This window comes from Monodelphis domestica, chromosome 3, assembly GCF_027887165.1.
Source record: "Monodelphis domestica isolate mMonDom1 chromosome 3, mMonDom1.pri, whole genome shotgun sequence".
NCBI lineage: Eukaryota > Metazoa > Chordata > Mammalia > Didelphimorphia > Didelphidae > Monodelphis > Monodelphis domestica.
The window spans coordinates 402,924,533-403,892,032 of NC_077229.1; the positions used below are offsets into that span (position 1 = coordinate 402,924,533).

General features: G+C 37.4%; 4 protein-coding genes and 3 pseudogenes across 28 annotated transcripts in view; 3 read left to right on the plus strand and 4 right to left on the minus strand.

The window, feature by feature from the left end:
- FHOD3 (formin homology 2 domain containing 3) overlaps window positions 1-125,612 on the plus strand; it is a 719,587-nt gene extending 593,975 nt beyond the window's left edge. For 3 of the 14 annotated variants that reach the window (XM_007486739.3, XM_007486742.3, XM_007486743.3), the window contains 14 exons: window positions 844-894; window positions 9,653-9,867; window positions 39,936-40,250; window positions 45,652-46,538; window positions 59,732-59,890; window positions 71,725-71,907; window positions 79,329-79,448; window positions 80,124-80,285; window positions 82,056-82,246; window positions 86,948-87,140; window positions 97,033-97,056; window positions 100,654-100,825; window positions 102,975-103,139; window positions 115,732-125,612. In XM_007486739.3, the coding sequence (XP_007486801.2) occupies window positions 844-894; window positions 9,653-9,867; window positions 39,936-40,250; window positions 45,652-46,538; window positions 59,732-59,890; window positions 71,725-71,907; window positions 79,329-79,448; window positions 80,124-80,285; window positions 82,056-82,246; window positions 86,948-87,140; window positions 97,033-97,056; window positions 100,654-100,825; window positions 102,975-103,139; window positions 115,732-115,814 (2,920 nt within the window). In that variant the 3' untranslated portion in view covers window positions 115,815-125,612. The remainder of the gene's footprint in view (window positions 1-843; window positions 895-9,652; window positions 9,868-39,935; window positions 40,251-45,651; window positions 46,539-59,731; window positions 59,891-71,724; window positions 71,908-79,328; window positions 79,449-80,123; window positions 80,286-82,055; window positions 82,247-86,947; window positions 87,141-97,032; window positions 97,057-100,653; window positions 100,826-102,974; window positions 103,140-115,731) is intronic. The other 11 variants (XM_056820791.1, XM_056820793.1, XM_016431403.2 and 8 more) reach the window with 5 other exon arrangements.
- On the minus strand, window positions 32,579-33,817 carry LOC103098363 (actin, cytoplasmic 1-like; annotated as a pseudogene).
- Window positions 125,613-143,647: 18,035 nt separating the features above from the next.
- Window positions 143,648-216,841, minus strand: TPGS2 (tubulin polyglutamylase complex subunit 2). 2 transcript variants are annotated; one of them, XM_007486731.3, is made up of 7 exons: window positions 216,704-216,841; window positions 202,602-202,681; window positions 175,262-175,349; window positions 163,612-163,740; window positions 157,509-157,631; window positions 145,671-145,828; window positions 143,648-144,690 (listed from the first exon to the last, which is right to left on the minus strand). In XM_007486731.3, exons 1-7 carry the CDS (start codon window positions 216,783-216,785, stop codon window positions 144,463-144,465), a joined length of 888 nt encoding a protein of 295 aa, XP_007486793.1. In that variant the 5' UTR covers window positions 216,786-216,841; the 3' UTR covers window positions 143,648-144,462. The 2 variants fall into 2 exon arrangements, with proteins under 2 accessions (XP_007486793.1, XP_056676779.1); XM_056820801.1 differs by lacking the exon at window positions 216,704-216,841 and adding an exon at window positions 204,991-205,012.
- On the plus strand, window positions 185,197-762,528 carry KIAA1328 (KIAA1328 ortholog). 11 transcript variants are annotated; one of them, XM_056820799.1, is made up of 12 exons: window positions 185,197-185,416; window positions 194,452-194,600; window positions 220,720-220,755; window positions 223,017-223,159; window positions 234,648-234,742; window positions 279,757-279,872; window positions 407,579-407,709; window positions 578,562-579,229; window positions 595,573-595,680; window positions 669,556-669,740; window positions 706,305-706,413; window positions 760,870-762,528. In XM_056820799.1, the coding sequence occupies exons 4-12, from the start codon at window positions 223,118-223,120 to the stop codon at window positions 761,075-761,077; spliced, it is 1,662 nt and encodes a 553-aa protein (XP_056676777.1). In that variant the 5' UTR covers window positions 185,197-185,416; window positions 194,452-194,600; window positions 220,720-220,755; window positions 223,017-223,117; the 3' UTR covers window positions 761,078-762,528. The 11 variants fall into 11 exon arrangements, 10 of the variants coding, with proteins under 10 accessions (XP_056676777.1, XP_007486799.2, XP_007486797.2 ...); XM_056820800.1 differs by lacking the exons at window positions 185,197-185,416; window positions 194,452-194,600; window positions 220,720-220,755 and adding exons at window positions 217,267-217,393; window positions 245,462-245,555; window positions 248,398-248,542; XM_007486737.3 differs by lacking the exon at window positions 220,720-220,755.
- Window positions 205,118-216,841, minus strand: LOC100013185 (tubulin alpha-3 chain-like; annotated as a pseudogene).
- Window positions 374,900-375,053, plus strand: LOC130458694 (U4 spliceosomal RNA; annotated as a pseudogene).
- Window positions 762,529-802,534: 40,006 nt separating the features above from the next.
- Window positions 802,535-967,500, minus strand: part of CELF4 (CUGBP Elav-like family member 4) — a 579,256-nt gene continuing 414,290 nt past the window's right edge. The window contains 13 exon segments of the mRNA XM_056824360.1: window positions 802,535-804,882; window positions 806,937-807,023; window positions 817,721-817,992; window positions 828,150-828,233; window positions 834,297-834,377; window positions 838,734-838,799; window positions 842,759-842,908; window positions 844,230-844,377; window positions 847,846-847,989; window positions 858,462-858,541; window positions 859,078-859,206; window positions 902,753-902,863; window positions 950,980-951,028. Of these exon segments, the coding sequence (XP_056680338.1) occupies window positions 806,970-807,023; window positions 817,721-817,992; window positions 828,150-828,233; window positions 834,297-834,377; window positions 838,734-838,799; window positions 842,759-842,908; window positions 844,230-844,377; window positions 847,846-847,989; window positions 858,462-858,541; window positions 859,078-859,206; window positions 902,753-902,863; window positions 950,980-951,028 (1,368 nt within the window). The 3' untranslated portion in view covers window positions 802,535-804,882; window positions 806,937-806,969.

A 967,500-nucleotide genomic window follows, 5' to 3' on the forward strand; every position in this document is an offset into this window, starting at 1 on the left:
GGAAGGAAGGAAGGAAAGAAGGAAAGAAGGAAGGAAGGAAGGAAGGAAGGAAGGAAGGAAGGAAGGAAGGAAGGAAGGAAGGAAGGAAGGAAGGAAGGGAAAAAAGTAGGGAAAGAAGGAAGGAAGGAAGGGAGGGAGGGAGGAAAATAAACAAAGAAAGAAACTGGGATCGTCACATAGTTTCTATTATTAGGTAGCTAGATGGTATAGTAAATGGAATGATGGATTTAAAATCAAGAAGACCTTAGTTCAGATTCTGCCTCAAACTAGCTGTGTAGCCCTGAGCAAATCCCATAATGTCTCTCAGCCTCAGTTTCCTCAGCTACAAAATGGGGATAATAATGTCATCTACCTCACAGAATTATTGAAGGGATCAAACATGGTGGCATGTGATGACATATTTAAAACATTTTACAAACCTTATATCTCCTTATAAATGTCAGCTTTTATTCTTATATTCCTTTTTCCACTTGTCACTAACTACTATGTTGAGGTAAAAATGCTGATAGTACTTGAATCTTTTGTACTGAAAAGTCCAAGTTTGTATCCACTTAAGGGTGTCGGTGTATATGAAGAGATTCACAAACTTTAAATCATCATATAAATGCTATTATCATTATTTATCATCATTATGATTGTTATTATATTGTGATAGGGACAAAGGAAGGATGCAGACTCAATTTTTTGAAACAGGAGGGAATGCTTTTCCATCTACAGTTGTTTTTATTACTAAAAGAAGACTTTCATTATTGTTAACCATTTCTTTATCATTTGCTGATCATCTAATGCTATCATTCTCTCCATCATTTCTTCAAAAAAAATTCTCCTGTATGATTCTGTTAGCCGAGATTATTTAGACAAAAGAGAGGAGCAAAGGCAAGCAAGAGAAGAAAGGTTTGTATGTCTGCCTGTCCCCTTTCCCATTTTAACCACACAGTTCTTGGAAGTAAAACACAAAACTAACCAAGCATGCAAGAAAAACTATTAAAGTGAAATATTTTAGTATGGTTGCAGTTTAAATTAAATCCACTAACACCTCAGATTACTGTGGTTGAGGAATGGGATATTCTGATAAGCCACATTTTATATGTAAGTGCTGTGAAACCACTAAGGATGGAGGTGTCTCTGGTAAGACTGAAGAACCTTTCTTCATTTCCAGAATTCACAGGTAAGCAGTTTTATTAGGGGGAGGAACAAAAAATAAGGAAACACTCATTTATTAACTCCCACTATGAGGTAGACACTGTACTAATTGTTACAGACGTCTCACAACAACCCTGTAAGGTGGGTGCTATTATTAGCCCCAATTTAAAGTTGAAAAAATTGAGGCAACCTGAGATTAAGTGACTTTGCCCTACGGTCACATAGCTAGTAAGTATCTGAGGCTGGCTTTGAATTCAGGTCTTCCTTTCTCCAAGTCCAGTGCTTTATCCACTAGGCCACCTAATTGCCTATTATCCTTTAATAATTGACTTTTTTGTTGTTATTTTAAAAACATCTTACCAAAAACACATCTTAATGAAGGTTGCCAGTTCATTGGATAAGAGGTCAACACATTTTTGGAAAAAATACAAAGGTTAAAGCTGGCTCTAATGACTAATTAAACAAAATAAGCCACTTTGTTAAAATTATTTCAATTACATATTTTAAAAGATAATCATTTTTCCTATCATGTTCTTTGTAGCCTAAGATAGACACATAGCATAATAGTGTGTAGGATTTGGAGTTAAGAAGACCTAAGTTGAAGTCCCACCTCTTTTGCTCCCAAGTCAAACCACCCTAAGCATGACAGTGCATCTTGAAGTGCCTTGCCAAACTCCCTAGGTCTTATCTCCTAAATCGCATATACCTTGTGCTCTTTCTTGGTGGAGAGAGTTCCCACACCAAGAGTTCCTCCCCTGATGAAATCACAGACACTTTCCTAGAGCTAGTCCTGTCTAGTTCCAAATGTCTCCTTCTTCAACCATAGAGGATGCATGGTAATTCTGATTGGCTGTGACAGTGAAAAGTGCAGTGTGGATGCTGGCACTTGAACAGATTAGCAAAATGAAGCAACCAGAAATGAAGACTGGAGGCAGGTAGCTAGTACAGTAGATAGAGCACCAGGCCTAGAGTCTGGGAGAGGATTGGGGTCAAATATGGCCTCAGATAATTCCTTGTTGTGTGATCCTGGGCAAGTCACTTAGCCCCAATTGCCTGGCCCTTGCTGATCTTCTGTCTTAGAATTGATACTAAGACAGAAGGTAAGGGCTTTTAAAAAAAAAAAAGGAAGAAAGGGGGGCAGCTGGGTAGCTCAGTGAATTGAAAGCCAGTCCTAGAGATGGGAGGTCCTAGGTTCAAATCTGGCCTCAGACACTTCCCAGCTGTGTGACCCTGGGCAAGTCACTTGACCCCCATTGCCTAGCCCTTACCACTCTTCTGCCTTGGAGCCAATAGACAGTATTGACTCCAAGATGGAAGGTAAGGGTTTAAAAAAAAAAAGGAAGGAAGGAAGGAAGGGAGGGAGGGAGGGAGGTAAGGAGGGAATGAGGCAAGGAAAGAGAGAAACTTAATAGTTTGTGATCTCAGTATTTTTCTTTCATTGAAGGTGTTTATTTAATTTTATTACATATAATTGCCCTAATAATAGTCCTTTTATTGAGACATTTTGCTCTATTTTTAATAGAATTGAGGGATTTGGAGAGTTCAAATATATTTTAGATAGAGTTCCGGATTCCAAACTTTTTTAGGTTGTGTGATTGTACTTTTAGGTTATGTCCACACATGGCAAACAAAAACAGCTGTAGTTACTTAAAAGCTGCTGGTGAGGTCTCGGGGCATTGTGTCTTAAAGTCTGAGCTATCTCTGACAGACCTTGAAATATACGGAAACTATTGGGAAGAAGCTATTTCATTTCATTATTTTTGGCTGCTTATTTTTCTCCAAATAAGACAATTAAGACGGTGCAAAAAACTTGGCCAATTTCCTGCTCTCCTCTTCCCCTTCCTCTTGCACCCATCCAGATTTCAGATTTCAGTGTGAATAATTATGTTTGTTCTTTTAAATGCTGTCCAAGTTTGTTTGTTGGTTTGTTTTTTATCTCTAAAATATCATGCTCCTATAGACCACTACTGGCAGTTAATTGTAGTCACAGATAGTATGTGTGTTGTTTTAGGTGGCTTTTTAGCAACCCAGAATTGAGCTTTGTGTTGAAAAAGTTGCTCTCTAGTTCTTTATTTCTGAAGATCTATGTGAATAGCACCAAGAGAAAGAAGATTTCTCAAAGTCGATACAAACCTGATTGATTGGGGAGCAAAATGAAGAAAATTCCAAACCATTGAGGATTGGGAAGTAATTATCTAACCAGTCTTCCAAGTCATTTTTTAGTGGTAGTTAGTGGTTTGTCAAAGTAATGGGGCCACACTATGCCACTTTAGAGAAACGTGGCATTGGGGATAGAAATCCCAAGAGTTGGTAATAGGCAAGGTAATGATTAGCAAGTCAAACACAATTTTTTCCTATTCATTGACACATCTTTTGAACACATTCTCTATGTCTGGTATTGCCCTAGGTTCTTTTGGGGATACCAAAAAAGTACAAAATATTATAACCCATCCATGAACTCATGTGAAATAATTAGAAATGATTAAATATGAAACTGTGTCCTATTGGTTATAAATGCAAAAGAGTTCAGAGTAGAGAGAGGCAACTCCGACTGGATCAGCGAAAGAGAATCTCATGGAGGCAGACGAAATTAAAATGATTTTTGAAGGTTCAATATTTGATATGTTTAAGTGTCAGAGCTAAATGGGAAAGGGGGAGGGCATTTTAAATTGGTAGGAAAGCATGAACAAAGTTGACAAAGTGGAAATGATAGTGTTGCACTGAGAAACCAATTGTACAATCTCAGTAATCCCTAACAGTAGAACTAGTCTCAATGGATGCAAGTTTCAGAGAGGTAGAAAGTACATATTAGGACAATATTCCTGGCAGAATTGCCTCAGTATGGTCCTCATAACTGAAGGTGTGGCAGTAGAGGTTGGATTTCTTCTTGACAGCAAAGTTGGATGGAAAGGAGTGTTTGTATCTCTGATTAACTAGGGTTTGACAAGATGGCCAAGGTCTTGTCTGACTGTAAGCACTTGATTCTGAGTTGGAAACCCAGAAGAATGATAGAGGAATGGACAAAATTGGAATTGTAGAAAAGGGCCACCAACTGGAGAGGGAACAATTAGTTCAGAAAAGACATGCATTTGAATTTGAAATGTTAGTGGACATTCAGTTAAAGATACCATCATCTATGCAGTTTGAAGTATACAACAGCAGTGTAGACAAAAACTCAAGGCTAGAAAAATAAGGATTTGGAGTTATCCTCAAAGAGATATTCAAGAAGGCAGTGAAGCCTATAAACATAATATATGATCATAGGATAATAGATGTAAAGCTGGAAGGAGCCTAAGAAGTGGTCTCATTTAAGCCTCTCATTGACATATAAAGGAAACAATTCCAAAGAGGTTGTGACTTGCCCAAAGCCATATAGTGACAAAACTATTTTATTATTTATTATTATATTATTTTTATTATTATTTTTATTTATATATATTTATTATTATTATATTATAATATATAATATAATATTATTATTTATTATTAAAATTTGATCTCTGACACCAATCATGGAACCATGAGCCAGGACCATTTATCTTCTCTGACTTTCAGTTTCATTGCCCTGGTCCAGGCAGTCACTCATCACATGCCTGGACTATTGCAATATTCAAATCTATTTAACAACTCCAGATCATTATCCACTCTGCTGTCATATTTTTCTTCCTAAAACCCAATTCTTACCATGCCACTCCCTATTTCTTTAAATTTTAGTGGTCCTCTTTTATCTCCAGAATCAAATATGAAACCTCTGTTTGGTATTCGAAGCCTTTCATAAATTGACTCCTTCTTACTCTTCCAAATTTCTTAGATCTTACTTCTCACAAGGAATTCTGTGATCTAGTGACACTGGCCTCCTCTCATAAGGTATTCCATCTTTGGCCTCTTAGCTCTTTCATTGGCTGTTCTTTCCTGGAATTCTCCTCTCTATCTCCTGGCCTCTCTGATCTCCTTCATGTCTCTCCTAAAATTTACTGAGGGTTAAGTAGATTTAAATGAAGAAAGAACCTTGTAAAATACACATAATTAAGGAAAAAGAAGAGGAAATAATAAAGATGCCACAGGGGAAATTGTCAGAATCGGGAGAACCAGGAAGCATAGTGTCATAAAATACTAGAAAGAATTCTAAATGATGGGTGATTGACAGTGTCACATGTCACAGGGAAGTTAAAGAGGATAAGGAGTGTGAGGAAACAGTTTACTCTCATAGAATTTTAGGGTTTAAAATGGTTTACAGGCCATTAGTCTAATTCATTCCCCATTGAATGAATTACACAAGCATTTATTACAATTCAACAAATATTTTTGAGTGTTTACTGTGTTCCAGGCACTGTTAGTGGACAAGGATTCTGAAACTAATATGATCAGTTCCTGTCCTCAAGAAGCTTACCTTTTATTTGAAAGATGCAACCTGCCCACAGAGAAGTCAATTCAAAGTAATTTGAAGGGGGATAAAGCTCTTAGAATTAAAGCATTTGAAGATGGTTTCACTGAGGAGTAGTACCTGATTTTATCCTTGCAGTATAAGGTTTTGGGAACTGAAGATAGAGGCGACCTACTACCCTCCAGGACCAGGAGTGATGTGAGTCTATCTGAATTCTAGAAGTGCATTTGACAAACCCACACTTCTTCGAAACTTCCCTATTTCTCTTCTTCTGAAGTACCAAGTTAACAACCTCAGCATTATGTGTGACTCTTCACTCTTCAACATACTCAACCAACTCACAAATCTTATTGTTTCCACATTGGCAGCATCTCTTCTCTTCATCCCTTCCTCTCCTCTCACACAGTTACTATGCTAGTTCTGGCCTCATCACTGCTCTTTCTGTAACATTGCAGTTAAAAGAAATCTAATCATCTCCAATTTCTCTACAACAAAGTTCCTTAAAACACCAGTCTGATCATATCAGTCCCCTGTTCAGTAAACTTACTCTGGCTCCCTGCCTTTGTCACCTAGCCTAGGCTCTCATTCTTAAATATATATTTTTCTGCCTTCATCAATTTGAAGATTCTTCTAGATGGTAGGGAAAATAGAAGGAAAATATGCAGCAAGTGGATCCTTCTCTTTTTACTTCTCTTACCTTTTTTTTTTCAGAAGCCTTAACTTATTCTAGACTAGAACTCTTTGGACTATTGTCACCATTAGAAATCACCCCCCCCCCCCGGTAAAATGCCCTTCCCATTGTTCTATGGTGCCCTCCCTATTCACCACTGCTCTATCTACTGTGCTAACTGTCTTTTTAAATCTAACCTCATCATGAAACTTTCTAGGTGACTTTACTGGTCTCTTTATTTACATGCCTCTGTCCCTCCCCCCTTCTCCTTATTGAACTTACAATTATAAAATCAGAATTTTACCTTTGAGACTTTCATTCTGTAAAAATCCCTTAACTTGGGGGCAGCTGGTGTCTCAGTCGATTGAGAACCAGGCCCAGAGACAAGAGGTCCTGGGTTCAAATATGGCCTTAAACACTTCCTAGCTGTGTGGCCCTGGGCAAGTCACTTAACCCCCACTGCCTAGCCCTTACCTCTCTTCTGCCTCAGAACCAATACACAGTATTGATTCTAAAATGGAAGGTAAGGGTTTAAAAAAAATCTCTGAACTGGTCTCTCCCCTCTCCATTCCATCTTCCATAAAATAGCCAAAATGACTGCCCTAATATATGTTTTCTCATATCACTGTCCTCTCAGAAGACTTCAGTGGTTTACCATTCCTTATAGGATAAAATCCAAATTCTTCAATAAGTGTATTGTCCATGGCCCTTCATATTTTAGTTCCAGTATACTTTTTTAGTTTTCTTTCAGTCTCTGAATTCCAGGTTAAGTTTTTTCCCTGCTCTCACCTTGAACTTTTCCAGCCTCTGGGTATTCAAGCAATCTCCCATGCCTGAAACACATTCCTTTCTCATCTCATACAGTTGAAATTTTCCTCTTACTTCAAGGCTCAGCTCAGGGACCCCTTCCTCCTTAAAGCATAACCTGATCCTTACAAACAAAAGTGATTTCTTCTTCCTCCAATATTCCTATACTTCCTGAAGTATACTTCATCTCTTATTTTACCTTGCTATATTTCTCTCATACTTAACGGTGTACATTTCATCTTTCCAATCTATGAGATTCTAAATTTTGTAGCTGTATCTGTTTTTAATCTTTTTATTCATAGCACCCAAAACAGAAATAGTACTTAATAAAACTGTATTGACTTAAATTAACTGTAAGTTTCCAGCTATCTTTTCTCTGAACTCTTGGAAATTTGCTTTCTTAAAATACAAGGTAAAGATATTTCAACGTTGACTGGTCACTTTCATGACTATTATAAATTATGAGATGATCTGATTGCTATCTCTTTTTTATTCCCAACCAATTTTTCTTTTTTGGTTAGAAGATGAAACCAAAATTTGAGATCACCTTGTGTTTTTTCACTTTCTGGGAAATAAAATTTTTGTCAAGGAAGGTACCATTTTCTCACTCCCCAGGTAGAAATAATTAAATGTGAAAACTTCACCAGCTACCACTATGCATATAAATGTAATCATTCCTCAATCAATTGTGTCTATTCTATTTCTAGTTCTTTGATACTAAAAAGTAAATTTATTTTTATTATTATTTTTTAAACCCTTACCTTCTCTCTTGGAGTCAATACTGTCTATTGGCTCCAAGGCAGAAGAGTGGTAAGGGCTAGGCATTGGGTGGTCAAGTGACTTGCCCAGGGTCACAGAGCTGGGAAGTGTCTGAGGCCAGATTTGAACCCAGGACCTCCCATCTCTAGGCCCGACTCTCAATCCACTGAGCCACCCAGCTGCCCCCTAAAAAGTAAATTTTTAAAAATTGGCTATAAATACTTTGGTAACCTTTCTTTTTAACTTTTACCTCCTTGGAGAATATGCCTAGCAGTGAAATTTCTTGGTCAAACTGTACTGACATTTTAGTCACTTTCTTCAAATAATTTCAAATTGCTTTACAGAATGGTTGGGCCACCAACAGTGCTTTTGTATGGCACATTTATTTTCAATCAGCAGCAAACATTTACTGGGTGTCTGTTATATGCCAGACACTGTCCTAGGTGCTGAGGTCATTACAAATGACTCAAATGCTCATATCCTCCGGGTGCATGTAGTTAGCATGGGAATACAAGCAGTATACATGTACAAAGATAACCAACTATACAAATCAGTAAATCATAAATCTCAAATGAGGGTCACATAGGTGGAGCTGTAGGACTTTCAGCAAAGAGAGAAATCACCTTGAGTTGCCATGTTCTTAGAAGTCCTCTCTTCCACTTCCATAAAGGTATGGACTGGAGCTGGGTCTTAAAATGTAAGTGGTACTTGAATAGGTGGCAAGAAGGGAAGCGGCTACTACAACATAAAGAATTTCTAGAGTCTTTGAGGCAAGAAAACAGGAATTATTTTAAACTTTGCATTAGTTTCAAGAAAATGTTAACATGTGCACTGCCTTCCTTGTCTTAAGTGATTTTAGGATGTGGTTCTATAGTGATTCAGCAATGGTAGAATGTGTAGGAGCTGGATGGGCTCCTTGGTGGGAATGTCATGATCAATTAGCTATTGGTTATTGATCATGTAGCTATATTGTAAGAGATGCTGAGGGAGGAGGGAGACATCTCAAAGCTCTTTAGAATGTAATTATGATAAGATAGTCGTAAGTCTGCTACAGTTATATTCATCAATTTATTCCTTTGCAAATAATGGTGGATAAAATTAGCAGACATCTGGAAGAGGCACATATTTCAAAGTTATTTTGGTCTGATTCTATAAAGCACAGTATGAAGAATATGATTGGTAGCTGGTCTTAATAAACAGTGAGTTCTGCCTGCCTAAAATGCAAAACAGATGTATCTTTGTTCTTTTAAACTGACTTTGATGAATCAACTATATGTGACGTCAGGTCCAAGCTATTGGGTGGCTGAGTCCGGCTCAGAAATATTTTAGAATATAAAAAAGTTTCCATTGTAGACGCTGAGAGAACAAAGTGAATTCCAGTGCATTGCTGTTAGCATTGAAGCAGGTTCAGAAACTCAGAGGCCACAGTCCAAACTCTCACTATTGGTATTTTTCTAGGGAACTTTTTTTTTGTTTGTTTTACCCTTTGCACTGAGCCATCTTCCTTTCTCCTCATCTGTGCACTTTCAGAGTTGTCTGTTTGGAACTTTCTCTGTCCTGGGGGTTTTTTGTTTGGATTATTTATTCAAATGCTTCCCAAGTGGTAAAGATAAGATTATAGAGAATGGACTGGCAGTATCTGGGGACTTGGTGACATTGTCTTTCTCCCCACTATTTGAGCTGCTATGAATGGTGTGAGTTTTTTCTTTTATCATTAGCATCTTGGCTTTGCAGTCTCGTTTTTTGGCAGACCGACCCATGAGTCCGTTTTGCACTGTTGTCCATGCATCAGGAAATCAGCTCACTCTGCAGGTGTTTCAGCCATAAACAAGCAGCAACCACAGCCTTCTCTTTCTTTTTACGGAAACCCTTTGGAATTTAACTTTCAGATACAAATACTTGGAGCAGTTGGCAACGGAGGAGTATGAGAAGGAGCTGAGAAGTCGGAGTACAAGCCGAGGCAGGACTGAACTCTGCTTAGACTTGAGTGCTCCTGCAGCCCCGACTTCTCCCCTTCCCAAGTGCATTAGCCCATCGTCCATACAGTCCCGAGAGGAGCTTAAGGAAACTTCAGTCTCCCAAGGAACAACCCAGCCTGCTGAAGGTGAGTGTAAGAAAGCATATAGGGAAATGAGTCATTTGACAATGATCATTTTCTTCACTTAGCTTAATCTTTTGAAGAGCAGCAACAGCATGCTCTTCATATCTTTTCTCTACAAAATAATATTGAAATACCACTGAGAGGTAAGTGGAAGCCTGTCATGTAGGTTTCCACTTGCCTCTATCTTTCCTCGACTACATTTTAGTGTCTTAATATGTTTATGCTGAACTCTTAATGACATGTTGTAATGTGGGATATCTGAAAAGAAGAACATCGTATGGAGCAAGATATAACTTTGACTATCTATTCTGATGCTGGTTACAAACTATGGCATAATAAAACATTATCTTATGCCTTTGTTTGGGAAGGGAAACTTTTATTGCCAAGACTATAAGAACAAATCCATCTCAGCAGGCTGAATTAATTGTTCTCACAGAAGCTGAAATGAGTTGAAGGTGGGGGGGACTGGGGGGAGGAAGGGATGTCAATCTAGAGAAGAACAGAAGCCAAATAACAAAGAAGAAAAAAATGCTTTAATTTTTTTTCTTGCTTTCAGAAAAGTTACTAGCATGCGGTATGTGTATACATGTGAGGGAATTCTACACATGCATTTTACTGTTTTTAGACAAAATTGGTTGCATGCTATATTCTGCAAACTTTATTTCCCAAGTATTTTTATGATTTCTAAGACATGTTAAGAATCAGTTATCATGCTTGTTTTTTGCCATCCAGAATGGTCCCTGTAATACTGACTGGTAGTTACCATTGAAGTAACTATTACAATTTAGTTAAATGTTTTGATATTAGCCAACCAAAGAGAACAGAAATATTAACTTCATAACTCTAGAAGTATTTCCTAAATATGATATAGTAAAATATAGTTTCATTTAGCCCATGTATTGACTATACAACTTCAGGATTGGATATAATCAAGAGATTCATTCTATCTAATTTGTCTTTGTCTTTGTGACTACACAAGGAGCAGAGACCTAGAAAGACCACTTCAACAAGTAGGAGATTCCATCAACCAGATATTTCAGTCCCATCCAAGCCTACTGTGATTTTATAGGAACAAATCACTAGGTCAAGGGAAATTCTGGCATCTTTTTGAGACTAAAATTTTAGCAATTATTGCTATTCACCTAAAGATTCAGTCTTCAAAATCCATTTCACTGAACATGAAACAAGTAGATTATCCTTTCTCAAGTCTATACATTCCAGCCCCTGTTTTGAAGCATCATTCTATCATCTGGTCTTAATGGTACTGTAACAGGACAAAAATACATTTGTCAGTAGTTTAAGAAATTCCACTGGAGAGACAAGAGGTCTTAGGTTCAAATCTGGCCTCAGACACTTCCTAGTTATGTGACCCTGGGCAAGTCACTTAATCCCTATTGCCTAGCCCTTACCACACTTCTGCCTTAGAAGAACATAATATTGACTATAAGACAGAAGGTAAGGATTTAAAGAAATTCCCAGAAATGTTTTATTCCACTCTTTTGGTCTGTGTTCTGAACAAGCCTTAATATAACTAACATTTAAATCGTGCTTTAAGGTTTGCAAAGCACTTTACATATTTCATTTGATCCTCGCAAAAGCCCTTGGAGATTGGTTTTATTATTATTTCCATTTTACAAGTTGAAAAACAAAGACTTAGATAAGTTAAATGACTTACTCAGCATCATATAGCTATTAAGAAAGTGTCTAAGGCAGGATCTGAATTCAGGTCTTTCTGATTCCAAGTCCAGTCCACTGTGCCACCTGAGTGCCTAATTTGATCCTGAGCACAGGCAGTTTACTCCATCTTACTCTTGTCAGATAGTAATATCTAAAACAAGCAAAAAGTGTGTTCAACTCCTAAAAGATTATCAAAGGCAAATGAGTGTATGCTCCACGTTAACTTGGTAGATTAACATGAAGCAATAGTCAAGGTGTGACCAACTGGGTCCAAGAGCATCCTCTCAACCTTCAAGCTTGATACTTCTTTTGGTCCTAGCTATGTTTTCCTCCAGTCCAACTTTGCCAGCTATATAGTTCATTGGATAGTCATCCCCTGAGGGCTTGCAATCAGAGAGCTCTAGTTCTATAGTTCAGCATGCCTGACAAATATGGAGATATTTATCAAATCTTTATAAGGAAACATGAAATATTTACTTTGTGTAACTTCTTAAGATTTTTGAGTTTGTTAGTATTATCGTCTCCCTTGAACCGCTCTCTGCCCTTAGAATAGGGTTAATTAAGAAGTTGTTTTGTCAAGAACAAACAGTAAAGCCTTTCTGGAATCTTTCCTGGAAATAGAATGCCTGAATCTAGAAAAAAAATCTTTTCAAAAGATCAAAACAGTATTGGATACAATTAATGTCCTCAAGAGAGTAATTTGTGATTTCTAGGATTATATGTACTTTCCGCCATAGGCTGAATGAGTCTATTGGAAATTAAAATGACTTTTGCCCTTTGTAACTCCATTACTAATCACACTGCTTGGCACAGAAGGAACACTTAATAAATATTTTTTAGCTAACTGAGTGGTATGAATTTAGTTTTTTCTCTTTCTCCTCAATGCAAGTGTATTTGAGGACAGGATAGAATTAGAATTACAATGAGGTGGGTTGGGACATAAAAGAAACTCCTGAGAATAATTTCCAGGGGGCCTCACTGTGTCTGGATGGTCCCTGCAGCAAAACTGGAGAAGCTTCTAAAAGCTTTGGGTAGTCATGTTTGCTGGCTGTCTTCGATGCTCTTCTTAAATGGAATCTAGAGTAGTTACACTGTTTGCCTCACAAAGTGGTTGTCAAGAAATCATTTTGTAAATGTTAAATGGGCTGCATAAATGTGAAACACTGGTATCAGTCTATTATAGCAGGACCCCTTTTCAAATGGTGAAAACATTGGAATTTCTTGAATGTTCTTAATGGATATACCACCATCAGATCTGGAAAAATGGAGTCATCCAAATATTTGAACTACTGAGAACATCTGGCATCATGTGGACCACATATCTCGATGATTGACTGAATCTTTCACTTTTTATCCAGATGTGTTGTCATTGAGGGATGCCACATGATCTTTTTACTACACCACCTTCCAACTCTTCAAAGAAAAAACTCCCAGCGGCATATATTTTTAAAGTATATTTGCTGAGTTGTGAGAAAGGAGGGAGGAATATCCCAGAACTGTTGTTCACAATATATATTCCTTTAGAAATTCCCTTCTTTCAAATGCATCACAAATTCCTGAAAATTCTTAAAAGAAAGGATATGGAGAGCAGTGGATAGAGTGTTAGATTTTGGTTCAGAAAGATCTGCGTTCAAATCCTTTCACAGAACTTTAAAAGCTGGGTAACCCTGGACAAGTCACTTAGTTTCTTTCAGTCTCATTTCCTCATCTGTAAAATGGGCATAATTGTTGTGAGGACCAAATGAGATAGTATATGTAGAGCATGTTAAAAATCGTAAAGCATTACTAAATTAAGGATATTTATTATTATTAAGATAATACTAATCAATGGCTCCTATAATATGCCTTAGATTCATATCTTTATTAATCTGAAACCTTCCTAAACAGTGTACTCCATCCACTAATGGGGGTAATTTCTGTCTAGTCATTATTGTGATGCATCCCTTGAGTTACTATTCAAGTTGTAGACATGAATTTGCTCCAGTCTGTTCATAAGCTGTGTCCCCTGGCAGTTTTCCAAAAAGTTGCCCTGAATTCAGTGTCATGGCCTGTTTACATCACCCTTTGGGAAACTAATAACCCAAATGGGGCTCCAACCAACAATAAGTTTGATATCATTATCACCTTGCCATAACCGGCTGAACTACCCCACCAGAACTCCAAGCAAATTTGTTAGGCATTTCATTCTTGCACATTACAGACAGTTTCACACAATTTCTGAAGCATGGCAAAACAGCTCACTTATTCTTTTAATAGACTCATTAACTTATCAGCATCAGAAGGCCCTCAGAGATCATCTAGTGACAGAATCTCAAAATCTCAGATGTCGAAGGAACCTCAGAGACCATGTAGTCCAAGCCATACCTGAATAAAGAATCCCTTCTGTCATCACACCCAACAATTGCCCTCATTTTAAAGATGCCAAAAATTGTTAGAGAAATTCAACAGCTTGCTCAGAGTCACCTAAGTCAAAAGAAGAGCCTGGTCTCCTAGTGAATGTCACGTATCTTTCCTAATTTTCTACTCTTCACTTACCCTGCCCTATACATTAAAATGACTTTCAACTTTGAGTTTTCATCCTGTTAACATTAAATAATCACATGCTGTTGAATTACTAGCCAGAGAAGCTCTTAATGTGTTCACAGTAGGCAAAGAAATAGGCAAATTTTCAAATTGTAGAATCTTTCTTCAATCTGAATCTCAAGGGAGTTATTCGAGTGATACAAAGGTAATTCTTATTCATTCCTGGACATACTAAAGGTGGCAATTACATTGGTGTCTTTCAGGATTAGAGTGCCCATTTTCTAGAAATGAAACTGAAGTTCATAAAATGGAAGTGAATGTAATTGCTATCATGAGTGCTACACATATATTGCTGAACTTTATTTTACCTGAATAGATGTTTAAAGTATGACTGATATTTTTAATAAATTACATTTGTTACTTATCCATCTATAGCTTAAAGACTTTATGTAATTTCTAATAATTCAGATAGAAATGTGATGGGAAAAAAGATTTCTTGTGTTGAATGTCGGACTTTCTTGTCATCAGATATCTAGATGCTTCTGAATATCCAGATGTTTGGCATATGTCACGTTTTTATACCTAAAACCCATAAATGTTTGGTCCTAAAAAGTTAAAATGTATTTTCACTCATAAATTATATGGCCTGAGTTTTTTTTAATAATAAAATTAAGAAGTTAAATAAAAAGACCAAATTCCATTCCTTGGTTTGGGGAGTTGGAGAGAATGAAGCTGTGTCTTGGCTTTCCCTGGCCTTTCCACATCTAGCCTCTCTAGATGACTCCCATATCACTCAAAAGCCACTATCTCTTCCTCTACAAACTCTCCTGTCTCCAGTTTTTCTTGCCTCTCTTTCCCAGATTCTCTATTTAATCTTGCTCTTGGGTCAAGGCACAACTTTTTCTAGATCCCTTCAGTCCACAGAAAAGAGGACCTGTGTTAATCCAGGTAGAGACTTGGTTTGAAGTCATTTTGCTTTTAAGCCACAAGCCTACGAGAAAGCAATTGAGAGGAAGTAGATGAAATGTTGACATTGTTGTTACCTCCAGAATGTCTGCCAGAATTGACTCAGAATCTCCCTGATCAGTGGAAACTCACCACCTAACTCTACTCTCTTCTGACTGTGAGCTGTTGAAGGGAACCTGCCCAAGGGTTTAGTGAGATAATAAACAGTGTTTCTGGGTATATGCTGAGTTTTCCCTGGGATAGAATAGCTACTTCAGAAGGACTAAATGGAAAAAGTTAAGGAGAAAAGAGGGAAACCAAGTCTAGTAGATCTCTAGAGCCTTGGAGTTCTGAACTGCAGGGATGTCGCTGATTGAGTATCCATAGTAAGTTCATCATTAATATGGTGAGCAACCAGAAAAGGCCCAAGGATGGGGAAGGATAGAGAAAGAGATGATCACCCCGGATCAGGAAGAAAACTTATTAAAAGTTGCATGCTGATCAGTAGCAGGACTGGGCTCAGTCCCTGTATTTCTAGCCTTAGAGATTTGAAGAGAGAGACAGAGTGAGGGAGCCAGAAGGAGGAGAGACACTCAGATTGCCAAAAAAATGTTTATTAGTCTGTGTTGAAACATCCTTGAACTGGAGACTAATGATAATGAGCAGACATCTCTCTCCCTCAACATTTATAGAGTCTAGAAAGAATGCCTTTAACAAAGAATAGAGACCAACTTCTAAGTAGAAGAAGTGGAACTACCTAATCCCTGGTTGATGATCCCCTATATGATAATGGAGAATAATTAGTTTGAGATCCTTTATGGACTCTGGCTGATTTGCATTTTAGCTCTGGATTGCAAATAGAAGATCCAGGGTTATACATGTTCAAAAATATCAGAAAGGAGCCTTAGACTTTACCTCATCCAAATACTCACAAAATTCAGGCATCCCCTTCTAAAACAAATACTTATAGCATTTAAGACTGGAGAAGACTTTGGTGATCCTCCAACTTAATCCATTCATTTTATAGATGAGAAAACTGCCCAGAGTAAGCAACTGACTTGCCCAAGATCATTCAGGAAGTAACAAACAAAGCTAGAATTCAAACATGGGTCCTCTGCTCTTCAAAGCCCATTCTCTTCTCAGTATACTATGTTGCAGAATAAACATGAGCTTGAACCCTTCCACAGGTGTGGTTCATGTCCCCTCCATTTCACTGATGAACTGCTCTGCTTGTTACAAAGTCCTTATTTCTATCGAGCTGAAATATCTTCCCCTTTAGTATCTACCCGCAGGTCCTAATTCTTTCTTCTATAGCAATACAGAATAAGTCTACTCTTCTGAAATGGAAATTCTTCTAATCACTGAAGACAGACATCGTTCTACCTTAGATTTCTCCATCTTCAATTCTCTCATAATTGTTTCTTAATTGAGATGGTTTCTATGTCTTTCCTTACATTACCTGCCCTCCTTTAGAGGCAATCTAGCCTTTAAAGGTGCCTCTTGCAATGTGGTGCTGAGAATTCACAATATTGATATGATATAGTCCTATTTACAGGATATAGTCCGACTAACTTTGTTTATTAAGATAATTAATTCCCATGACCTGGACATTCTACTGCTATTGATGTAGTTTGGGTTTTATTAGTTTTTTAACTACTTTTTTTCACATGCATATATTTATTTGGGAGTTTATTTGGTCTATTTCAAAAAGGAAATTTATTATGTAGATTGGAATACTGGCATCAAAAGAGATTAGAAGGGGCAGCTAGGTTGTTCAGTGATTTGAGAGCTAATCCTAGAGATGGAGGTTCAAATCTGGCCTCAGATACTTCATAGCTGGATGACCCTGGACAAGTCACTTAACTCCCATTGCCCAGCCTTTGCTTCCTGCCTTGGAACCAATGCACAGTATTGATTCTAAGATGGAAGGTAAGGGTTTAAATAAAAAGAGACAAATTCTCTAAAGAGAAACCCAATTTTGTAAGTATATGTTCAAACAAGGAATTTCTGAAGTCTATCAGAGAGTAGATTTGAATTACCTGGGATAAGATACTACAATTGCTACTAAATTTGGCACTGTTTTCTAGAAGCTAAATTTAAAAAAAATGAAAACTCTTGGATCATTGGATTTTCATCATAACAAAAGAAATCACATATACTTGTCAGAAACTTTTTTTCTGGAATTAAACTCAAAGAAGAACTCACAAGTCTTTGTGTAAGAGTTGGACAGTGTAACAGGCAATGTCTTTCCCCTCCTTTTTCAGAGGTAAAATAGTATAGTGGGAAGAGTATTGAATTTGGTGTCAGAGCACCTGGGTTTTCATTCTAACTCTTAACTCTTAATACCTCTGGGACGTGTAGCAAGTCAATTAATTTCTCTGGGCTTCAATTTCCTTCTCTATAAAATGAGGAGGTTGGGCTAGCTAACCTCTATGGTCACGTCCAGCTCTAAGTCTGTGAACCAATCAGAAAAGAATATAGAGATTGTTAGAACATGGAATTAAGGTATCAATCCTCTATAATAGCTGAGAGAATATCATTAACTGGATGTTCAGTGAAGAAACCTGAGCAGGGAAAGAATATGATTAAAATATTTTGAGTTCTACAACAGTCAGACACAGCAGAGATTAGAGAACTTTGGTCTGAGCCAGGAAGATTCATCTTCCTGAGTTCAGATCTGGCCTCAGATACTGACTAGCTGTGTGACCCTGAACAAGTTACTTAACCCAATTTCCCTCAGTTTTCTCATCTATAAAATGAGCCAGAGAAGGGCAAACCATTCTAGTATCCTTGCCAAGAAAATCCCAAATAGGATCATGAAACGTCAGATAACAAATGAAAAAATGACTAAAAAGCTTTGTATTCTAGTGATTGAACAGTACAGGAGATGCCTAATATATTAGATGAATCAAGCTGAACTCAAAAGAGTCAATTGTTCACATGTCCATTAATCTGGTTTTCCAATATTTGTTGTACTTATTGAGTCTCAGGAAAGTGTTTGGGCTCAAACAGTTCATGACTAGATTTGCTGACAAGTGCCCACAGAGCAGATACTCTGTTTTTCAAGGGAAAGCCACATGTTTTTGATACCAGACATGAGGAAAGTAGGACTGGCATTCTGGTGTATGGTTTGGCCCAAAGACAGTCCCTGTTTGTTTAATCAAAGACTGATGATAGATTGATGAATGCTGCAAATCATGTGAAATTGCTCTTAGCTGTGTTCTTGATGAGGCAGATTAACTATTCCAGCAAGTGATAACCAGGAATCACTAAACTGTATGTTTCTGAAAATTGCTTGCTCCTCATGAAAGATTTAATTTGGGAAACTCAGTCCTGCAGTTTCTCAAGCCAGTATAGAGTTTTGAAGGAATGCCCAACAGATTAATGGATCTGTAATGAGGGCAGCAAAAGAGAAGGAAAAAAAAGGATTCCCATTTTTAATGATAGAGTTGGACATACTTCATGTTTCTCCTAAAGAGACCATACTGATACATTTATTTAGAATAGACTAGAAAAGATTCAGCCCATACTTTAGGACAGATTTTGAATAGTTCTGGTGGCAGGTAATCTTCAATATCATTTTTGGTCCTGTATGATAAACACAATATTTTTAAATTTTTGTTTTTAATGCATATTTTACTTTTTATCCTTCAATTCTTACTGCTGTATTTCTCTGTCTTTCCTTAATTTTTACCCAATAAACAGAGGCAGAGAGAGAATAATTCAACTGGAACTTTTGGGACATCCTATTTACATAGCACTCTATACTTATAGTCTTCTACCTCCCAACAAAGAGGATGGGGTGTGTGGTCTGCTTTTTGTCAACTCTTCTTTAGGGTCAAGCTTAATCATTATAATTACAATCATTCAGTCTCATTTTTGTTATTACACAGTGCTATAATCATATATGTGTGTATATATCTATGTTGTTTTCCTAGTTCTGCTTACTTCCCTCTGCATTCATTCATAAAACACTCACTATACTTCTTTAAATTTCTCACATTACATTCAGTTGCTACAATTTCATTAGTTATTCCCCAATCAATCCCAATAAATGTGCACGTATTTTCTTTTAAGTTCTTTACTACTACAAAAACATACTATGGATGTTTTGATGTTTATGGAACTTTCCATTCTTTCTGTTTTTCATCTCCTTAAAGTATATACCTAACAGTGATATCTCTGGGTCACAAAGCATGAACATTTTAGTCACTTTTTTAAAAGTATAGTTACAAATTGCTTTCCAGAATGGTTAGACTAATTCACAACTTCACCAATAGTGTAGCATTACGCCTATCTTTCCACAGCCTCTCCAACATTGACTATATTTTGTCATTATTGCCAATTTCTGGGTTTTCATCAAAACTTTAGAATTTTTTAATTTGCTTAATCAGTTATTTTGGAGTAGGTGAAATGGTTGTTTGTTTTTTTTTTTTTTGCTTGAAAGACTCCTCAAGGTTTACATAGTATAGTTATACCATCCTGGGAAGAGTGCTTCTCTACCTCCAGACATCACTGATTTTGTTATTATGGTTATTTCATCTACCAGCTCAGCAACTTGCTTAGAAATCTCTAAAACTTTTCCATTGTTAAAGAACTATAGAAATGTTCATTATTTCTCTCATTGCTGATTTCAATCCTTCTACACCATAAGAAATGATCTTCAAGATGATGTATTTCAAAATACTCTAACTTCTGATGACAAACTTCTCAACATCTAGTTGGCCAATCTTCAGACAGCAGGTAGGCAGACATTGATCAACTGTACTCCAAGTCTTTCCAGCTTGATAAGATATGCTCAAACTTGTACCTCACTGGTATAGCTTTGGGAACCTACTCATCTCCACACAAAAACATGATACCAGGATAGAACTTTTAAGGAAATGAGCTTATGTATAATTGAGAAAAATGAGAAGGTGGGAAAGGAACACATAGATTCTCTCAGTATTTTCAAGTTGCCAGGTCTAGATGAACTACATCCTAGGATACTGAAAAAAATGAGTAGATGAATTGCTAAACCACTATCAGTGATCCCATGATAGACCAGTGAGAACAAGAAAGTTGTTCTAGAACTTACAATGAATAAATCATAGCATGATAGGATTCAGAGGTAGAAGCATCTTAGAAATAATCTAGTCTTTTTTTCTTTATTCAAAGATATTTTATTTCCCCCATTATAGGTGATAACAATTTTCAAATGTTCTTCCAAATTAGAACACTACTTGCCCCTCCCCAGGTCTGAGGCTTGCTTGCCTGGACATAGGTTTTCTGAAATTATAAGATGCAAATTGTCTCCCTCCCTCACTTCCCTCCTGCCTCTTGGAGATGGTAAACAATTTTATCTGGGTCATATATGTGTTATCATGCAAAATTTAATTCTATATTGTTCATTGTTGTGAGAGAACACTATAAAACCAAGACCCCCAAATAAAACCATAAATAAATTAATATGCAAGATAGTATGCTATGACATGCATCTGACTCCACTATTTCTTCCTCTGGAGGTTGGTAGCATTCTTTGTCATAAGTCTTTCAGAATTGTCCTGTATCGTTGTATCGCTGAGAATAGTTTAAGTCTTTCACAGTTGGAAATCATCTAGGCTAACCCCCTCATTTTACAGGCCCGGGAACCAGGGCACTTAGACATAAAGTGATTTACCTAGATTGTAAGTTGCAAAACAGAAATTTAGAAGGGCAGCTAAGTGACTCAGTGGATAGAGAGCCAGGTCCAGAGAGGAGAGGTCCTGGGTTCAAATGTGGCCTCAGATATTTCCTAGCTGTGTGACCCTGGGCAAGTCATCTAACCCCCATTACCCAGCCCTTATTGCTCTTTGGCCTTGGAATGAATACACAGTATTTTTTAAAAAATATTTTCCATGTTTACATATTTCATTTTCTTTCCCTTCCCTCTTCCCTCCCCACTCCTGGATCCATTAAGCACTTCCACTGGGTTATCAATACACAGTATTAATTCTAAGATGGAAGGTTTGGGTTTAAAAAAAAAAACAGAAACATACCAATCTTGTTAGTGGCAAATCAGGATTTGAACCCAGACTTTTTTTTCCTTAGGCCAAATCCAAGGCTCCTTCTGGTACACCATGTTGCCTCTAAATGTTGTATTGACTTTCATAAGAGAGAGAGAGAGAGAGAGAGAGAGAGAGAGAGAGAGAGAGAGAGAGAGAGAGAGAGAGAGAGAGGAGAGGGAGAGGGAGAGAGGGAGGGAGGGAGAGAGAGAGGGAGAGAGAGAGAGAATGAGCTAATCTGCTCCTAGATCTCAAGGAATAGAAACACAATCCCATACTTCTTAAACCTAACTTAGAGGTTTAGTGACATTATACAGATCATCAGAGGGACACACATATAAAAAGTATATAAGAACACATGTGCTAACTGTCATTCTCGGGTCTCCTAAGCCTCTGCTGTCTATTTCTAGCCCTGGAGACGTAAAGCAGAACACAACAGCATTTATTAAAAAAATTCAAACTTGTTCTATGCCAGAAGGTTCCAGGTGACTCCACCAGTTAGAGCCATGAGCTTTACCCAGAAAGAAGAAATGTGACCCTTATTCAAATGATCCTATCTCCAATAAGTAGACTCCAAACATCAGTGATGGGGAAGCTACCTAAGGCATTATCAGGGTTTTATTAATTATAGATCAAGCAGTCATTCTGACTATTTTGTCTCTTTCTCCTCTTCTCTTTTGGAGGAAAGGGGCATAGCCTGGCGAGATTGTATCAGAGAAGTTGGAGATTGCAAACTGTTGGCTAATGGGCTTGACCTTTGTTCCTGGAAAAACTATAGGATGTATTATTTGAGAGTTTGTGATTATTTAGAAAAGAAAGCAAGAGTCTAGACTTCATCGAAAGCAGGTCCTGCCAGGCTAGTTTCATTTTTAGAAATGGAAGCTAGTGATTACGCCCTCCATTTATCTCTATTTTTTTTTTGAGATGATACTACTCTTAATCTTCTGTAATTGTTCTCCAAAAGACTTTATAGATAAATCTCTATTCAAAACTGATCATATCCAGCTGCCACATCTCTCTATTTGGCAAGTAACTGCAGTCTTTATGGAAGAAGGTGTTCTTTTGGGCCATTCGGTCAAACTTCTGCATAAAATGAATGTAACCAGTGTCTATGTCTTTTCCCCATTCATCTGTTTCATTTCCTCTCATCAATAATTTGAAAACAGAATTTGATTGGATTTTTAATTATGTGTCAGATCTATTTCTCACATTTATTCTTTCTTTTGACTTTAAATGAATTTCGATATTTGCTCTAAAATATAGGAGCTCTAACTGTATAGACAGTTGATTCAGGAATGACTCCTATATCAGTAATACAAACTGTTGTCTAGTCATCTGCCTTCCTGCAATTGCTAGAATAACTCTATTTGGACAGTAACATCACAGTTCAGAAATCGAGGAGGTAGAAATAGCATGAAATAACAGAAATGGGGGGGGGGGCCTGAATGAAGACTAATTTTACATGAAAGAGACCTGAACTAATGGTGACACACATGTGAGGACCCTGAAGAATCAAGTTACAAAGTATCTAGAGGAAGATAAAATTCCATCATGGAATAAATCTGATAATTAACATCTACAAAAGGTGAATGAGAAAAAAAACAACAAGACTTTTGCCTATGTAAAAATTTAGAGAACAATATACTCAATTATTGAGAACTTCCTTATGATGGTATGAGAAGGGGAAAAACAGACTTGTGGCAAGTGATATTCTATACTAGTCCATGTCTTTTCCAATGTAGAAAATGCAAGATCTCACTTGATAGTGCAAAAAAAAAAAAAAAGATCTTAAAGACCCTCTCCCAACAACATATCTCTATAAAATACCCTTACAATTATGTAATATTTCCCCCATATTTTTCTTCCCTTTTTCAGCTGAACTCTTTAAAAGGCCATCAATAGTAGGTGCTTCCACTTCCCCCCTTTTCACTCTTTTTTGACTTCTGACTCCATCATTTAGCTGAAACTTTTCTTCCAAGTTATTACAACTTTTGCTGCTGCTAATAATAATAATAATAAAGCTATTTTAACTAAAATAATTTAAGCTTTAAAATAACATATACAGTGGTTTAAGGTTTGCAAAGCACTACATGTATATATACACATTTCTATATATACATATAAGTATATTTATCATATATAGAAATGCATGTATATATACATTTGTATGCATATATGATGATATGCAATCTTTTCAGACATATCTGACTCTTTATGACCCCTTTTGGAGTTTTCTTGACAAAGATCCTGGAGTGATTTGCCATTTCTTTCTCCAGCTCATTTTATAGATGAAGAAACTTAAGCAAACAGGGTTAAGTGACTTGCCCAGGGTCACACAGCTAGTAAGTGTCTGAGACCAGATTCAAACTCATGAAGATGAGCCTTCCTGACTCCAGAACTAGTTCTCTATTTATTTGCTGTACTATCTTGTGTGTTTGTGTCTGTGTGTGAGATCTCATTTGATCTTCACAACAACTTTTGGAAGGTAGATAATATTTTTCCTAGTTAGTAGATATAGGAAACTGAGACAGGGTTAAATGATTTGCTTCAAGTCACATATTAATAAGTGTCTGAGGCAGGACTTTAAATTCAGTTCTTCCTGACTCTAAGTTTAATACTCTTTCCATTGCCTAAGCCTACTTTTCTTCATCTCTTAATCGCTAATGATATCTTAACTGCCAAATACGATGGGCTTTTCTCAATCCTTATCCTTCTTAGACTCTGCAATTTTTGGCCCTGCAGATCACTTTTTCTTTCTAGATATTCTCTCCACTCTGAGCATTGTGTCATTGCTTGGTTCTCCTCTTAATTGTCTGACCTAATTGCCTGAATTGTCTGTAATCCTGAGTCTCCTTTACTGGCTCTTCATAAGTGTCATGCCCACGATCTTGTAGGACAGTTCTGCAAGGCTCCATCTTCTGAACTCTTTAACTTTTCTACCTAAAATATTTCACTTAATCTCATTAACTCCAATGGTGTTTCAGCATCTCTCTGCAGATTATTCCTTGATCACTATATCTATCCCTGACCTCCAGTCTTAGAATACCAACAGACCTTTGGACATCTTGAACTAGATGCCCTGTAGGAATCTTTCTTCCCCCAAACCCTCCCCTTTGCCCAGATATCTCCATTTCGGTTGAGGACACCACCATCTTTTCATTCACCCAGGTTTGCAGCCTTGCTGTCATGCTTCATTGCTAAATTTGACTCATCCTAGGCAAATGATTTGTAGCCAAATCTTGTTATTTCTGCTTCCACATCTATACATCTTCTTTTTACTCACATAGATACCACCCTAACTCAAGCGCTCATTTCCCCATACTTGACTATTACAATAGCTTTCCAATTGTTATTACTAAATCAAGTCTCTACCCTCTAATCTCGTCTCCACATAACTGCCAAAGTCTCACCATGTCACTGTCCACTCATTAAGATTCAAAGTCTCCTTTTAATTTTAGAATGATATCTGTTGGGGGCATCTAGGTAACTCAGTGGATAGAGAGTGAAGCTTAGAGATGGGAGATCCGGGCTTAATTCTTGCCCCCTTCACTTCCTAACTGTGTAACCTTGGGCAAGTGACTTAATTCTCATTCCCTATCCCTTACTGCTCTTCTGCCTTAAAGCCAAAAAATAGTGCTGATTCTAAGACAGAAGGTAAGGGTTAAAGGAAAAGAATGATACATCTTTTATTTAGCATCTAAAACTTTTCACAGCCTGGCCTCTTCCTACCTTTTCAGTATTTCTTTATTTTTTTTTTAATTCTTGCCTTGTATCTTAGAATCAATAATAAGTATCAATTCTAAGACAGAAGAGCAATAAAGTCTAGAAAAAGGGATTAATTGACTTGTCCAGAGTCACACAGCCAGGAAGTGTCTGAGGCCAGATTTGAGCCCAGGACCTCCCATCTCCAGGTCTGGCTCTTGATCCAGTGAGCCACCCAGCTGCCCCTCTTTCCAGGCTTTCTTATGCATGACTCCCCTCCCCACACACTGAAGTCCAACCAGGGTGGTCTCCCTAGTCCACGGTGCTCCATCTCCAGTCTTTGTGCCTCTGCACTGCCTCCCTGGAATCCCTCACATCTGTCTCCTAGCTCAGCTGGCTTCCTTCAAGAATCAGCTCAGATGGCACATTCTTCAGGAGCCCTTACCCAGCCCTATCCAGAGCCCAGTGTCCTCTCTTTAACATTATGTCTTGTCTACTGTGGAGGTCTCTTGTGGGTACCCAATTATTTACATGTTGCTTCCGCCATCAGAATGTAAGTTTCTTGATTACTTTTTGCTTTTTCTTTGCATTTCTAGTGCTTTTACAGTGCCTGGCATAAAGGAAAAACTTAATAAATGCTTATTGGTTTACTTACTTAGAACTGGTAAGGGCATTTGATTTGTAGCTTGTCCAACCTCATTTTGTAGCTGTAGAAACTGAGGTCTAGAAATTAAGGTTAGACAAGTAGTAAATGTCACCAAATGCCAGAGCCAAGATTTAAACCCCTATGCTCTGACTCCAGATATGATTTTCCACTACTACAACATAATGTTCCACGTAGATCCAGAGGATAAAATGAAGAGCAGTGAGTAGAAATGATAGTGAGACACCGAAGCTTAGTGGAAGGAATAACAGCAAATTTAGAGTTTATCCAAAAGTGAAATGGGCCACCTTGGGAAGTAGTAGATTTTCTATCACGGTTGTTATTTAGTAATTCTAGTCATGTCTGATTTCTCGTGACCCTATTGGGGATTTTCTTGGCAAAGATACTGGAGTGGTTTGCCATGTCCTTCTCCAATTCATTTTAAAGATGAGAAAACTGAGTCAAACAGGGTTATGTGACTTGTCTAGGGTCACACAGCTAGTAAGTATCTGTGGCCAAATATGAACTCAGGAAGATGAGTCTTCCTGATCCCACACCTAGGGCTCTATCTAATGTGTCATCTCGCTGCCTCAGTCCCTATCACTAAGGGTCAACAAGTACAGGCTAGTTGGCCACTTACTGGATGGCCTGTCTGGTCAGTATGGATTAGACCAGATGCTTTCTGTGCCCCCTCCCAGCTCTCAGGTTGTGCAGCTCTATTAAATCACCTCTTTCCATTTTCCATGAAAATTTATATGTCTTATGCCCTCAAACCTAGTATGCTTGTCCCTTCACTTAAACTTTACTCTTATATATATATACACACATATATGTGTGTGTATGTATATATAATCCTGTATCTTAATCTTATATATCAGTTAGGTTCCAAATAATCCTTTTGCCCCATGTGATCAGAATAGCAATTCTGGAAGAAAACATTTGATGCCATGAGAACCATAAAGTAAGAAACTATGCATGTATGAAAACTATCTATCCTACACAGCTGCTTTTCATTATAAGAAAATAAGAACTCTTCTTTACCTCGATAGTCATTTAAGGTTTGCAAAGAATGTTGTCCTCACCACCCCACAATGTGGAGTAACGTACAAATATCAGTATTGCCTTTTTACAGATCCATTCTCATTGAACAAGCATTTATCAGGTTTACCTCAGGCCACTGGGAGAGAGCCACACATCCATAGACAAATCAATACAAAATATGTACAAAGTAATTTCTGAGGTGAGATGGGGAAGTATTAAAATTTTTAAGTGATGCTCAGAGACATTTTTCCCTTGGTCACAGAGCTAAAAAGTGTGTGAGCCGAATTAAACCCAAGTTTACTAACTCAAGGCCAGAACTCAATCACTGATACAACACTACCTCTCAAAATAAACTGAATGTCTTCTATTTTGCTTAAAAATTTGCCAGATCCTTCTTTATCTCAGTTATTCCATTCTTACAGGTTCCTCAGAATAGCATTTATGTTTTGTATTGATAAATTCAAGTGCTAAGGTATGTGATGGCAAAACTAGTTTGAGCAATCCTTAAACCATCAATGTCTTAACCATTCCAATTGTGTATCTGGAGAGGCTCAAGTTCAAAAACACCCAGTGTCAAGATAATGCTATGGAAGAAAGGAAAACATTTGGCGCAGCTAAGATGTCCATCTCTGAAGTTAAAATAAGCAATGAAGGCCAGATCATAAAATAGTCGATAATATTTGCTTCTTAGTTAGTAATTTATGTGAAGTCCCTGCCAATTTTATCTCAGAGGGCTACCATTTATTTTTAATAGGTTATAGTGATAAGTTTGACTATGTATTTTCTTCTTCGATTCAATCAAGTTATTGCTTGATAATTTTGAAAACTGGATAATAATGGCTAGCTTTTTCTCTCTTAAAGGTTTGCAAAGCATTTTAGATATTTTCTACCATGTGATCCTCACAACAATGCCATAGGAAGGATATTATTATCCCCATTTTTACTAATGAGGAAACTGAGGCACAGATAGATTTGTGAGTGGGGCAATGTCATTGAGCTAGTTGATGTCTGAGGGTAGTAGAATTCAAACTCATGTGTTCTTGACTCACTCTATCCACTTTGCCACCTTCCTATATGATAGAATTCTAGAATGTCTGAGCTGTAAGACATTTGCTTAGGTATTGGGCATTATATAGTGCTATGATTATATTCAAAGTGTAAAAGTCTGAGAGAGAAATCTAGAAATGTAACATTGTCCTGTTATCTCCTCGGTATTGATATCAAACAAGATGTCGAGTAGGAAAACATGTTAACATTGGGTTTTATCTAAACTATCTGAAGATGCTCTTTGGAAAGTTCAAATAAAAGAAGGATGTTCTTTTGTGAGTGACAGTCTCTGTGTGGCCTTGTACTAATTACATCAAGATCTGTAATTTCATAAAAACTTCATTAGGGAAATCAGGGAGAGGGGTAGGAATGAAGGAAAAACAAGAATGAGACAGGTTTTTGGACATAGCTAATGTGAGATTTGTTTCTCTTGGATAAGTATATTTATGCTTATTATATAATTTATAACACTTATAATTTATTGTATATTTATAGCAAACTATATCAGATATTTTTATATAGATTTAATTAAAAAAACACAAAAAGAAAGTAAGAAAGAGAAATAACAATATTATTAATAATAGTTTACATTCACATAAGCCTTTAAGCTTTAAAAAGTTTCATATGTTCTTGGCTTATCTAATTTAGCTCACAACAAACCCTGGCTATAGATATTATTCTTTTGCCTTCTTTTATAGATCAATAAACCAAGTGTCACAGAGATTAAATGACTTGCCAATGATTACACAACAGCCAAGTGCTGGAAGAAGGTTTTGGACCCAATGATTCCAAATTTAATATTCTTTTTTTTCCAAATCATACTATAGTTTAATTTAACTAATTGTTAAGTACGTTGGCACATGAGAAAACAGTCTACATTCAGGCTTTGTCATTACATAGTAATATTCTTTGTTCCATTTCTGGGTAATGAATATGATATTTATACAAATCCCTCCTCTTCCTTGGGTATGTAAACACTATATCTGTGTTCACATTTATTAACCAACAATCACGTTACTTTATCAGAATTTTATTCAACTGAACGCTTTGGTCACTAATGTAGATCAAATAATTGTATGCAATTACTTAGTAAATTACAGAGTTCTTCAAATGGGCAGCTATGTAGCACAGTAGATAGAGCACCAGATCTGAAGTCGGGAAGATTCATCTGGCCTCAGACACACACACCAGTTGTGTGACTCTGCATAAGTCACTTAACCCTTTTGACCTCATTTGTAAAATGAGCTGGAGAAGAGATGACAAACTATTGTTTTTGCCAAGAAAACCCCAAATGGGGTCATGAAGAGTTGGATATGACTGAAAAATGACTGACCAACAACAATAGCAATATGAATGGGAGGCATAGAAATAGAATAAGAAATAAAGTCATTTTACATAATAAGATCTTAAATTGGAATTGGCATTCTTGATATTTTCATTGTGTTTTAAAACAATAGTACTGCTCCTACTACCATCATCTACCTTATGTGGTTTTGTCATCTATCCTAAGAAGGCAATATCATAGCAGAAAATATTTTGGCCTTGGAATAAGGAGACTCAGGATTTAGTCAGGATGTCTACACTAGATCAGCTGTGTAGCACTCTTCAAATTACTTCATTTCTCAAAAATTCAATTGCTTCATCTTTAAAATGAAGGAAATGATCTTGGTCAGAAGTACCAAACTCATACATAATGACCCCCATGGGCTATATATTGATTTAGTTTTTAAATGTGGTAGCTATGTTTAATTGTATTTTTTAATTTGATTTGCTGTGAGCAGCCTAGCCCATAGACTGCCTTTCACACCTCTGATCTAAGTGACCTGGAAAGCCACTTTCATTCCTAAAACTCTGCACCCAACACCTGATTGAACAATCTGGATGAAATATATATCAAGAGCAACCCTTCATTTTCTCTCTCCTTTCAATCTATCCCAAATGTTTTCTCCATCCTTCTCAGCCTTTTCTCTTCATTCCATGCACCACTGTTTGCCTCTGTGTGTGTGTGGTGTTTAATAAAATGTTCCTATCAATAGTCACATTTCAGACAAGAGCCCAATCCTACCACTGCCTGAGATCCTTTTATTGGTTCTCTCTTTCCCATGTACTCTTATATAAGCAACCAAGTCCATGGGCATCATTTCCAAATTGGGTCTCTATCCTGTGCCTTCTGAGAATCACTGGGCTTATTCTCCACTAGTCTCTTCCTTTGTCATAAATGTTATCTTCCATATTATACAGATTGGCAGTTTTGTTGGGTCTTCTGGTTCTTCTCGATGGAATTTCAGTTTTAAACTGCCTTGGTCAGGTTGGCTAGTCTTCTGCCAAACACATTATTTGCTATCTCTGTGAAGTGCACTGTGTCCCTTGAGAGGACCCTTTGTTCTAAAGTCCTAGGCGATGTCCCAGAAACCAAATCATTTTCTTTGATACAATCTATGTAACCAGACATTCACTTTCCTATTTATTCCTTTCTCTTCAGAAGTAACAAACTTCAACTAGGATAACACATTACAATATGATTTATGCTCCCAAATCTTTGACTTTCCTTCCCAGATCTGTTAAGTGTCTAGAGATACAATCCAGGTTCTTTCTGTTATTTATTTTTAGATGAATTACCAGAAGAGGACTGGTCAGCTGGTTTAATGATTCTCGGCCTGTTCTTTGTCCCATCTTGTCTACATGCCCATAGAAGAAAATATACCTACCAATTTGTTATGTTAGTTTAATATATAAATATCCAAATGAGTGATTCTAAGTAGAGAGTTTCCAAACACATGATACATCTCCTTTTTCTGAGACCAGTAAAAAGATTGTTCTCATCTGCTAATGCTGTAGGTCATCAACCTTAGTGGGGCTTCCCTAAGATTTCTGTAGCTACCCTCTCTGAGAAAGTCCTTACACTTTTAATGGAGCCCAAGTTGTGCAGTTTGGGTGGGGAGGGCATTGCCTGTTCTTCCTTGTTTTTGTATTTATCTATGCTTCAACATCAGTATGGATTCCTTAATGTTGGCCACCTCCCACCTCAGAATATTTTGTTTGCCTTCTTTCCTGTTGCATTTCTTTTCCCTTCTCTAAGAATGCTACATCTGCTCTAATTAGCCAGGATATAGCATGGTACCCCTCAAGCCCTTCTCTTTTCTCTTTCTAGTAGAAAGATGAGATGGTCTTTGCAACATACACAGGGAGTCTTAGAGTTGAAAGAGATCTTAGAAGCCATCTAGTTCCACCTAAAGGGTGACTGTCTACTCCTGCATCCTTGACAAGATATCATCTTCCTTCTGTAATGTTGAAAGAAAACTCTATCTCTTGGTCTCACAAAAAAATTTTATTCACAGAAAAAAAAAACACTGCAGTTCCCCTACCCTGAAATTGACTACCCCCATTAACTCTGAATCTAGTCAGAGTCAAATGTACCTCCTTGGCCTGGGATTGGTCCTTATCTAGACCAATCCCGCACCCGGAAGTAGGGGGCATGGTCCCCTCCGTAGCGCAGGATTGGTCCATTTAAGACCAATCCCATTGGTCCATTTAAGACCAATCCCATACCAGGAAGTAGGGGGGAATGAGCCCTGGGGCATGCTGAGGGATGCAGTTCCAGGCCACAATATTTTTAAAAACCCACACCTCCACCTAAAAACCTGTTACAAGAGGGAATTTTCTACCTATAAAGGCAACTCATCCTATTTTGAGGCAACTGCATTCAGAAGTATGACCTTGCTTTTGAGATGTATTCAGCTGCTCTAAATTATACCTATTGATTTCATGTTCTGCCATAGGAAGAGTAAGAACAGGTGGAGCCCTGCAGCCACACAGTCAAAAGGGGCTTCCTTTAATGTATTAAAATTGCATATAAAATAACAAATTGTAATACACAGAACTCGGTTTTATTTTTAAATAACTAGTAATTAAAACCCTTCACAAACTGGTTCCAAACAACCTTTTCAGTTTTATTATCCGTCACTGTCTTTCACATATTCCTCAGTCCAGCTAAGCTTGCCTTCTTCTTACTATTTCACATAGTGCTCCATGTGCTCTCTCCCTACCTTTCCATAATCTATTCTCATTCTTGCAATGTCCTCACTCCTTCCATCTGCCTTTCAAGAATCCCTATTATAACTGTTGTTCAGTCATATCAGACTCTTTGTGACTCCATGGACCATACTGTCCATGGTGTTTTCTTGTTAAAGAAGTGGTTTGCCATTTCCTTCTCCAGTTCATTTTACTGATGAGGAAACTGAGGAAAAACAAGATTAAGTGACTTGCCCAGGGTCACACAGATAATAAATGTCTGAGGCTGAATTTGAATTCAGGTCTTCCTGAATTCAGGCTCAGTACTCTCTCAGCTAAGTCATCTAGCTGCCTTTTCCCTTCAAAGCTCTGCTAAAATGCTACTGCTTACATGAGGTCTTTGACAAATCCCACAGGTGCTAGCGCTGCCTCCAAAAAAACTTTATCTTCTATTTTTCCCACATATTTATTATAGACTATAAGTTTCTTTTTTTTTTAAGTTTCTTTAACGTGTGCACTTTTATTTGAACTGGTCTTAAGTCAGTGTACAGGTAAAGCTCCTCCCCTCCCCCAAGTACTGGCACCAATCTCATGAACTCCCAGGGAGACTGTTAAAGTCTTCATTCACATCTATGTTGGGGGCAGGGAGAGAATTTAGGGAGCCATTCGTTATGGCTAACAATTAAAAAAAAAGGAACAAGTATTACTGCGGAAGACACAAAAAGTTTTTTTTAAAGGATTACATAATTTACACATAAAGCAATACTACTGCCACCCCCCACCCCCTCCCCCTGATCTGGATTTATGTTAAGTCGCTCTGCTCCTGGGGGAATAGAGCAAGGCAGCCTTCATAGAGGCAAGTAACTCTCTGTAACAATGCATTATACTATATTTGGAATGACATTAAAAAATGTACAATCAGAGCCCTGAAGATGCACTGTAGAACTTTGGGGATGTTTGCCTCCAACATTACTTTAGACTGCTCATCACCTTCACCGTTCCAGTTTTTAAATCCTGAGTCAAGTGCCAAAAACAACAACAACAACAACAACAACAAAACAAATAAAGCCATGCCAATCTCATCTCTTTTTTTGGGCAATTATCATGTCACACCCTTTGACAAAAAAAAAATAAAAAACAAACAAGAAAAAAACACCAACAGTCCATTTAGAAAGAAGCATTTGCGGTGGACAATGGAATCATACTCCTGCTTACTGATCCACATCTGTTGGAAGGTGGAGAGGGAGGCCAGGATGGAGCCTCCCATCCAGACAGAGTATTTGTGCTCAGGTGGGGCAATGATCTTGATTTTCAGTGTGCTGGGGGCTAGGGCTGTAATCTCCTTCTGCATCCTGTCAGCAATGCCTGGGTACATGGTGGTACCACCAGACAATACGGTACTGGCATACAAATCCTTACGGATGTCAACATCACACTTCATGATTGAGTTGAAGGTAGTTTCATGGATTCCACAGGACTCCATGCCTAAGAAAGATGGCTGGAAGAGAGCCTGTGGGCACCGGAACCTCTCATTGCCAATGGGGATAACCTGACCATCAGGGAGCTCGTAGCTCTTCTCCAGAGAAGAGCTGGATGCATCGGTGGCCATCTCCTGCTCAAAGTCAAGGGCCATGTAACACAGCTTCTCCTTGATGTCACGCACGATTTCCCTCTCAGCTGTGGTGGTGAAACTGTACCCTCTCTCGGTCAGGATCTTCATGAGGATGGCATGGGGAAGGGCATAACCTTCATAGATGGGCTCAGTGTGGGTCACACCATCACCGGAATCCATCACGATACCAGTGGTACGACCAGAGGCATACAGGGACAACACAGCCTGGATGGCAACGTACATAGCTGGGGTGTTGAAGGTCTCAAACATGATCTGTGTCATCTTTTCTCTGTTGGCTTTGGGGTTCAGGGGGGCTTCTGTGAGCCATACAAGGTGCTCTTCAGGGGCCACACGGAGCTCATTGTAGAAAGTGTGATGCCAGATCTTCTCCATGTCATCCCAATTGGTGACAATACCGTGTTCAGTGGGGTACTTCAGGGTCAGAATACCTCTCTTGCTCTTGGCCTCATCCCCCACATAGCTGTCTTTCTGGCCCATACCCACCATCACACCCTGATGTCTGGGGCACCCCACAATGGAAGGGAAGACAGCCTGAGGGGCATCATCTCCTACAAAGCCAGCTTTGCACATACCGGATTTACAACTTTACAACACTTTACAACAAGGAGCGCAGCAATATCATCATCCATGGCGAACTTTGAAGTGGCAAGTTTAAACCTTTAAGAGAGAGGAGGTGGTGCCGCACCTGGAGGCAGGGGGGAGGCAAGTGCACGCTGGGTGAAAGAGCTCACAGCTCTAGACTATAAGTTTCTTAAGAGCAGAGGCTATAACATTTATGACTTTGTGCCCCTAATACTTATCACCAATGTATAAGAAAAGTAATAAGTACTTAGTAAATATATATATGTATTGAGATATAATGTATAATTAATATATAATATTGACATTATATGTATAGTATATGGCTAAAATGTAATATAGAATTAATACTAATTAATTTAATAATTAGGGGCAATTCAGAGCTGATTTTAATGTCTAGCATAAATTTGACATTGTCTAATGAAATTTCAATTCCCCAAGTAAAACCAATATCTTGAACATTTTAATTAAAATACTGCATGCTATCGACATATTAATTTATCAGTATCACATTTTGTCCATTATGTGAGTTTGGCCTTAAAATGGTTTATGTTCTTATTCCTTATGATCCATTATAAAATTATACTTAAACTTCCATTTAAAACTCAGTGCTAAAGTTATAAGGAGGCAAAGGAGTGAACAATTGGCAATCTCACAAGACGAAGCATCTGATCCAGTGGGAGGAGCATGGAGTTTGAAATCAGAAGATCTGGGCATGAATTCTGGCCGTGACATTTGTGACCTGGGTGCTTTTAGTCAAATCTCTTCAACTCTCTGGGTTCTAGTTTCTTCATCTGTAACATGAGGACATTGGACTAGTTGACCTCTATGATCCCTTCCAGCTCTAGATTTACATCTGTGAAGAATGAGGAAAATTAAGGGGCCCTGGAGTAATTATCACTTTACTATCATTGTTTGATTTTTTTTCCTATGGGCTTACACTGAATAAGTCTCATCCCTTTTCAGTATAGAAACAAACCTCCTCTTTTTCAAAAACATATACACACATCACTGGAATTTTGTTCATCTCAGATAGGAAAAGAAATCATGAACATCTTGTAGGTCACCACATTGATTTCTCCAATGTCTACCTTTTCTCTGTCTCCCCAGGAATTGAGGGACTTTTTAGCCCCTCCCCCCCCATTATTGGTTTCTGACTGTTTCTGCATCTGTTTTCTGGTTGCCTGGGTAGAAATGAGATGGCCTCTTCCTGTCTCTTCTCTATTCATCTGCCTGAAAGCAGTCAGGTTGCCAGGAAACAGACGCCATGGCAGAGATAGGATGAGATATGAAAATGCTTGTCAAAGTCACCCTGCAGGCAGCAGATCAGTGTGTCTTACAGAATCTCAGAGATAGAGAGGACCTTAGAGGTCATCTAATCTGGAGGTGTAAGACTCATGGCCATCAGGCCACATGTGGCCCCCAGAATACTGGAGAGCAGCATGATGAAAAAGATTAGAATATAGTTTCTATCTGATTTTAGTGTGTTGCTCTATTAATAAAATTATAACATAATTATAATGCAGCCCACAAGGATCTTTATGTCCAGTTTAGTGGGCCCCCATTTCTGTTTAGTTTATAATAAAAAAAAAGCACTTGAGATCTAGACTAAGTGTATATACCATATACAAATATATAGTATCCCTTGCATCTATCCAACCTACACTTAGAGAGCCCCACCAGTGATCAGGAGCTTCAACCTCCTCCCAAGATATCTCATTCCATTTTTGGAAGAGTCTCCAGATCATTTTACAGATGCGGAAAATAGGGTTAGATGACCTGCCCAGGGTCACATAGCAAGGAAGTGTCTGAGTTCAAATCTGGAAGCTGGAGAAGGAGATGGCAAATTATCCCAGTATCTTTGCCAAGAAAACCCCAAATGGGGTCATGAAGAGTCAGACACAACTGAAATGAATGAACGACAACAAAACGTGCCAGGCACTGTGCTAAGCCTGTCTGTCATTTCCATCCAGAATTCTCAGTTCTGCTTTCTGAGACCAGGCAGAACAAGCTACTCTCCTATCCTTGGAAGGTAGTAGGGAAGGAATGTTCTCTAGGAATAGACATAGAGTGGGGAGAGTCAGCATTATAGAGCTTAATGTGTACCTCTACGTAGTTACTGAGCACCTACTGTATTACCTGATCTGGATCAGACCTTGTGGATCATCCAAAAGAAGTAAAAGATATATTTCCTACCCTGGAGGAACCAGCTTGATCTGTATTATTATCGTTTTGTGTTGAACCTCTGATTTCATCAATGTAGGAAGATTCCGGTGACCCTTATCCTAACAGCTACCCTATGACTTAGTCTTAGAAGGGTTTCTGCAGGACACTGAGAGGGTAGAATATGCCCAGGGTCACACAGCAGTATGTGTCAGAGGCAAAACTTAGAGCCAGGTCTTCCAGAACTGGCTTTCTTCCAAACCCAGTTCTACCACTCCATGCTACCTCTACTATTTATCTCTTTGGTAGAAAATAGTCACACCAGGGGAAGCTAGGTAGCACAGTGGCTAGAGCACCAGGTCTGGATTTGGGAGGACTTGGGTAAAAATCACTTGTCCAGTGTTATACAAAAAGTAAGTAGCAGAGATGGGCTTAGAATCTGGATATTTCCTTTGAAATCTAGTTATCATTTCATTCCAGAAGAGCTACCTAGGTTTGTTATGTAAATGTATTGTAGCCCAGACTGAAATCAACCTATAACTATTTCCTAAAACCTTGACAGTCTGTTGTGATGAAGAGTGAGTTTTGACTTGTATAATCTCAATATATGTGGATGGTGTTCAGTTTATTTGTAATGAGAATATGCTAACACATACCAAAAAAAAAAAATCTGATTCTTAGGTGGCATCTCCATAGAACTAGTGAATCACATTTTGAAATGAAAAAATGTTTGGTTTTTGTTAGTACTTTTACAATGGAACAAAAAAGAAAGAAAGGAAAATATGTTTCAGTGGCTGGTGAAGTTGGTCAACTGAGTAGACTCATCTCTTTGGCTTTAAGGAAGTTGTTGAGCCTAGATCTGAAAAACCAGCAGAAGGTTGTGAAAATGCAATACTTAACATTAATTTTTATTGCTGTTTAGTCATTTTAGCTATGTCCAATTCTTTTTTATTCCATTTGGGATTTTCTTTGCAAAGATATTGAAGTAGTTTGCCATTTCTTTCTCCAGCGACTTTTATAGTTGAAGAAACTAAGGCAAACAAGGGTAAGTGACTTTCCAGATAGTCAGTGCTTGTGGCCCGATTTGAATTTAGGAACACCAATCTAACTGACTCCAGCCCTGGCTCTCTGTCTACCTAGATGCCCAAACCTTAAATATATAATGCTTATTATTCCACTGATTTTCTTTGTAGACTATACATTTCTGTTGTCACCCTAATCAGTTCTAGTCACAGGCCAATCAGGTTGCTAGAAAGCATGGGTTTGCTTATCTTAATATGGCTGGATTCTTTGCTATCATTGAAATATAATAAAACAATGCCTTGGATTGATGTGGTCAAGGTTGAAATGGGAAGTTCAGTCATTCGAACCACCAAATACCAGATCCTAATTTCTTGCTACTTTCCCACTCTTGGCAGAAATTGCATGTTGATGTGGGCTTAGCTGAAAATGCAGAAGGTGACTGGCTGCATCTCACTGTCGGCACTCAGGCTCTGAGGAGGAGACTGAGTATGCCACCAACAATTCCCACCATATGCCAGCCAATTAAAAGTGAAATGGATGCCATATGCCAGGCTGTTGGAAACACACTTCAGTTTTGATGTGGCTATTAAGACGGAAATGTGTGTAAAAACATGTGCTTTCTGTCAACCAAATGTCTGACACAATCATTTCTATACCCTGGCATTGGCCCCACTTTCAAAATTAATAGGCTTGGTATCTCTTTGCTAAGTGCTCCTTTCAGATTTCCCAGGGGATCACCATGGAGAAATCTTTTGAGATCATAAGGAATTGAACTAAAAGGCACGCTCCTGTTTCCTCTTCACCTGTGTTCCAGTCTCTCCTCTGAATGATTCATTTCCCACTTTTGAAGGCAAAAATTGCACAGCACATACACAACTAAGAAGTATGTGGTCAACTTTTGGTATAACTGTTTGGGTCTCTCCTGTCCCTCTCAGTATGTGTGTGGAGAGAAGAAAAGATCAAACTAGATGCCTCTTACTCTAGATCTCTAATGTGGTCCTTTCTCAAGGAGCTAGTCAGTAGTGATCTCACGGTGAAGACCAAAGGTGACACAGTGGATAGAGCACCGGCCTGGAGTCAGGAAGACCTGAGATCAATCCCAGTCTCAGACACTTACCAGCCATGGGTCCCTGTGCAAGTCACTTAGCCCTGCTGGCCTCAGTTTCCTCATGTATAAAATGAACTGGAGAAGGAAAAAGCAAACCACTGCAGTATCTTTGCCAAGAAATCCCCAAATAGGGTCACAAAGAGTCAGACATGACTGAATATATCTGAACAACACTTCAAAGTCTATGAAGCATTTGTCTCACAAGACCTTTGTAGGGAAGGCAGTGTAGGTATAACTATGCTCATTTTACAGATGAAGAAAACGAGAGGTTAAGTGACTTTCAGATGGTCACACCACTATTGAATAACAAAGATGGGACTTGAACCCAGGTCTTCAGAGTCTCAGGAAGAGTTTTCTAAAAACAATGATGCAGAAAAATACCATTGACAATCTCTCTGAATGCCATTCTCTGCATAGCCTCCACATTGCTCAACTAAAGCCTCCAAAATCAAATTCCTATTCTGAACATCTTAATAAAACATCAACCCTTTCAGCTTTCTAAAGCCAGCAAAGCAAGTGAAAGAGGAATGAGGAAGCAGCACATCTCTTTCCCCATTATCCATTTATGCCTCAGTAGAGCCTTGAGGAACCTTGGACATGTCACATTTAGAAGTTTCTCAAGGATTGGGGCACAGACTGGTGTTTCATCCTTGGCATATACCATACTTTTAGCCTTTCTAGCAAGGGAGCATTTAGAGACCGTATAATGAACTGCTAGGTAACCCTGGGAAAAAACAAGGTCTCTCAAGTCATTCAGTAATGGAAAGTAAAACTAGATCTGTCACTAGTGGCATAGTAGTTCTGGCAGCACTTACTAAGCAGCAACTCAATCCAAAAGCATTTTTAAATTACCTACTGTGTGCTAGGTACTGGGGATACAAAGACAAAGGGAAACATTTCAAACTTCAAGCAATATGCACTCTACTGGGGAGACATATACCTATCCATCTCCCAACATGGAGCCTGCTGATGGCTTCCATGTACCCTTATGAGCATCTCACTCTCACTGGCTGTTTGTCCTCGTGACTTCCATCTGTAAAAAGAAAAGTTTGTGGTTGTTTAGTTGTTTTCATTCATACCCAACTAAATCTCCATGACCCCATTTGGGGTTTTCTTGGCAAAGATACTAAAGTGGTTTGTCATTTCCTTCTCCCGCTCATTTTGCAGATGAGAAAACTGAGATAAACAGGGTTAAGTGGCTTGCCCAAGGTCACCCAGCTAGTGTCTGAAACCATAGTTGAATTCAGGTCCTCCTGACTCCACACCTGGTACTCTATCCACTGCACCATCTAGATGCCCCTAGTGAAAAAGTATATTTCCTTCTTATACTGACTCTTCATGTGGAGGGTTTTGAGACAGTTTGTCCTTGTCTCTTCTAATCACCGACCCCATTCTTTTCTGGCTTTGTACATGGGTACATATTTCTGGAATGGGCAGGGACTGACTCCAATTTTTTTGTTCCAGTTCTCTGGACTTGATTTGGAGACCCAGGAAGCTGAGCAGATTCATGTGATAAGTTCCACCCAAGGCAGACAGGCATGATGTAACATATTTCATTTTTATATACCCCAGGAAATCAGGCCAGATGTGGATGTCCCCATTTTATTAGTAGATAAGCATCCGGCTGCTCTTTTTGATAGTCTTATAAATGATTTTGAGAACCTCAAAGCCAAACTTCTAAATATGTTTTGAAAATATGGATAGAGTCCCCATGTGGGAACAATTGAAGCAAAGGATGATGGACTTGGCAGGTAGCTCTCAATTTCAGCCAGCATCCAGCAGCTTACTTGTAAGGCTGTCCATTTGCCAAGGATATCTTTCTTTCCTTAGGAGGAAAAAAGAGAATGAAAAGAGGGTGAAAAACTCTCCCACTCCCAAAAGGTCCAACTCTCACTTGACACCTTCGAGAAATGACTGTTAAGTGAATATTTTCTCCATTGTTGTCTCCACCAGTGAGGGCAAGTGACCCTGAGCCTGAAGCAGAGACTGAGACAGAAAGAGTGGAAGCAGGAGAAGGACACAAAGCCGAGGCTGGAGCAGAGCAGAGGGTGGATGTGCCGCCATCTCAGGAAGTGTTATGTCGGCGAGGAAGACCAAAAAGTGAGGGGACCCAAGGACCAGAAGAAAGTGCAATACTCAGTGAGAAGGAAAGGCAGAATGAAGAAGTGAATGAAAAAGACAACTGCTCAGCCTCCAGCATCTCCTCCACAAGCAGCACTTTAGAGAGAGAAGAAAAAGAGAGCAAGTTAACCAGTGATAATGAAGCTGGTAAAGTCCTTTATTCAATAATGAGAACAAATTCTAAGGCAAATAGGGGGTGGGAGAGAGAAGTGAGCCACTGGATTGGCCATAATATAATCCACAGAGTCCTCTTGAAGAATAATGCCTTGCCTAGAATCACAGAACTAATGAATATCTGAGGTAAGATTCAAACCTAAGGCTTTCTGATTCCAAGTCAGTATCCTATTCACTCCACCATGATAAATCGATAGTGGTGGACAGAGGTAAGAGGCCCAAGTGAGCATTTGTAGCTCTTAATCCTTCAGCAGCATTTGGTACTAGACTTTAGCTTAGAGCTGGATTTAGAAATCTTTTGAACATATCAATAATTAAGGGATCAAGTGACTTCCCTTAAGAAATAAGCATTAACATTTATCAACTTAATTGTCTATTTTAATATAATCTTTAAAATTCTGTTATTTTTTCCCAAAAGTAGTGTTACATTATGGATATGCCCTTAAAGTCAAAAAGACCTGAGTCCAAATCTCATCTCCCACACATAAAATAATCCTGGGCAAGTCATTTAACTGCTCAGTGTCCTGAGCATGCCTATAAGAAAGGGCTTTTTTACTGGAAGTTCTCTGGAAATCATAGATCTGAAAAAAGAAAAAAGGAGAGGGAGAAAGAAAGAGAGAAAGGAAAGAAAGAAAGAAAGAAAGAAAGAAAGAAAGAAAGAAAGAAAGAAAGAAAGAAAGAAAGAAAGAAAGAAAGAAAGAAAGAAAGAAAGAAAGAAAGAAAGAAAGAAAGAAAGAAAGAAAGAAAAAGAAAGAAAGAAAGAAAGAAAGAAAGAAAGAAAGAAAGAAAGAAGGAAGGAAGGAAGGAAGGAAGGAAGGAAGGAAGGAAGGAAGGAAGGAAGAAAGAAAGAAAGAAAGAAAGAAAGAAAGAAAGAAAGAAAGAAAGAAAGAAAGAAAGAAAGAAAGAAAGAAAGAAAGAAAGAAAGAAAGAAAGAAAGAAAGAAAGAAAGAAAGAAAGAGGGAGGAAGAAATTAGGAAAGGAAAGGAAAGGAAAGGAAAGGAAAGGAAAGGAAAGGAAAGGAAAGGAAAGGAAAGGAAACGAAATGAAACGAAACGAAAGGAAAGGAAAGGAAAGGGAAGGAAAAAGGGAAGGGAAGGAAAGATAATTTATCAGACTAGTTTGTTATTTTGTTATAATCTTTAAAATTTTATATTGCAAGAGAAGCTATTTTCTTAATACTGTCCCTCTCTTTGTGAGGATAACAAACTTTTCATTCCAAGCTATATAAAGAGCTATGTAATCAATTGTTTGTGACAATAATTCAGGATTTTCATGTTTAAATTTCATTTTTATATCCCTAGTACTGGCATAGTGGTTGGCATATAGTAAGCACTAGAAAATACTACTCAATTGATAGAAAGTTTTAAAACATCATAACACAATGGGTTGGTTACACTGTGTTGTGAAATTTAGTATTTTCCACGAAATCCTCAATTTGCCTTTTTCATGGGGTAACAAACAATTGAGAGCACTATATAGTGGATAGACTTCAGGGTTGGACTGGGGAAGCCTTGGGTTCTAGTCCTGCCTCTGACATAGACTGGCTTTGTAACCCATGGCAAAATCACTGGAAGGAACCAAGGAAACTCCCTCAGACAATAAGTTGCAGATCAGGTGCTAATCCTCATTGATAGGAGTTTCCTCACTGCTAGTTCCTATATCAATAAAGGTGCAGGTCTAGTTCAATCTCTCCTCCTCCCCAGCAGATAAGAAGATTGGTTATAGAGAGTGAGGGACAAACTGTAAACATCTCACATCCTTACTAGGTGAAGAGATAGCAAGAAAGGCCAACAGCACTTTGGGTAAATCCCCTTGATGCATTTATGGGAGTACACAGACTAGTCACCCAGCTGAACTGTGGTCTGCATCAGTGTAAGAAATCCCCATATTGACAAGACCCTGTGATCCACTGCAGGATTTGAGTGTAAATGCTGACTTCAGCCATTGTAGTCAGTGTTCTAATGAAAAAGGCAAAGTTTAATCATAACTCAATATGGTGCTCTAGTGTTATAAATACTTTTTATATGGAACCTCATTTGATCCCCTTAACTATCTCGGGAAAGAGAGAGCATGAACATTTGTCATTGTTTAGGCAATTTCAGTGGTATCCAATGCTTTGTTACTCCTTTGGGGGGTTTCTTGGCAAATATACTTGAAAAGTTTGCCATTTCCTTCTCCAATTATTTTACGGATGAGGAAACTGAAGCAAGCATTTAAGTGACTTTCATAAGGTTACATAGCTAGTAAATGTCTGAAGCCAGATTTGAACCCAGGCTTTCTTGACTCCAGGCCTTGCATTCTATCCACTGTGCCACTGTGCCACCTACTGCCCCTCACATGAACATCATTGTTCCTGTTTTATAGATGAGGAAACTGAGATTAAATTATTTGCCTAAGGTCTTACATGTTGTAAATAGAAGAGGCAGAATCCACACCCAGGTCTTCTTATGCCAAACCTCCTACTTTTCATATTTTATTACATGCTGGATTCTCTAAGATTTGACTGAGGCCACTTCTCCTTCTTTGGACTACATTGTTTTAATTTTGGAATTACTCACTTTGGGTAACATACATAATTTAACTCTTCCCACTGGTGGGAGAACAATTTTTTACACAAAGAGGAAAATAAAACATTGAAAATATAGAGTTGATCTTCTAAAATATTGAAGTTTTTATCACAGGATTTACAAAAATATTCCACATTTGGAATTCTGGATTTAAAGTTAGAAGTGATTTACAAATCCTATTAAAACTGCCTATGATGCTAAACATGGTGTCACTTATTCACTCGTAAACAGAGCTCTTTGCTCTCCCTTTAGTATTTAAAGGATGCTAGACTCCTGAGGTATATAATGATGGTCCTTTAAAAAGTTGCTTATTATTATTACTCTCTTAAAGTAAGCCCACTTGGGGTACATGCCATGTGATCAGCTGATTAAATTATATATTTTAGGCTAATTTTCCCTCAATGTGGCCTGAGCAGCAAAATGCATGCCTGATCTCCAAGGAATCTTAGAGAGGCTCCTTTCCAAGGAAATGGCCAACAGATATTAAATGTGTTCCTTCAGAACTCTTGAACATTGCCTCCTAATGCCCTAAAGAGCAGCTTCACTTTGCACTGATGAGGGAGTGTTCCCATTGGTGAAGACACAGACCCTTGAAGTATTAAAGAGATCTTCAACCAGAAAATACATAAATTCATTAAAGCCAGATTCCCTGGTACCTGGTAGTCTCAAAATGCTCCTTTGAGGATCACTTGGCACATTTCCATCACAGAAGCTCTATGATTCCAGGATTGCTTTTTTTTTTTCAAAATAAATACATAAATGAGAAAAGCTAGAGATGATGGCAACTGATAATCAGGCCAACTAATGGAGATTTCTGTTTTCACCTATTGTTTACCTGGTCAAAAGGTGGTCAAAAGGCAATACTGGCATTTATTGTCCATATTCTTGGCAACTACAGCAGAGGGGCAAAGGAGAAATGTGTGATATGTTTGCGCATCAGGGATTGATATTCATGGCATTTTAACTCCAGTTACCATATTTATAGTTACATGAGATTGTAGTGGAGTGAGTACAATGTATGAAACTATATTAACGCTAATCTAAATTTTACTCCAAGTCAAGTTAGCTGCAGTCTTTCTACTGCTTGCTTGGATACTGTGCACTGGGTTGCAGTCTCATACTCTCTGGAGACGAGCCTTCTTAATGTTGCCCGCGTTGTGTTTTGCTTATTATGCTTTAACAGTTAGTCATCATTATCCCGTTTAGCAGTCCTGAAATGCATCAACTAGTTGGATTAGTAAAATAAGCCAATGAACTCATGCGATTCAGATTATCCAACATTCTTCCAAATAAGGATAACTTTACCAAAGTGGAATCTCAGCTATCAATCACAAGCAAATGCCTTCTTAGCAAGAGCAGGAGATCGACAAATGCTAGTAATTACTCACAAACTGTGACTCTGTCTATACTTTTATGGTATAATCAGATGCCTCCTGCTTTGCTGCAGTGCATTATTACTGGGCTTTGAGAAGGCCCTCTGCTTATCCAAACAAGCTGGAGTGAATTGGAATAATCAGCTCTCTCCATCCTGCTATTCAGTGCCTAGATAACACTCCCAAGTGATTCTAAACCCATAAGAGGAACTCAGAGAAGATTCACTTGCCTTTACTAGTTTTGTTTCTCCAAAGATTATATGTTAATTTAAAGAGGAAACAATGTTTTAGGCTTGAAAGAAACTCGTCTTTGTTGTTGTTGAGTTTTTTACTTTGTGATTTCTTCTTCTGTCCTTACTTTTATATTAGTTCTTCTTTGGGGTTTGTGTAATATAAATTTCATGACAGTGGTGAAAAAGTAAGCAGAAAAACCAAGAATTTAAAATACTGCATAAATTGTTCTTCTTATCCATGTAAGACAATTCAAAACATTGCCAACAGACTAGAAGAACAAGAGAGCTGTTTAGAACCACGAAAAGGTTCATCTTGATTGGTTCTCATGCCATTTCAAGTAGGCTGCTCATCTCTTAATAATGTTTGTATCTTTAGTTTGTTTAGTTTGTGAAACTGAGTAGTGGTTCTTGGAACATGGAATAGCAAAAGTATGCTTTAGAAAATGTATCAACATTGAAGACCTTCATGCTTCTTGGGTGGTTTAAAGTATGACTTTTTTATTTAAATGCTTCATAAATTTGAATCAGAGAACAATGAGTCCTTTGACTATGGTCTTTGTGTGCTGGTGGCAAACTAGAAATGTCTTGAGCCCTCCATAATTTCCCTACTCTCTTAAGAGAGAAGAGGTATCCTCATAGAAACTGTCCAAGAGAGCCTTGATTTACTAGATTCCCAAGGATCCTATCCCTAAAGAGTCAACCATAGAGACTTTGATCTTAGTTCAAGAAATCTCTGGTCTCTGAGGCTGACTCTACAGAGGAATGAACAAAAGAAATAGAATATATGTTTTCATTGAAGAAAAGGTTGTGAGAGACTTAAACAGGTGTCCACCAGCCATGACCATTCAAGGGAAACAATGAGAAACTGCCTTCTATAGAGAAAGAGATCTTTAAAACTGATTAATCTTCTTGAATGTGTAGCTTATGGAAGTATTGGGTGGTATGTTGTTGTGGGATTGTGGGACAGAGAGGAGATTTCTACCACCCACCCAGTAAGAGAAATGATTATGTAGAAGCAGCGATCTAGAAGCATCATGGTTCCAAGTGAGAACCATCTGGATATATATATGCAGGTTTTGATATCCCAAACGTGTCCCTTGTCAAAATGTCATCAGCCTCATCTGTGTCTACCACTACATGTTTCTGTTGATTTGAGTCCCCTCTGCTACTATTTTCATTGATTATGTTTATATAATTTCAGGTCTATGGTCACAGACCATTCAGGATGCTGGTGTAAATGAGCAGTGTAGCAACATTCTCAACAATAAGAGGTTTATGCTGGACATGTTGTATGCCCATAATAAAAAACCCAAGGATGAAGAGGAGAAGGAGCTGGAGAAAGTGGAGGAAAGGAAGAGGACAGAAGAAGGTGAGGAGCCTATCACCTGCGTAGCCAGTAGGATCTCTGTTCTTCAGGCCAATTCACAGGCTAAAGATGAAAACGTCAGAAAGATGGAGATTGAAAATTTGGATAACCAGGGCAGTGTGAAAGCCTTTGCTGAGAAGTTCAACAGCGGGGAGCTCACAAAAGGCACAGCCTCATCCGAGATGGGGATTGGCGAACAGGTCTCTGAAAAGACACAAGCACAACCAAAGAAGGAGTCGGACTACATCTGGGATCAGCTCATGGCCAATCCTAGGGAACTTAAAATCAAAGAGATGGACTTCACAGACTTGGGAGATGAGGATGATATAGATGTTTTGGACATGGATTGGGGTCCTAGGGACTCACTCATTCCTCCTCCTCCACCTCCACCTTCCTTTTTGTGTTTGCCTCCACCTCCCCCTCCCCCTCTTTTTGATTGCTCATCTCCAACTCCAGCCCCTGCTAATTTATTGGCTCCTCCCCCAATGTTTGGCACTCCTCAGGGTTTAGGGTGGCCCCAGGTTCCTAGGGGTCAGCCAGCATTTACAAAGAAGAAGAAAACCATCCGTCTCTTTTGGAATGAGGTGCGGCCATTTGAGTGGCAGTGTAAAAACAAACGCTGCAGAGAATTCCTGTGGTCGAAACTGGAACCCATTAAAGTGGATACTTCCAAACTGGAGCACCTCTTTGAATCTAAATCCAAGGAACTGTCTGTCACAAAGGTACCACTAACATCTAGTTTGTTCCTTTAATTTGTGGCGTTTCTTTTTATCATTTGATAACACCATACAAATCTGTAGCTCACAAAATACTTTTAGGTGTCCTTACACATGTAATAGGAACCATAAATCTATTACAGAATGTAGATATTGTGAACTTTTAATGAATTACTTAATGAACTATTAATTCATTATCTCCACCCTAGACATAAGTTCAGTGATTCTTGTTTTGTAGTTCTGTTACAGTTCATTTAAGCCTGGATTATGTGGACAGCAGCCAGTGAACATTAACCAAAATGGCCATCTAAGAACCAAAATGGTCAGGGTTGGGAAGAAGGTATACACGTTTCCAAAAGTTAGCCAGTAAAGGAATAAAAACGACTGACTTACTGGAAATGACATTGTCCTGTCAAAGAATATGGTGATCCAGCCATCTTCATTTGACATTAAACAGTTTGGAAGTTAACTGTGGCATGGAACTCCATGGCTACAAAAGAAGATATGTCATATCTCAAATGACATTTCTTTAAATAATTCCTTGAGTAGGCTTACATAATGCCAAAAATATGGACCTTTCCAAATAATCTATTCTCTCTGTTTTAGATCAAGTAGACAGCACATGCATACATGGAGATGATTGACTGAAGTTTTTTTTGTTTACACCTGAATGTTTCAGCCCTTCACTGATGTATTGTGTATATGAATTACATTTCATATTTCCAAGTTACTAAAAATGAGATAGCTTACCATAAGGTGCCTATGAAGCATGACAAGTAAAAGTTAATCGAAGGTGCTGAGGAGGAAAAAACACTCCTAATACACTGAGTAACAGATTTCTAATAATTCATTTCCTAATAAAAAAGATTCTAGCTTGCACACTCTTATCTTTGAGTCAGTGTACATTGCAGTCTTGAAAAGATTTCTTTAATTATTATTTTCACAAAATTCTATTCAAGCTGCAGAATTTTCTTTGTCACCACCCACGTTTGTTTCTCCCTCTTAATGAAACAAGGTTTGTGGAAGCTTTTTGCCAAGCATACAATCAGCTAAAAATGTCAAGTACTTCTATCTTCTGTCTTCCCTACCCCATTTTTCCTCCTTCTCCGGTTATACGTCACCACTTTCAGTGACTGTGTTTGCTATATGATCCTTCATCAAAAATACTACAAATTTCCCCCTAAAGGTCATACACAAAGAAAATAGAAAAGCTCAAACATATGAAATATGTTTTATATATACTGAATATCTTTCACTAAGCCTGTGGGCTATTGTTTTGTGTGTGTGTGTGTGGGGAGGGGAATAGCACCGAAGGGGTTGATCATCTCTGGTTATTGTTTATTATCCCGAATAAGTGGCCCTAAATAGCTATTTGAGGAGAGTAGATTATTGAACTCCTATTCTGTATCAAGGTCTCTAAACTTCTTGTAGTGTTCATCTGAATGCCCATGACTGATTGGGCAGAGTGCTGACAATCTATGGGCAGTGTGGGGATCATTTAGAGTCAGGTCTGCTTTCCAGGCACATGGCCAGAAGCTGCCAACAACCCTTCCTCATTTCTCATTGAGATTCCCTGTAGTGAGCTTAAGAGAGCTGCCACACTACTGCCTGTACAGCTTGAGCCTTGAACTGCTAGTAACATTCAGAGCTATCCCAGAACTCTCATAGAAGGCACAGGTGTTCAATGAACCCATTTGGATTTCCCAGTCAACCACTGTGGGAATCTGTTCTATTTGAAAGTAAACCAATTCTCACAGAGAACAAGGTGATACCGCCAGCAGCTATGGTTTCCTACAACTCATTTCATAGCCACCTCACTGTATGATGTAGAAAGACTTGTGATTCACAACAGTTGGGTTAGCAGTTTTTCTTTCATGAAATATCACTTCTTCTAAATGTCTCCTGCTGTCTCACACACATACACACAACATCAAAACCCAACTGACCTTGTCAGCATTACCTACTTTTTATTCAGCTTCAACTCATGGAGGAACTCCATTATGAACATGAAATATAATTAGAATTTCCAAAAAAGGGAATCTCCTTCAGCAAAAAGGCTATCTATCTCTTCTCTAGAGAGCCATTTTGCCAGAATGGTTGCTGTGACCAAAGAATTCATTACCTATATGCAATTGACTAGTGAAGACTCCCTCCATACTCACCTTGGACAGCAGACTTATTTTCACCAGAGCTATCTATATTTGCATCCTTTCTGGCATGGCAAAACTTGCCAAAGTTTTCCCTCTGCTTGTCTAGCCTTTCAAGTTTCTAATTCATACCCCCATGATGTGTCAGAAGAGGAGTTTGGTGGAGGCTTCTGAGAGGCAGTGAAGAAAAATCCCTATTAAAAAGGTCAAGCCCTGCCCATTTGGGTAAATATTCATGCATTTTTTTGTTATGTATATCAAATATTTTATGTAGAGATGATGCCAATGGCCCATTTTCATGGCATAGTGATTTGAGTTCATCTAGCAGCAGTGATGAGGTACCCATGTTTTTTCACTCAATTCTAAGTATACCTATTTACAAGTTAACTGATTAGAAATAAGAATAGTCTGTGGCTGTGGAAAATATTTTTATCTGTTAAAAATAAATTGATGATTGATGATATTGAACTGAAAACTTTGACCGCATTAACCCATTAACTTAATCAGCCCTGAAGTCATTTAGGTGGTGTTTTTCTATTGCGCTAGCTTATCTCTCCATAGATTTCCATTGGTCCAATGGAAAGTGGTTTAACTAGCGGGAAAAAGCTAACTCTGGCAGAGGGTAGGGAAGAGAAGAAAGAAGTAATCATTTGGCAATAAGGAACTATAAAACTTTATTTGTTTTTTTTAAAAGGATGAAGCATGACTAAATGTCTTCCCCAGGAAACCCTGAGTATGTAGCCTTTATAAATACTCTTCATTCTTGGACTCATTATGACATGGCTTTTAGTGGGACAGGTTAGGAAAAGAGTTATCAAAATTCAATGCATTTTTAGAAGTTGCATGCCTAATTGTTAGGATAAAGTTGTACTTCCAGTGAAGACGAGTTCATTGGTGTAGAGCAGATTCATGGTTTAGCAGGGATTTGGATACTTGAACTCTAAGACCTCTTCTAACACTATGACTCAATGTCTCTGCTAAGGTCATATTCCATACCTCAGCTCAAGTAGAAACATAAGATTATGGTAATATATAGATCAGTTTACCAAAACTCATTCCAAAATATTCCACAACTAGAAATAGAAACACACAACTCGCTGCTTTTTGGTGTAGTCAGTGTGGGTAGGTGATAATTAAGTACATGGAAAAGAAAGATTAAATTAAAATTAAATTAAAGTCAAATGAAATTTATTTTTAAATTAACATGCATTAAAATGGAAAAAAAAAGTTATCCTAAAGACTTGACTCCATTTTTTGGCTTATATTACTTGATACAGATGTGACCAATTTTACTTCTGTTTCTAATTCTTAACTATGATTTCCATAAAACACAGCTATAAACAGCCACTTCCTAATTCTAGCTCACAAGAAGTTTTTTATTAAACACAATAGAGTGTACAAAAATAAAATGAAATAGACTTCACGTGGCAGCATATAACACAGGGGAGTCATTTGTAATTTAGGAAAGAAAACTTACATCAAGAGAATCATAGGGATATGATTATAATCATCAAAGCAATCTCCCCCTCCCCTGCCTCCCCATACCATTAAAGAAGGAAGCCAATTTGCCAGATTAAAAAAAAACTGTGATGCTGTCTTAATAGAACTGATAAGAAAACAAAAATGTGCTATGTAGTTTTTCATCTAAATAGATTCTGGAACATGGGTCTACATTTTTCTTCATATCAATTTAGATATTAGACGGAAGAGGTGAGTCTCTTTCTCTCTCTCTCTCTCTCTCTCTCTCTCTCTCTCTCTCTATATATATATATATATATATATATATATATATATATATATGCAGAGACAGAAAGATAGGCAAATATATGGGAGAGATAGTTACAGAGAAAGGCAAAGAAGAGAACAAAAATGCAGTCTTACTTTAAAAACAAGCTAGTGTGATGGAGGAAAAAAATCTAGGTCTTGGAGCAAGAAGAAAGGGAATCAGGAGACCTAGAAACTTGAGAGTCACTTCACTCTTTGACCTCAGTTTCCCCATTTGTAAAATGAGAAACTTCAAGTAGAAAAGCTCTAAAACTCTTTACTTTCTGAACATTCCATGAGATATTTTTTTCTCTGCAGAAATCTATAAATAGTGTATTGCATTTTATTATTTTGTATGTCTACTGCTGGCCTAAAGCATAGCTTAGAATTCTGAATCACTGCTCTGGGGTTCCCTATCCCAGAGAAATTGGAAGTAGCCAAATTTTCTGGATCAGGGTTTATAGTTGTCAAGTGCTGGAGACATTACAGTCATAATGCAGGACTCAGTCACAAGGCAAGTAGAAATCACCTGATAAATAATTAATTTTTTAAAACCCTTCCCTTCTGTCTTAGTATCAATTCTAAGACAGAAGAATGGCAAGGACGAGGCATTTGGAGTTAAGTGACTTGCCCAAGGTCAAACAGGTAGGATGTGTTTGAGGTCATATTTGAACCTAAGTCCTTCCAACTCCAGGGCTGGCCCTCTATCCACTGTGCTACATAGCTGCCCCTCTGATAAGAAATTTAACTTAATTGTTTATTGGTAGAGACCCTTAAATAGTGGAAACAACTGGATATACAGAAGAATTGATTCAAAACAGAGTTTTATAGATTTTTCTCTTATCTCTTAATGAATAAAAACAACAAGCTCTTCTCAATACGTAGGAAACCAGCATTTGTGACCATTATGAAGAAAAGTACAGATTTCAAACATTATTTTTTATAATATTTCTATATTTAAAATTTTGAATAAAACTTATCTTTGCAACCTGTTATTCCCTTGTGCTAAAAGAAACAGTGTAGAACATGAATAAATAAAGGCTAGGCCTGGGTTCAAGTTATACCTGCAATCCCAGGCAGGTGATTTAACCTCTTGGGCTCATAGCCAACTCTCCAAGAGAGCAAAGAAAGGCCAACCTGAATTGGTAGCAGGTGTGTTGTTAGTACGGCTTCCCAGTGCTAGTGGGTAATCCCAGATCAAGTCACTCTTTCAATAATTTGATAGTATAAAGAATTAATGATGAGAGGCAGGATGATGGAGTAGATCAGCTTCAGTTAAGAGGACTAAAAGTTAAGTCCTGCCTCCGACACATATTAGGTCTTCAATCCTGAACAAATCACTTTAACTTCAGCTTTTTCAGGGATTCAAATGCTCAAATGACTTGCATACAGGCTAGTTATTTTTCAATCATGTCTGACTTCATGACCTCATTTGGGGTTTTCTTGGCAATGGTAGTAGAGTAATTTGCCATTTCATTCTCCAGCTCATTTTACAGATGAGGAAACTGAGACCAACAGGGATAAGTGGCTTGGCCAGGATCGTATAGCTTAGTAAGTGTCTTAGGTCAGAGTTGAACTCAGGAAATTGAATCTTCCTGACTCCAAGTCTGGGACTATCTACTGGGCTACCTAGCTGCCCTCAGAGTTTTCTTGTGTAGGATTTAAGTGAGTGAGATCTAAGAGTTATAAAGTTGGGAGAAAGGGATGAGGAAGAGCAAAAAGCAGAAGACAAAAGAGACTCAGATTCAGTTTAGGAGGAATACCTTGTGCTGAGATAAAAGGTAACATTCAAGTCCCTATAGCAAAGGCTTGAAGGATAGTTATTAAATTCTCTTTCTCATATACCTTCCTCCTACCCTCTTGCAATTTAAATATCTATCAAAGGGAAACAAAAGCACTATCTTCTTCTCAAAGAGGAATATATAATTCTCAGTTCATTGGCAAACCAGCTGTGATTCAGTATTACAAAAGTTAACAGCAAGCAGAAAAAGAGACTCAATTTTTTCTTCTATTGACCAGTTTCTGACTCTTTCCCTTTTGGATTTCTCATGTGGACTGTATAGTGGTTAGAGTGAGGAAAAAAGTATATATTCAAATCTCTAAGCACACATTAGCTGTGTGACTTTGGGCAAATGACTTAATCTTCCATTTCCTTAGACAACTCTTTTAAGATAGAACATTGGCCAATCTATATCGATAGTATGAGTTTCCTTACCAGGAATTCATCACACTATAAAATCACAAACCACACTATATCAATGAAATTACAGACTTTGACCAAAGGAAGAAGTTTGGAGTGGAAAAGTATACTGATTTTGGTTTATCATTGGTGATTTCAGAACGTGTATATAGAAGGTTGTTTTTTTTTTAATTTTGGCTTTAAAGCATAGCAAGAAAAAAAATAAATAATAAGGAACATAGATGTATTTATGAAGAATAAATAAGAAGAAACTGACCCTTCTAAGAAACCAAATTTAGTTAAAATAGAGAAATTTTCTGTTTTTCTAATAAAGACACTGATGAGTCATCTCTTAAAAAGAAATTAAAAAACCTTTAAATGAGAAAATTGTAGAGGCTTCTATGCTAGACCTAGCTACTCCTCTGATTAGTAGTTTAACATGAACTTTTGGTGGCAAAGGCCAGATGGCAGATATCCAGTATACTTAGTGTGAATAGATAGACCTTAAGAAAGGTAATTCATCCTTGTAATCCTGAATGGAAGCTAAGGGCAAGCTAGATCAGAGGATGCTAAAAGTTATGAAAAGGACCCAAGATTGACCATTTTTTCAACAAGTATTAATTAATTTCAGTGGATACAAAGAAAGGCAAAAAATAGTCCCAGCTCTCAAGGAGGCCTCAGTCTAGTAGGAGAGAAAGCATGTAAATTATATGTAGAAACAAGACATAAACAGGATAAATTGGAAGTAGTCAACAGAATTAACTAGTTTTAAGGGGAATTAGAAGTCTTCCTTTAGAAAGTGAGATTTTAGGTGTCTCCATGGATTGAGAGCCAGACCTAGAGAAGGGAGGTCCTGGGTTAAAATTTGACCTCAGAAACTTCCTAGTTGTGTGACCCTGGACAAGCCATTTAACCCCAATTGCCTAACCCTAACCCACTCTTCTGCCTAGAACCAATACTCATTATAGATTCTAAGACAGAAAGCTGGTTTTTTTTTTTAATGTGCTTTCTTGAGCTATCCCACACTCAAAGTAAGCCTATCCACAGTGCCTGTGCTCCTTCTACCAGGCACCATTCTTCACCTTGGAATAGTTACCTGAAAATCAAACATGGGAGAAATCTTAAAAATGAGACCAGTGCTTCATTCTCAATCTCTTCCATGCCTGGACTAGAGTAGTAGAGAGAGCTCAAAGTAAAAAATAGGGCATGGAAGTATGAGAAACCAAGAGATTAAAAAGAGAGAAAATGGGAGGGGAAGCTTAGAAAAGAATGGAATATTCCTTTTTTGGAGGGGCAGTTGCTTTCTCTTTTTTCTGCTCCCTAGTCAGCCCCACCTTGCTTCCCATTGTCATGATGATGACAGACTCAGAATTTCACCTTGTGTGGGCAGCCCAGAAACTTTTTTTAACTTTCCCAGATCCCAGATGTGAGAAGTAAAAAGGAAAGTGCATGCACTGATAACTCACATTTATCTCACCTGGTAAGGTTTGCAGAGTGCTTTCCTCATAACAATCCAATGAATCTTAAGTACTATCCTTATTTTACAAAGAACAGAATTGAGTCCCAAAGGGGTAATGAGACTTGCCTAGATTATTACAGCAAACTACAGAGCTGGGCTTCAATCCAATACTCATTTCACTGTAGCCCTGAAGGTATCCTACATTTTACCTTTTCATACAGAAGGTGATGCTTGAGCAAAGTGTTGAAAGAAAGCAGGACTCCAAGACCCCATGAAGTTTGGCATTGGCACCAGAAATATTTTGCAGGAATCCCTGGCTATTCCACAGAACAGCCGCCTCAAAAGCTCTGGGATTTAGCCCCAACCATGTCCAGATCTTGAGATTTGATCACATCTAATTTATTAGAATCCCGTGACTTTTCTATTGTTTGATCTAGTACCTCTAACCTGTACACAACAAATCACTTCCTCATCTTTGGCATTGCTTTCATTAGAGACTATGAAGAGTTCTTTCTCTGCTGTTTCTGCTTCAAGCCTATGGTGCTGGGTCATGCAAACTCGATTTTTAGATCGTTTTACCTTTTTACATTCTTAAAATTGTTGAGTATCCCCAAAAGCTATTTATGTGTGCTATATCTATCAATATTTAGCATATTAGAAGTTGAAATAGTTTTGACCTTACAGAGGCTTGGAAAGGCCATCAAGGATTCCCTCTGACCACACTTAGAGAACCTCTTATGTAATCAGAGATTGGACTTGAAATCAGGAAATCTTGGGTTCGGATCTTACTTCAGACAACAACTAGCTTTATAACCCTGGACAAGCCCCTTAATCCTTCTGTGCCTCAGTTTTCTCATCTGTAAAGTGAGCAGACTAGATTTGATGGCCTCCAAAGTAATTTCTGACTCTAAATTCATGATCTCCATGGAGACAAGTGATCCTCCAGCATCATAAGGATGAGGTGAGAAGCCCCTTGATCCTCTTGGGAATCACTATTCAGATGGGAGCCATTATTATTCTCATCTAAAGATCCTTTTTGTATGGGCTTTGGAGTCCATTAAAAGGTGCTGACTCTTTAGATTCTTTTTTCATTTGCCTATTTCCTAATTTGTATCTGACCTGCCACATACTGTGGAATTCTCTGTTCTCACTTGGGGTTTTTTTAATTATATTATTTTTAAAACACCTCTAAATTTTTTTTTACCAGTTAACCATTCAGTGTTTCCAGTTGTTATTTTTGAGCTTTGAGCAGTCTTAATCCTTAGCACATGTTTCCCCCTCCCTCTCTGCCACCCCCCAGGCTTCCAATAAGGTCTTTTTTAAAAATAGTCTCCAACTTCATGACTTTTATTTACTCTTTTTACTATTCTTAGAAGTGCCCTCATCTGTAAAATGAGGGGGGTGGACTAGATGTGTTCTAAGGGCCTTTCCAGCTCTAGATGCTATAATCCTAATATGCAAATTCATCAAATTTCCATTTTCTAAAATTGAATAGCTCTATAATGTCCCTGGAGTTTTCCCCACCAGAATGAACATAATTACATTATGATCCCTATTGAATGGTAGTTCACCCACAAATATTTCCTGTTCAATTCCACTCAACATTTATTCAACACTTACTGTTTGCAGAGCATGTGTTAGGTAATTAATATGACCAAAGTTTAGATAGGACACAAACTCCATCTCCTGGAAATTTAAGTCTAGCAGAAAATTAAGGAACAAAATTACACAGAAAGCTATACTTTACAATATTATATAAGTGCATCTGAGAGTTTCCAAACAAAGTACTATGTGAGGTCAGAGAAGGAAGGTCATTGTCAGCTTCGTTCCTTTCCTTCTTGACCCTCAAACTCTTTTTTCTTGGAAGAGATGATTAATCTGTCTACTCCAAACCCATTTGTCTTCATGTCTTCCATAGCCTATGGAAATGACTGATGCCTCCCAGTTTCACTACCTGCCCTAATTTTGTAGCGTCTCCAATCTTATTTAATATTTCTAGCTCTAATTCATTGTCCTGCTTGTGTGCTTTATAAAATATTCCTATTATATTTGTTACATATATTATTTATAAACCTGTATAGGATTGAATTTATAAATTATGCCCCTTAAAGGATTAGTTCTTCCTGAATATTATGCCTGTAAGTCAAGCATCTGCTACCAGAGAATTGCAAAGAGGTAAAAGTCACTTATTTTACTGACTAAACTTTGGCTTCTTTTTGCTTTGGGGAAGAAAAAATAATGTTCTCATTAGTAGCAAGCATTTATATTGTGTTTTAAGGTTTGCAAAGTTCTTTACACATGTTATCTTATTTTATCTTTACAACAACCCTGAGAGGTGAGACATTATTATCCCCATTTTGCAGATGAGAAAAAAAAAACTGAGACAAGCAAGGCTTAAGTGATTAGCCCAGGGTCACTTGACATGAGAAAACCTGAGTTCCGGTTCTGATGATGTCTCTTGTGAGCTACATGTCTGAGCAAGTCACAGATAATCCTCATCTCATCCTCTTTCCTCATCTCTGAAATGTGAAAGATCCTACTGGTGCTTCCTCCTTTCTCAGGTTACTGACAAGAAAACACCTAGTTGATTCTAAAGTATGCTAGAAATTGGTGGAGTTTTTGTTTCTTTGTTTGGGACCAGACCTGGGATTTCACCAGTGTAGGAATGGGAAGAGAATCCCTTTTCCCAAATCACCTCCACAGCTGCTGAGAGAAAATTACTTGACTGATCCAAAGTCATTATCTCTTGGAGGTAGAACTTTAACCTGTATCCCCCTGACTTGGAGGCTAGCTCTCTAGCCATGACACCATGTTGGCCATCAATATGAGATGCAAAAAGTCAGAGTCAGTTGAGCTACAAAAATATCTCTGGAAGCTAGAATAATGGATAGAATATAATATGATAAAAAATCATTAGGGGTAAATGTCAAATCTTGCACTCAAATTCAAAGTCAACTGGATGAAGTTACACAAGAGTCCTGGGGGCGGGGGGGTGGGGTGGGGGGGAGTCTGGTACCTACATAGATTTTACCTTTGGTATGAGTCAGCCCTGAACATGGAAGGCAAAAATTAGGCTGAATTAAGGAAGGCGCACAATAGCCAGAACTTGGGAAGTGAAGTTCTCATTGCTCAGACCACATCTGGAATTTGTGTTTCATTCTAACAGCAGCTTCTTTAAAAAAAAAATATTGGTCAGGGCAGCTAGGTGGCTCAGGGGATGGAGAGCCAGGCCTAGAAATGGAAGGTCCTGGGTTCAAATATGGCCTCATACACTTCCTAGATGTGTGACCTGGGCAAGTCACTTTACCCCAACTGCCCTTACCATTCTTCTGCTTTGGAATGATACCTAGTATTAATTCCAAGACAGAAAATAAGAGTTATTTTTTAATTAAAAAAAAAAGAACATTGATCAGTTTGGGAACATCCAGAGGATTGTGACTAGGATTAAAAAAGGTCTTATGATTATGCCATACAAGGATAAGTTAGAGGGACTGGAGACTATTTATTTAGTCTGAGGTTGGACATGATGGCTGTCTTCAAGTGTTTGAAGAGCTATCATATGAAAGAGGGACTAAATTTGTTCTTTGCCCCCAGAGAGCAGAGCTGGGAACAATGGATAGAAGCTGCAGTGGGATAGATTTAGGCTCAATTGTTAAAAAAAAATCTCTCAACAATTTTACTTAGTCAGGCATGAAAATGGCTTTCCTATTGAGAAAATGGGTCCTCCTTGAGGTCTTTAGTCTTGGCCAGGAATGACTACCCAGACACGTGTAAGAACTGTCTACTTACAGTTTCAGAGGACAGATAATTACCATATCGACTTCTCATATTCCTCTTTTGCACTACCTCTCCTGTTTATGTTTTCTTTCTGTATCTTATTAATTGGCTTCAGCTCACTGCCTGAATCATTGCTAAAAATGGTTGTTTGTTTTTGTTTTCTTGCTCCAGATTCTTCAATCCTGTGAAATGAGAATCTGGTCTTGAATAGCTAGGATGATTTTAGATCAGGGCAGATGATTAAGGTCATTGAGTCTCAAGTAGAAGACTCGATGCTATGAGCCATAGGGAATTTAGAATTTTCTTTTGATTTTTTTTTAAAGGAAAGTAGGTCCAAGCTGGGTGGCATGCATTTCTTTTGGAGTTTAGCTCCATTCAAAACACTGGAAACCAGATTTCATAGGGAAGCTCCTTTATCTCTCCCCTAAAACCCAGTTGCCCTGACAGCTCCCAAGGGCTCAGATACTTTTCAACTTTTCCTTCCTGAAAAAAGTAATTTGACCCCACAATGGGTATGCATCTAAGAGTCCAAAATCAGTCTTCTTCATTTAAATGTGCAAATGGCCTAGATTGTACTTAAGGGAACCAACAACTGTTCAAGTGATGACATCAAGGAAGGTTCTCCTTTTTCTTGCTTCCATTTGCTAACCCATGGCTTCCCAACTGGCATGCCATGATACTGTCATAAAGATTTTATTATAATATTGCAAGCCAGAGTCTCCTGAGCATTTGGCTCTGTATCAATGATCACCCCCCCTCTTTAGAATAAAAGAGGGCAGGGGAGACCTCCAAATATCAGAAGAACTGGGGGTCCAAGAAAATTCAGCTCCCCACAATGGGTAAAGTCTTTCTCTGGAGACCCATTCCAAAGAATGTTCTCCCAATTCCAAAGTACCTAGGTTTCAGGCACCAGGGACAGCCCTTTACCCGTAAGTCAGATTTGGGGTATGGTCAGATTTTGATTCCTCTGACCATTAACCTTCTCCCTTACCATTATCAATCTTTTGCCCACTAGTGATCAAGGGGAAAATTTTGGTTTCTTGTCCTGGACACAGAAATCCAGTTCTAAGGGGACTTACACAAGGACAGGAAGAAGTATAAGCCAAGGTTTTCTAGGTCTGTTTACAGAATGACCCCCTCACAAAATCATGAAAAATTAAGGGCATCAACTTGTATGCTCTGTCCCTTTCCTTCCACTTCTACCCTCTGCTATCTTTTATGTTCTTATCCCCCTTCTTTCCCTTCTTTATCTGTCCCTTCTCTTCCTTTTGCCCCTACTATATTTATTTCCCTCTCTTTTTTCATTCAGGACCAGTATAGCTACTGGAGAGAACCCCTAAGTTCTTAGAAATACTAACATTATGTTAAAAGTCTTCTTTCTTAAACCATGTGCTCAAAATATCAAAGCATTTATTGCTATATGCTTTTAAAATGTGAATCCCCTCAAAATTTAGAGCCAAACAAAGCAAACACCAGCACTTCTCTCAATACCCATTATGAGAACCCTTGTAGGTTTTAGTTCTATTGCTAGTATTTCTTTAGGAAAAAAACAGATTTTTCCCTTTTCTTACCAAATATCACAATTGTTCCTCTCCCCACCACCTCATTAAAGGAAAATCAATTTGATTTTATGTGTCTGACTTGCAAAGTTCCATTGCTTGACCCACACTTGGCTTACTTTCCACTCTGACTCCTTGATCTCTTCATACTGGTCAGTCGCCAGGTCTTCCCTCTCCTGGCTTTGAGCCCTTTGTTTTCCTACCTAAATGAGTAGTAAGTTGAAAGGCTTAGCTTTTAACAGTTCTTTGATGAAAGGCACACACCATCAAAGATTATGAACTAATCTTGAATTTTTCCTTATTTTCTCACTAAGAAAACGGCTGCAGATGGAAAGCGACAAGAAATCATTGTTTTGGACTCCAAGCGCAGTAATGCCATTAACATTGGACTGACTGTATTACCCCCTCCAAGGACAATCAAGATTGCCATTTTGAATTTTGATGAATATGCCTTAAACAAAGAAGGCATTGAGGTAAGAGAAAATATGATATTTTATCCTGGATGTACAATGGTATATTTATTATGGGAGAAGCATCATGGAGTGAATCAGCCTCAAGTTCAGGAAGATATATGTTCAAATTCCATTTCTGACAACTATTTTCTGAGAGACTCTTGTCAAGCCATTTAATCTCGTAGAGCACCAGACATCGAAGGTCCTAAGTGGAAAGATCTTCATCGGTAGGAGTCTCCTCATTGGGAATTCTCTACCATTGAAATCACATGTCTGGACCAAAAATTAAATAAATGCATTTATTACATATGGGAAGCATTGAGGAAGTACCCTTTTGTTCTTAATGCTGTCATGGGAATAGAAGGAGTCCTGATCTTGGAATCAAAGACACTAAGCTTGAATCTCATGCCCACTGCTTGCTATCAGGGTGCCATGTCTGGAGTCAGGAATACCTGAGTTTAAATATGACCTCAGATACTTACTAGTTGTATGACCCTGAGCAGATCACTTAATCCTGTTTGCCTCAGTTTCCTCATCTATAAATTGAACTGGAGAAAGTACCAAACCACTCCAGTATCTTTGCCAAGAAAACTCCAAATAGGGTTATGAAGAGTCTGGACATGACTGAAATCAATGAGCACCAATAACACAGTACATAGATTTATATGTATTTATATATATGTATATATATATGAAATTTTTCATTTAATTAATTGATGTAGAATATTTTTCCATGGTTACATGATTCATGTTCTTGCCCTCCCCTCCTCCCACCTCCCTCCCATAGCCAATGAGCAATTCTGCTGGGTTTTACATGTGTCATTGATTAGGACCTATTTCCATATTATTGATATTTGCACTAGTGTCTACATCCCCAGTCAGTCCATAGATTTATAAAAGAGCACAGACCTAGTACCAAACAGGCTCAGGACTGTGTTGCTCAGGAAACTGAAGTTAAAAGAGGTTAGGTCACTTCCCCCAAGTAACAGCCATTAAGTAAATCTCAAACTCCTAATTACAAGTCCAGCACTGGATATGCTACATCTTACTGGAATAGAATGTAAACTCCTTGAAGGTAGGGACCCTTCCATTTTTGTCTTTTTATTCCATCTAATAGCATAGAATCAAATACATAGGAGACATCTAATGAATACTTATTTATTGACTGATTCCTTGACCTGAGCATTCTATCACTCACATCCATGCCATATACAGATTTTCTCCCATCCCTGGAGTACCTTTACCTCTGCTTCCTGGCATCTATAGCCCAGGTCATGAGCTGTCTGCTACAGAAGGTTTTCTCTTACCTCCCTAGTTATTGTGTCCCTAAGTAATATACATATACTGATCTGTTTACATTCTGAATGAAAGCTCTTGAGGGAAGGAATTATTTTTTTCTCTTCTTTGTTTCCCTAGCATCTAATATAACACCTCTAGAATAGATACTTGGATGCTTGTTGGTCTGGATTGGTTTTAAGACATAGACAATTTTTGGTTGCAAAAATTTTGTGTATCCATAACTATTTGTTCAGGACCAATGGCAATTCATGGACAAAGGCCTGAAAAACCATAGGAAGAAAAGAAGGAAGAGAGGGAGGAAGGAAGGAAGGAAGGAAGGAAGGAAGGAAGGAAGGAAGGAAGGAAGGAAGGAAGGAAGGAAGGAAGGAAGGAAGGAAAAAGGGGAGACAAAAAAGGAAGAGAGAAAATTTCCTTTAGGAAATGTTTGATTTTATGGTGAAACCAATAGATGCCTTCTCAGGGTAATGTTTTTAAATGAACAAAAAAAAATGTATAGGTTGACAAAGGAAGTCAATTATATTGAAATATAGTTACCAAAATATTAATGGGCCACAGCTTAGGAACTTTCTGCTCTAGATAGTTGTTCCTCTGTAGAGCAAGTCTGAAAGAGGGCAGTGTCAAGGGTGGTGGGGAAGGCCTTGTGTTCAATAGAAAGTAGAGCATAGGCAAAGTGTTACTGTTATCTGACCATCTTGGGCATTGTGTTTTAAAATAATTTTTAATTACTTTGCTAGAATTGTTTACAAAGATTCTTCTAACTTGTCTTAAACTATTCTCTTTAGTTAAGTCCCAATCTAAGTATCTGTCCCCAAACTCGATAATTCTGTCCATAAATCTGGAGGGTGTTTCGTTTTCCTTTTGCTTAATTTTTTCCAGTTCCATCCACTTATCTGTACTGTCCGCACATTCCTTCATGGCCGTGAGGATGGCCTCTCTACAACGGTATAGTTGTAGATAGTCCTCAGGATTACTATAGTCCCATTCGGGATCCTGAGATGGCCAATGTGCTGCATTACGCCCCCGGGTTTTGTTGACATGAGCAATTATTTTATTTTTTTCACGTTCACTTAAAAAAGCCTGTAGTAAGCTCTCAACGTCCTTGTAAGACGGATTATATTGAAAAAATATGTCTCCCATCTTTTTTGTTACTAGAAAAGGATCTTGTTCATATGTGGGGATATTTCGTGTAAATTCATTTATTTCTTGGGGAGTAAACGGTATCCTATGTCTTAAAGTCACCACATCCCCATTTCGTCCTATTTCAGGTACTTCTCTTAGAGGAAACAGGCCTCTAGTTGAATTTTGCACCTGTGGGTCAGTTTGACAAGGACAGGTTTCTCTAGGAGGACAAGATCTCCCTTGCATTGGAATTTGGTTTTCTGTAGGAGAAGGAACATGAGAAGCTGGGATTGCAGGGGAAGGGTTTTGGGGATTAAATTCAGACAAGATTTGCACTGCACGAGAGAAGCAGTCTGTTAACTGGGCTATAGGGAAGGTGTTTTCCATCTCTATTTCAGGGAAGGAAATTTCCTCATTCAAAGGTTCAGAAACAGGTCTGTTTCTGGTAGAGTGGGTGTTTGCCCATTGATCCTGTAAGAAACATTTTAGATCTTCTAATTGGGCTTGCATTTTTTCCTCAATTTTTCCTATTTTATCTTCCATATCTCCCATTTTATCCTCAATATTTCCTATTTTATTCTCAATATTTCCTATTTTATCCTCAAGTTTTTCTATTTTATTCTCAATATTTCCTATTTTATCCTCAATTTTTTCTATTGTATCCTCAATTTTTTCTATTGTATCCTCAATTTTTTCTATTTTATCCTCAATATTTTCTATTTTATCCTCAATATTTTCTATTTTATCCTCATTTTTTTCTATTTTATCCTCAACATTTTCTATTTTATCCTCAATATTTTCTATTTTATCCTCATTTTGTTTTATTTTATCCTCATTTTGTTTTATTTTATCCTCATTTTGTTTTATTTTATCCTCAATATTTTTTATTTTTTCATCTCTAAATATAGTATTGAGGAGTACAAAAATGACAGTACCTATTAATATAAAAATTTGGAGGTATCCTTCATTCCTCAATGCCCCTACTTCTTCAGCTGCCATATAATTGTCAAAGAATGTAGTACTCATTTTTATATGTATATTTTGTAATTTCACAAAACACGTGGGGAGCAGGGCAAAGCAACAAACTTTCCACAGGTTTTTTTTTTTTTAATCCAGGAAGTTGTTCCTTAAGGGAAAGGATATTTAGAAACAGTTCTTCCAGCCAGGACTTTAGAGTCCTGTTGCTGAGATTTAAAAACAGCTGTTTTCTGTCTATCAGAGTCACACAGCTGGGAAGTATCTGAGGTCCGATTTGAACCCAGGACCTTCTGCCTCTAGGGCTGGCTCTCAATCCGCTGAGCTACCCAGCTGTCCCTTAAGATTAAAGGGAAGAAAAAGAAAAAACTGCTGATTCCAATTTAACTTAAGGAGAAAAGAGAAAAAGTTTTTTATACTCACGTGTTCTAGCAGCTGTGTCTTTAAGCCAAGTTTTTTTTTTTTTAAAAAAAAGGACTAAGTCGTGAAACAGTATAGTAAAAAGGCAAGGAAAAAGTTTTATTGAGAGGATTCTTTAGACTCCCGTGTGGTCAGCCACAATGTTACAAGGGAATCACTTTAAAAGACTGATATATATTAATTTAAGGTCGCCAAGGAATCAGCTATGTAATTCCTAAATGAAAAACTCAAGTCAGCCGTCAGCCTTTTTTGGAGTTTAATTACAATAGGAGCAAGAAAGGAATTAGAGATATATATAGAGAGAGAAAGGGGAGAGAAGGGAATAGGGCTTAAATACCCCTTCTGTTTAGGCTGGGCCAAAAGGCCCAAGCCCTTAGATAGCTGGGGCAAAGAAAAGAGATCAGTCCCTATTACTCACGTGTCCAAAATGCAGAAACAGTCTCAGAGAGCCCCCACCTTCAGCTTCCTTCAGAGCAAGCTTCCTCAGAGCCCAGCAACCACACAGACCAAAAACTCAATCCTCTCTCTCGAGTCTCCAGACCCTCCTATCTTTCAGGACACCATCCAAGTTGCCTCCCCTCAGTCCTCACATCTACCAATCACTCTTCATCAATTTCCCTGTCAATGGAGGCTCTCGCTTAACCCAGGACCGCCCAGAGGTTTCTGGCTTTTGCACATGTCTGTTGAAGGTCATATTTTTCAAATGATTAAATCTTTACTCCTTTGTTCCAGCCCTTTCTAAATCCTGTTAACTTGAGTATGGTAGAGATTGGAATAATTAAATTTTGATCTAGGCTGCAGCCCTTACTCAATCCTATTAGGACTGAATAGGGTGGAGTATCTCCATTGTATAAATTCCAAAATCAATCAAGACTCAAAGAAATTCCCGTTCCATGCCTAAGCATAGGTCAAAGTCCTTTCCATTGTTCAGCAAAGGGTCTCTGTCCTAAAGTAATCTTAAGAAGGGAAGAGAAGGAACCTCCCATGCCAATGGAGTTCCCATTCCAATAGACTATCAGTAAGAAATTTTCCAAGTATGAAATATCCCAATGGTGAAATTTTCAACAATTATAAGTCTAAGGAAATTTGAGGTTTACAAAAGACAGCCTGATTTAAGGGTCTTTAGGAATGTCTCCCCACCAAAAAATATCTCCTTACTCTCCACATAACATTTATTTAACTGTTTATTTTTTTAAATAACTAGAAATTAATTCAGCTTTTCCCCTTAACCATTAGGAGGAAAGGGTAGCCTCCCAAGTTGGCGGCTTAGTTTACAGTCTGCCTGGTATGGTCAGAACAGGACTAAAACAAAACTAAACCAGGTACCATATGGAGGCAGGGGAAACAAAAGAGAGGCAAGGAACACTGAAGAGCCAGGTGGGAAGGAAAATTCAGAACAATCTGCTTTATAAATCTAACTCGTAATATTGTATTGCATCTTTATATACAGATTGACTTAGGGAAGGATGAAAAAGAGAGAATGTGTTGTTTTAATGCTCTACTTTTAAAAGCATAATTAATACTAGGTATTTTAGAGAGGAAATTATGCCATTTTGATTGAGGCTTCTTTCACTCAATTTCCAGAAGTTTTCTTAAAATTATTTTTCAAGTGTAAGTCCATCCTATTCTCTCGTTAGGCGACCTTATAAATAGGAATTATATATTAAACCCTCCTACCAAAGCATGGCAACAAATACTACCAGAAATAAAATCCTTTTAAGCATTTATACCTGAAGGACCCTCTTCAAAGTAGGATTATATTTCCAAACTAATTGCAGACAAGTGTTCTCTAAAGCTGCTCTCAGGCACAGCTGCTTTTAAGTTCAATGGAAGGACTACCCAAATGAAAATTTTAAATTGAGCCCAGTCTTTCAATTATTATCCAGTAAATAATGAGGATTAAGCTTATTGCATACCTGGGAGAGACTGAACCACTTTTTAAAAAACACCTTTCAGGAGCCAGCTGGAGATGGAGTTAGTGGTGAAAGGATATGCGAATTGGAGCCCATAAACTAGAATTCAAATCCAGCCTCTGCTTTGTATGCCTGTATGACCAGGAAGAAGTCACTTTCTCTCTTTGAGACTCAGTTTACTGATCTATAAAATATAAGTAGACTATATAGCATCTACAATTCCCTCCAGCTCCTAATCCTGTGACCTTATGCCATCTTCTCCTCTGGCTAGCTAGTTTATTGTTCAAGAAAGAAGTCGTGTCTGGAAAAATATAAATGCATGCTGGTGGAACTTTGCTAAAAAGGTTTTCAGTTTATGCCTGGAGGACCTTTAGCTAATCCCTCTCCTTCTTAGACATATGCAATTTGGATTGATTCTTTCTTCTTTCCTTCCTTCCCTCCTTCCTCCTTGGCTCCCTCTCTCTCTCTCTTTCTTTTCTTCTTTCCCTTCCTTTCCTTTTCTTCCTCCCTCCTTTTATCCCTTCTTTTACTCTTCCTTTCTTCCTCCCCATCTCTTTCCTTCCTTCCCTCCTTTCCTTCCTTCCACTTCCTTTCTTCTTTCCTTCTCTTTCCTTCCTTCCTTCCTACATCTTTCTTCCTTTCTTGGCATCCTCTTAGTCTTGGTATACATCTCAGCAGATCATTTAAGTTGTATAGCGCAGCTCTTGCTTTCTAAGATGGCACTAAAGTTCAACAGATCCTCCTAAGTGATCTGTGTTTCTAAACAGAGCCTTACTAGGCTGTCCCACATCACATGGTTTGTCTCTTAGCAGCCAAATGGCATGGATTCATGTATCATCATGAAAAATGGAATAGCTAGTCAACTAGATGTCACTGAGGAAGCATTCACTAGTTACATTTTCTTAAGAATGTTAGTCTTTAGACAATATGTGGTAGGATGCCACCCCTATATGACCAGATTATATTTTTTAAGTTTTCAAATAAATTTCATACATTATCATTTTTAGTTAAATGAGAGAATTAATTTTTTCTTGCTATTATAATTGCTGTCAAGTTCTTCCTCTGTGTCTATTTGGGGATAATTAAATAAGGGAACTGGCTATTCATGGCCACCATTGTGTGGTCTGAGAAAGAAATATCATTCTCTTATACATGCATAATTACAAGAGACTCCAGGGTTGAAGCAGCCAAATTCTTAGGCCCCATATCTCATCTTGTCAATGCTAGTTCATAGAAAGAAGCACAGGAATCTGTGAATATTAAGGGTTTTTTTTTTTTTGCTTGAAAATCTATGGAATATGGGTAAAGGGATAAGAAATAAGGAAGTATAATTAAGGAATTTCATATGGAGGCAGGAAAGTCCCATATAAAGATCCCTTGGAATGTTCATGACAAGCTATGTGACTTGTCAATTGTTTAGCCTCTCTGTACCTGTTTATTCATCAGTTTATTAAGCATAAAGATACCTGTCCTATTTACCTCACAGAGTTTTTGAGGATAAACTAAAATGATACTCAGTTACTATAATGAAAAAGCAAAATAATAAATGATGCCTTTGTGAGGCAATAATAATTTAATGCAAGTGCAATGATAACAATAAAAGTAATACTTTCTAAAGAACTTTAAAGTTTGCAAAGTGCTTTCCCTTTATCATCTCATTTTGTCCTCCCACCAACTATGTGAGGTAGGTGATATTATTTTCTACATTTCACAGATGAGGACACCGAGTCTAACAGAGGTTAAATGACTTGGTTAAGGTGGCCAGTCATCTAAGGTAGATTTTGTAGTGAAGTCATCCTGATGCCAAGTACAGGGCTCTCTCCATTAGACCACCTAACAAAGTCAACAAGCACTTATTAGGCACCTGCTATGCACCAGGCCCTGTGCTCAGTTCTAAATGGAAAGCCTTTTTCTATTTTATACTCTCACATGAAGTTTTGATAGTTGCATGCAAACAACTCCACCTCACCAGGAGGTTGGCCCCCAGCTGATGGTCTTTGCAGCCAAGGTTTTCATGAGGCAGAAGGGCTGAGGTTTCCAGTGGTGGAGTAGCCTGTGGGCTGCTGAAGTCATATATCTTAGCAATATTGAAGTAAGGGTGCCAACAGAGCTGAAATCCAAAGTGCAGAAATTCTGGGCCTCTTGTCTCTAAAAGCCTGATACTATTTTCTTTTCCCAAAGTGTTGATGAGGGTTGCCTCATCGGTAAGATAAAGGGGTTGGAAGATATGATCTCAGGGGTCTCTTCCAACTCTAACATTCTATGGTTCTTTTCCAGACTCAGCAAGCAAAATACTTAGTAGTCATGACTTCATCTCCAGGTGAGCAAGATGGCCAAAATCAACAACTTTAATGGCCATAAAAAGTTGACTTTTGCTCCCCCCTTTTTTTTAGCAGCAAGGTTTACACATATTTTGGATTCGTTCAGGGGTAGACATACTCAGACTAGTATGGATCTCAATAAGTGTGTTTAGTTTGGGGTTTTTTCCTATAGAGACAAGTGTCATATTTTAGTAATCAGAACTTGTAAATTAGATTGCAGACTCATTGAGAACAAGGTCTACGACATCTCATATATCATTGTATCTTAGGACCTAACACAGCTCATTGTACTTATTGAGCACTTAATCCTTAACATTTGTTAACAAGCGTTAAATGAGGACCTACTGTGTTTAAGGCATGGCAGTAGGTGTTGGGGATAGAAAGATAATCATGAAAATATCCCCACCATCAAAGAATTTATATTCCCTGCTTATATCAGCAGAGGCAATCTATATGTTAATGAGTATATTGAAATATATCCAAAATAAATTCAGTTTAGATATTTTCATTGTTAATCAATGTTTCTTAAATTGGAATAAATAAAGGAAGCTGTGAGTTCACAGGAGGTGACTTTATCCTGCTGTCCTTCTGTGTCTTGATGTTATTTTATTGTCAGGGATGTGTAAAAAAATAAAATAAAACCAACTGGCAGATGGTGGGCTCATAAATCTTCCACACTGAACAAATGGTTTAAATTAGTCATAGAGTGAAAAACAAAAGTAAGAGTGTTATTACTTTCTCAGGCAGGAACAAAGAAAGCAAGTAATCATCACCATAAAAATATCAAGGATTGCTCCTCCTGTCAGCTAAAGAACCAATATTGTCTAGTGAAGTGCTGACAAAATTTTGTCAGAGAATTTGGCCAACTGCAAGGCAGTTTGAGGGGAGGAGGAGTGAAGATAAAATTCAACTAACCAGATATCTGGAAAATTAATTTAATGCTAAATAGCTAGTTAGCTATTTGAAAAAATAAAATAAAGCTGAGAAAAATAAAATAATCCGAATTTAACAATTATTTTCAAAACATGGATTTCTAGAAAGTACTCAGCAACAGGACATCAGTTGAGGTATACTATCTATATAGTGCAAGAGTTCTTTGAAAGCATTACTCCCAAAACCCATGACAGTACCTAAAGTATCACTAGTATAACTTCTTTCCCAGAGATTTTCCCCCACATTTTTTTTTGGTTTTCAGGGGTTCTCTATGAAAATAGAAATAATAGTAATTATTAACATATGCCATACGAATGCATTAAGTAAAGGATATAGTACCTGGGAATACTTACTGTGTGACCCTGACTATGTCTCTTAACCCTCACTCTGTTCCTCATCTGTAAAATGAGCTGGAGAAGGAAATGGCAAACCACTCCACTATATTTGCCAAGAAAATCCCAAATGGGGCCACAGATAGTTGGGCACAACTGAAGAACAACACCTGAGGACAGGAGAAGGAAAGAAATACTTAAAAAGCAGATGGGAGGTTGCCAAAAACAGACAGTTTAGAATCAGAGAATCTCAGGATGTTTGAGCTAGATCTAGTCCTGACTTCACTGTGCTGCTTAGAGCTTGTCCCATGTGTCTTAGTCTTCACCTTACCCAGTGTACAATTGGTAAGATGTTAAATCACACACTTTACTTTCTTTACCTTACTCATGCCATTTCTGACCTTCAACAATATTTGCATTCTGCTTAAAAACAAAGGGAGTCATTCAGTTGTTCCTGAATCTCCAGAATTTGCCAGTACTTGAAACTTGAGTCTTGGCAAGTTTCCCTTAGAGTAGAACCAAATATACTAAATATCTCTAAGAACTTTCTTTAGCTGGTGTTGATGTCTTCAGCCCATGCACATACTATGAACAAACCATTCTACCAGGTACCAAGATGGTACAAGATTGTGTCTTATAATGTGGTCTGACAATAACACAAAGGAAATGTATCAAATTCATTTTTTCAGCTCGAACCCCTGAAACAGGTCCCACCTGCTAGCTACTGAGTCCCATTGCCCCAGAAAATCAAAACATCCAGAGGAAAATCCAGTTGGTCATCTGGATGTTTTGACTACAGGATGCCAAATATTTCAGCTTGTTAGAAACATCTGGGTGTTGGTACTAATTTTTCCATTTTCATCCAGATGTTTGGTGCTATCTATATTCAGCCAAAGTATCTGGATTTATTCATACAAATTCCAGAAAAAGGATGTTTGTGGGTATGTGGGTGTGTGGGTGGATGTTGGGGGTAGGAAAAGAGAATGCCTAAGAGAAAAGCACCAGCAGTGAAGAAATTTCATTTTGCCATGGAATATATTGCATTGGAAATCTCATTATAGAACTTTTCACATTCCTTTAGAAATGCTCCTTTGGGTCAAATGATACGAATCAATAATAATCAATACATCAGTTCAAAATAACCATTCTAGTGCTAAACCTTTGCCCTCTCTTAACTTTTCCATAACTGATTTTTGCTATGAACAAGTTAAATGATTACCTCATCTCTTTGAATAAGGTGTATCCTCCGCTTTGTAAAAACATTTACTCTCCTTTTTAAGCTAACCAAATTTGACATAGCTGATTTTAGTGATGGTGTTTTCATTTCCCTTTTCATTACAAGGTTTAAATGGTCAAAACTGAAATATAGTTTATAAATTTATTTCACAAAATTTAATATATTAAATTAATATATAAAATAACTAAATTTTATATATGTATAAAATGTAACTGCATAAACAATAAAAATATAGTTTATACAAATAGTTTATAAGCCTATCTCTGGGAATTCAGAAAAAAAACTGTGATAGGCTAAACATGCATAAAGGCAAAAAAAATATTAAATATAAACATGTTTCCTATATAAATAACAGAAAAAAACACAAAGCTTACATTGTTATCTTTTTTCTTGTCTTGATTTTTCTCCTTTTCCTACACATTCCTTTTCAGCCTTACCTAGAATACTGTCTATATCAAGAGCTATGGAGGTCTGAGACCAACATTATAGTAGAAAGAACATGTTTCTAGCCACAACTCCATTTCTAACAATGTGACAGCCATGGGCAAATCACTTAGCCTTGCTACTTCCTCCTCTGTAAAAGGGGAGTGTTGAGGCTTAGATACCCTCTATAGCCTTCCCTGTTCTAAATCTCCATTTCTCAGTTATTCAGGCTCATTGTAAAACAAAAGTCCAAAAAATGAAGAAATATTTGACCACGTGTGTCCAGAGATGTAACGCCGGTGGGGTGATGGGGGCTTTGCCCTCCCAGGGCCAGGATAGGGGAAGTGTGCTTTTTCTCTTTAATACCTCCACAACTTGCAGGCAAATTCATCAGTCCTATGACCCAGCTGTCTCCCTCTCCTTCCCGGGGCCCCGACCACTGCTTGTCATTGTATTCCTCTCCTGGGCTTCATCTTTTGCACCACAAGACCCAAACAGGGGGAGACGGAGGGCTCTCAGCCATGCCAGAAGGGTATGGGCTCCCCTCTGGGAAATAGGCCGCCATTTTTCTTGATGCTGCCCCGACAGCCTCCCTGCAGCCGTAGCTTTCTCGGGGACACCTTGGGTAGTGGCTTGGAGCCTTTCTCTGTGGGGTCTCGGGTCCCAAGATCCGACTTCTCCCCACCTCACAGGCATCAGAACCACCCGTGCCGGAGCTCTCTCTGAGACTTCTGTTTCTACCACAGCGTACTATGGAGGGATACAGGGGTGAGAAAACACTAAAAACAGCAAACACATCTTCAGACACAACAAAAACAGAAGCCAGAGGTGTGTCCGCCCACGCCACAAAAAGGAAATAGACCATGTTGTCTTCTCTTTCCAGAAAATCCTCACCATGATTCCAACGGAAGAGGAAAAGCAAAAAATCCAGGAGGCCCAAATGGCCAACCCGGATCTCCCTCTGGGCAGCGCCGAGCAGTTCCTGCTGACGCTCTCCTCCATCAGCGAGCTGTCTGCCAGGCTCCAGCTCTGGGCTTTCAAAATGGACTACGAAGTCATAGAAAAGGTAAATGGGAGGGTGGGAGGGAGGGAGGGGACACCCCCAGCCGCTGTCCCAGAGAAGCGAGCTCCTCGAGAGCAAGCCACAGATGGCTATTTTTCCTGACTCTTGCTTGGCTGGTGTGTTGATGGGTCAAGCTGACAAGAATCAGCAGTCCCCAGCGTTATGTTCCGAAATCCAGGCTGGGCCATTCTCTCTGGCACTCGAGGTGGTTGTAGCCGGCTCTCTGCTTTGCTCCCTCTGCCTGGGGAAGAAAGTGCAGACAATATACCTAAAAGAAGAGCATTGTAATAGTATAAGTTAAAGATTGGCAAACTATGACCCAGGAGCCTATTTAAAAATGGAAAACCACACATAAATAAATATAAATAAATAAATAATGAATTAAATTAAATTAAATTAAAATAAACTAAAAATGGAAAACTGTTCTTAGCTAGCATGCCTTTCAAAAATAAGGGCAGGAGTAGCTGGCTGGCTCAGTGGATTGAGAGCCAGGTCTAGAGAGGGAAGGTCCTGGGTACAAATCTGGCCTCAGACACTTCCTACCTGTGTGACTCTGGACAAGTCATAACCCCCATTGCTATTGACTCTAAGATGGAAGGTAAGAGTTTAAAAAAATAAAAGGGTAGTTAGGTGTCTCAGTGGATAGAGAGCAAGGCCTGGAGATGAGAAGTCCTGGATTCAAATCTGGCCTAAAATACTTCCTAGGCATGTGACCCTGGTCAAGTCACTTAACCCCCATCGCCTAGCCCTTACTGCTCTTCTGCCTTGGAACCAATATTTAGTACTGATTCTAAGATAGAAGGTAAGAATTAAAACTAAAACATTAAAAAAAAAAAGTCAGTAGGCTAGATAGGGCAATAGTTTGCCAGCCCCTAGGCCAAATAGATAGAAATAAACACATCCTGGAAGATAGTGGCAGTAGGAATACTGAGGGGGAATGATATTTTTATATAATAAATTTTATTTCTTTCCAGATTGCCTGTAAATACAATATCTTAATATTCATTTTCTGATATTTTGTCATCTGTATTCTCTCGCTCCCTTCCGTCTCTCCCCCCTCCCCAAGAAGGAAGGTAATAGGATAGAGGAAATACATATGTCATCACATAATACACATTTCCATCTTCGCCATGTGGTGAAAGAGGAAATGAATTCCACCGTAAAGATAAGGCAACTGATTAGTAATGGGAAAGGACAAAGAAGGAGAAAGAAAAGATCACAGACATGGTCAGGTTGGGTGAATGCTCCCAGAGACAACAGGAGCAATGAAATCAGAAGGAGGAGCTGATTTTGGATATAGTGAATCTCAAGGTGGAAGGTAGAATATCCAAGTAGAAAAGTTCCATAGAACCTTGGAGCTGTGGTTCTCAGGCAGAAAAGACAGGGGGACTGGAGCTATAGTTCTGAGATTCCTCTGAATAGAGCTAGTAGTTAGATGTGAAACAGATTGCCAAGTGAGAGAGTGTAGAGATAAAAGAATAAGACCAGAGACAGATCCATGGAAATGCTGACATGAAGGGATTGTAAGGAGGAAGGAGCCAATGAAGAAGACAGAGAAGATGTTACAGAGAAATGGGAAGAGAATTAGGAAAATGTAACGTGTCTAAAGCCAAGAGTAGGAAGGAGGTCAGAGAAGTCAAGGAGGGTAAGTCTGAAGAAAGAGCCCATTGGCCAGTTTATCTCTAAGCACCTAAGAGAAAGGTAGACAGCCTAAAAAAGAAATTCGATGGGGTGCCAACCTGCTTAAGCTTGGCTTCCACAGCTGAGGGTGTCTGCCAAGTACACAGTACCTTTCCTGTCCTTAGCCCCAGCCTTTAAAGAGGCCAGTCCTGCTGTCAAATCCAGGAAAAGTAGAAAAGCTCCAGAGCCTGCTGGCAAGATGCCAACGATGTACAGGCAGAGATAGTCTGCCTGAAGGAAAAGATTCAAGGAATGAGCCCAGATTTCTAATGTTGTTGTTATGCACCTTAAAGAAGGAAGGCAAAAATGCCAATGGCAACAACTCTTACAGCACAGTAGTTGGTCTCTGTGGCTGTTTCCAGACACTTAAAAAAAATCCTTACCTTCTATCTTAGAATTGATACTGTGTATTGGTTCCAAGGCAGAAGAGTAGTAAGGGCTAGGCAATGGGGGTTAAGTGACTTGCCCAGGGTCACACAGGTAGGAAGTGTCTGAGGTCAGATTTGAACTCAGAACCTCCTGTGTCAGATCTCTCTCCACTGAGCCACTTAGCTGCCCTGGCTTCCAACTCTAACATTCTGTGTTCTGTGCTCTGGGGCTGTAGTTTATTTCTGGCAAGAGGTTGGCCACAATTTTTTCATACAGGCAACTGAACCATATCATGAATAGGACACTTGTTGAATTGAACTGCAATTTACTAGTACAATAAACCGAATAACCAAAAGATCAATATCAATCATTCAACAATAAACACAACTTTACAAGAATAAAATGGTAGAGGTGTGACTAGAGAGCAGTTGTTCTTAAAAAAAAAGTTCAGGATATTTTAATGAACTGTAAGTTTGGTAAGTGTAATGTAACAACCAAAAAGAAGCTTGGGTTCCATTAAGAGGGCCACAGTCATTCATGTGTTTTAATTGTGTCCAACTCTTTGTGATTTGTGGATTTTCTTGGCAAAGATACTGGAGTGGTTTAATATTCCTTCTCCAGCTCATGTTACCTATGAAAAAACAGAGGCAAATACGGTTAGGTGATATACCCAAGGTCTCATGGCTAGTAAGTGTCTGAGACCAGATTTGATCTTGGGAAAATGAGTCTTCCTGACTGCAGACCCTGCACTCTATGTACTAGGGCACCACTTAGCTGCTCTAAAAGGACTATAGCTTCCAGGAAAAGGGAGGTGCTGGTCCCAGGGTATTCTGCTCTCATCAGATGTCATCTGGGGTATCATAGTCAGTTGTTGGAGCCACAGTTTAGGGAAGACAATAATCTGGAGAGAGTATAGAAAAAGACAGCACCACAATGGTGAAGAGTCTTGAGTCTATGTCATTGGAGAAACAATTGAAAGAAACTTGTCCTGTTTAACTTGGAAAAGAGAAAATTCAAGGGAGACTTGACAGCCATTATCAAGTATTTGAAGGGATGTAATGGTGGAGAAAGGAGCTGGGGAGCTAGGTGTTTTAGTGGATAGATGTTATACCTGGAGTCGGGAAGCCCCCAGTTCATTTGACCTAAGGCACTTGTTAGTTGTTTGATTCTGAGCAAGTCATTTAACCTTGTTTGCCTCAGAGAAGGAAATGGCAAACCATTCCAGTATCTGCCATGGAAACTCCAAATGGAGTCACAGAGTCAAGCATGACTAAAAAAAGCAGTTGAACAATAGTAACAACAATGTGGACAAAAGTCTATGCCTATTCCTTTTGGCTTCAGTGGATGAAAAGGTGCAAGTAAGCAATTTAGGTTTCACGTCAGAAAAACTGCTTAACAATTAGAGCTTTCTAAAAGTAGTCTGGCTGCCGCAAAATGCTCTCCTTTCTTCAAGGGCTTCAGGCAGAGGCTGGATGACCCCTTGTTGGGTAGGTTACAGTGAGGATTCCTTCCATGTGTGGTTTAAACTAGATAGTCACCAAGATCCTTTCCAACTCTCAAATACTGTGATTCTAGAAAACGTGTCTTGAGCACTTGCTGTGGGTTTATTATATGCTTAGTAAAAAACCAAGAAGTGTAAGGTATGGACCCTGTCTAACCGGTTGCCCTCTTGTGAGCACTCTCTGTCTTATGGTTTGATTGGAATGAAATGGCATGTTTCAATGGCACAACCAATACACATACACACACACAGTTAAATAATAATGCAGAGAAAGCACTTGAGTTACATGAATGGCACAGACAATAAATTCCCAAAAGTTCTAAAGAAGGAGCAGACATTGTGGATGGGGGAGGCCAGGATGGGCTTCCTGGATGTACTGGGGCTTGAAGGATAGTTGCAATAAAAAGGAAATGAGAGGGCACACGGGACCTGGGCGGTGAACAAAAGGTCAAAGGCAAGACTGTATATGCTTGAGAGATAGGATATACTGAATAGACTGGCTAGCTTATCTAAAACAGGGGGTTTGGACCCTCCCCTCCAAGGTCTGAATTGCCCACATTTTGCATTTCCATATTTGAGCACTCTTGAAGAGCTGTGCTCAGGCACCTTCTTCTTCCTCAGATATCATGATTATTACCTCCTCCCTCATCTCTGCCCTAGGTGAAAGCATTCTCTCTAACTCATAAAAGTTCACTTAGAGGGTATCCACCTCTCTCCTTTACCTTCACCACCCTACCATGGAATAAACGTGGCTATCAAGATGCCATCTCCCCCTTCAAGGGAACGTCAATTCCTTGAGAGCCAATTGCCTCCCTTCCCGTTCCCCCCCCCCCCCCCCCCCCCCGTGGCTAGCAGAGTACCTTGTACCTAAATAAATGCTTAGTATATAGTCATTGTTGTTGAATTCATGTTGCCATGAAATATGATATATTATAGATAGGGAAAGCCTTGAATGCCTAGCTTAAAAAAAAAACAGAAGGAAAAAAAACACAGCTTTATTCAGTAGGTAGTGAAAAACCTTTGAAGATTATTAAGTGGAAGAATAAAATTAAAAAATCTGGCAGCATAGAAAAGATGCACTGAAAATGAAAGATGAAAAATAAGAACACAAGTTAGGAGAAAGTAGTTGTCTTGTTCAGAAGACAGGGGACCTGATTGTAGTCCTGAACCTTCTAATTGAATAAGCTCGAGAGTTGGAGGGGACTGAAGCTCCAAGAAGAGAAATAAATGACTAGCCTAGTGTCACACAACTACTCTGTGGCAGACCCAAGGCCAAGCTCCAGCCCTTCTGACCCCAAGTCCAATGTTCCTTCCAATACATGATGCTTTTTCTCAAATGCACAAGGGAGCCTCAAGGCTGTAATTACTCTTTGCAGATGCAGTCTACAACAAAACATATGCTTAAGCAAATATAAATCCAAGGGATTGTATCTGTAAACACCGTCCTTCCAGTCCATTGTAAAAATAACTATCCATTTCAGTGACATTCTAAAGGAACAAAGCCATTTTGATGTCTCGTTATGCTCATTAAAAGTGGATTCTTCCTTTAATCCTCCTGGATCATTTTAATGTAATTAATTTACATAAAAATGTATCTGTCCTGGACCCAAAAACCTGGAAACCTTATGGCAAGCTGGTGTACAGTGGAGCTTGCCAAAGAACTTTTAGTCTGGTAGCTGCTGCCAAAGACAGCCCTGTGGCCCATTCCTCCCTTTGGCACACAGGGTTATGGGGGTTTGGGGCTGAGGGGTGTGGGGAGGATGACTTCAGGAAGTGACATAAGGATACTCTTCAGGCTTGAGACTTGCCAGATCAGGGAGCTCTAATCACTGCTGGTTTGTGTAGCCCCTAGACTTCCTCTCCAGAGCAGGCAAGAACAACACAAATTGGGGCTGTCTGATGAAAATAACTACTTGAAAATCCAGACCAATCTTCACAAATCTACATAAATTTGTGGGACAGAGCCAGTCCTAGACATAAACAGAGTATAGAACTATCTAAGAATGGGTATTAGAAGGGCACTGAATAGACATCTCTGTGCAACATGTTGCCACGTGCCAGCTGTCTTGGTGCCCAAAAGTTTACCATTCTTTAGATCATGTCTGAAGCTTTGTGCTCTGGTCTGAGTGGCGCATTTTAATCAATGAATATTTACTATTGGTGTATTAACCAATGAAAATTTATTGAGTACCTCCTTACCTCCTTTATACTAGGCACTGTGCAAGATTGCTATGATTACAAAGGAAAAATAACTGGAAGTCCCTGCTCTCCTAGGGCAACTAGATAGCACAATGGATAGAGAGCCATGGCTGGAGTTGGGAGAAACTGGGTTCAAATCTGCTTTAACACTTCCTAACTGTGACCTCAAGAAAGTAATTTAACCCTGATTACTCAGCCCTTACCACAATTCTATCTAAGAATCTAAGACAGAAGGTAAGGGTTTTTGAGAGAGAGAGAGAGAGAGACAGCAGACAGAGAGACAGAGACAGAGAGGGGGGGGACAGAGACAGGGACAGAGAGGGAGAAAGATTTAAATACTTCCATTTCAGTTTCAGAGTATTACGAAGAATAAAAAGACCTAAGGCAAATCCAATAATAGTCCTTAAGTATTTGAAATGCTTTGATATGGAAGAGGGAAAAGACATTCTGCATAGATCCAGAGAGCAAAACCAGGACCAGTGACTGGAAGAAGAGAGGTTTTCATTTCATATCAGCAGGGTTATAAAATCAAACAGTTGAACAGGTTGCTTTTTTTTATGAAATATGAATCTCTCTGTCATTAGAACTGTTCAATCTAAAGTTAGAAGAACCTATTAAGGAGTTACTGGATTTTTGGGGTGCATATGTATGTGTATTTTAAACCCTTACCTTCTGTTTTAGTTTCAATTCCAAGATAGAAGAGTAGTAAGGGCTAGGTAATTGGGGTTAAATGCCTTACCCAAGATCACATAGCTAGAAAGTGTCTGAAACCAAATTTGAACCTAGGACTCCCTATCTCCAGGCCTAGGGCTCTATCTATTGTGTTACCTAGGTGCCCCAGGAAAGAATTGCTGTTTAAGGTGAGAGATTAGCTACCAAGTACTTCATATCTCAAAAATTGAAGGAAGTACTCTCCTTGCAAGTCTACTTACACTAACCATATCCTTAGCAAGTATTTTGTAGATAAAATTGCATTTCAGCCTATTTCCCATCTGAATTATCACAGAATTTAATTTCTTTTGGGGGTGAAAGTGGTAAGGGGTAGACTTGTCATTTCATTGATGTTGGGACTCCCAATTTACCAATGCAGACTTGCCCCTGTTTTAGACTTAGAGAGATGCTTCAAGCACTGAGAGGTTAAATTACTTGGCCAGAATGTGTCAGAGGTGGGGCCTGAACCCAGGTTTCTTTGACCCTAAGAGAAAGTTCTGTATCCATTAATTCCATATCTTGACTTTCTCATCCCCATGACCTATGTCTTCACTTCACCTTAGCCACACAGAAATATTCATAGCTTTGATTTTTATTTTCAGCCACAAACGTTCTACTTCTATGTTGATGGTCTATAAAATTGCTTTCTCTGATCATAATCATTTATCATTCCATATTACTTTATGCTTCAGGGCCCCTACCCCTATTGCTTATTCTTGCTCAGACCTCTAATCCAATGCCTTCCCAGGCCTTTGCCCCTTCACTTGTTGCACTCTCTTCCTTTGCCAGTCTTGACTTCTATATGCCTGAGACAATCAGGTTCATTATTATAAATTCCAAAGCTTCACAGTTTGTATGTTCATTCAATGGCAAAAAACAACAGCAATAACAATGATAGAAAAATAGAAATAATTTGTACATATGTTCCAATTCTACTTTTTTATCTTTTTTTTTTAATCGGCAGGAGGTAGCAGAACCACTTTTGGATCTGAAGGAAGGAATAGATCAGTTGGAAAATAACAAAACCCTGGGTTTCATTCTGTCAACTTTGTTGGCAATTGGGAACTTCCTCAATGGTTCCAATGTAAGTAACAGCATATTGTTTTATTGGTTATAGGAACATTTGCTAACAAAAGTAGTAGCCATGATTTCCCATAATGTGTCATCTAACAAAAACTCTTATTATTCAGGAAACTATAGGAGAAATTTTATACTGAAAACACAATATCAACCAGGTGCTTCTAATGTAGACCTACAGCTTTTATGTCAATTTATCATCCTGGGAACAATTTGCACATTTTTCCTAAAGTATAATTGTTATTAGAAATTTTCATGTTTACAGAAGGGCCTAGTATTTTTAAGTTAACTTTTTTAAAATAGCAAATGGAAGGAAGGAAAAGAAAAGCTGATAAATGGGAGGGAAGAAGGAGAGAAAGGTTGAAATAGGCTGCTGGGTAACAAGGATCCTAGGGCAGGACATCCTGAGCTGTAGGAGCATACTGGGGATGAAACTAGATTGTCTCAGGGAGTTAGGTCAGAAGGCACATTGAATTTATACTTCACTAAAGGCCACTGCTGAAGGGATAATGGGGATATGAAAGAGTCTTGGTACTGAAGAATCCATTATTATAATTCCTAAGGATTGAACAAAGAAGACCGTTAAATAAGACATGGTTTCCTAGTACAGCTCATGTTCTCTTTTAAGAGAGTGGATAAAACAAAAGAAGTTTAAGCTTATCCCCCCCCCCCTTTTTTTTAGGCTAAAGCGTTTGAATTGAGCTACCTCGAGAAGGTTCCAGAAGTCAAAGACACTGTGCACAAGCAGTCTCTCCTACATCATGTGTGCACCATGGTGGTGGAAAATTTCCCAGACAGTACAGATCTATATTCTGAGATTGGGGCCATCACTAGGTCAGCCAAGGTATGTCTGTGAATAATGAAGAAAACTCTTGCCCTTGCTAAAGATATTGTATCTTTCATAGTCTCCTCCAGAACAAGTGCTGAAATGTTGCTTTCATTCTTTCCATTATAGTGCCTATTATGAATGCAACTTCTTGTCAAGTTGTTTTTAATGACCTTCCTTCCCTCCTTCCCTCTTTCCCTCCCTCCCTCCTACCCTCCCTCTCTTCTTTCTTTCTTTCTTTCTTTCTTTCTTTCTTTCTTTCTTTCTTTCTTTCTTTCTTTCTTTCTTTCTTTCTTTCTTTCTTTCTTTCACTACTAGGAACTCGTTCCAAAGCAGAAAAGAAGTAAGAACTAGGCATTTGGCATTAAGTAACTTGCCCAAAGTCACATAGCTAGGAAGTATCTGAGGTCAGGTTTGAACCCAAGACCTCCTTTCTCCATGTCTGGCTCTCTATCCTCTGAGCTACTTAGCTACCCTTATTAATGAACATTAAAGGTAGTCATTTTACTTTTGGTTCTGTCAGACTGTGTCATACTGGCCTCTTCCTAAATTCCATCTAGTACCTTTGCACAGTAAACAATACTCTGAGAAAATTCCCATTTAATTCATTGGTAAACTGTCATCTCCTTGATTTGAATGTTTCCTGCATTGGTGCAGTTTGTGACCCAGCTAAGCCTGACTGTTCTGTACATCTCTTGTCATTGCCTTTCAATGGTTCACCATAGGAGGAAGGGCAAATGAGAAGAAGATGCCCAATGAGTCTAGAGTCTTCCTTGATTTTTCCTGATTTCAAAAAGATACTAGTAGAGCCACTCTGGCTATCCACCCATTATCCTGCACCCTTGTAGTGTGACCAGCTCTTCCTTTCTTCCTTTTTTACACTTCCCTGATAATAGCTTTTACTCCTTTTCTTCCAAGTTTCTCTGGTTATTTTCATAAGGTTTTGTAAAGTAGCTCTCTTTAAGTTCCACATCAAACACAGAAATTTGTCCTAAGGCAAAGAACTAGAAAAGAATTCCTGTCCTCTCCCCAAACCCTTTGAATTCACATCTGAAGAAAAAAATCAGATGTATGGACTGTGGGGTTTAAAAGCAGCAGGCCTTTCTAGAATGACACCATTGAAATTTAGTATTCCATGAAGGAAGAATGAGGAAGTAGAAAAAGAAAGAGGATAAAAAGAAAGACCAGTTTCCCTTTTGAGCACCAGAGTGTGCCATTTTTCCATCACCTTCAATGTAGACTAATGAAAACTCTTAACCTGCTGGTGGAGGTCAGGGAAGTACAGTCATGTTGTGCCATCTAATGATCTTCACTACATCAGTCTGTTTAAAGCAAATGAGATAGCATTGGTAAAGCATTTTGTAAATCATAAAGTGCCATGTAAATGTGAGCTTATAATCATTACACATTCCTCTAACCTATAGTGAAATATCACTTTCAAAGAAAAGAAAAAGCATGTTCATCTATCTTTGGAGGAGTTTCCAAACAGACATATAGTCTCTTAATCTTGCTATGCAAAGTTCAAATTTTTGTAATATTTTTTTCCAGGTATTGTAGAAAAAGGTGGCACCATTCTCCTAGGTTTCACTTAGGAAATAGTTTTATAACTAGATTATCAGTGTCAGTATACATATGAATTCTTAAATTATTATTCTGTGCATTCATCACAAAACTTTGTTGTTGTTTTTAATTTTTTGACCCTTTTTCATGATATCTGGACATTACAGACCAGATGGCTCATGTAAAGATTAGAATTTATTAATGTTAGCCCTCCTCCCTTGTTTTCAGGTTGACTTTGATCAACTTCAAGACAACTTATGTCAAATGGAACGAAGATGCAAAGCATCATGGGATCACCTCAAGGCAATTGCCAAACATGAAATGAAACCAGTTCTAAAGCAAAGAATGTCTGAGTTTCTGAAAGACTGTGCAGAAAGAATTATAATTCTGAAGATTGTTCACAGAAGAATAATTAATAGGTAAAGGAGTTGGGACATCAGCATATTAATACTTTAAATTATTCTTTAAACTAGAATGTGGTCAATAAGATTACTGAAGTTTGTGCTGTCAATTTGAGTCAAGAAGGATCATCTTAGATGATCAATTGTTTCATCTGTACAACAGGTTTCTTCTGAGGAAAATAATCATACTATTTTATAGATTCAAAGGATCTTATTTTTGGTAGTTGGAACCACCATTGCAGACAGAATCTTGACTAGGGTTTCTCGATTTCCAGCTTCTTGACTAATAGCTCCACTTGTCAGGTCAGGTCAATTATAGAGCCTGTCCTCTGTCTCTTTAGGGGGACAATAACAACAGCAGAATTATTAAGTCTTTCAAAGTCATTTGTCTTCACAGTGTTGATTTTATTCTACAAATTGCTCTGGTTTTATTCACTTCATTCTGGATCATATAAGTCTTCACGTAAGTGTTTGGAGAATTCTCTGAACCTATCCCCTTCATAATTTCTTACAACATAATAGCACTTCATTGCATTTATATATTGTAAGTTGTACAGCCATTCCCCAATTGATGGGCATCCCTTACTTTCCAGGCTGATGATGAAACTTGACAACCACCTCCTGCCAGAAAGGCAATGAACCCAAGAGGCACAATGAGATCTACATTATTGGATATGGCCAATGTGGGAATTTGTTTTGATTGACTATGCATATTTCTTACAAGGACTTTATTCTTTATTTTTCAGGGAATGGAGAGTTGAAAGGAAAAATAAATAAATATTTGTTCATTGGAAATTTTTTTTATAAAGTTTGCAAAAGTGCAGAGGCAGAACCAGCAATATACTTAGGATTCATTTCAATCATGAATACCTTTAACAGACCGCTTATTTCTTTACTGGTAAAAGTGTTGTGTAAATGACATGAAATTCTACAGCAGGAATAGGAAGCCTTTGGTATCATTTAATCCAACCTCTCATTTTACAAATGAGGAAACTGAAGCTTAAGGAAGTTAAGTAAGTCGTGAAATGTTTAAAAGTGGTCAGTAGCAGAGTAATCTTTGCAGAGCTCAGATAGTTTCATCATGTAGACAGCACTCACAACTCATCTTTTTTCCTCTAGGGGAAAAGGACATGTTATAGGAGTATAATTTCACAGAGTATATAATTAGATAGAAACATTATACATTTAATATGGCACCATATGTTTTAAACTAGTCATTCTCCAAGCAGCAACTGAAATGACTCAGAAGTGTCCACGTGTATATTGACAAGACTTCCAGTGTGGAGATCTTTTCTAGGATCACTAAAATGAACTTTAAAAGAAAGATTCAGACTATATAGTTAGCATTATTTTTTTCTTTCCATGAACAAAGCAAGCTGGGAGGAAGAGAGAGAGAGACTCACACACACACACACACACACACACACACACACACACACACACACAGAGCGAGAGAAAGACAGAGAGACAGAGACAGAGTCAGAGAGTATACAAGCACTCTTACTTGGGGCAATTGGGATAGTTATTAGCTTTACCAAATACTTAATATATCTTACCCTTTTTTTTGAAAGGCTCCAAGTTTATTTTTATTACTGTTGATTTACCCAATTTCATACTTCTTAAATCTCAATTGCCATTAAATCTCACCTGTTCTCAATCTTCCCTAAGTAATATCAAGCAGTCTGTGCAAGTTATTATTACTAGGTATTAATACACATTATCTGACAAAATGAATTTAATACTCTAGAGCAGTGATGCCAAACCCAAGTAGAAACAGGGACCACTGATCAATATATAATGTTCCTCAGAGGATGCTTAGTTTTTTAACTTAGTTTTAAAATGTAGTTATCTATTTCTTTTGTTAAATATTTTCCATTTAGACTTTAATCTGGTCCCAAGTGAACATGGAAGTGTTCTAGGCAACAAGGTCTGACACCACTGCTCTAGAGTTTATGGTGTTAATTATAGTGAACAGTGTATATGCCCCTAAAATAATTTACATACTTTTCTACAGTTACCTTTCCTTTGAAACTGCATTTTTAATTTATGATGTCTTCCACACACATTATTTGATTTTATCTTCACAACCCCTTAGAAGAGTATGTGAAGGTATTATTGTCAGATGTCACAGAAATAAGAAGGTGGCAAAACTGTAGTTGAATAATATAGGTATAGACTGCTCTCTGCCCCTGACTTCCCCATCTCCCTTGCCCTCTATTGTCAACCTCTGGATTACCTCCACCATCTGCTTTCTCCACTTTTACTCCTGAACTACAGAACACTAGTGAAGGAACTCATTCCAGTGGTGACTGAGTCCTCTATAAATGCATGTTAACTAATCTTAAATGGTCTCTCAGTGCTGCTTGGCAATATTTTATTGATTAGTTCTCTTTCTTACCTTCCTCAGTTGCTGTTCCAACCATATCTTCTCTCCTCAATGAGTAGTGCCTGTATTACTACCCCATCTATTTCAGCAAATGTCCCTCTTTTTATTTTATTTAGAGCCCACTTACCATGAGGGCCCTTGTTTCTCCCACTGAACTCCTCAGAACTCCCAACATATTCACTCATACTTTGCTCTGTTTTTCTAAATAAGAATTGAAATTTTGAAGTTTTTGGTGCTGTCTCTCTACACTGATATGATCCATGAAGATTGGTAGGTCTGATCATATACCTATATCATGAAACCACGTTGTTCCATCCAATTCACACTGGTAGTTGACATGATTTATGGATCCATCTTGTTGCTGAGCATATAAATTAGACAACAGATTAATTGAACATTATTGATGTTTTCCCTTACTCAAAGCTGTTGGTGTATGGTGGAGGTGTTTGGGAGCGATTAGACAAATCTTTATTAATTAAAAATCAATTAATTCAAAATGTTCTGTAAAGAATTAAGAATTCATATCCAATTTTGGAAGCAAGATATCTATTTCTGTGGATAACTTACAAAACAGTATTATGATGTTTGATGTCCCTCAGAATCACAGATCTTGAGAGTTGGGAGGAACATCAATGACTATTTGTATACCTCATACCAAAAAAGAATCATCAATATAAAATACCCCAAACCGGTCATTTAGCCTTTTGCCTAAGATCGCCAAGAAAGGAGAATCCATTGTCTCTCCAGCAGAACATCCCATTTTTGGACAGCTCTAGTTGTTAGGAAGAGGCAGCCAGGTGATTCAGTGGATAGAGCATGGAACCTGGACCTGAGTTCAAATTCAGATTTAGATACTTATTAGCTGTGTGAGTCTGGACAAGTCACAACCTCTATTTTCCTAATTCACTGGCAATGGCAAACCATTTCAATATCATTGCCAAGCAAACTTCATGGGCAATATGATTTATGGGACTGAGAAGAGTCGGACAGGACTGAATAACTGAACAACAGTTATTTGGAAGTTAATACTGCCATCAAGCTTTAGACTGACTTCTTTGCAACTCTCATTCACTGCTCCCACTTCTTTCTTCTGTGGCCAAGCAGAATAACTTCAATACCTTTTTTGCTTGATCAACCTTTTCATCTTGAAAACAGTTCTCACAACTCCTCTAAGTCTTCTCTTCTACAAGTGAAACATGTCCAGTTCTAATTTTCATATGATAAGGACACAAGATCCTTTACCCTAACTGATCTCCAGATACACTTCATTTTAACAGTATCCTTCTTAAAATGATAGTGACTGGGTTGCGGATTATACAAGTCATTCTTGTTCTAAGGATTTCTGAAGCTTTCTAAGCCCACCTCTGTTTCTTCTTTTTTTAGCCAGCAGACATTATAGGGTTCTGCTCTTAAATGTTTGTTTTAAGGGAGGAGACAAAGTCTTGCATTTAGAAGAAAGAAACTAGGTTCAGTCATGCTTGTAGTTAAGGTTTTGAGTCTTATTTGAGTTAAACTATTTCCATTCACAACAGCAATAATAATCACAAGTTTTATTATGTGGAGATGTACCTGTGGTGTCCTTCCCTGCAGAATCTTGTTCATCTTTAACCACAAAAGGCATTTTGTTTAGATGTACATTTTGTTTGAAAGTAGAACATATGATGTTGACTGAGGTCAAAGTTGTAAACTTTGGACATATGAAATTATTTGAAATTCTTTCCTTCTTGTATTGCTGCATGGAAAACTTCAGTTCTATAAATCCCTAGGTTTAGTCATCCTTTTAACATTGTTTAAAACTCAGGAGGACCTGGATTCAAATTTGGCCTCAGACATGTTCTAGCTGTGTGACCCTGGACAAGTCACTTAACCCCAATTATCTAGCCTTTGTCACTCTTCTGTCTTAGAACTGATGCTAAGACAGGGGGTAGAGGCTCTAAAACTAATAATGATAAAATTGTTTAAGATAAATTAAATTTATGAATGTGTTTTCAGTGTTGAATTTTAAATGTTACACATATTGTTAAGAGTTAATGCAACATTACAAGCAAACAGTTCTTGAAGTAACACCAACATATGCCTGAGAAAGTGGACTAGATTTGTCAGTTATTTGCATTTTGTTTTGAATCATATCATGCCAGTGGTGTTTTGTTAGCTGACACCTCTGCAATAGAAAAACAAACAAACAAGCCCAAACATTTGGCAACTGAAGAATATACTGGGCAAGGAAAAGGGGAAAGGAAAGGCTTGGGTTTCTTTTTACTGGGAGTTTTTAGAAAAGCTGGTCATTTTCTTTTAAAAAAAAATAGTTACCTTTATATGTTTTTAAATTACAGATTCCACTCCTTCTTGCTATTTATGGGCCACCCCCCCTACGCAATCCGTGATGTGAACATCACCAAGTTCTGTAGAATCATCAGTGAGTTTGCCCTGGAATATCGCACTACCCGGGAGCGGGCCTTACAGCAGAAACAGAAACGGGCCAACCACAGAGAGAGGAATAAGACCCGAGGGAAAATGATCACTGATGTAAGTGCCAAGAAATCAGCCTCCTGCCAAAGAGTTTGCTTCTAAGTAAAATAAATAAACACAGCTCTCTGAATGCCATACACAAGAGTCTCACTCTAACCTTTGGAACTGAGAGCTTTACCTTAAACCAATATTTAAAATAAGATAATTTGGGTAACTAAACTCCCTCCAAGACCGAAAATGCATTTTAATCCCATCACCGTCTCTTCTTACTTGAGATTATAAATCATCTCAAGTGCAAGGTTTTTTAGTGGTTTAAGATGAATTCACTTATTAGTATGAATGAGATGTACAATCAGAATCTTTGTAATCAGATTGAGCTATTCCATGATCTTTTCAACATCAGTCTTTTCCACATGAGTCTATTTGAATCAAATAAGAAAACATATATTAAGTTTGCAAATAATAAGGTGCCACATAAATGGGAATTTTTATTGTTGTTGTTATCATTCATCATAATTATTAGTGGACCTAGCCAGGCTAAGACATGAAGAACAAACTGAAGGGAAATGTCAGAAGGTCGTATAATAAATGAAGATTGTAGTTGTGTCCTAATAGTATGACAAATTGCCTCACTTTGGTCTTGATTCCTTGGATTAAACATCCAAATAGTGGAGTTCTGTGCTCAGGCAAAAGGACCATCTATTCCAGTCATTTGAAACACATACAAAAAAATCACATTTATTTGGGTTTGATAACCAGTTGAGCTGGCCTCTGCAGTCCACACTATCCAAACCTAGAAAGTTGGAAGGAACCTGAGAGACCATCAAACTCCCACACAAAGTAGGATTCCCCTCCTACAGTGTCCCAGAGAGGCATCCAGCCTCTGCTTAAGTACTTCCAGGGACTTTGCCAAGTCTCCTGTGGGTGGTGTGGTCAAGGGCTAGTCATTTAAACTCTACGCCTGGATTGATTCAACTGTAAAATAGAGATGATAGATGATCTAGCTAGGCACCTCAGTGGCTAAGAACACTGCACTTGAAGTATGTAAGACCTGAGTGCAAATTCCACCTTAAGTATGTGACCCTGGACAAACCATTTGACCTCTCTTAGCCCTATTCTTCCTATCTGTAAAATGGGGCTAACAATGGCACCTACCTCAGGAATTTGTTGTGAGGATAAAATGAGATATTTGTAAACGATTTAGCACAGTACTTGGCTTTATAAAACTTTAAAAACTATATAGATGATACCTAGTATAAAGATTAATGAAAAGAAAATACTGTATAAACCTTGAGGTGCTATACAGTGGATTATACACATGTAAATTAATACAATAGCATTATCATCATTTGAAATTGAATCTGAGTCTCTGATTGTCAAAAAGGTTTGATTTTGTTTTCTTAATTTTTAACCAAAATCTACCCAACCCATCCCCATAAGTTTCGTTCATTTTATTTTTTCCTGTGGAACTATAAAGAATAAATATTCTTTCTCTTCCAATCTTGTTAACTGAAAAGCTACTCATAAATAATTCATCTTACATATTAGTTGGAGACACATGGACACATTGTATAAACTAGCACTGAAATTTTCCCTTCAAACTTTCCTCCCACAACCCTTACTGTAGAGTGTCACTTAACCAAGACTTGAAAACTGAGTTCAGACTTCCAGGGATCTTCTCCATGAGACCCTCAACAAGATATTAATTCAAGAAGTTCAGAGGGAAAAGCAATTTTCTCTTCTCCCCTTCGCTTCAACCAAAGTTGTAGAGGGTAAATTTCCTGAGAAACCCCTATTCAGTAGTCAACTCTGATATTGGCAGGTCATGCATTTAAGCTGCTGGAAAACTTTAAAAGAATATTTTTATTGGTTATTCACATAGATGAAGACCAACCCCAATTGTGTGCTGATTAGATGGGTACATGAAAGTGATATTTTAAATGGTGTATTCATAGGGTCAAACCTTAATGATTGTCAATATCCCTGAAGATCCTGCGTCTAACATTACTTCAGCACAAATGTGTCTTTAGAGGGGTAAGAAGGGGAAGTGAAAGAGGAAGAGGGACAGTTTAGTTTTAGAAAAGTCTAGATACAATGAATCCATCAACTAGAATTCACTAAGCACCTACTATGCACCTAGAATAATGTTAAGTAATATGTGCTATGCAGGTGCCATATGGCACCACTGTGCCTCTCCCCAAAGTTTATAGTCCAATTAACAAAAAAAGACATATGAAGAAAAAATTAGAGAGCATCTAGGACAGCCTAGATAACTAAATGCTAAACTGTGTGATTCCACCTAGGAATATTGTAATGGTTATGAAGTGGAAGGCATCTATAGATCAGATTATTGGAAAAGAGTTTTCAGAGAAGGTGAGAGTCAAGCTGAGCTTTAAAGGCTAGTTAGGATAAGAAAAGGCAGAGGAGAACATTGAGGACCTTCACTTCAAAGGTGTTGCTTTACAGAAATGAGTAGTGCATCTGCAATTTCCCAGCCATCTCATTCCATAAAGAATTAAGCCAACTCAAAACACTTTTAAAAATGGTTCATTTTCTGAATGGAAAACATACATAGGAGACCTAATCTCAATGATACCATTACCTTGCTGTGTGATTTGGGGTAGATCACTTCCTCTCTTTTGTCCCTCAGCTTCTGTTCCCCAATTCAGAATGTAGACTATGCCTAATGGTTAAGCAAGACTTAGCAGCAAAGAAATTAAGTGATGGGCCATAGTTAAGCTTGGGACAGGGTAGCGTATTTGAGTCAAATTCAGATATTTCTCTTTGGACGTTTTAGAAGCAGTAAGAGAGCATTGAACTTGGTGTTAAGGATACCTGAATTCAAATACAGCCTTAGCCATTTCCTAGTGGTATGACGCTGGGTAAGTCACTTATCTCCATCTGCCTCAGTTTCCTCATCTGTAAAGTGGGGATAATAATAGTGCCTACCTTATAGGGTTGTTGTAAGGATCAACATTTGTAAAGTGCTTTTCAAACTTTAAAACAGTATATATAAATGCTAGTTATCATTATTGCTATTATCATTTGGGGGGGATTCCTTAATAAACAACTTAAAGATATCTTGGAGGGCTACCTGCTTTGATGATCAGTAACATTATCTGCATAAAAACATTGACTCTTAGGGAATTTTGTGTTCCCGTATATTTTTTATACTTGGAACTCAATTAGATAAAAAGAGAATAGAGGGATTTTTCACATATTAATTTTACTTGCAGTTTTACAACTTTAGAATAAACAAATGATTAATTCCCCTAAGGTGATTCTTTATAGGTACCATTAGTAGTTTGGAAATCATAAACACAAATTGTAAATGATAAAAAAGAAGGAACCTTCAAGATCATCTGGCCTAGTGGTCTCAAACCATATTAAGTTTGTTCAAAGTTTTTAGCATCCTCATCTGTTTTCACTCTTACCAAAATCTTTGTTTCTCTTCACAAAGACTCTTGAATCCAATAAGGTATTCCCTAATCAATAGGACAAAATATTGCATAACTTGGTAGAAAGAAAGAGCGAAATATAGAAAAAGGGTACTGAGGCCTTCAGAAAAGACTTGCCTGTGGTTGCACTGATTTTGTCCTTCAGTCGTTTCTGTTATCTCTGACTTTTTATGACTCCATTTGGAATTTTCTTGGCAAAGGTACTGGTGTGGTTTGCCATTTCCTTCTCCAACTAACTTTACAGACATGGAAACCGAGGCAAATGGGATTAAGTGACTTGCTCAGAGATATATAGCTAGTAAGTATCTGAGACCAGATTTGAGCTTGGATTCAACAGTTATACTGCTAGCAAGTGATAAAGCTAAGAAAGATATTCTTAATACACTATGGCCAGACCCCCTCAGCTTATATCATATCTATTACCTCAGAATATCTCTCCTGGAGAAGCTCCATTTAACCTCATTTAGGGAACACATTTGATCCTCCAGAATCCATAGAAATAAAATTGGTCCTTCTGTCTGCCAAAAGCATCTTCATTGAATCTCATTGTCTTGTTTCTGAGTAGAGATACCCCTTTCCCACTGTCAGTTGGGCAGATCATTTCAAAGTGCCTTGGAAAATGTCAAAAGTTATTTCCATCTATTAGAAGGCTTATCATCCTGATTTATTCTAAAATCTCCAAAGCTGGATAATATTATTCCTAAGAACAGAGTCAATAAAAAGTTGTGCAACCGTGGATGTCCCTTAACCTTTCTCAACCTTAACTTGTCACTTATAAAACCACAGAACTGTACTAGCTCATATCTGAGGTCCTTTCCAGGTCTAACATTCTATAAACTATGATTTTTATCAACCATGAAGTCTAGCATGGTCCCCACAGGCCCAGAGAAAACCACTAATTGGACATTAGTGAATGATTCCCATCAGACTCTAAATATACCCAGGCAGGAGAGAAAAAACCTGTTTCAGACAATTGCCATTATAAGAGCCAGTGAAATTCATTGCTCAGAATTTTATTTCTAGATGGACATTTTTGTTTTCCTCTCTAATTCTGTGGAGGGAACCCTGGGACTCCTTCTGGAAGTCAAAGTCAAACTTGCTTTTCAGGAATCCTCAGAATATTTAAGAGAGAACTAGGACATCCAGGCATCATTCAGACCAACGGAACCTCCTAGAGATGCTTGGATGCTTTCCTTAAATGACAATGACGACTAGGTTTTCAACTTAGTATTCCTACTTCTTGGCTTCTGGATTTAGAGGCTCATATAAGCATCCTACCTGAGAACTAAGAAAGTATGAAAATAAACTAAAGAAAGGTGGAAAAATCAAATTTCTTCTCAAGGAAACTGAAAAAATAGAAGGCCTTCCTGAAATTTAGTCAAACATACTTACTAAGCCAAACTCAGCCACAGGGAATTTGAGTAAAGAGAAATTACAACTCATCTGAAGCTGCTCAGGAAGGATGAATGGAAAAAGTAGCACTAGAGCTGAGCCTCAAAAGGAGAATTTCAACAAAATAATATTAATAAGCATAATAGTGTTACTGTAGTAATTACTATGTGCCAGGCATTATGCTAAATGTTCTGTAATTATTCTCTTATTTGGTCCTTACAAAAAGTCTGGGAGGCAGGTGGTACTATCATTATTTAATAGATAAGAACACTGAGACAGAGAAGGTTAAGTGACTTGCCCAGGGTCACATAGCTGGTTAGCGTATGGGACTAGATTTAAACTTGGGCTTTCCTGTTTCCATACGGCACAATAAATCATCTACCATCTAGCTGACAGCGGACTAGCAAGGATTCCATTTTGGACTCAGTGACCTAATTTGTGCCTGTCTTCCGAGGTTTGGCTTAGTTTTATTCAGGGAGAGACTATTAGAAGTTGAATTCAAATCTCCCTGAGTCCAGGCTATCTTCTCTATCTACTGTGCCACAACAATAAATCACTATGAAAAAGCTTTTTTAAAAGCATTTGAGAATGCTCTTAAAGCACTTTTCTTTGTCATGTGTATATTTGAGAGTAAAATTTAGTTAATATGTGAAATCTTTCTTTTTCAGAGTAGAAGCATGAGCAGACATGTCAAAATTTTTATTTTAATGTACTTATATTATATTAAACATATTTTATATAAAAGTATATTTGTCTATTATATATATTAAAGTATTTACAAGAATTGATGTTGCTGGGGATATTAGCATGTCAGCAAGATGATGTCAGGGCAAGGAATGAATAGAATCTGTTCCTTCTCTCAGTTTTTCAAAGCAGAAAATCCATCCCTCCTTCTTGTGGAAAGGGAAGGGAGGCATCATCTCCCACTGCTTTTCCTCTCCCCAGTCTTTACTTACATAGTTACATCCCCATCTAGGGGATCTCCAGGATATTGCTTTCAAAGGCTTTGCAAGAGAACTGGTGCCACCTTGTGCTTATGTCTCCCTAACTGTGAGAATCACAGAATCTCAGACTGGTCATCTGGAACCTGAGGGAAAGGAATCACTCCACACATATCCATCTAGTTTTTACTTAAAAACCTCAAGTGAAGGGAAGTCTCTGACTTCCTGAGGAAGTCCATTCCATTTCTAAATAACTCTAGCAATTGTAAAAGTTGTTTTTGTTTTTTATGTTGAATTTAAATTTACCATTTGACCACTTCTGATCATTACCTTCCAAGGCCAAACAGAACAAATAGCCCTCTATGTCATAGCTCTCTGTCCACTCTGCTATGTGCTTTTAAAGTCTAATCTCTAGGACATTACATCTGTCTTCAGAGAGCATCATCTCAAGACCCTTTATTATTTTAGATACCCTCCTCTGAACAACCTTCCTCATACTGATATCCTTCTAAAGTGTGGCAGCCAGAATTGAATGCAATATGCCAGTCATGGTGTGCCCAGATTGGCATAGAGCAGGACTGTCCCTTGTATACACTGTATGCCACTTAAAATCATGTTCATGTTCTTGACTGCCATATGATACTATAGATTCATATTGAGATTGCAGTCCATAAAACTTCAAAACATTTTCCAGATGACTTGCTATCTAGTCATGCCTAGCCTATCTTCTATTTTTAATGTTGACTTTTTAAATTCAAGTGTAAGATTTTACATTTATTCCACTGAGTTTTCATGCAATTAAATTTGACCCAATAATCTAGATTCTCCCAAGTATTTTTAATGCTCATACTCTCATTGTGTGTTAGTTATCCCTCTCATGTTTGGAGCATCTGCAATTCTGATCCACATGCTGTGTATGCCTTTCTTCAATTCAGTGATCAAACAACACCGAAAAGAGCCAATCACAGATCCCCGAAGCATTCCAAAGGAAACTTCCTTTCAAGCTCATTTCTTTAGTTCAAGATTCACCTAATTGTACTATCATAAGCCCCTTTAAGGAATCCAGCCTCACTCTACCTTCAAAGCGCTCACAGCCTGTTTGAGGAGATAAACTGTAATTCTGTGAAACAACCAGCAAATAGCTTAAAGCTTATATTTGTTCACATGAGTCTGAAATGCTACAAATCTAAAGGACTATGTACTAGTAGGTTGTTGTTCAGTCATTTCAGTCATGCCCCTCCCCAATTTGATGTTTTCTTGGCAAAGATATTGAAATACTTTGCCATTTCCAGCTTATATATATACACACACACACACACACACACACACACACACACACACACACACACACACACACACACACATATATATATATATGAGGAAATTGAGGCAAACAAGGTTAAAGTGACTTACCCAGGGTCACAGAACTAGTAAATGTCTATTTGAATGCAGGAAACTCAGGGTTTCCTGATTCCAGACCTGATGGTTTCTCTACTGTACCATCCAGCTGTCTCTCTTTAGTATAAGCCATATCTAAATAGGAATCCTATCTACAATATTCATGAAAAGTGGTCATTCAGACTATTCACAAAGACCATCACTGGCAGGGAACTCACTATTTCTGTAGTATATTCCTCTTTTGAATAGTTCATATTATTAGGAAGATTTTTCCTAATTCTAAACTGAAACTCCCCCTTTGCACCTAATTTTCCCCTCTAGGGCAGAGGTTTGAACCTCTTTGTGTTATGGACCTCTTTGTCTCTCTGGTGCAGTCTATGGACCTCTATTCAGAGTAATGTTGTTAAATCCATAAAATCTATAGGACTACAAAACAATTTACTCTTCTTCATCTCTTCAAATCCCTGAAGGAAGCCATCATATCTTCCCTAAGACTATTATCCTCTGGTCTAAGCTTCCTCATTTCCTTCAACAGATCTTTGAAAGATCTGATCCTTGTTCTCCTATGATTCTGGTCTTCCCCCCCCCCCCAACCAGGTGCTTTCCATCCTATCAATGTCCTTCCTAAAGAATTCAGCCTAGAAGAGACAGAAATCTGCAGCTTTAGTCTGAATTCAATTCAATTCATTTTAATAATCACCCACTGAGCCCTTCTGTTCAAGACACTGTGTAAGAGACTGAGGGAGATTCACAGATGAATAAAGATACTGCTCTGCCTTGAAGAATCTTAGAATGTGGTAGAAGAGATAAGACATGTCTGCAAATAAGCATGATACAAAGATGAATGGTGTAAGTATCATGAGAGAGACTCCACATTCCAAACAATTCTCCACTCAGCTGTCAAATTGATCTTCCTAAAGAGTTAATCCCAGAGCAGCTAGGTGGCTCAGTGGATTAAGAGCCAGGCCTAGAGAGGGAAGGTAACGGTTTTTTAAAAAAGAGTCTGATCATGTTATTCCCCTCTCCCTCCCCCTAATTCAATCAACTCCACGGGCTTCCTAATTGCCTCCAAGACCAAATACTCCATTTGGCTTCCAAAGCCCTCCATAATCTGGCTCCTTCCTACTGTTCCAGTCTTCTTACACCTCATATGCCATACCACCCCATTCCCATATACTCTGTGATCCAGTGGCATGACCTCCTTGTTGTTCCTTGCACTAGATGCTCCATCTCCTGACTCCAGGCATTTTTTCACTAGTTCTCCCCTGTGGCTAGAACTCTCTGCCTTCCTTGTCTTCATCTCTCAGTCTCCTTGGCTTCCTTCCTTGAAATCACAATTAAAATCCCACCTTTTGCCAGAAGTCTTTCCTGACCTCCTTTAATGCTAAGGCCTTCCCTTTATTGATTATCTTATCTGCACATATCATTTGAACAAAGTTGTTTTCCTATTGTCTCCTCCAATAGACTATAAGCTCTCAAAGAGCATGGACTGGTTTTTGCCTTTTTTTTTTGGTAACCACAGCTTTATGCCCAGCACATAGTAGGCACTTTGTAAATGCCATTTGATAAATTGACTGGCTACAAAGAAAATGCTATAGAAATACAGATCAGGAAGAAATTGCATATGACAAGAGATAAAAGCTAAAGCATCGTGAGGGGCATTGTGGGGGAAAAAACCCATAAGGATAGAAGAAAGGAAGTGAGTTGTCCAAGATCATATAACTAGCTAATTCTAGCATTGCCAGAACTTGAACCCAACTTGTCTCAGTCTTTTGATTTCAGTTCTGAAGCTCTTGTCAGTACATCATACTTAAGTATCTTCCAGAAATAAACTTTGTAACATTAGCAAATTCAAGCTTATTACATTACCATCACAACTAAATTCTAAGTAAAACTAAAAAAAAAAAAAAGTCCCAAACTGAGAAGATTTTAATAATTTACATCACTGTCCTCCAACATTTTTGATGTCCTTTTGAAGAAATACCTAACACAGAGCCAGACCGAGTGGGGAGTTGAATATATTCCATGTGGCATATACTGTTATTCCAAATATATTACAGTTTTATGCTTCTCCAGCTCATTTTACAGATGAGGAAAATGAGTCAAACAGGATAAAGTGGTTTGTCTCTAGCTCTGTTCATTCATTTCCCCACCTAGCTGCCCCTGTTTAGAAGTAGTGAGGGATTATATAAATTCCTCTCTTAGACTCTAAGGTCCCTGAGAACAAAGTCCATGTCTAATTCACCTTTGCATTATCTATACCAAATAGCACAATCAGTCATATATTAGGTGTCCAGTAATGTTCGTTAGATTGAATCAATGAATGAAAGATGGATAGTTAGGATAGGATCTTCGCATGGAGAATATCCAAAGGTAGGAAAAGGAGAATCACAAAATTTGAGATTGAAAAAGTAGCTTAAAGACCATCTAACCCAATCCTTTTGATTCACAGAAGGGGGACCCGAGATGTTGAGCATTCTGGGGACCAGAGAGGTTGTTCAAGAGCACCCAAGTAGTTGATATTATGTCTGGGGCTAGAATTGAGGTCTTTAAAATGCTCATCATCACACTTTTTGACATACATTTATCTTACACTTGATGAGGTAGGCATTGGGGAATTTAAAATTGCTACTATTTCTATGTTTACTGAGCTAATTTGTGAAATGAAAGTAAAATCAAGTACTCTAAGAACATGCTTTGCTTTTGTACCTGCTAAGAATCCTTTCTATCTTCTATGTATTATTTGTCCTTTTCTGATAGACCGATGAAGATGATGAAGTTGAGGTATGTTTGCTTTTAAAGGTTTGAAATGATCCTTTTGACCTCTTTGGTGTGTGCTGTGAAATCTATTCATAACATTAACAGTGTGAAGTGCTCAGCATTTGAAACTTAAGGACTTGAAACTACACTCAATTTTCTGTTTGGTCATCTGTTTGTGAGGGGAAGGCAGGCGGTTGCATTGTTCCTTCTCATTCAGTCATGAGGCAGACTTTTCAGGAATTTCAGGGATTTGTCATGTTTTCCTTGCCACTGGAAGTGAGTAGAAACCAGGGGGAAATGCCCCTTAGGGATAGTCCAGTTCTTTTAATGAAATAAGAAGTCTAATATTTGAATTTTGACTCTTGGGCATTCTCAAACATGAAATATTAACACAAATATGGGGGGGGGAGAACAGGTAAACCTGTTTTTGTTCTTTTTGATTGACAAAAAAAAAACCTATTTTGTTTTTTGGAATCAGAATTACCTGATATTTTCATTAATTGAACCTAGTAACACAAATAGCAATAGAATGAGATGAGGAAGACAGGACAGAGACATTATCATTGGAAAATGTAAGCAACAAGCCATCTAGCCTTTTCTATGGATCTAAAGCTTTGGAGAACAATTTATAAAGTGCTATGTGCTATTTAGCACATGACTAGTGCTAAATCTGTAGAATGTCAAACCACTAGGTGAAAAGGAAAGAAAGTCAAGTTATAGAATTGCTATGTTTCAAAAAAAATCTAGATAATGGCAAATTTTAGGAATTATTTGCATGATTGAGCTACTACATAAGGTCCTAGCTTACCTCCATTAAAATACTACTATGATTGATTTTGAATTTATGGTTACTGGAACAAGAGAACATTGGTTTGCATGATATTTTTTACAGATGATTATTAAAACTACTAAATGTCTGTCACTATTAGAAGTAGTGAGTTTTGTCTATTTCAGCATGAACTTATATATGAGATAACATGTATTTATCTTCCCCCCAGATTAAATTCCCTTTTCCAAACTAGGAGCCGGGGCACATAACTCAGAATTACACTATGTTGGGAGGAATACCACACCTCATTCCTAGATTTTTGGAAGCTCATAAATGCTTTAGTCTTCCCATGTTCACTAGATATTTGGTGTAAGTCATAAACTCAGATGTAGCAACTGCCCAAGTTCCTATAGTATAGGAGCAGAATGGTGCCCCATCCTAATATCTTCCTTACAAATTATCCCAGAATCTGAGCCGGTGTTAATGATGCTTCTTTACTATGAAATGATGAAACTTTAATCAATTCATGGAAACAGAATCCCTGATCTTTTCATTCATTCATGAACATTTTTTTTCCTTTTGAGATTTGTCTCCCTACTCTCCCAGGCTGGAAGTATAGCACCCACTCACGGATGAATCCCACTATTTTTTAGGATAGAAACTTTTGACCTACCGAGTTCCCATCCTATGCCAGTTTCCCTTCTTTAGGCAATTTAATGTCTCCCTCCACCACTCAAAGGCTTGTCATGTTGGATTAATTCAAATACTGGACTGCCTTAGCACACAGCCTCCACCTCCATAGTAGCAGGGATTTACATTCATATGTGCCTCCACACCCAGCTATCTATGTCTGTTCTAACAAGCAAAAAAGTGATTGGCTGGAAAGAATAGAAATTTGGGGAATAAGAGAATCAATTGTTTCCCAGACAATTCATTTTTTTTCAGTCATCATATCATTCAGTAATTTAGTCAATAGGATTACCATCCATCTATTCATTTATTCAGAAAAATAAGCACCCATTAAACAACACTCAGGGTGCAGATAGTATGCTGAGCTTTGGGGAGATACAAAGTCCAGGTGAGACACAGTCCCTGTCTCCAGAACTCATCCTCTAGTAGGAGATGAGACACAAACAGAAATAATCAAAATACACAGTTATGCAACTATGGTTAGCCTGTTCATGTTCATTTCAGATAGTGACCAGTCAGATCAACTGCATGCTCTCCTGTTGCTTGCAGAAAGATTAGATGTTATTGGAGGGGTTTTATGCTTACTGATGAGAAAATTAACCCTCTTTTCAGGAATGCCAAGTCCTTGTGGACTGTCCACCCCTTCTACCCACTACTAACATGGCATAGAGAGATGATTTCAAAGCCTGGAAGACCTGAATTCAATCTCTGCTTTTATACACCAGCTGTGTGACCCTGGGCAATTCTCTAAGACTACAAAGTTGCCTTAAAAGTGCTCAACTGCCCTAATAAGAACAAGTTTCCTTATCCTAGAGCTCCCTTGACCGATGAAATGAGAAGTCCAGCCAGGCTTGGAAACAGAAGATTTGGGGTTCAAATTAGGCTTCCAACACTTCCTGGACAAGTCATTTAACTCCTACTACTTCGCCTTTACTGCTCTTTTGCCGTAGAACCAGTAGTAATTCTAAGATGGAGTGTAAGAATTTTTTTTTAAGTGAGGGTTGATCTGATTTTCAGCCCCAAAATTCTTAGCTCTTCTAATAAACTCTTGTTATCATAAAGGCTCTCAGAAATGCCATAGCGTACTTGTTATACATTTGCTGACACTAAATCCACCATAATGAGGCGCAATGCACTTAATTGACTGCTTCATAAGACATATTTTATTATTCTGAGAGGATTCTGGGATAAATACATTTGATTGATTTTTAATCTCTGCCAGCAGTTAACTATCTCCAGCAGGACCTGATTAAAGGAGCTCACAAAGGAAGCTGATTTGTTGGTCTACTCAACAACTCCCTAAGTCTCTCTAAGACTATAAGTTGCAGAGAGAGTGCCAACCTGCATTGGGGAATGGAGTTTATTCACCAGGAAGTTCCTATATTAGTGAAACCACCCTAACCCTCAATGAGGTCCCTCTTCTTGGCAAATAGAAAATCTAAGAGCTCTTCTCTCTCAGAACAGAACTTGTTGAAACACAAATACTTTTTGTAGAGCACATTAATTAAAACACTGTGATGAGTGTGGGGGTTGAACTAGGTTGTTCCATGGATTGAGATGGCCTAGAGATGGAGACCCTAGGTTCATATCTGGTCTCAGTTACTTCTCAGCTGTGTGACCCTGGGCATGTCATTTGATTCCCATTGTCTATCCCTTACCACTCTGCTACCTTGGAACCAATGCACAGTGTTGATTCTAAGACAGAAGGTAAGGGTTTAAAATTTTTTTTGTTAAAAAATTTTTTTAACACTTAGGGGGAAGCCAGGTGGCTTAATGAATAGAGGGCCAGCCCTGGAGATAGAAGGTCCTAGATTCAAATCTGACCTTAGATACTTCCTACCTGGGTGACCCTGGGCAATTCATTTAATCCCCATTGCCTAGCCCTTACCATTCTTTTGCCTTGGAACAAATACACAGTATTGGTTCTAAAAAAGAGGGTAAAGGTTTAAAAAAAAACACTATGTAAATACTATTATTATTATGGCTCTTCTTTTTAAATAGAGTAATAATTGGATCTGCAGAGGCAGCATGCACCCCCAAAAGTATTTGGTTTTCTTTTTTTTTTAACTGAATTCAGCTGTGGATTTCTTTTCCCCTCTTGAACAGAATTCAGTTGTTCCAGAAAGGTGACACATATCCTGACTCTGATTGCCTTTTTGCAGACTGGAAAGTTCTCCAGCAATTCCACTCCCTCCCAGAGCCAACCACAGGGACTGGACTATGCAGAAGATGCAGCTGAACATGAACATATGAAGGCTGTGCTGAAAACCTCCTCCCTTGGTGAAGAGGGCACCTCAGTGCTGGGAGTCCGGACACGAAGCCGAGCCAGTCGAGGTAATTTGCCCTTTCTTTTGGTATGACCCCTCTTCATAATGCCACCTACAGTGGGATTAGGTTTTGGACCATAGATTTAACATTTTTAACTTGGAGTTTGTGAATTTGGTTTATTTTTTTAAGTATATTTCAATTTAAATGGTTTTCTTTGTAATCCTATATATTTTATTTTGTGTATTTAAGAATGTTATTTTTTTTCAAAAACCTTTACTTTCTATCTTAGAATCAATACTTTGTATTGGTTCCAAGGCAGAAGAGAGGTAAGGGCTAGGCAGTGTTAAGTCACTTACCTGGGGTCACACAATTAGGAAGTATCTGTGGGCAGATTTGAACCCAGAACTTCCTGTCTCTAGACAGGCTCTTAATCCAATGAGGTACCCAGCTGTCCCCATAAGAGTATTATTCTGACGAGTGGTCCATTGGTTTCAGGAAATGTCCTCACACACAGGGCCAGTCATTAAACTTGCCCCCTGCTCCTCGCCACAGCTGAAAGTTTGCCCCAAAGAGGCCAGTGGTAGATTCTGTGTGAATCTGAGCACGGGGATGTAGGGAAGATGACAAACTATAAGGAAGGGATAATTAGCTAATGGCCAAAGAGGTAGTTGGTAAGATGGTACCATTTCTAGGGAAGACTTTTTCTCATATGAGGGTTAAAAATCAGTCTGCTCAGAAAAGTATGCTGTTTTTCTGGTGTGTTTATTGTGAGCCGTTTCCACGGGTAGCTAGGTGGCATCCTGGTGCATAGAGTGCCAGGCCCACAATCAGGAAGACTCATTTTTTTAGTTCAAACCTGGTCTTACACACTTACTAGCTGGGCAAGTCACTTTACCCTCTTTGCCTCCACTTTCTCATTGAAGGAGGAAATGCAAACCACTTCAGCATCTCTGCCAAGAGAACCCAAATGGGGTAACAGAAGAGACAGACACAACTGAATGGACTGAACAATAACAACAATTTGCCAGAAAGGCTAAGAATTAATTAACCATTATCATTCACTATTAGAAAACCAACCCCAAGAGAGGCAGCTGAAGTCTAGTAAAAGGGCATAGAACTGCTGGTCCAGAAGCTTATCTCAACTAGTTGTGGAGCCTTAGGCAAGTGATTTACCCACTCTGCGCTCTGGCTTCCTTGTCTGTGAAATGGGGATAATGACTCCAACTTGATATGTCTCATACCTACGATGCATATTTATTTAGCATCTATAACATATAAAGTTTTAAGGTTGGCACTGAAATAATAGCTAACATTTATGTAATACTAGGTGCCAGAAACTGTGCTAAATACTTTGAAAAAATTATCTCATTTGATACTAATGACAACCCTGGGAAGTAGGTGCTCTGATTATCCTCTTTTTACAGATGAGGAAACTGAGGCAAGCAAGGATTAGGTGATTTGCCCAGGGTCACAAGGCTAGAGTTTGAATCTAAATTAGAACTCAAGTTCTTCATGACTCCGGATCCAGCCCTCTATCCACTGAGCCACTTAACTGTCCTTTCAAGATGAATATCAAAGAAATGCCAGTCCTGGGCACTCCTCTTTAATAGCACAACAGTAACTGAGAGATACTCCAGGCATTCTGATGTCAATCGAAGTGGTGAATACATAGGCAGATAATCAAGAATTAGGTGGATTTATTAGCTGCAAAGCAGGTCTCCAAGATAACCATTGGGGTCTCATGATGAAAATGTTCTCCATAACCAAGATGAGGCCGATCGATGTGTGCCATCTTCCACTTTGTTTCCTTCTTGAGGTTTTCATTCTGTGTGATAGGTGTCTTCTATCACAACATAAGCAATATGGAAACATGTATCACATGAAAGCACTAGGATAACTGAGATAGAATAGACTAATTACCACCTTGGGGAAAGATGGTGAGGGAGGAAAAAAATCTGAATCCCAGAATTTCACCAAAAAAAATGTCAAAAATTGTTTATACATGTAACTGAAAAAATAAATGGATGCATTTAAAAAAAAAAAAGAAAAAGGATTAGGTGTTTTAACCTCTCATTTGGACCTTCACTGGGATAATTCTCAGGAGGATGCAACCTGATTTTCATACAGCTTCCAGACAAAGGATGAGAGTTCATTTTGTCCTATTTGTTTGTTTTTTTCACAATGCTGTGTCTTATGGGGATTTTTTTCTGCCCAGGCTCCACCAGCAGCACGTGGCATGCTGGCATTGATGACTCACCTAATGTTACAGACGATGCAGCTGATGAGATCATGGATAGAATCGTCAAATCAGCCACCCAAGTGCCCAGTCAACGAGTCGTGCCAAGAGAAAGAAAACGATCACGCGCAAATAGAAAATCATGTGAGTACATTAGGGAAGTGAAAAGAGAATGGAACATGTTCCCCAAGAAGCCAATCTTCCAGGTTCCTGTTTACAGAGTGGCATGAGAGGGACAGCTAGCTGCAGGAACAGTTCGTGGATTAGCTCCATGGTTTGCCCTGTGAAAAGCTCCCTGCTCAGGAGAGAAGGAAATCTGTAGTGCATCTACCCTGGCTGCCCCTGCTAGAAGGGATCAGTCTGCAACAGAGAGTCTGGAGGATTGTTTCAGCCTCTTTTAGAATCCTGACCCCTTCCAGGAGTCCTATAAATCTGGTCAGTGTTACAGAACTCAAATCCCCGTTGGGGCTCCCCAGTAGCTCCATGCCAGAAGTTGATGCAATCCAGGGGCTACAGCCTGAAGCTATTTTCCTAAGCCTGTTCTGGCTCAGACTTTTAGCCAAGGAAGGCTGTAGGGATCCTCAGATAGCCAGGACAGGATGACATTGTAAAGCAAATGATGGAGGTGAAGTCAGTTCCAACCCTTTCTCTGCCTAGGACACACACTAGAACCTTAAAGACGCAAGTCCCTTTAATTCCCTGGCCCTCAGTTTACCCATATGTAAAAGGGCTAGAAGTTCTTTCAAACTCCTTCCAGCTCTCCATTCTATACATATCACTGGAGATCAGAAGTTTGTTCCAAGAATAGTTTAGGCCCAGACTGTGAAAGATTCTTTGGCCTGGAGGCACATTATTTAAGCCCTAATTTCTCTCAATTCTAGATTCAGAATCTCTTCACTTCCCAGATGAGTTTAGTGTTTATCTAAGTGTGCACTTGGAGATTTTGCTGTGTGCTCTCTCCTACAGATAAATTATGGAGATGTTAATTAGTGGGGCAACTAGATGGTACAGGGAGTGGAATGCCTGACCTGGAATCTAATTTCAAGTCTGACCCCCAGCCACTGGCTTTGTGACCCTGGGCGAGTGACAGAACTGTTTGCCTCAGTTTCCTCACCTCTAAAATGAGCCAGAGATGAAAATGGTAAACCACTCCAATATCTTTGCCCAAAAAATCCCAAATGGAGTCATAAAGAATCAGACACAACAAAAAAACAACTGAACAACAACAGTAAATCATATAAATTCTATCATCTGTTCCTAAGGAACAGAGATCTTTATACTTTTCCACCTAGGAAAGAATTGATTTCTCCCCAGATGGCATAATGGAGGTAGCAATGGGTTCTGGAAGATCTGAGTTTAAATCCTACCCCAGATACTTACTAAATGTGTGACACTAGAGAAATCTGTTCATCTTGCCAGGTCTCAATTTCGTCATTTGTAAAATGGGCAGAATGATAGCACTACCTCATAGGGTTTGTGTAGGATTCAGATGAAATAATATATTTTATGAATACTATAGAAATGTGTTTTATATGATAATACATGTATAACCCAAATTGAATTGCTTGTCAGTTCTGGAAGGGGGGAGGGAAGAAGGGAAGGAGATAGTATGGATCATAGAATTTTGGAAAACTTAAGTGGAAATTTAATTAATTTTTTAAAGAAACAATACATTTTAAATCCTTAAAATGCTATAGAAATTTTAGCTATGTTAGATATAATGATTGTCTCTACCCTTTCTTCCCTTTCCCTAGGATTCTTCCTTATCTTAAATAAAACTATTTTGCTCAATCCCTAATCCTGCTGTGACTCAAAGCCTTTGGTATGGGACTTTGTCCCCATGGATTCCTCTCTATTTACTGATGTCCAAAATGAAATCAAACAATAAAAACAGGCTTGTTTCCCCTCATATAAGAATCACCAATTTCTAGTACAGAGTGACATCTTAGTCAAGTCTAAGGAAAAGTCAGAGATTGAGTGACTGCTTGGTGCAGAGAAAAGAATAAAGAGGGTACCCTTAAGAATGACCTTAACATGTGAAAAAGGGAAGAGACAGATGTTGGCCTTTGTTCAGAGAAGAGCCACAAGAATAGGTTGCCTAAAACCAAGACAGAGATGAGACTGAGTTAACTAGATCTAGTCATTCAATCCATCTGCAAAGATTTCTTAAGTGCCTACTGTGTGCTAGGCCCTGGGGATACAAATTCAAAAGGAAAGATAGTCCTTGCCTTCCAGGAGCTTCCATTGTAAAAGAGAGGATATGTTCATATGTAAAGATATTTTTACATATGTATATAAATATATATATAAGATGAATTTAAGATAGTCTTGAGAGAGAGGGCTTTATTCATTTTCTCCCGTAGAATTAATCCATATGACCCTTTCTTTATCAAAATTGTCCTTGTCCAAGAGATCTTCTGATGTCTCATGCCCTACAGAAATTGCTCTGTCTGTTTCAGGGAACCGAGTGTTCTTTGGGGAAAATAGAGCCCTAATCACTTCATTGGCCTGTCGTGGCCTGAAGCAGAGCCTTCTTAGACTGACATATGAGCACTATTTGCCATAGACTTCCTATTGAGCTACGAGTAATTTTGCTACTTTAAATATCTCTTCAAATGGAAATTGTAAAAACATACCAGTAAACCATTATTTATAAGTCTTATTTTCTTACCCTGGTCTATTAATAAAGAGATGATCCATTTAAGAAAGTCATGATCTAACTCCCCCAATTCTCTCTTGGTTTGTGCTCATGAGAGCTTCCATTAGAACATAAGAGGCCTCTTCCAACTCTAGGATCCCATGGTCTAGTTCTCACATGCCTGTGGTTTACCTTTCTCTAAGATAATTCTGCTTTATCTGTCCTCTTCCATCCTTGCACAAAGGAGTCATCTATTCTTTCATCTGACCAAGCACATTTCTCTCAGCGAAACTGTTTATTTCCATAGAACTGGTTTTCATTTGAATGTAGTGGAAAGATGAGAAAAACTTGGGACTCAGTAAAAGTTTAGGTTGACCCTGATTTCCTTTGTAATATGTGATTGATAAATTCCAGCCTTTCAAAGACTCACCATGATGTTTTGGTGAATCGAAAACAACTGAAAAATGAATGTAACGTTGCACAGTTCAAGGCCTCCGGCTTCAGTTCATTGCTTTTAACTGCTGAACAGTGGCATTGAGAGAAGTGGATAATGAAGTGGGTAATGAATGACACAAACAATCTGGCTATAAACTCATTTGGCTGGAGGAGAGAATCACTAAATGCTTTAGCAAGAAGCATTCACACCATTTCCAAGAAACTGAATAGTATCCTTCCAATAACCCAGGAATTTATGATATGAAAACAATTTGAGGGCTGCTAAGATAATTAAATGTCTGCTGGGTTTGAAGCTTATGGCTCTACCTACACCGTGCCAGACGTCCTGATGAAAAATCCAAAACTTGCTCAGTTTAGAGACATGGAAGGGCATCCAAATCACCACAATAAATCCTCCTTTTTTTTTTCAGTTTAAATTTTTTTTTTCATTCAGTCTAGTTAGTTTCTGGCTGATCTAACTCAACTAAGTTTGCTACTGGCCAAATTCCAGTTTATGCTATCTGATTGGCTTCTGACTTAACAGTATGATTTTAGAAAGCAGTGGAATGAGTTCAAATCCCATCAGACCTTTACACCTTGCTGAATTACTTCTCTAGATGAGAGGGTTGGGTTAGGTGATCTTCAGGATTCCTGTTTCAGAATCTTTGATATTCCAATTCATAGGATCATGGGTCTAGAGTTGGAAGAGGATCTCAGAAGCTCTCAGGTCTGACTCTCATTTTACAGATGAGGAAACTGAGGCAGGGGTAGATGAAGTGATTTGCCTAAGTCCTCATGAGCAGTAAATGAAAAAGACAGGATTTAAACCTGAGCCCTTATTTCAAAAGTGAGTGCTTTTCCCATAGTACCATGATTCTTTCTGTCACTTTATAAATCACTGTCCTTTACTGTGTCTCCTTTATAAAAGCCTAGAGATTGTATGGCCTCTTTTACATTTATTTCACATAGGCAAACTAGATTTGAGACAGTCTGTCTCTGACCTTTTCCTTTCATATGGTATTGAAGGACACAACAGTGACATCTGACAAGTAGAATTTCTTGAAGGAAGAGAATGATGGAGCCTGAAAAATCCTTTAGAGAAAACAGAAGGTTCTTACTGTACAATATCTTTCTTTCATTTTCCTCTGCCCCTGGCCCAACCAGTTACCCAGCACATTTCAGTTAGCACCTTCCTTTCTTTTCAAGTGGTTTTTGAAGCTCTCCAGGAACCTGTCCACAAATCTCATTAAGAACATCTCTGATCATACTGATCCCCCGAGTTCAACTTCAGTAGTTTCTCCTGACTTCTCCTAAGCAATGTATTGTATGCCTCTGTAGGTCAAAGTTACACAAAGCAGTAAATCCAAAGGCATTACCATGTATGCTAGTTGCTTTTTAGACAAAGAGGGGAATAGCTAAACTTTTGGCTTAGGTTTTTGCAGCAGCAGCAAGGGAATTTTCCAAGCACTGAATAACTTGCATATAACCATGATAGAGTCTGAAGAAGCAATAATACTGTAATCCAATTCCCTTCCTCAAATATATATATATATATATATGTATATATATATATATCCAATTGAACAATTAAAGGCACATAATATTGACCCAAGAACACCAGCATGATTGTATAATTAATGGGATAAAATAAGTAGCCAGGACATGAGTGGGTAGTAATATTTATGTGTCAAATATTGGGTCAAAATTGAATGAATCATAAAAGTACAAGAATAAGGATTAAGTGTAATCATGGAGGAATTTTAGAGGGATTAAGCCATCAGTTTCTTAGGGAAATTATGTGGATGAAGCACTTAGAAACCTGTTATTTGTAGTTTCAGTCATGTCCAACTTTTTATGACCCCATTTTGGGGCAAAGATTTGCCATTTCCTTCTCCAGCTCATTTTATAGATAAGGAAACTGAGGCAAACAGGGCTAAGTGACTTGCCCAAGTTCACACAGCTACTAAGTATCTGAGGTCAGGTTTGAACTCAACATAGATGAGTCTTCCTGATTCCAGGCCAGGTACCCTATCCAATGTGCCATGTAGCTCCCCCTTGAAAATTGGAAACTGCTATATCTTCCTGGTTCTCCTCAGGACCTTCTCCCAGTGATTACCACCCATTTTGGCCACATATATTTTGCATGTATATCATTATTTGCATTTTGTTTCCACCATTAGTAGGTGGAGCTCTTTGGAAGTATAGACTATGCTTTTGAATTTCTTTGTATTTCAAAGGAACAAAGCCTAGCACATGATAAGTTTGTAATAAATGCTTATTGGTAGATTGAATGATATAAATATTAGGTATTACTACATTCAAAAATGAATGAAAAGGCATCTGAATGCCTATTATGTGCCAGATTCTGGATACAAATACAAAATTCAACAGTTGCTGCCCTCAAGGAGACTATATTCTAATTTTCATTTACTTGACAAGGGGCAAGAGAAGCACTTCCCATGTAGGGAAATGTTGCCCTGGAAAGAAAATGCTGAACTAGAAAGTCATAGGGATTGGGAGTGGAACCATAGACAAGGATATACCACTCCTCCTAGTTTGTAGACCTGATTATCGGATTTTCACTGGGGAGCATACACACCTAAGAACTGGAGAACATTGCGAATCAGCTGATTTCTAGACTTAAGAAAGCAATAGGGGAAAATGTTATTAGTTTAGATTATATATAAAATCGTTTGACGCATGCTTCTCCCCTCTCCTCCCCACAAGAGCCAAACATTTACCAGTATACTTCTGGCCATTGGACACTTGTCAGGACCTTTCCAATATCAATAATTATTGTAGTTCAGTCATTTTTCAGTTCTGTCTAACTCTTCACGAGTCCATTTAGGGTTTTCTTGGAGTGCTTTGCCATTTCCTTTTCCAGCTCATTTTACAAATGAGGAAACAGAAACTAACAGGGTTGAATGAATTGCCCAGGGTCACATGGCTAGTAAGTGTTTGAAGCCAGATTTGTTTGAACTTGGGGAAAGCAAGCCCTGGTACTTTATCTATTGGACCACCTAGCTGCCCATAACCAATGGTAATATTGATCTAATTACAATTCCCAGAGCAATAAGTGTTGGGAAGCAGAGAAGTAGAATAATACAACTGCAGGACCAGTGACAAGATGCTGGTTTGGACCCTAGTTTCTTGATGAATGACTAGGTGAGATGTGAAACATGCCAAATAAAATGGGTTAGAAGAATTTCAACTTATGAGCCAATCAGGACAATTCCATCTCAGGGCACAGTTCCAAAACTGTGGATTAATTCCAGTGGGGTCCATGGGGGGAAGGGAAGATTACTGTCCAGAGGATCACTGGTCTCCATGGGAAACATCGTTATCATCACCATTCTCTAGTTCATCCCCTCATTTCATAGACAAGGAAACCAAGGCCCAGGGAAAAGACTTCATTTTCCTTGCTTTATCTGGGATGGCCCTGGGGAGGGGGTGGGATTTCAGGACTTCACTAAATACTTCAAAATCAAAGGAGCATGGTAGACTGGGTGAAGGAAAAAAGTACTTTCAGCAAGCAATATGGCCACTGCTTTGGAAAAGGCTTAAAGAGGGAAGTAGAATAAATACATAAAAGGAACTTGGAATCAACCTGCCTAAAATGAGAGAGATGAGGTTGGAATTCAGAATCTGCCTCTTAGACAGTCTTGAGCCTCAGTTCTCATTTGTTAAGCGCCTTCTATATGTGAGGAGCTATGCTAGAGATTGGAGATTTAAAGATGAGAAACATCCCAGTGGTTACTTTGTCAGAGCTTACAATCTAATGGAGACAGGAGGAGGAGGATAAATTCTCCAATAAACATGGAATGATGGAATCTGATCAAGGGAAGTCTAGACCAAAGGCATTAGCTGCTCTTTATGAGATATGAGAAAGGAAATATTGGAAAAGGACAAGGAAATATATTGTGAGACTTATGAGAGAAAAGGCATTTAGACAGGGATGTGGAAAAGAGACAGCAAGCTGGGCCTGAGATGACCCACAGCAGTGCACAAAGGCTCAGGAGAGCAGGATGAGGCCAAGAACCAGCAAAGAATCCACTTGGACTGGAACAGAAAGCTTACAAAAGGGATTAGAATGAAATGAAGCTGTAAAGATAAGTTGGAGCCAGATCATGAGGTACTTTGTTTTTTTATTATAGGAAATAAGGAGTCATCAAAGGTTTTTGATCAGAGAACTGACAGGATCAAATATGCATTCTGTTAGTTCACGTATTCAGAACAATCTATTACTATGTGCGAGTGACTATTTTAGGCACTAAGGAGTCAAAGGAAAGAAAAAACACAAATATTGAGTTCATGCTCTTCAAGATTTCTTGAAGTTTGAAATTTTGCTATAGATCAACCCTATTTTGAACACATTCCTTTAACAGGAAGTTTGAATTAAGACCATGGGCAAACCACTTAATCCTATTTGCCTCAGTTTTCTTATCTGTAAAATGAGCTGAAAAAGGAAATGGCAAACTACTTTAGTATCTTTGCCAAGAAAACCCCAAATAGGGTAAAGAAATTTGGACATGACTGAAATAACTGAACAACCACTATATTTAAAACCCAGAAGCAAATGCAATTGTATATGTAGGGCTCGTAGAAGCACATTTGTATATAACCCACCTGGATATAGTTTTGATGTTTTTGTTTGATCCATACCTTCTTCCCCATTTTATAGCATCACCAGAATAGTACTAGGTGATGATCCTTGGTACTAACAGTAGAGACATCAAAGAGAATGGGTCTATAGCTTACTGAGGCATCTAGGTGGTACAAAGGATTGAGTAGTGGAGTTTGGAGTCAGGAAGATCTGAGATCAAATCAATCTCAGAGACTTACTAAATGTGTGGCCCTAAACAGGTTACTTAACTTCTGTTCGCCTCAGTTTCCTCAAATGGAAAATGGGGATAATGATAATAGCACCTACCTCCCAGGGTTGTTGTGATGATCAAATGAGACAATTTTTGCAAATTACTAAATGACGCCTGGAACATCATAGGTACTTGTTAAATACTTGTTCCCTCTCCCCGCAGCCCCCATATTCATTAAATTCATCTGTAAGACCATCCATTTGGTTTTTATCCTGATTGCCATTTAAACCTGGCCAAGTGAATCATTTGACCAATATGCCACTATTTTTGGTAAGAATTGGGAAATTGTATTACTAAAAGAGACCACTGTAGAGTCAGAAAATTTTCCCACTTATTTAAATAAACAGAACATGGCTGTCACAGTGATGTTTACTTAAACACCATGTGAACCCAAGTGCCAAACATTTTTCTCAGTATATGCCCAGAGTGGACTGAGCATTCCAAAATGCCCCTAGATCTGTGAAGTTTACTTCTCTACTTATTTGACCAGGCATTTTCCATTAAATGAACTAAGATTACCATTCATGGACATCTGTATGCTACCTTCTACCAAGATAGCTAAATTTCATTAAATTTAAGATGCCTCCAAGTACAACATGTTATGCCCTCTAGACCTTCTTAAGGCAGCATTTTGTGTTTTAGTTATGAGATCTCAGCAGGCCTTTCTCGTCAAGAACAAGAGGGTGTTTTTATCCTATTCTAACCTATTAAAGTCTATTTCTTCAGTAAATGCTTTAAGGATTGCTTAAAGAACATAAAAGGTCATTAGAAAGTTTTACTTTTATTGCCACTGCATAGAATGCATTCCATTACTCAATTAAAAGTAATTTGCCTCGAGACAAGACCTTTAAAAGCCCAAATATTATGTTTAGTCAAGTTAGACATACAATCTAGAGTTTAACGGCAAAGAAGGAAGAAGAGATTGTGTTATAGCTGCAAGGAATCTAAAACACAGATGGAAAATGCTTGATTTCAGAGCAATTCTTAGGAATGGATTGCATGGAATGGGATAGTCTGAGGGGTCAGGTAAGCATTGTCCATCCTCAAATAGCTCCCCACAGACCCTCATTGACAATGTTTGTAATTATGCCAAAGGAGTTTCTTCCCTTTATATTAAATGCCAAACACTAATAAGGATATCATACTATTTCAGAAAATTAATAATATCAGATAACCCCAAGAGGGACAATACAGAAAGCCACTGTCAGTCATAAACACTATAGTTGGAAATAACTTATTCCTTTTTTTGAGTGATAAACATGTCATAAATCACAAGCATGTTTAAACTAAGAGGTTAGCATTTGTTAAAATATCTAAAGTTAAAAGGAAAGAGAGAAGGACCCAAGGATCTGAAGGAAAATTCTTCCAGTGCTCTTAAGAACATGAATGTAAATAGATTTTCTGGTCCTGATATTTTTGGGAAATTGTATCCAACTGAAAAGGCCTGAAAAAACACATTGTTACTGAGGGATGTTAACATAAGACATGCATCATTTATCAATTAATAAACCATAATACTCAATCTATCAATTCACCAATTTGAAGTCAAATCCCTCTAAATACAGTATATGTAAATTCCAGGTTGTGTTACTACCATTTACTATAGTCTGTCAAAAGGAAAGATGACTACTCTCCCCTCCCTCCACCCACCCCAAAGGGGTTACAGGGATAATCCTGAAGGTCTAGGGGGTGGTTTTCTAATATAGTAACTCACTGAACCCTAGCTAGTGTGCTTTCTACTAATTGTTCAATTGATGTCAATTAGCAATCCAGAGTTAATTAGCAAATGAAGTGGTTTACAAAACATTCTTTTTAAAAATCTATGATATTCTCTCACTTGAGTACATAGAGGGGCTAGTGGAAAGTGGACTGAAGTTTTAGAGAGTGCATGTGGTAAAGGGGTAACTCAATTCCTGGTTTCTTTTTATCCTTTTGTGGGATCCCCATAAACTTCTCCTTTAGGATACAGCTTTCTCCTAGGCTCCAAGGGATAGAGTAAAGAATTCTAAAGCTGCCTTTCCTTATCCTGAAGAAGTGACAGTCCCTGAGGGTGCCTTTCCTCAGTGTGCCTAATTTGTCCTCTCTCATATGTGCTGTTTGTTACTGATTTGGACTACCTAATGCCATGGTCCCCAGTGGGGAGGGGAGGAGGTAAAGGGACTCCCTCTGGACTTACTCTAACCCCACTCCCCACATGGTTTTGTGCTGGTGGGAGACGAAAGAGATTTCCTTTCCCAAAGTGCTCCCAAAGCTTGATTCTGAAGGTAGATGCTGGAATCCTTCTTATGGGATCCTTTTCCCTAACATCAGTCTAGAAGTGTATCTAATTCTTTCAGCCAATTTCATTATCAGATCTCAGGCAATGACTGAAGCATTTCATTCCTTCCTAATTTGATTAATTAGAATATCTTTATTTAATTTCTGCTTTTGATTGGTTTATTGAATAGAAGTATTTGGAATTTTCCCATTCAGTTTATACCTTTGATTGATTCTTTTTTTTTTAACCTTTACCTTCTGTCTTAGTAACAACTCTAAGAAGGACAAGGGTTAGGTAAATGGTTTTAAGTGACTTGCCCAGGGTCACACAGCTAGGAAGTGTCTGAGACCAGATTTGAATTGATTGATTCTTTGATTCTGAAGTCAATTTAAGAGGTGTTTTCATTTGACAAATGCACCAGCTGATAGTGCATCTTGATAGTTAATTGAGGTAGTTAGTGAGCCAGTAGGTGGAGGCAGGAAAACCTGAGTTCAAATATAACCTCAGACACTCCCTAATTTTACACTGGGCAAGTCACTTAACGTCCATTTGCCTCAGTTTTTTCAACTGTAAAATGAAGATAACAACACTTACCTAATAGGATTGTTGTGAGGATCAAATGAGATAATATCTGTTAAAAAAAAAAAGCTGTGGTACTATAGAAATGCTTATTCCCTTTCCTAACCCTTCCTTTAATTGCGGTTGGAGTGTAGGGCATCTTACAGTTGCTTCAAAGACATCTTTCTGGTTTGAATTTCTTCTTCATATCTTGACTGCTTTTTGGCTACTTCCACTTTTCATTCTGTATTTTGCTATTTATTTTGCTCAAATTCCTTCTTCAGTAGTTGCCAAGTATTTTGTGATTCAGTGCAGCTGAACCACCACTTCATAAGGTGTTCAGCCTATCCTGTTTGCTTCTTTGATGGAAGCCTGTTTCCTTGCAATTGAAATCTCCTTAATTAGGTTGGATATTAGGTTATGTGACTAGTAGTAGGGGACATCTAGGTGGTACAATGGATAAAGCTCCAATGACCTGAGTTCATATTTGACCTTATTTTGTCATACTTTTGACTTACTTGACATACTTTTGACATACTTACTTGTTCCTTGGCAAGTTACTTTGCCTTCTTTGCCTCAGTTTTCTCATCTGTAAAATGAGCTGGAGAAGGAAATAGCAAATCACTCCAGTTTCTTTGCCAAGAAAATTCCAAATTGGGGTCATAAAGAGTCAGACATGACTTAAACGGCTGAAAAATAAAATAATTTGTAGTAGCTATACTTCTAGTGATTAGGTTATACAACTAGTTATTTCATCTTCTTTATATTATTGCAATTTGCATCTTCCTTGAATGTTCACTTTCTGCCCCTGGGTCTATGACATTTCTTTGGAGATTTAGATGCTGGGTTTCCACAGAGTTCACTTCATTTTCTACAGCAGTCAAATTTTACTCTTTGCTTTGCTGAATACATGTTGCTTCTCCCAGTACAGCACAAACTTCCTCCTTGAAGGCAGAAACTATTCTTGTCTATGATATTATTAGTTCCTGGAACATAGGATTATAGTTTTAGAGTTGTAAGAGATCTTTAAAGTCATTTAGGCTATTGTCTATAGAGCCATAGTTTGCTGACCATTGATGTAGTCCTACACTATGATCTAACAGACAGAAAACTGAAGTCCAAGGGGCTATCCAAGGGGCTAAGTGACTTCCTCATAGGTAGAGCAAGGATTTGATCTCAGGTTCTCTGACTCCAAATGTAGGCAGGGCGAAAGGAAGAAAAGAAGAAAAAGGAAGGGAGTGAAGGAAGGAAGGAAAGAAGAGAGAGAGGAGGAAAGAAGGAAGGGAGGGAGGGAGCGAAAGGAAGTAAGGAAGAGAGGGAGGGAGGAAGGGAAGCAAAAAGGAAAGGGAGGGAGGGAAGGAAATGAAGGAGTGAAGAAAGGAAGGAAGGGGAGGAAATGAGGGAGGGAAGAAAAGAAGGGAGGATGGGAGGGAAGGGGGAAGGAAGGCAGGCAACAAGACAAATCGATTCTCCCATGTCTTCCTTCCTTTCTCTACTGTACTCTCTGAGTATGGAGGATAGTTTAAAAACAAACAAACAAGTATCTTTAGCTGTGAATAGCAAAAAGGAGTAACTGCTCTTTCTATGGCAGAATTTCAATGCCTAATGCATTTGTAATTATTTTCTACCATTGGCCATACAGATACCCTTATCAATTTCTAAGTCGGCTGGTCAAAGGCACTTAGGTAGGAGCAAAGTATGGGTGATGGGCAGGGGGAAAGGGGAAGATGATTTTATGAAAAGGTTAAAAGATTATTAACATGTAACCATGGAAAATAGTCTAAATTAATTACTTAAATAAACTTAAAAAATATTATTCAAACTCATGAGCATTATAATCCTTTGACATCTGCTTAGAAAATAAGTCTACCATCTGGCCTCAGATTGGGCTATTAATTACCTGTTGTTGTTTTTTTTGTTTGTTTTTGTTTTTGTTGTTGTCTTCTCTTGCCTGGGGTTTCCATGGCATTTTAGTAAGAAGAACTCTGAAGAGTGGACTGACACCAGAAGAAGCCAAAGCCCTAGGCCTGGTCAGCACCTCTGAGATGCAGCTGTGATGTCAGCAGAGGTGATAACAAGAACTCTCTCCTCCTAAAATCAAGATAAACTCTTTCATGTGGCACCTACCCTGGGCTCATGGGCCCACAACATAGTGGCCTGTGTTGTTTAATTGTAACAAAATGTATAGCTGGGACAAAAGGGTGTATTACCGAGCCACACACAAATCGTTCCAACAGCTATGAAAAGGAGTGTCTGTATTTCTAGGTGGCTTCACACAGCTTGCTCTTTCAGTATAGATGGGCATGGGTACCACACATCTCCTTTGCATCACACTTTACGATGTCAACTCTGTTCATGTTGGTTTTCTCTGTGACATGGTTCAGTAGCTCTCACATGTAACATCTTTTCAGTGAAGGCAACAGGCCTTTCAGATACAAATAACCTCAGCTAAGACAGAGTCTACACAACACCAAAGTATCTGGATCAGAAGTGAAAAATTGCACACCAGAGAAAGCCCAGATGTCCTTTTGGGGAATTCTAGATGTTGTAAATGTTTATGCAAATTCAGAAATGCACTCCACGTTTCAAATATTAAATAAATAGAGTTCAGTGATGTCATCAATTTTCTTCACCTGGATAAAGTCCTTAACAATCGTTTGGTCTGTAATCCTCCTTTGGAGTCTTGGTCAGAAATCTTTTCTGTCTCAGAACAAAGACGACTACACTGAACAGGGTGCCTTCAAAGTCCTTTTAGCTTTGTTTTGCGGTAATCCATGGGGGGAAAAATGATAAAGAAATTGAGAAAGTAGCCCTCAGATGAGTTGGTAATACAACCCAGATTTAAAATTTACAAGTTTTTAACCCAATGGACATTAGCATCCAAAGTATGTTCTCTGCCACCCAGCTGAACACCATAGTGGCCAAAATTATCCACTGAGATCTCTTCAGTTCATGACTTCCTCATAACAATTAAACTTGTATGAAATAAAGGGCTTTGACATAGACCCTTTGAAGGATGTCTTCCCCTCCTTCCCATAATTCTGGTTGTCTGAAACTGAAACTGGTTCCTTGAAATGCCCTTATGCCAAATTTCATGCTTTCAAGAAAACTACTCACAAAAATTTTAAAAAGAAATGTTAGGCACCATTTTTCTTCACAGATCACCAAATCAAATGTTGTAGTCAAGAACCCTCCTAGTTTGTTTTAGGGCACTCAAGAGTGTGCAACTAAAAAAATCCCAACTTCAGAGTGATGCCCCCTCCCTCAGTTACCCGAGGGTGCCACCCAGGGGAAGCTGCGCATCAGGTAATCAATCAATCTCTTTGATAAAGAATTTGTCACACTTTTCAGTCTGTTATAATCACTAGCTTATCCAGAACCAGATGAAAGTGGGGTAGAGGAAGAGACATCCTATTTTGGCTTTCTTAAGGGCTAAATAAACCCTTTCTGTACTGAGGACCAGTGGTGGAGCCAATAGGTCAGTTGGTCTGACATGAAAATTTGGAGTGTCTTAATGTTCATTAAATTACAGATCCACTATTGTTTCACTTCCCAAGTATACTCAACCTGGTTATAGGCCCAGCCTTAATAATCTTGAGAATTCAATTAGAAGGAATAATCCTTCCCTGAAAACTAAAGCTAATACTACACTCAAAGGCATCAGTGAATGTATTTTTCCCTTGTCTGCATTCCACTTTGTTGGGAGACTGGTGGATTTTTTTTTTAGTAATCATTTGTCAAATAGTTTGTGAAATGTATGACCCAAATGCTGCAGAAGTCATGAAGTAGGTCTGAGTGCTATAAAAAAACCAAGTTGTAGCTAATCATCTTGCTTATTTAAAAAAAAAAGAGGGGAAAATGCATTAATATTTATTAGCATTAAGGTTCTAAAGCAAAATGTGTTATTTTTGCTTATGGTTTGTTAGTTTGCTCTAACCCCTGCCCATTGTTTGGGCACCATGATGGCCTCCTAAGGGAAAGATAGCACCATGGGAATGAAAGGAAGATTGTGCTATGTTGTTTTTTTAGCTGTTGGAGCCCCAGATGCCACAAGTCATGACTGAAAACTGAATTTTCTCATTGTATTAAGCTATTTATTTAAGACCACCTGAGACTCCAAAAGGCACATTAGAGGGGATCCTATAGAAAATCTGTGCATTAAGTGCCCCAAAGTAAAAAGTCTCTAAGTTAAAGTCATGGAGAGTTTGGTGTTTATAGTCATCATAGTCATAGAGACTGAATGCCCTGCTACCACCAGAAGCATTGGTGCCCACTTCTTCTCTAACACTCTGTGCTTTACAGAGCACTTCACCTCTGCTAGTATCACATTCCATCCTCGAAACAGCATGTTGAGGTTATCCGTTCTCTGATTTGCATGCTAGATTTGCAGCCCCGGGTATATTTCCTCAAACTCGTGCCCTAGATAACTCTCCAAGACTATAAGTTAAAGTGCCAGCCTGTGTTGGCAGAGGGAGTTTCCTCACCTGGATATTCCTTTTACCAATGACAAGTCCAGTCTCTATCTTGACAAAGAATAGATTTTGAATGAAAATATCCTTTTCCTTTTGCCTTTTCTCCTCTTTAATCTGTGTTATCACTAACTTTAGATGTGTTAGGGTATTAGTTTGATGAGCACAGTTGGGTTCACTTCTAAGAAACTCTCTAATCGTGTTTTGAAAAGAATTAGGTATAGAAATCTAATTGCACCTTAAATTTTCCACACATAAAAGTTTTCCTTCTATTTCCCACACTCAAATATAGGACAGCAGAAACCTTTTTCTCTCATCTTTTTGGTATATGATAAAAATGAAAAGAAGGCAATTCTCTGTTAAGAAAGATAAGATCCAGGTTTTGAAGGGGTTTTTGTAACTTTTTTCCCTCTTTCATTTCAAAGTATGGCCTTTAAGAAGTTTTTGCTGCATTATTAATTGGCCTACTTTTTTCCCACGGTTTCATCTTTGTATAGAATGCAAGAAAGAATGGCGAAGTGCAAGCCAGGAAACCTGGGTTTTTGGTGGTTATACCTTAATCCTAAATGTGGCTAACCCTAATACTAATGGTGTCTGTGCCCATGATAATCTCTCTCTCTGCACCTGTTTCCTTCTCTTTAAAAATAGGACAATAGACTGGATTATTATTGGTCTTTTCCAGCCCTTGTTCAGTCATTTCAGTCTGACTCTTTGTGACCCCATTTTAGGTTTTCTTGGCAAAGATACCGGAATGAGTTAACATTCCTTCTCCAGCTTATTTTACAGATGAGGAAACTGAGGCAGAAAGGGTTAAGTGATTTGTCCAGGGTCACAAAGTAGTATCTAAGACCAGATTTGAATTCCAGAAGATGAGTCTTCCTAAATCAAGGCCTGGTACTTTATCTACTGTGTCACCTAGTTACCCCCTTCCAACTCTTAGAATCTTATGAATCTATCCCCGATATTATGATGCCCAATTATCATGAGAAACCCAGAAACTAGTATGCTGGGATCAGAAGTTTGTTTTTTCCTTTCTAACAGTTCACCCTCTGGCTCTTTCTATACTATGAGAGAGACTTGGATTTAAAATGATTATCAGTCTAAGAATAAAACAGAGAATCAATTGTTTTAATCACCCAGTTAAATTTTTTTTAAGTCAGTTGCTTGGCATCACCAAACAAAAAATAATGACAAAATGACATTTTTTCCCTTACTTTAAGTAATTGTTTTCATATTCCCAGCTCAATTCAGCTAGTTGGTTTAGCCCTTTTTTTCAATAGGTACCAGTCAATGGAATTGTGAGATTGCAGATCTAGAGTATAATCTTTGTGTTTTAATGATAAAAATCAGTGGTAGACCTGGCACTTAAACCCAGATCGTCTGGCCCCCAACCCACAGTATTTCTGCTTTTCCAGGTCTTCCAGATGCCCTTGGTCTCTAATCCTTTAAGGAAGCCAATCTAATTGGATAGATTTTTTTTTTCATTACCATAAGTTCCTCAGTGCTCTGTTACACACATTTTGCTGTGGTGACTGCATTAGGTTTGGGAAAGTAACCTATTAGTCTTTCACTGAGACCTCCTGGTACATCCTACCCCTTTTGTCATTGTTATTCAGTTCTTTCAGGTTCTTTATGACCCCATTTGAGGTTTTCTTGGCAAAAATAGAAGAGCAGGTTACTTCTTTATTCAGCTTATTTTACTGATGAGGAAACAGAGACCAGAAGGGTTAATGACTCGCCCAGGGTCACATAGCTAGTAAGAGTCTGAGGCCAGATTTGAATTTAGATCTTCATAACTCCAAGCCTGGGTCTCTATCCACTGTGCCACCTCACAGCTCCTACTGTACCCCTCAGGTATTGTTTTACAAAAACCTTTAGATTATCCCTTAATAAAAGGAGATGTTATGGTCCCTTCTTTGGTGAAACCCTATCCTATGTAGACAAGAGCCCTGCAAGGCCAAGCATCTGTTCAAAAATATGAAGATATATAAAGACATGGATGGATGGATGGATGGATGGATGGATGGATGAATGGATGGATGGAGAGAGAGAAAGAGAGAGAGAGACTCATATTTTGCCATTGAAAGAAAGAGAGGCACTGTTTCTGGCTCATTGAAATAACATTCTTAAAACTATGGATCAATTTTCTCAGATTTCAGGAGAATCCTTTACAAAGCCACCCTCATCCCTTAATCCTCCACCACAAAAGAATCTCTGATGAAATAAATCAATCCAAAGAAAGAGTCCTCAACATCATGATCAAATCTACATTTCCAAGCCTACAAGTCCCTCAGGATCCTAGCCTGCCTCTGCCTGCTCTCCTGTACACACGACTAAGGAGTTATTGATATTCTACATTAACATGGACCCAGTTGAAGCCTCTAACCAGGGTCCCAGGGTGACCAGTCACCTGTTTCAGCTGATTCAGCCATAGAGCAGGGTCTGAAGTCCTGGCCAATGCCTGCCTTCTGTGGTCAGTAGAAGTTATGGTTTCATATGGACACCCTCAGGTTCAGAGTCTGCTGTGTGGCCCTTGTAAACTGGCCACATATACAAAGATAAGTTTGGGAAGTACCCCCACGGTCAGAACCTTGACACATCATCTTATAATTTGCAGCGCTCTTTATATGAATGATCTCCTTTGAGGTAGCTCACATGAGGTGTGTGCTTCAAATGTTAGCCCCATTTTCCAGATACGAGACTGAGGCCCAAAGAGATGATGGCACACAAGAGGTCACAGAGGTAGTATCAGAGTTGGGGTTGAACTCAGATCTTCCAGATTACCAGGCTAATACTTTTGCCTGTTGCTTTTCAGCATCTTCACAGTCTGAACCAACAAGCATCTTGCATGGTTTCATGATGCTCCTCTGATGGTGGGATGTGTGAAGAAGGCTTCTGACTGGGATTAGACCAATCTGGTGAATAAGAGCATCGGACCCAAGTGGCTGGCTCTGCTTTGGGGAGTCCTATAGACCTAGCCACATATTTGGACTGTGAAGATGCTGAAAAGCAGCAGGCAAAAGACCTGAATCCAAATCCAGCCTCAGATACGTAGCTATAGTAAGTCCCTAAACCTCAGTTTCCTCAACTGCAAAGTAGGGATAATAAGAGCTCCTATCTCCCAAGGTTGTTATGAAGATCAAATAAACTATCTATAAAGTGTCTCAGCATTGTGCCTAAATACATAGTAGGTACTTTATTTTGTTGTTCGGTCATTTTTCAGTCATGTCCAACTCCCCATGGCTCCATTTTTAGAGTTTTCTTGGCAAAGATACCAGAGTGGTTCGCCCTTCCCTTTTTGGACTCATTTTACAGATAAGGGCAGTGAGGCAAACAAAGTTAAGGGACTTGCCCAAGATCACCCAGTTATAGTAAGTATCTGAGGCCAGATTTGAGCTCAGAAGACGAGTCTTCCTGATGCCAGGTCCAGCTCTCTATCCACTGTGCCGCCTAGCTGTCCTAGACCCTTGAAGAATGCTATGAAGAAATGATATAACAACTGTCTAAAGCAAATGTTTCAGACCCTGCTAATGCTCATCTGTGAGCTTTCTCTTAGATATGGATTGGGAATGCTTTGGAAACACCAGCTAAATATAACTAGGTAGCTATAATGTGATATAGGGGCAGACAAAGGTAAACAGATAGGAAAATTGGAAGAAAAATCTGCCATTGGAAAGAAAATACTCTAATGGACATGATAAATGTAGACACATCCAAAGAATGCAAACAAGAAATGTGTGTTCCACCACCAATATGGGCTTAGCTTATGATACTCCTGGTAAAAAGATACGCCCAAATCTCTAGGGAAGGAGGAGAAGAACATACTATATAGCCTCCTATTTGCAACCAAACCAGAAATGGAAGTAATTGTCCAGGATCCTGTGGTACCAAGATTGGCATCATCACTGGGCCCCATAGGTCCATTTCAGGGGAAGGACTCCACAGATCATCACTGAAGAGACCAGTTTTGTCCAGGCCTGAATTGACAAAGTCTACCTGTGAAGGAATATGACCAGACGCATCTTAATTACAGAGACAAATAAGCGGCCAGCATGGACTTCAAGCCCTTTCAGCTGTCACTCAAAAAACAAACCCCAAAAATCAGCCACAAGGTGAACTAGCAAGTTTAAAAGTTTAAAGGCAAGTTTCTAAGTGCTAGCCCTCATTCTTTGTGTCACCATAACCCAAGCTGTAGTTTTCATTTTCTTTTTGACTCCCTCCTTTAGCAGTTTATTTGATGAGAGCTTTGCAATAATGGGAAAACAAACCTGGGAGTCAGATGACTTGGGTTCTACTTCTTTAGCTGCCACTAATTGACCTTGAAAATGTCGTATCCCCGTTATGGACTTCAGGGTGTCCATGCATAAAATGAGAAACTTGAATTAGATGGTTATCAGTTCCTTTTCAGCTCTAACAGGCTATATATCTTTATTATTTTGTCCTTTAGGAAGATCTGTGTCTTTTCCACAGGTCCTAAGATCGGCATGGGTCTACAATTAGGATGTCCGGGGAAAGGATTCTGATTCTTGATTGGAGAGCATGGTGGTTTTTTACATGCCTGGCTCCCAAGAACCATGAAATCAGAGAGACCACCTCCTTTCTCAGTCATCTTTGGACTGGACAGCCCATACTCTACTGTCAAAATGGAAAGTCATGTCAAGAAAATAAGGCCCCAGAATTTGTACAGGCAAAGATGACTGACCAACTTAGTCAATTATTTAGATAAGATAGACAGAAATCTTGGATTTTGTTTTGGTAGCTGTTATTGGTTTTTATTAGACTCATCAAAGTCATAAAATCAAAAGTATTCAAAATTAAAGTTTGACATCCAGAAATGCCTCCCCTGTGGGCAGGTCAGGATAAAAGAATAATGAAGAACATGAGAAATAATCATGAGAATAGGAAGGAGGATGGATGGTTAGATAGATGGTCAAACCACATGAGAGCACTCAGAGGTGATTCATTTTGTAGTAATTGTTTTGTTGGGGGGTTTTTTAACCCTTAACTTCTGTCTTAGAATCAGTACTATATGTTGGTTCCAAAGGCGGAAGAGTGGAAAGGACTAGGCAATGGGGGTCAAGTGAATTTCCCAGGGTCACACAACTAGGAAGAGTCTGAGTTTGAACCCAGGATATCCCATCTCTAGGCCTGGCTCTCAATCCACTGAGCCACCAGCTACCCCCTGAAGTAATTCTTTATGAGTGATTTTTTTCATGGACTCTGTGGTACCAAGAGTGGCATCGCTACTGGCCCCACAACTACACTTTAGGAGAGGGAAGCCACTAAAAAGAAGAGCAGAGAATTTTGCTAAACAAAGAAACCCTCAGAAATAGTCAAGGTATTTCCATGGACTGTGACTCAATAATGTAGCTCAAGAAACAAATATTCTGGATGCAAATGAGAAGTGCTCCCATAAATGACATTTAAACTGTCCCCCAGATACTAGAAAGATGATCATCTGTGCTGACAAGTTCTCATAAAATGTGCATTTGGAGCTAACTTTCTGGAATAAATAGAGGGGACAAAAAGGTTGTAAAGCAGCTTTGTATAATTTAAATCTTATTTTCCCTTTGATTTCCATTATAACATTGGAAATGTACTTCTGTTTTTAGAAAGTTGGCCCAACAATGTGTTGTTGTTGTTGTTGTTGTTTAATTATAAAGAAGACTACAGTAATCCTACTGAACCAACATTTTCCAAGAAAAAATTAGAGGTAGTATGGTACAATGAAAAGGCATGTTGGATTCGACCCAGAGGATCTGGGTTCCAATTCTGCCTCTGCTATAGGGGGCTGGTGTGACTTTGAACAAGCCACATAAGCTCTCTGGGACAAAGATTCCTCATCTGTAAAATGAGGGAGTCAGATTAGATGAGGTCCCTTTTGGCTCCAAATCTATGATCCAATGAGATTGATAATATTTAAAACATCACCCAGGATCAATGCAGTACAGATGTGCACCTTAGTGCAAAAGCATCATAAGAATGAGGTGTGCCCTGTCAGTTTCTTTTCGATACAGGTCCTCTCAAGTTAAGCCCTCAACCTAGGCAATGTTCCCTGTTCAAAATGAAGCTTATTAACTCCCAGCCTCACAGCTCTGGGCCAGACCTTTGTTCTTCAGGACTTTATCTTCTAATTTGCTTTCTGTGGCTTTCTCTCCTCTCTCACATTCACCTATTTTCTTTCTTTCTTTCTTTTTTTTTGGCCTTGGTTGACACTTTCTACATTTAAAGGGTTGTTTACACTTTTGTTCTTTTCCTAATTCTTTGTAAATTCTTTATTCTGAAAAAAAAATATGATAGAAATCTCTTTTTTTACCATCCTCATAGAGGAGTCTAGGGCCTTGCTTAAAAGAATTTTCTTGAGTTTATTATTTCTGTAAGTTTGGGTTTACAAAAGTGAGTTACCCCTAAATAAGGGACATCTATGGAGGAAGGGTATGTGCATGTGTGCACATGTGTGTGTGCAAAGTTCTGTTAGGATGGAGAGGGGAAAAGAAAAGAAAGAAAAGAACTCTTTTCATTTGGAATGTATCTTTATAATGGAGACCCAAGAGGTCCTCAAAAGGCTATATATGCTCATTGGCCACAGAAAGAAATCTGAAATCTGGAAGCCTGTTGGGAAAAGATGGTCCATGGCCAAGGGGCTTTCTCCTTTTGGGACTGGGCCTTCAGGCAGACTCAGTGTTTGGGTTGTTAGATTGTGTCTTTGTTTTTGTTTTGTCCTTTGAGCTGAGAATTGTAAAAAATAAAATTAACAAATGTAAAGTAGAAAAGGATGCTTTTCTTAGGTTAAAAGATAAAAGCTGTACAATTGTGTAAATGTTACTATTCATTGTGTGTAGCATAGTGTAAAATAGACTTCTTGGCAGTGTTACTCTGTGAATTGTAATTTAAAAACAAGCCATGCATGGTCAGAGATAATATCCCTGTGTGTGTTTGGTCATTGTTGATCCTATCATGATCTTTGTTGCTGTTGTTGTTTACTCATTTTAGGTAAAAGGTTTTTGATTTTTTTTAATTGTTAAATTGTTGATAAAGTTACTTTTGTTATGATTGTTCTGACACTTGACTCCATAAAGAACTTGAAACAATATATGAGAATTTGTTAATCCACCAACATGTCCTTAATTGTCTACTGAGCCATTTGGATACATTGACCCTATGTGGGATGAACCAAGAGGAAATTTCAGTGTTCTCAAGTCCATGTTTTTTTCCTTCCAATATGCCCCACCTAGAAGATTGCAGTCTCCCTTTTCTTGACATTTAGAGTCCAGCTGGGAGTCTGAATTGAGACTCATGACCCAGATTTCTTGATATATGCAATGCGATGCTGATCTTTTCAGCAATATCTAAACTCACCTTGCAATAAAGCTTTATAAAACACCATGTCCTTGTTTATTTTGTTGATGAAGCCAGTATCTAAGGAAGAGATGCAGGGCAGAGGATTCTTAGAATGCTAAGTTAGAGCCAAGAGGACTAGATTCAAATCCTGTCTCAGAGACTTTTATTGTGTGACTGCCAAAAACTTTGTCTCTAAGTTTGACTAGAGCAGAACTATTCAAAGCAGAGTGCCCCTGAGAACTAATACTGGTGGTCCCCAACTGAGCCAGATGCTGGCCTAATGCCTCTCTACCCTGCAACGTATCCTGCAGAGAGCTTTTGGTCACCATGCCATTCTAATATTCGATCAACTCCAGTGAGTCCCTATTTATTATAAGATCATAGATGATTTTGTTTTTTTCTCTTCCTTTTTTTAGATTTCCAATTTTATGTTTCATATTGCACATAATAGGGTTAACAAATTATTTTGTTGTTCAATTGTTTGAGTTGTATCCAACCTTTTGGGACACCATTTGGAGTATCCTTGGCAAAGACACTTTCTTTTTCCATTTCCTTTTCCAGCTCATTTTACAGACAAGGAACTTAAGCAAAAAAGGTCACACAGCTATTAAGTGTCCAAGGCCAGATTTGAATTTAGGAAGATGAGGCTTCTTGACTTCAGACCAGGCACGTATCTGTCAGTTTGACTGACAATGATTCGACCCATGAAACTAATAAGGCCAGAGTGGGGTGAAATATCAAGACTATTGGAGGAAGGGAATGGAGGAAAGAAACAGCACGGGGGAGACTGACACCAGCAAAGATGACTGCCAGATATCCACCTGAATGGGGAGGGGAGGGATGTAATCTCTTACAGGGTAGGGAGAATAGGACATCACAGCGATGAGGTAACTTGTGTTGCCTCTATTGGTTGCCTCTGGGCAAGGTGAGCTACTTGGAATAACTTCATTAGTTGTTCCTGGGAGAGGTGGGGAGTCCCAATCTCTGAAGAGGTGAGGGTGGTTCTCAGCTTGATACTTAGCTATGCAGGACAGGCTGAGGAACAGAGTCTTGGTGTTCTGCCAGGTGTTGCTGGGGCCCAGCATGTGTGGGGGTGGGGGCTGTTAATTATGGTAGAGATTAGGGGAATGGGGTTTTGGTCCCATGGTCTATCAGTATCCACTACTGCACCACCTAGCTGCCCAACAAACACATACATATATTATATATATATATATATATATATATACAATATATGTATATTGTGATAAATGAAATTCTGTGGAGGCTGCATTTTGAGTTTTATAATATTATTTTCTTTAAAAGACCAATTTCTAAACAATTTCTAAACTAGCCCACAGATTCCCTACACAGTACAAACAGATAGTAAAATAACCTGAGCAGGGGCAACAGGAGAAATATGTGAACTCAGGCAGCTGAGTTTCCAGGCTGAAGGAGAAAAAAAATAGAGAAAAAACTCACTTCCTGTCTTGTTCCTTATGATATAACCATCTCCAGCACATCCTAAAAAGTTTCTCACTGGACAACAGCCACACAAAAAAAATGAACTGAGACTTCCTCAATAGGTAGTGGCAGTTCTTTGTACACCAACACATGGCAGAGGTTTCCAATATGGTATCTTCCTAGCTGACTGATTACTTCAAAATTCTTATTTCCAGATAAATAAGGAATAGGGCTTTACTCTGACCATTTTTACATCTAGACAAAAGAAGGAAGGACTCAACATATCCTGGGGGACAGACAGCTTGAGACTCATCATTAAAATCAAACAGTTTCAAAATTGGGGTAGGGAATCAAAACAATATACTACTGGCTAAGAGACAGAAAGGAGGATCAGTGGAATAGACTTGGGGTAAGTGACCTCAGCAAAACAGACTATGACAAACCCAAAGACCCCAGCTTTGGGGACAAAAATCCACTATTTGATAAAAACTACTGGGAAAATTGGAAGACAATGTGGGAGAGATTAGGTTTGGATCAACACCTCACACCCTACACCAAGATAAACTCAGAATGGGTGAATGACTTGAACATAAAGAAGGAAACTATAAGTAAATTAGGTGAACACAGAATAGTATACATGTCAGACCTTTGGGATGGAAAAGAAAAAAATTAAAAAATGTAAAATAAATAATTTTGATTACATTAAATTAAAAAGGTTTTATAAAAACAAAACCAATACAACCAAAATCAGAAAGGAAGCAACAAATTGGGAAAAAATCTTCATAACAAAAACCTCTGACTGTAAGATTTAAAATGGTTGAGAGCCTTAAATTGTAGCAGTTAAAAGAGTGGGAGCCATAAACTGTTATAATTTAAATGGTTGATGTTGTAAACTGTAGTGAGTTTAAATGGTGGAAGATATAAATTGTGATAGATATAAGAGAGGGTGAGTAAATTTGACCGCAGAAAATATGTTTCACTACAGTGTCTTGGTTTTTAAATCAAATATAAGGTGGTCGCCAGGGAATATATTCCCAAATTATGAATATGCCCAAGTCAACTGGGTTTTATAGAGAATTTAATTAATAATACAATGAGTAATCAAAGAAAGAGAGAAAAAGGAAATAAGTATGAAGGGCCTTAAGCCAACATGGCCTAGACCTGAATCTTAAGAGAGAGAGATCAGTCAGTCGTCTTTTATCACTCACCACAAGATATCTTAAGCAAGGATGTCTGGGGAACAGAGTCTCCCCAGAGGGAGTTCCAGCCAGAGTCAGCCTCCCAAGGGACTTCTTCTCAAGAGATCTTCAAAGGGCCTCACCAAAAAGATCTCTCTCTAAGGATCCAAGGATCTAAGATCTATCTCCAAGGATCTATCTCCAAGGAATCAAGGATCCCCAAGGCATCCCTTGCTCAAGAGATTCCTTTTCTTATATAGGGGGTTTTTCCTATGTCACCTCCCCTAAGTTCTTCCATCTACCAATCACCGTAGATGTTTTCTAAAAGACAGCCCATCTGAATTCCAGCTAAGTCGACTAATCCCCTCAGTAAGTCTGAACCAGAGAAAACACAGCTGAGTCAACTAATTCCATCAAGAGAAAACCTGCCCGACCTTTATAGGTACCTAGCATCCCATTGTATCAATTCTAAAAACAGGCATGGCTCAAAGAACTCCCTGCTTCATCATAAGCATTGGTCCAAGTACTTTTATTGTTTAGCAAGGAGTTTTCTCCCCTAAAGCAGTCTTAAGTACAGATGGAGTAAAGGTCCTCCCATAGCAAGGAGTTTTCTCCCCGAAAGCAGTCTTAAGTACGGGTGGAGTAGAGGTCCTCCCATTTCTGATCCTGGCAAGTTCTCACATCAAAATGGGGAATGTTTCCAGTAGAGAATTTGTTCCAATGGAGGATTCCTCCATGTGGAAATTTTTAACATTCACAAGTCTGAGAAATTTCAAGATTTACATGACAAAGGTCTAATTACTCAAATTAATAAAGAGCTAAATTAATTGTAGAAAAAAATCAAGCCATCCTCAAATTGATAAATGGGCAAGGGACACAAATAGGCAATTTTCAGATAATGAAATCAAAACTATTAATAAGCACATGTAAAAGGGTTCTAAATCTTTTATAATCAGAGAAATGCAAATCAAAACAACTCTGAGGTATCACCTCATACCTAGCAGATTGGCTAACCTGACCACAAAGTAAATTAATGAATGTTGGAGGGGACATGGCAAAATTGGGATACTAATGCATTGCTGGGGGAGTTGTGAATTGATCCAACCATTCTGGAGGGTAATTTGGAACTATGCTCAAAGGGCAATAAAAGACTGTCTGCCTTTTGATCCATCCATAGCACTGCTGGGTTTGAACCCCAAAGAGATAATAAAGAAAAAGACTTGTACAAAAATATTCATAGAAGCACTCTTTGTGGTGGCCAAAAATTGGAAAGTGAGGGGATGCCCTCCAATTGGGGAATGGTTGAACAAATTGTGGTATCTGTTGGTGATGGAATACTATTGTGCTCAAAGAAATAATGAACTAGAGGAATTCCATGTGAACTGGGATGACCACCAGGAATTGATGCAGAGTGAAAGGAGCAGAACTAGGAGAACATTATATACAGTGACTGATACACTGTGGTAAAATCAAATGTAATGGACTTTTCCATTAGTAGCAATGCAGTCATCCAGAACAATTCAGAGAGATTTATGAGAGAGAACACTATCCACATTCAGAGGAAAAGCTGTGTGAGTAGAAACACCGAAGAAAAACAACTGCTTGATTACATAGGTCAATGAAGATATGATTGGGGATATAGATACTAAATAAACATTCTAGTGTAAACATCAACAACATGGAAATAGGTTTTGATTAAGGACACATGTAAAACCCAGTGGAATTGTGCATCAGCTACAGGAAGGTATGGAGGGAGGGGAAAGAAAGAATACAATTCTTGTAACCAAGGAAAAATGTTCTGGATTGACTAATTAAATAAAATTTTCAAAAAAATTGGGGGTAGGGAGGCAAAAGTGGGTACAAATTAATATTAACATATATGTATATGAAATTTTTTACTATTAAGGATGAAGAATCAGGATATCACTGAACTAGAACAGCTAAGTTCTGTTTAGTAGTTTAGGAATTACTTACTACAATGAAAACTCAACCTAAATAAAGTCAAAATCTTCTTCAAGCATTTACATTTTCTTGTCAATATCTAACCCCTTAAGATTCAGGCCAAGGGTGGAGCTAAAATGGTGGCGGAGTAACAGGAACTTTCTGAATCTCCTTCCAGCAGATCATTGCAGAACTTCTCAAAAAGACAGAAATCAAAATCAGGTGAGTAAAGGGGCTCTCCCACTAGAAGCAGCAGCCTTGGAAGTAAGCAGTGTTTGGGGATTTCCATGCTATAAGGAGACAAAATTACATTTATCAAAGTACAAGCTGGTCACCTCTCCCCTGCACTATCTACTGAGCCAGAGTCAGAGCAAGGGCCAGGGAAATCTCCAAATTCTCTGGGGCTGGCTGAGGGCACCACAAGCTTACCCCTGAGGGCAGTGAAAGGCCTTGGCAGTGAGACTTGGGGCCCAAGGCTAAGAAGCATGGAGCCTGGGCAGTGGAGTGGGAGTCTGGGCTGAAACAGGGCTGGCCAAAGCAGAGGCAGCAGGAACTGGAGGGATAGCCTCAGGGAAAAGTGCTTTGGAGTCCACTACACAAAGAATTGCCTGCCCTCCTTACTCAGACTTCTGACTGGGAAGGGAAGATACTACTAAGGCAAAGCCCTGCAAGACAGAAGCTAAGAAAGCAATATCCACCAACATGTAGAAACTTCATCCACTAGTAGAAAAAGGAATAAGTAACAGCAGAAAAAGCTTTTGACCTTGGCTAATTTCTATGGTGAAAAAAAAGCAAAATACAGAAGCAATAGCAGAGAATGACAAACAAGCAAACACATACAAACTTTCCAAAAAATATGGAAATTGATCAAAAGCTCTTGAGGAACTCAAAAAGGAGTTCAAGAACCAAGTAAGAAAGATAGAAGAAACATGGGAAAAAGAAATGAAAGTAATACAAAAAGAAAATAACAGCTTTAAAGACAAAATTGCCCATATGGAAAAAGAGGCACAAAAATCAAATGAAGTAATAAAGAAATTAGAAACCAGAATTGACCTGGTAGAAGCCATGAAAAGCAGACTAGTCCAAACCAAAAATGAAAATCAAAAGATCATAGCTGAAAAATGTCTTTAAAGAGTAGAATTGGGCAAGTAGAAGCTAATGATCTCAAGAGACAGCAAGAATTACTAAAGCAAAATCAAAAGAATGAAAAAATAGAAGGAAACATAAACTATCTCATTGAAAAGACAACTGACCCAGGGAACAGGTCCAGAAGAAACAATTTGAGAACTATTGGTCTACCTGAAATCCTGGGAAAAAAATAAAAGCAATAACATTATATTACAAGAAAATTACCTAAGACAATTGTCCTGATATTCATGAACAAGAGGGCAATATAGACATTGAAAGAATTCATAGATCATCCCCTACATTAAATCCTCAAAAGACAACCCCCAGGAATGTAATAGCCAAATTCAAGAGCTTCCACATCAAGGAGAAAATATTGCAAGCAGCCAGAAGTAGACAATTCAGATATCAAGGAATCCCAGTCAGGCTCTCGCAGCCTCTACACTAAAGAACTGCAAGGCTTGGAACATGATATTCAGGAAAGCAAGAGAATTGGGTCTATAGGCAAGAATCACCTACCTGTCAAAACTGACTATATACTTTCAGGGGAAAGTGGGCATTCAACAAAACAGAAGATTTCCAAGTATTCCTAAAGAAAAGACCTGAACTAAAAGGAAAATTTGATGTCCAGATAAAAATTCAAGAGAAACATGAAAGAATAAATAAGAGGAGAAAAAGTTTTTAAGAACTCCAGTAAGGTTGATTATATTCCTATATGGAAAAATGATACCTCTAACTTTTGAAAATTGTTTTTGTTATCATAGTAGATAAAAGAATTATTCATAGGCAGAAGTTGTGGTATTAAGTTGTTTAAGATGATATACAAAAAAATGGGGGGAGTGGATGGTATGAAGAGACACTTGAAGGAAGAAGAAAAATACAATAAATTATACCTCATGAAGAGGGGCATGTGGCGGGGGGTGTGTGTGTGTGAGAAGAATACTATTATAAGAAGGGGAGGAAGAGATTGGTAATAGATAATACGTAAACTTTACTCTCAGTGGAATCAGTTATGAGATGGAAGAACAGCCAGATCTAGTGGGGTATAGAATTCTGTCTTACCCTACAGGGAACTTTAGAGGGAATAAAGAAGGGGGAAATTGAGGGGAGTATTAAAAGGGAGGGGAAGGTTGAGGGGGACAATTAATAGACATTAAAGAAAAATAAGAGGGGAATAAGAAGGGAGAGGGTGGGAAAGAAAGTAAAATAAGGGTGAGGAAAAGGCAGACTGATTAAAAGCAAAATACTGATATAGAAGGAAACAGTGAAAAAAGAAAGGTCAGGACTAAAAGAAGAAGTCAAAATGATGGGGAATACACAGGTGTTGATCATAACTCTGAATGTGAATGGGATGAACTCATCCATAAAATGGAAGCAGATAGAGTGAATTAAAAACCAAAATCCTACCATATATTGTCTACAAGAAACATGATGCAGATAGACACACACAGGGTAAAGGTAAGAGACTGGAGCAAAATTTATTGGGCATCAACTGAGAAAAAAGAAGGCAGGAATCACAATCATGATATTTAACAAAGCCTTAAGAGTCAAGCCAATGCCTTCTAATTCTCTATCCCAAAATTTAGTCTCTTCGCCTCAGCAGTCTGCTAAATATTGTGTTTGTCAACAAGTAATAGCTACTTACTTAGCATTCTTTTAGCTGAGTCCAGTTTTCCATAATTAAATTAGAGAAGAGTGTGCCTGAGCTGAATTTGTATATTTAACTGGATTAATGCTGGACTGTATATAGACAGATAAGGTGAGAATTTCCCCAGAAAAAACTTTCTACTAATAGATTGTCCCACAAGGCCAGAAAGCAAAAATAGCTATTTGTTTTCTTTTTTAATTTTTTTAAATTTATTTATTTATTTTTTAATATTTTTTCATGGTTACATGATTCATGTTCTCTCCCTCCCCCTTCTTCCTCCATCCCAGAGCTGATAAGCAATTCCACTGGGTTATGCATGTATTATTACTTAATTACTTTTTCCATATTATTTTTGTAATAATCATTTAAAATGAAAATCCCAAATCATATACTCAAATAAACAAGTGATAAATCAAATGTTTTCCATCTGTGTTTCTACTCCTACAGTTCTTTCTCTTAATGTGGATAGCGTTCTTTCTCATAAGTTCTTCTGGGTAATCTTGGATCATTGCATTGCTACAAGTAGCAAAGTCGATTACATTTGATCATACCACAGTGTTTCAGTTTTTGTGTAGAGTGTTCTCCTGGATCTGCTCATTTCACTCCGCATCATTTCCTGGGGGTCTTTCCAGTTCATATTGAAATCAAGCAGTTCATGATTCCTTATAGTATAATAGTAAGGAATAGCTATTTGATCATTTATCCCTGAAGACATGGCTCCCATACCTAATACCTCAGGCTCTCATCTTCTTTGCCCTAAGTTTCTTAACCTTCTTGCACTGAAAATGTATCTCCTACCTAAATTGCCTCTAATCTTTCATAAGGGGAATTCCAAATCTTCACTCTTGAGCCATAATAGAGGGCAATATTACTCATTAATAGGCCCTTTATTTATGCAAGTGTTATCTTCCTAGTAGAATGATAGTTTCTTGAGGGAAGGTACTATTTTATTTTTGTCTTTGTATCATGAGTCCCTAGCCCAGAGCCAGGCACAGAAAAGATACTTCATAAACAGGTATTCATTGTTTAACTGATTATCATTTCCTATTAGTGTAAAAATAATGCAATCTTATCTTGGCTTAGCCTCCCTTCCTACCATTATTTCTACCAACAATTCTGCCATTTATTATATCATTGACTGTATGCATCTCTGAGATCTTACAAAACATGTTCTAAAGATAAAGAGAATGGGAAAAAATACTTAGAAGGAAAAGTTCCAAGAATGTTCATAACCAAAATCCAGAGCTCCCACATCAAAGACAAAATACTGCAGGCAATAAGAAGTTCAATTTCCAGTGAATTACATCAAGATCACACAAATACTAGCAGTTTCTGCTACAAATGTAAGGGAATATAATATTCCAAAAGGCAAAAGTTATAGGATTACAAAAAAGCAAGAATAGCTTCTTCAAAGCTAAATATAATCCTACAGGGGTAAACAGTGGATCTTTAATGAAATAGAGAACTTGTAAGCATTTCTGATGAAAAGAACAGAGCTAAGGAGGAATACTGAAATATAAGTACCTTGAAAAACCAAGCAAGATAATTTTTGAGAAGTTGGAAGGAGTTGAATGATGCTAGTGCTAATATTCTATTGAGGTTGGAGAAGAAGCAAGTATTCTTTCATAACCTGTCTTCAAAGGGTACCGAGGGACTTAAATAAGAAGTCCAGAGAGATCCTAGGAGTGGATTTGTTCTGGTGTGAGAATTTAAAGAGGGGAAAGAAAAGGAAAAATAAAAGTTATACATTAAGTAAAAACAATTAAAACTGTTATAGTGTAGAGTCATTACTGGGGTATATGAGAAGAAGAGTGTAGAAATTTTCTACATTCCCCCAGAAAGATAAGACTGCTCAAAAATTAGTCACTAATACACCCATTCAACATCATAGAGATTAAACCAAGTCAGCGGGGCACTCTTACCTGGCTTGCTAATAGTTTCTTCCTTCACTAAACATACCAGAAGAGCTTATTTTCTCTCAAGTCTGAAGACACATAAATGAAGATAGAGCTAGCCAGCCCCTGTTTGAACCTCACATGAGACATCTTGGTGTATCGTAGGATTTCGTAGGATTAGGACAAGAGGCTAGGAACCAGAGAGGCTTTGTATCACAAGCACACACATTCTAATTTCATCCTTCATTGTTAATAAATTGTAGCTAGATATGTTCCCTAAGTAAGAACTATCTCTCCCCTTTAAACCTATAACGAAGTTGTTATTCAATAAATTCCAAATAGATCAGTTATTATTCTCAAAAATTATAGAGAAATTTAGACAAAAATGGGATATATCAACTGCAGCTTTATAGGAGGGTAATTATTATCTAGTCAACAAATAACATAATTTATAGAAGACAAAGGACACAACAGTTCTTGATTACTGCCCATTGAGTAGAAAGATTGCAATCTACATTGGCAGAGGAAAGTATACATGCCACTGAAACCACAGATAATTGATTCTTAGAAGTATTAAAGCATAGGAGATAAAATAGATGGATTTTTTTTCTGAAAAACATACCTTTTACACAACAAAGAGCAAGACATGCAAAAATAAGAAAGCAAGAGATGGGGGGGAAATAATTTACTAAACACTTCTGAGAAAATTCTGACGTCAAAAATTCTATAAGGAATCAACTCAAATTCATGATTAAGATATATTTCTCGGGTAAGGAGGATATGAATAAAGCAGTTATCAAAAGTTCTAAACTAAAATTGCTCAAATTTTTTAATAATTGGATAAATTTAGGAGAAAATAACTGAGATGTTGACTAATACCAATTTCTTTGGGAAAAGGTAATTTAAAGCAATAAAATTCAATGCTAGTATCAATGTGGCAAGGTAGACACATTATTCCATTTCTGGAAGACCCAAAAATCCATGTGATCTTTTTAGAAAGGAATATTATACCTTTAATAGTTCCAAAAAATGGTTACTAGGCCTTTTGTTCCTGTGATCCCTATGGATAATATTGAAAGGTATGGGGAAGAGGTATCTGTAAATATTTACACATATGTATCCTTATAGCAGTATTATTAGTTATGGTATATTAATATGCCATAAGAAATGACAAATATGAATGTAATGGGACCTAACAATGCCTTAGGACGCACACAGCTCTCCTTCCCTCTCAAATTACTGATGTTTTAAATCTTTTTATTTTAAATATTAAATTATTAAAATAATTTAATTATTTTATAATTTATATATATATAATTATTATTAAAATAAAAATAAAATAAAAATATTAAAATATTTTTTATTTTAAATAACTTTTAAATAAATCAACTCAGCTGCCCAAGGGTCAATCATGACAAAATGAAAGACAGTCTTGGAGAAATCCTGACTTAGTGGAGGTACAGAGAAAAAGAATACTTCTCAGATGGATGTAGTTTGTCAAATTGTGATTTCTTCCATAATCATCATGGAATTAGAGAGAAAATCTTGTATGTAAAGTGTAAAGGCAAGTCATTTCCCTACATCCCACATATATATGAGCACAGGGTCTGTGAGAAGTGTAGAACATAAGAAGACTCAGAAATACAGGCAACACAGACTCCATTTTTTTTAGTTATATCAAGAATTCTGAAGACAGAGAATTGACCCCTTGGGAAGGAGAAATCCAATGGCTGCTAAGAGTTATGGATGTTTGTAAGGGGTATAAGCTATAAACAAAATAATGCAAGATTATTGGGAAATAATCAAGTGGGAAAAGGAGCCATAACTAAGGCAATGTCTGCTGAAAACTGTTGGAGAATGTTGAAGCAAGGGCAATGCTACCTTACCAGAGGTGCTTGGAGGAACGCACAGATGTGAAAGGACAATCCCCAGATGCCTCTTCCTGAAAGAAGTGCTGGGACTTTACAAGCCTGAATAAGCATCCCTCACTTGTGAGTACTGTTACTGTCTTTGGCTTCTGCTATGAGCTCTGTTACTAGACAGGGAGGTCTTCCGGTCAAGATGGCAGCTTAGAGAAAGCTAAAGTTCAGAGCTCCAAAAACCCTTCCTTACCGATCTCAAACTGAAGGCTCCAAGGGCACTGAAATTCAAAACAAACAACAGAATAGACCCCAGGAACACTCCTCCTGGACCTGGATCAAAAAGTATGCCCCCCCAAAAGTCAGAACCCAAGATCACTCGGATCTAAGGGGTAGGCAAAACGAAGGTCCCAGGACCCATCCCCCCCAACTCAGAGCACTGAATCCGAGGCAGCAGCAGGAACCTCAGGGCAGGCAAAAGGGCCTTGGGAACCGGCTATTCTGAAGGTCACATCCTGAAAACAACCTGACCCAGTCGCGGGGGCACCCAGACAGCAGGGAAACAGAGAGAGACAGGAGGAGCCTGTAGCCCCCTGACCAGATCCTTCCATCTGAGTCTCACCAAAGGTCCCTGCCTCAGGGCATACTCAGTCTGAGGTTAATCCTATCACCAGCCCTTGGAGCTCCAGGAAGCCATGGCCCCTCACCCTCAGAGTGCAGGCTCCTCTGGCCAGCCAAGTCATTGAAATACATCTGAGAGTGTCAAGCCAGGTGCAGAGCATAGAAGTAAGGCAACAGAGAAGCATCGGGAGGGAACTGAGGAGGGTAGTAACACTGAAACACCGAAACACCAGAAATTCCGGGCTTCCTGGGGAAGACAGACAATTTGCCTGGGGCTAAAGCCACTGAACACCAGAAAGATAACAGAAGAGCCAACCCCCCTCACTCAGATAGAGATGCAAGCAGCACAGAAGCAAAAAAGCCTCAAAACAACAGGAAAAACAAGAAGGGGGCAACTTTGGACACATTTTATGGAGCAAAAATACAAAATACAGAGGAGATAGAAGAGGAAACACAAGCAAATGCGCCGAAACCTTCCAAAGGAAATGGAAACACTCCACAAACTTTTGAAGAATTTGAATCGAAAATGATCAAAAAGATGGAAGCCTTCTGGCAGGAAAAGTGGGAATTAATGCAAAAGAATTTCACGCAACTACAAAACCAGTTTGACCAAACTGAAAAGGAAAACCAGGCTTTAAAGGTCAGAATTAGGCAACTGGAAGACAACGAGCAGGTAAAAGAGCAAGAATCAATAAAGCAAAGCCAAAAGATCAAGAAATTAGAAGAGAACATAAAATATCTCACTGACAAGGTGACAGACTTGGAAAATAGAGGGAGAAGAGACAATTTAAGAATAATTGGACTACCAGAAAATCCAGAAATAAACAGCAAACTCGACATCGTAATACAAGATATAATCAAAGAAAATTGCCCAGAGATTCTAGAACAAGGGGACAATACAGCCACTGAAAGAGCTCACAGAACACCCTCTACACTAAATCCCCAAAAGACAACTTCCAGGAATGTAATTGTCAAATTCCAAAGCTTTCAAGCAAAAGAAAAAATCCTACAAGAATCCAGAAAAAGACAATTTAGATATAAAGGAATGCCAATCAGGGTCACACAAGACCTTGCAAGTTCCACTCTGAATGATCGTAAGGCATGGAACATGATTTTCAGAAAGGCAAGAGAACTGTGTCTTCAACCAAGAATCAGCTATCCAGCCAAGGGAAGGTATGGGCATTCAACAAAATAGAAGATTTCCAACTTTTTGCAAAGAAAAGACCAGAGCTCTGTGGAAAGTTCGATATTGAAAAACAAAGAGCATGGAATACCTGAAAAGGTAAATATGATGGAAAGGGAAAAGGAGAAAAATGTTATCTTCTTCTTCTTTTACTCAAACTCTCTTCTATAAGGACTGCATTTATATCAATCTATGAAAATGTAATGTGTAAATAGGGGGAAAAGAAAGACCAAATAGAATAATCTTTCTCACACAAAGATTCACATGGGAAGGGGAGGGGAAGGAAACTCCTATAAGAAGGAGAGGAAGAGAATTTTTACTTAAACCTTAATCTCAGGGAAATCAACTCTGAGAGGGAAAAACACCCAGATCCATTGGGATCTTGAATTCTATCTTACCCAACAAGGGTAGGGAGAAGGGAAAACCAAGGGGGGGAGGGGGGAGGGAAAACAAAAGGGGAGGGAAGGAGAGGTGGGAGGAGGGAATAAAAAGGGAGGGGCTAGAAAGGGAAACATATCAAAGGAGGGGACAAGGGGGACTAATTTAAAGTAAATCACTGGATTAAAAGGTTAGAGCTAAAGAAGAAAGGTTAGAATTTGGGAAGGATATCATAATGCCAGGGAATCCACAAATGACAGTCATAACTTTGAATGTGAATGGGATGAACTCACCCATAAAACATAAACGAATTGCAGAATGGGTTAGAATCCAAAACCCTACCATATGTTGTCTTCAAGAAACACACATGAGGCGGGTAGACACCCACAAGGTCAGAATTAAAGGATGGAGTAAGACCTTCTGGGCCTCAACTGATAGAAAGAAGGCAGGAGTTGCAATCAAGATATCTGATAAAGCCAAAGCAAAAATAGACCTGATTAAAAGGGATAGGGAAGGTAATTGTATTTTGTTAAAAGGGACTTGAGATAATGAGGAAATATCACTAATCAACATGTATGCACCAAATAATATAGCACCCAAATTTCTAAAGGAGAAACTAGGAGAATTGAAGGAAGAAATAGACAGTAAAACAATATTAGTGGGAGATTTGAACCAACCATTATCAAATTTAGATAAATCAAATCAAAAAATAATAAGAAAGAGGTAAAAGAAGTGAATGAAATCTTAGAAAAATTAGAGTTAATAGACATATGGAGAAAAATAAATAGAGACAAAAAGGAATACACCTTCTTCTCAGCACCACATGGCACATTCACAAAGATTGACCATACACTAGGTCACAGAAACATGGCATACAAATGCAGAAAAGCAGAAATAATAAATGCAACCTTTTCAGATCACAAGGCAATAAAAATAATGATCAGTAACGGTAGGTGGAAAACCAAATCAAATATTAATTGGAAATTAAACAATATGATACTCCAAAATCACTTAGAGAAGAAATCACAGAAACAATTAATGATTTCATCAAGGAAAATGACAACAGTGAGACATCCTTTCAAACCTTTTGGGATGCAGCCAAAGCAGTAATCAGAGGTAAATTCATATCCTTGAGTGCATATATTAACAAACTAGGGAGAGCAGAAATCAATCAATTGAAAATGAAAATAAAAAAAACTCAAAAGCGATCAAATTAAAAACCCCCAGCAGAAAACCAAACTAGAAATCCTAAAAATTAAGGGAGAAATTAATAAAATAGAAAGTGATAGAACTATTGATTTAATAAATAAGACTAGAAGCTTGTACTTTGAAAAAACAGACAAAATAGAGGAAGTACTGGTCAATCTAATTTAAAAAAAAGGAAAGAAGAGGGGGCAGCTGGGTGGGTCAGTGGATTGAGAACCAGCCCTAGAGACGGGACATCCTAGGTTCAAATCTGGCCTCAGACACTTCCCAGCTGTGTGACCCTGGGCAAGTCACTTGACCCCCATTGCCTAGCCCTTACCACTCTTCTGCCTTGTAAGGGTTAAAAAAAAAAAAGGAAAGAAGAAAAGCAAATTAACAGCATCAAAGATGAAAAGGGGGACATCACCTCCAATGAAGAGGAAATCAAGGCAATCATTAAAAATCACTTTGCCCAACTATATGGCAATAAATACAGCAATCTAGGCAATATGGATGAATATATACAAAAATACAAACTGCCTAGACTAACAGAAGAAGAAATAGAATTCTTAAATAATCCCATATCAGAAAATGAAATCCAACAGGCCATCAAAGAACTCCCTAAGAAAAAATCCCCAGGGCCTGATGGATTCACAAGTGAATTCTATCAAACATTCAGAGAACAGTTAATCCCAATACTATACAAACTATTTGACATAATAAGCAAAGAGGAAATTCTACCAAACTCCTTTTATGACACAAACATGGTACTGATTCCAAAACCAGGCAGATCAAAAACAGAGAAAGAAAACTATAGGCCAATCTCCCTAATGAATATAGATGCAAAAATCTTAAATAGGATACTAGCAAAAAGACTCCAGCAAGTGATCAGAAGGGTCATCCACCATGATCAAGTAGGATTTATACCAGGGATGCAGGGCTGGTTCAATATTAGGAAAACCATCCACATAATTGACCACATCAACAAACAAACCAACAAGAATCACATGATTATTTCAATAGATGCAGAAAAAGCCTTTGATAAAATACAACATCCATTCCTATTGAAAACACTAGAAGGCATAGGAATAGGAGGGTTGTTCCTAAAAATAATAAACAGTATATATCTAAAACCATCAGCCAATATCATCTGCAATGGGGATAAACTAGATTCATTCCCAATAAGATCAGGAGTGAAACAAGGATGCCCATTATCACCTCTACTATTTGACATTGTACTAGAAACACTAGCAATAGCAATTAGAGAAGAAAAAGAAATTGAAGGCATCAAAATAGGCAAGGAGGAGACTAAGCTATCGCTCTTTGCAGATGACATGATGGTCTACTTAAAGAATCCTAGAGATTCAACCAAAAAGCTAATTGAAATAATCAACAACTTTAGCAAAGTTGCAGGATACAAAATAAACCCACATAAATCATCAGCTTTTCTATATATCTCCAACACAGCTCAGCAGCAAGAACTAGAAAGAGAAATCCCATTCAAAATCACCTTAGACAAAATAAAATACCTAGGAATCTATCTCCCAAGACAAACACAGGAACTATATGAACACAACTACAAAACACTCTTCACACAACTAAAACTAGACTTGAGCAATTGGAAAAACATTAACTGCTCATGGGTAGGACGAGCCAATATAGTAAAAATGACCATCCTACCCAAACTTATCTATCTATTTAGTGCCATACATATTGAACTTCCAAAAAATTTCTTTACTGATTAAGAAAAAAACATTACAAAGTTCATTTGGAATAACAAAGGATCAAGGATATCCAGGGAAATAATGAAAAAAAAATACAAAGGAAGGGGGCCTTGCAGTCCCAGATCTCAAACTATATTACAAAGCAGCAGTCATCAAAACAATTTGGTACTGGCTAAGAGACAGAAAGGAGGATCAGTGGAATAGACTTGGGGCAACTGACCTCAGCAAGACAATATATGATAAGCCCAAAGATCCCAGCTTTTGGGTCAAAAATCCACTATTCGATAAAAACTGCTGGGAAAACTGGAAGACAGTATGGGAGAGATTAGGAATTGATCAACACCTCACACCCTACACCAAGATAAATTCAAAATGGGTGACTGACATGAACATAAAGAAGGAAACTATAAGTAAATTAGGTAAACACAGAATATAGTATACATGTCAGACCTTTGGGAAGGGAAAGACTTTAAAACCAAGCAAGATATAGAAAGAGTCACAAAATGTAAAATAAATAATTTTGACTACATCAAATTAAAAAGCTTTTGTACAAACAAAACCAATATAACTAAAATCAGAAGGAAAGCAACAAATTGGGAAGCAATCTTCATAAAAACCTCTGACAAAGGTTTAATTACTCAAATTTACAAAGAGCTAAATCAATTGTACAAAAAATCAAGCCATTCTCCAATTGATAAATGGGCAAGGGACATGAACAGGCAGTTCTCAGCCAATGAAATCAAAACTATTAATAAGCACATGAAAAAGTGCTCTACATCTCTTATAATCAGAGAGATGCAAATCAAAACAACTCTGAGGTATCACCTCACATCTAGCAGATTGGCTAACATGACAGCTATGGAAAGTAATGAATGCTGGAGGGGATGCATCAAAGTAGGGACATTAATTCATTGCTGGTGTAGTTGTGAATTGATCCAACCATTCTGGAGGGCAATTTGGAACTATGCCCAAAGGACGATAAAAGACTGTCTGCCCTTTGATCCAGCCATAGCACTGCTGGGCTTGTACCCCAAAGAGATAATAAGGAAAAAGACTTGTACAAGAATATTCATAGCTGCACTCTTTGTGGTGGCCAAAAATTGGAAAATGAGGGGATGCCCTTCAATTGGGGAATGGCTGAACAAATTGTGGTATATGTTGGTGATGGAATACTATTGTGCTAAAAGGAATAATAAAGTGGAGGAATTCCATGGAGACTGGAACAACCTCCAGGAAGTGATGCAGAGTGAAAGGAGCAGAACCAGGAGAACATTGTACACAGAGACTGATACACTGTGCTACCATCCAATGTAATAGACTTCTCCATTAGGGATAATGCAATGTCTCTGAACAATCTGCAGGGATCTAAAAAACACTATCCACAAGCAGAGGATAAACTGTGGGAGTAAAAACACCGATGAAAAGCAACTTCTTGACTACAGGGGCTGAGAGGAAATGACTGAGGAGAGACTCTAAATGAACACTCTAATGCAAATACCAACAACATGGAAATGGGTTCGAACCAAGAAGACATGTGAAACCCAGTGGAATTGTGCGCCAGCTATGGGAGAAGTGGTGGGAGGGGGGCGGGGGGAGGAAAAGAAAATGATCTTTGTTTCCAATTAATAATGTTTGTAAATAACCAAATAAAATAATGTTTAAAAAGTAAAAATAAAATAAAATAAAAAATAAATTATTAGACAGGGAGTTAAGAAGACTTGTTCAAGCCCCACTTATAACTCTTAATTGGATCTTTACAAAATTATCACAACCTCTCTTTGCCTTGGGTGATGCTGAGAGACAGCCAGGTTTACAGATCACAATCTGCATTGAGGAATTACCCTCTCCCCTTAAAATGTGAAACATTTTATAGTCAGCTGTAAATAATGGATCTTATGGCTTTACTTACACATTTTTTATTCTTTTGTTCATTTGGATAGTTTGTTGACTTAATAAGTTTAGAGGAAAGAACTCACAATAAGAGGGATATTCTGTTACCAGTTTGAAGTTTTGGCAATTCCATGTTGTTAGTATCATTAGTGACCTATTAATTGTTTTCAGCATCATTTCTCATGTGGAGTCATAAAACATAGTTTCAGGTGGATTTATGGCAACACCTAAAAGAAAAGTGCAAGTGTTGCCTCCTTTCTTTAAAAAGCCAGGAAAAAAAATGTAACATTGGCAACTGGACAGAAATTTGAATGCTAACATAAAACAATTGGAAGGCCAACAACAAAGGCAGCAAAGAGTAAAATGAGGTGTTTTAGAGGTGATTGCAACAAATAAAGCACAAATGTACTTATGTTAGGTTTTTCTTGGAAGGGAAATGTTAGGACACCCTTACAAAAGGATCATAACTGTCAGGGGGAAACTCAGTACGTGGACATGTGTGTATATGTGTGATGGGGCTTGGAGTGTGGAGGGATGATGCCGGACCTACTGCCCAACAGGGCCCAAAATTGCATTTAGGTAGCAGGAACAATGTAATTATTCCATTTGCTATTTTATAAATTCAGATTTGTCTCTCAGATATGTGGCTTGAACTTCTCCAGTTCTGATGAAAAAATTCCTTTGATTATAAGTACACAGTCAGTGAGATCCACAGTACCACCATCTTGGTCCTACAGCTATTCATTCATTCATGGGGAGTCCTGAAGGCTGAAAGAGCCAGAAGGGGGGGAGGGGGCTTGGGATTGGGGTGGGGGCAGGAAATACTTATTTCCGGATAGAGTTTCCAGGGATAGGGGATGACTTGATGACTGGAGAAGCTGATGAACCTCTTTGGGAGCTTGAGCTCTGTAGAGATGACCTCTTTTTAGAGACTAAGGTCTTGCTCTTGCTCTTGAATACCTTGCTGGGGTCCAACTTGTTCATGAAGATGCCATCGTCTTCAGCAAGAACAGCTGTGTTGTAGGTGATGGGTTTGTACATGTTGAACCATTGCTACAGAATAAAGCAGTAGAGAGAAAAAGTTGCATAATCACCAAGGGAGAAAGGACACCTTGCCTCTGGGCTTACCCTGGAAATGCCCCAAGGAAGAATGCTCAGCAAGGAAACAAGGAAAGGGAAAGAAAAATGAGAAACTTCTATGAACTATCTGGGAAGTATTGTTCATTCTGGAGTGATGTGAGAACCCATTTCTTTAATGCTCCAGAGACCAAATCTCTCTTTATTAGGTCTCACATTTTTTAAAATAGATATTATTTTATTAATATAAATGACACTAAAGACCATGTATGGCTGTCATCTTGGCTGCTTACTTTCAAGACCACTGGTACTTTCCATATGTAGGGCTCACATTTCTTAAAATGAAAGTAGTTAAGAGTGACATCAATTCTCTACTAGCAGCAATGCAGTGATCCAGGGCAATTCTAAGGGACTTATGGGAAAGAATGTCATCCACATCCAGAGAAAGAATTGTGGGAGCAGAAATACAGAATAAAAACATTTGTGTCATGACATGGTTCAATGGGGATATGATTGGGGATGTAGACTAAATGATCAGTCTATTGCAAAGGTCTTGATCAATAAATAATACATGTAAAACCCAGTGGGATTGCTCTAGGCTATGGGAGGGGGGTGGGAGGAGGAGAGGGGGAAAAAACATGAATCATGTAAACATGAAAAAATATTCTAAATTAATTAATTAAAAATAAAATAAAAAAATTTTAAAAGAGGTCAAGGGTGAAAGAAGCACCGTGGTCAACTGAAAAGTTATTTGCGAGAGGAGTTTCAGGGTGGGCATCATGGCTTTTGCTCTACCTCTAAGGATTTCTGAGGAGTTGTAAAGATGACAATATCATCTGCCTTTATAGATCTCCTATTTGTTATTTTATTGGCTGTGAAAAGCCAGTGATGAAGTCTTGTGAATCTTGGTTTAAGGACTAGAAGACATTAAGGTGGATGAAACCACTTCCTCTTACCTTGGCCTGTGGGCTAATGCCATAGCTGGTGAAGGCATACTGCCACTGGGGCAGGCCCAGGTGAGTGATCAGTAGCCGATAGTAGGTAGTAAAGGAATCACTGAGAAAATGCCAGTATAAAGCTCTATCAAGAAACCAGATCTCAGAATCTTGGGGAGCTATTAGAATAAAATAAAAGAAAAATAGCCAATGAGGAATAGTCATTTATAGAATGGCAAACAAAAGAAAACACTTCAATTAAGCCTCACAATCCTGTGGGGGAGATGTTATTATATCCCATTTTTATAGATGAGGAAACTGAGGTGCATAGGTTAAGTGACTTGTTCTGTCATTCAGCTAATAACCAAATGAAGCAAGATTTGAACTAGGATCTTCCTAACTCCAGGTCCTGTGCTCTATCCACTAAAGCTTAAAAGTAAAAAATTAAAGGCTTTAGGCCAAGTATGAACATTCCTGTAAATTGGAATGATTATACCACAATCATATTCAGGCAGCCAGGGATTCTAGAAGTTGAAGCGAATGTGGTATTACAGTAAAACCCCTAAGAATGAATTCCCAGCATGGGAAGGAAAAACCATAGTTTGGGCTTCGGTTCTCTGCCTCCACTTTTGACTAGAGGGGTATTTTGCAAACTCAAAGGACACAGAGGACATTGAACTTTCATCATCCTATAATCAAATAATGCACTAGTAAAGATCAGTAGAATATAGATTTATGACTGCATAAAGAACTTGGCAAAGAAACTACTTCATGCCTAAGAAGAAATTTTTGAACGTGAACATGAACAGGATAAAAAGGACTTGCAGCAACTAGGAGCTATGAGCTACCCTTTGCCACATGTGGCTTGAACCCAAGGACTCTGGATAATGTCACAATTTTGTGCATAGGTATGGGAGGGAGAGAGGATGTTTTGTACCCACCATTCTACTATACCACCTTAGGAAATACTTTTTTTCTAAAATCTATTTAAGGCTGGATGAATAAACTGATTCTCAACCAGTGTGAACAAGGGGATGACCAGAAGCAAAGAGAAATTGGAAGTTTAAAGATGCTGAGAAAAGGAGCAAATTGAACCTTCACAACACCTGGGGAGAAGGGATGGAATGTCATCTAGGCTCAAAAACACTTGGCGCCAAAGACCCAAACTTCTTATCTGGGACTCTGTGGAGCTGAGTGGAAGAAATACCAATCTCAAAATTCTTTTGCTTGAACTGAGTGAAGATCTCAATGCTCAACTGAAGCTAATCTTTGGGATAAAGACTCTTTTTCCCTTAGAGGAACCCAGAGCTTAGCCCTGGTCAAATCCTCAAGAGTTATTAGGAGAGAAATCTTAGGAACGTTCTTCTTCCCTCTGCCCTTTCCTTTCATCATTCTTTCAACAACCCTATACCAGAATAAATTAATATACTTTGAGTTATACCAGAAATTGATTCAGAGCCTATGTAGTAGGAAGGGAATTTCAACCTATCAGTTTAGAAGGAAGCTGTGGGAAAACAGATTTACCCTTTAGTCTAGACTGACTGACTCCATTGGTAACAGCTCAACTCAGTGAAAGAAAGAGGAAGTGCCACATAGAATTCAATCCCCAATAGCTGTTCAGTGGTTCCTTCCCTTTCTAAGTCCCCTTCGCTATTACACCAGTAATCTTTGGGAAAGCATACAAGAGGAGGCTGAAGATGATGGCGTTAAAAAATCACCCCCAATCACACTCAGGAGTACCCCACAAGGAAAAGGTATAACATTGCTCTGGAGCCACAGAGAGTGAGTTTGGGGACGGAGAATCTTATTTATTTGGGCTACATATATCTGGGATATGAGACCTTTATTAGAAAAGTTGCAGCAAAGGTTTAGTCTTCAGTTAACTATTTCCTTTCTATGTCTAAACTGGTTGTGTTTGTGCAAATACAATTTAGTTATATGTAATCAAAATTGTTCATGTTATTTTCTCTATCCCTTGTTTGATTATGAATGCTTCTCCAGATCACTTTCCAGTTTTCCCAGTAGGTTGTGTGTGTGTGTGCGAAATACTTGTATAAACCCAGGTAAAACAAACATGTTTCTATGTTTGCACTTGTATGGTATGTAACTTATCTATTCCATAATCAGTCTCTTTATTTTTAAGCCAGTTTATAGTAGAGTTGATTATAACTTGGTAGGATAGTTGGATATTTGGTACTATTTGGCTGCCTTCCCACTGTTTTTCATGATTTCCTTTGAAATACTTGGTCTTTTGTTTCTCCATATTAATGTTACCATTATTTTCTTTCTAGATCTATAAAGTAATCCTTTGTGAGTACAATGGGTATGACACTGAATAAATACATTCATTTAGGCAATTTTGTCATCTTTTTCATATTGGCTTAACCTACTCATGAGTAATTGATATTTACTACAATAACTAGGTTTGTTGTTATTTTCCATAGAAACTTTATATAGTTCCCATGTGTGCCTTGGTAAGCAAACTCCCCAAATTTTTTACCTCTGTAATTATTTTGAATGGAGTCTTTTTATGCTGGGTTTTCTTGGTGATATACAGAATGCTGATGATTTATGTGGGTGTATTTTATATGCTACAATTTTTCTGAGGCTATTGTTTCAATATTTCAGTTTCCTTTTTTAGGGTTTTCAAAATCATATCATCCGCAAAATGCGAACATTTTATTTTTTTGTTTGTTTCTTTCCCTTCAAGTTCTTTTTTCCCTTTTATTGCTATGTCTAACATTAATTCTTAAAGTTTAGAAATATTTTATTTTTCTCAGTTACATGTAAAAACAATTTTGAACATTCTTTTTCTAACATTTTGAATTCCAAATTCTTTCCCCCACTTCCCCTTCCCTGGGACAGTAAGCAATTTGATATAGGTTATACATGTGCTACCATGCAAAATACATTTCTATATTTGTCATATTATGGAAGAAGCCACATATTTTTAAAACCCATAAAGAAAACAAAGTGAAAATGGTATGCTTTGATCTGCACTCAAACACATCAGTTTTCATCAGGAAGTAATAACATTTTTCATCACGAGAGCTTTGGAGTTCTCTTGGCATATCTAATATTATTATTAGCACTATATCAAACTATATCAATTTATAGTTTATTTTAGTGTATTGTGTGAGTTGTTGGTCACCTGTTTTCCAATATTCCCAATAGTTTATAACAAATAGTAAGTCTGACAAATAACTGAGATCATTGGGTTTTTGAATACCATATTGCTGTGTTCATTTATTTCTGTATGCTGTACACCTAATCCATTCCACTGTTCAACTTCTCTATTTCTTAATGGATACTAGATAATTTTATTAATGATAATCACTTAGTTGAATTAATATGAGATATGGTATTAATAGATCCCCTACCTTCCTACTTTTTTTGCTTGTTACTATTTCCTCAACTCCTCCTTCATTACTATAGTTAGAATTTCTAGGATTATGTTAAATAATAGTAGTGAGAATGGGTATCTTTGCCATACCCCTGATCTTATTGGAAAGATATTAGATTGTGGCAAACGTTCTTCAGCATTTGATATAAAGATATAGTTTTATTATTTATATTATTGAAATTTGTGATATTTGTATTCTACCTTATATTTAACCAACATTACACTTCAAGTGCAAAACTAACCTGGTCATAATGTATAATCTTTCTGACAGCTGTCTACTAGCTAATATTTAAATTTTTTTCATTAATGTTCTATTTGCCTATAATTTTACTCTGCTGTGTCTCTCCTAGTTTAGGTTCCCAAACCATAGTCATATGATTGGATGAGATTGGAAAGGTGACTAATTTTTTGTTATTGTAAAATTTATGTAAAGGAATTATTTTTTGGATGTTTGATAGAATTTACTAGCTAATCCTTCTGGCCCTGATGGGCATTAATTTATAGCTTATTCAATTTTATTTTCTGATACTACATTATTTAAATAGACTTTTTATTTCTCTATTTTGTATTTTTGTAAGTATTCATCCATTTATTCTAATCAATCAGTTCTATATTGATATTGTTCAAATATGAATTGTTTTTCCTTTTTTGGATAACATTCCCTTTCTTTTTTAAAAATAACATCTAATTTTACCTATTTTATTAGTTTTTTTTTAATCAGGCTCTACTTTTGTCAATTTAATTTTCTTTGCTTGTGTTTTTATTGAACCCTTCCTTAATTTTCAGGATTCTTAGTTTAGGAGTTTTGATTTATTATTTTTCAAGTATTTTAATTGCATGCCCAATTCACTGATTTTTCCTTTCTCTCTTTTAAAAATGAAAGCATTTAGAACTGGAGGAATTCCATGTGAACTGGAAAGACCTCCAGGAATTGATGCAGAAGGAAAGGAGCAAAACCAGGAGAACATTATACACCAAGACTGATACACTGTGGCACTATCAAATGTAATGGACTATTCTCTACTAGCGGCAATGCAATGATCCAGGACAATTCTGAGGAACTTATGAGAAAGAACACTATCCACAATCAGAGAAAGAACTGTGGGAGTAAAAACAGAAAAAAAAAACAACTGCTTGATCACATGGTTCAATGGGAGTATGATTGGGGATGTACACTCTAAATAATCACCCTAGTACAAATATTAATAATATGAAAATAGGTCTTGATCAATGACACATGTAAAACCCAGTGGAATTTCTTGTTGGGTCTGATAGGGGGTGGGAAGAGGGAAGGGAAAGAACAAGATTCATGTAACCATGGGAAAACATTCTAAATTAATTAATTAAACAAACTTAAAAAAATAAAATAAAATGAAAGCATTTAGAGATGCAAATTTTCTCTTAAGAATTGTGTTAGCTGTGTCCCATAAGTTTTGATATGTTTCCTCATTATTGTTGTTTTCTTTGATTAAATTTTCTATTGTTTCTATAATTTCTTTTTGTGGCCTACCCATTCTTCAGAATTATATTACTTAGTCTCTAATTTTTAGAGACTTTCTTCAAGGGCCCTTTCCTAAATATAATTTTATTACAGTTACTATTTCTACTTTTTCACACTTTTTGCCTTTATGCCTCAATATATGGTGAGTTTTTGCAAAGGTGCTTTGTTCAACAGAGAAGTAAATAGATACCTTTCTATTATCATTCAGTAATTGCTTTCAAAATAATGTCATTTCCTAGATTGTCTTTATTCACCTGTAGTTAATACATAAGAAGTTTCACGCCCACATGTATGCTAGTTAACATATTTATTAAATACTCTGGTTCAGATAGAATAAGACGAAATGTTTGTCATATTTTTCAAAGGCAAGTGGGTTCTTTATCATTTAGACATATATAAGACTAAAAAAAGATAGCTTTCATAGACCAGTTAAGTGATTAAGAAGCAAATCTTAAGGTCCTTATCTCATTTGCAATGCGGATATCTTTTAAATTGGGAAGTTACAAAATATTATTTTAGGAATGTATTCTACATAGCTATAACTTTTACCAGTTTGTTTTTCTAGATTCAAGTGTGAAATTTGAAGAACTTGCATTGATTTAAAATAGTCTTCAAAAAAGGTAAACAAATATACATTTCAGAAAGATATTGTTGCTATAATATAATTTGCTTCATCTTTATTAACACTAATAAATGGGAGCTTCAAAAGTAACTTTTGGAGTCCTTTGGCATAAGGAAACCAGTATATTTTGTGATAATGTCAAATAGTTTTATAATCAGTATCCCATATTATCACCCAACTGTATAAAGAGCTTCCTTTTAATGGACCATGTTATTAAGTTAATTACTCTTATAACAACTTGAAAAACTGTATATGATTCTTCACTCATATTTCTCAATACAAGTAATTGTCTATGAAGCACACAATCTATTCAGATTGCATGAGGAACCATATTTTAAACTATTGTCTAGAGATCTGTATTTTGACCTAAAACTAGTAGGTCCTATCATGCAGGTTCTAACACCCCTGGAATATCATGTCTGTTTCAAAAATCTTTCAATTACAAAAATATATAAGCAAAAATTAAAGTTAAGAAGATAAAAAAAAATTCACTTAAGGTGGCATTGCCTTCAATAGTTTTGCAAAGTAACATCTTCCCTAACAGTTTCAACAACATATCATATATATGGAACAAAATGAGCATCCTTAATTATATCTGTTGCTTCATTTACTTGTTCAAAATTGGAAGATTTTAATTTCCCAGTTAATTTATCACCAATGTCTTCACAAGTATGAATAATTCTTCTTCCAACAATGAGAAGTATTCAAAGATATTTTATATATTCTTTTAATCATATTACTAGTCATAGGTAATACCAACATTTCTACTTGCTAATTAGACTTTTTACACTTAGCAATTTTTGAAGAAACCTTGTGAGCTGCAAACAATCCTTCTGATCACATGACTTTCAAAAAAGTTAAGTTTTTTAAAACATATCATTAAAAGAATCTAACTTTTATGGAAAAATTCTCATCTTGCCAAAATATTCTGTTTATGTATTTGAAGATATAATCTCAATTTCTTAGGTTGAATGCTATTTTCAGCTAAAGCATTTGTACAAACACAGCAGTCCTTCTTCTTTGGCAATAACAGTACTTGTGGATTTCAATGACAAATATAGTTATAGTCCGAGAAAGTTGGCACACCTGAAAAATTGGTTCCTACCCATACCAGTTGTTGAAATAACAGAAAAATAAGGTAGAGGTAACAAATAGAATGAGATTGAAATTCTTAAAATGCAAAAAAGGTTCTAAATTTTGTTAATACATTATGACCTCTGAATAAATTCTTCATTGACCAGCTGAGGGACTCATTTATATCTTTGGTGGCTCTTTAGGGTGCTTTTTAGGGTGTTAGTGAAGAACTCAGTACAGAAGACAGCTTTGAGGAGAGTGAACTCTGACGACCGAAAAGAGAACCAGCCAAAGAAGGAACACCCAGTTTTTTAAGAGGGAATTGTTCCTTACTTCTCTTCCCCACCCTCACCATTGGCTATGGCATCTTGCAGAGAAGCTGATCACCCATGAGGAAGTTATATAAAGTAGGGAACCAGATTCAAGGAGCCCAATAGAGTAGTTCTCAACAGAGAAGCTGCACCCACGGGGGAACAGTATGAAAGAATACCATAGGAAAAGATTGGGGCCCTGCATAGTCCCAGGTAGGAGTCCCTTTTGCCATGTATAGATCCCATGCCTCTCTACTAGGAAACCATATGTATATTTCCCATTGATACTATGGGTAGTTGTGGGAAAGGGCACCACAAGTTTATGGGAGGAATTTTTTTTTAATTCCTGTACATGTCATAACATTTTAGGCAAGTGCCTTTGCATTGAACTAATTGTATCTTTTGGCTATTAAAAGTAAGCACACTACTGAAGGCTTATGGGGTGTAATTTTTTTATTATAATATTTTTTTTTAAAAAATCAGCAAAAATCCATCTCCACCTGCATATTGAGAATGAAAGAGAAACAAAATCACTCTCACAAATATGTAGAGTCAAGCAAAACAGATTTCAACATGGACTGTGTCCAAAGAAATTATATGCCTCATTCTGCACTCTGAGTCCTTTAGCCTTTTATCTTCTGGAATCATTGTTGGTATTTACATTGGTCAGAGTTAATAATTCTTTCAAAGTTGTTTGTCTTTATCATATTACTGTCACTGTAGAAATTCTTCTCATTCTGTTGCCTTCCCTATGCATCAGTTCCAATAAGTCTTCCTAGGTTTCTTCACCATTTCTTACAGCACAATAACATTCCATCATATCTACATACCATAACTTGTTCAGCTATTCCCCAATTTATGAGCAACCCCTCTCCAGATTTCCATTCTTTGACACCTCAAAAAAGAGGAATAGCACTATTTTCATATCATCAAGACTTTGTTTTGCTTAATTCCTCTTTCTACTAATTTATCTGTTGAATCAGATCTATGTTTGTCCCCAAATTGTGAATGGGGGGATATTGTCCTCTTCTTTGTCCATTTCAGATGAGAGCATGGTTCAAATGTCAGCTGATCTCTCCACCACCTTCACTTCTGTTTCTGTACAGATGTCTACTTACACATCTAGATTATGTAAATTAATTTTCTTTAACTTTCTTTTCCATTTCCCCCCTAGAATATACTCTAAAAATATATTTTCTATTCTACTCTTAAGATCAATACAGAATAGAACCACTCTTAGATCTTCCAATTAAATTTATTCTAGGCAGAACCAGGAGAACATTGTACACAGAGACTAATACACTGTGGTATAATCGAACGTAATGGACGTCTCCATTAATGGCGGTGTAATGTCCCTGAACAATTTGCAGGGATCCAGGAGAAAAAAACACGATTCATAAGCAAAGGATAAACTATGGGAGTGGAAACACCAAAGAAAAGCAACTGCCAGAATACAGCGGTTGAGGGGACATGACAGAGGAGAGACTCTAAATGAACACTCTAATGCAAATATTATCAACAAAGTAATGGGTTCAAATCAAGAAAACATGTAATGCCCAGTGGATTTACGTGTCGTCTATGGGGGGGTGGGGGGGAGGAAAAGAAAATGATCTATGTCTTTAACGAATAATGCTTGGAAATGATCAAATAAAATATATTTAAAAAAACTAATTATAATCCCATACATGTGAAACCCAGATTGAATCACTTGCCAGCTCTGGGAGAGGAAGGGAGAAAGGGAAGGAGACAATTTGGATCATATAACTTCAGAAAACTTATGTGAACATTTGTTATTACATGTAATTGCTAAAAAATCTTTATAATAAAAAATGTAATATGGAAAAAAAATTTAAAAAAATAAATTTATTCTAGGACCTCTAAGGATGATAGAGTTCAGTGGAGACACATTCATTATCTCTTCATATTAGAATGTAAGCCTTAGCTTTCTGGAATACAGTATTCCAAGTTCTCTGCTTTTTATGGCTATTTAATCATGTGTGATTTCTGTCTGACTCAATGTTTGAAGTCTTTCTGAATATTTGCAATATTTTTTCTTTGACATGAAAGCTTTGGATTTGGGCTATAATATTCCTGGAAGTTTTCATGATTTCTTTGAGGGAGTGACTTGTGGATTCTTTTTATTTATATTTTCCCCTCTGATTCTCAGATGACTAAGAAGTTTTTGATGTTGTTTTGTTTTTTAAGATTTCTTAAAGTATCATATCTAGGCACTTCTTTTACCCAGTGAATGTAGATAGTCCAGTGATTATTATAATTATTCTCCTTGATCCATTTTCCAGGTCAGTTAATTTTGCTATAAGATAACCTAGTGTTTTATTTTTTCCACAATCTTTCTACTGTTTTAAAATTCGCTTTTGACTCATGGAGTAATTGGCTTCTATTTGGTCCATTCAAATATATTCAAGGAGTCTGTTACTTGGACACAGTTGTGTACTTCTTGTGCCAAATTATTCTCTTTCCAATTCTTTTATAGCTCTCATGTTTTTTCCAACTTTTCCCTCTAGCACTCCCATTTCATTGACAAAAACATTTTTACTTCTTTTTTCAAAACCCTTGCTCTATCTCTTCCAGGAGTTCTAGTTAAAGTCAGTGCCTAAGCTTGGTTTTCTTTGAGGTTTTGCATGTAGATGTCTTCTGTTTTGGATTTGTGACTTAAGCATTTGTGCCATGATAGGTTTTTATGCTGAGATTCTTTTTATGTTTGCTCATTCTTCCAGCCTAAAAGTGTTTTTCACTTTAGACTTGATGTTAGGGCTATGCTCTGTGCACATCTGAAAGGTATGTGTGGCTAGTCCTGGTGCAGCTTTCTTTATTCGTTGTTGTCTTTGGAGGACTTGGGCACAGCTCTGATTGGGGACCTATAAGCTTTCAGCACTCTCCAAATGTTCTATTCTGTAGTAAGTACTAATTGCAGTCCCCCTGGTCTGAGTTATGCTAGTTCATGGCCTGGGTTTGGATTTGAGCAAGGGAAAACTGCTCCTAGGTTCTGCTGGTTCAGTGACAGGTCTGTAAAGTCCTCTTTGGTATAGAACTCTTGCCTGGTTGTTCCTCTGTGGGGTCAGAATCACACTGCTGATGCTTGCTTCTAAACTTGCTGCTTTCTCAGTAGGTCACCCAGGGCCTCCCACTCTGGGAATGCTACCCTCAGATGCTAACTGCTTTTAGCAGTAGTTTGTCCTGGATCTGTGACCTGGAATTGAGTAGGGAGTTACAAATCTGACAGATGGCACCTGTCTCCATTGAGGTGCTGAGATGTGGCTCTGGTAAAGATCTTGAATCTCTGCTTGTTCTGATGAACAGTTTTTCTCTGTAATGGAATACTCCCCAGATGGCACTTCTGGTCAGGCCCTGTCCTCAGTGTCCACAGACCTCTCTTTCTGTATCCTTGTGCTGATTTGGGATGGAAAAATGACTCACTGTCACTCTGTCTTTGATTTGGATTTTTTACTGTATATCTCTCTATATTTTCACTACATAAATGCTCTTTTGTCTTTGCACCAATTTTAGCTGCTCTAGTGAGTTTTCCCATTCAAACTAATTATATATTTATCATGAAAGGATAGCATTTAGCTTTCTAAGAAATGAAATGTAATAATAATTTTTAATTTTTAAAAATATAATTATGAAATATATAATTTTAATATATTATATTTTAAAAATATAATTATAACTGTTCTCAAGTTATTTTGACTTTTTTAAGTTAGATTGGTTTTTGGAAACTAGCTTATTATACTAAACTTTACCAAAATGAATGATGAGTATTATAAAATGTCATGGTGCTTTTAAACAAAGATGACTTAACTTTGTTTCCACACTTCTCTTTCAATTTATCTGAGTTATAAACCTCTGCAAATTGACTTCCTTCTTTTGAGTTAGGTTGGTTCCTCTTTGCAAAGGCATCTGTTGGTAGATGAAAAGTCCAAAAGGAAAACTTTTTATAGACACTATGGTTAATTTCTCAAACAATTGCTTTTATTAAAAAATTGAGATTTGATACACATTGATTCAGATTTGACCTTGTTTGAATATACTGTATTAAGTCATCTCTGGACTGCATTTATTTTTCTTGACTGGGAGGTAAACTTTGTTTTCACTTAAAAAAAAGGAGATGTGTTTACTTGGAAGTTGTGTTTTAAAATATCTAATAATTGTGGCCTTTATTTCACCCCACTTTGAGAGGATGTCATATTCTAATCGATAAAACTCTACTTAGGAGGATTATAGATTTTATCAACTTTCATTTGGCCACCATTATAAAGACATTTTCCCCCTAATCTGCCTATTTGTATTTTTTATTTTGGGAATTTCAATTTTTAGAAGGGTTGGGGGTGGGGCAAAGAATTTATATTCTGAAAAGTACCTAGCATTAAGTATTAAGTAAGTAACTTGAGGGATGGCCAAGATCCTAATAAAATCCTAGCATGCTGGGTTGAATGGTAGAAGAACAGTCCCCTGATAAATAAAATTCTAAGCTTTTGGTACATGGAGAAAAGTTGCCTTGGGCTCTAACACTTTTCCTTTCTTGGAAGGACCTAAAAGAAGTCTATTATAATAGTGGCATGTGGTGTGATGGGAAGATCACTGGGTTTGGAATGAGGGAACTTCAGTTCAAACTTGGCTCATTAAAGTGCTACCTTGTGACTTTCACTGCCCTGGGTCTGGATCCTCATTTGCAATATGAGGGGCTTGTACTAGATGATAAATAAAGCCCTTTTCTAGCTCTAAATCTATGATTCCATGAAACAAGTGACCTCTAAGTTTGCTTCTAGCAGCAGGATCCTATGACCTTGAAAAATGCAAAGAATGAGACAAAAACATGATCTTACTTTTACAAGCTAAGGAGGATTGGTATTATTGGTAAATGCTTAGCGTTAGCATTAGGAATTCCAACCAAAGCCTTATCTCTAGAACGGTATCTTTAATTTACCTGGTTTATCTCTTTTATAAACAAGGCAGACTTTCCCATTCCCACTGCAGGAATCCAGTTCAAAAATCCTATTTCTAGAATCAAAGTGTGGCTTCTCGGGGTCATCTCCATTAGGTACAAACACTGAAATTTAAAATAATGATTAAACAAGATAAAGCATATTACTATTAAGAAGCTAGGCAAATACCAACAACATGGAAATGGGTTCGAACCAAGAACACATGTGATAACCAGTGGAATCATGCATCGGCTATGGGAGAGGTGGTGGGAGGGGGGGGGGAGAAAATGATCTTTGTTTCCAATGAATAATGTTTAGAAATGGCCAAATAAAATAATGTTTAAAGTTAAAAAAAAAAAAGCGAGGGTTAGATGGCTACAAAAAATAACAGGAAAACAAAACACATACGTACTGAAATTGGTAATCTTTTCAAATTTCAGTCAAATGAATTCTAAATATAAGAGACTATGAATGATTTCTTCTGCTTAACAAAGTCTTCTGTCCTTGTTCTTATAATTACAAGTAGACAGAGAAAGAGGGGACACTGGGAATGGAATTCTGGTCTTGGGGAGTTACTACATCATGGTACCAGTAAATTGTCATTAAGCAAATCCCAGGGTCCCTTTTCAGCATGCCCTAAATTAGTGAGCCATGTCAAGGAACAATGTGTCAGGAATGTATTAAACAGTGAAAAAAAGAGTAAGCAAAATTTCAAATTGATTGAAAATCTGGGGGTCTTCATTATGTATGAATATGGATGGGAATGGGCCTGTGCTTTGCTTTAGACCTTTCTGGTAGGTCATGAGTACCTATAGACAAACTGCTGGTAGAGAGAGAGCGAATGAAGAAATTTGCTGGAATTCCAAAGGAAGGCTGTCTTTGGCTGTTTCCCTATAAAATGGCATCCTCCAATGAGACTGGAAACCATCTCTCTCTTGGAATGTTACAGCTCAGTCTAGCTTTTCTTGGCTCAGTCTCTAGTTCTTTTTGGTAAAGCATTATTCCCATAAACCTTCCCCTACCCCCCCCCCCCAAGTGGTATAAAGAGACCAATCAGAAGTTTCGGGTTATGGCATATTGTTTAGCAAATGACCAGAACTCATGTGACCCACAGAGTACAGATCTATTTTCATCAATGTTTCATGAGACAGTCTTATAATAATAACTGACAGTTATATATAACTCTAAGTCTTAAGCACTTTAAAAAATTTTGTTTCACTTGATTCCCACAAAAGGTCTTATAATCTAGGCACTCCAAGTATTAGCCCCATTTTACAAATGAGGAAACTGATGTTCAGCAAGATTAAGTGACTCACCCATGTGTTACAGAGCCAAGAAATGCTTAGGGGAAAAATTCAAACTCTAACCTCTTTTGTTCCCTTTCTCTACTATACCACACTTTTGGAAAGGAAAGAAAAAGAGAAACAACAAAAAAAAAACAAAACCCTCTGTGTGAATCTATATCTTCTAAAGTCTGTGATGGTGGTTGTATTTCTTTAGTTAATTATTTTGTTATTTCTACATTTAAACAATCAGGTTTTCAACTTTAAACTTACTTGGAAAGGATATGTATTTCTTGGTATACAATGGAGAGTGCTTTTCATAATTTTTCCTATGATTGATAGCATAACAACTTTTTCTGTACAAGAAAGAAAAGTAGCTGATCTGGCTGGCAACAGCTGCTTTGGGGGTGCTTATGATAACTGTCTAGATCCTATGCACTAGGACTTCCTTTCAGAAACATTCTCCAAGCCCTTTGTGTGGAAGACAATGTGTTAAGCATTGAGATATGAATACACGAATCAGACAATCCCCATTCACAAGGATTATATTACATTCTCCTAGTGGGGATGCTGCACAGTACACACAACTAAGTAAATACAAGATAATTTGAAGAAAGAGAACACAAAGCAGTGAGTCCCTGGCCAGGATGGCCATTCCACTTCCCCCCCGGAGCTCAGCTACTTCTCTGGCCACCTCCCCCACCCCACCCCACCCCCGGCATGTGTATGAGGAGCCCCTTATAGGTAGCAAATCATCTTATTTTCTTGTATTCGTGTAAAGGAAAACTAAAGTAAGTTCTGAAATTTCTGCCACTGGGTTGGAATAAGCAGCAGTTGGAGTGTTAGAGAGAAGATATTGACAATACTGACAGTTGTTGGGGGAAAGGGCAACTGCAAGTAGCAGTTGGTCTTATGACTAGCACTTCCTTTCTGGCCCTAGAACTGGTAGGAGGCCTTGCTCCCTGTCTCTGGATAGAAGTGCCTCTATTCCTGAATTTCCCAACTGTGTGCTCTCCCTGGATTCTTGTGATTGTGTCATCGACAAAAGGACTTAAGGGAAGCAGATTGAACTGTAAAGCCGGTCTTTAGGGGTGTCAGCCTTTAGAAACAGGCCTAATCAGCTCTGAAGGCCAGAACTTTTCTTTGTCTCACTGTCTATTGCTAATACTTTTGAAATTAAGAAAGTTAGCACAGATATAGCATAGAAAGGAATAAGAGAAACCCTCCTCTAGCCTGTGAGGCCTGGCTTCAGCTCAAAAGCTGAGAGACTCAAACCTCATCTAGGGACATCCCTCTTCCCTCTTCCCTGATACCTCCACAACCCTAACTTGTTATTAAAATTTATCTTTATTTGAATATCGCAGTCATATAAGAGGACTATCTTTTCAGAGGATATAGAGAGAGCTGAATCTCAGAACAGCCATTAAACTATAAACAGTCCTTATTGGACCCCTGCTGGGTGACCTTGGTCTGGGGAAGGCTAGTCCCTCAAGAGGGCCCATGCTTACCTGCTCTAGGGTATCTGCAACATCAATCCATAGAGAAGATGTCCCCTCAGGCTATCATAAGTGGTTTATTTCTCCAGCACCACATTTTTCCAAAAATAGCCTCTTGGCAGGAGGCATCTCTCTCCTTTTATCTCACCGGCACTCATATTCCCTCTCTCCCTCCAACTCTTCCATTCCCTGTTATAGAACCTTCAGTATCCCCTGCCAATCAATCCCCCCATTTTCCCAATAAAAATTATAATATTCACAGGACTTATCGTGGTTCCTGGCACACAGTGAGCACTTGAGAAAAGGTCTGCTCTGTCTATCAAAGATCACTTGAAGGGACCCTTGAAGGACACCTAGATGGGGAGAAAGTCTGTTCCAGGCATGGAGGAAAGCTTTACAAGGACCCAGGAAAAGAATATGGTGCCCAACTCGGGCCACAATGAGTAGGCTGGTTTGGTGGGAATAGAGAGCATAGGAAGAGTAATATTGAACAAGCCCAGTACAGAAGGGAAGAGCCTGGTTGTAGAGGCTGTAAAACAGTGTCCCTGTTGCAAATATGTGATCATAAAGACACTGTACAGACCAGACTGAGGAGTTGGTGTTTTTCCCAAGAGACATTGGGGAGCCACCAAGGAGCCACTTTTTGAGCAGAGAATGACCCGGTTTTAGGAAGGTTATATATGGCAGTTGTATAGACAGTCTGGAGAAGGGAAAAACTAGCATCAGAACAAGCAGGAGGCTAGCCCAAGCATCCAGGATAGAGATGCTCGGGGCCTCACAGGAATGTTGGCAAGAGACGTAAGAAACATTTTGAAGGCAGAATTAACAGACTCGGCCACTATGGGGGCCCAGGGGAGTGAGCACAAGCTTGAGGAGCTAGGGGTCTGGCTGATGGTGATCCTTTTCACAGAAAGTGGGCTGTCTGGAGGAGACCTGAAGGCCAAGCCCTGTTTTGCACACATCACATTCGACACTGATGGGGCACTTAGGCAGTGATGCTCTGCAGGCATCTGTGGGTAGAGCAGCCTTCAGTTATGGGGAGGAATAAGACCTGGGATGTGGAGATTTGAGGACATTGTCATGGAGGTGATAGCTAAGGAGAGAAGAGGGTCCAGACAGAGCCTTGGGAACTGCCTGCACTTAGTGGAGATGAGACAGTCCAGCAGCTCAGACTGCATGGTCAGGCAGCTAGCTATGAGGCAACCCTAGAGAGAGCAATGTCTCAGGAGACAGTACCTAGGAAGTGGGGTGCTTGTTTGTGCCCAAAGTGGCATGGAATTGGAGAAGGATGAGGACTGAGAAAAAAAGTCAGAGCAGTTTGAGGAGAGACTAGAAGCCAAAGGGCAAAGTCTGAGGGAATGGCAGGGTCAAGTGAATGCAGCTTAAAGATAGGAGGACCTGGGCATTTCTGTCAGTTTCAGGGAAAAAGCCAGGGGATGAAACGGGGGTGGGGAGGATGCAGGGCCAGAAAGAACAGGGCTTGGGGAATGTGAGAAGAAATACTTGAAAGGGCAGGTTTTCAAATTGCCTGGCAAACGATGGGAATGTGGGCCATGAAGAGCCATTTCTTCAGTGGTGCCAGTTTTTAGTCATAGGCCCTACCTAGCCTAGACTATCCACGAAAGATTCATCTCATATACCATTCTATATACCATTCTCTAGATCAGTGGATATCAGTGTAGTACAAGGGTCATCCATCTCTTCTCTCTCATTCTTGGAACATGACTGACCTTTTCCTGTCACGCATTTCCCTGGTGTCTCTAACATCGCTTTTCACATGTAAGGCATTGGTAATAAGCTTGGGCTACCTACCCTTCTTCAGGGACTGTGGTGTTCTAAAAATCACTGCCATCTAGTACCACTGAAGCCACACTAGCATTCAAAAGAATATTTATTTCTGCTTGCAGGTTGGGATGACTAAAAGTACTACTAAGACTCCCAAATACAATCCATTTTGCTCTTTTCTATCCATACAACTTTGGTTCCAGCTCACTGTCTCTCTGCAGTGTCTGTCCAAGACATATGAACTGATAGACTAACTCAATGGACTGTCCATTCAAATGCACATCATAGTCTAGACAATAGGAGTTCTTCAGCTACTTAATTTTTCCTATACATTTTCTTAGACCAAACTCTTTTTAGTGGCTGTGGTTCTTATTTAGTATCTTGGGAATGGATGAAATAAGCACAATAGTGTAGAAACATGAGAGCATCTGGAGCATCTCTTTTCCTAAGGAAAATTCCTTTTCCATTTGGATTCTGTGATGGGCATTCTCCATGCAGTGGCAAACTATGTTGGGGAACATTTTTTCTATCCATTTATTGCCTTTCTTGATTTTTGATTACTGAAGGATCATTGAACAGAATTATCTTTATAGATACATCAAGGAATATAAGATATTATGTACATGGAAGACATTGTTGTAGGAGAGTCTTCAAGCACACATTTTGCCTTTTTCTTTAATTAAGGATAGGGATGAGAGATGGGTGATTAAACCCAAGATGAGGTTTATTATCGATGGTCAACACCTTTAAAATTTATAGTCTTAGAGAAGTACTTATTTTTTGTTATCAACATACAATAGACACATGAAGAACTTGTATTCTCTATACCTTTCAATCAATCATTTGACTCTACAGATGTTGTCTTCTATAGGATATTATTGCAAAAACCTGACCACCTCCTTCTTATATTTTTTATTTTTTAAAAACTCTTACCTTCTGTCTTAGAATCAATATTGAGTATTGGTTCCAAGGCAGAAGAATGGTAAGGGATAGACAATGGGAGTTAAATGTCTTGCCCAGTGCCCAAGGTCACATAGCTGGTAATTATCTGAGGCCAGATTTGAACCCAGGTCCTTCTGTTTCCAGATATGGCTATCTACTATCCTAGCTGCCCCTCATATAGTTTATAAAAGGTCACTTTGATAAATGTGCAGATCATTCTTCTCATAATTTTATAAATTTAAGGCAGGAGATATATAAGTGAGTATTTTTTCTCAGATTTTTGGAGAAGGTTTTGGCTTATAATTTTTAACCTCTCCACCTCCACTCTGTTTGACTAAAAACACTTTAGAATGCTTTTTAGCACTTCACTTTATTCTAATAATAGTTATGGATTTCGTACTTCATCTTCCCTTCTAGATTATAAAATCCTTGAGGCCAAGGTTTTATCTTATCTTCATATTTCAACTACCAAGTATGGTGTTATGCTTATAGTGTATACCTAGTAATTGTTTATTACACTGAATTAGATGCTAGTACTGTAATATATCAGCTACTATCAGTAAAACAAGCAATATACATTCTAAATTTATTACTTGTACCTTCATCCTCATCTTCTTCCAGGTCCCCAAGACTTGGTGAATTGGGAAGCAAATAAACGGATGACTGGTGGAGCTGGTTCAGCTTCATGAGGCTGTTAATCATCAGGCTGCCCAATGGGACGGGATAATCTGTATGAAATTGAGAAAGGAGACTAGGTAGAATAGGTCCCTTTCCATGATGACCACTAAGAGGGGAAAGTTTCTCTCTCCTTGGATAAGCAAAGGTAAGCCATGGTTTAGAGAAAGGAAATGTCTTGCTTTTCTTCACACATGACACTCCATCTCCCATCTTTGGGTGTCTCTGCTCTGGTTGTCCCCAGGCTGTGAATATTCTTCTTTTTCATCTCTGCCTCTAAGAATGCTTTATTTTCTTTAAGTCTCACTTTCAGCACTAGTTTCTCCATGAAGCCTTTCTTGTTAGTGTCCTCCTTCACAAATCTACCTTGTATTTATTGTATTTATGCTTATATCTGTACCTATTGTCTACACTAGTAGGGTGGAAACTTCCCTAGAATAGAACTTTTCATTTTTTGTTTTGTAACCCTAGCATTCAGCATAGCACCTGGCACAGAGTAGGTGCCTAATTATTGCTTATTGATTGATGATTTAGTGCCAGGGCTAAGAGCCATGTCCTCTGATGAATGCTAAAGAGGAGACGACTGTCATCTTTCATACTGAAGATGCCCACTATAACAACCAGAAAAATGCCAGCATGCCAGTCAGAGAGAAAAGTCTGAGGCCCATAAGTGATGAAAATGCCCACCTGTGTGGGGGATAGAATTGCCCTTTGGCTATGATACAGTAGTACATGCAATTTCCATGAAAAGATTGTATGGTAAAAATTAAGAGTTAATGAGGAGGGACCACTAGGTAGGTAGCTCAGTGACTAACCAGGTCCTGGGCTCAAATCTGGCCTCAAATACTTCCTGGTTGTGTGTCCCTGGGCAAGTCACTTAACCCTAATTGCTAGGCTGTTATTTTTTTCTGCCTTGGAACCAATACTTAGTGTTGATTCTAAGAGAAAAACTGTATGAAGGAAAGGTAACAATTGCAAATGATTGGCAGGACTTAGAATCTCATGAGTCTACTGGGTCAAGATTCCAAGCAGTTGAGGGGGGGGGGTTCCAACTGCCATTCTCTCTGGAGGAGCAGGACCAGGAATAAGGTGTGGTTCAAAGGATCATCCATCAACAACTGGCCTTTGAAGATTTCAGCTGGGGTGAGAGAGTATATCTGGTGAGCCTACTGTACAGCCTGACTGGAGAAAGACCTCCAGGACTCTTGTGTGTGAGATTCTGTTACCCTGTTGGACTTACTCTAAGAAACTTAGTTATTTAGATTTTAGGATAGGTATTAGAGGATTTAATATCTAGGATAAGTGTTAGCAGTTATCTTTCCCTTCCTTCTATTCCCAAACCCTTCATCCCTTTTCCTGTTAATAAAATCAATATTTTTATATGTTTACCTCTGTATTGCTATCCTTCCCCTAACCCAATTAATGTTTGTGGATAATTTAAAAAAAAGTTAAGAGAAGCAGAACTAAAGGCTAAGGAAAGTGAAATAAAAGAGGTAAAGGCAGTGGCAGCATTAAAATCAATAAAGGCTAACTCTAATTACTATAAGCCAGGAGAAAGGAAATCAGGTCCCCCACAATGCTTTCTCTGTAATAGGGTTGGACATTTTGTTAAGGAATGCAGATTTAGAGGCCAGTTTGCCAGACAAATGAATAGATATGGAAGACATAATAGAAACAACTGGAATAACAGCAATAATAATTATAATTATAATTATAATGGATAGAATAGTAATTATGTAAGAAGGAATAATGTAAATGTGTCAAAATACCTGCTGTCAAGGACAACAAGCCTCAATCTTACAACTATGCAGGATTGAGTAAAGTCTGGAGCAAGGCCAAAATATAGCCAGGTGGTGAAAGGTGACCAGAGCAAGGATGCCTGTCTGTTATGAAGGTTTACCCAGAATGCATTAGTAATTGAATCAAGGGATAATTAGTGGTGTATAAATGAAAATAAGTATATTGGTAATGAGGTAATGATGACGATTTAAATGAATTAATTGAATCAAAGGATAATATAATTGGTGTAAATAATTTTAGGGAAAAAGAAAGTTGTAATAACAGTAGAAAATTCTAATGGATGTAAAATAATGGAAATTAATGAAGAATATAAACTGAATAATAATAATGAAATTATAGATGAGAACAATGATACCAAAGTGGAGGTTATTAGGACCAATAAGAGTGGTATAAAAGCTGATGATGCAAATTCCTGGGAATATCATGTAGTTCAAGCAGATGTACGCTTGGATGGACAGGAAATGACTGAGCTTTGTTCTGATGTTACTATGCTAGTACCAGTATTATAAACATTTCATCCTCCAAACACTACAGAGCCCTATGTATCTGTTATAATAGGTGATCAGATATATGGTCTTTTGGTTGATACTGGAGTCAGCAAATCAGTTTTGCAAACTCTTCCTAAAGATTGTAGAGCTGTGGAAGTAATAGGAGCTACTGGAAAACCAGAAAGAACCTAAAATGATTGTTTTAGGTCCTTTATCTATGGAGCATGCATTTCTTTGTATGCCAGACTGACCCATTAATCTTCTTGGTAGGGATTTGTTGTGTAAATTATGAACAACAATCTAATGTATTGATACTGGAGATATATCATTACATCTACCAGAAAAATCTCTGAAAGCTTTTCCATTGCTGTTCTTAGATTCAGTCAGCACAGAGGATGAGTTGGATTCCATCTATCCTATTCCTAAGGATATCCCTGAAGATTTATGGTCAAAGTCTTCCACAGATGTAGGTCTATTGAAATCAGCTACTCCAGTAAGGGTGAGGACTAAGGAAGGACCAGTTCCTTGTGTACCTTAATATCCCTTAAGTAAAGAAGCAATCGAAGGTATTACACCTATTATCGAGTCCCTAATCCAAGAAGGGATCATAATACCTTGCTTCTCAGAATACAATGCACCTATACTTCCAATAAAAAAGCCAAAGCTAGATCAGAATAACAAAATCATCTACAGATTCATACAAGATCTGAGAGCTGTAAATGATCATGTGTTAAAGACACATCCTATTGTACCAAGTCCAGTTGCTATAATCTCTTCCATTCCAAGTCAAACAAGATATTTCACTGTGGTAGATTTATGCTAAGCATTTTTCTTGATACCAATTCATGAGTATTCTCAAAAGAGCTTTGCTTTTACCTGGGAGAAAACATAGTGGACATGGACTCATCTTTCACAGGGATTCACCAATTCCCTAAGCCAGTTCTCACATTTTGAATAGAGACCTTAAAACTATAACATTCAAGGAAAGTAAAATAGTACATTTTGTTGATGATATCCTCCTAGTATCACCATCTGTTGAAGTGTTTTTAAGAAGTAGCAAGATTCTTTTGATTGAATTATATAAATATGGGCATAAAATCTCCAAGGCAAAATTATAGGTTTTGCCTCACATTGAATATATTGGATTTGTGTTGTCAGAGGCTTTCAGAAGTATCACAAAGAAAAGAATAGCTGACATCCAGAAACTGAGTGCACCTAAGACCAAAAAGCAACTTAGAGCCATTCTTGGGACAACTGATTTCTGTAGACAATGGATACCGGGATATAGTGAAATAACTAAGTGTCTAACAGATCTAACCAGGAATACAGAATCAGAACCTCTGAAACTAAAACCTGAACATCTGCAAGCCTTAAGTAAACTTAAGAAAGTGATTTTATTTACACCAGCTTTGGGTATACCATTTCAACTATTTGTAAATGAGATGAAAAGTATTGCTTCTGGTGTACTGACACAGACTTTAGGACAAAGTTACCATCCAATTGGATACTATAGTTGTCAGCTAGATCCAATTGCTGCTGGTACAGTTCCTTGTCTAAGGGGTATAGCAGCTACAGCTGTGTTGGTCCAGAAGTCAGTTGATTTAATTTTGGGAAGTCCATTGACTGTATATTGTTCACATCAAATAGAAGCACTAATGAGGAAATTTCGTACTCAAGCATATTTCAACCAACAAATATCCAAGTATGAAATTATACTTCTAGGTAGTGAAAACATCAAGTTGAGGAGGTGTAGTGTATTAAATCCAGCTACACTTCTCCCTGACTTGCCAAAGAACAGTGAACCATTACATGAATGTGTAGAAGTAGTAGATCTAGTGGATGTACCTAGAATGGATTTAAAAGACACTCCAATCAAAAGTCCAGACTTGGTTTTATTCACTGATGGTTCTTCATATTTGTGTAATGGAATTAGATGTACATGTGCTACAGTTGTCACAGAATATGAGACACTGTGGTATGGATCATTGCCTAGTAACCTTAGTGCTCAAGGTGCAGAGTTGGTCAAGTTGAAGCAAGCATGTCTTCTGGCTGATGGTAAAAGTACAAATATTTATACAGATTCTTGATATGCTTTCTCAGTTTGTCATGCTACAGGACTGATCTGGAAACAATGAGGTTTTATTGCTGCATCAGAAAAATGAATTGCTCGTGTAGAAATGATAACTAAGTTGTTGGATGCCATCCAGAAACCAAAAGAGCTAGCTGTGATCCATTGTAGAAGTCATATATATGACAGAGATTTAGCCTCTAAAGGAAATCATAGAGCTGATATAACTGCAAAATTTGCTGCCAGGAATGCTCCAGGATATGTAATGAACTTGTCAACTATTGAATCTGATGATCTAGAAAAAGCTTATGTAGACTCAGAAATTCAGAAATGGAAGGAGAAGTTTGGAGCAAGGAAAGAGTATAGAATATGGGTTGCAGATATTGGAAAACCACTGTTACCAAAGACTTATATACCTATTTGTGTCAAGCCATCCACACAAAAGGTCATTTTAGCACTCAAGCTGACTCTGTAAAGAGGCAATGGATAGCTCCTGGAATAAGTACTGTAGCAAGTAAAAACTGTACAAGCTATTCTGTTTGCCAAAAATTCAATCAAGGGGCATTTAGACAGAAAGGTTTAGCAGTAGACCTTTAGCATATTGTTCATTTGGGAGTCTACAAATTGATTACATCAGCACGTAAAAAGCTGGAAGATACCTCTGAAAAAGGTCTAATTACTCAAATTTATAAAGAGCTAAATAAATTGTACAAAAAATCAAGCCATTCCCCAATTGGGCAAGGGACATGAATAGGCAATTTTCAGTTAAAGAAATCAAAACTATTAATAAGCACATGAAAATGTGTTCTAAATCTCTTATAATCAGAGAGATGCAAATCAAAACATCTCTGAGGTATGACCTCACATCTAGCATTAGCATATGGCTAACATGACAGCAATGGAAAGTAATGAATTCTGAAGGGGATGTAGCAAAGTTGGGACATTAATGCACTGCTGGTGGAGTTGTGAATTGATACAACCATTCTGGAGGGCAATTTGGAACTATGCACAAAGGGTGCTAAAAGACTGTCTGCCCTTTGATCCAGCCATAGCACTGCTGGGTTTGTACCCCAAAGAGATCATAAGTAAAAAGATATATACAAAAATATTCATAGCTGCACTCTTTGTGGTGGCAATAAAAAATGGAAAATGAGGAGATGCCCTTCAATTGGGGGAATGGCTAAACAAATTGTGGTATATGCTGGTGATGGAATACTATTGTGCTCAAAGGAATAATAAACTGGAGGAATTCCATGTGAACTTGAATGATCTCTAGGAATTGATACAGAGTGAAAGGAGCAGAACCAGGAAAACATTGTACACAGAGACTGATACATGGTGGTACAATAGAATGTAAAAGACTTCTCCATTAGTGGCAATGTAGTGATCCTGAACAACTTAGAGGAATCTACAAGAAAAACCACTATCCACATTGAGAGGAAAAACTGTGGGAGTAGAAACACTGAAGAAAAACAACTACTTTATTACATGGGTCAATGGGGGATATGATTGGGTATATAGACTCTAAATGAACATCCTAGTGCAAACATCAACAACATGGAAATCGGTTCTGATCATGGACACATGTAATACCCAGTGGAATCGTGCGTCAGCTATGAGAAGGGTGGAGCGAGGGGAAGGAGGGAAAGAATATGATCCTTGTAACCAAGGACTAATGTTCTAAATTGACTAAATAAAATTTTTAAAAAGCTGGAAGATACAAGTTTGGTCTGGTAATCATAGACAGATTGACCAAATGGCCTGAAGCTTTTCCATCAAATACAAATACTTTGTGGTAATAGTGTTGATTAAGGAAATTATACCTAGATTTGGAGCACCACTAACCATAGACTCTGATAAGGGATCTCATTTCACCCAAGATATCCTGAAAAGAGTCTATGAGAATCTAGGAATAACACTGAAATATCATGTTCCTTATCACCCACAAAGTTCAGGTCAAGTGGAGTGCATAAATGGGCAACTCAAGACTATGGTGGGGAAGATCTGTACTGAAACTCATCTCAAATGGTCAGATATTCTTCCTATAGCTTTGTTTTGCCTACATACAAGACCAAGAGAAGATTTGCATATATCATCACATGAAATGCTCTTTTTACATGCTCCACTACAAGCAAAAACTTATAAGACAGTCTATATATCACTGTTAGGAGGAGATTGTCAACTTGCTTCATGCTTAAGTGCTTTACAACAAAGAATTACATGATATGGGAGTATTAATTCAATCTGGTCCGTTGGATTATTCTCCCCATGATTTCAAACCAGGAGATATGGTATATGTTAAAAACTTTGCTAAAACATCAGCAATGCAAGAGAGTTGGGTAGGTTCTTACACCATTGTGTTAGTTTCTCCATCTTCAGTAAAAGTTTTGGGTAGAGATTTATGGTATCATTGTTAATATATAAAATTAGCACATGGTATATAAATAATGAGAATGTACAAATCACCGAAGAAGAGATTGTAGAAAGTTAGAATCATCAGGCAAATTGAGTCTGCAGTCAAAAAAATCAGTAAAGAGAGGACCATTCCAGTGGAAGAGGATAGAAGAGGACAATGAAGATCAAGAGGAGAATTCAGGAATTAATGGACATTGTTAAAAGACTTAAACTTATAAATTTAAAGACTTTGAGGAATTCACAATGAAGAAAATCACAGAATTAATGGACTAACGAATTAAAATTGTGGATAATGTATTATAACACAAAACAACATAACATTAACACAAACAAACATAAATATATTTACTTCCATGGAATTGGAAAAGAAGAATTATTCAAAAGCAAGATAAAATGAGAAGAAAAGATTTGAAATATTGTAAGTATATTGCATGCAACAGTAACAAAACACTAACATAACAGTAACATTGGCATTACACTAACAAAACAACATAATATAACAAAGTAATAATATAAAACAACACACAAAACATATAAATGGTTAGGTTACATTTGAATGGGTGAAACAATGTATAGTTGAATTACTAACAATGTTATAATTAGCTATTGAGTAGTTGGTTACTAAGAGAACTTAGTTAGCTACTTAGATACTTAGTTTTAGTATAGAAATTTAGGTAGACAAGATTTTAGAAGATTTTTGAAGATAGAGATTTAGTTAGGTAAGATTAAGTAGATAAGATTAGATACGATGATAAAGGATACTGTGATAAATCCTTTATCACAATTCTGACTTGCATTACAACATATTTAACAACATACCTTACATAAAACAACATATAACTTCATATATCACACAAAATTGTAAATACAGCTGCATATATGTAAATAGTGTATATAATAGAATTGTAAATTAATTGTATTATACTGTAAGTACATGTATATATGTAACTTATATGTAACATGTATAAATATTAAGTGTGTATATAAGTGCATTGTATAGCACACATGTATATATTGTGTGTACTATATGTATGTGTGTATATGTGTGTGTAAATTATGTACATAGCTTGCTTATATCTATTGTTACAGATATTTGCATAAGTGAATTTGATGTTTTGGTTTCATTTCTGAGTAAAAACTTATGCAATGTTGTGTTTATTTTTATTTTCAAATTTTTTTCTCTAAGTTTGATGTTAATGTATTACAATAGTATTAGAATGTTCTCTATTAGTTGATAAGAATAGATTTATGAGTTTAATATTTGCATGGAAGTTGTGGTCATCATTTTGCTTTTGAGGTAATTTGCTTGTTGTGATTTGCTTATGTTTGAAATTTGTACTTGTTCATTATTTAATTCCTTTTTCCCTTTCCTTGTTAAAATCCCTAGAATAGGTTAGTATTAGTGAGATTAAGGTAGTTGAGTGTAGGTTGTTCGTTATTTTGGGTAGATATTTTAGTTTAGGTAATTTGTAAGTATTTTAGATTGTGCACAAATGCTGAAATAGTGTTTTCAACACGATTTAAGCTTTGTTCAAAGGGGGGACTATATCAAGGAAAGGTAGCAATTGCAAATGAGTGGCAGGACTTAGAATCTCATGAACCTACTGGGTCAAGATTCTAAGCGGTTTAGGGGCAGGGGGTTCCAACTGCCATTCTCTCTGGAGGAGCAGGAGCAGGAGTAAGGTGTGGCTCAAAGGATCCTGATCATCCATCAACAACTGACCTTTGAAGATTTCAGCTGGGGTGATAGAGTATATCTGGTCAGCCTGCTGGACAGCCTGACTGGAGAAAGACCTCTACCTTGCTGAGAGCATCTGTGAACATCAATTGGGACTCCTGGCTCATCAAGGACTCTTGGGTGTGAAATTCCGTTACCCTGTTGGACTTACTCTAAGAAGCTTAGCTATTTAGATTTTAGGATAGGTATTAGAGGATTTAATATCTGGGATAAGTCTTAGCAGTTACCTTTCCCTTCCTTCTATTCCCAAACCCTTCATCCCTTTTCCTGTTAATAAAACAAAAAAATTTATATGTTTACCTCTGTATTACTATCCTTCCCCTCACCCAATTAATGTTTGTAATGATTTGTAATTATTAAAACAAAGGTAAGGGCTTTAAAAAAAGAAAAATAGAATACTGCTGCCAGAAGGGAGAGGAAGATTATAATTTCCACTTTAAATGTCAGATTAAAAAACAGAACCAGATTTTTCAGACAAGCCAATGGGCAGTTATTGGAATAACTAGTTCCCTGGGGAGATGGGGAACTACTAGCTCCCAAAGCAACCCATTCCATTTAGAGATACTTTTCACCATTAAGAAGCCTTTCTTGACATTGAGTGTGTTTCACCCCATCTTAATTTTATCCATTGTCCCTGGTTCTTTCCTCTGGGGATGAATAAAATAAGCTCAATTCCTCTTCCAAATGATAACTCTTCAAATTATTAAAGATAGTTACCAACCCTACTCCTAAGTTCCTGCCCCAACATTTCCCAAGTCTTCTCTTCTCCAAAGTTAACTAGTCTCATTTCATTCTAACAGCACTTGGGCAGGATTTGATTCCAGGTCCTCTTCTGGACATGCTGAGCTTATCAAAAGTCCTTTCTAAAATATGGTACCCAGAGTTAAATACAATTCTCTAGATTGTGGCCTGGCCCCTCCCCTCTGTCAAGCCATACTTCTCAATGCTATCTGGACAAGATCTCCTTGTTTTGGTTGTCATGTTGCACTGTTGACTTATACTGACTTCACATTGCACTAAAATGCCCAAATCCTTTTCAGCCAAATTTCTGCCGACTGTTCCCTCTCCATCTTCTACTTGTAAAATCAATATTCTATATTCAAATGGAGGACTTCACATTTATTTACTGTTAAATTTCTTCATGTTGAATTCAGTCTAATGTTTTAGCCTGTAAGAACTTTTTTGTGTGTATAGATAGGGAGATGGAATCCTAACTGTTATCCCTTCCAGCTTTCTGCCATCTGCAAATATGCCTCCTATTCCTTTAAGCAAGTCATTAATAAAATTGTTGGGCAGCTAGGTGGTTAAGTGGATGGAGCACCAGACTTAGAGTTGGAAAGATCTGAGTTTAAATCTAGTTTCAGATACTTACTAGCTGTGTGATCCTGGGCATGCCACAACACTTTTTGCCTCAGTATCCTCATCTGTAAAATGAGCTGGAGAAGGAAATGGCAAATTGCTCCAGTATCTTCACCAAGAAAACCACAAAAGGGGTCACAAAGAGATGGACACAAGTGAAACAGCTGAACAACAACAAATAAAATTGTTGAACAGCAGTTCTAAGCATAGAGGCATTGTACTGGATACCTCCCTCTAGGATGGCCTGGAACTAGTAAGGATTCTTTGAGTCTGGCCTTTCAAAAAGTTCTAAATCAAATTACCACTATATGATTCATGTATTTCCATTTTTCCCCATAAAATAGTATGATGAAATACTTTATTAACCTCTTTGGTGATATCTAAGTAAACTATATTTATTGTTTTCCCTTGGCAAGTCATTTAACCTCTTTACTCATTTGTAAAATAGGAAAAATACTAACTTCAAAAGGTTTCTGGGAAGAAAACATAGTCCTTAAAATGCTAAACATGAATTGCTATTTTATTACTCATTTTTTAAATTTTGTTCTCTTTCCTCTACAGAAGAGAATGGTTCTTCTTAATTTATAAAATATATAATAGGAAAATGAGAGGAATGTTGAGGCTGACCTAGCTGGAGGAACAACGCAATCTACAGCCAAACAACCAAGTGGCTACTTTCGAAAGCCAGGGCCAGGGTCTTAAAGTGACTTTTATATTTATGGATTCACATGTCCCATTTGTCTCAGCTATTATTTTGTTTTTTTCCCTTAAAACCCTTACCTTCCTTCTTAGGATCAATACTGTGTATTGGTTCCAAGGCAGATGAGTGGTAAGGGCTAGGCAATGGAGGTTAAGTGACTTGCCCAGGGTCACACAGCTAAAGTGTCTGAGGCCAGATTTGAACCTAGGACCTCCTGTCTCTAGGCCTGGCTCTCAATCCACTGAGCCACTTACATGCCCTTCAGCTATTATTTGTGTATATGAAGCAATGAAAAGTCAGAGCAGTTGAGAGACCTACAGACTATCAAAATGAAAATTCAATACTTTTGTACTACTATTTTTTGAAACACCTTTTATTACTGTTTAATTGTTTTTCAGTTGTGTCTGACTCTTTGTGCTCCCCACTGGGATTCTCTTGGCAAAGATATTGGAATGGTTTGCCATGTTCTTCTCCAGCTCATTTTATAAATAAGGAAACTGAGGCCAACAAGGTTAAGTGACTTGTCCAGGCTCACATAGTTAGTGTCTGAGGCCAGATTGGAACTCTAAGAGATGTCTTACTCCCTGCCCAGCACTTTATACACCACTTCACATAACTTCCCCTTTGAAACACATAGATGAGCCAATTATATCTAAGTCTCCTAGAGGGTAGCCCACCAGCTCATAACGTTGGATGGCTTTAGTCCCAACATTTCAGTGATTGTGTGAAAATACAGTGTTCTATAGGCTAGGAGGTTGCTTAAGGATTTCAGTCCTTTGATTGACCCTTGATTTCTATTATGTCAACAAAGTCCAAAAATATTTGCTGGTCTTCTAAGAAGGAAGAAGTTTATATTAAACACTACCTGGATTTTATGGAAGCCACTGTGGTTTCTACCATGGCTGGGAGACAACCAAGCCTTTTGGACATTACATTATAGAGAAACATTTCAAGGAGACCAATAATGCAGGTTGGACAAGAAGAAGTGGTAGGGAAGTGAACTTACTATCTAGTTTCACATTCCACAGCATATGGAAGCCATTTGTCATCAGGTAAAAATTCCTTAAATCATCTGGCAGGATACAATCATTTTCCTGTAATTGTAAATCATCTGAGCATTAGAATAGGACTAATTAAGAGGGTAGGAGAAGGAGAAAAGAGTAAAATGCTTATGCTTTAAACCAAAAGATTATACACCCAACTAGGAATGTTTACCAGCCCCTGCCCTGAAACCAAATGCAAACTGTCAAGCACCCCCAAAGGGAAAAAAAAATATGGATTTTAAACACTAATAAAAATTCACATTTATGTAGCATTCAAAAATTTCAAAGCATTTTCCTTACAATCTTATGAAATGCATAGTTAGAAGTAATCATAGCTCACATTTACAAAACACCTTGCATGCATTATGTTTGCATATTATTCTATCCTCATGGAAACTCACATTTTAGATGGGAGGAAATGGGCCCACAGAGGCTCAGTGATTTGTCCAGGACCATGTAACTTGTGGTATCTTGAGGTGGGATTTCAGCCTGGGCATTCAGACCCAAGCCAGCATTCCATCCACTATACCAATAGCCAGCTCACTATTCAACTTAGAGATCCAACTGCAAACCCAAGGAGTACAAAGGTACAAAGTGTACAAGGTACAGAGCTTCATCTGGATTCATGGAGGTTAAAGGTGACCTGGAACTAGGAATGATTCTTTGAGTTTGACTATTTGAAGAATTCTAAATCTAATCATCATCACGTGGCTAGTCCACATCCATCTTTTCCACAAAACGGTCTGAGATTTTCTCTACCTCTTTCATAATATCTAGATAAATTATATTTGCTAAAGTCCCCTGATTTAGTTCTGCTACCCTGGACAAGTTGTTTAACTTCTTTCTATACTACTTTTCTCCTCTGTAAAATGGGTTGAAGGAACCAGTGATGTTTAGCCTGAAGAAAAGAAGATTTAGGAGTGAACATGAGAAGTGTTACCTGAAAGGTTTCTATAGAAGAGGAAAAGGGAAGAGAATAAGCATTTCTACAGGGCAGCCACTGTGCTAAGTACTATTACAACTATTATCTCATTTGCTTATCATAACATCCCTGAAAGGTAAGTGCTGTTTTTATCCCCATTTTGCACTTGCCCAGGGACACAAAGCTGACAAGTGTCTGACATTGGATTTGATTGTGGGTCTTCTTGACATGAGACCCAGTTCTATCTCCTGTGCCATGGAGGCCTGTGGTAGATTAATAAGAATTATAGTTTTCTCCTTAGTCCTAGAAAGGAGGAATGGGCAAAAGTTATAATGAACCAAATCTAGGTTTTGTGTTGAGAAAAACTTCCCAACAATTTTGTTGTTCAGTCATGTTTAACTCTTTGTGACCCTGTGGACTATAGCACACCAATGTCATCCATAATGATTTTCTTGGCAAAAAATACTGAAGTGATTTGTCATTTCCTTCTCTAGTAGATTAAGTCACACAGAGGTTAAGTGACTTGCCCAGGATCACCTAGCAAATAAGGGTCTGAGGTCAGATTTGAACTCAGGCCTTCCTTGACCCCAGACCCAGCACTCTATCCCCTGAGCCATTTTAGCTTCCAACAATTACAGCTTTCCAAAAAGGGAGAGGTAGTGGGTTCCCCACAGTTGAGATCTTTAAGCAGAAGGTGTGTAATTAAACCCTCTGGTATATTGTAGATTTCCTTTCTTGGTATGGATTGGATCAGATAGATTATAGAATCCTTTATACCTTGTAACATTCTGTGCTTCTATGCCTCCTAGCAGGATCACCCAGGAATATATGCAAAGCTCATTCTTCCTATCAAGTTCTAGCTTCAGTGCAGGGTTCCTTGTAGTTGGGACACAAACACCAAGATGCCTTGGGTGAGATGCCATTGCTCTGTGTGTGACCAGAAGGAAGCAGCCAACTTAATGGACTTAGGATTTTGATTGGGAGAGTGAAGTCTTTTCATGGGGCATGTTAGGCCACTGACATCTTAGTTGAGAATTTTGTAACTAGTAAATTTGAGTCCCATGCTTGGACTTAGTTTTTGTTTTTTTTTTTAACCCTTACCTTCCATCTTGGAGTCAATACTGTGTATTGGTTCCGAGGCAGAAGAGTGGTAAGGGCTAGGCAATGGGGGTCAAGTGACTTGCCCAGGGTCACACAGCTGGGAAGGGTCTGAGGCCAGATTTGAACCTAGGACCTACCCATCTCTAGGCTTGGCTCTCAATCCACTGAGCCACCCAGCTGCCCCTTGGACTTAGTTTTTAAAAGAGACATTAGAAAATCTTCAGAGGTAGATGGTGGCCTTTCAGAGCAGCCTTCTTCTAGGAAGCCTTCAGACAGCAGAAATCGAGAAGCAGCAGCAGAGTGGCCATTCCACTTTCATTCCCATTCCAAGAATGGGAACCAATGACTCCAGGGGAGGAGAGAGTTGTGTGGCCCTGTAGACATCAGCAGTCAAAGGCATGAAAAAATGACAAGTACTTTTGTACTTTTTTTTTCTTCTTGGAAGAAAAGGGCGAGTTCATGACTTGCTTATGAGAAGTGGGGCCATGGAGCAGAAAGGAACATAGTTATACAGTGGAGAAGCAAACCTGGTCCTGGCCCTTTAGGACTAGTCTGGGTCAGAGAGGCTGTTTAGCTTCAGGGGAAAGTTATAAATCTGAAAGACTGCAGAGGTCAAAAGAGAGAGAGCGATAGCAGATTGACTGGAGAGGAATATAATATTTACCTTACTACAGTGAGGTCAGATATGGGATTAGATAGATCAAATTGTTTTAGATCCAGTTGGCATGGTTTTATGATTTTCTCTAGCTCCATGAACTGGAGAAAAGGAGAAAGATGGGGAAGAAAGAGACCAAGGTTAGAGTTTGGCAAGTCAAAATCAGTGACAGGACAAGGATTTAAACATAGAGTATAGAAGAGAGTTAAGCTGGTTACCAAGGATGTGACATAAGTGAGATGAGTGTACCCTTTGTAGGAGGGTTAGCCTACTCTGAGAGGTGGAGAAAAGAGAGGCCATAATTAAAATGAAGAACAATATTATGAATACTAAGGCTTGGAGGAAAACTAAATGATAAATGGTTATGATCAAGTAAAGGAATGTCAAAGTTTATGGTTCAAGAACCCTTGTAGGTGATGCTAAAATCAAAAGTTGAGCCTATTTTTATGTGTAGCTAAGTTAAGTAGAAAAATAGCTGAGGAAATAGGAGGTGAGAGTAGGGAGTATAGATATGTCAAAGTGCTCCAGTAAAAGAACAGATTGTGGGGCGTTAAGACCATGAATCAGGCTCTTAACTCATAGAGAAAGGAAGGAGAATTATCCTACCAGTCAATAGATAACCACCACCAGGATCTAGATTGGGGGATGAATTTGGATAGAGCAAACTCAAAAGAAAGAATTCTCACAAAAGTAGTAGAGGGAAAATGATGGGTACCAAAGAGTATTCTATGTCTCCCACTGCAACCAGCATGCCAGGGGATCTGAAAACATAGCCATTTAAGGATAGCATGGAAAGCAGTATCATCAGGAAGGAGTTTTGTCCCAGTGAATGTCAGAAGAGTTAGAAAGGAAGAAGTTAAAAAAAAAAAAGAAACCCTTACCTTCCATCTCAATATTGTGTATTGGTTCCAAGGCAGAATAGTGGTAAGGGCTAGGCAATGGAGGTTAAGTGACTTGCCCAGCATCACACAGCTGGGGAGTGTCTGGGGCCGGGTTTGAACCTAGGACCTCCCATCTCTAGGCCTGGCTCTCAATTCACTGAGCCACCCAGCTGCCCCCAGGAAGAAGTTTTAAGATAAGAAGTAGTTTAATTGTGGAGCAGGTATTCCAGAAGGCAGAGTTGAAGGAAAAAAAGTTTTCTCATTCATTATCCCATGGACAATCCTTTTGCTACTTTAAGTAAAAAGGCCCACCAAACCAAATGAAGTGAACTACTACCTATCCTTACATAACTTATGGGCAAGAGACATATTCGGGGTAAAAGCTCAAAGAAAATTGGCTAGAAAGAGCAAAAAGATGAGATGAGAGAGGTATAATCAAATGATAAGGAACAGAAGACCCTAGTCCTAGGGAAGTAGAAAAAAAAAAAGAAAATCCCACAGATCTTTAAGGCATTCCTAGGAAACTAAACCACCAGAGGAGTGAGGAGTGTTCTGTAACACTTACCTCCTGATCCCAGGTGGTTCCCTTTCCAGAAATTCCCTTGCTAATCTGCCACTGACTTTTCTCCTGCTGCTATCTGTGGTTCACCTACTCATAAGACTCATGTTTGTTTTTTCCTTGGTTGGGACCATAAAGAAAAGTGAAGAAGGAAATTTGGAATTGTTATGTGTGAAAGAGGCACTTGACTTTTTCTGCTTGGCCCCCCAAAGTAGCAATAAGTAGAAATTCCAAGGACTGATTTTAGTTTTTTGATGTCAGGTAAAACTTAGTAATTGCAATAATCTCTCCAAAAATAGAACTGGCTGTTTGAGATCAAGAATGGAATTAGCTATTTCAGAAGGCAGTGGGGCCCTTTTAGTAGCCATTTCTCAGAAATGAGGTAGAAGGGATTCTTATTCCAGTATGGATGGGACCAAATGGTCCAAGGCTCCTTCCCTCTGAGATTCCCTCTGTAATTCTATTAGAGGACAAAGAATCATCAAAGTTGAGGGATCCCAGACTAGAAATTCAGGAAACATTTAAAAATCCATGTGTATTTCTTACTTGACCCTTCCAGCTCAGCATAAAACATGGCATAGGGAAAGAGAACTGTCCTGAGAAGCAAGAAGACAAAATTTCAAATCCTGCCTCTGACATATGTGTGTGTATATATATATATATGTATATATATGTATGTATGTATACTAGCTGTTTACTTAATCTCTCCTGTGCCCTAGGCAACTCTTTAAGATTATAAATTATTAACTTTCCTCATTAATGATATACGCCTGGACTGGAAAAAAATGCCCCAAAAACATTTTAAAAGAGAACCTGGTATCAACAGAGAAATGGAACCTCTATCTCCTTCCCTGGGTCCACTGGGCATGGTTAAGAAGCAAAAGAAAAACAATGGCATTTATGACTAAACTCTTCACTTGTTGAAGTCTCCTGATAATTGACAATGGCTATTTTTCATGGAAAGTTCATCCAAAGTCATTATTGTCAGTCAACTCTGAGCAGTGACCTACGTATGCAGACTTGTAGGGTACGATGTGGGAGATGCACTGGGATTAGTTGGGGTTCTAGTCTCAGCTCTTCCATTAATCAATGTAACCTGTGATAAGGAACCCCAGGATTTTTCAAAGACCTTGATTGAATCTTGGGGACACACAAATGTCTCTTTGGCTTATGCCTTCATGTAGGGTTTTCCATAGCAGCATTGGAAGGTGAATTATTCCTACCCACATCCCCAACCAATGCTTCACCTGGCATTGTCAGAATATACAAATCATATCTAAATTTCTATCCATGTGGGTAAAAAGACTCAGTTCATGGACACTTTATTTTATTCCATAGAAAGAAGGCAAAAACAAAACAAAACAAAGAAGAGAAGTCTGTTCAATCAAAACACTGCCTGTTCCCTGACTGAGTCCTATCTCCCCACTAGGTATAACTAGTTCTTCAAACTCCCAGCTGCACCTTAGGGCTTATATTTTTCAAGAAGGAAAATAAGCTTGAGGAAAGCCAATAGATGGCCCCATATCCTCTTTCTCTCCTAGGGACCTATGCAGTTCTCTAGATCCTCATAGTATAAACTTAAGCATTGAGACTCAACAAGAAGGAAAATTTTCACTTGGAGTAAAGAAATCAACACTCAACTTTCATGTGAGTGCCCCCTTCTTCTCTTGGGACCTATACAGGCTTAAAGACAAATAATTCTTCCCTAAGAATCCCTGAGAAATTCCCCATAGAAGAGTTCTGTCTTTGGGGTCACTACAGAAACAACTCTCCCTTTGGATCTACACTATTCAAATAGTCTGGGGTAGAAGTCCAGAGCAACATCCAGATTGATTCCTCTGAATCTCTGCTCTGTCTTTTGCCACTTCTCAACCAGTGGTCCCATGATTGTGCTGCTCCTTTGTGGAAGATTGAGTCCCAGAACCCCCACTGCTCCAACAAAAAGCTAGGTGTCACCCCGTCACTGTTTCTACCTCAGGCCACGTGATTTCTTTCTCTCCTGGAAGACTCCCACTCTGGGGACTGCTGAGAGGTTTGACCACTGCCTCTCTCTTGCTTATTTCTGGGGCTTCAAGGACTCTTAGGAGAGAACTGCTTAGACGAGCAAATTCTTCCTTCCCAGGGATCCAGCCTCTGGTTTGGGGGCTTGTTTAGCTCTTTCCCCATCAGGTCTTCTTGCAGATGTTTCTTGCTCTGTCAGCCAGAACTTGAGGAGGCTACTTACATCTGGAATATTTAGGTCCATTCATCATTTTCAATGAGATAAAAATGGCTTGCCAAGTCATAACAGCCAGCATTTATGTAGCTAAAGTTTACAAAGTGTTTGTACTGTACCATTTGGTCTTAAAAACAATGCTGAGAGGTAGGTAGGGGCTGAGATCTTCTCTCACCCAGGTGATATGACCAAAGTCCCAAGGGAAATGTTCATGTACCCATGGCATAAGACCAAAGGTTTCAGCCTTCTTCTTCATCAGTCCTGGCCAGAACCTCTCCTGATTCTCCTGTATATTCTACATTATTAAAACACAAATTCTGGGGCACAGGTGAAGGTGGACGTAATGGAGGTAAAATGAGAGCATTAAAAGACAATGTCAAATTTCAAAATTTATGGTTCTCTGACCCTGTTAGACACTGAATGGAGATGGAAAGCTCGGCATCCATCAGTGAGGAAAAATATAAAAATTGTAACCTGCAGGTCCCCTAATCTTTGGGATTTTAAGACCACAGGCCCAGCAAAAATAATAGTACAAGGAAGAGAGGTGTTATAATTTGATAATTATACAACTTAAGGGATGCAAATCAAGAGATGGTCTTTTAAAGATATAATAAATGACAGTTAACACCAGAGGGTGCCGTGGGCATCAGTCAACTTTGGCAATCATGCCTTATTTCTGCCGTCTGTATGGGTAAGATTCTTTGATCTTCTTTTTTTAAACCCTTACCTTCCACCTTAGAATCAATACCGAGTATTGGTTTCAAGGCATAAGAGTGGTAAGGGCTAGGCAATGGGGGTCAAATGACTTGCCCACACAGCTAGGAAGTGTCTGAGGCCAAATTTGAATCTAGGACCTCCCATCTCTAGACCTGGCTCTCAATCCAGTGAGTCACCCAGCTGTTCCCTTTCTTTGATTGTCGGTTGTATGCTGGCGTCTCTTCTTCATTTCACTCACTTCGGATGTTCCTATCTTTAGGTGCTTCCTTCAACTCTGTCTCTTGTATGTGGCTCATTTAAATGCCTCTCCTTCTGTCCTATTTGGTGAGAACATTTTATCTGAGGGGTTACAACCATAGATATGGGGCTACCAGAACAATAGCAGAGCACATAAAGAGCTGCGTTTTTTGTTCAAACTGCACCCGAACCCCTACACAGGGAAGCATCTCATGCCTTTCAGCTTCCCGCTATTATTAAGGTGTAAGTCACAGGACAGTCAGAATTAGTATCTTTTCATAAATAGTCTGGATCCTAATAAAATTGAAATTGCATTCCTGGATACATGTAGTTAATTCATGGCCCGTTTAGACAGCACCATCCAAATGTGGGGGGCTTCTCCTGTTTGCAGCCGTGTAGGCCAATGGCACCAGGACGCAGGTCAGCTCCAAGCCTTCGGGTATGACCACTTCTCAGGTCCTGAAACTGTGCCAGGCATGAGCTTGTCCCTGAATCTTCCCATCACTCTTTGCCTGAAGCACAGACTGACGGAACCACAATGGCAGGGAGGCCTGGCACGGCTCTCCAAGGTCCTTCTTTTTTCCTTCCAAATGCACGTACTTCCACTTCCAGGGGCGACAAACATCCAGAAGTAAATCAGTGAAATGGAACTAGGCCAGCATCCACAGACCTGCAGAAAGGCGCGAATAGCCTGATACAAAGAGATGAATACATTGCTTTTCCCTTCTGTAACTGAACAAATGTTTTAAGGTTCTCTCGAGTCTTGGGTTCTCGTCACCCTCTGAAGTTTCCAAGATGCTAAATCTAGAGGCGTCTCCCATATGCCTGTACTAGCCTATTTGTTTTCCTTCTTAAAAGCTTAACTGGATCTTAAGATGTGCTCTGAGTTTCTGACAAAGGCTTGTGTAGCTGTTTTCCAGCGGCCCCTGACTCTTCATGACCCCTTGGCAGACACTGGAGAGGTTTGCCCCGTCCTTCTCCAGCTCATTTTACAGATGAGTAGACTGAGGCAGTCACACAGGAAGGAAGCGGGTCTTCCTGACTCCAGGTCCAGCACGCTATCTTCCAATGCTGGAATGATATATTCCAACATATATATCACATAAATAGTGCATGGAAGTAATGTTCTTTTTGGCCAGTCAAAATGAGCATTCAGATGAAATATGTCTCCAGTGAAAGTGGGGGAGAAAATCTTGGCCATCAGTAATCAATTCTAGGCTGAGCTCCAGCCATACAGCTAAAGGTCCATAGCCATGCTAGAGTATTTTGGCCAATACTGCCATCTAGTGGTGATCGTAGGAAAAGTCCTCCTTTTTAAAAAAGGGTTCCATTCTGTTGATCCAACACAGGAGCAACGGCACACCCCAGCTCTCCTGCTGGCACTTTTTCCAGAAGAATCCATAATGCATTATGTGCTTGTTATAAAGCTGTCCAAGGAAATAGATGCCATAAGTTCCTGCTCTATCCATGGTAGGGCCAAAGACAATAAGGATATATGAACCCCATTCCCACAAATTACATCATATCGTCGGAGGAAGGATATGGGAGGGCCAGGCCTAGAGACATGAGGTCCCAAGTTCAAATCTGACCTCAGACATTTTCTAGCTGTGTGACCCTGGGTAAGTCACTACATCCCCCTTGTCTAGCCTTTACTGCTTTTCTGCCTTGGAACCAATACACAGTATTGATTCTAAGATTAAAGGTAAGGGTTTAAAAAAAAATAAACCTTGGTGGGAAAGAGGCACTCTTTCTTGTGTATTAGGGCAAGAACCTGTATGACCTTGGGAAAGTCATATAACATTTATGAACTTCAGCTCTAAATCCATCTCCTCCCAGGATTCTCTAGCCCAGAGATGTTTAAAATGGTTTATGGAAAGCACGTGTGCCATGTAGATTATAAAAATTCCAAACAAATTTGCCTCATAAGCTAAGATTTGGGGGGGATGGAATCCTGGCCTTAGTCATGCCAGTTAGTATGTGTCGTAGCTTCACCATCACAAATTAAACTACAAATTCTCTTATCCTGGGGGTTTGGGAAGTTCAGCTAATCAAAAACCACTATAAAATGTCACCAAAATGGTTAATAAAAATAAAGCTCTTCCATTCAAGGATGCTGCAAGAATTAGTAAGTGGATGCTTTCACAGGCTTGAGAAGATAAAGAGCTTGGAGGAGATATTAGACATTACTAAGTACTGCCATTACAAATGGAAAGGCAGTAGGCAGGGAACCCATGAATCATGTAATTGTACAAAATAAAGCAGATTGAATCCTTTTCTGAAGGATAAAATGAAGGGAAATGTATTAAAGTAGAAAGAGAAACTGGTCACCTTTTCCTCCAACTTCTGAGCACCTCATCAGTCACCTAGTCATTGAAATGTTTCAAATTTTAACCATCTCCTCCCAATAGCTGCTTGTGTACCATCTCATTTTTCCTCCTCTCTTCAACAGTGGTTTTCCCATAGGGCTGCCTTTAGTCATTGAGGAGTTCTCTCTGTGGAAAACATATGTGGACTCTTTCTGAACCTCTGTTCTTTTTCATAATGTGGCCTCTGTGCCTTGGTGTGACCTCACAAGGGAATTGATTCTCTCTCCAACCAACATCCATCTTGGCACAAAGTTTACTTGTTAAAACTGCATTCCTTTGCTGGCATGACAGTAGAAGGCTGAGAAAATCTATCTGGCATAGTAGAAAGTAATGAATAAATCACAGAATGTTAGAACTGGAAGAAACCTTAGAGATTATCTAGTTCAGCCCCACGATTGCAGAAGCTAGATTCTGGAAGAGTGCTGAAACCATCTTGTTATCCTGATCAATTTAATAACATCTGTGGTAAGTATTATCTTCTGCTTTGAAGATCTCCAGTAAGGAACACCCCCCCCTCCTCATCCACCTGTATTCCTGGGTAGCATATTCTACTCTTGGATAGTTCTCCTTGTTAGGGAGTTTTTCCTTACATCAAGCTGAAATCTGATTCTGCAATTTTCACCTACTTCCCCTAGTTCTACCTTCTGGGGTCCACCAGAATGAACCTAATCACTTATATTCATGACAAAAATCCTTCAAATACCTGAAGACAGTTATCATTTTCCCCTCCAAGGTTTCTTTAGTTCTTCAGACTAAACCTCCTTTGGTCCCACTAATCCTTGACTGTGCATTCTCCAATTTTTTTATCACCTTTTGGATATACCCCATTTTGTCTTTATTTCCTAAAATGAGCAGAAAACTGCACATGGTAAGAGAAACATGACCAAGGCAGAGCAGAGTAGAATTATTACTTCTCTTCTTGGCCTCATATCTACCTTAATTCAGTCTACAATAGCATTAGAGTTTTTTGCTGACCATTTCAATTTGCTGATTTGAATTGAGCTTGTACTCCATGCAAACCCACAGATCTTTTTCATATGAAGCCTTCTCTGTCCTATATTTGTGAAGCTGAATTTTGGAAGAGTAGAGCTTTTTATTTACCAGTATTAAATTTCTTTTTTGAGGCAGCCCATTATTTTAACCTTCTGAGATCTTTACGGATACTGGCGCTGAACTTGGAGTCAAGAAAACAAGGGTTCAAATGCTACTTCAGACACTTAATAGTTATGTAACCTTGACCAAGTCTCTCCATGCCTCAGTTACCTCAGCTACAAAATAGGAGAGTTGGACTTGATGGCTGCGAAGGTCTTTTTCAGGTCTAAGTTTATGATCCCTCCAAGCTTTGCATTATCTGCAAAGTTATTAGGTAAAATATTTATGCCTTCAGTCATGTCACTGATAAAAATGTTGAGCCACAGACAAAACCCTGGGAAACTTCACTAGAGTCTTTCTTCTATTGGCCAGTTAGTCAATCAGTTCCAGAGTCACCTAACTGGATAGGTCACTAGCCCACATTCGAACATTTTATCAACAAACATAGTGTAAGAAATTTTGTGTTGACCATATATCTGTAAATTCTTATTTCTACTAATAACTAGCACTTTCATAACTTAGGAGTTTGCAAAGTACTTTTATATATTTATCTATACTCATTTGATACTTATAACAACTGTGGGATGTTGGTGCTATTGTTATCCCCATTTTTACATATAAGGAAACTGAGGCATGGAGAAGTTACATGATTTGTTCCCAGGGTCACAGAGTTAGCAGGATCTGAACTGGGGCCTTCCTGACTTTAATTCTTACACTTTAGCCACTGTATCACCTAGTTACCTCCACTGTTATCTTATTTTTCCCTTTCAGACCAAACTATTAAAAAAGACTACATCTAGATGCCTCCTCTTCACTTCTCAACTCATTCCTATTTGACTTTGGATCTTGTCACTCAACTGAAACTTCTCCCTCCAGGCTTAGTGACTGTCCACTCTTGTTTTCTGTGAGTCAGTATTTGGGTCTTGTCCCCTAATGTTGGCATCTTTTGCTTTCTTTCCTAGGCCCTCTTTTCTCTCTTGGTGATCTCATTACCTCCCATAGGTCTTATTTTCACTCTGAAGATCGCTTGCAGAGCTATGCACCAGTGCTTAGACTTTCTCTGAAGTTTTAGTCCCTTATTACCAACTACCTGTGGGATACCTCCACCTGAATTTCCTAAAGCTAGCTCAAACTCAATATATCCAAAATTAAGCCCATTATCTCTCTGCCTCCCCAACTCTTCCTCTTCCTTCATCCCCTGAATCTCACTGCTTTTCCAAATGTCCTTATTTCTCTGTTTAGGTCATTATTATCCTTTCTATCATTAAGGTTTGCAACCAGAGGCATGTCCTTGACTCCTCCTGTCCTCTCATCCTCTGAATTCAGTTGTTTGCCAAATATTTTCAATTCTCCATATGAATCTGTTGTATTTCCATTGTCCAGCAGCAGCCCTGATTGGTTTCTCCTTGATAGGACTTCAAAGATTCCCCCACCCCCACTCCCATCACATACTTCCAGTTTTCTTTTATTTATTATCTTTCTCCACTAGATTTATAAGCTCTGTGAGGACAGGAGCTGTCTTTCTTTTTTCTTATTAGCTTAGCACATAGCACAGCACCTGGCACAAAGTAGACAAAAAATCAAAAACCAAAAAACAAACCCTTTTTTTATTAAATTGAAAAATATGTCCTCCTCCTATAGATGCTACTCTTGTTCAGAAGCCTTATGACTTCTTTTCTCCTAACTGGACAATTTGCTTCTAATCTTCCTACTCCAATCCTTTCTCTACACAAGTGAAAAATAATCTTCCTGAAGGATAAGGCTGCCATTCCACTTCCACTGGCTCCCTGCTGTGTCTAGGATAAAATATAAAATTGTTGTATGACTGTTATGGGTAGGGTCTGGTTTTCATTTTGTACTTGCTAGTCTAGGGCTTTGAAAATGGTAAACACTTGATAAATGCTTGTTTCATTAGACTGAGTAATCAAATCTTTTACTTAAATCCAAGTAAACACATCCAGCCCCCTAGTTATCTTGTGAAAAAAGGAAATGTAGTCTGGCATTCTTGAAGCTATGTTGGCCTTGAATGATTGTGAAGCTTGATGTGTTCTAGGATTTTTTAGGAACAAAAGTTTAGGATTATTACAGTTTGTAGACTTCAGCCTCTTGGCTTTTTGAAAAATTGAGATATTTACTCTTCCACATTCCTGTAGTCTCTCTCTTGTTCTCCAAGATCATTCAAAGATCACTGACTTTGATTCAAAGATTAGTCACCAATTCCTTTCAGCCATCTAGGATATAGTTCCTCCAAGCCTGTTATGAACTGAGAGTGGCTCAATGCTTCCTGATTGTCTGTTCCAGCACAAACCCAAAACATGGTAGATTGCTAAAGTGAGATGGTAAAGAAATGACATTTTATGTCATCAGTTTGTGTCCTTTGGGATGAATGCTTTGGCTGTCAAGATCTCCTCTTGACCTTCAAAAAGGCAAGATACATTATTTGCCTTAAACACTGAGGCATGAGGAAAACAGCTATGGGGCACAGTGGATAGAGCACTGGGCCTAGAGTCAGGAAGACTTGAGTGCAAATCCTGATCAAGATATTGACTAGCTGTGTGACCCTGGTTAAGTCACTTATCCTTTGTTTCCCTAAGATTCCTCACCTGCAAAATGAGAATATAATAATAACAATAGCACCTATCTCCTAGGGTTGTTGCAAGGATCAAATGAGGTAATAATTGTCAAGCTCTTGGCACAAAGTAAGTGCTATGTTTTTTATTATTATTATTATTATTATGATTGTCCATAGCCAGTACTAATATTTGACATTAAGAATACTTTGCTGCGCTCATGCCCTGAGAGTTTAAAATAAAAGGTTCCACTGTAAACTCCAAATCCATCAATGCATCTTATTATTTCCTATGTAAGTTCCTACATTTAAGAAACTTCCCTTACTTCAAAAAGTTTAAGATAACAGTTCACTAAGTGCCTGAGTTGGGTGTTCACTGAGTACCTTAGTTAAAAATCTCTCTCTTGTCTAGTTCTTATCTCTGTGGTAAAAATTATCATACCAATATAGACTCCAAGCTAATAATAGGTTTATTGGGAGAGGACTGGTCTCACAATAAAGCCAGACTCTGATCAAGGTCAAGACCAAAGACCAGGAGCCTTAGGAGGTCTTTTTTATGCACAGAAATCTCCTGACATAATGTCATATTAAAGACAGAAAACACAGTCAAAATTAAAATAGAATAAATATAAAATCTTTCACATGGGCAGACCTTAATTAATGACGCAATGGTGACTAAGCTGGAAAGTACAGTAATAATCACCATGGGTAGTAACTAATTTCTATTATTATGGCTGACCTTTCTAAGGCCTCTGCAATAAGGGGTCAGGGTCTAATTGTTTTTGCTGACAATTATTATTTAATACTAGGAGTCAGCAGTTGGATGATGGCTATTGCACCCAGAAGCAGCCCTCCACCTCCCCACTGACTTATCATACATAGAGCAGGGTGTGGTGGGCTTAATAGAAACTTTGGGGTTACAGGCTTAAGGTTAGAATGCCTGTCAGCAAGATTTGATACCACCCTAAGCTGCATTTTTCTTAACTGATGCGTGTAATTCATATAAATCAAGCTACATTATTTGTAAAGGCTAACACTATCCTAATCATAAAAGGGGGTAGGGAGTTTCACACTGACACCCCTTAATTCTCTGGAACCCTTGCTGCTATTTATCTGGCTTTGCAACAACCTTGTCTTAAGTGTTCCAGCCTACAGTGAAGAGCAATGCTAAACTAAATGAAGGTTCGTGGTCCCAGAGGTAGGTAAATGCTCAAGAACAAGATGCAGGTACTAGTCTAGACTGTGGCTAAGGAATGATTATTCCCAAATCTACAAAGCACTGTAAAGTAGACAGATCAAAAGAATGAGCAAAATGGGGAGAATAAATAAAGACAGAAGATTTCAAAGGAATATCTAGTATATAACAGAAATTCGGGATATTCCTCAGGAAATAATTCACAAAAATGAAGATGACATATCTTCCCATCTTGCTACATAGAATTGTCAGCTCCTGATTCTCAGTAACATGAACTGTTTTGTCACTGAGGACAAGAGTCAAGATTTCCATTTCACAAAGGGGTCCCCATACTAGTTGTTAAATGCAATAAGTGCATCAGGTTGCATTTCCAGTCTAATTACATCTCCTACAATTCCCGAAGTCCTGGGAGTGTTGGTAGGGGGAAACTATACACAACACCAACAGACCGATTTAAAGTTCCTATAACCTGCTTACAAAAGTATATGGAAGCCACAGGAACTACCCCTAAAAAGTGAGAACTCCTTCCCTAAGTCCTGTAGAGGGGTGGGATGGGAATCGGAAATGTCATGGGCTGTGAAATGGTTAAGATGAGTCTTCCCAGGAAGGGAAGTCAGTAAGCAGAAGAAAATGAGAGACACAGCTAAGGCTGACTCATACTTGCAAGGAGGGAGTGATGAATACAGACAGAAACTGAATCCTGTCCCCTGGGATCTCTACAAGTGAGCTCCCTACCACTTGTTTCCTACTTTCCATTCCTTTTCCCTTTCAACCAGTTTATTTTCATTGCTAGTCAAGTGTTCTCAAAAAAAGCAGTAGGGATAGGGGGCAGCTAGGTGGCTCAGTGGATAGAAAGTTAAGCCTAGAGATGGGAGATTCTGGATTCAAATCTGACCTCAGACACTTCCTAGCTGGGTGTCCCTGGGCAAATCACTTAACCCTCCATTGCCTAATCTTTACCGCTCTTCTGCCTTAGATACAGAGTAAGACAGAAGGTAAGGGTTTAAAGAGAAAACAGGATGCTCTAAGATAGCCTTCTCCTGGTGTGGATGTGTCCTGGCAGAGAAGGAAGGGAGCAGTGGACAGAGAGGCTATGGTTGCTCTGAAATACACAAGAGGGAAAGAAGTAATTTCTCTGTCCACATTGCCCAGATATCCAAGTGGGTGCTCAATGTGAACCAAAGAAATTTAACTGATAACTTAACTCTCCTAAAGAGCCTTGTGCATCCAGTCCTCAGATCAAAAAGAATAAGCTATGGCAGTATAGAGAAGCTATGGGGTATAGAGGCATAAATGGGAGGCTTGTTAATGCCTCAGGAGTTCCTTGTCCAGGCAGACTTAAAATGAAAAAACAAAAACCTTTGGAGGGTAGAGACTAGAAAGCCAAGACTATGGTGTCTCCTAAAGGCTTTGAGAAAGAGAATCTCTGACTGCACAAATGAGGGATCAGAGAAAGGAAACAGTTTTCCTTCTGGACCAAATTCTAACCCTTAGCTACCGGCAGACATTGATCCTTAGTTGACGATCCCAGAACTCCAATTCCAAGGAATTGAGGAGGAGTAGAGAGAGCAAGAGTAGAGTAAAGGGAAACTTTGTTATACTGGGGATCTGCAGGCGATATGTTTCTTTTTTAATGTTATTAATTTTTAGTTTTATTTTAAACTTAAACACCAAAAAGACCTATGCATAGTAGAACAGAAAAAAATTATACATAAAACTGTAATACGTAAAGCTTCCTTTTCTTTTTTAGATATGTAATAAGATTGACTTCTGTAGCTTCTGAAAGTTCATGATTATTCAAGAATGCTCATTGTTGCTGATGAGTCAATGGATGTCAATGTACATTAGCATGGCAGTATGGATTTTTAACCTATATCACTTCCTAGACCCCTTTGGCAGTCTGGTGAAGTCTTGGTGAAGCTGATGGACCCATTCTCAAAATGCTTTTGAATGTATAAAATATATAATATTAGAAAGAGAGCTGTTTATAGTGAAATATTTTACTTTAAAAAAAAGTTCATGGACTCTTAAGAACCTTTGTATTGTAGGGACTCCTTAAGGATTGGTTGTTTTTGTTTTGTTTTTTCCATTCAAGTCTCTAATTTGGAAGCATCCCCCCCACCCCCATACAAGTTCTATTATATCTATCTATATAACTATTATTCAAGTTTACCCTTCTGGGTACTGAAGTGATGTATAATTGTGTTAAAGTTAAGATTTTGAGAAAGTGTCAAATAATTTGTAAAATGCTATTGTTAATCATTGTATATTACATATTTATGTGTTTATAAAAAGAATATTGCTACTCTGGTATTAGAAAACTCATGTTCCATTGTGCAAGTAGATCTTTAGGGCATAATGATTTAAGGGATACCCATTGAATGGCATAACTATAACAGGAAGTTGTACTATGGTACAGACCCTTTGGGAGTACGGAAAGAAGCAGTGGCTATACTATGTGAGTTGCATAATAATAATAACAATAATAGCTCATGTTTATATAACACTGTAAGATTTACAAAAGCACTTCATATCTTTTAACTCATGATCTTGGCAACAACCCAGTGAGGTAGATGCTTTTATTATCCCCATTTTACAGATGAGGAAAATGAGGCAGAGGTTATGTGTCTTTCCCAGGGTCACAATAAGTATCCAAGGCAGCATTTTAATTTAGTCTTCCTTATTCCAAGTATGGTACTCTATTCATTGTGTCACTTTGTTGCCTCTCCTCTTGAATTATGGTATATTCTCAGACATAACGTGTGAGATAGAGTATGTAGAAAATGCCAAGTATCAATGTCATGGTACTTGAATGTTTACAAGGGCTGGAGAAACAATTCAGTGACACTGAGAGTGCATGAGATAGCTCTGTGAATTTCCTCCATTAGGAGGGGGAAAAGGCATCTGGCTTTGAGACTGGTGGGCCTGGTTCAGAGAGAGGGTACTGTCTGTGGGGAGCATGAAGTATCCTAGACTTCCCTAAGTGATAAGAGGATTGATAAATGATGTAACAATCTGAGTGCAACTAATGCAAAATAGTCCTTCAGTCATTACAGCTGGTTCTTAATTTGCCTCAGACACATACCTGTTCTGCCTGGCCAAGTCACTAAACCTCTCAAAGCTAAAAGTCACAGAGAAGATCCTGGCCTCCATTGGTAGATTGGAGGTTGGGAATTCCCTTTACCAATGAAATCCCAATTCTAATCCCTATTCCCCTTATCCCACAATTAGTCAATGAACTAGTGATAATAGCAATGGACCAAGAGTAGTTAGAAAGCACAAAAACTGGACCTGCCCTGCTTCAAGCCATTTAGTTAATTTAAGAGACCAAAGGTGAGAATAACTCAGATCAATTAGATCTCACTAAAAGTCAAGTCAATCCTGCTAGAAGTTATTCTTTTTTGACCAAAAAAGGGGACCAGAGGTTAGGGCAACCCAATTTGAGAATAATACATTGCAGCAAAAGAAGTCTAGCTGTATTTTTCTAAAACTGTGAACTAAATGAAAAGATATAAAGTTGAGAAAGAAATTTTTCACTGACTTGCCAAAAGATGCATTTCATTGAACTTGCACTGAAAAATGCACATCCTGGAAAAATCCCTATTCCTCTAGCTTTTTTCTAGGTTCTTTCTACTTGTACTATAGGACCCTGTGTAGCAATAATATGGAGGACTAAAAATGAACTGTCTTGCTGGACTGGACAGTAGATCCCAATGACAATTATATTCTCATCATTTTATGAAAGATCCATTTAGAGTCTCTTTGTAGATATTCCTTTACAGTCTATTGGGGACAAGGCTTCTGAGTACTGTATGAAATGGACTGCATATAGTACCTTTTGAAGTAGCAAAGATCTAGAAACTGAGGAGTTTGTCCATCACTTGGGGATTGGGTAAACAAGTTATGGTACATGGTTGTAATGGAGTACTATTGCACCATAAAGAACAACAAACAGGATGAGTTCAGAAAAACCTGGAAAGACTTATAGGTAGTAATGCAAAGTGAGATGAGCAGAACCAAGAGAACAATGTAGACAGTAACAGAAATATTATATGATGAGCAACTGTGAAGGGAATTATCAGCAAAGCAAGTTTCCAAGATAACCACAAGGGACTCACAATGAAATTGCTATCCACAGCCAAAGAAGAAACAGTTGGAGTCTGAGGCAGATCAAAGCATGCCGTCTTCCACTTTATTTCCCTCACAAGATTTATATTCTATGTGTGATATGTGTCTTCTATCATGACATGAGCAATGCAGAAATAGGTATTACATGAAAACACTGATATAACCCATATTAGACTATTAACTGAACTAGGGAGGAAGGGAGAAAAATTGAATTGCAAAATTTCAGAGAACAGTTGTTAAAAGTTGTATCTACATGTAATTGAAAAATAAATAACAAAGAAAATTATTGCCTATATTTTGCATTGTTATAGGGAGTGTAGGGTTCATAGGGAAGTTGGGGTACACAGTAAGTGTACATCATTTATGGCCTTGCTATGTTAGGATCTAGCAAAAGTCTTCATCATTCATTGGACTAACCTTTTTCTATTTGAATATTGATGTATCTCGATGTGTTTAGCAGGCATCAAACTGAGACTCAGAACCTAAACACCCTGACAATTCTTATTTCTTCTGCAGAAACTTACGGGAAGAAAGAAAATGACATGCAGAGACCATCAAAGAAGTACTAATCTTTCCAACTAAGAGGAGAATACAGGAAAGTTTAACTTTGGTGACTAGTACCTGAGGAACAGAAGGATCATCTGAGGAAGAAACTCAGGGTGAAGGTCAGTATATTCTTATGCATGAATGGGTGAATGGAACATGAAACACACACATGCCGGCTCAACAATTTCTGACCATTGAGAGCAATTTTGGGAAATTGCTTGCAGATAGAGGATCTTAGAAACCTAAAGGAACTGCTAGCTAAAGGCATTATTATCAAATCTCATAGTTCCTATGTCTTACCCACATTGTAGTATAGAAGAAGAATAGAAAGATTTGAATGTGTGAATTATTAGACTTTGAATAAATAACTAAGATATAACTATCCATGTGACTGAAAATATTAGTGGCTTCCTATAGTCTGCAGATTAAAATACAAAATTTGCAGTCTACCACTCAACACTCTCTATCAGCTAGCTCCCATCTCTCTTTCCAGTCTTATTTCATATTAATAAAAGGCATCTTTGATATAAGAATACTTCATATTTTTGTAAAGTAGCCACAGAATAATGGATAGAGAGCCAATCTTAGTCAAGAAAACCCAAGGTCAAGTTCCACCTCTGACATTCATTGGTATCATAACCCTGCACAAAATACAATCTCTCAGTAACCCCGAGGCAACTTTCTATGTCTATAAATTCCAGAGCAAATATAAATGTGCCTTAGTGTAGGGAGTTCCTTATACAAATGAAATTTGAAGCCCCCCAAAAAGAAACCCATACACTCTACAGTTATTCTCCTACTAGTTGTTCCGATAGAGATATTCTATCCTTTACTTCTATGCCTTTGCATAGGGGCTACCCCATATTTGGAAGGGATTCTCTCTTCAATTTTGCCTTTTAGAACGCCTAACCTCTTTCAAATCATGTTAGTTACTGCCTCCTACGCAGATCTTTCATGATCTTCACAATTATTTCAAGACTCTTGGCAAAGACCCTGGAGAACTTTGCCATTTCTTTTTTTTCCAGTTCATTTTACAGATGAACAAATAGGGTCAAGTGACTTGCTCAGGGTCACATAGTAAAGGTCTGAGGTTGCATTTAAACTCAGGTCTTCAGAAAGAAACAAGCAAAACAAAACTTATCTAGTCAGAACCCATAATTAGTCAGATATAACTATTAGGAGAAAATGAAAATGACAATAAAGAAAGCTGCCAACAAGATTTACCATAAAAATCACCTTCTAGGGGTTCCTGGAGTGTCTATAGATTCGATCCAGTATCCTCAAACTTTTCCACATCTATATGTAATTTTGTGTATAATTATTGGTGTTTTAAAAGATTAAAAAACTCTGAAGCTTTTTAAAAAAAATAAACTCAGGTCTTCCTAACTCCAGGCCCAGCACTCTATCACTGTGCTACCTCCCTGTCTAGACTGGCCTACTTACTATTCTTCAAATGCAACCCTCCATCTTCCATCTCCATGCTTTTGCTCTTGTTTCCCATCCCTTCTCAGCCTCAAACGTTTTAGAGTCCCTGATTTCCTCTAAAAGATTCAGCTCAAGTGCCACTTCTTCCTGACCCTCCCAGATGCTAGTGACATCCCTTTTTTTTCTAGTGACATGCTATAGAGACCCAGATGGGAGGTATAGCGACCCCCCACATGGGTCCTATAACATCTATCTGTGGGAATAACCTGAGGTGGAAAGAGGGGGCTAAGGAAATGGGAGAAGAGTAATGACTCAAAGACAGAAGTAGAAACACATGGGGAGTAACACGAACTCCGAGGAGATAGGAGGAAGTGGGGAGTATCAACCCCTCGATACTCTTGAACTAGAGAGTCTGCTTTGGGGTGGAGATTTACTCCTGGTACCTCCTATCGCAACAGGAGGCACCGGGGGTGAGCACCTCGCTATGAAAGAGTGGAGCCTCGGCTCCTGGTACCTCTATGGCAATAGCAGGTCCTGGGGCGACCCAGTCGCTATGAAAGAGATATTGAAGCAAGAGAGAGAGCGGCCCGGAGGGAACAGAGGGAGAGAGGAACTGAAGGGCAAGAGAACTAGTCAGAGAGAGCTAGCAAGAGAGTGTCAGTAAGGGTAGTAAGGGAGGAGTTTCCCGCTTGTTCCCAGGATTTATTGAGGGTATTTACATTGAATGTCCAATTGACAATGACAAGATCCAAGAGGTGGAGTTTAATCCATTGGGCGCTTTTGTAAATGAAGTCCCAGCCCACAAGCCCGGATGCAAGCTGCGCTATGTTAATGACCTTATTCGAGCAGAGGCAGCATGGTTGTCTCCATGCCCAGCCTAAGAATTTGCCCGTCCTTTGCTAGTGCCTAGGACTGTCCCTTTAACATCAAGGGTTCTGACTGTCTGGTAATACAATATCAATACATCAGGCGTACTTCCCAGATGCTAATCTGCCTGGTGTGTTACACCTCCCTTTCAAGGTTGCCTTCTCTCTACCCTGTATTTATCTTGTACAATCTGATTTACCTCCGTTGTCCCCATAGGATAATGCAAGCTCCTTGAGGACAGGAACTGTTCTTTTTTTTTTCTTTGTATCCTCAATACTTAGCAAAGTAGATGCTAAAAATGCCTTTTTTTAAAGTTTTTTCTAATTGTTCATCTATATACATGTTGTATCCCAAAAGTAGAATTTAAATTCCTTGAAGACTGGCAGGATTCTTCACTTACATTTGTGTCTACAGTACTTTCACACAGTGGCTTAGCTATGGTTAGGACTACATGCCAAGAATACTAGATGCCCAAACCTGACTGGTGGGAATCCAGTATTTTTCAGGTTTGGACCTGTGCAGCTGATATTGTCAGATCCCCATGGCTGAAGAAGATAAAGAAAAGATGACCTTCCTCTGTTTATTGAAATTTTAGTGATTTGAGTACAAGGAATTTCTTTGACTTCTGCCATTTCTTAGCTCTTTATGGAAAAATCATTAGTGGCATAAACTACTTCAATATTGATATATCTAGATGACCATATCATATTTGAGAAGGCACTGTAAACACATTAAGAATGGCTATGGGGGGCAGCTGGGTGGCTCAGTGGATTGAGAGCCAGGCCTAGAGACGGGAGGTCCTAGATTCAAATCTGGCTTTAGCCACTTCCCAGCTGTGTGACCCTGGGCAAGTCACTTGACACCCATTGCCTAGCCCTTACCACTCTTCTGCCTTGGAGCCAATACACAGTATTGACTCCAAGACGGAAGGTAAGGGTTAAAAAAAAAAAAAGAATGGCTATGTGAGGTATTAGACTGTCAAGAGATTCTAGTCTAAAAGTATCAATTAAAAAGAACTCATTGTGTAGAATCTTGGATAGACCTTATAAGGAGTAAGTATCAACCCTAAGAAGATAGAAACAGTCATGACTAGGACACATTTGTGAAGAACTATGCCATCATTAAAACACTTCTCAATGGTCTCAGTAGATGATTGAGAAAAACAAAACCAGAAGGGCAAAAAGGGACAAGCTGGCCTGAGCCCTCTGGAAATGTTTAGAGATCTTTAGGATAGAAAAGGTAAACAGATCTTTAGAAACCGGATTAACTGCCTCAAGTATGTGCAACTTTTGGCTAGGGTTTTTTTGCTTTTTAGATCTAAGCCCTCTTTGTTGTACATTGATACTAGCCCAGAAGGTTTTGGAATCAGCTTTATAACATCAGAGTTATACTTTTAGACTAGAATCTCTTGACAGTCTAATACCTTACATAGCCATTCTTAATGTGTTTACAGTGCCTTCTCATATGGCCATTACATTTGCAAGTTGAGGATGCTCATTAGACATTGATATCTTATCCACCAATTTTATCTCTTAGCTTTGAAGTGAACTGTCTCTGATAAATTCTAAGAATATGTATAGGGAGGAGGTTCAATTCTAAGTGCATACAAACAACAATCCATTGATTTTTATTCTGATGAGTGTTAAGCAGGAGATCACCAGAACAGATCAATGGAACAGGCCAACTATGAGTTCAGTGTGTATTACTGGCCAGAGAAAACTAACATGGATGCATGAGCTCTATCCCACTGGTCTGGTACATTGGAAAATTTGTTGATTGTCATGGAAAGGGTAAAGACAATCTATGATTAAGAATCAGGTCAATAACGCAAGAAAGTAGAACTATGATTCCCAGATTTCCCCAGGTGAATGTGCCATCAGGGGAGCACGTATACAATTAACCAGTCTCCTTGGCCTCTATTGCTCTTGGATCTGTAGGTTAAACAGCTAAGAGAACTGATACAGACCCAGAAACAGAGGTGTAACCCTCAGGGGATCAGGCTTAGCTCTTCCAAAGGGATGGAGCTATTGACAAGATGGCAGAAGTTGTATGTAGTGAAATGCTCACTGGACCAGATCATAACTGATCAAACATGAGGCAGAGGTTCTCAAGTTTGAGCAAAAAACAAAAATTGTACATAGTCTCTTGCAACTTCTAAATTGCCTACAAAGTACTGCATATAACTCTTATCCATACTTTTGAAATAAGGAATAGCTTTAAAGTTTAGGTGAATTGGGGTGAGGAATGAAGAGAGCTAGGAATGAACCCTGGCCAGAGAAGGCACCGCTTTCCTCTGACTGGTGTCTCTCCTCTTCCCTAACCTATGCTTTTTCCCTTCCCCAGACAGAAAAGGGTAGTCTGGCGGTGGTGGTGATTGGTAGTAGACTTGGAAGCAGATTCAAATCTCCCACCTCGCACTCCAGGGCATATACTCACTGACTGACTGACTATAATCTTATGTGGAATGGTCTCAGAGTTAGGAAGGAAAGAATGAAGGAAAAAAAGCAAATATTTATTATGTGTCTACTATATGCTAGGGAATGTGTTAAATGCTTTTTATATATTTGATCCTCATAAAAACCCAATAAGGTGGGAGCTATTATTATTCCAATTTTTCATTTGATGAAACTGAGGCAGATTTGCCCAGTCTCACACAGTAAGTATCTAACGACAAATTTGAACTCGAGCCTTCCTGACTCCAGAGCTCCATCCACTGAGCCATCAAGCTTCCAGGAAGAACTGGGTAACTTTGGGCAAATCACTTAACCTGTCTGTACCTCAGGTCTAAGGTGCTGACCTGCACTGATAAAGGGAGTTCTTCACTAGGCATTCCCTATATCTATGAATTCACAGGTCTAATAAAAAAAATTCTTAGTTTTGCCTCTCTCTTTCTAATAAAGTCTTTCTTAATCTACTAATATATAGGCCTGGTGCCACTTCATGGCACTTTGGTGCAGCTAGAACTCAAGCTAACAGAAGAGATTCTACTGGCCCAACATGCATGGGCGCAAGTATATGTAAAAGGCCCGAGACCTGGGCCAGGTACATGCAAAGGAAAGTGCTAATGGCTGTGCCTGGGGCAGTCTAGTATCAGCACTTTAGAACTGTGGGGCATATTCGATAGGAAAATCACTAGCAATATCCTAAGGGTGACAGCACACCTTCCTTTATGTGTAGGTTGGCTGCATGGTTATCTATCAAGGAATCAAGTGTGTAGAGGAGCCCAAGGGTTCTAGAAGAAATATTTGGGTACAGCTTTCATGCCAGGACTCTGCAAAGACAAGAATATCTCACAAACATTTGCTGCCCCTGGGGTCATGGGTTACATTATTCCCTGACCATCAGTAGTCTGGAGAGAGTCGTAGGAAGAGCCCAGCTGGATGGAGTTTGGCACAAGGACTTCCTCAAAGGGAAGTTCTGGGGAGGAAGTCACCACTTGCAGGAGATGCAAGAGTTCCTGGGACAGAGATGGAAAAGATTAAGTCTTGAGGAGTCAGCCCTGCTACTGAATTTGAAGTAAAGCTGTCATGGATACTTTCTTAAAGGAAGTGCCAGGGAAAATTCAGCAACTCAAGTGATCTGTGTGTCCACTCCACTAAATGTAAACCAACCTCAGACGCTTCCTAGCTGTGTGATTTAAAAAAAAAAAATAAACCCTTACCTTCCAACTTGAAATCAATACTGTGTATTGGTTCCAAGACAGAAGAGTGGTAAGGGCTAGGTAATGGGAATTAAGTGACTTGCCCAGGGTCATACAGCTGGGATATGTCAGAGGCCGGATTTGAACCTAGGACCTCCCATCTCTAGGCCTGGCTCTCAATCCACTGAGCTACCCAGCTGCCCCCCTAACCCCCACCCCCAGCTGTGTGATTTTGGGAAATTTGCTTAATCTCTATTTTCCTTAATCTACTGGAGAAGGAAATGGCAAACTACTCTCATATCCCTGCCAAGAAAACCCCAGGGTCAGCACTGGCACAACACAGCTGAACGACTGAACAACAAATGTATCTGGTCTGTTGTATGCAACTTGGTGAGGTGATGCTGTTGTTTTTTTTACATGACCAGGCATCTAGGGTACTTCAGGTATGCTTTAGCCTGCCTGTGTATAGAACTGTGGGGGCAAGCCTATGGAACCTGTGCCAGAGTGGCACTCAGATCCCCCTCTGTGGGCATGTGCGCTGTCACCCTAGCATAGAGTTCATTACTGTTCCTGGGCTGCTCCCCCCCCCACCATGGGCACCTGAGGACATTTCTCACATCCCTGCCCCTCCAAAAGGTTCACCATCACTGACCTAGACAGAGTAACTGCCCATAACAATGCTATATGAAAATGAATGGATTTTTATATTTCTACACCTATACCAGTGTCAGCTGCAGGAATTACTAATTTTTTTATTAGGTAGAAGCTATAAGAAGAGGCATGTTAGACTCCATTTCCAGTCTGATCATATCTTTCAAAATGCCTGAAGGCCAGAGAGAATTGTTTGTGGGCAGTAATTCCCAGGACCCATTTTCCCAAGAGGCTTTATGACTTGGTACTGAGCAAAAGCACCAATAAAGGACGGACTTTGATTGGTGGAGAGTCTTTGGAGGTAGGACATTTTTTTAAAAGACCACAGAGGGTCAAGAGTACAGACAAGGATGAAATCAGAGGGGAGATAAGGAAAATGAATTGGGGAATGGCACTGTAAAACCCAGCAGAATCCTGTTGGCCTTGGCGCAATGAAAGCAAATCAAAGCAAATGAACCCAAGAAGTATCCTCTGGCCTTCATGCTAGCTACTGATAATAAGTTTTCTCTATCTTATTCACTGCTTACTCCCCTCACAATAAAACACACACATGCATGCACGTGTGTATGTGTACAACACACATTACATATATAGGCAATATAATACACGTGAGCCCATACAATATAAACATATGCACACAACTGCACACACGTGCATACATAAGTATACAGCAAATGTGATAGGTACATGTACAAACACAACACACACAAACCTGTGTACCATAGTGCACATGCATAACATATGCATGGACACATCTACACACAATGTACATGCACATAATGCATAAAACACAATACACAGATGTATATGATATATGCACAATGCACACATATAACATGTGCACAACAATACATATGTATACAACAATGCATGCAACACAGCAATGCATATGTACACAAACATATGACAATCACACATGAACACATAACATGCATGTGCATGTATCCACACCTGCACATATATCCACATCCACATACTCATACATATACACATATAGGAGTTTTCTCATCCCTTAGAAGAGTTTTCAGAGAGAATATACATATTTTATAAGGACAGCTGAAAATTATTCTGTTGCTTGATCTTCCCTTGTTAACCTTGAGATTCTGTTTCATGTAAATACTTTTGACTTTTTGGTGTCTAGTTGCTGCCAGGTTTCTAATAGAATCTGCATTGATATGGGCCTAATGCCACATTTGTATAATTAGGATTATCCAAATTTTGTACTGAAATGGATTCCAGAGCTGAGGTTACCTGTGCTACAGAAAAGAATACTTGCAATTCTGCCTCACTCAGAACAATACTGATCAGAAAGATGGGACTCACATAGTGAGAGGGAAGATACCTCCTTGGAAACAAATGTTCCCAGGACAAGAACCCATTGGAGTGGCAGGGTGGAGCTCCAAGTGCCTTGAGGGTAAATGAAGAGAAAGATGATCTGTATACCCTTAATGACAGTTTGAGAGAGAAATAAGGCTTTCTCAATTACCTCAACCTTTCCCAGGAGTAAGAAGTAACATGCTTTAGAGAAGATACCTACTTGTTCCCAAGCAGTAATCATTCCAATGTCAGCAGGTTCCCGTTCCACAACTGACACCCCGGTCACTCCTGGGGAAGCTTCTAAAAGAGAGAAAGGAGATCCATCATAGCTACATATTGTCCAGTCCTCTTTGGGGCTCCTGGGGCTATTGCTCACAAATATCCCAATACTGAAAGCTATTTGCTGATGTTTGCTGTACGAATTACATTCACAAATAAATAAGCCCCTCTGAAAGCTTTTTGAAAACAAAGCTTTAGCTTCGATTAAAGAGAGAACTGGTCCCCAAAGCATCCCTTCACTTTATCTAGTCCTACAGAGTCTTGTTGCCATAAGGTGGATGGCAACCAAAAGGGAGTACTTTCTTGCTTTACACATAATAGTTGCCCAATACATGTGACTGGTTGACTAAATTTTAGGCATTCTGTTTGTCTAAATGGTATCATATAGAATTTTGCAGTGAGCTTAAGCTATATAATCTTGGGAAATAGGGGAGGAAGAGAAGAATCACACTTCAGCTGCTCCATATAGAAGTTGCTTTTTTTTTTTTAAACTAGTTTCTCTTCTAAGCAAGAGCCTTTCCTATTCATGGTCTTTGAGAAACAAATATTCAGAAAACTGGCCATATCAACATTATTATGAAATATGTTTCGTCTTTCAGATGAATGTGCTTGAGAGCAAAACAACCCATGACTTTAAACCCTTGGAAACCAGTAGAGAACTGAAGAGGTCACATGTTCTAGCCGTTTGCTTTTGCTTTTTCAGTCAGATGAAAGGAGTTGTCACCAAAGCAGGAGTTGAGCTGAAATCTGAGTAAAATGAAATCTTATTTTTCCCCACACCAACTTCCCTTCACCAATTCCTCATTTCTATTGTCATCCACACATAAAACATTAGAATTATTGACTGATCATTTGCTCCTCTGCCAGTATGTCACGAAGCCCTGTCATTTTCTCCTTTTCCTTTCTTGCTACTATTATATATTCAGTCCTTTATCACCTTAAATCTGAATTAATGAACTAGGCTCCTAAATGATTTCTTCTAAATCTCTAAAAGAGAAGTAAGGCCATTTTTCTTACAATCTAAGGGAGAGAAAGAATATATGCCAGGGAGGATCAAACTACCATCACCATTTCAACTACCACTTTCTCTCAGATCCTAGAGGAAACAACTCAGGTATGTCTGAGATCCCTGAGAATAGCAGTGTCCTCTAGTTCACTGGCACTGTTCTCAGTCTGACCTCCACATCCATCACCCAGGGGAGCAATTGCCACTGATAAGCAGGTAAACCTAGGAGCTCCAGCTGTGAAATTGAGATTTACTCCTCCCTGCTTATTCTTTAGAATTTTAGCCACCAGGAAGGTATACACCCCCACTTAAGGATGAAGTATGGGGGAGGAAGGTCTATGACCCATGTGTGCTAGCAAGTGATAAATCAGAAACAACTGACTGCCCCACCCTGGGCAGTCCAAAGCCCAAAGTTTTAGCCACCATTGGTACATGTAAGACACAGGAAGTGATGCAAGGAGCTGCCTTTATATTTCACGGTCACTTCCTGTGAGGAGGTCTTCACCTTGGAACTAGACTGTGGAGGAGCTCCAGCTCGAGATCTCAGACTGCTTCCCTTTGGACTGCCACTTGGTGAATGAAAAGACTTGGCTTTTCTGGAGTCACCAGCCTTTGAAGAGGCCCATTGTCTTGGGACTCCCTTTCCTTGGCTTTCTGGAGTCACTAGCCTCTGGAGAGAGCCCTCATATTGGAGGAGGCCTCATGGCTGGAAGCCATGTTAAATTTAATCCTCTGCCACCCCCCACCTTTGGCAGGGGCCTCTAAATTTCTCCCTGATTCAGACCAGGTTGGAGTAGCTATCTCTTTTTCTCTCATTTCCTTAAATTCTTCCCTCTATTGTAAATAAACTACCATAAAAGCCATTCTGACTTGCGTAATTCATTGGGATTTAGTAATTAAATCACTGGCGAACAATCAAAATATATTCAGTCCAACCATAAATTTTACCCCTTACGCAGGAATAGAAGCACCTTCCACCTTCAGACCACTGTCTACTGAAGAAAATTCTTGATGTCCAAGTCCTTGGCACTATTAAAGTATTCACCATTAGAAATGGACATGATGAGGATAGCTGGGTAGCTCAGTGATTGAGAGTCAGGTCTAGAGATGGGAGGTTCTAGGTTCAAATCTGACCTCAGGCACTTCTTAGCTGTCAGGTCCTGGGCAAGTCACTTGACCCCCAGTGCCTAGCCCTTACCAATCTTCTGCCTTGGAGTCAATACACAGTATTGACTACAAGATGAAAGGCAAGTGTTTAAAAAAACAGAAAAAAATAGACATTATTTTATTCATGGAAATGACACTAAAGACAATGCAACATCACCTGTCTTGTAGTTCCCAAAGGACAGTGAGGTTTTCCTATCTGGCTTGAAGCTGAAATCCTTACTTGTGTTAGTTTTCACCTATTAGAATGTGAGCTGCTTCTTTTTGTAGTGGCAAGCTGGGGTATATGATTGTAATGGAAAATGTGAAGATTAAATTAAATCTCCCCTGACCATTTTTAGATTCAATCACCAGAAGCATACACACCCCACTCACACTTGAGTGGGGGAGGTCTGTAACCCACATGTGCAATAATGGGTGACAAATCAGAATTGACTGACTGCCCCTGGGCAGTCCTAAGCAAAGCCTTAGCTGTTATTGATACATATAAAATGGATGGAAGTCACAGGAAGTGACAAAAAGGAATGATCTTTAAAAATGCCAAGATCTTCCTGTGAGAGGTCTCTTTCGGTCTTTCACCTTCAGCTTGACTTTGGAGGAACTCTGAGGATCTTAGACTACTTCTACTTTCCTTAAAACTACCACAAATTTAGGGTTAGTGAGTGAAAGAGGCTGACTCCTTTCCTGGATTTTCTGAAGGGACTAGTCTCAGGAGAGACCTACTCTCTTGAGAGAGATTTCCTGCATTCCCAGGTCCTCGGCTCAAGGCTGAGGCCTCTCCAGCTAAGGGCTAATTAGCCCTGTCTAGGTTGAACCAGGGGTTGGAGCAAAATACTTAGTGCTTAGGCTAGATATCTTACCCTATCCTCTCTCCGATTTTCTTACTTTCACTCTTTCCATATTTTATAAATTGTTAAAATAAATCTCTTTGGAATTTGACTAAATTCCTGGCAACCCTACTCCTAAATAATCCAGTCCATTTTTATACTAACCCCTTTCATTCTGCCACTTCACAAAAACTATTGAGTCATAACAAATGACTAGGATGAATTCAGAAAAATCTGGAAAGACTTATATGAACTGATGTAAAGTGAAATGAGCAGAACCAGGAGAAGAGTGTACACAATAACAGAAATATTGTACAATGAAGGATTAAACTATTTTCAGCAAAACTAGGTTCCAAGATAACTCCAAGGTTATGATTAAAACAAACAAACAAACAACAACTACAACAACATCAAAGTATCCATAGCCAAAGAAGGAATCTTTGGGGGTCTGACTGCATATCAAAACATTTCATCCCTCAGTTTATTTCCTTCATGAGTTGGGTTTTTTTTTTTATAATTATGACTGATACATGTGTTCAGGCACAAGGGGAATATAGAAATATATATGGCATGAAAGCACTGGTATAACCTATAGTAGACTCTTTACTGCCTTGGGGAGGTGCAGAGGGAAGAAGGGAGAGAATCTGAATCTCAAAATATCAGAAAACAATTGTCAAAAATTGTTTCTACACACAGAAAAAAACCAACTGCTTGATCACATGGGTCGATGGGGATATGATTGGGGATGTAGACTCTAAATGAACATCCTAGTGCAAACATCAACAACATGGAAATAGGTTCTGATCAAGGACACATGTAAGGACACAGTGGAATTGCATGTTGACTATGGGAAGGGGGTGGGGGAAGGAAAGAATGATTCTTGTAGCCAAGGGAAAATGTTCTAAATTGACTAAATAAAACTTACCAAAAAAATTGTTTCTACAAGGGCCAAATGGGTAGCTTGGCAGTTTGAAAGCCAGGTCTGGGGACAGGACTAGCCAGGTCTAGCCTCAGACACATCCCAGATGTGTGACCCTGGGCAAGTCACTTAACCATCCTTGCCTAGCCCTTACTACTCTTCTGTTTTTTGTTTTTACTACCTAAATATTTATTTGTAAACAAATTCTGTAACCAGTTAGTTATACTTTTGGGATTGGGAAGCTAGGCTTTGGCATCCCTCCTGCCTAGTACTCTTCGCCCTCCTCGGCCTCGGCCTCCACTGAGTCGATGCCCACCTCTTCATAATCTTTCTCCAGGGCAGCCAGATCCTCCCAGGCCTCGGAGAATTTGCCTTCCTCCATGCCCTTGCTCACATACCAGTGGAGGAAGGTCCACGCTTCCGCAATGGCCATGGTGTTGCTCAGCATGCACATGGCCTGCTGCACCTTGGTCAGGTTGCTACCTGGCATCATGGTGGGAGGCTGGTAGTTGATGCCCACCTTGAAGCCCATGGGGCACCAGTCCACAAACTGGATGGTATACTTCGTCTTGATGGTGGTGATGGCGGCGTTCATGTCTTTGGGGACCATGTCCCTGCAGTACAGCACGCAGCAGGTCATTGTCTGGTTGGGGGGCTCAAAGCAGGCGTTGGTGATCTCCGCCACTGACAGCTGCTCCTGGTAGGCTTTCTTGCCAGAGATGACGGGGGTGTAGGTGGCCAGGGAAAGTAGATGGGCAGGTAGGGCACCAGGTTGGTCTGAAACTCTGTCAGGTCGAGGTTCAGGGCCCCGTCAAAGCGCAGTGAGGCCCTTATGGAAGAGACGATCTGCCTGATGAGCCGATTCAGGTTGGTGTAGGTTGGCCTCTCGATGTCCAGGTTGCACAGACATATGTTGTATATGGCTTCATTGTCAACCATGAAGGCATAGTCGGAGTATTCCAGGGTCGTGTGAGTGGTGAGGATGGAGTTGTAGGGCTCCACGACCACCGTGGAGACCGGGGGTGCTGGGTAAATGGTGAATTCGAGCTTGGACTTCTTGCCATAATCCATGGAGAGCCTCTCCATGAGCAGAGAGGCAAATCCAGAGCCCTTGCCTCCGCCAAAGCTTTGGAAGATGAGGAAGCCCTGCAGGCCAGTACACAGATCCGCCAGGTTGCAAATCCTGTCAAGGACCAGATCAACAATCTGCTTGCTGATGGTGTAATGGCCTCTGGCATAATTATTGGCTGCATCCTCCTTTCCAGTTATCAGCTGCTCGGGATGGAAAAGAAGCCTGTATGTGCCTGACCAGACTTCATCCACCACAGTCGGCTCCAGATCCACAAACACAGCTCTGGGCACATGCTTGCCAGCTCCCGTCTCACTAAAGAGCATGTTAAAGGAATCGTCTCCTCCCCTATAGTTTTATCACTTGGCATCTGACCATCTGGTTGAATTCCATGCTTCAGACAATACAATTCCCAGCAGGCATTGCCAATTTGGACCCCCGCCTGTCCCACGTGGATGGAGATACACTCATGAAGCAGCCCTGGTAAGGTAAGAGTTAAAAAACTGTTTCTACATGTAATAGAAAAAAATGAAATTTAAAAAAAGAGAGCTCCTTGTGAGTGGTGATTGTTTTACTTTCCTATTTACCCAGTGTTTAGCACAGTGCTCTTTCATTAATTTCATTCAATCTATGCTGCACACTGACAGCAAGTTAACATTCCTAAAATACCACCAAGGGTATTTTTGCACTTATTCCTCTGCTCAAGAACCTACCCTGATTTTCTATTAACTATCAGATCAAGTTTAACCCAACATTCAAGGTTCTCTGATTCCAACTTACCTATCCAACAACCTAAGTCCTCCTCTAGAGTAGACATAAAATTCACCTTCAAATTCACTTTACCCTTAATAATTTCCCCTAGTCAGAAGCACCTTAATCACCTTGTAAGGCCTACTTTGTCTTATTCTCTGCATGTAGCTTTATTAGACTCTTCCTGACCTGCCACAGCACTTAGTGTTTATGGTTTACATACCACCACATCCTATTACCTTGATTGTTTCAAGCCTTCTCTAATGACTTTTTGAGAGTTCCTGAATCCAGTGACTGCTGAATATATTGTATTTAGTAGGATGAACCGAACTTTTAGAACATGCAGAAACTGGGTAGCAATATCTACTCTTAAGTGTTCTTTATTTTATTCACTGCTTTAAAGGGCATCGATGAGTACTTCTCACTCCAATCCTACAAACTGTCAGTGAATTCTTCCATCATTCCAGTTTGGGAAAAGGAAGGAGGCCAGAGTTCTCATACTGACTCTGGCTTCTAATGACCAAGTTCTTTAATCATTCTGGGTCTTTTTTTTTTTAATTTATAAATGAATAATATTTGCCTTATCTTACAAGGATATTGTGTAGGTCAAATTAGCTAATATCAATAGCTCATATTTTATACCATTTTCTGGATATAAAAGCCATGTATATAATTAATTTCATTTACCATTAGATGAAGAAGCAAAGGTCCAGAGAGGTGGGACTCAAATCTAAGCCATGGTTTCAAGTATATTTGAATGTCTATAAGTAATGTATATTGATATTGATACTGTTATGTTTTGGTCTATTTCCTTCTGCCTCTTACAATAGTGAAACATACTCAGATGATAAAAGAAATGAGGAACTGGGGAAGGGAAGATGGTTCCTGGGTAAAAATAAGATTTTATTTTATTCAGATTTCTCTTGCTTAAGTGACTTAACTCTTTTCATAGAGCCAGTAATAGAAGGGCCATCTGGAAGTAAATCCACAGGCCTGGCTTCTAGTGCTGACTCTCCTACTGACTGATGTACAAATCACTGAACCTCTCTGGGTCACAGATTTAATTATGAGGGTTCTGGACTAGTTTATCTCTAAGGGCCCTTCTGACTCAATTTCCTTGATTACTGCCTATTTTTACATTTCTTTAGTCAGAGTGTTTTCTCTGTGTGGTCTGTGACAGGCACACTCCCTCTGTTGTGTTTGAGGGGCTGCTCCAACCCAGGAATCTAACCGAGATCAAGCTGATATGTAGAACTGTGATTTTTATCAGTGGAGGAATTAAATACCTATAACTGTGAAATGATGGACCTTTTGAAGATGGAAGCATGTGAGAGTACTGAGAAAATAAAGATGAAGGCTATAATCTCCACCCTCAACATGATTATGGTCTAATATCAGAATCATATATTAGAGCTGGAAAGGATTAGTAAAAAAGCTTTCACTTGAATTTGTATAATGCAAATTAAAAGTGAATAGGAAAATAAGAATAGAAAAACAAATTATTTTTAAAGATGAGAGGAGGGAGAGGTTGCTTTCAAATAAGGCATAACAGAAGAGACATTTGAATTGGTTTTAAAGTACATTCTAAGCTTAGATGATAGCATGAGCAAATGCATAGAAAGGAAAAGGTGGGAAGAATTTAGGAATTAAAAGTAGCTCTCTGATTCTCAAGATGCTAGACCATCTTAAATCAAGTAATTTGATAATTTTGTGACAAAGTTAGAAAAGGTCTTGAATGCTAAGAAGTTAGGATACTTTAAGAAAGATAATTTAACAGTGATCCATTGAAGGTTATTGAGCAGGGGAGTAATAATTTAGAATTATGTTAGAATGGCAATTATCAGTTGAGAAATGGCTAAACAAGTTCCAGTATATGAATGTGATGGAATATCACTCACTGTTCTTTAAGAAATTAGGGAAATTGGATTCTTGTGGAATTAGCTAATATATGGCTGATGGAGACCTTATCCAAATGTCCTGTCTTGTGTTCCTCAGAATAGCAAACAGAATCAAGTTCACCATAGCTAAAGGAGAATAGAAGATATTTGCTTATACTTTCCTTGTGGAAAAGCACAAGAAGAATCCAGAAGTTCCTGTTAAATTTACAATTTTCTAAAAAAAGTGCTCAGAGACAGAAGACTATGTCAGGGAAAAAGAAATCTAAATTTAATATGATAAATGAAGGACTATGGGCCAGCAAAAGGTAACAAGGAGGATCCTAATGTCCCTAAATGACTATCACTTGATTTCTTCCTGTTCAGAATATTATCCCAAAATCAAGCCTATAAATCCAGTCATATCCGTTAGGGTATGGTGAAGAAGCTTGGCACAAAGTGGAACAATCTTGAGTGATGAGAAGCAATGTTATAATAATACTGCCAAAGTGAAGAAGAAACATAAGAAGTAAAACTATAAGTTGAAAGAGAAGTTCAATAGGGTAAGGGGAGCTACTAAAGTTGCTCAGAAAAAGGAGGATGAGGAAGATGATGATGATGATGAAACTGTACCATATCCTGTCTCCATGAATACCATGGGGAATACCACGGGAAAACATTATTAAATAAAACAATGCTCCTCATTAAGTTTAAGTGATTTCTAATCACATAGCTTCTCAAAAATGTTTCTAAAAAGACATTATAACTGGTTTACATGAATGTTGGTGCACACAGAAACTGTACCAAAATTATATTTCCAAACATTTTTAAAATGAAAAAAAAATTATGAAGACTATGGTTTCAGAGAAACCTAAGAAAATTTAAATGAACTCATCTAAGAGAAGTGAGCAGAACCATGAAAACAATAGTATCATAAACACTTTGGAAAACTCAGTAACTCTGTTCAATGCAATAACTATGATTCCAGAGGTCTTATGAAATAGCTTAAGAAAAAAATGTTTTGGACATGGCCAATGCAGGGATTTGTTTTGCTTAGCTATACATGTTTTGTTTCTTTCTCAACATGGGCTCCCCAGGGAGATACAGATTTTCATTGATTGAAAAAAAATTATTTTTTTAAACTTTTACCTTCTTAGAACGGATACTAAGGATCAGTTCCAAGGCAGAAGAGCAATAGCTCTTCTAATAGCTGGAAGGGATAGGCAATTAGGATTAAGTGACTTGCCCAGGGTCATCAGCTAGTAAGTGCCTGAGATCAAATTTGAATCCAGAACCTCCCATCTCCAGGTATGGCTCTCTATCCACTGAGCTACCTAGTTGCTCCCAAACTTATTTTTAAAAGGAGGGCAATTAAGACAGTATAGTGCCTTAAAAATTCCTGCTATATGAGGATTAGTTGAAGGAACTAGGGTTGTTTAAAGAAGAAAAGACTCATCAGGAATACAGATGGCCATCTTCAAATATCTGAAGGATTGTCATATGGAGCACTGTTATTTGGACCTAGGGAGTAGAACCTAGGGAGGAACAACAGGTAGGAAGTACAGAGATGCAAATTCAAGATTGACATTATAATAAATTTTGTAACAATCAGAACTAGCCAGAAGAGGAATAGGTTGCCTTAAGAGTTACTGGCTTCCTCCTTACATGATCTGGATGTAAGGTTGGATGGCACTTGCCAGGTATGTTCAAGAGGGGATTCTTGTTTAGGTGTGGGTTGGTCTAAATGGCCCCTTTGAACTTTAAGATTCTGAAGAATAGAAATAGTGAGTATTAGAATGAGAAGGTACTGAAGGCAGGGATAACAAACTACTGCAATAACAATGGGAGCCTGAATTTCAAGGGAGTAGCAGTAGAAATAGAAAGATGTGAGAAAAATGCTACTGAGGTAGAAATCATTGGGGTCTAAAAGGGGGATGGAAAAATTAAAGATGATTCCAGAAATACTGCAGGAGTGGGAAGTTAAAATTTCATAAAAATTGAAGAGAAAGATATAGAGTAAGATGACCTTTGCAAAGCCATCCATGCATTTTCCTTTTCCTTGGAAAAAATGTTATCCCAAAGGTTTTATTGTAAAGATTAGTAGTGATACATACATACATACATATATATATATATATATATATATATATATATATATACAAATGGCCTCTTGGGTACTGGTCTACCCCAAATCTATTTTGTGGAGAAGATCAGGTAATGCCACTGGATCCTCTAATGCTTTATAGGAATTCTAATGATTTAGTGGTCAACCAAGTATTGTATTATTCTATTCGGAATAACCTACCAAAGTTCCTAAACACCCACAGTGCAAAAAAACACTGAAAATAACAAGAACTAATTAGATGGTGAAGTCGCTTAGGGGGCACACTGATGACAGAAGGAATAATGGGTCACACATATGTGGACAGTTAGTAATTACCCACTGGAATCTGCCTGTTAGGCATAGCTGCTGGGAGGCATGCATGACTTAAATTGGCAGGAACTTTGGGCTGGGCTGTCCATCTGGTCTAGATGTTGATTTACAACATAGTGACTAGAGAATGGAGACAATTTGGAAAGGTAATGTTCAGCACTTGATAGCTATCTGACTTGGAGATTTTATTCAGTCAAGGGAGTATTCACTGAATATAGCCCTATACTGGGTATTAATTGGAGTAAAAAAATAAACAAAACATGGCCCTGATTTGAATGGCTAAGCAGAGAAAAATATGTAAACTTGATGTCTCAAGATCATTTTATCAAGAAAGCAAAAACAATCCTTTTGATGTCCTAAGTCTATCAAGATGACACTAAAGATCAATTTAACAGTACTATACTAAAGTTGCTTTTCTGGCAAGAGTTATTGGTTATGTTAAAAATATTTTCTTTCAGCTAGTCCACATTATAATCAACATATTCTTAAGATTACTGGATAGGGTGGGAGGTACAAGCTTTGTTCATATAACAGACTATGCTATTTGGCCTAACAAATGAAGGAGTCATGATTTCATGCTTATTAATGCTAAGTTCCAAATAATTTGTAGACAAACTTCGTAACTGGAAAATTTGGGCTACCAAGTATTTACTAAGTGCCCATTCTATCTCAGCTTTGACATACCTAGGACATGAAACATGGCCTTTACCTCTAAGAAGCATACAGTCTAGTTGTATATTACATGCAATCTAGAATACAAATTATTTGGTACATGCTATATGGATGAAGAGAAGAGTATCAGTGAAGGCTGGTATGGTTAGGGAAGACTTCAAGGATCATAGATCTATGGTGGGCAGGGACTAAAGGGTTCATCTAATCTAACCGTCTTATTTTATAGATGAGGAAACTGAGGCCAAGGAGAGACTGTCATGCATGCTAAAGGTTACACAAATAATAAGCTTCTAATGAAGTATCTGAGCCCATGTCCTCCGAGTTGAGATCCAATGCTCTTTTCACTGTGCCACCCTGAACTGGGGTTTAAAAGGGGTTTGGATTAGAGAGTAAGACATTCCAGGTTTCAGGAGCAGCACTAATGAAGGTGGGCATGAGCATTACATGTCTATGGAACAGTTGAGATTGCTAAATTCTGGGAGCACAAACATAAAATTTTTCCATTTGGTAAGTATGAGGGGGCCAGATCATACAGAATTTCTTGAAAGTCAAAATGAGGTGGCCAATGACATTTTTTTTTTTAGTAGGATATGGAGTTTAAAGTACTGTCTAAACCAACAGATCATTGTGAACTGGAGGGTTATAGCTGCTGCAGTACCTTACTGGCAGTGTTTGTTTCTGGCTGATCACTTGTCCACTATAATAACTCCTGGGTGACCCTATCTACCAATGGTTTGGCCCTAATTGTAACTTTTGTAGAGTATTTGTGGTGAATGCTTTTAAAATAATTCAGGAACTATGCAACTAGTATTCCTCTGAGTTTGGGCAAAACCTTTAGATAGTAATACCAGAGACTCCTTTATAGGATCATCATTCTTGTCCCAGCCTCTATTTTAGAGGCATACCTCAAAGGTTTTATCCTTGTCTGCCTTTTCTTTTTTATGATTGGGAGATCTCATCAGCTTTCATGGATTCAAGCATCCCCTCTATGCAGATAAATCTCAGATTAATTTAACCAAACTTAATCGGATTCCTTAACTTCAGTCCTATATTACTGTCAGCATCTTAAACTCAATCTGTATAAAACCCATCTTTTCTCAGAACTGACCCTCTAACTTCCCTATTTATATTAAGTGTTATACCATGCATATATAGATCAGGAATCTTAGAATCATCTTCAACTCTTCCCTCCCATCTAGTAATTTGCCAAGTCTTGTCAATTTCACTTCCACTTTTTATCTGACTTTTGTCTTCTTCCCATGTCCAACATGATCATCTCTTCTTGCCTGATCTACTGAAATAGTCTTATAAGTGGTCCTCCTGCCTGAAGTCACTCCCCTCCCCAATTCAAGCTCCACATTGCTGCTAAATTGCTATTCCTAATGCAGAGGTTTGATCATATCACTGCTCTGCTCAAGAAGAACCACAATCTTCTTGTGAAGTACACAAATAGTTAAGTAATCTCATCGATGTGGATGTTTCCTTCAGCAGTGGAAACTGCAACCTATCCTTGCTTATTTTCAGTGACACACTTGTCTTTCCATAATTTGTGGAGGGGGATATCCACCCAATGTGAAAGAGTCCTTTTTGGAATTTCTCCTGACATTCTGAAAATGTCAGTTGTGCAATAGGGCTGTATATCTTCCATACCTTAATCTCATAGTACAACCAGGTCATTTTCTCTTATCCCACATTTTCCTGATGAATTTAAATTCGGGTTTTTGGGGGAAGTTTTCCATTGGTTATATGCTGTAGCTTATTCATATCCATCATGTACCTCTTTGTTGCCCTCTGTAGGATGTTCATTTCTTCAGAGGCTGTTATATTCCATATAACTTCTCAGCCATTTGGTACTTGTAAAATGATGGTATTAAAAGGATGGGTATTTTTCCTGGAAAATGCTTGGCTTCACATAAAGAGTTTTGCAGTTTTCTGGAAGTGATCCAACATTATCTTTTCCTAGTTAATTCTGGGTTCAACTTGTAGATTGTTCCAGCTAAACATACTGATGGGCAATATAAGGTAAAATACAAATTTCATATTTTGTCCTTTAACCAAGTACCAGACTACCTTTCCAGACCTATTTCACATTTTCTATGTTCCAGTCAAACTGGACTGTTTACTGAATCCTGAAGAGTACTTTACATTTCCCCTCTGTACCTTTGCATCACACCTGTAATTTTATTCATCTCTAAGTCATATTGTCCCTAGCATTCTTCAAAGCTCAGAATGTCACTGCTATACAAATTTTGCATATAATTACCTATGTACCTGATGTTCCCAGCCAATAGAATGCAAGCTCCTCAAGGGTATGGATTTCATTTTTGTATCTGTATCTTCAGCACTAAGAGACAGCATGACATTGTATATAGAGAGTAGGCAGATCTGGATTCAAGTGTCACTTTTGAAGGGCTGTTACAGAGTCAAATTACTTAACCCTCTCAGTGCTTGAGGCAAAATCTTGGAGATTATGAATTTTAGAGGAAGCTGCTGACTTGCAGTTAAATTTATCAAAGAAATCACAAGTTCAGTTCTTATCCTATTCCTAGATGCTGGCCGGTCATACCTTCTGGTTGAACAAATCTGATTCAATAAATAACCTTCCACTGCCTAAATGTTAAAAGTTCTTTTTCTTTTCTTTCTGTTATTGGTATCTGCAAGCACAAACACTCAGGCCTCCCTTGACAACCTTTTCAATTCCTGTAAAACTAAAGCTTGGGTAAAGCCCTTCTCACTTCCCTCCGACCCTTGCTATGGTTCTTCTGCCTTCTGTGCCTTCTCTTCCTCTCTTTAACTCCTGGAGAAGGGGCTATTTCTTCTCTGCATCTCCCAGCACCGCGCATAGCGGATGCATTTGATTTTTATCTAAACCTCCAGTCCCTTATAACTCCTTTTCTCTGCATCATCCCCTGCCTTTGTCTTCCCAGACCGTGTGGTCAGTGGTTCTGAAGTCAGGTCACGGGGGTGGGGGTGGAGGTGGTGGCGGTCACTTCAGTTTTCAAACCTCAAAGTCTATGGAATGGTCAGTTATTAGGAACCCCTAAGAATCAGTTTCCTCCGGTGAAACTGGAGTCAATTACACAGGGTCATTGTGATAAAAGCTCTTTGTAAACATTAAAGGGATCTAGCCAGGGGGCTTCTCGTCCCTGACCCCCGCCCCGACATCCCTCAGCACACTCTTTTCCAGATCCTTTCCGAGAGGCTTCTCTGCCCTTATGTCCGCACCTCCCTCCCATACAACGCCTCGGCAGGCCTTTCCTCTCTCGCCTGACATCTTCCCTCCCATACCATCACTCTTCCACCTCCCCCCTTGTTCTCGCCCCCTGACCCAGGATACGGGCGACCCCCAGAGTTAGTTTCTCCAGGTGCGGTTTGTTGCCACCCAAACACTGCAACGATCGGTCCTCCATGGCTCGTTCCCTCTGTCCAAGCCAGCCCAAGGGTCAAGGGTCAGGGTGAATCTGGGGGCGGGGCAAGGAGGTAGGAGGAGTTCTTCCTCATTCGACTTCAAGAGGCGATGGGAGCCATCATGCCGGGAATCGTAGTTTTCTCTGTCTCGCTCTGGACCCTGCACTTGTTCTCTGGGGTTCAATCGGAGACTGACAAGCAGGGGACAGGTTACCAAACCACAACTCCCAGACACCACCTCTCTTCCGCTTTTCCTCCCTTCCTCCATCCCTTGAGGGCCCTGACTTGCCAGCGGTGGGGGCGGGCCTCAAACATAGCCGAACCAATGGGGGGACGATCTTGGCGACCAGGGCGGTGCCGCCGAGGGGAGACCCCGGGAGTGGCGGTTGTTTCAAGATGGCGGATATGACGGCTGTCACTGGCTCGGGGGTCGAGGCGTATTGGAGCCGGGACCGTATCCTTTGCCCGGCGGGCAGGGGGCGCCAGTGCACACGCTAGCTTGGGAGGGAAATGAAGGATCGGGGGTTGGTTTGGGAGGTGCTATTGAGGGCGTCTGCACGAATGCCTCCTCCCAGTCCCTGTATCCGGGGGTCTTTCTCCGGCAGGACAGGTGAGCGAGCAGCCGATTTTCTGTACGCAGAGGTGGCAGCGGCGGCGGCGGCGGCGGCTCCTCGGGTCGCAGGAGTCCCCCATTTGGACTCTCCTGCAACCTGTCCTGCTGTCAGGGCTTTCTTCCATTCTGGCGCCTGTGGATGACCTCAGTCCTCTGCCCCCTATTTAAGCCCTTCAGGGGTATCCTGGTGGTGGCCAAACGTTGGCTGGCCCTGGAGGGGAAGGGCGTGACCTCGAAAGGAGAAGGAAAAGTGGGGTGCTGGGGTTGAGTTGCGGGGCTACTTGGAAAGGCGCTATGTGACCCTGGAAGGTTGTCTCCTGAGGCTGGGGGCGGGATGATCCGTATTGGACCCAGGTTTGGGTACTCTGCTGTAGTTCTAGAGTGACCTGGCGTCAGGGAAGGTGCTAGGGATGCAGGTTTAGAGCCGAGGTGCTTCGCTACTGTGATATTCAGTGGGGCAGAGCTTTAGTCTAGAACTGATGGGTCTCTCAGTTGAGGCTGTGGTAGGGTTTGGTGTGGATGGGGCATTAGGTCTGAATAGTGATAGTAGTGACCCTAGAAAAGGGGTTCTTCCCTTTTATTTTGTCATGAACCCCTTTAACAGTCTGGTGAAGACCTCTGAATAGTTTTAAATACACAAAATAAAATACAATGGATTACAAAGGAAACTAATTGTAATGAATTAGTTGTACTGCACGTATTACATACATTTTATTATAGTTGTAATATAATATGTAATGATATTATAATGCAACATTACATATATTATCATATTTGCCTTATTTGTGTATATAAATACATAAACTAAATAAAACAAACAAACAAAAACCAGATTCATGGACCTCAAGTTAAGGAACTCTTGGAAAGGTTGTGGAGCATTATAGTTGTTTGCTTTGGACCACTGTGAATTTATGTGGAGCAAGCCATATTCTCAGCAAGTTCTCCAGGATCTTCTTCTTAAAATTAAGTGCTAATTAACTGGCAGGTACAAGATCTAAACCTAATCTTACTCTTATAAGAATGGGTCCCTAAATATAGTCCAATCATATAGAGAAACATCTGATTCTATTTCTGAACTTTAATGTAAAATGTTGATCTTCCTTTTTCTGATGATGGATTGAGAGAGAAAAGAGTGGTGGTATAGGTTGTTAGAAATACTTAGGTTAAAAAAATAAACAGTTTGATTTAACTTCAGAAAATAAGGGACAAAAGTCACCTCAAGATAGGCCATGGTAATTACATTTATAGATCATTTAGTTGTGCATTTGCTGGGTTGGCATATCATTACTTTTCATGGTTTAACAACCATTCAGAATTTTCATAATTGAGCTTAAAAAAACAACTTAAAAAAGAAAACACAACTTTTCTTGCAAGATATCAAAATTCTAGTCTTTCCCTTTGTTTTGTTTTTCACAGTAGACATTTCTAATGCTTCCATTAAATCAGTTAAAGACATTTGAATTGAAGTTTCCCTAACCCCAGACATCATCACCTTTTATGTTGGTCTTCTGTGAATATCATCTTTCTTTACAGCTTCTTGTTTCGCAATATAATTCATCTGTGGTATGTTGCACAAGAACCTCACATACCTCATGAGTCAGCAGTGTGAGATATAACATGATATCATATTAGGAGTCAGGGTTCTGACTAAAAATGAACCCAACAGCAGTGAAATGCTTTCTTGCTCCATGATAGTTCATAGTAAAGACAAAGATGTCAGCAGTTGATTACTAAAATGTACTTGCTTTGTTTTTAACAGGCATATTATGTATCAGCTTTGAGGAGCTTGGTCACAACTTAGAATTAGATTTTTCTTTGCTATTTAAAAAAATTTTAATTAGGTAACACAAAGAGTACATGAATGATAGTGTATTAGGGAGGTAGTATTTCCACATTACAGAACACTGGTATGAACAATGATTCTAGTGCTTGAAGGACCTTGGGGAAATCATTTAGCTTTTTTGGGGCTCAGTTTCCTCATCTGTGAAATGACAGGCTTGGACTAGGTGGCTGATGAGGTTTCTTTTCCCTCTAGCTATATGACCTTAGGTCTGGAAAAGCAGAACATGACCAATTATGACTATATGGATACTCATCTGAAAAGTTATATGAATCATTATTAAAAAGGCATTCTAGACAGTACTGGACAGTAGTTAAGGCTGTCACTGTAAGAGAAGCTCTGAGCTAGATATTAATATTAATTTTATTACTACTAATTATAATATAGATTTTGAGTAGAACTGGACTTACTCTCCAGGAATTCTTTTAAAATTTCCATTTTTGGTTTGTTCTTGTAATTCCTACAACAAAACCATTAGGGATCTATTATTAGTGACTATCATCTGGCAATTGTTGCACACCTTAAAAGTTTAAATCAGATATAGTTCTTTGTCCTCACATAGTTTATAATCTAGAAGCGGACAAAGATGTTAACATAGGGAAGTATGACATAATATTATATTTTATGTATTTTTAGAGAGTTATGTAGTTGTAAAATCTTGGGGTAAGATCATTTACTGGAGAGTGGCAGTTAGGGATGTTTTTCTAGAGATTTTAAAGGAGATAATACTTGATTAGAACTTTAAAGGGAAGGGTAAGGTAATTTAACAGATGAAGAGAAAAGGGAAAGCAATCTAGAGGTATCTAGTTGGTAAAGTAAATACTGGATTTGGAGTCAAGGAAGATAAGAGTAATGTAAAAAGGCTATAGTTTTGGATACTGTGGCAAGAGTTCCTAGTCACATGGAGAAGATTTCTTTAAATTATACAGTAGGATAGAAATTGTCTTTCTTTGTGCATTATTTACTTGCCCTTCAAAATGAGTTTGTATTTCATAGTTAAAGACCATTGTGAAATTATCTGTGCATTTTGCTTAAAGTAACTTGCCAAGTTTCCCTGGTCATGGAAAAAACAAAACTGCTTTCTTAACTCCTCACTCAAAAATGGAAAATGATCCCCTTAATTGAAAAGCAAGGGGGTAAAACCTAAAAATAGATTTCATAGTGTAACTTTTCCCATAAATTTTTGGAGATGCTAATACAAGAAGGTGAGATTAGAGATGTAGTGATATGCCAAAAAGCCTTCAAAGTAGTTTTACAAAAAAATTTAGATGACAGCTATGTCAATTCAAAGAAAGATTGATTTTCTTAGGAATCTGTTTTACTGCACTTCATTCAGTTTTCTGAATCTGAATAGTTTACTTTCCAGTTCTTTGAAAAGCTAGTTTTATATTTTAAGGGTAAAGGAAATTGTAAATTATGTCAAAAACATGTGGCAAGAGTAGTATTTGATTATTTATTTTTCCCTTAATGCTCTCATGTACAGTTTCTGATGAGGAACATGCAGTGCTACATATTGAAGGTATGATTTCTTTATGTCAATACAGTAAATCTGGGCTTATGGGGGGGAAAGACATTAGAACTGTTTTTCAGTTACAGTTAAATCAATTAGGGTTGTTTTTTTTTTTAATCTTTATCTTCTGTCTTAATATCAGTTCTAAGATAGAAGAATGGCAAGGGATAGGAGGTGACTTGTCCAGGGTCACACAGCTAGAACATAGTTAAATCATCTAGTTAAGTATTTACTAAGCCCCTTTGTGTATTGTATACTGTGATCCATACCCAAATGGAACTTACATTTTATTGGTATGTACAGTGTGATTTCATATTAGTATGTACAAGATATACATAGATACAAAATAATCTATAACAATGGGATAGGGAGACACTAACAACTTAATGAATCAGTAAGGCCTTAACTGAACCCAAAGCAGGGTATCAGGGCTGTGTTTCTCTTGAATATATAAGATTAGTTGGTATCTTTTTTTATTTCCATGAGCACTTTCCCTTTATATACATCTGATCAGAAATGTATCTAGATAGCTAATATTTATTAAGTGCCTACTACATGGGACATACATCGTGTTATATGCTGGGGATACAAAACAGGCAAAAAACAGTTTCTACTCTCAAGGAGCTCACAATCTAATGGAGGAAACCAATATGTAAACAATTGCATGCAAACAAAATATATACAGGATATATTGGGAGTAGTCCCAGAGGGAAGGTGCTAAGATTATGGATGATTTTGAATGTTTTCTTACAGAAGGTAGGATTTGAACTGAGAGTTGAAGAAAGTTTTTGAAACCAAGAGGCAGAGATGAGGCAGGAGAGAATTCTAGATATGCAGGACTATTAGTGAAAATGTTCAGAGTTGGGAGAATAGTAGGGGCGGGGAAGGGAATAAGCATTTATAGAATACTTACTGTGAATCAGAGACTATGTTAAATGCTTTACAAATATTAACTCATTTGATCCTTATAACAGCCCTGTGAGATAAGAGCTATTAGAAACTTCATTTTACATTTGAGGAAACTTAGGTGACTTGCTCAGAGTCACACTGCTGGTATCTGAGGCTGGATGTAAACTCAAGTTTTCCTGATTCTAGGCCCAGCCCTATCTACAATGCTACCTTGCTACTTTTTGTATGAGGAATAGTAAGAGAGGTTAAGTATCACAGATTGTAGAGTAAGTAAAGCATAAAAGGTATAAGAAGATTGGCAAGGCAGAAAGGATCTGCCTTATGAAGGATTTTGAAAGCCAAGCAAAAGATTTTGTATTTGACCCTAGGAGGAATTAAGAATCAATGGAGTTTATTGAATAGGGGGCTGATATTGTCAAGTTTGTATTTTAGGAAGCTGAGTGGAGAATGGGTTAGATTAGGTGGAATTGAGACAGGGAGATCAGCCTGCAGGTTGCTGTAATATTCCAGGTGGGAGATAATGAGAGTCTTCACTAGAGTGCTTAATGGGTTAGAGGAGAGAAAGGGGCATAGACATGGGCTATTAAGAAGGGAGAAATGACAAGACTTTACCACTGGCTGGATATGGGGGGGAGGGGGGCAGACTGAGAGTGAGGAGCAGATGGCACTTGGTTTTAAGCTGGGGGTCCTGGGAGGACAGGACTACCAGAGATAGTAATAGAGAAGTTAGGAAGAGGGAAGGATTTTGGGGGGAAACGCTATAAAAATCTCTTAAGAAAAATTTCTTCTTCCTTAAAAGGGTAATGTAAGCTTATTAGTTTGTCAGTGGGGTTGGCAGAGGTGGTTCTGAATAATAAATCCATAGATGTTATTCATATCCAAATCTATGGAAGTATTTTTTTATTTTATTTTTTAAAATACATTTAAGGATGTATTTGATAGGTTACCTGGAATTGTAGAAAGAGTGCTGGTTTTTGAATCACAGGACTTGTGTTCAAATTCTGTGTCTTTGACATACTACTCATGTCCTATAGGCAAGTCATTTAACTTCTCTGGGCTTTGGCTTCATTATCTGTAAGATGAAGTTGAACCCCTTCTAACTTTAAGTCTATATTCCTATTATTTAATTCTTTTCTTTCAGTTTATACATCTCCTGATAGAAGCCTTGTGGAGTTGAATTGCAGGCTCAGATGTCTTAAGGATTTTTAGGGCGTTAACAGAATTTGACATTAGTGTTTATCTTTTACCTGCAAGCTTAGGTTAACATCAATTAAAAGGCATTAAGGGAAAAGTTGTTATTAAGGGAATCCTAGTACTAGAGAATACCATTTTTTGAAATTGTGTTTGTTGACCCTCCATAGGAATCTCTGCAGCAAGAAATAGTAGAGCAAGAAGCAAGTTGAAATTTCCCAAACCTGATGTTAAACTAAAAGCTTCCAAGTCAACTGATACTTCTATCCCTATGGATCCTTTCAAAGGTGCAGGAGACTCAACATGTAAAGAGGTTAGTAGAATTTCTCATTTTTATTTGGCATTTTAGGCCTGGCAAAAAGGTACACAAGGCAGCCCAAGGGCTGGAGTCCAGTGGCCAAATGAACCTTTGAAAACTCAACCAGGCTGTTTCTACTGACAGGCTATAGGGAATGTCATTTTTCAGATCAGGTTCCTCTCTATACTCAAATAGGAAATCATCTACTTCAGTTCTTTAAGATATACAGGTATCAACATGGAAATCTAGAAATCCTCAGTTTATTTAATTGGGAGGTAGAAACCCCAGGTTTTGACCTTGTCATAGGAGAGGTTTCTCCCTGAGGGAAGGTCCCATTTCATCAGACAATAGACATGGGAGAGGTAAGGAGGGTGTGATAAACTGGGAAAGGCTTCTGGAGACAAAAGAGCTACTTGCCTCCCACCTGAAGTGGATGTCCATTGTCTGATGAAGTGGGACCTTCCCTCAGGGGTGTGACAAGGGAATCACTTTAAAAGACTGATATATATTAATTTAAGGTCGCCAAGTAATTCAGCTATGTAATTCCTAAATGAAAAACTCAAGTCAGCCGTCAGCCTTTTTTGGAGTTTAATTACAATAGGAGCAAGAAAGGAATTAGAGATAGAGAGAAAGAAAAAGGGAGAGAAGGGAATAGGGCTTAAATACCCCTTCTGTTTAGGCTGGGCCAAAAGGCCCAAGCTCTTAGATAGCTGGGGCAAAGAAAAGAGATCAGTCCCTATCACTCAGGTGACCAAAATGGAGAAACAGTCTCAGAGGCCCCCACCTTCAGCTTCCTTCAGCGCAAGCTTCTCCGAGTCCACCGCAATCACCCCGACCAAACTCCTCAACCCTCAAGTCTCCAGACCCTCCTATCTTTTAGCAAACCCTCCAAGTTCCTCCTCTCCGTTCTCCCATCTACCAATCACTGTTCATCAATTTCCCTGTGCCAATGGAGGCTCTAGCTTAACCCAGGACTGCCCAGAGGTTTCTGGCTTTTGCACATGTCTGTTGAAGGTCATATTTTCAAATGATTAAATCTTTGATCTAGGCTGCAGCCCTTACTCAATCCTGTTAGGACTGAATAGGGTGGAGATTTATTCCAAGTATCTCCATTGTATCAATTCTAAAATCAATCATGATTCAAAGAAATTCCTGTTCTATGCTTAAGCATAGGTCAAAGTCCTTTCCATTGTTCAGCAAAAGGTTTCTGTCCTAAAGTAATCTGAAGAAGGGAAGAGAAGGAACCTCCCATGCCAATGGGGTTCCCATTCCAATAGACTATCAGTAAGAAATTTTCCAAGTATGAAATATCCCAATGGTGAAATTTCCAACATTTATAAGTCTAAGGAATTTAAGGTTTACAGGGGGAAACCTCTTCTATGACAAGGTCACTACCTCCCAACTAAATAAACTGGGGATTTCTAGATTTCCATGTTGACACAGGAAAACATTCCAAGATCTTTTACAAAACATTTCATTTTTGGATATTTGTTGTACTAGATTTGGGGGATATGATTATTTGTTTTTATATATGAATTATAATATGCAAGGCTGCCAATCATCCTTGCTGCCCTGTAGGACTTGAAATCTATGCTCTGGAGACTTTTTATCTCTTGCTTTCTGTATGCTCTAAAGGCAGCATTGGATAGTGGATAGAGTGCTGGTCTAGGAATCAGGAAGATCTGGGTTCAGATTTTTCTGTGTAGGAAATCATGTTATGATCTCTGTTGATTGCTAAGATTCCTACACCAATGAAATTACAGGTGCTTAACACACTATATCACAGACCTACCTGCTCTGGAATCAGGCAGAAGGACATTGTAGAGAGAAAGAACATTACGTTTTAGAATCAGAATATCTGGGTTTTAGTCCCAGATCTTTTATTATCTGTGTGACCTTGATTGAATAAATATAACCTCCCTAGATTTTGGTTTCTTCATTTGTAAAACAACAATGACAATGATGTGGGGGAGGGGGTTCAGACTAGATCATTCCAGTTCCAAATTCTATGATTGTATAAACTTACTTTAACAACACATAGTCTTTTAAAAATTTATATGTAATTTTTAATGTTATTTTTTACTCATTAATGGGCAGATCTTTAGCTCACAGGCATTGTTATTGTCTAGTTCTTTTCAGTTGTGACTGACTCTTATGGGGTTTTCTTGGCAAAGATAATGGCATGTTTGCCATTTTCTTCTCCCACTCATTTTCCAGATGTGGAAACTGAGGCAAACAGGGTCACAAAAGTAGTAAGTGTCTGAGGCTGAATTTGAATTCAGGTGTTCCTGACCTCAGGCTTTGTCTACTGTGCTGTCTGCCCCAGGTACATTATAAAGGAAAAATAAGATTGAAAACTTTGTTTGGACTGTTTTTTTCCCCTCAGAGATTTTAATGCACACAAATGAAACTTTAATGTTTTGTATATATTATAATTTAGCCCAAAGTGATCTTAGTTCAACAAACATGTATTCAGTTTTGGTTGAGTGGGTTAGGTGGGGTTTGTACAAAGATAATAAAACACAATCCTTGTCTTGAGGGATTATCTAAAAAAGGAAGATAACTCATAGAAGAATGGCTTATTATAATGTGTTCTAGATAGCCTACCTCTCATGACCTTAAGAAAATAATTTAATCTCTATAGGCCTTAGTTCCTTAATCTGTATAATGAAGGAATTGGACTAGATGGCATATGCATACCTTCCAACTCTAAATCTGTGACCTTTTGAACTGTGGATCCAGTGAACACCACCAGAGTTCTCCATTGTTCAACTCTACCATCTTATGACTTTCATTCCATATCTTCCTTCCCTTTCTCAGCCACAAACCCTGAAAAAGTTCTTTGCCAGTTGTCTCTACTTCCTTTTCCTTTACTCATCTCTTTGCAGTCTGGCATTAGCCAGATGAGATCCAATGAGCCAATGAGATCATTAGATCTCATCACCCAGCTGGAACTGCTCTTTTTAGTTAGCAGTGATCTCTTAATCGCCAAATCTGATGGTCTTTTCTGCATCTGAATACTTCTGAAAGACTTTGTTTTTGATTCTGACTGCCTTATCTTGCTGGATTTTTGATGATGCTGTGCTTTTCTTGATCTTTTTCTTCATCCACTTTGGGCTCTCAGATCTACATATCCAGACCCTGCCTGTCCTCCAAACTTCACTTTCATATCACAAATTGACTTTTGTTTATTTCAAATCATATGTCCCAAAGACATCTTAAAGTAAATAGTTCCCACCCTGAACTTCTTTTCTTTTCTTCTTTCCCATTTTCTTAACTTCCTTATTTTCATCCTTCAGAGTTGGTAGCCTTTTGTCACCTTGATATTATCAGTCTCCTCACTCTTCTTTATCTCCTTCATTGGCTAAATCAAAAAACTTCTTTTGCATCTGATTCTTTCTCTCTACTCATACAGATTATTTTAGTTCAGAGCCTCATCATCTCTTACATAGATTCTTGGAATAGACAACTGGTTGGTTTCCTTGCCTCTAGTCCATTATATCCTCCATGCAATTGTCAAAGTGAATCTAATGTTACTTTCTAACTCAAACTTCAGTGACTCCCTGTTGTCTTTAGGATAAGGTATAACTTTCTCTGTTTAGCTTTTAAAGTCCTGTACAACTTGTTTCTAACTCTTTTTTTTCCCATTTTGGACAGTATTCCCTTCCTCACTCTTTGATCTATTTAAATTTACCTTTTCCCTGTTCTTCACATGCAATTCCATTTCCTTTCTCTTTCCATTGACTGCCCCCCCCCTTCCCTGAAATCTCTGCTTTAGAGATTTTTCCTTTAAGATGAATTTCAAGCACTGTCTTCTACATTAGGTCTTTCATTCCCCCCACAACTGCTATATCTCTCTCCTCTAAACTATTTTGTTTATATAAATATATTTATTTATGCTCGACTATATATGTGTATATATGTGCATGCATATTGTGGTTGTTGAGTTTTGTCTGATTCTTCACGAACCCTTCTGGGATTTTCTTGGCAAAGATGCCAAAGTGATTTGCAATATGCCAATATCCTTCACCAGCTCATTATTAAAATGAGGAAACTGAGGCTAGCGGGGTTAAATGACTAACCCAGGATAACACAGTAAGTGTTTGAGAACATATTTGAACTCGCAAAGATGAGTCTTCCTGACTTCAGACTTGGCACTCTATGCATTGGATCACCGAGCTGCTTCTACCCCTCTACCTCTTATAAGGTGAGAAGGAGAAAGACAAAGAAAAAAATATAACTATATGAATCTATTTTTTTAAATGTGTTTTTTGTTCCCCTTCATTCAGCATATAAATCCCTTGTGATTAGAGATGATTTCATTCTTTGTACTTGTATTCTTGGTGCCTAGTACATAGTAGATATTTAATAAATAATAAGAGACCATTTTGAAGAGAGACTTTGTAGAATTGGGAAGATTCAGTATTTAATTTGCATCTGGAAAGAGATGGACCTGGACCGTTAGAATAATTTCATTTTATTGATGATAAAACTAGGAGAGAGAATAGAAGAAGTGAGTTTTGGAGGAAATATAAATTTGGTTCTGAAATTGTAGAGAATTTTTTTCTCCATACACCGTAACTTTGAACTACATGAGCTGTTGAAATGGTACTTACCTTATGTAATTTTCACTATTACTTAATATTTTTCATTATATCTGTAACTCTTTGAAGTCAGGAGCATATGTTTTACTTCTTTATATCTCTAGGCTCTAGCACTGAGCCTTATAGATTACAGATACTCATTAAATACTTATTCACAGTAGTGATTATATTGTCTAATACTGGCCTAAACTGCTGATGTTAAATATAAAACAAAATATAGAATGTCTCTAAATCCTTATAATAAGGTCAGATGGGATTTATCACAAAATGGAAGGTATTTTTTTTTTTTATTTTAAGCATTGATCTCATAGGGATTGTCCTGTTTAGGCAACTGTTGAACATTTGCTGTAATACACATTAAAATTGTTTTGTCTTTTTTTTTTTCCAAAAAAATTGCTCTTAAATTTGGGAACCCCTCATCCTTGCATGATTAGACTAGGCCCCTGTCATAGGACTTTACTACTTTTCTGTTCTGGGAACATACTATTCTTCAGCTTAGGAAAGAAGAAAAGCTTTCTTTTGATTTACTTTTCGTCTTATTTCCGGTAGTAATCTCTGAAAGTCTCACTGATAGATATACTCTAATTCACTCTCCTAGTATATAGTTCTTCAGTACTTGAGAGCTGTGCTATAATATGAGTACATGTTCCCCCTCACTGATGTGGATACCTTCCTTGTATATACTTGTCTCTTCATGAGTTTCCGTGGCTGAAAAAAATTACTGGTGGCAATGCCTCTAGTGATAAGCTTCTTTGTGCTTCAGGGGACCTACATTCCATTGTGGGCTTCAGATCTGAAGTTTTCTAGTTTAGCAGAACCTGCCAGATTTTATGTTCTGCTGGTTTGAAAACCTGCTGTTGACTGGTTACTTTCATGACATGATGACATATTAGAGACTGTCAATGTCTAAATATTGTCAGGAAATAACAGTTGCCCAAACCTGCTGTAGCTTAATCATTCATGTTTATTTAAGGTCCAATTTAAAAAATTATCCTCCTCTTCCCAGGTTGGGAAGGCCTGTTACTAACAACAGAGCCAGATCCAGCCTTTGTTTGCAGTAAAAGCCCTGAGAGATGGAACCTTAGAACCCAATAGTCATAGAATATTAGAGCCCAGGGAGCTCCCACACCTCGTTGAACACCCATATTTTGCAGCTGAAGAAACTGAGGCTCAATGAGGTGACTTGATGGGGCTGGCTAGGAATAATAAGAATGATGTATTATATATAATGATGCAGAACAATAAAAAGGTCTCTTAGATAATGCTTTTAGGGAAATTATCATCCCCCTCATTGGATAGAAGAGAATCTGAGATATTGTGCAATTAAGTGTCTTGCTCAAGATACTCTATAAATCTATTCTGTAAATCACTGTCAGGACTGATAACAAAACTCTAGTCTTCTGGCTGAATTTAGTTTTCCTTAAACTGTAACCATACTTTGGTTTTCTTTACATGTTATAGTTATGCTTTATTTTGATCCTAGCATTCCTTTGATTTTAGATTCTTGTTGACAGCCTGCTAAGAGGAGTTTAAATGTTGTTCACTTAGCTGAATGTAGACACTTTGGGACACAGAATTTTTTCTGTTTTCAAAATGCTTGAGGAATATTGTCATTCAATAGTCTATCCTAAGATAAGCATTCATTTTCTTAATTTTCTTCTTGCTTTTATTGCCTCTTAGATGGAGATGAAGTTAATATAAAGAAGTTAGTAAACTCAGAATTTGATGAATTAATTTAGATTTTAACTTTGAGTTGTTAACAACACTGCAAAATAAAAATAATAGTCCCTTTTCTGATGTCTAAAAATGTGGAAACAAAATTGATTGAGTCAAAGTTCCTTTAAATTGAATTGAAAACTTTAAGAATGTAGGGTGGAGTGCATACCTTTTGATCCAGGAATACCATTACTAGGTCTGTATCCCATATTATTGATATTTGCAATAGTGTGATCGTTTATAGAGTCTGCATCATCATATCCCCATTAACCCATGTGATCAAGCAGTTGTTTTTCTTCTGTGTTTCTACTCCCACAGTTCTTCCTCTGAATGTGGATAGTGTTCTTTCTCGTAGAACCCTCCAGGTTATTTAGGATCACTGCATTGCCACTAATGGAGAAATCCATTACATTCGATTGTACCACAGTGTATCAGTCTCTGTGTACAATGTTCTCCTGGTTTTGCTCCTTTCACTCTGCATCAATTCTTGGAGGTCATTCCAGTTCCCATGGAATTCCTCTAGTTTATCATTCTTTTGAGCACAATAGTATTCCATCACCAACAGATACCACAATTTGTTCAGCCATTCCCCAATCTAAGGGCATCTTCTCATTTTCCAGTTTTTTGCCAACTAGGGCTGTATCCCAAAGAGATTTTTAAAAAGATAAAAGAGCCTATTTGTATAAAAATATTTATTGTAGCTCTTTTTGTGGTAGCAAAGAATTGGAAATTGGAGGATTATTCATCAATTAGAGAATGGCTGAACAAATTGTGGTATATGATGGAATACCATTGTGCCATTAGAAATGATGAGCAGGATGATTTTGGAAAAACCGGGAAAGATTTACATGAACTTATGCAAAGTGAAGAGAACAAAAGTAGAAGAACATTGCACATAGTAACAACAATATTTTATTATTCTCAGCAATTCAATGATTCACTAATTTTAGAGAAATAACTGATGAGTCCAAATTCAGACCAAAACATATCATATTTCACTTTCCTTTATTTTTGACTTTAAGATCCCTTTCACAAAATGACTACTATGAAAAAATATTTTACATAATTTCATATGTAAAAATCTATATCAAATTGTATCCATCTCAGGAAGGGTAAAGGGAAGGACTGGAAAGAAGTGAGAGAGAAAATGTGGGAAGTAGGGACAGAGTTTGGAACTCGAAATTTGAAAAAAAAGAATGTTAAAAATGTTTTTACATATAATTGAAGAAAAAAAAATATTATTATTATTTTTAGATATAGGAAAAATAGCAAAGCAAATTATTCCTGAGAGTGCTAACCAGGGGAAAGATTGCTGCAATTTTTGTAAGATAGAGAACCTTGTCATAAATACTACAATACTTGGAGAAGAGCAGGTTGAGGACAAAATAATTTGTTTAAGGTTGTCTATTTTTGGCTATTTGTAAACAAAATATACCTCCCTGTTGCTTTACTCTAGTCATATCTTTTCTTATTGACTATAGATATGGGAGGCTGGGCATAAATGGTTTGATTATTTCGAATGAATTGACAGGTTAATTTTATCAATCATCTTTTTTGACTGAATTGACTGGTTAGTTGAATGATTATGTTGTTTGGGTTTTTTGAGGAGGGGGTGTTGTCTAAGCACACCTATTGTCATCCATCTCCTTCCCTCTTCTTAGTTCATGTGAGATAGATGGGATTAGGGAAGAAGATGAACAAATATTCAAAAAGCCAAGAAATCATTTTGAAATGTTAATTTCACAAAAGACTTGTGGCTCAAAGGGACCTCAAAGGTCATCTACAAATGAGGATAAAGAAGCTCAGAAAAGTTTAGTAACTTGTCCAAGGTCACAATATAGATAGTAAAGTTCAGGGGTAGGATTAAAATCCAGGTTCTCTGATTCTAAATCTAATGACCTTTTCACAGCATCATGCTTTTTCTATTGTTGGTTGTCAATCTAGGGACTTTCTAGAAGAAAATAAATCTTAGAATAGAAGGAACTAGAAAAGGTTGCTTTTGGTTTAATCAGTGAAAAATTTATATTTGAAAAAATTAATTAATCATTTGACATATTTATATATATACATATATATATTATATAATATATTATCCACTAGTGTGGTCAAAAGAACATTGAATCAGGAATAAGTCTCATCTCTTGTTAGAAGTAAAGTCAGTGTGACTTCCATCAAGTAACTTAAATACTCTTTGGATCTCATTTTCTTCTTTTATAATTGAAGAGGATTAGATTAGATAATGTCTGAGATTCCTTCTTCCTCCAAGGTTCTATGATTTACTGATTAATGAACACAAAATAAGACAACTTTTTACCTCAAAGACCTCTTATTCTCATAAATATGTATTTAATTTAATAAATATTTAAATATAAGACATTGTGCTAAGCTCTGACAAAAATGAAATGGCCCCTGCCCAAAGCAACTTATATTATTAGGGAGAATTTCATTAGTGTGGTATGAATGTAGTAACTTGAAATATAAAATGTGGGGCTCAGATGCCTTCTTTGAGTACGTTATGTACTTTGATTACTGGTGGGGATGGAGCTTTAAATTATCTGAGGGGAAAAAAAATCCTTACAGACTTCCTATCTAAGCTATAAGCTTAGATAGGAATTTGCTTAGAGGACTATTTCCGGTGTTATTTTGCAACATACTGGTTGGAGCCTTCTGAGTATGTTATGTAAAGCTTAGTTATTATAGATATTTTGAGTTGCTCTGATAAGTGGGTCTGACTCTTAGTAGAGACAGGGCACCACTGCTACCTAAGAATTCTAAGGTAAGAAAGTGTCTACTTGTGACAAAGATGTCATGGAGGATTGGAAGAGACCTTAGAAACTGTCTAGTCTAGCAGTCTCATTTGAAAAATGAAAGAACTGAGGTCCAGAAAAGATAAGTGGGGTTTACCTATGGCCATATAAGTAGCTGGTAAATGTCTGAGGAGGAATTCAAACCCAGGTCTTTCTGAGTGTAAGTCTAGAAAATGCATTTGGATATCCCAGATTCATTAACTTCCATTCTGGTAGATAGTACCTTCTGAAATTCTGAAACTTAAGAGCTCATTACATTGAGAACCACCTCACGTAGGTCTTTGTTCAGTGTATAGAATATCAAATATCTACTTGAAAAAGCTTAAAGAAATTTAACATATCTTACCTGCAGCCTGAAACACAAAGTGCTTCCAGAGGACTTATTTTCAATTTAGGTAAAATCAAAAGGCCATGAAAAGAGCCATAATGTAGCCTGGAGAGTAGAATACCACCTCTGCATTTCCCAAGGTGAGATGATCAGGAGGCTATGTATTTCAAAAGGTTTCTTAAACATTTCAAGTTCTTTTGAGAGAAGTTTTCTATAATAATAAAATATTGTTATTATTAAAATGTTGTTATTTTTAACTAAGGCTATTCTAATAGCCTTTGAGAGTTATGCATTTTTCTTGCCCTGATTTTTGTAATATCTGAACATTGGCTTAGAGGCCATTTCTCTTTTCTTGTCCTACTTGTATAAGGGATGGGCATCTTGCAGAGTTGAGGGTAGGAGTGCACATGTTTTATTCATTATGTTTTAGTTTTATTTTTGCTGTTTGGTTTCATGAGATAAGGAAGTCATAATTAAGGCATTTGTCTCACAACCCTCCCCCCACTCACCTTCTCACTGTTTAGGTACTGTTTTACCTAATTTTCCTTTTCTTGAATTTTGTTTTAAATATTTTAAAATCTTACTTTTTATTTTTTGGGTGAGGCTGTGTGGTATAGTATATAGCTAACTTGGGACTCAGGAAGACCTGGATTCAAGCTCTGCCCCTGTTATTTATTGATTATATATATATATATGTACATACACACATATATGTATATTATATGCGTGTATATATGCATATGTATATGTGTGCATACATAGATACTCACATATATTTCCCCCCAGAAGTTTTAGCTGTACTTCCCTGATTCTTAATCACAAATATCATCTCATTGACTATTTCTTTCCAAGGATGCCTAATATAATATTGCTAACCATCTAATGGATATGTAGCTCTTTTTGTACATATTGTCATTCCTGTTTGATTTAATCAGTGCAATTTGATCAGAGTTCCAAGAAAGGAGTTATTTATATAAAACAATTATAACTTAATTTTATTTTGATTGCTTTAAAATAGTTATCATTGAGTAATTCTATCAATGTTTATGGAAAGATGTAATTTGTTTTAAAAGACTCTTTAAAAGCATATTAGCTGCTAAAGATAATAAAAGTTTGCTGTTAAGTTAGAAGAATCCTGTTAGAAAAGGCCTAGTGGGGAAAAAACAAAAACAAAAACATTGTTTTCTAGTGTCTTAATGAAATTAAAAGCATTTGTTTGCACTGTGCAAATGTGAATTTATACATAACACATAATTGATGAGGAACCTTTAGATACCACCAGGCCATTTTCAGATTTACTCAGGCATTTTACTAGCTTTTGTGTAAAGATGCTTGATCCTAGTGAGAACTCTGTGGCATACCGAATTTGGGATCTTTTTGTGCTCTGGGAAAGTTCTTTATGAATGCATAGGGATTCATGTCAGGCTCATTACACATTGTTACGTTACTCACTATGTGCTGGCACTAAGGGTCCTTCCATTAAGTTCTTATTATCTCCAGGGTTGAGTTCAGAGGCCTTGCTGAGTCGTTTTTGTACTAACCCTAGGGACTTACTTAGATGACTACGTGTAGTGATGATCTGATGATCCCCATCTTACCTGTAACTCAAGGTGATTCCTCCAAGGTTTAGTCAACAACTATTTCATGCCTGGATCCAGATTTGGATGATAAGCACCAAAATTGTCTCCATTTTAATCACCTGGCAGTTTAGATTGTAATCTGCTTGAGCACAGGGACTATCTTTCCCCACCCACCACCCCCACCACCCCCAGTGCTTAGTCCAGTGCCTAGCACATATAGGCACCAAACTGATGTTTATTGAATTGAATAGACTTGGTTAAACAACACAAAACCATTTGACAAACAATTCAGAGAGGAAAGTAGGTTTAATTGAAGTAAAAAATACTCTGCTAGATGAAAAACATTCTAAGAAATTTTATCTATTCCTACTTTAAGAGATTATTCTTAACAAGATATTGCTATTAATAATCTAAGAAATGTTTTTCTTTGTAAAAAAATTTTTTTAACAGAAAACTTTTATGTTTTAGATTGTTCACAATGGAGGAATGAAGAGTGCCAGCTTGAAGGACTTATGTCCTGAAGACAAAAGACGTATTGCAAACTTAATTAAAGAGCTTGCCAGGTGAGACTAAATCTCACATGATAATATATTGTGCCAAAGCAATGCATTTCTTTTGAAGATGAACAGCAGGGGGGACAAGGAAGACTCTTTTGGTGAATTACTGTTCATTGTCATTTGATCATATGGGGACTAAAAGTATTTCAGTATCAGACTTGTTATTCCATCTGAAAAAAAAATGTTCTGTGTTCAGAAAACCAATATTCCTCTGCTTATTTTATCTTTTATTTGAAGTCCCAGATTGGTTAGTATGAACCTTTATAGCTATCATTTGTTATGAGGGAGAAACAAAGCTATACTGTTGTAGTAGGTCGGTATCACTGTGATCAGAAGCACAGCAGTTATCCTTTGATCTGTCTAGTTAGTCTTGCTTCATTATGTGAACAGAAATTGTATTGTCTATTATAAAAATATCCTTTTGTGATTTTACTAGCTTCTAACACTTTTCGATAAGATGATGTTTGAGCTTTGAGGAGTTGTATTTCTGAGCCGTGGTATCAGTCAAATTCGTTATGAATATGCATAAAAACAGAACTGGACTTGGATTTGCTCATTAAAATCTGTTTGGTGATTATGTGACCTCTTTGTGAATATGTATGCCAGTTCTAGAGCTTTAAGATACTTATACAGCAAATGAAAATTTTTGTAAGAAAATTAATTAAACACATTTTGGTAAATGAGCAATGAAACATAGGAAGTAAAGATTTGAAAATTAATAAAAATGTGACATTTTCCCTAAAAGCATATATTACATTGAATTCTGATAATTTCTTTCCTTGGTTTCAAAATATAAGCATAGAAGTAACTTGCAGATGTTTCAAGTTTGACTTCAACTGTTAAAATTCTTTAAAAATTTTTTTCTTTGTAAGTTTTTTCATTTTTTTTTCTTGCTAAAAGCATAGAATCTCAGGAATACAGAGATGCCAAAGGCATTGGTCTCTAGTGGGATAAACATAGGGAGAAGTATGAAGCACTAACCTTGTTCTAATGTAGGAATATATCCTGGAACAAATAGTCTTTTTTATCTAGGCTCTTTTGGTGAGGTATAGGTCATGTGGGTACAGTTTTCATTGAAATCAAACTGTATTTTTTCTATGTTGGGGAAAGGTTATATATAATATCATTCTTAGCATTTGAAGTTGATTGAGTCTATGTTGTATTATTTCCCAAATGGGCAAATGTAGTTGTCCTGTCTCAGGTATATAAAAGAGACTGAAAAAACATTTCATTTACACAGCTCTGGTTGTCCTTGGCCCTTGAGTAATCCTTGTAATCCTGACCTGTTTTATTTTAACTTCTAGGAACTAGAGCAGGGGTCCCTAAATTACAGCCTGTGGGCCACATGTGGCCCTCTGAGGCCATTTATCCGGCCCCCACCACACTTCCAGAAGGGACACCTCTTTCATTGGTGGTCAGTGAGAGGAGCACTGTATGTGATGGCACTGCAAAGCTGAATTGTGACTCTCTGAAAGACGCATTCAAATCAAGCAGTTTGCCTAATTTTTATGCATCTCTCCCCTCTGAGACATATATATCCTAATCTCAGGAACCATGCACTCAAAATGGCAACCATCTTTGGCAGCACTTATGTCTGTGAACAGACTTTTTCCAGAATGAAACATCTGAAATCTCCAGCCAGATCTAGACTAAAGCATACTGCATCACTTATTATGGCTAGCAGTGACAAATATGGAACCGGACATTGACCATCTCTTTAGCCAAAAGCAGGCCCATAGTTCCCATTGAAATACTGGTCAGTTTGTTGATTTAAATTTACTTGTTCTTTATTTTAAATATTGTATTTGTTCCTGTTTTGTTTTTTTACTTTAAAATAAGATATGTGCAGTGACCATAGGGATTTATTCATAGTTGGTTTTTTTTTTAATAGTCTGGCCCTCCAACAGTCTGAGGGACAGTGAACTGGCCCCCTGTGTAAAAAGTTTGGGGACCCCTGAACTAGAACATCCATGAAGAAGTAAGAAATAGTATTTTACCTTTCTAAATCTTCTCATCTAGTGAAAACCTTATCATGCAGGGATGGTTGTAATAATAAAGATACTTAGTACTCAGAAGCTCAACTCTGTAGGGTAGGAACTTTCAGGTACTAGAAATACAAAGAAAGACAAAAATAGTCCCTAGCCTCAGGAAGCTTATCTTATAATGCAGGAGACAACATGCAAACAACTATGCACAAACAAGACACATATAGGATAAATTGAAGATAATCAAGAAAGGGAAGACTTTAAGGGAGGACTGAGAAAAGCTTTTTGTTGAAGGTGAGAAACTGGAACTTAATGGTCAGGAGATGTTGCATTTTTGTATTTTTTAGCAAATACATTTAAAACCCACTGAAACTTATCAATTAGAAAAGTTTTAAACAGGTTAGAAAATTCTGTTTTTAAAGCATGTCTTTGAGAGTTTTTACCGGTGATAAGACAAAAAGCTCAGTTATAAAATATCTTACTAATTGTGTAGGCTTCATACTATAATGAGCTAATAACATCTCAAAGTACAATTACACTTACGGAGAGGGCCATTGTTAATTGTAGTGCATGTAAATCCACATTTCAGGTAATCCTGAAAACTTTGAAGATCTTGTCGAATCAGATGAAATCATCATTGTTTTTACCTTGTGTAATATGGCTGATGAAGATCAGTATTAGGAGGAGGAGTCATTAGCATTGATATTTCCTGACTGGTACCTTCTGTCCTTTCCTCTGTCTTCTTCATTTAAAAAAAAAAGTCCTTTGACCTTTTCTTTCTTTCTAAAAATGATTTCCTCCTTCAACCCAACTTCCTTGGCACATAATAAGCTTTTATAAATAATTATTAACTAAAATATATTTATTATCATGCTTTTATTTAGTAAACTTTTACATTTTAAACAATATATTCAATCATTGTTCAGTGATGATAACATTTCCATACATACATAGCAGTCATGGAAATATTTTATTAAGATACTTGTCCACTTTGCCCTCCCATATCACATGTTCCTTATGTGTATTTTTCCTATTTGATGGGGTATTTGTGAAGAAAGTGGCTTGTAAACACTAATGTGCTGTTGTTATGGTGACTATAGACAGCATGCTGTAGTGGTTTGAAAGCTAGGCTTGGAATCAGGTATGCCAAAATTCAGGTTTATCTGTCTGGCCTCTGTTGTATATTGCACCCTGTCTGTGTGAACTTTTGTAAGTCACTTAACCTCTTGGTGTACTGTATGTTGGAGACCTGTTTACAGTCTCTGTCTGTAGAGAGGATTTCCATACTTCTAATTTCTCACTCAAATTAAACCACAGAACCAGGCCAAAATACCTTTTTTTGTTCTATTTTTTAAAAAATAATTTTTATTGGTATCTTTTTCTTACCTCATAAGAGATTTTGACAGCATCCTTTCCCCATCCCTTTCCAAAAAGCTATCCCAAAGAACATATACCAAATAGCATTTTTTAAAAGAAAAAAATTACAGAAAAGGAAAAGGGGAAAAAACTGAAACAACCAGTCAATACATAGTCTAAAAACATGTACAATATGTAAAATTTGTGGTCATCCTACCTCCACAAAAGGGTGGATTAGAAGAGCCTTCTCAACTCTTTTCAAGTAATGCTTAATTTTTATAATTTTATGACATTCATTTTTTGTGTGTATGTGTTTTTCCTTTTCATTTACATTGTAGTTATTACATATATTGTTTTGTTAGCGTTTCCATTAGTGCATTTAGATCTTTCTATGCTTCTCTGTATTCATCACATTAATCATTTTACACAGCAAAGTAATATTTTATTATATTAATGTACCAGTTTATTTAGTCATTACCCAATTGACAGGCATTTACTTTGTTTCTAATTCTTATTAAATCCCAAAGGACGGATATCTCTATATACATGTAGGTATATACACATACATACATGTAGGTATATATGGGCAGTTTATTTTTATTAATGGTTTACTTGAAGTATAAAAATTCAGCAGCGGAATCTCTGGATCAAATGGTATGGGCATTTTAGTCACTTTATTTGCATAATTCCAAATTGCTTTCCAAAATTCTTATAACCTTTTGTAGCTCTACTACTTTAGCAGTGTGCTAATCATCTAATGACTTCTCTAACATTGTCCATTGCCATTTTTGTCATCTTTCCTAGTTTTCAGAGTGTAAAAGGTTGTTTAATTTCCATGTGTTTTATTATTTTTGATTTGCCAAAATTATAATAATCTAAATTATTATCTTTACTGATTTCCTCATATTTTTCAAGTATATCAGACTATCATCAGAAAACTGGGAGGGTTTTTTTTTTTACTTCTTAAATGTCTTTCTGCTTTAATTTATTTCTCATTGTTATTGTTAGCATTTCTAGAACCATATCAAATAATGGTGGGGAGAGAAGATATCCTTTCATGTGTAAAGATAATTTTAGCGTTGTGACTTAAAATCTAAATTTAATTGGTCGCCAGGGAAAATCCAAAATAATAAAATACCCAAGTCAGTTGGAAATTTATGGTGATTTAATTGATATAGTGGAAAGAAACTAAGAAGAAGGGAGAAGGATTTCTTCCGTCTGGCTTGTATTGGGCGGGAAGATTAGGGGATCTAGAAAGTAAGGTTTTGGAGTGTGAAGGAGGAAGGAATCAGCCTGAACTCCAAAAGGGCTCAGCCAAGATGTCTGAGCCTGAATCAGCTCAAGGGCAAACTCACTGCTAAACTCAGACAAATAGCTTCCACCATGCCAAGATGTTGGAACGCTTAGCAGGCTGCCAGCCAGAGTTGCCTCTCCCGGGAAAGAGGGAGAGGGAGGAAGTGACGTGCCTTATATAGATGGTTTTACGCCACTATCCTGCATCTCGTCTGTACCAATGATAGCTTAGCTTGTCTTAGGACAGCTCAGGGGTCTGTCCGCTGATTCTGATTTGTCATTTGCTAGCACATGCTAGTGTAATGTGGGTATGCACATTCCTGGGTGCTAGACCAAGCAAGATGGAGAGAATCTAAAAATCACACATGATTCCCATATTTACTGGAAAAGGTTCTAATAAATTAGATTACACTAGATCCCTATTGCATATTATGCTTGCTTGCTTTTGGTTTTAGATAGATTTTTTAAAAATGATCTCTTAAAGAAAGGTTTTTCTACGCTTATACTTTTAGGCTTTTTAGCATGATTGTTGTACTTTGTTAAAGCACAACATCTTCATTTATTGATGTCATCATGTAGTTTTGAATGCTTTAGCTTTTAAAATGATTAATTATGTTGATTGTTTTTCTCACATTGAATCTTTCTTGCATCTCAGGTATAAATCCAACTTGGTCATAAGAAATGATTTCTTGGATATATCTCTGGTCAGTTTGACAAGATTTTGTTTAAAATTTTTGAATTGATATTAATGATATTGGTATATATTTTCCTTCTCTAGCTTATCCTTCACTGGCTTGGGTATTAAAATATATTTTGCCTACAAAAAAATACTGGGAGAGTGTGAGTACTTCATTTCTTAGGTTTTTTTAGGTTAGTTTGTATACTATGAATAATGATTGTTCTTTAAAAATTCAATAGGAGGTCAGCTAGGTGGCTCAGTGAATTGAAAGTCAGGCTTAGGTTCAAATCTGATCTCAAGCACTTCCTAACTCTTATGATCCTGGGCAAGTCACTTAAACCCTATTGCCTAGCCCTCTTCTGCCTTGGATGCAATACATGGTATTAATTCTAAGATGGAAGGTATGGGTGTAAAAAAGAAAAGTCTTATAGGATTTTCTCATGAATCCATCAAAATCAGGAGAGTGTGGGGTTTTCTTGGGTGGAGGGGTAGGTGTCAGGAAGTCCTCAGTAAATTCTATATTCATTTTGAAATTAGGTTAATATCTGCATCTGGCCTTCTTATTGTTGAAGTATTTTATATTTTTGAAGGTAGATATTTCTTTTGAGTTTTCAGTTTTGCTAGCATATATGTACAATATACCAGAGTTCTTTTTTTAAACAGTTTTATTGATTTTCCTTTTATTTCACTTAAATACTCTTTATCAATAATAAATCAAAATTTGAGTACAATATGCCCCAATTCTTTTTATTTCTTCTTATTTTGTTTGGAATTCACTTTATTTTCTATTTCATTAATTTTATTTTCGGCCCTCTTTTTAATCAGATAAGTTTTATTAGTCTTTTCAAAGGAGCAAATTTTAGTTTGATCATTTCTATATTTTTTTGCTTTCCATCTTATCAATTTCTTCCCTAGTTTTTAATATCAGGAACTGAAGGGACAGCAAATAAAGTGCTAGACTTGGAGTCAGGAAGATATGAGTCCAAATTTGACCCCAGAACATTTACTGGCAGTTTTACTCTTGGGAAATTATTTCATCATTCTTTGCTTCAGTTAACTAGATGTAAAACTCGGTGATAATAATGACTCCTACTTTGAAGGATTATTATGAGGATCAAATGAGCAAATATCTCTAAAAGCAAATATTTGTAATGTCTGGCACATGATAGGTACTATATAGATTCTTGTTCCCTTTTCCCTCCTACTAATAGGTTCTCATTTGTGTTTATTTTAGGTTTGTTTATTAGGTTTCTTTATAATTATGAAAAGCATATTGAGTCCATTAATCATCTCTATTTAGGTAATATATGTTTGTAGAGACATTATTGTTCCCCTCAAAACTGCTCTAACTTTATTTCTTGAATTTTGGTATATTGTTTCCTTATCCATATAATTTTAAAATAATTTCTATGATTTGTCTTTGAACTAATTATTATTTAGGTTTCATTGTTAAGTTTCATTTTTTGGTTTGTGGTCCCTTTATCAATCAATAATTTTATTACCATTATAGTCTGTAAAGGATGTATTTGCTATTTCTACTTTTTTGCATTTGTTTGCAATGTCTTTGTGCCCTAATTCCTGGCCAGTTTTTGTAAATTTTCCATATGGTGTTGAGAAATATCTATATATATCATCTATATGTCATCCTTTAGTCTCATTTAGATGTCATTAGTCTTTTAGCTTTAGTTTTTCCAGCAATTTGTTCAGTTAGGTATTTTTCCCTTTTGTTTATCTTTCTTTTGGATATTCAAAACTGAGGGAAGGACATTGAAGTGTCTCTTGTCACTTTTGTGTTACTTGTTTTTATATTCTTGTCACTCAGTGTTTCCTTTATGAATTTGATTGTTAAGGCATTTGGAATATGTGTATTACCAATATTGGTTTGTTGTCTATTTTTCCTTTCAGTAGTTTCCTTATTTGTTACCTTTTATTTTTGAATGTTTGTTTTTGCTTTATCAGAGAGAATGATTATAACTTTTGCTTTTTGTGATTTACTTGATGCTAGCAAAATTTTTTCCCATCTTCTCATTTTTATTCTATGAGTTTTGTCTTTCAGATATGTTTCTTATAAGCAATGGATGGTGGAGTTTTGTTTTCTTAGCTAACCTATCATTCTTTTTTTCATCTTGTTGTAATATGAATTCCATTCACATTTAAATTTATGATAATTATTATATTTCCCTCTATTTTTCTTTAGCATTTTTTCTCCTCACTTCTATAAATACAGTAGAATGTTCCTAAGATTGATAGACTATGGAGACATCTGAAATTGTTTTCTCTCTGACAGTTTTCTGTTTGGAGACACTGGAGTTATCTGAGAACCTAAGAAAATGTCTTTTCCTTCTGTTGGTCATATGACCCAGAAATCCCCCAAATTCCTGGAAAAAAATTGTCACTTACATGATTTTATAGAAGATGAGAAAAGGGGGAAATAGTGGACACATTTTCTAGTTAAGAAAAACTGAAGAATGGTAGTTGTTAAGTTTCTCCTTCTAGAGAAAGAAGTGATCCTATAGGAGGTATATGGTTCAGAGATCAATTAATCATAATGTGAAAAATTTAACTTTTTCCCCTTTTTGACTATGGGTAGCTGGCATGAATTTGTACTCAGGCAGGAAGCGAAGCCTGTGTGAGGAAAATCATTAGATAAATTTAGTCATGAGGGCAGAACTGCTAGAAAAATGGAGCAAGGTAGCCAAGAATATCACAAGACAACAGAGAGATTTTCCATACACTGTCCCCTGGGCGACCGAGGCAAATTAGAAAACTATGATTGGTTCCTGAGATGTGACATGTGAGAGTTAATAGATGGAGAAAAGATTGTCTAAACATGAGATGAGGAGGAAGTAGGATCTTGACGTGCCTGTTGATGATGCTGACTGAACCCATGGCCAGTGTAGAGAGGAGGCCCCAAATGGCAGCCACAGATTAGCCAGCTAAGTACCTATTTTTCCCTCCCTTTTTTTTCCTGCTCCTACTTTTAATTTAATAAAATTATTAATCTAGAGCCAGTCTCTTAAATTTAATTCTTAGTAATTTCAGGTACATTATGATTCAACTTGACCTTGTAAGACTGTCCTTTAAACTTAACCACAATTGCATGATACTTTTCAGAGGGGAGGAGAAAATATATTCTTAGTTCAAAATGACCAACTTACCAGCAGTCTTTGGAACACATCCCATTAGTTGGGAACTGTCTCTGTTGCTTCTGTTTGATATATTGCAAAAAAAGAACACCAAGAAGCAAAGTGATTATATAATAAGGTTTTACTTTCATTTTCTTTAAAACATTTCAACATAATCTTTTCATAGAGCAAAATTCCATAAAACATCAAAGTGCTACCAGACTTTTTTGGAAGTTGTAATTAATTTTTCATTTTTAATGGTCAAGTTTAACATTTAAAGCTGGCTAAGCTTTGTAGATTTAGAAATTTTCTTCTCCCATGACTTTTGAAAAATAAGTGCAAAATCAGAATAGTAAAGTATAAATTTTACACAAAATCATCTTTAAAAAAAGAAAGACTTAGATAGTTGGTGTAATTCCAGAGGCAGAATGGCAAAAATAGAAAGAGCCTAGGATTTAGTCATAAGAATTGGTTGCAAGTCCCTTTGTTAACATTTTCTGGGTAGGTAACCTTTCCTGAGTCTCAATTTCTTTATGTAAAAAATGGAAATAAAAATTGTACTACACAAGGTTATTGCAATTATCAGGTGGCAACAATGAAGAGGCAAGATTTATATTTAAATGCTGGAGGCAGTAAGAGAAAGGAAGAGACTGGCAACTAAAGCTTGAATTTCTACTAAATACCTTCTTGCCTGCAACAATTAAAAAGGCAGCTTCTCTTCCGATTATGGTCTTGTTAGGAAGCTTCTAGTCATAGATCATAACAGCTAAGGAAAAGAGATAGGGAATCCTCATTTTTGAGGAAAAGAGTGGGGAATGGTATTCTATTAATATAAAACTTACCCAAGGAGCCAGTGGAGATTTAGGACATAGCAAAGAGGAAAGATGCAAATTGCTTGTAGATATTTTCCAATTGTTATGAACCTTGTATAGTAGAAGAAATATAGAGACAAGCAGTGACTAAAAGCTGTATTTTTGGATAAACCTTGCTTTCAGATAATAGTGTAGGGCAATTTTCTTCACATTAGGACTTTAGTTAGCAACTTTTAGATGCATATCAATTGCTTCAAATTATGTAGAGAAAGCCTTCCTCCTCCCCCAAAATTGAAGAAGACCTCATTTACCATGTATAGCAGTAGCATTTTCTCTACAGGTTAGCTTTGTTGGATAGGCAGTTAGTTGTGACTCTTGTGGCTATAAGTTAGGCTAAAACAGTGATGGGGAACCTTTTAGAGATGGAGTGCTGGGCACTGCTCCTCCCATATCAAGTACCATGCCCTGCCCCCCAGAGACTGAGTGCCATGTCCTCCCCTCTTGTCTCCCCTAGCCTCCCTCTTACACCAGACAGGGGAGGGCTGCTAGGCAGAGGGGCAGGTGTTGTGAAAAAATGTCAGGCACATGTGGAGAGGGGGAAGAGAGCAACTCCATCTGAGTCCCTCTGCCTCCCTAGTAACAAACTCTGGTGTGTATATGTGTGTGGGGGAAGGGCTTATCCCTCCAGAGAGGGCTCTGCATACCTTCTTTGGCACCCACTCCATAGGTTCACCATTACTGGCCTAAAAGCATAAGCACTTGGGACTTCCATTCAACATGACTACCTAACTGGAGGTGAATTGCCCAGCCCCAATATACCTATTTGAGCAAAACTTGAACTATCCAACAAACTTGATAATTGTCAGGAAATATGAGAAACTAAGTTAAATGACCTTTTACCTCAAAAATACACAAATAGGTACAAAGAACCCTGTGAGAAGTAGAAAATGAGACTGCAGGCAAGTTATTGCCAGTACTGGCAAATGCTTAATATTGGTGGTTATAACTGAATATCCCTTGGTATGTATGGTAACTCAGCACTGGAAGCAGATTGCAATCTATCTATGTTTGAGATAAGTTCTAGGAAGTTGCTAGGACCACAGAAGGGTTAAATTGCTTGCTCTATGTCATATAGCTTATTTTCTGAGGTAATATTTGAACATAGATCTTTTGCCAACCCCTAACACTATATAGTTATGTAGTGCTACTTTATAGTTGCTTATTATTAATCAATGTTGATTGGTCCATTCATGATTTTAAGTCCAACATTCTGTATATTACACTAATTTGTAGTATTATAGTTCATAGGAAGTAGATTGGAGTTGTTACTGTTACTATATCCCTGCTGAGCAACTATCAAAACAGTAAACAGTAAGGAAGTATTCCTTTTTTGAGACATGTATGTAGAATCTGACAGAGAGCCTATTAAGATTTGACACACCTAATAGTCATTGCCTACTTTTTGTGATTTACAGAGAAGAATGGATAATTATAAGAAATAATCTAGAAGCCTTGATGGGGGAGGATAATGAAGTTCCAGTCAAGAAACTGAAGACCCAAGTGGCATAGGTGGTGTTTTTATTATTGCTGGTAGTTGGTGAAATCTTCAGAAGAAAAAAGTGAATTTCAGAAGCAAATAAATGATTAACAGCAATGGTATCTGAGAAAAGGATATAGATTTCTGAACTACAGCTTAAATGATAAGTTCTTTACTTGTAATGCAATGCATGCGATGAGGAAGGCTACAAATACATCAACAGCAATCATTTTTCTAAAGATAGTTAATTCTAATAAAGATGTCTCTGAACTGACATGCATTGCAGTAAGACATATATCAGCAGGCTAAAGGACATTCTCAAAAATATAAAAAGAGAAACAAATAGTAAAACTAAATGTTTCTATTTTCATATTATTAGAATATGGTCAAGTTGTATTATATAGGTTATATATAATTATTTTAGGTAATAGACTTTAGAAAATAGACTTTAATGAATGGAAGTAAATTCAGTCTCATAGATGTAACTGAAGCAGTCAGTGTGACATCATGGCTAGAGACTTGGCCTTGAGGTCTGACTGTCTTTACATTTATCTCTGACATGTCTTGGCTTTGTCACTACTCTCTCAATGATCTAGAAAAACTTATTAAGGTTTTAAGTTAGGGTCAAATTACTGATCTGTATTAGTAGAAGTAATGTTGCACCTAGATTTTCTAACTCTTTCCACAAATGCCATGACTGAGAAAATCTGGTGATAATTAAAATGGAAGCTAGTTATTAAAGTTACTCAAAAAGAACATATTCGTTGAAAAGGGAAAGGAAGATGTAGAGGAAAGGAAATAAGCATTTATATGGCACCTACTCTGTGCCAGGCATTATTTTAAGCACAAGTATCTCATTCATTTATCACAACAACCTTGTAATATAGGTGCTGTTATGATCCCTATTTTATGATTGAAGAAACTGAGGCAAACTAAGATTAAATAACTTTCCTAGGGTCACCCAAGCTATTAAGTATCTGCATTGGCATTTGGACCAAGGTATTCCTTACTTCATGCTCAGTGTTCTATTCATTAAGTCCCCTGGCTGCTTTGATAGGAATAGGATTATATTTTATGGACATATACTTTTATGAGGAAATTCATGATCTAAAGAATCCTTGATAGAAAGCCTCTGTGGATAGAGAAGTAGAACCAAGATAATAGAGTTGCAAGAAGTATAAAGAGCCTTATTTCCTCCCCACCCCACAACTTCTCCAGACAGATCTATGAAAATCAACATACTGCTATTTTTCTGGCCTGGTTTGCCATAGTGGGATAAACAAAGAAGTCTCTGGTTATTATGGATAAAGTGTCAGGACCATATCCTACAGAGTATTCTAGCCTCTAGACCAAGGAGAGACTATGCACAAGGCAAGAAAAGGTTCCAGATCCAATAGAGTGTAGGTAGAAATGCTAATTCAAAACTCTGTTATTACTATCCAGTTCTAAGTCACAGATGATGGGCAACCTGAGGAAGGGAGCTTGTGCCTAAGGATAATATTCCCAAATAATGAACAACCTTGACCCTAGTCTGTGAATGAGGAAAAAGTAGCTCTGTGACTCAGATCTCAGGAGAGCAACAGGATGACATGATTTGACTTTCACTTTAGGAAAATCATTTTAGTGGCAGACTCACCATCAGGCACAATATTCCTCACAATATTCCATATGTGAGGTAAAAAGGGCCCAAACCAGAGAGGTGACAATGTCAGAGGAGAGAAGGTAGTATATTTGAGAGATGTTGCAAAGGTGAAATAAACAGACCTTGGGAACAGATTGGACATGGGAGGTGAGTGATAGTGAGGAATTCAGGATGACTTCTTGGTTGTGAGCTTGAGGAATTGGGAGGGTGGTTGCTCTCTACAATAATAGAGAAGGTAGATGTTGAGAACAGTTTAGGGGAAAAATATGAGTTTCATTTGGGCACATTGATTTTAAGTTGTCTATTGAACATCTATTAGATATCTGAAAGGAATTTTGAGATGTAAAATTGGGCAGGAGAGATTGGGACTGGATAGGTCCATTTGAGAATTATCAGCAATAGAGATAGCAGTTAAAGCAATTGGCTGCTGACTAAATCACCAAGTGAAGAGGTATATAGGAAGAAGAGGTATAGAGGAAGCTGGCCCAGGACAGAACCCTAAGGGATATCTATAGTTAGAGGATGTCATCTGAAGGAGGATCCAGCAAAGGATACAGAGAAGGAATAGTACTTGAGACTTAAAAAAATTTTTTTTTCCAAAATTCTTACCTTCTATCTTAGAATCATTACTTAGCATTGTAACAATGTAACATTTATAAGTCTAAGGAATTTTGAGGTTTACACATTGATTCTAAGTCAGAAGAGTGGTAAGGGATTGAGTAAGTTTCCCAGGTCACACAGCTAGGAAGTGTCTGAAGCTGGAATTAAATCCAAGACCTCACATCTCCAGTCCTAGTGCTCTATCCACAGGGCCATGCAGCTGCCCCAAGACTTAAGTCAAAGGTTTCTGATTTTTTTAAATACAAGAATCTAACTCTTGAAAGCATGACTATACTTGTATTCTTAGTGCAAACTTTATAATAAGATAGTGTTAAAATACTTATTTGCCATGTTATTGAACTAGCTTTGGTCTCCCTATAAACACTTTGGTTAGAGAATATGCAGGTTTATGAAATCACAGATAATTTAAAAAATCTTATATAACCTGGAGTTATTGTAACCCTTCTGTTCCCTAATGCTTTTACTGAGAGAAGTTCATCAGTAGTGGTATTAGATAAGCGAAAGTGGAGAATATATTATGAACCTCTCTGAAAAATTGAGTTATAGTAATTTATACCAAAATATAATTAATTACAGTGGTATAACTTCTTTTTTTTTTCTCCTGTACTTAGCCAAGTTATATACTTTAGGGGAGTCAGAAGGGGCAGTATTTAATCATTCAATCAACAAGCATTGTGCCTTATAAGCACCATGCCAAGCCTTGAGGATATAAAGGCAAATGATAAACAGTTCCTGCCATCAAGAAACTTGCCATATGTAAGTATGAACAAAATAATGTATAGTCACTTTTACTCAGGCCATCATTTCTATTCCTTTCAACCTGAGAATGGACTCTCCTTTTTTCTTTCTTTTTTTTTTTTAATAATCCCTCACTTCTTTCTTAGAATTGTTACTGAATATCAGTCCCAAGGCAGAAAAGGTGGGGGTGGGGTAAGGGCTAGGTATTAAGTGAGTTGCCCAGGGTCACACACCTAGGAAGTGTCTTTGAGTACAGAATTGAAGCCAGGACCTCCTATCTCTATACCTAGCTATCAATCCACTATAGAGCCACCCTAGGCTTCGATTTTTATCTTTGACTTTATTTTGTTCTGTTCTAGTCTTCTACTATATTTCAAGCCTTGTTATTGTTTAATTTCTTCCCTTTCTCCTCTTCTTCTTCCCCCTTTATGCCACATCTTTCATTACAGTGCAAACTTCTTAAGGGCTGGGACTATCTTCCTTGGTTTTATTTTCGTCTTCAGGGCTTAGAACAATGCCTGGCACTTAGTAAGCACTTCAGAAATGCTTTTATCTGTCTACCTAAAGCATATATGAGATAATTTTGGGACCCTCCAGGCTGGAGTCAATAAAGGCTTCAAGTAGAAATTAATGCTTGAAGTGAATTCTGAAGGAAATGAAAGAATCTTAGAGGAGGGGATGAGTAGGGATTGCATTACAGCTATGGGGAACAGTCAGTGTAAAAGTGAAATGGGAAAGAAAGCTGTGTATAAAGATCATTAAGAGAGCCAGTTTGATTAGACCATAGTGTATGTAAGAGAAGTACTTTGTAATAAGGCTAGCAAGGTAGATAAGGGACCAAGATGTGAAGGGTTTTAAATGCCAAGCCAGGAGCATTATACTTGATCCAAGCAGGGGTGGGTAGACAATCATACATGTATCCTGGTCTACATTTGGAGGCTGAGGTTTATTTGGTAGGATATCAATTAGCTGATAAAATCCAGAAATTAATTAAATAATTCTAGAAAAACAGACTGCAAGTCCAGGTGATATAGTTTTTACAAATCTAATTTGGTTTCACAGAACCTGGCTTGAAACTCAGAGGCCTTTAGGCCCAACTTGTACCTGACTGAGAATCCATTTTGGGATGCAACAACTCCAGCAAGAAGTTTTTTGATCTCTTCTCAAAGAACTCCAGTGAGCAGGAACTCACTACTTCTCAAGGAAGCCATTCCACCTTCGTGTACTATAATTATTAAGAAGTTTTTCTACATATTGAGACTAAATCTTTCCCTTGTCAATTTCTACCTATTTCTCCTACAAACAGAATGTTTAATTTGTACCCCATGACAATCTTTCAGATATTTGATGATAGCTATCATATATCCCAAGTTGTGCTTTTTTTTTTCATCAGTCTAAACATCAGTAGACCTTTAAATGATACTCTCCAGTTCTTTCACCTTCTTGGTATCCTTCTTGATGCCCAGATAGTTACATCTTTCATAAAATGGTGTACTCAGAACTGAACATAGTATTCCAGATGTTGCCTGGACTACCACAGGATATAGCCAAAATCTTGCCTTCTTTGTTTTGGACATCATGCTTCTGAGTATAATCATAGAAAAAGTAAAAATACAATGTGGTTTAGTGGAAACAGTGTTGATTGTAGATTCAAGAATTGTTTTTTCATCCCAACTGCCTCTTCTTGTCTGTGTGATCTTTTTTCAAGTTATTTAACTTTTCCTGATCTTATGTCCCCTCTTTGTAAAATGGAGGGCCTTTTTAGTTTTAAATCTGTGCTATTATAGTTAATGACCTGATATTTATTTTGCCTTGTTTATATATTGTTTGCATTCCATTATTATCCCAAATATTTTCCAATGTAACAATCATTTAATCATGCCTCTCCCCCATACTGTAATTGCAAAATTAGTTTTTTAAAGCCAGGTTTGGAATTGTACATTTATCCCTATTGAATTGTTTTTCATTTTATATTGCTCATCCTTTTATTTAAATTTTATTTTTACATGAAGATCTGCCTTTTCTACCTCTCCTTTCCTCTTATCCTCACTGAGAAAGTAAAACCTTCTGCTTCAGATATGTGTAATCAGCAAAACAAAATCTTGCATTGACTGTGTTTAAAAAATGTTTTGCTATGTATTCTGAGACTATTGCTATAAAGCATATTTCATTATGTATCTTCTGGAATTGTGGTTGGTCATTGTATTCATCAGAGTCCTTAATAAAGAATATGCACCTTTTTAATAGCTTTTTGAGAATAGTTTGAATTGCTTTCCGGAATATCTAGACTATTTCAAAACTCTACCAAGAGTTTATTAATATACCTGTTTTCCTACAGAATCTCCAGCATTTATTATTTTCCTTTTCTGTGAACTTTGCCAATCTGATGGGTGTGGGGTAGAATCTGAGTTGTTTTAATTTGTATTCTTCTAGTCATTAGTGATTTAGAGCATTTTTTTTTCATATGGCTAATGATAGCTTGGATTTTTTCCTCTGAAAAATGTGTTCATATCTTTTGGTCATTTTCAATTTGGAGAATAGTTCTTATTCTTATATAGTTGACTCAATTCTCTACACATATTAGACATGAGAACTTCAGAGAAACTTGTTGCAAATATTTTTTCTGATTTCCAACCTCTATAATTTTAGTTACATTGGTTTGGTTTGTGCAAAAATTTTATGTAATCAGAATTGTTCATTTTCTTTTTCTCTTTTTTGTTTGGTTATGAACTCATAGATCTGACAAGGAATTTCTTCCCTTGTTCTTCTGATTTACTTATGGTGTCACCTTTTATGTTTAAATTTTGTATTTGTTTGGGACTTACCATGTTATAAATTGTAAGATAATGGTTTATACTGAGTTTCTTGCTAGACATCTTTCCTGTTTTCCTGACATTTTTCTATCAAATATTGAGTTCTTGTCCCAACAACAGTAATCTTTCTTTCAAACATCATACTACTGGGCTTGCTTGTTTCTGTATATTGTGTACCTACCTAATCTATTCCATTTCTTATTCAGTACCAAATTGATGATTATTGCTTTTTAATGTAGTTTAAAATTTGATGCAGTTGGTCCCTTTATTTCTTACATTTTTTTTTCATGGATACCTTTGATCTCGACTTTTTTATTCCTCTGGATGAATTTTATTATTTTTCTTAGCTCTCTTTAAGTAATCCTTTGGAAGTTTGATTGGTTTGGCACTGAATAAATTAATTTAGATAGTATTTTCATTGGCTTACTCCACTTATTTAGATCTGACTTTATTTGTGTTAAAGAATTGTAATTGTATTTACATCTTTACTGTGCATGTATCTTTTGCAGGTAGAATTTCTGACCATCATTTTAGTCTATTGAAAATCATATGAGTCCTGAAAATGTTAGCCAACAGACTGTGGTCCTGGGGAGAAGGGAGAGTATATTGAATATTAAGTCATAGTCCAACCACGAAATTTGTCTGACAGGAAGGGGGGATTCAAGGCCTCCAAGAAGCATTAAGAATTTGACTTTAAACACATTTAAACCAAAGTCCACCTTTGGATTCTATCCATAGAGCATTAGAGTAATGACTTAATAATAAACAAGATAATAATAATAATTTATGTAGCACCTACTATATGCTACTCACTTGGAAATATTATTTATTTGATCCTTACAGCACCCTTGGCAGGTAGGTACTGTTATTATCTCCCATTTATCCATTCTATGAAGAAACAGAGGTAAAGGAAGTTAAGTCATTTGCCCAGGATTATGCATCTAATGAGTGTCTTAGGTTAGATTTGAACACAGATCTCCTTGACTCCAGACTTAGAACTTCATCTACTATGTCACTTAGTTTCCTATTTTAGATTAAGAAAGTTAACCAGTCACTCTGCTAGGGCCAAGGAACCCTGGGTGATAGAATGGAGAACAGATATTCAGATCAAACAGGCACTGAGAATTACAGGGAGACATTAACTTTTTAATTATTCCTTACATATCCTTCAATAAGCACCCTTGATTTTAGTGAAGCTTCTGACTCTTTATCTTCCATAAGAGTTTTCTTAATGATTTAGAAATTAGGAAAGTATAGTCTTAATCACACTACTAATAGATGATCTAAGTGTTAACTTGAAGATTCTACCCAAGTAATAAACATTTCTTGGGCTAAATCTGGAGTGAGAATCTGAATTTTTTCCCATGGGAATATGCTCTCTAGCTCATTCTATTTAATTTTCTTACATAAGACCATGTCATATGGGATCAAGAATGTGTTCATTGTACAAAGTTGGTATTTATTAGTTGTGGTATTTTTTAAAAGACAAATACCATTCATAAAATGTTTCATAACTGGAAATGTGGATCCATAGGAATCATCAGTAGGGAAGGTATGAGGAGTAACATTTAAAGATAGAAAGTCAGTTAAAAAAGAAGATAGGTTGTATAAAAATAGAGCATTTATGAAGCATTTGCTTTGTGCGAAGTACAGGGGGGATTCCTTCTGTGATGGTGGATAGCCTTTTTCATAGTGAGACTTTTGGCACAGTCTTGGATTATTGTGTTAATTAGATAATAGTTTATATACATATGCATGTATATAATAGATTAGATAATGGATTGAGTAATAGTTGTCATTCACACTTGATCATCTTGCAATATATTTTTTTAAACCCTTACCTTCCATCTTAGAATCAATACTGTGTTTTGGCTTCAAGGCAGAAGAGTGGTAAGGGCTAGGCAATGGGGGTCAAGTGACTTGCCCAAGGTCACATGGCTAGGACGTGTCTGAGGTCAGATTTGAACCTAGAACCTCCTGCCTCTAGACCTGACTCTCAATACACTGAGCTACACAGTTGCCCCCATCATCTTGCAATATTGATGCTACTGTATACAATATTCTCCTGGTTTCGCTTCACTTTTCATCAGTTCATATAAGTCTTTCCAGGGTTTTCTGAAATTGTCCTGTTTGTCATTTCTTATGGCACAGGAGTAGTTCATCACAATCATATATCACAAGTTCAACTACTTGCCAATTGTTGTTCATCACCTCAGTTTTCAATTTTTTAAAAATATCAGTTGTCTTTCATGCATGTCTTTGTGACTCCTTTTTGGGCATTCTTGGCAAAGAAAAAAATCAAAGTTTGCCATTTTTCCAACTCATTTTACAGATGAGGAAATTTTGACTAATGGAATTAGATGACTTGCCCAGGATCCCACAGATGTGAAGTATCTAAGGCCAAAGTTGAACCCAGTCTTCTTGACCCCAGGTCCATCATGTCACTCTGTCCATTGGGCTGCCTATATATGGCCCCAATCCCAAGTGTAGCCCAAACTAGTATAAATTATAATTGGGAAATATTTAACAAAATAAATAAAAACACAGTTGAACAATATTTGGTTTTCTAAACCAATTTGTAGCTTAAGTGACCCCTTTTCCATTTGAGTTTGGCGCCACTGATTTAGACAACATTATTGTAATAACTGACATTTATGTAGCACCAACATATATATATATACATATATATATGTTCACATTTGAGTCTCCCCTAAACCCGTTGAGGAAGATGTTATTATCCCCTTTTTATAGATGAATCAGAGAAGTTAAATTATTTGCCCATGGTCACTCAGTTAATAAATATTGGAAAGAGAATTCAAGCCAATATTTCTCTATCACTCTTTTCCTCCTATTGCTCTGCCTCACTTTTTTTTTTTTTTGCTATAGAGAATGAGGACTAGCCTAGCTCATAAGGCTTTACAGATAAATACAGAAAACTATAAATGTTATGTACTTTAACATTCCTGCTTCCAACTGTTAGGTTTTTTGGACTGTTTGACTATTTTAACTATATTTTAATCTTTCCTTGGGCACAGGGGATGACACCGTATTTACCTTAGTAGTAAGTAGAGCTTTTGTGAATTATATCAAGAGATTTTGAGAAAGGAGAATATTCTTTTCATCTATAATAGTTATATTCAGTTCTCTGGGAAATTTTTTTTCCAGCTTTAAAGATTCAGTGAATTGTTCGTGTGGAAAGAAGTCAGGGTCAGTTAAATAGATTAAAGTTTAAAAAATAGATTAAATTAAATAGATTTGGAAAATGATTCAATAAAGTATCAAAATTTATTCTGATAAATATGATGTTTTTCATTTAAATATAATTTCATATACTGTTGCATTTTACTGTTCATCCTGAAAGTCAGGGAAAAAGCACTGTATTTTGATAAGGAATAGATTTCATTGTAGTTCTGTGTTTAAAAAGAACACACACACACACACAATTCTGAGCTAATTCTGGATGCTAGTGCCATTCTTGATGTATATGGCCATGTTCTAAGAAATCTAAAAAGGTTTTACTTTGTCATATCTTATGCCTATTTTGTCAAATAATGCATTGCTCCCTGTATGAATACCAATCTACTAACTCATTTGAGGGCGGTGTTCTTTTTAAGGCTTAGATTCTCTGATTTTTCCCAGGGGACAGCTTGATATTTCTGTCTGACATTTCTCTGAAGAAAAATAGAAATTGCAGCAACATTAGTTTCTCATGTTAAAATTAGTAGATTATTATTTTATATTTATTCTTTTCTTCTCTTTTTTTAACCTAATCATTTTATTTTACATAATGTACTTTTCATTGTAATAGGAAAATTAAAATGTAATTTTTCATAGAGAGTTGAGCTTTTTTCCTCTTTGGAAGCCTTGATTTTTTTTTAAAAAAACTGAAACATAATTGTTTTTAGTGATGCTTAAAAATTTTTAAATCATGAATGAATAAAGCATTATTTGAAACTATATCAAAATATGAAATTCTCTTTTTCAATTCAGAAAGTAGATTCTACTTAGTGTTACCAGATAAGTTCCTTGAAATACATATGTGTAGGTCTGGAAAAGATAGGCAAGTTTCCATACTTAAATTATTTCAGGAAAATATGAACATATATGTTTTACAGTCTTACATTAGTTATAGTTTTTCCGGGGAATCTGGTCATCTGGAAGTTTTATGTCATTCTCATTAGACCTCTTAGTTTGTGAGGAGTTGTGACTATTCCTTGATTTTTGAATCAAGATTTTCTTTTCCACTTTCTCCATTACAGGGCATCTGAATATGTATATAATGCCATATGGATGAGAGTAATTTCTTTTGGAGTTGATGGTCTCCATTCAGATTTATCCTAGGGCTACATCCTTCTGTATGCAAAGTCAAGAGAAGTCATGAGTATATTTGCATGTAATTTGCATGTATATGCTATGCAGTCCATTCTGAGGCAATTTTGAAATTAAAATTGCTTTAACCCTTAGGCTTTTCATAAGGTGATTTTTTTTTTCTTTCCCCAACTTACTCAATATGATGTTCCTAAACCTAAACTTGAGTGTACTTACTTCACAGAATTGAGTCTGGGAGACTACTTGGTTAGTATATATCATATTTTGCTGTTCAAAACTGTGGAGAAAACACTGACTTTGACAATTGATTTGTTTTTCACTTGATGTAGCTCTTGATCTAAAAAATATTTTATCTCTAACATTTTTTTTAAACCCTTACCTTCCATCTTAGAATCAATGCTATGCATTGGTTTGAAGACAGAAGAGTGGTAAGGGCTAGGCAATGGGGGTTAATGGACTTGCCTAGGGTCATACAGCTAGGATGTGTCTGAGGCCAGATTTGAACCCAGGACCTCCCATCTCTGGGCCTGGCTCTCAATCCACTGAGCCACCCAGCTGCCCCCGTCTCTAAAATTTTAAAGTTTCAAGCATTTGATTTTCTGACATTCAATAAGGAGAAACAAATGTTGATAATTTGCTATATGTAGAAATGCTGCTCTTTGTTCTAATTCTAAATATAAGTCATTTGTTTTAAGTGTATTAGTAGAAACTATCAAGTTTTTATGATACCCTTTGTTATTATGATTACCCTCTAGTATTTCTCTCTTTCATACTAATTAGAACAAGGTGTACACATCTGAATTTAGAAGCCTAGTCATTTAAAAGTTCTCTCTTAAAATTTGAAAAATTTGAGTCATTTTTTTAATTGCTCTTAGAAGCTTTTCAGTTTTGGTGATCTTAAATATGATAGCTCTATTGGACTCAGAAATAAAAATACTTGATTCATGGTTTTCTATCTGTTTGAAAACATGTCAAGTGCCTGTGGTATAGAAAAATAACATTTCTAAAACAGAGTTCTTAGAGCATTTTCTATAGTGCTAAATACATTAATTTTAAATACTAATTGAATATAAAATAATCTCTTGTGGATAATGAAATATTTTTATTTTTATTTTTTTACTGATCTAAAAATTAAGGTAAAATTTGAAGACTTGTTTTGGCTAAATATTATTTTTGCTTAGCCTTTATGAGCACGTATGTTAATTTAGATTTTCATTTTAGATATTTTAGATGTTCATTCATGATTTAAAAATTTTATGACAATGGGAGGTCCTAGGTTCAAATCTGGCCTCAGACACTTCCCAGCTGTGTGACCCTGGGCAAGTCACTTGACCCCCATTGCCTAGCCCTTACCACTCTTCTGCCTTGGAGCCAATACACAGTATTGACTCCAAGACAGAAGGTAAGGGTTAAAAAAAAAATTTATGACAAATTCAACAATTTAGAGGTTATATTTTGGGTGTGATCTTATACCATCTTTAATGTTTTATTCTCAGAATAATCTCATATCTTATTATGGCTTTGGTAAAAGTCTGTATGTTATTGCTTAGTAATAGAATATTAGAGCTGGAAAAGACCTTATATTCCATTTTCTCATTTTATAGATGAGGAAACTGTGAGTCTGGGATTAAATAACTTTCCAGGGTTACATACAAGTTAGGAGAAAAGCCTGAACAAGAATCAAGGTCCTTTAAGTCCAGGCTAATGCTCTTTATACTACAACTTGATGCCTTTCAAATCATCTATTGTGGGGGGTGGGGGATGGACCTAACATCAATACCTTGTTCAGATTTGATTTTGGGATGAAACGAAGCATTCATATATCATTGAAGAATTAATAAAGGCAGTTTACTTTACCCTAACCCACTGAGAACATGTAAGAGATAAAGTGACACAATGTTTATAGAGGTGGCCCCCTTTGACCCTAAACAGAAGTGCGTTTGGTGATCAGAACAAGATATGGTAACTACTGTGATCTTAAGACATCCATCAAGTAGGTGACTTTAGATGACCAGGAAACTGTCGAGTGAGGCAGAAGCCAATCAGGTTGTAGGGATAACATTGTTTCCTTTTAGTGAAAACTAAGTCTGTCATGAGGAAATGGGGGAAATTCTGGACTTATCATCCCACTTTATTACAGGGTTTAGAATGATAGTGGGAAGAATATGGGATTTGTAATTGAACTGGAATTTGAATCTTTAACAATTGGCTTACTTACTTTGGACCTCAATTTCCTTATCTGTAAAAAGGAGGGGGTTCTATATAACCTTTAAGGACCCTTCTAGCTCAATTCTCTGCTTATTATCATCATCTATTCTTCTGTCTAAATATAGTCTTTAGCAGTTTAATTGATCTCACAGTTATCTCAGGCAGAATCTGTCTTTCATTTAGAGGTCTAGTTTAACTCAACTTGGTATCAATCACTAAACTCTCTGACACACAAATTGAGAATATCAAAATTACCTATGTTTCATTTCTCACATATCTGTTGTGAACTTATTCTTTTTTCTCTATCAATTGTTTCTTCCCCTCCCATTTTTCCCTCACGTATGCATAGTTAAAACTTTGGTCATCCAATATTCATCCTTTGAAATACTTAGTCCTCTTCAGTTATATCATTTTCAATTACCTAGCACCCTTAGTTTTTCTCTACTAGAAAATGTTACTACACTTAACCATGCCCTCTCCTTTCTCTCCTTTCCTCTTCCTCCCTTTCTTATTGTTAGTTCTTATCAGCTTAAATATTCACAAAGTAGTAATAAATTGTTCTTAATTTCCATAGCTTCCTGGGAAATGTTTGACTTCAGGCTTCCAGACAAATTTACTGTTTCTCAAGGATTTGTGTATAACCTTTCCAATTTAACAAATACTGATTAAGTACAAGACACTTTTTACTGCTTTCTGCTAATCATTTGGAACACTTATTCTGGTTTTCAGATGCCCCTAGTCACACTCTTGATTTCTAAGAATTATATCTTCTTTCTAAAAGACTTAAAAAAAGAAAATAAAAAAACCCTCCTTATAAGTCACTAGTTATTTTTTTTCTGTTTTATTGATTTATCTTTCACCTCTTCTAATAAGGGGAAAATAATTTTCTTTTCTCTCTTTAAAAAGACAGTATTCCCTTTCCTTCCTTCCTTCCTTCCTTCCTTCCTTCCTTCCTTCCTTCCTTCCTTCCTTCCTTCCTTCCTTCCTTCCTTCCTTCCTTCCTTCCTTCCTTCCTTCCTTCCTTCCTTCCTTCCTTCCTTCCTTCCTTCCTTCCTTCCTTCCTTCCTTCCTTCCTTCCTTCCTTCCTTCCTTCCTTCCTTCTTTCCTTCCTTCCTCCCTCCCTTCCTTCCTCCCTCCCTTCCTTCCTTTCCTTCCTTACATAATGCTTTTCATATCTGGCTGTTTCTTTGTTTTCAAGATGTATGTGTCAAGTGCCAAGGAGTTAAATTTTTTTTAATTAAATTCTCCCCTAATTACATATAAAAATGGTTTCAACATTTTAAAAAGAATAGTCTTGAATTCTGTCCCTTCTTCCCCTGCCCTCCCACCCCCTTGTTGAGATGATAGCAGGCTCATATGGATTTTATATATGCAGTCTAGTTACATGAAATTTCTATTAAATGGTTAAAAGTTAATTAATTAAATTCTTTTCAGTAGATTCTGTTAGGATTTTTTTACTTTTACAATTGGCTTTGGATACAAAACATGTTACCAAGAAAATCCTTTAGAATTTCCTTTTTCTCTTTTCTTCCCTTATCCTCTTTTTCCTTTCTATCCTTTTTCTCCAGTCTTCTCTCCTTATATTCCCAGGGCTGGAATTAAGAGCAGCCGCTCCTGGACCTTACTTCAATGCTGATGGCACTGAAGCTTTGGTCTGCTCTTATTTTCTTGCCTGGATGGGCTTGCCCCTCCTTCTGGGTATTTGAGGACCCAGCCCCAGACATTTACCATGTCACTTCCAGTTTCTTTCTGGATGCCTATTCAATACTGTCCCTGCTGTAGCTCAGAATTTCAAAACTAAAGTGATCCATCCACCAGACTCGGCCTCTCCTGGCAGCAGGGATTACAGCATGGGCATACCTGGTCAAAATTGATTTTGAAAAGAGATTGATTATTTTTAATACGGATCATTTGTTCCTGTGAAAAACATTCAAACAGAAAACTTGACAAGGTTTTAAAACAATTTAAATGGTGGATTTTATCCTAGCAATTATTTTTCTTGCTGCCTGACTTTCTTTTCCACCATTTCTTATACCTTAAAACAATCTTCTACTCCTTATTTGCTAAACTAAAAAAACAAACAAAAAACAAAAAATATAAATAGCTAGCATTTACAAAGCACTTCATCTTCATTACTTATTTGATCTTCACAACAAATGGATGCTATTTTTATCCCTATTTTCAGATGAGGAACCTGAAGCTGAGAGACTTATTCAGATTCTCACAGTTAGTGTTTGAGGAAATTTTCAAATTCATGTCTTCCTAACTCCAACATCCATTGCCCTACTTTCTCATTTAGTGAATTGAATTTTCTCATTTAATAGAAATGAGAAACAGCAACAAACCCAACAACAAAAAGAATAGCTTATAAAAAGAAAAAAAGAATGATTATATTTTTCCACAAAATTATATTTAGAAGGTGTCATTTGGGCAAGAAATTTAATTTTTTTTCTGTGTTGTGTAACTTTCTTTGGTTGGATTTTGATTTGTGTTGACACACTACTCTTATTAGTGAAACAGATTCTTACATCTGTTGAAATGTTGAAATAGCCTGCCATATATCTTTCTGTCTTTAATAAATACTAGCTCTATTTACAATAATTACTAAAAAGATGATTTAATTAAACCATTTCCCCTCTTTTAAGAAAGCAATTCATTTTCATCAAAATATTAAGACTTGGGTTTTAAATAGAGCACTAAGCTGAGTTTCTTCTATTATACGAAGATATGATTTTTTTGTTTTTTAAATTCTTATTTTACTATGCATAATATATAAAATGATATTGGTTATTGTGATCTGAGACAGCCTCAGTCACATAAGAAAGTAAAGCTTCTGGAGAGCACAGTTTCATTTTTGCCTTTGTATCTTCAGAACTCAGCCTAATGCCTCTCACATAGCTAATATTTAATAAAAATTTGTTGATTGGTTGTGAAGAAAAAGGTGGGTTATGATACTGGATTTGTTGTATGCCAAGGGAAGGAATATTAATGAATAATAATATCTAGAATTTGTATATTTCTTTAAGGTTTGAAAAGCACTTCACTTTTTTCATTTGATAGATTGAGAAAGATAGATTACAAATAGAATATCAGATTTTTGTATTTGCTTTATTGGCTTGCTTTCTGTATTTAAGGCCAATGATAATCCACTTTCTCATTTAACTATGGTAATAGCCACAAGGAATCCATGTATATCTTTAGAGATAGGTTTTTAGAAGAATTGTTGGCCTTTGTGGTTAACATTGTTTGTTAATTTTGCTGCTTTTTAGAGTACAATAATTACAGAATAGTGTTATCATACCATGGCAGTAAAAAAATAAATACTCTATTTGTCTTAGTGTTTTTTATTTTTCTTATATGCCTTTGAAAGATTTTGGAGGAATGACTTTGGTCAGACAAGGATATTTTGATTTCTAGAAAAGTTAATCAGCTATTGTGTGCTCACAAAAAACATTTAGCACCAGATATGTTTGGCAATCTTTGCCTCCTTTTTGGTTTCCAGAAGCATATTTGTTTCTGTTTTGGGTATAAGTATATTAATTGTGATGAATATCCTGCCTAGATCTTATATTGTCTTGAGAGACTAAAGTGGGCCTTGTATTGATAAAGAAGTTTGGGTTTACTTGAAAAGAGGCGCATTAATATACTTTATTTTGGGGCACTGGAGTCTCCACAGAGGTAAAACCCAGACCTTTATAGCAATTCTGCTATGGTAGCTAGTAGGGACTGTTCCCATGCATTTTATTTATATCCCTTTTACCTAGTACAGGGTTTGGCACATATTAGGAACTTAATAAATACTTCATTTTTGATTCTTTATCTAGGGGTAGCCAGAACTGAACACTCTGCAGGAGGCCTGGGGGAAGGGGTGGGGTGGGTGTGGGTAGGTGGGATGGGTGGGTGTGGGTGTGGGTGTGGGGTTGGGGATGGAAGAATTGAATGAAATAGACCAATCACCTCTTTTCCTGTAGGTTAAGTTCATCTTAATTTAAGTAACTCAAACCTTTAGAACTGTTAAAGAAAAGCTACTGTCTAACTGTGCCTTTCTTATTTTCATGTTGTATCTGTGAATTTTATTTTTTGTTTCTAACTGCAAGACTTTAAATTTCATATTATTAGATTCAGTCCAGCATTTTAGCCTGTCAAGATCATTTTGGATGTTGATTCCCATTCAGTGTGTGATACTCCTCCCAGTTTTGTGTCTTAGGCAGATTGTATGAACATACCATTTCTTTATTCAAGTCATCAGTAAAAAGGTTAAGTAACCCAAAGACAAGCAGAGATCCCTAAGGTTCTTTACTGGAGTCCTTTTGTTAAAAAACAAACACAAAACAAAACAAAAAACAGACTGGATATATCCCACAGGGAGGATGTACCCCCCAGTGGAGGCTTGGACCCAGAGGTATAGAGAGAGAGAAAGAGAGAAGAACCCCCTTCTCAAAGTGGTGTTCAGGAGGAAACAACAGATATAACGGGTTGGCTCAGAGAGAGGAGAGGAGGATTGAAGATTTTCCCTCTTCTGCCTTCTCTCCTTAGCTAAGCTGTTCTCCCCAATTCACTCTTGTCTCTCTTGTCCCCCCTCCACTATTCGAGTCCAAAAGGTTCCCCTTTGATGTGTTCACTCACACTCAGCTTGGGGAATAGGTAACTTTTAATGTTAATCAGGTAATACAAAAGGAATAACGGGCAGGGAAGAATGGGAAAAGGAAAGTGGGAAAAGGGGGTCCCTGTCTCTATCTAAACCCTTTTCCTCCCTCCTCGAGTTTAGGGGGAACTCAGGCCTTGGCAGCCTGAGCCCCCCTGAGAGAAAGTCAGGTAGATTCACCCCTGGGCAACAGGAGCTCAGGTAAAGTCTGTTAAGGTTTCTCTTCAGAAAGTCCCTTCAATTGGGAAGTATTGGGGGGGAAAGATTTCCAGTCACCAGCAGGAAAAATGGATAACACTCAGGAAAAAGTCTTTATCCACCTTCTCTCTCAAGACGGAGAGACCCTCACTGTTCTCCCAGCCAGAGTCTTATCTCCTCAGGATTTCACTCCTGGGGCCCCTCCCCTGTTGAGGTGATCAATTTCATATACTCTTCAGTCTGGTACTTTTTCTCTAGTGCCAGCCTCTATCACAAATCCTCCATTTCCTGTTGTTCCCATGGTGCCACCTTGGCCCAAGCCAGTTACTTATCTTATTTGTCTATTCTAATCTATCTATGCTACTTTTTGTTCCCATCTAACCCCCTTTCCCAAAATAATAAATCTTATCCTAATCTGTCTATTTTTATTCATCTAAATTCCTATCTTATGCTAAGACTGAGTGGTAGGAAGAGGGTCAGGATTATGTACCATCAAAATTTGTACAATATAAAAATTTCTTAATACAAAAAACATTCCTATTGCGATCAATATAAAATTTAAATCTTAAAATTGAACTATCCTATACCTTATGTAATACTAATTCCAATGTAACAATTCACAACATTTATAGCTATATATCCTATATATATGTATATATATATATACATATATATAGTATATATATAATTGTATCCAATGAAATCTGATTTATTCTGTCCCTACATTACCTCTCTAGTTACAATATTCCCTTTTCCACCCTAAGCTACTCTGTCCCTATCTATTAACGGTTAGTATTTTAACTCTCCTTTCTATCTATATTACTGGATTATATCATTATTATACTATATATATATGCCTGCTATTTTTACACATTTACAAATGTCATTAATATACATATATATACTCTGGTAGTAGAGATCTATTTACAAATATAAAATTTATGGGCTGTCCTTATTTATGGCACAGCCCCTAATGTCAATGTGAAATTTGTTTGTGTTCAAAATATGTCATGGTGGATGCATATTTATTCCCATGTATATGTGGATGTACTTCCCTATATGTGAAATTTACATGATCGGTGATTAATCTTAAGTAACCCATTTTCCTGAAGTTTATTCCTCATAATGTCTTTGATTCAATCCTTTCCCGTTGTCTGTGTATCTTCCATCCCTTGGTATTGCTTGAAGTTTGTCACAGGTCTGGGGTGCCTTCTCATTTACAGGATACATACTTGTCTGTCGTCTTACCTTGAAAAGTGGTCTCAGGTATTTGGAACTACAGGATCATGCATGTGTGTAAGATTAACATGTGCGTGCATATAAGAGTGAATATTTTGTTGCATGTGGGTGAAATGTTATATAGGATGTTTATGCCATCCTCATGAGTGCAAGTGAGATTTTTTTTTAATGTAATGAATGTAGGCATCTTTCTTAATGTGTGATAGTAAGGCGATTATTCTATTCCTATGTGGTTGATTGTAGAGGTTAATGATATTGTAGTCTAGGCTTGAGATTAAAATTCGTATATAAATTAAGTAATTCCAAGGGATTCTAAATTCACCCAAATAAACTCCCTGGAACCACTTTTCCTGTGTTTCACAGGCTACACTAATCCTCCCTGATCTAACTAAAGCAAATTTATGCTATCTGTCTTGGGCATTACTCTATTTCAGTTTCATGCAATAATTTTGTTTGGATAAGATGCTCCAATAGCATCTTGGATGTTTTTCATCTATATTTACTGGGGTTAATGGACTTGTATCAGTGTTTTTTTGTTTTTTTTTCAGCTAGGGCTTGTCATTATGGGCTTAGGGGTTTTTCTGATTTGATTAAATTTTTTTTTTTTTCTGGATCATGTGTCAGATCTTATGACTAGTACCAGTCTGGGTTGTTATAAAGTTTTGTGTTGTTTTCTACCCTATAGAACTCAAACCAGATCTGGTACCAAGTTCTCTATCATATTATTTCCAATTCAGTGTCACTGTCCCCTAAGTCATATTTGTTACAAAATTCTTCATGTAACAGTCCAACCATGTGTATGTATCAGGTAGATGTTTGATCTGTAGAATTGTATTGGAAGACGCATGGTTAGACCTGCGCATGGCAGTAAAGGAATTGACCTTTGATCCCAGCATTCTTAAGATTCTGGCACGAATCCAGATTTCTTTGTGTTTACCTGGTTCAGTTAATCTATGCCTCAAACTTGTTGTAACTTACATTTGAACCAATAGCAATCCACTGTGTCTTCATAAATATATATTACGTACCTTTTATATCATTATGTTAATAAATACAAGGAGCCACCAGAGAACGCCCTCTTTTACCTTTTTCTCTCCTACCTGGAACTTGGCCTCAAGCCAGGAACCACTTCTCTAATGGAACTTCTTTGTTCTCTGTAAAAGATCTTTCCTTCCTTTTCTCCTAACCTCAAGGCAGTGTGATCTGCACTTAGAGCGCAAGACTCTGAAGCTATCATAGGTTATACTCTCAGCTCATCTCTATCCTCATTCCTGACTCACGTATTGTTGGTTAAGGTTATCTTTCTGCCTTGTCTCCCTGCAAAGAAAGATAACCTGGGCTTTCTGTGAGGCTCACTCTATTGTTTGATCTGCATAGGTGTCTGGCTCTAATTCTTTGTTCATCCCCCCGGCTTCAGCTCTCTCCTCAAAGCATAATTAGGTAAACTTTTCTTTTTAGTATAACGGCTGCTGGTCAGCATGTTATACTTCAAAACTACTGACTCCTGTAATATACAGAATTTCCTCTACTGATAAAGAGTTTCCTATGTTTTCAGTTGCTGAATCAGAATCAGAAAAACTTGTTTGGTCTGAATTCAGGTGTTCACTATGCCAATTTGTGTCCAATTCATCTAAATTTTTGTGAACTTTATCATAAAGCTTGATGTATTCATAGGGTTCCTGTTCTTCATCACTGTTTTTTTCAACTATTATTGTACCATTTGGTACTGTATCATCTGGGTATGAGTCTGACTTTTGGTCACTGATTTCTGTACTCTCCAAGTCTTTCATTGGCTTTTGTTCAGTGACCTATTGTAATTCTGTGTCAGGTGTTGTTAACCCAGGTTTTGTGTCTTGCTCTGACCCTATTTCAGTGATTTCTGTATTTCCAAACTCTTTCTATCTGTTGACCAGTAATATGCTCTAATTCTGTGTTCTGTGGTAATAAATTTGATTCTTGTGGGTTTACTGCTTCCTGCAGATCTGCTATTATGTTACTGGAGTGCACAGGTTCTACCATATCTTTTGGATTAGGTTCTTGTGTATTTACTCTCTCTTGTGAATCTTTTGATATAGAAACCATTCCCTCTATGGTGGTATCTTCTGGGAATGACTTCAATACAGATCCACTTGCCCCTATATCAGTGAGAGGTTTATGCTTTTGTTTTCCTACTTCTGTCCCAAGATATGGTTCTGGAATTTCTTGTTAATTAGCTATTATGGTGTTAACATACACAGATTTTCTATTATCATCTTTACTTTCTTGTCCCAGGGCTTGTAATACACTTGTATCGCTTTGGAACACTGCTGTCCATGAGCTAACAGCTTGTTCAGAGGAAAGGTTTGTGTTTGTATTAATTTTAGTTTGAGAACTGCTTGGATGATGTTTCTCTATCAAAGACTCTTCTGTTCCTACTCCCTTACATTGTTTTGCAGTCTCTAGTTCAGGGAATAGAAAATTATTGGACGTTTGGTATTGATCTGTACTAAACCCATCCCCAGGACTGGTATCTTTGAGTGTTATAGGATTTCGTGGGTAAAAGTCTTTGGCTTTTGGATTTAAGTTAGTTCTCCCCTCATTTTCCTTTCTTTCCCCTCTTATATGTATAAATGTAACAGCTCCAAAATCTTTTGCAACTGTAAATGCCAAAACTGTAAGTATAATTTTAGTGTTTTGACTTAATGTCTAAATACGTGGTCGCCATGGGAAATTCCCAAATATGAAAATTCCCAAGTCAGCTGGGGATTATGGAGATTTTAATTAATAAATAGAGAAGGAATTAAGAGAAGGAGAGAGAGAGAGAGAGAGAGAGAGAGAGAGAGAGAGAGAGAGAGAGAGAGAGAGAGAGAGAGAGAGAGAATTAATTTAAACTGCTCTGGCTCAGGCTGCGCCAAGCAGTGGTTAAAGGCCTTGGCCAAAATGGCCTCCCTGAACCTAAGGGAAAGAGGAGTCAGTCTTATAACTCAACTTGAGACTGTCTCCAAGCTGGGTTCCAGTCCTCCACTGAAAATTATTTTCTGAACTGAATTCAGAATCCAATTCCACTCCAAACCCAATTCCCCTGAACTGACTTTTACCCCTTCCTTTTAAAGAAATTTTCTCCCCTAACTTTTCACGTCTACCAATCATGGTAGATGCTTTTTCCAGGACTTCCATTCTTAGTTCTCATCTTCTTTGGTTCTCACCTTCTCTGATTAGATTATATCTTCTGAGTACCTCTTTGTTAAGCTTGCCTTTTGTAAGTTACTTGACCTTTTTGTGATTAATTTAACCTTTACAGGTACTTAACACATTTTTGTATTCAATCTAAAAATAGACCTAGCTTAAGGTTCTAGCTTTACTATAAGGTATGAGTTGGGGATTTTCATTGTTCAATCAGGAGTTTACAACTTTATCTTCCCCTAAGGCACTGTCTGAGTAGGGTGGAATAATTTCCAAGTTCACACAGCAATGTCTTGTTTAGCTATCTTGTCAGAATGGTCTGCATACTTAAGTTGCTGCTTGAAAGATTTGCTAGCCCATTTGATCTTCCACTGCTTAGACCCATTCTGCAAGCTAAAAAATTTTCCAAAAAGAATTTAATCTGTGCCTTGCTTTTCTCCATGCAGTTTTGTGTGCCCATGTATTGTGAACCATAAATGTCATGTTTCATGTCTGCTATTATCTGTGCAATTTCATTTTCCACCTCAATTATAGCTTTTTATTTTGTATTTAAGTTGCTTCCCTTGGCATCTTGCCCAATTATCTGTTTCTCCACCACTAAAATTTTAAAGTTTTCATTTTTCCTTTCTACCATCTCCCTTTTTTCCCTTTATGCTTATGCCCTCATGTTTCCACCCTGGGGTACCCTTCAAATTTGTCTCTGTTTTACTAGATAATTCTAGGGCCTGGCATCATGCGGTATAATGCTTATTTCTCGCTACAACTTCTAAATAATGGGGTTTTGCTCCAGAAGCTATTGCTGATTCCATGGATTTCAGGTCTGGGCTCTCCTGTTCTCTAAATCTGCAGTTAGGGCAACACTGCTTGCTGTTAGAGTCCTGTCTCCCATAATTTTTGTTACTATATACTTTCCCCTGATAATATGCATTTTGACCTTTTGCATCTCTCCTATTTTGACCCTGTTCATAGTGATGTTTCATTGGACAGTTTCTTACTATGTGTCCTTGATGAGAACACAAAAAACATGTCCTGGTTTCTCTTTGTACCTTCTGTTCACTTTGGGATGTCTGTCTATATTGTTTGACTTGTCTGCTAAATGTCTTAATTGTAGCCAGGTTCTTAACCTCCTCTAATTCTTTCTGCCTTAATATTTCAGAGGTCTCTTGGAGCTTTTTCTTTAGATCATTCTTTACTCTTTCTTGATCTACCTTGTTATCATGAAGATAGGTGTTAGTGTCTCTAAGTTCATTAAGTGAAATGGTGTCAAACTTAGGGTAATAGTTCCTGAAGAAATCCCTCAAGTGCTTATCATAGCCCTTGAGAAATTGTCTCCTCACATGTACTTCTGATTCATTTGAATTAGAGCTAAAACCTAACAGTCCCTCAGTTTTTTCAATAAGGCGATCGATAAATGTACTTGGATATTCATTTTTTCTTGGGATAATCTGTCAAATTTTCCTCATGCATTGGGTCTTTATGACAATTGCTTCATTCCCTGCAATAGATCCTTATGGCGTTTTCTTAGATAACCATTGATCTTGGATTAGAAAAATGCAGATTTTCAAAAACTTCTGGCCAGCTCATGAGTGAAGAATCTTTTCTAGTTTGCTCAATAAAATTTTTATGTTTCTGGGGTCTAAAAAGTTCAGATGAAAGAATTTCTACATCCTCAAAATCTGGTTCATAGAGGTGAAATGCTCTCTTTAGTTCTTTAATAGCAAGATGAGGCTCTAATAAAAAATTAGGCATACGTTTACATAAAGACTTTAAGTCATGGGTGGTAAATGACTTATGAACCTTTGCATGTAAAATGCCAGAGTTATCAGTGACCTTAGCTACATTGCACAAAGGCATAATATTTTAAGCCTTTGATGCATTTGCAAGATTGTTAGCAGATGCATTAATTGGTTCCTTTATGTTATTGGCAAGGTCATTTCACCCTACTGCACCTAGTATTAATATTGTCCCAGTATTAATATTAGTAACTACACCATCCTTATTAGTCTGCGTTGTCATGTCCCCAGTCTCCTCATCAGTTTCCTTACCCATGCTTTGTTTTCTCTGCATGTAATCCTGGCATATCTCAGTTATAATAGGAATCTGACCAAGCATTGTCTCTAATCTATTATCAATGACTAGAGAATGTACAGTTTTCTTTGGGAAGATCAGGTTGGTAGCAGCTTTGATATTCTTTAAGATGTTAGTCACTACCAAGAATACAACATAGACTTGGAGTATGATTTGACAGAAGTAATTTACAACTAGATAATTCATTGGCAACTGTGTCCAACCCATAGTTATATTGGTTAATGTCTCCAGAACATTGTCTATCATACCTGCCCTTGAGTTATAAATGATACAGTAGCCCCAATAAATGGCAATTAATCCTAGCACAGTTGACCAAAGTATTAGTTGTAACATGTTTCCCATTAGATGTTTTCTAGGCTCTAACTGCCAGGAGTTAACAGTTAGAAAATGGTTGTTTTCCCTACAAGCTTTGCCTCTAGACAGATGGCTAGATCCTATAAACTGACAACCCTAGTATAGCCTCTCTTTTACAATAGCCTCTCTTCCTCAGTATTGTAACTGACCAGAGTGGCGGTTGGTAACTGACTTGTTCTCTCCTCCACAAGGAATCAAGATGTTTTTGATCCTATGTGGAAACTACTAGGCAGAGTCACTGACAAAGGCGGCTAGCCTCAGGAGTTGTAATTGACAACAACTTCACAACTGATAGTTGATGGCATTTGGTGACAGTCACTAAAGGTTTTTTTTTTTTAAATAAATGGGTTCCTTTTAAATCTGGGTTGCCAACTGTTTTAAAAAAGACAAATGAGGGGAATGTTTTTGTGCCCCACAGGGAGGCTTGGGCTTTTTGTAAGGGAGAGGGGGAGAGGAGAACCCCCTTCTCACAAAGCAGGGTTCAGGGGAGACAACAGATGTAATGGGTTGGCTCAGAGAGAGGAGAGGGAGTGTTAAGATTTCCCCCCTTCTTCCCTCCTTAGCTAAACTGCTCTCCCCAATTCACTCTTGTCCCTCTTGTCCCCCCTCCACTACACAAGACTAAAAGGTCTCCCCTTGATGTGTTCATTCACACTCAGCTTGGGGAACAGATAACTTTTAATGTTAACTCAATCAGGTAATACAAAAGGAATAATGGGCAGGGAAGAATGAGAAAAGGAAAGTGGGAAAAGGGGATCCCTGTCTCTATCTAAATCCTTTTCCTCCCTCCTTGAGTTTGGGGGGAACTGAGCCCCTGAGAGAAAGTCAAGTTGACTTACTCCTGGGCAACAGGAGCTCAGGTAAAGTCTGTTAAGGTTTCTCTTCAGAAAGTCCTTTCAATTGGGAAGTGTTGGGGGAAATGATTTCCAGACACCAGCAAGAAAAATGGGTAACCCTCAGGAGAAAGTCTTTATCCACCTTCTCTCTTGGAAGTCTCAAGATGGAGAGACCCTCACTGTTCTCCCAGCCATAGTCTTATCTCCTCAGGATTTCACTCCTGGGGCCCCTTCCCCGTCGAGGTGATCAATTTCATATACTCTTCAGTGTGGCACTTTTTCTCTAGTGCCAGCCTCTATCACACTTTCATGTTGATATTTAACATTAATAACTATTCTTTGATTCCATCTAATCTGTTCTCAATCCATCTGTTTGTATTTTCATTTAATCTATATCTCTGCTTCTTCACTATGAGAATAGTATAAAATACTTCATCAGAAGCTTTGATAAAATCTAAGTAAAATATATCCTTAACATTTCTTTTATCAATTACTAAAGTAATGTTATTGAAAATAAAATGAAGTTAGTCTTGCAGACTTATTTTTTTTCCTGTTGACAAAGCCATCATTACCCTTTGAAATTATTGCTTCTTTTTCTAGATATTTGCCAACCATTCCTTTAAGAGATTTATTCTAGAATTTTCTTTTTAAATTGATTTTTAAAAATTCTGATCTTAATAGGAACTAAAATAAGCATTTCTGTATACATATGCTCTAGAATAGGATAGTATTGTTAATGAAACTACAAATTACTTTTGTAGAGCTTGATTTTCTGTTGAAGTATTTAGTGTGTAACTTTCAAAGCTGGGCTTTTAAAAAATTATTTCCAGACTTTTTTCTCTTTTTTTTTTCCTTCAAAATAGATCCTGTCTTCAGTATTCTCCTTTTCAATCCTCTGCCAGCAGGAAAAAAAAAAAGAAAATCAAATTGTGGAAACAAAATTTCCCAGTCAAAAAACCAAACTCCTACATTATACATAGTCCCAAAGTAAAAGATTCAGGCACATAAATGTACTGTCGTTGGAGTTGTAAAAAGTAGCCATTTGGGACAGCAATTTGGAAAAATGGCTAAAAATTCACTAAAGTTCAATAGCTCTACCAGGATTATAAACTAAAGAAATGAATGAAAGGGGAAAAGTGTCCATATGTACAAAAATATAGGAGCAAATTTCCAATGGCAAAGAATTGGAAAATTAGTGGATATCTATCACCTGGGAAAGGCCTGACTCCATTATAGTTTATGAATATAATATGATATTCTTACCCAATAATAAATGTTGAAAAGGATGGTCTAAAAGAAGTCTCCTCCTCCCTCCCTTCCTCCCTCCTTTCCCTGCCTTCTTCCCTCTCTTCCTCCTTCCTTCCTCCTTCTTTCCTTCCTTTCTCTCTCACCAATTTCTTTGCCTACAAAATTCCACACCTATAGCCCCTCATACTCACATACAAAGAACATTGCATTTACCGATTTCTTGGGTTACATTATAATTATATGGCTTTGTTTACATCGTTATGGTCATCGTGTATATTGTTTTCCTATTACTCTTTGCTTCATTTAGCATTAGTTCATGGAAATCTTCCCTCATTTCTCTGAATTTTTCTTTCTTTTTTTTTTGGTTTTAAGACACAGTAATATTCCACATGTTCATGGCCCACAGCTTATTTAGATATTTGTCAGTTGAGAGGTACTTACTTTCTTTACAATTCTTTGCTACCACAAAAGTGTTTCTATAAATATTTTTTAATATTATGTGACATTTATTCCAATCTTTATTTTCATGAGGTATATGCCTTCCAGTGGGTCAAAGGATATATTCATGTTATGTAAGGGATAAATTTTATGGTTGGACTGAATATATATAAATTTTTTTTTTTAGTTGGTCACCAGGGATTTTAAATTCTAAATCCCAGTGAAATACTCAAGTCAGAATGGAATTTTATGGTGGTTTATTTACAATAGAAGGAAGAAAGAGAGAGAGGGAGAGGGAGAGAGAGAGGGAGGGAGGGAGAGAGAGAAAGGGAAGAAGATCTGTTTCGGCCTGGTTTGAGCCAGGCAGGAGTTCAGAGGCCTCAGCCAAGGGACCTCACCAGAAAAGCGAAGGAAAAGGGGAGTCAGCCTTATCACACACCACATTATCATCTAAAGGGAAGCAGTCTGAAGTCTCATGCTCGAGCTCCTCCAGGGTCCATGGCCAAGTCCCTCTCACAAGAAGTGATGTGAAATATAAAGGCAGTTCTTTATGTTATGTCCTATGGCTTAAACTTGGCTTTGGACAGCCCAGGGGTCAGTCAGTTGTTTCTGATTTGTCACTTGCTTGTCACAAGCACACTTGGGTCATGGGCCTCCCCCCACACACACACACACACTTAATTCCTGGTTGCTAGAATTCTAAAGACTAAGCAGGGTAGAATAAAACTAAAATTCCTAATCCCTCCTGATGAAGATTGGGGGACTAGTCTCCCGAATTGATCCCTAAAAATAATAATCTTGTACCTCTAAAATCTTCTAACTATAGGTGCATACAAAATTTCACCTTCTAAGAGGAAACTACTTAGTTAGTTAGATATAAGAGGGAAATGGGAGAGAGAGAGAGAGAGAGAGAGAGAGAGAGAGAGAGAGAGAGAGAGAGAGAGAGAGAGAGAGAGAGAGAGAGAGGGGAAAACCAGTGTTTTGCTGGGCACATTGACAATTAGGGGGCAGTCCCCTTTTAGCATAAGAGTATACATTCAAAATAAATGTTCAATCAACCTTCAGTTCAATCAACTGCAGCCCAAAGTTCATTCTGGATCTTCCTGATATAGTGTAGGTTTTTCAGGCATCTTTCTGCAAACAGTTCATTCTCTGAATTTTAGGAGTTAGTAAGCTTCTTTCCTTGAAGATCTTTCTCGAACAAAATTTTTAAATCTTGGATTTTATGAAAATAAATCTCCCCTGAAGTGGGTGTTGAGAAACACCCAGTTCAGCTCAGGATGCAAGATTGAGTTAAGGGTTGTGTGAGTCAATTATCAAAACAAAAACAAAAAACAAAAACATAAAAGAAAAAATGGAAGAAAAATTAAATTTTTTGGAGAAAGACGGGCGAAAGAAAAATTCAAAATTAGAATCAAAATATCAAAAATCTATGTATACAAAATTTTGAGCAAACAATAAACTAAAATTCACAATTAGTTGCTGTGTGAATTTCTAAATTGTTTTTTTGAAATGTCTGGGCCAATCCACAATTCCATCCATAGATTTATGTCTCTTATATGATTAGTACCTAAATGTTAGTTGATTGATTGGACTGTTAATATTGTCTACATAGATTACACTTCTAGAGGTCAGGACTCGTGTAACTTTTATTGGCTTAGTAATAATACTTGATATTGATATAGCATTATATCATATATAAAGTACTTCAATAACATGATTTCATTTGATCCTTCTGATAGCCTTGTGAGATAGGTAATGCAAACAGGATTTATCCACATTTATAAGAAGAGAACTGAAGCTTAAAAAGAGGGCAAATGACTTGACCAAAGATAAATAGCCAGGGTGGTTGTAACCAAGACTACTTTCTTCTCATTTTCTCTCTGGTTCCTTTTTGCCTGGGTTATATTGATCTCAGTATAGTAGAGAAGGTTCAGATAGAAGTTATTTAAGAAACTATTTAAGACTATGAGGATTAGTTAAGAACAAACTATTTTAACAAACTATTTTTGAGGCAATAGATTGTCTTGATTCTTTGTCTGTTTCGACCATTTCTGTTTAAGAAAGTTTAATTAAGTGCTTACTGTGATAATAGCACCAGGTACTGAAGTTTGATAAGATGCAGTTTTTGCTCTCATAAAGCTCATAGCCTGGTAGGAGGGAAAGACAAAAACCTAGGTAACATTGCAAAGTTAGTATATTGGAGTTTTGTAAAGTGAAATTAGCTGAGGATTGGTGGTTGAAGGTTGTTACTAAAGTAGGGAGGAGAATTTGTCTACATCTCATTTTACATATAAGGAAAATGAGGCAAACAGATTTGGAACAAACAACTTACCCAGGATCACACAGCTAGGAAATGTCTGAATCTGGGAATTTATTCTCCTTCCTTAAAGCCTAACTCTTTAGTGCTTTTTCTATAAAACCTTCCCAAATTTTCATAAAATTGTTTTTTTAAAGAAGAGTGAACATATTCTAGCTATATAGCTAGAATAGCACAGAGGTAGGTGTAGCTAGAAAAGCACTGAGGTAGGTAAGCTTAGGTCATGCTTTGGGGGATCAAAAAAGTAACATATGGTAGTATGAGGCAAAACAAAGATAAAAAGGCATCCAGTTGTGGAAGACCTTGAATGCCAAAGGAATTTGATTTTGAATAATTAGGCAGTAGGGACCCAGTAAAAATTTTAAGCAAAGAAGTCACATGAGCAAGTTATAAATTTGAGGGAGATGAGAATAGAAACTGTAAAAAGTCTTATGGCAATTAATGTAAGAGTTGTTAAAAACACGGAATTGATAAGACTAGGTAAATCATTGTATATGATTGACAATGGAAGAATAAAATATAACTCCAAAGTTTCTGACATGGGAGATTGATTGAATGTTGGTCATGCAAGCAGAAATATTGAAGTAACAGGAAGGACAAGTATGGTGTGTATGTGGGTGGATAATAAGTTTAGCATTGAATACATTGAGGTGTTAGAGGGACATCTGAGTAGAAATGCCAAGATGGAGCTCAGAAAAGAGGCTATGACTAGGGATCTAAATTTGACATGCATCAACTTAGAGGCATTAGTTGAATTCTTCACAGAAATGTATTTATGAAGGTAGATGCCTAAAAACAAATCATTGGGGAATACTCGACTTTAAGCAGTCTAGAATCCAAGCAGCATTTATTAAGCCTTTTTCCTCCCTTCTTCTTCTCCTTCCCTTTCCTCTCTCACCTTCCCCCCACTGTCTGCTGTTTTCTCCAAATAAAGCTACTTTTCTCTGCCAGGATATTATTTAGTCTCTTGTCTGCTCATTCGAGTGATTTCTAGGGATGAGTCTCCCCAAAATTCCATTCCACACATAAGGGAAATTATATGTATAAATAAACAAATGTAAATAATATACAAAGTAATTTTTTAAACATTATTTTATTTCGTCATTTCCAAACATTATTCATTGGAAACAAAAATCATTTTCTTTTCCTTCCCCCTCCCACCCCCCCACCCCCACCTCTCCCATAGCCAGCGCATGATTCCACTGGGTATCACATGTGTTCTTGACTCGAACCCATTTTGGTGTTGTTGGTATTTGCTCTAGAGTGTTCATTTAGAGTCTCTCCTCAGTCATATCCCCTCAACCCCTGTAGTCAAGCAGTTGCTTTTCTTTGGTGTTTTTACTCTCACAGTTTATCCTCTACTTGTGGATAGTGTTTTTTAGATCCCTGCAGATTGTTCAGGGACATTGCGTTGTCCCTAATGGAGAAGTCCATTACCTTCGATTGTACCACAGTGTATCAGTCTCTGTGTATAATGATTTCCTGGTTCTGCTCCTTTTGCTGTGCATCACTTCCTGGAGGTTGTTCCAGACTCCATGGAATTCCTACACTTTATTATTCCTTTTAGCACAATAGTATTCCATCACCAACATATACCACAATTTATTCAGTCATTCCCCAATTGAAGGGCATCCCCTCATTTTTCAATTTTTGGCCACCACAAAGAGCGCAGCTATGAATATTCTTGTACAAGTTTTTTTCCTTATTATCTCTTTGGGGTATACAAAGTAATTTAAAGAAAAGAGTTGGGGCCTTACCTGGGGGGAACAAATAAATGTGAGGAAGGAAAGAATTTTAACTATAGGGAATAATGTACAATACAATGATAAAGAGGCAGGAAATAGCAAGTAGGCCTCTGGTTTTTTAAAAAATAATTTTACATTATAGTGGTTTTATTAGGTGAAAATTTTAACAGCCTTGTAGGTTTAGGTACTCTTTCAGAATCTGCACCAAGACAGTAGCTGCATAGACTTATACATATATATGAGTGCATACTCATGTATTGTTAGATTTAAATTAGTTTTGAGCATTAAATAGTTGTAGATAAGAGAGTGGGAGCCATAAACTGTGATAATTAAAATGTTTGGGAGCAAGGGAAATATATATATCAATTATGACCGCTGAAATATGTTTTCAACTGTGTCTTGGGTTTATATAAATATAAGATGGTCGCCAGGGAATATATTCCAAATTTATGAATATGCCCAAGCCAACTGGGTTTTATAGAGAAATTTAATTTATAATACACTGATTAATCAATAGAAAAAGAGAGAAAGTAAGAAAGGAATAAGAATGAAGGGCCTCAAGCCAATAAGGCCTAGACCTCAGTCCTAAGAGATAAATCGGTCAGTTGGTTTTATCACTCACCCAAGATCTCTCTAGGTAAGGCTTCTCATGCCAACCTCAGGCTGCACCTTCAAGAGAGCCTCCTTTCAAGAAATGTTTCCAGAGAATTCTCCTCCGGACTCCTCCTGAGTTCACCTTCCACAGCCTCCTTCAAAACCTCTCCAGGAACTCTCCCTCCAGGACCTCTCTCCTCTCAGACCTCCTTCAGAGCAAAAAACCACCCTCAAGATCTCAGTCCTCAGACCCCGCTATCTTTAAGCCAACAATCTAAGTTCCCTCCCCTCAGTTCTCACATCTACCAATCACTGTCGATGTCTCCCCTGTGCCAATGGTGGCTCTAGCTTAACCCAGGACCGCCCAGAGGTCTGTCCCCTTTGCACATGTCTGTTGAAGGTCATATTCTCAAATAATTAAATCTTGATCTTTGCTGCAGCCCTTCCTAAATCCTGTTACTCTGAGTAGGGTGGAGATTGTAATTTCCAAGACCTGGTTCTGTCATTCCAAGTATCTCTATTGTATCAATTCTAACATCAATCATGACTCAAAGAACTTCCTGTTCTATGCTTAAGCATAGGTCAAAGCCCTTTCCATTGTTTAGTGAAAGGTTTCTGTGCTAAAGTAGGGAGGAGAAGGATCCTCCCATGCCAAGGAGTTTCATATTCCAATAGAGTTCTTACTATTAGTAGGAAATTTTTTCAAGTATGCAATTTCCCAATGGGGAAATTTCCAACATTCATAAGTCTAAGAAATTTTAAGGTTTACAGTATGCTCACACAAATATATGTGAACATAAATGTTCATGTTGAATTTAGGTCTTTTGTGCTAAGTTACATGTATAGCAAAACAAAGAGATATAAACCTAATAGATAAATAAGAAGCACTGATATACTTAGAACAACTTTCTTTAAATTATGTATTTATTGGGTAATTCGTAATGAGTAGATGGTCAGATGTGGATTCAGAATGATCTGGGTTCAAATCCTATTTAATATTTCTAGTAGAAGAGAGAGAAAAGTTTGGTTGACAGAAAAATAGTCATTGTTTTCTAAATTTATTCCCAGATAACTCACCCTCTCCCATCTCTCCCTACGTCATAGAAGATATCACCCAATAAAAGAATATGCCTATATAGATTGTGTCTTTTGTGTTTCAGTTCATTCTCTGGAGTTGGACATTCACAAACTGTTCTTCAAATATTAATTCTGTAGCTGTATATAATGTTCTCTTGATTTTATTTGCTTCATTAACTACTTCATGTAGATCTTTTCAAGCCTTTTCAATGAATTTGTTCATCATTTCTTAGGGCACAGTAGTATTTATTCCATCATAATCATTTATCACAATTTTTTTCAGCCATTTCCCAGTTGCTGGACATCCCCTTGATTTCCAATGCTTTGCCATCACAAAGAGAGCTGCTGTAAATATTCTTGAACATATAGATTCTTTTCCTTTTTCCCTGATATCCCTGGGAAACAGACCCAACAATGGTATTATAACCTGGTCATAATTCCAAATTGCTCTCCAAAATGGTTGAATCAGTTAATAGTTCTCATTTTTAAAAAAAAATCCCTTACCTTCCATCTTAGAATCATTACTGTATATTGGTTTCAAGGCAGAAGAGTAGTAAAAACTAGGCAGTGGGAGTTAAGTAATTTGTCCAGAGTCTAGGCAGCTAGGAAGTGCCTTGAGGAGAGGAGATGTATGTGACCACAGCTAGAGAATTAGCAATCCACTTAGGAAAAGTAAAAAGAAAAAAAGTTTAAAAGAGTTTAAAAAAAAAAACCCAAAGAGGTTAGGAAAAATTGAACCTGACTGAAAAAAAAAACAATCTAAATGAGCAAAGGCTTAGTTGAGATTAGATAATAGAATCATAGGCTCATAATGGTTCTGGAGCAGCAAGGGATATTTGAGTCTGGTGCTAAAGACAATGATAAAATACTATGTAGAGGATCAGATCAGTCAGTGTGTGACTTAGCATTCAACAATATAATGAGAAAGTAGTTGTTAGAGGTTAATTCAGAGTTGGGGTTTGAAAAAGGAGATTGAGATTTGAAGGAAGATAAGACAAGGCAGCAAACAATTATAGTATGGAGGACATTACATAGAGAAAATAGATTTTCTGCCTATCTAATTTGATTTAACGATCTATTTTAATTATATAAGGTAATGGGAACATTATTCATATGTAATAGTAGTTACCAATAAACAGAACTAAGGAATGAGTTCTTTTGGTATATAGTATAACATTATTGCTGTTATTCATATAATGGAAAATAGGTCATTGTTAAGTTCAACACAGTACCTTTTAGGACAGTCTCAAAATTTTCTTTTGTGTCTTTACAGATATTAGTATTTTTTAAAAGCTGGTATGTTCAATGTATTTTCTGCATTTCAGTGCTCAAGCTACCCTTTTTTTTTTGCTGGGATTGAATGCAATGAAGTTTTAGGGTTGTGTATTAATAATGAAAAATTATTTTATAACCTTTGTAATCCTTAGATTGAAAATAAAGTCTTTCCTTATGTTAATGCCATTTTTAATCATAGCCCAATTATTTATATGCTGCAGAGAAAATGCAAGATGCCAGAGCCATGAAAAAAAAAAGGAAAATTACACATATATTTTGGGCTCAAACGTTTCAGAGATGAATGTTTATATCATAGCCAGAATTTAAATAAAAATGTGGAAAAAAATCTAAATCAGAAATAAGCTGGTTATGTTTTCCTCTTATAATGTAGAAAAGTAGAACATATGCTTTGTACATTGGAATTTCTTTCCCAATAGGCATTTTGGAGACCCTGTGTCTTACCATGTAGTACTTCCTAACTATTGAGGCACTGCTGATTATGGAAATCATTCTTCACTTAAAATCACATATGTGTATTTTATTAAAAAGGAGGAAAAATTGCTATATGAAACTCTAAAATAGAAGAAATAAAGGTCATTTCATTGAATATATGAGAATATGACATTTCAATCTAACTAAATTTTGGTGGGGTATTTCTTTCAGGGTTAGTGAGGAAAAAGAAGTGACAGAAGAACGACTAAAAGCTGAACAGGAGTCATTTGAGAAGAAGATCAGAAAACTAGAAGAGCAAAATGAGCTTATCATCAGAGAAAGGGAAGATATCCTTTTGAAAAGTTTTTTTTTTTTACTGAAATGTAAACAGGTTCATTTTTCCATTGAGAAACTGTGAATCCTAGAGAAATAATTGTTCTAATTCATGATAAGGAATAAGTCTACATGTGCTGCCATTCCCAGGCCATCAGAGAGACAACTTGTCAGCATGGGCACCTACTTATTTTGAGCTTGAAATGTCCATCCAGCTATTCCACCAAAGGCATATGCTAGGGAATATTTGTCAATAGAAATTGACAATAAAAAATTGGGGCATTAAATTATAGTTTGGGGACTTTATTTATTTGATCCTCTCATGTAATTGAAGTTGAAAGCTGTTTAACTTTTGATCTTGCTGAGATATAAAGGATGAATGTTTCCAAAGCAATATTAATATAACCAGACTGCTTTTATGAACTGAGATAAGGATTTGGATGAGAAATGGGAAATGGGAAAGGTAAGCCCTTGTATTGGGAATATCATTTTTAGTGTATTTATTGTATCTGTCAGTGGGCATGATGGTCAAAATGGAATTGAAGGGAAATTGGGTCCCTGAATGGTTAGTCTTGTTCTTCAGGTAGCAAAAGGATGTAAAGTATATATCCCAATGCCTCAAATAACTTTTGAAATCCTTAATACCTGCTGATTTAATTTATATGCTTATTCAAATATTCTATTGTGCTATTAATGTAGAAGAAAACATTCATATTGGATGGCAGAAAAATTATTTTGAGAAAGAGAAGGGCAAAAGTTTTACATGTTCCTAATAGAGGCTGCACCGCTGTTTTTGGTTTAATATCTATTTGTTAATTATTTCAGAAAATTTGGTTCTGTCAGCAAATTTCTTAGACAGTAGTTATACATATGTCAAGGCTACAGGAAATTGGAAACATAAGAACATACTAATTAGTTTAGTATGAAAGCATAAGAAGTCAGTCAGCCCAAGAAAATGATATCAAAGCTTCTATTATACCTTCATTTATGTCAAGTTCTTTAGCATCCATCAAACTAACCCTATAGAGTGAATAGAACTTCCTTCTCCCATTTCCCACTGAGAGGGTTCTATACCCTATGCCCTCTAACAATGTTGTGACCACATGATACAGGGCCCTTATGATTAGCCATTCAGTTAATGAAGGCTGTCATTCTTTTGTACTAGTTCCTTGCCCCACTTCAGTAATAAATTTTACCACAAAGTCATTGCAATGAATTCCTGACAGCAAAGGTCAAATCTTCTGGGCCAGGCATAGCTCAGGCCAGCACATGGACTTAGACTTGAGATCAGAATGCAATGAATGAAGTGTTTGTGGATCATAAATGCAATAAAAACAAGTTTACTTGGGATAGTTTTAAAAAGGATACAATTCCTAAATAAATTCAAATAAAACTCTACCAAGAGAGTATACCATATGCTTGCTTCCAAACAGGCATTCATTACACCAACAGGCATCACTTGGTTAGGATTGTATCTGCTTATGGCAGCTAAAACCTCTAGAGCACCCATTTCCCATAGACTAGGCCATTTATGCCTCAGGGATCAAGAAACACAAACCAAATTCTCTTCTCCCTGGTCAACCAAATCTCAAGAACAACCTACCTGTTTCCTTAAAGGGAAACCAGCCTAATTATAAAATAAACTCAACCCAAAGTTGATAATGATAGCAATAATAACAGCAACAATAACAGCCAACATTTATATATATCTTTATAATTTGCCAAATGCCCTTTCTTACAGAAGCATAAAAGTCATCATTCTCTTTATTTCAATTATTTCAAAACAAAATATTTGTTTTGGGCAAGTCATTTAAAAGACTCAATTCAAGTTAATGGGCATTTATTAAGTATGGGCTGATATGCAAGATTATTTACCCCATACTTCATAAAACCAGTAGTTGCCCATTATTTCCAACATTTGAGTCATTATGGTCCTTCACTCCTGTTTTATTCCTAGAGATTTTTTCTTTACTTACTTGTCATATTAGGGCTTATTTATTCATCTTAGTGACCAAAGGTAGTTGGGTTTTTTTTGTTTAATTGTTAGTTCTTTTGTAAAAGTATTTTAGCTTGACCATGAGTTATATCTTTATAGCATTGCAGTCATTCTCATTTTTTAGTCTTACAGATTTCCTCTTTAATTATATGTTATTAATTTCATCTATCCAATACAGTAACCAAAATTTATTTTCTTTAGTATAAAAGGTGTGAAGATTTTCAGTTTTTTTTTCTTGTGGTGAAAGGTTGTGGGAGAATTGGGGATGGTTGGTGGAAATATCAATCAATCATTTATTAATTCTTTGGTATGTGCCAAATATAGCCTGGCACTAGGAATATAAATATAATGATAGAAAAAATCATTATAAGAATAATCATGATGAGTAATTTTTTTTTTCATTTATCAAATGGAGTAGTGGCCTAACTCCTAGAAATCTAAAGGAATTACTGGAAGGAATGTGGGTATTAACTTTTAACCCAAGGGGAATTCAGATTGTCACAAGATTCCTCAGACCAAAGGTCATTCTGTGTATGAGGAAAAAGGGGAAGTGGAGAGTAGGAACAAAGGAGGTGGCATTTGATTGTTTAGACCATTTGGTACAGAAATATTTATGAAGCAATGACAGTGTACTAGGCAGTTATTAAATTATAATATTTAAGTATAATATTACTCTTGTGGAATATATAGTCTAATGTGAGACATGACCCAAATATAAATAATGATAATTTTAAAAATTGCACTAAAGAGATGCAAGCAAATACTGGAAGAAATCTAAATCTTAGGGAGGTCATCATCATTGAACAACAAAGAGAGCTGTTCAAAGGTTATTACAACAATCCAAGTGGGTAGTAATGAGAGCAAAGTGCTGACAGTGGAAATAGAAAAGGGGATACATGAGAGAGCAATTGGGGAGATAGAATCAATATAAAACATTCATAGCAGGAAGTGAGAGGGAAGGGAAGGGAAGTATCAAAGGTTTTTCTTTTCAAAGGAAATGAGGTCAAGAATGAGGAATGAGCTTGAGAAGAAAAACTCAGTTGAGCACCTATTGAGTTTAAAATGATGCCAGAGACTCATATAGAGATTAGTCAGATGGAGATATGAGTTGAAAGCTCTAAAGAGAGGGCAGCATTGGATATATAGTTTTGGATATCAACTGCTTAGAGTTATTAGTTGAAGCCATGGGAGTGAATGAGATAAGTCAGAGAGAGATTTTGGAGAGAGTAGAGGATTAAAGATGAAACCTTGGGGGTTGAGATAGAGGTAAACATGAAAAACCAGAAAAGAAATGTGTAGTGAAATAAAGGGTGTTGTAGGAAACACCTGTTTCAAACTTGTTCTCTGGTAGCTAAGGTTTGCTACTGGAATTAAATGAACACTTGTAGGAGATCTGACCGATAACAAAAAAGGGATTTATTCTGCCATAGTTGAGGAAGGATATTCATTGAGGATATTGAAATCACTGAGCACTGCTCCTCTGTTCCTTTGTGGCTCATGGTGGTCCACCAGTCAAGCATTGGGAGGATCAGAAAGAAGCTTATACTCAAGTAACTAGGAAACCATTATAGAGCTTTATGGAAAGAATGGATAATTAAATGAAGTCAATAGATATAGAACAACTTTTTTTTTTTAAGTTTGGAGAAAGGAGATGAAATTGCAATTGGATGAGGTAGAAAGGTCAAGGGAAAGCTCTTTTAAGATTGAGGTGACCTGATCTTATTTATAGACAGAGCAAAGGGATATAGTGAAGTACAATATATAACAGATGTGTTAAAAAAGGATAATACAACTCAAATAAGATTCACTATTCCAGACAGAGTAGATTACATACTTCATGATTCAAAACTGTTGAGAGAGGGTTCCGACATTGGGATTTTTTGTTTATGGAGAGTTTATACAAGAGGTCTAATAAAGCTTTCCAAGCAACAGAACATAAACATCTCTCAGAAGCTTATAAAAACACTTCATAATGAGGCTTGAACATTTCCTCAGATAAGACACTTGCAGCTCGCTGTAAGAGCTCAGCTTTGTATGTGACCTTTGGCCAAAAGTAGCAGTGCCTCTCTGTGAGATTTGGACCATGCCAGACATCTCAGGCAATCCAGAGAAAGAATTGTGGGAGTAGAAACACAGAAGAAAAACAACTGCTTGATCACATGGGTTGATGGGTAATATGATTGGGGATATAAACTCTGAATGATCACCCTAATACAAATATCAATAATAAGGAAATAGATCTTGATCAATGAAACATGTAAAACCCAGTGAAACCGGTTGCATGTTGGCTATGGGAGAAGGGTGAGAGGAGGGGAGAGAAAGAAGCATGAGTCATGTAACCATGGAAAAATTTTCTTTATAAAAAAAGAAGAAATCTCAGGCAAACCCACAAGCGACTCCTCCATGGCTGCTTTCCTCAGTGGATCCAACTTGTCCTAGGTTCCTCCATATGAGATCACAGGATATCAGAATTGGAAGGGTTCCCAGATGTAATGTAGTTCAATCTATAATTGGAGAGGCATCCTCTTGCCAGCATCCTTAACAAGTAAGCATTCATTTAGTCTTGAATGCTTCTTCCAATGGGAATCTCACTGCCCCATGAGGAGAACCATTCTGCTTTAGGATCTCTGTAAGGACATTTTTCTTACCTCAAGCTAAAATTGGATTTTATGCAACTTCTAACCATTGTCCTGAAGTTTTTTCTTTTCCAAACTTAGCTTTTCTACTTTGATTGGCCCTAAAGCCATAATTTCCAGACCTTTCATTATAACTGCCTAAAGTGATCTAATCTAAGATACACACATTCCCCATTGATCTTATTTCAAATTTTTAATTTCTCCTTTATTAATAATTCCCTTTGAGGTTCTAAGCTTTTTGTTTCTTCAAATTAGTTTTACTATCATTTTGTTTAGCACTGTAAAGTATTCACTTAATGGTTTGATATAGCATGAGATTAGTAAATTAGTTTAAAGAGTGTGTCTCTCCTCAAAGAGTTAACATTCTAATGAGGAAACAGCAGTAAATAAGCAATTATGACTCAATTGTAGAGTGTATGGAGGAGAGTAATTTATAAGAACATTGGAAAGATAAGAAAGTTCCAGAAGTTTAAATGCCAGACAGAGTAGTTTATATGTAATAGTCACTGAATTTAATGAGTAGTTTCGTGACATGGTCAAACCTATGCTTTAAAAAAATTACTTTGGTGGCTGTGTAGAGAATTCATTGGAAAATGGAATAACTTGAAACAAGGAGACTAATTATCCTTTAAAGGTTGGAAATCTCTTTCTAAAGAATCAGTCTCTCCCAGTCTTGCCACCTAGATTTATAAACAAATCTTTGCCTGAATAAAGTGGCTTTATTCCATGATATAAGGAAAGGAGTGTTTGTGGTGTCTAGCAGCATAGTACTAATATAGCAAAATGCTGCTAAAAAGCCTTATCAGCCCTGATGAATGCTGATCTTTATGTTATGGACTTACATTGATTTTTTGATGTCTTACAAATTGAATTATCCAGAGATGGAGCAAATTCTCTGTAGTTGGAGGAGCAGTTTATTCTATTTAAGACATCCCATACAATAGTTGTTTTACTAATCTAATAATTATCTCTTATACTCTGTAAATTGTGACTCTTTGAGGCCATTTTACTTTCTGTGTGGTTGTATATAATTTTGCAAAGTTCTATGCCACTGTTATTGTAGTTTGTTATATAAATAATGTTAAATAGGGATAATTGACTAAAAAACCCTTTGTATTTGTATCATATTTAACTAAGTAGCTTAGGATATAAAATAAATCCAATATAAATCATCAGTATTTATATATAATAGCAATAAAACCCAGCAAGAAGAGAGAGAGAAATGGCACTTGAAATTAATATAGAATATACAAAATTCTTGGGACTCTATCTTCTGAGATACATATGAGAAGTATACAACTACAACTACAAATAATTGTTTATAGGAACAAAGATGAACCTAAATAATTGAAAAAAATATTAATTGTTCATGACTAGGCCAAGCCAATAGAATAAAAATTAGCAAATCTAGATCATTTATAAAATGGCAAACTCATCAAATTATAAAAGTATTGATTTATAAATTAGAAAAACATTATAAAGTTCATATGGAAAACAAAAATTCAAGAATATAAAGAGAAATAATTAAAAGAAATGGTAATGAAGTTCTAGATAGCAAATCATGCTATATTACTAGGCAGTAATCTATTTCAAACTTTTTTTAACTTATATTTTTTAATAATTTCTTAAGAAGGCATAGCCTATATCCATAATTGTCACAAGACCATTTTTTTAATTGATTCTACTTTGAACAATTCTGAACACTGCCCCTTTTGTTTAACTACCCTTTGAGAAGAGTTTGTGTGACACCCCCAATGGTCTGATCAGGAAAACACACAAAGGAGATGCCAAATGATTATGCCTTTTTAATCTATAAAGGTTCCTGCAAGTATTCTTGGTATTATAGACTCAATGATCTGGAAGACTTGTAGCTACTGCAATTTTTCCCTAGATGTGATACTATCTTTCTCTGCTGTTTCATTCTGCCAAGCACTGTTGTAAATAGTTCTGTTATAACCTTCTCAGTTCCAAGATATTTCAATAGCAAAATCCTGTATCCTTATTACAAAGGTAGTGTTTTTTTAACTATATCCCTGAATACAGTTCAGTAGTAGTAACATACCATAGTTGTAATATTCCATACCATTGAACTTTTCTTTAACTGGTTCTGATTTGAGCTCTAGTGTGGCCCTCACTTGTATCTTGAACTTCCCAAAGTTCTCCTGGAGCTCTGAATAAATGTGTTCACACACTTAAATGAGTCTTAAGCACAAGGGGTCAACAGAAGAGATTACTTATTAATCATTTAAAGCACCCTTAGGTGCTTAATAAATATTGATTGATTGATTGAATTTGGTACTGGTTTAAAAAAAATAGAGATTAGTTAGTAGAATAGGCCCATAACCTACAGAAGCAAATGTATCTAGTTCTAGTTCTCTAGTATCTAGTATCTAGACCCTAGATAAAGTGGCATAGTTAATATAATGCCAGGCCTGAAGTCAGGAAGACTCAATTCTGACCTCAAACATTTATCAGTTGTGTGAACCTGGGCAAGACATTTAACTCTGTTTGCCTTAATTTCATCTATAAAATGAACTGGAAAAGGAAATGGCAAACCATTCTAGTATCTTTGCCAAGAGAACTCCAAATAGGTCACAAATCTGACATGACTGAAGCAACTGGACAATAAAAATTTAACAACAACAACAACAACAAAACCCAATTTAACAGAAAATTGGAAAGTAAAATGGAAAAAAATTAGATTTAGATCAACATCTCATGCCTTATACCAAGATAAGCCTTTAATGGGTAAACTGGTTACAAAAAGTTATATTACAAACAAATTATAGAAAAAAGGGGGGAAGTATATGTCAGAGCTATGGATAGGAGAAAAGTTTATGACCAACAAGGGATAGAGAGGATCACATAAAATAAAATAGATAACTTTGATTACATAAAATTAAAAATATTTTTCACCAAGAAATTCAATAATCAATAAGATTAAAAGGGAAACAACTGGGGGAAAACCTTGGCAGTATTTCTCTGATAAAAGTCTTATATAGTATACCTATATAAAGAATTCATTCCAATTTATAACAATAAGAATTGTTACCCAAACTATAAATGGTCTAAGGATTTGAATAGGCATTTCTCAAGGGGAGAAACCTTTGCTAAAATACAATACTCATTCCTAATAAAAACACTAGAAAGCATAGGAATATAAGGGTCTTTCCTAAAAATAATAAACAGTATATATCTAAAACCATCAGCAAACATCATCTGCAATGGGGATAAACTAGATGCATTCCCAATAAGATCAGGAATGAAGCAAGGATGCCTATTATCACCTCTATTATTTAACATTGTACTAGAAACACTAGCAGTAGCAATTAGAGAAGAAAAAGAAATTGAAGGCATTAAAATAGGCAATGAGGAGACCAAACTATCACTCTTTGTGGATGATATGATGGTCTACTTAAAGAATCCTAGAGATTCAACCAAAAAGCTAGTCGAAATAATCAACAACTTTAGCAAAGTTGCAGGATACAAAATAAACCCACATAAGTCATCAGCATTCCTATACATTTCCAACACAGCTCAGCATCAAGAATTAGAAAGAGAAATCCCATTCAAAGTCACCTTAGACAAAATAAAATACTTAGGAATCTATCTCCCGAGACAAACACAGGAACTATGTGAACACAACTACAAAACGCTCTCTACACAACTAAAACTAGGTTTGAGCAATTGGAAAAACATTAATTGCTCATGGGTAGGATGAGCCGATATAATAAAAAATGACCATCCTACCCAAACTTATCTATCTATTTAGTGCCATACCCATTGAACTTCCAAAAAATTTTTTTACTGAATTAGAAAAAAACATAATAAAGTTCATTTGGAAGAACAAAGGATCTAGGATATCCAGGGAAATAATGAAAAAAAAATACAAAGGAAGGTGGCCTTGCCATCCCAGATCTCAAACTATATTATAAAGCAGCGGTCATCAAAACAATTTGGTACTGGCTAAGAGACAGAAAGGAGGATCAGTGGAATAGACTTGGGGTAAGTGACCACAGCAAGACAGTCTATGATAAACCCATTGCCATATTTTTTACCTGTTGCTTGGTTCTGACTCCCTTCCCTCTGATGATGGTTTTGTTGGTACTTATATCTCAAAGATACCCAAAGCTCAATTAATGGAACTAATATTTGTTTATCAATCTATTGATTAACGATACATACCTAACTGACCAGGGCAGCCTTCCTAGTGAAAGTCTCGCTAAGGCAAAGTTACAGACAGTTTTTATAGGTTTACATATCTGAGAAAGGTGAAAAGGTAAAATGAGCTCATACAAAGCTAAAGAAGGATATGTGGCTTTAAGTTAAAAAAAAAAAGTGAAATGTGGCCTGGGGCAGACTGACCAGGGGAATCAAGTCTTATTGGACACTGGCCAGATGTACCATAAACTGGGAGGATGAACCTTCCTTTGTATATCTTATCCTGCACCTGGTTTATCCTGTCCTTGAGGGGGCATCCCCTAGTTCCCCTGACCATCTGTTGTTACAGCCTGGGAAAGTACATTCCTTATCCTGCTTTCTATAAGGGAAAGTATACTTTATTGATTACTACCTTTACCAATTGATCAGGGATTTTGTTTTACTCTATTTCAAAAGTGTAGCAATCTCCTAGAATGTTGGGTTCATTTCACCAGTGTAGATCTCTACCTCAAGTGACTTTTGGGAGGGAAGAGAGCTATCACCTGCTAAATGCCTTTTTTAAGGCCTGTGCATATACAGTGCTCTGCCCTAGTTCTAATGATCCTTAGTTTTCTGACCTGTCATCATTCCAGTGGTTTGGGGTTGATTTTTGTAGTTTCCATCTTAAAACTTCCCAGAAGTGGGAAAAAGGAAAGCGGTCAGGTTGAGATTTGTTGCATTCTTCTGGGGCCTTGTACTGTGGGTATCAGTCCATTTTTTTTTTTTTAAGTCTTCTTTTGAGTTCTCAGAGTCCTAGATCATAGGGAAAAGTGAAGTTGTTTTATCTTTTGGGCATAATTTCTGTTTTGTAGATGTCAACATGAATTCTAGAGGTCCCCAGACTTGAAGCTTAGAAAGATGTGGTGATCCCTAGTTTATTTTGTTTGGAGGTAGAAACCCCAGGTTTGACCTTATCACATGAGAGATCCTCCCTGAGGGAAAGTCCTACTTCATTGATCTCAGACTAACAATAGACTTTAAGATTTGGCTGTGTAGGCAGTGTATGGGTCTCCTAATCTGAAAGTCCCAAATTCCATCCTCTGAAGGAGGGTGTGATATATAGGGAGAGGCTTCTGGAGACTAACAGAGTCACTAAACAGTTTAAAGTCTATTGTTAGTCTGAGATCAGTGAAGTAGGACTTTCCCTCTGGGAGGCTCTCTCATGTGACAAGGTCAAACCTGGGGTTTCTACCTCCAAACTAAATAAACTGTGGATCACCAAATCCCTCCAAGCTACAAGTCAGGGGACCTCTGGATTCCCCGTTGACAGAGAGTGTAGAGGAATTGTAGAGTTCAGAGAAAATATGTAGTCTTCTATCTTGGATATGTCCCTCCAAGTCACTAGGATGGATTTTGATGTTTGTTTTAAACATAATTCTTATACTTCCTATTTAGACTTGGTTAAATAGGATTAAGAAAAGAAAGATGTAAGAATTTAATTTTTCATGTACTGTATTAATTACTGTGTCAGAGCCCTGGATTAGAAAGGCCTAATCAATTCCTACATATTAGAGAAAATTCCTTTATCAGGCACCATCCAATCTACAGATTTTTGTATTTCCTTTGTTTTTAGGAATTACAAGGAATATGTTCCTTTCACAAAATATGAGACAATGATTCTTTTCTTGCCTATGTGACCCCAATCATCTGGGGATGGGGAAGGGTGTATAGTATGATGGACCACCTCCTAACTGGCTATTTACCAATTAGAAATGTCTTGGGATTTTCAAGGAAGGGCTTGAATAATGAGCTCCTAAAACTGTATTTATAGATCTGCCTGGAGGTGCTTTGAAGTCTTTGGTCATTTAAGGGGGACAGTCACCCATCAATTTATTTGTTTTCTGGCCTGATTAACAGATCGACATTCTTATTCATAAACCAGCCTCTCAAAATAATTTTAATGGTTACAAACAAATATGACAAGGAAAATTATTAATAAGATTTTCTCTTTTCCTTGATTTTTATTTTTTCTCCCTCAAGTCACAGTACTATTAATTCCTTTCTTGTAAATTTTTCTTAGATGTTATTATGGCCATTTAAATTGAATACTTAGCTAAAAAAAACCCAAATCCTCAATATTCATTTATCTTTTTGGTCATAAAAACATGATATCAAGTAAATAATACACATTTAAATAAATTCTTTATAATATACAGAGAGAAGTTGCTTAGATAAGCTGTAGATGTTTAAGAATTTGATCTTCTTTTTAATACTGTCAAAAACACATTAGAACCATAATAAAATATTGTTGGGAGTGAGATCCAGTGAGTAACCTAAATAATATAATATTAATTTTTAAATGCAATTTTATTAACTTTCAAATAACTGGAACTAAACTAACCAAGCTCTTACTTTAATGAATATATCAGATTGATGTGTAATTAGCATATCAAAGCTCTAGCTAGGTGACCTCTATGCATTTTAATTTACATTATTAGAATTTAAATTATACTCATAAAGTGCTTTGAGAGCTTATTTGTTCTCCTAAGTATTCAACAATCCTCCCTTCTAATCTTGTTTGGGCTGTTTGTTTTGTCAATCCTCCTTTTAAAACAGGTAGTCTCAGTTTTTAATAAACTTTTTTATTATTAAGTATTAAGTATCTGATTTAGAGTACCAGTTACTTAAACTGTGCAAAGACAGAAATTTGTCCACTACATGTTTAATAATTTTAAAATGTAATGCTGACCTAAATGAAGAAATTTAGGATTTGATACTAGTCAGATTTTTTTTTCAGAAAAAGAAACTTTTCTACATTGTTAATTTTTCTAACAAATATTACTAATTTAAAGAGTATACTAGGATTTGCTATTCCAGGGCAGACTACTACATCTAGCCCTGCAGGGAACTAGAGCTTCCTGATGAGGTTTGAGGTATCTCTGTTCTTTATTTTTTTTGACTCATGCCCCCATTAACTATCTTCCTTCATTTTTAGATGCTGATCATTAGCACATCAGTTCCTTTTAAGCACTTAAAATTGGATAGTTTTTATAAAAGATTAATTACTTCAAATATATACCAAGACCAAATATTTCTACCAAGTCCTTAGAGACGGACCCTTCTATATACCATCTTGTTCTCTGGAAAGAGTAGGCCTAACTTAGATCAGTTCTGTGTGGAGTGAGAAATTAGGGTGTTATTTTCAAGGAAATGGTTATTAATATCTCTAAGAAGTTAGTAAAGCTAGTTCCCCAGTCCCATCCTTTTCCCTTCAAGACAAGATTACCCCACCCCATCCTTCTCCCTACAGTACAAAGGCCTTAAAGCCTTTCTGTTTAGGTTTGGATCTTTGGAATGTGTATGGAAAAGTGTCTCAGGGAAGTGTCCCAGTCTGACCTTGTCTTAGACCCTGAAGTACCCAATGATCAAATCTTAAGTACTTTTTTGTCTTAGAAGCTTCTCCCAGGTAGTCAAGCCCTATGGCTGGAATGATCCTCTTGCATCCATCAGCCTCTCCCAGATAATTCAGCCCTGAACTCCTCCTCTCTTTATATCCACTGTAAAACTATTCAATTTAGTATTCCTTCCCCTTATTTCTGGATTAAAACCTGTCTTCAACTCTTGACCACTTCTTTAAAATGTTAATTTGAAGGAAGGCTTGAATGTGTAAAATAAGTCTATTGTATTTTCTTATAAGTAAAGAGTGTCTAGTTAAATTTTTGATCATTGTATCAGGGTTATTCGGTCTCTGGTCACACATCTCTCTCTCCTCTTCTTTCTCTGTCTCTCTCTCTGTGTCTCTCTGTCTCTGTCTCTGTCTGTTTCTGTCTCTCTCTGTCTCTGTCTCTGTCTCTCTCTCTGTAAAATCTAGGAGACATTGTCTCAGGCCTATGATGTGAGATATTGCTCCAAATCCCTCTCAATAAGTAAATTCCATTTTAAAGGTGGTTTTCCTCAGTCTTTTTTTTTTTTTTGTTTAATTCAGTTTAATGAAATGAATGATGATTTTTTTCCTCTGACCAAATTTATGCACCTTCTAAAATCTTTCACTAGACTTCCATGGGGTCTGTAACCCGAGGCTAAAAACCTCTGTTTTAGATTATGGACTTTTAAAAGTACATAAAAGTAGTGGCTCCTAGATAATAGCCTTTTTGAATAGTGGTTAAAGAGGATACACCTTGATATTTCAAGGCCCCCTTAAACTTCCACTTCTCACAGTTCCTACATGGCTTCAGTCTCACAATGTTCTAGCCAAAAGGGGTGCTATGGCCACATAATTCTTTGTATCAGTTATTATAAGACTGGCAACTTGCAGATTACTCCAATACTTTCCTCCTCAGGGCTTTAATGATGAGCCACAAGCAAACCAGAACTCTGGAAAGCTAGGATGCCCAAGTATCTCTGGACCTTCACTACTCACAAGGTTGTTGACTCCATTTCCTTCTCTATAGTAGAGTTGCTGAACTTCACCAAGAACTCTGAGCAAAACTGATTGTGTTTTATCATAGGGACTATTCTACACCACATGGTTAGCTGACCTGCACCAATTACAAGATGTTTTGCTTAGACATGGTTCCAAGGCATTTCCATTCCAAATTATCACTACTCTCCCAGGATTAGTGAGCAAGTTTCCCAGTGCCTCTATGAGGAGTCTAGTAAAGGCTCTTTGCCAATGCATCAAACCCTTGTGAACTGTACTCATAGGGAGTGAGATATAGAGACTATCTGTAAACTAATGAAAAGGAGACAAATAAGTTATTAATATAACTACCACCTTAATTCAGACCCTCATCATCTCTTGCCTAGATTATTATAACGATCTTCTATTTTGTCTCTTTGTCTTAAATCTCTCTTCTTTCCTCTCTATACCTTTTCACTGTTACCAAAGTGAATTTATTTAAGCATCAATCTTTTATTGCCCTATTTAGTAATATCCAGTGAATCAAATATAAATTTCTCTGTTTAGCTTTTAAAGCACTTAAAAAAAGAAAACTTTGCCTCAGCTTGTCTTTTAGGCTTGTTGTACATTAATCCTGTTCACCTAACTCCCCCTCTCTCCCCTCTTTTCTCTCACCCTTTCTCCCTTCCTCCCTCTCCCTTTTTCCTTCTCCCTCTTTGCAGCTACTGTCCTCTCTCTTTACCACCTCCGTTTTTTCCTATCCCCTCAAACTGCTAAATGTCTATTGTCTCAAATTTCCCTATTTTAAAACTACTTTGTTTTTATTATTTTTCTATTCTGTGCCTCCCTTCTTAGGATGCTAGTTCCTTGCAACTAGAGATTGTTTCATTTTTTTCTATTTGTATTCCTAGTTCCTGTCACAGTACCAGGCATATACTGTTCACTTGTGTCTAACTCTGTGATTCTATTTGGGGTTTTCTTGGGCAAAGATACTGGATAGGTTTGTCATTTGCTCCTCTGGTGGATTAGGCAAATGGAGTTTAAGTGACTTGTCCAAGGTCACATAGCTAGTGAGTGTCTGAGGTCCATTTTGAACTCAGGTCTTCCTGACTCCAGAGCTCTATCCATTGAGCCACCTAGAAGCTTTGTACTTGGCACATAGTAGGCACTTAATATATACTCAATTGAAGAGACCATTAGATCTGGCAATTAAGAGATCTTTGGTAACTATGGAGAAAGCAGTTTCATTTGACTGATAAGCTTAGAGCCGAACTGCAAAGCTTTTCCTAGTGGCTGTAAGGGGGAAGTAGGGATTATTTTATAAAAATATTGAACCAGATTATTTAAGAATAGGGTCGCCAGGAATTCAATTTATTCCAAAGAGATTTATTTACAGAATATAGAAAGAGTGAAGTAAGAAAATCAGAGAGAGGATAGTATAATATATCTAGTTTAAGCACTAAGTAATTTACTCCCAGCCCCTGGCTCAACCCAGGCAGGGAGAGTTAGTCCTTAGCCAGAGAAGCCTTGACAAAGCTAAGGACCTAAGGATGTTTCTCCCAAAGAGGTAGGTCTCTCCTAAGGCTATTCTCTTCAGAAAATCCAGGAAAGGAGTCAGATTTTTTTCACTCACCACGTGTCAGTCGAAAGGAAGAGATTTAAGAACAATCTCACCAGGAACAGGGTCTCAGGTCCAGTCAGCAGATTCTTCTTCAGCCTCCAACTTGAACTCAGAACTCCAGAAGAAGCCGAAGTCCAAGTTGAATGCTCAGAAGATCTCAGATGATTCTCCCTCACAGGAAGTTGTAACTCCCATTTAAAGACACTTTCTTTTGCGTCACTTCAGGTGTCTTCCTCCAATTTTTATGTCTACTGTTGAAGCCTTTCTTTAGGACTGCCCAGGGGCAGTCAGTTTGATTCTGATTCATCACCCACTATCATACACTTGGGTCACAATCCCCCACCTCCCCCTACTCAAGTGTGAATGGGGTGTTTGCACCTTTGGTGATTAAATCTAAAAATGGGCAGGGGAGTTCATTTAATTTTCACAATTAGGGGAGAATTAATTAATTTCATTTTCACAATCAGGGGAGAGTGAAATTTAATCTTCACATGGTTTATGAAAGTTTATTTAGTGAGTGGATCAAGAAGTTTTTTGTTTGTTATTTTAAAGAATGTTTGTTGGTAGAACAGAATGAGCAAATAGATACAAGGAGACTGACCTTCAGAATAATTTTTCCTTTTAACTTTTCAATGTGTCTCTTAACCAGTCTTGCCGGTTGACCAAAAAGCAAAACAAAACAAAACAAAACAAAACCTAATATTTTCTACTTCAATAAGTTTATCTCTAAAATAATGAGGATTTTACAGAATTCTGTATAAATGGAGATTTTGAGCCTTTGGACTTCATTCCCCAGGAGTACCTTAGTATTTCCCCAAATTCCATTTTCTTGAGTCTCCATATTTTGCGTGATTGTATTTAAGTGACTGTAATTCCTCCCTCTTCCTGTCTTGGACTTGTGACCGGGCTGAAGTCAGGCAGTTCTTTTGTTTTAGTTATTATTAATAAAACTTCATAAAATATAATATTTAGTTATTGACTAGTAATTTAACTTTGTGCCTCAGCCTTTGGACTTCAAAGCCACATGAGGATACATCAATAGATGATAATGCACAAAGACAATAGTCATTCTCGGTCACCGAGAGACTACTACTATTAATTAAAAAACCCACAATTCCCATCAAATAAGCATGGTTAGACTTTAGTGTTACTTTGATTCTAGTTTTCATTCTCCTAGGTGAATGAAATAAAAATTAAAAAAAATCAAAACCTGCTTCACTTGCCTGGATACTGTGTGCTTTTGAGTACTCTAAATCTGTTTAGGGGAAGGAATACTTTAATATGCTTAGCAAGGAACTAGCCTTTTTATCCAGTGTTGTTGGACACTTAGACTTGTCTAGCCTAACCAGTTTATTGTCTAAATTGACTTTGTGTTCTTTCTTTAAAACAACAACAAAACTCCCTTACCTTCTCTCTTAAAATCATAGAAGTATCAGTCCAATGCAGAAGAGCAATAAGGGCTAGGCAATTGGGGTTAAGTAATTTGCCACTCGAATTTGAACCTAGGACCTTCTGTCTCCAGGCCTAATTGTCTATCCCATTGATCCACCTTGCTCCTTTAATCTGAGAATTAGAAGGATAGATTTTATGAACCCTCTAAAATTTTTTTATTCTTAGATACCATTTCATTATATCTGTATTCCTACTTAGGTGTTAATGCATTTTCTGTATAGTGCTATTTTTCAAATCATTTTCAGCATTCTGCTTGACCAGTCTTTGCTTTATCATATAAGCATCCTTTTATTAATTTCCATAATATGCACTTAATTTTTAGTAAAACAGCTCTACTTTCCAGGTGTAATTATTCTAGTGTTACTTTGTTTTAATTTCTTAAGTTTGTTGTAGGCCCTATCTTTGAAGCCTTGGACATCCAGGAAAAATCTTTCTTTGTTATATCTTCAGGAATATTGAGATTCAAACTTAAGAAGTCAAAAATAGGATACCTTGATGGTTAAATGAACTCATTTGTTTTTGAAGGCAGCATGTAAATAAGTTGAATAGGCTTTAGTAATCAAAGAAATTTTTCTTTTTATAACTAAAAATCTCTTTATTTTCAATCATACTGTATAAAATGGACTTGTTCTGTGTGTTGCTATCTTCTAGAACTATTTTGCAAAGTTTAAATGTTTCTTGCATGATTAAATAGGCTTTCAGTAAATCAATCTTATAATAATTGTTGTTCAGGAGAGTTCATTATTCAGTTTAGTCTTTTAAATTACTCTTCTTCTTTAAAAGACTCTTCTGACGTAATCTCTTCAGCTAAATCCATTTGCTATACTCTGGCTTGTAATTGCTTTAGATCTGAAGAATAAAATGAATGGCTTTATTATTAATCAGTAGCAAATTTGTCTTAGTGTTTTTAACCTTAGAATGGCCTTCGCTTATGAAATTGTTGAATGGCTGAGATTATAAAATGCTGAGTTCTTCAAATGGAGGATATCAGGCCTATTATTTTAAAGAGTTTATACAAAGGATTCTGTTTATAAAACACATAATTTTAACTATTAGCAAATTGAGTTACACTGTAGTCATATAGTTGTTCAAAGTTAGCATCTGGAATATGTCTCTATATTTCAGGTACTGAGGCTCCCTATTTGGCTTTCTTTTTTTAAAGACACCTTACTGAAAGACATTTAGTCTGCTAGAGCTATCCAAAAATATGTTGGACTATCTTGGAAATAGTTTTCTGTCACTAATAGTCTTCTAGGACAGGCTGGGTGATCACTTGTTTGGTGTGTGAGAGTAGGTATTTCTTTTAGGCCTTGGACTGGACTAGATGGCCATGGTTGGGGTAAACTTTTATTTCAGGAATTAGATATTATAACATAATCATGCAATTATAACATAATCATAGATTCCTTTTAGAATGTTGTTTGCACTAGATGGCCATGGTTAGAATAAAACTTTGTCTCTCAGAAGGTAAATAGTATTAGTTAATTATATACTGGAATCACAAGTACTGTGTTCTGCTGGATTTTGTTCTTAATTGTGCAAAATTAGTGCAAGTCACTTTGTCTTAGTGGAATTTATTTTCCTCATTTGTAAGATTGGGAAATATTGACATTATCAACCCTATACTGCACAGTGTTGTTTTCAGTATAAAATATGTATAAGAGTGATTAAAAAACTATAACTAGGGTCATATCACAAACTGGTTTCATTCAGTCTTCAAGCCTTGGTATTAGAAGCCTTGTATTCAATCTTTGCTTTGCCACCCTTGATGAGTTGCTTAACCACTTTCAGATTCTCAGTGTCACCATTTGTAAAATGACATATTTGAACTAGATAACCTTTAAGCTCCTTTCCTGCTCTTAATTTCATGTTCCTACCCAGGATTCCTCCTGGAGGCATTCTGATTTCACTTTTGGCTAGGTCTCCACAAACTAAGCAAAAGGGCCTTAGCTTTTGTGCATGTCAAGTAATTCACCACCTAGTGACTTGCTTACTGGGGGGTGAGTCCAGATTGAGGCTTTACCTTTTTTGTGTGTAATGAACCCCTTTGGCATTCTGGTGAAAGTTTGGGACCCTTTCTCAAAAAACAAAAAAACCCAGTGCATTGCCTAAATTCCCCCCTCCCCAACCCCCCACCTTTTTAATAATTTTTAAAAATTTCATTTATTTATTTTTATCGTTGTTCAAAATCTATTTCCATATCATTAATATTTACATTAGAGTGATCATTTAAAGTCAGCATTCCCAATCATATCCCCATCGAACCATGTGATCAAATCATATGTTTTTCTTCTATATTTCTACTCCAACAGTTCTTTCTCTGGATATGGATAGCATTCATTCTCATAAGTTCCTTTGGATTACCCTGGATCATTGCATTGCTACTAGTAAAGAAGTCCATTACATTCAACTGTGCCACAGTGTGTCAGTATCTGTGTACAATGTTCTCCTGGTTCTGCTCCTCTCACTCTGCATCACTTCCTCCAGTTCATTATTCCTTTGAGCACAATAGTATTCCATCACTAGCATATACCACAATTTGTTCAGTCATTCCCCAATTGAAGGGCATCCCCTCATTTTCCAATATTTTGCCACCACAAAGAGCACAGCTATGAATATTTTTGTACATGTCTTTTTCCTTATTATCTCTTTGGGGTACAAGCCCAGCAGTGCTATGGCTGGGTCAAAGGGCAGACAGTCATTTAAAGCCCTTTTCACATAGTTTCAAATTAGCTTTCAGAATGGTTGGATCAATTCACAACTTCACCAGCATTAGTGTACTTATTGTCTATACTTATAATTGAATGAAATACTATATTTCTATTAGAAGCTAGTAAAAAATAAAGATGTGTTTGTTTTCCCCATCCAAGTTCACAAACCCCCTGAAATCTATGTATGGACTCATTAAATCATAGAACCCAGGGTAAGAATGCCTGGTATAGATAGATATGCATTTATTAAGCATTTTCTACTTGCCTGGAATTTTGCTGCTATGTGCTAGGGAAACAAATATAAAGCAAGCAAGATAAATTCTCCCCTCAAGGAGTTTACTTTCTAATAGTGACAATACAAAAAGGAAAACTGAAAAGGAGGGAGGGAAGATAGCCTGAAAGTCAGGTCTAAGCTTTGTTCTTGGCAAGATTAGCTCTCTTATCAGAGTTAGGTTATCAGAGACATAGTTCAGCTTTGTTGTGACATTATGGATTTTATTCTACATGATTTAGCATTGGATAGCAGACACAATTTTTCTTGGCCTTTTAAGACTGATGTAGGACCTGCTCAAGCTTTAGTTCTGCTGACATAGCCTCTTTGAACCCATGGTTACCTTTGATCCAACATGAGGCATCAGAGTTAGAGCTATTGTAGAGCTACAAAACGAGTTGATGTACATTATTAGATGAAATACATAGATTAAACCACATATGCACAGAGATATTTAAGGCTTCTATAATTTGATTCCTTTTAACCTCTTATTTAGAACAGGTTAGTGGGTTCAGCACTTGGCCTGGAATCAGGAAAATCTATATTAAAATCTGGCCTCAAGTGACTAAGATTAAGAATTTACTACCTGCATCCCTTTGTACATGATGCCACTATACCTTTCTCATTCCCATATTCTAGATGAGGTCAAGAGATGTTAAGTGACTTCCTTAATCTTCAAACCATTGTGGACAGGTTCTCCACCGCAACAAAACTGTTTGGCCTGACCATCAGCCTCAGCAAAACAGAGGTGCTGCTCCAACCTGCACCAGGGAGGCCAAGTAACCAGCCGTGCATTACAATCGACGGCACGCAGCTTTCTAATGTCAACACTTTCAAGTACCTGGGCAGCACCATCGCCAACGACGGGTCCCTAGACCACGAGATTAATGCTAGGATCCAAAAGGCCAGCCAGGCACTCGGGCGGCTGCACTTCAAAGTCCTCCAACACAGCAGTGTAAGCACTGCGATGAAGCTCAAAGTGTACAACGCAGCGGTCCTCAGCTCGCTCCTGTACGGCTGTGAGACATGGACACTGTACCGGAAGCACATGAAACAGCTGGAGCAATTCCACCAACGCTCCCTCCGGTCAATCATGAGGATCCAATGGCAGGACCGAATCACCAACCAGGAAGTCCTCGACAGAGCCAACTCCACCAGCATCGAAGTCATGGTCCTCAAAGCCCAGCTACGATGGTCTGGACACGTCATCCGCATGGACCCACAGCGAATACCAAGACAGATATTCTATGGTGAACTGTCAGCTGGACTCAGGAAACAAGGCCGACCAAAGAAAAGATTCAAGGATCAGCTAAAGTCCAACTTGAAGTGGGCTGGCATTACACCAAAGCAACTAGAACTCGCTGCCTCTGACAGAAGCAGCTGGCGAACCCACATTCACCAGGCCGCCACCACCTTTGAAGATGAGCGACGTCGACGTCTTGCCGCTGCTCGTGAACACCGACACCAGGCCACAACCGCACCTCCCGTAACAACTGGTGTCCCAGGCCCCATGTGCCACAAACTGTGCGCCTCGGTCTTTGGACTCCAAGTCACATGAGGGTACATCGTAGATGAAACTGCACAAAGACAATGTCATTCTTCGTCACCGAGAGACTACCACCAAGGTCACATAGTAGTAAATGTTGGAGCTAAGTCTTGAAGTCAGGTCTTCTAACCCTAACAATCTTTGCACTATGTTGCCTTCTGTAACATTTTTCCATGCCACTAGGAGGCACCAGAAGAGCACTTTAGGGGAAGGCAGTAGATTCCCAGCAAATACTGACTACACTTCCAAGGATGGGCTACTGTGGGAAAAGGGCTAGCTTTGGAGTTAGGAAGACCCGAGTTCCAATCTGAATGCAGGTACTTACTTATTGTGTGACTCTGGACAAGTCACTTAATTGCTTTAGTTTCCCCATCTGTAAAATGAACTCACAGAGGAAGTTTGCCAAGAAAACCTCAGAAAGGGATTATAAAGAGACAGACATGAGTGAAAATTACTGAACAAGAATCAAAAAAGTATGTCCAGAGTATCTGATTCCAATTTGTCCATTATAGTAATGCATTTTAGAGAATTATCTTCAGTGTCCCTGGAAATCTTTCAGGCTAGATTTCTCTTACATTAGAACATGAGCAAACTAGTCTTAAGAATTACTTTGTGAAATAATTTATTACTACCCTACTTTGTTTTAGGAGGATGCTGCCAACAGATCTTATTGGCCCTTGAAATGTGGTATCCTGGAAAGAGTACTGGACTGTCAGGACACCTGGGCTCTCAGCATCGACACAGATTGATTTTTTAATTTGAAATCATTTTTCCAGTTTGAGATCCTATAGTTTTTGAAAGAAATTTGACAAGGTTAGTGTGCTTGTTGAGGAGAGCAAGATGGATTGGGAAGTGACCTAATTAATGTCGGTAGTTGGTTATTTCCAGTTTTGTAGACAGCTTATTTGTACATGGATATTAACTCCTTATCAGAATTTAGCATGGTTTTGGGCCTACGTAGGTGATTAATGTTTATTGGATGACTGTGACTAGACAACATGGTTGGTTGTAGGTGGCAACAAACATAAATTGCAAGACTACTTTTTTGGAAAAAAGAAATGAATAGATGAATAATTTTGAGAACCTAAATATAATACTCAAAGTGAAAGCTTTTTTTCCTTTTCAATCATCAAGTGAATAAGTGAATTTGTATTAATTTTGAAAGTAAAAAATAGTGATTCTTTTTCACTAGAAAAAAATAAAATGTTAAAGAAAATGAATGAATTGTACTAGTGTTACAGTTACAAGAGTGTAATAAACTGTTATAGTTAAAAGAGTGGTCGCCATAAACTGTAACAGCAAAAAGAGTGGTTGATTTAAATTGTGACCACGGAAATATGATTTCAAATCAAAAATATAGTGGTTGCCAGGGAAAAATTCCCAAATATGAAATATACCCAAATCAGCTGGGTTTTTATGGAGATTTTAATTAATACAAATAAGGAATTAATGAAAGAGAGAGAATAAGAGGAAACAATGAGAAAAGGGCTAGGCCAGCCTAGGCCCAAGCCCTAAGAGAGAGATCAGTCAGTCTTTAATCCACTCACCACAAGATTTGTCCCAAGCAAGATTCTAGTGTTCAGAGACCCACCAGTTCAGCTCTTGAGCTCCACTTCAGCTTCCAAGGCTGAATTTTCTCTCATCTCAGCTTTGGCAAGCTGAGTCTCTTCAGAGAGAGTTCTCTCAGAGAGAGTTCCTTGCTCTCAGCTTCTGACCTCCTTTTAAAGAGAATTTTCTCCTATGTCATCTCCCCTAAGTTCTCACATCTACCAATCACAGTAGACATTTTCCAAAGGACAGACCATTCTTAATTCACACCTGAGTAGACTAAACTTTTGAGTAATTCACACCTGAGTAGACTAAAACCTCACACCTCTTTTGTTAAGGCTTGTCCCTTACAAGTTTGCAAGTTGCCTGACCTTCATAGGTACTTAGCACCTTCCTACAAATAGACTTAGCTTAAGGCTTTTGCTTCACTATAAGTATGAATTAAGTACTTTTTCATTGTTCAGTAAAGAGTTTACAACTTTATCTTCCCCTAAAGTATGCTTAAGTATGGGTGGAGTAGAGTTCTCACACTCTTGACTAAGTCCATTCATTGTTTAAAATGGGGAATGCTCTTAACCAAATCTTATGAAGTAGGGTCTGAGAATTTTTAAGATTCACACTAGTTGACAGAAGTGGGAGCTGAAAGCGAAGAGCTTTCTATATTTGATTTTTCTGCTCCATCAGCATATCTTTGCTGTTGAATACCAACTGGATCTAAACTTTAAACAAGGGTTTGGTGGCTTCCTACTATCTTGTACTAAAATCTTTGATTTATAGTAAGAAAGTCAGGCTTATTCCCCAAACAGAAATCTATGCAGTGTCTTTAAAAACTTGATCTCATGGTTCCACAGAAAGTCATTAAAAGCATAAGTGTAAAATTGGGTGGGATTTATTTGGGTTTATCAGATAGTAGTTTGGAGTCCTACCATCTTTGTTCCCCAGTTACTTCTGTTTTCATTACTATTCTGGAATTCTGCCTTTTTTAAATGGTGATTTTTTTTCTCCTGTTCTATTTTCCACCTCCCTCTTTTAAAAAAAATACTACTAAATACAGATGTTCAAATGTTGATGTTCAAATGGCTAACCTTATTGTAAATATGTTGATAATTTTACATAAAGGTTAGCCCTTTTTAGGACCAAAATACCCTAGGGTAATAGTATGGGGACTACAGTTGTAGTAATAAAGATTATCTTGCTGATAAGTTCCCTACAAGGCCCCATGATGGTAATACCCCTAGATTTTGTCTTTAAAGAAAACTGCTGAGAGGCAATAATTTTTTTTGTATGTGTCCCATTTTCATTAATGCATGGTAATTGATGGAGTTGCAGTGACTTGTAGCAGTAATGAGTTCTAAACATAATAATGCACTCTTTTCTAATAAGTGAGCACTGCTGGGGTTTAAAAGCTTACTAAATCAGTTGCTTTAGTATGAATTTATTAGTTTTTTTCAGCATTAGCTTTAATAGTAGTTATTTACATAAGCGTACATCCCATTAACCGCCATCAGGGCTGGAAAACATGCTGAACTGTTCATATTTTCATATAATTATTGAACATAATGGTTTCATTTGCATTTCTAAACAGTGATGTTTCTGTCAGCCTTGGAAATAGTGTCTTTACGCAGTCCCTATTTCACATCCACTTATTTGACATCGTTAAATTTTATGCTAATGTGCTTCCCTAGAATATCATCAGTAGGACAGATGCTTGTGCTTTAATATACAAATCAGGAATGCTTTTCCCTCCCCCAAACAGCAAAGGAAATAAAAAAGCATATCTGCACTTTTTAGATATAGAGTTTGTCTCCATATAAATAGCTTTATGAAATAAACTTTCAGGGTCAAATACTGTAATCTAGTAGTTACTCCAAAATATACTATTCTGAATACCTTACTGGGGTTAATTTCATTGTCCTGAAAGAAGAGATGAGCCTTCCTAAATATCTAGTTGCATATGTAAACTTATGGATCTGTTTATGTAAATCTTAGTCTAGAGAGGAAACTTTTCCAGTGTTTTTTAACATTCTAGGCATGATCTCTCCCTTGGACATATTTTCTATATTTGTATCCTGTTGATTAGTCTGTCTAAGATTGCAAGGCCATTGGGTAAGATTTCCAAATTTATGTACTATATGCTTTCCAGGTTCATAAAAAAAAAATGTTTTTTCCCCTAGCACCTAAAGAATCCTTGGAGATATTGTAGTATGGGAAGACTAGGCCAAGTCAGATTGGTTTGTTTGGGAGCAAGTTTTGTTATATGGAGACTCTTCAAGGATATTTACATTTATTGTGGTTCAGTTTAAAGAATGTTGGGTTTGGGCTTTAGTTTAAATGCTAACACAAATTTACTACCAGTATGATCTTGGGAAAATTACTTACTCTCTTTGGGCCTCAATTTTCTTATTTATAAAATAAGCTATTTGGACTATATGACATCCAAGATTCTTGGAAGTTATAAATTTATGATCCTATTGTGATATTTTATTTTACTTTTGTTTTGAGATGTTTTTGAAAATGCACATGTATATGTTGGTAGGATAGTTGAATGAGCGGACTTTTCAAGAAGATCTAGACAAGGAAAGTTTAATCCTTTAATAAAAACTCTACAAGACTTATAGCCTCCATTTTGTATCTCCATAGGCACCTTCCTTTGCTTCTGTATTCAAAGTGGCTCAAGCATGGTCATTTGCAATTTTCTCTAAGTGGACCTGCAATATCAGAGCTGACTCTGCACAGCTCTAAAATGCATGCTTTGCAGTCTAGTAACTTAGGGTGAAAAGAGCAAATTTAAAAGAAGCTTCTTGCTCCAAATAGCTTGCTAAAAATATATTAGAACCGATATAGCATAAAACTGATATAGCATAAAAGGACTATTTGGATACAAATGTTGTTTGACTTAAGAGGTCAGAAGGCAAGTGGGATTTTTGCAATACTTTTTTTGTAGTCTGGGGAATTGCAGGTGGAGTAATAGAGTAGAACTTTGTGGGGAAAATAGAAGTACTAGAAGTAGAGTGACTTGGTCTCCATTTTTAATGTACCTTTTTTGGGCTTTACTCATATGAAAGTAGGCTGATTAAGCTTCACTCATGAAGATGGATGTGTTAGGATAGCTGCAAAAAAGGCAACTTAAAATATTATGCCCTTCCACACAGAGCAAATCAAGCTGTTGGATAATTCCTCAGAAATTCATATAATCTTTATTGGTTATAAATAAGCTACCCCTTTCACCTATCATAAAATATGTTAGTTACTAGTGAATCAGTCAATGAATATTTATTAATTGCCTTCTATGTGCCAAACATTGTGCTAATGTTGGGAATATAAAGGCAAAAAAACCCCTTATGCTCTCAAGAACATCATAGTCTAATGGACTACTACATTCATAAATAGATATTGTTAGTCAGAGGAGGTTGTTCCGCCCTCCCAATTAACAAAGGATGAATATGCTTTTAAATATTCTCAGCAAGTAGGTGAATGGAAAAGAAATTGGAATGAATATTACCCTGCACTGATTATTAGTATTGTCCTCTAGTGTGTCTCAAATTCTTTTGTGGGGACAGTTTCCAAGACTATGGTATTCTGTGATTCACAGAAATATGGAATCCCTGAGAAAACATTTATGTCAAAGAGAGAGACTTTTGCAGTAATGACCATATTTAGGATCACTGAAAACATTGTGCAGTTTTCGAAGTACTTTGCAGCCAGATCTCCTTCTGCTCATTTCTGGTCCTGGGTTTTTGTTCATCTGCAATATCTGACCAAAGCATACAATGTAACAAAGTAATTTGATGGGCTTTCAAAGTCCAACTGTAAATTTGTTCTTGGCAAAGTATTTTTCATCTATTTTGCTTCTTCATTATGAGCCATCTCTTGATTTGATTGAATTGATTTGAATTTCTGAACCTTTGTTAATAGTATAGAATCAGTTTTGAATAGGAATATCCAAAGAATGTCACCACTCTAATGAGATTATCCCTTTGTTATAACTTTACATAGGCATCTTCCATGAGAGTAGCCAAACTTAGTAGCCTTAAACGTTATTTAAGTCTCCCTATTTTACATCTTACTTGATGTGAATATTTTGAGGGCCATTGAATGAAGTTATCTCTCTTGTGACATCTTTTATGGAGTCTTGTTTAATTTAAACATGTGACTTATATATTTTTGAGCAGAAACTTAAAGGGTATATTTTCTTTTGAATCAAATGTTTTAAGTAAGCAATAATTGATAAAGTAGGCTCTTAAAATCTTTATACCCTTTGGCCAATTGTATAACTGCTAAGATGTGAGCTGCTATAGATTATCAAAAGTCTACCCATTGTATTTGATATTTTCTTTCAAGAGATCCTTGATGTTTGCATAGCCTATAATCATAAAAATTTTTATATAGATGAGGAAGCAGATCTATGAGTCATTTGTTGCTAATTTCTTTGCATTCACTTTTTAAAAACTAGACCTATCATCCATTTAAAAAAAGTCTCTTGGAATCTTTCTTTCTTTCAAATAACTTGAGATTCTACTTCCTTTATATCCTTAAAATTGTGTTGACTCCAGTCAACTCCATAGCTGTATGATCCCCTTGCTGATAGAGGTTAGAGGCAGGACTGGAAGCCATAGGAATAGGCTTGATTTTGGTTACTCCTTCCATATTTTATCCTCTTAAATGCCATTGCCACTTCTTTTTTTAAAATTATCTTTAATTTGGAAAATTTTATTTAATTAAATAATTTAGAATATTTTTCCATGTTTATAAGATTCATGTTCTTCTCCTGCCTAGCCAACACACAATTCTACTGGGTTTTACCTGTGTCCTTGATCAAAACCTACTTCCATATTATTGATATTTGCACTAGGGTGATCATTTAGAGTCTATATTCCCAATCATATCCCCATCGACCCTTGTGATCAAGCAGTTGTTTTTCTTCTGTGTTTCTGCTCCCACAGTTCTTCCTCTGAATGTGGATAGTGTTCTTTCTCATATATCCCTCTGAATTGTTCTGGATCACTGCATTGCCACTAATGGAGAAGTCCATTACATTTGATTGTACCAGTGTATCAGCCTCTGTGAACAATGTTCTCCTGGTTCTGCTCCTTTTACTGTGCATCAATTCCTGGAGGTCATTCCAGTTCACATGGAATTCTTCCAATTCATTATTCCTCTGGGCACAATAGTATTTCATCATTTTTGGTCTTTTCTTGAGCACTAATGCCATCTCACTTCTACTTTGAGCCTGACTTTCTTTGGGTTACTGATAAAACTTGGATCTCAGTCACCTGAGTTCTAGATATTTAGTCTACCATGGAGCCTGATGAAAGTTGTATATTTCTGGGCAGTTAGACCCCAAGCACTGAAGAAGTTCCAGGAAGTAGTTGCTAAGAATCAACTTTTGAAATGAGTCAGGAGCTGAGAAAGCAGAGAAATTTTGAAATTCTTAAAAATCAATAATTAACCCTTTATTGAGATATTAGAAAAAATAAAGTATGTAGACAATACATGTTTTAAAATTCCCAATACTTCCTTCTGTTGTATTTTCTAAAAAATAGACTAATCAACAATTATGTATAAGTGCTCATCTTTACCCTTATACTTTGCTGGGGATACAAATATAGTAAATGAAATAATCCCTACTCGAGATGAGTTTACATTCTAACAGGAGAAGCAAGTAAATGTATTATAGGTCAAATTACTGTCTATATATAGGTATACAGACAGTAATTTGACCTATAATTTTTTTGATGTAGGGAACTCCCAGAAAGGAAGCTCCATTTTCCATTGAACCTTCTCAGTAGCTTGTTCTTGGCTGATGGGTACTACTGGAACCCAGAGTTTTTTCTGCCTACTATGCCCTTCTGTATATTATATTAAAAGGGTTATAAAAGCATATATGAAATAAATGCAGATAAACATAAAGCTAAGCAAGATAGTTTGACAGGGAGAGCACTAGCTTTTGAAGGGATGGAGAAAGGCTTCATGTAGAAATGGTATACTATATGAACCCCCCCTTTTTTTTATTCCCTGGATCTCTTTGACAGTCTGGTGAAGCCAGAATACTTTTTTTTTTAAACTTTATTTGAAGGTAATTCTAAATTTAGTTGTAGAGGTATGAAAATAAAAATGCATTTTTTTTCATCCAAGTTCACTGGTCCCCTGAAATATATATCAGGATAAGAACCCTTTTGTAGAAATAGTCCTTCAGCTGGATCTTTTTTAAAAATTGAATTAATCCTCCCCCCCAAATTACCTGTAAAAACAATTTCCAAAAATCTTCAAAGAATATTAAGTGTCCACTTTTTCTACCACAATCCCCTTCCCTGGCTGGGATCACGTAGATTGTACATGTGTAATTATGTAAAATATTTTTCCATATTCCTCAAACAAAAAAAATTAAGAAAAAAAGTAAAAAAAGTTTGCTTTGGTCTGGATTTAAACTCCATCAGTTCTTTCTCTGGAAGCAGATGGCATTTTTAAAAAAATTAATGAATCCTTTGGGATTGTTTTGGATCATCTTATTGCTGAGAATAGCTAAGATATTCAAAGTTGCTTATTGTATAATATTCCTGTCACTGTGTGTGTTGTTCTCCTGGTTCTGCTTATTTCATTCTGATTCAGTTCATGTAAGTAATTTCTTATTGTATCACAGTATTCTATCTGCTATGACTTACTTAGTCATCCCCCAATTTATCATTATCCCCATACTTTCCAATTCTTTGCTCCCACAAAAGAGTTGCTTTAAATATTTTTGTACACAGAGGTTCCTCCCACCCCCCCCTTTTTTTTTAAACATTATTTTATTTGGTCATTTCCAAACATTATTCATTGGAAACAAAGATCATTTTCTTTTCCTCTCTCCCCCACCCCACTCCCCCACCTTTCCCATAGCTGATGCATGATTCCACTGGGTATCACATGTATTCTTGACTCGAACCCATTTCCGTGTTGTTGGTATTTGCATTAGAGTGTTCATTTAGAGTCTCTCCTCAGTCATATCCCCTCCACCCCTGTAGTCAAGCAGTTGCTTTTCATTGGTGTTTTTACTCCCACAGTTTATCCTCTGTTTGTGGATAGTGTTTTTTAGATCCTTGCAGATTGTTCAGGGACATTGCATTGTCCCTAATGGAAAAGTCCATCATCTTCGATTGTACCACAATGTATCAGTCTCTGTGTACAGTGTTTTCCTGGTTCTGCTCCTTTTGCTGTGCATCACTTCCTGGAGGTTGTTCCAGTCTCCATGGAATTCCTCCACTTTATTATTCCTTTTAGCACAAGAGTATTCCATCACCAACATATACCACAATTTGTTCAGCCATTCCCCAATTGAAGGGCATCCCCTCATTTTCCAATTTTTGGCCACCACAAAGAGTGCAGCTATGAATATTCTTGTACAAGTCTTTTTCCTTAATATCTCTTTGGGGTACAAACCCAGCAGTGCTATGGCTGGATCAAAGGGCAGACAGTCTTTTATCACCCTTTGGGCATAGTTCCAAATTGCCCTCCAGAATGGTTGGATCAATTCACAACCCCACCTGCAATGACTTAGTGTCCCTACTTTGCCACATCCCCTCCAGCATTCATTACTTTCCTTTGCTGTCATGTTAGCCAATCTGCTAGGTGTGAGGTGATATCTCAGAGTTGTTTTGATTTGCATCTCTCTGATTATAAGAGATGTAGAGCACTTTTTCATGTGCTTATTAATAGTTTTGATTTCTTTGGCTGAGAACTGCCTGTTCATGTCTCTTGCCCATTTATCAATTGGAGAATGGCTTGATTTTTTGTGCAATTGATTTAGCTCTTTGTAAATTTGAGTAATTAAGCCTTTGTCAGATGTTTTTATGAAGATTGCTTCCCAATTTGTTGCTTTCCTTCTGATTTTAGTTATATTGGTTTTGTTTGTACAAAAACTTTTTAATTTGATGTATTCCAGATTATTTATTTTACATTTTTTGACTCTTTCTAAGTCTTGCTTGGTTATAAAATCTTTCCCTTCCCAAAGGTCTGACATGTATACTATTCTGTGTTCGCCTAATTTTCTTATAGTTTCCTTCTTTATGTTCAAGTCATTCACCCATTTTGAATTTATCTTGCTGTAGGGTGTGAGCCTCCCACCCCTTTTTAAAAAAATCTATTTAGGATACTAACTTAGTAATGGTGTTGTGTGGACAAAGAGTATGTACTATTTTATAGCCCTTTGAGCATAAGCCCAAATTGCTCTCTAGAATGATCAAATCACTTCACAACTTTCCCAGCAGGGCATTAGTGTCTCAATTTTACCACATTCCCTCCAAGTTTTGTCATTTTCCTTTTCTGTCATGATAGCCAATCTGATAGGTGAGGGGTGGTATCAGAGTTATTTTAATTTTCATTTCTCTAATTAATAATGATTTAGAGCATCTTTTGCATGACTAGAGAGAGTTTTAATTACTTTGAGAATTGACAGTTCACATTCTTTGACCATTTATCATTTTGGGAATGACTTATATTCTTATTCATTTGACTCATTTCTTTATATATTTGAGAAATGAGACCTTTGTTAGAGAGACTTGTAAAAAAATTTGCACCATTATGATTACTGTGCATTATTTTCCATCCTATTTTCCCCATATTTAGTTTCTGACCACCTCCTACCTCTTTTCTATCATCCCAACCCCACTTCTCTTATCCTCTTCCCCTCCTACTTTACTGTAGGGTAACAGATTTTTATACCCAATTGGTTGTGTTTCTTCTCTCACTGAGCCAATTCCAATGAGAATAAGGTTCATATGCTCCCCTTCCCACATCCTTCATTTCCCCCTCCACTGTGAACACCTTTTTATGTGTAATAACTTATTTCATCCCATTTTCCCCTTCCTCTTTCTCCCAATGCATTCTTGGGCTGAAGAAGACATTCTATGAGGCTGAGTTTGGCTCTGGGGTGGAAGGAAAGTAGGGGTGGGGTGGGGGATGTGGGAAGAGAGAGTGTATTCCATTGTTGTGGGACAGCTAGTTCAAAAGCTTAGAGACAAAGGAAGAAGTAGCAGTCTCCGTGGGAAACTGGGGGGGAAGCTGGTTTGGTTGGATTGCAGAGGCTGGGGTGGGGGGTGGGGTGGGAAGGAATTCATAATGATGTTTTAAAGTTATAGGTTGGAGGCAAAGTTGTAGAGGCTACTAGGTGGTGCAGTGGATAGAGTGCTGGGCCTAATGTCCAGATTTTTCTTCCTGAGTTCAAATCAAGCCTCATACACTTCTCTAGCTTTGTGATGTGGAGCAAGTCACTTAACACTGTTTGCCTCAGTTTCCTCATCTGTAAAATGAGCTGGAGAAGAAGATGACAAGCTATTCCAGTATCTTTGCCAAGAAAACCTTAAATGGGTCATGAAAAGTCAGACAATTAAAACAACCAAACAAAAAAGTTGTGAAAGGCTTGAATTTATAGTTAACAGCATTTGCATGACACTGTCATAAAGACTATCTCTGGTCATTTATATGTTCTTGAAACTTCAGCCTTTGGAAGAGTCATAAGGTGTCAGGACTCTCTCCTTTCCCCAGCTGCTTATTAATTAACCTGCTGATCTGAATATGAATCATCAGCCTTTAAAAAAATAACCCTTTTTAAAGGGGACAAATCTAGGCACATACTTGAAAATAATTACCTTTTTATTGTGAAAGTTTAGTGTTTAAGTAATTGAGAAGGAAAATGAAGTCTAGTCATGGGCAGGAAAGAAATTTCAGGATTGTTTCTTTTAATAATAGTGACAAGTCCAAGCAGACATCTTTTGGGCAAAGGCAGTTCACACCTCTTATATCAGTCATTTAGATGCAGGGAAGAAGAAAGCTAACTGAAGTATGATTATGTTTTGTACACAGGTTTTATATAAGCCAGATTTGAGAAATGTATAGTCTTTTTGGAGCAATACTGTAATTGGTACTTGTTTATCAAATGAGGCTGTTCTAATGTAATCTAGGAGATGAGTATATTGCTTCCTTTCAGCTCTTCTGGTAGACCTAAACTGAGATTGTGAAAGGTCTCTATTCCCCTGCTTCTTCTGTGTACATCTAACTACATAATCCCATCAGGATATTTTTTGAGACAGTCAGATCTAGATCTGGATCCTAAACTTTTTTTTTTCCATGGTGGTTTTTTTAGGTTTGTTCACATATGCTGCAGCAGCCTAATGAGGCTAATAGTAAGCTTTGCTTCTGACTAAGTCATCTGTTTAACAGCTAACAGATAGTTTGCTTGTCTGGGACCCCCACACTGAAAGCAGCAACATTTAAGCAAAAAAAATTAAGTAGCAGTATCACCTTGCATTATATGTAGTTTGTACCAATTTCAAAGTGTGAATATGTGTGTACATATAATATGTGTATAACACATACCTATATAGGTACAGGTATCCCTTCCATATCATAGGGGATTAGGGGTTGGGCACCCCCACAATCTGGAAAATCTACATAAAATTCTTTGCCCTTTTGTATAGAGAAGTCTGAATTTTTCCTTTTTTATTTAATGGGGTGATTACAATTCCTTATTGTAAAATTTGGGTATTTGGTAATAACCTATATAGGTTCTAAAATTTTTCTTTGTCATTTTCTAGTTTTCACATGCCATCTGTATCCTCCACAAAAATTCTCCCCAAGTTCCAAAATGTAAAATTTTATGCTAACTTGTGATATATTAAAACCACAATATATATATAAATATTTACATATATAGTATACACATGCAAATAAATTTATATATACATATAGAGAGATATGTTTCTTGCCATATGTAAATCTTATTTACAATTCTGTAATATCGTAAATTGTATAGAAGGTGGCCATCTGCATTGTTAGACAAAGTTTCTTATTTTGGTTCACCACTTGATAAAATCATGAGTTGTCAATAGAATCCTCTTTTTAAAAAAAACCTGTTACCTTCTGGCCTAGAATTAATACTAAGTACTGGTTCTAAGGCAGAAGAGCAGTAAGAGCTAGACAATTGGGGTTGTGACTTGCCCTGAGTCATACAGCTAGGAAGTATCTGAAGCCAGATTTGACCCCAGGGCCTTCCATCACTAGGCCTGGCTCTCAGTTCATGGAGCCACCTAGCTGCCCCTCAGAATTTTACTTGATTTTCTTAACAGCCCTTTAAAATATCTTTATCCTCATTTTAAGATGGGGAAGCTGAGAGAAAATTTCACACAAATTAAATAGCTAGCTAGTTGAAAGAGCTGGAATAGAAGCTGAGGCTTTCTCATTTTTAGGGACTTTTAAATTCCTTCCGCACTTAAGATTGTATTTAATTATTCTCTGGTTGTCTCCTCAACTGTAGTAATAATTTAGTTAACTATAAACCAAATAACAGTACTCCTCAATTAAATTTCTTTTTCCTACATTCCACTTTAGGAAAGGAAATTATAAGAGAGTTAGCTATTAACCAGTAATTATTGTTAAAAAATAAGTAAGCAATGAAAATCACTTCTAGGGTATGGCCTAGGAGTGATATCCATTTGATTTTCAATCTACAATACTGTAAACTGATTACTTATATTAAAAGGGTGTGATCTTTAAACAGTAAGTGATCCTTAATTATCAAATGAAGATTAGATATCTTCAAAATACTCATATAATGTGAATGTGAAATCCCCTGCCCCTTTTATGATTTAATGATATAAATAGCTTAAATTTTAAACTATACTAAAAATAATCATTTTTTAAAAAGTAAATCACATGGCTGATATGAAGTTTTCTGAATTCTCCACTCCATGCTGTATTATGTGAAATTGTTGTTCAAACACACCCATGTAGTTATTTCACTTCTCCTTATTGGTTGATTTTTGCCAACTGTACCTGATGACTTAGGCATACTTGATGCTTGGGAGCAATCTGAGGAAGTGTATTTTTAGCAACAAGTTCTTGAGCTATATATAAGGAGGCTCCTTGAAAGGCGTGGGGTCTTCAGTTGTTGACTGGAGTCTGGCTTTACTGTGAGATAGACCTCTCAATAAACCTATTTCATTTTGGCCTTGAGACTTTGTTTCACTTTTTTGTGTCTTATCTAATAAATTTTTTCCACAATTATGAAAGTGGAAATGAAATTTAGATTTTTGATAATGAGCTGAACCAAAAGAAGTTTCTAGTTACTTTTCCTTTTATTAGAAAATTCCATTAAACAGAATGCCCATATTCCAGATAGACCAGCTACATGGAATTTGGCCCTGCTTTACTAGTGCAGAACACTTAAGATTTTAAAATAGTTTTAATTTCTGGGAAGGCTTGGGGGGGGGGGGATGTTGAGCCAGCTATATGCTAATGAAATGAGTAAGAAGCACAGATTCATTGAAAAGCAGTGCAGATGCTTTCCTGAGACTAAGAAGAAACTTGGGTTGTTTTTGAAGCCCTTGATGGGTGGAAAAAATGAGTATTTTTTTTTTATCTGTAACCTTCTAACTTTTAGAATTTGGTTTGCCAAGCAGGTCACTGTTTTGTACATTCATGCATAAAAAGTGACTTTAAAAAAATCTATCAAGGTCTTTGAAAAACCTTGGTTTTTCCTTGAACATTAGAAAAAAAACACCCTAGATCCTTTCTCTCCAACCTCATTCTCAGTGAAACAAATGCATTACCTTTCAATATATCTGACTGATATCACTTTGTTGAAGAACTTAATATTTATTACACAAAAATATGTATAATGTTTTTAGATTATCAAATATAGTATCTAAAACCTATATAGTTGGTAAATAAGTAGTCTGTCTGTTCAACCTAGTTACTAATGAATTTCTTGTTATTCAGAGCAATCAAAACTAGCATTGTACCAAGCACTGAATTAGACAGGCCCTTTGGCTTGTGACCATTATATTCACATAAAATGATCTCTTTCCCCAATTCATGATCCTTTTCACCTTGCACTTGACTTGAGTGAAAAAAGTTTTATGTTAATATTCAATTCAGAACATTCTTTTTGGTTCCCCTAGTGTGTCTGTAGAAAGTTTTTATTGCTGTAGAGTATTTTATATACTTTCTAATTCTTCTATCTTCAAGTCCTTTAAAATGTGAATTTTTCCTCACTAGCCAAATTATAATACTGTCAAGAATGGAGACAATAACTTTTTTTTTTTATTTAGTATCCCCATCCCTATCAAGCTTCCTTGAGAAAGTGTTTGGTATACACACAATTCACTGAAAAAAAAATGTTGATTGGCTTTTAATTTTGCAAAGGTTGCTTGTTGATTCATACTTTTCTTTCTAAACAAAGGCTTAGTCTTTGTTTTATCCAGAAGTTTGAGGTCATTTAAAAACAACAACAACAAAACTTGGCTATTTCCCAAAGGCAACTTAGCCCCCTCTATCTGTCTATTTTTAGGTCCAACTCATTATCCATTTGTAGTTTCCTTCTAAGATAAATATTGTAGAGATGATAGTTACTTTTTGTTATGTCATGGTGAGGCCAAACCAGAACTGTTATTGTTAATGAAGACCACATTTTAGGAAGGTCTTTGAGAAATTGGAAATTATTCAGGTTAGGGTATCCTGGATGGTAAAAGGTCTTGAGTCTATGCCAAATGTGAATCTGAAGAAACTGGGAATATTTAACCTGGAGAACAATTAACTTGGTGGGGATATGGTAACTGTTAAATACTTAGACATCTACCACATGGTAGAGAGGTTAACCATATTTTTAATAAGTAGCCAAAATTAAAAACAATGGGTAGAAGTGGAAAAGATGCAAATTAGGCTCAATTTAAGGGAAAACTTTTTTCTACTTAGTCTATCAAATTAGAATGTACTTTTTTGGGAAGTGCTGGGTTTCCCTGTATTAGAGGTTTTCAAGCAAAAGTTGGATGATCATTTGCATGTTTAGTTTTTTTATTGTTGTTGTTGTTTGTTTGTTTGTTTTATTGGGGGAATGTGGTTAAAAGGTCTCTGAGGTCACTCTGGGCTTTGACATTCTGTGACACACTTCCTCTATCTAGGTTGCCCCAATATATACAATAATCTGAATAACAGGCATTCATCCACTTGATTTAATCAATTCCTTATAAATTGAACAAAACCTTTTGGAGATTATGGATCTTATTTTAGTAGGCTCTGGATTGCATTGGGTTTGAGGCCACCAGCAGCAAAATTTCTTCCACACATCTTGAACCTTTCACCTTTTTTTTTTTAAACCCTTACCTAAGGTCTTGGAGCCAATACACAGTATTGACTCCAAGGCAGAAGAGTGGTAAGGGCTAGGCAATGGGGGTCAAGTGACTTGCCCAGGCCTGAGGCCAGATTTGAACCTAGGACCTCCCATCTCTAGGGCTAGCTCTCAATCCACTGAGCTACCCAGCTGCCCCTGAACCTTTCACCTTTTATAGACAACCATTCATATCTTTGGATTCTGTACTGGACTTCCTCAAACCAATACTAAATAATTCTGAGAAATATTCATCTTTCTCTTTTATCCTTTTCTTGATGTTAATGATCAGGAGGCTGTCAAACCAAGTTATCTTTGTTGTTAAATCTTTAAAAGAATTCTTTTTTGGTATTTGACATTTATTTGGGAGTCGTTTGTTAAGGTGAGGTTTTTTTTTTCTGGAATAGATGCTTTATGTCACTGTCACAAATGAAATTTAACAGAAGGGTAAACCAAGGCAATTATCTGAGCATGACATCATTTATGAAAAGAGAAAGCTACCTTATAATAAAGAATGGATGTTGAGGTAGAAATTCTGTGAAACAAAGTTCTGAACATAGTTAATCAATTTATTAGTTAGGCTAGCCATAACCCACCAATTGGGTCATTGGCTTGTGTGGATGCTTGTTTCTCTTTATGAGACCCACCTGCCTCTAGAAATCTAGTCAAGAAAATAAAAAAACTATCCTAATTAGGTCCTTCCTGGTTTGAATCACCTCTAACTTTGATTAGAAAGTAAAGGCAGGATATAAGTTGGTTCTCTGTGGAGTAAACAGAAGTCAGAATCCCACATGGCAGATGCCCAGCCTAAGCTGGTTCTTAAGGTGCAAATCCTTTAGGGACTGAGAAGGAACACGTTACTCCATCAAACCCTTCAGAAACTGTCTACTTTATAGAAGTAGTCTGACAAAATGAGGAAATGAATAGATCACAGGCTGTAAGGGGTAAAACTTATGGTTGGACTGAATATATTTTTAGTTGATTGCCAGGGATTTGAATTCTAAATCCCAATGAAATACTCAAGTCAGAATGGAATTTTATGGTGGTTTATTTACAATAGAGTGAAGAGAGGAAAAAGAGAGAGATACTAGGCAGGAGTTCAGAGGCCCCAGCCAAGGGCAAGGGCAGAGGATTAAATCTAGCATGGTTTCCAGCCAAAAGGCCTCCTCCAAGATGGGGGGCCTCCTCAGAGGCTGGTGCCTCCAGAAAGTCAAGGGAAAGGGAGTCCCAGGAGATGAGCCTCTCCAGAGGCTTGTGCCTCCAGGGAAGACAAGGAAGGGGAGTAAGCCTTGCACTCACCACATGACAGTGTAAGGAAAGCAGTCTGAGGTCTCACGCTCGAACTCCTCCATGGTCAAGTTCCACCTGCAAGTCCCTCTCATAGGAAGTGACCTGAAATATAAAGGCCATTCTTTTCCTCACTTTTTTTTGTCTCACATATACCAATGTTGGCTTAAACTTGGCTTTGGACATCCTAGGGGGTCAGTCAGTTGTTTCTGATTTGTCACTTGCTAGCACATGCAGGTCATAGACCTTCCTCCCCCACACTTAATCCTTAAGTGGGGGTGTATGCATTCCTGGTTGCTAAAATTCTAAAGACTAAGCAGGGTGGAGTAAAATCTAAAATTCACAGAGTAAAATTGGTTATTAAATAATACATAATAATTAATTTTCCTCATCACCAAACAATGAGCACAATGGGTTCTTCAATGTCCTGGGCCTGTCAGACAATTGTGATTATAAAAATTGCTCTTCTATGAAATATAGTTGACAAAACCTTTCCTACTCCTTTTCATACCTACATAAAAGATGCCCTCAATGAATATCTCGTCTATTTTCCTTAAATTTTTATATAACTGTGAAAGTATATTTATGGATTTTTTTGTTATTTAATATTTTCTTGGTGACATTTTAAAAATATATTTTATTTATACTTTAGTTGCTCCCCCTCTTTCTGGTGGCTTGAGTTTGGGTCCTTAATACCCTCAAACTGTATTGCTTTCAACATATAGTAGTAGTCTCTTGGTAACCGAGGATGACGATTGTCTTTGTCCGCTTTCATCTGTGATATAGATGAGTGTGCACAAAAACACTTGTGCGTGAAGGAGATTTAAGTGGAAAAGTCAATGCACAGGGACAGTCCCACTCTTGGCGTTGGAAGCCTGGGTCCAGTGGCACGAAAAGTCGTTACACCTGGAGACTTCTTCAGCTGCATTGAATGGCCGCGTTGTCTTTTGTGTTCCAACACGCCCTAAGCACTCCACAGTGCTTTGCTGCATCGCCATCTCAGCCGTTGAGCCTTCTTATTGGTTTCTTCCATCTGTTCGGCTGAAGCAGTCTTCACATGCTGGATGAGCAAAGCCCTGGTTCACCAGGGGTCGACGACCCGATAGCTACCCTCACAAGGTTTGGCCGGCCTGTCGAAGCCGTTGCTCGGGGTATGGCTGCTGCTGCATGCTAGCAGCTATTGGGAGCCACAAGTGAGAGCTGGGTGTCAGGTGGGGGTCAGAGGCTGGAGAGCTGCCCTAGAAGGGCATGACAAGCCCTCCATACCAGAGATACTACCCCTCCCTGAGCACCCCATACACCCCTTTCAACATATATACTTAGTGTAATGTAGCTTCTTTTCCCATCTTTGTTTTCTTTGGCACCATTTCTATTTCCTTAGGCAGCACATCCAAATGCACAAGTTTTGCTATCCTTGATAGAGAAAAAAAGTTTTTATATAAAGTTTAAATATTTTTTTCTACTTTTTTGCCTTCCTTTTAGTTTTATTCTTAAAATCCCTACGGATAATTTTGCTTAGTTGGATATTTTACCAAGCTTTCCTTATACTTGCTTTTTTGCTCTACTGCTTTTTGTTTTATTTAATAATGCTCATGCTCTTCTACCATTTTCTTCCTTAATGTGTTGAACATGAGTTTATATGCTACACAGAATTGACCCTTGATTATATCTTACTGTTTGGAAAAGATAGCAAGTATTTGCCTACTGAGACAGCTTCAAAACTTTTTTAGACTTTTCATTATATAAGGCATTTGATTTATGCTAGTTATACTTCTATATGAAATTCTCCTGATCTGTTTTTAACTGCATTTCAGTTCATTCTCCTCGCCCCAAACTCCAACCTCTTTTTTTTGGCTTAAATAGATTAGGTCTAGATTTATTTTATGATATGCTTTATCTTTTTCTTGTTTTCATTCTTTTGGATTTATATTAATTTTTTCCTTTTTTAAAAATAATTTAGAGGTTCTATGAATAGTCACCTGTAATTGCTTCAATAGATCTTTATATATTGTATACTTGAGGCTCCTCATGGTTTTGGTTTTTCTTCTCTGGATACTTTCTTTGTACCTCATCACTTTTACCTAAAACGTGTGTCCCAAATTGAACACAATACTCTTTGTGTTCCTCTCCAGGTCCTTTTTTTCCTATTCACTGCTCTATGGTCTTTCAGACCAGCTCAAGAAGCTTTCTCCAAGAACCTTTCATTAATTAACCCCACTGCATTGTGTTCTTGTCCTTAGTCTGTATTCTTTCTGTATTTACATACAAAATCTGTCATGTACTTTTACCTAGGAATTTTTCCTCGTTTTTTTCTTTCTACATAGATGTGTATTACTAGACAGTAAATTCATCTATGATGGCAACCAAGTTATTTACCTTTGAGTAGTTTATAGCGCCTAATAAATATAATAGTTATTTAATAAATGCTTATTAAATGAAGGAATGAATAATTTATTTTCTTTTAGTGTTTTCCTTGTTTAAATCTCTTTTTAAAATAGAGATTAAGTAGCATGCTCATTTGAGGATGATTAGTTTTCTTTTCTGTTGTAATAAGTTCTTTTAAAAATTTTTACATTATTAACTGGAATCAATACTATTCACTTTGCATGAGGTTAGCTTTTCTTATCTGATATATTACTTTTAAGTAATTGCTCCTTAACTGATTTCCCTTACTTTTCCATTATCCAGAATAAACTCCAGGGGAACTTTCAATGACCTTACTTGCTTTTTTTTTTTAAACACTTAACTTCTATCTTAGAGTTGATAATAGGTATTGGTTCCAAGGAGAAAGAATGATAAGGGCTCAGCATTTGGGGTTAAGAGACTTGTCCTGGATCACATAGCTAAGTCTCTGAGGCCACATTTGAACCCAGGACCTTCTTTCTCCAGGTCTGGTTCTCCATCTACCCTCCATGACCTTACTCAATTTATTTATATCTGTGAGTATTTAGGTTATTTCATGAGAATCTTTGCTTTGTGTTTAATAAGCTTCTCTACTTCAATTCTGGTGGGGTTTTGAGCCAGAGAGTTTTTTCTTCTCACCAGATAACTTGTTGCCCTCAATTAAGTTAGATTTTTATACCTGTTCTCTAAGAGATTGTTTTCTTTTTTGCCCTTCAAATGATAGAAAGAATGAACCAAGGACAAAGGAGCATAATAGGGAAGAAGAGGACAGTCCTTTTATGAATCTGTTAACAACCAAGAATTTACTTGTGCTTATTAAGGACCTTCTGTGTGCTAGGCATTGGGCTAAGCCCTGGGAATGCAAAGACAAAAATGAGATAGTCCAAGCCCTCATATTTCTTACATTCAATTTATGCAGGCAACATCTAAGTAAATATAGACAGAAAATATACACAATAAATAAAAAGTAATTGTATTTGCAACCAAGAGTTACTTGGTGCTTGAGTTCAATTTTTAAGGAAACAAGTTTCTGAGATGTTCTTTAATAGACAAAATTCTGTTTGAATGACTGTAGACTCTTCTGTTGTAAGATTTGAACTGGATTGCCAAAATGATCATTTAAGGATTTTTGTGTTTGCTTTTTCTAATTTATCTTCAATAGGAGACAGTTAACATACTGGCCTAGATTAGCTGTCAAATCTAGGCCAGTATGTTAACTGTTTCTTATTGTTGATAAATTATTCAATGAATACAGTACAAAGCTCTATTTGAATAATATACACAAATGTTCCTTAAAGCAAATATGTCACCTCAATTAAGTTAGATTTTTATACCTGTTCTCTAAGAGATTGTTTTCTTTTTTGCCCTTCAAATGATAGAAAGAATGAACCAAGGACAAAGGAGAATAATAGGGAAGAAGAGGACAGTCCTTTTAATTTATTTATTAATATTTCACTTCTCTTACACCATTTTTTTACATATTGTTTGAAAGGACATCAGTCTTTAATACTGTTATTTGGCTTTTGTTTGTGCTGCCTATCTTGGATGATACTATATTTTACGTTTTACAATTTTTTGGGGCTTGAACATAGTACCAGTGCCCTCATTTTCTTAAAGTAACATTTTTAAGATGTAAATTAGCATGAGCAAAAAGGAGAGCAAAGCAAAGGCAGCTCAATGCACTATTACATGGGTCTGTGTAAAGTGAGGTATATTGCTGAGATATATGCCAGGAGAACCCATGCACAGCAGTAGAGAAGATGGAGAGCCAGATTTAAATAGGGAATTAAGCAATATGTCTTTAATTGTAAAGTCACACTAGTAGGGCTGACTTTTTAAGAAGGTGGAAAATAGCTGCTCATTCACAGCTATAAATTGTGTCAAAGGTGTAAGATCTCAGGGATTGTTAGGAAATTTTGAATTTATTGGAAAATTGGCCAAGTTGAAAGCATTTCAAAGAACAGATTTAGCACTCTATAAGAAAATCAGAAACAGTGCTTCTAGAGCATAATATAGAAGTTCATGTTGTACTGAATCTTAGTTTAGAATTCTCATGACCTCTATGGTCAAATTTATTCTACAATCATTACTTTCTGCATTCAAATTCTCTTTGTCTTTTTGCTTTTAAACTGAGAACTCAGTTTACACTTTGAAATAGTAAGAAAATGTTATGTAAGTATGCCCCCAATGGTAAAGTATTAATTTTTTGATATTCAAAACTATGATTAGATAATAGTAGAGAAAGGTGATAGGAAAATTAAATATTTAGAAAGGCTTGGGGAGGAGTTTGTGGGCTTTAATTTAGAGAAATAAAAGGGAGGAACCAGGTAATAAAGCAATATGTTACGGAAAATAAAAGAGGGGCACATTAATAAAGTAAACAGTATTCTGAGAGTAAAGCATATTTCCTATTTCAAAAATTCAAGATTCCTATAAAAGTTAACTCTTTAAGAATATTAGTTGTTTATACAAATAAAATGTATGGCTCAGTGGCAAGAAAGTTATTCTTAATAAACATTAATTGGAGGCTATCATAATGTGAGTAGTATTCCAACACTACTTTATTGTGTTAGCATGAAGTCTGTTATATACTTTCTTCCTATTTTGTGACTTGTGGTTTTTAGACCATAAAAGTTTGCTGTGTTTTATTTTTATCCAAATGCTTAGCTGATTATTTATTTTTGTTTGATATGTATACATCAAGAATCAGATTTAACAATCTATGGTATGTATAAGACTATATATTATTGACAGTTTCACAAGCAGTATTGGGCTTAAAGGTACTTTTGTATTAAAAAATATTGATTCTTTGAATACAGGGTAACTTTTTTTGGAAGAAATTATTTCACTAAATAGATTCTCAGGGGCCATCTAGATCAACTAATACTTGAGGAAGAGTGCCATCTTCAATATATCTGACAAGTGGTCATCTAGTCTTTCCTTGAAGACTACTAACAAGGTAACATAGTATCCTCTTCAAAGATGTCTCATTTCATTTTGAAAAGCTTTGTTTTTTAATGCTTTTCCTGGTATAAAGTCTAAATTTCCCTCTTTGTTAGTTCTGCCCTTTGCTTCAAGTTTTGCTGCCTGGAGTTAAGACAAATAATGCTATTAATACCACTTGTACAAAGCAGCCCTTTATGTACTTGAAGATGGCTCTTATGTGTCCTCTCTCCCATCCTCTCTCTGCTCAAAGTATTTTCAAGTTTTTGCCATGCTATTCTTTCCATTTACATTGTTTTAATTACTGTGTATATTATTTTCTCTGCTTACTTCACTCAGTATTATTTCAAATACACCTTTCCTTGCTTCTCTGTATTCATTATAAACATCATTTCTTATAGCACTGTAGTATTTCATTACATTCCTGTACCATAGTTTATTTAGCTTTACCTCACTTGATGGGCATCTATGTTGTTTCCAATTCTTAGCTATTCCAAAAAGTGCTGCTCTAAACATTTTGGAAGATACAAAGGGTATAGGCATTTTGTCACTATTTTCACAATTCCAAATGGCTTTACAAAATGCTTATGTCATTTCACAGCATAATTAATAATGTATTAATATGCTTATCTTCCCACAATTCCTCCAACATTTTGACTCATAATTTTTTGTTATTTTTACCAATTTATGGGATGTGAGGTAAAACCTCAGGTTTTTTGATTTGTATTTCTCTTATCCTTAGTGATTTCGAGTATTTTTTCATATTGTTGTGAATACTTTGCAGTTCTTTTGTTTATTGCTACTCTTTGACCTTTTACCTATTGAGGAATGGTTATTGCTATTAGATGTATTAGTATAGATAAACTCTTATCAGAGAAATTTGATACAAGTATATTTTCCCCATTTGACTACTTTTCTTTGTATCCTAGATGCATCAGTATTTGTGCAGAAGCTTTTTTGTTTCCAATAATCAAAGTTATCTATTTTATCTTTTATAGTCACCTCTGTTTCTTATTTGGTTAAGAATACATCTCTTACTCATAGTTTCTAGAGTTATCTGTTTCTGTTCTAATTTTTTTTAGTAGTATAATCTTTATAATGGTCATGTATCAATTTATTTATTTAACATGTTATTATTTGAAAATTTTTATTTAATTAATTAATTTTGAATATTTTCCATGGTTACATGATTCATGTTCTTTCCCTCTCTTCCTCCCACCCTCTCATAGCCAATGAGCAATTCCACTGGATTTTACGTGTCATTGATCAAAACCTATTTCCATATTATTAATATTTGCATTAGGATGATCTCTTAGAGTCTTCATGTATCAATTTTGACAGAATTGTGTGTGGTATGTGCTTTAAGGGGATGGTCTAAGCCTAATTTCTGCCAGACTAGTTTTTAGTTTAGATCAAATAGGGAGTTTTCCCCAGTTAACATATGTTTTCTACTTTATCAGTTATTGAGTTGTTGAGTGCTGTTTTTTCTGAGTTGCCCTTGTCTAGGTTGTTCCATTGATCTATCTCTCTGTTCTTCAAACAATATTAGATGGTTTTGATGACTGTTATTTTATAATACAGTTTGAGGCCTAGAAATGCTATTCCTCTTTAATCCTTATTTATTTTCATGATTTCCCTTAATATCCTAGATCTTTTATTTTTCCCAACTGAATTTTAATATTATTTTCTGGGCCTGCAAGAAATGCCTTCATTAATTTGATTAGTATTGTAAGAATGGTATAAATTAAGTTTCCAAGCATTGTCATTTTTATCATTTAGCATGACCTAAACACGAGCACTGAATATTCTTCTAGCAATTTAGGTGTTTCTTTCTTTTTTTTTTTTAAACATTATTTTATTTGGTCGTTTTCATACATTATTCACTGGAAACAAAGATCGTTTTCTTTTCCTCCCCTCCCCTTCCCCCCCCCCCCCCCCCCCCCCCCCCGCCTTTCCCTCTCCCATAGCCGACGCATGATTCCACTGGTTATCACATGTGTTCTTGACTCGAACCCGTTTCCCTGTTGTTGGAATTTGCATTATAGTGTTCATTTAGAGTCTCTCCTCAGTCTTATCTCCTCCAACCCTGTAGTCAAGCAGTTGCTTTTCAGCGGTGTTTTTACTCCCACAGTTTATCCTCTGCTTGTGGGTAGTATATTTTTTTTTTAGATCCCTGCAGATTGTTCAGGGAAATTGCATTGATACTAATGGAGAAGTCCGCCACCTTCGATTGTACCACAATGTATCAGTCTCTGTGTATAATGTTTTCCTGGTTTTGCTCCTTTCGCTCTGCATCACTTCCTGGAGGTTGTTCCAGTCTCCATGGAATTCCTCCACTTTATTATTCCTTTTAGCACAATAGTATTCCATCACCAACATATACCACAATTTGTTCAGCCATTCCCCAATTGAAGGGCATCCCCTCATTTTCCAATTTTTGGCCACCACAAAGAGCGCAGCTATGAATATTCTTGTACAAGTATTTTTGTCAATTATCTCTTTGGGGTACAAGCCCAGCAGTGCTATGGCTGGATCAAAGGGCAGACAGTCTTTTTTCACCCTTTGGGCATAGTTCCAAATTGCCCTCCAGAATGGTTGGATCAATTCACAACTCCACCAGCAATGAATTAATGTCCCCACTTTGCCACATCCCTTCCAGCATTCATTACTTTGCATAGCTGTCATGTTAGCCAATCTGCTAGGTGTGAGGTGATACCTCAGAGTTGTTTTGATTTGCATCTCTCTGATTATAAGAGATGTAGAGCACTTTTTCATGTGCTTATTAATAGTTTTGATTTCTTTGGCTGAGAATTGCCTGTTCATGTCCCTTGCCCATTTGTCAGTTGGAGAATGGCTTGTTTTTTTGTACAATTGATTTAGTTCTTTATAAATTTGAGTAATTAAACCTTTGTCAGAGGTTTTTATGAAGATTGTTTCCCAATTTGTTGCTACCCTTCTGATTTTGGTTACATTGGTTTTGTTTGTACAAAAACTTTTTAATTTGATGTAATCCAGATTATTTATTTTGCATTTTGTAACTCTTTCTAATTCTTGCTTGGTTTTGAAATATTTCCCTTCCCAAAGGTCTGACATGTATACTATTCTGTGTTCGCCTAAGGTGTTTATTTCTTTAAGGAGTACTTTATAATTGAGTGTATATGTCCCTTCTTGTGCTTTAGGAAGTTGTGCCTCATGTATTTTATATATTTTGTCGTTATTTGCAATGGAATTTCCCTTCTTATTATTGCTTCTTGTGTTTTTTATTATTATATAGGAATACTATTCATTTTTGAGAATTTATTTTTAGTGTTAACTGCCTCTTAATGCTACCCATTACCATTGTAATCTTATTCTTAACAGCTATATCCTACCACTTACTGATATTTATTTTTGCAGTCCACTGAAATTCCCACATCCTTTTTAGGTAATCATTTTCTAGTTATGATTCTTCCTTTCATATTTATAAACTTGCTATTTTTGAACTCAAATGTAAGAGTTTATAAAAATTCTTATCACCCTTATCCCAGATAGTCTAATTTTTTGTGATGTTTTTGTCTCCTTTTTTGCTATCCAGTATAACAGTTTTCCTTCCTTGCTTTGTTTTATTTGAAAATTTAATAAGTCTATCATCTTTGCTTTTAACCAAGGCATTATTAAAAGCATTAAAGAGCCCAAGGCCAAAGACCCTATGATTTTCCAAGTTGACATTACTCATTTTGGATTTTGCCCTTCTATCACCTGATCACCTGACTGAAACTATCATTGAGAATGAATCTCTCCATCTTGTTTGCAAAGACAGCACTACAAGTGACTTTGTGAGCTGCTTTGTTCAACTCTAAATCACAGTTTTAGATTTAGAGCTGAAAGTAACCTCAGAGGTCATTTTAATTAAATCTCTTCATTTTAAAGATGAAGGAACTGAGATTAAATAATTTGTTCAAGATCAGACAAGTAGTGTCAGATCAAGATTCATCCTTAGTCTTTGGAGACAGTGCTCTTTCCACTATAACACACTTCTTCCTTTAGGAATATATATGTAATATACATAATATAAATTATATTATTGCATATTATATTATAATACATTATATATTATATATTTTTGCTCTAGTAAGCTCCATGCCATGAAAGGAACCGAGTTTCACATGACCTGCCCTTTAAAAAAAATTAATTCATTTCATTTAAAAAACAATAATTTCTCTCCCTCCATCTTCTTTTCCCCCAACTGAATGAAAAAAAGGAGTAGATAAGAAAAAAAGGGAAAAAAAAGTCCTTGTAGAAAAAAATGAATAATTAAGCCAAGAAAATTTTGATATTGCCATGTTCCAAAATATGTTATCTCCTTCTGCATAGAGTTCAGCATGTGTCTTATAAGAGATAAGTAGTATGTTTCATTTTCAGTTCTCTGCTTTGCTATTGAATTTATTAGAATTCTCAAGTCTTAGGAGATATTTTTCTTTATAATGCTATTGTATGAATTTTCATCTTGGTTCTGCTTGGTTTACTCTACATCAGTTCATGTAAGTCTGTCCAACTTTCTCTTAAACCATTATGATGAATAATATTTCATCACATTTATTTACCATATTTCCATTTCCTGTTAAATGGGTGTTGTTTTGGTTTTCAGTTATTTCTTGCCAATCCCTAGAATTCTGTAACATTTTGTACTGACATCTCAGTTAAAAAACAAACAAACATTGATTTTAGACAGTACTATGTTGCTGTAAACCTCTTTATCTTGGCCACCCTCTGAAAACCAAGGCAAAGATGTTTGGCACTTTTTTTGCTGCTTTTAGAACATGCTGAAATTGGACAGATCTCAGCATTACCCCTGACACTTCAAATGCATGGAGAGCTCTTTACAATGGTGGGGGTGAATAAGGTCAATGAAGCTCCTAGTAGGATACCAACTGCTTCTCAAATGTATGTACATTGTGCCTCTCTTAGTTTTTCTTTTTAAATTTAATCATGGTTGGATTCTGAATATTTATATAGGTGGTCACCAGGGATTTAATTTCTAAATCCCAAAATGAATTACTAAAGTAAATGGAATTTATGGTAGTTTATTTACAATAGAGGGAAGATATTAAAGAATGAGGGAGAGAGAGGAAACTCTGGCTTCCTCTGAGCCAGGTAGAAATACTAAGGCCCTAATCAGGGAAGAGTCTTAAGATGATGGGCCTTTCTCTGAGGTGTACAGGGTCACTAAGTCAGCCTTTCACTCACCAACGGTGACTGTCTAAATGGAAAGAAGTCTGGGTGTCTGTCTTCTAGTCTCTCCTCTGAGTCAGAGAGCTCTTTGATCTCCTCAAATCAAATATTGAATCGAATATCAAATATATTTTCTTCTGGCCTCTGATCCTCTTTTTAAAGATCTATTTCTCTTGTTTCATCGCCTCTAAATTTCACATCTACCAATCACAGCAGACTATTTTCTCCAGGACTATCCTCTCTTTAGTTAGATTATTCCCTTTTAGGTTATGTAACACCTTTCTTTGGTTAGTTCACCTTTTGTAGTTACTTAACACCTTTTTTGTAGTTAAAATGGGTAGATCTACTTAAAATACTGAGTTGTCACCTTTTGGGGATTAAAATCTAAAAATAGATTGTGGATTACAATTCAATTTTCCCAATAAAGGAAGAGCTAAGTACCTTCATTGTTACAATCAGGGGAGAGCTAAATCCAATCTTCACATTCTCTACTATGCATAACCACAAATGTGTGTAGTTGACAACTTGAAAGTGCAAATAAGGGCACTAATAAATGCTTGAGGTTGCAAAAGTTAAACAAAAATGTTGAGGGTTGACTATAAACAGATAATCAATAAATTTTTTTCCATTTTTCCTTGATTTTCTTTTCCCCCTGTTTCCAATGGATCTATTAGGACTAGAGAGTTTTTTTCTTTGCTATATCCTTTACAGTTAAGATACATTTCCTTTTCTGAGATTTGATTATTTAAAATCTGTTTATTTTTTTCCTTTTCTTCTCAGCTTTTTATATTTTTGAAAGTATTCCTTTGTATCTTATATTCTCAGATTATATTTTTTTACACTTAACAGTATAATAGATTCTGATAATTCTTTTCTTCTGACTTTGTTGTAATTTCATTTTATTTTTTCATATTTTGTTGATTTTTGGCTCTCCTTTTTAAACAAGGTTTGTAAAGGTTAATCAATTTTACTAGGATTTTCAAAGAACTAGCTTTTTTAATATGTATTTTTTCCAGTTTATCAATTTCGTTTCTGATTTCTAATTGTTCCTCTTTCAAATAATATTTTTTTAGACTTTTTATTTATTGATTTTCTAACTTGTTAAAAATGCATGTTCAGGGCATTAATCCCCATTTTTTCTATTTTGTTAATGTCTGTTTGTAGGAATATGATTTTCTCCTTGAGAATTTCTCTAGCTATTTTGTTCTATTATTTCATCAATATCTCTGTGTTTCACATAGTTATTTGTTTCTGTAATTTGTTCTTTGACCACTTTTTTATTTAAGATTTAAGAGCCTGTCTCTGGGACCTTTCCCAGGGCTCAGATTGAGATCCCTTTCTGGTGTCAGTGACAGAAACAACAAATCACTGGCTTTCATTGACAAGTTGAATTTGAAATCCTACTTTCAGATGATAGTGACACACTTTTCTACCCAACCCTGGTCTACAATTGTCTTTTTAAAAAATGTATTTAATTTTTAATTGAAAAATCTAATTAAATGAATTAATTAAGAATATTTTTCCATGGTACATGATTCATGTTTTTTTTCCTTCCCTCCTTCCCTCCCCCATAGCCAATGAGCAATTCCACTAGGTTTTACATGTGTCATTGATCAAGACCTATTTCCCTGTTATTAATATTTGCATTAGAGTGATGATCCCTTAGAGTCTACATCCCCAATCATATCCCCATCAACCCATGTGATCAAACAGTTGTTTTTCTTCTGTGTTTCTACTTCCACAGTTCTTTCTCTGGATGTAAATAGTGTTCTTTCTTACAAGTCCCTCATAATTGTCCTGCGTTATTGCTACAATTGTCTTCTGAAGAGGTTCCTAATGGCAGAGCTGCCAGCCAAATTTCTTAACTAGTCATTGTTCTTTGGGTTTACTTGATTTTTGGCTCAATTGATCATTTGATTTCCTGATTACTTTTTTGACTGGTACTTTTATACACCTTTTTTTAAGTAGTGGGAGAGATCTAAGCTGATTCTTCCTTTTCCTCCATCATTCCAATTTGCCCAGACTGTAATATATTTATGTAAGTTATCAACGCTAGAATATGAGGAATGGATAAAAGAACAGTTAGCAACCTAGGATATTACCATTTCTCAGTTTTATTTAATTGAAAAAATCAGTCATCATAATAAGACCAAAAGGTTCTTGAAACTATCTTAACCCCAAAATATTTTATTTACTTGTGAAATAGTAGCAGTCAAAGGCAGTACTGGTCTAGAATATAAATTCATTTGTTAAATCATTATGAAGAAGATGATTGAAGGTTCTCAGTAATATCTCATAAAATAAATAGATGAAATAGAAGAGGAAAAAAAACATAAGCCTAGTGAAAAATAGTTAATCAAAATTATCTTAAAGCATTCAAAATTTTGATTAAAAGAACAACAGGAAAAAAGTGAAAATAATCTGTTAAAATTTTTATAACAAAACACTTTCACAATCAGAGGTAGTATAGCTATCTGACGCAAGTGTGGCTCAGTTTTTTAGAGCACTGGGTCTAAAGTCTAGAGTATCTGAGTTCAAATCTAGCCTTAGACAAGTAACTTGTTCTTTATATACCTTGGAGGTAGCTAGGTGTCTTAGTGGATAGAGTTACCTGGACTGGAAAACCTGAGTTCAAATTCTTCCTAATTGTATGATGCCAGGCCAATCTGTTTGCCCAACAAAAAGAATCAAATAACAGCAACAACAACAGCTCCAGATGTGCTGCCTGCAGATGTGGAAGTAGTGCTGAAAAGAAACAAAAATGAAAATGGCTACTTAGAAACTTGCTAGGAGGCCATATAGTTTTTTAGCCTTTGACATAACGGTTGTCAAGAAAGGAGAGGATATTATATTATAACTGTAGCAGTAATCTCATCTGTTTTAATTAAGGATGGGTACTAGACCTCTGATTTCATTAATATAGAAAACTTCCAGAAGAAAAACCTTTACCAATGTAGGTGAGCACTTTCTCTGCAACTTTTAGACTTTGAGTGTTGACTAGTCACATTAAACTTAAGTTTCCCAGTGTCACCCAACCTGTATGCATCAGACAGTGCTTGAACTTAGATCTTTGCGTTTAAAAGACTGATTGTCATTTCATTGTTCCCTGAGAGATTATCAGCAGCCACCTTCTCATATGCCTATTTTCCCATCTCCTCAAAACTTTTGTGCTTCAAATGCTTATGAGATTTAAGTTACATACATGCATTGAGAATGTCCTGGATGAGAGTATGAGGAGGGAATAGGTAGGGTACTGCAAATGATATTCTAAAGCAGAGTACACCTTAATAGACACAGAATTGACTGAAAATTGTAGAGAAGTTAAAGATTCTATAATGCCTGGCATAAAATAAATATATTAATGCTTGTTGATTTACTTTTTGTTTGTTACCTATTTATTTTAAACAATATTTTATTTGGTCATTTCAAAACATTATTCATTGGAGACAAAGATCATTTTCTTTTCCTCCCCCCTGCCCCCTCCATAGTCGACGCTTGATTCCACTGGGTTTCACTTGTGTTCTTGATTAGAACACATTTCCATGTTGTTAGTATTTGCACTAGAGTGTTCATTTAGAGTCTCTCCTCAGAAATGTCCCCTCAACCCCTGTAGTCAAGCAGTTGCTTTTCCTCGGTGTTTCTACTCCCACAGTTTGTCCTCTGCTTGTGGATAGTGTTTTTCTCCTAGATCCCTGCAGATTGTTCAGGGACATTACACCGCCACTAATGGAGAAGTCCATCACCTTTGATTGTACCACAGTGTATCAGTCTCTGTGTACAATGTTTTCCTGGTTCTGCTCCTCTCGCTCTGCATCACTTCCTGGAGGTTGTTCCAGTCTCCATGGAATTCCTCTACTTTATTATTCCTTTTAGCACAATAGTATTCCATCACCAACACATACCACAATTTGTTCAGCCATTCCCCAATTGAAGGGCATCCCCTCGTTTTCTAATTTTTGGCCACCACAAAGAGTGCAGCTATGAATATTCTTGTACAAGTCTTTTTCCTTAATATCTCTTTGGGGTACAAACCGAGCAGTGCTATGGCTGGATCAAAGGGCAGACAGTCTTTTATCATCCTTTGGGCATAGTTCCAAATTGCCCTCCAGAATGGTTGGATCAATTCACAACCCCACCTGCAATGAATTAATGTCCCTACTTTGCCACATCCCCTCCGGTATTCATTACTTTCCTTTGCTGTCATGTTAGCCAATCTGCTAGGTATGAGGTGATACCTCAGAGTTGTTTTGATTTGCATCTCTTTGATTATAAGAGATTTAGAACACTTTTTCATGTGCTTATTAATAGTTTTGATTTCTTTGGCTGAGAACTGCCTGTTCATGTCCATTGCCCATTTATCAATTGGAGAATGGCTTGATTTTTTGTACAATTGATTTAGCCCTTTGTAAATTTGAGTAATTAAACCTTTGTCAGAGGTTTTTATGAAGATTGTTTCCCAATTTGTTGCTTCCCTTCTGATTTTAGTTACATTGGTTTTGTTTGTACAAAAACTTTTTAATTTGATGTATTCCAGATTATTTATTTTACATTTTGTGACTCTTTCTAAGTCTTGCTTGGTTTTAAAGCCTCTCCCTTCCCAAAGGTCTGACATGTATACTATTCTGTGTTCACCTAATTTACTTACGGTTTCCTTCTTTATGTTCCAAGTCATTCACCCATTTTGAATTTATCTTGGTGTAGGATGTGAGGTGTTGATCCAAACCTAATCTCTCCCACACTGCCTTCCAATTTTCTGTTTGTTACCTATTAATTGTAAGAACTTGACCCATAAAAAGTATAAATAGATTGAAATAAATAATATATAATATGATATATGTATAAAAGTCACATATTAAACAGATATTAGTTTTTCAAGACTCCACACAACATGAAAATCAATTATAGTACTTCTTTGTTAAAGGTAGTTGATATCAAAGAGTAGATATATTTGAAATTATTGCTATGGAAATAAAAACAATAGAATGTGAATTTTTAGTCATGCTTGTAGTTGTATTCAAATGGTAGGAAACAAAAGTAGATAGGGACCTACCTGGCAGATAGAGTAAGAAGAGCCTGCAAACAAATATAGTAATGATTTTAGCCACCTAAGTTTACTAAAGAATAGCCACAACTCATTTGAAATTACAAAGAAAAAGCTTGGTTTCAAAGAAGAGATTTGGAAAGAACTTTTACTTTTCAAAGGCAGGGAGGGTATCCATGGAGTTCTTGGATCTGGAACTTTGTATTTTATATCAGATTAAAAAATTACCTTCCTCATTTTTCTTGTTTAAAGGAATCTTGGTGTAAGGGATAGTGGAAAGATGAGGTAGAACTCTAGAATGTGTGAAAATAAGATATAACAATTAAAAGATAACTGTTTTAAAAGATAGCTGATAAGAAGGCAGATGATCAGGGGGAAATATTTGAAAGGAGTTCATGCATAATTGTGATTATATTATAAGTTAATTACACCACTATGTCATTGATTCTTTCCACTTTGCCAGAAACAATAGCCACCACAAAGAAGTCTGAGAAACCATATAGCAAGTTTCTTCTCACTGATCAGCTATTCTAGGAAAATCATATTTTCCTTAGTTACTTCTACTTGCCTAATATGTAAAATTGAAAGGGCATTCTCTGAAGTTATGTGACCTTGGTTCAAATTGCACAGCTAATGCTACCAGTGTAAATTTGGACTAATCATTTCCCCTTCCCGAACTTCAGTTTCATCATCTATAAATTGAAGAGTTTGGACTAGATGGGGTGTGAAGCCCCAAATTTCAGCATTAGATCTAGGAGAAGAATTCTCAGTATTTCTTTTTTTTTTAATATTATTTTATTTGGTCGTTTTCATACATTATTCACTGGAAACAAAGATCGTTTTCTTTTCCTCCCCTCCCCTCCCCCCCCCCCCCCCCCCCCCCCCCCGCCTTTCCCTCTCCCATAGCCGACGCATGATTCCACTGGTTATCACATGTGTTCTTGACTCGAACCCATTTCCCTGTTGTTGGAGTTTGCATTATAGTGTTCATTTAGAGTCTCTCCTCAGTCTTATCTCCTCCAACCCTGTAGTCAAGCAGTTGCTTTTCAGCGGTGTTTTTACTCCCACAGTTTATCCTCTGCTTGTGGGTAGTATTTTTTTTTAGATCCCTGCAGATTGTTCAGGGATTGCATTGATACTAATGGAGAAGTCCATCACCTTCGATTGTACCACAATGTATCAGTCTCTGTGTACAATGTTTTCCTGGTTCTGCTCCTCTCGCTCTGCATTACTTCCTGGAGGTTGTTCCAGTCTCCATGCAACTTCTCCACTTTATTATTCCTTTTAGCACAATAGTATTCCATCACCAACATATACCACAATTTGTTCAGCCATTCCCCAATTGAGGGGCATCCTCTCATTTTCCAATTTTTGGCCACCACAAAGAGCGCAGCTATGAATATTTTTGTACAAGTCTTTTTGTCCATTATCTCTTTGGGGTACAAGCCCAGCAGTGCTATGGCTGGATCAAAGGGCAGACAGTCTTTTATCGCCCTTTGGACATAGTTCCAAATTGCCCTCCAGAATGGTTGGATCAATTCACAACTCCACCAGCAATGAATTAATGTCCCCACTTTGCCACATCCCCTCCAGCATTCATTACTTTGCATAGCTGTCATGTTAGCCAATCTGCTAGGTGTGAGATGATACCTCAGAGTTGTTTTGATTTGCATCTCTCTGATTATAAGAGATGTAGAGCACTTTTTCATGTGCTTATTAATAGTTTTGATTTCTTTGGCTGAGAATTGCCTGTTCATGTCCCTTGCCCATTTGTCAATTGGAGAATGGCTTGATTTTTTGTACAATTGATTTAGTTCTTTATAAATTTGAGTAATTAAACCTTTGTCAGAGGTTTTTATGAAGATTGTTTCCCAATTTGTTGCTACCCTTCTGATTTTGGTTACATTGGTTTTGTTTGTACAAAAACTTTTTAATTTGATGTAATCCAGATTATTTATTTTGCATTTTGTAACTCTTTCTAATTCTTGCTTGGTTTTGAAGTATTTCCCTTCCCAAAGGTCTGACATGTATACTATTCTGTGTTCGCCTAATTTTCTTATAGTTTCCTTCTTTATGTTCAAGTCATTCATCCATTTTGAATTTATCTTGGTGTAGGGTGTGAGGTGTTGATCTAAGCCTAATCTTTCCCACACTGTCCTCCAATTTTCCCAACAGTTTTTATGAAATAGTGGATTTTTGTCCCAAAAGCTGGGATCTTTGGGTTTGTCATATACTGTCTTGATGAGGTTGCTTGCCCCCAGTCTATTCCACTGATCTTCCTTTCTGTCTCTTAGCCAGTACCAAATTGTTTTGATGACCACTGCTTTGTAATATAGTCTGAGATCTGGGACTGCAAGACCCCCTTCCTTTGTATTTTTTTTCATTAATTCCCTGGATATCCTTGATCTTTTGTTCTTCCAAATGAACTTTGTTATGGTTTTTTCTAAATCAGTAAAAAAAATTTTTGGAAGTTCCATGGGTATGGCACTAAATAGATAGATGAGTTTGGGTAGGATGGTCATTTTTATTATATTGGCTCGTCCTACCCAAGAGCAGTTAATGTTCTTCCAATTGTTCAAGTCTAGTTTTAGTTGTGTGGAAAGTGTTTTGTAGTTGTGTTCATATAGATTCTGTGTTTGTCTCGGGAGATAGATTCCTAAGTATTTTATTTTGTCTTGGGTAATTTTGAATGGGATTTCTCTTTCTAGTTCTTGCTGCTGAGCTGTGTTGGAATTATATAGAAATGCTGATGACTTATGTGGGTTTATTTTGTATCCTGCAACTTTGCTAAAGTTGTTGATTATTTCAATTAGCTTTTTGGTTGAGTCTCTAGGATTCTTTAAGTAGACCATCATGTCATCTGCAAAGAGTGATAATTTGGTCTCCTCCTTGCCTATTTTGATGCCTTCAATTTCTTTTTCTTCTCTAATTGCTACTGCTAGTGTTTCTAATACAATGTCAAATAATAGAGGTGATAATGGGCATCCTTGTTTCACTCCTGATCTTAATGGGAATGGATTTAGTTTATCCCCATTGCAGATGATATTACCTGATGGTTTTAGATATATACTGTTTATTATTTTTAGGAATGACCCTTCTATTCCTATGCTTTCTAGTGTTTTTAGTAGGAATGGGTGTTGTATTTTATCAAAGGCTTTTTCTGCATCTATTGAGATAATCATGTGGTTCTTGTTGGTTTGCTTGTTGATGTGGTCAATTATGTGGATAGTTTTCCTAATGTTGAACCAGCCCTGCATCCCTGGTATAAATCCTACTTGATCATGGTGGATGACCCTTCTAATCACTTGCTGGAATCTTTTTGCTAGTATCCTATTTAAGATTTTTGCATCTATATTCATTAGGGAGATTGGTCTATAATTTTCTTTCTCTGTTTTTGGCCTGCCTGGTTTTGGAATCAGTACCATGCTTGTGTCATAAAAGGAGTTTGGTAGGACTCCCTCTTTGCTTATTATGTCAAATAGTTTGTATAGTATTGGGATTAACTGTTCTCTGAATGTTTGATAGAATTCGCTGGTGAATCCATCAGGCCCTGGGGATTTTTTCTTAGGAAGTTCTGTGATGGCCTGTCGGATTTCTTTTTCTGATATGGGATTATTTAAGAAAACTATTTCTTCTTCTGTTAGTCTAGGCAATTTATATTTTTGTAAATATTCATCCATATCACCTAGGTTGGTATATTTATTGCCATATAATTGGGCAAAGTAGTTTTTAATGATTGCCTTAATTTTCTCTTCATTGGAGGTGAGATCCCCCTTTTCATCCTTGATGCTATTAATTTGCCTTTCTTCTTTCCTTTTTTTAATTAAATTAACCAGTACTTTGTCTATTTTGTCTGTTTTTTCAAAGTACCAGCTTCTAGCCTTGTTTATTAGCTCAATAGTTCTGTCACTTTCTATTTTATTAATTTCTCCCTTAATTTTTAGGATCTCTAGTATGGTTTTCTTCTGGGGGTTTTTAATTTGTTCATTTTCAAGTTTTTTGATTTGCATTTCCAATTCCTTGGTCTCTGTCCTCCCTAATTTGTTAATATATGCACTCAGGGATATGAATTTTCCTCTAAGTACTGCCTTGGCTGCATCCCATAAGGTTTGAAAGGATGTTTCGCCGTTGTCATTTTCTTCAACGAAATTGTTAATTGTTTCTATGATTTCTTCTCCAACTATCTGATTTTGGAGTGTCATGTTATTTAATTTCCAATTAATTTTTGATTTGGGTCTCCATGTACCCTTGCCGATCAATATTTTAATTGCCTTGTGATCTGAAAAGGCTGCAGTTAATATTTCTGCTTTTCTGCATTTGAGTGCCATGTTTCTATGACCTAGTGTATGATCTATTTTTGTGAATGTGCCATGGGGTGCTGAAAAGAAGGTGTATTCTTTTTTGTCCCTATTTATTTTTCTCCATATGTCTATTAATTCTAATTTTTCTAAGATTTCATTCACCTCTTTTACCTCTTTCTTATTTATTTTTTGATTTGATTTATCTAAATTTGATAGTGGTTGGTTCAAGTCTCCCACTAATATGGTTTTACTGTCTATTTCCTCCTTCAATTCTCCTAGTTTCTCTATTACAAATTTGGATGCTATACCATTTGGTGCATACATGTTGATTAGTGATATTTCCTCATTGTCTATACTTCCTTTTAGCAGAATATATTTACCTTCCCTATCCCTTTTGATCAGGTCTATTTGTACTTTGGCTTTGTCAGATATCATGATTGCAACTCCTGCCTTCTCTCTATCGGTTGAGGCCCAAAAGGTCTTACTCCAACCTTTAATTCTAACCTTGTGAGTGTCAACCCATCTCATATGTGTTTCTTGAAGACAACATATGGTAGGGTTTTGGGTTCTAATCCAATCTGCTATTTGTCTGCGTTTTATGGGTGAGTTCATCCCATTCACGTTCAAAGTTATGATTGTTATTTGTGGATTTGCTGGCATTTTGATATCTTCCCCTAGTTCTGACCTTTCTTCTTTAGCTTTCTTCTTTTGAAGCAGTGAGAAAGTGTCAGTCCCCCTAGTCCCCTCCCTTGAGATGCTTCCCTTTCTAGCCCCTCCCTTTTTATGCTCCCTTCCCCTCCCCCCTCTCCTTCCCTCCCTTTTTGTACTCCCTCCCCCCTCCCCCTCCTTGATTTTCCTTTCTTTCTTGCCCTAATGGATAAGATAGAATTCAGGATCCCACTGGATCTAGATGTTCTTCCCTCTCAGATTTGATTTCACTGAGAGTAAGGTTTAAGTAATTCCACTTCACGCTCTCTTCCTCTCCTTCTCATATGAGAGTTCTTCCCCTCCCCTTCCCATGTGTATCTTTATATGGGAAAGATTATTCTATTGATTCCCCCCCTGTTTCTTGAAGTTAATCTTAGTATTATCGCGGTTCCCCCCTCCCTTTTCCTTTCTTTGCCCCAACTTTCCCCAAATCTTCTTAATGCCCCAATCTTTCCCTATGCATGTTTCTTCTAACTACTCTTATGATGATACAATTTATGAGAGTTACACAAAACATTTTCCCCACATATTAATATATATAATTTGATGTAAATGTAGTCCTTATAGAAGAGAGTTTGACTTAAAGAAAAAGATAAGATTTATCTCCTTTTCCCTTTCTTTCATAATTACCTTTTCATGTTTCTCTTGCTTTCTGTGCTTGGATATCGAACTTTCCACAGAGCTCTGGTCTTTTCTTAGCAAATGCTTGGAAATCTTCTATTTTGTTGAATGCCCATAGTTTCCCCTGGAAGTATATAGTCAGTTTTGCTGGGTAGTTGATTCTTGGTTGGAGACCCAGCTCTCTTGCCTTTCTAAATATCGTGTTCCATGCTTTGCGGTCTCTTAGTGTATTAGCCGCTAAGTCGTGTGTGATCCTTATGGGAGCCCCCTTATATCTGAAGCTCTTCTTCTTGGCTTCTTGTAGGATTTTCTCCTTTACTTGGAAGCTCTTGAATTTGGCAATTACATTCCTAGGCGTTGTCTTTTGGGGATTTAGTATAGAAGGTGTTCTATGAATCCTTTCTATTTCTATTTTGCCCCCTTGCTCCAGAACGTGGGGGCAATTTTCTTTTATAATCTCCTGTAGAATAATATCCAATTTGTTGTTTACCTCTGGTTTTTCTGGGAGACCGATAATACGGAGATTTTCTCGTCTTCCTCTGTTCTCCAGGTCTGTGACCTTCTCAGTGAGATATTTTATGTTTTCTTCCAATTCATTAATTATTTGGGTTTGCTTTATTGATTCTTGCTGTTTTATCATCTCACTTTCTTCGAGGTGCTTAATTCTGGTCATTAGGGACTGGTTTTGCTTTTCAGCCTTGTCTGCCCTTCTATTGGATGCTTCGAGTTCTTTTTCCAATTGAGCATTCTTATCTGTCAGACAGCTGATCTCTTTCTCCCATTTTTCTTTCCAGGTTTCCATCTTTTGGATAAGTTCCAGTTTGAGATCTTCCAGAGCTTGTTGATAGTTTCCATTTTGGGAGGCGTGTTCTGAATTTTTTTGGATTTCCTCCTCATTCTCCTCTTTTCCTTGGGTACTTCCACCATAAAAGTTTTCAATAGTCACTTTTTTCCCTTTCTTCCTGGAGGCTTGATTTTGGGCCATGTGAGCCATCCCTTTGGTGGTTTTATTCCCCTTTCCTTTTTGGTCTGGGGTCTGGGTTATATGAGCGGTTTTTCTGTGAATTTAGGTTGTTTCAGACTAGTTCTTCCCAGCCTCCGAGCCCAGGTATTCAGCTCCGCCCAGATAATCAGCGCGTTGTTCAGCGCAGCCCGCCCCAAGTACAGTTCCGCTGGATTCTCCAGTGAAAGCGCCCTGAGACGTTTTTTCCTGGCAGTCCCCAGATCCCAAGGACCCTGGAGTGCCCCCCCAGACAGAGACGCTCCCCACTCACTCGCTGTCCCGGTGAGCGCTCAGGTAGCTCACTCTGGTTTAGTGGGGGAGGTGGGGTGGGGGAAGGGCAGCTCAGTTCACTTTTCTGTGCAAGCTTTTCCTTCTTATTTTAGTGTGGAAATGTTCAAGCCCCACGTACCTTTGCCTCTGTGGGGTACTGGGGAATCCTTCTGTTCCTCCAAAGGTGATTTTATGCTCCTTTGATGTAGTCTATTTCGTTCGGTGCCGGGGAGAGGAAGCGTGTGGCGTCTAGATTGCAGCCATGATTACCCGGAAGTTCCTCAGTATTTCTTTAATGTCATGGACACATTTGGCAATCAGATGATATTTTAAAAGCATATTTTAGGCATAAAATAAAATACAGAGGATTATAAAGGAGATTATATTATTGAATTGAAATATATTGAAGTAAATTGTAATTGTAAAACTAAAGTAAAAGTAAAAAATACATTGAAATAAAGTCAATTATATTGAAGTAAATAGTGCAATAGTTAAAAAAGGGGCCAAATTATAATGATTAAAATTAAATTATGAGTCTGTTAGTAGCTTTAACAATTTAGTTCAATCAGAGTAGAGATAGTAAAGAGAGGGAAATGTAGGAAAGAGGTAGAGAGCAGTTTAGCTAAATACTGAAAGGCTCTTTCAGATCCAATCTCCAGTCAGAAGTCTGCGAGAGTCTCTTCAGCAAGAGTCACCAGAGCAGTAGTGTCTCCAGCAAGACTCACCAATGCCAGAATGTATCCAGCAAGAGTACCACCACTGCAAGAATTAATGTTCAGATATCTTGACAGGCCTTTATAGGCCGCTTTCTCCACCCCTTAGCTCTCCCACATTACATCTCAGGAAACATAGTTCCTTAATTTGCCTGGTACAGCCCGGGTGGATAGTGCTTGTGGTATCTATTTCCTGTCGCTTTGTTTTCAACTTTCTTTCACTGTGGTCATGTGTATCCTTGCACATCTCAAAGGACCTCCAGATCCCTGATTGATTAAATGAAAACAAATTTCCTTCTCACAATATGTAATTTTTTCCTATCCAATTTCATAGATCTCTTGACATCTATCCAAGTATGTATGCATGTGTATATGGCTGTATATAGAGTACTATGATATTGAGACTGTTGATAAGAAAGGGATAACATATATAAAGGCATAACATAACATAACATAATAGGACTTATCTTTTTCCTCCAAACTTAATCTGCTGAACCTCCTTATTACTGTCAATGATACTACCATTCTCCTAGGTTCCCAATCTTGCTACCTTTGTTGCCTCATTTTTACTTACTCCACACAAATTATTTGTACATTTTTATCATCTCTCACTTATGGACCGATTTCATGACCATATGACATGATTTCTACTGTTAGGCACTTATTCTAGAGTCAGGAATGCTTTGTGCCCCATAGGTCAGGCTTTGCCACTGACAAACTTTTTGACCTTGAACTGGCACTTCATCTTTCTGGGTCTCAATTTTCTTTATCAATTAAATAATCTCTCCATTGTTTTAGAGAGTTTTTACACTTCAAGTAGGAGACTAGATTAGAGAGATCTGTGAGATTCTTCCAGACTTCTAACTTCTAGGGTCTGTGTGACTCTATGATTACATGATTTTAGTGCTATTAAAAAAACAACACAGATTTAAGAAGCATCTACTGTGTGCAGAGCACTATGTCCAGAGCCAAGGAAGATACAAAATTTAGATAAGTTCTCTGTAGTCATGTAGTTAAAATAAACTCTCCTGTACCTAATAGAAAAATCACAATAACAGCTAAAATTTACATGGTATTTTAAGATTTCTGAACTGCTTTACATACATTATCTCATTTGTTTCTCACTACTACCCCATGAGGTAATTGTTGTAAATAATAAAAGGTTCTGATTATATATCTTGAGAAGGTTAAAGACATTTTTAAAAAAGGCACTCACCATATGTAAAAAAATGTTGAAGCATTTTTATGAGAGGAAAAATGGAAACAAAGTCCATGTCCATTAATTGAGAAATAGCCAAAAAAAATCATGGAATATGTATTTACCAGAATATTTTGCATCATAAGAAAATGTGAATGAGAGGAATTCATAAACTCATGGGAAATGCGTGAACTTATGCTGGGTAAAGCAAGCAGACCTAGGAAAACAATATACTCAATGAGTATTGTAATGTAAAGATTAATAAATTAGTCATTAATTAATAAAAAAGTCAAACTGAGTAATTGCTCTTTTTCCCAGAAAAGATGATGAAATAAACTTTCCTCCATTTAAGAAAGAGTCAGAAGGCCTTAAGTACAAAATATTTTATGCATTACCAGTCATATAGAATCGATATCTTTTTTTTAACCCTTACCTTCTGTTTTAGATTTAGTACTGAGTATTGGTTCCAAGGTGTAAGAGTGGTGAGGGCTAAACAATGGGGGTTTAGTGACTTGCCCAGGGTCCCACAGCCAGGAAGTGTATGACTTCAGATTTGAACCTGGGACTTCCTATCTCTAGGTCGGGCTCTTTTTCTATTGAGCCACCTAGCTCCTCAAACTGGTGTCTATTTTGGTAATTTCTTTGTTACAAAGGATGGGGAATTATCTATAAATGACTGATACAGAATCAAAAGGTATGACTAAAATGTTTTTTGTATTCATAAGATTTGCCATATATACATTTATATATCTACATACACAAATCAGTTTCAATCAAGTGGTGGATTAAAAGTTGGATTATAAGGAACTAAGAAGTAAGTGAGGAAAATAGAGACATTTCTTAGGAAATGTATATTAAAAATAGATATAGGGCAAAAACTTGAAGGAATGGTAGGATTGAGAGAAGGTTTTTTTTTTTTTTAAGAATCATGTTTATAGATGCCAAAGAAGGAGCTAGTAGATAAAGATGAGTCAAAATACCAAAATAATCCCTTTATTTTAATGACTAATGACCATATACTTTTAAAGAATCATCTTGCTTCTCAAGGACAGGTTAACTTGCACATGCCTTGGAGTATCCTGCACTATTTACCTGGGCTGTCCCCTATTTGAGTAGCTATTATGTGTGGGGCACAATCATATTTTTTTCTTGGCAACACATAGAAAATAAAGTAACTGATCAAGTTCTTTGTCATAAGAGGGTGAAGTTGCCTATGAAAGTAAATGGAGATGCTAGGTATAATATAGTATCCATAACTTGAGGTTTATGTATGGATTGCTGATATCACACACACACAAAAGATAAATTAAACTGACCTCTATATGAAGATATTACTATGAAAAATTCAGTTTTATAATTCCATTAAGAGACATTACAATAGAACTTCATAGTTTATTTTATGCATTTAGATAATATATTACATATTCTATTGTGTTTTTATTGTTTGTTTCTGAATTGTAGGTGCCATCTTGTCAATTGTCCCTTTTTTTGAGCTATACTTTGTAGTGTTATATGACAGGTACCATGTCATATGGAAAAGCAGACTTGTAATTAGTAATACAGATGCTTTCTTGAATTTTAAATACAAATGAGAAATTATATACTATGTTAATTTCTTTTGACCATATCTTTCTTTCTTCTTGCTAAGGACCATAGTAAAACAATATTGGTCTCTTGTCTTCAGGCTTATAACCATCTAAAAAAATAGTATGGGTAAATTGAGTTGTTGTTTAGTCATTTTTCAGTTGGGTCCAAGTCTTTGTGACCCCATTTGGAGTTTTCTTAGTAAAACGAATGAAATGGTTTGCTATTTCCTTCCCCAGCTCATTTTACAGATGAAACTGAGGCAGACAGGTTTAAATGACTTGTCCAGGGTCAAACAGGTAGTGATTGTCTGAAGCCAGATTTGAACTCATGAAAATGAGTCTTCCTTACTCCAGGCCCAGCACTCTATCCATTGTGTCACCTCGCTACTCCAGTGGGTAAATTGAGAACTAGATTTAAATGAAAGACCCGAGTCCCTACTCTGCTACTTATTGGTTAGGTCAGTAAAGACAAATGACAACTACTCTGAACATCAATTTTTCATTTGCAAAATGAGGATGTTAATTTTCCTACCTATGTAAGATGGTGCTTTGAAAGAAAGTACTTGTAAATAGTTAAATTCTATAGAAACATAAGCTATTACTCATACTTCCTTTTACATTCTCCTAGCACATGGTAAACTGTATAGCTTTCAATTAACTGCACTTAAAGCATTCTTTTATGCATTTGTACACATATGTTCTCTCTATTTCTTTTACCCTTGCCCTTCTTCTAATTCCTTTTGGGAAAATATTAATTCTTATTTTCTCTCCCATTTTTTTCCCTTTTACTTTGTATTTGTAAGATTCCCCCCCCCCCCAAAAAAAATAAAACAAAACAAAACACACAACAACTTGAATCCTGGCTAGTTCATTCAAATTCTGGTTATATATATATATATATATATATATATGTCAGTTTTTGAAGTTAAAATAAACAAAATATTTTTCTGAATTTAGTGAAAATAAAGTTTTCAAGTAGGTCAGAAATAATAATATTTTCTTTCATGTACCATTTCTTCCAGGTAATCTGGGAAATCTAGGATGACCTGTATTTACTCTACTGATCTGACCTGATTAATAAATGTGATAAGAAAATTTTCATTCTTTTTTCTTTTAATTTTGAATTGATTGAAATTTTCTACTATTCTGTGTTCAGTAAAGGGATGAAACAAAGAATTAATGATTCAGTAATAAATATTACAACATGTAGGTACAGTCTTGATTTAATTTTGGCCACAGGGTTTGAAAATACCTGTTCTTAAATCCTACCATTTATTTTGAGTAATGAGTATATGTTTATTAATTTAAAAAATAGTGACCAGATACTTCTCATGTTTATAGATGATACATCTGACCTATCATCAGTAGTCATGCACATTAAGTTATAATTCCAGAAATAATAATAGATTTGTTTCAAGCTATCTTTTTCATTCACTTTCATCCATGACTACTAGTAACATTTGCCTGAGGTTAGTGGTACATTTACTGGCTGAGGATCAGTTTTTTTCCATAGTTGTATTTATTGAGATTGTACTCATGAGTTCTGTGATCTAATTAGTTGGATTAATTGACTCAGGCTTTCAAAAGGTTTAAAGATCATTAGTCTTACTGAGGAGCATTTTTTTAAAGAAATGTGATTTTTTAAGTCTGCCATTACATTTTCAGGATAACACTCTTCACAATAAAGAATTTATTCCTGAAAATGATCAATAGTTTTTATCACTTTACTTCTCATCAGTAATGTCAAACAAATGATGTTTTTTGAATAAATTTATCAAATACAGAAAGAACAGTTTAAGTTCCTCACTAAGCTCTGAGAAATTATATTTACATCTAAGAAGTATTTTCTGTATGCTTTCTTTTCAGTCATTCACTAAACATTTATTAAATATTATCTGTGTTCCAGGCACATGCTAAGTGCTGAGGATACAAAGAAAAGCAAAAGATAGTACTTTCTCTCAAGGAGCTCACAATCTAATGGGAGAGACAATATATAGACAACTATATACAAACAAGCTACATTCAGGACAAAATGGAGATGATCAGCAAAATTAAATTAAAGGGTATTAGAAATGCTCCTGTTAGAAGGGAGACCTTAGGTGGGACTTGAAGGAAACCAGGGGGAGTCAGGAGGTAGTGATGAGGAAGGAGAGCATTCCACATCTTGGTACAGCCATTAAAAATGTCTAGAGTCAGGAGATGTAGTATCCTGTTTGAAAAACAGTTAGAAGGCAGATTATAGACTATGTGGAGGGAGAATGAGATTTCAAAAGATTGTAAGGATAGGAAAGAGCCAGGTCATAATTTTTTTTTCCTAATTAAATTTTATGGCTTTTTTCCCCCAGCTCTAAATTTTCTCACTCTCACCTTCCCTGCTCTACCCATTGAGAGGCAAGAAAAACAAAATCCATTACAAATCTGTATAGTCAAACAAAAATAATTCCTGCATCAATCATGTTCAAAGAGCAAATGATTCATTCTTCACTTCATCAACTTTCTATCTGTTTGATTATGAGTCCTTTGGATATATAGTGGTTATTTTTAAAAATCAGAGTGCCCAACTCTTTCAAAATTGTTGATTTTATTATATAAACTGTTGTCATTCTCTTCTCTTATTTTGTGTCTTCATTCCAAGTCTTTCCAGATTTTTCTGAAACCATCCCCTTCACCATTTCTTAGCCCATCACATTTATGTACTATCATGTGATCAGCCAGTCCCAATTAGAGTTCAGTTTCCAATTCTTTGACACCACAAAAAGAGCTGCTACTCTGAAAAACTCTCTTTATCCTTACCTCTCTGCTCATTATCATTTTATGTCTCTTCTGCCCTTTGTAGCTAAATTCCAACAAAAGGTTGGAATAATAAGTCCTTCCACTTTCTTTCCTCTCACTTACTTAACTCTTTACAATCTGACTTCCAATCTTATCATTCCATTGAAAATTCAAAGATACTAATGATCTCTTACCAAATCCAAAGGCCTTTTCTCAATTCTCATTCTCCTTGACCTCTGCATCCTTTGATACTATTGATCAATATTCCTTGATACTCTTCCTCTCTCTAGGTTTTTGTAAAACCACTTGCTCATGGTTTTCCTCTTATCTACCCATTCTTCTGTTTCCTTTCCTAGATTCTCCTCCTTATCATGCCCTCTAAATGATGTGTCCCTCGGGGTTCTATCCTGGGCCCTCTACTCTCTCTCTCTACTACTTTACTTGGTGATCTCATCAGCTCCCAAGGATTTAATTGTCATTTCTTTGCTGATTATTCTCAAATTTACCTTTTCTGCTCCATTCTCTCAACTGACCTTCAATCTTGTATCTCCAGCTACCTCTGAGACATCTCAAACTGGAAGTCTGATAGACACTCAGAACTCATTTTTTTCTCTATAATCCTCCTCCCCTACTTTTCCTATTACTATAGAGGGCATCCTTCTAATGCTATAGGCTCAAAACTCAAATATTATCCTGGAATCCTCATTATTTTTAATCACTGTACCCCCCTCCTCACATTCAATCTGTTGCCAATTGCCAATCTACCTCTGTAGAACCTCTCAAATATGCCTCCTTTCCTCTGACACTACCACTACTCTGGTTCAGGCCCATGCTACCTCATACCTTGATTATTTCAGTAGCCTACTGGTGAGTCACCCTGCTTCAAGTCTTTCCCCATTCTAATTCATTCTTTATTCAGCCACTAAAATGATTTTCCCAAAACATAGATCTGATCATGTTATCCCCTTATTAAGAAATTCTAGTGAATTCCTGTGTATCTAGAAGCAAATACAAAATGTTCTGTTTGGTATTCAAAGCTCTTCATAACCTAACTTCTATCTTTCAGGGCTTCTTATACTTTACATCCTATCATGTACTCTTCGATCCACTGACACGAGCTACCTAACTATTTCATGAATAAGACACTACATCTCTCAGCTCTGGGCCTTTTCTCTGGCTGTCTCCCATGGTTGAAATGCTCTCCCTGCTTCTCTCTCACTACTGATCTCCATGGATTCCTTTAAGTCTCATGTCAAATCTCACCTTCTAAAGGAAACCTGCCCTAACTTTCCTTAATTCCAGTGCTTCCTTTCTTCTAATTATTTCCTTTTTATTCTAAATATATAGCTTGCTTTGTATATATCTACTTACACATTGCCTCTCCCATTAGATTTTAAGCTCCTTGAAAGCAGGAGCTGTCTTTTGCCTCTTTTTGTATCAATGGGTGCTTAATGTATATTGATTGATTAATTGATCAATTATCATGTTTATTTGGTTCTTTATATTGTGTATCTCATATTTTCCAGGCTGAACCTTTCTCTTACTTAGTACCAAAATGTTTTCATTTCATTTCATTTAATTTTATTTATTGAATTGAATTTAATAGAATCATCGCTTAGAAATGGTCATATCAGACCTCTATCTAAAAAAATAATAATATTTTTCATTACCTGCTAATTGTAGCTCAAACCACCTTTATCTGACATTCAAGGCTCTTCACAATCTAGTTACAACCTATATTTCTATCACCTGGGCTCTACCATATTGAAAATTTTATGATACTACTTGAGGTTCTCCTCTTGTTATATCATTATTACTAACTTGGCTTTTGGAAAGCTGAGCTGAGCTGAGCTGATGACAGGTCTGGGCCTACTCCAATACAATCTATTCCAACAAATGCTACCAGTACAAGATGACCTATCTATTTTGTGTCTCTCTGTGACTTTTATTTTTTTATTTAATTAATTTAGAATATTTTTCCCATGGTTACACAATTCATGTTCTTTCCCTCCCCTCCTTCCTCTCTCTCCTGTAGCCAATGTGCAATTCAACTGGGTTTTACAAATAGCATTGATCAAGACCTATTTCCATATTATTAATATTTGTAATAGAGTGATCATTTAGAGTCTATATCCCTGATCATATCCCCATTGAACCATGTGATAAAGGAAATGTCTTTCTTCTGTGTTTCTACTCCCACAATTCTTTCTCTGGATGTGGACTCATAAGTCCCTCCAAATTATCCTAGATCATTGCATTGCTGTTAGTAGAGAAGTCCATTACAATCGATTGTGCCACAATGTTTAAGTCTCTGTGTACAATGTTCTCCTGGTTCAGCTCCTTTCACTGCATCACGTCCTGGAGGTTGTTTCAGTTCCCATGGAATTCCTCCACTTTATTATTCCTTTGAACACAGTAGTATTCTATCACAACATATACCACAATTTGTTCAGCCATTCCCCAATCAAAGGGTATCCCCTCAATTTCCAATTTTTTGCTACCATAAAGAGCATGGCTATTAATATTTTGTGCACATAGTTTTCCTTATTATCACTTTGAGGTACAAACCCAGCAGTGGCAGGCAGTCATTTAAAGCCCTTTAGGCATAATTCCAAATTGCCTTCCAGAATGGTTGGATCAATTTACAACTCCACCACCAATGCATTAGTGTCCCAATTTTGCCACATCCCCTCTAGCATTTATTACTTTCCTTTGCTATCATATTGGCCAATCTGCTAGATATGAGGTGGTACCTCAAATTTGTTTTGATTTTCATTTCCCTAATTATAAGAGATTTAGAATACTTTTCATGTGCTTATTGATAGTTTTGATTTCTTTATTTGATAACTGCCTATTCATGTCCCTTATCCATTTATCAATTGGGGAATGGCTTGATTTTTTGTACAATTGATTTAGTTCCTTATAAATTTGAGAAATTAGACCTTTTTCACAGGTTTTTTGTTGTAAAGATTTTTTCCCAATTTGTTGCTTCTCTTCTGATTTTGGTTGCATTGGTTTTGTTTGTATAAAACCATTTGAATTTAATGTAATTGAACTTATTCATTTTACATTTTGTGATATTACCTATTTCTTGCTTGGGCTTAAATTCTTTCCTTTCTCATAGATTCGGCAGATATACTATTCTATGGTCACCTAATTTACTTATAGTTTCCTTCTTTATATTTAAGTTGTTTACCCATTCTGAATTTATCTTGGTATAGGATGTGAAATGTTGATGTAGACCTAATCTATCCTATACTGTTTTCCAATTTTCCTAGCAGTTTTTGTCAAACAGTGGGTTCTTGTCCCAAAAGCTGGAATGTTTGGATTTATCATATTCTATCTTTCTGAGGATATTTACCCCAATTCTATTCCATTGATACACTCTTCTGTCTCTAGCCAGTAACATATTGTCTTGATGACCACTGCTTTACAGTACAGTTTTAGATCTGGTACTGCTGGTCCCCTATCCTTCACATTTTTTTAAAATTTCTTTTGATATTCTTGATCTTTTGTTCATCAAATTAACTATGTTATATTTTTTTCTAATTCAGTAAAAAAGTTTGTTTGTAGTTTGATAGGTATGGCACTGATTGTTTTGAATTGTCATTTTTATTATGATAGCTGGTCCTAGCTTTTAGCCATAAATGTTTTTCCAGTTATTTAGATCTAGTTTTAATTGTGTGGAAAGTGTTTTGTACTTGTGTTCATATAATTCCTTTGTTTGTCTTGGCAAACAGATTTTTAAATATTTTATATTGTCTAGGGTGATTTTAAATTGAATTTTTCTAAGTCTTGCTGCTGAGTTGTGTTGGAAGTATATAGAAATGATGATAATTTATATGTGGGTTTAGTTTGTATCCTCTAACTTTGCTTAAGTTGTTGATTGTTTCTACTAGCTCTTTAGTTGATTCTCTAGTATTCTTTAAGTAGACCATCGTATCATCTGCAAAGAATGATAGTTTAGTCTCTTCTTTGCCTAGCTTAATCCCTTCAATTTCTTTTTCTTCTCTAATTGCTACTGCTAGTGTTTCTAGTATAATGATATATAATATAGGTGATAATGGGAATCCTTGCTTCATTCCTGATCTTATTGGGAAGGCTTCTAATTTATCCTCATTGCAGATGATACTTGCTGATGGTTTTAGATATATACTGTTCATTTTTTTAAGGAAAGGCCAATCTAGTCCTATACTTTCTGGTGTTTTAATTAGGAATGAGTGTTATATTTTGTCAAAGGCTTTGTCTGCATCTATCATGATAATCATGTGATTCCTGTTGGTTTGGTTGTCGATATGGTCAATTATGTGGATGATTTTCCTAACATTAAACCATCCTTGCATTCTTGGTATAAATCCCACCTGATTATAGTCGACAATTCTCATGATTACTTGCTGGAGTCTTTTTGCCAGTATTCTATTTAAGATTTTTGCATATATGTTCATTAAGGAGATTGGTCTGTAGTTTTCTTTCTCTGTTTTTCATCTGCCTGGCTTTGACATATTTGTGTCATAAAAGGAATTTGGTAAAATTCCTTCTTTCCTTATTTTGTCAAATAGTTTGTATAATATTGGGATTAGTTGTTCTTTGAATGTTTGATAGAATTCATTTGTGAATCCATCTGGTGCCGGGGATTTTTTTTAGGTATTCTTTGATGGCTTGTTTAATTTCTTTTTCTGATATGGGATTATTAAAGTATTCTATTTCTTCTTCTGTTAATCTAGGAAATTGATATTTTTGTAAATATTCACCTGCTTAACTTAGATTGCCATATTTATTGCCATATAATTGGCCAAAATGTTTTTTTAAAATAAATTTATTTAGACAATTTAGAACATTATTCCTTGGTTACAAGAATCACATTATTTCCCTCCCTCCATTTCTCTCACCCTTCCCACAGCTGATGCTCAATTTCATTGGATATTACATGTGTAATATGATCATGTATGTACAATGTGTAATGTGATCAGAACCTATTTCCATGTTGTTTGTGTTTGCATTAGGATGTTCATTTAGAGTTTACATCCCCAGCCATATCTCCTCTCCCCATGTATTGTTTTTCTTCTATGCTTCTACTCCCACAATTTTTCCTCTGAATGTGGATAATGGTTTTTTCTCATAGATTCCTCCAAGTTGTTCAGGATCACAGCAGGCAAAATAGCTTTTAATGATTACCTTAATTTCCTCTTCATTAGAGGTGAGGTCTTCTTTTTCATCTTCAATACTATTAATTTGGTTTTCTTCTTTTTTTTAAAAAAATTATATTAACCAGTATTTTATTTTATTTGTTTTCTCAAAATACTAGCTTCAAGTCTTATTTATTCATTCAAGAGATCTTTCACTTTCAATTTTATTAATTTCTCCTTTCATTTTTAGGGTTCCTAATTTAGTTTTTATTTAGAGATTTTTAATTTGTTCTCTTTCCAGTTTTTTAATTTGCATGCCCAATTCATTGACTTCTTCCCTCCTTGATTTGTTAATATATGCCCTCAGGGATATAAATTTGCCCCTCAATACTGCTTTGACTGCATTCCATAGATTTTGATATGATGTCTCTTCATTGTCATTCTCATCAATGAAATTATTAATTGTTTCTATGATTTGTTCTTTAACCAATCAATTTTGTAGAATTATATTATTTAATTTCCACTTAGTTTTTGATTTGTCTCTCCATGTACTCTTACTAATTTTTTTTTTGTATTATGATCTGAAAAGGTTGCACTTATTCTTTCTGCTCTTTTGCATTTGTTTGCAGTATTTTTATGCCCTAGTATATGGTCAGTCTTTGTGAATGTACCTATGTGCTGCTGAGAGGAAGGTGTATTCCTTTTTGTCCCTATTTACTTATTTTTCCCAATTATCTATTAAGTCTAATTTTTCTTACCTCTTTTTTTTGGTGTTATTTATCTAGATCTTATAGAGTCCCCTTCCAGTATAGTTTTACTATCTATTTGCTCCTTAAGCTCCAATAGTTTTTCTTTTAAAAATCTGGATGCTATACCATTTGGTACAGACATGTTGAGTACTGCTATTTCTTCATTGTCTATATTGCCTTTTATCCAAAATGTAATTACCTTCCCTATTTCTTTTAATCAGATCTAGTTTTACTTTGACTTTGTCAGATATCATGATTTCAACTCCTGCCTTCTTTCTCTCAGTTGATGCCCAATAAATTTTGCTCCAGCCTCTTACTTTTACCCTATGTGTGTCTACCTGCCTCATGTGTATTTCTTGTAGACCACATATGGTAGGATTTTGGTTTTCAATCTACTCTGCAATCCTCTTCTGTTTTGGTAGAGTTTATCACATTCACATGCAGAGTTATGATTGCCACCTGTGTATTCTCTATCATTTTGATTTCCTCCTCTAGTGTTGCCCTTTCTTCTTTCACTATTTCCTTCTACACTAGTGTTATGCTTTTAATTAGTCCCCCTATTCCCCACCTCTATTTTACTTTCCTTCCCACTCCCCTCCCTTCTTATTCCCCTCTTGTTTTTATTTAAGGTCCATTAAATTCCCTCCCCTCTCCTTTCTCCTCCCTTTTGATACTCCCTTCTCCTCACCCCATCTTGGTTTTCCCCTCTCAACTTCCCTGTAGCTTAAGATAGGATTCTATACCCCAGTGGATCTAGCTTCTCTTCCCATTCAGAAGTGATTCTACTGATAGTAAGGTTTAAGTATTTCCTATTGTCACTCTCTTCTTCTACTTATAATAGTTTTCTCCCCCTCCTCCTCACATGCACCTCTTTATGGTGGTATAAATTACCCTATTTTACTTCTTCCTTAAAATTAAAACAGTTTTTCGGTGTTTCAAATATCCTTTTTCCATGGAGTAATATAAAAAATTTCACCTTCCTGAAGCCCTTAAAAAAGAATCCCCCCCCCTTCTTATTTACCTTTTCATGGTTCTCTTGAATTTTGTATTTGGACATCAAATTTTCCATTTTGTTCTTATCTTTTCTTTAGGAATACTTGGAAATTCTCTATTTTGTTAAATGCCCATACTTTCCTCTGGAAGTATATAGTCATTTTTGATAGGTAGTTGATCCTTGGTTGTAGATGCAATTCTCTTGCCCTTCTGAATATCATATTCCAAACATTGCAGTCCTTTAATTTGGAGGCTGCCAGATCCTGTGTGATCCTGATTGGTGCTCCTTGATATCTGAATTGTCTCTTTCTGGCTTCTTACAATATTTTCTCCTTAGCTTGGAAGCTCTTGAAATTGGCATTTACATTCCTGGGGTTGTCTTTTGAGGATTTCATGTAGAGGGTAATCTATGGACTCTTTCAATGTCTATTTTGTCTTCTTGTTCAAGAATATCAGGGCAGTTTTCTTGGATAATTTCTTGTTGTATTATGTCAAGGCTTCTATTTTTTTTTCAGGTTTTCTGGTAGAAAAGTGATTCTCAAACTGTCTCTCCTACATCTGTTCTACAGGTCCTTTGTCTTCTCAATTAAATATTTCATATTTACTTCTATTTTGTCCTTCTTTTGACTTTACTTTGTTAATTCTTGCTCTCTTGTGAGATCATTAGCTTCTACTTGCCCAATTCTCGTCTTTAAAGACTGGTTTTCAGCTATGATTTTTTGATTTCCCTTTTTGGTTTGGTCTATCCTGTTTTTCATGGCTTTTAGCAGGTCAATTCTGGTCTCCAATTTGCTTATCATTTTGTGTGATTTCTGGGCTTCTTTTTCCAAGTGGGAGATTCTATCTCTTAAATGGTTATTTTCTTTTTGAACTATTTCCCACTTTTCTTGCCAAGTTTTTTCTATCTTTGTTACTTGGTTCTTGAATTCCTTTTTGAGTTCCTCAAGAGCTTGTGACCAATTTCCATTTTTTTAAAATGTATTTTCTTGTTTGTCATCCTCTGCTTTCTCCTCTGTAGTCTGCAGTTTTTCACCATAGAAGTTATCCAATTTCAGAGGTTTTTTCTTTTTTCTTCTTCTTTTTTTTTGGTAGTTATAGATTGTAGTTCTTGGGAGTTGATGGCCTTTGCTGTGTTAATGTTTTTCTTCCCTTCCTAGCCAGAATTCTTAATGTGGAGGGCAAGCAGCTCTCTGTGTATTGAGCTACAGAGTGGTTTTTGCCCTAAGGCTTTTTTCTTCCAGTCTCTGCTGGGTATGCTGTGTACAGCCCTTCTCTGCATGCAACCTCTGTGTTCCTCAGCCTCCTTGGGTCCCATGTCTCACTGCCCTCAGGGGTAAGTCTGTGGTGCCCTCAGTCAGCCCCTGAGAACCTAGAGATTGCCCTAGAACTTGCTCTGACTTTGGCTCAATAGGAGGAGTGGAGGAGGGGTGATCAACTCAGTCTTTGGTAGGTGTAATTTCCCCCCCTATAGTGTGGAAATGTCTAAACCCTGCCTAGAAGGCTGTGTCCTATAGTAGAGCCCCTTCACTCATCTGATTTTGATTTCTGTCCTTTTGAGGTGCTTTATATCAGTTGGTTTTGGAGAGAAAAAAAGACCCTTGCTTCTACTCTGAGGCCATCTTAGCCTGGAAGTCTCATCAAATTGTTTTTAATGATTATTGTTTTGTAGTATAGTTTGAGCTCTGATACTGTTTAATCTCTTTCCTCTCCACTTTTTTTAAATTTAAAAATTAAAATTAAAATTAAATTAAGTTCCTTGATATTCTTGACTTTTGTTCTAGATCAATTTTTTTTTCTTATTTTTTCTGACTCTATAAAAGCATCTTTTGGTATTGCACTAAATAAGTAATTTAACTTAGGCAATATTGTCATTTTTATTGTATTGGTTCAACCTACCCACCCATGAGTATTTAACATTTTACCATGATTGGTGTAGGATTTTTTCCCATTATGCTATATTAATGAAGTTAATTGTTTTGTTGAGTTTTTCTTATTCGATTCTCTAGTTTCTTTAAACTTTCATATCACAGATCTGCAAAAAGTTATAGTTTTGCTTCATCTTTGCTTATGCTTTCAGTTTCATTTTTTGTCTTATTGCTATAGCTAGCTTATGTAGTACTATACTGAATAGTAATAATGTTAACGAACATCCCTGCTTTATCTTTAGTTTCAATGGAAAGGCTTTTAACATCCTCATTGCAGATAATCCTGGTGTCTAGTCATTTTAAGGAAAGTTCTGTTTGTTCTTACATTTCCTAGTTATTTTTTTAAAGCAATAGGTGTCATATTATGATAAAAGCATTTTCTGTATCAATGAATACAACTTTATGATTTAAAAAATTTTACTATTAGTATACTCAATTTATTTTTTTTGGTTTTTGAAAAACTTTATCAGCCCTCCCTTCCTAAAAATAAATCTAGACTAATCTTACTGATACATCTTTGTAATATATTGTTATCTTGTTAATATTTTAAAATCTTAGCTTAGTATCCATTCAAGATATTTGTCTATGTTTTTCTCTATATTTTGACTCTCCCTGGTTTAGGCCATATTTGTTTAAGAGAAGAAATTTAGTAGGTTCCCTTCTTTACTTGATTTTTCAAACAGTTTATATATTGTTGGAATTAATGTTTTCTTTTATATCCACTTCTTCCTAAGGTTGTTTTTTCCCCCTTTGAAGTTCATTTATGGTTAGTTTTCTTTTTCTAAGAGAAGGGGTATTTCTATCTATCTTCTAAATCTTGCTAATTATTTCTTATATAATTATTTCTTATCTGTTATCCTGAGCAATATATATATATACGTATATATATATTGCTCAGGATAACAGTTTGTGAATGTGCATGCACAAACACAAACTCTTTCCCATATATTTAAACTCTTACATTCTGTCTTGACAGAAGCATAGTAATTACAGGCAAGGCAATTGAGGGTAAGCCCAGAGGACATACAGTGATAATTTCATTTTTTATTCTGGTAATTGCATTTTTTCTTTTGTTGTCTTCATCCTTTTGATAAAATCTCTGACATGTATCACTATATATTTTTTAAGTTTTCAAGTGCACAATATGGGCATGATTTAAGCAGTATAGTACAGAAGTATTTTTTAAACCCTTATCTTCTGTCTAAATATCAATTACAAGAAATAATAGTGACAAAGACTAGGCAATCTGGGTTAGGTGACTTGCCCAGGGTCACATAGCTAAGAAGTGTCTGAGGCTAGTTTCAAACCCAGGTCTCCCTGACTCCAGGCCTGGTGCTCTATTCTCTATGCTACCTAGCTGCCCCTAGAGAAGGTGTTTTAGATGAGTGTCAGGTGTAGTGTTAGGAGAAATGGGCTGAAAATTTGTTATCATTGTATACTAGTTTTGTCATCTTGGGCAAGTCATTTGAAATCTCAGAGGTTTGTTTTTCACATTTGTACAATAAGGAAATATCTCACTGGCTTTTGGTAATGATGAAATGAAAGAATGTTTTTAAAGTGCATTGCAAACCTTAAATCATGGTATAAATGACAGTTATTACTAACATTATTACAAAAATGCTCATATTTTAATAAGAACTTTCACATTAAAGGCATAGACATAGTATAATCCATACTATTAATATTTATCAAGAAATTTTTAAAAGTGTATGTCTTTATGATTTGTGATATATCAGATGAGAAAAAGAGGGATTTGGTTGAAAAAATGATAAAAACTTAATACTTTCTCATACTAATTTTTTGCTCCCTCCCTCCACATTGTAAATATTTATTTTTTCAGAGAATGTTGTATATTTTTAATGTTTTAGCCTCTTTAAATTTTCTTAGAAGTAGATAATAAAAATAAGGAGAAATAACTGAATACTACTTTATCATAAGTAGTGACAATGAGTAAAGAGGTACCTTATTTGGGAGGCACTCAATTCTTTTTTTTTTTTTTTTTTTAAACCCTTACCTTCCGTCTTGGAGTCAATACTGTGTATTGGCTCCAAGGCAGAAGAGTGGCAAGGGCTAGGCAATGGGGGTCAAGTGACTTGCCCAGGGTCACACAGCTAGGAAGTGGCTGAGGCCGGATTTGAACCTAGGACCTCCCGTCTCTAGGCCTGGGAGGCACTCAATTCTTATCAACTCTAATGTTGTATTGGTTATGTGGAAAACCAGTACTTGGATTATTCGAGTAAGATACAAGTTTCCCTCTACAAAATCCAGGTAAAAATTAGAGAATCAACAGATTGGAGTGGAAGGGTGGTGATTGTGGTATAGTTTTATTTAGAAAATTATAGTCAGTTTGTAATGTCTGTACCTTCCATAAGCTTGTGAAATTGTTTGTGTAATATTGACTTCTTAATTAAATTTAATATTTTCAAGTATCATAATGATTTTTTCCCCTAAGCCCCATTTCTAGGCAACTCCCCAAGAGTATATGTTGTAGATCTTTATTGGTGTCTACCAAGTTGCATATCAGTATTAGTATTGGACTATAGGTGCTAATTTATGTTCAGAGAAAGGAGTTGCTTACCGAGAATACCAATGAAATTACATTTCCATTTTTTTAAACATCCAAAAAATGCTTCAGTGTTTAATTTTCCAAAGTATTTTAGACTACCTTTCTTATAAGGTACCCAGGATAATTTTCTCATTATTATGATAAATTATATCCTTAGATAAGCTATATCCCTCTTCACAGGGATGTTCAGAGTTTTTGTTCAGAGAAATTGTTCAGAGTTTCAAAGAGATCTCAAATCTGGTGTAGTCATCACCCTGAATAAGGATTGGTTTCCATAAGAAGGCTAATACTGAATGAATAGCAGATGTCTTTTAGTAGTGATCAAGTTAGATACCTCACAATAATGCATGCTATGATAGGCTTTTTTATAAATTTTATCAAATTTTTGCTTTATGTGTTAATAATGTTTTCTTTTTTTGCCCAGTCTGCCTCATTTTCCTTCTTACTCTCCACATCTTCCATCCTTTATTATTTAGGAAGCCTGCAACAAAAGGTCATAAAAAATTTTTTTTTCTCATATGCTGAATGTAAGGGTGAGTTAGATTTTTTTTTTTAGATCAGAGCTTGAGTCCTATGAAAAACTTTCACTGGCAAACTTCTAAACAGTATTAAAGTTGTCATTTACATGCATACATATCATATCATAGATACATATCTTTCCATAAAATCATATTTATGTATATATCATATCATCATAATCAGCTTATTTCTCTACCCTTTTCTGAGTAAATTTCTTCTCTCTTCTTTACTACTGAGAGTAATTTTTGAGAATTACAGAAATACTCTTTCCAGGTAGACATATAAACATTTTTATCTTAATGAGTCCCTTAAATTTTCTCTTTCTTATTTATCTTTCTGGGCTTCTCTTATGTCTCGTATTTGGCCTTCAGATTTTTTGTTTAGGTCTGGCTTATTCCCAGGAATCCTTGAAAATCTTCTATCTTATTGAATGACCATTTTTTCCCCTGAAAGAATATACTCAGTTTTTCTAGATAGGTGACTTTGGGTTATAAACTCAAATATTTCGCCTTCCTGAATGTAATATTCCATGCCTTTTGATCCTTTAATGTAGAAACCACTAGGTCCTGAGTGATCCTTATTATAGCTCCATGGTATTTGAATGGTTTCTTTCTGGTTGCTTAAAATATTTTTCCTTTGGCTTGGTAGCTCTTGAATTTAGCTATTACATTCCTGGAAGTTGTCAATAGGGATTCCTTTCTGGAGGTAATCTTTGAATTCTTTAAGTTTCAATTTTATTTTCTTGTTCAAGGATCTCTGGGGGGTTATCTTTGGTAATTTCTTGTAATATGATATCCAAGTATTTTTCTTCATAATGGCTTTCAGGTAGTTCAATAATTCTCAGATTGTCTCTCCTAGATCTATTTTCTAGATTTGTAGTTTTTTTTTAGTAAGATATCTCATGTTTTCCTCTGTTTTTTCATTCCTTTGATTCTGCTTTTTTGCTTCTTGATTTCTCATGAAAATCATTAGTTTCTAAATGGTGAATTCTGATTTTTAAGGCCTGGTTTTCCTCTGTCAGTTTCTGGTTCTCCTTTTTCAATTGGCCTAGGCCTGAGCCTAAGGGTAAGCGAGTCAGACTTTATCACTCACCACAAGATCATCCCAAGAAGTTGTCTGAGGGGGAATCCTCCAGGCTGAGTTCCAGTTCTCCACTGAACTCAATCTCTTGATCTGAGTTCAGAATCCCACTCAATTCAACTGACCTCCTTTTAAAGAGAATTTTCTCTTATGTCACCTCCACTAAATGTTCACATCTACCAATCACAGTAGATGCTTTTTCCCAGGACTGCCCATTCTTAGTTCTCACCACTCTTTAGTTCTCACCTTCTCTAGGTAGATTATATCTTCTGAGTACTTCAGACCTGTTTGTTAAGCTTGCCTTTTGTAAGTTACTTGACCTTTTAGGTACTAATTTAACCTTTACAGATACTTAAAACCTTTTTGTATTAGATCTTAAAATAGACCACCTAGCTTAAGGTTCTAGCTTTACTATAAGGTATGAGTTGGGGACTTTCATTGTTCAATCAGGAGTTTACAATTTTATCTTCCCCTAAGGCACTGTCTGAGTAGGGTAGAGTAATTTTAAAAGTTCCCAATACATTCCTGATTAAATATCTCCATTGTTACAATAGGGGAATGGCTAGTCCAAATCTTCTAAGGTACAGTCTGAGTAGTTTTAAGATTCACATTACATTACTTTTATTTCTTCTTGCATCACTTTCATTTCTCTTCTCCACTTTTCCTTTATCTCTCTTAATTGGATTTTGAAGTCTCCCCTTTTGTGTCTGCTTGCTCTTTGTCTTTTTTGTTGTTTGCTCATTTTCCCTATCTAATTATAGGTTGACTCTGTTTTTTGGTAAGTTGGAGTACCCTCTTAAACTTTAGTCCTTCCTTGATGCTATCTTAGCTTATTTTCTGGGTTGTTACTAGTTTACCAGATTGTCTGAGTACTGAGAGCTTTGAGAGCCCCCTCTCCTTACTGATTCAATTGACTCTTTAGATGCTGATAGCTTACTTTCCTTAGGCTTGGGTACAAGCTTTTGAACTCAGTCTGAACTTGTCAGGTCATGGGCTAATCAAATTCTAGCCCTAGCCTTAGGTTTAAGTTTTTGATCTCAAGATGTTTTTGATTCAATCAGGCACATCCTCGATTGCCCTGTCCTGGAGCTCAACCCTTAGTTTTGGCAAAAAGATCCCAGGGAGGCTCCCCCTGAGAACTGTGTCTTCACCCCAAACCATGGTTTATGTCTTCATCCCAAGTTCAGACTGGGATTCTTAGCTTTCCTCGAGGATCAGTCACCTTCAGCCCAGATTGTCCTGGGCTTGGACTCTAGACTACTCCACAGGTTTACCATTTCAAGGAATGTTAGTTGGCTTAGACCACTATTTTCCCTGCAGGATCTCAGGGTCTGACTTAGTTTGGATTAAGTTTGGAACCTGTGAGTGGGGTGGGGTGATTGTGGATTGTTCTTGGCTTGCTCTTCACTCATTATTACGCCTCCTGCTAGCTCTGCTCTCTTTACCTCAGTTCCCCAGATGGTCTCTGCCTACTTTTTAGGTTTTTCTTTATTCTTTTTTTTCTTATTTTGAATTAATTTATTTAGCCAATTTATAACATTATTGCTTGGTTATAAGAGTTACATTATTTCCCTCCCTCCCCTCCACTCACACTTCCCTCAGCCAACGCGCCATTTCATTGGGTATTACATGTGTCCTTGATCAGAACCTGTTTCCATGTTTTTGGTTTTTGCATTAGGATGTTCATTTAGAGTCTACATCCCCAGCTATATCCCCTCAACCCATGTATTCAAACAGTTTTTTTTTCTTCTTTGTTTCTACTCCCAGTTTTTCTCTGAATGTGGATAATGTTTTTTCTCATAGATCCCTGTGGGTTGTTCAGGATCACTGCATTGCCACTAATGGAGAAGTCCATTACATTTGATTGTACCACAGTCTATCAGTCTCTGTGTATAATGTTCTCCTGGTTCTGCTCCTTTCTCTCTCCATCAATTCCTGGAGGTCATTCCAGTTCACATGGAATTCCTCCACTTTACCTTTTGATGATTCTCTTGAGTTCTGTGCTTGGACATCAAATTTTCGGTTCAGGTCTGGTCCTTTCTTTGCAAATGTTTGGAATCCTTCTATTTTGTTAAATGACAACTCTTTCCCCTGTTAGAATATATTCTATGCCCTTCGGTTCTTCAGTGTAGATGCAGCCAGATTCTGTATTTTCCTCACTGTTGTTCCATGGTATCTGAATGACTTCTTAGCAGCTTGGTCTGATAGTTCTTGAATTTGGCTATAACATTCCTGCGTGTTGTCAGTTGGGGATTAAGTACAGGAGGTGATCTGTGGATTCTTTCAATCTCCACTTTTCCTTCTCGTTCTAGATTGTTGGGTCAGTTTTCTTGGATAATTTCCTGTAGTGTGATGTCCAGGCTTTTTTCTTTTGTCATGGTCTTCTGGTAGACCAATGATTCTTAAGTTGTCTCTCCTGGAACAATTTTCTAAATCTTCTGTTTTGTGAATGAGATGTTTCATATTTTCCTCAATTTTTTATTCTTTTGATTTTGTTTTATAGTGACCTGCTGCCTTGTGAAGTCACTTGCTTCTAATTGTTGTATTCTGATACTTAAAGACTGAATTTCATCCCTGGCTTTTTGTTCATCCTCCTTCTGGTCTGATTTTCTTTGGAGGTCATCTTTCATCTTCTTTGTCTCCTCTTTCATCTCTATTGCCTCATTTTCAAGCTGGTTAATTTTGGCTTTCAAGACACTGTTTTCTATTTCTAGATGACTTATCTTGCTTTTAAAGTTGTCTTCAGCCTCTCTTAATTGTGTTTTGAATTGTATTTTGAGTTCTTCCAGAGCCAATTCACTGCATTTTCTGTTTTTTTTGTTTTTGTTTTGTTTTGTTTTGCTTGGAGTTCCCTCATCCTTCTCTGTTCTGTTTGTTCTTTGTTCATTGACTGTATAGATGCTGTCGATTGTAATTTCTTTTTTCTTTTTCTGTTGTTTGCTCATATTTACTCCTTCTTTACTCCCTGCTGTTGCCTGAGTTCTTGCTCCTCTCATTTTTTTTTTGTGGTTTTGGACTTTTTTTTCCACCTTCACAGTTGGAGTTTGGTCAGTACATCTCTCAGTGAAGTCTGTGGGGGAAGGGTGTTGGAGCTTGAGTTTCTCTGCCCTCTGGAAGCTTTGATGGGATTAAATCCAGCAGTCTGTGGGGGAAGGGTTTTAGAGCTTGAGATTCCCTGTACTCTGGAGGCTTTGATGGGATTAAGTTTGGCTGGGTTGCTGAATATGTTCTGGGGCCAAAACCTTGGGAATGGGGGGGGGGGGGTCAATACGGAGTGTTTCCACTGCTGCAACTATGCCTCCTGCTCTGCGCTCTGTGTTTCTCTTCTATCTGATTCCCTACTCCCTGTGTTGGGTGTTCTGAGCCTGACACAGCTTTGCCCACAAAGGTACTCTCTCCAGACCAGTGCTTTTGCTTGCCAAGAGTTTCCAGCTGCCACTTGAGGCTTAGTACTCCAGGTGGGTGAGGGGTCCTGGGACTTTCCTTCTTCCTTCCCCTTAATCTGGAGTGTTCTTGAATTTTGGCTTTTGGGGGTGTACCTTTTATGTTGAATACAGCAGGAGGGTTCCTTAGCTCTGTCTTATTGTTAGGTTTGATTTTTAGTCCCCTAGGAGCATTTAGTTTGCAATCAGTAAGGAAGGGTTTTCAGAGTTCTCAATATTTGCTGCCTTTGTGCCGCCATCTTGACTCCGCCTCTCAGTTTTTAGTCTATTTTCCAGATTTTTTCCTCATGTTTAAATGTTGTCACTAGGTGGAAGGTGTTTCACCACATAGTTTTCATTATCATTGCAGTAGCAGTCGCTGGTATTTGCTTACTTTAAGTTTTATAAAATACTTCCCTCACAAAAACCTAGCAAGTGGCTGTTGTAGTTATTATTTTGAATTTAGAAGAGGAAATTGAAGTATATCAGGTTATAGTGATTTATCAAAGAGCCCAGAACTAGACTGGGTAGTTGATCCAAGATTCAAAGTTGGGTCATTGTATTCTTTGAATTACGCAACCAATATTAGTGTTCTAGTTCTCTTTATAACTTTATAGCTATATTAGTTTTTTAATATAATATCCATAATATATATTTACTTATTATTTGTAGAGATTAGCATTGATAATGAGTGTGAAAAAAATAATTATAACCACCAAACACTATTCTGCCATTCACATAATCCCAGAATTGGAGTTAGAGAAGAGACCTCAGGTACTATCTAGATTTCATAAAAGAAATCTCTGCTATAGTATAGCTAACTATTGGTCATTGCTTCTACTTGAAGACCTCCAAGGATCACTTTCTGAGCAGTCTGTTTCACTTTTGGATAGTTCTAATTATTAGGAATGTTTCCCTCTGATATCAAGTAAAAATTTGCTTCTTTTCTAACTTCTGTCCATTGCTCCAGGGTCTACCTTCTGGGTTGAAACAGAATCAATTGGTACACTGGATAGAATGCTGGAACTGGAGTCAAGAATTTGTTTAGTCATTCAGTTGTGCTTGACTCTTGTGACCCTATGGACCCATAGCGATCCATGGGGTTTTCTTGGCAAGGATATTGGAGTGGTTTTTCATTTTCTTCTCTAGTGCATCCAGTGTCATATTGGTGAACCTATGGAATGCATGTCAGAGTGGCACTCATAGCCCTCTCTGTGGGCACATGCACCATTGCCCCAGCACAGAATTTACCAGAGTTCATTACTAGAAAGCAAAGGGTTGGGGGATGGGCTATTCGTCCCCCTCTCCATACAGCTTGGGGTTTGGGTACTCAATCTCTAAAAGGTTCTCCATCAGTGATCTAGAGGATCATTTTGTCAGGCAATCAGAAGTTAAGTAACTTGCTTAAGGTCACACAGCTAGGCAGTATCCAAGTCTAGCCTTGAACTCAGGTCTTTCTGATTCTAGGACAAACATTCTATCTACTGCCACTGAGTCACTTAGTTGCCTCCTAGGTATTCAGAATTTAAAAGACATGCTCAAAATCACATAGTTAGGTAGGAAGAGAGGAAGGGAGGAAGTTTAAATCTGTCCTCTTTTTTTTTTTACTTGTAAACATTTTTATTTGGTCAATTTCTAACATTATTCATTGGATACAAAAATTATTTTCTTTTCCTCCCTCCCCTCCCGCCACCCCTCCCATAGTTGATGCACAATTCCACTGGGTATTACTTGTGTCCTTGATCAGAACCCATTTCCATGTTGTTGGTATTTGCACTAGGATGTTCATTTAGAGTCTATATCCCCAATCATATCCCCTCGGCCCCTGTTGTCAAACAGTTGCCTTTCCTCAGTGTTTTTACTCCCACAGTTTTTCCTCTGCTTGTGGATAGTGTTTTTTTCTCATAGATCCCTGCAGATTGTTCAGGGACATTGCATTGACACTAATGGAGATGTCTATTATGTTCGATTGTTCCACAGTGTATCAGTCTCTGTGTACAATGTTCTCCTGGTTCTGCACCTTTCGCTCTGCATCATTTCCTGGAGGTTGTTCCAGTTCCCATGGAATTTCCTCCCCTTTATTATTCCTTTGAGCACAATAGTATTCCATCACCAACATATACCATAATTTGTTCAGCCATTCCCCAATTGAAGGGCATCCCCTCGTCTTCCAGTTTTTTGCCACCACAAAGAGCGCAACTATGAATATTCTTGTATGGCCTCAGACTCTTGCTAGCTGCGACTAGAGAAACTATGTAAATTCTGAATGCCTTAATTTCCTCATCTAAAAAATAGAAATAATAATATCTACCTCCCAGAAATTTTTGTATCAAGTAAGATAATATTTTAAAAGAAAATAATAAGTGATAATAGCTAACATTGTTATAATCTATATGCCAGACACTATGCTAAGTGCTTCATAATTATTATTTTATTTGCTTCTTTTAACAATCCTGGGAGGCTGGGAGTCACTTAGCTAGTGCTAGAGGCCGAATTTGATTTCGGGTTTTCCTGAACCCAGATCTAGCACTCTTTCCACTATGCCCCCTGGTTTCCAGTGGCTGACACAGTAGTTTCTTAGTAAATTCCCTCTTCTCTCCCTTCTTCCCTTCTTTCTCCTTCCCTTCTTCCTTCCCTCTTTTAAGTGGTTAGATACAGTTATTGTGTCATTCTCCCTGCCTTGCTGTTCTTTGCCCCCCACCCCCAACTACTCTGATTGCCCTCAAGTCTTTTCCTCTTTTTTCAAGCTAAGCAAGACTAGTTCCTTTATTCCGTCCTTATATGACATGGATTCAAGGCCACCCATTGTCCTGGTTGTCCTCATTTGGATATTTTCCATCTTATTATATCCTTTTAAAATTATGGTTCATAGAACTGAACTGATGAGGTCTGACAAGGGAAGAATATAGTGAGGACTATTCCTGGAAGCTATTATTCCTTAATGCAATTTCTTTATTTTCTTTGGTTACCACATTATACCACTGACTCACATTGAGCTTGCAGTCCAGTTGAACCCTCAGATCATCTTCAGACCACCTGCTTTCTAACCAGTATTCCCTTGTCTTAAATTTATATAGATGACTTCTTTTTTGTACCCAAGCATAAGACTTTGTGTTTATCCTTCTTGAATTTCATTTTATTAATTTTATTTTGATGCTTTAGTCTGTCAGGATCTTTTTGAAATTTAATATGTCATCCAGTGTATAAATTATCCCTCTCAGCTTTGTGTTAACTGTAAGTTTCTTTTCTTTTTTATTCAAAGATATTTTATTTTCCCAATTACACAGAATAACAATTTTCAACACATTTTTTGAAATTATAGATCCAAATTGTCTCCTTTTCTTATTTCCCTTCCCTCTCTTAGAGTTGGCAAAAAATTAGATCTAGATTATACATGTATTATCATGTAAAACATATTTCCATATTGGTCATTATTATAAGAAAATACTTGTGTAAAACCCAGACCCCAAAATAAAACCATTAATAAGCTAATGTGAAACTATGTTTTCATTTAAAACAGTTCTTTCTTTGGAGGTAGATAGCATTCTTTGTCATAAGTCTTTCAGAATTATCCTACATTATTGTATTGCTCTCTACACTCTCTGAGGGCATTCCTTACTTCACCCACCCCTCTTCCTGCAGTGTTTTGGGAGTGCTTCCTCCCTCCCCTGTGTGGGGGTAAGGGGGTGGGGCCAGGGGTGTAGCATGACTGGGTCTCTGGGGGGGCGGGGTGTTGGCACTTGGTGTTGGGGGTTCAGACATGGTACTCTGTCTGGAGCTGGGATTGGGGCAGATCTTGGCACTCCATCTCTAAAAGATTTGCCATCACTTCTCTATAGGATCTAGCTTACAGTCTAGCTTATGTGACATATTTTTGTTGACCTTTATTAGATGTTCTCCATCTCTGGCCAGTAATCTGTTATCCCTATATTTTAAACTCAAAACTAGAAATCTAAATTTCATTCCCAGAAATCATCTTTTGACCAATGTGACAAGGAAATCACTTTAAAAGACTGATATATATTAATTTAAGGTCGCCAAGGAATTCAGCTATGTAATTCCTAAATGAAAACTCAAGTCAGCCGTCAACCTTTTATAGAGTTTAATTACAAACAGGAGGAAGAAAGGAATTAGAGATAGAGAGAGAGAGAGGGAGAGAGAAAGGGGAGAGAAGGGAATAGGGCTTAAATACCCCCTCTGTTTAGGCTGGGCCAAAGGCCCAAGCCCTTAGATAGCTGAGGCAAAGAAAAGAGATCAGTCCCTATCACTCATGTGATCAAAATGGAGAAACAGTCTCAGGGGCCTCCACCTCCAGCCTCCTTCAGAGCAAAACTTCTCAGAGCACAACCTCTCAGAGCAAAACCTCTCCAACTCCCCTCAGTCCTCAGACCCCGCTATCTTTAAGGAAACCATCTCAGTTCCCTCCCCTCAGTTCTCACATCTACCAATCACTGCCCATGTCTTCCCTGTGCCAATGGTGGCTCTAGCTTAACCCAGGACCGCCCAGAGGTCTGCCCCTTTGCATATGTCTGTTGAAGATCATATTCTCAAATAATTAAATTTTGATCTATGCTGCAGCCCTTCCTAAATCCTGTTAGGACTGAGTAGGGTGGAGATTGTAAGTTCCAAGACCTGGTTCTGTCATTCCAAGTATCTCTATTGTATCAATTCTAAAATCAATCATGACTCAAAGAACTTCCTGTTCTATGCTTAAGCATAGGTCAAAGCCCTTTCCATTGTTTAGCAAAAGGTTTCTGTCCTAAAGTAGTCTTAGGTAGGGAGGAGAAGGATCCTCCCATGCCAAGGGGGTTCACATTCCAATAGAGTTCTTAATATCAGTAGGAAATTTTTTCCAAGTATGAAACTTTCCAATGGTGAAATTTCCAACATTCACAAGTCTAAGAAATTTCAAGGTTTACACCATCCAACTGTTTACTTTCCAAATGAATTTTTCTTTTGTATCACCTGATTTCAGTGGGCAGTCATGAAGAAAATATAATTAATCCTTATGGCCTTCTGTTTCTTGCTTAAGCCTTCATATTCATTGTCAATAAAGGTTAGATTCTTCCTATAAATACCATTTGTGCTCATATTAATCTGTAGAAAATGGATAGCTACCATTAGTTTTAAAAAGTCTTGAATAAGTTCTTTGTTCTCTTGCATAGGTACTTCAGGTAGGCAAGGCCTTTCTCTTGTTATCAGAACAACAAATAGCTACTTGAGGATATACCCAACAAGGAATCACCAAGTACCATTCCTCCTCAGTTTTCCTTCTATTTTTGTTAGATCTCTCTCCTTTGTGTTTCTATGATATCAACGTATTTCTTCTCAGAGCATCCAGTACCCTTTGCTTCTCTAAAAACCTCAAAAAAGGACTAATTTTATTGTATTTCCTTTTTCTTTTTCATATCTATAATACTGTTTTAGTCTTTAGTGTTTTGACAGTGGTCTCCCTTTCTGTATCTCAACTTCTCAACCTCATTTGAAACTTCAATTCTCTTTCCTTTGGGAATACCACTTCATTCCAAACAACCTGGAATTTTGAAGCACAGCTTACATTCTCTCTATTTTAGTAGAAATACAAATGTCTGGTATTTAGTAAGTTAATGAATAATTTTTTCTATACTCCATAATGACTAAAGTCTTTTTAACCTTGCTTTTTAAAAATACTTGTAGATAGTTATAGCTCAACCTTAAGTAGCTGACTAAAATGTTTACAACCCACTGCCCTCTCTTAATTATTTGACAAATCAACTCAACTTTCTTATCCTAGTTTGAACAGCATTTCCATAGTCACATCTACTTCCATTCAAACTTTATTTGAACTTCCATCAATTTCTTATTTACCCAAATCCACTCCATCAATTTACTTTACTCTCTGATTTTTCCATTTCTTTTCAGCTACCTTTCTGTTTTGAAATATATTTCCTTTTCCATCTTGAGTCTTGTTTTGGAAGTTTTATTCTCTAATCTTTGATTCTTTTATTTCCTCCTCATTCTTTCAGTGAGGCAAGTCAAATTTGGACATCTCTACCTCATAACTACAACTCTTCAAATAAACTACATCCTTTCTCCTTTTTAGTTTTAAGACTTTCTCTCTCTTCCTTCACCTTCTCTCACAACATTATCCTTGAGAATCTGAAAGCAAGAACACATTGGAAAAAAAATTTGATCTTCCACAAAAAACTACCTGAATACCTAGAAAAAATGAAAAAGATAAAAGACATAATTCTTGTGGAAACAATTGGAAAGACAATAGATAATTAGATGAGAAAGTGGTAAAACTTACTGAACAGACTTCTTGAAAACTAGAAGGGACTAAGTAGAACTCAATAACTGACACAGCATGAATTATTAGAACAAAATCAATACTTCTGAAAAATAGAAGAAAATGTAGGATATATGAATTCAGAAGCAATTAACCTTGGATAAAGGTAAAGAAAGGATAACTTTAGTTCCTGAAAACCATGCTTTAAACAAATCCTGGATACTATATTTCAAAAAATAATAATTGAATATTTTCTAGAGTTATTAATACCTGAAGGCACATAGAAGATAGAAAGAATCCATGGAGCACTTCCTGAAAGAAACCTCAGAAGGAAATTATCTGGGAATATCATAGCCCAAATTTAGAGCTCCAGCATAATGGAAGTGGAGAAGAGAGCAAGTATTTATCAAATGGCTGCTCTGTGCTAGGCATTGTGCTTTAACACTTTACAAATATTGTCTCATTTGAGCAAAGAAAATAATGCTATTAATTTCCAGGAAGAAGCAGTTCAGGCACCAACGAACACATGAGATTTGGCAGCTACTCCTAAAAATGAGAAGAGGCCTTGTAATATAATATTTCTAAAAGCAAAGATAGAGGCTTACAGCCAAGAATATCTTGCTCTGCAAAGATGAATATAATCCCAGTGGGGGCAAATAGGTCTTTATTGGAATAAAATACCTTCAAGGATTTCTGATGGAAAGGTCAAATCTGAATAGAAACATTCGTGAAAACACAAAAATATAGAAAAATCTAAAAAGGTAAATTTATTTGAGCAACTGGATGGGGCTGAATTGAAGACTCTAATAGGGAGTGAAGAAAGATGTTTGTTTTCAGAGAAGGAGTTTAATAAGAGAAACAGAACCTGAAAATGAATTGATTTACTCAGCTTTGAATAGAGTAAAGAAGAAAAAAGAGGGTGGAACTTGTTCAAATTTAGACTATATAAGAGGGAAATTATTCAGGTGTGGAGAAAGAGGGAACAGATGAACCTCACTTTCATACTAACCAAAGTAGGACTGGGCAACTCACACACACACACACACACACACACACACACACACACACACACACACACACGAGTGATGAGAAAATACATCACACTCAGAATAAAAAAAGAAAGGGACATAGAGAACCAAGGTTAAGAGGGACCAAAATACCAAGAAAAAGCAGTTGCAAGGAAAAAAAAATCCCTTCTTCTGAAATGAGAATTAAAAAGAAATAAAAAGGAAATTAAAGAACTAGAATCTAAGAGAATTCTTATCATTTGGGGAATGTCTGAACAAATGATAGAGTATAAATATAATGGAATATTATTTGTTGTAAGAAATGACTACAGTATGATTTCAGAGAATCCTGGGTCATGAATTGTTGCAGAGTAAAGGGAGCAGATATAGGTGCACAATTTATATAAGGACAACAACAATGTAAAGATAAGTAGCTATGAAAGACTTTGATCCAACATGTGTCCTGTGGACCTATGATAAAGCAAGTTACTTATTTCCTAGACCCAAGGTGAAGAAAGATTTTGGACATGACCTCTGTGGAATTGTTTTGCTTGACCATGTTTATTTGTTTTAAGGATTTTCTTTCTTTTCTTGATTCTTTTCTTTACTCTTTTTCCCTTATTAAACTTTGTAAAGGGAGATGGAGGGGAAAAGTTAGATTAACAATAGTGATGCAAAAAAGGAAGGTAATTGAAATATTTTTTTAAATGCCCAGAAGAGAGCAGAAGGAAATACTAGCATTATAGTTTTGAAAGTATTGTGTGGAATTTGTCATTAAAAAAAAAAAGCAAGTAGTATAAACCTGGAGAGTCATCATTTCATATATAGCCCCCTTATACTCTGCTATGTATATGTAAATGCTGTTTTTATTGTTTGAATTCAAAAATTAAAAAAAAGAAAAGAAAAGTATGTTTTTTGGCCAAGGTATGGGAGAGACATAAGAATTTCATGTAATGGAATTTTAGAGTAGTTTGTATTGTTTGGTTTCTGTAAATATAGTTAAAGCAATATTTTCTGATTTATCAATTCGTTAGACTCTAATAATACATAACTAAATAATAGATTGTTTCTTGCATAATTTTAGATTGATCAATTATTAGTGGAAAATTAGAGTAAGGTTTTGGACATGACCTCTGTGGATTGATGGATGGATAGTTGCATAGTAATGAAGAAATATGAAATATGCAAATTATTAAAATCATTTTCAATTTAAAAATGATAACTATTGGGGTTATAAATTAATATGATTTATTATGATATATAAATTTTTATTTTTTCCTAAAAAATAGACTTTGCTAGGTTGCTCTTCATTGTATAGGTCAGTGATGGTGAATCTTTTAGCGACCAGCTGCCCAAACTGCAACCTTCATGCTGCATGTGAGGTGCCCCCTTACCGTAGACAGGGGATGAAAGAAGCACTATCATTGGGTTGCTGGGTAGAGAGGGTGGGTCAGGTGAGAAATGTCTCTGGCACAGTGGAGAGGGGTAGGGGAGCAGCCCTCTCTGGCACGTGTGCCATAGGTTCATCAACATGGACTTTACCACTATATGATGAATTAAATACTAGGGTTCTGGATTGTGGAATAGAATACTAATATTTTAAATATCTGAATATCTTGAAAAATCGATGATGCCATCGGTATAGGACTGATTTCTTTTGTGTGGTGAGTTCATCCTTTTCTCCACCTCACTTCCATGTTTTAACCCCTCTTTTATGTTTTGTCTTTCATCATTAGAATTATAAGTTCCTTGAAAGTAGGAATTGTCTTTCTTTTTGCTTGCTTGTCTTTTCCCCCCAAGATTTAACATTATGTCTGGGTTATTTTATTGTCTTTGGATTGTAATATACCTTTAATAAATGCTTGTGCTCTCTCCTCTCTTTTTCTCTCTCTCTCCTCTCTCTCCCCTTCCCTCTCCCTCTTTTTCTCATCAAAATGTCTCCTTATTTGAGTTAACATGTCATTACCTTGTGGTCAACCTAAAGATAAGCCTTTCTTTACATATAACTTGTATTTACATTTGAGTGTGATGGTTTCTATTTCATAGGTACCCTGCCCACACTCAAAGCTTTTACAGTTTGTTCATACCTACTAGATATTGCATTCCTGGAATAGCTTTTCAGAACCCAAGGTCACCTTCATGCCATAATTGGGCATCATAGGACTCTAGTAGAAAGAAATTGAAAATGCTAAATTAAATTATAGGAACTTTAATGGGAAATGATTTACTTTATTAGAGTAGTTTAAATTAGTTGAAATATTCTTTTGTTATATTTGCATTTTAGTCATTTAAGAGGGATTTCTTATTCCATGTAAGTTATTAAATATGAGTTAAGAATGATGTTCCCTCCCACCCCTGCTTCTTTGACCCCTAGGTTGTTTGATTTTCTTCTTTGGCCTTTTTAAAAAAACCCATACCTTCTTTCTTAGAATCAATACTATATATATTGGTTTCAAGGTGAAAAACCATAAGGGCTAGGCAACTGAGGTTAAAACGACTTGCCTTGGTTCATACAGCTAGGAATTCATTATGAGGCCAGATTTTAATGAAGGACCCATCTCCTGACCTGGCTCTCTATCTACTGAACCACTTAGCTGCTTCTCTTGCCTTTATTTTAAAATTAGGTTGGAAATTATGTTTTTTGAGTTCTGAAAATACATCAGGATATAATTTTAACTGAAATCCAGAAACTGTAATGCTTGAGTTAGTGGATATTGTTGAGGTAATCACATGGGAATATAATTAGTGAATGAACATTTTCTTCAGGTAAGATTTAGACCAGATGACCTCTAAGGTTACTTAGAGACTTAAGGCTACTGAGATTTGTAAATGAGGTTTTATCTGTTTACATAGTGAAAATCCTCAGGTAAATGCAGAGGTGTATACCCGATGAGGAACACCACAGGAGTGGAAAGTGACAGCTGGTCAGGCCATTTTATGAAACCTAACCCCACCCCCCCTCCCCAGATCAATGACTTTCGAACAGGACTCCGCTTAACCTGGATCTAATAGAGATCTCCCTCCCTCCCGGATCAAAACCCTCCCACCACCCACCTTCGTTCTCCTTCCTTTTAAAGCGGTGACTGCTAATGATGAACAAGAGCTTTTTATTTGGGATGGGATAACAAGGGGAGGTGAGGGAAGAGGTCAAACAGGGGTTCCCGAAGCGAAAAGCACAGACTGAAGGCGGGTCCTTTCGGCTTTCGCCCGCCCACAGCCGGGACCGGCCTGGAAGCCTTCTCTGCCTTCTTGTTTCTCCTATGCTGGCTAACCTCATCCAATATCAAAGAAACGGCCAATGTCTTTGGGTGCCGCTGGCGCGGAGGGAGACGCTTCAGGCTCAGGACTGACTCAGCCCGCCCTTCAGGGAAAGCCCTCCCAGGCAGCCGAATGTCCAGCCAGTCCACACAGAGTGAATGAACAGAGACAGGATCAGTAAACAGTCCTTGTGGGCGTCCGATAGGATTGGGAAATCCTCAGGAAATGGTGGGTTTCCAATCTCGAGGTGGGAATGGGAACCGATTCATTCCAGGGTTCAGAACTGAACTCTGCTTCTCCAGCATTCCATCTCAACTCTGTGTAAAAATTTCCCTTTCACCTACTATAAATAATTAATTTCATAAGTAGATCATAAAAATGTGATCATCTTTGAAAGAAGCTTGATATACTAGTAAGCAAAAAAGAAAAACTTATTCCTTGACTTTACTAGGTAGAAGATTTCTGAACTTCATGAGAAATGCGCAATGTATCTTATCTTAATTTCCTTTTAAATTTAGTTGAGAATGTAAGGATGCAGAGATAGTCCTGCTGAATGAGAGTTGAGCTCTGTATCCCACTGACAGCTCAGTGACTTTGGACTAATCCTGAAATGTTTATCTTCCTAGGACTCCAGGTTGATTAACTTATAATGGGAAGGGATCCTTAGAAGCTGTGGGGTGTCCCACCTTTTCATTTTATATTTTACAAATGATGAAATTGAGACTCAGAGTTAAATGACTTGCCACAGCCACACACAGTGAGGGTCTGAGGCAGGACTTGGATTCAGATCTTCCTTACTCTAAGATCTGTGTACTATCCATTGCAAAACCGACCTAGACCTCATCTGTAAAATGAGAAAGCTGAATTAGGTGACATCTAAGGATTCTGGTTTGTATGATTTAACAAAAAAACAACTTGCTGAAGTTATCAGATTTGAAAAAGAAGTGATAAAATTGTAAATCTCAAACTGCCTCTTGATGTTTTAATTAACAGAATGAACTTGGGCTAGCTACTGAGTCCTTTTTTTCTCCTTAAATTGAAGAGACTGTTTCTTATACTTGAAAACACCTAAGTTCCTGGGGACCTGTACAAGTACAAAGGTTAGGTGTGACTCTTAATTTACTAAAACTGAAGCTAATTACTTCCATTCTTTATAAGACTGGGATGTGAAGATATGTTTATGTTTTATATCTAAGGTATTGTTGAGTAGCAGGTAACTGATTATAATCGAATGTGAAATACTCTACTTTAGGTGAGGCTTTGCTCTAAGAGGGAAAAAATGAACAAAAAGAAATGTAGCATCTTTGGTTGTAGGAGAGCAAGATTTGGGAAATGGAGAGGAGTTTACTTAAGCTTTTGACAAAGGGGAAAATGGATTTCTTAGGCATATAAAAGAAAATAAGCACTCAGACTTGAGCATGGTGGAGGGACATAAATTTCATGCAGAAGCCAGGAAAATCAGACTGGGCTAACAGTCATCATTCACTTATATTTAGACAGAGACTAAATAAGCATAATTTCAAAGGGAATGCTCCATTAGTAAATGAACTTTGTGCCTCTAACGGCCCAACTTAGGACTAATTTGAACCTCTTATTCTCATGATATAGAGTAAGTTTGTGTATTGGTAGTATCATAGCCAATGAAGTTTAACCAAGGCATGACTATTGCTAATTGAAAACTCACTATATAGACTAAAATATTTGGTTTTGTAATTCCAGGAGGCTGCTCTTAAGTGTGTGGCTGTCACACTTAGTGTAAAAGTAGGAGTAAGGAAGGGTTAGAGGCTTTGGGTAGGGAAAACTAAGTTCCCAATGGCCATCTGACTGAAACAAGAAGTAACTTGGAAATATTATGCAGGAGCAGAAAAAAACAAGGGACTTGGAGCCAACTATTTAGTTTGCTACCAATTGCTTCTCCTCTGTGCTGTCGGATAAATACAGATTGTATTTCCTGTTTACTACAGGTTAACACCTATTTTGGCACTTAATGTCTGTATATTTAAAAATATGGCACGTTTTCCAAGATTTTTAATAAGAATAAAACTAGCCAGCATTTATATAGCACTCTTATGTTTATAAAATATTATCTCATTTGAACTTCACAGCTTCCCTGGGAGGTAGGTGGCATTATTATTTTTATTTCTTCAGTTGACAAAATTGAAGTAGAGATGAAAGTGACTTGCCTAGTATTATACAACTTAGGATGTGTTTGAGACAGAATTTGAATTCATGTCTTCTTGACTGTAGGCCTGGTGTTCTATCACCAACTTTTGGGAAGTGAGGAACACCTCAGGGAAAGATGACAAAGTGGAAGATATTTTGCTAGTTTTTTACCTGAAAGATTCAGAAGTATAGCTTTGGAGTTCAGGGTTTTAGGATGTCTGAGTATAAGCTGTTTATGGTTTCATCTGTGATTTAAAAATTGCTTGAATATTTTAATTCAAAGAATCACACAGATCACACAGAATTGAAAGGGCAAATGAAATGTTATATACCTATATATAGAGATGTAAATATATATATGTTATATACCTATATATGTAAACATATATATGTTATATATCTATATCTGAACAGTAATCTGTTCTACAAAATCCCTCATTTGTGGCTATCCAGTTTCTGCTTGGAAACTTCTCATAACACCCACTCTCTCTCAAGACCATTCATTTGATTTTGGTCAACAGTATTGGGAAGTTTTTTCCTTAGCATTGGTTATACAAAATCTACTTCTCTTCAACTTCCACCTAATGCTTATAATTTTGCCTTATGGGGCTTGTCACTCAGACTGGTTCTTTTTTCACATGATGATTCTTTATTTTTTTTTTTACACTCTTTACTTCCATCTTGGAATCAATACTGTTTATCAATACTGTGTATTGGTTCCAAGGCAGAAGAGTGGTAAATGCTAGGTAATGGGGGTTAAGTGACTTGCCTCAGCTGAGAAGTGTCTGAGGCCAGATTTGAACCTAGGACCTCCCATCTCTAGGCCTGGCTCTCAATCCATTGAGCCACCCAGCTGCCCCCTGATTCTTTATGTTCTTGAAGATAGCTGTCATGTCCTTTACAAGACTCTCATTCAGGTGTTACATCCCCTTTCTTTTAACAGATCTTTGTCTGGCATAGACTTCAGTCATTGGGGGGGGGGGGGCGGTGTTTCTAATTACAGTCTATAGACATTTTTTATTGAAAACTTTGTTTTGAAGATCAATACAACCACTCTTATTTAGTAACCAATTATAATTAATTTCAATAGATAAAATGCCATCACTTTCTTTTCCTGCTGTCATTTTTAGTCACGTGTTTCAATTTTATTAGTGTCCTTCCTAAAATGTGACATCCCATATTGAAGATAGCTCTTCTGCTGTGTTATGATCAGGGCAGAATGCAGCAGGAGTATCATCTCCCTTATTCTGGATCCAATATTAGTTTACCCTAAAATCATATTAGCTTCCTTTGGCCACCAAGTCACATTGTTGACAAAAGTTGAAGAACTTTGAGAAGAGCAAAGTGCAGTGTATTGATGAAAATGGGGAGCAATGAACCCCATAGGAGCAACTCCTGGAGAATTCATTATGATATCTTGGACTTGGGTTCCCTGTACTTTGTATCACATGGGGAATCTGAGGGTTAAAGTAGAACTTGTTGGCCATTTAATTTACCTTGTATCTGAACAAGAAAGACTCCCTCAGGATCTCTATCAAGTGCTCATCCATTTCTCATTTTGAAGACTTCTAATGGAAAGGAGGAATCTTACTACCTCCCAAGGCAGGCCATTCTATGAATGAATGCTGGTTAATTAGGAATGTTACTGTATTTTTTTAAAAAATGATAAAGGGCCTGGGGAAATTAGAAAGTTTTCTTAGTTGAAATCATATTTTGAAATCTTATTTTTCTCTTCCTTCACTATAAAACTTTTCTTGGCTTCTAGGTATTTTGTTTTTGACAGCAGATGGCAGCATTGGCTAGTGTGTGTGATTTTGTGTTATTAAATAAGAAATGAAAGCACAATTTCACCTTTCCTCTCTGCATCTCTTTCCCTCTTTCTCCTCCTGCTACCTTGAGTAGTTTTTGTGTGTGGGTGACTTGTCGAGCATAGTAACAGAAAGATCGAATGCTATTCTGTTCCCCCCTCCCCCAATAAAGGAAAGACCTTGTATTTTCACCCTTCCTTCCAAAGTTAATTTTATACGGATGCACTGGGTGAAATTGTTTTCTCTAAGGTGACACTTTAAATTTGTTTCTTTACGAGAAGGTTGGGCTGGAAGAGAGAGCATGTTATTCTGCTTTGTTCGAGAGGGCAAAATCTCAGCTAAAATCACAAGTATCATCAGTCCTTTCCTTCTACCTACAGTACACAATGTCAGCTGAAAAAAAAAATTAGTCATAATGTAGCGGCAAAAGTGTTGCCTGGAGAGTGTGCCTGCTGAGAGCCAGAGACAATTTGGAAGCAGTAATAAGTTTCCCTTGATATGATTATTTTCACTGTGCTTTAAGGGAGAGAAAGGATAGAGAAGTGTGTTCCTAATGGGAGTGCCCTTGAAAGAACAAGTAAGTGCAATCAGTGAAAAAATAAATAAAATACATATAGTACTGTTAAAATACCAGTTTTTCTACTGCAAAGAAGTTCATCTAATTTGGAAAGTATTGTGTGCTTATTTTCAGTGCCAGCCTCAGTGATGGTGCATAAAGTTTCTGTTGAGTGTTTTTTTTTCAGTTTTTTTCATTACTTGAGGGTGTTGTTTGAAAGGGGGAGGAAGGGTAAAATGTAGAAGGGATGAGACTGTTTTATTATAGAATATCTAGAGACTGGAAAGAAGAAAGAGAGTGATCTTTGGATCTATTGCAGACTCAAAATATAGAACAGTTCTAGTTCTTCAACTGAGTTGGGAGTTCCTAGAAAGGGCATCAAAGGAGGACAGCTAGGTAGCTCAGATGTAGGTATGGGGAGCCCTACTTTCAAATGTGGTCTCACACATTGCCTAACTGTGTGACTCTGGGAAAATCACTTAATCCCAGTTCCCTCACCCTCACTGCTCTTCTGCCTTGGAACCTATGGATTCTTAAAACAGAAGGTAAGAGTTTAAAAAAAAAAGAAGAAAGGAAGGAAAAAGAAAGGGCATTAAGAAAAAAATGTTCAACTGCCATGACACTAACTAGGAATTGTGACTCTAATTTAGTTACGTATTTTTTTTTAAACCCTTACCTTCCATCTTAAAATCAGTACTGTGTATTAGTTCCAAGGCAGAAGAGCAGTAAGGGTTAGGCAATGGGGATCAACTGACTTGCTCAGGGTCACACAACTAGGAAGTGTCTGAGGCCAGATTTGAACCCAAGACCTCCTGTCTGTAGACCTGGATCTCAATTCACTGAGCCACTTAGCTGCCTCCTGTATTTTTTAAGTAGTAATAAATTAATGAAGGAGTAGGAGCAAGTTCCAAATATATTTATTTTTTTGTAGTGAAATATTTTGTGTATTATAAACAAGATATTATCAAGTGTGTGGTTATAACAAGATGAGTTGTGAATCAAGATGTTTTAAATTCTGTAGTGTCTGAAGAGTGAGCCTTATGTCATGTTTGGGGTGTACTAAAGCATCTACTTTGTATGTTATAACGTCTTTTACATTGGTTCCCTTATTCCTTCTCATGCAACCACCAGCCTTAGCCTAGTGCAGGCCCTCATTGACTCTTATCTAGACAATTATGTAATATAGCTTTTTATTGTTCTTTGAATTTCCATTCTCCTCTCCAATTTTTTCTCTAACAGAATAATCTCCTTGTGGCATAGATTTCATTTTCTCACTCCCTTGTTCAAAAGTGGTTCCTCTTTGTCTCTAAGATAATAGCCATATTCGTCATCCAGGAATTTAAAGTTTTATGCAATCTGGCATCAACCTACCTTTCTTGTCTTATTTCATGTTATTATCTTCCACATGCTCTTTTCTAGTGAAACTAGACTTAGGAAAGCTTTTCTGACTTTTATCTCTCCTCAGTTGTTTATGGTCTACTTTGTTTTTGTCCTTTTATCCCTAGTACATAGTAGGCACTTAATAAATGTTTGTTGAATTAGGTACAACATTGATAGTTTATACTGCATGATTAAATTAGGTAAAAGCAATGACCCATTCTTTATTACCTTAATTTCAAAGCTATTTGCTATAAAACAGAAATGATGAGTGAGCTATTCAGAATGAATGTGGGATGTTATAATACAGCATTATCTTTGTGCTTTCCACAGCAGTTCAACATTAATTATAACATTTTGGGGATATTATATGTTAATATAAGTTTTAAAAAACCATTTATTATTTAAAATCAAAGAATTTTGGGAAAATCTGAAGTTCATGGTTTATAATTTTAAACCTTTGAATAAGATTTTTGCATAATTTTTTGAGAGTATTCTATAAAATATAGAATCCATGAGTTCCTGTGACCCTTCATTTTCCCATTGTTCCCAGATAGTGATAAGTGATAGCCAGGAATGAGAGAACCATAGATTTCCTCACTTGGGTGCCTATAATCTGAGACCAGTCTCACAGAACAAAAAAGATATGATAAATTTCTTTCCCCTTTTCCCATACCTTCAACATAATTAAGAATAAAACAGTAACAAACAAGAAACAAACCTTTTTGCCTAGATTTTTGATTGAAAATGTATTCAGATTAATGGTTGATGAGGACAGTATTAGGCTTTCAGCCTTCTCCTTTACATAGAAGAGTGGGCTTTATTTGGAATTCCTTGTTTTAGAGATACCTAAACCTCTTCTCTAGTGCTTCTCAAGTGACTTTCTCTCCAACTTCTGTAACTGCTTTTTGTTGTAAAATATTAAGGGCATTTTTCTGACTTTCTTTTTAAATTAAGGAAGAGGTGGTTAGTAATTTTATGGTATTTACTATTTTCTAGTGTTTTAGTCAAGTTTCACTTTGAAGAATAAATCCTGTGATAATAAATTTCTTAAAATTACTGAGCTTAGCTATTTTATCTTTAAAACTTTAGCTCTATTTGATATTAACATTCAGCAATTTACTTATTCTTTATACTTATTCTCAATAAGAATGTTCTTGGTACATCAGAATTCTACATTGCATTTTATATTACATAGAAAGTGTGATGTATTATTCAAGAAAATAAGTAATAAAAGATTTAAACCATATGCGGTTAACTATAATGGCCTTTTCCTAGCCTTATGTCCATGGTACAACTTATTCCATCAGTTCACTTCCTATTTACAAGGGATAGAGGAAGGGAAAAATGTGTAGGCTTTTGAAAGGGGTAAATTGTAAAGCAAAGTAAATTTATGATGTCTTTATTGCTAAGAACTCATTAAACAGCCTAGTGACCTCAAGCATCCCCTAGTGATCAATCCTTTGTGGTTTACTGTGGCAAGTTTTTAATATAAATATTTCTTAATCTGTCATTGCATTGCCTAGTCTACAGAAAGAGAAATAAAATTATAATGTAAATATATGAGTTGATAGTGCTACAGTTTAATCTGAAGAGTGTCCACCAAGGTAAAACAGTTATGTTATTCTGTAACACATGTCCTTCAATAATTGCAGGATTGGTAAAGGATAGAAAATTGTCCTGCTATTGAGACTGCTAATTCCTAGTTATTATTCAGCATTCAGTAAAATGTTCTTTCCCTTGTAAGTGTTGCCATCAACACTTTTGGGGGTGTGCACCTGCTTAAGTAATTTTCATAGATCACATTGGTGCATTTTCTATTTCAGAATAGACCTAGGCTTTCACACTTCCCTAAGGGGAATACCTAGTTCACTATAAAATTGGAGAGCCATACTAAGAAAGAGAAACAAAAAGGGATTTCTTTAGCTGGGTCAGTCCCTTTTGCTTTTCAGAGTGGAGTTAAGAGCTGGGGAGAAATGAGTTTTCTTTCTCTACAGTACAGTCTACATCTCCTCAGCCTGTCTCAATCATTTGTGTTTGACATGACCATGATTAGAGTTCCACCATTATCCTCCTCAGCCACTGGTTTTCAATAGCACCTGTCCACAAATAAAGGGTCATTCTTCATATCTGCTTCCAAAAATCAGATAGAAGCACACTAATAAATCTAACAGCTCTGATCGTTTAGCTCCTGCAGGGAGCCCCCCAAACTCCCAAATGCTCAAAATCCATCTCCCTGCCAATCCATTATTGTTTTCTAGAGTATATTCTTCAATGCTTTGTTTAGACTTGGGTTAAATGACTCAGAACAATGGGGCTTCCACCATTTCCCCATGGGGATCCTTCCACAACCTAATCAGCTGTTTATATTAGAAACCTCAACTGATACTGTGTAGCCTGACTTTGTAGTAGTTCATAGAACCATTTATGTGCCACTTCATGTCGCAGATGCTTTTAGATTATTTATCTTGCTCTACCAGGTAAGGAGGAGGCTATTCTCAAATCTATTCTATGGACAAGAAAACGGAGACACAGAAAAGCCAACTATGGCTTAGACGCAAAAGATGAAAAGCACCGGTCTCCCCCTTTCCCCATGCAGCAGGACATATAGAAAATTTGGTTTGTCAGTGTCAATGAAGACTGTTCTGCTAGTACATTTCTTATTTCATGCTTCATTTTTTTCTCTTTTCCTAGAACCAGAGGTGCCATAATGTATTTTGCATTGTATAATGCTATAGATATTGGACTGAAGGTATAGTATGTAGAAGTACAAAATATCCAAAAGACAATTCCATTATTTTACCTTAACTTCCTTTCCCCCCTTCTTTCTAATGAAAGATGCCAGGCAAGGGAACAGAGAAAGGAAAATGGATATAGGCAGTGACTGAGTTAGGCTAACACTTAAGATTTATGATCTTTATGACGTAACCTATAGGGCTTTATTGTAATGCTTTCAGTACATCTATCTTTAAAGATACTACTTATTTCATAGAGAATAAATTCTATGATAATGCATATTCTGATGCAGAAACCTTGGTTTTCAACATAAGTAGTCTCAACATTATTTTTGATTCCCAAGTTCTCATGCCTAGTGATCACTTATCTGTAATGGTTTTAAGGTCAAAACTGAAGAATTTTGCAAGGTGGGGAGAGGACTAATATTGAAGAAGGGGAAATATGTGAAGTATTTGTAGATGTATTGCATCAACATTAGAAATAAATATTTGACATGCCTAATCTGAAGTAGATTATTTTCTTTATAATTAGTATAATATAAAATGTTTATACTGTGGTGGCTTCCTCTAGAATTTTAATTTTTTTTTAAAACCCTTACCTTCCATCTTTGAATCAATACTGGGTATTGGCTCCAAGGCAAAATAGTGGTAAGGGCTAGGCAATGGGGGTTAAGTGACTTGCCCAGGGTCACACAGCTGGGAAGTGTCTGAGACCATATTTGAACCCAAGACCTCCTGTCTCTAGGTCTGACTCTCAATTCACTGAGCTACCCAGCTGCCCCCCTAGAACTTTAATTTGAGTAAATTTCATATTTCAGAGAAAGCTACTTTTATAATTACTGTGATCTTTTAAAAAATATAACCTAACTTAAACATTAAATATGACATGTGATATTAGTTATATTTGCCCAAGTTTTCAGAATTTCTATGTTGCATCAACCCTCTATTCTGAACTTTTCTATCATTGATATGAAAAATTGTATTTCTACTATTTAATATTTCCAAGTGGAAAGTATTTTTCTCCTCCTTTGACAAATTTTCCTTGATTGGTAGCTAAAGAATATTGAAGGATACTTTGTTATTGTGGATAGAGAGCTAGCTGCAAAGCAAGTAGGTATGGGGTCAAGTCTTGAAACACCCAGGTTGTGTTACCCTGAATAAGTTAATTACCCTCTCAGTGCTCTCCGAATTTCTACAAGACAACTAGCTTCAGAGAAGATGCTGTCCTGCGGTGAGGATGGGTGGGTGGGGGAGTGTCCTCTCCCTCTAAGCAGTGAAATCATAGGTCTAATTCTTGTCCTCTTTGAAATGTCAGGGTTTTTAAATGGTTTCTGACTCTCTCTATTTGCCCTTTCATAATAGAGAGGGAGGGTTATAGAAGGGATAGAGAATTGGCCTTGCAGTCAAAAATACCTGAATTTCAATCCTGCCTGTGTTGCATGATGCCAGGTATCAGTACAGTGCTCCAGGGGACTTTGTTGCAGAGAATCGATATTGATAGAGTTTCCTCATCCATGAATTCCTTTTACCACCAAGTCCTAGGTCTTGTTTGTGTCCTTATTCCTATCATTATAGATGGAGTCCTAAATTACAGATTTCAGCTTTTAGCGTATTGTGTACTCCATGCTACAGTCATGATAATGTAGCATCTCAAACTACCTTATGTTCTTGCTTCAAGCTTTTGAGTTTTGGGAAACCACATTTTACAAACCTGCAGACAGAATCGTGATCTGTGCTTTTAGCAGATTCAGAGAAAAAAGGGAACATACATGGGGATTGTTCTCTTGATCATTAGCACTGTTTGCTAAGAAAATGTTTGAGAATGTCACTTTAGATAAAATCAGAATGTCACAGATTTTGACAAAATTCATGATTGTTTTCTTCCAGAATACCTCCTCTTTCTGCCTCTACAAAACACCTCCCCCACAACAGTCTTGAGAGCTTTATCCATCTGTGGGAGATGCTGGGAGTGTGAGGAAGTTAAAGCTAGAAAGTCACGGCAACTGGGATTTTGAAGTCAAATGACTCCATTAACTATGACTCCTTTCTTGGCATTTGGGCTTAATAGCTATACAAGAATATTTTAAAATATACTATGAAGTTTTATAACTTTCTGCACCTAGCAAGGGGATGTTTTTCCTTTAGCTCCTAGATCCATGAGTATAAAGTGAAAGGCAACTAAAATGTTCAGCATTTTTTAAAATAACTGATACTACTGATTGCTCTGGGCTTGAATGGAAACTATTATATAGATCATTGCTAGGGATTCAGAGAACCTTGGGCAGGTTCTGCAGTGGCCTTGAGTCCTCTTATCCTGGAACAGGAAAGGACAAGGATCCAACCTCAGCTAGGACTTCTGTAGTTCCTTTGTGTAAAATGATAGTGTATTTAGAAGATGGTGACATCCATGACTTTAGCTCTCCAGATAAATGGAGCCTTATTTATGGATTTATATACTCTCCTATTAGATGGCTTCTTTTAATAAGTACACCAAAAGTGCAGTTTTGTTTTGTTTTTTTTTTGAAAGAAGAAATATCTGTTGGTCATTTTTGAGATTTATTTAGAAGAAGGGAGAAACAAAATGGGAAATGTGAATTGATTTCCATGATCCCTTCCCTCTTTTACCATATACTACTGTTAAGGTCTGGGATTTCACCCACCACCAAGGAAGATCCGTGGACAATGCAAACAGGCAGAGAAAGGCCATTTATTGAACTGATACGTGCATCACTGGGAACCTTTGCCATCAGAGTTCCAAGTTGCTTCTGAGAGGCTGGGCCTTAAGTACTCTCCAGCATGTATGGCCCCCCTTCCAGCCCCTTATCTGCTACATATGATTCTTGGAATGTTGCCGGCATGTTTGGCTCCCCTCAGCCCTTATCGGTTACATACTATTCTTGGAACCTTGACAATTTTATGTTATTGGGGTCTTCCTAGCCTTTATCTGGTACGTACTGTAGCTGGGGTTTGGCATGTTTATTGGGGTCTTCCTAACTAGTCAGCTTGTTAAGCCTTTCCTGTATTTTCAAGGCTGGTCATTTTGGCCTCCCTCACTACTTATTTCTTAAGCCCTATCTGTTTGGACATTAGGGATTATCCTCTCATTTATAATGGCCGTTACAGAACCAAAACCTCTTAGTGCCCTCTGAATTTCTCATTCATTTCCTTTGGTTTCCTCATTCCTAATATAATAGTGTAATAGAATATATAGTATAATATAATAGTACCCTTGTTATTCTGAATAGAATTATTTTTACTACATTTTCCACATCTGAGATCAGTTTAGAAAAGATATACTTAGTTTTTGAATATAACAGTTCTTAACTTTTATTGTGACCTATAGCCAATTCAAGCATCCCTCTAACTTTTGGTATAATGAAGTATCCTGGATCTAATAGTGCCTAAAAGAGTTCTTATATATTTGGAAAATTGAGCATCCAATCAGAGGAGGAAATAGGACGAGCTGTGCACAAAAGTAGGTTCTAATTTTCTTAATGCTGATAGTTGCATGATTTGGGAGTATAAGAAGCATTAGAGCCAGGGGTTCTTAACCTAAAATAGGTGAACTTTTTTTTCCTTGTAAAAACAGTATTTCAGTATAACTGGTTGCATTTCTCTGTATTTTATGCACTTAAACAGTCTGCGAAGGGTTTTATAGGCTTTACCAGATTGCCAAAGGGATTACTGACACAAAAAAGGTTATGAAATGCCACCCTTCAAAAAATCCTCTACCCCCAGTTAGAAGATTATTAACTGTTGAGAAAGCTGAAAGAAAAAGAAGAATTTAGTATTTGAAAGAATTAAAGTAATTATTTAAAAGAGACAGAGGCTTTAGAAAACTCAACATAAAATTGCTTCATCAGAAGTTTTTAGGCCATGTGATTCTTACCTGTTCCACGAGAGGCTTGGCAGCATTTGGCAAATGACTGAGAGGATAGATATCTATAATCCTTTGAGATAGGTGCTGTTATTATTATGATTCCCATTTGACAGATAAGAAAACTGAGGCTGAGAGATATTAAGTTACTTGTCCAGGGTGTTACAAGTAAACACACATCTGAGGCAACATTAGAACTCAGGTCTTTCTAATATCAAGTATAACAGTATAGTCATTATGCCATATAGCTGCCTCCTCTGGCATAAAATAAAATATAAAGGATTATGAAGAAAGCCATTTATTTTGAATTAGTAATCAATTTATAAATGTATATACATACATAACATATTATTATATAGCATATGTGCATATATTATTATATAGTATTATAGTATAGTATATGTAGTATAGTATTATAGTATAAGGGTATAAGTATAACTATATTCTAGTTTCTCTAAATGTTCTGTTACACATATTTGTTTTAGCATTGCCCTTTCTTTTCCCTTTCTCTACTCCTATTTCTTCTTCAGGATCTCTATTTAAAAAATAATTTTGATATTCCATATTCAGAGCTCAGTGATAGTACCTTGTATTCTTTGGAAGAAAATTACACTTGAACCTAGTAAGTCAAAAAGCCAAAGAGTTAGGTGGAAGGAGATTAGAGAGAAGAAAATCATATACCACAGGTACATATTTAATATGGTCTGATGTAATAAGCATGTGTTTTTATTTAAATCAAATCCTTATTTGGTTATTTTTCAGGAAGTTAATGTGCCCCTTAGAACCAGACTGACAGTGTTCCCATAGTACACCTTCTTATTAAAAATTATAATCTGAGAAGCATTACTTCAGTATTCGTCAGTTGTTTCCCAATAATTTTGAGGGATATTTGAGTCACTTCAGATCCAGAATTTGCTTTTTTTCAGTGAAGCAGGTAGGACTCAGCATTCTCTTTTCTTTTAAGGTAAAATCAAAGAAGCATGAACTTTTTTTTTTAATTTTTTGAACCAAGAAAAATATTTTATTTGAACTGATAAATCTGTCTCTTCATCTATTCTTTTCTATACATATATTTTCCCCTTCATATAAATCTACTCTCTACCTTTCTTTTCTTCATTCTTATATCTCTGACTTGCTTATTCCTTAAGTGACATGATCACATGATAAACAAAAGTAGGGAAGGTGGACTCTTTATAGCATCTTTGTGCGACCCGTTCTGCCTAAATCTTGGAGATTTCCTTTTCCTAAAAAGTAAAACCAAAACTAATCAAAGTAGGCCAGTGAGGTAAGATCTTAAGCTTTTCAGTGGTGCTAGGAATGTAAGATCCTTATGGGAATCCAGTCTTCAGTACACTGAGAGCCTCAGTGGGCCCATAGAAAATGGCGATCAGGGAGATATGTTCCCTGTTGGAAACTATTACCTCTGAAAAGTTAGATTAAAATGTCAGCTTTTAAAAGGAGGTTCCAATTTTCATCTGACAACATGATGTTCATCATCATTCAAAGCAGGTTAAAATTAAAGAGCTAAGCCCACGGGTGAAAGTAGTAAAAACAGTGCCTTTTTCATGAGATACTTCTTGGGAACTTGGCATCGTAAATGATGTGGCAATATGCATGTATTAATGAGGGGCATAATGGGTTTCAGTGAAACTCTGAGATAAGATGTGTTAATCTTGTATATTAAATAGTCCTACAACAATGAACCTTATAATGAGGGTGTTATTGAATCTTTTCATTGGCTTTCATTCATTGTAACCAGGACACTTGGTTTGGTGTATTTTTTCAGTTTGGAGACTGAAGCCTTAACTGTTGATTTCTTTGATGTTCATCAAAAATCCTCATCTAATTAAAGAGATTTGTTCAAGGAATATGACAAAAGAGTAAATGTCTCATGTTTTTATACCACAAACAATCTTTTTTTGATAGTATAAAAAGAATTCATACCCTTTTAAATGAGAATTAATACTTGGACGAATTTTATCAATTTGATCTTTATTCTCTTTCAAACAATATATCATTGGTTGTTTTCTCATTAACTTTGTTAAGCAAACAGATTCTATTCTAACAGGTAAAGAAGACTGCCAAAATAGCAATGATTTTTAAAAAATAAAATCTTTAAGCATACTGGTTAATGTAGTTTTTAAAATTTAGAGTTAATAATGATGGCTGGGAAGCTATCTTTCTTTAGACAGTCCCATAATATGGACAAAAACGGTGGTGCATGGAATGTTGCATTGGGACATTAGACTTACTAATGGCATATTTCTCACTCAACCTGTGTGAAGATTTAGTAATGTGGAAAGGTTAAAATACAAATAAACAAACTGCTAGGCTTAAGTGCATTTTGACAAAATATGCACAATTCACAAAACCTGTTGTCTCCAGTCCACATTATACAAAGGCATGCTAATGAGTTAAGTGATGGATTATATCAATTTCCAAAGGTCCTCTTCAGAGTTTGTTTATGACTGACCATCTACTTAGAACCTTTTCAAGGAGAGAGTATTGCAGACTGCAGCCAGGAATTTCCTCCTTTGTTTGCTTATCTTTTCTCCTAAACCCTGGCTATGATTCCCTGTTCTCATATGTATCCAGCAAGCTAATTTCAGTTGTTCTTCAGACTTGAACACCAGGAACTCCTGACTCTTTTCAGAGGTATCTCATTCTTCCCCAGGCACAATGTACCTTCTCTCTTCTCTGACACTTATGAGAGCTTGGTTGTCAAATTAGAGCAGAGAACACAGCTGCTGCAGTGTCAAGAACTATTGGTATGACTAATAGCTTGAATGGAAACAGTAACAGTTGCTACTATAAAAGAGGTTTTCTCTGAATTCTGACAAAGACCTACAATTGAAGGAGCCATTTTAGAGACAAACATGAATGGCTAGGGCTCCTGCTGGGGGAGTATATGAATTGGGGAGATTTGCAAAGGATTATATAAATTTAAGATTTGTTCATAACATTAGAGAATACTCATATAACCTGTAATGTAGGGAAATTATTTTCAAGTTATAACATTTAATATTTTTGTTTTAATTTCTTTACTGGAGAAATGAATTGGGTCTTAATTTTCTTGCAATTTATCCAATTGGACACTAGGGGGGGTGGTAGGTTCATATTTCTCTTTTCTCCATTACAGAGATACACATATGGTAGAATATTATCATTTTATGGTTACAATTATGAGCAATTTTGATAGAATATGACAACTAAATTATGCAGTGTTCCTTTTATTTGTTTTAATTTTGTATTCGAAATATATAAAAATAATGAAAAAACAAAACCCTGAGCATTTTTAGTGGTGGAAGGGTAGCCTTTTCTCTGGCTTTGTTTTGTTCCAACCCAATAGATCCCATGTATCACTTTTAATCATTTTTCTATACGTGCTAGAAAATGGGTACATCTCTGAGAGATCATGGCTATACTTATTTGGAAAGGGTGAGCATGTTTGTTAAATAAATGTAGTTTCCACTATTGTTTAGAATGGAGATGCAATTGGCAATTAGACAAACACATCAATAATGTATCATCTGATCATTTCTCAGAGATATTTCATCCACAGAAATCTAGGCAGGGAAACAGCATGAGGATTTACAAATCCCTAAAGCCAATTCAGACTTTAGTTGCACAGGTATCTTTCATTTCCCCAGTGCTTTGCACAATGCCTGCTATATCGTAGGTGTTTAATAAATGTTTTTATTGACTGTTAAATGGCTAAAATGTATGTATTATGGCTTCTCACCATTTAAAAATTAAATGTAGAAAAAAGAGCCCTCCATTGCTATCGATGAGGAAGTTGACAATATTTCTAGAGAGGAGTTGCAAAGAATTTCCTATGTAAATACCATCCTAGAGCTTTATCTGCCATTGAACATAATAAGCTTGGCTTCTTGATATTGAACTATCAGATGGGAAACAATTCAGATTCTTTATTATGTAATTTGAGGTAGAAAATAAAATTCTGATTACATTTAGAAGGCTATTAATTAGCTACAGAACTGCTTGTCCTCTATAAATCTCCTTTTACCTGCTCAGCCGTCAGTACTGGTATACTTCACTAGGTGATGTCAACCTAATCCTGAATTCTTTTCTATCATTCTATGTAAGAAGCATTTTGTTGTTGTTCAGTTGTGTCCAACTTTTCAGGATCCCATGGACCACATGGTCTGTGGAGTTTGCTTAGCAAAGATACTGGAGTATTTTTCCATTTCCTTCTCCAGTACATTAAGGCAAACAGAGGTTTGCTTAGAGTTTGCTTAGAGTCACACATCTAGTAAGTATCTAAGGCCAGATTTAAATTCAGGTCTTCCTGATTCTAGGCCCAATGCTCTATCCACTGAGGCACCTACCTGCCTCCAAGATGTATATTATATATAGACTCATAAATATAAATACAAGACAATGCTTTGTGATACTGAAAATGTTAATCACTTAAATCTATTGTAGCGACTGCAACTTTTATCCTATTCATAGAAATAAATCATTTCAGTAAATTTTACCAATGTGAGAAGTTATTTATTGTTTTTTGAGTCATTTTTAACAATTGCTGCACAGGTGTTATAGGTGGAGCTAGAAAGATTATTTCTTAAGCAACTCATTGTGCTGATTACAAGACTGAATTTGTAAGTTATCTTACTGTGGTCTTATTGATGCCAGATGGAGAACAGAGGAAATTTGAATTTAATATATTTTACACATGCCAACTGAAAGCTAAAAGAGACTACCTTATCCCAACCCCTAAACTTTATTCTTTAAAAAAAACTTGTGCATTTTGCTTTTATATCACACATATTTTTCAATATAGTTCTTTTTCTCTCCCAAAAGAAAATAAAAAACACTTTAGCAAAATTTATCAAGTCATCAACAAGTTAGACATTGTATGCAGAGTTCAAAAGTCATTGCTAGCAAAGAAGGGAGGGAGATGCATTTATTCTAATGACAAATTAAACAAAAACATTTATTAGGCACTTACTATGTGCTAAGCCTGGAAACATAAACACGATAGAAAGATAGTCACTGCCTTCAAGGAGCTTAAATTCTAGTTTCCTGCAGATAGACAATACTTATAAAAGAATGCTGGCCAAGGGAGAGTAATGCAGTTTTTGCTTTACATAGAGTAACAATAACCTTAACTAATTTGTATGCACTGCATGTAGTCTTGACTGACTTCAGAGTATAATCAAGTCCTGAACTAATTATGATACCATATTCCCAAAGAATGTAAATTTAATTTCCTTTCTAAAGGAATAGGAATGTATTCATAGTTTCTTTATGAGAAAGATTCAACATCATGACGATGTTTTAAACAATAGTGAAATTTTAAAACTTCATTTTAGATTGTAACTTTTTCTATATTAAATACACTATTTTGTGCTAGATCATGAGTTTATACCAACAAAAATAATCTGAGGAAGTCCAGGTTTACTTTATGAAGCATTTTCTACCCACAGTTTATATGGTCCAAAGTGCATTTTAAAACCTATACAATAGGTGATCTTGTCTGCAATTTAATTGCACTAGGGAATTCATCATGGGAAAACATTTATTGTCTCTTCATTGCTTACTGCAGCTGTTCTGAGTTTCTTCATCTGTGAAATGGGGATGCTTGTCTTGCTTACTTCACAGGCTTTTTTTGAAGAAATAATTTTTTTTTTAATTTAACATGATAAAGAAATACAAGCTGCTATTATTTTCAGTACTGTAGACTTAACACAATAAAATAAATCAGACTTTCCCCTTGAAGTATATAGTTCAGAGGGGCAATAAGGTTGAGATAACATAAATATTATATAAATACATAAGTAGAGATACACATATTGAATGGGTATAACCAGTCATAGTAGTAAAGGCAAATATGGGCTTTGATCCCACAGGACCACACGTTTATAGCCCAATGTTAATAACATTGATTTTCTTATTTATACATTTTTAATTTTTAACAATTTTAGTTTCAATTTAGTTTAAATATAGTTTTTAGTGTTGGTATAAAACTTGGAAAGAAAAAACTTTTTCTAAATGTTCTCAATTTTCCTTCTTAATAAACTATATATCTAGAACCAGACTTTGAGAAACTGAAGTTTGTTAACTCTGAAACACAGTCTTATAAATTCTAGCAACATTCTTCTTATGTTTAGTATTGTTTGTTTTTTCCATGAAAGGAGAACATAGCAAGAGCAAGTTAGTGTGGCCAACAATCACATGAGTCATTTAAGATATTAAATCAGAACCTAGAAAGTCTAGGCACAAAATAAAGTTACACACACTAAATCATCCACCATGGTATTCTGGATACATTATGATTAATGAGTAAATTGTTTGCTTTCTAGATGTAGATTGCTTTAGCTAATTTTACTCTTCCTTTCCCCTACCCCTTGGGATTTCCTCTGTAACTGTCATTAACTCACCTTTTAATTTTGCCTTGCTATTTGAATATGTTTTTCTTGAGATCAACAAAAGACTTCTATAGCACACTCTCTATACCCTGCTCCCCTTCTTCCTAATAAACAGGTAAATTGATTTAGTTCAGACCTTTTCTTTTTCAAGAAAAATCACCATGTTATTGACTCCATGTGGAAAGTTTCTGCCCCTAGGTAAAATTGCTTAGAACGTTAAGAACACTTGAAGAAAAATAGTTATAACAGAAATCATTGGGCATCTTTAACTATTCTATTCTTGTCTGGTAGATTTTATAATAAGCTCAATTCTCTATTGTTAAGCATGTCTCAGTAAAGAATTGGGCCTCAGGGGTTGTTTGCTTTAATGCCGCCTCTTGGATCCATTTATTTACTAGTCAATACCATTAAAATGTTAAGGTAAAAGCATCATTTCATGATTTTAATACTTTAATTTTTTTTTAAGGACATTGGACTCTTATACCATCTCATAACCTTTGGAGATGTCTAAGATGAGGGTCTAGTTCTTGACCAGTTTCTTTACTATAATAGTGCTAAATGTCCACAGCTCAGTTCTATTAGAATCAGTGAAATAGAGTTGTTCATAAAATGTTTTATTACCTTCAGTCTTTGCAGCATCTTTTGATTAGATAATAAACCTCTACATGGAAGTTACTTAGCTTTACTTTTCTCTGAACAGTAATTTACATGTGGGTAGCAGTAGATTTCACTTTTCTTCAAACCTACAGGAAATTAGATATTTTTACCACTTTTTTCAGGTTTAACCTTAAGGTGTTAGAAGTGATCCCATTCTGCAGGAGTTCGCTCTCTCTCTCTCTCTCTCTCTCTCTCTCTCTCTCTCTCTCTCTCTCTCTCTCTCTCAATCTGCCTTAAGTTTTGTTTTTATTTTAGAGATTTTAAAATTTATTCTTAGAACTATATTCATATTGGGTGATAGTTTAAGTCTATGATAAAAATTCTTACAGCACTGATGGGAGTGCTATTCCTCAAGACCACAACTCCTGGTATGGAAAGGCTAAACTAACTTCAGAAATATGGTGAAAACTTAGGTTTAAAAGTTTGTATTTACTGCCAGCTAGATGGTGGATCTACATATGATAGTAAAAATGAGACAATTGAATACTATGGATTCTAACTCATTTCATTAACTCTTCCTCAGTGCAAAAGCCCAAACACCGTTGTTAATGAGGTCACCAAGTAGCTTTGCTCCATTGGTCATCCACAGTAGAATCAGGTTACATTCCAATGAAAAACTTAGCTCATCCCCCAAAGAGTGAAATGATGTCATGTATTATTTCTATTATGCATCTTTAAAAGTGGAAATGTAGAAATAAAAGTAAAAGGGGAGAAATAAACAAAACCACGTCCCTGGCTACTTATGAGTTACCAGCAGATCTCAGTTGATGTCTTATCCTTCATATGTAGTGATATTTCAGAACAACCATCACTTTGCTTAATTTTTGCAGAAGGGCATGTTGGGGGTTATACTTAATCATGTCCACATATAATCTTGATTAGGTATCCATGGTGATGTGACCATATTGGTGAGATGACCAGTAGGAGTAGCCAGGGTAGTATAAGGTATAAAGAGCATCTTAGGAATGATAAAAGAATGAGGCATAGGGGGCAGCTGGATACCTCTGTGGATTGAAAGCCAGGCCTAGAGATGGGAGGTTCTAGGTTCAAATTTGACCTCAGACACTTCCCAGCTGTGTGACCCTGGGCAAGTCACTTAATCCCCATTGCCTAGCCCTTACCACTCTTCTGCCTTGGATCCAATACACAGTATTGTATTAAGGGTTTAAAAAAAAAAGAATGAAAGTTGAATCTTGTGAGGACTGCAGAAAGCAACTAGCTTTAGAGCTTGAAAGGGAGGTCAAGTGGCCTCTTAAAAGCTTTTAATCCATTCTCTGCCTTTACTGAGAAATGAATGTACCAACATAGTAGTATAAAATATTTAGTTTAGCCACCAAGAGGAATGAGTGCCCTGAGTAGGTGTGTTGAACAATTGATGGACCAGGGGAAATTATGTAGGCTTTTTTAAAAGGTAGATTTCATCATGCTTTGATTTGAAAGCAGTGATTTGGAAGATAGGCATTAGGTCATTCTAAGCTTAAAGATTGAATCCTTATAGCTAAAATTAATAGCTTTTCTGTATTCTGTCATTTTGTGACTTCATTCACTTCAACTATCATATTTGTGCACATGTCTCCCAGATAACTTTTCTCCAGCCCATACCTCTTTCTAGAACTTCATCAATAGCTGTTTGTTTACATAACATTTCTATCTGGATGTGTCACTGAACTTTAAACTAATTATTTCTAAAACTGAAGTTATTCTCTTTCCCTCTAGCCCTAGTCTTCCTTTTATCTTGACCTCCCCCTCATCCCCCAAGGCACAACCATTGACTGATATTCAAAACCTTGAGGTTACATTTTATTTTTCCTTCCTTCTTACTCTTGAGATCCAATGAATTACCAAATCTTGGCAATTCTACCTACATAATATCCCTGTAATCCATAGCTTACTCTTTTCCAAAGACTATTTCTCATGTAAAATATCATTAATACTTATTTGGACTGTTATAACAGACTTCTAATAGGTTTTCCTGCTTCCCCTCCATTGTCACTCTAAACTTCTTTTATGCAAGGATCTGGTCATAATACTTCTCTGATCCAAAAACCAATAATGGTTTCTTTTTGCCTATAGTATAAAATTCAAAGTATTGCTTGGCATTTAACTCCTTCCATAATCTGGTGCTGGCTTAACTTTTCATTCTCATTTCCTATTGCTCCCACAAAGCACACTAGACTATTCTGTCTCCCACACACACCTTATGCTTTTTTACCTCCATGACTTTGCTTTATCCACCTCCATCTTTACCTATTGAATTTATTCCTAGCTTTTAAAACTTAACTCAATTGCTACTTTAGCTTTTCTGTATCTCTATACCAGTAGCAATATTTTCCCCTCAACCTAGACATTAGAGATGGAAAGGAATTTAGAGATCACAGTCAAGCCCTTTTATTTTATGGATGAAGAAACTGAGGTTCAGAGAATATAAGTGACCCTGCATAAGGTCACAAATTAGTTTTGAACCCAAATCTGCTGACCACAGATCCATTGCTTTTTATACTTTTAGACATATATAGAACAAAATATGCCACTTGGTTTCACAATTTCCTAATATATTTTTTATTAATATTGTTTTATAGATATCTGTTTTTTATCTTATTACCCTTTTGAACTATAAATGCTGTTGGCAGGGGACAGGTCTTTTGAAAACTTTGTTACTTTCTCTTACTGCCTACCAGAGTGCTCTCTATATAGTAGGGACTTAATTTCTTGAATGATTATACACTATGGTTCTGTAGAGTACAATCCACTTGATTTTATTTTCGGGCTTTCTGTGTGTTCATGCATCTTCATGTCAGTCCTTCAATATAGGTCGTTTAGCTTTCTGACTTTCCCATGTTTCAATTTCAGCAGCTCAGCATCACCACAAATTGTACCCCCTCTGAAATTTGAGGTTTTCAAGGTTTAACCATTGTTACACAGTTCACCTAATAAAATCCCTTCAGGTGGAGAAGAGAAAAATGGGCAGTGTGTTTTTTCTAGTTTCTGTAACTCAAAAAAAGGCTGAACTGATTTAAATCAAACTTCGCAAATGAAAAAAAAATCTCCTTTGGGTCTAGCTGAAACATGGAAACTTTCAGACAAAAGGTGAATTTTTTAGTAGTTTGGAAGCAAGTAAAAATGGGAGGTTTATAATGGAAATGCTTTTGCAGTCTAACTCTAACTTCTACCATGAATGCCATAAAATATATATCATCTCAGGGCATTGTGTAAAAAGGAATCTATAAAAAGGGGAGAACTTTTGACTGATTTAACATTTTACCAACATTTAAACCTGGTTCTTGGATTACTTGTATACAAATAACTAACTAATGCTGTAGTATTGAGCAAGTTCTTTCACCAAACTACATGTTTATTTCCTCACTATAAAATAAGATTGAACTAAACATCTCTAAGACCCCTTTGAGCTTTAATATTCTGTAATTCTGTGACTTTTAAAGAAATTTTAAAAAATGAAGTTTGTGGAATAGTTAGTTGACAATGAAAATTCAGACTTAGGTGTAGTCTTAAGGAGATGACCAAAAGACACGGTCAGAAGTGTCTCACATTTAAGCCTACTTCTGCTCTATCCATTTATATGATAGTTAATCTCAGCAAGTATAGGAATGCCAATTAGTATTAGGATTACTCAACTAATAATAAAAGTATTATCATCACTAATAATAATAACAACAATTTCCTCAAAGTCCAACAACTTATGTTGAAAATGGAAGTAGGAAAGCAATAAGAGAATGTTAGCCAAGGTGAAAGAAGTGAAGGCCTTTCAGGATCTTGGAGTACCAATGATTATATTAGTATCTCAGCCAACATGATGAAACTGTTCCTAAGAATCCAATCTATAGATATAGTAGCAGAGTTCATAATATCATACTTGGAAAGAACCTTATAGGTCATTAAGTCCAACCTCTTCATTTTATAGCTGATGGAAGCGAGGCCTAGAAAGGCTGAATGGCTTGCCTAAAGTTAATAAAATGTTTGAGGTGGAATTGAAACACAGATCTCCCTAGTCAAGTCCAAGGATTTTCTAAAGATGGCTAGGCTTCATATCATCATTGTGATCATGCTCCTTTGTGTTTTGATACCACAAGATATATCAGATCAAATTGAAAATACAAATACTCTACCTGTTAAAAATGCTTTAGTGTAGATGGTTCTGACCAGGAAAGTGGACAAATCATGATTATACATTAAACTGACTGAAAAATGTGTTTGTTAATTACTGATACTATGTAGTAATAAAATTGGAAGCTTCTTAGCAATGACAGGCAAAAATTTCATGTTGCTTTTTGTTAATAGTATCCTCAGCCCCAAGTCACAAAGTAACAGATTACAGTTCAGTATAGGTTAATCTTAGAGAAAACCTTAATTCCTAAACCCAGTTTAGATGAAATATGAATGGGAATTGAGGAATTACATATATATGAAGAGGGAAGAATTGAAGAAGCTAAAGACATCATAATGCTACAGAATGCACAATTCAGAAGTACTACCTAATAATAACATGGCTGGCAAAAATAATGGCAAGATCTTGAGTGAATGTAAAAAAGGGATGGTTAGACTTAGAATGGAATTTCAGAAAGTCCTTTGTTTGATACCACAAATTTAACAAATAGGCCAATTATAGCAAAGAGTAATTTTAAAAAGTTGGTAAAATCTATTATTATGTACACTATTTGCCAGAAAACATAAAATCATCTCAGGACCTGCATATAGTAGTGTATACTATGATCACTGTCAGAGTAATGACCATAGGTATATAGGTAAACTCTCTGGTATTTTTCAGAGTATGGAAATTGCCCTGCAGAAATATTTTTTAAAAACTATTGAAACTGTTGAAAGATGTGGAAATTTATTTCTATCTACTTATATTTTATTTATATACTTATATCTATTTAGAATGAACATTATAAAACTTCAACACTATATCAGCCAATTAAAATCAACAAAAAAGGAACAAATACAAGAGTCCTAAAAACAAAATTTTGTCAGAAATTCTTAATGCCCTTAATAAAATATTCAAGTAAATATCCAAAGTATAAAGTGATATGAGTCAGAGGAGTACAAAGAACAAAGTAAAAAATAATACTTCAGAGTAGCAAAGAAATTACCTTAAAGGGAAAATTCTTGAAGAGTGAGAATGTAGAAATTTTGTATACATCTATGTGATTTAAAGAAGTGCAACATGATTAGAGTGAAAATTCAATCAAATAAGCAGAAAGCTTGTGTACCATTTGCCTAATGAGCAATCCAAGATTACTTCTGGGGAAAGGACAACTTAGCAGCTTTGTAAAACTGGAAAGTAGGGCAGATACAAACTTAGACATAGTCTTAAAAAGATGAAATAGTCAAGTGATCTAATCAGAGGACATAGTCAAAAGTGTCTAAAACAGTGGTTCTCAACCTCTCAATTTGTAGCAATGAGAATACATAATGCATATCAGGTATTTACATTCAGAATCATAACTGTAGCAAAATTACAGTTTTGAAGTAGCCACGAAAATAATTTTTTGGTTTGGGGTCACTGCAACATGAGCAACTATATTGCGGGGTCACGTCATTAGAAAGGTTGAGAATAGGGGGCAGCTGGGTAGCTCAGTGGATTGAGAACCAGGCCTAGAGACGGGAGGTCCTAGGTTCAAATCCGGCCTCAGCCACTTCCTAGCTGTGTGACCCTGGGCAAGTCACTTGACCCCCATTGCCTAGCCCTTACCACTCTTCTGCCTTGGAGCCAATACACAGTATTGACTCCAAGACGGAAGGTAAGGGTTTAAAAAAAAAAAAGAAAGAAAGGTTGAGAACCACTGGTCTAAAATGTCTGAAACACAAAACTGGGGCACTTGAGATCTAGAATTATTAGTTCAAATTCTTAACAGTTCCATTAGCAAAAAACTTGAACAATTTCCTTTCTGATGCAAACCTGAACCTATCTTTCTTCTTTTTTAAAAAAATAAATTAAATAAACAAATTAATTATTTTCAAAAAGCATTTTTTTGAATTTTTTATTTAATTAGTTAATTTAGAATACTTTTCCATGTTTACAAGATTCATGTTCTTTCCCTCCCCTCCTGCCAACCCCCTCCTGTAGCTGATGCACAATTCCACTGGGTTTTACATGTGTTGTTGATCAAGACCTATTTCTATAATATTAATATTTGCACTAGGGTGATCTTTTAGAGTCTATATCCCCAATCATATCCCCAACAACCCATGTGATCAAGCAGTTGCTTTTCTTCTGTGTAATTCCCACGGTTCTTCCTCTGAATGTGGATAGTGTTCTTTCTCATAAGTCCCTCCAAATTGTTCTGAAGCATTGCTACTAGTAGAGAAGTCCATTACATTTGATTGTACCACAGTGTATCATTCCCTGTGTACAATGTTCTCCTGGTTCTGCTCCTTTCACTCTGCATCAGTTCCTAGAGGTCGTTCCAGTTCACATGGAATTCCTTCAGTTCATTATTCCTTTGAGCACAATAGTATTCCATAACCAGCATATACCACAATTTGTTCAGCCATTCCCTAATTAAAGAGCATCCCCTCATTTTCCAATTTTTTTGCCACTACAAAGAGCGCAGCTATGAATATTCTTGTACAAGTCTTTTTCCTTATGATTTCTTTGGGGTACAAACCCAGCAGTGCTATGGCTGGATCAAAGGGTAGACAGTCTTTTAGCACCCTCTGGGCATAGTTCCAAATTGCCTTCCAGAATGGTTGGATCAATTTACAACTCCACCAGCAATGTATTAATTGAGCCTATCTTTCTTAACAAGGCATTGTATATTTATTGCCAAAATTTGAGAATATCAGTGATGACTCTAAAAACAGGTCAACTACATGTTTATTTGCTTTAATCAAAACACTTATCACTTGTTTTACTCAAAAGATCTATAAACACTTAGAGGAAAACAACATATTGGTTGAGGAGTGAAAAGGAAATATCAAAAAGTCCCAGTGGTATAAAAAGCAGCTCATTTCCTATTGAGTGATAATCCAATAAGTCACTCATAAGAGCTGTATGTAACACATACTAAAACTTTATTGAATGTCACAAAGTCTTTGACTTAGTTCCTTACTCATAGCAGATTTGTAAAGTAGATACAAATATAGTGAGAATGTTGGAGTATTTGGTGTGTGCATGAAAAAATACTATTCTTGAAAAAACACATCACCAACATGATAATGTAAAGAACAATTGCTCTAAAATATATGTTCCAGGGAAAACTAAAGTTTAAACTTACTGTGATTCTACCTAGTCTTAAACTTATTATCATATGTTCAGAATAAAACAGTGACTTTCAAGACAAAAGAGTTGTATGAAAACATTGTATTAATCATTGGATGTATATGGATGACAAGTTATATGACTCCACTGAAAGCCATAATAAATAGCTACTTCATCTTGTGGGAGTTTTCTCCATCAATATAAAAATGTCATTTCTTCTCAGTAAGTAAGTGTAAGATTCTTAATATTTACCAAGAAAGAATACAAACTTACAGGTTTGAGCTTTAGTCCTGCAAACCATATTAAATCAACAAGGGAAAGAATATGCTTGCAAATTCCTTTCTCCAGGCCTTCTCTAGGCAAGGCATAAGGCTATCAAAGGGGAAATATGCTAAGAGTATGTTAGGAGACTAAATGGCATCTTGATGTCAGAGGTTAATAGGAAGAATATATTTAGAGTAATCAATGCCTACCTTTGCAATGCCCCTCTTAATATATTCTTTTGACATGGTAAAAAGTATGACAATGGATCTAGAAGTTGTCTTTCCAGGAATATAGGATGTTAAGGAAATGTAGGTCTCATTACCCCAAGGCAACAGTAGAAGGATGAATACTTAACAAAAATAAGGAAGATTATTCATTCAAGTTCTCAGACATACAATAAATAGATTTAAAATGTACAGAAATACTTTTGGAACACAAAGCAATAGTTATGGTTGGCAAAAAGATAAGTGCTACTGGATTTAATGTAATCAGAAATTATTTATCTCAATTTTCCTTCTGACTTGTAGCTGAAACCTTCCATATGTATATCTCCCCCATTAGAAAGTACATTCCTTGAAATCAAGGACTATTATACTTTGATATTTGTATCTCCAGTGCTTTGCACATAGTAAGTACATAAACACTGTATTTATCAATTAATTTGTCTCTAGATAGAAACTATGAAGAAGTTAATGTCCAAGAGTATAATCAAAAATATTCCCATTTGAACTCAATCAATAGTATATTTATCCACAAAGAACTGTCAAACAAATAGCTGAGTCGGTTGGATTTACTTATATAAATGGGTTTATTATGGTGATTCAGAATCAGATCATTGCAACCAGAGATTACAGAAAGATTCTCTGGAATGATCTTTATTGATCAGCATTTATTATGCAATCAAATGGAGGAAACTCACATATCATTGACAGGTACAAAAAAAAATCAAGCACTTATTGGATACCTGGGGGATGGGGGAAGGGGAATAGTCAGTGTAGCTAGAGTTCTATATAGAAGTTTTCTATCCCTTCATAAATTAACAGATGATAAACCCTTATACTATAAATACAAACCCCAATATCTACTTGAAAATTCAATAGCTAAACTGTACTAGAACTGGAACATCAAAATAGACTGAACTGTTGTTATCCACAACCACTTTGTTATAACCTTGATCTATACAAATTTAAGAACAAATATGTTGCCATGTCAAATACTCAAAATCTCAAAGTACTTGGAATGAAAATCTTTGAACATATAGACCTAGTTGGAATTAAAACCTAGTAGGAAAATTACGAGCTTTTATCTTAATACTTTTATTCAATTACAATAGTAATTATTTTGTCCACTCATGCAAAAATTTCTGGAACACAAATAAGCATGAATAATAGCAGTATAGTGACTTGTCTTTGGACTGTATGTCTGAGCCCCATCAACAATGATTATAAGACAATTAAATTAATAAATAACATTTACAAACTGTAATTTACATGTATAAAGTGTTTATAATATGAAGTATTCTAGAAGTCATTTTTCTCCCCTTTTTGTTCAGACCTCTGATTTTGTTACATAGAGGAATACCAGGTAGAAAACTTTTCTGCAAGTCAGGGCACAGAGAGGTTAAATAATTTGCCCGGAGTCACAAAGCCAACTTTTTATCAAAGGTGAGACTTAAACCCAGGTTTTTTTTTTCCCCATATGGCTTAAGCCACTTCTCCATTTATCCATAATGCTATCAGGAAACTTGTTAACTAAATGGAATTCTTTAGCTCATTTTTTGTGTACCTTGATCATAGATAATGAACATGGAAAAAGGGTAGAATTGAGGGTAGAGCCTATCTTTTTAAGATCCAAAGAACATTTTAATTGTCCTGTGCCTGATTGGAAATGTTTGTGCCATTTAGAATAAGCTCCTTGAATCATAAGATTAAGAAGAGAGATTTAAAAATGCTGCCTTCCTGAACGACTGCTGTACATTTTCCATAAACTTTCCTTTTAATTAAATGGAAAATTTCAAAGTCAGATCAGCAGGTTGTACTCTAGGCACAGACCACAACTTGATAAAAGGGCGTGAACATTCATGTGGAGTTCTTGTCTAGCTCGGGTAACCAATTCATCTTGGAATCAATCTTTCTTATTATTACCAGAAATCCATTTTGTGTTGCATATATCATCAGTGAGCACCAAGCTGGGTTATATAATTTAGGTCTCATATACAGATTTTTATGGTTCTCAGAAATTTGCACATAATAATTTTGGGGGGATGGGGAGAGATAGAAGAAGGGGAACTTAGAGATGGAAACATGTTACGTGTCCTGGTAATTTTTAGGAAAAGCTATATGTGCCTTTGAAACTTTTAATTCAATAGTGTATTGGAAAAAAATCTTTATTCCAATTAAATGGGTACAAAGACATTAAGAAATGGTGTGATTCAGCAATTTAAATAAAATGTTGGCCAGAATAGTCACTGAGCTAGCTATACATATGTTCATACATATATAAATGTATGTTTTGTGTGTATATGCATAGATCTAGATCTAGATACTGTTATTTTGTATTAGGATGTTTTTTGGTTTGGTTAAAAATCATTATTCTTTAATTAAAAGTTAAAATTTTGGTTTATAAACCCAGAGCATTAATTTCAATGAAGATTTCCTTATCCTTTGCCAATAATTGAATAGATGGATCCTTGGCAATACCCATTAATGGTGAGAAGCCATCTCCTGCCAAATATGTGGCCTAGAAATCCCCTGAACCTACTCTGTGTCTTCCTGCTGTTAATTTTTATGGTTTGACTGAACATTTAATTATTTGCCAGGAATTTAATTTCTAAATCCCCAAAATGAATTATGAAAGTAAAATGGAATTTATGGTAGTTTATTTTTACAATAGAGGGAAGATATTAAGGAAGAGAAAAAAGGGAGGGAGGGAGAGAGAGAGAGACAGACAGACAGACAGAGAGAGTCAGAGAGGAGAGACAGAGAGAGGGAGACAGAGACAGAGACAGACAGACAGACAGACAGACAGACAGACAGACAGACAGACACACACACACAGAGAGAGAGAGAGAGAGAGAGAGAGAGTGCGCACCAGGTAGCAATTCTAAGGCCCCAGCCAGGGGAAAAGAGTCTCAAGAGGATGAGCCTTTCCTGGCCTCCAGAAAGGGTAAGGGAGGAAGTCATCCTTTAGCTTTACACTCAACACGTTGTCAGTTCTATCATCAGATTCTTTTATCAGCCTCAACTCCAGCAGTCTTCACTCCAAGTGTCTCTTCTCTAAGTATCTGTGTTCACTCCGTGTCTCCCTTCAAGTCTCTCTTCACTCGAAGTCTGATTGTCTGTCCTCTGTGTGTCTTTGTTTCCACTTTTAAAGACCTTTTCCTCTTGTGTCAATTGCCCTAAATTTTTAAGTCTGTCAATCACAGCCAATGCTCAATTCCAGGACTACTCACTCTTTCACACGTAGGTCAGAGACCTCCCACTCAATGTATGAAATGGGTGTTCACCCCTTTTTGTGGTTAAAATCCAAAATAGGTAGATCTCCATACTCAACTTTAAGTACTGTGCTTTACACTTTGGGGGTTAAAATCTAAAACTAGATGGGATTACAATTTAATTTTCACAATCAAGGAAGAGCTAAATACCTTAATTGTTACAATCAGGAGAGAGCCAAATCCAATCTTCACACTGCTTAAATGACTTTTCTCATACTTCCTTCAGTGCCTGAGATACCCTTCTCTCTGATTGCTAAATCTCCACTACATCCTTTAAAGACCAATTCAAAAGCCTCCACTTCCTTGAAGCCTTTCTGAATCCCTTCCACCCTAGTCATTAATGCCTTTTCTACTCTTGCTTCCCCATAGCATTTGCATTTCCCTCATGTATTACAATTATTTGCTTGTCTATCATATTCCTGTTGCCTAAATATGGTGTGCCTCCCATGACCCCTCCTCCCCCTGCTCATAGCACAGTGTTGTACTTATTGGCTATTGTTGAATTGTTTAAAAGTATAAGCAGAATTTCAATCCCACTGTTTGCCTTTTTCAACTTGTTTTTGTGACAAGAGTTCAAGCTGTGGTTATTTCTGTCTCATATATTGTCAGGTTATAATAGTTCTTATGGCGTAAATAAGGCTTCTACAACCTGACACTCTTTTTGTGTAGCTATCTGAAAGTCTTCAGTGGGATGTGAACTGGTATTTTATTTTTATTTCTGCCTCCAAATCTTTGGTAAATGTTAGAGGAAAAGAGCTTAAAGAATAAAAGAAAAGGATGATAACTTTAAAACAAAATAAAATAAAACTGTGGTTTTCATCTTTTCCTCTTCTTTGGGTTACTTGCATATTCTAGTCATTGAGAGCTGACCCAAGTAACTTCAGAGGTCACAGGCTGGACTATGTTCTAAATTGTTGCACTAGCTTGAAATACTTAATTCCTTCCCATCACAAATTTGTTCTTCACACAGTTTTCCTTCTTTCATGTCCTCCATATCTTTTACTTCCCTTTTCTCTGCATAGTAATAGCTAAGTTTTATATAGTTTTAAGGTTTCTTTACTCCCACCTTTCCTCTCTCCCTCCCTCCTTCCCTCCCTCCCTTCCTTTCTGCATTTTCCTGAAGGCATTTATTTTAGTGTTTTTTTTTTCAGAAGCAGCTATTTATAACCTCCCTCATATACCTCAGACTCTGTTAATTTGATTATCAAATGTTTAGACTTAGGTGAATTTATTTAACAATAAATTTCATTTATATATTTATATATAATTTCCAATTTATAGGAATAAAGGCTATATCTGTGATTTTGTTGATTCAAAGAACTTGTCAGATTTTTTTCCACTGGCTGCCATATCACCCATGTTAGTGTTCTTCCCTCTTTCCAGTCTAGAATCATAATCCAATCAGTATTGTCATTGATCTTGGAAAGGGCATGTCAGTCTACTTTATTCTCACTCAGCTTGCCACCTTAATCTCTCCAAACCGAGGTATCTTTCCCTGGCCTGTATATCTGTTGATTCCCTCCTTAAATACAGTCTGCATTGCCTTTTGGATTTGTTTTCTTAGCCCTTGGCACATAACTTGGTAAATGTAGCTTAATAAATATATTTTCACTTATACCTAGGTGAAGAAATCTTCTCTTACAATGCAGATTGGTACCTTTTATGCAGTTTATATTCTTGGAGAGTTTACATATGACATTGAGAAGTTAAGTACCTTTTTCATCATTTTCCAGACTATAGGTCTAAATGGTAGATCTTGAAGCACCAGATCTTTGTGGCTCTAAAGCTGGCTCTATCCAGTAAGCTCTGCTTCCCTATTGATATTTAAAGAAAAATTCCCTTTACTTCCTGGAATGAGTTTCTAATGAATGCTGTATTGTTCATCTGAGTTAGATGCTAGTGTGTTTTGGTTGGGGTGTGCAAAACTTTGGTTGCATTTAACTGTGTTTATTATTTCATTTTCTTTCATTGGAGCACAATAAAGATAGATCTATCTGGGCTTTCAGTGTACCCCTAAAATCAGTGATGCAGGCATTTCACCCACAGTTTTAAAAACATGAATCATGCTGTCCAGATGAAGAGTTGAAATCTTATTATGCCTGGGGGTAGGTGGGGTATGGGTAGGGGAATGAAAGGGGAATTTGGAAATCTGGTGAATTAAGAAGGACATAAAAAATTGATAAAGATAGGACTGTCTGTTTTTATATTCTGCCACATAACATGGGTTTAAATGAATTTGCCTATAATTTGTCTTCAAATACTGACATTTAACTCTTAGGCTGTATAATTGAACTAGCTTTTTCGAGAGTAAAATTCATACCCTGTGTCCAGGCTAATATGTTCACCTTCTATAAACATTACTGCCTATGGTTACAGCTGGAATAAAAAATTCCTTTTATATACATCATAGCTGGCAGAGGCTCCTGAGACCACCACAAATCATTCCAGTCTTTTGGAGCTTGCTGACAAAATGCACAAAAATGTAAAACCAGGCTGGTCTAAGATGGATTGACTCTGAAAACCTATTAGCTTATTTAGACCACTGTTTATACCATTATTTTTTCTAAAATGCTGAGTAAAGTATTCCACAAGCTCTCCTTATTAATTTAGTCTCCAAGATTAGTAACCTGACCCCTTACCAAAACCAGCTTCTCTCCTACCAACCATTTCTGACTTTTTTTTAAAAAGGCTGATAATGGGAATAATGAAGCAGTCAGTTATTTATGCAGTCATGATTGGCAAAAGTGATTAGAACAAGAACCTGCCCAGAAGCAATGATTAGGTCATGAAAATGTTAAGGAATACTGAAACCAGGCACTATATTTGACATTTAAGAAATACTATTCCAGCCCTTAATCATGACAACTTGTTTTTAAGGTATTTATACAGAGTAATACCTTTGGACAATGAGTATTATACCAGCAGTATGCATAATTAAATATGGGGGGAGATTCAGAAATTATATTCTGTTTGGCAGGGGACAAGGGAAGAAATTACTACAATGACAGGTGAAGAACAGATTTCTCTCCTGGTCACAAATGCCTGCCTCCCACAGATTATGACCTTGGTGAACAGGTATATTTGCAGTTTCATTTATTGAACATCTTCCAAGTTTGAAGAGACCAGAGAGTTGTGTGTGTGGGCTATGGTATATATATATATATATATATATTTTTTTTTTTAGGTTGATAATTAAATTCAAAGGACTGAGTGGATGCATAGACAAGTGACTCTGTGCCCTGCAGTTTGAAAATGAAATGTTGACTTGACTGGCTTTTATAATTAAATCATAGGCTTTTTTTTTTGTTGTTCACGTTGTCTCAGTAAAATTTAAGCTCCTTAAGAACAGGGAAAATTTTTTAGGTTGTTTTTTATTTTAAATCTCTAGTGGTGAATGGTTCTGAGCACATGATACCTAAGATGATCAATAAATATTTGTTGAAGTTTAATATAATTTGTGACTTAGGAAGTAATTATAACTACTTTTATTCCTTCATTAACTCTACTTGTTTTTGTATATTTGATAATTAGGAAGAAAAGGCATCTTTGAATGAGATATCATTGCTCAAGTCATTGTCAATATTATTACTTTGTTTATTTTTTTGGATATGTTGATTTTTAATCTTAAGCTTTTTCACCTCCATACCTGTCTGTCTGAACTCTATTGGTTGGGGCTGTCTTCTGGAAGAGGCAGAATCATCTGGAGATGAGATTGGAAAGTTTCTTTTTTCCTTAACTTGCTATCTCACCCCTGCAGCAGCAATATAGAGAGTGCCAGGAGCTTCTGAAACTTTATCAGAAATACCTTTCTGAACAGCAGGAGAAACTCACTTTGTCCCTCTCAGAGCTTGGTACTGGTAAAGTGAAGGAGCAACAACAGGTAAGCCAGACCCTTTTGTCTTATTTTCTTGTTTATGATGGTGAGACCAGCAAGATGCTGAAATAAAAAGAACACCTTCATTTTTCATTACTTTGCAGTTTAGAAGTGCTACCCTAAGTCAGTTTAATTAGTGCTTCTACCTTCCATTTCCCCCACTTCCCTCTTTCTCCCCAACTCCTTCTCTCTTCTTTTTCACTTCTCTCTATCTCTTTTCTTTTGCCCCCCCCTTTTCTCTTTCTTCTTTATCTCCCATTCTTTCCCTCCCCTCTCCTTTTCCAGTGTCCAGAGGTCAGCATGAACACTTGATAAAATGGCTCTTCTCTCTTTGAGGTTATATTGTACAAAAGAAATACACATAGCTCTTGACTTTCTAGTAATCTGGTCTTAGATTTGTGATTTTGTCTGAGTAAAACTTGTAGTGGGAGAACTGCCTCCATTGATGCTGTATAGGTAACTTCTATAACTTGGGGTTTTTATGTAATTAGAAGTCAGAGAAAATTGCCTGGACCAAAGTGATTGGCCCATGGTTGCGCTCTCAGGGGCTTAGGTAGTTTGAACTCAGATCTTTCTGACTCCAAGCTATTATCCCTGAAGCACATTGTTCTCTCTCTGATATTTATATGAACATAAAGTATAAATATAAAAATGAACTAAAATGGAAACTGTTGGGTTTTTTAAATTATGAATTGATATTAATCAATACTTGAAAGTATATATGCTAGTTTTTAAGATTGATGTGCTGTGATAGGGATAATGAACTCTTCTTTTAATATGTCATAATAAAAACAAACTAATCCTTATCTTTTTTCTTAGAATTGATATCAATTCTAGGGCAGAAGAGCAGTAAAAGTTAAGCAATCGGGATTAAATGATTATTTGCACATGGTCACACAGCTAGGAAGTATCTGAGACTAGATTTGAACCCAGGGCCAGATTCTGTGCTATCTAGCTATCTAGCTATCTGGCTGTTCCAGACCACTTCTTTAACATGTTATATTTCCAGTGGGAAATGTGCTTCCCCAGACTTTTAAGGGGAGTATGTCACTACATTTTAGGGGTATGAAAGTTAAGTAATAGTAATTTATTTATGACATTTTGTTTCTACCTTGCTGCTTGAAAATTTGTATTACCATAAAGGGGAGGAAGGATGTCACAAATAAGCTTGTTTTTGCCATCTCTGAAAATACTCTGTGCTTGTCAGCTTTATAGAACAGGGCAATTATTTAGGCAAGGTAATTCTGGTCAGACTTCTTAGGCGTGTTGGAGAAGGATCTGCGAGGGAGTCCTAGTCTTGATTTTTTTCCCTACATCAGATGTGGTGTGAAGTGGAGATTTAGGGTCCATTCTGTCGGTTCCAGATGTGAGCCTTTCCTGTAACATTGTAAGATGTAGTGACAATAGGGAGTCACTAGGGGGCTCCAAAGACATCTATATAAGAGGATCTGACCCTTCCTCCCCCCCCCCCCCCCCCCCCCCCTGTGACTGGAGAGCTGGAAGCCACCCTTGGGTTAGAGTGGTTTCTGTTTAGGCTAGTCATTTCTTGGTAAGTTTTATTAGAGACTGATTTATAGTTATTAAAATTGCCCCCAAATGAGCTCTTAGACCCTTCTACTCTCTGCTTCTTGTCTCCACTTCCCCACAATCTACAAATGAGGAGTGGGAGGAGAGAGGGGCACAGAGGGAGAGCAGATGATCAGCAACTCCAGCAGAAGTATGACAGTGTTGCCTTTTTTGTGTTCCGGCAACAACCGGAGCCATGTGTATGAAAAAGATATACTTCATAAAGGGGAATACTTTTTAGTTTAAGAAACCATGATTTCAGTGGTGAAGGTATTCCTTTCCGTTCTGGCAATATTGCATCTTTTTAGTTGTTAGTAGTTTTTGTGAGTGACTGCTGGGGAAAAGTGCATTATCCTCTGACTAGTTGGTTAGCCTTCTGAACTCATGTATTCTAATCCTTATATAGCAGTAGGAACTGTTGGTGCCTCTGTTTCTTTGGCCTAGCCTTCATGTGTCCAGAGAGTCCTCAGAAGCATTGGTGTAGCACTTTAGAGGAGTCTTACACTCTCTGGGTTGTCACTTTGAGTGTTTAAGACAAAGAGTCCTATCCTTAGAAAGTTTTTGGTGTATTCAGTCTCAATCCTAGCTTCTGTGGAAATGGAGTTGACAATTAAAGAATGCTTATAGGCCTTGTCATTGAGAGACAACTGACCCACTTGCCTCCTAGAAGCAGGCAGAAGCAACTGTTTCCTTTAAGGGCTAGGTCAAAAGATTCTCCAGATCAATTCCAGCTTAGAGCACAACTGTATTATCAGTGTTTCACTTTTGTTGAAAAGCCTCTCTGAACTGTGGTGAGGAGGGCTTCTTTTCCTTCTCAGTGGAAAGAGGTGAATTGGACACATTCTCATTGCTGGCACTGAGGTCATTCTGGGGATTCTGAGCCTGGATTATGAGCTTCTTTTCCAAGAAAGCTATTTTTGGGGAAAGCATGAAGAATGATAAAGACATGGCTTTTGCTGGCCTTTGTTTCCAAAAGGTGATAGCTGCACTCTATCTTTTGTCTCTAAATAAAAAAACACTGATTTTGAACTGGTAGGCCAGAGGCTTTAGTTGAGGGTGGACAAGTGGAGAGTTTTAAGCTTTTGGCTTTCCCAATGAATAGCCATGGATCAGATAAATGTAAAATTTCATTGATTTCCTAAGCAAAGCATTTACCCTTTGGAAAAAAAAAAAGAATTTCAAGATTTTGAGGTGGAGATGGCAGCTGTTTATTGTTCATGAGGCATTCATTTGATGCTGAAAGACTTGTTCATTTTTTCTTCCTAAAGTTGGTTGCCATCTGGCTCAGATTAGGTTATATAGGTTGTTTCATATTCACATTCACCCACAATTCACCAGCAGTGTTCCGACTTAAGATTTTGCTTCTGTGTAGAGTATATGTCATATTTGTTTCTATTTCTTTCATTTTCAGCAAAAGAAAAAAAACCCTCTTCCTAAGAGAGTTTTTATCTTTTATTTTCCTCAAACCTTTTGTCATTTTTTATCTTTTTTTTCTGAATCTCACTTATAACCCCCAACTTCCCTCTGATAACCTCAACCTCTCTCCCCCACAGCCTGCACCCCACATTATACCTTGGTAAATAAAATTTAGATTTCTTCTACCATTTGTGAAGATTGGATTTAGCTCTCTCCTGATTGTAACAATGAAGATACTTAGCTCTTTCTTTATTGTGAAGCTAGAATTGTAATCTCCTAATTATAACAATGAAGGTACTTAGCTTTTCCTTTATAGTGAAGCCAGAATCTATTTTTAGATTTTAACTACAAAAAGGTGTTAAGTAAATAAAAAAGGTGAATTAACCACAAAAAGGTGTTAAGTAACCCCAAAAGATAATCTAACCAGAGAAGGTGAGAACTAAAGAGTGGGTAGTCCTGGAGAAAATCTAACCAAAGAAGGTTAGAACTAAAGAGTGGCAAGTCCTGGAGAAAAGCATCTGCTGTGATTGGTAGACATGAAATTTAGGGGAGGTGATACAAGAGAAAAAGATCTTTAAAAGAGGACCAAAAGGCAGAAGGAGATAATTTGGACATTTGGATCATTCGTATTCGGATCATGCATTTGTACTCAGACATTCGGACAGTCTTTCAGAGATTTGGGCACTGACTAGGAGGAGTGGCTGGAAGACAGACCCTTGAGGAGCGACCAGAAGGCAGACACCCAGACTTCTTTTAGACTGTTACTGTTGGTGAGTGAAAAGCTGACTTAGTGACCCCGCATTTCTGGAGGTGTGAAGCCTCCAGGTAAGGCCCATCTTCTTGAGATGCTCTCCCCCTGGCTGGGGCTTAGAGATTCTAACTGGTATCAGAAGAAGCCAGAGTTTTTTTTTCTCTCTTTCTCATTCCTTAATATCTTCCTTCTATTGTAAATATACTACTCTAAATTCCATTTACTTTAATAATTCATTTTGGAATTTAGAAATTAAATCCCTGGTGACCACATATATACATATTCAAAGTCCAACCACAAACAAATTTAACACATTCCTTTACTAGCTGGCCTTTGTCCACAAAACACAATATATCCTTCATTTAGCTAAGCTCATAGTAATTTTGTGGAGTCCCATGCCCCATGTGCCACAAACTTTGCACCTCAGTCTTTGGACTTCAAAGCCACATGAAGGTACATCAATAGATGATAATGCACAAAGACAATTGTCATTCTCAGTCACCAAGAGACAACCACTACTAATTTTGTGATGAATGCACTACAGATACTGCTATCTTCATTTTATAGATAAAGAAACTGATGTTCAGAAAAGTTAAGGGAATTGCTCATGGTCACATAGTTGGAAAGTGTCCAAAGTGGCATTTGGGCTGAGCTCTTTAGTCTAATACTCTCTTCAGTACTAAAAGAAGCCATTCTTCTTTTGTTAACTAGGTGAATGAATTGTTTCTCATGAATGTTTTTGGGAGGAGGAACTAGGTGTCTCACTGGATAGAGTACTGGACCAAGAGTCAGGAAGACCTGAATTCAAATTTGGCCTCACTTACTACCTCTGTGACCCAGGGCAAAATCAACTTGACCTTTCCTTGCCTTAATTTACAAGAGAAGGAAATGGCAAACTAGGCAAATATCTTTGCCATGAAAATCCTAAGGACAGTATGGTTAACTGGGCCACAAAAAGTCAGACAGACTGAACATCATTGTTTTTTGCATCTTAAAATCTTGAGTGCTTTTATCATATAACTCAAGTAATTTAAAACTTTATTCTCTCACTGACAAAGCTACCTTCCTTTTAAAAATTTGTGGCATTCTATCAATAATTTGTTTCAATTATTGTTCAGTTGTTTCAATAATGTCCAACTCTTCATTACCCCATTTGAGATTTTTTGGCAAAGATACTGTGGCAGTTTGCCTTTTCCTTATCCAGGTCATTTTACACATGTATAAATGGGGACAAACAGGATTAAGTGACTTGTGCAGGGTTACCCAGCTAAGAAGCATCTGAGGTCAGATTTGAACTCAGGAAAGATGAATCTTCTTTACTTCAGGTCCAATACTCTGTGCACTGTGGCCCCATCTAGCTGCTCTTTCAGCACTTTGTACACTGAGGAAAAGGTAGGTCAGCAGTCTAGATGGCACTTCCCCCTCAAGGTTAGGTCCTTACCATTCTTTTGCCACTCAAACTGCAATCTGTACTTCAAGTTGTTATAAAATTTAATAGATTACTTTTGTTTGTTTATGTTGGAAGATGAACTAAAGGAATCCCCAGGACACGATTGCATTTTCCCCCTATGTTTTTGTCCTCTGTGAGGAAAAGCAGGTTATGGACTGTGGTAGTGGATACTGCTGCTTCATCAGCACTCTCCAAATCTAAAGATGGACTTTAGGATGACGGCCGTCTATCTGTTTATGGAGCTCTTCCACTTTCTTATCTGATCACCTGCTACACATTTTTCTTAAAAATTTCAACAGAAGTTGTTTGTGCTGTGGTTTCTCCCCCCCACCCCCTTTGCTTAGGAATAACATCTTAATTCCTGGGTCATTTTAATCCTCTCAGTATCAGAAGCATCATTTTCTACTATTATTTGGTACTTAAAGTCACATGCAATATTGAGTCTCAGGGCCACCTCCTATTCCTTTACTGTTTCCATGGATACTTTCAGCTGGTATATACTTTCAAGCAGCATACAGAAATGTGGTTGTGAAGCTTCTTGTTCTTGTTTTGATTTGAAGGCATTTAACACTGAGCTGCTTGGCTGGTATAGGTAGAAGACTGCACTAGATCAATTCCCTCACCCCACAAAAGTGTACTGAGCACCAGTAAAAAATATAAACTCTTTACCATTGACCATTCAACCATCTGCAGCTTTAGTGTAGTCTTTCATTAACATGGTTGCTGAGAACCTTCATCTGAGAAGAAAAAGCAAACTGACTGTAGGGGCCCACAATACAGAAATTAGTAGTCATTTAAAAAAAGTTTTTATGACCTTTGGTACTCTAAGTTTTGTAACTAATAAAAATTAGCTGCAGAAAGCTTCTAGTTCATGCAGTGATTGAGAAACCCTAAAATAGGTGATCCCTAAGTCCCTTTCAATTAAAAGATTCTCCTAGGTCTATAGAGGCAGATTTTGTGTAATAAGTCAAAGATTATCACTGACAGTACAGAACTTTTAAAAAAATCACTTAATTCTGCAGTCTTAGGCGTTACCTAATTGTTGACACAGGTGGCACATCATATTATCTAGTCTTTATCTCCATTCTGTTTAGGGGAATCATCTCTACTTCTAGTTCCCTCATTTGCAGCATGCTGCTGACCTCACTTCCTACTTTAATGAGAATGTTATGGTCATCTAATATGAATTCCTTCAGTTCTCTTCTATCAAAACTCTTTTATGTTTACCTTTTCTTTGTTTGTGGGTTTGTAAATTGCTAGAGCTGAAAAGCACTTTAAAAATTAACCCATCGCTTTTATTTTTTCATATAGGGAAACGTAACCTCAGAAAATTGTTTGAGATCACAGAGCCAACTGAGGTATAACTAGGACTGGACCCAGGTTTCCTGTCCTAACTTTTTAACAAAATAATATGACACACAATCATTCATTGCCTATTGTGTGCCTTTGGAGCTGTGCCTTAACACTGTGGATACAAAACTAAAATAATACATAGACCCTGCCACCAAGGGGTTTATAGTCTAATTGGAGACAAGGTTGGGGTAGGAATAAGGAAGTGTGAACATTAATTCAGATAACTATGGTATAAGAATGCATATGATATGTGCAAAAGGAGAAATGAAAACAATGTTTTGTTAGAAATCTGAAGTCATTTGGTCAGAAAGCATTTTACTAAGTGCATAACTATGTGCCCAGCATTGTGCTAGAAAAGAAAACCAATCTTTCCTCTCACATAGTAAGTAGAGTACTAAATAAATGCTTGGGGACTGACTGATAACTTAGTATATTTTAATGTTCATTATTATGGCTACCTATGCTTCTACCTAACTAAATACTTATGCATATACCTAGCCAGTAAGCTCTTTCTTAATGAACAAATCTAATGCCCGTTTCTCATTTCCCATATTTTCTTGACCAATCTTCTACTTTTGAAGGTTGTTGACTACTTTGTCCTGAATATTCTCTCTGTATTTTCACGACCCTGTTCTCTTTTGGCTATCCTCCCACCTGTTTGACAATTACTTTTTTTTTTTCCTGGAACTGTACCTTCCATCTTAGCATCAATACTGTGTATTGATTTTAAAGCAGAAGAATGGAAAGGGCTGGACAATGCAGAATAAGTGACTTTCCCAGGGTCACACAGCAAGGAAGTATCTGAGGCCAGATTTGAACCCAAGGACCTCCTGTCTCAGTACCTGATTCTCTATTCACTGAGCTACCTAGCTTCCCCCTTACCATTAGTTCTTAGTCTCCTTTGCTAGTCATTATCTACAGTAACTCTAGGTATCACTTAGAACTCTAACTTGAGCCTCATTCTCTTTTTTCTATATACTCTCACTTGGTAATCTTATCAGCTTCCAGATGATGTGCAGATGATTCCCAAATTTATACATCTTAGCCCTAGTCCTAAAGTCTAGTGTCATGTTCAAACTATATAATTAAATAAGTATATCAATCTTAAAATATACAAAACTGAACTCATTTTTCTTTTTTTCTCCCCAAACCACCCTCTTCTAAACTTTCCTCCTACTATTTAGAGCACCATAATCTTTCCAATCACCCAAGTTCAGAACCTCAGTGTCATCCTTAACTTCTGACTTGACATTCAAATGTCATTTCTGTCTCTACAATGTGCCTTGTACACATTCCCTTGTTTCCACTCTCACGACCACATGGGGTCATTTAGTTCTTCATTACTTCTCATCTGGACTGTTACAGTGCATCTTAATTGATGTGTCTATTGCAGGTCTTTCTCTCTTCCAATCTCATCTCCATGCATCTCCATCAACAGCCATTTTTTCTAAAGCACATCTGACCCTATCACTGCTCTACTTAACAAAATTCAATGATTCTTTATCATTTCTAGACCAAACTCTTATTCCTTTCTTTGATATGTAAGGTTCTTTACAACCTGGTACTTTGTCTCCCTTTGTATTTTTCTCTACTTTGCACTCTGGGAGGGAGGAAAAGGAGGGGAAGGAACAAACACTTATTGGCACTTTTGTGCCAGGTGTTTTACAAATATTATCTTATTTGATCTTCCCTATAATTCCCTATGATGAGGTAAGCGCTATTGCTTTCATTTTACATTTGAGAAAATTGGGGTAGATAGTAAGTTAAGTGACTTGCCCAGGGTCATATCACTAGGAAGTAGTTGAAACTGGTTTCCTGTGTAACCCAGTCATACTGTCATGGTTGTTGTTCTTCCCATAAGATACTCCATCTCTCATCTCTGTCATTTTGAACTGCCAGAACTCTCCCTTCTCACCTTCAGAGAATCCCTGGTTTCCTTCAAAAATCAGCTCAAGTAACAATTATTGCAGGAGACCTTTCCTGTCTTCCCCAAATGCTAGTGCCTTTCCCTCTAAGTTATTTCTAGATATGTACAGATTTTCTCCTCCATTAGAATATAGACTCTTTGAAGGCATGGACTATTTGATGATTGACTTTAAGTCCCCAGAATTTAACATATTGTCTACCACTTAAGAAATTTTTGTTGGCTGATTGACTTATATTCCCTGCTAGAATTCAGGGCATGGTTTAATTCTTAATAATTTTACTACTCCTTCATAACTAGCCTAATGATTTGTATATGTAGTCACTTAATAATGCTTGTTGAATTTAATGAGGTTATTATGTCTTTCAGGATCTGAATTGTACTTTTAGTGTATCACCAAACTCTATGCTATATTCCAGGAAGGGCTGATATGGAATTGTCAGAAAGCCTTTATGGTTGCAAAGGAATGTTGCAATCATCTTCTTAGATAATTTCTTCAAACCATTCATGAAGCCTATGGGTCAGAAAATGTTAGCAGGTTATCAGTAAAAATGTGGGTATGTGTGGATGTCCACTGATAAATAGAAATAAGTAAGACATTGTGTATATATGTATACATATATATAAGTATGTATATATATGTGTATATAAATATACAAAATATTAAAATATGTATATGTATACATACATGTATCTTTTTTGTCAAATTATACCTTCTCTTATGGGGAAGGCTTGGGAGGGATTTACTTGGCATTTTAATGTAATAATCAAGCAAATAAATTTAAACTTAAAAATAGCAATTAAGGTGCTATGATGCAACCTTACAGTCCTGCAGTGATGAGTACTGTCTCAGAGTCTTATTAAATAGGGCCAGTGAAAAGAATGTATAGGAATGACAATTTAGAAAAGGATCTCATTGTACTTCTAATACAACTCCCTCCCTAGATGGGAAAACTGAGGTCCAGTGACTTATCCAAGGTCACATAGGAACTAAGTATTGGAACCTAGGTCTTCTAACTCTGACAGCAGATTTCCCAAGTGCTTGGTATGGCAATATCTATCAAAGAAGGAAGAAGAAAGTGAGGACACTGGTAAGAAATACTTCAAGTGGTATGTATGGCATAACTATCCACTTCTGGGAAATTATTTGACCACTTGTTCCCTTGTGTGTGTGCCTCTGTATGAGTGAACTGTGTGTGTGTGCTTTTCCCACTGTTGCTATGTGTATTTGTGGGATCTTAGGCCCCAGGTTTATGGGGAGATGTTTTGTTGCTGCTGTTATTATTATGCTACTTCATGAAATGCTTTTGCTTTGAGCTTTTAAAAAAGGCCTACCATAGTAGGAGATGACATTCCTGTTTTTGCTCTGAAGAAAGTTAGGAATTCTGAGAGGTAAGAAAGAACTATATTCCAGATGTGAGGGACAGTATGAAAAATCAGAGAGGGGATAGAATGCCATGTATGGGTTTGGCTAAAACATCATAGTATTTTTAAGCACGAGAAGCACTATCACCTCTGAATAGAAAAGATTGTTAGGCGTCTTCTATAGTTAATCTCTAGTAATGGCTGTTGATTTTTGTTGGATTCAGGTGACTACCAGAATGAAAGAGTCCTCTTAGTGATTCTTAGAGCTCTGCTTTATGGAGCCTCTTCAGGAACAATAGATGTTCCTATTGGCAACATCATAGGCAATATCTGGAGCTACTTGGTCCAGTGTTCTGGCTGATTTTAATATACTAGGCTATGAAAGATACAGTGTTACAGTGGGAGCAGTCAAAGAAAGAGAAACAGAGGTACTACTACCAATATGTGCCAATGTGCTAAGGGTGAGGCCATCTGGTACATCCAAAGGGACTCTGAAGACAGTAAACACATGGGCACCAAATGAACTCTTTAAAGGGACTTAATTTGGATTTAGGCCTTCTTTGTAACAGATTCACACGTAAGATAGTTCTAGGGTCTAACCTTCATTTTTGTCCCTTAGCCTGCCAAAATAGCCTTACAGTGAGACTGGAATGGTCAAATATGGGTAATCTGCATGTGGTTACCTGGCATGAATTTTTAATCTTGGGTTCTTTTTCCTTATATTCTACTGCCTAATCAGTGTGAGCTCCAGGGAAGGCAAAGTCATTTTAATTTTTTAACCTCAGCCAAACAATTAGGAAAGTAAGTCTGCTATAAAAAAAAAATATTATTGCATATAGCCCACAGTCCAGAAAATGGAGGTTTGTCATGCCTGCTCTTCTCTAGTATCTACTGTATACTACTCCTTGTCTCATAAGTAACAAAACTCATAATCAAACTGGAATTATAGCTGTGATCAAGTTCAACTCAATAATCCTTTTTTAAACAGAGAAACTTTTAAAAGAGGAAAGATAAAATGATATCTTAGGAAGAAGGTAACATTTTCAAAAAGGCTTTACTTTGTCAAAATGGAATAGAATTGCCTGAACTTTAAATGAAGACTTCATTATAAGCCACAAGTGTGGCTTATGAACATCCCACAGGGAACACATCAGGTTTGGTGCAGCATGCAGACCAAGGATGGCAACTTGCACATTATGCAGGCCTGGAAAAGGCAAGCTGTGTTAATTGTAGAACACCACAGCTCAAAGGGTTGTGTTATATGAAAAGGACACTACTGACATGGCATGCTCACAAATGCTATTTTGCATTTAAAATAAAATGCTGTGTTATTATTGACTTTGATGGAAAATAGTAGTGTGTAAGCCTGTAATAAACCTATGATTGAAGACTGTCAGAGACTACTGATATCTGAATAAGTTTCACTGCACAACCCTATATACACCTGTTTTATAATATCAGTATTGATGTCATGTAAATACTCCATGCCTATTTCTAGGAGATTGAATTTCTCCTTATTGGTTTAGCATCCTTTAAGGAACTCTTAATTTTTAGTCACCTGTGCCTAATTACTGATCTATTTCATTGATGGAGTATACTCCAGTGAAATACTGAACAAAAGACAAAATAAATATTAATACTTTTACTGCCCCTATAAAACATGCATTAAAGTCTAAAGACTAAAGACAATTCAGAAAAGTGAATAATTTTATTATGTATATAAGTTCTGGACAGTCTTAATGACACCTTTATGATAATGGTTGTCTATGTCAGGATGTTTCCATTTAGGTCTAGGGATGTGTAGATAAGGGAATAGCAGATAACCTAGCCCCAAACCTACCAGCCCTATTTCTATATGTTTCATGATAAACCTGAAGGTTAACCACTGGGTGAGATAAGTTATGCCCCCCCCCCCCCGCCCCCGTCTCCCTTTCCTTTTTTTCCTTCTTTGCTCCTTTGTCTCCTCAACTAGTTACAATGCTCAGAGATTCCAAATGGGAATGGATATAATAGCTAATGCTTTATCTTCCGACCACTTAAAATGCTTTAAATTCAAAGCAAACTTAAGAATGGGAAAAATTTAGTGATGTCATAGCATCCAAGGGGAGGGGAGGTTTTCTAAACATAAGGGAGTGTCAGGAACCTTCAACTCTGGACTGATGCTTTCTTTGTGAATATACCCCCTAGATCTGGGACATTATACTGATAGGCCTGGCAATGGACTTGAAGCCAGAAATCCTCACAAGATGAACAGAACACATGCATGGAAATGATCAGTAGCTTTTTTCAGAACTTATATACTTATAACTTGCTATGAGACTAAAGGCCAGCTGACAGTACCCAAAGTTTAATTTTAATAAATTTAGCTTCAGATATATACATGTATGTAGGCTTTCATTTTTCTGCTGTGGATACTGATTCACCACTTAAGGGTTAAATTTAATGGTTGGACTTAAATTATATAAAATAACGTGATCACCAAAATTATTATATCTCAAATCAAGTTTGTTTACCAAAATAGTGGTAAAACAATAAAGTTGAGAAATGTGAAAGAGATTAGAGAAAATACCTATACTAGTCCTCAGCCAGGAGGACTGTAGTGAGTAATCATGTGGCCTCCTCCAAGAAGGACACTAGTCTCTTAGGAAACTAGGAAGGGAATCAAATCAGCCTTTTCACTCACCCAACAAAGTAGTCTAAGAGTCAGAGTCTAAGTTGAAGTCATGATCCATGCAGCAGTCTCCAATGAAGTTTCCTCGAAGACTATCTCCAGGAGACACTCTCCAGAAGACTTCATTATACTGCCTCAGCCCAAGGATTTCGTGTCTTTTATGGTGGTTTTCTGTCCCTGCCCCTTTTCACAGGGGCTAATCACAGTTTCCAAATTGTCCAGCACTGCCCGGGGCAATGTCTGTGGGATTGATTTCTCACCTCCAAAGGTGTTAACTCTCTTCCTAGGATTCATACATTTCTGAGTGTGTGAACTCTTAAAAGAATTCATAAGTTTCTGGCTGTTTGAGTTAGAAAAAAGGGTAGAACTCTCTAAGTATGAGAGCTCCCCTACCTAGTTCTTTCAATCAAAAGGTAGACAAAAGGAGAGCCAATCCTATCTTCAAAATCTAGTGAGGTACTTAGGTTTGTGTTAACCAAAGTTTTAACTCCAACTAGGCAAAGAGAATAAAGGATTCCCTTTTCACAAGTGTAAACTCAGAATAGGCGAAAAGAACCAAGAATTTCCTTTCACACCACCAAATAAAATCACCTGTTTAGAGGAAAATATATAGGGCCTGATCATCTCTTTCATTCTATTAGCTCCTGAACCCCCAAATACATACACATGCTTTGCCAAACGTATGGATAAATGAATTTTCTGGTGATCAGTCTACAAAGCTGTATTACCACAACCCTGCATTTATGTAACATTTTCTACTCACAGAATGAATATCCATAGTTTCTTTTCTGGTTGAAAACTTTCACTTGATAGTTCAGTCAATTTACAAATAGTAGAGCCAGCCTTATTGACAAATATTAACTTCACTAAAATATTTAGTAATAAAGTTTACACATATCAATATTAGAGATGATTAGAGTATAATGGCTAATATATGGCATATGAGTTTAGGTTTTTCATCCCTTCTTTAGTAATCACAGTAACCCTATAAATTGTCCAATAATAGTTTTTAGCAGCCTCAGAAAGCTGTTTATTCTGTTCATCTCTTTCAAGGGAACTTTCATCTCCCAACACTAAACTATCTTATATAAGGTATATAAAGGTGTACACTCTGTGTAAGTAAAGCATGTCTAGTCTTATGTGATTCGTCTCAGGCAAACATAAAGCCATATAAAGAAGAAAAAAGTCTTGATCTGAAACCAAATAATGTAGCTAATTCTGGGCTTGTCCTTGATATACAAAATTAAATACCAATGATGGTGCATTTAATGCTTTCTTTTTTTAAAAAAAACCCTTATTTTCTGTATTAGAATCAATTCTAAGTATTGTTTCCAAGGCAGAAGAGCAGTAAAGATGAAGTAATTGGGGTTAAGTGGCTTATCCAGACTCGCAACATAAAAGTATCTGAGGGCATACCTGAACCGAGGATTTTCCCTCTCTAGGTCTGGCTCTATATCCACTGACCTGCCTAGCTGCTTCTGATTCTGGGGAGAAAGGAAAAAGCTCTTTATAACTCTATTATTAAACCAAGTCCTGCTCTCTCTCTCTCTACTATCACTTTTATCATACCAAATCATTAAGAAGAGGAACAAGGGATTAAAGGACAGAAATGTCAAGAGCCTCCCCCTACCCTTGGAATGAAGGTCTGGCCTTATCAATGTATCAGGTCTTATTGCTGGGCCATTTGAAAGGTCACCTTTAGGCTAAGCACTGTATCTTCCCAGAAAATGTGCTATCTCTTTAACAATGTTTTCCAAATTCTGTCCAACTTTTTCCAAACTTTTCTTTCCTAAGTTGTTTCTCCTTAATTAAATCACATTTCAAATTATCTTTCACTTTTAGTATGCTGATTTTTATGGTCTTCATTAATCACTACTGACCCTTAAGTCATTTCTTGATTCATCCATTAAGACTTTTTCTTTTTTACAAACCTTATAAGAGCTTCTTCTGGCTTGAATGGGTTGGAAGTGTGGTTGATTATGTCTGATTATTTAATCTCATTACTTGTAATAATATTATTTATTTTGTATATAAGTCATATATACCGGTCCATATTCAATTATAAACATTTATTCAGAACCAAGTTTAACCTACTAAGTCTTTGTTGTTTTTTAGTTATTTCAGTCATGTCTGACTCTTCATGACCCTATTTCAGAGTTCTCTTGGCAAAGATCCTGGGATGGTTTTCCGTTTCCTTCTCAGCTCATTTTATAGATGAGGAAGCTGAGGCAAGCAGGTTAACTGACTTGCCTAGGGTCACACAGCCTAAGGTCATCCTGAGGCTGGATTTGATTGCAGGAAGATGAGATGAGTTTTCCTGATTCCAAGCCTATCTACTCTACCACTTAGCTGCTCCCTAAAAGCTCTCTGAGACTCCTAGTGTTGCCAATACCAGTGAATTCACAGGTCCAGTTATTAACTCCATAGATAATGTACTTGGCAAGATAAAAATGTAAATAAAATATACTCCTGGTATTCTTGTAGAACATGACTTAGGTTGAAAAAGTATATATACTAACTACCATAAAGTATAGAATAACTAATAATTAAGTCCACAAAATAGTACAAAGTGCTTGGAAAGTTGAGCAGAAACAAGGAATACTTCAAAAGAGAAGATACATTTAATTTAGGCTGTAAATTATGAATAAAATGTTAATAGATAGAAGTGAAAGGCACTCTGGCCATGGAGAGGCATTTGAGCAAAGCTAGTGAGCCAGGAAAGAGTGAGGTCTTATTAGGGGACTAGTTAAGTTAGAGAGACTTGCAGTAGAGGGAGATAAGATAAAGCTGGAAAGGGAGGTTAGCTAGCTCCCTCTTTGTGAAGATTGAATGGTATGCTAATAACATTAAACTTAATGCTGAAAACAGTAGAAAATCATAGAAGATATGGAGTAGGGGAGTGGCCTGATCAGATATATATGTATAAAAAAGATTAATCTGTACTTGTTTCTGTAGTATTGAATATAGCCCTTCTTTAGAGCCTTCATAATCTGACTTGCTAGGAAGTTGTGGACCAACAGGAAGAAGCAAGACAAAATCTTATGAAATTTTAAGCCCCAGTAATTGTGGAATTGACAGCAACAGCTATAACAATATCATTGCATCTGTGATTGAACTGTGGCCCTGATTTTTATCCGTGTTGAACTAATGTTGCCACTTCTGTCATTCCTTTACATTTATTTTGGCCACATTTTTCTGTCCATCATGATTTTCCTGGAACTGATGTTGCATATAAGCTTAACACATTGGCCATTTGTTTTTCCTTTAACAGAAACCAACACTCAAAGCTTAAAATGGGACATTTCCGTTTGTGGTTGACAGCTATCATGTGGAAAAACTATGGTTGCTTGCCTATTGCTGGCACTTTTCTTTCATGGACTAATGTCCTTGTCAGGATGCTGAAACCCCTTGCTGCCATTCCCCACACCCCTTTGCCATATATTTTTTTTTCTTTAGAATATCAGAGTCAAGTCTAAATTTCCCCAGAGGTTTTTGAATTGTGTGAAGTTAGGTATTGCTTCCTTCTCCCTTGGTCCTACATAGCTGGTTTCAGTGGAAGAGTGAGGCCATTTGTGTTTCCGCTCTAAAAGTGACCTGCAAAGAAATAGGGTTGTGGGGGCTTTATTTATTTATTCTATTTCCAAATCCAAAGTGATCCTCTCCCAAACCCCACTTCAATTTCTTCATCTTAACCCAGGATTGGAAAATGACTTGTTGCTTATTTTACATCTTTTATCTTTACCTGCCACAGAGAATCTCTGGTCCAAGTATAACTTGTTGCTTTGTTGATAATCTGTGGGCCAGAACTGAATCTTGCTTGGCTTTTGCCCAGCTCTGCTGGCTCTGCAGCACTAATGGGATGTAAAATGTGGTTTCATCAGTGCAGAATAAAGATAGTTTTCAAGTATATAAAGTGCATACATTGATTCAACTGCTTTCTAGAGGTGAAAAACCTTTGCTGTTACTTGTGTTGATAGAAGCAATTTTTATTGAATAGTCCATCTATCTTTGACATGCCTGGGAATCCTGAGGTCTTAATAATTTGATTTGGGCATTCTCTTCTCATGTATAGCACCAAACTTTGGACAGGTATACTCTGCCTAGACAGAAAATCACTCCAAAGAGCATTTCCCCCAGTTTTATTGCTGCATTTTGTTGCAGTATTTATGTAAAATGTAAATATATAAATATACCCCTCCTTCATGCCAAATGATCTCAGTTTCCAGCTGCTAATATTTTTGGTCAAAGCAAACTGAAACTCCCAAAAGATAAGTTTTAAAAAATCAAAAGGCAAGCAGCTAAATGACCTTAACTATTAAACAATGCATTACCCCCCCTCACCCGTTTAAAAGTAAATCTGTTCCAGCAATGTATTGAACTTATAGACCGCTATATTATGAACTTCTTAAGTAAAATCTTTTTTTTTTCATTACTGATAATTCTATTGGGTGCTTCAAAGTAAGTTTTGGTTTCAGTTCTGTATAAAAGGTGTTTGTTCTGTATAACATTATTAGGAAAAAAAGGACAGAAATTTGATAGTCACCTATTACTATTATTGACTACCCTATAGTAACCCTCAACAATGTTTATTCTTTTCAGTCTGCAAATTCTTTGAAACATCTAAACACCATTTTTGTAGTATCTGATAACTTTAACTATACTTCATCCTAGTGTGTATTTAACAATCTTTAAATCTTTAAATATTACAATTCAAAAGTGATTCTCCTTCCCCTCACCCTAACTTAAGTAAGAATGTCATTATTTAGTAGGGCAACAGAGACCCAAAGGATTCCCTTAGTGGGATATTTCTTTATTGCATCTGGGTGAGAATGGCATAATATGTACCAAGAAGTGACATCATAGTGAATACAATGTGCTATTTTAGATGTTTACAGATGGACATTGGGATTTCTCTGGAAACCTATAATCCTTTTGTTGTTCCAAGGTGATAGGAGATTCCTTAATTTCTTGGTTAAAACAGTCTGTTGTACAATCTGCCAGGAGGGCTGTATTCCCTTTTTGTGCTGACAATGGAAGTATGACAAATGGAGAAATTGGAGGCATTACACTGTTCTGCACGTCTCCCAAGTTAACGAACACCCTAAGATATTGGCAAACATCCATAAATATGTGTCATAAACAAATTTCCTCAACAAGGCAAATTACACATCCCTATTCAGGATTACACACACACTAAGTGGGGGAAGAAGGGGGTTAAGTGATTTAGATGTTTGCTCCCTTGAATAAAGTGTAGAGCTTGTCATTTTAAACCATGTGTCTCTTTTTTTTCTTCTAGGCAGGTATGTATTTATAATATTTGACTGTATCCTTCATTTCTGTACATCTTTCTATAGAAAATCAATAACATTTTAAGAAAAAAGTTATTCTAGCTGCTTGAGATTAGAAGAAAGCAAATGCAAAATTTCTTTTCTGCAAAAAGAATTTTTGTAGTATTATAACTCAAAAACGGCAAAATAGATTTTTTATCATACTCCCCAGAAAGATTTTTCTTAACCTAGTCACAAAACCTAAAAAATTTCAATATAAAATATAATTTTTAAAAACATATGTGACAAAAAGCAAGGAACAAAGCAAGGAAGTACTTTCTTTAGCATGGTGGTATGCAAAATCTTCACTAATATATCAATGAGAAGACAAGTATTAGAAAGGTATTGCAGTGATACAAAGCAACATATTCATTCTTAGCACTTTGATGATTCCTTGATCTCATTGATGCAGGTACTTCCTCCATTAAAATGGATCCCAGCTTGTCCATACTATTACTTTGTATCTGATTTTTGCTCAAATATTGCATAAATTCCACATAGAAAATCCACCTAACATGGCGAAGACATTCCATCTTTTAAAAATAATTTTATAGAAATATGATTTGATGAAGGGTTTAGAAATACCATGATGAGAAATATCAAAGTGTTATTTGAGAGGTCTTAAGAAACTATTCCCCTCCCCTCCCCCCAGATGAAATAGATTTTAAGTTCAAGCAAGAATAATTCAAGTTAGGTTTCTGGATGAACTTATATACCTTTGACCACAATAATGTCCTTTACTCAAGACCCATGAGTCAGGTTAACAATGATCTTTTTGGAATGACTCATCATGGTAAGAATCTAGAGAATGGAGTTAGATGATGTTTCCAGTTGTCTTTCTAGACCTAGATTTCTTTTAAAACAAACGAAAAAAGTTAGAGGATAAAGACAGTTTTGTTTTAAAAGGAATTTCAACTAACACTTAGCCTGTTGTTTATTATATTTATTTCAGAATAGGAAATAATATTAAAATCATGGAAATTATTTTATAGTTAAACTACCTTGAAGTTTGATTCACTTGGTGTGCTGTCTAAACAACAGACAAAATTGGGCATTTGAAAAATGCTTTTGATTCATTTAAAAATAATGTAGTTATAGTAATGGCTATTTCTATATCTACAGTGTTCTGATAAGCAAAAAAGTGGCTAATGTTAGTGCCCTTACATTGTAAAATCACATTTGTAGCTTTGTCAGGGAAAAAGAAAACTTATAAATCCTAGTGAGATCAGGACTGATGATCCAATCCTAGCAAACAGAGCTGTCATGTCATTGGTCCCATAGTTTCTCTTAAAATTAAATATTATTCTGCCAGGCCTGGCCAACCATTTTAATATTGGAGAGGGGAAGATCTTTTAACCAAGAGGGAGAAAAATTATTTATTTAATAAATGCATATCAGACACTCACTATATATGAGATGCTGTTCTATTCTAAATCACCCAGCAATATTTATTAACTTCATTTTGGCAGCCTTAGGAAGAGTAAGACAAGAGAGAAAAAGTCCTTGAAAAGAGGAAATTTAAAAAAAAATTTCTAAACAGATCTAATTTTTTTAGAATCATAGTAGAGGATGATACTAATTCCAGGAAAAATAGACATAGTAGTATCATTTGAGTAATTAGTTTTAATCAACATTAATCCAGGTTAATATCATTTGGTGACCTCAGTTTCATTATGAGAGTTTTAAGCACATAACTTTTTATAATAAATTCAATACCTAGGAGCTGAATAAGAATTGGTTTACCTTCCACAATCTCATAAAAAGCAGCATTAATTGTAAAGTGAATATTGAAATGATCACTAAAGTAGACTCAAATGTGAATGTATTTGGGCAACTCTTCTATAAAGCAAATGAAGTGGACTTCTCTGCAAAAGAGGTTTCTTGCCCTGGCATTAATAGAAAATATCATTTGAATTAAAATGTAGTTAAATCTTTTCTCACTGACAGTATTTTGGACGTTTTCTCTGATGTGCCCAAATGTTCAGCCTTTGCCATTTCAAGAGGCTCTATACAGAGATGTAAAGAAAATTGCCCTTGTTCTAGATAATCAGGTCTGACCTAATTATGCAGTCCTTGCTTCACTGACATCTCAAATAGTGGAGAGAATCCAATTTATTCTGGCAAGCATGTGGCTGTTGAAATTATAGAACTGTTGTTATTTCTGAAGATTTGGTAGTACTCATAAGAGGTAGTTTAAAGGACAGGATGTCATGAGCTTCTAATGCTGTACTGAAGATAATGTTGTATATCGTTATCTTTAAATTCTGTTGGCAAATTAAAAGTAGACATTTTGTTTCCTAATATGGAGATGGATATCACTGTATGTTTTTATCTGGACTTCATGTTGATAGTAATACATTTCCTTTTTCCTGGAAGTAACTGCCTCAGTTTTAAAAACATTATCAGTGCTATACTGGAGTAGACCTATCAATTGACCAGCCTTAGAGTCTATATTGCATGCCAGTGATTACTTTGTGAAAATGCATGAGTGTTTCCTATGACATCAACCTAAAAAATAAGTGAATCCTAAAATGATACAGTTGTATAGAAGAGAAGTAAATAAAAATACCAAGATTTTTAAAAAGAAACAAAAAATAGAGTATCACTGGAACATTCAGAAGAGACATGATCAACTAGAGGGAGGACTAGATGATCATTTGGCTGTTTAGACCTCCAAAACTGGGCTTATGTAAAAAATTAAAGCCATTTCATCTATCTCTGTGATCTAAGACACTAAGAACTTTAAGAAAGTAAAACATTTATGAATTAACAACAAATAATGCTAATCCCTAACATATTAACTCAGGAACTCCTTCCCCATGAGCCAACCCACTGCCTTGTAACATAATTTTACCCTTCTTTCCTATTCACTACACTGTAGAAAGCCCCAAATCAGAAGTTTGCTTTGTTTTAGAGAGCAGTGTGATAATATATTACTGGTAGTGTTCATCCAGACAACTCAGAAATAAAGTAATTGGGAGCAAGATGCCAACATATATGGGAATCCGATATGTATGGGGAAAGTATCAGCAATAGGGGAATATAAAGAAAAAAGTCTGAAATTACCAAGTATCTCAGGAGCAATAAACTCAGTTAAAAACTGTAAGAATAAGCATATAAACTAACGGGAGATATTAATAACAGAAGGGAATGTGGCCTCTAGATAAGCTAAATGGATCCAGACATCTATGAATAAATACCATATGACAAAGGAAAATTAATCAATAATTGATGAGGAAAATAGATGACCCTATGAATTCCCAAAAGAGTATGAAACCTTGGCAAGATATTCTCAAATGGTTCAAAAAAGAAATAAGAACTATGAAAACAGAAGTTATAGCCTGAAGAACAACAACAACAAAAAAAAGTACCACAATAGAAAAACTTGGCTCCAAAGTGGCAAAAATCATCAAAGAAACAAAATAGAGAAAAGCTGATTAGAAGTGGAAAATCATTGTTCCGGATAAACATGGCGGCAGTCTAGATGCAGGACTCTTCCTCTCCTCACCATCTACCGATACAGACTACCACAAAAAAGCCCCAAACCCCCAAATTCATATGAACAAAGGGACTCTACAGTAGGACACAGCATTGAAGGTATGTGGGATTTGGGCATTTCCACACCATAAGGGAGTAAAAAAGCTTCCACCAAAATGTGAGCTGATCCACCCTCCCCCACCCCACCTACGGAGCCAGAGTCAGAGCCAGTGCACACTAGAATCAGTAAGTGAGCGAGGGGCACCTCTGGAGTAAGTGAGGAGCACCTCTGGGTCCTTGGCAGCTGACTGAGACCACCAAGGACCTACCCCTGAGAGCAGTGAGACCTGAGGCCCCAATAGGCTGAGGAGCACAAACCATGGGCACCAGCAGGGAGATAGCACAGAGAAAGGGCAACAAACAGCGGAAGCTGCAGAAACTCGAGAGCCAGCCTTAACCAAAATCCTTGCTCCTTAGCTCCATACACAGAGAGCCTGCCCATCTCACTCAGATTTCTAACTGGAAAGGGAAGGAAAAACCACCACAGTAGTGACAAACAGTACCCAGGAGCAACAACTTCCCTACACCAAGAAAAACAAGAAGAAGGAGTTGGATAATTTTTATGGAGGAAAAACCCAGGCTACAGAGGAAATAGAAGAGGAAATGTAAATAAATGCACCAAAAACCCTCCAAAAAAAGTGGAAAATTGTCCACAAGCTCTTGAAGAATTTAAATTGGAACTCACCAAAAAAGATGGAAGCCTTCTGGCAAGAAAAGTGGGAAATAGTTCAAAAAAAAATAACAGTTTAAAGCACAAGAACTTCCAATTGGAGAAACAGCTGGAAGCCAGAAAAGGCAGGATAGACCAAACAGAAAAGGAAAACGAGTCCTTAAAGACCAGAATTAGGCAATTGGAAGCCAATGATCTTGCAAAAATAGCAAGAATTAATGAAGCAAAGTCAAAAGACTGACAAAATAGAAGAAAACATAAAATATCTCACTGACAATATGACAGATCAGGAAAACAGAGCATGAAGAGACAATTTGAGAATCATTGGTCTACCTGAAAACCCTGAAACAAACAGAAATCTTGACATCATACTACAAGAAATTATCCAAGAAAACTGCCCTGATGTTCTTGAACAAGGGGGCAAAATAGACATTGAAAGAGTTCATAGAGTACCCTTTACACTAAATCCTCAAAAGACAAATCCCACGAATTGCCAAATTCAAGAGCTTCCAAGCTAAGGAGAAATTTTTACGAGAAGCCAAAAAGAGAAAATTCAGATATCAAGGAGCACCAAACAGGATTACAGAAAATCTGAAAGCTTCCACACTAAAGGACCTCAAGGCTTGGAACATGATATTCAGAAAGGCAAGAGAATTGGGTCTTCAACCAAGGATCACCTATCCATCAAAACTGAATATATATGTCTATGGGAAAGTATGGGCATTCAACAAAATAGAAGATTTCCAAGTATTTCTAAAGAAAAGACCAGAACTAAGTGGAAAGTTTGATATCCAAACACAAAGATCAAGAGAAACATGAAAAGGTAAATAAGAAAGAGAGGGAAAAGGGGGGAACAGTGTTTTTTTTTATTCAAATTTTCCTCTTTAAGGGTTTCAATAAGATCAAATTATTTATATTAATATATGGGGAAAATATTATTTGTAACCCTCAAAAATTATATTCACTATTATAGTAATTAGAGGAATCATTCATAGGAAGAGATTAGGGTAATAAGTGCTATAAGATGATATGCAAAAAAAAAAAAGAAAAAGGGAGGGGGGAATCAAAGATGGCACCAAGAGATACTTGAAGAAATAAAATAAATAGGATATTCTTTATCACAGAAAGATACATATGGGAGGGGAAGAACACTCTTATAAAAATGAGAGGAAGAGAGTGCTAATAGGTATTACTTAAACCTTATTCTCAATGAAATCAATTCTGATAGGGAAGAGCATCTAGATCTATTGGGGTATTGAATTATATCTTACCCTACAGTGAAAGTAAGAAGGGAAAACTAAGGGGGTTAGAGGGTAGGGAGTACAAAAAGGGAGGGGAAGAGATGGGGGAGGTAACTTAATAAAAAATAAGAAGGGGACAAAAAGGGAGGGGGCAGAAAGGGAAGCTTATTAAGGGCGGGGATTAGGGGAACTGATTAAAAGCAAACTATTGGTTTAAAAGGATATAGCAAAAGAAGAAAGGACCGAACTAGGAGAAGATATCAAAATGCTGGGGAATACACAAGTGGCAATCATAACTTTGAAGTGAATAGGATTAACTCACCCATAAAAGGAAAACAAATAGGAAAGTGGATTAGAAATCAAAATCCTACCATATGTTGTCTGCAAGAAACACACTTGAGGCAGGTAGACACTCGCAAGGTTAGAATTAAAGGTTGGAGCAAAACCTATTGGGGCTCAGCTGATAGAAAGAAGGCAGGAGTCACAATCATGATATGTGACAAGGCCAAAGTAAACATAGATATGATTAAAAGGGATAGGGAAGGTAACTACATCCTGTTAAAAGGTAGTATAGACAATGAGGAAATATCAGTAATCAACATGTATGCACCAAATGGTATAGCATCCAAATTTCTAAAGGAGAAACTAGTGGAGTTGAAGGAGGAAATAGATAGTAAAACTATACTACTGGGAGACATGAACCTTCCTCTATGAGATCTAGATAAATTAAACCAAAATATAAATAAGAAAGAAGTAAGAGATGTGAATGAAATCTTAGGAAAAAAATTAGAGTTAATAGATAGGTAGAGAAAAATAAATAGGGACAAAAAGGAATACACCTTCTCTCAGCAGCACATGGTACATTCACAAAGATTGACCATGTACTAGGAAATAAAAACCTGGCAAACAAGTGCAAAAGAGCAGAAATAATAAATGCAACCTTGTCAGATCATAATGCAAAAAGTAGAGGCAAATAAAAAATTAATTGGAACTTAAATAATATGATTCTCCAAAATTGGATAGAGAACAAATCATAGAAACAATAATTTCATTGAAGAAAATGACAATGATGAGACATCGTTTCAAAATCTATGGGATGCAGCCAAAGCAGTACTCAGGTGGAAATTTATATCCTTGAGTTCATATATTAACAAATTAGGGAGGGCAGAGGTCAATGAATTGGACATGCAAATCAGAAATCTTGAAAGTGAACAAATAAGAAACCCCTAGGTGAAAAACTCAATCCTAAAAATTAAGGGAGAAATTAACAAAATCAAAAGTGAAAGAACTATGATTTAATAAATAAGACTAGAGGCTGGTATTTTGAAAAAACAAACAAAATAGACAAAGTACTGGTCAATCTAATAAAAAAAGGAAAGAAGAAAACCAAATTAGCAGTATCATAGATGAAAAGGGAGACCACACTTCCAATGAAGAGGAAATTAAGGCAATTATTAAAAACTATTTTGCCCAATTATATGCCAATAAATATGGCAATCTAGGTGATGTGGATGAATATTTACAAAAATATGATTTGCCTAGATTAATAGAAGAAGAAATAGAATTCTTAAATAATCCCATATCAGAAAAAGAAATTGAACAAGCCATCCAAGGACTCCCTAAGAAAAAATCTCTAGGGCCTGATGGATTCACAAGTGAATTCTATCAAATATTCAAAGAACAACTAATCCCAATATTATACAAACTATTTGACATAATAAGCAAAGAGGGAGTTCTAACAAGTTCCTTTTACAACACAAATATGGTATTGATTCCAAAGCCAGGCAGGTCAAAAACAGAGAAAGAAAACTATAGACCAACGTCCTTAATGAACATAGATGCAAAAATCTTAAATAGAATACTAGCAAAAAGACTCCAGCAAGTGATCATGAGGATTATTCACTATGATTAGGCAGGATTCATACCAGGAATTCAAGGATGGTTCAATATTAGGAAAACCATCCACATAATTGACCATATCAACAAGCAAACCAACAAAAATCCCACGATTATCTCAATAGATGCAGAAAAAGTCTTTGAGAAAATACAACACTAGAATTGAAAACACTAGAAAGTATAGGAATAGAAGGGTCTTTCCTAAAAATAATAAATAGTATATATCCAAAACCATTAGCAAACATCATCTGCAATGAGGATAAACTAAATGCATTCCCAGGAAGATCAGGAGAGAAACAAAGATGCTCATTATCACTTCTATTATTTAACATTGTACTAGAAACACTAGCAGTAGCAATTAGAGGAAAAAATAAATTGAAGGTATTAAAATAGGCATTGAGACCAAGCTATCACTCTTTGCAGATGATGTGATGATCTACTTAAAGAATCCTAGAGAATCAACAAAAAAGTTAGTGGAAATAATCAGTTTTAGCAAAATTGCAGGATATAAAATAAACCCACATAAGTTATCAGCACTTTTATATATCTCCAGCACATCTCAGCAGCAAGAATTAGAAAGAGAAATTCCATTTAAAATCACTCTAGATAGTATAAAATACTTGGGAATATATCTGCTGAGACAAACACAAGAACTATATGAACACAATTACAAAACACTTTCTACACAATTAAAACTAGATCTAAACAATTGGAAAAACATTAACTGCTCATGGGTAGGATGACCTAACATAATAAAAATGACCATCCTACCCAAACTAATTCACTTACTTAGTGCCATACCCATCAAACTATGAAATTTTTTTTTTACTGAATTAGAAAGTTCATTTGGAAGAACAAAAGATCAAGGATATCCAGGGAAATAATGAAAAAAAAATGTGAAGGAAGGTGTCATAGCAGTACCATATCTTAAAATATACTATAAAGCAGTGGTCATCAAAACAATACAGTACTGGCTAAGAGACAGAAAGGAGGATCAGTGGAATAGACTTGGGGTAAGTGACCTTAGCAAGACAGCCTATGATAAGCCCAATGATCCCAGCTTTGGGGACCAAAATCCACTATTTGATAAAAACTGCTGGGAAAATTGGAAGACAGTATGGGAGATATTAGGCATGGATCAATACCTCACACCCTACACCAAGATAAACTTAGAATGCATATATGACTTGAACATGAAGAAGGAAACTATAACTAAATTAGGCGAACACTGAATAGTATATATGTCATATCTTTGGGAAAGGAAAGATTTTAAGCAAGAGTTAGAAAAATTACAAATGAGAAATAAATAATTTTGATTACATTAAATTAAAAAGGGTTTTGTTAGATTTATTATTTTTGGACTGGAATATTTAAATGGTGTTCTCCAGGGATTTAATTTCTAAATTAAAAAATGAATTACTAAAGTAAATACAATTTATGGAAGTTCATTTACAATAGAGAGAAGATATTATGGAATGAGAGAGAAAGAAAAAAAACCTCTGGCTTCCTCTGAGCCAGGTAGAAATTCTAAGACTCTAACCAGGGAAAGGAGCCTCAAGGCAATGGGCCTTTCTCAGAGGATCACACCTCCAGAAAGGCAAGGAAACCAAGTCAGCCTTTCACTCACCACATTGACCATCTAAAAGGAAGGCAGTGTGAGGTATCCTGCAAGAGCTCCTCCTGGGGTCCAGTTCCATAGCCAAGTCCCAGTGTCTGTCTTCCAGTCTCTCCTCAAATGTCTGTCTTTCAGTCTCTCCTCCGACTCTTCACTCCAAGCTCGAGAAACTGATCCTCCAGTCCCCCAAGTCAGAGGAACCTATGAACTATCTCTTTTGGCCTCTGTGGTCCTCTTTTTAAAGATCTTTTTCTCTTGTGTCACCTCCCCTAAATTTTACATCTACCAATCACAGCAGGCACCCTCTCCAGGACTGCCCACTCTTTAGTTCACACCTTTTTTGGTTAGATTATATCTCTTTTTTTGGTTATATCACATGTTTTGAAGTTAGTTCGCACCTTTAGTAGTTTGTTTGCTCCTTTAGTAGTTAGTTACTTTTTTGTAGATTAAAATGGGTAGATCTACTTTAAATACTGTTTTAACACTTTTAGGGATTAAAATCTAAAAATAGACTGGGGATTACAATTCAATCTTCCCAATAAAGGAAGAGCTAAGTACCTTCATTGCTGCAATTAGTAGATTGCAACAATGATTTAGGAGATTTATTGGATTTAGGAGGACTAAATCCAATCTTCACGGTTTGTACAAACAAAATTAATGCAACCAAAATTAGAAGGTAACCAGGAGAACATCATACACAGAGATGGATACACTGTGTTAGAATCTAATGTAATGGACTTCTCTACTAGCAGCAATTCAATGATCCAGGACAATTCTGAGAGACTTATGACAAAGAACGCTATCCAAATTCAGAGGCAGAATGCTGGGAGTAGAAACAGAAGAAAAACAATTGCTTGATCACATGGGTTAATGGGAATATGATTGGGGATATAGATTCTTAAATGATCTTTCTAGTGCAATTATTATCAATAATATGGAAAAGGGTCTGGATCAATGACACATGTAAAACCCAGTGGAATTGTGCATTGGCTATGGAAGGGGGTTGAGGGGAGGGGAGGGAAAGAAATGAATCTTGTAACTATAGAAAAATATTCTAAATTAATTAATAAAATTTAAAAAACTGCTAGGAAAAGAGTAAAACCATCTTGACAGAAATTAGGCTTAGCACAATACCTATACCATATTCCACAATATATTCTAAATGAATACTTGATAAATTTGTCAGCACTTTTTTTTTGATAACAAGAACTTGGAAACAAATAAGATACTTGTTGATTGGGAAAGGAAATTTCCAGGCATTTTTGCTTTCAGTCATTTAATTGTAGGTTGTTCTCCTTCTCAAGGACTGGAACTATCTTTTGATCTTCTTTGTAGCCCTAGTACTTAGTATGGAGCTTGGCACCTCATAGGTCCTCATCAACAACAACTAACATTTATATAGCCTTCTTGATATATACCAGGTATTAAGCATTTTACAAATATTATTTGTTCTTCACAGCAAACCTGCAAGGTAGGTGCTATTATTAAACCCATTTTTAGGGAAGGAAACTGAGGCAGGCAGCTTAAGCAAGCAGCTTAAGCAAGCAGCTTAAGTGACTTTCCCTAAGTCACATAGATAATTCAAGGCCAACTTTGAACTTCTTTATTCTGACTCCAAGCCTTTCTCTATCCAAATTCCCTGAACAAACACTTAACAAGTGCTTATTGACTTACTTGCTGATTGGCTAACAAAATTGTAATGCATTAATATAATTGGAATATTTTTTCAATATGTGCTATAAGAATTGACTGCTAAATACAAAGAAACATGGAGAAATCTAAACAAATATAGACAGGGCAAAGAAAACAATATAACTAGTGACTACAACAATGTAAATAGAAATAAGAGACACACTCACATTAAATGCTGAAAATTTACAAAGAGCAGGCTTGGCTTAAAAAAAGAGTTATGAAAAGTCATTCATACTCCATCCCTTTGTAGAAATGACAGGTCCATAAGTGTGATATGTTTTATGTATTTTTAGATTTTTTAATATATTGATCAACTTTGCTGATTTTTCCCCCTCTTTTATTTTTTAAATTTGTTTTTTTCCCTTTTTTTCTTTACAATATTTTTCCATGATTCCATGATTCATGGTCACGCTCTTTCCTCCATCTTCCCAGAACTGACAAGCAATTCCACTGGGTTATGCATGTGTCATTGTTCAAAATCTATTTCTATGTTATTCATATTTGTCATAGAGCGGTCTTTTAACATTAAAATCCCATTCATATCCACATTGAACTATGTGATGGATCATATGTTTTTCTTCTGTGTTCTCTTCCCACAGTTCCTTCTCTGGATGTGGATATCATCTTTCTCATAAGTTCCTTTGAATTGTCCTAGGTCATTGCATTGCTTCTAGTAGAAAAGTTGTTTACAGGTGATTGTGCCATAATGTATCAGTCTCTGTGTACAATGTTCTTCTGGTTCTGCTCCTTTCACTCTGCATCAATTCCTTGAGGTTGTTCCAGTTCACATGGAATTCTTCCGGTTCATTATTCCTTTCAGCACAATAATATTCCACCACCATCATATACCACAATTTATTCAGCCATTCCCCAGTCGATGGACATCCCCTCATTTTCCAATGTTTTGCCACCACAAAGAGTGTGGCTATAAATATTTTTGTCTTTTTCCTTATTATTCCTTCGGGCTAAAAATCCAACAGTGGTATGGCTTGGCCAAAGGGTAGGCATTCTGTTAAAGCCCTTTGGGCATAGTTCCAAATTGCCCTCCAGAATGGTTGGACCAGTTTACAACTCCAATAGCAGTGTATTAGTGTCCCAGTTTTGTCACATCCCCTCCAACATTTATCTCATTCCTTTGCTGCCATATTGGCCAGTCTGCTAGGTATAATGTGGTACCTCAGAGTTGTTTCAATTTGTATTTCTCTAATTAGGAAGGATTTAGAACATTTTTTCATGATCTTATTGATAGTTTTGATTTTACTGTGTGAACCCTACCTATTCATGTCCCTTGACCATTTGTTGTTTGAGGAATGGCTTGTTTTTTTTTTGTTGTTGTTGTTTTTAAATTTAACTTAGTTCCTTCTATATTTGGGAAATTAAAACTTTGTCAGAGAGTTTCGTCCTAAAAGTGTTCTCAGGTTGTTGCTTCCTCTTATATTTTTTTCATTAAAAATTTTTTTTTATTTTAATTTTTTTGTTGTTACAATAATCACTTTATTTCCCTCCCTCCCATCCACCCACCCTTCCCGCAGTTGACACGCAATTTCGTTGGGTATTACTTGTGTCCTTGATCAGAACCTATTTCCATGTTGTTGATGTTTGCACTAGGATGTTCATTTAGAGTCTATATCCCCAACCATATCCCTTCGACCCATGTATTCAAGTAGTTGTTTTTCTTCGGTGTTTTTACTCCCACAGTGTTTCCTCTGAATGTAGATAGTGGTTTTTCTCGTAGATTCCTCCAACTTGTTCAGGATCACTGCACTAATTTCCACTAATGGAGAAGTCCATTACATTCAATTGTACCACAGTGTATCAGTCTCTGTTTACAATGTTTTCCTGGTTCTGCTCCTCTCACTCTGCATCAATTCCTGGAGGTTGTTCCAGTTCCCATGGAATTCCTCCACTTTATTATTCCTTTGAGCACAATAGTATTCCATCACCAACATATACCACAATTTGTTCAGCCATTTCCCAATTGAAGGGCATCCATTCATTTTCCAATTTTTTGCCACCACAAAGAGCGCAGCTATGAATATTCTTGTACAAGTCTTTTTTCCTTATTATCTCTTTGGGGTACAAACCCAGTAGTGCTGTGACTGGATAAAAGGGCAGACAGTCTTTTAGCGCCTTTTGGGCATAGGTCTGAATTGCCCTCCAGAATGGTTGGATCAATTCACAACTCCACCAGCAGTGCATTAATGTCCCAACTTTGCCACATCCCCTCCAGCATTCATTACTTTCCTTTGCTGTCATGTTAGCCAATCTGCTAGGTGTGATTTAGAACACTTTTTCATGTGCTTATTAATAGTTTTGATTTCTTTAACTGAAAATTGCCTATTTATATCCCTTGCCCATTTATCAATTAGAGAATGGCTTAATTTTTTGTATAATTGGTTTAGCTCTTTATAAATTTGAGTAATTAGACCTTTGTCAGAGGTTTTTGTAATAAAAATTGTTTCCCAATTTGTTTGGCTCTGTCTTGTTGTTAGGTTTGATTTTCATTCCCCTAGGAGCATTTAGTTTGTAATTGGTAAGGAAGGATATGCAGAGGTCTGAACTTTTGCTGCTTCTACGCCACCATCTTGACTGGGCCCCTAAAAAAATATTATTTGTTAAAAATATTTTTTGGAAAGAAAAAAGAGAAGACTGGGGGAAATTTTGATGATATTAAAAATTGATTAAAATTTATTTTAAAAAAATACATAGTAGAAGAAAAGTGCTAAATGGGACACAGATAAGAAGGATAATGCTGTAGTTATTAGTTAAAAATTAATATGGACCTTAAAAATAAAACACACATTCTATTCAGCTTCCTATAGCATCTTTTTCTATTCTTTGTACATGTTTTATGTTTTTATGTTTAATGATGTTTAAGTTTATAATAAGTTTTTTTAACAGTGAACCCCAAAATTTCCAGTTTCCCAATTTATGTGTGCTACTCTGTGTAAAGGTTTTGGGAGATCACAGTATTAGAGTTGGAGGGGATTTCAGAGGTCTTTCAAATGAGTTAAATCATGAGGGGTTAATTGACTTTTTGCAGTAACATAGTGTAAAGAAAGATTCCAAAATCTTCTCATGCACCAATCCTTACAATAGTGAATGTCTTAAATAGGATTTGAAACCAGGACTCCAGATTCAATACTTATCCAATCTGCTGTGCTACCTCTAGCTTTTTTGGAAGTTATTATTTTTGTGCAATGTGATCATAAAGAATTCCTATGTTAATGTTATACTTTCTAGAGTAGTACTTTTCTTTATTATTTAGAAATGAAATTAATCTTTTTTAAGCTTCAAAAATAACCTCATTTTTGTATGAGGACTTGGTGAATAAACCTATTCCCAACCTATGCTTACCTTGTTCACAGCTTTCATGACTTTGTGCCCTTAGACCTTTGACTTCTCAGAATGAAGAGTTTTGTTTATTTCTTTTTTAATTTCTTTTATCAATTACATGTAATAACAAATTTCCACATAAGTAAGTTTTCCAACATTATATAATCTAAATTGTATTCCTTCCTCCTTTCCTCTCCCCTCCCAGAGCTGGCAAGTAATTCAATCTGGGTTATACATGTATTAGAATGAAGAGTTCTGAAAGGGGTGGGGGAAAAAAAAACAACCAAAATTTTCTCTGAAGCCAGTCCTAGCATTTCCTTGACCATTTTTACTTTTTTCTCTGAATTAATTGCTGCCCTGGTTTGCATTCTCTTGAAGACACTTGGAAGAATTGTAAGATGAGTTCCCAACACATATCACAAACCTGGCATGGAAATATGGTATCATTTTTGAGAGACTTCGAGTAAATGGACATCTGCTTCAGATCCCTGTCTGCTAAAAACCAAATAGCTGATAAAAATTTTTTTCTTGTTGCTAATAATTTCATATTTTAGAAGGCAGTAAATGCTTAAAACAGCAAACAGAGCCTTTTAAGTTCTTTTAGAGAAAAGAAGAGCAAAGAATCACTAAGGATCTCTGTTTGGAGTGGATGGGAAGATGACCAGAGAAGAGAGAACTATCCCATTTATTTTGTTTCCTTTTCAAAGAAGTATGATTTCTGGACTTGAAAGGACAGAATAAAACTTGTTAATAAGGTATTTAAACCCATGATAAATGATAATGTAATAAAAGAGAACCTAAGCAAGGTACAATCAAGGTATCAGGCAGAGGATGCTTTAGATTCTGAAAAGAGCATAGATAATGTAGCAGGAAGTTACTGAATGGTTTAATGTGTTGTGCATAGAGAGCTAGTTTTATAGTTGCCCAATACCTACTGCAATTAAAATTTGAAGTTACATCAGGTACCATCCTGTTGAAATAGTTTCTAAGTAGGGTTAATCCGTATTGATGAAAACATTCACTCAAAAATTGTTTTGTTTTAAACACATTGTAATTATTCTACAAGTGGGTTGCAAAATCATTGTATTTCATAAAAATATTTAAAACGTAATTGAAGCCCACAGAAAAGAGTTCTAATGAAATGTTCCCTTTATTTTCTGAATTTTATAATTTATCAGATTTTGATTTCAATTTAAAAACATCACAAGCATTATTCGTGAATACTTAAACATCATTTTTTTATTCTTTAATAACTTTTGTTAGTCAGAAGAAAACTGGCATTTTGGAATATTTATGAATCTTTATCCTTCTGTGAAAAACTCATAATTATCATCAGATCACTTATAAAAATAATATTTAATTTCATGAAGCATAGATAGCATTGAAAGGAAAGGCAAAGGAAATATTAAAGCATTTTCACTGTCAAACTTTTTTCCTTTACAATAATGAAAAAAAAGAAACAATAATCAGTTACCTGGCTCTGCTTTTACCTAATTCAGTTTTTTTTTTAAATGGTAAGGAGTTTAGAGCAATCCTCTTTGACAATGTATCTTCACCTAAATCATGTTTATCAGTCTCTCTAAAATACTTATTATGCTTGAGATAAAAGAGTTGCAGCTTTCTCTATGGTCTAGGACACCAAGAACCGAAATATAAAGTAATAATTCAATGAACTAACAATAGAGAAGATTAATAATCCCCAACCAACAAAGTGTTTCACTCTGTACACCTTTGAAACTACCTATTATTCTCTTGTAGCAAGGCTTTATAGGGTGACTCATGGGCCTATAATAGAACTCCACTCAATGCCCTTCTCATTCCCACTCCAGTGATACAGAAATCCAAAGAACTGAAACTTCCTTATGTTTTGATAGCAGCACACAAATTCTCTTTGCTACAGCAGAGCTCAGCTAGAAAACAGGGATAGAGGGAACTGAGGCAGAATATGTGTGTGTGCATGTGTGTGAGATTCTGGAAGTTCACTAAACGTTAGGGAAAGAGCACAGCATCCACCTGGGCCTAATTCCCCCAGGAATTAGTTCAGATAGAGACTGAGGACAAAGAAACATGAAATTTCCAGCATGGGAGCAGGCTAAGATGACTTTGAGACCTGGCTCTTCTCCCTCTGAAACCAGAAGGGGAAGGAGTCAGAAAGTGAATAAAATGGGAAAATAATATAAAATGCATCTGAAATTACAACAGATCACAGGAGGAAAATAATAAACTCAAGAAAAACTTATGTGTAAGCAGGTATATAGGAAAAATATTAATAACAATGAAATTTTGCCTCTAAATAATGCAAAAGAATCTAGACATCTATGAGTGAATACTGGAAGACAAAGGGAAGTGATGAGGCAGAGGACTCTAAATTCTGAAAAGAGCATGGATGCATAGAAGGAAATTATTGAATGGTTTAAAAGAAAATAAAAATTCTGAAAGCAGATTTTATGGCCTGTGTTGCAGAAATAATTAGAAAAACAACAAAACTTGATTCCATAGCGGCAAATATCAACAAAGAAAAAAAACAAAAACAACTGGAATGTAAATAAACATAAGTGAAGAACAGTCTGGAAAAAGAAAAGAAAGAACCCATAATAAAATAAAGAATTCTATATCAGCAAAACATTAATCTTGGAGACAGGGTTCAAAGAAACAATTTAAGGATTATAGTTCTCCCAGGAGAACAGGGAAATTCAAAAAATTTGTCTGCCACAAATCAAGAAGTAATACAAGAAAATTAGCAAGGACTTTTGAATACACAAAACAAAGTGCTAATAAAAGTAAATCTCGCATTGCCTTTAGAAAAACAACCAAACCATATGCTGCACACTCTAAGACATATAGTAGGTAAATATAACAATCCCAATGGCAAACAGTATTTTCTGCAAATAATCAGGAGAAAAGCCTTTAAATATAGATTATAGAAATTTCAAATTACACAAGTCTATTCTGCACTCATCTGAAAACATCAGAGGGGATGGAATAATGTGTTTGGAGGAGAAAAGATCAAACTGAAAATGATATAAATACCTGAGTCTAACAATTAACAAGATAGTCATTCACTTTTTTAATTAAAAAAGTGACTTTGAATGAGAAAAGAAACCTTAAAAATGAAGAAGAAAAAACAGTAAGTTAAATCAAAAAAAGTCAGAATTGTAGTCGTTCTGTTAGACAAAACAAAATTAAAACATTCTAAACATTAAAAGGACCAAACAAGGAAATTGTATCCTGCTCAAAGGAAACAAACAAAACAAATCATTATAAAGTTTTAAACTTATGTTCTGTTAAGGGTAAATTTAGGGTTGAGACTGAATATAAATTTAGTTGGTCACCAGGGATTTAATTTCTAAATCCCAATGAAACACTTAAGTCAGAATGGAATTTTATTGTGGTTTATTTACAATAGAAGGAAGAAATTAAGAATGAGAGAGAGGGGAAAGAGAATTTAAACTGCTGCAGCCCCGGCTGAGCTAGGCAGGATTTCAGAGGCCTTGGCCAAGGGAAAGGTGAGTCAGTCTTATCACTCACCACATGACCGTCTAAAGGAAGCAGTCTGAGGAGCTCCTTCAGGCTTGAGTTCCAGGGTCAATTCTGACAAAGCTCCTTCTCTACAGGAAGTGACATGAAATATAAAGGCAGTTCTTTACATCACTTCCTGTGTCTCACATGTGCCAATGGTGCCTTAAGCTTGGCTTAGGACAGCCCAAGGGTCAGTCAGTTGTTTCTGTTTTGTCACTTGCTAGCACTTGCCATCACAGGCCTTCCTCCCTGACACTTAATCCTTAAGTGGGGTGTATACATTCCTAGTTGCTAAAATTCTAAAGACTAAAATTCACAATTCTCCAAATGCTTCAAGATCTAAATTCATAAAGGAAAAATCAAATGAATTCCAAGAAGTCATAATAGTGTCAGGAAATTTCAATGTATCTATCTCACTTTTAGATAAGTCTAAGAAAAATAAAAGAGAAAATACAGAATCAAATATACTGATAGATGAATTAGAGCTAACACATTTATTGTCTTCTAAATGAGACTGCTAAAAATTTTAAGTATTTCTCCACACCACATAGAACTTTTAAAAGAATTGACCATCATCAATGCATCAGGTCATAGAGATATTGCAAAGAAGTATACAATTTCAGAAATAGTAAACATCATTTAGAAACTATACCACACTGAAAACAGTTCAGGGAGCACAAGCAAATGAATCAGACCCAAATGCAGACTTAACAATGAATTCTTAAAGAATGAATGGGTCTACTCCATTTAAAATAACCACAGATAGAATAAAATCCCTGGGAGTAAAATTGCCAAAACAATCCCAGAACACAATTATGAAACACCTTTTTACATAAATAAAGTTAGATCTAAATAACTGGAGAGACAGGAATTATTTACAGATGGGCAGAGCCAATATAATTAAAATGACAATCCCATTTAAACTAGTCTATTAATTCAATGAAATACCCAATTGAATTACCAAAAACTATTTTTATGGTTAGTAAAAATAACATAATTAATATGGAGGAACAAAAGAATTAATGAAAAACAGTATGGAGTTCTAGTGGATGAAATTTTAAATTGTTTTATAAAGCAGCAATTATTAAACTTTGTGGTATTGCCTAAGATATGGAAAGTCAGATCAGTGGAAAGAACAGACATACAATAAACAATAGCAAAAGATTAGTAACCTTGTTAAATACAAAGGTTTCTCACATAAGAAATCATAATTTGATAAAATTATTGGGACAACTAAAAAGTATTTGTCAGAAACTAGCTACAAACCAATGGCTTACACCATTCACTGAGATTAGATCAAAATGGGTACATAATTTAGACATCCAAGGAGATTTCATAAGTAAATTAGAGGGGGCAGATGGGTGGCTCAGTGGATTGAGAGTCAGGCCTAGAGTTAGGAGGTCCTAGGTTCAAATCTGGCCTCAGACACTTCCCAGCTATGTGACTCTGGGCAAGTCACTTGACCCCCATTGCCTAGCCCTTACCACTCTTCTGCCTTGAAGCCAATACAGAGTATTGACTCTAAGACAGAAGGTAAGGGTTAAAAAAAAAAAGTAAATTAGAAGAATAGGGAACATATTACCTATCAGATTTATGGAGAGTGGAGGAATTTATGAATAAACAAAACATTGCCAAATGTAAACTGAATAATTTTGAGTACATTGAAGTGAAAGGTTTTTGTACAAATAAAACAAATGTTTCCAAGATAAGGAAAACATAAAATTGGATTAAATTTTTTTATAGACAGACACTCAGATAGAGTGCTGATGTCTAAAATATATAAAGGACCTTGTCAAATTTATAAGAATAAAAGTGATAAATGAGCAAATTATATGAACACACAATTTTTAGATGAAAAAAATCAAAGCCATATCTAGGTATATATATATTTTTTAAGTTCTAAATCACTACTGTTTAGGAAAATGTAAACCAAAAGAATTCTGAGATATCAGTCTCACACCCATCAGAATGGCCAAAATGCCAAAAGATGTTGTAGGAGATGTGGGAAAATAGGGACACACTGATGCACTGTGAACTGAACTAAACATTTTGGAGAAAAATTTGGTACTACACCCAGAGACTGTGTAACAACACTATTGCTGGATCTGTTTCCCAGGGAGATCAGGGGAAAAGGAAAAGAATCTATACATTCAAAAATATAGTATCCCTCTTTGTGGTTGCAAGGAATTGGAAATTGAAGGGATTTCCATCAATTGGGGAATAGCTAAGCAAGTTGTGGTGGAATACTACTACACCATAAGAAATGATGAGCAGACTAATTAAAACAAAAAAACTCAGGACTTCATGGGATAATGAAGTGAAATGAGTAGAACCAAAATAACATTATATACAACTATAGAAATAATATTGGAAGACTAAATTGTGAATATTCCTCAAAAAAAAGTGGTTCAAAGAATAATAATAAAAACAATAATTATATATTACTTGGGTCAAGCGGGATATGATTGGGGATGTGGACCCAGAACATGCTGGTGTAAACATCAACAACATGGAGATAGGTTCTGGTCAAGGTCACATGTGATACCCAGTGGAATTACGTGTAGGCTATGGGAGGGATGGGGGGGAAGGGAAGGGAGGAATGGAGTATGATTTTTGTAACCAAGGAATAGTGTTTTAAATTGACTAAATAAAAAAAATAAAAAATAAAAGATATTACAATTAAAAAAACACTAATAGTTATATAAAATAAACAGTGATTAAAGTATTAAATGATTAAACAATATACCAAAATTTCTGTGATAGAGCTAAAACGATGGAAGAGGGTGGGGTGATAGTAGAAATTCTGTCCCTATGAACATAAATTAATAAAATAGAAAATAGATTATTGAGCTAAATCTATATTTAAATGTATTTACATCAAAACATGTATTAAATATTTTGAAATGTATTTAAATTAAATTAGAAAGCTAACAAATAAATATAGCTAAAATAAATATAAAAGGTTAGCTATCAAAATTAGTAGAGAAATAAATAATTTAGAAACTAAAAAAGGTATAAAATTATAAATAAAACTAAAATCTAATTCTTTAATAAGACTAATCAAATTGATAAACCTTTAACCAATCTTATTAAAGAGAAAGAAGAAAATTAAAGCAACATAATAGCAAATGGACAAGGTGGAATTACAAATAGAACCAGAATTAATAAAAGAACAACCAGCACCTTTTATGAATAATTATGTGTTAATGAAATGCATAAAATACATGTAAAATTGTGAAATATTTTTAAAAATATAAACTAATAGAATATGATATCTCAGAAAAGGAAATAGAACTAAGTATAAAAGAAGTACCTTAGGGCAGTGGGAAGAGGAATCTCATCTTCATGTGTTCATAAAATTATATCAAATTTTTTATATTTTTATATTTAGTTGGCAAGGTGAAGAATATACTCAGGAAATGTACTGGTGAAAACCTGAGGACAAATATGACCTTAGATAGTTACTAGATGTGTAACTCTGGGCAAGTCATTTAATCTTAGCCTCAGTTTTTTCTCAACTGTAAAATTGGATTAATAGTATCTACCTCCCAGGATTGACAGGAAGAAAAAATGAGATATTTGCAAAGCACTTTGTAAATCTTACAATATTACCCAAATTTTATCACTATTACTAGTATTGTTATTCTATTATTCTCAGATTTTCAGAACAAAACCACTCTACATGATTCATTTTGTAAGATCAATATGGAATAAATATAATGAATATAGATACACATAAATAAATATATTCTAAAGTACAGAATAATTATAGACATGTATTAGTATATCAATTTAAAATTTTAAATAAAATCTTGTCAAATATATGCATCACTTTATGACCAACATTGGATTGATACCAGGATGCAAAAATGGTTTGGCATTTAGAAAAAAATCAATATAATTGATCATATTAAAACTTTCAAAATTGCATGATTACCTCAATAAATATTGAAAAAGCTTTTACCTGAAGTACAATGATAATTCATGCTTTAAAAAAATAAGCCTACAAACTAAAGGCATATTGTAACATTTTAAAAACTCATAAAATATATCTTAAACCGAAAACATGTATCATATGCAATGAGGATAAAAAAGAATTTTCCCCAGTAAATACAAGAATAATGCAGGGATGCCCAATCTACCTACTACTATTTGATATTCTAGTAAATGCTTGGAATAGCAATAAGGTTAGAGAAAGAAATTTAATAGTTAAAGCTATCAGTATTTCTAGTTGTATAATGGCTTATTTAGGGAATTGACAAATATACTAACTTAAACAATAGCTCTAGGAAAGTTGTAGGCTACAAAATAAACTCTCAAAAATCAACAGCCTTTCTAATCATAATAAGACATTCCAAGAGGCAAAAAGAAATCCTATTCCTAAGAATTATAAAATAAATAAAATACCTGAGTTTTGGTCTACCAAAGTACACAAAATACTTGTATAGATTCAACTACAAAGTGCTTCTTAAACAGCTAGTATTCAGGGCACATGACTGGGCCATGCCAATATATTAAAAATACTATATTATAATGCAAGTCATCAAAACCTTCTGATATTAGTTAAAATAGAGAAATACATCAATGTAATACACTGGGCAAGGGAGAATCAGAAACAATGGAATGAAACCCAGTTTCTGTAAATCTAACCATTAAGAAATCAAAACTGAATGGTATGCAAATATAAAAAACAAACATAACTTGATTGTTCTTTAAAATTTCTACCCTAGCCCCTTTTGTGGGTGATCTACTAGTGGTTATATATTGTATTTATTTTTAAACTTGTTTTCATCAGTTATGCTGATTTTTTTCTTTTCAAAAATATATTATGTGGTATATGTTTTGGGGAAGGGGAAGGATAATGGTAGAAAAACATAGTGGGTATTTTAAAAAAGATATCAATAAAATATTTTAAAAAGAAAAAAATAACTGATGACATTTTCCCACTAATTCTGTTAGATACTACCTATATTTTTCCACCAAATACATTTACAGGCAAGTGCTTTTTTTGCCTTTGATTCTTTTTAACAATGGACTATAGGTCTGCTGCTTAGTATTCAAAATTCCTTTGAATTTTTATTCAGGGGAAAAAGTATTAAATGAAGGATACTAAGCCTAGCTACTTTCAAGGAAATTTTGTCTCAGGACGTAGTATGAAAATGACTTGTATAAATGACATTCCTCTTTTTTTTTGAATTTTAGTCAATTTAGAACATTATTCCTTAGTTACAAGAGTTACATTATTTCCCTCCCTCCCTTCCTCCCACCCTTCTCACAGCGGACACACAATTTCATTGGGTATTACATGTGTAAATGATATTATTCTTAATCATTATACTGTTAGCTTCTTACTTAGGATAGTGCCTTGCACATACTGATTAACCTTAGAACATATGACACAAAAGCCATCGGACAAATAAAATGGAAAGTAAGTATTGCTTCTGGGCTCAGCTGGTTCTACCTTGACATGAAAGCATATAAACTTCCCATCTCCTGAAAGAATGGAACTGTTGTTTGCTCATAACATGCTTCAAAGGGCACAAAGGGAAAGAAGTATATTTCTACTCAATCCTAACTGCCCTCCATGAAAATAGAAGGAAGAAGTTCTTTCACGTGAATATGCTTGTCCAATAGCTATCAAAGATTAAGAGGAATATTAAACTCCCTGTATTCTAAGCTCTAGGCTAGATCTGAAGGCCAAGCTCACTGCTTTAAAAAAAAAAAAGAAAAGGTCAATTTTAAGTCAAAGAGTAACCACTCACTTAACAACTGAATACTACCACCTCATTCTAGTCACTTGATACTATATCTACCTTTTATGGGAACTGCAAATGTATTAGAGCCCGTGTAAAAGGGTAAAGTTATCTTCTCACTATGCCACATAGCTAGAATAACTTAGAGCCAATGTTGCCAGTTATGCATACAGACTCCTAATATATTTTATAAAAATAAATGAGTGGGCCAAAGACAAGCAAAAAAAAAATCACATTATTATATTTTAAATAAACATCACAAAAACAGAATCTGCTAAATCTACCAAAAACCAAACCTCATGAAAAAGATGTTTCATATATATATATATGTGTGTGTGTGTGTGTGTGTGTGTGTGTGTGTGTATACATACATTCATTTCAGTCATTTAAGAATCAGCTTACTGTACAGCTTCATCATTCTTTGCTTAAAACAAAAGTTAAAATCAATATTAAATTAGAAGGAAAGGTAAAAATAAGGAGATACAACATGTGTTTATCTTCAACCCTATCTATTCAGTAAACAAGCCATAAACATCATAGAAAATGTAAGAGTAAAAAGCCAGTAACCATGACTATTAACCTATTATATAGAATTTTAACCAATGTAAGATTTACTACTAAAAATACAAAGATTGCAGAGACTTCATGAAATTAATGGATATTTAAAATTGCCTAGCGAGAGGGGGGAAAAAAGGCACAATCACTTCCTAAGTAAATTTCACTGATTTAAACCAGTTGTCATATTGAGGAAACCAAAAAAAACCTGGAAACTACTTGATCTTTAGCACTTGATCTATTTGCCAAGCAAGGAGATTTTGCAAACAAAGAAAAGCCAGTTTATAATTATATATATATGTATAATATCATATTATATTATAGTATGATATATAATATAATAAACCCCAGAATATAAATTCCTTTGTTCAAGTTCTAAAATTCTTTTATTATATGTATACATATACATATATACATATATACATATATATTTTTAAAGTGAGACATCAGAAACTCCTTGTGTCTTTAGTAGAGACAGAGAAGGGATGAGAACATGAAGGATTGTATGAACAGTATTTGATACTGGACCACATCTATTTTATTTTACTAATGACATGTAATGACAATTTTCCACAGAAATTTTCTGAAGTTATATAATACAGATTATCTCTCTCCTTCCATTTTCTCCCCCTTTTTGGAGCTGGTAACCAATTTGATCTGGGTTATAATGTATTATCATGCAAAACATTTCCATTTTGTTTATTTTTTAAGAGAATACTCACATAAGATCCAAATAAACTAAAGTTAAAAATCATATGTTTTAATCTGCATTCTGACTCCTAGATTGGTAGATAGCATTTTCCTGCCATAAATCCCTCAGAATTGTCCTGAATCATTGTATTGCTGAGAGTAGCAAAGTCTATCACAGTTCATCATTGCCATTACTGTATACAATGTTCTGCTGGTTCTGCTTATTTCACTCTTTCCAGTTCTTTCAGAAATAAGACAAAGGAAGCAAATTTCATAATTAGTTTTTTGATATCATGGTTTATCATTGCATTAATCAGTTAGACATTTTTCAAAGTTGTTTACATTATTGTGACCATGTGTAATTTATTATTCTGGTCTGCTCTTTTTACTTTATATCAGATCATACTAATCTTCCCAGGTTTTCCAAATCTTTCCTTTTCCTGCTTTTCTGTATATATTTTTCAACTTTTTTCCATTCTTTTCTATGTATTTAAAAATAAGTTATTGATTCATTTCTTTTTTTAACATTGCTATCATTGTTCTTGCCTATCTGTATCTCTCCTATAATAGAAGTGTTTTTATAACTAATAAGCATAATCAAAGAAAAATACCAAGAATCTAAAAATATATGTTTAATTTGCCCCTGTAAACCTTAATTTCTCAGCCAAAGACAAAGGAAGCAGATGTCATGATTACTTTTTTTGATATCATGATTTATCATTGCATTAAACAGAGTTTAGACATTACTCAGGGTTTTTTTCGTTTACGTCATTGTGGTCATGTGTAATTTATTATCCTAGTCTGCTCATTTTACCAAGGTCTTGTGCTAAGGCCCTGATTAGGATACATGGCATTAATATCTTTAAGCACATGGATGGCCTTTAGTCATTGAGATCTAGAATAGGGATAGGTTAAAGGCTTTTGGGGGAAATCTTGTATAAATTGATAAAAAATGGGACAATAGTAGGTATACCTGAAATGTTTAGGAATATTCATCTAAGTTGGAGTTGATCATAAAAAAAGTACAACCTTGATTATATAAACTAATAAAAGTTTCACACAAATAAAAGAAGCTCAGAATTAAAAGGGAAGCAGTGAATAAGTAGAAAAATCTTTAAAGCCTATTTCTCTAATAAAGGTCAGATAGTTAAGATACTTAGGGAATGATTAAAAATATCTAAAAAGAGGCATTCAATAATAGACAAAAGGTCAAAGGATATAAATAGGCAGATTTCAAAAGAAGGAAGTCTAATCTAACTACTAACAACTATATGAAAAAATTTCTCAAAATTACTAATAGGAGAAATGAATATTAAATCAGCACTGATGTTCTATGTGACACACCCCTTTTATTGGAAAAGATGAGAAATGAAGAAAATGGCAATTACCAAATGGAGTATGGAAAGATAAGCATTCAGGTACCACTAGCAAAGTTGTAAATAAAATCCAGGTATTCTGAAAAACAATTCAGAGCATTGTCTTAAAACATTCAGGTGTACTATTAGAAGCAGTGCTACTGATATTAGTTAAAAACTATAAAGGAAGTCAAAGAGGAGAAAGGACCTATGTCTACAAAATTAAAAAAAAATCAAAGCATAGTATCCATCAATTAGAAAAGGACTAAACAAAATATGGAAATAAAAATAATGGAGGTTTGTTAATATTAGGAATCCCTCCCCCCTTTTTGTTCTTCATTCCCCTTTTATTTTTCGTCTTTTGTTTCTTCAGATAAATTTTCTTATTATTTTGCCTAGGTCTATAAAGTAACTAATTAGTAATTTGATTATTGTGATAGATAATCTGTGAATTAAAATAGATAATTTACATTTTTATCATATTTGTAAGCCCATGACCAAGTAGTATCTTTATTATTTAAGTTTGTATTTCAGTAAAAAGTATTTTGTATGGTCCATAGATTCTTAGGTATTTTATACATTTTATAGTTATTTGGGATTGGATTTCCTTTTCTCATCTTTCTTGAAGTGTAGAAAAGGTGATATTTATGGATTTACTCTATACACTGATTCTTAACTGAATTTGTTGTTTCATTTATTTATCCTTCAGTCAACTAATGCTCTGTGTACCCCATAATCATCTAAAAGCAGCAATTATATATATATATATATATGCATTTGCTTAATTTTATATCTATTTGAGATAGCTAGAATTTCCAGAGCTGTATAAAAACAGCAATAACAACAAATATCCTTTAAAAATAATTTATATTTTAAAATTAAGACAAATTTTTTCTAATACAGAGAATGTTAGATTTTGGAAATAGATAAAATTGTATTTCATATTAATATCTGTTCCTGTGATTTTTTTTTTGCTGTTTTTAAAAGAAACAAATTATATTTTATCAAGAATTTTTCTCCATTTTCTTTGTTATAATCAATTACTCTTTAAAATTAACAATATAGGTCTTATGTTTATAACTTTTTCTATTATTCTATCAATCCTCCTTTATATAAATTTAATCAGATAATGTTTTTAAAATGTTATTGTAATTGCTTTCCTTATATTTTCTTCTACACTTTTGTGCTGATATTCATTAGGGTATTAATCTATTATTTTCTTTTTAAGCTTTTTTTCTCTCTGGTTTGGTTATGCTTTTTTTCATAATAGTGTGGTAGGATATTTTTACAATTTTTGCATAACAAAATTATATAATATTTGAGTCAGTTTTTCTTTGAGTGTTTGATAGAGGTAACTTGTACATCTTTTGGGAATTGGTTTTCTCTCACTTATGTTTTGTGCCATTTATTTTTCTCAGTATAAGTTAAGTCCTCTAATTCTTCTGCTAATCTGGGTATTTTATTTATTTTTTGCAAATTTTCACCATTTTTACTTATCAAATTTTCTAGTACATAATTGGGCAACTAGTTTCTACTATCTTATTTCTTCATCATTTGTTGCTAATTTTCATTTTCATTTTGATGATTCCATTTTCTTTTTGATCGAATTAGTTAATAGTTTTGTGTTGGTTATTTTAAAAAACTTCAATTTTTAAATTTAATCAGTTTATTCTTTGCTTACAATTTTATTTTTCTCATTTCTAGAGAATTTCTATTTGTTGTTTAAGTTTTTCTAGTTTATTTCTTTATTGCTCTTTTGACAGGTAATTTCTTCCATGTTCCACTAAATTTGCTTATGATATCACTTTTTATGTCTTAATTATGTATTCTTTTTGAACTTATTTTGGTATAAGATGTAAAAGACTCGTCTATGTCTAGTTCCTACCAGGTTGCTTTCTGGTTTTCCAATCAGATTTTCTCTGATAGTGAATTCAGTCACTGTGCTCATTTATTTCCATATATTGTACATTTAATCTGTTCCATTATTCAACTACTGCATTTCTTATATAGTACATTTTTTTTTATAATTATGACTTTGTAGTGTAATTTGAGATCTGGAACTGCTACGTTTCCTTCTTTTTAATTTTTTCCCCATTGATTCCCCTAGTATTTTTGACCTTTTCTTCTTCCAAATGAATTTTGTTATTTTTTTTCTAGCTTGATAAAGTAATTTCTTGTTAGTTCAGGATGGCACTGAATAAGGAAATTAATTTAGGCAGTATTGTCATTTTTATTATATTAGCTTGGTCAACCTAAGAAAATTAATATTTCTTCAATTATTTATATCTATCTTTATTTGTTTGAAGTGTATTTTGTAATTATGTTCATATAATTCCTGTATGTGTCTTGGCAGGTAGATTTTCAAGGATTTTACACTCTAGTTATTTTTAATGGAATTTCTCTATCTCTTCTTGCTGGGTTTTGTTGGTAATATATAGAAATGTCCATGATTTGTGTGGGTTTATTTTACATCTTGCAATTTTGCTGAGGTTCTTAATAGTTTTGACTGGATTTTTAGGTGACATTCCATAGGTTCTCCAAGTAAACTATCATATCATCTCTAAAATGTGATCATTTAATTTCATTTTTGCCTATGCTTCTTCCTTCACTTTCTTTTTTTTGTCATATTGCTATACCTAGCATTTCTAATACAAAATTGAACAATAATGTTGATAATTGATATTCTTCCTTTACCACTGATCATATTGAAAGATCCCTTGTTTATACCAATTATAGATAGATAGTACTTGCTCTTGGTTTTAGGGAGGTACAATTTATCATTTTAAGAAAAGTTCTGTTTATTTCTATGCTTTGTAGTGTCTTAAACAGGAATAGATAATGTATTTTGTCAAAGACTTTTACTATGTCTATTGATATGTGGTTTTTGTTGTTTTATTGATATGGTTAATTATTCCAATAGTTTTCCAAACATTGAATCAGCTTTGCATTCCTGGTCTAAAGCTAGACTTGTCATAATGTGTGATCTTTGTGAAATATTCTCATAATCTTCTTTTGTTGTATTTAAGTCATTTCACTTGTGTCCAACTCTTTATGTCCGCATTTGGGGTTTTCTTGGGAAAGATATTGGAGTGGTTTGCCATTTGGTTTTCTAGCTCATTTTACAGATAAGGGACTGAAGCAAACAGGGTTAAGTGACTTTTCCAGGATCACACACCTAGTAAATGTCTGAGGCTGGACATGAACCTTAAGACCTTAAACTCAGGTCTTCCTGATTTCAATCTTGATGTTTCTAACATTTTAACATTGGATTGTTGTTCTTATTCCTAGATCTCCAATGAACTTCTTTCTAGTCTTATTTGAAGGACCATGTCTCCTGGAACCTCATATTCTTTCTTTCTCAATACTTAGAATATTTTTTCTTTGATGTAGGAATTCTTGATGTGGTCTGTGACTTTCCAGAGACTTTTTCTTTATGAGTTTCTTTCAGGAGATAATCATGAGATTTTTTCTATCTCTGCCTGACCCCAAGATTTTAATAGATTTGAATATTTTCCATCATGATTTCTTGAAATATAGAGACCAGAGTTTTATTTTTGAAATTTTTTTGTTTTCAGTAAATTTCATGATGCTTGAATTATCCATCCTTGACCTGTTTTCCAATTGTTTTTATCTTACACATCTTATATTTTCTTTTTTCCAGTCTTTTGATTTTATTCTGTTATTTCTGACTTATGAAGTTATTGATTTCCAGTTCATCTGTTCTACATATCAGAGAATCTTTTACTTGGTTAAGATTTACAACTTTCTTTTCTAAGACATTTATTTCTCTTCCAATTATTTTTCTTCTTCTTTTTTTTAAATTAGTTCCTGAATTTAAGCATTGTGCCAGGGCCAGATTGTATCCCCTGCTGTGGTTTTAAGTGGGGATGTTGAGTCAAATCAGGATCACACCTGGGGTCCTCTGGATTCTTCAATTTACCTCGAACTCCCTAGGATTAGGTCTCTCTGTGTACCTTTGCAGGTCAGATTACTTAATGTTCAGATTTTTTTCCAGATTGCATTACTATCTCATATATACAGGATTTTCTCTATCATATCATAGAAGCTTTTTACCCCAGAAGCATACTCCATCACTGCTCTACTGATGCCTCACCTTCTGATTACCTTCTTTCTTTCAGAACCTCTGATTTAAGAAAAAAGGCCCAGGCCAAAGATATCTTCATTCCTTTTGAGATTGTGCTGCTGACTCATCTCAGAACATGCATCCCTCCCTCCCTTTCAGTTTTTATATATTGTCATCCTGTAAGGGGTAAAAAATTATGGTTGGACTGAATATTTGAGTTTGGTCACCAGGGATTTAATTACTAAATCCCAATGAATCATTCAAGTCAGAATGGCTTTTATGGTAGTTTAAGAGAGAGAGAGAGAGAGAGAGAGAGAGAGAGAGAGAGAGAGAGAGAGAGAGAGAGAGAGAGAGAGAGAGACAGAGAGAGAGACAGAGAGAGAGAGAGAGAGAGAGAGAGAGAGACAGAGAGAGAGAGAGACAGAGACAGAGAGAGAGAGAGAGAGACAGAGAGAGACAGAGAGAGAGAGAGACAGAGAGAGACAGAGAGAGAGAGAGAGACAGAGAGAGAGAGAGAGAGAGAGAGAGCCCTCTTGGGCCTGGTCTGAACCAGGCAGGAGTTCAGAGGACCCAGCAAGGGGGGAGGGTGTGCAGAGTATTAAACAGCCATGTGACCTCCTCCAAAATGAGGGAGGCTAGTGCCTCCAGAAAGCTAAGGAAGGGAATTAGCCTTTTTACTCACCACGTGTCAGTCCAAAGGGAAGCAGTCTGTGATTTCAAACCTGAGCTCCTCCATGGTCAAGTTCCAAGGTGAAGACCCCCTCACAGGAAGTATCACAAAATTTAAAGGCAGTTCCTTGCGTCACTTCCTATGCCTTCCATCCACCTTAATGTGTACCAATGGTGGCTTAAACTTATGGCCAGGGGGCAGTCAGTTGTTTCTAATTTGTCACTTGCTAGCACACGTGGGTCATAGACCTTCCCCCCACACACACTAAATCCTTAAGTTGGGGTGTCTACATTTCTGGTGACTAAAATTCTAAAGAATAAGTAGGGTGGAGTTAATCTCAATTTCACAATCTTCCATTAGAATGTAACCCTTTGAGGGCAAGTACTGTCTTTCTGCTTCTCTCTGTAACCCTAGTATTTAGCACATAGTAAGCTCATTTTAAGCACTTGTTGATTCACTGTCTAAATGACTAGTGTCTCAGGACAATATGCTCTATAGAGATAGTGGAGCCCTTCGCTACCTGGACTCTGCACCCTGTAGATTCTGACAACCCAAGAGAACTTTCTTGAGCAGCCTTCTGCTACTGTTAACTCTGGACAGAACATTGCAGTGTGTCTGTGATTCATTTCTAGGTATTCTGGGAGGCTGTTTGCCTATGTTGGACTTTGCCGATGGCCCCCTTTTCTATTGCCCTTGGACTTACACTTAATTCTTGTGTGGTTCTAGAATGGAAGAAGTCACTGTAGTAATTCCCATCTGTTTTGTTGTCACAGTTTATTCCATTGCAGTTATATGCCACTATTTGTTTAACCATTGTCTAATCTATGGTGACCCTCTTTGTTTCTCATTTTTTAGTATTATAAGATATTCTACTGTACTACTTATTGGTATCCCTCTTTGATCTATATAGGAGTGTGTATAGTGTGTACAGCTCAATAGTAAGATCATCTTCACAGGATATGAACAATGAATTTTGTTACATTATTAGAAGTTGTTTTCTTGTTTGGTATGGCCAATCTTGACATCTCCACAAATTGTTTTTATTGTGCTCTTTATTGTGCTTTTTATTGTCCTCCCTAACATTATTTTTATTTTTTACCACTGTTTTCCAGTTTATTAGGTACAAAGTGAAAACTTAAAAGTTTGTCTTAATTTTCATTTCTCTTATCTTTTTGTGATTTCAAGTATCTATTCAGGTGATTGTTCATTTTAATTTTTTCATTTGAAAATTACATCTATCTTTTGGGCAAATGGTTCTTTTTCTTATATATTAGTGTCAATTTCTTATACATATTATCTATTAGCCTTTTTCAAAAATAATTTGATGCACCAATTATTTTCCTAATTTGGTTTCTTATTATTCTAGATTCAGTGATTTCATTCATGCAAAAGCTTTTGTTTTATGTAAGCAAAATTATCTGTTTTGCTTTTTTTCTGATATTTTACACTGGTGTTTTGTTACTTTTCTCCTTACCTACACTTTTGAAAGATGCCCTCCTCTCTTCATATTCACTTGGAGCTTTTTATATATATTATGTTAGCAAGGTACTGATTTAAACCTAATTGCTTTCAAATTGCTTTCTAGTTTTTCTAATAGTTTTTGTCAAATATGAGTTGTGCAGTGAGACTTTATATTTTTAAACCTTTGTCTATTGCCTTTGATTACTTTTTGCTCTGATCTTTTTTGCTTCATTAGTGTTTTTTTTTTAAACTAGTGCCAAGTATTTTGATGGTTAATTCCTAGTAATATTTGTTAAGATCTCAGAATAAGATACTGCACTCATTCCTTTTTATTATTTTGTTATGTTCCTTGAGATAAATTTTTTTAATTCCTTTTAATTCCTACAGATGTATTTTGTTATTATTTTGTCTCATTTTGTAATATTTCCCCTTTACAATATGATTAGGATAGAATTTATGTGTATATACACATTTAAGTAACATTAAAATTTTTATTACATGAACATAGATGGATATTTTCAATTAGTTTTAGGTATAGAATTTAATTCTTAGTTATTTTATGTATTTTAGGTGATTTGGTGTAAAAATTTTTAAATCTTTTTAACATTCTTTAATATTCTATTAAAATTCTGCTTGGGGTGGGGATTATTCATTTGGTATCCTTTCTATATACTGAAACTATTATCTTTACAATTAGTTTTTTCTTTCAGAGACGTTCTAAGTATACCATCTTATCATTTACAAAAATATATAATATTGTCTCCTTACCAATTTCATATTTCAAATTTCTCTTTTTTCCTTATTGCTAGAATTTGTAAAATCATATTAGACAATTCTGTGGAGTGGTCAGATAATCTTAGTTTTGTCTATTCCTTTATTAGATGTTGATAGCTTTTGATGTTATTAGATTTTATCATTGCCTTTATATGAAAATGTGATTGTAGCCATTTCTTTTTTTATCATATAAATAATGTTTTTGTTATTCATCTTACTGTCTGTTTTCTCATGTGCAATAAGTGGTTAGATTTTGTTTTCATATCCTTCCTTTTTCATTTCTCTTTTTATTGAGAGGTTTAAATATATCTCCATTTGGTATTAACATTTATAAGATCAGGTTTTATTCCATCAAACTATATCATATATTCTTTTCCATTTTTAAACCCTATATTAAGTTTTTTGGGTTTATTTTATCTATAATTATGGGATAACAAGTTCATAGATTTAGAGCTATAAAAGACAGTAAAGGACAGTGAAGTCAACAATCTTATTTTGTAGCTAATGAAGCTAAGTCTCAGCTTGCGATTTTTCCAGGATCCTAGATCTAGTGTTTGAAGCTGTCTTAGATCCCAGGTGCTAGGGCCACTTGACTATATACCTAGCATTCTATGTACCATGTTGTACCTCAGTACACTGCATCACAGAACAAGCCTGTTCATATTTTACCATTTAATTCTATCATTATGGAAAACTTCTAGGTGAATTCAGATTTAATTGCAATATGATCACACTTTAAAAAATGTTTTTGCTTTTTTATTTGAAAATTTTATTTAACTAATCAATTTATAACATTTTTCCTAGGTTACAAGTATCATATTCTTTCCCTCCCCTATCCCCACCCCTTCCTGTAGCCAATACATAATTCCACTGGGTTTTACATGTGTCCTTGATCAAAACCTATTTTTAGGTTGTTGATGTTTACGTCAGGGTGATCATATAATGTCTATATCCCCAATCATATGCCTATTGACCCATGTAATCAAGTAGTTGTTTTTCTTCTGTGTTTCTACTTCCACAGTTTTTCTTCTGAAAATAGATAGTGTTCTTTCTCATAAATCCCTCTGAGTTTGTCTGTATCACTGCATTGCCACTAATGGAGAATTCCATTACATTCAATTTTATCAGTCTTTGTATATAATGTTCTCCTGGTTCTGCTCCTCTCACTCTGCATCAATTCCTGGAGGTCATTCCAGTTTACACGGAATTCCTCCAGTTCATTATTCCTTATAGCACAATAGTATTCCATCAACAACATATACCACAGTTTGTTCAGCCATTCTCCAATTGATGGGCATCCCCTCATTTTCCAATTTTTTTGCACCACAAAGAGCGCAGCTATGAATATTCTTGTACAAGTCTTTTTCCTTATTATCTCTTTGGGGTACAAACCCAGCAGTGCTATGGCTGGATCAAAGGGCAGTCTTTTATCATCCTTTGGGCATAGTTCCAAATTGCCCTCCAGAATGGCTGGATCAATTCACAACTCCACCAGCAATGCATTAATGTCCCAACTTTGCCACATCCCCTCCAACATTCATTACTTTCCTTTGCTGTCATGTTAGCCAGTCTGCTAGGTGTGAGGTGGTACCTCAGAGTTGTTTTGATTTGCATCTCTCTGAATATAAGAGATTTAGAACACTTTTTCATGTGCTTATTAATGGTTTTGATTTCTTTGACTGAAAATTGACTATTCATGTCCCTTGCCCAATTATCAATTGGAGAATTGCTTGATTTTTTTGTATAATTGGTTTACCTTTTGTAAAGTTGAGTAATTAGACCTTTGTCAGAGGTTTTTCTTATGAAGATTGTTTCCCAATTTGTTACTTCCCTTCTAATTTGTTACATCAGTTTTGTTTGTACAAAAACTTTAATTTGATGTAATCAAAATTATTTATTTTACATTTTGTGACTTTTTCTAAGTCTTGATTGGTTTAAAAAATTTTTCTTTTCCCAAAGGTCTGACATGTATACTATTCTGTGTTCACCTAATTTACTTATAGTTTCCTTCTTTATATTCAAGTCGTTCACCCATTCTGAGTTTATCTTGGTGTAGGGTATGAAATGTTGATTCAAACGCAATCTCTCCCATACTGTCTTCCAATTTTCCCAGCAGGTTTTTTTTTTATCAAATAGTAGATTTTTGTCCCCAAAGCTGGGATGTTTGGGTTTATCATAGAGTGTCTTGTTGAGGTCATTTACCCCAAGTCTATTCCACTGATACTCCTTTCTTACTCATAGCCAGTACCATATTGTTTTGATGATCACTGCTTTATAGTATAATTTGAGATCAGATACTGCTAGGCCAACTTCCTTCATGTTCTTTTTTTCATTATTTCCCTGGATATCCTTGATCTTTTGTTATTCCAAATAAACTTTGTTATGATTTTTTTTCTAATTCAGTAAAAAAAGTTTTTTGGTAGCTCAGTGGATATGGCACTAAATAAGTAAATAAGTTTGAGTAGGATTGTCATTCTTATTATGTTAGCTAATCAATGAGCAATTAATGTTTTTACAATTATTTATATTTAGTTTTAATTTGTGAGGAAAGTGTTTTATAGTTGTGCTCATATAGATCCTGTGTTTGTTTTGCCAGATAGATTCCTAAGTATTTTATATTGTCCAGGGTGATTTTAAAAGGAATTTCTCTTTCTTATTCTTGTTGCTGAGATATGTTGGAAATATATAGAAGTGCTGATGACTTATGTGGGTTTATTTTGTATCCTGCAACTTTGCTAAAGTTGTTGATTATTTTTAGTAGCTCTTTATTGATTTTCTAGGGTTCTTTAAGTATACCATCTACAGAGTGATAGTTTGGTCTCCTCATTGCCTATTTTTAATACCTTCAATTTCTTTTTCTTCTCTAATTGATACTGCTAGTGTTTCTATTACAAAATAATAGAGTTGATAATGGGCATCCTTGTTTCACTCCTGATATCATTGGGAAGACTTCTAGTTTATCCCCATTGCAAATGATGTTGGCCGATGGTTTTATATATATATGTGTATATATATATATATATACATATATATATATACATAATATACATATATATTGTTTATTATTTTTAGGAAAGACCCCTCTATTCCTATACTATCTAGTGTTTTCAATAGGAATGAATGTTGTATTTTGTCAAAGGCTTTTTCTGCATGTATTGAGATAATCATGTGATTTTTGTTTGTTGGTTGTTGATACGGTTAATTATGTGGATAGTTTTCCTAATATTGAACCATCTTTGAATTCCTTGTATAAATCCCACGTGATCATAATGAACAAACTTCATGATCACTTCCTGGAGTATTTTTGCTAGTATTCTATTTAAGACTTTTGCATCTATGTTCATTAAGGAGATTGGTCTATAGTTTTCTTTCTCTGTTTTTTACCTGCTTGGCTTTGGAATCAATACCATATATGTGTCATAAAAGGAATTTGGTAGAATTCCTTCTTTGCTTATTATGTCAAATAGTTTGTTTAATATTGGGATTAGTTGTCTTTGAATGTTTGATAGAATTTATTTGTGAATCCATCTAGTCCTGGGGATTTTTTCTTAGGGAGTTATTTGATGGGTTGTTCAATTTATTTTTCTGATACGGGGTTATTTAAATATTCTATTTCTTCTGTTAATCTAGGCAATTTATATTTTTGTAATTATTCATCCATATCACCTAGATTGCCATATTTATTGGCATATAATTGGGAAAATAGTTTTTAATGATTTCCTAAATTTCCTCTTTGTTAGAGGTGAGGCCTCCCTTTTCATCTTGGATACTGTTCATTTGGTTTTCTTCTTTCCTTTTTAAAATTAGATTGACCAGTTCTTTGTCTATTTTATTTGTTTTTCAAAGTACCAGCTACTAGTCTTATCAATTAAATCAATAGGTCTTTGACTTTTGATTTTATTAATTTCACCTTTAATTTTTAGGATCTATAATTTAGTTTTCATATGAGAATTTTTAATTTGTTCACTTTCTAGTTTTTTTAATTTGCATGCCCAATTCATTGGCCTCTGCCCTCCGTAATTTGTTAATCTATGAACTCAAAGATATCAATTTCCCCCTCAGTACTGCTTTGGCTGCATCCTATAGATTTTGAAAGGATGTCTTATCATTGTCATTTTCTTCAATAAAATTATTAATTATTTCTAATGTTTGTTCTTTAACTGTTTTTGGAGAATCATATTATTTAATTTCCAATTAATTTTTGATTTGCCTCTCCATGTACCCTTACTAATTATTATTTTGTAATTGCTTTGTGATCTGAAAAGGTTGCATTTATTATTTCTGTTCTTTTGCACTTTTTAAAATGTTTTTATTTCCTAGTAAATGGTCAATCTTTGTGAATATACTATGTGCTGCTGAAAAGAAGGTGTCTTCCTTTTTGTCCCTATTTATTTTTCTTCACATATCTATTAACCCTAATTATTTCTAAGATTTCATTCACTTCTCTTATACCTCTTTCTTATATTTGGTTTGATTTATCTAGTTCTGATAGAGAAAGGTTCAGGTATCCCACTAGTGTAGTTTTTCTAGCTATTTTTTCCTTGAGCTCCACTAGTTTCTCCTTTAGAAATTTGGATGCTATACCATTTGGTGCATATATGTTGAGTACTGATATTTCCTCATTGTCTATACTGCATTTTATAAGGATGTAATTACCTTCCCTATCTTTTTAAAACTAGATCTATTTTTACTTTGGCTTTGTCAGATATCATGAATGAGACTCCTACATTCTTTTTCTTGGTTGATGCCCAATAGATTTTGCTCCATCTGCTTATCTTCCTCATGTATGTTTCTTGTAGACAACATATAGTAGGATTTTTTTTCTAATTCACTCTGCTATTTGCTTCCATTTTATGGGTGAGTTCATCCCATTCACATTCAGAGTTATGATTACCAGATATGTATTTCCCAACATTTTGATTTTCACTCCTAGTCCTGCCCTTTCTTTTTTCACTATTTCCTTCTACACCAGTATTTTGTTTTTAATCAGTCCCCCTAATTCCCACCCTTATTTTACTTCCATTTCTACCCCCTCTCCCTTCTTATTCCCCTCTTATTTTCTTTATGGACTTTTTAAACTACCCCTTCACCTTCTCTCTCCATTGTATTGCTTCCCTCCCCACCAGGCCATTTGTTACCCTTCTACTTCTCTATTGGGCATGAATCAATTTTCTGCCCAAATGGATCTGATTCTTCTTCCCTCTTTGAGTCAATTTCAATGCACATAAGAATTTAGTATTTCCTAGCTCCAACCTCTTTACTCTTCCAGTTTTTTGTGTTCCCTCCCACTCCTGCCAGGTACTTCTTCATGACATAAAATTTACCACATTTTGTTTCTTTTCCCATTTCTCTTAGTATTGACCTCTTTTTTTTTACCTCTATTTATATCTTACCATTTAATCTTATGCAGTTTTTCACTGTTCCCTCTAAGTATAATACTTCTAGATACCCAGGTGATAACATTTTTAGTTGTTTTATTTTTTATTAATTTTTAAAATTTTATTTAATTGATTAATTTAGAGCATTTTTCCAAGATTACAAAAATCATGTTCTTTCCTCCCCTTCCCCCAACCCTCTCCCATATCTGATGTATGGTTTCACTGGGTTTTACATGTGTCTTTGGTCAAGACCTATTTCCATATTGTTGGCATTTACACTAGGAATAACAATTTTTAAAAGAGTTACCAATATTCTCTTTTCTTATAGGGATTGAAATCATTTCAACTTATTGGGTCCCTTAAAAAAAAGGGTTTTTTTGTTTTTTTTTTTTGTTTTTTCCCCCTTTCTTAATTATCTTTTGGTGATTCTCTTGAGTTCTGTGTTTGGCATCAAATTTTCTGTCCAAGTCCAGTTTTTTCTTTATGAGTGCTTAGAAGTCTTCTATTTTATTAAATGACCATACCCCTGCAAGAATATAGTTAGTTTTGCTGGGTAGTTGATTCTTGATTGTAGACCTAGTTCCCTTGCTTTCCAGAACATCATATTCTATGCTTTTCGGTCCTTCTATGTAGATGCAACCAGATCCTTTGTTATCCGAACTGTTGTTCCAAGGTATCTGAATGATTTCTTCTTAGCAGCTTGTAATATTTTTGCCTTTGTCTGGTAGTTCTTGAATTTGGCTATAACATTCCTGGGTGTTGTCAGTTGGCGATTAAGTACAGGAGGTGATCTGTGGATTCTTTCAGTCTCCACTTTTCCCTCTTTCTCTAGAATGTCGGGGCAGTTTTCTTGGATAATTTCTTTTAGAATGATGTCCAGGCTTTTTCTTTTGTCATGATCTTCCTGTAGTTCAGATTCTTAAGTTGTCTCTCCTGACCTATTTTCTAGACTTTACATTGTTTCATATTTTCCTCAATTTTTTCATTCTTTTGATTTTGTTTTGTAGTTTCCTACTACCTTGTGAAATCATTTGCTTCTAGTTGTTGGATTCTAGTTTTTAAAGACTAAATTTCATCCCTGTCTTTTTGATCATCCTCCTTCTGGTCTGATTTTCTTCGGAGGTCATCTTTCATCTTCCTTGCCTCATCTTTCATTTTCTTTGCCTCATCTTTTATCTCCTCTTCCTCATTTTCAAGCTGATTAATTTTGGCTTTCACACTATTTTCTGTTTCCAGATTATTTATTTTGCTTTTTAAGTTCTTTTCTCAGTTGTCTTCAGACTCTCTTAATTGTTTTTTGAATTGTATTTTGAGTTCTTCCCAAGCCTGTGTCCAATTTGCTGGAGTTTGTATTTTTGCTTGGTGTTCCTTGATCTTCCTCTGTTCCATTTGATCTTTGTTCATTGCCTGGATAGAAGCTGTTGATTGTAATTTCTTTTTTATTTTTCTGTTGTTTACTCATATTTTCTCCTTCTTCCCCCCTTGTAGTTGCCTGTAGTCTTGCTTCTCTCATTATGTGCTGGATCTATGGGTTTGGGCTGTTCTATCCTGAAGGGGATTCTGCTCTGTTCTGCTGATTGATCAGGTTACTCAGATCTTTCCTAACTGACAGCAGAAGTTGAAAAGGAACTGGGCTTCCCTCCCTATTGTCAAGGTTGTTGTCTGTAATTTATTGAAGCTTTTACCCTCTGGATCTTAGTTAGCAAGGCTCTCAAATCAGTCTGTGGGGGAGGGGTGTTGAGTTTGAGCTTCCCTGGCCTTTGATGGCTTCTTATCTGCCCTATTGATGAGATTGAGCCAGGGAGAAGGAGTTGATCCACAAAGCTGGATGTGCCCTGAGGCCAAAACCTCAAGGCAGGTGGGGCAAGATCAAGTATCTTGGCTGTGACTAGGCTGCCTGCTCAGAGCTTCTCCAGCTGCCTCTATGCAGCCTGTGTTCAAAGCCTTGAGCCTGGCACAGCTTTGCCAGCAAGGTACTCCCTCCAGACTAGAGCCCATGCCCTCCCAGAGATTACAGCCAGCCACCCCTGGAGGTTCAGTGTTGTAGGTGGAAGAAGTGTCTTAGTACTTTCCTTCTTCCTTCCCCTTAAACACATGCGTTTTAGAATTCAGGCTTTGGGGGGTTGGGGGGGCATACCTTTTAAGTTGGGTCCAGGTAGAGGGTTCCCTAGCTCTGTCCTGTTGTTAGATTTGGTTTTCCGTTGCCTTGAAACATTGTGTTTTTTATTGGTGAGGAAGGGTTTATGGAGGTTTGAACTGCTGCTATCTCTAAGCTGCCATCTTGACTCTGTCTCTGGAATGAGGCATGATGGAAAAGGGAAACCCTTGGTGCAGGCTCTATAAGACAATAGCAGAAATTTCCCAGAGGGCAAAGCCCAGAATGGATTCCTGGGACATTTTGGTTGAATGATGAATATAACTAATGCAGAGACTAGATAACTATAGGAGTCATGAATCAGAAAATGAGAGTCTACAGTAGATTAAAGGAGAAGATAGAATAATGAAAAGTAATAGAAATCCAGAAAGGGTACCAAAAAAAAAAAAGAAAGAAATTAAAAAACCTAATGAATGGACTAGTTGAAAGAGAGGTGAGGAAGGGGAAATCTAACTGGCCAAATGATGAAAAAGGGAAGAGAAGAATCATATTACCAGATAAAAAAGCAAGGGTAGAAAAAGGAACTAATGAGCAAAACCACAAAAGGGAATGGGGTAATAAACCAGAGGAGAGAATCGGGCATGAGAGAAAAAGAGCTAGTAGGAACAGGGCCAACTTAGAAAAGATTAAGGTAAAGTAACTGAAGGAACAGAGTACTGTGTTTACAGCTGTAGATGGCAAGTTATAATTAGAAAACAAATGCCAATTTACAGTCAGATATAGAAAAATATGAATAGATTGGATAAGAAAACAAAACCTTACCATTTGTTGCTTACAGGAAACACATTTTAATAACATATAAACACAAAATAAAACTTAGGGCCTGGAAAAATATGGACATCAAATGAATCCAAAAGGGCAGGAATTTTGTAATCATGCTACCTGATAAAACATAAACAGATATTCAAAAAATAAAGAGAAAAAGAAGGAAACTACATTTTGCTGAATGGAACCATAGATAACAAACCAATATCAGTAATAAACATATATGTTTTAGAATCTAAATTCATAAAGAAAACATCTGAACTACAATAAGACTTAGATAGAAATAATAGTGATGAAAGATTTTGATATTCTCAGTTTTGGATAAGTAACAGAAAGATAAAAAGGGAAATATGGAACTGAAGAAATTGTTGAAGCAACTAAAGCTAAAAGATTTATGGCATCTTCTAAATGAGACAACAGAAAAATATATGTATTTTTCAGAGCCTCATGGATCGTTTTTCAAAAATAGACCATATAATAGGGCACAGAGATATTGCAAACAAATGTAAAAAGACAGAAATAGTTAATACATTCTTTACAGAACTTAATACAATGAAAAAAGAAATAATTTCAGAGAACACAAAAAATACAGATCCAATTTCTATATAATGAGTAGGTAAAACAATCAATCATAGAAAAAATAAATAACTATGTATGAGAAAATGATAATGATGAAGCAATTTACTATAATTTCTAGGATATTGATAAAGCAGTTCTCATTGGAAAATTTGTATTCTTATAAACATACATGAACAAAATAAGAAAAGAAGGGATTAGTAAACTGAATACACATTTTTGAAAAATTAGGCAGCCAAAGATAGAAAATACCTAACCTTTTAGAAAACCCAGTAGAGTTCCTAAATTAGTCTTTGAAAATGAAATAGAACTAACTATAAATAAACTAGAAAAATCAACAACAGCTTCTGGTCCTGATGGATTCATAGGAGAATTCTATCAAATTGTTGAAAAACAATTAATATTCAAACTTTACAATTTTTTTTCAAAAGTTGAGAAAGTACTTGATCAAAATCTAATTATGAGACAAATATAGTCCTAATACCTAATTCAAGGAAAGATAAAACACACAAAGAAAACTATAGGCCAATATCATTAATGAATATTGACTCAAAAGTTTTAAACAATCCTTTAAAACAAGCTATGGTACAGTAATTTATCCAAGAAATCATTCATTATTCAAGAAGTTTATACCAAAGGATGCAAGGATTATTCAGCATTAGGAAGTAACATTAATCATACTTAAAACCAAATCATCTAAAAAACTACATGATCATCTCAGTAGATGCATAGAGTATCTAAAACAGAAAAGGAAAAAGCACAGACTCCCCCCCAAAACCTATAGCCCAATATCAATAATGAATATTGATCTAAAATTTTTAAACAACGTAAGTAGATCTAAGAATCATCAGCATTGAGGATGATAATTAAATCCATGGCAGTTAATGAATCTCCAAATAAAATAGTATAGAAGAGAATAGAAGAGGACCAAGGGCAAAACCCTGTGGGACTCTGAAGCTTGGAGAGCATGTTCTGGATGAAGATCAAAGGATACTGAGAAAGGAATGGTCATATAAGAGAAGAACCAGGAGAGAGGGGAGTCTTGAAAATGACAGAAGAGAGTGTTAAGGAGAAGATGATCAACACTGTCTAAGACTACAGAAAGGTCAGAGGATGAGGATAGAGAAAAGACATTAGATTTGGCAATTAAAAGATCATTGGAATGATGATTCAGAAACAACATTGTGGTACAGAATGTAGGAGCAAAGGTTGGAGTGGAACTTGGCTGAAGCTTAGCAGGGGGAAATCAGTGATACAATAAAAAGGGCCAGAAACTCAAAGAGAAGATGATATAGTATTGAATTGGTTTATTAAGGGATCAAGATGGGGAAAAGAGGAGAAAGTGGTTATGTAAGAAGAGATAGCCTAGGAAAGAACTGATGGGTTGAAAGATTAGAAGTCATGGTAATGTTTTCATTCTTAATACTCGCCCCCTCCTCCCCACCATTGATAACCATATTGTGTCCAAACCTTTAGCTTTCTTGAAGAATTTTTCATATATCAGTATTTTTCTTAATATTAATTTTGCAAAGGCTATCCTTTATATTTAGCACAAGGGTGGTGGTATATGGTTCTAAGGGAGCCTCTTCCTCCTCCCACCCCCTCTTTCTCCAAGTGAGATTGTAATTTCAGCTAGAAAGGTAAGAAGAAAGTTGGGGCTGGAGTTCACTTTTCTGTCCTCAGAGAGAGAGTCTGGGCTAGAATTACATATTTTTGATCCCTTAAATATTGTTAGTTTAGGGAATGTGATTTTTCGGGATCAAGCTAACTTTTGATTGTGTTTCATTAGTAGAGAGTAGTGAGTAGGACCCCAAGTTTAAATTCAAGATTTGACCTCTTTCCACTAAATTCTATTTCTAAAATGAATGCACACATAACAATTGGATAAGAAACATTTATCCAATTTGATAGTGAAACAAATGGAGAGTATATATAAGAGAAAAAAATATATATATATATACCTCATTGCATAGAGTACCAGGACTGGAGCCCTAAAGACCGGAGTTTATATCATTCATAAGACAACAGCTGTGTGACTTAATCCCCTTTGCTTCATTTTCCTCATTTTGTAGAGCTAAAGAAGGAAATGGCCTCTTGACCTATGATCACACTTTTAAAAAAGCTCATTAGTAATATAAGTATAATGCTACTTGGATTTATAACTCAAGTTGTTAATAATGATGATGATGATAAAAAAACAAGAAGAATAACCAGCATTTATATAGTACTTTAAGGTTTATATGTGGTTTTATATATATTATCTCATTTTATTCTTAAACAACCCTGTAAGGTAGTCACTGCTATTTTTCTCATTTTTCAGATGAAATGAAAGCTGATAGAGGTTGTCAAGTTCACAAACATTTATTAAGCATATAATTTGTGCTAGGCACTGTGCTGAGCACTGAAAAATGCCCCCCTTAAAAATGTAAGGAGTCCCTACTCTCAAGAAATTCCCAATTTAGTGAGGGAGGAAATATACACTCATTTTTGTAAAACTAGAGATAATCTCTGGAAGGAAGATACTAGCATTATGGGGGACAGGGGAAGGCTTCTTGAAAAAGGTAGAATTTTGAGGCTTGAAGGAAACTTGGAAGTGGTGAGGAGAACGAAAGGAATTCCAACCAGGGGGGACAGTCAGTGAAAATGGATTAGGAGATAGAATGTGTTATTTAAGGAACAACAAGGAGGCCAAGTGTTATTGGATCACAGAGTATATGAGGTTTATTAAACAGTACAAGACAAAACATAGGAGACCAGATTTTGAAAGATTTTTTAAAGAATCTAACAGGTGATTTTATATTTGGTCCTGGAGGGATTAGGGAGGCAATGGAATTTGTTGAATAGGGTGGTTAGGGGTAAGGTGACATGGTTACATCTCCATGGGAAAAGATCATTTTAACAGCTGAGGATGGACTGGAGTAGGGAGAGACTTGTGGCAGAAAGACCAGTCAGAAAGACCAATGTCAGAAAGACATTAGTCTAGGCAGGCTGTAATATAACTTGCCCGTTGTTGTAAAGTTAATAAGTTCTAAAACAAGATTCAAACCAAATTGTTCTTTACACCAAATCCAACACACCTTATACTATGTCACTAGCTGCCAGAAAATAAAAGTTCATGGTTATAAAGCACTGAAAAGGTTCAAGAATTATGTGAGGAAGATGATATAACTAGTTTTATTTCCATTTATTTTGCAGATGAAGAAACTAAGTCTCAGAGAGACCAGAGTGACATGCTTGAAGTCATAGAGGTTGTAATAGTGTTAAAGCTGAGATAATCTTAAGCCTCCTCAGTACAAGATCAATGTTTCCCACCCCCACTACCCCACACAATTAAAAGATATGTGTGGCATGCTGTGAAAATCTTGCTTTGATAACTTTAGTAAATTGTGTAACTAATTCCCAGCTAGTGTATTATTTGGTTTTTGTTACCTGAAGTCAAAGTTCATAGTTAATATTTAATATTCTATTTACACTAATTAAATCTTTATATTTTAATAGAGCTCATTTGACTCTTTGCAAGTAGGAGCATTTGTGTCTAGATATACTATACTCTTCCATTTCTTTGCATTCTCCTCTTCTAATTCAGTGCAGCCTAATGAAGATCTATACTTAATTTCCTGCTGTCATTACTTTCCATTACTAGCACAGCAAAATACCTTTCCAGTCAAAAGTAACAATACATACCATGGATTAATTTTGAAGTGAAATCCTCTATTTAATAACTCCAGAAGCATATTGTCTTTAAACTGAAGCCATCTCATTGTAAATTCTCAGATTTCTGTTGGTGGATTGTGCTGCATATCATATATATATGTATATGTATATATAAATACACATATGCAAATTGTTTCTATCAGTATATATATACATATATATATATATACACCATTTCCTCAAATAAAATTGTAATCTCATAAAGAGCTATGATTTTATTCCTAATACCCATCACATTTTTTTCCCTGTGTAGTAAATACTCAAATTCTTCCTGATAGATATTAACTCTTCAGAGTAATAATGCTATACAAATTGTCACAGTCCTATAGGAATTAAACCTAATAGAAATAGAAATCCTGCTATGAACAAGCTTTAGAGATAATATTGGTGTGAAAACACTGCTGCCACAGCACTGATTATTTCTTTCATGTCTGGCTACTACCTATATTATAATGTTATCATTAATAATATTCAAGGCAGTAAGAATAGAAATAATGAGCAGACTAGAGACTTGAGTAACCTTTCCATAAGTTCCAATTGATGTATAGATAGTGTTTTCCTTAGTTTCCATTCTGTTTCCTTTAGCCAAATTGCATTTTCATGTCTTTATTAAGTCAATGGAGATTGAAAGAGTAATGCATGAAGATTTGAAGGAACTAATTAATCTTTGATTTGCTAGCTGATGAGCATTTCTTTTCAGTAAATGGGATAAACTAGTGTATATGGTTATCCTGCAAATAACCATTTAACCTTATTGGTATGGAGCAAATTCTCTACCCTTTCAGTTAAGTCCTGACTCCATTATGTCTTCTCCCCTATGATATATTTAACAGTATATGATATATTTAACAGTCACAAAAGAAACTCAGAAGTAGTTAGTATAGCCATCATCCTAACAAACTAAGTATTTCTGACAAAGTGGAAATGTTCTCATTTCAATTTCCTTTTAATGACACACTAGAGTATGGGCTCTGAAATGTCAGTCTTTGTATTTTCAAACCTGTAGAATCTTGAATAAAGCTTATACATAAGAGCAATCAACTCTGATAGCAGAAGGCTAAATATCAGTTTCTCAAAGTACATTTTATATGAATCTATTCTCCAGACAATTTGAATTTTAAATGTTTTAAAATGTGACATCTTTATATAAGTGAATACAGATTGAAGCAGCCGCTATAAAAACTGAAGTTTCCATGCATCAACTATTTTTTGCCATAACCTATTAACAATACAACTAGACACAATACAGTCTTTATGGCTTTCCTTTGAAGTAATTTACTACCCTTCTGACCTATAAACAGATAACTATTACCATTACTTCATACTGTTAGGCAGTAGACATTTGGCTACACTCTAGAAGACTATTCATGGTTTTTAAATATTGTGTGTGTGAAAGTCTTTACAAGTGAACATTTGGCAAGTGACAGCATTCTCATTTCCCAAGATGTGTTCTGGGAGTACTGATTTGTTACTACAGTCTTGCTATAAGGTTTGCTTTCTGATAGCGCCCCTCTCTCCCCCCTCCCCCATCTCTAATATACCCTGAGGGATTCTCTCTGAACACTAATCAGTTTGACTAAGATTAAGCAGCCTAGTCACCTTGTTGCACTCTCTGATCTTTGTCCTACTTTTCAGAATTGGTTAGATGTACACTAATAAAGCCAAACTCTTAGATTCATTCTTGCTGGGAAAAAACTTGCGGTTCCCAGCCTCAGGCTACAACCCTAAATTCTGGTAACCTTTGTTACAAGGGCTCTGAATGGGCAAGGATTCTTGTATTTAATGTAAATCTAACCCACCCCAGAAAAACAAACTCAAAATATGGATTTTGAAGATAGTTGCTTGTATTATATTAAGGGCTGCACATTTCATTTTAAGTACATAAAGGAAATTCTAGTTCACTTAAGACTGAAAAGAAAGTTGTTAGTGAGGAAATAACCTCCATCACTTCTCCATTGTACCTTTGATATTCAATGTAAACTCCTGAACTATTTCAGAAAATTCTTTAACATCCCACTTTTAATATCAGCTTTGAAGTCTCATGTTCTTCAGAAATGGGTGCTTTTGTTACAATCCCAGAGTTAGCACTCAGAATCAGAATTGGTATGTAGAAGTTTTCTTCTGTTACTCCTTCATCATCACTGTCACAGATTCCCTATTTAGAATACAATAAAGTGAAGGGAAGAATATGAATACTAAAAAGATTATGATATTCTGATGCCCTTTCCAGATTATCAGAATCATAAGCTTTGTCAGATATGAATTATCCAGGTCCGCATTCTTTCTCTGTTGGGGAAACAAAGGAGTGATTATCGGATGGTTTGGAGGATGCTATAGGACACACACATCCACGCACACTCTCACATGCACACATGCCATTTCCCTAAGATAGTAAGACAACCTACACTAAGAGAACTCCCTGCCCCTTTTGTTGCTTTAAATCATTCTAGTGATGATTCAAACCTAGCAGCTTCGGCAGGAACTGATTCCTTCTTGACACAGACAGGATATAGTCTTCTGAACTTTCCTCCACAATAGCTCTTACTTTTTCCCCTTCTCTTCGCTCACACTACACCTATAGCAGTCAAATCTTTTATTACCTCTTACTCAGACTACTGCAATAGATTTCTAATTAGCCTGTTAGCATCCAGACTCTCCCTCCTCCAATCAGCTGCCAGATTCAGATTTTGAAAGTACCACCAATCAAGATATAAACATATCAAATCAACAAGAATTTGTTAATCACCTACTGTATGCCTAATCTGTATTAAGTTCTAGGATACAAAGAGAGGCAAAAACAGTTTTCTGCTCTCAAGGAGCAGTCTAGTGTGAGCAATGTGGAGAAGAAGAAGAAGAAGCAGGAGAGAACAGTGTGATGAAAACCTAGAAAGAAAAGAATATCAAGGAGATGACATTCATTGATAATATCATAAACTTTAAAAAGGATCAGGATTGAGGAGAGGACATTAGATTTGGTAATTAAGAGATCACTGGTAATTTTGGATAAAGCTATTTCAGGTGGATGATGAGGTTGGAAGCTAACTTACAGACATGAGAAAAGTGTGTGCAGCTCAGTGGATTGAGAGCCAGACCAAGAGAGGAGAGGTCCTGACCTCAGACACTTCTTAGCTGTGTGACTCTGGGAAAGTCACTTAATCCCCAGTGCCTAGCCCTTAACACTTTTTTTTTTGCCTTGGAGCCAGTACACTGTATTGATTCTAAAAAGAAAAGAAAAAAAGGGTGAGTGGAAAGGAAGTGGATGTACCAGTTGGTAGATGACTTTCTCAAGCAAGGTTGCTATGTGCAAAAGGGAAGAGAGAGATTGGATGATAGCAAACATGGATGGTGAGGGAATTTTGAGGATGAGGAAAATATGGAGATATTTTTTGGGAGTAGGGAAACATCCAGGAGAATGGAAGCGTTCGAAGATTAGTATAAGAGAGTGGGAATGATGGACATATGATCTTCTGGAGAAGATGGATTGGAATGAGTTCACTTGTCACGTTCACAACCAAGCATTTATTAAGTACCTACTATGTCTCAGGCACTGTGCTAAGCACCGAGAATACCAAACCAAAACAAAACAAAACGAAACAAAACAAAACAAAAAACAAAAAAAAAACAAAACCCAACAGTTTCTCTGCTCTTATGAAACTCACAGTTTAGTGGAGGAGAAATCAAGAATGCAGCTTTGTGCAAAGATAAATACACGATAAATTGGAGATAATATCATAGGGAAGGCACTAGCATTAAGAGGAATATAGAAAGGCTTTTTGCCTAAGGTGGGATTTTTAACTGAGACTTAAAGGAAGTCAGGAAGTAGATGGAGAAAATTCCAGCCATGGGAGATAGTCCATGAAAATGAAAATGGGAAATGGAATACCTTTTCTTTGTGGACAGCAAAGAGGCCATTGTGACTGAATAAAAGCATTTCACAGAGTTGAGAAAGGGGTAAGTTTCCTTCTCCAATGATCCTTTTCTTTGTTTGTTTGTTTGACCTCCCTTAGGTCTTTCCTCCATCCTCCTCATTCTGTTCTAGTATTTCATTTCCTTAATTCTTAAAATATTTTCCCACTCCAGGGGAAATTCAGTCTTAACCTGCAAAATTCTATAGCCCTCCATATCTTCACATTTCCTTTCCTTTTACATTATGAATCATTTTGTTTCTTCTCTCACTGACACAAAAAATATATTTGTTTCCTTTTCTTCCATAACAGTGTCTCCAACAACTCTAAAGGTAGAAAAAATTTTTGGCTGCTGTAAGTTTTCCTGTTGCTGACCTGACACTTGTGTCATTAAATAAGGCAAGCTCAGTTCACTCCTTTTTCTTTTCTTTATCTCCTTTGTACTTTGTCCAGGACTTAGAACCTATGAAAGGCAGAAAAGGCAAACAGGAAATATTTTGGGCTTTGCCTATATAGCTAGTATAACTTCTCATTAACCTGGCTTTTTATTCAGGTGCTTGCCTGAGAAGCACTTTGTTAAAATGGAGAACACATTTGACTTTTTATATTAATGTTCTTAGTTGTTAAGATCTTGATCTTCAGGTTACACAGGTCCTGGTGACTATTCTGTAAAGGTCATTTGAGAAGTATAAACTTTCTGAAATGAATACCAAGATGGGGAATATCTGAGGCATTGCCTGGTCTCAAAGATACTGCCCAAAAGGTCATGTTTAGAATACTTTACCTATGACAGCATTTCAAAATGTGTACTAATCATTTTGGAATGAATACTTGTTCAGAGTAGGTTTTCAGAAGTTTCAGAAATCTGTAGTAGTTATTGAAAGTTTGCCAGGCTCATACAAGCTGTCCCAACATGTACAATGCCCATGTCATTAGGTCTGAATAAAGCTAGTACATTAGCAGATTGCTGATCTTTTGGCTATGGGCATGATGGTTTCTGTTTTGAGTGACAGAGAAGTAAATTGACAGATAGTTTGGAAAAGTTTAAACCAGAAACTTTCATCTCTGATCCTTCCATGAAAATAGTATTTCCAGATACAAAAGTTAATCTGTTGAATGATGAAAGAATTGACAGTAGATATTGAATTTAGGGAACATACTTAAGCATACCAGATGCAGAGACTTCCTAATATTTCCTGAGGTAATTCATTTTTGTAGGATTTTTCTTAATATTATGAACAGGTAAAATAACTTAAGTCCTAAAAACTTTTCCCCCCTTTTTTTCCTTCTGCTGTGTAATTCAACCTTGAACAAAATGCAGTTGCCACACAAAATGTCAAATCATCAAATTGGTTTAAGCAAACATGCTGTCATGATTAGGATACCTGGAAACAGGGCTCCAAGGGCATGCACTCTGCTTAATAAATGCTAGTTGGTTGACTATGATCCTGAAAATCTCACTCTAGTTTTATCTAGTAGTACATCAGGATCATCTAGCCTCAAGTTTCCCCTTTGCTTTCTTGTACCTGTAATAAAAAGCATTTTCACTGACATCATCTTTGATCATGAAAATGAAAGATTTTATATGCAAATATAAAGAAAATCATAAAGCTACCTTAACTCATTTAAACTCAGACTGTCCAACAACCCTATGCAAATAGCAAGTCTTAGGCACTTCAGATGCTGTGTTGCTAAAAAGAAGACATCAAAGAAACAGGTCTACCTTGAGATCTGCAAAGGTAAGCAGGTGTCTGAAAATTTTAAAGGAATGTTTAAGATTATGAGCAAGCAGATTGGTATTGGTCATTTGTTGATTGAAGGTCTAGTGAATGTGTTACCTTAAAGAAGAAGTAGAAATGTGTATGTTCTGCTATGTATTGGCATGAATAAGGCTACAGCATTTTAACAGTGAGGATGACATCAATGGGATTTGTGACAGAGTGAGTGACATATTTTGCGTTAGGGAAAATGCAAAGCTTGAGAGCATTTGTTATAGATTGGAACTTGAATGGAAAAGACTTTACAAAATTAGTGCTGTTAACCCATTGCTAGTTACCTTCATCTCCACCTTCCTTGCTTATTGAAGCATATATCAGTGTGAAACAAGTCATGATGAAAAGTCTGCATGCTTCATTTAGTTTATCTGAATTGTGGGCCTCTGGGTTTTCCTCATTTCTGTTTCTGGAAGAGACTGAGGGAGTGGGAGGAGGGAGTTCAGGAAGATCAAGGTAGAACAGGAGCATCATTAAAGGGATGGCATTAGATGCTCAATGAATATTTCTTTAGTTAAAGCAGAGGTGCACACAAGTTTTGGTGTTATGACCTCATTTCAGGCTACTACTTTATACCATCTGAGCATGCTCCTGTGTTCCCTGAGATAATATTCCCTTCCTCCTGCCATGTTAAGGTAGGTTTTTCTAAGGCCTCCCAGAACACAACAAACTCACCTGCCAGGAGATTGGATTTCAAGGGAGGACCTGGGTCAGTCTAATCCTTTAGTGAACCTCTTTCAATCATTGATAATCTGCATGTATTATAGATGGCATATTCCCACTTCTACACATATACTGTCCTCATCCCAGTGATTCTGAACCCTTGGCTCCTGACATGCAAACTTGCAGCTATTTACCCCCATAACCCAAATCCACCACCATCCTACCTCATCCCAGATCAACCTGCTTCTTCCACTATGCCTAATTCAACAATTAACAATCTTCCTTTCATCTTAAACCTCCTCCTTTCTTACTCCTTCCATTTTCTGGCACTCATCTCATTCCCTCCTAATGGCAATTCTTCCCTTACCACCCTTTCCAGCTACACTTTTTTTCATCTATTCTGACTCACTGTTCTTTGTGGGGAATCAGAATACTCCTTATTCCAAATTGTCCCCTTTGGACTTTCTCCATCCATCATCACTTAATAGGTTTTTCTTCCTTGAGGTTCTTTCTTTCCAAATTAATTACCCAATTCAGATCCTGTTGGGCATTTTCTCTGGACCCCTGGGATATTCTCCCTTCATGAGTGGTTTCTGTTTGATTGTCTTTCTCTCCAACAGAATTCTTGGCCTCCTCTATCTAGTCTCAAATGAGCTTTCACTGCAGCAAGAAAATACTTCTACTCCTTTCTTATCTGTTCTCTATTCTATTCTTATTTTAGCTGTTCCAAACCTTTTCTTTCCTCAATCCTCCTCATGTTGCTTCTTTCCCAATCTTCTCAACTGAATACTTTGCCTTATACTTCACCAAAAAATAAGGTCCAAAAAAGACAATACTGCCAAATTTGATTTACGGTTTTAATGTTACACCAATCAAATTATTAAAGGGATACTTCACAGAATAACAATACATTGTATTTTATATATAATTATATAAATAAAGTAGCAATTCATTGGGAAAATATAAGATATAGAATATCATGGGATAATGAAAAGAGGTCAGCACAAGGGAAAGTAGGACTTCCAGATTTCAAACTATATTTTAAAGCACCAATCCATAGAACCTATATCCACTTTTGGTTGAAAAATAGAGAGCTAGGTCAGTGGAATAGGCTAGAGAATCAGAAACAAAGGAACTCAGTAGCCTAATGTTCTATATAACTCAGAAAACATCAATTACCTTTTAAATAACTCCGTTTTATAAAAAAACTTCTAGGAAAACTAGAAATTAGTCTGGCAGAAATTAAACTTAGACTAATATTATACAATATTCCACAATGCATTCTAAATGAATAAATGACCTTAATATTAAAAATTATATCATGCAAATTAGGAATAAAAGTAGATATCTTCCTTTGATATCTATGGGTGAGAAAGATATTTTTAACCAAATGGGATAGAGGCAATTATGGGCAATAAATGGATAACTTTGAATATATGGAAAAGATAAGTTTCTATATAAACAAAATGACTCTACTGAAGATAAGAAGGAAAATTGGCTACATGGGAACAAAAAAATCTGTATCTAATTTCTCTAATATAGTATCCTATAATTATAGATATGTATGTATCAAAAATATTTCCCAATAGATAAGTAGTCAAAGGATATGAACAAAAAGTTCTCATAAGAAGCCTAATAATAAACATATTAAAGAACATGCCAATTCATTCATAATAAGAAAAACAAATTAAAACAGCCCTGACATTTTATCTCATTCTCTACAAAGGCAAAGGTGAATAAGTTGGGAGTAGTAAAGTCAGAGGAGTTGTGTGAAGATAAACATTAGTGAATTGTTGGTGGAACTATGAGCCAGGACAAACATTTTAGAAATTAGTTTGGAATTGTACTCATTCCTTTGACCCAAGTATATAAGGCATATTCCCCAAATGGCCATTGATAAGAAAGACCTTTGCTACACTAAAATATTTATAGCAGCATTTTTTGTGATAGCGAAAAACTGGAAACAGTCAGTAGATGTCAATGAATGGGGATGGACAAATAAACTGTGATATATGAATGTAATAGAAATATTACTGTACTATAAGAAATGACAAATGTATTGATATACATAAACTAATATAGTGAAATAAGAAGATCAAGAAAATGTTATATCCAATGACCACAAAAGTGTAAGTCAAACAGTCATAAGAAATTGAATAGTGAATGTTGCAGAATTACAAAGATCAAGCATGGCTCCAATGAAGAGAAATGAAAAGATATTTATACCCCTCTCTTTTGCAGAAGTAGAAGGTACAAGAAGCTAGTACATTGCACACATTTTCAGACTTATTTAATATATTAATCAATTGCTGAATTTTTTTTCTTTTTTTTGTCCTTAATATTATTTGATATAAGGATGTAAAAAATGACAAACTGATAATAATTTTAAAAAAATGCCATAACAATATCATCACATAAACATCTTCTCTTATTAGCTCCTTCATCACTATTGTTTCAGAGGAACAGATATCCCTCTTTTTGAAAAGCCAGCTCTTCCATATCCTCCTTGATCCTATCACCTTCCAGCTGTCACAAAAGTGGAAGAAAGAGATGAGAGAGAAATGGAAAAGATTGAGAATGACAGGAGCAATCTGATAAAAAGCTGGGAGGTAATAGGATCAAGGAGGAAGCAATCCAATGAAAGAAGATAAAAAGAATAGTAACCTCCCTCCTCTCAGGGAATTCACATCCTAATGATAAAAGTACATAAATAGGTACATATAAGTTATGTACAGAGTAGAAGATGGGTATTCAATCATAAAAGGAAAGTTCTAGTAAGAGCTTTGGGTCACTGGGAAATGCTTCCTGAAAAAGGTGGGATCTGAAATGAGAAAACAAATGGAGAGACAAAAGTGGAAGAAAGAGATGAGAGAAAAATGGAAAAGATTGGGAATGACAGGAGCAATCTGATAAAAAGCTGGCATCAAGCAAGTGCTTGCTAACTGACTGTCTGGATATCTTTAAAAATTTCAAATACTGAATTTGTCTGGGTCAGGATCCTAGAATAGTCTCCAGATTCAATGGTGTACATCATAAATAAAGAAAAACTAACCTGATAGGAAGTTCAATTGGGTTGTTTCTTCCTGCTATGGAAAAACTGAGGGCAAAAATAACTGTAGATCTGAAATATAGTTAGGAAACTGTGCTCATTGAGTGCAGAAGTAAAAGAGCGGCTGGATTCATAGGTAGCTAGGTAACTTATGCAACATGTAAAGATATGGTCTGAACTGTTACTTGCTATGACTAGCTTTATAAATGTCTTTGATAATTAAATTGTTTATTTCAATTGTTATTTATTTTTCCCTTCCTATCTCTACCTTTCCTGTTACAAATTTAAAAATAAAAAGGAAAACCTACGTAGCAAATAATTATAGACAAACAAAACAAATTCCCATATTGACCATTTCCAAAAATGTGTATCTCATCTTGCATATGACCTCTTATATAGTATATGGCGGCTTATAGTCTATATAGAGAAGAATATAATAGTTTTATCACAGGGTCAAAGAGTACACATGAGTTCCAAAATGCTCTCCAAAAAACTGTATTACTTCATAGCTCCATCATGTATCAATGTGGCTGTTTTCCTGTGTCCTTTAGAACATTTGTCACTTTTGTCAACTTCACCAATCTGATGAGTGAGAGATGGAACTATGGAGTTGCTTTAATTTGCATTTCTCTTATTTTTCTAGCATTTTTTTCATATGCTTATAGATAATTTAAATTTCTTTCTATGTAAACTATCCATTTATAACTTTTGATCATTTGTCAGTTAGGGAATGTCTCTTATTATTATAAATTTTGACCAGTTCTTTATATGTCTTATAATGATTAATTGTAAACATTAATCAGAATATTTTATGCAAATGTTTTAACTTATTTAACTGTTTCCCTTCCAATTTTTGGTGTATTAGATTTGTTTATAGAAAAAAGTTTAAAAATTTCAGTAATAGGAATTCTCTACTTTATCTTTTGCAATTTGGATATGAACTTTTCCTTGGTCTTCTCTAACCTATTTACTATGTGATCTTTTATGACCTTTAAGTCAGGTATCCCTTTGGAGCCTATATGTAATGTGTTGACCTCAACTTGTCATCTGCAACAGTTTTTGTCAAAGAGTGAATCTATATTCTAATAACTTTGGTCTTTTAGCTTATCTAATAATAGGCTATTAGGTTCACTTGCCTTAGTATTTTTATATATTTAATGTGTTCCACTGATCAATCTCTGTAGTTTACAAAAAGTGCCAAATTATTTTTAGTGGTAACTTTTTTGTTGTATAGTTTGAGATCTGGCATTTCTAGATATTCTTCCACTCCCATCTTTTTCATGATTCCTCTTGAGATTCTACATCTTTTGTTTCTCTGTATTAATTTTGTTACTTTTTCTAGTCCTATAAAGTAACACTTTGGTAGTCCAATATGGGAATAAATAAGGAAATTAGTTAATATTTTTATTGTATTAGTCAAGTTTTAGGAATGAATTGTTTCCTTTTATTTAGGACTGTCTTTATTTCTGTAAAGAGTGTTTTGTACTTGTATTTATATAGTTCTTTTCTCTGTCTTGTTAGGTAGACTTCCAAATATTTTATATATTTTATAGTTTTTAAATGTAATTTCCCATTTTCTCTCTTCCTGTTAGGTTTTTATTAGTAATATACAAAAATGCTGATGATTTATATGTATTTATTTAATATACTAAGGTTCTCCAGATAACACTATTTTATTATTAACAAAAGTACAATAATTTTGTTACTTTTTTGCCTTTCAATTTTTTTATCTTGTCTTATTGCTATAGCTACATTTTTAGCACTTTATCAAACTATATCCTTGCTTTAACCCTGATTTAATTTGAAAGGATTCTAGTTGTCTCTAACTGCACTTTTAGATTTACCTAGCTACAGTTTACCACATAAAGACAAGGTTTTATATTTTCTAGTTGTTTTTGTTTTTTTCTAAACAAAGATGACTTTTTCAAAGATGTTTTCCTGAATCTTTTGTTGTAATCCTGTGTTTTTTTATTATTCATATTATAGTGGTCATTTAAGTTTAGAGTTTTCCTAATATTAAACCAACCTCATAAATTTCTAAGACTGGTTCTTCTGATTCCACTTATTGTCGCTAAAGAAGCCCAGCCTTTCTTGTCATCACTGGCACAGAAATGATTGCTATAGCTACCAAACAAATTTTTCTGCTTTTTTCCAGTCCATTTCATTTCTGCCCAGCTTAAAAATTTAAACCAGGGAATGATTGTTTCCCAGTATGTAACTAAAATCTCTCTTGCTAAAATTTCCTATGGAAAGCTTTCTAACTGAGGTAAGAGTGACTAAAAATGTTCTTTTCAATAATATGCTAACACTAGATTAAACTCAACATGAATGTTGTGGGAGGAATGATATACCAGAGTCACATATTATGTAAGTTATGCCAGTTCTTTTCTTTAAAACAGTGTTGGTACCATTTATTTTTCCATTTGAATTAGTTTATTTAGTCAATTTAGAACATTATTCCTTGGTTACAATAATCACATTATTTCCCTCCCTCCCCTCCACCCATTTTTCCCCCAGCCAATGCACAATTTCATTGGGTATTACTTGTGTCCTTGATCAGAACCTATTTCCATGTTGTTGTTTACACTAGGATGTTCATTTAGAGTCTACATCCCCAACCATATCCCTTCGACCCATGTATTCAAGCAGTTCTTTTTCTTCATTTTTTTTACTCCCACATTGTTTCCTTTGAATGTGGATAGTGGTTTTTCTTGTAGATTCCTCCAAGTTGTTCAGGATCACTGCATTGCCACTAATGGAGAAGTCCATTACATTCAATAGAATGTGTATCAGTCTCTGTGTACAATATTTTCCTGGTTCTGCTCCTCTTACTCTGCATCACTTCCTGGAGGTTGTTCCAGTCTCCATGGAATTCCTCCACTTTATTATTCCTTTGAACACAATAGTATTCCATCACCAACATATACCACAATTTGCTCAGACATTCCCCAATTGAAGGGCATCTCCTCTTTTTCCAATTTTTTGCCACCACAAAGAGCACAGCTATGAATATTTTTGTACATGTCTTTTTCCTTATTATATCTTTGAGGTACAAACTCAGCAGTGCTATGGCTGGATCAAAGGGCAGACAGTCTTTTATCGCCCTTTGTGCATAGTTCCAAATTGCCCTCCAGAATGGTTGGATCAATTCACAACTCGACCAGCAGTGCATTAATGTCCCAACTTTGTCACAACCCCTTCAGCATTCATTACTTTCCTTTGCTGTCATGTTATCCAATCTGCTAGGTGTGAGATGATACCTCAGAATTGTTTTGATTTGCATCTCTGATTATCAGAGAATTAGAACATTTTTCATGTGTTTATTAATAGTTTTGATTTCTTTAACTGAAAATTGCCTATTCATGTCCCTTGCCCATTTATCAATTGGAGAATGACTTGATTTTTTTGAATTGGTATAATTGGTTTAGCTCTTTATAAATTTGAGTAATTAGACCTTTGTCAGAGGTTTTTGTAATGAAGATTATTTCCCAATTTGTTGCTTCTCTTCAAATTTTGGATGAACTAGTTTTGTTTGTACAAAAAATTTTTAATTTGATGTAATCAAAATTATTGATTTTATATTTTGTGACTTTTTCTAACTTTTGCTTGATTTTAAAGTCTTTCTTTTACGAAAGATCTGACAAGTATACTATTCTATGTTCACCTAATTTCCTTATGGTTTCCTTCTTTATATTCAGGTCATTTACCCATTCTGAGTTTATCTTGGTGTAGGGTATGAGATGTTGATCCAAACTTAATCTCTCCCATACTGTCTTCTAATTTTCCCAGCAGTTTTTTTTAATCAATTAGTGGGTTTTAGTCCCCCAAACTGGGATCTTTGGGCTTATCATAGACTGTCTTGCTGAGGTCAGATACCCGAAGTCTATTCCACAGATCCTCCTTTCTGTCTCTTAGCCAGTACTAATTTGTTTTGATCACCACTGCTTTATAGTATAGTTTGAGATCTGGGACTGCAAGTCCTCATTCCTTTGCATTTTTTTTTCATGATTTCCCTGGATACCCTTGATCTTTTATTCTTCCAAATGAACTTAGTTATGTTTTTTTCTAATTCAATGAAAAAGTTTTTTGGTAGTTCAAGGGGTAGGGCAGTAAATAAGTAAATTAATTTGGGTAAGATTGTCAATTTTATTATGTTAGTTCATCCCACCCATGAGCAATCAATGTTTTGCCAATTGTTTAAATCTAGTTTTAATTGTGTGGAGAATGTTTTGTAGTTGTGTTTATATAGTTCCTCTGTTTGTCTTGGCAGATAGATTCCTAAGTATTTTATATTGTCTAGGATGATTTTAAATGGAATTTCTCTTTCTAATTTTTGTTGCTGAGATGTGTTGGAGATACATAGAAATGCTGATGACTTTTGCAGGGTTATATTGTATCTTGTAAATTTGCTAAAGTTGTTGATTATTTCCACTAGCTTTTTAGTTGATTCTCTAGAATTCTTTAAGTAGACCATCTTATCATCCCCAAACAGTGATAGCTTGGTCTCCTCATTGACAATTTTAATACCTTCAATTTCTTTTTCTTCTCTAATTGCTACTGCTAGTGTTTCTAGTACAATGTTAAATAATAGAGGTGATAATGGGCATCCTTGTATTACTCCTGATCTTATTGGGAAGGCTTCTAGTTTATCTCCATTGCAGATGATGTTTGCTGATGGTTTTAGATATATACTGTTTATTATTTTTAGGAAACACCCTTCTTTTCTTATACTTTCTAGTGTTTTCAATAGGAATGGGTGTTGTATTTTATCAAAGGCTTTTTCTGCTTCTATTGAGATAATCATGTGATTTTTGTCAGTTTGCTTGTTAATATAGTCAATTATTGGATGGTTTTCCTAATATTGAACCATCCTTGCATTCCTGGTATGAATCCTGCCTCGTCATAGTGGATGACCCTTGTGATGACTTGCTGGAGTCTTTTTGCTAGCATCCTATTTAATATTTTTGCATCTATATTCATTAGGGAGATTGGTCTATAGTTTTCTTTCTCTGTTTTTGACCTGCCTGGCTTTGGGATCAACACCATATTTGTGTCGTAAAATGAATTTGGTAAAACTCCTTTGCTTATTCTGTCAAATAGTTTGTACAATATTGGGGTTAGTTGTTCTTTGAATGCTTGATAGAATTCATTTGTGAATCCATCTGGACCTGGGGATTTTTTCTTAGGTAGTTCTTTGATGGCTTGTTCAATTTCTTTTCCTGATATGGGGTTGTTTAGGTAATTTATTTCTTCCTCTTTTAGTCTAGGCAATTTATATTTTTGTAAGTATTCATCCATATCACCTAGATTGCCATATTTGTTGCCATATAATTGGGCATAGTAGTCTTTAATGATTGCCTTAATTTCCTCTTCATTAGAGGTGAGGTCTCCTTTTTCATCTTGGATACTGTCAATTTGGTTTATTTCTTTCCTTTTTTTAATTAGACTGACTAGTATTTTGTCTATTTTATTTGTTTTCTCAAAGTATCAGCTTCTAGTCTTATTTATTAAATCAATAGTTCTTTTACTTTCAATTTTATTCATTTCTGCTTTGAGTTTTAGGATCTCTAATTTAGTCTTTATCTGAGGATTTTTAATTTGTTCCCTTTCTAATTTTTAAATTTGTATGCCCAATTCATTGACCTCTGCCCTCCCTGATTTGTTAATATATGAACTCAAGGATATAAATTTCCCCCTGAGTACTGCTTTGGCTGCATCCCATACTTTTTGAAAGGATGTCTCATCATTGTCATTTTCTTCAATGAAATTATTAATTGTTTCTATGATTTGTTCTTTAACTAACTGGTTTTGGAGAATCGCATTGTTTACAATTAATTTTTGATTTAGCTCTCCATGTACCATTGCTAATTTTTATTTTCATTGCATTGTGATCTGAGAAGGTTGCATTTATTATTTCTTTTGCACTTGTTTGCAATGTTTTTATGCCCTAATACATGGTCAATTTTTGTGAATGTACCATGTGCTGCTGAAAAGAAGGTGTATTCCTTTTTGTCCCCATTTATTTTTCTCCACATATCTACTAACTCTAAATTTTCTAAGATTTCACTCACTTCTCTTAACTCTTTCTTATTTATTGTTTGGTTTGATTTATCTAGTTTGGATAGAGGAAGGTTCAGGTCTCCCACTAGTATAGTTTCACCATCTATTTCCTCCTTCATTTCTCCTAGTTTCTCCATTAGAAATCTGGGTGCTATGCCATTTGGTTCATACATGTTGATTAGTGATATTTCCTCATTGACTATACTACCTTTTATCAGGATGTATTTACCTTCCCTATCTGTTTTAATCAGGTTTATTTTTGCTTTGGCTTCATCAGATATCATGATTGAAACTCCTGCCTTTTTCTGTCATTTGAGGCCCAATAGATATTACTCCAACCTTTAATTCTAACCTTCTGAGTATCTACCCGCCTCAGGTGTGTTTCTTGTAGACAACATATGATAGGATTCTGGATTTTAATCCATCCCCGTTTGTCTACATTTTATGGGTGAGTTTATCCCATGCTCATTCAAAGTTATGATCGTCACTTGTGAATTCCCTAGCATTTTGATATCCTCCCCTAGTTCTGACCTTTCTTCTTTTGCTATATCCTTTTAAACCAGTGGTTTACTTTTAATCAATCCCCCTAATCCCCTTCCTTGATGTGCTTACCTTTGTGGCCCCTTCCTTTTTGTTCCCTTCTTGTTTTAGAGTCTGTTAATTTCCCTCCCCCCCCTCTCCTTCCCTCCCCATTTGTACTTCCCCCTTCACCCTCCTTACTTTTACCTTCTCCCTTACCCTGTTGGATAAGATAGAATTCAAGATCCCAATGGATCTAGATGCTCTTCCCTCTCAGAAATGATTTCACTGAGGGTAAGTTTTAACTATTACCTATTAGCACTCTCTTCCTCTCCTTCTTATAAGAGTATTCTTCCCCTCCCCTTCCCATGTTTATCTTTGTGTGAAAAAGAGTATTCTATTTAATTTATTTCTATTTCTTCAAGTATCTCTTGGTACCCTCATCGATTCCCCCTCACCCTTTTAATTTTTTCCCCCATACCATCTTAGGGCTCCAATCTTTCCCTATGAGTGATTCTTCTAATTGCTCTAATAATGAATACAATTTTTGAGAGTTACAAATAATATTTCCTCCATATATTAATATATATAATTTGATCTAATTGAAGCTCTTATAGAATAGAGTTTGAATTAAAAAAACATTTTTCTCCTTTTCCCTTTCTTTCATATTTACCTTTTCATGTTTCTCTTGTTCTTTGTGTTTGGGTATCAAATTTCCACTGAGTTCTGGTCTTTTCTTTACAAATACTTGGAAATCTTCTATTTTGTTGAATGTCTATTCTTTCCCCTGGAAGTATATAGTCAGTTTTGATGGATAGGTGAATCTTGGTTGAAGAACCAGTTCTCTTACCTTTCTGAATATCATGTTCCAGGTCTTGCAGTCCTTTAGTGTAGGAGATTCCAGGTCTTCTGTGATCCTGATTGGTGATCCTTAATATCTGAATTGTCTCTTTTTTGGCGTCTTGTAAAACTTTCTCCTTAGCTTGGAAGCTCTTGAATTTGGCAATTACATTCCTGGGAGTTTTCTTTTGGGGATTTAGTATAGACGGTGTTCTATGAACTCTTTCGATATCTATTTTGCCCCCTTGTTCAAGAACTTCAGGGCAATTTTCTTGAATGACTTCTTGTAGTATGGTGTCAAGATTTCTGTTTATTTCTGGTTTTTCAGGTAGACCAATGATTCTCAGATTGTCTCGTTGTGACCTGTTTTCCTGATATGTCACCTTGTTAGTGAGATATTTTATGTTATCTTCTAATGTGTTACTCTTTTAATTTGCTTTATTAATTCTTGCTGTTTTGCAAGATCAATGTCTCCCAGTTGCCCAATTCTGGTCTTTAAAGACTGGTTTTCCTTTTCCGTTTGGTCTGCCCTGCTTTTTGTGGATTCCAGCTATTTCTCCAATTGGAAGTTCTTGTCTCTTAGACTGTTGATCTGTTTTTGAATTAATTCCCATTTTTCTTGCAGAAGGTTTCCATCTTTGGGATAAGTTCCAATTTGAATTCTTCCAGGGCTTGGGGTCAATTTCCATTTTTGTGTGTGTGTGAAGGTTTTGATTTTGTTTGAATTTCATTCCCTTTTTCCTCTGTAGCCTGGTTTTTCCCTCTATAAAATTTTTCAAGGGTAACTGTCTTCTTTCTGCTTTTCTTGGAGGGTTGGTCTTGGGCACAATGAGCCATCCCTTTGGTCATTTTCCTCTTCCTTTTTAATCAGAAGTCTTAGTGAGATGGGCAAGTTCTCTTTTTGTGGAGTTAAGGGGCAATGATTTTGACTGAGCCAAGAATCTCTGCAGCCTCCGCAGTTCGCTAGAGTGACCGACTGCTGTCTGTGCTCTCCAGTGCACAGGAATTTCCTGTGTAACTGCTCTCAGGGTAAATCCTCAGCAATTCTAGTCTTCCCCCAAGGATTTAGGGGTGCCTCTTGCTCACTCTAGTGGTATCTTCCCCTCACTCGCTGTTTCTTGTGCGTGCTGGTTCTGACTGCCTCTGGAGGTGAGGTGGGGTGGGTAGATCAACTCACGTTTGGGTGCAAGATTTTTCTCCTTATTATCATGTGGAAGTGCTTAAACCCCACATACCTTCAATGCTGTGCTCTACTATAGAGTCCCTCCATTCTTCTATAGATGGTTTTTATGTTCTTTTGAGGTAGTCTATTTTGTTGGGTGCAGGAGAGAGGAAGACAGTTGAGTCTAGATTGCCGCCATGCTTACCCGGAAGTTTTTCTGGTCTGATTTTCTTTGGAGGTCATCTTTCATTCTCTTTTCCTCATCTCTCATCTTTTTTTGCCTCATCTTTCATCTTCTTTGCCTCATCTTTCATCTCCTTTGCCTCATTTTCAAGCTGTTTGATTTGGGCTTTCAAGACACTATTTTCTGTTTCCAGATGACTTATCTTAGTTTTTAAATTCTTTGTCCAATTGTCTTCAGCCTTTCTTAATTGTGTTTTGAATTGCATTTTGAATTCTTCCAAAGCCTATATCTAATTCACTGGGATTTCTGTTTTATTGCTTCCTTCCTCTTCTGTTCCCATTTGCTCTTTCTTCATTGCCTGTACAGAAGTTGTTGATTGTAATTTCTTTCTTCTTTTTCTGTTATTTGCTCATATTTACCCCTTCTTTACTCCCTGTATTTGTGCTCTTGCTCCTCTCATTTTTTTTTTTTTGGTTTTGGGGCTTTCTGTCAGTCTCCCCTCTTGGAGCTTTGTCAGATTTCTCAGTGCCGTCTTTGGGGGAGGGGTGTTGGAGTTTGAACTTCCCTGTCCTCAAAAGCCTCTGCAGGCTTTTGATTGGATTAAAGTCCAGCAGTCTGTGAGGGAGGGGTGTTGAAGCTTGGGCTTCCCTGACCTCTGAAGGCTTTTGATGGGATTAAGTTCAGCTGGGTTGGGCTGGGTGTGCTCTGAGGCCAAAACCTCCTGGAAGGCTAGAGCAATATGGAGGGTCTCCTTTGCTCTTTCCTGGCTGCCCATGCTGTGCTCCCTCTCTAGCTACTTCCCCGCCGCCTGTGTTTGATGCTCTGAACCTGTCACAGCTCTGCCCACAAGGTACACCCTCCATACCAGCACCTTTGCCCGCCCATAGGTTCTCGTTGCCACTGGAGGCTTAGTGCTCTAGGTGGGGTGTGGAGAGTGATCCTGAGACCTTCTTTCTGCCTTCCCCTTAAACCCGAGTTTTCTTGGATTCCAGCCTTTGAGGGGGCATACCTTTTGAATTGATTCCAGCAGAAGGGTTCCTTGGCTCTGTTTTGTTGTTAGGTTTGATTTTCAGACCCCTATGGCATTCAGTTTGTGATCGGTAAGGAAGGGTTTTCAGAGGTCTGAACTTTTGCTGCTTCTAAGCTGCCCTCTTGACTCTGCCCTGGTACCATTCTTAAGATTTAATCAGGTCAAGGGACTCAAGGCTCTATATAACTGTTTGATGGCACAAAGAATTCCACTTGTTTCCCTCAGGCTTAAACAGATGACTACCATGGATAGCACAAAGGCAAAGAAGCTCCCTTCATCTTAATCAAGGTTTTCTCTTATCACTAATTATCTTTTCCCATTGCTCTGAATGTTCTTCCCCTGCTCTGAATAAGTAAAATTATTTGTTATCTGTCAATTTTTTATGAATCTCATTTTGTTCCAGTCTCAAACTTGAGGTACCAGACCAGATTGGAGGGCAAAGGTAGGCTTGGTATACTACCTTGTCTTTTTTTTAAACCCTTACCCTCTATCTTAGAACTGATAATAGGTATTAGTTCCAAGGCAAAAGTAAATTGTAGTCAATTGGAATTAAGCAACTTGCCCAGAGTCACACAATTAGGAAGTATCTGAGATTGGATTTGAACACAGGACCACCTGTCTCCCGGCCTGACTCTGTATCACTGAGACATATAATTAACTCCTACTACATTACCTTTTGCAGGAAATTGCTTAAAGATGGTCATTTAAGAAGCAGAAAGTAACATTAAATTCTGAAAACTTATCCTAAAAGAGAATACATCTTGGATATAAGGATTATAGTGCAGTTTTAGGACATACACACAGAAGAATAATATCTTAATGAAGCCATAATTGTTGAAGGGACCAAGGAAGGTTTTTTTTTTAACCTTAATTAATATCCCAATAAAAGGAGCACTGTGAGGAAAGTGTGCATATGATAATAGAGGAGTATAGAGTATGTATTAGGCCCAAAGCAAATGAATTAGCCAGTCTTCTATCAACATTTTAGATTAGCTTATTTGTAGAATGAAAGCTGTTAAGGAAGTAGTGAAGGAGCGGAGAGAAGGTAGTAGCAGAAGAGAGTCCTCCATATAGAATCGGAGGACTGAGTTTTGTATCTTGTTCCTAGTGCTTAGAAGCACAGATTTTAGAGTCAAAAGGGACCTCAGAAGTTATCTAGGCCAGTGGTCTGGTCTCCAAGCTTTTTTGATCATGCATCCCTATCAATTAAAGTAAAAATTTAGCACATATGTGTATATTTATAGTATTTTGTACTAATAGCAATACATATTATAAAACTTATATAAAATAGACATTTTTTTAAAAGTATGAGATAAAGATGGAGCAATCTTTGATGCTGGGATCAGAAGAGAACCACCCAAGTAGAGGAGTGACATGATCAAATCTATGCTTTAAGAAAAATATTCTGTTCCCAGTGTGGAGAATGAAGGAGAGAAAATGGAGGCTTGAAGTAGGCAAATCAAGTTATGACGATGTTGAAGGCAAGAGGTGATGATCTGAATGATGGTGATAGTTTCCTTCTGGACAGGGAAGAGGACAATTGTGCCAGATATTGTGGAGAAGCAGAAAGCTGTAGCAGCTGATTGGAAATGTAGGATGAAAGCAAGTGAAGCCTTGAAGATTATGAACTTGAGTGATTGGAAGTATAATAGTCCTCTTCAGAGTAATAAGGAAATTTGGAAAAGGAATGAGAGTAGGAATAAATATAAGATAATCAGATCTGAGATATAGATCACAATAAACCTACTCTACCTGTTCCCCCTTTGACCCACCTAAAACAAATATGGAAGAGATGAAACTCTCACTAGAAACTCAAAGCCATCTTCTAAGAGACTCCTGCCAGATGATATGGAAGAAGAGAGGTGATTATTCTGGGAAGCAGGGGGAGGGAACAGAATTTCCCCAGTGGTACCCATATAGTTGCTGCTGTGGAATTCAGAGTAGCTATTTGCTTAAAACTGCCTGGAAGGGGGAGCTGGGTAGCTCAGTGGACTGAGAACCAGGCCTAGAGATGGGAGGTCCTAGGTTCAAACCTGGCCTCAGACACTTCCCTGCTGTGTGACCCTGGACAAGTCACTTGACCCCCATTGCCTAGCTCTTACCACTCTTCTGCCTTGGAGCCAATACACAGTATTAAAAATTATAAAAATTATAAAACTGCCTGGAAGTGGGTTTGGATCAACATCTCACACCCTATACCAAGATAAACTTAGAATGGATGAATGGCTTGAATATAAAGAAGGAGACTATAAGTAAATTAGTGAACAAAGAATAGTACACTTGTCAGATCTTTGGGAAAGGAAAGATTTTAAGACCAAGCAAGAGCTAGAAAAAATCACAAAATGTAAAATAAATAATTTTGATTACATTAAATTAAAAAGGTTTTATACAAACAAAACCAATGCAACCAAAATTAGAAGGGAAGAAACAAATTGGAAAAAATCTCTATAACAAAAACCTCTGTCAAAGGTCTAATTAATCATATTTATGAAGAGGTAAATCAATTGTACAAAAATTCAAGCCATTCCCCAATTGATAAATGGGCAAGAGACATGAATAGACAGTTTTCAGATAAATAATTCAAAACCATCAATAAACAAATGAAAAAAAATGTTCTAAATCTCTTATAATCAGAGAAATGCAAATCAAAACAACTCTGAGGCATCATCTCACACATAGCAGATTGGCTAACATGACAGCAAAGGAAAGTAATGAATGTTGGAGGGGATGTGGCAAAGTCAGGACATTAATGCATGGCTGGTGGTGTTGTGAATTGATCTGGAGGGCAATTTGGAACTATGCCCAAAGAGCACTAACAGACTATCTACCCTTTGACCCAGCCATAGCAATTCTGGGTTTATATCCCAAAGAGGTAAAAAATGAAAAAGACTTGTACAAGAATATTCATAGCTGTGCTCCTTGTGGTGGCAAAACATTGGAAAATGAGGGGATGCCCTTCAATTGGGGAATGGCTGAACAAATTATGGTATCTGTTGGTGATGGAATACTATTGTGCTCAAAGGAATAATGAACTGGAGGAATTTCATGTGAACTGGAACAACCTCCAGGAAGTGATGTAGAGAGAGAGGAGCAGAACCAGGAGAAGTTTGTACACAGCGACTGATACACTGTGGTACAATCGAATGTAATAGACTTCTGTACTAGTAGCAATGTAGTGATCCAGAGCAATTAGGAGGGATTTATGTGAAAGAACACTATCCACATTCAGAGGAAAAACTGTGAATAGAAACACAGAAGTAAAACAACTTCTTGATTACATGGGTCAACTGGGGATATGATTGGGGATGTAGAATTGGGAATGTAGACCACCGTAGTGCAAACATGAATAATATGGAAATAGATTTTTATCAAGGACACATATAAAACCCAATGGAATTTAACACTGGCTATGGGAGTAGGGGGAAAGAACATGATTCTTTTAACCAGGGGAAAATAGTCAAAATTGACTAATTAAATAAAATTTTCAACAAAACAAAAACAAAACTTCCTGGTAGGACAGTTTCTGGCTCAGAAGATAATAAGCCAGTAGGTTGCAGAGCAAAGAAAGGGGATGTAATGTAAGGAATTTGGGGAAATAAGATCAGGTATGATTGTTCTGAACTATCCCATGATTAGATGTCATTAGGTAAAGTGAGCCATATTCCCAACCTCTGATCGGTTGATCACACAATTGTTGAGTTCAGACTATGAAGCCCTCAGATTCTCTCCCCACTTTTGAAACCACTGAGTCATACTGTCTCTTAAGTGACTTGCCCATGCTTATACATGTGCTAGGTAGGAATACAAAAATTGGAACTCTCAAACTAGCTCTAGAACCTGTGCCATTTGTGTTATACGGCTTCAGAATCTGTTTCCTAATCTTTAAAATCAAGAGATTGGATTAGATACTCTTTTGAGTCTCTTTTGATTCTAGATCTTAGATTCTAACTTGGGGTTTTTTTAATGGAGGAATTTTCCAGATTCATCAATTTATTTTTGACAAGAAATTGGAAAGCCAACACTAGGCCAAGATGGTGTATCACTGTTTCTAGCAGGCTATCAGTGCAGTTCCTTTTGCGTTTACAGTTTATCATGGCCCTGTCTTCTTCCTCCAGTCCAAAAACTTTTTGGTTGTCTTTCCTGTAGGGTACCCATGAAGTAGGATTCACTCAAAAGAAAAACCAAGGGTTCACAATTACCTGTTAAGTAAACCTGAAGTCATGACGTTAATGTAGACTGGTATTTTGTTATCTTTATAACAATAAAGCTAAAGGACTGGGCATAGTTGACAAACTGAGTAAAATGTTGCATTTTAGATTACTTTTTACAAAGCTCTAAGGTGCAGAAAGAATGATTTTGACCTGAGGGAATAGAATTAGGAGGAATTGGTTGAAATAAAGAATTAGAAAACTTAAGTCTAACTTAAGTTTCTAAAAATAAAATCTTCTGGGTTTCTGAAGTATATTGTTAGCATATTTTTTGCCAAAGACATATTGGGTTCGGCTGTCACAACACAGTACCAGATTTCACCTGGTTTGCAGGTAGACAACTGTAGGATACAGGTAGTTTAGTGCATTTGAATTTTTTATTTATATGAAAGCTGAATACTCCTTTATCCTTATTGTAATACTCTACAGCTAGAAGAGATCTAGTTATCATCTAGTCCATTACCTTGTCTTCTTCCTTGAGGAAAGGTTGTATTTTAAATATACAAGCATGTATATATCTTTTTTCACTACATGAATAATATAGAAGTATGTAGAGCATGAAAATACTGTGTAACCTATGTCAGACTATTGTGTGAAATGAAATTAATATAAGAACCTGCACATGCACATTGTCAGGTTGCCAGCCAGCAAGTCAAATACCTTGAGTCCTGACTTCCAGAAGGGGTTGGTGGAAGTCGGTGAGTGGTAACATATTTGGAAATCAGGACTTGGGATCCAGACTGTCCAATTAGAGAGCTTTAGTAGGTGTGACATGATTGGTCTTATAAAGAGATGGGACTGGGCAGTAGAACATGACCTGGAGCTTGATCTCTCCTTTCTCTGGAGTGCTTCACTCTCTGCTTAAACTTCAGCTGGGTACTGGATCCAAGGAAGCATGGAAGTAGTTTTTTTAGTTAGATCTGATGATCTCTCTCTCTCTCTCTCTCTCTCTCTCTCTCTCTCTCTCTCTCTCTCTCTTCTCTCTCTCTCTCTCTCTCTCTCTCTCTCTCTCTCTCTCTCTTTCTCTTTCTCTCTCTCTCTCTCTGTCTCTGTCTCTGTCTCTGTCTCTCTCTCTCTCTCTCTGTCTCTCTCCCTCTCAACTTTTACTAATTACTAATTATAATTTCACATACAGCCTCCAAGAAAATTTTAATCATTACATTATTTACTACCACAGAGAAGAGAGGGACAGAGAAAATCTGAATCCTAAAATGTCAGAAAACAAAAGTCAAAAATTGTTTCTACATGTCATTGAAAAATATATCTACATATTATATATAAAAAGCATGACCATTCTTCTTTTCTTAAAAAGACCTTAAAGAACAAAACTTTATAACTCATGTTAACAGAATTTATTGAGCACCTACTTTATGAAGAACACTGATATATGTTTCTGGAGAATTAAATAGAAAAGGAAGACATAGTTCCTGCTTTTAAAAAGTTTACAGTCTAATGAGGGAAGTTATAGAATAATGAATACATACACATTAACATAAATAACAATTATATATGTTGGCCTCTTTGCCTCAAATCTCTCCCTATTCTCATTCATCTTTCTCTCAGTTGCCAAAATGATTTTCCTAAAGTATAAATCTGAATATGTTATCTTCTACTTAGTAAATACCAGTGCCTCTCCATTACCACTAGTATTAAATAGAAAATCCTGTTTGGCTTTTAACATCTTTCACAACCTGGCTCTTTCCTGTTTTGCTATTCTTCTTACACTTTAGTCCTTTCAATATACTCCATGCCATCCAATGCAGCTGAGGAAGTCTCCAGGTGTAACGACTTTTCGTGCCAATGGACCCAGGCTTCCAACGCCCAGAGAGTGGGACTGTCTCTGTGCATCGACTTTTCCACTTAAATCTCCTCCACGCACAAGAGTCTTTGTGCACAAAAACGTACAAAGACAATCGTCATCCTCGGTTACCTAGAGACTACTACTACTCTATACTCCATGATCCAGTTATGCTGGCCTATTTGTTGTTCCTCACACAGGACACTCTCTCCCAAACCTCTCTGCCTTTGCATCAGTGGTCTTTTATGCCTGGCATGTTTTCCCAACTCACCTCTGCCTATAAGCTTTCCTGCCTTCCTTCAAGCTTCAATTCAAATCAGACCTCTTACAGGAGACTTTTCTTGGTCCTCCTGGAACTGAGATTGCTTTCCATTTACTCTGTCTGTATCTCATATGTACATAGTTATTTCCATGTGGTCTTGCTATTAGGTATTTCTATACCTTTGACAACAGGGACTGTGTTGTTCTTTTTTCCCACCTTTGTATCTCTAGGGTTGAGCACCTGGTGAATTTTTAATAAATGTTTATTGATATCTATCAGCTATAGGAAAATTGTTGTTGTTAAGTTGTTACAGTCATGCCCAACTCTTTGTGATTTTATTTGGGATTTTCTTGGGAAAGGTACAGGAGTGGTTTACTATTTTCTTCTCCAGTGCATTTTAGAGATGAGAAAACTGAGACAAACAGAGTTAAGTGACTTACCCAGGGTCACATAGCTAGTAAGTATCTGAGGTCAAATTTGAATTCAGATCTTTTGGACTTCACCCTATCCACTGCTCTGCCAGCTTCCCAATGGAGAGATAGTAGATGTGATAATGAAGTGATAAAAAAAATACCAAGCTAAGCAGAGATAATCTCATATAATAAATAGGGAGCTAGCCTTGTTGCTAGGAAGCCCTGTATTTTAAGTCTTATCATTGACTCATGATACCTATGTGACTGGGAAAGTCATTTAATTTTGTGATGATGTTGACTGATATCTATGGCTTTAAATTATAAAAGTGTCAAGATATATTTATACTGAGAGTTCCACCTCCTCCCCCCTGGAAGTGCTCTATTCTAATGAAATCACAGATGGGATACCTATTTCTGGCATCAGACTAAGAAGGTATAGCCTATAAATCTAAATGATTTGAGAGGCTGCATGGATAGTCTTGGAGTCAGAAAGATGGGTTCAAATCCCACCTTAAGCACTTTCTACCAGTGACCCTTGTCAAGGGCTTGGACTTGATGAACTCAAAGCTCCCTTCTAAATCTAAATCTCTGATTGGTAGACCTTTAAAAGTAGATTGGAGTTGCTATTTTTGTTCTCGTGATAGTTCCATTGAGTAAAATATTATTGGAATTTCTCTTTTGAAATTGCTTCATTTCTTTTTCTTTTTTCTTTTTGCCTTTATTACTATTGTCTTAAGCCACACCAAAAAAAATTCGTATCATTTTATAGTCATCCCTAGTTGTTTTTCTTTTCTGTTTGTTTTGTTTTTCCCAAAAATAATACTATCCAGGTTGGTGAACAATCTTCATCAGAACTGCATCATCATTAGTGATTTCTTACTATTTATAAAAATTAAACCTATTCTTAAGTAATGAAGATTCACCATTATTGAGTATACTTAATGTTAGAATTAACATTAAATTGCACCTGTATTCTCCTATTTTTCTGTATTACTTGAAATCATGGAATATCATAATAATAGAATAAAAATGACAAGTAACCTGAAGGGCAATGGAAAGAAGTATTTTGGTTATCAGATGCTATAATACATTATCTATACTGACTTAAACATGACACTTGGTGTAAAAGTTAAATGTAATGTACTGAAAAGAAGTTGAATGAGTTATATCATGATAGTAAGGAATGATAAATAGAAAGTTCAAATACTACACTTGTACCTACAAAATTTTTTAAGACCTAGAATACCTCTAGCACATTAAGCAACAGATCCCCATGGAAGATTTGAGGATGAAAAAGTATAGATTTTTCACCATTTGAAGGACTCTCCATATCATTGTAGTCATGAATCCATTGAAGTATTTGAAAGACAGGCAGAATAAAAAGTTCCAAACATATTTTAAGGCAGAGGTTTTATGAGGTTATCAGTTCTAACTTTCTCATTTTATCAAAGAATCTGGGGCCTAAACAAGTTAAGTGAGTTGGTCAAAGTCACACAGCAGAGCCAGGGCTTGAACTCAAGACTTATATTGTCAGAATAAATGTGGAAGTGTAATAAATCACAACTGGCTGATTTGAGACATAATGCTTATTTAGTTATATAAGTTCTAATATTGTTGTGTGCACACACATAAACATGCACACTAAACCCTACTACTTTATAGTATTGGATTTTATAGGTCCTATGAAACTGACATTTAAACTTCTATTAGGCACTAGGAATACAAAGAAAATGCAAAATAGTTTCTGCCATCAAGAAGGTTTCATTTTATACCTTGTATGAGTCCTGAATGTTGTTTGGGGAGCTGTATGATCTAGTGTGCTGAGAGTGTTGAACCTTACAAAGAGTTGTGAAGCTGATAAGAGTTATAGTTTGATAGTTGGTTGAGCAGAATAAGAAGGAAGAATAGAATGATTGAAGACTTAGAAATGATATATCATTAGATGACAACAGATAAACTTGTTGGACTGGAATAAAAGTATAGAATATTAGACTGTTGATTAATAAACTCAATATGTTTTAGTTTCTGTACTTGTTGCTGCTTTGATTTTTGTGTTGGGAATATGTACTTTCTTAAGAGTTCATTTTTAAAAAACTGATATACAAAATTTTTTTTTATTTAAAGGGTAAATTTTTCCACAGTCCCTCCAACATTTGTCATTTTCTATTTCTATCAGATTAGCCAATCTGAAAGGTGTGAGGTGGTACCTTAGAATTGTTTAAATTTACATTTCTTTAATCAGTAGTGATTTAGAGCATTTTTTTTCATGAGTACAGATTGCTTTGATTTGAAAACTGCCAGTTCATAACTTCTGACTATTTATCATTTGGAGAATGATTTATATTCTTATACATTTGACTAAATCCTCTATGTATTTGAGAAATGATGCCTTTATCAGAGAAATATACTATAAAATTTTCCCCCTATTTCCTTGCTGTCTATTCTTGGCAGTATTGGCTTTATTTGTTATAAGCCTTTTACATTCAATGTAATCAAAATTAGCCATTTTATATCCTATAATGCTTTCTATCTCTTGTTTGATCATAAATTCTTCCCTTATCTACATATCTGAGAAGTAAAATGTTCCAAGCTTCCTTAATTTACTTATGATTTCATCGTTTATATATAAATCCTGTACTCATTTTCAGCTTATCTTGGTATAAGGTGTGAGATATTGGTCTATACCTTGTTTCTGCCAAAAGGCTTTTTATATTTTAGCATCAATTTTTACCAAATAATGAGTTCTTGACCCAAAAGCTTGGATCTTTGGGCTTATCAAACACTCATTTACTCTGGTCATTTACTACTGGGTATTATATACCTAATCTATTCCACTGGTGTACCACTCTTATTTCTTCTATACATATATAATTTCTCCCAATTACATGTAAAAACAATTTTGAGTTCTAAGCTCTCCTTTATACCCTCTTTTATACCCTCCCTGCCTCCTTCCCTCCTTCCTACCTCTATCCCTTCTTGACTATGGTAAGCAATCTAATAGATTTTACATGTGCAATCATGTGAAAAAAATTCCTTTTTAGTCATTTTATGGAAGAGATCTCAAAACAAAAAAAGGGGGAAAAAGAAGGTGAAATATATTATATTTTGGGTTTCATTCAGACTCCCATTAATTCTTTTTTGGAAGACAGAAAACACTTTTCAAGAGTCTCTGCTATTATCCTGGATCACTGTATTTCTGAGAATATAACTAGATCATTCATAGTTGTTCATCAAAAAAACATTGCTGTTACTATATATGCTGTTCTTTTGGTTCTGCTCACTTCATTTTGTATTAGTTCATATAAGTCTTTGCAAGTTTTTCCAAAGTCATCCTGCTTGTCATTTCTTATAGTATAATACTGTTCCATTACAATAATATACCACAACTTGTTCAGCCATTCTTTAGTTGATGGACAACCCCCCAATTTCTAATTTCTTCCTACTACAAAAAGATGCAATATGTATTTTTATACTAACAAGTCCTTTTCCCTTTCTTTTTGGAATTCTTTAGTATACAGACCTAGAAGTGGTATTGCTGGATTAAAGGAGGGCACAATATTAGGGCCCTTTGGACATATTCCCAAATTGCTCTCTAGAATGGTTGGATCAGATCACAACTCCACTAACAGTGCATTAGTGTCCAATTTTTCCCATATTCCTTCTAGTATTTATCATATTTTCCTTTTCTTTTATATTGGCTAGTCTGATAGATGTGAGGCACTCCTCTATTTCTTAGCCAGTAAAATAATGTTTTGATCAATCCTGCTTTGTAAATGCAGTCTGAAGTCTGATACTGATAGGCCACCTTCATTCAAATTTTTTTCATTGATTCTTTTGATATTCTTGACCTTTTATTTTTCCAGATGAATTTTATTTTTTCTAGCTCTATAAAATCATTTTTGGATAGTTTGATTATTATGGTACTGAATAAGTAAATTAATTTAGGTAGAATTGTCATTTTTATTATATTGGCTTTGCTTACCCATGAGCAATTAATATTTCTCCAGTTGTTTAGATCTGACTTCATTTATGAGAAAACTGATTTGTAATTAAGTTAATAAAATTCCTGGGTTTATCTTGGCAGGTAGACTCCGAAGTGTTTTATATTATCTGCAGTTATTTTAAGTGGAATTTCACTTTCTACCTTTTCCTGCTGGACTTTGTTGGTAATATATAGAAATGCCAATTATTTATAAGGATTTGTTTTATGTCCTGCAACTTTGCTAAAGCTGTTAAATTTTCCAACTAATTTTTAGTTGATTCTCTTAGATTTTCTAAGTATACCATAGTATCATCTGCAAAGAGTGCAAATTTTGTTTCCTCATGGCCAATTCTAATACCTTCAGTTTTTTTTTTCTTCTTTTATTGCTAAAGCTAGCACTTGTAGTACAATATTGATTAATAGTGTGATAATGGGCATCTTTCTTCATTTTACCCAAGATTTTACCTAAATGAAAACAGGTTCTGTTCATTTTATTTTTTTTTTTAAATTAACACCTTTACCTTCTGTCTTAGAATCAAAATTATGAATTAATTCCAAGGCAGAAGAATGGTAAGGGCTAGGCAATGGGAATTAAGTGACTTGCCTAGGGTCACACAGCTAGGAAATGTCTGAGGGAAGATTTTTGAACCCAGCACCTCCTGTCTCTTGGCCTGGCTAAGCCACCTAAGCTGCCCCTGGCTCTGTTCATTTTACATTACATTTTTGTTGTTGTTGTTGTTGTTCTTTGAAAATTGCACCTTCTTAAAAAAGCAGGAAGCTAAGTTTAATTTTTCAAATTGGATTTTTCATTTTGTCTTATAACTATTTTTATCAAGTCATATCCCAGATTTCTCTTTAAATTTAAGAAGATTTATGGCAAATGATTTTGATGCTTATTTATACAAACAAAAGCAATAAATCAGCACATCATTTCAATAAAATGTCATTAATTGAAGACACTATTCTATTCAATATTACATTATCTTTAAAATTAAGGAAAACAGTAGTGGCATTGAAACTAGTTTCAATCAATATTTTCCTATAATGAAACCTTTAGCAAAAGAAACCTTTCTTTTTAAGGTAAAAAAAAAAATGGCCCTTGCACAGCTAGATCTCGAGATGGGTGGCCCTTGAGGGCTTTTGAAAAATTCCCTTGGTAAGACTACATTGTGATGTTTGTATTTGGTTTTGGCTTTAGGAGCCTTAGTTTTTGAAATGGTAGCATATGAAAACCTGAGTGTTTTACACTATGGCTTTCTTCACATAAGGGATAAATTTGGGGGATTGTCTTGGCAAGAGCTCTTATGCACAGTTGTTCAAAGTGTGTGGTCAGATTATCTTTGATGGCTTAGCTACCAGTAGTATTCAGAAGCTTATGATTGATCCCTTTATCTCCTGATATTTAAAAAATATTGGAATATAAATATTTTTAATTTTTGTATGATTACATTTTAAGTGTAGAAAATTATTAAAATTATAAAAAATAAGAGAAATACTCTTCATTCTTTTTTAAATGTATCTCACAAGGAACTCTTTCCATATACCCAAATATGGTTGAGCCAGAAAAGAAAGGGATTTTTAATAAAATGATTGCAAAATCACATTGTATTATAATGGTCCTAGTGTCAGTTTTTTCTTTGGAGACTTGGGTCTCACCAGGCAAGTGTTAATAGAGTTTTGTGGAACCTGTGTGATCACGATGAAAAGCGTAACAGGCAATTGTCACCGGCTGCTGTTTGGATAGCTGAGTGGCCTTATGGAAGACTGCTGTTTAATAGACATAACCTGGGAATTAAAAACATTTGGATGTTAATTTGCATATATATTCCAGTGAAGAACCATAAAGAGAAAATCATTTTACAGATACTTTTGTTTGCTGCTCTATGGAGGGGAAAGGAATTCAATAGCTGAACAGTTGTCATCATCTGACAGCTTAAGAGAACCTGGAGAGTTGTCAGGGGCTTGGCTTCACTCCCCCAATTCTCTCATTTCATATTTTTAATCTGAATGTAAGAAATAGAGATGTTATCTTACTTTGGTTTTGTTCTCATTAAAATTTCAAGAAATTGTTATTCTGGGAGATGAGAGTTATGTTTAGGGGAAAAAATATTTATGAAAATCTGAGCCATCCTGCATATTCTGTTGACTTAGACTAGTTTTTGCATTGCCCAGCAGGCAAATATATTTGAGCATATTGCTGTACAACTCTAATAATAAATGAGTGAACACTAAACTCATCCACTACCACTACTATCATTTTAAAAGCATTTCACGCACTCCTTTTCCTATATTTTAAATGCAGATGTTCATCAAACTTTTAATACCTGGGGGAGATCCTGCTCAAAATCTACGTTAAAGTGAAGCACAAGGTGGCAATAAACTTGATTCTGGCTTTTATCTGTCTTGGTTCCACCTCAAAGCTTTTAAATATTACATTTCTGAAGTAAGAATTTCTTTTGTGTTAGTCATTTCTATGAACACCTGTGAACTGCTGGGTTTAATTGGGCTACAGCTGGCATTAATTGTGTATAGAGAGTATGGCAGGGGGTGAGGAGAAGCAACTGACTGATTGGTTGTCTTGACATTGTCTCTTTTTAGCTTGTTTTTCTCCCTATTTGGTGTCCTTTTATAAAAGTTAGGAAATCTGGAATGCCTTGGGAGCCTGGAGTGGAAGGCATTCTAAGAAGGTCTTGAAGTTTCTTAGATGAAGATATCTAAGGAGTTGTGATTATGAACATCTTGGCCTTTCAGAGTAACTCAGAAATTTGGTGGTGATTGTTGTTTTTTAAACAGAAATGGAATTTGAGATACAAATGAAAAGAATGCTGTGTAGTCTTTGTGTGGTATGTTCCTATATTTGGATTTGGAGTTCTTATTTTAAGACATGTGCCAGAAATGCTCATATCTCAAAGGACCCCATATTAAGGCTCAGCAACGTGACACTTCTTTTGGCTTGAAACAAACACAGAAATCTAGAGGAAAAAAATCTGTTGAATCAATTGAATATTTGCTGACTACAGTGTCTTAAAAAGACATCAGCTGCCCTTCCTCCTTTATAGCAGCTTAGACCCTGGTCCACAGAGGAAACAGTATTTCTATTTGCAAACAGGATGATTAATAGTTGTTTTTTTTTTCCCTAGCCCCATTGTCCTTATCTCATGATAGATTCTGGAATTTCTTCCTAGAGAATATTTCCTATTTCTTCCTTTCCCGCCCTTTGCCCTCCAAAGAATTAGCCTCTAATTTTCTCTTCCACAGTAAACAAGATATGGATAAATCTACTTGTTTTGTGTAACAAATGGTGGTGATCAACCTGTAAGACCTGTGTTTAATTCCATGTTCTTGTGGGGGCAGGAGAAATAAAGTTTCTTGCTCTAGCCAAATAAGTTGGCAATTCTAACTGTATTAGAAAAAAAACCAAAATGAGGAAGGAAAAGTTATATTTTATGTCTGCTCCTGGGATGTGAAAACAGGATAAAAGGAAAAGTTACTGTGCAAATGAAGGAAGGAACCTGAATTTATGTTTGCACATATAATCATAATGTTGTTTTTGAGTTAGTTTTATTTTTATTTGAAATTTTAGTTTTTATTCTATGTAATGATTTTTGGATGACATGTTTTCTAGATGATGGTATAGTTTTGAGCATGAGTGATTTAAACTTTTCACTCTTATTGGTTCTTTTATTCTTCCAGACACTGCTGATGAATTCATGTTTGAGACTTGTAATATCTGGACCTTCATCTGGTTAAAAATAATTTACACATAATCATACCATATATTTGCATGGTGCTTTACATTTTTAAAGCAAGTCCATGTACATTATATCATTTAATCTTTTCAACAACATATTCAAGGGTTTGGAAGGCACAACCTGACCTAGCACAAAATTGACAATCTGCTGACTCTGACATGGGAGAGTGCTGCTTCTACTATCATAAATGATAGCTGATCTCAAAAAATTAAGTTCATTTCCTTTCTTTTATATTTGTTAATTAAGGCTTTCTAGATAATTCACTTTTTTTTGTTCCAAGTATTTATTGTAAACATTGCCAACATGTCTTTAAAGTCTTCCCCATGTGATACCTTAGTTCTGAGTAGTGTAACAAATACCTAAGGGAAAGATTCTAGGTATACAATATACCCTAATACTTAACACATATTTATCAATTAAAGAGGAATATCAGCATTTGTAATTTGGGAAAACTTAAGTATTATACATAAAAAAACTTTATGAATGAATTCATTTTCTAAGATTGTGATGACTTAATTGGTGATCCTTTGTTTATCTCAGCATGTGAGATTTCACTGTCTTCCTTCAGATGGAGTATGATCTAAATTCTAGGAATTTTTAAATCTAAGAAATAATTAAAATTGATAGTCTGAATTGGCAGTTTTGTATATTAGTGTCTCCTCCTACTTTCTTGGTGTTTGTTGATTCTTAGGACTCAGAGCAACTTTAAAGGAGAAATAAGGCTACGACTTACAGAAAGATCTTGATTCCCTTACAGTTTAATTTGAGTCATTAAAGTGAAGCTCAGTTGTCATTCATTTGCCCAAGATGTGCCTCTCTGTTTAAAACTGCTCAAGCTCCAAAATTCAGCTGGTGAAGCAATCAGAAGTATTTCTTCATCTCTTTTTTATATTAGGGAGATTACCTTCTAAGTGATTTGTTTGAATACCAGCATCATTTCTGTAGCTTGTAGATTTCTTTTCATGTAGAAGAGGACTGAATTTTAACTAACTATTGCTTTGCCGAATGGGGATTGTAGTATTATTGCATCAGTTCATTTAATAGATCCCCAAGTCTGTAAAAAACACAGCTATGATAAAAGGCATTGGTACTGTTAGAGTTGATAGAAGGGTACACACCCACACACATACACATCAATGTAATAAATTCTTTGAGGATAGAGACTAGCTCATTTATATCTTTATCTTTGAAGACCTCAGATAGTACTTTGAACATAGTTATTACAGATGCCAGGAAGGATAAGGATATCCTCCATGGATAATATGTGGTTGCCAGTATATACATACATACATACATACATATATATATTCTTCTGTCCTCTTCCCTAGTATTAGCTCTTTGTTATAGCTAAAGATGTCTACTATATATCTCAGTGGAGGTTCACAGGGAACTGAGCTCCTGCAGAATTATATGGAAAGTTCTGAAAGCTCATAGCCCTCATCAAGGAAGAAGGGAGGAAGAGGAGTTTAAAGTTCCACCTACCAGGCTTCCAATCAGAGGGGAGAGGCTATTGAGAACCTGAGAAAATATTGAGTATTAAGAGCTTAGTCAATTAGCATGATGATGAGATTTTAGGTAATTTCATTAATACTTTATAACTGTTGACATCAGGGAAGACAATTTTTTCTAATTTATTGTTTCCACATTATTTTATTTTTTAATTTTTAGAATATTTTTCCATGGTTATATGATTCATGTTCTTTCTCTCTCCTCTTCCCTCACCACTCTTGGAGCTGACAGACAATTCCCACTGGTTTATACATATCAGATTACTCAAATTCTATTAACATATTATTCATATTTGTAATAGAGTAATCTTTTAAAACCACAACCCCAAATCATATATCCACACAACCAATTGATGAATCATATATTTTTCTTCTGTATTTCTACTCCCACAGTTCTTTCTCTAGATGTGGATAGCATTTTTTTTCATAAGTTCTACAGGATTTTCCTGGATCATTGCATTTCTCTTTGTAACAGTCTTTTACATCTAATCATCCCACAGTAGTTCAATTTCTGTGTACAGTGCTCTCCTGGTTCTGCTCATTTCACTCCGAATCAGTTCACAAAGGTCTTTTCAGTTCATATAGAAATCAAGCAGTTCATCATTCTTTATAGTTACAATAGCATTCCCTCACCATCATATACCACAATTTGTTCAATCATTTCCCAATCGAGGGACACCCCTTCATTTTCCAATATTTTTGCACCACAAAAAGTTTAGCTATAAATATGTTTTGCACAGACATTTTTTTAATCTCTTTGGGTTATAAACCTAGTAGTGGTATAGCTGGATCAAAGAGCATAAAATCTTTTAAATCCCTTTGGGCATAATTCAGGGAAGCCTTTCTAGAAGAATTGGGACTTGAGCCAAACCTTGAATGAAGGCAAGAATTCTAAAAGGCATACATGAGAATGACATGGATTCTGAGCATGAGGGCAGCTTAAACAAAGGCTTAGAATTTGGAGAAGATGCGATGAGTTCATGAATTGACTAATGCACCACAATATTAACTATTTCTTGAGTAATTGCTATATATTAGGTAGTATAGGGCATATAAAGATGTATATAAATCATAGTCTGCCTCCCAAAGCAACTTAATCCATTTAGGAGAACAAAAACATGAAAAATTAGATAAAGCGGGCATACTTTTATTGTCTTTTATCAACATCACATCATTGTTTCAATGGAACTGACTGCCTACTGTAATTGTAAAAGTGGTGTTGGGGATAGGATAGGTTGGATTATATTGGGCCAGTATCAAGATGTTACACTGTGGGTTGAAGACCAGCAGTTAACTCAGACTAAGGACTAACCTGGTCTGAGATCAACACACAGACCACTTAGTAATAGGGAAAGTATTTGATTTAATAGGAATAGCTTAAAGGGAATCAGGATAACCCTAATGCTAATCCCACTAAAATCCCCCAAATCTAAATGTCTCCACAAGGAGAGTCTTCAAAGAGATGTTGGACTACTCTGATCTTTCCTCACTCAACTAAATTTCCCAGTCCCTGCACTTAGCTAATTCTTCACTAGCCTCCCCATCCCCTTAGTTAGTATTAAAAGGTTAATGGTCTGTGGTAAGCTTAGCTGGTCCCAGGGAAGGTCCCAGATCCAAAAGGACCTAGACCTGGTCTTACAATCACTGCAGACAGGTGGTTTAGGATCACCAAGTTCTTCTCCAAGGAAATAGAGCACATAAGACAACAGGCAGAATAGGACACAGACTAGGCACTCAGGATAAGCAGCCACACTCCCCAGATACCTCCAGAGATCCCTCAAAGAGCTCTGGGACCTCCAGTGATCACTGGACCACACACACTTTGAGAATCACTAATCTAATATAACCCGTAGCTAATCAAGAATACTGTCTACAACATCACAAATAAATAATTGTCCAAGTTAGTGTTAAAACCTGATTTCACATCCTATCTCTGCTACATTGTGATTTGGGAGCAAGTCAGTTTACCTCTCTGGGCCTCTATTTCATTATCTATAAAATGAAGAAGTTAGAGTAGACAATGTCTAGGCTCCATCTAATTCAATTATTCTATTTCCCAGTGAACTCATTACCACTTGACTGCAGTTGTCTCCATTTTGAGTACCACTAATTATTGAGGAGCCTTTCCTTATATTGGGCTTAAATTTCTCACTGTAACTTTTACATATTACTCTTTTACCAAGCAATAAAACTCCAAAACACAGTACACCTGACGGTGCTTCAAATTCTTGAGGCCCCTAGGAATTGACTCTTAAACATGACTCCTCACTCTAACAACCTATATCCTCTTTTGCCAAGACCTGCCTATAAATCTTATCTTTGTAATATCTCTTGAATAGGAGGAGCCTTTCTCTCCCCCTTATACTGCCACCATTTTATTGTAATATTGTAATTGCCCAGTGATTGCTCTGCCTGCCATAAGGTGTCCCTTACTCCAGTCCATTCTCTACATTGCCACCAAAGTGTTTTTTCCTAAAGCACAGGTCTGACGTTAGTAAACTTTTGTGGCTCCCTATCACCTCCAAGATTACATATAAAATCATCTGGTGTTGAAAGCCTTTCAAAACCTAGCCCCAGTCCCAAGGCTTCTTATGCCTTATCACTCCTTCCATACACACATTCTCTCTCTCTATCTCTTCTTCCTTCCTTCCTTCCTTCCTTCCTTTCTTCCTTCCTTCCTTCCTTCCTTCCTTCCTTCCTTCCTTCCTTCCTTCCTTCCTTCCTTCCTTCCTTCCTTCCTTCCTTCCTTCCTTCCTTCCTTCCTTTCTAGTGACATCCTGCCTCTTTGCTATTCCTTGAAGGAGACATTGTCTCCTGATTCCAGGTATTTTTACTGACTGCCTTTTATGCATAGAATGTTCTTCCTCCTTATCTTTGCCTCCTGACTTCCTTCCAGTGTACAGGAAGCCTAACACAATCCCTCTTAATTCCACTCGTTATTCAGTTTTTTAGTCATTTTTGACTCTGTGATCCCTTGGACCATATTTCACCAGTACTTAGGGTTTTCTTGGCAAAGATATTAGAATGCTTTGGCATTTTTTTCTCCAGTGAATAAAGGCAAACAGAGATCAAGTGACTTGTCCTGGGTCACACAGCTAGTAAGTGTCTGAAGTCAAATTTGAATTTAGGTTTTCCTGACTTCAGGTCCAGAACTCTATTTCACCTCCTAATTGCCTCATGATTAACTTGAGAAGTAAATACATCAGAATCAAAGCAGAATGCTTAAAGAAAGAAGATATGGAAAGTTCCTGGTCAGACATATGTAGCTCAAACAAGAAACAGAAAGCTTGTACATATTGTAGTGGATGGCAGAACAGTTACATCAGAGAAAGGGGTACCTCTGAAAAACTGGAAATCAGTGAGGCCAGATAAGATTCTTAATGATTGCCTCAAATGCCTAATAGTATTGCATGAATTATTAGGAAGGGATTTTATCCCTTTCCTCTCAAACATAAATTATACTCCACCTTTCTTAAGAGAAGCAACCATATATCTGTTACCAAAAATGAAAACCTAATGGCCCCCTCCATGGAGAAATCATTACAGGCTGGTATGTTTTTACAAAGCACACATTGTTTGTAGCACTGAAAATATCTGCAAATATAGGAAAACAATATACTAGTTAAATTGCAAAAAATGTTTCAAAAAGTTCCAGGCCCATAAAGAACAGCTATTCATCAATCTGATCATTATTGAACACCTTTCCTCAAAACACTACAACATTTATATATTTTTTGATTATCATATAAATTCTTATCTGAGTTCTGAATTCATAGCCTATTTGAATGGAGCAAAAACTTTACACTGAAGTATGTAGTAAGAATGTAGTAATTGATACAGGAAGTCCTAGGTTCAAATCTGGCCTCATACATTTCCTGGCTGTGTGATCCTGGGCAAGTCACTTAAGCCCCATTGCCTAGCCCTTTCTGCTCTTCTGTCTTTGAACCAATTGGTTCTAATTTTTTTTAAACCCTTACCTTCTGTAATTGTTTCTAAGACAGAAGGTAAGGGTTTAAAAAAATAAAATAAAGTAATTGAGGTCCACATGGAAATACTATTGATTTAAAACAAACCAAGAACTCTGAAATATCAATAAATAATATCAGACGTTGCAATTTCAGGGAGACATTTAAACCAAGTATTGGTTTTGCCTAACCTGAAATCTATGATCATTTCTAAAAAATGGAACTAAATATGAATTCCATACTAAAGAGAGAGTCAAACCAAAAAATCTTATTAATCACTTTATATATTTTTAATCTCTTTATATATGTGGATGAAATCAAGTTACATGGCTCTACCAAAAACACCAAACTGTGCCTTCATCCTATGAAATCAATAAATGAGGAATCTTTCTTCAATGCTATAAAAATATAATTTTGTCATATATATATATATATATATATATATATAGATTTATATTTCTTAAAGTAAGCCAAGAAAATATCAGCCCTAAAGCTTTTAAGCTTGAATCCAGAGGTCATATTTTACTTGTTGACCAAAATGCTACCAACTGTAAATGCCCTGGCCTCCTCCAGGCAAGACATATTAAGAATAAAGCTGTCAAGAAGAAAGCTGTAACTGAATATGTTAAGATACTTACTGGCATCCTAAAATCAAAGCTCATTAGAAGAATATACTTAAAACAATAATTTTGATATAATTCCAGTCTTATAGGACTATACACCAGACCATAATAAATTTGTAATATACCCTAACAAACATCTGTATAATTTTAATTAAACACAAAGCCTTAAGCCAGCTATATAGAAAAATTAACATTTCTTCATCTAAAAGTAAAGAAGAGATTGGTATTGTAAGGCAATTCAAGTCACATGATAAACAGGTCAAAAACCTTCAGAAATACTTTTGGAATAAAAAATCATCACTTGGCTAAGCAATGATAAAGGTTGGTAACTGGAACAAGCTATTGACTTTGTTGATTTCTAACTGAAAGTGGATTACCTCCAGAAGGGATGTAAAAGCTAAGGTGTAGGTAGATAAAAACTCCAATGAAAAACATCTAGGGTTTTAATGGACTATAGGTATACTTACTATAATAAAACAAAATAACATGGAAGTTGTAGAAAGCTAACTTAATCCAAGGTCAGTAAGATATAAAATATCTAGGTTGAAAGAGGTAATTATTTGACTGTCCTTGATCAGACAGTACAGTATGTTGTATTTGGACTCAGGAAATCCTGAATTCAAATTTCCCCTCTGATGTTCACTATCTTGATGACCATGGGAAAGCAATTTAATTTTTCTGAGTCTGTTTCCTCATCAGTAATTATACTGAATAATACTTATAGTACTTATCTCACCAGAATTCTAAGACTAACATGAAGAATTTCACTAAAGTTCAGTGAAGCCTTAAATTATTATATGAAAGTCAGTTTTAAAAAATTATGATAGTAATTGTTCTTATTTTGTTCAGTGAATTTCAGATAGAAACAATCCTAGGATGAATCACAATGCTGTTTTTTTGTTTGTTTGTTTGTTTTAAATCAGTGTAATAATAGGGCAGCTAGGTGGCTGGATTGAGAGCCAGGCCTCCAGCCTGGAGGTCCTGGTTTAAAATTTGACCAGACACTTCCTAGGTTTGTCAACCTAAGCAAGTTACTTAATCTTGATTTCCTTGCCTTCTTGCTCTTCTTAGAACTGATACTAAGAAGGTAAGGTTTTTTTTTTTTAATTAATGTAGTATAGACTGTTGCACAGGTAGATGAAATAACTGCTCTATGTGGTTAATTAAAAGCACCAAGATATAAGCTCATCTCACGGAACTCACCACTGATGGAACTTTTATAGGACAAAAGGATGTGGCATCTAGGTAGCTGAGTACCAGACCAGGAATTAGGAAGACTAGAATTCAGGCCCTATTTCAGACACTGATGAACTTTTTGACTCTAGGCAAGACACTTAACCCTGCCTCAGATTTTTCATCTGTAAAATGGGGACAATAAAGGCAAGATTATTGTGGGGATCAAATAAGATATAGTTTGTAAAGCACTTTACAAACCTTAAAGCAATGTATACCTGCTAGCTACTATTATGATGATTCTGCAGTTATGTTTTTCATCTTATTCTCACATGATTTTGATTTCTTCTAATAGATTTCTATGTTCTGAAAGTACAGCTCTATTTGACTAGAATATTATGGATATTTGATATGAGTATGCCTATTAAAATAGGTATCTAATTTTTTAAAGACTTGTTATTTTCCTAATTACATATAATAGTAATTTTCCACATACTTTCTCAAAATTATAAGATCCAAATTGTTTTCTTCCCACACCCTTCCTGGAGGTGGTAAGCAAGTTGATCTGCATTATACATGTATTATCATACAAAACACATTTCCATATTGTTTATTGTTGTAAGAGAATACTCATATGAAAGCAAAACCCCCAAATAAAAACACAAACTAAAGTTTAGAAAAATTATCTGCTTTGATCTGCATTCCTACTCTAATATTCTTTCCCTGTATTCTTTGTCATAAGTCCTTTAGTATTGTCCTGGATCATTGTATTGCTGAGAGTAGATGTCTTTAACAGTTAATCATCATATATATTGTTGTCCCTGTGTACAGTGTTCTTCTGGCTCTGCTTATTTCATTCTGCTTCAATTCATGTAGGTCTTTCCAGCTCTTTCTGAAATCATCCTTTTCATCATTCCTTATAGTACAAAAAGTATTCCATTACCAGCATATACTACTATTTGTTCAGCACTCCTCAATTGATAGAATTAATAGGCATCCCCTCAATTTCTAATTCATTGCCACTATAAAAAAATCTGCTATAAATATTTTTGCACAAGATCCATCCCCCCCTTTTTAAAATCTCTTTGGTATACAGATGTAATAGTGGTATTACTGGGGGGAAAGGGGAAAAAGAGGGGAAAGGATAGGGAAAAGGGAGGATAGGAAAGTAGCTGGGGTCCTCCTCAGCCTGGTGGCAGGGAAATTGACCAGGCTTTCTTCTTAACTAACTAGGCTAGGGAGTTTAAATAAAATCAAAACTAACTCAATAGAAAGTCAGGTAGGTTTGTTTGGGATTTTAGGAAAGAAAGGGAAGGTTTGGAAAAGTATAATAGGAAAGAAAGGTTGGTACCCGACAGCTATTCAGGGACCAAAGCTCTCCACCCAGATTGGGGTGGGGTAAAGCGGGCCAAGGAAGAAGGGCGCCCAAACTCACACTTCTTTTATTCTCCTTCAAACACCTCCCACAAAGGAAGGGATGTGTCTGAGGAAGTTGCAGTAGAGAGTCCTGGGAGCTGTAGTCTTAGATCCATTTCAAAATGCATGTGGGTCAAAAGTTATGCACAATTTAAAACCCTTTGGGCATCATTTCTCATTGCCCTCCAGAATAATTGAATTAGTTCACACCTCCACCAACAATACATTAGTGCCCCAATTTTACCACATCACCTCCAACGTTTATCACTTTCCTTTACTGTCATATTGGCCAGCCTGATAGGTAGTACCTCAGCATTTTAAAAATTTGCATTTTTCTAATCAAGAATGGTTTAGACCATTTTAAATAAGATTATTGATTACTTTTGATATCTTCATCTGAAAACTGCCTATTCATATCTTCTGACTGTCAATTGGGGAATGGTTTGCCTTCTTATAAATTTGACTTGGTTCCCTATATTTGAGAAATGAGACCTTTATCAGGGAAATTTGTTATTAAAAAATTTCCCACAATTTGTGTTTCCCTTCTAATCTTAGTTATATTGGTTTTGCTTACACAAAATCTTTTAAATTTATTAGTTAAAATTATTCATTTTACATTTTGTAATGTTCTCCAACTCTTGTTTGGTTATAAATTTTTCCCTTCTCCATAGATCTGTCAGGTAAACTATTCTTTGTTCTCTTAATATGATTATGGTATCACCCTTTCTATCTAAATCATATACCCATTTTGACCTTATCTTGGTACAGGTTTAAGGATCAATATTTTATCTGTGTTATTGTGGGCAAGAGCTTGATCTATTATAATGCTTTGGTTTCAGTACAATACAGTGAGTTTGGAAGGATATTTTGAGGTCTATATTTGTATTATAAGGATTTTCCATTTGTTACTCTGAAATATTTCTGATCTAGCAGTATAAGATACAGGTGCTAAATTTTCATAGCCAGCAGTGATGTTGCACTGTTTCTACCACTTTCTTACATAGTTTATATTGATACCTAAACTCAGTGATCCTGAAGAATAACTTTAGCTGGGATTTTGATCTCAGAAATAGAATTTTACACTATTACCTATTGAACTTCATTGTATTAGGTTAGTTCTACCCAATCAAGATCCTTTTAATTTTTTTATTTTTTTCCATTTGAATTAGTTTATTTAGTCAATTTAAAACATTATTCCTTGGTTACAATAATCACATTATTTCCCTCCCTCCCCTCCACCCACCCTTCCCACAGCCAATGCCCAATTTCAGTGGGTATTAATTGTGTCCTTGATCAGAACCTATTTCCATGTTGTTGATGTTTGCACTAGGATGTTCATTTAGAGTCTACATTCCCAACCACATCCCTTCCACCCATGTATTCAAGCAGTTGCTTTTCTTCAGTGTTTTTACTCCCACAGAGTTTCCTCTGAATGTGGATAGTGTTCTTCCTCATACATCCCTACGGGTTGTTCTGGATCACTGCATTGCCACTAATGGAGAAGTCCATTACCTTCGATTGTACCACAGTGTATCAGTCTCTGTGTACAATGTTTTCCTGGTTCTGCTCCTTTTGCTCTGCATCACTTCCTGGAGGTTGTTCCAGTCTCCATGAAATTCCTCCACTTTATTATTCCTTTTAGCACAAGAGTATCCCATCACCAACATATACCACAATTTGCTCAGCCATTCCCCAATTGAAGGGCATCCCCTCGTTTTCCAGTTTTGGGCCACCACAAAGAGCGCAGCTATGAATATTTTTGTACGTCTTTCAAGATCCTTCTTATACTGGAATGTGATCATTCCACATTTGTTATCCCTTCAGGCTTCCTGTCATCTGCCAATTTGACTAACATACATCTGATTTAAGTCTTTATTTAAATCTTTATTAGAAAATAAATAGCATATAGTCAAAGAGACTAAGGTGGTATTGCCCCAATTATATTTACTCTTTGGGTCCTGGCATTTAAATTGTTCCAAATATAGCTGAAGATAGTCTCATATAGAAAGTATCTACTCTCCATCTTAACCACAAATATAGAATGAAAAACATTGTAAATAATATATGAAATTGCTCATGATTAGAGTGCTTTTCATTTAAATGTTTATTGAGTTATTAATTGCAAAATGAACAAAATAGACAATTCCATAGAAGCTTGAGTTTCCTAGAATGATTACTTAGACCAAGTTAGTTGATAAGAGATGGAAAAGGTAGAATTTGAAGTAGATCTTAAGTAAAATTTCAATGAATGGAATTTTTGGTGAGTGGCCTGGCATTTCCTCCTTATTTCCTTTATAGCAAGATTGATAGGATTTAGTTCCTCCAGTAATATGTCCATTTGGTCATTGCAAAGTGTGACAAGGAGCTCATATTGAGAGTACTATCAGCCAAAAATTAATGTTGTGTGGCTATGAATAATGAAATACTACAACCTGTGAAGAATTAAAAATATATATCACACAGAATGCAATGAAGAGATGTGTGGTATGTGTGAGCAGGCATAAGCATATAACATATAAAAAGCTTCGAAGATTTGGAGTAAAATATGTAGTTAGGAAAATGTATAATCAGAAAAGGTGAGCATTTCCAGGCCATTTCCTCAACAATGGAATGCAAGTCTAATGAGTAGGATTATTTTTGTAACTTTAAATGCTAGAGTATGTTCCCCAACATTTTAAAAAATTGGCTGTTCCACTAGCAATGAATGCATGAGTCTATTTCTCCAAAATCTCTGCAGCTTTGAGTTTTGCTGCTTTTAAAAATATTTTTACCAATTTGATGTGTGAGGTGGTGCAGTTTTAATTTGCATCTTTTTGTTTATTAGTGACAGCATTTTCCAGGTGATGTTTCTTCTTCAGAATTGGCTATTCCTTTCCTTTGAACATTTAAGTCAATTGTGAACTTGGAGTTATCACTGTAAATTTTTTTTAAAACCTTTACTTTCTGTTTTAGAACCTATATTATCAGTTCCAAGGTCGAAGAGTGGTAAGGGCTAAACAATTGCGGTTATGTGACTTTCTTGGAGGTCTCGCAGCTTGGAGGCATCTGAGGTTAGATTTGAACCCAGGACATCCCATATCCAGGTATTGCTCTTAATCCACTGAGCTCTCTTGCTTCCCTATCACAGTAAATTTTTTAATAGTTTAGGTAAGTATTTTATTAGTTATCTTAAGTGAAAGTCTCATTTCAGAGGACAATCACCAACATAGGCAGGACCAGAATTGGAAAGGCATATTATAACTTCAAACCTTTTCTTTAGTCTCTTTAAATTTAGTGTCCCTCTTAATTTTACAGAGCTGAATTTCAGGATTTTTATTTTCAGTTACATTGTGTCCAAGTAAATTTCTGATGTTACTTCTCTCCAATTTCAGTTTCTTTGGCAATTTATGCTATTTAACCTAGAGTTGTAAACAGCATTTATTATGTCTGGAATTGGAAAGCCTTGGCTATCATAATTTTAAATTGTTCATTGCCATACTGAAATTTGATACTGGATAGAAAAATATACATTAAGTATTGCTCTGTTTTAGCAAACTCTGAATGCTATTCATTTTCTCTTTTGAATTATATCATCTTATTCAATAAGATTCCTGTAGTTTTATGAATGTTCTGACCTACTGTTTGTACTGTCTTCTATCTTGAACATGCCCAATGTATTTTGATCAGTAATAAAACAAAGCCTTCTCTTTCCCTCCAACACAAGTTAGAAAGGAAGTGCTAGCTAGATACACAATAGAAAACACACTTTGTCAAACATTGTATTTATAATTGAGCATGGGAGCTTAAAGCAAAATGGTAGGCCACTGCTGAGTGAATATGTTTTTGTTTTGGTGATACTGGCTGGTAGGAAAACATTGCTACAGTCAGGCTTCATTGAAGTTGAACTAAAAGAAACAGCCTTTAGCTCTGTCTGCCAAGTTAGGAAGAACAAAGGTCCTGGAATGTAGTTACCCTACAAAAACAATGAGAAGGAATCAACAGAAAATATCCATACTGAAATCAAATCCCTTTGAAGAAAGCATTTGGATTTCAGAGAACTGTTCAACTTTAAAGTTAGTAGCATAGAGAATAATAACTGGATAAAAACGTGAACTCTGGTGTCCCTAAATCCAGAAAGTATCTATTTTAAAGGAAGTTTAAAAAATTTGTCATAAAAGCAGTATTGTTGCTGAAATAGGATAGAAGGCTAATAGAGAAGAGTCTAAAACAAGCATAACTCAAACAGATAAGCATCCAATCCATATAGAGGAATATGTTTTAAATAGAAAGAAGGAAAGTAAGTTTTGGAAAGAAAGGTATAACCAGATAGGGTTGAGAAATATTAGAATTAATAGATTTTAGGAACTCTGGAGAAACTAAAGTTTGGTCAGGATCATTGTGGTTTGAAATTAAAGAAAGTTCAAAATGATTTGGAGTAAGAATTTTCTAAAGAGCACTTGTTACAAGGGGCCAAGATAATGAAGAGGAAAAAAAATATACTGTTAACTTAAAGTTAAATCTCGGAGATGTTAATCAGGATTCTACAGTTTTTTCAGGAGAGAGAGAGAGAGAGAGAGAGAGAGAGAGAGAGAGAGAGAGAGAGAGAGAGAGAGAGAGAGAGAGAGAGAGAGAGCACTTATGAAGCACTTATGAAGCACTTACTAAGAACTTACATTAAGCACTGTGCTAAATAGGGAAGATACAAATATGAGCAAAGAAGACAATCTTTACCCTCACCCTCAAGAAGCTTACATTCTAATGTGGTAAGAGCACATAAAGGGGAACTTGAAAAGGTGGGTGAGGGTACCCAAATAGAGACAAGATTATTGTTAAGGAAGTGTAGAGGAGGCAGAGTCAAGATGGCGGACTAGAAGGAACAGAAGTTCAGACCTCTGAATACCCTTCCTTACTGATTACAAACTGAATGCTCCTAGGGGACTGAAAATCAAACCTAAGAACAAGACAGAGCCAAGGAACCCTCCTGCTGGACTCAATTCAAAAGGTGCACCCCCCCCCCCAAAAAAAAGCCAGAATCTGAGAACACTCGGGTTTAAGGGGAAGGCAGAAGGAAGGTCCCAGGACCCCTCCCCCCCACCTAGAGCTCTAAGCCCCCAGCGGCAGCGGGGACCTCATGGTCAGATAAAGGCACTGGTCTGGAGGGTGTACCTTGCGGGCAGGGCTGTGCCAAGCTCAGAGCATTGAACACAGATGGAGGGGAAGGAGCTGGAGAGGGAGCATAGAGCTGACAGCCTGATCAGAGCCGTGGAGATCCTCCATATTGCTCCAGCCTTCCAGGAGGTTTTGGCCTCAGAGCATACCCAGCCCAACCCAGCTGAACTTAATCCCATCAAAACTCTTCAGAACTCAGGGAAGCTCAGGCTCCAACACCCCTACCTCAGGGACTGCTGGGATTTAATCCAATCAAAAGCCTTCAGAGAGTAGGGAAGCTCAAACTCCAACAACTCTCCCCCACAGCTTGCACTGAGAGATCCTCTGTCAAAGCTCCAAGAGGGGAGACTGACAGAAGCCCCCAAAACAAAAAAAAAATGAGAGGAGCAAGAACACAGACAAATACGGGGAGCAAAGAAGGGATAAATATGAGCAAACAACAGAAAAAGAAGAAAGAAATTACAATAGACAGTTTCTATTCAGCAAATGGAACAGAGGGAGAGGGATCAGCAAACGATGAATCAGAAATCCCAGTGAATTGGATACAGGCTTTGGAAGAACTCAAAATGCAATTCAAAACACAATTAAGAGAGGCTGAAGACAATTGGGAAAAGAACTTAAAAACTAAGATAAGTCATCTGGAAACAGAGGCACTTGAACTAAAATGAGAAAATAGTGTCTTTAAAGCCAAGATCAACCAACTGGAAAATGAGGCAAAGGAGATGAAAGATGAGGTAAAGAGGATGAAAGATGACCTGCAAAGAAAATTAGACCAGAAGGAGAAGGATGACCAAAAAGTCAGGAATGAAATCCAGTCTTTAAGAACCAGAATACATCAACTAGAAGTAAATGACCTCACAAGGCAACAGGACACTATAAAACAAAACCAAAAGAATGAAAAAATTGAGGAAAATATGAAGCATCTCATTCACAAAACAGAGGATTTAGAAAATCGTTCGAGAGACAATTTTAGAATCATTGGTCTACCAGAAGACCATAACAAAAGAAAAAGCCTGGACATAATACTACAGGAAGTCATTCAAGAAAACGGCCCCAATATTCTCGAACAAGAGGGAAAAGTGGAGATTGAAAGAATCCACAGATCACCTCCTGTACTTAATCCCCAACTGACAACACCCAGGAATGTTATAGCCAAATTCAAGAACTTTAAGACCAAAGAAAAGATATTACAAGCTGCCAAGAAGACGTCATTTAGATACCATGGAACCACAGTGAGGATAACTCAGGATCTGGCTGCATCCACACTGAAGGACCAAAAGGCATGGAATATGATATTCCGGAAAGCAAGGGAACTAGGTCTATAACCAAGAATCAACTACCCAGCAAAACTGACTATATTCTTACAGGGGAAAAGTATGGTCATTCAACAAAATAGAAGAATTCCAAGAATTTGTAAAGAAAAGGTCAGACCTGAACAGAAAATTTGATGTCCAAGCACAGAATTCAAGAGAATCATCAAAAGACTTGTGTGTACATTGGTACAGAGAAATCCTCATGAGAAAAATCCTTCTGACAAAGTATTTCAGCAGCAGTGTGGTAAAATAGAAAGAGCACTGGCTCTGGAGTCCATGAACATGTGGTAAACACCTAATGTGTATCAGGCAGCTAGGTGGTGCAGTGGATAAAGTGCTGGGCCTGAAGTCAGATGACATCTTCCTGAGTTCAAATCTGAGAGAAATTTACTAACTTTGTGACTCTGGGCAAATCACTTAACCTTGTGTGCCTCAGTTTCCTCATATAGAAAATGAACTGGAAAAGGAAATGACAAACACTCCAGTATCTCTACTAAGAAAACTCCAAATGGGGGTCATGAGGAATCAGACATGACCTAAAATGACTGAACAGTGTATCAGGTAGAGGAACTGAATTCAAAATCTACATGAGACCTGGGCAAGACACTCAATATCTTCCCTCAGAGGCCTGAGTTTCCTTAACTGTGAAATGAGAGGATTGGATTAGCTGGTCTCAGAGGTACCTTCCAGTTCTAGGTCTATTATTCTATGACCCAACTTAGAGTTTTATATAGGACTGTTTGGAACATTGGGAAGTTGTTAGTTAGTCAGGGTCATACACCCAGCTTGGATCAGAGGCAGAATTTGAACCAAGGTCTTCTTAAATCCTAGGTCTCATCTCTTTCCATTCCACATCAAGCCTTTTATCATGTAAGCTTGAAATATTTGTGCTTATGTTGCTTATTTGCTCAAGTATTCTTCCTATTTTGTAGAACAGGATACCAAAATTCAGAGAAGCTGACTTGCCCAAGGCTGTGTGGAAAAGGCAGTGGGGCCCAGGTCTTCAGACTGCTTTGCCCCGTGCTATGCCACATAAGTAGTAGAAAACTCACAGAAGTCTCCTTCAGAGAGAAAGATGGAAGGTCTCTGGCTATTTGATAAACTAGGCGATGAGATAATGCAGTGAATAATAACTATATTAACTCCATTGAGTGATGATGTTTATTTATTGTTGTTTAAAAAGAGAGCTGTGATCAAATCCTTTCTTACACTGGTTGCTATTGCAAGTATTAAGATTATGGCAAATATGGTTTTAAGTTATGTGCCAGCTCCAAACAAGAGAATGAATATAATTGCATTAACAGCAAATGCAAACAAAGCCCGTCCCAGTGGAGAAAGAGTTCTACAGTCACAACAATGAGTAAGATCTACCAGAAAGTGAATCAGTGGGAAATATCTCTTACCCCTTCTGACTTCTCATTGGTATGGGAGGAAATAAAGGAAGTTGTGCTGATGAACAATTAAATAGCTGTAACATCTCCAGCAAAGCAGCAAATGATCAGAAGAGCCTATAGACTATACAACTAGTTATAGTATAATCATGTTGACTGCCTCATAAAAAAGGTAACACTATATGCTTGAACGCTACAGAAACTAGACTGTGTTGGAAGTCCTTTCTAGGAATTGAGGAGAAGAGAATCACTCACTTAATTAAGCATTTACTAAGGACTTACTATGTGCCTGGTACTGGGTAAGATGATGAATACATAAAAATATAAAAAATCCCTTTTTAAAGAGTTTACATTCTGGACTCTGAATGAACATCCTAGTGCAAATACCAACAACATGGAAATGGGTTCTGATCAAGGACACATGCAATACCCAGTGGAATTGCAAGTCGTCTATGGGAGGGGGGGGGGAGGGGAGGGAGGAATAGAAAATGATTTTTGTAACCAAGGAATGTTTGAAATTTACCAAATAAAAAAATGTCAAAAAAGAGTTTACATTCTAACCCTATTTTGGCTACCCTATTCTCCACCCTCCACACTTTTTGCCACCCTCAATGAAATGTTGGCTTGGGACAGGGGCTCACTATTCAGGAAATAGGACCTCAGGGCATAACCATCTCCTGGATGGGAAGGCTACTGGTGAGGGAGGGGATGGAAGAGATTTTATCACCATATGATGTATTGATTATAGCATTGGAGTTTTAGTGAAAAGACACTTGTTTAAATCTGGCATCACAGTCTTTAATAGTCAAGAGTCTATGGGTAAGTTACTTTACCTGCCTGTGCCTCTGTTTTCTTATCTATAAAATGGGAATGCCAAAATTTTAAAAAGTTACCTCATAGTTTTAAGGAAAAGGCTTTGGAAACATTAAAGCTCTAAATAATGTGAGTTATCTAATTTTAGTGCATTTCTTGTGGTGCTGATACAATGAAAAACAATTGGCAAATCATTTTAAAAGGTACAATGTAAGTATAAAATATTTCTTCCCTTGTATATTTTATCTTTCCTTTTTTGAATCAATGCTTAAAGAAAACTGTTAGTGCGAAGAAGAGGTAGAGTATGATAGAGGTTGGCACTAGAGAAAAAGTGCCAGACTGAAGAGTATGTGAAATTGATCACATATATTTTTATATTTGCAGATAAGTTAATTTCACACCATTTACCTAAGGTTTGTGGGTCCCCTCATCATACATTTGGCTTTAAAATAAAAGCAAGTGAACTAACAAGTGAGAAAAGCATTAAAAGGGTATTATAAAGCATCTGTTACCATAAACAATTAAAAATAACAACAAAAAAGGGTTGAATATAAAGAAAAGAAAGAAAAACAGTATATGAAAGTTCCAAATAATTTTTTCTTTGTTAAATAAAAAAATCAGAAAATGTTTTTTTTAATTATATTTAATTAGTCAATTTAGAACATTTTCCCTTGGTTATAAGAATCATATTCTTTCCCTCGCCTCCCCCCACCTCTTCCCATAGTCAACACGCAATTCCCCTGGGTTTTACAAGTGTCCATGATCAAAACCTATTTTGATGTTCAGAAAACTTGTAGTGGTGGGGTAGACAATCTTGGCAAAAAACTAAATTTGCTAAACAATGGGAAAGAAGAATTTGCTTTTGGTTTCACAAAAGAGAGATTAGAAAGTATTGTAAGATTCATAGGTGTAGCAATTAAAATTTGTTTTTCTCTGCTAAAGTATTATATTTTTAGAGGTTTATTAAAGATTAAGAATTAAAGAATATATAAAATAAGAAAGCATGTGTCTAGGCCCAGAGAGCCCATTCACAACCACTCACATCTTGCCTGCTAGGTGGAAAGCCCTGTGCACTTCAAAGCAGAAGTAGGAAGAGAAACCCAGTAGGCTTTACAGCCAGTTTAAATAGAAATTTTGATCCTGTGCAGGTGGGAACTCAGTGAGATTAGAGGGCATCTTGGGAACTAGAGCAAGGACTTCTGGGGATTGAAGTCTGGGGTTCAAATCTTCATTTTTACATAGGAATGATCAGACATTAAGGGAAGAGGCTAGATTACTCAAGAAGATTAGGTGTACCCTATGGTTACAAGTGAAGAAATTAAAACATCTGAACACTAACTCTTCCAGGACCAGATGCAATCAATCCACAAAATCAGGAGGCATTTGCTAGTATAAGGACAATGTCATTTCTTCTTAACTTTAATCAGACTGTTGGGGAGGCCAATCACTTGTTATTGAGAGTTTTGCATATACATTTTTAGGGGTTTTCTTTTTTGGTTGAGGTTGAGGGCATTTTGTATCAGAAGAAAAGACCTCTGTGTTTTCAATTGAAGAAGAGTTGGAAAATGAGCAATTATAGGGTAGAAAAGGAAAGTAAGGACAATTCACTTTTTGTTTTTAACATAAAACACTCCAATCTTTGGGTCCCCATATGCCTTTCTCCCTCCTTTCCAAATTCCAAGATGAAGTATTTTTTCTCTGATTGATCTGTTGTCATTTGTCAAGTTTAAGCTGATTTAGAGCCACATTGAGTTAATAATCACATTGCCCTTTTGGTCACAAAGCTTCATCTTTAAGCCTAAGGAGTCGGTTTTTGGGTATGAGCATTTAAAATCAGTCTGAAAGTGACTGAAGTGGCATTATTGTAGCTTTTCATGGTTATAATAGTGTTCTGTACTCCCTACCCTCTCAGCCATACCTTCAAAGAAAGAAGACCTTGTGTTCCAAACTAGATTTAGGTTGAAAAAAGTGGAGAAAGTCTTATCTTAATGACTTTGCTTCTGTCTTCACAATAATACTGAAAAATTATCAACCTCTGTATGTGTGTTAGCTGTTGATTGCCAGTGTTCATGGCGCTGCCTAGCAACCTTGCTTGAGGTGCTGTTCTGTGACAGAAAACCACACTTGGTCAGAGTGGTTTCTAGAGAGCATTGAAAGATAACATTGTTTGTAACAATTAAGGAAAATGCTTTTCCTGTGCATTGAAGAAGGCTCATTTAGCAGCTTCTTTCATAGTCCAGTCTGTAAGCATTTACAATTGTTTTATTTATTTTTTTGCAAGAAAGTATTAAATCATCTGGGATGGTACAACCAGTTAGGCACACATTTATGACTAAAGAATTGAAATGATCATTATGGTGCAGATTTAGGTTAGGTGGGAGAGGCTTCAGGAAGCAAGTAGCTAGCTATTCTGCTCCTCTCCCTGTAATGGAAAGCTTTTACTCACAAATGAATCAATCAAAGACTGACTGTGGTGTCATTAGAAATAGTCAGACCATTTACAGCTTGGAGTTTGGCTAATCAGCTTGGCAGGCTCTGGGTGCTGTCAATCCCTATTGAAGTTCTGCCAATCTTCCTAGGTGAGGCTGATTGATAGAAGCCTTTTCCTTACCATTCATTTAGACAGCCCAGCTGGTTATGACTTGCAGTTTGGCTTGAGCAGACATTCAGTGCAATTTACTTTGATTAGTGCTTGTTGAGACTTGGGGAAACATAAAAGTCATTTGCTAATACTCCCTGTCCATACTCAAAGACATAGACCTTTTTCTATCAAGGGATATTCCCCAAACTCAGCAGCCACTGAATCTGGACTGATTTGAAAGTGGCTGTCATGGTAATTGACAGGAGCCCAAACCTTTTCCTTTTCCACATGCAAGGCATCAAGTTTTGTTTTCTTTTTTTTTTCTACAATAACATTTTATTACCTGTGCAGTCTTTTGTAAGCAGGACTTTCTCTGCTATCTGGTACAAATTTAGTCAAAATTAAATAACCAGTTCATGTGTGTAGTAAACAGCTTATATAATCATCCTAACCATAATTTTAGCCAAAAATTGTCATAAAACCATGCTAAATAGTCTCATAATGATTTCTACACTCTGCAGAAACCATAAAGATAAGTAATTATTTTTAGTTTTCATTCCATTTCATTATTTTTTTTAAACCCTTACAACCTTCCATCTTGGAACCAATGGTTCCAAGGCAGAAGAGTGGTAAGGGCTAGGCAATGGGGGTCAAGTGACTTGCCCAGGGTCACACAGCTGGGAAGTGTCTGAGGTCAGATTTGAACCTAGGACCTCCCATCTCTAGGCCTGGCTCTCAATCCATTGAGCTACCCAGCTACCCAGCGCACCCCGCCCCACCCCCCCAACTTGTTTTTGGTAGTGAAGAAGGCAACACTTTCTGTCTTGGGTACCCACCATTTAAAATGTTTATTCATCTCTGCTGTCCTTATATTTGCATTTCTTTCTACCCACCCTGCCTTCTAAAACATGTTATTTAATATTTATAAATTGCCACAAGTATACACGACTTTGTCCAATAAGTCTCTTCCAAAATCAAATAATATTTCAGCCTCAAGAATCTAAAGGCTTACATAACATACAAGATATGACCGAAGTGTGAAATGCCCACACAAATGGGGAAAGAGTATTGTACTTGAAGTCAGAAGACTCAGAAATTCCTGACCTTCCCTCTTACATAGTAGCTTTGTTTCCTCTCAGAGCTTCTGCTTACTTCTGCCTACCTCACCTGACTGTTAGAAATATCAAGTGAATTAATGCATGCACTTATGAAGTATAAATGTAAATGTAACTTTGTAGGATTTGTTCTCATACAATACTTTCTGTAAGCTCATTTTTCCATCTCCTGCTTTGTAACCTGTGCAATCCTCAGCAGTGTCCTGCAGATCAACTTGGTTGCTAAAACACAGTTTTGGATTATTTTACACATTTCCATTTGGTAAGGAAATGAAGTGTTTGTTTGAGGGCTCTTGTGCCCTGTTTTTTGTTGAATGTATCTAGGAAATGGTGATAATAGATAGCTTGGAACTCATCATTTTACAAAGTCTTCTCATCTTTAATTCTGACTTTCAATGTGTATGGGAATCAGAAAAAAATAAATCAAAGGAATAAATAAGCTAGATTTATGTCATGATGTCATGACTTCCATAATTATGAATGGTATTGTTGAGCAACTCTTGTTTAGTAAGGGTTAAGGGGAAAGAAAGGTAAGATTGGAATCGGATTGTAAAGGCATAGTCTTTATGCTTTATACTACTAGTAGCAAGGCATTGTGCTTGATGCTGCGAATATAAAGACTGGAATTAAATAAGCTTTCCTTTCAAGGAATTTACATTCCACTAAAGGGATATAACTTATACATGACATATAAGTAAAGCCAAGAAAAATTTAGGGAAAAGTAAATAGAGGTGTGATAATCAAGGAAGGCAACAAGAAAGATGTAGCACCTTGGTTGAGCTATGAAAGAAGGCAAGGATTCTCAATGCTAGAGATGGGAAGGAAGTATAATCTAGGTTTGGGGGTTAAATTGTATTTACTAGCCTGCCAGCAAATATTTTCCCCAACTCCTCTTACTTTTAGTGCCTTCCTTCTGTTAATTATTTCCTGCTTATACTTGTATGAAGTTCGCTTTATGCATATTTCTTTGCATGTTGTCTCCTTGATTAGATTGTAAGCTCCTTGAGGACAGGGACTCTCTTTTGCCTATTTAGTGTCTGGCACATGGAAGACACTTAATAAATGTTTATTGATTCATTGCTGATCAATTGACTTTGCATGTCTATTGTGAGATAGGTACTGTAGTAGATCCTGTGTTGTATTATTTTCTAATTGGTTTTTATATGTATAGCTTGTCTCCTTGACTAGATTTTAAATCTGTTATACAAGCATTTTTTTTTTTGGCTAACATCCTTGATAGCATCTACCACAGGCATAGATAAACAGTAGTTCCTAAGTAAAGAAATGAGTATGACTGAATGAAAAATGTATGATTCCTTATGGAAATGGATACAATTAGAGTATGCCCTAGAGGTTAGGATGACTTATCATTTTGAGAAAACAGGAGGGATACATCAATGATACCCTGAAAGTGAGAAAGTAAACTTATTTACTTGATAAATGGTTTCTGATTGAAGCTCCTACCCTTGGGATATCTCTTAGGGAAAGAGTATAAGGAATAGAGATAGTAATGACTAAAAGTTCCTAATATGGTTACATCAGTAGATTAAGAAATATTTATAAAATGCCTACAATGTTTGAATGCCAAGCTGGGACTTTTTGTAAAAATGACCCATGCTTCTGGGACCATGCTTCTTTGTGGGGGCAGGGGACAAGTTTTACAAGAAAACTTATCAGGATAACTAGTTCTTATGAGGGAAAGGGGAAGGTAGGAATTGATCAGGTCATTAATATTCATCTTTCACCAAATTAATTTTCTTATAAAATTGACAGGATACTATTGACAAATAATTTTCAGGCACATTATTGTCTAATGGGGTTAAATTTTAGCAAATATATTTTATGCTGTGAAAATTACAATAGTGTTGTGTGACCTCTCCATATTCCAGGTAGCTCTCTACGATTATATACTTTGCATAGCAGTTGAAAATATGCATCTGATATAATTTCCTTATATAGAACTCCTTGCACTGACAAAACCACAAATCTTTCCTCTCCTTTCCTCAAAGGCAACTTTGAAGAAGTGCCAGTTTTAATTTTCTTTTGTTTTGCCATTTTCTATGAGTTCAAAGTCAGTGAACTGACAAGTTTTGGGGTCTAGTGAAATTTCTTAGAAATTCACATGTACTTAGCAAAGTGCCTCACACATAATAACTGCTTTATAAATACTCACTTCTGTAGGGTTTTGTGGTCTTAAGGTTAGAAAATTATCCTAAAGTTGAAATTGGGATAAATATCTTCAGAGAAACCAAAATTTCATTGCTAGGAGTATTCCTTCCACTGATGCAGATAGCAGCCCATCTCTATTGTTAGGACTTCTTGAGTTGATGTCAGAATAAAACCCATCACCTGGTAACCCACTTCTGAGTTATTCTCTCCCAGTTCAACTAGATTAATCCTCAGACGACAAACACAGATGGCATTGTTAGGATTTAAGCCTTGTATGATTAGAACCTGCCAGACCTTGTAGCATACCCTGGCATACCTTTTGAGAACTCCAGATAACCTCCATGCTGAAATAATTTATCAGAGCAGGTCTCTAATGAATGATACACAAATAATATGTACTTATTCATATTTATATATATTCACATATAAAAATTAATTGCCCTTTTTGCACATAAATGAAAAAGTATAGTGTTCCCAAAAGTCTTAGTGTAATATCATTGTATTACCTGTTTTTTTGACTCACAAATACTTGGAAATCTCTGTTTGAAAAGTGGTTAAATATGAAATGGACAAGTCATTAACTTCTAGGGTTAATATGAAATGGATAAGTCATTAACTTCTAAATTGCCCTTTGAAAACTCCTTTTGAAATATATCAAATCTATATTTTATTTTAGATATAACTAAATATATAAGATAAACTATATCTTAGATATAGTTTGTTTCTTAAAATCAGCAAGTGTATATACCTTTTTATGCTTCCCATAAATACAGATATCCATGTTATTATTTGTTTGTTTTGTTTTCCTTGTTAGTGATATTAAGCAATGACTTGTTGACATTAATCTAGTATCTATCACAGTGTTAATAAGTAAGCCTGTAACTATCAATGTATTTGTCTGGGTATTGCAAGAACCATGGTTGAAGGAAAGCATAAGATGGAGGCTACATCTTGGACACATTCAAAGATGTGTCTTATTAGGCAAACTAGTTGTTGTATATTTTTCGGCCACCTGATTCCCAAATTGCTTTTGCTTCTTTATCCAAAGAGAACTAAAATGCGACACTTAAAGTTGTAAATGCTGCATTAAAATGACAAGAAAAAGATATCCATTGTTAGTGATTTTTAAAATCTCTTCGTACATTTCACCATGAAGAATATATACCCAGAAATTTTTTAGAAACTTGCTTATACTTAATACTTTCTGTTGTGACAATTTTATTATGGATTAAAATTTTATATATTCACAGTACCCAGGCAATTGTTCAAAAGTGTTAGTCCATTAAAAGAAATAGTTGACCTGTTACATTATTTTATCATCCCCTCAAAACATGTAAAAATTCAGTTTAATCCCCTTGTTACTTGAGAGCAGCAGCAGTCTCTGAAGTTATGGTTTTGAGCCCAAATTCTATGTATTTATTAAGTAACATCCCTTCCCTACATAGCAAATGGAAATGCACTCAAATGGATTGTAGAGATTGTTATTACTAAAGCTAGTAGGAACTTGTAAGTGAGAAAAATAAAGCTTCCAATGACAGGTGAAGTGACACCTTTATGGACTCCATATGCTTGACTGCATGAGGTACATCTCTGAAAATAGGAAGCAAGTGCCATATTTTAAAGAATTTCAGAAGTCAAGCATCAAGGGTAATAGAGTTGACCTCTAATTTCTGAAATCACAGGCTAACACTTCACAGTGTTTCACTTCCAAACTTTATTTAAAGCTCTGCTTAGCAATCAGTTTTTCTAATAGCATAAGGTTTAGGGTTGGCCAATACCTTAGTTATAGTGTTACAAAAGTAGATTTTTTTCACCCTTTTCAAAAGCAGATCCCTGGCAAAGTAGGATATGCAGATACTTTAGCCTGAAGACAGATTTTTAACTTATTACTGTATCTTACTCTACTCTGAAGTTGTAATAGTAGAATTAGGGCATGAGGAATATTTGCACTAGATTAACTGTATAGGTTAATTTTTAGCCATTTCATTTGTTTCTTTGTATTAAATTACCAATCATTTGGCACTACCAAATAAAACATTTTGTTGCTTTCACTCTCACTTTCTTAATCTCTTCCAGCATCATCTTTCAATTAATCAACAAACATTTATTAAGCACCAACTGTTTTTGTCAGCTTTTTCATACAGATACAAAATAAATATAAGGAGAATAAATACAAGCAAAGTAGAGAAATTATAAAAGGGAGAGAAAGAGATCCCTAGCAGTTGAAGGGTATAGAAAAAGGTTTCACTTAGATAGTGGTACTTGCACTTCATCTTGAAAGAAGATTGGATTTTTTGGAGATGGCGATAAGAAAGGAGTTTGTTCCAAGCACAGCAGAGGGCCAGTGCAAAGGCAAAGAAGTAGAAGAGTGTTGTGGATAAGGAATGAAGAGAGAAAGGACTGGTTTATGGATAGGGAACATAGAGAGAGAGGACCAGTTTTTTGGGATGGAAGAGTGTGGGGAGTAATGTACTTTGAGTATAAGGTAGGTTGAGACCAGATAATACATGACTTTTAAAAACAAATGGAAGAGGAGGAGTATTAGCTAGATGGCTCAGTGGATAGAGAACTAGGCCTGAAGACCAGGATGTCCTGGGTTCAAATCTGAATTTAGATACTTTCTAGATATGTGACCCCAGACAAGTTACTTAACCTCAATTGCCTAGCCCTTATTGCTCTTCTGCCCTGGAACCAAAACATAGTATCAATTCTAAGAGAGAAAGTAAGAGTTTAAAAAGGTGGGAGAAATTATATTTTATATTTGAGACTATTGGGAACCACTGAAGTTTATTGAGTAGGGAAATGAATTGGTTGAATGTGGAAGACCAAATATAAAGCTGTTAAAATAAGGGAGATTAATAATGTAGGGGGAATGAAGACCTTAACTAAGATGATCTTTGTATGAGTAAAAGAAAGAACTGAGTAGGAAAAATATTGTGGAGGTAAAAATGGCAAGATTTGTCAACTTAATTTAATATTTTTGGTAAGAGATAATGAGGAGTTTGAGGATAAATAACTTTGAGGTTATGAAACTAGAAGACTGGATAAATGGTGGCTAGTACCTCCAATGAAAACAAAGTAGTTTGGAAAAAAGTTGGGTTTTGAAAGAAAGATGTCTCCAGAATGTGCAGTTTGAAATAGTTCATTAAGCTGTTGGTATTATGAGACTGCAGCCCAGGGAAGAGATTAGGCTAGACATATAGATCTATAAGTCTTTTTCCTAGAAATTATATTTAAACGTGTATGAGTTGATGAAGTCACCAAAGGAGTATAGAAAGCCTTGGGGAAAAGTCACATTTAGAGGGTATATTTAGGTGACATGATACAGGTGACTTTATATAAATTTATATAAATTTGGAGGAAGGTTTCATTTGCTCCTAAGCATCTCTCTGGGGCCTTTGTTGGTCAGTACTTTTATCAACAATCTGAATAAAGGCATAGATATGTATCTTTATATTTTCAGAAAATGCAAAGTAGGAATAGAGAGCTAAAATCTTTGATTTAAGAGTCAGTTAAGTCAAGAAGCATTTATTAACATCTTACTATGTGGTATGCAATGTGCTAAGCCCTGGGAACTGTAACAATTAAAAGAGTGTTTGCCATAAACTGTGACAGATAAAAGAGCAGTTGCCTTAAACTGTGACCGCAAAGATATGTCTTTTATATTAAAATTAAAGTGGTCGCTAGGGAAAAATTCCCAAATATGAAATATACCCAAGTCAGCTGGGTTTTTATGGTGATTTTAATTAATACAAATGAAGAAATTAAAAGAAAGGGAGAGAAACAGAGTAAGAGGGAATAGTAGGAAAAGGGCTCGACCAGCTTAGGCCTGCCTTAAGGCTTAAGCCTTAAGAGAGAGATCAGTCAGTCTTTTATCAACTTACCACAAGATTTGTCCAAGCAAGACTCTAGTGTTCAGAGACCCACCAGTTCAGCTTTGGCAAACTCAACTAAGTTCAGCCACCGAGGCTGCATCCTGTTTCAAACAAAAAATAAAACACACACACACACATATACACACAGAGCAAGAAGTAATCTCTACCCACCAGGAACTATTAGGATAAGAATAGATTTCGGGTTTTGTTCAGTAAATTAAACAAGGATTATAAGTGAGAACATGAGAAAATTCTGAAAAGCTGCCTCAGGCTTAGCTTGGAACTTGGAGAGCAGTGGGGGTGCCTGGAATTCTGTGGAATATTTGAAGTGTTTTTTAACCAACTGCCTGTCCTCTCGGCTTTCTTGCTCTGGAGCTAGGTCAGAGAGGTTGTAACCTCTTGATCTCCTTGGTGTTCCCGGTGTCAATTTGGTAATATCAGCACCAGAGTTTGGTGACTGCATTGGCTGTGGATGGAGAGCTATTATTAACTGAGAAAAAACAAGATCATTTTTGCCTCTGAATCTGGCAGAGTGAAGACATACTGTTGGCCCTAGTTGATCAAGAAGCTATTCTTGGTCTACCTGGCCTAACCTTGGAGGCTGCATATATTTTGATCAATAAGGATTTTGGACATATGTTTAGATGAGATAGATATTGGAATTTAAGATAGTATAGGGAGTAATAGGAAGGTTCCAAGGTTACTTGAGACCCGAAGAAGAGCTTTGCGGCTCAGCAGAGAGTAGGAAAAAGCTTAGTACCCCAAATAGATTTTAGGGAACCCTCTATCTCAATCCAATTTACTGTCTTTCCTTCTTTAAAACTTAATATATTAAATAAGGTTTGTGTTTTTGTAACCTGCCTCCAAGGAGTTTTTGTCATTTGCCAGAATTTAACTACTCCATATCTTACCTCAACTTAAACGCAGTAAGATTGCTTTCATCAACAACAACATAGTAAGGGATTTTGGATAAAGTTCAATATCCTTCTTTTCAGAACTTAACTTTTTTTTAAACATTATTTTATTTGGTCATTTCCAAACATTATTCATTGGAAACAAAGATCATTCCCCCCCACCCCCCACCCCCCGCCAACTCTCCCATAGCCAATGCGCAATTCCACTGGGTGTCACATGTGTCCTTGATTCAAACCCATTTCCATGTTGTTGGTATTTGCATTAGAGTGTTCATTTAGAGTCTCTCCTCAGTCATATCCCCTCCACCCCTGTAGTCAAGCAGTTGCTTTTCATCAGTGTTTTTACTCCCACAGTTTATTCTCTGCTTGTGGATAGTGTTTTTTAGATCCCTGCAGATTGTTCAGGGACATTGCATTGACACTAATGGAGAAGTCCATTACCTTCGATTGTACCACAGTGTATCAGTTTCTGTGTACAATGTTTTCCTGGTTCTGCTCCTTTCGTTCTGCATCACTTCCTGGAGGTTGTTCCAGTCTCCATGGAATTCCTCCACTTTATTATTCCTTTTAGCACAATAGTATTCCATCACCAACATATACCACAATTTGTTCAGCCATTCCCCAATTGAAGGGCATCCCCTCATTTTCCAATTTTTTGCACCACAAAGAGCGCAGCTATGAATATTCTTGTACAAATCTTTTTCCTTATTATCTCTTTGGGGTACAAACCCAGCAGTGCTATGGCTGGATCAAAGGGCAGACAGTCTTTTATCTCCCTTTGGGCATAGTTCCAAATTGCCCTCCAGAATTGTTGGGTCAATTCACAACTCCACCAGCAATGCATTAATGTCCCAACTTTGCCACATCCCCTCCAGCATTCATTACTTTCCATAGCTGTTAAGTTAGCCAATCTGCAAGGTGTGAGGCGATACCTCAGAGTTGTTTTGAGTCGTATCTCTCTGATTATAAGAGATGTAGAACATTTTTTCATGTGCTTATTAATAGTTTTGATTTCTTTGGCTGAAAACTGCCTGTTCATGTCCCTTGCCCATTTATCAATTTGAGAATGGCTTGATTTTTTGTACAATTGATTTAGCTCCTTGTAAATCTGAGTAATTAAACCTTTGTCAGAGATTTTTATGAAGATTGTTTCCCAATTTATTGCTTCCCTTCTGATTTTAGTTACATTGGTTTTGTTTGTACAAAAACTTTTTAATTTGATGTAATCAAAATTATTTATTTTACATTTTGTGACTCTAAGTCTTGCTTGGTTTTAAAATCTTTCCCTTCCCAAAGGTCTGACATGTATACTATTCCGTGTTCCCCTAATTTACTTATAGTTTCCTTCTTTATGTTCAAGTCATTCACCCATTCTGAATTTATCTTGGTGTAGGGTGTGAGGTGTTGATCCAAACCTAATCTCTCCCACACTGTCTTCTAATTTTCCCAGTAGTTTTTTATCAAATAATGGATTTTTGTCCCAAAAGCTAGGATCTTTGGGTTTGTCATAAACTGTCTTGCTGAGGTCATTTACCCCTAGTCTATTCCACTGATCCTCCTTTCTGTCTCTTAGCCAGTACCAAATTGTTTTGATAACCACTGCTTTATAGTATAGTTTGAGATCTGGGACTGCAAGTCCTCCTTCCTTTGCATTTTTTTTCATGATTTCCCTGGATATCCTTGATCTTTTGTTCTTCCAAATGAACTTAGTTATGGTTCTTTCTAATTCAGTAAAGACGTTTTTTGGTAGTTCAATGGGTATGGCACTAAATAAGTAAATTAATTTGGGTAGGATTGTCATTTTGATTATGTTAGCTCATCCCACCCATGAGCAATCAATGTTTTTCCAATTGTTTAGATCTAGTTTTAATTGTGTGGAGAGTGTTTTGTAGTTGTGTTCATATAGTTCCTGTGTTTGTCTCGGCAGATAGATTTCTAAGTATTTCATATTGTCTAGGGTCATTTTAAATGGAATTTCTTTTTCTAATTCTTGCTGCTGAAATGGGTTGGAGATATCTAGAAAGGCTGATGACTTATGCAGGTTTATTTTGTATCCTGCAACTTTGTTAAAGTTGTTGATTATTTCGAGTAACTTTTTGGTTGATTCTCTAGGATTCCTTAAGTAAACCATCATATCATCCGCAAAGAGTGATAGCTTGGTCTCCTCATTGGCAATTTTAATACCTTCAATTTCTTTTTCTTCTCTAATTGCTACTGCTAGTGTTTCTAGAACAATGTTAAATAATAGAGGTGATAATGGGCATCCTTGTATTACTCCTGATCTTATTGGGAAGGCTTCTAGTTTATCCCCATTGCAGATGATGTTTGCTGATTGTTTTAGATATATACTGTTTATTATTTTTAGGAAACACCCTTCTTTTCTTATACTTTCTAGTGTTTTCAATAGGAATGGGTGTTGTATTTTATCAAAGGCTTTTTCTGCATCTATTGAGATAATCATGTGATTTTTGTCAGTTTGCTTGTTAATATAGTCAATTATTGGATGGTTTTCCTAATATTGAACCATCCTTGCATTCCTGGTATGAATCCTGCCTCGTCATAGTGGATGACCCTTGTGATGACTTGCTGGAGTCTTTTTGCTAGTATCCTATTTAAGATTTTTGCATCTATATTCATTAGGGAGATTGGTCTATAGTTTTCTTTCTCTGTTTTTGACCTGCCTGGCTTTGGGATCAGTACCATGTTTGTGTTGTAAAATGAATTTGGTAGAACTCCTTTGCTTATTCTGTCAAATAGTTTGTACAATATTGGGGTTAGTTGTTCTTTGAATGCTTGATAGAATTCATTTGTGAATCCATCTGGACCTGGGGATTTTTTCTTAGGTAGTTCTTTGATGGCTTGTTTAATTTCTTTTCCTGATATGGGGTTGTTTAGGTAATTTATTTCTTCCTCTTTTAGTCTAGGCAATTTATATTTTTGTAAGTATTCATCCATATCACCTAGATTGCCATATTTGTTGCCATATAATTGGGCATAGTAGTCTTTAATGATTGCCTTAATTTCCTCTTCATTAGAGGTGAGGTCTCCTTTTTCATCTTGGATACTGTCAATTTGGTTTATTTCTTTCCTTTTTTTAATTAGACTGACTAGTATTTTGTCTATTTTATTTGTTTTTTTCAAAGTATCAGCTTCTAATCTTATTTATTAAATCAATAGTTCTTTTACTTTCAATCTTATTCATTTCTTCTTTGAGTTTTAGGATCTCTAGTCTTTATGTGAGGATTTTTAATTTGTTCGCTTTCTAATTTTTAAATTTGTATGCCCAATTCATTGACCTCTGCCCTCCCTGATTTGTTAATATATGAACTCAAGGATATAAATTTCCCCCTGAGTACTGCTTTGGCTGCATCCCATACTTTTTGAAAGGATGTCTCATCATTGTCATTTTCTTCAATGAAATTATTAATTGTTTCTATGATTTGTTCTTTAACTAACCGGTTTTGGAGAATCGCATTGTTTACAATTAATTTTTAATTTAGCTCTCCATGTACCATTGATAATTTTTATTTTCATTGCATTGTGATCTGAGAAGGTTGCATTTATTATTTCTTTTGCACTTGTTTGCAATGTTTTTATGCCCTAACACATGGTCAATTTTTGTGAATGTACCATGTGCTGCAGAAAAGAAGGTATATTCCTTTTTGTCCCTGTTTATTTTTCTCCACATGTCTACTAACTCTAATTTTTCTAAGATTTCATTCACTTCTCTTACCTCTTTCTTATTTATTTTTTGGTTTCATTTTTCTAGTTTGGATAGAGGAAGGTTCAGGTCTCCCACTAATACAGTTTTTCTATCTATTTCGTCCTTGAGCTCCTCTAGTTTCTCCTTTAGAAATCTGGGTGCTATGCCATTTGGTGCATACATGTTGAGTACAGATATTTCCTCACTGTCTATACTGCCTTTTATCAGGATGTAATTACCTTCCCTATCTCTTTTAACTAGATTTATTTTTGCTTTGGCTTTGTCAGATATCATGATTGCGACTCCTGCCTTCTTTTTGTCAGTTGATGCCCAATAGATTTGGCTCCACCCTCTTTCTTTGTCCCTATGTGTATCTACCTTCCTCATGTGTTTTTCTTGTAGACAGCATATGGTAGGGTTTGAGATTTTAATCAACTCTGCTATTTGCTTGCATTTAATGGGTCAGTTCATTCCATTCACATTCAGAGTTATGATTACTAGCTGTGTATTTCCCAGCATTTTGATTTCTGCTCCTGTTCCTACCTTTTCTTCTTTCACTATTTCCTTCTACACCAATGTTTGCTTTTAAACAGTCCCCCTTGTTCCCACCCTTATTTTACTTCCCTTTCCCCCCTCGTTTTTTATTCCCCCCCTTATTTTTCCTGTAGTCTTTCTAAAATTAACCCCTCCACCCCTTCCCTCCCTTGTACTACTACCTTCCCCACCAGACCATTTGTTACCCTTCTACTCCCCTATAGGGAGCAAATCTATTCTCTTCCCCCAATGGATTGGATTGTTTTTCCCTCTTTGAGTCAATTTCAAAGCACGTAAAAGTTGAGTATTTCCTGTCTCTGACCTCTTTACCCTTCCAGTGTATTGATGTTCTCCCCTCTCCCACCATGAGCTTCTTTGTGACATATAAATTTACCCCCATTTGTTTCTTTTCCCAAATTTTTTTAATATTAACCTATTTTAAGCTGCAGTTATATATATATATATGCATACCTATGTGTATGTATTTATGCATGCATATATATATATAATATATGTCTTGTCCTTTCATCCTATACAGTTTGTCACTGTTCTCTCTAAGTGTACTTCTTTTTGCTGCCCAGGTAATAACAGTTTTTAAGAGTTACCAATGACTTCTTTTCTTATAGGGATACATATCATTTTAACTTATTGAGTCTCTTAAAAATTTTTTGTTTTGTTTTGTTTTGTTTTTCTTTTTTTTCCTCTTTTTTAATTACCTTTTGATGATTCTCTTGAGTTCTGTGCTTGGACATCAAATTTTCTGTTCAGGTCTGGTTTTTTCTTTACAAATTCTTGAAATTCTTCTATTTTGTTGAATGACCATAATTTCCCCTATAAGAATATAGTCAGTTTTGTTGGGTAGTTGATTCTTGGTTATAGACCTAGTTCCCTTGCTTTCTGGAATATCATATTCCATGCCTTTCTTTTTTTCAGTGTGGATGCAGCCAGATCCTGAGTTATTCTCACTGTGGTTCCATGGTATCTGAATGACTTCTTCTTGGCAGCTTGTAATATCTTTTCTTTGGTCTGATAGTTCTTGAATTTGGCTATAACATTCCTGGGTGTTGTCAGTTGGGGATTAAGTACAGGAGGTGATCTTTGGATTCTTTCAATTCCACTTTTCCCTCTTGTTCTAGGATATCGGGGCAGTTTTCTTTAATAATTTCCTGTAATATAATGTCCATATTTTTTTTTTGTCATGGTCTTCTGGTAGACCAATGATTCTAAAATGGTCTCTCCTTGAAAGATTTTCTAAATCCTGTTTTGTGAATGAGATGCTTCATATTTTCCTCAATTCTTTCATTCTTTTGGTTTTGTTTTATAGTGTCCTGCTGACTTGTGAGGTCACTTGATTCTAGTTGTTGTATTCTGGTTCTTAAAGACTGGATTTCATCCTTGACTTTTTGGTCATCCTTTTCCTTTTGGTCTGATTTTCTTTGGAGGTCATCTTTCATCCTCTTTACCTCGTCTTTCATCTCCTTTGTCTCATCTTTCATCTTCTTCACCTCATCTTTCATCTGCTTTGCCTCATCTTTCATCTCCTTTACCTCATTTTCCAACTGGTTGAGTTTGGCTTTCAAGACATTCTTTTCTTATTTTAGTTCAAGTGCCTCTATTTCCAGATGACTTATCTTAGTTTTTAAGTTCATTTCCCAATTGTCTTCAGCCTCTCTTAATTATTTTCTGAATTGCATTTTGAGTTCTTCCAAAACCTGTATCCAAGTCACTGGGATTTCTGATTTTTCCTTTGCTGATCCCTCCCCCTCTGTTTCATTCTCTCTTTGCTCATTACCTGTGCAGAAGTTGTCTATTGTAATTTCTTTCTTCTTTTTCTGTTTTTTGCTTGAGTTTACCCCTTCTTTGCTCCCCGTATTTGTCTGTGCTCTTGCTCCTCTCATTTTTTTTTTTTGTTTTGGGGCTGTCAGCCTCCTCTCTTGGAGCTTTGTCAGATGTCTTGGTACAGTCTCTAGGGGAGGAATGTTAGCTTCCCTTTCCTCTGGAATCTTTTGATTGGATTAAGTTCAACTGGGTTGGGCTTTATGTGCTCTGAGGCCGAATACTCCTGGAAGGCTGGGACGCCCAGGCTCTCTCCAGTTCTCTCCAGGTGCTTCTCCGCTGTCTGCAAGGTTCCCCAGTGCCTTTGCCTGCCCCAAGGTTCCTGTCCTTGCCAGAGGCCCTATACTCTAGGGGGGTAGGTGTTCTGGCCTCCCTGAGCTCTGAGGAGTCCTGATGGGATTAGGTTCAACTGGATTGGTCTGGATGTGCCCGAGGCAAAAACCTCCTAGTGAGACTGGAGCTAGATGGAAGGACCCAGCCTCAGCCCCGGTCTCTCCCTGACTTCTTCCCCTCTGTCCACACTGGACGCTCCAAGCCCAGTGCCGCGCTACTCACAAGGTAGACCCTCCAAACCAGCACCTTTGTCTGCTGGGGGCTCAGCCCTCTGGGTTGGGGGGGAGGGGGTTTTGGGACCTTCCCTCTGCCTTCCCCTTAGACCCGAGTGTTCTCGGATTCCAGTTTTTGTGGGGCATACCTTTTGATTTGAGTCCAGAAGGAGGGTTCCCCGCCTCTGTCCTGTTGTTACGTTTGAATTTAAGTTCCCTAGGAGCATTCAGTTTGTGATCGGTAAGGAAAGGTTTTCAGAGGTCTGACCTTTTGCTGCTTCTAAACCACCATCTTGACTCTGCACCCTCAGAACTTAACTTTTAATGAAAGAACATATTGAAAGAAGCTGAAAATCCTGAGGTCAGAGAAAGAGAGAAGGTACTCAGTCATATAAGAGCATGTTAGAGAAAGTCTGTAGAGTCAGGTATAGAGTCTACTAATGAATGAAGACAGGGCTGGGCAGGATATTTTTATTAAAGTGGGGATTCTAGGAGGAACCACCTAATCACAGAAAGGAACAACAGTGGCAGAGTATACTTCTAGTATGAGAAATCAAGAAGTAAAATGAACTTCCCTGGTTAAGAGGACTCTATGACTTGGTAAAGAAAGTTCAATCAGGAAAAGAGTCTGGACAGTAATGAAAACATAATCAACATGCTCAAGCACTTTCCTTAAAATGGAGGTTCTAGGAAAAATCAGCCATTCAGAGGATGGAGGTACATGGTTGGAATATACTTCTAATGTGAAAAGTCCAGGTGTGAGGTGAACTTGAAGGGTGAGGAGTCTTCTTCAGCATGGTAGAGAAAGTTCAAAGTTAGGAGGAGTGATTGAATCTAGAAAGGGGTGAAAAGGCTAGTTTTAGTAGACAAACCATAGGCTAAAATGTTGGGCCAAACATAATACAGACAAATCCTAAAACTTATGCTTAATGTTCAGAAATTAAACTTCCCAAGCACAAGATTGAAGAGGCACAGCATTATAATCTGTTCAGCTGAAAAAACATCTGGACTACTGTAATATTTAAAAGGGATTGTAGATGATGTAAGAGGGACTGTGGATAAGGAAGGTTTTGTATCAGGGAATGGAGGATTTGAAGGGAGAGAGGGAATATGGCTGCAGGTAAAGTAAAAGTAGATATCCCCTACTGAGAGCTTATCTTTGAAAATTGGGGTTCCCAAGAAATAGGCCACCGATGATATCCTGAGAGGATTTCTTCTCTATTTACTGATGTTGAAGATACCCAGAGCAGGTAAGCATGGACCCTCCTGAGGGACAAGCCACCCTGCAGACCAAGGTTGCCAAGCAGGGGTCTGATGAGGACTGTTTATGGTTGAATGGCTGTCCTTGGGTTCAGCTCCCTTTATGTCCCCCTGAAATGATAGTCCTCTTATCTGACTGCATTTATTTAAATAAAGATGAATCTTAATAACAAGTTTGGATTGGGGAGGTATCAGGGAAGAGGGAATCAGTATTTCCCGAAATTGGGTTTGTGTCTCTCTCAGCTTTGGAGCTAAGGCCAGGCCTCACAGGCTGTTGAGGGGTTTCTTCATTCCTATCTATGCTAATCTTTGCTAGTTTTCTTAGGTTCAAAGTCTTAGCAGTAAACAGCAAGAAGAAGAAAAGATTCTGAACTTAAGAGCTGGTTGGGCCTGTCTCTTCAGACTGACACCCCTGAAGACTAGCTTTACAATTCAAACTGCTCCCCTTCAATCCTTTTGCTCAATGACATGATCATAGGAATCCAGGTAGAGCTCACAGTTGGGAAAATCAGGAATAGTGGAACTTCTATCCAGAGACAGGGAGAGGCTCCTTCTAGTCCAAGGGCCAGGAAGAGAGTTCAGTCATGAGATCAATTGTCACTCCAAGTTGCTCCTCCCCCCACCAACTGTCATTCTTGTCAATATCTTCTCTCTAACATTCCAACTGCTGTTTGTTCCACCTGAATGGCAGAAAGTCCAAAACTTGCTTCAGTTTTCCTTTCTACACTTAAAGTGGACTTCAAGAACAAAATGAGTCAGTATTGTAACCAAGCAGCTGAGAAAGCTAATGCAATCTTAGTCATAGTGTAGAAGTCCTGTGTAATAAGAAAAATTTCCCAGCAATTGACCAAAAATCAAATTAATTTCTTCAAACAACTCACTATATTACCCTTCAGGTTTACAGTGACTTGAGGACATCTATTCTGGTTTGAACTATAATTCCTCATTTGGGTCTAATTACAAATGTGTGAGATTATAGTTCAGTAATGACTACTTGTTAGTGATGCTGTAAAAGGTATTTGGGGTCTAGGACAAGTTGTACTAAATGCCCTAAAGTCTACTCCTCTTCCCTCCTCCCCACCATCCTTCTCTTCCTCCTCCTTTTTTAAAGACAATTACCTTCTGTCTTGGAATTGATACTAAGCATAGGTTTCAATTGGGTTTAAGTGACTTGCCCAGTTAGTAAATATTTGAAGTCGGATTTGAATCCAGGATCTCTTACCTCTAACCCTGATTCTCTAATTCTTGGTGAGAAAGTTGGAGATTGAAATAATTATACTTTGCATCTGGAAAGCACTCAGAATGTTCACAAATAGCAAAACTAACTAGGTTCTAATGATTATTTTATTTTTTCCCCCTGTTTAGTGTAGAAGTTAAAAATGTGAAGCAAAAGAACAATGAAAGTAGTTTTATAGTTTATTGAGTTTTCAGGTCACAGAATGGGATAAGAGAATTGAGGTTTGGATCAGGAGGATCACAGATAGACTTTTAGACAGACTCAAGGCCTCTTGCTGATGAGTGACAAAGTTTAATGATTTCAGGTAGATACTTATAAAGTGATCTAGGTTAAGGGATTAGGTAAGGACAATAGTTAGTAATGATTTACAATCTTAGTACAATGACTGTACAATGACTTAGTTTACCTCACCAAAACTATAGGATAATAAATCAATATGTCAATGTGTAACCATCTAACCAAGCTTCTCACAGAATTCCTGCATCAGTAATTTCTTGGAAGAACATACTGTTTTTACAAAGTACAGCAGGGAGGGGGTTAGAAAGGAGAGGTTTGGGGGCCTCATGGGATGCTTAGGCCACGTGTCTAACTGTTTCTCAGTTATGGCTGTGATTTTACTGGGGCCCCCTTTCACTACTGGGGGCTATAATTGTTTTATAGTAGAAAGAGTGGTAGACCAGGTGAATGACCTGGTATAAAATCTCAGCTGTCTGACTTCCTAATTATAGGACTATGGACCAATCACTTAAGTTCATAGGATCATAGATTTATAGCTAGTCTTCTAGTACCGCTCCCTCTTTTTATCCTCTTTTTATGGATGACGCTAGAGCGTGAAGCTCATAATTACCTAAGTATTTCCATAGCCAGGACTTGAACATAGATTTGACTAAATCTACCACCTTTTTGCCATTGAATTTCGATGTTCCAAGCCCAATTTACTTATCAGTAAAATGGGATCGCCATACTCTGATTCATGAAGTAATTGTGAAGATGATTCTTAAACAAGTAAACTGCCATATAAATGTAACCAATTTTTAATTTTTGTCATTTTTCAGTAGTAGTAGGTCAGGGTTATAGGCTATGCTGAACCATCCACACTTTTCTGGTCCCCATTTTTGAGTAATGGCCCACATCTGTGATATAATATTGACCAAGATTAGAGGTTCAGTCTGTGGCCATGGAGGAGAGGGAGATGAAGACAATCCATTTAGGTAGGTAGTGAACTCGGGACCTAAACCTGATTTTCTTAACACATGTTCTTTGAGCTTTAAAGAGAACATTAAAAAGAAACATCACCACATGGCCTATATACTTTTACAGAAGTTGTTAAATTGAAAATGTACTTTGAGAAAACATTTAAAAATCTTTCAGTGCTCTGGTTAATTTTATTTTCTTTAATCTACTTTCATCTATTAATGTGCTATCAGAAAGCTGCTATATGTAATTTTTCTTTCTGATTCTTTAAGTTGGTTTTTTCAGTAGCATAATCATTAAAATAGGGCCTTCCTATTTTTAAAATTACATTTGATTTCAGGAGTGAGATTAACAGTAAATAAACTTTATTAAATAACCAGATACTAAGAGATTTTAAAAATCCAACATAAGCATTTATTAAAAATTTGCTGTAAATGTATGAAAATGACCTAATAAAATGTTTTAAAAACTAAAAAATTAAAAAAAAATTTGCTGTATTCTGGACATTGAGCTTGTTATTGGGGATTCGTAGTTAAAATTAAATACTCCCTGTCCTCAAGGAACTTATATTTTTAAAAGAAAAATGACTTTTACATACATACATACATACATATATATATATATACATATATATATACTTATACAAAGTTACCATAAGGGAATTGGGTCATTGTACTCTGACAACTGGAGGGATCAGGAAAGGACTCATGTAGGAAGTAGAAAAGAAAAGAAAAAAGGGATTCTGAAAGTCAAAAGTGAGGAAAAGTGAGGGGTGAATGTGTTGTAGGCACAAAGAGGGGAGAAGCCTGTGCAAATGCATGGAAATAAGAGATGAGATATGTGAACAGACAGCCAAAAGGCCAGTTTGACTAGATCAGGGAGTGTGTAAGGGGAATGATATGTAATTAGGCCAGAAAGGTAGGTTGAAATAGGCCAATGAAAGTTAAATATCAGACAGAGAAATTTACCTTTGGTCCTAGAGATTTTAGGTAGCTCCTGGAGTTTCTTGAATAAGCAAGTGGCATGCATAATCAGACTTGTGCTTTAGAAATATCACTTTGACAGTTGTATAATAATAATAATAATATTTATATTTAACATTTAACTTACTATGTAGCAGGCACTGTACTAACTGCTTTATGGTTATTATCTCATTAGAATCTCTCAATAACACTAGGAGGTCAGTGCTATTATATTCATTTTATAGGTGAGGAATATGAGGCAAATAGATATTAAATGACTTTCCCAAGGTCACAAAGCTAGTATCTAAAGGTGTATTTGAACTCAGTTCTTCCTTTCTCCAAGTTTGGCATGTTGTCCACAGTTTACCTGGCTACTTTGTGTGAAGAATAAATTGGAAAAGGTAGCGACTTGAGACAAGGAGACTAGTTACTAAAACGCTATTGCCATAGGGCTCACTAAGAGGTTATAAAGGCCTAAGTGAGGTTTCAATCCTATAATTTGAAAGATAATAATGGTCTTTTAGAAAGAAGAAAATTTAGAAGTGGGGAGGAGATGAGTTCTGCTGTTTTTGTTTTGTTTTGTTTTGTTTTTAGGCAATGGGGGTTAAGTGACTTGCCCAAGGTCACACAGCTGGGAAGTGTCTGAGATCAGATTTGAATCCAGGACCTCCCATCTCTGGGCATGGCTCTCAATCCACTGAGCCACCCAGCTGTCCCCTGAGTTCTGTTTTTTGAACCCTAAAACAAATAGAAGTGATAGTTACTCCATTCCAAGATTATCTTAGCAAAAAAAACCCTTCTGAAAACATTGCTATATTTGTGTGCTGTTTTGGCCTCAGTCCTTTTTGTCTGTGATTAAGTATGTTGGGGAAGTAGTTAGATAGGTAACTTCTGCTAACAATTCAGATGAGTAATTTATCCTTTTCATTTGTTTTTTTAAAACCCTTACCTTCTGTCTTATAATTGATACTGAGTATTGGTTTCAAGGCAGAAGAATGGTAAGGGCTAGGCAGTTGGGATTAAGTGATTTGCCAAGGTTACACAGCTAAGAAGTATCTGAAGCCATATTTGAACATAGGACCTATATACCCCAGACCTAGTTGTCTATCCACTGAGCCACCTAGCTGCCCAAATAATCCATCTTTAACTAACAGTACCAGAAAGTTTTTTGGTTATCAAAGAGTGATTGATTTGCCAACATTAACACAGCTAGCTTGTATACGCAGGACTTCAAACCAAACCTTGATTCGAAAGCTGACTTTCTCCACTTAGTCATGCCACCTTTCTCCATATTTTTATAAACTTATAAAAATATTTTCTCTAGTATCTATAGTTCACTTACCTTCCATGTCAATTTAAAATCTGATACCACTTTAGAAAATGACAAATCAACGTGAAGCTGTTCACTTGATTCACCATTGTGAAGTGAGATGATGATTCAAGAATTTTGATTGGTCAAACTGCCAGTAATTTTCAAAATGGAAAATTGACTCTAGACAGTCATCTCAAAATATTTTCTGAATGAAATTTATTTAGTTCTATATAAAACTCTGGATCTCAGGAATAAAAGATGAAATAACTGAATTTTTGGATATATTTGACATAATAGTCAGCCACAAATTTATTAGCCTGCAATGGTTAGTTGAAACACAAAGGCTTTTCATTTTCAAAGTCTGTGGCATCTCTTTCTAGTCATTAATAATCTAATGAAAGGACTCAAAGGTCATTTCCCAAGACAACAGAGAACTCTTCATGTCTTTTTTAAAATTAAATTTATTTAATTAATTATTTTAGAATATTTTTCCATGGTTACATGCTTCATGTTCTTTTCTTCCCCTCCACCCACCCCTCTCCTGTAGCCAATGAGCAATTCCATAGGATTCTACATTTGTCATTTATCAAGAGAGTCTACATCTCCAATCACATCCCCTTCAAACCATGTGATCAAAGAGGTGTTTTTCTTCAGTATTTCAACTCCCACAGTTCTTTCTCTGACAGAGAAAGAACTTTCTTATAAGTCCCTCAGAATTGTCCTGGGCCATTGTATTGCTGCTAGTAGAGAAATCCATTACATTCGATTATGTCACAGTGTATCTGTTTCTGTAAACACTGTTCTCCTGGTTCTGCTCCTTCCACTCTGCATCGATTCCTGGAAGTTGTTCCAGTTCACATGGAATTCTTCCAGTTCAGTATTCCTTTGAGCACAATACTATTACATTACCAACAGATACCACAATTTGTTCAGCCATTCCCCAATAGAAGGACATCCCCTCATTTTCTAATTTTTTGCTACCACAAAGAGCGTGGATAATAAATATTTTTGTACAAGTCTTTTTCTTTATTATCTCCTTGAAGTACAAACCCAGCAGTGCTATGGCTGTATCAAAGGGCAGGCAGTCTTTTAAAGCCCTTTGGGCCTAATTCCAAATCGCCTTCCAGAATGGTTGGATCAATTCACAACTCTACCAGCAATGCATTAGTGTCCCAATTTTGCCAATTCCCCTCCAACATTTATTACTTTCCTTTGCTGTCATATTAGCCAATCTGCTAGGTGTGAGGTGGTACCTCAGAGTTGCTGTGATTTGCATTTCTCTAATTATAAGAGATTTATAATACTTTTTCATGTTCTTATTGATAGTTTTGATTTCTTTATCTGAAAATTGCTTATTCATATCCCTTGCCAATTTATTAATTTGGGAATGACTTGACTTGACTTCTTTTACAATTGATTTAGCTCCATATAAATTTGAGTAATTAGACCTTTGTCACATGTTTTTGTTATAAAGATTTTCCCAGATTTGTTGCTTCCCTTCTAATTTTGGTTGCATTAATTCCCTTGATATTCTTGATCTTTTGTTCTTCCAAATGAACTTGGTTATATTTTTTCTAATTCAATAAAAAAGTTTCTTGGTACTTTGATTGGTATGGCACTGAGTAAATAAATTAATTTGTGTAGGATTGTCATTTTTATTATGTTAACTCGTCCTACCCATGAGCAATTAATGTTTTTCTAATTGTTTAGATCTAGTTTTAATTGTGTGGAAAGTGTTTTATAGTTCATATAATTCCTGTGTTTGTCTTGGCAAATTTTGTATCATCTAGGATGATTTTAAATGGAATTTCTCTTTCTAACTCTTACTACTGAGTTTTATGTTGCATAATGTAGGTTGGTGTGGGGATGGAATTAGATGTTTAATTGTGGGCCAGTATCAGAAGCAAAACTGTTCTGGGAAGGCCAACTGTGGGCTGATAGGCCAAAAGTTCCCATACAGGCAGTGCCTGTCCTGAGGTAACAAACACAGGCCACTATATAACAGGGACAGATTGTTGGGTTTATTAAACAAGAGATTTGGGATAAATCCTAAACTAATGTCAACTACCTAAACCCCACTGATGTAAATATCTCTTCACAGAGATTTCTTTATAGATATTGAGCTACACTGATCTTTACCTATCCATCTAAGGTCCCAGACTCTAATATAAATAAGCCTACCCTAACCCCAAACCTCCATTTTGATGCTAATAGAGGTAGTGGGATTTGGCAGTTAGGCAGGACAGGTCCCAGGGAGAGGTTCTGGATCCAGAAAGACCCCAGACCTAATATTACAGACAGATGGTTCATGAACACACCAGGAAACTCTAAATACCAGTCAGCAGGGAAGCAGGTAGGATGTAAAAGATAAGGTAGAAACAGCCACCAAGAGAAAGCAGCAAGTCCTCTCCATGTGAGAGAGAGAGAAAGAGAGAGAGAGAGACAGAGAGAGATAGAGAGAGAGAGAGCGACCAAGCCCTCTTAGTAACAGCTTAACTCTCCCCTACAGAATTCCAGAATCTTTTACTCTGTTTCTGCAATCTCCCTGCAGACCCACCTCATCTGCTCTCTTACTTATAACAGTTCCCCCCTTTGCACAAAGCCAAAATAGTGTTGAAAACAATGTATATATGTAGAAGTATTATTTTTTATTCTTACAGTTGGCAACTACATTGGTCTAATAACAACCCTTAATATTCTTCTGAGAGAAGTTTTGAGTCTTAGGTAAAGCTTAGGTAAGATAGAAGCCACTTCAGTTTGCTGGCCTGCCTTAATATAGGAAACAAACCTTGGTGGAGAGAGGGAACAGGTTGCTGTTTTTCCTGGATTGGATCACATTGGATTGAGAAAAGCTCCTGCTCTGCTGGCATTCCCCTGCACTCACCACTGCACCCAATTTTTTCCTTTCTGCTTTAATAGGGGTGAAGGGGGCCTTTGTGCCCATAGGGAATCAGGTGGATTTTAGGACCCAACAGGAACTCCTGCTCTTTTATTTTCCACAGCAGGCAAGGTCCTAGTGTTCCTTCTTTCAGCCTAGTGCAGTGCAGGGCAGGAGGACCTCTTGAATAGATCCTAGGCACCCTTCTAGGTAGAGTTAGGGGCTCCCTGGGGCAGTCCCAAAACAGAACTAGGGACTGAGGCAGGGGCGCAGCTGCTTTATGTTAAAGGGAAGGATCCTGCAGGCACAAAAAGCAGACTTTTGTTTCTTCCCAGCATCTGCACTCTCCCCATGTGGCCACTCCACCCACTGGACCCTAACCATTTTAAACCAAGGGGCACTAGGACCCAATGGATTGTACCAGCACAGTGTATGCCTAACTTTCCCTGCAGGGACATTAAATTAATCCTGGGGGTCCTTCCAGGCTGTGCACTAGGTTTGGGAACTCCATACCCCCCCCCCAACTTTGAAAACACATGGCTGTTCCAGGGAAAGGGATTTAAGTCCCTTCTCCCTCCCACCCTCAAACAGTCCTTAAACCTTGGCTAAGAGAAAATATTCTTTTGGAATTTGTTTCTTGAAACTGCATTTTTCTCCCTCCCTCCCCCACCCTCAAAACTTTGCTTGTAGACTGCCTGGCTTCTTTATCATATCTAAAGTCACATTTTCCTTAGGAATGCTTGCCTTCATTAGCATATTAAAAGCCACTCAAAGCTTTCCTGGAAGACTGCCTGTTTACTTTAGCATATTAAAAGACATTTTTTTTGGGCTTTCTCTTTATCTGACTCCTTGCTTAGATAGATCTACCCACAGGTGCCTTCCACTCTATATGCATTTATAGCGCCACCCACTGTCGAGAATTAAAACTGCAGGAAAATAAAAAGAATTCCTTTTCTACTGCTACTAGGGATCTACAATAATGCTATTAAATTGAATACATTTAAATAAAAGGAGTATTAATAGGAAATATTAATAATATTGAATTTAAATTGAAACCAAATTTCTAAATTTGAACAAAGCCAACATTAAATCAAATTAATTACGTGCAATATTAAGGAATAATTTTAGAACACAATAGTAATAATACCATCAATAACAATAATAATTAATTTCCAATAACTATTATTAGTCATTTTAATCACTAATGGTTATTATTGAGTATTAATACTTGTGTATAGTTTATGGTTGTTAATTATTAATAATAATAACTATAATTAATGGGTATTATTAATTATTAATAGAATTATTAATAATTCTAATAAATGTGTGTTGTTATTGATAATTAATAACAGAAATTATTACACTGAATACACATTCATTATTGATACTATTGCTGTGCAATGATAACTGTTTCCTTACATGAGCCTTTTGTTTTAAACATTCTCTTATTGCCTTCCGCAATAACATTGAAGAACTTTATGTCTTTTTTTTTTTTATGTTTTAGGAACTTTTCATTGTTTAAGCTGATCATTTAGCAATACTCAAACCAGCTTAAATAGGACATACAGGTTAGACATTATGGGAAATACTGCAACACATCAAAGGAAATCAGGATCTATTCCTTCTGATTCATTGCTGCATAAATTTTTAAATTGCTGGCATGATCCAGATTTGCCTAAGGAGAACTAGATGTCAAAGAAAGAAGCTAGAAAGCTTTGTAAGGCATGGATGGGCATATCTTTTACCTGGCCAAAATATGGCTCTTTTGACTTCAAGATCTTATAAGGTTTGAAGTTGGCCCTTAAAAACAAAGAGTCTAAAGATTATAAATACTGGTACTTATGGGCATATCATGTTGATGAATCAACCATCTCCCCTCCGGTAAGGAAATCTTTCTTTCTTTGGAACCAAACTATTCTAGCTTAACTCCTTCAGTGACATCTAGCAAGGAGCATGCTCTCTCATCCCACCTGGCCTGTGAGGAGGTTTCTCCTTATAGAGGAGGCTCCTCATAACTGACCCAAAACAGGACTTGAACCCTTCAGGTCCTCTCCCTGTCAGACCTTGCTCATCCCCCACTCCTCCCATCCCCTTTCCTCCCAATCTACATCTCTATCCTCCTTTGTTCACTCATCTTCCCTATCCCCAACTGTGCCATCCCTACTTCCATCCTTTTCCATACCCTCCTTCCTACCCACCTTACTGTGACCCCTCTAGACTTCACCTAGCCTATTCCTCTCCACCCCACCCCCAACCCTGCTCCTGATTCCTTCACTCTGCTTCCCCACCTGCTGACCAGCTCCACTCCACCACCCCACCCACTACAACCCACTCTACTGCACTCCAGAATACAGGCCAAGAAGCAGTTGCCACAGATGATTCAAATAAAGGTCTTTTCCCTCTAAGAGTTGTCCCTACATATAACAGACATGGAGATTTAGTAAACATTAGACATCATACACCTTTTTCTCCGTAGGGCATTGAGAGATTCAAAGAAAAAACACCTTCATATGAAGCTGAGCCTGTGGTGGTGATAAATAAGTTTGAAAGCCTTTTTCACACATATAATCCCACATGGCTTGATGTAGAAGATTTGCTCCAGGCCTTGCTAACAGAAAGGGAAAAGAATAAGATTCTTTCTCTTGTTAATCAGGCCCACAGAGAGGGAACAGCTCATTGGACAACTGAAGATTACAAATGGAACACAAATTCAGAGCAAGATTACTTACAACTATGCCAGGCTAGAAATGCATTGATAAAAGCTATGAGAGCCTATTCTGATAGGCCTGGTACATGGACTAAATTTGAAAATCTTAAGCCAGAAGATAGCGAAAACCCTGCCCAATTTATGGATAGACTTATTGAGCTGGGAGGAAGATATATTGAGCTTGATTTGGATAAGGAATAGGACCTTAGACAAATTAGAATACAATTTGTCAAAAACAGTTATAAGGTAGTTAGGAATTATTTTATGACTAGCTTTCCAAACTGGCCTACTATGGACCTTGAAGAATTGAAAAGAGTGGCAGTTTATGCTTTTGAGGGACATAAGGAAAAGGAGAAGAATACTGATTTAGTGGAAGCATTAAGGAAAGAAATAAAGAATTGACTTCTAAACAGGGTGAGAAGGATAAAGAAAATACTACTTTAGTAGAGACATTGAGGAAGGAAATAAAAGAATGAACTGAAACAGTTGTAAAGGTAAATCAAGGAGAGATCATAGTTCCCTTACAAGAGTCCACAAAATAATCACTAACATGTTATTTCTGTGGAAAAGTTAGTCATGTGATTATGAATTGTAAGAAGAGGAATCAGGAAAATAGGAATGAACATTTCAGGAGTAGTAATATTGATAAGATTAATAGTTATTCAAATGAGGAAAATCAAAACTCACACCCAAACACCTGTATTCAATGTGGGAACTCCCCTCATCATGGGAGACTCCAGAGGTGTGGACAAAGAAATTGTGATGAATGATGGTACTTGGGAGGGGAAGGAACCTCAAAGAGTCTGGAGGTGAATTTTAAGCCTCTTCAGACCTAATTGACTTATTGATATTAATTGTTTCAGTTTGTTCCCCTCCCCAGAATGAAAAAGTCTCTGTAACTCAATTCTAAATACAAGATGTATATAATTTAATGTTAACCACTTTATAAGCTATCAAAATTGAAATATTCTGTTAAATTGTCTTAATTTGTAACTCCCTTATGACTGTTAGCAGAATATCTTTGTAAAAGTCCACAAACAACATTTTGTTTCTCTTTTGCTTTTGTTAATTGTCACACAGAGATGATGGATGGACTCCATCAAATTGGTTTCAACCTATATAATGGTTTTGGAGAATGTACTTATTTAATGATTTAAATTTATTTTAATGGGTATTCAAACATAGTTTTCAGATATCTGGGAGCATCCCTACCTCTGTCTGTTCACTTATTTGCCTGCCTCTTGAGTTGTTTGTAATAAGAGGCAAGGGTCTATTTGTAGCTGAAGTAGAGTGCAATGTCATTGCTATATTTTCCATCTCTGCATTTATTGTAAATGTAATGGATAACGTATCTGAAATGATTTTCACTTTTTAGTTCTTGACTCCATGTAAAAATGGATGGGATATATTGGAGACAGTTCTGTTACATTGTTACAGTCTCATACCAAGAGGGAGGGAGATGCCCAAGTGGTTTAGTTACCCTGTAATGTGTTATAATCTCATCCAGGAGGTGGGAATGATTTTTTCTTGTGAAGCCCTGTAGCTTAAAAATGGATTTATTATATTTATAATTCTTCATCAACTGTACAGATTTTTCTGGGTTTCCCTCCTACCAAATTTTGTAATGATGATAATAATAGACTTTGTTAAAAAATGTCTTTGCCAAGGTTGAAAGACTGGCTAAATCTGTAGAACTCATGACAAGTATTTATGATTTTAAGGGTTTTTACATGTCACACAGCAAGTCATGTGAATCCTAATGATAGTTGGTTTGTTTGCTATTGTCATAAATAGGCTCTTATAATTTTGTGGATTTGGTACTTTTTAGAATCTGTATTAGTTGTACTACTGTTTTTAAAAGGTTTTTACCTAGTGAAAACTTAAGTACACTCACACTGTGGATCCTAGCCAAGTTAAGAATGATATATATTTCATTTTTGAATGAGCACCTTTTGTTTTGTGCCTCTGCTTGGCTAAAACATTGTCACATGGAATGTGAACTGTGAAATTATGATTTAAAAATTTTTTTCTTATGTCGTAATAGGATATTTGATTTTTTCTTTCTTTTTTCCTAACCTTGGTGATACTTGAAGGACATGAAATCAGTATTAATGTTTTTTTTTTACTTGAAGGATAAAATTTACAGTATCTATTAGCCCTAGTAATATGCATACCCAAAAGGCTTTCGACAATGGAAACCTGCTATTTATTGATAAATGTTATGGGATTTGGTTTAATTATTATGTCTGATTCTAGGAGAAGGGAACAAAACTAATACATAAAACCTATTAAAACTATTGCAAAGTATAAAACAGAAAATAATGCATTTTAGAAAAAAGTATAATAAACACAACATTGCATAAGTTTTTACAAAAATGAACCACAGTATTTTCAGTCTTCTAGGTTTGAAATTTCAAAATTCTCTTTGACTCTTCATGCTTTTTTTTTGCCATTTATCTAATCAATTTCTAGTCTGCCTCTAAAACATCCCTTGCATATAATCCCTTCTCTTCACTGACATAACCACCACACTTTTCAGTCTGTCATCACCTATCACTTGGATTATTATGATAGTCTGCTATTTGATTTTCCTTTTTCTAGTCTCTTCCCTTTCAAATCCATCTTCCACATAGCTACCAAATTGATAATCCTAAAATATAGCTCTGACCATGTCACTCCCCTGCTCAGGTAGCTTTAGAAGCTGTTGTTTTTAGGATCAAATGAAAACTACTTTATCTGGCATTTTAAAGCCCTTCATAATCTACTTACCTCTTTTATTTTTGGAGTGGTTTCACATTGCCTTTTCTCATATACTTTATTCTAGTCAAACTGTCTTACTTTTTCTTCCTGGTACATGACATCAGTTTTTTTCTTTTTAAATTAAAATTAAAATTTTCAATTAGCAAGTTATTTCCTCTCCTCACTACCTATATTGTTAAAAGATATAGAAACAAAATTCTTATTATAAATATGCATAATCAAGAAAATCAATTTCATCATTGGCATGTATATATATGTATATATGTATGATAGATATCACATTGGCAAAGTAATTGGGTCAATAACTAGGGAGACTGAAACTCCCATTATATTCTGCTCTGATCAGTCTACATCTAATGTATTAAATAAAGGGGAAAAAACAACCATTTCCTTCTTTCTTAAAATCAATATAAGTATCATTTCAAAGGCAGAAAGATCCTAGGTTTATGTGACATGCCTAGTCACACAGATTTGAACCCAAGTCCTCCCAATGCTAGGCCTGGTATTCTATGCTGACTAATCTCATGTGTTTTCTTCACTTTGTGGTACCATATTTTGGGAAAGACATTTACAAGTTGGTGAGTGTTCAAAGGAGTGCAGCTAGCTTGGTAAAACACCTTAAATTCAAATATATGTGGTTACATTGAAGGAACAAGTAAAGTTTACCCTGGAGAAGAGATGACTTGTTGCTAGAACTGAGAATTATATTCACATATTTGAAGGGATGCTTTGTGGAAGGATTCAGTTTTTTAAATTTTTTTTTAATTTTTCATGACCCCAGGGTACAAAACTAGTTGTAAAGGGTAGAATTTGTATAGAGGGAATTTTAGTAGACTTGCTATAAGAAAGAACTTTCTAACAATTAGAGTTATCCAAAAGTAGAATGGATTCACTCAGAAGAAAGAAGATTCCTCTTCAATATAAAACTTTGAAGAAAGACTAGATAATCTCTTTATAGGAAAGTTATGGAGGGATTCTAATTCAAGTATGAGAGTAAATGGTCCCTAGCGATTCTTCTGACTGAAATTCTGTTGTTATTATGTTACTAGTCTAGGTAAATTTGGAGAGGCTTTATCATAAATTTGGACACAAAATTATGATTTTTTTTCAGCGCAGCTATTGAAAACTGTTTCTTAATTTATAGAGGGGTTTTAATAGTCACTGAAATGAATAGTACCCATACCAATGGAATCATGTGCCCTTTCAGTCTTAAAGAATACCTTAAAATACTATTATAAAGGTATATTGTAGAGGGTTTTTAGTGCTAGGATAAGGATTTATATTTCATTTTGAAGGCAATGAGGTGACAAGTTAACAAAAGTAAATCACAAGAATTTACTAAATGACTATTATATGCCATGCACTATATTAAATGCTGAAGATACAAAGGAAAGGTATGTATGGGGGAGGCATGCTCTCAAAGACCTCACAATCTAATGAAGGTGACAGTGTGAAAATAATTATGTAGTAAGACCTGAAAGCAGCCAGGGAATCCAGGATCCAGAATTAAGAAGGAAGAGCATTCCAGACATGGAGTTAATGGAAATGTCCTGAGTTGAAAGATGGAGGTCTTGTGAGAAGAATGGTACCATGTAATAGGGTACATAGAAGAGAGTAAGTATAAGATTAGAGAGTTAGGAAAGGGTCAGGCTATTAAAGGCTTTAGTTCAAGGATGAGATGATGAGGAACTATACCAGGATGGTTGCAATGTCAGATGGAAGAAGGAAGCATTTATGAGAGGTAATAGGAAGATGGAAATGACAGGACTTGACCAGTGATTGGATGATGGGTGTGAGAGTGAGTTGTCAAAGATGATACCCCATTTGTAATACTGAGGGACTGGAAGGACAGTGGTACCCAGAACAAAAATAGGGAAGTAAGGAAGACAAGAGGGTTTGGAGGAAAAGATTATGAGTTCCATTTTGGACATGTTGAGTTTAGACATCTAAAGGACATCTACTTCAAGATATCTAAAAAGCAATTGGAGAGGTGAGACTGGAAGTCATGAAAGAGGTTAGAGATGGGCAAGTAGATCTAGGAATCTTCTACATAGGGATGGTAGAAATGATGGGAGCAAATAATATCCCCAAGTGAAATAGTAGGAGAAAAGAAGAGGGTCAACTTGACTTCACATCCCCACCTCTTCTTAGCAGGTGTAACTCAGACAAAGATCCAGAAAAGGAGACCAAAAAGAAGCAGTTAATTAAGAAAACAACAGGGAGAGCAGTGTCAAGAAAACATAGAGAAAAGAGAGGTAAAGGAGAAGGTAACCATCAATGACAAAGGTGAGCTGGAACTGAAGAGAGAGTTTAGAACTAAGAATCATCTGCAGAGAGATGATAATTGAATCTAGGGGGATATGATAAGATCCCCAAGCAAAGGAGTATAGAATAAAAGAAGAGAGAATCAGTACAGAGACCGGGAAGACATCCATGGCTCCTATGTGCAACCTGAATAAATATCCATTAAAGGAAACTTAGAGGAAGCAGTCATAGGGGCAGAAAGGGAACCAGGAGGCAGTAATGTCATGAAAACCTAGAAAAAAGAGGGTATTGAGAAGAGAATAATTGACAGTGTCATAGGCTACAGAGAGTTCAAGAAGGATGAGGATTGAGAAAAGGTGATTGATTTGTCAATTAAGAGATTTTTGCTAGCATTGTTTTATTTAAGGATGAGGTTGGAAGCCAGACTGCAAAAAAAAAAAAATTAGAAAGAGTAAATAAGATAGTGAGAGAAAAGAAAGAGATATTGGTTGTGGCCAAACTCCAGATCTTCTCTAAAAGTTTAGCAACAAAAGGGAGGCAAGATATAGTAGACATAGAAGAAAAGGAAATGATGCAACAGGTATTTCAAAGATAAATTCTATCAGCCATAGAATATTACTTGATATGGTAGGTGTAGTAGAAAGAAGAGTCAAGGATGACTAAGGTTTCGAACCTGGATAATTATGAGAATATTGGTTATCAACTGAAATGGGAGTTTTGAGGGAAAATTGATGAGTTTGATTTTGGTGTTTGATTTTGAGGTGCTATTTGTAAGACACAGTGTAGCAGACATTTAGAAAAATGGACTAAAGCATAGGAATTGGAAAAGATTTGACAATTATCTGCCAAGAGATAGTAATTGAAATTATGAAAGTGTTTAGAATTACCAAAAGAGAGCAAGGAAAGGACTGAGTGCAAAGCCATGGAGGATGTCCTTATACAAGGTGTGTACCAGGGATTGGATTTATATTAGAACCAAGAGAGAGAAGTATAGAAGCATTCAGATTAGAGCCTTAGGCTTCACTGACTTGAAATTAGATGTCTTATTTATCATCTCCTTCTTTAGGAAAAGCTCCCAGGAAAACTTGACATAACTTTCATCCTTCGTATTTCCTTCATCCTTGTACTGATGCTTGGATCTCAAGTCAAATAATAATGGTTTTCTCTTCTAAGGACTTCTTATTCACCACACATCTAAGGGTGCTAAGGAAACTGTGTTTCAGCAGAGTATAGTAGAGGTACAGTTAATCTCAAAAACATCCAACTCCTTCCTTCCTTAGCCAACAAAATGACTAGATATCAAATTCTGACCTCCCCTTTAGGAGAATTTGAAAAGCTTAGTTAATTCTCCTTTAGAGTATGATCACATTGAGTTATTATATCACCTTTCTGCCCCAAACTATTTTCTCCCTATTCTTCTTTCTTTCATTCTCTTTCTTTTTCCCTTTATTTTCCACCCTCCCTCCCACCCTCCTTCCTTCCCACTGTCTCTGTTTCTCTCTGTCTCCAGAAAGTTCATTAAAAAAAAAAAAAACTATTTGGCAAATTAAAAAAAAAATTCACACATATCCATCAAGTTAGCCTCCCTTTCAAAGAATTACATTGAAATGTCTGCCTACATACAATTCTTGTTGTTATTCCTGGGCATGATCATTCCTGGAGGGGCAGATTAGAGGTCAATCAACTGGAGTTATGGGGGCACCGTTGGTGAGCCCCAGGATATTCCCTACAAATGTAAGATCATGAGGGCAGCCACAGGAAAATTGCTGTATACTTCTTATGAATTATTTTCCTATACCTGCATCATTAACTGAATCTAAATGCCAGTTGACTCTAAACCTGATTCCTGATGTTATACTGTGTACCCACCAGGGACTGACTTTACTACTCATACCTGAGGATTCTTCAGTTTTTGCTGCATCTCCTCTCTGTGAATGGTTTCTAATTTTTTAATTTTGATATTAAATAATTAAATAGAATTCTGTACTGGCTGTTTCAGAGAGCAAACTATGAAGTTTTCATTTGAGTTATCTTTTCCAAGTGAGATAATGTATGTGAAAACTCTTTAAAACTCTATCTTCCTATATAGATATATTATATACTTATGTATGTATCTTTAAAACTGACTCTTGAAGAAAAACAATTATCTAAAAGATTTTATTTTTACCAAATGAAGAAAAACTGCTTGAAAAATTGTCTAGTTTCCTTTATTGAAGCCACAATTGATAATTAGCAATAATGCCTAAGACTACCTGTCCTTGCCTCATATTCAGGAACTTTATTATTTGAAGAAAAAAGTTGATTTAAATTCTTCATCATGCAATAGCAAAAAAAGGGTTGGTCCTAGAGGCAGAAAAGCCTTGGTTTTGAATCCTGAATCTGTGTCTTTTTATTGTGTAAACTTGTAGCTGAATGGCCAAGGGCAAATCACTGAACTTCTCTGACTTCCAATTTCACTTGTAAAATAGAAATGACAGTAATAGTGCCTACCTCTTACAAGTACCATATAAATATGTTTCAAATGTGTATATAAATCAGTGATGCCTGCTTTGAAAGTCTACTTTGGCAAAAGGGGATGGAAACATTAGCTATTCTGGTATTAGCTGTACCAAATTTGCCTGCTGGAAAAAAATATGATATCTGTCAATTTGTTACTTTTCAAACAGGCACAATAGAGCTTCCTATAGTACCTATCCCTTTTGTTTCTTCCTATTTTCTCAGGTGGCAGAAATCCCCAGAAATGTCTCATCTTTGAAAAACAGAGAATAATGCTTTTCTTAAACAGCATTCTAGGAAATTCTCTGTTTCAGGAAATGTAAAATTCATTAATGTGAACAACATGGCACGTCTTCTAAAATCTGGCAGTGAGATTCAAAAGTTTTGCTGGCCTCACCAATTCAGCTTACTTGTTGAGTCCATGTGTGCTTGCTGTGGAATACTCATTTCAGGCAGCAAATTTCAGAAATAAAAGTATAAACTGGTCTGGCCTTCTGATATTAGTGACTAGCTTATTAGTGTCTTGTCATCATGGCACATCCTTGATAGGCTCTGATTTTTTTTCTGCTTATAAGTAATGACTTTAATGTCTTTTAGATTTCATTGTTTATGTTATGTGTACATCCTTAAGGGAACCAGAATAAGTTATTACAGCTTTGCAAATGCTTGTGACTGCTATATTCTATTATTTTTCTTTTCCATTGGGGGCCTACAGCTTCTGCTGCTGAGCAGCAGAGGAATTTAAACCTCTAGGGCCCATTAGATTTAACTTGTTTACCACATTGATATCTATATGTTAAATGACAAGAGAGTTCAGGTTATTGAATAATTTAAAATTCAGCTCTAATTGGTGTCATATGACCTAGAAAAGGCCATGGATGACGCCAGGAGCATGCTGTGAATTTCTTATAAATAATTCATAAATTAGATCATTCATTTGCCTGGATGTCTTGCTAAATGCAGAAGTTTATAAGTAATAACTGATGATATAACACCTGTAAGTATTTAGTTCATATGCTGGAAGGTAATCTACCTTGATGATCTTCTAACAAAATCTGCCAGTATATGAGAGTTAATTGCACTAGGGAGAATGCATAGCATTTATTTGGGATGGGACTTTGGCAAACCATACTGTGCAGCTGTTGCGTTAGGAATTCTTTGTCAGTTTGACAACTAGTCTGTGTATACCCCATGTTAAAAATGCAGCTCATCATTCCTTTGCCCTTATTTCACATGAACTCCAAATGCTCTGGGAAATGGAAGTGACCTGCCCTGCTCACCAATAGTTTAGTTTTTGAAATATTTATCTAGGTCTTGAACTACTGATTCCTCCATAAAATAAAGGGCGGGGGGGGGGGGAATTGAAGTCACAAGGATTGTGATGTTCATTTTTATAATGCTCACAGTGACAACATAAGGAATGTTAATAGTTAGACTGGCAAAATGAGGAAAGTAGCATTTATCACCAGGCAACTAGTTCTATTCAAACCTTTTTTAAAACACAAGCAAATAGTATTTATTGATATTTGCTAATCCTCTCAGTTGAAACTTTAAGTCACTATCATAGCTAGCTACTAGCCTAGTGATCCATGGCAAGTAACAACTTAAATCAACTAATTATGAGTTCTGATATGTTCATTGTCTTGCATGCAGCTCTTCCCCAGTGCTTGGTAAAAACAAAATTGAAGCAAGCTGGTAGAATTTTACTACTGATTTTACTGGTGGTATATAAAAAATATGAGACTTATAATGTGTTAGAGAGTAGAATATCAGGGTTAACATAAGGACAGGCCATGTGTTTATTTTAACTCAGTATTGGAGATTGGTTTGAGAGCAATGATTTTAAGGTTTTGTTGTTGCCTATAGTTTTCACATAATTTCAGAGTTGAAAGGGACCTCAGAGGCAATCTAGTCCAGCCTATATCCAAATAAGATTCTTGATTACCACATTCCTGACAAGTGATTATGTAGATTTTTTTCTCATAAACCTCTATTGAGAAGGACTCTTTTTCTCTAGGTAGCCTCTTCTATTTTTGGATGGCTTGACTTTCTACTTTTTCCATACATCATACTTAAACCTTGTCTCTCTGTCATTTTTGACCATGGTTCCTAATTCATCTCTCTTGGACCTTGCACAGCAACTCTACCATACAATAGCTCTTCAGATAAAGAGAGCAGTCTCACCCTCAACACCTCTCCTCCCACAAGGAATTTCTTCTCAATTAGCAAATATACACCACACTAAGCCTTGGAGATACACTGTCATCAAAGACTTTTAATTCTGTTGGTAGAGACAATATTTATACATATTAATGAATACAAAGTAAGTACAAAATTAATATGAGATATTTTTGTAGGGAGATGTACTGGAAGTTAGGGAACTTAGAAAATCTTCATTCAGGAGGCAATACTTACATCTTCAGTTCCTTCAGTCAATTCTCCTGACATGATCTTGAGGTACTCTACCATCATGCTTGCTCTCATCTTCATAGTCTCCATTTTATCAATCTCCTTGTTAAATTGGACATCCAAAACTGAACAAGGTCTTGCCAAATCAGCAGGACTCTTTCCCATTCCAGTCCATCTGTCACACATTTACCAAAGTGATTTTCTTAAAGTTTCAGTTGTGAATTTTAGATTTACTACACCCTGCTTAGTCTTTAGAATTTTAGCAACCAGGAATGTATACACCCCAACTTAAGGATTAAGTGTGGGGGAGGAAGATCTATGACCCTTGTGTGCTAGCAGGTGACAAATCAGAAACAAATGACCGACCCCCTGGGCCGTCCAAAGCCAAGTTTAAGCCAACATTGGTACATGTAAGACACAGGAAGTGACTTAAAGAATGATCTTTATATTTCGTGTCACTTCCTGTGAGAGGAACTTGGCCTTGGAACTTGACTGTGGAGTAGTTTGAGCATGAGACCTCAGACTGCTTCCCTTAGATGGTCACATGGTGAGTGAGAAGGCTGACTCCCCTTTCCTTGGTTTTTCTGGAGGCACCAGCTTCTGGAGAGGCCCATCTCTTGGGATTCCCTTTCCTTGGCTTTTCTGGAGGCACCAGCCTCTAGAAAGGCACATCCCTTTGCTGAGACCTCAGAACTCCTGCCTGGTTCCAACCAGGATGAGGCAGCTATCCTTCCCTTTTTCCTCTGTCTCTCTCTCATTTCTTAATTTCTTCCTTCTATTGTAATTAAACTACCATAAAATTCCATTCTGACTTGAGTATTTCATTGGGATTTAGAATTTAAATCCCTGGCGACCAACTAAAAATATATTTAGTCCAACCCTAAATTTTACCCCTTACAGTTTGACCATATTACTCTCTGAACTCAATAAACCTCAGTGAATTACTATTCTAGAATAAAATATAAGATCTTCTATTTGGCATTCAAGTCTCTTCACAAGCTAACCTTAAATGACCTTTCCATTATTACTGTATTTGCTGATACAAAAAACTACAAACAATTTTTCAGTGCCCTCAAGACTGTTTATGGGCCATTAAAACCCACCACCACTCCCTTGCTATCCTCTGATGGTGACACTCTCATAAAAGATAAAAAAGGCATCAGCAACAGGTGGAAAGAACACTTCAGTTAGCTTCTCAACCGACCCTCTTCAGTCGACCAAAGCCCCCTTGACCAGATCCCCCAAAACTGTACCATTGAACAACTTGACGTCCCTCCTTCAATAGAGGAAGTCCAAAAAGCCATTAAACAAATGAGTGCAGGCAAGGCACCCGGTAAAGACGGGATCCCAACCGAGGTGTACAAGGCCTTAAATGGAAAGGCGCTCCAGGCATTCCACATAGTGCAGACCAGCATGTGGGAAGAGGAAGACATGCCCCTAGAACTCAGAGATGCCTCCATCCATCGTAGCCCTATACAAGAACAAAGGCTCACGAGCAGCCTGTGACAACTACAAAGGCATCTCACTACTCTCCACTGCCGGAAAGATCCTCACCCGTGTTATACTCAACAGACTCCTGTCATCTGTTTCAGAGCAGAACCTTCCTGAATCACAATGTGGCTTCCGACCAGATCGTAGCACCTTGGACATGGTCTTCACAGTGAGGCAAATGCAGGAAAAATGCCTTGAGCAGAACCTGAGTCTCTACATTGTCTTCATAGACCTGACAAAGGGGTTCGACACAGTGAACAGGGACTCATTGTGGGTGATCCTCAGCATGCTCGGTTGCCCAGCAAAATTCGTCAAACTGATCCAGCTCTTTCATGTCGACATGACAGGGGAAGTCCTATCTGGTGGAGGGACTTCCGATCGCTTCAACATCTCCAATGGCGTGAAACAAGGCGGTGTCCTTGCTCTGGTGCTATTCAACCTATTTTTCACCCAAGTATTACAACATGCTGTGATGGATCTAGACCTGGGTGTCTACATCAAATACCGACTGGATGGCTCACTATTTGACCTTCGCTGCCTGACTGCAAAAACAAAGACAACAGAGAGACTCATCCTGGAAGCTCTCTTCGCAGATGACTGTGCTCTCATGGCCCACCAAGAAAATCACCTTCAAATCATTGTGGACAGGTTCTCCACCGCAACAAAACTGTTTGGCCTGACTATCAGCCTCAGCAAAACAGAGGTGCTGTTCCAACCTGCACCAGGGAGGCCAATGAACCAGCTGTGCATTACAATCGACAGCACGTAGCTTTCTAACGTCAACACTTTCAAGTACCTGGGCAGCACCATCGCCAACGAAGGGTCCCTAGACCACGAGATTAATGCCAAGATCCAAATGGCCAGCCAGGCACTTGGGCGGCTGCGCTCCAAAGTCCTCCCACACAGCGGTGTAAGCACTGCGACGAAGCTCAAAGTGTACAACGCAGTGGTCCTCAGCTCGCTCCTGTATGGTTGTGAGACATGGACACTGTACCGGAAGCACATGAAACAGCTGGAGCAATTCCACCAATGCTCTCTCCAGTCAGTCATGAGGATCCGATGGCAGGACCGAATCACCAACCAGGAAGTCCTCGACAGAGCCAACTCCACCAGCATCGAAGTCCTGGTCCTCAAAACCCAGCTACGATGGTCTGGACACGTCATCCGCATGGACCCACCGCGAATACCAAGACAGGTATTCTATGGTGAACTGTCAGCTGGACTCAGGAAACAAGGCCGGCCAAAGAGAAGATTCAAGGATCAGCTAAAGTCCAACTTGAAGTGGGCTGGCATGACACCAAAGCAACTAGAACTCGCTGCCTCTGACAGAAGCAGCTGGCGAGCCCACATTCACCATGCCGCCGCCACCTTTGAAGATGAGCGACGTCGCCGTCTTGCCGCTGCGCGTGAACACCGACACCAGGCCACAACCGCACCTCCCGTAACAACTGGCGTCCCAGGCCCCATGTGCCACAAACTCTGCGCCTCAGCCTTTGGACTCCAAAGCCACATGAGGGTACACCATAGATGAAACTGCTCAAAGATAATAGTCATTCTCGGTCACCGAGAGACTACCACTACGTATACTACTTTAGTTCATGGCCATTCTGGTTCAGCCATCCTGATCTTCTTAAAAACATTAGATGGTTTCAAAAGTCTTTGTGCTAGGTAGTCTTGTGTTTAGAATTTATTCCATCTCACCCCAGCTCTTAAAATCCCCAATTGCTTCAAGATTCAGCTAAAGTACCACCTTTGACAAGAGGCCTTCTCCCTCATCATCCCCCAGCCACAGATGTAGATCTATCAGAATAGTCTTCTCACCTTTCTTGTTCTGGAGTTTTCTCAAGATTATCTTACATCTTTTTTACATATACTTATGTATGTAAATGTTGTCTTCTAAGACTAGATAGTAATTCCTTTGAAGGTAGAGCCTATATCACATTTTTTGTCTAACTATCTCAAGCATCTAATATCGTAGGCTCTTTGTTAATTATTATTTCCCTTATCCTATACACTGTTTCTTTCATAATACTGCAATGAATCATAATAGCTTTTTTCCTGTCATATTCTATTGCTGACATATCATTTTCAATCCATCACTACCCTGAGATCTTTTACAAATGATATATATATATATAGATATGAGTCTCCTTGCATTGGGATAATTAATCCTTTGAGCTCAAGTGTTAAATTTTGCATGTATCTGTATTACATTTCATTTTACTAGATTTGGCCCACTGTACTAACTAATTTGAGATCTTTTTGGGAAATTGATTCTAACATCCAAGATACTATCCCTCCTAGTTTTGTGTGATAAAGGGAAAAAAGGATTTATTAAATGCTTTAAATTAAATCAACAGGTTGATGACATCTATGTCTTTATCCAAGACACTGATAAAAATGTAAAACAGTATGATACCAAGCAGAGACTCCAAGGAAACTATACTAGAGACTTCTTTAATAACTATTTTGGGACTCTGACCATTCAAATAAAACTACCTCCACCAGATTTTGCTATTACACCATTTGGTTCTCTCTATCTTAACATCAAATTAGCAAAGGAGATTTGTCAAGTGCTGGACTAAAATCCTGGTGAATGTTGGCTTTGAGCTACCAATCTATTCCCCAGTAATGAGTGTGCTCTTACAACAGTGACCAATATGGAAATGTGTTTTGCATGATAATGCATGTATGGCCCAGACAAAATTACTTACCATTTCCAAAGGTGGGGAGAAAAGGGAGTGAGTGAGATGGTTTCACTCTTATAATTTTGAAAAATGTATATTAAAATGTATGATTACATGTAATTGGGAAAATAAAGTATCTTGGAATTAAAAAAAAATCTTTCACAATTCCTTATTCATAATGCATTTCAGCCTGCTCATACCCACCATTGGCCTGTCCATTAACCTCCGGGTGATATTATTTTCAATTCTGTAAAGTCTGTACTGTTCTGTGAGTCACAGTACTACAACAAGTGATAGAATATAAGAATATTGATATTAAAAAGATGGACCTTTGTTTCACAGGGATGTCTGTGATCATTATTTATAATCTTTCTAAGGTAATCTGGATTCAACTAATCATTTTGTCAAATTCTAGATTCCACTTACTATCCTTTGCAAGAATCTTCCTGAGAGAGGCATATCTACATACATACACACAAATATGTGAGCTCTATAGAACTGTTCATCTGCTTACATATTACATTCTAGGTAAGTGGCTCTCAAAGTTTGGTCCAGAGATTCCTTTAAGTTCCTAAGACCATTTCAGGGAGACTTCTAGGTCAAAACTATAAGTATCCCACATAATGGGGGTTAGAAATATGGTACCCTCATGATCTGGAAAATTTGTGTAAAATTTTTTGACCCTCTCTTCATATAAGAGAAGTCTGAATTTTTTATTTTTCTCTTATGGAGTATTTACGGTACCATATTATAAAATTGGGGTTAAGTATTTGGACATAGGCTATATAGATTCTAAACTTTTTCTGTGTCATCTGAGCTTCTACAAAATTCAAAAAAATATCCCATTTCATTTCTTAAGCTGATCTGCAGTATATCAAAACTATAATGGGGAAAGTTGCCATGTGGAGGAAATACCTGTATTTTTATAATACTCAGATCTTAATTTCTATTTTGGTAGCTAGGTGGCATAGTGCATAGAACACAGGATCTGGAGTCAAACCTGAGTTCACATATTTGACTGACTGTGTGACCAAGAGCAAGTCACTTCATCTCTGTATGCCTCAGTTTATTTAGCACAATATCTGGCACATAGTAAGTGTTATATAAATTTCAGCTATTACCATTATTATAGAAAATATTTATTGATATAAACTATATAAACAAAAGCTCTTTGAGGAGTCAGGAGTAATTTTTCAGTGTGTAAAGAAGTGCTACAACTATAATTTTTAAGAACCATTGGTCTATATAATAGATGTTCTTAATCTTCTTTGTTTTTCCTCTCTACATAGTTAGGTCATACCCTTTTGATTGGTTTTGGATCTCACCCAAGAGGCTTTACAGTATTTCTTGCCTTGATGCAATCAGCCCAATTCTATATGCAAACAGGAGCTTCCAGTGGACCTTACCACCTAATGGGAATCCAGATTTGACTTGAATTCTATACCATATCTATCTCCTCTCCTGTCTGACAGTAGTAGTTACCTTTGGCAAGCAGCATACCTCCTCCTATTCTAGGCCTCACTAAACATTCATTATTAAAGAGTAATTAAACAAAATTGTTTCAGCTGTTAGAATTTTCAAGGAATTTTGTGGAATTTTGAAATATCTATGAAAAATATCTTGTAGGGAGGTGTTTTATTCTTTGGAATCAAATGCTTTTTCCTTTCCATAAAAACAAAAACAACAATCAGCCAACACTAAATAACTAAATCAATGCTAACCACATCCAACACTTTCCAGTTCATTTCTGAAAGAAAGTGTTCAGGATGTATAGTCATGAGGCTCTGCTTTATAAGCTTGATCGCTTTCATTTCTTATTTCTTATCCACATTTTCCAACATACTTTTGCAATCTTCTTGTTATTCCAGCCTTTTCAGTGAAGGACCAAGAATTTACTTAATTGGAAAGATTTTATTAAGTTCTTGGTAGATTTTTCTACCTTTTCATTTTGGTCACAGATATTATTGCATTAACTGCAATTATTTTCATGAAGTGCATTTTGCTAATACTCATCAGCACTATAATATAAGATGACCAAACATCCCATAAAAATGTATTTCTTGTTGCCTTTGATTTCATCATAAAAGCAACTTTACCAATTCTTTTATCTGACTCTGAGCCTATTGTATTTCATTTATCTACATTTTCATTTTCTGATTTTCTATTTAGTGATGTACCTTATTAAGGCAAAGGAGCAGCGCATGAAAAGTTAGCCCATGTGGAAGAGTATTCAGGAGCTTTCATAAATCATTGATTAGGGATTGATCCATATTTTTCCTTTTTATTAATGTACCAAGAATCAATGCAAAATATACATGTTTATAAATCAAGTATAATAATAGTAATAAATATTACTGTCATTAGTAACAGCATCAGAATATGCATGGTATATTTTATGCCTTTGAATATCTAATCTCTGTGCAGTTTCTTGTGTTATCTTTATGAGGAAAGAATGAATCATATAAAGCTATCTTTCAATATATTTTTTAAGTCAGTATTTTCTCAGACTTGCAAATGGTTGGCATTGACTCACTAGAGATTAGACACATCTTTTTTGAGAAAAGCATAATAAGATGTAAGGTTTAGCTTCTTGAAATCTCATAGGAGTCAATATATTCCCAACTAAAAAAGCTAAGGTCAAAAACTTACTGAGATCTGTGTTTTGCCTCATATTCTGGTGACCCTTCTTTTCTTTACTTTTGAGAGAAGACTCAGCATTAGAACTCTGAAACTTGCTTTTTTTTCAGTTTTTTTTTTTAGAAAATCACAGTTTTTCATGTCAGCTCTTCAAATGGAGAGAAATTTTACAGTAAGAAAAGCTCTCTTGAAAGGTCCTAGGGACCCCATGCATATATTTGAGAATAATACTTATCTGTAAGGAATCTTTCAGAGAGGGCTGTTGTACCATATGAATGAATAGGCACATTACCCCTAAATCCTGTGGGGTCCTCTGATAGTATTGCGGCCTTAGTGACAAAACCAGTGGTCTTGATATCAGGTTTGGCAGCAAAAAGATTTCATTGTTCTCCATTTTTCCTTTCTCATGTTCAGTCCTTTCAAAAATTTTAATTACTTAAATACCTATTGCTTTCTTTGTTAGTGTTCTATATCTGATAAAATCATATTAACTCCATATGCCAGAAACAGCAGTTTAGGTTTTGTTTTGTTAGTTTAAGCCTTAGTTAAAGGAAGTTATATCTTTAAATACCATATAGAAAGCATGGAACAGCTCTGGAGAGGAACACACATCTGTTTCATCAGGGCCATTTGTGGTTTCCATGTGTCCCAGAGGCAATATCTGTCTTAAACTCCTCTAATAAAATAACTTACTTCCTTATGCTCAGAATTCAATGCTGTGAGTTTACTTAAATCCTTATCTCATTTCCTTTCTTTTTCTCTTCTATTTCCCAATCCTTTCTAAATGGGATCATATCACTCTGTTTTTTCCATAGTCCCCAATACCCTCTTATCATTTCAGTGTTGCAGTTAGTGGGGTAATGGGAAAATGGATTTAAAATCAAAAGTCTTGGCTTTAATTCCTAGCTTGCTATTTGTCAACTCACCTTGGATAAATCTGTTAAGTTCTTTCAACCTTAGTTTCCTCATCTATAAATAGGGATAATGATATTTGAACTAGGGCCAAAAATAATGATCTTTTCAACTTCCTAATTCTAAAATATTATGGTCCTTTTAATAATGTCTAGATTTTTTGCCTGCTGTATCATAAAGTTAATTCACTTCAGCCTCTGGACTACCACAATATTGAGATCTTTTTCAGACACCCTCCATCTTGTTATTATGATTATTTTTCATTTAGCTTGAAAATTGTATATTTGTCTCTATTCAGTTTTGTCTGATTGGATTTGACTGAGTGTTCTAACCTGTTGGAATTTTTTCTGGAGCCCTAAATTATCCCTTTATGGAATATTAGCTCCTTAAAGATAGGGACTATTCTTTTTCTTTTGCCATTGTCTTTATCCAGTAGTTAGGACAGTATCTGGAACATAGTAGCTACTTATTATATACTCATTTATTGATTGCCTCAGTGAATTAGCTATATCTTTCTGCTTTGTATCATCTACAGATTTGATAAGGATGCTCACTCTGCTTTTCTCTAAGTAATTTATTAAAGTATAAAAGACATATGGCCCAAGACAGATCTCTGGGACATTCCACCACTGAATTTTTTTTCTTCCCCCCACCCCCCCAAGGTTCTTGCATTCTTTTTATTTTTATTTTTTAAAATTGTTTTCATATCACCTCCATTGCTGACTTTATACTCATTGGGCCATACATTGTAATAAACATTTCTTTTTTTTTTTCTGTGCCATACATGTATTATCATGCAAAACACACTTCCCTATTGATCATTGTTTGCAAGAGTGAATTCATACAAAACCAAAACCCCAAAATAAAACCATAAATAAACTGTTGTGAAAGATAGTATACTTTGATCTGCATCCAACTCCAATAGTTCTTTCTCTGGAGGTAGATAGATTTCCCAGTCAGAATATCCCAAATCATTCATTGCATTGCTAAAAGCAGTGAGAAGGGTTAAATTTTGGGAGGTTGGAGTTTGAACAAAAGCCAGTGCTCAGTTTATTAAACACAAAACACTTGGTTTATTATTAAGAAATATGGATAGAAAATAGGAAGGAGGAAAGTGAAAGCAATCTTATAATAGATTATAACTATACCCAAAATCCCAATCCTGACTAAATTTCTCTAAAAAACCCTACATGTATCTGCTTCAGAGGACAGTATCTTCTGCTAGGCTAAAGCCCTCACCTACTCTCCTATTCTCTCTAGTTGATAATATAACCACTTTCTATCTATCTTATCTACCCAAGTTAATTGATAATCAATAAAGCCTTAACTCAGTTCTCTGTCTCCAACCATAGAGAGTGCTAGCAGCCCCACCTCTCCCCAGCAGATCCAGAGACAAAAAGTCCTTTCCAGTGGTCTGCAACTTACAAACCACACTCATCCACACCCTTCTGTCACCAACTGTCAAGTGGCACAGAAGGGGGTCTCTAACTGCCAAATTGCACAGCAGGGGGTCTCTTACTGAAATATATTATTTCCTCTTTTATAGAAAAAAGGAGAAATTAATAAAAACTCTCTTAACAGCAGCTAAGTCTTTCCACAACTGATCATCATATAATATTGTGGTATAATGCTCTCCCAGTTCGGCTTATTTCACTATGCATCAGTTCATGTAGGCCTTTCCAACTTTTTTTCCGAAATCATCCAGGCTGTCATCTCTTATAGCACAATAGTATTCCATCACCAACATATTCCATAGTTTCTTCAGCCATTCTCCAAATGATAGACATCCCTTCATTTTCCAATTCTTTGCCACCACAAAAAAACCCACTATAAATATTTTTGTATAAATAGGTTGGTCCTTCCTCCTTTTTTATGATCTCTTTGGGATGCAGATTGCAGTTAGTGGTATTACAAGATGAAGGAGTGTGCACAATTTTCTGGCCCTTTGAGTATAATTCCAAATTGCTCTCTACAATGGTTGTATCAGTTCACAATTTCACCAACAATGCATTAGTCTCAATTTTGCTACATCCCCTCAAACATTTTTCACTTTCCTCTATTACCATATTGGCCAATCTAATAGGTGTAAAGTGGCACCTCAGAGTTGTTTTAATTTGCATTTCTCTAATCAAGAATGATGCAGAACATTTTTTCATATGATTAATGATAGCTGTGATTTCTTCATCTGAAAAGCTGCTCATTTATATCCTTTGAGGAATGCCTTATATTCTTATAAATTTGACTTAGTTCTCTATAAATTTGAGAAATGAAACCTTTATCAGAAAAATCTGTTATAAAATTTTTCCCATGATCATTATTTCCCTTCTAATTTTGATTACATTGGTTTTGTTTTTGTACAAAAGTATTTTAATTTAAGATAGTCAAAATTTTCAATTTATATCTTGTAATGCTAGCTCTTATTTGGTCATGAATTCTTCCCTTCTTTATAGATCTGTTAGGGTGTTCCCTGATTTACTTATGTAGCATTCTTTATATCTAAATGACATACTCATTTTGACTATTTTGGTATCGGTTGTGAGATAATGGTTTCTGCCATTCTGTTTTCCAATTTTTCAAGCAGTTTTTGTTAGTGAGTTCTTACCCCAAAGTTGGGATCTTTTGGTTTGCCACACACTGGGTTGCTGAGGTCATTTACCTCTATATATTATGTATCTAATCTATTCCATTGATCTGCCATTCTATTTCATAGCCAGGACTGTTGTGATGATTACTATTTTGTTATACAATTTAAGATCTGATACTGCTAAGCCATCTTCATTCACATTAATTCTCTTGATATTCTTGATCTTTTGTTCTTTCAGATGAATTTGTCATTTTTTCTAGTTCTATAAAAATAGTTATTTGGTAGTTTGATTGGTATAGCACTAAACAAATAAATTAATTTAGGTAGAATTGTTGTTTTATGATATTAGTTATGCCTACCTATGAGCAATTAATATTTTTTCATTTGTTTAGGTCTGGCTTTGAGAGAAAAAATTTTCATAGTTGTGTTCATATGATTCCTGCATTTGTCTTGACAAATAGATTCCCAGGTATTTTATATTGTATAGAGTGATTGTAAATGGAATTTATATTTCTGTCTCGTTGTTGAATTTTGTTGGTCAATATATAGAAATGCTAAGGATTTATCTGTATTTATTTTGCTTTACCTCTGATCTTATTAGGAAGGCTTCTAACTTATGTACATTACAGATGATACTTGCTGATGGTTTTAGGTAGACACTATCATTTTAAGAAATGGCCCATTCTTCCTAAGCTTTCTAGTTTTTTAAATAGGAATGGGTGCTATAATTTGTCAAAGAACTTTCTTTGTATTTACTGAGATAATTGTGATTTCTATTAGTTTGGTTTTTAATATGGTCAATTATGCTGATAATTTTCCTAAAGTTGGTCTTAATTTCTGATATGAATCCCACCCTAGACATAGTGAATGATCCTTGTGATATATTGCTATAGTCTCCTCACTATTTTATATAAAATGTTTGCATCTATATTCATTAGTGGATTTGGCCTTTAATTTTCTTTCTATGTCTTTGCTCTCCCTGACTTAGGTAACAGTGCCATATTTGTGTCATAAAAATAATTTAGTGGGATTCCTTCTCTGCCTATTTTCACAAATAGTTTATATAGTATTGGGATTAATTGTTCTTTAAATGTTTGATAGAATTTACTTGTGAATCCATCTGGCCCAAGGGGTTTTTTCTTAGGGAGTTCATTGATAGTTTATTCAATTTTTTTAGGTGGGATTATTTAAGTATTCTATTTCCTTGTTAGTTAATCTATCCAATTTATATTTTTGAAAATATTCATTCATCTCACTTAGATTATCAGATTTATTGGCATGTGATTGGGCAAACTAGCTCCTAATGATTGCTTTAATTTACTCTCAATTGGTATTGAGACCACCTTTTTCATCTTTAATATAGATATTAATTGATAAAATTAAAAAAACCCAATGTTCTATCTTTTTAAATAATTGTTATAGAACCAACTTTTAGTCTTAGTTATTAGTTCCATGGTTCTTTTACTTTTAACTTTATAAATTTCTCCTTTAATATTAAAGATTTCCAATTTAGTCTTTAATTGGGGATTCTTAATTTGTCTCCTAAGGAGTACGTTGGCTATCTCCCATAGATTTTGATATGTTGTCTCCTCAGTGTCATTATCCATAATGAAATTATTGATTCTTTTCATAATTCATTCTTTGACCCATCCTTTTTAACATTAGATTATTTAGTTCTCAATTATTTTTGTCTTTCCATGATCCCTTATTGATTATAGCTTTTATTAAATTATCATCTAAAAGGATGCATCTATTATTTTTACTTTTCTGCATTTAGTTGTGAAATTTTATGACTAAAAACATGATAAATTTTTGTATAGGTACCATATACTGCTTTAAAGAAGGTATATTCATTTCTATTCCTATTAAGTTTTCTCTAGAGATTCATTAGTTCTAACTTTTCTAAGATTTTATTCACTTCATTTATTTCTTGTTTTTTTTTTGTTTGTTCAATTTATCTAGGTCTGAAAGGGGGAAGTTGAAGTCCCTCACTATTATAGTTTTACTTTCTATTTCCTCCTGAGACTAATTTAATTTCTCCTTTTAAAATTTAGAGACTATTCCATTTGGTTCATATATATTTAGTATTGATATTACTTCATTGTCTATGGTACCTTTTATCTACATGTAATTTCCTTCCTTATTTCTTTTAATTAGATCTATTTTTGCTTTAGCTTTGTCACACATCATGATTGCTACTCCTGCTTTTTTTTTTTTACTTCAGATGATACAAAATAAATGATAGCCCCTTACCTTTAGTTTGTTTGTGTCTCCCTGCCTAAAATGTGTTTCTTGTTAACAACATATCATAGGAGTCTGGTTTTTAATCCACTCTGCTATCTGCTTCCAATTATGGGTGAATTCACCCTGTTCACATTCACGGTTATGATTACCAACTGTGAATTCCCCTCTGTCTTACTTTCCCCATTTGGTCCTATTCTTTCTCTTTCTTTTCATGCTGTCTCTCCTCACAAGTGTTTTGCTTTTAATCACCCCCTCCCTTCTATTATCCCCTAACACTTATCCTCATTTCTCCTTCATTGTAATAGTTTTTTTGTACCTCAGGGGTGAGATAATTTATCCTATTCCACCTCTCCTTTCCCTTTTCTCTCAGTACAATCATCTTTTTCACCCCTTGATTTTTTTTGCATGTATCAGCAGCAGCCACTTACTCTCCCACACTCTCGGTCTAAGTATACTCCTTCTAACCTCTAATATTGATAAAAAATTTTAAGAATTATAAATATCATCTTTCCACATAGGAATATAAACTACTGGCTTTTTTCTGAACTGACATTGAGCTATTCCTGACAGTTCTCTGAGTCTTGCCATCTAGTCCAGAATATACTTATCACCATATAAGCAAAATATCAATTTTTTCCCACAAGAGTTCTTTGTTATATATTTTCTCCAATATTTTGGAAATTTAGACATTGTATAACTTACTTTTATTTTCCAAAACAGAAACACCTTCCTTTAATTTGAGAAATAAGGTTAATCAGCCTGGGGATACAAATAATATAATTTGATAAAACACTGAATGATTAATATATATATTTTTTTTGTTGTTGTTGTTGTTTTCAAAAGGTCCTATTTTGATTCAATTTGGCTTATTTTTAGAAGTTAAGGACTGAAATAATTTGATCTTCTAAAGATACTTTTAGGTAAATTGACATTTCTTTCTTCTCTAACATGACTTCATACCTTTAGTGTGATGTTTTCAGGGAAACTATAATCCTATTGAAAGTCCCCAGACATCAATCACTAGTACTACTGGATGTACTTTGATCAAATGATCTGAATAGTTCTTTATGAATTGGCTTCATTTATAAGAAACGAGCATTAAGTGCCCAGTCATTCACAGAAAAATCAACACAATCCTCCTGAAGTCTAAAGAAAATGATATATAAATATTTTTTAGTTCCTTAGGATTTTTTCATTTGTCATTTTGTCAGTGTGGCAGAGCGATAAATGCATATGTCTTTATTACCTTTAGTATAGTCTTTGTTGTATGCATTCAAACAATGACTTAACCACCTGCTTATCACTGGAAGGATCCTACAGCTTCAATGACATTTAACAACAAGTTTATGTACTAGGTGCAAAGTCACTTATGGAGACACAAATAAATGAAACATTCTCTTCCCTCAAGGAGCTGTCTGTCCAGTAGTGGAGATAAGATGTCTAGATATAATAAGAATGGACTATAATATGCACACAATAGATACATTGTAAGTGTTCATAATGAGATTACTCAAGGCTTGAGGGAAAAGGAATGTGTCAAGAAGGGTTTCATGGAGGAAGTGGCTATACATAAATAGGGTTTCAACAATAAGGACAGTATTCAAGATGTAGGGACCTGTGTAAGAAAAGGTAGAAAGATGAAGCCACTTATGGCACATTCAAGTAATAGGGAATTGTTAGTTCAACTGGAGAAGAGGAATAGTAAAAATAATAAATAAGACTTTGTGAAAGGATATGAGTGTCAGACTAAGTAATTTGAATTTTATTCACTAGAGAATCAAATACAATTGAAGTTTTTTGAGCAGTAGAAAAATGTGATGAGATTTGAACATTACAAAAATAATTTGATACCTATGTATAGGATGGATTATAATAGTGAGAGCCTGGAGTTATGGGAAATGAACTTCTAGGTTGTTGTAGTAGTTTAGAGAGAATTAATGTCTGTGAACTAAGGCGGTGGCAATGGATTTAAACTAGTAATGGAATTAATAGAGTTTAGCAATTTATTGGGGATAAGAAGATGAAGGAAGGAAAATATCAAAGATGATACTGAATTTTCAAGTATTGGTATTGGGGAGAATTAGAAAGGTAGAAAGATTTTTGAAGGAAGATAGTAGACCTTGGGTTTTTTGAAATTTTGATTTTAAGCTGGAAAGCCATCTGGGGATTTCTCATGGGCACTTACAAATTACTGACTAGAGATGAGAGAAAAGATCTAGCATAGACATAGCAGCTAAAGCTGTGGAACTGGATGAGATGGGAACTCACCTGGGAGCAATTTTCAAGGCAGCCTATTTCACTTTTGGATTTCTTTAATTAATAATTGGATATCAAACCTAAAATGACTCCTTTACAATATCTCTTCCCCAACTCCTACTCCCCAGATGCTCTTGGTTCTGCCTTGTGAATCCAAACAGAATAATTCTGATCCATCTACCATCTAACAAGCTTTCAAATGCAAATATGGTGTCCCTCATGAGTCTTCATTTCTCCAGGCCAAACATTCCTTGTTCCTCCAGTAGCTCTGACCATTTCACTTACCTGCCTAAGAATCTTCTATGGTGCCCTGCTACTTCTAGAATAACTCTACAAATTCCTTAGCTTGTCATTCCCTTCACAGTCTGTCTCTAGCCTATATTTCCAAAATTAATTCATATTTTACTTCCTTATGCACTTTGCTTCAGCTCAACTAAATTACTTGCTGTATCAAGTTTCCCAAAGTAGACATTCCACTTCCCTCGTGGGCATCTTTGCACAGACTAACTTGCATGCATTCAGTTCATTCCCTCTTTCTTTTTACCTTTTGGAAACCCTAGCTTCTTTCTAGGCTCAACACAGGTCCTATCTCTGACAAGAAAGCCTTTCCTGATCCATGTAATTTTTAGTGCCTTACCATAGCCAATTTTTTTATATTCATTTACCCATTTACAGGCTATATTCCTCCAGAAGAATGTAATATCCTTGAAGACTGTTGACTTTTTTGTTTTGTTGTTTTGTTTTGTCTTTGCATTCCCAGCCCTGGGATAGTGCCTTTCATATGGAAACCACTTAAGAAATGATTATTGCTTTGAATGGAATAGAATTGAATCATTGACTCCTGGAAAGGTATTTTTAGGTAAAGTGATCATGGTAGAAGCCATATTACCAGGGGTTAAAGAGTGTGTTATGAGGACATAAAGATATGTGGTAGAGTCAAAGCTTTTTGTTATTTTAGGCAAGATTTAAAATTTTTTAATCCCTGTTTATTATATCCCTGTATATGCCTGAGGCTTTGAGCCTTGACTTTTAAGCATGTGATCTGACATAACAGAATAAATATGTATCCATGTAGAGTGGAATTTTCTAGTATTAAAATATGTACATTTTTAAAAGGAATACTGAAGATTGTCCCTCATGCTCCTTAATCATGACTTTAGAGATAGAAGGACCTTAAAAGTTATTCAAATACACCAGCTGTCTCAAACACTGAAACTGAGAGAGAAGAAACAAATTGCCCTAGGTCACACAGGAAATAAGTAGTAAAGCCAGAATTTGAATTAACTTTTTTTAAAATTCCAAATCCAGTATACTTTCCATTTTACCACCTACTTCTATTCTTGGCTCTCTGTGTAACTGCCCTGTCAAGACTCAAGTCAGTGAAAGGAAGGGAGAAATGGGCTGGAAGTTCAAACAGTAAGTGGAACAAATTGAAGATTGTTATTATTCCTGTTGTTTATAATAAGAGTGATATGTAAGACGAAGGAAGAACAGTGGATAGGGAATGATTAAAATACACACAAAAAAGTGAAGATTGATTTAACAAGGTTCTAGAAAAGGTCGTGCATCAGGATACAATCAAAGGTACTGGTAGAATGACCTCAGTGGACTTCAAGAAGAAGGTCCTCCCCTTCATCCACCTGAGACACAGAAGTTTTAAGAGATGAAGAATTGTTTCTGGCCTAAATAATGAAATATGGTACTAAAGAAGGAAAAAGAATTTCAAAAAGTATAATAATAGGCCTAGAGGAATAAAAAAGAATTAGCATAGGAGAAAAAGTTTTGAAGGATACTTTAATTATTTCTCTTTGTTGAAGTCTATTTAATGTTTTCATCTTATTCTCCTGCCATTCCACTTCTAGGCAGGATTAAAGTTGGGGAATTGACTTATAGCTCTATTTTAAAAAGTCTTTTGTCCCTCTCTATGTGCATTGGTTAAATTGAGGGGAAGTTTACGTGTGGTAAAAGACTACAGTTAGGTAAGTCTGACCAACACCAGATAGGTTATACTTAGTATTCTTTTCTAAATTATATACCTGGTCAAACAAAAATTAAAATATGAGTGTATAAAAGCTGTTTCACAATAGTGCCTTTTCCTATTATGTAAACATGTCTGCATTCATCAGCCATAATAAGATGATATTTGTATGGCTTTAACATTGGCAGATGCCAGTTTCAAATTCCTTTTGCACCAAAGGCTAAGCCGAAGTTTGGTTTCTTTCTGCAACATCTTCAATAGGCCCAATATTCTGAGGGCATAATGCAGCATTGATCTTTTGATATAAGTTAGCCTAAGCCCACTCTTCCTAGGTGAGGAAGGATGCTCTGTGGTACACTCGAGGCTTTGATGTCCCTGACAGAAGATTCATAAAGAGAATGTCAGGAAAGTTCTCTTTGTAGTAGCTTCACAGGTTTAAATTGCAACTGCTTGTGTTCTGCCTGAATTTTATCAGAATGTAATCACTTGCTCACCTTAATTGAAAAATCACTTCCATTTATAGCTGAATTCAAACATGTCTTTTTATTTAAATGATAGCTTTTAGTAAAGAACTGTATTTTATGGAAAGTGGTCATTTTTATCTGTGTTCTATAAAGATATCTCAAAAATTTCTCATCAAATTTCTAGCATTAAATAATATCCCACTCAGTGCAAGATGAAATAGTTTACATCAAATCTCATGCTGTTTAATGGCCAATCTAAAGGTATTTCTTGGCTCTGTATTGAAAATTAAGTATTTTAATGCATTAATATTTAATGTTTTTTCCACTTTCTGACTTGATTTTATATAAGCTTAGATATTCACAACTCCAATGATACTGTTTATTTTAAAGTTTCTTCCCGCAAACTCTTGTCTTATTTTTATTATCATTGGTGAGAGATATGCTGAAAATGCATGTTGTTTGGTAATGGTTTTAGCCCTGTGGAGCATATCTTTTCAGGTAGATGAGTGCCATCATCATGAGTCAGCAGACTGAGTCACAGCACCTTTGATTGAGCAGATTGTCTCCTCACTTTCTGAAGGGTCATGGAGAAAAGATTACTTTATTAGATCTTTAATTGAAAGATAATCTTTTATTTCCTTTCAGGTGCCCATCAGGAAGAACTCTCCTGATTCTCCCCATCAGGAAGAGAATGATGCTTATAGGAACCTTACAAGTTCACAAAACTATCAAAACAAGAATGAACCTAAATTTGCAAGCCAGAGCTCAGCTCCAGAAACAAATCCGTGCTTCGAGAGTTATTCTCACAGGATAGCAGACCTTCAGCGTCCTCAGGATGGTCTGAATAGGGAACAAACAGAGGCAAGAATATGTAACCTCAAGTCCCCAGGAACAAGGTTAATGGGCTCAATTCTGACCAAGAGAACCTTGCCAAATGAAATGAGAAATAAGGAATTTTCTCACCTCCCGCCTTATGTAGGTGGCTATTGCCGTGTTCAGGGTTATCCTGAAAATGAAGAGCCTGTTCATAGGAGCCATCAGGCAGGAATAACCAGACACCATCCCAGGACACATCATTGTGAATCATGCAGTTATTGTGGGCTTTCCTGGATACCATGTGAACCAGTGACATTAGGGCATGAGGAAATGGATGACAAAAAACAGATGCCAGTCGAGAGGAGGAAGCAGCTTCTCCTGCAGAAAATGGAGTTGGAGATTGAAAAGGAGCGCTTGCAGCATCTGCTGACCAGTCAGGAAACACAACTTCTATTGAAGCAGCAGCAGCTCTTCCAGTCCCGGCTGGATTACAGTCGGTGAGTCCTGTTGTCAAAGTTATCTTTCTCGTTTTGTTCCTCTCACTAGTCCCTGTACAGTGAAGAATACGTGGCAGAATAAATCTGTTCCTGTAACAATTGTGTAGACATGTAACTCCCTTGAGGTGCTGGCATTGCTGAACGTGCGTGCTGACTGTTACTACTGAGTAAACTCCCCATCCTCTTTAGGAGATTTTTAAAGGTTATCTTGCCTTCTTCGATATTTGCTTAAATTAAGCAGCTGCTTAGCAGCAAAATATAACTCTTGATATACTAATACTGTATGATACTTAGGATCCTAATTACTCTGGTAGAGAAGAGCCTTTGCAGTTTGAAGGCACAAAACAACACAGTCCAATAAGCTATTAGTGAGTAGCTGCTTTGTTGAGAACACTGCCCTAGGCACTGGGGTAGATACAGTGTTTAAGCAAGACAGCCCCTACATTCAAGGAGTTTACAGTCTAGTTTTGGAGGATCAGATAACAACCCAGAAAAGCTGTCATATGTAACATTCCATGAAAAGTTTATTAGAGAGTTATAAAAGTAAGTGTTGCGTAAGGTTTGAGTGGTAAAATTTTTAACAACTGGAAGAATTGGGAAAAGATTTCTGGAGGAAATTTGACATTTGGGCTAGATTTTAAGAATGGGTAGAAATTTAACAGATGAACAAAAGGCATACCAGACATAGAGAACAGTCTGAGCCAAGGCATGGAAATGGAAGTGTGGTAGATGATACAGAGCCAGACTTGTACAGTTTGAGTGGAATAGAGAATATCTTACTTACATGGAGGAAAATAAGAATGTTAAGTCATAAGTAGAAGCTTGTGATTCAGGAAGAATATTTATATTCAAGAAGAAATATAAACAAAGATACTACATAGATATATATCTCTGTCCTGCAGAATACTTTGTAAAAGCTACACAAAGTCAAACTTATCCAATTTTACATTCTATTCATTCAATGGAACTTGTCAATATCTTCCACATTCAGACTACATATTGATTGTTGCTCCCCCTGTTTTAATAAATGGCCTGCCAAAGAATCCTGTTTGAAAATATTTTCTTATCTCTGGTATCCATTAAGGATATAACTTCAAATCTCTGTCTTACCTTAGATAAGTCCACGTCAGATATTTATTTCATGTTCAGATATACTTAAAAATAATGGTCAGTTAATTTGTGCCATTTTCTTATGTATTAATCATCCATACACTAATGGTTTTGGCCCATTATTTTCAAGCTTTGTCTACAACCCAACCCCTTAAGTATTTGACTTCCCAAAAGCTAATTTTTTAAACTAAATATAAGACTTTAAAATTTCCCTATTAAAATTGGCCCTTCAAGATCTTTTTAGAGCATTACTCTATATTACTCAGTGTATTAGTTATCCTTCATAGCTTTGTGTCTACTGAAATTTGCTAAACATACTACCTTTGCTTTCCCCCACATCATTTATAAAAATATTAAACAGCATGGGTCAAATCACAATTCCCTTTGGCATACTATTAGAGCACTCCTTCCAAGCTACCACTGAACAGATAATAACTACTCTTTGGATCTGACCATTCTGTCAGTACAAATTCTACTCAATTGTACAGTTATCTAGCCTATATCTTGCCAACTTTTCTCATGAGAATAACATGATAGTCTTTGTCAAAGATTTTGCTAAAACCGAAGAAAATAATATTACCACCATTTTCCTGATTTTACTGTCTAAAAAGGAAATAATTATTTTGGTATTTCATTTCTTATATGAAATCTTTTCTGTTCTTTGCTATCACGACTTCCTTTTTAAAAAATGATCAGGACTTCCGGTTAAGATGGCGGCTTAGAGAAAGCTAAAGCTCAGATCTCCGGAAAACCCTTCCCCACCGATCTCAAACGATAAGCTCCTAAGGCGCCGAAATTCAAAACGATCAACAGCACAGACCCTGGGAACCCTCCTCCTGGACCTGGACCCGGATCAAAAGGTACGGCTCCCCTTAAAAGCCAGAACCCGAGATCCCTCGGACCTCAGGGGTAGGAGTGCAGAGTCCAAGGCTCCCGGAAGCCGCAGCCCGGCCGGGCTCAGAGAGCAGAACCCTCAGGGCCTTCTACAGTCCCGGTGAAAGTTACTGCCTGGGGCCTCCGCTGCAGAGAGCTGGTCGAAACAACAGCAACCCTCAGGGCGGGCAAGACAGCCTCACGGGCTGGATCCTGCTATCCAAGTCTCAGTGAAAGTCCTCGCCCTCGGAGCTTGGGCTAGCTGCAGCCCATCCCCCCGCAGGCCAACGAAACAGCCTCACGGCCAGCGATTCTGAAGGCAACTTCCGGAAAGCGAGCTGGGGGGAGAGTGTGGTCTCGTGGTCCGACCCTTCCATTCCAGTTCCAGTGAGGCATATTCAGTTTAACCCAGGGAAAGCTCATAGACAATCAGCCCAGGACTAAAGCCTCTGATCACCAGACAGAGACAAGAAAAACTAATCCTCCACATTCAGAAATGGCAAACTCCACAGAACCACAGAAGCCCCAAAATACCAAGAAAAATAAGAAGAAAGGGGCGACTTTGGACACATTCTATGGAGCCAAAATACAAAATACAGAGCAGACAGAAGATAATATAAAAGAAAATGCTCCAAAACCTTCCAAAGGAAATGGAAACTCTCCACAAACCTATGAAGAATTTGAATCAGAAATGACCAAAAAGATGGAAGCCTTCTGGGAGGAAAAGTTGGAAATAATGCAAAAGAAATTCACGCATCTACAAAACCAGTTTGACCAAACTGTAAAAGAAAACCAGGCTTTAAAGGCCAGAATCAGGCAGCTGGAAGACAACGATCGTGTAAAAGAGCAAGAATCAATAAAGCAAAGCCAAAATACCAAGAAATTAGAAGAGAACATAAAATATCTCACCGACAAGGTGATAGATCTGGAAAATAGGGGGAGAAGGGAGAATTTAAGAATAATTGGACTCCCAGAAAAGCCAGAAATAAACACCAAACTGGACATGGTGATACAAGATATAATCAAAGAAAATTGCCCAGAGATTCTAGAACAAGGGGGCAATACAGCCACTGACAGAGCTCACAGAACACCTTCTACACTAAACCCCCAAAAGACAACTCCCAGGAATGTAATTGCCAAATTCCAAAGCTATCAAACAAAAGAAAAAATCCTACAGGAAGCCAGAAAAAGACAATTTAGATATAAAGGAATGCCAATCAGGGTCACCCAAGACCTTGCAAGTTCTACTCTGAATGATCGTAAGGCATGGAACATGATCTTCAGAAAGGCAAGAGAGCTGGGTCTCCAACCAAGAATCAGCTACCCAGCAAAACTGACTATATACTTCCAAGGGAAAGTATGGGCATTCAACAAAATAGAAGACTTCCAACTTTTTGCAAAGAAAAGACCAGAGCTCTGTGGAAAGTTTGATACCGAAAATCAAAGAGCAAGGAATACCTGAAAAGGTAAATATTAAGGAAAGGGGAAAATGTTATCTTCTTTTACTCAAACTCTCTTCTATAAGGACTACATTTATATCAACCTATGTATACTAACATGTGGGGAAAATGTAATGTATAAATAGGGGGTAAAGAAAGACGAAATAGAATAATCATTCTCACACAAAGATTCACGTGGGAAGGGGAGGGGAAGAAAACTCCTATAAGAAGGAGAGGAAGAGAGGGGGGGGGGGCTACTTAAACCTCAATCTCAGGGAAATCAGCTCTGAGAGGGAAAAACATCCAGATCCATTGGGATCTTGAATTCTATCTTACCCAACAAGGGTAAGGAGAAGGGAAAACCAAGGGGGGGAGGGGGAGAGGGAGAACAAAAAGGGAGGGAAAGAGAGGGGGGAGGGGGAGGGAACAAAAAGGGAGGGACTAAAAAGGGAAACATCAAGGGAGGGGACAAGGGGGACTGTTTCAAAGTAAATCACTGGACTAAAAGGTAGAGCCGAAGAAGAAAAGGTTAGAATTAGGGAAGGCAATCAAAATGCCAGGGAGTCCACAAATGACAATCATAACTTTGAACGTGAATGGGATGAACTCACCCATAAAACGTAGACGAATAGCAGAATGGATTAGAATCCAAAACCCTACCATATATTGTCTTCAAGAAACACACATGAGGCGGGTTGACACCCACAAGGTCAGAATTAAAGGATGGAGTAAGACCTTCTGGGCTTCAACTGATAGAAAGAAGGCAGGAGTGGTAATCACGATATCTGATAAAGCCAATGCAAAAATAGACCTGATCAAAAGGGATAGGGAAGGTAATTATATTTTGTTAAAAGGGACTATAGACAATGAGGAAATATCATTAATCAATATGTATGCACCAAATAATATAGCACCCAAATTTCTAATGGAGAAACTAGGAGAATTGAAGGAAGAAATAGACAATAAAACCATACTAGTGGGAGACTTAAACCAACCATTATCAAATTTAGATAAATCAAATCAAAAAATAAATAAGAAAGAGGTAAAAGAAGTGAATGAAATCTTAGAAAAATTAGAATTAATAGACATATGGAGAAAAATAAATAGGGATAAAAAGGAATACACCTTCTTCTCAGCACCACATGGCACATTCACAAAAATTGACCATACATTAGGTCACAGAAACATAGCACACAAATGCAGAAAAGCAGAAATAATGAATGCAGCCTTCTCAGATCACAAGGCAATAAAAATAATTATTAGTAATGGTACATGGAAAACCAAATCTAAAACCAATTGGAAATTAAACAATATGATACTCCAAAACCGTTTAGTTAAAGAAGAAATCATAGAAACAATTAATAATTTCATCGAGGAAAATGACAATGGCGAAACATCCTTTCAAACCTTTTGGGATGCAGCCAAAGCGGTAATCAGAGGTAAATTCATATCCCTGAATGCTTATATTAACAAACAAGGGAGAGCAGAGATCAATCAATTGGAAATGCAAATGAAAAAACTGGAAAGCGATCAAATTAAAAACCCCCAGCAGAAAACCAAATTAGAAATCCTAAAAATTAAGGGAGAAATTAATAAAATCGAAAGTGATAGAACTATTGATTTAATAAATAAGACAAGAAGCTGGTACTTTGAAAAAACAAACAAAATAGACAAGGTACTGGTTAATCTAGTTAAAAATGATCAATAACCATCTTTTAAACAAGAAGTTTATGTAAAGTTTGTGTTTAATAATTTCATGTCATGATCATGTTATTAATCAACTCTTGAAAATTAACTTTTGTAACAACCATCCTTCATTAACATTACATCTCTGGCTAAGGTCTTGCCATTCCTATATTTTAAACTGTAATCTAGACATCTAAATATTATCTTAAGATGCTGTCTTCTTAATCAGCTGGTTCCTGCCTAAATTATCGATCTTTCTCTTTTGTAGACTTGGTTTTCAATTTGATCACAGGGATCAAACCACCTGTGGTTTTCATTTTATTGGTTAGGACTTCATCGTTCCTGATTGTTTTCTGAGTTGCTTCCAGCAGTGTCATTGGTCCCCATATCATTTACTAGGAGTCATGGCAATTTTTAGGTTTAACAAGTTTTGAGAGACTCTCCATATTGGATTGGGTTCATGTTCAGGAAAAAGAGCAACCTCCCTAAATGGGACACATCAGCAAATGGCTTCCTTGATACCTCTTACCAAGAAATTGACAACCACTGCTACTAGTCTTTTTTTTTTCCTCCTACCATTATTCAATATTTTTTCTTCTGATGCAACCTGTAGCTTTGTTTCATTTCTTGGAGCACTACAAGTTGATTGATTTTTCTTTAGAGGGTCCAATTCCATTCCCTTGTAAGAAGTCTCATATCTGTTGTATAATTTTAAATGTTTAAAAGTCTTCTCTTTTTCCTTTTTTTTTGGTCACATTCTTCTACCTTCAATCCTCCTGACACAATAATAAATTCCTTTATTTTTCTTCTGACTATTTATCTTATTTGATTTCTCTTTAAAGTGCTTCTTCCATTCCTTTCAAAGAACACATCATTCTACCTAAAAACTAACAAGCAGATAACATTAATTTATCCCTTTCACCTCTCCCACAGAAAAATCAGCCTTGGTTTTGTACATTTATAGCTATTTATAGACACTGACAGAAATACAGCATTGTTTAGTCTCTTCAGATTGTAAAATTCCCACTGCCCTTCATATTTGATGACAGAAAAATCTTCAGTTTTCCTTAAAAGGCAGCTAGGTGATGCAGTGGTTAGAGCCCTGGATCAAGAATTCAGGGATCCCTGAATTCAAAATTGACCTCAGACACTTACTAGCAATGTGACCTTGGGTGAGTCATTACAACTTCTATCTGCCCCAGCTTCCTCATCTGTAAGATAGGTATGATAACAGCATCTAAGATCCCTCAGTTTTTTTTTTGAAGTTTTCTAACATTATTTATTTTTAAATTGTTTTTAATTTTACTTCTCCCCAATTACATGTAGATACAATCTTTAATAATTGTTTCCTGACATCTTTTTTTAAATAATATTTTTATTTGATCATTTCCAAGCATTATTCATTAAAGACAAAGATCATTTTCTTTTCCTCCCCCCCCCACCCCATAGCTGACCAATTCCATTGGGTGTCACATGTGTTCTTGATTCAAACCCATTTCCATGTTGTCAATATTTGCATTAGAGTTTCTTTTGGAGTCTCTCCTCTGTCATGTCCCCTCAACCACTGTAGTCAGGCAGTTGCTTTTCCTCGGTGTTTCCACTCCCATAGTTTATCCTTTGCTTATGAATAGTGTTTTTTCTCCTAGATCCCTGCAGACTGTTCAGGGACATTACACCACCACCAATGGAGAAGTCCATTACGTTCGATTTATACCACAGTGTATTAGTCTCTGTGTACAATGTTCTCCTGGTTCTGCTCCTCTCGCTCTGCATCACTTCCTGGAGGTTGTTCCAGTCTCCACTTTATTATTCCTTTTAGCACAATAGTATTCCATCACCAACATATACCACAATTTGCTCAGCCATTCTCCAATTGAAGGGCATCCCCTCATTTTCCAGTTTTTGGCCAACACAAAGAGCGCAGCTATGAATATTTTTGTACAAGTTTTTTTGTCCATTATCTCTTTGTGGTACAGACCCAGCAGTGCTATGGCTGGTACAAAGGGTAGACATTCTTTTGTCGCCCTTTGGGCATAGTTCCAAATTGCCCTCCAGAATGGTTGGATCAGTTCACAACTCCACCAGCAATGAATTAATGTCCCTACTTTGCCACATCCCCTCCAGCATTCATTACTTTCCTATGCTGTCATGTTAGCCAATCTGCTAGGTGTGAGGTGATACCTCAGAGTTGTTTTGATTTGCATCTCTCTGATCATAAGAGATTTAGAACACTTCTTCATGTGCTTATTAATAGTTTTGATTTCTTTATCTGAGAATTGCCTATCCCTGTCCCTTGCCCATTTATCAATTGGAGAATGGCTTGATTTTTTGTACAATTGATTTAGCTCTTTATAAGTTTGAGTAATTAAACCTTTGTCAGAGGTTATTATGAAGATTTTTTCCCAATTTGTTGTTTCCCTTCTGATTTTAGTTACATTGGTTTTGTTTTTGCAAAAGCTTTTTAGTTTGATGTAGTCAAAATTATTTATTTTACATTTTGTGATTCTTTTTACGTCTTGCTTGGGTTTAAAGCCTTTCCCCTCCCAAAGGTCTGACATGTATATTATTCTGTGTTTACCCAATTTACTTATGGTTTCCTTCTTTATGTTTAAGTCATTCACCCATTTTGAATTTATCGTGGTGTAGGGTGTGAGGTGTTGATCTATTCCTAATCTCTCCCCTACTGTCTTCCAATTTTCCCAGCTGTTTTTATCGAATAGTGGATTTTTGTCCCAAAAGCTGGGATCTTTGGGTTTATCGTATACTGTCTTGATGAGGTCTCTTTCCCCCAGTCTATTCCACTGATCTTCCTTTCTGTTTCTCAGCCAGTACCAAATTGTTTTGATGACTGCTACTTTGTAATATAGTTTAAGGTCTGGGACTGCAAGGCCCCCATCATATGTGTTTTTTTTTTTCATTATTTCCCTGGATATCATTGATCTTTTGTTCTTCCAAATGAATTTTGTTATGGTTTTTTTCTAAATCAGTAAAGAAATATTTTGGGAGTTCAATGGGTATGGCACTAAATCGATAAGTAAGTTTGGGTAGGATGGTCATTTTTATTATATTGGCTCATCCTATCCATGAGCAGTTAATGTTTTTCCAATTGTTCAAGTCTAGTTTTAGTTGTGTGGAGTGTTTTGTAGTTGTGTTCATATAGTTCCTGTGTTTGTCTCGGGAGATAGATTCCTAGGTATTTTATTTTGTCTAAGGTGATTTTGAATGGGATTTCTCTTTCTAGTTCTTGCTGCTGAGCTGTGTTGGAGATATATAGAAAAGCTGATGATTTATGTGGGTTTATTTTGTATCCTGCAACTTTGCTAAAGTTGTTGATTATTTCAATTAGCTTTTTGGTTGAATCTCTAGGATTCTTTAAGTCATCATGTCATCTGCAAAGAGTGATAACTTGGTCTCCTCCTTGCCTATTTTGATGCCTTCAATTTCTTTTTCTTCTCTAATTGCTACTACTAGTGTTTTTAGTACAATGTCAAATAGTAGAGGTGATAATGGGCATCCTTGTTTCACTCCTGATCTTATTGGGAATGGATTTAGTTTATCCTCATTGCAGATGATGTTTGCTAATGGTTTTGGATATATACTGTTTATTATTTTTAGGAACGGCCCTTCTATTCCTAGGCTTTCCAGTGTTTTTAGTAGGAATGGGTGTTGTATTTTATCAAAGGCTTTTTCTGCGTCTATTGAGATAATCATGTGATTCTTGTTGGTTTGTTTGTTGATGTGGTCAATTATGTGGATGGTTTTCCTAATATTGAACCAGCCCTGCATCCCTGGTATGAATCCTACTTGATCATGGTGGATGACCCTTCTGACCACTTGCTGGAGTCTTTTTGCTAGTATCCTATTTAAGATTTTTGCATCTATATTCATTAGGGAGATTGGTCTATAGTTTTCTTTCTCTGTTTTTGACCTGCCTGGTTTTGGAATCAGTACCATGTTTGTGTCATAAAAGGAGTTTGGTAGAACTCCCTCTTTGCTTATTATGTCAAATAGTTTGTATAGTATTGGGATTAACTGTTCTCTGAATGTTTGATAGAATTCACTGGTGAATCCATCAGGCCCTGGGGATTTTTTCTTAGGAAGTTCTTTGATGGCTTGTTGGATTTCATTTTCTGATATGGGATTATTTAAGAATTCTATTTCCTCTTCTGTTAGTCTAGGCATTTGTATTTTTGTATATATTCATCCATATCACCTAAATTGGTGTATTTATTGCCATATAATTGGGCAAAGTAATTTTAATGATTGCCTTAATTTCCTCTTCATCGGAGGTGATGTCCCCCTTTTCATCTTTGATGCTGTTAATTTGCTTTTCTTCCTTCCTTTTTTAAATTAGATTGACCAGTACTTTGTCTATTTTGTTTGTTTTTTCAAAGTACCAGCTTCTTGTCTTATTTATTAAATCAATAGTTCTATCACTTTTGATTTTATTAATTTCTCCCTTAATTTTTAGGATTTCTAATTTGGTTTTTTGCTGGGGGTTTTTAATTTGATTGCTTTCAAGTTTTTTATTTGCATTTCCAATTGATTGATCTCTGCTCTCCCTAGTTTGTTGATATATTTCTTCTCTAACTAAACGATTTTGGAGTATCATATTGTTTAATTTCCAATTAGTTTTTGATTTGGTTTTCCATGTACCTTTATTGATCATTATTTTTATTGCCTTGTGATCTGAGAAGGCTGCATTTATTATTCCTGCTTTTCTGCATTTGTGTGCTATATTTCTGTGACCTAATGTATGGTCAATTTTTGTGAATGTGCCATGTGATGCTGAGAAGAAGGTGTATTCCTTTTTATCCCTATTTGTTTTTCTCCATATGTCTATTAATTCTAATTTTTCTAAGATTTCATTCACTTCTCTCACCTCTTTCTTATTTATTTTTTGGTTTGATTTATCTAAATTTGATAATGGTTGGTTTAAGTCTCCCACTAATATGGTTTTACTGTCTATTTCTTCCTTCAATTCTCCTAGTTTCTCCATTAGAAATTTGGGTGCTGTATTATTTGGTGCATATATGTTGATTAGTGATATTTCCTCATTATCTAAAGTCCCTTTTAACAAAATATAATTACCTTCCCTATCCCTTTTGATCAGGTCTATTTTTGCTTTGGCTTTATCAGATATCATGATTACCACTCCTGCCTTCTTTCTGTCAGTTGAGGCCCAGAAGGTCTTACTCCATCCTTTAATTCTGACCTTGTGGGTGTCAACCCACCTCATGTGTATTTCTTGAAGACAACATATGGTAGGGTTTTGGATTCTAATCCATTCTGCTATTTGTCTACATTTTATGGGTGAGTTCATCCCATTCACGTTCAAAGTTATGACTGTCATTTGTGGACTCCCTGGCATTTTGATATCCTTCCCTGGTTCTAACCTTTTCTTCTTCGGCTCTACCTTTTAGTCCAGTGATTTACTTTAAATTGGTCCCCCTTGTCCCCTCCCTTGATATGTTTCCCTTTTTAGTCCCTCCCTTTTTGTTCCCTCCCCTTCCCCCCCTCTCTTTCCCTCCCCTTTTGTTTTCCCTCTCCCCCTTCCCCCCTTGGTTTTCCCTTCTCCCTACCCTTGTTGGGTAAGATAGAATTCAAGATCCCAATGGATCTGGATGTTTTTCCCTCTCAGAGTTAATTTCCCTGAGAGTAAGGTTTAAGTAAAAACTCTCTTCCTCTCCTTCTTATGGGAGTTTTCTTCCCCTCCCCTTCCCATGTGAATTTTTGTGTGAGAATGATTATTCTATTTGGTCTTTCTTTCCCCCCTATTTACCCATTACATTTCCCCCACATGTTAGTATACATAGATTGATATAAATGTAGTCCTTATGGAAGAGAGTTTGAGCAAAAGAAGAAGATAACATTTTTTTCCTTTTCCCTTTCCTTCATATTTACATTTTCAGGTATTCCATGCTCTTTGATTTTTGGTATCGAACTTTCCACAGAGCTCTGGTCTTTTCATTGCAAAAAGTTGGAAATCTTCTATTTTGTTGAATGCCCATACTTTCCCTTGGAAGTATATAGTCAGTTTTGCTGGATAGCTGATTCTTGGTTGAAGACCCAGCTCTCTTGCCTTTCTGAAGATCATGTTCCATAACTTACAATCATTTAGAGTAGAACTTGCAATGTCTTGTGTGACCCTGATTGGCATTCCTTTATATCTAAATTGTCTTTTTCTGGCTTCTTGTAGGATTTTTTCTTTTGTTTGAGAGTTTTGGAATTTTGCAGTTATATTCCTGGGAGTTGTCTTTTGGGGGTTTAGTGTAGAAGGTGTTCTGTGAGCTCTGTCAGTGGCTGTATTGCCCCCTTGTTCTAGAATCTCTGGGCAATTTTCTTTGATTATCTCTTGTATTACGATGTCGAGTTTGGTGTTTATTTCTGGCTTTTCTGGAAGTCCAATTATTCTTAAATTATCTCTTCTCCCTCTATTTTCCAAATCTGTCACTTTGTCAGTGAGATATTTTATGTTCTCTTCTAATTTCTTGCTCTTTTGGCTTTGCTTTATTAGTTCTTGCTTTAAAGCCTGATTTTCTTTTACATTTTGGTCAAACTAGTTTTGTAGATGCGTGAATTTCTTTTGCATTATTTCCCACTTTTCCTCTAGAAAGCTTCCATCTTTTTGATCATTTCAGATTCAAATTCTTCATGGGTTTGTGGAGAGTTTCCATTTCCTTTGGAAGGTTTTGGAGCATTTGCTTGTGTTTCCTCTTCTATCTCCTCTGTGTTTTGTATTTTTGCTCCATAAAATGTGTCCAAAGTCGCCCCCTTCTTCTTGTTTCTTTTTGAATTTTGGGACTTTTGTGCTTCTGTGGAGTTTGCCAGCTCTATCTGAGTGAGGGGGGGACTAGCTTTTCTCATCTCTGTCTGATGTTCAGAGGTTTTAGCCTTAGGCAGATTGTCTGTTCTATGCAGTTGTTGTTCTGTCTTCCTGGGAAGCTAGGAGTTGCTGGTGTGTCCCTGTTACTGCCCTCCTCTCCTCGGCACCCTCCTGAGGTTTCTCCGTTGCCTCACTTCCACGCTCTAAGCCTAGCTTGGCCCTTGTTCCTGTGCCTTAGCCGGCTAGCTCCTGCACTCTGCGGGGGGGAGGGGCCGTGGCTTCCTGGAGCTCAGAGGGCTCCTAATGAGATTAGCTTTCCCTGGGTTGAATTTAGTATGCCTTGAGGCAGGGACTTTTTTTGTGAGACTCCAATGGAAGGATCCAGCCAGGGGGTTACAAGCTCCCCCCCCTCCTCTGTTTCCCTGCTGTCTGGGTGCCCCCTCGACTGAGTTAGGTTGTTTTCAGGATGTGGCCTTCAGAATAGCCAGCTCCCGAGGCCCTTTTGCTAGCCCTGAGGTTTGCTGTTGTTCCAAAAGACCCTGCTCTCTGAGGGGGAGGGGCCGCAGCTTCCCGAAGCACCAAAGGCTCCTCCCAGGGGGTTAAGAGCTCCCCCGTCCTTCTCTCTTTCCCTGCTGTCTAGGTGCCCCCTCGACTGGGTTAGGTTGTTTTCAGAATGTGGCCTTCAGAGTAGCAGGCCGTGGGGCTCTGAGGTTGCCTCTGCTGCCTCGGACTAGGACTTGGTGCTCTGGGTTGGGGGGGATGGGTCCTAGGACCTTCCTTCTGCCTGCTCCTTAGGTCTGAGTGGTCTCGGGTTCTGGCTTTTTGGGGGGGCTGTACCTTTTGACCCAGGTCCAGGTCCAGGAGGACTCCCAGGGTCTATGCTGTTGATCGTTTTGAATTTTGGTGCCCTAGGAGCACTCGGTTTGAGATCGGTAAGGAAGGGTTTCAGGAGATCTGGATTTTAGCTTTCTCTAAGCCGCCATCTTGACCGGAAGTCTCCCCCTCAGTTGTTTTTTTTTTAAATTTTATCTTTATTTTATTACAGTAACAAATATACACATAAGTTTTACAGAGTTATATGATTCATGTTGTCTCCCTCCCTCTCTTGGAGTTGACAATCAATTCCACTGGATTATACATGTATTATCACTCCAAACCTATTTCTATATTATTCATTTTTGTAATAAGGTAATCTTGTAAAACCAAAACCCCAAATCATATAACCAAATAAATATGTGATAAATCACATGTTTTCATTTGCATTTCTACTCCAACAATTCTTTCTCTGGAGATGGATAACATTCCTTTTCATAAGTCCCTCGGAATTATCCTGGATCATTGTATTGCTATTAGTAGTAAAGCCTATCACACTTGATCATTCCACAATATTTCAGTTACTGTGTATAATGTTCTCCTCGTTTTGCTTATTTTATTCTGCATTAGTTCATGTAGGTCCTTCCAGTTCTCTCTAAAATCATCCTGTTTATCATTTCTTTCGGCAAAGTAATATTCTATCACCATCATATACCACAATTTGTGCAGTCATTCCCCAATCAAGGGACATTCCCCCTGTATCCAATTCTTTGCCAACACAAAAAGTACAGTTATAAATATTTTTGTACTAACAGGTCTTTTCCCATTTCTTTTTATCTCTTTGGGATACAGACCTAGTAGTGGTACTGCTGAATCAAAAGATGTGCATTCTTTTAAAGCCTTTAAAGACTTATAATTCCAAATAGTTCTCTAGAATGATTGGAACAATTCACAACTCTCTCAGCAACGCATTAGTGTCCCAATTTTGCTACATGCCCTCCAACATTTAGTATTTTTCTTTACTGTCATGTTGGCCAATCTGCTAGATGTAAAGTGGTACCTCAGAATTGTTTTGAGTTGCATTTCTCTAATCAAGAGGGCTTTAGAACATTTTTTCATATGATTAATGGTAGCTTTGATTTCTGCATCTGAAAATTGCCTATTCATATCCCTTGACATTCATCAATTGGGGAATGATTTAGTATCTTATAAACTTGACTTAGTTCTTTATAGAGTTGAGAAATTAGACCTTTATCTGAGAAATTTGTTATTTTTTTTCCCAATTTGTTACTTTTCTTCTAATCTTGGTTGCATTGGTTTTGTTTGTATAGACACTTTATTTTAATATAATCAAAATTATTCATTTTATATCTTGTAATGTTTTCTATCTCATTTTTGATCTTAAATTCTTCCCTTCTCCATGGATTTAACAGGTAAACTATTCTACATTCACCTAATTTACTTATTTTTTTTTAAACCCTTACCTTCTGTCTTGGAGTCAATACTGTGTATTGGCTCCAAGGCAGAAGAGTGGCAAGGGTAGGCAATGGGGGTCAAGTGACTTGCCCAGGGTCACACAGCTGGGAAGTGTCTGAGGCCAGATTTGAACCTAGGACCTCCCGTCTCTAGGCCTAGCTCTCAATTCACTGAGCTACCCAGCTGCCCCCTTACCTAATTTACTTCTAATATTACTACTTTATTTTTAAGTCATATACCCATTTTGAACTTATCTTGGTATAGGGTGTGTTCCTCAGTAGTTGTGAGAATCAGATGAAATATCTATAAAACCCTTACCCATGTCTTCTATATAGTAGGTGCTGTAGAAATGCTATGATGATTATTATAATTATTATAATTATTAATCAATGTTGTCAGTTCATAGGATTAAAGAGATCATAGATTTAGAACTAGAAGAACCTTTAGAATTCATTTAATGCATTCTCCTTGTTTTATAGGTGAGGAAACCAATGCTAAGAATTTAAGAGTTTTGCCCAAGGCTGTCGGGGAATGAGTAGTAGATCCTGGATTAGAACCAGACCCTTTGCTTCCCAATCCAACTCTTCTTCCCCTAGAATATGTTGTTCTTGTACATAAATATTTTGGAAAAAAATGTGAGGGAGTTACTTTTTTGTCATGAACAGAAGATGATATGTGTGCCCAATCTAGATCTCCACAGGACATAGGTATCCTTTATTTCACATGCTTAATTAGGGTGTAGTCTCACTGATTTTGCTCAAATGTCAGGTTGCACACCACAATAGAGCACAGAATTTGAAGTCACGAATACCAGAATTCTAATCCTATTTCAGGCACTTGTTAGTTGTGACTCTGGAAAAATCATTTGATCTGTTTGCCTCAGTCTCTTCATCTATATAAAATGGGGATAATAACAGCACGCACCTCACAGAATTGTTGTGAGGATCAAGTGAGTTGACACATATCAAATGCTTTAGGAACCATGAAATGCTATATAAATTTTAGTTATTATTGTTGCTGACTGACCTACAAATAGCTTCCTATTTATGAAGTTTATGAACACTATGAAATTTCCTATTTCATAAATGAAGAATTAGTATTTGTGGCAGGTGTTTGGGAGTTTGATAATAATGCAATGAAAAGTGCTTCCTTCCTTCCTCCAATGACAAGTAAAAAAATGACTGCATCATTGAGTTACAGAGTTAGTAAAAGTATGGATTTTAAGCCCTTTGGGGGCATTGGTTCTTGTGAGAGAGTAACTGAGAACAGAAATTCCTAGGCTACACTTCATCCTGACACTTTGGCATCTAGAACTGGGCAGGGGATAAGTCATGCAGTCATTGCAGAATATGTCAGTATGTGCCACCCAGAAGGATCAGTTGCTGCAAGGCTCCTGTTTATATAATGATTCCTACTTTTTCTCATCATGATTTTAGCCTATTTAGCTGCTTTTTATTAATAATTAGCAAATTCCTGCCAAAGTTTTCAATATCAGTGAAATTTTCTCAGTGTTGTCTAGGAGATGGTTGCAAGCATGCAATTACTGGCCAGTCCATACCATTTGCCTTATTTCTTAACATATTGATAGATCAGAGTTCAAATCTTGCCTAAGACGTTTATTAATTGTGTGACCCAGTACAAGTTACTTGCCGTCTCTCAGCCTTAGTTTTTTATTTGTAAAACAAATGTAATAATAGCACCTTCACAGAATTGTTGTGAGAATCAAATGAAATAATATTTATAAAGTATATGGAAAATCTTAAAGCTCTATATAAATGTTAGGCATTATTATCTATTTTTCTTCTTCCTTCTAAGGCACTTCTGACTTTTTCTTCCATATTTTTGCTAACCTAAGTCATAGCACAATGTTTCTCTGAAACTTGAACTTCTAGACTAGACTTTATGTCCTTTGAGGTTATCCACAAGTTAGTGTTTCAAGGAGCTTCCCCCATATCTTGTTCTTTTATGTAAAGGCCAGCTTTGTCTCCTCTGTGTGTGTGAGAGAGTGTGTGTCTGTTTATCTAAATTGACAAAGATTAATTTCTTGTAACCCAAAAGCAGAATGTAACCTTCTGAGGGTTTAGCATAGGTTTAGGAACTCACTGTATCCATCTTTTCAGGTTAAAAAGGCAGGCTGCATTTAATTCAAGAGACATTGCCATAGATGGAGAAGCACTCAGTAAAAAAGACCTGAATCTTTCAATGAATGGAATTGGCACAGGACTGAGGTAATCCTGGGAGGATACAGAGATCTATCTCATCAAGTACATTTTTTTTTGGCTATTGTCCCAAATCATTGATTTTATTTGTTTGTGTGTTCTTTTTCATTGTGAAAATTATAAATTGGCATTGATTTATTTTTAAATCAACTCACTAATAGTCTGGAGTCTTTTTCCACTGCTCAGAAAGCTTCCCAATCCTATGTATTTTTAATTTGTGGAAAATGTCATACAAACACATCAAGTACTATTTGAAAATCATTATTTTTCTCTTGGACTTTAAAAAGCTAAGAATCTAAGTCTCTACCTCTTTTATGGATCTATAGTCTTATAAATAGGAATCCGTCACTAAATTCCCAAGAGGAAAGATTGTACAGTATTCCCTATATGATGAATCTTTAGTTTGATTGCAGAGCCATTACTTATGAGAAACTCCTAAGAAGGTCACATTAATAGGAAGCCTTTTTCATGTCAGCTGATATGAGCCTAGTTACCGTGGATCAAGAATGTTTATAGTATTTAAATCCGAGATCATTAAAAAAGGGAAATTAGTAAGTGATTTGAACATTTGAGTTATAGTTATCAAATATACATGCATATAAAAAGTTTGAGCATATAATTACTCATTTCTTTATGCATTTTACTTATCTGATATTATACAACTCAAATCTTAAACTTGGAGGCTGCTGCTATAAGTACTTTATTCTCATGTTTTATGAAGGGAAAAAAGTGACCCAATACTTGACAAAAGAAGTTAGTATTGCAGTCAGTTCCCAAGGATAGTCCTTTTTTTTTTTTTACTTCTGCTTCCCTTTTTCTATCAAGGAAGGAAGGGTAGGTTCAAGTTCAGAGCGTTTAGAAGTGGAGCTTAAAATGTGTTGGCCTGTGATGCCCTAGCCTTTGATGGTAATAGCAATATTGGATACAGGCCTCAGTGGGCATACCTATTGTCTAAGGGGACTACTACTCTTATATGCCTCAAGCAAGAAGTGATGTATGGTATGAGCACTGAGCCATAAGACAGCAGAGCCCTTAAAGCAACAGAATTTTATTCTTTCATCTCCTCTTCTCCTTTGAAATTAACAACTTCACTTTGGCTAGATTGCCCATTTTTAGCTTTCCTGTTATAGCTAAATAGAATCTCCTTCTTTTCTTGCCTCTCAAGGCTTGATGACCCTTTCTTTGTTCTGGATAAACAAATGAGACCAGACAAGATCATGCAAGTCTTCAACACATAGAATTGCCTAAAAAATATTTAAGTGTATCTACTGAATATTTATACCCCCAACACTAATAATGACTTCAGAAATCAGGTAAAATTATATACAAATTTCACAAAGCACCAACAGATTAAGATGCAAGGTAGTTTTTTTTTTTTTAATTTTACATGCCCTTCATAGACCATGGTGCTTTTTCAAAGTTAATCTGCATCATTGTAGTTCAAGACACTCTGTCAGCTACTTCCAAATGCTGGCAGACAACCATTGGGAAGTGTGTTTCTCATCTTCTGTCTTCTTTTCACTAAGGTACTCACTCAATGCTGCTTAAATTATTTAATCTAATGTAAGTCTGGAAAAGGCAAAGGTGACAAGTCCATTTGTCTCTTTTATACAGTTGGATGTGGAAATGGTGTTGTCTTAGATATCTAGAGATGAGACAAAAGGGAATACTGTATAGCCCTGAAAAGTCTGGCTTTTTTATTAAAGAACTCGGTCGAAGTGTTTAAATACCAAGTGATGGTGGTTTTGGAGAATACAAGCAAGAATTGTGGAAATGACCCTCTTTTTTTATCTTTCAAGCTGTTTGAGTTTGCCAGAGGAATTCCCAGGATGAAACTTAATTTTAAACTGAATTTTGTTTATCTGGAAATTTAAATTATCTCAGTATTAAAAAATACTCAATGTATTTAAAATATTAAACTTACTCAAGTGAGGCATTAAGAATTTGGAACTAAAATAAATGATATAATCAGGAACTCAAAACATATTTTTTTATAATTAACAGCTCATTTTGAGTTAATTATATGCAATTACCAAAATCTAATTGCAATTTATTCTCTATTATCTGTGGGAAGAATCGCAGGCTAGGGAGCTTGTGTCGCTGGCTTCCTGCATAAATGCTATAGAATGAGAACAAATACTACACAAGCCCTTAATGACAAACAGGAGCAAATAGAAGGGCACAGCTGGGCCAAACTATTGGAAGGTAATTGTTGTCTGAAATGAGGTAGTGACTTAAAAAGCCAGAGGCAGCTCTGTTAGGACATCAGTCTCCCCCCCCCCCCCCACCTTTTTTTCAGCTACCCAAAGATGACCCTTTTTGCACAAATTATAAGTTGTTTTCTTTGTTTTTACCTCTGACAGTCTGCCCAATTTTAAGCCTTTATAAAGGCTTAAAAGTGTTTCAGAATCACTTATAAAACACTGGATAAAGTATTTAGTCAGTCTTCCCTGCCTCCACATTTAAATGTCCATTTACTTGGCTTCTACACCATATAACATGATTGACATTTCTCCCTTTGTAATCTAGGTACTATTCTTTTTATTGCTCCATTCCCCATGCAGAAAGGGAAAGTCAAAATACTTATTTCATTTTTTCTTTCTCTCTTACCCAGAGATATAGCAAGGTGACAGACTGAAGGAACCATGAGAATTTTTTTGCCCTTTAGTGACTTTTAAAGCATTTTCCCCTCTGTTTCTTTCAAAATTTCCTTAACATCTTGTCTAATTAACACCAGTTTGAATCAACCTTGTTTCCTTCACAACCTGTTCAGTTCTTTGGAAACCTTTAATGAGATTATGAAATTGAATTTAAGCCTTCCAGCTACTAATTCTGGCTTTGCTTTTGGTAAAGAGTGGAAGAGAAATTCCTTACAGGCTGGATGTAGAGTAGCCTTTTCTACTTTTTGTAACTGAATTACAATATAGAAAAGAGTGCAACCTAACATCTCCATGTTACATCTCCAATAGCTTCTTTGGTTATTTTAAAAAAATTAATACCTAGAACCACTACATATATTTATTGCTTGTGGGATGATAGGGTTGTAAAAACCGTCCATGGGACCTTACTAGCACACATGCAATATGCAAAAAATACCCATAACAGTACAGGCACAACTCCACCAAAATAAGTCTATCAACTGGCATCTATAAAGGGTCCGCTGTGTGCCAGACACTGAGTGCTAGGGGCACACACACACACACACACACACACACACACACACACACACACAAAGACAAAAAGTAACAAAAACAAAAACAAATCCTTTCCTTAAAGAACACTTACTCTAATAGGAGAGTCAATATGCAAACAGTATGTACAAACAAGATATGTATAACTGGGGGACAGATGGGTAGCTCAGTGGATTGAGAACCAGGCCTAGAGATTGGAGGTCCTAGGTTCAAATCTGGCCTCAGACACTTCCCAGCTGTGTGACCCTGGGCAAGTCACTTGACCTCCATTGCCTAGCCCTTAACGCTCTTCTGCCTTGGAACCAATACACAGTATTAATTCCAAGACAGAATGTGAGGGTTTTTTATTAAAAATATATATATATATGTATAAGTGGTTGCCAGTGAAAACTTCACAATTAGAGAATAAAGTGCTGTGTGCAGCTAGGAAGGCCAGCATCTCTGGATGACTAGGTACAGAAAAGGGTAAGTAAAGTAAAAGACTAGAAAGGTAGGAAGTAGCCTGATTATGAAAGGCTCAAGAAGATGGCCACTTAGAAGCAGTGAAAGTTGAGTACTCTATGAAAACTCTTCCACACCAATCCTAAACAAAGTTCTTCGAGGGGGGGCAGAAAACCAAATACAACAAGAGGACAGAGCTGCCCGATTCAACTTAAAAGATAAGCAGAGAAGTTTGAATTCTCAGGTTTAAGGAAAAGAAAGAAGGAAGGCCTCCGGACCCTTCCCCCACCTACTGTGCTGAGACTCCGGCAGTTGCTAGAATCTCAGGGCAAGAGCTCCAGCCTGTAGGGCGTGCCTTGATACCACAGCTACTCAAGGCTCAGGGCTCTGACCACAGCTGGCAGGGAAGCAGGTGGAGGCGAGGGGCAGAGAAGAGGGTAGCCTGGTCGCAGCCTTCAGTTACCACTCTCCATCTTGGGCCTCTGCCTCTAGAGGTTTTGTCTTCAGGGAACATCCAACTCTGTAGATCAGGTTGACCAGGCTTAATCCTGTGCAGACAAGAAGCCTTCAGTGGGCAGGGAAGCTCAATCTCCAACACCCCTCCCCCACCAACTGCACTGACTCCTTTGGGAAGAAGCCAGTTGACTGAGGTCCCAGGGTGAAGGCCGCAATCATGGCAGAGTACCTTGGTACCACCATGGGAAGCTCAGGGTTCTGACAGGGCAGCTGGCAGAGAGGTGGCTGGGAGAAAGGAAGAGAGGAAGACTGAGGGTAACTACCTTCAGCCTCCACACTTTCACCTTCAGCTTTTGCTGGCACCTGGGGAAGATCTGGTCTCAGGACTCATTAATACAACAGGTCAGCTCCATCAGCCTAATCTATTTAATCAGCAGAGCAAAGGAGCCCCTTCAGGAGAGAATAGCTCAAACCCACAGATCCAGCAAATAAACAGAGGAGCAAGATTATAGCCAATGACTGGGGTAGGGGTGGGGGGTGGGAGAAGAAGGAAAGAATATGAATAAACAACAGAAAAAGAAATTATCATTGGTAGCTTCTATCCAGTTAGTGAACAAAGAACCAAATGCAACAGAGGAAGACCAAGGAACTCCAGTGAACTGGACAATGGCTTTGGAAGAACTCAAAACACAATTTAAAAAACAATTAAAAGAGGCTGAAGAAAATTGGGGAAAGAACTTAAAAAGCAAAATAGGACATCTGGAAATAGAGACACATGAACTAAAACAATAAAATAGTTTCTTAAAATCCAGAAATGACCAGCTTGAAAATGAGGCAAAGTGAAAGATGACCTACAAAGAAAAACAGACCAAAATGAAAAGGATGACCAATAATCCAGGGATGAAATTCAGTCTTTAAAAAGTAGAATTTAACAACTAGAAGCAAATGACTTCACAAGGCAGCAAAAGTCTATAAAACAAAATCAAAAAATGAAAAAATTTAGGAAAATATGAAACACCTCATTGATAAAACAATAGACCTAGAAAACATATATGGAAGAGACAATTTAAGAATTATTGGACTACCAGAAAATCATGACAAAATAAAAATCCTGGACATTATTCTACAGGAAATTATCCAAGAAAACTGCCCTGACATTCTTGAACAAGAGGGTAAAATGGAGATTGAAAAAATCTACAGATAACTTCTTGCATTAAATCCCCAGTTGACAATGCCCAGGAATGTTATAGACAAATTCAAGAACCACCAGACCAAGGGAAAAAAATACCACAATCTGCTAAAAAGAAACCATTGAGATATCATGGAGCCAAAGTTAGAATAACATAGTACCTGACTGCATCCACACTGAAGGACCAGAAGGCATGGAATATATTCTGGAAAGTAAGGGAACTGGGTCTACAACCAAGAATCAACTACCCAGCAAAATTGACTATTCTTGTAGGGGAAAGTCTGGTCATTTAATAAAATGGAAATCATCCAAGCATTCCTTAAAAAAAAAAAAAGACTTGACTTAAATAGAAAATTTTATGCCCAAACACAAAACAAACTTTTTAAGGGACCCAATATGATCAAATGATTTTTATTCCATTAAGAAAAGATGATATTGGTAACTCTTAAAAATTGTTATTATCATCAGGGTAGCAAGAAGTATACTTAGAGGGTACAGTGACAAACTGTATAGGATGATATGAAAGGCTCAAAACAGGATTTTTCATTTGATACTGGAGATAATATGAATCCTTCCCTAGTGAGTGAAAGAACACTTGTTCATAGAACAACAACCAAAAACAGAACTTGTACACTTATAAAAGCAAGATATTTTATACAATAATGGAAGCTGATTAAACTATGAGTTACTGAAATCTGGTACTCCTTTCCAGAGTTTAGTTCTTCACTTAGACTGCTTGAAAACAAGTCCTGGTCCTCCTTAGAATATCATTCTTTCCTATACCCAAAGCACAAACTAACCAATTTTCCACTGAACTCAAGTCATTTCAGGTTATACAAGTTTGACCCAAAGATTTTGAATAAAGGGGGCCTAGGGAAGACAATAATGATAGTTGTCTCAAGCTTGTGGTTAATATTTGATTGTTTTAAAAAAATTATAGTAGGAATCTACTAAAGGAAAAAAAGTCTTCTGTTAGTCAATAAACATTTATTAAGCACCTACTATGTGTCCAGCATTGTGCTAAGCCTGAGGAGATAAAGTCAAAAGATAGTAGTCCCTGCTGTCAAGTTCAAAATTCAATGGGGACATCAACATGTAAATAGCTATGTACAAACAATTGATAATAAGCAATAAGATCAGGAGGGATTGGGAAACTCCTATGATAAGTGGAATTTTAGCTGGAATTTGAAGGAAATAAAGAGGTAAAAATGAGGAAGGAGAGCATTTTGCGTATAGGAGGCAGCCAGTAAAAATTCAGTCAGAAAATTTTGGTCTTGTTCCAGGAACAAGATGATCAGTTTCATTGACTGGAAGAACACTTGTTGCAGGGGTGTGAGGTTGGGAGGTATAAGGTGTAGGAAGTCTAGAAAGCCAGGTGGATACCAGGTTATAAAAGTCTAGAGTATATCCTATTTGATCCTGAAGTTACACCAGGAGCCACTAAAGTTTATTGAGTCAGTGAGGATAGAATTTTCTTACTGTTAAATACTTTTAAAGCATACCTTTTCTCTTTCAAGGTTCTTCTTCTAGTTGTTATAACAATGGGTAGTGTTTCAGTGAAATCTTGGGTAAATGCATATAAAATTTCCGAGATTTTTTACATTGTAATGTCACTTGAATTTTATACACAAAAAATCTCATCCTAAAAGGTTGCCTGGACATGAGGGAATTAACAAGAAGGTATGATCTATGGAGAGGAGACCCAATTTAACCATAGTGCTTTTGAGCTCAGGGACCTGTTGTATTTGTCCTGTTGCTCAGCTACAGAAACCATACCCCCTATGTTGGTATCCCCTGGACATGTCTTTAGGACAGATTTTGAAGCACCAGTATCTAAGAGAGCCTTGTAGTTTTTTTTTCCCCCACTTTAATCCATACATATGGTTCTGGCCTGTGGGTAGCTAACGTGTTTACTGCCACTGAATTACAACTCATGTCTTTGCTACCCTCCACCAGGTGCATTTTTTGATCAGTTAATTCTTTTAGATTTAATTCATTTCCTATGAAGTCTTCATTTGAGATTATATTCTCTACCACATTGGAAAATGAATCAAAATCATAACTGTTTATTTCACATAATTCCACTTGGCTAGATTCCCTTTTGCCACTTAGAATGTTGGCTTCAAGAATGTTTTTTTTAAATCCTTGGTTGATTTTTCAGTTAGTAAGACTACCATTCCATTCCCTTTTTCAGATTTAACTGTTATGTTACTTTGAATAGGATTATAGTTTTTGAAAGTAATTTCACTCTATTTTCAGTTAATTTTTCCTTATCTAAATCACTCGTTGCTGGATGGAAGGTATCAGCTTCTGGATTCAAATCAGATGTATTTTCTAAGGGTACCTTTGCCATTTTGGCTATTGGATGAATTAACTGAGTTTGGTGGGATGTGATACAATTCTGTGAATGATTTGAAAGTATTTTCTTCTTTAGCAACAGTAACCTTTAGGGAATTGAAATGATATGTTTCTGTTTCTGTCACTAAATCCTGCTTGAGTTCTTGTGACTTTTTCTTTCTCTTTTGCATAATTCAATTCCATTGCCGACTCTACACTGAAGAAAGTTTTCTAAGAATGATTTGATTTCATTTAAGCTTTTTTCCTGTGTGGTTACTGTGCAGCTCTTTTCAAAGTTTCTCATTTCATTTGCTATTTGAGATGTTATTTCCTTAATTTCTGCATCAATTTCTTTAATCTGTCTCTGCCTTTCTCTTACTTTATTGCATGTGCTATCATTTACAGATTCACTTTCTTGCACTGAATTTTCACCTTTTCACCATTTCCCAACTTTTTTCTACTATTTTTAACTGCAGCCTCATTCTCACTATTTCTTCTATCTCCATTTGTCACACTATATACTTTAAAGGCCTGGCTTCATAACTCTTTCCTAACCATATCTGAATACTTCAGTTTGGCTCCAGTTTTTATGGCATGTTGCATCTCATGCAAATCCAGTACTTGCTTTGAGGATTTTAATGTGCAATGAGAACAGCAAGAGGACTTTTTGTACCTAGTTTGTGAATTTTGTGTGTTCCTGTTGTTAATCTCGTGTTTCTTCTCCGAAAAACAATTTTTGATAAGGTGACCTCTCTTGTGACAAAAGAAACATTCCCTAGTTTCTCTCAGCCCTGGCTTTGCTTTATAACTAGGTCTTGTGCAACTAGATTTTGGGAAAGTCCTAACCATGTTTAGTTTCTTGATTTCTTCTATCTCCTTTTCCTTTAGATTTTTCTCTGTCATTTCTAATTTGTCTTTTAGGTCTTGGACTTGTTTATTTTGTTCTGACTAATTATCAAACAAGTAACTTGCTGTGTCACGCAGTTCAATTAGGCCAACCGAGTCATACTTAGGGAAATAGTACTTGAAGAAATGTTTTAAATGAGGTGCGCAACCCCTTAAAAATTGTCTACAGACATGGCTTGAAGATTCTTCACTATTTGACTCTAGACCTAATATTGATTCTGCCATTTCTGACAGATGGTCAATGAATGTGGCTGGATGTTCCCCTTTGCTTTGCATGATCTTATCAAACCTAGCCCATGCATTTGGTTTTGAGCAGCATTGTTTTATGGCTTAAAGCAAATTCTCCCTACATTTCCTTAGGTAGGACATTCTAGTGGGGTTTGCAAAGTCCAGATCTACCCTTTGCTCCTTAGTGGGCCAGATAGTTAGGTTACTATCAGATCTTGTCTTCTCCAGGAATTGTCTTGGTTCATGGGGGCTGAACAGTTCTGACAGGAGAAACTCAACATCCTCAAAATCAGGATCAAAAATCCTAAAAGCTTATTTCAGTTCCTTGATGCTCTACAAATTTTGGGAAATGTCTTTTCAGTGATTCAAGCTCCTGTGAGGTTAATTGTCTATGGATTTTGGACTGTAGTACACCAGCAGTACTAGATAGCTTGGTGACCTCTTTCAATGGACAGATTTTCTCTAGTTCACTAGCAGACACAGTGTCCTTTTTACCTTCATTTCCCTTCTCAGTGACTTTTCTTTCCTTTTCTTCAGGTACACTGTTTGTCTGTCCATTGTCCTTGCCCATAACCTGATCTAGCCCTTTCTCCTTAATCAATTCCTCAAAAAAAGTCTTAATCATGCTTTCCAGGTTGTTATCAATTGCCAGTATATTTTCTGCCTTTAGGGGAATCACAAATCTAAAAAGTTTCTTTTCTTGAGACAGAGTCTGAAGGGCTGCCATTAAGAGCACATAAACTTGAACCAGGACTTGCCAGAGTATAGGGTCTGTTTGGAATGGCAACTGCAAAATAGACATGGTCATGTTGCCTATGTAGTCAATAGAGTCAACAATCATGTGGGTCGTTTTGCTGTATAGTATGTTGTAGACCCAGAAACAATGACAGCCATCACCACAGTACCACAAGTAACTTGTTTAAACATCTTTTCTCTTTTCTACTTCTCTGCCTTTCTAAGGATTGTGGGGTTCAGTCAGTCTTAGAGGTGTCAGTAGTAATAAAGAGATACTAGGGTTTCTATTGATCACTACTAGATGGCTAATGGATCAATATTTTGCCTACCCTCCTCCCTCAAAATGTCACCCATTTTCCACTCACTCCCTCCTGCCTCCTTTCCCCTCCCCCCTTTTTGTCAGCCACCTTCTGTGTAACTCAAGATGAACTGTGAGGTTTAGAGAAGATACTCTTGTTCTCTTTCTCAAGTAAAGAGGTTTATTGGGGAAGACAGGACAGGATGGAGGATGAGGTAAGAGGGATGGGGGGGGTAATCCCTAATCTACACAAAGAGTTAGGAGAGTATTGGGGAAATGGCAGTTCTGTCACAATTGTGATACAGGGACAGTCAGAGTTTGGAGGACAAATATTTTTCTTCTTTCTTCTTTTAACCAGACAGTCAGATAATCTCAGCTTGATTAATCCAAGTCCAAAGACACAATTAGCTCCTCAGGTTCAGTCACCACCCTCAGCCACACAAAACAAAAGTTAGTTCAAAAGCTTCTACCTCTGCTCCAGAAGTCACAAGGGTCTCTCAGCCTCAGGTCAGAAGCTAAGAGGGGTCCAGTCAGAAACCTCTCAGCCTAGCCCCAAAAGCAAGTCTCTCAATTCAGCTGCTGGCTTGGCTTCCAACTGTTTCTCCTGGGAACATTCCAATGGAATGTTACCTTTTGATTGACAGATGATGTCCTTTTCATGCACTGCAGATTCTCTCTTTTACAATTCTTAAATTTTAATGAGAGCATTATAAAGTGTAAGTATTTGGGGGAGGGACTGGAGACAAACTTCTTTTGGAATAGTTCACATCAGAATATGATTCAATGTTTCAAGCAATATCCTAGGCATGGAGCTATCTAGCAGGTTTGCTCTATGAGATAAAAATACTGTAAAGGGTAATTTCAAGGAATAAAGAAGAAGGGAATAAGCATTTATAGAGGGCCTACTACATGCCTGGTACTGTGCCAGGAATTTTTGCAAATGTTATCCCTTTTGACCTTAATAACAACCATGCAAAGTAAGTGCTTTTATCACCATTTTACAATTGAGCAAACAGAAGTTAAGTAAATTGCCCAGGTTCACATAACTAATAAGTGTCTGAGATTGCACTTGAACTCAGGTGTTCCTGACTCCAGGCCCACTATTTATCTAGTTTTCCAATGAACATATGTGAAATGGTCAGGAATTTTCCACTTTCTTTAACCTATATTAGGAATGACCCCCCCCTTCCCATTAAAATTTGTGATAACGTGTTATACCACATAAACTCTTTCTTTGAACACTGAAACCCACTGAAGTTGATGAAACTTCTATAAGTCTTCCATTTTCTTCTCTAAAATTATATCAGGCACTGCTAATTGACTCTCATTGACTCTCATTTTCATTTCAACATTGGAATGAGCCAGACATGTATATTCTTTTTACATGTACATACCCCTAATTTCATTTGTGTATTCTTCTGAAAAAGGAGATTTCTAACAAACTAGAATAAGATAAATGGCAATAGAGAAAGCATTTTATGTGAAAATTTCTTTGGAATATTGATATATAGGACTGTTCTATAACTCTGTAAATGTGCTTTGCAGGCCTGAAAGGAAAGGAAGCAAGGTTAAGTGTGGTGGCTTAAGTAAATTTTCATCTGTTTTCTAGCATACTAAAGAATCTTCAAAGTGGGGGGAAAAGTCAGACGTTATAGAAGATTTTATTTTTAATAGTAATAATTCTATTTCTTTTAGTGTCAGGCCAGATGAAAAATTGATTGAGACTCAGAATTAGACTTGTGAATAAAATTTCAAAAGTTAAACTTCTTTATCTTTTGCTGGTTCAGATCACAATCTCATATTCAGCACCCTTTTCCCCTTTTACATATGCACATATGTGCACACACACATTTTGAAAAGCTCATGAATTCTTTTGTTTAGAGACACACACATGAAATACACATTTAGAAGTGAAGTGGAAAGAGATTTTTGTTTCTGACCATGCCTTTTTTCTTCAAAAAAAATGTCTGAAAGCAGACCATGGCTGTGATGACTTATGGTGGTTTGCTGTGGGTGGGTGCCTGTCTCCAGAGAACTGGCCATTACATCTGTTACAGTGCTAATTTGTGAGAGTCCCACAGAGAAAATTTTATATTGAGCTCAACTGATTTGTTTTTCACACTGCTCCTGCAGTGAAAAGGATTGATTTCTGTGTTTCATTTGCTATTTGGTGTATTCTCCTTTGGAACTCAGTGCCTTCAAGCCTTAATCCTTTAACCTTGAATCTGAGCACTGGGGCTTCATAAGGATCAGGCTATTTGATGGAAGAGAACTTTCTTTGTTGTACCAGGTGACTGGGTAGGGTATGAAACAAAATGGATCTTCAGATAGTTGATCTTCGTTAACACAATAAAGAAATATAAAAGAAGAAGGGTTTTAAAGGGGATTAGGAGTTATCTCTAGGAAGGTGTGGGATATTAGACATAACTGTTGAGGAGGAAATGGCCCTCCAGCAGAGCTAACTGCGATTACCAAGCACCACAGACCAAGCAAGTAATGGTCCGAGTGACAGTACATCAAGGAGGAAGCAAGTGGCATCCACAGAGAAGAGTTGGGGGAAGCATGGCAGCTCCCTGCAGGGCAAGATTTGTGGAAGAACTACTCACTCTACTAACAGAAAAAGTGGTTCTTTGGATAGCAGGGGGAGTTCATACTGCCGTGTTTTTATGGGATCATTAATTATATGTTATAAGGCAGCTAAGCATGGCATTCCTAATTCAGTGAATTCCATTATGAATGGCCTTTTCATCTTCTTCAACTCATTATGTTAAATGCATGTGACCTGAAGTTTAGCTAAAGTTATTGTTCAGTTTAACTTTCCCTATAGTGGTTGCCCTAATTTTAGAGAAAGTATAATCTTTAATTTTTCTTTAAAGATACAATAAGATACATTTAAGCAGCATTGTGAACTAATTTAATACTGAACTTGAACCATTTTCCTATATACAATTTAGAAATTTGTTTGGCTACATCTGAAGACTTCATTGAGTGTATAGTGAAATTCCTTCAGAAATGCCCTCCACAGGCAATTTGGAACTATGCCCAAAGGGCGCTAAAAGATTGTCTGCCCTTTGATCCAGCCATAGCACTGCTGGGATTGTACCCCAAAGAGATAATAAGGAAAAAGATATGTACAAGAATATCTGTTGGTGATGGAATGCTATTGTGCTCAAAGGAATAATAAACTGGAGGAATTACATGTGAACTGAAACAACCTCCAGGAATTGATTCAGTGAGAAGAGCAGAACCAGGAGAACATTTTACACAGAGACTGATACACTGTGGTACAATCGAATGTAATGGACTTCTCCATTAGTGGCAATGTAGTGATCCTGAACAACTTGGAGGAATCTACCAGAAAAACCACTATCCACATTCAGAGGAAAAACTGTGGGAGCAGATACACAAAAGAAAAATAACTGCTTGAATACATGGGTGGAGGGGATATGATTGGGGATGTAGACTCTAAATGAACATCCTAATGCAAACACCAACAACATGGAACTAGGTTCTGATCAAGGACACAAGTAATACCCAATGAAACTGCACATCTGCTATGGGAAAAGTGGGTGGAGGGGAGGGAGGGAAATAATGTGATTATTGTAACCAAGGAATAATTTTCTAAATTGACTAAATAAATTAATTTAAAAAAAAGAAAAAGAAATGCCCTCCACCAGTTAGGCTCTCAAAGCTATCCATTATAGAAAACTTTTCCCAAGATTTTTTAAAAAACATTTTCTACTGACTTTTGATTCTTCCTCTTTATTTTAACACCATTATACAACAGTTGTGACACCTTCAGAATGATACAGGTATTTAGTATATAGCCCTAAACTGAATTAAATAAGTCTATACTTTGTGCTGGTTTTTGTTCAGTGGGATTGACCCAAGTATCTTCAATGAAATCTGCATGAAATAAGGCTTGATTTCATCTTGGTGAGTTGATTTCCTGGGGCTTTTTTAGGTCAAACTTTATCACTTCTATATACTTTATTGATGATCTTAATAACTGGAGGATTGCTCTCACTGCTCCCACAATCATATTTGATACAACCATAACATTTAGTCATATAAGAGTCATACCCTAAGCATTTGGATCAACCTGATTTGGTTCATGAGTTCTGCAGGCTCCTGAGCCTCTGCCCTCTTCAAAATTGGCCATGGTGCCTTGTCCTTTGCATTTGCATAACACGACATAACACAATGGACATTTAGCACAGCAAATTTTTTTACAACAGCTAGACATTTAGTATGTTTTTCTTCCCAAAGCCTAAAGAAAAATCTCCTGTTTTTTCAGCACAGGAATTAAAGGTGTAATATTTAGGATAGTTGTAGTAGTCTCTCGGTAACTATTGTCTTTGTGTGTTTTTGTGCACAAAGACACTTGTGCATGAAGATTTAAGTGGAAAAGTCGATGCACAGAGATAGTCCCACTCTCTTGGCGTTGGAAGCCTGGGTCTAATGGAAAAGTCATTACATCTGGAGACTTCCTCAGCTGCATTGGATGGCCGTGTTGTCTTTTGTGCTCCAACACGCCCTAAACACTCCACAGTGCCTTGCAGCATCACCCTCTCAGCCGTTGAATCTTCTTATTGGTTTCTTCCGTCTGTTCAGCCAAAGCAGTCTTCACATGCTGGGTGAGCAAAGCCCTAGTTCACCAGGGGTCCACGACGACCCGATGGCTACCCTCACAGGGTTTAGCCGGCCGGTCGAAGCCATTGCCCAGGGTGTGGCCGCTGCCGCATGCTAGCAGCTACTAGGAGCCACAAGTGAGAGCTGGGTGTCAGGTGAGGGTCAGAGGCTGGAGAGCTGTCCTATGAGGGCACAACAAGCCCTTGATACCAAAGATATTACTCCTCCCTGAGCACCCTATACATCCCAATATTTAGGATATTCTGATATATATATATATATATATATATATATATATATATATGTATATATTAGCTAAATAGTAATCTTTCATTTTAACCCATTCCACAAGCTATTTAGGAACCTCATCTAAAGCATTAACATTCATTTCCAAAAGACTAGAAAGTGAACAAATTAAAAATCCTCAGATGAAGACTAAATTAGCGATCCTAAAAGTCAGAGGATAAATTAATAAAATTGAAAGTCAAAGAACTATTGATTTAATAAATAATACTAGAAGCTGGTACTTTGAAAAAACAAATAAAATAAACAAAGTACTGGTCAGTCTAATTAAAAAAAGGAAAGAAGAAAACCAAATTGACAGAATCCAAGAAGAAAAGGGAAACCTTACCTCTAATGAAGAGAAAAATAAGGCAATTAATAAAAACTATTATGCCCAATTATATGGCAACAAATATGGCAATCTAGGTGATATGGATGATTACTTACAAAAATATAAATTGCTTAGAGTAATAGAGGAAGAAATAGATTACCTAAACAACCCTGTACCAGAAAAAGAAATTGAACAAGCCATCAAAGAACTACCTAAGAAAAAATCCCCAGGTCCAGATGGATTCACAAATGAATTCTATCAAACATTCAAAGAACAACTAACCCCAATATTGTACAAACTATTTGACAGAATAAGCAAAGGAGTTCTACCAAATTCATTTTATGACACAAATATGGTACTGATCCCCAAACCAGGCAGGTCAAAAACAGAGAAAGAAAACTATATACCAATCTCCCTAATGATTATAGATGCAAAAATCTTAAATAGGATACTAGCAAAAAGACTCCAGCAAGTCATCACAAGGGTTATTCACTATGACAAGGCAGGATTCATACCAGGAATGCAAGGATGGTTCAATATTAGGAAAACCATCCAATAATTGACTATATTAACAAGCAAACTGACAAAAATCACATGATTATCTCAATAGATGCAGAAAAAGCCTTTGATAAAATACAAGACCCATTCCTATTGAAAACACTAGAAAGTATAGGAATGGAAGGGCCTTTCCTAAAAATAATAAACGACATATATCTAAAACCATCAGCAAGCATCATCTGCAATGGGGATAAACCAGAAGCCTTCCCAATAAGAATAAGATCAGGAGTGAAACAAGGATGCCCATTATCACCTCTATTATTTAACATTGTACTAAAAACACTAGCAGTAGCAATTAGAGAAGAAAAAGAAATTGAAGGTATTAAAATTGGCAATGAGGAGACCGAACTATCACTTTTTGTGGATGATATGATGGTCTACTTAAAGAATCCTAGAGAATCAACCAAAAAGCTAGTCGAAATAATCAACAACTTTAGCAAAGTTGCAGGATACAAAATAAACCTGCATAAGTCATCAGCCTTTCTAGGTATCTCCAACCCATTTCAGCACCAAGAATTAGAAAAAGAAATTCCATTTAAAATCACCCTAGACAATATGAAATACTTAGGAATCTATCTGCCTAGACAAACACAGTAACTATATGAACACAACTACAAAACACTCTCCACACAATTAAAACTAGATCTAAACAATTGGAGAAACATTGACTTCTCATGGGTAGGATGAGCTAACATAATAAAAATGACAATGCTGCCCAAATTAATTTATTTATTTAGTGCCATACCCATTGAACTACCAAAAAACTTTTTTTTACTGAATTAGAAAGAACCATAACAAAGTTCATTTGGAAGAACCAAAGATCAAGAATATCCAGGGAAATGATGAAAAAAATGCAAAGGAAGGAGGACTTGCAGTCCCAGATCTCAAAATATACTTTAAAGCAGTGGTCATCAAAACAATTTGGTACTGGTTAAGAGATAGAAAGGAGGATCAGTGAAATAGACTTGGGGTAAATGACCTCAGCAAGACAGTCTATGATAAACCCAAAGACCCGAGCTATTGGGACAAAAATCCACTATTTGACAAAAACTGCTGGGAAAAATTAGAAAAGAGTATGACAGAGATTAGGTTCAGATCAACATCTTGCACCCTACACCAAGATAAACTCAGAATGGGTGAATGACTTGAACATAAAGAAGGAAACTATAAGTAAATTAGGTTAACAGAGAATATATTTGGGAAAGGAAAGATTTTAAGACCAAGCCAGAGTTAGAAAAAATTACAAAATGTAAAATAAATAATTTTGATTACATTACATTAAAAAGTTTTTGTACAAACAAAACCAATGCAACCAAAACTAGAAGGGGAGCAACAATTGGGGGGAAATCTTTATAACAAAAACCTTTGACAAAGTTCTAATTACTCAAATATATAAGGAGTTAAATCATTTGAACAAAAAAATCAAGCTATTCCTGAATTGATAAATGGGCAAGGGACACGAATAGGGAATTTTCAGATAAAGATAAAAACTATTAATAAGCACATGAAAAAGTGTTCTAAATCTCTTATAATCAGAGAATTTCAAAGCAAAACAACTCTGAGGTATCACCTCACACCCAGCAGATTGGCTAAGATGACAGCAAAGGAGAGGGGATGTGGCAAAATTGGGACATTAATGCATTGCTTGTGGAGTTGTGAATTGATCCAACCATTCTGGAAGGCAATTTGGAACTATGCCTAAAGGGTGCTGTCTGCCCTTTGATCTAGCCATAGCACTGCTGGGTTTGTACCCCAAAGAGATACTAAAGAAAAAGACTTGTACAAGAATATTCATAGTTGCGCTCTTTGTGGTGGCAAAAAAATTGGAAAATGAAGTGATGCCTTTCAATTGGAGAATGGTTGAACAAATTGTGGTATATGTTGGTGATGGAAGACTATTGTTCTCAAAGGAATAATAAAGTGGAGGAATTCCAAGGGAACTCGAATGGCCTCCAGGAACTGATGCAAAGTGAAAGGGGCAGAATCAGGACTACCTTATACACAGAGACTGATACACTGTGGTGCAATCGAATGTAATGGACTTCTCTATTAGTAGCAATGAAATGATTCAGGACAGTTTAGAGGGATCTATGAGAAAGAAACCTATCCACATTCAGAGAAAGAACTGCGGGAATAGAAACACAGAAGAAAAAACAACTGCTCGACTACATGGGTCGATGGCCATATGATTGGGGATATAGACTCTAAACAATCACCCTAGGGCAAATATCAGTAATATGGAAATAGGTCTTGATCATCAACACATGTAAAACCCAGTGGACTTGCTCATTGGCTATGGGAGGGAGTTGAGGAGAGGGGAGGGAAAGAACATTATTCTTGTAACCATGGTAAAATACTCTAAATTAAATAAAATTTAAAAAGAAAGAGATGGTGGATTCAAGGTTCAAGCTCAGGTTTTTTGACACCCAAGTCCAGTGCTTCTATCCAATAAGCATTTTCTGTGATGCCTCTCTTTTCAGTATCATCATCACAACAAATACTTGATTGAGTGGTTAAAACGTTCAGGGTGAGACTGTAGATACAAAATAGAATAAGATCTGTTCTTACATTGTTCTTAGGCTAAGCAAAGTCGAAAGCATACCTGAGTGGCGTTGACAAAATTCAACCTTTTGAAGCCCTGTTTCTGACTCCTGTGTTTGGAAGGAAAGGAATCTTAAAACAATATACAAGGAAATTGCACATCCCAATGAATGAGCTGACACAATATACTGTCATGTTACTGTCTTTTATGAGCAAATAGGTATTATGTATTCAGAGTTAGCACACCCCCTCCATGTGTGTGACACCTAAAAGTGAAGTTTTTGATGAAAGACACTCACTGCAAAGGCACAGAAGCCTGTTTGCAAAGCAATGTGACTTGACAGTTTGCCCTTTTATTGTTTTCAGCCCAGTGCCAAGTTTCTCATGCAGAATCTTTCAGTTTTGAAATGTTTAGAAACTGGATGAAAACACTGATACTAGCAAATTCTTCTCTAGTTGAAAATGAGTGCAAAGGACAGTCTGTGTGCTAAATTAAAATATTAGCATTGAAATAGCATGATCTGTTTCCCTTAAACTGGACACATCAAGTAATTAAAGCCTTTCACTCTGTCCACATTCAAGTAGTGGTACATAACTTTTGGCAAGCCTAGTCAAATGGGTTCCCATGCATGGACTGTACAGGCTGCTAGAATTCCATAAAGCTGCATATATCAAAGCTGGCTGCTCTAATTATGGATCCATTTGAATGTTTTCTTTCAGTCCCTCTAAAATGATATTTTTCATTTTCTTGCTCAGCTCTTTCTGTTACATTCTCATTTATCTTCAGTGGATGGTGGTTCTATGAATGTGACCCACTGGCAAAAGATGGATTTCAAAATTGCCATTCATTTGCTCAGAGCTGCCTGCTATCAACAGCTGTGAGCCTGTTCAGAGGTTCCTGTGGAGGAGATGGTGTGTATATACTTATAGACATTTTGAGTGCATGAAAACATAAGGGGTCTTGTACCATGCTGGTGGGCCCTCACTTTTTACAAAAGGCTCATTGATTATAAGCCTAATTTTGCCAGCTTGGTTTTTTTGACTCCATGTAGTAATAAGAGTACCACAGAGAAGTCCTTTGCTCTGTTTGGATCGAAGACACAAAGGAGAAGGCAGAGTATCACTTTGATAGCTTCTTGCTGCTAGTGTTTTCTCTATAGTCAAATTTCAGAATTCCTAGTTAGTTGTGTGCATGTGTTGGGGGTTAAGGGGAAGGGAAAAAGGGATATATATTATTTTTGTGCCATGCATCTGCCATGTGCCATGCATCTCCAAATGAGTTGAAGTAATGGCCATTTTGAGGTTCTAGATAATTCCTTTAAAATTATTTTGAGAATAGACATTTTTCCTAAAATGGTAGTATTTTTCTTCATGAGGCAGTTTGAGCAAGGGAATCTTAGGTTGTGTTTTTAAAGTTTGTCACATATTCACATTTGTTTAAGAACAAATTTTTTTCCAGACATGATACTTCAGTTTGTAACAGCTAAGTGATTTCAAGATCTATGCTAACAATGTTTCTAGTTTTGCCTGAGCATTTTGGTTACCTTTCCTTTACTGAAAACTGACAATTTAGGTGGCTTCTTTGGCAGCTGGGCCACCATGATGGTCTTTAGAGGAAATCAACATATGGTAGAGCAGTAATGGTATCCACCTCTCACCATAACTGGACTCTTGTCTCTAGAGATATATTGGAACTTAACTTCCTTAAAGTTTAAGGTGGAAAGTAGAGAACAAAGGAGTTAATCACTCATCATTATTTATGATGGTATTTAGTTGAGACCAAAAAAAATATGCCATTGAAAAAAACTCTTTGGAGAAAGAAAGAGGAGCTAATATTCCATTGGAGGAAGTTTCCATTTTAGCCAGCAAATAGAACAGTCTGCTACCAATTTTAGGGAAAAAAAACACATCCTAATTGTTGTCAGATCTTTACTGCAGATATAGAGGTATGTATAGATCTGACATGAGTAACTTGGAATTTTTCCTGGGGCAGATGATGAATGTGATAGAAGGTTGCTAAGTCTGAACCACTACCCTTTTCCAATGATTCACGATAGCTCTATTACTACTCAGTTCCAAGTCACAGATCTAGATTGTACTGAGGAAAGCTCTGTAACTTGGAGTGGTAGAGATGAGCAACTGTGGTCATGATTCATAGATATGTACTAAGTGAGGAACAAGTTATTTTGATCCTAGAAACAAAGCAGGGATTCAGTTCTTGCCTCCAGCCCAAGATGAAGTTTACAATGGAAAAACAAGGGTAGAGATTCAAGCACTCTCAATCTATAGAGCCTTCCAGTCGGCTAATCCTGTCTGAGTCAAGTAGAAGTCTGCCAAAGCTTCCAACTAGAAATAACCTAACAGAAGTCTTACTCAGATCTAGTTCAGAGCCACACCTAAGTCAGAAAATTGTAGAGTTTGGACAAGAGAAGGAAATAGACCCCAACCCTTATTTCACATCATTTTTGGGAACACTAAAAGCTTCCAGGGCCCACCCTAAACTGTCACTGATATCTTGGATTAATACAATACAACAAAATAGCATCAAAAGATAGAAGCTCAATACAAACATTATTCTCAGACATGGGCAGAGCTCAGTCTTAAAATAAAGCTCAAAGTCAAGAAGTAGGCTGGAAGAATGAAGGTATAAAAGGTGACAGGGAATCTCAAGATGAAAATATAGAAGAGGAAAATTAAAGCCTTTACAAGTAAAGCCACAAGGAAAAACACAGCTTTGCCACAAGTCCATCCAGAATTTCTGGAAGAGATAATATAAGAGTTGAAAAGAAAAGGAGCTTTTTAAAAAAGATTTTAAAATTAAATTAGAAGGAAAGAAAAAATGGGAAAAGAAATTAGAACTATGGAAGAAAGGTACGGAATGAGCTTGGAAACGGAAGTACAAAACTTTGCCCAAGAAAATAATTCTCTTAAAAATATAATTGGCCCAGGGGATGGCTAAGTGCCTTAGTGGATAGAGAGCCAAGCCTGGAGACAAAAAGCCCTGAATTCAAATTTGATCTCAGAGACACTTCTTAGCTCTTTGACCCCACACATGTCACTTGACCCTCATTGCCTAGTCCTTATCATTCTTTTTCCTTAGAACCAAAACTTAGTATTGATTCTAATAGGGAAGGAATGAATTTAAAAAAATATATAGAATTAGCTCAATAGAAGCTAATGACTCCATGAAATATCAATAAATATTTAGTGAAAAGACAAAAAATTGGAGAAATTGTAAGATCTCAAAGCAAAAACAATAAAATAATAAAATAGATTAAATGGAGAATATTTAATAATCTTTGTACCACCTGAAATTCATGGCTAAAAAATGAAACTAAGACATGATATCCTAAAAGAAAACTTCCCAGATACCTTAGAATCAGAGAGCAAATTAAAAATAGAAAGAATCCATCAGTCCCTTCCTGAAAGAAACCTCAAAATGAAAGTTCAGAAAAATATTATATCCAAAATCCAAAATTCCTAGATCAGAGAATTAAAAAAAACAAACTGCAAGCAGCCAGAAAGAATTCAAGTGTCATAGAATCAGAGTCAATGTGACATAAGATTTAGTAGCCACCATTGTAAAGGAGCAAAGAATTTAGAATATAATAATCCAGAAGGCAATGAATCTTGGCTAATAGACAAAAATAATGAATATACCCAGGAAAACAATACAATCCTACAGGGGGAAATAGATTTTTCTTGAAATAGAGGACTTCCAAGAATTTCTTATGAAAAGACCAGAGCTGAGTAGAATATTTGATATGTAAATACAGGAGCCAAGCAAAAAAAAAAAGTAAAGATGAGTGAGTAATCTTAAGGTATTAAACAAGGATAAATTGTTTATATTCTCATATGGGGAGATTTGTCACAGGTCATAAAAGGAGTTTCTATTTCTGTTATGTTTATAGATCTTAAAAATTGTTATGTTGATAGATCTTAAAAACAAGAATTAAAAAGCAGGGAAAGATGAATAGACTGGTTGGGAAGGACAAGGGAGAGTAAGAATGGGGAAAATTTTCTCACATAAATGAGGTAAGCAAGTAGAAATCTACATCCAAATATATGACAATAAAATTGACAATGTCGATGCAACAGATGATTATGTAGAAAATTATAAATTACTCCAATTAACAGAACAGGAATAGAATGTTTAAGTAGCCTTCTCTGAGAAAAAGAAATTGAACAAGTTGTAAATGAACTCCCAAAGAAAGAGTCCCCAGGATCAGATGCATTTATGAGAAAATTCTACCAGTCATTTAAAGAACTATTAATTTCACTACTACATAAATTATTTAAGGGTAGGGTGAGGGGAAGGGAAAAGAAGGGAAGCTAAGAAATTCCTTCTATGCTATAAGTATAGTCTTGACACCTAAACCAGGGAGAATAAAATCAGAGAAAGAAAACTGTAGAACAATATCCTTAATGAATATTGATGTAATTTTTTTTAATTGGCAATGAAACAGCATCATATCAAGGGCTAAGAGTTTCTTTGACCACTTACCTTGTGCCTTTATCTTCTGCTGTTCCCAGCACATCCCCTGTGGAAATGTGGCAAGGTCCTGGCTGGATGTCTCCCATCTACCCCAAAGGACTTCCCCCAGGCTCAAAGCAATGAGTTCCATCTGTGCCACAACAAAATGACTTTCACTTCTTGTTGCTAGCCTGATACCCCAATTGCCACGTGGAAACATCAGGTACAAAGAGGAGCAGCTTTACCCTTTCATTCAAATAATCATATTAGTTTTGTTAATTTTGTTAGAATAAGGTCATTTAGGTTTATGCTTTCCATAATATTGAATCAGCATGGCAGTTTTGTTATAAATCCATTCTGGTCCTAATGATAGTGATTGTCATTTTTAGTGATTGATATTTTTGTGATATCAGTCAATCAACAAATATTTATTAAATACTCACTACATGTAAGACATGTGGTAAGACGATACAAAAAGAGATAAAGGACAGTACTTGTCAAGAATTTTAGATTCTAAAGAGGGAGAAAGCATGCTATATACAAGATGAATAGGAGGTAATTAAGAGAGAAAGCAATAGAATTGAGAGGCTAGGGAAGGCTTCCTATATAGAAGGTAGGATTTTAGAGGAGACTTGAAACTAAACTAATTTACTTATTGATGGCCAACCCAATCACACAACAAATTACAGAGCTAGGAAAATAATAAATTCATTTAGAGTAAAAAATGACAATGATGTTCTAAACCAAGATGATTTAGAGGATGGTTTTGCCTCCCTGAATGGAAATAGGGAATGTTAGAACAGCAGGTAGGGATGGAAGTGGAGTGTGTTAGGGTAGTAGTTTGAGGGAAGATAGCTCTGGATATAATGCATTTAAGTAGCTAATGAAAAATAAAGGTGGCTCCATTCATGACCCTTTCAGTTATGTTTCATATGACTCCCATTTACTGACTTTATGGTCCCTTTAATTGTACCCTTGATGTTCCTTGTACTCAGCATACTGTCTCCTACATCTATCCATGTGTAGAACTTGTCCTTCATCCCTACCATGTGCTTTCCCTCCTCATCCTTAACATTTCTTTATAGTCTTGTTATTCCTCTGAGGCATGCTCCAGTTCACTTTCTGGCCTTCCCCTCCTCAAATTAATTTGTATCTATGTATATGTGTATAGAGAGAGCTTCCCTCCCTCCCACCATACTTGAATGTCTGCACTTTCAAACATATACTATTCTATTGTTGTCTTTGCGTCTACTACCTTGATTAATGGTTTAAACTATTTTATGAATTGATGCAAGTGACTATAATAATGTAAAAGAATATGAGAAAGGCATCAGTTAATTAAACTGAGTTCAACTCAGTTAAATAGCAGTGAACATACTTGGTCCGAGGGTAGGATGATGAAACCTCTCATTTTGGGGGGAGAGAATTAGGGGATGAAGAGAATAAAATTTTGTACATGCCACCAGTCCAGGTAATTTTTTTCAGTCAGTTTAGCTTTACTATTTTCTTTGTTAAAAGAGAGTATTCGCATTGCCAGTGAGTAAGACAGGAAATAGGAAGAGCTCAGATGTTTTTGAAAACTATATGTTAAAATAGAAAGTTTCAAGAAGTAGTTCCCTATCATTAGAAAGTCTTCAAATTAAGGCTAGATGCCCAGTAATCAGGGACAATGTAGAAGAGATTCTTGCTTTAAATTAAATCAAATGACCTCCAAGGTCACTTCCTACTCTTTGATCCTGTGATGTAATCATTTTTGTTTAACTCTTCCTAGTCAATGCTTCCCAAAGAGAAGTGAGATGGCTTACTCATGGGTATTAAAAGAAGATAGAATAATTTTAGGCTTTTTCTGAAAAGGAGCAATGTGATCTTATACCTCAAGCTAGCGTATTCTTTCCCCTGCATTTTCTTTTTTTCCAAATATTATTTTCTTGCTTTATTTTTTTTTCTTCAAGAACAGGAGCAAAGGGAGCCCTGTCTTAGTGAATAGGAATGGAATTGGGTGTTGGCATATTCTTGTCCCAAAAATCTTCATTTGGTCTCCTGCTATCTCACGGTATTTGCATTCCTGAACCTGAACCACCAGGCCAGCCTGAGTTATGCCTGGCCTATTGACAACAGAGTACCTAAACCTATATACTTCATACTTTGAATTCTTGCATCAGACTATTTACTGGACTGTAAGCTTTGCAATCAGCTTTAGGAGATCTTTGATCTCATCATATTCAGGTACTCTGTTGATACAGATGGTATTCTACCCATATCTTCTCACCTTCCACAATTCTTGTTTTTGTCCTCTCATAAATCCTTCATATATAATATACACAGTGTGCTAACGGACTTTTAAGAAGTCGTTTAACATTTTTTAAAATCCCAGTATAACTTTTAGTCTGTCCCTCTGTTATGCCTCACTCTCATTATATGACTGGATGTTTTCCTGCTGTTCTTCATTATCTTTGGCTTCTCAAGGTGGCTGGTACCTACTACTTTCCCCCATCATCTCCTTATATTGGGGGAATTCATCCTTAGATTTCATATTTTAAAAGAATCTTTGACCAAAATTTTACTTTCTTTAATATTTTTATCTTCTTGTTTTTTATGTGATTTGCTTATGTCCAACTAATTGTTTATGCACTATTTTTCTTTTCTTTTCAAAACCCTTATTTTCTGACTTGGAATCAATACTAAGTTTTGGCTCTAAGCAGAACAGTGGTTAGGACTAGACAGCAGGGGTTAAGTGACTTATCCAAGGTAATACAATAATTAGGATGTATCTGAGGTAAGATTTGAACCCAAGGCCTCCTATTTCCAGGCCTGGCTTTCTTGGACCACTTAGCCATCCCCTGTCACTATTTCTTAATAATGGAATCTTACATGATATATCAGAAGTCTTTATTCCTGGTGTTAATCTGCACAGCGTTTCATTGTGTGAGGCTTTCCCTTTAAGCACTGTTTTCTTATCTTTGGGTTAAAGTGAAGGTCTCAGTGAAGCTCTTTATGTCAGAGCAATAGAATTGAAGATAGCTGCTAGAGAGTCAGGTTTGTTATTGTTATTATTATTAGGATAGCCTCAATTTTCTTCTTTAAAAAATAGATAGATGGTCTCCCTAGAGCCCTGTTGGCAAACCCATGGCATATATGCTGGAGGGTGCCTGAGGACATTTCTCTCATCACTTGCCCTTCTGTCCAGCAGCCAATGGGAGCACATGTGGGGCTCACATGTGGCGTGAGGGTTGCATTTTGGACACTTGCTCTCTAAAAGGGTTGCCATCACTGCCCTAGCCTATCATTACCATTTTTCTTATTTCTTTAGACATCTTTTTCTCTTTTTACTTTTGGATAAAACAGAGGAAGAGTGTTGTCGCTTTTGGTAATATTAAACTAACCACAAACTCTTGATGGACTAGTCCCTAGTCCCTAGGGAAAGTAAGACTTGGAAACACCTCAGTTATAAAATGTATCATCATAGTATCTGAAGTTAGCTGAAGAGTTATTTTTAGCCATTAAGAGTTATAAAATGCAAATATCTCATGATGGGGCATTTTTATCCAAAGCAGAGATTCTTAAGCTTTTTGTGTGTCACAGATACCTCTGGTGAAGATTATGGAGTTGTTTCTCAGAATGATCTTTTTAATTTTATAAGATACCTTGAAATATGAAAGAAGTCAATTAGATTCATTTACAATTATCAAAATATTTTAAAAATTCACAGATCCATGGAGCTGCTTGGTGGATACTTCATAGCTGTGTGACCCTGGGCAAGTCACTTAACCCCATTTGCTGGATTTGTTATTAAGACAGAAAGTAAGGGTTTAACATTTTTTTTTCACAGATCCACTGAAATTTTGGAGCCCAGGACAAGAATCCTTGATCTAGTGAAGAAATTCTTTTCTTCATATAAGATCATAGAAGGCTAGGTATTGGAACTCACCAATTTGTAGGTTTGTCTTTTAAACTTTCTTCACCATGTTTAGTGAAAACATATTTAAGAAAAAGTTGGAGTTATTGTTTGGTTTGTCGTTCCATGTCCAGTCACAAGATGCAATCTAAAGAATTAGTGACAAGAAACCAACTGAGTAAGCCCTGGCCCAATTTCAGAAAACAGCCAGGGCTGTTTCTGCAAGCAGCAGGTGATTCTAAATGTCATTCTGTGGCTAACACTGAACTTCTTTAACTGCATGAGAAGCTTAGCACATCAGTGGAACTGTAAAATTCCATTTATAGACCAAGCTGACCATTACACTAGATTGATTCATTGAGATGAGTAGCTAAAACAAGTTGAATTCCATCATCATTTTCCTGCATTAATTTAAAAATGAATTTAGTTGGCTTTAAATGGACATTTGTTTTTATTGTCTCAAAGAATGGACTTTTCCTCTAGTAAAACAGAATAATGTATCTATATGGTGCCCTAACTTGAACAGTACATAAAGATTAGTAAATAAGACTCCATTAAAAATACTTATAATGTAAGTAACATGGGTCCCAGTAGCATTTCTAATGTCCATTAATGCTTATTCTGAGGATCAGAGCTCATTTTACTGAGCCATTTAGTCAAACCGTGTGATTATTTAGAAAGTTAATTCATGCATACTAAAATCTAGCTTAAGTAATGCAGAGGGTAGGAGGTAAAACTCTATGGAGACGATAGTCCTTTTTGTTATTTAATGATCAGCCATAATTAACTTGCAAATTTGAAATAATTAGAACAAATTAAAGGTATTTAACTTTGCCTCCCTAAAGAAAAATTCAAATTGCGCCAAATGCAGCTTTAAATTATTCAAGTCTCAGAGGTCTGTGCTGGTTTTTTTTTTTTTTTACAATGCCTTTTCTATGATGAGAATACCAATCTGCTTTTTGTCAGAAAGCATCCTATCAAGTAATTGTTCTTTGTGTCTAATAAATGACAGCTATTCTTCTTTGTAAAAGTATTTCAGTCTCTGAAGACTACATCAGCATTTCTGTGGCATTTTAATTCAATAAAACAAAAGGTTAATGTTTTTCTACTTTTTAAGGAATGCAAATACAAGTGGTATTCAGTTGGTTCTGAATGACATTTAAAATTTGCCATTCAGGATTAAGCAGAGTATCGTGATATGAGATTTGGACAAGCTGGTGAAAGAAATTCATCATCCACATACTATTAGGATTTTAGTGAACATAAGAGAAATGATTCATCTTTTACATTTTGGTTCACAGATCATTATACTTAAAGTATTGTGTACAAATATTTAGTAATATTGAAAGTGAAAATTAAATGCAACTGAACCTTAATGGCTTAGAGGTAGCCAGCAGTTTGTCCAGTATCTATGGCCTTGATGTTTCCTTTTTTGGCTTTTTGGTGACCTTGGCTCATTTCACTCAGCAGTTAGTGCTTCTATCAAAGGACAAATGTAAGAGAATTCTGATCTTACTGTAGATCCACCATCAATGACAGATGATGATGTCAGGTCCTAAATCAGTCAGTCACCCACCAAATTGTATGTAGCAAGAATGAATTTTTATCTTACTTTTGAAAACACTGGCATCATAGCTTTTGATTCAACAAACATTTATTACATTTCAATTGTATTGGGGCAAGTAGGAAACAGAGTGGATTTAGAGTCAGGCCTTGAGACAGAAGATTCTGGGTTCGAATCTGAACTCAGCTACTTCCTAGCTATGTGACCTTGGGCAAGCCACTTTATCCCCTTTTGCTTACCTCTTAACATTCTTCTGTCTTAAAACAAGTACACGGTTTAAAAAAAAAGTATATTGTATATTCAAAGGATTATGATAGAGATAAGATACAGTGCCAGAACCAAAATAGTTCTGTCCCTTGTAAGATTGAAATGAATATCCAATAATTCCAAGTAGTATATTTAATAAGATTTATTAATAATCACTTGAAGTAGAGGAAATTAGAAAGAACCTGAGTAAAGCAAAGTTTTTCCCGACCACAACAGTGGAAGAAGAGAGCAAAAAGTGGAGGTTACAGAAACTTTATCTCCAAAATGTAAGGATGTAACATAAGAATGAAAGTGGGATTCTGGGAAACAAGAGTCCTGGGGTACAAAATTCTAATTACACACCCTCAAAGAGTTTATATTTTATTTAAGAGATTACAACATATACATTGAAAAGTAAGTACAATGTAATTTAAGGAGGAATAGAGCATATCAGGAAAGGTTTTCTTTAGGACATTCATTGCCAACTTTTAAAATTCCACAAACCCTTTCAACAACAGTAACAACAAAACTGGGGGAACCCTCAGAGTAATTTAATATTCTATTTAAAATATTCAGTTTTGAATCAATACAGAAACAAAATCATGGTTCAAACCCATATATACAGGAAGAAAATATATATTTGTAATATAATCAGACCATTATTTACTGCTTAAATTTTTTTATCCTGACCCATTGGATTGTCATTGCAAATCCTTAAGAGGTGAGCAAACCACTAAATGGAGGTGACTCCTAAATCAAACTTAAAGGAAATTTAGGATGCTGAAAGGTAGATGTGATGAGGTGCTTTCTGTGGATAAATGTAATTCTGTCTATATGTCTTAGTGTATCCAGTCATTTAAATGGAGAGAATAATAAATGTTCCTGATTTGTATACTCTGACCCATATATAATGAAGGCAAAACATGCACAGAACATAGGATTATACCAGGTTGATATGATATGAACTATAAATGTTATTGTTAATAAGGGAAAAAAGAAATCAATGTGAACTAGATGGAAAAGGATTAATCTGGGTGGTAAAATTTAAGTAGAGCCTTGTTTGTTTTTGAATTAGCAAAATGGAATGGGAGATACCTAAAATACCTGAATGAGTCAAGGGAAAAGCTTGTAAGTGAAAATGTGCATATAGTTTGTAAGAAACAATGAGAAATCTCTAGATTATAGCAGAAAGTAGAGTGGTTAGTCAAGAGTGCTCAATAATTTGGAAAAGCAAAGTGAGACCAGATTGCAAGAGCTTTGATGTCAGCATGAGTAGAGTGGGCTTGATCAACTAAGCTATTGAAACCCACGTAAGGTTCTTTTTAGGAGAATGACATGATTAAGAGATTATTTCTGTCAACCAGGCAACAAATATTTATTGAGATTTTGGAAGATTAGTCTAATAGCTATGAGTAAGATAGACTAGGGAGAAAATAAAACTAGAAAGCAGGTCAAGTAAGAAGTCTTTGTAGTAAACCAGACTAAAGATGATGTGAAATGAATGGCAGTAGGAATGGAGAAGTCACAGTAAATAAAGATAGTAAAAGTTGGTAATACAGTATGGTGAAAAGAACATTGTACTAAATGAAGAACATTGGTTTTGGTCTCAGTTCTCTTGCATTCTCTCTGTTAGGCCCTGGATAGGTCACTTCCCTTCTCTATTACTGATTCTTCAAGTCTTTGACTACCCCACTAGAATGTTGCAAGAATTAAATGGAATAATAGATATGAAGGTACTGTGAAAAGTGCAAAAGTATGCTGAAGAGTGTATAAGTGAAAGATGATATTTTGAAGGATCCGATGGGTTACTGCTAGATATGGTGAGGGTTCAGTAAATTCTAGTTTGATTAAATTAAATTAAATGTTAGGGATAAGGAAAAGGAAAAAAGCCTTTTAAAAAAATGACTCCACATTTGTTTATTGTTATCTACTAGTTCCAGTCATGTCTGATGATCCCATTTGGGGTTTTCTTGGCAAAGATATTGCAGTGGTTTGCCATTTCCTTCTCCAGCTCATTTTACAGATAAGGAACTGAGGCAAAAAGGATTAAGTGACTTTCTTAGGGTCACCCAACTAGTAAGTGTCTCAGGCCAGATTTGAACTGAGGAAGATGGGTCTTCCTCACTAAAGGACCAGCACTCTATCTAATGCACAACTAGGGACTAAATTGTTTAGCCTGAGTAATTGGGAGTAGTGAAATATTGTGAGGAACAGAGAGATCACGCATCTGGTTTTAGATATATATTAAAAATAAGATTAGAAGTAAAAATCTGGTTTTATAGATCTAAAAATTGAGGGAGAGTTCTGGAGTGAAGGTAAAAAATTTTGGGGTCATCATCATAAACCCGTTATTTAAACCTTATCATGAAACTGGATGAGCTCTGTGAGAGGAAAAAGGACATTTAGGGCAGGAAGTAAAAGATGATCAGAGAAAGACCTGAAAGAAACAATGATATATAGTAATTATTATTACATATGGGGATATATTGAGATTGTTTATTGTCTGTTCTTTTTAAAAATACCTCCATAATTATACTTTCACACAAGTTTACCCTTTACTTATTGTGATATTTCCTGTTTTTCAGTTTTAGGTTTCCCTTCATGTTCACTTTTCCTCCTTCTAATTTTCCATTATGCCTTTCCAGCCTAGGCATTTTTTGGTAAAGATATTTTATTTTTACCAATTATATATAATAATTTATCACATACGTTTTATGAAGTTATATGATGCAAATTATCTCCCTCCCTCCCTTCCCTCTCTCTTCCTGGAGCTTGTAAGCAGTTTGATCTGGGTTATATGTGTATTATCATGGAAAAACATTTCCATGTTGTTAATTTTTTGTAAAAGAACGCTCATATAAAACCAAAACCCAAAAATAAAACCTCAAATAAACTAAAATGAAAATTTGTATGCTTTGATCTTCATTCTGACTCCAACAGTTCTTTCTCTGGAGGTGGATAGCATTCTTTGTGATGAGTCCCTCAGAATTGACCTGGATAATTACATTGCTGAGAGTAGCAAAATTTTTCACAATTGATCATTTCACAGTATTGCTATTACTGTGTATAGTGATCTCTTGGTCCTGCTTATTTCACTTTGCATCAGTTCATGTAAGTCTTTCCATCTCTTTCTAAAATCACCCTGTTCATCATTTCTTATAGCACAATAGTATTCTGTCGTCATCATATACCACAGTTTGTTTAACCATTTCCCAAATGATGAGAATCTCCACAATTTCCAATTCTTTGCCACCATAAAAAGTTACAATAAATATTTCATACAAGTAAGTCTCCCCCACCCTTTTAAAAAATATTTTTGGGATAGACCTAGTAGTGGTATTACTGAATCAAAGGATATACAGTTTTATAGCCCTTTGGTCATAGTTCCAAATTGCCCTCCAGATCAGTTTACAACTCCACCAACAATGCATTAGTGTCCAAATTTTTCCATATCTATGCTCTCCAACATTTATCATTTTCTTTTACTGTCATATTGACCAATCTGATAGGTGTGAGGTAGTACCTCAGAGTTATTTTAATTTGTATTTCTCTAACCAAGAGTAATTTAGAACATATTTTCATATTATTATTGATAGCTTTAATTTCTTCATCTGAAAACTGATTGTTTATATCCTATGATGGTTTTTCAATTGGAGAATGGCTTGTATTCTTATAAATTTGGCTTTGTTCTCTACCTATTTGATAAATGAGACCTTTATGAGAGAAACTTGTTATAAAATGTTTTCCCAGTTTGTTGTTTCTCTCCTAATCTTGATGACATTGATTTTGTTTGTACAAAATCTTTTTAGTTTAATATAGTCAAAATTATTTATTTTGCATTTTGTAATGTTCTCTATCTCTTGTTTGGTCATATTTTTTCCCTTTTCCATAGATCAAACAGAGTCTAAGCATTTTCATGATATTTCTTTCCCTTCTAACTTGTCATTATATCTAACATTCTGCTACTTTGTCTTTCTCCTCTGCACTATTCCTTTTCATCTTCTTAAATTATGACCTAACTCTTCCTCATCACTTAACCTATTATTTGTCTTTGTATAACAGTTTTTGCTTTACTTTTCTCCTTTATCTCATCTTTTTCATATGTTAACTTTCCCAGTTTGTTTTTTATTTATTTGATTTGTGAATCCTGTTTAATTTCATTATATTATATGTTTTTAATTTTAGAACATGTATTACATTTTCTTATTATGCATCATGGCAATTAAACCAAAGTTCATTACTCATTGGGGCCTCATTTGGGCCAATAAGCACTTGAATGCAAACAAGAACTGTAAACTTCCAATTTCTTATTTAGATTTACCTGTTTGTTTCCTTTTCAGGCATTCCATCACAAGCTTTTCCAATACATTTACTTCCTATAGGCTTATTGCCCTAAAATTGTAGACTTAGATAACTTAGCATTTATAGCTAACTATTACTTATAGAAAAGAGCTCTCCCTTACTCTCTATCCATTATCACCCTCTAAGGACCTTGACATTGATATTTCCATTCCATTGTCCCAGACTCTTAGACTAACTTGTCATAAACTACATGGAAACCCAATTCAGACAAATTTCTTAAAGAATTAAAAAGGATGGGGACCAAGAGGCCCATGGGAGTGCTTCAAAGCAGGACTATGTTCACAGAACCACCTTTAAAGTTAATGTTTCCTGTTTGTATTGTGTTCCCATTCTTTGTAATCTGTATTCATCCTTACTTTGGGATCATGACCTGTAGTGTTGAAAGTGACCTAAAAGATCATCTCATGTAGCCTTCCCTTTCATTTATTTTATTCTAATTTTTTTAAATTAGGTACTAAGCAAACATGAATATTTCCACATACAAAGAAAGAGAATATTATATTTTAAACCATGAATCTCTATTAAGTACCACTTGATTATTTAAAGTTTATAATAAACACAATAATTCCAACAGAACCCTGCTTGTTCTTGTCTTAGGAACTTCTTTTCTTTTCTATATATTTCATGGTCATCTTTTGTTTTTCCATCACTTACTTTATTCCTTCCCCTCATCCCTCTCAGAGAATCATTCCTTATAACAAAGTTGTTGAGCTTTTTCCCTTGAAAATGGGAATTAGAATGGGGAAAATTAAGCAACACCAACAAAGGCATTAAAAAAAAAAGACATTAATATCCAATGTTCTTCACACATAGACTCTTGCCTTTGCAAAGGAATTAGAAGAGTCATCTTCCTGTGTTTCCTCATTGGTGCTAGCTAACTAGTTGTTTTAGTTTTGCAATTTTCTGTCTCGTGGTTATTATTCTTTGCATTTATATTGTTGTTATCATTATGTGTATTGTTATCCTGGGTACACTTCACTTTATCAGTTCATAAAAGTTTTTCTGTGTTTCTCAGAATTCATCATATGAATCATTTCTTATATCATAGTAATGTTCCATCCCATTTGTGTATCATAATTTGTTTAAGGATCTCCAATTCATGTGCATACACTTTGTTTCCTGTTCTTTGCTACTACAAAAAGTGCTGCTATCAATATTTTTAGTATATATAAAACCTTTATTTTTGTCAATGACTTCTCTGAACTAAATACCTACCAATGTCAAAGGATATGGACATTTCATTTTAGTAGTTTTTTGCATAATTCCAAATTGCTTTCCAGAATAATTGTACCAATTCACAATTCTATCCATAATGCATTCATTTTTCTGCTTTTCCACCATGCCTTGAATATTGACTATTTCTATCTTTTGTCATTTTTTCCAACCTGCTAATCTTTATTTGCATTTCTCTTAATAGGAACTTGGAGCTTCCTTTTCTATGGTTTTTGATCGTTTGCAGTTTTTCTTTAGGCATCTGTTCAGATCCTTTGACCACTTATCTTTTGGTCTTCTGGTCTACATATTGCTGTAAATTGTTTTTATGTCTTGGATTCAAATCTTTACTAGAGATACTTGATAGAAAACTTTTTTTTTCTATAAGTGGCAAATTCCTTTCATATCCCAAATACAGTGATGGTATTTTCCAAAAGCTTCTCATTTTTTTAAATAAAAATTACCTATTATTCCTTGTTTGGTTAAGAATTCATCTCCACCCATATTAGGGAAAAGGGTATGATCTGCTTACTTTACAATTTTTTATGATCTAATCTTTAACATCCAAGGCATTTATCAATTTTAAATATATTGTGGGAAATGCAGGTCTAAACCTAATTTTGATAACCTTCTTTCTAGTTTTCCTAGAAGCTTGTATGAAATAGAGAATATGTTCCTAGGGAAATATTTGTTTTGGGTATATACAATACTAAGTTATTGCATTCAGTTACTTATAATTCTTTGTGATCTAATCTGTTACATTGGCCTACTTTTCTACTTTGTTAACCAGTACCAAATTTTTTGGATAATTAGTTTTTTTAATAAGATGGTTAGATGTATGGAAATTCATCCATCCATTCCTACCTTTTTTCATTATTTCCTCTGGTTTTCTATATCTTTAAAGTTGTTCCAAATGAATGTAATTTTTGTTTTGGACAGCTTATAAAGTATGCCTTTGGTGGTTTGATTGCCATAGCTCTAAATCTTTGGATTTACTTTGGCAGTGTTATCATTTTTATCATACTGGCTTAATCCAGAAATCATTGCTGAATGATGGTCTAGCTCATTAAATTATTCTTTCTTTGGCAAACATTGATAACTAAAAGTATACAGGAATTGAATTTGCTTTGGTGGACTGACTCCCAGTTTGTTTGCTTGTTTGTTTGTTTTTGGTTTTGTTTTGCATTTTATAGTTATTTTCAGGGGGACATCTCTTTCTCTTATTACTTCCTGGATTTTAAAAATTATTTTAAATGCATTAAGTTTTTGTTGGTTTATTTTATAGCCTATAATATTGCTGAACCAGTTTTCTCCATTAGTTTCTTTATTGCTTCCTTGAGGTTTTCTAAGTAAATTATGTGATCAGTCAAATAAGAAGTTTGCCACATATTTGTGTTTCTTTATTAAGAACTCTCACATTACCTAAATCTCACCTTAATCTCCTATCATGTGCCCTATCCCCCCATCCTTCACTCCTATGCCTGTTTTTTGCATTTGTTAAGTTCTATTCCTTCTGTCCTCCATTTCCTTCTCAGAATTACTCTACTTTTGTTTCTTTCAGACCTCAACCCAATAGCTCAGCATTCCAGTTATGCATTATCTTTTGCTCTTCAGTTCCTTGCCTCCTTGTCCTTTTGCTGCTGTTCTCTTGTTTTACTTCAGACTTGTATCACTCCCACTACGGGCTTCCTCTGCTCCTATTTAACAAGCTGTAAAATTAAGATGGGAGAAATCCCACAACTCTATTAACTAGAAATGTTATAAGTTCATGTTATCTAATTTCAGCAGGATCTCCCTGGAGCAAGAAAATGCTTTTATCCCTCCCTCATTGATTCCCTACCTTATTTCCCACTTCCTATAGTATTCTAGACTTTCTCCTTTGTACTTGGTCCCCCCCCCACTCCCCCCAATGTACCTCTCTCAGCTAAGGGGCCTATCTAGCCTCTCATTTTTTTTTTCAGAAAACCACAACTATTCAACATGAGCTCCCTTTTCTCTCATTTTTAGAAATCTTTAGTGACTCCTACTATTCCCTCAAGACTATATTTCTACCCCCCCTTTTTTTTTTAATCCAAACACTTTGGAAAATCAGTAGACACTCAACTTCTTTCCCTTCCACTCTTCAATGCTTTTCATTCTGGCTTCAGACCTTTTCACACAACTAAAATTGCTATTTCAAAAGTTATCAAGGATCCTTTAATTGCCACGTGAATTTGAAACCTTCTTGACCATCTTTTATTACCTATTTCATTTCCTCCTTTGACCATCTTGTCCATACTATTATCCATTTTCTTGCTGAAAGGCTATAGGAGTTATTTTCTCTTTATTATTCACCCATGGACTTAATTAGTGTATATCACATATTTCCCTGGGTCCGCAACTTCCCTTCTCCCTATTTATGAATCCTCACATTTTGGTATTTTGACTCACAAAATACATTTCTTTATCTGTAGATGGGTTGTGGGTGTTCATGGTGTTCCAGTATTGATCTTCCACTATCATTCCTTTTTTTAAATAAAAAAATTATATATTTTTTTTCATTAAGCAGAAATCATTCTCTCCCATTCTAGCCTCCTTTTTTCAGTCTTTAAAACTCCCATTACAAACACACATAATCAATCAGAACAAATTTCCTTATTGGCCACATCCAAATATTATTTTTCTCATTCTTTGCTCTGCCTCTTTCACCTGTCTATCAGAAGGTAGGTTGCATGTTTTATCACTAGTCCTTTGGAATTGTGGTTAGGTCATTAAACCATTCAAAATTTTTTTTGTCTTACCATGTTATTTTCTTTGTATAAATTGTTCTCCTAGTATTATTCACTTTACTCTGCATAAGTTCATGTGTTTCCTCAGTTTTTTAAAAATCATGATTTTCTTTATTTCTTACAACACAATAGTTTCCTATCACATTTATATGCCATAACTTGTTCAACCATTTCCTAATTTATGGGTACTTCCTCAGATTTCTATGCTTTGTCAACTTAAAAAGAGCTATAAATATCTTTATACTTCTTTAGAGTTTGTTGTGCTTAGGACTAAATCCATCCTTTAAACTACCTTTCCTTTAATTTTCCTTCTCCCTTCACCCCCTTTCATATCCAACTTTTTTTTTTCCCTTTCATTTGACCATTTTGGGTTAGAGTAATATTCAATTGTGAACCATTCCTCTCTCTTTCCTCTTTGTTTATATAAATTTCTACTTGCATGGCTTGAAGAAATGAGATAATTTTTTCTAGCTTTCATTTCCTTTTCCCCTTTCATTGCTCTCTACTTCTCTCATTTCATTCTAAGATCACGAAGATATAATAGAGCCACTTGAAGCCTTCCAACTAATTAGACTCTATGTGGCCCCAGATGATGATATAGCTCATAGGAGATTAGTACCTTATGATTGTTTATTAATGTCTATCTTTTTATGTTTCTCTTAACTCCTATATTTGAACTTGAAAGTTCTCTATACAGCTCTAATCTTTTCATCATGAAAGTTTGGAAGTTCTCTATTTGATTAAAGGCCCATTTCCATCTCTGTGATTATACTGTTTTGCTGGGTAATTTATTTTTGCCTCTAAACCTATATCCTTTGTTTTCTTGAATATTATATTCAGAGCTCTCCACTCCTTTATAGAAGTGACTACTATACATCATGTATAATCCTGACTATTGCTCCTTGATACTTGAATTCTTTCTTTCTAGCTGCTTGCAATATTTTTTTTTTTCTGTGACCTTGAAGCTGTAATGTTCCTGGGTGGTTCCATTTTGATGTTTCTTTCTAGAGGTGACCAAAAAAACCCTTCCTATTTCTAAATTGCCCTCTAGTTTTAAGAGATCTGGATAGTTTCCTTTTAAGATGTCTCAAAATATGATATCTAGGCTTTTTTGTTTGTTTCATTTGTTTATTTTCTTATGACATTTAAGTAGTCCAGTGATTTTTGACATTTTTCCTCTTTGATTTGTTTCCCATGGCATTTGTTTCTGCTATAAGATACTGTACACTGTTGTATACTTTGTTTTAATATTTTCTTGTTTAATAAATTTCTTGTTCTTTGGATTCATTGGCTTCCTTTTGATCCTTTCTAATGTCAAGGAATTCATTGCTTGTGGCAAATTTTGTTCTTTTTGGGCCAAATTGTTCATTCCCTTTCTATTTTCTTTATTCCATAGATTTCCTGTCTTTTCCAATCTCCCCCCCCCAAAAAAAAAACATTCTTTTAATTCAGGCATTTAGTAGGACAATGAGTAGAGTGCTGGATCTGGAGGCAAGAATACCTGTGTTCAAATTTGGCCTCAGACATTTACTAGCGTTATGAATCTTATCTACTCATTCAAACTCTATCATGACTTTGGACTTGATGTTAGGGCTAAGTTCTGAATAGTTCTGATAGGAATGACTGGGTTACCGTCTACTTCTTTTGGGTGGTATTGAGTATTGTGTTATTACAAGATCTCAGGAGTAGTTCATACTGGAGCCCTATAGGCTTTCATTGTTCCAAGATTTGTCTGATTCATGGGAAATCTGATTGCTAACCCACTGATCTGTTGTCTGCAGGATCTTAACCTGTATTTTCATCTAAGTAAAAAGCTTAGACTAGAAAGCTGCTGGACTCACCCACTATCAACTATTTAGCAAACTCTGCTTATTAAATTGAGAAAATTGCAAACTTGCAATTGTTTTCCTGATTATTCCTCTGCAGGCTTCAGACTTTGCTAGAAGCTGGAACTAAGACCCTTCTCTGTTCCTATAGTCTAAGACACACTGCTGCTGCTTGCTATTAGAACTTGCTAATCTCTCAGAATACCATCCATGGTCTTTGGCCACTTGGTCCAGAAACACCAATTCTGGGCACATTCCCTCATCAGTCTTCTCTGGATTTGTAACCTGGAACTGGGTAAACGAAGACAAAGCTATTAGATGATGCCCAGTCCTACTGTAGTGCCACTGATGTGTCTGAGTTCTCCTTTCATCCTAGTGCACTGTCTCTCTCTGGATGACCATTCTTGAACTGATGCCATATGGCTCCACTGTATCTCTAAATCTCTCCTTCACTGAATCTTCCTTTTAAAAGAAGGTACCTAAGTTAGTCTATCTTCTTCTGTTTTTTTAAGCATGATATCTAGTAATGGGGGAAATTATTTCACTCTTTATTTTTAATCAGTAATTATATTTATCTTTTGGTTACTATTTTTTTGCAAAATGAACATTCTATATCATCAACTATACTTCATAAATTAAAAGCTGAATGTCTCATACATATCATACAATCTATCCAAAAGAGAACTTAATCTTTCTCTAACAGTCTTCCCCCACTCCAAACTTCCCTATTATTTTTAAAGTTTTTATTGATATTTTTCTATTTCTTGTGACATCATGTAGGAATACTAGGGATAATGTAATGATGTAAAAAAACAGAAAAGAGCTCCTCCCAGAAAACCATGCCATTTAATTAAACAAACAAACAAATAACCTTTTACCTTCTCTCTTATAATTGTAATAGGGGTGTGGGGAATGAAGGAAATACTGAAAAACCAGGACTATGCATAAGAAAAAGCAAAGGTTTGCAGAAATCTGAGCGCATGCATGGAATTGAAAGAAGGATTTCACAATTGAGGGGAATCTGAAAACCCAAGGGGTCTGTTGATTACTGGACACTAAGGAGAACAGAGACTGACTTCCTGTGGGCCATCTTGTATAGGCCAAAAGGAGGTAACTTTCTCTCCTGAATAATACTTGGAGGTTCCTGGGTTACCTGGCATCGAGATATTTCACAGAGTATTTCCATCCTGACATCAGCTGTGATCTGGTGGCTTTGGAAATTTCTGTTATATTGTGATTTTGTGTGTGTGTGCTGTGAAGACCTAGTAACTCTACCACTGAGAAGAGCCTTCCCATCTTGATGTGGCCCTAGCTTGTGGAAAGGAAACAAGACTGACAGTTAGTGGGGGAAGGGGCAACTGGGAGTGGCAGTTGGGTCTTGTGACTAGCAGTTCCTTCTTGCCGGGGTTGGACTTGCTTCCTGGTGTTGGAGGAGGAAGGAGCTTGTTCAGCCCAGTCTGGAGTAGCATGCTCTTCTTGGTTCAGCCTGAAGATTCAGGCCCGTTCATTTCTGAAGGTTAGAACTGTTCTTGTTTGCTTTCTGTCTACTGCTAAGATTGTGAATTAGACAAAACTAGACTGATATAGAGTAGACGGGAGTGGGAGAACCCTCCACCAGCCTCTGGGGCCTGGTGGAACTCTGAAGCTGAGGAAAGAACTCCAATCCCAACTGGTTATCAAACTTTATATTATTTGAATTTGTAGTCAGATAAGTGGACTATCTTTTCTGGTCATAGAGGGAGCTGAACTTCAGTTCCGTCATTCCAGGACAAATAGTCCTTATAGGACTCCTGCTGTTTCCTCTCAGCAGGGGGCATCTCCCTCCCTTGCCTCACCAAGCAATATACCCTCTCTCCCCTTAACTCCTCTGTTACCCCATACAAATCTCACTTCATCCCCGGTTTTTTCAATCCTCCCTTTCCTTTCCCAATAAATATAACAGTTTTTGGTGAGCCAGCTAGGTTTTCCAACCTATTTTGTCAAGAATTTGAAACAATCAGACCTGTATACATTTCAAAAGCCTGTGTGACTGTGAAAAGTAACCATTCTGAGAGCAGTGTTGAGTGCAACTAATCTGCCTAGTGATACCACACCCAAAAGAAACCACTGCTCCTGAAGGGAGGAGGTGACTCTTAAAGGGCCAAACTTAAAAACATTTTTTCTGTTGCAAAAAGCTTTTCAAGGTACAAGACGGCAAAGAAACTATTACTTGCCATGGGTTATCTAGCCTGGATTGGATATTTCTTGTATATGTTTTACAACTTATTTTTTGTCACAATTCCGGATTATATTTATTTTCTGCTTAGTATCTATGAAACTTTGCAATGGCTGAATATAAGTATGTATCGCTTGATTTCTTTCATTCCCACATATGCTGGAGCATTATTCTTCATAACCCAATTATATTATGCCTTAAAAAAAAGGTGTGCATCTAATTTTTGGGAAAAAAGCAAAAGATAATGAAATGACTGTGACAATTTTAGCCATAAAAGAGGAGATGATGTAACTAAAGGAAATGATTAAGCAACTAAGTGAAGAGAAACAATGTGGCAAAGGTATTAACACACAATAAGACATACATAAAAATAACAATGTAGTTCAGCAAGAAAATACAGATGGGGCTGAAGGTGTAATACCAATATTGCCACTAAGAGATCAAACAAGCCTACAACCAGATAGAGGCATAATTCATATGAAAACACATAAACCATTTACAACAGATGACCTTGAAAGTCTGAAAAAACAGGTGCCTTTCCGGTTTTCAGAACCGATGAGATGTTTAAAAGAATTTAAAAGAGCAATTAGGCTTTATGATCCAGATTTCCAGGACACTGAAATTATTCTCTCAGAATTATTTTCAAAAAAGGAAAAACAACAATTCATTGATGAAACAAGAAACAATCCAAATTTAACATCATGGCCAGAGGAAGGAACAGACTTAGAGTTATCTAATAATGAAAATCTACGTTATGATCCTATCATATCTTCCTTTCTCTAATGTAGAACTTATCACAAACTAGACTGTCAATTAACAAAATATATACAAGCTTTACAGACAAGAATAGCAGAATTGCATGAAATGGGCTTAATACAACAAACAATACCCCTGGATTACAATTTGTACGACATCAAACCAGGAGATATAGTATACTTAAAAAATTTCAATAGAAAATTGGCTACAGACTGGACCACATGAAGTATTGCTTACTACCCCAACTGCTATAAAAGTTGCAGGGAAAGATTCATAGTTTCACTGTTCCCAAATGAAACCAGAAAAAGTTCAGCACCACTGTAACAGACATGGGTGAACTCATCACCAATATAGCAAGCTTATCCTGACAAATTCTTATTAGTCTATATTTATCAGTGGACCAGTAGTTCAGGAATTAGTTAGCTAGATTTCCTTTGGTAGATAGAGAGTATAGAAGTAAGTATAGCCTTCAACTCTAAGACAAAAGTCTGCAACGACTCGTAATGGGATTTTGAGTGGAGAAACTAGATTTATTATATTTAGGGACTCCATTGCTCTGGTCCACTACCCTTCCTTCAGAGTTAAGTGTAATAAACAAAATATTGTTTGAACAACTTGCAGCAGTCAGATTTCATTAAAATAACATCTACAGGTGAGGCCCAACATTGGCCTACAGTCTGTTATCAGCCAAACCAAGCTCAGTAGTGGTCAAGACTTTATCATCAGTCCTAATTAAAGTAATTACCTTATTCACAATCAATACTAAATATTGGTTCTAAGACAGAAGAGTGGTAAGAACTAGGCAATGGGGATTAAGTGACTTGCCCCGGGTGACACAGCTAGGAAGTGTCTGAGACTAGATTTGGATTTAGGACCTCCCATCTTTAGATTTGGCTCTCTATACACTGAACCACCTAGCTGCTCCATAAATAGTATTTTTAAAGACAAAAAAGAAAAGAAAAAGAGCACAACTGAACAGTTCATTAAGAAAGCCCCAAAACACGTGTAGTATGTCATACCTTTGAAACTCCCACCTTTGTGTTTCTTCTTATATCTCTTCATTCAATTCATGCATGGTCTATAAAATTTTGTTAGATTCACTTTTTATTTTTTGTATATGATTGATCATTCTATTTACATTGTCATAATCACGTTGTTTCCTTGACTTTGCTTACTTAATTCTGCAGCAAGTCATATAGGTTATATGTTTCTTTATATTCATCATATACATCATTTCTTACAGCACAGCTATATCCCATTATATTCATATCCCACAATTTGTTCTGCTGTTTCCTTGTCAATGAATATTATTATTTAAATAAAGATGAATTTAATAACAAGTTTGAATTGGGGAGGTATCAGAGAAGAGGGAATTAGGATTTCTCTAGATGAGATTTGAGTCTCAGCTTTTGAGCTGAGGCCAGGCCTTGCAAGCTGGTGGAGGATTTCTTTTATTCCTGTCTATGCTCATCTATGCTAGTTTTCTTAAGTTCAAAGTAGACAGTCAGAAGAAGAAAAAGTTCTGAATTTCAGAGCTGGTTGGGCCTGTCTCTTCGGGCTGATGCCCCTAAAGACTGGCCTTACAGTTCAAACTGCTCCCCTTGTATCCTTTTGTTCGATGACAGGATCCCAGGAATCCAGGTAGAACACAGGGTTCTGAAAATCAGTAATAGAGGCACTTTTATCCAGAGACAAGGAGAGAGGCTCCTTCCAGTCCAAGGGCCAGGAAGAGTGAACTGAGACCAACTGCCACTCCAAGAACCCCTCCCCCCACCAACTGTCATTCTTGTCAATATCTTCTCTCTAGCATTCCAACTGCTGTTTGTTCCACCCGAGTGGCAAACAGTCCAGAACTTGCTTCAGTTTTCCTTTCCACAGATGTGGATAGCATCCCTTCTCATAAGTCCCTCAGAATTATCCCAGATCATTGCATTGCTGCTTATAGTAGAGAAGTCCATTATATTCTATTGTGCCACAGTGTATCAGTCTCTGTGTACAATGCTCTCCTGGTCCTGCTCCTTTCACTCTGCATTAATTTCTGGAGGTCTTTCCAGTTCACATGGATAAATTCCATCATTTCTGATTCTTCCTTATGTGTTGTCCATTGATCTTTGTTGTCTCTGTCTTTTAACCAATAGCAGATAGTTTCATAACTGCTATTTTATAAAATACTTTGTAGTCTGGAAGTGATATCCCCCTTTCATCCCTCTTTTCACCATTTTCTTTGATATTCTAAATAGTTTTTCTAAATGAATTTTGTTATTTTACTAAGTTTTACAAAGTATCCCCTTGGTAATTTGATATAGCATTAAAAATCTAAGTTAGCTTTGTTAACATTGTCTTTTTTTATCATATTAGTATAACCCATGAGTACTGGATTTTCCTCCAGGTATTTAGGTTGTACTTTAGAGTACTTAAATCTACACAAGACTTTTGTTAGTTTGGCAGATTGACTAATAGCTCTTTTATACAATTCATTCATTGAAATGGGATTTCCCTTCCTATTTGTTTTTAGTTTTGATATATAGAAATATAATTAATTTTTGAGGGTTTATTTTCTAGTGTGCAACTTTACTGTGAAACTATTATCTCAATTATTATCTTTTCTAATTCCGTAGGATTTCCCAAATATGCCTACCATTTTATCATTATGCAAATAGGGATAGTTTTAATCTCTTCTTGTTTATCTTTATGTCATTATTTTTTCTCTTGTCTTATTGCTGTTGCTAATATTTGCAGAACTTATATCTCATAATATTTGGAAGAGTGGCTATCCTTGTTTTCCTCTTATATTAATGAAAAAAAGATTTTAGTATAACATCATTGCATATGATACTTGCTTTTGATTTTAGCTAGACACTTTTAAAATGACATTAAAAGTGCCTATACGTTATAGGATTTTTTAGTATAAAAGAGTTATACATTATCAAAGTCTATTGAACTAAATATGTAGTTTTGAATGTTTGAATTATTATTGTGATGAATTTTTTTGATTGTTTTCCTAATGTTGAATCATCTTTGCATCCTTGGTATAAATTACACTTGGTCATAATACTACTTTCTTATATAAATAAGTATATTTATATGTTGTGTACTGGATATTGTGTATTGTGTTGTAATATTTATTGGGAAAATGGGTTGGATTGATAAACAGGGGATACTGAAGTTTTTATAACAGGAAAATAGAGGAGTTGAAGAGAGAGAGGGAATATGGCTGCCGGTGAGGTAAAAGGAGAGAGATGCCCCCTGCCGAGAGGCTATTTTTGAAAAATGGGGTTCCCAAGAAATGGACCACTTATTATAGCCTGAGGCGATATCTTCTCTATGGATTGATGTGGAAGATACCCCAGAGTAGGTAAGTACAGACCCTCCTGAGGGACCAGCCTCTTCCCCAGAGTTTGGTCTCCCAGCCGGGATCCGATAAGGACCGTTTGTAGTTGAATGACTGTCCTGAGATTCAGTTCCTCTATGTCCCCTGAAATGTTAGTCCTCTTTTCTGACAGTGATATTCAAATAAAGATAAATTTTAATAACAAGTTTGGATTGGAGAGGTATCAGAGAGGAGGGAAGAGGGGTTACCCTAGATGAGGTTTGAGTCTCTCTCAGCTTTTGAGCTGAGGCCAGGCCTCACAGGCTGGTGGAGGGTTTCTTTCAGCGAGAGGAAGAAAAGTTCTGACTTTCAGAGCTGGGTGGGCCTGTCTCCTCAGGCTGACGCCCCTAAAGACCAGCCTTACAGTCCAAACTGCTTCCCTTAAGTCCTTTTGTCGATGACATGATCACAGGAATCCAGGGAGAGCACACAGTTGGGAAAATCAGGAAAATAGAGGTACTTCTATCCAGAGACCAGGAGAGAGACTCCTTCTAGTTCCAGGGCCAGGAAGTGAAAGAGGGGCACAAGACCAACTGTCACTCCCACTTGCCCCTTTCCCCACCAACTGTCAGTTTTATAAATATCTTCTCTCTAACATTCCAACTGCTGTTGGTTCCAACTCATTGGCAGAAAGTCCAGAACTTACTTTAGTTTTCCTTTCCACAATTGTCCCCTTTTTTTGTTGTGACCTTCCCAAGGTCACTTATTTTTATTATAGTTACCAATCTACTAAATCTAATTTCTAACTATTTCCCCCCAAAAAATAAACTTCCCTCAATTACTCTATCACTATTCTATGCTAACTTTATCTACTCTAAGGAATTCTATGCAGGGAACTTTGGGTAAGGGTAGTTTTAGGGTTTTACAATAAATTCAGTAAAATAAATGTTTGAACAAAAAAGAATTTCGAATCTTAGCACTAATACTACTTACTCTTGCTAAGTGAACTAAAACAACCAGTTTTCCTATTTTATATATCTATTATTATTCACAAACTATATATATATATATATATATATTTCCATTAAACACAATTTCAGCATCAGCTTTACAATAAACAAGTAAAAGTTTACTATCTGAAAATGCAGCTTAAGTCTATTCCTATGTATAATTAATTGTCTATGCTATGTTTAATTTAACTTACCCCTAATCTATTCCCTACTCATTATAACTATTATCTAAGTCTCTAGTCTAATCTATAACCTAATCTTATATAAAACATATATGCATGCTATGCTAAATATTTACAGATTCTATCACTCTTACTAACCAAATTATAGTATATACATTATTTATAGAGATTATTTACATATAATACAATAATAGACATTGTTCCACATCCTGACGTCAATCAAATAGGAATATCTATTGATCTTTCTATTGTCTAACACCTTATGGAGCTAACTATATACATATTTACGTTTTGCATAAATAAAATTTCAGACGTTTGTTTATTTAAACAAGGTCTCCTAATATGTCAGTTTGTGATTTTGTTTTTTGGTGTCTAATAGTGTTGTGTTGAATTAATACTTATCAATTTTCTTCAGATTTCCACTTCTCATATTTACTGATGGATCTCTTCTTTCTTCCAAGTTATATAGCGATGCATGCTATTTCCTTAATATGTGAAATTAATTTTGTTTTATTATTTCAACACATTCAGTCTTACATATAAGTCTCATTTCCCATCTGTCCTCTTCTTATATGAACAAATTTACAAAGTTCATAATCTTAGCTGTCCATTTCAGCTTTTTTTCTTTGTTTCTTCTCTCTAGTTGCTATTAAACAAATTTACAAAGTTCAAAGTCTTAGCTGTCTATTTCAGCTTTTCTTTGTTTCTCATCTCTAGCAAATTTTCTTAATGTTCTTCCTCTGGGATGCTTTAAAATCTTTTCCTCTGGGATGCTTTTCCTCTGGGCTGGAAAGTTGTCTTCTCACTGTAGCATGCTTGACTGTTGGAATCTTGTTGTCTCAAACATGTGTCACCGTAGTTTTTTGTCATGTACCTTTTGATGTTAATTAGTTTTTGTTTTCATTTCTCAGCACTATCTCTTGTCTAATTATCTTCTATGTTTGTTATAGTGATGTTGATTTTTTCTGGTTTTACATGGAAACAGTGGAACCATGAGTCTTTCCCTTCCATTTTTAATAGCTGTTGGGGTAGTAAGCAATACTTCATGTGGTCCAGTCCATTTTATGTCTGTAGTCAATTTTCTATCGAAATTTTTTTAAGTATACTATGTCTCCTGGTTTTATGTTGTGCAAATTGTAATCCAGGGGTACTATTTGTTATATCAAGTCCATTTCACACAATTCTGCTATTCTTGTTTGTAAAGCTTGTATATATTTTGTTAATTGACAATATCCGCCTATCATTGCAATGTAAGCTAGTTTACAAGTCCTTCCTTGCCAAATTGCGTATCCATATAGAATTTCAAATGGAGTGGTGTGCAGATCTGCACTGGGTCTTGTTCTAAGATGGAACAGAATTAATGGCAGAATGTCTGTTCATTTTTGGTGTGTTTCTGCACCAAATTTTCCTATTAATGTTTTGATGTCTTTATTTAATCTCTCCACTTTCCCTGAAATTTGGGTATGACATGGTGTGTGGTATGTTGCTTGTATTACTAGATTTTTATAAATTTCATTTAATATTAATAGAGTAAAATGACTTCCATGGCCTGAGTCCAATTTAGTGGGAATCCCAAATATAGGTATGATTTCTTTTAATAGGATTTTGACCACAAATGTCATGTTGCTTTTTTTGGCAGGAAAAACTTCTGGCTATCTAGTCAGTCTGTCTATGATGACAAGGCAATACATACACCCTTTGTCTTTTGGCATATTGATAAAATCTATCTGTATGCATTTAAATGGAGTATATGCTAAGGGATGACCTCCTAACCCTTTGGTCTTATAAACTCCATGATTGAACTGCATAGAAATTTTACATTTTTGACAAACTCTTATGGCATATGAGGATATTTCTGGTGCAGTCCAAAATCATCTCACTGAATCGATTACAGCTTGGGTTCCATAGTGTCCTTGTGCTTGTATTGCATTGCACACGTGATAGAATAACATTCTAGGTGTAAGGATAATTTTAGTGTTTTGACTTAAATCTAAATGATTGGTCACCAGGGAAAATTCCCAAATAATAAAATACCCAAGTTAACTGGGAATTATGAAGATTTTAATTAATAGAGAGAGAAGGAATTAAGGAGAGAGAGAAAGAATTAATTTAAACTGCTCTGGCTCAGGCTGTAAGTAGTTAAAGGCCAGTCTTATCACTCACCATGAGACCGCCTCCAAGCTGGGTTCCAGTCCTCCACTGAACTCAATCTCCTGAACTGAGTTCAGAATAATCTCTTGAACTGACTTTTAGCCTTCTTTTAAAGAGAATTTTCTCTTGTCACCTCCTCTAAATATTTACATCTACCAATCACAGTAGACGCTTTTTTCCAGGACTGCCCATTCTTAGTTCTCACCACTCTTTAGTTCTCACCGTCTCTGGTTAGATTATATCTTCTGTGGTACTTCACACTTCTTTGTTAAGCTGGCCTTTTGTGAGTTACTTGACCTTTTTTGTGATTAATTTAACTTTTACAGGTACTTAACACCTTTTTGTATTAGATCTAAAAATAGACCTAGCTTAAGGTTCTAGGTTCACTAGAAGGTATGAGTTAAGTACCTTCATTGTTCAATCAGGAGTTTACAACTTTATCTTCCCCTAAAGTATGTCTAAGTATGGGTGGAGTATTGTAAAGTTCCCAAGACATTCCTGATTCTTGTTAGACCAAGTATCTCCATTGTTACAATAAGGAAATAGCTAAATCAAATCTTCTAAAGTAGAGTCTGAGTAGTTTTTAAGAGTCACAAAGAAAGGAAGGGGTTGCCTAGTTGCGAAAACCATATACTTCTTATTTGTTTTGCCCCTGATTTTTTTTATTCATAACTGAATTTCCTGTTCATTGTAGGCATTAGTTAGATTGTCCTGTTCAACTATTGGGAAATTCAATACATGTAGAGGTCCTTCTCTAGCTCCAAATTTTGCTGTAATGTCAGCTCTATGGTTTCCTAAGGACACATGATCTTTAGCCCCTGTGTGTGATCTACAGTGGATTGTTGCCACTTCCTTGGACAGTTGTACAACGTCAAGAAGTTGCATTATTACTTTGGAATATATGATCTCTTTGCCTGCACTTGTCAAAAATCCTCTATGTTTCCAAATTTCTGCTGTGGCATGAATTACTGAGAATGCATATTGGGAATCTGTGTAAATATTGACCAAAGTTTATCTTTCCTAATTTTCAAAGCATTTAATAAAGCAATTAGCTCTGCCCTTTGAGCGCTCACATGCTTTGGTAAAGACGTATACCATAATGTCTCTGTGTGTACCTTTCTCCATTAACTATCGTGCTTGAACCATCTGTATACATTTCAGTGTCGGGTTGTTCCAGGGAAGTGTATTTTAAATGATTTCTTGGTTTTTCTACTAATGATATTGTTTCCTGGCAATTATGTATGGGTTCCTATTCAAATGGCAGATCTGGAATCAAGGTTGCTGGATTCAATGGTTAGCAACATTTTAAAGTGATATTTTCATTGCTTAATAACACAATTTCATATTGAGAAAGCCTTTGCTGTGTCCAAGCTTGTAAATGACATTTCTTCAACATGGATTCTAGTTGGTGTGAAGAGTAGACATTAAGTTTTGATGCTAATACCAAATCAGATGACTTTTTTTCTATTTTATATCTTACTTTGTATATTTCTTTGTTTTTTTAAGTGTATTTCTTTTGGCAGCAGATTGTAGAGTTTTGTTTTGTTATCCACTCTTGTCTCTCATTCAATTGTATTTTTTAATTCATTCATACTTAAGATTATAAGAGTTAGGCTTATACTTTTTTTTTCTGTTTGTCTCTCCTTTTAGTTTTTTTAAGTTATGGTTTTTCTCTCATTCTTTGACTATAAACATAGTATAGTGCAGCTGTAGTACTTTAGTTCAATTTTATTTAAAGTGTGGCTTTATTCCTATAATGCTCTTCTCCTCATTCCCAATCCCCTCTCTCATTTCTTACTCCTTTCCCCCTTGGAATTTTACTTATTGATTCCTTGTCTTTTTCTGATTTTAACAGATTATTTAATTCTTCCTCTTTTTTTTTACCCTCTCAATATGTCTAGTAGAGTCCTCTTTCTTCTCTTCCTTTTCAATTAATCCTATTTATTAGTTGTTTAAATTTCTTTTATTTTCACCCTTTTCCAGTAAGGATTTCTCTCTTTCACTATACTCATTATTTTTTTGTTCATGGTCCCTATACTCATCAAGTCCCTCTCTAGTCTCTGTATTCCTCATAGAATCAAAACCTGCAAGGCATTTTTCTGCATTTTCTCCTCTAAGCAGTTTGTCACCATCTTGTATAATTTGCCCAGTGGGTTCTCCTTTTCTTTTCTGCCATGGTTCAAAAACCATTTCCTACAGGTTAAAGGTCATCTTGTCCTTCTTATTATATTGACTCAGCCTATCATTGAACAATTAATATTTTTCTACTTATTTGGGTTTGACTTTGTGTGAAAATTGTTTTTCTAATTGTGTTCATATAGTTGCTGGGTTTGTTTTGGTAAGTATATTCCTAGGCACATTATATTGTCTACAGTTGTTTTAAATGGAATTTCCTCTATTGAATTTTGTTGGTGGTAAATAGAAAGGCTGATGATTTATATGGATTTATTTTGTATCCTGCAACTTTGCTAAAATTGTTAATTGTTTCTATTAGTTTTTTGGTTGATTTTCTGGATTTCTCTATGTATATTATCATACCCACTATCATACTATCATATCAGTGATAATTTTGTTTCCTCATTGCCTATTCTAATTTCTTTTTCTGCTCTTATTATAGCTAGCATTTCCAGTATAATATCAAATAGTACTTGTAATAATGAGAATACTTGCTTCAACCCTGATCTTATCAGGAAGGATTCTATTTTATCCCCATTACAGATAATGCTTGCTGATGGTTTTAGATAGATTCCCTTTGTGACTTTAAGGGAAGCTCTATTTATTCCAGTGTTTTCTAATTTTTTTTATAAGGAATGTGTATTTTTTGTCAAAGGCTTCTTCTTTTATCTATTGAGATAATTATGTGGTTTCTATTGATTTTGTTATTGATATGGTCAATTATGCTGATAGTTTTTCTAATATTGAAGCATCATTGAATTCCTGGTATGAAACCTACCTGGTCATGGTGTATGATCCCTGTGATAGGGTTATGGTGTAATGTCCTTGCTAATATTTTATTTAAAACTTTTGCACACTCAAGAACTACATATTATGGGTTCCATGTTCCTCTCAAATTCTACAAGGTCCTGTCTTATCAAGTGCTGAGTCATTTTCCTTTTTTGCAGTGTTCATTAATATATATTGCAACTTATTTACTAAGTTTACAGACTGTATTTTGTCCTGCTGCCAATGCCTTCTCTGTTGGTTTGTTTTTTAATTTTCTTTGAGTTTTTTCCTCTTGAGATTTTTGGTAATTTCAGACTACTCCATGCCACCTTATTTTCCCATATTACTTTGATTCCCCTCTAATGAAATTTTCCTCAGGGACTATATCTCATAGTGTCTCAGACTTCTCCCAGAATGGACAAGTCACACTTTCCCAGTCTTGGTCTCTGCCTCAATAGAATTCTGAGAGGACAGAAATGATCTTTCCAATAAATTTAGTAGAGTTCTGCACAGCCCCTCACTCATAGAGGCCAGTATTATTTCCTCTCCACCTCAGTTCCCTGCCTGGCAGTTCATGGCTCTGCCATTCTAGGACTATTGTAATCAGGGTTGATTTCTATCATTTAATATTTGGATTTCCAAAGTTTTTGGAGAACAAGGAGTTTTTGAGATATGTAGTTAAATTCTGTTTCAAGCCCAGAATCACTTGTCCTGCCCCTTTTTCTCTGTTCCTCTGCTCTCTTACCAGAGATCTTTTTAAATACAGAATGCAGGCTAGGTACTATCACAGCCTCAGCAAATTTGTAAAGTTCAAAACTTGGATTTCCACAGCTTTGGGAAGAGGAAGGGGGAACCAGATTTCATTTTGTTACAATCTGAGGGATCAGATTGGTCATGCAATATCACTAATGCTGGCATGATAAGTTGGGGGGGGTGGGAAGGAAGAAGGTGCTAAGTGAGTTCAAAGTAGGAGCATTAGTTCATGGAGTTTCTTATCTTTGTCTGAATTCCTGATGCCCTAGTCCATGGAAACAGCTGAAGTTGTTTTATCTTTAGTTTCTCATTTCTGTTTTAGAAAGATTTGTAAAACTCTGAGGATCAGAAAAAATATCTAGTCTTTCATCTTGTTGGTTACAGTCACTATTATTTCAAAAAATAATACTATCCTCCCAGTCTCCTTGAGTCAGAATCATGGTATCATCTTTGACTCCTCTTTCATACTTACTCCAGTTATCCAATCTGTTGCCTAGTCTTGCTATTTTTACTAATAAATGGAGAAATCTATGCTCAGGCCTTATGCCCAGATAAAAGAGGCAAAACTCAGGATAAGAAAATTAAAAGTTTATGTAAAAAACATCTAAATAGAAATTCCACATTATTGGACTGACCAGTAGGACCAGCCCCAGGGATTCTAACCATGCTGCTTTTAAAGACAGTCTCTAATAGGTGCATATCACAAAAAGGGGATGGTCCATTTTGTCTCAGCTTCTCCCCTAAGTATTGTGATTTGGGCCCCCATTATGAATGAGGAGATGTGATAGTGAGCATGTGTAGTAGCTACTACTTATTATAAGGCAATGGGATTAAAATAGACAACTACTTGCTGATTCAACTGCCAGAGTTCATATCTGATCATGTCATTTCCAACCCAACCACCTAAAAAAACTTTCTCTGTGTTTATACATGCTTGTCACATAGTACTGAATTAATGTTTATTGACTTAAATAATTGACATCTGTTTTCTTGGAGTTTGGGGGATTATTTTTTATTGTGAATATTTTTTTCTTTTGTCTTTTGAAACACTGTGGAATATTTCTAGTCTCTTCCTTGCTAATGTCTGATGTGTAGAATTGTTCATGGGAAAGTGTTGGTTCAATTTCCTTTATTTAACATTTGTTTTGTAATATTTTTATGTTTTAGAATTCATCCTTCATTTAATTTTACAATCCTCTCCATTTATTTTCTTTTGATTCAGGTCTTTATTTCTCTTGAAATCTTTGGCAGCTTAGCCATTTTTTCCTCCTTAATCCTCTATCACTTTCCAAAGTCTTCCTTTCCTCCTTAGTGCTGAACTGCAAGTTGCTTTGTTCTCCTTTTATGTTGGAGAATTTATTCTTTACCAGTATTGTTTCTTGCCTTAAGTAGCACTTTGGGATAACAGGTTTGGTCTCAAGTTATATTTTATCTTTCCTTTAGCAGTTCATATTCCCTTCTATCCTAACTCTCTTTTTATCTCTAATTGGGCAGAATTAACTTTTGCCACTTTTTTAGGGTTGGGTTAGAGCATGGTAGGTGTTATAGACAGTCATTGCCACCATAAATGTTGATTCTGACTAGCCACTTGAAGAAGCAGTGGTAGAATCCTTTTTCTTTGGTCTGAAGTATTCCCTCAGTTGAAGATGTTCTCTTACTTGTTGTAAGATGGTAGAGGTGTGAGCAGAAGGCAGTCGATGTCCACAGAATCTCTATAGCAAGAAAAGAGTCTTGATATTATAGGGGGGGAAATGGGGTCTTTTATAAAAAAGGTTTGACTGAGTTATATTTAAAATAGGGTTGCCAGGAATTTATATTAACTTCAGAGATTTATTTATAATTTATTTACAAAATATAGAAAGAGTGAAGTAAGAAAATCAAAGAGAGGTTAGGGTAAGATATCTAGCTTAAGCATTAAGTAATTTACTCCCAGCCCCTGGCTCAACCCAGGCAGGGAGAGTTAGTTCTTAGGCCAAGGACCAGGTGAAGTCTCTCTCAAGAGACTAGTCTCTTCAGAAAATCCAATATGAAAGGAGTTAGCCTTTCACTCACCACATCTTGTGTCCAGTCAGCAGATTCTCCACCAGCCTCCACTCCAAAGAAAGAAAGAACTGCCAGTAGAACTGTACTCAGGGACTTTCAGGTAATCATGGCTGCAATCTAGATGCCACACCCTTCCTCTCCCTGGCACTGAATGAAATAGACTACATCAAAGGAGCATAAAAATCACCTTTGGAGGAACAGAAGGACTCCCCAGTACTCCCCAGTACCACACAGAGGCGAAGGTACGTGGGGTTTGAACATTTCTACACTATAATAAGAAGGAGGTAAAGCTTGCACAGAAACATGAACTGAGCCACCCTTCCCCCCCACACACACCTCCTCCACCAAACCAGAGTGAGCTACCAGAGAGCTCACTGGGACAGCGAGTGAGTGGGGAATGTCTCTGTCTGGGGGGGAACTCCAGGGTCCTTGGGATCTGGGGACTGTCAGGAAAAAACGTCTCAGTGTGGTTTCACGGGAGAATCCTGCACTGATCATAGGGGGCCCAGGGAGCCATACTCGGGGCAGTTACGCTGAGCATCTGGGCGGAGCTAAACACCAGGGGTGGACCACGCTCTGATTATCTGGGCGGAGCTAAACACCTGGGCAATTTGGCTGTGATCAGGGGCCCAGCACTCTAAGAAACCTCGGAGGCTGGGAAGAACTAGTCTGAGGCAACCTAAATTCACAGAAAACTCACCCATATCACCCAGACCCCAGACCAAAAAGGAAAGGGGAATAATACCACCAAAGGGATGGCTCACATGGCCCAAAATCAAGCCTCCAGGAAGAAAGGGAAAAAGGTGACTATTGAACACTTTTATGGTGGAAGTACCCAAGGAAAAGAAGAGAATGAGTATGAAATCCAAAAAAAATCAGAACATGCCTCCCAAAATGGAAACTATCAACAAGCTCTGGAAGATCTCAAACTGGAACTTACCCAAAAGATGGAAACCTGGAAAGAAAAATGGGAGAAAGAGATCAGCAGTCTGACAGATAAAACTGCACAATTGGAAAAAGAGCTCGAAGCATCCAATAGAAGGGCAGACAAAGCTGAAAAGCAAAACTGGTCCCTAATGACCAGAATTAAGCAACTCGAAGAAAGTGAGATCATAAAACAGCAAGAATCAATAAAGCAAAGCCAAAAAATTAATGAATTAGAAGAAAACATAAAATATCTCACTGAAAAGGTCACAGACTTGGAAAATAGAGGAAGAAGAGACAACCTCTGAATTATTGGTCTCCCAGAAAAACCAGAGATAAACAATAAGCTCGATGTTATTCTACAGGAGATTATAAAAGAAAATTGCCCACATGTTCTGGAGCAAGGGGGCAAAATAGAAATAGAAAGGGTTCATAGAACACCCTCTATACTAAATCCCCAAAAGACAACCCCTAGGAATGTAATTGCCAAATTCAAGAGCTTCCAAGAAAAGGAGAAAATCCTACAAGAATCCAAGAAGAGGAGCTTCAGATATAGGGCGGCTCCCATAAGGATCACACATGACTTAGCAGCTAACACATTAAGAGACCGCAAAGCATGGAACACGATATTTAGAAAGGCAAGAGAGCTGGGTCTCCAACCAAGAATCAACTACCCAGCAAAACTGACTATATACTTCCAGGGGAAACTATGGGCATTCAACAAAATAGAAGATTTCCAAGCATTTGCTAAGAAAAGACCAGAACTTAGTGGAAAATTTGATATCTAAGCACAGAAAGCAAGAGAAACATGAAAAAGTAAATATGAAAGAAAGGGAAAAGGAGATAAATCTTATCTTTTTCTTTAAGTCAAACTCTCTTCTATAAGGACTACATTTACATCAAATTATGTATATTAATATGTGGGGAAAATGTTTTGTGTAACTCAAAAATTGTATGCATCATAAGAGTAGTTAGAAGAAACATGCATAGGGAAAGATTGGGGCATTAAGAAGATTTGGGGAAAGTGGGGGCAAAGAAAGGAAAAGGGAGGGGGGAACCATTGATAACACTAAGATTTACTTCAAGAAATGGGGGGGGGTACTTAATAGAATAATCTTTCCCATATAAAGATACACACGGGAAGGGGAGGGGAAGAACTCTCATATGAGAAGAGGAAGAGAGTGTGAAGTGGAATTACTTAAACCTTACTCTCAGTGAAATCAAATCTGAGAGGGAAGAACATCTAGATCCAGTGGGATCCTGAATTCTATCTTATCCAATAGGGCAAGAAAGAAAGGAAAATTAAGGAGGGGGAGGGAGGGAGTACAAAAAAGTGAGGGAAGGAGGAGGTATGGGAAGGGAGCATAAAAATGGAGGGGCTAGAAAGGGAAGCATCTCAAGGGAGGGGACTAGGGGGACTGACCTAAAGTAAATCACTGGTTCAAAAGGAGAAAGCTAAAGAAGAAAGGTCAGAACTAGGGGAAGATATCAAAATGCCAGCGAATCCACAAATGACAATCATAACTTTGAACGTGAATGGGATGAACTCACCCATAAAACGTAGATAAATAGCAGATTGGATTAGAACCCCAAACCCTACCATCTGTTGTCTTCAAGAAACACATATGAGGCGGGTTGACACTCACAAGGTTAGAATTAAAGGTTGGAGTAAGACCTTTTGGGCCTCAACTGATAGAAATAAGGCAGGAGTTGCAATCATGATATCTGACAAAGCCAAAGCAAAAATAGACCTGATCAAAAGGGATAGGGAAGGTAAATATATTCTGCTAAAAGGAAGTATAGACAATGAGGAAATATCACTAATCAACATGTATGCCCCAAATGGTATAGCATCCAAATTTTTAACAGAGAAACTAGGAGAATTGAAGGAGGAAATAGACAGTAAAACCATATTAGTGGGAGACTTGAACCAACCACTATCAAATTTAGATAAATCAAACCAAAAAATAAACAAGAAAGAGGTAAAAGAGGTAAATGAAATCTTAGAAAAAATAGAGTTAATAGACATATGGAGAAAAATAAATAGGGACAAAAAGGAATACACCTTCTTTTCAGCACCACATGGCACATTCACAAAAATAGATCATACACTAGGTCATAGAAACATGGCATTCAAATGCAGAAAAGCAGAAATAATAAATGCAGCCTTTTCAGATCACAAGGCAATAAAAATATTAATCAGTAAGGGTACATGGAGAGCCAAATCAAAAATTAATTGGAAATTAAATAATATGATACTCCCAAATCGGTTAGTTAGAGAAGAAATCATAGAAACAATTAATAATTTCGTTGAGGAAAATGACAACGGCGAGACATCCTTTCAAACCTTATGGGATGCAGCCAAGGCAGTACTTAGAGGAAAATTCATATCCCTGAGTGCATATATTAACAAATTAGGGAGGACAGAGATCAAGGAATTGGAAATGCAAATCAAAAAACTTGAGAATGAACAAATTAAAAAGCCCCAGAAGAAAACCAAACTAGAGTTCCTAAAAATTAAGGGAGAAATTAATAAAATCGAAAGTGACAGAACTATTGAGCTAATAAACAAGACGAGAAGCTGGTACTTTGAAAAAAACAGACAAAATAGACAAAGTACTGGTCAATCTAATTAAAAAAAGGAAAGAAGAAAGGCAAGTTAACAGCATCAAGGATGAAAAGGGGGATCTCACCTCCAATGAAGAGGAAATTAAGGCAACCATTAAAAACAACTTTGCCCAACTATATGGCAATAAATATGCCAACCTAGGTGATATGGATGAATATTTACAAAAATATAAATTGCCTAGACTAACAGAAGAAGAAATAGATTTCTTAAATAATCCCATATCAGAAAAAGAAATCCAACAGGCCATCAAAGAACTTCCTAAGAAAAAATCCCCAGGGCCTGACGGATTCACCAGTGAATTCTATCAAACATTCAAAGAACAGCTAACTCTAATACTATACAAACTATTTGACATAATAAGCAAAGAGGGAGTTCTACAAACTCCTTTTATGACACAAACATGGTACTAATTCCAAAGCCAGGCAGGCCAAAAACAGAGAAAGAAAGTTATAGACCAATCTCCCTAATGAATATAGATGCAAAAATCTTAAATAGGATACTAGCAAAAAGACTCCAGCAAGTGATCAGAAGGGTCATCCACCATGATCAAGTAGGATTCATAACAGGGATGCAGGGCTGGTTCAATATTAGGAAAACTATCCACATAATTGACCACATCAACAAGCAAACCAACAAGAACCACATGATTATCTCAATAGATGCAGAAAAAGCCTTTGATAAAATATAACACCCATTCCTACTAAAAACACTGGAAAGCCTAGGAATAGAAGGGCCTTTCCTAAAAATAATAAACAGTATATATCTAAAACCATCAACGAATATCATTTGAAATGGGGATAAACTAAATCCATTCCCATTAAGATCAGGAGTGAAACAAGGATGCCCATTATCACCCCTACTATTTGACATTGTATTAGAAACACTAGCAGTAGCAATTAGAGAAGAAAAAGAAATTGAAGGCATTAAAATAGGCAAGGTGGAGACCAAGTTATCGCTCTTTGCAGATGACATGATGGTCTACTTAAAGAATCCTAGAGACTCAACCAAAAAGCTAATGGAAATAATCAACAACTTTAGCAAAGTTGCGGGATACAAAATAAACCCACATAATTCATCAGCATTTCTATATAATTCCCACACAGCTCAGCAGCAAGAACTAGAAAGAGAAATCCCATTCAAAATTACCTTAGACAAAATAAAATACTTAGGAATCTATCTCCCAAGACAAACACAGGAACTATATGAACACAACTACAAAACACTTTCCACACAACTAAAACTAGACTTAAACAATTGGAAGAACATTAACTGCTCATGGGTAGGATGAGCCAATATAATAAAAATGACCATCCTACCCAAACTCATCTATCTATTTAGTGCCATACCCATGGAACTTCTAAAATTTTTTTTTACTGATTTAGAAAAAGCCATAACAAAGTTCATTTGGAAGAACAAAAGATCAAGGATATCCAGGGAAATAATGAAAAAAAAAAATACAAAGGAAGGGGGCCTTGCAGTCCCAGGTCTCAGACTATATTATAAAGCAGTGGTCACCAAAACAATCTGGTACTGGCTAAGAGACAGAAAGGAGAATCAGTGGAATAGACTGGGAGCAAGCGACCTCAGCAAGACAGTATATGACAAACCCAAAGATCCCAGCTTTTGGGACAAAAATCCACTATTTCATAAAAACTGCTGGGAAAATTGGAGGACAGTGTGGGAAAGATTAGGTTTAGATCAACACCTCACACCCTACACCAAGATAAATTCAAAATGGGTGAATGAGTTGATCATAAAGAAGGAAACTATAAGAAAATTAAGCGAACACAGAATAGCATACATGTCAGACCTTTGGGAAGGGAAAGACTTCAAAACCAAGGAAGACTTAGAAAGAGTTACAAAATGCAAAATAAATAATCTGGAATACATCAAATTAAAAAGTTTTTGTACAAACAAAACCAATGTAACCAAAATCAGAAGGGTAGCAACAAATTGGTAAACAATCTTCATAAAAACCTCTGACAAAGGTTTAATTACTCAAATTTACAAAGAACTAAATCAATTGTACAAAAAATCAAGCCATTCTCTAATTGATAAATGGGCAAGGGACATGAACAGGCCGTTCTCAGTCTAAGAAATCAAAACTATTAATAAGCACATGAAAAAGTGTTCTACATCTCTTATAATCAGAGAGATGCAAATCAAAACAACTCTGAGGTATCACCTCACACCTAGCAGATTGGCTAACATGACAGCTATGGAAAGTAATGAATGCTGGAGGGGATGTGGCAAAGTGGGGACACTAATTCATTGCTGGTGGAGCTGTGAATTGATCCAGCTATTCTGGAGGGCAATTTGGAACTATGCCCAAAGGGTGATAAAAGACTGTCTGCCCTTTGATCCAGCTATAGCACTTCTGAGTTTGTACCCCAAAGAGATAATAAGGAAAAAGACTTGTACAAGAATATTCATAGCTGCACTCTTTGTGGTGGCCAAAAATTGGAAAATGAGGGGATGCCCATCAATTGGGGAATGGCTGAACAAATTGTGGTATATGTTGGTGATGGAATACTATGGAGACTGGAACAACCTCCAGGAAGTGATGCAGAGCGAAAGGAGCAGAACCCGGAAAACATTGTACACAGAGACTGATACATTGTGGTACAATCGAAGGTGATGGACTTCTCAATTAGTGGCAATGCAATGTCTCTGAACAATCTGCAGGGATCTAAAAAATACTATCCACAAGCAGAGGATAAACTGTGGGAGTAAAAACACTGATGAAAAGCAACTGCTTGACTACAGGGGTTGAGGGGATATGACTGAGGAGATACTCTAAATGAACACTCTAATGCAAATACCAACAACAGGGAAATGAGTTCGAGTCAAGAACACATGTGATAACCAGTGGAATAGTGCGTAGGCTATGGGAGAGGAAAAGGTGGGGGGGGGGGGGGAGGAAAAGAAAATGATCTTTGTTTCCAGTGAATAATGTTTGGAAATGACCAAATAAAATAATGTTTAAAATAAAATTTAAAAAAAAGAACTGTACTCAGGAAGTTGTCACTCTCTTTTAAAGACGCTTTCTTTTGTGTCACTTCCTGTGTCTTCCTCCACTTTTTACATGGAGAAATCATAGTCTAAAGCCTTGCTTATGACTGCCCAAGAGGCAGTCAGTCGATTCTGATTCATCACCCACTATTGCACACGTGGGTCACAGACCTCCCCCACTCAAGTGTGAATGGGGTGTTTACACCTTTGGTGATTAAATCTAAAAATAGGCAAGGGTTACAATTTAATCTTCACAATCAGGGGAGAGTTAAATTTAATTTTCACAATTAGTTTGTGTGTCCTAGAGAATAGGGGCTTTTAGGGGGAGGATGGGAAGAGGACCCCTTTAAGGATTAGCATTCTCTACTGATAATTCATACAATTGTTACTTTTTTGGGCTCTTTTTATTCTCGTCTTGATTTGTTTGTAATTGTTTTATCTATGGTACATAGTTATTTGGGGGTTGTTTGTTTTTTTCTTAAGAGTTAGTAGTGACTAAAGAAAATATCTATTCTGCAATTTTGTTGTTCACATGATTCCTCTTGTTTTCCTATAAATTTTTTTCAAAGTTTCACTGACACTTCTTTTGAAGGCTTCATTGTCAACTACTATTTTCCCTAAATAAAGTGAGTAGAGGGGTCCTCTGTGGAGTAAATGCCTGTCCCAATTTTCCATAATGGTTTGATTAATTCAACGATCAGTGTTTTGTCATCCTCCAGCCCTTCTAATGCTTGCTAGTTTCCTGTTTTGGCATATTTGCCAATCTGATGGATGTGAGAGGCATTTTTTAAAAGAAATATGTTGGTTTTGATATGTATTTTCTGTTACTAGTAGTTATTTGGAGCTCTTTCATATGGTAGTTGGTAACTTGCATTTCTTTTAGGAAGCTTATGTGTATTTATTTTGATCATCTAGCTATCCAGGGATTCGCTCCTGTTCTAATATATTTGTATCAATTTCCCATTATCTTAGATATCAAATCTTTCCATATTCTAGAAGTTTGCTATATAGTCTTTTTTGCAACTAATTTTTTTTAAACCCTTACCTTTCTTCTTACAATCAATATTATGTATTAGTTCCAACTCAGAAGAGTGGAAAAGGCTAGGCAACTAAGGTTAAGTGATTTGCCCACACAGCTAGCAAGTGTCTGAGGTTAGATTTGAACCTAGGACTTCCTGTCTTTGGGCCTGGCTCTCAATCCAGTGAGTCACCTCACTGCCTCCTGTTTTCCTTCTAATTCTAAATTCATTGATTTTGTTTGTGACAAAATGTTTTAGTGTAAGATAGTCAAAATTACCCATTTTAACTCTTATGATCAATTGTTTTATACTCAAGAATATTCCATTATTCATAATCATAAATAGTATCTTCACTGCTTCATTGATTTATTTGCCCCTAATTTTTAAAAATAATTTTAATTTTTTTAATTATTTGTTTTCTATCTCACTAACCCACAAAACAAAACAAAACAAAGCTCCTATATCAAATATCAAAATTCCTACATACAGACCCAACATAATATTTCTTCCACTGTTTCTATCCCAAAATCCAAAGAAGTTGCCATTTAGATAGGCTGTCACCTACACATTCAATCAATCCATCAGTAAATATTTGTTAAGTAGCTAATGTATGCCAGGAACTATACTGAGGCTGAGCTCAATCATATGTCTCTGACATGATATCCTACATACTGACCATCTTGGTTTTACAAGCCCCTACATAACAATCAAATATGTCCAAAAGACCAATTAGTTATAACAAAAACAATCAACCAAGATATAATTCAGACAGTTTCTAAATGGAGTATAGTTTGTGGTCTTTCCAATTTGGGAGGGGGAAGGAATAGTTTTCAACCAATTTGGGAAGGAGTTTTGAGGTCCCATATTATTAAAATGAAAAGGTGCTGATCAATTATAACTACAGATAATTTATATAATCTAGTTTCTCCTAAGTGAATAGCAGAAAGACAATAAAATGAGAGAGAGTATATGAGGCAGCACAAGATGGAGTTTGGGCTTTCAAGTTAAAATTTGATTGGTTCTTCTGATTCATATACTAAACTAATTGCATTTTTACATGATCTTTATTTTCTCTTAACATCCACAATGATGTAATCCACTAGGTAGCCACATGCAAAGCATACATCCTTGATAGAGATCAATATAGGAGTTGAAGGGTTTCTTACAGCTTGTTGCAACTCACCTATTACCATGAGCAATTTAAAAAATATATTTTGATTACTGCTCTTCAAATGACCCAGGCCCATGTGATAATATTCTTATGATGAATAGTCTTACAAAGAAGGTAAACATCTTCTGCTCAAAGGGCCATAAAACTATGCATACTCTTTGACCCAGCAATATCACTACTAATCTGTATCCCATAGAATTCAGAGAAAATAGGAAAGGACCTACCTGTACCAAAATATTTTAACAGTTCTTTTTGTAGTGGCAAAGAATTGGAAATTGAGGGATTGTTTATCACTTGGGAAATTGAGGGATTGTTTATCACTTGGAGAATGAATGAACAAATTGTGTTACATGGTTTTATGGAATACTATTGTACCATAAGGAATGATAAACAGGATGAGTTCAGAAAGACCTGGAAAGATTTATATGAACTGAGGTGAAGTGAAGTAAGCAGAACCAGTAAAACAATATATACAATATCAGCAATATTATATGATGATCAACTGTGAAGGACTAAACTTTTACCAGCAAAGAAAGTCTTCATGGTAACCACAAGGGACATATGATGAAAATGCTATCCACTGCCAAAGAAGAAACTGTTGGAGTCAGTGCACATCAAAGCATGTCATCTTCCACTGTATTTCCTTCATGAAGTTCCTGTTGTATGTGGGATATGTGACTTCTATCTTGTCAAATGGCAAAATGGAAATATATATATATATTACATGAAAGTATAGATATTACCTATATTAGACTATTCATCACCTTGGGTGGGGGAGAGTAGAGAGGAAGAAAACTTGAATTCTAAAATGTCAAAAAACAGTTGTCAAAAATTGTTTCTCCATGTAACTAAAAAAAAAAATTGAAACAAATAAAATGGGAACAGAGACAAAGAGGGTACACTGCTTGGCATATATTAAACACTTAATAGATGTTTATTAACTGGCAACTTAAAAATAAAATAAAAACAAGTTGACAGACCCCCAAATAAGAATCCCTAATTGGTTCTGATCTTTCATCTCTCATTTCTTCCTCTAATTCCAAGGCTATTGAAGTGGTATGTTTATGGAGTACACCTTAAGCCAACATGAATTCCCAAAATAAATCATGTTGCCCTTGTGCCCAATTTAACTTTAATCTTTATATTGTGATAGATGAGAGAGAGGAAAGATTAAACAATAACTCCAAATTGTGAACTTGAGTGAACTGAGAAAGTGATGATATCCTCAATAGAAAAGGTGAAGTTGAGATGAGGATTGAGTTTAAGGGAAAAGAGAATTAATTCTATTTTGGTCATGTTGAATTAAATATTCCCACATGCTATCAGATAAAGATATCTGTCAAGCTACTAATGATGCAAGGCTAAAGTTCAGGAGATGGGTAGATAAATGGATTTTGAAGTTATTGGCATGGAAATGATAACTGAGGTCATGAGTTCTGGTTAGATCACAGGAAAAATAATGTAGAGAAAGAGAAGAAAAGGGTCAAGGACATGGCCTTGGGGACATCACAGTGAAGTAATAGGAAGTGGATCCAGCAAACCAATCAGGCAGATAGGATGAAAACTGGGAAAAAGTAATGTCACAGAATTCAAGGGAGAAGGGATCGTCAACAGTGCCCAAAGCTGCAGGATTCTAGTTGATTCATATGTGCCCCCTCAGAGTTGTCATTGATTCTTCTCTCTCCCTTATGCCTTTTATCAAATCAATTATCAAGTCTCACTGATTATACTTTCAATACATCTCATATATCTATCCCAGTTTTCTTCTCCTGGGTGTTTCAGTCTAGTTCAGCCTGTATTACCCATTACCTAGTTAATTGCTATCACCTCCTAACTGGTACACTTGCTTTAGGGTTTTCCCTCTCTCTTTAGTCCATTCTCCACCTAATTGTCAAAGTAAGCTATTTAAAATGTCAGTCTGGCCATATCGTGCCTTTGCCCAGAAATCTATAGTGGCTTTCTCTTGATTCTAGTAAAATACAATTTCTTCAGCCCACTGGCATTTACTTCCCTTTGAAACCTGGGTCCAGCTTCTATTTCTAACTTTTCTTCACACAAACTATATTCCAACCAGACTAATCTACTTGCAGTTCCTCTAATTTGTCATTATCTCCCACTTACATGATTTTCTGTAGGCTGTCCTACTTGCCCAGAATGTTCTTTTTACTTCTACCTTTTAGAATCCTTAGCTTTCTTCAAGACTCAGCTCTGGTACATCTTCAGGGAAATCTTTCCCAATCTCAAAAATTATCTGTGCATTAAATAGATGGTGCAATGGATAAAGCATTAGGCCTAGAGCCAGGAAGACTTGTGTTCAAATGTGGCCTTAGACACTTATTACCTATCTGACCCTAGGCAAGTCACTTTAACCTCTGCCTCAGCATTTGCCCCCAGTCAATTGAAACAATAATTGTAAAGCTCTTAGCACAGTGCTTGGTACATAATAAACACTATGCAAATATTAGCTATTAATATTATTTACTTATATAATAACATGTATACATTAATAGAATATAAACTTCTTGAAGGTAGGTGTTTTTTTCTCATTTTTGTCTTTAAATCTCCTCATGATGTTTTTTTTTTTAAACACTTACCTTCTGTCTTGGAGTCAATACTGTGTATTGGCTCCAAGGCAGAAGAGTGGTAAGGGCTAGGCAATGGGGGTCAAGTGGCTTGCCCAGGGTCACACAGCTGGGAAGTGTCTGAGGCCAGATTTGAACCTAGGACCTCCCGTCTCTAGGCCTGGCTCTCAATTCACTGAGCTACCCAGCTGCCCCCCCTCATGATGTTTTATATAAAGTAGATATTTCAAGATTCAGCTTGCCTAGAAAATCAACTTAAAAATCTAGTTGAAATAATAACTTTAGCAAAGTTGCAGGATACAAAATAAATTCACATAAATCATCTGCATTTCTATATATTTCCAATAGAGCTTAGCAGAAAGATTTATAAAGAGACACTCCATTTAAAACCATTCTAGACAATATAAAATACTTGGGAATCTATTTGCTAAGATGAACACAGGAATTATATTAACACAAAAAAGTTACAAAACACTTTTCACACAAATAAAATTAGATCTAAACAATTGGAAAAGTATTAATTGCTCATGGGTAGACTGAACTAATATAACTAATATAACAAAAATGACAATCCTACATAGATTAATTTACTTATTCAGGGCCATACTAATCAAACTACCAAAATTATTTTATGGAACTATAAAAAAATAATAACAAAATTAATCTGGAAGGTCAAAATATCAAGAATATCAAGGAAACTAATGAAAAATATGTAATAGATGGTAGCCTAGCAGTATCTGTACTATAAAGCAGTCACCATCAAAACAACCTGGTACTTGCTAAAAAGTAGAAGGGTGGATCAGTGGAATAGCCTGGGATAAATGACCTCAGCAGTCTAGTGTTTGATAAATCCAAAGATCCCAGCTTTGGATTTGATAAAAACTGCTGGGAAAATTGAAAAATTGTGTGACAAAAAAAAATAGCTTTAGATCAATATCTCATACTCTATGACAAGATAAAGTCAAAATGGGTATATATGATCTAAACATAAGAATGTTATTATAAGTAAATTAGGGGAACATAGAATAGTTTGCCTCTCAGATCTATGGAGTCGGGAAGAATATATGACCAAACAAGTGATAGAGAACATTACAAGACATAAAATGAATAATTTTGATTTTATTAAATTTAAAAAAAGTTTTATACAAACAAAACCAATGCAACCAAAATTAGAAGGGAAACAATAAACTGGAAAAATTTTTATAATAATTTTTCTAATAAAGGTCTCATTTATCAAATATATGAACTAAGTCAAATTTGTATCAATCTAACTGATCATCGAATTGATAAATGGTCTAAGGGTATGAATAGGCAGTTTTCAGATAAAGACATCAAAGCTATCAATAATCATATGAAAAAAATATTCCAAATTCCTCCTGATTAGAGAAATGCAAGTTAAAATTACTCTGAGGTACCACCTCATATCTATCAGATTGGCCACTATGACAGTAAAGGAAAATACTAAATGTTGGAGGGGGTGTGGCAAAATTGAAACATTAATACATTGCTGATGGAGTTGTGAACTGATCTAACCATTCTGGAGGAAAATTTGGAATTATGCCCAGATGGCTATAAAAGAATGCTTACCTTTTAATCCAGTAGTACCACTACTAGGTCTGTATCTGAAAGAGATTTTTTTTAAAATAGGAAAGGACTTGTTTGTACAAAAATATTTATAATTGCTCTTTTTGTGGTGGCAAAGAATTGGAAACTAAAGGAATATTCCTCCATTGGGGAATGACTGAACAAATTGTGGTATATGATAATGATGAAATACTATTATGCTAATAAGAAATGATGAACAGGATGATTCAGAAAGAACTAGAAAGACCTATGTGAACTGATACAATGTGAAATAAATAAAATCAGGAGATCATTATATGCAGTAACTGAAGTATTGTGGAATAATCAAATGTGATAGACTTTGCTAGTAATAGAAATACAATGATCCAGGACAGTTTTGAGAACTTATGAAAAAGAATGCTATCCACCTCCAGCGAAAGAGCTGTTGGAGTACAAATGCATATGAAAACATATGATTTATCACTTTTTATTTGGGTAAATGTTTTGGGGTTTGGGTTCTATAAAATTATTTGCTTACAAAAATGAATAATATAGAAATGTTTTTCGTGATAATACACATATAACCCAGAATGAATTGCTTGTCAGCTCTGGGAGGAAGGGAGGGAAGAAGAGAAGGAGACATCATGGATCATATGACATGGAAAACTTATGTGGAAATTTGTTATTAAAATAAAAAAAATTTAAAGATTATTTGGTGTAATATCTCCTGAGAACCCTTTCCCAGTTTCCATAATTATTAGTACTTGTTTCCTCTTCTAACTATTTTAGATTTACTTAACTGATTATGTTTTACATATCTTAAAAGAATACAAACTTCTTGAGGGTAGTTTTTTTTTAACTTTTGTTTTTAAATGCTTACATTGCACTACATACAAAGTAGATGTTAATAAATTGCATTTGTTAAAAGCTTCTAAGGAACCAAGATTAAGGACTATTAGATTTACAATTTTCTGGGAGAGAACAGTTTTTTGCTAAACTTGAGAATTAGACTGTAAGGAGGTGAAAAAGTGGAGGTAACAAATATAGGTAAAATTGGTTTTAGAAATTGGGAAGTTTATTTCACCCTTCTGAGTGTAGTTCATATCTCCTTTGACAGAATGATTGAGTTGGGGTAGGTTGTTACTAGAAGGTCCCTTCTACATCTTAATCCATGATGCTATGAAGAGGTGAAGAATATATGGGAGGATGCCGGGATGAGGTAAATTTTTTTTTTAGGATGAAGAAAACCTGGTTTGTAGGCAGCAGAAAAAAATACAATACATAAGGAAATTCTAGATGATGAATAAAGAGGGAGTGATCGAAAGGGCAAAGGTTTAGAATAGTAGGAAAAAATGGGATAAAAGACATAAACAAAAGGATTGGCCTTGGAGAAGAAAAAGACCATCTCCTTGTCAGACATGAAAAGAGAAAAGTTTGAGGCAAAGAATAAGAGAGAAAAGGGAACTCAAAATGAATAGCCTTTTTTTTTCCTCAATTAAGAAAGAAAGTCCTCTGCATGAGGATGGTTTAGGTGAACTTGAGGAAGACTAAAACATTAGCTCATGGGGAAATGTGATGAAGATATAAGGAAAAAATAAAAGGATTGCATTGTAGCAATAGGCCCAGTTGAATTAGATAACAAATCTGTAGTAGACTATGTGGATATTGTTATATGATTTCCTCTAGCTGTATTCAGTCTATGAATAGAAAATGAGAGTAACCCAAGATTCAGGTTTCTCAAGGCATGGTGAATGGACAAGGATTAGAATGTAGTATATTAACTGCTTAACCACCAAAACTGAACAGATGAAAATGAAGATAGAACAGTTAGTGATGGCAGTACCCTGGAAATGGCAGTGAAGAAAGAGTACATATACTTCTTTTATTGACTCAGTTAGTCAAAGGACGTAAAAGAAAATATACACAGAGAACATGATCCCAGAGATGGCAGTGTTTTCTGAGCATAGCTAGGTTTCCACTAATTAAAGAAGGAAGGACTATTAAAAGGAAAAGACTAAATCAAAGGGAAATTTGTTAATGGAAAAAGCAACGATTCAAGGAGACACAGTGGAAGAGGAAGACAGATAAGACCAGGGATTCAGGATTATGTAGGCCTGAAGTAGATGGATATGGGAGAGCAGGGAATGGAAACAGCAGAAAGGACCTTTGCTTTGGCAGCTAGCAACACTGAATCACAGAGATTGAGAGAGGAGATAAAAGGGGCACAGAATACTGGCTAGTCATATGATAAGAAAGTGATTTTTTGATGTGTCTCAACCCTCAAAGGTCTGTAATGATGGAGGACAGGATCAGTTGTCCTCCCTCAGACACCATAGTAAAAGATAGATTAGACATCTAGATGAATAATATTTGGTGTTCCATCCTACTATACTAGCAATCGGCTCTAGCAACCTATTTATTTTACATATGAATCTACTGAGGTTTGTACTATCCAAATGCCACTGGTAATAAGTAGACAAGCCAGGTTTTTTATTCCAGACCATCTCTTTCCAAATTCTGTGTTCATTTCATTTCACCACACTACTTCATATAAAATAGCCGAGGATAGGATATTGCTGACTTAACACAAACCATGAAGTACTAGAAGGTCTTTGTATCATTTAATTCTGATTTATAGAAGACTCCCTCCCATTCCTTTAGCCAGTGTGTTTAATCATGACCTTTTGTATTTCATATTTGTTGAATTCATAAGGATTATCCTTTGGCATATGCTTAGACTCCAAATGCAAACTAAATTGATAATAACAAATAATAACAGCAATGCACATTTATATAACATTTTGAAGACTGTATAGTATGTTACATTTGATCCTCACAACAACCATTAGAGGTTAGGTGCTATTATTATTTCCATTTTGTAAATGGAAAAGTGAAGCAAGTGAAGGTTAAATGAGTTTCTCAGGCTCACACAACTAGTGAGTATCTGAGGGAAGATTTGAACCCAGGTTTTCCTGACTTCCAGTCAAGCCCTCTTTCCATGTGTCACCTTCCTGAATACTTCAGGATTAAAATTACTGTTTTGTCTTAAAGAAAAGATAAGAAAATGCACTTCCCTCCTCTTGTTGAAGAGGTTGGGCACTATGGGTATGTAGTGTTGTATATGCTCCTAGATAGAATTGTTGTGGTGTTTGGTTTTGTTAAACTTCTGGGTTGGGTTTCTTAGTTTTTTAATCTTTGTTACTAGAGAAGGTTTGATGGATGGGCGGGAGGATAAAGTGTGAGAATATATATATATATATATATATATATATATATATATACATATATGTATATATATATATGTGTGTGTGTGTGTTGTGTATGTGTATATATATTCAGAAATGCATGTGATTTAAAAACAAAAGATATCAACAGAACTCATGTAAAAGTCAAATTATTAAATAATAATTACTGCTGAGAGTATTCCAAAGATAGTTTTACACAAACCAGACTAAAACAGAAACTGCCACATCATACTGGATCTGTCTCCTTTTACATAAATTTTTTAAAGATCTGAGTATTTCCATTCCCTGCTAATCCACACAAATTCCATTTAAACACCGCCAGCTAACATAAACACCTTTATCATTCAGAACTCAGTAGGAAAATTCTCTGAGGTACCATACTTTCATAAAGACCCTTTTAGCCAATAAAGTTTCTCAACTCCTTCAATCAACATCAGTTCAGATCCACTCTCAGCTGTATTTAGCAGAAATTGGTAAATTATTTTGCCTTGTTAGGCAAATAAGCAACCGATTTAATCTATCATAAGTTTTAATAATCAGCAGGTCATATTAATAGCTATGCCATGTGAGGTATTAAAGGAAGGCACCTTTGGCAGCATTTTAGCTATATATCATTGCATGTCAGAGTTTCATGTGTGTGCATGCACACACGCCCAAATACACACACAAACACATACACACACATGAATATTTAAATGGTTTCTTGATTTAAATGGTTTCCTAAAATTTTTACATAATGAATAAAAAATCAGTGCACATTAATTAAAGTAATTTTATTCTCTATTCCATAAGTAAAGGTTATTATACTCTAGGATATTATGTATAGACTGGAGAGAGAATATAGATCAGGGCCAAATAAGCAAATTGTTACTTTTACCTTATATGCAAAGCACAGTTCCATTTAAAATAGTTCTTTCTGGTCCTGCCATTTTGAATTTTGGAAGATAATTTAGAAATCCTCTTTTCTGATCTCATTTTACAGATGTTAAAGCTGAAGCTCTAAAAGTAGAACTTTTTCCTACACAGCTAGTGACATGGTGCTACTGCCATATTACCCATAGTATCTGTTTACGTGGGCTATCCTGAACCATAGCCTCGTTAATAATCTTGCTTGATCACTATATTTGCAAAGAAGCATCATACATCACTCTTTGAGCAGATGTAATGGCTACTATGCATGCTTGAAAATCAGCATCAAAACCTAGATATGTCCCAAAACTTTGGGTCACAGTGATTTGAATTCCAGTAAAGGATGACTTAGAACTGGCAATTTATCTAGCAAAAACCAGCAATACAGTCGTCCCTTGCTATATCATGGTTCACTTATCATGACTTCATTGTATCATGTTTTTTGAAAATATTTATCTAATTCTGTATCATGGAGTTTTCACTATATCGAAGGATTTTGTGAATGAATATCTTAATGTACGCAATGGAAATGCAGTCTGTCACTGCTACTTGCTCAAGTTTACCAATGTGAGATTGTACACAGCACACTATTGGCTGATGGAATGAAAACCACAGTGCTGTGTTCTGTATCCTGGGTGCTGATTGGCTCAATGACTAGCATCAGTCTGCTTTCCTGTACTGTGTGCATACATTCTCCTTGTCCACTTCACATCGAAGTCTCATTCTGCAGTGTTATGTTTTTGTGAAGTTTTCATAAAAGCTTAAATGTATTTCAAGCCCTATGCCACCCAAACGTTCTGCACCTTTTAAGGTTTCTAGCAGTGAATGCCCCTACTTCAAGGATTTTCACCTATCATGGGGGTCTCTGATATGTGACTCCTGTGATAGGTGAGGAATCACTGTACCAATGAATACACAATTCTTTTTCAGGTTAGAGAATGTTTCAACTTCTGCCTGATTGTGGCCTATCTAGACATGACTCTTAAGAAAAGTATTCAAAATTCTCAGAATGATTCTCTTAGAGTAATGAACATCCCTCTTTATTGTCCCGTTCCCTTTCTCATATACTGACTAAGTTGGGCAGAGAGAACCAGAACTAAAGTATGGAAAGGCTATATTAAATTGTGGAATGGAGGTTGGAGAAGAGTAAAGAATTCACATTCCCCTAACATTAGCATTCTGAGAATTCTGATGGAATTTTCCTCAACAATGATACCTAAAGTCCCCTGAAATTTTTAGATTGAGAAACAGCTGGTCTCTGTGTGTAATAGATAAAATGCTACTTTTTCTAAATTTGAGTGATTATATTTGCATGTTTCTGCCTACTTTATTAAGTTTTTAAAAAACCCTAACCTATCTCCAAATCAATACTGTGTAGTGATTCCAAGGCAAAAGAACATAGAGCTAAGCAATGGAGATGAAGTGACTTGCCCAGGATTATATAGTTAGATGTTTGAGGTCAAATCTGAACCTAGGACCTCCTATCTCTAGGTCTGGCTCTTAGTCTTCTGAGATCTAGCTGTCTCTTGCTTTATTTATTTTTAAAGTTCACTTAGGGAAAGCTTGCCTTTCTACATGATATACACAGCTCTTAACATGCTGTGGAGATCATCATCATTAAGTAATTGAAGATTCTGTGATTCTGTATAAATTAGGCCCCTAGTACTTTGGGGAATTCTAGTGTGAAGCAGACTCCTGGCATTTTGATCCCTAATCCCTTATCCCTGCCTTATGTGATGAAAAAAGATTTTGCTAACTGGATAATAATTATTTTATTCAATCCAACTCAACAAACATTTGTTGAATACATGTTAATGATTAAGCATTACATATGAAAATAATATAAAAAAGACTCTTCCCTCAAATACCTTAAAATCTAATGAGATATACAACAATAGTTGTTTATGACATTCTAAATGATTTTTAAAGAAACTGAGATAGAGTTCTATAAGAAATTGTTGAATGGAGAAAGTCTTTAAGCTAGAGAGGATCAGGGAAGAATTTATAAAAGGGATGGTACCAAAGTTTTCTCTTAAGGAAACAGAGAAATATCAACAGATGAAGAGAGGAGTTAGGAGAGAAGAGTGTGATTCATGTGATGATATGAGGAAAGATCACAGAGATACAAGATAAGACAATAACTGAGAATAGTTTGCCTTAATTATAAGGGAAAGTGTCACTAAGCTAGAAACTTATAAGTTGGAGATAAGTTATAGAGATCCTTGAATGCCCAAATAAGAAAAATTATACTGTGTTCAGTAGTCTTTGAAAAGCAACTAAATAAAGAGAGTTACAGGTAACTTGTACAAAGAAAGACTTTGTAGGTACCTATAGGAAGAAAGGATCAGAGAAAGAAGAGATTTAAAGCAGAAATATACTAGTTAAGAATCTGCTACAGTAGGCAAAGCAAGAGATTAGGAGAACTTGAACTATGGTGGTTGCAGTAGGAGTAGAAAGGAGAGACAGACACATGACGTGTCACCTAGATAGAATTGGTAGGATATGGAAAATGATTGGAAGTGAGGGAGAGGGAAAACCCAAAGATAACTATGAGGTTTTAAGCCTATTTAACTAGATGGTTTCAACAAAAAAGTAGAAAGATTGGAGGTGACAGTTTTGGGAAGATAATGATTCCTTTTTTGAATATTGCAATTGAAGTGCTTGCAGAACATCCAAGTAGAGATATCTAGAAGTTAAAAGTGCACTACTGGAGCTCTGGAGAGAGGTCAAGGATGGAGCATGAAGTGGGGAAAGGAACCCTTAAGCACCTGCTGTGTGTGAGGTACTATATGCCAAGCACTTTAAAAATATTATGTCATTTTATCCGCACAATAACTCTGGAGAGAAGATGCTATCATTATCCACATTTTACAGTTGATGAAACTGAAACAAAGAGAGATTAAGTTATTTGCCAAGGGCCACACACTAGTAAATGTCTGAGCTCTATTGTCATTGTGGTGCTCTTTAATGATTCCTACGTTTTCACTCCTTCCAGCTTTCTGCAGTCAAAACCTGATGATTACCTGCATAGAACACCAACGCCCAGCAAAGGAATCAAATTGCACAGTACTACCGAAGAAGGGAACAGTATAGGGAAGAAGCCAATTGGATTTCGGTCAAATGTAAAGGAAGATGACCTTTGGATGTATCGGCCAAATGACACAAACAGATCCAGAAGAGGTAACTTGAAGTTCTGGGATACCAAAGTGTAGAAGAAGCATGAATTAGGGGAAATGTTGGTGGGTGCTCTAAAGAAAAATTTAGTTTGATGTACGTTGGAGATTTGAATGTCATAGTCAAAGACAAAAATGTGCCTTTAGGGCCACAAGGGCCTTCATAGGTTATTGAATATCAAAATTTCTTTGGGCACACCATTATGAGAAGACTTCTCCAATTTAACCCATTCTCACAGTCAGTCGTAATAAGCCAGGGCAGTGTTAGTTACCAAGTGGGTACTTCATAATTATTAATGAAGATGACAAGGCAATGTGTGTATTTCCTGGGGAATTTAACTGCAATAACTATTCTGAATCTTTGAAGAAAGAATACTCCTCAAATGGAAACCAAAGCAAAACTATTTTATTCCTCACAAGAAGGATGCTTGTTTATCTTCATTGATGCAGGAAAATTAGAACCTTGTTTTTCCCCAAAATTTTTCCTCAAGGAGAAAATGAAATTGACAGGCCTACTGTTGGAGATGCCATCTTCTTTACTCTAATAGCTGCTCTACACAGATGGCTTCTGTACCCTCTGGCTTACTTGTTACTTAGTCATTCCACTTTGGGGAGTGGAGAACCCAGTTTCATTTAGGAGGAGAGAAAAAATTGGTATGGTGGTTTCATTGCAGTGCCTAACATAATCTTCTCTTCAATTATGAGCAGTTGTTTTTTTTCTTTCTAAACTTGTCAACCAGTCTGTGGAGTTTGTCAGCACAAAAATAAAATGGTAAAATGAGAAAAATGTGGCTCAGTTCTCCAAGGGACAAATAACTTGTGTTATTGGTTAAGACCACAGCAGCATTACAAAGCAGACTTTGGGAAAGGCACTTTGGGAAAGGTATCATCAGGCCAGCCCTCACTGTGGTGGAGGTTAATCTCTCCCAGGCCCAGCAACAGAAGCAAGGAGCCTGGAAAGGGCTTGTGTCCAAAAAAATCAATTTCTAATTTGAAACAAAATCATTTTTGACTAACAGGGGTTCAAGACCCATTACTTTTGCTGTATAGTCTGCTGACATTTCAGCACTTTCTGTTGTGCACAATGAATCCTAATAGTCATTTTATAACGTTGCTACACCAATCAATTTAACCAAGAGAAAGCCGTTACAATTCCGCAAAGTTTTCAGGAGCAATTTTCACTGATGGTTTTCTGTTTTATTAGCATTATTTTTCCTCTTTTTTCTTTTTTTGTGGAGCTTTGCAATGTTTCTGTGGTGAAACAGAGATTTTTCACAGTTGCAAATAGTTTTTGGTCCACAGAATTCTCAGGAATTATTAGCTTTACTATACACTCTTAAGAAAGGTTGCCTTTTCTTCCCCTCCTCTTTCCTTGTGGTCTGTAGCTATTAGCAAAATGTATAGCCTCCGTGGTAACTAAAACTTGCTGAAGGCTCACCTTTGAGCCAGTCTGCCTGTTGTGGAGTCTGGTGTACAGGGACTGCAGTGTGGGGGCAAAATTATTGCATTGGCATTTATTGTGGCACACTACCATGTTTGGGAAATAAACTTGCAAAGGTGTGCTGTAGTCCAGTTGGACACCCTGTTTATCACAAGGCAAATGACCTAGCACTAATTGCCCAAGTTAAACTGCTTGGTTTAGTGCTTCCTTAATTGGTTTCCCCTCTGTAGCATGCCTGAATTTTTGAATACAGTTTTTCCTCTTTTTTATTTCCTTTTGTTTCTTTTGTCATTGTCCTTTAGTCATTACAGTACTACACAGGGCATTTACTGCAGGATCATTAATCTTTATTACCAATCTCTTATTCCTTTACTTCTTCCTATCCTCCCCACCACTGTGCCAACTTTATTGGAGCTGGTCATACTGAAGAGACTTGATTGCCATCTTAGTTAGTGCCTTTGTATTAAGAAGAATACATACATTGTTGTCAGAATCACACTTAAGGGACAAATTGTTTCTTTTTCTTAAATGCTTGAGCTGTCATATTTTAGATTCCTTTATTGAACTGCATGGAATAGAGAACATTTACTTGGTGAACTGTAAGCTTAGGTCAAGAGCCTCTAGACCCGAAGGCATGAATCTGGAAATATAGCGCCTGCTCTTTTGCTTCCCCTTTCCTTTGCTTCTCTTCCCACACAGCTGCATTTGAATTCTCCTTTCCCAGCTTTCTTTCTTCTTTGCTATGCCAGGATTTCAAAAGACTTTTAACTCTTTCTGAGCACCTTTGTCAAAGCTGATGTCATGAGCTTTCCCCCAGTAAATAAGCCCAGAAATAAGCCAGTTAGGTGAATGTTGATGGCTCCTGACCAGGTTTGATATGACAGAACCATGATTTAAAGACACCTGCTACTTGTGGGTTTAATCACAATATTAACCACAATATGTGGGTTATCACAATACTCTGAAGCCCCCATACCAAACATTGCTATTGTCTTAGACTATCATTTTATAGAACACATTAAACTCTGGCAGAAGAAGAAATTATTCACAAGAAACCAGAATGTTTAAACTTAGCTAATATCTTTTGATCTGGACCTTCACTGTTATTCTTAGACATGCAACATGAGGCTATAATTGAGTTACTAGGTGAGGTCTCTCTAAATCACTTTTAGATATAATTTTCTTCTTAATGGAAGAGAAATTTTAGACTTAACTCAAGTGTGGAATAATCGTCCCAAGCTTCCCAACTATTCTTCTAAGTGAACCTTCACTCTCAGAACTGTGAGTAGTGTATATTAGCCAAGATATAATGTAGTTGACAGAATAGAAAAAATAAACAAATTGCAATGTCAAAAATGCAGAAACCATTTCCATTTTACCTATAAGTAAGAATTATCTATGATTCTTTTCGTTTGTGTTTAGCAACAAGAAAAAATGCCATAAGGTTTTACTTCTGATTCTCTGTTTATAATATTATTAGTCTAGTCTAAACCATTTGTCAAGTAGGTAATGTCTCTCTCAGCAGAACAACATAGTATAGTTTTCTAAGAATACTTCCAGACTTGCAGAATCAGTGTTAAGAGTTTTCTTCAAAAAGAGGAATTCAGAGATGAGAGATTTACTTGAAAGTTGATGCTGTTGTGTTTGTAACAATAGCTTGGGATTAGGACATCTGTATTTCTCTTAAATTTTGGTTTCTTAATGTCCTTACAAAACAATACACATGTGAAGGATTTTTTTTTCATTTTCTGGAAGCAGGGACATAGACTAATTGATTCTTCTTATTCAAGAAGTATATTGTCTTTCTACTAAATTATAGTCATCCATTCAAGTTATAATAAATCAGAATATTGAGGCTGAAACAGATGTTGGGAGGTGATCCATTCCATTCAAGAAAACGATTTTTGTCTATGGACATGCAGAGATAGAATGAGTGCCCATATATATCCACTAAGCCAAATACCTCAGAACTGTGAAAAAGGGGGAAGATTATCAGTGGAAAGGTCCAATAATTCATGGAAATCCAAAAAAGAAGAATGGTAATAATACACATAGTGTCTTAGGATAGCCAGTTCGCACAATGGACAGAGCACTGGGCTTGTGGTAAGGAAGACTGATCTTCCTGAGTTCAAATCTGGTCTTAAAGACTTACTAGCTGTGTCAAACTTGGCAAATCATTTAACCATGTTTGCCTCAGTTCATGCATCTCCAAAATAAGCTGGAGAAGGAAATAGTGAGGATATTCTAGCATCTCTGCCAAGAAAACCTCAAAGGGAGTCACAAAGAGTCAGACATGACTGAAAAATGAATAAACAACAATTCTTTTGAAATACAGAAAATAAACAAAATGAGTGTAAATGAAAGATAAAATCAGATAAAAATTAGGAGTTGTCCCATGATTTCTTTGAGATCGGAAATGACCCTTTCTGTAACTTATTGTGAGAGTTGTTTATAGCATTAATTGATCACAGGACTTACCCAAGAAGAGAAAGTGATCAATAGGTCAAATGGTACAGAGAGGTCAAGAAAAGATTAAAAATTGAGAAATGGCTATCATTTGGCAAATTAAGAAATCATTGTTAAATTTGGAGAGAACAGTTTCAATTTATTTATGAGGTAAAAGCTAGATTGCAAAATGTTGGGAAGTTAGAAGGGAGGAAGTGAAAGCAAAGGGACTAAGTAGAGAGCTCTTCTGACAGGTTTTCTGAGCATCATTCTCCCTTTCTAATTTTTAAACTTTTCCCGACTACAGGTTCTTTTCTGGTTTCCAAACAAATATTCTCAAGTCTCCTCTACTTTTAGAAAAAAATTCACTTCAGAAGAGCTTCTGGGCAAGCATTCACAAATTCCCCATTTATTTTAGGACAATCAGGACAAAACCTTCCATTTTTGTCTTTGCGTCCCCAGTGCTTACCAGTTCCTAGCTAAAAGCAAACTGTTAATAAAGGTTGATCTGGTGCTTATTCTATTCTGCTGCTGCTCTGAGGCTGTGGTTTGGTTAACAAGCATTATATGATATGATGGTAGATCTAGCTCAAGGTATATATATGATGGAGCACTGAGGAATTGTGGTCTAATAGGAAAATGCAGCGCACATGTAAGGAAAAATGATTGGACATGATTGAGAGAGAGGGTATGAACAGTGTGGAACCTAGTAAAGATCTGGCTAGCCCACCTGAATTAGTGGAATCATGGAAAGTATAACTAGTGGAGATTGGCTTTCTCTGCTAGAACTTAAAGTCTTCACTCTGTCTCCAGTGTCCTCCCCAGAACATACCAGTATTTCCTGCTTAGGAAAAGAGTTAGAAGATGGGAAGTTTGAGTGATCTCAGACCTGAAGCATGTAAGAATGTATTGTGAATAGATCATTAGCAGATAGGCAAAGATCATTCTGAATGTCCTTCAAACTAGTCTTATAGGAATAAATGGTACTTTTTTTATATGACTGTCCTCTAAACTGATTGGTATGTTTCTATTTAAAATTGGTCTATTTTATTCTTTGTCAGAATCATTTCTGTATATGTCTTAAAATTTAGTCCTCATTTGTGGAGATTGAATATACTATGCCAACTCTTAAGATTCCAAGATTCGGCATGCCCTTTGATCTAGCATTACCACTACTAGGTTTGTATCCCAAAGAGATTTTAAAAATGGGGATGAACCTGTTCATATAAAAATAATTATAGCTGTATTTTTTTGTGGTGGCAAAAAAATTGGAAAATGAAGAGGTGTCCCTCTATTGGGGAATGGCTGAACAAATTGTGGTATATGATGGTGATAGACTACTACTGTGCTATAATAAGGAATGCTCAATCAATGGATTTCTATAAGAACTGTAAGGAACTACACAAACTGATGCAGAGTGAAATGAACAGAACCCAGAACATTATACACAGTAACTGAAACATTGTGGGTTGCTCAAATGTAATAGACTGCTACTAATAGCAATGCAATGATCCAAGACAATTCTGAGGGATTTATGAGAAAGAACGCTGTCCACATCTATGGGAGTAGAAATGCAAAAGAAAAACATATAATTTATCACTTTTTATATGGATATATGATTTGGGGTTTTGGTTTTATTTTGTTTTTTTAAACCTTTACCTTCCACCTTAGAATCAGTACTATGTATTGGTTCCAAGACAGAAGAGTGGTAAGGGTAGACAATGGGGGTTAAGTGACTTCCCCAGGGTCACACAAATCTGAGGTCAGATTTGAACCTAGGACCTCCTGACTTGAGGCCTGGCTCTGAATCCACTGAGCTGCCCAGCTGCCCCTGGGAGTTTGGTTTTAAAAGATTACTCTTTTACAAACATGAATAATATAGAAATAGATTTTGAGTGATAATACACATATAACTCAGTAGAATTGCTTGTCAGCCTAGGGAAGTGGGAGGGAAGAAGGGAGGGAGAGAACATGAATTATGTAACCATGAAAAAATGTTTTTAAATAAAATTTTATTTAAAATATTAAAGATGTATTATGAATTTAAAAAAGATTCTGTGGCTTGGAGTTAGGATGGAGATTTAGCTTTTAATTTGCTACTAGTTGCTCTATCAGGGAGAATTATCTTTAGATATAGGAGTATACAAAAAATGGTTAACAGAGGATTAGAATCCAAGATCAATGGGTAACAGCAAAAGAGTACCAAGCTACCAGGGCAGGTAAATGGCACAGTGGATAGACTACCAAGCCTGGAATCAGGATGATTCCTCTTCCTAAATTCACATCTGGCCTCAAGCTGTGTGACCTGGCAAGTCACTTAATCTTGTTTGCCTTAGTTTCACCATCTGTAAAATGAAATGGAAAAGGAAATGAGAAACCACTCTAGCATCTTTGCCAAGGAAATCTTAAATGAAGTCACAAAAAGTCAGACGCAAAGTGACTGAACAACCACTACCACGCTACCCTCTGTAGGTGCAAGCCTGATTATTCAATTGCTATCTTCAGTCATTTATTCAATCACTTAATCAAATAGCATTTAACTCTGTAGTGAGACTTTATATGTCAGCCACTGTGCCAAGTTCCAGGGATACAAAGAGAAGGTAAAATGGGCACAGGGCTAGACATAGACAGATGTCCTATTTATCAAAGAGGAGACTAAAGTTGATTCTTCTAAATATAGGTCAGTGAGCTTGACTTTAATATCCCGCAAAACTGGAAGAACAAATATTTAATGGAGTTGGTTTGTGATTATTGAGAAAAGTAGTGGTAATCAGTAGCAGTGAGCTTGGATTTATCAAGAACATGGAATAACTATAAAAAATAAACCTTACCCAACTAACCATTTCCTTTGTTAACAGTGTTAATTGGCTGGCAAACCAAAGGAATGCCAGAGAAATAGTATCCCTGTACTTCAGCAAGGCATTTTACAATTCGCCATGCTATCTTTATGGACAAGATGGAGAGATATGAGCTGAATAATAGGACAGGTAGGTGGATGCATGAACTGGTTGACTGAGCAGACCCAGGGAATTGTGCTACTGCTCACTTGGTGTCAGCCTCAAAGACAGTCTCTAATGGAGTAATGTCACAGGGATCCAACTTTGGGTTCAACATTTTTGTCAGTCACTTGGATGAAGGCATAGGTAGTATCTTCATCACCTTTTCAGATGACAGTACAGAAGAATTTGACAAGTGAAAACAATGGGCCAAGTTTAATATGTTGATACTTATAAGGGATAAATATTAAAGTCCATTTGTTTTTTTAAAAATCCACTGCAAAAAAAGTATAGATGGAGGATTCATCTAGACAACAATTCCTATTTAGATCTGTATTTTACTAATTGGCAGTCTCTTTAATGATTCAACAATATGATACAAAAGTCAAGGGAAAAAAACTAATTTTCTCGTACTTACATTAAAGGACACATTGTATCCAGATACATAAAAATCCAGAAAGTAGGTTTTTAATTATCAGCCCTCATCAAGCCATATCAAATAGTGGTATGTTTAGTTTTAGGTGCTAATTCTGGGAAAAACCCATTCCATGGAAGGGAACCAGGATGATGACTCAGAACCATGTTTATAGAGATTATTCAAAGGCATTGAAGATACTTAGGTTAGGTGAAACAGGATCATTGTCTTGACCTATTTGAAGAGCTGTCATGTGGAAGAAGGATTAGACCTCACAAAATTACAGAATTTCAGAGTTCCAGAGAGGCCTTAACAGACATCTAATCCACTCCATATTTTAACAGGAATTCCCTTTACAACATCTCCAATTAAATGTTTTTTCACCCTCCACTTGAAGCCCTCCAATGATGAAGAGTCCACAAAGGTAGTTCATTCCACTTCTAGACAGCTCTAATTTTTAGGACATTTTCCCTTTTATCATGATAAAATCTACTTTTCTGCAACCCTATATTCTTAGTTCTGCCTTCTGAGGCTTAGGAAAACAAAGCTAAGCCTTCTTATATATGACAGTCCTTCAAATACCTGATAACTATGAAGTCTTCTTTTGAGTTTCTTAAATTGATCTTCTTATGACATGGTTTCAAGACTCTTCACCATTCTAGTTACCCTCCTTCTTGAAGCACTCCAATTTGCTGCTCTGTACTAAAATGTACTACCCAGAACTGAACACATTACAAATGTTACAGAAGAGAGTACTGTGGAACTGTCATCTCCTTTGTCTGGGCCACTATGCTATCAATGTAGCTTAAGGTCTTATTAGCTTTTTTGACTGCCATGTCACCTTGTTGCTTCCTTTTGAGCTTTCAGTACACTAAAATTCCCAGATAGGTTTAACACAGACTGTTGAGTAAATCATACCTCCCCTATCCTATTCTCACATAGTTGATATTTTTACATGATGCTATTTTATTCATATTAAATTTCACCCTATTAGAGTCAATCTAATATTCTGGCGCTAGATTCTTTTATCCAACATGTTAAATATCCATTCTAGCTTTTTGGCTTCTACAAATTTGTTAAATATCTCAACTATGCCTTCATCAAAGTTACTGATAAAAACATTGAATAGAGCAGGAAAAAAGAGCAGTTTTCTTGACCACTCTACATTAACATTCATTCGTTAATGAATGTTCTTTGGACACAGTCATTCAACCAGTTCTGACTCCATGCAACTGAATTATCTAACCCACATCTCTTCACTTTGATCTCAAGGTAATGTTGTGAAAGACTTTGTCAGGTGCCTTGTTTCAATTGAGGTATAGTAGCTATGAAATTCCCCTGATCTCAGTAACTTTTTTTACATAAGTTAACCAGTCATGATCTGTTGCTTATTAATGTTCCACTTCCCTAATTAGAGACTGGCATTGCCCTAACTGACCATAACCTCCCATCATTACAACTCTCCTTATGCTTCACTTCTTCTACATTTGTTCTTTGCCATTGAGACTTCCAAACCTTCCTCCTTACTTTCTCGGGCTGTCATCTTTGTTCTAATTCACTTTCCTCTCTATCTAAATTCCGCCCAGTAGTTCTCCATTTCATTTCTATACTGTCCTTTGCTCTTGAATCCCTTGCCCATTCATTCAGGCATTTCTCTCATCTTTCCAAACTTCATCCCTAAATTACTTTCACCATCTACTTTCCTGCTCCTACTCACAAGTTACTGAATAAAGCTAGAAGAAATTCTACAATTCTGCCAACTAGATACATGACAAATTCATGTTTTTCCCCTTAACTGGGCCCTCATTGCAGCAAAGCAACCCTCTTACTTCTCCCTAATTGATTTCCTACTTCACTCCCAAAGAAGCTATGCTCAAATTTTCTTTTCTGTACTCAAACCCTCCCCCCACACCTCCTATAGACTCTTTCTCAGCTGTGAACTTTACCTCTTACTTTAATGAGAAAAATCAAAACCATTCAATATGACCTCCTTTTTTTCTCCCTTTATCTCCATCTCACTACTCCTTGACATCATCTCCCACTCTTGACTCTTTCCCCATTCCTCTTTTGTGACAAAGTAGTCCTTTTCCTTGCCAAAGCCACAACATCTATCTACATGAGTACTTGATCCCATTTCTCTTCCATTTTCTGGAGCAGATTGTATCCTCATTCATCTCCTACCACCCTCAAATTTTCAACATCTTTTATCTACTGGTTCCCCTATTGCTTTTAAATGTTATCTTTAATAAATCCCCTACCATCCTCCCAGCTATTAGACCATATCTCTCCTCCCTTTTTCAGCCTGATTCTTTGAAAAAACTCAATTCTCTTTTCCTTTCTTCACTCTCCTTTCCCTTACTCCTTTTTCCATTGCAATCTGACTTTTGACCTTCTCTTTCCAAAGTTATTAGTGATCTCTTAATTGCCAGATATGAAATTCTTTTCTCATCCCCAAACCTTTTCAACTTATCTGCTGCATTTGACACTGTTGTATATGCTCTCCTCTTATATATTCCCTCCTCTCTGAATTTTCATGAAACTGCTTACTTCTGGTGCACTTATCTTCTGGCTTATCAATCTATATCATGCTTCATTCCTAAGTGTAGGTGTTCCCCAAGGTATTCTTCTCTTCCCTCAGCACTCTCTCAGTAGATTCATTTGTTTCCCTGGGTTTAAAAAAAAAGAGTAATTACAGACATATGTTTACATATTTACATATATATTATATACACATACACATATATTTTGTCTCTATATACCTATTCAGATAATTTGTGTGCTATATTCATACATGCACATATGTATAGATGTCTATATATTGTATGCTATATATATATATAAACATATATATATATATACACATATATAGATAAATATATGGTCCCATATTACCAGTACCTGTCAGATATTTCAAACTTGGTTATCATAAAGATATGTTAAACTCAGCAAGTTCAAACCTATATTCATTATCTTTTTTTCCCCAAACACTTCCCTCTTCCAAACTTCCTCATTTCTTCAAAGATATAACCATGTTTTCATTGTTCCAGATTTAAAACAAAGGAGTTATCCTTGATTTCTCATTTTCCCTCTCCCTAAATACCTTGCTAAATCTTTTGCTTCTATCCCCTTAGCTCCACTCTTACAGATACCACTTTATTTCAGGACCTTATCGCCTCTCTCTCCTAGATTATTGCAAGGGCCTTTGTAATATTTATTGGGAAAGGAAATGGAGGATTGGAGAAATGGGGGATAATGGGAGGTTTGTTTGGGAGTATGGAGGAAAGAGGGGAGAGAGGGAATATTGCTCGGTGAAGCAAAGGAGGGAGATGCCCCCTGCTGAGAGGAAGCAGCAGGGATCCGATAAGGACTGTTTGTCCTGGAATGACTGAACTGAAGTTCAGCTCCCTCTGTGTCCAGAAAGATAATCCACTTATCTGACAGTGAATTCAAATAATATAAAGTTTAATAACCAGTTGGGATTAGAGTTTTTCCTCAGCTTCAGAGTTGAGGCCAGGCCCAGAGGCTGGCGTAGGGATTCTCCCACTCCCGTCTACTCTATATCAGTTCTGCTTTGTCTAATTCAGAATCTTAGCAGTAGATAGAAAGCAAACAAGAACAGGTCTAACCTTCAGAAGCGATTGGGCCTGAATCTTTGGGCTGAACCAAGAAGAGGCGGCACACTACACCAGACTGGGCTAAACAAGCTCCTCTCTCCTCCAATACCAGGAAGCCAGTCCAACCCCAGAAGGAAGTGCTAGTCACAAGACCCAACTGCACTCCCAGTTGCCCCTTTCCCCCACCAACTGTCAGTCTTGTTTCCTTTCCACAATTATCCCCTTTTTTTTGTTGTGACCTTCCCAAGGTCACTTATTTATATTATAGTTACCAGTTTACTAAATCTACTCTAAGGATTCTTAGCAGGAAAGTTTGGGCAAGGGGAGTTTGGGGTTTTTACAATAAATTCAGTACAATAAATGTTGAATAAAACTATTACAAGATATTAGAATCTTAGTGCTAATACTACTTTTGCTAAGTTAACTAAAACCAATACATTATTTATAGAAATTATTTACATGTAATACAACAATACACATTGTTCCACATCATGATGTCAGTCAACTAGAACTATCTATTGATCTTTCTATTTGCCCAAGACCTTATGGAACTAACTATATACATATTTATATTTTGCATAAATACAATTTCAGACACTTGTTTATGTAAACAAGTTCTCTCAATATGTCAGTGATTTTGGTGTTTTGTGTCTAATAGTGTTGTGTTGATTTAATACTTATCAAGTTTCTTCAGATTTCCACTTCTCATGTTGACTGATGGATCTCTTCTTTCTTCCATGTTATGTAGTGATGCCTGCTATTTCCTTAATATGTGAAATTACTATTGTTTTATTACTTCAACACAGTCTTACACATGTCTTGTTTTTTATCTGTCCTCTTCTTATATAAACAAATTTACAAAGTTCAAAGTCTTAGCTGTCCATTTCAGCTTTTTTTTGTTTCATTTCTCTAGTAGCTATTAAACAAATTTATAAACTTCACAGTCTTAGCTATCCATTTCAGCTTTTCCTCTTTGTTTCTTGTCTCTGGCATCTTTTCCTGATGTTTTTCCTCTGGGCTGGTTTAAAATCTTTTCCTCTGGGATGCTTTTCCTCTGGGATGCTTTTCCTCTGGGTTGCTTTTCCTCTGGGTTGCTTTTCCTCTGGGTTGTTTTTCCTCTGGGTTGCTTTTCCTCTGGGCTGGAAAGTTGTCTCGAACATTATGTGTCACTATGATTTCTTTGTGTTGTATTTTTTTATGTTTATCAGTTTTTGTTTTCATTTCTCAGCACTATCTTTTGTCTAATTTTCTTCTATGCCTGTTACAGTGATGTTGAACTTTTTCTGGTTTCACGTAGGAACAGTGAAACCATGAGTCTTTCCCTGCAACTTTTATAGCTGTTGGGGTAATAAGCAATACTTCATGTGGTCCAGTCCATTTTATTTCTGTAGCCAATTTTCTATTGAAATTTTTAAAGTATACCATGTCTCTTGGTTTGATGTTGTGCAAATTGTAATCCAGGGGTACTGTTTGTTGTATCAAGCCCATTTTATGCAATTCTGCTATTCTTGTCTGTAAAGCTTGTATATGTTTTGTTAATTGACAGTATAGTTTGTGAGAAATTCTAAGTCAGAGAAAGGAAGATGTGATAGGATCATTACGTTGTTTGCTTCTTCTCTTTGTTTTGGATTAGGTATATGATTTTGTTGTACTGCAAATTTAGTGTCTTTATCCACTTCCTCATACTTTTCACAAAGTTCTTGGTAATTCTTGACTCCCAATGCTGCCAGCATTTCTTCTAATGAGATTGTGTAGTTTATTTCCTTAACTAACTCTTCTGACTGGATCGTTTGTTCTTGATTTGAGTTGTTAATGAAATCATCTGTCTCCCCCTCTTGTAAAGCTTTGTGATCTTGATCATAAGGTTTGATATATTCATAAGGTTCATAATCAAACATTATTGAATATAGTGATTCTGTGTGATTCGTGTCTTGCATTGACTCTTGCTTGGTGATTTCTATATTCCCCAAGTCTTTTGCTAGCTCTTTAACTTGTATGTAACTTGTAATTTGGCTGTCTTCAGGAGATGTTTTTAAAACAGATTCAGTTGCCCCTGTATCTATAAGAGCTGGGTAGATCTCATTATCCACTTTTATCATGACCCTTGGTTATGTGTTCTCATTTTGTTGGCACACTTGGACCATAGGTGCCTCTATTTCTATTTTGTTCAAATCCCAGTTTTGTTCTTCTGCTATAGACTTTTCTTGTTGCTCTGAACATTCATTTTGCAATCCATCATCAGTTTGCAAGGGAATTGCATTATTATGGAGACTTACGGATGACATAATAATGTTTGTGTTTGCTTTTTCTTGTGCATTTACTATTGGTTGAAATTCTTCTGCATAAGGATTTAAAGTTGATTTTTCTATTATGTCATTGGTATTTTCTTTTATAATATCATCCCTGCTTTCCATGTCATTGTCTCCAGGAGGTCTGCTAATTTGAATGTTCTCTGTTATTGCATTTTCGTCCCCATTGGAGCCTTCTGTTGTTTGCTCATGTGCTTCAATTAATTCATTTACAGTTTGTGTATTATAGACTGTTGCCAGTTCTGTTTCTTCTGCTTTCTTAGTAGCTTGTTCCACTGTTCCAAAAATTTTCTTTTTAATCTCTGTTACATCATTATCTAATTGGATTTCTTCTTCTATCTGTTCTTTAGTTTTATTTTGTGCTTTTGGAAACTCAAGTTCTACGCAGGGGATCACCATAGTCACAAGACCCAACTGCCACTCCCAGGTGCTCCTTCCCCCACCAAATGTCAGTCTTGTTTCCTTTCCACACCTTATAATTGGTCTCCTTATTTCAAGTGTCTTGCTACTGGAGTTCATCCTATACTCTACTGCCAAAGTAATTTTCTTTGATCCTATACTCTACTGCTGAAGTAATTTTCTTTGATGTAGATCTAACTCTACTTGGTACACTCCAATGGCTTCCTATTGCCTTTAGGATCAAATATAAGCTCCTCTGTTTAGCTTTTAAAGTCCTATACAACTTGATCCCAACATGTCTTTCTGATCTCATTGAATATTGCCTCCTCCACCAAACTCTGCCACCCAGGCCAAGGAGCCTTCTTGTCACTGAGAACCCTCCATCTCCCATCTCTCTGTCTTCCTTCACACTGACCATCCCACATGTCTAGGATGCACCCCTTCTTTGCCTCCATTTCACTGAGTCCCTATCTCTTTAAACTTTTTTAAACCTTTACCTTACATCTTAGAATCAATAGTATTCATTGGTTACAAGGCAGAAGAGGGGTAAGGGTTAAGCAATGGGGGTTAAGTGACTTGCCCAGGGTCACACAGTTGTGCAGTTTCTGAATCTAGATTTGAACCTAGGACCTCCTGTCTCTACACCTGACTCTCAATCCACTGAGCCACCTAGTTGCCCTCAAGTCCCTTTCTTTTTAATACTGAGCTTCTGCATGAATCCTTTCCTGATACCCCAGAGTGCCCTAAGGCACTCATTTTCCAAAACTACTTTGTTTTTCAATACTTTTAAATATGTATAATCTACTTTTTATTTATGCTGTATATCTTTTTATATATGTTTATTGTTTCCTCCATTAGAATGTAAGCTTTTTGAATGTAGGAATTATTTCAGTCTTTGTACTTATCACCCTGGTGGCCTAACATACTACAGGTGCAGCCTTGGTGAACCTTTTAGAGATTATGTGCCCAAACTGCACCTTCAAGCTGCTTGTGAGCCACCCGCCCCCACCTGTACACTCCCTCCCCCCCACCCTTACTGCGGAGAGCAGAAGGAAGAAGTGCTTAATGCAAGGTCTACTAGCCGGAGGGGTGGGGCATGCAAAAAATATCCTCAAACCTGGTGGACAAGGGGAACAGCCACACCTTTGCCAACATGGCTAGGGCATATAGCTGATCATTAATAAGCATATGTGGATTGACTAATTGATGAACCTATATTTTTTTTTCAAGTGCTTGCTACTTGGAATATGGACATGGAAACATTGATCTGCTATCTTTACGACCTGGGCCAGTTTGTCCCTCCTTAGATACTCCCCCCGCCCCCATTCCCAGGGGTTCACTATGTAGACATTCATTAAAATTTGGCCCTACTTCAACTCAGAAATCCTAAGCTCAAGCAATCCATCAACCTTGGCCTCCTCAGTAAGAGTGACTATAAGAATATGTCATTGTGTCCATCTATGTACCCATACTTACTATTGTGGTTGCCAGTTCCCTTTCTGAAGTCTAACAAACCATCTTTTTGATAGTATATTCTAGAATTTTTCTAGGGTCCTTACCTATAGTTGATTTATTTTCTTTGGCCACAGAACTGGCTAGATTTTACAGAGAGGGATATTATGCCTCAATAGAAGTAAAAATGACATTTTGAATTGTCACAAGTTGGAATGTGTGTGTGTGTGTGTGTGTGTGTGTGTGTGTGTGTGTGTGTGATTTTTTGCTATCTGGAAGGCTTTATGTTGGCCAATGGGGACACAGTGATAAGAATGACAGTCCCAGCCCCTCAAAGACTTTACATTCTACTGAATAATAGAGCATTAAAACAGGAAAGTAAATATGAGATAATTTGAAAAGAGAATTAATACCTAGGGAGATCAGTGGGGTTTTCCTGGGAGATCTTCCCAGGATATGCTCCATAATCTAGGCTTTAAGGAAGCTAAAGATTCAAAGAAGTAAGTATGCATTCAAAGCATGGTAGAATAGAAGTAAGAAGTGGAACTCAGAGTTTGGAAAAGAGTAGATAGGCCAGTTGCCTGGAATTACTGTATATAAAGAAAAGAATAATGTGAATTAAGATCTGGACAACAGACTAGACCAAGTTATGAGGAGTTTAAATGCTAAGCTAAGGAATTTGTATCTTATCCTAGAAGTTGTAGGGAGCCACTGAATATTCTTGAACAGGGGGATGAAATGTTCAGCCCTGTGGTTTCTAAAAGAGGATAATTTAAATAACCATGTAGAAGATGTATTAGGGAAAAACTAGAAGCAGCTAAGACCAAAAAGGACAATATTCTACAGTTGTCAAGAAGGAAAGTGATGAAACACTGAACTAGGATGGTTGCTCTATGAGCATAATAACAAAGTATTATGCAATATATTAGTATAGCAATATAGAAAACTATACTTGAATAAAATTATGGCACTCATAAGTGGACTTTGACAGAGGCCATATGAATATTTTCAGAGGATATTGTAGAAGGAATTTCTGTCTCATTATGGATTGAGTTAGTTTGTATCTGAAATCCCTTCCAACTATAAAATTCTTCACTCTACAATTCTACATAAAAAAGATACCAGAATTATTCTGGGCAAATGAAAATAAATAAATAAATGAACAAATAAATAACTAAATGAATGAATGAATGAATAAATGAATAAATAAATAAATAATAAAAACAAGCCCCCTAAAATCATTTTAAGGATAAAATGAGAAAAATCTTTGAAAATCTTAAAGCACTCTCTAAATGCCAGATATCCTTGCCGTTATTTTTGTTATCCTTCCTTGAAATACCTATTGAAAGAAATGTTATAATTTTCCTTCATTATTGAAGATGAGTTTCTGCATGTTTTCTCCTTTAAGACTATCTAATCATCCATTAGAATTTACTGTGAGCAATTATCACTTGCAGAATTTTGAATTAGCTGTTTTTACTGTAGTAGGTTGATCATGATGTAGGTTTTCCCTTCTCTTTGTTCTAATATTTTTATGCCACTAATGACTATAACCTACTAAGCTTTGCCCAGGTATCAGACTTGTTACAGGTCATTTTGCAAAGTTCTCAGATTCACAGATTTAGAGCTGGAAGAAGGCCATGTAGTCTAACCCTCTCATTTTAAAGAGAGAAAGAGGTGCCAAAACATTGATGGTAGGGTTCATGACTTGCTCATGTTTCCCTTCTATTGTGGAGGCATACACTCTGTTAAGGAAAAGGATGAGAGAAAGCCAGTAGCTTTTTTTCAATTCTTTCTATTATTCTTGGTTGCAATTTCTTCATTTTCCCTCTTTCAGTTTTAATTGGCTTTAGTGTGTCCTCTGGCTGAACTTGTTTAGCACTAGCTACCAGACCTCCAAGTGAAGTAAGTCATCCTCAACTCCTATATCTCTGTGGCAGTAAATTGTTTTTATTGGTGTTACCAGCACTTATGTCAATATGCACTAAAATCTAACGACCTGTCTAGTTAAGAGTCACCGGACTGCAAAAGCCATTCTCTTTCCTGACAGCCTGAGCTGTTAGGCCTGGAAACCAAATTAAGGTACCTCTGGCTGGGTTCTCTACTATTATCCTGGCAGCTTCTCTTCCCCGAGTTTTATCATTTTATTAAGACTATCTTTGTCTCTGTACTTTTAGGTACCAGTTATTATGTACAGATGTGCATGTGCATATTAACTATAATGCGGTCTTTCTTAGACAAAGGTGGCACTGTTGATCCACCATCAATAGGGCATGTGAACTGAAGTATATTTCCTCATGGTACACACTTACAAAATAACTGTATAGGTCTGTAGCCAAGGAAAAAAGAAAATTAGCTAGCCTATATAGAAACTGATCATACAATCTTAACTTCTTTATCACTGCTCTAAGTATTAAGGAAAGAAAACCACCTTGACCACACATAGTGATGAAAGGGAATCTATGAAGACAGACTTATGTCATGCCCTTATCAGATAGTATATTTAGCTAGTCCTGTTGCTTTTACAGAAAGTTAGAACCAAGGTTGCTTGTGATGGACATCTTATTTTTAGTGTCAGTGTCATCATCCAAAAGTTTTGATAAAGGACCTATCTTTTGGGAGTGCTGTTGTGTTCAGGATCTCCTTTCGTACTTGCAAATTTTATTTTTCCATATACTCCATACTCAAGAATAGTTTAATTTTGTCCACCAATTACCTGAAATACCTTCTTTCCAACTCCATTTCTACCCCATTCCCATCTTCTCTGAAGTAGAGTGAGGGTCAAAGAACACTGGGTTTGGAGTCAAAGGACCTACTTTTAAGTCTTGCTTGTCCAATTATCCCTACTTCAGTGGTATCAAACTCAAATAGAAACAGATAGCTGCCAGCATATTGACCTAGTAAACCACAAATAATAACAAAATTAATAAGATTTTTACCAGATTAGAAATTCTAATCCAGTTCATACTTTGTACTAGCACTTCTTTCATTCAAAATCTGCTCTACTATTATCCAATGCGGTTCTTAAATGTCTTCAGGGACTTGGCCTTCATAGGAGCAATTTTTTTCACCTTTTTTGCAACTTGCTGTGACCCCCCAGAAACACTGGCATTTGTGGTTGCTACATTGTCACTTCCTGAATCACTTCTCTCTCCATTTCCAAGCTTCCTTTTGCTTTGGGTTTTTCAAATTGGGACACAATAATATTCTTCATAAGGGTCTTCAGTTTTTCCTCTCTTTGCTCAAAAACCCTAAAGTACATTTCATGCCATGATTCATTGTCCTGGTGCTCCTCATTTTTAAATTCTCTGGCACTGTCTTTTCCACAAATGATCAGTCAGTTTGATAAAAGTCAGATTATAATCCTCTAGTCTTGACAATTGCTTTGGGATACAGCATTCCAACACTGGTTCAAGGATGTCAAACGGGATACCACCAACTTCATGGAGCAAGTCAATATTGTTTTGAAGTATATGGATACATTGTTTTTATAAAGAAAGCATCTTTGGTAGTGAAGCCATTTTAGATCCTGAATAAACGTGCATTTTTAGAATTCAGTCTTTGGCCAGTAAATTGACCAGCATCACTGCCTTGGCAGTGCTGGGCCTCTGCTTTGGGTTCCACAACATTAAGGGGGAGAAGGTATTAAGGAGATCTCAGGTAGAAATTTTAGCAGTGGAACCTTAATGAGTTTTTCTAGTGGAGGATTCTTTATCTTTTTAAGTGATATGCCAGGCTGATCGTGTCGTTTAAACAGGAATGTGCCTAAAGTTTTGGAGACAGTAGAGGACTCATTCTTAGGGAGTAAGCTATGCTTCTTATCACACCTGGCTATGCTGTCCCTTTTTAGGACAGGAATTTCTTTTCTTCTTATTAGAGGTTTGATCATAATTAAGATTATATTCAAAAGGCAGTGTAGGGTCCTATCTTTCTCAGGTTTGGCTCTCTTGGGTTTTCCCATGCTAGGGCTCTGAAAGGGTCATTTTATGGGCTCCTGTACTTGTGAAACCAATGATTTGATTTTCTCTTACATCTTATTTATTTTGTTAAGCACTTCCCAATTACATTTTAATCTGGTTCCCCAAGGGCAAGCAGTGAATTTGACATCTCTACTATTTGTCTTTGTCTAAATCACCCATTTCTCTAAGTCTTAATTTCCTCATTTTTCATAGAATGATAGTACTATTCTTCTCTACCTCACAAGGTTATTATAAAGCTAAAATAACATATTATATGTAAGGTGCTTCTAAACCATCAGATACTACACAAATGTGAATTATTATTCATTCTGGACTAAACTCTCCAACTGAACTACTCCAATCAGGTAGCCTCTCTCTACCATCTCATTAGATAGCCCACATAAATAAGAAATCTATAAACTGTAGTAGCATTTTTTCTCATAGACCCATCCTTTGTGGTTTCATATGTTTGTGTGTGTATTTGTGTGTATATATATATATAACACATATATATATATTATATACATATATGTGTGTGTGTGTGTAAATATTTGTTGAAGGTAATTATGGCCTATATAATGACCAACAAATTAGTTGGTCTTAATTATATCTAAATTAACAATTAATTTTTCAACTTCTTGATTTGCTTGTTTAACTGATGATCTAATGATTCTTGTTCAGGTTTCTTATACCAGCAACAAAGTGGTTAGAATTTTGGTTCTGAAACAATAATGGTTCCTTCAGAACAAAATGGAAGCAGTGCCATGATTCATCACTTTGTTAGGTTCAACCAGTTCTAAGAGTTTCCAGCTAGATGCCACACTATCACAGCCATTAGCTGAGTGAATAAGTTGTTAAGTTAAGAAGAGTAATGTTAACACAGGCATAAATTTTGGTAGGATTTATTGGGTTTTTTTATAACTATAGTCACTCCTCTTTGGGTCTTTTCTCTCTCTGATAAATTAATTAAAAATGGCCCATATCTTCGGTGTTTTTTCAATTCCCTTTTGTACCTACTACAGTACTTGACATTTTTGTACATGCAATAAATTGACCATGAAGAGCAATTTCCATTACTCACCTTGGATGAAATTTATACAAATTAGTAGGTACAACAGTATGAATTTTATTAGGGTTTTTTTTTTGTTTGTTTAAACTAGGTTCCTACATTTCATTGTGTTCTTTAGCTGTCGTTCATCCTCCACCCAAAGAACCCTAGTAATAAGGAAACTATGCCTTCTAAGGCAGCCCCATTCCATTTTTGGACTAATTATTATTTTTTTCTTTATACAGAGCTCCTTCACTATTTCTACCTCTTGCTATTTTATCTGAAGAGTAAATCTAATCTCTTTTCCACATAACAGCTTTTCATATATATAAGGACAACTAACATGTCTTTCTCTAAGTTTTCTATTCTCTAGGCTTAACAGCCCCAAATTCTTTTGACCAGTGTTATGTCACATTCCCCAATCCCCTCACCAAGTTGATTTCCCTTCTCAAGATCGTCCAGTTTGTCAATATCCTTCCTAAAATGTCACCTTTCTTACCATTCCTTATCTTGCCAGACTTTAGATTCCTAATAGCCAGAATTTCCTTGATGCCTTCTGTAAGTCATTCGCCCGTTTGACTTTTCTTTGTGACTTTTCACTTGATTCCATTTGGTCAAGTGCTTAGAACCTAGAATTTCTCATTTTTATTGTCAGGTCCTGTTATGATCAGATATATTGTCTTCCCCTTATTTTGCTCATATGCCTAGTTATCAAAGATAAGTATTCATCACTATTGAAGGAATCACTTTCCTATACTAAATGTCTTCAGACATCTATGCTCTCTGACTGCCTAAATAAACAAATTCCTTCATTACCCAGTATTCTTTTATGGACTTTAAGTCAGCTGGTGTGTTATTTTGACATGTTCTTTGCTTTTAGTTGTCAGTAATTATAGGCTTTTTTTTTTTCCTCCAGCAAAGACTGAACCTTCATATAAGCTGCTGGGAAAGTTCTATCATTTGCAAATCCTCCTCCCCCCAGTTCCCTTGCCTCATTTTATTAATGAGCCTCTTTTACTCTTTAGCCATGAAAATTAGATTTAGTCTCCTTCAACATAACTCCAGCTATTCTCTGCCTCATTGTTAACCTGTATCATTTACCTAACTCAGTATATTGTCCATTTTGGGTTCTTTGAGTGTCCTTTGAGATGATATTTTTGGTCCTAAAGCATTCCTTTGGGAAAGTAATTCAGCTACTGCTTTTTATTACATTACTATTATTTCTTGTAGTATTCTTCTGGTCATATTTATTAATGGCTTGTTAAGATGTACCATCTACTTATCTACCTCCAATCAGATCTGACTGTGCAATATGGCATCATTCTCTGAGCCTCAGTTTCCTCAACTGTCATATAATTAGAATACCATTCTTATCTCCCTTTAAAGATTATTTTAAGACTAAAATGAAATATATACATATATATATATATGATACTTATAAACTCTCAGATGCTGTGCAAATGTGAGTTGATTATTATAAATCATGATGATTGACTGAAGGTTTCAAGAAGAAAACATTCAGTAACTTATCCTCAATAAGGGAGGAAAATGATAGAATTTCTTCTTACACGTCTTTTAGGGAAGGATAATAGCAGCAGCAACAACAACACTACCTACTTTCATAATAGATTTTAATATAACACCAGGCTGATTCAGTTTCTTTATTCCCTAAATTTTTTTCAAGTAGCTCTTGGCAACTAATACAAGTCTCCTTATTATTCTCAATCAGTGCCTACCTCTTGGTTATAAAGGGGAGGCAAACTTGTTTGTCCATTTAGAAGATTCTTTGCTTTTTTGGCTCCAAAAGTTTTCTTTAACATAATTTAATAATATTTAAAATTGTTAACTCTAGTGTCACATAGCTATCATGACACCAAGAGGAATAATACCCTTTACCTTAGTTGGTTGAGGATTTTTCTCAATCATATTCCTTTTAAGTGCCAGTTCCCTTTGGCCCAGGTTTCCCATTTTCCATTCCTTTACCTTCATAAACGATCAAAAAAGTTGTTACTACTTTGGGATTTTTTTTTTGACATAGTGTTTCTGGAGTTGAGCATTAGAATTGGGATTGGTAGTAAACATATCTACCTGGATGTGAGAGAACAGAAGCTAAATGTTTCAAACAAAATGGAAACAGAAAAAGAATATGTAAGTCTCTGTTGGGGGGGAGGTGTGTGTGAAAATGATTTATATTTAAAATTTCCTTTCTCCTCATCCATTTGCGCGCGCGCGCGCACACACACACACACACACACACACACACACACACACACCCCACAAGCTCCCTCACCCTCTTGATTAGGTTACTTTGCAAGTTATCGTTCCCATCACTATCTTTTCCTTGATTCAACATTTCCCATACTTTTATGGGTCATTCACCTCTATTGTCATTAAAATGTTGTTTATAAGAATTAGCCCACCAGGTTTCTGTTGTGTCCAATGGGTCATAGTCTCCATCAATTAGCATTATTTCCATCTCCTCTTGCTTACTTCCCAACAACCATTCATAAATATGTTAATATTGCTTTTTTATTCTTAGTATTCACCTTTTGTTACAGAACATGTCAGTCTTCTTCCTTATTATTCATATTGTAAGTATATGCCAGGTTTTGTGATAGACGGCACATTTATCCTTCCTGCCCTTCATCTCTGGTATATTCAGATTGAAGACTCAAATACTGTCTATTCTTAGGAAAGTAACTGACGTCACTAGTTCAGGCAGTCCAACTCTGTTAGCCTGTCGACCCATATCCATCTCTTTTGTGAAAAATTTTTCATAAATGCTGAGGGCAATAATAAGTCTCTAGGGGGCAGTGAGAGTTTAAGCCGTGGAAGAGGCAGCAGGAAGTAGTTTCCATGAAAATTTTAGTCTATGTTTTTCTCTTACCACTTCTAATCCTAGTCCCTCAGTCAGGTTACTGTGTAGCTACAAATGTGAACAAGGGATTTATATTGCCATTACTTTTTTCCTCAGGTTTTCAGAATATTCCTTACTATTATATAAGCTCCATGGTAAGATATCATATAAAAATGAAGTAGGGATTGCCTCGAATTTATCTTCCTCTTTAAATAGCATATGAAAGCCCAAACCCCCCTAGCGTCTTTCTCTCTCTAAATGATTTAGCCCCCAATACCCAGAACCTTTTTTCTTTAATGACTTAAATATTCTTACCTTCTAGATAATGACTTTTCTACTCCTTCCCTATGATCCAGAGAAAGTTATTTACTTATCATAGGTGAGGTGGGGTAGTACTAGGAAGGGTAGTGAGATCCCTAAGCTTATTTTCATCCAATTCAAGTGACAATTCCTAATCATGGACTTTAATAACTTTTTAAATTGTTTGTTTTTTTTTTTCTTTCAATTGACAACTGTCTTGTCTTCTCTCCATACATCTCCCATACTTAGAAAGCAACAAAAGAGACACCTCTTTTTACAGACAGTGTAATCGAATAAAACAAATTCTGTCTTCACTATTATTCGCCCATCACTTTTATTCAGAAACTAGTTAGCCTGTTTTATCATGAGTCTTCTGCCAATAGTTGGTTATTGTGTTAATCAGTTTCTGGGTGGTTAGGTAAAGCAGTGAATAGAGTACTAGGCCTGTCTGCAAGATCTAAGTTCAAATCCAGGCTCAGATATTTACGAGCTTTAGGACCCTGGGCAAATCTCTTATCCTGTGTCTGCCTCAGTTCCCCTATTGGCAAAACAGTGATAATAAAAAAGCTGACCTGCTCTTACAGTTGTGGTGAGAATCAAATGAGATAATGTTTTAAAGTGCTTAGCACAGTGTTTGGCACATAATAGACATTTAAAAAATAATATTAATAACAAGACAAGATCATGCAGAATAAAGGGGAACATCCTGCCACATACATAGACCATCTGTCAGAAATGGCAGACTCAATCTTAGGTCTAGAAGCCGAAAGTGAAGAATCTGTGAGCCACCTCCATAGGCAATTTCTAAGGGGATGCATACCTAATTTGAAAACAAAAATCATTTCCCTAAGTATGACTCAGTTTCTCTGATTGAATTGAGAGAATTGAATTGAATTTTCCCCTCTTCCCTCTTAAGTTTTTCAAAATTATCTTTATAACTTAATTGCAATTGTGTAAATCATTCTTTTGGTTCTGGTCTGCATCAGATTATGCAAATATTCCCAAGTAGCTCTAAAATGATCCACTTCATCATTTCTTACCTCACACAAATATTTCATAACTCATGCAGCCATTCCCCAGTTGTAGGCACTCTTCAGTTTCTTATTCCTTACCATTTGGGGAAAAGAATAAGATGCTCTAAATGTTTTTCTACATTCTTGGTATTGTTTTGCTTAGGACTAATCCCACCCTTATTCTACTTTCCTTCTTATTCCCACATCTTCCTTCTCCCATTTCCTTTGTTTACCCTTTAAATGAAATGTATTCTGTATCCAACTCTGTATGTTTTTCCTTCCTTCGACTAGTTCAGATGCGACTGAGTTATAAACATCACCTACTTCCTTCTTTAAACCGACTTCTACTTATCCATTTCAATTAGATTAAATACTTTTCCCTGTACTTCCTTTCTCTTTCCCTCTCTAATGTATTCCTCTTCCCTTCCCTTTCCATTCTTCTTTTAATATCACTAAAACATAACAGAATCACTACCAGGTCCTCTATCTAAAGATCCCTAATAATAATAGAGTTCTGAGGGGACATAAGTATATCATCTCCCTAGATTAGAATATAAACAGATTTTCCTTTTTTAGATCTTTATAATAGGTCTTACTCCTGTCTTTGCACCTCCAAATTTTTATGCAACTATGGTCTTTTCATCAGGACTTCTTGGAAGTTGTCTATTTCATCTAGTCCTCCTTTTATCATGATTTTCCCTCTATGAGATGATATTCTATTTTAATGGATAAATTACTCTTCTTGTAAGTGTGGAGATTAGAAAGACCTTTGGAATCCTATGCTTTGACTAACAGGCACTGCAGTGACAGTTTGGACAGCAAAGAATTGTGGGAAGAGAACCTTTGACTGGGGGAGATTCTGGGCTGCCTGGGGGTCTTCTGATTCAGGAAGGTGAGCTGAAAAGTTCACATCTGAGCAGCTGAGGGATTCCCCAAAGCCACAAGAGGATCTAGGCTTCCTTCCTTGAATCCTGCAGATATATTTTCTAAAAGAAATCCATTCACCATTTCCTCTACCTTCCATCAAGATCTCTATTCCTGAGGAGAAGCTGGAAAGGATTCACACAAACCCTTGAGCCCAGCCCTCTGGATTCTTCTTGGTCTCTCCTAACTATTTTAAGATTTAGTGTTAAGATACATTAGTTTAGAGATAAAGAAAGCAGACAGCTGGAAAGGGGGCTGAGAACTTTGGGCCTTGGGCTCCTTCCTCTTAATCCAGTAGCTGGGGGTTTAACTTGACAGGGCAACCTTCTCCCATTTTCCTCCAACACATTACCCTTTCCTTTCAAATAAATCCTTAGTTAAGTCAGATCTGGGTTTGGCCTATCTTCATATCAAGAGGGTTGTTGGGCAATTGGGGACAAAATCCTGTCCAGTCAGTGGCAAGATCAGACTAGGTCTGTCACAGTCTCCATTGAGGAAGGATGAATATAAGCCTTTCTCAGAAACAGCTGAAAGGGGAAACAGATACCTTTCCCCCCTCAGCTTCTGTGCTTCTTAGTGCTCAAGAGATACAGTCTATTAAAATATCCCTTGAGAAAGGAAAATATCCCTTTCTCTCTAGAAGTAACCTCAATCTCCTGCTTTAATTCACTTAAGGAGGGAGAGATCTTGCCAGCTTCTCTCCATCATCAGAGTTCACCTCAGCCTCATATTTTCCCTCACCACTTGGTCTACTCAACTGTTTCACTGGTGATTACATCTTTTCCAATATAGCTGCAGGAGTCAAGGCAGGAAGTCTAGATCCTCTTGTGGCTTTGGGGAATCCCTCAGCTGCTCAGATGTGAACTTTTCAGCTCACCTTCCTGAATCAGAAGACCCCCCAGGCAGCCCAGAATCAACCCCCTGCCAATGGTTCTCTTCCCACAATCCTTTGCTGTCTAAACTGTCACTCTAGTGCCTGTCAGTCAAAACATGGGATTTCAAAGGTCTCTCTCTCTCCAATCTCTACATAAGGTTATAGCCTTTCCTTCCAGAGTTATACATATATAGAGACATATAGACACATATACTTCAAGGTCCTCTCTCCTTTATTTATAATGGTGGCAGCTAAATCATATGTGAGATCCTGACTATAACTCTTCATTATTTAATTCTTTCCTTCTAACTCTGTGTGTGCCTGAGTGTATGTGTGTTTTCCTTTGACCTGGAAGCTCAAAATTTTTGCTATAATGTTCTTAGGAGTACAATCATTGCAGAAGTTTTTGAAAAAGATTATTAGAAAAGTACTTTCTCTTTGTACATTGCCCTCTCAAAAAAAGAGCTGGTGGTACAATAGATAGAGCCTTGGGCCTGGAATTGAGAAGAACTGAGTTCAAAACTTCAGACCCTCTTTTACTAGCTATGTGACCTTAGGCAAGTCACTTAACCTCTGTTTGCCTTAATTTTTTCAACTGTAAAATCTGTTACCATGCTTTGTAGGGTTGTTGTCATGATCAAAGAAGATATTTGTATAATGTACTTGGCACTGTGTGTAAAACATAGTAGATGTTATACAAATATTTATTCCCTTCCCTGGTTCTAAAAGGTTCTAAAAAAGGTTCTAAAAAGGCTCTTTTTTTTTTGGCCATCACTTTCTGATAGCCCAATGATTTTTAAATGATCACTGCTCAGTTTGCTTTCCAAGTCAGTTTTTTTTTTTTTGCTATAGATCCCTTATATTTTCCTTTACTTTATTTTAATATCCATTGTTGTCTTATGAAGTCATTGGCTTCTATTTGATCCTTTTTAATTTTTAAGAAATTTGTTATTTGAACAAGGTTTTGTACCTCTTCTACCAAACTATTCATTTCATTTCCAATTTTTTCTTCTGTAGCTCACATTTCTTTTCCAGTTTTTTCCCTCTAAGACTTTTATTTCATTTATAAAAAACATTTTTAATTCTTGCTTCATCTCTTCCAGGTCTTCTAGTAGTTGAACTTGTGTCCAAGCTATGTTTCTGGGTTGTTGTTGTTGTTTTTTTATTTTTAGACTTCACTATAAACTTTTTAGGAAGTTTGATTGGTTGATTGATTTTTATTCAGAGACATTTTATTTTCCCAATTACACATAATAACAATTCTCAACATATGTTCTCCAAAATTATAAGAATGAAATTGTCAACTTCCCTCCCTTCCTTTTCCCCTTTTAGAGATGGTAAGCAATTTGATCTGGTTTATGTATGTGTCATCATGCAAAACATACTTGTGTAAAGGGAACCCCCTCCCCCAGAAATCACATCCTGGGGTCATCCTACCTGCATCCCTGTGCTGCATGCACTATGTCATGTGAGAGCACTCCAGCTTGAGTCGCAAGACACTGGGCTAGACACATTGACCTAGAAAGGAAAGGTTAAAGATCCAGGGATAAAGGAGAAAATTTAAGAAGGGATTCTAGGAAGTGTATTCTCTCTATTCCCTCGAATGCAGTGGTGAAAGGACAGTGGCTGAGATAAATGGCCATGTGAAGAAGTGCTATGTGGCAAGATTAGAATAAACTTAAATCTCCCTCTATCCCTATGATCTCTATTTCAAGTAAATATTATAAACTCTATGGAAACTAAGGACTAGAGTTTTAAATTTAGCTTTAACATACTTCCATACTGGTCATTGTTGTAAAAGAATACTTATAGAAAACCAAAACCTCAATATAAAACCATAAATAAAGTAATGTGAAAAATAGTATGCTTTTATCAGAATCTGACTTCAACAGTTCTTTCTCTGAAAGTAGATAGCATTCTTTGTCATAAATCCCTAAGAATTGTCCCGATCATTGTCATTAATTTTTTTGATTGTATCCTGTTTTGTATCCTATTGTATCCTATCTCCTAGGGAGATGGCTAGCATGCCAGTGAATAGTAAAGCCTCTGCAGACGCAGCTAAGTGATACTATGGATAGAACACAGGGCCTTCAATAAGAAGACTTCAGTTCATTCAGACTTAGACACTTACTGTGTAACCCCAGGCATGTCATATAACTTTTGTTTACATCTGTTTCCTCAACTCTAAAATGGAAATAATAAAAGTACCCCCCTCATAGTGAAAATCAAATGAGACTATATTTGTAAAGCACTTAATGTTGTGCCTGGCACATAGTGAGTACTATATAAATGCCTCTCCTCTTTCTTTCCCCTCCTTCAGTCTTCTGGAATTGTGTTTGATCAGAATTCTTGCATTGATCAAATTCTTAAATTTTCAAAGTTCTTTGTCTTTATGGTATTATTGTTAGCGCATAAATTTTTTTCCTGGTTCTGCTCACTTAAATCAGCATCAGTTCATACAAGTCTTCTCAGGCTTCCCTGAAATCAACCCTTTCATCATTTCCTATGGTATAAGAATATTTCATTAGATCCATTTACCATTATTTGTTCAGTTATTCTCTATCTGATGATTGCAGTATTTATTTCACAGGGTCATTATAAAGTTCAAATGAGATTATATCTATTAATTTCATTACCATATAAGGTTATAGAAATATAAAATATTGTTATATTTTTATCCAATAACCTATATAATCTTCTCTCTTGGTGACAGTGTATACTCTATGGTTTCGACTTTCACCTTTATTCAGTGTTCCCAAGTTGAAATTTCTACCCTTTTCATCTTTTCATAAATTCAAGTCTATATTTGCAGTTTCCTGCTGGATATTTCCTTCTGGATGTCCTACTGACACCTCAAATCTATCGTGTCTACAACTTAACTTAATCTTTCCTCCAAATCTTCCCTTCACTTAAATGTTTTTAATAGCAATACATAGTCCAAGTTTCTTATATTTATAACCTTATAGTCATCTTTGACTCCTTCCTGTCCCACATCCCACACAATTCAGAGATCATTTAGTAAAAGTCTATTGTATGCAAAACACATCCAAATCTTGTGATATCTATCTAGGGTATCTAGTCTATAAAGCCCCTCTTCTCCATTCAGACTGCAATCCACCCTTGTTTAGGTCTTAAAATATTGTAATAGCCTCCTATCTGGTCTTATACATCTGCCCAAATAATTTTCCCATGACATATCTCCTATTCTAAAAAACTTTCCATGACTCTCCATTATCTATCAAATACATGTCCTGACTGACATTGCAGACCCTCAGATGGCTGACTTGACTATACATGTTCAACCTTATCTCATACTGCTCTCTTTAAAATATTCTATAAATAAAAGGGGAAAGGTCAGGATTAAGAGAGGAAAACAAGATGAAGGAGAATATATAGATAATAATCATAATTGTGAATATAAATGGGATGAATTCACCCATAAAACAGAAGCTGATAGCAGAATGGGTTAAAAAACAGAATCCTACCATATTTTGTTTACAAGAAACAAGATTTGAAGCAGGTGAACAGGGTCAAGGTAAGAAGCTGGAGCAGAAACTATTGGGTTGCAACTGAGACAAAGAAGGCAGGAGTAGCAATTATGATCTCATACAAAACTAAAGCAGAAATAGATCTGATTGAAAGAGATAAGAAAGGAAATTATATCTTGATAAAAGACAGTGTAAATAATGAAGAAGTATCAGTACTCAAAATATATGCACCAAATGGTATAGCATCTAGATTTTTAAAGGAAAAACTAAAGGAGCTTAAGGAGGAAATAGTAAAACTATATTGAGGAGGTGGGAACTAGATAAATCAAACCAAAAAATAAATAAGAAAGAATTAAAGGAAGTAAATGAAATTTTGGAAAAATTAAAATTAATAGATATCTGGAGAAAATTCAATAGGGATAAAAAGAAATATATCTTCATTTTAGCTAAGGCATAAAAACATCACAAATGCAGAAAAGCAGAAATAATGAATGCAACTTTTTCAGATCATAATGTAATAAAAGTTATAATTAAAAGTGTTCATGGAGAGACAAAATAAAATTAATTGGAAACTAAGTAATCTAATTCTTCAAAACTGGTAGGTCAAAGAACAAATCACAGAAACAATCACTCATTTCATTGAAAATAATGATAATGAGGAGACAACATATCAAAATTTATGGGATTCAGACAAAGCAGTAATTAGGGGAAAATTTAGGTGCCTGAGTGCTTAGATCCACAAAATAGAGAAAAGGGAGATTAATGAATTGCTTGTGCAACTAAAAAGAATCTAGAAAAAGAACAAATAAAAAATCCCTAGATAAAGACTAAATTGGAAATCCTAAAAATCAAAAAAGAAATTAATAAAATTAGAAGTAAAAGAATTATTTAGCTAATAAATAAGATTAGGAGCTAGTTGTATGAAAAAAGCAAATAAAATAGATAAAATATTGGTTAATTGATTAAAAAAAGAAAGAAGAGAATCAAATTACCAGTATCAAAAATTAAAAGGGTGACTTCACCTCTAATGAAGAGGAAATTAAAGCAATGATTAGGAACTATTTTACCCAATTCTATGACAATAAATATGACAATCTAGGTGAAATGTATGAGTATATACTAAAATATAAATTGCCTGGATTAACAAAAGAGGAAATAGAATACTTAACCCCCTCTCAGAAAAAGAAGTTGAACAAGCCATCACAGAACCCACCAGGGGAAAAAACAAAACAAAACAGGGCCAGATGGTTCACAAGTGAATTCTATTGAGCATTTAAAGAACAACTAATCCCAATTCTATACAAACTATTTCACAAAAATAAGCAAAGAAGGAGTCTTACAAAGTTCTTTTATAACACAAATATGGTATTGATTCCCAAGCCAGGAAGACCAAACAGAAAGGAAATTATAGATCAATCTCCTTAATGAGCATAGATGCAAAATCTTAAATACAATATTAGCAAATAAACTATACCAAGTTATCACAAGAATTATTCACTATGACCAGATGGGATTTATACCAGGAATGAAAGGCTGGTTTAATATTAAGAAAACCATCCACATAATTGACCATATCAATAGTCAAACTCACAGAAATCACATTTATCTCAATAGATACAGAAAAAGCCTTTGACCAAAATGCAATACTCATTCCCACTGAAAATGCTAGAAAGCATATGAATAAAAGGGCCTTTCCTCAAAAGTATCATCTGCAAAGGGGATAAGTTAGAAACCTTCCCAATAATATCAGGAGTGAAGCAAGGAGGCCCGTTATCATCACCATTATTTAATATTGTACTAGAAATGTTAGCTGTAGAAATTAGAGAAGAAATAGAAATTTAAGGAATTAAAGCAGGCAATGAGGAAACTAAATTATCATTCTTTGGAGATGCTATGATGGTATACTTAGATAATCCTAGAAAATCAACTAAAAAGCTAGTGAAAATAATAACTTTGGCAAATTTGCAGGATAAAAAGTAAACCCACATAATCATCAGCATTTCTATGTATTTCCAACAAAAATAAGGAGCAAGAGTTAGAGAAACTACATTTAAAAACGCTCTAGACAAAATAAAATATTTGGGAATCTCTCTGCCAAGACAAATACAGAAATTATATGAACACAACTACAAAACACTTTTCACATAAATAAAACTAGATCTAAACAATTGGAAACACATTAATTATTCATGAATAGGACAAGCTAATATAAAAATGACAATCCTACCTAAATTAATTTACTTATTCAGTGCCATACCTATCAAACTACCAAAAACTTAATCTTTAGAACTAGAAAAATATAATAACAAAATTCACCTAGAAGGACAAAAGTTCAAGAATATCAAGGGAACAAATGAAAAAAGATCTAATAGATGGTGGCCTAGCAGTACCAGATCTTAAACAGTACTATAAAGCAATAATCATCAAAACAAGGGTGGATCAATAGAATAGACTGGGAGTAAATGACCTCAGCAATCTAGTGTTTGATAAACCCAAAGATCCCAGCTTTTGGGATAAGAACTCACTATTTCACAAAAACTGCTGGGAAAATTGGGGAAAACTATGGCAAAAATTAGGTTTAGATAAATATCTCACACCCTATACCAAGATATGGTGAAAATGGGTATATGACTTAAACATAAAAAGTGATATTATAAGTAAATTAGGTGAATGTAGAATAATATACCTGTCAGACCTATGGAGAAGGGAAGAATTTAAGACCAAACAAGAGATAGAGAACATTACAAGATATAAAATGAATAATTTTGATTATATTAAATATAAAAGATTTTGTACAAACAAAACCAATTCAACCAAGATTTGAAGGGAAGCAACAATCTGGGTGACATGTTTTTAACAAATTTCTCCAAGAAAGGTCTAATTTCTCAAATATATGAAGAAATAAGTCAAATTTATAAGAAATCAAATCATTCCTGAATTGACAAATGATCAAGGGATATGAATAGACTGTTTTCAGATGAAGAAATAAAAGCTATCAATAATCATATGAAAAAATGTTCTAAATTCCTCTTGATTAGAGAAATGCAAATCAAAACAACTCTGAGGTACCATCTTACATTTAGCAGAGTGGTCAATATTACAGCAAAGGAAACATAATAAATGTTGGAGGGGATGTGGCAAAATTGATACACCAATGCATTGCTGTTGGATTTGTGAATTGATCCAAAAATTCTGCAAGGCAATTTGGAATTATGCTCAAAGGGCTTTAAAGGAAAGCATGCATTGATCCAGAAATACCACTTCTAGGTTTGAATCCCAAAGAGATTTTTTTTTAATGGGGAAGGACCTCTTAATATAAAAATATTTCTAGAGACAGAAAGGAGGATCAGTGGAATAGACTTGGGGTAAGTGACCTCGGCAAGACAGTCTATGATAAGCCCAAAGATCCCAGGTTTGGGGGCCAAAACCCACTATTTGTTAAAAACTGCTGGGAAAATTGGAAGACAGTATGGGAGAGATTAGGTTTGGATCAACATCTCACACCCTACACCAAGATAAACTCAGAATTGCTAAATGACCTGAATATGAAGAAGGAAACTATAAGCAAATTAGGTGAACACAGAATAGTATACATGTCATATCTTTGGGAAAAGAAAGACTTTAAAACCAAGCAAGAGCTAGAAAAAAAATCACAAAATGTAAAATCAATAATTTTGATTACATCAAATTAAAAAGGTTTTGTACAAACAAAACCAATACGACCAAAATTAGAAGGGAAGCAACAAATTGGGAAACAATCTTCATAACAAAAACCTCTGAAGAAGGTCTAATTACTCAAACTTATAAAGAGCTAAACCAATTGTACAAAAAACCAAGCCATTCTCCAATTGGGCAAGGGACACGAATAGGCAATTTTCAGTTAAAGAAATCAAAACTATTAATAAGCACATGAAAAAGTGTTCTAAATCTCTTATAATCAGAGAGATGCAAATCAAAACAACTCTGAGGTACCACCTCTCACCTAGCAGATTGGCTAACATGACAGCAAATGAAAATAATGAATGCTGGAAGGGGTGTGGCAAAGTCAGGACATTAATGCACTGCTGGTAGAGTTGTGAATTAATCCAACCATTCTGAAGGGCAATTTGGAACTATACCCAAAGGGTGCTAAAAGACTGTCTGCCCTTTGATGCAGCCATAGCACTGCTGGGTTTGTACCCCAAAGAGATAATAAGGAAAAAGACTTGTACAAGAATATTCATAGCTGCGCTCTTTGTGGTGGCAAAAAATTCCCCTTCAATAGGGGAATGGCTGAGCAAATTGTGGTATATGTTGGTGATGGAATACTATTGAGCTCAAAGGAATAATGAAGTGGAGGAATTCCATGGAGACTGGAAAGACCTCCAAGAAGTGATGCAGAGCAAAAGGAGCAGAACCAGGAAAACATTGTACAAAGAGACTCATACACTGTGGTACAATCTAATGTAATGGACTTCTCCATTAGTGGCAATGCAGTGATCCTGAACAACCTGCAGGGATCTATGAGAAAGAACATTATCCACATTCAGGGGAAATACTATGGGAGTAGAAACACACAAGTAAAACAACTGCTTGAAAACATGGGTCAAGGGGACATGGCTAGGGATGTAGACTCTAAATGAACATCCTAATGCAAACACCAACAACATGGAAATAGGTTCTGATCAAGGACACATATAAAACCCAGTGGAATTGTGCGTCAGCTACGAGAAGGGTGGGGGGAGGGGAGGGAAGGAAATAATATGATTCTTGTAACCAAGGAATAATGTTCTAAATTGACAAAATAAATAAATTTTAAAAAATAAATAAATAAAATATTTATAGATGTGCTTTTTGTGGTGGCAAAAAATTGGAAAATGAGGGGATGTCCCTCAATTGGGGAATGGCTAAACAAATTGTAGTATATGAGGACTGATGAACCAGATGATTACTTTAAGAACTGGAAAGATCTCCATGAACTGATATGGGGTGAAATAAGCAGGACCGGGAGAACATCATATACAGTAACTGAAACATTGTGGGACAATCAAATGTAATTGACTTTTCTACTAATAGCAATGCAGTGATCCAGGACAATTCAGAGAGATTTATGAGAAAGAATGCTGTCCACATCTAGAGGAAGACTATGGGAGTAGAAATCCAAAAGAAAATATGATTTGTGACTTGTTTATATGGATATGTAATTTGGGGTTTTGGTTTTAAGAGATTATTCTAAAACAAAAATGAATAGTTTGAAAATAGGTTTTGAATGAGAATACATGTATAAGCCAGTGGAACTTCTTATCAGCTCCAAGAAGGCTCCGGAGGAAAAAGGGGAGGGAGACAGCATTTGAAATGAGACTGAAATAGAACTAAGGTTTCTAAAATCCAATAGATATTTATTAAGTGAAAAGAAAGGCAGCCCCTGCACTCAAAAAGCTTACAATCCAACCACAAAATGAGAGAAGGGTCTAGCAGGTAGGGAGCAGGGGCACCCGCCATGGACCCAGGCAGAGCAGCCTTTGTCCTCTCTAAAGGAAGACAATGAGAGAATTTTGGTGCTCTGCTCTCTAGCCAGAGTGGAGAGGAGACTGAGGGAGGAGATGTCAGTCAAAATATATCAGCAACAAGAAGAGATTAGAAAAGATGAGCTTACCTTGGGAGAGGCATCTCGTTCCACAGGCAAACCAGACATCACAGCAAATGCAAAGTACAGAGGGTTTACCTTCCAAAAGAGGGATATGAAATGTTATCTGTGGAAAACAGCCTGTGGACCAGTATGGCTGGAATGTAGACTGAATATTGGGGAAAGAGGGGGGAGTGTGCCAAGGTATGGGATACTAGAGGTGGGGGAAGAAGGACGTACAGTCAGCCTGGAAAGATAGCCTGGAGCTAGGATATGAAGGATTTTAAATGACAAACAGAAAAACTATATCTAGAGACAAAACAGAAACCTGTTGTCAGAATGTGGAGAAAGCAGAAGAAAAGCTATTGGACTTGGATTCAAGATGTGTATTTGAATCCTGGGTCTATCTGCTATTTATTTACTATGGGCAAGTCTTTTCACCTCTGAATCAATTTTCTTAATACCAGTGAGGAGGCTAGACTGCTAGACTGAGATCATCTAGGAAGGGAGGCCAAAGTTATCCTGTTTTTTTCTGAAAGTGACCTATCATCTTTTCTCTTGTCGTGCCATTTTTCAACCCATAGCTCTTTACAGAAAGGAAAACAGAAGTAGACATCAACAGAATTTAAAATTATTTTGGTCAGCTGGATAAAGTTTATTAGAGAAAGGAACACAGGCTTCAAGGACCTCAAGAAATTATATTTGTGCTTAGGAACTTGTATCCAGGAAACTATAGCCATTCCCAAGATCACAGGATTGCCAGGAACTAACTTGCTGAGTCAATTCCTCACATAAGTGGTTTCTGAAGTATATTGTAGCACATTTCTTGGACCAAGAACCTGAAAATATCTCATTCAAGTGCTGAAAGAGCAAGCATCAGGACCACCTTGGAAGTACTTTTTGTTCATTTTATTTTTTTTATTTGAAAATATAAAATGTTCAACTTTTCTTTACTGTCAACTATTTCTTCTAGAGTTTTCTGGAGTAAAATAAGGGTGTTTTCTTGTGATAAGGGGGGGTAGGGAATAAAAATCAAAATATACAAACTATTTGAATAGATTCACAGTAGATTCAAATCTGCAGAAATATGAGAGGCTGTCAGCTTTGGAAATCTCAGTAGTAGAAAAGGGAAGGGTTGGGGGTGAATAAGTATTTATTAAATGCCTGCCCTGTACCAGGCCTTGTGCTAAATGCTTTGCAAGTATTAAGTGTGTTATTGCACAAACAGATTTCTCAAACAAAGGCAATGCCTGATTATCTGCAGTACTGCCTTGACAAAGTGAAGCAACTTGCTGAAATTCCTACTTGCAATGCTATCAGCTCCTTTCTTTGGGAGTCTAGGGATTTTTGCAATCACACACCATACCACATGTGCTAGCCACAACTTTCCTCTATTAAGTGCTGGAATGATTGCCTTTGTTCCTTTATACAGGGGAAATGTCAAGAGCTAGAAAAGATGCAACTACATCTCCTATAATGCCAGTCACCGGAAAGGATTTTGTAACCACAGCCACATCACCATTCCAATGTGACACTGCCAGGTAAGCTGCTTGGGAACCTTTAGTTTAACATTCCACAGTTGCACCCATTCTATCTGGCCAGTTAAGGGGAAGCAGCGGAGTTCCTTTGGTGCTGTGCTCTAATGTGAGATGGATAATATAATTTCTAAACTGCCCTATCTTTTGACATTTATAGTAAGCTTTAAATTGCTTATTAGAAGAAGAAAAGTAGAAATATGCCAAGTTAGAACATTTTTTTTACTTAGATTTTCAAATGAATATATTTTATGCTTAAAGTTCTGCTATTTTTAATAGACATGTAAATAATTGAAAGAGTTAGTGCTAACCCCTGTTAGGCCTTACGTCCACTGGAAGGTTTTAATCACTTTGCATTTTTTCCAAGTTTTATCAAATGGAATTTTTCTAAAATGTATCACACAGATGTTATTTTATATTTAATGACAAGTAGCAAAAACACATTAAGTCAGCAGCTTTGATTATACTGTGTGCCTACTCTCGAGGCTTCTCCGTAACAGAAATATCACTTTTACTCCAGTAAAAGGAAGTAGGTTTGTTTTCACTGCTATAATGTTCACAATAACTTTGTCTCATTTGGGGATTATAGCTCCCAAGACTGCATGCGCATGCATGTGTGTGTATATATGTGTACATGTATCATATTTGTTAATGAAAATTTTAAATCAATAAAAATCATATCTCTTATCCACATGATGACTTCCAGCAATAGAAATTGAATTGGTTCTGGACCAAAAGGATGATTGGCTCAATTGCTGAGGGTGAATCAAGGGGAAAAGAACACTTGACAAAGCTTAAAAGGTGGGAAAATATAATCATTTCTCCCATCCAGTACATATCATGAGCTAAGTGGTCTCTCTTGTTCCCATAGGAGACTGATGGGTTTTTTTTCCCCTATATTCTGTGGAAATGTGTAGTATATAATCAGTGAAACCATTGATGATTAGGATAGGTTTTACCATAGTCCCCAGTTGAAGTGAAATTCATCTTTTGAAGAGATTATTTCCCACTCAATGCCCTGATGTTTACAATTCTATAGTATAACTACAAAAGGACATTTTAAAACCAAATACTCCATTAAAAGGGCAACAGTAGTCTCATTTAAAACAGCCACATCTACAGATATCACTGTGGAGGTTGAAATTCCTGTAGTGCCACTGGAGGCTCCTAGACGGTTATATATGAACAATGCCACAAATTATATTAGTGAAAGGGAATCTGTAAAAATAGAAGTGATTAGCTTGCAACAGCATTTCAGAAGTTTATTTATTTTATAAGGAATAGAAAATTGTGCCATCTCTTAATGCATCTAACAACATCTCTCCCCAATGAGAGACTCTTACTGAAACACATGTGAACTTGACCAGTTTAAGTAGCCTTGGTATGCTTTTCCTTACTCATGGGCTTCTTTAATTGACAATGGTAAATGGACAAAGCTTTCTTCAGAGACCTAAAGCTGATCCTATCCTTCATCAGAAAACCTGCTTGGGCAGCAGGTCCTTCCCAATTTATCATTTAATGCTTATAAGCTTAGACTGCAAGTTTAACTAACTAAATTAATCAATATTGAGAATTATAGCAGCTTTTGTACAGCAGTTAAGGGACTGTCAGCATGTTGGTGATACCAAAGACCTTTGAGGGGTTAATCATTTAATCAGCCATATTTCTTGAGACAGAAACTTGTTATATGAAGTAACATATCTCTTAAGACACTACCTCTCACTGTCTATTTAATGCTGAGATAAATATCAGCTACAAAGGGGCTTAGTTTGTGTTTACTTGAGGATGTTTGTGGTTTTGAACATTTATATTCCTAGCATCTCCTCAAACAAGTATAGATTATAAGGTTGTTTTGTTGGTTTTTTTTTTCCCAATGGGGGGACCAGTTACAATCTTTTAACCTTACAAAATGAACATTTACTGCTTACAAGTCTGATGATTTTAAAGAAGTGTTTTGAATCTATTCCATTGGTTTGGAGAATAGTGACATCTCAGCCTTCTCTAAGGAAATGTACTATAGGCCAAAGTCTGTATAAGACTGTTAGAGCATAGCAATAAAGGTCCATAATTGGCTATGTATAATGTAGCCACTGCCCTTACTTTTGCAGCCTTTCTCATTAGAGTGCTACCACTCTGTGCCATTAGTATATTCATACTCTTGGTTTTGCTGCTTTTGAACTAAATTCACATGTTTGCCTAAAATATTGTAGAGTACCTGGTTTAGAATAACCCAGACTGGCTAACGATTGGAGCACCAGGAAAATTCAGCCCATCTCTTCTTAAGGGAGTGAGCTTAGTTGGAAGGAAAGGGGGAAAAAAAAGAAAATCTGGATTTTCAGTTGTTACACTGAATTTTCTTGCTATTGCAAACATAAATCAGACCTTTAACACTAATATGTTTTTTGATGGTTACCTTTCTAGCATGAAAAAGAAGATTAAAATGTTCCCGTCATTTAGATTTTGCAGAATAGCCTCAATACATACTGTGTATACTATGTAAGCCCTGCAGAGCTTTATAAATCTGGATTAAAATTATTGTATAAACTTGTGTTTGTTATGGGGTTTTAAAAACAGGCTTCTTTATCTGTTAGTCCTTAACAGTTGAGATTAAATATAAAGATTCAGAATATTCTTAAGAAATAAGTATTTGACTAAATAAAATAATGTGTAGCATACCAGATTTTCTCCTTAGAAGTGCACATTGGCACATTATGGATCCATTATATAAAATGCAGAGTTGAAAAAAGATTCAGAGCTATGAAAATCAGTTACTGAAAAGATGTAAGTGGATGCTTTCCAGATCTCAGTATTTGATGTGTTTGAGTTATTTTCATTTTCAAGCATAGAGAATGTGAAGTGCATGATTTTTGTAGAGAACTTTTTAGTTACTCACAAACTCTTAATGGGGAGGAAAACAAAACAATAACAAAAAAATCCTTTTATTTTTTATCCCAACAAACATTTTAAGGTTCAAAGGAGAGAGAAAATATAAGCACTTCCCCCATCCATGCCTAAATTCCAAGCATTTTTTAAGACTTGCAAAAAAGAATGGGGGTGGAGAGGAAGCTGATAGGAGACAAGTTTTACTTTTTTCCCTGAAGAGAACTAAGGGCCAGAAAAGTCCAATATAGTTCCATATGCAGGTGATAAAACCAGACGTTGGCAAATTAATCTCTCTTATTCACCGTGTAGGTTGTTAATTGTTCTCTCTGCTGGCTGTCGATATAATGTGAAATTTTCATTCCCCATTCAAGATGGAAAAAGTTGTGGCTGAAAATGTTAACATTTGCATTTTTATTTGTTGATTTATTTAAAGGACAGCCTCTCTTACAGCAATCCATCACTCGGTGACACCCCAAATATGAATAATGTATTGTAGACTTGCGGTTACAATGTGTAATAAGTGCCAGAGACAGTAGAGGAATGTTAACTATGTTGCAAATGTAATATTTATCGACTCATAAAGTTTATTGCTTTCGAGGTTCAATAATACTGACCATAGGACATTAATATCACTTATCTTGATTTTAGTTGGGCACCTTTGTATGTAGAAATATCCCATCTATCTCATGCTTACAAAATAAATGTGAAATTTACAGCACCAGTAAGTAGGGTGTTATGGTGTTTCTGGATGAGAGCTGCAGTGTGCCGTTCTCACCATTTCACTTCTTGGCCTCCAGCATTGATCAGACACCTCTAAGTTGTCCCAGACAGTAAGCACAGTAGTCATCTCTGCATAGGAGGGTGGAATAGCTGAACTGTGTGAAGACATTTATTTCCACTTGGCTGGGACAGGCAGAATTCCATTTCAGCTGGAGAAAGGGCTGGGAAAGGGGGGTCTTTTCTCTGTCATTCTGAGCACCAGGTGGGAGGTTGAGATTAGAACCCTGAGATTTGGCTCTTGATAGAAAGTTGAAGAAATCAGTTTTCTTGTATGGCATCCATCTTGTGAAGTAATGTCAAAGTTCACTCCTTCTTTGGTGATCAGATTTCATTTAATCTTGTAGTCTCTGTGCTACAGAGCACCACAGGGCACCCGGGACTCCAGTTCTAACCCAAAGCTATAAAAGATGAAGTTGGAACAGGGACTTTGGCTTTCCAAAGCTAGGGAAAGGTCTGCTCCAACACACAAGCTATTATTAATTAACCCTTTCATGTCTGCCAGAGTTAATGTATCCATTAAAAACAATGAAGATCACACTGGGAATATATCTGACTCTTAGCAAAAAAAGAAGTAATGTTAATTAGCAACTGTCAGCTGTAATTGTCATCCTCATTAAGATGCAGAATTATGTATTTCTTAGTTATAAATAACCTTTCTAATTGTACTTGATGTATGCCAGTTTAATCAAAAAGTACACTTGCAAACAGGCAGATATTTGCATTAATCTAGCATTGGTTCTTCAAGATTTTTTGATAGTCTTTTCTTTCGTGTCTAACTCAGAGAAAAAAAGATCTACTACAGTTGCATATCCTTTATGTATTAGTGGCTTTTTCTATTCAGCTATGTAGAACTGACAGGATTTTATATTAAAATTAGGTTAAATATCTTCTGAGATTGTTCAGTGTAATAGAAATCTTGTCAGTTTTTGAAGCAATTGATAGAGTTTCCATCACTCAAATCTTTTGATAAGAAGTTGATTATTGTTCCAGACTGATAAAGCTGAACATCAGGCATATACCCATCAGGCTAAAATGACTAAGGCATTAGAGTGAAAGTTCCCTCCTACCTGAACTCTTCTGAGCAAGGTGAGGCTTGTGTTCTTGTCCTTCCACCAGGAAGTCCAATCTGTTGTTCTCTTTTGTGAGGGAGGAGTAACGGGAAATGTTAGGATTCTTACTAAACCATTCTTACAACTATATGTTGGTGAATTTCTACTTCAGAGATTCTGCCAATGTTGGGGATTTTTCTAGGGAGCGGGTCAACTTTTCTACCCTCTGGCTTTTGCAGGAAAAGGTGAACTCTTTGTGACATCCTTTTAGGTTATAGTTTGTTATCTTGTTTTTACTGTGCTCTATAAGAGCTTATTAGTTCTTTCTTTTTTGGTTTCTTGGTTGGGGCAGAAGCAGGGAGAAAAAAAAATACCAACAAAGTTGTTTGGATCTTTTTTTCCTTTTTGGTCAAACTGCAGGTGCACTATAAGTTGAAATCATTTTTTAAAAACTGCCTTTTTGTATTACAGTCACACACACCCATATACTTACATAAATGGAGACTGATCAGGACACATGATCTGCTCCTTGAAGGTGGCTTATCTTCTGACTGGTATTTAAGGTACCAAGAATTGTAATATAAATAATGGAAATTTTCATAGGGCATATAATGCTTAACTATCCTCTGTCAGTGCCAAGAAGACCGGCACATTCTTTTCTAAACTTAAATTGCTATTGTTTTAAGATGCTTGTCTTTACTTTTATTTTAAAAAATTTGACATGAAAATTCAGTATGCCTGCAGCACAAATTGTGATGGCATAGCCTTAAAAGTGCCAGACACATGACTGGGTGAGTGTTTTTGCATCAGTTTCTGTTAATACCCACCCTGTTAGAGTGTAAACCAAGGCTGGAGTGTAGGTACTTTGGGCAGTGTCTGGTTTCTCACATAGATTTACTTCTGACAATTTAGAAAGTAGACAAGGGTGGGAATCATGCTAATTTGCTATTCTAAAAATACCAAACATACATAATATCTGAGGTAAAAATAACTGCTTTGGGAGTTTCTGCTGTCCAAAAAGCCTGAAGTTTTTTGAGCATTTATCAGAACTCAAGTCGAAAACTTGCAGATGATAATAAGAGTTTAAATACTAATTGTAGTTAGTATTAATAATTATCATATAATTTATGTAGTCTTATACTTTATCAAGCATTTCAGATGCCATACAACAGCCCTACAAGTAGAAAGAATCCATGTTTATTAGTCATTTTTCTTATGAAAAGCTCAAAGAAATTAATTAACCACCATAACTCAGCTAGTAAGTTGTAATCAGGACTCAGACTCAAGTTTTTTGATTCCAAGTAAAGTCTTCTTTCTGATACCCTGTGCTGATGGGTTGAGTATTTAATTGAGTTAGATATTTGTGATCTAGGATAAAAATCCTCAAGTCATGACTACCTAGGACTTGTTTTTTATTTATATTAAACTCAGTACATAAGCTTGTGACTAGGCCTCCTAAGGTGATTGACTAAAGAAACTAGAACTGGAACTTAAGAAAAAGAAAATTACAATTAAAATTAAGCTTCTTGAGGCCAGGAACTGTTTTATTGTAGTTTCTATTACTAACAGCTAGCATTGTGCTTACCAAATGCTGATAATATAGGGTAGTCAATAAATGTTTATTTAATTGAATTGAAATCTCTGACTCTTCTTTTATGTCTTAGGTTACTTTTATTTCAGACTTCTTGATGGTATTGAAAATCAGCATATAACTTGCCTCAACACAGAGACCACATAGTTAATGGCAATGATTAATTACAGTCATTATTATAAAATTTCTTTATTTGAAGAAACATCTATTGGTGCTTACTTCCAAACTTTGAGATAAAAATTCTATTTTTCACAATGGCCTCCTTAGAATCTTGCCTATTGAACAAGCTGCCATATTCACTTGTATCTACCCCAAATGTTATTGTTTACTTCTTCTTTTTTACCAGCAAAATTGGGCCTATCAAAACAATTGCAAGAATAAAATAAAGATTAAAAGGATGTGTAAGATACTTTAGAAAATATTTTATTAAATGTAAAGTAAAAAATACAGTTATGCCTCTTTCTTTAATCATAAATAAAGCTAGAAGGGACCTTAGAAATGATCTAGTTCAACTTCCTTATTTTAAAGATGAGGAAAATGAGGCACAAAGTTTCACAGCAGTATATGAACCAAGTTTCTTTAATTCTAAATCCATTGTCCTTTCTATTACATCTTGCTGCCAATCAATGGCATAAGCTGTTAGGGTTCTTTGGACCTCAACATATCCCAGAGCACCTTCTCTTGGAGCTCAATGCACATCATAGGCACCATTTAAATAAATCACTTTTCATTTGGTTTTCAAAAGTCATTAAGGCAATAGAAGTCTGAGCCCAAATAACCTGTAATTATTTTTCTTTAATATTAGCATATTATAATATTTAATAATATCACAAATGCCTCTTTCCAACATTTGAACCTACCTTTATGTCTCCCTATTTCATCATGTGTTTCATTTATTTTGCTTTGGAGTGGGGATATTAAGCCTGGAAGGAATGTACTCATAGGTCCCACCACAAATATGAATTCCCAGGAAAATGTGTGTGTGTGTGTGTGTGTGTGTGTGTGTGAAAGAGAGAGAGAGAGAGAGAGAGAGAGAGAGAGAGAGAGAGAGAGAGAGAGAGAGAGAGAGAGAGAGAACAAAGTGGAGAAACCTATTTTGGTAATTATGGTACCCTTTTCATTTCCTTTAGACATGATGCCTAATTCTGGGTTAGATCCTAAGTACAGAGACCAGTGTTTGTTTTAATAATTAGTACCAATCAAAGTAAATTCTGATGATTTTACTCTCTGGGGAAGGAGTAAAGCCAATCTAAATTAGTGAAAGATATGGCTTCTCATTATTTAAAAGAAATTTAATAAACCATCAAATCTTTACTACATGTCTACTGTGTAGAGGGGTCAGCCTTAGTGAGAATAAAGGATACCTCTTAAGGAGAGACAAGGTAAAGGAGGAGATAATGAGGATGAATATATAAGGGTTCTATGAAATAAGGAAAAGGGGAGGAGAGGGAACTCTTAGAGAATACCGTCAATTTTTTCAGTGAAATGTGAAGCAGGATTCTCGACTTAGAGGGGTGGAGAGAGGAGGAGCCATGAGAAGTTTGAGGAGGGATGAAAAGACTTAGAAAACCTTCTGTGGTTGCTGGGAGTGAATTGATTAGGGAAATAAAAAAGGATTTCCTTGCCATGGTGAAAGCCCCAGATATAAGTATGTATCATAAAGTTGTAGAGGACCTTGTTAGCATAGTTTCTTGATTTTCTCCAGTTTTATTCAGCAACACATGAATAGAAGTGAAGGTAGTAGGTAATGGAAATGATACAAGGCTAGGGTTTGAAAGTACAAGATCAGCAAGAAGGTAAAGAGGTGAGAGACTTGAGGAAGGAGGATGATGTCAAATATGTTAGAATGTATCTCTCTGAGGATAAGGATTGTTTTTGCCTTTATATCCCCAGCACTTAGCACATAGAAAGCACTTAATAAATATTTGTTGACTAATAGAATGTAAACTCCTTGAGAGAAGAAATCGTTTTATTTCCAGTACCTAGTACAGGAGACACCTAATAAACACTTGCTGATTGACTGAATAGTATGAGATTCTTGCAGAGGAATACTATAATTATAGAATAATCTATATCAAATGTTTCACAAAACCTAGTAAACTGGAATTATAGTGTTTCCTTGATATTATAGTTTTCCTTGTAAGTTTTGCAACCATCCAAAAAAGGAAAATATGGTTAATCTATTATGGCCTGATCTTGAGGAAACCATGCTGGCTCTTTTTATTGCTGCTTCCTTTTCTAGATGTTCACCACCTATCTATCTATCAAAAGGTAGGCAACAAATTTATGCCTGATTAAGTGGCAAAGCACAGCTGTAGGTAAGTTCTGAGGAGGGAGCTCTCACAGTAACCTAAGAAGACTTCACCAACGAGTTGGTGAGTCTTGAGAAATAAGCATTCTAACAAGTTGAGAGGGGAGGGCAGAGGCATTTCAGGTTAAGTAAATATATGCTAAAGGATAAATGGGGCAAATCTACTTGAAAGACAGTGATTAAATTACTCATGATAGAGAAATGGTTTTTGGCACTGGGTTTCCATGAGAAATAGTGTTGAAGAAGTAGATTGGTTGTATGTGTAAAGATTTAGAATTTAGTACTATAAACAGTAAGACGCTCTTAAATGTTTCTAAGCTGTAAAATGGCAGAATCTTGTGATATGTGGGGAAATTTAGTCTATAGTATATGGCAAGGATGAGGGAAGAGTATGAGATTTGGAGATAGAGATTCTGGGTTCAAGTTCTGATCCTACTGTTAGGGTCTATATGTTATATAACCTCTCTGGGCCTTGGTTTCTTTACCTGTGAAATGAGAGTTTTGAAGTAGCCAATCTCTAAGGTCCTTTTTATCTCTGAATCCCTTGGTCCTATAATGAGATTGATTGGATATGGGAAGAGCCTTGAGGCAGGAGGTTATCTGCAGCTGATTGGGTGACAATATCCCTGGTGGGAAGGGCAATCATCCCGTCAGACTAATGGTTAAGGGTATGTTACTAGCAAAGATGTTTTGCACAATATCTGTAGCACCAAGAGCAATATGAATATAATTCCTGTGTCTGATGAAAAGATCCTGCTTTTCCTTAAGCTCTGATGTTTGGCCCATATTTTAACTTTTTCTGTTAAGAAACATTAATATATTTATCTTTTCCTTTTGTGTACATAGATTGGTAGGATCTATGTGAATAAGTAAAGAAAATAAAAATAAATGGATGATAAACTAAAACAATGAGGACGTAACATGAGCTCTGGTAACTAGTGCAGATTTTAGAAAATTTTGTATTAGTTATTAGTGATCCTTTTCTCCTTTAGGGGGCCTTGAAGACTTAGTCTTACCAGAGGAAGTATATGCTTAAGAAAATGCACATTCTTGTAATCCCTTCTGTTCACCTTTCAGACAAGAACTTGTTGCTTCTTCATTCCTTTATTTCTTAAATATCCTTTCAAAATACTCAAATGAGAAACTTTTGTGTTTTGTTGACTGAAACCATTGTAACTTCAGATTCTATCTATCCTTACAGGACACATTGAGTTGAATATCTTATTTCCTTGGCAACCTTGTATTCGATAGATATTATATCTTCCACTCTATAGAACTCTACAAATACACTCAAGTCTATTGGTTTGGGGCTCCCTGTAGCTTTGTTCACTGGATTTCAAACTGGTCAGATCCTTGGAATAGATTACTAATCATCTCATTGAAGTCGACCTTGCCAATAGTCTTACACAGGTTAGCATTGATTCATTTCTTCACCCTGAGAGAATTTTAAGTGTCATTTGCCTTTCACAAAATAGATTTAGAATATCGTAGGATTTAAATTTTATTGAAGAGACTTTCAAGATCATCTAGGCCAGCCTCATGATTTTATAGCTGAAACAAGTGATGTGGTCATAATTACCCAGAGGTACTAAATGACAGAGCAGGAGTTCAAACATAGACATTCTACAAACAGTATTGATGCTAATTCTTCAGCATCTTAAGGTGTTGTCTCTATTTTTCCTAAATATAGAAAGCTAGATTATAACCATCTGCTGGATAATAAAGTTTATCTTGGGATTTAACATGCTCTTCAGACATCTGTTTGCTCAGGTGAATAAAAGCTGCACCTGCACATTTAAGTTGATGTTAGATTTCTTCCTCATTGTCAACCTTTTGTGAAGATCACTGAAAATAATCCATGTTCTTTAGACCAGGGTGACCTTTTACTCCATCTCCAAGGGCACCTGCAATATCTGGTAAACTTCATGAGTATGTGCCAACTTTTCTGGATCGTTTTCTTATTTTACCTCCTATGGTAGATTATAGTATTTGTATAATTAGAATCTGCTCCCCAGGACTTAATCCCAGCTTCCCATGTTCCTCCTCACATTATGTCCTTACATTTTGGAGATGAAGTTTTTGTGTGGCCCTGCCCCTCACTTTTTTCCTTCAAATGTGGCTGGGAAGACTTTTCTTTACTCAGGGTTTTACTTTTGTTTTTTTATTTCTTTTACTTCAAGTGATTATTAATAAATCTTATAAAATATAATACTTGGAGTTATAGGATATTAATTTTAATCTTACACACTTAAGGAAATTTGGAATGGCAAAGTTTGGAAAATTTTGCTTTAGATTTTTACCACCAAACTGAATTTTTGAAACTGGCAACTGATTATGGTGTCCTTGTTGATTGATCACGTCCTTATAAAAGGTAGCAAACCTGTACCTACCTGGGTTCCAAAAAGAACTTTTGGCAGGCAGAAATAGTCCTAAGGAATGCTTATAAAGATATCTTCCCCACATCAATAGACAACAAGGCAGGACTATTGTGATTTTTTTTAGTTGAAAATGTTTCCTTTATTTAAAAACTGTAACATTGACAGTATAATATTCCTGAAAATTACCATTTTAAGTCTCTATAGTAAGAGCTTTGATCCATGGTTCAGATTCTCCTGTGCCCACTCCAATCCTTTTAGCAGCAGTTTCATTAGTTTTTGATACCTCATGGATCATTGGCTTGAAGATTCACCTCATCCTATCAAAACTTGAGAAAATTTTAGGGTTTGCTCTACTGCTCTCCAGAGAGAACTAGTGACAACCAGATCCCAATTTATGAAGCATCTTCAAAATTCTCATTGTGGTGTATTTTGATGTCAATATTCATCATCTACCACTAATATATTAAGACAGTTGGTCCTTAGTACTTAAGTAGGGTGTGAATATTACCCGATTTCAGATCTCTCTCAGCTCATAATCAGATCATCTTTTCTTCACACTGAGTCAAAAATCATCTTCTCATTCTGTTTTGGGGGCTTGTAGATGCTTCATGGTCTTTCATTTATAATTACAATTTTACAAAGTGTCAAAAACCTTATGAAGGTTGTCAGAAAACTGAACCCAGAACCTTTCACTCTAAATCCATCATTTTAAATTTTTCTTAGTTATAAAAAAAAAAATACTCTTATCATCTCTCTTACAATCAGTACTGAGTCTTGATTTCAAGACAGGAGAATATTAAAGGCTAGGCAATTGGAGTTAAATGACTTGCCCAGATTCAATGAAGTATCTGAGGTCAAATCTGAACCCAAGATCTCCCACCTACAGGCCTGGCTTTCAGTCCACTAAGCCACCTAACTGCCCCCTAAATCCATCACTTTTAAAAATTATATACCATAGACCAATGCTCCCCAAAATATCTTAAGATCCTGTCACTGTTTTGTCATGTCATAGCCATAATATATCTGGGTAGAAAATATGGATTACTACTCAAAACGGGTACTGAACATGATAGACTTACTAGCACTCTAAGTGATGCTAAAACTTGAATGCTGTGGTTGATTCAAATTTATCACTTTTTTAATGTATTCAGTTTGGATGTTTGTGCTTTTTAGAATTGAGGCCTTCCTTGATTAGATCTTTAAATCTTTCAATAAAGTTCTTCTGTAGACTTAGCTTTTACTAGGTTTAAAAGATGACTTCATGGACATGGATCAAATTAATTTGTGGACACTGGTGTCACTGGTATTAAAAAAATAAACTAGATTGCTTTTTTTATCCCTAGTAAAGAGGTTTAATTCATTACTTATTTACTTAGTTGCCTTTTTGTTTTATAATAGATTAGCAGAAGTGGATATTGTTTCTTCCTCTGTGTGAGTAAAGGTGTGAATATAAGAAAGTAAAGAGGAAGAGAGAGAAATCTGACTACTAGCAGAATGAATGAATGGATGGACAAATATCTATCACTATGTGGCAAGCATTGTATATACAAATAAGTGAGAGAGCTCCTTTTCTAAAGGAGTTCACCCTAATTGGAGGAGATAACCCATGGTTGAGTTTAGCTAATGTGCAAGTTGAAAGTCCCAGAAAGCCTTAAGAAAGTGCAGTGGCAGGACAGATAGTAAATTCTGTTGGTTCTCCATCTCACTGGATGCCTAGAATTTCTGATTCCCAATTTATCTAAGTAGTCATGTCCAGCCATGACATTCTTCTGGCCCAACTACTTCATGGGGCCTAAGCAAACCTGCATATGAAGGGGAGGGGGAAAGGGAGGAGCAAAGGAAAGGCAAGAGTAGGGTCAGCCTCCCTTGTGAATCCTTTACCCCTCCCTACTTTCATTAGATCTCAGCTCTGGGGTCAAGGCAAAAACAAAAGGAAGGGTACCCCCACTTGAAACATCATAAGCTGTTTCATAAAAGCAGAATACCGCAGAAAGCAGTTTAGAAATACCTGAGCAGGTTTTTCATTTATTTATTTGTTTGTTTGTTCTGTTTCTTAGAGCACATGAAGAATATATCCTTCCTAAATTCTGACAGCTTAAAAACCTTCTGGGTTTTGTATTCATTTTGAATTATTTAAGGGAAATAAAAGACATTCTCAAGCAATGGGATTGCTTTTTGTTTTGAATGGTGTGCATTGAATAAATAAAATGGTTCTGGAGAGTATACTTTGTGGATTTTCCTTTTCAGGGCACAAAATATCCCATTCTAGGACACCAAGAAGGGCTAGGAGTACCATCTACATTAGAATCAAAGAAAGAAGTGATAGAAATATTGATTAAAACTTACCCTTCAACCAGAACTGCATCTCCCTTTCCCCCAGCACTTTGAGAGTTGGTCCCTGGGCATGACTCTATCTTCTAGCAGTAACTCCAATTCCTTGGCAATAAAGGAACCAAGTCAAGATCCTAACTTACTGACTACTCAAAACATTATTATTCCTAAGAAAGGACCTTGTAAACATTGAAATCTATAATTATGACTTGTTATTGTTAGTAATAGTAATATATTTAAGAATCCCTGATCCAGAGATTTCATTGCTTTACTAGTACAAATCCCCATCCACCAATGCTTTCCTCTCTTTTGTGTTTCTTGTTCATGTCCTTCTATAAACCTTCCACAGGGAAAATGCCTAAACCTTCAACAAGCCTCTGCTAGGGGTCCATTTGGGTGCCAGGCACTCCAACATTCAGGTTTGCTATCTTTTACCCCTCATTCTCCTTCATTTCCTAGTATGTCCGATTATGTCTCTTTGAGGCCCTTCACCATGAGCTCCCTCTTTTCCCTTTCTCTTCATCCCAAGATTCTTTGACATTATCCTTACCTCTCTTTTCTCTCTGTCTTTGATAATGAGATGGCCCTTCTCTTTGTGAAGGCTAAGCCCTCTCTATGTGCCCTTGATCTTCCTTTGCAGAATATTGCATCCTTAGTCATCCCTACTGTCTCTCGAATCTTCAGCCTCTCCCTAACTGGTTCCTTTTCTACTGCTCTCAAACATGACTAACTATTCCCCATCCTTAAAAACTTTCACTAGACCTCACCATCTCCTTAAGCTATCAGACCACATCTCTCCTTCCTTTTTCAGACAGACTAGATATAAAAATTCTACACTGGCTACATCCACTTCCATTCTTCTTACTCCTCAAGCCTTTGCAGTCTGGCTTTTGAACTTACTGCCTAACTGAAACCATTCTCTCTAAAGTCAACAATGATCTCTCGTTTGCCAAATTAGATGGTCTTTTCTCATTCCTAATCCTTCTTGACCTTTCTTCTCCAACTGACTCTACTCACTACCCTCTCCTTCTGGCTACTCTTATCTCAAAGTTTTTGTTACAGGTTTTTCTCCCACCTGTCTAATCTTTCTCAGTTTCTTTTTCTAGCATACCATCCTAGATGATTTTCCTAACCTCATCATCCTTTAATGTTGGGTATTTCCCAAGATTCTGACCTGAACCCTTTTCCTTTCTCTCTCCACCCTTTCAGTGTCCCCATCAGACTCAATAGGCTTAATTAGCATCTCTGAATATGACTCCAAGACCAATATGTCCAGCCTCAGTACACCCTGCATTTTAGTCCTGCATCATCACGTCTGTTGCATCATTGAAATTGGATGTTTAAGCTATCTCCCTTCAATACATCCAAAATAGAATTCACCATCTTTCCCCCTGAACTCTTCCCTCTTCTAAACTTCTCTATTTCTGTCAAAGGCGCCACTATTCTTCCATTCCCCTAGGCTTATAACCTTGATATTATCCTTTCAAAGATAATTATAAAGATTTACTAAATGCTTTATTTATTTATTCATTCATTAAGCATGCTTACTTTGTACAAGGGACTATGTGAGAAACAGGGTATAAAGACAAAAGTGAGACTTCCTGACTAGAAGTCAGTCTGAATGAGAAGTGATGAGGGGAAGTGAATGGAGAACATTTTACCTTTGGCCATATGACTAATCCTACTCCTTTCTCATCCATGACAAACAATAGTGTCTCTGAGACCCCTGTGAAAAAGACATCCTTCCAAAGCCACTCTGAAGAAGCAACTCCTTGCAAGCGGGAGTGTTGGGTTCCACTGCCATCAGGGGGAAGGAGTGTTAGGCAGCTGTCCTGGCTTGGCAAGTTTATGATATGAGCATATAGGTCAGCTAACCCCAAACTAGAACTTTCATTTCCTCTTGTACCTCAAACTTATGTCAAGTATTAGAAGACTAGTGGGATCCCTGCTCTAAGAGCCCCTAGGACCATCCTAACAGCTTGCCCCATTTCTTTGTCTCTTTGGGCATTTTATTTGAACTTTTTCTTGAGCAGCAAAATATTTCTACTGATGCACAATCCATAGGGTCACATGGCATTGACTTTTACTCAAACCAGAAGATTTCATGCCAAGGTTGTAACATTGTATCATTACTTCAGTAGAGTCTTTTGTATTTGTGTGAAAATTTTAATTTCACGCCCTGCAGACTTCACAGTCTTTTGTACTCTCTCTGCTCATGTTGTTGCATAAAGGGTAAATCCCTGTGTCACATTCATTTTGTATTGGAAGAGAGTAAAGTTCAGTTCCATTCTGAGGTTTCCATACAAAGTCAGGTAGAAGTCTTTTGGTAGAACTGCTATCTGTTAATTAACCAAAAAACAGGAACTCCTTTCAACTAATAAGGCTTTTCCATATGGGTGAGTGTGACCCCAGTGCTCAAAAAAGAAAAAAAATCCCTCTGTAAACACTGGATATTGGTGCTATTTTAGTTTGTACAGATGATCATGAACTTCCTGATTGAAACACAGGATATCTACAGGTGTTTGGGTATAAAAAGCAACCAGACTGGGGCCAAGATCTTTTTTTAACTAGTTGTTGCTAGCAAATAAATTAAAATCTCTCCCTCACACATCTGTTCAATTTAAAGAGAGAGAAGGAAATGTCGTTGTGTTGGGAAAGCTGTCAGTGTGGAGAAAAATTCCAGAACAGGTTTGAAGCAAGCAACACCAAATCATTATTTTGATATAATGAACTTTTTTAAAAGCCTGAAGTTAACATGAAGGTAGTCATAAAATCAGAGATTTAAAAATTTTAACTATAATTGTAGATCCAGAGTTATAATATAATTATATGGTATTTTGGAAAAATATATTCATAAAGCCTTTTAAGAAAAATTTAATAACTGCTTCATATCTCACAGACTACTCAGCTCAATTCTTTGACCCCATTCTCAATGCTCAGCGCCCAGGGTCAATCTTAATTCTAAAGAAGATGATTTGTCAGTGACCAGGCAGCTAGCAATCACCCTCTGTAATATGAACTGTAATATCTTTCTGAGCTAAGGGGGGATCCATTCTAGAAATCTATGTTTGCTGATGAGGTTTTAAAGAAAGCCACAAGGGTAACCTGGTGGAAGTCAGTTAAGAACCTGTATTCATCAGAGACTATTGAAGTGATAATCCAGCTTTTAAAGAAGGAGCTTCTAGTGTATGTATGGGGAGACTGTTTTCTTTCTTCCTCTGGAGTAACTCTTTCTAAATTGCATAGTCCTTTGGGAGCTGAAAAGGAAGAAAAGCTCTTCTTTCTTTTTCAGTTTGTGAATAAATAAGGAGATAGGATGCTCTAGAAACCAAGGTTCACATTGTTTGATTTGTCTGTAATAGTCTATCTAACAGCACAAATATCTGTTATATTTTATGTTGGCCACAAAATAACCAAAGAATCATTCTCATTTCAGATATGACCACAAAATTTATCTTTTAAAATTTCCATTTTAAGATTTAAAATTTGCCATATTCTTAAAACATGAAGTACAAATCTGTCTCAAAGATAGGAAAACTATTATCAAAGAATAGAATCAAAGAATGGAGCAGGCAATATCAAAGAATAGAAATATGTGCTTTGATAGGAAGAAATTATTAAGGCTAGAGACTGAAACCTGAATTTTTCTTTGATTTAAATGAAATCTGCCCTTGGAATATTCTAAACTGGGATTGAGTTTACTCATAAAACATGTGGTGTGGCCCAGGGAACTAAGCCCTTTTCCATAGAGGAACTCACTTTTCAGAGGTTGTCTTGGATAAACTGTGCTCATACCCCAGAAATACCTCTGGCCTTTCACCCCTCACCAAAGGGAGCACTTATCACTTGGTTTGTCATCCCTTTGGAAGGGAGGGACCTAGAATCCTTCTGTATCACCTAGTCAACCTCCCCATTTACAGATAAATAGGAACCTTGGGCATATTTTTCACAGCAGAGTGGTGACACTGACAAATTGAAACTACACTAAGACACTAATGACTTAGCTTGCTTGCTTTGCTTTCTCTCCACCCCTCACCCCAAAATATAACTATCTCTTCTTCTATTGCCAGGCTGTTTTTCAAGTGCTTTATTTTTGGTTGCTATTACTGCTTAGAGTTTCTGGAAGGGAATGGAAGATGGGGATGAGGGTGGTTCACTAATGTTATGGTTGCCAAATCAGGTGCCAAATTTTGTTGCACAGCCTTATTCTATCAAAAGAGCTTTCATATTAAGAGAGAACTAATACAGTTGGAAGATAGTGGCACAGAGGCTTGTCACCAATTCCTATCACTTTCTAAGTCTTGCTTAAGTTTCTTGTGAGTGAGTGTGTGTAGAGTTCAGCATGAAATATGCATCTGCCTTGGCATGAGGTAGGACACTAGAGTGAATTGCAGGGAGTTTTTCAGCTGGTAACCCTTCTAGTCTTAGTGCCAACTCAGAGCAAACAAGAGTGTAGGGTTTACTGTACCCCATGACAAGGTTTACTGTCCACTTCCTTGCCCTTGTGCTTGGCCTAGTCTCAGTAACCCAAAGAGAATGGGGCTTCTTCCTACATCTGAAATGGTTCTGCAGAATCAATAGATTGGTAAGTGGGAAATATTCATTAGATATTATTTTGTTCTTATTAATATAGATTTTTCCTGCTTGCTACTTCTCAGTTCTAAGTGAGCACAGTGATCCTACTCCTTTTAGAAACCAAAAGTGTAGAATCTGACATTTCTGCATTCCCTGTTCACATCAAACCTAGGGTTCTGTCCTCAGAAAAATCATAACTTCTAAACAAAGGAAACAAAGCCCCTGCCTTCCTTCTAGAACATAGACTTGAACATTCTACCGTTGCTCAGTATGTCCTCAACCTTGAGGTCAGGGTCTCACTGTCCCACCCTTCTCTTCCAAAGAATTTCAGCCCTAACTGATTCTTCATCACCTCTAAGTTTATGCCTTTTCTATTTAATTGGTGTTAACTGGGAGAGTGTCTTAAAAAATAAAGATGTTGATTTGATTCCATACATTTTGCCTTTGCCAGAGCAACCATTGAAGCTTGGCATTCTTCAACTGGGCCTGAAGCCTGTAGGGTATGTGGAAAGGGCAGGAAAAAGAAAGGGGGGAGGCTCTTTTTCTTCTCCTGGGTGGCTTTCACTAATGGGCTCTTATGAGAGTTACAAAGTCCATCTATCCAAATTGTCTTTCTGTTTGAAAGTCCAAGCAGCCATAAAGTAGAACACTACGGTGCAGTTTTAGAATCTTAAATTTCAAACAATGGACTGATGAATTATTTATGCTGTTGAATGTGTTTTCAGTAATGTGTGGCATAAAATGGAATGAATGCGTATCCATACTTGCCCTGAACTCTCCAAAGTGCATGCTAATAAACAGGATGATAACCTAGCATCACTCTGGTCCTATACGATTTACAAGGCAAGCAATTTTTCTTTTTCTTCACAGTTTTGGTTTTCACCATTATGTTTTAAATTCCTGTCAGTTTGTCATTCTGCCGGCAGCTACTGCTTGGCTCCAACTGGAGGTGAGTGGGTAACTTTCTGTGACTCTGAGTAGTCCAACAGTGCTTTTTTCTCAATATTATCAAGAGTTGGTTGTCTGTAAATTTCACTTGTCATGCTAGCTTTCAGCCATACTAAATTATGTTTTGATTCACAATTACTAAGAAGTTGCAACTCTGTATAATAAAGAACATTTCATTTTAAATGGCCATTATCTAACATCATGATTTCACAGAATGATTAAGACATTGGAGAATAATTAATCTTTAGTGTTCCCACATTTGAAAGTGTTTATGTGTGTATGAATTTTTTAAACTCTCTATATAGCTCTAGCCATGATGGTAGCAAAACAGGAATTCTTCAGGTCTCTTTCCATTAAATGATTCTATAATTTTTTATGTTTGACCCCTCTATTCTATCTACTCCTCTATCCATTCCCAGAAAAAAAAAATGTGTCTGCCATACCCATTACTTATAGTGTGGATGTACCTGAGAAGAAAAGTGATGTGATTTGGGAATTCTAACAGAAATGCTGAAGTGATAAAATGAGTTTATATTTAGTTCTCTTAGTATAGTCCATGTCATGTCACCCCCTGAGTTGTACTAGATATGAGGAGCCCCATCTTCTTCAGTTATTATTTGTTTAATAGGTAACTGATGGCATATTTGACAGACAAGTCTTTGAGTGTCTGAAATAGGCAATGGGATCTATTATGAGCGTTTACATATGAATTTGGTCCATTGAATTGATCTCTGGTACTGAAGAACTCTAGCTATAGCTTTATATAAATGATAATGACTTGATTGAGTTACAGCCTTATCAATGAGAACCACCTTCTAGGACAATAAATAATATTGACATTATGGAATTGAAGATTGGGACCACAGAACTGGCATGGAAACCTGAGTTCATCTTTTTTCAAAGAATGGAATTTCAGTGCACCTGAAAACTCTAGCACCGATAGCATTAATCAGTAGATAGGGGGCCAATGAAGACTTGAATCCCCTTAGCCTGTTTGCCAGGGTGATGCAAAATTTCCCTTAGCAAGAAGACTATAGGAACTCTTTGACTTAAATTTTGAAGAAAAACAGTTTCTTACTTATTCCTGTAGGTGAAAAACTGGAATCTACTGAAGAATTATAGATGCTGAGTCTTTCTAGGCTAGAACCCTGTTGGCAAACCTATGTATGTCATGTGTGCCAGAGGAAGTTGTTCCCCTACCCCCTCCACAATTCCTGAGGATATTTCTCACATCATCTGCCCCTCTGCCCAGCAACCCAATAGGAGCACTTCCTCCTTCCCCTTTCTGGGGTAAGGTAGTGGGCTTACATGTGGCATGAGGGTTACAGTTTGGGCACTTGGCTCTCTAAAAGGTTCGCCATGTCTGACCTAGAATAGCTCATGTTCTTTTGTTTCTGCTTTTACTCTGCATTATTTCATATGTCTTCCCATATTTCTCTGAAATCTTCAAATTTATTCTTTCATTGGCATAAAATTTTATTATATTCAAAAACAACAATTTATTTAGACATTCCACATTAGAAATAAACTCTAAAAGAAGATTGTAAGCTGTTTTGTCTTAGATTTGCTCAGCCTGTCATCCTGACTTATTTTATTTCTATTCACTGAAACAAGTTGTATTGTCATTGTTTTGTGGCCACAGACTTCCAACCCCAGGCTAAAATCCTTTGTTTTAATTCATATTATATAGATGCTTTCAATTAACCTTCAAGTAAACAGCCTTGATGTTTGTCACTTCTCAGCCTAAAAACAATGGTTCCCTCTGTCTCTACAATGAAATTCAGCCTCTTTACCTTGGTAAGCCAAGCCACGTCACCACCTGGCTTCTCTAGCATCCTCTCACATGCCTAGTCAAACTGTACTTGCTCTATACTGGCACAAATATGGCAAAGGCCCAAATTAAACACTCTCTTCCATTAAAATTCCCTAATTCTCTTTGTCAGATGTGACCATTCTCTTTTTTGAATTATTACAACCTTTTGTAGTTTTCTTATTCACTATTCATTATATTCACTAGTATTATCTATTCATCTATCTTTTCTTCTCCACTAGATGTTTCATTTTTTAAAGTTTTTTTTGTTGCTTTCATGTCTTAAAAACAGTTATTTTGACGTAAACCTTCTCCTTATTTCAGTGAACTCTACCTTCTAACATTGTTCTTATTGCTTCTGCTTTGATTCTGTATTACTCCATACAAGTCTAAGAAGTCTATTTCTCTGAGATCCTCATATTCACTTTCTTATGGCCCACCAATTTTCTATTATAAACAATAATCTATTCAAACATTCCCCAGCTGCCAGGAACCTTTTTTATTTTCATTGTTTTGCTACCATGAAAAGTGCTGCTATGAACATTTTGGCATGACCTTTCTATTGTAGGATTTAAATTAGTGTCCAATACTCCAAGTATGATATTTTATAAAGTTTATTAATAATCACTTGAAGTAAAGGAATAAAAAGGTAATTATCTAATAAAATATAAGACCATGTGAGTAGATTCTCCTGCCACTCACCTCACATCACCTCCACCAAACGGGATCACAGGAAGAGAGAGGCAGGGCTCACCAAATTTATATTCTCTCTATATCAGCACATAACATGAGAAGGAACATGGGACTCTGCGAATTGGAATTTTAGGGTATAGAAATTATTATACACTATAATCTGCTTGGGATATATATCTAGTAGTCAGATCACTTTTCACATTCCAAGATGCCTTTCAGAACAACTGGACCAGTTTAGAGATCCAACATCTATTCTAAATCTATACTAGACTTTTCAAGGGCAAGGATCCAATCTTATTATAGTCTTTCTTATTATAGTCTTCTTCAACATTAAGTAGGGTGCTTTATACATAATGGTTAATTAATGTTGGTTGAATGAAGGCAGATTATTGGACTATCTAACTTAATTTCCAGAAGTTATCAGATTTTTCTGGAAATTTTATCAAGAATTTGATACTTTGATATATCATTATTTCAGCTGATTTGTTATCTTGCTGTTATGGGAACTCCCTCCAATGAACTTGTTTGGGGGAAAAAAAGTATTGCATCTATATTGTCACTAGCCCCTAAATGAAATTTGATATTTTTTTCAGTTCTGAATATAGATAAGAAACCACAATATATGCAGTATTATCAGTACCTATGTGATTTTGTCACCAGTAAAAATCACAGATATTTTCATATTGTGTTATGACTGTTACAAATATCTCCAAGTATCATTTACACTCATCACTGCTTTGAAAATACTTTAGTTTTTATACTCACCATTAGATATATTCATTATTATGATTTAATTTTTAATATATAATTTTCATTTGTGATCTTATATATTGTAATACATTTAAGAACATTATTCTGAAAAGTGCCTCACCAAATTGCCAGATGATCCATGACCCAAAAAATAGTAAGAACTTCTCAATTAGATGGAGTCCAAGAAAGAGGAGGCATTGCCATAGTCCAATTAAGATGATGACCATGGAAATGGAATTTCTAAACATTCCACCTCTATAATGTTTCTTCTGTCTAGAAACATTTCAGAAATAGAATGCATAGGACTTAAAGATAAAGATTGGATATAGGAAGGCAGACAGTGAAGTCAAAGATGGCTCCAAGATAAGGGTAATAACAAGAGCTAATATGAATGAGATTAAAAAGTAAGACTGTGATCCAGAAACTGAAGTCATTGAAGGAGTGATGGAATAATATAATGGAAAAAGCATTGACTTTCATCTTAATTCTACCACTAAACTTACTATAACCTTGGACAAGTCTTAATTTCTGTGAGACTTTATTTCCTCATCTTTAAAATGAGTAAGTTGAATTAAATTATTTCAGGTTCCTTTCAGTTCCAAATGCTTATAGTTTTATGACTAAGAAGTGTCCCGGAGGTTTAATCAAGGACATTGACAAGGTTAATAGAGGATGATATGATTAGATGAAATGAACTCCAGATAATAAGAGGTTGTTGATCTGGAAACCACAATAGGAAATAAAAGATATGCCAGCACTTCAAACTGAGGAAAATAGAAGTGGCAGTCTTGAAACTATGTAGAACTGTGGAGTTGTGTATTAGGGGTCAATGGCCACCATGACTTGTCCAGCTATTAAAAAGACTGGAGCACAAGGGCAATCACAAATCTTTACTAAGGATTTTAGTGATATAATTGAACTTAGATGGCATTTTCATTGAAAGGATTTTATATATTGTGGTAGAATCTTTTTTTTTTAACTCTTACCTTTCTATCTTAGAATATGTTGTGTTCCAAGGCAAAAGAACAGTAAGGGCTAATCACTAGGGGTTAAGTGACTGGCCCAGGTTCATACAACTTAGAAGTATCTGAGGTCAGATTTAAACCCAGGACTTCCCATCTCAAGGCCTAGCTGTCAATCCACAGAGCCTCCTAAAAGTCCCCTGGTAGACTCTAGTTAAAAATAAAGTGCTGGAAAAGATATTAAAGAAGTAGGACCTTGTATTTACTCCCTTTTGTGAACTGGATTAAATCTTAGATCCTTCCCAAATCCCAGCAAGTACTCATAAAGGGGGTGGGGAGGTAAATGGAAATTTGTTACTCCACTCTACTTCTGGCTAGGGCTTGCTACACAAACATATCCATCATTGAGAAGAAAGGTGGACCTTGGAATATTTGAGGGTTACAGCTGAGAAAGTGGGTACCTTCTTCTTTGGTTAATGATCCTATGCCATCAGAGACATGGGCCTAGTGCTTGAAACAGGCTGATGTTCAAATAATAAGGGCAAAGAGACCCCCTATAGACATAAAGATAATTATGATTGTTTTTAGGATGTTCACTTAAAGATAAAAGCCCTTGATTAATAATTAGTATAAGCTATTTCTAAAAGAGTGGTAGATGCCTAAAATGAACTACAAAATCAACTATTAGAGAGCCTGAAGGACCCTGCCTGTGATGGTCTGTGTTTCTTGAAGGTGGAACACTGACATCATTGTGCTTAAATGTTTGTAAGTGCTAAATAATCAATTTGGTGGCAGGGATCACAGATGACATCTATGTACGGTTGCCAACTACCTCCGAGTATATGGAAGAGAAGGGGGACAACATTTTTCAAGGGCCAAAGAGATTACAAAAATTAGTAGGAATCAAAGATGCAGTACTGTGGACCATACTAGATAGACCCAAGTAATTGGGTAACCATACTAAAATGGGCTATTTTTATACTTATTTTTTTTTTAAAACCCTGACCTTCCATCTTATTGGATAAGGCAGAAGAGTGGTAAGGGCTTGCAAATGGGGGTCAAGTGACTTGCCCAGGGTCACACAGCTAGGAAGTGTTTAAGGCCAGATTTGGACCTAGGACCTCCCATCTCTAGGTCTGGCTCTCAATCCACAGAGCCACCCAGATGCCCCCTATTTTTATATTTATAGTTACTTGAGTAGCAGGAACAGCTTCCCAGCTATTTGGGGGAAAAAATGATCCAATCAACCAATCAATCAAGGAAATAGGGATGGAGCAAACAGGCATATATGACTGAGTCTACAAAAATTGGAGATCTAATATGTAAAGTTCTGTACAAGACTTAAAGTGTTAGATTGTTGTTAACTATTTTATTCTAAAGAATATCCAAGGCCTGTGAAAATACTGGGCTTCTTTGGACTGAAACCTCCCATATCTGTAGTAGATTAGAAATTTCTAAGATGGTGCGAACTCCAGTCAGTCTTGTGGTAGTTTTGGTCTCACAACGGAATGAAATAAAATTATTAGTCATTCAGCAGTCAAGAAAAGAATATGTGCTTTAATCATAACAAAGAAAAGATACTCAGAAAGGATCCAGAATTCAGTTTTGTGTGCTGGAACCCTCTTGATTGGGTCTAATCAGCAGGCTCTGAAGGGCCCTAACTCGTATAGGACAGCCTTTTTATGTCTGAGGAAGTTGTAGCAACATATTCCAAGCAGGAGGCTTCTTCAGTATCTAAAAGACTTAAGGCTTAGTCTCCTACACCAATCAAATATTACAGATAGTTTCCTTGTTTTTTAGGAAAAGAATTAGTAGGTGGGCAGGAAGGATCCTGGTTGTTATTAATCCTATCCCACATAGGAGAAATCTTGACTGGCAAAGTAACCATCAAAGCTTGGGTATAACCAATATCTACCAGTGGTCTTCCTTTCCCCCTAAACATAGGTTAGGCTAGATTTTTCCCTAAAAGGCAACAAAATTGTCTTTAAAAACTCCTGTTTCTTGTTCTCCTCTCTCTTTGTTATATACCCTTGCTGTATTTGGGGTAAGTAAGCCTCGTTTTGTTAACTTTTCAATGCTTCATTTCATCCCTACATCCAATCTGAATTAATATAGACCCACCCCTAAGGAAAGCCCCTAACAATGCTCCCTGTTTGGGTAAAGGACTACAGAAGAGGCCTGCAGGCAATGAGCTAAGATTCATAACCAAGCACTATGAGGAGGAATTCACCTTTGTAACAAAGAAAGAACAAAATCATGACCCTGTTATTTGTGCTGTGCTGGCTGGAGTAATACTGTGAATTGCCTCAAATGATGGATGCCATACAGATAATAGAGTATACATGAGGACTACTGTAAACAACTCTTTGAGAGTTATAGAAGAACCTTTATGTGACCTATGTATGTGGTAAACTTCATGTAACTCTAAGATGTAGTACTTACCACTGATACCTACACATAATAGGCAATGCCATCTGCATGTGGACTCCATATCTGTTGCATTTTCATGTAACACTATGCTAGATATTGTACTATCTAAAACTGTGAGGCTGTTTGTAGTTTAATAACTTTATTAAATCTAGTAGTAATAGGAGGAGGAGGAGGAAGAGGAGGAGTAAAAAGAGGGAAAGGTAGGGGAGGAGTAGAGTACTACTTAACTTTCTAATCTATGGTTGCCATTTATAGGCATCTGGCTGAACTCCAACAAGGATCCATTCTGCTCTACATGCTCATGCCAAAGACTTCCCTTTATAAGATCTTAAAGGTCTCCCTCTATAAGCTATTTTCTCCACCCGCTAATTCTCACACATCACATATCAGGAACCAGTCATAGTTCCTTAATTTGCCTGGGCCGCCCAGTGGGGCAGTGTCTGTGGAATCAGTTTCCTGACTCATTGGTTCCTTAGTTTTTTAATGTCCTTTCTCTGAGGGCTTATCCATATGTGAATTTACTCAGTGGTATTTGACTTCCAGGTCACTGAGAGATGATGTTTAAAAAAAAGTGATAATGGAAAGAGAGAGAATTTTGCTTCTGGCAATATTTTGATAGATCTTATGTAGTCTGTAAGGATAATTTTATAGATGTGACTTAAAATCTAAATTAATTATTGGTTGCCATGGGATATCCCAAATAATAAAACACCCAAGTCAGCTGAAAATTATGGTGATTTTAATTAATATAGAGAGAAGGAATTAAGGAGAAGAGAGAGGGAGAGGAAAGAGTTAATTTAAACTGCTAAGGCTCAGGCTGAGCCAGGCAGGAGTTAAAGGCCTTAGCCAAGGAGGCCTCCCTTGAGAGCCAAAGGAAAGGGAAGTCAGTCTTATCACTCACCACAAGACTGTCTCAGGGAAGCTGTCTGAGGGAGCTCCTCCAGGCTTGAGTTCCAGGATTGAACTGGTGCCCAGGCCTGCTCACAGGAAATCACCAGATAGATCTGCCTCTCCAGGGAAAGACACCGAAGAGAAGTGACACACCCTATATAGATGGTTTTACATCACTTTCTTGTGTATTATCTGTACCAATGGTAGCTTAGCTTGACTTAGGACAGCCCAGCCCAGGGTCTGTCAGCTGTTTCTGCACATGTCTGTTGAAGGCCATCCTCCTAGATACTTAATCCTTGAGTATAGGGGCAGACATTCCTGACCTTGTTAACTAAGTAGGGTGGAGCAATGTAGAGTTCACACGATATTTCTGATTCTGTTAGACCAAGTATCTGCATTGTTACAATCAGGAGATTACAACTTTATCTTCCCCTAAAGTATGGTCTGAGTAGGGTGGAGTAGTTTTAAAGTTCACAGTCTATGCATATGGATCCTTCATTTGATTTTGAAGAAAATACATAATTTTTTAAATAGAGTCAGAATGTGGTGTACTGATGCAGAAAGGCTCAACACCAAAGGAATTCAAAGAAATTCCTCACAGCCCTTTGAATCCATTCTGAGACTTAACAGAAGAAGAACATGAATGATAGAATCTAAAAATTTCCAAATTGGAGGGATCTCTAAGCCATCTATTCTAAACCAAAACTAAACAAGAATTATTTCTACAACATCTCTGACAAGTGGTCATCCAGCCTTTGAATGAAGATTTTTAATGAGAGAAATATTACCTCCCAAGGCAGTCCATTCCACTTTTGGAAAGCTTTAATCATTAGGAAATTTTTCTTTACATCAAATCTAAATCTGCCACTTCTTAACTTCTACTTAGTATCCATAATTTTCCCCTCTGGGGCTAAGCAGAACAAGTCTAATACTTCTTCCATGACAGCTCTTCAAATATCTGAGTACAGCCACCCTGTGCCCCCTGAGGCTTCAGGCTTTTCACTCTGAAAACTCTACATTTTGTCAATGTCTTTCCCAAAATGCAGTACCTCGAACTGAATATAATTCTTTAGATATGATCTGACCAGGTCAGAGTACAGTAGTAGTGTTCTCCATCATGCCCCCCAGGAAACAGGAAACTATTGTGGAAGATCACTTCAGTCCTGAAAGTCGCATCTCAGAAGTGTCCTCTACCCCAGGTCCCTCTTTCAAAGTGGAGGGTGGATGGTTCTAGGCTTGGCCAGATTTTTATATCTCACAAGGCTATACTCCTCTATATTTCTTCATCATAATTCTCCTTCCCCCTACAACTTTTTTGCTTCTTTTTATGTGTTTTTTTCCCTCATTAGAATGTAAGTTCTCTGAGGGAGCTTAGCAGTCTTTTTGCTAACATTTATATTTTCAACACTTAGAAAAGTGCTTGCTTGGCACATAAATTAAATTCTTGTGGACTGTCTTTTTTCTAATCCCAATCTACACTTCTCTTTGTACAGCCTCTGATCTTATAAATTTTCTCAACTGCCATATCTCATTGCTGGCTCACATTGAGCATGCCATATCTCCAGCATTATCCTCATCTAGCAATTGAGTAATACTATTTTAAAAAATAAACAGGATTAAGTTGGCATGGCCTGTTCATCTGAAAGCAATGGCAGTTCTTTTTTTTTTTTAACCCTTACCTTCCATCTTAGAATCAATACTGTGTATTGGTTCCAATACAAAAAGAAGAGTGGTAAGGACTAGGCAATGGGGGTTAAGTGACTTGCCCAGGGTCACACAGCTAAGAAGTGTCTGAGGCCAGATTTGAACCTAGACCTCATCTCTAGGCCTGGCTCTCAATCCATTGAACTACCCAGCTGACCCCATGACAGCTCTTTATGGTAACTGCTTCCATTTTTAAATGTATACTACTCATCGTTTAATAACATTTAAGAATATTGCCAGGAATCAGATTGAAACTTACTGATTTGTAGTTTACAAATTCTACTCTTCTCCTCCCCACCCTTTTAAAAAAATCTGAACAGCATGTACCCCACTTCATTCCTACTTGGTTTCTGTAATCTTTCAGAGATCACTGCCAGTAGTCTGGCAATTATATCCACCAGTTCTTGAATTTCCCTGGGATATAGTTACTTTCTTCTACTACCCAAACCTCTTGACATAGATCAGGATTGCCTCTCTACATTTTCAGATTCTTTTATTCTTTGTTTTCACATTAAGCCTCTTCTGTTTTGTTTTTTAAGATATACTTCTCTTTGATAACCTGGAAAGCGAAGAGATGTCTCTCAAGACACTTTATCTCCTGTTCTTGGAGGAAAGCTAACTTGCTCTTTTAACATAAATAAGTCATTGGACATTGGCGAAAATACAAACATTATACACTTTGACTGCAAAATTCTCCCTGCTGTTCAGGGACTTGAACTATGAATTTTATGGGGAATGACACTGAACCCTCTTTCAAGAAGCCTGGAGAAAAGTAAGAGAGATTTCATGGAAGGAAGAAACATTTACAATAAAGTGGACTATCACTGTTCTTTTGTTAATCAAAATCTATACAGTCTCTTTTCTGTTCACTACTTGCCTTTTAATAAACCTGTTCTGTGTTTAATAGCCTAATACTTGCAGGTGAACTGTAATTGCCTAGTCAAGAGCACGAAAGAAGCCAAATTCAGCTATTCCTAGGGTCTAAACTATGGAAGAAAATTGAGTCATTATTGAATTACTAGTGAGAACTTTTCAAGATTGAAACCCCAGTCTATATGAGCTCCAAGTCCCTGTTCTAAGCCATGGGTTACAGTTTATCTGATCTGTTCTACTTTTTGTTAAGTTTTATTCTGCACTCACAGTCAGGATGCTACAGAAGACCCACTGGTTCTTCCCTATACAACATTTTATTTGGAACAATTTTGAATCTCAAAATAGTTTGCATTGTTTCTGAGAAGGACAATACTAGTGTGCTTTGACCAACTTCCTGCCCTTTGATGTTTAAGCAGTTATTTAGTGAAGGGGGTGACTTAGTGTCAAAACTTGCAGAATTTCTTCACTTTGAGTAGCAGCAGCAGCACCTGGGCTGGTATCCTCTTTGGATTAAGAAAGACTTTGATCTTTGCACAGGCTTATTTGAAGCACTGTTAGAGACCAAAATAAAAGCATTCTAGCTACCCAGTATTCTATTCTCTCATATTCTTCCTGCTATTTTGAAATGTATATATATGTATATATTTATATATAACTTTCTATTCTGAACTTAACAAATGCCAAATAGAATGAGCATTTCTCTTCCTGCTTTTTTAACTTCCTGCTTTTCAGTAGATTTCACATCTAGCCCAAAGGAAAGCTGGCCACCCTCATTTAGTTGCCATGTAAACAAATAGACCTTTATCTAATAGAAACTAATAGAAATTAAAGTTAATGACAGAGACAATAAATGTAAAGTTATATGGGAATTGAATGACTAGTAATATTTAGTGACAATACCTGTTTTAGAAAATATATATACAAGTCACAAGTAGAGAATGTTTATGCCTTTAATAAATTTAGTCATTTTCCCTAGTGGAAAAATTCTTACCAATATCTCTAAATATCAAATTTGTCTGGGATTGTTGTTTGGCTGACAGAAGCAAATGATTTGATCAGTATACTCTGTAGCATAAGATACACCTAAACAACTTGTCTTTTGTCATCCCTATAGCTCAAAGGAGTGACCTCTTTTTGTGCCTTGTCTGGTTCCTCGAAATTCCTTTATCTATAGCTGGGCCTGTAGCAACCAAAATTACTTGAACTTTGTGGTATTTGTGGACTCTGGAATAGAATTTGCGAGGGAAATAGTAGCTTTCTTAAGACAGAACAAGACGGAAGGAAGGAAGGAAGGAAGGAAGGAAGGAAGGAAGGAAGGAAGGAAGGAAGGAAGGAAGGAAGGAAGGAAGGAAGGAAGGAAGGAAGGAAGGAAGGAAGGAAGGAAGGAAGGAAGGAAGGAAGGGAAAGAGGGAGAAAGGAAGTATTTACATAGTGCCTACTATTTGTCAGGCACTGAGTTAAACAGTATTTACAAGTATTATCTCATTTAATCTTCACAACAACCCTTAAGGTTGAGGAAACTAAGGCAAACATAGGCTAAGTGATTAGGCTAGGGTCACATAGCTAGCGTCTGGGTCAAATTTAAACTTGGATCTTCTTAACTCTAAGCCCAGAACTCTACTCACTATACCGTAGAGCAGCCTCAAGAAGGAAACTGCCTAAAGTGTGGGGCTCTGCAAGGGTTGCTTCTCAAACTGTTTGGCACTGCTTAAGAACAGTGTTATCCTTCAAGAAGGAACAGGTATTTCAGAATTTCCTCCCTTGAAACTTGTCCTTGCCCACATACATCTCCCCCAACTCCAAGGCTCACACTGAAAAAGCCTTGTCTAGATCTCTGAGATCAAATACCTGATTAGGGAGAAATAGAGAGTGAAAAACTATCACTGGAATCTCTCAATGGGGAAAAATAAATGAGAATGTCAAGATGTCTGTAATTGTTATATGGCCTTCCTTTTTCTTTTTTTCATTCAAATATTTTATTTTTCCAATTACATGCAATACCAGTTTCCACATATGTTTTATGAAATTATAAATTGTCTATCTCTCTCCCTTCCCTCCCCCTTCTTGGAGATGGTAAGCAATTTGACTACATATCATGCAAAACATACTTCCATATTGGCCATTGTTGTAAGAGAATATTCCTATGAAACAAAAATCTCAAAATAAAATCATAAATAAACTAATATAAAAAATAGCAATGCTTTGATCTGCAACTGACTCCAACAATTCTTTCTCTGACAGTAGATAACATTGTCATGAGTTCTTCAGAATTGTCCCAGATCGTTATTTTTCTGAGAGTAACTAAGCCTTCCACAGTTGATTATCATATAATATTGCTATTACTGTGGACAATATTCTCTGCTTATTTCACTCTGTATCAGTACATGTAGATCTTTCCAGCTTTTTCTGAAATCATCTTGCATAATAATAATAGTATTCCATCACTAAAATATACCACAATTCGTTCAGCCATTCCCCAGTTGATGGATATCTTCTCAGTTTCCAATTCTTTGCCACCACAAAAAGAACTGCTATAAATAGTTTTGCACAAGTAGGTCCTTTCCCCTTTTTTTATGACTTTTTTGGAATACAGACACAGTAATGGTATTACAGGATTGAAGGATATGCAGTTTTACAGCCCTTTAGATGTAGTTCCAAACAGTCCTCCAGAATGTTGGATCAGTTCACAACTCCACCAACAATGCATTAGTGTCCTAATTTTGCCATATCCCTTCTAACATTTAGCACTTTCATTTACTGTCATATTTGGCCTTCCTTTGTCTTTTAAAATTCCTAATTGTTTTTGAAAATAGTTGGACCAATCTAGTGCTCCACTAGCAAAGAATAAATATGCCTGTCTTCCCACAAAATGCTCTGCTATTCTTCATCTCTTAACACATTGTCAATTTAGTAGACATGAGGTGGGGAAAGGAAGAGAAGGGAATACACATTTAGATAGGGCCTACTCTGTGCCAGGTATTCTGCCAAGTGCTTTACAAATATTACCTCATTTGATCTTAACAATAACCTTTTGAGGTAGATATTGTCCTTAACTCCAGTTTAAAGTTGAGGGGATGGAGGCAAACAGATTAAATGATTTGCCCAAATATCTGAAGTCAGGTTTTAACTTGATTCTTCCTGACACTGGGCCCAACAATCTCTCTACTATACCACCTCAGAGTTATCTTCATTCACAGTCAACTCATTAGTCATTTGGAACATTTTTGGTATGGTTGTTGACATTATGAGTTTCTTTTTCAGAAGACTATATCATTTCATCACTTATCCACTGGAAAATAGTTTTCAATATATATTTGCATACATCCAGCATATATCTTCAATGTCAGATTTTTTTCAGAGATATTTCTTTTCCTCTTATTATAATAGCAATGATTTTTTCATGCAAAAACTGTTGAAAATTTAAAATAATTTAAAATGCCTATATCTTTTTAAATATTTCTATTTCTCTTTTTGGTTAAGAATTGTCCATCTAACCTATTGATCTAATGTACCTCCTTCCATTTGCTTCTATTTTTTTTATGATGTAACAACCTTTTGGAGCTTCTTGTATATGGTACAAGATGCTAATCTTAACCTATTTTCTGCCAAACTGCTTTCACATTTCCATATTATAAAAATAAAGAGTACTTGCCCTAGCAATTTGTATTCTAGGTTATATTGAACACTAGGCTACTTTGCTTAATTGCTTCAAGGTCTCAGTTTTAGTATATCCCATCCATATATATTTTAAACTAATTGCATATAGATTACTACTTTATAATACAGTTTGATATTTATAATATGATTTGAGATGCCATTCCCTTCATTCCTACTTTCTCCCATTGTCTGTTCTGAGATTCTAAACTTTTTGTTTCTCTAATATCTCTTTCATAGTTATTTTGAATGGAAATGTTCAGTCTTGTTTTTGTTAATATTTTATGGGAATGTTGGTGACTTCTGTGGATTTCCTTAATAACCTGCTATTTCAAGTTATTGATCATTTTATTTTTCACTGATTTTGGGGGGTTTTCTAAGTAAACCATCATGTCAGCTACAAATAGGGATAAATTTCTCTCCCCCTTTCCTGATGTTTATGCCTTTATTTTTCTTATTGTTAGAGCTAGAATTTATAGAATTATGACAAAAAATAGTAGGGGAAGGAATTCTTGTCTTACATATCATACTTATTATAAAATCTTCTTGTATTTTTCCATTGCAAATAATGTTAGCTCTTGGTTTTAGATGCTCTTTAGGGTTTTTTAATACAAGTGACTGTTCTTGTTTCTAGTGATATAATCATGAGTCACACTATCATTAATCTTGTTGCTTCTCACCTCTGTTTTCTCCAATCCAAATTATTCTTATACTATCATTGCTCACTATAAATCTCAAATAATTTCCCTTGCATTCCTCAGACAGTTCCAGCTTTTATTCTTGTAACAGTATGAAATGAGTTCTATTCTTCTATTTGGTCTTTCATTCAGTAACCATTTTCACAGCTTCTGTATACAGAGCTATCAGTATGTTTGGGGTGAAGGGAAAAGGATGAGATAGAGAAAGTAGGAAGTTTAAAGGGAGTCCATTCTCTTCCATTTTACCAGCTGTGAAACCAAGGACAAAATACCTTGATTTCTTCAGCTGTAAAATGAGATAGGGAGAGTATATGTAGGGTATCCATTCCAGCTCTGATAATCTATAATGGAATAAGTAAAAGACTTGATTACAGAGTTAATAATGGAGTTGATAAAAATGACAGAGCAAAATACATTAGAATAATATGATATAGGGGAATTAGGTTTTAAAAATATAACCCAGTATAGAATTGCTTGTCAACTCCAGGAAGGGAAAAGGAAGAAGGAAGGGAGACAACATGAATCATGTAACTTTGGAAAGTCTATGTGTAAATTTGTTATTGGAATAAAAGAAGGAAAAAATAAAGAAAAAAATCAGCATAATGTTAGAATCCACAATCAAAACTATCCTTTCTCTAAAATCCCTCAAATTGCCCATAAAGTTCTGTACATTATTGTAAAGCATCAAAGCAGGTCCTGGAGATCATGGAGGGAAAGGAGGAGGAGGGAAAGTGTTGGGAAAGATGAGGAAAAGTGGAACAGCCTCCTCCAACTAGTCCCATTGACCTTCCAACTTCCCTTACCTACATTGTCCAACATGTCAGAAGACATTTAGTTTTAGAGGCCTGCTGGAAATGTGACAGGAGACTGGCATTATCTACTGAGGAAGAACCACTTTCCTTGTCTCTAGCCACAGACCTTTATCAGTCAAATTGTATTTCTTAGGTTCTCACAATACCCAGCCCTCTCCTAGGGAATGACAGAGTAAGAGGTAGGATGATAGAAGGCTCGAGCCCCACCTTCAAAGAACTCCTCGTTGGAAAGACAAGATTGGTGCCCAGAAGCAATCAAATAATAATATAAGACATTATGTGATCAAATGTCAGATTATGTGATTCAGAATTGTGAATGTGGCAGAACTCCACAGGAACAGCAAAGAAGAAAGGAGAAGTGCAAAGAGAAATAATTTGGCAAAACATATCACCTACTTGTGGGCTCTCCCATTGCTTCCTAGCCCTTTTTAGTGATAATAAGGGAAAGAGAAGGAAATGGGAGAAGCATTTATTAAGTGCCTGCCATGTGCTTGGCACTGTGCTAAAGGGCTTTACAAATATTGTCTCATTTGGCCCTCACAATAATCCTGGGAGGTAGATACTATTGTCTGTCCCCACTTCACAGTTGAAGAACCTGACTGAGACTGACAGAGGTTAAGAAACCTGCCTGAGGCCACATAGCTCATAGATATCTGAATCCATATTTGAACTCTATCCACTGCACCGTTTAGCTGTACATTGCCATATATACAATCATTATTATTATTATATGTATATTACCTAATATATGCTCCTCTTGAAGCTCTTGCTAAAATATAACCAATTAGGGATCATGACAGCCCCCCACACACACACACATGCACATACATGAGTTTAATACTGAGGTAACAATGCAGGGTGTGAATTCTACAGTTGTAAGATACCATGGAGCCTTTCAGAAACCAAGGCTATTTTGCAGTGAACCCTTATTTTTCCTGGTGACTAGTATGACTGTCAGCAAGTCTACCCTTGGCCAGGCCATGAATGGTCATCTCCTAACCTGCTTGTGTCAGGATAATAGTATCATAGTTATAAAGTATAAATTTAATGCACTCATGAGCACAGCAAGCGTAAATGTCAAACCCTTCTAGCCTCATTTTTTGTAAACATTTAATATTAATTAGTAAATATAAAAAAGTAAATATTAAAAGTCTCCTCTGCGATATAGAAGTTGTGCTACTCCTGCCAGTAAGGCTGCCCCTGTCAAGGAGATGGTAAAAGAGAAAGCAAGTGATGACATAGACTGATCTTTTTGACGAAATATCTTTTGTTAATTGTTAAGTAAAGAGCTGAACTAAAACCAAACAAATTAGACAAAAACACAGTGCGAGACATGTGAGGGACCATGCAGGAGACCTGGTTCCTGCTCTGATCTTTTAGGGCTGGGCAACCCATTGTTCCCTTTCTGGACTAGTAATAGTTCAAGTTTCAGCTACCTTCCTTCATCTCAAAGTGCCCCAGTGGAGAAATTTTGGAGCAAGATCTACAATTATCTCCTGTGCCTTTTGAAGGCAAGCATATGCTAGAGGCAAAAAGAACTATTAGATGTAGTACTAACAAGGAGAACTCCCATAGGTACAAAATAGACCACATACCAAATTCAGATTAGTTCCCATGCACTTATTGTAATATTGAAAAATTAATATTATTCCAAATGTAATATTTAGAAATTGATTTGGAAATATAATATTAGTTTTAAAAATTATTGTGGTCACCATTTATAAAATAATTAACCCTTAAATCAAACAGATGATAGTAGCTTTTAACAATTTAATTTTGACATACAGTCTAAGAAAGAGATAAGGAGATAAGAAATATGAAAAATATTTCCTAGACTACCACCCTAAACTTACCAGCCCACAAGAGTGTCTTCTAACCTAGCCACCAGTGCCTAATCTCAGAAAGACCCTCAGCCAAAGATCTCCAGAGTTCAACCTCCTCTGTGGTCTCAGTTTTTAGTCCTCCTTCTCCATGTCATGTCCTTTTCCTCTGAGCTGGTCTACCACATCTCAGGAACCAAAGTCTCTCTGTTTGGAGCATTCCAGCCAAGCTAATGGGCTGGTTCAGACAAGCAGAAAGTTCATGATCCTGGGAGGAAGGGGTTCCCTTGACACATGATAATGTTAATATTACAGAGAGTGGGGTCATATGCAGAGAGTAGGGTTAAATGAGTTGTCTTTTATTTGAGATAAACCAGCTAAAGGCAGCTTAACACCAACAGACTACTGAGAATGTGGGGTGCTTATAACTAGAACACATTCTGGGTGCTTCAAGACAGTCTGCTTGTAGATCCAGACAATTTGTACTCTCTCCCCCCAACTTTAAATCATCTAATTGCTGGGAAAGCAACTACTCTAAGATTAGGCCATACTAGACCACCTCAATTGTTGTTCAGTTGTATCAGTTATGTCAGTCTTCAGTACCCCATTTGGGGTTTTCTTGGCAAAGATATTGGAGTGGTTTGCCGTTTCCTTCTCCAAGATCACCTTGATTGCTTCCATTTGAACCCTGTGTGATGTCACCTCAACAATCTAAGGCTCACTGGCTGCTCAGGGAGCATAATCTGATAAAGGTACTTCTCCTTGCTAATATTTAGTGCTTAATCCTAAGTGAATACTTCCCCCCCTCCCCCTTATTGCATATATAACTCTGGTGTCAAAAAGTCTGATTTCCAGCACCTAGGTTTTTAAATAATCTTCGCTATTTTGCTTCTCTTTAATCTGTCAAATCATTTGGCCTTCCTGATAGCAGAAATGCTGTAAAACTTAGATAAACTTGCTAGAGAAATTAGCTGTGAGGTGCTACTGAATTCCAGAGCCCTGCATCCTACAAACATACTTGCTCTTCCCCTACTGTGTAATCTGTGATTGAATATGGCTTCTGGAGAAATGGAATTTTTATGATACCAGCACAGCTGTGAAGATAAGCATTTGTACTCTGGGTTAGATTAATTTGTTGGAGAGAAATGTAGGTGTGGTTAATAAAAATAGGTAGGTTAGCTAGTTTGTGAATTACTGTGCATGCACATGGATACATATATCTCTAATATTTTTAGTGGGGGAGCCAGGGTGAAAAACAACAACATGTAAAGATGTAAAAACTATGTTTAAATGAGCTAAATAATCATAAGTCTAGCGTCTTAAGTAGCTAAATTAAGCTAATGTCAAAGAAAAACAATCATGTCCCTTTCTTCAGACTGTCCTATATAAAATATATCTGGTAGGGATCCATCAGATTAGCTGTACTATAAATATATTTGCTAGCTCCCTTGTAACATAACTGCTTTGTGGCTATCAATATTATTTATCTAGATGTTAATCATTTAATTTACTTTGCATTTTTTTTAAACAGAAACATTGAATTTTGTAGCAGATCCTATTTCCTTCTTTTTATTTTAAAGACTTCTTAATTATCCTTTATTCCATTGTTTGAAGACAAGGGATTGGAGGGGGGGGGGAAGGACTGTGACTGAATTTAAGCTATCTCCTTTTAAAATAAAACCAACATAAAATGTTTTTTGGAGGGTTCCATTGGGAATACAAATCATATCTCTTCTCCCAGCTCTTTACAAGCTTGAAATTGGCTAAAGGATGGAAAGCTTAGTATTTGTACCTAATAAAACCAAAAAAAGTCCCATGTGAAGAAAAGAATTAGTGGCAGTAATATCACTATATCATCTCTAAAGTTCAAATGAAGCTGCTTCCTTGAGCCTGATCCAGATTTGCACTCTATATAAGCAAACTTTCCTGTAAACAATTCTAGAATCTTTGGTTTGCTCCTTAAATTTTTTTTTTTTGGTGTGCACAGGGTGGGTTTTTCTTCTGAATGACAGAGATAATTGTGTTGGAAATAAAGTGGTCTCCTTGACACTGTGAGAATAAAACATGTGAAAGAATTTCTAATAAAAAGATCAGCCCCGTCATAGGATTAGAATTACAATGAGCTCAGTTTTCATCCCTTAGAAAACTCCATGGCATTCCAGTGCCTGAGGTGGTATTCATATCCTGCCTGGGTCTTTGGAGAAAGGTTATATATCTGATGGGCTACACAATTTGTAATCATCATATATGGAAATGTGCAAGAAACTCACTTTGCCAATGGCAAGGCCTGTCTAATGAGAGGCAGCATGGTCTAGAGGAAAAAAGGCTGAACTTAGATTCAGAAACCTTGGTTTCTAGTCCTAACTCTGCCAGTTACTAGCTGGCATGGCATAGTAGGAACAGCACTAAATTTCAACCACTCCATCAACAAGTATTTAGAAAACATTATGTGCCAGACACTGTTCTAAGGTGCTAGAGATGCAAGTACAAAGAATGAAATAATTCTTACAAAGGCCTTACTTTCCAGTGGAGACAAGTATGTTTTTTTTTAATAAAATAAAAACAAAGTTACATATAGCTATATGCAAAGAAGTTAAATACAGGATAGTTTAGGAGGAAGGGTACTGGTGACTGGGAATATCAGAAAAGGCTTCCTGAAGATGGTATCTGAGCTCCAGTTTAAAGCAGAAGAGATGCCTCTGAGAGGTGGAGGTAATGGGTCTGTACAAAGGCACCAAAACTGAAGATGGAGTATCGTAAGTGAAAACCACAGATGAGGCCAATTTGGCTAGATTGCAAAGTGAGAGTAATGTCCATTGAGGCTGGCCAAGCAAGTTGGAGTCAGGTTGTGTAGAGCTTTAAAAGTGAAACAAGGCATTTATATTTCATTCTAATAGCAATAAAGAGTCCTGAGAATTGAGTAGGGGAGCCCCATGGTCAAATGTGTGCTTAAAGAAATTGCTTAAGCAGAAGTGTATACATTGGACTTGTGGTAGGGCAACCATTTAGCCTGTTGCAATAGTCTAGGAAAAGGTCATAATGGCCTGAACTAAAGAATTAGTTGTGTGAGTGGAGAGAAGGGGTTAAATATGAGAGCTATTGGGAAAGCAGAAATAACAAAATTTTGCAATTGACTAGATATGTGGGGTGACAGGGAGAAATTAAGCATAATCTCAAAGCTATAAACCTGGAAGACTGAAAGGAAGGTATGCCTTTGATAGAACTAGAGAGGCTTGGAAGAGGGGAAGCTTCATAGGAGAAAGATAATGAATGCAATTCTAAGCTTATCAAAGTTTAAGATGCCTCTGGGGTATATAATTTGAGATGTCCAGTAGGCAATGTGTGGTGTAAGGCTAAAGCTATGAGGAGAGACTATGACTGCATATATAGATCTATAAATTTTCTGCAGTTAGCTAATGAGGCTCCTGAGAAAGTACAAAGAGAGAAAAGAAGACTAAGGGCAGAACCTTGAGGAACACCCATAGTCAGGAAGATTGATGTGAATCAAAAACCAGCAAAGGAAACTGAGAAAGAACAGTCAGACAGGTAGGAGGGGAACCATTGCTGAGGAGTGACACAAAAACTGTAAGAGAAAAGAATATTTAGACGGGGAGTGTGGTCAACAGTGTCAAATGTAGCAGTTAGGTCAAGAAAGATGGGAAATAAGAAAAGATCATCAGATTGGACAAATGAGAAACCATTAGTAATTTTGAAGAGAGCAATTTCAGTTGAGTGACAAGGTCAGAAGCCATATTGCAAAGGCCTGAGGAATGAGTGGGAAGAGAGTGCCTAGAATTGATCTTTGTAGACAGCTTTTTCCTTTTAAAATTTTTTTTTTATTTCATTAACTATTTCCCAATTATATATAAACATTTTTTGGCATTCATATTTTAAAATTTTGAGTTCCAAATTCTTTCCCTCCCATGTCTTGAGAAGGCAAGCATTATGATATCATGTAATATCATGCAAAATATATTTCCATATTAGTCATGTTACAAAAGAAAACATGCATACACAAAAAAAAAAACAAGAAAAATAAACTTAAAAAATTTTTACGTTATACTTTAGTCCGCATTTGGAGTTCATCAGCTATCTCTCTAGAGTTAGTTGGCATTTTTCATCATTGGTTCTTTGGTATTTAGACAGCTTTTTCAACAAGTTTTGCTAAGAAATGGCCCTCGTGTTTGAGGGGAGTAGAAAAGGAATCACTTCATATAAAGATGTTAAAAGACCCAAGAGAAAAATAGGAATGATTGAAGATGTAGTCTGCTAGATGGGAAGGAATGGAATAAGTCAAGTTCAGATATCAAGGATATAGCCTTGGTCTAAAGGACCACCTCTTTGCCAGGGACTGAGTATAAAGTGATGAAAGAATTGCCAGATGGCCTTGATTTTTTTCAATAAAGAAAGAGACAAGGCCCTCAGCTAAGCAGTAGAGAGTAATAGAAGAATCATTGTGGAGGGAAGACAAAGTTTAGAATAGCGTCTATCAGTCAGGGAATCAACTAGAGATGAATAAAAATAATGCCTTGCTCTAGTGAGGGCCTAAATGAGGTTGAAAAACACAAAATTGTAATATATCCAGACAGCATAGTTGTTAATTTTATTAGCTCCATTTTATGAACTCATGAATAAGAACAAAGGAGGCAAATTGTGGGGGGTAATAAAGGGCTGAAGTTTGGCTAGAGAACACTGTTGATAGGACAAAAGGTCAAGGAATTTGGGAGTAGAGGATAGGGTAGAATTGAAATGGTTAACTATTGGGGTAGCTAGATAGCTCAGTGAATAGAAAGCCAAGCCTGGAATTGGGTGGTCCTAGGTTCAAATTTGACCTCAGACAATTCCTAGCTGAATGACTTGGGGCAAATCACTTACCCTTAGTTTGCCTAGCCCTTACCACTTTTCTGTCTTGGAACCAATATTTAGATTCTAACGTGGAAAATAAAGGTTAATAAAAAAAAAGAAATGACTAACTATTGAGTTATTGTTGGAGAGTGGGGAGAGTAAAACTAGAGGAGGAGTAACAATCTGAGAAAGTACTGAAAGTTGGAGGAAAGAATAGTTTGGATGGAGGCAAAGTACATCTGTAAGATTGGTAAAATGTAGGGAGGCATTTCCCAAGATGGTAGGAGACTATGGTCAGATAGAGCTTCATATCTAAACCATCCTTCTGTACTACTGAAGTGGAATAAAGGAGTAGGTCATGACACTTGAAGAGACTGAAGTATACACATAGATACAGGAATTATTGGGAAGAGGAAAATTGTGAGCTGGGTGCTAAATAAACTCCTTGAGATAGGTAAAGGGGATGACCTAAGAATTAGTAAACTACAGCTACTATAATTTTTAGTTGAGCAATAAAATGAGAGAATACGAGAAGGGAGCAGGAGATACTATATCCTTAAAAGGTTGTCACACAGAAAATACTTTGTATGTATTAAAGGACTGTATAAATAAGATCTTAACATTATACTTGGAAGGGATCTGAAAAACAGACCATCTATTCCAACTCCTTCACTGTTATGGATCAGGAAACTGAAGCTCAAAGAAGTAAAGTGACTTGCTCAAAGTCACATATGTAGTAAGTAGATTTGAGTTATTATTACAAATATTATTCCCTAGCACAGAGTCAAAAAACTTTTTTTAATTTTTAGTTTTAAAATTACCTGTAAAAAGAATTTATAACATTTTTAAATTATAAATTTTAATAATCAAATAATAAATAAGAATAATTAATGCAGAAATATAAATATATTGATAAAATGTTACATTAATATAATATAATAAATATTTAAAAATAAATAAAACTTTGAGTTCCAAATTGTCTTGCCCCTTCTCTCCCCTCCCCATCATTGAAAAAGGCAAGTAATTAGTTTGATATAAATTATACTTATGTAGTCATGCAAAACATATTTCCATATCAGTCCTGTTGTGAAAGAAAACACACCACTCCCCTCAAAAAGACCACACACACACACACACACACACACACACACACACACACACTAAATAAACAAATAGATAAATAATACTATGCTTTAAGTTATATTCAGACTCTCCTAGTTCATGTCCTAGAGGTAGATGGCATTTTTTCATCATAAGTGTTTCATAATCTTCTTGGATCTTTGTATTTCTGAGAATAGCTAAGTCATTCATTGTTGACCATTGTACAATATTGTTGCTTCTATGGATGATGTTCTCCTACTTCCACTTGCTTTACTTTTTATCAGTTCATGTAAGTCTTTCCAAGTTTTTCCAAAAGCATCCGACTCACTCATATACCACAACTTTTTCAGCTGTTCCCCAAATGATGAGCATCCCCTCAGTTTCCAATTCTTTGCCACCACAAAAAGAATCACTATAAATGTTTTTGTACATATAGGTCCTTTTACTTTTATCTCTTTGGGATACAAACCTAGTAGATGTATTGTTGAATCAAAGAGTATGCACAGTTCTGGGCATAGTTCCAAATTGCTCTCTAGAATGTGGTTGAGTCAGTTAACAATTCCACAAATAGTGCCTTAGTGTCCCAGTTGTGAATTTTAAAAACTACTCCACCCTAATTAGACATACTTTAGGGGAAGATAAAGTTGTAAACTACTGATTGAACAATGAAGGTACTTAACTCATACCTTATAGTGAAGCTAAAACTTAAGCTAAGCCTATTTTTAGATCTAATACAAAAGGGTGTTAAGTACCTATAAAGGTTAAATTAATCACAAAAAGGTCAAGTAACTCCCAAAAGGCAAGCCTAACAAAGAAGTGTGAAGTACCTCAGAAGATATAATCTAACCAGAGAAGGTGAGAACTAAAGAGTGGATAGTCCTGGAGAAAATCTAATCAAAGAAGGTAAGAATTAAAGAATAGGCAGTCCTGGAAAAAGCATCTATTGTGATTGGTAGATGTGAAAATTTAGGGGAGGTGACATAAGAGAAAATTTCTTTAAAAGGAGGCTAAAAAAGTCAGTTCAGGCAATTTAGTTCGGAGTGCAATTAAATTCAGGAATTGAGTTCAGTGGAGGACTGGAAGTCAGTCTGGAGGATCCCCCTCAGACAGCTTCCTGGAGATGGTCTCATGGTGAGTGATAAGACTGACTCCCTTTCCCTTGGGCTCAGGAAGGCCACTTTGGCCAAGGCTTTTAACTACTGCCTGGCTCAGCCTGAGCCAAAGCAATTTAAATTAATTTTCTCTCTCTCTCTCTCTCTCTCTCTCTCTCTCTCTCTCTCTCTCTCTCTCTCTCTCTCTCTTTCCCTTAATTCCATATTTCTATATTAATTAAAATCACCATAATTCCCAGCTGACTTGGGTATTTTATTACTTGGGAATTTTCCCTGGAGACCAATTAATTTAGAATTTTCAAGTCACAAAGCTAAAATTATCCTTATACAGTCTTGCCACATCCACACCTATATTTGTCATTTTCCTTTTTTATCATTAGAAAGATGGCAGGCAATGCCCCAGAACTATTATAATTTCATTTCTTTAATCAATAGTAATTTAAGTCATTTTTTCATATGACTATAGATACCTTTGATTTCTCCTTCTTAAAACTGCTTTTTCATATCTTTTGACCATTTATCAATTGGGGAATGACTTGTATTCTTATAAATTTGACTCAGTTCTCTATATGTTTGAAAAATGCGGCTCAGTAGCCTTTTAAGAGAGGTCTTTTTTATGATTTTAAATTTTTCTGTTGAGCCAGAGGATATCTGAGACTTTACACTCATGTTTGTTAATTTATACATTTTAATCATTTCATACAAGGTCATGTATAACAATAGGAAGACTAAGTTATTTTTCCCTCAGAAGACCCTTATCATATAGTATACTATATGATAAGGGTCTTCTGAGGGAAAAATAACTTAGGAGGGCTACAGGGAGTACCCTCAATACTTCCTATAATGTTCTGTCATTTGCACATTAGTAGTAGAGATTTGCCTTGGAATGAAGTATGGGGAAGTATAGTTGAAGTAAGGCAAAGGTTGATATATAGGAATAGTGACTAAGGAAAGAAAGCCCCAATGGAGGCTCTGTACTCTAGGAAATGTATGTAGGGAAAGAGTCTGGCCCTATTCCTGATATATAATAGATATTAATGAGAAAAATTAACAGATCAAAGATTCATTGATTTATTCTGAATGAAAGTTCTAGATGTGTATTTAAAAAGCTTTAGTACTAGGTACTAGGCCCTACCCAACACAATATTGATATATAGATACAAATTGGTCCTCCAAGCTCCCTACCACTACTGTTCCTTATGTACTCCACTGACTTTTGCTGATCCTCTCTTCAAATGAGGCTCAGATGCAATTATATCCAACCTCTCTACTCAGACTTCACCCTTCCTATGCCCTCAAAGTCACGTGGTGGATAGGTTTGAGGCATGCTACAGGATATAAATGAGGGCTTTGTATAACTATTCCATATGCCTTTGCTAAAAGGCAGCAATGACAATCATTGGGTGTGGATTAACTATGGATTCTTTCTCTTCTTATTTCTTACCCCATCTCTTGGTTCTTCTTCTCTCCCTGCTTGTACCCTAATTCTCTTCATTATAATTTTCCACATATAGTCTTTTTAAAATTTTTATTTTATTTATTTTTTAATTTATTCACTTAAAAGTATTTTTCCAAGGTTACATGATTCATGTTCTCATCTCTCCCTTCTTCCCTTCCCCCACTCCCGGAGTTGACAAGCAATTCCACTGGGTTATTTTTATGTGTGTGTGTGTGTGTGTGTGTGTAATCACTCAATACCTATTGCCACATTATTCATTTTTGTAAAAGAGTCTTTTAAAACCAAAACCCCAAATCCTATACCCATACATTTTTCTTCTGCATTTCTTTTCTTACAGTTATTTCTCTCAATTCTTTCTCATGAGTCCCTCCAGGGTGTTTTGCTACTAGTAGCAAAGTCAATTACATTTGATTATCCCTTATGTTTCAGTTACTGTGTACAATGTTCTCCTGGTTCTGCTCATTTCATTCCACTTCAGTTCATGTAGGTCTTTCCAGTTCATATAGAAATCAAGCAGTTCATAATTCCTTATAGCACAAAAGTATTCCATCACCATCATGCACCACAATTTGTTCAGCCATTCCTCAAAGGACACCCCCTCATTTCCAATTGTTTGCCACTACAAAGAGTGCATCTATAAATATTTTTGTACAACCATTTTTAATTATCTCTGTAGGGTACAAACCTAGTAGCCAGCAGGATCAGAGGGCATTCATTTTTTTAAAGCACTTTGGGCATAATTCCAAATTGCCTTCCAGAATAGTAGGATCATTTCACAATTCTACCAGCAATGCATTAGTGTCCTGATTTTGCCACATCCTCTCCAAAATTTATTCTTTTATTTTATTGTCATATTGGCCAATCTGCTAGGTATGAATTGGTACCTCAAAGATATTTTAATTTGCATTTCTTTAATCAGGAGCACTTTTTCATGTGACTATTGATAGTTTTTTATTTCTTCATCTGAAAACTGCCTTTTCATATATCCCTTGACCAAATGGTGAATTGGGGAATGGCTTGATTTCTTCTACATTTGACTTAGTTCCTTATATATCTGAGAAATTAGACCTTTTTGTCAAACAATTTTGTTATACATTTTTTTCTCAGTTTGTTGCTTCCCTTCTAATTTTGGTTGCATTGATTTTGTTTGTACAAAAACTTTTTAACTTAATATAATCAAAATTATTCATTCTATAACTTGTAATGTTCTCTGTCTCTTGCTTTACCTTAAATTCTTCCCTTTCCCATAGATCTGATAGGTATATTATTCTATGTTTCCCTAATTTACTTATAATTTCCCTCGTTATATTTGTCATTTACCCATTTTAAATTTATCTTGGTATAAGGAGTAAGATGTTGATCTAAACCTAATTTTTCCCATACCATTTTCCAATTTTCCCAGGAGTTTTTGTCAAATAGTGGGTTCTTGACCTAAAAGCTGGCATCTTTGGGTTTGTCAAATACGAGATTGTTAACATCATTTACCCCAAGTCTATTCCATTGGTCCACCATTCTATCTTTTAGCCAGTACCAGATTGTTTTGATGATTACTGCTTTATAGGACAGTTTAAGATCTGGTACTGCCATTTATCAATTCTTTTTTCATTAGTTCCCTTGATATTCTTGATCTTTTGTTCTCCCAAATGAATTTTGTTATTATTTTTTCTAGTTCTATAAAAAAGTTCCTTGGTAGTTTGATAGGTATGGCACTGAATAAGTAAATTAATTTAGGTAGGATTGTCATTTTTATTGTATTAGCTCATCCCACCCATGAGCAATTAATGTTTTTTCAACTGTTTGTTGTTGTGTTCATATAATTCCCGAGCTTTTCTTGGCAAATAGATTCCCAAATATTTTATAGTGTCTAGAATGATTTTTTTTTAAATTTTATAGTATTTTATTTGATCATTTCCATGCATTTTTCATTAAAGACAAAGATCATTTTCTTTTCCTCCCTCCCACCCCCCGTGGCCGACGCGTGATTCCACTGGTATTATATGTGTTCTTGACTTGAACCCATTGCCATGTTGTTAGTATTTGCATCAGAGTGTTCGCTCCGAGTCTTTCCTCTGTCATGTCCCCTCAGCCATTGTAGTCAGGCAGTTGCTTTTCCTTGGTGTTTCTATTCCCTCAGTTTGTCCTCTGCTTTTGGATAGTGTTTTTTTCTCCTTGATCCCTGCAGATTGTGCAGGGACATTACACCACCACTAATGGAGAAGTCCATTACGTTCGATGATACCACAGTGTGTTTGTCTCTGTGTACAATGTTCTCCTGGTTCTGCTCCTCTCGCTCTGCATCACTTCCTGGAGGTTGTTCCAGTTCACATGGAAATCCTCCACTTTATTATTCCTTTGAGCACAATAGTATTCCATCACCAACATATACCACAATTTGTTCAGCCATTCCCCAATTGATGGGCATCCCCTCATTTTCCAATTTTTGGCCACCACAAAGAGCGCAGCTATGAATATTTTTGTACAAGTCTTTTTGTCCATTATCTCTTTGGGGTACAAACCCAGCAGTGCTATGGCTGGATCAAAGGGTAGACATTCTTTTATCGCCCTTTGTGCATAGTTCCAAATTGCCCTCCAGAATGGCTGGATCAGTTTGTCTAGAATGATTTTTAAATTGAGTTTCTTTTTCTAACTCTCACTTCTGAGTTTGTTGAAAATATATAGAAATGCTGATGATTTATGTGAGTTTATTTTGTACAAATTCTGCCACTTTGCTAAAGTTATTATTTCCATTAGCTTTTCAGTTGACTTTCTAGAATTCTCTAATCTGAAAAGAGTGATTATTTAGTTTCCTCACTTTCTACTTTATTCCCATCAATATCTTTTTCTTCTCTAATTGCCACTGCTATAATTTCTAGTGTAGTATTAAACAATAGTGGTGATAATCCTTGCTTCATCGTGATCTTTTTGGGAAGACTTCTAACATCGCCATTGTAGATGATACTTGCTGATGGTTTTAAATGAATACTACTTATTACTTTGAGGAAAGGCCCTTTTATTCCTATACTTTCTAGTGTTTTCAATAGGAATGGCTGTTGTATTGTGTCAAAAGCTTTTTCTGCATCTATTGAGATAATCATGTGATTATTGTTAGTTTGGTTGTTGATATGATTAATTATGTGAATAGTTTTCCTAATATTAAACCAGCCCTGCATTCCAAGCATAAATTCCATCTGGTTGTAGGGAATAATTTTTGTGATAACTTGTTATTATCTTTTTGCTAATATTTTATTTATGATTTTCACATCTATGTTCATTAAGGCGATTGATCTATAGGTTTCTTTTTGGTTTTGGTCTTCATAGCTTGGGAATTGTAAAGGTTAAAATTAGGGTTGAGACTGAAAATTTAAATTTAAGTGGTTGCCAGGGGACATCCCAAATAATAAAATACCCAAGTCAGCTGGAATTTTTTATGGTGATTTAATTGATAGTGGAGGAGATTAAGGAGAAGGAAGAAGGAGAAGGAGTGTGTTTTTTCTCTCCCTCTCTCCCTGCCTGGCTAGTATTGGGCGGGGAGATCAGGAGATAAGGAAGTAAGGTTTTGGAGTATGAAGGAGGAAGGAGTCAGCCAGAACTCCAGAAAAAGAAGGGCTAAACCCAGATGCCTGAACCTGAATCAGCTCAAGCAAATTCACGACCACCACTCCAAGATGTCGAAATGCCTAGCACACTGCCAACCAGAGTCACCTCTCCAGGGAAAGAGGAAGAGATAGAAAGTGATATGCCTTATATAGACAATTTTACATCACTTTCCTGCTTCTCATTTTTACCAATGATTGCTTAGCCTGGCTTAGGACAGCCCAGGGGTCTGTCTGCTTTTTCTGAACATATCTGTTGCCTTTTTCTCAGATACTTAATCTTTGAGTTTGGTGCAGACCTTCCTAATCTTGTTAAACTAAGGAGGGTGGAGAAAATGTGGACTTCCCAAGACTTGATTCTGTTATTCCAAGTATCTCTATTGTTATTGATCATGAAATAACTAAATCAAATCTTCCAAAGTATGGTCTGATTAGGGTGGAATAGTTTCAAAATTCAAAAAATCAGTACCATATTTGTGTCATAAAATGAATTTGGTAAGCCTCCTTCTTTGCTTGTTTTGACAAATAGCTTGTAAAATATTTGGATTAGTTATTCTTTAAATGTTTGATAGAATTCATTTGTGAATCCATGTGACCCTGGGAATTTTTTCTTAGGGAGTTCCTTGATGGCTTGTTCAATTTCTTTTTATGATATGGGATTATTTAAGTATTCTATTTCCTCTTTTGTTAATCTAAGCAATTTATATTTTTGTAAATATTTGTCCATCTCACCTATATCGGCATATTCATTGTCATATAATTGGGCAAAATATCTCTTAATATTTGCCTTAATTTCCTCTTCATTAAAGGTGAGATCATTCTTTTCATCTTTGATACTATTAATTTGATTCTCTTCTTTCTTTTTTGAATTAGATTAACTAATACTTTATTTTATTGGGGTTTTTTTCCAAAGAACCAGCTCTTCTCTTACTTATTAGTTCAATAGTTCTTTTACTTTAAATTTCATTAATTTCTCCTTGATTTTTAGGATTTCTAGTTTAGTTTTTATCTGGGGTTTTTAAATTTGTTCTTTTTCTAGTTTTTTAAGTTTCATGCCCAATTCATTGATCTCCTCCCTCTCTATTTTATTGATACAGGCATGTAGGAATATAAATTTTCTGCTGAGTACTGCTTTGCCTATATCCCATAGATTTTGATATGTTGTTTCCTCATTGCCATTCTCTTCCATGAAATCAGTAATTGTTTCTTTCATTTGTTCTTTGACCAATCAATTTTGAAGAATTTAAATTAGTTTCTAATTAACTTTCAATTTGCCTCTCCATAAACTTATTAGTTATAATTTAATTGCATTCTGATCAGAAGAAAAGTTGCATTTATTATTTCTGCTTTTCTGCATTTGTTTGCAATGTTTTTATTCCCTAGTACATGGTCAATCTTTGTATATGTACCATGTGCTGATGAAAAGAAGGTATATTCCTTTTTATCTCTATTCAATTTTCTCTAGATCTCTATTAACTCTATTTTTTTCTAATATTTCATTCACTTCCCTTAATTCTTTCTTATTTAATTTTTGGTATGATTTGTCTAGTTCTGTTAGGGGAAGGTTGAGAGTCCTCTACTAGTATAGTTTTACTATCTATTTCCTCCTTAAGTTCCTTTAGTTTCTTCTTTAAAAATCTGGACCATTTGATACATATATGTTGAGCACAGATTATCTTCATTATCTAAATTGCCTTTTATCAAGATGTAATTACCTTCCCTATCTCTTTTAATCAGATCCATTTTTGCTTCAGATTTTTCTGAGATCATGATTGCTATTCCTGCCTTCTTTGCTCAGTTATAGCCCAATAGATCCTACTACAATCTCTTACCTTTACCCTATTATGTGTTATCTACCTGCTTCAAGTGTGTTTCTTGTAAACAGCATCTGGTATGATTCTGGTTTTTAATTCATTCTGCTATCTGCTTCCATTTTATGAGTGAGTTCATGCCATTTCTATTCACAGTTATGATTACCATCTGTATATTACCCTCCATTTTGACTTCCTCCTTTAATCCTGACTTTTCTACTTTCATTCTTTCCCCCCTTTCCAGGGTTTTGCTTTTATTCTCCCTCCCTTATATTACTCCTCTTCCTACCACTTCCCTTCTAATTCCCATCTTACTTTAGGGCCTTCTGATCATCCACCCAACCTATCACTCCCCTCCCCAACACCCTATTTCTTATTCCCCTTAAACTTCTCTATACTATAAGATATAATTCTATACCCCAATGAATCTGGCTGTTCTTCCCTCTCTGAGCCAATTCCAATGAAAGTAAGGTTTAAGTGATACTTCTTCATCCCTTCCATTGTACTGATCTTCTCCCCTCCCACCCTATGCTTCTTTATGTGACATATTTTGACCCATTTTACTTCTGTTTTCCCATATCTCTTAGTATTGTCCTCTTTTTCACCCCTAATTTTATATTTTTGACAAATTATCCTAAACAGCTTACTACCACACCCTCTATATATACTTCTTCTAACTACTATGATAATGATAACAATTTTTGAGAGTTATAGATATCATCTTTTCATATAGGAATATGAGCCATTTGACTTTATTGAAGTCCCTAATTTTTTTCTCATTCTTATTTACCTTTTTATTCTTCTCTTGAATTTTGTATTTAGGCAACAGATTTCCTGTTTAAATATGGTATTTTCTTCAGGAATGCTTGGATACTTTCTATTTTATTAAATATCCATACTTTTCCCTGAAAGAATATAGTCAATTTTGCTGGGTAGTTGATTCTTGATTGTAAACTTAGTTCCCTTGCCTTCCAGAATATCATATTTCAAGCCTTCTAGTTCTTCAATGTGAAGGCTGCCAGATACTGTGTGATCCTGACTGGGGCTCCATGATATCTGAATTGTTTCTTTCTAGCTGCTTGCAGTATTTTCTTCTTGGCCTAGGATCTCTTGAACTTGACTATAACATTCCTGGGATTGCCATTTAAGGATTTAATGCAGATTATCTGTTAACTCTTCCAATCTCTATTTTATCCTTTTGTTCAAGAGGCAGTTTTCTTAGATTATTTGCAATAGTTTGATATCTATGCTTTTGAGTTGTTGTTATTGTTATGAGTTTCAGGTAGACCAATAATTTTTTTTAACTTTTAAACTATTTTCCCATGTTTACATATTTTGTTTTCTTTCTCTCCCCTCTTTCCTCCCCATCCTGGATCCAATAAGCACTTCCACTGGGTTATACAAATGTATAACCTATATACTTATACCTATTTCTATATTATTCTTTTTTGCAATAAATCAGTCCTTTAAAACCAAAACCCAAAATCAGATATCCACATAAACAAATATTAAGTTATTTGTTTTTCTTCTGTGTTTCTACTCTAAGAGTTCTTTTCTCTTGATGTAGATAGCATAAGTCCCTTGGGATTGTCTTGTATTAGCAAAGTCCATTACATTGTATTGCTCCACAATGTTTCACTTTTGCATATAATGTTCTCTTGGTTCTATTCATTTCACTCTACATCAGTTCTTGGGTGATTCTTCCAGTTCATATAGAAATCATCCATATTCCAATAATTCTTAAATTGTCTCTCCTAGACCTATTTTCCTGGTCAATTGTTTTCTTCAATGAGGTATTTCATATTTTCTTCTATTTTTTCATTCTTTTGATTTTGTTTTATTGTTTCTTTATGTCTCATGTCATTAGCCCAATTCTAATTTTTTAAACTCTTACCTTCTGTCTTAGAATCAATACTACATATTGGTTCCAAAGAAGAAAAGTGGTAAGGGCTAAGCAGTGGGAGTCAAGTGACTAGCCCAGGGTCACAAAGGTAGGAAGTGTCTGAGATCAGATTTGAACTCAGGACCTCCCATCGCTAGGCCTGGCTCTCAATCCACTGAGCCACCCAGCTGCCCCCCATCCTAATTTTTAAAGACTGAATTTCTTCCATGATCCTTTGATCCTCCTTTCCCAATTCGTCCATTCTTCTTTTCAAGTCATTCTTTTCATCCTTTGACTTTTTTGTCTCATTTTTCAGTTGCTTAATTCTGGCTTTTTAGACACTATTTTCTTGTCTTAATTCATGTGCCTCTGTTTTCATTCACCTGTCTTACTTTTTAAGCTGTTGTTTTCCTTTTCCTATTTTTCTTCAACATGTCTTATTTGATTTTTTTAATTCCTTTTTTAACTTCCAGAGCTTGAGTCCAATTCCCTGGATTTTTTGAGGTTTTGCTTAAAGTTCCTTGGATCCTATCAGCCTCTGTTGGTTCTGTTCTTTGGCCTTTATCCCCATAGAAGCTTTCAATTGTTGCTGCCTCCTCTTTTAATTCATCTCCCCCCCTCCCACCCAACCCCCATGAACTGTAAACTGTTGGTTTACTGGAACAGGGCATTTGAGCTGCTCTGCCCTAGAGGGAATCTTCTCTCCTTTACCTGGTATACTATATTAGACTAGTTGAGCTGACCTGCTATGCTAATCTGCTCTGAGGCCAAATATTCTCTGTAGCCTGCTGCCACAGAGGCCTAGGGTGCCCAACCAGATAGCCCCCTCCATAAATTCTTCCCTACCAGATATTGTCAGAGCCTTGGACCTTGCATGGTGGATCTGAGGTGCTCCTTGCAGTTGCAGCCCACATCCAGGAATCTCACAGTTAGCCTGAGTCTGATCACAGGTCTCAGCACAGTATGTGGGGGAGGAATGTTTGGTCTCTCCCTTACACCATGGAAATCGACTCTCTCTGCCTACCTTTCAAGTTGTGTTTAGCAGGGAAGTTCCATAGTAGCTCCATCTTGTTGTTGGGTTTGGATTTCTGTCTTTCTTGAAGTTCTTTTTAAAGATTAGTATGAAAGGATAGAGAGGTTTTGTCTTTTCCTGCTCCTAAGCTGCCATCTTGACTCCACCCCCCACATATAGTCTTTCAAAGACCTGTATCCTTATGGCCCTCTTCACTATTGTCATTAATTTTTAGTAATTCTTTTAATAAGTATTTGATGGGCTCTTTCTCATGCAAAACACTAATCTAGGAGATAACACTGAAGTTTAAATCCTTATCCTCTGGAAACTCTGAGTCTGATAGAGATAAGACAAATAACTAATAAAATATAGCATTCAATAAGTGCCCTGAAATTCTTTGGGGTTAAGGGAAAGCTTCATGGAGGAGGCAGTTCATCTAAATTGTATCTGGATGGTTGGCTAAAGTAAGATTTTGTATGATATAAATTTGGGTAAAGGACATTCTAGTAGAATGGAAACTAGAAGATAGCTTGAACTAAAAAAAGGGAAGTGAAAAAGGACGAGATATGTTAATGCAATTACCAAACATCCAGTTTCAACTATAGCATAGGGGAATATTTGGAAATAAAATTTAAAAAAATGGGTTGTGACCAAATTGTGGAAGATCTTGAATACTTGACCTTTTATCTTTTCAACAATGGAGAGCCATTGAATATTTTTGAGCAGGGAAGTAGTGACATCAAATTCTTTTAGGAAGATTAATTTTTCAACAGTTAACAAGGATTATTGGAAAGAAGAAGAGATTAGAGAAAAGGAGACGAGTTTTGGAAGGCTTCTCCAGCCAGAGCCACCAATTTTAATTATTGTAAGATCCGGGGGCACCATTATACATCAGAAAATATCAGAAGTTGGGAAGCCTATCTCTAGTATATAGTGGAGAATACAAGTTATTTTCAAAATCACACTTCTAATTGTTTCACATTTTAGATGTTTTGTAGGCCCTACTACATGTATCTACATCCAGTGAATTGTATAATAAATAGCATCTAAGGACTGGTTGATTGCTTAATTGATTTTCCAAGATTTTTACTTCTTCCTACTGCCTCTTTTTCACTGCTTTCATTCATTCAAAATTTATATTTTGATAACCATCAGTATACAAGATACAAAATAAGCACTCACTTTTTGTTCTCTAACAGAGATTTGATGGAGGGGAAGGAGTTTCAACTATTAGCTAAAATGAGGCTTTATTGGAGTCTAAAGAGTCAGTATTTTATGAACTATATATAGTGAGAAAAGACTGGTGTGTGACTCAGAGCCTTTTTACACTGGGACAAATATAACCTTAAACTAGAAGACTAAAAGGTGACCACAAGATGACCTCAAAACTGTATAGCTTTTTACTTCAGTCAAGCTCTCCCTTAATGGGATTGCTGAACCAAAAAAAAAATGGTATCTCTTCTTTAGTTCTATCATCAGAGTAAGTTGTCCAATCTCAAATCTCTGAGGCAAAAATGGGATATTCTAGAATTCTGAACTCAGAGACAGGCTTTTAAAACAGACTTTTTTGTTTGTTTGTTCACCTTTTACCTGTCCCTCTTCCCATTATGTGAGCCAGATCTTGCACAAAGCAGCCCTCCTTTCTCTGGAAAGAGTTTGTCTATCCTAATGATTTGGGCATTTGTATGTGTTTTTTCCTCACAGGTACAATACCTCCCTGTTGGACTTGGTCCATTCTCTGAGTCCCCGCTCTGCTTCTAGACCACGGCCACCTCTCTCAAGAGAAGCTTATGCCTGGAATCACAGCCCAGTCCAGGTCTTCCCCCGAAAGCTAGCCTGGGCCTCAAGGGCATCTGGGCAATGCGAAGAGCTGGAAGAGAGTCGGATGCTCGAAGAAATTTTCTTCATTTGATGCTGAAGCATGAGCTACAGGATTTCCACAGCAGTTAGGAACTTGTGTCCCTGTCATGGCAATGGATTTGTTTCTCCACAAAATCATTTTAAATGATTTGATTGAAAAGTAACAATGTCACTTCTTTCATAGGGATCTATTTCACTAGCACCCTGTTAAATTTGGAACTGAGAGATCATGCTAGTAATCTAAGGTTTGGTCAGGCCAATCAAAATGTGTTCTATTTTTAAAGTAGTCTTTTATGTACTGAGTAATGATTAGAAAATTAACACAAAACATTATTTCTTCATCTCAGAATCCATTACACATCCAGCCTTATTTCAAACATATTTTTTCTCTGTTTGCTGTACACAAGAAGAAAGTTGGCTTTTGTTAAAATATTCTTTAATTAAAAAGAAGCATTTTTTGTAACATAGGCTATTCTAAAAGAAAAAGCTCTTTCACATTCTCTGTTTCTTTCACCACCAGCTAGTCTCCACATTTAGTCATTTAATTCTAAAGCTGAGTTTTCTAAGCCTCAGTAAAGGAATATTTCCTTTCTTATTCTCAGCAGCACTAATGGACAGACCCTAAGGAAGCTCAGCAGGGAATAACCTGTAGATGTCTGCTATCTGGCAAGAGGTACCCATAGGAATAAATGAGGGGAAGAATCCAAGTCAGTTCTCTGAAATACACTGTAATATGTGAATGGATACTATAGAAACCTGGAAGAATTGGATAGTTGCCTCTGAATATAAGAGAGAAATCTGAAGAGGAAATAAATCTGTAGCAATTTTTCTACCAATTTTCACTATTTGGTGGTCACCACCATTCCTCATAAGCAATAAGACTAATTTCCATTTTTTTTAATTATAAATCCCTGAGGTACAATTTTCCTACCAGCATTTAATTATGTGCCTAGGACCTGCTTGAGCTGTTCTCCTATATGCTTCATGCATTTGTGTAAGGGAATATAATGCATAAGTGGGAAAATGGCAGCAAGGTTCTAAAGGCTGAGTCACTCTCCATCTATCCCTGTCTTAAGGTTAGCATTTCTATGTTCCCCAAAATTATGGACATCAGTAATGGGAAAGTACAAATATTGCATTGTAGGGACTCAATCTCTCCAAAGTACTGCAGGGACTTATTTACCAAACTTATCTTTGTAGCAGGCCATGTCTCCCTCCCAATACCTTCACTATAGCAAGAAGGAGGCCTAATCCAAAGACTACTTAAAGGTAAGATCTATCCACCAAAGTCCAAGAATCCACCTGCCAGTTTAGCATATAGTTCCTCAAGTCCTTTGGCTTTTGCTTGACTGTAGCTACTGCTTATGCTCAGCTAGGTTGTATGGTAAACATTGCATAGCCAGTTGATTAATAGAAAGAGTAAGTGAAAACAGGACAATCATTGTCTCTGATCTACTGTATGGATTGTTTCCTTGATAAGTTTGAAAGATATTTATATCCAGTCAGTGGCCTCTTGTACTTCTGTCTTTCTTTTGCCCCAAAGCTGCACTGAGATGAAGTTCACCAACTATGCATAGGCCTCACTGTGACCATGATGCCAGCTTGTTGGCTGCTTGTTGGAAGGACCTCCCTGAATTCTTGTATCAAATTTGTCCTGTCCTGCTATACTGTGGATCTGAAGTATTTGGAACTAGGCAGGCTTAAGAGGTTTGATTGGTGGTTTGAACCCAAAGCTATTCTGTATGAAGTTATCCCTTCCAGTGGGATCCCTAGGCTTGGTCTCCTTGCTCTGTGCTTTGGAGAGATGAGAAGAGAAAATTGTATTTCTTCCATATTTTTTCATATGCACTAAACTTGTAGTTATATTCAGAATTTCCTATCCTCTCCCCCTTTCTCCTTCCCCAACTTTATCCTCAGATGCAGCTACTCATTTGAATAGTTGAAAACTTGCCTTCAATTGCAGAATAAAAGGTCACTTCTGTGAAGGAAATCAAGCCAGACCTATTCCTCTTTAAGTATAGATAATGGAAAAGAGGGAAAGGAAGCAGAGAGGGCAAGAGTAGAAAGGAAAGAAGAAATCTAGGCAAGTTTTGATTTTCCACTGTTTTGGAGATTTAGGCATTTTTTCCAATATGAAAGAAATTATGAGTAATAATCCAAAGCCATTCCTCTTTGGTAAAACTAGCCTCTTTGGCATCCTTAGCCATCTCTCCTTAGGGCCTTACTAGCCATAGAAAAACTCCATTCTCCTGGATTACCTGTGCTCCATAGGCACACCACATCTCCACCCAAAAACTCAGCTTGACAGGAGGCGTCATAGAGCTGTCTCAATTAATTGATCGTCTCTTCCCCTTAGGTGACGGTTTTCCTACCTGCAAAATAACGTCTCATTTCAGGACACCTGAATCTCACTTCAAGGCCTCAACCAAACACTTATCTTTGTTTCACTTTCAGTTGTTGCGGCTTTAATTGCTTCCTTATTGACTAATGAATGGACCATCTGGAAGAGGAAAGTTTGATTTCCAACAGTGCCTTTATCCCATACATCTTCCTTTCCCTAAACTAGCCTCCCTTGGTCACTCCTAGTTATTTTGTTAGTATTTCCGTGTGTGTGTTAGAGAGAGACAGACAGACAGACAGAGACAGACAGACAGAGAGAGAGAGAAGAGAGAATGAATCATCCACTTCTTCCTTATCATCTGAGTAATGTATTTTTATATTTTAATCTGTATTTTACTCTGAATATATAAATTTTATATATATATAATACATATATATATATATAGGAAGGTAAAGAAACTGTTAGTGGAACTTTGAGGCCTAAGCCTGCCTGCAAAGTGTCCCTGTTTTAAATGATTATTTCTGTACTTTAAAAATATAAAGTAGAAATGAGTCTCCCTCCCCACCATCCCCACATCCCCTTGCACACACACCCATTGTCATTCTATCCCTGCCAGTTTGAAAGACTTGACAGAATCCTAATGAGGATTTCTCCCCCTGGTGGTGCTATGTAGAAGCATCCCTCAACCTGACTTCAAGCCCTATCTAAGAGGAGCATTTGGGCACAGATAGAGCTTTCCTTCCTGTCCAATAGGACTAGAAGAAAAACTAATCAGTGTTTATGAAATAGGAAAGAACCAAATAAATCCTTTGAGAAATTACTTTCTAAGTAATTTAAATTCTTGGTGTTAAAAGCCGAAATTAAACAATAAAAGACAGTCCTCCACCAGTGACCTTTCCAGATGAAGTCCTCATCAGCATAGCACCTTCTTGTCCAGAGGGCCCCTAGCTATCATGGGATGAGGAGGGATACTTGTGTCCCTTCCACAAAGATTGCTCTTAAAACTCACTAGCCCAGCTCTGTGGCAGTTACTGTGGAAATGTGTTGGTTGGAAGGGGCCCTTGTGGGGCCCATAGTTATATCTAGTCTGTGATGACAAGAGAGGTCTCCCAACCCCTTTTCAATCTTGTGCATGGTATTTTCAATGTGGGTCAATAGTTATATACATATGAAATTTTAAAGTTAATAAATGATATGACTTGTTTTCCTCTATTATTCTAGTATTGGCTTATCCTTGTATTGCTTTTATCTGGAAGACAGGCCTTCATTAAAAGCAAAAAAACCTCTGGTGGACATCAGAGCAGCCTCCCTAATGTTTATCTTCCTAGCCCTAGCACCACCTTAGCCTCAGTGTAGACACTAGAACCCTTCCTTGTGGAGAGGAAGCAGGAGTGAAATAATGAGATATTCAGGTCCATTGTACAGCTTAACGGAGCATCAAAGACAAATTAATAACTCTGTGCTAAAAGTAGTGGGTCTCTATATATTTGAAAGAAATTCCTAAAGGAACACAGAGGGAGAAAGTAGGGGTAGTAAGATAAGGATGCTGGCTGGGGAAGAATCCAAACAAATAGCTGTAAGGGTTAAATTTAATGGCTGAACTTAAATTATATGAAATAACATGGTTGCCAAAATTATTATATCTCAAGTCAGAAGTTAATTTACCAAAATAGAGAGGAAAAAATAAAGAAGAAAAATGTGAAAGAGGTTAGAGAAAATATACCTATACTAGTCCTCAGCCAGGAAGGTCTCCTCCAAGATGGAATCGAGTCTCTTAGAAAACTAGGAAGGGAATCAAATCAGCCTTTTCACTCACCCAACAAAGTAGATCAGGAGTCAGAGTCTAAGTTGAAGTCATAATCCACACCACAGTCTCCAATGAAGCTCTCTTGAAGACTATTTCCAGGAGACACGAGACTCAACTTCATGAGACTGCCTTAGCCAAAGGATTCCATGGTTTTTTTTTCATGGTGGTTTCCTGTACCCACCTCTTTTCACAGGGACCAATCACAGTTTCCAAATTGTCCAGCACTGCCCAGGGGCAACGTCTGTGGGATTGACTTCTCACCTCTAAAGGTGTTAATTCTCCTCTTAGGATTCACATGTTTCTGAGTTGTCACTTTTGGATTCACATGTTTCTGAGTGTGTGAACTCTTAAAGTTTCTGGCTGAGTTAGAAAAAAGGGTAGAGCTCTCCAAGCATCTTGCTGGCTTCTCACCTAGCACCAAGCATGGTGTGAATTCACTAAATGGTTTGTGAGCTCCTCCACCTAGTTCAAGCTGGTGTTGATTCAGTCAAAAAGATAGACAAAGGAGAGTTAATCCTGTCTTTACAATCTAGTGAGGTACTTAAGTTAGTGTTAACTCAGGATAGATAATAAACATTTCTCTTTCATACAAGGAACACTTTGAAAGCAGGATGGGAGGAGAAAGGCATATAACCAGAGATATCACCAGAATGTCTCAGGCATCAGGGTTTTTAGGCCCAGGCAATCAACAACTGTCTTGCCAGAGGCTACACCCATATAGTGGGCATTATTTGTCAGATTTATTGGTGGGACTCATGGGTCTGTGACTCCATGCAGCAAGAGATACTGAAGAAAGCCAAGAGTGTCACAGTGATGAGGGAAGGAAATCTGACCAGTTCCCTACTTCTGATGTCATAAACAGACCCTAAATAGCAAGGAAGCCAAATTCCAGATATAAAAATAAGATGCAAAATCTAGGGATTCCACCAAAAGGACAAGATATGAGAGAGGATGCTAGGAAGTAGCCTGTAATTGAAAAATAAACTGATTATTTGAAGAAAGAATAAGTCCCACTGGTCATGGACAAAGGCTCTGCAGACTTGCAAGTCATAAGACCAACATGGCTGATGGCATTTTCTCTAATCCCCATGACATGTCAAAGCTCTCCAAAACAAATTATGCCCAAACACAAAGCACCTTCAGCTGTCTTCATGATCAAGTCACCCAAGAATCCAAAAGAAGGTATAAATAAATTAAAAAAAGAAACAGAAACTGGCACACACTGACCATTAGTTCACTTAGCACCCCTCTCATACCACTCATGCTACCTTCAATGAGACTACACTAACAGACCTAAGAACAGGCTCACATCAAAACCCACCCTTCAACTCAGTCACCTCTCTTTCCAGTGTTGTGGAGATACCAGCTCAGGTCTCCACAGCCAACTTAACAGCCCTTCCAGAACAAAAGCCTGCTGAGAGCCAGCAATATAAAGTTATGAACTGCTATTGCTGGGGAAAGCAGGCTCTGAACCCACCGGAGGCAAGGAAATGGGACAGGTCACTAGGCATGTAGGGAGCTATGCAGCATTCTATCAAGTCTGAAGAGTGCAGCATCTATCTAAAGGCAGTTCTGACCATTCGGGTCAATTAGGGAAGAGATGGGCTATTGAACCATAAAGTGCCCAGTGTGGGACAAGGACAAAACAAGGAAACCACAGTTAGGGGGAGGGAGTCCAGAAATGAATGATAAGGAAAATAAGGGGGGTGGCGGGTTGCACGAAGTACTGTAAAGATTAAAATTGATATTCAATAGACTAAGTATTATATTTTAAAAGTTTTATTAACTAAAGTAAAAGAACCACCTAAACCCAGCCTGCTCATAGAAGAAGAAAGAAAGAGGGAGGTGCTACAGAACTTATAAAACAATTATGTAAAGATGCAAATGTGCACAAAGGGAAAAGCATTCTGGGTAATGTAGTTTTAGGGGTTCAAGATTTTCTAACTATATAGTACCCAAGATTTAAGAAGAAAATATAAAAAACATGAAAAGATAAATCAACAAGAACAGTAACAACAAGGAAATAAGGCCTCCAAGTCTCATCAACTAAGGCATCTATGAATAAATGCTGCAAAATAAAGGGAAATGATCCAACATTTGATGAGACAGAGGACACTGTGGGATTTGACAACATGGATCTACAACATGCTATTTAGTTTAAAAGATAAATGAAGATTAAGTGAGCAGAATTTATGTCCTGTCCAGCAAAAATAATGAGCAGAATGGAAAAACTTGAACCTGCAATGGCAAGCCTCACCAAAGAAAAGAGAATAATTGATTGGGAATGCAAATACACAAAAGTGAAAGACAACCTAAAAAAAGAGAAACAAAAACTAAGAGCATAAAAAAAAATAAGCTCACTATGCAAGCAAAATAATACCAACCTCAAAGACAGAATGCCTAGAGACAATGTAAAGATTAAAGATCTTTTAGAAGAATACAATAGGGTAAAAAATATTAACACTATAATGAAGTACTAGAAGATTACTGCCTATAACTTCTGAACATAGAAAATGAAATTCCAATGAAAAGAAATGGCAGGTGACCTCCAAATATTTAAGGAAGAAAGAAAACAATGCCAAGGCTGCAAACTCCAAGACAGTGTTTAAATTTAATAATTCACTTCAGTAATAAGTTCTGCAAGTAACCAAAAGAAAGACCTCCCAGTACAAACAAAAGAATGTTCAAATAATAGACTATTCTGTATGTACTAGAAAAAGGTGGAAGAAATGGAATGTGTTCCCAAAGAGCAACAGAATTCAGGAAGCAGCTATCTGAGCTTAACCATACAGAACAAAAGATGGCTGTTCAATAATAAAGAAGAGTTTCAAATATTTTTAGAAAGAAAATCAGAAATGAAGAGATTGTTTACTTCTCAAACATCCCAAACAACAGAAATGCAGGAGTGAATAAATGCAGCAGCTAAGAGCAACAGGACAACAGTGAGATCAGCAACAGACTATTTTCTAAATGTACACAAGGAGATAGGAATGAAAATGGAAATCAGGGAGCCATGAAGAGGTGGATGGGGTCTTCTGGACAGAACCCGGTGACACCCTTCCTATAGATGAAGCAATGCATCTTTTTTGGGACTACATTATAGCATTGGAAGGTATATTAAGGGGGATGGGGAGGGAGATGGCAAGAAAATGGAGAGGAGTGAGTGATGTACTGGGGTAAGTCAAGGTTTAGCAGTGAGGGGAAGTGTAAGGGTTAAAATTAGTGGTTTGGCTAAATATATGAAAATTATAAATCTTTTACAGCCAATACTTATTAACCTTCAACTGGAATTAAACTCTCTCCAGAAGACAGGAAGGGAAAGCCAGCTATCCACTCACCCAAGTTCCCTTCAAGAGGCAGGTCAAGATGATGACTCGAACTGAAGGTGACTCCTGAGGCCCACTTTCTTCCTTGAGCCGACCTTCTTCTTGAAGCTAACTTCCTTCTTGAAGTCCAACTCCTTCTTGAAGCCAACTTCCTGCTTGGAGTCCACTTACTTTAGCCTCAGAAATCCAGAGCCTTTTATAGTGGCTTCTTGTCTCCTCCCCCTCTTAACAGGGACCAATCACACCTTCCAAATTGTCTAGGACTGCCCAGAGGGGCAGTGTTTGTGGGAACCAATTTGCACCTTCTGGGGGGGTTACTACTCATCAAAAGGACTCACTGTTTCTGAGGGTGTGAACTCTTATAAGCTTCTGACTGTTTGAGTTAGAAAAAAGGATGGAACTCTCCAATATCTTGCTGGCTTCTCACCTAGCAGTAAGGTATGAATTTACTAGGTGATTTGTGAGCTCCTCCACCTAGTTCAAGCTTGTGTTGATTCAATCCAAAGGTAGACAAAGGAGAGTTAATCCTGCCTTCACAATCTAGTGAGGTACATTAAGTTAGTGTTAACTCAGTATAGACAATAGAGTAAAGAAGTCTCTTTCACAGAAGATGATCTTTGGTCTCAGAGAAAAACCTGCAGGGAAGTAGGTAAGGAAAAAGGTAGAACTGAAAAGAATGGGGGAAGGAAGAAGGCCTTATTTTGGAGACAAATGTAAGGAAAACAAGGTCAACAAGAGACATTATAGATCAGTGATGGACTACATAATTAAGAATCTGCTGGGAGAGGGGTCATACCATTGGTCAGTTTCTTCTCCAACATCTGCAATGATTGGCATCCTTCTTGGAGTGAGGCATAATGCAAAAGAGGAACCTGGGAGTAAGGCCTTCAAAGCAGTACCAGAAAGTTTCTAGAGTCTAGAATCTAGACTGGATACCATGGAAGTTTTGATCGCATAAAGAATATAAAGAAAAGAGAGCAGATAAGTATAGGGGGTCATGAATCAGAGAATCCGGGGCTGGAATAAATAATAAGAATTTGGATGAAGAGAAAAATTCCTTTTGGAAAGGATCACAAAAACATTTTAAAACTAGTGAATAAGAAATAATGAAAGGGAGGAGAAGGGGGAATCTTCTTGACTGAGAGGAAAAAATAGGGTAAAAGATATATAACTAGAGAAAAGGAAAGAAAAAACAAGTACCCTAAAGGGAAAGAAGCATTAACAAAGGAACAAGGGATGAGAAGAGAGCCAATGGGAACAGGGCCACTTTAAAAAAAAAAAGATTATAATAGGAATGCAATACTAGGTTTTACAGTAGAAGAGAGAACCTGAAGCTGAAAAGCTTACCTACAGACAGCATTAATGCATCTAGGATAAAAAGGGAAGTGGTTGAATGGGGGGCAGGAGGAGCTTTCACATTTCTCTGATAAAGATTTGGTATCCATGATATATAAATTTATACATACACATATACAGCCACATGCATATGTGTAATTATATATGTATATACACAAATACATAGCCATTCCCCAGTAGATAAGTGGTCAACAGATATGAACAAACAGTTCTCAAAAGAATGGCAAAATCTTTATGATAGCATGAAAAGTGGTCCAAATCACTAATAAGAGAAACAGAAAGAGGGATTGTGGAAAGATAGGCACATGGTAGAGTGCGCAAAGTGGCATGCAAATTAAGTGACTAATATACTCATATCCTTTGAACTCCTTTACTGGGTTTATGCCCCAAGGAAGTCATTGATAAGAAGAAAAGCACCACCAGAATATTTATGGCAGCACTTTTGTGATAGCTAAGAATGGGAAACAAAGTAGATACCCACTGACTGGGGAATGGACAAACAAATTATAGTACACCAATGTAATGGAATATTATTGTGCCATAAGAAATGATAGGTATGATGAATACAGAGAAGCATGGAAAGATTTATATGAACTGGTGTGGTAAAGTAAGCAGAGCCAAGAAAACAATATATCATATTTACAATAATGTAAATGGAAAGAACAACACACCAAAAATTCAAAAAGTAAATAAAATTATGAAGATCAAATCAGACTCTATTAAAGAGATATGAGAAGATACCCCCAACTTAGACCCCCCCCACCTACATTTGTAGAGGTGGGAGAGCCACGGGTGTTAAATATTTCACAGGTTTTTGGACTTTTTCAATGTATTGATCAGTTATACTAACTTTTTTCTTTTCCTTTCTAAAAATACTATTGGTCATCTGAAACATCTCTCAGAGAAGAGATGGGGGAGGGATCCATGGGATACTATGTTCATGTAAAAAACAGAAAATATCAATAAAAATAAAATTACTTTTTAAAAAAATAGCACTGCTAAGTTGGTCTTTGCACTGGGAGAGTCTGGGTGAGAAATTAGGGCGCTGCCATAAATACCCAAAGGGGAGCTTTCTCCTATCAGTTTTGTGTAGCCAAATCAGGCAGCTTATTTTCCTCCTCTTTATTCTCCTCCTTTTCTTTCTCCCTTCCCCCATACAGAACATGCCTGGGAACCAAAAACCAAGGGACCTTGAACATTGACTAAGGAAAAGTCTATTAATCTTAACTGACTAGCTAATGAGGGAGACTACAGAACTCACTCACTTTGTGGAAAGATGAATACTAGAACACCTGGAGACAAGCACAGGATAAAAGGAATACCTCATTAAGTTTATGTTAAAATGAGCAGGCCTCCCAAGTATAGGAAGCCATATTAACTAGTGTTTTGAAGGCCACTTCTAAAAACTGTCTGCCCTTTGATCCAGCCATAGCATTGCTGGGTTTGTACCCCAAAGTGATAATAAGGGAAAAGACTCGTACAAGAATATTCATAGCTGCGCTCTTTGTGGAGGCCAAAAATTGGAAAATGAGGGGATGCCCTTCAATTGGGGAATGGCTGAACAAATTGTGGTATATGTTGGTGATGGAATACTATTGGGCTAAAAGGAATAATAAAGTGGAGGAATTCCATGTGAACTGGAACAACCTCCAGGAAGTGATGCAGAGTGAAAGGAGCAGAACCAGGAGAGCATTATACACAGTGTGGTACAATCTAATGTAATGGACTTCTCTACTAGCAGCAATGCAGTGATCCAGGACAATTCTGAGGGACTTATGAGAAAGAGCACTATCCACATTCAGAGGAAGGACTGTGGAAATAGAAACACCTAAGGAAAACATCTGCTTGATCACATGGGTTGCTGGGGATATGATTGGGGATGTAGACTCTAAATGATCACCTTAATGCAAATACCAATGATATGGAAATAGGTCTTGATCAACAACACATGTGAAACCCAGTGGGATTGCATGCCGGCTATGAGAGGGGGTTGAGGAGAGGAGAGGGAAAGAACATGATTCTTGTAGCCATGAAAAAATATTCTAAATTAATTAAATATAATTTTCCAATTAAAAAATAGAAACCAGCCCTACATGTAACAAAGCTGCCATAGTCTCTCGCAGTGTCTCCCTTAGGCTGTTCCAGGAAAGTGATGGAAAGAAATGTTTTCTGTCCCCATTGGCTTTGGTTGCATCTCTTTTCTCAAACAGGATTGGTTAAGTTCTCCTAATATCAAAAAGTCCATCTTAGCCTTTAATGCCATCCCTGGAGGGGACTTTTGTCTGAGGGTAATGGCCCCCCACCTCATCTTCCATTCCTCTCTTCAAACTAAGTCATAACAATTACACCTAGAACAGGAAAAAAAACACTAGCTTTCTCCAGTTTGGGTGGCATCTCAAGAGTTCTTTTTGTTTGGATTGATTTTTCCGTATTAGTCCCATATATATGTAATTCTTTAGCATAGATATGCAATACTATACCCATGGGAATACAATTAGGGAGATAGGGAGAAAAGAGGTCCTTCCATAATTCAAAGGCCTATGGAACTCTGCACAATAGAAATCCATTAGTTGGGCTATAGGCTAAACATTCCCTGCATTAAAGAAACATCAAACAGCCTCTGCTGAGTTTGCACATCATGTGCATTGGTATGTATATGCTTCCACCATCTTCTCTCCTGGGCTCTGGACATTATGCACAAAGGGAACAATCAGACACCACCCCTGCCCTTTGGGCTTCTACACACACACACACACACACACACACACACACACACACACACACACACAAATTAAGGAGCTAAATTGATTTCTGCTTTCATACTTACCCAGACCCTTCACTTTGCCTGATCCTCAATCTCTAGCTTAGGTCTGTAGTTCTTTTTATCTAGATGCTAAATTAAAGTTCATCTATCTGTTCATTTGAATCCAACTATGGGTGACTTCCAAATCCATTTCTCTAGTCTTACTTCTCACCCACTCTTCTATCCCTCTCAGCATTTCATATTGTTCTTGTTGTATTCAAATACTTTGAAAGTCAAATGCACTGGATAGAAATGAGAAAGTAGATTTAGAGAGGTCTTGACTTGCCCATGCTCACAAAGCTAGTTCATGGAAAAGCCAGCACTCAAACCAGGTTTTCTGACTCCAGGTCTAGTGTTCTCTTCTTTGACCAATGTTGCCTCAACTCTTTCTCATCACGTTGTTTCCTCAGCTGCACTTCTGACCTTTCCAAATAAATATCTAGGACCAGAAATCCCTGAGCTTTCTCCCCAGGCACCAAGTGGCTCTCATCTTTCTATGTTCCATCACTTCATTTTGTCTCCTCTATTCTCTCCTTTGCTACATTTTATCTACCCCAAGCTCCTGTCTTCCTAACCCAAGATGAGCAGTGACACCATGAATATAAACACCAATAATAAGATTATTAAATTTATGATCCTAAAAGCACCATAACGAAAACTAGGATAAGGGTTCCCCTCCATTTCCCTAATAAGATCTTGGCCGAAAAACCCATGGAATGGACTAGATGGGGCCAGGTTGTAGTTAAGATAGTAAGTGGACAAAAATAGGACTAGGGAATAGGCAAGGATTTATCCTGAAATCCTCTTCTCAATCAATCTGAGAGCAACCCTCTGCTCAGTGTTATGGGAAACAGGGTGGGAGGGAGTGAGGAGGAATAGTTCATTGTCCTTTGAGAATATACAGTTTAATTGAGAAGATGAGGTATAATATATATAAACATGAAATATAATAAAATGTGAATTTGGGATCAATTAACCAAGAAGTACTATGGTACAGCCAGTACTATAAATTCAGAGAGATCAATGTGGGCTAGAGCAGGCTGGGGAAATCTTATGGAGGTACAAAAATTTAAAGTAAGCCCTGCAATGACTTCTGAGTACTATGACCAGCAAGTTGGAGAACGAGAATTTTCCCTGAACCTCATGACCTCCCATACATCTTCAAATCAGAAACTCTACCAAAGAAAAAGCAATTTCATCTATATCCATGGTCTACAAAACAAGAAACTTAAAAGGTTAAAAAAAAAAACTCCATGAATTAACCTGGAGTTCATTCAGTACCCCTTAACCACTAGAGCTATTTTGACCCAAAGGATTTAAAAAAACAAAACCCCACTCCCTAGTCACCATCCCCTTCCAGGGCTGTGGAAATCCAAGCTCCAAAGTGCAGAAATTTGTTGAGGTCTTGACAGCTAGTACAGACAGTAGCACTCTGTTATGCAAAGCCTATGCTTAGACATGAAATAGAACCCAACCCCACAGCCTAACTTCCCATCCCCAAGCTTTAGATATCCAAACTCCAAATAACAGAAATCTTCTCAGGCTACAATAATACCCTTTAAGCAATACTTTGTAATTTAGGGACAGTTGGAACAAGATAGAATACCATGGGTGGGGAGTTGTATGGCACTCCTCTAAGCCTACAAGGGCCAGCCCTGTCTGTTGCTTCGGGGGTCCTTGACTAGGTGTGACGGTGTAGGAGTAAATGGGAGTCACATAGAACTGCTCCACGTAGCCCAGGGTTGTCTTTATTTTTACATTCCCCAATGGTTACGTATTTCCTTGGCACACAGCTTCATCATTCAACATACATGTTCCTTACAGATAATTGGATAAGTCATACATTAACTTTTAACTAACCATTTAATTAATATTCTGTGATTATTCTACATTATGTTTCTACAGATCCTGACAACAAACACAAAACTTTTGCAAAAGATAAAAGTTTTCTTGTCACAGGCAGTGTATCTAGAGGTCAGTTCTTCATTAACCTGTGAGGTGCTCGGACTTGCGGATAAGCTAAGAAAAATCATTCATTACTTTTAATCAAATAGATAATCAATCAGGATTTCTTAGGAGACAACCAACAAAAACACTGCTGCTAAGTGCAGGGTCAAAGGGTAACAGAAACATAAAACAGTTTTAGATATTTTTTAATATCAGGCTAATCATTTTTCTAAAATTTCACTGAGGTTTCCAAGACAGATTCCCTAGGCTTCAAGTTAGTAAAGCAAGTCAGTGAGGTATAATGTGCCAGCCTGTGCCTGGACGGTAATTAATCTACCTGTTGTCCCTAGCTTGTAGTGGGAGTGGAGAACTTAACTGCAGCTTTGTTAGCAGTTTAACCTGGGGAAAGGGGGAGTTTTCCACATAAGTGGGTACATAGAAATCTTTAGGTTTAATTCTGTAAGTATGATCTTTTGATAATATTCTGGGGGAATAACATGGGACATCTGTATTAATCCTATAGTCATTTTGCTCTCATCTATTTTCTCTTGGGAAAACAATTCCAATAATAAGGGATGTTAGTGAGAGAAGTCACACAGAGGGGGTCTGAGTAGATGTTTCCATCCTTCCTGGGGGCTGCTTTGCAATCCTCAGTTTCCACGTGTGACTATGTCAAACAGCATGGCTTTGATGGCCCCCGACATAAACCTGAGGGAAAGAGGCCAGCATTCAAGTGAGGTCATTTCTGTCTCCCATAAAAAGTCACCCAGGGCATACACCTAAACTATTGAACCATGAATTGCTCAGTGTGTGGAAGGAGCCTGAAACTTTGAAATCTAACCTCTAGAGTTAGATCAGAAGGGGGGAGTCAGAAAATGAGCAATAGAGGAAAATAAGGGAAGAAAGATTGAAATTACTATAAATCTCAGGAGGAAGAAAACTCAAAGACCTTGAACATGAGCAAATAAACAACCAAGTGTAGCAGAAGGAAATAATGACCTCCAGAACTGGTAAAGGAATCCAGACTTTATAAATAAATACTACAAAACAAAGGAAAATGGTTCAGAATTTGATAAGACAAAAGACTCCGTGCATTTTGAAAATGTGGAGCTATATAATATGTTCTTGAGTAGTTTAAAAGAGAAAGGAGAATCATGAGAACAGAATTTATGGCCTGCACAGACAAACTAATTGGCAGAATAGAAAAACTTGAATTGGTGGTGGCAAGTCTCATCAAAGAAACAGAAAGGATGATAACTGATTGGATATGCTAATAGACAGAAGTGAAGGACAATCTAGAAGAAGAAAATAAAATACCAAAAACTTTAGAAGAAAACATGTTCTCTAAGTAAAACATTGATCTCCAAGACAAAATGTGTAGATAACCTGAAGATTATATGTCTCCCAGAAGAACATGACAGGTCAAAAACCTAAATACCATAATGCAAGAAATAATCTAAGAAAACTGTCCAAAACAGTTGGGCACAAAATCAAAACACAAGTTGAAAAATCCATAGATCATGTACCAAAAAACCCAAACTGAAACAAAAACAAAACCAAGGCTGCAAACTCAAAGATACATAGTGGTGTAACAGTTAAAATTTAGGGGAGACTGAGGCAGGTAGAAATTAGTTTCTCTCTGCAAGGAGTATTATATTTTTTAGAGGTTTATTAAGAATTAAGGATTAAAGAGAATACAGGATAAGGAAAACGTGCCTAGGCCAGAGGCCTAGACCAGACCTCACCTACATTATGGAAAGAGCCACGTCTGCTCCAAAAGGAAGTCCAAAAAGAGGGAAAGAGACCCAAAAACCTTTGCTACCAGCTTAAATCCCTTCTCGATCTCGCCCACCTCAGAATTCCGTGAGATTACAAAGCATTTTGGGGAAGTGGAGCAAGGACTTGTGGGGATTGAAGTCCAGAGTTCAAATCTCAATTTTACAGTGGTTAACTAATAATTCAATTTGGAAACAGTAAATTCTGCAAGTGATGGTGGGAAAGGCCTTCAAATACAAAGGAAAGGAAATTTGAATGACACAGCGCTGTTCTGTACTCACCAGAAAATATGAAGGAATAGAATAATATGTCCTAATGAGCAATGGGGCTCCAGACATACCTGGCAAATCTGAGCTTAATGATAATGAAAAAAGGATGTGTGTTAAATAATAAAGAGGTATTTGAAACCTTCTTAGAAAGAAAGAAAATCAGGCCTGAAGATATTATTTACTTCTTGAATACCCTAGACAACAGAAGTGCAGAAGAGATGAATGCATATAGCAGCCGAAGGCAGCAACAGCAACAGAATGGTAGCAAAGAGACTAGTAAGAGACCTCTTTATATGTGTTCCAAAACAGATAGGGTGAAGATGGAAGTCAAACAGAGAAGTTGGACAGGAGGATCTGAAGCATTATAGAAAGAACCTGATGTTTCCCTGCCTACAGATGAGTCAAGGTTTGGGGGGGAATTACAAAATGGGAGAATAATGGAAGGGGAAGGGAGGAAAAGTATAGAGGGATTCATGTGATATGCCATGGTCAAGTCAAAGTTTATTAGTCAGGAGAGTGTGACTACTGTGTTCTCTGAAGAAAAGCCTGTGGGGGGAGTAGGTGAGGAGGCAAGGGAAAGATAGGAGGAAAAGTCTTATTTTGGTTATGATTGGAGTTTCCTCTGTTGAAAGCTCCTGTAGATGAAAAGAGAAGTTCAGCAAAGGGAGGTGAAGGCCTTCTTCTGAGTGTTGACTACAGGAACTGGGTTCTTAGAAAGAATACTTATCCTGTCTCAGGAAGGAGGGAGTTGTAGCTCCCTAGGCAACTCACTCCCAGGGGAGTGAGAGGGCAGAGATCAAGGAATGAGATTTTGAAGCAAATGAAGAAGAAAGGTGATCAGGAGGAGAGATAGATCAATAGTAGGCTGTATAATTGGGGCCCCATGAAGGGGGATCCTGATATTGAGCAATGTCCAATGAAGGAATTGGCATTGTTCTGGAAGTGAGACACAACAGAAAAAGGAAACCTGCAGAGCAAGCTCTACAAGACAGAAGCTGCTTAAAGGAGAGGATTCAGATTGGATACCTAGGAAGTTTTTATTCCATGATAAATGCAGAAACTAGAGAGGAACTAGTAAAGCGTAGCAACCATGAATATCTATATGAAGATCTTGAGAAGATGGAAAGAAAGGATGGATAATGAAGAGTGTGTGAGAGAGAAATCCTCTCTGGAAAGAGGCATCATTCTTTTAAACTAATGAACAGGATTAATAAATCTGCTTAAAATGAAGAGGGCAAAAAATCAAATCAATGAAACAGCAATTGAACTAAGTGAGGTCACAGCAAAATAAGAAATAAAAAGACTAATCAACATTATTATGCAATTAAATGTATATTGAGAAAACAAACATATTGATGAAACTGAGAAGACATGATATAGAGGAATACCTTCAGAAACAAAGTACACAGACTGTTAGAGGACCAAATAGAGATCTCAAATAATCCAATCTCACAAAAGGAAATAGAACTGGTTGTAAAGGAATTACCAATGCTAGAGGGAGGGACCAACAATTCTTGGTTCTGATGGATTCAAAAAAGAATTCTATCAAACTTCTAAAGAACAATTAGTACACACAGGTTATGAATTATCTTCAAAAATAATGAAAGTCCCCTACCAGAATCCTTTTATGAGATAGTCCTAATACTTAAATCAGAGAAAATGAAACCCACAAGGATAGTCACTGGCTTTGACTCAAAAATTTTAAATAAAACTCTGTCAGTCTACAGTGATTCGAATAACAATCTGAATTCATTCATTCATTCATTGTGATCAAATTGTATATATACTGGGAATATAAGATTTAACATTAGGAAAATGGAAGACAGTTAGTTGGCTCAGTGGATTGAGATCCAGGCTCAGAGACAGGAGGTCCTGGGTTCAAATTTGACCTCAGACACTTCCTAGCTATGTGACCCTGAGCAAATTGCTTAATCCCTATTGCCTAATCCTTACTACTCTTCTGCTTTGATGGAAGGTAAGGGATCTTTTTTGTGATTTGAAAAATTTTATTTAATTAATTAATTTAGAATATTTTTCCATGGTTACATGATTCATTTTCTTTCCTTCCCCTCCTCCCACCCTCTGAAGGTAAGGGTTTTTTTTTTTTAAAGAAAATAGTTGACATAATCTTATTAAAAACCAATAATTCTAAAACCATGCAATTATCTCAATATATGCAGAAAAAGCTTTTTGACAAAGTGTAACATTAATTTATGCTAAAACTCTGTAAAGTATAAGCATATTGGAACATTTTAATATAAAAATATCTAGCTAAACCCAAAGCAAGCAAACATGATATGGAATAAAAATACACTAGAAACTTTTCCAATAAATACAAGCAGAAAGCAAAGGTGCCCACTCTTCCCAATATTATTTGATAGAAGTCTGCAAATGCTAGCAACAGTAATAAAATGAGAAAGAAATTTAAATAGAGGAGAGAAAACTATCCCTAATTATAATGATAGTATGCTTGCAAAATCCTAGAAAATAAAAAAGATACTAATTGAGAAAATAGTTACAAGTAACAAAATAAAACCTCAAAAATCAATTGCATTTGTAATAATAACTTATTTTTATTTTTTTTTAAACCTTTACCAATATTGTATATTGGCTCCAAGGCAGAAGAGTGGTAAGGGCTAGGCGATGAGGGTCAAGTGACTTGCCCAGGGTCACACAGCTAGGAAGTGTCTGAGGTCAGATTTGAACCTAGGACCTCCCGTCTCTAGGCCTGGCTCTCAATCCACTGAGCTACCCAGCTGCCCCCAATAATAACTTTTTTTTTAAAAACTCAAGAAGCAGTAATAGAAAGAGAAACACTATTTCAAGAAATTGCAAACTGCCTAACATAATTGATCAATGATCTACCAAAGCACTCAAAAGACCTGTCCAGATTAAATTAAGAAGTGCTACTTGTGGAAATAACATTCAGTGTTCTTGGCTAGATGGTGCCAATCTGTAAAAATGACAATACTAATAAAATTAATTTACACTTTTAATGCTTACCAATCAAATTGCCAAAGGGATACTTTATAGAACTTAATTAAAAAATAACTTATTTAGAAAAACAAAATATCAGGAATGTAAAAGAAAACAATGAAAAGAGGTAGAGATAAAAGAAGAGTAATACTTCCAAAATGCAAACTATTTTATAAAGCAGAATTCATCAAATCATATGTTAAAATGTAGAGAGGTCAATGGAACAGACTAAACAAAGGAGAATAAGAATAATAATACAATTCATTATTCCAATGTTTCCTAAAGTATAAGACATAAATAACTTAGGAAAACCTCTTTATTTAATTTAATAAAAAGTTCTGGAAAAACTAGAAAATGATCTGGCAGAAATTAGGCTTAGACTAAGATCTTACACCAAACTTCACAGTACATTCTAAATGGATATGCTATCTTAATAGCCTAGATCATCCTATTAAAAAGCAAGAAGAGAAACAGAACATATCTCTCCTAGTTATGGATTGGAGATGTATCCTTAACCAAACAGGAGATAGAGGCAATTACAAAAGATCAAATAGATAACTTCAATTACATGAAACTGAAAAGTTTCTGCCAGATAAAATTAATGCATCTAAAATAAGAAGGGAAGTGGTTGAATTGGGGGTGGGGGATCTTTGTATTAATTTCTCCAATAAGAATTTGGTATCCAAGATTTAAAAACAATGCATACACACACACACACACACACACACACACACACATCAAATTAACAGCCATTCCCCCCAACTGATTAATAGTCAAAGGGAATAAACAGTTCCTCCCTAAAAATAAATGCAAAGCTTTCATACCACAACAAAGAATGTTCCAAATCACTAATAACAAAAGAAGTACAAATCAAAACAATTTTTTGTCTTTACCTCAAGCCCTCAAAATGAGCAAAGATGACAAAAAAGGAAGAGTCAGTAACTAAAGTGACTAAAAATATCAATCCTTTTTGAACTAGAGTCCATTGCCAAGCTTATATATTCAAGGAAGCAACTGATAAGAAGAAAATCGTCATGTACGCTAAAATATATATAGCAGTACTTTTTGTGATAGCAAAGAATGGGAAATAAGCTAGATTGTCCATTGATTGGAGAACAGCTAAACAAATTGTGGTACATAACTGTAATATAATACTACTATCCTGTAAGAAATGATGTACATGATGAATAGAGAGAAGCATGGGAAGAACTACATACTGAGGCAGAGAAAAGTAAACTGAATCAAGAAAACTATACAAAATGACAACACACAAGTTATATAACAAAAGATTAAGTATGACTCAAAAAAAGAAAAATAAGAAGACTCCTTCAACACATCCCTTTGTGGAGATGAGATGTCCACAGATGTTTCATATTGCATGTTTTTTCAGTGTATTAATCAGTTGTTCCGACTTTTTCCTCTATTTACTTAATATTTTAAAAATATTATTTGCTCTCTGAGATAGCCCTCTGAGAGTAGAAGTGGGATGCTGGGGAATGCTGGGGAAAACTATAATGATATAAAAACAGAAAGACATGAATAAAATATACTTAAAAAAAAGAAAATGAACCTTAAAGAACAAAGTGTTTATATAATCAGGAAGGAAAAAAGGGAGCATCCCAGCAAGGGGAATGTCATGAGCATTTTGGAATATGGAAAGAACAAGATATGTTTGAAGAACACTGACTAGATCTACTTTTCTTTTGGCATAGACAATGGAAAGGAAATAGTGTCAGATAACTAGAGAGATAGGTCTGGTATTTGTAAAGATGAAATTAAATCTGCCCTGATTATGAAAATGAAATTAATTAACTCTCCCCTGATTGTGAAGATTAAATTAACTCTCCTGCCCATTTTTAGATTTAATCACCAGAACTATAAACATTCCACTTAAAAATTGAGTAGGGGAGGTCTGTGATCCATGTGTGCGATAGTGGGTGACAAATCAAAATCAAACTGACTTCCCCCTGGGCAATCCTAAGCAAAACTTCAACTGTAATTGGTAGATGTAAAAGTGGAGAAAGATACAGGAAGTGATGCAAAAGAAAGTGTCTTTAAAAGGGAGTTACAACTTCCTGTGGGCTGGACTTCGGAGATCTTTGGAAAGTTCTCAAGTTCTTTGTACTTGGGACTTCTGACTGCTCTCATTCTTCTGGAGTTCTAAGTTTGAGTTGGAGGCTGGTGAAGACTCTGCTGACTGGACCTGAGACCCTGTACTTGGTAAGACTGTCCTTGAATCAGCCCTTTGGACTGATATGTGGTAAGTGAAAAGAGCTGACTCCTTTCCTGGATTTTCTGAAGAGACTAGCCTCAGGAGAGACCTATTCTCTTGAGAGAGACTCCCTGTATCCCCAGGTCCTCAGCTACAGGGGCCAAAGCCCCTCTGGCTAAGGACCAACTCTTCCTGCCTGGATTGAGCCAGGGGCCAGAGCAAAATACTTAGTGTTTAGGCTAGATATCTTACCCTATCCTCTCTCTCATTTTCTTACTTTCACTTTCTATATTTTGTAAATAAATGATAAATAAATCTCTTTGGAATTTCATAAAATTCCTGGTGACCCTATTTATAAATAATCCAGTCCAACCTTTTATAAAAAAAAAAAACCTTTTCCCCCCCTTACATATTCAAAGTCCTTCATAATCTAGTCCCATGTTAAGATGTTTGAAATTTATTCCTAAACATTTAAGGAACTTTTGAAGATTTTTGATCATTAGAGTCACTTAACAAAGTGACTATATACTTAGAACATATTTGAGAGGTAAGAAACTAGAGAAAAGGAACTTTTTGTAAGGAAGTCATTGCAAAAATTGTCTAGGTATGAAATAAAAAATTTAAGGGGGAGTAATGGCAGTGAAGAACTGATGTATGGAAGACATTAGAAAGAAAAAAGTTGGCAGGACTTAGTGAAAAATTAAATATAGGGAGAAGGAAGAAAAAAAAAAGAAGATTCAAGAAGAGCAGTTTCAGGTTAGTAGCAAATACTGGAAGCCAGATGGCTGTGTTCAAGAAGTAGATGATGAGAAAAATGGTGACCACAGATGGAGATGACTCATCTTAAACATGTGTCTGTGAAAATGAAATGAATCTATAGCTAAAGGGGGCTGAAGAGTCAAGTGAAGGATCCTACAAAAAGCTTTGAATGTGTTTAGTAAAAAGAGAAAAATTCCACTGAGATATCAAGAAAAAATGAATATAAGGGAAGGCATAATGAACAGAACAAAATCAAAGAAGAGGCAAGAAGGCAGGTGGAGAATAATAGAACTTCAAGCTAAAAGGCAACTTAGTGATCATCTATGGACAGCTAAGGGGTACAGTGAATCAGGTGCTGAGTCTAGAGTTAGACTCCTCTTCATGAGTTCAAATTTGGCCTCAGACACTTATTAGCTATGAGGCCCTGGGAAAGTCGCTTAACCATGTTTGCCTCAGTTCCTCATATAATATGAGCTGGGAAAGGAAATGGAAGACTGCTCCATTATCTTTGCCAAGAAAACCCCACATGGCATCACAAAGAGACATGAATAAAATGAGTGAACAGCAACAGTGATCATCTAATCCAAACCCCTGATTTTACTGAAGAGCTAGCTTTGGAAATCATATATGATAAGGTTCACCAATCTAGAACTGGAAGGGACTTCAAGCACTATTTAATCCAAACTCTAAGGAAGACTTTTTCTTTGAAACTAATGGAAAAAGGCAATTATAGGTGTGGGTATAGTGTTATTAAGTTGATAGAAGGATATGGAAATTATTTATGCTAGACTGCTTCAATCTGAGTGAAGTTAAGAGATGAGGTTGGTTATCTATGAGAGTGAAGTAAGTTTGTAACAGTTACCATGGACTAATGGGAAAGAAATTAATTTGTGTGTGTTTTTTGACATATATTGTCTATGTGATCCTGGGCAAGTCATTTAACCTTTTCATGTCCCATGCAATTCTCTGAGACTATATACTATATGGAAAGTGCTGAACTACAATAGTAGAGGGAGCTTTTTCATCTGAGAGTTTCTCATCCCATTGAAATCACAGGTGGTTTTTATTGATTTATGTAGGGATAATTTAGGGTTGTGACCTAATCTAACTTTGATTTTTGTTCACCAGGGGATATCCCAAATAAAATACCCAAGTCAGTTTGGAAATATATGGTGGTTTAATCAATATATAGGGAAGAAATAAAGGAGAAGAGAGAGGAGAAGGTATAGAATTTCTCCCACCCAGCCTGTGCCAGGCAAGTTCAAAGTCCTCCACCACAAGGTCTTTGAAGATTAGAGGCTTTCTCTAAGAGGATAGTGTTTGGAAGGTAAAGGAGAGAAAAATCAGCCTAAGCTCTGAGAGATCTCAGAGAAGAGCCTCACCTGAACTAGGTTAGTAGGCTTCCTCCAGTATGGTATCAAGGAAAACTCACCACTAAACCCGGACAATAGCAGCCACCATGCCAAGATGCCAACATGCTCAGCAAGCTGCCGCCAGCCACCTCTCCGCCGTCAAAGAGGCTGGAGAGATGAAGTCACGCAAAATATATAGCTGGTTTTACATCACTTTCCTGCATCTCACATGTACCAATGATATCTTAGGTTTGACTTAGGACAGCCCAGAGGTCTATCAGTTGTTTCTGATTTGTCATTTGCTAGCACATGTCTGTCATAGGCCATCCTCCTAAATACTTAATCCTTAAGTATGGGTGTAGACATTCCTGATTCTGTTAGACTAAGTAGGGTGGAGTAATCTAAAGTCACAATTTCCTGATTTTTGTTAGACTAATTGGGGTGGAGTAATCTAAAGTTCACACTTATCTATGTACTTGTTTCTTTCCCAACCCTCCCCACTTCCCTGTGTCTCCAAAGTAGAAAGTACATCCCTTGAGTACAAGGCTATTCTCATTTTGCTTTTATGTGTCCAAGTCCCTAGCACAATGAGCCTGGTACTTTATAGGTATTCAATAAATGTTTGTTGAACTGAACTGAAATGCTACCTTCTGGGATGTCATTCTCAAGAGAAGACAACTTAGGGAACACTTCCACAGAAGCAAGGCAGGTTGAACACCAGCTTCAGCTCTATAGCTAGAAGCCACATGAGGTGGTGGGGGCTGGTTGGGATACTCTCTTGTTGAGCAGAAGCCATTTCCATTCCATAATTATCTAGTCACCTCTCACCCCTCTTACCCTCTCAGGCACATAGTCTATGACCAGACGAGAGCACCAAGTCATCTCCAATAATGTGTTCCTTAACTCAGGCTCACAAGCCTCTCTCCCCTTCCAAAGGATATTCCCCATTATCCTGAATGCAGAGATCATGGATCGGTGCCACCTTCCCCCACACTTCATTCATGACCCAAAGAAGAGGCAGCCCCTAAACTCCTAGGAAAGATGAGAGAGAGAAGCCTCTCTCGGTCCTTATTTCAGTCTGTTGAGAGGTGGTGGATTTGGGGGTCAAATTTCAGAAATCTTCTTCCAGTTGTAGGTGATTTAAGCCCCTTGGATTTATATAACATTGGGAAATGGTAAACTCTATTAATTCGCTGTGTTTTCCAGGGACAGTTATTTATGGACAGGGCATTTTTAACTCAAGTGCTAGAAGTGTTAAATCATTATAATAAATTCGTGCTATTCAGGCTTTCTTACATTGTAATAAATTTGTTCTAAGCATGAATGAGGAGATCCATGATTCCTCTAATATACAGTTATGTATTTCTTTTCAAAGTGACACAGCTTACTATATCAAGTTGGAGAATAATAATAGGAGATTTACTGTATTCAGAAAGTTGCCTAGTGTTGAGCTGGGGTCACTGTCTATAGTTACTGTGTGGTTCATCTCCTGTTGCCAGCTGACTAGGATACCCCAGAGATTGGTGAGTCAGAGTCAAGGTCAAGGTAAAGTAGGTCCCAGCTGTTGATCCAGGCTCCCTTCTCCATCAGGCATCTCAGCCACATCCCTGCATCTCACAAGAATGACAGGAGAGGAGTATTTGCTTCAATAGATGGAAAATACTTTGCTAGCACTGAGTCATAGACTAAAAAAAAACAAACTTTTGATGGCTATTTTTTACCCCACAATATAAAATATACCTAATATACAACTCCCATCTTTCTAAGGTACATTCTTTGTGACTAAGTAAAATAGTTAAGCCAAACCAATCAACTCAGCATCATACAAATCTTCTCCTCTACCTGGAGGAGGACCTGGGATTGGAGAAATATAGCCATCCGATGCCACTGAGCCCAAAAGGAGATGCTAGTCGTAAGACTTTATTATGAATGAAAATCCTCTTTGTATCCACTAACCCTAAGGGCATGCCTAGGTATAGAGCTGACCAGATAGAATACTTTTTCGATCCTTGTCTTCCTCTTGCTTCTCACTTGACAGCAGAAGCTTTTTCTTGGCATCCATAGGACATGACTGAATTTCACCCCACCTTGGGCAAAATGATTCATAAAATAGGGACCTCCCCAAAGAGAGAATGGAAGTATCTCTTTTCCCCTACTGCATGGAACAATGGGAAAGAGTTCCAGTTTCAGAGGACTCAGATTCAAGTCCAGCTCATATGTTTGACCTTGGGCAAGTCATTTTTAATTCTCTGGGACTCAATTTCCTCATCTGTGAAATGAGAGATTTGGGCTAGCATAATAACTATAATCACTGAAATAACATATTGCTTAAAATATTGGAAGGCATTCCACACACATTATCTCATTGGACCCTCCCAACAAACCTGTGAGATGGGTACTCTAGGGAAGTACAACTCAAGTGCCACCTTCCAGGAAAGGCCTTTCTTGATCCCCATCACCCACCACCCACCCCTGTTGTCAGTCTCCCAACTTAAAAAAAATTAGTCTCTATATATTTCATATTGACTAATTGGTATACAAGTTGCCTCCTCATCTTTAATGTAAACTTCTTGAGATCAGAAACTATCTTGCTTTTGCATTCATGTCCCTAGCAGCAGTGCCTTGTACATGAAAGCTGCTTTAAAAAGATTATTGAATTAAATTGATCCTTTTAGACCTCTCAGCCTTCTCCCCTCGGGCTAACCAACAAACTATCACTGGACTTGTAGTTTACCTTCCTAGTAATAATACAAAACCTCCCTTGCTGGTTTTCAAAGTACTTTCTTATATAGTATCTCCTTTGATCTCCACAACACCCTTGTGAGATGAGCAGGGCAGGGATTATTATCCCTAATTTATAGATAAAGAAATGGAGGCACAAAGAGACCCAAAGAAATTATAGGATGTGTACAAGGTGTTACCATGAGTGACAAGGACTTGAACTCGGAGTCTTTTCTTGGTGCTTATTTTGTAATACCCCAAGAGGCAATAGAGTAGCTTGGAAAGAGGAAAGAGGACCTGGAGTCAGAAGACCTAGATCTGAGCTTTGGTTTGTCTTTCTACTAGCTATGTGACCTTTGGGAAGTTTCTTAATCTTTCTAAGCCTTGAGGATCTATCATAATATTGAGATGACTATTAGTGGTGACTTTCTTGAGGAAAGCAGTTTGTGAATTGTAATGCGCTTCAGAGATAGCCAGGTTGCTCAGTGGACAGAGCCTGGAGATGGGAAGACCTGGGCTCAAATATGGCCTTAGAACCTTCCTAACTTTGTGACCATTAACCACTTAACCCCAGTTGTCTAGCCCTTACCATTCTTCTGCCCCAGAACCAAAACTGGGTATTGACTCTAGGACAGAAGGTAAATGTTATTTTTTTATCCCTTTATTTATTTGATGATGACTCAAATGTGGCCTCAGGCATGGAACCAATGCTCAGAATTGATTCCAAGACAGAAGGAAAGGATTTTTTCTTTTTCCTTTTTTTTCTTTTTTTCCCATTTCATAAGCATCTTTTTAAAAAATTTAATTAATTAATTAAGAATATTTTTCCATGGTTACATGATTTGTATTCTTTCCTTCACCTCCTCCCTGCTGTAGTCAGAGGGCAATTCCACTGGGTTTTACATGTGTCATTGATCAAGACCTATTTCCATATTATTAACATTTGCAATAGAGTGATCCTTCAGTGTCTACATCCCCAATCATATCCCCAAATGAACCATGTGATCAAGGAAATGTTTTCCTTCTGTGTTTCTGCTCCCACAGTTCTTCCTCTGAATGTAGAAAGTGTTCTTTCTCATAAGTCCCTCAGAACTGTCCTGGATCATTGCATGTAGAGAAGTCCATTATGTTTGATTGTGCCACAGTGTATCCATCTCTGTATACAGTGTTCTCCTGGTTCTGCTCCTTTTCCTCTGCAACAATTCCTAGAGGTCGTTCCAGTTCACATGGAATTCCTCCAGTTCATTATTCCTTTTATCACAATAGAATTCCACCAACAACATATAATACAATTTGTTCAGCCATTCCCCAATTGAAGGGCATCCCCTCATTTTCCAATTTTTTGCCACCACAAAGAGTGTGGCTATAGGTATTTTTGTACAAGTATTTTTCATTATTATCTCTTTGGGGTACAAACCCAGCAGTGGTATGGCTGATTCAAAGGGCATTCATTCGTTTAAAGCCCTTTGCACCTAGTTCCAAATTGTCTTCCAGAATGTTTGGATCAATTCACAACTCCACCAGCAATGCATTAGTGCCCCAATTTTGCCATATCCCCTCTAGTATTTATTAAAGAAAAGGGTTTTTTTTAAAAGAAAGAAAGAAGGAAGTCTAACACAACAGTTGAGGCAAGAGCAATGAAGACATGAATGATTTCTGTGAGTATAGAAAAAAAAGGTGAATGTCCAAGATATTATAGAGATAGCATTGGCAAGACTTGGAAACTGATTGGATACTGAGAAGAGGAAAGCACTAAAATCAGATATGAGCTGAGTCTTGATGGAAACAAGGGAAGCCAACAAGTGGAGGTGAGAAGAGAGAGCAGACCTGGGAGATGGAGAATCCTATTTAAGGAACTAGGGCATATAGGAGGCACAGTGGATAGAGAGCTGGGGCTAAGTCAAAAAGACTCATCTCCCTGAGTTTAACTCTGACTTCAGATATTTACTAGCAGTGTAATGCTGGATGAGTTATTTAATCCTATTTGCCTCAGTTTCCTCATCTGTAAAATGATTTGGAGCCGGAAATGGCAAACCACTTCAGTCTCTTTGCCCAAAAAAAAAAGGGGGGGGGGGTGGTTCATGAAGAATCACTAACTACTGAAACAAATGAACAGCAACACAATTTGAGGAATAGCAAGGAGGCCAATGTCAATGGATTGTCTCAGGTTTGAATTTAGATTCCCAGTATAGATGCACAGAAGGCACTTAATAAATGCAGCTCTCTTAAACTCCAAACAATACACCAATGCTGCCATTTGACTGCCTGTAGGTTCAGCTGCACATCCATTCTTCCTTGATCCTGTGTGTTCCCTGGCCACAGTGTAGTTGTAATTGCCACCTTAAGTGTTTATATAGAGGCTCGGTAGCTAGTATAATGGATTGAGCCCTGAACTTGGAGTCAGGAAAATCTGAGCTCAAAAACCAGCCTTAGTCACTCACTGTGTGACCCTGACCAAATATTTTAACCTCCTACACCTTCAGTTTCCTCATGAGTAAAATGGAAATAATAACAGCATCTACCTCATAGGGTGGTTGACTTAGGAACATGCTCCAGCTGGCTTGTATGGGATCTAGAGAGACAATTGTTAAATTGTCAGTGTGAACCTCATTAACTGGCCAATGCTACAAGGCTTCATTTGTTGTTTTGATGATTGTCTAGACTTAAGAAAGTGGTGAAGAATATGTTAATAATACAGATTCAACTTAAAAAGTATGTCATATGTATATATATTTTTTCTTTCCAAGAACCAGTTTTTAAATATTTTCTAGCACACAGTTGGTGGTTGTGAGGATCCAGTGGGATAACGGATGTTGAGTGTTTTCTAAGTTTTAAAGTACAATTTGTTAGCTAGTATTACTGTGTGGAGTCCCTCAAGAAGAATACTGACACACCGAAATAAGATCTCCACCATTTGATAAGAAGCTATTGGCAAGAGGCTGAGTTTTCAAAGAAGTGGTCCTAGATTGCTGGTTGAATGATTTCTTAGATGCCAAATCTTTCCTCAATCCTTATTCTTCATGACCTCTGCAGTTTATGACACTATCTATCATCCTATTCTCCTTGGTACTCATTTCTCTCTAGGTGTTCTGGATACTGCTCTCTCCTATTTATTCTTATACCTATCTAACCACTCCCCCTAAATCTCTTTTGCTGAATCTTCTACCATGTCACACTTGCTATCCATAGGGGTCCTCCTAGGACCTCTCCTGGATCTTCTTCTCTTCTCCCTCTCTACTATGTGATGTGGTGAATTTACCAACTTCCATAATTTCAATGATCATCTCTATGCAGATGAGTCTCAATTCTATTTGTTTGACCTTAACTCTTTTCTAATTGTTGAGCTTACATCTTCAACTGCCTTATGGACGTCTCAACCTGGATGTCCTATGGATATTGTAAACTTGATGTATAAAAAACTGAATTTATTATCTCTTCCCCAAAACCTTCCCCTCTTCTGAACTTTCCTACTGCTGACACCATCCCACCATCCAGGCTCAACTTTTTTTCACTTTTTCTCCCCATTCCCCTCATATTCAATCAGTTGCCAAGTCCTGTTATTTCTAACTTTAGAACTTCTCTCATATATATCACTTTCTCTCCTCTGGCACTGTAACCACCTTGGTACAAGCCCTCATCGTTTCATACCTGCACTATCTCAATAGCCTGATGCTTGTTCTCTCTTCCTCATACCATTCCATTCTAATTCATCTTCCTTTCAGCTGTCAAATTGGTCTTCCTACAATGTGGATCTGGATGTGTCACTCTCGTCCCTCCTGCTATTTGATGAATTCCAGTGCCTCTCGATTATTTCAGAGATCAAATATAAAATCCTCTGTTTGGCTTTCAAATCCCTTACTAACTTGGTCCCTTTCTACCTTTCCAGTCTTCTCACACCTTCCTCCCCTCCACTTACTCTGTGATCCACCAACAACCGTTTCTTTGCTATAGCTTCAAGAAGACACTTTACTTTCCAGCATTGTCACTATCTGTCCTTCAAGCTGAAATGCTCTCCCTCCTCATCTCCACTTCCTCTCCTCCCTAGCTTCCTTCCGTCTCAGCCAAAGTCTCATCTTCTGCAAAACATCTTTCCCATTCTTGCATCTTAGTGTCTTCCTTCTGAGATGACCTCAAATTTATTCTTTGTGCTCTGTCATTTGCATATTGTCTTCTCTGTAAGCTTGACATCAAGGACTGTCTTTAGGCTTTTTTATTCCTATTTCTTACCACAGTGCCTGACACATAGTAGGACCCTAATCAACACTACCTGACCAACTGACTGCTCGGATTGGCTTGCCTTTGGGTTAGTGAATTGGTGTTGCTTATATCAGGGTTAAAGAGATGAAAATGGAAGAGATGGCCAGGAACCAATGGATCACTTCAGTAGACAGAAATGAAGTAGGCTAAAATGTTGTAGGGGAGAGGCAAACTAGAACTGCCTTCTGCTTCATTGCTCTATATGTAAACGGCATTAGCAAGAAGCTGTATGTTGCATTACACTGAATGGCTTTCTCCCTCCCTACAAGCAGTTCAGTGTCTAAGCCTTCCCAGTCTCTGTGGCCTGTACAGGGTTGGGGCAGGACTGTCACATCCCTGCCCTCTCAGGAGCCAGGGGCCTATTTATCCGCTCTAAGAGTGCAGGGGTATCAGTCCTCTGGGGAGCCTTGCACAGGTTGGTGTCAGACACAGCAGCTTCCATGGAGCCACTGGACTCCAGATCCCAGTCAGAGGCGTTGCGATTCCCATGGAGGGAAGGCTCTCAAAGGAGCACCCAGGAGAAGACAGAAACAGAGCAGGCAGGTGAGCGTCCATTCCAGGGGGAGACAGTAGCTCAAGACAATAACACTTAAATGGCTATTTGAGGTGATTCCAACGTAGGGACAGAAGACCAAGCAGAGGGTGTTTCTAGGGGAATCAAGCAGCTTTGGAACAGAGGCAGAGCAGAATGGGAGTAAGAGGAGCAGCAGCTGCCAGAGGACCCTTGAGCTAACTCAGCACTTCCTGGCCTGGCTGTCTATTTGTACCAGAGGCTACCCCAATCCCACCCCATTTCCTGCTTGAGGGGATGTCGCTCAGGGCAGCAGTGGTTCTGAGAGGTGCAGCCAGACTCTGTGTCTAGCTCTAGCTGTTCTCAAGCAAACGCTGAATGTGGGTCAGCAATGCATTCTGAGGACTGGGCTGGGGCAGAGGGCTGGGGGAGGTCTCCTTTGAGTGGTAGGATTAGAGATCCTCCATTCTAAGCTTTACCAGAAGTCTGAATTCTGTCCATAACATCCTTATTGAAGGATCATCCAGCCACTATGTCCTGGGGTCAGGAACTCCCTACTTCAGGACTCTCTACAGCCCTTCACATAGCTCTAATGGTTAGAAAAATATTCTTTCAATTCCTCCTGAATCTAGTTTCCTTTTACCTAACCTTTACCCATTGGTCTTAGTCCTGCCCTCTCAGGTGATACAGAAGCCTAACACCTCTTACACACGAATATCGTCCAAATATTTGAAAACAACCAGCATACTCTAATTACATCTTTTCCAGGCTCAACATCCACAGGCCCTTCAACAATTCTTCACTCAGTCTGCATTCAAGTCCTCTTGCCATCCTGGTGGCCTGAACCATGGTAAGACGACTGGGACCTTGCCCTGCTTGCTGACAGGATTTGCCATCATAGGATTTCAGAGGTAGAGCTTGAACAGACCTCAAAGGTCAACTAATTCAACCCCCTCAATCGACTTATGAGGAAACTGAGTCTAGGTAGGTTAAGTGACTTGCTTATGGTGATATAGGTAGTGTCAAAGGCAGGATTTAAATCCAGGTCTTTCCCTCCAGAACTGATTCTTTTTCTGCTGCTTCATGTCCACTGAGCTTAGCTCCTATTAACAAGAATAATCGGTACGAAGCTTCCAGATGGCATACTAACCACATTACCCACACAAGCTCTTCCTTGGTCCACAGATGCCTCAGCCAAGGAGGAAGTGTGGTACAGTGGAAAGAACATTGAACCTGAACTACCAAACAGAACCTGAATTTGAATTCTAGCTCTCACACTTATCTATGGGACTTGCCTTAGCCAAATTACTTAGTCTACGTGGACCTCAGTTTTCTCCTTGATCAGTGAAGGATTAGATTAGAGCCCAAAGTTCTGTCCGTCTCTAAATCTATAATTCTCTCATCCTATGAATAGTGTTTGTGGGCTTTCATCTGTGGCTCTATTATATCTCCTATAGAATATAAGCTTGGAAACAAGGACAGTCCAGGTGTCTGGTGCAGGTCCTGGCACATAGTGGGTGTTTAATGATTGCTTCTTGTTTAATGCATAGTGATCTCCAGGTCGGCTTGCCCTAGGCACCAAAACTGCTAGTTCTGGCTCTTAGTCCCTCTCTCTGGATGACTAGAGGAATGGTCTGGTTGTAGGTTGCCCAGAGAGGATCTTCTTATCTCTCCCCACCTACGCCATTCATGCCTTCACTTTGGTTCTTGATAGGAATGGACATTGTGGGGTAGCATTGGGAGCAAGCCTTATAGAAATATATGAATTATGTCCAAATTTAGTTTTACGATATGGTCTATACCTATATCTAACATAATAGGCAAATGGCAGCAGCAGGAAGAAATTTTTAGAATGCTGCATAGGAAACTACCAGCCCTGCAGACATGGGTGCCTTCTTCTAGAGGGTTCCATGAAAAGGCAGTATTGCACAGTGGATAGACTATTGCATCTGGAATCACCGAGACCTGGTTTCAAATCTTACCTCAGACACTTACTAGCTGTATAATCCTGACCAAGTCACTTAATATCTCCCAACCTTAGTTTCCCCATCTGTAAAATAGAGATAATATCAACAGCACCTACTCTCTATAGGATTATTGTAAGAATCAAAAAGAATAATGTGCCAAGTATTTTGCAAACCTTAAAATGTTATATAAATGGCAGTAGTTATTATTATTAGAGACCAGGGTCTTACCTCCATCAAAGGGGCACAGAGAGACTCCAGAACTTTTCTCCCAGTGCCTCCTCCAATACTGGCAAAATCCAATTCCAGCATGTTCCTTCTAAGTTTGGAAAAATTGAAGCATGGGCTGCGTCTGGCACCTGAAGTCCAGCCTGTCTATGTTCAGAAAGGCTCCTCAGCAGGTTGCCCACACGGTGATGAATCATTTTTTTTTTTTGCCAAAATAATACACTAAGATAGTGTACGGAGATTTATAGATGGAAGGAGTACCCACAATGAGGAAATTATAGGTCCTTGAAATAGTGACGTATCTGAGGATTATATACTAGAAGACAGCCTTTGCACAAGGGGCCCTAGTATAAAATGCATGTGTTCATACTTTCCATTGGGAGCAAATCACTATTCTTTGCTCTGTAGGCCTTTAACCAGGTCAGTAAATCAGGCAGGGAATCAGGCATATTGAGGTAGCACCAAGATGGTTCAAGTGATATTATGCAGCAGGAATCACTAAAAATCAGATCTGGAGTGATAAAGTACTTTAGAGATTGTCTAATCCATTCTCTTTCTTTTACCAATGAGGAAACTGAGGCCAGACCAGGAGGCTAAATGACTTACCTAAGGTCACACATCAGAGGCAGTAAATATCTCCAAACTTCAGGCTTTCCACTATTCTGAACTGCCTGGTAGTGTTAGCATGTTGTAGTTGAATGAATTATGGACTTGAAGTAAGGAGAAGCCTAGATTTGAACCCCAGCTTCAACACTTACTGGCTATATGATATTGGATAAGTTCTTTAATTTCTCTGAGCCTTAGCTCTCTCATCTGCACAATAACTTCCCGGCTTCCAGTATCAGTTAAGTTTTTGGGATAACATACACTGTTCTGTGTTTTGCATATGAGGCTGGTCTTACCCCAGCAAATCCCAAGCTCAAATAAGATATGTAGCTGAGTGTCTGGTTTGATCTTTGTGATTGTGAGAGCAGTATTTTCACCTGGTTCACTGAAAAGGGACCCTGGGAAAGTCTTCAATCTCCATTTAGTTGCTCAGTTCCATTGCTGACAGTGGGAACAGTTTTCCTTTCAGTTCTGACATGGTAGGGGCAAAATACTTTAATTCAGTTGCAGATGCCCTGGGAATGGTGCTGGATGGGGTGGGTGGTTGATGGCTGAGGGCAATACCAGTGACCAGCTGGGAAGGTCAAAGACCTAACTTCTCTCCAACATCCCTGGACACTGAAACTAAAAATACCTGGCGGGTGCTTCCTTCATTGTTGGCTGTTGACCCACAATAGCCCAATGTTTGGCTCCCTTTCCAATGTTCTTATAGCTTAGTTCTTACCACTTCCTGGATGATCCAGTGACACTAGCCTTCCTCCTGTTCCTCAAATATGAAACAACCCAATTCTTTCTCTACTCTGTGAATTTTTAGTCACTATTCCCCAAGCCTGGAATTCTCTCCTTCTTCATTACCACCTCCTGGTTACTCTGAAGTTTCAGCTAAAATTCCATCTTTGAGAAGCCTTTTCTAATTCTCCTTAATTTTGATCCTTCACTTTGTGGATTCTTCCCACTTTTTCCTTTATACAGTTTGCTTGGCCATAGCTGTAGTTCCCATTTTATCTTCCCCTTGTGAGCTCCTTGAGAGGAAGGGCTCTTTCTGCTTTTCCTTGTACCCCTGGAGCTTAGGAGAGTGCCTGACACAGTGCCTAATTTAGTGCTTGTTGGCTAGATCTGGTCTTGAGGTAGCTAGATCATTCCCCTCCCAATAATCTGCATGAGAGGTAATTATTTTCTGAAGTCACCCTCCCATGGATTATTTTTTTTCCCTCCAAGCAGTTTAGTGGCCAGCCCTTCCCAGTAGGTGAGTTGGTGTGGTCTGGCCAGGGCTGGGGCAGGGTCATTCTCTTGGGGAGAGACAGTTGACTCTCAGGGACACTCATCAGTTCTAGGAAAGCAGGTTAATTAGTCTTCTGGGAAAACCTAAGAGTGGAAATAAATGTCTCACCAGTCCAAGATGAAGCTGGTGTGTGAAATGGCAGCTTCGAGCTAGCCTCCTGATGTCCATTTGGAGGTTATGGAGTGAGGTCACTTAATAGTCAGATTGCTACTGTGACAAAATGTTTATTGACTGCTAGCTACTTGATGGAGGGGAACAAAAGAAATATATATAGAGAAAGATAGAGAGAGAGAAAGAAAGATAGATAGATAAAGAGAGATAGGTAGTCTCCACCTTAAGGAATTTTTCTTCTCTCCTCCTATCTTCTCCCCTCCTTCCTTCACATTCTCACTCCCTTCTTTTTCTCCTCTCCTTTTCTGCTCCTTCTCCTCTCCACTCACTCCTTCCCATTTCCTCCATACCCATCTTCTTTCCTCTCCCTCCTTTACTCCTTTTGTCTCTTTTCTTTTCTTTCTCTTGCTCCCCTTTCTTCTTCCTCCCTTCCTCTTTGCTTTCTCCCTCAGATACTTTGGTCTTAATATTTCCCATTTGATATCCACATTTTTAAAAAATGGACACATCAGTATTGACTTACACTCAGCCCCTTGTCTCCCCAGTCACCACTGATGGTTTTGGGGGCTTATGGAAGGTGAATGAATGATGATTTACTGAAAATCAAGTTAATAGCTAAATAATTCCCCTGCCTAGAAGCTTTGAGCAAGTATAAGGGGAGAGAAGGGAGAAAGCACAAAATCCCCTCTGCCTCAGCTTGGCTTTTATTAACAAGGAGAAAAATTAAATTTAAATAAATGTAATATTTATTCACATTTCCTTTTAAACAGCTACCTGAGGTTCATAAAACTTTTGAGCTGTGTCAGCTCTACCCTTCCCAGAACACTGAACTCCAGGGAAAATGAGAAGCAAATTCTTAAGATCAATGCAAACTAGCTCTCCATTACTCAAAAAAGAGGGCATTTTAACTTTCTGACGGCCCCAGGATCCTGCTAATCCAGGTAACTGAGGGCTCCTCTCACTTTCAAATTGCACAAATCTAAATGCCTTTCCCTTCCCTTAACTCTTAAAAGAAATCTTTACCTTCAGTCTTAGAATTCATGCTAAATATTGTTCAAAGGCAGAAGTGTGGTAAGGGATAGGTAAAAAATTGGGGTTAAGTGACTTGGCCAGGTTATCCAGCTAGGAAGTGGCTGAGGCTAGATATGAACCCAGGATTTACCATCTCTAGACCTGACTCTCTATTCACTGAGCCACCTAGCTGCCCCTTTCTCCTTACTCTTCCTCCCTCCTATTTCCTCCATCTGTCTGATGAGATTTGGGGGTCAAGGGGAGGGAAAACGGAGAGAAAGGGCTGAGGGGAAATCCACTTACCTGAAAACTGCTGGCCTTACCTCATGCCCGCTTTCTTTCCTTTTTAGGGCAGAGGAGGCAGCCAGGAACAAATCCCTGGTGTGGCCACTCTTTCATCTGTTTTTATTGCTCTCCCCCCAGGGCGAAGGCTGAATAGGCAACTGTTTACCCACACAGTATGGCATGGGTAGTCCAAGAAGGTCCTCTTGTCCTTCAAATATTTCCACCCCAACCACCAGCTTTCTAAAGTGCCTAAAATTCCACTATTGTAATTTCACTCTCTTGAGGTAAATGTTATTCTTACCTGGATCCTCTTTTAATCTCCAGACCCTGACCCACCCAGAGGGTATCCATTCAATCCTCAAGTTTTGAGTGTAACTGAGTTTATTACAGTAAATCCTTCCAGATCTGGCCCCTGAGAGAGGAGAGGTGGGGGTGTAGTTGGGGGTAAGGAGAAAAGGCATATAGCCCTGTGAGTGGAACCAGACCCCATGATGTCTTGCTTTTCTTTTGGGGCCAAAGATGCTGGTGATGCTTCACAATGACCAAAAACTGGTTGACTTTCAGAGCTGGACAGGAGCCCCAATCCCATCCTTCTCTGTGATTCTCCCACCCCCCCCCTTCTCTAATTTCCTTTCTGTTGAATTTAATTCTTCTTGGCCATATAAAGCTGTTGGGGTCACCTGCCTTTCTGTAGTTTTCTACTGTTACCGAAATCTATGCCAGGCCTCAGGGACTCCAATTCCCTCAGGTTCTTCTAGCTGATAAAGTGGACACCCCTCAGCTAACCTAAGACAGAGGTTAGAGTTTTCAAGGGAACTTTACCAACAGCTACATGGAAGAAAAAAAAAAACCAGTCTTAAAAATTAGCAGAGAATTGAGCCAGAGGGCATGGGCACTGAGTCCTAAAATATTCCTTTCCAGCCTGCAAATATACCCTGCAAGTGGCTTCTGTAGCTGATGATGGGGCCTGAGGATCGGAGCCTGTATCCATCCTTTTCCTGACCTCATCTACTCCCAGCTCTTGGGTCCTTTTGGCATCTAAATTGGGATTCTCAAGGTCCCTCCTCCCACCTTTTTCAGATTGGGCTTCCAGGTGCCATTATTCCTCCTTGTTGCTACTCACTAACCTTAGCTCTCCTTAGACCCTTGCTTATGGGTCATTTTATCAGGGTGCCCACCTTCTGACTGGATGCTGCACCCAATGGATCTTCCATAGCTGAGAAAGCCCAGCCAAGGTCTGCAAAGCAAAAACTTATCATTGGTCTGTCAGCTGTCTTCTCATTTGTTGACTGTCCTACACTAGGCTATGTGAGGAGTTTCAGAAGAGTCTCTGTAGAGTACTCTGTAGAGTTCAGTCTCTGTAGCTGAGATATCTGTCATTCATGAAATAAATATCAGAAAAAATGTGTACATAGTCATAAGTGCCATTGTAGCAACTAAATGCCAAGAGGAGTGAAATATCCTCTCATACAGTAAAGAGAGGATTTCCAAAAAGAGAGGGATTACTCTAGTCTGGAATAGACAGGGATATCTTTACAGAGCAGGCAGAACTTGAGAGAGGCCTGAAAGTCTGAATATGATTTGGACAGGCAGGGAAGGAAAGGAAGCAGCTGAGGGGAAGGGTAGGATGGAAAGGTTAAGGGAAGCATAGAGTGTTTAAGACCTTATAGATGCTGGTCTGGAAAAAACAGAGACCATATGGAGAACACAGAGAGATTGATTTGGTTGTCTGAATGGAAGCTAGATTTAGAAAGGCTTTGAATGCCAGACTCAGGAGGATGGATTTTTTTTCTTGCAGGCAATGAATGAAGAGCCCCTGAAGTTTCTTCGGCAGAAGACAGGATGGATGCAGTGTTTTAGGAACAGTAGTCTGAAGGGAACTATGGTCAAAAGGGACACTCAGTAGGAACAGTATATTACATGGAGTGGTGCAGTATGGTTAAGTATAAATAAGACTTGGGTTCAAATCCCAGCTCCAATAATCAATAATCATGTGTTCATGGGCAATTCACCTTACCTCTCTAATTTCCCACTTTAAAAATGGGAACAATTGTACTTGCTCTAATACTACATTAGAGTTGTGAGAATCAGATATAACTTATGTAAAGTGTAATATAAAATTTTAATATTATAACAAGGAACCTAATAGTCTGGATTAAATTATGTCTGCTTTTTGACTATAAGCAAGTCAGTGGATCTCATTTTCTTTGTCTATAAAATGAAGAGGAAGTAATAAGTGATCTCTAAGATCCCTTCCAGCTTTAAGAGTTTTTAGCTTGGGTAATTCTCTAAGGAAGGATGTGTGAGATAGCTGGGGAGTGTCTGAAAACACTGGCAGGTCCAGTGATCTGAGAATGTACCTAGGGCGAAGAGGGACAGAGGGAAGACCTCAAGAAATAGCCATTTGGGTTTCTAGAAGAAAAGGATGAGACATGGGCAGTGCATCTACTTCTGTATGTGCCCTGAGAGTTAAAGATTCTGGGAGATGAGGTCCAGGTTTATTTGTTTCTCCTGGGACATGAGTAATTAAAGAAATACACTGGGGGGAAGAAAGGGATAAATGATAATATGTTTGGGGGTATTTAAGCAGATCTAGTTCAAGAGTATATGGGCAATTCCATCATGACTCCCAGCCACCCTGCTGGGCCTTTTTAGAAGGAAGGGAGAGAGAATAAAGAAGGGGGTTCAATGACCCCCTTATTTAGAATAATTAGTGTTATTTGGCTTATAGCCTGTCTCTGAAAGGAATTCTATAAGAAAAGCTCCAGAAATGTTTTGAGCAATGTCTGAAACATTACAATGAACGTGCAGTGTCCAAGAGTACTAGCTTGAAGGGACCAGCATTTGTTTCAATGGGTGCTAGTATGTTTGTTAAAAAACAGTCACCTCATTTCATTATAACCATATGCCACATAGAGGAAGACAGGTAGAGAAGGGAAAGCGAAACACTTTTTTTTAAACGATTGCTCAAAATATTTAAACTATTTAATAGGGAAAAGACAACTCCCTTAGGAATCTAGTTCTGGAGAGGAAAGGAGGTGGAACAATTGTTGGAAGCAGACATGGAATATAAATTTAAGAGTTTAGCTAAATACATATTTAGTGATTAACCAGAAAGGAGGGGAATAAAAAAGGGAAGAGAAGACTGGCATTCCCTAATTCAGAAGTCTAGCTCCCAGGTGAAATAATTCTGATTTTGTTCATATTGTTTCACCATCTTAAGTGAATGGGGAAAACAAGAAGTTGCTGTTCTCTTTATTTTGTTTCGAGTGGGGAGAGGAAGGATCATATCTGAAGGACCATTTTGGTAGCCCAGTTCTAAGGTTTTCAGCTTAGAGAGCTATAAATAGCCCTAATGTAAGGAAAAGGCAATTTAAGCAAGAATGCAGGTTTTGAGGAAAAAAGAGATTGATAATTTCAGTTAATCAGAAACCAAGTTTTTGTGGCTGTTATTTCTTTTTATTTCATTCTTGATTATATTTTCTTTTGTGTATATATGTAATGTGTATAAAGTATCTCTATGGTTGTTCTGATCATCTTCAGGTATATTCTGCTTTGTGTTATTAGCTAGTTCTGTGAAATATTTTATATGAAATAATATTACAGAAGACAATTGGCTCCATAGGAATGATATATTTTGGATCACTGACTAAATGATATCATATTGGGGTTTTACAATATCACAGTAAAGTTTGATTCAAACCTGGCCAGGACAGTGTGACACATTTGTAGCACAAGACCCTCTCTTAGACTGAGGTTTCTCCTACCAGGTTGCTGTCCTTTTTACAGATTCTAGTTTTATTGCTGAAACTGTAATACAATTGCTCTGGATCTAGTCAATGGTTTGACCTTCCTTTCTCTTTCTGCATATCCATCTGTGAGTCTCAAGTCCCACTCCTGGCATATAGCTCTCTAGATTCAAATTTTGAAATAGCTAAAGAAAAAGAAGAAAAGATATTTTAACATACTTGACTGTTGTGTTAAAGATTTTTTATTTTTATCATAGTGAGAACTTCCCCAACTCCTCCACAGCTTAATAGCCTAGTTTAATGAGTTGCTATGGCCCCAAAATTTATCATCCAGTGTCTAATATCGTAACAGCAAGTCTATCTAAACTCAGGTTGGTCCTCAGACAAACACCAAACGGCTAGTTTCGGAGCCCACATCCAAAGTCTCTATTGGTAAAACCTTCAGGAACTTAGGGTCCCTTTAAACCAATAGATTTTCACAGAAAATCTCAACAGTAAGACAGATAATCTTAATGTGTCTCCCCTCCCAAATAATCAGGGTATAGTTAGTGTTATCCCCCAGAAGATCAGAGGAGTCAGTCAGAAGTGACAGTTGGGTAAGGGTGAGAGGAAGAGAATAAAATGTGATGATATCAGGGAGTGACAAGAGATGGGTGCCTAAGAAGGCACCCTGGAGTCACTCCTACTCTCAGTGACCTCTGTATAGTAAAAACCATGTCTTCTGAGGCTCAAATGAAAAAAATCTGCTTTTGCACAGCAATTCCTAATGGAGTGTGGCCAAAATTACTTCTTTTTCAAAGGGAAATGAAAAGGCAGAATCACCTTGAGTACTCTCTCTGGGAAGGACCAATCCAGGAAATCCTCCCCCAAGATGTTCTGCCTTCTCTGCCCCAGAAGTTCTGGAGAAGTGAAGTGGAAAGGAAGAGCTCTTGCTACCCTGGAACAGGCTGGCTATCCATAGGCCCCTGATTCAAATGTATCTCCATCACCCAATCTTACCTTCAACAAGGCTGGCATCAAGGGAAATTGTATGTTTGACTTGAGAGAAATTTTTGAGACTACAAAGCCTTTCTCACTTCCAGTTGCCAACTCTTTTCTGCTATCATTTCTTCCCTTCCCCCCAAAGTGTGTGTTGCTCACAGCAGTTCAGTTCCCAATTGACAAGATTTATTTCTGGTCTAGTACTGCCCTCAGTCACCCCTTCTGTCACATCCCACTCTTTCCTGATAAGGTTTTGCCCCCTTCTGGCCTACCCCAAACCAGCATTTTCATCCAGATGACCACCCACTTGGGAGTACAAAACCAGCTTCTCTCTCCTGTCCTTTTTTGGGCCAGCTTCTCTTTCCTCTCCTTTTAAATGCTTTCATTGACTAGGTTGAGAAAACACTGCCTGTCTCAGTAAAGGGATGGCTGGGGACTAAAGAGAAGTTTCTGGATACAAATTTACCCAAGGGTCAGAGACTGTTCCTTACCCTGGTCCCTCTCATGAAACTGAGGTCTTCTTGGGGATGTAGCCATGTTGACACCCCCCACCCTGACCTGGGCTTTTGATTCTTCAGGCTGTGAACTTGGGGACAGACTAACTCTTCTCCTGGATTGGGGCAATGTTACAGCCTGGGGGAGGGAGTGGGAAGACTTTGGGTGACAGAGTTGTTTCTCTCCCTTGATGCCCTGAAGATAACCCGTTCCTCTGCTCTCATGTAAAGGCAATCCTGGGCAACTGAAACTAATGGGAAGAATCCCCCATGTCTTATATGGTTTTAGCAATGGAGGGCACAGTGAAGTGGGGGGGGGGACCCGAGCCAGGGGGAGACCCAGCCAACCCCGCGAGCACGAGAGGAAGAGATCACTGAAGAAGGATCCTGTTTTGTTTTATTTATTTTTTTTAAACTGTGCTTTATTTAGGGCTAAGCTGGAGAAAGCGTCATCCAATAGTTACAGAAGGTTACAAGGAGTTTTAGGGAATTGAGAGTGAAAAGAGCAGTTGTACCGAACTGCAGCTGTTTTTTTTACATCTGGACTTCCAAAGAGGAGGAGCCAAAGGAGAGAGAAAGAAAAGGAAAGCAAAAACAAAAACAAAACAAAACCAACAGACCAACTGAATAGAAAGGAAAGAGGCCTGAGAGGAATAGGAGAAACTTGATCTTCTAAATGAAAAGTACAGAAAAAACAAGGGAGCTGGAGAGGAAACCTCTCCTCACCCCACCCCCCCAACCCTCTCCACACGCCAGGTGGCCTGTACTCAAGCAAGGAGAGTGTCAAGGCAGAGTGCCAAAGCAAGTCTTCCTAAAGGTGGAAATAAATTATAATAAATATGATATACTTTAAAATATATGTGTTCTTAAATAATTCAGTGTTTTTTCTGATTCTGAGTTTTAATCAGTCTTTTTTAACTGCTCTAAAGTCATTTACCAAAGATAAATATCGTGCTTTCATTAAATAGTTTTCCTTGTTTTTTCTCTATCATTACAATTAAAAGTCCTACAAAATATGCAAATTTATTTACAGAAAAACAGAGCCGGCATCATTTTAAACATCCCTGTTTTTCAAAATTCCTTGTAAACAGTTTCAGAAATTCTTCAAAGATTGTGTTTTTCTTTCTTTTTTTGTTTTTTTTTTGTTTTGTTGTTTTTTAAGGTTTTTTGTTTGTGTCGTTTTAAGATGAAAGTTCCCAGTTCTCCCTTGCCCTGAAAGTCTCTAGAGCGAGCATGGAAGCTATTGAAGCAGAAGGTGGTTAGGGCTTGCGGAGAGAGCAGCTCCTTGGGGGAGCGAAGCATTTAGTCTATAGCTGTGGGTCTCTAGGTGAGGACAGGGTTGGAGACAGAGACAACCCGGACTTCCTTGCGTCGCCTCCCCCTGCCACCTGGCGGCCTCTGTCCATCCGTCTGGTCGTAGGGTCAGTGACAACCGAGCGCCTTTCAATGCGTCGGCTGGACAGAGCTGGAATGCTCGCAGTTCCGGAAAGGAGTGGCCCAGGGTCCCCCTCAGCAAATAACAGCGTCCAACAGCGATCGGCAGAGAGAAGGGGGGGGAATTGATGCTCAGTCTAAACTCTACAAAAGTTACAGTTCTACAACATCTTGGATTTTTAGCAGGAACGCTAACTTCTATAGTTTTTTTTTTGTTTTTGTTTTTTTGCTTTTTTTCTTTCCTCTAATTTTTCTTCTATTATATAGGTATTTTAAACTTTTCTTTTTTTTAAATTCTGTACAACTATTAGGATTTTAAAAGGGGTGGGGGAAGAGTTAGAAGCATTTACAGACTTTTCACAACAACTATCTTTTCTTGTATATATCCCTTATTTATTTCCCTACTTGGTTTCCTCCCATCTCAAGGTATAGATTTTTTTTTTTAATTTCGCTTTCCCCAAATATCCATCTTGCTTGTCTTAAAAGCTCCATCCATATGTATGATACAGAAAACCATAGGAAAGGTTCATAGACTCAAAGCGCCTCTCATAGTATCAAAGAACTATTATCTTGCCAGTTTAAAAGCATTGAAGCAGATTTTTTTCTTTTTTTTCTTTTTTATGTTTTTTTTGTTTTTTTTTCCTGTATTTTTTTTTATTACATATTTCATAGAATCGCTCTTGGCTGCTATGGGAACAGCCCTGAGGCAGGAAGGAGGCTTGTTTCCCCCCCTACTCCCCCTCTATTTGACATAGAGCTACACGTCTGCAATAAAAAGTTTGGTCCTTTGGTCCCTAAATAGCTAAAGGAATGACAGATACAGATGCTCGGTGGCCACCATTTTGGCCACACTCGGGGACCATGCCCCGCCTTGCCCAATGGCTGGCATCCAGCCTGCCTCACCCAATGAGGCGCCATTGGCAGAAAAAGCCCGTAGATCCATAACCAGCGTCTCTTCCCAATTTCTGGCCTTTCATTCTCCTTGTCTGGTCTATTTTTATTTTATTTTTTAAAGTTAGTTTCCTTTTGTGTGTGTTAATGTTTGTTTGTTTATTTTTCTTCTTCATCATCTTCTTTAAGTCATATATTTTTTTTCCCAAGTACATATCTTCTGAACTCCATAGACGCGATCCTTTTCTTGAAGAAATGTTACAGTCAGAGAGAGTGTCTGGAGTCTTCAGCTTGATTGATATTGATATTGGCTGATATGTCAAAGGTGTCATCCAACAGTTCTCATTTATATATGTATATATATATAGGTTTGTTTTTTTTTTAATGTAGCCCATTCAGCATCCTGCCCTAAAATGAAGAAAACCAGGCCAATTAAGCTGAGACGGGAACAACAGGGAAAACATGGCATCAAAAGATCAAACATCACAAAGGTACCTGCTCTGAAGTGGGGAGTGGGGGGGCATTCTATGAGGAAGGTGGGAGAGTAAGGAGTCCAGTGTTGCAAATTAGTCATGATCATGATAAATAAAAAGAGGTTCATTCCTACACTTGGAGTAAGAAAAAGTTTGGGGGTGGGGTGGGGTGAGGTGTTTGTGGTTGATGTGGAATTATGGTGAGAATGTGTTCTTCCATTGGTTCTTCCCAAATCCCACCCTCCCTCCTCAATTTGTACTCATTGTAAGGTTGTTGTTTTTTAAATGTGCTAGGGTATTATTAAAAAAAAAAAAGAATGGGAAAAAACATGTTCTGAGTCTTGCATTTAACTTGCTCTGTGAAGGAGTTACTAAGGATACAGTATGTATACAGTTACCTGGCAAACAAAGCTCTAGTAAATCACCCCTTACTTTACCCCTCAGGAAGAGGAGAAAGATTAACCAATAAAATAAAATTGTCTAGAATCTTCACCCACCAACCACCAATTACTTCCTTTCCTGGGCTGGTAACAATTTGCAAGGTAGTGTATACATATGTATATCTGAATATATGTGTAAATGTATTCACATTTATGTATGTGTAAATGTATACACATCTGTGTATATATGTATATATAGACGGAATATGTTGATATCTATACAGACATAAACATATTTCTCTCCTATTTGAAAGGGAATTTAGCAAAAACTCGGGGTTTTGAGGAAGTGGGAGGGGGAAAGTAAAGGAAGTTAAAACGGAGTTGATAACCAAACTGAGACAAATAATTCAAACAGTTCTTAATATCTGGAAAGTAGTAGTTTGGGGGAGTTTTTTTTTTTAAAGAAAAATCATGATCTGACTCGAATCACCATTTAAGGAGAATGCTTAATCATTGCATATTAGCAGAAGAAACTCATCTCCATTCTAGCAAGCAGCTTTCACTTATACATGGGGGTGACTAATTACACCAAGAAAGTTAGAATTGCAAAGCCCCCATGGGGGGAAGTGTCATGCGTATATCAATCCATGCTGGCAGGTTTTTCACACTGTTGATTCAACAAACAGCAAACCGTACACAGCAGTCTAAACAATTACAACACCAAATAAAATAATAATAATAAAATTAAAAAACACTTGTCAAGGACCCTTTTTCAGTTGTAAACAAAAAGATGCATTTTGCTTTTGTGGAAGGACTATTTTTTTCCCCAAACCAACCAAAAAAACCCACCCAGAGCTCCAACCTCCACCCACTCCCAAAGGTGGCTACAATACAAACCTTACAATTATTATAGGGGCACTCACTCAGAGGCCTCAGACTTTGTACTCTAGCTTTTTTTTTTGTTCATTTTTTTGTATTATTTTAAATTATTCTGTTACTGTAGAGATTTTTTTTTTCATTTTAGAGTGAGATTTGAAATAACCTAACTGGGGAAAAAATAAAAACCTAAGCCCAAGAAAGTGTCAATTGAAAAAGGCCCCCAAATCTCTAGAAAAAAATAAAATCACAATATTTTCAAGTGCAAGTAAATCAACCACGCATAAATATTTTTTAAACTTTTTCCTCATTTTAAGAAAAAAATAATGGTTTGCACAGTTAAATGATCCCATGTCTGAGAATTTAGGAATCCGTCTATATTTTAATTTTTTAGGTTCTTTTTTGGTTTGATTTTTTTTCTCTAAGTGACATCTAGAGAAGCATAAAAAACGCTGAACAAGAAAAACCAAACAACAGAAAGTAAAACCACTGCAAGCACCAAGAACGAAACGAAAATGAGCACAGCAAAAAAGGTTGTGGCAGCACAAAAGTCAAAGAAATGCACGTGTGATCATGACTGGCCAATCATCAACGGGTACAACATCCAAGAAAAAAATGCTCCAATCACAGCACCTCCACGAAACTTGACGGCAATTGTCATGCAACCAATTCTTAGCCTTGTTACATGACGCCATCATGTCACACTGTGAACTTTGAGTTGATTTGAACTTACGGATGGGGGACTGTATTCTCCACTCTCATGTGATTACGTGAACTTTATTCCTAGCTCAGCGCGAGACTGTGGTGGATTTGACTGGCCCTGGTTGGGTTGTTGGAATTTGATTGAATGACAAAAGAAGAAAAGATTTTTTTATATATAATATATATATATGGAGAGAGAGAGAGAAACAGAAAGAAAGAGAAACAAAGAGAGAAACAAAGAGAGAAAGGAAGAGAGAGTGAAAGAGAGTACAAGAATGAGAGAGAGAATGAGAAAGAGAGAATGAGAGAAAGAGTGTGGAAAAGATAGTCAGGACAAGGGAAGGAGGAGGATTGGGGCTCAGGGAAGGAGGAGGAGGCAGTTGGGTTGGGGATGGAGGAAGATAGGGAAGAAATTAAAAGAAATTAAAAGGAAAAAATATCTATATATACAGCACCAGAACACAGCATCAATCCAAAAGCTCTAATGGCAGATTAGCAATCAAATCATGAGAGAACAGAAATGAACATAAGTAAAGGATGTAGGAAGCCAGCAGAGAGAGACGGACACATACACGGTTGTTTATGCAGACACATGATACATCGTGAACAGTAGCGGGAACCTCACACAGTGTTGCTACCAATATCATGCGTAGGGCAGAGAAAAGCAGACACAGGGTGGTTTGTCAAGGAGGCCAGAAAAAATACAAAAGAGCCCTGCAAACCATACTTTGGTCAACCACAGGTCTCAATGAGCAGTGTGTCGAATGGTTAGACTCGTTGACTCACTCTCCCAACACCAACCTCTCCCTCCCTTCCCCAACTCTTCAGTGGCTGCTGGAGGCATATGGACTCAGTCTTGCTTGATGAGACTTGGATGGGGCTTGGATGGGTGGGGGGAGAAGGCAGCAGAAATAAAATAGGCAAAAGGATCACAAAGGCACCACTTATTCCCATGAGGGCTTCTGTTTTCAGCCCTCCCCTGGCAGATAATACAGAACTGGCTTTATAGTTCTAGAGCTTTTGAAAGGATCTCAGAGGTCCTCTGATCCAACCTACTCATTGTAAAGATGAGGAAACTGAGGCCCAAGTTGGTTAAGATACATGCCCAAGATCACACAGGTGGTATCAGAGATGGAATTTGAACCCAAGTATTCTAATTTCAGACAGTGTTCTTTCTATTACCATACTGCTTCCTTAAGTGGGTCTCAATATAGTGATATCCAATGTTGATGACTTGATTTCATGACCATCTTCCCACCCTGCCCTGGGTTCCTCTCAAAGAATATTCCAGAAAACAGATTTAGAAATTTTAAATGAATTAGAATTAAATTAGTTCAGGGATTTGGTAGAGGAATCAACAAACATATCCTGAAGCTAGATAGTTTTCATGGCCCAAAGTCCCATTCCCAAGTCCACAGAGTACTAATTTATTTTACAAGAGCCTTGCCCACGGAGGGTGTTCAGCAAACATTTGTGAAATAAAAGGTGTTCACTACACAGTAAGTTAAGGAAATGGTAATGCTTCCTATTGTTTGGGGGACTTAAGATCCCTAGCCACCTCAGACTGCTGCCTAGAATATTTTTCTTGCTTTCTATCAACATTTCCTCAACTTGTCCCTGGCTGGCTGGGCTTTCAATCCACTTTGGGTCCTAATCCTGAAGTTGACTGACAGCTGCACAAGCCAGTGACATTTCTGGAAAGATGAAGAAGGGACTATTCTCTTCTACTTATATTTTTATGCACTCCTTATCTATTTCTGAGACTCTTTTTTGGTACAGAAATCTTGCACAGAAACCTGGCAAGATTTCCTTCCTCCCCTCTAGAGCTCTGAGATCACAGTGGCTAACACATGAGTATGGCCCCTGGATATACCAGCTACACAGGAGGCTGTTACCTGGAGCTACAAGGGAAATCACAGAGAGATGGGGCCTGAAAGAGACCAGCCTTTGCCCTAAAGAAAATCAGGCTGTGGCGCTAAAAGGTCTGCACTCTCCTTCCCCTGGCTAAGTTGAGCATGAATCTTGTGGGTATATGAAACTGGCCGTGTCATATACACTAACCTTAGTAGGATATTGTATTACAGAACTGGGAAGGCAGAGTAAGAATGTGCCTGGAAAGCTACAAGGTACACTTTCTAATATGACCTGATAATGACATATTTTTAAAGCCATAAAAATGCTGCAATCCAAGATGTCAGGCAAGCCCTACATACTGTAGTAAAGGGTCAAAGTCTATGAGATAGTAGAAGAGGGTTGGGATTTTCTAGTGGTACCAGAGCACAGAAATGCCTTGGTACGAACTGCCATCCTATACCAGGAAATAGGATGCCACAGATGGATGTGTAGGCTAGCGTACAGAATTCAAGGGATATGTGGAAGGCTGGTACTACAGCGAGACTGGGTTTAGACTGATTGCTATAACATAACTCTGCTCTGGACCTTATCATTCTGCTCAGGTCAGCCTCCCTGCGCCATTTACTATGCTTTTCCCCTACCCTACCCTTCCATTCTCCAGCCTGGAAAAAGTAGCCTCTGTGGACCTCTAGGTTCCCTCGTTTGAATAGACTTGCCTAGCTTGTGCCTTGGTTTTAGCATGTCTCATGCATTCCAGCATTCTTGTTGTTTTATGGAAAATCATTTTCAGTTGCCATTTTTTCTTCTCTTAGCATCCTTAGTCTCCCAACAATGGTCAATCCAAGTCAATTACTCTAAAGCTACTCATATGCAGCAGATTTTACTTTGAAATTTTGCCTTTTACTTAAGGAATGCCAACTAGACTTCATGTTAGCTTGAGATGGCTCCAGCCAGGGCAGAGATGGGAGAGGAAGTGAGAACTCACTGGACTCTTGAACTTGTGGAAGGCCTGAAGCAATTTTTTGCCTGTCCTCCCTTCGATGGCCTGGTCCCCCATCATACAGCTCCATTCTCAGCAACACTTATAGGTCTCCAAGTCACTAATGACCAGCATGACCCTTCTCACACTGATTGTCTCTTCAAAGAATCCCAACTCTCTGGAAAGAACTCCAATCTATGTTAATTTGCCCTGTTCTCTCCTCAGCTCTTGTGACCAAGTCTGTTTAAAAAGTAAAAAGATGGTGGGAAGGGGCTTTAGGGAATGAAAAGTTTCCACATTTTACCAGGATCTTTATTCAGGTAAGGTAGTCCCTAGGCTGAAGGCTGGGCTCCATCCTACAGGACTTAATAGTTACTCTGCAGTGTATTCTGAGTTTGAATAAGATCTCATGAGCAGCCTTCTTCTAACAGCTCAGCTGGAGCCCCTGAGTTTATGGGTGCCCCAACATAAACACTCAGATACCCAGCTCTACTCATTCTACCAAAGGACTTTGAGGGAACATATATATATATATATATATATATATATGTAGATATGATCTGCAACCAACACATTTTATAAAGTTATAGTCACACTATAGGCTCAATCTGGCTCCATTTCTCTCCCCTCTCTCCTTGCTTATTTATTAGCCTGACACACATTTCCTCACATCCACAATATGAATTTATTTCTCCCCCAGGAGTCTGGGTGAAAGGATACTCACAGGTCATTTTAGTTACTGGAGGCATTTATTTTCTGCTTTTATCCCCTGACTTCTCTGTCTCCCTGTTCCTCTATCCCTCTTTGTTTCTGTAACTGTGCTATTGCTCTTGGTCTCTGTCTTTCTGTATCAAAATTCCTGTGCTAGAAGAGATTGAGAGATCCCTGTTGCCAGTAGGTAGGAAATGAATCCAACTCCAAGAGATAAGGCTGGCCAGTAAAAAGGCAATCCACAGGCTTCTGTGGATCATCTGTGGCTACTGTGGCCCCTATCCCTAGGAACTACCATTTGTAGACTAGAAGACCCAAGCAGAACACAGAGCCTGGACCCAAGGGTCCATATCACAACTAAGTGCAGAGCCCTGGCCCCATAGCCCTGAACCCTGAACCTGGCCTAACCATGGACCCAAGCTAGAATGTGAGTCAGCAGTCCCTCCCAAGACCCAGACCACCCACCTAGAACACAGAACTCAGCTCAATATATCTGGAGTTCAGTTTAAGCTCAGAGCCCAGAACCTAACCTCTTTCCTATCCCAGCTGAGTTGTGAAAATGGGCTTCTGACTCATGGCAGGTCCCTATAAGGTTCACTATTTGTAAAATATCATAAGGCTTCCATGAGAGGTTTCTGGAAAAAACAGTTCCTTTGGTAGCGGAGGTAGGAGAACCTGGGAATAGGCAAAGGAGGAAAGGCAGGACTAATGGGGGAACCTGCTCATCTGAGCTAGGAAAGATGCGACAGTTCATTGGGCTGAGGGTTTGGACATTTCCTCCTGCAAACCTGCTGAAAATGGGTGTGGGCCTCAGACAAGAAGCAGGGAAATGGGCAGGAGGGGCCATACTGGTCCTAGGGCAGGGCTCACAGCCAGGGGTATGTTTATTTCTCTCCAGGGAATTTGAAAACCTTTGTAAGGGGGGGGGGGAGTATGAGAAATATTTTGTAAATAATTATATTATCTTATTGAAATAGAGGTTTTGTTTCTCCTGCGCATACAGGTACACCCCGTTTTATTGTGCCTTTTGTTTACAAATTGAAGGTTTGTGACAATCTTTTGTGAAGCAAGTCTATTAGTACCAGTCTTCCAAAACTATGTGCTCACATAGTATCTTTGGGGCACATTTTGGTCATTCTCACAATATTTCATACTTTTTCATTATTACTATACCCCTTATGGTGAGTTGTGATAAGTGATCTTTGAAATACTATTGTAATTATTTTGGGGCGCCCCAAACTGCAGCCATTTAAGACAGTGAATTTAATCAATAAATATTGTGTGTGTTCTGACTGCTCCACTGACCAGCTGTTTCAGTCTCTCTCCTTCTCCTCAGGTCTTCTTACTTCCTGAGACCCCAAAATATTGAAATCAGGCCAATTAATAACCTTAAAATGGCTTTAAGTGTTCAGGGGAAAGGAAAAGTCGGTGGATTCTGAAAACTTCACTGTTGTCCTATTTTAAGTAACTGCCCCAGCCACCCCTGCCCTCAGAGACTCCCACCCTGATCAGTCAGCAGCCATCAACATGGAGGTGAGACCTTCCTCCAGCAAAAAGATGACAGCTTGCTGAAGGCTTAGATGATGATTAATATTTTTAGCAATAAAGTATTTCCAAATTAAGGCATGTACATTATTTATATACTATTTTATTATTGCATAATTAATAGACGACAGTATAGGGTAATCGTAACTTTTATATGCACTGGGAAAGCAAAAAATTCATTTTCCTGGGCTGATTGCTATCTCTCTCTTTGTCTATGTATCTATGTATCTATCTATCCATCTATCTATATATCTATGTATGTATCTATCTATCTATCTATCCATTCATCCATCTATATATCTATCTATGTATCTATGTATGTATGTATCTATCTATCCATTCATCCATCTATCTATCTATCTATCCACTCATCTATCTATGTATGTATGTATCTATGTATCTATGTATGTATCTATCTATGTATCTATCTATGTATCTATGTATGTATGTATCTATCTATCTATCTATGTATCTATCTATCTATCTATCCATCCATCTATCTATCCACTCATCTATCTATGTATCTATATATCTATGTATGTATGTATCTATCTATATATCTAACTATCTATCTATGTATCTAACTATCTATATATCTATCCACTCATCTATGTGTGTATGTATCTATGTATCTATCTATCTATCTATCTAGATATCTATCTTACCTTTTGCCTTAGATATAAATGATTCTAAGGCAGAAGAGGAGTAAGGACTAGGCAACTGGGGCTAAGTGGCTTGCTCAGGGCCACATAACTATGAACTATCTGAGGTCAGACTTGAACCCAGATCCTTCTGACTCCAGGCAGGCCTCTATCCACCAAGCCACTTAGCTGCCGGTGGTTTAATGCAGTATTCACTTTATTGTGGTGGTCTAGAATTGAATCTGCAATATCTCCAAGATATGCCTGTATATGAAAAACTCTAGAATTTATTTATTTTCAGACTCCATGGAGGGTATGAGGAAGTTCACTGAAAGCCAGATAACACTGGAATAGGAAAAGGTGAGGAGCCCCTGGAGGGACTGGATGTAGTTGAAAATACTAAATGATTCACTGAGCTTTAATGAAAAAGGCAGACCCTTAAAAGATGTGGGTCAGGACTTAGGGCATAGATTTAGAGCTGGAAAGGACATGGGAAATCATCTACTCTAACTCCATTTATTGTGAAGCTCCCACTTATATAACATTTTGGATTTTACAAAAGGCTTTCCACACCTGACTCCATAAGTGTTTTTGTCCCATTTTACATATAGGGAAGTTGAACCTCAGAAAGATGAAGTGATTAGCCCTAGATCCAAACCAGGATGGATGTGAATTTACATCTGACTGGATCCAGAGGGTTTTCAACTCTCCTCTGCTGTCTCCATGCAGAAAGCATCTACTTGAGAGCATGGACTTTCACTAGACCATACTACCTCTCCAAAGTATTGTCCTTCACAGAGCCACCCTCAGTCGAACTGCTAGAAAAATCCATTGTGCTTACTGCCTCCCTGACCTCTCCTCTCACTCAGTCTTCAACCCTAAGTGATTTGGCTTCTGACATCACTCAGCTGAAACTGTTCTATCCCAATTTCCAAGAATTTCTTAATTGCCCAGTTTTTTTGTCAGTCTCAATTCTTGGCCTCTCTGATAACTGTTGAACAACCTCTTCTTCTGGATTATAGTAACACCACTTTTTCCTGGATCTCCTCCTACCCTTTTGATTATTCTTTCATAGTCTTCTTTTTATGCCTCCTAACTGTGGGCAAAGTTTTGTCTGATCCCTCTTCTCCCTCTAGAACAGAGGTTCTCAACCTCTCAATTTGTAGCAATGAGAATACATAATGCATATCAGGTATTTACATTCTGAATCATAACTGTAGCAAAATTACAGTTTTGAAGTAGCCACCAAAATAATTTTTTGGTTTGGGGTCACTGCAACATGAGGAACTGTATTGCGGGGTCACAGCATTAGAAAGTGGTTGAGAACCACTGGCCTAGACGTTCAGTCCCTATCTTCAGTATCAGCATCATCTCACATTGTTCAATTATCATATCTATGCCAATGAGTCATAGATCTTTATCTATATATCCAGTCTCAGTCTGTCTTGAGCTCCAGTATTGAATACTCAGTCGCCTATTGGGCATTTCAGATTGGATATCCTAAGGTCATCTCAGATTCAACATGCCCAAAACAAAACTCATCAATGTTTCTCCAAATCTCTTCTCTTTCCCTGTGTTTCCATTGAGCATCATCATTCTTCCAGTCTCTCAGATTTGTGATCTGTTCATTATTTTTAACTTCTTCCTCCCTCTCACCCCACATATCTAATCAGTTACCAAATTTTACCATTTTCACTTCTTCAGCATCTCTCATCTCTGATCCTTTTTCTTTGCTCACACAACTACCATCTTCAATCAGGCTCTTATCATTTCTGGATTAGAGTAATGGTCTCCTAATTGGTTTCCTAGCCTCAAATTTCTTCCTAATTCTCAGCATTCATCTTTCATTTAGGTATCAAAATAATTTTCCTTGAGTATAGGTCTGATCATGTCATTCCCCTGCTCAATAAATTCCAATGGCTCCGTATTGCCTTTAGGATAAAAACAGCAAACAAAATAACCCTCCTCTGGTTTTTAAAGCCCTTTACGTCTTGGCCTCAATCCATATTTCCAACCCCATTATAGGTTATTCCTCTTCATAGTCTCTATGTTCTAGCCAAATTGACCTTTTCTCTGATGCGCAAAAACAACACTCCATCTCTGTGCCTCTGTTCTGGCCATCTCCTCTGTGTGGAAAGACCTCTCCATACTATCTTCTACCCCAAGACTTCACTGATTTCCCCCTTCTTCTCCCCCCTCCCCCATCTACTCATGTCCTCCTTCTCTCCCTAACTGCCTTGTATTTACTCTGCACACAGGCTTCTTTATGGATATATTTCCTCCTCTGATAGAACGTAAGCTCCTTTAGGATGGAAATTGGTTTCATTTTTGCCTTCATATCTCTAACTCCTCAACTACTGCCTAGCATATACAGTAAATATCTAAAAAAGGGTTGTTGATTGACTCAGTTGATTGAAGTACAGATAGCTCTGAAGGAGCAGATAGAAAGTTGGCCTCAGTGTCCAGAAGACCTGAATTCAAGTCCTACCTTTGACACATTTAGACTATGTGACCCTAAGCAAGTCACTTTACACCTCAATTTAATTGATCCAAATCCTTGAAGGGAATTCCCTCCACAGTTTGGGAAAAAAAATGTTAAGGCTATAACTGATTCAGCTAGATGGCTCAATGGATATTCTAAGACAGAAGATAAGGAATTAAAAAAAGGCTCTGTCCCTTAGGCCACTGCCTAGCATATAGTTATACCTTTAATATAGTTTATTGAACTGAATGAGGAAATTGAGGCCTAAAGGTAGCTCCTCATTTACCCAAGACTGTGCTGCTAGTTAAGCTGCAGAGCAAGGATAGAGACCCCCAGGTATATTGCCCTCTGTGCTAACTACCTTGCATTTGAATCTTCTTAAGCCCTGTCCTTATCCAGGGGAGCAGGACCTCAGAAGGAGGTGATGGGCACAACCTCCAATCCCTTCTGCTCCAAAAGAACTATCATAATGAGTTCATTGTTTAACCTGGCTGCCTCATAAGAGATGGAGCTTCTCTTCACTGGGAGTGTTCACACATACTGAATAACCACTTGTTGGAAGGTGTTCCTGTGACTGGGAAGGAGTTTGGATGAGTTTGGCCTGAAGGGCTCCCTTCAACTCTTCAATGTTATCACTCTGTGACACTGTGGGTCAGAACCATGCCCAGCATGAGTCAGTATTCTGCGGCTAACTGAGGCTCAAAGGCACTGGTTGTTTTCAATCATGGAATGGAACTATTATTTGTCCAAAACATTTTTGGATCAGTTTGGATTTCCTGTACAAATTGGCCTGCCTCTTGACAGTGATAAATTCCATCAGAGTTTATTACTCACACTGTAAAGTATGGATTCCTTTCAAGTGCCCTAAACTTATCTCACTTATGTTTCAAAAGGGATCCTCTTCATCCTAAGGATGGTGACACTCCATTTATTAAGCATCTTTGGAGAATGAGGCATCCCACAAAAACAACTTTTCCAGATACTTGCAAGGTGTTAGCCATTCAGTCATGTCCTCCTCCACGAGACCCATGGACTTTTTATTCATGGTGCTTCCTTCTTTCCCTCCTTCCTTCCTGTCAAACTTGACAAAGGTGCTCCTTCTCACTTCTTATGTGATAGCTTGTGTACTTGGGCTCCCAGAAAGCATTAGACTTCCATTTGGTTTTCTTGGCAAAGACACCAGAGTAGTTTTATATATGAGGAACTGAAGCAAATAAGAGGTTAAGTGACTTGCCCAGGGTCACACACAGAACTTGATAGTATTACATCTAAAACCTAAAGCTGCTATTTAAATATAACTCTTAAAAATGGTATTACATATTCCTGACTTACTAAAAACAAGATACTGAATATAATCTCATTTTCCCTGATAACTCAATTATTCTATGTTCAGTAAAACAGAACTGTGCCTTTAGTTTTTCTGACTCCCATCTCACTCCTGATTGGCATGCCTAACTAGTATTACCAAACATACTTCTCCTCTGCTTCTAATGTTTGATGAACCAGGAAGTCCTAACCAAATTGGTTAGAATGTGAGTATACTAGGAAAGAGCTTTGTGGCAGTTATTGTGAGAGTTTAGCTGGGACTGAACTCTAGCCAGAAGTCTAATAATGAGCTCATTCATTCAACAAATACATTAAATGCCTACTATGTGCCAGGAGCTGACAATACAAATACAAAAACATAACCTCCCCCTCTCAACAAGCTTATATTCTATTGGAACAAAGATTCAGAGCTGGGAAAAACTCTTAGGGATCATCTAGTCCAATCCCTTCATTATAGAGATGAGGAAACTGAGACCCAGGGGTGTAAGTTACTTGCCTAAGGTCACCCACTGAGTAGTGTTTGGAAATACTCCTCCTCTACTTTCAAATCTTTGAATTATCAAGGTGTCTCAATTGTTCTGGATCTGACCAAATCAGTGTTCAAGCCATCAATCCTCCAACTCATATTTTTCAGTCTGTTGTCATTCTGAACGTCTGTCTCTCCCTCCCTTCCCCACCCCCACTTCGTGTATCTTCTGACTGACCACTCCGTTGTCCCCATGACCTCTCCAGCGTCCACTAGCCCTTTGTCCTCTATTAGGCCCCCGCCAGACTTCCTGATCTGAAGGGGAATGGAAAAGATTCTCCTCCTTTCAGCAGGGCAGCCCCGGGGAGAGGAGAGAATCTGCCTGAAGTCATAAAAGTGAGTGGGGGGAGTTAGGGAGGGAGAAGGGGATGCCGGGTTTAACTTGAGTCCAAATATCCTACATCCCAGACCTGAGTCAGGGCACACTCCTAAGGGTCCGGTGTCCCCAATGAGAGACTGCTTCATCCAAGGCCGTTCTCCAATTGCCTTGTTGACTTTTGGCCGACTCTGCCCCCTCTCCCCTTTCCCCTCTCCCCGACTTCCCAAACCCCGGCCTCCTTCCGTCATCTGGCGCCCAGTGGGCAGACAGGCAGGGCGGAGGAGGCTTGGGCCCAGGACGGCACGGGAGGACCAAGGTCGGCGGGTCCCAGGAAAGCTACGAGATCAGGTCTGGAGGAGCAGACTGCGGCGGGTCCGAACAGTCGGGCCCGCCCCCTCCCACCCCATCCCCCGGCCCCCCAGCCCCAGTTACCTGTGCGAGTCCTGGTTTCCCCCGGGGGACGCTCCCGCCGGCGCTCAGTAGGGGCGATTGGCGTCTTTCGGCCGCTTGAGCTGCACCTTGAGCCGCTTCATGCCGATCTGGAAGCCGTTCATGGCCTGGATGGCCGTCTGCGCGCTGGCCGGGTTGTCGAAGCTCACGAAGCCTGCGGGGACACGGGGAGACCGAGGGCCGGGGTTTCCACGGGGCCGCCTCGGGGCCGTCCACGCCGCCGTCCGCGACTCCACCCGGGGTGGGGGGAAACACTGGGGGCCGGAGGGGGAGGGCAGGGGAGGAAGGAAGGAAGGGACGGGGAGAGGCGTCGATGAGGTGGCTGGGAGGGAATCCGAGGCAGCCTCCCCCGCCCCCCTCCCCGGGGATGCAGCCCCCACAGAGGTGCCATCATCCAGTGTGGTGTGGTGGAGACAGCCCTGGATTTGGAGTCAGAAGACCTGGGTAAGAATCCCGACTCTGCTACTTACTACCTGTGTGACCTGGGGCAAGTCACTTCACCTCTCTGGGTCTCAGTTTCCTCATCTGTAAAATGGGGATGGGTGGTGGGTTGGATTAGATGGCCTCTAAGGTCCCTTTCAACTCTGAAATCCCATGATCCTATGTCTTCCCCCGTCAGACCTGAGGTTTCCCCGGAGGCAGGTCCCACACCCCAATAGTCAAGGAGCATACATTTGTTCATTAATGGACTCACCAGAGCCTGGGACCATCTTCCCAAGAAACTTCCTGCCCATGGTCTATTAGTTTATCCCTCTCCTCCCTTCCTCCCAGTCCTTAGGACCTTTTCCAACAGTATGATTGCCTGTGGCTTTTGCAGAAGGAAATACAAATCTCAGTTCTGAAACCCTGAGGGCTACTGTCTCCCTCCCAGACTTCAGAGCATGCAGGTCCCAACCATCTCCTCAGCAGGTACCTGCATCAGTGGCAACAGCATCACTTTATCTCCTTGTTTGAAGGTACCTCTGAGACCATCTAGTGCAACCCATTTCTGAACAAAAATTCCTCCTACATCATACTCTCAAAGCATCCATCCTCTGTCCTTCCAGCTCCCCCACCTAACCCCTCATGAAGAGCTTCCAAGGTCATAAAATCATGGGATTTAGAGTGAGAAGGGAACTTACAAATCAACTATTCCACTCCCCACTCCGCCATTTTACAAATGAGGAAATTGAGGCCCAGAAAAGTAAAGGGATTTACCCAAGGTCATACAAGTAGTAAGTAGCAGAGCCAGGATTGGAACCTAGATCCTCTGACCTCAGCCTCCTTTAGATTTGAGGAAATTTGGGCTCAGATACCAGGGCTGGCCTTACCCATAGATAGAACATGTATGGCATGTTATGAGGAATGCCAGAAGTTCTCTCTATGTGAAAATCTTTCCCCTTTCCCATTGCCTGCAATTTCACATTATTGCTTCATTTCTTTGGGCTGAGCATGATTATCTCCAAGATTCTCTTTTAAACTGCAACTCCTCCCTCCCCCACCAACCAAAGAGGAACATATTTAATTCCCAAAACCTAAACCAGAGAATACTGGATACCTAGTTAAATTGGGGTAATGGGGAAGTGGGGCAGGGGAAGAGCACAGAAAGGGCCATTGTAGACCAAAAGACAAACTTCATCAAGCAGTTTTGCCAAACTCTGTGACTCAGACCTCTTCACAGGGCTATACCCTTATCCTGTAGCAGGAGATCAAGGCCTCTGCTCCCGGGACCCCCAGCTCCTTTTCCAGGGGCTGTTGTGACCTTCATGTTCCCCTCACTCCAAAAAGCCATCGACTAGCTCCAGAAAAGGATTTTGGAGGATCCTGAAGCTTCGAGTCCTCATAGCATTTTGTGGGTGGGAGCCCATCAGACCGGATGTCTCTTTGATAGATTGTTCACCAGCAACTAGGGCTCTCTTCTCCCAGCTGTGTGCAATCCAGAGGAGAAAGAGCAAAGCCAGAATGCCAGGAATAGGCAGGGAATTCAATGAACGTGTCTTTATGTGTCTGTTTGCCAAAGATTTTTAAATAATCTATTATTTGTTAGAATGAAACATTTTTATCTTCCTGATATTTCAGATAATTCTTATCTGAATGTGTTATGATAAGAGCAGGGAGGAAAAGGCATAAAATGAACAAATTGTGCAACTGTTTAGGCTTCTAGTCTATAGGCTAATTGTGATTGGGTCACAGAAACCGTTCCTGCTTAGTGCTAAGAAATGGATAGCTTAGGAGATCCCCACATTTTTGTCAAATGCAGAGGTTTTAATCTGCAGAATGGAGAGAAGAGTTCATGTAAACAATTACCTCTGGGAAGAAAAAGGTAAGTAGAAGCACAATTTAGGATTTTTTTGGTTGTTGTTTCATTTTCTGCCATTTTCCTTAATCGATTCATTTATCCTGACTGTTACAACATACTGGATTTAAGGCACCAGAGCATCCACCAAGAGAAGAGACAACAGCACCAGTATTTTCTCCCTCTGCTGGTGATGTCAAAGTCAAAGTCCACTCTGATTTGGGGTGTTTTTTTGCTCTGTGCTCACCAGATGTGAGCAAAGGAGGAAGAAAAGAGAGATGAGGAAGTGGTGGAATTCCCTAAGATGAGGAAAAAGAGAAAAGAGAAAACTCTTAGAAAGAAATTAAGATTCGGGGAGAAGAGAGAGAGAGAGAGAGAGAGAGAGAGAGAGAGAGAGAGAGAGAGAGAGAGAGAGAGAGAGAGAGAGAGAGAGAGAGAGAGAGAGAGAGAGAGAGAGAGAGAGAGAGAGAGAGGAGTCACAGATGATGAGAATTAGTGTATCTGTGTTCAGGAGGAAGATGAAGAGATGAAGAGTGGGAAAAGAGAAGAGGCAGAGATGTAGTTAAGTGTTTGGTTTTAGGGGTCTTTGAAAGCCCTGAGAAGTTTGGAAAGATTTCACATGATGAGGAATCTTTGAGGTTTTATGTTCTCAAAAGGCACTTGCCCTGACATATGAGGACTGTGGGAATTATCTCCTGTATTTATAATTTCCATCAATGAAGACTGTAGAAATTTCCTTTGTCTTCAGTCCTACAGTTCTAACTTTCAGGAAATTCTTTTTGAGATCTAACCTAAGTCAATAAGCCCTGTCTGGGGAATTGCTGAGGCTCTGGGGACATAGCAGACTAGAACACTCCTCACTTCCTAAATCTCAGTGGAATAGGCCATGTCTCTACCATACTTTTACCCTGAACAGTAAGAGATAGTATGGTATAATGAAAAGCATTCTGGGTAAGGAACAATATTACCTGGGTCTTTCTTCTTTCCAAGCTCATTCTTCCCTCCCCACCCCAACAATACACAGAGATATATATGGATTACCAGCACTAATATACATTCCTCTTTTCTCGGCTATCTGGGTTAGATGAGATTTCTAACCATATAAGGAAGAGAAAAAGAAACTTTTTCAGCCAGTCAGTGACAGCAGAGATTCTGTGATCATAGATTTAGAGCTGGAAGGGATGTGAAAGGCTATCTAATCCAACCCCTTTATTTTATAGATGAAAACCTGAAATCCAAAGGAATTAGATAGCTTGCCCAATATCAAACTCATAGCAAATAGAAGAGCCAGGATTCAAATCCAAGTTCTCAGACTCCAAATTCAGTATTCTTATTAACTATATTATCATACTTTCTATAAAGAATAAAAATTTTAAAGAAGATATTTATTTTTGTGCAATGTATCTGGGATGTTTTGGTCTGAACTTTAATCTATTTTAGGGTCTTTATTTTTTTTCAAAATTGTTCAACTCGTTTAACATATTCAATTTAAAAATGTTGAATCACAGTAGGTCCTTTATCCTGAGCCATTTCTCCTAGGTAATTAGAAATAATTGAGGCAGATGTTGTTGGAAGGGAGGAAAAGGGAGGAAGGGAGAAGCCCTGACTTTAGTTATCATTTATCATTCAAATAATCCCTTATAACAGCACTTTCAGTAAAAGGGCATCTTAGATACTTGGTTTAAGAGAGATTGTTCCATAATAAGGGCATTGACACTGGTACTGAACAGGATAAACTGTGAAATTGTTCTTTCTAGCACATAGCAAGGAAGTATTGGTTAACAATTAGATGCTTCAACTGCTTCCCAACCAAGAACAAACTGGATTAGCCAGTATCGAAGCTGTGAAAAGATTGGTTCCTGTCTTCTGACAGAAGCAGAAAAACCAACTACAGTAGAGAAAAAAATGGAGTTTTGTCATTAAATGATATAGTCTAGGCTTTGTTTGTCTCTCCAACACACACACACATTTCACACATTTCATGTTGTGAGTGGCAGCTGAGCTTGGGAGATTTGGGTTTAAGTTCTGCCTCAGACATTTACTAACTATGGGATCCTGGGCAAATAATTTAACTTCTCTCAGCCTCCATTTCCTCATCTGTAAAATAGATTTCTACTGTAGTATTTACCCACACACAGTCATTGTCAGGTCTAGATTGTCAGATCTAGTGATTTTATATATATATATATATATTCATAAAGTGATTTTCAAACTATATATTAGTAAAATTATGAATTCAATGTTATAGTTCTAAGCCCTGATCTTTTTTGGGGGGGAAAGCACTGATGTTTAGCTAAATTAGCCAGCCCACAATATTCCCCACTGTAGCCTAAAACAGGTTAAAATTGAATTGGGAAATTTTTGATGAAGTAAATAAGAAATACAATAAAGCATAGATGATGTTAGTATGTGGTTTTCTAGGCCAATAAGAAGCTTGTGGGGGTCTTTATATATGGCTTAGTGTTTGAATTTTACTCCACTGTCCTAAATCATTCTACCTCTATTACCATAATGAAAGACAGCTAGCCGAAATTCAAGCAGACTTGATGGAAGTTTCACTGTCTCCCCAAATGTATATATAAACACAATGAAAAGTTTTGGAAACCTGGGATCTAGTTTGATCTATGTGCTTTAATGGGCTCTATTTAGTCACCATTTTAAAGGCAACTGGGAACCACTGACCAAAGTTTCTTGGGCACGGGACTGACATGGTTAGTTTTGGAGCTCAAAAGGGAGGTATGGCTTATAGGTACAGCTTTGGCAGTAATCTTCATGGAGATGATAACTGAATCCTTGGGTGATGAAGAGAGAATAGAAAGAAGAAAAGAAGGTCTGGGGCAGAACCCTGGGGGGGCAGTCAAGAAGAGGAAGTGAGTCATAAAGATGATCTGGTCAAGGATACTTGATGTCAGGAGAGGTCAAGATTATGAAGGAGGAGAATCCAGAGAGTCACAAAAATTAAGGGATAAGAGAGTGGAAGAGGTGATCAAGAGTATCAACTGCTGAAGAGAGGTAAAGAAGGTTAAAGACTGAGAAAAGGCCATTGGATTTAACAACTGAAAGATTGTTGGTAACCTTGGAGAAATTATTTCAGTTCAGCTGTGGGTGAGAAGCCAGATTACAAGGGATTGAGAAATTAATGGGAGGTGAGGAAATGGAGACAATCCATGATGACTTTTAGAAGTTTGGTTGCAAAAGAGAAGTGAAATAAGATGTTAGCCATCAAGTAAAAGTTTTGTTTTTGTTTTTTAGAGATGAAGGAAGATCTGGGCATGTTACAGACAGCAGATAAATCCCTCATGCTTGTGTCCTCAGCAATCCTTTTTCCTCTCTATACTTTTATCTTTGGCAGTTTCATTCATCTACATGTGGTGATAATTTTCAGCTTCATCCAAATTCTTTGTCTACATCCTTGACCTCTCCACTATGATAGCTCCAATTGTCTGCCATCCATCTTTACATCCTTCTTTTGCATCCTTTTGGGACCTCAAACTCAATCCATCATCTTTTTCTTTCTAGATCTTCCTCCTACTCCCAGTTGCCCTGTTTTCTAGCATCAGTATTTTTTCATTCATCCAGATTGGTGAGCCTTGGAGATGTTCTTGACTCTTCCTTTTCCTTTGTCTCCTATATCTAAATAGTTGCCTGACCCTATCAATTCTATCTCTCTAGTATCCTTTGTGACCATTTCCCTTTCTTCCAATTTCACTTCCATCACCCTTATTTAGAGCCTTATCTTTTCTTGAGGCAGTTATGTGGCATAATGGCTAAAGCACTGGGTCTGGAGTTAGGAAGACCTGAGTTAAAATCTAGCCTCATACATTTGCTAGTCTGAGGCTAGATTTAGTCACTTAATGTCTGTTTGTCTAATTTTTTTCAACTGTAAATTGGGAACAATAATTCTATCCATGCTACATGTTTGCTGTGAGGATCAAATGTAAAGTACTTAGCACAGTGCCTGGTACATAGAAGGTGTTTAATAAATTCATGCTTCCTTTTCTTTAAGCCTACCCTAACCTTCTCTTGATTATCTTATCAGTTCCTAAAGGTTCAATTATCTCCTTGTATATTCCTCCCAGATGTATCACATCCTTTGCCTCCCTGATATCCATCATGCTGGAAACTCTTTCCTTCCTCATCTTTGTCTTTTGACATCCCTTACTTCTTTTACACCTTTCCTCAAATTTAACCTTCTGCAGGAGGTCACTTGAAACTTCTCTAAGGTTACTTTAAGTAGCTTCCTATTTCCTTTAGGATAAAATGCTAACTCTTCACAGTCTGACTTTAGCCTACTTTCCATATTTATTTCACATTACTCCTCTTCTCACACTTCATTTTTCAACTCAACTGGGTTATTTGTTCTTCTATTAAATTGGTATATAATCTCCCACTTCCATGCCTTTGCAAAAACTCTCCTCTATTCTTCCATTCCAGAGATCCAGTTGTTAAGCATTGACCAGTACCCCACTTCTCTGTTTATATGTTGCTTCCTTCCTCCACAGAACAGAAGCTCCTTGAGGGCAAAAACTGGTTTTCATTTTGGTCTTTATAACCCAAGGTCTAACATAGCATCTTGTATATACATAGTAAATATTCAATAAATGTCTGTCAGATTAGATTGGTCTCAGGACTCTTTTATAGTTGTAAAAATTGTTGATGATGGACCTCCCTGAAAGAGCTTTTATGTTTTTTTGTTTTTATTAAAATGACATTTAGGAGTTTGGTTGTAAAAGAGAAGTGATATAAGAGGGTGGCTTGCGGGAATGGTACTGTCAAGTATCAAATATTTGATATTTACCATATTGGAAATTAAAATGTCTCAGTATTATTAGGAAAATAGTTTATAGTTCCAACTCCTTGAAAGGATCTCAGGGACACCCAGGTGTCCCTGGACCATACTTTGAGAACCAGTGAACCAGATTAATGTACTAGAATCCTAGCAGGTTGTCCTGGTTCCCATCTCCCTCTTCTGTAGTCTACCTTTCACTGAGATGCAAAAAGTAATCTCAGTTCACAGGTCTGAACCAATCCCTCCCCTGTTCTGAAGAAGAAGGAAGAGGGGGAAGAGGAGGAGGAGGGGAAGGAGAAAGAGAATGAGGAGAAAGAAAAGGAGAAGGAAAAGGAAACCAACTCTTCAGTGTCTCCTCACTTGTCTCCTGACTTGAACCACAATCTCGGGCTAGAATTTAAGGCTCTATGTGAACTGACATCAACCAGAGATGCTGTGGTTCAGTGCAAAACCTATTTGGTGAATTTGGAGTCAGAAGAGACCTTGGTTCAAATCACCTTCCTGTAATTACTAGCTGAGTACTAACAGGCAAGTTACTGAACCTCAGATCCTCAGTTTCCTTTTCTCTAAAACTGAGATAATAATACCTATGGCACCTACCTTGCAGAGTTGTGAAGGTCAGATGAGATATTGTATATAAAGCACTTTGCAAACCTTAAGGCATTATATATTCATATCAACTGTTATTATGACATACTTCATTTACATTACTCCCCACGTTTGCTACCCTCCAGTCAAAGTGAACTACTCACTGTTCCAAGATCTTGTCCTGCTGTCTCGTGCCTCTGTGCATCCCTCATGCCTGGAGCCGAGTCCCTGCTTCTCATCTCCACTTACTGATATCCTTTCCCTTCTTCAACAACCCGGCTCAGGTTCTCCTTCTTCCATGAAGCCCTTCCTGACCCCCATCCCCACCCCATTCCTCCCCCAACCAGGGGATCCAGGAAGTGATCTTTCCCTCCTTGAATCTCCTGGGCCATTTATTTGACCTTGCCTAAGCATGCCATCATCTTTCAAGTTGTATTACAGGGATTTTTATGTCTTTTTCTCTCTCCCAAACCCAACTAAAATTTCAGCTTCTTGAAGGCATTTTTGGATTGCACATAGTAGGTACTTAATATATGTTTGTTGGACCAAATTGAGTACAGAGATACATATACACAGAACTTACACAGGAATAACTCATGGGCACAGATTTGCACAGACAGAGACAAACAATCCCCTTATACCCACATGCTGTGGTTTGGGCTCTCACTCTATGAACTCCATAACTCCTCCATCTGTCCACATCCCCTGTCTCTATGGAAAGCTGAAAGGGGGCCCAACTGGAAGTTTTTGAAATAGTGGAGGCTCTCTACCCACATCTCTTCTCCCCCAGCCCAGCCTCAGAATCCAGCCCTTGGGGAATAGACAATAGTACCTAGATATCTCATAACCCCCTGACTAATACTGTGTCTAACGTCCCTGTAGTGGAAAGGGGCTGGAGAGCTAATTTGAGCTGCTGCCTTCAGCCTCAACTATACTATCCAAAGAAAGCCAGAGCTCCCCAGAATAGGGCAGGTCCCCCCACCTGGAGGCCAGGCCTCACAGTATTTAAGGTGGCAGCCAGGATAGGGTACTTCTCCAGAGAATTATGCCAGAAGAGAGCGAGCTGGTGGAGATGGAGAGAGCATGGCTAGAGGAGGGAAAAGGGAGAAGACAGGAAGAGGACAGAAGGGATGATTGAAAAAGGAGATATAGAGAGCTCCTAGCTTCTCTGACTTGAGTCTTTCCCCCTTCCAATCTATCATGCACACCACTTTCTCCTCAAAAAATATCAATTTAAATGGTTCTTTTGTTGCTGTATTGATTAAATCTAAACTCCTAAATCTTATACTCAAGGCCCTCTATAATATTGTGGGATCTATCTTTATCTGTTCTTTATCTCCAACATGCACCCTCAGCTCCAGCCAGGCGGTTGTGCCATCTGTCATCAGCTATACACTCAATGTCCATTTCCACCTCTGGGTACTTGGAATGTCCTCACCCTTTCCTTCTATTAATTGAAATCCTACCCACCTTTCAAAGGCCCAGCTCATGATCCACCTCCTTTATGAAGTCTTCCCTCATCACCCCAGACCTGTTGGGTTACTCCCACTACACTCCTTTGGCAGCTATATTCTTTCACAGTTTAGCACCAAGCCCTGCACTGCCTTCAATCCAGCTCACTGTTATTTGATGGTGTGTCCTTGTCCCACCAGGGAGACTGTGGGTTCCTCAAGGCAAGAACTGCTGTCAGCTTCTCCTGTGTCCTCCACAATTCCTAGCTCAGGGCTAGGAACACAGTGGGGATCAGTAAATACTGATTGATCAATTGGAAGAGAAGAAGGGGGAATTAGAGAGAAGAGAGAAACAGAGGAAAGAAACAGAGAGATGTGAGTAAAAATGAAAGAAAAGAGGAGAGGTTGATGGTAGAAGAGGCAGAAAATGGCTGGCAGTGAGCAATGGGGAGAGGTAAGATAGGAAGGGAGGATGCAAAGAGTGTCATCAGTGGGGAGGAGGAGACTTGGGTTGTGGGGGATTAGCCGGACAGGAGGTTGAAGAAGCAGGAGGCAGACAGACACCAATACTGGGTGAGCCACAGTATTATAACCATGGACATTCCCAGCTCCTATAGCCAGGGAGCCAAGATGGCAGGCACACCTCCCCCACAAAAATCCCTCTTTAAAATCATGAAGGGGGCAGGCCCAGGGAACAAGGAGTCGTTTTGCACTGCTATTCCCCACCCCTTCTGTGGCAAGGGCCAGTCTAAAGGAGTGGATGTTCCCAGAAAAGGTCTGGCACCAGAATTGCTGTCTGTCTGTCATTTTCTGTGTGGTGTGACTCCAGTGTCCATTCTCTCCACCATGTACCTATCACAGTGCCCTCACCTCCCTCCTCAAACCTCCTGACCTTGGCCCCCCCTTTCCCAGCCTCCTTACAGAAGAGCTGGCATGGGAGGGTCAAGGGAGTAAGGAGGGGTCCTAACTGACCCCCTTAGCTGTAGCATTGTACCCAGTCCTCAGAATGGGGCAGGGAGGGTGTAGAGAGGGTGCAGGAAGCTCAGAGAAGAAAGGAGATTGGCAGAAGAAAACTGAGAGATGGGGAAAGGAGAGATTAGGGGCCAGGAGAAGCAGAGAAAGGCAGTTAAGGAAGGGAGAGGAGGGGAGGAGAAAAAGGAGGCAGATAAAAGCAGTTTGCAAATGGTAACTTGTTGCGAGCAATGCCCTTTCCTAGGTGAATCTAATTGGTTTGTTATCTTTACCCACCAAAGCATTTACTTTGGTTAGTCGCCCGATCCACAAACACTTTCGAGGAGATGACATTACCGAAAGGGAGGAACATCTGCATCAGCTCAGCATCCCCAAACTCCTGGGGCAGATGGTAGATGAACAGGTTACAGCCCTCTGGCCCTGTGGTTGAGGAAGGAGAGGAGAGGACAAGGGAGAAAGAGAGAGAGAGAGAGAGAGAAAGAGAGAGAGAGAGAGAGAGAGAGAGAGAGAGAGAGAGAGAGAGAGAGAGAGAGAGAGAGAGGAGAGAGAGAGAGAGAGAGAAGAGAGAGAGAGAGAGAAAGAGAGAGAAGAGAGAAGAGAGAGAGAGAGAGAGAGAGAGAGAGAGAGAGAGAGAGAGAGAGAGAGAGAGAGAGAGAGAGAGAGAGAGAGAGAGAGAGAATCAGAAAAAGAGAGACCGAGAGAAGGAAACAGAGACATGGAGACCGTGAGAGAGAGAAACAAAGAGACAGAAAAAGACAGAGAAATAGACAGAGACAGAGAGACACAGAGAGAGACAGACAAAAAGAGACATAGAGACAGAAACACAGAGACACATAGGGACAGAGAGATAGAGAGACAGTCAGAGACAGACAGAGATAGAAGAGACATGAGCAGTCTTCCAGCTTAACCAGGGGTAGTGGGGTAGGGTGGGACAAAGTTTGGGAGACAGAGAATAGCTCCTCCAAGATTAATATTTAAGTGAATAGGTTTCGAGTTAGAACACAAGAAGGTCAGTGTGTGGACAGAAAGAGCACTGGATTAGGGAGCAGGACAGTTGTGATCCTGCAGAAGCATTTCACCCTTCAGTGTCTTGGTCTCCGAATCTGAAAAATGGGGATAATAATCTCAGTGGTTCCCACTTCATGGGGATGCTGTGAGATCAGATGAAATAACAAATATGAAAAGTAGGAAACTCCATGCAAATGGAGCGGTTGTACTTCTTAAATGTTGGAGACCATATCAAATCCATTATAGATCTTCAGAAATAAACATAAGTGGGTATCAGCTTTCAGGGAAGGGAATTGAAACCCTGCCTGAAGACAGTGGGGCATCTAATATTTGCCTCCATCCCTAATATCGTCTGGGACCCTCAGACCCAGATATTTTACACACTCCTGTTATTTCTTGTAGGACTATACTTATACTCTCTCAGAAGGAGAAAGCCACATATCTTTGGATCCTTTGGAGAAGATATTTCATAACCTCCCTCTATAACCCTTGCATACACCATGATGATTTCTTTTCCACTTTTCTCATGACCTGCCTTCTGTCTGAAACGCCTTCTTCCTCACCACTCACCGTCTTCCCCTTATCCATATCTTAACTATCTTTTTTCTTTCTTTCTTTTTTTTTAATTAAATCTTTACCTTCTATCTTTGTAACAGTTCTAAGACAGAAGAGCAGCAAAGGCTAGACAATTGGGACTAAGTGACTTGCCCAGGGTCACACAGAAGTATTTGGGACCAGATTTGAACCCAGGCCCTCCTGACTCCAGGCCTGGCACTGCCCATTGTATTACCTAGTTTCTCTTTGACCATCTTTCAAGGTTTGTTTTGAATACCACAGCCTACGAGCAGCCTCCCTTGCATAGTCTAGCCCCTCCACTCAAAATCAAGCCCTCTTTCCATGGCTTTACAAGTACCAACCCATGACAGTTAAAAAGCTCATCTTTTTGGGAGAGACCAGCCCTGTGATTTCACAGTTAGTAAGTTTCTAGTGGAAGGAATCTCTCCACCAATGGAAATCAGCACCTACTCTGTCACTTATAGTCTTAGAGAGCTTTCTGGGGCACTCAGAGGTTAGGTGAATTGCCCAGGGTCACAGAGTCACTATGTGGCAGAGGCAGAAATTCAGCTTAGGTCTTCTTGACTTCAGTCAGCTCTTTGTTCACTACATCAGAGGGGTCAAACACAAGGCCCAAGGCATGGATGGGAGTGCAGTCTGAACCAGATTAAAATGTAATGGGAAATATTTAACAAACTAAATGAAAATACAAGAAAACATAGATAATGTCACATTTTCAAATCAAGTCAATATATGGCCCCAGGGATCCTTATGTGTCAGTGCCCCCCCCATTTCTATTTGATTCTCATACCCCTGCATAACAGCCCTGCACTACACCACACTGCCTTAGGCATTTGCCCCTGTATTAAATTGTCTCTGACTGCTGTGCTTTGCCAGCTCCTGTGTGTGCTTTTAATGATTTTCCTGACTCCTCCCTTGCTGACAGGATGTCAGCCGTCACTTCTTGCACACCAGATTCTCACAATCCCCAGCCCTATTCTCATTTGTTTCTCCCAAGTCTGCTGTAGAAATAAGCTAGTTAGAGCTGTTTGTAAAATCAGCCTAAATAGGCTCTGAGAGATGTCCTGAGGGGTTCTCCTATGAAGAAAAATTGAATGACCTTTAGTTCTGAGACTTAAGTCATGACTATCTTGGCTGCTCAAAGCCTTCGTGGGGCTAAGGGGCTTTCTCTTCCATCCCAGAGCCCCCTGGTCAAGATTCCATGCATTGGTTCTTATAGCTTCCATTCACAATATATGACCAATCCAGGAAAATGGGGCTGATGTTGGAATGGTTCTGTTCCCTAATATAATTTTTTCGTGAGATACCCTATAAATGTAATAGGCAGGGCTGGCTTTCTGACAGCACCAGCTGAGGAAACACTTTAATAATTCATGTTTCAATAGGACTGTGGCTTTTCAAGGACCCAAAACAAAGATATTTTGTATGTATTTGGGGCTTGTAGAAATCCCTTCTTGTTTTACGTGTCCATCATCCGCAATGTTGTTGCATGTCATGCTAAGGACTTTTGCCCGGCCCTTCATGTCCAAAGACCAATCTAGCCCTCTCTTCCAGACTAACATTGCCCCCCACCCATTAAATGAATCCTATGCTTCACTCTACTGATCTACTCCTGATTCCATGAGTGTACCTAGAGTTTTCTAGTTCTCCTTGTCTTTGCTCTCACTGTTCCCTTCACTCTGCCAGTGTAGAAGAGTGGAAGAAGCACTTGGATTTCTAGTCAGTGAACCTGGATTTGAGTCCTGGGCTCTGTCACTTATAACCTATATGACCTTGCTAAGTCTTCCTGGACCTCAAGTTTCCAGCCTGTAAAATGAAGGAGCTGGAGTGAGCCATGTCAATTCCATTGGACCAGGGACATCCCAGAAATATTCCTCCCAGGTCTAAATCTATGGTTCATTGAATTCCCTTCCTTCTATCTCTGTCTGTCAAAGTTCTACCTATTCAGTTCAGATACCACTTACTCCATGAAACCTTCTCAGATTCTCCCCAACTAGAAATACTTTCTCTGCCCTATGGACTCCTAATACACTCCATACTTTTCTTATGACACTTTTCACACTCTATCTTGGATCATATTTACTGAGAGACATGTCAGTAGAGGGTTCTGGGTATGGAGTCAGGAAGACCTGGGATAAAATCTCATCTTTGATGTTTATTAGCTGTGTCACCTTGGGCAAGTCACTTAACATCTCTATGCCTCAGGCAACTATTTAGGTCTTGTCTATTAAGGAGAGAATACAGACACCTAGCCTTCCCCACACTGATAAATGAATGCTAAAGCACTTACTCTGTGTCTGGTACTGTGCTAAATACAGAAAAATGGGTGTGTGGGTAGACAGTGCCTGTCCTTAAGGAACTTATATTCTCCTAAGAGAAGATAACACCTATAAGGGAGTAGCGCCTGGGCAAGAGTAAACCAATGCTTCAGTATTCTTCAATGCTTGCTCTGTCCCACTATGAGGCTATAAATTGTCTCCTTAGAGCTCCCCCTCCTTCTATCAGGAAAAAATCTGGGTTTCTCCAATACCTACAACTCCTAGAGAATTATCTAGCCTATTGAGAAGTTAAGTGATCTAATGGAGCAGGACTTGAATCTAAATCTTCATACTAAACTGCCTCCCAGAATGAATTACTGGGTTTAAATTAATAAGCAAAAGGGCAAAGTCACAATATTGGAAAACTCTTCAAAGTTAACTCAAGGATTCTATGAAAATATAGAGGGAGCTAGGTCTAGATCTTTTTCATTACCCTCTTTTCTTGTACTTTTTCCTAAAATAAGCCCACCCAAAGCATAAAGATCTTGTTTTTGGTGAAAAAAATTCACTTTTCTAAAGTGTTTTATAGTACTTAAAATACTTTCCTCATGACACATCTATGAATTAAGGAGTTCAGATGTGAATATTGCTCTTAAAATGAATCAACAGAGGAAGGGTGATTTTTTTAAGGTCAAGTGGGTAGAAGGTGTCAAAGTTGAAGTTGGACCTTAAGTATGTTGCTAAATCCTGGACTCTTTCCATTACCTAATCTTGATCTCATTTCATTGAGGGGAAGACAGTTCATTTAGGCCAAGAGAATCTGAAGTTACTAGAGCTCTGTTGGGACCAGGCAAGAGTCTTGAGATAGAGGGAGAAAGACATAGAGTGGGAATGATGGTCTGACAACTTTAGGGTGTCAGCCAATGAAAGGGCAGGTAAGATGGTAGGTAAGTCAAGGGAAAAAGCCCCAGTGGGGATTGGATCTAGCGGACCTCCTTTCTGTCTGGATTTTCCTCCCATTTCTCTCATGGATTCGATAGTGCAAGTAAGAATGAATTCTGCCCATACTGTACTTTTCCTGGCAGTGGAGAGAGGTTGATGTTCACTATTTCCTGAATCCAATCTGCCTTTCAGGTCTTTATATAGGATACCCCTTCTACTACCGGAGACCCTCACTGCCATTCAACACAACAGAGTAGGGAATGGGCATAGCTATTCCCAGGTCTCTTTATTGTTCTTCCATGATTGATCCTATCTCTCTCCCTTCTAATCTCCTGTTTGTACAAATTGCTTGTCAACCTGGAATAGCTTCCTCAGGCTTCTTCTCTAAATTCTACCTGTCCTTAAAAAACCCAGAGCATCTCCTCTAAGAAGCTTTCTCAGATGGCTTGATCACTTCTTTTAGTAATTCCTAAAGTACTTTACAGTCTAAGATTCATTCATAAGATCAGAGATTGTGAACAGGAAGGGGACTTAGAGGTCATCTTGTCTGACTCCCATCATCTTATAGATAAGAAAACTGAGGCTCAAAGTGGTTAGATTACTTGCCTAAGGTCATACAGGTAGTAAGTATTGGATTCAGGATTTGAACCCAGGTACTCTGACTTCATATTCAACATCCTTTCCATTGTACCTCCTGCTTCAGTGATAGACTTATTTCCCCATTTGCATTGCAAGTTCCCTGAGGGTGAGCCACGTCAACTCCACTGGACTAGGGACACCCCAGAAATGTGAACCATATCTCCTTATTATAAAAACTCTTTAAGTCATTGTTTAAAACTACATAATCTTCTGATAACATTAGTTTTAATTGGTTTATTCTGTTGGAAAATATTTGTTGCATTTAGATGTGTCAGAGACAATTTATTAAAGTGGCTAGTTGCTAAGGTAATCATTGAATGCAAATTTCCTACAAAAGCTAACAACTAGATTCCCTTTGGGAAGAGGAAGGGCTCGTTTTCATTTGAGAGTGGAAAATGATGCCTTTTGAATGGAAAAAGAAGTCATGAAATTCCATACTCTTGCATATTGACACATCACTTAAGGGACTCTAAGTATACTTGTGTCTCTATCCTTGAGAAAGAGTCAATGGGAAAGATGGTTTCCCTTTAGCCACCTTGAGGTAGCACCTTAAGCACAATGAGGGGAAGACAAGGACCTTTGAAGGGAAGACACTCCCCAGGAAAGAAATCCTACCTTGACCCAGTTCAATATATCTCCTCTCCTAAATAGGAAGAAAATTTAGGTAGCTGGTTTGGTGACAGGGAGTAGAAGATTAAAGCTGAAAGGCAAATTGGAGGTTGGCTCCCACTACAGTCACAGACACTATGATGAACAGAGTAATTTCAAGGACAGATCACCCACTCTCGACTTCAGGCTGGACTGTTTAAAAAGCAACCAGGAAAGAGTCTACACATCTGTTTCATAGAGAAATGATATCTGTATCATAAAAAAAAAAATCAGCCCTCTTTTCTTTTTCCCTTCCTTCCCCCAAAAGACAATGGGTTTGGTGGCACCTTTCAAACTCAGGACAGTTGGAGCCAATGATCTAGATAAAAGGGCCTGTACTTGGGAAGGGACAGTGGAGGGAGGGAGGGTGGTTCTGGGCCTGGGATCCAGGCATCCTAGCTCCCAGACTTACCTTCTCTCTGTTGCTGTGGGATCATTGGAGGCGGCTGAGGGAACGCTTGGCTTATCTGACCATACGCAGCAGGATAAGCGGCTGTTGGAGGAAGAAAGAAAAGGGAGACTAGAGTGAGAGAGGGTGACAAAGACCATGAGAGGGAAACAGAATGAGAGACAGAGAAATATTTTAGTATCAAGCAGCAAAATCAAACAAGGCAAAATGTGCTTTTCGGCTCAGATAAAGCCAACTTTTGATTATCTGCATCAATGGAGAGGAGCAACAGCAGAGAAAATAACAACAGTGGATAAAGCCAGACAATGAGGAATTCAAAACAATGCATGGTCCAAAATGACAGATAATCCAAAATAAGAGATAATCCAAAACAGTGGGTTATCCTCAAGCGAGGGATAACCTCAGACCATTTGTAAGGCATGATGTAATATTTTCTGTTGGTAGATTTATTTTTCTGATCAGGTTGTCAACAGGCTGATACTGTCATGAACAAAACTGTTTGATGGCTCATGGGAAAATAGTGTTAGTGGAGGTGTAGAGCAGAGGGGGGAGAAGGAAAGCCACCTTTTAGATAAAGAGAGGCTTCAAGTAATCAACAAAATGCATGTGCCATTATTGTACTGAAGAGTGTTGCCATTCTTGGACTTTAAAGTTCAGGTATTTAGCTTCTCTGTTCTGGGAATAGGACACTATTGGTGATGGAAATTGTGACTAGCCAGTAAAGATAAGACAGATGAAGGGGGCTGAAGGGCTTAAGGAAAGGAGATTCTGGTTTTTCAGTTGGGATCCAGGCTGTAGAAACAGTGCTAAATCTAGTTTCATGTTTAATTTAGGAAATGAGAAAATGGGTCCAAGTCCTCCATAATTTGTCCCTGCCTAGTTCTATCTCTGGCTTTTTCATGGGTCATCCCAAACTAACTAGCTTGCTTCTCTTTTAGTTAAGTGCCAAGGAGTGGCACTTGCTTTGAGTCAGTAGACTGGGCATGCTAGTATGTGATGTTTAGACCGAGGACACAAGCAGAAAATATAGGAAAAGAAAGGACCTTTTTCATACTCAGCCCAGAACAGCAAACACATTTCTCTGTCACTTAAAGGAATTCTATCTCCATCCCTTCTCCTCTCTTTGTCTCTCCCTCTCCTTTGTTTCCTGTTATCTTTCCTTCTATCTTTTGCTCTTTAGCTTTCCTTTCTTTTTCTACCTTTTTTGTTGTCTTGTCTTTTCTCTCTCCCTCCTCCTTTATTAATTTTTCTATTTTCTTCCAGCTCCTGCAGTCTACTTTTGTCTATTTCCTTTGCTCCATATGGCTTCTATCTTTCCATCCCACTGTCCTTCTGTTTCTTACTTTCTCATTCCTTCCTTTTGTTGATCACTCTACCTTGACTTCATTTTCTTCTTTTGTCTCTTCTTCATTCTGTCTTATTGTTTGCTACCTCTTTCTGCCTCCTTTTTCCTCAATTTCTTCTTCTCTACCTCCCCTTCTCTTTTTTCTTTGTCATATATCTCTCCCTCCCCTTCCTCTTGACCTCTCCCTTCTCTTCTTTTCTCTCTTCCTCCTTTCCTTTCTCTCTTCTTTCATCTTCTCTCTTGTCCCTCCTCTTCTGACTTTTCTGTCTCTTTTCTCCTCTCTGGGTGGATCCTCTCTAGATCTTCCTTTTTCTGACTTCTGACTCTGTCCCCATCTTCATGTTAAGGTAGCTAAGGCAGGATAAAAGGGTCAGTTTAGCAAGGACCACTGGTATTAACAGGGCTGGTCAAATTAAAATTTGTTTTGATCCCTTGTTCATGTGCCTTCTTCTCCTTCCTTAGCTCTCCCTACACCACCACCATTTCCATCAGGCAAAAGTACCTGAAAACTTTTGGGGATTGAATGTGCTTCCCTCTCCCAGGGGAGAATTTCATTTAAGAAGTCTGGAGACTTCTTAAGAATCTTGGAGAGGACAATGACTAACACAAGGAGAAGGAACTAAAATTAGGGGTAAGAGGAGGGATGTGGTATGCCACATGGGAGTTACTTGGCACACCAGGACTTCCTGAGGTCACTCATATCACACAATGTAGGTGTATACCAACTGTTTCTGTATGTAAGGTTAACTGTGAATGCCAATGTAATGTGTGCGGTATCAGGAAAGCTTACACCGTGAGACCCTGCCTACCTATGTGGTGACCACTATTTCAGGAAACTAATTTTCATTCCCTATATTTTTCCCACAACTTCAACAACTTTCTGGGTACCCTTTTTCACCGTCCCTCATCCCCTACAGTTCTAAACCATGAAGCAGGATCAAATGAACTCTGCCCCTGGTCACCAGTTCTTTGACTATTATTTCCCTCCTTGGTATCTAGGCTCTTGCTTGCTAAAATTTATAACCACAAGAGTAACATGGTGTTTGTCACATAGTGAGTGCTTAATAAATACTTTATTCATTCTCTTAAAGAACTAGATCAATGTGAGTTATTAGTTACATGGGGGCTTAATGAATTAAGTAACCTCAATCTAGATAACTCAAATGTCAACAATGTCTCTTATCTTCTCTGTGACATAAATATCATATCACACCCCACAAGAACTTGTCTCTTCATCAGGATGAGCTCAGGGTAAATATATTTATTGTGTGTGTGTGTGTGTGTTTTGCTAGCTTGAACTAGCAAAACACACATTAGGATGGAAAATCTTTGATTGCTTAAAAAAATCCAGAACCAATAAATAAGGACTTTTGGATTCCAAAGTTAGAAGAATTTGTTTGAACTTAACCACTCTTTTGGATTAGCCCCTGTTTTGGAATACCTTTCAGTGTTTTGGATCATCTACTATTTGGGGTTATTTGTGCTGCTGTTCCACTCTGTTAGTGCAGATAATCCAGGATTGACTGTGCCTAGCCAGAAGGGAAAAATGGTCTGAAGTTAGGGATTGGTATGGAGGAATTAGTGGTCACCAAGGGATTGAAATCAGGTGGTGCCCCTCCCTGTTCCATGATTTGATTCTATTTTCTATCAGCCTGGGGCACCTAGAGATAGCCTAGGCTCTGGACAGGGGTTGGCAGGATTCTGTTGAGAGAAGGGAGGGTTCAAAGAATGTCGTTTCCCCTTACTTGGGTTCACTCTAGCCTATAGCACTAAGTTTGAACTCATTTCCTGATTGTTACATGTGTGAGCCTAGTCTCCTCAAGCATACTGTAAGCTCCCTTCATCTTCTTTTGCCTCTCTGACAGTCCCTAGCATATACTCTCTTTCCTTCCTCCCTCCCTCCCTCCCTCCCTCCCTTCCTTCCTTCCTTCCTTCTTCCTTCCTTCCTTCCTTGCTTCCTTCCTTGCTTCCTTCCTCGCTTCCTTCCTTCCTTCCTATCTTCCTTCCTCCCTCCCTCCCTCTTTCCTTCCTTCCTTCCTTCCTTCCTTCCTTCCTTCCTTCCTTCCTTCCTTCCTTCCTTCCTTCCTTCCTTCCTTCCTTCCTTCCTTCCTTCTTCCCTTCCTCCCTTCCTTCCTTCCTTCCTTCCTTCCTTCCTTCCTTCCTTCTTCCTTCCTTCCATCTTCCCTTCCTTCTTTCCTTCCTCTATTCCTTCCTTCCTCCCTTCCTCCTTTCCTCCCTTCCTTCCTCTTTTCCTCCCTCCCTCCCTTCCTTCCTTTCTTCCTTCCTTCTTTCTGTCCTTCCTTTCTTCCTTCCTTCCTTTTTTCCTCCCTCCCTCCCTCCCTCCCTCCCTTCCTTCCTTCCTTCCTTCATCCCTTCCTTCCTTCCTTCCTTCATCCCTTCATTCCTTCCTTCCTTTCTTCCTTCCTCCCACCTTACCTTCCTTCCATCTTTCATTTTTCTTCCCTTCCTTCCTCCCTCTCTTCTTCCCTTCCCCTCTTATCTACATGTTCATATCCAAGTACTGTCCATCTTGCAGTCTCTAGTTTTCATGGCCCCTTCTTGCAGCCTTTTGTGAATGCTGCCACTCACAGAGATCTCTTCTTTTTCTAATGTCCCTTCTCAACACTTTGGGGTGGAATCTCACAATTTTGTACTTAACCATACACTGTCCTGTCTTGTTCTATATTTGATATGTGTGAGTTTTATTTCCCCAACTCTGCTATCAATTCCCCCATGGTGAAGAACTACATCTGCCTCTTTTCTTATGTTTCAGTCTAGGAATGTTATGAGGTGGAGACGCCATTACTTTGAGTGCCATTCCTTCTCTCAAGCTAGTACTGTGAGTGGGTCACTCCTGGGGAAGAGGAAATAGAGAATGGCACAACCCCTTGTCTTTAAATAGCTCCTCAGCCCCCAGATTTCATCTTGGGAATTCCCTCTGCCTCCCTCATGCCTCCTCTCCCAGCTGGGAGCACAGACGGGACTGCTGGGGGGATCTCTCTACTTCTGAATGGTAGGAACATGAGGAGGGAAAGGTTGGGGATAGAAAGAAGGAATTAGGGAAAGTGTTATTGGGGGAAAGCGTCAATACTAACGACCTGCATACTGCTGCACTCCTGCGTAGGCCTGCTGCAGGGGGTCGGCCGCCGTGGGGCTCTGTGCTGGGGGAGACAAGAAAAAGAGAAAAGAGGTCAGTGGTTCCCTCTGACACCTATGTGGTACCTGCCTCCTCCTGCATCCTCCCAGTCTCTGTTTTGGGTCCTCCATATCCTGTGCTGTTTCAGAAACTACACTAAGAACTACAAGTGGCTGGCTGATAGCTTCCATGATCCTGACCCAGCCAGGGTCCTGGGTTTGAGAGGGATGCTCTCTTTTCATACATGGGCCCCAGGGGGCAGGGACCAAATCTGTTTGGCAGCAGTCGCTGTTTCTGCCTTCCTCTCACCAGACCTGGCCTCTAGGCTGTCCCTTTAGAAAGGTACATTCTAAGGACACCCGAGCATCTACGAGCAGGTCATTTAAGGTCTGGCCAAAGACTGGACAGGATTGGAGACAAAAACAAATGAGGGTTCCAGAAGAAGGAAATCAGTAGGGTGAGGTGTCTGGAAACTGTCATATGAGGATCTATTATAGGAACTGGGGACCTTTAGTGTGGAGAAGACAGGACTTTGGGGAGAATTTTAGGCATCGTCTTTTAAAGTTCACAAAGTATTTGACAACATTTTCTCATTTGAGCCTCACACTAGCATTATGAAAGAGGCATTAAAATTCTTATCAAGCCCATTTACAGATGAGGGAACTGAGGCTCAGAGAGATTAAATGATTTACCATACAGTTCAGGAAATGCAGCCAACAAGATAACATGCTGGACTTGTCAGAAAGATCTATGTTCAAATTCTGATTCTGATATTTACTAACTGCAAACCATGTAATCTCTGTCTGTCTTAGTTTTCCCATTTGAAATACATGTATAATAATAGCACCTAATGCATAAAATCAAGTGAACTTAAATATGTAAAGTACTTTTTTGGACAAGTCTTAATGTGCTACATAAATGTAATTTACAATATTATTTTTATTATTGTTATGAATAAAACTTTCAAGTCCCTAATCTGTGAAAAGGGATAATAATAGGATCATAGATCCAGAGCTGGAAGGGGCCTCGGGGGCCATCTAATCCACCTTCCCCTCTGTCCCCTATTTTATGAATAAGGAAACAGGCTGAGGGAGGATAAATAATTGTACCAAAGTTGGAGATGTAAGCAACATCAGAGGTGGGATTTGAACCCACATTCTCTCTCAAGGGCCAGTGCTTTCTCTAGTCTGCCATGATTTCTCTGCTTCACAGGTTTTTCATGAAGATCAAATGAGGTAATACAATGCAATGCTTTTCAAAGTTGGAAGTACTATATCAATGTGTAGTTGAGAGGTGCTTTTACCCCCATGAGCTCATTTGACCTCTGCTAGAAGGTACAGGGGGATCAGTGCTTTAGTTGGGGTTACAGGGATCAGGAAAGGACCAAGAGGAGGAAACTACCAGGGTCAATGGTAACAGTTCCTGGACTAGGAAGACTAGAGAAGAGACTGCTACCCTGGGAAACTCAGAGGGTCATGATAGTTTAAATTCTTTAGCTTGTACACAATATGTGAAGAAATTCCTTTTCTCCTATCATATTTTTTCCTTCCTCATTTAAGTTTCTCAAGTGTTGCTGCCATAAGTATTATTGCTGGGACTCTCAATGCCCCTCATAAAGATCTGTCTGATTTGGTGGGACAAGACATGGAACTTGAAGGCTCTATCTTGTTTAAGAGGGGCAGATTATGTGATACGGGGGATGAGATATCATAGAATACAAGCAGGATATTCAAGAGGCAGATTTTGAACTCAGATTTCTTCTGATTCCCAACTCAGTGCTCTTTTTGGACACCTGACTTTCTAGAAACTGAATACTTTAAAATATAAGCTGGTGAACTTGACTTTGTTTTCTAGTTAGATTCTAAAATGCATTACTTGTATGGGTAGTTTGTGAGCTCTTAGAATACAGTGATTCCTTATAACTATCATGGGCTCCTTAAGAACTAAATATAACAAACCAAACTCATTTTCAGTAGGTCTACTAGACAACATCAGAAGAATGACTAATGCTCCAAATTTCCTTTTACAACCATAGATCAAGACCTACATCTATATGTTCCTCTGAATTCCATTGATTTCAGCATGGGATTTGATAACATTTCTCATATCCTCAGGGACAATAAAGAGAGAGATGAATTTAAGTTGTATCAGAAGTGGTAGAATGAAATGACCCAGAAGGCACTGATTAATGCATCAAGCTGAAAGAGGTCTCTAGTGGTATACCTCAAGGCTCTGTCCCTGATATGGTTTTTCTCAATATTTTTACCAGCAAACTAGGATGAAAGAAAAGAATAGGTGGCGTGCTTATCAAATTGGCAGTTCATGCAAGGTTTACAAGATTAGAAAATATGTTGGATGGCAGAATTGATATTTTCTTTAAAAATATCTCAATGGATTGAAGCTAAAAAGATGGAATTTAATGGAGATAAATGTAAATCTTACACTTAGGTGCAAAAATCAGTTGAGCATGCCAGGCAGAGAAAAGCATGGTTAGGAAGTAATTTCTATGAGAAAAAAATCTCATATGGAAAATGAGAAATTTAGACTTGGTCTACCTAATATATCTCTTTGATGCCTATAGCTTGAAGGGAAGGGAGGGAATATGTTATTCATTCTACACTTGCTGTGTGCCAGGCACTATGCTAAGCATTTCACAAATATTCTCTCATTTGAACTTGAAATCTGTAATTCTATGATCTAAGAGTGTCAGTGAGTTTCAAGGCCAATGTGAATGTGTGGCATGGTAACCAAACAAAGCTTTTTTTCTTTCTTTTTTCTTAGGTTGCCTTCATAGAATTATAATTTTTACATCTTGAGCAAGAAAGGTAATGGACCCAAGGCACCAAGCCTTGGCACCAACTGGGAGTGGCCTACTTGACAGCAGTTTCAGAAGCCACATTTTAAAGAAACATTCATAATCTGGAGCAATTCCATGAAAGAAGGTGACAAATATGATTAGGAGCCATATGAAATGATCATGAAACTAAACAACTGTTTATTATAGAGAAGAGAGGACATGTTAGGGGATCTTCAAATATTTAGTGAGCTCTTGTGTGAAATAAAGGTTACACTTATTCTACTAGGACCTGAAGAGCAGGATTCCTAGGGATGCAGATTTAAGTTCAACATGAGGAAAACATGATTAATAGTTCAAATTGGCCCAAAGTAGGAAAGATTGTTTTGGGCAGGAAGCTCCCCCATTGCTTGAAGTTTTCATATGGACTGAATGAGCACTGGTGGAAGATGTAGCAGATGAGTCCTCTCTGCCTTGGGAGAGGGGTTGGAATAAGGAACTTTAGAAATCTCCCTTCTAGTTGTAAGTGGGACAGATGCTTAAAGTCACTCTAGGGGATCTTTAGAAAGAGATGAAGGGGATATCCTAAGAATCTCAGATAAAAAAACTTTACTACTGATGATGTTTCCTGTACCTGACAGGTGTGTATGTTGAAGTCATATTCCCTCTCACTTAAGGGTTGAGAAGGGGATGATGAGATGAAGGACAGATGCTCAAAGGTGATAGTAAATAGGGGAGGAGTGGCCACATCTGGCAGGAAGAAGCTAATGAATGAACAATTGTAGATCTTTGTTATCTTGTTCATCAACATTTTTAAAAAGTTGTTTCCCAGTTTAAAAATTTCCTCTTCTAAATTCCTTTATTTTCTACCTTACCATGCCTCAGTAAGATCAACAGGAGAAAGGTTTTCATTTTGTGCCTGGGCCAAGAGATCTGGAATGACTTATAGTATCTATCCCCAGTTTGAAGGCTCAAGACCTCTCCATGGTCCTGAAAGGACCATGAATAAAGAAACTATTAAGGGGAGCATGGATTCAGTTGTGTGTGCCCTCTGGATTCCTCTCTGGATCATTTCTTTGTGCCATGTATACCCCCATTAGATACGTGGTGTAGAAGAAAGTTCTAGAGTACAGAGGGTGGAATTTAGAAAGTTCAAGTTACCGGAGTAAAGAGTCAGGGAGCTGTCTTACCTGGGTAGGGGTGGATTCCATTGGCAAACACGGCTTCAGCTGCAGGCTGCCCATTAGCTTGTGGGGGAAGGCCAGTGAATCCGTTCACCCCGATGGGGGATGGAATGCTAGGCACAGCTGGTGCAGTGATGCCCGGAGGGGTACTACCACCTAGGAAATAGAGAGGGAGGAGAAAAAAGAAACACAGAAACAGCAAAGGTGAAGAATCCCAGGCCTTGTATAGACTCTTTCCTCATTGGCCTTCCCCTTTCTTAGGACTCAGTCTGACCTCCTCATTATCCCCTTCACATGCCATGTTCAGTCCAACCTATGAGCTTTTATTTGTGATATTCCTCCCTTCCCGCCATCCCATGTACCTGAAATGCCCTTCCATCTCCTCTATGCCTATCCAAATCTTACCCATTATTCAAGGTTCATAATGAGTTCCATTTCCTCCAAGAAGTCTTCTTCCTGAGTAATTAAGCCCACTGACCTCTCTTTCACTGAGTTCCTATAATACCTAAGGTCTCAATCACAGGTGTGTGGCCATGTAATGTGTGGCATTTTCTTCTAGTTGGTGATTGGACGTGAAGCTCATCAGCCAAGGGAAGCTGTGCTCCCCTAGGAAAAGGGACATTTTTTTCCATGTCACAATATAGTGGTGCACAAGGTTGGGAGAACATTGGGTGTTCAATAGGGGCACATTTTCTCCATTTTTTATGTGTCATCAAGTCAGGAGCCTGTGAACACTGCCTTTTCCCACCTCTCCCAACTGGATCTCCTGGATGGAGTTCTCACTGCTCAGATAGACAGTCTTTGAGAAGTTAATACAGAGATTAACTATGGGTCTCTTCAGTGCCATCATGGTCTGTTTTATCCCACAGGAGTGATGTATAAGTCAGATCCAACTCAGATAATGTTGAGAGTGACTGTGATGAAGATGATAGTAATGGGGAGGACAATAATGATACTGATGGTAGTGACAGTGACAGTGGTGATGAGGCTGGTAGTAATGGTGATGTGTTTGTGGTGATGACTGGGATGGTAATGAAAATGGAGGAACAGAGGTGGTAGTAAAGTTGTTATTGATGCTGATGACAGTAATGGCAATGAAAACTGAAATAGTCTTGGTAATAAGGATAGTTAGGGCAATAATAGAGCTATAACAAGGCTATTGATGGTGGGGTAGAGAGGATAGAATCTATCTACTTGTCTTTCTAAATAATTAGAAGCAATAATACTACTAAATCCCCTGCCTCCTTCTAATCATAGCTCAAGACCTACTCCTTAAAGTAGCCTTCCTATCCCTCCCTTGACCAATATGAGAATCAATCCCATGAATCTGGTCTCAGAAGCACATTTTTAACCCCTGTAAACATTGAGTTAACAGTCCTAAGCCAATGTCCAATCATCTCTGAAGAGCAGAAAGACCTTCATGCCTTTCTTGTTCATCTTTCCCCTTGCATGGGACCTCTAAGGTGGAACAACTTACCTGAGGTTGGGGTCATGGGGGCAGCTGCGAGGCCATTCATGTTGAGTGCTGCCATCTGCTGCATCTGGGCTGCGGCGAAGGCTGCCATGGGGTTCAGGTAGCCTCCTTGTGCTACGGATGCCATGATGGCCGCCTGCTGCTGCATCAGCTGGGGCAAAGGGAACGGGGAAAAAATATCACGCGCTCCCAGGTGGGGCTGCCCCCACCATTTTAGGGGATCATGACTTTCCTTTAATATAGCCTCTCATTCTTATGTATCACATAATTTTTGTTCTCTCCTCAAATTCCTGGATTGATGGTGGAATAAGGTAGGAACTGAAAACCAATGGGTCATAGCTTGAGAAAGAATAGTCAATCCTTTCAAAAATGATTTTTAAATTAGAGGAAATCATTTCTCCATAACTATACTGATTGAACTTGGAGAGAGGAATATAGAACAATGCAGAATTATCTCTATAAAAATATACATTGAGGACCTTTTGTGTTTTAAAAATTATAATCTTAGGAAGTGGGGATTTTCTGGAAAAAAATGCATATGTAGAATCTTCCATATGGGATTACACCACATACATGGGGAGAGCTGGGGGGAATATCTCAGATTGGCAGAGGAGTGGACCATTTTTTGGGCAAATGATGTTAGGAATATCTTTGGGATACTCTGGGGAAAGTAAGGGCAGGCTGGAGGAGAGAGATAAGCATGTTGGACTGTCAACAAAGATACTAGGAACAAAGTAAAAAGGAGGAGGGATGCCTAGTATATTTCAGTCTAGATATAGGGAAAGAACCAGGTTAAGAAGGTTCTCTACTAGATGAGAGAGAGAGAGAGAGAGAGAGAGAGAGAGAGAGAGAGAGAGAGAGAGAGAGAGAGAGAGAGAGAGGGAGGGAGAGAGGAGAGGGAGGTAGTGGGAGGGAAAGAGCTGGCAAAGAGGAAACTTTCAATGAGTAGTTCATAAGGTCACTCTCAGAGAATCATAAAATGTTAGGAGCTACAAATAACTTGAGAAATGTAATTCAACTCATTTTCAAATGAGGATATTGAGGCTCAGAAAAGGCAAGTGAATGTCTGAGGTTTCATAGTTCCTAGTGGCCAAGGAGGTGTTTCCCCCAAGAATTGAAAGGTAGAAGCTAGGTGCTTAGCATAGTGTCAGTTGTCATATAATAAGTGTTTAATAAATGTTTATTCATTGTCAGATGGATTAGCCCAAAAGACCTTGACTTCAAGTGTTAGGGCCCAAGAGAGGATAGATGACAAAAGGTAGTTCCAGCAGGTACTGAAAGCCTGTGCCATGGTGATATACCCCTGGTCCCATGACTAGCTGACTGAGTATGTGAATTATACTAAGAAAATGTCTGAGGGTCACATTTGAACCCAGGTCCTCCCTACTCCAGGCCTGACACTCTATCCATTGTGTCAGCTGACTGCCTTAAAGCTCCTTACTTCTAATTTCTAAGTGACAGTTGTAGCACTCATCTGCCTATATACCACTTCCTGGTTGTGATCTCTCTGAGCCTTAGTTTCCCCATCAGCAAAATGACAAAGGTGAACTCAGTGGCCTCTAAAACTCCTTCAGGCTTTATATCCTCAGTGAAATGGAAGTTGAGGTCATCTAGTACCCAAATGGGGTTTGTCACACAGCTTTTCCTCCTCTCCTGGACAATTTCATCATGACTTGTCATTAGAATCTGACATAACAGCTACTCGAATTTCTATAGCAATTTTAAGGTTTACAAAGTTCTTTGTTGTAACTTTTTGAGCTGGTATTTCTGTCTCCATTTCACAAATGAGGAAACTAAGGCTGAAGGAAGTTGAATATTTTTTGTCCATGGTGGTACAGCTACTTAATGTCAGAAGTGGGACTAGAATTTAGCTTTCTATTCCCTTGTATAATTTGCAGAATACCAGACAGCCATCCTGGATGCATGATAGTATTAGAAGAATTTCTTTATGGTCAGTAGTTATAGTCTAGAGATGTTGGGCAAAACTAGCTACAAGGACAATAAATTTTTTTTATTCTGATTTTTAGAAAAACCCCTATTTTTCTTCCCTTTCAACTCTTTTAGTAGACTCTTCTCTCTTATGGATTAGCAGATGAGGCATTCAACGATCTGTTATGATAAAAGGGCCACCAGGAAACTAGAACTATCTCTTTCAATAGCTTGTCAAGGGACTTGATGCTCCACTGTTATAATTGAATTCCTTTGGGTCAAGTCTGTGTCACTCCTTAAAATACAAATTTTATTAGGATGGGAAAGTAGAAGGAGGGAAAGAGTATTGTCATATATGTAGTTTTTCCAGAACCTGAATGAGTTTAGGATGGGATCGTGTAGAAAATGGGGGAAGTAGGGCACTTGCCCCTGGCAGAGAACAGTAATGTTAGGGTAGAGAATGTTAAAAAAAGGGTGCTTGAGAGTGGTTGACGATTTTTCTTTCTTGTACTGGATTCTAGACCCACCTCACCATTTTCCAGCCTTGGAACCTCAGGCAAACCACTTAATCTCCCTTGGGACCCCAGTTTCCTCAGCTGTAAAATGAAAGAGTTGGACTACCTGGTCTCTGAGGTCTCTTCCCACTCTAAATCTTTGATCTGATCTATGGTCTTTCTAAGCTTGCCTCCTCATCTGTAAAACAGGAATAATAATCCCTCTCTTGCCAACCCCCTAAGGTTGTTGTAAGCAGCAAATTAAATAATGCCCATGAAAGTGGCTTAAAATGCAATATGAATGTGAAGTATTATTATTATTATTTCCTATTTTACCCACAAGTTTTCTCCAGTGCCCACCATCTAGATGGTTTTCTGCTTTTTCATTGGATTTCCCCAAATGCTCTTCCAACTAAACTAATTAATATACCATTCTAATCAAAGGAGTAATTCCCACTTCTGCCCCTTCTGGAAGGCTGTTTCTACACATCAGGAATTATTCTCCCAACTCTCCCTTGTCCTCTTCCCCAATCTGTGCTCTTCCCCTTCAAAATGGTTGCCCCTAGAAGAATGCAAACTCCCTGAAGACAGGTCAGGAATTGTCTTTTTTGTTTCTGTTTCTTCTTTATATCTCTAGCTGCTAACAAAGTGCTTTTGCACATGGTAAACATAATAAATGAATGTTAAATCAATGGATTAAACCTTCCTCCTTAAAGAAGCTTGCCCTGATTAACCCCACAACACTTGATTCACCTCTTTAGGCAGTCTCTCAGAGCTTCAATTAATTACTCTGTTTGCATTGTAGTTATTTGCACTGTTTTTACCTATTTGATTCCTGGAGAGTGGGAGCAGTTTTCTTGTTTGCCCAGCCAAACCAGGGACTCTCCAAAAACTGGCTTCTTCCCCCTTACCCTCTACGTTAGGGTAGGGCCTCACTGGAATGGGACCCTATCTCTCTCAGCAGATTTGGGGTTTCATCATAAACTCTTTCAATTCCAGTAACAAAGTTGAGGTTCCCTGAGTTTAGGACCCATGTCTCTTCTTTTCTCTCTGACTCAGAGAACTAGATATGGGTAACTTAGGATGGATCCTTGTAACTCCCTGAATTTCTCCTTTGCTATTTTCATGTTGCTTCCCCCTATCCACCATCACCCTGGCCACCGCCTCTCCTGTCCCAGAACCATTTCTACACTTACTGCCTGTGCATAGGCTCCATATGCCCCAAACTGGATGGCCATAGGGTTGAACATGCCCATCTGGCCCGCCATTTGCTGCATCCGTCTCATTGTGCGCTCCTTGTCCGTGTCTGCAAACTTGACGACCAGGCTAGACGAGGCTCCCTGAAGTGGGTGGAGGAGGAGAGATTGTGAGATAGACACCAATTAGGGCCTCCCTCCCTTCCTCCCTTCTTCCCTTCTTCCCTCTCTTCCTCCCTTCCTCCCTTCCTCCATCTGGCAGGCCTAGGCATCTTCCCTCCTTTAACATGGATTATGCCCCTGGTTCTGAATATCTCTTCTCCATTTTCTTGAGATTGTGTTGAGATAGAATGTCTTGAGGAAATTCTTGTTCTCCTCTAGGGTTCTGGGAATCCTAGAGAATCTCTTACATCAAACTATGATTACTTTTCTATTATCTGGGCAAAGAGAACAATGGTTCAGATTTAAAAAGAAGACTGGATCATCTGGATCATCAAACTTCCCCCAACACTTCTCCCTCAATTTAGGGAGTTGAATGTAGAGTGATTTCAATGAGACATTGGGTTGTTTTGATTCTTAGATGCCCTAGAAAAGACCTCAAAGGTCATCTAGTCCTGCCATCCCATTTTACAAAGTAGAAAAGTGAGGCCTAGAGAGGTTACATGACTTACCTAAAGTCACACAGCTAATAAAATGTCTGAGGTAGGATTCAAATATAGGTCTCCTAACTCAAATACAGTGCTCTTCCCACCATACTATCCAGACTCAGGCTAATATCTAAATGATATTAAAATTATAAAAGATAGCCTTCTGTGAGCCTTCTGGTGCCTTCTGTGAGCACAATGGTGGTATTGATGGGATGAGAGAAAGTGTGGAGAAGAGGGGAAACCAGGGCTATAGTCTGCATCCCTGGTATACAAAACCTACCAGCCGTGAACTACTGGGAGTGGCTTTATTCTTAAAAGTATGATTATCTGGCTAAAATTATTATCAATGATCTCTCTGGACCCAGACAAAAGGAACAAAGGAGATGGGAGTCTAGGATGCTCAAGGCTCAACTAAACATTTGGTCATTTGATTGACCACTCTTTTTCCTTCCCCTCTTCTTCTAGATCACTCCATACTTCTCAGCCCCAGGGCAACATAGAATAAAGAAGCTTACTGAAAGATGAAGAATGAAGGGTCCTCTTAAGGAATCAGGAGCCCTGGGTTCTAGTCTTGAATAGCAAAGTACCTTGTAACCAATAAACTAAAATCCTGGGTCTCTGCTCGATCTCTTTGGATCTCCCTATCACACATATATATATGAACCTATCTCTCTCTCTGTAATTTTCATACACACACACACATATATATATATATATGCACATATATATATATATATATATATATATATATATATAACATAGTAATGGTATAATTTGACCCATGATTAATTTGTCAAATGATCTTTCCCAAGTCATTTAACATCTCTAGACCTTAATTGTCCCACCTGTAAAATCTCTCAGTAGTTTTATGAAGATCAAATTTGAAAAATGACATGAAAGTAATCTGTAAAGTAGAAAGGAATATATACATGTACCTGACATAAGATCAGAGGCCTAGGAGATCACTAATGACCAAGCCCTTCATTTTACAGATTGGGAAACTGGGGACCAAAGAGTTCAAGTGACTTGGGCAAGATCAAGCAGTTTAGGATTTGAACCCTGGCCTTCTCACTACAAATCCATTACTCTTTCATTACCACATCCTGCCTCTTGGTAGATAGTATTGATCATTGTAATCATGATGGTCCTTAGATTTGTACTGGGAGATAGGCTAGAGAGTCTAAACTATGGTAGGGGGTGGGAAGAAGGACTGCCTGTGATATGAAGTTCTAAATTAGGGGAATTATGTTATAATCTGCCCATCTTGTAACCCCCACCCCCAGGTTCTAGTTGATTTCATTCTTGGCAAATGGATGGATATTGGAAGTGGGAAAATCATTGATCCTCCAAGATCCTGCTCATAATTATGGCACTTTGTCCAATGAGTTTCCTAATGTGCACAATTCCTGCTAATGATTACTGGACATGCTCCCTAAGGAGACTGTAGCATGGACATATTCTGGATCATTAAACCCACTGAGTAGAGCCCAATGCTGCTGTAAGGGAACTGACTGGATTTGGATCTCATGTTCAGAGCTGATAGTGTCTCAGGGAAGAGGAAGTCCCATTTGGACTCAGTTCCTTTTCTCCAATCCTTCCTTCCTTGCCATGCTTCTCTCTCCCCTGCCTTTACCCCCTTCCCTACCTTTGTTTCACCTATGCCACCACTGTTTCCTCTTCTCCTCCTTCCATTTCTTGATACTGAATTTTTAATCTCCCCATTTTACTCATTCCCAATCTTTCCTTTTCTGTGCTCTAAAGCATAAGACCTTTCCTACAGATGGATTTTAACCCTCCAAGGCCTTATGGAGAACCTTTCTCTTAGAACTTATGTGAGGCTTTGTTTGGATTTGTGTGTGTGTGTGTGTGTGTGTGTGTGTGTGTGTGTTTTGTGATTGCTTCTTTGTATGTGGGCACCCAAGTATGTATGCATCTAGGGAATGTACATGTATATGTCTGATACCCATGAAGCAGCCTTCTTTAGGATAAGGAAATTGGAAACAAGCTTGTCAAGTACCATTCCAGTGGGCAGTCTGGACCAAGGAGATCAGCTCCCTGCCTGTTCTCTGACTCCCTAAAAACCATCCAGACATTCTCTTCAAGATGAGCCTAGGGCCCCTTCAGAAGTAGGGAAGGGAACATATAATGTTCACCAGTATCCTCTTCTATCTCCAATTCCTGAAGCATTCTTCCCACTTCTTTGGCAGTGTGTGTGTGTATGTGTGTGTGTAAATACTTTGTGAGTGTTATATGAATTGTGTTGAGTTGGGGGACTACTTTTTCTCACTCTCATTGGCTGTTTTCTTCCCTTGCCCAGCAAAGAGAAGAAAATGAATGGGAATGGATGGTATGAGCTCTCTTCTTTCCCCAATCCCCAACCCTGGGCCTTGGTGGCAAAAACTAATTTCCTGACCTGTCAATGGCCTTGAAATAGTCTTTCTTATATCGAGCCCCTTGTGAACTGAGTAGGAAATCTGAGCCTCAACTTGATAAAATGGCCAAGGTTTCTAAGTAAGGTGAAAAGAACAGGACTTGGAATCAGGAGAACTAGGTTCAAATCCTAGCTGGCACTTATTGTTAAGTGATTATTATGAAGAAAGTGATTTGTGTGCAAAACATAATCAGAATGTGAGTTATTATTACCTGAACTCTTTCTCTTCCTGTTAAATTTAAAAACAAAAGTTTATACAGAACTTTCTTTACAACCATCTTGAGGGTAGAATTGTTTTTTCACCTTCTGTTCAGACTTGGAATTTCTTAAGGGTGAGGAACTCCCTAAATGGAAACTCCTTCCACCAATGCATATTGTCAACTTGTCTGTAATTTAGGACCTTAAAAAGTTGCCCAGGGTCTTTGAGAGGTTCAATGAACCCATCCAAGGCTACCCAGTTAGTGTGTGTCAGAAACAGAATTTTCACTGAGGTCTGCCTGATTGCAAAGCTGGGCCTCTGCTACCACTCCCCCTCTACTTTGGGTGGAAACTGCTGAAAGTGTTCCTGGCATTGTAAAATCATGATGGTGAGACATGGAAAATCACTTTTCCCCCTATGTCTCTGTTTCCTGCAAAATAAAAAGGGTGATGACCTTTGAGGTCCCTTTCAGGTCTAATACACGATGGCATCATTATTTTCCTTGGGATCAGCACAAGGTCCAGAATATTTTTGCCAAAGCCAGTTGTTGGTAAATATCCATTTTTGACCTTGCCCTAGGCACTGGTCTTAGAATCACTGGGTAGAAAGATCAGCAGAGGTATCAAAGCTGATCAGGTCAGCTCTGCTTTATAGACATTAAAAAACCAAGGCATGGGGCTGAGGACAACATATTGCTCTGGCAAAGCTGCTACATATGATGAAAATGTAATTTGTAAGCAGCATTTGATGGGACTGTTGTTTTATGGAATATTAGGAATGGAGTGGAGGAAGGAGCCATCAGATGATGACCTAGGCAGTTGGCAGATTTGGTAGTCAGAGCTGGCTCTGGTGTAGCCATTCCATTCATTGGTCTCATGACATGTCTATAATCTCAGCTTTGCCAATAATGAGGGGAGACCTAACAGCACCTTTTATGATGGGACACTGGATAATTGAAGGTCCAGTATTGGGGTAGGGATTTTGAAATGGGAAGGCACAGTGGATAGAGTACTAGACATTGAGGCAGGAAGACTTGAGTTCCCATCCTGCTTCAGTCACTTACTAGCTGTGTGATCCCTAGACAAATCACATAATCTCTCTCAGCCTTGGTTTCTTAATTTGTAAAATGAAGATGATAACACCTACCTCCTGCAGTTGTTATGAGAATCAGATGAGGTAATGTATGTAAAATGTTTTGCAAACCTTAAAGCCATAGATAAATTTTAGCTATTAATGGTGGGTTAGTGTTGGGCAGGTTGAAAGCAATTACCCATTAATGGCCAGAGGGTTGGGTGCTAAGACTTGACTTGAACCAAGCTGGGAAAAGAGGGAAAGGAGTGGAGCTTTACCATATCTTAGGTCCATTCCAGCCCTAACAACTGACTAGCTATGCAGTTATGAACAAGTCATTTTATTTAGCCTCGGTTTATTCATCTGTAACTTCAGGAATCTTGTATTTTCTACTTTGAAGGGTCACTAAGGAAAATGCTTCATAAACCTTAAAATGCTCACATTATATAAATTAAAAAACTAATATAAATGGGAATTGTATGATGTGGGACTGGGTTCAAACTGTTGATGGGGAAATGGTTCCTTTAAGGGAGACCAACCCAATGAAACTTTGCAGAGCACATTAGAATAGAATGAGATCTCTGTACTTTGGGATCGATTAGTTTCTGCACACTTTGTTAGCTACTCTGTGAAGCTCTTTACATCAGGCAAACAAAGCCAACTTGTCTTGACAGACTCAAGGGAGTAGACTCAGGTAATTCTGGGATCCTGGGGTCTGGTGGAAAATGGAAATCTCTTGGTAAGAAACCCAGAGGAAAAACATGTCAAATAGCTATTTTTGCTTTGTCTTTTTTCATTGTTGGTCTGGCTCTTTCCCTCGTGTATCAAGTCTCATAGCCAAGCCATTTTTGAGGATAGGGATAAAGGGCCAGGATGGGGACAAGAGTGAGGGAAAATAGGAGGATCAGTTTTCTAACCTGTGAAATGGGAGTGTGACCTAAATGACTTCTAAGATCCCTGCTAGCTCTTAAATCTATGAATCTGTGATTCTCTGAGTCATGCCCAAGCCCTATAGCCAGGACTATTCTCTGGGGCTATTCCTGGGCCTCCCATTAGGAGAGTGAGAAAGTGACATAGTACCTTTAGAGGGTAGAAGAGAGTTCCAAGTATCTCAGTTTAAAAGCCACAGATTGTAGGATCATAGCATTAGGGCTGGAAGGGACTTAGAGCCTATCAACTCCAACTCCTTTCTCAGATGAGGAAACTGAGGTATATTGAGGCTGAGTAACTTGCACAGGGTCATGCAACTAGTATCTCTGGTAGGGTTTAAACTCATATCTTCCTGACTCAATCTAACAGCCTATCCCCCACAATACACTGCCTCTAACTAGGGGTTCTTAACTGAAGGCCCATAAACTTGTTTTTAAAATGTCTGAGATAACTATATTCCAATATTATTGGTTTCCTTTGTAATCCTCTATGTTTGATTTTATGCATTTAAAAGCATTATTCTGAGAAGGGGGCCATAGGCTTCACCAGACTGTCAAAGGGTTCCATGGCACAGAAAAGGTTAAGAAACCTCAGTCCAGATGTTCTGAACTAACCAAGATTTCCTTAATGCATTGTAAACTCCACAAGGGCCAAGACTAGATCTTATCCAAACATTTGTGTCCCCAACACTTAGCACAACACTCCACATGCAGTAGGTGTTTAAGAACTGTTTGTTGAATGGAAGGATGAATGAACTGAATATGATAAATGTTGTGGGCTTTTTTTTCCATTCTGTGGACCCTCCTCTTAGCCTGCCTTCTGATTTCCCTGCTTTCATATGGTCTTGATTCTGCCTGGCTCCCCCTTCTCTCCTTTCTGATTCCTCTTTCCCTTCCTCTCCTCCCTCCTCTCTGTTACCTCTGCCCCTTTACCTCACTACTCTGCTATATGAGAAGATACTCTTTGGGACTCTATTTTGGCTGACTTATGGCCAAAACCTTTATTACCAATGAATCCCAGCTCCACGAAAGGAGATATGGCATCATTCTTTGTCTTTGTTATATCCCCAGGGCCTAGTACAAGTGCTAGGTACATAGGAGGCACTTAATAAATGCTGACTGATTGATTGATTCACCTGCATGGAGAGAAGCAGCTGTGATATAGTAGAAAAAGGACATCAGGCTAGGAATCTAGATATCTGGATTCTAGTTATCTTTTATGTTTTTCTTATAAATCCCAAACCACAAGTAAGCTTAGGTTTCTCTCTAAGAGTAAGGTTTTTATACATATTAATACTGAATGCAAAAATAAACAAAAGGTATTTTATCTATTAATTGTCTCTCTATTGTTGATAAATATCTATTTAAGAAACATTGCCACACAATACATATCTAGTTAGTCTCCTAACTAGGAAGTCCTGGGTTCACATCCTATCTTTGAACCAAGCTGGCTGTGCAACCCTGTATAAAGCACTTAACCTCTTAGTGCTTTGGGCAACTCTCTCAGACAATGAATTGTGGAGAAAGGGTTGGACTGCATTGATATCAGGAGGTCCTTTGGGAGTTCTTAAGCTCATAACATCACAGGTCTGGTTATAGTTCATGTGCATTCCCACAGAGATACAGATCTTTGGGAAAGAGGATGGGATGAAATTGGACCAGATTTATCATTTCATGTCTGTGTCTATGTCTACATCTGCATCTATGTCTGTGTTTACGTCTGCATCTCAGAGAATTCAGGTTATCTGGTATTGGAAAACCCACGGGTAGTAGGAAGAAGGATGGATTAGGAGTCAGAGCAGAGTAGAAATCCCGGCTCTTGTCCTTATTAACCTGTGTGACTTCTGATAAGTTATTTCACCTCACTGAAGCTCATTTTCCTCATTTGTGGAGATGATAAGGTGTCTAACTTGTATAGAGAGTTGAAAATAGATATCCTCCAAGGCCTCTCCAGCTCTAAGCCTTTTTCCCAAATCAGAACTAGAAGCAATAGATGGAACTTGTAAAGGAGCAGATTCAGGCTTGACATACCCTCCTTCCCTGAAAACCTTCCTGATGATTGGAGCTGTCCAAAAGCAGGCTACATTCTCCTTTCACCAGAGGTCTCCAAGCAAAGGCTGGATTGACTTAATCATCACCATAACTTAATCAGTCAATGGTTATGGTGATGTACAGCTTAGACTTGGTGGCCTTTAAGACCTCTTCCAATGCTGAGACTCTGTACTTGCTTTAGAACTTTAAAGACTTTCCCAGAATGTTTACATCCAATATTTCATTAATTCTTCACTACACCAATGAATTATGGAGCACTGGTTTCATTATCCTCAATTTATTGATATAGAAACTGATCTTGGAGGCATCTGGCAGTGGCTTGAGAGCCAGGCCTAGAGAGGGGAAGTCCTGAGTTAAAATCTGGCCTCAGACACTTCCTAGCTGTGTGATCCTGGGCAAATCATTTAATCCCCATTGCCGAGCATTTGCATCTTTTCTGCTCTGGAATCAGTACATAGTATTGATTCTAAAACAGAAGGTAAGGTTTAAAAAAACCTGAGGGGGCAGCTGGGTGGCTCAGTGGATTGAGAGTCAGGCCTAGAGACAGGAGATCCTAGGTTCAAATCTGACCTCAGACACTTCCCAGCTGTGTGACTCTGGGCAAGTCACTTAACCCCTATTTGCCTAGTCCTTACCACTCTTCTGCCTTGGAGCCAAAACACAGTATTGACTCCAAGATGGAAGGTAAGGGTTTAAAAAAAAAACAAAAAACAACCTGATCTTCATAAAGGTTAAGTGCCTTGCCCAAGGTAACAAGGGACAATCCTCGGCAGATTTGAGTAGGAAGCTTAATTAGCCCCTATTTACCCGTGGAGTGTTTTTAAAGATCTGTGGGGCTCCCTTATAGAAAAAAAGAGATCCTGTCCCAAAATGACTTTTGCTTGTTTGTTTGTTTTTTACCCAAGCATCTGCCCCTTTTCCCCTGCCTGGTTAGAGGAGATGAGGGAAGAAAAATGGCCTCTTTCCTGGGAGAGCTTGAGTTGATGAGATTGATGGAGGTTAAGAGTGCCAGGGGCAGTTCTTTCTTGAGAGAGAGTTCAAATTGGCAGGTATTTGGCACTAACTTCACGATGTGTGCAAGTACACACACAATATACCAGAACTACACAGTCATATAATCACACACAAAATTACACAATGCACTACACATTTACTTTCATATACCCAAAGTCACCTTTGGTTTTTCATTATTTAAAATTTTTTTTCTTATCAATATTTGAGGAACTTGAGTTATTCCATTGATTCCCATTCAGAAAACCTTTAAATTTTAAGTTCAATCTACTTCAATAACCTACTATGGATGACACACTGTATTGGGTATATGGGATACAAAAACACCTAATTATATCTTGCATAGTGTTGAGGAGACAGATCCGATTGCTTCTTGCCCTTTCTCTAAACTTTAATTATCTCCCCACCTTGAAGAAGGACCCCCCATTCTAAATTTTGGTTCCCATAACTGACATTGAGTACCCATCTTGCCCATGAGCCCATATTCCCAACCCTTAGCTCTCATTCCTGACACAGAGCTCTGGTTCCTGAACATGACCTCTTATCTCAATCCATAAGCCCTATGCTTAACCTTTTCCCTGCATCCTTCACACCAAAGCCACATCTATACCTTCCCCCCTCTTTCCTAATATGTCTCCATCTTGGAAGATCTTAATTTCAGTTTTTGGTACCCAGACATCATCAACAGTATTCAGCCTCCTCTATGTAAAACTTAGTCCTTTATTTCCATACTCTGTCTCTATTCCAAGCCCTTGAGTCTCTTTCCTAACACTGAAAACCCAATCTGTGAGGAAATGCCTTGAGGTGACTGAATCTTGGGGACATTCAAAATGTCTGAAATCCCTCTGAGATGTAGGTATGTGCTCAATCAAACATCAGATATTAAAAGAGGACTTGGGTAAGACTGACTCTCAACACCTATAAAGATTAGGTCAATTAAGGGGGCCAAGAATCAGCAAGCCCAAACCCAAGGACATTTCTGTGAAATCTAGGGATATCTACACCATAGGCTTGCTAAATTGTTTGTTTTTAATTAGACATCTCCATTGATTTTGTTTTAATCCTTTATTTTCCTATAGACTCTAGCAGTAAAAATTCTCATTTATTATTATATGTACTATTATATAAAATAAATATTATTATATTATATTATTTTTATATTATTCTATGTTCTTATATATAATGTGTACTACATTAAAAAAAGAAAAAAGGTCCCAGGTGTATTTCAGAGACCTTAGGGTAAAGGTTAAGCTGAAAGCTGTATTCTCAAGTGGTCAGAGTAAAGAATAGCCCAAGTTCAAGAAGTGAGCCTTGACAGTCAACAACTGGAGAACCCAAAGACGAGAATCCCCTTTCTCCTCTTCCCCCAAGCCAGCCTCTAGTAGGAGGGTTGGGGAGACTGGACCAGAGGACCAATTCAGGAATGAAGCATCCTGATGTATGGAGACAACAAAGAATAGTGAATAGTATGAAATGCTGGATTTTGAATCCCATTTGGTCAGTCAAAAAGTCTTTCTTAAGTGCTTCCTATGTGCCAGGCACTAAGCCAACTGTTTGCTAACCTCAGTCACTCCAGATAAGCGAATCCTCTCTCCAGATCTCATTTTCTTTATCTATAAATTGAAAATACTAGACTACATGAATGACCTCTAAGGTCTGTTCTAGGTCTAGGACTGTGATATTTAAAGAAAGGAGATTATGACAAGAAGACATTAAAAACTGGGCAGAAAGCCTAGTTCATAGGGAAAAAGATCTTTGTTTAAATCCCGACTGACACTTGCTATTTCTTTGATCTCGGGCAAATTTTTTTACCTCTAAAATAGGTTATCTCTGTGGTTCTTTTTAGTACTAAATTCTAGGATCCCACAAACAAAGCATTTACATAATTGTGGGCCCTTGGCCCCTACGTCTGGCATTTATTCCTCAATCTCAAGCTCCCATTCCCAACTCTTATCCCTCATCAGTTGTACATTCATGGCAAGTTTTTCATCTTAACAATCTTGAGTATTTAACTTCTAAACCACCTGCTTCATGTTCATACCAGGCCCCCATCCCCATTATTTTATTCCTCACACAGAACCTTTCCAAACTCAATATAGAAACATAAACCCTTACCACCCTCCCCAATCATAAGAGTCTCTAGCAGAGAATGCATTAAGCTTTAATCCTTGGCATTCAAGGGACAGATAGCTTCTGGAGCCCTGGACAGCCATGTATTTGGGGACAGGAATTGGCTTGCCCTCCCCTCCACCCCCAATCTGAGGATCTTCACTCACCGGCATGGTCTGGCTGCCATGCAAGGCATTAATGGCAGCTTGGGCCTCAGCATGGGAGGAGTATTTCACAAAGGCACACCCTAGGGGGAAAGTAATCTGGTGAGAAAATAGAGCTCTGGACCTTATTCAGTTCAAACCTTGACCCAAACCATGGAGAACCAGGGCAGAAGAGGGCATGGGGATACATGGAGAGACAGAAAGATAGAGACAGAGAGGTAGACAGGAAGTGACACACCAAAGAAGAAAGAAACAGAGAGGGAGAGACAGAGAAAGGAGAGACAGGTAGAGGATAAGGATAACCTAACATATTAGCTCCAGACCCATTACCCATTCTCTGCCACTTGGTAGCTTGGACAGAGGTATTTCTCTCTTCTAAATTCTGTTCTATATCCTCTTTTCAGGAAGCCATCCCTCACCTATTCCCACCCATGGCTTCAACAGTGAAAACCCTTCCCAACACAGCCCCCCAGCTGAGTCTGGCAGTGATAGACTCTGCCTGTAGTTCTCTAGCTGTATCCCATATCTCTTTGTGTAGCTGGAGCCCTATGAAGGTGGTGGCCGGAGCCCTATGAAGGTGGTGGCCGCTCTTCCCTCATCAGATTGGCCCATTTCCTACCTTTGCTGTTGCCATCTGGCCCCCGAAGGATCGTACATTCTTCAATGTTTCCGAAGGCCTCAAAGAGCCGGCGAACATCATCCTCAGATTGTTGCTTGTTGAGCATGCCAACAAAGAGTTTTCTGTCTTCTGGAACAAAATTAGGAGATGCTTACCGGGGTTCCAACTGGGGAGCCACATGAGGGCCAAGGGGGACTGAGGAGGCAGGAGATGTGGTGCTGGAGATTCTCAATCTCAGACCACATCATTCCTTCTCCTTCTGTTCTGTGGAGAAGGTTAGGACAGCTTCATGAAAAAAAGCAGATAGATGGTTTTAGGTCACCATGGGAAAGTGCTCCAGGGTTTGACTCGAGGTTCCAAATTCCCCTTCCCCCACCTCCCACCACACCTGGACCCCCAACCATCTCCCTCCCACATTGCTCCCACATCCCCTTGTCTTATTGCTTTCAAAAAACTTTATTTTCCAAAATTTGCATTCCTTAGAGTCAAACATAATAATACAGGGTAGACTTTCGTATACACACGTCTATATACAGCCACATCTCTCTCCCCACGCACACGTATATAACCAAGCATGCACATATGTGTCCAGGTTTGTATACAAGCAGATCCACCACCCTCCCACATGGAACAGAATTACAGTTTCCCCAAGAAACCCAGTTTCAGTGTAGTTTGATGTCTGAGCCGGTGCTCAGCCATAGCCTTCAGAGCTGAGAGGGCTTTATTCTACATATATAAACACGCACCCAGGCAGATACAAATGCACTCATGCACACTTACCTGCAAATACCCACACAACTATATGCAAACACATGCAAAAATGTGCCCCAATAGGTCTACAGGTGCACACACAAAGGCAGAAAGAGCACATACTCAGAGCGGATATACAAGCACATACACCAGCTCATGAGGGCACACAGGGACAGAGACAAGCAGAGCATAAATGGACAGACAAGTATCCAAAGGCCTCAGGGGCACAACCCTCTGCAGGGAGCTATTTACTGTCCTCCCACCAGGAGCTATTCACTGCAGGCAGTACTGCCCAAATACCTACATGCAGGCTTCCTCTTCCCCATCCATCCATCCATCCATCATATTAGATACACTGACTGAAGCCAATTCAAAATGAGATGATGGCAGTGATGGAGAAATGGAGACAAGGTGGTTGTTCCTTTTCCTTCTCTTCTGCCGAACTTGGCTCAGAGCAGCTGGTTTTCTTTCTTTCTTTTTCTTTTAAAACCCTTACCTTTTGTTTTGGTGTCAATTTTTTTAAACCCTTACCTTCCATCTTAAAATCAATACTGTGGATTGGTTCCAAGGTAGAAGAATGGTAAGGGTTAAGCAGTAAGAGGTTAAGTGCCTTGCAAAGGATCACACAGCTAGGAAGTATCTGATGTCAAATTTGAACCCAGGACCTCCTGATCCCAGACTGGTGCTCTATCTACCCTGCTGCCTAGCTGCCTCAGAACTGTCTTTTTCCAGGAAGCTTTCTCTGATTCACTCTTCCTTAATATTTTCTTTAAACTTGTAGGGACTCCTTCTTTACACCCTATATATAGGTTTTAGGCGATGCTCTCATTTTACATAAGAGAAAACTGGGGTAAAAGGCTGTTAAATGACTTACCCAAGGTCACACAAGTAATCAATGTCAGAAGACCTTTGTCTGCTGAACTAAAATGACACTGTACTAGGCTGCCTTCCACATTAGGCTTTGGTGCTTATTTACCCCACCCTAAGGCTAAGGGATCTATGCTCCATAGAAGCCTGGGGCATAGGGTCTCTCCCTTTCCTGTCTTCAGTCAAGTGCACCTTTTCAAACCTGCTGTCTGGTTTCAGTGGAAGGAGGGATCAAAGACCAAGCCAGACTCAATCTAGAACTTTATTGTCTGGCCAGGAGAGATGTAGAGTCCAGCTGTGATCAGGAGGCATTGATCCCTGGAGCCTCAGAGACTTGTGCCTCATTCTCAAACCAGCCCATTCTGAATCCTAGACCTTTTATTCCAGCCTTCCTTAGAAATCTGTATTCCCTTCTGGTTTCCCTAGGGTTGGGTTCACGAAAGATCTAAAGAATAATGAGAATTTGGAACTGGGTGTAGCTAGAGGAGAGGGGCATGGATTGATGAAAGGAAATGGAGCTCACACACTAGATTGGGGGATGCCTGCTGCTAAGGTGGCCATTAGGTGGTCTTCTGAACTACTGTCTTAATCCTCAGCTTCGTTTGACCTCTGAGATATTCTTTATCTCTGAACAGCAAAGCTAAGGACAGCAGGAGAAATGGACTGATGCAGATCATAGAACCAAGATAGAGGAAGAGAGGGGACAGAGGAGAAAGGGAAACAGGGAAAGAGAAGGAATAGCATAAAAGGCAGGTAAAGGGAGACAAGGCAGAAAGGACCAATACAGAAAAAATTGGGGTGGGGAGAGAATGGAGAGAGAGAGAGAGAGGGAGAGAGAGAGAGAGAGAGAGAGAGAGAGAGAGAGAGAGAGAGAGAGAGAGAGAGAGAGAGAGAGAGAGAGAGAGAGAGAGAGAGAGAGAGAGGAGGCAAAGGTGTGGAAAAAATCAACACATTTTCTCTCTCAGAAGTGATGACATTTCAGATCAAATTAAACTTGGGCTTTTAAAGACTTCAGTGGAGGTTATTGAAACTCTGTGTGTGTGTGTGTGTGTGTGTGTGTGTGTGTGTGTGTGTGTGTGTGTGTCTGTGTGTGTCTGTGTCTGTGTGTCTGTGTGTGTGTGTCTGTGTGTGTGTGTCTGTGTGTCTGTGTGTGATGGATCTGCACTTCCCCCACCCCTAGGGATCAATGACCCAATACCCCAGCCAGCCTTTAGGGCCAGAGCCTCCTTCTATTAAAGTCCCTGATTAAATGGGATTTGCTGGAAGACAAAGAGGTGAAAACCTGCCAATTGCTAATCTCTCGCCCTCCTGCTTAAAAATTCCATTTCCTTCATTGGGAGAAAAAAAAAGGAAAGGAAAAAAGGAAAGAGAGAATTCTCCGCCTCTGCCTGATTTAAATTCTGGAGCTGCAGCCTGGTCCCCTTCTCCCTCTCCTGACGTCTGAATATATTCCTTTATTATCATTATTACAGCTTTCTGATTGCATTAAAATTCATCCACACGCTCCTCTCCACATTGCCACTTTCCTTTTGCCAGTGTTTTTTTTTTTGCCAACTCTCTCTTTACCCCCCTTCATCTACCTACCCCCCCCTCCCCAATCTGCTTATTGCACTGATAAGGTAACTCCTTCTTAGGAGCAATTCTAAATTTGGGGTGGGGCTGGGCCTTTGTCTCCTGCCCCAGAACTCTTGAGATATGGATCACAAAGTACTTCCTTCCAGAAGGTTGTTGTCCACAGAAGAAACCTGACTTCAAGAGGACCTCCTCTAGGAAGCTTTGCTGGATCATGCTTATACAATTCTGATGATTGCTCTCCTTGGGATGCCCAGTCTGATCAGTTTGCACACTGTATATACTTATGGATTGTTCTCTAAGATTACCTACATCTTCTGCTGAAAGCCTCTTGCATATGGGAATTGAGGGCTCTCTAAGACTTGTCCTCCTTAGAGGTTTCAGGGGGCATGGTGATTAAGGCCAAAGATGGTGAGGGGAGCAGGCAAACTTTCTGGCTGGTCTCGTCTACAGATGAATATTAGGAATGGACTTAGCCTTGGGGATAAGAAGATAGAAGAGCTTTGGAGCTGCAGAAGGAGGATCATGACAGTCAGGACCTCTCCTCATTCATAACCAAGAACCCGAGAGGGATAACTTTCGTACTACCTCCTCTCAACACATTGCCTCTTCTAACTCACAATGCTGCAGGCACCTACCACATGCATGCATTGGGATAGATGATGGATTTGAACTCCATCTTGGCTGGTCAGTTTCACACCCAATAAAACTCCATTTTTTGAACTCAGAGAGATTCTCTAATCTCAGTCACTCACTGACCTCTAATCCTGGGCATAATCTAACCTTAACTTCACAGGCTATCTCATAAACCTTGGCCAATGGTCACAAGGGAAAATGGGTGACTGTGTGGATAGTTCAGTGTAGTATATTCCCACACCTGGAAATTTATTTTAAAGTCCACATCACTCTGAGAGGACTCAGGCATCATGACCTTATGTGAAAGATGCCACATGTTAATTCAGTACAAACAAGAGCAGAGGTAAACTGATGATATTGGTCTATTATCCTCTATATCTCCATTTATATATGTGAAGGTTTCTTAAGTCTAAGTCAAGAAAACATTAAGAATGTTGATCAATGTAAAAAAAATCACCTTATTTTAATCAAATTCACCAAATCATAGAACCTCAAAGTTGGAAGGGACTTTAGGGAGCATCTAGTCTAACTCATAGCTTGACTAGAAGTTCTTCTACAAGGTTCATGACAAGTGTCATCTGGACCTTTAGGTTTTACTCAAAAATGTCCAGTGAAGGGGAAAACCCATGATTTCCTATTCAGAAAGCTGTCTTAGGAAGTTTTTCCTTACCTCAAGATACTTTACTTAAATTTATTTCTTTGAAACTTTCCCCACATTGTTCCTGGGGCAATAGGATCATGCTTTCCTGCTTTTGGAGGCTAAAAAGTACAAGTTTATTCCTTCTGCCACAGGGAGACCCTTAAATCGTGTTCTTCCTAGGTCTTCTGACTTCTAGACTTTCATTCCCTGCTCTACCATATGATCCTTATATGGCATGATCTCAAGGCCCTTCCCCGTCCTCATTGACTTCACCTAAATTTCCTCCAGCCTCCTAAAATGGGAAGCCCAGAGCTGATCACAGTGCACCCCATATGAGGTGACAAGGGTGAATAGAGAGAACATCACCTCCCTTGGTCTGAATCCTATGTCTTTTTTTCAAGCTACCTGAAGTTGTACTGCCTTTCTGGCTCTTGTATCATGATGTTGATTCATATTGGGCTGGATGTTTGCTTTGATGCTCAGATATTTTCTCAGATGAACTGACATGCCTTTCATCTAGTACTTGTAACATTGATGTTTTGGACCCACGTGTAAGATTTTACATTTACTCCAATTAAAAATCATCTCATTATAGAGCTATCAGGGTCATTTTGGATTCTGATTCAGTCATCGAGGATGTTAGCTATCTTTTCTGGCTTTTTTTGTTACCTGCAAATTTGATAAGCATTCCAGCTGGGCATTAATGTAAGTAAATGAACTGTGAATTAGCATAGATCCCCGGGGCATTTCACTAGAGACTTCTTTCCAAGGCAATATTGTATCATTAGTGATTACAATTCGGCTCCAGATAGTCTATCTGTTCTGAATGTATCTAATAGAACTATTGACTGTCTCATCTCTCTCCAGCTTGCTCACAAGAACATGAGAGATTTTGTCATATGCTGGGTTAAAATCTACATAAACTATATTTAACAACATTTCCTTGATTTATCTTCAATAAAAGAAAATGAAGTTAGTTTGGCACAACTTATACTCCATGAATTCAACATGTCCAAGAAAGAACTTATTACCTTTCTCCATAAACCCTCTATATTTCTAGTGAGGTGAGATTTTTTTTTTCAGATATTTTTCCCCATCTTTTCAGATGCCCAGGCTTGCAAGCTTGGAACCATCCTCAACTCATCCTTTTTCTTTGCCTTTCACATTCAATTACTTATTGAGTTTGGTCAATTCTGTCTCTCCAATATATTCCATATCCATATATTCCTTTTCTCTCCATACATACAATGACCACCTGGGGGCTAACTTATATTGAACTAGTTGTCAAATTTTCATTTTGAGCACTTTTACTTCAGAAATTAGAAAATACTATAAATCAAAGATAATTTACTAATTTGTTGATTTTCTAAACTTAAGAAAGTAATAGGAAAAAGTTAGTGATATAGATTTTAAAGTTAGATTTTTTAAAATAATGCATATTTTAAAATGTAGATTAAAGTCACATTATTAGATTAAATTTAGATTAAATTAATTATAATATATAGTAACATAAGAAAATAATATATAATTTATCTGTTATATCATATATTACACATTATCTTTTCTAGTACATAAATTAAAATAAATTAATTTAAAATTAGATTAATTAGGAAAAATGCAGAATTTAAAATAATACATTACTTTAAACATACACTTTTGAACTTAGAAGTGTGTTTTAAAAAAGGAGAGCCGAATGTTGAATATCACACACTTGTCTTGTATTTTAACACAAGTTTGGCCATATGAGCTCTTTTGTGAGCATCTTAGTGGCTTCCTATAGCCCTTCACAACCTACTCTGGGCTCAGTGGACATCTCTTTCATATCCTTGATGTCCTAGCCAAACTTGCCTGCTGCCTGTTCCTTCGATCTCCTGATTCTATACCTTTGCCCTAATATTTGCGATACTCTTCCTACTCATTTCTGCCTCATAGATTCCCCTGAGCTTTCTTCCAAGCTCAGTTAATGTTGCCTCCTTCAGGAATCCTGATTTCTTCAGCTTCTGGTACCATGCCCCTGACCCCCCCCCCAATACTTTGTAACTTCTTACTGCTTTACAAGTCATTTCACTCAATAGAATATAAGTTTCTTGAGGGCAAGGATTGTTTTCATTTTTTCTCGGTATCCTTTGGGCTCAACCTGGTGCCCAGCACATGGAAAGCATTTTTCATGAATGCTTGATGATTTGAATTGAATTATACCTTCCTTTTCTAGATGTTTGTTGACTATTCTTTAAAAATATAGCCAAGAATTTTTATAACAAATAGAAGCTTAGGCTCCATTCATTCTTTTGCTTTTTGAAAATCTCGATGATTTTTGTCTTTATCTGATTCTGTGAATTATCTCCCATCTCTCACAGTTTTTCAAAGATTAGTGACAGTGGATAAGAATTTGTATTCGATGGAAAAAAGATATTTGGATTCTTGCATCCCTAAGACATTAGAGCCTATAAGTTTGTCTAGAGTATACTTTTATAGCTCATAAATGTCCATGTTTTTCTTTTTATTACTTTTAAGAGGACATGGAATGCTTGTCTCGTGGTGATGTGAGTCCAAGCTGGTCTGAGATCTTTATGGACTATAGGTTTATAGAATAATATAGAATAGAATTTATCTTGGCTTAAAAAAATTCCCCAAATCACATTTGTCTTTCTTTTAGTACCCCAAGAACTGATTTTTTTGGACTTGTTGACTTGAACTCACCGGTGGAACAGGAGAACTCACATGTGCTATATCTGGGGGGCCTCATTTGGGAGAAGCATTGAACCCTTTGCATTTGCTACCCACTAAAGAGATCCTCTTCTGGGACTTTGGTTATGGGCTACCCATGTTTGAAGACATTTTATCTCTCTTGTTTTAGACTGTAATTGTATGCGTGTTTTCCTATGTGTTTCCTTAAAAGTCAGGTCAGTTTCTTTTTTAATAACTTTTGATTGCTGGAATGTTAAAATATTCATTTCTGTTGTATTACCAAATTCTTTATGTGAATTTACATTTAGGTTCATACGGGAAGTATGATTTTTGTGTCTAGAGTACTCTCATATAGCTGACAAATGTTCATATTATTCTTTTTTTTTTTACTTTAAAACAACATGGAATGCTTGTCTTATGGTAACCTGAGCCTCAATAGCTTGTCTGAGATCTTTATGGACCATAGGTTTATAGGATAAGCTTTGCCTCTAGGCCTAAAAAAAATCTACTAATCAACCCTAAGTGTTTAATCCTTTTTAAAGACTCTATGATGTTCCAAGCATGGGGACTGTTCCAAATCAATGCAAGAAGGAAGATAGAAGAAGTCATGGCAAAATTAGGGAAAAGTTAAAAACAACTCTAAGGCTATGTACTTGGGTGATCAGGAAGATGTCTCATCAATAGAAATAGGGAAGCTTGGAGAAGGTTGGGTTTGGGGAAAAGAGAAGAAGTTCCATTTTGGACATGTCTAATTTGAGATGTCAGTAGGACATACAGGTTGAGATATCCAGTGACAATACTGGACTGGACCTAACGACCCTGTGTAATCAGTCATCTGCAGAAAGGTGCAGCTATTATAGACAGAAAAAATGTAGAGAGAAAAAAGAGGGTTCAAGAGACCTTTAGGGGAACACCCACTTTTAATGTGTGGGAGACACATCCAGCAAAGGAGATGGAAGGACACATCAGAGAGGTAAGAGACGCTGAGGAAGGAACAAACAGGTCAAGCTTGGGCAGGAGCAGGAGGTGGGGTGGGGATAATAGTGCCAAAAGCTACAGTGAGATCAAAGATAACTTTTAAAGGCCATTAACTTGCTATGGAAAAGTGGACAAGTCACTTAACCCCAATTGCCTATCCCTTATTACCTTTCTGCCTTGGAACCAATACTAGAAGGTAGGTTGTTGTTTTTTTTAAGTCCATTAAGAGGTCATTGCTGACTTTGGAAAGAGCATCTTTGATAGGGTGGGAGAGAGGGAATTCAGGTTGCAGCAGGCTGAGGAGAGATTGGGGAAATGGAGGCCAGGAGTATTGACAATACTCTGGAGGCTAGCAGCACTCAAATTCCAGCAGTGAGACCCTACTTTGTTGAAACATCTGGCTTGCAGGCCGGCTGACATTTAACTATGTGCAGAAGAAGATAGATTACTTTGAATTTTAAGTATGATATAAACATTAGCTATTAGTGATAGTAGCTGTCAGAGGAACTGGGTTCTAGCATAGGGTTCTAGCATTGCTTCTGATTTTCTGTGTATTTTGAGCAAGTTACTTAGCCTTTAGGTCTCAGCTTTGTCATCTATAAAATGAACATCTGTGCTCCCCATCTCAGGAGGAATTCCATGAGATCAGATAAATTAATGGATGTGAAGAACTATAAAGGGCCATACACATGTAAACCATTATTTATTATGATGATCATTATTAATAATCATAATATGAACAATCCCATAAATTGTTCTTTTTAAGAGTGAGTTTTTCTAGCCATTTGGCAGCTGGAGAGTTACCATCCTTTCAGAAACCTCACCATTAATTTATGTGCCAGGTTATGTAAATTTTGTTGTTGTTTTTAAAGACCTTCATCTTCCATCTTGAAATCAATATATTGGTTCCAGGTCAGGAGAGCAGTAAGGACTAGGCAATGGTGGTTAAGTGACTTGCCCAGGGTCACACAGATTTGAACCTCCTATCTCTATACTTGGCTCTCAATTGCCTTTGGTACATACATTTTGGATGAAAAAAATGTAAGGAAAACTTTTTAACACTTTGATTCTAGAGCTTTTTCCTAGTGGAATGACCTGCATTCCTGACGGGAAAATTTCAAGTGGAAGCTGAGTAACCACTTGCCAATGGTATTATTAATAGGTTTCATGATCAAGTGTTGGTTTGAACTGTTGGATGAACTCTGGGGTCCATCTAACTCTGCTAACATTTTTCTAAGAGTTTGGGTGAATTGGGCTCTGGTCAAAGGTGATCCCTTCCCACCTCTGACTTTGGCTCTTACTGTCTACCTGGGGAAAGGGCCCATTTTACAGAAGAAGAAATTGAGGATTAGTTGGTGAAGTATGGCTTTTGTGCCTCTGCCCCTATGCATCCCCCTTTTTCATCCTTTTTCTCCCTCTTGGGGTTTCCAAAACATTTTCCTTTTTTTTTCTTCACAGGTATCTCTCTAATTAATTCATTCACAATGAGGGGCCTATTTAGTATTCTCTCCTTCCTAGTAGGTTCTTACCTGGAGAAAGAGAGAGAGAGAGAGAGAGAGAGAGAGAGAGAGAGAGAGAGAGAGAGAGAGAGAGAGAGAGAGAGAGAGAGAGAGAGAGAGAGAGAGAGAGAGAGAGAGAGAGAGAGAGAGAGAGAATGGGGTGGGGGAGGGAGAGAAAGAGACAGAGAGACAAAGAGATAGAGACAGACACAGAGAGCACTATGCTTAACCCAAAGCAAAGAGAACTAATGGTGGAATTTCAGGCATCATGACAGGTTTGGTGTAGGCAGAAATATTTTTGGCAGGGACACTTTCCATGGCCTTTCACATCACAGCATGAAGGGAGCATCTGTCTGGCTGGACAGTGGGCCTAGACGAGCCCCAGGACTGGGAAGAGGGGGTAGGGAACTGTGGGTGGGCAGCAGCAATGCCAGTTGGTCTGCCAAATGCTGGCGCCCCAGCTCTAATGCTCAATTTCGGGTTTAATTTTCAAAATTTGATTCGCTCATTACCATCGGCATTAAACAATATTTCCTGTTTAAGTATGAATGGGCTGCTCAGCCTGATGGGGACGAGTGCTCAGATGGTTAATGCCTTTTATTGCTGTCATAGACTTTTACTGTTCTCTCCCCTCCAGCTGCTGTGCTGTCAGGGAGAGGGGGAGGCAGGGGTGAGGTCCTAGGAGAAGGCGAGAGAGCAAGAGGCTGATGGAGCAAGGAGAAAACTGAGAGCATGGGAAATCTAGGTATGCAGGAGGGAAATTGTGGCTAACTAGATGAAATGTTTTTTAGCTATGTGAAGTTTGGAGCCTGGAAGAGCTCTTAGCTTGCAGAGAGCCAGGACATCAGTCCCAATTGGGAGCTCAACCTGGGATGAGAATGGGGCTAAGGGAATAAAATGATTGACTACTTCTTCAGGGGCAGGAGATGCTTGAGAAAAGCTAAAGATCTGGAGAAAGAAAGCAGAGAATCTGGACTCCTTGGAGAACTTCAGTATGGTAAATGGGGTAGAGTAGGCTCAGGGACCTCAGAGACAGAGGCTTCTAGATTTCAGGGGAAAGCTGGAACTAAGAATTTTGGTTTCCAGGGCAGGTGGCATGAAATATGGAGAGGCAACTGGTGGTTCATGGGATAGAGTGTGGGGCTTAGGTCTTAGGATCTAGAAGACCTGAATTCAAATCCTACTTCAGATATACATTCACTAATTGACCCTGGACAAGTCACCTAACCACTGTCTGCCTCAGTTTCCTAAACTGAAAAATGAGGGTCATAATAGCACCTTCTTCCAGGGGTTATTGGGAGGATCAAATGAGATACTTTGTAAAGCACTTAGCACAGTGGCTGGCACAAAATAGGAGCCTAAAACTGCATTTCTCCTCTCTTCTTTCCTTGTATGTGTGTAGGGGTAGGTAGGGGGTAGTGGGGGAGGGGCTGTCAGCATGGGCATGGGGGCAGGAAGTGGCCATTGGGAAGAGCTGGAAAGAGTTAATGTATGTATAGGGGAGAAAGTACCCTCCAGGACATGGAAAACTTTCTATACTGCTGAAGGACAACAAGTGTAATCAGTGCCTTTTAAATTTTGGCACTCTGGGGCGAGATCCTAATGATTCCACCCTGGTTACAGCTGAGATGGGGCTTCGGAGTTGGACCCAGCTGGACTTTATCTTTTTCTCTCCCTTGTGGCATGAAATCTGGGGGCTTCATCTTTTCTCATACTCCAATGGAAGGAGCCAGCTGATAGAAGTACCCCAGGACAGAAATATAGGAGAAAAGGGATTCCTTCTTTGAGGATAGAGCCCAAGGAAGAACCTGAGCTGCTGGAAGCCAGAAATAATGAGGAAAGCTGGAAGGCTGAGGTGTGTGCACGAATTGGGGTCTTTGGAGAACTCATCCTGCTCCTGTCAGAAAGGGTCTCCCAAGTCCCCTTGTTTAGGGTGTCCTGGTCTGTGATATTCAAGAACAGTTAATACATTGAAATGAACTTAAAGACAGATATAAAACTCAAATAGAACCAGCATTTGGATTTTCTTCTCTTTGAGATAATTCACTTTTGACTATTTTGAAAAAACCTGCCACTAGGATTATCAGTGTTGCTGTTTCCATTCCCAAGCATAGATCACTGAGAAGTACCTAGACTACTCTTTCCTATCTTTTTTTCAACAAGAACAACAATAGAAAAGAAATGAAAACAGATACAGCTTCAGCCCCAATCTTTGGCCTTGATTCCCTTTCGGCTATCAAAAGGTCTGCCTTTCCTCAGGGGGCACCAGGTATTTGGGATTCCCCTTCTCCCAAGTGCAAGATGAAGAGTTTGAGGATGAAAGCAAGGTTTAAAGGGGAAAAAAACCCTGGGAAATTGAGAACAGGCTAGAATCCTTCTTAGAGACACATCTGCCTAGATGTGGAGAAAAGATTAGACAAGGAGTTCGAGTGAGTGAGTGAATGTGTGTGTGTGTGTGTGTGTGTGAAATTAAATAAACAGTCTGGAACCCCTATGAATTTTCTGTCTAAGGGGTCATTTACAATGCTAGAAATATTGTCCTTCTTGGGCTGAGGAGATAAAGAGAAGACTGGTTCTATATGGTTGAAGGAGACCCCTCCAGCAATGTTTTGAAGTGAAATTTGATTGTAATGACCCAACACTTTTATTTGTCTCTGTACCTCCTATCCTTCTTGCTCTCTGAAAATAATTGGGTATCAGTCATTGACACCTTAGACAACGTAGATTATAGGAACATCTTTTTAAGTCCCATAGACTGCTTCTCCTCCACAGAGCCAGAAAGACCTGGATCTTCTTGGGTTTAAACGTCTTGCTTCTGACTCATACTGCTATTCCATGTTTGGCAAGTGCTTTGGCCATTCCATGCCTGGGGGGGGGGGGGGGTTCTAAGCTGCAGAGTTGTTACTGATCTGGACTGGTAGACTGAGGGGTTTCCTTACTGGGAGTTCCAAATACCAAAGATATCACAAGTCCAGTCTAGAAAAGTATGAATGTAGGTCACTGCATTTGCTCGGCCAGGGAGGTTTGTTCTTGGAGCCTGATCTCTCACTGGGGAATGAAAGGCTAACCCCCACAACAAGAATGTTCAGCACTGAGAAGTGAGTGGGAAAGAAAGTTTAAGGGAGGAGGGTTGTCTGAAAGCATTAAAAATCATACCAGAGTATGTGGCGATTTCTTCAACCTTTCCTAAGGTCTGGCTGAGGTTCTTAAAGTATTAGAGCAAAAAGGAAACTGAGATCATCTAGTCTGCCTCCTTGTGGAGTCAAATGAATGATTTAAAAGCTTATGGGTAGAAGGAGGATTTAAAACCTGCATTCACTAAGTCCAGATAATAATAACTGACATTTATATGATGCTTTAGAGTGTGCAAAGTGCTTTACTTGCATTCTCTCATTTGACTCTCATAGTAACCCAAGGAAATAGGCACTTACAGGTATTATTCCTGTTTTACAGATAAGAAGTCAGATTCGAAGAGATTACTTCTGATATAGTGTCAGAGGCAAGATTTGAACTCAAGACTCCTAACTCTAATCCTGTGCACTGTCCATTATGCACAGTGGCCAGATCCTACTAGTTCAGCCAGGATCTCTATAGATGTTAGGACTGGGGCTGGAGACCAGAAAGGAAGGGACAGACTCTTGATGAGGTAGAGGCTGTGTGAATCAGGGACAAGGACTGCACCACACCTGCCTGGGCAGGCATTTGTCATTCCTAGGCCACACAGAGGGAGCCCAGGGAGTAATTTTTCCCTGGGACAGATCTAGTAAAGGCTGTTTGTCTTAATTAAGGCAATGGCCTATTGCATAACTCACAGCATGGGACAGTCTACAGGAATTGACAAGGCGTCCTCATAAATCCCTGCAAGCCATAACAATATTGCAGCAAGCAAGGCCACTAGGTAGCCTAGACCAGGGTATCCTAGTGGGAAAGAAAGGGTAGAGAGAAAATGAGAGTGATGGGGAGGCTTAGAAAGAAAATAAGGAGAAACAAAAGGAGGTAGATCCAGGGGTGGGAGTGGGGAGAGACAGAGGGACAAAGATGAAGACAGAGGCAGAGAGAGAGAGAGAGAGAGAGAGAGAGAGAGAGAGAGAGAGAGAGAGAGAGAGAGAGAGAGAGAGAGAGAGAGAGAAGAATTGACAGAGGAGAGAGAGAAGAAGAGTCAGAGGGGGGAAGGAGAAAGACAGAGGGGAGAGAGACAGAGAAAGAGACATACACAAAGAGACACAAAGAGAGAGAGAATAATTGACAGAGGAGAGAGAGAAAGAAAGACAGGAGACAGAAGGGAAAAGGAGAGAAAGGCAGAGGGGAGAGAGGGGGGGAGAGAGGGAAAAGGGAGGGAGAAAAGGAAGGGGGGAGAAAAAGAGAGAGACAGAGATAGAGAAAGAAAGAGAGAAGAGATAGAGGAGAGAGAAGGAGAGACAGAGGGGAAAGGAGGGAGGAGGAGAGAGAGAGAGAGAGAGAGAGAGAGAGAGAGAGAGAGAGAGAGAGAGAGAGAGAGAGTAAGAGAGAGAGAGGGGGAGGGAGGGAGGGAGATACTGAGAAAGTCAGAGCCTAGTGACAGAGGGTACAGAATGTGATCCAGCAAATCCAGCTGGGCCCATCCCTGAAAGGTCAGTCCATGGGCCTCAGGTCACTTCTGCTCCTCATTCTCCATCTGTGCTCTAGCAATAGAACTTATAATTTCTATTAATAAGATCATAGATTTAAGCTAGAAGGTAGCTTAGAGGCCATCAAGTCGATCATCCTTATTTTATATATGAGAAAAATGAAACCTAAGGAGGTTAAGTGAGCCAGGATCATACAACTAAGAACTGCTTGAAGCAGAGTTGGAATCCAGGTCCAATGTAAGGAAAGCCTAATGAGGTCCAGACTATGGAGGAACTCCTCTCCTTTCCCCCACTTTCACTGCTATTTAAATTATTAGTAACTCTAATTTATATAGCACTTCAATGTTTACAAAGACCTTTTCTGACAATCCTGGAGGAGAGGAGATTCATTAAATCCATTTTACAGATAAGGAAAAGGAGGCATAGAGTGACTAGCTCTAGGTCATATACCCAATAAGTGGGAGAGCAGAACTCAAACCTTCTCCTTCCCATTCCAAGTACAGGGCTCCTTGAACTACTCGACACTGCTTCTCACTACAGTGGGTCCCCTCCGGATCATAGTAGCATTATCCTAGGATTTAAAACATCTCTCCTCTGTCTCTGATAATGTGTCAGCTAATTACTTAAAGGGATGAAGCTTTAAGGTGGGGGTTTTCACTAGTTTTTTTTCAGTTTCATGGACCCCTCTGACAGTCTGATGAAGCCTATGAACCCTGCTCAGGAAAATATAAAAATGCTCAATTGCAGTTGGAGTTGGTAAAAAAAAATAATCAAGTTTTTTTTTCTTTGCCATCCAAAGTCTACCTTTTAGACCACTCTGGGTATCCATGGAGTCCAGCTCAAGCATCCCTAGTTTTAGGTGTGACTTTTTTCAGTGGCATTCCCATTTTAGCCCGAGGGCTTCAATGCCTTAATCTGCAGGAATGGACCTCTAATGGTTTAATCATAGGCACTCTAGCAGGGGAATAGATTGGGGGAAGAATTAGGGACAGAAAAAGGCCATCTGAATGCCCTCCTATCACATCAAAAAGTTGGCTTTTTGAGGTAGCACAGTGGATAGAGTACTAGGCCTTGGAGTCTGGAGGACCTGGATCCAAATCTGGTCTCAGACACTTCCTAGCTGTGTGACCCTGGGTAAATCACTTAACTCTGATTACCTAGCCCTCAACACTCTTCCCTCTTATTATTAATATTAGGACAGAAGATAAGGGTTTAAAAAAGAAGCAGCCAGCTTCTCCTCTTCTATAAGGCCAGACTTCTCTAGGTAGCCTCCAGAGAGATGGACTCCTGAGCCCCAGAGCTGGCTTAGGTTTTGAAGACACATGATATTGTCCAGATAGTTACCTAGGAATTTCTAAGAAAAATGAAGCTCCCTTTCAGGGCCAAGTACTTACACTTGGCAAGTAGCATTTCTACTCTCAAGGAACAGGAGAAGGAGGCAACAGGAATACTGGAAAGAGAGCCGGGCACTCAGAAGACCTGCATTCAAATCCTAGCTCCATCACTTATTAGCTGTGTGCCCATGGGTAAGTTTCTGAGCTTCAGATTCCTCATCTATAAAAATGGTCTACTTCACTCTGGTGTTGTGAGACAAGAACCATGCAAGGGGAGCTAGGTGGCACGGTGGATGGAGCACTGGACTTGGAATCAGGAAGGCTCATATTTCTGTGTTCAAACCTGGCTTCAGACACTTACCAGCTGCATGACCCTGGGCGAGTCCCTGTTTGCCTCAATACAATTTAAAAAAGGGAGGCAACTATGTCAATTTTAAAGTGCCATAAAATGTACCATCATCATCATTTTTAACCAAAGTGTGTTTTCATCAAATGGGAAGCTTCCACTGAGAAACACCTTCCTTTTACTGTACACCAATGCTTTGTCTGCAGCGTCTGGTCTCACCCAAGAGATGTTAACTGTCTTGCAAGGATCAGGCGGCCAGAATTAAACCCAGTCAGGTCATCCTGAATCCGCTCTATTGACTCTCCTGACTATTATAATGAGCACCGTGCCTGATAAATGGCAGCCACTTAATAAATGCTTTTTGATTCATTCATACATTATGTAATAACATAATCGACACGCTCTTATTATTGATTGAATGTTTTACTTTTTCATGGTACCAGCTTTTCTCATTGATCAGGCAGAGTGGGAAGCCAGTTCTTCTCGGGGGAGCACAAATGAAGGCGAATGGGCTGGGACCAGAGAGAGCATTTCTGGGCATCTCTGTCCTCTTGGTGGGAGACTTGGAGAGTCTGAAGTTCCTGCACATAGTAGCTTCTGGGCTTGTTTGGCTCTCCCGAGCTGAACTGGTGTGTAGGGGGTAGGGAGAGTGGGAGGGTGGGGAGCACAGGAGATCCCCCTTACAAGCTGGTTTGCTTCTAAGCGGTTGTCTTCTAGGTTGTCCAATGGCAAGGCCAAAGGCCTCGGTGGTCCCAGCTTCCAGGCAGTCTCCTGGCACTGGGGAGGGAAGGTGCAAGGCATGCCAATGTGCTCTAATGGTAGGTGTATACAAGCATTTGCATAAAGGAGGAAATAGGAAGATTGTGCTGTTTACATACGTTATGCCAACTGACTTAATATGTGGGCTCATACATATTTTCCATTCTGCTCCTGGCTTGCCATCTTCCAGGCGAGCACGTGCAGGGGGCCTCAAGGAATGGGGGCCAGTCGAGCAGAGGCTTCAGGAGCCATCTAGCCCAATCCTCTGTCTCTGCTCCTATACTATGCACATGAAAGTAGTCAATGAATAGCCAGTCAGCAAACCTGTACTGAATACCTACTATCTTTTCGGATCCATTCCAGCTCCTATTAGGAGAGATGGATGACCCATTCTGTGCCTCTGAAGGTGAATACTCCCCATCCACTTAGGGAAGTAAATCTTATATACACAACACAGTAGGACAGAAAACCTGGTGTGACATTAAAACAGAGTTATGGGGCAGTTAGGTGGCTCAGTGGTTGGAGAGCCAGGCTTGAAGATGAGGGATCCCAAGGTAAAATCTGGCCTCAGACACTTCCTAGTGTGTGACTCTAGGCAAGTCATTTAATCCCAGTTGCCCAGCCTTTAGTACTCTTATGCCTTGGAACCAATATTTAGTCTAAGACAGAAGGTAAAAAAAAAAAACATAGCCACATATCAGCAGAGTACCTGGTATATGGTAGGTATATAATAAATGCTTCCTCATTGATTAAATCCAAGATTGCACAGCTCAGGTTAAGTGTTGTAGCAGGTCAGAAAAAGGAGGGATCAATGTGGTTCAGAGTGGTCCAGGAGGGTTTATTGGAGGCAGTAGGAAATGAGCTGCACTTTGAAGGATGGGTAAGATTTGTGTAGGCAGTAAGGAGGTAGAAGGGCACTCCAGAGAGGAAAGAAAATGGCAAGAACAAAGACCCAAAGGTAGGAATGAATACTGTCTTTCTGAGGGTAGTGAGGAGATTAACCTGACTAGAGAGGAAGGGTATTTAAAAGGATGTATCCTAGAGGGCTGAGGAATCAATTGATTTAAAATTGAGCATTTTCTGGTTTGTGCTATGCCCTAGATCAAATGGAATTCTGAAAGTATTCTTGAATCAGCCAGTCTCCTCCTGCAGGAGGTCTTCTCAGGTGGCTTCCAAGATGGATGACCCCATGAATCCTCTTGTACCCTGCCTTAGAAATGCCTTTCCCCTTGACTTCCATAGAATAAACAATTAAGCCAATTTCTTTTCACATTAGTCACCAAGGACAGTTGCTCATTTTGCAAAAACCTATCATTTTTCTACAGCAATATTCTCCCCATATTGCTAGATATGGCTGTGACACATTGAACATAACAATCTCAGTAGTTTCAGAATTGCAGGTGACCCCACGGTCAATGGAAAGACACAAGGTAGGGGTAAGTCCTCTGTAGCACATTGCCAGGCATGACTTCCATGTAAGAAGTGTTTTGTGAAAATCATTATCAAGGACATGTTCCATAGCCAGAGAGAAGGACAACGGCTGGACAGCCTGAGTGTGTACACAGCAATACTTCAAGATTCTGAGGAGAATTTCCAGGGCATTGAATAGAGCAGAGATTCTTAAACCTCTGCCGTGAGTCATGGACCTCTAGGCAATCCGGTGAAGCTCACGGACCCCCCTCTCAGAATGATGCCTTTAAATGTGTCAAATAAAATAGATAGAATTATGAAGGAGAAGGCAATTATACTAAATATTTGTTATCTATGTATATATGCATGTTTAAAAAAAAGACAAGTTCAAGACTCTGTGACGAATGCCTGAGGCGAATATGAAGCAGTCACAGGAAGACCTCATGACAGAGAGGAGATGGACTCCAAGTACAGATTGAGGCATATTTGGGGGTGGGGGACAGGGCCAATGCAGAAATCTGTTTGGGCTTGACCATAGATATTTATGACAAGAGTTTCATTTTTCTTACTTTCTCATTTGGGGAAGGGAGGTGGGCTGCAGAAGAGGCAAATCTTTGAAAAAAATATTTAAAAAAAGAATTCATGGGAGTATAAGAATAAAAATCATCAAGAATGAGATGGCCTAGGTAAATTGTGATCTATACTGGGCAGAGGGATCAATGAGGTCTTGGAAACACTACAGTCTGTGCCCTTGCTATGTCTGGGAAGAAGGGGTGGGGAAGAGGGGGAGAGAGACACACACATATAGTTAGAGAGAAGGAGAGAGGCAGAGAGAGACAGAGAGAAGGGAGGGGAAGAGAGAGAGAGAGAGAGAGAGAGAGAGAGAGAGAGAGAGAGAGAGAGAGAGAGAGAGAGAGAGAGAGAGAGAGAGATGGAGAAAAGTGTGTGGGGGGGGGGGGCGGGGTAACATAAAGAAGACCAGAGACAAGACCCAGAGAGATGGAAGCTTCAGAGGATAAAAGCCTTTTTGGTTGGAAAGAAGAGCTGAAAGAGATATCAAACCAGATCAAAGGGTTGCCTGGAAGAGTGTGTGTGTGTGTGTGTGTGTGTGTGTGTGTGTGTGTGTGTGTGTGTATGGGTGCTGGGGAAGCAGTGTCTCTCTGGGCACACGTACAGGATGCAAATGAGGCCTTTCACTCAAGCCTTTCCCAAGCAGCCAGTGGGGCAGGCTGGGCTGGGCTGTTTGATCTGTCGGGTGCTGTATCTGGAGTTGTTTGATGTTGGTGAGATGAGGAGGGGAGGAGATGGAAAAAGCCACATCCATATGCATAACCCTTCCTCCACTCCCCTCAATGAGAGAGGCCAGAGCCCCTTCACTATCTTTCTCTCCCATGTCCACTCAGTGTCCATTTTCCTCCCCCTGTCCCCACCATAGACCCAGAAAGGCTGCAGGCTTCCTTCACCATTTATTTCCTCCTTTCTCCCCCCCCCCCAGAGGTTCTCTCCCCTTCCCTCTTCAGAGATCAACACAAAAGAGGTCACAAGTCTTCCTTATGATCCTTCCATCAGTTTACCCCACCCTACCACCTATTCCCTCAAATCCAGAGAAGTCCTGGGGTCCCTTTTAATCCCTCTGGAGGATAAGGGACATAGCAGGGCAAACTCAGCCTTCATGCCACCCTGGCCAAGATCTCTACTGGGGGGAAGCAGAGCCAGGGAGGGGAGGGCAAGGGAGAGGAGAAGAATACAGGCCAGATGCATGTATTTGGCAAGCCAGACTGCTGTTTCTTCAATATAGTGCTACGGAAACCATGCTGGTTTTCACCTCTGAGTCTCTGCAATACCCCTTTTTCTTTAGGCCCATAAGATTACTTACAGCAAAGGGGGCCTTATTCAATACTCTTGTTTACAGATGAAGGTACAGAGGCTCAGGACACTTGTCCAAGGTCACAGAGTGAAGAAGAACAGAGCTGAGATTCAAATTCAGATCTTGCTGAACCCCATCCAACATCTTTTTATCACTACTCCTTTCCCCTTAATTAGGTCTAATTCATCCTTTGAGGATTAGCTCACATCCTCCAGGAAGTCTTCCCAGTCTATTCTAGATTCTAGGTTACCTGATGCTCAAATCTCCTTTCCTATGATCTTGTCCTTTGAGTCTAAGCCAGATATACTTTAGCCCTTGATCACATCAAGTCCCATCTTGTCAGTCACTCAATTAACAAACATTTATTAAATGCTTTCCATGTGCCAGGCACTGCACCAAATCCTGGTTCAGTCATAACTGGTCTTGTCTAACTCTTTGTGTCCCCATTTGGGGTTTCCTTGGCAAAGATACAGGAGGGATTTGCCATTTCCTTCTCTGGCTCCTTGTACAGATGAGGAAATGGAGTCAAATAGGGTGAAGTGACTTGTCTAGGATCACAGCTAGCAAGTGTCTGGATTTGAACTCATGAAGATGAGTTTTCCTGATTCTAGGCTCTGCAGTCTATGCACTATGTTGCCACCTTGGAATCATCTACATAGCTGAGCATAGGGAGCTGATGAGATCACCATGTAAGGTAGTAAAGAAGGAAAAGAGAAAGGTAACCAACACAGAGCTTTTGGGGAGGCTCAGTTAGTGGGTATGACATGCACGAAGAATCCAGAATATAGGAGTTACACAGAGTAGCAATAGGGAAACCAGAAGAAAAAAGGGTCAAGCAAACCTTCAAACAAGAAAGATATTAGAGGAAAAGACTGCAGAAAGGCCAAGAAGAATAAGAATTGAGAAAAGGCCATTCAGAGCTTATTGAGGTCTTTGGAGAGGGCAGTTTCGTTTGAATGATGAGGTTGGAAGCTAGTCTGTCAAGTGTTTAAAGATTAAAAATAGAAGAAATGTGAGCATTGATTGTAGGCAGCTTTTTCAAGGAGTTAAGCTGAGAAGAACCTGGGTTTGGACCCCAACTTCTGTTTCTTGCTTGGGTGACCTTAGGTAACCCATATAGTTCTAGGTCTCAATTTCCCCATAAGTAAAATTAGAGGGTTTGGCTAGATGTCCACTAAGTTCTTTTCTAATTCTAGGTCTATGATCCTATGAGCTCTAAGGTCTCTTTGAACTTCTGACATTCTCTACTTTGATGATAGACCTACCTTTAGTCGTTATACCTAGTTACTGGAGATGTAAAGGAAGAGAGGGGCACATGGTAAAAGAAACATAAAGCAACAAAGAACACAAGAGACACATAGAAATGGTTGGAAAGAAATAGAAAAGAAAAGAGAAGATGAAACGTATAGATAAACAGGGGAACTATAGGAGGAACCAAGGCCAGTGTTAGGCTAGGCTCTTGAGGAGATTCCCAAGTGAGCTGAGACTGGATAATGTTTCTCTCTCCAGCCCTGTGATGCCAACCCATTTTGGTACTTGGCCTAATCTTTTTTTCCTGTTAGACAGTAAACACTTTGAGATCAGGGACCATGTCATATTCCTCTTTATCTCCCCACTGTCTACTGTGAGAAAATGCTGTGTATCACTGACAAAAGACTGTGGGAATCATTGTTTCTGGAGGCCTGGAGATACTTTGTGAACCCAGGGGCTTGGCAATAAAGTTCAAGAGGCAGAGACGTTACCATCTTCTATCTAGGTCTCCACTAATGTCTCCATCTCTATCCCTTTGGTTGCTTTTCACTAGAAGACCTATGATGTCATCTCCAACCTCATCTTAGCTAGAGGAAACCATGGGTACAAACCAGGAAACTATTGCTACACAATGTAGCCACAATAAATGGATGCCCCCCCTTTTGGCAGGGATGGGGAGATTGGGGGGTGTTGTATGAATTTCATCTCTCCAGTTGAGTGATTATACATTTTATCTGCTATATTCTCCTTCGTGAGCGCACTGACTGCTGCTGGCCTCTCAAGATTTCTGTGGGGATTTCTCTGCCACAGAACTTTGTTGTCTCCTGGGGTTTCCACAGGCGTCTGGCATATTTTCTGGTGTTTCACCTATCACATAATAATTTATAACATAATGTAGGATGTTTTCCCCCTCTTCCATATAACATAAATTATGGCAAGTTTGCCCTTAACTCTCAAGGAGACCGACAAGGACTTTATTTCCACAAAGGCAAAAAGTTACCAAAAATGGATAGGAACAACCATGGTATTGTGAGACTGTCAGGGAGGTGGTAGCCCAAGGCAGAATTATCTGCTCCTAGACATACCCACTAATACGCTCATTGAATGGCATTTTGTCAGTTTCCACAGTTTCTCATTCTCTAATCACTTGCTCCCTGACAACTGGCAGTCTTCAGGCTCCACAACACTAACTCTGTTCATATCCCACTTCCACACCCCCCATACTCTATGACCTCAAAGGGTGGCTTCCTAGCTCAGCCCGATCCCCCAGTCACTAGCATCAGAGGAATGCCCTGATTATTTCTCCCCAGATCTAGAAATGGTGGGTAAAAATCATGATCTTCCACTCACAAACTGTGAGCATACCAGCCAGTTGTAGATGACTTTCTCAAGGCATTAAGCTGAGAAAGATCTGGATTTGAATTCTGACCTCCTCATTGCATATAAACTTTCCTCCTTCAGAATCTATCATTCTTCATAGGGCATGGATTCTAGACCCCTCACATCCTGATCAACCTCATCTCTTTTTCTGTGACTGGGTTAATATAATTTAAGCATTTGATTATTAGATTGGATTAGAAACATTAAGCTGAAACCATGGAGACTGAGAAGTCCCTGGCAACACATTTCCTTTCCTGCCCTTACCTCTGGCCCTGGGTTGTTCTTTTTTGTTCTTTACCATTCACATAGAGTAACATGAAGAAGATTCGTTCTAATAATGGATACAAAGCCATGTATCAATCCAAAATAATCTCTGACTCTTAGCAGAGATTTACTTTGCTTAGTTCTGGAGTTACTCCCCTGATTAGCTCAGTTAGAACCTGATTCTTTGTTTCTTTTTCCTTCCTTGTATTAAATGCAACTAGGTGGTGCCATGAATAGAATTAGAGTGCCAGCTCTTGAGTCAGTAAGACCTGTGTTCAAATTTGTCCTAAAACACTTACTAGCTGGAGTGATCCTGGACAAGTCGTGTAACCTGTGTCTGCCTTACTATTCTCAAATCTGAACTGGGAATATTATAACAACATCTACCTCCAAGGGTTGTTTTAAAGACCAAATGAAATAATATTTGTAAGGTGCCTAACACATAGTAGGGGTTTAATAAGTGCTTGTTTCCTTTCTTTCTATCCTATATTGTCTCTCCAGTTTCCCAGGTCAGGGTCCTATGACAATCTTTTACCTTCTTTCCCATATTCCCTCTTTTTTGGGGGGGAGGGGGCGTTTCAAAAAGCTCTCATTTGCCCTCTTTGGCTTTAGTAAGGCCAAGCCCTCCTACTGTCAATCTTCACCCTCTATGCTATCTGACAATTGTAGACAATAGATAATTATATACAAAGATGTGCAGATAGGATTTCTTTCGGTTGTGTGGCTATTTCTAAACATTATTTAAAATGGATTACTCAGTTAAACACATAGAAAAAGGACAATTAAAGACAAAAACAGACCCAAGTCGATTAAGAGAAACAGAGAAATGTGTTTCTAGACACCTGCATTGAGTTAATTCCTGATTAACTAAATTTAACTCTGAGCCTACTGACTACTAGATAGATACATGGATAGACAGATACCTAGATAATAGATATATTATTAATAGATAACACACAGATTAGATACTACATAATAGTATATTCATAGCTCTGTGAATATGTGAAAGATGGTACAAAATATGATAGAAGGTAAATATATGAAAAATCAATTGATAGATAAATTGATAATTGTAGTTCATGTCTAGAAACTCAAAAACTTGCACTTAACTAAATCTATGTCAGTCTTTCTCAAATTCAAAGAATTACCTAGGGCCAGAGAACCATTTTACAGATTGTGTTGATACATGGAAGGCATTTCCTCTTTTATTTCTTGTAATGCTGGTCTCCTTTAAGTCATCTCTGTTAGTATAAAATGCCTTTCCTGAGCCTTCCAATTTTTCAAGCTCTCTGTCTCTGTCTCTCTCCCCCACCCCATTTTTCTTCTCAATTAGCCTTGACTTACTCATCTCTATTTCTCTAGTGTTTTTTTTAACCCTTACCTTCTGTCTTAGAGTCAATACTGTCTATTGGATCCAAGGCAGAAGAGTGGTAAGGGCTAGGCAATGGGGGTCAAGTGACTTGCCCAGGGTCACACAGCTAGGAAATGGCTGAGGCCAGATTTGAACCTAGGACCTCCCATCTCTAGGCCTGGCTCTCAATCCACTGAGCCACCCAGCTGCCCCCTATTTCTCTAGTTTTATTGCAGTAGAATGTCAACTCCTTGTAGGCAAGGAGAGTTACATTTTTGTTTTTTTATCTTCACTGTCTGGTCCAGTGCTCAGGACTTGGTAGGCACTTAAGGCACTTAATAGATTTTTTTAGTTGAATTGATTTAAATTAAAGTCCTCTAGAATTACTAAATTACTAACTCAGTCTTGATTAAGTAGAATAAATAAGCCTCTATTAAAATGTGGCAACCAATCTGATCTATCTTTCTAAAAGCAGGAAAAATAGCCAACTTAACTTTTTATATATTAGAGATCTCATAAGCACTTCCTCTTGCTTTCACTTTCTGCTTATTTCAGTTGTTCCTAGTTTTAGTTTAAACCAAAGTGTCCTACACTTTGAAAACTGGTTATGAATAATAACCAGTTAAGAAAATGGTGCTTTAGAATAGGATTCAGATTTCTGAACCATGGTTTAAACTATAGGAATGGCAGGTTCCTAGGTCAGATTGGAGTGTACCAACAAGAATTGATAACACATTTGCTTGGAGTCTTACAAATTTGATACAAAAAAAGGTTTTCAAATGCAAAAATGGGTATATACTATGGGTATGTATGCCCCCAAAAGAAATATATCATAGAGAGTAGTTACAATGAAGGAAGAAAAATAGCAGCAGAAATTCATACTCAGCATCCAGAAATTCACAAAATCCAAGAAAAGAACTAGTTATAAAACCCTTAAATTCAGATGATTCCACAAAAGCACAAAGAATACAAAATAGGGGTAATAAGCAAAGTGAACTTGATGTACTGATTCAATAAGGAAAATTTGTGGTCTGATGAAATATGGTGAGATAAGACCCATGATTCAACTATAGCTCTTATAGAAGGGTATACCTTTTTCTAACACACACACACAGAGGAAAGATGTAGGGTGTGCTTGTGTGTGAAAAGGGTTTGGAGTTGAAATATTATTGAATATTAAGGTGATATAATCTTGTGACAAAATCCAGGAGCCAGAGAGGGGGAAGCATGGTGCAAAACATTTTCATGAAGATTAATGGAGGCAGAAACAGAAGTGATATTATCATCAAAGCATACTGGACCTCCTGGACAGAAAGAGCAAATTGATGAAGAATTTAGGAAACAAATAAGGAGACTTTCACAGAGTCATGATCATGGAAGAATTGAGTTTTCCAGCTACATCCTGGAGTACTCTTTCTGCCAAAAGCAGAGTAATAACATCATTTAAAAATGGCGGAAACAACAAGAAAAAATACTATTCTGGATATGATTCTCAACAAGAAGGAAGTGCTTGCTGGGGTGGTAATGATAGGACCCTAGTGAAGAAGTAATAATTCCTTCTTAGAGAGTCGATAGTAGACAATGAGTAAAAAGCTAGAAATGGTATGTAATATAGTCCAGATCTGAGGAGAACATACTTTAAAGACTTAAAAACCAAGGTTCACTGGTTAGTATTTAACAACTGCCCCCCCCCAAAATGTGTAGAGACATTAAAAGTGTGGAATGATCATTTCTCCACCACTTTCTTAAGTCTTGACAATGAACAAAACAACAAATCAAGCCCCAAATCTTGTAGTTTGCTGATTTCTGAAGCATAAATTCTCACACTAAAAGTTTCAATCAGCTCTCACAAGCTAGTTTCAGCTGACTCCAGCACACCCCTGCTTAAGGGATACCTTTGGTAGGTTCTCATGGACTAAAACCTCCTGAGGAAGTTATCTGGGGAGAATGAGAATCTCTCAAGAATGTAATCCTGAAGATTCAAAGAAAAAAATTCTGATGAGGAGGAAAAGAGGGAATTGTCTGAATAGACGATGTGGATACATGGACAGCTTAGGATATACATACATACATACATACATACATACATACAAAAATACATACATGTATGTATGTCTGTGTATGTAGAAGATGAGGGCAAAGATAGGACAAAAAGGAAAGCATAGCACAATGCTGTAAAAGTGGCATCAGGAGTGCTAAAGCTTAGGATAAACTGAGGCTGGCAATGAAAGCTGAAAATAATGAAAAGAGGCTTTTGTGGCTATATTGGTGAAAAGAGAAGGATCAAAGAAGGGAGAAAAGTGATGTTCATGGTTAATAGGGAGATGATAACCAATGATGAGAAGAAGGCAGAGCTACTCAACTTTTAATTTGATTTTCTTTTCTCTGCCCAGGAAAATTATCTCTGGATATAAGGACAGAACAAAAAAGGCTAATATGGAGATGATATCCAAGATAAGTAAAGAGATACTAGGAAACCAAGCTGCTCTGCATGAATTAAGGCAACCTGAGCCAGGTGAACAATATCCTAGGGTACTAAAGGAATTGAAAGACGTTATTGCTGAACCATTGTTGGTGATCTTTGAAAGAAATAGAGAGGTAGGAGGATTGGAGAAAGGAAAATATTGTCCTAATTTTGAAGAAAAAAAAAAGGGAAGAGAATGGAGGCTATAATATAGACTGACAAGTTTGACTTTGGTTCTTGGTCTGAGAAATCATGATGGTGGATGAAACCATAGGGCAGACAACTGTCACACCCTTTTCAGAAGTAATGGTAGTATTCATTTTGATTTGTTTCTAGAATAAGAGGTGGAGAATTGGAATCACAGAGGTTTCATTTTGCAGATGAGGATACAGAGGCTGATGAGGTTAAGTTACAGGCCAAAGTCACAAAAGTAGTAAGTGGTAGTGCTTGGCCTATTATTGCTCTAATTAGAAGAGGTACTTGAAGGAGGAAGTTTTTAATCTGAAGGTGGTTGAATTTCAGGTGCCAGGGAAGTCTGGAGGCAAAGATTTGTGTTGTGGTAGGGTCTTTGTGACTAAGAAAAATACCAAACAATTAGTCTAACAACAGTTAGACCAAAGTTTTATTTAGAAAGGACCAACTGAGTAAACCAATAAGCTTGACTTTAAAGAACTTAGCTCCCCCCCCTCCCACCACCACCACCAAACTGGGTTTTGCCATCTTGCCCAGGCTAGAAGAATAGGAGCTAGCCAGTGGCCTTATTGATCAAGAGAGCTCTGACTTGGACTTTTTTTTCTGATCTGAAACAGCTAGACCCCAAGAGCTCACCATATTTAGCATGGGTATTTAAAAAGAAAATGAACCATGGCCATAGTTGATTTTAGCTCAGAACTTCCAAGATTAAGATGAAACTCTCCTAGGCTTAGTTTCTTAATATGTAGAGAAAAATAATATTTTTACCACCTTTTTTGTTTAGTTCTTTCAGTCTTGTCTAACTCACTCTTCCTGACCACAATGGGGGGTTTTCTTGGCAAAGATGCTAGAGTGATTTGCCATTTCCTTCTTCAGTTCACTTCACAGATGAGGAAACCAAGGTAAACAGGGTTAAATGACTTGTCCAAGGTTACATGATTAGTAAGTATCTGAGGCTGGATTTGAACTGGTCTAGCATTCTATTCTAGCTGCCCCTGCTACCTTCCTCACTAGTTTGTTGTGAGGAGAGCAGCCCTTTGTAAATCTTCAAAGTGCCATAGAAATGTGAGCCATTATTATCAAGGGCTATTTTGCATAACACATATTTGTATATGTGACATTTCCCTTTCAGTACTATAAGGTTCTACAAGGCAGGAACGGAGTCTTATTTATCTTCGTAGATCCCTAGTGCCTCCGTAGAATCTTTTATGTCTAGTATTTTCTTTGCATGTCTTTTGAATATGCTTACATATTGACAGAAAAAGTGCCGGGGGTGAGGGAGATCAGGAAAGAAGACTGTGATTGAGCTGAACATTGAAGGACTCCCAGGGGTGAGGAGGAAGTGTATTTGGAGGAATGGGGGACAGCTTGTAAAAAGGGACAGAGATGGGAGACAAAATGTTGAATGTGGGGAATTACTATAGGATGCCAGTTTGGCTGGCCTCTAAAGTATAAGAAAGGGACCAATGAATAATAAGCCTCCAAGGTTCGGAGCTGGCTCATGAAGGACTTTAAATATCAGATATGAGAGTCTGTATGTGATCCTAGAAATGAAGGGGAGAATGAACAGAACTTAGAACTGATTACAAGTGGGAGGTAAGGGAGAAGGAAGAATCAAAGATAACTGCAGTCACAGACATTGAAGACCTGTAATGGTCATGCCATAAACAAAAATAGTAAAGCCAGAAAGAGGAACAGAGTTGGGGAATGAAAATCAATTTGACTTTGACTGGGTTGAGTTTGAGATGGCAGTGAATTGTCTCGATGGAGATATTAAAGTAGCTGGAGTTTGGGTCTGGAAGGAGAGAGAGGCTGGAGAGGGTAGAAATAAAGGGGGCAGCTGGGTGGCTCAGTGGATTGAGAGTCAGACCTAGAGACAGGAGGTCCTAAATTCAAATCTGGCCTCAGTCACTTCCCAGCTGTGTGACCCTGGGCAAGTCACTTAACCCCCATTGCCTAGCCCTTACCAATACACAGTATTGGCTCCAAGACAGAAGGTAAGGATTTAAAAAAAAAAAAAAGAAATAGGTCATAGTTGAAGCTGTTGCAGTAAATGAGTTTGGCATTTGCCATAATGGGGGAAGAGAGAAAGAGAGACAGAGAGTCAGAGAGACAGAGACAGACAGAGACAGAGACAGAGACAGAGAGGCAGAGACAGAGACAGAGAGGCAGAGAGAGAGAGACAGAGGAAAACAGAAACTGGGGAAGGAAAGAGTGCTAGAAAGAGAGATAGGGAGAAGAGAGAGGGAGACACAGAGAGAAAGGCAGAGAGAGACAGAAATAGAGACAGAGAGGGAGAGAGAAGAGAAGAGAATGAGGGTTAGGGTTTCTGGTCTATCCCACCCCCAACTATCTAGAAGTTTCCTCCAACATTACTTTCCATCTACTCCAAATATCTTATATCTTTCTGGTTATTTAAATATTTTCTCCCCCATTAGAAGATAAGCTTCTTGAGGACAAGGGATATTTGGGTGTTTCTCTGCACTCCCAGTTCAGTGCTTGCTATATTTAGCACTTAATAAATCCTGGTTGATTTGTGATTGTGATTGATCCATTAAAGCAACCCCTGAAAGATTTCTTTTTGGTGATAACTTGCTACCATTTAGCTCAAAGTGTAGAGTGGCAGAATAGGCTAGTAAAAAGCACACACATTGCAAGTCCCGAGATCTACATTCCAGTCCTGGTTCTACCACTGACCATTGGGCATGACCATTGGGAAGTCATTTCCTCTGGGCTCCAGGTTTCCCATCTGTATAACTGGGTTTATTCACTTCACTGGGATGTTACAGAAATGGAATTCAAGACTGGTTATGAAAGTACTTTGAAAAGGATAAAATGCCTTGCACTGTTTAAGTGTGCAAAGTATTACTAGGACAATAGGCTCCTGAAAATAATAGTCCCACTAACAACATTCTATTCATACTTGTCCTGAATTCAGACCAGCCTATCCCGGCAGTGAGTCACTGAATTAGTGAAGCAGAGAGCAGAGGGAGGTGGGAGTTGGGAGAGAGAAGTGGGAGGAAAAGAGAAGGCAGAAAACCCTTGAGGCCCAGAAAGCAGAGAAGACGAGAGATAAGTGACTTAGCTCATCTCGAGTGCCTTGTTTGCCAAGGAGTCTTGGAAACATTTTAGAATGTTAGAGAAGTAAAGTACAAGCTGGGCTAGCTTCTTAATGGTCTTCAGTGACCCACCTCATCTTGGCATCTTAATAAAAGTTCAAAAGTGATGATGATGGTGATGAAGATGACATTGATGCTGATGATGAAGAAGAAAGAAAATGGCTCTCAGGCAAAGGCCTACACACTTACCTTCCAATACCCTTTGACCTTGTTGGTTCTTTGAGCTTTGTGTTCCTCAAAGAGCCCCTAGGAGACTCATGTGTCTTTCCCTCCCCACGATGCGTGTGGAGTGTGGTGCGAATTATAAAACTTTGGTTCATGGATACCACTGTTGCTGGAGATATAAATCTCAACCTTGCTCCCTCATCCCTTGCCCATTATATTTAGGACTAGCTTTTAAGGGGAGAAAACACAAAAAGTGGGGGATATATTAGTCTGAAATCTAGGGACTAATGTCTTACCCTTGGCTTCATCACAAACTGACTTGGTGTTCCTGGGTAAGTCACTACCCATCTCTTAGCTTCTGTTTCCTTACATTTAGGATATTGAGTCAGCAGAATTATTGTTCTGCAGTGCTGGAAGCAATATGCTTGCAATTTGAGGGGCTCAGTGAGGTTGATCAGAAAACCATAGACCCTTGTATGGAATCACAAACGTTGGTGTAATGTCCAGCAAACATGTGAACCAATATTTATCAGTGCACTCCTCTCCTTCCCTCCCTCTGGGTATACACCCTTTAGGAGGCTTGGTGCCCTCCACTAAAGTCCTCTGCCACCATCTTGGCATGCCCATTTCAGGCAATACTCTGTGAATGGCCACCCCCTACTCATCCCCATAAAAACACATTCATTTTCTGTCTTTTCCCCTTAGTCTCTACTTTTTGTTAGAGACCACAATAAACAAATGAGGATGATAATGAGAATTGCATGTCAAAGTTATTTGAATTTTGTCAGAGTCCCCATGCTGAATAATGAAAGCTTTCAGACTTTGTAATGTAGTGATAAAGGAGGCACTTTTGGTTAAGGGAGTCTTTCTAGTGCTAGAAGGGAGCTCCGATGTCTTCACATTCCAGAAGAGAAAACTCAAGGCCATTTAAGTGAAATGACTTATGTGCAATCACATAGGTTGTCATGTTTTGAACTCAGACCCTTTGACTCCAAATCCAGTGCTCTTTCCATAAACTTTCTATGCCAAAAGTTACCTCAGAGCCATAGCTCATTATTTTGGCACCCAGGGCATCAACCAGGGAATCAAGGGAGGCCTCAAATCATCTACTTAAGACAAATTCAGTTGTGGAAGGGTAGAGATATACTGCATAGGGAGAAGCCTCAGTACACAAAGCGCTGGGCAGGCAGGGACTCTAGAATACTGTAGGAATACTGCAGAGAATACTCCTGAAGAAGAAATAGGGCCAACACTAGGTAGAAGCTGCTTTATGGGGGAAAAGTCCATCACCTGGTAGCTCCCTTCTTAACAAATTACTATTGCCAAGGAGGTGTAAGCTCAGTTATTTCTACCTATTCTGTACTATCAGTACCCCCTGAATTTCAATACCCTAGGACCAATCCCCAGTCACCCCATCCTAGTTAAAATCTCTGGATATCCCTCCTTTTCCACCTGTACGTGGAAATGTCTCAGGAGGGACCATCACCCTAGATCCTTTCAATTTCTCATCTCTTCCTCTTTTCAGGAGAGAACTCACTCACTCAATCCAAGGATGCAAGTACTTAGCGCAGTCCCCGAAACTGAGGAAAGATGCAGTAGATATTAGTGGTGCCTAATGACATTTGCATAGATTAACAGACTTTAATGCAATCACGAATGCTACAATCCAGGAAAAATAATGAAGAAATCCATTACAAAGTCATAAAGTAACTAAGTCAATACAGCAATAATTTGATCCCATATTAGTAATAATTTCATCTCCTGCTGTAAGGCAATTTTCCTGTGCACACCATTTCTGGACAGTTTTATAAATATCACCTTTGTTTGAGATAATTAATTAGCAAAATCAAAAAATATATTGGTGGTATTTTATACGATAAATTAGTCATTAGGTTTAAACTGGCAGGCTGTAATAAAACTTATGAAGATGAATGTGCCCAGACTCCAAACCCTCCTTCCAAGCCGCCTGCCTGCCACCATCTTAACCCTCCATAGTCCCACTGACTGTTTGGTGCCCAGGCCTTAAGCAGATACTCAGGTCCAGGTAGAGAGGGGGCCATCACTTATATGTGGAAAGTAAGGCACTGATTGCTGGTGGGATGAGGAGAAGCCATAGAACCACAAGCCCCAGAAGGACTTTAAGAGGCAGTTTGTCTTTAGAATTTTCCTGCTTTTCTTCAGTCACCAGTATGTTCTCTTTCCAACTTATAGGAAAGGATCTGAATAAGGAACACCTATAAAGGTGTTAATGATAAGTTTTTTCAGGAGAACTGGCATTAATGCAAAGGAATTAATGTTCTTCCTCTTAAGTGGATGGGAGTTTCCACTTTTGGTGCCACTTTTCTGGTTAAACAACACTGGTGGGGGGCACTGCTTTTGGGACACATGGAACCAAGGATGTGATCATCTATAAGCCTCTGTCAGTAACATATCAGAAATACTCAGCTCATCAGGTGAGTGGCTTCCTTTAACCCAGAGTGTGGAGGGGTGAAGTGAGGAGGGTAGTATGGTAAAGCTAACTTGTGGATTCACTGGTGGGAATATGAAGGTGATAGGGTAGGACTAGCAGACCCATAATGATAGGGCACTGAAGCCTGGAGGACAGAAGAATAATCTAAAAAGGAGGCAGACATTAGAGATTAGTTTAGAATCAAAGGATTCTGTATTTGTGAAGTTGCTCAGTTGTAAAATTTTATATTACTATGTATTAAACTTCTACTTACTGGATTTGGTTCTTTTCCCTACTGTGTCAAGATCTTTTTGGATCTGGATTTTTTCAATCAATATGCTAGTTTTCCTTCTAAGTATGATATTGTAAATCTGACAAGAATGCCTTTGTGCCAAATTTTTGATAAAAAGTTGTGTTATTGCATAGGGTTAAGGACAGATCTCTGGAGTATCCCATCAGGGACCTCCAACTAAATTGATGTGGGGGGAAGCAGAGTCAAAATGGTGGAGTAGCAGAAAGAAATACAGCCTAGTTCCCTACTTGTTCCAAAAAGATCTAGGAAGTATACCAGACTGAATTCTGATTCAGAAATCCAAGGGGGGAAATCCCAGTAAGGCAGTTTTTTTTTCCTGCCCAAGGCAGGTTAGGAAGGCAGACAAGGGAAGACTCTTGACTCTTGAGATGGGGTCTGGCTGCATGCCAGAGCCCAGGGACTGAAAAAGCCAAGACTGAGCACTAGGGTAGGAAGCAACAGGGCAGAAAGAGATTCCAGAACTTGCACAAAGTGCAGGAATAAGTGCCATCTAGCAGCTCTGTATCTAATTCTCAAGTTCTAGGTACTAATGAGAAGTTGGAGAAGACAATCCCTAGAGGGCCCTAATTGTATACAGAGAAAGGCAACAAATAGCCTTGTATCTCTGAGTAGAGCTTGATCTCAGTTCTGGCTTCCCACCCAGAGCTGATCTTAGTTCTAGTTTCCCACCCAACATGGAGGCCTGCAGTTGAATAACTACGACATGAGTCTGAGACCAAAGAGGAGCCTGTCTTTCACACACCCTGAACCTGGAGCACTTTCTAGCAGGCTAACAACAACAATCTACTGAAACTTCCAACCAGAAACAAGCCCAGACCTAAACCTGGGTCAGGAACTTCAAGAGCTCAGATCTGGAGAGCAGTGAGCAGATATCACTTTAGATCACATTATTTGAGAAGCATTGAAAGATTATGGGTCCCTCATCCTGAGCTGCAAAAGCAGCAGAAGAGTGTAAGAGGACACAAGCTCAGGCCAGACATTTCTCCTAGAAATGCCCAGAGGCCAGAACTACTATGAAGACCAAAGTCAAGGAGGCAATTGGAAGAATGAGAAAACCACAAGAATCCACCATTAAGATCTATATTATGGTGATAGGGAAGCTTAAGATACAAGCCCAGAAAAGAATGACTCAAAACCATCAAGAAGTAAAGCTTGAAAGAAAAAATGCAGATCGGAGGTGAGTCCAACCAGAATTACTGGAAGAGTTAAAACAAGACTTTAAAAAAGTGTTTAAATGACATAGAACCATTAATGACTACTTTCTTTCCAACTTTTCTAAATTCACCTTACTGCCCTATCATTTAGTCAATATCTCTCTCTACATATCATATCCAAGTCCAGTGCAAGAAGCTTTAGTCAAGTGCTGAAATCCTTTGTTCTTTGTTTTTCAAAGAGGACCAATGGCATCATGGCGTTATTGTGTGTGATTTGGATTTAAGTGAGACAGAGATGCACAAAGTCATTACCCCTGTGTGGATAGCATTCCCCTGAACTACTTTCTTCCAATGCTGTATGTTGTATTTTTGAGGAAGCCCTTAGTTATCATGCTTCCCTTTTTAAGAGGGGACAAATTATCTTAAAATGTTCTAGAGTTTTTTTCAGGAATGGAGGAAGTTAAGTTTTCATTGCTCTCCATTGTCTTCTTGTTTTCAACAATTGGACATTTGTTTTTGTTTTTGTTTTCCTTCTAGTAACTATTCAGTTATCCAAAAATCACCCACAGCAGTTCAGCTATAACATCTCCAGTTTTATTATTTTTTTTCTTCAACCCCCTGAGGCACTAGGACTTTTGATTTAAATTCATTAAGGGCAGCTGCCTATTTAGTCACTTATCCTTAGTTTTCATTATCTGTTAATTCTTTAAAGTTTGAAGATCATTCTATTTGGAAGAGAAAGCACAATCAAAATAAGAGTTAAATAGTTTAACCTCTCTCTGTTGTTCATTATCATAATCCCATCTACCTAGGCCAGTGGTTCTAGGAGCTTTACAGTTTCCCTCTTGTCCTCCACATTGTTTTAACCACCTCTCTCATATCTTTTCTTGTGCTTAGCATCCTTTGATAGCTAAATTTATTCTGGACTTCACACATTCTTATAGGACAAGGCTATTTATTTGTTTTCATTCTCAGTTGCTTGACCTTTCTTCTTCCCTGCATGCCTTTTAAAAACTGAATTATTTGCTAAGTTTCATGTGCATCCATGCTGGTCTCCTAGGCAGGTCCTCTTTTCCATCCATATTTGAATCACATTTATTACCCAGACTTTTGTGTGTAGATATTTAACACCAAGGGCTTTATTGCTGGCTTTCTTCTTGTATGTTATCTCTGGTGAATTACTTGTCTTCTGCTATTCTTCCTCCTATGCCTTACCTCTTATTCCGTGTAATACCAGGCTTATCAGATCTGTATGCAATTTCCCCCCTCCTCCTCCCTTTTAAATTTAAAGCTCCCTTGATTAGATTTGCAAGACTAGGCAAATATATGTAGCAGGCCTTTTGATTGGAATGCTTGGTCCCTTGGTACTCACAACACTTTGTTCCTTAGTTCTCAACACAGAAAGGGGTAGCTCTTCTTAGCTCAGATGCCAATCATGTTTGATACAGTATTTATCTCCTCTTCCCTCCCTCACTTCCCCACATCATGGGGAACCAAGATTGTGTCTCACTAGAAGAAGCTCTGTTTCATAGGAAATGCTTCAATCTAACCTACATATTTATGTGTGTGTGTGTGTGTGTGTGTGTATTGATCAGTCCTTATTCTGGTACTTTGATTTGGGGTACAGAGATCCAAATCTTATTCTCAGACACTGTCTTCTCAGGCAGTCATTTATTTGCCAAAACTCCTTTCTCTTATGAATCATCTAGCTTCAGTTGACAGTTGTGATGAAAACACCACCTGGAAGCTCAAGGTCTTTAGCTTTTTGTTCAGGATCTCACAATATTTCTCAATAGTTTCTATTTTCCTTCCGGCAGAATCTTTTCTTCCCATATGAATCACTGGAAGTGGGGAGTGGTCATCAATTCTGACAGTTCTTTGGGGGCTCTTCATAGGTCCAGAATTTATGCCTCCATGAAGAAAGCAGATGGCTCTGTTAATTCTGTCAGGTTAACAAACAGCTGCCTTGGTATTCATCATCAGAGAACTGCCAACTACCACTACTTTTGTCTTCTTTCTCTGATCATTATTAGATAACATTCTACCTTACTCTGGATGCTATCCTTCTATTGATACAGCCTAAGATTACTTTTCTTTTGAAGCATCAATACTAAACTGTTTCCGATCAATTTAGCAAACAAAAAAAATTAATGGCACAATCTTTTTAGGTACCTAGTCTATACACACCTTGCCCTTGGAGAGCTTCTAATTCAGTTGCTTATGGATCACTAAAACCCTGAGGATTTTTGGTTTTGTTTTCCCCAGCATGAACTGAGAATGAATCTCAGAGCTGGGAGGGACTTCCCGAAAGGGAATATCCTCTACAACAAAACTCTAAAGTGGACATCTATCCTTGACCACTGCCTCCTGAGATAGTGTAGTACATTTTTGGAATAACTCCAATTATTAGGATGTTTTGCCTTCTATTCAGCCTAAATCTGTATTGTTTATAATAAGTATTTGCAAAAATACCACCATGCAAATAATTGCAGCTTAGTCACCAACAATTTATTGTTGTTGTTGCAAAGGATGGTGATGTAGAGAAGTTCCATAAACAAATACTTTGTGACTTCAATGTAAAGGTGGCATCTGCAAGGTCAGCAAAAAATAAGGATAGATTTAGGGTCTATAAGTGTGATTTTACTGGTATAGGTAAGAAAATTCATTCTCAGGTAAGGAAATCCTTCTACCAGTAAAGATCCATATATTCGCTGCAATTTATATAGTCTTAGTTTCCTAGATCATTGAGTGGTTTAGTGACTTGCCAGAAGAATACAGTTAGTATATGTAAGAGGCACGCTCCCTCTTTCTCCTTCTCTCTCTCTTTTCTTCTTCCTCTCTTCTGTACCTCCTTTTTTTTCTCTTTCTCTCTCCCTCTCTCCTTTTCTTCTCTCGCCCTTGCCATCTCTCTCTGAAAATGTTGTTCAGGAGTAAAGAATGCAAGACTTGGATATTACAAAGAAATCTCATCCATATAAATCTTTAATACTTTCTTTGAGAAAAGAATCAGACAATTCTGGAGAAGGAGAGTGCCAGATAACATCACAAAAATGAAATTGATTACATTCTAACAGATTGGAAATGACTTGTTATTGACACGGGCCTTATTCCTGAATCAGTTGTCTGTGTACAATTAGGCCACAGACATATTATAGCAAAGATCAAAACTGAAACCAAACTGGAAGACAGAATAATCCTGAGAAGATATGTAATTCAATTAAAAGAACTCCTATATGATATATCTAAACAAGCTATCTATACAAAAAAATAGAAATGGATAGAAGAAACGAGTTTGATTCTGATTATAATAATTTTATATGGAAATGTAATTTATGTAAATCTATTGAAAGAAAAGGGAGACCAAAATAGCCTAAAAGTTTCTTTAGCTAGCAAATATTTGATCTATTTTCCAAGCAAAGATATATGTAAACTGAGGGCAACACACATTGTGTTTACATTATATATATATATATATATATATATGCATGCATATATAATTAAATGAGAAAAAGGGGTAATATATATTATAGAAATATAAGATAAAAAAATGTAGATGGGCTGGCCACTTGACAAGAGTGAAGATTAACTAAGAGAGAGCTCTTGTGATATCCATGCCATGTTATAGGAACAGAAGTAAGAGCCCCAACAAATTAAGTGGAGCTCCTATGGCACACTTATGGGAAGACAGAGATAAGAGGTGCACAGGAAGGGCAGGCAGGGATGGGGTATGATGTGTATCATAAGAAAGAACACTCATATCTATCCATTTGTGTATTGGAACTGTCAAAAAAACTTATGTTATTTATTATTATTCTAGTATTAATATTCATCTATTACTCTGTTTGAGAGTATTTTTTCCTATGGTAAAATTGTAATGTTAATATCCTGGGAGATTGCTATTTTGGGGAATATGAAACTCCTAACTCATCAATGAGGACTTGGAGATGTAGGTAGAGCTGATAATTTGAAGTAGAAGCGAGGTGATCAGTCACTGAACTTAGATTTGCCAGTCATCTCTACTTTGCAAATGCACTGATTACTGAAAGTGTCCCTCACATGGCATAAGGGAACTTAGTAGGACATCCAAAGATGGTGCTTTGAGCTAGGAAGAGAAAGCGGTCTACCCCTGGTGATCAAAGAATCACACATAAGGACACATAATTCAGATAGATTTCAGACATAATAGGGGCTCCACCTGGTAATGTAGAAACTTGCCTTTACAAGGCAAAGAAAAAGCTGACCTCTGTCTCAAGAACAGAGCCAGCATTATAGTTGGCTAGTGGATATACTTTAGGCAGACTGTCCCAGACAGGAGAGATATTATCCCAAGCAGAGAGGGATATTTCAGAAAATGCATATGATTGCCAGAATCAGGAACTATTGAGACTTTCAGAAAAGTCAAGAAGGTTACTAGGGGATTGATGCAAGGTATCCTGAAAGGCAGGAGAGAAATCTTTGTATTCCACATAGGCTTTCTCCTTCCAGATTCCTTAAGAGAGAAGAATAGGGACAGGAGCAAATGTCCCACAGACCTAGTGACTTCAGGAAAGACATTTATTCTATGTTTATGTAATTAATAGGATAACTTATAGGATCTTGTTTTTTCCCTTTTGGTAACAATTTTATTAAAAACAAACAACAAACTCAACTTCATCTTGGCTGAATTAAGTAGGATTTTTGTAGCTATTTGGGTCAAGAGAACAAGGGGAATTAGGAGCCCCATCATAATGAGACATGGTAGCGAGCAGCAGTGGTGGCTTCTTCAGCACTTGGAACCAAGTGAGGTGACGTGGGGACTGTTGGAAATTTACAATCAGGAAAGGCAGATACTAGCTGTGATTGTATATGCCAAGATTTTCCCCTTACAGAGTGTGTGTATGTGCAGCCCTCTGAATTTATCCCTGTTGAATTTCATTGTGTTGGTTTCAGAGCAGTGTTCCAGCCTGTTGAGATCATTTTGAATCTTGCTGCTATCATCTATCATATTAGCTATTCTTTCTAGCTTCACATCTTTTGCAAATTTGATAAGCATGTTTTCTATGTCTTTATCCAAGGCATTGATAAGAATGTTGAAGAGAGTAGGGCTGAGGACAGGGCCCTGTGGTATTGCTACTGCAGAATTCTTGCCAGGTTGATAGTAAGACCTTCATGATCACTTTTGGGGCTTAATTTAACCAGCTGAGCATCCCCCTAGTTTGGATCCCACATCTCTTTATCTTGTCCACAAAGATATTATGAGATTCTTTGTCAGATACACATAAATTACATTTATAGGAACCCCCTGGTTTACCAATCTAATAATCTTGTTTTGTTGTTGCTTTTTAAAGGAAATCTTTAAAAGGAAATATTTTGGAGTGCTTTGCTCTTAGTGAACATGTCCTGGCTCCTAGTGATCATTGCTTTCTTTCTTTCTTTTTTTGAGAGTTTACAAACTATTTGTTTAATTGCCTGTTCTAGAATTTTAGAGTATATCGAAATTTAGCTGACTCTTGTAGTTTCTGACCTTTGTTATTCTACCCTTTCCCCTGGACCATTGCTGGTCTCTTACTGGGTTTTTTTTTTAAATTTTGTAGAGATTATCAACAGTGGTTTTGAAATCACATCTGTCAGTTTCTGGTATGCTAGAGCTGGAAGGAATGTTAGAAACTACATTGTTCAACCCCTTCGTTTTACATGTGAAGTAAGTAGGGCATAGAAAGTTTTAAGTGACTTGTCCCAAATTCTATAGTTAGTGGCAGAGGCATCACCAGAATCTAAATCTCCTGATTATCACTTCCAGCTCTTTTCACTCCACTATCACTCCTTTTCATTTAGCATCATGGGTAATAATTTGCTTGGGTCTGGATAATTGAATATTTAAAGTGTTGAGCATTCCGTTATTATCTTTCCATGTCTCTTGGTTTCAGATCTCTTTCTAGGGTATTTGACCTACTGTTTCTAGCTTGAACATTATCTCCTTGATCAAGAAGATAGAAAAAAAAGGGGGTCAAATAATTCTTTGGTTTTATCATTGGTTAGCACTATACCATTTGCCCCAGTCAGTGGGCTTTTCCCTTCCTTATACATCAACTTGCTCTGAATGGATATAGATATTCCACACACGTATATATGTATTTGTTGTTGTTTTTCAGTTGTTTCAGTCATGTCTGACCTTTGGTGACCCCATTTGGGGTTTTCTTGGCAAATATACTGGAGTATCTTTATCATTTTCTACTCAGCTCATTTGACAGATACAGAAACTGAGGCAAACAGGGTAAAGCGACTTGTGCAGGGTTGCTCAGCTAGTAAGTGTGTGAGGCTAGACTTGAACTCAGGAAGATGAGTCCTCTTGACTCTATACCCAGTGCTCTATCCACTGTGCCACTTAGCTGCCATGTATATGTATGTATATGTGCACATGTCTATATGCATGTGTGTGTGTGTGTGAGAGAGAGAGAGAGAGAGAGAGAGGAGAGAGAGAGAGAGAGAGAGAGTGCATCTGCCTGTTTTCTTTTCCTTATGTTGCACAGCTCATTGTGGGCTTTAACCTTCCTGACCATTCTTATATGTGTGTGCTACTCTTTTACATTCTTTCTCTGCCATATAATTTTTCTTTTGTTTTTCACATATGTCTTTTTGAAGCCACGAGCTCATCTGAGACTCCCTGCATGATTCCATTACCTTCCTCAGATGCTTCTGTCTTCTCTTTAAGATTCTCCCATTCCTCTTGGGGCTTATTTCACACCACCCAAGCTAGACTGCTAACCATTCCCCTAACTGCATGATGTACTCTCTGTACTTGGACCATGCTGGCACCCATGCTGGGGATGTGTTCTTTCTATAACTCTGCAGGTTGGAATTTTTTCTTGCTATTGAGGTTCAGGTTCAGGTCAGGTGTCACCAGAAGGCCATCCCAAATGTTTTCTGTGTGATGTATTCTATGCAATTATCCTAATCCTGCATGGAAGCACGATAGCTAGGGGTACAAGTGGAATTTCTAGCTTAACTAGTAATTAGTCCCACTCTTATTGTATGGGAAGAGTTTTTAGCAAAAATGTGTGAAGAGAACATATAGTGACCACTCCTGATGGGCTGTAAGGCTTGCCCTATTACCCTCAGATTGATCTGGCTATTAGCAGGGCAGGATGAGTTTCAAGAAAGTCCCTAGGACTCTGGAAGGGTCCCACCGCCTTTTCTAGGTCTCAGAGACATTCCTTTACGTAGGTTCCCAGCCAATGTGCTGACCTGTTTTAAGAGAAGTTGGAGTTGTAATTGTGTTGTGTACATGTCTCCAGGTAGGGCGAGGGGCAGTACTTGTGTGCTTATTAACTGCCCCCCACCAAGAACTGGATCCATTAACCATGAAAGGCCAGTGTTTGATGGCAAACCAAGTCAAATACAACCCAAGGTTGCATATCTAATGTTATAATTGCCCAAGATTCTTCCCTGTTATCATAGGAGCATATTTGAAAAATCTAGCTATAATATTTGTGTAATAATTTTCAGTTACATCTTTTATTCCCCTACTACACTGTAGACTCACAAAGTGCAAGGATTATAAACCTTAATTTTTGTGGCCTTGATCTTGGAAGGTACTTAATCAATGTCTTTTGTATCCCTCCTAGCTTGAGATCTATGCATAATTCTAAGACTCAAATTGAATCGAGGGGCCTCTAGGGAGCCCAGTGGATAGACACTAGGGCTGCAGATGTGAGAATTTGGATTCAAATCTGGCCTCAGACACTTTCTAGCTGTGTGAACCTGGGCAGGTCATTTAACCCCAATTGCCTTGCTCCTGATGCTCTTCTATCTTAGAACTGATAGTCAGAAGGTAGGATTTTTAAAAAAATTCAATTGAGCCTATTTTCCTTTTAGAGTTCTGGTCACAAGCCTCTACTTATCTTACTTCTGAACTTGATTATCCAATATTCATGCAACAAGCATCCATTAAGAACCTAATCTATTATAACTTAGTGACAGAGAGCCTAATGGATCAGGGCTGCTTTTGGAATCATGTAGATGACCTACATTAAAGTTCTCCTTCTGACATGTACCAGCTGGATGACCCTGGACAAGTAGTTTACCTTCTTAGTGCCCAGGGCTATCTCGAAGCCTGTCATTGGAGAGTTAGGAGCTAACTGCTTTGATAGAGAAAATTTGTTTTCCCAGAATGTCCTTCAATGAGGAAAACAGAATTCTGGCAAAAAAGGAAAAGTGTCAAGTGCTGTTGTGGACCTTTGGGTTACAAAGAGAAAACCAAATAAATCCTTGCCCTCCAGGAGTTTACATCTTACTGGTGAAAGCCTTTTCCTTCAAGTTGAGGCTCCTGTCTGATTATGCCTGCCTGCCATAGCCTCCCTTTCTTAGCTTTCTTATGATCTCAGAAATGGTATGGTCACAGCCTCCCTAAATTTCCATACCTTTCCCTGCTGCTCTTCTTAGAGATGGGATTTTTAGCAAACCACGCCCAAAAGTTACCAGCTATGCTGATTTTAGCCTAATGGAACTTCCAGAAGATGTCAGGAGAGTTAAAACCTCTACCACTAGTGTGGCTTGACTTTGTAATGGATGTAAAATCTATATTGGAAAAGAGATGGCCTGCAATAATGGCCAAAGGCATGGTCTTGGAGTCAGTAAGACCTGAGTTCAAGTCCTGCTTCTGAAACATACTATATGATGGTGGGCAAGTTAGAACTTGAGGCCTGAGGCAATCTCTAAGCTTGAAAGTGACAGAGAAGTCGCTGACCTGTTCAGTGAAGGGAGTTTTCATACCAGGGGACTCTCTCTCTAGGAAAGCAGCCTCCACTGTTGCCATTTAGTTTGGTAGTCTGTGGGATACTCCCATAATATGCTTTCTCCTTTGCTTCTCTTTTTATAGCCCTCCAAATTCTCTAACCATTTCCCCCACCCGAGTCAGTTCGATGGATTTCCATGCCTTTGTGAGATGTAGTGCTACTCCCAGCCATCTCAACTACAGCCAGATCTGTTGCTTTGGAATATGGCATCTTCCATTCTCCCATTGCCATACTCCACACACTGATCTCATGAAGTTATACTTACCATTTTCTGTTAGAATTTCATGTTGACTTTGTAACAACCCATACTCTGTGTCTTGTTACACAGACATTTTAGGACATAAACATCGTTTTTGAACTAGCTTCTTTGTTACATTTCTTTAAGAAGTACTGAGCACCACTTCTGCTAAGCTGCTGCTTTCTATGTCACTCGTGCTCTTTTCCACAAGGTCCAGTTTTGCATTTTTGTCTGGACCTTTTTCTCTCTCCTGCTCAAATTTCTGCATAATGCTTGTTTGGTAGGTCATAGAGCTGTGCTCCAGCCACATTCTCTCCAGTCCTCGTGTGGTGCTCTCTGCCTCTTACCAAACAGGCAGCATGGTGTAATAGAAAGAACATTGGTTTCAGAGCCAGGAGCCCTTGGATTTGAGTCCCAGCTCTGATACCTATTAGCTGTGTGACCCTGAGCAAGTCAGTTACCCCTTTTGAGCCTCAGTTTCCTCATCTGTAAAATAGGGACAATCATAGTCGCTGTTGGGAGGAAAGTGCTTTGCAAACCTTCAAACACTATAAAATGTGAGCTATAATTATTATGATTGATTATTGTTGTTATTGCCAGGAGCTCACCTTTCTGGTTTCCATGGCAATGATCCAGAAAAACAAATCCTGTTCTTTGACACCATCTATATAGCCAGCTATTTACTTCCCTCGTCCTCCTTTCACGTCCATAGTCATGACCTTCAAATGAAAGAAGAGATGAGTCACAGAATCTTAGAACTGGAAGGGACCTTAGAGATCATCTAGTTCAACCCCCTCATTTGACAGATGAGGAAGTTGAGGCCCAGAGACAGGAAGTGAATTGCCCAAGGCCACTCAGCATGTGGCAGATCAAGTACCTGAACTCATGTCTTGTAACTCCAGCTCTAGTGGTCTTTCCACTACACCATAAAAATATTCACCCTCTCCAGGTCAACCTTCATTTTTCCACATCCCCCAAACTTAACATTCATTTGCTCATCAAAACTTCAAAGTATCGAGAGATGCAGTTTAAGTTGGTTTTATCAAAATTTTTTGTGATTACAACATTTATTCCCATGTGCATCAACAGAAGTGGACAGTGATGAGGAATTCTCTCCACCACCTCCTGGACACAGCTTAGGAAAACAGCACACATCCTGATTAACATGTCAGGTTTACATACCTGTGTGCCCTTCTGCAGGAAATCGGCAGTCACAGGGCTACATCTCTTCCTTGTGAGTGAGGTCACAGGATTCCACCCACTTACCGGTGCCTGTGAATCCTCTTGAGGGTTTTAAGAAGTTTCTTCTTCAGAATGGCTAGAATCACCCTCTTCTCCAAGAGGTACCAGGTTACAATGTTTTTTCTCGCCTTCATTTTCTCTCCAGTGTGTCACCCACCTTTGGATTTTCATTGACTTTCACTCCCTCTGCATCATTTTCTTTCCCACCCAGGGGAACCCTTTCTGATAACAACCCTTGTGATAAACCAGGTTTAGTAGCGGTAGAGAGGTCGTCTTCACAGCCATTATTCACTTCCCCCTTCAGCCAAGAGGCTTTGGCATTTGCATGTTTAATTGGTGACTGTCTCAGGCAGGATCATAAACATAGCCCATACCCTGCAGGTCACTGCAACTGTTCCCTTATCTTCCAAGGTCCTTACTGTCTAGATGAACCAGTCACCCTGCTTAGCCTCCCCCCCTGCCCCCACCCCCACCTACCTGGTTCTGCTTCTGTTCATGCAGCTCCTGGGTTGATGGCTCTCTGGAAAAGCATTGCTTTAAAACCTGCTTAACCCCTCTCTTCTAGCCATTATGCTAACTCATTGAACATTGGAAATTAGCAAGTTCTCCATCTTGGAAGACACAAAATGGAACCCAAGAAGACGAGGCTTTCTTTCCTCACCCGTTCAACCCACAGGCATAAACAGTAGGAGCAATTCCCATTTTCTTCTTCACACTATTCATCATTTGGGGAGGGTTGGGCTGCCCTTATTGACCTGATTAGTTGAATTCTCCCTTCTATATGGTATATATCCTAATATAGTTTATATACTCCATATACTATTAGGTATGTGTTATATTCATATATACACATATAGTATATGGTGTGTGTAGCTATATATACATATGTATGTATAGACATACATATTTGCATAGACACATACATATACACATATATCCAGATCATCTATAGTATATGGAGTATACATTCACACACACATATATATTCCATATATAATAGATACATATGACTACTTTTCCTAAAGCTCTTTTACAATTCATCAACCTTATTTGACCTCCAAACTGTTGAAGTTTGGCCAGCCTATGTCCTCCGGCTACTTCCTTCTCTATTTCTACCCTCCCTTCCTCAATGATCTCATCTACTCCCATGGCTTCAATTATCATCTCTATGTAGATGGCTCCCAAATCTATATCCATCCATAATATCTCCCAAGAGCCTTAGTTCTGCATCATCAACTATCTGCTGTTCATGTTCTTTTCGCAAATTCAACATCTCTTAAAAATGAATTCATCATCTTTTCTCACCAACATGCTCCTCTTTCCAGTATTCCTCTTTATGTTGGAGCACCACTATTTGCCCATAGCGCGTTCTCTCCATGCTACCATCTAACTCATGGCAGCTAGATGGTGCAGTGGATAGAATGTTAGGCCTGGAATCAGGGAAACTGGAGTTGAAATCTAGCCTCAGACATTTAATTAGTTCTGTGACCCTGGGCAAGTCACTCAACCTCTGTTTGCCTCAGTTTCCTCAATTGTAAAATGGGTATAATAATAGCACCTGTCTCAAAGGATTATTGTGAGGACTGAATGAAGTAATATTTGTAAAGCACTTAACATAGTGTCTGTTTAATGAGGCATTAATCCATGCTAATTCCTTCCTTCCCTTTACCCCACCTTGAAACTTTGTATTTCTCATTAACTCTTCCCTCTCCTTTGACCCTTACATCCAATCAGGTGCCAAATGCTGTTACTTCTTTCTCCACTCATTTCTCAAGTCTTGCTTTTCTTTCTTTTCTTGTCAGTCTCTCAGGCCCTGGACCCTCAGGCTAATGCCCTCTCTATCTAGCCAGCCCTAGCTATGCTCCATCATACCCTTACCAGCTCCTCTCGTCAGGTGGATGTTCTGCCCTCTTCCTTTTCCAGTTCTGAAGCCATAATTCAATCAATAATGCCCTTACTACTGAAAAGGGTCTGTCAATATCCTCCCTACAGCTCAGCTTATCATCCCTACAATTTTCCAAATCCAAATCCTGACTATTACCCTGTATGTGTTTTGTCCACTTATATATGCTGTCTCTTTAGAACGTGAGCTTCTTATGGTCAGACTATTTCTACTTTGGTATTTGTAGCCTTCCTGCCTTCACCCCCACAGAGCATAGTGCATTAAGTGTATTAAGTGCTTAATAAATGCCTTTTCATTCATTCATTCATTCATTCATTCATTCATTCATTCATTCTATGTATACTGCCACCAGACTAATTCATGCTCTCATCACCTCTTGTCTGGACTGTGGTCAGAACTTTCCAAGTGATCTCAAATGCCTTTAGTTTCTTCCCTCTTCGCTCTGTTCTTTACAGAGTTCCAAAAACAATCATTCTAATTCACAGTTCTGACATGCCACTCCTTTGCTAAATGAAACAAGACAAAGCCCATCACTGTCTCCCCATTGCCTATAGGATAAAATATAAACTCAGCCTGGTACTTAAAGTCCTTCTCAATCTGGCTCCATTCTACCTTTCTAAATGCTTTATTTCATCTCATTTTCCTTTATGCAGCCTTTACTACAATCAAATTGAAGTCCGTGATCATATCCTGCCCTTTTCTACCACTGCCATTTATCAAGGTCACTAAAAGGGACCTGGAAAGCATTCCCTTCTCATCTCTATTTGTTGGAATCTTTCTTGCACTTAAAGACTCCCTTCCAGTGTCACCTCCATGAAGCCTTCCCTGATCTACCTAAAGGTATTTCTCCCCACCCCACTGCCAGTTTCCCCAAAGAACTTTGTCATTGCCCTGATCACATTCTACTTTATATTATACATATTTGTCTACATGTCTTATGCCACGCCCCTACCCCAAGTAGATTGCAGTCCTTGAGGGCAGGGGCTATGTTATTTTTCATCCTTATATTTCTGTTATTTTCTTAATATATGTTTGTTGAATTAAATTGTGTAGTGGAAACTGGTTTGGGAACCCTGAGTTCTCTTCCGATGCTGCCACTGATATATGGGATGACTTTGGACAAGTCACTTAATTTGTCTGAGCCTCAGCTTTTCTCTAAAATGAGGATATCATCCCTATTCTGCCCACCTACATGGAATATTGTGAAGATTGATTTAGAGAGTGTCTATGAAAGTGTTTTGTGAAACATGAGATATAATAATGACAGTTGTAATAGACAAGTTAAAATGTTCTTCATGCTCCATCTGGCTTTTTCATTCTTATCCTGCCTGCCTTTTCAATATGAACTTTCCACTCTACCTAGGTTGGTTCCTGGTATATACCCTGCTCATTTCTGCCCCTATGCCTTTATTCATTTCATTCTCCCTCCTCCAAATAGTTCTTACTCTTTCTGGCCAGCAAAATGTCTAAGTTTTGATTCCACTTTGGCCATTAACTAACTTGAACAAGTCACTCAAAAAGTCTTTGAGCCTCAGTTTTCTCATTGACAAAATGAGGGGTTGGATCAGATAAAGGTCTGCTCAGCTCTAAAGTTCAATGTTCCAAATCCTAGTTCTTATTTAGGTTTCTTCTGAAGTCCACTTCCTTAAGATTACCCTGCCCTCTCCTTCTTTTGATCCCTTACAACACCCCGTGGCCCACACAATTTTGTCCTTAATGATATAATGTCCTATATTTGCTCAAATTGTTCTAGAGGTGTTAATCTTATCTTCCCAACTAGCCAGGGAGTTCCTCAACAGGGAAAGATAATGATTTCTCTTCCTCCTGTCTTCTCTATAGCCCAGCCTAGCACAGACTGAGTATATAGCAAATGCCTAGTGAATGATGATGAATGAGCTAAATGGATGGAGTGAGGTTAGGAGAGGGACTCATCAAATCAGTCGAGTAGAGGCTGACTGAGGTACCTTTAGAGGTTTATAGATGTAGATCTGGAAAATACATAAATAGTCATCTAGTTTAACCCTGTTTTTATAGTTGAGGAAACTGGGGCCCACAGAGGTTAAATGATTTTTCTGAGGTCAGACATTTGATAAAGAGATTTGAACTCAAGTCCTCTGTCCTTCATGTCCCATGCCCTTTCTACTCTACTACATAAACTCTCTCTTACTATAGATTTTCAAGCAGAAAAAGTAGACTTGTTGGTTTTGTTGTTGATGGGATTCTTGGTCGAGTGTAGCTTGGATTTCTGAGATCTTTTAGAATCTTTTGAATTTGATGAGGAAGAAGACCTGGGGCTAAGCTGACCCACTGAATGATTGTGTATCCAGCTTCCTCTTCTATACTAATTCTCTTGCCTCCTTTGATGCTCCTCAAGCCTTAAGTGCCTTTCCTAAATAGGATTATTGATTCAGGAGCACACCAAGAACAATTTAACCCAGCGGGTGTCAGTCTGAAATCAGAATAAGTGAGTGCAAAAGCAAAAGAAAGGAGATGAGACAAGAGAGGGAAATGACTGAATGCAAGAAAGAAAGTAGAGTCAAAGGGGTGGAGATAGAGAATTCAAAATATTCCTTTTTTTGGTTTGGATGGATAAGAGTAGTCAGCTACTGATACAAGGTGAAAACCACTAGGCAGGTCCTTAAATCATCAGAATTTTAGAGCTGGAAGGAACCTTAGAAGCCACATCATTCAACTCCCTCATTTTACAGCTAAGAAAATAGAGGCCCTAGGAGGTTAAGTGACTCCCTACGATCACACAGGTACTAAATGGGAGACAGCTAGAATTTTGGTGCAGGTCTTCCTGACTCCAGTGCCATGACCAAATTCATTTCTTTCCCTTCTATTCCACCAAGGTGCCTGGAATGCTTGATTAGTGCTTCATTCCTTAGCTGGATGCACTGTCCTTTTGGGCTCCTTTCTTAAAATATAAATTCCTCTGGGAAGGGTACCAATAAGATATTATCAGCCATCAATACTTAAGTATGAAATAGTTTCCCAGGTTGCTTTTTTCATATGCCAGCTAAGTGAAAGTTGGGCCTAGAGTGAATTGGAATTTTAATGATGGAAGGGAAGACAAAAGAGTAATTCTAGCTCCTTGAACACTACTTGAGAAAGGACAAGCTTGGATAGAGCCTCACTGGAGGGTCCTGGGTAGCTGTAAGAATGGGACAATAAACCTCTCAATTTTGCTGGGCTAATCCTAGGTTAGAAGTACAAAGTTCCCAGAAATTCTGACTAGAAAATGGAAAAACAAAAAAAATGCTTTAAAAATGAAATTGTGGATAAAATTGAAATATGTGAGATATTTATTTTTATCACCCTTTACAGATCTAGTTACTTTGCTAGCTTAGGAACATACTATGTATTATGTAACTTGATTTGCACATAAAATAACCAAGTTTGGTATATTTGGAGATGTAAAAGCCTGGGAAAAAATGGAAATGTTCAATGGGAAAACTAGGGGTTCCCCCTTTCCCTCATCTTTTCTAGGGGGAGAACATCCTTAGGGGAAAATTATTCTATAGTTTTTTCTTCCCTCCAGCCTCTCTTACTCTTGAGATCTTCTCCAGGTTTTTTTCTCTTGAAATTTTAGCTCCTGGAAATCAGGACCCAAAAGGACTGTGTATAATGCAAGATACAGAGGGCATGACTCCAGATTTGAAACCAGGGGATTGTAAATTTTAGAGTGAGAAGGGTTCTTAGAGGTCATCGAGTCTAGCTCCTTCCTCTTATAGGTAAGGAACCTGAAGGACAGAGAAGTTTAGTGCCGTGCTCAGGCTAGGACAGCTAGTACTGTCTCAAGAGGGATTTGAACCCAGGTCAGGTCTTCCTCACTCAAAGTCCAATGCCCTGGTTGGTTCACTGTGACCAGTTCTGCCCTGTTGTACCTTGTGTGACGTTGGAACTTCTTCAGTTTCTTAATCTGTAAAATGAGTGTTTGAGTAGGTGACATCTGAGGCTGTTCTATTATGACCCTGCCATGCACAGTTTTCCGTTTTCTCTCCAGAACGGGAGTCTGCATATAGTGGCATATATAACATAGGCTACTTGGAAACTATCAAGTAGCTAGTGGGGCAGTGTAGCTAGAATGTTGATCCTGGAGTCAGGAAGATTTAAGTTCAAATCTAGCCTCAGATACTTAATTAGTTGCATGATCCTGAGCTACCTCACAGGGCTGTTGAAAGCACTTAGCACCGTGCCTAGCACATAGTAGGCACTATATAAATGCTTATTCCCCTCCTTCCCCTTCCCTTCCTGTTGCCTCCAAATTCAGACTCATCACTAGTATCATGAGGCTTACTAATAGTAGCTTAACACTTCCTATGTGCCTTCCTTTGTGCTATGATTGAATTATAACAAACCACATGAGGTACAAATTTCAGGACATTCAGGATTATATCTAAGAGGTACTGAACAAGAACCAGAATTAGGCCCCTACAAACTCTGGAAAGCAAGATGGATGTTGTACTCATAGGGAAGTGCAATATTTTCCCTGAGATACAGTAGTAGGAAGAGCAGTGGAGTGTAGTTCGAAAGATTCGAGCTTTAGATTGTAGATTCAAGAACTAGCTAGCTATGTGACTTTGGGCAAGTCTCTTCAGCTCTGAGCCTCAGACTCCTCCTCTTCTAATAAGGGTATTCAGTTGGGTGCCTGCTATGGTCCCGTTCAACTCTGGCACTCCAGAATGTCATGGTTCAGTGCCCAGACCCTGAGGAGACAGCACCATGGACTCCTACCATTGGAGGGGACCTCAGGGGCTGTCCCACAGCCAATGAACATCTGAGTCAGGATTTTAATTCGAGTCTTCTTGATTCAAAATCCAGCATCCAATGCAACTGCAGTACCTAGCTGCCTAATACATCTGAGAAGTTTTCAATACATGAAAAGGACATATTAAAGAATGAGATCTGCTGCTATATTTTCATAGCATTTCAGAAATTTTGTCTGGTTACACAGAAATTTTTGCCCTCACAACAATCTATTAGAATAGCCTTAGCAGTAGGGTTTGCACTGTTAATTCAATTCAATCAAGGAAGTATTTTTTAAAGATCTGTGTGTCTAGCTCTGTACTGGGCTTGGCTATGTAAAACCCAGCAGAAAATGTAGTTCCTGCTTGCAGGAAGCTCATGTTCTAACTGGGGTGGTGGGATTCACATAAATAGAATAATCAGAGAACCATTTGGAGAAAGGTGAAGGGCTAGATGGTACACGTTAGATTATGTGGACCTTGGATGGCAAGAGAACGAAGAGATCCACGTAGAAAGGAGTTATCAGGAAGATTAATGAAGGAGGTAGGGCTTGAACTAGCTCTTGAACAATGGGCAGGACATGGAAATGCAGATGATAGTTGTGTTCAAATTGTCTCGAGCAACAAAAGATAACAGTAATAGACAGGGTTTGGGAAGAGTTTTCTATCTCAGCCCCAGTTTCAATCATATTCTGTCCCATTAGGGACCATGATATTTGGGTTTGTTCTACGAGTGATTCTACAGACCACAAATATCCCACCAAAACTATTTTATGACTGTTTTGTGAATGCAAAACATTCCCCCAGACAGACTAAGAACTCTTTATGGTCAGGAACCAAGCTTTCCCTCACTCATCCCCATCCAGAAAAGGGCTAGGAACACAGTAAGTGCTCATTGGACACTAACCGGATTGGATTCAAGACATCTGGGTTTGCTCAACTGGTGGTATTGTTCTGTTGTTCAGTCTGACACCTCATGATCTCATATGGGTTTTTTGTTGTTTGTTTGTTAAAGATACTAGAATGTCTTGCCATTTCCTTCTCCAGATTTTACAGATGAGGAACTGAGGCACAAAGGGTTAATTAATTGACTTGCCCAGGGTCACACAGCTAGTAAGTATCCCAAGTCAGATTTGAATTCAGGAAGAGAAGTCTTCCTGACTTCAGACCTGGCACTCTAACCACTGTGGACCCAGCTGTGGTAGCATTACATGATATGAAATATGGGACTGAAGGATATCTTGTTCCCTAGCATTGACTGGGCCTATTGGTAGCTGATGGAAATAGCAAGCAGAAGTGGGTCTAAGTGTCCAAATCTATCTGATCATCTTAGTTTTGGAAAGGCTGTCTCAGTTTACGTTTGGTCCTTGTCCCACCTCCCCAGGACTCAGGTCTTGTGGACAGTTTTTCTTCCTTTGCCCTTATCTCCTTTTCCTTGGAATGAATTTTAGTAGCCAGACCTTTCTGAGTCCAATGTCTTCATAAAACAAAAGCTTCTTGAGTCCTGGCTGGATCAGTGAGCAGGCCTAGACTCAATTCAGGGCATTGACATAGGGCTAAAGAGAGGCCAGCTGTGCTCCACTCAGGAGTCCTACCACATTTAGAAACCCCTCACTTCTAGAAGTCTATTTTTAATCCTCAAGGCCAGTCCATTTTTGGCCCAGGGTTTTCTGTCCAACTTCCCAGAGAAGTTAAGATTCTCTCTGGTTCATCTAAGGGGAAAATGGACTGCCTCACCTTCAAAAAAGGTTTCTTCATCTTTAGTAGCTTTTTTCTAGTGCTATCTTCCAATTCTCACCCAACCCCCAGGGTTTCCTTTAACCTGTTGTTCTTTATGGCCTCAGGCCCAATTGAGTCCTTCTGGAGAGGCTTTAGAGGCACCTCTTAGTTGGATCAATAACCTGTCTAAAAGGGGCTAAACAAAAGGAATGAGGATTTTAAGCAGGTGAAGTATGTGGGGTAGAGGCAATCGTGACAACCTTTCCTGTGATTTCACTACTGAATCAGAGACAAGAGCAAGTCTACATCTAATTCAATCTGATGCCAGCCCTCCTTACTAACCCCATTCTCCCCATCCTTTTTAGGATGGTTTTTGGACACACACACACGAGCACACACAGACATGCCTAGGGATGCACTTACATCCATGTTGCAACAAATGCTTGGACTGTGTCATATCTCCTATGCATATGAATAAAGAATGATTGCTCCAAAGAGGTCTATAAGGGGAAAGGGCAAGAGAAGAGACAGCCTTTACCCTGGGGAAGTTCATGATCAAATAGGGAAGACATGACTTGTGAACAGGAAACAGAGAGCATCTCTCATCCTTCACTACCCACCTTGCCTCAATCAACGTTCCATGGAGTGTTCTCAATGTACAGAATCACCATGAAAAGTATAGAAAAACATCCTCACAAAGCCACTTGCAACACAGTCTCCTCTGGCCGGCTTGCAAAGGCTGCTCTCATGGCCTTGTGCTTCCATTCAGGCCACGTGATGATGATCATATGAATAATAATAATAATAATAGCTTTTTAATGAGCACTTTGGAGTTTACCAAGGTCTTTATGTATATTATCTAATTTAAGTCTCATTAACCTTATAAAGTAGGTAAGGGTCACACAGCTAGTGTCTGAGGTAGGATTTGAACTTGGGTCTTCCTGACTCCATGTATGGCACTTTTCCCACTCCCATCTAGAATGGAAAACCAGATTATAGATCACTGAAGATCATTGATGTGAGAGCTAGAAGGGACTTTAGAGCCCATCTCTATTTCCTGTTTATGAGTCTTGCCTTTCTAATTTGATCTCCTACCCTAGGGTGCCATTGTCCTGATTGATAAGCAATTCTGATGGCTCATTAGGATGGCTTTAGCCATGCCTCATTGGATTCCAGGTGCTCTGCATAGCCTCTTCAAGTATTTCTTCTCCTATTATCTCTGCGGTCCCCAAGCCACCTCCCAGTTTTGGAGCCATACTAAAGTCAATATTGTCATTGTTACTGGAGAGTGTGCCAATCTACTCTGCTCTGATTCTATTCACCATCTTTGCAAACTTCCCAACCAAAATACTTCATCCCTAGCTACTGCTCCCCTAGGAGCCTGTAAGCTCTCTGGGGCAAGTGAATATATTCAGTTTTGTGCTTGTACTTCCAGGCTCAGTGAAATTCTTGGTACAGATTTGGGGAAGAGAATAAACATTTATGTAGTCCCTGCTATGTGCCAGTAAGTACTTTTTTTTTTTTTACAAATATCTCATTCGATCCTCATAATATTCTTGGGAGGTTGAGAGGCCATTATTTTCCCTATTTTGTTGTTGAGGAAAATGAGGTAAACAGGGGCTAAGGGACTTGCTTAGGGTCACACTGCTAGTAAGTGTCTGAGGCTGCATTTGAACTCAGGACTTTTGGACTCCAAGGCTCAGGACTTTATCCACTTTGCCACCAGCTGACTCAAGTGAGTTCTCAACCAATGCTTTTTAAAAAAATTCATTCATTCACTCATTCACTCACTCATTCCTTCATTTCCCTAACCCATCTCTCTCATTTTACAGAAGAAGAAATTGAGGCCCCAAGATGTGATGACTCTCCCAAGATGGTACAGGAAGGAAGAAGCTGAGCTAGGACTCAAATCTAGGTCTTCTGACTGTAAATCTCTACCATATCACACTGGCATCCTCTTTACAGGGTGCTTCTGAAAGCCTCCTCCATGGGGTGCCAGTGGAAAGGGCAGCCTTCATAGCCCATCTGTGACAGGATGCACCTTGACTGAGCAGGACAACATCCTCTGTCAGCCCTGGCATTTGCTTTGCCTCTTTCTATTTGTCAAGAACTCAAACAACTGAAGCCACCATTTGGAAAATCCAGCAGGGGGCGGGCTTTCTCTACTCAGCCACACTCTGAGAACACATTGGAGGGCTCTTCCACAACCTGTCTGTTTCTAGCTTATTCCTGAGCCCTACAGAATCAAACTCAAGACAACAGGCTGCTCGGGATCTAGAGGTCATCTAGAAAAAATGAAGTCCAGAGTATTTGAGTGACTCATTCAGAATCACATAAAAAGTGAGTGGCAGAGGGAGAATTTGAATCCAGGTGATAGAATCATTATGCATTTAGAACTGGAAGGGGCCAAAAAGGCCACCTAAGACAGTCTTTTTTTTTTTTAACCATTGCTTTCTATATTAGGCAGAAGAGCAGTAAGGGCTAGGCAATGGGGGTTAAGTGACTTGCCCAGGGTTATATATCTAGGAAGTATCTGAGGCCAAATTTGAACCCAAGACTTCTGGTCTCTAAGCCTGCCTCTCTATCCACTGAACCACCTAGCTGCCCCCAGTCCAGTTTTCTTATTTCACAAATGACGAAACTGAGGCTCAGATACATATTTGGGGAAGCCACTCAAATAAGTGATTTGTCTAGGATCACACAGCTGATAAATGTCTAAGGCAAGACTTGAATTTGGGTTCTCCCTTCCTCTAAGTCTAGCACCCTCTCTATTCTACCATTCTGTCTTGGGTCATCTGACTTTAAATCCAAGGCTTTCCCCAGAGTACTGTGAGCCAGAACTTTTATAGCTAGAAGGATTCTAAGACGTCCCTGCTCTTGGAGCTAAAAGGCACCTTACTCTTGTCCAACACCTTCATTTTACAGATGGGGACGCTGAAGCCAATAGAAGGGGGAAATCCCATAGCTAATTGGTCCCAGCAGAGACAAGAGTCCAGGTAGCCTGGTTCTTAGAGCTCTTCCTGGTGTTGAAGGCATTTTTCTTTCTGTTAAAAGAGTTCAAGGAGAGTTATTGCCACTGATGATCCCCTGCTTACCTATTTGCCAGATAGGATAGACCTCTGTCTTATTATGCCCAAGGGCTCTTTGGAGAGTTTTTGTGGCCCCTTGGCTAGAGTCTGGTTTTCCTTCCTAGGGAAATGACTTCTTTTTCAGGGAGTTCCTCCCTGTTGGGATATTCAAGAGGTATCTGAACTCTGCCCTCTCTGGGATCTTCTGCCTTGTCCTGATGCTGTGCTATTTATGGACACCTCTCAGAATCAGTCATCTCCAGGTGCAACTAACTGGTGCAGGAGTGTTCTGAGGAGGACTCACTCCTCTGTCCTACCTCTTCATCCCTCTCTCCCAACTCCTGCGGCAAGCACTGGGGCCAGGCTCCCATTTTAACACTCTAACCCTCAACACCCACAAATGGCTCCCACCTCCCTCCTTTCCTCTCCCCCATCCTCGATGATGATAATTTACCTCTAAGGGAGTTTAATTCAAACACTGCAGAAGGGGCCCTACCATGAGAAGATGACAGATTTCATGCAGAACACCCAGCACAGGCACAAGCTTTTATCTTGCTCTCAGTTTAAGGAGCATTTGGGAGACCAGGAGGATTTTCCCTCCCATCGCCCTCTGGGTCTCCCTCATCAGACTGGAGGCTGAGATAGAGAGGTATCTTGCTCATCACACTGGGAGTTCCCCTAATCTCCCTGGCCTCCAGTGAGGCCCAGGGTTGACAAAAGCCCTCCAGGGTTGGGGTTCCATCTTCTTTCTAAGCCTGGGGAAGGTTTCCCAGCATTGGAGAACAAAGAGTAAGGAACTGGGAAGTGGGGGGACCCTGAAGGGAAGAGGACTGGGAGACAGATGAGGGAGATGGAATGGAGTGGGAGCAAGGACAGAAAGAGTGTGGGAAGGAGGAGTAGGAATAGGGGAGGAGGAGAAGGAGGGAGCTGGGTGAGAGGGAGGGAGATGGAGAAAACATCAGAGTTGATTATTTAAAGAGTGGGTGAAATTTACCATCCCTTCCCTGTGCAGGCCGGAATCTCGGCTGCATGTCACTTAATGTTTGCAGTTAAGTATTTACAGATCTGTTCCCATGGCAACAGAGTCTTCAAAGTTACTTTTACAATTCTGTTTTCTCAAATGTGTTTCTTTGGTTGATTGCACAGAGATTTCTGGAACCTGGCCAGGCCTGAATCACAGTCCCAGCCTCATCTCCCTCCCCTCCTTTCTCCTTCCTGCCTACTCCCTTCTTTCTGGCTTTCTTCCCCATCAGATCCTGAGCCCTCTGGCCCTAAGAAAGGATGCTGGAGAGAACAGGACCCCCGACAGCTCCCTGAGTCCTAGAGTCAACTCTACTCGGTTTTACCCTCCTTGCCTCCCTGGATCTTCACAGAGCATACCCAAGGGGCTGAAGCTAGAGCTCCTTTTTGTACCTCTCATCTGCCCCTACCAGGCCTTGCCCACCCATGTGCAGCCACTTCTCTCCCTTTATTTCACCCTGATATGGAAGTATTATTATTTTTTTAAGAATCTTACTAACATTTCAAGAAAGTCTATCTATAAAGCACCTTCTTTTGTAGACCTATTGAGAATTACTAAGCTTTAGAATATTTTCTTAAGATATCTCTAATTTAGCTTACCTAACTGACTGACTAACTGGTGTGGCCCTGAGGCAAGTCACCTTGGCCTCTTTGAAATGGTATTTCCTCACCTCTAAAACGGGGATAAAGATCTCTTTAATACCTACCTCCCAGGGGTTGCTCAATGAATTGAGAGCCAGACCTAGAGAGAAAAGTTCTAATTTGTCTTCAGATACTTCCTAGTTGTGTTACCCTGACCAAGTCACTTGACCCCCATTGCCTAGCCCTTAATGCTCTTCTGCCTTGGAACCAATACAGAGTATTCTAAGATGCAAGGTGAGTGTTTAAAAACAATCTACCTTATAGATAAGAGATGATGTGTAAGGTATTTTGAAAACCTTAACATGTTATAGAAATGCCAGTTTTCCTTCTCATTCTCATTTTCATTCTTCTTACATTTAAGAGAGCTGGGATAGAAGTGGTCCTGGGAATTGGTTGCTATTTTATTATTTTTATGTATAATATTTGGAGGATATTATTATTGGTTGTTGTTGTTAGTGAGGAAGACAAGCAAGAATAAATCATTTGCTCATCTACCTGGCATTGAGGCCTGGCCCCATCCCAGAAAAAAGCTTCATTCTTGCCTCAGGAGAAACCTCCATCACCTTCTTCTCTTAACTGACCAATTCTCAGGCTTCTCTTCACTTTCCAAGTCCTGGAGCAATGTTTTATTTTATTTTTTTTTTGATTTTCTTTTTGGTACCCTTGCTACTGTTCTGAATTTTAACTTGGGGTCTTGGATAGATTTCAAGGGGTCTGTGAATTTGGGTGGAGAACAAAAATCTATGTTTCAATATAATCGGCCTCTTGTCATCCTATGCATTTCATTTTATACATTTTAAATGATATTTAGAGAAAGGGTCCATAGGCCTCATCAGGCCACTGAAGGGGTCTATGGCACAAAAAAGACTTAGGAACTTCTGGACTAGATTGAGTCCCTGACCCTTTACTGGCTCCTTCAGAACAAATCTGCCCTGATTATTACACCATCTACTACCATGTAAATGTTCCTTTTTTGCCTCTGTCTTTATCTCTTGGGTTTTGCTTTAAACTCCTATTCTTTCTGGGCATAAAAACTTCTGGTTTCTCCTGAGGAAGGGGGGAGAGGAACCTGTTATTCACTCCATAACAACAAAGAACACGTTTGGGTCCATAGCAAACATCATGCTCTGATAGAGCCCTGGACTTGAAGGCAGGAAGCCATGAGTTCTAATGTTGTCTCATACATTTATTATCCAGTTTATACTGGGCAAGCTATTTATCTTCTCTCTGAACTTTATTGCCCTCATCTTTAAATGAGGAGTTTGGACCTGATGGCCTCAAAGGTCCCTGTGAACTCTAAAACTAAGATCCTTTCCAGAGAAGCTCAAACAACCTTCCTTCATTTTTCAAAGTTGGCACCCTTCCAGTCCCCTCCTGCTAACTGCCATGATCACAAGTAGGTATGACTCCATTAATCTGAACAGACACTGAGTCAATCATATGTTGATAATAGCACAAAAATAGTAATATATAAAATATAGTGATTTAAGTCCATGTCCACCTATTATTTCCAACAATGGTAAGGGGAGAGGCATTTCTTCTCAGTTTCTACCACAATCCAGATTTCTTTCTCCCTTCTGCCCAACAAGAAGGGCATACTCCAGGTGGCCAGTGACAACAACTGGGATTTGAACCCAGATCCTCTTATTCTAGAGCTAACCCACTTTCTAGGATTTGGCTTCAATAGGGAGGAAAGCTCTGTAATGGTGACTGAATTCCCTCCTAAGTTGGAAAGAGCTTTAGGGGGCATCTAGTCCAACAACCTCATTTTACAGAGGAAGAAACTAGTTCCCAGAATGGGTTAAGTGACTTGCCCAGTGTCATTCTGTTTGTAAGTGACAGAGCCTACATTTGAATTCAGGTCCTTTGGTCCCAAGTTTAGAGCTTTATTCACCATGCTGTCTCCCCCAGTACCATAGCTCTTCTTCAGTTTGGATAAACCCTTTGCCTTTTGCTATGCTCTAAGACTGAATAATATATGGTATTATCCTTGAATGCTCTCAGGCATGTGATTCTTTGGTCCTCCAATCACATTGTCTTTTCCTCATCTGTCTTCTTGCAATGTTTAACAAAGGTCAAAGTATGTAGTGAAGGGAGGGATTTACTGGTGCTTTTTGATCCCCTGATTGGGAGGTCAAGGATTGGGTGGGGGCCCATTTTCCTGAAGCAAGGTTGCCTGACCAGCAGCTTTCCCAGAGACAGGAGGATGGCTGAGAGGCTTTCTTGCTTTGTGACAACACTTCTTCTGCTGCTCTGTGGAGAAAGCTCTGGGAGGTCTGCTCTCACAAGTGGGGCTGGGAGCTGGAGCCATCGCTCTCTGTCCAATCCTGCCCGAGCGGGAATGCGCTGACTCTGCTAACAGTTCATTGAGTGGTTGCATCTCTATTATAAATGATTTAAGTCTCCAGCATTTAATTAATGCTATAAATACGATATTTATGATACAGTATGGGAAACGATGCATTCTCTTGTTACTATACATCATCTTGCATGTGTGTGTGTGTGTGTGTGTGTGTGTGTGTGTGTGTGTGTGTGTGTGTGTTATATCTATCTCTAGACACCTCCTCCCACATCCCCAGTGCCTTTTGCTTGCTGTTGCCAAGCCTCTGGGAGAATGTAGCTTCATAAGAGAAGGGATGACTGGTTAGGGCTGCTTGGTTTTGAGCCTTTCTAGACTTGGATCCTTTCAGGAGTGAGGTGAGGAGGGATAGGGTACCAAATCATGAAAAAGATCTTCCAGGATAAGCCCTGATGATCCATTAAGTCTCAGAGAATGCCTGAGAGGCATGTCCTGGAGGGACAATTTGGGGAAGGCCACAATCCCTCCTTCTGCTGTCATCCTTTTAAATTTCCCCTCAATGAGCTCTCAGATTTCTATTCTCTGCTAATATCTTTAAATCTTTTCTCATACTGTTTTGGTACCCAGTCTGGGTCTTCTCTTAGGGGTCAGGCTGTCCTGACCTAGGTCATAGCCTAGCCCAAGGTCATACATTTAGTATATATACAATAAATATTAATTGATTCATTGATTTGTTGAAATCTACCTGAAGTCTGTCTATTCCAACTTGGACAAAATTATCTCATAGTTTCAGTATGTGTATAGGCTGAAGGTGAGGGTAGGGGATTATGTAATACATGAGGTTTGGGGAATGACAGAAATATCAAAACAAGGCACCTTTCTTGATGTTAAAATCATGTGACTGATTGATTGACAAATATTTCCTTAGCATGTGCTATATACTCAATTCTGCACTGGGTGCTGTGGATATATAAAGAAGAATGGCATTCAGACTGTACCTTCAAGGAGTTTATCATCCTTGGGGAGAGTGGACTAGCACACATGATGAAGCAAAATAAAGATTATTAGATGAGAGCTATATAATAGATTGCTTTATATTCTGAAGCTAGAGAAAGTGTATGTAACTTAATTGATAGAAAACTTATCTGAGAGACAGGAAGTTTAAGACTTAAGTCCTGCCTTTGACATATATTGATTTTATGACCTTGGGTAAGTCACTTAACTCTATGAGAGTATAAGTTGCAGAAAAGATTCAAACCTGCATCCAAAGAGGGGATTTTCTTGTTGGGGAGTTCTTTAAATTGGTGAAATCACAGGTCCAGACCTTATCCTTATATTTTAAGTGCTAGGTTTTGTATTTAATGCAACAGAGAATAAGTTCCTGGGTGAATAGCATGATGAAAACAGTTCTAATAAGATTAATTTGTAAGCAACTCATAGAATGACTTGGACAGGGAGAGCATGGCAGCAGGAAGATCGGTCAGGAGGTTGTTGCAGTAATAAAGATTGTAATTGTATCTCTTCTAGATCCTCATCTTTGTGGCTCATCATTTCAAACTTCCCTCCTACTCCCACTCTGTCACCACTATCACCTCTCTTCAGCCCATCCATTCTGTTTTCACTAGAATTGCTCTTCTTGGGACCTTCCTAATCAACATTATTTCCAAAAAATGTTTCTGGCTCCAAAGAAAGGTCATAAGGGCTGTTGCTTCAGCAGCATCCTTAATAATTCCATGTTCTCCTAGAGCACTCAGGGATTATCATTGATCTTCTGAAACTCCTGGTCTCTTTCATGCTCCCCTCATCTCTGGTCCTTCTTTTAATGTGAAGCACAGGAGTCATAGCTCTCACTTGCACTTTGAAAGAGAAAAATCGTGCCTCTCCATATGTGGCTAGGAAACAGTTATTACAAATAATAGTAGATTGCCCAAAAGAGCAGGTAATCAAAAAGTAGGAAAATTTAAAAATGACTGAGAATCCTCAAGTCATTTCATGGTGGTTTTGAAATGTGTGTGTGTGTGTGTGTGTGTGTGTGTGTGTGTGTGTGTGTGTATTGTTGGCAAACATGAGTTGATCTGACATTTTTGCAATTCACTGCATTTTAGGCAAAATACAGGTGTCACCATGCAAAAAATTCAAGTAACAAACTCATTTTTCCATGGTGACTCCAAAGGAAAAAAGAAATTGCATCACCTTTCAGAATGATGCAAAGTACCAGCTTAAGGAAAGCCACTCTGTTTAAGACTTTTGCTTGAGTGTGGAGAGGGAATAAATGCCTTTCCTTCCAACCTCTTCTGCTGAACTGTAAACAGAAGGTGGAATGGCTCCCTAAAGGACTGATTAAGCTGAGGAGGTGACAATAGTAACAAGAATTTAGAAGCAAGATTTACCACAGATGGTACAGATAGTCTAGCATTCACTATAATCCCCCCTTTTCCTGGATTACTTAGCAGCACTCATTTGCATGTCTTCTCAGCACAGATTAGGGGTTGTGTGTGTGTGTGTGTGTGTGTGTGTGTGTGTGTGTGTCTTGTCAATTCAATCAGACTTTGGGTAGCTTCCAGGATTATGGAAGAGAGTAGCTAGTCTCATGGGGGAGATGGAGGACTTACCCTCTGGGAACTCTGTTCTGGCAGGGGTTGGGGTGGGAAATATAAAAATAAAAAATGACTTTAAAATACTTACAGGGTATTGCAAATGAATATGGTAGAAACAGAGCCAACTGAAATGATTAGAGTCCAGTGGGATTAATAAGGGAAGGCTTTCTGGAGAAGGTGAATTTTGAAGGAGGCAGGAACTTAACCTCTCTAGACCTCAATGTCATCTATAAAATGAGAAGGTTGGACTAAATGATGTCTAAGGTCCCTTCAAACTCTAAAATTCTATAGATAGTGAAATAGTTGGAGAAAGGAAGGGGGAGACATTTTCAAATGCAGACAGGGACTTGGGAAAAAGCATAAGTGAATGGTGTGCAGAGGAGATAATTAATGGAGTAAGAAAATCCAGGAACCCTAGACCCTAGTCACACAGAAACCAACCACCTGACCATTCTACAAAAGGTTATCCTAGACTTGCCAGCTTCAGTCCCCAGGAGAGACATAGAAGAGGGCAGCAGCAGGTGTCAAGCTGACCTTTTCTCTTATCTTTCCCCCTTCCAATCTATCCTGTACTGCCAGATGAATCTGTGCTGCCAGATGAATCTCCCTAGACATCGCTTTGATCATGTTCTTCCCTATTTAAAAATCTCCAGTGCTTCCACACTACTTGCAGGATCAAGTTTAAACTCCTTAGCCTGGCATTCAAGGCCCTCCAAAACCCGATCTGTTATGCTCCCCCCGAAAGTGTTTCACCTATGTTTCAGCTGGACACATCTCTTATGTATCCTTTAAACAAACCAAGCACATTCTCAGATTTTTGACTTTGCTCTCAACATTTCTTTTCTCTGGAGTCCCCTTTCTTCTTCTCTCAATCTATCTAAATCTTACTCATATTTCAAGCCTCAACTCAAGTTCCATATCTCCCATAATGACTTCCTGCAACATTCCAGTGCATACTTCTCTCTCCATTCTCCAATCTTTAAAGCATTTATAATTGGCCACACATATAGTAGTACTCGCACATAGTAGCACTAAAGAAGTGCTTGCTGAATTGAATTGAACTACATGGTCTACCTCTTGGATTTAATCTAACCTGATCCCCTGATCATATGCAGTCTTACAGCTAGCTTGTCTATGTAAAACTTATTTCTTCAGTTAGTCCATGATATTTCCGAGGTCTAAGACTAAACTCTTTCTTCCTACTGTCTAATTCATTCACTCAACACATTTATTTATTGAGTACCTACTATGTGCTAGCTGATTCAAAGACTACTGAAATAAATAAGAAAGGATCTCTGACCAAAGCAAGCTTATACTCTTAGAGGGAGGGAAAACCCAAGGTCTGGAAGATGGCTGGGTCAGAGGAAGGGCTAAGTGTGTACAGGATGAATTGAATTCTCCAAATGGAATGACCCTATGCATCACCCCCCTTACTGTGCCAAAGGAGACTGAGGCTACTGCCACTTTCCATTTGGTCAGATATTACTCTGGGACTATGCTTTTGCTAAAAGCTCCACCATTATAACATAATTACTGCTGAAAATGACCTTTAAAATATATTTTAAATTCAAAATGTCTTTAAACCCTCCACTGAACACCATTTTTCAATTTCACAGAATGTTTTTCTTTTGGAGGGGGTATGAGGTAGGGAAAAGAGAACAAGGAAAGAGGGCTAAGAGGTGTCCTATCCATAAGATTTCAAATTTGAATCTCTCCCCTTTAATGAGATACCCAAATACTGCCACTGTCTGTGTGGCTTGTCAACAGGTACCTGCAGCACTTAGTCCCACCCTGGCTGAAAACAGAAGGTAACAGAGCAGAAACATAGAAGATGGGGTAATATTATTTCTCAAAGTCATCTGTTCTTTATGGAGGCCTCCCAGATAGTCACTATTACACTGGGCCAATGGAAATAAGAGATTCATGTTGGTTTATCCCCTGAATTCTATACATTGACTTAAGTTTAACCTTCCTTACTCTGTCCTGAATCCAGCCCAGTCTTATCATCTCTAGTACATACCATGCTCATTCCTCCCTCTGGATCTTTGAACATGTTATTTCCCCTCACTGGAAAACTCTGGACCACTGCCAGTGTACCTATCCAAAACCTACAGGGTTCAGTTAAAAGTCTATCTCCTCTCTGGTTATCTCAGCCCACAGGTTTTTTGCTCTTTTTGAAAGTCCTACAGCATGATGATGATGATGATAGATGACAGATTTAATAGGGATTTAGCCCTATATATTTGTATAATGATTTCTAGTGTTCGAAGCCCTGTGGTTACATTATCTCATTTAATCTTTACAACATGAGAGAGATATCTCTATTTGTAGGTTAGGAAATTGAGCCTCTGAAGTGTAGTGATTTACCCATGTTCACATAAAAGTATCAGAGCCAAGATTCAAATCCAGGTCTTTTGTTAACCAAATCCAGGGCTCTTTCCATTAAAACATGCCTTTATATACGTTGTAACTATTTCACATGACTATTATATTTCCACTTAGACTGCAAACTACTTGAGGACCAGTTATTCTCTCTTCCTTTCTCCTCCAGAGTCTAATAGAAAGTTGGACACTTACAGGGCTCTTTTTACACTCCTTTTTTTTATTTTTTTTATCATTTCTTTTTTTTTAAATATATTTTATTTGATCATTTCCAAGCATTATTCGTTAAAGATCATTTTCTTTTCCTCCCCCCCACCCCCCATAGCCGACGCGTAAGTCCACTGGGCATTAGATGTTTTCTTGATTTGAACCCATTGCTTTGTTGATAGTATTTGCACTAGAGTGTTCATTTAGAGTCTGTCCTCTGTCATGTCCCCTCAACCTCTGTATTCAGGCAGTTGCTTTTCCTCGGTGTTTCCACTCCCATAGTTTATCCTTTGCTTATGAATGGTGTTCTTTTTACACTCCTAAGGAGCAAGACCCTGCATGCTGCTGTCTCTGGTACTGAATCACAATCTGCGGGGACATGGCTAACTTGGAGATGATCTGTGTCTCCTGTACATCATCCCTCCTTTCCATACACAAATTATGTGTCATTTGAAATGGTCAGGCAGAAAGCAAAGAGAGGACCATGGGCACAAAGGCTGATGATAAGACAGGGTCATGAAGAGGAAGCCTCGTAGAGACACACAATGATTGAATTGAAGGGACTGAAACAAAAAGAAGGCAAACGCTTGAGAAAATGGAGAGATTGTGAAACTGAGATATTAAGATCCAGAGACACAGAGTAGAAAGGACAGTGACAAAGACTAAAATAAAATAAGATGGGAGATAAGAGTCAGAGGTCAAGAGATGTAGAGTGGAGACGAAGAAGATAAAATGAGAAAAGAGATGATATTGGGAGAATCAGAGAAAAGCAGGGGGGAAGGTGATTGAGAGTCAGAAGAGCTGAGTTCTGGCTCTGCTTCTATTATTGATTCATCATATAACATTAAGTCTCATCTACTCATCTGTAAAATTAGAAAGTTGGACTAGATATAAGTTCCTTTCCAGGAAAAAAAAAAACATAAAGAGACAATGAAGTCAGGGAGAGGGAGAAGAATAAACAAAAGGAGAAAGAGACAAAATGAGAAAGGAAGATACAGATAGGAGAAAGGGTGCATCACAGGGTAATAAGGACAGACAGAAAATGGTTGAGTTTGGATCCCAGATTTGTTTCTTACTACTTATCTGACTGTGGTCAAATCATTTAAGCTTCCTAGAACTCAGTTTCTCTATCTGTAAAATGAAGCAGATGAACTAAATGGTCTCTGAGGTCCCTAGAGCTATGATTGAATTTCCTTAAAGAGATGTAAAGTGATTTGCACAGGACAACTAATATGACAGAAGCAAGGTTGTCCTGAATCTTGAGCTAGATCTTTTTCAGTAAAGATACTTGTATAGTAAAGATACTTTATCAAGTAAAAGATACTTGTCATGGATCTGTTATGGAAACAGTGAGGGGAGATCAAATTCTAGACTAAACTACTAATGTGACTCTAGGCCAGATGCAGACTTGATCCTTGCTATCATCTGTGTTCAAGGAAAATTAAATGAGACATGATTGTTTGGACCTCATTCTTGGGTGGCTTCCATTGAAGGAATCCTGTAACATGGGGATAAAGGAGAAAGTTGATAATAGAATCTCCAATTCCCTTTAAGTTTGGATCTCACAGACCCTAAATAAAGGGAGCATGTTTTTGTCTACATTAATTTAAGGAGAAAGGACAAATATAGTCCTGGTTGTCCAAGAAGTAGTTCAAGCCATGGACAAGTCACACCTTCATCTTAAACACAATTCCTTCCGGCTTTCCACCCTGCCAACCCCATGCCTCATTTTCTTTAAACACAGGACATACTCATTATTAAGAGATAAGATTCTAAGATTGTTGAAGTGTTATCCTACTCTGAGGCCGGGGTTTGGATAAGAGAAGGAAATTCCCCTTCTCCAGATTTGAGTATCCCTAGTGAGTCTGAGAATCACCCAGCAGTGCTGATGATGACATTCAGAAATTCTGACACTAAGCGTCTCATAATTTATACCAAATTGAAATACTTTCCTGAGTGCTTTCAAAATTATCTCATTTGACTTCCAGAATAACCCTGTGATCTAAACAAGGAAGAGTTTATTATCCCCGTTTGGAAAATGAGGAAACTGAGGCTAAAGGAGTTTGTGACTCAAAGTCACACTGTGAGTTGCTGTCAAAGCTAGGACTAGAACTCGTGTGTGTACTCCTACCCCACCTATATCACACTTGCCTTTTTTCCTAAGTGACAAGCAATGAGAGCAGGATGGAGGATGGAGTAGTGGTGGTGGTCAGGAAGCTTATTCTTACTTAGATAATTTAAAATAACAGAATTTGAAATACCTGACATTTATATAGCTCTTTAAGGTTTTCAAAATGCTCTAAATGCCTCATCTCATTGAGTCCCACACAACCCTGTGTGGTAGGTACAACAGATATATCCATTGTACAGAAGAGGGAATTAAGGGAAGTAAGTGACAGGGAATGTGGCATAAAGACAAGATCTTAACATTTCACATCCATCATTCTATCCACCAGAATTGAATAAAGGAATTTAAATCATAGGATCACAGATTTAGAGGCAGAGAGGAACTTAGAGGTCATGTAATCAAGCCTTCTTCACCATATTACAGATGAAGAGGATGAGGTCCAGTGAGGTTGTGACATTGTCAGGAAAATGGCACAATAGGAATCTGAAACCTATACCCTTTGAGTCTAAAGCCAGCATTTTTCCATCGCAACATGTTGCTATGGGAATCACGATTTTGCAGTCCATTTTACAGATAAGGAAACTGACCCCAAAAGAGATTAGACAAAGTGACAAGCAGAGTCATGAGTTAGTAGTTGAAGTAAAACCTAAGCCTTCTGATTCCCAATTTGATGCCCCTCTAACCACACCAACATGCTTTATTTAGGCTGCATTCATACCTTATGCTGGGTCTCTTCACCTGAGGATTCTCTCTAAGTATCTACATATTCTTCCACAGCCTACACAAGGAAAATCCTAATTAGACTAGAGGCACAATCATCCCCAATAGCCCTAGGGATCTCTAAGCCCCATTCCTCCACAGGACCGCCTGGCCTCTGTTGATGAAGCAGAGAGTGGAGCAGCCCTCCTGCTAACAAATGACTTCATTTTCTGCCCACATTAAAGTGAGCATGGCATAAATAACCCAGGCGGAATCCCCCATAGTATGGGCCGCCAGCCTCCGGCTTAGCCATTCTTCAGAATTCTCGCCACCTGAATCACTTATGATCTACGATTCTGCTTTAGCATTTGCTATACACTTTTTTTATGGGGGGAGAAATCCCACAGCCAAGCTCATAATTCTTCTGTCTTTTGATCCAAAAAAGGTGGAGCTTTTCCTTATCCCTTTCTTTGGTGGCCTTTTTCAGAGAGGTAGGGGTGGGGGCATTGTTTTATTTATTTTTTGAGAGTACACTTAGTTCATATCTATAATGGCAACTATAGTAGAAACATTCACTAGACTGGGTATTTGGCATCCTATAAACCTAAATGAGGGGCAGCAGGGCAGAGTGGATAAAAAGCTCGTCCTAGAGTCAGGAAAACCCAAGGTCAAGACTTGCTTCTGTCATATTTTGGCTGCGTGTTCCTGAGCAAGTCACTTAATATCTTTTCAGGGTCTTTGGATCATGGGAATTCAGAGGCCATTTAGTTCATCTGCCGCCTTTTACAGATGGAGAAACTTAGTCTTAGGAAGGTTCAATGATTTGTGGGAAGAATCAGATATGGGATTTGAACTCAAGCTTTCTGACTTTAGAGCTAGTCTTCTACTAATGATGAAGGTAGTAGAATCTTTGTTGAGGGAAACACTTCCTATGTGGATAAAATCACAGATCTGCCTGTCCCTGCCTAAAACCCATTAGCTGCTTGATTTATTTTTATCATTCATTCAGTTTTTCTTTCCTCATTTATTATCACAGTACCTTACATAAGGAGAAAATCATTATATATATTGAATGAACAAATGCATGATTAAAGTTCATTAAGCACCTGTAATTAATCATTCAACATATATTTATTAAGCACCAGCTGTATGCTCAACTCTTTGCATGGCTTTATGAGACATGTTTTAGGAAGATAAGCCCCTGTTGACTGAGAATCTATAGTCCAATTCCTTGACCACCGGAGCTCTTAGGCATTTTTCTGTCCTGGACTCCTTTGGTAGCAAAGTCCATGGACCCCTTCCTAAGATAATGTTTTTAGACACATTACAAAGAAAACCAGGTATTGAAATAGTTATCCATATATTTAAAGTTCATGGTTTCTAGGTTTAAAAGTGCCATAGAACTTTTAGAAATAGAAGGAACCTTTGAAATGATCTAGTTCCACCCTTTATTTTACAGATGAGAAAAATAAGCCTTAGAGAAATGAAATGACCTGTCCTATACCACACAGCTAGTTAATGGCTGTGATATTAGAACTCAAGTCTCTTAAGCCACTCTTTAGGAATGCTAACATACCAACTGAGAAGACAAATCTCTACACAGGACTGGGTTAAAGAACTGAGCATGATGTATTCATAGGATCATAGATTCAGAGCTAGGAGGATCTTGGCAGACACCTTATTCAACTCACTTCTTTTACATGTGAGGAAATGGAGACCTAGAGAATTGAGGCAACATTCCAGGCCTATGACTGATGCAAGAGACCAGAGGAGAGATTTCTCTCCATGGCCTGAAATAGTTGGGGAAGACTTTATGGAAGAGTGGGGTCTTAAAGTGAGTCCTAGAAAGATGGATTATACTTGGCACTCAGGAATACAATGAGAAATCAAAAATGTTCTAAGCAGATGAATAAATGAGTAAACCAATAACCAGATCAGGTTAATGATGAAACAAAAAGCTAGCTACAAATCAATGTTCTGCTACCCCAGGCAGAGTAACCACCATCTTTGTCTGGATCTCTCTCTCTAGTTTCCAGATTCCTCTCTCTATAGCTCCCATTTAGTCCTCATTAGGAAAAGGAACCCTCACCTGGTCTGGGGTAAAGGCAAACCAGAGACTCTTGTCCTATAAGAGTTTCATGGATAGGTAGATAGAGATAATGTAATACTTCCCCTTGCTGCCAGGAGCACCATTACCTAACTATTGTTAATAGACAAATGGATGAGTCTACCCCACCCCAAAGTTCTTAAATTAAATTCCCTGCTTTTCCTTCCTGGGGAGTTAAAAGCCCACTTGAGAGAATTCCCTATGTTAGAGCTAGTTCCCTGGCAAAAGCCTGACTTCCCTTCTAGGTTCTCAGCTGGTTAGTTGGTTGCTAAGTAATACCTCTGGTGAGATTTGGAAGATGTCACCATATGTCTCACTTCACTAACCCTTTTCCCCCATTCTCTTGCATCCTCATCTTTTTTCCCCTTTCTCCATATGGTGGCAATTATTTCCATACATAAATTCTGAGAGTGCATTCTGAGCTACTCTGAGTGCTGAGAATATTGTGATGGGCATGTCACGGATAAAGCAGTTGGACTGAGAGTCAGAAGACCTGTGTTCAAATCCCACTTGTGCAATTAACTAGCTACATGGCCTTGGAAAAGTCACTTGGCCTCTGTGGGCTCCCTTCAGTTTTTTCATCTATAAAATGTGCATGCATGTAAATTGGCTTTGGGTTGAACTCTATAAATTCCATTTCAACTCATCAACTTGCACTTTCTCAGAAGCTAAAATTTCTTTCCCCTCTCTCCTTCCCCCTGTCTCCCATAGTGTTTTTCCAGTGACTTCCTGTTTGGGTTACTTTTTAAACGAGTTTGTGAGGGAGGTTAAGATTAAATAAGGAAAACTTGCTATGTTGGTCTCCCACCCAATCCTCCTCTTATTTGTTCCCTCTTCCTTGCCCCCCACCATGTCTTTTGGGTTTGGGTGTGCTCTGAAGAAGTGGAAGGTGGCCAAATTGGGCCCAGTCTAACGGGGCAATTAGAGGAGGCTCTTTAGAACAGAGATGGATCACCCAACTGGGCTGGTGCCAATTGATCATCGTGAAGGGCTGCGGTGCCGTCCCGGCCCCCAGTGTGGCGTTTGACAAACGGCCGGCATTAGCTGGGCTTGGAGGCGCGCTGCGTCATTAGCTGGTGGGAGAGATGCTAGAGAAGGAGGGGGGAAATACAACTGCTCCCTTCCCAGGAATGAAGGGGGGCATCCAGGGGACAGGTGGCTGCACAGTTCCTCAGAGTTGTTGAATCCAGAGAACACATACAACTTTGGTCTGCCTGGGACAGGGCTCTGGCCCTGGCCAAACAGCTGGGAGTAGGTTTGATTGAAAGGACTCTAGGGCTCCAAACAATTCGTGTGCCCAGAGTACTCTCAGACAAACTTAGCAGGTGGCAGAGGTATGCAACTGTGAGCTTGAGGAGAAGGGGAGAAGGGGAGAAGGAGAGGGCATTGGGGGAATAAGGGAATGATGGGGAGCAGGGGGAATGGCAAGGGGGGGGAGGAACAAAATATAAAAATATCTGGGAGAAGTGCCAGAGCGAGCTACAGTATTATTAAACTAAAGCATCTTATAAAACTCGAGCCATTAATAATAGGCTGCTGCCAGATCAGGATAATTTATTCAAATTGCGGGTCTGGATTGGAGGGAGCAGATGTTTCCATGCCGCTGGTGTCATGAAATGAATTCCAAAGGAAAGGAACAACACTTGGTGGCATCGTTAATGGGGAAGAGCTGGGAGGGGGTGGGGAGGGTGAAGGTACTATTTCCCCATCACTTGGCAAACATCTGTGGCTTCCTCACTGCAGGCTTGCCTTCAGCTCCCTAGGGCTAAGAGGCCTTATGATCATGGCTTTAGCTAGGGGGCAGGGAGAGGTGTGGGGAACATTGCCAGTCTTTAGCATGATGCAACAAGTGCAAGATGGCTAATTCAAGTGCTACAGGTGTAAAACCCCTGGACCCCCTCCCCCCCAGAAAAAACAACTTCCCAGTACACAGATATGGCTCCAGCAAGGCTGTTTTTCCTGCTGCCATGTCCCTCACAAGGACATCATCTTCATGCCCACCTCTGTGATTCTGCTCGGACTAGCCAAATAATGTAGTGGAGAAGTACTGTCTGGATTAGTCTTGGAGTCAGCTGACCTGAGTTTGAAATCAAGCTCTGTTATATTATTATTTGGGTGAACTTGAGCAAGTCAAGTCACCTCTCTGAGCCTCAGTTTCCTCATATGTAAAATAAAGGTAACCATCTTTGGTCCACATACTCAAAGAGATGTTTTGAGGAAAGTGTTTGAAAATGGCAAGACAGTCTATAAATATGAACTAATATCATTGGCCCTAAAAGTCTATCTTGGGCCTTACCTGCTCTCTGAAACCTCTCCCCGACCACCACAATTGAAGTTGGACTCTTTTTTCATTGACTTCCCTCCCCTCCATGCATCCAAGGCAGCATGGTGAAGCTCAAAGAGTAGGGGTCTTTCAATGACTGTCTTGATTATAGCCAGGGAAAAGATCACATGTGCTGATAATGCTCTTCAATTTCTTCCAAAGTGTGTCCCTCTGGTCTCCCTGACCTAACTGGAAGTTCCCTGAGGGCAGGGACCTAGCCTTAAAAACCTTTGTATGCCCCACCCACAGCATAATACTGTGGGTGGGGCATATACACAATAACATATATTCAATGAATGTTTATTGAACTAAATGCTGTGATGTCTATAAACTTGTCACAGCTTCCAGAGATCCTGAAAAGGAGCAGGAATAACAACCTGCAGAACCACCACAGCTTTGACATTTACTTCTCTGGTCAGGGCTGCATTTCCTTTGTATAGCCAAGGGTACCTCCATTAGCACAAGGTTTATTGAAACTTCAATGTATGTACGGCTTTGGTCTCTAGTTCTAGGTCCCAGCCCAAGGTATCTGAGAAAGAGAAAGATGAATGGGATTACAGGCTGCCTTGACATCAACCAATCTCCATGTTCTTGAAAACCCAGAATATGTGTAAATGGAATTCTTATAAATGGAACACAAATCCCATCAAACTCAGCTTCTATCCCACTTCCTCTAGGAACCTCACTTGGCTACCTTCTCAGCACATTGTTGTGAGGATCAGTGAGATAAGAATATTTGCAAAAAGTGTTTAACACAGTGCCTGGCACATAGTAGGTTCTTAATAATTGCTTATTCTCCTATGCTGGCTTCAATTGATTTCTTCTTTCTCAGGATGTCTCCCAGACTTAATGTTGAAACCACAGCCTAGCACGTGATTTAATGCCTTCCAGCAATGGGTTCTTTGTGCAAATGTTGTCTCCCCAAACTGACAGGGGTTGTGGATTCTTACTTTCTTCAGCTCTCTTTAGTGATTAGTACAGTGGCTCAAAAGTTAGTTGGCTTGATGTTTTAAAGGCACACAAGTGTGTCCTGTAAGGAAAAGATCTCTGCTCTGTATCCCTTTGTAAAAGTGAAGAATTACCTTCTAATTGTGGTTTGTAATTCTGTGGTTATGTATTTTGGGAGTGGGGTGGAGCTGTGATTTTCTTTGGTAGAAGGCACTCCTAGTTGAGGAAACAATCCCTAACAATGGAGGCTGGCACCTCCTTTGCAAGGATTTGGCTGGAGCACTAAGAGGTAAATGACTTGTCTGCACTCCAATGTCTGCACTCCAGAGGAAAGATTTGAATCCTGGACCTTTTGACTCTAAAGTTGGCTTTATATCTAATACCAGACTGCCGCTTATGAAATTTTCTGAAAGCTGGGGTCATCTTTATTCAAGAATCTTTTCTACTCCTAGGCCTCCTGTCTATCAACTCCATAACCACCATTACTGAGAAGCCTTCAATAAGCACTTGACTACATGAAGTATCAAGCTGGGTTCTGGATAGAGTGAGCCATGCCACTAAATTCACAATATGAGATAGACACAAACTATCTATAGGGAGAGTCGGGCACTTCCATAATAATGGAATATCTGGAAGGTTCCTTTTCTCTCAAGGGAAATTATTTCTCTGTGTAACATATCATTGAGTGTGGCATGTCTCCTTCAATGCTTTACTACTTAGGGTTAATTATTATCCCTTCCCAGCTTTGATGAGTCTATGGACACTTATAAAATAGGGGAATTGGGACTGGCAGGAAAAGAGTTAATTAAGGTCAGGTAAGGAGAGAGGCAAAATTTCCCAACTACCTTTTTTATCCTAAGACATAAGTAAAGGAAGAGTGAAAATCTGAATTCAATATGGCGTATGGCCAATTAAGAGTTTACATCCAATTCAAGGCTAGAAGAATTCAGGTGAAGGGTAGAGAGGGAATGGGGAATGATTGGATTTAACTATCATTTCTGTATTATCCTACTGTTCCCTTTACCCTCAAAAGAGGGAGATGCTACTAACTTGGCCTGAGGAACTAGTTTTAAGTAGCTCCTGGTTTTCTCTCAAGTGAGGGGGGAAAACCCAGCCCCAAACTTGAGGGGAAATCAGTGAGCTCAGTGATGAATGAAGCCTATGTCACTCAGAGAAAATGAATATTTTTTGCAATAATGGCCAGATGGTGGCAACTCTCAGATCCAAATTAAAACATGCATGATAAATGCCAAGAAAACAGAGGAAGACAAAACCCTAACCTGGAGTGAATTCTCTCCATAAATCTTTCCCCCTCCACCACAGTGGCCCTGCTAATGGGCATTAAATTATTAAGATGCAATGCAAGGAGAATACCAATGTCAGCCGCACCCTGCCTTCCCAACAGCTTTGGTGGAGGAAGTGGGCTCCTTCTCAGGCTCTGCACTTGGGGGGAGCAGCTGGGATGGAGGGGGAACATTTCCCAGTTAGAGATTCAGGTGGGCAAAGGGACCAGGAACATAAGGCAGAATCTCGTGCCAGGGATGAGCTGCCCACGTCAAAGCTTCTAGCTACAGATGGTACCAATGATACAGGGAAACATATGAACCCATCCCCCAACTCCTGAATCTCCAAATTCCAGTTGTACTGTAAGACTAGTCCAGGAATTTGATCTGTTGAATACCTTACTCTGGATCAATAAATCTGTCATTGCTATCATCAATTAATTAATAAGTATATGCTGATATTCTCCTAGGTGCCCAGTCCAGGTAAAACAATTTGAGGGAAGAAAAAAAGGGCCTAAGTCAATGTGCTCCTTTCCAAAGGGCTGAAGTGATTTGTTTGAGATCACATAGAGAGTAAAAATCAAGTGTACCTTCTTCATTCTAAATCTAGTATCTTTTGTATTACACTGTACTGTCTATTAGGTAGGTATTATCTTTTTTCTATTGATTGTAGGCTCCTTTAAAGACATGACATATATCTTTCACATATCTCCTTGTTAATGCTAGGAATGAATAAGTTGATGTCTATTATTTCAGTGTGTGTGTGTGTGTGTGTGTGTGTGTGTGTGTGTGTGTGTGTTTGTGTGTGATTTCTCTCTTAAATGAAATCCCCAGAGAGTGATACTGTTTCCTTTCTCTTCTGTCCCCCTGGTGTGTCAAGGAAAGGGCTCTACACTTAGTATTAATATTTTTTTAAGTTTTATTGTCTTATTTAGTGGAATGAGAGCTCTTAAAAAATAGAAAAGAAAATGAGAACTATGTGCCATGGGAGAAATTCACCCGAGTTTGTAGCAGGGTCTTGTCTCAAGTATGAGAGACTCAAATGGCATTCAATCCAGAAGTAAGGAAAGAATCTTATTTGAAGTATAAGTGTGTTTTGGTGGTATAATAGCCTAATAGTTGGTGGAATAGTCTAGGTGCTAATCAGGTAGCCTTAGGGCTGATGGGCAAACCCAGCAGCTAGTAGAGTAGCCTCTTTGGAGCTGATAGTATGGAATAGCCACTCTGCTATAAAGTGGCAGCTTCCATTGTGGAGTGGCAGCTTCCAACGTGGAGTGGCAGCTTCCACACCCTGTGGGTCAGTGTTGTCATATTTATTGGGGTCTGTTAGCTTGACCACTCTCTTTCCAAACTCAGGTGGAGGTATGTTTTGGGGTTTGTTGCCATAGGGAATAAGGAGCATGCACAAGATTGGGGGATTCTTCTGGAATGCCAGAGACCCCAGTGCACAGGTTCCATGTTCCTCCATTGTCCTCCTTGTCATCATTTCTGAATGCAGGAGAGATCTTGCTGCCCTTCTAGAGTGGGAACATGGTGGGTGATGTGGTACATTGGAGGACCACTTTGGTAATTGATTCTTTCTAAGGACACAAAGCTGATTCTACACTTAGTATTAATATTAACCATGTTTACCATTCAAGAAGGACTCAGTGTTGCTCCCTTCTATTCTGGCACATGTGCATGTGGTGTATTTTGAATATCATCTTTGAACCTGGTGACCATGATTAATTCCTTAAATTCTTATAATAATCTTGTACTAAATTAGCTATGACAGTAAGAAGTTTGGAGATAACCACAAATTTCAATTTAAGTTTCTAGATGAAAGGAAAAAATAAATCAACAAACCCACTTAAAAGAAACAAACAGAAAAGTCTAAAAGTCCATCTAAATTCTTCCAGTTTGCAGTTAACTGTATTTTCACATTTATGGAAGGAGGTGTAGCAGTGTTTGTCATTTACAGGTACCTTTCTGGATCCAGAGAATGGCATTTTCAACCTTCATTCATTATTTCATTGTTATGCTACTGAAGTGTTGTATTATTATTCCCATTGTGCTGACATGGGAGCAGGTTTATGGGTTTGCTTTCTTGCCTTTTTTAAAATAAGAACCCTCCTCTAAGAATGCTTCCTTGATTAGTGCCATTGGCCTACCTGATCATTCCATTCTCTTGCCTCTCCTTAATCTTTATTCATAAACTTTTTTACTCCATATGGACCAAAGTTCTTGCCTTTGGTAAGATTCCTAATTCTTGTTGATTACCTTGCATTTATTTATGGGCTATTAGCTTTCCACCTCCTCCACAAGGCTTTCCTTGACTAACTCAGCTCATTCCAAATTTCCCTTATCTGATCTCCTTTTGAATCAAAAGATCTAGCCCTTGATCTTTGATTATTCCCATATTATTCTCTAATTGTTTCATGGGTGAGATTTATCTCTTCAACTAGAACAGTTGCTCCATGAGGAGATAACAATTGTGATAGAAATCATCATCATCATCATCATCATAACTGACATTTAAATAACACTTTTACATTTGCAAATCATTTTATATATATATATATTTTTGGGACACTGATCACAACTCTCTGAGGAAGGTACTCTGATTAGCCCTATTTTTGAGATGAGTAAACCAAGGCTCAGAGGGGTCAAATGACTTATCTATGGTCCCAAACTAGTTAGTGAAAGGGTGGGATTTGAACCCAGCTCTTCCCAATTCCCAGTCTAGTATTCTTTACAACATAGAATAGCAGAGAGAGAAGGAACACTGAGTGTTAGAGTTGGGAGAAAACTTGAAGACTATTGAGTACAGTGAATCCCAACCTGTGGGCTGCAGAAACCTAAGAGGCCTGCAGAATTGTTGCAAGCATATTCTGTGAAGGAAGATATGGGAAGAGAATAGTTAGTTTAGTGGAATCTGTACCTTCTTCTGCCACAGAGCTGGGCATATATAGGTGCTAGATAATGAATTGCTAACTGATTTTTGTATGCATAGGGGGAAGTGGGTTGGAAAAAGCTGAAATCTTCACTGTCCCCAGCTGAGTGGGTACTTTTATCTTCTTTATTTCTGCTTAGGTCATTTCTGTATTTGGGATATCTCCCTCATTCTCTCTGCCTATTCAAATACTACCTATCCTTTAAATGCTCCTCACTTCATAAGAAGTGACCTATTTAGGGAAAGTATTTGGAAGAGTATTGCTCTTTAAAGGGAAGACAATGGAGATGGTGGGGAGATCCCAACCTGAGTCAAGTAACCCAAATTAATCAGACTGAAAGTAGCACTTAGGAGCAGTCTACGTAACCAACCAATAGAAAATATCATGAAGGGTAAAATAGGGATGGTAGTCAGATTTATGGAACAATTGCCTGAAATAAAGGTGGAGGGGAAGAGGTAAATAAAGTTAGAAGATCTTGGTTCAAACCCTTGCTGTAGTCCATTATAACTATAAAGTCTATGATTAAATTCAATAAACATTAAACCCTTAGTATATGAAAGGTCCTAGGGATATAAAGAAAAAATAACTCATGCCCTCAAGGAGCTTTATTTTACTGGTTGGATACAATATACAATTGTTAAGTACAAGATAAATTGTGAAGGGATAATGCATTAACAACTTTGGGATTGGAGAAGGAACCTAAGCTTGGCTCTTTCCCCTTCTTCCTTACTTCATATGCAAATTCTTTAAAGTAGGGATTGGTTGATTTATTGTATCTCTATCTCTAGCACCTAGCATAATGCCTGGCACAGAGTAGGTGTTAATAAATACTTGCTGATTGATTGGAGATAAGAATTCTGAGAGCTGAAGCTAAAGAGGGAGTTCATTCCAATCATTGGAATTGACTTTTTCAAATGTACAGAGGTAGGAGATAGAATTTTGGGGGGGTGAATAGCTAGTAGGCAAGTGTGTAAAGGTGACTAATGTGAAATAAGATTGGAGAGGTAGACTGGAGCCAAAGCTCTTAAAGACCAGGCTGAGGAATTTGCATTTTATCTCTAAATCAACATGGAAACTGCAGAAGTTTTCTGAGTAAGAAGTAAGCCTGGATGACCTATGTCTTAGGAGGAGAATTGGGAAGAGCTGGGTTCTTTGGAGAGATTGGAGAAAAGAAAGACCTCAATTATGGAGACAAACTAGGAGGCCATTACAATAGACCAGGTAAGAGGTTATGATAAACTGAACTCAGGAGTGGTAGACATGTGCCTGGAAAGAAGGGGACAAGTATGAGAAATGTTGTGACTCTTGAATTTATAAGACTTGAAACTGATAGGATGTGAAGGATGAAAGAGGAAAGAATCAAGAATGACTCCAAGGTTATGCACCTGAATGAGATAACTAGGAAAGTGATAATGCCTATGGAAAAAATAGCAATGTTTTGAGGAGGCCAAGAATTAGAGGAAAAGGTGATCAGCTATAGGGATGAGAGCTGGGGCAAAGTTAGCAGGGGAAAAAAGCTTTTTACCTTAGTACACAATGACTCAGAATCAAGAAAAAAGGGAGAACAAGAGGTAGGAGTTTGCCATCCATTGGATGAGATAAGAATTAGTTGATCAAGGCCCTCAGGATGTAGGCTCCTATGATAATTGAGTGCAAGGGTAGTGGCATCAATTTCCACAGTTTAATACTCCATCCACCAGAGAGCATTGGGTGAAAGTTCTGGTTGGGAGTCTGGTTGAAGAAATACTTGGTTATCGGGTCATTTCGGACAACCTGAACTTATGTTCAGTATGAGTCCTATAACCTCACCCCCAGTATGTCCATGGATGAGGCACACTCAGAAGATAGCTTGCATTAAGAATGTATTCATAGTATCTGGTGACTTTTAATTTCTAGTAGGACATCTACTGTTGGATACCTGAAATGGGATTTCTGGTGATTGTAATTTTCTCTGTGCCAATCTTATCTCTCTAGCAAAATCCTTCAGAATAGGCATTATATCTTATTCTGCTTTCCAGAGAGTGCCAAACGCAGGCTGGATTTAGAATGGTATGATGGAAACAACACTATTTATGTGACCTTTCCCCCTTAGTCCTCAGTTTTATTATCTGTAAACTTTTAAAGTGTTGAACCAGATAACCCTAAAGATCTGTTCTGGCTCCAGTTCCAATGAACTATGAATGCAAGATGCACTCAGTAAAACCCTGTGATTGAGAATTGAGGTTGGATTGCTTGATTTCTAAAGACCATACTAGCTCTAACATTCTAAATCCCCAGGAAAGCTGAGCAACTAGATCAGGACCCTGGAGAGCTCATAGTAAACCCTCCAGCCTCAACCAGAGCAAAGATTAAAGAAAAGGGGCTTGGATCCCACTGAAATCTTTGCTAGTTTTACCCTGAGGCAGTTGGAAGGGCCTCCAGGTACCTAGAGGGATTTGGGGTTATAATCATCAGCTGAATTGGGGCTGTTCTGTGGACCAGATTTCTGGGTCTCATGATACCTCTGGGCACCCTAAATGTTGGGATTTTTTTTAAACTCATACCTTGTATTTTAGAATCAATACTATGTATTGGTTCTAAGGCAAAAGAGCAGTAAGGGCCAGGCAATGGTTAAGTGACTTGCCCAGCTAGGACACACAATGTCCTAGGAAGGGTCTGAGGCCAGATTTTAACCTAGGACCTCACATTTCTAGGCCTGACTGCATCTAGTGAGCCACTTAGCTCCCCAGGGTTGGGGTTTCTTAAAGGTTTTTATGGAGCTATGTGGTAGCCTTGGGGTCACTCCTTGGTTCAAGGATGTGGTGTCCTGGCAAGAGGACCATATCTAAAGTCAGGAGATCTGAATTCAAATTATCTGCTCTATTAGTATCAGTGTGACTTTGGGTAAATAGTTTCACTTATGGATCCAGATCTTGTGAAATGCATTTTCTGAAGCCTTAATAGAAACACTAAAATAAATAAATTTCAAAATTAAAATTGGGTTATGTGGGAGTCAAATTCCCCCAAGACCTCTAGAAATTGGAAGAACAAAAAAGAATTCAGGACCATCCGGCTCTGCCCCCTCAAAGTTTTATGTGTAAGGAAAGGATGGATACACACACACACACACACACACACACACACACACACACACACCACACACACAGACTTACACACTTGGGAGTGAGTCTGTGGGCTTCCAACCTCCCTGCAGAAGTAGTGCTGACAGGAAGTTGTCTGTGTCTGTTTAGAAATAAAATAATGCTCAAAGGAGAAGTGGGGAAACTTAATAGGACTTTAAAAGCACCAGGAGCCGATGGGGCTACAGATGGTGCTGGGGCCAGGAGGACTAAATAAACAATGGTTTTATGGGCGGGAATGTCGCCTCCGGGACAGGGCCTCGGAAGGGATGTTCACACGCATTGTGTCCAACCTCATTAGCCTGCCCAGCGGGAATGCCGGCACTGCAGTTAAAGACATTGTGAGAAGGGAAAATACGCCTCCAAAGATCCTTTAAATGAACTGGAGGTGGAAGAAGCAAACTGTCTCAAGAACTCCGTTAGGCTAAATGACTCACCCAACATCTGCCACAGGGACCCCTAATTTGAAACTGATTGACTTACAGTCTGTTCAATCCCCTCCCCTATCACTGACTCCCCTTTCTCCTTCCCTCCCCACAACCAGCCCCAACCAGCCCTCATCTCCCCAACTCTAGCCAGAGAAATACAACAGAGCGGAGAGAGCTTCCAGACACACAGCCAGGCACGCAGAAGTGTGATGCATGTGACAACATCACATCCATGCACATTACTCATATTCACTCTCACATATTGATTTGCAAAAAAATAGTTAATAGAGTGAGGGGAGCTGAGCTGAGCTAGGTCATTTCGATGGTCTGGAGGAAGCAATTAATCAAGTAATATTTTTGAGTGCCTACTAAGTGTTCATCCTCCCCTTCCTTATTTAGTCATTCTCAGTCATGTCCAACTTTGTCATCTTGTTTCAGGTTTTCTTGTTGGAGATGCTGAAGTGGTTTGCCGTTTCCTTCTCTAGTTCATTTTATAGATGAGGAAATTGAGGCAAAGAGGGTTAAGTGATTTGCTCAGGGTCGCACAGCCAGTGAATGTCTGAGGCCAAATTTGAACTCAGGTCCTCCTGACTCCAGGCTTGGCACTCTATGTACTGCCCTACACTAGTGTCCATTCAATTGAACAAATGTGTATTAAGTGACCCAGTGTGCCCAATCCCATGCTAGGCACTGCAAGACAAATGTTTAGACAACACATGGTCTCTGACCTCATGGAGCATATATTCTAGTAGGGGCATAAGAAAAACTTCCAGATTAATGCACACTCAATAGTAATAGATCATAAATGCCTTTAAATTGCAAAATGCTCTGTGAGGTCTAGGAGGGACTGACTAGGAGAATCGTGGCAGCCTTCCTAGAAGGGGTAGCATTAGACCTGGGCTTTAAAGAATGGGAAAGAATTCAACAAGGAGGGAGAAAAGTATATTCCAGCCATAGGGAAAAGGGTCAGCAAAGGCTCAGACATGAAAAAACAAAGGAGTGGGGGGCATGGAGGATTGGGTAGGAAGAGGAGTGCTACAGAAGGCTTGGAGTACATGGATGAGTATATGGATGAAAATAACAGGAGGAAAACTAGAAAAGTAGGGTAGGACCATAGTGTACTGTAGGAGATAAAGGAGATAAAGACAGGTTCTGTGGCACCCCTTAACAGAAGGCTCCCTAATGTACCTGGCCTGCTAATATGCTACCATCACCCTTCAAAAGCCATGGAATTTCTCCTTCAAAGACACACTGGTAGGCCTTGATCTTTTTCCCTTCCTTCTTTCAGGGGAGGAAGAATGGGATGAGAAGTCTTACCCACCCAACACACTTTCAGGCAGCTGGTCAGGGTACAAAACCACTTCCTTAGAGTATGTACAGGATCTTTGGGGTAGTCCCTAAACCCAGGCATTTAAATTGTAATATCCACAAAAAGTCAGATGTGGCTGAAAGCAAATATCAGTCTACATTTTTTCATTTCCCCCTTTGGTGCCCTCTCAGATTTTCTGGGGCTGATCTATTTAGGGTATATAGACACTGGGTCACTTCCTCCAGGCTGCTTCTTTCAGATTTTCACCCCTTTTCAACTGGCTACCTCTCTACCCCAAGTCACCCAACCTATATCAAAATAATACATCTAGCTGCCTCCCAATGTCTCATGCTTTTCCTACCTCAGCATTTTAACACAGCATCTATGTTACCATCAGCAATAATATATTCATTATTAATCTTCTCCCCCCAGAATCATACATTCAAGCCTTTTGCCTACATATGACCCAAAAAGTCCATATTCAAGCTAGCTAGCCTACCTAGTTCAGGAGGAACAATTTCATTTCTGAATTGCCAATTCGCCTTGTGATTGCACCTACTCCATCCAGACAGAAGTGCTCTCAAAGCTACAACAATAAGGAGGGGAAATATTTCTCCATAGCTAGTTTAAAATGTACTTCTCTAGATAAGATACAAGAAACAATTGTAAAATAATACAAAATAGAATATAATCAGGCATGAGAGTCTGTGATTCAGACTACAGGAGCTTGGAGCAGAAAGAGATCAGTATAGGATGAAGGAGACTGGGAAAGCATCCTGGAAGGACTGGGGCTTGAATTGATTCTTTAAGAATGAATAGGATTTAGCTAGGGAGGGGCCTGTATTTAAGGTCAGTGAACAACATGAATAAAGCTATGAAGATTAGAATGATGTTGGTATGTGTAGGGAACAATAGAGATAGCAGGTTGGCTAAAGCAAACAGTTACTTCAAGAGACTTATTCAGGGATTCTTCCTAGATTGCCCCTAAATGCCAATTTAGAATTTCCTTGGCCTCCCACCACCAAAAGTCATATATTAGTTATTCAAAGATAATATTGTCTCCTTTATTTGACTCCTTACTTTGCTTTTGTGGTTAAATTTTAGCCCTTTGTCTTCAATGATACAGGTTTAATCCAAGACCTATCAAGGAAGTGGGCTATTCTATAAAGTGCACAGCCCAGGTCACATCAATTGTATTGCTTTATCAGGGTTTGATGGGGTTGAAGGAATGAATGAAAGTGAAGGTGATGGTGAAGGGTCATGTACTGTTTCTCATTATTTGCACCATTGCCCTTGGTTCTGTAATGTGGCTTCTGACCTCATCATTCAATTCAAACTTCTCTCTTCAAAGTTGGCAATGATCCCTTAATTGCCAAATCAAAAGAGCTTTTCTCAGTCCTTCTTGACCTCTTTACAGTTCTTGACATTGTCAATCACCTTCTCCTGGATACTTTCTCTTATCTTGGTTTTTGTGGTAATTTCTGCCTGTCTTCTGATCAGTCTGTTCCTTCTCAGCCTCCTTTACTGGATCTTCATTTATGTCACACCCACTCACTGTAGGTTTCCCTCAAGGCTTGCTTCTCTTTTTCCTAGATACTATCTTATTTTATTATCTCATAAGCCCCGATGGGTTCAATTAGCAAATCTCTGTAGATGATTTCCAGATCTATATATGAATCCCTAACTTTCCTCTAAGCACTAGTACCACATGACCAACTGCCTTTTGGACATCTTGAACTGCATGTTTGGTAGGCATCTCAAAGTCAACATGTCCCAGACAGATCCCACTATCTTTCCTTCTAAGCACTCCCCTATTTCCAACATTCCTTTTATTGCTGAAGGCACCTTCCTCCCAGTCACCCAGGTAAATCTTCACCCTCAATTTTTCACTTACATTCACCATACATATCCAATCTATTGTCCCATCCTTGTATATCTGGTTTCACAATCTCTATATATTCTCTTTTCTCTACTTAAATAGTCAATACCCAAATATAGACCTTCATAATCTCTCACCTGTCTTATCACAATAGTCTTTGAATTGGTGTTCCTGCTTCCAGCTTTTTCTTACTCTAGTCCATCCTCAACTCACCCATCAACATGATTTTCCTAAAGCAGATAGGATTATGTTACCTCCTGCTATCTCTAGTGGCTCTCTGTTATTTTGGAATCAGATATAAAATTCTCTGACCCTTTGCAAGCTGGCCTCTTCCTACTTTTTCAGTCTTCTTACACTTTATTCACTCCCATGCATTCCATAATCCAGCTACCCTGGAAAAGATGAAACTTGAACTAAGTCTTGAAGGCATCCAAGGTAATTAGAAGGAAGAGGTGAGGAGTACTTCCTTCTAATTACCTTGGCTTCCTTCAAGACTTAGTTCAAGTTTCATCTTTTCCAGGAGACCTTTTTTGGTTTTCCTCTCTCAGATTACCTTCCATCTCCTCTGCATATATCAATATGGACCTACTTATTTTCATGTTGTTTTTCCCATTTGAAAATGAGCTTTTTCAGTGGAGAAAATGATTTTGCCTTTCCATGTATTCTCATCCCTTAGCACAATGCCTGACATATAAGCATATGTTTAATAAATATTTGTTGATTGACTATCTACCAACATAGAGCAATGATTTTAGCTTGGAGCTTTACTACCTTTGCTAATTGACTGAATGACATTCACATATTTTCCCTAAAAAATGCCATGCCTCTACATGGTTATTTTCTATTCTATATTTATCTTTTCAGTTCTTATCTATCTACCTATCTATCTTTCTATCTATGTATATATTTTTATCTTCAGGACTTGGCATAATCCTTAGCACATAGTCACTAATGAACAAATTTTTGTTGGTTGATTGAGATTGATTCTCAAAGGAGCTCTCCAAACAAAGTCTTCTACTGCCCTGTGAATGTAAAGGGCCTGTCAAACACCTCCAATACTATTCTAAAGCTGGCTGAATCTATTCCTGGAGCCAGTAGTCCTGGAGTTTAGTCTATAACTGCTCTCTGCCCCCTGTGAAAAGACATCTAAGGCAGGGACCCACTAAGCAGAGTTGGGGATGACTTTTTCTAGGATTTCATTAACCATTTATACTTCAAGATTAACGAACTAATATGGTCTTCACCCTGATCAGAGAAAGAGAAACAGGAGAAGATGGAGAGAAAGAAGATATGATAGAGGCAGATACAGAGAGATAGACAGATAAAGAAAAATTGGGAATCACTGGGGGGTTTTCATGAACTATAAGCTCAAAGTGAGCCAGCAGTGTGATATGGCAACCATAAAAGCTCCTGTCATCATAGTAGGCATTAAAACAACCTTGCTTTTAGGAATAACAGTTGATAGATAGTTTCTTTGTCCTCTAGTCTGGTCAAAGCAGAACAGAGGAGTATTGTGTTCAGTTCTGGACCCACATTTTTTAAAGGACATTGATAAGAAAGAGACCGTTTAGAGGAAAGCAAATAATGTGGTTAGAGGCATCAAAATTACAGCACATTAGAACTGCTTGAAATAGTCTGCTGGTGTAACTTGGAGAAGAAAAGACTTAGAGGAGATAAGGGCTCTCTTGGGACTTCTGAAGGGTTATATTGTGGAAGGATCTGATTCCTGAGGGCAGGAATCCCTAAATTTGCCATGGGTCTTCTATTTTTTTGTCATTAGCTCTTTCCTATGACTGGATTGTTCTACCTCTCCCTGCTTACTCTTGATGTCTCTCCCCCAAAACAAGTCTGGGTTTCCAATTTCACATAATACTTTTCTCTGTACCTCCCTAATGAGCTCATCATATATCATGCATTATCTAAACTTTGTGTCTCCCCAAGTGCCTAGCATAGTGTCCTTAACATAGTAGAGTGTTAATAAATATTCTTGTACGAATTTCTCATCCACAGTGTAGTCAATGGATTTGGGTATTGGGGAATGTGTAGAAGAAGATATCAATAATTTTGACTTAAATTGAATTAGAATTGCTGGGACTAGATAAGCTATCTAGAATGGGTTCCAGGAGGGGCTAACTTGATACAGGTTTCTTAATTTAGGGGAGAGATTGTCATAGGATCATAAAATCTGGCACTTAAACAGTCTTCTATTCCAATCCTCTCATTTTACAATTAAAGAAACTGAGTCTGAGGGAGGTAAAGTTACATTTTCAAGTTCACACAGGTGCTAAATAGCATTACTAAGATTCAGACCTAGGTCCTTGAAATCTAAATCAATTCTTCTTTCTACCATACTACTCTGTTGGGTTGTATCCATTCTGGTACTAAAAAGGTTTCTATCTACAAATATTTCCCCAACTTAACTGTGATTGGTGCCTGAAATTCTGCCATTAGAATTTTATTTCCTTTGGCTCAAACCCAGTCTTATTTCAGACTTAGCTGAATACGTTAGAGGTAGGGAGGAAGTGAAAGGGCACAGGTAGGAAAAGGAGTATAAGTCCCTCCAACTTCATTTTTTCCCCTAACCTTTCTCCTATGTGATATATATATTAGGTTCTGTGTCAGGTTTTTGGTGTATTGGGGTATATGTGCAGAACATTGTAGGTGGAGTTTTGGGGTGCTATTGAATTGTGAATTTTTTCTAGGTCATGTTTTGCTGAGTTGTTTTTGAGGGAATTGTAGGAGGAGGGAGACCTAATATTCTGGGTTGTGTGTGTGTGAGAGGGGTGGGGAAAGGCTGGTTCTGGGTATTCCTCAGAAGAGGGTGCTTTGTGAGGATGGAAGAGAAAGAATAAAATCAACTTTTAGTCATAACTGATGTGACCAAGGTTTCAAGCCACCACATAAATCTAGGAAGGATTTATATTGAGCAAGGATGAGGGTGAAGTGGGGGTGGGAGGTGTTTTCTGCCACAGGCAGGAAGTAATATGGGTACCTTGACCTGGGACTCAGGAGTTGGGCCAGGGAGTATAGGCAGTGGGAACCTTGGTAGTGGGTGGCTCTCTGCTATTATTTTGCTGTCTTTGAAAGAACATACTTTTTTAATTTAAAACAAATTTCAGCTGATTCTCCATGAAGCCCAATCATTTATTCTTCACTGGGGACCTCTCCAGAGCTGGCTGAATCTATTCCTGGAGCCAGCAGTCCTGGGGTTTTGACCACAACTGCTCTCTGCACCCTGGAAAAAGATGTCTAAGTCAGGGGCCCACTAAGTAGGGTAGGGGACTGACTTTTCTAGGACGTCATTAACCATTCCCACTTGGAAATGCTCTTTGCCCATATAGCCTTTCTGTAATGTCTTATATTTACATCTGTGAAAACTCCTTACCTTCCTCTCAAACAAAAGAGGGTAGTAAATGGGAAAAAGTAATTTCATTCCAGACCTCATAGGGCCCATTAAAGCAGGGTTTGGAATGCAGGGCAGAGGAGGTGGCCAAGGTCTTGGATTAGATGCCTATCTAGGTCAGTTAACTTCACATAGAGAAAAATTCAAATCCCTGGCAGCTTGCTATATGGGACAGTCTCTGGAGTCAGAAGTCTTGGGTTCCAATCCCACCTTTGATTACTATGTGCTCTTGGATGAGTCTCTTACTTTACTGAGTCTCAGTTGTCTCACTTATTAAATGACAAGATTGGACTAGATGGCTTCTGAGGTCTCTCTCGGCTCTAGATCCAAGATACTGTCATGTTATGATCTTGCACATGGATGTTACCTATCCTTCTCCACAGATGATACCTTGGTATCAGCCACAAGGGAACCAGTCACAGACTGACCGTATACCCTTGGCAACAGATAGAACAATCTCTTGACTAGTAGTCACTAAGAGACTAAATAATTGAAAAGTATATGACAGAAGCAGCCTAACAACAAAACATCATTACACTTCTTTCTTCTTCTGTCCTTCTGGGGGAAGTGAGCACATTTAGTCCCTAATAATTGAATGTGAGTGGGTTTATTGGACACCAGCCTATCTTATGGGGAGTGAGGAAGAGAGGAAAGGAGGCAAAAAAGTGAAGCAGGCTGAGATGGAGACAAACTTTACTAACATGACGATTTTCACTGGCCAGGTCCTATGCCTTCAGAGCTTGGATTCAAGGCTGGATGCCAAGAACTGGCATCTTTGGGTGACTTGAGGAAAATTAGTTGAGGGGGAGAAAAGAAATGAAATAAAAAGGAAGTAAGACTGGTGAGTTAGGGGACTTTCCACCCCACTTTGGGGCAGCAATGGTTCCTTAGTCCTGAAGTCTCTAGGGTCTAGGTCATCGCTCCATGATCCCTAAATGACTGGTTTCAAGGCAGTCATAGCATTACTGTACTGAACATTTATTGATAGAACAGAGGGAATTGGAAAGTGTCAAATATGACATATGAGTTCCTCATTGGTCTTTGAAAATAGGGGGAGGGAGGCTTCCCATTCTCTCATTCCCTTGGCCAATGAATATGTAGAATTGTTCCTTACTATGTTAGAACTAGAAAGATTAAAGGATTAGAGGAGGAAAGGTCCTTAAAGGTTGTTTATTCCAGGCCCCTCTAGGAAGCTGAAGCTCAGAGAGATGATATGGCTTGACCAAGGTCACAGAACAAGGAAAAAGTGGAAAACAGAGTTGAATTGATTTATCTTTCCTTCTCCCTTTTCCTCTTTCTCCTTCTATCTCCTTTTCTGTGCTCCTCCTGAACCTTCTATTTCTTCCTCCTTTAACTTTAACTTCCTTTCTTCCATTCATTCCTTGCCTTGCTTTTCTTCTTTCGCCCTCTCTTCTTCTCTTTTCTCTCTTCCTTCTCTTAATTTCTCCCTTCTGATTTACTTCTTCTCCCTCATTTCCTTATTCACTATCTTTCCAAATAACATAGTTTCTTCTTCTGGCTCAATTGTCCCATTTTGTTTATTCTCCTTTAATCATAATTTCCTCTCCTTTCATTTAAGATATTTAACTATATAGTATATTATTTTTAAATTAACTTGCTTTTTTTTTGTAACAGCCAGCAATACTGCTGACTCAGAACAATCTGACTATTTAATATTGAATATGCAATTAATAGATAGATTTGGTCTTCCCCCCTCCTCTTCCCTTTTTTTCCTCTCTCTTTTTTTTTGCATATGTGCTTTCTCTCTCAGCAAAGAACAAAAGAGCTGATTAATCTGGTTTGGGGCAAGTGTCAGAGGCAGTAGATATATGGAAGAAAGGAGATGAGGTTAGCAAGTTAGAGACTTTTGCATTCAAGGGGAGGGAGGGAAAATACATTTAGTTTGGAGCAGGGTGAAGCCCAGTTTAATAAAGGACATTATGGATAATTCTCTCCAAATGTGTAAGTCATAGATGGGACCTTTTTTTTATTAAGTCATATGCCAACAACTTAGTCTGTTATTCTAGGATCTGCATTCTGGCCCTTTAATCTACTACTCAGCCAACCTTCCCACCACCTTTTTTCACATTGTTCCCTTAGATGCTTCCTCACGTCCAGTCAGGCCAACTTGTTTACTGTCCCCAGTATTTAACATGTGCTTTTTTTGCCTTTTTGTCTTTGATTATGTATTTCCTGGTCTGGAATTTCCTTCACATCCACTCTTAACTATCCAGATCTTATACATTCTCAAATGCTAGTTCAAATCCTACCTCTTTCAGAAAGCCTCTTTCAAAACAAAACAAAACCAAAAAAAAAAAAAACCCTCTTATCTTCCATCTTAGAATCAATACTATGGGTTCCAAGGAAAATCAGTAAGGACTAGGCAATGGGGGTTAAGTGACTTGCCCAGGGCCACACAACTAGGAAGTGTCTGAGGTCAAATTTGAACCCAGGACCTCCTGGCTCTAAATCCACTGATCCACCCAGCTATCCCCTAGAAAACATCTTCTGATAATGACATAACTTCAAAAACAACAAATACTGAAATAGTGCTTTAAGGCTTTTGGAGTACTTTCTATATTTATCTGATTTGATGATCCATACATTTATGGGTCATATATAACATATATATTATTTCTGATGATACAAATGATAGTGAACTTTTCTTCCTCTAAATTCCTATAGTGCTTAGATTTTATGACATATCACTAGGTGGCTCAGGAGATAGAGAGTTGGACCTTGAACCAGAATGACTCAAGTTGAAATCTAGCCTCAGGTACTTATTATTAGCTGTGTGACTTTGGAGAGATCACTTATGCTTTAGTCCTCAGGGCTCATTAGGCAGAAGATTAGGACATACTCAACATACTAACCCTGGACTCCGGCCCTAGGTTCTCTTGCACTGAATCCTGGCTCTGATGGATCTGAGATGGGTTTGAGGGAGCCCAGGATCATAGTTCTTATCACTGTCAAACCCATATAGAGACCTCAGCTCTCCTCAGTGATCAGTGTATCTTCTTCTAGGGTTTTATCCAGCTTTCCTGTGCATACTATTTCTATCCAAACTACTTCTGTTCCCAGTCTAGACTTGCTTCTAGGGGAACAAGCTCCCTAAATTCACCCTGTTGAGAAAGGAGAACAATTTAAGACTGAGTCTCAAGTTCACCCTTCCAGCTCCTAGGTAGGAACAATGTGGGCTCTGAGCTCTTGTGGTGGGCTGAAGAACAATTCATATCCTTTCCCCTTCCACATTTAATGGGCCCTGACCCTCTACCCTCCTGCCTTTATTAATCCAAAATGCAGAGTTCTCAGCTATTTCCGTTTTACCTTGGTTCTACCTTTTTAGATCTTTTCCCAGGTTTTTAAAGCTCTCTCCTAAAAGCTCTTTACCAAACCTACCTCCAAGTTTTAGGTAAACATGCTCAAAGTATGTCTGAGGGGAGGAAGGTAATATCTTTTGCTCCAATCCCTTTCCTAAGTCCAACTCAATACTAGTCACTTCCATAACAGCAGCTCACTGATAACCACCCCAAATCATAGACTATCAGAGCTGGAAGGAACCTTAGACTAGGTGCTCTGATCCAAATCCCTCATTTTACAGAAAAGGAAGCTGAGGCCCAGAGAAGTGACATAATTCTTCTTAGGTCCTGTTAGTGGCATAGTGAGGACTTGAACTCAGGGCTCTTGGTTCTTGAACCAAATCTTTTTCTGAAGGCTTTTGATTGCCCAAGGTGGGATCCTAGAGTCATCATCACAGTAGGCTTTTCATCAAAATTCAGGCTACCTTTAGACATCCCTGGGAGGGATGAGGAGATCAGTAGGCAGGGAACTGAGTCCCAGGACTGGAGAAAAAGGGTAGAGATATTGGGGTGACCAAGTCACAAACAGTCCCACAGAAATCATAGGTGCTAGGGTAGCATGGCCATTCATTCTACCCTCTTCCACTTCCTGTCTCAAATTGTGGTCCTCCACAACCCCATTCTGCCCTTCCCCACTCTAAACGTTTCTCCTTCTTGGCCCCCAAACCTCTTTCCCCTCTTTCTCCAAAGCAACCACCCATGCTGAAACCTTAACCATCATCCCTCATCTCCCATCTACCACCAACCCTCCCAACCCTCCCAGACCAGAGTAACTCAGACAGAGCTTTCTCAGGATAGGGGTCATAAGACCTTCCTCTCCCCATCATGGAAGACATAATGGCAGGGGCAAACCTAGACTATGAGAGAGTTTGAGTGTGGGTAGAATCCCACAAATTCCCACCCCTCTCCAGGGCCCTAGTGCTCAAGGCCTTTCAGTCTGAAGCTCTCTGGGGGTGGGACTGAACAGAAGTGATGCTTGAGGGTCAGGGCATGGACCAGTGTGGGTGGTGGAGATGGACCAAGGCTTTGTCCATGAGGGGACCTAAATAAGTGAGCCTTTGGGTACGGGACCAATGCAGATGGCTACTACCTCCTCGGCTCTCGCTGTCCGCAGGCTTCACCTGGATGGGTCTGTTCATCTGCAATAAAAACACAGAAGGACAGAAATGGTTAGCCCTGGGCATTAGGTTAGGCAGTCAACAAAGCATTTATTAAGTGTTTATTATATACTAGGAACTGCACTAAAGGTTGAGGATACAAAGAGAGATAAAAGACATTTCTTACCTTGGAGGAGCTCATAATTAACAGAGGAGATAACATGCAAACAGCTATGTTCGAACAAGCTATATTATAGGATAAATTGGAAATAATCCAGAGATGGAAGGCACCATTAATCAATAAACATTTATTAAGTGCCTACTCCATGTTGGGCATTGTGCTAAGTGCTAGGAATAAAAAAAGAAGCAAAAAACACTTCCTGCCCTCAAGGACTTACAATCTGATGGACTATAATTAAGGACTAATTAATTAATTTTAATTAATATAATTGAGATTCCTGTGGAAGGTAAGATTTTAGGTGAGACTTGAAGAAAGTCTAGTCAAGTAGGTTGCAGAATCCAGGGAGATAGGGCAGCTAGGTGGCTAAGAGTCTAGAGAACCAGGCTTGGAGACAGGAGCTGACGGGTTCGAGCCTGGCCTCATATACTTCCTGGCTATATGATCCTAGGCAAGTCACTTAACCCCCATTGCCTAGCTCTTATCATGCTTCCACCTAATCAATACACAATATTGGTTCTAAGACAGAAGGTAAAGGATTAAAAAAAAAGAAGACACAGAGACTCAGAAAATTTGGGCAAAGACAACTACTACTCTAAGCTAAGATCTTGGATTTCACAGTGATAATGGCAGTGATGGTGACATTTTTCCCCCAGAGCTACATATACATTGGAGAAACACACACTCACAAGTGCCAACGTACATAGGATGAATATACATTTAATGTACATATGCATAAGCACATGCATATAACAGTAGTTTTCAAAAATTTTTTTTTTTTTGCTCACAACACAATATTTTTTGCAAGGAGAAGGAATCATGGCATGCTGTAGGAGAGTTGGATAAAGTCTTTATACATGAAAGAATCACACAATTTGTAGCACAACTAGTGAACTTCAGGCACACTCATGTGCTTTTGGAGACCCTTTGAGAGCCAACAATATGCTTCCATAGACACAAAGAGATCCACTCATGTGTTTCCCAACCATATTTACACAGACACAAACACACTGATATTTCAAATATATCCTTGATCATGGGGTTGGTGGCCACAGTCTCTTTATTTTAGGGACTACTTTCCCTAGGACTTCAGTGGTAGCTTACGTTCTCTTCTTCATAGGCTTTCTATGCCCTTTCCCTGCCCTGTTCTCCCTCCCACATTATGCCATTATCAAGGGTTTAAATAACTCTTCTTCCGGTCTAAAGATAAAAGACCTTGGAGCATTTTCCAGGAATCAGTTCCCTCTCTCCTTCCCTTTCCAATTGATGGTCTTGGCCTCTCTAAAGGAGGGATTGCATATACCCAAATAGCATATCTGGGCAGGTATGCTTAGTGATTAGAGATTTAACGATTCTCGGGTCATAGAATTAAAACCAACATGAGTCACTTCATTTTAAAGAGGGAAACACCATTCTGCAGGCACAGCCTGACTTCCTAATTTCAGCCACAGACTAACCACAACCCCTAGTTACCGGCTGCTCTTCTAACCTTGGTGACAAATTGACCCTGAGTTTAGTCATAGATTGACTATGTAATTCCACCACAGATTGACTTCTAACCCTGACTAGAGACTGACCCCAGCTGTGACTGCAAACTGATTCCAAATGCTCTTACAAATTGCTTCTTGCCCTGCCCTTTTATTGCACCGAGATGCCCCTGTCATTTGGGAGAGTGGGGATGGCTCTGTGCAGCCCATACCCACTGCTGGGGGCATATTTCAGAGAGTATCCTCCTGAGAGTGGGTTAAGAGAAGCATGTCTGTGTAAGGCAGCCTATTCACTCTGGTGTGCAAGGTGACAAGGATCTTGGGAGGAATCCTCTGGGCTGATTTCCCATGAGTGTCTGCTCTTCCCTAGTGATCAGGGGAAATGTCTTGCTCTGTTTACCAGGGAGTGAGCACTGGATCTTCAAGCACTGTTTCTGAGATAGTCAATTCCAGCTGCAACAAGAGATAACATTTGCCTTTAATTTTCTGGCTCAGTTCTATAGTCATAGCCATTTTGCAGAATTACCAAATATTAATTTAGAATCAATTATAATAGAATTATATATATGCATATATATAACCGTCCCTTACATCTATACTGTGCCTTTTACTTTTTGAAGTATTCTTACAGTCAGTATCTTTTTTTGAGACTTAATAGCCCCACAAAGTAGCAGAAATGATATTTTCTCTATTTTGCAAATGGACAAAATGAGAGACATAAAAGGTTCAATGACTTGTCCAAATCGAATAGCAAAGTCAGGACTAGAATCCAGTCTCCTGATGCAAAGTCCATTGTTCTTTCTTTCCTATTTCCTAACCCATTCTCATCCCCTTACCAGAGAGTGTAAGAGACAACAGATGAAGAAAAGGGAAGCAGCTTAATCTAATAGTCATTAGAATAGTTCAAACATGAACTGGGTTGCCTCAGGTGGATGTGAGTTGAGTTCCCTCTCACTGAAAGTCTTAGGATCAAAGGAAAGGATAGGAAGGACCTTTAAAGACATCATCTAGCCCCCCACCCCCCCCCCCGCCCCCAACCAATTTTATAGATGAGGAAACTGAGCTTCATAGATGAAGTCACTCACCCAAGATCAAACATGCCCAAGGAGTCTCCTTGGTTGAGGTTGACTCTGGTTGAGGTACAGATTGGCACAAACATCCTTTAAGATCTGAACCTTGGGGACTACGATTCTAGTCCCAAATATGCTCCTGAAAAGGAGTATCTATTATCCTGACTAATCTCTTCTCTAGGGCTGTTTCTTCATTTGTAAAATGAAGTTAAAAATGCAAAAATCCCTTGCAAACCAAATTATTCATAGAAGCAGTTTTTATGATAGCCAGATATGGAAATAAAATGGGTGCCCCTGGATTTGGGATCAGAGGAACAAACTGTCATATAAGAATGTAATAGAATATTTATGTGTTATGAAAAATGATGACCACAAGGAATTCTGAGAAATGGGAAGATTTAAAGGAACTGATGCATAGTGAAGTAAAACCAGAATAAGAGCAATAGCCAAAGTGACTATTGTCATGTAAATGACACTGAGTGGAGCTCTGATTAATTTTAATGACCAGTCTCAGGCCCAAAGAACAGATGATGACCCTCCCGCCCACTCCCCTCCCTGCTCCATCTTGGCAGAGAAATGGGAGAGGAGGGGGTCACAGTGTCACATACACCATCAGATAAGTTTTTGGTGTTAGTTAGTTTTGCATAACTACTTTTCTTTGTTACAAATATATCTGGATCATTCAGATCTGGCAGATGTCCCCAAGGCAGCATGAGTCACCACTCTCTGCTCTGCTGTCCAGAGGCAGTTCCATATGGAGTTAAGGGGGGCTGAGACTACCCAAGATAAGTGCTGCAGTATCCTTGTTGAATGTCTTCTATGGCTAAGTAAACATCTTTTTGTTAAAAAAATTTTTAAACCCCAAATATATCAGGAAAATGATTAATGAAACAAAAGGAATCATTAAACTTCAGGAATAAGATAAGATGGTCAGATTAGACCATCTTTAAGGCTGATTCAGGTCTCAACTGTGACTGGACCATTTTAAGATGGGCTCTGTCCTTGGAAAGCTTGGAGGTGGATGTGGATTGGTGATTTAAGACCCATGGATCAAAAACCATCATAGGGAACTGGCCAGTGTCTTTTCCAGGAAATGTGAATACATTGACATGATTAAGGTTCTACAGAGACCTATGACTGACCCTGGCAGAGTCTAGGGAAATTATACCTATAAGCAAGGGCATCTAGGTGTCTCAGTGGATAGAGAGCCAGGCCTGGAAATAGGAGATCCTGGGTTCAAATTTGGCCCCAGATACCTCCTACCTGTGAGATTTAACCCTGATTGCCTAGTCCTTACTGCTCTTTTGCCATAGAACTAATACTTTGTATTGATTCTAAGACAAAACAAAACATTATTCTGAAAAGGGGTCTATAGGATTTGTTCAGCTACCAAAGGGACACATAGACTAAAAAGCTTTCTAAATAAGGAATAATAAATTTGAGAAGAGATCCAAGAGGTAGAAATATGGAGGACTGGGAATGCCATGCAAGGATTAAAATAGTAAAAAGAAATGTCTGTCCAAAATCATGAAAAGGAGAATTCTGTCTGAGAGAAGAGCTTTGAGAAAATGTGGAGGAATGAAGTGTCTTATAAATGGAGGCAGAAGGGAAAAGAGTGGTGGGTTGGGCATATACTGGCTACTGATTGTGTATAAGTAGGTGGAAGAGTCCAGTCAGTGTCCTCAGGAGTATGGTGAAGTGGAAATTATGCTGAACTTGAGAGCCATGGGACCTGAAGTTGACCTAACTCTGCAATATATTATTTATTTGATTTTGGTTAGGTCATTTAACCTTGACAGCTAGGTGGCAAAATGGATAGATCTCTAGGCTGGGAGTCAGGAAGACCTCTTCCTGAGTTCAATTCCAGTCTTAGAATTTACTAGCTAAGTAATCCTGGCCAAGTCACTTAACCCTGTTTGCTTCAGTTTCCTCATCTTAAAAAATGAGCTGGAAAAAAAATGGCAAACCACTCTAGTATTTTTGCCAAGAAAACCCTAAATGGGGTCATGAAGAATCGGCCATGTATGGTTTATTTTGGGGTTTGGGTTATATATGATTTTGTTCTTATTACAATGACTACTATAGAAATGTGTTTTGCATGACAATAAAAATAACATTGAAAAGAGTTGGACATAACTAACCAATAGCAACAAGAACAGGGCATTTAACTAATCTAGACCAATTTCCTAGTCTGGAAAATGAGGAAATTGGATTTGATGATCTTCTTTCCACTCTAGATATATAATTCTATGAGGACTCAAGAGCGTGGTAAAGATTTGAAATAAAAGCATAGGCTGAACCCATAGAGTAAGAAGTTTGGAGGAGTTGGAGTGGAAAATCTGGGGAGGAGGAACCACCATTTTAGGGCTGCAAACATTTTGATTCTTGATGAGGTGATTTTAGGTAGATGCTCTGAGAGCAGAGGTTCAATAACCTGGGAGTGGCAGGAATATTAGGAATCTAGCTTAAAATTAGCAAGGTTAGATTGAATGGTTACTTTTATATTGTTTAAGCTAGCAGAGATGCTAAAAGATGGGAAAAAAACTATTGGAGGGGATGAGGGAAGACAGGTGTACTAATTCACTTTTGGTAGAGCTGTGAATTGGTTTGACAACTGGAAAACAATTGGGAATTATTCAAGAAAAGTTACAAAATTGTTCATATCTGTTGACCCAGATATTTGCTTATACTCTGACTTAGAGATCTCACTACTGCAACTATATCCCAAGTCAGTTATTGACAGCAAGAAAAGATCCATATTTACTAAAGTGTCCATAGCAGCATAATTTTTGATAACAAGAAGCTGGAAACAAAAAATATGCCCATTGATTGGGGGAATGACTGAACAAATTATGGTGTATAGATAAAATGGAATACAAATATGTCATAAAGAATGATGAATATGAAGAATTCAGGGGGAAAAATGCCAGATTTGTATGAAGTAATGCAGAGTGAAAGAGGCAGAGCCAAAAGAACATACACAATGACTTCCCTGATGTAAATAAAGTTAATACCTAGAGATGACAAACTGGTAAATGGCAATGGTCGATGTTAATACCATACTGCCAAAGTTAAAAGCTGCTTGTCCTTTCTGTTATCCAGAGATAAAATGACTTTGTAAAGAGGTTTGTTTGGGAAATATCTGCTATCTCAAAATGAAATGTAGCAGTAATTTTTAAAAATTAACAGAAAAACAAACAAAAAAACTCGAAAAGGATTAGCAAGGTTAGAGAACCTGGAATCGTCCAGGTGGGTCTTGGGCAGATATTTTCATTGGTCCTGTAGGTATGCTTATACGTTACAAATATAGGTTTGGGGACTTTATTGTCCCCATAACGAATGCATTCCCAAACTTACCTTATCTTAACTATAATGGTGTGTGTATATGTGTGTGTGTGTGTGTGTGTGTGTGTGTGTGTGTGTGTGTGTGTGTGTGTGTGTGTGTTGTAGGGGTGGAGGTTGGGAAGGCTGGTTTGAGAGGAGAGAGAAATGCTTGGAGCTCAAAACATTCTGTGTATCAAGGCATTTTGTGGGTATGCAAAAGCAGGAGGTAGCTCCTGATAAGGTCAGATCATCCAGCCAAAGGACATTGAGCTTAACACTGGCTGGGGCAATGGGCATGACCCAGGGCAAATTTGTGCCTTTGGATAGGTTAAAATGTGATTGATCTTCCTATTTAGCAAGGACTAGAGCTAGTCAATTCATTAATCAATCACCCAGTCTTCAATAAGTTCCTACTATGTGCCAGGAGCTGGGCTAAGCAGTGGGAATATAAATATTAAAAAAATATAACTGCTGTCAAGAAGTTACAGTCCCTTGGGGGAGATAAGTGCTCATTTATAAGCATACAGAGGATACACACACACACACACACACACACACACACACACACACACACACACACACACAAAGAATGAATACAAAACAATACACGGTAGCCTAAAAGGGATGGCACTAGCAATTGGAGGGACCTAGAAAGGAGGTGTGCAGAGGGAAGCACTGGGTGGGAGCTTTGTCTTGAAGGAAAAGATGATTCTATGAGTTCTCTCACTTTCTGACCATGTGACACTTCACCCCTATGGCTTCCTCTAATGAACTGGTTTTCCCACAGAACTGCCATTTTAAGAAAAGCGTGAAGGGCTTTGTAAACTGTCAAAGGTTATATAAATTTGAGCTGTTACTTCATCACACTTTCTCTTTGTCCTCCTGTAATATTTTCTGCTTGAAACACACACTCTAGCCCTTGGTCATATGTTGCCTTATATTGTTATCTAATTGCTTAACATATATGTGTGAACAGTGTTTTTATGGGTGTATATTCCTCTTTTCCCCAAAGTGACTGGGAATTCCCTGAAGACAGGAAATATCTGTTCTTATTCTGAAACAGAATCGGGGAAAAAAATAGAGACACACTGAAAAAAGAATTGCCTCCTTGCCGGTGCCTCCCTCCCTCTGTGTCTCCATCTTGTGGTCTCTGTGTCTCTGTGCTGTCGGAGAGTGAGGAAGGAGTGAAACAAGGAGTCACAAGACATAAGTGATTAATAAGGAAATGGCTGGTTTAACATTCCTGGTGATGCACCTATTTGACGATTTCCTGGCAGAGCTAAGAGAAAAATGCTGTGGGTGGGAATCTAAGCAACCAAAAAGGGATTGTCTGGATGTGAGAGTCACCAAATACAGGAAAGACATGGAGAGAATGCAGAAAGGGAAAAGATTACGTTCCTTTGCTCCATGTACAGTGTCCCTTTGAGTCTCTACTGCTCCCACTCTTTGAGAGGAGGATTTGGGAGGCACCTCAAGGCAGGCTAGCCCTCAGTCTGAAAAAGGGAGTAATGAGAGAATTCGAGGAGGGAGCCTACTACATCAGGCCATCTTTGGTGTCCTTCCTCCTAGTTCCCTCATTAGGCCATGACTTACAGGTACTTCATTGTCCTAACTCTGCCTGACCTTTTGATCTGTCTAGTCTGATTGGGCATTGCCATCATCACTCCTTCCCCTCAGCTTACCCCCCTTTCCTGGAATACCCACTTTCCTCATTGTTAAGCCATATTTCCTCTGTGCCTCTCTAAAAAATAAAAACAAATCTTAGACCAACTCCAAGCCACCCAGCTTTCCCCACTCCTACTTTCAGACCCTCTGGGAAATGTCAGCAGCCTTTGACCCCCCAAACTCATAAAATTTGAATGAAACTGAAATGGACCTTAGAAGTCATCTCATCCAATGCCTTCCTTTACAGGTGAAACAACTGAGGCCCAGAGAGATGAAGGGGTTAATAGGATTGTAGAGTCTACCAGGAAATAGTGGAACAAGAATTCAGGTCCATGAGGCTAAAGCCACTGATCTTTCCCTTTTACTTTTTCCTTCCTTCCTTCCTTCCTTCCTTTCTTCCTTCCTTCCTTCCTTCCTTCCTTCCTTCCTTCCTTCCTTCCTTCCTTCCTTCCTTCCTTCCTTCCTTTCTTCCTTCCTTCCTTCCTTCCTTCCTTCCTTCCTTCCTTCCTTCCTTCCTTCCTTCCTTCCTTCCTTCCTTCCTTCCTTCCTTCCTTCCTTCCTTCCTTCCTTCCTTCTTTTCCTTCTTTCCTCTCTTCCTTCCCCTATTGATTCATCTCCTTCTCTTTGTCTCTCTGTCTCTCTCTGTCTGTCTCTGTCTGTCTCTGTCTGTCTGTCTGTCTGTCTGTCTCTCTCTCTCTCTCTCTATCTATCTATCTATCTATCTATCTATCTATCTATCTATCTAAACACCCTTTATCTTGTCCAGGTTGGAAATACAGCAGCTTCTATGAAAGGTTTGACCTGCTACATTTTGGACCTGAGATGGTTCACCTCTTCTTAGGTGGCCTAATGTACACACCCCTCCCTATACCCCTTTATCATTCTCATTCTCAGTTCATCATTTTGGCTATGGCTTTAACTCTTCTATAGCTCAGAGAAAGAGACCAGGTCAGCCACACCTTCATTCTGTTCCAGGCTCCACTCCTATCTCTCCAGACTTTCCCTGCTACTCTCCTAGACCTTCTTTCAGCTTCCTTTTTTGTCTTACCTATTCATAATTAGAATATAAACTCCTTGAGAATAGGGATTGTCTTTCTTTCATTTCTTTTATTTGTAATCCCAGCACAAGAACCATATAAGTACTCAAAAAATGTTTCTTTCTTTGACTTGTCTTGACTGGTGAATGACTTTGGGCAAAACACTTAACCTCTCCAAACATGTTTCCTTTTCTTTCCTTTTTCAACTGTAAATCTATGATCCTCTGACCCTAGGGAAGGAGAGAGCTGGAGGTAAGAAGAGCAAGGGAAGTACAGCTCTTAAGTCTCAGGCTTCCTTCAGTTCAGAGAGGAAGGGCAAGGTATCAGGAACAGGACTAATTTTGGAGTCTTTGGACCAAAGCATGACAGATTTAAAGCTAAAAAAGACTTTTAAAATCATCTAGTCTGATGAAATGAGTTTAGATAAAAAGATTTGCCCAAAATGGCAAATCTAGATTTGAACCCAGGTCCTCTGATTTCTGTTTCCAGTATATCATGCTGCCCAAGTTTGAATCTTAGAATGCTACCTAAGTAGTTTTGGGCTAAATTTTTCTGGCTCTCAGTTTCCTCATCATTACCTGCTCATATAGGTAGATTGATTAGGGATTCTTAACCTGCAACCTGTGAACTTCTGTGTGTGTACATGCACATACACATATATACATATACATTTACACAATTTGGACAATCGTATTTCAATATAATTGCTTTCCTTTGTAATCTTATGTATTTTAAAACATTATTGTGGAGTGGATTCTATTGGCTAATTCACCAGACTGCCTCTAATATCAAAAATAAAATCCTCTAGTGTTCAAAGTCCTTCATAACTTGCTTCTATACCACCACCTTCCTCCTTCTTTCTTTTAACTTCTACTCCTCTCTCCTCCTCTTTCTTCCCACTTTACCCTGCCATGTATTCTGCAATTCAGTGACTAGGATCTCTTTGATGCTCCTCAAACCAGAAAATGTATCTCTTGACCCCAGATATTTTCACTGGCTATGACCCATACCTGAAATTCTTTCCCTCCTCATCTCACTTCTTATCTTCTAGCTTTCTTTAAGTCCAGGCTAAAATCCTACCTTCTTCAGGAAATCTTTCCTAATTCCCCTTAATTCTAGTGTCTTCCCTTTGTTGGCTATTTCCAATTTATCCTTTCTATAGCTTGTATGTATATAGTTGTTTGCATGTTGTCTCCTCCATTAGAATGTGAGTTCCTTGAGAGCAAGGACTATCTTTTACCTTTCTTCATATCTCTAGGGCTTGGCATACTACCTGGAATATGAGTAGTCATTCAGTGAATGTTTATTGGCTAACTGGCTGATTTTTTATACAGAATGTCCCCCATAGATTGCTGGACCTGAAGAATCTGGCCTCAGTTATATAGGCTAGCTATATAACTCGGGGAAAGTCATTTAACATTTGATTGTCTCCATTTCCCTCTTATATAAAATTAAAATAATAATAGCACTTTCTTTCCAGGATTGTGGTAGAGGATAAAATGAGATCATATTTGTAAAGCACTGTGCAAACCACCTAAAAACACTATATAAATGCCAGTCGTCATCATCATCAACACCATCATTATTCTCTTTCAAGGTCCAGTTCAAATCCTCTCCTTCTCTAGCTTGAATGCATAGAAATGGAACTTGGTGGGATTGTCCCAAGAAGTGGTCCTAGGATATGGAATTGCCAAAAAGAGAGAGAGAAGAAAAAATGTTCTACCCCAAGGGAGTGCTAGTAGATGCTTAAAAACCTGGCTCCCTGAAAACAAAGGGACATGATTAGGTCTAATATTCATTATTAACATCTTCTTTGACACTTTTCTTAAGTATAGACAATTGACAAAGCATAAACTATTGACTCCAGAGCTGATAATCCAGGAATCAGGAAGTATAATTATTACACCTATCTCATAGATAAAGAAACTGAAACACAACAAGGTTAAATGGCTTGTTTGTATTCCTACAACTAGGAAGTGATGGAACCAGGATTTGAAATGGGATCTTCTGTCTCTAAATCTAACTTGTCCTCCCTCCCTCTCTTCTTTCTTCTCTTTCTTTCTTTCTTTTCTTTCTTTCTTTCTTCTTTCTTTCTTTCTTTCTTTCTTTCTTTCTTTTCTTTCTTTCTTTCTTTCTTTCTTTCTTTCCTTTCTTTCTTTCTTTCTTTCTTTCTTTCTTTCTTTCTTTCTTTCTTTCCTTTCTTTCTTTCTTTCTTTCTTTCTTTCTTCTTCCTTTCTTTCTTTCTTTCTTTCTTTCTTTCTTTCCTTTCTTTCTTTCTTTCTTTCTTTCTTTCTTTCTTTTCTTTCCTGTATATTGGTTCCAAGGCAGAAGAATGGTAAGAGCTAGGCAACAGAGATTAAGAGGCTTGGCCTTGGATCACATAGCTAGGAAATGTCTGAGGCCAGATTTGAACCCCAAACTTCCAGCCTGAAGGCTTAGCTCTCAATCTACTGAATCACCTAGCTGCCTATTTAGTGCTCTTTTGACTATATAAAGAGGCACATGTTTGCTCTAGATTATTAAGAGGGATAATAAAGCTGAAGGTTAAGAACAGTTGGGGAGTCAGACTACCAGACCAGACTCTTTAGAGGCAAGAAGTCCCTGGATGGGGATCACATGGGGTTAATCAGAAGATCTTAGTGCCTTTGTAAACTAGAGAATGCCTTTGTACCCTGTCTTCTTTTATTTTACCTTTAACTCCTTGATAAAGCTTTTATCTCTCCAGTGTGCTGGTTAGCATCATGGCACCAAGGGAATGATGATGGTGTTGGTGGAAGGGGCTAGCTGGTTCAGCTTTAAATAATGACAATAGAGAGAAAAAGAACCTTCTGGGGCAGGGATCCTGAGGCACGAGCTATTTCCACTTGAGATCTGGTTAAAAAAAAGAGTCTTGGGAGTCAAGAGACCTGACTGAATCTAAGCCCTAGCATTTAGGAGTTGTGTGAAATGGGAATCAAAATAATAGCTTTATTTATTTAACTTTTAAGATTATCATAAGGAAAGCATTTTGTGAAACTTTAAAGAAGTAGAGATGTGAACTTTTATTCTTGGACTTTCAGGGACATTTTTTATTCTCCCCAGAAACACTGTCTTCCTTCCTCCACTTATGTCCCCTACTTGTCATCTCAGTTTCCTCAGCTATAACATGGGGATAATAACAGCACCTGCATCTCAGGGTTGTAGTGAGGATCAAATGAAAGAATACTGGTAAAGCATTTAGCACATAGGAGGGGCTATATAATAAATTGTGAAGTGTCATCTTCATCATCATCATCGTTGTCATCATTTAGTACCACAAGGTGGACGTTATGGAGAAGGTATTCCAAATAGACTTGCTGATGAGTACAGCTGGAATGAATCCACAGAGTATCTGTTCCTCAGCTCTACTGCCCTCCTCTTACTCCCCCCCACCCCATTACTGGATACCACCCTCAGGGTCCTGAAAGTAAAGAACAGCAAACAGGGCCCCATTTTTCATGTCCCGTTTAGGCTGGAGTTCGGGGAGCGTTCACAGGCGTATCGGCTGTCAGACGGGCGCCGAGCTAGATGGAGCGATGAAATACGGCCCAGTGCTTTCTCAATTCTCGGCAGAAATGAAGTGTCAGAGCTCAGCGAGGTATATTTCTCCAGTCGGTGTGGGCCAGGGTACATGAAACTCAGAGCTGAATTGAGAATTTTCTCACTATGTCTGAAAGTTTCCTGCCTTTCTGTCCCAGTCCCCAGCACCCACAACCATGTTGTCTCCTTATTCTTTCTTTAGCCAAATTCATTTTGGAAAATTGGACTGGGGATGGGACTGTATAGAAAGCCAGACAGAGAAGGAGATGCAAGCTACTGAGAAAAGGAAACAGAGAAAAGCTTGTGACAAAGGGATATACAATAAAAAACAGGAAAGAGATAGGAAAGGAAGGATAGACAGGCAGAGAGAGGAAGAAGAGAGGGAAAAGGAGGAGAGAGGAAGAAATATGGAGAGACAAAGAGAGAATGAGAGCAAGGGAGGGAGAGAGAAAAAGACAGGGAGGAGGAGAAGGGAAAAGAGAGAGGAAGGAAAGAAAGAATAGAGAGGCAATGAGAGAGGGAGAAAGAGAGTAAGACAGAGGGAGGAGATAGGAAAGAAGAAAGAGAGAGAATGAGAGAGACAGAGAGAGAGAAAGAGAGAGAGAGAGAGAGAGAGAGAGAGAGAGAGAGAGAGAGAGAGAGAGAGAGAGAGAGAGAGAGAGAGAGAGAGAGAGAGAGAGAGAGAGAGAAGGGGAGGGAGAGAAGGAGAAAGAAATGAAGACAAAGAAAATAGTTAATTTCCTGCAGCTCCTGCTGTGGCTGCGTCTCTGGTAACTTTGCTTCCTTTTTTAAGAGTGAGAACATTCTTTAGACAGCTGTATGAAGTCCAACCCCTTGTCTATTGGCAAGACAACTTCATAAAGCTTTATTTTAGGTGAATGTTTTCTTTTTTAGATGGTTCCATCCATGCCAGCTCTTTGTCCCCTTACTTTCTCTCCTCTTTTTTCCACCTTTTCCTCTGGGCAATAGCCTCTCACTCTTAAGCCTTCCTTATGTGTTCATTCCTTTTGTTTGAGTTCAAACTTGGAGCCAGTCTCCAGGAAGGGCCAGGACCCCCTGGAATTCTTTGCTTTCTGGGTTGATTTGGGGTATCTGCAGGGGGAGTTATTTGTTTTTGTTTTTGTTTTGGGGGGGAAGGCAATCTGGCCCATTTGTCACCTTACAAATAAGGAGAAAACATTATTAAGACATCTACATGTGGGATTAACTCTGAGAAAAGGGAAAGTTTGGGCTCTTTGGTATTCTGTACTCTGGGGATGTCTCCAAATCCTTGATTCTGTTTTTGTTCCCAAACCCAATTTGTGCCCCCTCCCCCTTAGAGTGATATATGCCCCCCACCATGGTCATAACTTCTGGGAAGGAGGACCATAGTCTGAGGTTGGATGCCATGTACTCCTCCACACTAGCTTTCCAGGTCTTTTTGGCTCAGACTCTACCTTCCCTCCCCACCCCCCTCCGCCACTTTTTGCATCAACACATAACCATGCATTAGACAAGACATTCCATTAATTTCTTCATCATCATAACTTGAGCCAGGACATACCCTTTAAATATTCATTCAGCTATGAAAACTGGGCATTAAAATTTTAATAATGTCAAGCTCATTTGAACCAGGCTCCTTGGGGACGATTACGATACAATTAGAATAAATACGATGATTGATTCAGTCAAAAGGCTTCACCTGTCCACAGTGAGCGAGGCTGGCGGGAAAGAGGAGAGAGACTGCTCTATGATTGTCTTTACTGATTCCCTTTTTTCATTCTTTCCTTCCTTCCTTCCAACCATGCCAGCTCTTTGTCCCCTCACTTTCTCTCCTCTTTTTTCTGCTTTCCTTCTTTCCTTCCATCCTTCTTCCCTCCCTTCCTCCCTTCCTCCCTCCCTCCCTTCCTCCCTTCCTTCCTTCCTTCCTTCCTTCCTTCCTTCCTTCCTTCCTTCCTTCCTTCCTTCCTTCCTTCCTTCCTTCCTTCCTTCCTTCTCACTCTTTCTTCCCCTCGGTATCTCCTGCTTCTGCTACCTCTATTCCACTATTGGTTAGCAGTTGCTAGCAGTTCAGACTCACTTCAGACTCTTGTTGCCTTTCATTTTTACCTGCAAAGGAAGCCCACTTCTTTGAGGAAGCCTTCCATGATTAGCCCCACCTGCCTCTAAAGCTTCCTTTGCTCAGTGTCTTCAGAAGCAGCAGTGTGATGGAAATAGCATGATACTTGGCATCAAAAGATCATGGATTCTAGGATAGGAAAAAGACCTCAGAGACCATCTAGTGCAACCGTCACATTTTATAGATGGCAAAGGGAGAACCCAGGGAGATTAAGTGATTTACTCAGGTAGGGTCATGCAGATAATGAGCACCAGAAATGGGATTTGAACTCTACCCTCTGACTCCCGACTTTAGAATTCTCTCCATCCTACCACATTGCCTACAGATCTCTGTTCACTCTTCACCTCTAAGGGCTGCCAGCCATGTGTTTGTCCACAGGCAAGTTGTTCCTCTTCTCACACACTGATACAGCCTAGCTCATAGAAAATGCTTGGTTATTTTTTAAGGACTATAGGAACGTGAGCTATTTTTAATTTCTCTTGTAAACAAGCCTTTCTCTAGTGTGTATTCATTGGCCCTCATTTGTATGTTTGCAAGTCATTGCCTCCAAGGGTACTCTGTGCTTTCTCATCAGAATGGTCCTCTAACTGGCGAGGGTCCCTACAGCTGAGCAGAATCCCAGCTACCCTTCCTGAGGAATAGATGGTGATCCCTCTAGACATGGGTGGCACACAGATTTGGGGCTTTGTTCTTTTTTTCCTTTCTTCTTTCCATGAAGACTAACATCAGATTAGCTTTGTTTGGCTGTCATATCAAACTAACTCATATAGAGCTTGTGTCCACAGATACCCCTAGATCTTTTTCATTTAAATAGATATCTAGTCATCCTTCCCCTGTCTCCACCCTCAGAGGTAGCTAGGGTAAGACCATAGGCTGGGCCCAGGGTCAGCAAGATCTGAGCTCAAATTCAGCCTCAGACACTGGCTGTGTGACCATAGACAAGCCACTTAACTTCTCCTTGTCTCGGTTTCCTCATCTATAAAATGGGAATAATGACAGCAGCTACCTCCCAGGTTTGTTGTGAGGATCAAGGGAGATAATATTTGTAAGCTGCCTTGCACATGGCAGATTTATCTTACTATCCATAAATCTTTCCTTCCATCCTTTTTGTGTTTGTTGATTCTCTGAACCCAAATGTAGGATTCTGTATCTGTCCCTGTTAAATTTCTTTTTATTTGATTCAGTCTTCCAGGCTCTTTCTGAATCCAAACTTATCTAGTGTGTGGACCCTCTCAGCTTTGTGTCATCTGCAAATATGATAAGGATGCCATCCATGACTTTATCCAAGTTTTTTTTTTAACAATGTTAAATTGCACAGGACCAGGACAGATTCCTGGGGCACTCTTCTACTGACCTCCCTTTCTCCATGTTAACAACATTAATAACTACTCTTTGTGTTTGATAAACCAGACAAACCAGCCAAACAAATACAGCCAACCTCAGATCCAGAAGACTCAGACACTTACTATGTAACCATGTGTAAGTCACCTACCTCTCTCTGCCTCAGTTCTTTTAGTTGTAAAATGGAGATATCAATAGTATTTTCCTCCCAGGGTTGCTGTGAGGATAAAACAATATTTGTAAACCTCTTTGCAAACCTTAAAATGCCAAATAAAAATGCTGGCTATTGTTATTATTATTGCTATTATTTAGCTCACAAAGCACAATTTTGTTCACAAGGAGAGCATGACTTAGTCGTGTGCTTTGATTAATCTGACTAAACTACACTTGCAGTATTTCCCTGATCTCCTAGTGAACGCTTTTTTTTTTAAAGAAAAATGCGAATTCATTGATATAAGAAATTCCTTGTTGAGGAAATTCCTTCCACCAGTGCACTGAGAGAGTGGGATTTACCCAAAGACACATAGCCAGTTGTTGTCCTTCCAGGACCAATGGCAGCTGGATGAATGATGACTTGAGCTAGCATGTTAGGGGCCAGCCTTGAACTCAGGTCTTCTTGACTCTGAGATTGATTTATGAACTCCTATTATTTCTGTCTCTCCCCAATGTGGGAGGTGAAGTAACCAGTTTAGTAACTTTGTCAACAAAGAGAAATGACATCTTTATAACATGCTTTCCATGGTACTATGTTAGCTC

Excerpts from the sequence above, each read along its gene's own strand:
- TPGS2 (XM_007486731.3), bottom strand. The coding sequence starts at position 216,785 with ATGGAGGACCGATCGTTGCAGTGTTTGGGTGGCAACAAACCGCACCTG. Across the intron at positions 145,829-157,508 it reads TTATAAAAGAGATAAACCAG|CTCCCCAAGATTCTGAGATC; the intron begins GTAAATTAAAGA and ends TTATTCTAATAG. Across the intron at positions 144,691-145,670 it reads GCATTAGCCCACAGGCCAAG|CAATGGTTCAACATGTACAA; the intron begins GTAAGAGGAAGT and ends TTTATTCTGTAG.
- KIAA1328 (XM_007486733.3), top strand. The coding sequence starts at position 217,294 with ATGAAGGATCGGGGGTTGGTTTGGGAGGTGCTATTGAGGGCGTCTGCA. Across the intron at positions 223,160-234,647 it reads GAGACTCAACATGTAAAGAG|ATTGTTCACAATGGAGGAAT; the intron begins GTTAGTAGAATT and ends TTTATGTTTTAG. Across the intron at positions 669,741-706,304 it reads CACAAACAGATCCAGAAGAG|GGGAAATGTCAAGAGCTAGA; the intron begins GTAACTTGAAGT and ends TCCTTTATACAG.